Below are 1,153,433 nucleotides of genomic sequence, written 5' to 3'. Positions count from 1 at the left end.
ATTTTCTTGTAGTCTTTCATGGTAGATGAGCTGTGATCAAAGTGTTTGCTATATTGGTCTTTCATTAAATTTTATGAAAATGAGCAATAATCTCATATCCATTGCCTATGAAATCTCATATGAAAGCCACTTTTTACTTCTTACAGTTGATGTACCAAAGGAGATTATCATCTATCTAGCTGTACAAGTAATTAGAAATGTAAACTTTATATTCTCCCTCCCCAAACTTCACTCTAAATATGAAAGCCCGCAGGAATGTGCTTCATAGGGAAACAAGCACAATTCCTGTATGGTTTCCCGGGCAGACATCCAAGCAAGTGCTTCTCACTGCAGCTTTGAAGTATGACAAAGAAGTAGTTGCCCCAGGTGGTGCAGCAGCAAGATGCCTTTCCACTGCAGGACAATCTCATCAAGGAAAATCAGCCTGGTGAGATATATTACTGATGAGATTTGGAGTAACGATGTTTCAGAGGGAATTGCTTAAATAGAATTCAAAAGATCGCCCAAGTTGACAGCTGTGATGAAGAGGGCTTCCTTCTTCTGATAAAATTCTCTATCTCCCTTTTATTTCCTCACTCCTACAATTGCGATTTAGAGTATCATCATAGTTCATTTAATGCATTATTTGCAGGTAAAATAAAATAGGATATAATATTAAATTATATTCCCCTTTGCCTACAAACTGTGAAATAGATCAAGAGACGTCATTTCTTTGCTTTTATATTTTAGTTATCAGATTGGAAGCTATATAGTTTCAGGGTTTTTTTTGTGGGTTTTTTTGGTACCGGGGATCAAACTTGGGACCTTGCACTTGCCAGGCAGGTGCCGGAACCACTGAGCTAAATCCCCAGCCCCAAAGCTGTATAGTTTTAAATTTAGTCTTCTATTAATTAAAATATTTGTAGAAATGACTATATATAAAATCCATAGAAAATATATAATCTAAAAGAATAGGATACATATAATACTAAGATGAGAGTCAGAATTCATGAATTTACATTAGAAAAAAAATCAATTTAACGCAGCTTCTGGTTTTTGCTCTCAGTATAATTCAATAAATCAATTTATGAAACAAGCTCAAAGATGAGATAAAACAACAGACTGAAATGAAAAGGCAGCTGACTGAGAGGTGGAAATGAAGGGAGAACCACACAAGATAAACAACAGTGTGACAAAACCAAAATCGCTCTTACAAAGGGCCTTAGTATCTGAGGTTTAAAATGTCATCTGTCTAGAACATTATAGATTGTGTTCAACTTTTCCCAGAGAAATCTGCAAGAGAAATTTTTCACAATTCTTTAAACAGATTGATGAAAAAACAAGTTATTGAATCTGGGAGAAAATAATTAAGAGGTGCTTTTCTCGGGATAAAAAAAATGCTACATAGCTTTCTGCTTCAACCTTCCTCAGGACCTTTGCAATTGCTATTTCTTCTGCCTGAAATATTTTTCCTTTCACTCTACTTACTTGAAACAAATTGATAGACTGACCCTTACTGAATCTTCATAACTCTGTAAAACATCATATACACAAGGAAACCTTTGCTAAAGGCTAGAAAGATCAGATCTCTTTCTATATTTTCTCCTAACAATGCACTGAGTAGAATAAAACACAGTTGATAGAGTCATGAAGCTTGTCTTTCTTCACTGATTTATACATGGAACCTAAAACAGAGTTTGTCATGAAGAAGACATTCAATGAGTATTCATGGGCTAAAGAAGTCAATGATTGATGTTAATCAGAGACTGTAATTTGTGACTGTATGTGTAGTTCACAGCCAATTTCCTTCCTTTGTCAATAAGCGCCTGGAGTTTAGGAACATGTGATATGTGTCTAGTTTGATCACAGCAGTATTTTGATACATGATCTCCCAGTCTTCTGTCTTCTAGCCATCCTCATCACAAAGACATAATAATTGCCACTTTGATTAAGTGATTGGGTCATTGCCCAACCTAGATTGCAATGCTAATCACTTTGCATTAGTCAGTGTTCCAGTCGCTGGGACAAAATATCCAATATGTGAAACTTAAAGAAGGAGAGCTTTATTTTGTTGCTTGATTTTCAGAGGATTCAGTCCATGCTTCCATGGTCAGTTGGCTGTAAGGCAGAAGTGACATGGCAGAAAGGCCTGCAGAGAAAAGCTGCTCAACCCATGGCACTGAGGAAGCAGAGAGAGAAGGGAGGAGCTGAGGACATGAAGGGCATACCCTGCCTGGAAGGATGTACCCTTCCAGGCCTCACCCCTAGTGACCAATTTCCAACTAAGCTCCACCTCTGGACACAAGACTTTTGGTGGACATTTTAGATTTAAACCACAGCATCTCAACTGTTCATTTGGAAGATGACTTCCAACATGTTCACCCATTGCCTCTACCTGCAACATATCTACTGCTCAAATATATATCACTATCTTCGAAATTAAGACTTGAATAGGTCAGAACATTTATGCTTTGCTTTATACTTCACCATACACAATTTCCAAAAAACCTCTATTTCATGTCATTAAAGCACAAAACATCTAGAAAAATTAGGATTTCCTTTGATTCTTTGATTTTTCTCAAAATATGTATGTCTCCATGTTGAGAAATTCAGTACTGATTAAAGACCCTTGTATAATATGGAGAAAAATCATATCATCTTTGTGTTGGTGACTATTCCAATTCTTTTTGCATGTTAGAGTATGCAAGTTCAAGAGCTTAATAGCACTGTTTTATTGGTCTGATAAAGTCATCTGTTGGGCATTAAGATAGAGTGCAGCTGGATTGGATTTTCTCTTTTTCTTAATATATAGTTCCAAAGCAGGAAGACTTGATTACTGAGAGGTAATTTGACTGTCAGACCATGGAATCGTATAGTGGCATCACCTTTATTTGTATATCTGCTATCTAAAGCTGACTGTTGATTAGAAGCTCAGCTAGAGGTGCCCATCAAGGCAGCTATGCTTTGTCTCTCCATATGGTCTGGGCCTCCTCACAGTGCAGAATTCTCTGAGAAGGTGGATTTCTTACATGGTGGATCTTGACTCCAAAACTCACTCTTGTGGCCAACAAAGAATCTGCATCATCTACTCTGGCTTAGCCTAAGAAGTTACACAGTATCATCTGGTGAATTTTATTAGTTATAATAAATCATAAGCTTGTCCAGATTTAAGGGAAGGGACATATTTCTAACCTCTTGATGAAATAATTTTTGGCACTAAGAAATAAACTAAGGCAATTAAAAATGCATGTATTCTTTTCTAAGATGAACCTATAAGCCCCCCCCCCAAAGTGTACTAGGTAAGTTTTCCTAACATTCTTCAGAATGACTAATTCAAGACTTCTTCCCTCCTCTTAAAACTCTGAACACTATAGCTAGAACACTAAGATGCCCTTCAATCATCTATGTACATTTGTATAACTATTTGCTATTTGCTATTGATTATGGGTTGGACCTGTCTCTTGTTTCTAAAGAGCTGGAGAGAGGAAACTTAATAAAATACAGGGGTACGAGAAGAGATTGTTCTGATTTTATTACATAAAGGAGTGGAAATTGCTACCGGCAACCAGAACTTGAGGATCCAGGAGTTTGATACATTCTGATGCTGATCATTCTGGGGACATATTTGATTAATGATTAACTTTAGAAGTAATGCTTTACATTTAAAAAATAAAATATGATGTAGCCTTTTTATCACCCATTATTACATGGTTATCATATATTTTTTCAATTGTCTGAGTGGTTATATTATATATTGGTGAGTTAAATTCAATGTTTTTCTTCAAAACCTTTTCTCCTACCTATTGTTCTTCAAAGACTCTGAGTTCCTGTAGACAGAGATAAATCAGAATGATTTCTGTTCCTTCTTTTCCTAGCATACTACCTGACTGTGTGGGTACACAAGAGCTATTTGAAGACTAAATGAATTATGGGTTGTGATAATTGACTATAAAATGATCTATTATTTTGATATTACAGTACCTTAGTAATCACTTATTAGCATATATAAATTATGAACACAGACAATGACACATCCATAGGTTAGAACTCTTTGAAATGATCTGATCCATTGGAAAATAAAATAATTTCCATTATTCTGTAGATTGTTGATATTAAGATTAGATTTAAATGATTGCTTTATTAATAATCTCTATTTTTAATTTATAGGATTTTAAAAACTGATGTCAAGAGAAAATCTAAAATATTTATCAATTATAAACCAATCCACTGGTTGACATTTTAGGTAATCTTACCAGTAAGGGATTGTCATATTTTAGACATATTTTTCCTTTTCAAGGAAAACATCACTTAATTTATTGTGGAAGCCAAGAGTATCTTTGAATATACTAACAGATGTTTAAGTGACAAAATAAAAAAGTTTGGAATATTTTTAGAGATGATTAACACAGCACATGTTATAACTAATTTGTGCTTTTAAAAATTGCTTGCTGTAGTTTTTTCCTTTATAAATAATTTGACCTTGAATAACACAATTTCAGGAGGTGGCATAAAAACTTCTCAACTAGAGGCATATTTAATCCTGAGTTCTTCAAGAAATTTTTTTCTACGTCTGTTTTCTTTGCTTTGAAAAAGAACTACATTCAGAAATCAAGACAAGAGCAATTTAGAATCAAGGAAAATTTTCAGATCTTTTAGGTAATGAATCAAATAGTTCATTTAAGCCAGTTATCTATTACTTTTGTGCAAAGTAACCATTAAAATTAATTTTTATAAAAATAGAGGCAATTGGCATCATTCTAATTTATAATGTATACTTAATATAGCTTACAACTACAACTTAAAGGAAAGGTTCACTTTGGCACATGGTTTTAGAGAGTGCAGTCCATAGTTACTAGGCTTCAAGGCAGAAATGGCATGGTATAAAAGCCTGGCAGAGAAAAGCTGCTCCACCCTTCGCAGCCAGGAAGCAGAATGACAGGGAAGACCCAGAGGAAGAATTATACCCTCCAAAGTTACACCTCTGATGACCCACCTTCTCTAACCAAGCCCCACCTCCTAACAGCACATTCAGCTATGGATTCATCAATGGATTAATCCCCAGATGAGTATAGAACCCCCACGATGAAAGTGATCACATGCCAAAAGCTCCACTTAATGCACGAAGTTTGGGAGGGTTATTTTAGATTTAAACCATAACAACCCCAATGTCTTTATTCATTCACCAGTTGATGCTCTTTTGTTTTATTTGGGTTTGAATTTTTTCAACTTTTTACTGTTTTGAATAAAACTGTGTATCTCTACATTACCTTATGTGTTTTTAAAATTAAAAATTCTCTCATAATTGTGTATCTTTCAGTGCACAATTCTTGTATGTATTTTCTTCCATTTTTCTTCAAGTACTTGTGATTTTGAAAGTTTTGTAAATGATATTTAAAAATTGAAACTACTAGTTTTTCATTAGAAGTAATTAGAAAGACAACTGAATGTAGTATATTTACTATTAAATCAACTTGTTGTGTCTGATAGCTTCTTTTATAGGTTAGGGATTTCTAGGTAGAAAATCATACCATATATGAATAGAGATATTTTTGTTTCATTTGAATTATGTATTATGTTTTGTATTATGTTTTTGTGGGGGACTCTTTTTTCTTCACCTTATTGCAATGGTTGAGACCTTTAATATGGTGCCAAATACTAGGGCAGATAAGTTGATAAATTCTGGGAATTTTATTAACCGTATGAAGTATTTTGTCTTTTGTTATTAAGTATGATATTGACTGCAGGTTTTTCATAGCTATACTTTATTGTGGAAACATTTCCTTTGTATTTTTAGCACACTGAGAATATTTTAGCAGAAAAAATGGTGAATATTAATTTTTTTTCATTTACTGAAAAACTTATGTTTTCTTTTCTTCTTTAGTTTCAGCATGAACGCCAATGACTTTTCCTTTACTTTTTTTCTTTTAGTACTGGGAATCGAACAAAGGACCTCATGCTTGCCAGGCGGGTGCTGCACTGCCAGCTACATCCCCAGCCTGACTATTAAATACTATACTAAACTTTGATTTTTTAGATAATACTAGTTGCTTGGGATGAATTAGTGTTTCCATATACTCTTTCATTTGATGCATGAATATCTTATTCTACTTTTCCATTTTTATCAGGTATATTTTTCTGTAGTTTCCTTTAATCTCTCTAGCTGATTTTGGAATAAGGGTAACACTAACCATAAAATTTCATGGGAAGTGTTCCTTCCTCTTCTGTTTTCAAGAAGTTTACACAGCATTCTTGGTAATTTTTTGTGTTTCCAAGTATTTGGATATTTTCTAGATTTTTTTGTAATTAATGTCTAATTTAATTTCAATGTATTGATAAGAGACAATTTGCATTGTTTCAATTAGTATAAATTTGTTTTAGTTTGCTTTTATGAGACACAAGATCAGCTATCTGATACTATACTTCTCATTGAAGAACTTTCATCAATATTACTTATTATAAAAGATTGTTGATCATGAATAACCACAGCTCTGTTGGCCTGAAATCTCTGTTTTTCTATTTCTGAAAAATATTTTATGTATAGAATTGCACTGAAATTTTTTTCTGTCTGTACTGTACTTTGCAGATACTAGATTATTGTCTTATAGCTTTTATTGCTCTGTATGAGGTGTCTATTATAATTTTTAGCTCTTTTGTATATAAGGTTCTTTTTTCTCCTCTGGAGGCATTTAAGTTAGTCAAATTTACTTGGCAATAATTTGATCATATTGTGTGCATGATTTTTAAAAAATATATTCTGCTAGTAGTTCACTGAACTTCTTCTTTTCTTTCTTTCTTTCTTTTTTTTTTTTTGGTATCGGGGATCGAACTTGGGACCTTGTGCTTGTGAGGCAGGCAGCGGAACCACTGATCTAAATTTCCAGCCCTCACTAAGCTTCTTAAATTTGCATTACATTTCATCTTTTGGGGAAAATTCTCTACATTATTTGTTCAAATAGTTCTTCAATTCTTTTCTTTCCTCTTTTTTTCCCCCCTGAAAATCCAATTATATAAGTGTTAAATTATTTGATAAGGTTTTACAGCCCTTATATACTTTCCTGTTTTTCACTTTTCTTGTCATTGTGGATAATTTCTTTTGGTTTTTCTTAGAATCCACTAATGCCATCCTCAGAGGCATTTGTCTCTGGTATTGTCTTTATTTTATTTTATTGCTACTGGGGATTGAACTAAGGCCTTGAGCTTGCAAGGCAGGCCCAATGCCACTGAGCTAAATCCCTGGCTCTGGTGTTGTCTTTAAATCTAGTATTTTTATCTTACTGTATTTCAAAATGTCTACCTGTACTCTAATTCCCTCTCTTTTATATTTATCTTTTACTAGGATCTTTGAGATAAAATCATATCATTTTCAAGGTCCATTTTAATAATTCCAACATTTAGTTCATCTATAACTCAAGAGTTGTTGATTATTTGATCTCTTACCAGTGGATTTTTTTCTTTTTAGTGACATCATGTGATTAGTGATTATTTTTCTGTGATCTTAAATTACCCCCACTTTTCAGCTATTTGCTAATCGGAGTCACAGAAAGGGCCTCTTTCTATGCTTTTGATTCTTTTGATTCCCCAGCGGTATAGTACTGTTGTTAATTCTAGGTCATTGCTAAGCTCATAGTTGGACTGTAGCTATGCTCGTTCCTCTTGGCCTAGCCTGACTCTTCGGGAGGGCAAGTGTGCTTTAGTGTTAGGGACAGGACCTGGACGTTCCTATGCCCACTGCCCATGACAGCCAAACTAAGCCTTCGATCTGTGGCAATGTCTGGGGAAGAGTGTCTTACCCTGCCCAGTGACATCAAACCTCTACTTTGTGTTACCTCACTTTCCTGGCACCAAATGTTTTCCTGTTCCTGTCAGCTTTGCTTTGACACATTCCTCAAGAAGGAATGGATATTTTGCCTGGATCCTAGAGGTGGGTGGGAAGAGTCCCTAATTCTCAACAGATTTTGACTTTCAATTCCACCAGTAGATCTACGCCTCATTCTTAAGGAAAGAGTGTTGAATAGTCTCACTTTTTGCTTTTACTTTGTAAGTAGGTTGCATTCTGTGCTTAATTTCCAGCAGCCGCCAATCAACCCTGCAAGTCTGTGATACAGAAAGCTTTCTCCAGCCTCCCGCATTGCCTCTGATATTTCCTCCTTCGTGGCCCAAAGAAGGGTTATGGAGGAAAGCTTTGTGTCTGTCTATGGCCCCCACACAACCTCTAGAAGTTCTTTCAATTCAATAGACTTCATCGTATGTGCTTGCAGCTACATTTTACTAGCTTTTTTGGCAAGGTGAACATGCATGTGGTCCATTATCTTTGCAGACGAAATTTTCACTTTAGGATTCCCATGACTGATCCATGACCTAAGCTTTTGGGAAAGTTCAAGAAAATTATGGAGTTTTCAGGTTATTGGCATTTTCTTAGGATAGGAAGAGCATTCTGTTTTGGTTTTCTGTATGCTAAGTACAAGCGTATTTTTAACTAATGAGTCTTACAGGTAATGTTTTATTTGAGCTTTAGTCATCTATTAAGAAATATTCTCTTTGATTTACTATATTTATTTGGTTGAAATTTAGGAAAGTAAAGAGTAAGAAAGATGCAGAGTGAGATATAGCATTATCTTAATCGTATAAAAAGTAAGCCAAAACAATCAAACAAAAGAAAGAAAATATGTATTTATCTCTCTCAAGTATGCATCCTCTATACCCAAAGACATATAATACCATTTCACACCCAAGTGTCGTCCATACTTTAGACAATTGAAATCCAATGAATCACAAAATGACAGAATTATCTCTGTCCCCACCAAAATCACTGTTATCTCAAATAGTACCTGTTTTGGTGAATGGCATCACCGTCTACCGTCTACCAGCTTTGCAAGTGGGAAGTAGGGCATCATCCGCATCTTCTCTTTCCCTTCTCTCTCACTACCAACCATGAGTCAATCACTAGATCTGAATCTTGAATTTCTCTTTCCTACCCTTTCTCTTTCTCTCCCTCCTTCTCTGTCTTCTATTGCCATTTACTTCACTTCCTGTTCCTGCTGTTTCACAGAGAATATCCATCAAATACTGGGTTGGTCACCCTATTTCTAGTTCTGCAGTCACTATTCCCTTTCTTACCCTCTAGAAGACTGTTCGAATTTCAAAGTGTACTATGATGAGTTAAAACTTCATGCATGTAGTATCTCCATCTTTTAGCAACTTTGTCAAGAAAGCAAATTCAAGTTTAAACCCTCAGAATCTTTTCTTCTCCCACTGTCTATACATAGACATACATTTTGATCAAGTGTGTTTTTAATGCATGAAGCCATGTCAATAGTAAAAACAACTTTGCAAAGATTCCTCAAATTTTAATTTCATACGAAACTTCTATGTAAAACAAAGCCTGAAGGTTAAAATCTTCTAGAAATTAAAGACAAAAGATATTAAAATCTAAAATAGAGTCCTAAAATAAAATTAGTTTTCCTCACTGATTCAAGCATCTAAAGAGATTTCAGTGGTGTTGAAACCTTTATTCTGTTGGTTCCTCATTTAGAAAGGTTTTTAATACCTGGGGAAGTTGGCTATTCTTTTGGCAGCTACAATTCATGTGCCTTTCAACTAGCTTCAAGATTTCAGGGGTTGTTTATACTCAGTGTTTAGTCCCAGATTGGCTTCATTTGTCAATAACAGTGAGACCCAGAAGAATTCCAGGGTATTTCCACAACTACCCTATTCGGAGAATAAATTCTGCAGCTTCATGGCAGGTTTGCCTGGCAAAATTATATTACCAGGACACACTACTTGAGGAAGGAAAATACATGAAAAAATCTTGCTTTTAGCTCTTACTTCAGTGTGCCTGCAAATGTAACTTGAGAACACAAACTTTCTCAGGAGAGATTTACCTATTCACCTCAGGGTTGGATTGGGCTTGATTGGGGTAAATTGTCCTGTATCTAGTTGACCTTGCTCCTGAGAAAAGAAAGTTTAGATCTTACTCCAGATTAAGGAAGAACAGCACTTATATTTAACAGTATAGCAAAAACCCCAAAAACAAAAATCCAAAAAACAAACCATGATTCTTGCAAAAAATACATAATTCTATTTTATCTGTTTTATCTCAACATTTTATTCAATAGTGATCATGTGTTGCTATCTCTAGATTTTAAAAAAAGCCTCCATCGAAGTTTTGCAAATTCTACCTAGTTTTACATATTAGACAATTCTTTAATCACCTAAAGCCACCAGTATCTTCACCTGGGTGTTAAACTGCTCCCCCCATTGCAGTTTAAGCCACTATCCATTGTGAGAGGAAATTAGAGGAAAGTCAAACTTGTCCTTTCCTTGCCTCCACTACTCACTGCTTGCTGCTTAGCTTTCTCACCAAAACTGAAATAGAGCAAAGGCAGTCAGGTGAGTTTTTCTTTAAACATGTGCTGTTGTATACTAATTTTGAGTTCTCCGGGAATGCCAGATGTTTAGAGATGATTCTTTCTCTTCTGGAACATTATAATGGCTCTTCACAGGTTGCTTGCTGAGCATTTTGCCTTCAATTCTTTGATACTTCTTTCTTCCCAGAAGAAATTTGCAGCATTTCCTTTTTCAACTGGAACATCCAAGGCATAATTCTCATTTTATCCTTAGGTCTCCTAGACTCCCAAGACAGCCCCCTTGAAAAGGACTCTGAATAGTCTCTAATTCTATATTTCTTGCCCAGGAAGAAATGAAAATGAATTGCAAATGAATTTCAACACAATTACACTTTCCTGGATGCAATGCCAATGCATGTAGTTAGCTGCCTTTTTGTGCTTAAGATGCCTGGAAAGAAAAGTACTTCCCAAGCACCTGATTGACCTGCATTCTCAATTAGGAAAGGGTACAGTGCCCCTTTTACCAGATGAGATCTCTTTGGAAAAATGGGATCAGTTGCTTTCCTGTCTCCCACTATAATTCTACTTCTTACACACATTTGTTTGTAACCCCCAAAATGTCATTTTTCCTTTTATAAATAAAAAATTCAAAAGATACAAAATTTCCCTGATTCTAACACACATATATTTTCACCTCTTAACATCTCTGAGATTGTAATGCATTCATAACTGATGGTGCACTATTATTTCATTTTTGGTTCTTTCTTCTTTATTGGTGCATTGACTAGCACATAAGACAATATGAATTACATGAAATCAGAGAGAAAAAATAATGAACATTTATTAATCAGCCTCTAGATTTAATAGCCATCATCTCCTCATATATATATTGTCTTTTCAACCATTTTATTATTGTGAAATATCTATATTTCAAAAAGTGTTTAATAGCTTTACTGCATGATAACCTTAGGTACTGTCTCATTCCTAAAATCTAAAACATCTAAGTACATTTTCTTACATAAAATCTAAAATAGAAGGTTTTCTTACACAACCAACAGACTATTATTATATCATCAAAATTAACAAATAAACATTAACACATTCTAATAGCAACTCCATTTTCAATTTTTCCTAATTGTCCTCAAGATAAACTTTTATATTTAGCTCCAATCAAATTTCAAAAAGTTTTAACCTTATATATTGTTTTCCTTCCTTTTTTCCAGCCATTGACTTATTGATGAAACTCCCACTTGACTCTGAGAATGGCCCATGTTCTAGACTTGTCTTATTGCTTCCTTTGGTATATATTAAATTGTTCTTCTATTTGCCTTGTCTCTTGTGAAATAGAGGTTAGAGACAGAGGCTTGATTATATTCAGACTCAATACTATTGGTAACTGCATACTTCAGATCTGGTATACATCCTATTGCATCATCTCAGGGAAGATATGAAGCCAAGTTATGTAAAATTCCTCCTTTACCATGAATTTGCTTTCCATGGTTTCAGTTACCCATAATTTGAATATATTAAATGGAGTTTCCCAAGCAATTCATAATATTTTAAGTAAAGTCTCATGCTAGGTTGCTCCATCCTACCCAGGATAGGAATCATCCCTTTGACCAGCACATCCATACTGTATGTGCTGTCCATTCCTGAGTCACTCAGCTATGATCAGTGATCAGATCTGTCATCCCAGTAACACAGTGCTTGTGTTTAATCCTTGTTCTACTTAGTAATGGTCCCAAAGTGACAGAATAGTGATGCTGACAGTTCAGATAAGCCAAAGGGAATCTTTGGCATAAAGAGTTCCTGTAAATAAAACTGACAGTTCTCAACTTAAGGAAAGTAATAAAATCTCATGCTGCAGCTGCTAAGATCTATGGTAAGAACAAATCTTTTATCTGTGAAACTGTGGAGAAGGAAAAGACAATGTGCCAATCAATGTTGCACGTAAGTGTGCAAAAGGTACAATAGTGCATAACTGCCTAGTTAAGATGGAAGAAAAACCCATGAAATTTTTTGTATATATGTTTAGGGAAAACATAGTATATAAGAGGCTCATATTATTGTTTTTTGAGGCATTGGCTAGGTGTTTCGAATGTATTCCCCATGGATAAGGAGATTCCTGTATCACTTTTAAAGATGAACAATTGAGGAACTGATTCTTGTACTTTCACAAGTCTTTTTTTCAGTTATACATAATGTTAACGATGATCAACTAGAATTTGAACACCCTATTCAACAATTGCCAATTGTGTGTATTTTTATTAATTGGCTTCTCTTAGTCTTTTTTTGCTCATCTGTAATTAGCATATGAGATAACCACATTACAGATTCGTTCTGAAATTCAATTTGACAATGTATATACAAATATATGTGTGTATGTGTGTGTGTGTGATTCCACTTCAACATGGTGAAATAAACAGTACAAAAATAAACAATAAAATCAACAAAATCAATAATCACAGCAATGACAACTCATCAGTTTTGCCATACTTTATATCACATTAGAATCAAGAGAAGGGGTCGGGATAAAGGCTTTGACCTTTGTGGGTCAGCTTTCGGTGTTTTGTCACAGTGGGTTTGCGACCATCAGTACAGATGATGATAATATAGTATTCTCTCTTGTCAAAAAGTGGAATTTACGTGACTGGATTACAACATGATTCGTAAGAACTGTGCATCAACCTTCTCTCTACAGAAAGGTTCTCAATCTCTCAAACATACAGAGGATTAGGAAGCAGTAAAGTGATATTTGGACAGCTTTATTGTTCTTTTTCAGGCCAGTTTGAGCTTTCATCGTAGTCAAAGAGCAAACCAAAGAAAAGCTTATTTCAGACATTTGCATGCTTTTGGAGCAGAAGACAGAAATTAGAGGGAAATTCTTCCCCTAAACTAAAATAACGGAGAACAATTTAGAAGGTAGTCAAGCCAAACTATGAATGAATTAGACTCTGAACTACAATGAACTGAAATTTAACCACTATATTCAATAATTATCATGTGAATTTGAATTAATTGGCTTCTGTTAGTATTTTTTTTTTTTGCTTATCTGTAATTAGCATATGAGATAGCTATATTATGGACTGGTTCTGAAATTCAATTTGACAGTGCATACACAAATATAGTTCATTATTACAGATTATAAGTACTGTATACTACTTTTAAAATTAATATTGATCATGGTTATAGTAACAGTCAAATTTATGTGAGAAATGACCTTATAGAAAATAAAATGGGTGGTTTGATATGCATTCAAGTTGCAGGCAAGAAATAACTAAGTCAAACAAGAGAAACAGATAATTAGATAGCAATCTCAAAACTAATCCAAAATTCCAAAGAAAAGACTAAAGGATAAAAATTAAAAGAATGTAAATAATATATAAGAAGAGTGCTTAAGCATAGATAATTATAGAACACAGGTTACTAATTTTAAAAACACAAAACTTAGACTTCTTATCCACATCCAAAATATTGTTGTAAAATCAAGGATGCACCAAAAAGAAGTCATAGCTCATAATTTGCTATTCAACTAAATTGTCACTCTGAGAGAGTTAAAGGACATAAATTTTTGTATATACAGGCTCTAGAAAAATATACTACTTCCTTATATCATGTCAGATGAAAAATATGCAAACATACAATCCAGAAAATTAATATATGATTTCAAATAAACTAAAAGGTATGAAAAATAATGTAGGAAGAATCTGACTTTTGTGTCTTAGGAATTCATTGACAGAATGGGTATATGACTAAATAAATATGTAAAATTTCATTCCAATAGCTGAAACAATAAAATTATGCATTAACTTACGTTTTCCTCTTGAATTCTAGAAAATGAAATTTAGATTTGACTAAATAAAGTTAATTGTTGAGTGAAAAACATTAATGAATGAATAGAACTTCATGTTAAATTAATTTGAATAATTAAAAATATTTTCAATTGGTTGACTATTCAAAACTACTCTCTTAATTAAATATAGGATCAAGGTGGAATTTCAGTTCTCTGTTAAACCAATATTTACCTAGACAGACTAGAATTAATGGAATGAAGATAAGTTTATAAAACTAAATGTTTTCCTTCCTTGAAAATAAAGAGGAAATAAATTAGTTGCAGCGTAAGTTAAAGGGTAGAGAAAAAGGTAAACAGATTAAATCAACAAGCTTATATTTAGTAGGATTCCAAAAATATAGTTTACAGTTTTGAAGTTCATAATATCAGGAAATGTCTGGAGAAAGTAGTCATGAAAAAGTAGAAATGAACTTTACAAGAAAAAGAAAAGGGCTTACATAGTGGACTTTAGAAAGTACTGTCTACAGTATAGATATTTTACTGTTAGTGGAAATTTTAAAAAATTTTAGTATATTTCAAAAACGTAAATTATTTTTAAAAAGAATGGGTAACTTTACCAAAAAATAATTAAAAATGACAATGGAAACTGCCAATGACTGTGGAGAGGATGATCTCCATTCATAAACAGAATATTTAAACTAAGACTTAATGAAAATAATGCAACCATGCTGTGACATTATAATTAAGGAATAACTTTCAACCCTTCAAAAATACTTATCAGACTATATAAAGATATTAAATACTTATACAGTCAAGTAGAAAAGCTTAATAAAATATTTCAAAACCCTTGTAATTAAATGTAAATATCAAAAGTTTATTATAAACTTTAAAGACAGAAAATACTGTCCAAAAGCTATTAGTATTGTGATTGCATGATAGAGTTACTGGCAATTTTTCTTATATTTTAAAGTACTTAATGAATTTTTGTTGTTGTTGTTACATTCTGTTAAGGCAAGGCTCCCAGTCCAAGGTTCACATCATTAAAGAAAAACCCAAAAGCAAAGAGAGTGCCACCCACTGGTTGCATCTACTGCAGTGGAGAGGATCCCAGTGTGTTTGCTTGAGGTACTGACAAATGCTTTGATGAAAAATGAAGTTGAAATAGAGCGATGTAAAGGTATCACGAGACACACAATTTCTCAATGATTTGACATTTTAGCACAGAATTTTAATAGAGGCGTAAGAATATTTGGGTAGTTTCCTTGTAGGAGCATTCACGGAGGTTCCAAGAAAGGTAGGTTAGTTAGGAAAGCCCTTCACAGTTAAGTGGGTTGAGGGAAAGAAGCTAGGAGATAAATTTAAGATAATACAGCACCTTAGAAATTACGTAAACAACTTTAGATTTTATTCTGCTTGCTATGCTAAGTCTTTTGATGGTTTTGAGAATAACAATGGTGTGATATAATTTATGCTTTTAATTATATTTTTGATAAGAGGAAGTAGTACCAGCAAAAGGTAATGATAGTGAAGGCTGTTATTAATTGAAAATACATCATTTAACAACTAAAACATGATTCAGCAATAAAAATTGAGAATATTGGTTGTTGAATTTTTTAGTGACCGAGATTATCACATTAGTCTTATAGTCATACAAATTGATGAAATTCATACTAACACTTCAATAGTTAAGTGATTAAAATTAGTTAACTGAATTAATTAAACTGAAGATATATCTATTCTAGTGATAAAAAAGCAAACATATGCCTTCCAATTATGTGCTACTTAACACATTTTTTACAATGTACAAATTTAATTAAGTGCAGTGCAAGACTATTTCCATACACTGCCATTTTAATGTATATTATTAGTCCTAAATATGTTTATCTTTTGGCCTAGGACTTATATCTTTTGCAGTATATCTACAAAAATAATACGTAGCTAAACTGATTTAGAAACAAAATTGTTCTAGCACAATTTATGAAAATATGAAACTGGAGGAGGTAATTAACTTAAACAACAGGGAATAATCAAAGTGAGAACATTAAAATACATAGATATTATTCTTCAAATTCTTGGCCAACCCCTGAAGTACACACACATGTGACTCTATATCCCATGGAAAACAGAACTTGGAAACCTGAAATATCCAAGAAGACATCCGGGAAGATCAACCTGTACTTTCACAGTTTGGATTAAAGAGGTATGTAGAAAAATTAATCATCAAGATTCCATTTACAGAGTTACAAAAGTTTTATCAAAAAATCAAAAAAATAAAGTTTTCTGAAGAACATAATGTTTTACAAGACAGAGTGGAGAGGAATAACATAAAAATTAGAGTAAGAAGAAAAATGTAAAATATAGCAATCAGGAGCTCTCCTGAGGAACCAGTTTAAAAATTAAACATCGTTTTGTTTTAAATGTGATTATAAATTTTCACTAGTGTAATATTATACAACTTTTAACAGTTTTGGAAATTTTTATGCATTTTATTGTAAAAATATAAAAAATAGATGTTAGCTCAAATTTTAAATATACAAAATTCTTAGTACTTGTTGATGAAAATGATTGTATATGATGCTTCTGGAAGATGTTATGCTGTTTAAAAGATTTAGGAGGCAATTTAACTAACTGAAAAAGAAGACTTATGGAAATGCAAGAATCAGTTCTTAAATTACTCATCTTTAAAAGTGATACAGGAGCAGCCCAAAGGGCCCTGCAGGAGACCACGGTCGCGCGGAACATGTGGCAAGGATATCGCTCCACGCTACATCTGAATCCGCACAGCAGAGGTGCCAGGGGGAACATAAAGGCCATGGTTATGAGCCCCAGAAGATAGGGCAGAAGTGAATAATAGAGTGGGCCTTTCTGGCGCTCCTCAATGAAAATTGAAGCCCACTGGGGAAGTGAAGAAAAACTCTTCAATAAAAGCACACTGGACCATCATGGTTGGTAAATTGGTGGGATCAGCACCTCCCATAGAAATTCTGACTCTCATAGGAGTGAGGACAGCTGGAACCCACAGTAGAACTTTGCAGAATTTAATCCTGCAGGAGGTCAGGGACCTCAACTTGGACCTTGCAGCTAGAAATCAGCCTGAATCTCAGTAGAATACAAATGACTTGATGAGATTAATCCACTTAGACCCACACACTGCTGCCCACATTGCCTACTAGGACAGCAGAGACATATCCTGAGGGAGACCTTTCCTTGTTTGTTTGTTTTATATATATATATATTTTTTTTTTCTTTTCTTTTCTTTTTTTCTCTTTCTTTATCCCTTCTGGTTCTATATTTTTCTCCCTCTTTGTTCCTGTTCCTGTCCCGTTCTGAATTTTTTTCCCTCTGTCTGTCCTCTTCACTGTCACTTTTATAGGAAGGTGAATACAATTTCTAGCTACTTATTGTTGTCAGTTTGTTCTGAAATTGTCTCTGTTCTTTTGTTCTGTCTGCTCTTCCTGTCTTCACCAGATTCCCACAATTTGCATGATCTTCCTGTGTCCCCTAGCCTCACCTCTAATCTTTCCCTCTCCCTCTATCTACTTCCCTCCCCAACCCCTGCTAAATCCTTACCCTAAAGATTAAATTTGCCATATTGAAGGGATTACTTACTACACACATATTTTGGGCTGGCCCTAGATTTTGATCTAGCTCACATAGTTAAAGGTGACAGATTAACTGCTACCAAATATTGTCATTTTCTAAGCTGTGTTTGATGCTGATTGTGTCAATTGGGCTAAGGTGCTGTGATTGATCAAATCAGTTGTCCTACCTGGTATATTGAAAATGAGATTGCCTAAGAGTCATTAGAGACTCAAAGCCAAAAAAGTCCAGCTACACCTGGAAGGTATCTCTGAGAAGCAATCACTCCATAAAGGCTCTAAATATCAGTAATAAAGATACTCAAAATACCCCCGGAATTAAAACAAAAAAGCTGCACCAACAACACAATTAAAAATGAGAAAACATCTTGGCAGGACACAAACACAGACTTCCAGCTCACCAAAGGCAAATTCTGGGGGAAACGTGGTGGAAAAATATGATAATCAATCACCTGGACATCCTGAACTGATAGCACAGGAAGTAACAAAACAGGTGAATAAAGCTCTAGAAAAATTCAAAACAGAAATAAATTCCCAGATAACTACAGAGATGGTGAGCAGAGTGAAACACATGATTAGAGGCTCTTGAACAGAAACAAATAAAAAAATAGATGAGATCAGAAACATGCTGGAAGCCATGAATGCCCAGCATAAGAAAGAAATGGAAACCATGACCACCCAACATAGGAAAGAAATGGAATCCATGAAACAGATTCAAACATATACAGGAGATTAAAAACTCCATTGAAAGTATTCACAGCAGATTGAGCGAATGTGAAGATAGAATATTAGATATAGAAGACAGGACTGTGGTTAAGGACCATGAAAACAGAGACCTCTTCAAAATAGTAAGGGACCATGAGAAATCAATCCAGCAGCTGCTAGATGATGCAAAGAAGAATAACATAAAGGTGATAGGAGTCCACAAAAAAAAAACAGGAAAAAGTGTAAAAGACATAAAAAAAAACTGTTCACAGAAGTAATAGTAAAAAACTTCCCAGACAAAGGTAGAGAATCTGACGTACAAACAAGTAAGGCATATAGAACTCCAAATAGGCATGATCAAAAAAAGAGATACATCTAGACATATAATAATCAAGATCCCAGAAATGCAACAGAAGAACAAAATCCTACGTGCAGTTAGAGAAAAGAAACAAATCACCTACAAAGGAAAGCCCATCAGAATCATGGCAGACTTCTCAACACAAACCCTCCAATCAAGGAGAGCCTGGAGTGAAGCCTAAAAGAAAATAACCTCTAATGTGGACTGTTGTATCCTGCAAAATTATCTTTCAAAATCCATGGGGACATTAGATACTCCCATGACAAAGAACACTTGAGAAATTTCTTGAGCACCAAAGCAGCACTCCAAACAATTCTAAACAATATTGTAGAAAAAGACAATGAAGGTCAGAACTCCATGAGGTCCAATAGAGCAAAGCCACCAGGCAAGGGAAGAAACTGAAGAGAAAGGGGGAAAAATAAAAAATAAAAGAGCCAACAACAGTAAAACATCATGACAAGTATGAGTCAATATTTATTAATTATAACCATCAATGTTAATGGCCTCAATTCACAAATCAAAAGAAATAGACTGACAGAATGGATTAAGAAGTAAAATCCAGCAATATGCTGTGTACAAGAAACACACCTAACTCAAAAAGAAATTCATAGACTGAATGTAGAAGGATAGAAAACAGTTCTCCATGTGACAAGAACCCGGAAAAAAGCAGGGGTAGCAATCTTATTTGCAGAGAAAATAGATTTCAAACCAAAACTAATTAAGAGAGACAAAGATGGTCACTACATCTTTGTGAAGGGAACAATCTAAGAGGAAGAGATGACAATCCTAAATGTACATGCACCAAATACGAATGCCCCCAGCTATACAAAACAAATATTAATGGACATGAAAAACCAAATAAGCACTAAAACAATTGTAATGGGGGACCTCAATACCCCACTGCCACAAATAGTCTGATCATCTAGACAAAAAAATCAACAAGGAAATTCTAGAACTGAACCAAGTTTTGAACAAATGAACTTAATAGATGTCTACAGAGTGTTCCTCCCCCCAAAATCAAAATATACACTCTTTTCAGCTGCACACAGGTCATTCTCCAAAGTAGACCACATGTGAGCTCATAGGGTGTGTTTACAGAAATGCAATAGAATTGAAGTTACTCCCTGTATATTACCAGACCAATAAAATTGGAGATCAATAGCATAAGAAACTGCAAAACCCTCAAAAACACATGGAAATTAAGTAACTCTCCTGAACAACCAATAGGTCACAGAGGAAATTAAAAAAGAAATTAGACATTTTCTACAAGTAAATGATAATGCCAGTACAACATACAGGAAATTATGGGACACAGTGAAAGCAGTTCTATGTGGGAAATTCACAGCAGTGGATGCCCATATTAGGAAAACAGAGAGAGCTCAAATAAACAACGTAATGCTGAACCTCAAGCTCACAGAAAAAGAAGAGCATGACAAACCCAAAGCTCGTACAAGAGAGGAAATTACAAAGATCACAGCAGAAATCAGTGCAATGGAGACTAAGAAAATGATACAAAAAATCAACAAATCAAAGAGTTGGTTTTTTTAAAGAATAAATAAAATTGATAAACCCTTAGCCAACCTTATCCAAGAAAGGAAAGAAAAGGCTCAAATCCATGCAATAAAGAACGAAAAAGGTGAAGTCACAACAAATCCAGCAGAAATCCAGAAGATCATCAATACCTACTTAAAGAACCTGTACTCTAATAAAATGTAAAACACAGAAGAAATGGACAGATTCCTAGATATATATGAATTGCCAAAGTTAAATGAAGAAGATATAGAAATTCTAAACACTTCAATTACAATCAGTGCAATTGAAAATGTAATTAAAAATATACCAACAAAGAAAAGTGCAGGTCCTGATGGCTTCATTGCTGAATTCTACAAGTCATTTAGAAATGAACTATCACCATTACTCTTTAAACTCTTCAGTGAAATTGAAAGGAAATCAATACTTCCAAATTCATTCTTGGAAGTTTTACTTTGATTTCAAAACCAGGGAAAGACCTAACCCAAAAAGAGAACTACAGGCCAATCCCCCTAATAAACATACATGTAAAAATCCTCAACAAGATATTGGCAAACAGAATACAGAGAGTCATTAAGAAGATTATACACCCTGACCAAGTCGGATTTATCCTAGGGATGCAAGTATGGTTCAACATCTGTAAATCACTAAATGTAATACACTATATTAACAGAGTCAAGGACAAAAACCATATGATCATCTCAATAGATGCAGAAAAAGAATTTGACAAAATCCAACACCCATTCATGATAAAAACCCTACAGAAAATTGGAGTAGAAGGTCTTTATCTCAACCTGATTAAGGCTATCTATAAAAAACTAACAGCCAATATCATACTAAAAAACTGAAAACCTTCATGCTAAAATCAGGAAAAAGACAAGGATGCCCACTGTCACCACTCTTGTTCAACATAATTCTGGAAACATTAGCCACAGCATTCAGACAAGAGAAAGAAATAAAAAGAGTAAAGCCAGAAAAGGAAGAAGTTAAACTGTCATTATTTACTGATGATATGATTCTCTACATAGAAGACCTGAAAAACTCTGCCAAAAGACTTCTAGACTTAATTGGCAGATTCAATAGAATAGCTGGATACAAGGTCAACACTCAAAAAAACAATAGCATTCATGTACACCAATAATAGACTAACAGAGAGAACTTAGAGAAACAATTCCTTTTGCAATAATATCCCCCAAAAATGAAATATCTAGGAATGAATCTAACAAAGGAAGCAAAAGACCTCTACACTGAAAACTACAGCACTCTGAAAGAAGAGATCGAAGAGGATATAAGGAAATGGAAAGACATCTCTTGTTCCTGGGTAGGAAGAACCAATATAGTGAAAATGGAAAAACTGCCAAAAACTCCAAAACTGCTATATAGATTTAATGTAATGCTAATTGAAATTCCAACAATATATTTCACAGAACTAGAGAAAACAATCCAAAAATTAATTTGTAACCAGAAGAGACTGAGAATAACAAAAGCAATTCTGGGCAACAGAAATATAGCGGGGGTATCACAATCTCCAACTTGAAACTATACTACAAAGCTACTGTGATAAAAACAGCATGGTACTGGCAAATAAACAGACCTGAGGATCAGTGGAACAGATTCAAAGATCCAGAAATAACTCCAGACATACTCAGCCACCTCATTTTGACAAAGGAGCCAACCATCCTTACTGGAGGAAAGATAGCCTCTTTAATAAATGGTGTTGGAAAAACTGGATTTCAACCTGCCAAAGACTAAAACTAGACCCATGTCTATCACCATACACTAAACTAAGATCAAAGTGGATTAAAAATCTAAATGTTAAGATAGAAACACTAAACTTGCTGGAAGATAAGTTAGGTAGAACTCTTGAAGACATTGGCATAGAAAAAGACTTTATGAACAAAACCTCAGTGGCACGGGAACTTGCACAAAGAATCAACAACAGGGGTCTCATCTTATTAAAAAGCTTCTGCACTGCAAGAGAAACAACCAACAGAGCTAAGAGAAAATCTACAATGTGGGAAAAAATTTTTAGCAGCTGTACCTCAGACAAAGGACTACTATCTAGAATATATAAAGAACTGAAAAAAATCAGATCCCCCAAATATAAAAACCCCATTCAAAAATGGGCATCTGAAATGAACAGACATTTCTCAGACAAAGAAGTAAAAGCAGTAAATAAATATATGAAAAAATGTTCAACATCACTAGTCATTTGAGAGATGCCGATGAAAACAACACTGAGATTCCACCTCACCCCAAAAAGAATGGCTGCTATCAAGAAATCAACCAATAACAAATGCTGGTGGGGGTGTGGAGAGAAAGGAACCTTTCTCCATTGTTGGTGGGAGTGCAGACTGGTGCAACCAGTGGAAATCAGTATGGAGAGACCTCAAAGAACTAGGGCTAGAGGTCCCATTTGACCCAGCTATTCCCCTGCTCAGTATCTTCCCCAAAGAATCAAAGGAATCATTCCACAGTGATATATGCACAACCATGTTTATAGTGGCACAGTTTGTAATAGCAAAAGCTTGGAAACAGCCCAGGTGCCCATTAACTGGAAACTGGATAAAGAAGATGTGGCTTGTTTATTTTTAATATAAAATGGAGTACTACTCAGCCATAAAGAGCAAGAAACTAGAAATATTTATAGCTAAAAGGAAGCATATTGAGGCCATCCTCTGAAGTGAAATAAATAGGACACGTGTAAATACGAAATAGTTTCTCTGGTGGGAGAAATTGAAAGTGTAAATAATGATTAAAATGAATAATTGATAATGTGTAATTGGAAGAGAATGTCCAGAGTGGTAGGGGAAGTGGAAGTGGTAGGGGAAAGGAAAGAAGGGAAAGGAAAAAATTGTGAGGAAAGCAAAAAATGGAAACAAAGTCTTTGTAAATATGGAAGGTGGAAGGGTTGAAGGGAGGAAAGGAAATGGGGAAAAATAAGAACCAAGATATGTCATGTAAAGGTACAAGTACCCAATGATAAATGTAAATGTGTTGTATACTTAAAATGTACCAATAAAAGAATCTAAGAAAAATTATGAAAGAGATAATGAAAAGGAAAAAAAAAGTGATACAGGAATCTCCTTATCCATGGGGAATACATTCAAAACATCTAGTGGAGGCCTGAAACGCCAATAACATGAATGTTTTATATACTATGTTTACCTAAACATATATCCACAGGTTTCATGGTTTTTCCATCTTAACCAGGCACTTATGCATGATTATACCTTTTGAAGATTTAGGTGCAACATTGATTGGCACATTTTCTTTTCTTTCTTCACAATTTCACACATATAATATTTGTTCTTACCACAAATCTTAGCAGCTTCAGCCTGAGATTTTATTACTTTCCTTAAGAGCTGTTAAGTTTTCATTTACGGGAAACATTTTATGCCAAAGATTCCTTTTGGGTTTTCGAATGGTTCTTCCCATATCCTTTGGTAGTCTTACACACATGCTTATTAGGAGTCCACACGTCTTCCAGGGGAATCCTCCGAGATCTCCATAGTTATCTGTCTGTCCTGCTCTCTCGTGGAAAGCACTTTTTAACAGATTGAGTATCTTTGAAGAAATTTGCTTGAGGGGCATCAATAAATTCTATATAATATAAATTTTCTGGGTCTAAAATCATTTTAAAATAAAAAGTTAAAATTTTTAAAAGCATGGTTATCTAAGAATTCATGTAAGCAAGTATGAGCACTATCCATACATTAAATTTACTAAATATTAAGAAGAATTTGAGAAGGCCTAGATAACCAGAGATATATATTCTATTCATGGATATAAGGAGACTCAAAAGGATGATTATTTAATTATTCCAAAATTTATCCATCAGTTCTATAAACACCAAACAAAATCTTGCATAATTTTTAAATTAATATAGAATATTTTATTTTTGATTTACTTTTCATTTGAAATACAGTTCAATTTCAGTAGACTCTGAATAACTAAGAAGAAGAATATAATGGGTAGATGTCTTGGACTGGAAAGCTTACATCTTTTGATCTACATGAAGATAATTAAAAATTATACTAATAAGCAAAAATATTCAAGGGTATTTTATTTAATTGTACATTTTAAGCTGTATAATTAGTTGTTGCCATGATTCAAAATTATTAACGAAATATATTTCTCTCCCCAAAACATCTGATTCTTTCTTTTCTTTTATTGAGATTTGTTCCTTGGAAATAAGACACTGTACTTTCAAATGTCAATTTAAGAAAAATTATAGGGAAATATCTTCCTACGAATATTTTAATGTTTTTCCAGTGATAATGGTTTGAATCAGTTAAATTTGTTTGTTTATTGTGGGAGAAAGAAACAAACCAAAAGAATCCATAGTGATTGATTCTATTCTTATGAAACTCTAGATCAGGCAAAATTATTGCGTAGCGACAGAAAGAGAAGCAGTATTTTGCTGAAGCAGAGGTTAGAAACAGTTCATACAAAGGGCCCGTGGAAATGTTCTGGGAGATGTAAACATTGACTGTGTGTTGGCAGCTATGTGAGTGAATGTATGCATCAAAACTCATCTAACAGGCCAGGGATTTAGCTCAGTGGTTTCTCTGCCTGCTGCGCAAGCACAAGGACTCAAGTTCCATCCCTGGTACCCAAAAACAAAAACCAAAACCAAAACCAAAACCTCATCTAACAATGCACCAAAATAGAGGCAACTATTACATATAAATACACGATAAAGTTGATTAAAGTAATAACATGTTTTTCTTAATTGTGCAGTAACTAAAGAAGGCTTTACATTCATTGAAAGCTCCCCATGGCAAGAGATATCAGCCAGTGACAGATAAGACACCTGATCTCATAAAGTAAAGCTCTCATAAATGATGTTTAGGAGTAGAGCTGCACACCTGTACAATGAAGATGCAGAGAGGAAAGAACCTGAAATGATGGAGATAAACGTATGAGCCAGAGCCATATGAATCTCAGAAAAAGCCAAGAAACACTTGGAGTGTGCACCATCTCTCACTGAATAATACATGCAAGGGTCATCCTGTTGTAGTTTAGATTTCATTGAGATATTTTGACAGGAGATGGAATGCAGCACGAATGTTTGGATACCAATTACATTCTAGATGCTGCTGAGCTACAAAGAAGACTCAAAGCCATGCTACTCAACAAGGAACTGTAAATATAAAGGGGAAGACAAACAAGCACCAAAGTAACTCCAAGGCATACACTTTCCCACAATGATGTGGTCATACAGATATATTCCAAAAAATACCATATTTATGATATAGACAAAACTTTTAACAGCCCTCCTGAAGAGGCACACTTGATAAACAAATCAACATGTTAAAAAGTCACCATCAATCTAAGCTTTTTAAAAAAACCATAAAAAGGAGCATTCTTTATGTTAGCATTTGCAAATACAACTTTCTAGTGAAGCTGAAAGAGTACACTGAATCATCTAAAGCATTCAGTACAAAATTAGTAATGAAATGGGGCTCTGGAAACTCAAATAACCACCTTCATCTGAGCCACAAAAGTGTAATTTAGCTCTACCTGATGCATGATATGTTTCTTGAAACTCTTATCAATATTTTCTTTTCTCTGATATAGGACAACTAATCCCAATGGGGCTTACCTTAAAAGCCTCTTTAAATTGGCAGCAAAATGACCAGAATTACCATATCTTCACTTAAACATACGGTGCTGCTCTAGGAGGATTGGACTTGAGCATAGTGCTTAGCAGGACTGCAAAGCCCAAGAGCTGTTACTACTCTGTAACCTGGCTAATTTGAACTCTAAGTGGTGACATTAGAAGGAAATACAGCCCTCTTTCCATAATTGAAATAATTCTTTGCCTGGAAAGTTTTCTTTATTCCTGAGTTACAGATTGTTCACAACATAATTTGCCTTCCATTTTGTTGTGCTCTTAATACAGCTTTATCGAGATGTAAATTCACATATCATATAATTCACCCCTTTAGAATGTACAACACAGTAATTCTTAGTATAATCACCAAATTGTACTGCTATCACCACAATCAGTTCCAAAACATTTTCATGATATAAAAAAAGAAAACCCACAACCACTAGTAGTTCATCTCTTTGTATCGTGGCTGACAACTGCAAGTTTCAAAAGGGAAACTTTTCATTTAAAAAAAAAAAGACAAAAAACTGTACTCCCTATAAAAGTTAGTTTGATAGTATGATATTTGAAACATATGGCCAAAGAAGATAAAGACTAGCCATCCCTAAGTTTGGAGAGGATGTGGTACAACCACAATGGGAAACTGCAAGTTTCTTGAAAAGTTAAAACATACACCTGTCATATATTTCAGTAATTCTCCAGTTAGATGTTTATTCAGGAATAACAAGGGCTCATCAAAAGAAGACACTTTGTAAAATATATGCAACTTGAAAATCAAAGGGAATGAATGAAAAGAAAAAGAAAGAAGAAAAAAGAAAAAAAGGGACTGTGTTATGAGTTCACTTATATAAAATTCTATAAATGCAAATAATGACAAAGAGCAAATCATTTCCTTGCTAAGTCTGGGAAGAGACTTGAGAAAGCAATACAGAAGCATGGGAGGCACATATTGACAGTGACAGATAAGTCCATTATTTTGATTGTGCTAATGATTTCATAGTTATCACACTGCACACTTTAAATATATGCATTTTAGGTCAGTTAGATCTCATGCAAGCTGTTCAGAATTTTCTTACAGTGCTCCCCTATTGTCCCTATTTTTACATGCTGGTTTTGCAAATTCTAATGCTAACATTTTTTTCCTTAATAATTTATTTTCCTGATTGTCTTGAGGATCTTACCTTTTCTTTGAACTATGATAATTTAAATAGAATATATTTCAGAGATAATCATTCTTGGTTATTTTTGTTGGGTCCTTTCTGAGAATACCATGTTCATTAAAGTCTTTATTTTCAGCTTGAGTAAGAGTTTACAACATGCCGTCTGGTCCATTGTTTTATTTTTCTGTGATAGGAAAGGAATCTAGTAATATAAAAATCATTTCTTCTTTATTACACTTCATTTCTAGTATTCTTAGAATATTTTAACTTTTTCTTTGTTGCTTTCCTTTTCTTGTCTTATTAAATTAAATTTTCACTTGTGACTCTTTCCATTCTCCCTGAAGTTTAGTTCCTCATCTGAGATCCACAGTTTGACTTTCTTCTGTCTGGATTGCATTTTAGTAAATGCACCTGGGAGGGAACCTTGGGAAATTGTGAGGCTCTCATTGCTTACTTTTCCTCTCTAATTTTCTCTTTGGCAATGTGTAAAATGAATTAGTTCCCATATTGCAGCCAGTTTTTCATTCGATTCTGGTGCAAGTACCAACACAGTATCTTCACACAGCAATGAAAATGATTTTCTTAAAGCATTTCTTATTAAATCTTCTCTAATATATTTTCCAAGGATTCTGATTTTGCTTCTTTCATAGTAATTGAGGATGCACCCCCAGTTTAAGTATATTTATTTATAAATGCTATGTTTTATGTTTAAGTGTACTACTGAATCTGCATTATTAGAATATACATTAGATTATCAATGAATAAAAGATGTGATGAAAATATAGAGCTCTTCTAGTTTGCACTTAAGGTATAGAAAGCAGAAAAAAAGTATCACTTCCCCCCATTGTAACAACAGTACACATCAGAGAAATTTGCCAAATGATAATTTTTATTGTATTTATCAGAGTTGATCCATTAGTCCAAAAATGCAAGGAAGGATAGGGGTCTCTAAAGAAAGAGGCATTGATGCAAAAATCGCTGCAGAAAAGCTAAACAGGTAAAGCAGACTTTAATCAAGGCCACTGAAATTGCAGAGAATCCAGAATTCAGTCTGATCTCAATTACACCAAAACAGAATGCAGGAGGGCTTTTAATTGGTAGAATAAGGTGTTGGAAAATATTGCAGGACATTAGCACAGAGGAAGAGGCCATCTGCGTTTGCTATTGATTTTAGCTAAAGGGAAATTTAACTTCTCAAATCTCTATGGTAGGAGGTAATTTTGCAATTTAGAGCAAGACCTCCACTGAAATTAGCCCCTATCTTTGTCCAGGGCCTGGAAGACAGGGCTGGTATCATTTTTGATGATGAAGTTTCAAAAAGAGATTCTTGGAAAATATATTTCTGGGTTGTAAAACTAGCAAGGTACATTTTTTTTTCCTGTAGTACTGGGGATTGAACACAGAAGTTTACAATGAGCTACATCCTTAAAACTTTGCATTTTGTTTTGTTTTATTTTGTTTTTTGAGACAGGGTCTCCCTGAATTGCCTCAAACTTGTGATCCTCTTGCTTCAGCCTCCCAGACTGCTATGATTATAGACACGCACCATCATGACCAGCTACAGTATGCTTTAAAATGATTTACACTTGAAGAGACCAAGAAAGAATTTACCATTGCAAGTGTTTTAGAGTAAATGTTTCAAACAAAGGCAAGTTAGAGGCTCTGAGTAGGGAGAAGCCTATGGCAATGAACAAAGGGAATAGTAACTAAAGGGAGCAAAAGGGAGTATTAATCAGATCCATATAAGTGAGCATTTTTGTAATTTAGGGCAGATCTGCAATATTACATGAGCTACACTAAATTCGTGCAAATATTTCAGTAAATTGTTGAAAGCCAAGTGTGATTTGAGACAAGGTAATGACCGGGAGCTGCACCCACAGGGGAAATTGTTGCACACACTCAAGCTCTTCTCCGTGGACCTCAACTATGGTCAGGAGAGGTGGAGGGCAGGGCCAGGACTGCACAGAGCCTACCTGCTGTGGAGGCCCGTGCGACTGCAGCAGCCACCATAGAGCAAGGCAGGAAGCTGCCAGGATACTACTAACTTGTCTTTCCTATAGAACAAATGCCCTAAATTCTTGGGGGAAAGCAGCAAACCTAATGCCCTCAGCCACAGAAGAACTATTGCGGCAGTGGGTACTGATCAGGGTAAAAACCCTACCCCAGGGAGGCAGTATGGTAGCATGCAGAGCTATCTCATTAGAGATCTGCTCTTGCCAGGAAAGGGTCAGATTGTCCTGAAGACTTCATCTCTGACATAGACTCTAATCTGTATGAAATCTCTTCTGGATAAATATAGTTGCCATATTTTAAGGATTCAATAACATACAGCTTTTTATTTGCTTCCACCCAAATGGCCTAATATATGTAACAAATCTGGTACATGGAAAATATAAAGCACCTCACTGAGAAGTTTGTCTTGGAGGGAAAAACTAAGTTGTGAATAGGAAAGACTTTAATTCTGAAAGAGGGACTGGGAAAAACAATTGCATAGCATCCTATTGTGTCTTTTTCCTTGAAATGTCTCAGACTCTCAATCCACTCACACATCCACATATAATTGCTACATTGTATAGCTTTGGTTTAATTCATTATTGCATCATTGCATCATCCTTTGGGCTTCTGTGCTGCATAATATTATAATTTTAAAAGTCTTTTTCTCTTGTGAGTATACCACAGGGATCCAGCAAGAGTCTTCTAATCATTGAGTTTAGAGATGTTCAAGGAAAGTTGTGCCCCAGGTAACTTAAAGTAGAAAAACACCATTGTGAAGAATTTGGGGATGATGATGAGGATGATAATAATAATGGAAATGGCTAAAGTATAAATCCCCATCACATTCCTCTTAGCTACAGTGATACTATACATCAGCTTTCTGAGATGTAGAAAGTTTTAATAACTCACCTGAGATGATACTGAAACATTGCCAGAAACCTCTGTAGCAGGCTCCAGTCTCCTGCTCAGTGTGCGATGCAAGTCTGAGGGGGAAAAACCAAAAACTAAAAGAAGGAACTAAAAGAGACAGAAAGCAGGAAGCCAGGATGGCCAATGCTACTTTAGCAAAAGGCACTGGTCTGTCCAAGCCATTTTATTAGTGATCAATCGGGGTAAAGGTGACCTGTGTGTGAGGGCAGGACTACCCACGCCAGGATGTGCAATCCTGCAGATTCTATGGAAACTAATGGAGACAAGGCTGGTAAAGAAGACAGCATTCTTGAATTAGGAAAAGAATAGACAAAATACATGGTTGTAATTAGAACATTGTCCTTCTAGTTAAGAAAGTTTTAATTGTGGGAATGGAATTTTGGTGTGAGTTACTCTGACCTCAGCAAGTAGGCTTGGGAATATAAACAAGCCAATCGTGGGCTTAACGCTTTACAGCCTGCACTGCTAATAGCCTGCTTTGAGCATAATCAATATTTTTATTTATTTATTTATTTATTTTCGTACCGGGAATCGAACTCGGGTCCTTGCGCTTGCAAAGCAGGCGGCGGAACCACTGAGCTAAATCCCCGGCGAGCATAATCAATATTGCAGTACCCTGCAAGAGGACACAGCATTTAAGATAATGGCATGCATATCCATACTGACTTTCAAAGAACATCATCTCAAGTCTGTCTCTCTGTCTCTGTTTCTGTATCTGTCTCTCTTTTTTTCTCTCTCTCATCCATCTTTTTGATGAAAAGTATCATTAATAATAGGACTAAAGAAGAGTGGTATAAATATTTTTGATATACTACTGTGGTTAAGAATTCCCTGACATATTTTATTGAAAGGTAAATTTTTGAGTCTCATTATAATTCCCCCCAAACGGACCCAACTAGACTTTCTCAGGTTTTAACTCTGGAGTGTGTATTTTAAAACAAGCAACCTAAATAGTGTGTTTGCCCTGTAAATTTGACAGCCACCATGGTGACTGCCTCCAGTGGGTCATTCTTCAGAACTTCATTATTGAGTTTGGTAGCTCCTACCAAAATCCTACCTGATTTTGGCAGACTCAACCATTTCTCGGTTTCTCTTACCTGTTGTGTGTGTGTGTGTGTGTGTGTGTGTGTGTGTGTGTGTGTGTGATGAGAACACTTAACATCTTTCCTAGCAAATTTCAGATATCAATAGAGTATTATTAGGTATAATCTTCACGTCATATACTAGATTTCTGGAACTTACATATCTTACATGACCGAAACCTTGTATCTTTTGATCAATATTTCCATTTTCTACCACTGCCCCTAGTAACTAACCACCATTACACTTTGTTTCTCTGAATTCAACTTATTTATAATCTTCCATTCCAGACAAAAGTTTGGTCATTCAATATTTGTCTTTTTGTTTTTGGCTTATTTCATTTAACATGATGTCCTCCAGATTCATCCAAGTCATCACAAGAAGCAGAGTTTCCTTCTTTTTAAAGGTAAAATAATATTTCATTATATAATGAACCATAATTTATGCATTCATCCAACCACTGATGGACACAACAGTTGTTTACATATCTTGCCTATTGTGAATAATGGTGCCATGAACTCGGAATGGCAATTTTTCTTTGAGATACTGATTTTATTTCCCCTGTGTATATGCCCAAGAAGATGGATTGTTATACCATATAGTAGTTCTTTTTATTTTTATTTTTTGAGAATCTTATATACTGACTTTCTTAATATTAGTACAAATTACGTTCCTGCCAACATAATATAGTGTTCCCTTTCCTCCATATCCTCCCTAGTATTTTTGTAAGAGCCAATCCAGGCTTAAGATGATATCTCACTGTCATTTAGATGTGCATTTATCTGCTGATCAGAATATGATTAGTGATCTTGAACATCTTTTCATATACCTGTTGATTATCTAAATGTCTTCCTAAAATCCTATGCCAGTTTTGAGACATGGCTTTGAACTTGCAAAGATTGTCCTTTCTCAGCCTTCCCAGTACTGAGATTACAGATGTGCAGCACCCTGCGCAGCTCTTTTGCCATATTTAATCAGTTGCTGTTGTTGTCAAGTTGAACGAGTCCCTACGTATGTTGGATATTAAATAATCTCTTGGCCGGGGATTTAGCTCAGTGGTTTTGCTGCCTACTGTGCAAGCACAAGGACCCGAGTTCAATCCCCAGCACCAAAAAAAAAAAAAAAAAAAAATTAACCTCTTATTATGTTCAATGATAGGGTTTGCAAGTATTTTCTACCAATCCATGGGTCAACTTTCCATTTTATCAATTTTGTTGTTGTTCTCTGCAGGTTTTCAGTTTAATGTAATTGCACTTTCCGACCTCTGTTTTATTGCTTGTTCTTTTGATGTCATATCCAAAAGGTCAATGTGAAGATTATTTTTCTCTATGTTTCCTCTGAGGAGTTTTAGATCTTCTATTGAAGATTTTAATCTATATTTAATTGCTACTTAGCAGGTATAGGGAATTCTCCTAGCTGATTCTGTTAGGCTCAGTCACCAGCCATTTCTTTGGTTTTTGTTTGTTTCTTTTTTCTTTTTTTTTTGTGAGGAGGTTTTGGTTCTATTTGGATTTGGGGGTTTTATTTTGTTTTTAGTGCTGAAGATGATCAAACCATGGACCTCAAAAATGCAAACATATGCCAGCAAACACTCTACAACTGAGCTAATTCCTCTGCTTAAGATCATGTTTTATCAGAGTCATTATTAGCATCTACCATCTTGTCAGGCATTGAATCCCCTCACCCACAAAGAAAGTTTCCTTTATTACAAAGCATGTGAGCAAAGGTAAAGCTAAAGCCCCAAGGAACATAGGAGTAAAACCAATAACAGATAGGTGAAGAAAGATGCAACACACGAAATTTTTTGAACTCTTATCAGAAATTTTGATAATTTAGATGAGAAATCAACTATAATGCATATATTTACTTAATGATGATGGCAATGTTAAGTATTTTTACCAAGCATCTATTATATGAACTGCTTTCTGGAGTAAATAATCTGTGCTAATAATCGCAATAGTTCATATTTGAATAGTATTTAATAGTTTCATAAACATTTAACCTAGATTATGTCAAAACTCCTATTGGTATGCAGGCTAGTAGCTTTGTCTCCTTTTAAAATAAAAACCAAATGCTCAAGCCGGGGATTTAACTCAGTGGTTTCGCTCCCTGCTGCACAAGCGCAAGGACCCGAGTTCAATCCCTGGTACCAAAAAAAACAAAAAAACAAAAAAACACAAAATGCTCACTGAATCAATTCTAAAAGCATTGAGAAATGATTAAATATATTTTTATGTTGAAGATTCTTGTGCATGGTCCCACCGTCTTCAAATCATGCAAGTGTTACATCCATATGCTTCTTTCCCTTTACATTATTAAAATTTGTCAATAATCCTTCCAGTTCTTCTGAATATTAGACTCCTTACTCACAGCCCTATTAATTCTTGTATCCTTAGCTTCTAATATAATGCCAATTAATGCATACATATACTATATTATTTCTGCACTGAGGGGTTTCCTACCTTTCATAAGAAATATTCTTAATAAAAGAAGTACATCAGATGAGGTCATATACCAGGAATCCATAGAAATTAATTCATTAATGATCTACATATATCACAAATTTAAGATAATTGAATAATTATAGTAGGAAGGATTTGTAAAATATTTCTTGTAAATATGTCCTACTTGATCCTCATAGCCTGTGAGATATCCCTCTCACGATTATGCTATAAACTTTAACATAGGGATATTGTCCAGTTCATTCTTTGTGACTTAATCAAACTGACTGATTAAGGGATATCTAGCAAGTTAATAAATTACATTTCTATTGTGTCTCTGGGGTATTTTCTGAGATGATTCAACCTGAGAGGAGAAGACCCGCCCTAATGGTGGGTGGCACCATCCAATGGGATACCATCCTGGATGGAATGAAAGTGGAAGCAAGAAGGTAGCCTGGGGCTGGGGATTTAGCTCAGTGGCTCCACCCCCTGCCCTGCAAGCGCAAGGACCTGAGTTTGATCTCTGGTACCAAAAAAAAGGAAGGTAGCCTGCACTGGAAAAGCTCCATTTGTCTTGAGTGAACAATATTTCACTATCCTCATCCCCTGTGGCCATGAGGCTCCAGTGTCTTCAGCCTTTCAGTGTGGACTCACAGCAGAGAATTTCTAGGGAGCTTTCAAACTTTCTGTCTCAAATTGGCATTACAGCTTCTACCCCTCTTATTCTGCGGCTTCCAGCTTCTTGGCCTAAGAAGCTACTGAACCTTCTGACTCTCTAGCACATGGCCACTGTGGACTATTAAGCTTTTGATTCTGTAATAAAAACTAATAAACCCTCTTCCTTGATTAAATATAATATTATATAATTTGTTTATGACCCCAAGAGGGTGATACATGAAGCTGTGATAGTGATGACAAAGTTGCAATGGAGACTCTAGGAATTTAGAAATGCCAGAAATGTGCCTAGGCTCCTCTGCCCAAGAAAGCCAAGGGAGTGACCAGAACTAGTCCAAAAGAGAGACTGTGTGGCTAATCTTTTTTTTAATTTATATATTAATTGGTACATTTTAGGTATACAATACATTTACATTTATCATTGGGTGTTTGTACCTGAACATGATGTATCTTAGTTCTTATTTTTTTCCCAATTACCTATGCACCCTTCACCCCCACCACCCTTCCCTATTTACATAGACTTTGTTTCCATTTTTTTCTCTTTCTCATAATTTTTCCTTTCCTTTCTTCTCTTTCCCCTTCCCCTCCCACCACCCCTCCACCTTTGGACCTTTTCCTATTCCAAATTATCAATTATTCATTTTAATCATTTTCATCCTTATTTACACTTTCAGTTTCTCACACTAGAGAAACTATTTGGTATTTACACATGTGTGTCCTATTTATTTCACTTAAGAGGATGGCCTCAATATGCATGCATTTAGCTATAAATGACTCTAGTTTCTTGTTCTTTATGGCTGAGTAGTACTCCATTGTATAAAAAAAAACCACACATTTTCTTTATCTAGTTTCTGGTTGATGGGCACTTGGGCTGTTTCCAAACCTTAGCTATTACAAATTGTGCCACTATAAACATGGGTGAACATGTATCACTGTGGTATGATTCTTTTAATTCTTTGGGTAAGATACCCAGTAGGGGAATAGCTGGGTCAAATGGGACCTCTAGTCCTAGTTCTTTGAGCAATCTCCATATGGATTTCCACAGTGGTTGCACCAGTCTGCACTCCCACCAACAATGGAGAAGGGTTCCTTTCTCTCCACACCCCCACCAGCATTTGTTATTGGTTGATTTCTTGATAGCAGCCATTCTTTTGGGGGTGAGGTGGAATCTCAGTGTTGTTTTTATCGGCATCTCTCAAATGACCAGTGATGTCGAACATTTTTTCATATATTTATTTGCTGTTTTTACTTCTTTGTCTGAGAAATGTCTGTTCATTTCGGATGCCCATTTTTGAATTGGGTCTTTGAATTTGGGTGGTCTGAGTTTTTCAATACTTTATATATTCTAGTTAGTAGACCTTTGTCTGAGATGCAGCTGCTAAAAATGTCTTCCTGTATTGTAGGTTGTCTCTTAGCTTTGTTGGTAGTTTCTCTTGCAGTGCAGAAGCTTTTTAATAAGATGAAGTCCTGGTTGTTGATTCTTTGTGCTAGTTCCATGCTACTGAAGTTTTGTTCATAAAATCTCTTCCTATGCCAATGTCATTAAGAGTTCTACCTAACTTATCTTCCAGCAAGTTTACTGTTTCTGTCTTGATATTTAGCTCTTTAATCCACTTCGATCTTAGTTTAGTGCACGGTGATAGGTATGGGTCTAATTTTAATCTTTGGCAGGTTGAAATCCAGTTTTTCCAACACCATTTATTGAACAGGCTCTCTTTCCTCCAATGAGGGTGGTTGACTCCTTTGTCAATGATGAGGTGGCTGAGTATGCCTAGAGTTGTTTCTGCATCTTCTACTCTATTCCACTGATCTTCGGATCTGTTTCTTTGCCAGTACCATGCTGTTTTTATCACAGTAGCTTTGTAGTATAGTTTCAAATTGGGGGATTCTGATACCCCCTGCCATGTCTCTGTTGCCCAGAATTGCTTTTGTTATTCTAGGTTTTTTCTGCTTCCAAATGAATTTTTGGATTGTTTTCTCTATTTCTGTGAAAGATATTGTTGGAATTTCAATCACTATTGCATTAAATTTATATAGTAGTTTTGGAAGTATGGCCATTTTCACTATATTGATTCTTCCTAACCAGGAACAAGGGATATCTTTCCATTTTCTTATATACTCTTCAATCTCCTTCAGAGTGCTGTAGTTTTCAGTGTAGAGGTCTTTTGCTTCCTTTGTTAGGTTGATTCCTAGATATTCCATTTTTTAAATGCTATTGTAAAAGGAATTATTTCCCAAATTTCTCTCTCAATAGGTCTGCTATTTGCATATAAGAAGGCTATTGTCTTTTGAGTGTTGACCTTATATCCAGCTATTCTACTGAATCTGCCAATTAGGTCTAGAAGGCTTTTGGCCGAGCTTTTTGGGTCTTCTATGTAAAGTATCATATCATCAGCAAATAATGACAGTTTCACGTCTTCCTTTCCTATCTTTATTCCTTTTATTTCTTTCTCTTGTCTAATTGCTATGGCTAATGTTTCCAGAACAATATTGAACAGGAGTGATGATAGTGGGCATCCTTGTCTTGTTCCTGATTTTAGCATGAAAGTTTTCAGTTTTTGACCATTTAGTATGATGTTGGCTGTTGGTTTTTCATAGATAGCCTTTATTGGCTTGAGATAAAGACCTTCTATTCCAATTTTCTGCAGGGTTTTTATCATGAATGGGTGCTGGATTTGGTCAAATGCCTTTTCTGTATCCATTGAGATGATCATATGGTTTTTGTCCTTGACTCTGTTAATATAGTGTATTACATTTAGTGATTTACAGATGTTGAACCATTCTTGCATCCCTGGGATAAATCTGACTTGGTCAGGGTGTATGATCTTCTTGATGACACTCTGTATTCTGTTTGCCAGTATCTTGTTGAGGATTTTTGCATGTATGTTTATTAGGGGGATTGGCCTATAGTTCTCTTTTTGGTTTGGGTCTTTCCCTGGCTTTGGAATCAGAGTAATACTTGCTTCCAGGAAAGAATTTGGAAGCCATGCTTCCCTTTCAATTTCCTTGATGAGTTTAAAGAGTTATGGAGATAGTTCTTCTTTAAACATCTTGTATAATTAGGCAGTGAAGCCCTCAGGACCTGGGCTTTTCTTTTTTGCTAAATTTTTATTACATTTTCAACTTCACTCACTGTAATTGGGGTGTTTAGAATTTCTATATCTTCTTCATTTAACTTTGGCAATTTGTATGAATCTAGGAATCTGTCCATTTCTTCTATGTTTTCCATTTTATTAGAGTACAGGTTCTCAAAGTAGGTATTGATGATCCTCTGAATTTCTGTTGGATCTGTTGTGGCTTCACTTTTTTCATTCTTAATTGCATGGATTTGAGCCTTTTCTTTCCTTTTTTTGATAAGGTTGGTTAAAGGTTTATTGATTTTATTTATTCTTTCAAAAAACCAGCTCTTTGATTCATTGATTTTTTTGTATCATTCTTTTAGTCTCCATTGCATTGATTTCTGCTCGGATCTTTGTAATTTCCTCTCTTGTACGAGCTTTGGGTTTGTCATGCTCTTCTTTTTCTGTGAGCTTGAGGTTCAGCATTACGTTGTTTATTTGAGCTCTCTCTGTTTTCCTAATATGGGCATCCACTGCTGTGAATTTCCCACATAGAACTGCTTTCACTGTGTCCCATAATTTCCTGTATGTTGTACTGGTATTATCATTTACTTGTAGAAAATGTCTAATTTCTTCTTTCATTTCCTCTGTGACCCATTGGTTGTTCAGGAGAGTGTTATTCCATTTCCATGTGTTTGTGCGTGTTCTGTGATTTCTTATGTTATTGATCTCCAATATTATTGCACTATGGTCTGATAATATACAGGGGATAACTTCAATTCTTTTACATTTACTTAGATTTTTCCTATGAGCTAGCATGTGATCTATTTTGGAGAATTACCCGTGTGCAGCTGAAAAGAATGTGAATTCTGATTTTGTGGGGTGGAACACTTTATAAACATCTCTTAAGTCCATTTGTTCAGTAGCTTGATTGAGTTCTAGAATTTCATTGTTAATTTTTTTCCTAGATGATCTGTCTATTTGTGATAGAGGGGTGTTGAGGTCCCCCACTACAATTGTGTTAGTGCTTATTTGGTTTTTCATGTCCAGTAATATTTGTTTTGTATAGTTGGGGGTATTCATATTTGGTGCATAAATATTTAGGATTGTCATCTCTTCCTCTTGGATTTTTCTCTTACAAGGATGTAGTGACCATCTTTGTCTCTCTTAATTATTTTTGGTTTGAAATCTACTTTTTCTGCAAATAAGATTGCTACGTCTGCTTTTTTCTGGGATCCTGTCATGTGGAGAACTGTTTTCCATCTTTTTACTTTCAGTCTATGAATTTCCTTTTGAGTTAGGTGTGTTTCATGTATACAGTATATTGCTGGGTTTTGATTCTTAATCCATTCTGTCAGTCTGTTTCTTTTGATTGGTGAATGGAGGCCATTAACATTGATAGTTATAATTGAGAGATATTGACTCATTCTTGCCATGATCTTTTATTGTTCTTGACTCTTTTCTTATTTTTCCCTGTTTCCCTTTAGTACCTTACCTTGCGTGGTGTCTTCTCTCTGTTGTGCTTCATGTAGTCATGACCTTCATTGTCTTTTTCTATGATGTTGCATAAAATTGTTTGGAGTGCTGGTTTGGTGTTCGTGAAATTTCTCAGGTGTTCTTTGTTGTGAAAGTATCTAATTTCCCCATCGATTTTGAAAGATAATTTTGCCAGATACAACATTCTAGGTTGGAAGATTTTATTTTAAGGGCTTGAAATACTTCACTCCAGGCTCTCCTTGATTTGAGGTTTTGTGTTGAGAAATCTGCCATGATTCTGATGGGTTTTCCTTTGTATGTGATTTGTTTCTTTTCTCTAACTGCCTGTAGAATTTTGTTCTTCTGTTGACTTTCTGGGATCTTGACTATTATATGCCTAGGTGTAGATTTTTTTTGATCATGGCTAGGTGGAGTTCTGTATGCCTCACTTATCTGTGTGTCCAATTCTCCACCTCTGTTTTGGAAGTTTTCTACTATTACTTCTGTGAACAGTTTTTTTATGTCAATTGTACTTTCTCTTGTGTTTTTGTGGACTCCTATCAGTCTTATGTTATTCTTCTTTGCATCATCTAGCAGCTGTTGGATTGATTTCTCATGGTCCCTTACTATCTTTAAGAAATCTCTGTTTTCATGGTCCTTAACTGTGATCCTGTCTTCTATATCTGATATTCTGTCTTCAGATTCTCTTAGTCTGCTCTGCATGCTTTCAATGGAGTTTTTAATTTCCTGAATATCTGTTTGAATCTATTTCATGGATTCCATTTCTTTCTTATGCTGGGCATTCATGGCTTCCAGCATGTTTCTGATCTCATCTATTTTCTTGTCTGTTTCTGTTGTAGAGCCTCTAATCATGTCTTTCACTCTACTCACCATCTCTGTATTTATCTGGGAGATTATTTCTGCTTTGAATTTTTCTAGAGCCTCATTCATCTGTTTTGTTACTTCCTGTGCTATCAGTTCAGGGTGTCCAAGTGGTTGATTATATGACTTTTCCACCTCATTTCCCCCAGAATTTCATTTTTGTGGTATGGAAGCCTGCATTTGTGCCTTGCTTAAATGTCTTCTCATTTTTGTTTTTGGTACTGTCAGTTTAATTCCTGGGTTGATATTTCAAAATTGCTTAATGCAGGTATCTTTGTTGCTTGTGTTTTAAACCCTTGTAGAATGATTGCTTTTCAGAGGTGTCTTCCAGATATGGCTTGTGTTTAGGTTTTGAGGCTCTAATGACTCTGAGGCTATTTTATTTTCCTTATATTTTCTAATCAGGAAAACTGATTACATCAATCACAACATGTTAGGCCAAATGTTACAATCAGCAATACCATAGCATCAAGCACAGCTTAGAAAATGACAATTTGTGGTAGTTATTAATGTATCACATTTAACTATGTGAAGTATAATCCCCTGTGCCTCTGTAGTGAAGGACCAGGTAGCAGAAGAGCCATAAGGCAGGCGGGTGGGTCGGGGGGGGGGGATGGAATTGGGCCTTGCAGGAGCTCATGCGGCTAATCGGAGCACCAGATGAAGGCAGGGCTCCAAGCTGCTCCCGGGACCTTACTGTGCCATGGATAGGACTGTGTGGCTAATCTTAGGGGTGGAGCTGCCTGAGCCATTTGGCGCATACATCTCACCACATTTCCCAGATACTGGGAATGGAGCTACAGGATTTAATGTTTGCTCCGCTAGGTTTCAGTCTGTTTTGTTATTATTCTTTCCCATGCTTCCATTGTTCCCTTTAGGAATAGAAATATTTTCTCTTTGTTATCATAACTTCGAAATGTGTAACTTATTTCCTGTTTTTTAGAAGCTCATGGCTAAGAGTTTGCCTGGAGTCTCAGAGGAGATTTTAAACTAACACTTTTCAGCAATGCTGGAACTGTTAAAACTTTGGCAACTTTTAGAAATGGACTAAATATATTTTGCATAATGAGGAGGACATACTTTTTAAGTCCAGGACAGAATGTTAGAATGCTATGGATTAGATCTAAAATGTCAACCAAAGTTCTCATATGTTCAGAGATTGGGCTTTTTGAAGGTGATTGGATAATAGAGATGATATACTCATAAGTGGATTAATCCTTTTGTGACTCATAGGTGAATATGTTATTAGGAGGTGGGGTTAGGTTGAAGGAAGTAGGCCACTGAGGATGAGACTTTAGTGAGTTTATCTCTTTCTGGCTATTCCTGCTCTCTCTGCTTTTAGCTACCATTAAAAAAAGTTATTTCCTTTTCCATGTGTCTCTGCCATGATATTTGTAACTTGAAGGCAGCCTACCATGGACTGAACCCTCTGAAATGATAGTCCAATATTATTCTCTCCTCCTTTTACATACACATGTCTGGTGTTTTGTCTCAGAGATGACAAAAGTGACTAATACAGTCCAAAATAATCATATGAGGCCCTGTCCATCTGATGAGAGGTGAAGTCAGAGATTTCAAGCAGGAGGATTACATGAACCATTGCTGACTTGAAGAGGACCACAGGAGAAAGATATAGGCATCCATGGGAACAGAGAGAGGCTTCTGGCTAATTGCTGTCAAAGAATGGAGACCTCAGCCTAGAGCTTCAAGAAAGTGAATGTACTAATAAATGAAATTAGCCTAGAAACAGATCTTCCCAATAGTAGTCAGATAAGAGTTCATTTTAGCCAACAACATGAATGAGAGTCTGAGGATTGAACCTAATAGAGTGTGCCTAATCTTATGACCTACAGAACTGTAAGATTAAAAACAGATGATGTGATATGACATTGTCTTAGTCATTTTCTTGTCACTGGAACAAAATACCTGATATCCACAACTTATAGGAGGAGAAGTTTATTTTGGCTCACAGATTTTAGGGGGTTCAGTTTATAGTCACCTGGCTCCAAGGCAGGGAGGGCTAGGTGGAAGGGTCTTGTGGAGGAAAGCTGCTCACTGCTGGCAGCCAGGAAGCAAAGAGAGAAAAAAAGAGAACCCAGGGAGGGATATATATCCTTCCAAGTCATGCCCTCAGTGACCTCCCCCTCCCAAGCAGACTCTACCTTATAATAACATATTTAGCTCTGAACTCTTCAGTGGATTAAACAACAGATAAGTATATTGCGCTTGTAACCTAATTACTTTTTAAAAGCCCTGGTTCTGAACACATGGGTCATTCGTGGAACATTCTAGATCTGAACTGTAACTGTCACTATATTTGAAATAAATTGTAGTAATAAAAGATATAATAGTAATAGATGGAGCGTTTTAATGCTGCTGTAACAAATTGTTACAAACTTAGTGGCTTAGTGCAACATGAATTTATCTCACCAGTTGTGAACATCAGAAGTCAGAAGTGGATCTCATTGAGCTGAAATCAGGCAGAACTATGTATCTTTCTGAACTCCAAGGAAAAATCCACTCTACTTTATCCATGTTCTAAACATCACCTGTTTTCATTGACATGTAGCTCCTTCCTCCATCTGTACAGCCAGCAGTGGGTTTTGCAAATGTCCCCAAACATGCATCATTCTGACACAGATTCTTCTATCTTCATCTTCTGCATTTAAGAGGCCATGTGATTACATTGATCCTATTCAGATAATACAGAATAATCTTCTCATTTTAAAGTCAACTGAATAACAATCTTAATCTCATTTGCTACTTTAATTATTCTTGGCTATATAATCTCATATATCCACAAATTCCAGGGATTTACAATATAGATATCTTTGTCAGGCCACTTTTCTGCCTGTGAGATACTATTAAAAATAAAAAGATACATTAGTGAGGCAGTGAATTGTGTAGGAACTGACCTTCATAAAATATTAACTGTACTTTATTTTCACTTATTGGTGAAATGTTTACGTATGAATAGTTTTTTTTCTGCAAGAAGAAATGTTTGAAAGGATGATAGGTTTTGGCAGTCCATGAAATATTTTTAATGCTTTACATGTGCAAATTTCTACCAAGCTGTGAAATGTCCTATTTACTGAGAATTGAAATAGGGGAATTTATAATAACAATAATAATTTATTGAATGTTATAAATCTTTACTGTTTGAAAAATATTTCCGTAGACATTATCCCACTTATTTATAATGACATCTTTGAAGCTTTTGGCAACCCGGGTGATCTGTCTTCCTCTCTTTTCAGAGAGGATTTTAAAGATAAGCCTGCTAGAGCATTCATAAGAGTGTATTTTGATAATTTATTTAATATTAGTAATCAGAACAAGGGCATATGTATACAACCAATGCTTGGTTAGTACATGATGAATACCTATGCTAATGCATATTTACTGATAATGAATGCATCTTGAATAAATCATTCCTAGTAATTTATCCATAGAAAAAGAATACATAGACTACTGAAGGTTGAAGTGGGCATTACAAAACATGTTCCTCTGATTTTTATCTTAACATCTGAACTAGACATATTTGGCTAAAGATTAATGACAAACTTCAGCAAATACTATTATGTCTTCCTAAATCTAAATTTATTCAACCTAAATAATGGTTATCTAAAATGTCATTATACGGTATAGTTTAGTATTTTATGTTTATTAATATGGCATACATACACATCTATGCATGAGAAGGAATAAGCACGTCAATTTCTAACTTCAGACCTTCAGTTTGTGAGGGTCACATGTCAGTGCATCTAAGCAAATGTCACCAAAACTTTTGAAGTATAAAGATAAGAAATTACATGATTTTTGCCAGGATTACAAAGGGAGTGTTTACCTTTTTTTTTTTTTTAAATTACATAGTCAAGTTATGAGAGATATATAAATAGTGAAACATATTTAATATATATAGACTAATGAGTTTTGGGATATTGCTGAAACTATCACCAAAATTGACTGTTTTAAATAAGAATTTTTCTATGTAAATGTTCCTTTAAAACAAGTCTACATGACATAGTAGTCTCCTTTGCTTAATTAGGGCTTTTCTCATCCTTGTTTTAAAAAAATTAGGCAACTTCATAATTGCCTGTGTGTGTTGGTATTCCCTGTTGCAACTCCCACAAGCTCCTGATAGCTCAGATTTCCACAAATTTAATTGTTTCATTATTCTTAGTACTGTACTCAGGCACTAGTGAATATAATGGATCCTCTCTCATATCTCATGTTTTTTTCCTGAGTTAGGTATTTTAAAAGGCATGGGGTGATAAGGAAGTGTAAACCACCACTTTTTTTTTTTTTTGGTACCAGGGATCGAACTTGTGTCCTTCTGCTTGCAAGGCAGGTGGCGGAACCACTGAGCTACATCCCCAGCCCAAACCACCACTTTTTATGATCTGATCTGCAGGTTATTTCTTAGGTTTTCTGTCTTTTTAATACTGTGATGGAAAGAGTAAGATAAATGAGCCATCAGTGGTCCAGGGGAAGGAAGGCTCAGATTCTAGATTGAATTTGCTATTCCCTAGTTATGTGGCCTTGGGCAAATATCCTTTCATCCTAAACTGCCATAGCTGTCAGTTATGGAGACTGGCTTACACATGTGTGTCTCATCCAGAGCCCAGGTGTGCTAGGTCAGTGAAGTAAATTTCTAAGAAACTGAAGAAAATACCCAGAATTGGCTTTTGTGAGAGATAGTCTAATTAACAGGGAAGTAAGGGTTAATTGCAACTTACTAGCAGTCAAGGGCCCACAGAAAGTACGCATGAATCCAACAGCACTTTCTGGAAAATTCCCAAGGGGGAGGGAGTGTTCAACAAGGTCAGTGCCACCACCATGAAAAATCCCATAGAATGGACATTCAAGGCAACTGTCCCACCTAGCAGAATCTGAAAGATACTTACCAGTCTATGGTGTCACCGGTAGGTTTAGTGGCTTTGGTCACAAGAACCACTCAGCAGCAATTACACTCTAGTTTAGTGTAGGGAGTGGCTTTGTAGATTAAACTGCATAGCGCTGATGTCCTTAGCTCTCTTTGTTCCATTGTATGAGCAGTACGCTGATGGCTGAATTAGGGTACAGGCAGGAAGGCAGCACCTACAGTCAACACTAGACTGCCAAATTCCCAGAATTCTTCAGATAGTACCAGTACAATTTCACTTCGAAAATTCCCTTGAGTTGGCAAAAGAAATGGAGAAAAGGTGTTTCTGTGACATGGTGTTAAATACTCTGCTTTTTCTCAGGGACCACAAAATGTGTTAGAGGGATTAAAAAAACAAAACAAGCAACAAGTAAAGGGGATGAAATAGGTACAAATTTACCTCCTATTTAAAGAATAAAAGCAAATCTCAAAGCTTCTGTAAAACCACAGTCTCTTTTATCCACAGAAATAATCTTTAAAATTCACCTTTTCAAAATTAATTTTTTTATTTTTAAAGTTTTTAATATATACAGATATGTATCCATCATACATATTTATAGATGATTCTGTGTGTTTTACATGTGTATAAGTTCATGAACAATGTACTGTTTGTTTCTTATGTCACAACTTATTTAAATAATTTCTTTTGATATTTAAGATTTTTTCCAAAATTTATTATAATAATATGAAAGTAAGGAATTTTGTATATCAGATCTCCCTGGGAATATGTGCAAATGTTTTGAGAGGGAATACCATTAGGATTAGAATTTGTGTGTTGTAGTGTACACATGAATTCCAATTTCAGTTTGTTGTAACAATTTATGCTCCCCTACAATAGGAGTATAATGTAAGAATCCCTTCTGTCTTACAAACTCACAACCGCTTGATCTGAAATGTAACATGGTATCTCAAAATTAGATTTTATTTTTAATATTTTTGACAGATTCACTGAAGTATAATTATCTTACAATAAACTGCACAAATATGCATCTACTTGATGTTTAAATATTCCATGCAGAAAGAGGGAGAGCGAGAGAAAGAGAGAGACCTTTGAAAGAATCACAGTCAAAATTAACATGATATTCATCATCACCCATATATTTCCTTGCACACCTAGGTAAGCTCTTCCTCTTTGTATCCCTGTCCTTCACCGCTGTCCCGATACTTAATGATCTGTTTTTCCTCACTATAAATCAGTTAGCCTTTGCTAAAATTTTCGCTAAATGGAATATGTTAACACTAAGCATTCCTTTTAAATTTGACTTATTTTACTTTAGCATTATTATTTTAAGATTTATCCACATTGTAACCTGCTTGAATAATTCCTTACTTTTTATCCTTGGAAATTATTCCACGGAATGGAGAAATCACTCTGGGTTTATCTTGTTGATCAATGCCAAACTCAGACACTGTAAAAAAACCTTATTTGGAGCTTGGACATTGTAATTCAACAAAAGACAGACTCAGGCACTTCTGAGTGCGCTCTGGAGAAACTTGGCATATACAGGAAGCTTCAAAAGGAGGGAGAAGCTGAGGAGTAAAAACCACTCCACAAGTTACATGAACAGAAAGGTGACTGGTGTAATGACACTGTCCTAGCACAAAGATCTACAATATCACGTGATTCCTAGCTGATGGCCAGGGCTACCTCTAGGGATAAAGTTTCTTGGTCATTGCTGACAATTGCTCAACTGCTACCACCAAACAAAGATGCTGATGTTTTTACAGGTTAAAGTTAGCATTCCTTGTCATTTTCAGAAACCCAGTTCAAGAATCTACTTTCCTAGACAGCTGCCTTAAATATGCAGAAGCTGGGCCGGGGATTTAGCTCAGTGGTTTCGCCGCCTGCTGCGCAAGAGCAAGGACCTGAGTTCGATCCCCGGTACCAAAAAAGAAAAAAAAAAAAATGTGCAGAAGCTCTGTTCTCCTCATGGTTTCTCAACTCTATTTTGAAATGCACTTTTAAAGTTGCTTTTTATAGAAGTGTCTTCAGAGCTTTACAATCCATTCACCTGCTGAAAGATATTTGGATTATTTCCAGTTTGGGACAGTTAGAAGTAAAAGTGCGGTAAACATTCATCTACAAATCTTTATGTGAATATAACATTTTTATTTTTCTTGAATAAACTTGTAGCAGTAAAATAACTGGATCATCGGTGGATAATGCGTCACTTTTTCCCAAAAGACATTTTTTTTCTCCTTAACATCCTGACCAGGAGTGAACAAAGTTTGAAGTTTCTTCATAAAGGGTAAAGACAAGTTATTTATCAAAAATATGAATATGAGTTGCAAATATTTTCTCCTATTTTTTCACTCACCTTCTCTCATTTAAAAGTAATTTCAGAAAGCAGAAGTTTTTAAATTTTAATGAGCCCATTTTTAGAATATGCTTTTTATCTCATTGCTTAAAAAATTCTCACACAAAACTACCAAGATTTTCTCATATTTTTATCTAGGAATTTTATATTTTGAGGTTTCACATTTAGTTTTGTCGTCCATTTTAAATTTTTTGTATGATGTAAGGAATTAATGGAAATTCTTCTTTTTAAAATATAGATACACAGCTGGTACAAATAATTGGAGGATTTGTGTCTTTTGTGTCCCATTTATTAGAACCCAGAGCCCTTCCTTAACTTACATTCCATGTCTTGAACACTATGATTTTATATATTTTGTCTTTTTATTTAAAACTTTCACAGAAAAATGTAAATGAAATCCTTAATCCTTAGGTTAATCCATCAAACCTAGAAACAAACTGTGGATATCTTAATAATATTTCCTTAATTTCTTATAGAGCTGGTCATCCTAGTCACTTTCTGCTTTGCTTGTTTGGTTTAACTATTTAGGTTTACTGTTATGATCCTTATTTTGAGAAATGTATTACACCCCCTGCTTTTTTACCTGGCACCAGGCATCGAAGTTAGGACCTTCCACTTAGGAGGCCGGCATGGTTCCACTGAACTAAATCCCTGGCCCTCATTTTCCATTTTTTGAAAGAGATTGTTTACATATTCTCAATAATAACTTCTTATCAGTTACACATAATATAAATATTTCCTTCCAGTATGTGGTCTGCTGTAGTTTCCATTGTTGATGAGGGACTTTTTTTTCAGAGAAATTTTAATATAATTATGTTTATAATTTTTAAATTATTTGAACTTACAGTATCTTTTCTTGTCACGTAGTCATACAGATATTCTATCATATATTTCTCCTAAAATATAGTTTTGTTTTTTATATCAAGTATTTAATCATCTGAAATTTATTCCTGCGTATCTATGTAGTAGAGATTTTTATGTGAACAGCAAATTTTGCCATTTATTGACTAATCCATCCTTTACATAATGATTTATGAAACCCATTGCTATTTCTTTTAGTGTAGTAATAAATTATTGCTTGTCTGAAAAATACTTTTGATATCGCCTTCATTTTTTAAAGAGTATTTCTGTCAAAGAGATAATTTGGTAGATATTTTCTCTTAGCCACTAAATATACTATCCATTGTCTTCTGATTTTCATTGGTATTGTTTAGAAATCACTTGTAAATTCATGTTCTTTTTGTTTTTTGTTTTTTTGTTTGTTTGTTTTTGCAGTACTAAGCACTGAACCCAGGGCCTTGCACATCTTAGGCAAATGCTCTACCATGGATGTATTTCTAGACCTTTTTAAAAATTTTTTATCTTAAGTTAGGGTCTTAGTAAATTGCCCAGGCTGGCCTTGAAATTGCTATCCTCCTGTTTCAGCCTCCCAAGTAGCCCTGATTACAGATGTGTTCCACAAAGCCTGGGTGCTGCTGTTCTTTTGAAGGCAATTTGCTTTCCTCTGGCTGCTTTAAGATTTTCTTTTCTGTATTTGTTTTTCAGAAGTTCTACTCTAATATAGCTATGTACGATCATGTTAGTATTTAGGTTCATTAAGTTTCACTGCTTTCATCCTTTGACTTAATATATCTGCTGTCAATTTTGAAAATTTGTTTTTCCAATTATATGGACATTATATTTATTCCCAATTTTGAATAAATTTCAACTTTATAAATGAGTGATGTCTTGCAATATGAGTAGTACATGATGCTGAATGTCACATGACCACAACTGAGCAGGTGGTTGGTTCTCTCTCACTCCCTCCCTCCCTCTCTCTCTCTGAGGGATTGTGGGTGATCATATCTCAACAGCAAGAGGTTATAGAGGAGATCTCTCCTATAGAAGAGGAGGAGAAAAAGGCAGAGGAAACCTTCACTTCAAATGAAATTAGGGAGATGTCTAAAATGTGGGAAACTGCAAAATTGTGTAGCAAAGCACCACCCAAATAAGGCCGTAGCAGTGCAAGTGATCTGTCTAATGACAATCCAGTCACACTTTCATGAAATCCTGAAAAGGAGGCAAAGGCAAGTGTCATTGGATAGGTTCCTGTTAAAGATGCACAAAAAGAAAAAGATTCCACTGAGCCAATAGAGACCAGTGATTCCTTTAGTGATGATGAAAGTCGTCCTACATAATATTCCTCCTCTTGTCTCCCTCACAGCAGCCAGGAAGGTTTTCGAAGGTAAGTGCAGGTTAATTTGTCTTCATATTTTGTATTTTCTTTATTGTTTCGTGTTATATTATGGTATCATAATCATATGTGCATGAATATTTTGTGATTGTGGAACCACACCTGAGTTTCCATTATTTCTTATGGGGAAATTTGCTTTAATATGCAAGAGCTTTGGATTATAAGCATGTTTCCAGAAAGCATTATGCTTGTAAACCAAGGTTTTACTATACTATTAAAGCCAATCATTGGGATTTAAATTATTATATTTTAAGTAACATATGATTCAAAATTTTAAGCATTTTTTCTCCTGACTCACCATTTTATTTAATAATCAAACTGTAATGAAATATCACGTTTTGAAGTATGGTTCTGCTTTTACGAAGTCTAAATTTTTGTGCATATGTTGTCATTTTCTATTTTTTTCCTTGAACTTTAGTCAGTTTCTGTCTGCACGGCTGCTTTGGTTTGACTAAATACCAGAAATTATGGAGGAAAATTAAAAGGCCACTTTGAGGCTTTGGATGTTATTTTTTCTCTAATGTAATTTGCTTTTCTTTCTAGAAGACTGCTTAAGCCATCAGGAATGACTTACTTACAGTTGGGGTTCAAGTGCAATTATCCATCAAGCGAGGACAGAGTTGAGAGGTCAGAAACCTTTAAAAAGATAAACCCATCTTAAGGAGAAATATCAAGCATTTCATCATGACAGACATGGGCTTTGAGCGAGATCTGTAAGAAAAGACAGGAGTTTGACATACATGTCATAGAGCAAGTGTCTGAAGAAGGAAAGAAAAGTCAGAGATTCAGAAAATTGGTTTTAAAAACATTGTTCAGGCCAATCTTATGTATTCAAACACACACAGAAATAAGCATTTTATCATCGCTTTCTCTTATCTCTATCGATAAATTGAGATCATACTTGGAAATAGACTTGCTTTGGTGTAATCAAATGAAAATCAAGGAATACAGTTGTGGTTTTCTGATTTTTCTTTTTCACTGCAGGATATTTTAAAATATAGCTGTTCTTCAGTTGAACATTATTGCTACTGTCTTGCAGTTACTATCTCATAAAATAAAAGTTCACTTTTTTCAACAATGTACATGGTAAATTAATTTAAGTGCTATTTTAAATAATATTAAAACTTTATGTCAAAAACTCATCATTTTGATGTAACCTAAATATGCAGAAGGCATTGAGTACATTTTCATAGGCAACTTTTTCTTCACAGCTCAGAATTTCATCTATAAAATTAGAATTCAGTGATTTATGCACATATTCATGTAATAAATAATAAAATAACACTTTTACTCACCAAATACTTTGATAGTCACATAATAGTACCTCTACTGTGGAGTTATTCAGAGAAGTAAATTAAATAATTATGTAAGTAACCTGACTCAATGACCGGGACATAATAAATATTCACAATTATTTTATCATTAGCTATTTTTATATAGAAGGATTTCCTCAATGACTTTTTTTTTTTTTGATACTGAGGATCGAACTAGGGACCTTGTGCTTGCGAGGCAGGCAGCAGAACCACTGAGCTAAATATCCGGCTCTCAGTGACTTATTTTTAAAGATTATGGAAATTTAGTAAAGAGAAATAAAGATATTTTCTCTGTTGATTTTCTTAAAGAATTTATGGACCTTAATGTAGCATAATGAAATACCTCTTATAAAATGCTTACTACACGCATATATATATACAAGAATATTGAATACACACACCTATATTCTGTTTCTATTTCATGAATTTTTCTGAACACCTAAGATGGCAAAATATAACCTGTAATTTGCTGTAATAAGCAGTGCTTGTAAGAATTACTTCTCATTTTTTTCTTAAATATAAGAAAACATTTTATCAAAAAATAAAAAGGGAAGTTTCTTCACTTATATCTTTCTTATTCTTTATGTTTCCTCTCATGTCAATTTTATGCTATTCATATAATTATCCCAGATTAACTGCTAAAAAATAAAGTTAATGTTATATCTGGAAATGTTTACCTATGACATTTTTCTACTTTATCTTAACTTCTAAATTATTATGTACTACTCTTTGACTTCAAAGATATTATTTTCATTCATTTTAGAATTATTTCTTATTTTTGTATACCGAAGACAGCTGGTATGTTTTAATACTTGCAAAAGATTTCAGAGAACACTGAACAAAAGACAAGATGAACTACTTGAGTACTCTTAATGTTTTCCCTGGAAATCTAAGGTATTTTTAACACTAGTAAAAGTACATTGCATTTTTTAATAAATGGTGTTTTGAAGATGATATAATAGAAAACAAAATTGTAACTTATTTCAAATTTTTATCCTTGATATGAATTATATCAGTTCTTAATTTGAGGAGGTGATGGATATACTTTGATTTTGCATTTGAGATATCCTTAACTCAGAGATAATCAAGAACTTTCAAATATAGTACTAATTTCCTACTGGATGAGAAGTACTGTGATGTGATATGAGGGAGACACAAGGACACATAGACAAGGTCCTGGCTTCTGGAAACTCAGAGCCTTGGCAAATTATTAGTACTTGGTCTTTCAGTGTAAGCTCTGCTCTTCTAATCTTTGCTTAATGCTACTTGGCCTAGAGCCATATAAACTATGCTTATATGATACCTTGATATTTTCTGGACATAAGAAAAATAAAAAAATATCACGAGGTGCATTCCATCCTATACTGGCTAATCTTCTTATAAACACATTTTAATGACCATTCTTCACCATAGTAGTGAAAACAGACACCAGTTTCCAGTTTTCTCTCTTTACTCCCAGAACCAAGCTCATTGTGCTCCTGATGACAGTCACACCATGTCATTATGTCAGCTCCTTAGTCAGAGTTCCAACTCCAGAGGCCCTCTCAGGCTCTGAGGTCCCAGAAGCAGCTGACCAGCTCTCTTTCCGCAGAGGTCTGGCTCTAAACTCTGAGGGAACATACTAAGGATTAAAAACACCTATATTTTCTTTTAAAAACTGTATACCCAGAAAGGGTGGTTTCTTAATTGCCAGAAACACTTCTGTGGTATCTGTTTCCAATGTTGCCTTCAGTCCTCTAAGATTTGTGTAAATAATGACAGATACTATTTTTCTATTAAAACAATTCGTACTTTTCATATTCTCTTGATTGGCCCATGACTAGGAAAGCTTTTAATAATCAGGGAGAGCTTTGAGAGATCTTTAGGTTTGAACTGGTCTTTATGCATAGAAAAAATTTTTGATAGCAAATTTGCAGCATGAAGACAAAGTGGCTTTAAGGAGTAGAAAAGTATACAACTCTTCAAAATGGGTATTAATATCAATGAGAAATTATTAGATGATAAAATTTCAGAATTTTTGTGGTGCAAACTTGTTGCCCTCAACACCAGGCTAAGATTTTGGACTTATTTTGTATTCGGTAGAAGGCCTCTCTCTTGAACAATGATGCATGTAACCCAGTCTATAATTCAGAATGTTCATACAGGCCACATCCATTGGCTGGATACTGAAAACCTATGCTCTAGAAATTTCTCTCAGAGAGTGTCACAGTAGGTTCACAGGCTTCGTGATGACCCAAACTGGTTTATAGCAGCTGAAATTACAACTCAGAATAAGCAGATCTGGTAGCACAAAAATAAAAACACTGGGCTGGGGATTTAGCTCAGAGGTGCTGCTGCCTGGCCTGTCTTGCAAGCTCAAGGTCCTGAATTTGATCCCCGGTACCAAAAAAAATTAAAAAAACAAATAAATAGAATAAAATAAAAACACTAACCAAACTCTCTGACATTTAAAAATAAAGACCTTATTAAAAAGCTTTTTAGTAAAAATAAAAGCAAGGGTGAAATCTGTAATCAAGGTAGTACCGTATAAAAATCAATAAACTTTCTTTTGGTCAGTGACCATCTCTCTTTGTTTCTTTTTTCTTTTTTTGGTACCGGGGATCGAACTCGGGTCCTTGCACTTGCGGAGCAGGCGGCGAAACCACTGACCTAAATCCCCGGCCCTCTCTTTGTTTCTTTAGAGAATAAAATTCTGTCTCTGGACAGTTAAAGCTGACTTTATTTTTGTTTAGCTTGAAGTTTCAGGCCATGAATTTTGAACTCTCCATGGAAAGTTTAAAATAACACCAATCAACATGAAAGTTGCATTTTTAGGAGACAGCTTCAGAGAAGGTCCAAAATATTGAGGTGGAAGTCAAAGCTGAATTTGCCTTAAGCAAATAGCTCTGTGCCTCCTGCCCTCTGCTTAAGAAAAAGATATATTAATACACATATCCTTGCCTTGATTTCTTGAGAGTTTAGGGAACTATGCAATGTTTATAAAGTGTCTCTACCCTATAAGAAATACCTAGGTTTTCTCCTTAGTAAGGAATGGGCAATAAATTTTATAGTTTCTAATAACATTAGGGCATGATGCTTTCAGCTCATTATCCTTGTACAAATTTCTCCAAGGGAATAGGAAAGAAACATCAAATAAATCCATTTGTTCCAAAAAATATATATAACCCAACATATCTGCAGATATTTTTAAGGTCTGGATGAGTTTTTCCTTTGTTTCACTCCTGTCATAGAATGACAATCTTAACTTTGGAAGAATTGGAAAACATTCTAGAACTCTCATTTTACATCTGCCTTCTCTCTTTTCAACGATTCCTTCCAACTAGTCACTTAGACTTTATTTACAATCTGCCAGTTGAAGTCAGACGATCCCTCAGTTCTTTCCAGTCTATCTTTGAAGTACAAACAGAAAGTTGTTTGTAAAACATATTTGCACCCCTGTTTTAACTTTTCCTTGATAGCTCTATTCCTTATATTCAAAAGGATAAATTTAATTTCTCTCTCAAGTCTCTACAGGCACAATTTTTGTGTTTTCTTCCATTTTACTCACAGTTATTCATTATATACTTAGTATTGTTTCTTAACTCATTAATAACTCAGTTTTCACCAAAAACTAAGTGATGACTTTCATAAATCTCTTAAGATTTGGTTTTAGATGCAAGTGTTCCAGGGCTGGGTTGTACTCTTCAAATATAGGACATAACTTAGGAGCACTCTTGGCACAAGTTATCATTGAGAATATACTAAAAATTAATTCACTTATCTATACATGAACTTAATAAGACACTTTGCTCCTTGATATCAAATTTCTACTTCCTCCATAGCAGTGCAAATTTGACAGATCTCTCTGCTTGGCCCTCATTCCAGTGTACATACACTGCATACTTCTCTCATTTATATGTTCTCTAATTCTTTATAACTATATCTAGGTATAGTGCATCCTGTTCTTTTGCAGTCTCTACCAAGTGTGGCCCCCAGAGATTATTCAGGGTATGCATTTACTTGTGTATTCCTCTGATGTGAAATAATATAAAATCTGATGGTAAACAGAATACATGTAGGTTTCATCAAATACAAGGGAAATATCACAGCACTTTCTTTTTACTGTGTTCTTCTTTCTGGTACCAATAATGTACTTTCTTTCTTCTCTTCAATTTTTGACACATTTTCCCCAACAGCTCTAGGGGTTTAAGCTAGTAAAATTCTGCTTTCCTATGTTGGAGGCTTTTTAGTTACACATTACCCAAGGGCAAAGACAGTTAACCATCTGTCAAAGTCTTCAGCCCCCATGCCCTCCACAGTGGCCTACCACTTGGTGTCTAGTGGTTTTACTGCATTTCTTGGCCTTGCAATTCAGTGCTCTCATAGGAAATGAAAAAATAGACCTATATGTTTAATTCCTGGCCTAGATCATAAATGCTCTCAAAAGGCTTCCTTCACGTTCTATTCCTCTGCCCTTGACTAAAATGACAATGATGACTTGAGATGACTTAGAAATCACACATGACAACAGCAAAGCTTTAGTCAATCTGGGTACTGCTTGGCTGCTGCAGTTTCCTCTTCTCCTCCACCCTGAGCTATGACAAGAGAGAGGACAGAAGTTTCACTGTGTTGAAATCATTATTCTTCCACTACTAACCATGCCAATTTGAGTAGTAGTTCTTTTGGGTCTTATATATTTTAATCTACTTCACCATAGGGAAACTACCAATAATGTGAAGCAGTTCCGTAATTATCTCACTTGATCCTTTAAAAATGCTTGAGAAATAATTATAGATTGTTGACCTAGAAAGGAAAAGCAAGTGTAGCTGTTTTGAAATATTTGAAACAGCATAATCTTTCTTCCATACAGAGAATAGATAAAGGTTCAAGATTCATGGTAGAAGTGATATAATGGAGAGCATATTGGGAAATAAAAGGGTCAGAATAAGACAACAGGGCATTTCTGTCACCCCAAGTCACTGTCCTAGACCTTGTAGACCTCTAAAGAATACTGCTCATAACACAGCTACAGGCGACTTGTCACAGAAGGAAGAGACATCACTTATTCCGGTACAGGGATCGAACTCAGGACCTTGAGAGTCAGCTGTGACGCCACTCAGCTAAATCCCCAGCCCACCTACAGGTGACTAAATGAAGCTGTGGGACTCAGTTTTATGAAGCAAACTGAGCTTGATTTTGTGTCACACTTGAATTTTTCTGCCTGTGTATCGTTATCTATACTTTATCCTCAGCCTAGGATGCCCTCCTCTTAATGTTCCCCTTTAAAAATTCTAACTGGCTACCAAAGACCATATTCATGGAGCCTGTGTTAGTTTACTGCACTGCCATCAAAATTTAGCACAAACTTGGAGGTGTAAGTCAGCATGCATTTTATTTTTTTTCTCATAGTTCTATAGGTCAGAAATTTGGATGAGCTTAATTGGTCCCCTGCTCCAGTTGTCACAAGGCTGAAATCATTGTCTTCAGGGTTGTGTTCCTCACAGGAGTCTCTGGGGAAGAATTTATTCCGAGCTCTGCCATATTCTTCGCAGAATTCATTTTCTTGCAGTTGTATAAGGTCCATAGGGACCGAGGTCTCCATTTCCTTGATGCCTGTCACTGGGTGCTGATCTTTATCTTTAAGGCCAACTACATTCAAGATCTCCAGTGGCTCTTCTCAGCAGCAGGGGCTACATCTCTGAGGCTGAATCTCTTTTAGCTCCCTTTCTTCTGTATTTCCCACATTTCCACTTCAGCCAGAAGAAATGTCTGCTTTTAATAGCTCATGTGTTTACAGTTGGGCATCTGAATAATACAAAATAATCTCTCTAATTAAATGGTAGCTAATTAGTAATCTTAATTACATATCCAAAATCATTTTTGTCCATGTAATGTGACATTTACAGGGATTATACTTGACACTGAAGGTCATGAGACTGAAATTTTACCTACTAAAAAGCCTTTTCTGAAAACCACACAAAGCGAGCTCTCCTGCTTTAACAAGTGAACTTGTCTCAGTACTTCCCATCATTACCTTATTATGCTGAGGTTAAAGACATTCGTGTGTCTCAATTTTCTTATTCAATTTAACACTATTTTTGACAGTTATTCATAGTTTTCACCTCTTTAGGACCTAATAGAGCCAGTGAACTAAAGAAGCTTAATTAATTGAATTGAACAACCAGAGGTCTCAGTTAGCAAAGACAAAAATGTCTAGAACCAGAGCTAGGACAGACTTTTTATCCAACCCTCTCCTTCAGTAATATACTGTTTCTCAAACTTGCGTGTGCTCTGCTTCTTTAGTTCAGCCTTCTTTGCAAAAGCAATGCTTTGCCTGCATGTAAAAATGCTAAGCACAACACCATGGAGTTTCTTTTGATAGAATAAAGAGAGACAGAACATAATAGAAAACATGAGTGAGTTAAATCTTTTTCAGTTCCTCCAAACTTTCTTCCTTACCCAGGGACTAGGAATCCTTTTAGGTTTTATGTATTTTATGGAAACAACTTTTTTTTTCAGCAAATGAAACAGAGGCTGTGCAATACCCTGTTAAAAATATTGATTTATTTTCAATCTGGGCTGAAAAATCTGGTACTCTCTTCCATTAAATGTTTCAGTAACAGTCAAATTCAAGTAACAACAAATCCCAATGTATTTCTTGGACCAATATGTCTTTAATTTAAAGGCATTTTTTTCTTTCCTTTTTAGTCGTCTTCCTGCTGAGATTCCATTTAAAAGGTCTAGGGGAGAACTTCCCATTTTGGTGTAGTGATTATGCTCATATATGTGGTTGATACTGTAAACCTTTCAAATTTATAAATAGTTCAGTTTTTGGGGACTGAACAAAAATGATATGGGGAGTGACAATGGGAGTGACAACATAGGCCTGCTATTTTTTCTTAGTAGAGGAGAGAGCAATGATGTTCCTTCATTTTTTGTTTTTGTTTTTGTTTTGTTTTTGGTACTCGGGATTGAACTCTGGAAGTTTTGCCCGCGAGGCAGGCGATGGAACCACTGAGCTAAATCCCCGGCCCCTAGTGTTGTTCCTTCTTAAACTTGGAACTAGAATCATAAGATACTAATTTTAGCGCTAGGTCTGTAGTCCCCACCCTTGTTGACCTTGGTAAAATTACATAAGTTCTTGACCTCCCTTGTTTTAGTCACAGAGGGGGAAAGGTATGCTTTCCTTATTTGAGGTCATTTGAAAATAAAATGACTCCATTTTGTGAGTTAAACAATAATACAAATTATTCCCCAAAATAATAACCCAATCAATTTTAAGTATGCACACATATCAGTCAGCTTTCCCATCACAAGGACAAAATACTTGACACAAATTAAAAAGGAGAGATTTAATTTAGTTCACAGTTTCACAGGTTTAGTTCAGGGTGCATTGGTTCTGAGGCAGGAAAATCATAGCAAAAGAACGTGGCAGAGCAAATCTGACCACTGTATGGTGGCCAGGATGCAGAGCAGTGGAAAAACACTAGAGAGAAAGGGACCAGGGCTCAGATATGATGGCCACAGTCATGACTCCTTGACCCACCCAGAAATGTGTTTTACTAATCCGCTAGGTGGCTGTCAAGTTTACAGTTGAGACCACCCCTTGTCAACTTGACCCTCAAACATACATTCTTAAATTATACTTAATGTCTAAATATAGACAATAACAAGATAATAAAATTCCATCTAACACAACATAACTGTCCTGCATATAAGCAAAAATGCAAATCCCTTCCCGGAATCCTTAACAGGTCCATAATTGCTCAAAAATATAAGTGCATAATCTCCTTTGAGATTCAAGGCAAACTCCTAGTGGTGGAGTATTCTATGTCTGGCATCCAGGGCGCATGGATGGGATGTGAGTTCCAAAGGACTTGGGTGGCCAGACCCCTACAGCCTTACTGATTACAGTCCACTAGTCAAATTCCTCATAACCATAGGTAAATCACAGCAATGACCTGACTTCTCTGATACTGGTCAGCTCTCTCATTAGTGGGACAAAATACCCAACATCCTCAACTTAAAGGAGGTGATGTTCAATTTGGCTTACACTTGCAGGGGTTTAGTCCAAGGTTAGCAGGAATATCAGGGCAGAAGGACATGATGGAACAAAGCAGTTAATTTCATGACAGCTAGATAGCAGAGCAGGAGAATAGCACCAGAGGGGCAGGAGCCAGGAATCAGATACACAACCTGTATTACTCAAGTATCAATCCCATTGCTAGGAGAAAATACCCAACACTTGCATCTTAAAGAGGAGAGGTGTAATTTGTGTCAAAATGTTGGAGCATGATCAGCAAGTCACTTAATGGAACTGTGAAGAAGACCACTAAGGAAAATCATCCTCCAGAGATATATACTCCAAGGGCAGAACCCCAGTGTCCCATGTTCCACTGGTCCCCACCTCTGGTCCCCACCTCCTAACAGTGTATCAGCTATGCACATCATTGAGTACGGTATAGCACCCCCGGGATCCAATCACCTTTCCAGGAATCTCTTAATCTAGTGAAGTTGACAATGCAGCATAATGATTGATCACTATATCTATATATATGTAAATAAGCATCATCATCATCACTATCATTGTCATCATCATCATCATTGTTCCTCTTTTCCAGAGAAAATTGAAGAACAATTAGGCTCCATGTCCGACTTGAGATCAAACAGCAGGTTCACACAGCCCAAGGTTTATAATTCAGAAAGGATGGTTCCTATTCAATCCATTAATTCCATGCTGTTGCCAAAGCCAGAAAGTTTCTCTACAAAATTACTGCCCTTAGAACATGAGGCAATCCTAATTATAATTTGTCTGCATTTTCTTTCTTTCTTTGGAGCTTTTAGTGACTTTTACTCACTTTTCTAAGAATATCATTTTTATGTACTCATGTTGTAACTCTCTCCAGATCCAGGATTCATCTTGATACCCTAAGGAATCAGTTAATGAGCTGGGTCACTGAGTTTGCTCTTACGATGATCTCCAGTATCTGCCTCATGTTTATGAATGTATACACTTCTGGTATGTAAAAGACAATATAGATGACTATTGTCTTAAACGGAGAGTGGTATTAAACTAGTATTAAGCATTTCCTTCCTTCATTTTCACCCCCAAGAAATGTATTTTAAAAGTCTGTAACGACCATGCTTATTTCCATGATGTCCTTTGATAAAGGGTAACAATTTGGCCATTATCAAGCAAGAATAATAATCAAACAACAGAGGAAATACCTTTGTAAAATGTTTTGCTTCAAAATAATCCAACTGGTAGATCAGACACCATTTGAACTGGGCTAGAAAGAAAGTGGGCTGGAATGAACCAAAGTTGTCCAAGAGTTGATATGTATAAAGGTAGGCTGTGAACACATGGAATTCTTACATAGTTCTATTTACATTTTATGTTTTAAATTTCCATAGAATGCTAGATAAGTCCATTTTATACTAAAATTTAAGTGTACCTCAAAAGTACATTGACATGATTATGAGGTATATATATCTAGACTTTAGAGTCCCTGTTCATGTTTATCAACATGGAAATGCATTTAACAGTTTTGAATTACATAGTGTTGGAAAAATTACTTAATTTTTATAGATTTGGTAAATGATAAAAGATCTTGTCTATAATTAAAAACTTAAAAGTTGGTATCCATTCCTACATCTAAATCTTTCAGCTCAGAAATTCCCTTGATCTATGACCTACCTTATATTGATATTTGGAGGTAAATATAATTTTTCACTTCTAAGATCCATCTTTATGAAAGTTATTAAACAATGACTATTTGGAGCCTTCAATGCCTCAAAATGTATAATATATCTGAAGGTACTAATGGATCAAGTTGTCTTATTATTAGACATGGGATTGAGGGTTTTGATATCTTGTCTTTATTTTAAGACATTTATTTTTGTAAAGCTAATGGTAAGAGCTCTACAAATTTATATTAACTAGATATAATTTCTTCATTAGTGATGTCGTGAATTTTGACAGATGTTATCATAGTCTGACTTTCGCAGTCACATTGAACCTTCTTTTTTTGTGTCCTCTAACTTTCACATCAATACTTTTGCAAGATGTTTGATGACAGTCAACCTTTCAGTGTGTGCTATAATAAATTCTCAAATAAAAGGAAAGGCAGTATTGGAAGAATCACTTTTCAGGATAAATATTAAATGAGATTGCTTAACATTCTTGACAGAATGCATAAAATGTCTTGGGAGATAGTGTTCTCAGAAGAAAGACTCAAATTTGGTTATCATGTAATTTACTGCCAGATATTTTATATATTAGGGAAATACCATTGCAAAAAATATACTATTACAGATTATGAAATTCACATTAATACCAACATTTTTGCCTGAAGTTTTATTCAGAAAGAACTACTTTTTTAGCAAAACCCAACCAGTATACAATAAAATATTTTATGAGATATATGTACAGAGATTTTTCCTCTTTATTCAAGAAGTTGTGCTAACCTTATTTTTTTGTGTGCTAACCTTACTGATTGATGATCTACTATTTTTTGAAATTTATTCACAATAAAAAACACTCAGAATACTTGAGGCTAATAGAGTCTCCCATAACTGAAATAGCTTTAGCAACTATAAATTCATTACTTACATCACCGAAAATAAAGCAGAGCACTTAATAACAAGAATTTATGCCTTGTGATAGATGGTTAAACAATGACCCAACCTAGTTGTAAAAGCTGTTCTGAACTGAAGCCAGTACCAAAAACATTTCTTAGTTAAAATTCTGGAGTTCTTCAGCTCTAAAGGAATTCCAGGGAGTGCCCGTGTTAGTCCAGCTTTCCTTTACTATAAAAAAGATAATACCTTAGATTATAAACTCAAAAACAAAACAAAAATTCATTTTGTTTCACAGGTTTGGAGATTTTAGTCTATGGTTGTTTGTCATGTTGCTTTGGGGCACGTTGCAAGGTAGCACATCATGATGGCAGTTAGGGTGGAGGAAGCTGCTTACTTCATGACAATGAGAAGCTGAAAGAGAGAGAGAAAACACTGAGGCTAGGGTCCCAATATCCCTTCAAAAGCACAGACCTAGTTATTTAAAGTCTTTCCATTAGGTCTCATCTCCCAGAGTTTCTATTACTTTCCAATAGTGCCATAGGTGGGGACCAAGCCTTCTACATATGGGCCTTTGAAGGATACTCAGGATTTACAGTATAGCAGTGGCTTTCCCTGAAGGAGACTCTAGAGTAACTAAAATCTATTATTGGGAATTCAGAATACATTGGTGATTGTCAAAAGAAAGATTTATGCTTGAGTTATCAAACTATCCTATTCAAATAGAAAGACAAAGTATCTGGGGGCAAAAAGGAAAAGAAAAAAAAGCAAAATAGACTGGGGATAAAGAAGATGTGTGGGACCTTTCTGAAACTCATTTATTAATTTAACCTGTCTGAGGAGAGGAAGGAGAGAGAGAGAGAGGGAAGGAGGGAGGGAGAGAGGAAGAAGGAGGAGGAGGGGGGGGAAATATTTTAAAATAGTATTTGTAGAATAATAAAAGAAAGTGTACCCAAAATAAAAGAAAAATTGCCCATCTTACACTGATGTCATACCTAGATTTTGCTATTTAATTTCTCAACATAATGTACCAAAGTCAAATCATTCATGTGCCTAATATATGAAATGTTCTTAGAGTTTGTAGAAGATATAATCCTACCATAGTGAATATAAATAAATTTTCAGGTTCTTTTCTGCTCAATTAAAAAATTAAATGGGTCAAGAAGGCGAGCCAGTCCCAGTACCTGGCAGGAAGCTCCCCGCCTCCATCCCAGGCTCCTAGGGCAGTGAAGCTCAGCCAGTCCCAGCACCTGGAAGGAAGCTCCCCTGCTGCCATCCCAAGCTCCTAGGGCAGAGAAGGTGAGCCGCGTGGGCGCCAGAAGCACCCCCCCACCCGCCGTGGAAATGAGAAGACACATAAACAAGCCTCAAAAACAGACTTCCGGATCACCTGCAGCAACCCCAAAGGGAAATGAGATGGAACCCTCTGATACTCAACCACCTGGACTCTCTGAACTGGCAACAAAAGAGGATCTGGGAAAAATGAAATCAGAAATAATTGCTCAGATAACAGCAAAGATTTTGCTCATGGTGAAAGACATGATTAATAAATCTAGAGAAGACACAGATAAAAAAATAGAGGATCTGAGAAACATAATGGAATCCCAACATAGGAAACAAATGGAATCCATAAAACAGATACAGATTTCCAAGAGATTAAAAACTCCATCAAAAGTCTGCGCAGCAGAATGAACCAGTGTGAAGATAGAATTTCACATATAGAAGATAAGATTGCAATTAGTGAGAAGGAAAACAAAAATTGCTGTAACATTGTAAGGGAACATGAGAAATCAATCCAGCAGCTGCTAGACGATGCAAAGAATAACATAAGACTGATTGGAGTCAATGAAGAAACAGGAGAGAGTGCAGATGACATAAAAAACTCTTCACAGAAGTGATGGCAGAAAACTTCCCAAGGAGGGGGAAAGAACTTGACATACAGATAAGTGAGGCATGTAGGACTCCAGCTAACCTTAATCAAAAAAAATCTACACATAGGCATATAATAGTTAGGATTCCAGAAATCCCACAGAAGAATAAAATTCTACAAGCAGTGAGAGAAAAGAAACAAATTACATACAAAGGAAAACCCATCAGAATCACATCAGACTTCTCAATGCAAACCCTCAAGGCAAGAAGAGCTCGGAGTGATGTATTTCAAGCCCTAAAGGAAAACAGCCTCCAACCCAGATTGATGTACCTTGGAAAACTATCTTTCAAAACTGATGGAGAAATAAGATACTTTCATGATAAAGAGCACTTTAGGAACTTCATGAATACCAAACTGGCACTCCAAAAAATTTTAGACAATACCCTAGGAAAAGACAATGAGGATCACAACCCCAGGAAACCCAGTAGAATGAATTCATTGGGCGTGACAAATTAAATCCAAAGGGGAAGAATCCAACAAAAAGAAAAAGTCATGACAAGGCTTTTACAACTTTTGACTTCATCTCCCTAATGAGTGTATAATTCAATCTTATTATTGTACTGATTAGTATATTTCTGATTCTAGAATTTCACACCATCCCTTGTGCTATACTGGCTATTTATCATCTTCTTATGTCTACATTTTAATTGGATTGTCTATTAATGAGCTCTAAGAATTCTTTATATATTCTGCTCATAGGTTATATGCATTGTAAATATGGTCTATTTAAGGACTACTTTTCATTTTAATGATGTCATTTAAAGTTCTAAATTTTGATGGAATCTCATTTATCAATTTTTTTCTTTTACACATTATTTTTTTGTATCCTAGGTAGTTCTTGCCTACCCTGAATTCATAAATATTTTCCCTTATAATTTCTTCTTAAAGTTTTATACTTTTTAGGCTTTCTTATTTAGGTTCATAGATCCCTTCAAGTTATTTTCATGTATGGAATAAAAGGGTTGAGGTTAATTTTTTATATACGGATCCCAGGTGTTCTAGTGCCGTTTGCTGAAGACACTATTTCTTCCTCGGCTCTTGAATCGAGTTTATATTCTATAAAATGCTGATGTTGGATAGTCTTTCAAAACTCAGTGGACCATGTGTGTGTGGTTCTATTTCTAGATTCTCTGCTTTATTCAAATGATCTATATGTCTTTCCCTACACCAACACTGCCTTGATTACTGTAGCTTTAGAAGAAGTCTTAAAATTGGGTGCTAAACATCTTCCAACAGTGTTTTTGTTTTTGTTTTTGGCTTTTCTGGGTCCTTTTTACTCCTGCATGACTTTTAAGTTTCAATGTCCAGTTCTTCATTTATAGCAAGTGTGCACAGACCTGAATTTTTGTATGTGCCTTGTGTTTCGTGGTCCTGCTGCATTCAGGTACAGGTTCTGGGGGCTCCTAGAGATTTCTTGGTGTTTTCTCTGTAGATGATTGTTTCATCTACATGTAAAGATTTTGCTTCTGCCGTGCCAAACCTATCCTAGTTGTGTCATTTTATTGCCAGACTATTTTGGTTTGGACCTATGTTTCAGGGTCTAATGGACAGATGAAGAGTGGGCATATATGCTCTTGTTCCCCACTTTAGGGAGAAAGTATTGTATCGTCTCCATTCATAGAAGGAGATTTTGCTGGAAGTATGGAGTACATGTCTTTGATCTGTTGAGAGGGTTCTGTTCTACTTCTGGTCTCCTGGTGGCTTTTGCCTTGAACAGCTGTAGAATTTAGTCCAGTGCTCTTTCTCCAGCTGGTGACAGGATCATGTGGCTTTCTCTTTTCCTCTGTTTAAATGATTACTTTTGGGGATGGATCTTACAATGCTGAGCCAACACTGCCATCCCTATAGTGAAACCACTTTCTACATACTGCCAGATCTGACTTCTAAGAGTTTGTTTTGTTAAACAAATTTCTATCTATGTTCATACTTTTTTCTTCTATTATCTTTATCCAGTTTTAGGATTAGCACAATGTTGATTTCCTAAAATGAGGGGAGAAGTGTTCCTTCTTTTCTCTGCTTTAAATGTTTGATATAATTTATCAGTTAAAATGTTTATGAGCCTGCTGTTTTCATATAGGTAGGTTTTCAAGCTAGGAATATACTTTCTTTAATAGGTTCTATTCAAATTTTATATTTCCTCCGCAGTTAGTTTCATTAATTTGTCTTCTAAGTTACTTCTTAGAAGTTGTCAAATTTATTTGAAAAAAGATTTTTGTAATATGCTTTCTATATCCTTTTAAATTCTGTAAAATCTGAAAGAAAATTAAATGGGTATCTTCATTATTAATTCATAACTCGGTAACTTTTAACTCAAATACAGTTATCTACATTAATCACAACCTTCTTGTTTGAGAACTAGTTGGACATAATATTATAAATTGGCTTGTAAATTATAAATTATAAGTTGGTTCAAGGGAACAGAAATAGGTACAAATAGAGTTTAGCTTAGTATGTGAAAAAGCCTAAGAAGACATTATCTGACACAGTAATGAGTAATCTGTGAAACAGTTGCCATTAGATAAATATAGACATTGCTTCATAATGTGTATTGTTGGAGGACATTCTGCAATAGTTAATGATGGGTACCTTTCCTCTGCACTCTCTTTATATCAATGATTTCACGCTTGTTATAAAGTTGAGCAAAATTTCACAGCTCAATCATCATTACAATTAAAAATTTAGTACCTTATCCCCACTATGCCTTAATATTGATAACACTAAATTTTTTTTGCTAACAAAAACATTACTCAATAGTAAGGATCTTTAATCTTCAGCAGCTACTGTAAATACAACTCAGTTTTTTTCTGATATTGAAGACTTCAGTTACTCAAAGAGAACTAAAGGTATTTTGTATAAATTAGAAAGCTAGTCATAGTTTAAGGATTTCTAGTACCTGAAGAAATGTTTAAAAGTCCAACTTATCCTAATTTACCTTCAAAGAAGCCATTTGGACCCAAAAGGCTATTTGCAAATGGTACATAGGACAACACAATCTTCATAGTTCATTTCCAAAGGTATGAATTACAAAAACTAAATCCACAGGACAGAACTCATGAAGAAAATATGTAGACTTATAAACTAAGCCTTTATTTACATCAGGTTCTGGTGTTCCAAAGTATTTGTGATTACAAAACTTAGTGAAAGGAATCAATATTCAATTTCAATAATGCAATCACCGTAGAAGGAAATAAAAACATGTTTATCCACATTTTCCAAAGCACAAAATTTTAGGATGTGGAATCAAACCTTGAAAATTGAAACTGCTAGAAAGATTTCTGGACACAGGCACTGGATCAAGGAAAACTTCATTGAAATAACTGATTCTCAGAATGCTGCCAGGGCATTCTGGGTTCTCTAGCTTCCCCCATAATACTGGGGCTCTAATGCACAGCTGCAGAATACCGCCAGCCAGCTGCAGATCAATTGCTGCTGGAAAGGAACTACAAGGCCACTCTTTATTAAAGGAACCCAAATTCTTCCTTCTACAGTACCAAATGTAAAATTAAAGAAAGGACAATGATTTGGCTGACATTTTAAAATAACTTTAAAACATTTAAAATAAAATTGGACCTTTTTATGAGGATGTTAAATAAATGGTCTGAGGTAGGGGATCAGGCATTTAAATATGTTTCAGATTTAAGAAGGAGAAGGTACCTGCAGGAAGCTGTTTTAGTCAAGATTCACAGAGATTTCAGGACTAAAAGGAACTTAAGAAATGGGCTAGTCCAATTCCCATGTCACACTCAGTCTTCAGCAAAGGTTCTGACAAGCTCATGGCAAATTTCTACCTGCAAAGATGGAAAACTCTGCATGTCCTAAATTAATAGTTTAACCTTATTAATCTTTAAAAAATTTTTTTTACAACTTAAATTCTATCTACCCAAATGAAACTTGTATTAGTTATTTATAATTTTCAAACTAAAAGCCCATGTTTTAAATCAAATATTTCTTTTACATGTTAGCTTTTCAAGCCTTCTTTCCCACACTCCCTCACCCCTGTGGGAAGAATCCTCCATCCATTCAACTCTTAATCTCATGCAATGTATTTTTTAATGCTCACATCACTCTGGTAGATTTCCTCAGGGGGAACTTTTCTGTGTTTTTTTTTAATTATCCTTAGAGATGTCTAGCTATAACTTAATGCAGTCTTTTGACCAGAACAGGAGAAATCATGTCTAACTGAATAGTCTAGATCTCACTGTACTATGGAGTGGTCATGTTGTACCAGAAACAAAAGAAGATGTAGCAGGTTCATCAAATTCCTTGCCATTTTCCCTCCTTGGCACTAAACTCCACAGTTACACAGAGCCTTTGATCTGACTTTTGGCCAATATAATATGTATAGAAGTCATATATTCAAATAAATCTACACTATTGCAACTGAAACTACTGTCACGAGATGTTTTGTATATCCTCTAGTGTCTCATCTGCTGGTGTGATAGTTAATCTTGATTTTAACTTGATTGGCTTGAAAGACTCCTGGGAGATTAGTAAGTACGTTTCTGTGTTTTGGTGGTCATGGTGGTGTGTCCTTGTGACTATATCTGATCCTTAGCTCTTTCCTCTCAGGCTTTTTCTTGCTCATTTTGATTCCTGAGCAGCTTGCTTTCTCCATGTCCTTCTGCCATGATATCTCTGCCTCATAGCCAGCCAACCATAGGCTGAAACCTCTGAAGCTATGAGCCAAACTAAACTTCTTCTATTTTGAGTTGCAGGTGTCATGCATTTTGTAGTATACATGGAAATATGACTAACACACTTGCTTTATTGGAAAGTATCCAGTAGAACACTGAAGGCCCAATGGGATGGCAAAGATAATAAATGGAATAGATCTAACCACTGAGTAAAGTTATGGAGAAAAGAGTCCCCAGCTTTTTGCTGCAGAAATAGGCTATTATAAGAGTAAGAAATGCATTTTTATTGCATTTTAAATGCATTTTTATTTTATCTCAGTAAAGCCACTGAGAATTTGGATATGCTTGTGAAATTTGAACTTAGTCTCAGAAAAAGGCCCATATTTTAAGTTAGGAACTAGGAACTAATTATGATAATACTGCATGTGTTACATTAATTGATGGACTTTTCCTTTATATACTTTTGTTGAATGTTTCATGAATAAGACTAAGTTATGCCTTGATCCTCAGTAAATGCTAGAGTGGTATCTTTGTCATTTGGGCATGAGACTACTTTTCCTAATACTGTTTAGGGCAGTATACATTTGGAAGTGTTAAAAGATACAAGTCAGCAATTATTATTACTAAAATTACTAAAAATGTGTATTAGAGTTCACAAAAGCTCTTTCAATCAACACACACTTTAATTACCTGCCCTTCCCCCCTGTGCCATTGTTTGAATAAAAATCATTATTACTCTCAAGCTTTAATTAAGCTTTCTTACATTTTAGTTTGTTTAGTGCTGGAATATCAGCTTTGTATATTTTCTTGCTTATTGGTGGAAGACCTCCTTGTGCTTCATGAGCTTCTGAGATCAACATTCTGTATGACAGATACTGTCATACAGTTACAGTAAGTTGCAAAATGAATTTTACACATTGCATCAATTAGGCAGAACTCTTGAATGGGTTTGCCTAACAGTAATATGCCACATTACACCTGCTGAGAATGAACTAAACTATTGGATTTCTTCTTCTTGAAATTATTTTCTAATAATGATATATGAAAGAGGATTTATACTTTTTACTTCTTTATTAAATAAATTTTTGCACTACTTTTATAATATGAAATATATTCTACCTAAATATGATCAATAAAAATTGGTAATTATATATATATATGTTTATGTTCTGTGCATATATATACGCACATATATATGCATACTGGTTACACAAATAAAGCAAAGAAAGAACTTACGACATTGCAGTCACTTTTTCAGTGATAAGCTAAATATTACAGCTTAAGGATATATTTATAGACTGTGCCAGGGGTCTCCAAATCCTGGAGCATGAACCACTATTGGTCTGTGACTTGACAGGAACTGGGCCACACAGAAGGTGGTGAGAAGTGGGCAAAAGAGCAAATCTTCATTTGTATTTATAGCTGCTCTCTATTGGTTGAATTTATGGTCTGAACTCCACCTTCTTTTGGATCAGTGGTGGCATTAGATTCTCATGGCAGGATGAGATCTACTGTGAATTGTGTGTGCAAAGGATCTAATTTGCATGCTCCTATGAGAATCTAGTGCCTGATGATCTGAGTTGGAGCTGAGGCCATGATGGTAGTGCTGGGGAACAGTTGAAAATACAGATTAACATTAGCAGAGAGGTTTATCTCTACAGAGATGATAATAAATCAATTGCTTGCAGTTAATCAAAATCCTATCAGTGAATGACAAATGACAAGCTGCATCTGTTGGCAGGCTTTATGTCAGAATCCAACATTTTAATCTGTGTATGGCCCAGTCATTATTTTATGTACCACTTCTGTGAGCATCTCTATCCTGCACAGTGTTCTTGTCTCAGTCACAGTGTTGGGAAGTCCAGAAGCTAAACTAGCCAAAATGAGTTTTAAAAATGTCTCTAGAGAGCTTCTTTGAAAATGGTGAGACTCAGTGATGAGATAGCAGAACATTCTAAGACTATCAATAATAGGAAAAATCCATTTAAAAGAAAATATCAAGAGACTATTTAAATTATGGGTTCATTGCTACAGCTGATTCACATTCTTCAAGCCCACTTTCTATATGTGGTGACTGGTTGCTACCTACCAGTCATGAAATCTTCAAAGCAGATTCACCACATGAAGACCAAACACTCTGCATTAAAAGATAAGCCTTTGGAGTTTTTCAAAAGAAAAATACATGAATACAAACAACAGCAGAAGTTATTGAAGCCCATTACTTCATCAGATGTGTCTATAAGTAGAGCATCTATTTTTAGGGGCTAACCACATCGCTAAAGCTAAATTCTCTAATGCTCGTGGAGAGTTTACCTTGCCTGCTGCTAAAGAACATTGTCTTTAAATTTTAGGAGAGATTGCTCTTCAAAAGTTGGCATATGTTTGTTTTTTTGGCTAGCATTGTAACTAAAGTGAGGCACAACTGTTAGAGAAGAGTAATGAGTCACTGTGGTAAACAATCCAGGTTGATGAGTCTACTGATGTTGATGGCAAGGCAATAATGCTTATTTTTATACAATGTATTTTTCAGGAGGATGTGGTTGGTATATGTTATGTGCAGTTTTGTCTCCAACCCAAATCACAGCTGCAAAACCATACTAGTCTTTGAATGATTTCCATAACAGGAAAATTGTTATGTGCACAGATAGAACAGTGGCCGTGACTGAATGGCATTCTTGTTTCACCACTTGGGTCAAATAGGTTGCTTTTTGAAGTGAATCTCCACATTATGTCATCCAGAGAGAAATGCTGAATAGCAAAAAAAAATGTCACCTGAACTTAACATTTTGCAGGATGTGAATAAAATTATCAACCACATTAAAGTAGCTTCCCTTAATTCATGTCTGTTCATGCAGCTCTATGAAGAATTGGATGCAGCACACAAATGTTTTTCTCAAGATAGATCACTGACTATAGTTTTTGAGTTATAAAAGATGCTGCAGAAATTTCTTTTAGTAAAACCGTCACAATTGGCCCCATGTTTCAGTAGCACAGATGGGTCACAAAACTTACTGGTGTGATATGTCCAATCTGCTAAATCTGTCACTTAAGGAGTGAATGACTGTTTACAATGAGGCAGATAAAGTGGCTACATTCAAACCCAGACTGGAATTATGGCGATGATGAGTAAACATTGGGATTTTTGACATGTATCAAACATTAGGGATTTTGAAAAAGACTGAGACAGGTCTTGTTTCACCCAGCAGTTGCATGATCCATTATATCGGCTTTCAAAGGAGTTTGAGCTTTGCTTCCCGAAAGACCCTCCCCCCCACCAAATTGAAAAGGAGTTGATCTATGACCCATTTGTGAATAAGCCAGGTGAATCAACTTTGTCTATGCTAGAAGAGGATTAAGCTCAACATCCCAAATGATAGTGACCTTTAAAGTATTTGTGACTACTTCAAATCTCCATATATTCTGGATTAAAGTCAAGGTAGAATAGTCTGAGGTTGCAATGAAAGCATGAAAATCCTGCTTCCATTTTCAACATCCTATCTTTGTGAAGCAGTACTTTTTGTAGTGACAGCAACCAAAACAAGATTATGGTGTAGACTGGACATAAGCAACACACTTAGGGTGTCACTGTCTCCCCTTCAGCCCTAATATGGAGCCATCCAGTTGCAGAAAATCAAACTCGGGTCTCCCAATAATTCTGCATTGTGGAGAGTAATATAATTATTTTATCATATATTACCATGTAACAATAAAAAGGATGAAGTGCCCAATTCATTTTGCTTGAATCATTCTGAAACCATCCCCTTCCCTCTACCCATGGAAAAATAGTTTATAAAATCAGTCCCTGGTGCCAAAATCATTAGGGATCGCTGGCCTATACATTCCCAGAAAGGAGTGGAAGAGTTAATTTCAGTTGGCAAACAAGTTCACACAACACAGCCACTTCTCATTGTGTTTCTCTTCCTCTCTTCACTTACACACCCATGCCCACACCCATCAAACTAACCACTCTTTTGGCTGTTCTTTTTATCACCATGCCATAGCATCGCTTCTAACTTCTCAGAATGTCCTGCCCCATTCTGTATTATAAAAGTCTGTTGATTTTCCAGAGACAACACAAAAGCCTCCTCTTGAGTGGATTTCTGTCTATTTCCAGTTAGAAATAATTGCTACATTTTTTACCCTTCAGATTCCTTTTATTGTACAGCCAATAAGCAGGACTTGTATTAGTTTTTTTTTATTCTGGTTTATCACAGAAGCAGGAATCACATTTATTCTTCTTTATATGTCCCAAAGGAGCTGTATATAAATGTGCTCAAAATACGTGTAATGAAGCAAAAGAATGTATGGATAGTTGGGCCGGGGATTTAGCTCAGTGGTTCTGGCACCTGCCTCCCAAGCGCCAGGTCCAAAGTTCGATCCCCGGCACCAAAAAAAAAGAAAAAAAAAAGAATGTATGGATAGTTATGAATAAGTCAGAATCTTTTTGTGAGAAATTTCTCAGTGGTATTTTAGAATTATTTTAAGTTTCACGGCTAAAATATAGAAACAAGCCAAGAGTGTTTTGTAGAAATCATTTAAATGATTTAAGATTTTCTTACAGCAAGTTTTTGTCTTTAAAACTTTAAATATAAAAATACAAAGTGTATCCGTGTTAATGTTCAATAAAACCTCAATCTGAAATTCCAAAATCACCAGAGAAATATTTAAACCAAATTGGTAGAAATGGCAAAATAATCTTGTATTTAATTTTTCATTAAGACATGTTTATTAAATAGTTAATTCTGAGACTGAAACATTGAAGACAAACTATTTTGTGATATTTCTTCATGTGCTTTTTCTTGCATTATTACAACTTTTGTATAGCTTTAAAGAATGGTTAACTACTACAATTAGAATTTAATTCAATTATAGTAATTACATTTGGATAAAATTTCATGCCATCCTTGGTTCAGTAAGAATTACATATTAAATATTAAAAGAAAATGATGAGAAATGGAAAACATGGAAATAAAGTCTTTGTAAATAGGGAAGGGTGGAGGGGGTGAAGGGAGGGCTAGGAATGGGGAAAAAATAAGAACCAAGATACATTATGTAAAGGTACAATTCCCAATGAGAAATGTAATTGTGTTGTATACCTACAATGTACCAATAAAAGAATTTAATAAAAAAAAAGATCCTTTGGAGAATATGACCTCAATTTAATGTAACAACATCAGTGGATGGAAAATGTATAATAGATGTTTTGCTGTAGGTGTAATGCTAGTTAGTATAAAAATTTCAGGAACTATGAGTATAAGGAAAGTTTTGACATTTTCATCCAAAAGAAAGTGACAACAACCAAAAATGAGAGCATGTGTGATGTCATAAAATAGTCTTTCTGAGCCTGGAGGTGAGGTCAAAGGAAAATATTAATAAAACAAGCTATTAATTAAATATAAATTTAAGTCCAAGCATATTATGTATAGGTTAGTATGTGATTATGTTAGTTTATATGTGTTGCTCTATTTGGAGAAATAATTTACATACACACTGATCTCTTTTCATAGTCACTGAAAATATAAATGACATGTGTGGGAAATATTGGACTAAAAATAAATTTGAAAATATGTTTCTCATATTAGAAAAATATCATTTTATGGCCTTTTATTTTTCTTTAGCCCATAGTTATCCTCAGATCTATTATATTTAGTGGAAATTTTAAGAATTTTTGAAGATTTGAAGGTATGGAAAAAACAACATAGATCTATGATGCACCAAAAAACTAATAAATATTAACTATTTTGTATTGTTCATCAGGTATATCCTTTTTATAAGTATTATTCTAATTGTTTTAAAATGACACATAAATGTATACATAATGTGGGATAAGGTATAATTTGATACCTCTGTATATTATATAATGATCAAAGGAGTAATTAACATTTCTTTCTCCTCCAACATTTCTAATTTCTGTGTGTTGGGAAATTTCAGACTCTTCAAGTTATTTTGAAGTACATAATAAAGTGCTGAAACTGTAGCTACTGTACTGTGCTATAGACCAGTAGAACTAATTTTTCCTAACTGAACCTTGACATATCAACTTTTATATCCCTTTCCTCCACCCTCTCTAACTTCTAGTGACCACTATTCTACTCTATTTCTCTGAGATCATTTCTTTATCTTCCACGAATGAATAGTGACTTGTGGTTTATGTCTGTAGTACTTGGTGTGTTTCACTTAACGTAATGTCCTACAGTTCCCTCCACGGTGCTACCAACAGCAGAAAAAGTATCATTTTCCAGAAACTTATTTAAGTGTAGACTCTATTAAAAGCTGGCTTTGGGTCTGGGTACAAATAATACCAAAATATTTGAAAAATGACCTCAGGAATCACTGACAGAGAGTGGGGATTGGTCAGGAAAAACAGTAAAGACACTAAGGGACATTGTCATGAACTGACTACCATTGCCATCAACTTAGGCTTATTTCCTCTGGAACCTGCTGAGAAATTTTATATATAAATATAAAAAGAAGTATAAAATATAAATTATAAATTTTATGTATAAATATAAAAAATTATATTTTATATATTTAGAAATTCTATACATAAATATTTATATTTATTCATTTTATTATTATATATTATACTATATATTACATTTATACATATTTATATTTAAAAATTTAATATGAAATATAAAGCCTGCATATATATATACATATATTCCACCAAAGGTAAATCTAAAAGGTAGATGTTCTGGAATATTATGCATAAACTTTCAGCCTACAGGGCCACTGTGTGGGTTTTAAATATCCAACAAATTGAACTTCCATCCTGGGCTCAGCATATTCTATTGGCGAGAACATATCATCAGACTGGAAGCCATCACTATGTCTATAGATTTTGCAAGAAAAATAAGCTTAATATGCAAATGGTATTTGCCATAGAACTTTTGAAATTTTCTGTTTTCCTACAGTATTGACCAGAGATGTCTAGAAAGACTAGATGGGTGATAGATAGATAGACAGACAGACAGACATGCATAGATAGATGAGAAAGGATTTGTTACTGAAATTGGCTCATGTGCTTATGGAGCTGACAAGTCACATGAAAGGCCATCTGCCCACTGGGAATCTGGGGGACCATGTGGTTTAAGTCCAACTTCAAAGGCCTCCGAACCAGGGAAACTAATGACATAGCTCTGAGTGTGAGGTAAAATGCCTGAAAACTCAGATTTCACTGATATAAGTCTTGAAGTCCAAACTTAGAGAATCCCGAGGTCTTAAGTCCCAGGATTAAAGAGTGTTTCTGTCCTTAATAAAAAAAAAAGAGAGGAAACTGTCTTTTCCAGTCGTTTTTTTCTATACAGGCCCCTAATCTGTTAAATGATTTCTACCTCCAATGAGATTTGATCTTTCCCTACTTAGCCTATCAAGTCACATGCTGATCTCGTCCAGAAATACCTCACAAACACACCAAGAAATGATGCTTTACCAGTTCTCTCGGCATTCCTTAATCTAGTCAAGGTTACATTTAAAATTAACCGTCACATCTATTTTCAATCAATCAGGAAAGATTAAAAGGCATTTAATTTCTGTCACTCATATTGTCTTTCCAGTAGGAATTTTATCTATAATCTGCCTCTATCACTGAATATAGGTTTAATATATTGATTCCATAGTTTTAAATGAAGAACATAAAATAAAATTAAAATCTTCTCACTTAACATTCGTAAGCAACATACAGATACAGTTCCTACTTTGTTTCATTTCTGATTGCTTAATTCATACTTTGCCAGAGACAAGACTACATGGTAAAATAACCCAAGAGAACTATACAATCAGAATGCTGAAATAAGTGAATGATTTTCCTCACATTTGCTAATTAGAAAGGAATTGAATATTATGCATGAGAACATATGGTCTATCTATCATATGACAAACTATATTTGTAAAATCAGGTTTAGAAGCACATGCATATGTAATGCCCATAAATCATGTATTTCTTTATCTTAATCAAAGGTAATAATCTTATATAAACATGCAGTTTGAATATAAGCTTTTTTAGTTGAGATTTTCCTACATTTATTTTTCTGTTTCCACCCTTTGTTCCAAGTAAATATCTTTCTACACAAACTATTGGGATGACATTTTGTTTATTTAATTCTACAATTATTTATTACAGTGCACTATGCATCAAATAATGCTTTGTAGGAACTAGATATATATGACAAATTAGTCATAATCTCTATCTTAAAGAATTTGAGATCATGGATGGATTTACATGTAGAATGCTATAAGCCAAAGAAGAATATGCCATTAGAAGTGTATGTGAAATGTGCATAGGAACACAACAGTCAGGAGAGTGGTATTTCATTTCCGCGGGACATGAACTAAGGGTTTACAGAGGTGATGGTGTTCATCTGGACACTAAGACTATCTGAAACTCCGGTGCACAAAAATGGGGCTAATATGAGGTACCAAAGAGAGCAAAGGTCATAATGGCAGTCATGGAGGTATAAAGGTACTTAGGCTTTTTCATATAATAAGGAGTGTTGAGAATGTCTGACATCTAAGTGCCTTATTGAGGATGATGAAGAACTACACTGGAATGGCAGGTTGGGTCTGGTTTGTGGAGGGCCTTGTACAATCTCATAAGGCAATAGGATTTTGTTCTAACAGCTGTGGTGAGATAGGAAGTGTTTTGAACAAATAAATCTCATAATTTAAATTTCCTATTATGAAGAAAATGATCCTGTAATCTCATGGAAATCATTAGTGTATAATTAGGCAATACAGGTTCTCAGAGAAATATTTGTTTTCCTTTTTCTTTTTTTTTTTTTCCCCAGTACCAAGGATTGAACTCAAGGCCCTGTGCTTACCAGGCAGGCACAGTGCTACTGAGTTACAACTCCAAACCTTTCAGAGAAATATTTGGAAGGAGGTATATCCACCTGAAAAAATTGTAACCAGCTATAGGTATTCATTTCAAAGTTAAAAAGATACTAAACTACAAAAGTGGCATTGCAATAAGAAAAAAAGACATGTCTGAGGTAAAAACTACCAATAAGATTTTGGAGCAGTGGGAATAAGAGCAATTAAAGATAGCTCTGTGCCTTTGTGTACACAAGATTCTCTCCCCAGATTCCCTCTGGTGCCTTTATCATTTTTGTGTGCACTGGCCCTGATACCAACATACCTTTGCACTCTCGTGTTAGCTCTAAAAGTGTAGAAACATATTCCTGTAGCTTGGCATTTATAATAACTGTCCTATGTCAGAAACCTCCAGCTTCCTTGCTTTAACCTGCAACATATCTGAAAAATAAATTATTTTGCAGATCTCCTGAGTGGAAACAAGTGGAAGTCAGTGCTTTGCCTAAAATTACACACTTGCCTGAGCCTCTTGTTGCTCCATTTCATCTCACACACTTACTTGCTTTTCTCCTGAGATTGCTGGAAAGAATCTATCCCAGTGCGTGATTTAAGGATATCCACCTTAAAAAGGGGGTATCAAAATTGCAGGGTTAGAGATGAAATTAACTGAAAAAGGAAAATAGGTTCTATCCTTTAACTTACTTTATTTTAAACTCTAAAGAATATATCCTATTGATTTGTATTATCTTAGTGGAAACTAATTACCTTAAGTTGATATCTGAAGTGAAAGATAAGCAAAAGTATTACCAAATTGTTCAAAATTTTGAAAGAAATGGATGGATTAGGGTGAAAAAGAGGAAAATATGAGACTGCAGCGAAGCACAACCAAGGGGAAGCAGATTCTGACTTGATTGCTGCCTTTCTTCTACCCTTAAATTGTCCAAAGGCCACGTAGTTTCCTTCTTTGTGAAGTAGAGCCATGTGCATCTATTTATTGTTCACACAGATTCCTGAACCCTTACAAGCCTGATTCTGCAGGCCCAGGATAAAACATCATCATCTGAACTTTAAAGAAAGCATAGATTCACCATTCAGGTACCGAAGGAATTAATATCAGTAGTTCTCCAGTTATCACTCCTAGACCAATTGCCTGAGCATCACCTAGGAACTTCCTAGAAATATCAATTTTTAGCTTCCCCACAGACTTAGTGAGTTAGAAACTAGGAGGAGAGAAAAACAGTCCATGTTTTTATAAGGTAAACCTGAAGAATACCAAAGTTTGAGAATAACTGAAAATAGATGAACTTAATAGTGGTGTTTACATTTCTTTGTTTCATTTGGAAGTGAAGTTTTATACATTTTTCCCTCAAAACAAACCTCATTCTAGCAGCATGAAAAGACTGGTAGTTTAGAGGTAGACAGTTATGGGCTCAAATTTCAGCTTCTCCACACCATCTATACTTTTTGTGGAACAATCTGCGTTTTACAATTTAAAAATATAAAATGTGATGACACAGTACATAAATAATAGAAAGATATGTAACAGGTTAGCATAGTATGTAACTCATGGTAAGTACTCAATAAGTGATAGTTTGTTTTTTTTAAGGAAAACCTGTAATTTATTCATTTTGATTATCTGCATTTCTGAAATATCTCGCATTAGTTTCAGTCTTCTACAAGAGTCTACAATATTTTACTGGTATTGAACTCTAAGTCACAAAATTATATTATTGCCATAAGGCACCACAATAAATTTTGTGACTTATGTAAGAAATAAATTCTTATTTCAAAGAAATAATTTTAATATGTGGGTAAAATGATGCTTGCTTTCAAGAATGGAATCTTAGGTTGAGTTATGGAAAATGTATGAGAGAATTGGAACAAACCTTTTAAGAACAAAATAGTAATTCTTCAAATATTCAAGACAATTGGAATATGAAATTTAAATAATTTGTAACTGGTACAAGTTATCTAAATGATATTAAAAATGAAGGAAGGAAGAAGACAAAAAAGAATGTCAGGTGATACCTTTAAATATGAAATTACTTACCATGAACCCTACCATTTTAGATACCTGAACCCTTGAGAAATGACACAGTTAACTGATGACTTTTTAAATGCCACCTGTTCCAAATGGGCCCCTCTATTCTACTCTCTGATTCCTTACTTTTACACTTAATGTTTAAAGTCTCTTGCCCCTCTTGTGAGAAAAGTACCACGTTTTATCCATTCTAGCAGCGACAGGCTTATATTCTGATTCTAATATTTTATAAATGGAGAAACCAAATAATGAAGACTTGTAGCATCTCATGTAAAGTGCAGCAAAAAGGAAGCATTTCTACTTGACAGTTTGGCATGGTCTTGTGTAAGTAAAATTCATGCTACATCCAGGCTTATAATGGCCTCACAGTAAAGCAGCAGTTGTCACTGATACCTCTGCTGGTAATGTGAAAATATTCATAAAATTCAATAGATCCAAACATTTGAAGCAATGCTTTTTCCCTTGACCAGGCATGGCTCTTTCTGAGTCTTGTTCTGTCACTTTTAATTTATTTTTCTTTTCATTTTATTTTTTCTAGTTTCTTTTTATATCTCCTTGATCTCATAAGTTCTATTCTTCAAATCATTCTCTTCATGAGATCCTCTCTTACGTCATCAATTCCTTGAGTTTTCCCTAATTTTTAACTAGAACTTAGCCCCTCTCTTGAACTCTAGTCTTTAACATCTGTAGTGGCATCTCCATTTGGTAATCCAGAAGACATTTCCAAAGTGACACATTGAAAAATAAACTTCTGATTTGACTACCCTACCCAACTGAAATTCTCAGTCTTCTCATTTCAGAATCTTCAATTTGAATACATTGTTCACTCTACCCTAAATATATTTAGAATATATCTAATTTGACCACTTATTATATCTACCCTAAATAACCAGTTATAAAACCCTACAGAATCTCAAGGAGCATGTTCCCTCTTAGTGAGCCTGCTTGGGATCCATACTTCATGGAATGCCATGGACTAAAAAGTCTACTTTCAAAATTCATTTATTTAAAACCAAATCCCCAATGTAACCATATTTTGAGGTTACCTGTGGGAAGTAATTGGATTAAATGAGATCAGAAGAGTGGTGCTTTCCTGATCAGATTGGTGCTTCTATATGAGGAGACACTAGAGACTTTACTTTTTTGTGCCGTATATGAATATAACATGCAGATAGCACCATGCAAGCCAGGGAATAAAGTCCTCCTAGAACCTGTGGTACACCCTGATCTTGGACTTCCAGCAGAACTGTGAAAAACTGTGAAAAATATATTTCTGTTCTTTAACAGAATAGGGTCAGTTCAATATTTGTACACAGTACCTCTTTCTATCCTTGCTCAGGGTTACACAGTAAGAAAAATATTCAGTGCATGAAAGTGATTGTTATAATTTATCTTACATTTGACTGGATAAAAGCAGATTATTATAATTCCATTTTTGAAAAATCAAAGCAGGTAAAACAATAAAAACAAAATATTAATGCCGCCCAAATGGCCTCTCAGTTCCTTGAGCATTTCCCGTGCCTCTCTTTGGTTTATATCGCCTATTACTATTCCTTTTGCTCTAGCAACACTGACTTTTTGCTGTTCATAGGGCAACAATACTTGTTTCCACTGCCTGGGGGAGACTTTTCTCTAGATGTACCTATGACATTTTTTCACTTTTGGATCTGCTCAGTTGTTTCATTTTTTCCATCAGGATATATTTGCAGTATATGATGATTGCATTCCTTGTGGGGAGTTGGTACATGCACATAACAGACCTTAATTCCTTTTCTTATCCTCTTACCCTCCCTGCCCCTCCTTCTAGCTCTTGTTCCCCTTCACTTTTGCAAAAGATCTATCTCCCTATTTCCTATCTGTGGGAAATGTTAACTTCTTTCTGCATCGCCTGGGTGTATGCTCCACTTTGTGATCTTCACTGCATCTATTGAAACCATATGACATACATTTACTCACTTTTCTGCTTATTATTTCCCCTCTTTATTAGAATGGAAACTCCATGAAGAAAATAAATGTCATTTTACTTATTGCTGTATTCACATTATTGCTTTGAAGAATGCCTGGCACTTAGTATCATTAAATATTTTATTTGCTGAAAGACTTAGATAAATTTCATTTCAGTTATGGATCACTCTTTAGCTAATATTGACAGTATTCCTCAAAACCACGAATCAACCTAATTAATCATTAAAGGCATACAAAAAATTCACTGAGTGACTTGATTCTGGAATACATCGTCTGGCATAGCCATTTATAAATGTGTCCTTGGACATTATTTACTTATATATGGAGTCATTATTTCCCCACATACAATGAAAATTAATGTTTCTAGTTTCAGATTCAGTATTGGAATGAAATGAGACAGTGTGTGTTAAGTGTGTAAAGTGCCTGCATTATAGGACTCCATGAAGTTAGTTCATGTCTTTCTCAGCTGGGGCCTGAAGCAAGTACATTGGGATAAATACAACTTGGAAAATCAGTGCAAATATTACTGAGCATCAGTTATATAGATTGTATTTTTGTGAGAATGGATAAAGAATAAGAAATGAAAAAGATGTGTATCTTTTTATTTATTTATTTATTTATTTATTTTATTATTATTATTTTTTGGTACCGGAGATCAAACTGGGGACCTTGCGCTTTCGAGGCAGGCGCCGGAAAAGACATGTATCTTGATTCAAAGTCCTTTCAATTTAGGAGGAAGGACATGTAATTTATACTAATTCAATTCAGTCTAGAAAAATAACATTGTATGGGAGAAAATATTGCCTTTGAGTTCCAAGGCATTACTTTGGACTCTAATTTCATGAATTACAATTTGGGTTTTTCTGTGTTGTGTTTTTGCTTTTCTGAATTAATTCTATGAGCCACAGATATAACTGTTAATCATAATTCAACCCACAAAGTCAGGAATATTAAATGACGATGAATGGTTGAAAAGAGTTTAGCAAATTGCAAAACTGTCTGTAGATAATACTAATGGCACTGATGAGAACTGCATAGTACGCTTTCCACTGTCTGCTCCTTGCTTTTCTTGAACTCTACGTTGACTGTTATCTCACTTGGTCTCCCTATTTGTATGAGTCCCATCAGTGAGATGAAAGTTCCTCACAGGCAGGAATTGTTTTATTCATTCTAATTTTATAGTACCTATTTAATAAATGTTGAAGGAGGGAAGGAAGCTAGGGAACATGAATAAATTGTTGTAATAGAGATATAGGTGTAAAGAGGGAATAATAAATGTCAGCTTGCGTAGAGGGGTGAGGGTAGAGAAGACTACTCAGGGATGGCATTTTTCACGTTAAGTCTTGACTTAGAGTTTGACAGGCAAAGGATGAAACAACTTTGTAGGTGCAGTGAAGGTTTTTCAACTGGACTCAAAGGGTAGGAGTTTGGGGACTCATAAACTGATTATATCAGTTTATGTGTTTATGCATTTGCCTCCAAGGCTACAGACCACAGTTTTCATCCTAGGCTCCAAGTTGTCAGTGCCACATTGTAAAGTTAAGAAATCCGGGGGTGAAAGAAAATGATTGAGACAGCCAGAGCATATTTAGGAAGCGAAAAAACCTGTTTGTTATAACAACATTACAGTCACTGCACAGCATATGATCGGAAAAATCAGAAATTACATTTTTATTCTGAAAAATAAGATTACTTTCTTATCTTCTAAACCAAATGATAACTAGCTTTTCTAAATGCAAATGCTTTGACTGTTATTAAATCCCACTTAAATACAATCTTAAGGGAAAGAAGCTTAAATCCCAATTGTTCATTTGAAACTATCCATTTTATTGATTCCCAACAGTGCTTTGAATTCTTCTTGACTCTCTGATTCTCACTTATTCTTTGTAGGATTTTGTCTTTGTTTCCAACTGAGTCCTGGCTTTGATCCCTATAGTAGAGAACAGCTGGTTGTCTCTGCTAAACCCAGAAGTAAATGCCAAGCTAAAGATGGGATAGAGAACATAGTGTTTGGAGAAAAGTCACAGCCTCATTTTCACAGAGTCAAAATTGTTCCTGCAGTTGAAGACAGCAATGATTACTATGCTGTTTGCAATTCAGAATGGCTTTGCTTTTTATTTGTTTGCTGTTTTTTTATTGCTTACAGTCAAACTGTAAGCTGCTCATATTGCTCCTTTATATAACACATTACATTACTCAGAAATTATAGAATCTACCTTAAATCATATAAAGAAGGGTATCCTGAAGCAGCCGCTCTCATGGAAGGGTCTCTCCAGGGGGTGGTCTGCTGAGTCACATGCTGGAATCATTAGGCTCTTCCATGAGCTTGGTGAGGAAGCAGCATTTCAGGCAAAGCAAGGCTTGTATTTTCAGAAATAGTTTCATAAATTGGAATGTACAATTCACTTGTTTAGTGAATTAGGAAAGAAGTTTCACTTTTTTTTCCATTAAGTTTATTGATACATTTTAGGTATACAGTACAGTTACAGTCATCATTGGGATCTTGTACCTGTACATGATATATCTTGGTTCTTATTTTTTCCCCATTCCCCTGCCCTCCTTTCACCCCTCCACACTTTCCCATTTACAAAGACCTTGTTTCCATTTTTTTCCTTTTCTCATATTTTTTCTTTTCCCTTCTTTCCTTTCCCCTACCCCTCCCACTTCCCCTACTCCTTTAGACCTTTTCTTCCTATTTCACATTATCAATTATACATTTTGATCCTTATTTACACTTTTAGTTTTTCAGACCAGAGAAACTATTTGGTATTTACACGTGTCCTATTTATTTCACTTAAGAGTATTGCCTCAATTTGCATCCACTTGGCTACAAATGTCTCTAGTTTCTCATTCTTTATGGCTGAGTAGTACTCCATTTTATTTAAAAAACCACATTTTCTTTATCCAGTCTCCAGTTGATGGGCAATTGGGCTGTTTCCAAGCTTTAGCTATTACAAACTGTGCCGCTGTAAATATGGGTGAGCATATAACACTATGGTATGATTCTTCAATTCTTTTGTGAAGATACCCAGCAGAAGAATATCTTCATCAAATGGGACTTCTAATCCTACTTGTTTGAGGTATCTCTATATTGATTTCACCAGTGGTTGCACCAGTTTGAACTCCCACCAACGATGGAGAAGGGTTCCTTTCTCCCCACAACCCCTCCAGGATTTGTTATTGGTTGATTTCTTGATAGTAGCCATTCTTTCTGAGGTGAGATGGAATCTCAGTGTTGTTTTCATCTGCATCTCTTGAATGACTAGTGATGTTGAACATTTTTTCATATATTTATTTGCTGCTTTTACTTCTTTGTCTGAGAAATGTCTGTTCATTTCAGATGCCCATTTCTGAATGGGGTTTTTATATTTAGGGGATCTGATTTTTTTCAATTCTTTATATATTCTAGATAGTAGTCCTTTGTCTGAGGAACAGCCGCTAAATATTTTTTCCTACCTTGTAGATTGTCTCTTACCTCTGTTGGTGGTTTCTCTTGCAGTGCAGAAGCTTTTTAATAAGATAAGATGCCTGTTGTTGATTCTTTGTGCAAGTTTCCATGCTACTGAGGATTTGTTCATAAAGTCTTCTCCTATGCCAATGTCTTTAAGAGTTCTACCTGACTTATCTTCCAGCAAGTTTAGTGTTTCTGTTTTAGTGTTTAGATCTTTAATCCACTTCAATTTTAGTTCAGTGCATGGTGATATATAGGGGTCTAGTTTTAATCTTGGCAAAGAAGTTTCACTTTTAATCTCATAAGATTCCACCCAAACAAATGTGTCTTTTCTAACTCCTCTCCACTGGCTGAATGAAGATACTCTGTTGTATAATATAAAAAAAGAGGAACAGAAATAATCAATATGGTAGTGATAATTCTCTACATTTAGATAGCAGTTTTCAGTTTACAAAGTGTTTTTATACAGTGTGACATGCTGGAAAAAGAATGGAGTTTGAATTCAGAGAAATCTGTAGCTCCTAGTGGATCAAGAGTTGACTACTAAGGTAGTAAAACCATTTTCTCTGTAAACATCAGTGTTATGCTTTACACAGAGGATCATCTTTTCACCTAGTTCATGTGTCAAGATTGTCCGGAGGATTGAAATTAAGTGAGATAGGGAAAGAGAAATCTCTAAACTCTTGAGTGCTTGACTGATGTTAATCATCATCATCATCATCTCCATCACATCATTGCTCTAATATTTCATAAAGGAATATAATTTCTCCTTTAGTAAATGTGGAAGAAAAGAAGCATTGCATTTTAACCCTATTGTAAGTAAATATTAAACATGCAAATACAGGTTTAATCACTTTATTTTAAAGAGAAAATATGAGGGGAAATTAAGGTAAAACATAGTTTTCTGTCAGAGAGTTTTGTGAGAAGATAACCACATGGGGTGAAATGAGACTTTACCCTGAAGAGTGCAAAAATTACACAGAGCTCAATCCTGGAGTTGCAAGATAAGCAAACTTGATCTCTGTACTATAATTGTTTTTACTGGTAATCTCTAGGCCTACTAATCAAACACAGATTTATCTGAGTCCAAATCTCATTCTTTATCAAGAGTGAATAAGTGAGAACTAATGAGAGACTGGGGAGTTTTAATACACAGATATCTCAGGGAGATTAGAGACAAAGTTCACAAAAACCCTCCATGTAGTTGTCAAAATGCACACAGGATAAGCTAGTAGTCTTCTTTACTGTTTAAAGATTATTATGGTCTAGGCTTGAATTAAATACTTAAAAATACAAATGTCAAAGAATGGGGAACCACAAAGAGATAGTTCATGAGGTTGGCTTATGAAACTATTAAAGAATTTTGTAACATTGAAAGATATTATCCAAAGCTTGGACATGAGGCAAAGAACCCCTATATTTTAAATGTAATACTAGAGCATTGTGTAACAAAGGCTGCCTAGAAAATTATTTAATGTTCTAAGTGTCTTTCCTTTTTCTTGGGGCCCAGATTTTGAGAAGTTACCTGGTAATTTATGTTTCTTTAAAAAAATAAGATATACATGCAAATAATTTCTTGCTGACAAAAACATAACTCAGAAGGATGTATTTATGGTCAAGAGCAATATAGCTTAGCAAAAATAATTCCAGTTTGACTATATAGCTGACTATATAAATTTCTGTTCTTCATTTTCTCTTTAAACATAGTTTCTTTTATTCATGAATTAAGCTATTTGTGATTTATTATGCTGTATTTATGAGTCACATTTTAAATCTTTTAAAAAATTGACACTTGACATTTTGTTACTTAACATCATTTATATTTTTTTGTAAAATTCAAGAAAATAACAATAAAGTTGGCAATTCTCTACAACTTTAATAGAGTTTGACTTATATTTTGCATTATCTAGTATCACTTTTCTCCTTTTTTCACTCCAATCTCATTGACCTGATTGTTGACAGCTGAAAGAAGTAAGGCAGAAAACAGTTTTAAAAGTCTGGTGATGTTAAATATCAAATATCACAGAAGATATCTGCACTAGAGAATATATTAAACTTTTTGACAAGATGGTAAAATAATGAAAGCTGACATGGCATGAAAGGAGCCTGAAAAATCAACTCCCCACTACACACAAACACACACACACACACACACACACACAATTGAACAAGCTAACAATCAACAACTGTTCTTGTCAAGGAATTGAAGTTACAAAGCAAACTACTACCTAACAGTTAAGGAGACAGACAAGTGGATACAACACTCATGGCTTAGTGAACCCAAAGTCAGAAAACTGGGAATCTCTGTCTGGGGAGGAAAATGTGATCTATAATTGCCCAATTGCTGGAGTCTGAGTAAGAACAAATTCAAGAGTTAAAAACACCAGGGAAGACCTCTTTTTGAGGGACAACCAGAGTTTTGTGAGTTTTACCTCCAGGAACCTGTGGTAGTTATGGTAGAGTGCCAGCTTGACTGGCGTTTGGATCTTCCTTGGGGATTGGTGGAGCACACTTCTGGCTGTGTCTTGGCTGGTCATGCAGGCATGATCTTGGGGGTCTATGCCTGGTCTCTCATCTTTTGCTCTCTTGTGCTACTCCCTGCTAACGTGAACTAAGCATCTTTACTCTGTCACACACTTCCACCATGATGTTTTTGCCTTGGAGCTAGTCAACCATGGACTGAATCTCCTGAAATCATGAGCTAAAATTAAACTGCTCATCCTTTAATTTGTAGATGTTGGGTATTGTTTCTCAGCAGTGAATAATACAGAGTCTGACTAACACAGAGCTAATTAGGTAATTACAATGAAGATAAAAGAAAAATATCTTTTTGCTTTTGGCCTGGAGAGGGGCTATGTAGCCATTTTAAATTAGTTTAAAAGTAATCTGTGCTTAACAAGGCCTTCCCTTGAGAGAAACTTGCCAGAGGCTAACTTGCAAGATTTTAATGGAGCCTACCTGATACAGGGAAAGAGAAATAACCCAAACCCAGAGAGCTTTAGGTTGCTTGTATCCTGTAGAATGAAAAAAATAAAAAACTGAAAAATACTCAAGAAAATCAACCAAGGACAGGCTCACTAAAAGATGGAGCTCTGACAAGACCATAAAATGCTTCCTGTTCTTACATCTCTCACCCTAATTTCAATGGAACTCCTACATTTAAAAGGTAATAAAATTGAAAAATCCACCTCTCTTTGTATATTTCAATATCTCCAAAGAAATGCAAAATAACAGGGGAGACAAAAAGAAGAATAATGAAGGGAAATTTACCTTTTGATAATCTGTAATTACAACAAACAGTAAAAACAATTTAATCATGAGCTAGTTAAATAGAAAATGTTGCAGTAAAGGAGAAAAGACCTATATATCTCAGTTCTTTTTACTCAGTATATCATGTTTGGCTCACAGAGAAATAACACAAGGCACAGTAAAATGACAAAAATCAGCTTGAAGAGACAGGCAAATCATCAGAACCAGTTTCAGTTACGGCAGGTAGAAATGTTGGAATTATCACACTGGGATTTTTCTTCCTACTCTTATTAAAGAGAAACAGACAGCTAATTGTATATATTTAAAGTGCATATTTGGGTGATTTGATACATATCTAAATTCTGTGAAGTATTTTTTTACTGCAATCAAATTAATGTATCACCTTTTCTAGTTATCATTTTTTGTGCATGTGCTGATAGCACTTAAGGTGTACTAAGTAAAAAGAATTAAGATGAAGTATATACATGATTCAACTCCCCACACTGAATGTAATCATTACGTACTGCATACATGTACTAAAAATTAAAAATAATAAAACGATGTATCTTAGCACATTCCCAGTATAACATACAAGTACCATACTTTGCATTAGATTCTTAAAATTTAATCATCTAATAACTGAAAGTTTGTCCCTTTGACCAGCATCTCCCTATTTGCCCCAGTTCACGGAACCTGACAACCATTTCTACTGTTAGTTTTATGAGTTTAACATTTTTAGTACCTATATATAAGTGAGATTATACATTATTTGTATGATTTAACTTACTTAGCATAATTTCTAACAGATTAACATATGTTGTCTACGGCCATACCACCCTGGACGTGCCAGATACTGCCAGATTAACTTATGCTATCATAATGGCAGGATTTCTTTCTTTTCTTATGGCTGGATAATATTCCACTGTGTGCATATATATGCATATATATTTTTTCTATATCCACTAACCTTTCCACAAACACTTAAGCTTACCTATCTTTGCAAGTAATCCAATTAAAATTGGGAAAATGATTTGAATAGACACTTCTCAGAAGAACAAATACATGGGCTGGGGATTTAGCTCAGTGGTTTCGCTGCCTGCTGTGCAAGCACAAGGACTCAAGTTCAATCCCCGGTACCCTCCCCCCCAAAAAAGAACAAATACAAATGGCCAATAAATATATTCAATAGGATCAATATCATTAGCCATGAGGGAAATGCAAATCAAAATTGTAGTAAGATACCACCTCACCCTATTTAAAATGGCTATTATCAATGATGATAACAATTTAAGTGTGAGGATATAGAGGAAAAAAACACACTTATACATTGTTGGTGGGAATGTAAACTACTGCTGCCATTGTAGATGACAGTATAAAGTTCCTCCAAAGATCTAGAAAATAGAACTACTGCAAGATCTACTTATACCTCAGGTATAGTTTATCTCAAGGAAATGAAGTTAGCATAAAAAGGAAATACTTGTACACCCACAATTACTATGACACTATTCACAATAGCTAAGATACAGAGTCAGCCTAGCTGTCCATAGAGTATTACACAGTATTATTCAGTCACAAGGAAGCATGAAATCCTGCCATTTGCATCAAAATTAACGAAACTAAAGGAATTCGTGTTAAGTAACACAAGCTAGACACAGAAAGACAAATTCTGCATGTTCTCTCTCCTATGTGGAGGGAGGCGGGGGGGAGAGAGAGAGAAGCTAAGAAGGGTGTTGGGGGAAGAGGAGAGGGCTTCTGAGTGTGATGAGAGGGGAAGGGTGGATAGATACGTTCACTATCTGCTTTATGTATGTATAGAAATGTACTAAACCTTATTAATATGTACAATTAATGTGTAAAATCAGATACTTGAAAAGAAATAATACATAAAATTGAACATTAGTTTTACTTTTAATAGCAGACAAAACAACAAGAGAATACAGCAAATTTTCAAACTGTTATGTAAATTTTATAAAATTGATAATATTTCTGAAAAAATACCCCTTACCCTATTACATACCACTACCTATCTCAAAGTAAGCATGATAAAGCCAATGTGGTTCTGGAAGAGACACCAATAGGTAGTCCAATCACACAACAGAAAGCTCAGGTGTAAATCTAAAGCAGTGGAGAGAAGGAGAAATTATTTAAAAGTCAATGTAAGAGGTAAAATGCTAAAGGTAATACAAAATACCTATAGGAGCACACCCTTGAGATCTTAAGACGGGAGACAAAAATGACTTAAAGATTACAAAAGGAAAAACCACAAGGCAAAACTGTATCCAAATTAAGAATGTTTTTCTATTATAGGACACCAGGAAGGAAGGAACAGATCTGGGGGAACAGATTTCAGCATGTAAAGCAATATGAAATAAGACTCTAAGGTATTTAAAGAACTTTATATAAGGAAGAAAATGGTGGAAAATTTCATAAACATAGGTAAATTCTAAAAGAGGACTCTGGTGTTTTTCCTGTTCTGCTAGTGCCACAAGGAATTCAAATTGAAACACCAGTCAGGCAGCATTTTATACGTATCACATCAATAGAGACTGAGACAGAAACAAGAGCCAATGACAGACACAGAGTCTCCGAAGGAGACTGTGTCTTTGCAAAGAGAAATAGGTAAGACAAGTGTATGAACACATCTGGGCAACAACTGTCACCAGTGTCATCAAGTGTTCCACTTACTGTACATAGGAATTTGACTTTATACAATTTCAGGGAAGGATTCATCTGTCTGTATGAAGCTATGGTTTCTGCATCTGTGCTGGGCCTGAAGAGAAGGAAGTCTGAAAGGAAAGATGGGATTCTAAGTAAGAGTGCAAGTGTTGAAAACCAGAGAAGGCAAACTGCAACATGTGTCTTCTCACATTTTCTCACCACTCTCAATGCTCCTGTTCCAGTTATCAAGGGGTTTGAGAAGGACACATCGAGGAAGTGACTGGAGGAGCCATGGACCATCATCTGCTGCCCCTACAAGGAGTGAGCCTGCAGCTATCCATCATTACAGTATATGAGAGCTTCAACAGAATCCGAGCCCATTATCTTGACCTCTACAACAAGAAATAATATACTTTCTGTGGCTCTTCTGCCTCCGGAAACTCAAGCAAGTAGTCTTTTGTGATCCATATCAAGCTAGCACAAGCACAGAAAGAAATTCTGGGAAATACATTTTTGGCTTCAAGGAGATGACCAAATACACAGTTCCCACAGGTCACTCCTTGTCTTTTTGGCATCCATTCGTAAATTTCTTTTACATATAGTTAATTTAATTTCCAAATAAAGACAATAGAAAAACCATGTCCTTCCTAAATTTAATGTAATTATATTTCTTGTACCCCAAATATACAGCTCTCTTCTTAAGGGAGGATATACAGTTCCTTTGCTTATCTTTGGGTGATATTAATTTCTCTTTTAGGTGAGTCACATGCTGCATTTGATATGCTGTATTATAATCTACATACTGAGATACAAAATTAAGTATCATTATTATATTTTATAACAGATCATAAAAGAGCAGGAGAGGAGAAGAAGGGTATATATTTCATTAGAAGATAAGAGAAACATGCTCACAAACCCCCATAATCAATCACATGGAAATAGCTGATATTTATAAATACCCATTTCTACTACCTATGCTAGCTACTCTTTTTGGTTTAAGCAAGCTCCTTGGCTAGCCTTAGCTCCTTGCTCAATGGAGTGACAAAATGTAGGTTATTAATATTTCCTTCTGTATTGGGTTGTTGTTTTTAGTTGACTTTAATCACAACTCGGGATCTCTGACATTGCAGATATATTAGTCCTTACCTTCACTGCAGAATAGCAAGCCATTTTCCCCTTGTTAGACAGGATCAATTACTCCAGAAGACACATAAATCCCCTTTTCCATCTATATTTTTTGGGACAAGGAGCACTACCTGTCCAAGAAGCGTTATCTCCTTCCACTTTACGGAAACCACTGCAGAGTGTCCTGGTAGAAGGATTGCTATATCCTCTGCTGAAACTTTCTTTGAAAATGAGGATTTGTAGACCAATATAGTCTAAAGATGACTAAAAAAACAGATTTTGCTAATGCTTCACAAGAGTAATCCTGAGGACAAACATTTCCCTTCAATTTTCAGATTTACGTAAAATAATATGGGAGAAACAGGTTATAGATGGATTTCTAATTTAAACGATGTATCTCAGAGGACATTATTCTGTGCCTTTAAGGTATGGCACCATAAATGGCTTCAAGTAGCCATCTCAGTATTTCTTTAGAATTATGATAAATATAAGACACACAAATTGCATAACCATGAGGTCCCTGTCTCACTCTACATAGTGTCAGTTGAATTTTTTCTGTTAGAATCAATGCTACATGAAAAAATATGACAGTAAATAAGGTGTACAAATAAGTCTTACTGTAAGTCTCCAAATAGTAGGGGCAGAAATATTATGGGTAGGGAAGGCAAAGCATTATCCACAGTAAACATCTGGTAAGATCAAAAGCTCCTATGTTTCTCAATGGCACTGATCCTAGGTAATCAAACTGACACATGGCCCATGGGATGTTGTACTGATTTCCTGCAGACTGGTGCCTTATCAGTGCCTCAGAACTGGGCAAAGTTGTTGACATACTAGACACAGCAGCCTGAAGCTAGGTCAGCCTTCATGAGTAGAAATCAGTATTGCTGAGCCCAAGTGAAACCTCTGTCTTTGTCAACATGAACACTTTATCATGAGTTCTTGGGCAAGGGCAAAATAGATGAAAAAAGGTGAACAGCTATTGAGGGAATAATTCTATTTACTCTATCATCTTCTGTTTAGGTTGCTTTTTGATGAGAATTCACATTGGAACAAATACTTTCAAATTCTTTGACTATTTACTGCAGTGGATAATTTTGAGTTAATTTTTGTGAAGAATTTAAGGTCTAGGTCAAGATTCTTTTTAAAGAAAGTGGATATCTATTGTTTCAGTAGCACTCATTGAAAAGACCACTCACTCTTTCTACTTTGAATTGCTTTTGTTCCTTGGTCAAAGATTAGTTGACTGTGTTCATGCGGCCTGTTTCTGGGCTTCCTATTCTTTTCCATTGATCTCTCTGTTTATCAGTGGGACTGTATTATGATTAATGTGGCTTGGGAACTAAGTCTTTTAAGTCAGTCCTTTGACTTTGGTCTCTTTCAGTATTATGATATCTGTTCTGAGTTTTTTACCTTTACAATCAGCTTTTCACACCCACAGAGTGATTTTCTGGGACTTTAATCATGATTATTTTAAGTTGATAGATAAAATTAAGTATTATATACATAATATTGAACAACAGACATGCTTTTGAACTATGCCTGAAAACATAGAGATGTGATAAGAACACATAAAGAATAACAATAAGAAAAAACTGACAAAATATTTGAACAGATGCCTTACCAAAAAAGACATCCACATGGGAAATAAGCATATAAAAATGTGCTTAATATTACCGGGTATTAAGTAAGTATAAATTAGTAACAATGACCATTATTTATCATTTTAAATGGCTAACATTCTGAACACTGACAACACCAAATGCTGTGAAGAACATAGGAACACGGAAGGCTGAGGCAGGAAAATTATCATGAGATTGAGGCCAGCCTAGGCTACATAGTGAGTTTAAGGCCAGCCTGAACTACACAGCAAGACCATGTCTCAAAAAAATAAATAAAAATGAAAAGAATATGGAACTATGGAAACTCATGTTTGTTGTTTGTGGGACTGTAGAATGTAGTCCTTTGGAAAAGAAAGTTTGGGAATTTCTTATAATCTAAACATAATATTAACATCTGAGCCAACAATTATCTTTCTAGGTATTTTTCCAAATGTGTTGAAAAGTTATACACCCAAAAATCCCTGCACGTACCTGTTTAAAATAGTTATATGCATAATTTCTGAAAGTTAGAAGAAATCAAGAGGTATTTTTTAAAGACAGTAAACAAACTGGTATGTCCATGTGTTGGAATAATACTGGGTGATGAAAAGAAATGACATACCAATCCAAGAAAAGACATGGAGGAATTTAAATGCATATTTTGGAATTCTGCTGCAGGCCAAAATGCTATGTGTTACCTTCCAGTCTTGACCCCATAGGCAGTTACAAAAGACTTATTCACAGGCCTCTTCAGAGAAAGCTTCTCTCTGCATACCAGACGTGGGACACATTCTGTAAAGATTGGCATGTAGGTACCAGGCTCTCCACCCCCCTGGCTAGCCTGGTCATGTATTCATCTGTATTCCTCTTCCATGACCACCCTACTGAGGGACCTGGAAGATACTTCTCCATTCTTACTCAGCATTCAGTACTTTTCCACTCCTAGTTCTTTCTACTTCTCAATCATTCCACCAGGCCCATAAAACAGCAGGAGCTTTTAGTTCAGGTTGCCTTGGCAGTGAGATGATTCTCCCATCTGCACTCTCAGATCGCACTTTTGGCTAGCACCATTCCATGGAGAAAAATGAAACACGAAGACTAGTGGCACTTTTTCCTGTTTAATCTCTGGCTTATACATTGCAGTAAGAGATTAAAGGCTTGTCAGTTACTGTAATTTTGTCTTGTTGTCTTAATGGACCACCTCAACACCTGGCACCTCAGTGCTTTCCAGCTCAACTCTTGACACACGCTGCTTAGCAAAAGAAGCTAGTCTAAAAAGGCTACATTCCTACAATATGATTCCCAAAAAATGATGTCTGGGAATGGTGAGACTATACAGTCAGTACAATACCAGTGGTTTTCAGGGGTTCAAGATGAAGGGCTGAATAGGTGGAACTCAGGGGTCTTTTAGGACAGTGAAAGTATTGTGTAAAATACTGTGAAAATAGATACAAAATATTATTTATGTATCAAAGCCATGGAAGTGTATAACATAAAGAGTTAAACTTAATATAAACTGTGGATTTTCCCTATTAGCAATGTGTCAGTACTAGTTTTTTTTTTTTTTCTTTTTTCGGTACCAGGGATCGAACTCGGGTCCTTGCACTTGGGAGGCAGGCAGCGGAACCATGGAGCTAAATCTCTGGCTAGTTTTAACAAATGCATTCCACTAGATGAGATATTAATGATAGGGTAAACTGTTAGAAAAGTGATGAGGAGTTGGGAGAGAGGGATGTATGAGAATTCTCTAAACTATCTGTATAATTTTCTGTAAGTTTAGAAGTGTTATAAAAATTAAAAACACTAAAAAATATTAAAGAATTATACCTACTAAGAAATTTTTCCATTTTTCCTGTCCTTCAGGGACACCCTGATGAGAATATAGTACTGGATCTCCTGCCAGGCCATATTTAATTTTCTGCAGTCATTAGTCACAGGACATTCTCCTTGGGACTATAGCTGTAGGTGAAGGGGAAGGAAGTATAAGCATGAATATGGGATGTCATTGATTGATATGACTTATTGAAGAGGCTGTCATACATACTACTTCAACTGGATGATGGAAAGCTGCTGTGAATGCTCTGCTTTATGACTTGGAAGGAAAGACAATACCCAGTATATAATGAACATCCCCAGTTACATAGCAACATGTTGACTCATCGTTAAACATGTGCTTCTATTAAGGCCAGGAGTAAAAATCAGTAGTCACACAAAAAATATTCAAAGCTAGTTATCAAAAAGAGAGCAGTTATCTGTAGGAGATAGCATAGCTTCTTTCCAAAGCCCTGAGTCTATATTGTACCTAGATTAATTGCAGATATTTCTCTTATTCTAAACCCTACTTCAAACTGGTAGCTTCTTGAATTATGCATCATTAAACTGTAACTAACAGCCCAAGTAACATGGACTGTAATACCAAAATTCAAAGAATGATACTTGATGTTGCACTTTTTCTTAGTGAACAGGCATAGGTATTTGTCCTTAATCTTGGAGGAGATAGCCTGTCATGTTCTAGGTTATTGGGTCTCTACAAATATCTCTAACCCCAAGGCCACTCACTTTTGTGGAAATTATTTTGAACTGACTAACAGATCTCTTTGACCAACTGAACCAGATCAGGAGCTTTTCGTTGGTTTATGTTGCTAATGGGTTGAATTATCAGGGCAGAAATAGCTAGATATGCCTTGTATCCATGTTGTAACCATTTGAAACCGCTATTAACTGTCACTGTTCCTGCTCCATCCATGTGGTCCTCATGCCAGGTCTGGATTGACTAGTGATCAATGTTGGATAATGTTAACTGGCCAAGACATTTTGTCTGAAAATTTTACTCTTTGTGCTCACTCCTTGAAAGACATCCATCTACCTTTATCCCTGACTTACTTATCACTGATTTAGTCTTTTTCCTTCCAGGTCTCCAACCAGTTGACCAAGCCATTGGCCATGGCCTATGATTCTACATATACTCATTTTAAGCTGTTTTTCCTTCTATACAAAGTACACAACAGGTACACTTCTTTCAGTTCTGCCCCTTGGGAGTTACCATCCATTTTCAGCTTGCACTCATGTTCTGAGCCGAATCATATGGAAACCAAATTTGAGTGTTTTCCTCTTCTTTCAACTGCTCTCACCACACATCTTCTGATTTTGGCAAGTCCTTCTACTGATTATGATTTGATCACACTTATTTTTTATTCTCATCTTCATGGGGTTTTCTGGCTCTTACATTGTTGAAGATGATATTCATGGGATAATTTTTATTTTACTCTTTTGCTATACTATGTGGACTCATGATGTTCAGGAGTTTAGCTTATATAAATAGTGATAGTATAATTTTATTGCTCTGTTAGTTTTTGAAATTTACTTGACGAGTCCATAAAAAGAAGATGGAAATGATTGGTCCTCAATTGCTGTATAGTTGTTTTGAAGGCAATCATATTACAAGACTAGAACTGTGTTCTTAATGCTTATATATTTTGTGAATTATTATGGAGTTTTAGCATCTCTATTTCTCTATTAAAAACATATTACATGTGTACTACCTAATGCTTATACCCAACCATATTAGCTATCAAATATGAGTAACTATTGAAAGGAAACTTTTCATTTACTACTGTAGACAACAGGGTGATGTGTTGCTGAAATTTAGTTTACCCATTTTATATCATAGGCACTTTGACAAAGTTTATATCCTTATAACATCATTATGCAAAGCAACTGCAAGTTAAATTAAATCCAGATAATAAATAGAAGAAATTCTTTCCAAATATCAGTATCTATTTCATTGACTTATTTTAATAGAAAATATGCAATCTCATTACAAATTTCAGAAGAAGTATCTATTGTGTTTTTCATACTATCAACATTAGACATTTTTCCAGGCATCTATGATTTTTGAATTACATCATTTTGACAAAGTTTCATGGAAAGACACCACTTCGTTCATTCAATACACTGTGTACCATTTAAAAATATACACTATTGAAAAGGCAGGAACAAAAGAAGTGTAGTTTCTACTTTCAAGGAGTTAATTCTAGAGGGCAAGTCACATAAACAAATGAATAATTGAAAGGAATGTGCTGAATATTCTTATTATGTAATCTCCTGATAAATATGGTACTAAGGCTTCAAATTAACCTTCTAGCACTCTTCTATTCACTCATTAATTCTGAAACAGTAAGCTGCATTCTAGTCCTTCAACAAATCAAGCATGTTTGCATTTCAAGAATGGCATTATGAAGCTTATATACAAATATACAACTATCACAGATATGGCCATAGACGTCTTCAGAATTTTTTAGAAAATGAGATACGCAACGACTGAGAAAGTAATCAGGTCATAGTTAAAATTCTGCACTGTTGTGAAAAAACTTGGGATTCAGAATCTAAAAATGCGGGTTTCAATTTTGGACAAGCTAAATTTCAAGTTTAAGTTTTCCATTCCATATATTAAGCTAGCCTTTTTCCTTATCTGTAATATTTTAATGGGATGCAGAAAATAATTCCTCAAAATCTCTTCTGAAATATTGCTTATGATAATTTGAAGAGTGCAGCTAAGCCAGAGAGAGTTGAGTTGCCAGGCCATGAAGTGCCCACGTAAAACATCGTGTGAAAATGAAAGAAATAATCATGCCTTTTGTCACTTACTGCAATTGTTTAAGTTGGAGTCTAAAACTCAGAGAGAGCATTCCTGTTCCACTTTCTACCATGGATCAACACATTGGGTTAAGGTCAGGTGGATCAGTGCAGATGTGGGAGTCCTCTCAATGCTGCACACATCCCCAAAAGATCTATGAGCACTGGGGTGAGGGAGGGCAAGAGGGAAAGACTAGGAGTGGAAAAGTACTGAGAATTAAAACAGACTGGGGAAAAGTATCTTCAAGGTTTCTCTCACCTTATGAGCAGATTGCTTGAGAAGACCACTACCAAAGGCTTTGAAGAAAGAGTTCTAGGAATGGAAGAGTTGGAGCTATGAATGCAAACAGTGATGAACCTGACAAACACCTGGAAAGTGGATGAGTCTCCAACTGCAAGTCCTTTCAGAGACCTCAGTGCATTGGCTGTGCACAAAGTCTGCTATGAGACTGGTAAATAAAGCCTATGTAATTACTCATGGTCAGGCATGGAAAATTTACACAGAAGTTTTTAGCCAGGGCCATAATTCTCAGTTAATGGTTCATGCAAGCATTTCATTTCAGGATTGAGAAATGTATATAGTTCATCCTTGCTGTCTGCAGATTCTGTGTTTGTGAAACTATTGCCTTGCTAAAATTCACTGTAAACACTGAATCGGTGTGCAGGGTACTTTCACGGGTTTTATAGACATCTACAGAAGAGTCAGTTTCCACTCATCAAATATGTATATACCCAGTTGAGGTCTAACTTTTTAATTTAGTCTCTCAGATGGTTGAAAAGTTAGTTTGCGTATCATGGTCTACTTTGTGCAATGTTTTTTACATTTTTGTGCATTTTGGGGGAGGTAATTCTGTTTCATTATTGCTCTCTCTCAATCCTCTCTCTACTTAAGTCAGCTGTTGCATTGTGAGGATAATCGGGTAGTGCTGTTTTGAGGTCCATGTGGCAAGGAGCTGAAACAAACTGGCTGACACCTAGTGAGGAACTGAAACTTCTTGACAGCCACCATGTGTGAGAGCCATTTTCTGATCTATCTTCCAGTTTCACTCAAGATTCCAGATCACTCCAGTCTCATAAGAGATCTTCAACCAGAAATAGCCAACTAAGCAGGCTACTCAGTTTAAGCCCACAGAAAATTTGACACGATAAGTGTTTATTGCTCAAGCCACTAAGTTTGTGGTAATTTATTACACAACAATAGCCAGTATAAAAGTGTAAGTTTTCTGGTATTTTCTGCATCCTACATCAAGACCACGTTATTCTGACTTCTGGTATCATTGTTAAAAAGCCAGTTCTCACTCTGAACATTATGGCAATGCAGAAAATTTATCTTTTCTTTCTGAATGCTTTAAAGATTTTTTGCTTACTTTGAAGTTTATTATGCACAATTCACATTTATGAGTTATGTATGCATAGACTATTTGAAAATTGTTGAATTTCTCAAATAATTGAATAATGCCTTTCATTCAAATTCTCTACCTCATCTTTTTTTTGAATTTTTGTGCTAGCCAGGTTTCTGTCAAAATAATGAACTACTTGAGATATTAACTTGTAAAGAGAGCATGTTTATTTTGGCTCACAGTTTTGGAGGTTCAAGTCTAAGACTGTGTGGACCCACTGTTTGGGGCTTCTAATAAGGGTGCCAGTGGCAATTGTGGGGAATTGTTTGGCAGAGCAAACAGCCCACATCATAGCCAGGAAGCAAAAGAGAGAAACAGGCTGTGGTCCAACAGTTCCTTCCAAGGGCCTATCCTCAATGACCTAATGACCTCTCACTGTGCTCCCATTGTACCTTCCTCTTAGTACCTCCAAGAGAGCAAGCCTTTACTTTGTGAGTCTCTGGGGGGACACTTATCCAAATAATAGCACATGGTATTCTAACTTTAACGTATTTGTCGTTTTCTAGCAAATGTCTTATATCTTTGCATGTATGCATTGAATCATGTCTTCAGATTTATCTAGAGCTCAGCCATTCTCTTTTCAAAAGTGTTTAATGTTATGTCATTCATTTGATATTTAATATGAATTAATTTATTCTTATCTTCAGAAATACATCTTGTTCCTTTATCAAGTTGCTTTGTCAGTCTACAGTCTCATGCTAATTTTGTTATATTTTCAAGTTATTTCTATACCTTTTCCAACTATAAACATGCTTGCTTTATGTTTTACTGATAATTTCATTTTAATTATTTGATGATCCAATTGTGGCATCTGATTTCCTTGCTGTCTTCCTTTCATGCTTAATTGGACATTTTGTCTTTTGTATTACAAATGTATATTTCCTGAATGTTTATTGATGGAAGTTATTTATTGACTGTTTAGCTGGTGGTTGTGTTTTGGCTCAAAAGCCATATTGATTTTTCTGTGGCTGGTAGTGGTATTCAAGAAATATTGATGGAGCCATAGAAAAAATTAGAAAAGAATTATGTGTATTAATCTCTCCAAGTGTACCCAAACCATGAAATTTTTAATCAATATGCTTTAATGGTATCTAAAGAGTTATATGGAAAAGTTGGACTCTGTTACGTGAGTCAGCCTTCTTCTTAACCATATTACTGTCAGCTGAGTAAAGTCACAATTTGAGATCAATAGTGATAATATGTTTATTTCCCAGGGATGCTATAGCAAAGTAAAATAGACTACCGTTCTCCAAGGGGGATACACTCTAAGACTTCCAGTGAATTCCTAAAACTGTGGATATATGAACTAGATAAATACCATGATTTTTGTATATACACTAACCTAGAATAAGATTTACTTTGTAAATTAGAGACATTAAGAGAATTACAGCAATGACTACTAAAATAGAGCAATATTAAGAGTTACATTGTACTAAAATTTTAAAAATCTTATTGTTTACTTCTGAAATTTTCCATTTAATCCTTTTGGAAAGAGAGAGATAGACTTTTTGGAGATGAAGAAGGGGAGCAGTGAAAAAGGAGAGACGGGAGGTCAGGGAGGAGAAGGATAGGTTATCAAAAATAATCAAATATTATATCTAAATATATATTATACCATATTAATATACAAATATTATATATCTATCCCCAATTTAAAGTAATTATTATGTATTATGTATTGCAAATATATGCTAATTAAATAATTTGGACCATGGTTGACCATGGGAAACAGGAAGTACAGAAAGCAGAACTGCAGATGATAGAGGCAATTGTGTTGTAAATTGGTGGCTCAAAGTGAGAGAAACTTATTTTTTCACAGTTCCAGAGATTAGAAATCCAAAATCAAGGCACAGGTAGTGTGTACTTCCTCTGAGGGCACTGGGGGAGTATTATCTCCTTGTGTTTTTTTTTTTTTTTCCTGGTACCAGGGATCAAACTCGAGTCCTTGCGCTTGCTCAGCAGATGGGGAAACCACTGAGCTAAATCCCCGGCCCCTCTCTTTGTGTTTTTCAGCTTTTGGGGGGTACTGGCTCTGGTGGCAGAGCCCTGCACTCTGTGTCTTCACCTTGCTTTCTTCCTTGTGTCTTTGTGTTTCTTTGCTCTTCTGGTTAAGTATGCTAGATAATGGGATAGAGCTAACTTTAATCCAGGATAGTCTTATCTTAATTTAATTACATTGGCAAAGACTCTATGTATTATTTTTAAATTTTTTGTATTTTATGAAAAAATAAAACAAATTTCACCTTCTGGTGTGGCATTCATAGGTATGGATGCAATTTGGGAACATATTGTTAAGTGAAATAAGTCAGACACACAAGCTTAAATATTTCATGGTTTCTCCTATGTGAAAAATGTACATATACGTGTACATATACATAAATTTAAATATGTATATGTATATATATACATATATACACGAATAAAGAGCAACATAGATGAAAGATAAATAGGAAGTAAGGAGAAGTTCATATAATTCTCATAATTACACATTTCATGGTTTCAAAAATATTTTAATATATATGCTAATTTATTTCATGTACACTACTAGTTTCTCTTATTTCACTGAAAAGAAAGTTTTGCGCTATTGTATTTCTTTTTTCTTCATAAGAAAGACTATTTCTAAGTAAGATGATATCTTGAGGCTACGACTAGGTCCAGGTTTTGGGATGCAGACACTATTTCACCCACTGGGTGCTCTCTAACAGATGGTACAAAGGACTTGGATACCACCAACGCTGACTGACCCATCTGTGAGCACTGGCAACTATCCCCAAACTAGGACTCAATATTAATTCCAAACTTCATAGGTTCTAGTTGATTTCAAGTCAATAAAATCGGGAGCAATTGTCTGCTTTGGAATAGCACTTGGTCATTGGTTTGCATTTTCTTTCTATCATGGTGTGCTATTGGTAGAGCTACCGAATAACTCATGAACTACTGTGATATCCTAGAATGCTTTCCATCTTGTCAAAGATTTAATGTTTTATAGATGGTGACATAGAAAATGGGCCAATGCTGTTGAGATTCCTAAACTTTTTGCAACCCTTTTAGAACCAGCTGGGCTTATAATGAGCTGGAAAACGATTTCTGAGCAAAACAAGGTTTTTCCCGTGGCGAGCTGACCTCACTGACAAAGAGCCCCCCCAAGCTCATACCCCTCCCACACCCAACACTTGTCTTCCTTCGTTGTCCTTTGTTCTCTGAAAGTGTCGGTATCCAGGGTACTTTTCTATCAAACCGTGTGAACTAAATGGAACTTCCTCAACCAATGAACTCATGATAAATTCCATGCTTCTGTATCCCCACACCTCTTCCCTTGACCCATATAAACCCTGTTCACTGCCAGATGTGGGCTGATCACTTTGTGGAGAAATCCCCTATCAGTCCACCGGTATGATAAAGCTGTACTCTTGCCTCCAACCTCTGGGTGCCTTCTCGATTCTTGGTCTGATCTTGCTGTACCACTAAGAGCTACCACACTGTGGACTACAAGTCTGCTATTACCATAACACAGCGTGACTCTCTATTTAAATGTATGTTTAAAGTACTGTTCATAGGATGCTTATGCTCTTAATCAACAAACAATATATGTGGCTATTTCTTCTATCTCCATAGTATAGGAATCCAAAGACCAAAGAGAGGTTGTAAGGACAACTTGGCTCCTTTCTACCTAATGATATCACATTTCTATGATGCTTTGCTTTCCTGATTTAATTTCAAAGAAAAGAATGTTTTTCACTATTGTACAAAATAATAGATACAGTAAATAAAAACCTAGGATTATTATCTGGCTGTTACCAGTTCTTTATGTCTCAGAGAGACAAGACAGAACAAGGGATTTCGTGTATTTCTTTTTAAATTGAGATGACTATGGTGAGAGGTTAAGAGTTTGGACGGAACCTATCTACTCCAAGACTACTCCTTCTCTACTATTCTCAACAATAAGGTTTAATGGAAAGAGCAAGACACATGTGATCATCAAAGATCCGGATGTTCAGGAAAGATGTGGTGGATCAGAGTGGAGGCGGGTAATGTGGTAAACTGAAGAAGTCATCAAAAGAGTTGTAGAAAAGTGTGAAAAAGAAAACACCAGTTTTGCCCTTATGATCAGTCATAAAAAGAAGAATTTTAGCTAGGGATTTAGCTCAGTGATTCTGACACCTGCCTCGCAAGTCCAAGGTCCTGAGTTTGATCCCAGTACCAAAAAAAAAAAAAAGAAGAAGAATTCTACCCTTTATCCTTCTTTTTTAATTCAAATATATATTTATGTGTTTTGAGTAATTTCTCAGTTTGTCTCATAGAGTCTCACCATAATATGTGCATATACAGGTTTTCCACAGTCGTAGACTAAAAGGCAACATTGTAAAAAAATTGGGGAGAGGATAGTCCTTTTGAGGAGATCCAGAATTTTTAACAAAAGTAATAAATCATGAAATTTTACTTGTTTTCCTTGGAAAAATGTGATAAAATATATAGATTAACATGATACAGCTATAGTTTGTTAGGCAGGGATAATTTGGGGGACTTACATTTATTGGACAAAGAACACATAGATTTTGGGTAACCAGTTATTTTGTATATTTTGCTTACCTTCCTTCCATTTCCCTTTCTTTGTTAATACTATCACAGATTTTTCTTGTAGAGTGGGGGATAAAAGCATTATCTATTTCTTATTTGATACTAACTTAGAAAGGCAGGAAACTAAGTTCACCTCTTTTCCTAGCCAAGACCCGACCACCTTATCCATCATAAACCAACTGACATTCACTTCTTCAGGAGTTTATTGTTGAGGACCCTCAATGAAACTCCCAACCCCCAATTAGGTATGCAACTCAGAGTGAAGACAAAGATACATAGTAAAGGAAATGAGGCCCAGCAGGTCAGAGCTTCTAGTGAGCAAAGACTTGAACCTCTGGACCTGCCAGTGTTTACTGAGCACAGAGCAGCAGGGCAGCGTGTGGTCAGGCATGTGGGGCAATGAGCAGAGGTGCTGACATGAGCCAGGCCTAGTGAGAGTAGAACAAAGCATTCCTGCAAGAAGTGAATCTTGGGTTACTGGGAACTTGTTCTTTCCCTTAGGTTAATATTAACTTTTATAGAGGATGAGCAAGAATCATGCAGTCTTCAGCCGCAGATGCTATCAGCTAATACAGGCACCACAGTGTCAATGACCTGAGTTAGTCTTGGAGTGGCCAGTGGTACATAGAGTTCTCTTTCTGCATGGCAGCTGCAGCCATTCAGCTGTGCACTAAAGCCTCAGACCAGCTATGAATTACAAGTATAACCCAATTGTATGAAGCCAATTGAATCTACTCAAAGCCTGCTCAATCCCATCTTAAGGTGGTCTCCTTCAGTTTATCTTCAGCCAAGTGACACACGAAAAGGAAATGGTTAAATCTTATTTTTAACTGTTGTGTTTTCTTGGTGTGATCCCATGGTAGTTCCTGCTACCTCCATCTCTAAGAACTGCTCATATTTCTGGATCAGATTGTCTAGACTTCCTTTTAATTCTTTTGTAATTTATTTTTTATTAGTACATGTTTGCATTGTGTAATGTTCACATTAATCATGGGAGATTTATACATGTATATAGCACATTAATTCTTTTTTAAAATGATTTTTATCCTCATGATACTTCTTTTTCTGTTTAATTTATCCAGCTATTTTCTATAACTTGGTCTACTTTCTAAGCAATAAATTTTTTTCCAATGATAATCTCTTTTTAGTTTATTGCTTATGAAGATATTATTAATTTGATGCATATTCCAGTTTGCTTTACTAGAATTAAGGAGCTAATTTTTTTCTTGTCCTGTTATGATATTGGTAAAAATGTCCTGGAAATCAGAATTCAGTTGAAATACACCCCCTATTGTTTGGTAATTCTTTTAAAATGTTTTCTTAAATAAACAAATATGGTATAAAAACAAATGTTTTCTCACTATTCTTCCCCAAATGTAATTGTAAAATTTTTACTAACTACAGATATTTGTCTAATAATTAGAATTTTTTTTACTAACTATAGATATTTGTCTAATAACTAATTTTTTTACTAACTGTAGAGATTTGTCTAATAACTAGAATCAAATGGAAAGACTGACAACCTTAGCATCTTTCTTGACTTGGTTCACCATTAATTTAGGCACAAATGTAAGCAAGGCACCTGACCAAACCTTAGCTATGCATTTTTTACTTGCTTTTTCTTATCTCTAAAATGAGTAAGTTAATATTCATCAAAGAGGGAAAAATTCTAAAATAAAACTGATGTTTTAATGAAAGAATGTACAATTTTGTAAAAAGCAACATTAAACTTAGCTACAAAAATCAGCCATATGAAGAGCAGTTGTATATAAAAGCAATGAAATAAAATTTCAAGTAACATGTGAAGATGTCTTAAAGATTTAACAAAAGTGATGACTCCAAATGATAATTCTAACTAAAATAACTGGAAAATATAGTTCAAAAGCATCTGAAGGACATCTAGCAATTAAAAATATAATAAACAGCATGTTTATCAGATTAATTTATGTAAAAAGATTACATTTTCTAGCTTGAATATTTTATCTACCTCTGAATTTGTAACAACATAGAAGTTTTAGGAAATTTACAGCTGTAATATTTTGTAATCAATTTCAATTCTAATTTTAATCAATCTTTCATATACTTTTATTTTTTTATTTGAAAGTGTTAACATAAATTTATAAAGCCAAGAGCCAGTTACTCAATGCTCAATTCCTAGTGGGTTTGTATAGAATATTTTCTTTCCTGTGCATAACTCATAAATTTTCTGCAAGTTTTGAATAATAGATAAGTAAATGAATTTTCTATTATGTGCCTTTAATTGAGATTTCTCAGATTTTGTATACAGTTCTTTGGTTTTCGGTAATGGAATTGCCTAGATCAATTTGATTATAGGTTGTATATTATGAGAAAATATGGCAATGTGAGGGTAATAACTCTCAAGAACCAGAAATACCTATATAACTAGACCTTTTGGAAACAAATGGTATTTAGAAAGTAAATGCATACTATGTAGCCTTATTAGGCAATTTGTATTATGTAAGAAATTCAGTATCTCAGTGCCTTACAACCTCAAATATTTTCTTTTATTTGCTCATGGTTCTGAAGGTGTATTAGCAATCGGCTCTGGTTTATGCATAATGGGCTTCCTTAGGTTCATTTGGTTTCCTTAACCATGTTCTTCTGGTAGATTACATGAGGACCAGTGAAGCCACACATATCATGTGTGCTCCCATTTCAGAGGCCAAAGAGTGTCAATGACCACTTTTACAAGGCACCAGGCCAAAGAAGTATACTTACAAGGACAAGAAAGGAAGTGTTACATATCTGCTGAACAATAATTCAGTGTATCACATGGATCTGGGCTCTTACTGGCCTATTTATCAGTGAGACCATTTTGAATATATCTCTACTCTTAATATCTCATAGTAACTCTCTGACTCTGTCTCTGTCTCTCTATAGCATCTTTCTTCTAGCTTTTCCTCCTTGTTACCAGTAAGCTTTTTGTTCACATTTTTAAGTTCACATTTTTCCTAGTAGGGAATTAGGGGAAAAAAATCCCAGATCACTATATCTTTCCACTCTTTGACTTTTGCCGTTAAGGTGTCTCACAACCCACAGGCCAGACTGTAGATTGGTGTTCATGGGTTAAGTGCTTGTCATTATCTGATCAGCTGTAACCAAAGGGATAGTGTGTCGCATGATACAGAATATGGTCAGCCTATCTTCAGGCTCTGACTGAAGTTGATGATCCTGGAAGAGGCCTATGGGCCAGACAGTTTACCTTAGGACTGTGGACATAGCAGGTTTTAAAACTGAGTTGAGTACTGGAGAATCCATCAATTCCCACTAGCTTCTTTTCCTTGAGAAGCCAATTCTCTTATATTGATATTTCAAATAAAATCTTCAGAATTTTATTTCAAGATCCATAAGCCTTTTAGAGGTTGTGAAAACCAAATAGTTACCAGACACAGGTAAAATCATGTCCCCCAAAACGACTGAACCTTCTGACAAAATAGAACCATTTGATATCACCATTGATGAAACTATTTGCTTTGTCTAAGTTTTTCTTTTCGGAATGCTAAGAAAAATAAGAGAAACTGTTTTGAAATTATCTTTTTCAAGGTGCACAGTACACGACCTTGGCCTTTGTCCATCTTAAAATCCTCGGTCTTGATCTGCCTCGGATCTTCCCCCATTTCTAGTGCTCACTGCACTCCTGAGCCTGGTCTCTGGCTTGCATTAAGTTCAAGGATGAGGTGGGGTTATAATAATAGCTGAACATATCATCTGCAGAAAACCAGTAGAGGTTTGCTTTTGACTCATGTAGGAAAGTCCCCTCTGTCAAAATACTATATAACTCAGTAGGGTCAACTGAGTAAATTTATTTCAACAGAGAAGGTAATAAAAACATAACATACCAATTAATTTTCTTTTTCTTGTGTTTTGATGGGTCCTTTAAAAACAAAATAAGGTATAATGTTCTAATAGGTAAGAAAAGGATATTTATAATTTGAAGAAATGTAAAAACTGTGGTTTAAACAAATTAGAATTTATATTTCAAAGTTATGAAAGTCCAGAAATAGACCCGCTGGGGATCATATGATTGTTTCACAGCCAAAATAGGGTCCCACGTTACTCCTCTTAACCGTATTGCTCATGAGCTTGTTGCATCATGGCGAGTCAGTAGCTTCTCCAACTCCAAGGGGCTGTTCAGCTTCCAATCAGGAGGACTCAAGTTTAGCCCCGCAACCTCTGCTTGTCACTGATTGGCTAGAACAGTGATTTGCCTACAGAGGGAGCTGGCAAATGTACTTCTTAACTGAGCAGATGGCTTCTCCAACCCAAGTGTAAGTTCTTTTTGTAAATAAAAAGAATGGATAATTGATAAATACTTAATCATCTGTGCTAATGAGAATAAAGGGTAGAGGTAAAAAAGAGGTATCAGTAGGGATGACATTCCCAGGTATGGAACAAGATGGTTTTTCAAAGTGTTGAAACTCTATAGGATTACATTTTACTAAATGAATGACGTGCTGTCAAATAGCATTGCTGTGTTACAGTATACATTGAAACAATACAGTGTAGGGATTAAGAGCAGCATTTAACTGGCTCTGTAATCTTAGTGGAAGTCACTTAAGCTCTAATAGGACTAGAGGGAGGGAGATATATGCCTAAAGTACAGTAGATATTACCATGTTGTATCATAGTGATTATCATCACTATGTGCTTGATACATAAATCTGTAATTAAGTAGGTATAACAACAAATGGAACTTATTTTGTTGTTAACAGAACAGTAAATTTAGTGTAGCTCATTAATTTAGTGGATATTTTGATTGTTTACAACATATATTTTAAAACATAGACTTGAAATCTAGGTTTTCTTCTCCACTCTCCTTTTCCTAAGATAGGACATATATTGAGGTAAGAATGATACGAAGGAGCCTTTGACAATTCAAAATAAGACACTGAATACCGATGTTTAAAAAGCATAACAACATGAAATTGCCAGGATGATGATTCTTAGCAGTGTAGATACCAATAAAAATATTACATATTAAAATTATGGAAAACAACTAAATCTGTATTAGAGCACATTTCTAGTATTTAGTGTCATTTTGAAAAAAATGGGATGCTTTTAGATAAATTTAATGATGAACTAAAATGACTGTAATGGTAATATCTGAATAAACACAAAATATACCAGAAACAATAAAAATGAAATGATAACAAATATGATAGAAAACAAAGAAACTACAGGAATTAATGTATAATAAATCTATGTCTTTGAGAAGAACAAAATTATTACAATTATTTAAGAAACAATGACAAGAAAAGGCAAATTGCATTGATAAGAAAAAAATTATTAGGAATGAACAAAGACCAAAGCTACAGATAGAGTGATGATTTCCCACTTTAAAAAAGGACAGCATAAAAATTCTGTGGCCATAATGTTGGAAAATAAATTAAATTGCTAATTTATATACTCATCTACATCAAAGTCATGTACAAAAAAAATTAATTAATAATGATTGAAATATCATTATTATAAAAATTTCTTGTGGTGCTTCTGCCAGCCTCGCAAGCACAAGGTCCTGAGTTTAATCCCCAGTACCAAAAAAAAAAATTCCTCCTCCCATAACTCTAGCTCCATTTGGTTAAGCAGGCAAATCAAAGAAGTTCTCTATTTATATAAGCTAAATATGTGGAAAAATATCTGGCTGGTATGAGTTGGATGCCAAAAATGAAATAAAATGATACAGAAAATAAAATTACAACCAATGTCTTCTATGATAATAGATAAAAAACATCAAACATAACTAAGCAAACAGTATTATATTTATATAAAATACCATAATCAATATGGTTTAATCCTAGATATGTAAGAATGATTCAACATCACTATTATTTTTATTTATAAATAATTAACATTTTTTGGTTCTCTTCCTTAAATAGAAAAAAGTATGTGATAATTCTGCATAAGTAAAAATGCAGTCCATGGAACTCATACACAATAGGTAAAGAAATTAGGAGTCAGATCTCAAAATGCACATGTCAAAATCTCTAACAAGTAATAACACATTGTTGATCAGATGCTAGGTAACATGCTTGCTGTTGCCACTTCCATTCCACATTGCATAGGAGATGCTAACTGTAACAGTAAAACAAAGAATTAAAAAGTGTAAATGGGAAAGAAGAGCAACAGTGCTTGTTTAGTGATGCAATTTTTATTATTGAAACTTCTCAAGCCTTAATTATCCAGACTAAAAAAACATTCAAAGTTCCTAGATTCATAATCAATGCACAGAATGATATATATGTATATATGAGAAAATATGATATTCAAAACAGCAATAAAATGGATAGTAATATGTCAAATGGGAAGAATAGATATTAGAGGAAAGAAAATCAATTTCCAGGCTCTGGTGATGATGTTATGTGCTAAAAGAGAAGGAAAAGGTTAGATTGAATCCTGTCTTACAATCTCAAGGATAATTCTGAGATCAGAAAAGTATTTTATGTTGAGTGGAAACTTAAAGAATAACTGACTTAATTATTTGATAGCAAAATATTATTTTTTCATAAAATTCTTCCATATATAAAGTGCATAAAACAATTGTCTTTAAGTCAAAAAGAACAGTGAAGGACTAAGAAGGTAGCAAAATAAAGGCAACTTATTGAATGTTGAAATATCTATTCATTGCTTTGGCAATGTTTTTATGTTCTGATGATTAGTTTTAGGGCAGGGAAATCAAGCACTACCAACATTCAGCATTTTTAGTATTACAGGTCTGATTCAGTGTCTTTGTGGAAGCATTTGTTTCTGATGCTTCCTAATTATCTTGGATATGTTTTTCATTTTTAGTATCTATATAGAGATAGTTCTTATCAAAATATCTTGAATAAATAAATACCTATTATCAAAAAGACAAACATCTTCCTCTATGTTTGACAAATTTTGAAGAATTTTCCATACCGATATTTGTGAAATAAAGGAAATGAGCCATAATAGAAGAATAAATCAAAGTGCATATAAAAGCTTTGCATGGAGGGGTGAGAAATGCTGATGTAAACATTAAACCTTAGGAAATCATTGTTGCTTTGGACAAAGTAATGAAAAATGAACAAGAGCACTGAACACAAAACTCTCTAAGCTGCTAAAATTCTAGCACATATAGAATTGCATCCTAGGGTATACTACAAATTAAATTGAAACTTCCAAAATGCAATTATGTAAAAGGCTACCAAGCCATCAGCCAGCCTTTATGCCTGGATTTCTTCCATTAAGAATGTTGAAGTTATTGCTTGAGGACAAAATAATATCTATTTGGACTTGCAATGTATAGGGTTCAAACCAAGTATCCAACCAAAACCAAGTTTGGCAAAAGTTTCTAAAAAATAATGGTCAACCTTGAATGACAACAAGAAGGCTGCTAGTGTCCTGACACCTCTACACTTACCTCTCACATTTCTGTACTGAGGTATTTATTGCTGGCAAAAAATCTGTGTTCCAGGAAAATCTGTATTAGATGCCTTCCATATCCCTGTTTTTCCCGAGTGTTCTTCCAAAGGGAATGACACTTCTTCATTTTCTGCCCTATGGTTGTCTCGCAGAAATCACTCTGGAGCTTAGACTTGGAAGAGACTCAGAATACCCAGAGTCACTGTCAATAGAAACCAGTGTTAAACTGCCTATCAACCAACCAGATAATTCTCAGTAAGGTTTATAGATTTCTTAAAAGATCCATGCTGAAACAAGCTTGTATTGCCCCTAGTGGTCATCTTAAATTTTTAATGTTCTGTTTTCTTCATTTCCTACTTGTCTCTCCCAAGAATCTCACTGTACCGTGGACCATTTTGAAAATAAACATTCCACCACAAGTTCTTGCCTCTGACTCTACTTTGGTGGAAAACCAATCTAAGAGAAGGTCTTTGGAAAATTTAGATTATTGTATTTCTGAAAAGCCTTCAGTTGTGCACCATTTTCTATGACACATAGTTCATGCTGCTTAGCGTTAGGCATATAAGGTATATGATGGCATAATCTTTGTCTAATATTCTTGTCTCCTCTTTCACAGTTGATCTTCAAATGTTACTACCTTACTATATTAGATTGCTAACAGATTCTTCATGTCATGATGCTTTAAGAATCTGCCTTTTACATTTGGTATTTTCTATGCATGGAATGATTTTTTCCCTCATTTTAGAAAACTCCTGGACATTCTTCCTGTTTAACTTTCCTTTTCTACATTTTACCCAAATTACTTCTTATGTCTCCTTCCTTTCCATTTAACCATGGCATATTTGTTTAACTCATTTGAGCCTAAGGGTTTGGTTTTTTTTTTTCCTATTTAGCAGATGTCATTAATTCCCATGCATGCTGCCTGCAGTATCTGTTTCCTAAAAGGCTGATGTAATCATTTATTGAAAGATTGGTACATGGTCAGGTAGAAGTGACTTGGTGAGATTCTCTAATTCTCCTCTTTAGTGAACACTTCATGTACAACTTCATGTCACTGTTACCAGTCTCATTTTCTAACTCTCCCAGTAGACCTCTGATAGGTGTTACCTTGGTGACTCCGGAGATGGCAGTCATTCTGGATGATAGCAGATTATAATCACATGATTCTTGAATAAATGAAGTTTTACTTACTATATAATTAAATGCTCACTTGAACATACCAGTTTATAAGTGCTATTGAACATAATTCTAGAATATAAGTTCTATAGAACATAGAAAATAGGGTGCTCTGTCAAGGGAATTGACTTTAGCATTAAATATAATTAAAATGTAATTGATTGAGAACATAGATGCAATCTGCCCTCACTATTGGAGTTTACTAAACTTACAGACATGTTGTCTTGTATGTATAAAAGTATAAACATATTCATGTAAAATTAAAAAATAATTTCTCACAGAAGGATATGAAATCATAGAGAATATGAGAGAGAAGGTAGTGCTTCGAGGCTGAGGGGATTAGTATCTGGGGGCTTTATATCTGTCCTTGTTACCAGAAGGATAACTTAAGGACAGAATAGTATTTACTTTATGGTCTAAGTAACATATGGTCTATTTGTATACCAATTAATGGTAAGTGGAAGCTGATACAGTTGGAATGACATCTAAGAATTCCCTAACCTTTATAAATCACTTTCATCTTTAGACATGAGCCGAACAGCAGCATAAGAACTCAAATCAATAAAAAGCCCATTTTAATTTAAGCTTCAGTTGTTAGTACCTTCAAAATCAGGTCTTTTGAAACTCTACCTTTCAGCTGTAAACAGGATTAATTTATCCAGCTTAAAATAATCTATATAATTTAAATTATTATCAGAAGAGGAAAATTCATGCTAAAAGCAAACCTTGCTAAATATTTTTTGTTAGATAAACTTTAACTTGGGTGAATGATTTTAGTTAATGCTTAAAATTATAATTTTATACATATGTTCACAAAATTTATATACACAAAGCAAAATAAGAAGTTGCATATGTATAACTAAATATATATAATATTAATTTGAAAATATTTCTAAAAATTGAATAAACAGTAGCCTTTTATCATACAATCTACAGTGTCTTACTTTGCAATATATATTCAATACATATTTATGTACTTACTGTTTATTAAGTGCTATGAGAGTCGAAAAGATAAACTTGATAGAAATTTTTGTAAGGGAAATATTTTGGTGAGAAATATAATTGGAAAAAAATACATAAGTCATCTGACAAATTTTCATGAGATCAAAATACCTGTCTGATCACTAGCTGGACCATGAACTGAAATGTTGCTTACATCTCAGTATTACCCTCAGATTTCTTCCCAGTTAAGTACTTTGCAAAGAGGAACTGAATTCTGGCTCCCATCTCTATAGATCATCCTTACCTGTAAATAAAATATGTATCAATGCATTCATACAGTTTCAGCTTCTGTGTCTGGCTTCCCTTACTCAATCCAAGCCCATAAGATTAATCCAGGTTGTTGTTTGTAGCAGAATTCTATTACCATTTTTTATGGTACTCTGCTGTTAAAGATCATTTGGTTTGTTTCTATCTCAGACTATTTTAAAAATGCTGGTATAAATAAAGTTTATTTCTCTCATTGTGCACAAATGTATGTGAATTTTTGAAAATTTTATCTGAATGTGCAATTGCTTGATCAGAGGACATATCTTAAATTTAGTGGCTTCAAAAATTAATAAAAATTTACTATCTTAAACCATTTCAGCTAGTTGTGAATGCAAGAAAACTTTGGCTGGGCCTTTTTAGCTCAGCCTTTTATGAGCCGTTGGTCAAGGTGTTGTCCTTGGCTGCAGGTATCTGAGACTTCAATGGGTTTGAGGGATTTGCTTCTAAGATCAATCACTCACGTGGCTATTGGCAGAAGGCCTTCCTTCCTTACCATGTGGCTCTCTCTGTAAGACTGATCGAATGCCCTCATGACATGGCAGGTAGCTTCCCCCAAACAGATTCATCCAAGAAGGAGTAAACTGGAAGCCACAATGTAATTTATACATAACTTTGGGACTCAAACCAGTTCCTGTTGGCTACAGAAGCCTGCTTCATTCATTGTGAGAGGACACAACTGTGTTGAGTGAATATCTGGAGGCAGAGATTATGGATCCACCATGAAGCCTGGTTACAGAAGAGGTATCTCAATCTCTCCATCTCTATATCTGTCTGTCTATTTATCTACCTGTCTATATCAGTTTTTATAGGTACAACTCATGTTTCCAAAGTGGTGGAACCAATTTGCATTTCCACTAAAACTGTATGTAAGTTTGTTTTTTCCACACCCTTACTAGTACTTAATTTTGTCAATCTTATCATTTTAGCCCTCTGTCTTGTGGGCACTAATGTTTCATTTTGGTTTCAGTGTACCCTTGCATTTTAAGACCTCCTTGAATAGCTTCTTTCAGTGGTCTGAAATGCACTTTAGTCAAATCTAAAATATGTATAATTATACATTCTAAAAAATCCCAAGTTAGATTCTAGTCTCCCATTTTGATTGTAAATCTCTGAATTGTTTCCAGTTTCTATACTATCCCTGCATTTAACCAGTTATGATAATGTTCTTCTTATCACTTATCTATTTTAAAAAAATATTGTTACCATTTCAGACTAGAACAGCCTTATTCTCTCTTCTCATTTATCCCGAAAAGCCCTTGTGTAAATTGTTCCTAAACATAACTGAAAAAAATCATCTCTTTATTCATTAAAAACATTCCCAATCATAGGTATAAATGACTTTTATTCTAATTCCCAGTAAGCTCTTCATTCTTAGTTTATACTGTTTCCCTTTATAAATACATTAATTGTGGATTCCAATAATGCTGTTTGAAAATAAGCATTTGTGCCTTCAAGTACTAACTAGTAATATTCTCTTTCTGAAAGTTTTGGCTAGGCAGAACTTATACTTGTAGATGGTAACTTAAGGACTAGGAATCATGAACTGGTTTACTGTTGCAGAGAAATGATTACCATAAAAAATGAAACATTAAAAAATATTTTTTGCACTAAAAGATAATTGACTGCCTAAAACAAAATTGTAGGATTGTGTTGTGCATTTATCGCATATTTAAAATGAAAAGCATAATGGGAAATGTATGGGGAAGAGAGAATTTGAAAGGATAATGTTGTAAGCCCTTTCCATTATATACAATGCTATAATATAAATTTGAAGGTAGGCTTAGAATATGTAAAAAGGTGTATTGTAAATTCTAGGGCAGATACTAGTAGCTTTAAAATATGAGTAAATGATATTTGTACAAATCTATTAAAATATAATCATTAAAATGCACAACTAAACTTATAGATATGCAGAAAATAAGGGAGGAAAGGGAGCAAATGAAACAATTAAAAAACAGCCCAGTAAGATGTTAGATTTTTAATCCAAATAACTTTAGATGAGAATTGTGTAAACAGTTAAACCCATTAAAAACTAAAGATAAAAAGTGTGGAATTAAGGATAACCTGTGCTTTCTAAAACAGATAGAATTTAAAAATAAATAGTATTAAGAGAACTGAAAGAAAAAAATTCCAACCTAAATTTCCACAATTTGGAAAACAATCATGAAAATCCTCTCCTATATGTACACACACTCACACCTACAGATGTACGTAACTTTAATTACTAGGGGATCCATATACAAAACATCTTAAAAGAAGATGGAAGAAATATAATACAGATTAAACCATGGAGTTGATGAAAAGATTGAAGGGTAACAGAAATGTTAAACATATGAAAATAAACATTACTTATTTAAAACAATAATGTAACAATGATAATGGTGCATGGAATTTTGAAAATAAATACAAGTAAAATGTATAAAACACAGACATTAGATATATAAAGTTGGTAAAAGTAAAATGTATCAATCTCATTATGATTAAAACGTGATAAAGTTTCAAATTTAAAGATGCCAAAAATCAGGGATGTTTACTATGATTTCTAAGGTAACCACTAAAAGACTATAATTTAAAAGTCAATACAGGATAAGAAATGGAATAATAAAAATGGCCTTTGAATCCAAAATATGAGAAAGAGGAAATGCAGGAACAAAGAACAAATAAAGCATATGAGAAACTTAAACCTAATCTTTCAGTAATTATACTAATTGAAATGTTTTGTATACTTCAATAAAAGCATATTAAATTCTATAAAAGTCTAAAAACAAAACTATTGCCTGTTTCCAAGAAACATACTTCAAACATAAGAACAGAGAAAACTTATGAGCAAAAGGTAGGAACCTATACGTTTACTAAAAGAAAGCTGGTATACTTTTATTAACATCTGAGAGAATGTATAAAAAAGTAAATATCATAACAAATAAAAGGTCTATTTCATGAAGATGAAGAGTCAATTCTTCAATTTAAATAAGGATACAATAATATTAATGTGTATGTACCAAATATATAAAGCAAATTTTTGTAGAACTATAATGAGCAATGAACAAATCAAGAAACCTAAAATTTTTCAAATGTATCTCAAAATAGTCGAAGCTTTTAATATACCTCAGCATTTAATATACCTCAGCATAATTTTTAAATCACGAACAACTTTCAGTTAAGATATAGAAATACTTAGTAAGTTAGCTGTTTTGAACTATTGACAGGTATGGAAAAATTCACTAACAACTGGAGAATTCAATTGTAAAACTATATAATGAACTATAAAACTAATCAAAAAGAGAGCAAAGAGGTATATCTTCATAATTGTGGGATCTCAAAATTTTCTAATAAGTGTAAAATATATAAGAAATCATTAATAAATTCAATTAGATTAAATTTGTACTTATAGTGAGGCCACATGTAGACTGGGAAAATACATTTTTAGAATACATATCAGACAAAGGAGATGAGTACCTCTAAGATGTTAAAAGAATTTTAATCAATCAGAAAAAAATAAACAAACCAATAAAATAGACAAAAATAACACAAACAAGAAAGAAAATGGGTAAAACATTGGAAGTCAATTCACAAAAGTGGTCAACCACCATAGTAATCAGAGAAATGAAAATTCAAACCCTGAAGAGGTAACCTATCAGTGGCTCCACGAAAAGGACAAAAAATATGTGCTGAAATACATTGAAATATATCGCATTGTCGACTTGAGTATAATTATATGAAACTATTCAAGGAAGATGTTTGGATATACATACTAAATTTTAACATATGAATACTTTTAGACACATCATTCCATTCCTGGGCATATTCTGGAAGGAAACTCATCCTTAAGTCCAACAAAATATACAGGCACAATTTCATAGCAACATTATTCATAATACTCCAAATTAAGATATATATATAATAGTTAGGCAACAGGTGCCCAATGAATTTAGCATTGAATTAGGTAGTTGCTGAAAATACGTCTTATTCTCAAATGAGTTGCCAATGCACATCAATATCATAGTTTTAGAAGTTCCTACGTGATTGTCAGTGGGATCCCTTTCCCAGCACTTTTGTTTGCCATAACCATTTACCTGGATTTTCTATACTCTGTTCCTGTACAATCAATATTTGTTCAGTAATATTTTTTCCAACTTACGCATCACTTACCTGTCTGCTACTTAAGTGTACTAAGAACCTTGCAGTCTTTTCACTCATTTGATTTCTTTCAGTCTAATCAAATTGATCTCTGGCTACAGTCAGTTGTCTTCTAAACTTAAGTATATTCATGTAACTCTCCTTTCCTCAAAGTCAAATTTGGATGTAACAAGCTGCCAAAGTCAAGTTAGTGAACTTTCTGAACTCTGGCTTCACTACTCTGTTGTCTGGTATTCCATTTTGTAAGAATTTCATTGTTTTAATTTGAATCATTCCATAATGAAGATAGTGTTGTCCATTCAAGATTCTTTGCCCAATGACTGCTTGGCAATGGCATTATTACAGTTTTTTTTGTTGTTGTTAATGGGGATCGAACTAGGGATCTTGTCTTGTAAGGCAGGCAGCAGAACCACTGAGCTAAATCCCTGGCCCTGACAATGGCACTATTAACATTTGAACTCACTAGCAAGACAGGAAAAATGTATGAAATTTTAATACTCTCATATTCTCTCCCCTTATCAAAGAATCAAAGAATAGAAATGTGTCTTTACCTATAAAGGGTTTTAGTAGATATGAAGCAGGAAACAGTGAGGACCCCAGCACAGATAACTCTTTAACATGAAGATAGGAGCAAAAGCAGCTTTTAATGATGCCGGCAGCTCAGCCAGTGACTCCTGTCAGTCTCGAGAGCCCCAGTAGAAGTTAGCGCTTCCTTATATACCACTTTTTACATCTACAATGCTTAACTCCCTTGAAGTTTCCCTGGGAATATAGCAAGCAGGATTTACACAAAGCAGAACAGTGGAGAGGGGGACAGCAAGAGTTCTGGCAGGACTTTCTGAGTCTTTTATGCTCCTTTGATGACAGACTACAGAAGTTGTCATGGCTGCTCAGGTACATTTTGCAAAGAGCATAGCTACCTAGTTAACCCATAGTTGCCTAATAACACAGTTAACTCATAGTTGTCCAATTCCATATGGAGAGATGGCCTCCTCTCTCAGATACAATGGAAACTTATTCAGATACAGTAATTAATCTTCAGATAAAAGTTAATTCACATATCAGTTAATCTTCAGATTTTGTAACATGGTCAGAATTTGGATATCATTTATGGATCCCTTGAATTAAAGACAAGGCCAGATAAATGTTAGAAAGGCAAATCGATTACTGAATATTGTGAAAAACTGTTATATACATAATTTCTCTTATTAGAGTCAGCATCATGTTAGTTTCAGCAAATTATGGTTGTCCAAAAACATAGATCTAGTATTAGGATCATCAGATTGTTCTAGAAAAGTCATATTTCTGTGAAATATTGCCTGGCTATTTTTAAGAAATTGGCTCAATTGTAAAAAACACATAAACATTGCCTTGGCACATAAACTTTGTTTACTTCTATATTTAGTTATTATTTTTTTATCCTTGGAGCTCTCAGTCATTTGCCTGTTGCCAATGTCTGACATAAACACATATATTGTTCCTTGTTACTTATCTTTTTACTTAATCTTTTGTATGTGGATAGTTTTCTTTTACATGTTTATAGAAGCGAATATAGAGATTTTTAAGTCACAGAATTGTGGATGTGTGCTGTGGAACAATTTTCTTATCACAGTAATTATATAACTTCCATTGTTTTCCTAACAATTGTGTTGTTTTAAAATTAAACTTTTTGTTCTTTATCTTATGTCTCCATTGTTTCATTTATGATAAGGGATTGGAGTTTATAGCCTGTTTTTAAACTGCAAAACCAATTATCTTATAATTTATTGAATAAATCATTCTTGTGTCTGCAGAGTTGCAATGATTCACTTGTCCTATGTATTCATATATAACAAGATACATTCTGTTATCTTTTCTTGTCTTATTATTCTAATTGTTCATAATTTCCATATTAAAACATTGTTATAATTGTATAAGTTGATAGTCACATAATAAAATTATTATATGTCTTCATTTGTTATTATATATCAAAATATTCCTTTTGATTATGGCCATTCTAACAGGTCTGAATGAGATGATCTAAGAAAGTCAATTTCATAGATACAGAGGAGAAAGATGGTTACTAGAGATTGGTTTGGGGAAACAGGAGAAATGTGTTAGGAGATAATCATAGGGTCCAAGTGATCAAAGGGTACGAAGTTTCAGTGAAATTGGAGGAATAATTAGAAACTACATGTGTTTTGTTGTCATAGTTGTTATATTGTGACACTGGGGATTGTACCCAGGATTTTTCCCTAAGTTGCATCCTCAGTCCCTTTACAAAGTTGCCCAGGCTGCAATCCTCTTGCCTCAGCCTTCCTGAATGTGGAGATTATAGAAATTCACCAATACTCTTGGTTGGATGATTACAATTAATAGGAATGCATTGTATAGCTTAAAATCACTAAAAGAATAGACTTCTCAATGTTACCACCATTCTCACAAAAAGATTAATTGAAGAGGTGATAGATATATGGTTTATCTTGCTTTAAACTTCTACAAGGTATACATATATATATGCATAACATTTACATAAATACTTATATTATTATTTTTGGTTAAAAAAGAATTTATTTAAAACACAAACACATAAACATATCTCCTTATTTCATATAATCCATGAAAAACCAAATGTATACTTTTGGTTTAAAAGTTAAATTCACTCTGATTTATTTCACTTAATATTATGATCTCAAGGTGTGCCCATTTTCCTACAAGTGACCCAAATTTAGCCTGCTTTATAGCAAAGCATACTCCATTTTATATACATATACCACATTTTCTTTATCATTAATCTGTTGATAGACATGTAAGTCACTTCCAAGACTTAGCAATTATGAATTGTGCTCCTATAAACGTAAGTGTGCATGGATCATTGTAACATGAGTTCTTTAATTCTTTTGGGAGAAAAATCCAAAGTATAAATAAATCAAGAACAAAGTAAAAGGTAATAGGAAATAAGGAGATAGAACTTTTTAAATGGGAAGGGGACAAAGAGATGAAGGGAGGGAGGAGAAAGGAAGGGAAGGGAACATAAAAGGAATTAAGATGCTTTATATACATGCACCAGCTCCCCACACTGAGTGAGATCATTGTCTACTGCAAACACACATTAATAAAAGTGAAAGTTAACTGCACTGACTTTATATAATCACGTAAGCAATCCTGGTGCAATTGAAAATTCTTTCTGCACTGTTTGCATCTAATTAAGCATAATTTTATTTTCCATTGCCCCCAAATCTTATAATACTGTGTGAATTATTTGTGTTGATTACCAGATTTGTCATATCATATAAAAAATGAAATTTTTTAGACTCTCATATTTTCCAGCCAATCCTATTCACTCATTCAGTAGGTATTTATTAAAGTACTGAACGCCATGTGAAAGCATGGGTTTATATGAAAGGAATATATTATGAACAAAAGAGACAAATCCTCACTTTAATGATATTTACACATGAATAGAACCATTAAAATGCACTTTTGCATTTATTATACAATTAAGATAATTCTTTCAGCACAGGTATTTTTCTCTTTCCCTACATATTATATTTGAGCAGTGAATTCCAGGTTTCAGTATTGAGTTCCAAGTCTACAGGTCAGATTACCAATGATACAGAAGCAAATCAGGAATCTCCACCCTAGTTGTTCCTTGGAACAAGGAAAGGTCTCACTCAGTAAGATTGTGTACAATGTTGTGTAAATGAAGGGTGATACTGTGTTGATGGAGGAGGAAGGGTGCATTTTTGCTAAATTTGCACAAAGTAAAAGACTTCACTGAAGATTTTTCTAAAAGTCATTGCTGTTATGAATATTGAAAAGAAACAAAGAAGGCTTTCTGATAAAGCTCTAAGTGCAAAACTGAAATATACTTTGTGACTAATTTTGCCGTATATTTTGATTTGTTGTTTACATCCTAAAACTACTGTGTATAGCCAAAGTGAGCATTGTTTATACACTGCTGGCATACACTGATAGTGTTAAAAGTTCAGAAGCATTTTGAAAAATATTTCTATTTGTATCTCAGGCATATCTGAAACATATTGCCTGGAGAAGAGTTTCTCTAACTATTCCAATAAAATACATCTCTGGAGGACTGAGATGTGTTATTTGTTGAAATGTATATTTTAAAGAGCTACAGCCAAACTAAGCTCATTTCCTTTATATCTTCCCTGTTTATAAGATTTACAGGGCTGGGGATTTAGCTCAGTAGTTTCACTGCCTGCTTTGGAAGCGGAAGGTCCTGAGTTTCATCCCTGGTACTAAAAAAAAAAAAAAAAGATTTCCAATAATTTCTGATGGAATTAGAGGGGTAAAATACCAAGCTATGAACTCATGATGTCCTTTACAATCTTTACTTATACAGATTAGCAACGTGGGCATTTATACAGATTAGCAACTTTCTACATGTCCAAGTGCCCTCTGCACATTCCTGTTGGTCACATTATTTCAGAGTGAAGCATTCAGGCTTAGATAACACATCTGTTTCAATAACTCACAGCCATTTTACCCACAAATAAGTGAGCCCTGGGGTTAATTTTTTAGGCTAGTCATTTGTTCCCAGGTAAAAATGGTTGGCAAAAGTTAGAGCTGAAATTGTTTTCAATACAGAGAAAAGTACAGGTTAAATCTCCCACTGCCTCTCACCAAATGTTAAATATAGTATTGGAGGTCTCATAGTTGATGAACCTTCATGACCTACAAAATGAAAAAGCTAGCTCAGAAAATACGGATCCAGTGCCTAATCCCAGGAAACATTGAGCTATGAAAAGAGCATTGGAATGTAAGTAAAGTAAATCGATGCCCTTTCCTTGAATGTGCCATTTAAGTTTTTGATATCTCCTTACATAAATTTTATTTTATAGTCCTCGTATTGTCCACATAATTTACTGGTCTAGGGAAAAATGAAAATGCAAGGCACCATGTTCAAAAACTTTCAGATGGCAGTGACAGAGTGTTAAACCAAATATAAAATAACTAAAACCCTAGAAGAGCAGGGCTTTATCCAGCAGCCCAAGATACATGCCCATGAAGCTGACCTTGCACTGTGTGGCCACATATGCTCTTGGTAATAACATGAAAATAATCTTAGTTATCTAGCCTGAACTGTGGAATTCCTATGAGTCTCAAATTGGATGTAATATGTTATCCAAGTTACAAAGAACAATACTAATTTAAGAACTGCCAAGGTTTAAAGTTCAATTACCTGGGTAATATAATAGGAACATATTTTTTAAATCTTTCTGTGTTAGGTTATTTCCCATACTTTCCCTTAAGTATTAAAGTTGCTTTTAAAAATCACCATACATTATATAAATCAACTGCATTAAGAAAGTTTTGACATGTATGCAACAGGACCTGGGGCATCAATCTGTGGGCTTCTATTCTTCTTGTGTCCTTCCTCCAGATTTCAGATAGTATACTGATATTTCCATTAAGAGATTTAAAAGAGATTTAGAGGCAGAAAATTAGACTTCGGGAACTTTATAATAGAGGTAGTGCCTTAGTTACTTCTTATTGCTGAGACAAAATACCCAACACCCACAAGTTAAAGGAGGAAAGGTTTATTTTACCTCACAGTTTGTAGAAGTTTCAGGCCATAGTCAGCTGGCTCCAAAGGAGGGCAGCATGGCAGAGGGGCATTGCAGAGGAGAAATAGTCCGAGGCAGGATAGGCAGAAAGCAGTGAGCATGCCTTCCTTCTGTCCTTTTATATTCCATCCACACTACGAGCCTATTAGTTGGTGCAACCAACTCCTAGGTGGGGCTTCTATCTCCAATAAATCTATTCAGCTATACCCAGAAGTGTGCTAAACTGATCAGTGGAATAATCCAGTAACACACACCCTTAATCCCAGGATCACACACCAATGATCCAGCCACCTGCCAAAAGCCCCACCTATGAATGCATGAAGCTTTGAGGGGACATCTAGATACAAACCATAAAGGTAGCCAGTGAAGACTTTACTGAATTAATGAGATTCTGAACATTTGAAAGTTGTGGAGGGATTATTCTTAAGAATATGGAGGTGAGAAGCATTTCAGGCACTGGCAATAACCAGTATCAGAACTATCAAATGAGAGCCCAAATTGCATAGCTGAAAAGAAGTGGACAGAGGTGAGACGGAACAAGTCATCAAAGAATAGTTCTAGTCATCAAAATATGAATTTTTGATTCTATATTAATGGGGATAGAAAGCCATTGGATGATTTTAAGCTGGTGTGGCAAGATGTTTTTAAAAGAACACTGGATGCTGGCTTGTGAATATATTACAGTAGACCAAGAAGGAAAACACAGGAGAAAAAAAAATAAAGCTGTTATGGAGCTGTTGTAGTAGTCCAGGCAACAGATGATCATGGCTTATTCTAAGTGTTGGCAGTGGATCTAGAGCACTGGTGGCAAACCTATGGCACATGTGCTGCAGGAGGCTGTTTGTTATCATTGAAAGCTCTAGAAGGTTTGCCATTACTGATGTAGGTATAAGTGTATGAGTGAACCCTTGAAACAGATGGGCACATTTCACTCTAGTGACAGATGGAAGCAGTATACATTGGTGGTGGTGAGATGGGAGACTTCCTTTGTTAATTGCTTGTACCTTCTCAATGAAGTATATGACAAAGTCAACAACTGTTAGATCAGGTTTTCATGTAGGAATTTTGAAGACAGAGTAGAAAGCATAAAACTGTTACTTGGGAGTAGGAAAAAAGTTAGGAAATGTAACAGGAATTCTAAGTAGTTTTGAGGACACATCTGACAACTGTCATAAAGAACTTATAGTGAGACAGGTCAACATGGTTTTTTATTTTTCACTTATCAGTGTTCTGCTTTCTAAGAAATGAGAGATAGTTAAATATAACTATAGTTGGAAGCATTCACAACTAGTCTAATAAAGAATGGAAAATGTGAGAGAGTTAGTGTTGGCAAGTCATATGAAAGGAATAGATGTCAGAGGTAGATATAAAAACATCTGTTGTTGGTGATAAGGTAATTTATTACTGCAGAGAAAAAAATGCTATGATTTGGAAATTGTGTAGTGTTAAAGAAGAAGTTAATAAATCAGGAACTATAGCCATCAGCCAGTGAAAGTGAATAATCAGAGAACCAGAAGGTGAAAGTGAACAATGACTGTCTTCTAGACCTCGAGGCATACAGAAGTTAAGAATATAATCCCTTCCTCAAAGACCTGCATAGAAAATAATGATACATAGGACATGTATGAAGAAATATGGGTCAGTTGCTGATTACAGATCATGAGTTTAAAATATGTGATAGAATGGTTTATGAGGAAAGCTATGGAAACTGAATCAGAAAAGTCACTTGTCAGGAGCCATTCTACATAATTTTGCAGAAAAATCATTTCATAATTAAAGTATGAGTATTGCTGTCTAAGGCCAATGTCACCTTGCCTGAGAGCAGGCTATGGCATGGGAAAACATAATTCTATTTTGCCTCCAGTCATAAGTAGTGGCCTCAATGGTCCCATTATGTTGTGACCCTCAAGGGCAAGAGTGAATCAGCTGAAGACATCCTGGTTCTTGAGAACCTAGTTGTAATAAAAGAAGATAGGTTTTACCTGGGGAAAGAGCAATTTCTTTATTAGCCTGCTATCTTGTCCCACCTACTATTGTAAGAATGGTCTCCTTACTGCCCTCATCAACATAAGATCCTTAGAGACCTAAAATCTTCATCAACATAAGATCCTCATCAACATAGGATTATTGCTGCTTCCTAAGTCACCTGACACTCCCTCCAATTATGTACCAAATAAATAATGGCTAGCTCAGGAGTGTCTTTTCCTCCATTCTGAGGCACTGACCTCCAAGCATCCCATGTACTATGACATTATGCAAGTCTCTATTATCTTTCTTTAGCTCTCATTTTTCCCCTTTCTAGGCAGATGGGAGGATTGATCGCCTTCTCATAGCCTGCACAGAAAATCTTGAGGATCAAGATTCTTAATAATTTTGAAGTCAAGGTGGTAATAATTTTGAAGAGTAGATAGTTTGATGGATTTAGGTCCTTAAAGACCTGAGTTTGACAGTGAATGAAGCAAATCGGGTTTGTGGGAATGAGAGAAGGCAAAGCTATCTTTCTAGTATTCTCAACAAGTAGGTTTCCAGAACTAGCAAACATTTGATTATTTCTTTCATCATTTGGGTAACTCATCTGTTCCTATAGCATTCAATTATATATCTAATTACTTCCTAATGTGAAACTCAGGATGCCTCTTGAAATGCCTTATAAGTCTTTTTGCACATTTTTGCAGAAGAATTTCTTTTAATTAGATTTTTAGTTTCTAGTTAATGTGTCTAACTTTCATATATGCCCCCGAAGAATACTTTAGAAAGTCTGAATATATCATTTCCCATATCAACAGCCTGTGCTTGGCTGTATCATTCACAATATCTGAATGCAGAGACTGGTTTGAAAGAATAAAGTAGCTGGATTCAGAAAATCAGTTGCATGCGTTAAGCCTATGCAGTTGCATTTCAGTAACTATCAATTTCCAAAACATACTATTTCAATCAATTCCATATGGCTTCAATTATTATTCTTTGTAAAATGTTTGAGACAGTTTAACCATATAGAAAATTATAGACTATAACATACAAGAGATACATTCATGGGTTCCTCTTTCATATTTATCATGTATTAACATTTTGCCCTATTTGTTTCAAATTTCTTTAACATTGACCCTAACTCTAATCCTATGTGAGTACCCAACACTCCAATATTCAGGTACTTGCAGCCCAATAATATCTCTATTCATAACATTACCCCTAACCCTAACCCCATGCCCAAACACTTGGGTTCTTGCACCCCAACACTTTTCCTAGCTGTATCAGTCAGTGTTTAGTAGAGAAACAGATATAACACTTATATCAGATATATACAAATACGTAAAAATTTACAAGATTGACTTACAATGGCCACCCATTATAAGAAGAGTGAAGAGGGTCTGTCAGCACAAGAGAAACCAAAGGATTCAGTTGAAGGTCTGGAGGTCTGGAGCTCACTGTAGAGTCTATATCAGGAGGGTGATAGGTCTGCCATGAAAGGCTGAAGAGTTTATGCTGGAGGCTGAAGATTCTGCATCAGAAGCTGAAGAGTCTGCACTGGAAGACAGAAAATGATGTCCAAGGTAAAGATGAGGACTGAAGCTCCTCCAAAGAAACAGGATCCATCCTTCTTCATTTCCCCTTTATACCACCCAGGCAACAAGCCACCCTAGGATAGGTCTTCCATACCCTACGGTGTGGAATCACTGAGCCAATTTAATTGAGCTCTTACTCAAGTTGACACAATCAATCAACTGTCACACTAGCCCTAACTCTAACCCTTTTGGGATACACCACATTCTAATACTTGGGTACTTGAACCCCAAGACCACCTAACCCTAACTCACTACACCAAAATTTAGGTACTTGGACCCCAAAACTATCCATATCCCTACACTTAATCCTAATGTTAACACCATACCCTAATACTCAGGTACTTGTACCCCAACCCTAACCCAAAGCCTAACCTTATTAGGGTACCTGTACTCCAATACTCATGTACTTGCATGCCAAAACTATACCTATTCTTAACCCTAATCCTAAACCTAGGCCTAAGCCTAACCCTATCTGGGTACCCTACATACCAATACTTAGGTACTTGTACCCCAATACTATCCCTATTCCTAATTCTAACCCTAACCCTAACACTAAACCTAGCCATATCCAGGTACCTAGGACCACAATAATCAGGTACTTGAAGCCCAACAGTATGCCTATCCCTAACCATAGCCCTAATACTATCTCTAATCCTCCACTTCAGTACTTGGTACTTGCACCCCAACACTATCCCAAACCCTAACACTAACAATAACCCACACCCTAATCCTATTTTGGTACCTAGCATGCCAATACTCAGGTACATGCAACTCAACACTATCCCTAACTCTAATTCTAACCCTATCCAGATACCACACACACACACCCTAATACATGAGTACATTCATCCCACAATGTCCTTATCACTAACCCTAACCATAAACCTATCCTTACACCCAAAGCTAGAATACTTGCAACTCAACACTATCCCTAACCCTTGTCCGAATCCTAACTCTAACCCCACATCCAGATACTTGGATACTTAAACCTGCTGACACTAACCCTAACAAAACCCTAATACCCTCACCCCAATAGTCAGGTATTTGCACCCCAACACTATCTCTAACCCTAACTCCAACCCTAGTATCCACACCTCAATACTTGTTTACTTCCAACTCAACACTATCCCTATGCCTATCTCTAATGGTAATCCTAATCCTAACCCTAATACTCACAACCTAATACTCCAGTACTCAGGTGTCAACATTATCCCTGACCATAGACAAACCCTAATTTAATGCTAGCACTAATATTCACTTCCCAATTCTCAGGTACTTTCACCCCAACACTATCCCTAACCCTAAAGCTAATGCTAAAACCCACACCCCAATACTCACATATGTGCAACAAGGCACTATTCCTTCCTCTAACACCAAAAACTAACCCTAACCTTAACACTAATGCCTACAACACAGTACTCAGGCAATGCACTTCAACACCATACCTAACTGCAACCATAACCCTGACCCTAACTCTAATAGCCACACCCCAGTAATTGGGAAATTGCAGCAGAACACTACCCCTAACCTTAATCCTAATCACAATACCTGTCCCCCATTAACCTTGCACTTGCACACCAACACTATCCCTAAACTTTCACTGAATCCTAACCCAAACTCTAACCCTAATACCTGCACCTCAATACTTGGACACTCACACCACAACACTATCTTTAATCCTAACCTGAACCCTAGCCCTAACCCTAAAACCCACACCCCATAATTGGGTAATTGCACCACAACACTATCCCTAAGCCCAGCCTGAACCTTAACCCTAATTGTCTCGCCCCAATACTCTTGTACTTGTGTCCCAACACTTACCTACCCCTTACATGAATCATATCCCTAAACTAACCCTAACACATGTACGCCACTTCTCAGGTACTTGCACCCCAACATTATTCCCAACTGTAATGTTAACACTGACTCTATTTCTAATCCTAATACCTGCACTGCAATATTTGAGTACTTGAACCCGATCACTAAACCTAACTCTAACAGTCACATTAACCCTGACCCTAACCCTAATACCCATACAACAATACTATCCCTAACCCTAACCCTAATCTTACTCCTAATCGGTTCATCCAATACTCAGGTACTTTCATGCCAACATTATTCTTAAATCTAAAGCTAAAATTAACCCTAACCCTAACTTTCATACCTGAACCCCAATATTTGCTTACTTGTACCCCAATACTCTTCCTATACTTAATTTGAACCATAACCCTAACAGTAACTCTAACCCTAATTCCCACACCCCAATACTTGGGTTTTTTCACCTCAACTATATTCCTAGTCCTAAACTGAACCCTAACCCTAAAACCCACTCCCATTCTTGGGTAATGACACCCTAATACTATCTTAACCCTAAAATCCACATTCCAAACTCAAGTAGCTCCACCACTAACTGTAACCCTAGTCCTATCGCTAACCCTAACACCCGCACTGCAATCCTTGGGTTCTTGCTAACCTGAACACTAACCCTCACCCTAAACCTAATACCTAACTCCAAAACTTGAGTATTTTCACCCCAACACTATCCCTAACCCTATATGAAGCCTATCCTTAAGCCTAACCCTAATAATGCCCTCCAATACTTGGGTACGTACCTCAACACTATTTCTAACTCTAATGATGACACTACCCTAACACTAACCCTAATATCTGTACCTCAGTACTTGAGTAATTACACCTCCATACTATTTCTAACCCTCACCAGAACCCTAACCTTAACTTTAACTCTAAAACCCACAGTGAAATACTCAGGTATTTGTACCTCAACACTATCTTTAACTCTAGTACTAACACTAACACTAATACCTGCACTTATATACTGTGACAGTTGCACCCCAAAATTATGCCTGAGCCAAACCATAATTCTAATCCTAACCCTAATACCCACATCCAACTACTTATGTACCTGCAACCTAACCCTAATCTGAACCCTAAGCCTACACCTAACCCAAACTCTAATGCCCACACTCCAATACACAGGTACTTGTCCCCTAATGCTATTACTACTCCAATGGTAACATTCACCCTAATGTTAACACTACTAATCCTAACCCTGCCCCATATACACACCCCAATACTTAGGTACTTGAACTCCAACACTAATCCTATCTAAGGGTGATGGAGGGCACCCGAGGACGCAACTCTGTTGTTTGTCATAGGCACAGGATGGAGTTTGTTATAATAATAATGAATCAGCATGGACAATCGCACATGTACACATAGCTATGCTAGGTCACACAGCTTCCTGTGTCTCAGAGAAACTTATAGCCTCCACTATATGTGGTATGCTGTAAAATTAAAATGTGTTCTTTTCTTTGGGAACTTTGCCTGACCAGGCCTCCCTTCAGCTCACTGGCCCCAACAGTCATGAAAGGAATTAAAGAGAACAAATTAATACATAAGTCATTGTAAAGGCTAGTGATAAAAATATTCCATAAGCTGAACAGTGTAATTTTCTCAACTGTAGTTGTAGTTTCCACAATAGAAATAAAGGGGAAAGATTTTGTTCCACTCATCTGAAATAATAAGTTTAATCTCCTCTATATGATTATTCCACACTAATTTGCTCTTCTCTGACAACAGAAATTTGATGGCTTTGATTCTTATTCTTATTCCTGTGACATGATTTCTAGGTTTTACTGTTCTGGAAAGTCAGTTGTTCAAATACTTTTAAAGTATCTCTGAATCTGGCAAAGAACTGTGTATCTCATTTCCAGATATCATCTGACCAGCAGTCATCTTATATGGACACTTTACATCTATTGAGGCACATATTTCCCCTCTCTTATGGTTTTTATTTCCTCTAGTTATTATTTATTTTTATATTCTTTGAGGCAAATTATGTCTTTACTTTTCCCTGCTTTTATACACCTCCTCTCTTCCCTTTCTATGCTGGATGCTGTTGGAATTTGCAGAGCGTTAGAAATGGCCAGGGTGCAGTCTCTGCCCTGAGAGTATTGTAAAAGGTGTTTCTTCTGCAGAAATGCGGGAACCAGGCTTACATGACCTTAATTCCCTAATCAAAAGTCTTATGTTTACTAAAGAGTTACAGAAGAATATTTCTCACCCCCACTGCTATCTTTAGGCAGCCATTATTCTTTTTGAAATCTCTATGAAATCTATAGACCTCTCTGAGGGACTATTCTTCTTGATATGAAAACAAATGCATCTTTACTCCTCTTGAAAATGTTAAGATTTATCTCTGGAAAGCTACCTGCCAATAGCATTTTAATGTGCTGGGGAGGACTGTTAACTCAGAAACTATTGGATTTTTAAATTTCATATATTTTATTTGTTAAGGAAAGCAAATCTATACAGACATAGGGAGAAAAGAAAAAATAATTTGTAGTTTTGTAAATCGCTTAATTCAAGACCAGAATCACAGATGCAGCGGCAAGAAAATAGAGCAGTCAGATGCTGTTAAAATATGATGAGAAAGGCAATTTTTAATCTTTATGTGATCAACCATAGTTTGCAAATGTTTTCCATCCTAATCAATTTATGTACATATAGTGTCAAACATGTACAAAAGTTTCCCCTACCCAGTAAATATTTCTGGAAATAAATAAGTATATTTGGACTGCCCTGATTCCCACCTAACTTCCCTGAACTAACCTACTCTATCTTCTTCACTCCATTCTCCAATCACAGCGCCTTTCTTCATATTGCAGGTGAATTTTAAACCCCTGTTCCCTGTATGCAAAGCTTGACATCACAGGATTTGTGTCTCACTAATATCCCCTTCCACCTTTTTGCCTCCAAATCTTTTCTCCAATGCTTTGCTTTCTTCTGATCTTAGTAGTCCTCAAATTTCTTCCTCATAGTCCGGAAAAATAACTGTTTTGAATCTCCATCCTTTTCTCTCCAGAATCACTCTCCTTTGTCTTTCTCCTCCTCACATTGTCTACACATTGCAACTCTAATAAAGTATTCCCCTGATCATTCCATACCATGCTGGTAGCTGTGACAAAATTGGTCCACTGAACAAATGATTCTCGTTACATCAAAAAAGGTTTGCTTTTAGTGTTGACCAGTTTTTCTCTCCTAAACTTCATTTCCTCCTTTGAGTTCAGTAATATTCTCTCTTCTCCAATTTCTTTCTCAGTGTTTTTTCCCTGCCTGCACCATTAGATGTTCTTCCTCTGCTATCTTTTGTATGCTTTAGGAGTATTTTCCATGCTATGTTCTTATTGCTTTTCTTCCACTTCAGAATATTAAAGTACTTGGACAAATAGCTCCTAAGTCTATAAATCAGGCCTGATTCTACACACGTGTCATAATGGACTAGTGGGTATTTCTACCTGAATGCTCCAAAGGCCCATTCATTTCAGAATGATCTAATTATCAATACCTGTTGCCTTTTTAAAAATTCAATTTCTCACCAAAATTTCCATATGAATTACTAGTAACACCCAGTTATCCAAACTCAGAACATGGAAATGATCATTTACTACAGACTCTTCCTCCCAAACCCTTATATTCATCTGCTTCTCTTTAATGTAATTAATTATCACCACTTCCACAGGCACAACTTAGTTCACATTTTTCATTCCTGTAGAAGTTTGTAACTCTAACACCATTTATTTCACATACTGATATTTTTAAGTACTTTTCTTGCTGCACCCTGGCCCTGTTGAGCTGAAATTAGACATGGGTTTTTCACCATACCCAGAATATTGACTCACTGGAAATCTTTACCATTCAAATATTGTTAAGATTGTAGCATGCTCATTGACATTATCTTCTTTTTTTCATTGATGTTACAAATCATAACTTAAATGTAGTTTAAATGTTACATAAATCCATATAGCGTATGTTGTATAATTGAAAAATACAATGTGTTTAAATTTTTAAAAACCAATTTGTTAATAGTAAAAGACACATTGACATTAATCCTCTTCATAATACTTCCTCTCATTTCAAACACACTTACAGTACCACATCATTTTGCCACTTTCTGAAGCTGTCCTGGAAGTCCCTTTTTGTGTTTAGTCACAGTGTCATAGAAGGCTTGATGTTCTGAATCCAATCAAAATGTGTACTCTTCATGGTCATCTTGACTCTTGGGAAGACCCAGAAATTGCATAATGCCAGATCTAATGAACACAGTGGATGAGGACACACTGTAATGCTCTTACAAGCTTGCCTCTCTGTTGCATGGCAACTGGCAGCAGCATCACATTTTTGATCCTAGCTCACAAAGACCTCCACAAAAGAGGACTTCCAGAGCTGCCTCAGAAAGTTGTGAGAACATGGGATAAGTGTGTTCAAAGCAATGGGAATATTTTGAGGTGGATTAAAGGCAATATCTCATTTGCTGTAATAATTTTTGTAAAAAATTTAAACATTCACCCTATTCCATCATGAATTCATAATTTTTTAATTCTTTTATTGGTACAATTTAGGTGTACAATTCATTTACATTTATCATTGGGTGTTTGTACCTGTACATGATATATCTTGGTTCTTATTTTTTTTCCCCATTACCTGTGCACCCTTCACCCCCTCTGCCCTTCCCTATTTACATAGATTTCATTTCCATTTTTTTTCTTTTCTCATAGATTTTCCCTTTCCCTCTTTTCCTTTTTCTTTCCCCTTCCCCTCCCTTCACTCCTTCATCTTTGGACCTTTTCTCCTATTTCAAATTATCAATTATTCATTTTAATCATTTTAACCCTTATTTACACTACCAGTTTCTCACACTAGTGAAACTATTCAGTATTTACACGTGTGTCCTATTTATTTCACTTAAGAGTATGGCCTCGATATGCATCCATTTAGCTATAAATGACTCTAGTTTTTCGTCCCTTATGGCTGAGTAGTACTCCATTTTATAAATAAACCACATTTTCTTTATCCAGTTTCCAGTTGATGGGCACTTGGGCTGCTTCCAAGCTTTAGCTATTACAAACTGTGCTGCTATAAACATGGGTGCACATATATTGCTGTGGTATGATTCTTTTAATTCTTTTGGGAAGATACCTAGCAGGGGAATAGCTGGGTCAAATGGGACCTCTAGTCCTAGTTCTTTGAGGTATCTCCATACTGACTTCCACAGTGGTTGTACCAGTCTGCACTCCCACCAGCAATGGAGAAGGATTCCTTTCTCCCCACAACCCCACCAGCATTTGTTATTTGTTGATTTCTTGATAGCAGCCATTCTTTCTGGGTTGAGTTGGAATCTCAGTGTTGTTTTCATCTGCATATCTTGAATGACCAGTGATGTTGAACATTTTTTCATATATTTGTTTGCTGCTATTACTTCCTTGTCTGAGAAATGTCTGTTCATTTCAGATGCCCATTTTTGAATTGGGTCTTTGAATTTGGGGCATCAGATTTTTTTCAGTTCTTTGTATATTCTAGATAGTAGTCCTTTGTCTGAGGTACAGCTGCTAAAATTTTTTTTTCCCATATTGTAGGTTGTCTGTTAGCTCTGTTGGTGGTTTCTTTTGGAGTGCAGAAGCTTTTTAATGAGATGAGATCCCAGTTGTTGATTTTTTCTGCTAGTTCCCATGCTGCTGAGGTTTTGTTCATGAAGTCTTTCCCTATGCCAATGTCTTCAAGAGTTCTAGCTAACTTATCTTCCAGCAAGTTTAGTGTTTCTGTCTTAATATTTATGTCTTTAATCCACTTCAATCTTAGTTTAGTGCATGGTGATAGGTATGGGTCTAGTTTCAATCTTTGGCAGGTTGAAATCCAGTTTTTCCAACACCATTTATTAAGTAGGCTATCTTTCCTCCAATTATAGTGGTTGGCTCCTTTGTCAAAGATGAGGTGGCTGAGTATGTCTGGAGTTGTTTCTGCATCTTTTAATCTATTCCACTGATCATCAGGTCTGTTCCTTTGCCAGTACCATACTGATTTTATCACAGTAGCTTTGTAGTATAGTTTCAAGTTGGGGATTGTGATACCTCCAGCCATGTCTCTGTTGCTTAGAATTGCTTTAGCTATTCTAGGTCTCTTATGGTTGCAAATGAATTTTTGGATTGTTTTCTCTAGTTCTGTGAAGTATATTGTTGGAATTTCAATCAGCATTGCATTGAATCTATATAGTAGTTTTGGAAGTATGGCCATTTTCACTGTATTGGTTCTTCCTACCCAGGAGCAAGGGATGTCTTTCCATTTTCTTGTATTCTCTTCAATCTCTTTTTTCAGACTGCTGTAGTTTTCAGTGTAGAGGTCTTTTGCTTCCTTTGTTAGACTGATTCCTAGATATTTCATTGTTTTGGATGCTATTGTAAAAGGAATTGTTTCCCTAATTTCTCTCTCAGTGAGTCTGTTATTTGTGTACAAGAAGGTTATTGTTTTTTGAGTGTTGACCTTGTATCCAGCTACCCTACTGAATCTGTCAATTAAGTCTAGAAGTCTTTTGACCGAGTTTTTTGGGTCTTCTATGTAAAGTATCATATCATCAGTAAATAATGACAGTTTAACTTCTTCTTTTCCTATCTTTATTCCTTTTATTTCTTTCTCTTTTCTAATTGCTGTGGCAAATGTTTTCAGAACTATATTGAACAGGAGTGCAACCTCAAGTTCCTAGAAAAAGAAGAGCATAACGAATCCAAAGCTCATAAAAGAGAGGAAATTATAAAGATTAGGGCAGAAATCAATGCAATGGAGACTAAGAGAACAATACAAAAAATCAATGAATCAAAGAGTTGTTTTTTTGAAAGAATAAATAAAATTGATAAACCTTTAGCCAACCTTATCAAAAAAAAGGAAAGAAAAGACACAAATACATGCAATTAAGAATGAAAAAGTTCAGCTCCCTGCCTCGATCCCAGGCTCCTAGGGCAGAGAAGCTCTGCTGGTCCCAGCACCCAGAAGGAAGCTCCCTCACTGCCATCCCAGGCTTCTAGGGCAGAGAAGGTGAGCTGGTCCCAGCACCCGGAACGAAGCTCCCCCGCTGCCATCCCAAGCTCCTAGGGCAGAGAAGGTGAGCTGCATGGGTGCCAGAAGCACCCCTCACCCCCCCGTGGAAGTGAGAAGACACATAAACATGCCTCAAAAACAGACTTCCAGATCACCTACAGCAACCCCAAAGGGAAACGAGATGGACAAATCTGATACTCAACCACCTGAACTCTCTGAACTAGCAACAAAAGAGGATCTGGGAAAAATGAAATCAGAAATAATTACTCAGATAACAGTAAAGATTTTACTCATGGTGCAAGACATGATTAATAAATCTAGAGAGGACACAGATAAAAAAAAATAGAGGCTCTGAGGAACATGATGGAATCCCAACATAGGGAGAATGAAAAAGGTGAAGTCACAACAGATCTAACAGAAATCCAGAGGATCATCAATGCCTACTTCAAGAACTTCTACTCCAATAAAATGGAAAACACAGAAGAAATGGGCAGATTCCTAGATACATACACATTGCCAAAGTTAAATGAAGAAGATATAGAAATTCTAAACACCCCAATTACAATGAGTGAAATTGAAAATGTAATAAAATATTTACCAACAAAGAAAAGCCCAGGTCTGGATGGCTTCACTGCTGAATTTTACAAGACATTTAAAGAAGAACTAACATCATTACTCTTTAAACTCATCAAGGAAATTGAAAGGGAAGCAATACTTCCAAATTCATTCCTGGAAGCAAGTGTTACTTTGATTCCAAAACCAGGGAAAGACCCAACCCAAAAAGAGAACTACAGGCCAATCACCCTAATGAACATAGATGCAAAAATCCTCAACAAGATACTGGCAAACAGAATACAGAGGGTCATCGAGAAGATCATACACCCTGACCAAGTTTTATCCCAGGAATTTAAGGATGGTTCAACATTCATAAATCAATAAATGTAATACACCATATTAGCAGAGTCAAGGACAAAAACCATATGATCATCTCAATAGATGCAGAAAAAGCATTTGACAAAATCCAGCACCATTCATGATAAAAAAAACCCTACAGAAAATTGGAATAGAAGGTCTTTATCTTAACTTGATTAAAACTGTCTATGAAAAACCAACAGCCAACATCATACTAAATGGTCAAAAAATGAAAACTTTCATGTTAAAATCAGGAACAAGACAAGGATGCCCACTATCACTACTCCTGTTTAATATAGTTCTGGAAATATTATTTTTATTATGTACTTTTCCATTAATACTTGAATAATTTATTTACATCCAGCTTATGTTGGTTCTTTTAGAGAGGGGATACCATGAAATAATGTTTTGGAATCATTTTTGCTGTCTGCATCAAATCTCTCCCATCGTATTTCTGGGTACATTTTAAGATCTTTTCTGCAGAGGGCACAGCAGTAGCCTGACGAGGAGCACTCCCACCCCTTAAAGAAGAAAAACCTTCTCTTGGCTTCAGAGCTGCATGTTCCTGGAAACAATAGGATGTTGCTCTCATACAGACAATCCCATATTATCATTTATTTAGAAAAATACAATCCATGGCAGGCAGAAACTTTGCAGAAAGAACTAATTACAATTGTGAAGTTGCATTCTTGAGACAATTAGTACATCACGGGGTGTGTATTTTGCACAAAATACCAGATGGTCTAATGTGAGAAGCATTGTAATTTGAGGAAATGGCAAAAGTCCTCAGAGTGAGAAACTGTCACTTTAAGTGGCTTTTCTTTAAAAGAGAACTTAAGAACAAAAAGGGAAACACGAATTAAAAACACAAACCCTGATGTGATCTTTATGCAGATATATAATTTTCACAGGTTGAAAGGAAAGAAGATCTTTGGCTTATTCCAGCCTAGTTATAGCATCACTCCCATTTATTGAAGTTTCAGATATAAAAGAAAGAAAAATATTAATTAGGAAATTATAAACATCCTATAAAACACTTTTTCTCATCATCCTCCCAGCAAGTGCACAGGCAATGTAATATTAATTATCCTCATTTTCAAAAGGAGAAATGGAGCTTCAGAAAGATTGAGTGCCTTGGCCAAAGTTAGGTAGCTTGTAAGTGACAGAAAAACTTGATTTTGGATCATCTGACTCCAAATTTCATCTTTGTTATTTCTGTTGAGTGACAGCATGTGAATAACAGTCCTTTTCTAGGCTTTGCACTCTAAGACAAAATTGAGCCACATAAGTATTTCTCACTCCAAGGAGTAGCAAAGGTCAGCTTGCTCTGTGTTCTGCTGATCTGGCTGTCAGTACAATGCATCAGTGCTTCTGATGGAAAGCTTGACCATCAATAAATAAAGTCTGAAACAAGGCTCGTCCAAGGATGACTCTTCTGGAAGTCTAACAATGCTGATGCAGCTAGTTATGGAAGACACTCCTGCTCTGTGGCAATGATACGCTCATTTATTCTATTAAGATAAATCTACATAATTTATTTTAAATAATTTATGTCTCACTTGCACCAACAGAGGGGAAGAGTTTATATACTGCTCTAAAATAATTTACAGCAACTATTTCTATGTCTTTCCTTTTAGAGAAGCAGCTAATTAATCTCAAGTTTTGGTTGACTCACATTACTGAACATGAGTAATTCTTTCAGGGGCTCTCTATTAATATGAATAATTCTTTCAGGGGCTCTTTATTCCATTAGTTTTCAGACGATGCAAAATTCAGCAGTGGCAAAATATTTTTTCCCACTAGTGCATTAACCTTAAGAGGCATGGCAAGTTCAAGAGTCAAAGTGAGCTTTCTGGAGTGCTGAACTTATCATACACATTTACAATTTCTGTTCCCCTTCTGAGAAATTTTACCAGAGTTGTTATCTTCCCCTGAAGCGCTTCTATGTTGTTCCCTCTGTGAGTCATCATTTGCTTTACAGTTTACCATTAAACATATTTTCTGTTTAAGAATGTGCTTATGGTATTGCTTTATGTAATATTGTGAAATACTGTCTAATGCATATTGTATAATATCTTCTGCTTTTTCCTGTAACATATTGATGGAAATATGTTTTAGCTTATGTAAGAACCAACCCAGCCCCATGTACATGGTGGATCTTCAGTCAGTGTTACTTGTATGAAAACATGGAGAAATGATGCCATATTTTTCAAAGATATGCTTCTTGCCTAGAATATCAACTAGCCTGAGTGATTTCTCTCAGTTTTTAGAGGTGCAATTTATGAAGAATTAATGGGAATGATGATGAGTGTTTTCTTTTTGGCAAGGCTGTTTGTTTTCATTCATTAATTCTTATTCTTTGCATTTCTGCTGCAGAGAGCTATATATTTAGGAAGACACAGAGGGGAGGCAAATGTGTCTGATGGATGCTGGAGACATAAGTTTATCAATTGCAACCCTCCTCTCTGCTTGAGTTTCTCCAGGAAATGAATGGTGTTCTCTTTCCTCAAACTACCATATCAACTCTCAACTTTGTGATTTGTACATGGCAGTAACTCTGTATTATTTAGTTTCCTCTCCTATCCATTTATTTTTCTACTTTAAGACTTACCTCATTTATTACTTTTTATGCAAAGTCCTCCTTAACTGCACAGAATTAAGGAGTTTTCTCTTTTTTAAGCCCCTTGGAACATTATGGAGGCACTTCCATAACAACATTGTTTCATTTTATTTTACTTTTTCATTTACAGTATATACTTGTTTTCTCCCTTAGACTGAATTCCTCTGGAAGAAAAAAACATGCATTCTTTCTCTGTATACTGTCAAAAGTTTCCATAGGACCTGGGATATCATTCAGTAATCATATAATGAATTAGTGATTTTTTTACTAACAGCAGAAATTATTCATCAGCTCTAAGAAAATCATCTTACCAGGCACTGACAGAGAATGAAAAATGACTCAGACCAGTCAAAAAGCTGTAAAAACTTCCATTTGAGGGTGAAGAGATGTGAAGATGAAAATAATAATTGGACTAGAATCTAGATCTGTACCTCAAAAGATGAGAATTTCTACAGAGAAGGAGCAGAGAGTGGATGGGAGAGACAAGCCATTCCAGGCTGAGAGAACAAACAGGCTATCATAGGATGCTTTGATGAATTGAGTTAAAGGTAAATTCTATTAAATGTAAATAAAGCAGCTTGACTTTAAAAAGAAACAGTGTGTAATGTATTAAAGCAGATTAAAACTAGAGACAACCCTCTGGGAGTCCAAATGTGTCTAGTGTGGTTTGAAATTAACTTAATGTGTGAAAATTCAGATGAGATGTCAGGGAAAACAGAATAGCATTGGGCTGGAATGCTTTAGTCTCTCTTAAAATAAGTAGCTGCATATGCCTTTGTCCTTCATCACTAACTTATGTAATTAATTTAGAGTCATGATTAGAAGTAAAACTGATTATTAATATTGGGAACTGTGATGCATACTTGATTCATAAGATGGGCAGTTTGTGCATGGTGGGAGGGAGATTTCTCCTTCTTTGCTCTTTAAGCTTAGTTAAAATTTTTCAAAAGGGGGCAATGCACACTCTGTGGTTTTCTGAAGAGCCCTAAGTTCATGCCATGGTGAGGAAGCATCAGAGGATGTGAAGCAAATTGTTCTGAATAAGAGTTTGTAGAAGACTACAGAGAAAAGACCAGCCTGCCCTGGCCATCTTCAGAGAGCCCTGCCTAAGCTCTTTCATGAAAATTACATTAAAGGGCTTACAGAGACACAGTGGTGAAGCAAGCTCTACCACTTGGCCTGAAATTCTATTACTGAGAGGTTCCTAACTACTCAAAGGACATAGGAGCTCTATGGAAAAATAAGAGAATGCGTCTGTGGCGATGGATGGGTTGTGGGTCTTTGATTACCGACACTTACATGAAACAAAGTTTGCCCCAAGCCTTTGGCAGTTACCCACTGCAGAAGCTGCATGTGGAGAATATGTGAAGTAGAAGGGCAAGGAGTCAGAAGGACTGAAGGGAGTGGTGACCCTAAAAATGGTTAGGGGGTTGGATGAAGACAGCTAGGACTAAATGGAAGAAAGAGTTAGGAGCTGCAACTCTGGAGTCATTCATTATAGGAACAAGTCCAAACCACTGGGTTCAAGTGCACTTGAGGTTTGGCAGAATAAGCTCTGATGCTTATTAAGGGATTCATGTTGTAAATAAAATCCATCATAGATTGTTCTTAAAATAACATCACATTCAAAAATCTGCATTGCAATAGAATTTCTAGAATGGAAACAAGGCTGCAGAGTTATAGCTGGAGCTCTGCTTTTATCTGTGTCAGAAATTCTCAATTTGATATCTCCAGACCAGAGGCATCAGCACCACCCAGGAAGTGTCAGAAATTCAATTTTTCAGGATGATGTAATGTATCAGAAACTTTAGGGATGGAGACTAACAACCTGTGTTTTAATAAACTCTACAAGTTTCTTGATGCTCATTAAAATATTTGAGAAACAACAATCTATGAGTCAGTAGTGACTGCCCAATGTGGACACACATTTTAACATAGTTATCTGATTTGAACCTCAAAATTTAAACATGCAACACTATTAATTTGATTTCTCTGACAAAAAAGACTCCTGCTACTTAAATTCTGGATAAATCATATAGATGCCATCTTTTTATGTAAATGATGCAGGTCCACCGTTTTTTATTTTTAAAGGAGCCACTGGAAAACACTGCAGAGAAATAGCAAACATTATTTTCTTAAAAAACAATCAACTATCATAATTAAAAAAACAATATTAATAGAAATTAGAGGCCCAGAGTTTATAGTCATGTCCTCAACCAACTATAGGAACTTAGAGCTTTCAAGTCCAAAGAAAGATAAAACTAAGGAAGGAAAGTTATGTTTTCTTTAAAGAAACCTCCAATTAAAGGTTCTTGAAGAACACTCTACTAAAGAAAATTTTGTGGCAAACCGGATACTTACTTCAATTATAAAAATATATTTCCCTTATCCAAGCAAGTGCATAAGGCAAAGTTTGATTATGAAAACTGAAAAGAACAGTCTGGCCTAAAAAAGTGAGCTTGCAAGCATAACTCTGTGTTTGTGTAAGCAGTAATACAAGATAGCAAACACACTTAAAATGCCATCAGGGTTTCCTGTGGGTATATTATGCTCAGTGAAGTCAAAGGCTAAATGAATCAAGTCCCCAAGAGCTCCATATAACTAAACAACCTGCAGTGTGTCATTGCAGTTAGAAAATGGTTATTTTTAAATTTTCCTATTGAAACTCTCCTGACTGTGTGTATGGAAACCCCATTAATGTTCATAGATGCTGTACATACAATCAACAAGAGATGTGCTGCTCCCTAGACAGCTGTAGTGAACTCTGACTCAGCAGCTAGGGACTGATAATCTCACAGCACAGACATGGCATCACATTACTCTCAAGGTTAGGACAATTTAGAAACTGTGTGGTCCCTTTGTACACCTTCTGTTTGAAGATGAGGGTAAAAATAATTTTTGCAGACTGCAATTTAAACGAGGAGATAAAATCTTCGCAATGGAGAGACGCAATAGCTTAGGTAAATCTAAACATAATTTCAAAAATGATAGCCTCCTTTTAATGAAAATATGCTTACTCCAAACACAGGTATAGCTACAGAGAAATGATTACTTTGTAAGAGTGTCTTTTGGTGTGTGTAAATTAACTAGAAATTTGAATTTTTTACGGAGAAAACTGTTTAAGTTGCAATGAAAACTGGAAAACACTGCACATCTTTCAAGAAACTCATTTGGAGGAATTTATCCGAAAAACGTGAATTAAAGATTATACAATTGTGTATTGGGGCGGTATTTCTGCTATATAATCTTAACATAGCAACATTATTTTCTATTTCTATTTAATTATAATAGAGAAGAATGGAAAATTCATGAGTGTAAAACACAATTTTCGTAACCTGAAAAACAAATACAAGTTTTGCACGACACACATTACAAGGTTCTGAGAAGCCTCCCTCTCTCCCCTTCTAGCTATTACACAAATTTAAAAATATTTTAACTTTCAACACAAATGAGTTTGGCATGTTTTTCATTTATGTAAAGGAAAGTATAGAATGTGCACTATTTTATGTTACAGTTTCTTTCACATTTTGTGGAAATCACCTATGTATTTGTATGTAATGAACATTATCATTTTCATATACCATTCTATTTTCTTTTTTTTTAATTAATTTCTTTTATTGGTACATTGTAGGTATACAACACAATTACATTTCTCATTGGGAATTGTACCTTTACATAATGCATCTTGATTCTTATTTTTTCCCCATTCCTAGCCCTCCCTTCACCCCCTCCACCCTTCCCTATTTACAAAGACTTTATTTCCATGTTTTCCATTTCTCAGCATTTTTCTTTTCCCTTCTTTCCTTTCCCCTGCCCCTCCCACTACCACTACCACTTTGGACCTTTTCTTCCTATTTTACATTATCGATTATTCATTCTAAACATTGGTACATTCTAGGTATACAATATAATGACATTCATCATTGGAAATTTGCATCTTTACATAGTCTCTCTTGGTTCTTATTTTTCAGCCTTGCCCAGCCCTCCCTTCAACACCTCCATTCCTCCCTATTTACAAAGATTTTGTAACTATTTTTCCATTTTCTCATATTAATCCCATTCCCTTCTATCCTTTCCCCTAGCCCTCCCACTTCCTTCCCCTTTGCCCCTTTTCTTCCTATTTCACATTACCTATTATACATTTAGCCCTTATTTACACTTTCAGTTTCTCACACCAGAGAAACTATTTGGAATTTATTCATGTGTGTTGTATTTATTTCACTTAAGAGTATCGCCACAATGTGCTTCCACTTAGCTATAAATGTCTTAAATTTCTCATTTTTTATGGCTGAGTAGTACTGCATTTTATAAAAAAACCACATTTTCTTGATCCAGTCTCCAGTTGATGGGCATTTGGGCTGTTTCCAAGTTTTAGCTATTACAAACTGCACTGCTATGAACATGGGTGCACATATATCACTGTGGTATGATTCTTTTAATTCTTTGGGGAAGGTCCCCAGCAGTGGAATAGTGGGGTCAAATGGGACTTCCAGTCCTAGTTCTTTGAGGTATCTCCATACTGATTTCCACAATACTCCCACCAGCAGTGGAGCAGGGTTCCTCTTTCCCCACAGCCCTGCCAGCATTTGTAATTGGTTGATTTCATGATAGCAGCCATTCTTTCTGGAGTGAAGTGGAATTTCAGCATTGTTTTCATTGGCATCTCTCGAATGACCAGTGATGTTGAACATTTTTTCATGTATTTATTTGCTATTTCTACTTCTTTGTCTGAGAAATGTCTGTTCATTTCAGTTGCCCATTTTTGGATTGGGTCTTTAAATTTGGGAGGTCTGAACTTTTTAAGTTCTTTATAGATTCAAGATAGTAGACCTTTGTCTGTGGAAGAGCAGGTGAAGGTTTTTTCCCACATTGTGGGTTGTCTCTTCACACTGCTGTTGGTTTCTCTTGCTGTGCAGAAGCCTTTTAATAAGAAGAGATCCCACTTGTTGATTGTTTGTGCTAGTTCATGGGCAACTGAGGTTTTGTTCATAAAATCTTTTCCTACACTGATGTCTTCAAGGGTTCTACCTAACCTCTGTTCCAACTGGTTCAGAGTTTCTATTTTAATATTTAGATCTTTAATCCATTTTGATTTTAGTTTAGTGCATGGTGAGAGATATAGGTCTAGTTTTAATCTTTGGCAAGTTGAAGCCCAATTTTTCCAGCACCATTTATTAAAGACTCTATCTTTCCTCCAGTGAGGATGTTCGGCTCTTTTATCGAAGATGAGATGGCAGAGTATGTCTGGTGTTGTTTCTGCATCTTCTAATCTGTTCCACTGGTCCTCAAGTCTGTTTCTTTGCCAGTACCATGCTGTTTTTATCACAGTAGCTTTGTAGTAGAGTTGCAGGTTGGGGATTGTGATACCCCCTGCCATGTCTCTGTTACCTAGAATTGCTTTTGCTATTCTGGATCTCTTCTTGTTCCAAATGAATTTTTGGATTGTTTTCTCGAGGTCTTTGAAGTATGCTGCTGGGATCTCAATTGGAATTGCATTAAATCTATATAGGAGTTTTGGAATTATGGCCATTTTCACTATATTAATCCTTCCTACCCAGGAGCAGGGAATGTCTGTCTATTTTCTGAAATCATCTTCAATCTCTCTTTTCAGAGTGCCATAGTTTTCAGAGAAGAGGTCTTTGATTTCTTTCGTTAGGTTGATTCCTAGGTATTTCAGTGTTTTGGATGCTATTGTGAAAGGAATTATTTGGCCTATTTCTCTCTCAGTGAGTCTGTCATTGTTGTAGAGGAAAGCTATTGATTTATTTTGTGTTGACCTTGTAACCAGCTACTTGACTGAATTTGGTTATTAAGTCTAGAAGACTTTTGGTGGAGTTCTTGGGGTCTTCTATATAGAGTATCATGTTATCTGCAAATAAGGAAAATTTGACTTCTTCATTGCCTATCTTTATTCTTTTATTTCTTTCTCTTGTCTAATTCCCATGGCTAATGTTTCCAGAACTATATTGAACAAGAGTGGTGATAGTGGACATCCTTGTCTTGTTCCTGATTTTAGTGTGAAGAATTTCAGTTTTTGACCATTTAGAATGATACTAGCTGTTGGTTTTTCATAGATGGCTTCTATCAGTTTGAGGTAGAGACCATCTATTCCAATTTTTTGTAGGGTTTTTTTTTTTATCATAAACGCATGTTGGATTTTATCAAATGCTTTTTCTGCATCTATGGAGATAATTGTATGGTTTTTGTCCTTGGCTCTATTGATATAGTGTATTATATTGATTGATTTGCATATATTGAACCATTCCTGCATCCCTGGGATGAATCCCACTTGATCAGGGTGTATGATCATCTTGATGATCTTCTGCATTGTATTTGCCATTATCTTATTAAGGATTTTTGCATCTATGTTCATTAGTGATATTGGCCTATAGTTCTCTTTTTCAGTTGGGTCTTCCTCTGCTTTGGGGATCAAGGTGATGCTTGCTTCCAGGAATGAATTTGGGAGTATTGCTTCCCTTTCAATTTCATTGAAGAGTTTAAACAGTAGTGGCAGCAGTTCCTCTCTAAATGTCTTGTAGAATTCAGCAGTGAAGCCATCAGGGCCCGGGCTTTTCTTAGTTGACAAGTTTTTAATTACATTTTCAATTTCATTGGTTGATATTGGGTTGTTTAGAATTTTTAGGTCTTCTTCATTCAACTTTGGTAATTCATATGTATCTAGGAATCTGTCCATTTCTTCTGTGTTGTCCATCTTCTTGGTGTATAGGTTCTGGAAGTAGGTATTGATGATCCTCTGGATTTCTATTGATTCTGTTGTAATTTCATCCTTTTCATTCCTAATTGCATGGATTTGGGCCTTTTCTTTCCTTTTTCTGACAAGGTTGGCTAAAGGTTTTTCAATTTTGTTGATTCTTTCGAAGAACCAACTCTTGGCTTCATTGATTTTTTGTATCGTTCTCTTAGTCTCCATTGCCTTGATTTCTCCTATGATCTTTATAATTTCCTCCCTTGTATGAGCTTTGGGGTTGTCCTGTTCTTCTTTTTCTAGAAGCTTGAGGTTCAGCATCAGGTTGTTTAATTGGGCTCGTTCTGTTATCGTGATATGTGTATTCACTGCTATGAATTTCCCTCGTAAGACTGCTTTCATTGTGTCCCATAGATTCTGATAGGTTGTATTGGCATTGTCATTTAATTGAAGGAACTGTCTGATTTCTTCTTTAATTTCCTCTGTGGCCCATTGGTTATTTGGAAGTGTGTTGTCCAATTTCCAAGTGTTTATGTAATTTTTCCAGTTTCTTTTGCTATGGATCTCCAATTTCATTGCTCTATGGTCTGATAATATACAGGGAATAAGTTCAAATCCTTTGCACTTACTTAAACATGTTCTATGTGTAAGTGTTTGGTCTATTTTGGAGAATGACCCATGTGAAGCTGAGAAGAATGTGTATTCTGATTTTGTGGGGTGGAAGACTCTGTAAACATCTGTTAAGTTCATTTGTTCAAGAGTTCGATTGAGTTCTAGTATTTCATTACTTATTTTTAGTCTAGTTGATCTATCTTTTTGTGACAGTGGGGTGTTGAGGTCCTCCACTACAATTGTATTAGTGCATATATGACTTTTCATGTCCGTTAGTATTTGTTTTATATAGTTGGGTGCACTAGTGTTCGGTGCACAGATATTTATGATTGTCATCTCTTTCTCTTTGATTCTTCTCTTTACAAGGATGTAGTGTCCTTCTTCATCTCTCTTAATCAGTGTTGGTTTGAAATCTGCTTGATCTGCAAAGAGGATAGCTACTCCTGCTTTTTTTCAGGTTCCTGTGGCATGGAGTATTGTTTTCCACCCTTTAACTTTCAGTCTATGAGTTTCCTTTTGAATGAAGTGTGTTTCTTGTATGCAGCATATTGTTGGATTTTGCTTCTTGACCCATTCTGCCAGTCTATTTCTTTTGATTGGTGAATTGAGACCATTAACGTTGATGGTAATAACTGAAACATATTGACTTGTCATTGCCTAGACTTTTTCTTTTTGTTGGGTTCTCCCCGCTTACATTTAATTTCTTGTCATGCCAGATGGATTCATTCTGCTTTGCTTCCTGAGGTTTTCATCCTCAATGTCTGTTCCTAAGATATTGTGTAAAATTCTTCGGAGTGCTGGTTTGGTATTTACGAAGTTCCTAAGTTGCTGTTTGTCATGAAAGTATCTTATTTCTCCATCCATTTTGAAAGATAGTTTTGCAGGGTACATCAATCTGGGTTGGAGGCTGTTTTCTTTTAGGGCTTGGAATATGTCACTCCAAGCTCTTCTTGCCTTGATGGTTTGTGTTGAGAAGTCTGCTGTGATTCTGATGGGCTTTCCTTTGTATGTGATTTGTTTCTTTTCTCTGACTGCTTGGAGAACTTTGTTCTTCTGTTGTGTTTCTGGAATCTTAACAATTATATGCCTATGTGTACGTGTTTTTTGATCAAGGCTATTTGGAGTCCTATATGCCTCACATATCTGTGTGTCAAGCTCTTTTCCCCTGCTTGGGAAATTTTCTGCCATTATTTCTGTGAAGAGTTTTTTTATGTCATCTGCACTCTCTCCTGTTTCTTCATTGAGCCCAATCAGTCTTATGTTATTCTTCTTTGCATCATCTAGTAGCTACTGGATTGATTTCTCATGTTCCCTTAAAATTTTGAAGCAATTTTTCTTTTCCTGGTCACTAATTGCAATCTTATCTTCTATATTTGAAATTCTGTCCTCACATTGGCTCATTCTGCTGCGTAGACTTTCAATGGAATTTTTCATCTCCTGGAAATCTATTTACATCTGTTTTATGGATTCCCTTTGTTTCTTATGTTGGGATTCCATCATGTTCCTGAGCTCCTCTCTAGATTTGTTAATCATGTCTTGCCCTAGGGGCACAATTTCTCCTGTTATCTGAGAAATTATTTCTGATTTCATTTTTTCCAGATCCCCTTTTGTTGCCAGTTCAGTGGGTCCAGGTGGTTGAGTATCAGAGTGTTCCATCTCATTTCCCTTTGGGGTTGCTGTAGGTGATCTGGAAGTCTGGTTTTGAGATTTATTTGTGTGTTTTCTCAACTCGACTGGGGCAGGGGGCTGTTAGTGCCTGCACAGATTACCTCCTCTGAGGTGGGTGAGGTGGGCCAGGGGCCGGGAGCAGAGGTAGGGATGGTGACCCAAAAGTCCTTTCCTTTGGGCTGTGAGCAGCGGGAGGGATGATGCCTTGGAAGCTGCTTCCTCTGGACCAGGAGCAGTGGGATGGCAGCTCAGAAGCCCCTCCCTCTGGGCCAGGAGCAGTGGGATGATGGCTCAGAAGCCCCTACTTCTGAGCCGGGAACAGTGGGACTCAGTACCTTGTTCTCGTGGTCTGGTGTCCTCTGCATCTTTGTAGTGTGGAACCAGGTGGCTGCCTGTCTGCAGCAGAGTGATTCAGGGTCTTCCACACAATTCAAGACCTCGGTAGGGCATGCACAGACCTGCCTGTCTGCAGCGGGCTGATTCGGCATATTAGGCAGGACTGGGGACCTGGGTAGATCGTGGACAGAACTGCTTGTCTGCAGCGGGTTGATTAGGCATGTTCTGTGACTCAGGACCTCGGTAGGGCATGGCCAGACCTGCCTGTCTCTTGTTTTGCATTTTTCATGATGGTAGTTGCCATTCTTTTGTTTCCAGGTGGAGGACTACGTTATGAAATTTTTTAGAGCCAGCATAGTACTAATAGTAATTTCCTAGTTTTGTTTGTTAGAAAAGTTTTTATTGCTCCTTCATTTGTAAAGGATAAATTTACTGCTGTAGTGTGGGAAATGGTAGAATTTAGTTATCTAGTTGTAAGAATATGATCACCAGAACTTTGTTAATTGAGAAAATTATGAAGTCGTTTCTGGGAATTTCCACAAGTCTGTTTGTTAAAAGAATTCAAGGAAACTTTAAGAGATGTTGTAAAAGTTTTACAGGAGAAAAACATGTTTTCCTAGCTTTCTTAGTAACCATTGTCTGGGGTCAGAGGACTGTGACCCAATGACTCTATGGGTGGTGAGAGAGATATGGTTCACTATGTACATCTGTGATGTTTGCAGTGGACCGGTGGGCTTGACTTCTGCTGAGGTCACCCTGCTTTCTTGACACTGTCTGATAAGAAGAGGGCTGCGGTGTACTCTTAGATGTATGGATTGGTGAAGTGAAACAAGGGACGTGTAAATTTGCCTGTAGCTTTTATGAGTCACTTAGAGTCACTTATTATCACCAGATGTTAAAACCAAAAAGGCATTAGCCAGAATGACTAAGCTGCTTTCTTATATATATAAAAGCCTTACCTCTTTCCTTTGTGATTGTCGAACAGTGTCAGGAGAATGAACTGCTGTTCGTCCCACAGGCTGTCTCTTTTTCTTTCTTTAAAGGTCGGTGCTCTCCGAGGTCTCCCGTCTCCCTCTAGAGAGACCACTGACACTGTAATATTCTTATTTGGCAGTATTTTTTTTTTCCTTTTGGACATGTCCTTTTGTGTATGTCATTCTACTTCCTCCCGACTTATAAGGTTCCTATGGTGAAATATGCTGTTAGTCAAGTGGAGTTTTCTGAAATGTGACTTGGTGTTTTTTTCTCACAGTATTTAGAATGCTCCCTTTGTCTTAAATGGTTTTTCACAGGCTTAACTATAACATGACATGGTGAGAATCTTTTGTGATGAAATCTATTTGGGGTCCTCTGGGTCTCCTGGACTCTGGTATCCTTATCTTTTCCAAAATTAGCATTGTCTTTTGACATTATTTTAGTGAATAGGTTTATTATGCCCTTTCCTCTCACTTTGCCTTCAGAAATACAATTCTAATCTTTTTGTTTAACTGTGTTTCATAAATCTAAAATGCTTTCTTTCTATTTTTTTTCCTGACCCAACTTTGAGTGTAGACATCTTTCTTCTTTCTTTCCTTTTCTTTTCTTTTTTTTCCCCTGGAACTGGGGATCAAACTCAGGACCTTGCACTTGTGAGGCAAACGTGGGGCCACTGAGATAAATCCCCAGCCCAGGTTTACTACAATTTTATCTTCAAGCCTGATGACTAAAATAAAAATTTTGATTATTTTCAAGTGCACAGGATATATATGTGTGTGTGTGTGTATATATATATATACACACACACACATACACACACACACACACTCATATATATATATATATATATATATGTATATGATATGGATCGCCCTGAGATTAAAAAACAGAAATGGCCAGATTGATAGCTTGGAGTCATTTTGATTGTCTTTCTATCTTGCACAAAAGAGTTTAAAGTAAACAGCCTCTTACATAAAACATCCTAAGAAATTGTTTGGAGATTAACCTAAGTACCTGGAAGAAAGTGGAGGTGAAAAATCATTTTGCTATATAAGGCAGTTAAAGTTGGACTTCATAAAACTATGATGGACTGCTTACAGACTTTTATTTTCATCTGGTATTTCACCATGAATATTTGAAGATGGTTTGTTATATACTAGCCTAATCAATGCTTAAATTAGAAAAACTGTAATATTGGAGTGTGCAAGGGCAGGATGGTGGAAATTTGCCTGAATAGTTGGATTATACTTGTTTTTGTATGTATTTGTAATTGTAAACTGTTATGTGATACTTGTTTTGTGATGTTTCCATAATTGTAATCTATTATATAAAGCAAGCTCTTATTTCATAATGTTGGAAACTTACAGTGGGAAAATGCTTTCCACATTAAATCAACTAGGTACTTATATTTTAATGTGGAGGAATAGCAGGAACTCTTTTAAAATATTCTATTATAATATGCAATAAAATATTCAAATACTTGTTAATGTTTGAACTTCTGAGTATCTTATACTTCATTATACCTTGCTCACCTCTGTAAAACCTTACCATTTGGGTCCCAAATCATTAAAATCTCAAGATTATTTTTTCCAATTGCATTGGGACATTGCATCATTGGAATATATGAAAGTAAAATGCAGATACGACCAGGTGAATATTCTTCTACCAGCATAGAGATGTGTAAATTTCTTTAAAATCCAATTAAGAAAAAGACAAACAAGTAAGGCAATTTTATAATTATGTCATCATATTAAAATAGAAATAAATGATGATTTGATGTTTGGACAGTACAATTTATTTTTATTATATTTAAGATCTGCTGCTTTCTCCATGTCCTTATTTCCCTCCTCCTCTCCCTCTCATATGTGTGTGTGTGTGCACACGCACATGTGTGTATGTGTGTCTGTATTGCTTAGGTATAGCTCTAGTCTTGAGTCTTAGATTGTACCATATATTTAAACTGCTATTTAATATCTAAATATCAGGTTTCTCAGGTTTTGAAATTTAAACCCAAAAAGCCCTTCTCATTTCACTTTATTGTAAAGGTTGAAAACTAAATCTCCATACTTACTAATAAATCTCAGCTTGCTAGATTGTCTGAGGATTGTTATAAGTTTATTTCCCTGAAAAGATCAGTTGGTCTGTTCAGTACTTTATCATTCTATCCATAAAATTAGAAGAATAAAGTAATCCAGAGTAGATAAAGATCTAGTCCCTTCTTGATCTAAAATTTATCAACAAATGATTCTTTTCATTCTCACTTTTGCTGGGCAGGAGAGTCTGATGGTTAATAAGCATTTTAAGGTTGGAATTAGACCAAAGTAATTCTGAAAATCACCAGGGTAAGGTCACAGAAAATTGGAATTTCATTGAAATTCTAGTCATTTGCTTTGAATGATAGACTGCAAAAGACAAAAAGAAACCAATATAGCAAGTTTAAATCCTGTGGAACCCTAAGTGTTTAATTACATTAAAGAAAAATATATTAATTCTCCTGCCAATAATTTATATAAATTGTATCTATGTCATAAAAGTAGTCAATTTATTTAAATCTATTGTTTACAAATGCTTATGTATCAAATCTTTTGCTTTCATGTTTATAAAATGTTTGTCGTGCATGGATAGATCTTCCTTTATGTTCTTTAATTACATTTGCCACATTTAAAGGGAAATCAAACCTTGGGACTTTATTCTACAGAAAATATAGTCAATGAGGATCTGCATTGTAATGCTTACAGAACCAAAACACATTGGGAAAATCCTCTAACGATTTCATTAATGAGAGTTAGAAAAAAATGTGAATGATATAACTATCTGCAAATAAAAAGGAACATTTGTCCTTTAGGCTGCTAAGAGATGGTAAAAACATTAAAAAGTCTTACTTTTATAATGTCATAAATTCATACATTTTGTTAACTTTAGTTTTGCCTTTTTTTACAGACTGACAAACTTGCAACGTAGTGTTAGTTGAATTTAAGAGTATTGTAATCGTGAAAAATAACTTTAGATAATAAGAAATAAGTCAGTTTCATTGATGTAAAAAGGAAATCTTTCTAGTATCATATAGCAAGCATCATATTAGTGGTGAGTTCTTGAAAGTTTGTTTTCTTAAACAATAATATTTGTAAGCACCACTTTTTAAACTTAACTGGAGGTCCTTATGACCGTGAAAAGCAAAGCTCAGTCAAAATGGAAACATGGTCTTCATTTGGAGATGACGTTATTTTGTGTGAGGTCTGAAAATATCTAGAAGCTACACCTCGAAATTGACACATGACAGTGATAAATGTGCTAGCTGCAAAGTCAATTCCTTGCATTGTGCTTAAGTTCAGTGACGTTTTTAAAATTTCAAAAAGTAGTACTGTTTACTATACGATAAAAAAGAATAAACTTAACCAAGAATGTACAAAAATTTCATCAGAAACAATACAAAATATTATAGATAAAACCAATTTTAGGGCAGATATTTAGCTCAGTGGCACCACACCTGCCTTGCAAGCTCAAAGTCCTGAGATCAATCCCTGGTGTTGAAAGAAAAAAAAATTAATGAAATACTTCTATATTCATGAATTGGAAGGCACAAGATATACAAATGTCAATCCCCACAAACAAATATTTAGATTAAATTTACAATATCAATCAGTAACCAAGAAATTCAAAAATTAGTTTTAATGGGTTATTATTAAAAGCTGATTCTAAAATTTATATAGAAACATAAATAGCAAACAATTATAGGACAGTTTTAAAGAAAACCACACTTGGAGGACTTGCATTAAGAGGTACTAACACTTACCACAAAACTGAGGTAGCAGTACTGAATTTGTATCAGGATATAGAAAGAAAAGGAAAGTCCAAAGCCATGCATATATGGACTTGCAATGGAAACATCACGGTGCAGTCGGTACACAGAGAACTTATCAGTACTGAGGCAATTGGGTACCTGTTAAAATGTAAACAATGAAGCTTTTAAAAAGAATCAGAATTTATTGATCAGTTGAGATAGGTTTTTGTAACCAGAGCTTATAAAATAGGCTAGAATACATTTCTGTTGAGAGAGATATTAATTGGACAAATTAAAATTAAGACCATATGTTCATTCAAAGGCAGATTTAGGAGAATGAGAAAGGAAGACAAATGTACAAGAAGTACTTGAAAAACATCTATTTCAGAAAAGTTCTTATAACTAGAATATTTATAGAACAATGGTAAAAGGACATTAAGGTAAGGAAAAATAAGTGAAGTCAAGAGAAAGCATTTTATCATAGAAAAAGTCCAATAACGAGATGCCTAAAATTTAGTCATAAAATATAAATTAAAACTAAAATGCAATACTAGTTACAACTGCCAAAATAGATTAATTTTATAAAGATTAAAATACTAAAGTGTAGTCATTTTATGCACAACTGGAAATCTTGGCTGGCATTACTTTTAAGTATAGAATTGTAAAACTGTTTGACACCGTGAACTTCAGAAATTTCGTGGGTAGATGTATAGGCAATGCAAACACGTTTATGTTAATTTTAAAACATATACGAATGCTATAGCAGCATATAAAATATCTATCAACACTGTTGTATATTCCCATGATGGAATGGCAAATGAAAATGGAATGGTTGGCAGACAGGCAGGTCTGTGCACACCCTACCGAGGTCCCTAGTCAAGCAGAAGACTCCAAATCACCCCACTACAGACAAACAAGTCTGCCCATGCCCTACCAAGGTCCTTAGTCACACGGAAGATGCCCAATCAGTCTGCTGCATACAGGCAGGTCTGTGCATTCCCTACTGAGGTCCCAAGTCACGTGGAAGACACTGAATCACCCCGCTGCAGACAGCCAGCCACCGGGTTCCACACTACAAAGATGCAGAGGACACCAGACCACCAGAACAAGGTACTGAATCCTGCTGCTCCTGGCCAAGAGGTAGGGGCTTCTGAGCCACCATCCCACTGTTCCTGGTCCAGAGGAAGGGGCTTCCCGGCCACCATCCCTCCAGCTGCTCCCAGCCAACAGAAAAGGGCTTGTGGGTCACCATCCCTACCGCTGCTCCTGGCCCCTGTCCCACCTCTGCCAGCTCAGAGGAGGTAATCTGTGCAGGCGCTAACAGCCCCCTGCCCCAGTTGAAATGAGAAAACACACAAATAAATCTCAAAACCAGACTTCCAGATCACCTACAGCAACCCCAAAGGGAAATGAGATGGAACACTCTGATACTCAACCACCTGGACCCACTGAACTGGCAACAAAAGGGGATCTGGAAAAAATGAAATCAGAAATAATTTCTCAGATAACAGGAGAAATTGTGCCCCTAGTGCAAGACATGATTAATAAATCTAGAGAGGAGCTCAGGAACATGATGGAATCCCAACATAAGAAACAAAGGGAATCCATAAAACAGATGTAAATAGATTTCCAGGAGATGAAAAATTCCATTGAAAGTCTACACAGCAGAATGAGCCAATGTGAGGACAGAATTTCAAATATAGAAGATAAGATTGCAATTAGTGACCAGGAAAAGAAAAATTGCTTCAAAATTTTAAGGGAACATGAGAAATCAATCCAGTATCTACTAGATGATGCAAAGAAGAATAACATAAGACTGATTGGGCTCAATGAAGAAACAGGAGAGAGTGCAGATGACATAAAAAATCTCTTCACAGAAGTAATGGCAGAAAACTTCCCAAGCAGAGGAAAAGAGCTTGACATACAGATAAGTGAGGCATATAGGACTCCAAATAACCTTGATCAAAAAAAATCTACACATAGGCATATAATTGTTAAGATTCCAGAAACACAACAGAAGAACAAAGTTCTCCAAGCAGTCAGAGAAAAGAAACAAATCACATGCAAAGGAAAGCCCATCAGAATCACAGCAGACTTCTCCACACAAACCCTCAAGGCAAGAAGAACTTGGAATGACTTATTTCAAGCTCTAAGGAAAACAGCCTCCAACCCAGATTGATGTACCCTGCAAAACAGGAACAAGACAAGGATGTCCACTATCACCACTCTTGTTTAATATAGTTCTGGAATCATTAGCCACAGCAATTAGACAAGAGAAAGAAATAAAAGAATAAACATAAGTAATGAAGAGGTCAAATTTTCCTTATTTGCAGATAACATGATACTCTATATAGAAGACCCCAAGAACTCCACCAAAAGTCTTCTAGACTTAATAACCAAATTCAGTCAAGTAGCTGGTTACAAGGTCAACACAAAATAAATCAATAGCTTTCCTCTACAACAATGACAGACTCACTGAGAGAGAAATAGGCCAAATAATTCCTTTCACAATAGCATCCAAAACACTGAAATACCTAGGAATCAACCTAACGAAAGAAATCAAAGACCTCTTCTCTGAAAACTATGGCACTCTGAAAAGAGAGATTGAAGATGATTTCAGAAAATAGACAGACATCCCCTGCTCCTGGGTAGGAAGGATTAATATAGTGAAAATGGCCATAATTCCAAAACTCCTATATAGATTTAATGCAATTCCAATTGAGATCCCAGCAGCATACTTCAAAGACCTTGAGAAAACAATCCAAAAATTCATTTGGAACAAGAAGAGATCCAGAATAGCAAAAGCAATTCTAGGTAACAGAGACATGGCAGGGGGTATCACAATCCCCAACCTGCAACTCTACTACAAAGCTACTGTGATAAAAACAGCATGGTACTGGCAAAGAAACAGACTTGAGGACCAGTGGAACAGATTAGAAGATGCAGAAACAACACCAGACATACTCTGCCATCTCATCTTCGATAAAAGAGCCGAACATCCTCACTGGAGGAAAGATAGAGTCTTTAATAAATGGTGCTGGAAAAATTGGGCTTCAACTTGCCAAAGATTAAAACTAGACCTATATCTCTCACCATGCACTAAACTAAAATCAAAATGGATTAAAGATCTAAATATTAAAATAGAAACTCTGAACCAGTTGGAACAGAGGTTAGGTAGAACCCTTGAAGACATCAGTGTAGGAAAAGATTTTATGAACAAAACCTCAGTTGCCCATGAACTAGCACAAACAATCAACAAGTGGGATCTCTTCTTATTAAAAGGCTTCTGCACAGCAAGAGAAACCAACAGCAGTGTGAAGAGACAACCCACAATGTGGGAAAAAACCTTCACCTGCTCTTCCACAGACAAAGGTCTACTATCTTGAATCTATAAAGAACTTAAAAAGTTCAGACCTCCCAAATTTAAAGACCCAATCCAAAAATGGGCAACTGAAATGAACAGACATTTCTCAGACAAAGAAGTAGAAATAGCAAATAAATACATGAAAAAATGTTCAACATCACTGGTCATTCGAGAGATGCCAATGAAAACAATGCTGAAATTCCACTTCACTCCAGAAAGAATGGCTGCTATCATGAAATCAACCAATTACAAATGCTGGCAGGGCTGTGGGGAAAGAGGAACCCTGCTCCACTGCTGGTGGGAGTATTGTGGAAATCAGTATGGAGATACCTCAAAGAACTAGGACTGGAAGTCCCATTTGACCCCACTATTCCACTGCTGGGGATCTTCCCCAAAGAATTAAAAGTATCATACCATAGTGATATATGTACGCCCATATTCATAGCAGCGCAGTTTGTAATAGCTAAAACTTGGAAACAGCCCAAATGCCCATCAACTGGAGACTGGATAAAGAAAATGTGGTTTTTTTATAAAATGCAGTACTACTCAGCCATAAAAAATGAGAAATTAGAGACATTTATAGCTAAGTGGATGCACATTGTGGCGATACTCTTAAGTGAAATAAATACAACACACATGTATAAATACCAAATAGTTTCTCTGGTGTGAGAAACTGAAAGTGTAAATAAGGGCTAAATGTATAATAGGTAATGTGAAATAGGAAGAAAAGGGGCAAAGGGGAAGGAAGTGGGAGGGCTAGGGGAAAGGATAGAAGGGAATGGGATTAATATGAGAAAATGGAAAAATAGGAACAAAATCTTTGTAAATAGGGAGGAATGGAGGTGTTGAAGGGAGGGCTGGGCAAGGCTGAAAAACAAGAACCAAGAGAGACTATGTAAAGGTGCAAATTTCCAATGATGAATGTCATTATATTGTATACCTAGAATGTACCAATGATTAGAATGAATAATCGATAATGTAAAATAGGAAGAAAAGGTCCAAAGGGGTAGGGGTAGTGGGAGGGGCAGGGGAAAGGAAAGAAGAGAAAGGAAAAATGCTGAGAAATGGAAAACATGGAAATGAAGTCTTTGTACATAGGGAAGGGTGGAGTGCATGAAGGGAGGGCTAGGAATGGGGAAAAAATAAGAACCAAGATGCATTATGGAAAGGTACAAGTTCCCCATGAGAAATGTAATTGTGTTGTATACCTACAATGTACCAATAAAGGAATTTAATACAAAAAAATGCAAAACAAACAAGAAATGAAGCTTACTGACTGGAAAAGCATATATATAAATTAAAAAAGAGAAAAGAATCAAAAATTTTCACTACAGAAACAACCAAACTATAAGCAATAAGTAAAATGGAAGAAAGAATAATCAAAAGAAGCAAAAACAATTAACAACATGACAAGAATAAACTCTTATTAATAATAAACTTGAATGTAAATGTACTTAATCATTCAATCAAAAGATAGAGAGGGGCTGAGTAGATTGCAAGAAACAAAACAAAACAAAACAAAAAACCAAAACCCAACTATAATCTGCCTTTTGGAAACTTATTTCATCAGTAGACACACATACAAGCAAACAGTGAAGGACTGGAAAAAATTTTTCACACACATAGAAACAAAAAAACAAACAGGGATAGCTGTACTTATATCAAATAGAACCAATTTCAAATTTTTAAAAAGCAAAAAGAGATAAGGATATTGTATAATATTTAAAAGCTTGATTCAACATAAGGATATAATAATTATAAACATATAACACCTTGTACTACAATTCTCAATTACATAAGGCAATAATTATTTAGTCTAAAAAAAGAGAAAAAGTTTAATACAGTAACAATTAAGGACTTAAATATTCTCTTACATGCAGATTATTCAGACCAATAAAATTAACAAATTGTTATTAAAGTACAACTAACACATACTTATAAAATACTCCATGCAACAGCTGCAGAGTTCACATTCATCTCATTAGTAGAAGGGAAATTTTCCAGGTTAGACCATATAAGAGGCCAGCATTAGCCTGATACCAATACTATCAAGATGAAACAAAAGCAAAAAAACCCCTACATACCAATATCTTTATGAACATTATGTAAATTTATCAATAGATTGTTACAAACTTAGTCCTAGTGCTCATCAAAAAATTATGCACCATGCTCAAGTGTGATTTATCTCAAAGATGCAAAGATGGTTCAACATATACAAATCAATAAACATTAAAATGCACATCAACATGTTGAAAGAGAAAACATAAGAGCATCTTAACATCATGCTAAATAAGAGAAAATATTCTGAGACTGGAGTAAAATAAGGACAAACACTTTCTCCACTTCTACTCAATGTATGGTACTACATGAAGTTTAAAAGCATTTAGGTAAGAGAAAGAAATAAAGGGCATCTAAATTTTTAAAAAGTCAAAATATCTTTGCTTACAGATGACGTGATCTTATACATAGCAAAGTATAAAGGCTCCTCCAAAAAGCAACTGAAATTAACAAATAAATTTATGAGAGTTATAGGTTATAAAATCAACTTTAAAAGTATTTTTATACACTAATAATGATCTTATTTTAAAAGAAAAAAATGATTCTGTTTATAATATACAAAAATGTAGTAAACTCACTTAAAGAAGTGAAAGATCTCTACAATAAAATTATATAAAAAGAGTGATCAAAAAGTCATACAACAAAGTCCCGAGTTCGATCCTGGATACCAAAATCAATCATACAAGATTCTTAAAAATGGAAAAACATACCATGTTCACAGGTTGGAAGAATGTTAAAATCTCTTATTCTGCCAAAAGTAATAAACAAATTTATAGAAATCCTCAACAAAATACTTATGGTATTCTTCATAAAATGAAAAAAAAAATCACAAGATGCTTATATAATCAAAAGAAATCAAAAATAACAATAGTAATTTTGAGAGATAAAACCCAAAGCAGCAAAAGCCAGAGCCATCATAATATATGACCCCAACTTATACTACAAACTCATATCAATGAAATTGGTATGATGCAGACATAAGAACAGACATGTGAACTAGAAGCAGAGAATAGAAAATGCAGAAATTAATCTATACATTCAGAGTCTACTTGTTTTCAACAAAGACAACAAGATCATACATTGAGAAAAGTGTCTTCCACGAGCTTACGCACAACAAAAGAGACAGAGTGAAGAGACAACTGATAGAATGGGAGAAAATATCACAATCTATTTTTTGGTAAAGAATTAATGTTCATAATATACAAGGCATTCAAAAATCTCAACAGCAAATAATAGTGTAATAATAATTCTGTTAAAATGGACAAATGATATGAATAGACATTTCTCAAAGAAATATATAGAAATGACTAACAAGTATATGAAAAATATTCCACCTCATTAATCATCAGGGAAATGAAAATAAGAAACACAGTGAAATATCGCCTCATCCCACTGTGAGTGGCCACTGTGCCTGTACAGTAACACTGATCTTCCCCATCCCTACCGGTGTCACTATTTTATTCTCTTGCTTTTCATTTACCATCAGTGAATTACTAGCTTTAATCCTTGTAGGAAAATTGTATTTTTCTTTCTTTCTTTTTTTTACAACTTCCTAGTTTTTAAACTGATTTTCCTTGGAAAACCAGATTTTAAAAACATGTAAGTTTCCTGAGAAACACTATGAGGGAATCCCTGTAGGGAAACATTACCCTGAGACAACTGAAGAGCTTCTTTTTTCCTTGCTTCTAAAGACAATTGGACATAAGAAACTTTGACCATTAATCCTGAAATAGTAACTTCATTGTATTAAGAAATGCCTAGCAGGTTGGTAGAGTACTTCCCTGAGTGTGGCTGGATGCGGCCTGAGAGTGAGCTTGGGATACCATATTTATAGTCCCTTTCCTTGGCTGTTCTCTCGGACACAGTCCCCTGCTCTGCTTCCCAGCCACTAGGAGCCAAGCAGCTTTGCTCCAGCATGCTCTTCCATGAGGTTTCTGCCTTGGAGCCCACTGACCATGTAATCTGATACTGTGAGCTGAATTACATTTTTCCTTTTATATGTTGTGAGTATCAGGAATTGTGTCCAGCAATGCAAAAACTCTTGACAAGAAAGTAGAAACAACTGCTTCTGAGTGTTTGTCATGAGCCAAGGTAGATGATCAAAAAGCCTGACTCCTTGGTGGTGTTTCTGAACCTTATCAACTGTAGCAATGAACACTGGAGGTTAGTCAACCTCTGGATCTCCAGATATTTGAATTTATCAATTAATGATTACTGCCTGGCAAGCCTGCCCCAAACTCAACGGTTCACAATTAAAACAATGTACTTAGTTCACAGTGCTGCAGTGAGCAATTTATAGTAGGCTTTTGTTCATTTGTTTGGGTGGGTGGTTTTGGTTTCAGCCAGCAGTCACATACCATCAGCAGTGATTTTAGCTTTGGTGACCTTCAGTGAGATCCCCCTTTGTTATGGTTTGGGTCTAGATGCCCCCCCCCCAAACCCCATGTGGTCTTAGATGGGGCTTTTTCAGAGATGCCTGAATCTAGAGTGTGTGATTACAAAATCAGTACACTGAGTGATATAGCTCCACTCTAACCCTGGTACCCTGGATATAATGAGGGACAGAAAGAAGCTTGTCATTTCCCTTGGTGGCTTGCTTTTTCTGTCTTCTGCTTGCCATGAACTAATTCTTTGTGATGTCCCTCTGCCAAGCCACCCTCCAAGCTGCCTTGGAGCCAGCCAATTATGGACTGAAACCTCTACAAACTGTGAGCTAAATAAACCCTTCCCCTTTAACTTTGGGCGTTGGGTATTTTGTCTTAACAAGGAGCGAAAAGTAACTGAGACATCCTCTTTTTGAGGCTGACAATAATAAAAGATAAATGTGATTATTTAGATCTGGCCCCCAATCTGTCATGCTCCTGGCATCTGATCTGGAATTGTTCACAGGGTCGGTGGAGAGCTCTCCTCAAAGCAAGCAGAAGTTTTCAGAATCGCTTGAAACTGTGTTGAAATGGGCAGTTTCATTTCTGCGCTATTTTGGCTAAAGCACATCAGATTCAAGAAGTAGGAAAATTGATTTAACCTTCTTATGAACTGAGCTACAACGCAGAGCACAAGGTGTGTTGTTAAAGGGTACAGAATAATTGGGTTTGTTTTCACATGATTTATGTAAAATCATGCTAAGATCATAACTTCCTTTCTGGTTTACGCTAGTTTGAACCAGGAGTTTTGTAATTTGCTGCAGACGAAGATACTAACTGATCTGGTACTATATGAATGGTCATTCTTTAATAAAATTTAAGCAATGCTGGTTGGAATTAAAATAGAAACTCTTGCCCCAATCAATTTAAATATTAATTTTTACAGAGTTTAAAATCAATGAAATCGATAATTTCAAGTGTAAACAGTGACATTAGTTAGGCTTGTTTCTTAGTTCACTACTTTTAAGTTCAATAAAAGTTTATATTAAACACCATAATTTTAAGGCATTTTCTGCTCTTTGGCAGGTTTTGGGATAAGTAATTTAGTATAAAAATGAATTTTTTAAATGACCTGGAAGATAGACTAGAGTAGCTCATTACTTTTGTGGAATTATAGTTGCTTACTATAAGATAGGTCTGATCATGTTTCCAGAATGTAGTATACTAGATAAAGCTCTCATTCCTCATCAAAAAATGAAATAGATAAAATACTATAAGAAAATAAACATCTTCTAATGTAATCTCATAGACTCTAAATACCACAATGCAAGAAGTGACTTCTTGAAATAAGACATTTAAAAGTAAAATAAAATGACACTGTGGTATTTTGAAGGTCCACAGTGCATTCATTGTACCTGGGAATTTGCTTATTTGCCACTAACTAGTCATCATTTTCCTAATCATATATTTTCAGGGATAGATTTACATAATATGGAGCAGCATAATACTCTTGAATCTCCACTGAAATATGGAAATAATAAAGGCAACCTCTGGTAGAACACTGTCACAGGATCGAATGAAGTATTGGTGAAAATACTTTGTAAAGGGTAACATTTTATATTTCTTTAAAATTTCAGTCTAATTAATCAAAGCAAAAAATAAGAAAATGCATATTTTCAAATCTTGTCTTCCTTCCCTCACCATGCTTTATTCATGTTTTCATTTTTGTGTCAAAAAAGTGACCTATTATAACATTTCCCTGCCACTCAGGATGGAGAACCTATCTAGTTTGGCTGAGCTGTTGAGGACACGGGGAAGTCCCCATCACTTGAAAGGTAACATAATTCATGCTGATAGGTTTTGAACTGTGAACACAACTCCATTATGTTTACAGGGAAAGTGAGAACTTCTTCAGCAGTGCTCTATGCTTACGGATAAAAACTGTCCCAGCAGGAGCTCAGGGAACTTACATTATTGTCTTATAAAATTTTCTAAAATTATATATGGAACTATAAATGAGTGAAAAATATGATGAGACCCTTGGGAAATTTTCTAAACTTTAACATAATTTCTCCATTCATTTAAGATGAGACTCTTTATGTAAATGTCTGCTAAAGTTCTACAGTGTACCAGTCAAGAAATGTATACAAAGATGAATTCGGCCTCATCCGTGCCACTAGGGAGCTTTTACTTAAGTGAGAGTAGAGGTGAGGCAAAATATATTTACATAATTAACTACAACCACTCTTTTAAAAAGAACTACACTACAAGGAAGAATTAAATACACAGTGTAATTGAGTGGAAGAATCATGCTGTGCTATTAATAAGAAAGCTATTCCAATTCCTGGAGCTACTAATAGCATGTAGCTAACTTCATTCCTGAATGTGTGGGCATCGGGCCGGGGTGGGGTTTGAGGTCATCTTAAGATCTCACCTGACTGAATCCACTCTGCATTTGAATTTTCTAGGTAGCACTAGATTGAATATAAGTTCTATTATTTTTTTATTTTTTATACATCATAAATAGATTATGGCACTCATACAAGTGAATAAGGATAGTGGCTACTCTTTGTTAATTTTTAAGGGAATTACAATCATGGTGCTAAATATATATCTCATATTTATATCTCATTGAATTTTCATTTTAGTCCTTTGACATAGTAATTAACTTAATCACCCTGACGTTACAGAAGATCAAAGAGGTTTACAGAGGTTAAATCACCTGCCAAAAGTTGCACAAGCTAAAAGCATGTTAAAATGCTTTAACAGTCTGTTGGCTTCCAGAATCTCCAATTCCTGCCTAAATTGGTGCTCCCCACTTTGTGCCCTGACAGTGGATTTCACGTTTTTGTTCAATGTCCCACTCCACATTCAATTCCCTTCATCTTTCCCTTTATCCTATGGAAGCTGCTGACAGCATAAAGACCCTTGCCTTCATGGGTAGATATGTACTTGGGCCCAGCTCCCTGCTGTCTCAGCCAAGCCTGCCATGTTAGCTTTTATGAATGATGGACATAGATCATCTTTATTTTACACATTGTTTTGAATCTGAAGTAAGAAAACATATAGAATGTACTTATAATGAAAAAGATAACCCTAGCTGTCCATCTTTAAAACATTTGGGCTTTTCTAGTTTTAACTCTTTTCTTACATTTTTTGCCTGAAAAACTTTCAAATTAAATAATTTCTTGAAATAGTCCCAATGTGGGAAATATTTTAAACTATAAATGTATTAGCCATTTTCAAATTACAATTGTTTTTCACTGATTTTGCTGCCTCCTGACCCATCTGTGTCCTGATACCGAAAGATCACATCCCTTCCATAACCACTGCTATCTATTTTTCGTGCTTAATATAGTCTGCCTTGTATGAAGTCTGTAAGTTCACAGAGGAGTAATACTATGACATTTTTTAAGTTTGTCATTTTCTTCTCCACCAGAGTCTCACATGGCAAATGTTTGCAATAGATGCTCCATAAAGGTACTGTATACTGAAGTAAGTTGTTCAGATTTAAATCATTAAAAGCTTGATTTTCCAAGCTGATACATACAACATAGGATGTTTTTATACCCAATACAGACTGTAACTCACAGAATCAATTGTGAGAAGACAGGTTTTTACTCAGTCTCTCTTACTTTGTGGACACTAATGGTGCAGAGGAACATTGTCTATACTATACTATTATCCACCTTTATGACAGCTATATTTTGTAAGGGGAAAAAGGACAAATCAATAATAAAAACATTTACATAAAATGAAATGAAGCGCATCGTTACCTACTGACCTAATCATTCTTCTGAGCTTTCAACACAGTCATTATGCCTTTTCTCAGAAGATGGTCAATGCAGCCAACATTCTCCCCAATGTTAATTGCATTAACAATTATTCACTGAGCAGTGCTCCTATATATTTGCTTTGGAGTGTGTGTGTGTGTGTGTGTGTGTGTCTACAAGGTGTTAGTGTAATAATTTCTGAGTACTTGTGTATAAGAACTATAATTTTAGTAGGACTTTTTATCTACTTAATACTGTGAAGGTTAGTGACTTGAAATCATACAGTAAGTTGCTTAAATATTTATATAGAAAACAATATTTAAGTAGTGAGGAGTAATTAAGAAGGGAGGAGTGTCAATTTCATTCGTTTTGGGTTCTCCTCAAGGATTTGATGGAGTACACTTTTGTATGTGTCTGGGTGGATCTTGAAGGCATAGTATCTTTGGGGATCTGTGTCTGATACATTGCCCCTCCCTCCTTACCACTGTTATGCTCCTCTGCTTTCTGGCCACTAGCGACTAAACATCTTTGATCCATCATACCCTTCTGTCCTGACGCGTCTGCCTTGAAGGCTGATAACCTTGGATTGAATCCTCAGAAACCATGAGCCAAATTAAACCTCTCCTCCTTTAAGTTGTAGGTGTCTTATATTATATCCAATGGAATGGAAAGCTGACAAATGCAAGTAGCCTCAGAAGCAGTTTGACAGATAAGAACTTCTGCACTTTGACCTTTATCTATATTTTCAGCCCTATTTCCAGTGTTTCCTCACATGAACCCTATACTCTCTGAATTGCAGTCTTGCCTGCCAGTTCTTCTACCTTCAAGCCTTGGAACATGTTGCCTGCAATGATAGTCTGCATCTGTCAAAAATTAAAAATTCCACGTGGGCCATAGTTCAATTGCCTCTTCCTAAATTTCTTAACAGCAATTGCTGCATTTTGATGCTCTCTGTGACAGACTTTAAGCTTCTCATAATATGTCTCTCATAATAATAATGATAGTGAAGTGTTAAGCATTGTGAAGTGATTTTCTCATTTAACACTTGCACGGGCACAATAAGGAGCATATTGCAATTCTGTTTGTTTACAATGAGGACATGGAGGGTTAGAATAATGAAATAACTTGACCAGTGGTGCTCAGTTTGTAATAGGTGGAGCTGGGATGCAAGCCTAGACCATCTGTCTCCAGAGACAATTGTCAACATTGTGTTGTACTGGCTTCCCTATACTGTGGGTTGTTGTTATCTCTATATTTTATCCCTTTACTAGACTGTATTGCTACTGTTTTGTGGAAGAACTGGCATTTTATTTATTCTTATTTATATATAATATTTTTAGTTCTTAATTTATATATAACTAACACATGTTATCCTACTAAATTGTAAATTTTTGGACCTCTCTCTCCTTTTAAAAGCTTACAACAATAGGAAATAAGGACAATTAAAGAAAGTGCCCATTAACTAAATCATTAGTTAATAGACAGAGCACAAACTTTTCTGTAATTGTTAAAATAAAATTTATTTTTTATTATTCAGATATATTTGATGTATATTAGTAGAATTAAAAATTAATTCTTCCGAAAAGATTAAAAATAATAGAAAATAACTTGTAAAACTAATTCAGATTATAGTAGCTTAGCTTTTTAAAAACTTTACTCAAATGAGTACCAATGCTAAATATATTCAAGTATGTATACTATTATTTCTCAAAAATATTCAAAGAACATGTTAATATTTTGTATAGCATTTTGAATTTAAAATTGGATCACATAAAAAAAATTGAATCACATCTAGTTAAAAAGCTTCTGCACAGCAAAGGAAACCACAGAGTAAAGAGACAACCTACAGAATGGGAAAAAATTTTTCCAGCTACTCCTCACACAGAGGAGTAATATTTGGAATATATAAAGAATTTTTAAATATTAGACATCCCAAATTTAAAGCACCAATCCAAATGTGAACATCTGAAGTTAATAGACATTTCTCAGATTAAGAAGTACAAAGAGCAAATAAATACACTAAAAAATTGTTGAACATTGTTAGTCATTCAAGAAATGCAAATTAAAACAACACCGAGATTCTATCTCACTCCAGAAAGAATGATTATCATCAAGTAACTGACCAATAACAAATTCTGGTGAGTCTGTGGGGAAATAGGAACGTTTCTCCATTGTTGGTGGGACTGTAAATTGGTAAAACCACTATGGAAATCCATATAAAGATTGCTCAAAAGACTGGAACTAGAGGTTTCATTTAACCTAGCTATTTCTCTTCTAGGTATATTTTCAAAAGAGTTAAAAATCACCATACCACAGTGATAAAGGCATGCTCATGTTTATCACAGCACAATTTTTAAGAACTAAATCTTGGAAACAACCCATAGGACCATCAACAGATGGACAGATAAAGTGACATATATATATATATATGCCATAATATATATATATATATGCCATAATATATATATATATATATATATTTGCCATAAAGAAGGACAGATTTGAGACATTTTTAGGTAAATGGATGCATCTTTAGTCCATAATCTTAAGTGAAATAAATCAGACACACAAGTTTAAATATCACATTGTTTCTCTTTTATGAGAAACCTAAAGTGTTAAAATGAAGCAAAATGGAGGTTAGATACTGGAAAGTAGGAAGAACTTGTTCAAACAGCAAGGAGAATAAGAAATTGGTGATGGGGAAGAGGAGGAAGGGAAGGAAGGGAAAAGGGACTTCTTTATAAATGAACAGAATGGAAGGAAAACCTGGCTACCGAGCTTTTATAAATGGGGAGGGGATAAAAGGTTGAAGCAGGGAGAAGAATGGGAAAAAAGAATTAAGGTATAATATACACAGGTACAAATTCCCCATAATGACTGTAATTATTATGTGTGGCAAACATGTACAGATAAAAAATAAAATTAAAAGAGAAACAGGAGCAACAGGAGCATAATAGAACAAATATATCAGTATTAGCTAGGATACTGATTTGTAATACCATACATATTGGTATAAATAATTTGAAGAAGGTTTTATCAAAAGAAAAGGATATTAAGAGCAATAAAAGAGAAATGAAAAATCATTACCAAATCTAGAAGAGAAAAGTCAGTGTTTTACAAAGGATTATCTAAATATTGCAGTGTTTTGTGCAAAATAAGAACTTGGCAGACTGCATGGATGTTTTTTATTTCACAGAGCTAACTTACCATTACTTCTACCATTAAATACTGAATTTACCAATAAATACTAAAATGAATGTTCCATTTGGCGTGTTATATAATTGATTTTTGACAGTAAAAATTCTCAACTACAAACTTGCAACAAATGCAAAATATAATTTATAAAGTTTTTAGTGACATTTTTGACTGAGCAGTATGGTCAAAGTAGAAATATTTCTAAAAAGTATGAGCTGGGCAGAAACTAATGTGCTTCAAATTTATAAATACTCAAGTTTTTGTCATATAATTTGAATCAAGATAAAACTTAGAGTGAGCAGAGAAAATATTCCTTAGAAAATATTCTCTAAGTATCTTATTTCAATTTACACTCAACAAATCCTTTTATTTTTAATACTATGGGTCCATAAATCTCCCTCTTTTTTTTTTTTTTTGGTATCGGGAATCGAACTCGGGTACTTGGGCTTGCAAGACAGGTGGTGGAACCACTGAGTTAAATTCCCTGCCCTTATTTTTTAATCTCATGTCCAACCACAGAAAAATACTTGCAATTCCCTAAATGTACTTGCTTATGCTTTCAATATCCTTTTACTTTTACACATTTTTACTTTTAATAGAAGAAATGACAATTCCTTACTATTGTCATCCTATCAAATATTAGTCACTGTCTCTTTGAAAACATCTCTAATCTATGGATAAAATCCATTTTTTTCTCCTGTTTATATATATAATATATATACTACTGTTTATCATTAAGATGATTTCTTTTATGTTAGTTTCCCAAAAATTATTTGTAAATTCATGCAATTCTTTGTGTTGATTTTGAAAGAATGTTTTACATCTGTGTAGATATTCATAAACATGTTGAAAAAGTCTATTTCAAACCATAATAAAACAGCTCACAGAATGTGTTATTTTAAAACTTTTGAGAAAATGTTAGTCTCTGAAGTAAATAGGTGAAACTAAATGGCTCCAAATGGGAATGGTGTAGACGTTTGATAAAAGTAAAAACATCAACTTTTTGTAATAATTCATTTAATATATGCCTATTAAATTTTTATTATGTATCATGTGTTCTTTCAGGATGACCACACGACACAAGAGGATAATGTGGGGAGGCTTAATTTTATAGAGTAACAAAAATAGGAAAAATGGCCAAAACATCTTGCTATTCATTTAGTATAATTATCTAACTAGTAAATCTCTCTTCTACTGTCTCTAGACAACCAAAAATAATTAGAACATCAGCACTGTATAAAGGATGATCACCAGACAATCCTCACATGCACACCAAGTGTAAAAGAGCTGCAAACTTGAAAGGCTTACACATACAGACCTGTAAAAGCAGACTAAATCTGCTGTCTGCCCAGATTCTTGCCTGTAAACACTGCAAGGAGAGCAAAACAAAGGAAATAAAATTAAGGGATGGATGAAAAGAAGAGTTTCTTCATGCTGCATAAAAATGTTAGTTTATCTGTTTAGTTATTCTCTTCACTTTGCTCACATTTAGTTTTATACACAGCCCTGTTTGGAGTCAATCTCCGAAGTAGCCATTTTATCTGTAGCTTGTTATTCTCCTGCAAAGGGACTGAATTTGTGCCAGGCGAGACTGAGATGTAAGAGGTATTACCTCTCACCTCCTCGATTGGGTGTCCTTGTAATTAGGTGAGTTTGGTTAGCAAATTTGAGGATATCAAAGTATTATTTTGAGATGAGCACTGTTTACAAATAGCAGATGCTCCAATAATATTTTAATGTATAAGGAACTTAGGATATAATGTTAAGAAATATATTATTTCTGGATTATTCTGGATGTCATGTCTACAAAGATACTGTTGAGAGGGTCATTTATTAAGATGGTTGGATATGACATTTTAAAGATTTATACTTTAAAATTAATATTATAAATAGATCTTCATGAAATGAAGTGTATTAATGTAATTGCTCTTTTATAAACATTGCATATAATGGGTCACAATTTTATACAGAAGGGCTAGGAGTGTAGCTCAGCTGTCGGCACTTGTCTAGCATGTGCCAAGGTCTTGGGTTAAATTCCCAGCACAAAATAAAGCAAACAAAAATTAAAGAGAAATATATATCTCATTAGGTCTCCTTTAATTACATTTAATTGTAAATATTATAGCTAATAAACTACCAACAAGTAATGCAACATATCACCATATTCCAAGTGAAGATAAAGTTGTACTTGTGTATTTTATTCTGACAATTATGTAAAAATATGTTATAGAAAATAGTGGTTTTATAAGTATACTTAATAATACACATAAAACATAAATAGGCTTGCAAAGAAGACAGAAAAAAATCCCAAATAGAAACATTAGTAGAGACAAATTATGAAATTTAAACCTTTTGTAGGATCTTACATTGCTATGGGATTATATACTTCGGATTTTAATTGTTGCCCCCAAGGGGGACCATGTTAAGGGTTTGGTCCACAGCTTGGCACTGTTTGGAGGTGAATATGAATTCCATATGAAGTTTAGTCCAAAGTCTCAATCACTAGAGCACCCCACATGAAAGGACTGTGGAACTCTGGCCCCTCCTTCTTGCTGTCTTTGGATTCCTGATCACTAGGTGAATAATTTACTTCCCAGCATGTTCTCTGGACACCCTGTGCTGCCATACCATAGATTCGGAGCAATGAGGCTGGAACGATTGACTGGAACCATGAGCCAAAGACACTTTTGCTAAGTGATGACCTCAAGCATTTGCTACAGTGATGGAGAGGGGGAAAACTCATGGTAAAAGGAAAGGTTTAACTTCCTTTTCCCACCTTTTAATAGGTGGCATGGAGTCAAGTTGCTGGTTCGTGGCTATGAATCAGAGTGTGTGGGGCGAGGGAGGTAGAAGGATCATAGGATTGAGCCCAGTCAGTGAAACTTAACAAAACCCTGTGAAAATTTTAAAAATTGAAAAAAAAGGGGGGCTGGAGATATAGCTCATTGAAAAGTGCTAAGCCCCAGTACTACTTGCACGCACACACACACACACACACACACACAGAGCCCTAACAAATAATGGGAGGCCCCAAATAGCAAATGCTGAATATCACTGAATTGTAAGGTCCAGCCCTGATAACATCAGTGCTTCAAGGTATATATAAAAATTGCAACCATATCAATCATTAAAGACTATTTATTTGTATGAATTCAATTTTTATCCCAAACTTTTTTTTTTAAGTTAGAGGTATCAGTACTCCCCAGTAGGCAGTACTACTCTCCACAGATTTTTTTTCATAACATTTTCAAACCATCATAGCAAGTCATCTAGTTATATAATTTAAAGGTATCTTAATTTATGAGTGTGTTCTAATCACCAGATGCTTATGAATATAATTAAAGGCAATGGATAGCTCCATTTGTCTTATTGTAAAGCTACCTAGAAATCATCATTATCATCATCTCTGCATGTGATCTGAAGATACATGAGTGGCTAAACTTTCCTCGTCTCCACATTTTCTCTAACTTCCTTATCTTATCCAATGTCAAAGGACATTGTGAAAGCAAACGTGTTGTCTAGTACCTTGAAGTCAAGCTGTCAACAGTTCTGAGTTCCTCCTCCCTCAGCTGGGTGCTATACTGCGGCAGTGTGAGAAGCAGAAGTAGCAAATAAACAGGGAAGAATCAGATGTAGCATCCCTAGAATTTTCACAAACACTTCAGTCTCATAGTGAAAATTCTCTGCAAAGCAATACAGCTCCCAAAGTAGCAGCAGGCTGCAGAACTTTCATTTGCTTCCCCAGTATGTATTGCTAAAATTTTCCAGGGTCTTGTTTGATATTTGGAGAAGACTTTCTAGCCAGTAATTGATGCCTGTATCTGAGAATCAAATCTGGAGCTGGAGGATCCACACTAAATATTTTACTACAAATAGAAATCCCGGTTGCTGGACTGAATACACTATATTTATTTATACCTTGGCCATGAACATCCTGAAAGCTGCAGATTAAGCAGTGACATATGGTGCTTTGAAGGCCTAAAACTCATTTTTTCTTCTAAACAGAGATATCCCTTGTCTTTTTCTCACTGTGCATGTTACTAGAGGATACTGTGCTGAGTATTTTTATAGAACTACAAAATAAAATTCTGATAAAATACTATGCTCAGGAGTACACATAACAGCATAATCTGTCTACTCCTAGAAATGTGATTCTAATAAAAATGGTTTAGTTTATCCCTAGATCTCTAGATGTTAAATAAATTTTAATTCCAGACTTCCGTGCTAGAGTTTGAAGCTTCTTCCCCTTGCCCTAGTTCCTTTCTGTAACTGCATCGCAGAGGCTGTAATTTTGAGACAGCGATGCCACTGAGGTCTCAAGTTACCAGAGGGTCAAACCTGGGCTGCTCTTTTCGCTATTAATCTCCCTCACTCAGTGATAGCATTCATTCCTTCTGGCAGCCTCTGAGTCTTACAGATTCTCTGTGGTTCCTTCTCTCAAAAGTAGTTTAGACTTGAAAAATATGTTTTCTTAATGCTTTGGGAGAAAGTACTGTAATTTAGAGCAAAGAAATGCAAGCCATTTCTAAGGTCATTTCAAAGGAAAATCATAGCAAAAGTATGACATGTTTTTCTTTCAGCTCCAAGTAACATCTTTAGTTTAATGGATGCAGTATCACAACATACTTGCTTTTCAATCACTTTGAAAATTTTTATAAAAAAGTAGCAGCCAGCCATCCTGAACTTACACGCATACAAAATACTATTATTAGATAAGGACATTACCTTAAAGTATTCAATTGCTTCCCATATGTCCTGGTTTTTGGTGTTCAGCACTTGTTTTATTTCAAAGGCATTTTCATATTCCTGGCCAGGAGTATTATGTCCATCATATACATATAAGGAAACTGAAACATAGATAGTGATTTAGTTAAGAGAAGACAGAAAAGTAACGGTGCTCAATTTTCTTCTGGATTTTATTACTCTTTAAACATATGTTATACATGCCTTGGTTCAAAGTAATTTTTAGATTTTAAACAAGAATAAAACAGCTAATATATCTAACAAAAATGCTCAAAAGTTATCAAGCCATTGTTATACAATTTTCCTAAGTTTTGTACCTAATAATCTTTTCCTTAGTCCTTTTTAAACATTTCAAGATTCTGTGGTCTGTCTTTCTTGAATTTCATAAAGCTATTATTTTAAAGTTTTAGTATAATGAGAAAATGAAAACATCTTTACTATTTATCAAGAACAGATGTTTAATTTTAAGATTTTATGAGGTATATTCAAAATATAAGGTAAGCGTTACAGTAAAAGACACTTTGCTATTAATCTGCCTCAGAATACTTCCCCTCACTTCTGCTACACTTGTATCATTATGCTTTCCACATTCCATACCAGTAATGAAAGTCTTCTGTTATTTCTTTTCAGTTGAGATAAAAATATGAATACTGCTACCAAGTTCCATCCAAAAGAAAGGCAGATTTCTAAAAACATTATGGTTTGTCCTCAGTCACTGTATTCACCAGATCTATCTCTTCTCCAAAGTCAAAATGATTATGAAAGGTAAACTTTATGAATCAATTTGGAACATTGTATTCAGCTCCACTAAAGGCTCTCATGGACCAGAACTTCCAGAACTGCTTCAGAAAGTGATAAGAATGATGGGATATTTGTGTTTGAGGTATGAGGGGATATTTTCAGAGGAATTAATGGCAGTGTGTCTTTTACTGTAAAAATTTTCTTAAATTTAAACTTTCTCCATGCCTTTTGATGACACCTTGCATGTTAGAAGGGATAATGTCTGTGTCTCAGGTTATTTCAGATACTTTCTGTTTATAAAATGAGACACAGCAAAACATTTTTCTAAAAACCTCCAATGTTCATGGATTGAGAGCATTAATATTGGTTAAGTGGCTATAGTTCTGAAAGTAATATATATCAAAATACAAATGTTATCCCCACCAAAATACCAGTCATTCTTCACAGAACTAGAAAAAAATCTCCCAAAATTCATATGGAAGCCCAAAAGGTCGTGATTAGACAAAGCAATCCCAAACAAAAAGAAAAATGCCAGAGCTATTAAAATACTTGATTATAATACTTAAAATATTATAGGCCTATTGTAAAAAAAATCAGCATGGAACTCGTCTAAAAGTGGATGCACAGACCAATGGAATAGAATGGAAGACCCAGGAGGAAAACTATGCAGTAGCTATCTGATTCTTTACAAAGAAGCCAAATGTACGCAGTGGAGAAAAGACAGCCCAATCAATAAATAGTGCAGGAACAGCCACCTCTAGAAGACTGAATCTATATCTTATATCTCTCACCTTGTAAAAAAAAAAGTCAACTCAAAATATGTAAGACATAAAACTGAAACAGATAGAGGAAGACATATGAGAAACACTTCAATATATGGATATAGATAATGATTTCCTAAGGAGGACCCCCATACTACAGGAAATAATTCCAAGAATTGACAAACCAAGTACATTAAACTCCAAAGTGTCCACACAGCAAAGGAAATATCCCAGCTATTCTTCTGACAGAGGATTAATATACAGAATTTACAAATGTCCTAGCTTTTCACCACTGTGACTAAAATACTTGACAATATCAAGTTAAAGAAACAAAGATGGATTTTGTCTTGTAGTTTTAGTGGCTTCTGGTTCAGTTGCTTTGGGCCTGAGGTGAAGCAGAACATTGAGGCAATGGTGGAGGAAAGCTGCTCACCTCATGGCAGCCAGAATGCACTATGAGAGGAAAAGATCGAGAGTGGAAGGGGCTGGAGACAAAAATGCACCCTGAAAAGCCACAATGTGGCCTCCTTCCTTCCGATGGGCTCCAACCCTTAATAAGCCCATTGAGCTATATACTCATCAATGAATTAATTCACTTGCTGAAGACAGAGCAACATCCCATAATATAGGCCTACATAATTGTAGAAATGGTGGAGCTATGAAATATTCTACCATTCTCCTATTGATGAACATTCAGTTTGGTTCTGCTGCTTTGCCTCATCATATAAAGCCACACTAAACATTCTGTATACATGTCGCATATTTTTATGCACAAATGCCTTTATTTTTAAATAATAATTATTCAGATGTGGCATTTTTGTGCCAAAATGTGTTCATTTTCAATTTTCTTCATAAATTTATTTTGATTTTATTGTAATATAAGCACATGCTAATTGTGTGAATTAGCAGATTTGTTGTAATAGTTTTATATAACCTACTTGGACCATATCCACCCTTCCTACTGCCCTCTAGTATCTCCCATACCCACCTGCCTGGTCCTGTCCTCCTTCCCTAATTGGTCTCTTTCCATTTTTGTGGTCCCCTTCCATTTTTATCTTTTCTTCCCCTTAGATTCCACAAATGATTGAAAATGTTTCTGAATCCCGCTTATTTCCTTCAACATGATAATCTCCAATTCCATCTATGAATATGATTTTCCCCTTTATGGATGAATGTGCTCCATTTTTTATGTATAGCACATTGTCTTTATCTATACAGTGTTGGTACTATACCATTGTTACAGTTTGTGTTTAGATGTCCCACCCAAAGCTTCATGTGGTCATAGGTGGGGCTTTATGGCGGTGTTCTATGAGTGTATCTCTCTATAATTAATAAAATAGATTATATTTTTTATTGTGGTTTCAGGTCCACAGCAAAGTTAAGCAGAAAGTATAGAGATTTCTCATGCACAGTTCTTCTTTCCCTCTTCCCAAACACAGCCTCTGACATTACCATCTCACGTGCCATAATGTTACAATGGTCGTAATCAGTGAACCTACATTGACACATCGTTGCCACCCAGAACCTATACCTTATATTAGAATTCACTCTTGATGGTATACATTTTATTATTTTTGACCAGTGTATGATGATATGTATTCATAATCATTGTATCATACAGAATAGATTCACAGCCCTAAAACTCCTCTGTGCTAAACCTATTCATCTGTTCCTCCCCCAGGAGACACTTACATTTTTATTTTCTGCACAGTTTTGCTTTTCCCATATTATAAAAGTTGGAATCATACAATATGTGGCATTTTTAGATTGTCATCTTTAACTTAGTAATATGCTTTTAAGTTTCCCCTTACTCTTTCCACATCTTGATAGTTTATTTCTTTTTACTATGAAATAATATCTCTACTACTGGTTATGACACATATATCCATTTTAGCCACTGTAAGACATCTTTATTGCTTCCAAGTTCTGGCAATAATGAATAAAGCTGGTATTAACATCCATGCGAAGCCTTGTGATTTTTTTAACTTACCTGATACCAGTCAATACATAAGTATTTCTGATGGAGAATTCATTCAAACTCTGAAAATACAAACCAATAGTCCTGAGCTATATCTGTTTAAAGTCATTCCTAAGCAAATCTAGGTATCTTCAACCTTTATTCCCATGTGCTTCTTCAACGACAAAGTGAAGCTTTTTCCAAGGAATTAAAAAAAGAGTTCTGAGTGATTGTCTTAGTTACTTTTCTCATTGCTGAGACAAAACACCTGACCCCAAAGTTATAGGAGGAAAAGTTTATTTGTCTCACAGTTTGTAGAGGTTTCAGTCCACAGTTGGCTGGCTCCAGGGCAGGGGGACATGGCAGAGGGGCGTGGCAGAGGAAACAGAGGAAAACAGTTTATGAAGGGCAGAAGGCAACAAAGTAGCAAAGTAGTGAAGGAGCTGCAAGGAACAAGTGACCGCAGCAGCAGCCTTTTCTGTGCCTTATATTCTATCCAGGCTAAGGGCAGGTAGCGCTCACACCTTGAATCCTACCATTGCGCCATGAATCAATGCCAGACTCACACACTCCAGCTCCAGATCCTTCCACCTCCATAAAGCCCCACCTATGACCACACGAAGCTTTGGGTGGGACATCTAGACACAAACTGTAACAGTGTTATAGTACCAAGCCCATCACCACCGCTAAAAATGAACAAAATAGTTGACTTGTTAAAAAGGCCAGACTCATCTCAGTTGGATAACAAGTCTAAATGTTTAATTTATACATATTTCTACATATGTATATTTAATTTATACATATGCATAATTGTACTGAAAAACTTGTGGCTAAGTTATGTCTATCAAGATTTTTCTGAGTGCAGTGCTAGCTACTCAGTAATTCTGATCGATTTTTCTACTACAGACTGACAATTCCATTTCACACTTTCATCATTCATCTTTGGTCTATTTCCTCTGGGTTTTGAGATCCTCACATAAAATCATTTAACCAAGTGCAGTGTTAATATTCACCAACTGAGTATTTCAACAGACTATTTGCTTTTATTGTGGTACCACTGTATAAAATCTGTGTACATTCATATTTGCTTCTATGGAATAGGCTAAAAGATAATCGAGTCTACTATTGATTATTTTTAAATTTTTCAAAATAAACCAAGTGTCTGTAAGCCCAGCATTCTACAAGGCTGAAGCAGGAGGATCTCAAGTGTGAGCCCAGCCTGATCAAATTAGTGAGTTCCTGTCTCAAAATTAAAAATATAGAAAGGGAAGGGAATGTAGCTTACTAAGAAGGCCCTGGGTCCAATCCTCAATACCCCCCAAAAATTTCCTCAAAATAGTGGCACACATTTTTGCCCTTGTGCTATAGGAATGTTTGCAACTCTAGTTGATTTTCCCAGCCCCCCTAAATAATTGTAGCTCTCCCACTGTAATCTGTTCTTAAAGACACCACTAGTCTCTGTATCTTTCACAGACATAGAAGACCTAGCTGCATAGTCTTTTATGTGATGCCAATTATTTGTTGTCTAATAGTTACCAAGCATTATGCAGAGCTCTACTCATGACATCTAGCTTCTTTGAGTGGATTTAAAGTTTAAAAACAGCTGCTTTGATATTGTGAAAAGGGTTACCTCTGATTTCAGTTTCTTTGGGCCACATTTAACCCTGTAAAAATGAAATCAGGCTGGGAGACTGTGCAATTACAGAAGTCCTATTGATCTCAGGTACAAGCTATTTATGTTCTAATTAAGAGAGTTTGTAGATCACGTCAAACCATACTCCCCTGAATAGAATTCTACTCCCCATTGGTACTTTTGCATAAAGCTTCTACATATGTCCAAAATAAGAGCACATAATTCTGTATTATCAATAGATTGTGGCATTCGCATCTGCTTAGACATAGAATTAATTTTAAAGCTCTCCAAAAATGATATTTCTACCCAGGAACAATGGAGGAGCTGTGCTGACTTGTTTATAAGGCTGAATTATATGTTCTTATGAGTACAGTTTTAAGGGTAAGGGTGCTGGATATGTATTTTGTGTCCAGGATTAGTGTGTTTATGTGCTACATCAAATGTTGTCTTTCCTTCAAGGCTATTTGCATGAAACACATTCAGCTATGGAAGTGACTGTCATCTGAAGCAGCAGCTCTTAGCTCCAAACATTCTTTAGTTCTTTTCTTTTACGTGTTTGAGGTGCACTATAAGTAATTTGTTACTAATGATGAAACATAGTTTTGTAATCTTAAAAGATTCAAATTTTCCCCAAAATTACTTTGTGACACTTGCATTTTTAATGTGAATTGCCTGAATGAGGGACAAAGGGATGAAGTTACTCACAACTTCACCCAAGCTATGACATTGCCTGGAATTGAGCATATCTGACAACTAAAGCTATGGCATAGTCAGTGGTGAGTGCCTGCAGTCCATGTGGTGTATCTTATTTTTTCTTTATTTTCTTTTAAATCCTTATTTATTTATTTTCTCAAACATTGGGTTTACCAGCAGTAATGTGCTTCTCATTCATGCTATTTTCTCTTTGGATTTCTTTGATTCAGAATATCACTTCTTTGTGCTTTTCCAGTAATTTTACTTTACTTTTTGCTCTCTCAAATGGATCTTTCACAAGATAAGAAAATAATGCTTTTCCTATTGAAAAAGTAAAGACCCAGCAACAATAACAAAAGATTTTTCTTCAAACAGTACCTTATCCTTCTGTTCCTTCTTTTCCTAGTCCTCTTCAGAGATTTTTGAAAGACCTTAATTTATATTACACATTCATTTCCTCACTTCTTATTTACTCCTGATGCATTTTAACCTGGTTTCCATTTCACTCTGTATATAGCTCTCTGTAGGGTCTCCAAGGACCACTACATCAAGGAACAAAATAGACATCGGTGAGTCCATCAAAATATTCACATTGGGTCTCTCCCTCCTCCTGCAAACTATTTTTCCTTTGTCTTTTCTTTTCCTTTTTCACACTCCAGAGTTCTCACTGATTTTTTTTTTTGATATTATATATTCAACCTGCCCATCCATAGTAGGAACTTCTAGAACTAAGCTTATTTACATACCAAGTTCTTGTGTGGTAGTTCAAGGCAAGATGAGAATACAAAACAAGAACATACTACATTTTTCACAAAAGTAGAAGGAATTGTGAATCTTTTCACTATTAATAAATGAATGCTGGGGGCCTGTGAACCCTGATTTGATTATTTCATGAAGCATGCATCTATCAAAGCATCACGTGAAACCCTGTACATAAGTACAATTTTTATGTGTTTCTGTATCCATTGAAAATGAATTTAAATTTAAAAATGTGGAGTACTTCAATATTTTTTCACATATTCTTTTTTTCTTGTCATACTAAAACATTTCCCTGAGAAATTTTGACTACTATACATGCACAGTTGTTTTTCAAATCCATGTCTCCATTCTAGACCTTGTAGCCATTTGATTATCTTCATGTGGATAGCTCCAAAAGAAAAACTATAATCCTTTTCAAACTCTACTACTTACCTGTTTCTATCCTATTCTCACCCTGCCCTTGTGTGGAAGGTCTGGACCAGCAAAAAGGAAACCTTGACATAATTTTTTAAAATATCACACCCCATTTCTAATGCATCATTAATTTTTGTTTATATTTCTTTTAACTCTCTCTTACATCCATTCTTTTCCTTCTATCACCTAATAAAATCCATCTACAAAAAACAAAAACAACGAAATTCACAAACCAAATCAAACCGAACAAAACCTTTTACTCACTCTATCATCCACTGCGGTTTTCACCTTGTGAGATTTTCTTACTGCAGGCTGACAGTGCTAATTTTAATTCACAAATATTATTATTTCACTCATATCCTTAAGATAATTCAACATCACAGGACAAAGGACACATCTTAATGGAGTCTGCGGGGTGTTGCACAGCCTGGTCCCTACCCACCTTTTTAGCCCTGGCCTATATTTTTTTGCACCTTTGCCAACTACAATGCCCACAGCACACTTACATTACTTTTCTATTGGGTACTAGATCATAAAATCTTTTTTGGCTTGCCATGTAGATGATGAAATCAATCCACATTTTATTGTAATGAAAGGGATTGTGTTGTGCACAAATGACAGAACAGCTATTATTTTTAACCTGTTGAGCTTGTTCCCCTGGTAATTTAACTACTTCTTTTAGATGTCTACACAGTACTTATGAAGCCAGTTGGACTTGTACATCATTCATTAATTTTAAAGTCCATCCACCTAGCAGTTATTTATTAATTTAATGTCATCACTCTTCTTAACCCACATCTGATCAGCTGCATTTATCTTTGATCTGTTTTCTTGGCCCATAATCTCTTCTTTAATGTATTCTGTTCATTAATTGTGTCAGTATCATCTCAGTCTTTTTCTAATGTAAATATCTGCCTGTTCTCTCAATTGTAACCCAGATTGTCACGAACTGTTACTCTGAACTTGATGTTCCTTCTCTCTGGATGCTTCCATACCCTTTCTTCTTCACTTGTCAACCTCCTACCCACTCTTCAAATCCAGCCCAAATGTCACCACTTGTATGATGGCTTTCCTATAGCCCTCAGGCAGGATTAATCATTCCATCATGGTTGTTCCAAGAGTATACGTCTGTTTCTTGGGCATGATACTGCCATTAGCCTTTAGTTACTTTTCACTACACTGTGAGCTATTTAAGGACAAAAATTGTCTTTTTCATTTTCATGCACAACACACATTACCTTGCATATAGTTAAGTGCTCCATATATTGACTCCATGCGAAATAGGATATAACACATGATTCAAAATAAAACATGCTAAAAATCTTACTAACTTTTCCCAAAGAGGAAATTATTCATTCTACTAAAGCTGAAAATTAAGTAATGACATAACTATGAGACAAAAAATACAAAATGTCCATCTGCTGAATGGGGATAACAGAGTTCATTTTAGGAAAACTACTGTATCTGAAGAGGAAAGATGATGCATAAAAATATTCCTGGTGTAACAAGGCTGCGTATCAAGACATCAGCAGAAATGCCTTCTCCAGTTTTCCATTTTGAGAAAACAAACAGTAAACTTCATCTGGCCTGTTTCCAGATGTTCTTTGGAGCCATGAATAACACAGCTAAGCAGTACAGGAGGCATTATCAAAGACACTTGCAGTGGGCCTCAGTCTCCTATGAGACAGTACTATGACCACAATACAGGACAGAGAGAACAAAGACACAGACACAGAATTGAGAGACAGCTGGGTCTTGAGCTGATCTAAACTTCTCTGGGCAGCAAAGACAAAAGTCATCACGGACATCCAGTGCTTATTCATCATAAGCGTGCAAAGTAGAGGGGCTGGACAGTCCTTGGGACACCTATTGATAGGGGTTATTGCAGGCAGGACTGTAGAATGAGAGCACTAGCATATCTTTGCTAAAGAGAACAAATGGTTATTTCAGAGAGAAAGAATTTAGTTGGAGCCAAGTTGACCTTGGCTAGAAGTGAACTCAGCTGAGGCCTGCTACTTTATGGACTAGAACTTAAGTCTCGATAGCAGCTGTTAGCAAAGGAGAAATGCTAGCCCAACTCTGCAATCTGACATGCTCATTTGAGTCACTTAAAGCTTCAGTCATACTCCTAAGGTAATACAGCAAATTATAGAGGGGCAAAAAGCTTGTGCCACTTTTAGCCTGCTAATAGTGGGCAAACGTTTCTGCTACAAACCACCATCACTATCTTTCTACCTATTTTCTTATTAGCAAATTCAGTTATTGGCTGTTCAAAGATGACCAACCTGTTTAGTAACAAAGTATTATAACTTTTCATTTCGAGAAGAACAGTGGATCCAGCAGCAAATATGACATAGTTCTCAATGAATGAAACAATATTCATGCTGAAATAACTCTACTGAGTAAGAGGGCAATACAAACGAACAAGATGACATAATATTGTGTGCAATGATTTCATATGAAGAGTCTTCTTAGTAGGTCAGAAAAAGTTAAAAATCCTTGTTGAAAATGTTTATACTCATCAAAAGTAGTCTTTGTTCTCTTTAAGTAAGTCCAGTGCATTTCCTCTAGAGTTTAGAGTGATCCTCCAAAACATGAAACCCTGATGTTGCAATAATTCAGGTTAAAATATCATTTCGAATTATTTTTTTAAAATACAGAAACATAATAAATACAACATTTCTTAAAAGCTGAGAGCTTTAATTTCTCATAAACTATTTAAGAGTGTAATTTTGGTCTTTTATTTATAACTGTACAAAACCCTTTTTGAAAACAGCAGATATAATTTAATGCAAACATTATAAAGAGAGTTGTCCCCCAGATTATTTTTCCAATAATGCGTACAGCCTTTGAATTTAGTGTTATTCCTTTTATGTACTGCATGTCCAATGATCATTCCTCTCAGAAAAATGTATAGCCTTAATCTACCCCTTGACTGAAGAGGAGTATTTATTTGAGGCCATATACAGGCATTGCCTGTGATTCAAACATTAGTACTATTCTGGGAAAAATATGATAGAGAATGTAAGCTTCAAAATAAATATAAATTAGCAATACCAATATTAGCTGCTAGTTCTTCAACTTCAATGCCTTTATTTGATATTTGTTCCTTAAAATCAAGAATTATTATTTTAATCTTTCTTGGCCTCTATGGCAAGAAAATCATTTGCACAATAACATCTATCTTCCTCCATGTAATATTGATAGCATAGTATTTTATTTACTTTTAACTTAACAATGGCACATTGAACATATAAGAATGTTGATTAATTATATTGGAGCCCCATAGAAAGACTTAGCTACTTTTGAAAATTTCTATATTTAGTGTGTTCTAGAGAGTTAGACCATTTTATGAACTTGTTTTCCATTTGGAGCTCAGTGGACTCATCCACTAGGAAGATGTGCTGTCACTCTTCCATTCAAATTGAATTTGTGTACTCCCAGCTGGCTGATTTATTTTGATGGTTTTTGTCTTCTAAACCAAATAGTTATTATTATTGCCCGTAACTGTGAGTTTTTTGTTTTCTCTATAACATAATGGTATCATCAAGATTTTTCATCAAGGAAACAGGATGATAATTTTTATTCATTCAAGTCAGATTATATCTTATTGTCTCTGGAGAGAAAAACTAGCTACAGAGAGAGAGGAAAGGAGGGAAAGGTTGAGAGGGTGCTAGGAACTGAATCCATGAGGACCAGGATACACATGCAGCTACCAGCATGGATACCCCTGAACTTTACCTCAGAAGTGTTATTTGAAATAATTCAATAACAAGGAAATATTCAAGGATGCAAACAAGTTGTATAAATTTTCAAATGTGTTTTAAATGGGAAGTACTGCTGTATGATATTATGCATTTTGTTTACTGTAAAATGATAAGAATACTACTAATACTCATCAAATCAGTATGATTTTCTCTACAATGATACAATGAATTATCTGCCCAAGCGTTTCTAGCATTCATATATTTAGATGTTGTATACAGTGTAGTATATATTCATTCAGGATATTTTGTTGCTATGCTATTAACAATTTCAATGTCATTACTAAAATTTCTGTTTGTTTAATTTATCAATTACTGGGAAAGGTATTTTAAACTCCACTATGATTTATCTATTTCCTCTTATAATTTTGTAGATTTTGGCTTATTTATTTTGAAGCTATGTTATTAAAAGTTTACAAATTTTATCTTGTGTCTCTCAGGAGAATAAAGGAGTATGTTTTTCATTATGAAATGATTCTTTTAATATTCAAATAAATACTGTTTTCATTAAAATCTGTCATTTAATATTGATATAACCTATTAATTTTTTCTTAGTTTTTACTTACATTGTAAGATGTTTCAAATGTTTTACTTTCAGTTTTTCAGTGAGTTTATCTTAATCAACATATTCTTATGAACAACATTTATTGGAGTTTGCATTTTTTTTCAGTATAATCTAACAATTTTTAAATTTTAAGTGAAATACTTTAGCATTTAGTGTAATGACTGGTATATTTAGGTTTGTATCTAATATTCTATTCTGTACTTGTCTTATATCTTGACTCTTCTTTTATGTATTTGTTTTATGTATCATTTTACCTTATTGTTCCATTTTCTCCTGGACTGATTTGGAATTTATGTGCAAACTGATCATTCTATAGTACTTTAAAAATATGATCAAAATACATAATTAATTTAACCATGTGTGAAATTAATTTCCCCCAGCAATATTAAGACTAAGGGCACTTTCATTCCTTTTGCCTTCATTCTGACCTACTGTTGTGGGATATCTTTCTGGAATCTTAACATCCAAAAATAGAATTACTTATTTAGCCAATGAACATTTAGTTTTTTCCCACTCTTTCCCATTTTTTTGAGCTTCATTTCTCTCACATGTTAAATCTGTTTCATAGGACTACTTCATACCTATCATGTATCTTTTAAAATTTCATATACTGAGTCCTTTTTTGATGAAATTTGATTATTGTTTTTATGAAAATATTTTTATTTCACTTTCAGTTTTGAAGAAGATATTTTAAGGTATATAATTCTAATCTGCCAATTACTTTTTTCAGGATGCTAGAGGTTGTATTGCATGGTATTGAGTTATTTTTGTGAAGTAAGCTTTAAGTCTAACTGACATGATGTTAAGGAAAAGTTTTCTATGACTGCTTCACAAAATTTTATGTGTATCTGATATTCTGAAATTTCACTATTGTATGTGTAGGTGTAAATATTGGTGTATATATCTGCATGGTGTCTTAGTTATTTTCTCACTGCTGGGAGAAAATATACAACACTCACAAGTTAAAGGAGGATAGGTTTATTTCACCTCAGTTTGTAGAGGTTTAAGTCCACAGTCAGCTGGTTCTAAGGCAGGGCAACAAGGAAGAGGGGCAGCACAGAGAAGAAACAGTCCATGGCAGGGTAAGCAGAAAACAGGAAGCAGTGAACTTCCCCTTTGCTTTCATTCCATTCAGACTGAAAAGCCTATTGGTTGGTTCCACCCATACTCATGGTTGGTCTTCCTATTATCCCTACCCAGAACTACGCTAAACCATTCAATGAGCTAATCTAGGTATCATACTCAATCCTAGATGCAGCCATCTCCAAAAAGCTCTACCTATCAGTGCATAAGGCTTTGGGGGGACATCCAGATAAAAGCCACAACCTATGAGATTGGCTGGAATTTTTAGATATGTAGTTTAGAATCTTTCATCAGTTAGCTAAGTTAAATTACTTAGCCATTGTCTCTTGATTCTGTTCCAGTATCTGTCATATTCCTTCTGAAGCACCAAGAAAAATATTTTAGAGTGTTTCACTCTTAACATTTCACTTCTTTCACTTGTTGTTTGCACTAAACCAATGCATTAATTTTGAATTTAGCTATAATTTATTTCATAGCTTTTATTGAGTTTTTATTTGATGATTTTTGAAATTTTATTTCTGGAAATTCTAGTGGTTTGGGGGATTTAAAATAATGTTTTATAAATTTATAGAAAGTTCTCTGTGCTCAAACTTAGTAAACACAGTTATACCATCATCTCAGCACAAATATGTGAGGGATTTTGGATTCTATTTCTGCTTGTTTTACTTATGGCATATGTTTTCCCTCTGGGTTTATTGTGAACTGATTGTTTCGCTTGAATATATTTATTGCAGTACCTATAGATCTAAGTTTTAGAGATGACTCAGATTTGCTTCTTCAAGTGGTCTCCAGTTGCCAATACTACCTCCATCATGTTAAGCAAATTGATTTTTTTTGGCCATCCATTTAATGTGAATCTCAAATGTAATTCAGCTTGATTAGTGATTTTTTTATGCAACATGATAGATATAGGTATTCTTTATTTCACTTTTTTGCATTGAATGCTGAGGTAATTTCCATTTTATTCTGTTATATCCTACAATCCTTAGCTAAAAATTTCATTGGATAATGTAACAGTTGCCTGCTATTGTAACCTGTAGAGACTCATTTTATATAATAATTATATTTATGGGTTCTCCATTTTGGACTTGCTACCCAGAAGATAAACGATACATCACTGACTAAAAGTCTTGAATTGATGGTTTATTCAGTACTCTGCCTACCTCATATCTTGCATTTTTACTTACATTAGTCCAAATAATTCTTAAACTAACATAGGGTGTCTTCCTACTTGAAAAGTCTATGATTCCATAATCAACCCTGATTTCTAACTTTGAAAGTTAGGAAACTTGGGGACTGAGTTGAAGATGCCTACGCAGTTTTTTAATAGAATGCAACTTTATATTTTTCATGTTTAATGTTTCAGACATGTAGGTCTTCATTAGGGTTATGTTTCTTCTCCTCATCTATAGGTTGTTTGGTGCATAGCATATACATAATTTGCTTTGTTGAAATTTCATAGTCTCAGTTTCCTAAAGATACATTGTCATTTATTGAAAGGCTGAAATATCAGAGTAAATTTCAAAGTCCTAAAAGAGTACAATAAGCTTTGAGGAAGCTGGCTTTAATTAGTCAAAAATGGAAAGGTAGGTTAATATTTACTTTAATTAGAGAAAATGGTGCTTGTCTAAAGTTGGTCCTGAATTTTTCTCTAACACTTAAAATGACTCATTTGAATATTTTTATTTATTTATTTATTTTTATGATTCTGGGTATTGAACTATGGCCTTGCACATGCTAGGCAAGCACTGTACCATTGAGCTACACCTGCATCCCTTAATATTTTAAAATTTCCATCTCTGAGTATAGCCTGTGTTTATATTGATGTGGCCCTCCGCTGATTGCCCTATTACAGCTCTGCAATTTCAGCTGAAACACAATCACACATACACAAATATACACACAAAAACTCAGACTATTTTCTGCTTAAAATCAAGAAAAGAATCTTATCTGGATCAAAGTTGTTTTGGAGAAAACAAAAACTCTCAGAATGTGAAAATGTAAATGAGAGACAGCATACATAAGCAGATTGAAGTTTAGAGACTTAAAATTTTCTTGACAGTTGTTTGTGCCCTCTAAGATAAATGACTAATCCCTTTCTTAGTAGAACAGAATTGGGATACCATGCGATGTTTGAATAATAATTAATAAAAATTAGAAAGTAATTTATATTTGCATGAATTATTTAAATGCTAAAATGCATAGATCTTTTGAAAAGAATATTTAGTACATATCTAATGATAAGCCCTAAAGTTTCCTTTAAAAAATTTAGGATTTCTGCCCCCTGGCATTATAAAATAGGTTAAACATTTCCATTGGACACATGACTCACTTGAGAAGAAGAGTTTTGTGTAGAGAACATCTATACAAAATATTAGTTTGGATTGTATGAATTTTAGAAGTTGAGAGAATGACTGATCTTTGAGGAACTCATTGCAATAGAATGTTTAGAAGGATATTTCTTAGAGTTCAGTGAAAATCAGTTCCAAACTCCATTTGTAGTTCCTCTCCCCCAGTGGTAACCAATTTCTGAAAGTGAGAATAAAATATACAACAATGTACAGCCCCTAAATGATTACACTTATCTGAATTCTCTAGAAACATTTCAAGTCCTGTTTTATTTTGACTTTTATCTACCATGAGCACAAATAATCATTAATGATTAAAGGAGAGTCAGATGATGAATTATCTTGGCTTCTTGGCAATTGGAAGTTGCTATTAAATTTAGTCTTTAAGAGAAGATTTCTGTGTTTTATGAGAACAGAAACAAAGGTCCATTATAGCCACTTAAAATAAACTTGGATTAGGTATAAATTAATTTATATGCTCTGTAACACTTTAGTTAATTGTTTTATTTTATAGATCTAGAAAAGTAATAATAATAAAACATGTCAGAAAATCCTGTAGTGGCACTATCCATCCAATCTTCACATAGTAGATTAATGATGATAATAACACACAAAGTGATATTCTGAATGAAAATTTAGAATTTGTATTTGCATTGGTGTTTTTTCTTCTTTCTTTCCTTCTTTCTTATTTTCCTTCCTTCCCCCCTTTCTTCTTTCTTTCATTTTTTTCCTTTCTTCTTTTTTTAAAATTTAATTATTCTTCCAAGGTAGTTCAATAATCCAAAAGAGCTGGGTCAGTTAAATGTATGCCCAACTTCATTTCCTACTTGGGTCCATTGAATTTGGCCTTGAATAATCACTCGGAAGGATATCTAGAAAGTCCTGTGCTTGAAGAGTCCCAAGTCAAGGAGAGGAAGAGCATGCAGGCAATGCCTAACATGAAGGGATAACGATTTCAAAAAAGGAATTGCAAATATTCTAAGTTTAGGATGCTGCTTTACAGGGATGATGAAAGATGCTTTTAAGAAGAAACAAATAATCTAGTGTGTTTTATAAATAGATTAAGTAGCATAAAACATTCACAGAACTGAAAAATCAGTTTCTAAAGGTACATGTCTTCTGGGTTTTGGTGGAGAATGGTGCTGATTAAAAATGTTGGTCAGAAAAGGAAATTTCTTCATCTCACTCTGTTAAGTTTGATGAAAGTTATTTATCTTCTTTACTCCAAATTCTAGTTTCTAGTTCTTGATTGTTATTTTAAGAAATAAAGCCTTTAACCCTCAACTTATGAGAAGTTGAGATGGTGTGTTGATCAGCTTTCTTATAATTTAAAGGAGGAGAAGTTTATTTGCTCATGGTTTCAGAGGGTTTACCCCTTAATTTTATGGCTCCAAAGAAGAGATATGGTGAAAAGCTTTGGTGGAGGAATGGTGCTCATTTTGTGTTGGACATTAGCAGAGCAGGCAAAGAATCTCAGAGAGGAAGAATCTCATGTCACATGTCATGACTCTCCATAATTAAATTGCAGTTTCCAGAATGAAAAATTATAATTTATTTCAATGAGCATTGTGTATGAATTTGTAGACCTCAAACAAATTACCTTTCTTGTGTGATCCTGATGTGAAGAAGTTTCTTAAATTATCCAGCTTTGGTTTCCTTACCTGTATGACGGGAAGGCTAATAACATCTACCTCTAGAGTTGTTACAAGAATTATGTTAACTAGAAATTATACAATGTTTATAACATCACAAGACATATAACAAATTCGACTTTAGTATTGTACTTATTTAATAGTTCTCAATCTCTGTGTGCTTAGAACAAGAAATGTTAATTGAAAGGATCCAATAAGCTAGAAGAAGGGTTTTTAAAATACAGGTCAGGGTAGTTAGATGAGAAACACTTGAGGTCATTTTTTTCAAATGCAGATTTTCAGGAATGACCCCAGAACCACTTAGGATTTCTTGGCTGGCATCTCAGAAATCTTCATTTTGTTTTTCTTTTTCTTTTGGTACCAGGGATTGAACTTGGGTCCTTGCACTTGCGCAGCAGGTGGCAAAAACACTGAGCTAAATCCTCGGCCCTTCTTTTTCTTTCTCAGATGATGCTTATTCATACCAAAATTCTACAAAAATTTATTGGAATTGATTTTGAACTTTCATTCATTCACATTCTAGGTTTTTTCCTCTGATTGGAGACCTCCAAGTCTATCAGAGAGAGAGAGAGAGAGAGAGAGAGAGAGAGAGAGAGAGAGAGAGAGGAAGAGGAGAGGACATACATACAATGACTATGATACAAATCAGATGCTAAGTGCATTGGGATTACTAATTGATTTGAATGTGCAAAATATATGTCAGACATTGTGTCAAATAACTTTAGATATTCTGATTCATCCTTTCATTTGTCCATCCATTCAGTTATGCTTTCATGCATCATGTGATTAGCTTATATAAGAAAAGTATGTAAGAAAGAAACACATAGTCAAGCATAGGCATATTACGAGCAGAAAGGGGTAGAATAAGAGATAAATTTGAGCTATGATGTAAAGGTGTTACAAAGAGGCTGGTAAGTAGGTTTTCCAGAAACAAAAGTCCTGATGTACAGTATTTGCCAATTTCTGTGATCTCTAGCAAGAGGTTTCATTTACCAAAATTTCAAGAACTCACTGATAAAATTCTGGAATATTTAATCATTCTCTCCCACTAGATGGCCTCTGGCTTTATTGCTGCAGGATTTTTGTGTAAAGAAATGGGACACTGAGGCCCTTTGCCCAAGAAACAGCTTTATTCGTGGTGACCCTGACTCAACGGATTTCTGTCCAAAGGCTGAGTGCCAACATGGAGTAGTTTTATACGATTTTTGTGTCTTTGTCTCCCTTATATGGGCTACACTAACACTTTACAGTCTGGCTGGGTATACATTAACATTCTACAGTCTGATTGGATATGATTTATGTTACAGAGTTACATCAGAGCTACACATAAGTACAGAGAGGCTGACATCGCTACACTGTAATAAAGTTCCAGCCACTTCACATGGGAGGCACCCTACTACATTATGAATGTACCATCATTAATAAAAATATTCTATTATATAAATGAACAACAGGAATAACTATTGCCATGGATATTATAATAAAAATGCTGAGAGGCTGCAGAAGAGAGAACCTGTAGTTACAATTGAGGATTTGGTCCCTTTCTTGCTGTGCTTCCTCCTCGGCTTAATTTTCCCACTTTACCTGTTACAACTCTCATGCCTTTCATTTCTTCTTTACATGTACAAATTTTTCTAAATTTCTGTTTTGGTGCCTTTTTTCATCTCAGAGAAATGCACTCAAGATAAATGACTACTATCAGATCGTATTTTCACTCAAGGTGGAGGTGGATGGAACAACTCTCTAATGACTAGATTGATTTAATTAAATTTTTGTTTGATTAGATTTACTGTAAATTTCTTCCAGATATACCAACCAATATTCACTGAAACAAAAGTTTTAAAATCAAGTGTTCCTGCACTCATATGTTATTCTGCTTTTCTATGCTAAGAAGTAAAAAAAGAGGGACCTTTCTGGGAAAACCCAGACAAAAATGGACCAGACGAAGGTTTCACTAAATTTCCACCACATCACGAAAATTAATTACTGCATATAAGACAGTGTTCTAAAACTAGAGAAATTCAGTCAGAGTTCAAAATACATTACTCTTTGTTCCATCTGTTATGCTTTATTAGTATAGTCTTTTCAAAAGTAGCCAATACTAAAAAAATTCAGATAAAATGCTCATGTCATTTGATCTCTGAGGACTGAAACTAGTTTTATTGTTTGTCTGCTTCCTTTCCCTCCCCTTGATAAGTGTTTGTACCAATATCAATACTTTCAGTCCTAAAGATCGATCCCTGAGCAGAATGTTTTTCATTGTAAATCTGCAAATATATGAGAAATAGGAGAAAATGGAAAGGAATTCCAATTCCATCTCATTGTTAAACAATACCAAGGCAGTAAATTTTAAATCAGTATTCTGGGTAAATTCTCTCCATGCTTTTTAAACAAATATTCTGTGTAGGGGCTTTGGAAAACTTCCAGCCCATCTGTTTCTATGCAGTTGTTATTTACCCCAATTTTCTACCAATTTATCACAAACCCAACTGTCTATCTAAAAGGAGCATATTTGTTATAAATACCACATCATATTGAAATTAATCATTTTGATTGTATTTATAGTTATGAACGATTTAATAATTCACTTGCGGATTCAAGCAACATATTGGTGTATTTATCTTTGCTTTTAAGGAGTTTTTGTTAAGTCTTAGCAACCTGTCCTCTTCATATTTGAACTATTTCAGGAAATAAGCTGATGTTGTGCTAAGCTCAGACAAGCAATATTGATGTTTTAGCCCAATATGTAGTTTCTTATATTCTTGATCAGAAACCATAGTTTATATAACTACTAGTTCTGAACACTGCTCTAAGATGTACAAAATAGTGAAGATCAAGTTAATAAAGAGTTTTATAGCTTCTCTCTAATTAATCTGAATCTCCCTCCTTATGTTTGTTGTACTTGTTTTCTAGTTTTCACTGCAATTGCTTCTTCTGTCAATGACTGAGAGTCCTTTAAAGTAGATTATCTGTCTTCATGTTCTCCTCCCTGCCAGCCCACACAACAGTTCCCTGCTAGGATGATCATTCCAAAACACAGTGTTTGGCCATGTTCCCCTAGGAACAAATGGCTTCAAATTCTTCCATTTGCCAGTACAAGGAGGTTCCATCTCTCTGACCTGATTTTAAATATATTACTTTATTGCAAACAAGCTGGACTAGTTACAATTTTGCAAGACTCTTCTTTACTTAAGTGTGTTGTATCATTTCTTAATTAATAACGCTTGTCATTTATCTCCCTTTTCTCATCAACCCCTTCCTTTCTCATAATGAAATCCTACCTCATTATCAAGTGATTATTCAAGTACCACTTCTATGACACCTTGTTAGATGCTTCCACATTCATCAAGACCAATGTTGTATAGATATTTTTACCTTGCATCACATAAACTGTTTTTACTTCTCTCATGCTATTTAGAGTGTTTTGTGTTATAGTTATACGTATTGTAAACTACGACACTCTAGTGAAAAAATTGTGGGTTTTTTTTCATAAAATACAATACTGAAGGATCATATTCATTTATTTATATCTACTGAAAAATGTGTTGGGAACATAAGTCAGCGACTATGCTAAGCCATGGGAATATAAAGATTTATATCCTTGCATAATGGCAGGTAGATGGTGTCAAGATGTTATCAGGTAGCTCCTTCTAAAAGTGTCTCACTAAATGAATGTTACCAGGTTTTAGGTCAGTCGCCCCTCCTGCAGTCCGATTGCAGGTTCTTCTCACTTGGAACGAAGAATTGAACCAAATGAGCAAAAAGCAGTGGCAAAGTTTACATGAAAAAGTAAACATGAAGAGTAAGGGAGAAACTGGCTCTTCAGAGTGAATGTGGGCCAAATAAAGAGGAAAAATCAAGATAAAAGGACACCCTGTAGAACACAGGGCAGGCTACTGTGAGAAAGCCACAGTAGCAAGTTTTTCTTGGTGTCTATGTCCTTTTACGCTGTCCAGATCTTGAGGAAACCCAGGAGAATTTCTACATCTGGCTCTGAGAGGCAGTGCTGTGGTCCCACACCTCAGGCTGAGATCAGGTCTAGGCCATCCTATTGAAAACTTGCTTGTATTCTCTCCAGAAGTCCATGTACCAGGCTTTGGGAATGTTCTGTGCTTGTGTTCTGGGATCTTATAATTAACCATCATGCCTACTTCCCCAGCCAGCTTTACCATGTTCCAATCTCCTGTGTCAGCGACAGGAAATTAAACAAAGGTAAACTATTTCTTTGTCCTTTCTTCTCTCAGTCCACTTGAAATACATACAGGTTATCATCGGAAGCAAAGCCAAAGAAAAAATTAAGAAATAAAGTGATAACTATCCCAATAGACTCATGTACACAGTGATTTGAAATTTTTAAAAATGGAATTTAGTTTGACTTAGAATGATGACACCTTAACATAAAGTTACACATAGGCTGTACAAGATAATTAGGGGCTTACTAAACAGGAGGGCTAAGTTTAAAACATGAGTAGAAAGGAGGATAAAGACAACTCTCATGGTTAAGGAGAAGCTTTAACAAGTTTAGTATGGAAAAAGAATAAGAACATTTTAGAAGGATACATTCTTTATATCTAGAATAGAGTTTTGGAACCCAGAGGACTAGTGGATGCTCAAGGATATAAATCTCAGGCCATGGAAGGGATGGGTCTAGCACTTTGTGTCTATTTTCTTGTAGATATTTAAAGATGCTTTATGTCTGACTTATTCATTGTTTTTAATTCATGTAGAAACGCTCAATCAAAAGTTCAAACTGAGAATTGTATGAAATGAACATTGAACATCTCATATGCCCACCCTCCTCAGAGGTAGTCACTTTTATCAGTTAAATATGATTAATACCAGAATTTTTGTGAGTGTATATTCATATATGTATATCTTAGTTATTGTGATATTGTGCCACTCATAAACATGCATAAGAATGCATCACTAGAGTATAGTGTTTTTAATCATTCAGTAATATACCAAGGAGTAGTATATCAGTTATAACTGGATAAAAAGTTATATCTATTTGTGATTCTTTTGAGGAATCCTATAGTTGTGCTAGTTTACTTTCTCACCAGTAGTGTCAGTTTCTTTTTCCCTAAATCCTCACTAGCATTAATTGTTTCTTGTATTCTTTAAAATAACCATTCTGAGTGGAGTGAGATGGAATCTCTATGTAGTTTTGTTTGAATTTCCTTAAAGGTTAAAGATGTTGAATATTTTTCCAAATAGTTATTGGCCATTTGTATTTTTTATTTTGAGAATTCTTTGTTCAATTCAATTGTCATTTATTTATTGGAACATTGGGGTTTTGATATTGTGTTTTGAGTTCTTTATATATTCTTCATATCAATTCTGTACCAAAATAATAGCTAGCAAAAACTTTCTCCCGTTTTGTAAGTCGTGTTTTCATGCTGTTTATTGTTTCCTTTGCTGTGCAGAAGCTTTTTTTGTGCTGTCACCCATTTGTTGATTTTTTATATTATTCCCTGAGTTAGTGGAGTGTTTAAGAATTGTTTGCCTATACCTGTTTCTTCAAGTGTTTTTCCTGTTTTCTTTCAGCAGTTTCAATGCTTCTGGTCATACATCAAAGTCTTTGAATCATGTTTATCTGATTTTAGAACAGGTAGAGAGATAAGAATAGTTTCAGTCTTCTGTATGTGGGTATTCAGTTTTCCCAACACCATTGGTTGAAGAGATTATCTTCTTTCCAACTTAAAGTTTTTGGCCACTTTGTCAGCAATCAGACAGCTGTAGGTGCATGGGTTTGTTTCTGTCTTCAGTTCTATTACACTGCTCTGCATGATTGGTTTGTACCAGAACCATATTGCTTTTGTTACTGTGGCTTCTTCATAGAATAACTTGAAATTGGTTATTGTGATGGTCCGGCATTGTTTTTTGTGGTTGACTGTTATGACTATTCTGGGTCTTTTGTATTTCAATGAGAAGTTTAGGATTGTTTTTTCTAGTTTTGCTAAGAATGTTGTTGGCATTTTAATAGATTACTTTGAATCTGTAAATAGCTTTTGGTAATATAGTCATATTGATCACATTGGTTCTGCCAACCCATCAAAAAAGGGGTCCTTTTATTTTTTAAATATCTTCTTTAATTTCTATCTTCAGTGTTTTGTAATTTTCATTATGGAGATCTTAAGCCTGTTTGTTTGGTTTGATTGCTAAGTTTTTATTATTTTAAGCTATTTTGCATAGAATTGTTTTCCTGATTTATTTCTCAGTGGACTCATTATTAATGTATAAGAAAGGTATTGATTTTTGTATTTTGATTTTGTTCCTTTCATGTTGTTGAAGTTGTTTGTTAATCTAAGTGTCATCTGGTTGTGTTTCTATAGTTTTAGAACATGGAAAGATATTATCTACAAATAAGAATAATTTAACTTCTTCCTTTCCTATTTGTATCCTATCTATTTTTTTCTGTCTGAAGTTTCAAGTACTACAATGAACAGGAGTGGTGAGAAGGGACATTTGTTTTTCTGTTGTTTTTTTTTTTTCCTTTTTTGGTACCTGGGATTGTACTCAGGACCTTGTGCTTCCAAGGTAAGTGTGATTTTACTGAGATAAATCCCCAGCCCACAAAGGGACACTTTTAATGTGTTCTGATTCTAGAAAATATGGTATCAGTTGGTTCCCATAAAGTGTGATATCGTCATATGCAACTTGTATCAACTTGAGGAATTATCCTCTACTTTCAATATGCAGATTTTTTTTTATCATGAAGGGATGTTAAAGTTTTTCAAAGAAATTTTTGTTTCTACTGAGAGGATCATATTATTTTTATTTTATTTATGTGGTATATTACATGTATTGATTTCTTTTTCCTTAAATTCTTTCATTGGTACATTGTAGGTATACAACACAATTACATTTCTCATTGGGAATTGTACCTTTACATAATGCATCTTGGTTCTTATTTTTTCCCCATTCCTAGCCTTCCCTTCACGCCCTTCACCCTTCCCTATTTACAAAGACTTTATTTCCATGTTTTCCATTTCTCATCATTTTTCCTTTCCCTTCTTTCCTTTTCCCTGCCCCTCCCACTACCCCTACCCCTTTGGACCTTTTTGTCCTATTTTGCATTATCGATTATTCATTCTAATCATTGGTACATTTTAGGTATACAATATAATGACATTCATCATTAGAAATTTGCACCTTTACATAATCTCTCTTGGTTCTTATTTTTCACCCTTGCCCAGCCCTACCTTCAACCCCTCCACCCCTCAATATTTACAAAGATTTTGTTCCTATTTTTCCATTTTCACATATTAATTCCATTCCCTTCTTTCCTTTCCCCTAGCCCTCCCACTTCCTTCCCCTTTGCCCCTTTTCTTCCTATTTCACATTACCTATTAGACATCTTAGTCCTTATTTACACTTTCACTTTCTCACACCAGAGAAACTATTCAGTATTTATACATGTGTGTCCTGTTTATTTCACTTAAGAGTATTGCCTCAATGTGCATCCATTTATATAACAGTATCTTTGTAGTATAGTTGCAAGTTGGGGATTGTGATACGCCCTGCCATGTCTCTGTTACCTAGAATTGCTTTTGCTATTCTGGGACTCTTCTTGTTCCAAATGAATTTTTGGATTGTTTTGTCAAGGTCTGTGAAGTATGCTGCTAGGATATCAATTGGAATTGCATTGAATTTGTATAGTAGTTTTGGAAGTTTGGCCATTTTCCCTCTATTAATCCTTCCTACCCAGGAGCAGGGGATGTCTGTCCTTTTTCTGATATCATCTTCAATCTCTCTATTCAGAGTGCTATAGTTTTCAGAGAAGAGGTCTTTGATTCCTAGGTATTTCAGTTTCGTGGATGCTATTGTGAAAGGAATTATTTGCCCTATTTCTCTCTCAGTGAGACTGTCATTGTTGTAGAGGAAAGCTATTGATTTTTGTGTGTTGACCTTGTAACCAGCTACTTGACTGAATTTGGTTATTAAGTCTAGAAGATGTTTGGTGGAGTTCTTGGGGTCTTCCATATACAGTATCATGCCATCAGCAAATAATGACAATTTGACTTCTTCATTTCCTATCTTTATTCCTTTTATTTCTTTCTCTTGTTTAATCACCGTGGCTAATATTTCCAAAACTATATTGAACAAGAGTGGTGATAGTGGACATCCTTGTCTTGTTCCTGATTTTAATGTGAAGGATTTCAGTTTTTGACCATTTAGAATGATACTAGCTGTTGCTTTTTCATAGATGGCTTTTATCAGTTTGAGGTAGAGACCACCTATTTCAATTTTTTGTAGGGCTTTTATCATAAATGCATATTGGATTTTGTCAAATGCTTTTTCTGCATCTATGGAGATAATCATATGGTTTGTCCTTGGCTCTATTGATATAGTATATTATATTGATTGATTTGCGTATATTGAACCATCCCTGCATCCCTGGGATGAATCCCACTTGATCAGGGTGTATGATCTTTTTGATGATCTTGTGCATTCTGTTTGCCAGTATCTTATTAAGGATTTTTGCATCTATGTTCATTAGTGGGATTGGCCTATAGTTCTTCTTTTTGGTTGGGTCTTCCTCTGCTTTGGGGATCAAGGTGATGCTTGCTTCCAGGAATGAATTTTGGAGTATTGCTTCCCTTTCAATTTCATTGAAGAGTTTAAACAGTAGTGGCAGTAGTTCCTCTCTAAATGTCTTGTAGAATTCAGCAGTGAAGCCATCAGGGTCCAATCTTTTCTTAGTTGATAAATGTTTTATTACATTTTTAATTTCATCTGTTGATATTGGGTTGTTTAGAATTTTTAGGTCTTCTTCGTTCAACTTTGATAATTCATATGTGTCTAGGAATCTGTCCATTTCTTCTGTGTTTTCCATCTTATTGGTGTATAGGTTCTGTAAGCAGGTATTGATGATCCTCTGGATTTCTGCTGGGTCTGTTGTAATTTCACCCTTTTCATTCCTAATTGCATGGATGTGGGCCTTTTCTTTCCTTTTTCTGACAAGGTTGGCTAAGGGTTTGTCAATTTTGTTGATTCTTTCGAAGAACCAACTCTTGGCTTCATTGATTTTTTTGTATCATTCTCTTAGTCTCCATTGCCTTGATTTCTCCTCTGATCTTTATAATTTCCTCCCTTCTATGAGCTTTGGAGTTGTCCTGCTCTTCTTTTTCTAGAAGCTTGAGGTTCAGCATCAGGTTGTTTAATTGTGCTTGTTCTGTTTTCCTAATATGCATATTCACTGCTATGAATTTCCCTCATAAGACTGCTTTCACTGCATCCCATAGATTCTGATATGTTGTATTATCATCATTTAATTGAAGGAATTGTCTGATTTCTTCTTTAATTTCCTCTGTGACCCATTGGTTATTCAGAAGTGTGTTGTTCAATTTCCATGTGTTTATGAAATTTTTCCAGTTTCTTTTGTTATGGATCTCTAATTTCTTCATTCTATGTACTGATAATACACAGGGGGTAACTTCAATTCCTTTGCACTCACTTAAACATGTTCTATGCACGAGGATATGGTCTATTTTGCAGAATGACCCATGTGCAGCTGAGAAGAATGTGTATTCTGATTTTGTGAGGTGGAAGACTCTGTAAACATCAGTTAAGTTCATTTGTTCAAGAGTTCGATTGAGTTTTAGTATTTCATTACTTATTTTCTGTCTAGTTGATCTATCTATTTGTGACAGTGGGGTGTTGAGATCCCCCACTATAATTTTATCAGTTCATATATGACTTTTCATGTCCGTTAGTATTTGTTTTATATAGTTGAGCGCATTAGTGTTTGGTGCATAGATGTTTTTGATTGTCATCTCTTCCTCTTGGATTGTTCCCTTTACAAGGATGTAGTGTCCTTCTTCATCTCTCTTAATCAGTGTTGGTTTGAAATCTACTTGATCTGCAAAGAGGATAGCTACTCCTGCTTTTTTTCGGGTTCCTGTGGCATGGAGTATTGTTTTCCACCCTTTAACTTTCAGTCTATGAGTTTCCTTTTGAATGAATTGTGTTTCTTGTATGCAGCACATTGTTGGATTTTGCTTCTTGACCCATTCTGCCAGTCTATTTCTTTTGATTGGTGAATTGAGGCCATTAACGTTGATTGTTATAACTGAAACATATTGATTTATCATTGCCATGACTTTTTCTTTTTGTTCGGGTCTCCCCCATTACATTAAATTTCTTTTCATGCCAGATGGGTTCTTTCTTCTTTGCTTCCTGGGGTTGTGATCCTCAATGTCTGTTCCTAGGATATTGTGTAAAATTCTTTGGAGTGCTGGTTTGGTATTCACAAAGTTCCTAAGGTGCTCTTTGTCATGAAAGTATCTTATTTCTCCATCCATTTTGAAAGATAGTTTTGCAGGGTACATGAATCTGGATTGGAGGCTGTTTTCTTTTAGGGCTTGGAATATGTCACTCCAAGCTCTTCTTGCCTTGATGATTTGCATTGAGAAGTCTGCTGTGGTTACGATGGGCTTTTGTTTGTATGTGAATTGTTTCTTTTCTCTAACTGATTGTAGAACTTTGTTCTTCTGTTGAGTTTCTGGAATCTTAACAATTATATGTGTATGTATAGATTTTTTTTTTGATCAAGGCTATTTGGAGTCCTATATACCTCACTTATCTGTATGTCAAGTTCTTTTCCCCTCCTTGGGAAGTTTTCTACCATTTCTTCCATGAAGATTTTTTTTATATCATCTGCACTGTCTCCTGTTTCTTCTTTGACTCCAATCAGTCTTATGTTATTCTTCTTTGCATCATCTAGCAGCTGCTGGATTGATTTCTCATGTTCCCTTATAATTTTGAAGGAGTTTTTCTTTTTCTGGCCATTAATTGCAATCTTATCTTCTATATCTGAAACTCTGTCCTCACATTGGCTCATTCTGCTGTGTAGACTTTCAGTGGAGTTTTTCATGTCCTGGATATCTATTTGCATCTGTTTTATGGATTCCATTTGTTTCCTATGTTGAGATTCCATCATGTTCCTCAGGTCCTCTCTAGATTTATTAATCATGCCTTGCACTAGGAGCACAATCTCTCCTGTTATCTGAGAAATTATTTCTGATTTCATTTTTTCCAGATCCCCTTTTGTTGCCAGTTCAGTGGGTCCAGGTTGTTAAGTATCAGAGTGTTCCATCTCATTTCCCTTTGGGCTTGCTTAGGTAATCTGGAAGTTTGGTTTTGAGACTTATTTATGTGTCTTCTCATTTCGACTGGCAGGAGCAGGGGGGCTGTCACCTCCTCTGATCTGGGTGAGGTGGGACAGGTGCCCAGAGTGGTGGGAGTTATGGTGGCCCAAACCCCGTCCTCTGGGCCGGGAACAGTGGGAGGGATAGTGGCCCAAAAGTATTTTCCTCTGGGCCAGAAGTGGCGGGCTGGATCTTGGCCCAGACGCCCCTTCCTCTGGACCAGGAGCAGTGGGACAGTGGCTCAGAAGCCCCTACCTTTGGGCCAGGAGCAGCGGGACAGATGGTGGCCCAAAAGCCCTTTCCTCTGGGCTGGAAGTGGTGGGAGAGTTGGTGGACAGGAAGCCCCTACCTCTGGGCCAGGAGTGGTGGGACAGATGGCAGCCCAAAAGCCCTTTCCTCTGGGCCAAGAGTGGCAGGACCGACCCATGTATTGATTTCTATATATTGAACCACTCTGTATCACTGGAATAAAATCTACTTGGTCATGGTGTATGAACTTTTTAATGAGTTGTTGAATTATGTTTTCAAAAATGTTATTGATGATTTTTGCATCTAGTTTCATTAAGAGTGTTGGTCTGCAGTTTTATTTATTTATTTATTTTTGCTTTCTTTTTAAAATTTTTTTATCTGTTTTGGTATCAGTGCAATGCTGGCTGGCTTCATTAGAAGTATTTGGAAGCACATTTTCTGTCTTCATTGCTCATCACTGAGATTCAACACCCAGAAATCACAACTTAAAGTATGAAAAGCTTATTTTGGCTTGACATAAGAAAAATTTCAGTCCGTGGTCAGCAGACATCTCCAAGGCAGAAGTGGCATGGTGAAAGGTGTGGCAGGAGAAAGCTGCTCATGTTACCATGGAAGCAAAGAGAGAAAGAAGGAGTTAAAGAGGGAGATATAACCTCTTGGGTCATGCCCCAGTGATCCACTGCTTGGGACCAGATCCCCCTTCTAACAGGAAGGCAGCTATAGTCCCCATAATCCAATCATCTAAACACATGAAGCCTTGGAGTTATTTTAGACCTAACCTATTACATTTGCTCTTTCTACTGCCTGGAAACATTTGAGGATCATTAATGTTAGTTCTCTTTTAAAAGTATAGTAAAATTCAGCAATAGATCCACTGAATCCTGGGCTTTCTTTGTTGAGAGGTTTTTTTTGTTTTGTTTTGTTTTTTAAATCACTATTTCACACTTGTTGCTTATTATTTATCTGTTTAGATTTTGTATGTCTTCTTGGTTCAATTTTGGTAGGGCAAGTAAGTCAAGAAATTTACTTGTTTCTTCTAGATTGTTCAATTTATTGAAATATGACCTTTCAAAATAGTTTCTAGTAATCTGAATTTCAGTAAATTCCATTATGATTTCACTTTTTGAAAAATTAGCTTGGGTCTTGTTTTTTTTTTTTTTTGGCAAGTTTGGCAAGGGTTTTATCAATCTGGTTCACCTTTTTAAAAAACTCTTGAAAAGTGCAGTATTCAATTTCCATGTGTTTGTGGAATCTCTGTGGATTTTTTTTCTTTTGCTGTTGATTTATAACTTCATTCCACTGTGATCTGATAGGGTGCATTAGATTATTTCATTTTTTGTACTTATTAAGGCTGCCTTTATGGCCTAAAATATGATCCATATTGAAATGTGTTCCATGAGTTTCTGAAAAGAATGTGTATTATATTATTGTTGAGTGAATACATTGTAGATTATCTTTAAATCTATTACACCTATGGTGTAGTTGCAGTTTGATGTTTCCTTGTTGAGTTTTTGTTGTATGGGTGACCTATTTGTGAGAGAAGAGGGTAAAAATCATTCACTATCATTATATTTGGCTCTGTCTGATCCTTAATGTCAAGAAGGTATTTTTCTTCTGTGAAATTAGATGTGCTGATGTTTATTGCCTATACATCTACAATTGTTATATTTCTTTGTAGATTGTTCTCTTTACCAATAAGTAGTGGCTTTCTTTGTCTCCCCTTACTAATTGTATGTTGAAAATGACTTTGTTACATATAAGTACAGATATTTTTGCTTGCTTTTGAGCTCCCACTGCTTGCTATATCATTATTCACTCTTTCAGTCCATTTCTTTGAATGTGAGCTGTGTTCTTGCAGGCAACAGATAGCTGTGTCTTGCTTTTTTTTTGGTACCAGGGATTGAACTCGGGTCCTTGTGCTTGTGGAGCATGCAGGGGAACCACTAAGCTAAATGCCCAGCTGAGTCTTGCTTTTTGAGCAGCTTGTGTGTTTTTATTAGATAATTAAAACCACTTACGTGAGGTATTATTATTGAAAGTTATGTATTCATTGTAGTCATTTTGGTTTTTCCCTAGAGTTTGATTCATTTCTGGCATTCTTCTTCTTGTTTTTTTAATCTGCTCTCTCAATGAGATTTACTGTTTCCTTTGGTATTCTGGTTCTGACTGTTTTTTTCCCTCTGTGATTAAGATTCCATAAAATTCTTTCTGTACCATTGGCTTAGTGGTTATAAATTTCTTTAGTTTATCTTTATCTTGTGAAGTTTTTATTTCATCTTCAATTTTGAAAGATAGCCTTGCAAGATGCAGTAATCTAGGATGGCAATCCCTTTCTTTTAGGGCTTTGAATACAGAATTCCAGACTCTCTGGAATTTAAAATTTCACTTGAGAAATCTGCTGTTGTTCTGATCAGTTTGCCACTATATATAATTTGGCATCTTTCTCTAACAGCTTTTAATATTTTTTGTTTTGAATTTTTGGAAACAATTATGATATATAAAGGAAATGTTATTTTTTGATCATGTCTATTTGAGGTTCTAAAAATGCTCCAGGGTCTTGGTATCCACCTCAATTCCCAGCGTTGTGAATTTTTTGCCATAATTTCAGTGAATATATGTTCTATTCTTTAGTTTATACTTTCACATTCTTTTTAAGGCCAATGATTCTTAAATTTGCTATTTGAGAGTTGTCTAGGAGCTCTTCTTGTTCTTTTTTATTACTTAATGAATGTTCTATTACATCCACTTTGTCACTGAGTCATGATTTCTTTCTTTTTTTTTTTTCTTTTTAATTCTGATCCTTCTTGCCTATGGCTGAGAGTTTCAATTTAGTTGTTTTATTTAACTGGGATTTTGTTTCCATAAATCCCTTTGGTTCTTTTTTGAAACCACTATGTCTTTTGGAAGTGGTTTTTCATATCCTGCATTGTCTTCCTTAATTCATTCAGGTATTTATTTGCATCTTCTTTGGGCTCATGAATCATTTTAGCAATTGAATTATTCAGCTGATTATTTCTATTTATTTGACAATATGAATTATCTTAAAAATCAGGTTTTTAAAATTTTTTCTCTTTAAAGACAGGATTTCACTATGTAGTTCAGGCTGACCTTGAGCTCACTATGTAGCCCAGATTGCAGCATTGCCTAGTGCATGACACCACCTACTCAATGTGTTCAAAGTATTAAGTTCAATTCCTAACACTATTTGATGGTGAAAGAATAGCTACCATTAAATTCAACCTCTAAATAATCAATTAAATATCAACATATAACTTAACTATTTCCTACAATATTCTCAACTGTTATTACTAATCCAGGAAAGGAATGGGGGAGGAATAATGTAAAATAAACTAGGAAAAAGAATGGAACATTTTTAAATGTAGTATTTTAAATATAAGAATAAAAGAAGTAAAAATGGAGATTTGAGTGGCATGAAAGGAGTAGGAAAGACAGAATAAAAGAGTAAAAAAATATAATTGGATACTGAGAGAGTGTATAGGGATATTAAGTCCAATTACAGAACCCTTCGTTTAATGACAAAGGTAGCTTATTTTCCCCACTATCAGGCATAGAAATAATACATATTTTGAAGACTTTTCTTTCATGAATGCTGTTTTGATTTGCAGAACATGCATAGTGAACATGCCTAAAATACAATAGGCTGTAGCCACTCCTAATTTAATGACCAAGTTCACTTCCTGTGACTAGGACATTAAAGAATTGGCTGATAAATAAGGAATTATGTATAATGTGTACATTACAATATTCAGAGCAAAGAAACAGTGAAAAGAAACTCCAACTTGCTGACTTTGCTTTTATTTACATAATTCTTATAGGAACTACTGTAATGTACAACAACATAAATCTACATTACTGTACAATAAAATCAGCAAAATTACAGTACTATAGAAACAGTGTGCTTTCCAAAAAAGACACCGAGGGACTTTCAAAAATATGTACAAAACTGTACAAAAATAAATAAAAAGACAAGTTGTAAGTCTGAACAGCACGCCTCATTCATAAGTCCAAACAGTCATTAAACGGGTAGGTCATTAAATGAGGCATATTTTGCACTTAGCAGAGATACAAAGTTTGAAAACCCTAGAAACAATCCTTGAGGTGCGAGATTGTGAGAAAATAAAACAAGATACTATAAAAGCAAAATCAATAACTAACATTCATAAACCCTCATGTACACACATTCACCCAAAACAAAATGAAATAAATAAGCAACTGATTTTAGCCTTCCTCTTTGTGGGAGGTTTTTATACAGGAGACATTTAATTCCCCTTATAATTCTCTTACTGGACACTTCATGATAAAAAGTAATTTTATTTTTTTCAAGTTCAGAGTTCTTCTTTGACTGTTCCAATAGGAGAAGTCACTTACTGCTGTTAGAGAGTGAGTTCAACTCCTTGGTGGTTATAACTGAGTTTTGTGATGAGTCTGTCAGTGGTAAGATTTGCTGATACCACCTGACTGGATCCCTTCCACACTGAGGATTAAGGGTGACAGAAATAACTGGGCTGTTCACCAAATCAGTTTCACTGGTATCTTCCATAGTCAGGGTCAGGCTATAATTCAAAGTTCTGTAATACACCAGTCTGTGCTCTTGGAGGAACTGTTGGCCAGTGCCTGCACTCCACTACATTCACTCTGAAAGGTGATTGGGTGTGCAAGGTCAGAAATGGGGTAGGAAGCTGCAGAAGGCTGGGCACCATAGTGGGTGGCACTGCAGACAACTAGCTTCCTCCACAAAACCCCAATGTTGCTGAACTTTCCTCCTCTGCTAGTGTTCAAACAGCCACTGTTTTCTGTTTCTTCTAGGTTTTGTTTTGTTTGGCTGCACTTTCCTGTACCTGGTTGAATGTACTCACTACCTGTTGATTTTGTGTCATGTATTCCCCAACAACTTACCTTGCCTTGAATTTGATCTACGATTTTGAACCATATCCTGAAGTGCTTCCCCTAATCCCATGATTTTAGCATTTTTCTGTCAAGATCAGGATTCTCCCAGCCCAAGTTAACTATCTGGACAAGTGCCGCTGTATCCCTGGAAAAGAGTAGTTGTTGCAACCCAGAGAAACAAAACATGTTGAATTTTTTCTCTCTTTTGCACAAATAACAGAGGCAGAGGGTGTTACTTAAAATGCATTTGCTAGCACATTTAAAAATTGGTCTATATTCTGTGCAAATGTTTCTATTGCATTGGCTCTTTGTCATGTCCCCAGATTTTAGCATAATTTTATGAAGTCTGTGCTGTGTTTATTATATACATTTTCTCCCTATGTCTCTTTGGTCCTTTAGGTTTGACTATTGTATCTCTGATTAGTATATGTTTCTTTTTCCACAAAGAGTAATCTATCAAACGTACTTTAATGGTTTTTGAGTTTTGTATCTTATGTAGTATCTTTCAATCTCCAAGATTATCCAATTATTCTCATCCTGGCACTATGACACTCAATTTTAATCCCAGTATTTGGGACACTGAGGCAGCAGGATTGCAAGTTCAAGTTCCATGTCTGTAGACAACTAAGAAAGATCCTGACCCAAAATAAAAAATAAAAAGAGCTTGGGAAATAACTCAATGTGAAGGCCTCAAATTCTATATGCAGTAACAGGAAAAAAAAATTGTCACAGGCATCTGAAACAAAAAAAGTATCTTAAATAACATTGTTTCACATTATCCTTTCTAAAACAACTAAATGTTGTAGGTGAAAATAATGATACACAGAGTAAAAGATACCATCTTCAAAGAAATCAGCAGATATTTACCCCTTATATCTTCAAACTGTTGTGGATAATTTCCAAATACAATTAATGTGATAACATTGAAAGAAAGAGATAAAGAATGAGTATATCCACAGGCTATGCACAACCCATTCACAAGGGATTGCTTTAGCTCTTAGGCCCAACTGATGATGTCTTAATTGAAGCACTAGCATCTGAAAGGCGTACATGTGTGTGAAAATCCCAAAGGCACCATTCTACACTGATGATTGGTAAAAGCAAGAAAACACAATTAAATTGCTCAGATATCAGTCATTGCAAAATAGCAGAATTAATTGTGGCAGGTTAGAAGAAAAACTGAATTTAACTGCTTTTGCTGCTACTTATGACATTCAGCTCAAGAGAAATACATATTAAAATAATGCCTTTTCAATAAATTCCCATATATATATATATATATATGGGATATATATATATATATGTCCTATATTGTAAGAAGCCTTCCACATACCTGAAAGTTGGGACTACTGAATATGGATACATGGAAGAGAATGATAGAATCAGAGATGAGAGAGAGAGAAAGAGAGAGAGGGGGAGAGAGAGAGAGAGAATAGATAGCCTGGTTATACTCTACACGTTCAAAAATTAGAAGTTATCATAAATGCAAAAGAATGGCATTAATGCATATTTAATCTACAAATGAAATAATGTCACAAAAATTAAAGGTAGTATAAAATTGGTTAGAACAATTATGCTAGAATACAGAAAAACTAAAGTTAAAAATGCAAAAAAGAATGGAAAATAAGGGAACTTCCTTGAGAAAGAGCTAAAAAAATTGATGTAATATCCTCATACCATAAGTATTATTTGTATTATCCCAAGGAGAATTTATATAGCATTGAAATCATCAATTCTGAGAACATTTGCTGAAACTGTATGGACATATATATTATTTTGCATAAGGATTTCTAACTTTAATTTTTAAGAATAGAGAATAAAAATGATGTTTCTCTTTTTAAAGTCAGCTGTTCTAAAATTTTTTCCATTCATTGGTATTTTTAATTTATGATAAAAATTATTGATGTCTTTTAAAAAAGATTTTGAAGTTATAATTGATAAACCATAAAGTGGACATTACTAAGGTATTACACTTGACAATTTTTGACCTATGTGTATGAATTAAAGTCAATATCTCAATCAAGGTAAAGAATATATCCATTCCCTCAAAAGGTTCCTTTCTCTTAAATAAATATGTAGAGACAGAATGGTAGGATTACATGATAAGGATATGTATAACATTTTAAGAAATCTCAAAACTGTTTTGCAAACTGTACCATTTTACATTTTACCAGCATACAATGAGAATCTAGTTTCTTTAATTCTTTACAATATTTGGTAAGTCTTTCTAATTTTAGTCATTCTAAAAGCATGTTTTGGAATTTTGTTGTCGTTTTAATTTGCATTTCCCTAAAGAATTATGCCAAGCACATTTTCATGTACTAATTTGCCACCCACATACCCCTTTTGCCTATTGTGTTTACTTTCTTATTATAAAGTTTTGAGAGTTCTGTATACATTATGAGTTAAAGCCCTTCACAAGAATGTGACACGTAAGTATCTCACTGTTTGTGCTTCTTTTTCTTTCTCTTAACAGTCAGTTCTCAGGAACAGAGAACACAGGACTGCTAGTTTCAGCTCTGACATATGAGGAAATGGATGTTGTCACTTTCATCTTTAGAGAATAAAGATGAACAGAGTGAAAATTTGATGACTTTTTTTAGCCAATAAGAGAAGTGAAATTATAAGGGAAATTGTCACCCTGAAATCTGGACAGACAGGAATTTGGAGAGAAGTAGTAACTAAATAGTTTATCAAGAACAGAAGGTTCTGTAACTAAACTGGTACAAACACCTAAATCTTAAGTTTTATGAATTATAGGAGTGAGAAACCCTTGAGGTCAGGGATCCTAGAGAGATTCTTACATTTTAATGGACTTTCCTTCCAGATTTGCAACCAGTTCTGTCTCATAGTATTATGGTTTTGATCAAAAAAATCCCCCAGAAGACTTATGTTTAGAGGAGAGGATTTTGGAAGGTGATTGAATCATGAAGGCCCTGACTGTGCTGTAAAGAGGTGGGTGCTGTTTGGAGGAGGTGGGTCAATGGGGACATTACTTTGAAAGGTGTATCTCTCCCCAGGCTCTCTTTTTACTCTCTCTGCATTCTGGCTGCCATGGATGAAACACCTTCCCTCTATTACCACCCGTGACCATGCTATTTCTGCCTTGGAGCCCTCTGACCATGGACTGAAACCTCTAAAATCATGAGCCAAGATACACCATCTCTTCCTTTAAATTGTGTATGTCGAGCATTTTGTACTATCAAACAAAAACTGATTAATTCACATGATTAAATTTTGAGGAGGATCCCTCCATTGTTCTGGCAGAGAGAAAGGAAGATTAACAATGGTGAAATGTGGCCATAAACTTCTTCACAACAAAGGCCTTCTCTTCAGGCAAAAAGAAATGTACCTGTGATTACTTTGGAAATCTTAATCCAGTTCGGGGAAAGGAGTTAGTTTTCATTCCAGGAATTCATTTTCCTTGCCTCACTTAAGGGGAAAAAAGGTCAGTAGGAGTTGAGGCTTGCAGGAAATTGAGAACACTGTAGGCATGACATTGGAGATATTGACTTATGAAGGTCATTATGCTGAGATGCAGGACAAGTAAGACTTGGACTTAATTGGAAAATTACAGAAAAATTCCCACTGTCCACATCTCACGCCCACATCAATAGGGTTCTGGTATAAAAACTCTGAGTTTTAGCTGAGTGATCTGCAGCACACTGACTTATTGAAGTGTATTTCTTTGATAAGCCCAAAGCCAACAGGGAACACCAATAAAAGCAAAAATAAATTGGAAGTTTTTGGTTCTTATACTTACCACAAATATTAAACACAAGGCTAAATGTGAGGAAGTTTACAACAAGTCTTTACACGAAATGCCTAATTACCTCAACTTTAATTCCTCAATACACCATGATTGATCTTCTACAAAATAGTATAAGGCATGCCAGAAAACTAGATTAAGAAAACCAAAATGGACAGCAGGCTAAATATTAGAAAAAAATGGTTAAGAATTTAACAAAAGTAATGTGAGACAGCAAATCATGGATGCAGACATACAGGAAAATATCAAATAAGACAAATATCAGAATAAATATTTGTGAGTCTCTGGATCAAAGTAATCAAAACTTAACAATTAGAAAAATACTTTAAAAAGCTAGCTCCTGTCAATAAATTGTGTTTTCTGTTTTGTACTCTGATGATTTTTAATGGGTGGCAGGGTAAACATTATACCATGTTAAGTGTTGGGTACTTTCGGATTCCTGTAAATTCACTTGAGCTTTCTTCAGAGGTGCTACACTGCTGTCAGGAAGACGTTAATCCTTTAGGATCTTGCTTGCGCAATTTGTTAGTTTGATTTCAAGCCATACTCATTCTAGAGCTAAGTATTCTTCCTACTGAAGAAAGACTGTTAGGTTAGCATTTTCATGACTAAAAATGAATTCATTAACCTTTTATTTATATTTACAAATAAAAGTTATAATCCTATTGAAGTGTCTTCTGAAGACATTCAATATCACCATGCACTAAAATTGTTCTGGGGAAGGATGAGGGGTTAATTTTTAATTATCCCTTAGTTTGGGATATTTTGCTGGAAAGTTAATCGCTCTGATTTTTAATATGTTCACAAAATAATTGAACCTGTTAAAATAGTCCTAAATGGAAAATTCAACAAATTTATTGCAGACAGTAAAATATATTCATAGAGATATCTAGGGTGTGTGAACAGGGAATTTGGTAGATTTCTAACTCCCATCCTATCAAAATGCAAATCACTGAAACAAAAGAAAGAAAATAGCAATATAACTACAAATTAAATATGGAGAAAAACATATGCCAAAATCCAAAGGGACTTTAATAGCATCAATTATGAGGAAAAGTTAAACTAGTAACCATATGTTCCAGCTCTTGATAGAAAACAGTATAATAAATATCAAAGAAGTTGGAAAAAAGTTTTTATTGAACCTACTCTTCCTAGCATTCTGGGACACAGAGACTTTGCTTACCTGAGAAATTTCAGTTCTCTGGCTGCACAGGAGTTCTCTAGTCAGCTAGTTATAACAATAACCAAGGCATCTCATTTTCTCATTTACCTTCCTTTAGGCAGCATAATCCCTCTCTTTCAAAATCTTAATAGAAATTTTTGCTATCCAAACAACGCTGAACATAGAAGTATGAGGAAGATGGTCCCTTACATCATGAGACAGGGAAATCAGGAAAACCAAAATCTTATAAACTGTATCATTGACAAAAAGATTTATAGAAGTTTCTTACCAAAAAGTAAAAGTGAGAATCTTGAGTCCATTTACAAAATATCTATAATTACATCTCATTTCCACTTAGAAAATACATTTTTGAAAATGCTTCTTAGCTTTTCTATGTTACTGTTTCTTCATTTAATAAGAGTAAATGAATTAAGAATGTAAAATTTAGCACAGGAAGTTGTATACAGTAAATATTCAATAAGTATTCATTATATTCATTGTCATTTTTGTAAAATCATCATCACTATCACATTCGTTTTTAGACTGTGATGCAGAACACCCTAGTAGTAAGAATTTGGTGTAGTGATAGAAGAAACGTGATTCATGCTGCAAGAGAAAAACAGGTTCCAAACCTCAGCTAAGAACACAGATTTCACAATTACAATTTGTTTGGCATATTTCCCTCAAAAACCTTCATTAAAATGCTGAGTAAACTGAAAATAGAATATTTTCACCATTTGATAAGGAATATCCATCATTCTGAAATCCAAGAGTAAATATAACATTTACCAAAGAAGTGTTGGTGGTTTCCCCCTTAAGTCTAGAAAAACAGCAATAAGACAAATAAATAAGAGCTGTAGCTGAAAAGAGAGATGTTACCATCATTTTTCAGTAAGAATTAATTTTTCTTCAAAACCCTAGAATTTCTGCTGAAAAGCTCTTGCAATTAATGAGGGACACAAATAGTATGCAGACTTAGACCAAAATGAATCTCTGATGTATTGAATTTTGAAAATAGAACTGCTTGACTGAAAGAAAATATAAACTAAGCTTTTCCAAGGTGAAGAAATGCATTCTAAATATCACATTAATGGGAAAAGTCACCAAGGATCGAACTCAAATATTTTATCACATTAATTTTTTTAAAAAATGATAAGGTAAAACATAAAACAAAATGGTAAATTATAAAATGGAAGAACCAATTGCAAAATATATTGCATAAAAACAGCTAAAGTATTTGGTGATTTAGAGTTAATACAAATTCATCCCTTTATGTCTGTCAAAAAAGCATGATTTTCTAGTTTATAAAAAAGTACAGTTTGTACATACATTAAAATATAATCATCAAAGTAATGAAAATTGCAATAAGAATATAATTTTTCTTAGGATATTCCCAAACATAATGTAAAGTGTACAAACTAATCACAAAAGCTTGCTATTAACATGGCACCCTTCTATATTGTAACTGATATTTGTCAAGCAGTTATCATATTTAAGTTTTTTGCATACAGCATATTTATATAAATTACATTGCTCTGTTAAATATTCACAACAGTCATATGATGTAGTTATTTATTTGCATCTCCTTAAAAAATAAAAAGGCACCAAGCAATTAAAAACTTTCCCAAGTTCAGTAAGCAAAAGATAAATTAGAGTTTTAACTCATGAAGACTGATTAAAAATTCTACCTAGTTAATCACAGAACTGTGCTGAAAATAAGTGCAAACTTCCCCACAGAGATAGCCACATATTATCAAAGGTTTCAAAAAGATGCATTTTAACCCTTCAACTTAATTTCTAAGCTTGTATCACAAGTATTCAGAAATTTGAATAGACTTATGTATAAAGACTTACTACTCATTTTAAAAATTTGAAACACACTAAATATTAAACCAATATTAAACTATCCTTTAATAGTTTAATAAATTTATGAAATTAATTAAAATTTATGAAATCAATGTGTTTATTGGCATTTTCATTACTATTGAATTGTGATGAATATGTGGCATATTAATAAAAAGATGATGCAAGAAAATAAGGAGTTAATAAACACAAAAGTCAGAATAATACTTATTCCTAAGGGTTAAAGAAGAAATTTACAATTTTCTGTTTAAATTGAGATTTGTTGTAGGTTTTCATATCATTATTGCTTTTCCACTTTTAAATTTTTTATTGTTAACTGATATATAATATTCATATGTTTGGAATATCATGAATTCTCTCTCTCTATATATATGTATATATACATATATATAGTGTTATCTTTAAATCTGGTAAAACTAGAAATCTCTTTAAATATTTAGCATTTATTGTGAAAATATCTGAAGTGCTGTCTTCTAGCCTTTTAAAAATATAAACATTACATTACATGATCTCTAGTCACCCACTTCTACAATAGCACAGCAGAATGTCTTTGTCTAACTGTAATTTCCTATGCATTGATCAATATTTTCCTAATCCTTCCTCACTCCTACAGTCCCCTAGTCCTTGACAAACACCATTCTATTCTCAACATCTTTGTGATTAATATTTTTCAAATGCCACGTGTAAGTGAGATCAGATGGTAGCTGTCTTTTTGTATAAGACTTATTTCTCTTAACATAATAACCTCTAGTTCCATCCATATTGTTACAAACAATAGAATTTCATCCTATTTTATGAAGTAGCATTCCCTTGTATACTCCATATTTTCTCTGACCATTCGTCAGTTGATGGATACTTAGTTTTCTTTCATTTTTTGGCTGTCATGAAAAATGATGCAATGAACTTGAGACTTCAGAGGTCTCTGGAGAGAATGACTTCATTTTCTTTGGATATATGGAGTGTTAGTTCCCACATGGTAGTTTTATTTTTAGCTTTCTGAGGAACCTCTACACTCTTTTCTACAATGCTCTCATTCCAACCAAAGTGCTCAAGGGTTCGCTTTTCTTCATATACTCATCTCTTTTCTGTTTTTTATATTAGTTACTTAAATGTTTGGTGCAATTCAGCAATGAAGTCATCTGAGTCTTGGGCTTTTCTTTGGTGGCAGACTTTTTATTATTGATTCAACCTTGTTATTGATATTGATCTGTTCAGGTTTTCTATTTCTTCATGATTTAGTTAAAGTATATGTCTATCTCATTATTAGTATTTACACTTTTGTTTGTTATAAATATTAATCTGAATTTATTTGTATGTATTAAAATTCTCAGTTTGATAATGGTAACTCATCTATCATTAAAATAAAATCAAAAAGTTCCCCAACAACCACAAATTACTGAAAATAAAACAAAAGAATATGAACCTAAAACCTAAAAGAAAGGGAGAAGTCAAAGCAATAGATTGAGAATGGAAACTGCATTTGCACTAAGGGCACTTCATTAACCCCACAGGAAATTGACTTTTGTAGAGAGAAAAAGAAAAGACAAAACCCAAGATCTACTAATGTTGGGGAGACCTCTTAATAGACGAAGAGTTATACTGTGAGGACAGCTGAAAATTAACAAATGCATATAATACTGCATAACACTTTGCATGTTTGTTTTGATATCCAGGCATCCCTTTAATTCTATAGGGATGAAATGAATTTTTCAAGGTTAAAAACCAAGTTAGAAGTAAACCGATACCTGAACCCAAGTCTTATTATTAACATCTTAATACTCTTTGTATTAACTAAACTGTGGTAAATTACAGAGCATTTTATGGCTTGTTACTTTTTTATTTCAGATCTGCAATAGGATTCCCTCCTGTTCCAGTAACTATAGCCCAATGCTGAAATAATATCTTCCGGAAACACATAACTGGACACCTGTGAAAGCAAAAATAAGTGTGTTGCTGATCATAGTGGTACCTGGATACTCTTTTCCTTCCTGCTTCCTCGTATAAAAAGTTCAGTCTACTATACTGACAAAGAGTCATTTCAAAACACTTCACAAACCAAAGAATCTCCTTCCATACTAAGGTAGGTATAATATATACTGAATTCCCACTAGCATTCTTCATCTCTCTCCAGTTATCAATGTTGTTTTCTAAATTTAAGGTCCGATGGAAATTATACTTCTCTCATAATTGTGGACATGGTGTTTTCCTTGTAAAAATGATAAGGTAATAGGCTTGCCCACATTAATTTACAGTCCCACCAACTCACGTGGAATTAATATAGAAAGATTAAATATTTATCAGATCTTTAATGGTTGAAAAGATAGAATGTTGTAGGAATGCCTACTGATGAGAAGCTATGGTTCATAGCTTTCTTCTTTGAGAAAAATTATTCTCATTGTGTTCAGAGAGTGGTTGAAGAATTTTGTTCCACCAAGTAGGTTTGGCAAAGTATGGAGACAATTTGGGGTTTCAAAAGAAAGCGTGTGATATTGTCATCTACTAGGTAGAGACTAAGAATTTCTTGAACATCCTATAATGCATAAGAGAGCTCCCTATCAGGAAGAATTATCTGGCCAAATATTTATCATTAGTGCTGAAGTTGAGAAGCCCTACTTTAGCCTAAATTTATAACTATTTCCTACAGACTTAAGTTAGTTAACACAAAAGCCATTTGATGATCCTTTTGTCATAATCCTTCATTTACTTATAAATCTTCATGTTTCTTTGTAAGAAACTTTTCTAGAATAACCTTTTGGTCAAATTTTGATATCATACTATTTGATTTTTATTCCTTACAGGAGTAAAAGTGATTTTCTGATTAGAAAATCTGGGAGGAAAAACTGACAATCTTAGTATAACTCTACCTTCATCCATAGTTAAAAACTTATTACCCACAAAAACATACATAGCAGGCATTCCTTGTTTTATCAGGCTGGTTTCAGAGGCAGCCCACACCAGGGAACCCCAAAGTTACTGAGTCATTTAGTGACCCAGTGTAAAAGATTGCTTAATTATAGTGCCACAAGCCAATTGGCTACAGTCTGATTAATGTGCCAATCCCAGGCATTTAACAAACTTATTTACCTGTACCTTTTGGATTCTTATGTCCTATTTAGCAACTGGTTTAGAATAAACCAAGCTTCATAATATGTAGTGTTTTAAGCTCATATTTTAAGGAGATTCAGTCTGTGCTAATGAGATCCCATGGCAGAAGCCTCATGGTCACGTGGTATGATGGAACAAGGCTGCTTGATTGACGGAGGCTAAGAAATAGAGCATGGGAACAATGCCAGAGAGGACCAGGCAAAGGGCTGTTTATATTTCCCAAAAGTCAACCTCCATGGAGCACTCAGACACACCCAAGAATACACTTTACTAAATTTTCTAGGCACTTCTTAATCCATTAAAGTTGAAATATCTGGATTAACAGTCACACCCATTTAGTCCCTGACTCTATTCCTCCTGTTTGTGATCCCACCATATTAATCTTCTCCCTTCACAGTTCTGATTAGGAGCTTCTTTATTTTATAACCTTTAACTGTTTCTACAACTCTCTTAAAAAAATCAAATTTTTTAGCATTAATTTCAAATGCCGTTTCAAACAGTTCTATTTATATCTCAAATATATGCTTCACTCAAATTGGAGCAATCGTAATTCTCCTTACATGCTCTAAAGATGCTCATCACAACTGAGTTTGGACCCTTTGATGTGATCACAGGCAAATGACTTAAGCTCTTTGTGGTCCTAGTTTCTCATTTATAAGAAAGGATTTATTATCTCTGATTTTCCTCTTTACAGGATAATTATAACTTAAACAATAAATATGCTGTCTTGAACTTTATGTAAATGATGTAAATGCAAGATGCTAATGTAACAATAAAAAATGTACACAGCTTAAATGTATGGACAGGACTTCGACTATGTCAATAGTTGGCAAAAATCCCTAATTATAATTTCCTACAATTATGCAGGAAATTGATGCTACAGATTTGAATTCTAGTGTTTTATCATCATGTCTTAATTTCTTCTTTTTGGTTTTGTTTTTACTTTATACAGAAAGCGGAAAAATTATAACGTGTCAGTGCTTATTCAATGCACGTTTGTAGGATTCATGTAGATTTTGAAGTATACTTCCTTTAAGATGAATGTGTCTGGAGCCTTGAGCATTCACATATCAGTGAAATGAATAATAATATTCTCTAATTGTGTAATTTTTTTCAGAAAGCTTAAAATACCACATATTACAAAACCATGCAAATTTATGCCTTTGTATAAAGTTAAAGAAGAAAGTGGATTTGATAAAAAAAAAAACTGTGAATTTTTCAACGATAATGATAACAACCAATTATGAGGAAACAGAGCATTTTGGCTCCTGGTTACCATACATGGTTGGCTGGCTCCAAGGCAGTGGGAATGGTGGAGAGGCCGAGGTGGAGGTGAGCAGCTCACTTCAAGGGGACCAGCAAGCAAAGAGAGAAAGGGGGATCCGAGGAGGAGGAAGACATACCCTCCCAGGTCACTTACCCAGTCCCCATCTCCTACTAAGACCCACCTCCTAACAGCAAGTCAATGGTAGTGTCCCCCATAATCCCATCTCCTCCCACAAACTCTGCCTCTGAGTTCTCAAGCCTTTGGGGCCATTTCAGATCCAAACCACAATAGCATATTATCTTCACTACTAGACAGTTGGACTATGGATATAAGTTTGTGTGATATTTTCAAAGCCTTCCAGATAATATATGGTAAACTTAGAATTCATATTTGTGGCTTACTCCATAGTCCTCACTTGTATCTACAGTACTACTAATTTGTAAAATCTCACATAGAGTTCTCCAAATAGATCCCTATAATATGCCAAAAGTATCAATCACTCAGCTTTGGAACTTTGATAATGCCAACTACAGCAATTTTAAAGAAATGTCCCCATATTCTACAGGGAATTGAAATTCACAAAAGTGAAGTGATTTGTCAATGTCAAATATCAAGTTCACAGTGGGGCAATTACCAGAACACACTCTTCTGAGTCCTATGCCAGTTATTTTTCAGCATTCTGTTAGAAAAAATAATTATTTTCTACAAATGTACAAATACAACGTGTATGTAGTGAGCACAAAACAACTAAAAGTGATTATCTCACCAAAGCTAGAAGGCATATGGTAGAATGAGGCATTTCCTACATGTGGGTATCCAGAGAAGACCGAGACCTTGGGTAAGATAGGGCTCTGCAGTTGCTTAGCAGGAGAGGAAGGAAGGAAAGAAGGAAACAACCTTGATTGGGAATTATCTTTTTCTGGGACGCCTGTGCTGCTGTAAGGCACTTTTAAGAGCATTGAAGAAGCTTCTGAGCTTGCTAAGTATATTTGCATTTGAAGGGAAAATATTTCCTGTATTTGTATTGCTTGTGCAGATCTGAGAGGCAGTGACTAAAAAGAAATAGTTGAATTAATAGAAATGCGGCTAAACAGATTTTATACTTGAGGGAGAAAGACATGTCATTGAAAATCTTTGAGTAAATTTTGATCAAAACCATGGGAACACTGCATAGCAAGTACAGCATCTAAAAATGTGAGACCTTTTGTTAAAGGGAACAAATCAGAAATATAAATGAAGAAGGAGAATGTAAACCATAAACATGAGGAACAGGTACTATAACAAATCTAAGCACAGGGCTGAGGTTGGACTTATTATCAATAGTGAAACTATTTTATTATTATTATGGTTGAGAATTATTTGTGATTTGATCATCTATAACTGCATATGTATGCAATAATTGCTTAAAGATTGTTGTTGTCCATTTTCTGTTCTCCTGAGCAACATTTTATATAACAAACATTTACATTTTTAAGAAAATAATTAGAATAAGCAAGCTCATATGTATTTTTAACCTAAGCCAGAGTAGCTACATATAAATCAGGCTTTATCACTTGCAACCAGGCACGGGTCAGGTTCCCTGGAAGCAGATGTTAAGGTGGAGTTTGGGGTGCAAGATGCTTTAAAGATCAACATCTGTGAAGGAAAGTAGATGAAGCAGAATTGTGCTGAGAGAAAGGTGAACTGAGACGCTCATGACATAAACCCTTGGCAATCTGACAGGAGATCTGAAGCAGTATTATAGAATCCTTCTGACTGGGCCAATGGCTGGGTTTTCCTCTCCTTTCCATGCTTAGTTATTTATATAGGAACCCCAGAAAGGGAGGACCTCAGGGAAGGGAGGGCTCTGATCTCCTATAGCTGGGTAGCAAATCTTTCCTTCAAGGCCTCTCTTGGCAGTGCCATGAAACCCTGTCACGTTGAACCCAAGGCAGAAGGGAAACTTCATAATACTTCCCCCAATCTTTATCTTGACATTAATATTAGGTATATCATGTGCTTTTGTATTGTTTTGGATTTTAAAAAATTGTACTAAAATAATTTTCTTGGTTATTGGGGTGTTTTTTTTTGACACTCTCTTAAATTTTGCAACTCTCTGAGTAGCACTGCCTATTTGTCATATTCCTTAAACAAAGGGGTGAAAAATACCTATTTGTCATTCTATATAGTCTCCCTGTAGGAGATATATTGTCTTCCAGAAGCTTTCGATCTCCTGGGGCTATAATATATAGTCTGCTATAACAAAAAACATGATGAACAGAAACTAAAAAAAAATGACTTTGTATCCCATTTCTATTAGCCATGTAGAATAAATCATTCCATTTCCTGCATAGAGTTTCTGTGATCCTCTACTCCCAGTATTTGTAGCACTTGAGGTCATTTAAAAGGCAGATGCCATATGGCTTAAAGAACGTTCGAGATTTCATTGACCACATAACATCTACCATATAAATGGGCACCAGGCAAAGTGCTTACTGAGCCTACTGAAAAATAAAAATGTTTGCAACGATTTTAGAAGTACCGATGTTAGAATATTCTCCAGATGCTTTCAAATTCCATTCAATCCATCATCAAGCCAACTGACAAAATAAAAGTAGCTAGTGCAGAATTTTCTAGCACCATTTTTCCAGAACCATTTTCTCTTTTAATATAACATGACTTTTAAAGCCACAATAAATTTAAAATTATATTCTAAAGCATGTGACAAGTATTATTTCCTGTGAAGAAGAATGGATGTTTGATATAAAATAATTTTGAAATACTTCCAATTCCAATTTCCCTTATGAAGGAGGCTTTCAATTTTTCTTAGGCTCTACTCTTAAGGATTAGGTATAAGGAGAGAGGAAGAAGGACTATGACAGAGCTCTACAAAGAAAACTACAGTACTCTGAAAAAGGAATGTGAAGAGGATATCGAAAAGTGGGAAGATGTCCCCTGTTCTTGGATAGGCAGAACCAATATAGTCAAAATGGCCATACTTCCAAAATTGATATATAGGTTTAATGCAATCTCAATAAAAATTCCAACAGCATTTTTCACTGACCTGGAGAAAACAGTCCTAAAATTTATATGGAACCAGAAGAGGCCCTGAATAGCAAAAAGAATTGTGGGTAAAATGAGCAAAGCAGGGGACATCACCATTGTAGACCTGAAGTTGCTTTACAAAGCAACTGTGATTAAAAAAAAAAAATCATAGTACTGGCAGAAAAATAGCCATGAGGATCAACAGAACAGAATAGAGAATGCAGAAGTAATCCCAAGTACATTCAACTCTTTGATCTTTGAAAGTGGCTAAAAACACAAACTGGACAAATGATAGTTTCGTTAGTAAATGGTGCTGGGAAACTGGCTATCCACACACAAAAGATTGAATCCAGACCCATTTCTCTCACCACATACTAAACTAAAATCAAAATGGATCAAACAATGTTAAAATGTTAAAATACAAACACTTTACCTACTAGAAGACAAAATAGATAAAGCTCTTAAAATCATGGGTATAGGCAAGGATTTTCTGAGCAGATTTTTCAACTGCACAGAAAATAGTTGAGGGTCAACAAATAGAATCACAGCACATTAGAAAGCTTCTGCCCAACAGAAGAAACTACCAACATATTGAAAAGACAACCTACAGGATGGAAAAAATATTTTTGTCAGCTATTCCTAAGACAGATAACTCATATCTACACTATATGAAGAACTCAGAACATTAGGCCCCCAAATAAAAGACCCAAATAAAAAATGAGCAACCGAAATGAATAGAAGACATTTCACAGAAAAAAAGAAGTACGAATGGCCAATAAATAATACTTGAAGAAATGCTCAACTTTACAGACCATTAAAGAAATTTCAAATTAAAACAATGCTGAGTTCCATTTTTCCTTAGAAAGAATGGCCATAATTAAGAAATCAAATAACAAATGCTGAAGGGGACATGGAGTGGGAGGGGTTTGGGGAGAGCAACTCTTTTATACTGTTGGTGGGAATGTAAACTAATGTAACCAGTATGAAAATCAGTATGGATACTCCTCAGAAAACAAACTAGAAAAAACAAAACCTGAAACTAGAAATTTCATTAGACCCCATTATTCCCTTTCTAGGTATCTTCCCAGAAGAGATAAATATACCATATTACAGTGATCTACGCACACCCATGTTTATTGCAGCACAATTTATAATAGCTAAATGTTGGAAGCAGCCTATATGTCCATCACTGGATAAAGAAAATGTGGTATTTTCACACAATGGAGCTCTACTCTGCCATAAGGAAGAACAAACTTGAGTCATTTGTCAGAAAATGGACACATATTGAGAATATAATATTAGGTAAAGTAAAACATACTTGCTTAAATATCACATGGTTTCTCTTCTATGAGAAAACCAAATTAAAATCAAAGAGCAAAGCTAAGAAATAGATAATAGGAAATGGAGAGATATATTTTGTCAAATGAGAAGGGGATCAGGAGGTGGAAAAAAAAGTGGCAAGGGAGAGATAAGGGATTAAAAAAGGAATTAGGATATGTTAGGTACATGTACCAATTCCTTACAAGGAATGTACACATTATGTACTGCAAACATGTATGAAAAAAGCAAAAGGATTAAGAATGGGTAGAATGTGTGGACAGGGAGGGAGGGCATGGAAGGTGGATGAAGAAGGGAATTAAGATACACTGTGCATCAATGTGGGAAAAAATCTTCACCTGCTCTTCCTCAGACAAAGGTCTACTATCTCAAATCTATAAAGAACTTAAAAAGATCAGACCTCCCAAATTTAAAGACCCAATCCAAAAATGGGCATCTGAAATGAAGAGACATTTCTCAGACAAAAGAAGTAGAAATAGCAAATAAATACATGAAAAAATGTTCAACATCACTGGTCATTCGAGAGATGCAAATGAAAACAATGCTGAGATTCCACCTCACTCAAGAAAGAATGGTTGCTATCATGAAATCAACCAATAACAAATGCTGGTGGGGCTGTGGGGAAAGAGGAATCCTGCTCCACTGCTGGTGGGAGTGTAGACTGGTGCAACCACTGTGGAAATCAGTATGGAGATACCTCAAAGAACCAGGACTGGAAGTCCCATTTGACCCAGCTATTCCACTGTTGGGGATCGTCCCCAAAGAATTAAAAGAATCATACCACAGTGATATATGTGTGCCCATGTTCATAGCAGCACAGTTTGTAATAGCTAAAACTTGGAAACAGCCCAAATGCCCATCAACTGGAGATTGGATAAAGAAAATGTGGTTTTTTTATAAAATGGAATACTACTCAGCCATAAAAAATGAGAAATTTGAGACATTTATAGCTAAGTGGATGCACATTGAGGCGATACTCTTAAGTGAAATAAATAGGACACACATGATATAAATTCCGAATAGTTTCTCTGGTGTGAAAAACTGAAAGTGTAAATAAGGACTAAATGTATAATAGGTTATGTGAAATAGGAAGAAAAGGGGCAAAGGGGAAGGAAGTGGGAGGGCTAGGGGAAAGGGTAGAAGGGAATGGGATTAATATGAGAAAATGGAAAAATAGGAACAAAATCGTTGTAAATAGGGAGGACTGGAGGGGTTGAAGGGAGGGCTGGGCAAGGGTGAAAAATAAGAACCAAGAGAGACTATGTAAAGGTGCAAATTTCCAATGATGAATGTCATTATATTGTATACCTAAAATGTACCAATGATTAGAATGAATAATCGATTATGCAAAATAGGAAGAAAAGGTCCAAAGGGGTAGGGGTAGTGGGAGGGGCAGGGGAAAGGAAAGAAGGGAAAGGAAGAATGCTGAGAAATGGAAAAAATGGAAATAAAGTCTTTGTAAACAGGGAAGGGTGGAGGGCGTGAAGGGAGGTCTAGGAATGGGGAAAAAATAAGAACCAAGATGCATTATGTAAAGGTACAATTCCCAATGAGAAATATAATTGTGTTGTATACCTACAATGTACCAATAAAAGAATTTAATAAAAAATAAATAAATAAATAAAATAAAAAAATAAAGATACATTGTGCACGTAGATCAACTTCCCACATGGAATGTAAACATTATGCACTGCACTCGTGTACTAATAAAGTAAAATTCAAAAAAATGAACATAAAAATAAAAACAAAAATGTTATGCAGAAACTATTTGACTAATAAGGTTTCTTGAAATCAATTAGCCTGATTTCTTTTGACACCAACTGGTAAGGACTTATGAGAAGAAATAGGTTATTAATAAAAAAGATAAAGTTGGCTTCTTTTGAGTGTAGGTGGAGTGAGTTCTACAAATTACAAAATTAATGCATATAAAAACGAACACACACACACTATCAGGTGATGTTTAGATATCAATCAGTGAATACCAATTTGTTCTCATTCTTGATTCTTTTCAGGAGGAACCAACTCGTAGTGTCCTCTGTGATTCATTCTGCACCACCCAGTCCAATCTGTATTCCCTGCACACATCTTAATAGATAAAATATCCCATGGGTACTTCAGACTTCATGAGTTTAAAATTAAATTCGACTTAATTAGGCCTACTAATCAAAACCTATTAATTGATTAGGTGATGGGTTAAACAAGGATCACAGTGATTGAAACATAGTAGTTTCTTAAAATCGTAGTTGGGTTAGTATTACAATCGTCAATATAACACAGTATTATTGTATTAGTCACTTTTCCATCATTGGGAGAAAACACTCAACACCCACAACTTAAAGGAAGAGAGACTCCTTTTGGCTCACGGACTCAGCACCATGTTCAGACCCTGGCCTGCGGGCTCTGAGGTGGAAATGACATTGTGGAAGAAAACTGCTGAGTGCATGACAACCAGGAAGCAGAGAGAGAAAAGGAAAGAGCTGGAACAAGAATACCCACTGTCAAATTATGTCCCCAGTGATGCAACCTTTCTGGCCAGGCACCACCTCTAAAGCTGAGACTTTTGGGGAATATTTGTGATCTAAAGCATAACAATTGTATTAATGAATTTCCTTAATTTATTTCATTTTCCTCAACATTTGACTTGATTCCTCATTATCACACCCTCAAGTCTTACCTGTTATTGTTTTAATTAAGGTAACTATATTTATCTATGAAATTAATGCTCTATTTTTTGCTTCATATTATTGCAATTCATGAAGTATAATGGAGCTTAGTACAGTGCATGCAGAAGAGCTTAGAGTGTAGTGTTAAAATTCCTTGGTTCAAATCCCGACCCTATTATTTTAGCCAGACATTTTAAGCAACTCATTTAATTATAGCTTAACTGTGTGCAGCGTGGCTACAGTAATCCTGCCTAACTCAAACACTGTTAGTAGGAATTAAGTTAGTTTATTGAACATCACTTAGAACTGAGTCTGTATAAGGCTTTTAAGTCCGTTCCCCCCAAATGGAATTAAATGTTAGAATGGAACTTAAATCTATCCCTTAATTTTGGATATTTATGCAATTATTTCCTATTTTATAAAAGGAATTCTGTATTGGAAATCTGTATAAATCATAAATAAACACATGTTCAACTGACATTTTATGCCTTAGAAAGAGATTGTGCTAATTTACATATATGATAGCAGCTCGCAAAAATGTCCACTTCAAAAGCATTTCCCACCTGAAAATTATTATGAATCACATTTGTCAAACTGATAGACACTTTGGTGACTTTATTAAATTCACAGTCTTGTACACATTGAAAATGGAATTTCATGTTATACAATTCCAATTCCTGATAACAATAAGAAACGAAGATGGAGGAAGAAAAATGACTTGCTGAAAATCATAGAGTCATTTAACCCAGCCAAAGAAGAAGATGCAGGTCTCCACCTCCAGGCTCATCTGGGATTCTTTGCATGTTATGGTTCTGTTTTCAGTTATGTTGCATTTAATAAATTTTACATCCCATACTTTATGCTGAGCATTTTAAGAGTAGACACTGCATTTCCTCCTCTTGCCTCCTACAGTGCTTTGCCAAGAGCACCTTTCAAGTAAATATCTGTAAAATGATATAAGTATATAAATCACATGTCAAAGAAAGAATAATAATATGAATTATTTAGAAGTTTTGGACAAATCATATTTGAAAATATTCTTAAGATATTTTGACCACTGTGATGTCACATTAATTTGCAGATATGAAGGATAATTTACTATAGAAAAGGAAAACAGGTAGAAATCGGATTTTTGGGGGGTACTGGAGATTGAACCAGGGCCTTCACACTGAGCTACATCCCCACAGTGTAGTGACAGGGCTAAGTTACTAAGTTTTCCAGGCTGGATTTGAACTTTTGGTATTCCTGCCTCTGTCTCCCAGAGTGCTGGGATTATAAAGTGTGTGCCACCATGACTGGCTAGAATCAGAAATTTAAATATTAACCTGAGGAAGGTGGGGATCAAAAAACCAAAAGCCTCACTCCATAAAGCAACAAATGTGACCATAGGGTAGGTCAAATATCAAAGAAATAAAGGAATGGAATTTAGGTTTGGGAGGATCCCAAATTATCATCTTATCCTGCTAGGATATAATTGTTTTTCTATACAACTGGATTTAGGACCAAGGTCACATGCACCCAATATTTCCATCCTCCAAAAGACGAATCATCCAAAAGCAGAATGAGCCTTTGAAACTGTTTACGGATGAGCCTGCATCAGTCATTCAGCCCATGTTTATGGAAGGACTATTATGTAATGGAAACCCTAATAAACATCACTAAAATTACATAATTTCCTTCCCCGAAAAAGCAATATTCTGATGAGAGAGATTAATAGAAAGTAATACACAAGAAGGCAGTGACAGTGTGATATCATATTGCGGAGTTACAGTGTAAGTGGATTAATTCAGAACTGCTTTAGGTGAATTGTCAAGAGTTACCTCTGAAGAGGTAAGAGTTAAGCTAAAATCATATGAACCTGTGTTATGTCAAAAGGAATGAGTGAAGGCCCACATAAGGGAAATAACCTAATTTTTAAGAACCTTATTTAAGAAGAGCATAGTACTGTAGGGCTATAAACTCAGCTCTCTCGGAGGCTGAGGGTGAGGGGTATAAATTTGAACCCAGCATAGGCAAGTTAGCAAAACCCTACCTCAAAATTATAAAAAAAAAAAACTAAAGGGCTCAATATGTAGCTTAATGTTGGGGCTCTGGATTCAGTCTCCAGTACTGCAAAATACATACATAAAATAAAATCCTAAACTAGTTTAATACAGCTAAAGCTAAGAGAGTTTCTAGAGAATAGAAGGGAGATGAAATTAGTGAGTCACAGAGAGGCTAGGCCAGAAAGACAGCACTAAACTAGGGAAGATATCCAAGATATCACAGTTACATTTATTTGGGGGAATTGGTATGTGGACATACCATACTCATCACCTATTTTTATAAGAAATGTTTCATTGGAATACAGTCATGCTCACTCATACTGGGAAACTGCTAAAGAATTAATAAGTAAGGGAATAAACCTTCAGATTTGCTAGAATCATCCATGGTCAAATGGAGAAAATATTACATGTGAGACATACTACAACCTCAGAAAATAAATAAATAAATAAAAATTTTAACGGGAAACTACACTGTGCATGTTTTAAGAAGTGATTGAAGAATAAATAAAGAAGTAAAGGAGATGGAAGAGGTGGTGGAGGACTGTGGTTTCTAAGAATAAGACCCGAATGAATAGTGACTGGAGATTTGGAAAAATAAAAGCAAGAGATAAAAAGGCATCAGAAGTATCTTATTCATGTCTCTCTTAAGAGGAATTATTGATTCCTCTGGGGTTACCCTTTCCTTGATATCTACCCCGTTAGAACACCAGTTGTGTGAAGCTACTGTCCTTATCTCAAGGCATGTATATTTATATGTTTTTTCAAAGTGTTTGCCACATGGTATATTTTTTGCATGAGTGAATTGTGCATGCATGAAATAATTTCACATGAAAACACACTTTTGTCATAGAGTTTTAAACTCAGGGTTTTGGGTGATATGTAGAACTGCTTCATTTTTCACATGGGGAAAATGAGGCTGATGTGGGGAGGAGAGAATCCTCTTACTGTCTCTTCCTGTGCCATATTTTCTTTCCACATAACTAAACTAATTTTTCAGGGAAAAAATAGAACATTCAAAGAGTGATAGAAGTTCACAATCCACAGCAATTACTTATTTCCTCCCATACTCATTAACATTTGAAGATAGGATGATCATATGTTTGACTTTTTAGTGTATGATATTGTCATTTTCACAGAATTTTAAAAAAGTAAAAACAGAATGATTATAGATTCAATTTTCCATTTCAGTTTATTTTGTAGATTTAATTTTCCATTTCAGTTTATTTTGGACTCCAGTAGACTTGAGATAGATACTTCAACAAATATTTTCTTTAGAACCAAATGATATTCAACTGGAGGCTTTCTTAAGTCATTCAGTGATAAACACACAAGAAATTTGCACATCAACTGTTAAAATAAAAATTTAATTCTTTCAAATTTATCCTTTTGATATCTTCTGCAAATTCTGTATTTATAAAATGAATATAATACATCTTTTTGACATATACCCATGATTACAAGTGGAAAATTCACTTAGGAAAATCCAAAGTTTTAATGACAGTATTCTAACACTACGCAAAGTATTTGGCATCTACTTCCATTTATATATTTTCTCTTGGGCACAGCAATATAGCACACTAACAAAAGACACAGAAATGAAGAACTTTTTTACTTTTTTCTTCTTTTTTAATATTCCATACTTTTTAAAATCTTTTTTTCCCTTAAATTCTTTTATTGGTACATTTTAGGTAAACAATACATTTACATTTATCATTGGGTGCTTGCACGTGTTCATGATGTATCTTGGTTCTTGTTTTTTCCCCATTCCCTGTGCTCCCTTTACCCCCTCCACCCTTCCCTATGTACATAGACTTTGTTTCCATTTTTTTCTTTTCTCATAATTTTTCCTTTCCCTCCTTTCCTTTCCCCCTCTCAGCCCCCACCACCCTGCTTTTAAAAATCTTATGTAGTGAACAAAAAGTTATTTACAATTCCCTTTTCCTTTCTTTACAAGTCATAGAACCTGGCCTCAGTGGGGTTGTGGGTGAGACACAGAATTTCTGTTATTAACAAGACCTGAAATGATGGCACCAATGATGCTGGCTAGACCACACATTGGGAACTATTGTTTTACCACAGAAACTGAGAAGGCAAATGTACCTTCCCAAGTATCTTTATGACCCTGTATTTCTCAAGAGGGGCTGGGTTATGCTGTATAACAATTGCCAAAGAGAGGTAGCTTAAAACAATGATATAGCTTTCAAGTTTTGTGGAAACACAGTAGAGAACTCTTCCATGTGGTCTCACTCTGAGATTTAGGCATGCGCGGTTGTTCTCTGGAATGTAGCTGGAAACATTGTTGCTGGAGACGGGAAAAACATGACAGTTTACACATTTGTGTCTTAAGGGTACATCTCAGAAATAACACACACCCTTTTCACTTAAATTTAATTGATTTCTCCCACTAGCTTGCCACACTCAATTTCCAAGCAGGGAGAGAAGACACAGCTGAGAAATATAAATTCTAATTCTCATTCCTAACCCCACTGAAGCAAGAATCTGTGCCTTAACAAGATTTTCAAAAGACTGCATGCTCTTTTATTCTTACAGTAAAGAATGAAAATGAAGGAGAGCAATGTAATTATGTGCTTGGAAAGGGATGAACCTGAAGAGTAGTGCATAGCTGAATGGGCTGCCACAGATGCAATTCTGACCAACACTTCACAACAGAAAAGCAGTGGAGACAGGAGCTTCCAGAAGAGGAATCAACATGTTGAGTATGCATCTTCTGAATCCCACCTTCTTCATTATATGCTATTTCTAATTGGAATGAGTTGGGTTTTAGAGGTACAATGGGAGGGTCAGTAAACTAAAGCCTGCCAGTCAAATCTGGTCCGTTGCCTATTTTTAATTAATGTATTTTTCCAGAATATCATAGTTATGTTCATTTGGGGGAATTGGAATGTGGATATAGCATACTCATCACCTATTTTTAGAAGAAACATTTCATTGGAACACAGTCATGTTCAATAATTTAGATATTCTGTTTTTGTTTCCTTCAATATTATGGTTTCAGGGCTATGGAGTGAAACTTCATGGCTTACAAAGCCTAAAATATTTACTCTCTGGTCCTTTACAGATAAAGATTGTCCATTCCTGTACTAAGGATTCAGGAGCAGGACATAAATGTACTTGGGATCCTAGTGACATCCTTATTCTCCTGTACATTGTGCATTGCCAATTTTAGAGGTTTTTTCTTTTCAGTGATGGAAACATTAAGCCCATTTAAGCCAGTCTAGCAAGTTTATTACTCACAGCTATAAAATTCTAACTGATATATCTTGCTACAAACATTCAGAGACAATGGAACACTAGGGATTATCCAAAAGGTAGAATGGACCCAGAGGTAAAGTGATTGTCAAAGCTCCTCCCATTGTCTCTTTGAAGGAGTCATCATGAGAACCAGGAATATAGCTCCTCAGGTCTGAACACCATTTAGATACATTGTGATATTACTTTGTTATTTTTTTTAAGAAACTCTTAGGAAATACATCGATGTTTTTGAAGAAATAATAAATAAGGACAAAATTATCAAAATAATGTTTGCTTTAAAGTTAGTAATCAAATAAAATGCAGACCACATAGAACCATCATAGGTACTTAATGCAAGTTAGCTTTGAATATTTCATATTTTTATTATTACTAGTTGGTAACATTCCTCATTCCTTGTTTCTGTCTCTCCTTCAAGAATATCAAATATCTGTAAGTTGTCTGCTTGTTTCCTGGCAATATCAATCGTATCTTTCATCTTTTATAGAAACTGGCCTTTTTATGTCAGCCTGAGTTTCAAGTTTATAAGCTATATCACTGATTTCATACTTTCAATGAAGATTCATATCCTCCTGCTTAGTTTATATGTTTGCTCAACTCTTCCATCTCCATTTTTGTCATCAGTTTTACTTCTTCTTATGATCTTCAGATCCATTTTCCTTGAAGCCATTTCTTCTTTAATTGTAATGACCATGTTAAAAAAAAAATAGATTCCTCTATCATATGTCCAGAAGTTACGATACTCCTTGAGTCTCCTAGATTCTGGGTTTGCTCTCTTACTCTTAAGGTCTATGATGACTTTGTAAACATTTTATCTTATACATTCTGGAGAAAAGATCAGGTTTTCATCACTGAACAACCCTTCTATTTCTGTCAGTCTACTCAAGAAGTGTGTCAGCTGCGGGGTCTTCAGCTGAAAGAAGGCCTGTGTGAACAGCTCTGAGTCTGACGCTGGCCTGGCCTTTACTCAATATGGTCCTGCACTCCTGAGGTAGCGTCTGCCTTGGCCTCCTCCTGGCTGGTTCTTAATTCTTCTGAATATATGTAACACATTAAAAGCTCAACTGCTATCAAGTAGGGCTGCATGTGGCCTGCCCATTTTTGCTGACTTCTATAATATAATTCTTGTGAACACACAAATCCACCATGGTCAATCTACAAACAAAAATACAATTCTAATCACAAATCTAGCCACCAGCCCTGGAAGTCAAACTTCTACTTACAGTAACCAGCCAAAGAAGTCAATAAGCATCTGAACATTTACCTCTGAAGAAACAAGCCCTGAACAATCAGGATTTAATTACTAACTAAACTATTCTCTAATTTGCCCCTGCTTTCAACTTAGGATCAACCAGAGAAAGTAAAATATGTATTCTGACCTAATCACATTGTATGTTCTGCTTCTCATTAGCTTTTCTTCAACTTTCCAATGGCAACAATTTTCAACCAAGCCACAATTGAAATAGTCTCTTTTTCCCTCTATAATACTTTCACAGTCCTCTGCCTGCCTTTGAGTCTCTGCCAAACAAAAGCGATGTGATGGTGGCTAATTTTCTTGCTATACCAAGCTCTGCATAAATAGCGTTTGCTTGGTTCTCATTTGAGTGGTCTTTGTTTGTTTCCACATGAACTGCCTTATTGAGTTTTGCTCTACATAGGTTCCACCTAGATAAAGATGAATTAATTTATATATTTGGGAATAATGCATGTTAAGAATAAAAACAAAATAGATTATAAGCTGAAATTTGGATAGTTTCTGTTGTCATTTAGATCTGAAATGTCTGCCAGACTCATGTGTTGAAGGCTTGGACCCCAGCTGATGATGCTACAGGAAGTGGTGTAACATTATGAGCTAGGGCCCATTGGAAGGGGTGGGTCACAGGAGGGCATGTCTTTGAAGTAGATATCTTGCCCCTGACCTCTGCCTTTCCCCTGCCTCCTCTCTGATTCTTGGCTGCCATGCGATGAGCAGCTTTGCTGTACCACATTATCCATGCTCTGATTCTCTTTGTCATTTTTTTTTTTTGGTACTGGGGATGGAACTCGGGTCCTTGCACTTGTGAGGTAAATCCTGATAGGTCTCCCACTACCTCAGCAGCCATTATGTATAGTAGCTGCCTTCTTCCTATCGCACCTTGCCCCCTCCCCTGTGTGACATCATGCCAAGATGGTTGCTCCCACCAAAGAACAAACCCTTCTTCCCAGCATGCCCCTGGTCCCACCTAGAGAGTAACCTAATACTCGCTCACCTCCTACCATCTAGTAATGTCACCGGCTCCTCCACTCCCCTAATAAAGGCTTGTTGTGGCCTGGTCTGGTCTTGGTCTTTGGCACTTTTACCTGACAAATCCCCAAGCTAAATCCCCAGCATGCTCTGATTCTCTGTCTCATCACAGATCCAGACATGAAAAGGCAGGTAGCTGTGAACTGAAAGCCTTCCAAAGGCTTGTGTGTTCAGAGGGAACACTTTTGGAAGGTGATTGTATCATGAGGGCTGTAAATTCATCAGCGGATTGATGCATTGATGGAGTCATAATTGGATGAGATTATATGGAAATGAAGACAACTGATGAGGCAGGACCTAGCTAAAGAAAGCAGGTCATGGGGCATGCCCTTCAGCACTGTATCTTGTCCCTGGCCCCCTCCTCTACCTCTCACTCTTTCTTTGCTTCCTGGCCACCATCAGGTGAGCAACTTTGTTCCTCCACATCCTTCTGCCATGACATTTCTGCATTGACACAGACCTAAAAACAAAGTATTCATCTGATCATAGACTTAAACCTCTGAAGCCATGAATGAAAATACATCTTCCTCCCTTTAAATTGTTTTCTCTGGTATTGTGTCACAGTGACAGAAAGCTTATCAATTTCTTTATTCACTGGCAACTGCCTCATAATTATAGCTTTTCAATGGTTCTATTTTTTTTTAATCTTCATGAATATCTCAATAAAAAGTTGGAAGAAAATGCTTAGTGCTGTCATCCTATACCAGGAGTATCAATTCTGCTACTTTTCAGTGTCTTCTACTGTGATGCAAGTTCTCACAGATTGAAATCAAAGTCTGCTTCTAGGGATGACATACATACCTACCAACACATAGACTGCATATATAGTTCCAGTGATTCATGTGTCCAGAAATTTTTCTTTTTCAAGAGCTTTGCCTTCAAATGTATCCAAACTTTACAGGATTGTACCATTTTCCCTGAATTAACCATAAACGAATTCACAAAACCACCCAGCTGTTTAATAAATCTTCTAATTAAAGGAGTGCCTTCTAGTTTTAAAAAATATTTCTCACATTATGCTGCTAATAGCTTTGTGCCTTTTACAAATAAGTAAGGACCCATCATTTGCACATATTGTTAAAAGAAAAAAGGCATCAGACTATTTCAAAGCAAGAAACAGATCTTCTTTTCAGTTCTATCAACTGAGAAAAGTTAAATTTCACAACTTGTGGTCATTGAATGAATAGCTTGTTTTTCTTTTCTCTGTTTTTCACCTCTGCACACAGACTTGTGTCCTTGAGATACAAAGTAATTTAGTGTGGCTCTCTGCTATTCCCAATAATTCAGCCTTGTTTTTCTATTGCACACTCCAAAGCTCAGTGTGAAACATTTATCCTACTTAATCATGACAATGAAGATGCCAGAAGGAATTGAGTAAAGCAGCAGAGAGGTGAGGATTCAGCCCTTCTTGAGGAAGAATTTTGGCTCTTTTGATTTCCTTCGTAACTTCCATCAGGATGTTCTACTTTCGACATGTTAATAATATTTCTCTTGCATATGTTTACTGCCTCAAACAATCATTTGCATTCTGATCCAATCTAAAATATTCTTTCTTTTCAGCTATATTTCACAAATTTATTACATTTGTTGATGAAGTTAAGAGGACAATTTCTACATCTTCAAAACCTATAAATAAATGCTGCACCATTATTTAAGTCACTTTGGTAGCACTGATATAGTCTATGAGGAATTTGACTTGAAGAATTCCACTGAGATGCACCTCCTGACTTAAACTGACATTCATATTGCTTCGAGAATTGCCCTTTGAAAGACATATAGCTAGCTCAAAGCCTGCTTAGCATCATGCTATGACCTCGATCATTTGATTCCCCTGTATTTTTAGTAGATACCCTTAATGTGTATTTTACATTCCATTGCAATAGCAATGGAAGCACTTGTATGTAATTAGTCATAATGATTGAAAATGCAAGTTCTTGTGGTATATTTTTCAGTACTTGTTCTGCCCTGGGCAGTGTACCAACCAGTTCTATTTCACAGCAACCTCATTAACAAGAACCATTATGGATCCCTCTAACAGATGAAAAAAGCTGACTCTTCCATTGGTTAAGGCATTTCCTCCAGGCCACAGAGTGTTCAATCCAAGTACTTATCTTGAATGGAACATTATTTCTTTGGACAATACTTAAATTTTGCATAACTGGCTAGGCAAAAATCTCATGTAAATTATAATTTAAGCTAATTTCTTAAATACTAAATACTAAAAGTTAACATAGAGAAAATACAGGAAATAGAGATTGCATTGTATTCATATAATTGCTTTTTTTAAAAAAAAACAATAATTTGATTTAAAATCAAATTAAAATATTTTAATACAACAGATTAAAAGATAAGCTGTAAGAGATTTTGCAGTTCAGGTGAAGCCACTATAGGAATCGAGGTTAACTGGCTCCAGAATCTGTTTTCTTAAGAAACTGTATTGCCTCTCCAACATGCTAGCTCTGTAATTTCTTTGCTTCTGGAGACAAGTCCCTGATTCCATGCAGACAAGTCACTGATTCCATGCAACTCAGTTTCTCCATATGTTAGATGAAGATAATTAAAGCTGTCATGAAGATTAAATAAAATCAAGGCTCTAAAATGCTTAGCAAAGTACTCAGTGCCTACTATGGTAAACTCTCTCTAATTAGTAGCACCCAACGGGGGGGGGGGGTTGCTCACTCTCACTGCACTGCTTTGCTTGCTTTGATTTCTTCTCTATCACAATTATATGGTGGAGATGAAGATGAAAATCTATGTCCATATCTAGCCTGTACAGTAAGGGAAATGAGACCTGACTCACATCCCAGGTTTTCTGATAAAGTAATATGACACTAAGAAAATCACTGTTTTCCCGGAGCTCAAACTCACCCTCCCTAAGGAAAATAAGTTAGGTACCTTTAGCGCTGACACCAAATACCCAGAGTTAAGCCAGCATTAGTCACAGACTAGTCTGCCATAAGTCCATCCATAATTCACACACTGGGCACAGGTTTAGTGGCCTCAAACCATGTGCCTTCTAACAGGCTTGCTACAAGTTCACTACCTGCTCAGCTCTGATAATATGCTAAATAGACCCACAGAACTCAGAAAATCACTATTTTTATTATCTCAATTTTAGTATGTCAAAGATAGAAATGAAAATCAGTGAAATGGTGAAGATGAATAGATCAAGATCTGGATCTGGGTCTCAAGGACAAAGCTGGCATTGTGTCCAAGAATAAATTGTCCTCCCACCATATCAGTATGCAGTGATACACAGAGCATTGCCAGTTAAAGACCCTGCTTCTGAGCCCAATCTCTAGGTCCCTCCCCTTCCATTGCTCAGACTAATGTCACATGGTTCAACATCCCAGCTCCATAATCACTAGCGTGGGCTTTCTGCTGTTGCCAGCTCTCATTCTGAGTCATCTCCTTAGAATAAAGTGTCTAGGGTCCCTTTTTGAGAGACTTAATCAGCATAAATTATCACGGGTGGCCCCAGAAGCTCACCATGAATCACAGAAACACTCCAAAAATTTCCAGAGATTTAGATTTCACCTCCTAGAAAGTAGAAAAGAATACTAGTCAGAAATTTTATTAGAAGCTAGGGGACACAAAATATGTTTTCTATGAACACATTGATTCTATTTCTTAAATCACACACATCATTCTAAAATGTGGAGTGTGGGAATATTTTTAAGTGGAATAATCAGAAGAAAGAAATGCAAAGGACATGTATTTAAAGTTCTCTCTTTTCTGATTATCTCCCATAAAATAAGTACAGAGAAAAAGATGATTCTAGCTTCAGAAATACGCTCTGATTGACAGGAAATTATCTTGAAAAGGTAGCAGTGAAGTATATCCAGGAGCTTAATTCTCTACTATCTAAACACCTAAAACGTCAACTGTGGTATTAATCCCAAATGAATCATATTCCTAAACTTTGTTAGGACCGCTGATGGACTGGGACTCACCACCTAGAGGAGCAAAGGTTTAGTTTGATTTACACTTGAAGGAATTCGGTCAATGTTCAGGTGATTTCAAGACAGAAACCTCATGGCAGAAAAATGTGGAGGAGCAAAGCAGCTTAGTTCATGACAGCTGAGAATCAGAGTGGAAGACCAGTGCCAGAGAGAAAGCTCAGGACTAGATATGGCACCTGAGATCATAGGGCCATGCCCTCCCTGACACACTGAGCAGTGTGCCCCACAAATTCCCCGGGCAACTCCCAAGGCAATCAAATCAATATTCACACAAAGTAAAGCTTAGCTCTCACAGACCACAGCCTGGGCTTCATTCAATTATGTATCACCAGCCTTGTAATTATAGTAAATTGCAAGATTTCATTTTCCACATCTTTTATTCATAAATCTTATGATTTGACCATCTTCTCATACAAAAGCTATGTGTAGTAATATAGTTTTGCATATGTCAGACCAAACAAAAACAAAACTAAAATGCAACCAAAAGACCCTACCAAACACAAAATTTAAACATATTACTATGTGTGTTATTCTGAAGGAGTAAGAAACTTGTTATAAGAAATTAAGTATTATAAGTATATTATAATAACTTTCTGTCCCATCCAGGCATACAATCAGGAACTTTCTACTTTGCTGACAAAAGATGTCTTCCTCTCTATTCTTCTACCTAGGCAGATAGGTAGAATGCCCTCTTGCTTTGAATGTGTGTATGTGTGTTCTTTAAAATTAAAAGTGTCAAAAGATAAAATCACAATGATTTAAAGATCTTAATTGACATTGATTTTGATTTTAAAATCAGGTAACACATGGTTGTGTAAAACAGAAAAGTGCTCAAATGAGCCAATAATTCTTACTTAACACAAGTACTATACTTTTTGTTTTTAGTCAGCACAAGTGCTTCACAGTGGAATGGAAAAGGACGACATCCTTCACTGAAACAATTAATCAAAAGACAATGCTTTTATATGTGTGTTATTGTGTGTGATTGACTTCATACACATGTGAGAGATTAAAGAAACAATAGATGTTCTATTTTTTTATGATAGAATTACTGGTAGATATTTATAAACTCCGAATCTTTTCAATGACAGTTGGGAGTGTGATGCATTATTATAAGGAGAAAATGTTTCTAAAACATAATATGGAACCAAATAAGAATCTTCAGACTTCCTTTTTAATCTTGCATCTAACCAAGGGATGGCCAGGGAAATCTAGACTCAGCTCCTGTAATGTGATGTGTGAAATGTGTTTTTCTAGGTCTCACCACATTTTGAATAAGTGGACATGGTCCAAGATTTATTTAAAGCAATTACATAATGTTAGTCTGTTCTTTGAGGCTTGACTTTAAGGATCCCATTCATGTATATCTACTTACTGAATTTCTTATTGAATTTGCACAGATACAAATGGTATATTTGTGTCACAAATTCATATCTGATGCAGAATGTTCTAAGAACTATGGATGAACTAACATACTGAGTCCACCTGTGAAATGTCACAAAATCCTTCACAAAGGATGTCATTTGACTTGCATCTATGCAGCCAGATGAATAGTAGCTTACTAAGACAAAGATTAACGATATTTCAGTGAAATGTAACTCATGAACCACATAAACATAAGTTATCAAATAGTGAACTACCATGTAAGATAAGGAATGAAAATAAATTTGACATATCCAGACACTAGGATACACTGACTTTAGATAAATAATACCTGAGGAAGATGTAGGACTAGAGAGGAGGTGACCGGCGGTGTTGAGGAGTCTCTGTGACTACTTAGATAAAAGAGAAAAGAGGAGCTGCAAGATCCATCCATGGCTGTTCCCAAATCATTCCTGTGTGTCATCTTCAATATCCCTGTAATGAATTCACTTGGTTCACAGGGCCAGGAAATGAAGCAGATACAGACTCCTCCTTTCATTGTTTCTCCATTTATCCCCATTTTGCAGGCTTAGGAACCACTGTATCTCCAAATTTACTTTCTCTTTTTTTTTCTAGATACAAGTTCTCCCTGGAATGTGCTGCTCATCCTGCTAGAGTTAACTTTCTGAGCCCTCTATTTCCTAAATCCTTTCCAAAACACTTAAGCTGAGATTAACCTTTCTTTATCCTTCAATTCTGTTAAAATAGACATGCAGTGTGTGCATCTGTTTGAACAGATATAATCCTATGTTGTGTCACAGTTAGCATGTATTTTGCTCATACATATTAAATCCCCTAGGGCAGTCACAATGTTCAAATTCTCATGGCTCTTACATTCATCATGTATGAAACAATGTCTTTGCTCTATAAAATTTAAACTGTGGAATATTTTTAACAAAATTTTCAAGCAGATGTGTTAATTGGATTTCCACTGCTGTAACAAATACCAAAAAGAATTGACTTAAAGGAGGAAATATTTATTTTGACTCATGGTTTCCAAGGTTTCAGTCCATGATCAGCTAGCTCCTTTACTCTTAGCTTTGGTTAGGCAAAACATCATGATGGAAAGGTATGGTGGATGAAAGCTTCTCAGATCAATGTGGGCAATAAGCAGAGAGGGAAGAAAAGGGATATGGTATGGATACACTCTTCCAGGGGATATCCTCAGTAGCATACTTCCTCCAACTAAGTTCTACCTCCTAAAATTTTTAATGGTTCCAAATAGCACCACTGGCTGGCGACAGAACCTTTAAAACATGAGCCTTTGAGGGCCATTCCAGGTCCAAACTATCACTTTGGAATGCAGACCTCTTTAATAAATTGATTATTTTTGTACTAGTAAGACTGCCTCTTAAATATATTAAGTTTTATTCTAGACTTTTACCAAAAATAGAAACACACTACCAGTTAATTGGGCACAAAATATTCAGATACAAGATTATCTTTTTTGATGCTTCAAACTATAAATTAATTTTCCATTTTCAAAGCCATAAACTATGTTCTCTGACAGCTGGTCCAATCAGAAGGTTTTACTATATAATTTTATGCTCCCTTTGTTGATGTACCTTGATAAATTATTGTTTTATGAGCTATAGCTTATTAATAGGTATTCATATTCAGAAACTTACTTGGCATAAAACATTCCTGGGGAAATACAGATATTGCAACATTATTATTAAGCAAAGAAATATATTACTTTTTGAGAAAATGAAAACTCTATATGAACCCCTCCCTTTTGTCTTTAGTTTCTAATGCTTTATCTAGTTGATAGTTCTCTCTCACAAATTGACTTCCTTTTTATCTTTTATAAGATTTAGCTTAAAAATATACAATCCTGGTATGTTATTTCTTACTTTGTATTATAAAGTTTAAAATAAAATCCAGTTTTTTTGGTCTCCAGTACTTTTAATAGGCTAATTATTTAACAGTTTAATGATTGATAAATTATCTGCTGTTTAAATTGAAAGTAGAACATCAGTGAGATGGGAAACAAACAAATAAAATCCTCTTCATTATGATGAGTGAGCCCATTCTAGAGTCAATTTGATTAGCTTTGGTTTTAAGAGTTAGTCTCTTTTACACCGGAGAAACTATTCCGTATTTACATATATGTGTCCTATTTATTTCATTTAAGAGTATGGCCTCAATGTGCATCCATTTAGCTATAAATGTCTCTAGCTTCTCATTCTTCATGGCTGAGTAGTATGCCATTTACTTAAAAAACCCACATCTTCTTTATCCAGTCTCCACTTGATGGACAATTGGGCTGTTTCCAAGTTTTAGCTATTACAAACTGTGCCACTATAAACATGGGTGTGCATATCTCACTGTGGTATGATTCTTTGAATTCTTTGGGAAAGATAGCCAGCAGAGGAATAGCTGGGTCAAATGGGATTTCTAATCCTAGTTGTTTGAGGTATCCCCATATTGATTTCCACAGTGGTTGTACCAGTTTGCACTCCCACCAACAGTGGAGCAGGGTTCCTTTCTCCCCACTACCCCACCAGCATTTGTTATTGGTTGAGTTCATGATAGCAGCCTTCCTTTCTGGAGTGAGGTGGAATTTCAGTGCTGTTTTCATCTGCATCTCTTGAATGATCAGTGACATTGAACACTTTTTCATATGTTTATTTGCTGCTCTTACTTCTTTGTCTGAGAAATGTCTACTCATTTCAGATGCCTATTTTCAAATTAGGTATTTATATTTGGGGTGTCTAATAATAGCTATATTTGAAATTATCTCCTCAAACAATTCTGTGAATTTAAAAATATAATGAAAGTCATAGATCAAAGAGTCAAACTAGTTTGATACACCTGTTTAGAACTCACTTGTACTGAATTAATTCTCTCTTTTTGGTTTAATTCCCCATCTCAAAGACAAGGTCAGATCTGATATTTAGTGACCTTCTCTACTTGAATACTCTCTGATTTCTAGAAGATAGTTCTGCTTTCATATATTTAATCATAGACCATTGTAGATGAAACTGGTTCTCAGGTGTCCACCTGATTCTCCATGCTTCCTTGACAAACTCTTTTATAATTTTATACAACTGGTGACTTATGTTCTTTAGCTAGTGTTGTCTTGAATATTGTGGACAAAATTAGTCTTTCGGATCATCTTCTCTGTTTGGTTCAGGCTACAGATTCATCCAGCAGAGAAGAAAACCATAATAAACATTTAGTAGCATGGTCTTTTCTCAATTTTCTGAAATTTTCCTCAGAAAAGGAATCTAGGAAACCTGGTTCATTTTTAAGCCCTTAGCAGTTTTACAAACTCTATTTTAATATTATAAGAAATTCAGCAATGCCCAGTTGACTTCTCTGTACTTGTGTCAATCTATGTTTGTCCTGTTAATAATGCTGCCAGGGCAGTCCAGCCTATGGATATTAATAAAGTCTCATGCTCATCAATAAACCATAATCCCCAAGCTTTCCACATTTGCAGCCCCTCCTTCCTATCTTGACTCCTCCCATTTTCTACATATGGTTTGTTGGTGTGTAACATTCAGTCTCTTAAATAAAACTCTTTGACTCACTAATGAAAGTCAACCATAATCATCATGTGATAATGGTTTTTAAAATTTCTGATTCTACTTTTATTCTCTTGCTTTATTTTGTCTCTTTTTTGTACCAATCTCTGCTCTCTATAAGAAGCCACCAACCAAGAGAGCAAATCTTCTGTGAGAACCCCCCTAGATTCTAAATGCCACAATATATTTAGGTCTCATGTAAAGGTAAAAATAATGCCTTCATTCAAATAAGGACATTATATTTTGTCATCTGGACTAGGAAATAATACTCTTTGTGCTCAGAAACTCATAAATGTTTAAAAAAGGTAGTTTTTTCAACTTCAAAAATAACGTTTTTCTTTCTAGGACATTAAATCTATTCTGAGTAGGAAGGCATAACATATGCCAACCTTCCTATTATTCTCATTGGTCCCATATTTTACTCAACCAGGTCAAGTGAAGGTTGAGAAAGTGGAAGTTTACTTCCTTCTCAATTTATGTCCCCCAATCTAATCTCTACTATGTGTTGATTCAGTTTCAGATCAGCTGGGAGCCTCTGCTCCTAAAACACTCTTATTTTTTCAATATTTTTTGAAAGAATTTCTAAAGCATCTCTATGAATATGACAATAAAACATTCTAAATCTATAATAACAGCTGTATTTCATGTTTTCTAAGAATTGACTATGACAGTAAAGGTGATCAGGATTGTATTTCATAGCTAGTAAATTTACTGGGTAAAACAGCAGGAAGACCACAATCTAGTTGGTGGCTTTAACTTAGGAAGGTTTTTACTGCCTTCTGAGTAGTTTTAAATCCATCTAAAACAACAATAACAACAACAACAACCAAAAAATAAAAACAAAAAACAAAAAAGGCCCACAATGACTGGAAAATTACTGGCAATTTTATTTTAATACCAAATATATTGTATAGAGTCAAAAAGTTTGGATTCAAGATCTACTTGTTGGAACTTATGGTCTATATGGACTTTTCTGAGATTCCATTTATTTTGTGTAGATCATGATTATCTACTTTTCATATTTTCTCTTGTTATTAAACAAAACAACACTTTAAAAATAGTAAACAGCCATATAGAATTATTTTGCCCTTCATACATAACATGTCGTTATCAATTCACTTGGCCATCTCTTTTTTAGTTCACTGATGATAAAAACAGGAAAAAGTGAAAATTACAACAGAACAAATATTTGTAATGAAAAGCAAAATTATTCTAAAAAAATGCCAAGTAAACACTCAACATCACAGAAGAATGTTAAAGCCTCTATGAATAGACTATATTTCCTAATGCTTACATAATGGATATTCACAAAGGGATTGTCTTGGTATCAACAAAAGTAGACCAAAGCTAACTGCCACTAAAACAAAACCAGTTATCCATTTTTAACAAGATTTTGAGAAAAGAAATATTTAGAGAGTAAATTTAAGTTGTCTGAAGAATTTAATTATATGGAATATCAAGTCCCCAAAGCTTTCATTAAATGAAGTTTCACTGAATCCAGCTCTTGTTAATGAATCATCATTGAGAAAAAATTTTGCATTTCATTGAAATTAGACTTATTTACAGGATATATACTTGTAGATATTTTCTCTTGCTAGAAAGAAATTGCTTCCTTGTCCATATAAAATTGCTATGGTTGGATATGATTCCACCCATAGGTTCATATGTTGTTGGCATTTTGGTTCCACACGTGAGGTACTAAAACCTTTGAGAGGTGCCACCTAAGGATTAGGGGGCATGCCCTTAGAAGAGGACAAGGTAGTTATTGGTTACTTTCTTCAGGCATGAGCTAAATAAACCTCTTCTTTATAAATTACCCAGTTTTAAGTATTTTGTTATAACAATAGAAACTGGACTAACACAAAAAGTAATCCATTAAAAATATAGAGTGAGATACCTCAAAGAACTAGGACTGGAAGTCCCATTTGACCCCACTATTCCACTGCTGGGGATCTTCCCCAAAGAATTAAAAGAATCATACCACAGTGATATATGTGTACCCATGTTCATAGCAGCACAGTTTGTGATAGCTAAAACTTGGAAACAGCCTAAATGCCCATCAGCTGGAGACTGGATAAAAAAAATGTGGTTTTTTTTTTAATAAAATGGAGTACTATTCAGCCATAAAAAATGAGAAATTAGAGACATTTATAGCTAAGTGGATGCACATTGAAGTGATACTCTTAAGTGAAATAAATAGGACACACATATATAAATTCCAAATAGTTTCTCTGGTGTGAGAAACTGAAAGTGTAAATAAGGACAAAAATGTATAATAGGTAATGTGAAATAGGAAGAAAAGGGGCAAAGGGGAAGGAAGTGGGAGGGCTAGGGGAAAGGATAGAAGGGAATAGGATTAATATGAGAAAATGGAAAAATAGGAACAAAATCTTTGTAAATAGGGAGGACTGGAGGGGTTGAAGGGAGGGCTGGGCAAGGCTGAAAAATAAGAACCAAGAGAGACTATGTAAAGGTGCAAATTTCCAATGATGAATGTCATTATATTGTATACCTAAAATGTACCAATAATTAGAGTGAATAATCGATAAGGCAAAATAGGAAGAAAAGGTCCAAAGGGGTAGGGGTAGTGGGAGGGGCAGGGGAAAGGAAAGAAGGGAAAGGAAAAATGATGAGAAATGGAAAAAAATGGAAACAAAGTCTTTGTAAATAGGGAAGGGGGGGTGAAGGGAGGGCTAGGAATGGGGAAAAAATAAGAACCAAGATGCATTATGTAAAGGTACAATTCCCAATGAGAAATGTAATTGTGTTGTATACCTACAATGTACCAATAAAAGAATTTAATAAAACAAAATACAGAGTGAAAACATAAGGATTGATATGAACAATATAATTTTCAAGGAACCACAAAGTAAATGGAAACCACAAAGTAAACGGAAACCACAAAATTATAGCGTCTAGTGGCCATAAACATAAAACTAAACTCAAAGTGCAGGTATTTCAATAGAAAGATATGTGTATTTCAATAGAAAGATATGTGCATTTCTGATTAGCCAACTGGTATGGTTTCTATAATTAATTTGCAAAGTTGAGGACTTCCTCTATGGTTACAAAGTGCAAAATTGGAAGAGATAATTGTCCTTCAATCTATCTGCATTATATTCTGGATAATGAGAAAAATAGAAAGGCTAAACAAAAATCTTAAAAGGAGACCCAAATAGAGTAATACTGTAATTGTGATGTGGGGAACTTTGCAAAAATAATGTAATGCAAAGCTCCATCGTATTCTGGTGATTTTAAAGGCTATGCTCATGCACAGGTTTGTGCCCATACTCAGGAAAGACTCAAAAAGACCATAGGCTGGAAACACTGGATAACTTCAAAACTATGTGTAAGGAGGGAATGCAGGCTAAGTTGAAGTTGTGCACTGCCTGAATGAGTGTTGAAGGTGTCTCCTACCTCACCCTCAGTAAAGATTGGAAAGTGTGTTGTTTCCAGATGTTTAAGTAAATGTCCATCTAATCATTAGATCTATCTAATCTCTCAGTTAAGTTAGCAGGGATTTCAGTGGCCACACATACACAAACTATATAGGCTTTGCATATTGACTTAAGAAAAGTCATTAAACGAACTATTAGAGCAAACAGCAAGCACAACATATAAACAGCAAGTACAACATTGCCTCCAGACATGCCACATTATATTGTTTCAGTGAAGTAATATGACAAAGGAAGAAACTACAATGTGCAACCAATAGAAAGGATGGAGGGAGAAAATCAATGGCTATAAATTTTCTCTGAGGAAGTCCAAAAGTTCTACTGATAAGATAAATACTATCTGCTTTTAAGTATGTCCAAAGGACTGAAAGAGATCATAGAAGAAAATTGAAGTGAATTATGAAAATGTTGTCTCATCCATTAGAAAATATTGAGAAATAATAGAAATTATTTAAAAGAATAACATAGAGGGCCAGGGTTTAGCTCACGGGTTTTGCCACCTGCTGCACAAGCACAAGGACCCGAGTTCAATCCTGAGTACCAAAAAAAAAAAGAATGACATAGAAACTAAAGTAGAAAAGCTCAGTGTGTATAACGAAAAATTCACCAGCAGGCTCAACAGTAGATTTAAGCAGTTAAAAGAATCATCAAGCTTAAAAAGACACCAATTCCGATTAAACACTATGATTCACAGAAAAGCAAAAATAAGTAAATAAATAAATAAATAAATATAGCCTCAGACATAGATACATAATGGTAGTTTCAAAAGGGAAGTAGATAAACAAAAGAGGTAGAAAGAATGTACTATAAAATAGCACTGAAAACTTCCAAAATTTAATGAAAATATTAAAATATATATTCAAAAACTTGAACTTCACTTAGGGGAAATTTGAAGATATGACCTTGTAATCAAACATCAAAAGAAAAAGAAGAAATATTTAATGCAGCACAAGAAAAGTGAATCATCACATGCAAAGGGATCTTCAATAAGATGTTTAGATAATTTCTCATCAGAAACAATGGAAGGCAGATGGCAATGGGACAACATTCAAAGTGGAGGAAAAAAAAGAATGCAAGCCAAGAATTCTATACCAAGCAAAATTTTCTTTAACTGTGAAGGAAAAGTCAGCATCCCCAGACAAACAACATCTGAGAAATATTGTTTCTAGTTGACTTTCCTGAAGAGAAATACAAGAGGAAGTATTTCTGCTGACATGAAATGTTTCTTGAACGTAACTCAACATCACATGAAGAAATAAAAAGTACTAATAAAGGTAACTACATAGCATGAATTTTATCATTTATGAATTATATCTCAATAAAGACATTATCAGAGCCTTGGGGAGAGTGGGTTGTGAGACATCAACAAAAGCTTTAATTTTTGTGTTGTTGGAATCTCAGAAAGAGAAGAGAAAGAGAGTGTGACTGGGAAATCTTTGGATAAACAATGGTTGAAAATTTGACAAGTTTGGTTAAAGATTAATAGCAGATTTATGATTCTGAGCAAACTCTAAATGTGACAAAATAAAAAAAAATTTCAGACTAGACATAGTTCTCACTAAATTGCTAAAACTAAATTAAAAATAAAAATCTTATAAATATCCAGGGCAATGTCATACCCTTTACAAAGAAACTACTACTGCAGTGGCTACAGATTTTGTAAGGTACTCTGGAGGCCAGAAAGAAGTAACACAGTCTTAAAATGCTAAAAGTAAAGAGCAGTCAACCCCATGTGAAATCCCATATCCAGCGATAATATTTTTCCAAACAAGGGCAAAGAAAACTAAGAAAAATATTGCTAATGGAAGTTTTTCAGGAAAAAGGGAAATGATTCCAGAAAAAAAATCTGAAAAATCAGTAATGAAGTTAGAGGCACAGAATAGACTAAAATTTTACTGATACATATTTTCATTATTACAGGTTGTATGTAATAGAATATTTTTCTCTTCTTAAGCTCTTTAAAATATGATTGAAGACTGAAAGCAAAAGTGTAATATTGCCTGATGGAGTATTGATATTTGGAGTTTATGATATGTGGAAAAGTATATTATAAAGGAAAGGAATGGCAGGGATATAAATGCTGGCAATGTTTTACTTCCATTTGGAGTGGAAAATATAAATACAGAAAATAAATGGAAAAGTATTTTCATTATTGCATTATTTAGAATCAATGTGTTGGTGAGCAATAATAGGAACATGATTAAATAATGTAATCATTAGGGTATGTATAATTTACTTAAATTATTAAGGAAAACCTAGGTACATCAAACTTGCCAGTTCCAAAATGAACTTATGATCTTCCTTCTAACATGATTATCATGCTGAATGCATAGAACTATAAAGTCTACTTGACCTGTTATCTGACTCCTCACCTCTGTGGACTCATGAACATAGTCATTGTGCTGAAACCAACTGGAATCTTTGGAATTCCTGGCACCTACCAACTCCTTGCATTACCTTTATAAGATGTCTGCTTAAATTATTTTTTCAGTGAATATTCCTTCATTACTTTCTTGAAAATTGAGTCTATGTCTCTAGCACCCTCTGTCTTATTGGTGGTATTTTTCTGTGGCATTTATCATCTCTGCATATACCACATACTTTGTATATTCTGTATTCTACTACTGAAATTCAGCCTCAGTGTGGTATGTTGTCTGTTTTGAGTACTATTTGTATGAACAGAGCTCTAGAGGAGTGCTTGGAACACAACCAGTGCTACATGAGTACGACACTTGTTAAATGAGGATTTGCAGTCACAGTTCATTGTCCAGACGCTGAGGTGCTAGATACAAGTCAGCTTCTCTCCAGACACTAGGGAGCTATTTTTCTCTCTTTTGAGTTTGGCCAAAGCTAAAGACAAAGACAAATGTCTGCCACTTAAGCATGTTTTTTGCTCTTCACCAGTGAATAATCATTAGAATAAAATTAACATTGATGGCTTCAGAGTCAAATCTCTGGTCTTGTAGTAGCAACAAAATATCTTCTCGTGCACCCCCCTTCCATATCTGTTACAGATACATGAAATAATACCTGAGATGAATTATGAAACATTATATCTCCCAACCTGTTAGCTGTGTGATACCCTGAGCTCTTTTTTTTTCTTTTTTTTTTGTACTGGGGATTGAACTCAGGACCTTGTGCTTGCAAGGCAGGTGCCAGAAACACTGAGTTAAATCCCCAGCCCTGCCATGAGCTCTTGTTCTTTAAAAATCCAAGAATGGATTCTAGGAAGAGTGGAGGTTAAGAACAGTAAGATATTTATTGATAGGAAAGCCCCTGAGGGGCATGAGGGGACCCAAGTGGATAGCTGGGGACCCTACTGCATAGGGGAGTTTTATAGAGTAAAACTCACATGGGTACAATGTGGGCCACAGCCATGATTCTCTAATACAGTTACAAATGTAGTCACTTAGGTAATAGTGGTCCAATTGGGAAACAAGTCACATAACAAGCATGGATGGAAAGAATAAAGGCTTCTCCGAGGAAATGGTGGGTCCGGAGGTCTTGGTCACCCACCTGGATGACTGATGTCTATCTGGACTTCATTAGGCCCAGTGTTTGTTCTTTGAGGAAGTATACAGGTCTGGTCATCTTTGTCTTTATTTTGAGTCTTGGTCTCCAATAGATATGTCTTCAGTTGCAGTTGTGGTATGTTTCACCTTTGTTCTGACACTCTTGAGGACCTAGCCCTATCTGACTGCCTATAATATTCCTACCTAACTCATCTTTTTATAATATTACCAAAGAGAACATTATTCCTGATCCTCTGTAAGTTAAATGATATATCCATTACTTATAATAAAAATTTAAAATCGTTCTGTTCTAAACGAATAATAAGTTCAACATTGGAAGATTGTCATTGAGAATAGCCCCTACCAATTATTCAATGTAGTCCAATTTTATGTAATTATTTTTTCATTTTTTAAAAATGAAATTGAGTAGTGGTGAAATTTGTGATTTGATTTGAATATAGCAAGGATGGAATGCGGCAATTTGCAACACTAATTTGCATCTGAAGTAGGCAGAGAAGTTAAGGAGTTAAAGTCATGCAAAAGTATACCCTTCACACAGAAAAAGAAAAAAATCTTTGCTGAGTCATTTCCATCTTTTCTCTTACTAAAGAGGTCCAAGTCTCCTTGCTTTCTAAGGCAGGGTAAAACTGCCATCCTAAGCACATTCAATGGCAGATGTTAAGCTTTTGTGTAAGTAGTTGCATATATTTAACATAAAATAAGCATAGGAGAACTTTCCTTGAATATTTCCACTTCTTTCCTATTCTTTCTTGGATTTTGTTTTCATTGTACCTAAGTACACCCTCATTTTATTATTTCTTTATTTTTACTACACCTCATTATCTTGTCCCAGTTGGCCTTGAAATCACCACATTTGTGCTTCAGCCTCCTTCAATACCTGAGATCACAGATATGTACCACGGTGCCCATCGCTCATATTATCTTTAGATGAACTTTTTGACTTTCTCTTATATGATAAGCCCAAAACACATGTGAATTAAAGAACAAACTAAAAGATAGATGATGGGAAATAGATAGATCTTTTGCAAAAGGAAAGGGAAAGAAGACATGGAGGTGTGAGACCTGAGTAACTCCATTTTAAAATTTGGCCCCATCTTAGAGTAAGGTGGCCTGGACATAAATTCTAGTTCCAAGAAAAACCACAAGATGTACTTTGACCACCTGCCTGTGATAATGTTCAGCAGTCCCCTAGCAACTAGCCTAGCAACAGCTAATCAGTAGCTGCCTCAATGTCCCAGATGCTCTTCTCATGGCCTGCGACAGCTAATCAGTAGTTACCCCAATACCCCAGTATCCCAGATGTTCTTTTCGATGACTTGAGCAGCCGTTTGCAGTTCAGTGCACAAGGCACAGCCAATCAGGTTTAAACTTTCAAAACTTGCTAAATGCTAGCCAATCGTGCGATTTATGTGTGATTTGAAACCCCGCGCCTTGCTGTAACCTCTATAAAAACCCCTGGTGTTTTAGAGTTGGGGCTCTCAATCTTGACCCGCTGCGTCGGTGACAGTTGAGAGTCCCTGCTCGAGCTTGAATAAACGACCCTCCTGTGCTTGCATCGGAAACGGCTTCCTGGTGGTCTTTGGGACTTCGCGATCTGGGCACAACAGAGGGAGAGGCAAGGGGCAGGAGAAAAGAGAATGAAAAAAGAGTAAAGATGCATTGTGTACTCCTAATGGTGAAGGAAATAATTATATTCAGCAGACACATACTAATAAAAATTAAAATATTAAATAAGAAAGCAGCAATACGGTGAAGTAAAGCTCAATGTGTCTCCAAATACACAAAGCAGTGAAAGTGGAAATAATCCAATATAGCCTCAAGACTTTCAGTTGTTCTCTCAAATTTCTCTGTGGTCGCAATACCCCTACCCTCATTTTTATTATTTCCTCTTATCCTACTTGCATGCCCTAAAAATGGATGGGTGCTTTTCTTTCTGCTGGCAGAGAACTAAGACATTCCCAAGACATAGCTGTGATGTATTCAGCCCAAGGCTTGTACCAGAGCAACAGGAACCAAGGCTCTGCCTTTCAGCAAGACAGCAGGCACCATCTTTCATCTCACTCCACTTGTCCAAAAGCTCAGCAGCTAGAGCTGAACAATGAAAGAAACCGTGGGATACAATCTCCTATTTTCCCTTACCCTTAGATCCAGGTTTCTGATTCATTTCAATCTCTTTGAGGTACATAAAGGAAACTTCAGTATGACACAACAATAGTAGTAGTGGAGCAGGAGGCAATTTTAAGCTTTATAGTTTGTGTTGGCTTGGCATTTTCCAAAGACATTTCTTTGGGGATCAAAATCCATACCACAAAGCCTGCATGCTCCCCTGGAAAATCTGTTGCCTGAGCAGAGCAAAGTCATTTCAAAGGCTCCTAGGATCACTTTGGGAAAAATAAAGTATTTCATGTTATTCTAAATGTAGAGCTTAGTACTTTTGACAAGTCATTCATACCCTGTATTATAGTCACAACCTCCTCTGTGCATGAAGTTGCTTTTAACATGTCTGGGTAAATAAAGTATTGTCCTATAACTAGGAAGCAATATAGTGTCATTTAAAATTAAAAAAAAAAATACAGTCTTTGACTATCAAGCTGGAAGTTCAAGAAAACCATTTTCCCTTTTTATACCAACAAAGCCACTGTTCTCAATGGCAAGAAGTGCAAACTGGAATCTTCAACCATGGATACTGTCATTAACTCCAATTCAATGACTGCAATATTACCGCTATTTTATCTCAAGCATGCTATCAGAATAAAAGGTAGAAATAATAGCAGTAAAAATAAGAGATTGGGAGATACCAAATAATACATGCAAGGGCTGTTCCAAATTTTAAATTTCATTAGCTTTCAAACGAAAACTGTTATAAAGGAGAATATCTGGTATTGAAAAAAATTTCATTTCATGATAAATTACTTGAGTTTGAGTTCTTCATCAAATAGATGTGTGGCCTTTGTCAAGTCAAAACATATCTCTATTTTCTGCTTCTTAAAACTTACACTTTAAACTGATTTGATTTCAATTTAAAATCCTGAAGTCTTTTAAGATCCAATGAGATAATGGAAGTAAAAGAATGTTCAATATTGTAAAGTACTGTCTCGGTACACAGAATATCTCCTTATTAGTTTAAGCCCTAAGAACTTGAGAAATTAAAACTTGAACACTTAGAGAAAGAAGAAGGAAGAGTAATGGAGCTTCTTTGAAGGCTGACAGTGTGGGCCAGGGTGCAGTTTTACAGGGAAAATGGGAGAAAGTCCCATGCAGAATAAATGTAATGCTAAGCAAAGGCCAAACAAATGATGTCAGATCCTGGAAATCCTCAGATATTGTGGTTTACTTAGCCGATTACAAACTGTCATGATGTTAAGCCCCAAGGTTGCTTCCCAGGATCTAACATATTTGTTCTTTTTGCACCAGTGAATCACACCACCCCCAGGACAGCACAAAAGGCTCATTTTTGTCAGTTTAGAACTACATTTGGATCCCATGGTCCTTTCTGTACCAAACAGAAGTGTCCACATACTAGGTAATAGATACCAGGTAATCTCTAGTGAGAACAACATTATGATTTTTCTTTTATTGTCAATAAATAAGTTTACAAAACAATTTCTTACTGAATTAAAATCTCTATGTGACCACAGTGGAGATGATGCAAACTATAAGCAATTGACAATTAGACTTACCTCTCTCAATAGCTCTGCTAAAAAAGGATAATGCGACTTTTATTTATGTAGATAAAACTAGGATAGTTCCAAAAGAGGGTAAACTGTTACATCAGAACTTAAACTGCTGTTAATATTTCAGATATATTTGTTTGAAAAGAGTAGAAAACATTTTTTGCATATTCCTTAAGATTGTTTTGTATTATTCTAAATTAGTATACCTAACAAAAATTTATATCTCATATTCCATGGTTTACACAGATAAGCAAAAGCCCAGTAACTATTTTAAATTTGAAAGACAAACTATTGCCTTTACAGATAAAAATTATTATGTGGTTGCTAGAGAAATATAAAGAATCTTGACATGTTTTAAAAATCTAGTCATAGTATTATAATTGAGTGGTTTTTTGATGTGTGAAGTTGAGAATTTAACCCAGGATCTTCAGGCTAAGCTACTTCCCTAACTCCTTTTTATTTTTTATTTTGAGGTAGGGTCTTTCTAAGTCACCAAGTTGTCAGGCTGGGGTCAAACTTGTGGTCTTCCTGCCTCCTCAGATGCCCATAAAGCCCAGGTGTGGGCCACTGTGTCACCAGGCTTAGCTATCTTTTTATTATACAAAAATTGGTATCACTGTAAGAAAAACACACTTCCCATTCTAGGTTATAGAAACATAAGTTTAGATTAAAAATATTTTTCAATAAGGATGATAGATTTTGATTTTTATATTACAATAATAAAGATTTTCTGCATTTCTATAGATAACCCTCTTTGCATATTTCCCAATGCGATTACTAGATTATGATTAAAAAGCAACTCCTGCAATTTTTTAATAATGTGAAATATATATTTCAGTATTCATTATTATATCTTTTAAATTGGAATTCTCAATTCTTGCTAACATCAAATGCAAAAAAGGCATAAAAGCTTGACAAGTATTAAATAAAGTGGGATGTATTTCCATATTTTGAAGTGATTAAAAACCATCAGCATAAAACATCACATTCAAAAGAGAATTATTATTTGTAGCATGTTTTATCTACAATTTTAATAAAATTAAATTAAAATAACATTATTTCTCTTTATGAGTTACAAATTAATATTAAGAAAATTCTGCAAATTTTAACAATGTGAAATACATATTTCAATTTTTATTACTATATCTTCTAAATTAAAATTCTCAGTTGCTAATATCAAATGACAAAAAGGGATTAAAAACTTGATAATTATTAAATATAGTGAGATGTGTTTTCATAAATGTGAACTGATTAAAAATCATTGACATAAACATCTCATTAAAAGGACAATTAATAATTATTTTTTGTAGCATGTCTTACTCATCAACCCATATATACTATATTTAATATAAAATGCTATTTAATTTGTTATAAATCATTATTTTTAGTACAAATTAAAGTTCTTCAGGTACACTACCAAATAATCTAGGATTAGAATGTAAAAATAATGACAAAAGATCTGCTAGCCAGTTTTCACCAAAAGATACTACAGGCATGAGCTAAGACCACTGTTAGAAAATATTCTGTCTTAGTAAGAATCACCTAACCCAATGTGTGCTGATCAACGAACTAAAATTCCACTGTTCTAAGATGAAAAGTTATATCTAACTGAGACAAAGTCCTCTGAAGCCTCTCCCAAGAACAGCTCCTTTTCAAAGTTGACTATAGCAGGAATTCAACTTACTTCCCTCTTGTGGCTTCCACAGGCTATACATAGTTTCTAAGTTGCAACAGTAGAGAAAAGGAGATGTGGAGGGATTTTACAATGATTTACTCTATTGGTTCAGAAGTGATACATAATATTTTTCATCACTGCTCTTTAGCCACATACAGTTATACTACCACCAAAATAAGTGGGTTGAGATGTAGAGCCTTCTATTTATCCAAGGGAGAGGAGAGAGCAGGACATGAAGGAGCGCTAGCTATACCTAACATGCCTATTAAAATGTTCATTCCTCTTCTGATGTCCTGTTGGATAATTTCTGTTCCCTAACATTACACCAAACATTACTCTTTTACTACATGATAAATCTCCAAGTTTGTCTTCTTCATCTCTCTGAAAGGCAATATAAGAATAGAGGTTTATATTTCTCTACAGTGACAGGTGCTGACATGTGTGTTGATGTATTACAGATAATACTAATCCCAACAACTTGGTTTTTGTGTTTATTGAACACATTCAAATGCTAGATGCTCTGACTTTTAATGTATGATGGAAATTTGTAACACATGTATTTCTATGGCTATTCTGAGTGCAAAACTTGTATACACCAAAAAGTGAAGTAAAAAATGTCCTTTAGCTAAACTGTGGCCAAACTGTGATCTACTCACTTTTGGGTCTGACACTGAAGACTCTAGCTTTCCTTCTCCAAGACACTGTCTGCCTGCCTCCTCGCACACTCTTCTTCCTTTTACCAAGTGAACACGAAGTGACAATTCTTCCTGATATTTGAGAAAAACAAACCAGCGTGCACTCAGTGATATGATAGGAGGTAAAGATCTTCCAATTCATTGATCATAGCTAAGGTTTTGACTTAATAGCCAGGAAGGAATAAGTTTAAAAAACAGAAAAGATGGAAAAAACAATACCAGCCAAATGTGAGAATATTTGTTTCACACGAATATTCACTAAAATTCCTCTGTAGTAGTTAAACTATATATATATATATATATATATATATATATATATATATATATATATATCACATTTTTTTGGCCATTCACTGTAGTGTTTGCTGAGGGGTCTCTTGCACAAAGTGGCTATGGAATCAGAGTCAGAGAGAAAAGTTATACACAAGTTCAATTGCACAAAGTTCACCTCACAATGGCAAGGACAATACTAACAGTCTCCAATCTGCCAGACTCAGAGAAAAATGCTGAACCTACATGGCGTCAATAGTTCTGAGCATAGGCAGCTATAAACATTAAGTGCTGGAAATGGTGTTTGGCTACAGCATCCCCTCAATATCCACCCCCAAAACATGTTTGCTGAGACTATTGCTCCTTATTACTGACCATTTAAGCCAGAACCGTTATTTCTGGTTGTTGCAAAAAAGAGTGCTCAATGATGTAAGTCTCAAATAGCAAACTGTCATACGTAGTGGACTATATGTCCTATAAGGGAAAGATGTTTCTCGGAAATGGAATTTTCTAAAAATTTTTAAATCAAATTCATATTTGACAACACTTAATTTCCACTTATTAATGTGAATTAGAAAAGATAACAGAGGCAAAAGACTACCCTTTTCTGTTTCTTCTTTTTTTCATTAAGTTTATAGGTACATTTTAGGTATAAAATACAGTTACATTCATCGTTGGGATCTTGTACCTTTACATTATGTATCTTGGCTCTTATTTTTTCCCCTTCCCCTGCCCTCCCTTCACCCCCTCCACTCCTCCTTATTTAAAGAGACTTTGTTTCCATTTTTTCCTTTTCTCATATTTTTTCTTTTCCTTTCTTTCCTTTCCCCTACCCCTCCCACTTCCCTTACTCCTTTAAACATTTTCTTCATATTTCACATCAACAATTATGTCATTTGAACCTTATTTACACTTTTATTTTTTCACAGCAGAGAAACTATTTGGTATTTACACATGTGTGTCCTATTTATTTCATTTAAGAGAATGGCTTCAATGTGCATCCATTTAGCTATAAATGTCTCTAGTTTCTCATTCTTTATGGCTGAGTAGTACGCCATTTAATTAAAAAAAACACATCTTCTATATCCAGTCTCCACTTGATGGGCACTTGGGCTGTTTCCAAGCTTTAGCTATTACAAACTGTGCCACTATAAACATGGGTGTGCGCATATATCACTATGGTATGATTCTTTTAATTCTTTGGTGAAGATACCCAGCAGAGGAATAGCTGGGTCAAATGAGACCTCTAGCCCTAGTTCCTGGAGGTATCTCCATACTAATTTCCACAGTGGTTGCACCAGTCTGCACTCCCACCAACAATGGAGCAAGGTTCCTTTCTCCCCACGTCCCTGCTAGCATTTGTTATTGGTTGATTTCTTCATAGCAGCCATTCTTTCTGGGGTGAGCTGGACTCTCAGTGTTGTTTTCATCTGCATCTCTCAAATGACCAGTGATGTTGAACATTTTTTCATATATTTATTTACTGCTTTTACTTCTTTGTCTGAGAAATGTCTGTTCATTTCAGATGCCCATTTTTGAATTGGGTCTTTGAATTTAGAGGGTCTGATTTTTTTCAGGTCTTTATATATTCTAGATAGTAGTCCTTTGTCTGAGGTACAGCTGCTAAAATTTTTTTCCCACATTGTAGGTTGTCTCTTAGCTCTGTTGGTGGTTTCTCTTGCAGTGCAGAAGCTTTTTAGTAAGATGAAATCCCTGTTATTGATTCTTTGTGCTAGTTCCCATGCTACTAAGGCTTTGTTCATAAAGTCTTTTCCTATGCCAATGTCTTCAAGAGTTCTACCTAACTTATCTTCCAACAAGTTTAGTGTTTCTGTCTTAATTTTTAGATCTTTAATCCACATTGACCTTAGTTTAGTGCAAGGTGATAGGTATGGGTCTAGTTTTAATCTTTGGCAAGTTGAAATCCAGTTTTTCCAACACCATTTATTAATGAGGCTATCTTTCCTCAAGTGAGGATGGTTGGCTCCTTTGTCAAAGATGAGGTGGCTGAGTATGTCTGGAGTTGTTTCTGCATCTTCTAATCTATTCCACTGATCCTAGGGTCTGTTTCTTTGCCAGAACCATGCTGTTTTTATCACAGTAGCTTTGTAGTACAGTTTCAAGTTGAGGATTGTGATACCCCTAGCCATGTCTCTGTTGCCTAGAATTGCTTTTGCTATTCTAGGGCTCTTCTGGATACAAATGAATTTTGTATTGTTTTCTCTAGCTCTGTGATGTATATTGTTGGAATTTCAGTCAGTATTGTGTTAAATCTATATAGTAGTTTTGGAAGAATGGCCATTTTCACTATATTGATTTTTCCTACCCAGGAACAAGGGATCTCTTTCCATTTTATGATATCCTCCTCAATTTCCTTTTACAGAGTGCTGTAGTTTTCAGTGTAGAACTCTTTTGCTTCCTTTGTTAGGTTGATTCTAAGATATTTCATTTTTTTGGATGCTCCTGAAAAAAGGAATTTTTTCCCGAATTTCTCTCTCAGTGAGTCTGCTATTTGTGTATAAGGAGGCTATTGTTTTTTGAGTGTTGACCTTATATCCAGCTACTCTACTGAATCTGTCAATTAAGTCTAGAAGTTTTTTGGGTCTTCAATGTAAAGTAAATATCAGCAAATAATGACAGTTTAACTTCTTCTTTTCCTATCTTTATTCTTTTTATTTCTTTCTCTATTCTAATTTCTGCGGCTAATGTTTCCAGAACTATATTGAACAGGAGTGGTGATAGTGAGCATCCTTATCTTGTACCTGATTTTAGCATAAAAATTTCTAGTATTTGACCATTTAGCATGATGTTGGCTGTTGGTTTTTCATAGATAGCCTTAATCAGGTTGAGATAAAGACCTTCTATTCCAATTTTCTTTAGGGTTTTTATCATGAATGGGTGTTGGATTTTGTCAAATGCCTTCTCTGCATCTATTGAGATGATCATATAGTTTTTGTCCTTGACTCTGTTAATATAGTATAGTACATTTATTGATTTATGGATGTTGAACTAACTTTGCATCCCTGGGATAAATCCAACTTGGTCAGGGTGTATGATCTTCTTGATGACACTCTGTATTCTGTTTGCCAGTACTTGTAGAGGATTTTTGCATCTATGTTCATTAGGGAGATTGGCCTATAGTTCTCTTTTTGGGCTGGGTCTTTCCCTGGTTTTGGAATCAAAGTAAAACTTGCTTACAGGAATGAATTTGGAAGTCCTGCTTCCCCTTCAGTTTCCTTGATGAGTTTAAAGAGTAATGGTGATAGTTCTTCTTTAAATGTCTTGTAGAATTCAGCAGTGGAGTCATCAGGACCTAGGCTTTTCTTTGTTGGTAAAATTTTTATTACATTTTCAATTTCACTCATTGTAATTGGGGTGTTTAGAATTTCTGTATCTTCTTCATTTCACTTTGGCAACTCGTATGCATCTAGGAATCTGTCCATTTCTTCTGTGTTTTCCATTTTATTAGAGTAGAGGCTCTCGAAGTAGGTATTGATGATCCTCTGGATTTGTTGGATCTTTTGTGACTTCACCTTTTTCATTCTTAATTTCATGGATTTGAGCCTTTTCTTTCCTTTTTTTGATAAGGTTGGCTAAAAGTTCATTGATTTTATTTATTCTTTTGAAAAACCCACTCTGATTCATTACTTTTTTGTATCATTCTCTTAGTCTCCATTGCATTGATTTCTACTCTGATCTTTATAATTTCCTCTCTTGTAGGAGCTTCAGGTTTGTTATGCTCTTCTTTTTCTAGGAGCTTGAGGTTCTGCATTAGGTTATTTATGTGAGTTCTCTCTGTTTTCCTAATAAGGGCATTCGCTGCTATGAATTTTCTGCTTAGAACTGCTTTCATTGTGTCCCATAGATTTCTGTATGTTGTACTGGCATTATCATTTACTTGTTGAAACTGTCTAATTTCTTCTTTAATTTCCTCTGTGACCCATTGGTTGTTCAGGAGAATCTTATTCAATTTCCATGTGTTTGTGGGAGTTTTGCAGTTTCTTATATAATCAACCTCCAATTTTATTGCACGATGGTCTGATAATATACAGAGGGTACCTTCAATTATTTTACATTTACTTAGACATGTCCTGTGAACTAGCATGTGGTCTATTTTGGAGAATGACCCGTGTGCAGCCAAAAAGAATGTGTATTCTGATTTTGTGGGGTGGAACACTCTGTAAACATCTCTTAAGTCCATTTGTTCAATAGCTTGGTTCAGTTCTAGAATTTCATTGTTAAGTTTTTATCTAGCCAATCTGTCTATTTGTGATAGTGGGGTATTGAAGTCCCCCACTACAATTGTATTAGTGCTTATTTGATTTTTCATGCCCATTAATATTTGTTTTGTATAGTTGGGGGCATTCATATTTGTTGCATGTATATTTAGGATTGTCTTCTCTTCCTCTTGGATTATTCCCTTCACAAGGATGTAGTGACCATCTTTGTCTCTCTTAATTAGTTTTGGTTTGAAATCTTCTTTGTCTGCAAATAAGATTGCTACCCCTGCTTTTTTCTGGCTTCCTGTTGTGTGGAGAACTGTTTTCTATCCTTTTACTTTCAGTCCACAATTTTTTTTGAGTTAGGTGTGTTTCTTGTATACAGCATATTGACGGATTTTGCTTCTTAATCCATTCTGCCAGTCTATTTATTTTGACTGGTGAATTGAGGCCATTAACATTGATAGTTATAATTGATATATATTGACTCATCCTTGTCATGATGTTTTGCTGCTGTTAGCTCTTTCATTTCTTATTTTTTTCCCCCTTTCCCTTTAGTTTCTTACCTTGCCTGGTGGCTTCCCTCTGTCGGGCCTCATGGAGTTGTGACCTTCATTGTCTTTTTCTAGGATATTGCTTTGAATTGTTTGGAGTGCTGATTTGGCATTCTTGAAATTTCTCAGATGTTCTTTTTAGTGGAAATATCTAATTTCCCCATTGATTTTGAAAGATAATTTTGAAGGATACAACAATCTAGGTTGAAAGTTATTTTCTTTTAGGGCTTGAAATACTTCACTCCAGTCTCTCCTTGACTTGAGGGTTTGTGTGGAGAAGTCTGCTGTGATTCTGATGGGCTTTCCTTTGTGGGTTATTTGTTTCTTTTCTCTAACTGCCTGTAGGATTTTGTTCTTCTGTTGGGTTTCTGGGATCTTGACTATTATATGTCTATGTGTAGCTTTTTTTTTGATCATGGTAGTTGGAGTTCTATATGCCTCACTTATCTGTATGTCCCATTCTCCACCTCTGTCTGGGAAGTTTTCTACTATTACTTCTGTGAACAGTTATTTTTTTATGTCAATTTTAGTTTCTCCTGTGTTTTCATGGACTCCTATCGGTCTTAAGTTATTCTTCTTTGCATCATCTAGCAGCTGCTGGATTGATTTCTTGTGGTCCCTTACTCTTTTGAAGAGATCTCTGTTTTCATGGTCCTTAACCACAATCCTGTATTCTATATCTGATAGTCTATCTTCAGATTCCCTTAATCTGCTCTGCATGCTTTCAGTGGAGTTTTTAATCTCCTGAATATCTGTTTGAATCTGTTTCATGGTTTCCATTTCTTTCTTATGCTGGTAATTCATGGCTTCCAGCATGTTTCTGAGGTCATCTTTTTTTAAATCTGTTTCTGTTCTAGAGCCTCTAATCATGTCTTTCACTCTGCTCACCATCTAAATAATTATCTGGGAAATTATTTCTGTTTTGAATTTTTCTAGAGCCTCATTCATCTGTTTTGTTACTTCCTGTGCTATCAGTTCAGGGTATCCAGGTGGTTGATTATCAGACTTTTTCACCTCTTTTTCCCCAGAATTTGCTTTTTTGGGGGTGGATGTCTGAGTTTGTGCCTTGCTTAAATGTCTTCTCATTTTTGTTTTTGTTACTGTCCTTGGTTTAGTTCCTGGGTTGATACTTTGAAGTTGCTTATTGTAAGTATCTTTGTTGATGTATTTAGTACACTTATGGAATGATTGCTTCTCAGAGGTGTCTTCCAGATATAGATGGTCTTTAGGTTTTGATTCTCTAATGGCTCTGAGGCTATCTCATTTTCATTAAAACAGGAAGGACAACTTATTTGATCAATCACAACACTTTAGCCCAAGTGATACTATCAGCAACACAATAGCATCAAGTACCTCTTAGAATATGACAATTTGTGGTAGTTATTAATCTATCACTTTTAACTGTGTGAATTAAATCAAAATCAAGGACCAACCCAACATATGTCTATAGTGAATAAACTCTTCAATGTAGCAACTTTACCCTTTGGGATGGGGAGTTAGAAGGAGTTGGGGAGGGAGGAATAGGTAAGTAGAAGGATAGAGGAAGGTTAGTAGTAAAGCCAGAGGGCACCGGCAAAAGAAAAAAGAAGAAAAGAAAGATAAAGAAGAAATTTGAATTAGGGGCAGAATAGGAACACAAAGGGAGATGAAGAACAATGTGGTACAGCAAGGGAGAAAGACAGAGAGAGAGCCAAAGAAAAGAGAAAAGAAAGAAAAAAGAGAAAAATAAAAATTTTAAAAGAGTAGCAAAGAAGAAAAAATTAAAAATAAGAGCAAAAAAATAGTGGTAATTTTGAAAATAACAAATAAAAGATAAAAATGAAGGGTCTCCTTCAGGTATGTCTCTGCTGTCTCAATAGACAACATGGGCAGCATTGTGCAGTTATAAGTCAATGATACTCAGTAAGCCAGTCACAGACTCCTGAGATTCACACAGATTTCTGGCTGCAAGTCCCAAGATGAGTTCTCTGTCCTCCTGCATGGTTGAACTCTGAAAGGTTCTACTGCAGGTTCCAGCTGCCTTTCCCCTGAAGATAGTCCAGGTTCCAATGGGACATGATGATCCGTCCAACTTATCAAGCACAGTGGTCTGCTGTGTGTTTATGACAGAGATTCTCTTCACTTTTCCAGAGGGCTTCAGTTTTCATCAGGGAGCCTGAGAGAGGCCCTCTCTCTGTTATTCACTTCTGCAGCTCAGGACAATGGCCTATATGTCCCCCTGTGCCTCTATAGTGTGGATCCAAGTAGCTGCACAGCCAAGAGGCAAGAGGCGGGGTGGGGGGGCACCTGTTGTTGCAGGCGCCCACACAGCTAAACTGCAGGCTGATGGGCATGCCTGGGGGGTCCTCACTGGCTTGGTCTCCTGGTCACAAGTGGGTCCAGCAAGCCAGACTGAGCAGGGTGCACTCAGCCTGCACCTGCTCTGGCCCCGCACACAGCCAGCGGCTATTGATTTTTGAGTGTTTACCTTGTATCCAGCTACTCTACTGAATCTGTCAATTAAGTCCAGAAGTATTTTGGCAGAATTTTTTCAGTCTTCTATGTAGAGTATCATATCTTCAGGAAATAATGACAATTTAACTTCTTTTCCTATTTTTATTCCTGTTATTTCTTTCTCTTGTCTAATAGCTGTGGCTAATGTTTCCAGAACTATATTGAATAAGAGTGGTGATAGTGGACATTCTTGTCTTGTGCCTGATTTCAGCGTGAAGGTTTTCAGTTTTTGATCATTTAGTATGATATTGGCTGTTGGTTTTTCATAGATAGCCTTTATTGGCTTGAGATAAAGACCTTCTATTCCAATTTTCTGCAGGGTTTTTATCATGAATGGGTGTTGGATTTTGTTGAATGCTTTTGCTGCCTCTATTGAGATGATCATATGGTTTTTGTCCTTGACTCTGTTAAAATAGTGTACTACATTTATTGATTTATGTATGTTGAACCATCCTTACATCCCTGGGATAAATCTGACTTGTTCAGGGTGTATGAGCTTCTTGATGACCCTCTGTATTCTGTTTGCCAGTATCTTATTAAGGAATTTTGCATCTATGATCATTAGGGAGATTGGCCTGTAGTTCTCTTTTTTGGTTGGGTCTTTCCCTGGTTTTAGAATCAAAGTAATAGTTGCTCCCAGGAATGAATTTGGAAGCACTCCTTCCCTTTCACTTTCATTGAAGAGTTGAAAGAGTAGTAGCAATAGATCTTCTCTAAATGTCTCGTAGAATTCAGCAGTGAAGTCATCAGGACCTGGGCTTTTCTTTGTTGGTAAATTTTTAATTACATTTTTAATTTCACTCATTTTAATTGGGGTGTTTAGACTTCTTATATTTTCTTTGTTCAACTTTGGTAATTCATATGTATCTAGGAATCTGTCCATTTCTTCTGTGTTTTCCATTTTACTAGAGTACAGGTTCTCAAAGTAGGTATTGATGGATTTCTGGATTTCTGCTGGATCTGTTGTGACTTCACCTTTTTTGTCCTTAATTGCATGAATTTGAGCATTTTCTTTCCTTTTTTTTCATATGGTTGGCTAAGGGTTTATCAATTTTACGTATTCTTTCAAAAGTCAACTTTTTGATTCACTGATTTTTTGTATGATTCTCTTAGTCTGCACTGCATTGATTTCTTTTCTGATCTTTATAATTTCCTACAAATGAAATAGCTACCCCTGCTTTTTTCTGGGTTCCTGTTGCATGGAGAACTGTTTTCAATACTTTTACTTTCAGTCTATGAATTTCTTTGTGAACTAAGTGGGTTTCTTGTATACAGCATATTATTTGATTTTGTTTCTTAATCTATTCTGCCTCTTTCTTCTGATTGGTGAGTTGAGGTCATTAACATTGATGGTTATAACTGATATGTATTGGCTTATCTTTGTCATGTTATTTTACTGTTGTTGGCTCTTTCATTTTTTTATTTTACCCTCACTCCATTTAATTTCTTGCCTCACCTGGTGGATTTGCTCTGTTGGGACTTATGGAGTTTTGACCTTCATTTTCTTTTTCTAGGATATTGTTTAGAATTGTTTGGACTGCTGGTTTGGCATTCATGAAAATTCCCAGGTGTTCTGTGTCATGGAAGTATCTTATTTTCCCATCAATTTTGAAAGATGATTTTGCAGGATACATCAGTCTAGGTTGGAGGTTGTGTTCTTTTAGGGCTTGAAATACCTCACTCCAGGCTCTCCTGGACTTGAGGGTTTGTGTTGAAAAGTCTGCTGTGATTCTGATGGGCTCCCCTTTGGATGTGAATTGTTTCTTTTCTCCAACTGCCTGTAGTAGTTTGTTCTTCTGTTGGATTTCAGGGATCTTGATTATTATAAGTGTATGTGAAGCTTTTTTGTTTTTTTGATCATGGCTAGTTGGAATTCTACATGCCTCACTCATCTGTATGTCAAATTCTTTCACTCCGTTTGGGAAGTTTTCTGTCATTAATTCTGTGAACAATTTTTTATGTCATTTGAAATTTCTCCTGATTTTTCATGGATTCCTATTAGTCTTATATTATTCTTTGCATCATCTAGGAGCTGCTGGATTGATTTCTCATTGTCCCTTACTATTTTTAAGAGATCTCTCTTTTCATGGTCACTTACTGCAATCCTGTCTTCTATATCTGATATTCTGTCTTCACATTCACTCATTCTGCTGTGTATGCTTTCAATAGAATTTTTAATCTCCTGGATATCTGTTTGAATCTGTTTCATGGATTCCATCCCTTTCCTATGTTGGGCATTCATCTTTTCCATTTCTTTCCTATGCTGGGCAATCATGGTTTCCATCGTGGTCCCGAGCTCATCTATTTTTTTTTTTTATCTGTTTCTGTTCTAGAGTCTCTAATCATGTCTTTCATTTTGAATTTTCCTAGAGCTTCATTCATCTGTTATTTTACTTCCTGTGCCATCAGTGTAGGGTGTCCAGATGATTGATTATCTGACTTTTCTTCCTCATTTCCCCCAGAATTTGCCTTTGGTGAGCTGGTAGCCTGAATTTGTGTCTTGCTTAGGTGTCTTCTCATTTTTTTGTTGTTATTGGTATTGTTTTTGCTTCAGTTCCTGGGTTGATACATCAATATTGCTTATTGTAAGTATCTTTGTTGCTTGTATTTAGAACTTTTATGGAATGATTGTTTCTCAGAAGTGTCTTCCAGACATATCTGGCTTAGGTTTTAAGTCTCTAATGACTCTTAGGCCATCACATTTTCAGTATACCAGAAAGGACAGCTGATTCAATCAATCACAACACCTTAGCCCAAGTGATACAATCAGCAACAACAATAGCATCAAGCACAGTTTAGAAAATGACAATTTGTGGTAGTTATTAATCTATTACTTTTAAACATGTTAATTAAATCAATATTGAAGAACAGCCCAAAATATGTCTATAGTGAATAAACTCTTCAATATAGCAACTTTGAGATGGGGACTTAGAAGGAGTTGGGGAGGGAGGGGTAGATAGATATGATAGGGAAAAGTTAGAAGTGAGTCCAGAGGGCAGAGGAAGATCACACAAATTCTAGGAAGCTGTTGAAGAAAAGAGGAGAAGACAGAACAAAAGAACAAACAAATACAAAAACAGAACAACTTAACAGCAATAGGGAGGCTAAAAACTGTATTCACTTTCCTTTAAAACTAATGACAATTGAGAGAAGGAAAAGAAAAGAAAAAGTAAGAAAAAAAGAAATTCAAATTAGGAGAGGAACACAAATAAAAAGGGAGAGAAGTGAAGAATAAGGTGGGAGAGAGAGAGCAAAAGAGAAAAAGAAAAGAAAAAAGAAAAAAGAGAAAATAAGGGAAAAATTTGAAAAGAGAAAAGAATAGATAAAAATTAGAAAAAATATTAAAAATAAAGAAAAAATTACTTTGAAAATAAAAAATAAAAATAAAGGGCCTCCTTCAGGGTATGTCCCTGATGTCACTATGGGCAGCAGTGTGCAGGTCTAAGTCAATTAGTCTCAGCAAGCCAGCAGCTGTCCCTTGAGGTTCAGGCTAATTTCCACCTGCAAAGCCCAAATTGAGATCTCTGACCTCCTGCTGGGTTGAACTTTGCAAGGTTTTACCAGGTTCTACTCCAGGTTCCAGCTGCCCTTTCCCTGAACATAGCCCAGGTTCGGATGGGTGTGGTGTTTCCTCCAACTTACCACTATGGTGGTCTGGTGTGCCTTTATTGCAGAGATTTTTTTCACTTTTCCAGTGGGCTTCAGTTTTCATCTAGGAGCCTCAGAGAGGTCCTCTTTCTCTTGTTCATGTCTATTCTATCTTCTGGAGCTCAGATCTTTTCTGACCCACTGCCCCTCCGTGGTATAGATGCAAGTGCTGGCTTGGCCCAGTGGCCAGAGTCCAGGGGAGTGGGGCGTACTTTGGCTCCTGCATGGCTCAGCTCCTCTGCACCAGTGGGCCACCAGACTTCCTGTGTCCTGCTCCCTTCTGCACTCCCCCCTACTCTTTTCTTGAGTAAAAGATCATCTGAGAGATCTACTTCCCTCATGATTCCAGACGTCTTCTTTCCAAGGTTTGTGCATAATTTCTGATAATCACCCCTTCTGTTTCTCTTCTCAGCTTTAATTGTTTTTCCTACTGCACATAGTTTGCCATAAAATAAACTTCATTTTTTTAAAATTTCAACTAGGTTTTTCTCATAAAACAATTCTTGGGATATCATATATGTCGTTAGTCTAAGTTTTCTATTTTGCTTTTCTTTATTTAATGCTTTAGCTGGTAAAAACTTAAAAGATCACTAATTTAACTTCTTGAAATTATAAGAATGTTGAAACCTAGAGAAAGAATGTAAATTGTCTTTGGTTGGTAATGTTTGGCAAAGCTAAACTTAAAGCCCCTATTCCTTGGCTTCTAACACAACAGATTTTCCATTTTCCTCTAAAGTGAAAAAGACCCTGCCAGAATAGCCACTGTTCTATAATCCTCAATCATGTGTCTCCTATTAAAATCCATATTCTTTGGATGACACAGAAGCTCGGATTTATACAAATGCTATTTTAAACTCTGTGTTTAAATGGTGTGATAATAAATAGTTGTTAAAATAAAAGTTCCTCATAAGGTTTACCTTATTTGGACTCAGGTTGTAGTTATTCTAGATTCTAAATTTCCCTCGCCCCATTAACTCCTCTCTCCATATACCATTTTCCTCACCTTCTCATTGTTTTATGTATTATGTCAGTATAAAAATGCAAGCTTTCCCACTTCATTAACTGGTCTTCATAATATGTTTCTTAAACATATTTAATTTATTCCTAAGAGTGACTTTGATTCTACTTTGCTGACAGACATCAGTGCCTACCACACATAGCTACTTCCAGAAATATATTAATGACTTCACTTAAGTACCATGCCAAAATCATAAATACTCCTTTCCTCAGAAAAATGATGCTTTCAGGAAAGCTATTTATTAATATGCTTTTCTCAGAACATAAATTCCTATCCTGGTCTCATGCACCGGTAATTGAGTGATACAACTAATGATATTTAATATGAATGAAGTAATAGAGTTGATAAATTTAAATGTGGTTTTGAGATCTTTGGAATATAAAAAAAATCAAGTCAAAAGACAGATGAACAACTAATCAAAACCAGTCCTTTAATCCAAGATTCATTGTACTCTATGCTGTCCCACTATATTGTCTTTATCCTCGAAGTGGTCGGCTTATGTCGCAAAAAAACTTTCTACAAACGGAAATGTACTGTGAACTGCAGTATGTAAAAGAATAAAAGCAGAGTTTATCTGAGTTAGTGCCTCCCTGACCAGAATCTGCACCTCAGCTCACATGCTGGACTCTTTATGGTGTGGAGAAAAACAAAGAATCCCAAAGAATGAAGTAGAAACCATAAAAAACTTGAGACTGAAAGGCATCATAGGGATAATCTTACTTAGACTCAAAGGAAAAAAGAAGAGAAAAGAAAGAAATTTATTCTGCTTAAAGTACAACAGATAAAGGAGGCCAAGGACGAATCATTAGAGAAGGCAGCACCTTCTCCTCGTGTCCTCCCTGCATCCTCCGTGACATTAAAGATAACTCTGATGATTTGCTCATGAGTAATTTGGTTTTATTAATGACACTGCATGAAACATTTGGATACATGTCATAGTACATTTGGTATTTTTACCCAGAGTTTAGTGAACTGAGCTTTCACGTCATCATTCCTCTATTAAGTATTTACTGAGAAGCAGAGTGAGACTTGAATGAGGGAAACATTAGATACTTGAAAGCTGAGACTTTTTAGGCCTTTAATTCCAATTCTATAACTGCTAAATAGAACCTATTGTTCCCTGGACAGATGCTAAACACCAGAAAGAAATGATTCCTGGAAATATTTTAAACAAAGATTTTGATGGTTATTGGTCACACATGAGCCATTGTATTATGTTTAAAAAGTGTTCCTCTATTGATGGTTTTGGCTGATATTTATGGTCATGCTGGGCAAGCAGATCATTGAGACTATTCAAGTAACCATGAGTTTGAAGGTTTTAGTGAACTGTCTTCTGGGATTCCTATTGCCACTGCCACAGAAATCCCCAACACAGCCTTTCCTTCTTCATAGTTCATTTGTCTTTCTTTCATGAAGTGCCACTTCAACCTCCACTTCAGTATTCATTCTTTCCAGGCTCAGTTAATAACCCAGACATTAGCCTAAGGTAATGTAAGGATGGTGAATATTAAAGGGATCCACAATCAAGCCATCTTGACAGCTGGTTCATATGTCCTGATGCTAGTAAGGAGCCTCTTCCTCCCTCAAGAACACTAATGCAGATTACTGAACAGTTAGTTTGCTTCCCTGTGTCTGTGTCCTTGAGATAAACTGTCTCTTTCCATATTACCACCTTAGGTGTTGGGACCCTGTGTCCTGCTGTAAAACACCTATGTTTAAAAGTAGTACCGGAACTAGTTCCCTAGGTGAAAGGACCAGCTCACTTTGAGAAGAAAAATCTTCTGCATCAAATTCCTGTAAGAAAATTATGAAAATGATATTGTCCTGGCAGAAAACTTCAATGAAATCTAGCATTTCATTCAACATAGTAATTCAACAAATATTTATTGAATATCTATAATATGCTAGATATCATAGGCACCAAAGATACAGTAGTAACGAAGCAAATTAAATATCTGCATAAAAGTTACATTCAAATAGGGTAGACAAATGTGAAAGCTGTCGGGATCAAAATAGATTGCTTGTGTCAACTTCAAAGAAATTAAGTAAATGAAGACAGGAGTTTATGAAGGAGATCACCTGATATTAACTGTCACAAGAGTACCAGAACCACAACCTTGCAGTAAAGGCTACCAAAATCTTATACACATCAGAAAATATTGTGTTTGTATATCATGTTCATCAGTGTACCCTTGCACATAGCCTGTGCACCTTAAATTTTATTAGGTAAATGACAAGCACGCATGCACAGTATGCTTACCTAGAATACACTCTTCTGTTAAGGAAACTAGAAGGAAGCTGTGCCTATTTTCAACAGTTTAGATTAGTTGGCACAAAATTTTTACAAGATAAAAAGGGATCTATTCATTTTACTAGGAAGTAAACTAAGCTTAAGAGAAGTAATTTACTTAGGGTCATAAGAGTTAGTCTAGCGCCAGAGTAGGAAGTCTGACACATGTAGTTTTAGATTTTTTGTGTAGTTCTCTTTCTTTAAAAGCATAAAGATATACTGTACTTGAAATCTGTTGGTATTGAGGTTTTCCATTTCCACAATTCAAGGAAGAAAGCAAGGAGTCTTGATGCCGAGAGGATCACCCTAAATAAACAAATTGCCTGCACTTTCCTATTTGTCAACTTATGTCAGGACATGGAGCCTCTGCCTCTTACCAAGACATTGTTCCTGTGCTTCAAAACCTCTCTTCCATAATCTAGGTTGGGATGTGGGGCTGAGAGTGCAGATTTTTGCTTTGGCAACTTTCCTTCAGTAGACCAAGTCAATAGTGGGCGGTAAAGAGATGCTGCATGATTAGAAGTGGCAGACAAGATTTCTTGATTTGCGGTTTTCCTAAGGCCTTACTATGAATAGAGAGGCTCAACAAAGATGGTTCCCATCATGGCGGCAGTTGACTTGTGGCAGAGTAACTTCCACTCCCCTGGAAGAGAAGCCCCTCCTCTGAGCTCAGAGCCCCTCCTCCCCAGTCTAAATTCCAGAGCTACCAGTGCCTCCTCCCTTGCTCCTTCTGTTCTCAGCTGTGGGAAGTTTCCCACAGTTTCCACTTCTTCGGCATATCAGAATTATTCCATTACCTTTCTAGTAGTTGGCAACTTTATAAAAGTTCTTTATATTAAATCTTCTTTGTCAGATTTCTGGTGTGGTTCCAGTCTCCCATCTAAACACTACTACATCAAGTTTCCTGAGTGCCCTGTTAATAAAATTTCTAAAGAACACTTCAAATGCTTCTTGCTAATATTCTCTAAAGATCTAATGTATGTCCATACAACTTAACCCATTCCTCAGTTCTTACTCTAGCTTTACATAAAGTGCTTCTCAAACTCCAAGAAAATACAGTCTTAGGATGCTTTCTAGTGTGCCATCCTGCTTAAAATATTTTTCTTTCATTCATTCTATCTCTCTCTCTTTCCTTCTCTCTAAATCTCATTCTTCATCCATAGTTTACCACTTAATCAGAGTAGTTCCAAACGAGTTCCGTAATTTCTATTCACCTGATCATTTATACCTATATATATATATATATTGAATTCTTCATATAAATTATGTAAGTTATAATCTATTTGTATAATGTAAAAATACAAAATAGGTAATAGCATTCTAACTCCAAATAAAGAATCACAATTTTATGCTTTAGTGTTATCTAAAAGGGTGATGAATTGAAAATAATCTAAATGTCTAACATTAAGAAAATGTTGAAATGATATTGTCAATAAAATAATATCTATTAAAAGATATTATACCTCTAATGAAATATTACCTATGAAGAACAAGTGATATGGAAAAATGATTATTATTTAATATTCACTGAAAAATAAATATAAATGTAATACTGATAGGGTCCCCACTATGTCAAAATGCTTAGAATAAAACTGCAAAAAGGGAAAATTTATAAAATCAAATGGAAATTAAGGATTAAAGTTTCTTTCACAATTTTCTTCATAAACCATTACAATTTCTTCCCTTACTCCTACTAGCTCAGGATGTTCCCCAGAATTGGAAATTTGCATTTATAATGCACAAGATGTTGTCAGACTATCCCATGTTGGCTTCTGGAAGCAGTGCACATGCTGAGGACATATGCTGTCAGATGCAGTCATGTCTCTGAGCCTAGTGACCATACTTCAGTATAACTTGTAGGGAGAACTCATCAATGTGATTTAATAAAGAACAGCATATTTGGATCCAGAAGGCATACACTTTAGTTCCTAGTGTAACACTTTCTAATAATCTGCCTTTAGACAGATTAGTTCATTTCTCTGATCCTTATGTTCTCATCTGTGAAAAGGTATTTTTCAAGCCCCTACAGGATTATTTTTAGAATTAGTGGAACTACCTTTATTGCTGAAATGGTGTGTAAATTAGAAAAGTCATCAGATATTTTCTTATTAAATTATTTTCCTTCTGGAACTATCTCATCCAAAATTCTTAAAATCTTTACTCCCTTAGCCTCTAAATCTTGGTCAAATAGTCTTTTTTTTTTCTAACATCTATCATAATGTTATATTTGGAGTACAAATAAATAGAACATCCTGCAGGAAGAAGCTGCACGTTTTAAGACCTCTCTCTCTCTCTCTCTCTCTCTCTGTCTCTCTCTCTCTGTCTCCCCTTTCTAACCACCTTGTTCTTGCTGAGGAATTTGAGTTGCCTCACTCACCTAAACCCGAAAGTTGATATCAACAAACACAGACAAAGCATTAATTTGAGATTAAGAGTTGTGCTATACAATTATACTTCCCACAGCCAGGTTCCCAAAAGGTGTATATTGCTGTATTATTTCTTAATTGCTTAGTCCCAGCATAAGTAATTTTAATGGCCTCATTATTCCAATCTTCCACTGTTTGAGATTCTAAATTTTAAGAACATAATTCACAAAGCAGCCTTCAGAAACATAGTCAATGTTGGGGGATTATTTGGCTGCTGTTGGCAGTCTTATTTTCATACAGCTAATACATTATTTGTATGAACATTTTCAAATTTTTAATAATTCTACACGGTAGTTGGACTTTATTAATATCCAATTATTTTGCAAAAACTACTTGACAGTTTAATTGTCACCATGATTTTGATTGTTTGGAGATATTTTAAGAATAGGTTATATCTTTTGAGCTCTTCATTAATCACCATATTTATTATGGAAGGATGGTGGCTTAGTTCATTTTGATTTACTGAAACAAAATGTATGACACTGGGCACTTTATTAGGTAAAGAGATTTATGTTGGCTAATAGGTTTGGAGGCTTAAATGTCCAAGCTCATGTCCCCATATCTGGCCAGGGTCATGCATGACAGATTGTATATCATAGCAAGAGCATATGCAAGAGTGATATGCATAGAAAGGGAACAGGTTATGAGTCAATGTTGATTTCCTTAAGGCGCTCACAGCTCATAGAGTATCAAAGGGTCACATGGTACTCAATTTGGTTACATCCCTAACCACACTCTACTACACATACAAAAGTGTATGAGGAAAGGGCAACATGTGGGATGGACTTTCCGTACAATAATCACTTCTTTCACTAAGAACACGTTCCTGCAAGGCCTAATTCACTCCTGCAAGACAAGCATTAATGCCCTATGATCTAATTACCTTCCAATGGACTCTGCTTGTTAAAGGTTCTGCCATCTTTCAATACTGTCGCACTGTGAATCAATACTAGATCAAGACTCCAACTCATGAACCTTTGGCTGACAAAAGAAATCCAAACCAGAGCAGAAGGCAAGAAAGTAAGAAATGAATATCCATTTTTCTACTTTAAAGCTAGGCCCACAAATTCATGAAGCTGCAAGAGGTTTTAGTGGTTATTAATCTATTTCAAACTTTTCTCCAATATTGAAATACTTTCAATAACATCTTACATTAGTTTATAATTCTCTTCTTGCATACTCCTTGGAAAAGACCACTTGTACATTAAAGTAGTCTATTCTTTGACAAATGGGTGGATTTAACTTCACTGAAACACTGAGCGTCCTCTGTAACAAAGCTTGGAGTGAGTCAAAGTTCAGGACTTTAAGGCACCTACTGCCCATAGAGTACCAAAGGATCATGTGGTACTCATTTCTGTTACAGCCCTACTCATCCTCTACTACACATGTGATACTATGCCTTCCCTATAGAGCATGAATTTTACTACTAGGGCTCATATTTTATTAAATTTTATATGCAGCAATGAATCAATATAGGCTATGAATTCATAATAAATTAAGAGGAGGCATTCTAACACTATAATTTGTTTCGATATATTCATATTTAATTAAGTTACTGCAAGTTGCACATATTGAGAACAGTTTTATCTTCTGATACTCATTAGCATAGCATTGTTCATCTTTCTAAGGTTAGCTTAGACATCACAGATAGCGTTCAATGCTTTCCCGACCCCTTCAGGCTAAACATTCTCTGTGCCTTTATCTGTCCTCTATATAGTTTGTTGTTGATTGGTCCTCAATCAAACAGGCAATCTACTTTATACACTTGTTTGTCAAAATCCTGAATTATCAAGGAATAAAATAAAATGTTACCCTCTACACAAAAAGAACGTTCTATTGTCAAACACAAATGGTGTTTTGGGGCCGGGGATTTAGCTCAGTGGTTTCACCGCCTGCTGCGCAAGCGCAAGGACCCGAGTTCCATCCCCGGTACACACACACACACAAAAAAAACAAATGGGTGTTTTTAATCTGGAAATGTACTGAAAGGGGAAAATCAAAGAAGTCACAATTGCAAGAAAGGAAGAAATGTGAGTCAGAGGACCTAAGTAGTTCTCTCAGCAAAAACAATATTGGTTGTTTACTCTCCAACTTTTGACTTGTTGAGTTACATAATCTACATCACGGAATTGATTTTCCCTACATTTAAGTCCACTCAATTCTCCTCAATTAAGTAAGAGAATGTCACATAAAATGCTTTTCTAGTAATGTACTGCTTTGAGATTGTTACCCTTAGACTCATACTTAATCCAATACTAAAATTCTTAATATCAAAAGAGTTTTGTGGAATTGTAGTTGAGGGATTTAATAAAACAGTAACTTGTGAAATTGCTGCTGTAAATACATTTCAAACTCAGTCTTCCTAAACCATACATGTGCAACATTGAACTTAATATCACAAATAAAGTAAGACACAAAGAAACTTAGTTCATTCTACTACCACATAAGTCCACATTTTTCTGTACTGATCCATCCTCTATGTCTAATAAATACTTCCTACTCTATATTCAAAGGTAGTGTTTTTCTCTTTTGTATATAGCCTCTACATAAAATCAATTCTCAAGCTTATAGTTTGTCAAAAAAGCTTATAGTTTATCAAAAAAGCACTACTTTTCGAAGTTTTTTTCTTGCACTTTCAAATAGAATAGGAAAAATTAATTCATATTTTTATTATATCCCTATAGAGATAAAAATTATGCAAGTAACAAATCAGTATTTATATTTTAGGGAAAATTGCTGATATCAGTCGTAGTTATGTTGTTTTCTGTTTCTCAGGCAATAGCACTACAGAGTCAGTAGCTTCTCATTCTGTCAATGTGGTTGAGGGAAATTGGGAGGATAAGATGACTGCAATATTTATTTCACAAGGCCGCACTGTAAGCTACTGAGTAATTATGTTTACACTCTTCAGTTATGGATTACAAAAATACTGTTTTATAAATATATTCTATTTGTTCATTCTATTATTCTTCCCTAGGTGCCACAGTAAGTAGTCAATTTCAAAAATGATCAACCTTATGGAGAAAATAAGTGTTTGGTTTTTGCAAAGGTGGGAATTTTGCTCAATAGATCCTTTTCTGCCACACTTAAAAACGAGTGTGACTTGCAAGGAAATGGAAAATGGAAATGAGAAAATGATAAATAAGATTTTCAAAAACCTTACACATATGGAAAACAGATTAGTCAAGATTTTTGAAATGAAGAATTTTAAATGAAAAGAGAATTAGTACAGAGAATTCCATTTTTTGTACACACATACAAAAAGTTATGATAGAAAATAAACTTTAAACTTCATAGACACATATTTATCCTGAAAATGATTCAACGAATATACCAGAAGATTTGAGCTACTTTATTTAGTTATCTATAATACATGGCTTTTGAACATTATGATAAATAAAATTAATTGGCATAAACCTATTTTTTAAAACATTGATAAAATGCATGTTCATGGAACAAAAGCTCCACAACAATATTATTCCCTATTGCTATCCAGTTTTAATTCAGACATTGAAACCTTAAGTATCATCTCTCATTGGTGGTATTTACTAGTCAAAGTTATAAAATTTATTGCCTACTTTTTGCACAAAGTATCCTTTTAATCTTTCAATCTAATAATCAACAAATACTTCAAGAACATTAATGTGATCATTAAAGAATAAACTTTAATAGGATGCTGGGAAGCCAATTAATTACAACAAACATTTCATTCTCATACACTTCAGACAATTTACAAATAATAGCCATAAAAATATTCTCAGTTATTTATTGTGGGCATAAGTGATTGATATGCATAAATGTAAACTTTTCCACTTTATTCAACCACACAAGGATAATACATATAAAGCAATTGAAGGAGAGGTAGATTTGCTTTACATTGCTTGTCTAATAAGTGGAGAAGGTAGGCTCAACATAAGTTAGCATACCAGGATTACAAGTTAGCTATTGATTTTTCATATATGGCTTTTATCCATTCATTCATAAATACATTTATTTATTTGTTTTTCATTTGTTTATTTATTTTGCCGTACTGGGGATTGAACACAGGGCCTCACATAAGCTAGACAAGTGCCTTACAACTGAAGTATATTATTCTTCAGCCCGTCTTTTTTGGGGGGGGCGGGGTGAGAAAATAAGTTCTTTCTATGACTGTTTTTTTAGAAAGCAGGTTTTTATTATGAATAGATGTCAAATTTTGAAAAATGCATTTTCTGCTGCTAATGAGATAATTATGCAGGAATTTTCTCTTTCACTTTTTAGTGGAATGCATCACTTTCAATGATTTGCATATATTTGAAGTACCCTACATGCCAAGAGTAAATTTAACTTGGTCATGGTATATGATTCTGTTTTTAAAAATAGCTTACAGTGATTGAAGGAGTTTTATTTGTTAAAAACAGGGCCAGATTGGATTCTATAGTGAGTACTTGGCAGAAGAAATGTTTTGAGAAAGTTTACACTGGATCAATAAGTGATTGGATAGTTTGAAAAATTATATAGTGAGTTGGAAATTAAATAACCTGTAGCTTAGATGATTTTTTTTTGAGCTATGGAGGAGGTATGAACATTTTTGTATATGAGTCAGATATTCAGGGTTGAGATATCATGCCTTTTATCACAAAAGCATATAGATAGCACAATAGATTTGAGAAATCTGATGATATTTTAAAATTCCTGCATCCATCTACTTTTTTCCTTTGAAAATTATGATCACATCACTCCCTTCTCTTTAGTGATTTTTAAATTTTTAAAAAATTCTGTTAGTGTGTATTAGTTATACGGAATAATGTGTTTCATTTTGGCATATTCTTATAGGCATATAATATAGTTTGATTAGAGTAATGCTTTGGTTCACGAACCCTTCTGTTTGCGAACAATTTGTTTTGGGAACAGAAGCGTTTGGCAAAATTTTGCTTCCATTGGTAAACTCTGCATCGGGTGATGAACACAACCGGGGTCATCTTCCCCAGAATCAGGGAAGGAATCGAGTTCCTAGACAGAGGTAACACTCCATTTTCACCCCATCATCCACTTTCTTTTTTCTCCCCTTTCCCCCTTCACTTTCTCTTCTTTAGTAATTTCCCTTCTATTTTCCTGCCATCTCATTTTTAATCTATTTTTTTAAATTCTACATGTCAGAAAACATGTGATATTTGATCTTGTAACTCTGCTTTATTTCATTTAACATAATGGTCTTCAGTTCCATCCATTAGCCTGTAAATAATATGATTTCATAATTTATGGTTTAGCCTTGTGCATTTTGTATCAGTAAACACGGGTGCACAGATACCACTATAGTGGCGTGATTTTATCTCTTTCTGGAATATTCCCCAGACTGGTGGTGGATTGAATCATATAGAATCTCTCTATTTATATTTCAAGGAGCCTCCATACTGATTTCCATAGTGGTTGCACTAGTTTACATTCCGACCAACAGTGTAGAATGGCTCTTTTATCCTCACCAGTATGATTCTTTCAATGTATTATTGAATTTCATTTGCTAGTATTTTAAGTGAGCCTTTTCTCCACCCCACATACAAATATCAACTCAAAATATGTTAAAGATATAAGACTTGAGAACATAAAACTACTACCAGAAAACTTAAGGAAAATTTCTTTTGTTTATTTTTCCCCCTAGTACTTGGGATAGAACCCAGGGCCTTCACACTGAGCTCCATCTTCACCCCTTTATTAACGTTTTTATTTTGAGGCAGGGTCTCTCTAAGTCACTAAATTCCCCAGACTAGGCTCAAGTTTGCAGTCTTTTGCCTCATTTTCCCAGAGTACTTGGATTACAGGAGTAGTTCACCAACCATGCCCAGCTGAAAATCCCTCTTGACAGTGGTTTAGGCAGTGATTTCTTAGATATGACATGAAAAGTCTGGACAACAAAAGAAAAAATACCCAGATAGCATTACATCAAACTAAAAAGCTTCTGTGTAGAGAGTGAAACAATACAGTGAAAAAGTTACCTGCAGAAGGGGGAAATATTTGTTACGTATATATAATAATATTCAAAATGCATAAGGAACTCCTACAATAAAGTAGCAAAATAGTGCAAGAACAGAATTTTAAAACAACCAATAACCGAATTAAAATAGGTAAATGATCTTTCTTTAAAATGTCTGTTTTTAAGACCTATAGGTATATGAAAATTGTTCAACATCACTAATCATCCGTCCAGGAAATATACATCAAAACCACAATGATACTACGTCACAGCTATTAGAATGACCATTGCTGAGAAGACAAAGGACAATGTGGAATCTAAAAACATTGATCACATAGGAGGAGAGAGTAAAACAGTGGTTTTTATAGAGGTTGGGCAGATAAGGAACAAGAGAAGGATGAGAAAAGGTTTCTCACTGGATACTAAGTTACGTTAGGCAAAAACATGTTTTGCACAGGTACAGTTTCTATAATGATAAGTGGATCCTACAAGTTTTCCTTTCTTATTTCTCCAGTTGTATTTATTAGTACATGTTTGCAGTACATGATGATTACATTTATGGTGGGGAGTTGGTCCATGTACACAACACCTCTCAATTCTTTTTTTATCCTCTCTCTTACCCCTCCCCTGCTGGCCCTTCCCTTCATCACTTGGTCCCTTTCCTTTTTGCAAAAGTTCTATCTTTGCAAAAATTCTATGTTTCTTATTATCTGTATTTTATTATTCTCTTTATTTATACTTTGAGTTTCTCATACAAGGGAAACCATGCAATGTGTAGGCTTGTGTGTTTCATTTATTTCACTTCAACTTCTTTGTTCTTTTTTTCTGCTACCAGGGATTGAACTCCAGTCCTTGAACTTTCAGGGCAGGTGGTGGAACCACTGAGCTAAATATCCAGCCCTTACTTCAACTTCTGATCTCAAGGTGCATCTGTTTGTCTACAAATGAATCAAATTTATATTTAAAAATAAATGAAAGGATTTTGAGTTCTTTCACCACGAAGAAATGAAAAATATTTCAGTAACTACATATGTTTACCTGGATATGAACATCACAATAGTGTATATGTTTTAAATCATTATTTCCCACCCCATAAACAGGTATAAGTATGTGTTATTTAAAATATTAAAATTAAAACTACAAAAGACAACAAAACCTGAATTAGTGTAAATGTGGAAAAAGGGAGAACTCATACATTTTTGTGGAAATAGAAATTTGTATAATAATTATAGAAAACATTGTCAAGTTTTCTCAAAAATTTAAACTACAACTAACTTACAATCCAGTAGTCCTACTTCTGGGTAAACAATCAAAAGAAGCAAAATTTGTATCTTGAAGAGATACCTATGAGCCCTGTGTATGTAGTGTTATTCAAAACAACCAATATGTGAAAATAATCAAAATATCTAGGGATAGATTAATGGATAAAAATGTAATTATACATACATGATTACATACACACCCAACTCAATATTATTCAACCTTAAAAAAGAAGGGAATGCTAATATTTATGACAGCACGGCTGAATCTACAGTATATTGTAGTAAGGGAAATAAGCCCAAAACAGGAGATTTAGCACTTTATAATCTCACTTACATGAGGAGTCTAAAATAGTCACATTTATAGATTTCGAGAGTTGAAAGGTGGTTACTAGAGTTTGGGTGCAGGAAGAGTATGAGAAATGAGGCAATCCTGGCTCAAGGATACATATAAGAAGCCTTCAATTAGAAGGAGATCGGGACAATTACTGTGGCACAATGTGACAATTGTATCGCATACTTGAAATTTGCTATGAAGGTGGATCTAGTGTGTTCTCTTTCTCTCTCTCTCTCTCTCTCTCTCTCTCTCTCTCTCTCTCTCTCTCTCTCTCTCTCCCACACACATACACACAAAGAAAATAGGAAAAATGGAAATATATACTATGTTAATTAGCTTCTTTGGGGAGATTATTTACCAACATATCCAAAAGCATCACTTGTAAACAATAAACATATACAAATGTGATTTGTCAATTATACTTCAATAAATCTGGGAATAAAAAGAAAGATGACATCTCCTGAAGAGGTATATGCACCTTGGTTGGAGGGTGGGGGATGGGGGTGGGTGGTGTTCGCCTTTTTCACAGTTCTAACACAGCACATGGCAAATATACACATGCACATGTTCCTTAAATGGTGACTTAATGTTCAGCTAATGAGATTAATGCCAAATGTTGCTCATAGAATTTAACTGAGAATTGCAGTTACATGTTTAGGTAACGGCCAAGTGCTGTTTTCAGCTACCAGCATCCATACCTCTTCATTTTGATAAATCACCTCATTTTATTTTAGAGATTTTGTGATCTTAGTGGCAACACCAGCAAACTCACCCAGTCCAGAAACATGTATCTAACAAAAAGAGGTCAATAAGCTCTTCCAATGGGCTACTCTGCTTTTCTTTTTTATATTTTTGAATATTTGTTTTTCAATTTTTACATTGATTCTTTAAAAGCTATCCCCCACATTATCAATAGATTATTTTAGTCAAAATGAGCTATATCTTACAGTATGTTTTTGGTTCAGTCAATCATATAAACCTACTGAGATGGTTATTAATTATAAATAAAATGTAATTGATTTAATTACAGAAGTCATATCAATAACAGTCCAGTTAGGTGAATTGTATATTTCAGCAATAATGACAGCAATTAAAAAGTTAATGATTCTGTTCAAAATTCCATTAGCTCAGTCAATTTAAATAATATTTGTATACGACTAAAAATATGAGAAGAATAAAAACTTTAAGGACTGAAATATACTGCTACCTAGCAGACATAACAGATCACTGAACCTATCACAACCCTTCTAGTCTCAGCTAAGAAGTTATGAATTCTCAGCTGTTTATTCATAAACCATGAACCTGTCTGGAAATGAATTAATCAGCTTCTGGCAGTAGAGCACCCTCCCTCTACAGTTACCTTGACAAATCCTTACATACAGATCCCCAGTCCTACTCTGCAAGTGGAAGTGTGTTGTTCTGCGGAGGACAAAATAATTCATGTCCAAAGGGTGTCATCATAGTAAGGTTATTTAGGAGGAAGAATAACCCTAGCAGGCAAATTCCACCATAAAACTGTCGCAGACTATTAGTGCAAGGTTTTAATTCAAAAGTAGAGGGGACTTGTTTGATAAAAAGTGTGTGAGCACTCCAAAAGATAGTCAAAGTTAAGTTCTTTATTTTCCCAATTATCATTTTTAATTATTATTCTAAATCCTTTGAATTCAAGCTCCACAGATAAAAATTTGGGATTGTTTTCTAACATTCAATGACTTTTCAAGATAAAGGGCAAGAAAAACAAGGGAATCCTTACCCACTTCAGACTGCTCTCCCAATGTCACCTTCTATCTGTCAGTTTGCTGCATTTTAAAGCTCTTTTTGGCTTCCTTGGAATTTATATTTTATGGGCAGTAAGGCTTGACTTTGCAATTTCCTTTATTACCGATGCTAAGAGAATAGTATGTATAACACAGAAATGCTGATGCATACCACTATTCTGCTACTAAATTTTCTGTTACAAATGGTTCGCTACTGAATTGTTTTTCTTTTTAATGAAAATTCAGATGGTGATATTCTGATCATTTGTGGCATAACACAGCACAAGGAATATATTTCAACCAACCAGAAAGAACACAAAGAAAAACAATATGAAAGTATGGCAGGTGAAAACTGTCCTGATGCTGAAAATAAGAAAGGAAAAAACAAATTAGGAAAATAATTACAAATGTAAGTTGCTGAAATTATGAAGAAAGATTGTATTCATATTACCAAGTATTCACTTGGATCAATATGAAAACTAAACTTTTCCAGAAGAGCAGATTGTGAAATCTCTGCAGGGACATATTTATACCTGGACTAAATATGAGCCTCATCCCAAGTGATCAAGACTGGAGAATACAGGGTTCTATGAGGCTTCTAGAATCTTTACAATATCTTTAAATAAATGGTAGTGTTATTTAAACCTAGATATATTGTCGGTAAGCATTTAGCAGTGGGCAATAAAGGTGCTTGTCACTATGGTATCCAGTCAGAAGTCTTATCAGTTTTGTTGGGCTGAGGTCAAAGGAAGTGCAAATGGTCCTGGGGATTTTGATACCCATTTCCTCATCAGGTTGAAGAAGAAAATGAACAAAGGAAGAATGAGAGCAATGGGACAACACTCTCAGCACCTTGCATGTATCATTACAAATTCCTGTGGAAAGTTCATGACCCATTGTTTACAAGGATTGGAAAAAACTCTAAGTGTTCTATTATGATTCAGCACCAAACAATGATTTCCTAAAAATCAACAGCTTCTCAAATCATAGCTCCCCAGGAATGGGGTGCTACTCTGACTCACTCTCTACCTACAGCTTCAGCTTTGTATACATTGATCCTCCACAAGGGCATCCATGAGCAAATCTGAGTGGCTCTAGAATCAATTTTAATTATTTAAATATCCATACCTCTGGGATATTTTAATATTAGTGCCCTTGAGAATTAGCAATTGAGCGTGCATCATCTTTACTCATTTGTCTCCATAGTCATGTAACTCCTCTTGGGATGTGTTCCCTTTGTCTGCTATTTTCCTCCTTCAGGATTATCTAAACCCTTGGTCCCAAAGGGTGACCTAAAATAACACTGCTATCTATTTGAGCAAGCACATAGTTTTTCTTAAGGAATTCCCTGTGAGGAATCTCCATGCCATCTCATCTTCCTAAAGCGATGACCAGATAAGACCTTGAGCAGATTCCTGAATACAACTAGAGATTTATTAACTTGAAAGTAATTTCTCATTCAGAGAGTCTATGCTTTTTTAACTTCCTTCTAATCATCTCTTACAAGGTCAATTAACTTCATCTTTTTCTATATTTGCTAGCCAGTGACAATGTATATGACCTTGACCATAAATGGATTGACTGAGGTATATAAAGAATTCACTATTGCCAGGACTGGAAAAAGAATTGACATTGCCCAGCATATTGAAGCTGAAGGAAGAGTGTCATTTCTGTCTGTGAGGACAGGCACATTAAAACATAAAGGCTAATCCATGGGCTCATAGAGCCCCACTAATCCTTGCAAACCATAAGCAGCTTTGCAAATTTTATCATGAACTTGCAAAGCTTGTTTGCGACTCTCTAAAAATCACAAAATCACTAAAATGTTTGGTTGGAGGACTCAGTAAGGTCATTCACTAACAGCCTTCATTAACCTATCTCTAGTCAGCATTCCCTACAACGTTTTTGACACAGGATTCTCTTCATCTCAAATTTCTCAGGAAAATACATTCCATAACATCTTCTGCAGTTTCTTCTTGTTCTAAAATACCTCAAAATATATTTTTCCTACTTCTATCTGTTAATAAATCAGATTCTTAAAAATGACATAGGAAAGAATGGGGTTAAATGGAAGAGTAAATTCAAAACTAATCCGAAGAAATATGTTAAATCATTTTTGTTGAAACTTTTGATGCGACACTGATATGATAGAATCTTACTCATATAACACATACACTTCTTTACTATTTGGCCCCTCCTCTATTTCCAGTGTTTCCTAACACTGACCTGTATTTCTTCCATTGCTAAATGACAAACTTGCCAACACAAGTTGCAGGGATGATATACACAGTTGCCATTTTTGCATCCTCAGTGTATAAAATTAACTTCGAACTTTGACATGGGTTCTGCCTTCTGAGGCTTCCCTGACCTCACATAAATTCTTTGGCTAAATCATCTCCAAATGTGGTTCTATATACATGTGGTGCAGAACATATCACAATATACCATAAGTTAATACATATTCTCTCTTTTAACATCTACTCTACTCAAATTAGAAACCATTAATGGTTAGCATATTTTTTATACTAAATAACACTGGCTAAATTATACATGAGTTGCATACTTTTCAGTTACGGGGATAAAATGTATCCTTTTTAGTGTAATGTGTTATCAACATTCTTCTGCGATTTTTCAATATCATTAAAGTTTCTTCAGTGCACTTAAAATTAGTGCTGATAGCATGATAAGCAACATTTAAGAAGACAATAGAGCACCAGGAGAGAAATATTAAGTTATCTTCTCCCTAATAGATAGCAAAAGAGATTCTAGATAGATAAAAAAGAGCAATTAACATTAAGTGATTAAAAATATTCCATGATTAAAATTAAAATAATTAACTTTGACACAATATGTAACAGCTAGAGAAAACTTTCTCACTATACATGTTGTATTAATTGTAAATGTAAAGGGTTATAGAAGGAAAAATTAATTACCTTTAAAAAACCTTCTCCATGTAGATCAAAATATCTTGATCATATTTTACCCTGTATATGTTTATCCTGAATGTAATGAACCATATATATATATATACACATATACATATACATACATATATATACATATATATATACATATATATACATATATCCTGAATGTAATGAACCATATACATATATATACATATACATATACATACATACACCCTTTGATTTATGTACTTAATTTGTTTTACAATTTGGGGAAATCTGTTTTACAATTTTGGGGAAAATGGCTGGGTTTGTATAGGGAACTTGGCTATGGTCGTGTTTGTCACTTGATGTGGAGTTTGTGGGCATAAGCAAAATTTTGCTCAAAGCTTTTGTCAACTGAAATGCTTGCAAATACAAGTAGTCGTGAACCAAGGTATTAATGTACTTCACGATCTTTCTATTGGATGTCTAGTACCTCAGATTCTAGTATTCTTTGAAGATAAAGAGGTGAAGATGAATTCCTTGAATTTCTAGTTGTTAAAATTCCCAAAAAAACTTCCACTTAAATACTGAATAAATAAATGTTTGATAATACAGTGTTATGTTACACATATTTAGAATTTTTGTTTTTTTCTAGCCAAAGAGAATTAGTCTTCTAAGATCTACCTAAAGCAAAAATCAATCCAAATAAATTTTAGTGAATTGATAGTCATGAAAACTGACACTTAGAAAGAAGTTATGCAACATAATCCATAGATCACATTGACAGTAAATAGAACTGTGTTTTGAAATCATGTCTCCTGATTGAGTACTTCATGTACCTAGCTCCCAATATCATAGCTAATGCTATAGTTGAGGTTAGGGTATGATTTCAACAAATGAAAAAGAACTCTTGACTTCTGACTTCAGTTCTGCCACAGAAAGAGTTTGAAAGCTGTTTTCCTCATCCTTGGAATACATTTTACAAACAAACAAACAAATAAATAAATAAATGTATTTTCTTGGAAATATCAGAGAATTGAGGTCAAAGGATATCATCATAAAATGTGATGACACAGTACATTTAGAAAGACAAAGCCCTGATCTTGTTACCTAAATCACAAGCCACTGGAGTCGTGAATTGTTGGAACATTAAAATAGTCATGTTGATGAATTACTGGGGGTGGAATGGCGGAATACAGACCAACTTCAGAGGAATAAACTCTTGAAATCACAGTGTTTCCCTACCTCCATGAATTTCACCACTGAGAATCCCACGAGATACTCAGAATGAGCCAAGAAAATCTCCTGGCAGGTCTGGCAAGGGGAGGGGGAAAATAAACATTCTGAAATATGTGAGTATACAAAGAGTTCTCCATACCAAAGCTCTTCTTTCCAATGGAAAAGAATTTACCAGACCACAATCTGCTCAGGAGAGGGAAATATAACTCTGATCCCCTTAGGTTTTTCTGTTTCATCAAAGGAAAGGGAAAGAAGACAAAAAACAGTGAAGATCACAGTTCAGAGTTTCAGACCCACTAAAATGATGGGATTTAATTAAAAGCTTACAGAATATTCCCCCATCTCTTATACAGATGCACTTCAATTTATAGGGTTATGTCCTTGCATGTTCATTGCAAACTGAAAAGATTATAAGTCAAAAGTGCATGTGATAGATGTAGCTTAATGAACATGATAGCTTAGGAGCACAGTGCACTGCAGAGAACCAGTTATTTCTACTGTGTGCATGGCTGCTTGGAAGCTGAGACTCAGTCACTGCCAGAATCATGAAGAAGGATTGCACCATGGAAAATATCAAAATTTGAGCTTTGATGTACCTTTTCTACCTAGTGTGTACTGCATTTGTATTATCCTAAAGTAAAAAGTCATAAGTTGAACCATCCTAAGTCAGGGGCCATCTGAACTTCAACAGTGCATCAACAGCATGCCAGTACAGTAACAGTTAGTTGAAGTCCACAGACTTTACTACTTAGAAGTAGGCTTTAAGGACACCCAAGGACTGCAAAGGAGACAAAAACAGGGACACTAAAGAAAATGGAAACTTCTGGCATTACTGCTGCAGCAAATATTCACAATGACCCAGCTCCTAACCAGATGACACAAAACATCACACTAAATGCCTGTTTATCACGGCTTCCATGACTCCCTACATTATGTCCAACTTTCAACAAAAATCTGTAAGACATACTAAAGGGAAAGAAAAAGACATTGCTTGAAGAAATAAATGTATAATCAGAACCGTCCTTAGGTATAACGTAGATGTTGTATATACCAGAGAAGCAATTTGAAATATTTATAATATGTTAAGAGCTCAAATTGAAAAAGTACCCAACATGTAAGAACAGCTATGTTATGAGACAAAAAGATGAAAATTTGGAAAAATCCCAAGGAAATCATAAAAATAAAGAAACACTGACATAAATGAAGTAAACCCTTGCTGGATTCATGTGTAGAATGAGCACAACCAACAAATTGGGGAGAGTGGAAATATGTCAGCAGAAACTTCCCAAATTGAAATGCAAAGGAAAAAAAAAACACATGAAAAGAAACAAAACAATATACAAAAACTGTAGGGTGGTTTCAAGATATGAACCATGCATGATTTAAATACCAAAATGAGAAGGAAGAGAAAGAATAAAGAACTATTTGAGATAACAATGATGAAAATTTTCCAAACTTAGTGGTAGAAACTAAAGTAAAAGCCAGGAATCTTAAAGAACAGTGCATAGGGTAAAGACCAAAAAAAGTCCAAATCCAAAAATAATCATATTCAAACTTCAAGTAATGAAACACAGGAGAAAAAATATTGAAGGAAGTCAGAGGGAAAGAATATTTTTCTCCATATAGGAAAAGATTAAATAGTGGATTTCTTTTCAGAAACGAATGCAGACAGAAGAAAGTAGAAACAAATATTGAAAGTGTTGAAAAAATTGTCAATCTACACTGTTATATCTGGTAAAATTATCATTCGAACATGAATGAGATAAAGAGTTTTTCAGACAAAAATTTGATGAAATTTGTTATTAGAAGAGCAATACTAAAATAATTGTAAAAGAAATTATTCTAGAAGAAACAAAATTATGTAGCGAGGATATTGGACTTACATAAGGAAAGGAAAACCATCAGGAAAGAAACAAAGGAAGCTAAACTAAAATTTTATTGTTCCTTTTCCAAATTGCCGAATAAATAAATACCCAAAGTAATCATAGCAATATGATTAGAATGATAGTAAAAATTCATTGGAAATTTATGATGTTCAGATGAGTGTTACAGACAGAAGCTATGTTGTAAGACATGAGAGAGAAAAATTGGTAATATTCCATTATAATGAAGGAATATATTATTATTTACAAATGGATTTAGATTCATGCATATATGCATTGCAAACTCAAACCATTAATTTTTTTTCCTTAAGTTTATTGGTACATTTTAGGTATACAATATAGTTACAGTCATCATTGTGAAGTTGTACATTTACGTGATGTATCTTGGTTCTTATTTTTTCCCCATTCCTTTGCCCTCCCTTCAACCCCTCCACCCCTCCCTATTTACCGAGACTTTGTTTCCAATTTTTTCTTTTCTCATATTTTTCCTTTCCCTTCTTTCCTTTCCCCACCCCTCCCACTTCCCCTATCCTTTTACACCTTTTCTTCCTATTTTACATTATCAATTATATATTTTGATCCTTATTTACACTTTTAGTTTCTTACACCAGAGAAACTATTCAATATTTACATGTCTGTCCTATTAATTTCACTTAAGAGTATGGCCTCAATGTGCATCCATTTAGCTATAAATGTCTCTAGCTTCTTGTTCTTTACGGCTGAGTAGTGCTCCATTTTATTAAAAAACCACTTTTTCTTTATGCAGTCTCCAGTTGATGGGCAATTGGGCTGTTTCCAAGTTTTAGCTATTATAAACTGTGCCTCTATAAACATGGGTACACATATATTGCTGTATGATTCTTTTAATTCTTTGGGGAAGATACTCAGCAGAGGAATACCTGGGTCAAATGGGACCTCTAATCCTAGTATTTTTGGTATCTCCATATTGACTTCCACAGTGTCAAACCACTAAAATTTTGAAATAATTATTTTGATATATTAAAATAAGTGAGACAGTAAAGTAGGTAAAATGCTCAGTTAGAACCAGAGAAGGCAAAAAAAGGAGAATTGAAAAAGTCACAGAGAACAAACACAAGAAATAGAAAAAATTTATCAACATAATTAATATTAATCCAGCTATACCAATAATGGCTTTAAGTGGGAATGGTGTAAAGTAATCCAATAAAAAAGACAAAGATTGGCAAAATATATAAAAAGTAATCTACAAGAAACCAACCTTAAACATAAAATCTCAGATAAGAAGTAAAGATATGTGTGTATATATATATATATATGTAAGTATATACATATTCAAAATATATGAAAAAAATTAATAAAAGTACAAACCAAAATAGGCAAATCCACCATTATAGTCAAAGATTTGCACATTCCTGTACCAGTAATTGATGGCACCATCAGGCCTATCTGCAAGGGTACAGCTCCACTGAACAGATCTATTAATCAACTTGATCTAAATAACATTTACAGAGAAAGAAGGCTCAGCAATCTTAATGAAGCTATAAAGTTGCATTACCTTCAATTCGTTTTATCTTGTCAATGAAATGACATAAGTGTGTGACTGTGTGTGTGTGTGTGTGTGTCCCCACTAATACCTGGAACAACGCCTAAAAAAAAGGTGTTATTTGAATGAATGTTTGTTCAATGTAAGTCTTTAAAATATTCTGCTGTTTCATTTATAGTTACAGAGTAGAGTGATTCTTCTACTCTACAAATCATAGGATTTATACTCTAGTGTCATGTTACTTCCTGGAAGGACTCTGCTATTTACTTTGATGAAACTTAAAACCCAACTGCTTCTTGCACAATGTGCCACTGGACCCACTTTCATTCACAGAAATTCTCCACTGTTGTCAAGAACTTTTGCATAGGCCATGTCCACTGACCCTTCTGCTCACCCGGCCCTGCTTTTAGATTACCTCCCTGTTTATCTCGCCATGGGCCTCAGCATGGCCCAATACATATATCCAGTTCTGAGATTTCTCTTCCTCTTGCTCATCATATCTGAGGTTTCCATACTTTTTAAAATACAAAGTAATACATATTTTATACAAATTAAAAGTTTAAAATTCAAAAGGTGAAAAGTGAAAAATCTTCTTGAATATCAAATCACTTTGGGCAGAAACTGACCCAGCAACTAGAGACCACATTGGTTCTGACTGGTGTCATAACTACACAGTCAACTAAAAATCAGAACGAACTGTCACTCCTGTAAGATCTCCAGCGTCTTCAGGGAATGCACTCCACCTGTAAGTATATAATCTGGTTTCTCCACTGTGTGCCATTTCAAACAGCAAGATAAAATTCACACATCAACTTTTTAAAAAATATTTCAGGCCATTGTCAAATATTTTTTAAAAATGCGAGGATTAGAAGTTAAGTGTTGGGCATTTAACACATTCTGGAGTATCTAGTCATATTCTTAGGACTTATAAATGACTTCCTTTTAGCACAAAGAGATGAGGTAAATAAACTGGACCCACTAACCCACCTGAAGAAATGAATTATCACTTATCTTTCATTTTCTTACCAGAAAATAAAGCATGAAAGTTTTGCTGATGATGTAGGGAATAAGATAAACTTAGAAGCTCAATTTTCGAATGTTCTATAAGTCTCCAAAAATTCTCACATATACAATAGAAATAATAAAATTGTTGATACTGTAGATTCCATGAAGAGTAAAGGTAATAACTCATGGAAAATACTGAGCTCAGTGCCTGGCACACTGTAAGTGTCAGTAGATTCTAACTCTCTCATCATATTCTGCCCAGGGAACCAAGGCTAATGATCAGAACCGCTGTAGCGTATAAACTCTGGGTGTAAATCAGTGTCATCTGCTGCCCACTTGCATGTCTGACCTATAAAAACCTACTTGTGTTCTATTTGCATTGCCAGCTTCCTTATTTCCCTCCTTCAGCTTTGTTCACTAGGCCCATGACTTTTCTGTGACATGAATTCCACCCCATCGGCAGCTAAGCTCCTCCTGCTCTCCCAGCAGGGATGGGAACATTAATTTGCTCCACCAGTGTATCTTGAGTCTCTACATTGTAGGCTGAGACCAGCAGAGATAACTTGATAAGCCGCTCGGCAACCCAGCCTGGCTTCTCATCAGAGAATATTTAACACTCTTCAGATGTGAATAAGAATTATCTCACAAATTTGATCTTATTCACTATTAAAGCTTTATGTCTTTTACAAACCAACCCTCATAAAAACCTAAAGCCTCTAGCCTTTTGCAAATCAAGCTAAATACATGGAGCAGTCCATATGTTAATCAAGAAGGACAGAACAAAAGCATCAATTCTTCCCTCGTGGCAACTATATTGTTGGGCTTTCATATTACTGTGGATATTGAGAAAGACTTTTACTACAATTGCCAAAACCAATGCTAACTACAACTTCTGATAGAACATCTTCCTGTAAACTGGAATTTTTAAAGCCTGAAACAAGGCATTTTAAAATTTACTGTACATAAAAATCACTTGGCTGTTTGTTTAAAAGTATTCAGCAAAGTCATTCTTTGCCTGTATACATGAAGGCCCAGAGCATTTCTTACAAATACTTCTTGTTTGATTGAGACATGTAACTGTTGAATATCTGCTTATTTGATTCCTATGCAGTACAACACTGTAGCAGGTGCTTTAAGGAATATAAAAAAGAATAGATGTTTATTTTCACAATCAGAGAAAACAGATTTCAATTTCAGCTGAACCACTGACTAGGTGTGTTAGTTCTGATTTTCTTTTCAATATTGCTGTAAAGATCATTTCTCATCTTTTCCAGGATAGAACTCTCTAGTGCTCTTAGGGGAAGTTACACTGTAGCCTGGACTTCCTATAGACTTTTCCCTACCCTGGACCCCACTAAAGACTGAAATCTGCATGTTATCAGATATATAACCCAGAGCATTGCTCAAGTATAGGAAATGCTATCCCTATTACCCAAACCGGCCTGAAAAATATTGTGCTTCCTTTTTAGTGATGGAGGATGCAAGACGAATTACTTTGTCCTTCACTTCTGGGTGGGGGTTGCTGGAAAGATGCTCCATTATGCCACTAACACCAGGAGTGACAAACTGTAGGCCATGGCCCAAAACTAGAGTCCTGCCACATTTTTGTGATAGTTTTATTTTCATACAACCACTCCCATGTATTTAAGCCTTGTCTAAGGCTGTATTTGCTCAACAATGGCAAAGACAAAGATAATTTCTCTCACTCTTTGGTCTGCAAGACTGAAAACTTTCGCTGTGTGATCTTTTGCAGAAACTGTTTAGCAACTGCTGCCAAAAACCTCTGAAGCCTTAATAACTTCTCTAGTGTGATGCAAATAAGAATCTTTATAGAGGTTATGTGGGATCATTTATAGTCTATATATTTTACCAAGTCTCTAGTGTACTTGCCAAATCTTGCTCATCTTTTTCCATGAAATAAGTGGATAAGCTGACAGAGAGACCTAGTGACTTCCACCTTCTCTTTAAATTAATTATTAATAGTATTTAGCCTTTAACTGTCTTTCTTTAATGCATCTGTAGCACTCAGCATTAGCTATCCAATTCAAGGGCGTTTTGTCTCTGATTACTTCTCCTCTGTCTCTCAATGAGCAAAATTATTGTACCAACATACACTAGTAAACTTTCCTAGCCAATCAGTGAAACTTTGGATTATGGAATTGCCATATGTGGGTCAAAGCTATCAATCCAAGACCTACACACAGGTGATGCAACTCTCACATCTGACTGCAGAGTCTGTCTCCTTGTACTACCTTCCGTATCAACTTTCTCAAGTTGGGTTTCTTAGAAAAGGAAACAATTTTCCATGCAGGAGGTCTTTTGAGGGTTTACAGAAGTGAAAGAGAAGGATTGGGCAAAGGGAGGAGTGGAACTGTGATAGGGTCACAACAAAGACCTCAGCCAACCCATAGGGAGCTTTGGAGTTGATCTGATTGGAAATCCAGAAAAGTCCCGACTTGAGCATACAGGTCGAAGTCTTTGTACCCACACATCGGGCAATTTGGATATAGGCTTCCTCAGAGTGTAGGGTATAACTTGGGGTGAGCTAACCCTCTTAAGTCCGTAGCAAATCTTGAAGAGGATCTCATTTATGAGCTGTTAGCAGACAGCATTTTCAGCAGCTGGTAGAATGAAAACTTTGATTCTTTAGAGGGAATCTGACAATAGAATACATCATCTACTACAGGGAGACAATGAGAGAAAAGGCTATCTACAATGTAATTCAGCTGAAATATCATTTAAATAGCAAGCCAATGATAAGAAAAACTGAACATTAAATGTTTTTGGAGTAGGGTCCTTGCAAATGGAGATGACACAGCATGCAATAGCTTACATGTATTGCTGTCAGAAATATAAAATTACACAGCCATCCTGGAGAGTAGTCAGTCATCTTCTTAAAAAATTTAATGTGCACTTGTTTTATAGCCCAGAGATTGCAGTCTAGATCAAGTATCTTAAATAAATAAAGTTTTATGTTTACACAAAAATATGCCTAGCAACTTTGTTTGCAGTAGCTCAAAACTAAATAACCAAGAGGTATTTCAATGGATGGATATCTTTTAAATGGGGGATAATCATGCCATGAAATGCTATTTAATAATTAAAATGGAGTGAACTTGTGAAAAAAAATCTTTATACTGAATGAAATAAGCCAATCTAAAGGACTGCCAACAATATAGTTCCAATCACATAGCCTTCTTGAAAATTGCAAACATACAAAACAGATTACTAGTTACCAGGGGTTCAGAAAGGTAAGTTAGTTGTCTGTAGGAGTAAAACGTTAGCATGAGGAAGCCTTATGAAGGAACTATTCTGTATTTTGATTGTGCTAACACTTAAAGACACAAAAATGAGTGCTTAGAAAACTGGTCCTAAGTAAGGTCTGAGTAAGGTGAAGGGATTGTGTCTATTTTACTTTTCTGGTTGCCATTTTGTACTATAATAATGGTATTATTGGGAAAAACTGGTTGACAAGTATGCAGGAACTTTTTCTGTTACTTCTTAGAATTGAGGCAGCTCTAAAATTTTCTCAAAATCAAAAACTTTTTTTAAAATTATGTTAATTTCCATCCTATAAAATTGAAAACTGTTATAACAAATTTATGGTACTTTTACATCCTCAAAAATATTCAAAGAGAAGCTACTGAAAAATACCAGTTAGACAGGGGCTTTGCAGTTTTTCTGTTGTTGGTAGTGGTGTTTGCATGCATGGACTTGTGTTCCTTCAGGTCAGGCCTATAATCACATCTGGCCTGGGGCTGCACATAGGACCAAGGATTCACATATTATCAGGTTAGAGGAGCGAAGGACAAGAAGATCTGAAAAATTCTCTCTATTCAGAGGCCAAACAGACCAGTGTTGAGCAACAGGGAAGGTTGTAGCCTTGCACCCTACCTTAATTTATTTACTTTATAATTGTCTTTCTCAAAATTTTGGAAAATCCTCTTAAAATTCGTATGTCTGGAAATAAGTTTAATTTTCAAGTTATATTTATAACTGCAGAAACATAGACACTTCCATCTATTCCAGGGGAAGGTGGATGATTTCAGTCAAAATTTAATTAAGTCTGAATATCAGAAGGAGCTAATAATATTTGTTCTGCAAAAGGAAAGTCTTCCAGAGAAGGAAGATTCAAATATTTTTAAATTTTCACAGGGTTCAAAATTATGTCTTGGAAGCAGTTAAAGAAGAGTATTTAAGCTCAATATAAGAAAAAATATTTAAATTATTACAAGTACTATCCAATAATAAAATAAGTTGCCTTGGAACATAGTAGATTTTCTTATTTGCAGATGGATTAAGGCAGGAGCTACATGGTTATCAGTGAAGCAGACATAGGGTTAATTTAATAACCTTTTAAATTTTCTTTATGACTTGGAAGTTTATAAATAAAAAATAATTTTACATGATTTCTACTAATAATTGAAGACATAATGTTCAATGAAAAACTTGTTACTTAAAAATCCTTAAAATAGCCAGACAATAATTTTAGCACGAATTTTAATTATTAGCACTATGCCTAATGTCCAAGAAGATAGCCTGTTTTTGGTTGGTGCTTTTTCTTCCCCAAATAAAGTAAAACAATTAGGTATCACAGTTTTTCTCTGCGTAGGATGAATTTTTTTTCTTTAAAGAAGAATCATAAGAATGATTTGTGTTCTTTTATTTAAAATTTAGATTTAGAGTGATATCACCCTTTTTCTATCTTCCACCTTTTTCTTAAAAACGTAATAGTAATACCTTCACTGAATATATTAGTATGTGATTTCACTATTGTGGTTAAAATTGTCAATTTTTCCTGTTATCTTCTCTTTAGAAAGACTATTTACTTTCTAATGTTTTGGGATAAGAACTCTGTCAGGAAGGGTAGAGAAAAATCAAATTTGATTGACGAAAATAGTATTTCCAATATAACAAATCACCAATTAAAGTTTGATGACATTAGGGGAAAATGTTAAAGAAAATCACTAAAGCATATGATTTTTATAATTAGAGCAAGATGGTAATGTCATACTACGTAAAACTACCTTTCCTTTGTGATCTATAAATGTACGCATTTGGGGCAAGGACGGAAGGTGTACAAAAATCCACAGTAAATCTCAGATGAACTGCGGAGATTAGAATCTACACCAAGTTTGAACTCACAGATACCATGTCTTTTTATAAATCAATTTAGCTCTATTTATGGTATTTTCAAAATGTATGTTAGCAATACCTCTACCAGGTTAACAACAATATATTTGAAGGCCACCCAAGAGCTTGTTCCTCCACAAGACTGTGTCACTCTGCTTCCCAATCAGAAGAATCATTGCTGTGACTTTGATGCTTTTCACACCCCATGCATTTCATACCTTTTCTTTCCAAGCACTTTAAGAACATTTAGGAACTTTTACAGACATTTCAGAAATAAAGTGTTGAACTAATTATAGTTCCATGATACATTTATTATTTAACAGGAAGAGAAAAGGTGCACTCTGTAGTGGAAAATCTTTGGGTTTAAATTTAAAATGCAGCTCTTAAATTGACCCTGCACTGTGTCACTTAGCAAGGGACTTTATTTTCCTAATGTGTGAAGTGAGAGTTCAGCTAGATTAACAGCTCCCAACTTCTCACTACACAAAATGCTTTTCTTGTTGCTCATTTTTCAGTCTGAGTTCTCTGATTTGTGATACTTGGTCTAAATTCCTCATCCATACATTTGCATAAAGTAATAAAAATATTTTCTGATCTGTGAGGTGCTTGACGTTATTCTAAAAAGTAACTTTAATTTTGATTTAGATGAAAAAAAGTCATTTCGATATTCCTGTGCATTTTAATTCTGAGTACATATTGTGCATGTGTGTGTGCTTCTAAATAACATCTAGGGTGTGTCTTTAATTATTCAGGGAAAATTGGGTCAAAAATCTGTTTTGGATTGAGTTGATAACTTAGAGTAAAACAAAAACAGCCTCTTTACATGCCCCTTCCTCCTTTGCCACAAATAATTTCTGTCAGTACGCAATGAAAGCTTTATTCTCACCTTTTGAGGTGATGCGAAGCATGTTTCTAGCTACAACCTAAACACAGACTTTTATAAATGTATTTAAATTTGTAGTTTGATCATAAATAAAAATAGTCTTCAAAACCAGTCTCTGCTGCTTTAAACATACTCATTTCAAGATGATAATTTTATGTTAAATTGTTCAAATGGAAAAGTAGTTTAAATTAAGAAATGACTATCAAGATTTGGTCAATTATTAGAATGTCACAGAATAGCTGTTAACTTTTGAATTTTGAGAATCTGGTTAGACATAATGAATAACAATGCCAGAGATAAAGGCCATGAGAAGAGAGAAAATGACAATTAAGGATTGCATTTGAGACCAATTCCCTAGATGAGTCTTCTGTTTTCTCACCCTCATCTACTCCAAGAGCTCAGTTTCTCCAACTGCGCCAAGCCTCTGAGATCTGATTCACTATGGGAACAACAAAAACAATAGTAAAATATTTCCAGGGCCTGAATTGGCTAAGCTTTCAATTCTTTATTGGAAAGACAGTAACTTGTGAACTCCATGATTTCATGTTGACTGTACCCAGATACCTACTGGCAATAATCTGAATGTAGGCAATATTTCCACAGTCAGAATCACTGGACTAATCACAATACAGCTTTGATAATATTAGTTGTTAGTGCACAAAAGATTGTACCTTCAAGAATAGGGCATTATGACCAGATTAAACTTATAAAAGCTCCTCCTAGAAGTGATGCATTAATTAACACACTTAGCAACATGTTGCCTTTGCATTTTGACTTTGATTATTTGTGAGTGATGCTGGTGTGTGGGGTGGGAGCAGAGAATAAAACAATTTCCAGCTCTTTGGCTTTGAGGCAGAGACCAGCTTCCAAATTAATGTGAGATTCAAAGGTTCAGAACCTGACATAAATTAGACTGAGAAAGGAGAAGTGTTAATGAAAATTGAAAGCAATTCCCATAGCCCCTATACAGGGCCTTTTCAGACAGTTCCATTCCCGGTTGTACCAAGATGATGACTTTCTAAAGAATGGAGTTGGCAACTTGAGGTCCTTTCATGGGAAGCAGGAAGAAGCAAGTTGAGGCAGTGCACCAATTTCCCTTTTCTATTGACAGGAGACCAAAGCAGTCAATCAGTTTTTAAAAATCACAAACTTATAAAAAGTAAGAGAATTAAATATATTTAAGAACAAAGGCAAAAGAAACCCCTGAAGTTAATTGAAATTATTCTGAATGCTTAGTTTTATTTTGGGGTAGCCGGGGAAAACATGTAATCTATAGATTAAAACACTGATTGAGACATCATAATTTGTCATGATTGTGTCTTCATGTTTGAGAGAGACTTTATTATATATACTATATCTTTAATAGTTGACACTCCACAATTGTTTAATTCTTCCCAATCAAAGTGTGATGCTTGGACTTGAAACACCACAATCTTGTGGGAGCTTGGTAGAAAAGTTGAATTTCAGGTCCCACCTCTGAATTATTGAATCAAAATCTGTACGTTAATAAAATTGCAAATGATTCAAATGTTAATGCTTAAAAACACTTAGACTTTCAGATAAGCTGCTCATTTTTAATTGCTTTAATAAAAATAATTAAAGTTAAGCTTTTATTTCAATAGACCCCTTAATTCCACAACATGAAGTGATTTTAGAGTTGAAGGGGTCATTGAAACCATCACATCCAATCCTTTTTTACATGTTAGGGATCTAAGGGGATTTTTCTTATCCAATGCTTTTTTATAGATTAGAAATCAAAGTGCCCTAAAGATAAAATGGCAAGTCCAAGACCACACACTGTGTTATTTCTAAATTTCAACATCTTGGTTTCCAATTCAAATATGGAGGGAAACAAGACTCTTCTGAAAATAATAAGTAAAATTTTTATCATTTTTATAAATATTTCATAACAGAAAGAAAATGCAAGTTATTCCCTTTGTCTTACAAAAATATTTACCTGTACAATTATTTGTTTGCTCCATGTACATAATAGTTGGGACAAATCATCATCCATACCTAAGAACAAGAGCTTAAAATTAAATTTCCCTTCAGTCTAGAAGCTGTTTTTTGGTAGTTTTGCTCAGCTGGACCATATGTGTTCTACTCCACCAGTATTTTCAATGTCAGTTTGTTCATCTCTGATGATAAATGAACTTATTTTTAGTAAGTATATACTCTACAGTGACAGCAATAGGCTGCCAGAAGAGGAGCAAAGGAGGACTATTGCAAGATAGGAGAGCAGAGTTTGGATTTGGGTTTTCTTTTTCATTGGTAGGAAACTAATAGTTAAACATTGCTGAGTCAGAGGCAAATCAGTAAGTCCAGAATCTTCACTGCAGTTAAACCTGTGCCCTGTGAAGAGAGGGTGACTTCACCAACACAAAGTCATCGGTTCATCAGCAGTTCATGGTACACAATACATGCTGCTGTATACATTAATCTTTGAAAAATGTTGCTCAGGAAACACATGGAGCAGAAATTTCAAGATGAAGACAGAGTTGTAGAGGAATAAATTGGGGCCTTTAAGGAAATATCTTTAAACTTAAACTATTTGCTTCATATACAACAGATGAAAATGAAACATTTTAAAAAAAGTTTTAGACAGGCATTCTAAGTTCTCTGATGCATATAAATGATGCTTGAGAGTAAGTTAGAAAAGGATAAAATGACTGAGTAGCACATAAGTATTTCCATGATTTACATCTCCCCTCCTCTGGAATTTTACCACTGTTCAACTTGACCATGTTCCTTCCTGAGAAATTTTGACATTGAGAGATACAAAGCTGAGAGAGGAGAGAAAAAGTGACAATGGGAAAAGGAGGAAATAAAATGAAGGCAAGAACCCATACCTGCTTTATAAATTTAAATAGGCAAATATGAAGCAAAATTTTATATTTTATTTCTTGATTTTTTGCAGTTGAATTTGCTTAACTGATATGTGACATTATGGGCATTTTAAGATTTATTCCTTAGTATTATACTCTTCTGAGACCACACCAGTGAATACTCAAAACAAAAGATTAACACAATTGCCACAAAGGATGCAAGGAACTCAATACCATATAACATATGAGTTCATGCATGTATCTAGTGTAATAAACTATGAAACTTCCTGGGTAACCTTGATGTTCAACGTGTATGGCACACACTGTGAACTATTATTTTGATAGAAATAAAGGAGCCCCCATGCATGTATGTCTCCTGGTATATTCATGGGTTCCTCTTTATTTCACTGAATTGTAGAATCTGGCATGAATTTCCTTTCATCTACCTCAGTTAACATAATAACTTTTTTTTCTTCTTCAGAGTTTCTAATCCCGGGAGGCTACCAGCCTGTTGGTAGCAGTTCCCCAATGAATAGTTCTGCAGCTAAAATGCAAAATGAATTGTAATAGCAGTGACATTGACTCTCTCTCCAATACATCTAGAAGAAGAAAACAGAAAATCTTCCCATGGACACTGTTTTCTGTTCTTTTGAAAAATCTTTTTATAGTTGCTGTGTCTCCACATACTCATTTTTACCCTCTAGAGTACATATAACTCATTTTCTTTTTCTAAAATAATCGTGGCGATGTGAATTTCAGAACTAAGCTTTAGAAATAAATGAAAATAGAAATAAATGAATATAGAGGACTTCTGGTTCTAGGAGTGCAGAAGAAAAAGACAGAAACATTGCACAAATAATCTATATATGTACTATACAATAGAGGAAACATTCTTTTACATCTACAGCTAAGTTTTCAGAAACAGAGAGGGAGAGAGAGAGAGAGAGAGATCACAAATTTGGGGTTAACTAAATCCCCAGTGTAAGCTGGACCTCACTTTCCCATAGGACACTGGGTTTTATAGCTCAGAAACTTCTGCTTTGATATCCATGTGTGGGGAGAGTAGAGGAAGCTGTGTTTACCATACAAAACAAGGAGTTGAAATTTAGATCCCTGTATAATGTCTTATGCATACATAGCTAATAATTTGGCAAAATAGTAATCTAGGAAAATGTGCTTGTCTCTGCCTGGGCTTATAGTGAGGAAGACATCTCAATATTTTGCTCATGCTTACATAACATACACACATGTGTTCAAGTATTTACACACTAAGAAATGACAGTGCAATCATGGCCTCAACAAGGGAAACAAAAGTAAATACAAGGAAGTGAGAAATTTAATTGGTTGTATAGCTTTAAAAATCTTTCTTTAAGCCAACAATGAAGATGAGGGCATAAAGTATTTCAAGTAAAAAGAAAGCATGTACAAATGTCCTGTGGTAGAAAGAAGAACTTGAAAAAGTAAATGAGGGCCAATGGAGAAGGAGATGAGCATGCAAGAGAGTAAAGAATTGGAGTGACTGGAGGTAGACAAAGTATGAGATCAAATGTACAATCAGCTAACAATAATGAGAATCATACGGAAGGAGCAAACTTTGGGAATTAATAATTTGTCCATTGCTAATTGCTCAAGTATTTTTGAAGGGTTACTGCAGTCCATAAATGGAAAGCTTGTCTTACTATTATCTTAGGCACATCTATGGGAAAGAACTGCATTCACATCATAACAATTATTTATTTCAAACACTAGGTCCAGGAGCTAGGCCTAATACCAGGCAAAGTTCCTGGACAATTTTCTGGATGTAATCTTGCCTTAAACAGATTGGGTACTGTGGTAGGTAAGATGGCTCCCTTAAATATGTTTATTTCTTAATTCCCTCAAACTTGTTCATATGTTTCTTTGCATGATAAAAGGAATTCTAGAGATGTGCTTAAGTTAGAATCTTGAGTTTGGAAAATTATCCTGGATTATCCAAACACATCCAGTGTCATCACAGGGGTCTGGAAACATGAAGATGGAAGTGAAGGTTAGAAAGATGATGCCATAAACCTAAGGATGTGGAGTTCTTCTCCGAAAAAGACACCAGTTAGTAACATAGTCAGCTGGATTCAGGCCACCAAACCGTGATAGAGAGAGACAAATGAAGACACAAGAGACAGAGAATATCTGTCAGGGACCCAGGGGTTTTCACCAGAATGGAGTGAAGCCCCGAGCTGACTCAAATCCCCAGATTTATTGAGGTACAACAAAGACAATAGAGTTTCGTTGAGTGCAGATATTTGCTTTAGGTAGCAAGGCAGATGAGCAAGGGATGGTGACAGTTTGGCTGAATAATGAACTTTTATGTGATTGTCCTGTGTGGAACTTCCTTGTTTTCCCTATAATGTTTATCTCTGCTCAAACTGGTAAAATATCTGATTTTTAAGATGTTTTAACTCCTTGAAATTACCAGTCTTCTGCTTCCCTTGTCAACCCAAGTAGACATTGACCCACTGAGTGGTGCAAGGAACTCCACAATAGTCCTCATGACCCATTTTAGACATTGATCTCCACAACTGTAATAAACAAGTTGGGGCTGCTTTAAGTTACTAGATTTGTGATAATTTTTATAAGATCTATTTGATATAGATACAGACCTGGGCATAAGCTGAATTGATGGTCAAGTATAAGGAAATGGTATAGATTTTTACTTGACACTATTGATAAATACTATGCAGGGGCACAGTCCACAAAATTTCTCAATAAAGAAATATGCTATCCAACACATAATGATGTATGGATGTTGAACTCTTGCAATATGACTAGTTTGAATTGAGATGGATTGAAAGTGTAAAATGCATGGTGAATTAGGAAATTTTAATATAACTAGCAAAATGTCTTATAAATAAATGTATACCAGTTGAATATCGAAATGGCAATATTTTAAATACAGTTAAATAAAGTGCTGAATGTCATTCAAATTTCACATTTGTTTTTGGTTCTTCATAGTTACAACCAGAATATTTAAAGTTACGTGTGTGATTAGCATTTTTTTCTATTATATAGCACTAATATACACATTTCCACACACTGATATACACTGGTATACACATTTCCACAACAGCTCCCCAATTTACACATATCCATACACTTTGAAAAAACAAAAACACTTAGATTCAACCTCCAGATAAGATGGTAAAGATACCTCAAAAATATTGTAAAACACATGAGATCATATGTAGTCTGTGAATGTTCAAACTCAGGATGTACACAGAATATTTTTTAACTTATATTAAAACCACAGTAGTAATCCTTTCTACTGTTTTAGTCCTGTCAGTGGCAAATTTGAAGTCTACTGTTTGAAATTCTGTTGTAAGGCATGGCTTTTGAAGCTTATCTTTTATGTTGCTTATTGCAATATTGCACTATTTTTCTCTTTCCCAGGCTAGAAAATTCTCCATGAGATTAGAATAATGTGTCTGAAAGAAGAAAGAAACATTTCGTTCATCTTGACAAATATTTTGCCTTGATTTAATAATGCTTCCTGATAGAAAAAGAATAAATCAGATACTATGTAAATTAATGAAATAAATCCACTAACTGAATATTTCAAATAGTAATAGATATGAATTTTAACAATGCCTTTTAAATTTTAAATTTTTGAACCTTGATCAATTGAAATATTTTGAAAGTATGTTTCACACTATCTGAATGCTTATTAAGAGCAGCCTATGTATTCTCCATGCCTAGCAAATTCTGTTTTTCACGTAATTAGGTAAAGTATGAATTCCATACATACCCACACACAAGCCATATTTTGGCAATAATGTATAACTATGTAATTTTTTATGTGAATCATAAGGAGGAAATGAAATGGTATCAGAGGTGAAAAAATAAATTATAGTTGCAATCTAATCAATCTCATATCCTTGACTAAATGAAAAGTAGGTTTGAAAGTCATTTTCATGACAGCCAATTTGTCAATTAAATTTATCTCATAGTGAAAATATGGACCTACATTATCATTATTCATGCTATGTATGGAAATTTATTCCAAGTGCTACATCTAACTTTCTGTATTTATTCCAAATGCATTTAATGGGTGATCAGTCTTGTTGGAGAACTTAAAAATCAGCTTTTGTCATTCCAACGCTCGCAGCCCAGAGGAAGGTGCTTCCAGGCCACCATTCCACTGCTCCCAGCCCAGAGGTAGGGGTTTCCTGGGCCACCTTTCCACCACTCCCAGACCAGAGGTAGGGGCTTCTACGCTGCCATTCCACCACTCTCAGTGCAGAGGAGGTTAGCCGTGCAGGTGCCAACAGCACCCCCCCCCAATCAAAATGAGAAGACACATAAACAAGTCTCAAAACCAGACTTCTAGATCACCTATAGCAACCCAAATGGGAAAGGAGATGGAACATTCTAATACTCAAACACCTGAACTCCCTGAACTGGTAATAAAAGAGGATCTGGAAAAAAAAGTAATCAGAAATAATTTCTCAGATAACAGCAGAGATTTTGACCATAGCACAAGACATGATTAATAAATCTAGAGAGGACACAGATTAAAAAAAAATAGAGGAGATGAGGAACATGATGGGTTCCCAACATAGAAAACAAATGGAATGCATAAAACAGATACAAACATTACCAGAAGTTTGAAAACTCCATTGAAAGTCTACACAGCAGATGAGCCAATGTGAGGACAGAAATTCAGACACAGAAGATAAGATTGCAATTAGTGACCAGGAAAAGAAAAATTGCTTCAAAATTATAAAAGACCACTAGAAATCAATCCAACAGCTTCTGGATGATGCAAAGAAGAATAACATAAGACTAATTGGAGTCAAAGAAGAAACAGGAGACAGTGCAGATAACATAAAATAACTTCACAGAAGTCATGCCAGAAAACTTCCCAAGCAGGAAAAAACTAATTGACATACAGATAATTGAAGCATATAGGACTCCAACTAGCCTTGATAAAAAAAAAAAATCTACACATAGGCATATAATTGTTAAGATTCCAGAAACCCAACAGAAGAACAAAGTTCTACAATCAGTTAGAGAAAAGAAACAAATCATATACAAAGGAGAGACCATCAGAATCACAGCAGATTTCTCAACACAAACCATCAAGGCAAGAAGAGTTTAGAGTGACATATTGCAAGCTCTAAAAGAAAACAGCCTCCAACCCAGATTGATGTACCCTGCAAAACTATCTTTCAAAATTGATGGAGAAATAAGATACTTTCATGACAAAGAGCACCTTAGGAACTTCATGAATGCCAAAATAGCACTCCAAATTTTTTACATAATATCCTAGGAACAGACAATGTGGATCACAACCCCAAGAAGCACAACAGAATGAATCCACTGGGTGTGACAAGAAATTAAATGTAAAGGGGAGAATCCAACAAAAAGAAAAAGTCATGACAAAGATAACTCAATACTCTTCAGTTATAACCATCAATGTTAATGGTGTAAATTCACCAACCAAAAGAAAAAAACTGGCAGAATGGGTTAAGAAGCAAAATCCAACAATGGATTGTATGCAACAATGTTCTGCATACAAGAAACACACTTAATTCAAAAAGAAACTCATAGATTGAAAGTTAAAGGGTGGAAAGCAATACTCCATGTGATGGAAACCCGAAAAAAAAGTAGGAGTAGCTATACTCTTTGCAGATCAAATGGATTTCAAACCAACACTGATTAAAAGAGACAAAGAAGGACACTACATCCTTGTAAAGGGAATAACCCAACAGGAAGAGATGACAATCATAAATATCTATGCACCAATCACAAGTGCATCCAACTATATAAAACAAATACTAATGGATATGAAAAGTCATATAGGCACTAATACAATAGTAGTGAAGGACCTCAACACCCCACTGTTACAAATAGAAAGATCAACTAGACAAAAAATAAGTAATGAAATACTAGAACTCAATCGAACTCTTGAACAAAGGAATTTAACAGATGTTTACAGAGTCTTCCACCCCACAAAATCAGAATACACATTCTTCTCAGCTGCACATGGGTCATTCTCCAAAGTAGACCACATACTCACTCATAGAACGTGTTTAAGTATAAAGGAATTGAAGTTATCCCCTCTATATTATCAGATCACAGTGTGATGAAATTGGCAATCAATAGTAAAAGAAACCACAAAAATTACATTAACACACAGAAAATTGAACAATACACTTCTGAATAACATGGGTCACAGAGAAAATTAGAGAAGAAAACACAGTTTCTTCAATTAAATGAAAATAAGAATACAACATCGGAATCTATGGGACACAGTGAAAGCAGTCTTACAAGGGAAATTCATAGCAGTGAATACACATATTAGGAGAACAGAGTGAGGCCAATTAAGCAACCTGATGCTGAACCTCAAGCTTCTAGAAAAAGAAGAGCAGGACAACCCCAAAGCTCAGACAAGGGAGGAAATTATAAAGATCAGAGGAGAAAGCAATGTAATGGAGACTAAGAGAATGATACAAAAAATCAATGAAGTCAAGAGTTGGTTCTTCGAAAGAATCAACAAAATTGACAAACCCTTAGCTAACCTTATCAGAAAAAGAAAGAAAAGGCCCAAATCCATGCAATTAGGAATGAAAAAGGTGAAATTACAACAGACCCAGCAGAAACCCAGAGGATCATCAATACCTACTTCCAGAACCTATATGCCAATAAGATGGAAAACACAAAAGAAATGGACAGATTCCTAGGGACATATGAATTACCAAAGTTGAACGAAGAAGACCTAAAAATTCTGAACAACCCCATATCAACCAATGAAATTGAAAATGTAATTAAAACCTTACCAACTAAGAAAATCCCAGGTCCTGATGGTTTCACCACTGAATTCTACAAGACATTTAGAGAGGAACTACTGCCACTACTGTTTAAACTCTTCAATGAAATTGAAAGGGAAGCAATATTTCTGAATTCATTCCTGGAAGCAAGCATCACCTTGATCCCCAAAGCAGAGAAAGACCCAACTGAAAAAAGAGAACTATACACCAATGTCACTAATGAGCATAGATGCAAAAATCTCTAATAAGATACTGGAAAATAGAATGCAGAAGATAATTAAGAAGATCATACACCCTGACCAAGTGGGATTCATCCCAGGGATGCAGGGATGGTTCAACATACACAAATCAATAAGTGTAATGCACTACATCAATAGAGTCAAGGACAAAAACCATATGATTATCTCCATAGATGCAGAAAAAGCATTTGACAAATCTAACAAGCATTTATGATAAAAACTCTATGAAAAATTGGAATAGATGGTCTCTACCTCAATCTGATAAAAGCCATCTATGAAAAACCAACAGCCAATATGATATTAAATGGTCAAAAACTGAAATCCTTCACACTAAAATCAGGAACAAGACAAGGATGTCCACCATCACCACTCTTGTTCAATATAGTTTTGGAAACATTAGCCATGGCAATTAAACAAGAGAAAGAAATAAAAGGAATAAAGATAGGAAATGATGAAGTCAAATTGTCATTATTTACAGATGACATGATATTGTATATAGAAGACCCCAAGAACTCCACCAAAAGTCTTCTAGACTTAATAACCAAATTCAGTAGAGTAGCTGGATACAAGGTCAACACACAAAGAATCAACAGCTTTCCTCTACATGAACAATAGACTCACTGAAACAGAAATTGGGCAAACAATTCCTTTTACAATAGCATCAAAAAAACTGAAATATCCAGGAATCAACCTAACAAAAGAAATCAAAGACCTCTTCTCTGAAAGCTGTAGCATTCTGAAAAAGAGAGACTGAAAATGACATCAGAAAATAGAAAGACATCCCCTGCTCCTGGGTAGAAAGGATGAACATAGTGAAAATTGCCATATTTCCAAAACTGCTATATAGATTCACTGCAATCCCACTTGAAATCCCAGCAGCATACTTCGCAGACCTTGAGAAAACAATCCAGAAATTCATTTGGAACAAGAAGAGACCCAGAATAGCAAAAGCAATTCTAGGTAACAGAGACATGGCAGGGGGTATCACAATACCCAACCTGCAACTATACTACAAAGCTACTGTGATAAAAACAGCATGGTACTGGTAAAGAAACAGACCTGACGACCAGTGGAACAGATTAGAAGATGCCGAAACAACTCCAGACACATTCAGTCATCTCATCTTCAATAAAGGGGCCAAACACCCTCACTGGAGGAAAGATAGCCTCTTTAATAAATGGTGCTCGAAAAATTGGGCTTCAACTTGCCAAAGACTAAAACTAGACCTATATCTCTCACCATGCACTAAACTAAAACTGAAATGGATTAAGGATCTAAATATTAAAAATAGAAATGATGAATCACCTGGTACAAGGTTAGGTAGAACTCTTGAAGACACTGGTGTAGGAAAAGGGTTTAGGAACAAAATCTCAGTTGCCCATGAACTAGCACAAACAATCAACAAGTGGGATCTCTTCTTATTAAAAAGCTTCTGGACAGCAAGAGAAACCATAAACAGTGTGAACAGACAATCGGCAATGTGGGAAAAAATTTTCCCCTCTGTTCCTCAAACCAAGGTCTACTATCTCGAATCTATAAGGAACTTAAAAAAAAAAAAAACCAGACTTCCCAAATTGAAAAACCCAATCCGAAAATAGGCATCTGAGATGAATAGACATTTCTCAGACAAAGAAATAGAAATAGCAAATAAACATATGAAAAAGTGTTCAACATCACTGGTCCTTCAAGAGATGCAAATGAAAGCAACACTGAGATTTCACCTCACTTCAGAAAGAATGGCTGCTATCAAGAAATCAACCAATAACAAATGCTGGCTGGGCTGTGGGGAAAGAAGAACCCTGCTCCACTGCTGGTGGGAGTGTAGACTGGTGCAAACACTGTGGAAATCACTATGGAGATACCTCAAAGAACTAGGATTAGAGATCCCATTTGACCCAGCTATTCCCCTGCTGGGTATCTTCCCAAAAGAAGTAAAAGAATCATACCACAGTGATATATGTGTACCTATGTTCATAACAGCACAATTTTTAATAGATAAAACTTGGAAGCAGCCCAAGTGCCCATCAACTGGAGACTGGATAAAGAAAGTATGTTTTTTTTAATAAAATGGAGTACTATTCAGCCCTAAAGAATGAGAAACTAGAGACATTTATAGCAAAATGGATGCACATTGAGGCGATATTCTTAAGTGAAACAAACAGGACACACGTGTAAATAGCGAATAGTTTCTCTAGTGTGACAAGCTGAAAGTGTGAATAAGGACTATTATATGGCATAATAAATAATGTGAAATAGGAAGAAAAGTAGCAAAGGGGAAGGGGAGGTGGGAGGGGTAGGGGAAAGAAAGAAGGGAATGGAATTAGTATGAGAAAATGAAAAAATGGAAACAAAGTCTTTGTAAATAGGGAGGGATGGAGGGGTTGAAGGGAGGTCAGGAGCAGGGGGAAAAATAAGAACCAAGAAAGATTATGTAAAGGTACAAACTTCCAATGATGAATGTCATTATATTGTACACCTATATTGCATCAATAAAATAAAAATTTTAAAAATCAGCTTTTCAGTTCTAATTTCATTTTGAAAATACGATAAGAATACCCAAATTTTTATCCACCAAATAAGTCCAACAAAGATGAATGTAGCATATTTAAAGTGTCCAAGTAATTAGTTAAAATTATAAAGAATTCTCATGCTGAAGTGCAAAAAAGTACTGTCATTTTTATTAAAGCCTTCATGTATTGTGACTTGCCTCTACCATAATGACCACTAATCTACTACAGAGAAAATTTAATTCACAAGCCAAGAGCAGACTTTTGAAATTCCAGATAATATTGCTTCTGATTTTTTGTTTTAATTAGGTAGGCCTATTGGGCTACATTAGTTATACATTATAATTGTCTTACACGAAGTGCAGTAAATAGTAATGAACTACAGCTTATTGATCCACTAAGAAGAACTTGGATACTGAGGATAGTCAGCCAATGTATGCATTTTGGGACATCATGGTTTTAGAGGTATGTCAGGAAAAAGTGTATACATAGGGTATTAACAAATAAGCAGTGCTAATTCAAAGTTACATATAAGCCATTTAAGACTCAGCTTTAGGTACACTGACAATTATTTGGCAAAAATAAAAGAACCCAGAGTTCCAGGTTAGCAGTCAATTAACTAAATTTAAGGGTCTTGATTTTTTGGAAGCCTTTGGAAGCCTGCATATTAAACACTGGTGATTTTTAAATTCTCAATGGAAATAGTGATGGCATTCACTGAATCACGCCAGCTCAAGTTACAGTTCAATGAGGACATGACACAAAACCAAAATGTCAAAAAATTGCTCCTTTGCAAACATCACCAAAATACTTTCTTATAAATCAAAATACTATTAGACGCCAGGATCATTTTCATACACTTATTGTGACTATACACACATTTCACACTTCGCCTTATACATTATTCACATTTAAAAGTCACATGGAGAATATGTAAACTTTAAACATTAAATCCAGTTACATTAATGGTCTGTTTTACTATTAAAACATTTGTACAAGCTATACTTTCTCTTTATTACCTTCCAACGCTGTTGAAAGGATATGCCTCGGTCTTTTAAGTTTCCAAGAATATCTGAAATAAAATTAAGTACACAAGTTCCTTTAGACTATTCTGAAATTTCACTTTTTATATGGCACAAGTCACAAGAAACAGATGAAGCTTCTCATATGTTGATGGTAGAGTATAAAATTATAAAGAAAGGAAGAGCCATAAAATTGAAATCATGGCTTATATGTAACTTTGAATTAGCAGTGCTCTCACTAGTGCAGAGAAATGTTTGTGAATGGAAACAATAATACTCAGTTAAAACTGCTGTTGGGACTGGATGTAAAAAATAGCAAACAAGATAATGGAGAAAAACTTTTAAAGATGAGCTATTAGAGATTAATTTTTCTATAAAATCATATAGCTATAGGAATCCTAGCGGTAAAGTTGCTTATCAGTTTGTAGTGTTTAGAGAAAGTCATTTTTATGACCGTAATCTTATTTCTTCATCTTTCAAGAGATCTTCCTTATGAGTATATCAGAATATGGGTAGCCACTCTGAAAAATTCATGTTGGTTGGTGGCTTTAAACATTTATAATGTGAAAACAGGTAAAAACAGTTTCACTGATGATAGTACTCTTTGGTTTTTAAATTGGCTATTTTTAGAATACTTTCCTAAAACAATAATAATCATTTATAATCCTCCCCCCAAAAAAACCCAAATAAGTGGTCATGAAGATAGAAGGAATGTTACGAAAAGAGAGTTGTGTCTAAGAACCCAAAGAAACAGAATAATCTAAATTTGAGTCAAATGTACAAAGGCATCAAAGTAAGACAAGGACTAGAAAGGTACATTAGATAACATATTTGAAGGTCTTTTCTTTAGTGAGCTTTCTGAGAGCAATTTTATTAGACGTGAAAAGGAAGAAAGTCAAATTGTAATTAACAAAGAACCTTGAAAAGTTTCAAAAGGATTTTATTTATGTAAAGTCAGTATTTATATAAGATTTATTATAATTTTCAAAATTAATCTGTCCTCAAAATAATTATTGCTTCCAATTTATTCTCTGCTTTCATACCATTTCATCTTAACTAATTAAAAATCTATAACAGAAGGCATTTGTACAGATGAGAATATTAGAGACAGAGCATGGTTTCTGAAAGCTATTCTTCATGTGGAAGAATTAGAAATTCTTCAAGAAATTTAATCTGGTCAAGCAATGCTTAGGTAATACTGGGTCATCTTATTTTGTTAGAAAAAAGGTGAGTATCCAAGACTGTGATTTTTTGTGTGTGAGAATACAAAAAGCAGTTTGAAGGGGTTTCTTTTTTATTTTTAATTAAGTTTATTGGTACAACTTAAATATACATAATGATCACATTCCTCATGTGAAATTTGTACCTGCACATAATATATTTTAATTCTTATTTTTCCATTCCCCTCTCCCTCTTTAACCCTCCTTCCCCTCCTTATTTACAAAAGTTTTGTTTCTATTTTATCTTTCTTTTCTCATTTTTCCCTTTTTCTTTTCTTCCTTTCCCCCTCTCCCACCCTAGAGCACGTCCCAATTTGAACTTTTTCTTCCTATTTCACACTATCTATTATACATTTTGGTCCTTTTTTACTCTTTCAGTTTCTCACACCAGAGAAACAGTGCATTTAAATGTGTGTCTGATTTATTTCACTTAAAGAATATGGTCTCTATGTGCATCCATTTAGCTAGAAATGGCTCAAGTTTATCCTCCTTTGTGGTTGAGTAATACTCCATTGTAGAAAACAAACCACATCTTTTTTATTCATTCATAAGTTGAAGTGCATTTGTGTTGTTTCTAAGATTTAGCTATTACACACTGTGCTGCTATGAACATGAGTGTGCATATATCGCGATGGTACAATGATTTTCAATTCTTTGGGGAAGTTACAGAGAAGGGGGATAGCTGGATCAAATGGAATCTCTAGTCCTAGCTTTTTGAGGAATGATCACAGGGATCTCCACAGTGGTTACACTAGTCTACACTCCTACTAACAAGAAGAAGGGTTCCTTTTTCCCCACACTTCCACTGCCAACATTTGTTATTGGTTGATTTCTTGACAATAGCCATCCTTTCTATAGTGAGATGGAATTTCAGCATTGTTTCAATTTGCATCTCTCAAATGACCAGTAATAGTAAACATTTTTAATATATTTATTTGCCATTTATACTTCATCTGAGAAATGTGTATTCAACTCAGATGCCCATTTTTGCATTGGATCTGAAAGTTTGGGAGGGTTGATTTTTTTTCAGTTATTTATATATTCTAGATATCAGTCTTTTGTCTAAGAAACATCTGGTAAAATTTTTTTCCCACTCTTTGGGATGTTTCTTTACTCTGTTTCTTTTGTTGTGCAAAAGCTTTTTAATTAAGATGAGATCCCAGGTGTTCATACCTTGTAATATTCCCGTGTGATCAGGATTTTGTTCATAAAGTCTTTGTCTATACCTATGTCTTTTAGAGTTCTACCTATTCTATCTTTCAGCATATTTAATGTTTCTGTTTTAATATTTAGATCTTTGATTCATTTTGATTTTAGTTTATTGTGTGATGACAGACTTGGGTCTAGTGTTGATCTTTAGCATGTGGAAAGCTAGTTTTTCTAGCACCATTTATTAAAGAGGCTATCTTTCTTCCAGTGAAGGTGTTTGGCCCTTTATCAAAGATAAGGTGGCTGAGTGTTTTTTGAGTTGCTTCTTCATCTTTGAATCTGTACCAATGATATTTGAGTCAGGTGTTTTTGTTGTTGTTGTTATTGTTGTTGTTGTTTTGCCAGTACTACGTTGCTTTTATCACAGTAGCTCCGTAGTATAATTTCAAGTCAGGAATTGCAATACCCTTGTCTTGTCTTTCTTCCCCAGAATTGTTTTTATTATTGTGGGCCTCTTCTGGTTCAAAATGAATTTTAGGAATGCTTTCTCTAGTTCTGTTGAGGTATGCTATTGGTATCTTAATTGGGATTCCATTAAATCTGAATAACAATTTTGGGAATATGGCCATTTTTACTATATTGGTTCTTCCTACCCACAAGCAAGGGATGTCTTTCCACTTTCAGATATTCTCTTTGATATCTTTTTTCAGAATAATGTAGTTTTCAATGTAAAGATCTTTTACTTCTTTTTTTAGATTAATTCCTAAGTATTTCAATGCTATTGTGAAAGATGTGGTTGCCCTAATTTTTCTCTCAGTAAGTTTGTTATTTGTGTATGGGAATGGTATTGATTTTTGAATGTTGACTTTATCTTCAGCTACATGGCTGAATTTGGTTATTAAACCAAGGAGTTTTTTGGTGGAATTTTTGGGGTCTTCTATGTACAGTATCATGTCATCTGCAAATAATGATAGTTTAACTTCTTCTTTCCTGTCTTTATTCCTTTTATTTCTTTCTCTTGTCTAATTGCTCTGGCTAATGTTTCCAGAACTATATTTAGTTGTGAATAGTGGATATCTTTGTCTTGTTCCTGATTTTAGAGTGAAAGCTTTCAAGTTTTGACCATTTAGTATGATGTTGCCTGTTGGTTTGACATAGATGGATTTTACTAGGTTGAGATAAAACCATTTATTCCCATTTTATGTAGGGTTTTTATCATGAATGAGTGTTGGACTTTGTCAAATACTTTTTCTGCATCTATTGAGATGATAGTTTTGTCCTTTGCTCTTTTGATATCATGTATTAGATTTATTGATTTGCATGTGTTGAATCATCCTTGCATCAATGTGATGAATCTTTCTTTGTCATAGTGTATAAACTGCTTGATGATTTTTGGCATTCTCTTTGCCAGTATCTTTTTTTTTTTTGGTACTAGGGTTCCAGTATCTCATTGAAGTTTTTTGTGTTTGTATTCTTTAGGGAGATTGGACTGTAGTTCTTTTAGTTTTCTTTTCTGGTTGGGTCCTTCTCTAGATTTGGTGTCAGGATAGTATTGGCTTCCAGAAATGACTTTGAAAGTATTGCTTTCCTTTCAATTTCATTGAAGAGTTCAAGAAGTAGTGGCATTAGATCTCTAAATTTCTTGTAGAATTCACCAATGAATCCATCAGGACCTGGACTTTTCTTTGTTGGTAGGTTTTTAATCACATCTTCAATTTCATTAACTGATATTGGGTTATCTAATATTATTACATCTTACTGATTCAGCTTTGGTAATTCATATGTATCTAAGAATGTGTCCATTTCTTCTGTGTTTTCCATCTTATTAGAATAAAGGTTCTCAAAGTAGATATTGATGATCTGGATTTCTGCAGGATCCATTGTGATTTCACCTTTTTTATTCTTAATTGCATAGATTTGAGTCTTTCTTTTTTTTTATAAGGTTGGCTAAGGATTTATAAATTTTATTTAATCTTTCAAAGAGCTAACTCTTTGATTAATTGATTCTTTGTATTGTTTTCTTTGTCTCAATTGCATTAATTTCTGCTCTTATCTTTATAATTTCCTCCCTCATCTGAGGTTTGGGCTTGACTTGTTCTTCTTTTTCTAGAAGTTTGAGGTTCTACATTACATTGTTTATTTGCTCTTGCAATGTTTTTTTGATATGAGAGTTCACCACTATAAATTTCCCTCAAAGAACTGATTTCATTGTGTACTATAAGTTCTAGTACATTGTATCAGCATTATCATTTAATTGTAGAAACTGTCTAATTTCTTCATTAATTTCTGTGACCCATTGGTTGTTCAGGAGGGTGCTATTTAATTTCCATGTGTTTATGTAGTTTTTGTGTTTTATTTTGCCATTGATTTCCAATTTCATATGGTCTGATAATGTATATTTGTAGAATGTCCTATGCACAGCTGAGAACAATGTATATTTTTTATGGTGTGGGGTGGAATGCTTTGTAGACACCTACTAAGTCAATTTTTTCACAGATTTGGTTTAGTTCTGTTATATCTTTGTTGATTTTTTTGTCTAGTTGATCTGTTTGTTTGTGACAGTAGAGTGTTGCTGTCCCTCATTACAACTGTATTAGTGCTTATTTGATTTTTCATGTCCATTAGTATTTGTTTTATATAATTGGGTACACCAATCGTTGGTGCATATATATTTATTATTGTTATTTCTTCCTCTTGGTGTTTTCCTTTACAAGTACAATGGACCCTGAAGTCATAACCAGCTTTACATACAAACAACTTCAGTTATGACTGGAATTCTAGTTTTAACTTATGACCAAAGTCTTGAGTTATGACCTGAATGCCGGTCTTTCCTGTGGGATTGAGAAATCATGGGCTAATGGCTCTCTATAGGCACTGAGATCAGCCTGGAAGAAAGTGTGGCCTAAAATTGTAATGAAAGAAATTTTGAAGTCTGTGTAGAGGAGCCTAAGTCTCCAACTGACTCTGTGGTTGGTGACATTGTCACTATAGCAGTCTATAGGCTTTCAGACAGTAGTGATGTTGAGGAACTGGTGGAGGAACACTCAGAGGAATTATCTGCAACAGAAAATGGAAGCTGAGGAGCTTTCTGAAGAGGAAATAATAATAATATCAATAATCAGTGCAGCAAAATTCTTCTCCTGAAACAAAAGAAATCCTGAAAAAGTGAATATAGTTACAAATATTTGTAGAAAAGATCCACCTAGACAGAGAAAAAGCCAATTATTGCATTCACTTAATGACAATGTCATGTCATATTATAGAAAATTGTTAAAGAAAAGACAGAAGCAGACAACTTTAGGCCAGGTTTTAGTTCTAAAAAAGTTGAGACCTAGTGAGTCAGAAGCAGATCCTAGTGGACTCCAGACTCTTCCAAGAAGAGAAAGAACACCACCAGAGAGCCAAATTCCTGATGTTCTTATGGAAGGAAACTCTCCTTCCAAACAATAACCACCTTCCATTTCATCCTCCCTTCCTGCAAACCAAAGATGTTAACTTGAATGGTGAGTGCACTATGAAATTGTTGTTTCTGGTAAACTGGGCACATTTTATAACTTTTGGTGAATACACTAGGAAAATTACTGATGTTTCTGGTAACTTATGGACATTATACACCCCTTTTAGAATTATGAAAATGTTATCTAAGGGGTGCTTTGGGAGGTTCAGAATGCATTATGAGTATTTCCATTATTTCTTATGAGAAAAATAGTCTTGACTTACAACCAACTTTCATTATAACCAGACCTTGTGAATGAATCAAGTTCATAAGTTAAGGATCCACTGTATGTAGTGACCTTTTTTGTCTCTCTTGATCAGTCTTGGCTTGAAATTCACTTTTTCTGCAAATAGAATAGCTACCTTGCTTTTTTCTAGGATATTGGTTTTCATCCTTTGACTCTCAGTCTTTGAATTTCGTTTTGAGTTAAATGTGTTTCCTGTAGGCAGAAAATTGTTGGATCTTGTTTTTTGATCCATTCTGCCAATCTGTTTCTTTTGATTGGTGAAATGAGACTATTTACATTGACGGTTATAACTGATAAATATTGGCTTATCCTTGTCATATTGTTTTCCTGTTGTTGGTTCCTTGTCTTTCTCCTTTGTTTCATTGCTTGTCTTGCCTGGTGGCTTCTTTCTATTGCTGTTCTTAAAACTGTGGTCTTCATTTTCTCTTTCTAAAATATCTTTCAGAGCATTTTGTACAGCTGATTTGGTGGTCATGAATTTCATCCATTGTTCTTTGTCATGAAAATATCTTATTTCTCCATTGATTTGCAAAGATAGTTTTACAAGGTACATCAATCTGGGTTGAAGGTTGTTTTCTTTCAGGACTTGAAATACATCACTCCAAGCTTTCCTTGCCTTAAGGGTTTGTGTTGAGAAGTCTGCTGTGATTCTGATGGTCTGTCCTTTATAGGTGATTTGTTTGTTTTCTCTAACAGCTTTTAAAATTCTGTTCTTGTGCCGAGTTTCTGGAATCTTGATTTTTATGTGTCTTGGTGTAGATTTATTTTGGTCATAGCTAACTAGACTTATACATGCCTACTTATTTGTATGTCAAATTATTTTTCCATGTTTGGGAAGTTTTCTGCCATTACTTCTGTGAAAAAGTTTTTTATGCCTTTTGTGTTGTCCCCTGCATTTTTATTGGTGCCAATCAATTTTATGTTGTTCTTCTTTGTATCATCTTGGAAATGTTGGATTGATTTTTCATGGTCCCTTGCCTCTTTTTTTTTTTTTGGTACCAGGGATTGAACTCAGGACCTTGTGCTTGTGAGGCAGGTGGCAGAACCACTGAGCTAAATCCCCAGCCCAACCCTTGCTATTTTTAAGAAATCTTTCTTTTCATGGTCACTAACTGCAATACTGTCTTCTAGGTCTGATATTCTGTCCTCACCTTGGTTTCAGATGATTGTGTATACTTAAATTGGAGTTTTTAATCTCCTGGATATCTATTTGAATCTGTTTCATGGACCCTATCATTCCATGACAATCATTTCATCACATCATTAAGCTCCTCTATTTTTTTAAATCTGTGTCTATATATTCACTGAGCAAGTCCCTCATTTTGATGGTCATTTTTTTTAACCCAAGAGATTATTTCTGTTTGATTTCCTCTATGCCTCATGCATCTGGCTTTTTACTTTTCCTGATACCATTTCAGAAAATTCAGGTGGGTGGCTTCTAATTTCCTTATCTTAGCCTCTGGGTGTGGGCAATGGGGCCAGTCTTCTGCCAGCAGCTTTCTGGATGTCCTTTGACAGCCACCCACATCCCTATTTGTCTGTGTGTGGCTCTCCCAGTTGCTGTGGTGCCCTCAGCCAGACATAGCCTGAGGATGCTCCCCATTCTATGTATAGTTGGCCCATCCTGGACCTTGCTCTCTGTTCCACTTCTTTGGCTCCTTTCACACCACTTATGGCAGAGTAGAGATTGCTTGCTGTCTTCCCACGAGCTGCCTTGTGGGTGGCCCAAGGCTGCTTGAATTCTGCTTTCATGATCCACATCCTTCTTTGGGCCCACTGATCATTGGGTAGAAGGAATGTATTCTTCCATTTACTATCCACTGTGGTCTCTAACACTGTTGTTGCTAGAAGTTCCAGTTAGTTGCTATGGCACAAGACAAAAAGAAAAAAACCCAAAAGCCTGATGGCTAGTAGAGGAGGAAACAGCTTTTTGGTCACTTGCTCCTGTATATGTGGGCAGAATTTGCTGCCAAGCTTCAGTGTCTTCTCTTTGCACGAAAGCAAAAGGAGTGAGGGGCCTTATATCCTAGATCTATCCTGAGTGGCTTGAGTTTGCCATACTTTTACAGTTTTTTTGGAAACATCCCAGAATGGTGATTCCCATTCCACATGCCACAGACCCTTGGCAGCACCACTGGCAGCCCTGCAGGCTGGTATGCTGACTTATGAAGTCCTGTGTTTACATTTTGTTTGCTCTACAAGTCTCTTACTTCAGATTGATTTTTGGCATCTGGATGGATGCCCTTCCCTTTCTTCCAATTACCTGTGTTCTACTCGATTTTCTCTGTGTACCTCTAATGTGGCTCCTCCTCTATTCAGCCATGTTGAAAGTTTGAAGGAGTTTCTTTTGCACAACTTTTCAAAGAGCTGGATATTTTAAAAAATCCTTGACTCAATGTGATTGTAGTCAAGACAATAATCTGTACTGAGGATATACGTTTAGGAATTTTCAAGTTATTTTAAATTCATTTGCCAATTTATTATAATATTTTAATAAAAACTCTAATATACAAGAAAGTTGTTACAGACATTAAGATAATTCATTGACAAGCATTTCAAACAAAGAAACTCTAAGATAAAAAACACATCAATGTCATACATATAAAAAGAAAAAGCTTAATTTAGATATATAACAGGCATTTTCAACTTTCTGTGGCCAAACTTCAACTTCTGATCAATCTTGAAAAATCATATCTACCTGTAGTCTTTAACACAGGTGACAGGACTTCTACCATCCCAATTGTTCATGTTAAAAATCTTAGGAAATATCCCTAATATTATTTTTTTCTCTCAAATTTCATATCCAATATATCAGAAAATTCTGTTTGCCATAAAAATGAGAATATATTCAGAATGTCATCACCTCCAGTGCTACCAGTCTTGTCCAGGTAACTGTCTGAAACTGTTGCCCACATTCCTAGAAAAGCCTCCTAGCTGCATTGTTTCAATCCTTGCCAGTTTACAGTCAATTTTAATAGAGGACCAACTCAGAGTCAATGATATGAGGATTCAGTGGTCCAGCAGTGGCAGGAAAATTCTGCCCTCTTAGACATAGCACAGTTACAATAGTGAGATTTTTGATAGAAGAAGTCCAGCAAAAACATCCCTTAGAAGATTACTTGAAAGGTGTGTATATCAAGTCTTTTCACAAATCATTGGCCAAAATTTATTCACATGGTCACAAAGAGCTACAGGAATGAGAGACCGAAAGTGTTGTTTGCTGATAATGAGTCTAGTTAAATATCAGAGTGTATACTTCCAAAAGAAATTATGAAGGAATACATGCTAGGAGTAGTTACAATTCCTCCAAGTGCAGCATTCTTGGATGTAAGATGCATGTAGTTAGAATATCCAGCTCCAAATTCAGGGTTTAGGGATGTACCATCCTCTTCATTATATCTGAAATTACCTCTTGATAACAAGTTAGCTCTATTAACTAAATGAGATGATACCTGTCCCCTTCATATATCATATCGCTGAAGTAAGAATATATATATCCTGATATATCTCCTGGCATCCTAATATATATCCATATCTATATCCATATATATATATATATATATATCACTAAGTAGGAATAGTATAATGATAATAAGATAAACATTCCGAAAAAGGAAAGAACAGGAACTATAGAATACTCAGGGTTCCATAGCAGGTATAAAATCCTGATGGACAGAAATCACAAAGGCTCCTTCTCTTAACTGTAGAGGAGGTTCCTTGACTGACTCCCCCTGGTTTCTGTTCTCTGGGTCATTCACTGCTTTACAGCTGCATCTACTCCAACCTCTGGGACATCCTTTCCCTTTTTGTGACATAACCACACCTGAAGCTGAGTTGGACTGTCTTTTCAGGCAGATCTCACAACCCTATTTCTGCAAATGAAGGTTTGAGGGATTAAGAGATGTTCATGGATCAAACAGAAGCACTGTTTTGGGAGAAGCTTATGGTTTCACTGGCAATATTATTCCTGTAGAAACTCAGTAGCCTTCTAAGCAACATACACAAGCATCTCCTTTGGTCTTAATTGCTAAAACTGCACTATTTCCCTTAATCTATTTATTTTTGCACTACACCCACTTTTTTAAACTCCAAATTAAAAATAACTCCCATAAAGACAACTGAGACAAAGATGATGGATGTCCTTGATCTGACCTTTACAGTGTATTCACATATCACCAGAAAAGTGGCATGTGCAATAATTTGGGAAATAAAAATAAATGATAGTAGTAGACAAATGTGAAAATATGGAACCCATATGATGTACTTCAATTTTGAAATATATGAAAGAAATAGAAAATTACTCCATCTTCTCTTTAACAGTTTATCAAACTATGCTTTTTCAAACTGAAAAAAAGTATTATTTCACCTTTTTATTTCTTTGTTTCTGGAAAGGTCAGGGATTTATGTGGATAGTATCAAAATTTGAGCCGGGGAAGATCAAGACAGGGATAAAAATTAGTGAAGATGAACCAGGAAATTAGTCTTCCACTCCCACTAATCTCCTGATCTCATTCTCCTACCACATAGAAGACTTTGAGTCACTTCCTGCACTGGCATTTGTAATTAAAATGCTGGCTACCTGAAAATAAAACACGCACACACAACTTCCTTTTCTGTTCACACACCAACATTTTTTCATTCACTTTTAGTCCCTTGAGAAAAACAACACTTTTCTAGCTAGGTTTCTTAAATTAAAGTGAATCTGAAAGAAATACTCCAGATTTCCTTTATAAAAAATAAGTGGATTTAAAAAAAAAAAATCAAGCCAGGATTTTTTGTCTGGAAAACAACAAAAATCATTTTCTTCTTTCTGAGTTCTGTGATGACAATAATGGGAGTTACTTCCTCAATTCGATTTTTCTTTTATCCTTCATTTAGGAGTTTATCCTGAGAACAGAAGCCCAGTTCTTCCATCAGACTGAGCACTTGTCTCCAGTGTACTGGGAAAGGATCTTTCTCCATGTCCTCCCTGAATTTTCCTGTTCAGGATTTATCCTAGCAGAACCAAAGCCCACATGTTATTAACTAGATGCTGGGCAAAGAATTAGAAACCCTGAAATAATGGACAGCCAGGCCCCCTTAGAAGTGTGCACTGATGCAGACTGACTTGCTGTCTGCTTGAAACCTTCGTAGCAGGAGGTAATTTACAACCTGTCATTTCCTCACTGAGTGGGAGGAATTCTTCACGTTATCAATGAAGGCGCATTGCAGTTTAGAATATTCTACTCTCTAGCTGGTTTCAGTTTTCTTGAAGGGAATGAGTAATGCCTAATTAAAAAGCTGCCATAAAATGGATCCCTCAAATATATTATTGGTAGCAGGGATAGCAGAGAACAGTGGAGGAAAGGAGAGATGGAGGGAGGGAGAGGAGAGGAATACAGGAAAGGAAGCATCAGTAGCATCAAATACTGCTGAAAAAGTAAGAACTTTTGATTTGACAATTAGGCTATTCATGAGGAAGGAGCATTGATCTGGTTGAGAGTCAGCAGCCAGATTACAAAGTTGAAGCAATGAACGAGGTGTTTCAATAAAGATGGTGGATCAAATGTGTATCTGGTTTCACTTCCCTCTGAAATACCCCTAAAATGGAAATCTCAATAAGTAAACTTTTAAGGCATAAATCTACATTGGTGAAGAAAATATGAGCAGATAAATCAATAACAATATTTTGAATTCTGGAAAACATGAGGAACGCAGATATCTAACATGTCAACATGGAGAAAGACAAATCCTAAGAATACAGCAAGATCCAGGTACCAACTTGCACAAAATGTTAGTGCTGGACAACTCCAGACCTGGTGATGAACTATGGGTCTGCTGAGGAGAGCCATATGGGATACAGCTCTCCCTAACCCTGAGTTCTATTCTGGAATATGACTTTTCTAGAATTGCTTACAACCACCTCTTCTACTTTAGCAAACCCCTGAGAAGAAGGAGGCAGGATTATCCTCTAAAGAAGTTTAAGTGGAGGATCTTTCTGGTAAGGTTCATACAGAGGAGAAGAGCGGCCATGACTGTCATGCAATTGGCTATAAACTGTAAGCATTAGATTTTACAAAGCTGTGGGAGTTGCTGGACAATCAGAGATTCACCACTCAATCAAACCAAGAGACCAATCATGTCCCACTATGAAATGGAAATGCAGAGAAGAAGCTTGTGAAAAGGTTCATAGGAAACTGCTGCATCCAGGTACCAATGACAGCTGAGGGTCTCCAGCAAAGCCTCTGGCAAAGGGAAAGAAATATCGGATATGAAGCTTGGGACAATGAGGACAAGTGTGACTGTTACCAACCCTTATTGTGTGTCTGACCTATTTGCACAGGAAAAGCCCTCAGGCTGAACATTGTACCTCAATATTCTCAATACTTTGAACTAGATCTATCATTTTCCAAAGAACAATTTCTTATACAAGGTAGCTTTAAAAATTAATATAAAATGTGTATGATTCATCGCCTTTTCATCTCTGATTTTTTAATGACTTTCTGCTCTACATTTAGGTCTAGGTCAAAAGTATTTTCTGTTCAACATAATAATTAGAATATATTTTGAAAGTCAGATGAGAATAAAATGACTACATGAGAAGGCTTTGTTTTTGAATTGGGCAATAATACTCATTTCGATTAATTTTGAATATTAACCAGACTGGGAAAATTGATCAATAGGCAAATAACAGAAAAATCTTCAAATATACTCATACTTCAAATATACTCATTACTAGAGTCATTTTGTAAAGGTCTTACATTTTAAGAAAATTTTATAGAATATAAAATGAACATTGAAGGTGTCATTATTTGAAATGCTAATTTTTAAAAATCTGCTTTTAACAATCAGTTTTCACCAAAAAAAAAAGAAAACCCAACCATTTATTCAGAAAGAAAACCACGTCCCACTCTGAAGTAAAAATGAATGTGAATTATGCTAGCTGAGTATTCATTTATACCTGAATGTAGAAGGAACATGAATAATCTAACAAATGTGGCAGGATTCCCACAAACCCCAGAAATCACATTAGCGGAACAGCTAGAGCACAGGAGGCTTTCTAACAAGACAGTTTGTCTCAAGGAAAGTCAGAGTGACCTTGTCAAGTGCTGAGTCCGTAAATAAGTAATTACTGAACTCACAAAGCAAAGGGACTTTACGGTCCACCTTGGTGAAAAAACAATATTAGCACAAAAGCAAATCTGTTCTTCATCCACATACACACTCCTTCCTGGCAACATTACCTAAGCTGCCACACCTTAAGAAGGGGCAAGAAGAAAAGGATAAGCACTTGCTAAATACCTGCTCCGGGCACCTTACAGATACAATTACAGAGCCCCGAAACTCAGCAATACTAAACAGAATGGGGATTCCTGCTAAGCAGAAATGACTCAGAATCATTGTAATTAACACGTGTGGCTGTAATGAGGATTAAATGCATGCTGGGCGCAGAACTGTGCAGAGAAATGGACAGGAACACTGAGAAGGCCACACATCTGAGTCCCAAGGACACAAGGCCTGCCTAAGAAGGCCTCCGCGCCTGCGCATGTGTGTGCAGAGCAAGGGTCACGAAACTTGGTGGAGAGCTTGCAATCCTCTGCAAGGCGGCACCAACAGGGAGGAGCACACTAAACACACACTTCCCCGTCAGGTTTTGCTTGAATGGCTAGAAATGAAAAACGTGGAGAACCCCCGAAGGCAGTCAGAGAAAAAGGACACGTGACAGAATGAAAAGCAAATGCTAGAGTAAGACGAGGTTTTCACAAATCATGCAAACTAGAACACAATGGATTGGCATATTTAAAGTGCTAAAGGAAAAAAAGAGACTATTAAATAGAATTCCATGTTAAATATAATTATTTTACATGAATAAAGAAGAAATGCTTTCTTTGGAAACCAAAACCCTTGGAATCTATTGCCAGTAGTCAAAATTACATGATATAGGAAAGGAATTTATCCAAGCAGAAAGAATATACAGGATGGTAAGTTGGGTTTCACAAAGAGATAAACAAATGTGAAAATAAAATAAATGAAGATAATATATGAAACTTTATTTTTTATTTTAAATGAGCTTTTTTGTTTTCTGTTTTTTGTTTTGTTACTGCAGATCAAACTTACGTCCTTGCGCTAAATCCCACTGAGCTAAATCACTCAGGAACCACTGAGCTAAATCCCTGGCCCTTAAAATAGTTTAAAATATAACTGGCTATTGAAAGCAAAAATGGTAACAATCTGTTTTGAGTTCCTAGTACTGTATATGTAAAAGTAAAAGGCATTAAAAACAATAGTACAGGGCCGGGAATTTAGCTCAGTGGCACCAAACCTGCCTGGCAAGGAGAAGATCCTGAGTTCGATTCCTGGTACAGGAGAAAAATTTTAAAATTAAAAAAAAATAGTACAAAGGATAGGAGAGAGACAATGACAATACAAGCAATATAATACAAAACATGTGAAACACTGTACTATTATTTGAAGACACTGAATAATTAAATATGTACTGTAATGCTTAGGACAGCCACTGACAAAACATTATGAAAAAAACTTGTAAATAAGAAGTTAATAGGGTAGACAAAATGTAATTTAAAATATGCTCAGCTAACTCAAGAGAAGGTATAGAAAGAGAAACTGAATGCACAGATAAAACAAATAGAAAATATCTAGTAAGGGAGTAGATTTTTAAACATTAATGGTTGCATTAAATAGGACTCATATAAACATATCAGTTAAAATACAGTGGTTATTAAATTCAATGTAAAAGCAACACCAAACTACTGGATACAAAATTCATGTTAACATAAAGGTAGATACATGAAAAGTAAAGGCTGAGAGAAAAAAAATTTCATGCGCACTAATCAAAAGAAAGCAGTACAGCTAAATTAATGAGGCAAGTTAGATTTCAGAATAAAGAATATAATCAGAATTAAACAGAAACATTATCTTTGAATAAAGGGATAAATTATCCAAGAGGACATAAAAATGCCAAATGTGTATGTATCTAACCACAGAGTTTCAAAATACATGAAATCAAAACTGATAGAATTAAAAGCAGATATTCTTATGCAAAAATAACATGCCTTTTAGAAAATTAACTTAAAGTAGACAATGTATAAATGTAAAATTCAAAAGTTTGAGAAAACAAGCTGTATGACTGTGGTCTGATCTTTCTAAAGATATAGTCCCAAAACATATTCCACAAAAAAGTAAAGGTGATTCTATCAAAATTATGAACTTTTGCACAGAAAAGGGTACTATTAAGAAAATACAACTTGGGGCCGGGTATTTAGCTCAGTGGTTCATCCTCCTGCCTCACAACCGCAAGGTCCTGAGTTGGATCCCTGAAGAAAAAGAAAATACAACTATATTTATAGAATAAAAAAAAATATTTATAAAGTGCATATCTGCTGAAAGATCTTTATCCAGCATATATAAGGAACTGTAAGAAGAAAGCCTACAAAGGAAACTAAAACATGAACAAAATATAAAGCAATACAAATATGTGCAGATTTAAAATAAACATGAAAATGCTCAAATAACTGATCTCTGGAAAAACTCAAAAGCACAATAAGATACCATTACACAAACCTATTTGAATATCAAAAATTTAATTTACAGAAGAGTACTATGTACTGACAACAGGGCAGAGCAAATATCACTCTCATGCATTATTGATGGGAGTACAAAAAAGCACAGTCACTTTCAGAGTTTGACAGTTAAATACACACACCACAAGACCCAGCAATCCCACTCCTAAGAATTTACCCAGGTGAAATAAAAGCCTAAGTACACAATGACCTGAGCACAAATGCCTACAATACTTTTGTTCACAACTCCAAAAACTGAAAAGAATTTTTAGAAAGGTTGTGATACATATTTCATTCTATTGCAAGAATTAATTTGAAATGGATCATAGATGTAACTTGTCTTTCAACAGGTACCAGGTAAAACACATATATCTATACAATAGAACACTGCTGAGTAGTAAAATTTCAACAATTGATTCACAACAATATATCTGAATTTAAGGGCATTTTGCTAAATGAAAGAAACTAATCCCAAAAGGGTAAGTATCATGTGTCCCATTGCATGGTATTCTACAAAAGTCAAGATTATAAGAATAGTCTTATAAAGATTGGGGCTGTCAGGGGTTGACAGGGAAAAGTTAGTGCATAGGAGAGATACAGGAGAACAATCAAGATGTTGGAACTTTTATCTATCTATCCATTAATAGGCTGAAACTTTCTGTTTAGTATTATGATGTATTCACAATGCAGTGAATTTTTCAAAATCTGTTTATAACACAAAGAATGAACTCTGTAGATGCAAAGTTAAAATGTTTAAAAATCAATAAATATTTTTGAAAAACTAAGAAACCAAAAGTAAAATGCTGGTTGTAGAAAATCTCACAGTGGTACAAATGAAACACACAACCACGCTGAGGAAGTAGGGAAGAAAGTATCTGATCTCAGTAATTTGGGGTAACAATATTTAACTGGTTACTGTAGAGCTAAAGACAAAAAACAGTATATGCAAACACTGTGTTCTATCCAGGTAAATCTGGCCCTCAAACGGTGCTGATTATCAGTTTTGAACCTCCTTTTTATTTATTCTAGTGAATAACAGATGAATAAATATAATATAGGTAATGGGAGAGGATTTTTGCATCATCAAAGAAATAAGTCAATATAAAGGGGAGAGCAAGGAATGGGAATTAAGTGACAGTGCTAGAATGAGGCCTAGAATAGGGCTGGATTTGAAGAGGAGGTGCCTATACAAATTCATATTTTGCTTTTAGATTATTAAACACAGTATAGGAGTGCTGGTGGGCATAGAAATTCTTGTGCATATGTGTATAAATGGGTTACTATGCATGCATTTATTTCCTAACTCTGTCTTAGTGGTGATATCCCATTAGCAGTGATACCACAGACCACACATTTAGATTCTTGATATTATTCTTCAATAAAAGAAACTAGATCTCCTTGGAACAGTGGGGACTGAGACAGTGAAAATATAAGTTTGGAAAATCATATGGTATAAAAAAGAAAAGTAAAATAAAGGATCAAGACATTTAGAAAGTATGCAAAAGCCAAAGAGTAAGCATTCACAATGACCAAACATAGATGTATTTAAGCAACATAAATAGCCTTTGTACTGGATTATAATCCAAAGATTAAAATAAATATCCATGAATACATAATGATATGAACAATTAAATAAATGCAAGAGGGATAAGGGACATCGCATCTCTTCCTCAGATAAGAATTTCCATTAATAAATAGAGAATGAAAGAAGAAAATAAAACATGACCATTAATACATCACAATTACAAGTCCTACAGAAAAGATCCATGGAATAACAAAATTGGTAGCTTAAAGCTCAAAGAGAAATTAGATATTTACATAGGCTTAATATACCACCTTGAAATATTTCCTGTTCATAAAAAGAAGAAATAATAGTTTACAGTCAAAAATCTGGCAGGCACCACCTTAACCACAGCATCAGTTCCCATATAATCAATAATGAAGTATATTGATTCACTAAGAAAGGCACATTATCTCTATGGTATTCCTCCACTCCATTCAATCCAATTTTGAAAACACATCAGATGCTCCCAAATCAATGGTCATTTTCCATTGATTTCACCAAAACTTTACCAAAACTTTTACCAAAACTTTACCAAAGCTTTTCAACAGTGTTAAAGTAAGAAAAGACAAAGAAAAACTGAGAAAGCATTGTAGATAGGTACATAAATCATCAGTACTGAATGTGAGGTGGAATCCTTGATTCAATTTTGCATCAGAAAAAGGCCCCGAATTGGAACAAACCATGAAGTTTAAATATAGTCCAGAATTTAATCCAAAGTATTGAACTCATGTTGATTTCTTAGTTTTGATAATTGTATTATAAGGAATGGCTAAATAGCAATGGAAGCATCCTGTGCTATTTTTGTACCTCTTTTATAATTCTAAAATTATTTTAAATAAAAATATTTTTAAGTGCTTACTTTTAAATTCTGCTGTGATGATGTTAAGTATTAGCCCTGGGCAGAGATACTTTTCTAAACTCCCCTGAAAATTCTAATGTTACGCAGAGTTACAAACACTGGTCTGAAAGGGTAAAAGAATCTAGAGAAGGTGGGAATAGTAATGAAGAGTTAAAAATTAATGAGCAAAATTTGCTAGAGATTTCATAAATACAAAATATGTTCATATAAAAGCCAGATACTTGCTTTTATATTTGTTACATCAGAAAATGAAACAGTTAATATATAAAATTATAGTTGAGAGGAAAAGTGACCAAATGATAGCAATGAGAAATTGTACATGGAGTATTTGTTGCTTTATATTTTTTACATCTGAAAAATGTTTTATTTGCGAATTTCATAATTTGAATAAATAAGTAAAGGCCATGAAGTAAAACACCTTCTAAATGAGTCCTATGCACTGTAAGTTTTGAGAACCTTTGGCCTGAAACAATTTGTTTACAGGTAAGTGGCAGTGGCCTATTGCTGAACAGTATGTGGAGACTTTGGATAAAGAAGTGACATAACCCTAAACTTTTCTTGATTTAGGACAACTTAGCCCCTAACCTTAAATATGCACAACTGGCAACTCTTTAACTTTTCCTGGGAGTACACACATCTGGGCTCATCACTTCCCTTTGGAAGTGGCCATACTATGACTTTTCTATTTATTTCAATTTGAGAACTGAATTTAGTCCTGAAATGTCTCTGTTAAATTAGCTGCTATTTGAATATTGAACAAGAGTAGATAAGGTGAAAAGTTCTGAGTCAACCTTGACTCTTCTATTAATACAGCTACTCAAGGCCCTCAAGTCTAATGGTATAGAAGTGTAAATTAGAAACATATATAAAATAAATTCAGAATCTTCCTATCTATCTCCCCACGTTTAAAATTAGTGAAATAAACACTTCTTAGGATTGCCAAAGTTACTTCATAAAAACACTTGTGTTGAAAGTAATAAACTAGCATTTTAAAGTATATGATTTCTGATAAGACTCTAGGTATGTAGCCTCTCTGAACCTACTGGGTCCAATGACAAACTGAGCCAGAGAAATCATGTACACAGTGTAAATACCACAGTCTAAAAACCATGCTCTGTTACCTTGTATTAGGACCATTTCATCAGTTTATATTACTTTTCTGGTCTCTATAACTATGAGAGTTTTTAATGCATGCTTACATTTCTTGCTGATAAAAATGATCTACTACAAATTTTTTTTAAAAATTCTAGATTGATTAACATGTTAGTAAAGATCTTACAACTGAGTAGGTCAGAAGAATGAGTGGAGAGAAAGCTAATAACGTTTGAGCACCAACATGTGCTAAAGGATCAGGTTGAGTACATTAAACATTTTATTCTTTTTACCTTTACTGTTTACAAAAATATTATGCTTAGCTATTGTTAATTCATTTTACAGATGGCAAACAAAGACTTAGAAGATAAACAAGGCATGCTCCCTGCAATAGATACAAAGACGGAAACTGCTCATTCTTTACTTCTTCATCCACATTATTGGCCAATGGAAGGAAATGGAGAGTCAAATCATTCTGCCACATGCTGGGAAATCTGCCTGTTACAAGAGTTAGGATGTTCTGATCTCAAAATGACTGCACTTTTTCACAGAAACCAATAGAACCCTTCAATCCTGAAAGAGTCACAGCACTCCAATCTAAACTTAAAGTACTGGTAAGGGGCTTGGAATAATTGGATATCAATGTAACAAAAAATGTACAAATCATCAGATTTGTGATTTTTAAATCTTTTATGATCAGAAGGGAATGCCTTTTCTAAAAAAACTTCACCCAGAAGACCTTCAGAGTAAATAGATTAAAAATGGTGCTGCACTAGATGCACCAGAGTCTACCATACTATTGCTCTTGCTTCTTACTTCACCTTTCCTCCTCCTACCCAGTCTAGAGCCTCAGGACCATGGGGGATGGAGAAGAGAGATATGGAAAAGAAAAAAAATCCCTCATCCTTTCACTCTCTGGAAAGGCAATCTAGAGTCTGACATCATATAGAAATTTCGTGATCATAGAAGAAATTGAGGGGCCTCAGACTTTATAACATCACCACTGAAAGCTGGAAAAACAGTAACCTGTTCTCCATCAAAACCTCAAGTAACTGCAGCCTAGGACTGACTTATAGTACTTTAGAAGATGTTACAACTGGAAACAGATTCTTCTCTTCTGTATCCAGTGGTATTTAACAGATGACTCATGGGACTGAGTGGCAAAGGAGAAGAAGCAACAAGTTCTTGCCATGAATTTTCTCTAGGTCTCAGTTACTTTAACTGCATGAAAAGGCTGATAATTCTTCCAAGTCTGCCTCACTGGGTTTTGGTAAGACATAAGACAATAAGTCAATGTTTCCTAGTCTGCAAAGTGTAAGAAAAGGCAAATTTTTTTTAGTACTGAGACTGAACCCGGGGAGTGCTGACCTGCATACCCAGTCTTTACAAAACGTTCTTTTATTTTGAGACAAAGTCTTGCTAATTTGCCCTAGCTGGTCTTGAACTCCAGATCTTCCTACCTCAGCTTTCTAAGTACCTGGGATTACAGGCCGTGCCACTGTGCCCAGCACACTTTTTTATGTTTCAATGGCAAGAGATGTACAATTTGATGATGACCTTGTTCAGATCATTTCACAGTGTGCTGAGCATGATTCACAAATGTTATTTCAATCTCTGTGGCTATTATCATTTTAATTTCCAATTTACATGCTTGCTGTTTCCTTTTCCAAAAAACCAATAATAAAATTAAGTGCTCAGATTGCTTGGCATACTATGTTATCCTTTCAGAAGTCCCACAGTTTGTGCCACCTTGAAAAATGTGCCTAAGTTTCAAAAAAAATAAAGCTGGCCTGGCTCATCCCTTCCCTGCTCCCTTGTTGCACAGTGGGCGCTGGGGCCCTATGTGCTGGCCCGAGCAGTGACCTTAGGCAGAGAGCTGCCTGTCTCTTCTCACTCCCCTTGGCTCTGCTCCACAATCCTCCTCACCTCTCCTCCACTTCCTGGCAGCTGGAACAGGAGGCTGGAAGCCAGTGGCAAACTGTGGCACCAGGCTGTTTGGTCTGTCACTAATGACAGCCCCTGCTGAATTGCGACTCAATGGTTGTGCTTTTCCTTCAAAAAAGGCCCAAGTGAGAGAAAAGGAAAGGCCATTTTGACCTCCGGCCTATGTTCCCCTGATGTAGAATGCTCCTGTCATCTGTTTTCCTACAGTTTAGTAGTAGGTGGAAGTGGACTGAAAGTATAAAAAGAAGTTACTGAAATTCTTCAGACCTGTTTGCCTGACCTTTGAATTTAAGAAAGAAAAATGATACACCAGAAAAGGTAAGGAACAGAAGAAAATAGTTCGCTTACTTGCTGCGAAAGCATCATAATAATATAAAAAGGACATGCACAGCCCCTGAACTTCTTAAGGAAAGGGGTGTGCGGATCAATTGCTCAGCATCATTATCCTGCTCTAATCTATATCTTCAATTGGAGATTGCTCACGGAAGACCTACCTACACTTTCCCAGCATTTACTTGAACACCCCTCAACCCAACCCAGGGCTCAGCAGGCATGTGGAGGCAAAGGCACAGGATTGGCGGTCACCAAGGCAGCTTGAACCACCTCTTCACAGTCTCCTCAGGCTTGGTACAAAGACTTTCAGACACAGCAGGACTTCCAGGACTAACTGTGGGAGCTGGGAGCAAGTTTGGAGAACCACAGGTATAGCCTGCTTTTTGGGCTCCGAGGTCATGGCTGCCTTGGGTCATGGCTGCCTTCAGTGCTGTGGTGGATCGATTAAGGGTCAACTTGTAAGGCCCAGCTGAACTGAATCAGCATGGTCTGGGCATGGAGAATCCACTTGAAGACTGTTACCAATAGCCATAAAAAGAGAACTGGATGGGAAGATCTTGGCTTGTTGATTTGTAGGAGACGCTTGCTGTGGATGGTTTTCCTGATGCAAACTAGGATGTTCTCCTCAGAGGAGGAGCTTGGGCCCTTGCTGTTGCTGGAAATGGCTGCTGTTTTCCTCAGGGGAGCTCTGATCTTCACCGTGAGCATCACTTCCTGGCTCTAATGTGGATCCCTCAGCTTTGTTGCAGAAATCCTTCATCACCCCAGCGTAGATATTCTGGCTTCTACCACTGGCCTTTGGGCCTTCCAGGTGCATATCCTCAATATGGACAAGCATATGGGCTCTAGGCCACTGTCTGGACTTGATGAGGACATTCCTTGGACTCTAGGCCTTCAGCTGGACTTGTGTGGGAAATTGCTGGGATCCAGGCCCTCAGTTGAATCCTTTGGGCTTCTAGTGTGTGCTTAATTTCTTGCATTCCTTTGCATTTGACTCTGGGTAATTACAATAAAATAACCTTATAAGTTATGTGTCCTGTGTTTAGTGTATTCCCTTGCTGAATCTTTCTGATTAAAACAAGTGCCTTTTGAGAGTGCTGCCAGCTGTTAGAAAGCTGGCTCTTTTCTTTCTGCCTGTCACTCCCATTCATTCTGTGAGTTCCTTTTTGTTCACCCTTACTTGTTCTGTGAATATTTTATAAATTTACTTCTACCTTTCCATTATTTTCAGTTGTTTTGCATTCCATCCCCCCCACACACAGACACACACACATTCACACTTTTTTTGGTCAAAAATCACTTATTCAAGGGCCAGGGATTTAGCTCAGTGGTTTTGCTGCCTGCTGTGCAAGCACCAGGACCCGAGTCCGATCCCCGGTGCAAAAAAAAAAAAAATCACTTATTCCTTCTTTACACCATCATCTTCTTCCACTCCATTCTACCCTTTTCATTGTCCTATTTAAGGATATATTCATTCTTTTTCTTTAGGTTTTATTTAGGTAATTTTTCTTCTTAAGCATATGCTGGATCCTTTTCTGGCTCCAGTTTTGCTTTTGCCTCTGAAGTGAACGCTCACAAATGCCAGGTAGACTGAGAAATATAAAGCACATTACCCCTTGCTTCAGAACAGTGAAAGAATAGACTGCAATAGATGCTTAATGGAAGCTTCAGGGATGGCAGTCCTGTTGGTAGCATTAACTCTGTGCTCCTAATCTTTTCTGATAATCATGCCTGCTGGGGAGATAAGAGAAATCAAAGGCTGCTTTTTCAGTCCTGTAGTTTTGAAGTCTGCTAGTGTAGCTCTTAGAAGATGCCATTTTAACTCCTTTCCAGATGAAAATATCCAAGCCTCAAAATCAAATATTTCCACACTATTCCCTCAGGCTCCCTTGTCAAACCCTCTAAACAACTAAAAACACCAAGCTTCACAGCCTAAAACAAAATCTTTTAAACACAGAGGGATCAGTGAATATTTCACTTGGGAATAGAGGCGATTTTGTGAATTTGAGCAACTAACATAACCAGTGCAGCTTGACTTCATTTTGTGCATTAAATGTACTCCCCTGCTCAAAATTAATAAGCTTAAATATTTAGAGTGAATTATATTTTTGAATAGGGATGCCCTTATAACTAAGCCTAATACAAAGGCAAAAAAGCATTTGGGGCCATATTAAGATGCTATCACAAGCATTTCAAAAAAGGGCTGCCTTTGATAATCTCCAATTAATATGTTTATATCTGTCATGTCAAAGGCCACAAAAACCAACCACAGACAATCCAGATATTCTAAATGATTTCTGAACATTCATTAAAAGACATTCTAAAGTAAAGCGCTTTGTCACTTGCTACTTACTCAATTTATTTTAGCTCTAAGAAATAATAACTTTCATAATTCCTCGAAGATCACTTTGCTATCAAATTTTTAACATGAACATTTTATGTTCTCAGCACGTAGAACAAACATTAAGGCCAACAACAGGCAGAGGTGATCACCTAGCACTCAAAAGTCAGAGCAGCTTTTCACAGGACTTCAAAAGATAATCACATAAATTTCATCTTGGCAAAGAACTTTGGAAAATAATAATTCTAGGAAAACATGGATAATGTGAAATAGGAAGAAAATGGGCAAAGGGGAAGGGGAAGTGGGAGGGGTGATGGAAGGGAAAGAAGGGAATGGAATTACTATGAGAAAATGAAAAAATGGAAACAAAGTCTTTGTAAATAGGGAGGGATGGAGGGGTTGAAGGGAGGGCAGGGGAAGGGGAAAAAATAAGAACCAAGAGAGATTATGTAAAGGTGCAAATTTCCAATGATGAATGTCATTATATTGTATACCTAAAATATACCAATATAATTAATAAAGAAGATAAACAGCTCACGTATAGCTACAGGTCAGGAACCAAACAGTCTTATTAATCTTTTCTTCTTATTGGTCTGTTTTTGTTCATTTTCCCCCAAATATCTTGAGGAACATCAAACCTATTAAATTAATAACTTTCATTTTTAAAATGTTGCTAAAGTCTTTCAGTTTCTATTAATTTATAAGTCACTAATTAATATCTTTTTAGTTATGAGAGGTGAAATGGAGCTAGTTACAAGACTTTTTTGAATACTTCAGGAAGATATAACCAGATGATAAGAGTTGGAGCAAACATGATAGGGAAAAATAAATCAAACAGAAATAGAAGTAGAATTCACACCTGATGATATATGTGTCACTGAAAAATGTGGAAAAGAGGAGAATGACTCCTTTCTTGTAACTTGGATTTTTGGATGGTTGAGATTTTGCCAACAGTCGATAAACTTATTTTTCATGAACCTTTTACTTTCAAGCAGTTTTAGACTTACAGAAAAATTGCAAAGACAGTACTGAAAGATCCCATATAACCTACACAGTATGCCCTGTTATAAGCATCTTAGCATGGTATATTGGTTAGAATTCTTGAACCTATTATTTATACATTATTATTAACTAAGATCCATAACACATATTTTCTTTGATTTATGCTTATGTACTTTTGCTTTTCTAGGGTCCCATCTGGAATATAAGACAAAAATTAGTCATCAAGTTTCCTTAGGCTCTACTTAGTTGTGGCAGTTTTTCAGTCTTTCTTGCTTTTGATTCCATAGTTTTGAGTCATACTGTTATCAGGAGTTTGGCAGAATATTCTTCAGTTTGGGATGATGCTTTACGATTAGACTGAAGTTATGGGCTTTTGAGAGGAAGAACACTTAGGTAAAGCAATATTTGTCTCATGGCACAACAAGAATGCATATTGCCAAGATGATTTATCATGGTGATAAAGACTGACTGATTACTTAAATGGCACAGCAAGTCTCAGGTCTTCCCATCCCAGTATTACTGTCCCCCATCTTTGACCCCTTGCCACACTGTGCTCTTTAGAAATAAGTTGCATTCTTTATATACTCCAGATATTAGTCCTTTCTCTGAGGAGTAGCTAGCAATTTTTTTTCCAATTTTGGGGTTGTCTCTTCGTTCTTTTGTTTGTGTTCTTTGTCATACATAAGCTTTTTACTGTAGTACAGTATAATCTCAGTTGTTGATTGTCAGTGTTATTTTGAGTGCACCTGGTGTTCAGAAAATGTGATGTATACTGGACTACTACTCAGATATAAAAAATAAAATTGTGTCATTTGTAGAAAAATGGATGCTGCATCACTTCTCTGCCTTTTGGCTAAGATCAAGTTTAGAAAAATGGATGCTCATTTTAAATATCATGGTTTCTCTTATATGAGAAATCCAAAGTATAAATAATTTAAACAGCAAAGTAGAAGATAGATAATAGGAAACAGAGAGATAGACTTTGTGGACATGGAAAGGAGATTTGAGAATGGAGGGAAATGAGAGGCAGTGGAGGGGAAGTAAACATGGATCAATATATATATTGATCCTTCACCATGAATGCATGTATTATGTATGGCAAACATACAATAATAAAAAAGAAGGAAGTTGCTACATGCAGATTTCACTCAAAAAGGGGAAAGTCAGGGATGAGAATAGTCTCCACAAAACTTTTTTGGAGTTTTGGAAAAATATTTGCTCTCTTCAATTTATTTATTTTTACTTATTTATTTATACCAGGCTGGATTCACCAATATTAATTTTATACTTGGGTTATAAATTAATACTGTTTGATTTTTTTGCCCAAATTCTTCCTGTTTTGACCACTAGAAGTACTTTCAGCTGGTTCCTGTGTCTTTCTGACATGCCACTATCATTAACTTTTTTATTTGGTATTGAGCCCTTCCTTACTCCTTACCACTGCAAGACCTCCAACTCCATCCTGCCTGTTTCTTACCCATTTCTAAAGCCAAAGGTTTCTCTGAGAAGCCTTGGGTTTGTTTACTGGTAATGGAGTAAAGAACCAGAGTCAGAGTATTAGGTATCTTCATCTGTGACTTCTTGTTGTTGTTCTTAGCTCACACATGTTAGAGTGAGTACTCTAACTTTGTGCACATATTTACAAATATCTCCATTTTTAAATGTCTGTGTCTAAATTAAAATAAACTCAATTTCATACTGATTGTTTTGAATCTTATCTATTATCAATCACATAGCCTCCTCTCCTTGCGTATCTATACTCTCCCACTTCAATGGGAAGAAATCAGGCTTTCAGTGTCATCATCTGTTTACTTAATTGTTCCTTTCCAGTATACATGTACAGCCATTTCAGAATTGTTAATCTGTACCCCACAGGAAATAACTTTATCAATTAGAATACATTGCTTACATTCACTTTCTGCTACTTTTAGTCTTCCCATTCCCATTCATTTCCAAAATTAGTTAGGACAGCCACTTTACTCCCATAACTTTCAATAAGGTTGATTCATACATTTATAATAAAGACAAATTTTTGTCACATTCTGCAATCGATCCTGGGGTCCCCTAAATGCTAAATGATTTTTAATATATTAAGATTCACTGTTTGTGCTGTCAATTTCTGTGGGTTTGAAGAAAAGCATAAAATCATTTATCAGCCATTACAGTATCATGCAGAATAGAATCAGCACCTCCAAAAATACTCAGTTCTTACTTACTTGATCTTCTATACATCTCCTCGAATGCTTGACAATCACTGATATTTCCACCATGTTCATCGTTCTGCTTTTTACTATCATGTATTTGTAACTATGTATATTGTAGTCTTTGTAAATTGACTCCGTTCAGTTAACATGTATACCATTCATCCATATCTTTTCCTGATTCTTTACTCATTTCTTTTTATTGCTGTTCACTCCAGTAGTTTTCCTTGATTCTGTATAGGTAAAGTATTTCCCTCACTTTATTTGCAACTTCTTTTAATATTTTTTCTATTGTTCAGTTTGAATGTGATATGCTTAGACCTAGTTTATTACTGTAGAATTTTCATTAGTCTTCTCTGGGGCTCCTGGACTGTAGTTTAGTGTCTGTCATTAATTTTGGAAAATTCTTGGCAATTATGATGTCTAGTACTTTTCTGATATATTCTCTCCTCTCTTAATCCAATTACCATATGCTACATACTTTGAAATTGTTCCATAGTTCTGGGATGTTCTGTTCTTTTTTCTGTTTGCATTCAGTTCAGGAAATTTCTATATCATTATCTTTGAGATCTTGATTCTTTATTCATCTGTTTCCCTGATGAGAACATCAAAAGCATTTTTTAAAAATTTCTGTTACAGTGTTTTTTGACTTTTAACATTTCCTTTTGATGCTTTCTTAGGGTACCTAACTCTCTGTTAAATTATGCATCAGTTTTGTATGTTGTCTATTTTTCCCATGAAAGCACTTAATAGTAATCATAGTTATTTGACATTCTCTGCCTGATAAGTCCACCATCTGTCTCATATCTGAGTCTATTTTAAATTATTGTTTTATCTCTTCTGACTGTGTTTTAGCTCGTGTCTTGGCATGCCTGTGAGACTATGCCATTTGAAACACGATGTATGATATTAAATAGCAAGCACATAGACTTTAGTGATAGAATTCATATCAATTTGGAGAGGAATTGGGCTGTACTTAATGTTTGTTGGGCCTATAAATGTCAGGGGTTGCAAATTCTTTTATTGTCCTTATTTTTGTCTGTCTGTTGAACTTGTGCATCTCTATCTACTCTCCAGGGATGGCCCACATCTTCACATCTTGAAGCTCTTTCAGCTGTAAGTCACTGTTGTCATACTGGGGTACTCTTTGGTGATGGTATGGTGTGACAGAGGAGAAGCACTCTATAATTGAGGGGTTAAATCTTAGTTGTTCAGTGGGCCTTAGTTGTGCTGTTTTTTGTAAATAAAATTTTTCAAAGTTGAAAGGAGATAAAGGTTGAGAAATACTTTTCTCCTAGGGAGGTAGAACATGATAAAAAATTTTTACCTATAGAATGCAAGCTTTTGTTTGTGAAAAATATTATAGAACTAACTCATGATGACTTCTTTCTCTTCCTCACTCCAGGAAAATTCACCTTAAGGGTTGTGAGGAATTCCTGAATATGAAAAGCATGAATGATTTCCCCCATTAGTAGTGAGCATAAGAGAGTTTCACTCCATGTTAATCCTGGAATCTTCTCAAAGTGAACATTTCCATGTTCCCCGCAGTCTCTGAGTTCAAAAGGTTCTACTCTATCGTAAGTAGACCTTGGCTATTAGTTTCTGAATTGTCTTGTTCTTCAGATTTTTGAGGGTGTGTAGGGAAATTTGCCTGCAATCTCTGTTTTCTTCGGGATCCTAAAAATGTCAGCATTTTTTAGTTTTTCTTTTTCTTCTCAGAATGTGAATGATGATTTCTAAGCTCTTTTCAGTCAGAACTGAAGCCAAATTTCAATACTTTTAATTTTGCTATATTAATACCAATATATTAATAAATATTTTCTCTTTCTTATATTAATTTTTTTTTTTTGGTACCGGGGATCGAACTTGGGCCCTTGCACTTGCAAGGCAGGTGGCGAAACTGCTGAGCTAAATCCCCAGCCCGTATTATATTAAATTTGAAAGTAATATAAAATGAATATTTTGCTCACAAATGAGAAGTTCCTTTCATTGTCTCGCATTTCTTCAATTACTGCATAGAACTATGGGGCCATTAAAGACAATTGGCTATTTGATCTTGCATTTGTATATCAGAAGATGAAACACTGTCAGAATATTAAAGAATTGGGTCACTCTATTGATTCACTTTTAAATATGCATTCAAATTGACGTAGTTAATCTCTGCTAATAAATTTGCACAGTGCTCGGGTATGAATCACAGCCCTGAGCCCTTTGGCTCACTTGCCTCAATATTTAATGCCTTGGAACAGGACCTGCAAACATGAGACTGTAATAGACATGCTGCTGTAAATATAGGAGGTGCTCTTAGGAAGCACGTTTGAAGTTTATGGCTTCCGGACTATGTGAGCTGTTTTTCAGCTTCACATGTACAAGCTCCCACTTCTGTGTGTTCCCTTCACTCTGCCAAACTCCTTTCTGAAATTACCTCTCCATGTTTCATATCTGAGGACACTATCAATTTTTTCTAACTTACTGATCTGTTGCTGTCTGATTTAAAATCTAAAAAATTCACCTTTCTGCAAGATTAAAAGTACATGTGCACATAAATACACACACACACACACCATTGATTAGCCACCTGTCTCAGGTTCCATTTTTTCTCTCATAGCAAGATCTTCAAAATGAGCCACTTCCACTAGTTTATTCCACATCTTTACACCAACATCTCACCTTAATTTCTAGGAGATAAGTTTTATCCCAGATATTCCTCTAATATACTGTTCTTAATACTCTGCAATGTGAAACAACAGGATATAGAAGAAAGACCTACATTAAATACTCAACATGAATTCTAATTATGACTTAAACACTTTGAATGACTTGAGGCAAGCTACTTCCTGTAAAATTTGACACTTGTTCTGTGAAAAAAGCAGGGTTTATCTATAAGATCCAAGTACTGTATCAGCCTATTTAAATTCCTATGGAAAGTAATGGAGAAAAAGTAACAGTTATTGAACATTTCAAATAATGTCATTTAGCCAGGCTTGGTGGTGCATGCCTGTAATCTTAGCACTCGGGTGGATGAGGCAGGAGGATAGTTGCAAATCCGAGGTCAGCCTGAACTACACCTTAAGACCCTGTCACAAAAAAAAAAAAGTCATTTAAATCTCACAAATATCCATTGAAATAAATATTCATATACAATGAGTGATCAAAATACATGGTAAATATTTATACTAAAATTATGATTTTAAATTATAAGATAAAGTTAAGGTTTCTTATCTCACTTTTTATCAAAAATGCAAGATAGGAGAGAAAGAGCAATTGGCTGACAGCAAGAAGAGGAAAGGAGAAAATGATAAAAAAATGAAAAGGTAATTCTGTGTATGAAGAACTTCCTTTATGTAAGATATTCATGAGAATTTTTATTAATGTTTTCTCATTTATTTCTCAAAATGTCTATCACAAAGAAAATCTCTAGCTTTTGAATTAGTATAAATAAAGCCAATTTGAACACAAGATCTAGTGTGTTTCTGAAATTTGTTTTCTCAGTACCCTATGCTCTCTCTTCTCCCCTGCAGAGGCAATGTTTACACCCAGCTCTAATCCTTAGCCTCTGTACAAATTTTCACATGTCACATAATTTCTCTGAGCTCATTTTATTTCCTGTAAAATAAGGCCAACATTTACCAAATCTATATAGTTGCTCTAAAAAGCAAATAAATTCATGTGTAGGCTAAAGCTTTATAAGTGTAAAGAAGTAAACAAATACAGTTGATGTATTTGTTCTTTTTAAGTTTTCTCACTATTATGCATTACGAGAATTGAAACTATGAATCTCATTATTCACTAGCTCAATGAATGCCCAGGTTACAGGCTTTATCTGAAAATACTGTCAAGATTCTGTGTTTTAGCAGGGTGAAAGAATCATCTCAGCATACGAGACAAGTGCTAGGTAGCAACTCTGAGTTACAATATGCAATCAAACTATAAGGACTTTGAGAAAAGGATCCCGAAGGTCAAAAACCTCTGCCAATGGAATCACAGAACAAGGACCCAGGAAACATTAAGCTGTCCAGAAGCATATGCTTCTGAATACGTAATGGTCTGTTCTTGGCCCAGTGTCTGAAGAAATTTGTCAACACTTTCTTTACTGTGTTCACCTAAGTTAAAGTGTAAAACCTGATCTATTTATCATTGCATTAAGATCTTCTGAGTACATATTTCAATAAATTTTATGAGAAAACACTCACTGTAGAAGTTTTTGTTGTTGTTATTTTAAAAATATTTGCTTGTTATAAATTTTGAATTTAAAACTCCAACACCAAAAATATCATCTTTGGCATAAAGAAGCATGGATGGATGGATATGGGTCAGCAGTGACAGAAACAGGGAACAAAAGGTAGATTTATGACTTCAGGTTCAGTTGTTTGTTTCTGCCTATCGAATTTTACTATATTAACATCCATCTACCAAAGTGGTCTTACCTTCATTAAAGTTTAGACAGGGCTTTCTTCCTAATTAGAAGCCCATAACCTCATTCCTCACTTTTGATTTTCTTAGAACTTTCACTTCGGGAAATTTTCAGTTATAAATTCTTTCTTAGCATCTTTGGTATGTAGATCCTTTCCTCTCACCTTTAATCACCAAGAAAGATAGGGCTGATACCTCCAGTCTCTGTGTGGAATATAAGAGCCTACCTCCGGTTAGCCACAATGGCCAGTCTTCTCCCTACAGCAGCTATTACTTAAGACTGGACAAGGTGGCTCCCTCTTGTAGTTTTAGTATTCAGAAACTGAAGCAGATGAGTCACTTGAACCCAGAAATTTCAGACCAATTTGGGCACCTTAGTGAGAACTTGGCTCAAACAAACAAACAACAGCAATTCATCTGGTACTTTTCCATTAGCTCTCCAAACATTTAAAATCTTTTCTACCTTATATTTCTCTAGTGTTATATATAATCCTTCTCCCATTGAAATACTCTTGGCCCCGATTGCAATAGTCTTGTACAGTCTTCCTTGCATTTTAACAAATGTTCAGAAGAATTTTCCCTTGGCAAAATACCCATGTAAACTCTTATACTGTTATGATTTATAAACAGGCAATTCACTTTGCAAAGTGATTTTGATTCAGTTTGTTATTGTAATACTGTAAGAAAGAAATAATATCACTGTATTTAGGAAAATAAGCCTAATACTCAGAGAAATTAATGTGTTCTTAAAGTTGCAGATATTAAGAGGGCTCAACCTTGAAACAAAGGTATTAATGTCCAAGTCTAGGACTTTTCCAACTATATCTCACTGACAGATATGCACTAAAAAACAACACAAAACATTGTGTTCTTTAAAAATATCTACATATTGAGTAAGCTCCCCGCCTCCATCCCAGGCTCCTAGAGCAGAGAAGCTCAGCTGGTCCCAGCACCTGGAAGGAAGCTACCCACCTCCATCCCAGGCTCCTAGGGCCAAGAAAGTGAGCTGGTCCCAGTACCTGGAAGGAAGCTCCCCTGCTGCCATCCCAAGCTCCCAGGGCAGAGAAGGTGAGCTGCGTGGGCACCAGAAGCACACTCCCCCCCACCCCCGGGGAAATGAGAAGACACATAAATAAGCCTCAAAAACAGACTTCCAGATCACCTACAGCAACCCCAAAGGAAAATGAGATGGAACACCCTGATACTCAACCACCTGGACTCTCTGAACTGGCAACAAAAGAGGATCTGGGAAAAATGAAATCAGAAATAATTATTCAGATAACAGCAAAGATTTTTCTCATGGTGCAAGACATGATTAATAAATCTAGAGAGGATACAGATAAAAAAATAGAGGATCTGAGGAACATGATGGAATCCCAACATAGGAAACAAATGGAATCCTTAAAACAGATACAAACAGATTTCCAAGAAATTAAAAACTCCATTGAAAGTCTGCACAGCAGAATGAACCAATGTGAGGACAGAATTTCACATATAGAAGATAAGATTGCAATTAGTGAGAAGGAAAACAAAAATTGCTTTAAAATTGTAAGGGAACATGAGAAATCAATCCAGCAGCTGCTAGACGATGCAAAGAAGAATAACATAAGACTGATTGGAGTCAATGAAGAAACAGGAGAGAGTGCAGATGACATAAAAAACCTGTTCACAGAAGTGATGGCAGAAAACCTCCCAAGGAGGGGAAAAGAACTTGACATACAGATAAGTGAGTCATATAGGACTCCAGTTAGCCTTAATAAAAAAAAAAAAAAACTACACATAGGCTTATAATAGTTAGGATTCCAGAAATCCCACAGAAGAATAAAGTTCTACAAGCAGTGAGAGAAAAGAAACAAATCACATATAAAGGAAAGCACATCAGAATCACAGCAGACTTCTCAATGCAAACCCTCAAGGCAAGAAGAGCTTGGAGTGATGTATTTCAAGCCCTAAAGGAAAACAGCCTCCAACCCAGATTGATGTACCCTGCAAAACTATCTTTCAAAATTGATGGAGAAATAAGATACTTTCATGATAAAGAGCACTTCAGGAACTTCATGAATACCAAACCAGCACTCCAAAAAATTTTAGACAATACCCTAGGAAAAGACAATGAGGATCATAACCCCAGGAAACCCAGCAGAATGAATCCATTGGGCGTGACAAATTAAATGCAAAGAGGGAGAATCCAACAACAAGAAAAAGCCATGACAAGGCTTTTAAAACTTTTGACTTCATCTCCCTAATGAGTGTATAATTCAATCTTATTATTGTACTGATTAGTATTTTTCTGATTCCAGAGTTGCACACCATTCCTTGTGCCATACTGGCTATTTATCATCTTCTTATGTCTACATTTTAATTGGGTTGTCTATTAATGAGCTCTAAGAATTCTTTATATATTCTGCTCATAGGTTATATGTGTTGTAAATATGGTCTGTTTAAGGACTACTTTCCATTTTAATGATGTCATTTAAAGTTCTAAATTTTGATGGAATCTCATTTATTAATTTTTTTTCTTTTATACATCATGTCTTTTATATACTAGGTAGTTCTTGCCTACCCTGAATTCATAAATATTTTCCCTTATAATTTCTTCTTAAAGTTTTATACTTTTAGGCTTTCTTATTTAGGTTCATAGATCCCTTCAAGTTATTTTCATGTATGGAAAAAAAAAGTTGAGGTTAATTTTTTATATATGGATACCAGGTGTTCTAGTGCCGTTTGCTGAAAACACTATCTCTTCCTCAGCTCTTGAATTGAGTTTATATTCTATAAAATGCTAATGTTAAATAATCTTTCAAAACTCAGTAGACCTTATATGTGTGGTTCTATTTCTAGATTCTCTGTTTTATTCAAATGATCTATATGTCTTTTCTTACACCAACACTGCCTTGATTACTGTAGCTTAAAAGAAGTCTTAAAATTGGGTGCTAAATGTCTTCCAACACTGTTTTTGTTTTTATTTTTGGCTTTTCTGGGTCCTTTGTACTCCTATATAACTTTTAAATTTCGATATCCAGTTCTTCATTTATAGCAAGTATACACAGACCTGAATTTTTATATATACCTTGTGTTTTCTAATCCTGCTAAATTCAAGTACAAGTTCTAGGGGCTCCTAGAGATTTCTTTGTATTTTCTCTGTAGATGATCATTTCATCTACATATAAAGATTTTGCTTCTGCCATGCCAATCCTATCCTAGTTGTGTCATTTTATTGCCAGACTATTTTGGTTTAGACCTATGTTTCAAAGTCTAATGGACAGATGAAGAGTAGGTATATATGCCCTTGTTCCCCACTTTAGGGAGAAAGCGTTGTATCATCTCCATTCATGAAAGGAATTTTTGTTGGAAGTATGGAGTACATGTCTTTGATCTGTTGAGAAGGTTCTGTTCTACTTCTAGTCTCCTGATAGCTTTTACCATGAACAGCTGTAGAATTTAGTCCGATACTCTTTCTCCAACTAGTGACAGGATCATATTGCTTTCTCCTTTCCTCTTTTAAAATGATTACTTTTGGGGATGGATCTTACAATGCTGAACCAACACTGTCATCCCTATAACAAAACCACTTTCTACACACTGCCAGATCTGACTTCTAAGAGTTTGTTTTGTTAAACAAATTTCTATCTGTGTTCATACTTTTTCTTCTATTATCTTTATCCAGTTTTAGGATTAGCACAATGTTGAGTTCCTAAAATGAGGGGAGAAGTGTTCCTTCTTTTTCTGCTTTAAATGTTTGATATAATTTATCAGTTAAAATGTTTATGAGCCTCCTGTTGTCATGTAGGTAGGTTTTCAAGCTAGGAATATACTTTCTTTAATAGGTGCTATTCAAATTTTATATTTCCTCCAGAGTTAGTTTCATTAATTTGTCTTCTAAGTTACTTCTTAGAAGTCGTCAAATTTATTTCAAAAAAGATTTTTGTAATATGCTTTCTATATCCTTTGAAATTCTGTAAAATCTGTGGTAATGTCTCCTAGATCTTAATATTATAATTTAAAAAATGTATAACTGATATTGTGTAACAGGAGGAAAGGTCTAAAAGAGCAGGGGAATTGGGAGGGGTAGGGGAAGGAAAAAAAAGAAAGGAAAAGATATGAGAAGAGGGAAAAAAATGGAAACAAAGCCTTTGCAAATAGGGAAGGGTGGAGGGGGTGAAGGGAGGGCAAGGGAAGGGGAAAAAAATATAAGAACCAAGAGACTCAGGTAATGGTACAAGATCCCAATGATGAATGTAACTGTATTTTATACCTAAAATGTACCAGTAAAGTTAATGGGGAAAAATGAATAAATAAATGAAGAAGTTTGAGTTATTATAAAAAAAACTACATATTTAATACCATTTATTGAATTACCAAGTCTTTCTGAAGTAAAACAAAATTGATTCTGAAATCTGAACAAACTCATTTGATGGTCTAACATCATGGCAAAATAGAAAAGTAGATGACATTGTGTTTTTACCATAACAATGTTAAAACTGAGTTTAGTTTCTGTCATTGTGTGTGGTGTGTGAGTGTGGTGTTGATGATCAAACTCAACACCTAAGTTCACATGTTAAGCAAGCACATGTAGGCAAACATGATACCATTAAGCTGTATCTTCAACCCCATCTGTGACTACTTATATCATGATATATTAATATCAGTATATATATGTTCTATCACTTTATTTTGTACATACATTTGTAGCCTCCTGGAGATATCATGCAGAAAGCAATCTATTTTCTGTATTTTTTATCATAGGTAGAGTTAAGACTTAATTATGTATACTTTTATGAAAAATGTCTACACAATATATTCTATCATAATGCAATGCCTTTCTCATTGTTCTTTCAATAATGAAAAGCACAAGAGTTTTTAAAAGTATAACTTTCCCTGTTCTCTTTCTTCTCTCTACTGCGTCCTCAAAGTGCAATCAGCTAAAACAAGATTTTCTTGGGAATTCTGAACTTGAGAATAAATGACTATGAAACTGCTGAAGCAGGATGCTCAAGTCTTTATTGTGCTCTAAGTGCAATGCCAGAACTATTTGAATAATTATGAAATTATCGTCAAGATTATGTAAAAGATGAGAAAACATAGAAAAAAGGTAGGCTTTGTGATCAGCATCTATAATTAAGTAAAGTGACTATCATATGTCTTCTTTCTGGGTAAATGTTGGATTTGAGACACTGGAATAATGGAAAACACACAAAAAAATCTTCATTTTATTAATTTGAACAGAATCCATGCTGGGAAAATTATTAACAATGGACTATTTGGGAAAAATGCAAATACACATAATGAGGTACATAAAAACATTAAATTGCCTTCAGGCATATTACAAGAATTAAATATTCAGCCTAATAAAGTATTCTGATTACTTGAGAGTAATTGCATATGCCAGAGCTAAGATGCCTATTTTTCAAATCAAAATATGCTTCCCCACGATTTGGGATTTATTTCATATATTCATTGTCCACTAGAACCAATTTATAAGGTTTCTTGGTGTCATTAGGTGCACAACCAGATCATTATTCATTGTCCTGTAAAAGTGCAAAATTATTTTCAATGATTAAGGCACACTTTGTGGTATCCAGCTTTAATAACTGGTAATTCCAATTATTTTAAGCATCATAATGAAAATCTAAATGGGAAATCAAGACCATTTTCTTTAATGTTACCTAGGCTGTCACAACTGGAAGCCTTTTGAGAAGCCCTGGAAAAGCGGGGTGCTTTGAAAGAAAGGCTAACAATTCAAGCAGATAATGGCTTCTTGAGAACATGGTTTTTGTCTTATTTATCTCTTTATTTGGCTAAATCATTCAATGTGGAGTATTACACAAAATAAACTTGCCATTTAGACTTTTAAAGACCTAGGAGTCTTTCATCTAAGTATGAGTTGTTGAAGTGTTGAGTCAGCATGAGAAGCATTTCATTGTTAAAGAATAAAAGCCCATTTAGATTTCATACAAAAATTACTGCCCACCTTATTGAATTTCCTTTCTGTTTATAGAAACCGTCATAAGAGCTGGCTTCCGTGATGTGTCATTTCTTTAGCAGACTCAGAACATCTTCTGTGGTAGTCACTTCAGTATTCAGTGCTCTGCTTGGATCCCTCCAATGACAGGAACAAAGCTGAGCTCCTGAGTTAACATTGGAAAGTTAGACAGAGAAAACAGACTACAAAATCCTCTAGTTCAAGTTCCCTGACCAAAACAAGTGTCTCTGCTGTTTGTCTTTAGCTATCACTTATTATTGCCCATTTCAAAATTTTCAGCAGCATAGACCTGAAAATCTTCAGATACTTTCTAAAGTAGGAATTTCTAGGAGTTCAAGTCAAAAGATAGTCGGGCCAAAAGCCTGACCATTATTCATAAGACCTTTAGGCAAATCTCATTTTCTCAGCCACTTACCATAACAACACCGAGAGTCCCTGAAGTCAGCAAGTCCATGACAACCATCATTTCTGAACACCTTGGAATTTTTCTTTTTTCCTTAGGATTTTAGAGCACAAAAACCCTTTGCAAAGGAGTGGAGGGAAAATGAGTCAACATCCATGCTGAGATGGGGGGCGGGTAGAGTGTTTACTTTTATTTATAAATTTATTTCTAATGGACATGATATTAAAATGTGGAGAAGGGCTATTTTTACCCAGATAAAGTTACCCTTATTTTAATTAGAAAATGACGTTAAAGATGCTGATGTTCTCTATTCTCAATTTAAATGTACGATTTTGAAGATGGGTAAGAGAAGCCTCAGCTTCATGATGTCCTAGATGACTATTGACATTCAGGCAGGCCAGCTGTGTACTACACAATTCTCTCTTGTGCTGCGATCATTTATTCTGGGCATGCTATACCATCTCCTGAAGCTCACGAGAATGTGTGTTTTACCTCATAAGATAAAGAAGGAACAAGATATACATATATTATACATTGTTTTCAAATGATCACTTCTTTGGGACAATACAGATCTATCATTTAGAAAATATCAAATTTATTAACATATTCATACTGGAATTATAATAGGTAAATGAATAAAATAAGGAGAAATGTTATCATGTGAAATGTGTTTTAACATTTGGCTTAGAAGACAGACTAAAGTTAGACAGTACAAGAAAATATGCGCAAGTACTGAGTCAACAGCAAAAGGTAGTGGAAAACATCATCAATACCGTCTTATAATTATTTGTACATTAATTTAGAGTTTGATCTACATAAATGGCATCATTTTGAGCTAGATAATAAAAGGTCCTTCTTAATGATAATGGGAATCACAAGGTACTGTATACAGATGGGAGAGATACTCTTTCTCCCCCAAAAATATTCTGTATCAACAATCTCATTGACCTTAATTCATTGATTGCATATTATTTTATTATCTTTAGTTTACAAAGCATATTTTCTGAGTATTTATGCTAAAAATATAACCTAAATACTCTACTTAGCACACTAGGAGCACTTTAGGCAAACCTGGAAGATCCTGCCAGCTGGGAAAGTATTTCCATTGCGGTAAAGGACAATATCATTATCAAAGCGGGAAGTGCTACCCCTGCGGAGTTTTTGATGTATGTATGGAGGAAAATTCACAAAGCAGGCAGGCAGATATTATCTATAATTTATAGAAAGAAAAGATGGCCACTGAGGGGAATTGGATCATAAATGATCACATTTAGCTTATGCTTCTTCACAATAACATTGTTTTTGTGTGAAGAAGGGTAGTTGGCTTGAAAAAGTAGCTGTTTGCTTGAAAAATACCTGTGAAATTTAGTTATTCACCATATACAACACACAGAAAAGCAGGATGGCGTAGTGTACAAGCACTGGACCAAGATTAAGGAAAGAAGTACACACTTCTAAGATGTGTGTTTCTGAGCAAGTTACTTTACCACCCCAAATTTATTTCATCATCCACAAAAAGCTTCAGAGGATGGTTGTTAAAATTTAATTGATATAAAACTGTTGATAACAAAGTATATCCCAGAAAACAATTTTACAAGTAAGATCTTATCACTAAAACTTTGGTAATTCCCAATCTGTCATGACTCTGACAGATTTTCTCCTTGGTAAGCTCAATGATTAATCTCCAATTAACTTCAATTGCATTCCCCAAGAAGAAAGAGTAGGAGTAAACTCCAGGTACACAGAGCTTTATGACTTACATTTGCTGCTGTCAGGCGTTGCCCACCATTCTTTATAAATCCAGATTCATGTGGTATTAAACACATAGTTTTTTTTCACATAAATTTTTTTTTATTTCTATTTCTTTCACCTACTTGCCCCACTTCTTAAAGTCTAGTGAGATAGGAGAAATAAGATTTACATTGCTATAAGTGACTCAAATGGTGTGATTCTTGTCTTCCTTCTTTGAAGTATGGTAATAAAATGTGGGTATATTCTACTTCTTTTTCCAGGGCTGGGCAGGTGAATGAGATCATTTGAGGAATGTAGTCCATTTGTCTTTTGCTTCGGGTGTTCACTGAAATCTCTGTCACTGCCTCTGTGGCCCTGCTCTGGTTCCCACAAAACCCCAAAGTATCTCTACATGAGTCATTTACCCCCACAAAGACATCGTCCCTATCATTATTTTTAGGTTTTTAAGATATTCAGATAATTTTTAGCTCAAAGACCAGGCTCTGAATAATTTAAACTTTGATATCTCTGACAAAGAATTTGTTTTTCTAGTGTTATCAGAACAAAATACCACAGAGTGTGTATCTTATAACAACAGGAATTTGTTCTCTCACAGTTTAGGAGGTGAGAATTCACACAGGCAACTCCTTCTGAGAATGTGAATAGAAGTTTTTCTTCGATCTTCCTGGCTTCCCATATGTACTCAGGTCATTGGTATTGCTTAGCTGGCAGCTGTGTCTCTCTAGTCTCTGCCTGACATTACATGGCCACCTCCCTATGTCTCTGTCATCACGTGATAATCTCCTCCTTTTAGAAGTATACCACTCATGTTTCATTAAGGTCCACTTTAATGACCTCATCATGTCTTGATTTTATGCACACATAGCTTATCTCAAAATAAGGACACATTCACAGGTACTAAAGATTAGGAGTTCAACAAATCTTTTGAGAGGACGTCACTCGACTCAATAAGGAACTTTATAAAGTATAACATTAGCATGCATGTTTGATAATATTTTTCATACATATAAAAGAAAAACTGCTCAGAATAATGAGTAAAAGAGTAAGATATTATAATTCATGTTGTTTTGAATTAATATAGCTACCTTATATTTTCTTGCTAACAACATAGAATAAAGCTCTACATGAAAAAGTTTCTGGCTCTAGTGATGATGATGACTATTTAAAAGAATAGAAGGGATTCTTCTAGAAATCATGCCTAATTTCCCACTAAATTTTGTGTAAGTTGTTGGAGTCAAGAAGTTCTAAACTGCACTCTTTGCATTTTCCTTAGTTTCCCAAATGATTTTATTCCGTGTTCAGAGTCTCTGTTGGTACAGCTTACTATGTCACAGCCTTTGGAAATGAATTTGGTAGTTACTTATAAAAGTCACCTACGGAGTCACCTGAAAAGTAGATTACATGGAGTTTCATCCAAACTTGGATATCTGGACATCTCATTTTGAAAAAACTGTCTTCATGGAAAAATGTGTTTCTCCTATAAACCCTATTTTTTCTCATGTGTTAATGAAAGGATTTAGAAATAGATGATGATAATAATTTTTAATAACTCAGATGATTTTTAGTATATGATGCATCGGCTCCATTTCGTAGCATTACATATATGATGTAGTAATTCACTCTAAGATCACATGTTTTACCATCATCTCAAAATACTCTTAAATCTTGAATTTTATTAATACAAGTGTAATTTCATAAGGAGTAAACTTCAAATATTATTTGGTATACCTATGAATATGTGCAAATAGAAAGGTCTATTTTTCAAGGTTGTGTAATGATAATAGTCTTTATGACTATGGCCTTGTTGAATAATTAACAAGTTTCATGCTATCTTATAATTTGGGTATTCCAGATCAGCATTTTGGAATTCTGAGTCTTAGGCCAGGATTTCTTGGTAAGATAACATACCAAAAGCTTTATGTTTGGCGTTAGTGTTAACTGCACTTTTATTGTGTCTCAAACCTCTCTAAAGTGTACTTATGTATACAGATGCTATCTCTCATTTAGCCTGAAAATCCTTCTAATATGTACAAACACCAACGCTTCTACAGTAGCAAGAGTTCATCACATTTATTATACACTGAACCTATAGCATACTTATGCCTAAAAGTTTTTACAGAAGGCTCTTGGCTTTTGTAAATTTTACTTAATAAGCCCATTAAGCTGTATTCGTTATAATCCCTGTAGGGTTATCCACTGAGACAATGCTCTTGCAACTAAATTGTCTGTTTGAAATATACTCAATCTGTCTAAAATGGCCCGTGAAGCATTTTACTGCTGTGGACCAGCAAAATTTCAATGGGATTTGGATTCATCTAGCAACTTGAGAGACAGATGGTGTTAAAAAGATACAGATGTAGGAGTTCTCAATGATTCTTAATGTGCCCCTTTTTGTTGTTTTAAGCATTTTCATCAGTCAATGAAATATTTGTTTGTCAAAGTCAATGATTTGCATATTAAGTTGGGAGAAAAAACATAAGGCGATATCTGAAAACTTGGAGTATTATTGCTGTAAGGAGGAAATTTTCCAGAACAAACACTTTTAATTTCAGAAACACACAAATCTTTTATTACTCATTAATTCATTCACATGTGCATTTATCCAATAAATACTTTTAAGCCCCAACCCTCATAGGCACTATGATGACCATGTGGAAATGAACGTAAAAATAATCAAACTGTGATCCCTGCTCTTACTTCTTATAAAGAAGCTGGGCAATTAATGAAAAAATTAACCAAGGTACAAAGTGAGAAATGCCATAAAAGATGAAGTACTGGCAAACGAGAATTGAGAGAAACTATTTGTGGCCAAATATCTGGAAATATAACATTTATATTGGAACTTGATTACTAGGCTTTTTTTAATAATTGGAGATAAAAAGGTAGGCATAGTGGCAATATTTGACAACTCACCATAAGGTTATAACCTCAAAAGGTGAAAGATGGGTATAGAATGGCTGTCTAAATTATGATGCTATTCTTCAGTTAGATATTTTTTGCAAAGGCAAGAAAAATGGGGTAAAAGTCCTTATGTGCAGGCTTTTATGAGTCTTCATCTTTGGAAAGGCCCAAGGATATGGTACTTAAACAGACCTCTACAGAACAGGAAATTGATATCATGGATGATCCTGTCCTTAAATACCCACTTGTTTCTCAAGGGGATAGGTGTCTCACCTGCTTAGTGGAAACAATCACATTATGTGGTGTCCTTGACCTCCTAATCTTCAAGCTAGTACATCAGTCTCTTCCCCGTACTTCTCATACAGCTTTTAGACCCGCAAGACATTTCATCTTACCCCTGGGAGAGATCTTAGGAATGCAGGGGACTACTCTAGCCCAGGTTCCCTTTTCAGTGGCATATACCCAACAATGCAAAGAACAGTTAAGCTGATTTTCAGAAGATCCTGATTGTTTCATGGATGGGTCCCCAGACCCGTGTGACCCAACTGCTAGACAGGCCCTTTTCGGTGCCCAATAATTTGAGATCTGTATGAGAATGAAAGGAGAAGGGCTGAGAGAAAAGAACAGACCAAAATTATGATTGTCACTATTGGCAATGCTTTGAACACACCTCAGTTGTCCAAGGGAAAACCTAAGGCCAATCATACCCTACTTGAAAACTGGGCATGGGGCATGTGACTACATCAAGCCACTGCCTGGGCTTTGCTTTCCTCATCAGGAGGTCTTTGTGTCTAACTCATGGTCCTGGAGGATTGACTGTCCCCACTCCAGAGAGAGGTAAAATCCAGCCAAAATCCTCACCTCCCACTCCGATGAAGAGGACCAAAGGGGCCCCTATGATACCCCTGTTCACAGACATCTCCATCTCTTGAAAAAACAAAAACAAACAAAACAAAAACCACAAAAAACTACAGGTGATGCTGGACATCATTGGCAAACAATTTCATTACTCTGTTTTAGCTTCTTTCTCTAAAAAACCCTCCTCTAGATCTATATATATATATAAACATAGGAACCATTTGTTAGAATCTGAGCAGAGGGGACGAATACCTGAAAGAAGAAAGCTACTCCTATGACCTGCTGGAAGGCCTGAGACTCCTCTTGAATAGATAATAGTCCAGTTCTGAGTGCAGATAACTACAGTCACTAATAACCCTTAGTTCCCCACAGCTTCAATGAACACCTGTATTGAAACTCCTGTCTTTATTTTGATTTCTGACAGTGGGATGCCCACCTCATCTCCACCTTAGGCTCTGTCTCTTGCTGCTTATTCATAAGCTAAATAACTAAACTGCTTCTTACATAACTACTTTCCTACTGTTGTTTTCTTGCCATTTTATTCTCTAGTTCATGGAAAAGTTTATTCCACCTTTCCTAAGTGTCTTACTGCTATCCTGCATTTTTATAGAGATAATTCTTGCTCGCATTAAGTGAAAGCTGAAAGCAAATGAAACTGTCCTAATTGCTTCTCATTATGTTCCCCTCAGATTTTTTTTTTACCTACAAAGCTTTTTCCCTGTTTTGAGAGGAGAAACATGCCTTTACTTTAAGACTTTTTTGTCTTCTATTTTTCCCTTCTATTATTTTCCATGAATTTCTATTCTCTCCTGACCCCTTGGCATATTAATATGCTCCTGTGTCTAATAGTCTGAAAGAAATGAATATACAACACAACCTCATTCTTCACAACTATTCACACTATTTCAGAAGACTTCCTGCCTCCAAGCAGTGGGACTGGAGCTCACCTTGAACTCACCTTGACCTGAAAAGGAGCTCCTCAGGGGAAATGGAATGCTACCACCCCCTGTATCCAGGGCTGAGTTTCAAGGAACTTAAAAATGCAGATAACCAGTTTTCTTTTAAAACTTGCCTTCCTTTAAGCTCTGGACACTAATTAGTTTAGAGAACCTGAGTCTCAATTGGTCGCTTTAAGCCCACAGAACCACCTGTGATAGGTGACCATTGGACTGCTGAGCAAATTCCAGTGCTCTGCTTATCTATTAAAGACTTAGTCAAAGAGAGTACCCTGACTCCCCACTTCTTGGGACTCTCCCAGGTACCAGGAGATATTTCTCTTCTTATACTTCCAGTACCTGCTCCCCTGCCCTCCTTCTTTTTGTCAAAGTCTGGAACAGTGGGCTCAGTTTGTATGCTGATGGCTTTTGTGTTTATACTCTGATGTGTTCAATTTGCATTGACCCTAATTTATGAATGCCTTCTGCTTAAATTATGTATAGGGGCATTTATGATTTGGGAATAGGTCTTCTTCTACCAACATTTTAGATTCTAGTCCCTCTGCTCTATTTTTTCCACTCAACACTTTCTTAACATATTTCAACTGACCTGATCATTATTCTTATTATTTGTTTTATTTTTCCCTAGAAGATAAGCTTATAAGATAAATTTATATTTCATGTGCCTAGAAAAATGACTGCTCATAGTAGGCAAATATTTATACAGTATACTAACAATTATTCTTGCCTGAATGCAAATCCTTTTTTCTTTTTTCAAAAATGTAACCACAATTCAAAATCTGTGAGGGCACCCTGTTGTTACAGCATTATATACTAGCCCATCCTTGAACACACCAGTGATCTTAGATGATCTTAACAGGACTCTTACTAACAGTGCATTTTAAAATTATTAGGTTGAGCATATAGGAAAAAACTAATGATTTTATTTTAAATAACAGCAAAACATTTCGGTACACAAACCACCACAATAACCTATATTGTGAAGAGAATTTAGGTGTGTACAATGTTAAGGGAAGGTATTTTATTACAACTTTCACATAGTAACTCATTTAGCAAACGCACTAAACCCCTCTTCACTGCCAAGAACCAGATTTAGAAATGGAACAAAATAAACAAAGATCTGCCTCTCCCCTTAGAGGAACTTGTATTCCAAAAGGCGAAGGGGGAATTGTCTGAGGATAAAATCCAATGCAAACAGCAATAGAAAGAGATTAAGCTAAAAGGGAAAAATCAATAAAAATAGCAAATTTGAAAATTACACATCGAGGTTAAGTATCTTAGAAAATTCCTCTACTGATTAGGAGTACATTTAGTTTTATTATTGAATGAAGAAGCAGAGAGTGGGCAAAGAAAGGTCAATCATCCTGGAAATGAGATTTCTGGGCAGAGTGCAAATGAGAAGCTTAGAATGGATGCATTATTAGTCCCTGTGCAATTACAGTGCATGCTCTGATGGGAGCCACCTTCTGGAAGGTCCTCATCATCTTTATGTTGAAGCCATTCTGTGTCCACTCCTACTGCTGTTATCTAAATGCTAATTATTATCATTGTCATTGATAATATAGCAATAATATTAGTAACAGCAATATAATAAAAATAAACATGACCTACAACATCTCTGTTTTCTTTTACCTGGAAAAGCAGTAAGTGATATTATCAGTATTAATAATCCTCTTTTTTCATACTGTCTTCTATAGATTGTTTTCTGTGATACTCCATTGCCCCCATGACTGTTGGGAGATTTTTTTTGATTGTTCAAGTACATGTGCATTTTTCACCAGTCTGATATCTAATTTAGCATCTATTTATTTTCTGATGTATACATACGGTATATGTGTAGAGTTTTTCTAAATTTAACTACCAACCAATTTATCTATTTAAATCTATAAATAAAGCAAACTAAATTATTTTGCAAATGCTTGATTTGCTTTTAAATCATTTTGCAAGTGTTTAATTTGTCTTTATTTTAGCTTTTTATGTAGAGAGTCTCTGAAATCTTAAGGTCACCTAAGTGTAATGATTTCAGTTTATGAAGAGGAAATAATTGTGTAAAATGGTAAGCAATTTATTGAAAACCACTCACCTATGAAAAAGTCAAGTTTGGCAAACAATAAAATGCATTAATAATTTTTGGTGTAGCCCTGCTCTTTGTTTAACAGAACTCACCTATAAAATCAAGTATAAATCTAATTGTACGAAAAATATTTCATTCAAATGAAAGCTACTTATGATTTTTTGCCAGAATTTATTTCCCTTGTCATCAATTATTTTCTGAGTATTGCAAGCTAACACAAAGCTGCTCTATAATTTTACAAGAATACCTGATTGCAGTATTTCCAATAGCCCTTATTCCTACCCTAAGAACAGTAAGTTTCAAAATAACTTAATATGTAAAATAGTCATCTGTTTACCATACCTTCTTCACCTTTCTCTTTATGCTTGAATGGATTTCAAAAGACCCTGGAAATGTTCTCCTCAGTGACAAGAATTCTTCAAACACATCTGAAAAGAGCAATTGATATTCATTGCTCAAAATCAGAATCATTTAACCTTTACATGATGAATCCAATTTCCCTTCAACCTTGCTCTTTACAATTTATAAAATGCTGGAATGGTATCATATTTTGTCCCAATGTATATAAAATGGAAACGTCTTGAAAAATGTATGAATAAGAGATAGATACATGCACATTCCACTATTATGAAATGAAAATATGTTAACAAAACTACCTAGATCAGTTGGTAAACACATGAAGCTAAAATGCTATGATTGCCAGTAAACATGGGGCAAAATCTGAGTTATAACTTCATCCTTAGCCAGAGACCACAATTTAACTTTAGGCAAATATCTAAAAAAATCTTTCTTTTTCCATACAACCTATAGAAGTCAAAAAATATAATTTCATGAACAGTTTTTGGACAATGAGTATAAAAGGCCTTAGTATCAGGGATCCATTTTCCAGATTTGACTGTCAACTAATTAGGCAGGAGGTTAAAGTCAATATATTCAATTCCTTATGCATTCTATCATGAAATTATATATTTGTGAAATATTTATTAGCATGTACTGTGTGTTAGAGATTGTATTAGGCACTGGCAATACAGTGGAAAACAAATAAAGTCTCCATTACTTCCAAGGGATTTTTCTATAGCCTTAGTAAGATGTTTAGATTTTATTTAGATTTTCAATAATAAATTATCAAAATTTTCCCGCAGAAAAATAACTTAATGTGGTTTATATATATTTTGTGAATGTATTAATTAGAATGCTCTATATATGATAGATGCAAGAGTAGAAGCAATCGTCAAACCACTTTCAAAAACCATTACTTTATTGGACTATGTAAAGAAGGTTAGGAAATGATTATCCCAGCTGTTGCTGCATTGAAGGAACTGAAGCTGGCTGAGACAGAATGCCTGGCGTCTGGACACATGCTGACAAGTGACAAAGCCAAAACTAGAGTACAGTTCATTGGTTCTTCCACTACAATACAGTTTCATTTCAGTAGGTCATGATAAAGTCATTTAGTAAGTGACCATGCACATTTAGCCTTGTGTCTAATTGAGCTCACAAACATATAAAAATCTTACTGAATTTTATCTTGGAGGACTACCATGACATGGTTTTTTTAATGGCTCAAAGAACATCATTTTCCAGTAGGTGGATTTATTTTTGAAATATTATTCCACTGTGCTCTTCAACCACAGCGACATTTTTTTTTTCCATTTTAAAGATGTAAAAAGCAATCAAGTACTGCAGGTCTGATTTAATCAGCATGAAATTGAAAGAACTTCAGATCTATAATAAAAATCCAAATTTGAGGAATGGCAAAGTTTAAAGCAGCAGCCAAGTAGGAAAGAAGGGTGGAGCGAGGAGGAGGAGGGAACAGGCATACTGGAACTGTAGGGACAGGTAGCTGACCCCGTCAAACCACTGTAAGTTTCTGTGTTTCTCGTGGAAAACATTTTATACACCTAAATACACCAGTGTCCAGAAACCTTTGCTCCTTTTTTTTTGGCTTGTCTTGGTGGTGGTATTACAAAGTAATATTGCATTGCTTCAATTCCTGCCCTGAGTGGAAAAATTAGATAATTTCAAACACTTCCTTCAGCCCCACAATAATCTGCCAGTCACTCTCCTGCATGTTTTCTCAGAACCTGTTTGTGAGTGCATCCATGGACTCCTGGCTGATCTTACTGACTAGAACATCTGCAGCTTCAAAATATCTCCCAAAAATCTGGGGAGATTTGCCAGGGATAGGTTCTATTCTGACACAAACTTCTTGTCCTTTTTTTGCAACATCCACTCGTTGGTGGTTTATTTCAATACTTGTTACTATTCTAATGTCAACACATTTCTTGCAGGGGACACGCATAGGTGTCCCTTGTTTCACCTGACTTGCTTCAAACCCTATCATTATCGGATCTCAAGAATTGAAAACATGCTAAAGGAGGATTTTCAACTTGCAGGGAAATACTGCTCTGTGTTTACATTCTTCTTGTTTCTGTTTCTGGCAGTCTTGTCTGTATGTAATTCATAAAAGCATCAAATAAATGATAAATAATTCCTGCACTAAAAAATTTAACTCCTAAACTAACAGCCATTTCTTCTACATCCCATTTGCCTCTCATATCAAAGGCCAAAGTTACAGCATAGTGAGGATTGCGTTCCAGCATCATGGAATCCTTCATGACGTTTTTATGGATGGGGAAACATTGATTGTTGCACAGGACACTTCTGAAGTTTTCAAATATTCAAGGTGTTTCCAAAGAGCCCAGTGTAGAAGCCTGGACATAGACTAGACTCCTTTTTCTTCCAATTTGATAACATTTAGTGTCTGCTCCAACATATGAATCAATTCATCTGAAAGAACAGGAATTTTTTCTTCTTTATAAGCCTTTATACCCTTTATACACTTTATAAGGGTAAACCAGCCAACATTTTCTCTAGGTCTTTTGCAAGAATATTTACTCCCTGTGCTAACTGTACTTCTTTATGCTTTCATATTGGTTTTTCACTGGTAATTTGTTCATTGGAAGAGGTTACAGCAGGCCTCGGATCTGAGGGACAATAGGCCCTTCTACTCCAAGAACAATGACCATGGTGTCATTTTCCTCCAAATGCCCGTTGATCAATGTGACATCTATAGTGATGACCATTCCTGGGGTAGCTTTAACCTCCATCACCTGTGCTCTCTACTCTTCAAAGTGTGTGAGTCCCTCACTCAACATGATCTGAGTTAACTTGACAAGCAGGTAAATCAAGCTTCCTATGTCATCACCAGTGTGCTCAGAGGACACAAAAGTGTGAGGCCTTTGTTCTCATAAAACAAAGCATTCAAAAGCATTCGAATCCTGCTGTGTGATTTCTACAATAATGGCCTTTACTTGCTCCTCAAATTCAACTTTTGTATTTTTTTTGGTTTTTTTGTTTTATTTTTGTTTGTTTCTTTAAAGTACCAACTACATCAGAGTCAGCACTCTTTCCAATCATATAACCTACCAATTTTATTGAGTGCAACAATAAAGGAACATTTTTTAGATTTGAAAAGGTTGAGAGATTCAATTTAGGGGGCTCCAAACCATGCACTATCACAAAGAGAGCTTCCTCTGCCTCTTAGGTTACTAAAAGATGTATCAATACTCAGCATTCATGGAATCTGTACATTCATTCTACCAAAATTTTTAATCATTTTAGTCTGCTCATTAATAGCTTCAAGGAGAACATTGGTGACTCCAGTTTGCTGTGTGATTCCTCCTGCTTCACCATCTTGGACAGTATGTGATGAAGCTTATCTAGAATATTTGTCCTCTCTCTGTCCACATGTCCAAGCACATAGTTAATAGGGGCTCTTAGCTTTTCTGCTGTTACATTTTTACTATGTTCAAGTCTCTATTTCTTAATTCTTTATTTTACTTTGTCACGTGTCCATTCCTCTTTAGTTTGATCATTATCAGAGTCACATTCCTAGTCTGAGCTTATTTCTTTACTTTGCTTTGTATCTGTTTTCCCTGAATCTTTCTCATCTGGTGTCTTTTCATCCTCCTCATCTCCTTCACTGGTTTCACTTTTTCCTTCCTCTTCTTTATTCTCCTCTTCTTCCTGTTCCTTTTCCTCTTCTGCTTCAGCATTTTCTTTTACTTCTTTATGAACTGTTTCCTTCTTGTTCCTCTCTCCTCATCATGGGCTATACCTTTCCCATTATCCATTCCACGATCCTCACTTTCTTCTTTTTTTGGTTCAGTCAGAGGTGGTGTTTCTTCTCTTTCTGGTATATCTCATTCCACAACTTCAACAGCGGCACTTATTTCCACTGGTTCGGGCACTTCTTTATTTTCTAGTTGCCGGGGTGATTTTTTTCTTCTTCTTGTCTTCTTAAATTGGCCTTTTCTTTGGCAGAGCCTTTGATAGCTTCAATATTCTGAGCTTGTAGAAATTTAAATGTAGCTTCAGCTCTGGTGCTGGCTTCTCTCTGGAAAGTAGTTAAAACCTTCCCTTCTTTTTTCAAGTGTTCTTTCTTTTCCTTTTGCTTTTTCTCTCTCTTTTTTCTTGTTCCAATCATTCTGCTTCTTTCTGTTGGTTTCTAACTCCTCAGTTTATGTGTTATTCCTTTTCTCTCTTCTTTCTTTTTCTTTAAGCTTAGTCATGACTTCTTGCATAGTTTTAACAGAAGTTTTGCTAGGTCCTTTTTTTCTTCTCTTTCTCTTTTTCTCCTTTTTCTCCTTTCTCTTTTTTATCTTTCTTCTTTTTATCTCCTCCATTGTCATCTTCTGTGGTTCTAGGAGTCTCTCTTTTCTCTTCAGAGGTAGGGGCAGTTCCACCATCAGGAGCCACTTTTGGATTTGACAACTTTCTCTTCAGGTTTCTTTTGAGATTCTTTTTGGTTTACCCTTATCCTTTTTACCTATTTCTAACTCTTCTTTTTCTTTCAGCTTCCATAGTTTTGCCTTTTTTTTATCTTGCTTTTTTCTCTTGTATTCTTCCTTTTCTGCCTTCTTTTGGATCACTGTCTTAATTTTGAAGGAAGAGTCATCCATCATCTTCATTCCCACTGCTGACATTAGGACATGGTTTATTTCTTTTGTCATTTTCTAGAGTGCAAAAAATTTATCAGCCTCATCACCACTTTCATCTGAAGAGTTTACACCAGAAGGCTCTTTGATTCTTTTACTATTGTCATCCTCCTCTGAGCCATCCCACTTTTTATTTGACTTCTTAGCTTTCCCTTTAGCAGTTTTAGAAAGTTTATTTAGATCATTGTCATCATTATCATCACTCCTGGAGTGCATTTCCATCTTTGGTTTCAGAATCTTTTTCGATTTTGAATATTTATTTTCTGATTCTTCACTATCATTATCATCAAAACTTTGTATTTCTTTTCCCTTCTTTCTGTTGTTTATCTTGTTTTGAGATGGATTCCTCTTCATTGTTTTCTGTTGGCTTCACTGCAACAACTTCTCTGTTTGCTTTCATGCCTTGAACTTCCAAAGACTATTCTTCCAGTTCTTTCAGAATATCATTTTCATCAAAGTCCTGCTTTTCTCCTCATTCTTTTTCCCCCTTTTGGGGTCTTTTGGGGTTCCTGTTCTCTGTTGGAACTAGCTCCTTCTATTTACGCACCCATGGCACCAAAATCAGTGCCCATTTGGAAATGTCTTTGCTCTTGTTTTTCTGTTTCTTCCCCATGGCTTGTTAGCAGCCCCAAGCCTCTCTACTCGGCTTCTCACAGAGTCACTATCCCCTTAGAATTCACTCAGCCTGATCCCTAAAAACTGCCACCTCTCACACCAGCTCTCCCCAGACTGATATTTAAGAGCAATCTTTGCCTTTGTCGTACTTCAAGCCACCTAGTCATTGTGATCCGGTCTCCATAATCCCTGCTATTCTTTCCTTCTTATTGCAGACTCTAATCAATTTGGGAATTATTAAGCAGAGTTCATTACATTTTCTATTATATTATTCTTATCATTTATAAACATCTAGACTTTTGTATCTTTCCTATATGTTAAAAATCTAGGGATTTCATTATGAAGAAGATAAATCTTTAAGAAATTCACAGAGAAGCACAAAATAGGTGTAAAGAACTAGATTTGATGCACTATAGGTAAATGTACCTGAAATGTAGGATAAGGTAATATCACATACAATTTGGTAAGCTCCTTACTGATTTAGGTTGTTTCATTTAAAGGTAAGATTAAAGATGAAGCTAAAAGCATTTTTTGCTTTATCTAATAAACATTTTCCCTTAACTTTTTAGCATCAACTTTTTCACAATTAAATCCTCACAGCACAATTCTGATTATTGTGAAAAAACCAATTCTACCTTTTATGCCTAAGCAAAATGTCTGGTCTGTACTACTGAATTTACCATCATTAATGCTATTCTTTCTTCTTGTTTCTGCCTCTTTTTCACAGTAATCCACCATTGTTGATGTTCAAGATTGTGTCAGATGGGTAGACATCCTTCATACTAATAGTCTTCGACATATTTAGTTGTCATTAGGGAAAAATTCACTCTTATACCAAGTTCAACACTTAGGATAATTTTAACCAAAAAAATGAAAAAATCAATACAAAGTTAATTATGTACAAGGTAAAGAGTGGCTATGCTTGGCATAGGACCAATATATGAATCTTCAGATGAGGGAAAATATAACGCCATTATTCAATCACCATAGATGGTCTTGGGATATTCACCATGCAACAATACTTGAGAACACCCCAAGTGACCTACAATATAGGCCATATTTTCAAAAACTTGTATTTCTGGTAGGGCCATATTTTCATAAACATATTTCTTCTGACTGCAATGCCTGCTTCCTCCACTCACTTCTCACCACCTTTTCTAACATTTACTGTATGTCATTATTATAGTACTTTTTACTCTATATTCTTTTGAAAGAAAATCTGGTACAGTTGTTTGGAGCTGGGAATTCCATGACAGGAAACCATGTGGAATGGATATCTAATTATATGTTGTGAGCAAAGGGCCTGGATCGTACTTCCTGATGAGTGCTTGAAGGTAAAAGCACAATGTGGATGTTTAATTACTAGATGGTGGATTGTATTGATAAAGTCACAGAAAAATTCCATTCCGTAAAAGTCTCCACTTCTAAATGTCACTTCAGATTTAGACATCAATGATGAATCATGGTTTCTGAAAGACCACATTTAAAACAAGCATCTGTTGCCTGGGAACTGAGCAAGCCCTACTGACAAAGTCTTATGGATTATTTTATCAAATGAGCTCCTATCACCAAGAAACCCCTAAGAGAGTGAGACCAAAAAAGAGGAAAATGGAAAGGCAGAACATCATATCCATTATGGTCATTTTTATGGAATTTTACCATTCCCTTGCCCTATTTTTAACTTAGACTCATTTTATTCTTGTGACAAATAGTATTATAGTGATTTCCCCTACCATATCTACTAAAAAGATATAAATGAAAGTGCAGAATTCTGTACCAACCTATATGGTGTCCTTTATTTTTTAGGGTACTTTCACCTTCCAACTTATTCTCCTAACTCACATATCATAACTCTAATTTAGGTCAAATTTTATACTGAGATGAAGACCCATCTTATATGTATGTGAGATCTTCTCTCCTTTCCTCAATATCCTGTCAAGCAGCTCTTCCCTTTCTCAAGCATACATAAAATTCAGTATATGAAGTTCATTTTTAAAATTGTTTCAAAATTACTTTTATGTAAGCTTGTTTTCCTTAGATATCTATTTTATTTGTATAAACATATGTATATACTTCCCATTTAATGAACAGATTTAGATGAGATAAAATAATTTGAAAAATTAATTCTAAGCCTTTGATATATATTAGTGTGTTAGATCTTTTTCAAAGCTAATTAGAAAAGAATTTAGAACATTTCATAGGGTAGTGTGCAATTTTTTTCTACTATGTTTCTCTTAAAGAGCATAGATGAAGTTAAGTTTTCGTGTAATTGAGTTTCATCTAAAACCAAAACTATAAAGGGGATCATGAGTCAAAGGAATTAACTAAAGGGAAAATGCTCAGGGAAAAAATGTATGGCATTTTCTTTATTAAAATCCAGAATGATGTTACCTAGGATTATATCAGTCAGAGTTCAATCAAGAAATTAGAACCACAAGAAGGGTTATGAAAAGGGGTTTTCCTATGGGAGCTGGGACACAACCGTGGGAGGAGCTGGAGATCAAGGTTTGGGATGGAGGTGCTGAAGAGTCAGAGTAAGGTTGCTAATTGTCCTTCCAGAAGCAGGGTAACTATGACAAGTTGAGGCTTGCATGGGAATCTGGGAATTCAGGCATCTCCACTTAGTGCCCAGTGGCCACAACAGGTTGCTGATGGAAAAGTCTATGTGAGACCATCATCTCCACATCTTCTGATAATCCCAGGGCTACAGCTGGTCAAAGAGCCAGTAGCCAGAAATAAAGATGAGACATGAAGAGGTGGCCACGCAAGGACACTGAAACCCACCAGAAGCTTGTGTCATCACTCAGTGTTTTTAATTAACCACTCTGACCTTCAGAGAGGAGTGACTCCTGCTTCTCCATTTTCTTCCATACCTCATGAATGTTTTTATTCTGGTCAATTCTGACTAAGAAGCATATAGGAAAGGAATCTTAAAAAATATAAAGTTCCCACTTAGCCCAGTTGAGTCAGAAAAAAATACACACCACAAAGACAGAGTTCAAGGATTTGAAGCATGAGTGTATCAAATTCATCAAGTGAATAGTGTATATATTCTACAGAGATTCTGATTTTCAAATAGTTTAGATAGGATGCAACTTCTAAGGCCAGGAGAAATTTTAATTAAGCCTTAATAATACTGGATAATATTTAGTAATCAGAGAAGTTTGATATCAATGTCTTACATTTATATCAATAAAATAAGAATCTATAGTACATAAGATGTTATGACTATAAACAATTGCTTGAATTATGTAATATATATTTTCAAATTTGTCACATTGCATTAAACTGATCTTTCAGTGTATCTATAACCAAGGAAAAGAGCTCATTAGGAAAAAGATTTGTGAGTTTTCACCATGGAAACTAAATACAAATGGCCCCTGAAATAGCCAGTCTTACAAGATAAAACTTTTCAAACGCAGTAAGTGGCAATATCAATTCATTTGGATTAATACCACATGTGAAACAATTTTTATTCTTTAATATCTTAATTTAAATAAATTCAAATGCTTTTTAAACTAATCCACAGGGCACTGAATGAGAGACTAAATGGATAGATCCAGTCAAGAATACTGTGAGAGCCAATTGTGATATGTCAATTTGAATGGATTCAGAAACACCTAGCAAATTAATGACACACATTTCTGGGTGTGTCAGTGGAAGGCTCATGTGTAGGCTGCAAGCTGTAGGGGGAGACTCATCCTGGATGTGGGTGACCCCAACCAATAAGCTTGTCTGGATGGAATGCAAAGGGGATGAAGAAGAAAGTCTTCCCTTTTGCTTCTTGGAAGGACCTCTTGCACACTTTGTCCTTAGTGTCATCTTTTCAATGTGGATTTTTCTGATTCAAAGGTTGCTTTTCCATGAGACAATCTGTTTCCCTAAGCAAAACTGAATGTGTGCCTACTGTGGACACATGTGTCAGATAATTTATGTCACAACAAAGTTACTTTTTTCATCTCTTTCTTAAATTCTCATTATTTTTGACTATGTCCTTGACTACTACTTCATAACTTTCAAAATAAAAGGGGACAGTGTTCCAAATTTTGACTCTCCTTCTTGAGAATTTGGTGTACAAACAACACTCCTACAAAGAATCTAATTGGTGTGATCTCTTCTTATTTCCTTGTTCCTTGATTCCTGGCTGTGAACTAAGTTTAGTATATAAAAATATAAATCTATGGGCATAAAATTAATGTCAAAGTTACTGTTTCAGAATACCATATAACTAATGGTGTAAATTTTAGTTTGTAATAAAATAATTTGCTGTATACTTCTTCACAAGAGTGAGATCCTCTAGGCTTTTGGGCCGCTATCTGTCCCGCAGCTCCTGGCCCAGAGATAGGGGCTTAAGAGTCGCAGTCCCACTGTCCTAGTCCAGAGGAAGGGGCTTCTAGGCCACCATCCCTACTGCCTCTCCCTGCCCCTAACCACCTCTCCCAGATCAGAGGAGTTGAGCCTCGAGGACGCCAAGAGCACTCCCCCTGCCCCACCCCATTGAAATGAGGAAACACATAAATAAGTCTCAAAACCAGACTTCCAGATCACCTACAGCAACCCCAAAGGGAAATGAGATGGAACACTCTGATACTCAACCATCTGGACCGACTGAACTGGCAACAAAAGGGGATCTGGAAAAAATGAAATCAGAAATAATTTCTCAGATAACAGAAGAAATTGTGCTCCTAGTGCAAGACATGATTAATAAATCTAGAGAGGAGCTCAGGAAAATGATGGAATCCCAACATAGGAAACAAATGGAATCCTTAAAACAGATGCAAATAGATTTCCAGGACATGAAAAACTCCACTGAAAGTCTACACAGCAGAATGAGCCAATGTGAGGACAGAATTTCAGATATAGAAGATAAGATTGCAATTAATGACCAGGAAAAGAAAAATTGCTTCAAAATTATAAGGGAACATGAGAAATCAATCCCACAGCTGCTAGACAATGCAAAGAACAATAACATAAGACTGATTGGGCTCAATGAAGAAACAGGAGAGAGTGCAGATGACATAAAAAAAACTCTTCACAGAAATAATGGCAGAAAACTTCCCAAGCAGGGGAAAAGAGCTTGACATACAGATAAGTGAGGCATATAGGACTCCAAATAGCCTTGATCAAAAAAATCTAAACATAGGCATATAATAGTTCAGATTCCAGAAACTCAACAGAACAAAGTTCTACAAGCAGGTAGACAAAAGAAACAAATCACATACAAAGGAAAGCCCATCAGAATCACAACAGACTTCTCAATGGAAACCATGAAGGCAAGAAGAGCTTGGAGTGACATATTCCAAGCCCTAAAAGAAAACAGCCTCCAACCCAGATTGATGGACCCTGCAAAACTATCTTTCAAAATGGATGGAGAAATAAGATACTTTCATGACAAAGAGCACCTTAGGAACTTCATGAATACCAAACCAGCACTCCAAAAAATTTTAGATAATATCCTAGGAACAGACAATGAGGATGACAACCCCAGGAAGCACAGCAGAATGAACCCATCTGGCATGACAAGAAATTAAATGTAAAGGGGGAGAACCCAACAAAAAGAAAAAGTCATGGCAATGACAAGTCAATATGTTTCAGTTATAACCATCAATGTTAATGGTCTCAATTCACCAATCAAAAGAAATAGACTGGCAGAATGGGTCAAGAAGCAAAATCCAACAATATGCTGCATACAAGAAACACACTTAATTCAAAAAGAAACTCATAGACTAAAGGTTAAAGGGTGGAAAACAATACTCCGTGTGACGGGAAACTGAAAAAAAGCAGGAGTAGCTATCCTCTTTGCAGATCAAGTAGATTTCAAACCAACACTGATGAAGAGAGATGAAGAAGGACACTACATCCTTGTAAAGGGAACAATCCAAGAGGAAGAGATGACAAACATAAATATCTATGCACCAAACACTAGTGCATCCAACTATATAAAACAAGTACTAACGGACATGAAAAGTCACATACGCACTAATACAATTGCAGTGGGGGACCTCAACACCTATCACAAATAAATAGATCAACTAGACAAAAAATAAGTCATGAAATACTAGAATTCAATCGAACCCTTGAACAAATGAACTTAACAGATGTTTACAGAGTCTTCCACCCCACAAAATCAAAATACACATTCTTCTCAGCAGCACATGGGTCATTCTCCAAAATAGACCACATATTCACACATAGAACATGTTTATGTAAGTGCAAAGGAATTGAAATTATCCTCTGTATATTATCAGACCATAGTGTGACAAAATTGGAGATCCATAGCAAAAGAAAGTGGAAAAATTTCTTAAACATGTGGAAATTGAACAACACACTTCTGAATAACCAATGGGTAACAGAGGAAATTAAAGAAGAAATCAGACAGTTCCTTCAATTAAATGACAATGACAATACAACATACTGGAATCAATGGCACACAATGAAAGCAGTCTTATGAGGGAAATTCATAGCAGTGAATATGCATATTTGGAAAACAGAATGAGCCCAATTAAACAACCTGATGCTGCACCTCAAGCTTCTAGAAAAAGAAGAGCAAGACAAACCCAAAGCTCATACAAAGGAGGAAATTATAAAGATCAGACAAGAAATCAATGCAATGGAGACTAAGAGAACAATGCAAAAAATCAATGAAACCAAGAGTTGGTTCTTCGAAAGAATCAACAAAATTGACAAACCCTTAGCCAACCTTGTCAGAAAAAGGAAAGAAAAGGCCCAAATCCATGCAATTAGGAATGAAAAGGGTGAAATTATAACAGACCCAGCAGAAATCCAGAGGATCATCAATACCTACTTCCAGAACCTATACGCCAATAAGATGGAAAGCACAGAAGAAATGGACAGATTCCCAGATACATATGAATTACCAAAGTTGAACAAAGAAGACCTAAAATTTCTAAATAACCCAATATCAACCAATGAAATTGAAAACTTATCAACTAAGAAAAGCCCGGGCCCTGATGGCTTCACTGCTGAATTCTACAAGATATTTAGTGAGGAACTGCTGCCACTACTGTTGAAAGTCTTCAATGAAATTGAAAGGGAAGCAATACTCCCAAATTCATTCCTGGAAGCAAGCATCACCTTGATCCCCAAAGCAGAGAAAGGCCCAACCGAAAAAGAGAACTATAGGCCAATCTCACTAATGAACATAGATGCAAAATTCCTTAATAAGATACTGGCAAACAGAATGCACAAGATCATCAAGAAGATCATACACCCTGATCAAGTGAGATTCATCCCAGGGATGCAGGGATGGTTGAACATATGCAAATGAATCAATGTAATACCCTATATCAATAGAGCCAAGGATAAAAATCATGTGATTATCTCCATAGATGCAGAAAAAACATTTGACAAAATCCAACATGCATTTATGATAAAAATCCTGCAAAAAATTGGAATAGATGGTCTCTACCTCAAACTGATAAAAGCCATCTATGAAAAACCAACAGTCAATATCATACTAAATGGTCAAAAATTGAAATCCTTCACACTAAAATCAGGAACAAGACAAGGATGTCCACTATCATCACGCTTGTTCAATATAGTTCTGGAAACATTAGCCATGACAATTAGACAAGAAAAAGAAATATAAGGAATAAAGATAGGAAATGAAGAAGTCAAATTGTCATTATTTGCAGATGACATGATACTCTATATAGAAGACCTCAAGAACTCCACCAAAAGTCTTCTAGACTTAATAACCAAATTCAGTCCAGTAGCTGGTTACAAGGTCAACACACAAAAATCAGTAGCTTTCCTTTACACGATTGACAGACTCACTGAGAGAGAAATAGGGCAAATCCTTTCACAATAGCATCCAAAACACTGAAATACCTAGGAATTAACCTAATGAAAGAAATCAAAGACCTCTTCTCTGAAAACTATAGCACTCTGAAAAGAGAGATTGAAGATGATATCAGAAAATAGAAAGACATCCCCTGATCCTGCGTAGGAAGGATTAATATAGTGGAAATGACCATTCTTCCATAACTGCTATATAGATTCAATGCAATTCCAATTGAGATCCCAGCAGCATAATTCACGGACCTTGAGAAAACAATCCAAAAATTCATTTGGAACAAGAAGTGACCCAGAATAGTGAAAGCAATTCTAGGTAACAGAGACGTGGCAGGGGGTATCACAATCCCCAACCTGCAACTATACTACAAAGCTACTGTGATAAAAACAGCATGGTACTGGCAAAGAAACAGACCTGACGACCAGTGGAACAGATTAGAAGATGCAGAAAAAATGCCAGACACACTCAGCCATCTCATCTGCAATAAAGGAGCCAAACACCCTCACTGGAGGAAAGATACCCTCTTTAATATATGGTGCTGGAAAAATTGGGTTTTAACTTGCCAAAGATTAAAACTAGACCTGTATCTTTCACCATGCACTAAACTAAAATCAAAATGGATTAAAGATCTAAATATTAAAATAGAAACTCTGAACCAGTTGGAAAAGAGGTTAGGTAGAACCCTTGAAGACATCGGTGTAGGAAAAGATTTTATGAACCAAACCTCAGTTGCCCGTGAACTAGCACAAACAATCAACAAGTGGGATCTCTTCTTATTAAAAGGCTTCTGCACAGCAAGAGAAACCACCAGCAGTGTGAAGAGACAACCCACAATGTGGGAAAAAATCTTCACCTGCTCTTCCTCAGACAAAGGTCTACTATCTCAAATGTATAAAGAACTTATAAAGATCAGACCTCCCAAATTTAAAGACCCAATCTGAAAATGGGCATCTAAAATGAACAGACACTTCTCAGATAAAGAAATAGAAATAGGAAATAAATACATGAAAAAATGTTCAACATCACTGGTCATTCAAGATATGCAAATCAAAACAATGCTGAGTTTTCACCTCAATCCAGAACGAATGGCTTCTATCATAAAATCAACCAATAACAAATGCTGGCAGGGCTGTGGGGAAAGAGGAACCCTGCTCCATTGCTGGTGGGAGTGTAGACTGGTGCAAGCACTGTGGAAATCAGTATGGAGATACTTCAAAGAACTAGGACTGGAAGTCCCATTTGACCCTGCTATTCCACTGCTGGGGATCTTCCCCAAAGAATTAAAAGAATCATACCACAGTGATATATGTGCACCCATGTTCATAGCAGCACAGTTTGTAATAGCTAAAACTTGTAAACAGCCCAAATGCCCATCAACTGGAGACTGGATAAAGAAAATGTTGTTTTTTTATAAAATTGAGTACTACTCAGCCATAAAAAATGAGAAATTAGAGACATTTATAGCTAAGTGGATGCACATTGAGGCAATACTCTTAAGTGAAATAAATAGGACACACATGTGTAAATACCAAATAGTTTCTCTGGTGTGAGAAACTGAAAGTGTAAATAAGGACTAAAATGTATAATAGGTTATGTGAAATAGGAAGAAAAGGGGCAAAGGGGAAGGGAGTGGGAGGGGTAGGGGAAAAGAAAGAAGGGAATGGAATTAATATGAGAAAATGGAGAAATAGGGGCAAAATCTTTGTAAATAGGGAGGGCTGGAGGGGTTGAAGGGAGGGCTGGGCAAGGTTTAAAAATAAGAACCAAGAGAGATTATGTAAAGGTGCAAATTTCCAATGATGAATGTCATTATATTGTATACCTAAAATGTACCAATGATTAGAATGAATAATCAATAATGTAAAATAGGAAGAAAATGTCCAAAGGGGTAGGGGTAGTGGGAGGGGCAGGGGAAAGGAAAGAAGGGAAAGGAAAAATGCTGAGAATTGGAAAAAATGGAAATAAAGTCTTTGTAAATAGGGAAGGGTGGAGGGCGTGAACGGAGGTCTAGGAATGGGAAAAAAAATAAGAACCAAGATGCATTATGTAAAGGTACAATTCCCGATGAGAAATGTAATTGTGTTGTATACCTACAATGTACCAATAAAAGAATTTAAGAAAAAAAAAAAAGAATGAGATCTTGCAGAATTTGGGGGCCGTATTGTATTCATTTTTATCTATCCATTACTAGGCTGGTGAAAATATCTTGATTTATTCAGTTAATGATTTTTCCCAGATCACCTAACAAAGTAGAATTAAATAAACATCTGAAAATACATATAAGTCGGGGATGGTGGCAAACACCTGTAATCTCAACACTCAAGAGGCTGAGGTGGGAAAATCACCAAGAGTTTGAGAACAGCCTGGGCTACAAAGTGAGTTCAAGGCCAACCTGACCTACACAGTGAGACCCTGTCTCAAAAAACAAAAAGTAAAATAAAACAAAACAAAAAAACCCAAACAGATGAAAAAAGAAAATATGCAGATTAATAATACACTCCTGGGAGTCAAATTGTGTTGGAGGAAAATCTAGAGAAAGCACATGCGTTGTTTTTGTTAGAGACTAATTTGGTCAAGTTATTTATGTAGACCACATGGTTGGTTGATATGTCCCCTTGAAAAGCTGTCTTATAACTAGGTGATTAGCAAGATGATATGCTACTCTATAAAACATAGCCAACAGCTGCTCATTTCTGAAAGAACTGTTTGAAATTAGGTAATAATGAAAAAAGAAAGAAAAGAAGGAGTTGAGGGAGGTCACAAGAGAAGGCACAAAACCAAAGGACATAGGGAAGAAAGAAAGAGAAGGGACAAAGAAGAGAAGGGAAGGAAAAGAGAGGAGAGGTAAAGAAACAAAAGAAAGGGAAGAAAGGAAAAAGGAATGTTTTTAAAGAGGTACAACTTTTTAAAATGCCTGTTAGAAAATGTAAATATTTAAAACCAATGGTGTGTATATATAATATTTGTTTTTGTCTTTTTAGTTTTATTCCTAATTTTTGGATCTCAATTTCTGAAGAATAAGTTAATTTGGGGTGATATGTGTAAGGCCTGTGTTTTACTTTCTTTGGTTCCAATTCCTTGCTACAATTATCTCTTACCTCTAAGTATAGTTATTTTGATATTTCATATGTTTATTATGTCACCTTATGTTTATATATTTTTGAAATTCTCTTTGTTTTGCATGCTTATGTATCTATGTATGAATGGTGTCCTCCTTATTGAAGGACAGCCCCTGCCTGCAGTTCTTTACGATGTAAACAACATCCTGTGAATCTGCAGGAATTTGAGGCATGTCTCCAGGCGTGGTTTGAGGGATCACAAGCTCGGTCTAAGTGCTGACATGCCATTTTCCGTTATTGTTTACCCAGCCTACATTCCCATACAGAGTGCGGATTTCATGTTACCTTTAGAAATGGAGAACTTGGGCCAGGCATTTAGCTCAGTGGTGCCACCGCCTGCCTCACAAGCGCAAGGTCTCGAGTTTGATTCCCCGTTACCAAAAAAAAAAAAAAGAAGAAGAAATGGAAAACTTACTATGATCAGAAATTCCTGAATGCATGGATATGTATTACTCTGCTCTCTACACAGGAAGGACCTCATCTCTTTACAATTTTAATGTTTTTAAACATGTGAACTCTATGAGCTCAATTGGAGCCTCTTCCATGACCTATACCTTACCAGCTTCAGTACTTTGAGTAACTCTCTTTCATTTTCTCATCCATTTCATCAGTCATGAATTCTCTTAGCCATACTCAAGGAGCACCAGCTCTGTACTTTACATTTGACTGTATCACCTGATGTGTGTGCTTACTCACTGGCAGGAGAACCTCCATAGTAAGTGCTGTGAAGACAGCAGTAAATGTTTGAGATTCAGGGAAGTGCTTCCTGAGAAAGAGACATTTAATTTGAGACACAAAAATAATTGGTTAGTCAAAAAAGCATGGAGGCAATATAAACTTCGTGTTGAGGATGGCAAAATAAAATGCACTGTGTACAGAAGGAAACAATAAATATAACAAGACTAAGGAGCAAAATCAGAATCCGCTGATGGGAAGAGATGCCATAAGGTCAAAGCAAAAGGAGAGCATTGTTAGCCAGAGGCTTGGAGAAGCAAAGAAAGTGGCATGAAACCCTATAAGACATTGGGGGACTTGGAGAACATTTGATTAAAGAAAAATCTTTATGGATTGTAGGAGAATAGTCACATACTATGTAAACAGGAAGTGAGAACATCAGTGATCTTCCAACCTTTTAGCTCTGTGATTCTTCTAAATCTGTACCTCTCATAAGATAGCCACTGGTCACCTGTAGTCACTGAGAACACGTAATGGTGCTGGTCTGAATTGAGAGGTACCACAAATATAAAAAACACCAAGTTACAAGTCCTTAGTATAAAATGAATGTGAAATGTTCTAGTAGTAATTTCATATTGGGTATATGTTGAAATTGTAATTCTTTGGATGTATTGAGTTAAATATGTTGCATTATATGAATTTGTTTTACCTGTTTTCTTTTTACTTTTTTAATATGGCTACTAGAAAATTTAAAATTACATATACAGGTCCTGTTTGTTATTTGTTGGACAATGCTCTTGTATATAATTTGTTTCCAGGGAAACTACAGAATGCTAAGGATTCATCCAGAGTGAAGATTTTTGTTGACACAAATAGAAATTTTCTTCTTATTAAATCTGAACCCTACAGAAGATTACATATAGCCCTGAGATGATTTCAACTAGAATCCCAGGAAGAGAGCCATATAACTAGATTATCCACTATATAGACTTCAGGAGAGCAGTTTAGAAGATTATGTGGGAGTTAAATTGTATGCATATATTCCATTATATATTATTAACAAGATAGCTCAGAGACAACTCCCACACACTACTTAGGATGCTAGTTTAAATATTTCCACCAATAAAATAACTCAATAAAGGAAGGAAAAAAAAACTAGCAGTAGTAGTGTCTAGTAAAATGGCAAGGATTGTTTTGCAAAAAATGAATTTTTTGTAAGTGTTCTTTAAAGCCATCTTACCAAAATTTTTTCTTTCATGTGGGCAGCTAAAGAAGCCCATTACTTCTTTTTTTTTTTTTTTTGGTACCAGGGATTGAACTCAGGACCTTGCACTTGCAAGGCAGGCACTGGAACCACTGAGCTACATCCCCAGCCCTAGAAGCCCATTACTTCTTATTGAAATTTTATGATTGATCTTTTTCATACTTGAGACAATATGGTGAACATTTATTACATTTTGTTCAGTATAAACCTCGCTGAACAAATTTCATTTCTGGCCTTCATGGACTTCACAGTCAAATAGAAGAGATTAATTCACAAAGCAATAATACAATGTGAAAAGGTGAAGAATCAAATTATATCTCAGGTACAAATGTAATATGATTTTTTTCTAAGAGGAAGCATATCAATTTTATTATCTGTAGTATATTATCTATTTTTCCTCTTAAAATATAGGTGACTACATGCAGTCTAGAAAACATGTAGCTACATTTAAAAACTGCCTCATATGACATAAAAAACACTGTTCCTTAAATAACATTTTCTGTGGAGAATCCATCAAATTAAGACAGAGTGTATATGTTCTTATTAGCATTTTATATTTCATAATTACTGTGTAGGTATCAAAGGGGAAATGTAGTTCGCAGTCTCTTTTTAGGCAAGCAGGGTTTTCACCCTTACCTAGTCAGTGTGACCCTGACAAGACCATATACAAACAATATTATTTATTTACAGAGGAAATAACAGTCACCGTGGACTTTTCTCAGTGCTCCATTTACTTTTAGACATACTCTATATTTTGCTGGGGAAAACAAGGCCCAGTATTGCTACTCCAGGAATTTTCTATAGATGGTCAGCTTTTATATTTCTTTTGAAGAACAGACCTATAACTGTACCTTATACTGTGGGCCCATGATGATCTTTAAAAATGTCCAGTTAAGGGTCATTTGATTACTTGCCAAATTTTTAAGTCTGAGACTGTGGACCAAGCCAAAGTTTAAATTAGCTATTCACATCTTCTTCTGTTTTTAAGATTTTATTTCATACACTGTCGTTTAAAAGTCATATCATGTCAGATTTTATATTCAAGTGATAACTGAATTTGATGGGGATATATTTGTTTTCTCCAAGTCACACAAAATAAGTAGAGTATTGAAATATTATAATGCATTTCCATTTTTTCTGGACTTTATATTTTCACTTGGAAGGGACCTTTGAAGGGAGAAGGACAATATTTTTGTTCAGAAAACAGATTAGATAGGATAATGAAAATATTAATAAATATCATTAAAGTTTTGGAGTTAGCATATGAGGGGTCCAGTCTACCCAACATGGAGTAAATATAGGTCACTTTTTTTTCCCTGCACTGAGTTAAGTGTAGGCAGAGCACATAGGGCAATTCTTTGAGGACTCTGAAAAGTAGCAGGCAATGTGAAAAAGCAGCCCTGATTTCAATTATCAGTGAATCAATGACAACTTCAACATTTCTTTTTCTTCTAGTATTTCCCAAACAGCACACCAGTGGCCATGAAGGAGTCGAAAGCGCTGAGGAGATGCTCTCTAGATGTGCTCTAGAAGTAAGAATGGGAACTCAAACTATTCAGAGAGTATAGAGAAGCTGTTCAATTTTTTTTCCATCTTTTTCTGTTCTTCCATGACCAAATCCTAAGGATATTTTTTGGCATTCTTGGTATCTACAGTAGCCAAAATTCAGAGTATGGGATTATGTCTTTCCTCTATCTTCAGCAGAGGAGCTATGGTTCTAACAAAGGGGCAAGCCCATTAATTTTGGATGTTGGTGTTCTACTTGTCCTTGCAGTGTTTGGCCCTGGACTTGGACACCCTCCAGAAATGCACTGATAATTGAAAACTTTAACCTCTCTTTGAAAGACAATATAGAAGAGCCCACGGAGTCAGAATGCATGGGAGGTAGTGGAGGAGAAGGAACTCAGGCAATCAACCCCAAATAACTCTTTATAAACTTTGAACTCATTCCCAAACTAATGCACAAGTGAATCTCACACGATTTAGCATAAAAAAGACTGAGAATTGAACATATACACCACTGTTGATGTCCCAAGGCCAGCCAATAGGCGGTACAAACACTGGACAGTCCAAATCAGGTGCTTTTTGACTTCTGATAGGGTTACATCCTGATAAACCTGTCATTAATTCAAAATATCATATATGGAAAACCCACTTAATACATCTTGTCTACCAAACATCATGACTCAACAGCTAGACCCAGCAAGGTATTGGTCATTTTTCTTCATGATCTTATAGCTGACAAAGAGCTGTGGCTCATGGCCAACTGGCCAGCATTGAAAGATTATCATAGAGCTGATTGTTATGCTGAGAAGAGATTAAAATGCGCAATTTGGACTCTGATTTCTACAGAATGTTAATCACTTTAAGACCATCATGAATTTGAAAAAATCCTAAATTGAACCATGGTAATTCAGGGGCTGTACAATGGATGCTTTGCAGAGTATTCTGGCTTGTAACCATAGTACACAAGAGGCAGGCTGGAACCCAAGTCTGACCTTAACCAAGCTAATGGCCTACTAAGAAAAGAGTGCCAACATCCTTCTTAAGATTTAAAGATGACCCAGAGTCTCATAATATAGTAGCCAAAGTACCCAAGATATGATAAAAATTACTTGGCACATGAACTACCACAAGAATTTCACCTTGAATGGGGAAATTCAATCAACAGATACCAATGCGAAATGACAAAGATGTGAGAGTTACCCAACTCTGAAACCAAAAGAAAAAACAGAAAGTTTACCAAATAAATATACAGTAAATGAGAAATAAAAATTTTAGAAGTACAACCCTAATAACAATAACACAATGCTAAAAACAAAAAGTTTTCCTTGAAAAACTCAGAGGTAGAATAAAGATGACAGAAGAAAGAACCAAGAAATTTGAAGATAGATCAACAGAAAAGATTTAACCTAGAAATAAATGGGGAAGAAACCTGAAAACAGAAAATGGCCCTTAGAGATATGTAGAATAATAACAAAAATATTTAGCACTCCTATCACTGGAGTCCCAGGAGAGGATAGAAAGTTCTGTGATGAAAAGAAGTTAAGAAATAATGGTTAAAATGTCCCCAAATTGGTCAAAGAATTAGACCTACAATTTCAAAAAGCTCAGTGAATGCCAACCAGGATAAACTTAAATGAATCCATACCAAATGTGCGATAATCAAACTGCTGAAAATTAAAGACAGAGAAAAAAATCCCAAAAGGACCCAGAAAATAGAAACAGAAGAGTCCAGAAGGAAGTAGCACAACTTTAAATTGAATGAAAAGAACTGGTAACCCAAAGTTCTACAGAACTTTTCTCTGTACATGTTGACTATCTCATATTTGTGATAGTAGGTGGCAGAAAGCTAACAGTAGAGATTTATTATGAGAAACTGGCTCATATAATTGTGAAGGCTAAAAAATTCCATATCTGCCACTTCTAAGCTGGAGACCCAGGAAACCCGGTTGTATAAAGACCAGAGAGTCAGAAGACACAGTAAAGTAAATCACAGTGCAAGAGAGGAGAAGACCAATGTTCAACTAGAACAGATAGGCAGGAAGCAAACTGGAGCAAACTTTTCCTTCCTCCACATTTTTATTTGGGGTTCTCCATCACTTGGAAGATGGTCATCTATATGGGGAAGGCAATCTACTTTACAGTGTCCACAGATTCAAATGCTAATCTCATTGAAGCCATCCTCACAGGTATACTCAGGAATCATGTTTAATCTAAGCATTCTGTGGCCCAGTCAAATTCATGCACAAATTGCCCATTATATGAGGTCTGATCCAATTTCCAGCCATTTCCTCCTGGGGAAAAAGTGACCAAGTTTCCACAGATTTTCCTGATTGACAGGTCCCATTCTGATAAAGGCAGTGAAGCAGAGCCATTTACTCATGTAATCTTTTGATGCTTACATCTTGCATCCAGCAGGTTCTGAGCACTGGAAATCAGGACAACCTATACTAAATTTCTAACTCTACCTCCTCGATCATTGGGATAAGTCAAGGAGGTTTATGAGACAAGCTGTGTTTTTGCTGCTAAAAATAAAATCAAGCACTGAAGATATAAAGGGTAAATGGACTCACACTATAAATTGCAGAAACACAACTTTGGGTTACCTAGCTTTCTGATAGAGATTTTTCTTTTCTTGCTTGTGATTAGATCAGTTAGTGTATATAGAGTAAGAGTCAGATGTCACCTTTGATTTCTAAAATGTGGTGTTGGATAGAGAAGAATATACCAGAGTGACAATTGTTCTTGCAGGGGAAGGGCTCTGAGTGAAAGTGTAGGAAAAAAACCTATTATAAATTAATTCTATCTTGGGAATGGGCATTTAGATCCAAGGGAATAAATTAGCATAAGCTAAGAAGCCACATAGCCAAGACTGTGCAGTCAGGGGAGAGTGAATTCCTTTCCACATAAAACAGAAGTCTGTTCTCCCTATGCAAAGTATCATTGTGAACTCTGATAAAAGAAATGAGAAATAAACCTGGTTTTCTGTAAAAGTCTAGATTCATAATGGATGCCCTTAATGATTTCAGAGGCTATTATTTCAATGAAGCAGGTATACTTATTAACGTCATCCAGCTCCAAATATTTTATGCATAAAGTAAGCACTCACATAATGGAGCTCCTTAAATAAATGTCTCTCTGGTGTCAGGTGGAAGAAATTGTCCTTGAATCGATTTGAAATTCAGGCAAGAGCTTAATAGAAGTCTAAGTTCCATGTCAAAAAAATCTTTAAGTAAATCATGCTATTGCATCCAGGGGATTAGGTAAAATACTGGAGTATGGCATGAACATTTAGAGATTTAGCACTAATATCTCCTGTTATTGAAGTTACTTAAGCTTTGGCAGAAAGGGAGTCTTCTACTCCTAATCCTTATAGACTACAATTTACAGATTCCCTGAAAAGCTAGAATACTGTAACCTTGAATAACACTTAATAAATACTACCCATGACTTATTAGGAGACTTTAATGTTTGAAGATGAGAATCACCTTTCCTTGAGCCAATTACATCATGATTTTTTGATACCTATTTTAAACATTTTAGAAGTTCTCAGATAATGGTAATATGTGCTCAATGTTCAGACCCACTGAATATGGTCCAAATAATAATAAGAATTAAATCTATCTGCTAACTATATAAATAATTATATTGAGGCTGAAATAACCAATTACTTTTAGTTTACTTAAAAAAACAGTGAAGGTTGAAATGAAATTATTCTACGTATTTTTAATGATGATTTTCTTCTTTGAATGCTTCACCTGGGAAAGCAATATCTATACTTGCCCAGATCCTGACCCTAGATGAAGAGGCAAGGAAGTGGTGATGTAAACAGTAAGAAATCGGGATGAGCTCATGCCTTCAATTCTTACTTCTTGACCAAGTTTCAGATATCTACATACTCTGTATCTTTGAGGTGGACAGCGACCTGTAAATTCACAGACCACGCTAGCTCTGTTCTAAGAGGTCATTATCAATTACTCTGTCAGATTAGAAATAGCTCTCACTTTGAAGATGGAGACTTGGTTGTCCATCCATGCCCATGTCATTCTTGTCTATAATCCCATGGTTAGTTCTCATGTGGACTGAAATGTGAGAACACTGTCTACGATTGATGGTGTGAATGGAGCTGCACCTCAGTGGGACCACTGCATAGAGGTTTTATATGGCCATTAATCCCAGTTAACTGGCTATACTGAGCCAACAGACTTTATGCTAGGTCACTGCAGGGTAAGCTTGGACATTATTTAGGGAATAATTCCATTCTGACCCACAGTGCTGGAAGAAAGAACTCATCTCCTCATAGCCCCAGTGTGTCTGTCATTGTTTTCTTGTAAGGAACACTCAACAGCATATAGTTTGTAAACACTTTTCCTTCCCTGTTATACAGGAGATCAGGAATAACAATGCTCAGGATAATTGCTTAGAAAAGCAATTGTCCTGAAGAGCTATACTTCATAGCTTGGTGTTGCCATCAGTGAAGTAAGTCCCCAGAACAGCAGAATGTGCTAGATAAAAGGGATGTGGTTATGTCCAGTATAAACCTCAAGGACAGTTCATGTTTTGTGACAGGGTCTTCTAATTCCTTACCCAATATCAACTCCTCTCCCTTCCATGCTGGTCAGTGTTCTGGTCAGTGAAACGTAAGCTAATGGTTCCTGGGAAGGGTCGTTTCCTGGTAGGGTTACCATTTCTGCTTATCCCTGTTGGCTTTCTTCCTGTGTTGCAAATTTGGACATGATGCCTAGAACTGTGAATGAAAGGGACTTGGACCCTTATGTTTTCTAATGGCCCAAGTAATATCTGAAACACTTGCATTTAGATTTGTCAACACATTTTTTAAAGCCTCCTAACTCATTTAACCTACTGTTTTCCCAGTGATTAAGGTGATATGCCAAGCAGATCTAGTTTGAGATGAATTTCTAAGATGAAGCTACAGTCACAACAAGATCAACTCAGAAAATGAGGAAAAAAATCATAAACTAGTTCAGAGCTAAGCCAGTCCGTGCAGGAGGACAATCTGAAAATGCAGCAAAAAGAGGAAGAAATGAAAATAGAATTGAAAGAGACAAAGAATGCATAGGTTAACATGCAGTTCATATAATAAAAACTTTCTCTTACTGTATTTTCTCTGAGTGTGTGTTTGTGTGTGTATGTGTGTGCATGTGATTCTCTCGACCAGAGGCATATTTTTAAGGACAGCAAATTGCAATTGGTAGGCAGCTATAATACCTGAGTTTGAATATGAGAGATATAGCACAGCAATTGAAATGTGCTGCCTTTTAGGCAAGTCTGTCAAAAGGTTTGGGAAAATAATATGACAATACTGATCATGTTTTAATCTCTTAAGAAAACTAATTGTGAAAGCTTGTGATTAGAAGTTGCATATTACTTTCAAATAAAATGTGTTAGTTCACCTCCAAAAAACAAAGATGGAAGTCAGTGGAGAATCAAGCAAATTGTTTGGAAGAAGTTGGTCCATGGATTTGGCGCTAACAGAAATATAAAACCAGTACTGCACACATGGAATTTGCTGCTTTGGGAGGTTGACATATTTATTATCATCCAGAGTGTTCACACATACACTATTATCTGGAGAGAAGATTCAAGAAAAACATATATTGCTGACTGAAATGATTTCATTGCTTCATATAGCCCCGAATGTAGTTTAGAACCTATAATTACTTATTGGTGTGATATTTTGAAAAGTACTTTGTGATGAACTAATCATAGCAGTGCTATTGTAGGTAATTAAAAAATTGCTAGGGCAATGTTTTATAATCAAAAATTTCTGATCTAGAGGACTCAAGCTATACTTTCTAGCTCCTTCTATGATAGTCATCTAAAACCAAGGGACAGGCCAGATTTGTTGAGTTGTCAAATGTACTGCCTTTCCTTTAAAAAAAAAAAATGATACCTCACAAATCTCTCAAGTAAATTTACATTTGTGTTTTTCCTATTTTCTTACTTGCTGTTCTAATTCTGTTTTTAGTCTTTCTTTTTATTATATTCATTTTTACACTTAGCTATGTAAGAATCCCACATCCCAGCTAATCTGGCTGTACTTTATAAGTTATATTCATTCTTGATCAGACCAATCCCTTAGCTAGATTGGCTGACCAAGAATTACCACTTTGCTTTAAAGTTGTACTTGTTTATCTCTTTTTCAATCACCCACATATTACCTTCTGAATAGCAGACATTTAGCAATGACTGGGGAATTGTATCTTTGGCTATGACGGTTAACTCTCTGGTGTTGGAAAAGGCCTTTGCTCACTTAAACTGTCAACATATCTCAAATTCCTGGCCATGATGATTCATTGAGGTATACACACATAATCCAAATTAAGCCAGTGAGATATGAGATGCTTTCTGAAGGATTACTAAGAAGAGATAGGTGGTAAAAATGTTCAGTTTCAGCAACTTCTAAAAGCATTTCTGAATTTAAAAAGGGAAGTTATACATGGAGGTGAAGAGAGCTGAGAGAAATATAGACAAGTTAAATTTCAGTGGTGATGTAATTAACTGCTCAATGAAGAATCAGTTTTAGGGATTCTTTGTGAGCAACCAGAAGCATCCTGACAAATGAAAAAGACTCAGATTTCAAGACTGCATTGACAAAATGTGGAGTAAACTTTGGTTTGTGTTTATCTCAACTCAGTTTTTGCTACCTCCTCTTCTGAGTATTTTCTTTTGTTTTATTCATAATTTTTTCCAAATAAATCATTTCTCATCAATGCATATCTTTTATTCAAACTATTTCCTCTATTTTAGGGCCTCATGTTTGCTTTACTACAGAGAAATATGTTCTCCTTTACAATCCCTGTCTTCCCTCTATGTTTTATTTTTTCAGGGTCAGTGGCATATGAATTCTTGTTAAGTTATTTATTGTAATATGAACTTTAGGATATTCCATTATTTATTTATATGTCTGCCTTCCTTACAATTTTGCAGACTGTAATTTGATTTACAATTCCCAAACTCAATCAGGTGTCTAGTTGGTAAACTATAAATAATAGGAAAAATGAACACACTCTAGCTCTTAATCCTCATAAGGTAACATGCCAGGTTACCACAAAGTGGATTTATATAATGTTTACTTTTGGCTGCTCAATAAAATTTGACTTAGGTCCCATCTGTAAATCCATCTTTGATCATTTTTATATAAGACACAACATTTTTTTTTCTAGTAATGCACTGTAGGATAGACACACATTTAAAAACAAGAGAGACTTCTCAAATAAGTTTAATGTTTAAAAAAAAAGTGTCTACATGCATGAGTATCTCAAGACTTTAATTCCTTTTCACTCCAGGAAGGTTGTGATGTATAAACATTTTACAAATCTGATCTAAAAACAATGATTTAAATAATCTGTGCTTCAATGCAAAAATGAACCAATTTGCTTAGTTTCTCATGTAACATGTTTATTAAACATTTCAGTGTCAATAATTTCTTAAGATTGTAATATTTAACCTTGAAATGGAACTAGTACCAATTCTACTTATGGGAATATACTGTGGACCTTTTGAACAACTTCAAATAAAATGAATGCCACTGTCTTTAAATTGGGCTTGGAGCAAAGACAAACATCAGCTCATTCTCTGAAACTAACAAAACATTTAATGATGCAATGTTGTTTATAACATTATTTTAATGCTATGATTATGATAAACATTCTTATTTTTACTTCTTTTTGTTACTGAAGTTCAATATATCATCCCAAAACATTAGTTAAGTTTCACTCAATTTGGATTTAAACATTGAATTTTTCACTTGGGCTCCAGAAAATTCCTGATAGATAGAGATCGACATGAACTTCATTTTTCAGACATTTAACCATAAATTTTCAATCTGATATGACTTATCATAGGATCTGTACTGGGGAGTATAGCTTTTTAAGATAATTTTTTAAAAATAAAAATAATTATCTCTGCATCAAAGAGGGGGTTAGAAATCACTGAACTTCCAAAGGAGTATGTGCTTTGATCATTGTTCCCATGTGTTTCTTTTACAATATAAAGTGACAATTTGCACTGTCTTTAGAAATATACATTTAGATATAAAGTTTTGCATTCAAATCCCTTTATTTTGATTACCTATGACTAAAGACCACAAATCAAATATAAACTCTATATAATATATCCCCATTTCAGAAGCATATGTATATATACACATATATATTTGTAGAACAATCCACTGTTTTAAATGTGATTGTGACTTAAAAAATGCTATTTACAGTTTTATGACAGAGAAATAACCTCAGCCTTTAAGGGTAGTAAAACGAACAGGGAATTTTTATTTGACTGTCTCACCTTGTGCAGATGAAATTAAGCAATATCATGGAAAACTTTCTCAAGAGCAAGGCCTTGTAGACTAAACCATGAGTGGGGCTTGGGGGATAGATTTGCTATTTCTGGGTCTATGTTTAAAAAATTACTGTTGATATAATCATTCTTCCTCACCAAAAAACCAGTGGCCCTATATTAGGACCTTCAAATTTTTAATACACAACAATCAGACCATTCTTCCTTTACTTGTTTTAATATACTCATTTCTCACTAGTGGCACCTCAATGCCACCAATCTAGACTATTTAGCTACAATGTTGTAGTTTTCTTAAGTAAAGGGTTCTTTAGACATGTTTTCTGAATGAGAAAGAGGCTCCCAAAGAATCGCATTGCATTATACTGATGTCTCTTTATTATGCCAGTTCATGATGGTAAAAATGTGTTATGAATTTCATGTGTATACTTCAAAGCCAAAGCTATTAACATGGCCAAGAATAGGAGAGTTCTGTTTCTCCAAAACGCAAAAACCTCTGAAACAAAGGGAACAGAGCACCTTTTCTTTCTGCATCTCAAACGTCTAGTTTAAAAATAAAGTATGTTGACCAGAAAGCTATTTTGAGAGAGTCTCAAAAGTATTTTCATTTTCAAACCTACTGAGTTTGAAACACATTGCACTGGAGACTCTTAGAGTAACCATGCCTTCATGTGAATTTACAGAGCTAATATAAAAGCTTTACTAAAAATCATATTTTTCCTGGGAATATTTCAGTGCATTTCAAAAAAGTTTATTCCACTTAAAAGAGAATATGTGGTAGATAAGTTTAAGACCCAGAAATTGGAACATGAAAATCAAAGTAAAATATTATATTATAGTAAACCTGAAAAACAAAATATTAAAACTGATTCGCATTTTTGGAGGGAATTGGATAATTATATGTTTATATTTGGTAATATTTTTAGAAACATAATGAATACTGACTCTATTAAAGATCTAAATGTATTTAAAAAGTAAGCTGCAGTTAGGCAAAAATTTACTCTGCTCTGGACCATAATTTTTGTCAGGCATATGTGTAAAGAAATACGAAGTTTCCAATGGATTCTCTGAAATGTGTTGTAAATAAAACAAAGCTAATTTCCAAAACATTTCTCAGCAGAGAATATTTACTCAACACATAAGGAGAAAATACATAGATTAGGTGGTTAGAAGATTCCTTTTTTTTTTTTTCCCAGTACTGGGGACTGAAACCAGGGTTTCCTGCATGACAAAAAAGTCCTCTCCCACTGAACTATATCCCCAGCTTGAATGAGCCTTCTTAATTGCTTTCAGGAAGGAGAAATATGAGTGTAAATGTTAAATGACAGACACTCACTGAAAACAGAGGCAGAGATTTCACTGGATCCTTGTCTCTCATATCTTTTCAGAATTAACTGGGTTAAATATACTCGGTCATGCATCAGTGTAATTGATGATTGTGCGTTTTATCAGTTGTGTTACTTGTGAAACCATCAGTTGTGTTAGGGGTATGTGTGCATCACCACAAAAGCTCCACTCATTTCATACTAAAAGAGCCTGTGACCCATTTGTCTAAGCTTCTTTTTATTCTTTTTTAAAAAAATAAGGCCTTGTGCTTGGGATTTGTTGGGTCCTGGAAGTTATAGGTGTATTTATAATCAAGTTCAATCCAGAGTGACAAAGAAAATATAACCAGATCTTTATTTTTTTCCAAGGGTAGTTTTTTCCCCCTGGAAGAATAAGATTCTTTGTTTGTTCATTTGTTTTAAAAATCTAAATGTATTTATTTGTAACTTTCCAGTTATTTTGATTTAATAAGTATCTCTCATAAATATGTGTTCAAAATCTCTGCCTAGATGTGTGCATAATGTTTATTCTTCCCAATTTATTAGCCAAATTACTCCATTTGTGTTTTTACTAACCTCCTGATAACATTCCTCCTGATAACATTAAGGAAGATACTTGGTGAAGGACAGGAACCACTATTGAAGAATGATGAATGTGTAGAGTGAAGGAAACTATTTTGACCTTGAAAGAATATAGCAACCAATGGCAAGGTTGAATGTGAGGGCCTAGAGCGGCTGCAAAGTGTATATATTTTAGGTAGTCATATTTTGAACAATACATGCTGGACAGTAGAGATATAGGAGAAGTTACATGCTAGTCTTCTTAAATTAATAATACCCATAAATCTGCATACATTTTAAACATTCTGTTTTGTTTTATTTTGCTTGAATTTGGATGTTTCTATACCATTCCTGATTTGTAGGGCTAAGTAGATCTTTTTTATTTCAATGTAATTGCATAACATTCATTTCTTTGCTAGTATTTTTCTAATACCTTGGTATTACTGGGTGCTTGCTTGCTTCTACACTGAGTTCTTTTCCACTACTTTAGGCCACTCACACAACCCTGTCTGTTGGAGTCATAGTTGCTAATCCCATATAATTTCTACCTGCCCTTAAAAATTCATGTGGCACTAGGACCTTCTTTCAACTAGACTTATACATGAGGATATATATCAACAAAAATCCATTGGCTTCATAAGATACTAATATAGGAATTTCACAACCAGGTCTCCAGATTTTCCACAGAGTTTGGAAATCCTCTGTACACAAAACTCCAGCAGAGTACAAAGGCAAATACACTTTTCTTTACAGTTCCTCAGACTTATTTGCTTATGTAAAACCTATCTTCCTCCTTTTCTGCTGCAAGATATGGTACAAAATTCTCTAAGACAGCTAGACATACACATGGTTCTCTCAAATGAGTCTGCAAAGGAGAAAATAAGCTCAAACGATAAGGCCAAGTAACTTATGCCTCACTGTCTGAACATAGTAATGACCTAGAATGCACCAAAGTTACCTCAGCATTATGACAATGACTTCTTTTATAAATGACTGAAAAAAATGATATCCTGGATATATACCTTTGATAAAAATATGATATCTCTTAGGAGAATCTGAAACATTTTATGAAGGAACTAAATCATCAAATACCATTAGATTCAACACAAGAGTATTCATTTGAAAAAGAAATCTAAACAGTTTCAAGAGTAATTTTTTTAAGTGTTTCTTGATGTTAAATGGTTTCTGGCTACATACTGTATAAGCATTACAAGAGTGTAATTCATACATATTTAGTTTCATGGTTTAAAAAAATCCTGGAAACAGGATTTTTTGTTAATTGTGTTAATTCCAGATGCCCAAAGGAAATACAAAATCAAACAAAGCCACACATCACAGCATTATCCGTAGTTTAAGCTAGAGTCTAACATCAATCTGTAAGTTTAATTCTTCTCAACCTTTTCCTTCTTAATAACTTCATTTCGTCTTTATTATACTAATGCATTCATTACAGTTAGCCCTCTAGTAATAACAATAGTTTTAATTGCTGTTTGTGGAGTTCCGATTTATTTTTTTTCCTTTGCTTTTATTTGTGCTAATCTTTGTGCATGTGAATTTTCTACCACATCGCAACAGGCAAGCTTTGGTTCAACTTTCTTTTCCTACACAAAGGGAAACCTTAAGGGCAGAATCTTAGCTACTAGGTCCTCCGTTTCCATTTTATTTTTCTCTCCTTGGGTGGATTTATTGGAAGGAAATGAGGAAGAGGAAGGGAAGGAGAAGGGATGACGGAGGGAAGAAGGAAAGAGTTCTCGGCTATGTTGAATCTTGATTGACGACTTTGCCTCCGTTCATGGTTGGTGTTCCAGAACTTTTCCTCGAACGCCCTTGTTTTTCTCCAATTTCATGTAGCGATGGTTCTCTGTACATACACACTGGAAAGCAAAATTGCAACAATTACTTGTGATAAAGATCATCAATTTGGCTTCAATCACTTCTCAAATTTTATTTTAGAATATTCTTCATTGTCAGGACTAGCTTTGTTCCTCACTGTGGAAGAACTTTAACTTGCTGATATATTTAGTGGATATCCATGGTTCTCTTCTAGTTCTACTGGTCACAACCTTTTAAGCCTCCTTGAACTGCAGATATATGAGTGCTTTCTGTTTTCTGACAGATAAGGCTCAAGTCTTTACAGTCTCCTAACCCAGATAATAGGATTTTCACATTGAGTTAGAAGAGAAATTGGAGGTGTAATATTTAAAGGTAGAATTTGCTATTTTTCTTTTCGGTCCTTACTGCAATCTAGTTGGGGGAGAAAAGAATATTTGCTAGCATGCTCCTAATCTTTATCCCACTGCAAGAATTACAACATTATTGCTCCCCAGCAAAAGCTTAGGGCAACCTTTGTGAGAAATATAAATGGGCAGGAGGACAGAGAAGAAAAAAGATGAATCAACTTCTCTGATTGCCCCAGATTTCTTGCATCTATCGTAACACAGTCCAAGAAATTTTAGTTATTCATCAATAGGAAATATGATTATGCAAGCACGAGGCTTCAGTTCACATCTATATACAGTTCCTTTTCTCCTCTATTGTTTGTGGAGCTCTAAAGCCCAGTCATCCGTGAATTACCAAGGCTGTTGCCAGATTATTGCTTAGAAAGAACAATGTTTTCCAACTCACAGGTGTTCTCATAAGACAGGATCAATCAGCATATGGAATAAATTAATTCAGCTTCATTAGATTGTTCTGAGATAGATGATGTGACTGTACAAGACATATTTTACTTAAGTACCAAGACTCACTTTTATGTTTAAGGGTATTTATTCTATTATCAGTTAAAATGGCTTAATAATTTGAATGTTATTTCCAGCACCAAGTAGCTTCCTCCCTTAGACCCGATAGGGTAAGAGTACAAATTTGGGAGGTGTGCTCTCTAAGGGGGCAGGTTTCTTCCAACATACTCAGAAGCAGAATTTGTTAAGCAGTAACGTGCATTTGAATTACCAAAGGACATTGTCAAAGTGCAAGTTTTGATTCAGAAGGTCTGTCATGGGCTAGAAATTCTGCATTTCGATAGTATTTCCATGGATGTTGACGCTGGTGAAACTGGACCACAATACAAATATGCCTATAAGTTATATTTGTTAAAGGTCTTATGGAGTTACACACACATTTTTATTATAATTATTACATGATAGTTGAACACATTAATGTGTTTCCCCATGACATTTCCATACCTTCATGTAACATGCTTCCATCATATCCCTCCTCCTAATCTCTTTGACTCTCCTCTTTGACTTCCCTAATAGCCTCCCTTCTACTTTCATGTTGAATGCATCTTTTAAGTGAGTTTTTCTTTAAGTATTGCAATTGCTGAACTGAATGGCTCTTCTAACTTCCAAGAAGTAAATGCCTTTTGTTGAACTAGCAGAGTATACAGAAGGTTGACTAGAAAAGAGAGTTGATTCAGGCATTTTCAAATTATAAAGTAAGTAATTTAAGTTTCCATCTTTTTGACTCAACAAAAACAAACAAACAAACAAAAAGGTTACAGAAGATCTTGTTGATGTTCCTGGAATCTAACAGTTCTCACCTGTATTTGTGTTATGAAGAAAGTATCAAAACTTCAAAAATTAAAGTACACTTTTGTTCGTGTAATATTTTATTCATAAAAATTGTAGCTATTTATGGATAAATGGTTAACAAATAGAGAAATTCAGAAAAATCCATGAAGGTATTCAGTTATAAAGTTATTCACATGAAGCAGTGTTTTCCAACTCTGTCACCTAATCCGCTGTGAAATCTATATATCACCAGATCTCAACACAGACTGCTGAGCCAGAATGTCAGTGGATGAAAAGAAAAATCTTTTTTACAAAATTAGAGAATATATTTTGATCTTCAAATCTCTTTATCTTTATTTCAGAAATTCTAGAAGAGTGCTGTTTTCTCATTTTCACTTAGAAATACTGTTTTATAATTTTTATAGCTGAGTTTCTTGGAGTTGAAGTTTCTCTTTTAATTTTCTGATGAAGTAGATTCTATCTAGATTTTCATTTGGAGCTTTATTTTATTCTATCTCTATTTTTTTTTTTGCTATTTCTTATTTACACATAAATATTTCACATGTGACAACATAAAATGTATTCATATAGTTGCGACTGCAGATAACTGTTCCAATAATTCAAGCCTGCTGGGTGGCCCAGGATAGAGTCTATAGGGAAGTTCCAAATTGACACCCAAATTCTGCAATTTCAATTAAAAGAAAACAGAACAACAATAATACTCACCAGTGCCCTACCAAGTTGTGTAATTTTCCCTTTTTCCAGGCAATTCAATCACTAACTTTTCATTATTTCCATTAAATTAAATAAAATTCAGGATTTTAGGAAACTATTCTCAACTTAGTTGGAAAAAGAAGACTAAATAACACATATGCCTTTCAACTCACTGATAAAAATGTCTCAGCTCTTAGACCAATAAATCAAATAAATACTTCAATATTTGTGATGCTATTTTTAACAAACTAAGATAGTTCTGGAAATTCCATGGAGAGAAAGAGAGAGAGAGAGAGAGAGAGAGAGAACAAAGACTTTACCAAAGTTTTAGGTTAAATTATATTTGTTGGACTTTAATTTTTATTCTTACAGACCGTGAGATTCAGTAATATGTCTAACTGAAGAGAGTGGCAAATAAAGGAATATGAACCTCCATCTAGAATCTAATTTTAGAATTAAAATGTAATCAAAAGAACATAATCCAAATAAAATGCAATGAATGAAAGGACAAGCGCTTGTCTTTTGCCTTTCATAATGGTATTGATGCTCTGTGTGATTCTGAATGGTACAAAATAAACAGCAAAATAAATATAAGAAGAAAACACACACTTCCATAGTTCAAAACATAAATTAGAATCACTCTGATGTATATTACAAACACAATGATAATCCCTTAAATAAATCCTTTTGAAGTATTCCGACATTTTAAGTTGATTAACTCATTTGACACTTAGACTAATTTGTGAATAAGTCATAAATTATCTTCTTTGTTTTTAAATATAAAAGGAACTAATCTACTGCACATAAGATAGATGGTGCCCTGTGGTAGAACCAAGATGACAATGTCAGTTTTCAAAGTTCAGGTTAAAAGTTGTTAATAGAATAAAAGTTCCACGACTCATCAAATAAATAACATACAAATAACTGAATTATACAGGATAATGTTTAAATTATTATAACCATGTATTAATATTTAAATTTGCATTAGCTTTATTAAATATTCCCGTGTCATCAAGAAATGATAATGAAAACAGATACAATTCTGATTTTATGAAAACCAGCAAATAACAAGTGTTGGCAAATATGTGGAGAATCTTAGATCCTTGTGCACCATTCTTTGGAAGATAAAATGATGAAGCCAGTGGGTGAAATGATATAATGATTCCTCAAAATATGAAACAGAATTACTACATGATCCAGCAATCCCAGATCTGGGAATGTAGCCATAAGAAATGAAATGTTGAGGCATTAGAAACTTGTATAAATTGTTCCAGCCCTACATGCAATTGCAGTTTCATAGAAGCAAATCCCAGAGATGAGGCCCATTGCATATATGAGGCCAAGTGCTTATCTAATATACTTACTCCTTTTGGTTTATTTTGACTGAACTTTAAAGAAGAGGTTCACTTGGTCAAACTAATATGTCCTTCTGTTCTGGGCGGAGCTTAATGTAGCACTCAAGAAGTTTAAAATAAAGGAGAATCTATGTAGCTTATAGTAAAAATTAATCAAAAATGTATGCAACTATCAATGCCAGAATTGGAATTCTGTTATTATTTTCCAACCACGTACTACCAAGCAACTGGGAGGAAGTTGAGTGAACATCTTTCTAGGCTCTTATCTTCAAGGGTACATTTTATACATTTAATAGCTTCTCTCATATGGTTCTTAAATCTATCCTAATTTTTGCTAGATTCTCCCTCTATCTCTGTCTTTCTCATCTCTACCTGTTTCTGTCTCTCTGTCTCTGTCTCTCTGCCTCTGTGCATGCGTGTATGTCTGTACGTCTGTCTCTGTTACTGAGCATTGAATCCAGAACCTTCATAGTGAACTACACCTATTTTTTTTTTTTCATACAAAGTCTTGCTGAGCTTCCAGGCTGGGATCGAACTTGTGGTCCTCTTGCTTCAGCCTCCCACAGTGATGGAATTAGATGTATGCACCACCACACAAGCTGGCCTCTTTTTTCTCTTCCTAAAAACCAGGAACTTATTAACCAATAAGAGCTTCAATCTCTGGATTTACAAAAGTTCAAACTGCTATGATATTTAAGGGAAGGGCATTATCATTTCTTTCTATTCCACTGAACTATTCTTTCACAGGAAATAGATTTATTTTGTTTTAGGAAGCTCTGGCATTTTATTAAATATCTTTTTTTCTTGAATGTTTTTCTTATTCCCTTTCTGTTGTGCATCCTTGCTCATTTCAGCTAAAAAGCAAAATTATTCTTCTTTGATGAAGAGTACTTTTTTTCAGTACTCTGCTTGAACTTGCAGTCATCCTGCTCAGCCTCCAGAGTGCTGCACAGCAATTTGCCACCATGCCTGGTGACAAGGAGAAATATCTAGACTGGAGATGGAATGAAAACCAAACCAAGCCAACCAACCAACCAAAATTATCTTATCTTCCTAGCTCCCCAATCCCATTTTGCAGGAATTCAGATTCACTGGCACTCCCGTATGACAACTGGATACAAGTCCTTGGATTTATGCAACTTAGGATATTAGTAATTAACCATGTTCAGCTCAGGACACTGGACTAAGCTTAACATAGAGCTTTTGTTTTTAGCAGGTATGATTTGATAGATAGTACCTGGTATGAAATTGATTCTCTAACCATGTTTCTTTCTGATTGGATTTTGCACTATCTTGCTAACAAAATGTCTATACCCAAACATCTAAGATATTCAGCATCTGGGTGATGCAATATCTGAACGACTAAAAAATGGAATTTTCCTTTCACCTGGCTCTTCTGGGCTGTCCTTGACAAAGCTGCTTCCCTTCTTTCTGTTCACTTGTCAGGTACAAATATTTGGGAAAAGAAATACTTGTTCTATTTTCATTCCAAGAAATTTTTTACAAATAAGTATCAGTGTTCCTACAACATATTTTATCATAATAGTTTTGGGTAAATAATGAAAGAAGATAATATTCTGAAAGAGAAAGCATTTCTGTTTGATGTATTATCATTTCTTCAAATCAAAACAAACTCTTATCTCAGTTCATTTTTTCCCCATTTTTCCTCTATTCTGATTTATGTTTCAATTTCTCTTGTTCCTCCTCAGATGTTCATCCTCCCATGGCCCTCCTCTTCTCCTTCTTGATGTTTCTTTCCTTTCATAACTTTTATTTTTCTAGATCCATAGTAGACTGATGCATAAGGAATCAGCCCTGTCTCTAAGTACAATAAGGTGGAGAGATCTGATAAGAGAGTATTTGTTCTCATTTTCAATGCAAGGGCAAACATAGGTTTCTAATACCCAGCTCCCATTGCATGCCACCTTTAGTGGCTGAGATTCCCCAGTATAATTCCCTAATGTGAGCACCGCAGTCTTGCATGGCAGACCCTAGTCGCCTGGTGACTCGGCATAGTGAAAACTGCCATTGTGCAGTTCTCTGAGAATAACCGCTTAGGTATCTGCAGAACATTCTGTAGCTCTTGTATCACAAGTAACATGCTACACTTGCTCACAAACTATCAAATTCGTGACAATATAATATTTACTCTATTTACATTGCATTATTTTTAAATGGAGAAGAATGCATTTAGAAAGAAGAAATAAATACATATATCTGAGCTTTGAAATCTAAAAAACTCTTAACTTCTCTTTGTAAAGATAGGCATAGGTTTTTTTGGGGGAAGGATTTCCAAGTAATATTTTTCTATTACATTCCTTTAACTGATGCATGTATTGCAAATGTGATTATCAGAATTTGCAGGTTTTCTTGGCCATTATGCTAGGTCAGATTCTTTGTTTACAACTTTTAACATTCAATACTCATTTTATTTTATTTATCATAACATTCTCTTGGGAAACAGTAAAATAGTGATTTTTCTCAAAAATATAAAAAATAACATATCTGGGGTTGCTGTTATTTATAAAGCAGACAACTATTATGGGGTTCAGGCAGGTACTATTCTGTGGGTTCTATTGTGTTAAATAGTAGTAGTCATTCTCTAGTAATAGCTAATATTGATGAATAGTAACTGTGTGCCTGCACGTTAAATACAATAACAAGTTTTAAATTACCTGCAAAGGAAGATTTGTGTGTGTGTGTGTGTGTGTGTGGTAGCGGGGATCGAACTCAGGTCCTCGCGCTTGTGAGGCAGGCGACAGCACCACTGAGCTAAATCCCCGCCGCAAAGGAAGATATTTTTATTGTTCTCTTTTGCAGTTGAGCAAACTGAGAAAGAAAGAAGGCAGATGGTTCAAAGAAGCACACTCATAGAGCACACTCATTTCCCCGCTTTAAGGTCAGAGTGTTAAATGTGTCAGTAGAGAAATGAAAATGTGTGTGAACTGGACTTTAGTCAAAAGTTTGACCTTGGCCCTGGAGTGATTGCAGCACTTCCTGGAATTCTCCTGCATTTCCTTAGCCAGTTCCCTCTCCACTGTCCCCAAGTGAATTATTTTGTGTCTCTCTTCCTTCCTTAAACTTTGAATAATAGCACCTCTGTCTGTCCTCAGATTCAGGTAAGAATTAACCCCAATGTCAGGAGTGCAAGGGACCGTATCACTTTTGGGCCTCTGTCACATTCCTACTCGGACTTATCAATAGCTCACACCTACAATGCATTAATATGTGCCTTTTGGCACTCCACAGCAAGAAGTAAAAGCAATTCCTCTTCTACTGTTCCTTCTTTTCATAAGCACCACTATCATTCACCCAGCTCCTCATGCTCCAAAACTGAGTCACCACTGATTTCTGTCTTTATCTAACAACCCACAACACATCCATTAGTATGCTATATCAGGTCTAACTTCAACATCGATTCAAAGTCATTCTTTCTGTCCCCAGTGAAAAACCCTACAGTCTGAGCTACCATCGTCTTACCTAAGATCCTGCTGCTACCCAGCAATCTTGCTCCAAATCTATAATGACTTCCCAATCCATTAACTGTAAAATCCCAAGTACTTCAGGTGTCTTAAAGGTCTCCTTTTATCAGGCCCTTGCCTATACTCCTCATGTCATCTTCTACCACTTCCCCTTTAATCAGTTCTTTACAGACACACTACCTTTTGGTGATAATGAGATATGTTCGGATTGTATCAGGACCTTTTCACACATTGGTAATTTTACCAGAAAAAACTTCTCCCACATCTTTACATGTTTTCTACTAAAATTTATTTTGATTCCTGTTCAAATGTAATTATGTCCTCTTCCCAAAGTGACTTAACTTGATGACCTTATATAAAATAGCCCATATGTTTTTTCTCAGAACTAATATCTAGTGATATTTTAAGATGTTTACTTATCTGTTTATGCCTTTTAGACATAAATGCAAGGAAGTTAAAACAAATAAGTATCACTGAATCCCCATTAGTTACAACAAAATACTCCGCAATTGTTCCATAGTTATTTTCTAAGTGAATATTCCTATCTATCTTGCTAGGTTGCCTAACTGCAGAAGTCTACGGCTGGGGTAAAGCTGAATTTTCTTTCACATTTTAAAGTCGTCAAATCTTTACTTTCTCTAAAGCCTTAAACTTGCACCAAGAACCCTAAAATGTACCAGGATACAGGGGATATGACCAACTGGGAAAGACTGGAGCAATGATTAATTTGTGGTAGGTCACCTTTATCAAGCTCTGCTAGTACACTGGTAAATGGAAAAACAAATAATTTGCCTCATCTTCATAGAAATAAGAATGATCACTGAGAAAGAAAGCAAATCAGGAAAGTTAACCACACATTCCTTTTTCTTTCTCCATATGCATAAATGGTAAGTTACAAAGTCTAGAAAACAAAAGTGATAGTGCAGATGATTCCCTAATTTAAGTGTTTCCAAAACGTCACGCCCTGTGACAGTGGTAATAGCAGCACCTAGAATTTTAATAAATGCAAATTCTTGGAACTAAAGACTCAGGGGTTTGTTTTTCAACAATTCTTCTGGTGATTATGATGTGCAGTCGGTGGAGCTGCCACATTTAATTCTTGCACAAGAAAATCACCTGAAAATCATGCTTTTTAAAAAGACATACTTGCACATGTCTTGATTCTGTAGATTCTAATTTATAAGATAACAAAACAAAAACAATGAAATCAATAAACTGAATAGATGTGTGGAATGAAAAATTAAATCCCATTTATACACACACAACACTCACATGTGTGTGAGTGCACACACACACACATGTGCACACACATACACACACACATCTCACATTCCTGGGAGGAACCACAAAATCTGTTGCTAAAAGATAACAGCTCTGGTCACAGTTTGCCTCTTTCTACTTCTATGGACTTGAGTAAGTTAATTAACCTCTCTTAAAGTCTCTTTCTCCATGCTTAAAATAGGTATTAAACATTACTCTGCATATTCCAAAGGTTTTGGTGACACTAAATGATACTTTGGATAAGGATGAAGGTTGAAGATAACAATGGACCATCCAAAGTGGAATTTAAAGGAGTAGGCTTGCTACTAATCATTACTTTTACATTACTGTGGGGGTATTGGCAAATTATGTAAAAACTGAGTTCTGCTAGCCATGAGGAAAATGAAGTGTAAATCGTTGATAGTCTGTTTTGCTTCACAGGGAAGAATTGGACAATCTGTATGTATGGTCACTATAGTTACGGGTGATACATTCTTTTCCAATTGGAGATCGTATAAGTTCTGTTTCAGATGAAACTCATAATTACACATTGTAAAGAACCCTCATCCTCTATCAGTTTCCATTAAAGAAGAATGAAATATGATTAATATTTTTATTACTAGCAATTTAATCAAATTTTCCTTGGCTCTCTATAATTTCCAAGAAATGGAAAGGTTAGATTGCTCTGTTAGTTAATGCACCATTAAAGATATATAATTGTCTTAATAGCAGATCATAGAAGTGCATCAGCAATTAACATGAAACAATTTCATACCTTAATTGATGTCACATGGAATCCCTTTAGAACTGTAGGAGAATTTTAAAATCTGGCATGGAAGCACTTGTGTCATAGGAATGTCCCCAGTATACTGTCAGCTCTTACTACAGAATGAAGAGCCCTTGTGGGCAAAAAAGATCCATATCTTCCCTTAGAAAGAGCAGAAGCACTACTGTGTGTAGAAGAAGGAGCCAGATATAAATGAAGAATGCATGAGGAAGAGGTAGAAGAGTTTGATTAGAGATCAAATGCAAAAACCAACACAAAGTTACTTCGCCTGAGGGAGGTTTCCCAGGCCAGCCAAGATTCAGAATTCAAAAGAGGGACAGAGAGAACTGCAGCTGTTTTATTTTTTTTCCTGTAACTAACACAATCTGAAGCATCACAGTGCTTTTATCTCCATCTTTCTGTGTCTGTGTTTTAGTGTGGTTGGGCCCGAAAGAGAATTTTGAGATATAAACCACTTAGTTCTCTGTCCAGATAATTGAAATATAAATACCAAAAAGAATTGCAAATATTGTTCTCCCAGCTGAGGTTTTAAAACATCAGGAAACTTGATTTGATCAGCTCTTTGATGCCTTAGAAAATAATCATTGAAGTTATTGTTTCTCTCCAAATTCAGTTTTTATTGCCTTTTCTTCCTCATTAATGCCACACCTCACAGCATTTCTCCAATACATAAAACAGGAGAACAATGTTCAGTTTTGCAAAGAAAAAATGAAAAGGCATTTGCATTTGATCTGATGAAATTATCTTGAGAAATTGAACTTTCTTGCAATTTTCTAATCTTTATTTCTATGAAACAGATAGAATTTTCAATTGACTTAGTCTTCAGAAATGACTGAAGCTGAGGAACATAAATTGCTTTCTGAAAATTACTTGGCAAGTCATTGCCAAAACTTTGATCAGAAGATATATGGGATGCAATCCAAAACATGGTTAATTTTTAAATTTAAAAAATATTACATTAAAAGGTTCATTGTCATTAATCTTCCTCAAAATTCTTCCCCTCATTTCAAACATACCTATCCTATCATTCTTGCCACTTTCTGAAGCAGTTCTGGAAATCCTCTTTCTTGAGCGTCTTTTTTTTTTTTTTTTTTCTGGTACTGGGGATCAAACTCAGGTCCTTGCGCTTGGGAGGCAGGCAGCGGAACCACTGAGCTAAATCCCCGGCCCTTTTGAGCGTCTTTAGTTGCACTATCATGGATGCCTGATGCCCTAAACTGATTTAAAACATTTACCCTTCATGGTCATTTTGACTGTGGGGAGCCAGAAGTCATCTGGTGCCAGATGCAGTGAATAAGGTAGGTGAGGACACAGTGTGATGTTTTTACAAGCCTCTCCTTTTAGTGGATTGCACTTGGCAGCAGGATTCACTACAGTTTTGATCACATCTTGTAAAGACACTCAAGGAAAAGACTTCGACAGCTGCTTCAAGAAGTGACAAGAATGATGGGATAAGTGTGTTTGAAGCAAGGGGTATGATTCTGAGGAAGATTAATGGCAATGTGTCTTTTATTGTAACAAATTTATTTAAACATACATCACATAATTCAATCACACCTCCTATAATTTCTTTATTCTTAGTTACTTAATATCTATTAGGTTACTCTTTCTGGATGATCACTTAAGTAAAATAACTGATATTACATCTACTACCTCCATAAACTAATTTAATACAGCTCTAAAACATATGTATGTTAACAATAGTCATAAATTTTTAAAAAATGTAACAGGTTTAATACATTTAATTTTTTAGTTTCAGAGACATAATTTACTATATTAGGTTTAAACCAATACAGTGACAGCACTAATTTGAATATATTTAAGTTGCCTATGTCCAGCCTTGACTAAGCTCAGAAACACTAAATTTCATTCATAGCACATCTCATATTTGGTGTCCACTGAATCCGTTGAACAGTTTCTTACACCTGTAGATTTTTATGTCATAACCAGACTTAATAAATCAGCTCATTTTAGACTTTTGGCATAAGAGTATGTAGCTGGTAAGAACACCCTAGATGAAGACTGATGTTTGGAAAACAAGGATCTGTCTTGTTGGGGCTAAATCAAACTTTACTAGTTCTAGAATAACCTGTAACTGTCTTACAAAAGTGACTCTGTGTGTGTGTGTGTTAGTGTGTGTGTGTATGTCTGTGTGTGTCTCTCATCACTAAAATCATTGGTGGAAATCGGTTAATATTTCTGCATTCTGGGAGGGGAAGGAGAAAGGAAAGAATGGAAAGGAAAAATTATGAGAAAGAAAAAAATGGAAACAAAGTCTACGTAAACAGGGAAGGGTGGTGGGGGTGAAGGGCGCACAGGGAATGGGGGAAAAAATAAGAACCAAGATACATCATGTTCAGGTACAAACACCCAATGATAAATGTAAATGTATTGTATACCTAAAATGTACCAGTAAATATATAAATAAAAAAATTTCTGCATTCTAAGTTGAATACTTTTGTAGAGATGAATCTCAATTGATAAATACTGATACTACTGTGGAAATCACTTTTGTTCTCCAAAACCCAGTTCTGGAAGCTTAAATCTTTGGACAGTGCACACTGTTTTTTTTTCCAGTGAGTAGGAACTTTATTCTGAATAATCAACCACCTGCAGGAGCTGAGTAATGAGCTTCTTGAAGGAGGAGGGAGAATTAAAGGAGGAGATTGCATCTTGTTCTCTGTTAGAGAGTATTTGGCTGCTGTATCTGATGCTAAAAGGGGAGGCCACCAGCAAGACAATTTAAATCTAGGGGAGTTGCTTCTCTGTTGGGTGAACAATGCCCTGAAAGGGCAAAGCTGGGAATCATGAAGCCCATGCTGTGGTGTCAGGTCCCAGGGGAGGAACCCGTGTGAGCAGAGACTGATATACAACATACCGAGTAATGGGCTTAAATATCAAGTCTCTCTATCTGTCTGAAAGAGGCCCCTGCAGCCTTCATTACCACCGCCTGTTCTCTCCACATCAGATGGGAGTGAGGGAGTCATGGAAAACAGACGGGAGATAATTATTATCATCTTATCTGTGTAGGACTTAACGACCCTCATGCAAGTAGAGCTAAATTTGGGGAATCTTGACATTCCAAATGAAATCCTCAGAAGGACTGGGTAAGGACAGAGATGTCTGAAAAACAAACAAAACCAAACAGTAACTCCAACACATTATTTTGGCTTTTCCTTCACAGAGGAACCAATTTCCTTCACAAAGAACCAGCTCATTTACTGTGCACCCCTGGACTGTGTTGAGATGGTAATGGTACTAGAAGGGGCCTTACAGGTTTACAAAAATTTCTTTAGAAGTGAAAAGTAAAACCAGGGCATGTTGGCCCACTCCTGTAATCCCAGCACTTGGGGGACTGAGGCAGCAGGATCTCCATGAGTTCAAGGACAGCCTGGACTACATAGTGAGACCCTGTCTCCAAAAACCAAAACAACCCAAGGAAAGTGAAGAATAAAATAATGAAAAATTCTTGTGCTGTTATCTGTTTCTTCTTTGTAAGAGAAAATATTTTTTATTGTTGTTTTGTACTCTAAGTAATTACTTGAAAGATAATGATACACACTGTATTAACTATTGTCATTCTCTTATTTTCTTATGAAATTGTTTTAATTTTATAAAATAAAGAAATTATTAAAAATAGAAGTCAAAAATCTTTGGTTAAGTAGCAACATGACTAACCTCTTACAAAGCTACTATTCTTAATTTTTTTCTAAATTCAGCTTCCAATTACACGCTTCATATTTGACTTACACAAAGAATGATACCAAAATCTTTCTTTGATTATAGGAGTTATGGTTAGAATGTCTATCATTGTAGCCTAAAATAATAAATCAATAAATAAATCAGGTATCATTCATTATGGGGACAGTTAAAGAAACTGTGCTTTATTCATTTGATAATTTAATACAGAGACATATTTTGATCATTTTCATATGCAATCCTATGCTAGGCAGCATGAAGGAAGACTGTTTCAAAATAAAGTGCTTATGCGGACTGCCACAGAATGCCAGTGTTAAAATCATCTGGCCCAAAGTCTTTCACAGATAAGGAAATGATGCCCATTAGAATCCATCAAAAAAAAAGTGACGTGTTTTTAATCCTCTCATCCCCAGTTTAAGCCTGGCATCACGTTGACTGTCCTATCTGATCTTCCCCCAATATGCACTTTCTTCATCATACCCTGTCTTAATTCTGCCTCATTTAGAGTCAGCTGGATACTTGGCTCATACCATGTACAGTATTTCTGCATCGCTAATCCTGCCTTTTCTGAGTATTGGTGTGTTCATAGGCACACCTCAGATTGAAGGGCTATGTAGCATAGCATGATCTACACCAGCATAAACAGCAAGTTTTTTGGATTAGAATCTCAGACTTGGACTTTTCTAGCTCTGTGACCTTGAACGGGTTATTTAATTGCTTTAAATATTACTCTCTTCAGCTAAAATATAAGGATAATAACATATGGACATTGTCATGTTTTATAGGATAATGTATGCATCTGCCTAACAAATGCAAAACTAACAAGTTGTATATAGAAGTAGTAAGATCAACAAAAGTAGTAACAATAGTAGTGTGGTATATATACACAAGGGAATACTATTCTGCCATAAAGAAGGCTAAACCTGAGTTACTTGTAGGAAACTGGATGCACCCTGAGACTATAACATTAAGTAAAATAAATCACATCCAAGCTTAAATAATCTCCTATATGAGAAACCCAAAAGACAAATAAAGGGCAAAATAAAAGAGAGATAATGGAAAATAGAGACATCTTTCGCAAAGGGGAAGGGGATCAAGAGACGAAGTAAGAGGGTACGGAGAGGAGGGGAAGGGAAGGTAAAAGAATTAAGATGTGTTATGCACATGTACCAATTTCACACAAGGAACATAACCATCATCCATGGCAAACATGCACTGACAAAAAATCTAAAAGTGATAGGAAAAGAATAGTTAGGGATCCAACAGGAGGGAGGGCCCATGAAAAGTAGAACACCTGACAGAACCTGGGGTATCTTTCATATTAATAGAAAGTTAATGACGTGAAGTATAACAACATGGAAAATCATTGGGCAATTGTTTATATTTTATATCATAATAATGACTTCAAATCACATATGAAGAATACCAATTTCATGGGTATCAGGTAAATTATAAGGGCATGAAGGTCTCTATTCATCTACAAAGACTTATTTTTAAGGAGCAGGCATATTCTCAATTTTTTAAAAAGGAAAAATAATTAGAAGACCTTTATTCAAGAATACTTAGTAGGATCCCATTACCTTTTATTTATTTATCTTTTGGTACCAGGGATCGAACTCAGAACTGTGTGCTTGTGAGGGAGGCAGCGGAACCACTGAGCTAAATCTCCAGCCCCCATAACCTTATATTTAGGTTAAATTCACAGCCTTTCTCCTACCTCAGGCTGTAACTTATTGCATAAGTCTTCCTGGAGATTAAGTACTTCATTGCCTTAGTGTTTTGGTTTGAATTCTGACTCTGCCACTTGCTAGCTGCATGATTTGGGACAAATTAATGAATGTGCCAGTGCTCAGCTTGCCACATGTGTAAATGGGGATGATACTAAAGCCTGCCTCACAGAGATAGAATGAAAATGGAGACAGTAACTGAAACATGCTTGAAACAGTTCACACAATGTCAGCATGTAGAAAACAGTTAACTAAGAGTGTTCAAACGAGTGAACTTTGTTCTCTAAGACAAATAAAAGACATCTTAGGAGATTAAATGGTTTGTGGACTAAAACCAAGTAAGGTATCTTCACCTTCAGAAGTGAATCTCATCATATACTTCACACCTAAGTTTAATTCCCACAAACAAAGAGATAATCTGGGAAGTAATTCCAGATATTTATAAATCTCATTTGGAATAGACTATTTCTTTCCCTGAATATAAGAAAATCACTATAAAGCATCAGTAAACAACAAAAATTATAAATAAAACAATAAACTAATAGGTATAAAAAAGGAAATTGGAGGTACAGGGATTTAGTTCAGTGGTGCCACCACCTGCCTCACAAAGCACAAGTTTGATCCCTGGTACCAAAAGAAGAGAAAAAAGGAAATTGGCAAATCAGAGGTATTCGAAAGTAAAGAAGATGTAAGAGGTTAACAGAGGTTGTGAGTGGTCCCAATACCCATTTGGCTATTGTCCTCGAGTCACTGAGTATGAGTATGAAGAATCAAGGTGACATGGTTAGCTTCCCCGCAGTAAGGGTAACTACCTGTCTGACTGTGATCACTGGGATGCAAGTATCTCCCGGCAGAGCTACTGAGGACCATCTCGAAAAGAACACTGGTACCAAGACTTGATATTACCTTCCTCCTTCCTCCTCTGCCCCCTGATTATCAAGATTCTGGTTGCATCATGAGGAGGAGCACACAGTGAGGACCAGTGTGTAATGTTGTGACAATAGTGCAAAACACAGTTCTATGTGAGTCACAGCAGCACATTGGACAGAGGCAACAAAAGCTGGATATGCCCATGGTCCCCAACAGTTGGGAACCACAGTACCATTCCTGCACAGGCGATGGTCTCAGATTAGGTTTGTGAGAGAATTTGCATGATCAAGCTGCTGTTGACATGGATTTTGTGTTGTGAGAAGGTGAATCCAATTCTAGCTTATATAACTAGAGAAGTCTAGTTGTCTCTTTCCACATGTGTACTGAAGTACAGCAGGAGACACAGAATTCAAGGGGCTCTGGCAGTAGAAACTTAATCATTGCATATATTTCTTTTGAACACCCACACATGGTCATCAAAAACCGAGAGGAAGCTACTACCCAAAGCAAAAAAAGCAGCTGTAATTAAGAGGGTAATTTTGTAGCTATTTGCTCTTATTAGGGACAGGAGAGGTTCATTAGGAAACACATTCTCCATAAAAGGAATAAATAAAATACAAGGCTATTTTTTATTCTCTTCTGAATTTTCCAAAAATTGTTAAGGACCATGTATCATTTTTTATTAGTACATGTTTGCAGTACATGCATTTTACAGTCATCTTGGGGACTTAGCACATGTATGTAATACAGCTTGTTTTCTTTATTTTAATCCCTTTCCCTCTTCTAGTGCTCCTTTCTTCTTTTTTGAAAGAACAAAAATATCAGCCTAAATGCACCAAAAGAAGATGCAAGGGATGAACGCATAATTTGTCAGAAGTGTTGTGGGACATGAACACATTTTTCTACGGCAATATCACTTCTGAGTACCCTCTGCTGAATCCCACAAAGCATGCCATTTCCTGCCTTTACTCACAGTGAGGTGTTTTTGTCTGGCCTGTCCTCTCCTCCCTTCCTCTCACTTCAAATTGCACGGTCCTGGTGGAGCCCTAAAGCCACATTTATCTCCCAGGTTCTCAAACGAATTTTCCTCTTTATGGCAGAGTTTTTTCCCTTAAATCACAGTACCAATTTCTGAAGCATGAAATACATCACCTTTTCCACTATACTATGTTGTTATTGGCAAACATTTTTCCCATCTCTAAGGGTATTATAAAGTTCTCTGGAGAACACAGTTCTACTTTGACTTTGTACTTACCCGCTCATTCATTCATTTCCATATTTTGCTTATTTAATTGACAACTAGTGATTGAATATCTCTCTGATATACTACATATTATACAAGACTCAAGGACATATAATAACAAGTAAAAATGTCTTGATTACTCAACATGAACTATGAATAAGATGAGACTGAAGGGCAATAGGAAATTTTAATACAATATGATCATTTCTATGGTCCTGAAATCCACACACTTACAAAAAGACAAGCTGCTTAATTATTCTTGAAGAAAGTCAAGGAGGCTATCATTTAAAAGTAGTCACTTTGAATCCAGCTTTTACAAGGGTGAATTGGCATTTTTCACACAATACAAATGAGTGGATGGAAATTGTGGTAGTAGGATGGACAGCATGGCACCCAGGATAATGAAGATATATCACAGGAAGAAAAGTTCAGATTTGTGTGGCTAAAGAGACACCATGTACGGATAGGTTTGAGAGGGGCTAGGAGCTTTGTATGTCACATTGCTCCCAGTGCTTTGAACACAGGATTGTCTGTAACACATTTTCTGGCTTTTACAGCCATGGGCAGGATACACTGCAGCAGGCACTGTGTACACTGGTTGTTTGACCAAATCTTGTGAGATATTCAGGGAACAGCAAACCTAAGTCACAGAGTCACAATGGAGTTCCTCAAATTTTTCATTTCCTCAGATAAGGAGGTTGAGCCAATGTTTTAAGTGACCGCAACTTCACTTTCAGAGGAGAAGAAAATATAATTGATAAACACTCAGACTATGATTAATTATTTAGCTTTTACTTCACTGAATTCAGTAAATGTGGCCACCCAGTTGGATTACTGGCCTCCAGTTTAACGGAATTTTGAGGAAACAACATAGTTGACAAAAATGGGTTTATTTCAGTGCCCAATTTGAAAAAAGTGAACATTATACAGAATAAAGGGAGGCTTGATTGAAAAGGATAAAATTTAATGCCATGAATATTTATTGATCACAGAAAAGAGTATAATCTTTTCTTTCCTAAAGAAATACAGAGAAAAATTGATATAGTATGTTGTTAGGTTCAGAGATATAGAGATGTAGGGATTAATACTGTATATAAATGCATTTCTAAAAGCCTTTTGTAAACTATCAACTGAAATGATATTATTGATTTTCAAAGATGTACCCAGAGAAATTAAATTATTGTATTCAACAAAGAAGGAAATTACATCCCAAACGGTACCTAACACTATTTTTCTACTTTCAGGAATTTTCTAGCTTTCATATTCAGGTATAGATTTCTGAAGTACCAAGACTTTGTAGCAGAACTGTCTTTTAAAATTATTTTTAATAGGAATAGGTACTATTGTGATTTCTGAATCTTTGTTTTGATCGGTTGCACTCTAGGCAAATCCTACAGAGCAAAGGGAAAGGAGCAGAATTGGACGAGCACACGGATCAGGGTCCAAAGATGACAAGAGATTGGTTTCATACCTTCAATAGGTTTTGGTACAAAATGTGAGGAAGGCTTGGTTTTCTTCACTCTGTTGCCCTTCATAATTTGACCTTCTTTATTGAGTCCTAGAAACCACGCGCGGCCTGACTCTTGTTGGCGATACAGTGTGGAAGAATAGATCACGTAGTAGTTTTCAAAGACGGATTCCTTAAATTTGCATTCTGGGGTGAAAACATCCTGCAGAAAAAAGGGGGGGGGAGAGAGAGAGAGAGAGATTTTAAAATGAATCAGCATATGCTTAAATCTAAAAATCTAAAGTCAGGCTGAAAAACACGTCCTTCGATAAGAACCAGTGAGAAGGAACAACACATAGTTTAAGTTAGCATTTTCACAAAGATTCATTCAGTGTATAAAATCAAGAAATAAGATTTCCTTTCTAATCAATCTTTATTGTAGTGAAAACAACTGCTGAAACATGACAGACACGAGTCATTCATTGGGCAGCAATCACTGAAGACAGTGGCTAAGTTCGAAATCTGCTACCAGCATAATATTTTTTAAGTTGAAGCAGTTGCCCATTCATCATTTCAGTGGCCCTTAGCATGTGAATAAGGCACTAGAATTTATTCCTGGGAATCAAATCAAATGCAACCTCAGCAAACAGGCACACCAGATGTTTTTGAAAGAACCACTCTACATGTGCAGAAATCTATCGCACAACCAAAGCTTGTTCCATCAAATCACCAGTATGCTTCTGTTTTGCCTAATTTGAGTGAATTTTTTAAAATTTCTTTAATAAATGTTTACTAAATAATCAAACATCTCATCTATAAATATTAGGAATAAGCAATAGAAAAAATACTGCCATTTCATTGAAAAATCCTCAGTGTAGCAGAGAATGAGAGTTTCAGTCCCAGAGGAACCCTTAAGATCCTCTCCTTCAGCTCAATCATTTGCTAAGTGAGACAACCAAAAGATTATAACATTAATTCAAAGATACATGAAAGAAAACCCCACCAAGTCAGTGCCAGAATTCACATTTATTGCTTTACAATCACTGCCTCTCAAGCCAAAACTGCTCACTCATTCTTCCCAAGTCTTGTTTAGTGCCTTCTAATGAGATTTATAATCAATACAATAAAATTATACCTTAACATGTCAAATGAACAAAATTCATTTTATGGAAAGGAGAATTCTCTTCCTTTCTCAGAGAAGCAGAAGAAAAATGTGATAATATCTTCTTCAGCTCCAACTAAATAAAAATCTTACACAAACATGCAATAGTCCTGCTCTTCTGTATTGTGTACTGGAAGAATTTCAGTGCGATGCCTTCACAACTTAATGCATTTACACATGGAAGTGAGCTAATGATGAGCATGTAGAGATTAAGCTGGTTGAAACTAATTCTCATAGGTGATACTCCCAGAGGAATGTTTTATCTTCATTTGTAGCGTGCTAATACATAGATAGGAGACTGGTAAATGCTGCCACTGATTAAAAAACTCCTTTGATCTTATGTAGTTATAACATTACTGACCAAAAAATGAGATTGAGAGTGGAAGTGGAAAGGCCCTGAGAGATATTAGAAAAATAACAGTACTTACAAGACATTAACGCTATTTTATATTGAAACTAAAACTTTGATTTCCCAGAGTCCTCAGTTTTATGTTAGCTGACTGGGTTAAGAGCCAAAGAAACAAATGACTATGCAATACTACTTCACACCTGCTATCATAGCTACAATTAAAAACAAAGCTAGTAAAATGTGTTGGTGAGGAAGAGGAGACACTGAAACACTCACATACTGTTCTGGCAAATGTAGAAAGACACAGCAGCTGTGAAAAATAGGCCAGAAGTTCCTCAAAAGATTAAACAGTTCCCATGCGGCCCAACACTATGACTCCTAGATATGTACCCCAGAGAAATGAAAATACACATCCACGTAAAAACTTGTGCATAAATATCCATAACAGTGTCACTCATAATGTAGAAAAAACAAAATGTCTATTAACTGACAAGAAAAACATGATATATCCATATAATGCAACATTATTCTCCCATAAGAAAGAATTGAGTATCGATTCATGTTACAACAGGATAAGGCTCAGGAACAGTAAGGTAAGTGGAAGAAAACACACATGAAGGCCACATGTTACTTGATTCTATTTGTACAAAAGGTCTGGAGTAAGCCCATCCAAATTGGAAAGTAGTATTTGTCAACGTCTGGTGGGGTAAATGGGAAATGACTTTTTTTCTGAGAGAAGAGACTATACTGAGATTAGAGAGTGGTGAGATAAGAAGGATTGTCTGAATATATTAAAAAATCTCTGAAGCACATACTTTTAAATGAATTTTATGGCGTGTAAATGATAGATCAATCCAAAAGAATCAGAGAAACAAAGTGCCTAGAGAACGGAATGGAAGCCTTGCCTATTTTTTGTCTTGCAGCACTGAACTGAATAACAACCCATTGTGCTGGGAAAGAGGCTCTTGTGAGGCCTTGTCTCCATTTTGCAGGACAGCGTTTCCTCTTTGCCCAGCATAGGGATACAGAGAATACAAGTCATAGAACTGTACCCTAAAGTGGTTCAGTTTATGAGGTGCACTCTTCTGTTTTGCATAACTGGAATGAAATACCTGAGGTATCATAACTTTATAAAGAAAAGAGGCTTATTTAGCTCAGCGTTTTGGAGGCTGATAATCGGATCGTCACAGGACAGGCTCTGGTGATGACTCAACAGTGGATGGTGGGATAAGTGGAGGAAGAGAAGGATAGCACTTCTCACGACAGGAAGCCAGACAGGCATAGGTCCCCTGTCCCTTCTGAGGGCATGGAGCCATCTGACCTAAGGACTCCCACAAAGTCACGCTGCTTACAAGGTCACCCCACTTCCCAGCATCGTCACCCAGGGAACACAAGTTCAACCCAAGAGCTTAGAGGTGTAGGGTACACTTGAAACACATCTAAACCAAGTATAAGAAAGGTAATTTGGAGCTGATTCTCACGTAGGCCTATGTTAGAAGACTTAGAAAATGTTGCAGTTTTGATGCAGATTTTTATTAGTTTTCTTTTAAAATCAAACTGATCAAAATAATTCTAAAGTTTATTTCTAGGTCCAGCCCAATACTAGTAAACATGATATTATCCCTAAATGCAAAGGGACTCTTGAACATTCAAGGAATAAATTCTAGGTATAAGATTTCAGACTTTATACTAGGAATTAGAAAAATATATTGGGCAAGGAATTGCATATAAATATACATTCTCAGTTATATAAAAAGACATGCAACTTACAGTTATAAGAACATGTCACAGAAGCATGCATATATAGAAATATATTCAAATGTATATATTGCTGCTTAGTGATAATGGCTGCTTAGTGATAGGCAAATTTGCTGCCATTTATAAATTAAGTAACTAAAGCATGTGATAATGAAGTAATTGTTCCTAGTGTCATAAAAAGTCAAAGGCAGATCAGATCTTTTGCTAGTAATATAGTAAAATGGGTTCCTGGCTGCTGGTTTAGAATTTCTTCCAATGCCACACATTGTTTCCTACTGCCTTGCCAAGGCTGCTTTTGATGCCAATGTTGACTTGAGCCAGCTTTATTCATTATCATAAAGACCACATCAGCCCTGTATAATTAGTAGGTTGTCATTTATGCACAAGAAAAATAACACTTTCTTTTAATAAATAATGAACTCCCACGATTTCATTTAGTTTCACAATAGTTCAAAGCCCCCTCCTGGAAACAGGAAGAGTCCAGGATATTGTACAGGGACTGAGGTCCTGGGGCCGGCGCCAGCAACAGCATTAAGTAGGGGCTTGAATTAGCAGTGGAAGATCCCATGAACAGCCCCGAGGTACTCATGAGAACTGAAAGCCAAGTGCAGCACCCCATTTAATATTGTTCCAAGGGCCTGTGCAAAGAGTCAAACACTAACGCAACTCTTCCCACCTGACCAAGGGAAGACATGTCACAGAAAAGTATGGCAGGGATTTACTGGCAACAATTTTGTGAGCACAGGCAACCTTGACTGTGGGGGAAACCGGAAGGTCCCTGGGACAGCTTGGATAGAGCCCCCAGGTGCAGCCTTTGCAACATTATTGCAATTTCAATTTCAATATAAAGTTGGGCATCGAGGAATTTATACTATATTTGCTATCATTCTTTCTGTTTGATGAGAAATCATAGTCCCAGCATTGGAATAACAAAATTTTGTTTCTGGCTCTATACATATTAGCTACGGGACTTTAAGAAAGTGACTAAAGCCCTGACTTTCACATATTTTTTCGGCTATAAATGAAACATTTTAAGGAAAACAAGTTTAATACATCTGGAACCATGTTATATACTTTGAGAGCTTAAAAAACCCTCAAATTATCATTTGTAAGTTTTCTTCTTATAGCCAGAAACTTATAATTAATCATATAAGAAGACAGTTCATGCTGCGCTTTTGTCACATATGTTTATATCTGCTCCAGCATCCAGGAACCTATGCCACAAGTGTAGCCGGAACCAATTACATATGCACAGACATTTTTAGAAGTAATCTAAAGCTTTCAGCAGAGACCTGAGCAATCACATATATTCAGGAGTTCAAAATATATAAAATGAGTGCTAGGAATGATAACAAATCTAATGTTCAATGGAGACAGGCAAGCTGGGAGCCGAAGGTGATCAAATCCTAGACCACCTTGATCTAGTGCACACAATGAAAGCAGACTCGACAGTATAAGGAGTATTTTTTTCCTTGGAACAAATAACTAGTAATCACATTGCATCTGTTTTTCTTTATAATCCTAAGTTATCTGTTGTCTGTCAGTATCATAACAAGGCTTCCAGAAATCCTTTCGATAAAACAGACTCATCACTTGAACTTTATCATGTATGTGGACCTGGCAAATACTATGTTTGGATTTGATAGTTCTTACACTAAAATGATCTATTGTTCCTCTTAAGCTAACTTTGACTTTAGTGGTATATAAATACTTTGATGTTTGTGACATTAATTTTGATCACTTCTTCTTTTAAATGCAAGTGTACAACTGGACTCTGTTCTAGCACTGTACAAGCCATTATGTGACTATCTCTTTTTCACAATCCAAGTACCTACCTCCCCTAGCCTTGCCCTCCAAAGTAAAGAACTCCTACCCACTTCAAACCAGATGATGAATGAATGTAATCACTACTTAAATCCAAGATGATCATTCAGGACCCTTCCCAGCATCTCCTAATTCTATCTGATTCCAAAATAGTCTCTCTACAATTTTCTTTGACTCACAAATTCATAATTTCATACTCCACACTGATCCTCTTCCATACTTCATTTATTTTTCCCTACTCTAGTCTCTGCACTTAGACTTCTATCTTATACAACTTTTGGCTTCAAGCTTGCAATTGTCCAGCATAAGTCATTTCCCTCTTGGCCTGCTATAGCCATGACAGCATTGGCCCTTCCCACTCCCATTTAAAGGGCATTTTTCTTAAGGTGCAAGCATCATGAAGGACAACGAAATAAAAACTTAGATATTTTACTGAATACATGAATAAAATGCTGTATTTCTTCAAGGTTGACCACATCACCAATCTTGTTTTTATCAAATGAAACACTTACTAAGCCGCAACATCCTAACTAAGCCATAGGTTAGCTGTGTTCACTTCCTTGTCTCCACTTCTCTTTTGAATAGGACCAGGACCGTTGTGCTTCCAGCCAACTCAGGCTATACTGACCTTTGCCTTCTTTAGTTTTTCATGGTGTCTGATATTGCTGTAATATTTAATGTGTTCCATCTTTCACCAAGAGGTTTTCCGTTTGCTCTCATAAACATTGTGAACATTGGTACACAAGACAATGTTCCACATCTATACTTTTTATAAAGCACAGCACTTTAGCCTTATTTTTGCTTATTGAAGAAAATATTAAGACTATTTTAAGGTAAGGAAACAACACAGATTTCTGGTAAGGCAGAAGTGATGGACAGTACTGACTGCTTCTTTGGCTGTGTGATCTTGAATATGCCATTTAATCTGATAAAAATCTTCATTTTCTACATAGTGTGAGTAGTGTTTGTCCTACTAAAAATGTGGTGGAGATTAAGTAAAATTACAACTATTGCTTCCCAAAATCTTTGTCCTTTAATCATTATTTCTTACATAATTAGCTAACAGATGATATGAAACAATTTTAATACCAATAGCCATCATTTATTTATACATTACAGGTAGGTTTTGTTCAAGGTGAAAACATAATACTTGTAAATGACACAATTTATTCAGGGAAATGTGTTTTCCCTTCTCTCTTCAAATTACACATCCTATTGTTTACTCTTCAGAATCATTTAATGCACGTCTTCTTATTTTGTTTACTAATAGTACGTGTCAAACTTCCTAAAGTAAAACTATTTGCAACTTCCTATAATCATTATATGAAGGTATAAAATGAACAGAAATAAAAGATAACACAGAAAGACTGACAGTATATACTTCCCAGAAAAATTGTGTAAGTTAACTTATTATCTGTTTTATTATCCACTGACAATTTTCCACCTGACTTTGGGAAGCCCATTAACCTCTCATAAGCTCAGCTTCCTCCACTGTGAGCAAAGATAGGTTTACTTCAGATCCACTGGTTATAAAGATCAAATTACATAAGACGTTTGTGAGCTCATTGATACCCACACAGACTGTACAATTATGTGAAACTATTTTACATAGAATACTTTAACATCAAAACTTGAAAAGTTCCTACATTTTAGCATGACTTTTGCTTGGAATAAATTTTTTGGAAGGTACAGCATGTTATGTGATTCAGACACACATTTGCTCCCCCTACCTTTCCTTGCAAAATAATACTTTTCAACCTCGTAGGAACACAGACTTTGTATAGTTAACATGGCTAAATGCTACTACAGCCATGATTTAGCTTATCACATTCTTTGCAGATCTCCATTTCTTCCTCACTTCTGTGGCTTTGATGATCCATGAAAAGAAAGAAAGAAAGAAAGAAAGAAAGAAAGAAAGAAAGAAAGAAAGAAAGACAGAAAGAAAGACAGAAAGAAAGAAAGACCTAGCTCAGCATACTCCTGCCACCAGTTTCCTTGCTGTGGCTCAAACACAAAGAGAACATCTTACTTCACATCCTTCACCATCCACAGTCCTTGCTCTTGAAAACCTCTTTAATTCTGATTTCATTCCAGTCATTGCTTAAATGTGCCTACCTTAAAAACACCTCCCTTGACCGAGTTGTTACCTACATTAACATCTCCTCCAGTCACTGTAATCCTTCCTTTTGCTTTTTCTTCTTTGTAGCTCAACACTGCCTGATGTCATCATCCCTATGAAGCTGGTTAAGGTCATGGAAGGTAGGCATCATGACAGTTATATTCCCTTCTCACTCTGAACACATCTTGGAATTGAAACATCTCCTACCAACAAAATGATTTGGTGAAGATATCTTGATACCTGGATTTTTACTCCAACATATCCCTAAGTTGTGTTCAAATTGGGAAGGTTACTTTTCCTTTAGGTTCCCAGTGTCTCTAAATGTGAAAGATAACTGCTTTTACTTTTAACCTCCTAAAATTGTATCATTCTTCACATTAACCAGGTAAATGATTACTTGAAATTAGGGAGTTTACATAAAATATTATTATTACAAAAAGCTTTAGTTATCTACCAAAGAAATGGTGGTAATATCTAAAAAGCAAATAAAGAAAAAAATCTAATCAAAGAGAGTAGTCTTTGCTATTATATGAGTAATTATGACTAATGATCTCTTGACTGTATGTAAAAATTACTAAATTTGAAACATTTTCCAATACAAAGGGCCATCTGATTTTAATTTTTCTTGTTCTATTAAAACCCAAAATATAATCTGTTATTATTCATTTTTATTGTTTAAAACAGGATCTTGCTACACTGCCCTTCCATGTCTTGAACTCCTGGGCTCAAGTGCTCCTCCCCTATCAGCCTCTTAAGTAACTGGAATGACAGGTATTTACCACAGCTCCTGACTATCACCTCTTTTAATATATGTAGCCATCTTGCGTGTTTGCTGTTCATTCTTATTTACCACTGTTACAGTTTAAATATGAAATGTCTGCCAAAGACTGGTATTGGGAGCTTTATCACCAATGTGGAAATGTTCAGAGGTGGGACCTAGAGAGGTGACCAATCAGAAAGGCACTAAATCCATCAATGGATTAAATCTTCAAGATTCCATTAGCTGGGTGGAGTCTTGCTGCAGGCAATGGATCAATGGAGCATGCCTTTGAAGGGTCTATGTCTCTCTCTTGATCTTTCCTTGCTCTGTCTCCTAGCTACCATGGGTTGAGTGGCTTTCCTTTGCCACTCTGATCTGCCATGAAGCTTCTGTCTTGGGGCCAACGAACAGTGGACTGAGACCAGGAGCCAAAATACATCTTTTCTCCTTACAGTTTCATATGTCAGGTATTCTGTCTCAGTAATGGAAAAGCTGACCTGTACAACTGGGTTGAATATGAGTTAGGAAAACTCAGAAAGTATTGGTGATTCACAACTCACTGCGCAATTTCCATCCAGTGACTCTAGAGTACATACTGGTAGTTTCTCTGGTTATAACCTTTGACTATTTGGTGGTGAACCTTCTGGTTTGCTAACTTCATTAATAGCCTTTAGATACACAGAACTTGAAAATCCTTGGTATATTAGCAGCTGCTTTGTTAAATGTGTTGTCAGACATAATGATATTAAATCAAGCGAGAGAACCATTGTTTTCCATCTTGACAAGAGGCAAAGAAATGCTAAATTACATTATCTCAAATAAAGACTTTAAAAAAAACTGTGGTTGCTTTGGTTAGAACAAGTCTAATTTTATAACTCACACACAAAAAAGAACTGTGCAGATATGGAAATCTTTGTCTATACATGTTTCAGATAATTTTTCCTGGAAAATTACTGAGAGCTAATTCCTCTAAAAATAAAGGCTCTTTGTTAATACATTCTTTGCAATATCTGACAAGACAGAAAGGTAAATTTATACCATCATAGAATAATGAAACCTATGGTGTACCGGAAATGTAACTTTGCAGGTAAATAGATGCAAATATTAAAATTTCTGCTTCTTTGACCTTGGACAAGTTATTTGGATTATTTGAAACTCAATTTCACCATGTGTAAGTAAAGCCAATCATACTATTCACTGTAATGTTGTCATTATTAAACAAGACAAGAAAGGTGCATCAGACAGCCTATTATTCACTTTCTTTACTCCTTGTAACAATTTTTAGGCAATAACTGATGTCACAAATGAGAATGGGTTAGCCTGAGCATTAAGCTTAGAAAAGCCACTTTACTTCTGGAATCCAAAGAAGATGTCCAATGTGTGTCTTATCTGTCACAGGTTAATCAAGGTTACCTCCTATTTATAGATGCCACAGAAAAATACCACCATTTCTCTTTCTGGTAGAAGATGTTGTTGCCATTAATCAAAGATGAATGACACAGTGACGTCAGGTTCTTACCACTTCCTAATGAAGCACAGTCATGCATGGACACTTGATTTCACCTTCAGCAAGAAGCCTGCAAATATCTAAGTGAGGTAGGTGTGGGAAATGGGAGAAGGTTAGTGGGTAAAGTGACACGTCATTCTGTGTCCTATTACAATTTGCTGTTATTTCCAGAAGTCTGTATACTTCTGAAACAATACATCTACAGCAGAGACTGGGAGAAACCTGCAATTTTCCGTGTAAAACAGGACTGGTTCCTAAGAAATGAGCATGTGGGCAGTGTGTATCAAGAATCCTACCATGGTTAGGTACGACTATCAAGGTAAGTAGTTGCCCCCAACACATCTGTGAAAGAGGATGTGTGTTTCTGAGGCCTCAGCCTTTGTCTTTCTTTCTCATACTAAGGAGGAATATATAATGTTGTCTAACTCCTGTATTTCAATTTAAAAAAATCCCCCTTAGACTTTCAAAAGCTATTTTGCACACTCTAATTGTCTTCAGAAATTATCAACTAAGGCAGGAAAAGATAGTTTTTATGTGAAATTTCTCTAACTTTAAGGCCATGAACTCAGAAAAACTAATACTAGATTTAACTACCTGATGTAAATAATTGCAAAACTGACAAAAAACCATGAATCAGTTGTTTTCAGGAAGTTGTCAACAGAAATTATAGGTGGTTCATATTTTAGGAGAAAATTACATGAAGTAAGCACCACCTGGAGGGGTACTTCCGAACCCTGAAATGGAAGGGTGAAGCCCAAGCTGACCTCTGTGGTTTGGGGGAGTTGGGAGGAGAGGCAGGAGCCTGGGACATGAATTTGTAAAACAATGCCGGTGAGATCTGGTGGAATACAGGGCAGAAGACTGGGAATTCCCTGAAGATTTGGGGATTATGGATAGACTGCTAATGCAGAATGAGACTCCTCAAGGTGTAGCATAGATCAAGATTGATATGGGAGGTTGTGCAAGCCTGGAAGATTCAGGTAAGGCAGTAAAAAGAGGCTTTGAGAAGCATAGTAATTGTACATTCATTAGAGACCTCAGAAAGATTGCAGTTTAACATTGACGAACACACATCCAATTAGCCTGCTCTCAACCCCAGACTAAAGACAGAACCAAAACAGTCAAAGGTCAAAGACTAAACACACACACACACACACACACACACACACACACACACACACATATATTCACACCCTCAGGACACTGACCAGACCCAAAGCTCAGCTTCTTCTCAAAGTCTCATTTTTCTACCTTTTGTGTAATTTGCCTTGTGCTGCCATGGCTCGCAGGAGACTAGGACTTACTGCAGAGGTTTGAGTAACGTCCCCTTTCCCTGTTCCCTATATCTCTCCTGTGAAAATCCAGCCAAGGCCTTTTTATGGGGAGCAAATTGTCAGTGTAGACACAGCATGTAACTATTCCTCCCTGTCTCTGAGGAGAAACACCTCTAGAATTCGATCGTGTTACTTGCCTGGTCATTGGGTTTAAATTACACTTTCATTGAAGCATAGTCTTTCTGGAAGTGACTGCAGTGCTCAGTGACTGGAACAGTTCTCAGCGAGGGACAGCTATAATGGTCCAAGAGTGGGAAGTGTGGGATGTGATCCTCTAGGAGCACAGAGCACCTGTGAGGCAGGAGGGCTGTGATGTTGCTGTGAAATATAGCAGACACCACAGATCCTTTGTATTAACATGGAGGCAATGTAAGATTTTTTTTAAAAAGTCAAAGCAAAGGAATCCCAGGAAAACTGTGGGTACCCTGGGCATGGGTAGACCAAGATTTGTCTTATATTCCTAGGAGTGCTATAAACTCACACCTCAAAGGCTTGTTCTGCTCAGCCTCAATCAAACCTGTGTACTATCACACCAGCCACTTTCATTTCAGCAGGCCTCAGGAGTAATCTGCTAGACAAACAGCTCTGATGGAAGCAAGAAGCTAGAGCTGTGTTCTTAAAAAAATAACTGCCGCAGTTTCTTGCAGGGAAGATGAGGCCTCGAACAGGAATGCAAAGTAAAGTAAACCTGTTCACCACTAAAGTGGAAGGAAGAGAGAGACAGGGAGCCCCATTCACTGTGTGCTTTTTCTATGAATTCCTGTGTTATGGAATACCATTTACTTCTATTGTATTTTAGACAGACTCTCATTCATATGAAGAGATTGCAAATACACTTGTTTAAAACATGCCAAAAGAAAAGAAACCTCTTAAATTTATCCTTATTATAAGCATCTTTAAAATTTAGAGCTAAAAAGATAGTCTGGTTCTCCATTTCATGGGTGACAAAAGCAAGACCAACCAAGGAGAGGAAATAAACTAACCAAGATCATCCATCCAGAGAGGAGCACAGATCAGACTGAAATCCTGTCTCCAGCCCAGGGATCTGACCTCAGCTGCCATGCTAAGTGCTTTGGTTTTGATTTATGCTCTTTTGTAGATTAAAAATGGTCAGTTAAGTAGGTTTGTACTTAAAAATTTGCATATTTCCACCAATCAACTGGCATTGAACAATGTGGTTCAATTAATGTAAAATTAGGCACCTAGGTTAACTATTATTGTGGATATATTTTATTTTAAGCAATTTTGGCTGTAATTCAGTACTCTACTCTTGGTATTTCATAAATTAGGTATTTGTAATATAACAGGAGGCAAAGTAAGAAAGAATGACTTTTTTAATAAAGACAATTGTAAAATCAGAGTGCATTTGATGGATGGCCATAATTAGTGAAGATAAATGGAAAAGATACTGTGTTTTTGAAAGTGAAATTTGCATATCTGACAGTGGCAATGTTAAATGAAAGAGCAAGGGCAGCCCCCCAACCCAACCGGTGAAATTTAGTTGTGTGGGGGCGTTGGCCAGAGGTATGCATGAGATGGATATGAAGAGATAAAGGAGTTTGGGGGCCACAAGCTTTTGGAATACATAGAGATTAAAAGACAGCCTGCAGGGCCACAAGTCCAAGTAGGATCAAAACATATTGCCTTGGGCTGGGGATGAAGCTCAGTAGTGCCATGCCTGCCTGGCAACCGCAAGGTCCTGAGTTCAATTCCTGGTACTGGAGAAAAAAATAAAGCCACACATTGCCTTAAGGAATGAATGCTATAGCCCTGTCCTCCCCCACACTCTGATTTATCACTTAGACCGGCCCTAAGGTCCATCACGGAACAGACCACCCTGACCTTCCCTTGTCCTTCCCCTGTCCCCTCATGAATTCAGTTATGACTCAAGACTTGTGACTTGATCCTAATGTTTTCTATCAAACTAAAAGTTGACATGTCTTTTACTCAAAGCATCTTCTTAGACCTTATAAAAATAATAGACACAAATTGATTCTCCACACATGAACATTTTATCATCTATCTTCTCATTTACAAAGGATTTCATTACAAATTCATAAGGGTAAGATTCACTCATGTATGGACAGGTCACATTCTCTTCTTTATCATCCGGTGGTTAATCACTTCATATATGTGCATCCACCTTAGGAGGCATTTGGTATATAGCTTTTATCTCTCTTAGATTCTGTGACAATTTACATATGTGCAAATTTATTGTTGCTGTTCTTGTGCTTCCATGTGATGCAAGTCCTTCCAACTCTACCTGCAAATCCAGATCTCATCTACTTTTAAATTCCTACTTCAAATTTGACTTTCTTCACACAATCTCTGATCTGTCATCTGAAAATCATTTCTTCTTTTTCTGGCCCCTACCATAGCCATTCATCTCTGGGTCTCTTAATATAACAACTACTTCATAACTCATATTATATGAAAATGCACTTACAACATCACAAGGACCAACTTATTTGAGACCATGGTCTTTGTCTTGTTTCTTCTTGAGTTTTGCATGGCATTGCACCCCTACCAGCCCCTCCGAAAGATGTTTGTGAATGAGTGAATGGATGGAGGAATCCAATCTATCCTAAATATTTGGCATAGTTTGATAAAACAGCTTTGACAGAGGTTCACCAAGCTTAGTGACGAGATCTCCCAAACCTAAGCTTTCTTTGAACCAAAATAGTAACAAAATTTTAAAGTTATGCCTATTAGCATTTTCTTTCTTGAAGTGTTTTTTATTGAAAAAGTTATACCTATCAATGGATCAATAGTCTAAAAATAAATAAGCCATTTAAAAAATATTTCCTTGTTAGTGAAAGAGAAATAAACATTAAAAAATATAAACAGAAATATATTCTTAGTATCACAGAATAAACACAGGTGTGAATCAACATCCTTTCCACATTCCATGTTAGCTTTTACAGACACAATGACTTCCTGTTGAGTTTCTGTAAAAGAGACTATTTCTTTCTTGAATTGAGAATCAGTTACACAGAAATACAAATGTACTTCAATTTGGTGAAAGTTATTAACATGTATTATATTTGCATACAAATGGTATTCTGGGCCTTGAAGAATATAAAGAATATGCTAATGCTTCTTTTCTGATGTGAACACTTAGGGAATTATTTGTGAATCATTTAACCCTACATTCATTGTTTCTGATATACTAAAATATCATGTTCATGTCTACATACCCTGCCACTTTACGTAAGGACTTATCTGTTTGATAAATACTTAGGGAAATGTACATGGCTTATTCATATCTATGTTTCTGCACATATTAAGCTGACTAGTAAAATCTTATCAATTTCATTTTTTATAAATTCGTTATAGTAAAGTCATTTTCAAGGAAATAGTGAGTGAAAAAATAATTTCCTCTTCAGAACAATGACCACAAAAACCATCAGTTCAATTTATTTAAATGTCATTTTGTGGAATGCTGCTTTATCTGAAAGTGAAGCAATCTGGGATCATTTATGTTTTAATTTCCATGCCCTCTATAAAAATATATAAAAAACTTTAATGATGGTTTCAAAATTAATTGAAAAATGGGTTGTTTAATATGAGTCATATCTCCTCTTCTATAAATTATTTTGCCTGCTCCCAATTTGAGTTTCAAAGTTTGGGGTTCAATTATTGATAAGCAATTAGTATTTGCTTTTCTTGTCTCTAAAATATGCCAACATGATCAAGGGTAAGCTTTATATTTTCAGATATATTTTCAGCTTGGAATTTTACATTTCTTTTCTCCTTAGCATTTGCCTGGATTAGTAGCAGCCATATTGAGGCAACACAGAATTTTTCTAAATCGGACCCCACCATGGTATAAAGGGGAAAGACCCAGCACTGAAAGCCAAATTTAATACTTAGTCTGTTCTCTTGACTTAAATCCAAGTGCCAAAGTGTCACAGCACCTCACCAATTTAGCTTATGTTCAGTATGAATAGAATCTGGCCATTTTCTCTAATAGAGTCAGCATGCAAATTTCTAACGTTCAACTTTTGAAAAGCTGTATTTAAAACTACTGTGTGGGAGGGCAGAACAATATGTGAAGGAGATATTATGCTAGACTCGTCAAGTTTTAGTTTCTGATACATACAGTCAGTCACTTTTTAACAAAGGCAAAAATTTTAATAATCTATCATAATTTCTTTTAAGTGGACCAATAAAACTATAAGCAAGCATATCTTTGACTACATTCTGTTTTTCCACATATACTTTGTCTATGAATAAGCTAATGACAAGATTACCAAGGTAGGAAGAGAACAAGAAAGTTAATGATGTTGACAAAATAGTATATTCAGTATTTAAGTCCTAGGTAGTCATTAAAATAATATAATTCATGTAGTATTTCAGGTAACATTTAAATTCTGTCCCTGTTCTCATCGGTTAATGATGTAGAGACTGATAAACAGCCCCTGAAAATGAAGGATTTACATTATTATAAGGAATAAGATTAAGTGATTAAATTTTCTTCTTGAATGAGGACCAGGATCAAGAAGAGTCTGTATTTGACCCTTGAAGTATGAATAAAATCTGCAGATGTACAGATGAAGGGAAGGAAAAGAAAGGAAAGAAAAAGAGAAGGAAGGAAAAAAGAAAAGAAAAAAAGAAGAGAAAAAGAAAAAGAAAAGAAGAAAATGATTAATAAGGGTTCATCCACACTGAGGGGTCATTTGTGGTTAGGAGACAAAGGAAATGAGCAGCAGAGCTACATACGAGGAGAGGAGAACAGGAGGGCAAGTGGGCCTTAGAACATACAGATGTTCTTGTTCCAGGCCCAAGATTTTGAGAGGTATTCTTGTGAAACTGAGAGCCAGAGAACTTTCCTGAGGGTGGTTAATAGCCCCATTATTCATTCATTTAATGGATTATTTTATTATCCAATAATAAAAGCTTCATATTCTGATAAGTTAATAATCATGTGATTGCATGTATTACATCTGAAGTTCGGGGTCAGCCTCACATGCAAGATAGTCCAATGGCAGGCATTGTAAGCAGTTACACTTCTCTGCTTTGGGTTCCACACAACCAAATACATTTCGGAGAACATGATTTACCCTCAAAGGTTAACGTGCGATTCTGGACTGAGCTGTTGCACATGCTGTCATCTTTCAACTTTAAATTCTTTTTCCAAGGTGATACTTAGCTTCCAGTTAGACACTGCTGCCACTAGGTGACGAACTGGTGACTTGGTTCCCATAAACTTGAATCCAGACGTGGTGTCACCAAAAAAGGGAGAATTGTGGATCCCAAGATTCCTTTTCCTATTTCTTTTCACTGTTCTTCCAAAAACTGTACTTAATAGTTAAGAAATACGCTTCAAGACTAAAGTTGGATAAATTACTGTATGTTATACCTGGATTAAAGTACATTTTTCTGAGAGAATGAAAGGAAACAGGACTCTGATATCAAACATTGTTTTACTTCTGCCTCTGCAATTTGTCAGATGAGTAAAAACGAGTAATTTTCTTTGCTTCTATGAACCTCTATTTTATCACATTTAAAACATTTAATATATTTAAAATGTTATACATTATTTTACAATTTGTTAGATAAAAGTTTTAAAGAAAGAAAAGCCAGGAGGTTCAAAGTACTTTGGAAAGAACACCCAGTATGACTCACAAATAGGCTTCATCATTTTTTCAAGTTCATAAAATTTCACAGAAAGATACGATTCTAAATTTTCATGAAAAGGTTGAAGTTCAGGCCCCCTTGAATCTTCATTCCTCCTATCTGATAGTTAGTTGGAGTTTCATTATCTAGGTTCCCCTCCCTGCATTTAGGGTTTGCTAACAGAATTTTGGGAGACTCACCTGGACCTTTGGTACAATAATGTCTAAGAACTCCTTGGAGGATTTTCACTCCACCCAACAGTTTGTAGACTTTCCAGTGCTTGGTTTTTCAACATTTTCTGTCATGCTGCAAATATCTAAAAGGTGCTTTGATATCCTGTCTTTTCTTTACCTGTCTTTCTATTTCACTTCTCACACTCAGAGTCACCCAATAGAGGAAAACAACATTTAATGAGACATCTCTGTAGAGATAACTTTCTCCTCAGGCAGATGGGCATACTTTTCAGTTAAACTGACCGGTGGCAAAAGAAATAAGCTGGTTATTGAATTCAGTCATCTCTGAACTCAATTTAAGAAATGTAAATCTGACCAGTCTCTTTCTTCCCTCTTCCCTCTGCTATGGCTGACCTGTGTCCTCTACTCCATTAAAAAATATAATACATTGGAGCTTTCATCTCCAGGAGCCCAGCATCTGAGTGTATTTGTAAATAGAGCCTTTAGAGCACATTCACAACCAGCCATAATTTGTATGTCTCGCTGCCAGGCAGCTCTGAACCCACGGTGGTCCATGCGTGACTGTCCTATTGGGCAGATTGGGACAGCTCCATCAGGGGATACAAGATGTCTGATAGGACTCGTGCATATACCACAGGTGGCTCAAGCCAGCAGGAACGTGTTAAAGAGAGGATGACATTAAAATGAGATTGTTAGAGTAGATCTAAATGGAACCTGACCACTGTCCTTACGAGAAGAAGAAATTTGGACACACACAGAGACACCAGGGAGTCCCAAGCACTGAAGGACAACGACATGTAGATGCAACAAAAGGGGGCATCCCTCTGTCTGCAAGGAGAGGCCTCAGGGAAGCCAACTTTACTGCCACCTTGATCTCAGACTTCCAAGCCAAAACCTCCAGAAAATAAATTTCTGTTTTTTGAAGATTTTGGAAATTTGCATCTGAAGTGTTTTGTGATGTCATCAAGCAGGTCGTGCTAAGACCTTTGGTGTGAAAGTTGGGAGAAAGGAAGGAGGAGAGAGATGCTGGCGCACATGGGGAGGTAAGGAAAAGTTCCTCCTTTTTTAGTGTGGATAAGGGCAAGCTGAAAAAAGTGTGGGGAGGCTTGAGGTATAGGGAACTGGGCTTTTCATCTTACAGAAGTTTGGAGGAAGGTGAAAATATGTGGAAATTATTTTGCCTAGAGTTTGTATTTTTATCATATTTCTCCAGGGTCTAATACAATGCTCAAAGCTTTGGAGCTATCATATAAATAATATATATTTCAGTAACAAGCACATAAACAAAAGCACCTCTTTCTTACACATTGCATATGATACAAATTTTATGTTTCAAAAATTCATATCCATTAAGAACTATTGTAAAGGGCAAGTGATTAAGTTGTTAAAAATATTTTTAAAGCAACCATATTTTAGGAGACAATTTAACTACTTCTTTAACAGAATTATATAATATTTTTTCACACAAACCAACATTGTACTGATAAGTAGAACCTGACAATCTCTAATCCCAACTCTCAGACTTTCTAATTTCTGACAGTCAATACTTTTCCATTATAAGTACCAGAATACAAATGTGGTAATGCTAGTGAAATTCTGTCAATTATAAAGTACCAAATATTTGAAAAAGATTGTCAGTTGTGCTCCTTTCTCTGAAAAATGATGGCCACTTTCAAAGAACATTCATTATTGTTGTCTTTCTCTTTAAGATACAGTAAGTGTGAGCTCAAAAGGAATAATTGTGTAATTAGACAAAATTGGTGTAATGGTAGCCCAGCAATTCTCTAGTGTTCATGACTGCCATGATATAAAGTGGCAAAGTGTCTTCATAAGTGGAATAATGGAGGTCTACAAGACTAGGGAGACAGCAGAAAGATCAGTGGTGGCCAAGATTTAGAGAGAAGGCAGGATGAATACACAGAGAACAGGATTTTCAGGGCAGTAAAAATACTGTGAATGATTCCATAATTGTACATCTACATCATTAGACATTTATCTAAATAGAAAGAATGTACAACAGCAAGAGTGAACACTGATGTACCCTGAAGACTTCAGGTGATGATTATACATCAATGTAGGATCATTAATTATAACTAATGTACCACCCTAGATGGGCAATGTTGATAATGATGGAGGCTGTTCCTGTATTTGAGCAGAAAACATTTGGAAAATCTCTGTTTCTTCTTCTCAATTTTTCTCTGGATCTAAAACTGCTCTAAAACCATGCAAGCCTTTAAAAAATAATAGCGAAGCTCTAAACAAAGAGAAAAAAATACAGGGAAAATATACTGACAAGGTGAGAGACAGAAAATAAGACAATTATATTAAATAATTTTAAAGCATCATTTTATCTTGTGGTTGTCACATGGATGCAGGATAATACTGAGTGTCTTTTCAGCATACTGAGTATTCAGGAATGACACAGTCTGGTGCTTTGGTGTAAACTTCTGGTGAAACAATATTTCAACCTCATTTGATACTAATATCTCCTCATTGGATAGTAAGTAAGGATCTACGAAATTAGAACTGGGAGTCTTGCTCTTCAAATTTTCACTAAGTGAAAGGAGAATAAGATTACTGGTTTTATGACTTTCTTACAAGAGGACTAAAATGGAAATACCAAACTATTGATGGTTTACTTTTCAGTAGAAAAATATTATCTTTCTTCCTTTCATTGTCTCTTATATCTACACATACACACACTTAAACAGAACAAAATCAATAAATATGTATCTTTAAAAGGCAGGCATAAGAAAGATCACATTTATAAGAAGTTTTTATTATAATTAACAATGATATTTTCTGCTTTCCACATTCACGCTATACACTTACTTTTTGGGGGGTCACAGAATCAAAATATTTTCAAATTTAAAGGGTAGAATATTTTATAAAGAAGTAGGCCCTGAGTGGGGAAATTATTTTCTCAAGGTTCATTTTTAGAATGAAAATAGCCAAGTTCAACAAGCTTTTATGAATACCTGTAACTATTATTTATTCACTTACTATCAGTGTATATATAACATGGCACTCTGTACATACTGCATGGAAATGTTTGTCATTTTAAATAGGAAGCATTATGTATTATAAAACTACCAATAAAAGTGAAATTAATAACAATACAGTTATCATTTCAATAGCAATGCCAAGAATACTAATAACACCTTCACTGAGTGCAGATATGTTAGATTTTGTTGTAGGAATTGTCCTTTGGGGAGATAGAGTACATAGAGCAGGATGAGATCCTATCCAGAAAACCCAGAAGTTTAGTCTTGATGCCCTGGGTTCCCAACACTTATATCATTCAGAGACCACAAAAGGTTTCACCAGTGCCATGTGTATTCTTAAATGTTCTAAATATTTCTGTCATTCCCCATGGTATGATTTGACATATTCATGATCTTGGTTGCCTTGTGCTACATATGTTCTGATTTGGCAATGCCCCTGTGAAAATATGACTCTAAGAAATGAGTGTCTATCTTTAGATGCAATCTCAGCTGAGCTGAGAAGAGAACAACTTCAACTCTTATGCCTTGGATTTGATACTGCTACTATCACCATCTTGGAGTGAGGCTCACAGAATCCTCAGGAAGGGGCTTGTTTTCCTTTGAATGGAATAAAGGACCCATTGCTCAATAGTTTCTTTCCTTCCAATCAGCTGTCTTTACCAGTAGTCCTACCATTATAATTCTCTTTTTTTTTGGTGTTGGTGGTACCGGGGACTGAACTCAGGACCTCTTGTTTGCCAGGTAGGTGCTTGTGCCGCTGAGCTACATCCCGGGCCCCTTTTTAAAAATTTCTTTTACAGAAGCTTTCTTTCTTTTTAAGGTTAAGGGTTATCTTGGTTGGAGTTAAATAACATTTCCACAATATACCTCATGCCCTATATCATCTTCAATTTCAACACAACTGAGTCAATATCGTGACTTCACTTATCTTGGGATGAGTACACGATCCATAGTGAAACATATCTAAACACTGAGAAAGAGCAATTTCCCCCTTCCTTTCTAGACATTTTAATTCCAACTACAACAATTTGTACACATACCACCAAAGTGTCTCCCAGGAATACTAGTGGTCTGTCAAGCAAAATACCTGCCACTGGCTTACCCTCGTGTGCCTGAACTTGTCTCTGGAAAGTGGCATTGTCTTTCTCAACTTCTCTTTCTGGTAAATGGTATACACAGGTGAGCAGTTGTATATAGCATGTGGGAAAAAAGAAAAATGGTATTTTCCATCTAGAATAATCCCCACTCACCGAACTCATGTAGCACAGTATTTGTGCCTCCAATGTGACAAAGTTGAGAATTTTAAACTATAGTGACACTTTCTACAGGTAGTTTTCTGTTACTTTGGGAGTTGATTTATATGAAGCAGAAATCCACTCAAATACATCAGAAATTTATAAAATGTAAAACAACACCTTTAGGTCATTATGATTATCTTGCAGTCTGCCCATATTGTCAAAGTGTGGGCTTCAGAAATGCACTGATCCTGTCCGGCACACTGGCTCAGAGAGGAGGAGGTTCTTATTTGTTGTACAACGGTGTTTGTCCAAAGGCACCTGGTGTCAGCCTGATCCAATGAATAGGGCTGTGTGAAAGCTGTGGGAACTGAGGAGACACACAGTTCCTCACTCATGAAATGAAAGCACAGTCTAGTCCAGTTGATATCGATAACAACCCACAACTATGCATTCATGTTACTCCAGATAGATGTTTTCCTTCACAACTCTAAGCATAGGAACATTCCCATGTGGGCTTGCTTTTCTACATGGTGTGATCAAAAATGTGGTGAATGACTAATTTTTTTAAAAAAATTGTTACAGTAAAAGACACGTTGCCATTAGTCTCCCTTAATATACAACCCTCTGCTTCAAATACATTTATCACTTCATTCTTGCCACTTTCTGAAGCAGTTCAGGAAATCATATGTTGTGAGTGTCTTTAGTTATACTGTCCTGGCTGCCTGAATAGATTCTACACCTTTACTTTTCATGGTGATTTTAACTTTGAGGAAGGATCAGAAACCACATTCTGCCAGATTCAGTGAATAAGTTGGAAGAGGACACACTGCAATGTTTTTTTGAGCTTGCCTTTCTATTGGATGGCACTTGGCAGCAGCATTCACTGTATTTTTCATCACACTTTGTAAACACACAGAGAAGGACTGCTAGAACTACTTCAGAAAGTGGCAAGAAGAATGGCATAAGTGTGTTTGAAGCAAAGGAGTTTGTTTTGAAGGGGATTAGTGGCTAGGTGTCTTTTACCATAATAAATTTTAAAAATTTAAACATTTTATCATACGTTTAGATTACCCTTGTACATTTAGATGTTTGATATCCTAAAAATAAAATACTAGGTACCTGGCAGAATTATTCCTTTTTACCCATGAATATCATATTGATATATCCCAAGTATGTGCCATGTTTCCTGACAGAGTAATCATAAAATATACCTTTATTAATAGTAGTATAAAAATTAATACTAGGAACCTTATGGAGTCTCTTCACTTTGCATTAAACAATAATATGAGGTTTTGCAAAAATTACATATATGTTTCTACATGAAGAAATTGATTCTTTTTATATAACATGTATTTTTTAGATTTTTAAAATTAATAATAAATTAAAATATTCATAATACAACTAATATTAGTTTTTAAAGCTAAAGCACATATATGGGAAAGATTAACTGGACGCCTCCCTTGGATCAAACTTTGTGCAGGGATGAGGTAAAAGAATAATGATGAATGTCCTTGTGTGTTTATAGTCCAATGGAGAGAGGCATTTCTACCGTGTATTCTGCTTTTCACTATGGCTCTCTTGGAGCCGAGCTGGAGTGGGTATTGAGCCCCACAAATGACCACTAGAAACCACCAATTGTTTATCTATTTCAATAAAGCCATCTTAGATGTTTAATTTGAAGCCCGAAGGAAATACATCATCTTACATTTAATTTTTGATTAGTTTCATGTGTAATTTTTTCCTAAAAGATTTATTTCAATCAAACTAGTTACTATGTACACAATCAAAGAGAAAAGTCAGAGCAAATTAATTTTAAAGGATAGCAAATATGTTTTTTGAAAATTGGGCCTAAATTTTGAATTTTGTTGTTGTTTTGTTTTGTTTTGTTTTTTGGTTAATGGCCTGGGTAAGAACCACACTGTATAATACCTTGAACACAACTTTTTATGGAGGTGTTAAAACATAATAAACTGTAAAATGCTGAAAGTGAAAATTATTGTAGACAATACTGATACAACATCACCTTTCATTTTTAGCCAATAGAGCTTATTCAGCAACGTCAGTGATGGTCATCAGCAATATATTTGGTATTTAAGCCTACTGTACATAGAACTAATATACATTTTTTACTTTCTTTCAGGAACAGCACTCTAAGTGTAAGCATTTTGTAGCATTCTTTTTCCTATTTGTATCTATTTAGTTTTTTGTGGAAATCTGAAATTCTTTAGCACATAAAATAGGGTACAGAGTAAAAGTATAGATTAATTTTTCAGAGACTATATTTGCAAAGGCAAGTGTGTGTGCTTTCAAGAAAATAACTAAACATTAGCTATAGAAAATAACTTACATAATAGTAGATTCAGTAGAAAATCTAAGGAAAGGTAATGTTCCAAAAATATTTCCATTACATCAATTTAGTACCTAAAAATAATAATAAATCTCGGTGTCTTACTGGCTGCTGTGATTTGGGTGTGCACAATCTCTACTTTAAAGGTAGATGGTCAGATCTCTGTAAGTTTCTCAGGAAAATCATAATGTGAAGAAAAATATATGTTTAATGAGATTGTTGTTAATTATGCATTACTCTCTGTGCCGAAATAAACCATTATAAATATTTACCATTAACCTCAGATTAGGAATTCGGTTTTAAATGCTTATTATACGTTCTTTGTTTAAAAACTAATCTTTAAATGTCTTTAATATTTTGTTTGGAGGGATGAAACCAAGTGTGAATTATATGAGATTTAATTTTGAGTGTCACATAATTTAATTTATAGTGTTTAATTGTTCTATTTTCTTTTCTGTCTACTTTTATAAAATGCTTTTTGTAAGTACCATAGATGTCATAAGGGACTTGCAAGTCCCTACTTTTGAAATGATAAAGGAAAATCTACGTGTTTCTCTACTGTCCTAAGGATCCCAATAGTGCTCAGGATCCCCAGTGAATTGGTGTGCTAATGGGATTAATAGAAAGGAGGTCACAGCCTTCGCAAGTCATTCGTGGGTTCTGCATGCCAAGTTATGAAACCACTTTTAATTTTAGCTCCCATAATGTCAACATATTTGCTATCAATAGATTTAATTTCATAGTTTGGGTACAAACTTTTTTTTTTTTTTGGTACCGAGGATCAAACTCAGGACCTTGTGCTTTCAAGGCAGGCAGCAGAGCCACTGAGCTAAATCCCCGGCCCCTGTGTACAAATTTTTAATAGAAGATGCCCAGAGATAACCCATAACAATGCGTCTATTCCAACAACAAAGACCTGAGCACTTATTGGCATTATAATAAAAAGATATGCTGAGCAAATTAATCACATATATAAGATTATGAGAGGATCTACTCCTTTTTCACGACTAGAATATTTCAAGTACTTAATTAGAAGTGAATGTTCCCTGATGGCCATAGGAAATTAATTGCCTTTAAAACTGACAATATTTATATTTTTAATTATTTTACTTACTATTTATTCTCTAAACTTTAACCTAGGTAAAAATAAAGCTGCCATGAAGATGAAAACCACCAAACAAATGGAAACAAAAATAAAATCAGTAATAATGTTCAGTGAATTTGTAAACGTACAGATGTTACTTCCCCTCTCATGATGCCTTGGGAACAGGTACATTATCAGTAAAAGTGAGTGAAAGAGAGGGAACACGATCTTCTTTAATATCTACTGTGTTGTAACCACAAGAGCTTATGGTTCTAAAATAGAGTGCTAAGGATTGTGAAAAGGAAAACTGAGTAGAAAGTGATATATGGAAGATATAATAAGAGTTCAAAATGATCAATTCTTTCAATATGATGCTCCTCATATTTCTGAGAATTGTAATTACCAGTATCATCACTTAACAGGTAAAACACAAATAAATGAGAAATATTTAGGGAAATACTAGTTATTATAATGAAGAGATAAATAAGTCAACATGCTTGTGTCCACTGGCAATGAGAATTTTCACCTTGTTTATCCAGCCCCAGTTTGGACATACCCAGTGTCCTCTCTCATTTACGTTCTTCATTTCTGGGCAATAGCTCATTAGCAGGCTATGTCCAGTTTATGTACATTTTCATTCTAGAAAATTTTATAGTTGTGCTTTTCAGAAAAATTAGAATCAACTTAAGCAATAAGCTAATTTAACTTATTTCAACCTTGTTTCAAGGAAATCATGTGCAAGATATGTGACCAAGTGAGAAAGAGCTGAACTCATAATCAATGCTAACTAGAATTCCAAATGTTGAAATGTGACTTTGCTTTCCTTAATCTCATTTTATCTGTAAAATGGGGCAACAGAAGAAAAGGAACAAGATAATTTCAGAGATCTGCCCTTGATTAGAAAGGGAAGTGCAGACTTAATATACCCAACTGTGCTCTTACAAATCTTCTTCTATTCATTCACTTTAACATTTCATTGAAGAATAACAATCCATGTAAGACATAACGCAATAGATCAGATCACATGTTCTACACATTTAAGATTCCTTGCCTTTCTAAGCTCAAAGAGGTAGTTAGGACAAGGAAATAGAACTGTCTACAAATTCCAAATGGCTTAATGAAGCCAGCAGATAAATGGAGATCAAACACATAGGTCACCTTCTTTTCAAAGCATGCCAATATCTGTAGACAGCCCAGATGGCTGAAGATTGCTTTCAGAACCAAGGCCTGAGTTTTAGAAATAAAGAAGAATTATTTGGCTCTCTGAGAAAAGATAAATCTTGCAAATGGCTATTAAAGGACACAATAAACAATATTCCTTGGCAATGTGGAGAACAACAAAAAATCATCTAGGTGTTTATGAGGTCTAACTGTTCCCGTTTCCTTTCTCTTTGAAAACAGGGAAGATGAAAGTAATTATATAATGTAATCTTATGCCAGGAAAGCTCAAGAATAAAAACCTTAAAAAGTACATGGAACAAAAGGTTTCTTGGTTGATGATTGGAATGATTCACATGTCAAAGGCCAATCATAATGATACACTGGCTGAGGGATTAGCAAGTCAGCTTCTCAAAGATGAAAAATTTGTACTCTAAGAGTGTTAAAGAAGTCATTGGAAATTATTCATGTTTGAGAATACAGAAAATTAAAACTATAATGAACATCAGTATGAAAATGAGGCAGGTGTGAAAACTTACTATGTAGCATTTTCTTTTCATTTTCAGTTTAGTGCAGAAAATTCATTGAGATCCAAGAGATAATGTTTTAGATATTCATAAGGAATGAAACCGCAACATAGGAAGTGAAATGAATTCCCACTTTATTTTCCTTTTATACACACACTAATTCCTAGAACATGTTCACATGTCTCACATATGTAGATTATAACATCAGTGAGTTTTTGGTGAGGTAGACCTAAGGTACCAATAATAGACCAAGTGGTTTTGGACAAGATATGCTTCCCTTCTCTGTTGGCCATTAGACTAGGATGTGAAACCAGGGTAACAAGATTTTATCTGGACCTTTTCTATCACCCAGAATTTAGTTGTCTAAGACCTGTGCTCCTTAAGTATCTTGAAAATGTGATTCTGTTTTTCAACTTATTGATCACAATAACAATAATCATCTCTTACATGAATCAGAAAAACAAAGCTTTGTGTAAATAAAACAAAATAAGTAGATTGCCTCAATATTTTAAGAGAAGGTGAAAATGTCTCATTGACAGCCAGGTGAAAAAGTTAACAAAAGCATCCAAAATTTTCATAACAAGAGCTACAGCCCCAAAAGGATTCAGATAATCCATCTGTTGATTATGAAAGGTCATTTAAAGAAAGCAATTGGTGGATATTTCTTTTTTTTTTTTTTTTTTTTGGTACCGGGGTTCGAACTTGGGACCTTGCACTTGCGAAGCAGGTGCCGGAACCACTGAGCTAAATCCCCGGCCCTGGTGGATATTTCTTTACTAATTTAACTAGCTAACATTTGAATCTTTAAGGAATAAAATGAAGGCTATACAAAATTCCAGGCACTAAGCTCTGCTTCGTGCTCTAAAACATGAATACTGTAATTTTCATTGCTTGCTTTATCACTACCTTGTTCTAGAGTCAGGTTTTGACAAATGATAGATGACCAATAAACTTCTTCATAAGAATGTGTGGATAAAAAGTGAAAACAACAATTGAAACAGAGATATGGTGAGGAGGGGCAAAGAACACAGGTATAAAGGAAGATGTGAGTGTATACCAACTACAGAGCTGTAGAGTTAATTTCAGGGCTACACGTTGTAGTTTAGAGATAAGCGCAAGAGGCAAGTGCAAGGCCTGTGGTTTGATCTTATGGCACCACAGAAAATATTACACCTAATGAACATGTTCCTTTGAAAAAACACAATGCTCATGTCTGTAATTTCACATAATTCCATGGCCTAAGCCTCAGGACCAAGGCTTAGGAAGCAGACTTAATTCGACTCAGGCCACATCTCTAGCAAACCACAGAGCTGAACCTGAACATAACCTCATGTGCATCCCTCTGAGTAGACCGCCAACATCGGCATGTAAATGGGAAACTGTTATGTTGGAACTCATTAAAATCAAGTTTACATTTTTATTAACTTAAGATGGTATTTATTTAACTAGATGTCTCATTAGCTTATTGGAGTCATTACTGCTTGTCAGTCAAAGAGAGAAAATGAATGAATATCTTTCAGAATAGAAGAACAAGCAGGATAGTAATTAATGACTTTGCTAATAACAGCTCCACATTCATGCACAGATATCGGATGTATACTTACAGTGTCTGGGGAAGAATATTCTTGTCTTCTATTTACCAATAACACATCTACTAATAGTTTTTCAAATACAATCTTTAAAAGGTTCTATTCCTAATAAGCTCTTGCATATAAATTCTGCTTTACTGTTAAGTATCTAATTGTATTTGAATCATTATGCTGCCAAATTTTTGCATTTATTCATTGAGATGATAAAAGTAAATACACCAAAGGTCCTTCCTATGCATACCTGTCTCAAGTGGGAATAGCATTTCAGCTAGGTTCTTAAGGAAAATGAAGATGCCCAACAGAAAGTTCAGATATGGGAAGGATACAAGATGAATGAAATAGCAAGAGAAAAGAGACAGAAATTTAGAAGGTGGCACGGTGTCCATGAATAGTAATTGTCTCCCTAGCTCTGATGGAAGCATTACAGGAAAGACTTAGAATTCTGATGGCATTCTTTCCAAGTTAGGAGGGCTTTGTCCACGCAGTAGAAAATACTCAAGTATTTAAAGCCATGCATAATGACTCAATAATTTGTTCTCCATTTGTGTTTGGTCTTAGGCGCAGATTTACTACATGAAATAATCACCCTCTGCTGACATACAACCCAGAGGAAGATCCTAAGTTGGGAAATATAAATTTTGTTATTGACAATAGATTTCTTTAATTGTATGGAAAAAATCAAGAAAATATTTAATTTTGTCTCATATCTGAGTAGTGGAAAGATCACTGTGTTGGAATACAGTCATGGGAGCTGAGTGAGTGTAAGGCAGTCGGTTCTTGGAACCATGAGTCTTATAATTTGGGGATACTAATAATTAACAACTCACTTGCTTAGTGTCATACAAGTCATACAAGTAGTGAGGCTTTGGAAGTACTTTAAGCAGGGTTTGGAGCCTTTTTGTCTTCCACAAAGGATTTGGGGAGGCTTTAAGAAGTGCTATAACACGGCGAGCAGCTAGCTATGTGAAGCTGACAAACAAAGACTGAAAGAGTACAGTTAAGAACTTAACCATTATTTTATATTTACCATCTGTATTTCCAGTGAAAGAAATCAGGAAATAAAACCTGCTGATGGTGCTTGGTGGTGAGAATACATTAGCTCATTTTATTTTCAAGTAAAACAGTCTATAGATTATGGGGGGAAAGACTAGTTCAGACAATTTATTTGGATCTTTTATAAAACGAATTTCTTTTGAAAAAACATTACGTTTTCTATGTGTGTTTGTGTATGTATACACATGTTCAGCAGGTAAAATTAATGTTTTAGCCTGGTCTAGATGACTGATAGGATTTATTGAGGACTTTCCTCTACTAATAAGTTTTTATTTTTTTATGCATTATCCTATAACTTTTTTCTCACCTTTACGTGCCTTATCTTTTTAAGATCTACTCTTGATAAAAGTAATTAAAATTATGTAAAATTGACTAATAAGATATAACATCATTTTTTCATTTGCATATAACTTTATTGAAAAATGTCAACAAAATCAAGATCTGGAAGATCACATTAAACTCTTCTGTAAATATCACATATTTATATGTCTAAGAAAACACATCGCCTTTGAAAAGTTTAAGCATGTCTAATAAATGAGTCAGTTTAATTCTCATCTAGGATTTCAATCATAAGAGTTTCTGAGGTCTCCCAGAATACTACTGATTTGATTTGAAGAACAAAAAACCATGGTTTCATGTGGCCAAAAATTATTAGCCATGTTAGTCTACAGCTTGGATCAATTCATCAAACAGTAAGAAAAGAAAATTCATCAAACTTTGTATTTGGATTGCTTAATCCAAATTAACAACCAATGCTAGATGAACATTTGCACTTTTCAGTTTTGTTTAATCAAACAAAGCTTATCCAAAAATTAAGTTGTGAAAAAATAAAAACTTGAAAAGGCATCCATCTACACTGTATCTAGCCTGGATCATCTTTTAGTAGCATATCAGGCAGACCTGAGCACATAGATGGAAGACAATCCCATTGCGTCTTCCCAGATGAGCAAGTAACAATCTCAGCATGCAACACCTCCCAGTGGAAAGTTCTTTAATGATAGCAATGGTGCTTCAATATTTAGTACTGTAGCCACAAATCACACTTGAGTACTACACATTCCAAATGTGATTATTATGATTGAAGAGCTAAAGTTTTAAGCTTAAATAGGTATATATGTCTATGTTTAGGGTCTACTATGACAGATGGTTCTTTACATTTTACTAACATTTTCTGGAAGCTAGAATTATGGCCTTAAGTGTCCCAAACACAGAATTGCACTGCCTTCAAATCACCTGGGAAGCCAAGCTACACTGCCTTTTACCTAGGCCCCATAATACCAGCCATTCACCTTTCTTCAGATTCGCAGAAGTTTTCTTCATTCCTTGGAAAAAAAGACCTAAAACTTTTTCTCATTATCCTTGAACTTCTCTTGGTTAGAATGGGTGGCTCCTAGCTTTCTACTTTCATAAACTTGGACTATTCCATCCTTCTAATGGAATACAGCCTAAGGAAGGGTAGTGACTGGAGTAACCTATATTATCTTTAGGGAGGACTAATGATGAAAGCCATTAGAAAATATGATATTTAATATAACTTAGTAATTTATGAATGCAATGTGTTTTAAGTAGGACTTTTATATAATCTCAGAATAGTAGCAAATTCATGCCTTAAATATTAAACATTAAGCATCTTAAATTCTAAATAAGCTTTCAAAAATCACATCCATAGTTTTCAAAGAGCTCCCTAAGAGATGAATGGTTACCACCTCCTATATTCTCACCTCTTATTCCCAGTATATAAAGGCAAGGACTAGAGAAGAGAGACTTCTTCCTTGGAACTAGTTCTTTTGATGAATGCAGTGTTCAAGAAGATAATAAATTTTCTTCCATTGTTTGTGGAAATGGAAAGTATCTTCTCTCTCTGAAGTCAAAAAAGGAAGGTTCCAAAAATAATACTCATAAAGCTTGACTTCAAGGACAGATGAACATCTTATTCTCTGACTGGCTGCTTACTAATCTGAGCAAATCAGTAGTCCCAACTTGGTGGTGTGGCTTGAGCAGGGACTTTAAGGAAGAATGTGACTTGTGCTGTCCAAGTTCTTGGGCCATGATAACATAGAAAATGATGCTCACTTCCAATAGTTAGAAATAAGGTTATTTTCTCAAATCAGTCATAGAAGAGGCCCTGCCACGTGCATGGAAAAATAGTGGTGACAGTCCCTTCTAGTCCCTACATCCCTGGAAAGCTCAGAGAAACACCTTTGGTTTCCTCATGCTGAAGGTCCAGCTGGCTGGGGGCAAAGAATGAGGGGCTTTACCCAGAGGAAGTGTTACTGTTGTGTACCATTGATGAGGTTAATGAAAACACAGCTGCCCTATGCAGGACTCTTTTGCAACAGAGGGTGCCAGGAAGTAGAACATTACTCCAAGGAAATCAAGCATATTTCTTATATGGAGATTGCGTGGCCTAAATCTCTAGTAGCATACAGCACCAGAGCAATGCCATGAACACCATTCTAGTATTTTCATGTGTCTAATCATGAAAGGAGATCTATCCCCTCTCTACCATTCCTTCCTTTAGAAAAGAAGGCTCTGGACCTAGGAGAGGTAATATGAGGAACAATCATATCAAACTTTCTCTTCAACTCCACACAGCTAAGAATCATACTTCTATCTTCAAGAACACTGAAATCAGATCTGAGGTTAAAGGTTTACGCTGTGTATGCTAAAATGGATCATGTGGTTGTAGACTAACAGAATCTGTCCAGCATGTCATTAAGAAGCAAGAAAAGGGGATTTCACAAAGTACAAATAAGTACTGAAAGAAATCACAAAACAAAATCATGTATGTGTCATGTCTATATCTATCAAGTTGGGGCTACTCAATTACATAAGAAATATCAGGCACTTATTTATCTTACCATTACATTTAATAGCACCAGGTATCAACCTACTTTAGCAAAATAATGTTCCCAAACTGTATCCCAAACCTTCTAAAAAAGAAAAAAATTGTCAATAAGCCTGAGTAGATGGTGAAGATCCTGTCTCTAAGTTTTATTACTCCACTTGTTAAAATTTTCCTTGTTGCTGTTGAACAAAATGTTTATGGAGAAAATGACATTGCAGTATAATATTTTATTAAAAGGGTGACTACATTTAATTCTTAAGCTCTACTCTACTCTGGCTGTAAATATTCCTGGCAGGCCGTGGATATCCCCTTTGTACCTGCCTTTCCACTAACCTCTGTGGAAGGAAATCTTATCTCCTGAGGGTGAGTATGATTTTAGGATAGACTACAGTCAATTTCATACATCATCTCATGTATTAGATGTCAATCACAGTGCTAAGACTGTAGGAATGAACATGTTATATTAAAAAACATATCTGGGCATTGGCATCAGAAATGGGTTCAAATGCATACACTAGGCTTTATTGGCAGGTTGGCCTTAGAAAGCTCCTTGGCATCTCTGAATATCAGTTCATTCATAAATGACATGGAAGCAGTGCATCATAATTTTTTTTTGGTACCAGGGATCAAACTTGGGACTTTGCGCTTGCAAGGCAGGTGGCGGAACCACTGAGCTAAATTCCTGGCCCAGGCAATCATAATTTTATTAAGACAGTTAATGATATATTATTTGTAAACTACATAGGATTTGGGATCAAGTGAACACTCAAATGTTACCCACTTCCAACATAAAGAGATAATGATATCATGGTTCCTAAACTTCAAAGGTAGTTATGGAGACAGGCATAAAGATAATTATGATAAAATGTGATGACTACCCTCAGACATGAGCTGATTGCCTTGGATGATAAGAGACATATGACTGACTTCCCTGGGGAGCTGGAGTGGAGATATTTGTGATGAAGCTTGCAGGAGGAATTCTTCAAGTACAAAAGGTGTTGCACCCAGAGCAGCCCAGCCACAGCCAAAGACAAATGCAGAGGAGTAACGTTTGCTGTGTTTGGAGAGAGGGGAGAAGTGAGGTGTAGCAGGACCATATGGCATATGATGGGGGATTTCAGGAAATGTTGCTGAAAATGGCCAAAATGCAAAGGGCCACCAATGCTTTATTAAAGGTCTTGGCATTTACCCAGTGGAGGATGAGAATTTACAGTAGGGACCCAGCAGAGGTTTTCAGCAGGCAGTAAAATGAGTGACTTTGTTTTTCAGGAAATATTTTGCTGGCACCAGAGTGGCTGATGAGTCGGAACCCAGAGACATGTGTGAGGACCTACATCAACAGCCTCCTGACTGGGCTCCCTGCCACGGTTTTACATGGACTGAGGTTAAGGTGCCTGCAAGGTGTGGAGTGCAAACCCCACTCACAGAGCTAACCGGAAGAAAATCCCACTTAAGGCTGGATAAATTACAGGGTGATTATTTCCACCACAAAACATTCTTTCCTTTACAAAAGGATTCATTTCAGGACCTCAGAGTTCCTTTAAATAGCATATGCATTTAGACAACCCTTACAGCTCATTAGCTACTTGAGAGAGGTGGAAAGAGCCAAGAAACTTGAATATATACTTTCAAGAGTTCTTACTAAACATCATCATGAAATGAAAATAAAAAATTTTTTAAGATATCATTTACCCATGGGAAAAGGAACTTGATTTATAAAAGTGTTGGGATGTAATTTACAGAAACTAGGATAAAGAGAATGTGTGTGATGTTATTCCATAGAGTGTCTTCCAAAAATTTAAACTGCAATACTTCAAAACACTGCTGGAAATATATGTGACCGTGTGAACAATCAGGGTAATACAGACAGCTAGAAACACAATGTTGAGTCTTGGAACAAGTACCTTCGTTATCTGTAAGTCTGTATGTCATGCACAGCTCTATGCTAATTGCTTTTTTTCTGTCCACAAGTAATGATCACATGAATTCTCTCCAAAATAAGTTTAAGTTTGGATATTACACATACCAAATTAAAAAACAAAAACTATTTCAGCATGAGCTTTGGTCAGTTTGAATTTTCTTATGAATAGATTTCTTCTGAAGGATTTAGTATTAAGATTACCAGGGGCCGGGGATTTAGTTCAGTGGTGCCACTTCCTGCCTCGTAAGCACAAGGTCCTGAGTTCAATCTCCAGTACCGAAAGAAGAAAAAGATTAGCAGGATCATTTCCCAAATACAAATCCATGTTGAAATATCTCAATCCTAAAACTCAAACTAACAAGCAAACAACACTATTGGGTGCCCTCTGTAGACAATGCTTTCAGAACATTCTTTGAACCGTCCTTACTGGGAGCGAGTCCATTGAAATGAATGCACTGCTTGGACACAGATGAAATTTAATTCGAGTCAAAGGCATATCAGTTGCCATGTGACAAGTACCTAACTTAGCTACTGTCTATAAATAACTCAGTGCACATAAAGTATAAGTACACTGAATGCCTTCTAAAGTACCTCGCGTTGAACTCGTTCAGAAAATTCCTTAAAAATGAGGAAAAGGTGGTTTATGGTGGAAACTGAAACTTACCTTTTAGCATTCACTCTTATAATTTAATGTGTTTGATAATAATATGCATACTTTTAAATAGTCAATGACTGGGGAACAAAAGACAACATTTACCTCTCTTCCTTGTAGCTCTATGCAGTCATGTGACTAAGTTAGAATTACTGTGGTACAAACAGAAGCATGTTATGGAACGCTAAGGAAAGTGGATTAATGTGAGCTGATATGGCTTAGAGGAGAAGATTTTGTTCTCTGATGCTAACATCATGGAATACAGATGCAATGGCTAGCATTCCAGCAGCTCTCCTGACCAAGAGGTGAAACAAAGCTATCACAGAGAATGGAAAAGCAAGAAAAATAGAAACTTGGGTCCCCGGTCCCCTCTGGAAATCCTATGCTAAGTAATACTGCATTTCTTTCGACCTCTTTGTGTGATAGAAAGAAACTTCTATCGTGCTTAAGCCACTTGCATTATGAACTTCTGTTATTATATTAAAGTGAAAATTAGTATTAACTGACAGTTTATATCAAAAGAAAATGTATTCTTGTACACTAAAATTATCTGTATAAACATGTACAAAACCAATTGAAGGAGAATTTTTTATCTTTCTGAATTTTCTAGCTTGACAGAGAGCAATGAGGTAAATAAGAATATCCTCTCACAGGAGTGTAGGATTTTAGAGATAGGAATTTTTAAATCCATTATCACATTTAATCCTTGATATGACCCTGTGATAAAGCAGCAGTTTCTATTTCCCATGTAAACAGAGGACAGAATTGAAGCTCAGAATGACCTGGTCAAGGTCAAACAACTCCAATTGGTGGAGTCAGAAATCAAGCCCTTTTAACTGGAAATTCATTCCTTTCTTGTTGATACCTTGCGGTTCTACATGGGAAAATTACTCATATGGTTATAGGTCACTCATCACCTGACTCATTTTTAGGCTCTTTTAAAAAGCAGAAGATAAAAAAGACTTGGTTTAGTGCTTTTCCCCTGGTCTGTTGTTCCGGCCACAATGGAATAATCGACGTTCCCACTTTAAACAGTCATGGATTCAGACATTTGAAAACAGGCGTTGAATAACTGTGACAGAACAGAAGGGTAACAAATACGAGGTACATTGTTCTAGGTGGAAATTTCTAGGAAGCAACACAGAAAGAAAGAGCCCAAGGAGTCCATGAGACTCACTGAGATGAGAAAAGGAGGTCAAAAGACTCAAAACACAGAGGAGAAAAACTAAATTTCTGCAGAGCCCTGTAAATATTTGGATGAATACCGACTTGCACGTGTAGGAGAGGAAACCGCCCAAGGCTGTGGGAGAAGAGGGAAACTAATAGAAACCAGAAAAAACCAAATGGTACTTGGAACACACTGAGAGGGAGGAGTAGTTTATGTGCCTTCAGAGTAGAAAGCCTAGGTAATTTAGGGTTTGGACAGAATTCTAGGAATTGCATTGTCATATATACCTTCACACTAATTAAATATGAACAGCAAATTTCATAGTCCACAAACACAATAAAGGACAGTGGAATAGCCACCTAGGATTTTCGGAGGTTGAATATAAATGACAAGGGTACCACTTCTGCTTGACTTTAGTATCTATCAACAAATTAACCAAATTATTAACCAGATCATTATCTTGGAACCAGGTGCTTTACTGTAACCAGGTTACTATAGTACCCAGGTGACTATATCCTGGGGTATATCTAGGAAGAGAGATGGAAGTCTCTGTTTTCATGCAGTTTATATTCTGGCAGAGAGTACAAAGGACACAATAAATATAATAGATATTATAGTGGAGAAAATATATTCTATGTAAAAATAAAAATGGGAGTAAAGTGTTGAGATGTGGAAGGGATGATATGACAATTTAATAAGTTTATAAAGTTATTGAAATAGATGAGGGCAACAGTGAGGCCATATGTCTAGAGAGAAGCTAAGAGAAGAGAAAGTGATGAGATTAGGAATGCAGTGAGAAATTGGACCCTGCATGGACCTCATAAAGACTTTCTATTTTGTTTGTGTTGAGGAAGAGAGGAGTGATTGCAGAGTTTAAATTAGAAGTAGGGCATGAGATCACCTATATTTGAAAGGTTCTCTGACCGCTGTTTAGATATTTGCTCCAGGAATACACTGGTAAGAGCTGGAAGATCAGTGAAGAAGCTGGTACTAAACCTGGAGGGGAAATGCTGACAGCTTGGGTTGGACTGGATGCTCTTGGCACGCTGAGATGCTGCAAAACTATGCATGCATTTAAAAAAAAATCTATGTGCATTCCTAACATTATATTTTGGAGGGTATGAATAGGGTAGAATCAATGATTATCTCAAAACTTCTGTTACGGTTTCTTCATTTTTTTAAGCAACCAGAGGAGTAGAGTTGCCATCTACTGAAAAGGAGAAATCACTCGTTTGGACAGGTTTAGGACAAAAGATTAATTCCAGAATGCAAAATCAATGACAGCTCAGTTAGTCCATCCACAAAATGATCTTTTAAAAAAATTCTAAAGAAAGAATAAGATCTAGCAATCTCTAAATGTTTTTAAAAAGCAACAATACATTTTTTCCTTCCAAAGAACATAATGAGCCCTATATAACCACATATTTTACAAGAAACAGGAAAACACAAAAGCTTCAACTCTAGTCACAAAGTGAAATCTCTCCCACATTCAACACAGGAACCTTAAACAGCCCACAGCATTCCTCCAGATAGCCCTTTGTGCAGTTTGAGCAACATGTATTTGCAATCCAACTTCTGTTTTGCCTGACTTATTCTGTGGATGCATCCTGTCTGTGTGGCAACACTGCCATGTAGAAAGACTTGCACACTCTACATTTAAATACTCACATGTCTGAGAAGTTGATGTTCTTTGTGGCAGTTAATTGACTGCAAGGCTACCATTGCTGCCATGATTAACAGTTATTTTTTCCATAGACAGTGAAAACAGCAAAGTTGTTTATATAGCCAAGATTTAGAGTTGCAAACAGATCCATTGGTCAGGTACCCTGATGATGTCATTTTACAGGTGTGCCAACTGAGGGCTGGGGTAGAGAAGGAATTACTCAGGACATGTCAAGGTCTGATTTCGTCCAGCCACTTACTTTTGGGAAAATAATTATCTCCAAATGCCTTAACACAAAAGCAGCATGGGAAGAAGAATGGTCAAGTCAAATCAACTTGCCATCGTGAAGGTAGCAGGCGACAAGAAAGAGTTTTCTGCTACTGTCTGCCTTCCCCTTCTGCCAAAGGGCTTGAAAATGCAACCAAGGGCCAATAATTCACAGCACAATTTGCACAGTCAAGAAGGCTTCTGCTCAAGACCATTAAACTCAAAGACCATGTTTAATCTCAGCCTTTGATCCTGCCTGGACTCAAAGCAGTTCCAGGATTTGCCAGTGAAAAGTCATAAGTAAAGTACCTCCCTTTGCGGAATCCTGGAGACTAAGAATCTCTTGATTGCTTCTCAACATAAAAACACACAGAGAAACAATGTTAAAAACAAGAAACAAAAGGATAGCCTAGTGATTTCTGTTAATGATTTCAAAAGCTAGTCCCTGAGCTTTGCTAGCGATCAGATGGTTAGCATCCATGCCTTGCGCTATGAAGAGAAATACACACAAACCCAATGTCCTGTCTGTGATGATACCTGTTCCTGTGGGAGCTGTCTGTCCTGTGCCAGTTCAAGAAGTGTATGGTTTGAGCAGTCTTTGTCCACGTTCTTCCTCCAGCATAACTTGTCAGAATCTGATGTGCCAATACTTCATCAGTGTCAAGAGTTCTGCATGAGAGTGCTCCATGAAGAACATTCTTGCCCTTCCAGGCAAGGAGAAGCTGCAGGCTGTCATTCACCCTTCTTCCTTCTAAGCACAACTGTCCCAACTAACCAGAGCCAGAGTAGATAAAGTCTGGCGATGGCAATTATTGTTAAGTCTCAATTATCTGAAAGTATGTTTCTCCCCCCACCCTCTCTCTCTCTTTCTCTCTCTCTCCTTGTCTCTGTCTCTCTCTCTCTGGCTCTTCCTCTCCCCACAGCCCCTCACCCTCTCCCTCTCTCTTGTTTTTGAAGCTGCATTTGTATTCATTGGGTAGCCACAGGTAAACCCTTTCAGGAATCATCCCTTTAAAATGGAACACTTTCTACATGTTTGGAATTTCACATCCAATAAAAATATTCCCCAACATGAAATAAGTTCTTGTATATTACAAATGCTTAACTCATTTTATTTCATTTATAAATATATGCATCCGTTTTGTTTGCACAGCCATTTCAAATACAACATGCCACTTTAACAATCTATGGGATCGTTTTCAGTAAATCAATGGACTTATGCAAGATCATCCAGCTTGAAGGGAGCAAGAGTAGATCATATGTCCAGTTTCAGTCTCATTTTCCCACATTTTAATAGTCTCTTCTAAGGAAGTTGCAGCATATATGAGCATGGGATTTGTGTTCCACAAAGACCTGACTTACCAAGTCTAACAAGAATTACAAGAAGTATGTCTCTCTGTTGCTGGCAGATAGACATATAGCTCACTCTCCTCAGAGTCCACCAGAGAGACAAGTAAACTATCCCCTATTTAATGGGACTGCTGTACCTCTCAGTCTTTGAGGACCATTCATTCTAGCATAGCTTCTCTTTTCAGCAACTGTTGTGGAAGTCAAGACCCTGGGACTCAGACTCAGCCTGGCCTGGTCTCCAGAAATGGGAAATTCCTGGAGAACCAGGGCAAGAGAAATTCAAGTCTAGAAAGGAAATGGTCTCTTTCCTTCAAGTTACTTTCTCCCTGAGCGTCAGTGTAATTTACTAATGAATTGATGGTTGTTACTGGACTGCTAAACTTCTAATAGGTCATTCCTGGATTCACAGGATGCTCCTCTTCAATACAGATGGGCCCTGTCACATGTGTCCAGCATCTATATGATTGTGCAGCCAGCTTCACAAATGTTTACTAATTCATTCATTTATTATTTCAAACAACAATGTGAGATCAATATTATACCCATTTCACTAACGAGGTTAAAGAGTCAGAAAAAGCAAGACATCTCTCCAAGGCTTCATGTTTAATAAGTGAAAGAACACAGAATTAAAGATAAAATGATAAAGATAGTAGTGAATCTTTTTTTCCTCTCATTGTTGAGTAGTTTTGGTAGATATGATTGAAGAACTTACATAATGATGCAAACCAAATAAGAAAGTGGAATTGGTAATTGACTTGTTAAAACTTACTTAAAATGTAAAATCATAAACATGGTTTAATTATTCAGTTTTCAGCTGGGTGAATGGCCAACAGCTCTATTAAATACCAATATTAGGACAAAGTTTCATAGCATAGATGCCTGCAACAACATATGATCAGCTTGAAAGGAAGATTTTAGAATCTTTCCTTCTGTGAAGAATAATGTTTGGCTATTTGATTTTAGTTACAAGAGAATATTCATCTTGGGCATGATTAGATTTAATCTAGGAAAGGAGAACCTCTTCAGCTGCTGGCAGAAATTTGTCAGGCTTTTAAGTTTTCCACAGGTTAACTTCAGAGGGCTGCTTTTCTCAAGGTCACAGCCTCTTTGGGGAGCAATGCCTAATCTAATCTAGCAGGCTCCTCCTGCTCACCCTGACCGGTAGGGAGTCTTAATTGTCCTTTGATGTCAGAACTCCTGTGGGATTGGACAGATGAGACTTTCCAACAAAATTCAATCTTAACTCACCAGCTCCTTCTGCTCCACTCTGCTTTTTGATTCCCTTTCCTTGGCTTCCCCTTAAAAATGTGAAAACCCATTTCATCCTCGAATAAACCTGCCGCACACTAATCTCCATCTGTCTATTTTCCTGAACCAATGATGAAGAGAGAAACTTATACTCATCTTCCAGCAGTTTACTTCCCATTCTCACTCCTGCAAGCTGCTAAGTCCTTTGTGTTATAATTTGTGGACTGCATGGCAATAGTTTATCACAGTAATTATGCTTCATCAATTAAGATTTATTCACTACTCACTCCCACCAGATCATGGCTTTAAAATGAAGTGCCTAGCTTGTGGTTATATGGATCTTAAAAATCAAAAAAATGGTAAATGCAAAACTAATGCTAGTGTTCCCTCCAGGACATGCTCGTTGGCCTGCTGTCTAATCCTTCTTGGAAGGTCTTTAGGTAGGAGGCTCTTGTCAGCCACCTCTGGACACCTCCGATTGCTCTTCTCTATCTTCTCTAAAATCCTGCTCTGCTGCAGAAAGATTTTGCGAATTGTTACTTGGGGTAGCCATATAAAACAGTTTTTGATATATTATAATTATTTGACCACATAAAAACTATTTGTTACTTTGGTTGAAAACCTCACCTAATGCTTCCTGATCTTGTCGACTACTCCTCACAGACTTAATTTTAAGACTTCTTCCCACTTTGCTACCCTTCTCTGTGTACACCATTTTCTTATCAGCATTAAAGTGTTGAACGTGCTGATGATTAACTCATTATATATGCATTTTAATCTCTCCTACATACAAGGCACCTTGCTGGGAATAGAGTATACAAAAAAGCAAAGACTTCACAGTAAGTTTAGGACAATTACTTTTCTCTTAAAAACCAATTTCCAGACTATTGTTATAAAGACAGTGTGATGTATTGTTACATGCTGTGACAGATAACCCTAATTTTATTCTACATAAAATCTGTAATTTATTTCTTCCCATTTAAATTCCTCTATGACTATTTCTTTCCTCCCAGGCACCAAGAACTATTTCCAAATTACTCTTAACTTGAATATCTTATAAATTGGACAGAGTCACATCAAGCCACTTGTTATCTATGCACCCAGGTAATGGAAGCTGTTCTTTGCCAACCCCGATCCTCCTCGTTTTACTATCCATTATCTTTAACAATAAGATAGAAACTGTATTTCTAGCTCTTAGTCTGAAATGCAAAACAAGGTTCATCTTCCTGGGAAAGAAAATGAATTTGCACTTTGTTCTATAAAATGCATATGTATTGCACAATTTACATATATTTTAAAAACCTTGCATTTCTTTTCAATAGAAATGTCTTTATATGCTATCATAAATAATACATTTAAATGCCAGATTATCAGCAACATCTATGAAAAATGTCCTATAAAAATAATCAACTTTCTTCTAGGCAATAGCACAGAATAGAAAACAATCTCCAGATAATTCTCTAGTCTCTTTGTCATTTTACCTTAGAAAACAAATTTAATTCATAAGATTGTTAAGCTTGAAAGCCATCATTGTGAGGTGAGAGAACAGAGCCCAGAGAAACGCAGTAATTGTTTAATCTTTTAAGCAGAGTGTGGAGCAGATTCAGACTTACATTCTGGTGTCCACGCCTAGCACTTCACTTCACAGTAATTTTTTGTTTGATTGCATTGGGTGATAAAAGTCCTAATAAATGAATATAAAGAGAGTAAGAAGATGAATTCACTGAAGCAGATGATATGACATTTCTACTGTATTTGTTTTCCTTTATAATCTGTGCAAAAAATACTAAATGATACTTTCTATACATTAAGTGTACAGTGGTTAAAAATATTTGCTTTGGTTCTCAAAAACTTCAAATTCCCACCCTGCCACCTATTAGCTTCCTGACATTGGGTAACTTATTTCTAGGCCTTCATTTCCTGATTCCTATAAAAGGTAAAGTACAAACCAAGAAAATAGTAAGGATGGATAGAAGGGGAAAAGGAAATGGATCTCTTGGAATAGAAAAGTCCAAGGGAAAAAGCACAAGGGCTGAGGAGGAAGGGAAGGGAAAATAAGTAGAGTGAAGATATTCCATGTACAGGAACCTAATAACCTCAGTGGATGTAAACATTACATGCCATAACATGAGCTAAGATTAATAATATCAACTAGAATGAAAAATGGGATAGAGGAATTGGAGAAGGAGGAAGGGAGGAGGAAGGGGAAGGGGATTTAAAAAGAAACAAGCAGTGTAGGTACGTGTAACCACTCCACAAGGTGATTGTAAACTGTGTGAACTGTAAACACGTTCTAGTAAAATTTTTAAAAACATTTAAAAGATATATCATCAAAGTACCTCCTCACAGGTTGGGCTTGAAGATAAAATAGATTAATGTGTATAAGGCATGTAAACCTGCTTGAGTCCACAGCCTCTGCTGCTGCTACCAATGTTGGTCTCAATTTTTTTTTCTTTTTTTTTAATTAATTTCTTTTATTGGTACATTGTAGGTATACAACACACTTACATTTTTCATTGGGAATTGTACCTTTACATAATGCATCTTGGTTCTTATTTTTTCCCCATTCCTAGCCCTCCCTTAACGCCCTCCACCCTTCCCTATTTACAAAGACTTTATTTCCATTTTTTCCATTTCTCATCATTTTTCCTTTCCCTTCTTTCCTTTCCCCTGCCCCTCCCACTACTCCTACCCCTTTGGACCTTTTCTTCCTATTTTGCATTATCGATTATAAATAGGACACACATGAATAAATACTGAATAGTTTCTCTGGTGTGAGAAACTGAAAGTGTAAATAAGGACTAAAAGGTATAATAGGTAATGTGAAATAGGAAGAAAAGGGGAAAAGGGGAAGGAAGTGGGAGGGATACAGGAAAGGATAGAAGGGAATGGGATTAATATGAGAAAATGAAAAAATAGGAACAAAATCTTTGTAAATAGGGAGGAATGGAGGGGTTGAAGGGAGGGCTGGGCAAGGGTGAAAAATAAGAACCAAGCGAGACTATGTAAAGGTGCAAATTTCCAATGAGGAATGTCATTATATTGTATACCTAAAATATACCATTGATTAGAATGAATGGTCTCAATATTTTTTAATTCAGGAATTTCTTTTTCCATACTCTTCTGAAATAGAACTTTATTTATCTCTCTTGTCACTAGATACCAGCCATTCATCAACATTGAACCAAAGCAAAGGAACCTGATACAAGGGAAGAAGGAAGGATAGGGGGTCTGACACTATTATTGTTGTCAAATACTCTCTTGTAGTGGAAAAAAATAACAAATCACATAAAATACATCAAGCTGTATGATATCAATGGGAATGTCTTAATTACTACCAACTCTATAAGCATTTAAAAATGAGATTTGTGAATAAATTTTAATAAATTTAATATTTAGTATTTTATTAAAAATACATAAAAGGAGAATCAAGATACAAACTCCCTACGGTGAATGTGATCATGCATATCTACAATGTACCAATAAATTAAAAAATAAAAATATGAAGTCAAATTTGAAGGCGTTTTAAAAACATTATTATGTTTTAGTTTATAAATCATATAAAGATGAATCTTATTTTAAAAGAATCAAGAGCTGAATACTTCCACCAGCAATTTGGTGACAAATTGTAAGATTGGTGACATCTTACTGAGTTCTTGATTACATTCTGTCAGCAATCAATATGTATTAGCTAAAAAAGTGAAATTGAAATTTATATAGATAAATAAAAAACACTAAATTTGAATTCAACTTCTATGAATTCACACACTGACTTGAATTCATATTTGTACCATATGGGAAATAAATGATTAGGCAGTGGCACCTTTTTGGCTGGTTAATCAGGATGATCTACTATGGACAAATCAACAGCATAGTCCTCCAATTAGAAACGATGGCAAGGTAGAAAAAAGGAACAGCTTTATAAAATAATCATCCTCTTCGGACAATGTCAAACTTCGTGGTTTTCTTCTGTTGCTGAATTTGTTCCATATTTTTAAAGTTCCAGATCTATGCCTGGATCTATACTTGGAATGCAAACCGAAAAATGGTTGAGGATGGCACAGGGATGGGAAGGGAGAGATTGCAGAGTTGTTGATCCAAAGGTACAAAGTTTCAGGCAGAGAAATAGATTTTGAGAATCTGTGTGTTCACAAGCCATCCATGCACAAAATTCTTCAGTGACTCACAACTGTATTAGTTCATCCTACTCCATGCAGTAACAAACATGGTACACGCTCACTCTGGTTCCTACCACTCTTCCTACACATCTCATCACTTCACTTCCCTTAGATTCTTGAAGCATCTGTCCTCCCTATTTTCCTACTTCGTTTACTTAGCAGTACTGGGGATTGAATTCAAAACCCCCACATGCTAGGCAAGTGCTGAACTATTGAGCTATGTCTCTGCCCCTTGGTGAAAATTTCATTTTGAGACATGGTCTCTTATTGCCTAAACTGGCTTTGAACTTGTGACCCTCTTTCTTCAGCCTCTAGAGTAGCTGGAATTCAAGGCACAAACCACCATGCCAATAGATTTATAACTCTATGCCTTAGTTTATGATTTCATTTCACTTAAATTGCCCAGTTTTTTCTTTCTTTTTTAATGATCCACACAAGTTCTTTTCACACTATGCTTATTTCAAATATCATTTCTTTCTGAAATCTTCCCTAATTCAGTAAATATGAAGTGCTTTTACCTAGTCTGTACCATCTTGGTTTTTATTTCACCTCTCATACATTATTTTATATAATGGGACACACACACATACATGCATGCATGCACATACTACATATTATGAGTTAAGAACTATTATTTTGTAAGTTAACACAAAATAATTGCTGCCTGCTATGCTCTAAGTGACTAATAAATAATGGTTTATTGAATAAAGAATGTCTTAAATTTTCCTTCAAACAATTAACAATAATTAGAAACATAATATTCCATTTTCCAAAGGTTTACTGAAAAGAAGAATGCAAGAATCCTCTCCATCTCCAACTTAGTTTTTCTGCTATGACTCTCAGTGAAATGAGACACAAATGCATCCTCTGTACATGCACTGACCACAAGTACCTTAGAAGATCTTGTCCCAAATATGTGAAAGATGAAGAAGCATATCAATGTTTCTATGAAATGCTATGAGAAGTTGGTTGAAAGGGAAGATTAGCAGTGATGGGATAAGGTTAGGTCTTAACCTAAACAGGGGAGTTTAATCCACTTTGGGACTATTCAGGATCTATTAGGAACACAACATTCTTCAATTCCCTTTTGGAGTAGGGTGAGCTTTTCATTTTGACAAAACTCACAAAGCTATCTCTAATTCATACATGATTAATACCTCTTTTTCTTCTAATGACTTTCCATGTTCCAGAGCCTTCTTATCTTAAATCCACAAATCCCTCACATTTCCTAAATATCCATCTTCATGCGCAAGCCACTATTCTGATAGACAGGCAACCAGAAAATGGTAACTGGTCTAAAATGTTATACATAGATGGTAGTGATTAGAATTTTTTTTCTTTAGTTCTTTTATTGGTACATTTTAGGTATACAATTCATTTTCATTTATCATTGGGTGTTTGTACCTGTACATGATGCATCTTGGTTCTTATTTTTTCCCCATTACCTGTGCACCTTTGAATTTAACAGATTTTTCTGAGCCAGAAGCCTTAATCAGATAAGATACACCACTATGAGGGCACCATGACAACAGAGGGAGGCATTTGTATTTTTATACTAAGGCACATCTATAAACTTCAGTGATGTCTGAAGGTAGGAAAGATAGTTAACAGCACAGTGAGCAACTGCCTGGACATTTAGAATGTCATAAGTAGACCTGAAAATAATTGAACTTTGGATGAAGTAACTCAGGACATGAAGATGGAGGAAACTGGGTGGAAATATACATGGATAATATAAAAAAGAAACATATTCCAAGACTCAGATGTAAAAGTAAAATGAAATTTGAGCCAACAACGTTGACTGATCTATAATATATAGAAATTATTTAATATAAATATTATTCAATGAAAAGATATTTACAATGGAATCCTTTTCTGCAGTGATAAGTGTAGTGAAAGCTAGGGTATACTAGATGTAAAACAAAAATGATAATTTAAATGCCATAAAGGAGAAATGAAGTCAACCTTTGAAGAAGCAAAATAAAAAACAAACAAGCAAACATACCCTGGTAAAATAGAGAGGGAGGTATTTACTGTACAATTCAAATGCAATCATGACCAGCAAGAGATAGTGAGAACAAGAAAGCAGAAGACCAAAGAGAACATGACAAGTGTGATGAGCATTCAGATAGCAGCCACAATTCCAGGCAGAATACAAGTACGTGGAGAAGGAAAGTGGAGGATACAACTGAGAATCCGATGCAGCCACAGTGATAAGGATATGAGCACAAGATTGGGAACTTGGTACTAACTGTGTAGGAGCAGGAGAACCAGGGTAGCCCTGTTTCTTGTTCTCTTCTGTTCACCAAGGAGCCATGAAATACAACGTTCGTAATAGTTACCTCTTTGGAGGGACTTAGGTAAAGTTGTTCTCATTGAACATCTTGATACAATGTCCAGAGAGGAATTAGTTTGCATTTCAGACTGTATCTATTTTGGAGAATTCGGTAGACTTATTAAACATAAGTATTGTATTTCAATTTTATTTGTTCAATAACAAAGTATATGCATCCAAAGCCTCAAAGGAAAAGAATAATAAATGGTATTTGTGGTGTACATCAGATTTCAGATTTCACCTTGCTTTTGTGTGGTCTTCACTGGGATATTGAATTGGCAGATACCAGCTGAATGTTGAAAACATATCTTCTACATTCACAGATAATAATTCTCTTGGAAAGATGATATATCAATACATGAAAATTTTTGTACACGAGATAGGGAAGAATTTCAGCATATATTTATGAGTACAATGGTTGATATCAACCAACTGACTCTGATATGACAGACTTGGAAACTGTACAATGTACCCCATCAACCAGTTGTCCACTATTTTTAAGAAATTGCCTCCTCTTCCTGGTTCTTTGTACACACATTTTCATTACCTTTTCTTCAAAAAGGACAGATGATTAGAATTCATAAAAATGAATGAGAAATTGAAAGTCAATCTCTGCCTTATGCTACAACTGAAAATCTCTCCCAGATTTCATTTCCTTCCTCTTTGGTGGAATAGACTATGTTCACTGACTCTCTATTCTGCGTTGCACTTTTGCCCACACTTTATCCTAGAGCAGAGGCAGCTTACCACAGTGAATTTGACACTATTCATATTTTCAGATCAAATAACTAACATTAAAAGGAACTTTGAAACTATCAAAGATAAAAAGCAGTTTCTTTTAGCTATGCAACTTCAACACATTTTACTTATCAACAGCGCCTAAACACAGAATATTACAGGTTACCTAGGAAACTTGCAGTGACTACACTTAAAAACAACACAAAGCTCTCTAACTGAATCAGAATGCTATTTTAAAAATTCTATTTTGGGGATGGTAAAAGAAATGGTTAAGAAGTAATGATCAGCACACAACTCTGTTTTACCTGAATTTTTATTCTTCACATTATCCTTCTATTTCTGTTACTAAGTTGCTATAAAAGAAAGAAAATAAGGAGTGTAATAATGGATCAAAAACAATGATTTTTATTGTCCACCATGATTCAGTACACAAATTCTGACTCTGAGGCTGCTCAGACAGCAGAATTAATTTTTATGCCTTTTTTGCATTCACTAAGGTAGAATGACCAACATCCAGTTTGCCTGGTATAATCCCAGCTCACATAAAATTATTAATGGTGCCACATTTTACCTGAAAAATATTCAGGGTTGGGTGATAAATTATATGATTGCCTTAATTAAATGTCCATTGTGTACAAAATGTATTGTAGGATATAAAATTGCACTGGGATAATAGTACCCTTGACAGTTAAACATGTATAATGGAATTGAAAAAATATAAAAATAGCATGTTATACTAATTGTTTGCAGTATTTACTATAATATTCTTTAAAGCACTTAACTACTAAAATAATAATATGATGATTATTTTATATCAAGTACTATTGCCCCTAAGATAAGAGTAATTTTTTTAAAAATCCCCATATCCGATGTAATAAATTACACCAAGAGGTCACTTCCTCAAAACCCATAAAATGAAGAAAGATAAAGTGTCTACAGTGGGATTTGCTGTAATTCTGCAAGCCCACAGCAACACTGTCAAGGTCACCCTGGCTGCTGCCCAATCCTGAAATTACCACCGATAAACTGCCTCAGGCTTGGGATTTTGTAAGATTCCATGAGAATAGTCTCAGTGTTTTCTAAAATCCAATTACTGAGTCCATTATTGCCACCAACAAACTGGTTGGGCTTTTCTATATTTGCAAGGTGTAGTGTATTCTTGCTCAGCACAAAAGAGCTTGAGGATTGCTTCTGGGTGATTGCATTCAGTTCAAAATAAACATGAATTCCTTATATACTAGTGGAAGATGATTTCCCTTATTTCTCATTAATACTGGTTTTACATCATAAATAAAAATTATACCAATATGACTTAGAAAAGTAAAAATATGTTTTAAGGATAAAATCTCAATGCTCCTGTCTCTTGGTTTTGTGTGCCTACCCCTCCAACCAATGCTTTATTTTCTAATTTTTATAATGAGAATTATGGTGGTTGTACCTCAAAAAAATGATAGATTGAAACAAAAGAAACTCTGAAGTTTCTGGCATGGTGTCAGTTAAATTTAAAGCTAAATATAGGTTCTCAACTGTTCATAATCCTGAGAGTAGTCAGGATTAGCATTATCAGTGAGACTCTTAAAATGACCCTTCCTATGCCAAATTAGAGCATGAGTGTTAAAATGAATCTGCTGAAATCCTTCTTAAAATACAAATTCCTGATCCAAAATCAAGAATTCTGATTTTAAAATATTCATACAAAAAGGCTTATGATTTGAAATTTCTTACTAGAATTTGCCTTGCCCATCCATTACTGTGTATCACACTAGCACAAACAAAAATCAGAGACAATGAAGACTTGCCAGTACACTACGTCTAAAGCTTCACTCAAGATTCATAGTGAATCACTTAGCATCTCCCTTCAGATATCCTGCCAGAAGTCTGTGTGGCTCCAGCTGAATTTAACTTAAATCTTAAAATTGTTGTTGCTTCTGGAACAGATCCTTCTATCTCAAAATGTCAATATGATCATTCTCTTTCTCACCAGCCACAAAGGCTCCACATTCCCGATATCTTGCATTTGTTCCACCATTCCATACTCATTCTCCAGCCCGAGATCTCTTGCTTGGTTTGTATAATATCTTGTAATCAGCTCTTGCTTTCTCTGTCTGTATTCTTTCTCTCATACCAAGCAATACTATTCCTGTTACCAAACATGCATTCCCTAGGCACAATTATGATTTTATACACTGTATGCATTTCCAGTGGGGACATGAAACATATTGAAACATTCATGTATGTCACTGGTGGAAGTGTAAAATGGTATAGCCACTTTGGAAAACAGTTTGACAATTTCTAGAAAAAACCCAAGATACCACATGACATATAGATAGATAGATAGATAGATAGATAGATAGATAGATAGATAGATGAAGTTTTTGTGTGTGGATGTGTATATATACAAACAAAAACTTACATTCACAGCAACACTGAAACATATTGAAAAAATATACCAAGTAAAAGCAGATGCACAGAAGATCATATATAATAATATTTATATAAATTCCAAAATAGGCAGCTCCATTGAGATAATGGTTGCCAGGAGCTGGGGACAGGGTAGAATAGAGAATAACTAGTAGTGGTTATAAGGTTTCTTTCGAAGGTAATGAAAACCTTCTGGAATTATATAGGGGTGATGAAGGCACAATCTTGTAAATGTACAAAAACGCATTGGATAGTGTACTTTAAAAGGATGCATGAATTATATGTCCTCATTAGCTCTCACTGTCTACAGAAAAAAGACTTTAAGCCCCCTGGTCTGGTCTGTGAGGTTCATTCTTTGGTAGCCTCTCTTCATGTGTTCAGTACCCACCCTAATGAACCGATGTTCTTTCCAAGTCCTGAAACACTTCTGGTCAAAAGCGTTTTTCACAGGTTTCATGAGTGATTCCTAAAACACGTTATTAGCCTCAGTGCTCTCTACCTAAATAATAAGTGAAAAGCAACCATTTGTTCTCAAAAATACATTGTCTTATGTGTAGCAAATTCCATTTGAAACATGAATATGCTGAGATGCTTTATATACTAAGGCAGGATTATATTCTTTACAGAGACAACAAAATGCTAATATTGAAGCCATAAATAAATAAGTACAAATCTACCCATGCTGCACAACAAACCCATGTACATGCATATACAAATATGACTACGGTCGGAACATTTGTACCCTCCATCCTACATTTGTGTTTAAATCCTACCTCCCACAAGGTAATGGTGTGAGGAGGCAGCACCCTCCTTCCGGAGATCATTAGTTCAGGAGGGTGGGGCTCTTAAAAATTGGATTGGTGTCCGTATAAAGAGGTGAGAGACATCTATTGAATAACGTGATGACTACAGTTATTAATAATATATTATCATCTTGAAAAATGCTAAAATAGTGGATAAGTATTCTCACTATGAAAAGAATAATTATGTGTAGCAATGTAGCCAGATTTAATCATTCTACACATATACTTCAAAACACCAGGTTGTGTACAATAAATTTGGATAGTTTTTTCTGTCCATTAAAAAACAAAATAATAGGGCCGGGATTTAGCTCAGTGGTTTCGCCGCCTGCTGCTCAAGCTCAAGGACCCGAGTTCGATCCCCGGTACCAAAAAAACCCAAACCAAAAACAAAATAATGATTATGTAAAAGTGGGTGGAAGGTGGCTGTTTGTCCTTCTACCAGGTAAAGACAGAGCAAAACAGTGACCTTGAATGAGAAATTGGATCCTGACCAGACAGTAAATCTGCCTGTGTCTTGGGCTTGCAGCCTCTAAAATTGTAAAAAATAAACGTTGGTTGTTTATAAGCTACTCAGTTTGTGATATTTTACTATAGCATCATATATATATTTACATATGTATGTATATGTAGATGTGTGTGACTTATATATGACATATAATGGCATATGCAGAGCATGTTGTAACAAGAGATTCCCACCCACTATCAGCTCTATGTGAGTAAGGATGTCCTAAACTAATCATCAGGAGCCTGGGATCTTACACTGGGTGATGCACGATCAATTTATGGATCAAGTGAAGAAAACTGAGTCCTGGAAGGGTCAAGGGTACAGATGGAAAATTTAGATTTGAGTCGTAAGTGTCATTTTTTCCATTCTACCAAGCCATATGAGTATAACATTAATTTTTATATTGGTATAAAAAATGGTTGGCAGAAAAGGAAAAAAATGATTATTTTCTAACTGTGGGTATAGAATCTTTTGTATTTATTTTTGAACTGACTGTTCTCTTTTGCACAGGAAGTAGAAGAACAAAATTTTGCACACTGGTATATTGGCCCTAATTTTTATTGTTGTGGTTGTTGTTGTTTTACCAACTTAAAAGTGCTTATTAAATAAACCTTTATGTCCTGGAAATTACACATTTTGATTTCTTAGAAACTCTAAAATTGTCTTTAGAGTAATGCTACCAGGTTAGATGATCAATAGTACTACAGTATTACACAAGGGAACATTTTCAACATTGATTACAGATTCTACAGTCTGTAAGATCAGTTTAAAAAAAGCATAAAATTAGATACATTCTTATAAAAATATGAAGATTGCTATTATAAATAATTTGAATGGTGATAGAATACAAAAAACCAAAGAGTATTTTCATATAATTTTATGTCATTATATAAATGAAAGTCATCTATATACTCATGAAGCCTGAAGAAAGGTCTTGGGCTGTCTTTAGTAATTTTAAGTTCATACACCTGAACAGCTTGAAAAAGTCACATCCACTTCAGTTTTCTCATCTGTAAAATAAATAAGCCTTCCTTTATGTGGTTTTCATACTTATAAAAATAAGATGCTATGTTATGTGAGACAGAATGTTGTGTAAGTGTAAGTGTTGTGTACACGGTAGAACTTGTTACCTGACACTTTCCTATGTAAACCATGATCACGGTGCAGTTGCATCCACGTGCCTGGAGGTAGCAATGAAGCCCCTTCCAGACCTGCTGAATCAGAATATACACTTTAACAATATTGCTAAGTGGTTTTATGCACATTCAAGTTGGAAAACAGTGATCTAAAATAAGAAACAATCACCCAATCTGGGGAACACGTGGGAATCTCGAGTATATGATTTGAAATTTCTGTGAATCCATGACCATTTACTCAGTTACAATGTACACTTGGTGCTATAATTTATATTCTAATTAAAGATTCCTTTACACAGCTATGTTGTCATACACAGACCCTTGGGTTTATGTTTCTTGCATCACTGTGGCATATTTTAGACTCCACATCTTTGGAGGGCAGGGATTACCATCAGAAAATACTGTTTGGTGTTCACCAAACAAATATGTGAAGCTGACCTTGATAAACAGCAATGATAATATAATCTGTTTAGAATTAGAGAAAAATAAATCTTTTGATAAAGAGCTAATAGGAAGAAGCTCTCACTGGCATTTACTCCAACTCACCTGGAGATAAGGACTCTCGGAATAGAAAAATCAAAAGGTTGTTATCTCTCATTCTTGGCACTTATAGTTAATTTTCTACCTGAGAGTGAACTGAAATTTCAGGTGGAAAAAAAATCAGTCTTCCTTTTTATCTCTTTGTTCTTTATTGTCATGGGGGTAAAAGTTTTAATGCATAATTTTAATAGGGTAGGAGGAAGTCCTGAATACAAGGAATGACAGTGCAAATTAATTCAGTGTATCAGCTAAGATAACCTCTCAGGCTGTGAAATAGAAGGGAAAATATAGATAGCAGACATGGTCTCCAAATCTTCAAAACAAGAATGAAGGCTTCACTAAAACTGAACATTTTAAGCTAAGAATGACCTACTTAGGAAAAATGATTTACCTTTCTAATCTTTAAGGACCTGGATATAATAATTTAAATTTATATTCTCTAGATATTGCTAAATTTGATTACATGTGAAAAACCGAAAGTTCACCTGGATGAAATCCTTGATTAATTTTACCTGTGACAGAAAATCCTACACCATTCTCTCTGGCCATGGAAATTATCTCTGACAGAATTCTGACTTTGGTTTGTTTTAAATGCTGTTGATATATCATTGATGCAGATTTCAGTCATGCTGAAAAAACCTTAAAATGCATGGAAAATCTGAAATTGGCTATTTGGACAGGTGATAGCTCCTTTTTCCACTAAGCTAATACTTAAAAACGAGGAATCAAAGAGCATCAGTGAAAAGATAAAGCCCTTTACTTAAGAGGTGTTCTGTGGAAATTCACTTTAAAATTATATTCTAGTGTATGTTGTTTGGAATTTTGATAATGTGAGGAGGCGGATGTAAGTTTGGAAAACAAGTATAGAACTATACAGCAAGAGGACTAATCAGCCTGTACAATATGAATTATTGACCAGCAGGAAACAGATATGAAACTCAGTATTGCCGATGACTCATGACACACTGAGCCAATTCTTCTGATGAACCTCTAAATTGATGCCACTGCTTCACACCTAATACATAATTAATTCTGCACAAATATTCTTTTGAAATAAGTATGACAAGGGCTCTATAATCTCCCCAGAATTCAGCAGTAAATAGAATACAGTTGTGAATTCCCATTGACAGGGTCATATCTTTGAAATCCAGACTTTAAGAGTTGTCGTTGCCCTAATGTACTACAATGAAAGGCAATGGATGCAGAATGAATTCATCTATAAATCACTATCATTTCTGTCCTGTTTCCTCTCAATCATCTGTATCACATGGAATGATTTGTTTTCTTATTCCAACTCTTAATTTTGTTGCTCATAGAGTAAGATGGCTAGACTAGAAAAAATAAGTTTCCTTACACAGAAAGACTTCAATTATCTCATTTGATGTGCCTGATATCCTGATACTAAACATCTCTAAATGGCGACTGAGTTACCTCTAGAAGAAAGATCCTTGTGAAGGGGTCACAAGTCTTTCTATTACAAATATATTGCTCTTAAAAAAAAAAACAAATATATTGCTCTTCCACCCACCTCAGGCAGCTTCAAAGATTCTTTCCAAGTCCAGTGATACCTGACTCAGTGAATTCCTCTGGTGACTGACATCCAGTCCTCGGGAAAAACATTATCAGTGGCAATCTTTGCATAGTACTGGGCCTACCATTGGTGAATCTGAGATGGTTGTTTCTCATGTTGAGTCAAGTCTACACTGATCGGAATCTCCCACACCTGACTGGAAGTAAATTTGCTACAGTATTAATTTAGGAAATGTAACCCATCATGCTGGGAGGCCAAAGGTTTTAGAGTCCAAATTATGAAAGTTCCCATCCTTCAGAAGGAGCTTGTTTTTGCACATCTTTTCCTAGTCTTTGTACATATAATATGTAATAATATTTGAGTACAGCATATGGGCACAGAAAAGATTGAAAAATATCAACTGAGCTAAACAATGTGGGATGAATAAAATATTACCTCCTTTCCATTCTTTATTAGGTTTGCATACAAATGATAGTACTCATGCATTTCAATATTATTCCTGACGGATGATAAGAAAAAATGCACATGGTTCATGACGTTTGCACTGACCATTCCAAAATTATGGATTTCAATACATTTAGTATTCTATATACAGAAGGAAGAACAAACCCTTAATATTCTTTACTAAATTTCAGTGAACAGAATGATGATGTGGAGTTACTGTAATTCCTCCTGTTCTTTTAATACCAATATGTGATAAGATCATTAATTGTGCAAAGTTTATTGCAGCAACAGCACTCCAAGTCTGTGACAGATGTTAAGATGGCTGAGGGTATGGCTCATGTCACAAAGAAGTCCCATGGCAGAAAGCCCCAGTGACATTTGACAGCCTAGTGTAAGTGTGCAAAACGAAAGGTGAGGAGTTGGATTAGAAGTAAGTGTAGAGGGGTAGAGAGCTCATAAAACCACAGTGTTGTTAGTGGATATTCAAGGTCAGGACTTCCTAGTAGAGTGAAATACAACAAACAGATTGAAATGTTAGAGTTTTCATAGACCATGATCAGTTTATACCCTTATTCTCATGGAAATCTGTTAATGTGCTAAAGGCTCTGAGGAAATAGGAAAATAAACGGGTATATTCATGCCTTATTTTTTCTGTATTTGTTGCTCAATAGAAATACAGTAAGGGATGAATACTATGTCTAATTACTACATTCTGGACAGCTCTTTGGATTTTTATAGCCATCAGTAAAAATAACTTCAAAAAAGATAAGAGAATCAATGTTAGAATACGACTTATCTGCTTTCCTCCCTCCTGTATGATACATTTTGGAGAATATTGATTTTCACTGATTTAAGGATAGTTTTCTAATGATAAAGTCATTGTCACTCTAAAATCTTATTAAGGAATGTTACAAATATGGGTGACAACATGCAATAAATAGTAACTCAGGGCTTATTGTATGCACAAGAGTACACTGTGAATCATAAGGAATAAGTTTATGTCAGAAAAATTTGTTGACTTCAGGCTGCTCAGAAAATAGTGAAACAGCTGCCGCAGTGCACACTGGTCATGTCACTGTTTGCCTCTCCTTCCACCTGAATTCCCTCCCGGCCCCGCCTCCCATCCTTTAATCTTAACAGGGCTCTGTTTAAATCCTATGAAAAATTTAGTCAGATATTTTTTCAGAAAGCACATTCTCCTTTCAATTTCTCAGAGCTCCTTATCTCTGCTTTTTATATTATTTATAACTTCTCATTTTATGATATTATCATTATTCTCTTGGTCATGAAAATAACTTAAAAAAATTTTTAAAGGTATACCCTTTTAAAGCAACTAACCTTGAGCTGTCAGGAAATAACAACAAGTCAATTACAAGAAGAAAAATACAACTGATCTGAGACATCTCTACACCATCCAATTCTGGAAGCAGCGAAGTAATGCCAACAAAATCTTCATGGAAAGTAAAGAATAAAGTAAGTCTTCAGTATCCAGCCTCAGTTTTCAAGAACAAGCACAAACCAAAGCACTGGTTTTTTTTTTGGTGGTGGGGTGGTGGGTTTTGATTTTTTGTGTGTGTGGTACTGGACATTGAACCCAGGGCATTTGCACTGTGCTATATCCCCAGGCCTCTTTTATTTTGAAAAAGGGATATACTGAAGAATCAAATACTATGTGAAGAAATATGAGATCAAGAGTACTTAGATTATAAAAGCTACACTCGATCAAGAATAACAACTTTTTGATTATTAAAAGCAACAAAGGCACACACACACGCAGATACACACTCTAAAAGACAACAATACAAAAAGTAACAATAGAAAAAGACAGAAAAGTATAGTAGGGAATAAGGGAACAGAATTTAAATTATGTCTGGCCCATTATCGTCTGGTTTTTAATAATTGCTGTGTCCCTAATATTGGGAATCATGTTTGACTGATGATTGCATATATTAATGTGTGGAGACCATACTGTACAGTATTTTACTTTATATTTCAAAAAGTTAGAAAGTTTTGAGCATTTTCACAATAAATGATAAATGTTTGAGGAGAAAAATATGTTTACTCTGATTTGAATATTATAAATGTACACATATATTAAAAACAAAATGGTGTCCACAAATATATATAATTTAATGTGTCAATTAAAAAACTACATAAAATAAGTAAATCAAAATGAATGAATTTTTTTCAATTATCAAGGTAGTAAGCTCATCATCTTACCAAAGGTGTGGAAAAACTAGTAATGTCATGTACTTCTTTGGGGACTATACCTCTGTAACATATGTGTAGATGTTAGTTTTGCAATATGAAGGAATGTTACAAATATTCTGTTTTCTAGTCCACTTTTGGGAACTGACAGGTAGACTTTACAATGAGGGTAAACATTTATGTGTAAAATGTTTTTATTATTTCTAATAGCAAAATATGAGGGATACTTTCACCAATCTAAAAGTGGTAAAATTTGGTGTGGCACAGTTTATAATGTGATACCAAGGAGTTTAAAAAATACAGATATTCTATACTGTTATAGGATAATCTCCAGCCCATGTGGTTACATGGAAACACCAAAGTGGAATGACAGTGTGAACACTTTTTTGTAACAAAGTGGGGTAAGTACATCTCTTGATACGTGCAAAGACACACACACACACACGCACTCACACACACACCTCCTCCAGCTGATATACCATAAATTATAGCATTGGCAGCCTATACGAAAGAGTCCCTATGGTAGGGTCAGACAAAACATAGTTTTCAGTAAATACCTTATAATTTTTTTTTTTTTTTTTTTTTTTGGTACTGGGGATTGTTCTCGGGACCTTGCACTTGCCAGGCTGGTGGTGGAACCACTGAGCTAAATCCTGGGCTAATTCGTGGTTTTGAGTTAAGTGAATATATTATCTATTCAAAGGGAGATACATCATTTAAATATATTTGACAAATGTTTAGTTTGATAAACATGAAAGAAGATATGCTCAATAAGATGAAATAAAAAATACAATATAGAAATACATAGTATAATCCAACATGATTTATATTCACTTAAAATTCATGTTGGCAGATAAATTCCTTATCCTATTAATGTAGAGCACTCCAAAACTGAGTTTTGCCTGGACTAAATGGTGATTTCCTACACACAGAGTGAAGATTTTATTTTCCTAACAAGCCATTATTCTCTTTTTGAAGATTCCAATTCCTAGTCGCCTGTGTTGACCATGATGATTCATTTTCTTAAGTCTGACACCTACAGGTTGGCTCTGGAATGTCTCCTAAAGGCCCATGTGCTAAAGGCTGGGTCCCCCAGCTTGGCCCTGTTGGGGAGTGATGCAACCTTGAAGCATGGTGTGTGGTGGGAGGTCTTAGATCATTGGGAACATGCCCTTGAATGGGATAATAGGATCCCAGACAGTTCCTCTCCCTCTGTCCTTTGCATCCCAGCCATGAGGCAGGTGGCTTTGTATTCTGTCACATGTTCCATGTCATGATTTTCTTCCTCACTACAAGCCCAAAACCATTGGGGTCAACCAACCATGGACTGTAGCCTCCACAACTGTAAAAGAAAATAAACTTTTCCTCTTCGTAACTGGAGCATCTCTGGTATGTTGTTATAGTTACACAAATATGGCTAATACAGTGAGGCTCAAAAGATATTTAAGCAGATTTAGTTATGCATTTCTCAGACCACAATTTACTGTTTATTAAGAAACATATACTGGGCATCCACTGCAGACCAGGTAGCATGGAAGTTAATGAAAACTGAAAAATGCAAAGATGTAGTTCCTGTTCTTAAGGACTTCACATGGTAATCTTAGAGGAAGACAAGAGTTGGTGGAATTTAAGGTGATTGGATCTGTATCAGAATAGTATTATAAACAACATATGAAGTGAGAAACTAGGAGTGTGAGCCTCAGAGAGAGCTTCATGAGAGTTAAGAGTGACCACAGAAACCTTATGGTACCCGACACTTAAAAACTTAATGAATACACTAATTTAAAAATTTGCGTGCAGTGGATGATTAAAGTTTTGACTTCAGCTGGAGAATTCCATTGCATATCCACTTGGCTCACTGATTTCTCATATGTTTTGATTGTGTCAACAGCTATCAAAGCCAAAACTAAGTACTTTAGTAGAACTCATATCCAAGTGTCTAGAAATTGTTGCTTTGGGTCCTATCTCATTACAAAATTCCATGTAATTTAATAACAATTTCAAGGCAGTGACTAAAAATAATAGCTTTAGTTTTAAAAGAGTTCCTCAAAATGCATGCTCCCAGCTGACGTGAATTGAAGTACATGAATTAAAAATGTGACTTCCAAACTCTACCTTCCTAGAATAATAATTACATATGTAGTAATGTGATTTACAAAACATTAAAAGAAAAGCAGGTACTCATCCTCCAACAGGATCACTGCAAATGCAAATGCTTCTGGATTCACTAGTGCTGCCTGTGGAGGTATGAATTTCATCGCACTTTGTAGGCAGAGATAGGCTCTCCTTTAATAAAGATTTTAAGGACTTACTTTTCAGGTATTATGACAGGCTTTTCCATGGAAGGCTTGATTTTACTTGATATAAATAGTGATAACAAAACCTTAGCAACTTTCTGGAAATAAAACAGGATGTTAAGGACAGGAGACTGGGGATGTGAAGCAGAGCCGGTGCTGGGACCCACAGGCAGGAGCCACAGGCTGAGCACAATCCAACCCCATGAGCAAGTTTCCACCTGATTCAACAAGATTTCCTAATCTGATATCCCAAGAAAGCCCTCAGCACTGGAGAGTCCTTTCTGCACTGTGAAGTGTTACATTAATATGCAATTTTGTCTTTCTACCTGGCTATGAAAAAAGTTCATTCCGAGTCTATTAATTAAAGGTCATTGTATTTTGCAGTTACCCATGCATGCAATCAGATATGGCTCAAACTCCACCCTGCCCCAACTACCACCTCACAAGGGCACATTCAACACTACTTAAAGGTTAACCAACTTTCACTCCTTCAAAGTGGCCTCGGGACAGAATTTCTATGATGTGCATCGCTAAGATGGCCCATACTTTGTTGATCACCTTCCAAAATATGCACCTAGAGATCATGGGCAGAGCATGACAGTTCAAGGTCAAAAATTTAATTCATCCACTCATTATCTAGCTACTGATGCTACTGTGTGTAATAAAGGAGATTGGAAAAGCTGAAGACCTTGAATCTGGAAAGGATTTGAAGTAGAAACAGTTAATTTCTGTGAGGTTTGGAGGAGAAGTTAACCCTCCAAAATGGGATCAGTTTTGACTCTAAGAAAGAATTTACCAATAACTATGTTGAAAATAAAAAATGTCTACCTTCTGCAAATAAAACTATTGAGATATGGTTAAACCATGGTGAATTAATAATCTATTAGAATCCAAACACAGCTCAATACATTGAACTATCTGATGCTACATGATTCTCTCTGTTCTGAAAATTCTCAGGGTGGTGCAAAGGGTTCAGAAATATATATATTTCTGTTGCATGCCACGATCCAGCATCAGTGGTGTCAGATTATCATTATCTGCTTCCTGAAGGACAAATTTCACACAGCCATTAGATATGATACGTAGGTTCTAATGAGGGTGATGCAAAATTACAAGTGGGAAATTAATAAAACAGCCATCAAAGAACTAAGACATGTCGGAAATACACGCGGAACATGAAAGACCGCTATGAAGGATAACCTTGAGAATTAAATATGTGCTATGAAGCTATTTTCAGAGGTACAGATGTGGAAGAATATAGCATTTTTCATGTTCTCCATGCACCTATGATGACATCTTCAAGTTATCTGAACAGGGGAAGTATCACTATACATTTTGCATAAGTACTAACACTGAATATACTTAGCACATCCCCCAGAATGTGACTTTAAGCTATCTTGTGTCTTTCAGACAGTTAAAGTTGCTGACGGATCCCAAAGTTTCCCTTTAATTATTTTTAATTGATTTAGGGACTGAAAATTATACAACCTGAAGAAATAATTCTTTAGAGAGCACTGTATTTTGTATGACACATCAATTTGTTTTATAAATCCTTCTTAATCAGTGAGCCATATTCAGTGTCACTACTTTTACCTGCTTCACAATCAGTGACTATTTATTGGTTAACCAAGAGTTTTGAACAGTGTTAGCAGCTATTTCTGTGCTCAGTAAGGGCCCTGACTATCAGCTATACAAAAGTCCTCATAAATCCATCAACCATGAGTAAAAAAGGACCTTTTGGAATTATAAAAAAATGGATATGATGGCACTTTTATTGTAAAGTTAACATAAATGGAACACAGTGCTTTTGTAATAATAATAATAATGAACTCTTTGATAAAGGCTGTTAGAGATAACATGTGGCCCTTTGCAAAATGTGATTCACAAAACAGAAGCTCATTAAATTCTAGTCAAATAAATAAAATTTTATTATAAATAACTCAGGTCTGAATCCAATATTTTGTTTTAAAATTTTTCCTGGTATTATATATTCATAATTTAAAATACATTTTTAAACAACATTATTATTGATTAACTTATCCAATTGACTATCTGTTATTAGTCTTTTTTGTCTACACTCATGTTGATAATGTAAAACATTGAGAACTAAACATTTTATTCAATATGAGCTCATTATACTAAACCTGGTATGTAACCTAACATTATTAGGGGATGACAAATATTTGCTTCCACATTTCTGCTTATTCTGATCATCTTTTGAATTTGGCATTCTGGTCCCAGACATGCCGTATTTGGAAAGGAAAAACGTTCACAGAAGCATGCTTTTGATTTGGGGCGCATATTCTAGCATTAAACATAAAATAGTTAACTGGACATTCAGGGGAAAGAAAGGTCATGATTTTAATGAGTTAGTTAATATAATGTATAGCTAGGACAAAAGTGCAAGATCCTTGATCATACCGTATTTGGTCACAAGAAAAAAGTCTACATTTTGTAAGTTTAATTTATTCAGCTCAAGAGAAAATTCTGACAAAATGAGTAGTAGTACAAGTAATTTTGGCTAAACAATATTAAAATCTATAATTAAATTACATTTAAAGTCTATTTTATTCTTAAAATTCTGATCACATATTTTACATTTAATCAATGAGAATGTTATTTCTAGGTAATGATATGATAATTATGATACATTTAGAACACTGCTTTTCAAAGAACTCATTAAGCAAAAATAAGGGATGATAAGTGCATCTTTGTCTTGAAAATATAAGCATATAAAATGGAAGCTTCTTTTGTGTTATAAAGAATAGAAATGTGTCTATTATGAACATTTTTATTTATGATGGGCAACAAAGAAAAATACAAGTTGAATATTTGTATAGTTACAATCAAATGCAGAAGATTAAATCTATATGAGCCAAAACCAGAAGATTAAATCTACATAAGCTAAAGGTCTTTTTAGAGAGAAAGTAGAAGTCATGTCAGTGCTGGAATCAGACGGACCAAACTTAATTACTGATGTGCAGGTACTGGCATCCAGGAGGAGCAAAGGTGAGACATGAAGAATGCCACTGTCTATGATATGGGGCTGGATAATTACAGTTAAAAACCTTATGACTGATTATAAATCAATAATGCATAGCTATTGGAATGCAGATTTACATATTTTTATACACTTTCTTGGGAAACTTTTATATCTCACTACAACTCACTTTTTGTTTCTGATCAAATATTCTAGGAGTTTCCGACTCGGATAACTTAAGCATCAGATTTTCCTAGAAAAAGCAAATCACCTTTCTCTTTCTCTGATCAGTGAGTTGTCTGTGGTAATGTTATTCTTGATAAAAGCTCATCAAGATTCTGCTGAAGAATAGACCACTTTTGTCTTCTTTTCTTGCCATAATCATACTGTGTATTGTCCAAAGTCTACTGAAATAGTGCAGTCTTGAATTTGACTGTAGTGTAGGAGTACCAACTAATTCAACAATTTAGAGTTGATTTTATCAACTAGATTTAAACGTATAATCCAGCAATTCTGTTTTTATGCAAAGTTCAAGCTAAATGACTTTTGTCGTTCCAAAAGGAAATGACAAGAATGGTGCTTAGTAACCTCATTCCGAAATCCCAAATTAAAAATCATTCAAATGTTTATTACCTGTGGAATAGATAAAAAATGAAAGATATGTCTATACAAATGAATATTACATAGTAATAAAAATAAATTAACTATAATTACACAAAACTACACAATAAAACTGAAAATATTGAGTCAAATAAAAAATCCAGATAAAAGTTCTTATAGTATTGATCTCATTTATTTGAAGTTCAAGAACAGAAAATAAAAGTAAATTATGTGTGAAAAATGGATGATTAATTTTTCCTGGGGCAGTTTGTCTGTGGAAGGACATTAGAAAAACTTGTGGTGCTAGAATGGTTTCATATATCTATGTGACATTATATGGAAGTTTTACACATAGGATTTAATTATTTAGGACTTACTATGTGCTAGTTCATATACTAAGTGTGTGTGTGTGTGTGTGTGTGTGTGTGTGTGTGAGAGAGAGAGAGAGAGAGAGAGGCAGAGAGAGGCTTTTTTTTTTTTTATTGAGACAAGGTTTTGCTTTGTAGTTCATCCTTGAACTCATTATGTAGCCCAGGCTGGCCTCAAACTTGCAGACCTCTTGCCTCAGCCTCCCGGATGCTGAAATTACAGGTGTGCACCACTATGCCTGGGGAGAGAGTCTTTTTTTTTGCTTAAATTCTTTTATTGGTACATTTTAGGAATACAATACATTCACATTTATCATTGGGTACTTGTACCTGTACATGATGTATCTTGGTTCTTATTTTTTCCCCATTCCCTGTCCTCCCTTTTAAAAAACTTGGAATGATGAAAATCTATGCAGCTTTGTACTCTCTGCATCTGGCAGAATAACAGGTATGTACTAAGTAATCACAAAATTTTAGATTAAGTCTTTTATAATCAGTCAGTAAGTCTTAGACTAGACTCTCCTTGACAGATTTTCTTGTGTACAATGGTATGGGTTTTATTACCATAAGCAATACCTAACATTCATATTTTCATAATGACAAAAGCAAAGGCAGTTTAAGAAACAATACACTGTCCCTTTGAGCAGCAATTCATTTCTTCTTTTATGCTTAAAAGAAACAAAGTTGAATTTCCAGAAGAAATACCTAAAAGGAAGATGAGTTTACCTCCAAAATCAAGAAACTGTTTTATAACAGAAATTCTGACAAGATATTCCCATGTTCCAAAATAAGCAAACCAGAGATACTTTAAATAGTCAAGAAAAGCAGTCTTCCACTGACAGGATGATAAAACACTCAGCGTTACGAAAGGATATGTATCTCCAGCTCTTGAGTGACAGAAGAAATAAAAATGTGTGTACATAGGTTGTCTGCTTCTAACTAGAATCTACGGCTCTGTCAAGGTGTTTGCTCTTGCCATGTATTACAGAAATTATCATTTGTCTTGAAGCAACACAAAGATCACCTTTATTTTGAGCAATGTAGGCCATGTAAACATTGTAAATGGATAATAAGGATATGTATTCCAAAATATATTAGATAATTTGAATGAGACATATCTCCATGAAATTTTAAAATAAGCTTAAGAAGAATTAATCCTGTATAAAATAACAATAATAAGTATAAAATAACATTATATCAAGAGTGATTTTCATGTTGCTACATTTTTAAAGATTGCTCTCTTTATACATCGTGGGAACAACAAAAAGAAACTATCTTACTGACAACTTATTTGTTTAGTAAATATTTTAGTAGTATGAGACACATTCTTGTCAATGGGCTTGGAGATCATTTTTGATTAAAGACATAAAATGTATCAAGAAAACATCTTATTTCTCTACTTTTTGCATTGAAGAAGAAATATAGCTTGACTTTGGGTGAAAAAAAATGGCCCATTTTTATCAGGCCCTGGGATCTGAAGTTTTCCTTTCAATTGAGTACTTTATTTTTTTCAGTTTTGAATTTTTATTAGCACATGTTCGTAATAGTTAATGATTACATTCCTCATAAGGCATCTGTAGACGTACATAACACATTCTTTATTCCATCCCCTATCCAGCATTCCTTTCCTTTCCCTATCTCACAGTAACTTTTTTATTTTGCAAAAGATCTTTTCTTTTTCCTAGGATTTATCTTTTACACAACTTTAATTTATTTATATTTTTGGGTTTCTCATATAAGAGGAACAATGTGATGTTAAGCTTATGTGTATGGTAATTTATTTCCCTTAATATTATGGCCTCAAGGGCATCCATCTTCCTACAAATGACTCAAGTTTATCCTTTATGAATTTTTCTGCTATAAACATGGGCATGTATGTATGTATCACTGTAATATGATGTCTTCAACTCTTTCAGGAAAATACCTAGAAGGAGAATAGCTGGGTCAAACAGAATTTCTAGTTTTAGTTTTTTGAGGACTCATATGGATTTCCATAATGGTTATACTAGCTTATATCCCCACCAACAATGTGGAAGGCTTCCTTTTTACTTGCAACCTCACCAACATTTGTTGTTACTTGATTTCTTGATGACAGTTATTGAAGAAAACATCAGAAATTGGAAAGATATTACCTGTTCCTGGCTAGGCAGAACCAATACGGTCATACCATACATCCATTCATTTGGGGGGATTTGGAACATTAATATAGCATATCTTGATCATCCCCTAGTAAAAATGGTTACCATCAAGAACATGAAAAACAGAAAAGTCTGGGGAGAATGTGAAGGAAAAGCAACCATTCTACATTGTCAATAGGGATGTAAACTATTACAAACACTTTGGAAATCAGTATGGAGATTCCCCAAGAACCTAACAGATAAAATTCTATGTCACCTAGCCATACATTTCCTGGGTATTTTCTTGAAAGAATTAAAGACATTATACTCTAGTGATACATGAATAGTCATGTTCACAGCAGTACAACTCAAATTGCTAAGTCTGGAAACAACCTAGCTACCCATCAGTAGATGAATGGATAAAGAAAATATGGCATATATACATAACTGAGCACTATTCAGGCATAATGAAGAACAAAATCATTTGCAGGAAAAGGGATAGAATTTGAGACCATGATATTAAGTAAAATAAGTCAGAAAGTTAAACTAAACTATTGAACTCTGAGGCAAGATCTCACTAAATTGCCCAGGCTGACCCGAACTTGTGATCCTTATGCTTCGCCCTTTGCAGCAGCTGGGTGATGTGTATGCTGACACACCCAATTTATGCTACATTTTTATTAATGAAATAATATTTTTAGTTTCAAGGCTGTGTTTAAGCCACTTTCAGGAAAGTAGCACACATATGAGATATTTGAAAGCATTATCACAGAAGATAATTACAAAGGGCATTTTGGAAACTTTCACAAAAGAACTCTTGGATATAATGATGCACAATTAATACTCTGCCATTGACTTTGTTTCCATTTTTTTCTTTTCTCACTTCAAGCTCTCCTTGCCTTGAGGGTTTGTGTTGAGAAGTCTGCTGTGATTCTAATGGACTTTCCTTTGTAGGTGATTTGTTTCTTTTCTCTAATTACTTTTAGGGCTGGGGATTTAGCTCAGTGGTTTCGCTGCTTGCTGCGCAAACGCAAGAACCTGAGTTTGATCCCCAGTACTGAAAACAAAAAATTAAATATTCTCTAACAGCTTGCAGGATTTAGTTCTTCTGTTGGGTTTCTGGGATCTTGACTATTATATGTCTAGGTGTAGATTTTTTTTTATCGTGGCTAGTTGGAGTCCTATATGCCTCACTTATCTGTATGTACAATTCTCTACCTTTGTCTGGGAAGTTTTCTACTATTACTTCTGTGAACGTTTTTTTTTATGTCAATTGCACTTTCTCCTGTTTTTTCGTGGACTCCTATCAGTCTTATGTTATTCTTCTTTGCATCATCTAGCAGCTGCTGGATTGATTTCTCGTGGTCCCTTACTATTTCAAGAAATCTCTGTTTTCATGGTCATTAACCGCAATCCTGTCTTCTATATCTGATAGTTTACCTTCACATTCCCTTAATCTGCTGTTCATACTTGCAATGGAGTTTTTAATCTCCTGGATATCTGTTTGAATCTGTTTCATGGACAAGCACCCAATGATAACTATAAATGTATTGTATACCTAAAATGTACCAATAAAAGAATTTAAGCAAAAAATAATAATAATCTGTAATTTATTTACATTTAACTCAAAATATCTGATTCTGCAAAAAGTAAAAAAAATCCAGATTCTTCAATCAATATATAAAAATAAAAAGATCAAATTAAAAGAGGGGGATGTATCGTGTACAGGTGCAAATTCCTTATGATGAGTGTTATCATTATGCTTGACTAAAACGTACCAATAAATGTTTTGCTATTAAAAAAGAACTGTAAAAACAAAACAAATTAAGAGATATAATGTGTTTACATTAAATGAGTGGAACTTCTCTCACAGTTTACAGTTTAACCATGTAATCAAAAGAAGCATATAAAGTTAAAAGGTGTGTTTATATACCAAGTGCATACTTTCTTATGATTTGATTTATAGTGAGCACATATAAAATCCCTCCAAATTACCTAGAACACTGGCTAATACTGCACAGTTTTCTTGCTAAGATTTAAATTATTCATTCTGATAAATGTATATCATGCCATTAGCTTGGACAGACAAAAGACTCCAAAAGAAAGTAGTAAAAAGAGCTAACTCTAAAGGCAAACTGATCAGGGTGTGAACTGTGGCCTTACTGGACCATCTGTGAGCCCTTAGGAAAAAAACTATGCTTTAGTCCCCTACATGTAAAAGGTAAGTAGCTGAGTATGGTCGTGCATACTTGTAATCCCAGGACTCAGGAGGCTGAGGCAGGAGCTCGTCATGAGTTTGAGGCCAGCCTGGGCTATGTAGTGAGTTGAAGGCCAGCCTGAACTACATAGCGAGACCCTGTCTCAAAAAAATTTTAAAAATAAAGGTAAATAAATAACATCCCTTCCAAAGTGTTATGGTAAGAATAGAAATATTTTAGATAGAACACTTACCAAACTTCTGAGTACATGATAAGATCCCAGGAAAGGACCTTCACCCAAAGAAAGGTACCCTCTCTAATAAATGGTGCTGGAAAAACTGGTTTTCCACATGCCAAACACTAAAACTAGACCCATTTATCTCACCATGCACTAAGCTCAAATCAAAATGGATCAAAGATCTAAACATTAAAACAGAAACACTAAATCTGCTGGAAGAGGATACAGGGGTAGGCAAAGACTTCATGAACAAAATCTAGACTGCAAGGGAAATAATACATAGAATCAACAACTGGAATCTCAGCCTATCAAAAAGCTTTTGCACTGCAAAAGAAATCATCTACAGAGTGAAGAGATAAATCACAGAATGGGAAAAAACTTTAGCCACTTGTCCTTCAGACAAAGGACTAATATCTAGAACATAAAGAGAATTGAAAAAAATCAGATCCTCTAAATTTAAAGACCCAATCCAAATCTGAAATGAACAGATACTTCTCAGATGAAGCAGTACAAACAGCAAATAAATATATGAAAAAAATGTTCAGCATCACTGGTCATCTAAGAGATGCAAATTAGAACATTGCTAAGATTCCATCTCACCCCAGAAAGAATGGTTAGTATTAAGAAATCAACTAACAACAAATGCTGGTGAGGCTGTGGGGGAAAAGGAACCCTGCTCCACTGCTGGTAGGAGTGCAGACTGGTGCAACCATTGTGGAAATCAGTGTGGAGATTCCTCAAAATAATAGGATTAGAAGTCCCATATGCCTCAGCTATTCACCTTCTGAGTTTCTTCCTGAAAGAATTAAAAGCATCACACCACAGTGATATATGCTCACCCATGTTTATAGCAACACAGTTTGTAATATGTAAATCTTGGAAACAACCCAAATGCCCATGAATGAATGAATGAATGAAAATGATGTGGTGTTTTTATTACAATGGAAGACTACTCAGCCATAAAGAAGGATAAACTTGAGACATTTGTAGCTAAACGGATGCACCTTGAGACTATACTCTAAAGTGAAATGAATCAGATACACACGCGCAAATATCACACTGTCTCTAGTGTGAGAAACTGAAAGGGTAAATAAGGACCAAAATGGATAATAGACAATGTGAAATAGGAAGAAATTGTTCAAAAAGAAAGGGTAACTGGGAAGGGGGAAAGAAGGAAGGGAAAAGTACAAAACTAGAAAAGAAGGAGTAAAAAGGAAACAAAGCTTTTGTAAATAAGGAGGGGAGGGAGGATTATAGGAATGGGAGGGGATTGGGAGAAAAAGAGAAATCAAGATAGACCACAAACAGGAACAAATTGCCTATGAAGAATGCGAAAGTTATATATATTTAAATTGTGCCAATAAAATAAAACAAAGTTAAAATAAAAGATTTCAGTAAATGGTAGATGTCCTCATTAAAGATATAGATGTGTTTAAATATTATTATAAATATAATTAACAATGTAAATGTATACAATAGTAATCAGTATTACTATAATAAACATTGTAAATGTTCCCTGTTATAATCTTCCAGCAAAAGACCAATAATAGGGCTGGCATGAGGTCTGGATATTGGGGGGTTTTTTTGGTACCAGGGATCAAACTCAGGACCTTGCGCTTGCAAGGCAGGTGCCAGAACCACTGAGCTAAATCCCTGTCCCAAGGTCTGCATATTAAAATAGGAGCTACTTGGAGAGAGAATACCTTTTCTGAGGTTTACTGTATTTGATACACTGTGAGTAGCTTGATTTATAGGGGAAAAATTGTTCTGGTACTTAGAAAAGTCTAATTATCACGTACCATAGGCTTCAAGTTGCTGTGTACACCAAGGCATACATTTTATAGTGAAATGTAATTCATATTTGGTATGATACAATATTCAAAGTCAAGCTAGATTCTTTTACATATCAAAGGTAAACATAACTTGACTCTGCTATTATGTGCATTTTGCTACTTGCAATCTCTGACGTGTCATGAAAGCTAAACATAACTTCATTGTTTCAAAGCAGTCTTTGAAAATTATATTTTCAGCGGATCAAACTGATATATTCTCTTGTCTGACACCCAGACAACTTGTAATAGAGAAGAGAGAAATCTGGTACATTCACTCCAAGCATAGGTGTGAACACATTTTCCTAGAGATGTGCATACCATAATGGAGTCTGGAGAACATCTCCAGTGGCTGTTAATGTCCTTCCTGGGGTTACACAGCATCTGATGAGTTTACCCACAAGGCAGGACACTGGTTGCTATTTCACAACATGAGCTCAAACAACCCATTTGATGAGGTTTACAGAGATTTGTGGTACCATTTCCACCGCATCACCGTGTTAGGCTTGTCATGTGTGTTGTCGTAGAGGATGGTGAAATTGCCATAAATATCCAGGGTTCATGCTGGAGGACAGTAGACCCAGTGAGTTGTTCCTCGCCCTCTCTCTGCTTTCTGTACCACTGTCTACAAGGGGGCAGTCATAGTTCCCTGTGGCAAGGAGTCATTTTCCTTGATTTCTATCCTTTGATTTCTAAATTTACATAACTGTATAACAGTTAAACAGTTGAAGCTCAGTAATCTGAACAAATATACAAAATTTTTCAGAAGACAAAGTACAGGTAAGGAGAAAAAATCTTTTTATAATAATTTATTCACTTATAAATTTGTATACTCCATTTAAATTAAGTTTTGTGGCATTACACACACACACACACACACACTGATTTATAACTGACAGACCTGCTAATGTTTAGATAATTATACATTGTATATTTACTTATAATTTATAAATGTTTTACACATTTACTTTTTAGAGAGGATACACATACATAGCCACATTTCTTCACTTTAAAAATGATACACTGTATTTTCATGTCTTCTGCTATAGTGTAGGTCATATACTTCATATTTTTAATGTCCATATATTTGTTTAAAGTCTTAAATTTTGCTCCCTTAAAACTGTCTTATTTCTGAGCCATGTTCATTAAACAATGTAAAATATTTCCTTGGGTAACATAATTTAAATACCAAAATATGTTTTAAAAATCTTATTGGAGAATAATATATGTATAGCTTTATTTGATGTGCTTACTTATGGATAGATACAAATATGGAAGGAAGAATATATGAATAATGACTATTCTTGAACTCTGGCAAATTTGACTTGGTACCTCAACCTTTTGAACTTTTATTTAGTTAGCTTGGATCTGACTGTTGACTAGATGAAATTTAATTTTAGTTTTTCACCAACTCTAATTTCCAAGTGTAGACCGCAAGCATTATGTCTTTTAGAAAACTTCACACCTCAAGAGCTATTTTCCACTGGCCCATAAATTGTAATTATGTTCTGAGAGACTAAAATGTAAGGTCATTCAGAGCTTAATTCTTGTTAAAATATCAAGCACCATGCAAAGGTAATATAATGTAACTCAGCCACTTTTCAAAATATCAAATCAGTACCATTATTGCTACAGGGCATCTCCAATTTCCCCGGAGTAAGCAATAGCTTTTCTCACTGAATTACAAAAACACAAATTAAAGTGGGCTAATTATAAATAATATTGCATAATGTATCTTTAAATTTAGGGTTGGCTTCTCTAATAAATGATACATGTCCTTAAAACAGGGGGGGCCAGGGATTTAGCTCTGTGGTGCCACTCCCTCCTTCAAAAGCTCAAGGTCTTGATTTTGATTCCCTTTACCAAATACAAAAAACAAAAACAAAAACAAAATAGAGGACACTGGACCAAATATTTGAGAATCAAACTTCTGAACTAGAATAACTTTGCATCCATTAAAGAGGCAATGGTAAAACAAAATGAAAAGATCTACTGTGTGGAAAGGATTTTTGGGGGGTGAAGTCAAGAAATTTTACATGAGGAAAAATACAAAACATGATGATAAATAAAATGAAATAAAGAATGGGAGTTAGCTCCACTGATTTACTCAATTGTTCATAATAAAATGAAATTAGACCACAAGGAGTATAAGGTTTATCCATTTATTAAAAATAAAATGTTTACTGTTACATAGATTGAATGCAATGCCAATTGAAATTCCAACAATATATTTCACAGAACTAGAGAAAACAATATAAAAATACATTTGGAACCAGAAGAGACCTAGAATAGCAAAAGCAATTCTAGGCAACAGTGACATGGCAGGGGGTATCACAATCTCCAACTTGAAACTATACTACAAAGCTACTGTAATAAAAACAGCATATTACTGGCAAAGAAACAGACCCAAGGATCAATGGACTAGATTAGAAGATGCGGAAACAACTCCAGACACACTCAGCCACCTCATCTTTGACAAAGGAGACAGCCATCCTCACTGGAGGAAAAATAGCCTCTTTAATAAATGGTGCTGGAAAAATTGGTTTTCAACTTGCCAAAGATTAAAACTAGACCTTTATCTATCACCATGCACTAAACTAAGATCAAAATGGATTAAAGATCTAAATATTAAAACAGATACACTAAACTTGCTGGAAGATAGAACTCTTGAAGACATTGGCATAGGAAGAGACTTTATGAACAAGATCTCAGTAGCATGGGACGTAGCACAAAGAATCAACAACTGGGATCTCATCTTATTAAAAAGCTTCTGCCCTGCAAGCGAAACAACCAGCAGAGCTAAGAAACAACCTACAATGTGGGGGAAAAAAATTTTAGCAGCTGTACCTCAGACAAAGGACTACTATCTAGAATATATAGAGAATTGAAAAAAATCAGACCCCCCCAAATTCAAAGACCCAATTCAAAAATGGAATCTGAAATGAACAGACATTTTTCAGGCAAAGTAAAAGCAGCAAATAAACACATGAAAAAATGTTCAACATCACTGGTCATTCGAGAGATGCAGATGAAAACAACACTGAGATTCCACCTCACTCCACAAAGAATGGCTGCTATCAAGAAATCAACAAATAACAAATGCTGCTGGGATTGTGGGGAGAAAAGAACCCTTTTTTATTGTTGGTAGGAGTGCAGACTGGTGCAACCACTGTGGAAATCAGTATGGAGATACCTCAAAGAACTAGAACTAGAGGTCCCATTTGACCCAGCTATTCCCCTACTGGGTGTCTTCCCAAAAGAATTAAAAGAATCTTACCACAGCGATATATGTGCACCCATGTTTATAGCGGCACAGTTTGTAATGGATAAAGCTTGGAAACAATCCAAGTGCCCATCAACTGGAAAATGGAAAGAAGATGTTGTCTTTTTATAAAATGAAGTACTACTCAGCCATAAAGAATGAGAAATTAAAGACATTTATAGCTAAATGGATGCATATTGAGGCCAAACTCTTAAGTGAAATAAATAGGACACATGTGTAAATACCGAATAGTTTCTCTGGTGTGAGCAACTGAAAGTGTAAAGAAGGATTAAAATGATTAAAATGAATAATTGATAATTTGAAACAGGAAGAAAAGGTACAAGGGGTAAGGGAAGTGGGAGGAGAAGGGGAAAGGAAAGAAGGGAAAGGGAAAATTATGAGAAAAGGAAAAAATGGGAACAAAGTCTTTATAAATAGGGAAGGGTGGAGGTGGTGAAGGGAGGACAGGGAACAGGGGAAAAATAAGAGCCAAGATACATCATGTACAGGTATAAGAACCCAATGATAAATGTAAACAAATTGTATACCTAAAATGTACCAATAAAAGAATTTAAGCAAATAAAATAAAATGTTTGAGGGTTAGGGCTGTCATTCACCTCTACAGCACTTGCCTAGCTTGTGTGAAACCCTAGGTTCAATCCTCAGCACTGCAAAAACATGTTTGGCAAAATAAATATTGCCCACGTTAGTTTTTGTTTTTCATAATGCATACGAAGAGTCAACTAAGTTTAAAGAACTCTACTTTCATATTATTAAAGAAAGTATAAATACAAAATATGTTTGTGTTACTCAAGAGCAGATTAGCAAAAAGTGGCAGATTGGTGGCTAAAAATTCCTCTAGAAATAACTGGTCTACATAAAAAGAAGCAATGAAAAATTTATAAAACTAAAATTTTGTTTTTATAAATTCTCTGAATATTGTATTTGTCTCCAATGTTTAGCAATTCCAGCAATCTAAATGTCAGTCAGTGATGGCTCAGATTGAATCCACTGATATGCAATGTATACATACGTTAGCACTTACTTACCTGTCATCTACACTACTAGTGGTATTAGACAATGGGATTTGAACTCTTACAGAGGATAAAAATCATCCTCTTGAGAATCCAAAGAAATTATTTGGTTGCATTTAAGATCCAACCGGAGTAGCTTTCCCTGTGTTAATTCAATATACTCAAGGGCAATTCCTCTATTTGGTTCCTTTTTCAAGGTCATGGAGTGGAGTTTGATTAATATGGCTACAAAACAGAAACAGAAGTGGAAAATATCAGTCTAGAAGGAGAGGATGTTTTGCTAAGAAATTGAACGAAGAAAGCCTTAATAGTGAAAAGATAGCAAGATGAGTTAATGTTTGCATTATAATTTTTATTTTTATTGTTTGAAGATGATGAATAAGAATAACAATAAAAATAGATGCTGAGACAGGGTTGCACAGTTCTAAAAAATTTTCTCTATATAAAATACAACTGCCAATATATCCATAAAATAGAAGAAAATTAAGTGAGTGGAACACAATCATATTTTTATAAAACTTCAAAAGGATTAGATTCATTGGCTTAGCATATACAAGTTCCTGGGTACACCTAAGCACATGAGTAAAACTCAGTAAGGTTCTGAGGTACCATGTATGAATACGAATGGAAATCATTTTCTAAAGAGAAAAACGAAAGATATTGGGAAATGTTTAGAAGTAGAAATGAGAAATAATTTATACTTTATATCTTAAGGAAATCTATAGCTTGAGAGTAGTTTTAAAATATTTCCTCAAAGGAAAAAAAATCAAGTATTACTATTTTCCATGTAAGAGATAAGGAAAAAAATTAAACTTTCTTTGCCATATAATTTTGGAAATGGTTTAACTTTAGGTGATAGTTAAAGATAAAGTTTACTAGAGAATAAGATACAGCAACAAAAATAAACCAATGTTCTGGGCTGAAGATGTAGCCTGGGCTGAATATGTAAAGCTCTTGTCTTGCATGTGCAAGGCCCTGGGCTTGATCCTTTGCAACACAAAATATATAGATAAAAAATAAATCAGAGAAGTGTTTCATAATCAAGAATCCAAACCCAGAACTCTGGGTCTAATTCCAGAATTCTTCATTATTACTCTATCTTGAAGGTGAGATTTTATGTAATATTCTCCTCCTCTGTATCTCTAATGCTTGATTGCCTTCATTGTGGATGCTTTTTGAAAACAGAAATTACCAAGTAAAATATGTACACTTAGCATAAGTTCGTTATATAGTCAGAAACTTATTTCAGCTTTATTTGTTGTATTTCTCGAGAGAAAGCTATTATTGAGCACTAAGAACCCCATTCCCTACCAGTATGTAGAAGGGTGAAGAAGTTTTACCTCCTTGTCATAGAAAGATACGGAGGGAATGTGAGGAAGTTAAATTTTACTACCATCAAATCTGTACCAAAGACATACACAGCAAGAGGGAAAGGCTCATGAACTGCTTTTAGCAGCAGATAGGAGAGCGCCACTGCGCTGAAATAGATTGCAAGCCCTAAGAGTTGACAGACCAAAGGGGAATGCATATGTGGGGTTTTCTCTGGATCACATATAGGTCCAGGTGGGTAAGGGGGAAGGGGAGAGACAGAGAGAGACAGAGAGAGAGACAGAGAGAAGGACAAAGGAGAGAGGAGGAAGAGGAAGGGAGGGAGAGCAAACACCGACGAAAGGAAAAGGTAGCTTTTGTATTGGCCTGTTCTACAAAGATCTCAACTTTAAACATCTTCCAAGGACCAGAAGTTACCTAAACAAAAAAGAATGTACTATTTTTACACCTCAAGCCCTCCACATAGCAGGTTGGTCTTGCTGGGGCTAACACAGCATCTAGACTGTAGGAGAGAATAAGAAAAATCTAAGAAGAAGCCAGCGTGGTGCTCCCATTTTCCATCGCAGGTTTCTGTACTACAGCAAGGCTTAGCTGGGCAAAGGTTTACCTGTTAATTAATTAAATTCCTAAAATCTAGATCAATACCTTGGACTGAATTCCAGTCACTCAACTGATATGTTTGTGTTTCTTAGACTGTAGAGATGCCATTGCTGTGCCTGGGATTACTTTCATCCAGGAGTAGATCAAAATACTGTTTCTTGAACAAAATGTAAGGAGAACAATAGGAGAAAAAGTATTTTTGTTTATATCATATGCCAGGTTTTTAATCTACTGGTTACAAATAAATCAGTAAAATGAATTCTCCCTACCATAGTAATTTTTTTTTGTAGGATCAGACTTCAGAAAACGTAATGCCGTATCTCCAGCAACTGTTGGGGCAATCTGAATTTTTAAAGTTATTGTTGTTGTTGTTGTAGTTGTTTCTTTTAGGAAAAAGAATGTGTGATGAAGAAAAGCAGTAGCAGTGGTCAGAGGAAATTCTGCATCTATAGCCTGTTGTCCTCTAATGGTGTCTAGTCGATTTTCTTAGAGACAGAGTTGACTATCCAAAACAAAAGAGGAAGCCACCTTAGTATGGAAAGAATTCAAACATTTTCTCAGAGAAAGACCTGAAACTTGATGCATGCCAGAGAAAGGGAAAAAAACAAGCTTCCAGAGAAAGTGGTAAACAACATTGCTAAAATTCACACCCACTTGCTTAACATTAAAAACCAGCAATAAGCTAACACACTTTGGTGACAGACTGTTATTAGTTTTTTGCTGACTCCATACATGTAAATTAAACCACTGCAAGTTCCCCATGTGCTATCTGTGACATTTGTTTTGGACAAATAAGATAGCACTAGAGAGGCACAAACTTTGCTCTTAATTTCCTTGGCAACTGAACTGCTCATCACTGTAGAAAGTCCTTTGAAAAACAAAGTGATTAACCCAATGTCTTAAACTGCACATATTAAGCAGTAAAAATTTACATTATTGTAAGGAGTTTCCAAAATAAATTTAAGATGTGGCTGGAGAGTCTTAAGCAGATAATATTATGTAATCACAGTTTATGATTATGTAGTAAGATATAAAATATACAATAATTTATATTTTGCCTATGAAGTAATCAAAATCTCATATTTTATAATGCACTGTGCTCATTAAATCCTACAAGTATATTAGGTAGTGAGACTTATTATATGTTTTTGATCATTTAAAAAACTGAGAAGAACTAGTTGACTTATTAAAAAAAATTAGATAATAAGTTAGGAAAGAGAAATCCTCAGTAACGATCAAGTAAAATTTTAAAATTGTTTACAAAACTCCTGGGATCTTTTGTTCATCTGTAAATTGAAAGTTTCCTCTAAGAAGACTAACATTTCCAGCAGTCACACAGCACAGAAGTAAATAGTCTTCTAAACAAAATTTCAGGTGAAGTTTGGAGACTAGGTTCCATCACACACACGCAAACACACACAAAGTGAGGGTCATAGTGACCCGATCTCCTTGGTAGGGTGTTAAGTGCCAAGTGCGTAGGAGGGGTTCTAGAAACATACCTCTCCTTCCATTATTCTCTATTTTTACAATTTTTAAAATAAGCCATTCATTCTTGGTGTGGCATGATTATTAGGTTGTTGTTTATTTGTTTCTATCGTTGACTTCCAGTCACATTGTCCCTTTCAAAAGCCACATCCCCTAGCACTAGGTGCCCAGTATTTGTTACCAATTGCTCATTCCACAAGTACTTTTTAAGATTTTTTTTTTCTCAATCAAGCACTGTTCTGATTATCTTGGATATATACACCAGCAAAATAGATGAAAATCCATACTAAACTTTTTCCCATACACACATGCACATATATATATATATATATATACACACATATATATATGTATATATAGAGAGAGAGACTTCAAAGAAAAGAAAAAGGCTTTAGATTTCAAGAAGTTTTAAAACTTAAGTATCACTAAAAGAAGACATTGTACTTAAAAATTAAGTGTGAAATAAAATAAATCACTTCTTTATCAGCTTTTTACTTTTAACCACGGCCATTAGAATTAACTCCCTACTCTTTTATAAGATACATATGCACAGGTTTGTACTTTTCTACCGTGCACCATCCATTCAAACCCAGCAAAATCATGAGCAAATATGTGCTCAGCAAATACAGGACTTCATTAAGCAGTGTGAAAGTAAAAACTGTATGTTTTCATAGGTTGAGTATGAGGTCATTTCGAGTAACTAAAAAAACAAAAGTTAATTATTTCATAGAAAATTGTTTCATCAAGGTATTCAAGGGCAAAAATTTTTCTAACTAAATTTGGCCTTAATATAGACTTTTCCTCTGAAAAATGTGCTCCAAGGATCAGTAGCTTGGCTCCAGCACAATCACAAAGAGACCTCTGAAAGAATGAGAATCTACATCTTAACCAAATCTTCAGGTGGCTCACATGCATCAAAATTAGAAAAGTACTAATTTATGCCACTAGCTTTAAATAAAAATGTTATGTTGGAAAGGTCTGAGCTGGCACATGCCTATACTGCCAACTTCTTAGGAGGATTCCTTGAGCTCACATGTTCACAACCAGCCTGGGTTGAGACACTGGACTCAAAATAAGAGAGAAAAAATTCACCCTGAGTTATTTTAATAATTAAGAAAAAGAAAAAATATGTGTGGGTCATGCTCCAAGCCAATTAAATATGTATATGAGACCAAGGATGGATTTTCCTTTTTCTAATTTTATAAGTAGATCTCAGGTGCAGGTAAGTAAAGAACCAAAGATTCAAAGAAAGTAGGAAGATATAGTGCTTACGATAATGGGATTCTCTGAACAAAATAAAATTAATTAATTTTTAAAGTTAAATAGGAGGAAATAAGCCAGTAACATGTAAAAAACTGAATTAAGGCATTTTTAACAGTCTTCTGATTTTAGGATCAAATGAGAAACATGAGTCTAAAGATTCCCTCTAAAGCTCATTAAATACAGTCCAATAAAACATCCTTTTCCTGATCTTTGACACATTATCTTAAACAGTGAGCATTAATATGCAGAGTGGAAAGGAACATTACAGCAGAGTTCTGTGGCATTAAAGCAAGTCTGCCAGCTGAGACTACAGAGGAGTTAATGATTCCCATTTCATCTTTAAAGCTAGGAAGTTTTCCCTTGAGAAAAATCAAGAGAATCTATCCTCTCATCACGCAAACTAGTATCTCACTGTGAGTTCCATTCTTGTTAAGAATCTGGCCAGATTTGTTTGCATAAATCACTATAAAATATAGAATATCCAAACATTCACTGAATGTATAGATATTCTCCTAGGACACAATAACTAAACTGATCTAATATTATATGTTAATTACTCCATGAACAAAATAACTTTCACAAAGGAAACCTTTTCTTAACAACCAAAGGAAGCAATTAGTTTAATACATCATATTTTCTTGACAAGTGTTGGCAGAACAAAGGTAGACAATTTGTTCATATTCAATGTTGGAACCAAAAAAGAGTTTAAGAAAGAAAATTAAGTTCATAATAAACATATCAGGGAACCAGAAAACTTGATTTCTATTTTTCCTTTCATAAAGAAAAAAATTAAAATTCTAAATAAGTAATTAAATTAATCAAATTGATTAATTACTTCATTTAATTCTTGCAGCAACCCAAGAAAACCCTGTTATGATTCCACTGTCCAGAAGAGGAAACTGATCTATAGAAAGAACAGATAGTTTGCCCAGGGCATAGTTTACACTTTATTAAGCAAAATTTTCATGATTAGATTTGTATACCGTTTGAAGGCAGACTTACATGAATATATGAAATGTCCTAAGAATTATCCAGATAAATTCTAGACCAATAAGGTAAAAATACCAGAAATCTAGCCATAGAAACTTACAACAAATTGTCTAGTGAACCCAAAAATATTTCGGGGATCTGTAGTTTGATGGTAGCTGGTTTCTCCTTGTCTCTATGTAAGATTTCTCATCCGCATCAAGAAGAGTCAAGTATATTGATTTTGCTAGTTATATTAAGTATCCAGGATATAAAATATACTGAGTACTTCTAACGATGTTATCAGATGCTCATCACATTTGTTTCATAAATTAGCCAACATATATTTTATGGTATTTTTTCCTTTCTTTTTTATTGGCACGTGTGTGGTACATAATATTTCCACTTCTTGTGTGGGGTTGGTACATGTGCAAGATACATCTTAATTATTCTTTTCATCTCTGGTCTCTCCTCTCCATCCTCTCTCCCTCCATCTCGATTTCTTTCCCCTCTGAGAAAGATCTATCTCCCTACTTCTGATTATACTCTATTTTCTTCTTTATTTATACTTTAGGTTTTTCATATAAGAGAAACTATGTGATATTTAAGCTCATGTACCTGATTTATTTCACTTAATATTATGGTTTCAAGGTGTATGTCAAATGACTCAAGTTTATCTGTCTTTATGGAAAAGTAGTACTCCACTGTGCATGTAAATACCACCTTTTCTCTATCCATTCATCTGTTGAAGGGCATTTAGGTTGCTTCCACGATTTAGCTATTATGAATATATCACTGTAATATGATGTCTAACTCTTTCAGGAAGATTCTGAGATGAGGAAAAGCTGGGTCAAATGAAATTTCTACCTTCAGATTTTTGAGGAATTTCCACACTGGTTTCCATAGTGGTTGCACTAGTTTACATTCTCAATGACAGTGCATAAGTGTTCCTTTTTTTCTGCAAACTCTCCAGCATTTGTTATTACTTGATTTTGTGAGATGGCCATTTTTTCTGAGGTAAGATGGAATCGCAGTGTTGCTTTAATTTTGCATTTCTCTAACATCCAACAATGTGCATTTCTTTGTGTATTTACTGGCCCTTTGCACTTTTCTTCTGTGAAGTATCTATTCATTTTGCTTGCCCATTTTTGATTGAGTCTTTTATATCAGGAGATAAAATTTTTAGAGTTGTTTATATATTTTAGATATGTGAGAAATTGCTGACAGTGATTTTTCCCACTGTCTTTTCACCTTGTTGCTTGTTTCTTTTGCAGTACAGAACTTTTTAAATTAAATATGATCCAAGCTATTGATTCTTCAAATGATTTCCTGTGCAACTGGGGTTCTGTTCAGAAAGGCCTTGCCTATGCCTAGGACTCCAAGAGTTTTACCCACTTTTTTAACACAACCCTAATCAAAATTTCAACAGCGTTTTTCACAGAACTGGAGAAAATAATCCTAAAATTCATACGGAATCAAAAAAACCTGGAAAAACAAAATCAATCCTAGGTAAAAGGAGCAAAGTAGGAGGCATCATCATCCTGGACCTGAAGTTATATTCCAAAGCTACAGTGATAAAAACAGCATGGTACTGGCACAAAAACAGACATGAGAATCAATAGAACAGAATAGAGGATTCAGAAAAAGCCTCAGGTAAATTCATGTGCTTGATCTTTGACAAAGGGGCCAAAAACACACATTGGAGGAAAGAGAGCTTCTTTGATAAGTGATGTTGGGAAAACTGTCTATCCACAGGCAGAAGATTAAACCTAGACCCATCTCTCTCACCAGATACTAAATAAGAACCAAGAGAGACTATGTAAAGGTGCAAATTTCCAATGATGAATGTCATTATATTGTATATCTAAAATGTACCAATGATTAGAATGAATAATCAAAAATGTAAAATAGGAAGAAAAGGTCCAAAGGGGTAGGGGTAGTGGGAGGGCCAGGGGAAAGGAAAGAAGGGAAAGGAAAAATGATGAGAAATGGAAAAAATGGAAATAAAGTCTTTGTAAATAGAGAAGGGTGAAGCGGGTGAAGGGAGGGCTAGGAATGGGGAAAAAATAAGAACCAAGATGCATTATGTAAAGGTACAATTCCCAATGAGAAATGTAATTAATTGTGTTGTATACCTACAATTTACCAATAAAAGAATTTAATTTAAAAAAAAACAACAAATGGATCAAAGCACAAAATGCTACAACAGAAGCGCTTAATCTAGTGGAAGATAAAATAGTCAACCTATTTTTTAATAAAAAAATGGAAAACCGAAGACAAAGAAAAAAACAGTAAAAGCTTTGGACTTTAAATACTGATAAACAATATTATATTTCATGTGACATTGCTTTACCTTTCTCAACACTGAACCCGCAAATTTTTATACTCTATTTAAAAAGAGGAAAATCTTACCTCAGCTGATTTTATACTTTATTATTTTTCAGCAGATGCATCCATCTACTTTGGATACATGGCTAGCATGTGGTGACATACAGTGTGACATTCTTGGGTGTTAGAGTAGAGGGCCTGCAGTTACTCCAGCTGCAAAGACTACAGCTGCTGGGAGTGCTGTTCATATGGACTAGGAGCCCAGTCAGAACCCTTGAATTATATCATGTAATGCCCTTGGAACAGTGTAAAGAGCTTTTCAGTATTTTTTAAATGAACATTGATAATGGAATTCTATATGCTTTAGGGCCCACAGTTATGTCACACAGGACAAATACAGCCCACCCCCTGATTCTAAAGAGCCATGATCAAAAAATAGTTCCAATATTTTCAAATGGATTAAAATAAATCAAAAGAAGAGCATTACTTTATGAAAAAGAACAGCATGTAAAACTTGTTTTGTCTGTACGTCATACAGCCATGACCCCTCATGTACATGTGACTTTTGGATACTTTTGAGCCACAATGGCAAAAGTATTTGTGATAGAGATTGCATCGTGTACAGTCTAAATTATCCACTATCTGGACCCCTGAGAGGAGTAATTTGCCGACTTTTGTAGGCTCAGCAAAGATCAAATATCTCAGTGGTCTTGTTACTTGCTCTTCCTTTTCATCTGAAAACAACCCAAACCTCTGGGAGCTTCCTTTTCTTTTTCCATATTCTGAAGATAACATAATATGGCTCTCTGCCTATCGTGTGTTTAGCCCAGTGTTTCACACATGAAAAGCAAGATTAATGTTTTCCTCAGATTGGAAGTCCTAGAATCCTTCCTCTTCTCTATCAAAATCTTACTTGTCGCTCAAAGCCATGATAAAATGCTATTTTACATAAAACCTTCAAATATCTTTCAATTTCAATAAATTGTTCTTTTGTGCTTCCACCGCTTTCTGTTTAACTTGTCTGTTATGGTACGATCCTTACTCCATCATGTACTTTGCTTATATATTTCCTTAAAAGGAGGAATCATTTCATTTTAATTTTTACTAACACGTATGACATGTGCATTTTTAGCAGTTAGAGTGTAATATTTTAACACACGTATGCAGTGTGTATTGATCAAATTAGGGTAATTAGCATTTTCTTTTCCTTATCATTTCTGAATGTTTAGAGCTTTCAATATACTCTAAGGTTTTTCTAAAATCGATAACATATTGTAAACTCTAGTCACCTCCAAGGAATCATTTCTTATTAATTTTATAACATAATATCAAGCATTGATAGAGCACCATGGATGGGTGACTATATTTGATAAACAAATGAAGTTAAATGAATAGATAAGTGGGCAACCAATCAGGAGTAGATAGGCTAAACATACACTCAGAATCTCAGTCAAAAGAACCCCAGGGAAAGGCTGTCCCCAGCTGATATCAAATACCAAATACTCCTCAGTATATATCTTGCTATTCTCCTTACAAAGACATGTATTCCACTCTAGGTCTTGCTGTATAAATCTTAAGATGTCGGGGCAATACTAATTTTCAGAGTCAAAGGAAATATTAAAGAGAAAAACAGCAAAAATAAAAATGTTAATCAGAGCATTTGAATACATTTCCCTTTTCTGCTGCACATATTAAACCTTCTTCTATTGTATAATACCAGCCCAAATAGTTCTATGAACCATTTTCTTCTCAAAAGTCAATTTGCTCCACTTTAAATCACATACACACATCCAACACCTCAAAACACAGATTTTTTTAAGTTAACGAGCAATAGAGAATCAAAGAAAAAGCAATGAATGTAAAATTGTGCCTTAATAAATGTCTTATTAAAGTACAAAGTAATGACATCTCAGTTATAAAGGAAAAATAATGTCTCTTCATTCTTTTTGATTTTTTTTTTTTTTTTTTTTTTGCCTCAAGGAACCAGTGCCTTGAGGAATCAGAGGTCTCATGCTTATTTAATATTTTGGTGCCCATAAGTTTGAATTACACAAAATCTAAATGACTGCTTTGTAAACACTAACAGATTTCCCAACAAAAGAACAAGTGTCAGCAAGGCAAGCAAGAGACAACCCACTGAGCATTCATCCTTGGAGTGGTGCTTTCGTCTGAGAGGAGATCCCAGTGCTGGTTACAGTGCTGACTGACAAATCGCAGATAAATGTGCTGGACTGGTGGGCAGCACGGCATCCGCAGGAAGAATCCCAGGGGTATCTCCTCAGAGAACCAATCCCATCTTTCTGCCAAAACTCAGGGTGCAAGGTACAGATAGCAGTAGCCCTGGTATAAAATTCCTAGGCATCAAGTTCTTCCATAGCCATTAATTAAAGACATTTCAGTGTTTGTGTTTTCTCTTTTCATCTCCAGTGAGAGTTTGCAACAATGTACTTAGGAAGATTCACAACTCCGGAAGCTAATAAAACTCTGTCAGTCTCTGCAAAAGACTACATCTATCTATGTCTGTCTATCTGTTTGTCTGTCTATCTGTGTATCCAGCCAGCCATCTATCTATTCATCCATTTATCTATCTACTGAAATAACTCTTACCATCCAATCTTCCATTTCCTGAAACAGCAGTGGAGCTATAGAAGTAAACTTGGCATCACTGACATTAATAAATATTTGATAAAACCATGACATTTTTATGGATTCTCCCTGAAAATACACATGTGCATATATGTAAATTTGCTATATAGTTTTCCTAAGCATATTCATGGGCTCCCAGTTTGAAAAAAAAAAACTTTTATAGGACTGTTTTCTATGGTATTCGAACTCATAAAAATCCATTGCAGACAGTTGATAACTTTGTACTAAAACATTAGAAGTTGCTAACCATATATCTTGAATAAGGTTAACATACATCATGATTTTCCTTCTGAAAAATACAGTCTATATTCTACTAGGTGTTGCATCTCTCACCTCCATTTGTAAATACTCTTTCCTTCTCTATGTGAGTATCACTGCTCCCCCAAGGGATGGATATGACTATTTCTTAGAGATAAGACTAATTTTAAAATATGAATACACAGCCCAAGAAATACCATTAAACCTCAGAAGTCCTTGCTAAAGTTTAAATTAGATTTTTTTTCTGGGCCACTTATACCTATTCTTCTTGTCACTTTTGCATGATAGGCTAGAAGATTACAGATTATCCAAGCTATCCTTTTATAACCTAAATATTGGCAAAACTTTATTCCATTTTTCGACAAAAGGCTCATTTTCCAAACATCTACCCTTCCACCATTTAGAGCTTCTTAGTAACCTTACCTAATAGTAGAATACCAGAGCTTTTGCAGTGGATTTCCAAATGGAATAAATAGCTAACTTCAATTTGGAATCCCTATCTTTTATAACAGGGGAATGACCTACTTTCAGAAAATTTGAATTTTGTGCTCAAATCTTACACAGTACTCAGGCACATTTTTAAATAGTAAAAACCATAGGATAAAAATAAAAATCATGTATCTTTCAAATTTCAACAGTCTACTAATTTCAGTCCTGTGTATTTTCTTCCAGATTTTTGCATTCATTCAGAGTGTTACTAGGCATAATCGATGTAAATATAGACATTTGTTTGCTGATTGTATACAGAATAAGGATTAAGTGTGAACTATGGAGCTAGAACTCTGAGTTTTAATTCCAGACCTAGGAGTTATCAACTGTACAATCTTGCCAAATTTCTAAATGTGTAAATTGGGAATAATAATAGTAGCCACCTCACAGAATTATTGTGAGGATGAGTAAATGTGAATTACTTAGAAGATCTTGACATATTTTAAGGTGCTAATAAATGCTAGCCATAACAATTACAACTAGTTACTCATTTCCCTTGTATCACATTAGATTAGGATAAATTTTCTGTACTTGCATAATATACTCAATAACTACTCAAGATTTATTTTCCTCTACTGGATGTATCTGAATGCATCTAGTAACTTCTAGTTATCGTTTCCATCTTTTACAACTACAGCTAGTCCTACAAAGTTCACAATATAAGGATTTTTCTCTTCTGTAAAGTTATTAAGGCAAATCTTAATTTGCTTTGAATTGAATGAGTCGAGGAGTTTGAACATTGTTACCGGGTCCTAAATTATAAAGAGAAATGACATTCATTCAGGTGTTTCATGAACATTGAATATCAGCAATTTTGAAGTATTACTGGAAAGCAATGACTTTTATGGGGTTATGGCCTGAATTCAGTGCTCCATATGCTCTTGCCCCTCAAAGTCAATAGACTCAAGACCTGTGGTTTGCTCAGTAGAAACCTGTCACAATGTTAAATTCAAGGTGCTTTTGCTCTGTTGATCAGAGAGTTCTTTTTCAGGGAAATAAAGTTTTCCCTTGTGGTCTTGCAACAATTTCCCACAGCTCATTGAAAAGTGAAAGTATTTTTCTTCCCTCCAAGGAGCCTGGGACTATATGTAAAATGGCACTTAATTTCCCCCACTTTAGTGGGCAACTGTTCATTCATAAGCCAAGGACTGGACTTTCTTGAGACTCTGCTCATGCTGTCTAATTATAGCACAGTTTCATAAAATTCATGTTTCCTCTCCTATCATTTGGCAAAGTAAAACAAAAGGAAAGAAGAAAATCCAGCCTAGATTACTACAAATCATAGCGGGGCATATGAAGGGTACTGGGAGACCATGAAAGACCTGAGTGTACTGCAGCAACTGACAAATTAATTACAGATGAGCCAAACCCCCAAGCCTTCTAAGAATGAATGATGCATCTTCCACTTTATATCTCCCTTACATTTTCAGTTGAAAAAACAGTTTCCATATTTGTACAATCTGTATATTCATCCATATTATAGAAAAGAACAAAGCTAGGTCAAAGATTTAAAAATAAGAAAAAAGTGAAAGTATCCACTAATCCAATGGGAAGAATAACAGGGGATACAGTTGATGAGATGTCAGAATTTCACTAAACACTCCTGAGATTCAATTCGAATTGGATTCATGAATAAGTTCTTTTTTTCCATCATGAGTCTCTCAGCTGGGATACTGGCAGGTCCATCATTCCACGGTGTGGGGATGGTTCTTTAAAAATCTGGATCATGAACAATCAATCAAACATCACTAAAAATCTCTCTCATAGTGTCATCAAAAAGTCATTAACGGGCCAGGGATTTAGCTTAGTGGTGCCACTTCCTGCCTTGCAAGCACAAGGTTCCGAGCTTGATCCCCAGTACCAAAAAAAAAAAAAGTCATTAACTTTGGGCACAAAAGATGATAGATATTTGATAAGTAAGAGAGGCATGCATCCTTCTGGATTACCAAGGAAGAATGAGGTTCATGTTAGAAATTAAAGGGCCTTCATCGTGCCAAGGTATTTGCTAGCATTCAATAGATCTGGTGGCTTTGGGTGACTTTAGGGGCTCAGATTCATTCTCTTCAAATTCTTTCCCTGTGTACTTTGTAGCTTCCTTTCATTAGGCTTTTCTTGTGCCTACTCTCGTATCTGCTTTATTGGATGCTGTAATGTCTCTGTCAGTTATAGTGACTGATTCTCATTCCATTTGCTGGAAGTTGTACTAGCAAGACTGGAAAGGTGCTGTAATAAGGCCAAGCCTGGCTCTGAACTAAACCTCCAACTGGTGTCCCACCTGGCTTAGTCTGTGGTCTGTTGTTATATTGAAAAAAATACCAGAGACTGAGTAGCTATAAAGAAAAGACCATTTACTGCACAGTTTTGGAAGCTGGAAGTCCAAGATCCAAGAGAGGACAGCCCCTCTGTCTGGCCTGGATCGAGGGACCCCTGAGCTATGTCACAACCTGGAGAGAGGCATCACGAGGTAGGAGCATGTGACAGAATGTGTTTCCAGGTAGAAGAGTCAGGAAGCAACAGAGGAAGGGTCAGACTTGCTGTATTGTAACATCCTGTTCTCATCAGAAATACTCCACTCCTGCAAGACCTGAGCCACTCTTGGAGTTGAACGTCTATCTTTTCATCTTTTCATAAAGGTGGTCATGATCAGTCATCTGCCTCTAGACCTTCTCTCTGAAATACTCCAGCACCTTTCAGTACCTTTACATTGTAGACAAAGCTTCCAGTATGAGAGGCTTTGGGGGATAAACTGCATCCAAATCCTCTTTGAATCCAACCTACAAAGCCTAACTTACCATTCCCCATCAACATCCCTGCCCTTAGCTGTCCTTGATATTCTTCTGCTGCCCCCCTTACTGCTGGTATCCCCCATCCTTGCATTAATGCAAGAATCTGAAAAACATTCAGTGTGTCACAAGGAAGAGATATAGAAAGTAGTTAGAGCAATTATGGGAAGAATGGCCCTGGGGAGTTCCAGTCTCCCAGGCTAAGATCCCTTCAAATGGCTTTTAAAATTTGATCACATGAGCGTGATTATGGCATGGTATCTGACCTGGTCCTGTTAATTTTTCTTTACTAGGTCTAAGGTTTCCTGGGTTGACAGAAGAGGAAAGAATATTGACTTGCCTCCCAGTGATGTTGGAAAAGACTAATAAAATCAATGGTGAGTCTTAAAAAATTCAGAGCACTGTACAAAAAAATTAATGGCCCAAGTTCCTTGGAGCTATCTGAAAATGAAATAATCACTCAGGGATGAATCCAAACTGGACAAATAAAAGTGTTTCACACAAACACAATTTACTCTAAGAATTTTCAGTAATGGTTATTGCTTTTTTTCTGTGGGAGCAAAGCTTCATGAGGAGATGTGGAGGGACTCATTTAATTTCAAACTTTCCACTGTGCTTTGGCACAGAGGGAAAAGGGATGGGGGGTTGTTAAGTGTACACAGCATCTGATTCTGTGAATTGCTTTGTCAAAATGTACTCCCTGAAATGTGGCTGCACGACTACACATGTAGAAACTTGATGTTAATGAACAGAAAGTTACAAATCACTCTGCTAAATTGCTATTAACCCCCAACAATGGAAAAGAGGGCTGTACATATGTATGGAATGCTGCCACACTTTGAAATTGTATTTCCATGTTTGAGCAAAATAAAGAAGAAATGACATGTAGGCAAGGCCAAGATATGTATGCCTTATGTGTCATAAAGATCCAAGTTGATCCATTTGCCCCTGTATTCCTGAAAATATGTATACTGAAAGAGAAAGATCTCCATCACTGTGAAAGCCCAGAAATAGCCCAACTGACCATAGCCATTGTAAACACATGGTGACTCATGATTTACTAACTTTGGCAAGCCATCACTTTCATACCCTATTTTACAGACAAAACCTTGCCTGGTTTTAGGAAAACAACATCATTTATCTCCGTATCTATCTCTTTTCCAGAATCTTTATAAATGAGAAGAAGGCGATGAATACATTTTGAGAACATGTATTGCAAAATTGGATTCAGGACAGGAAGAAACGAGTGAAATACATAAATCTGGAGCCACATTTCCAACAGATTTAAGAGTAAGTTAGTCCATCTATGAAAATTAGTTCTCTATGAAAAGACTGACTCCTTTCATAAGAAAATCTACCTCTTTTTCCAACAAGGCTTCTAAGCCCTCACACAAATATGTTAATAGGGAAACTAATCAAATAGTAGCACTAGATGCTCTGAATTTATACAAATGAATTAGGTTAAGACACATGGCCATTACTGCCCTTAAATATATTCCATTATCATGGAAAAAAGCAAAATAATATAACATTTTGATATGAAGAGAAAACAAAACTTCACCCATTACAAGGCTGTTTTAAAAAAAAAATCATGCCTACCTGAGTTCTCAGTATGAAAAAAGTTAGAGCCTCTAAGAGACACTGGTATGATGAGTAATATTTCAAGTTATAGCTCAATACTAATTCACTTTTCACTCAGATTCAAGGTCCAGGAAGCAAGTAGTGTGCCCTTATATTATTGGATGGTTTGCACATCCATGTCTATAGGTGGGTTCTAGACTTCTATCAGAAAAATAGCAAATATTCTTTTCCAGGGCTTAGGACATGATAAGTTAATGAATGAATAGACTTCTCACACTGATATTGTCAAAACTTTGGAAAAATTTACCTCCATACCTATAAAAATTTTTAAATGTGCTAGCAAAAATAATAGATGGAAGGATTCAATCTCTGGGTATAACCTTGAGACAGCAAGCTGGGAAACTGGTTTGCCTGCTTGCTGTCTCTGTCCTTCCTGCTCAGTGGATTGATTCAAGGATTTGAGTCTTCAGGATGGCAAAGAAGTAATTTTAAAAAGTATACTGGAAAACAATGAAAAATGCCTCCCATCAACCTCATAATGATCGATCACCATCAGCCAGATAATTATAAAGGCTGGAGAAGATTGTCATGAACACAAAACCTAAAATAGATGCCTCAAGGTTAATATACCCTAATTACCTTTTGTGGCATCTTCTAAACAATTTTATACTCTATTTTTAACAGTAAGTCTGGAAAATTAGGAGGAAAGGGAATAATAAGGATTATTTCCTATATTCAAAAGGATAATGAAATTATAGAATAAATCTTCCCTTTATATTCTTATCTAAAAAGGCAGACCGAGGTAAAAACTTTCTCTAAATAAGTTTCTCTAAAACTCCTCTAAAATAAGATGTTTTTGTTTGTACACTTCCTGAAATATTTTGGTGATAAATTCAGTAATGAGTACACAGATACATAAAGTATATACAATAAGACATATAAAAATAACAGTGAAATACATGTAAAATTTGATGTCTAACAACTGTTTATATATCTCACAATAAGTATACCTATTAAGTCACTTGAGAGAATTCACACATTAAGAAAAATATAAAAGTGATTACCTTATTGAGAAGCCACAACAGTTTGGTGTTGGCTAAGATAGTCTGGGTTTAAGAACTTGGCAAGACACAAACACACACAGGGTGGGGGGGAGGGGGGAGGGAGGGAGAGGGACAGAAGAGAGAGAGAGAATAAGGAAGAACTTACAACTGCTTCCTAATTGCCTGGCTTTTCTGAATCAAAGTCAATGGGCTGGAGATTTAGCTCAGTGGTTTCACTGTCTGCTGCGCAAGTGCAAGGACCTGAGTTTGTTCCCGGGTACCAAAAAAAATAGTAATAATGATAATATATGAATATTTTAAGCACATGGTTGGTGTCCACATAAGGATATAACAGGACCACAGTGTGACCCTAAAAGAATAATGTTGCCTAAAATATAAACTTTTTCTAAATAAGCTTTGCTCCCTTTATATTAATCACCATGGAAGGATTAGAATTCTTTCTAATTATGTCATCAGTACTATGTCTATAGTTTAGTTATTTGTTTAACAGATGCCCAAGGATCTTAGTGTACATTTCTTCGATCTTTCCTAGTGAGAAATGAAAAATGACACCTTTAACAATGAAAACAGATCTTTTGAATAATACGACGATGAAGCTGAATATTAGTCTTTTAAAGGTAGTTAGTAACTGTTGTTTCCTTTCTTGAGTACCTGACAACACAATTTTCAGAACATCCCTGTAGGGGACTGCAATATCGATTATGCCCAAAGCAGGCTGTAAGCAGTGCAGACTGTAAAGAGTTAACCCCTCAATTTGCTTGTTTTGAGAGCAAATCTGGCCAAAGCCTATATGCAAGGTCAGAGTAACTCACACTCAAATTCCATTTCCACAATTAAAACCGTCTAAACTAGGAGGACAATGTTCTAATTACAACCATATATTTTGTCTATTCCATTCCTAATTTGACAATGCTTTGTCTTGTCCTTATGAGCCTTGCCTGGATTAGTTTCCATAGAAACCACATGTAGTTTCATCCTCCCACATAGCTTGCTTTTACCCCAATTGATTACTAATAAAAATCAGTGGTTTGGACTGACGAGTGCCTTTGCTGCTTTCATCAGCGTAGGTCGTCCTGGCTCCCCAGTTTAGCTGTCTCTTTAGTTTAGTTTTTTCTTTCTCAGCCTTGCACTGCAGCACCGAACAGGAACCTACCGCAGAGATCTCTGATACACTGCAGACTGTATTTTGTAGATATATTTAAGAGAAATTTCAATTATGTCCACTAAAGAAGCCCACTGAGAATTTTTTCTGAGTGGGTTCTGGAAAGATGGCATAAACAGGAGACACTTTAGGAAAAGAATGGAGAGATTTTGTTCCTGTAAACGCATCTTTCTTAATTAAGTGAAGTTTAAATAATGCTTAAGGTTAGAAAAATGACTATGAATATACTCTGGGGATAATATATAGAGGATTGGAAAATCAAGTGAAGGAAGTCAGACTTTATTTCTTGTTCTTCAGAAATTCACTAAAAGTTATTTGTATAACTAAAATCCATCATGAAATTAGCTTGATTATAGTCTCTAAATAATTCCACATCCTGACTTTCTAGCTGAAGATGCATGCTTACCTTTACTCCATTTAGTCTGAAATTCCCTGTTTCTCTGGAATCTGAAACTAACACATTTTATTACTAAGAGCATCTGGTCTGTAACAAACCCATCTAAATAGACCCAGTACTTACTGATAAGAGAGGCAACAGCAGTTGTTAACTTGCCTAGGTTATCACTGTAAAAGGCAGTAATTTATTAGGATTCATTAAAAGTCAGAGTTTAAAAAAGGTTCATGTATGTAGTGTACATGAAGGAAAAATGTGGACACAAATACCCACTGGTAGGAGGACTGATCTACCCGATGCGGTCTATTCACTCCAGGGAATGCAGTCCATACACGAGCCCTGACCTCACCTACTCCTCACAATAGTTCACTTCTTGGACAAGGTCTGGGGAAAACGAGCCACATCAAGCCTATGCGATGACATAGACATAGTTTAGAAATTTAAATGCTGAGTAAAATAAACATGTCCACTTAACCACCCTCCAACTGTAATATTCTAAATGTGGTCTAGAAAGCTATTAGGGGGTGTATTCACCAATTCTTTCTGTTCAAGTTTAGTTTTAAGTGGTCATGAAAAGCTAAAAGTCATCAATTTCTTGACAAAGATTGGCTGAATAGACACTGTTAGGCACCAGAATTTTTTAAAACTGTAAATTTTGACTGAGGCATCAGGACAGAATACAGACAAATTCCCAAGTGTAATGTTGAAAAACCTGCAAATTTAAAAAGAAGCAAAACAGAAATTGGTTTTACTGCTCTAAATTCCCAAAGGAAGATAGAGAGAGTTTGAGGGTGGCGACCAGCTTTAATTCCTTCACAAAAACCTAGAGAAAGAACCAACTGGAAACACTGGCTTCCCCGGTATGTTGGTGAGCACAGTAGATCAATGTCGAAAGGCAAGCAGTCTCACCTGGGAAAGTGAAGAGCTGCTGTGTGGCTATATTTTGTCAGACCAGAAATTCCAAAGCTGGTAAAGCAAAAGACTAAATGTGAGGAACACTTGTGGACTTCATGGTCAAAAGAAGCAGCCTGGAGTCCCTGTACTTCCAATCCAGTGGACTGGGCACTGTGGTAAAGATTTCTGACAGCGAAAGTAAAATGGGAAACAGAAACCGAAAAACAAGTGGCCTTAGGAGATGTGGTGTTTTGAAGCCAAGAGACCATCACGGAGTTGACAGAGTTGCAGTTAGACACCAGTAAGGAAAGTTTCTGAGAACCCCTTAAAAACTACTATAGGTCGAGTACTCCCAAATACCTTCTTTTTCATCATTATAGGTTTAATGTTTATATTTGTGGGGTTCAGTGTGGAAATTTGACACATCTATATACAGTGTAATGTTTAATAGGGGTAATTAGCATTCCTACCTCCTTAAACATTTAAATTTTAGACTAAGAAATAATAACTGCAATACACAATCATGTCCTGAAACAGTCATTTCAAATGGTTGCTCTGCTGTATCAATTAGGGAGGACTCAATGGTATCAAAAAGAATAAAATAAGCGTTAAAAGGGAAGTAGTGCAATATACCATGGTTTCTTCATGACTTTAGTGGGTGGTATGGGATAAATAGCTTCCGTTCTCCAGGCTTGATTCTCAATTTCTACGAAATTAGAGAAATGGACTGGAGAATCTCCAGAGACCTTTACAGATTTGGATTTGATTTCCAGCTCTGAAAGAATATGTGTGCAGTGGGCAGGTAATACATATTCAATTATGCAAACAATTTAGCTTAGCATCTGACTATAGCCTGATGAAACACTTATAAATTTACATAAGATAAACTCTTGAAAATGCTATCTTAACATAATAGGCAATCAAAAAATATTTTTACATGTCAATTGGATGAAAATATCAGACGATTTCAAAGATCTAAGAAGCCTAACTCATTTTTAAGAGAGTGTGATGGGGTTATATTTAGATACATTATTATTATTTTTAGAACTGCACAGCTGTTTTGGCAGCTTGTTTTGTGAGTCCTACTTTGCGCATGTAATGAGACTTTTTAAAACAAATTTTAGTTCATGGAGCAGATAACACATTTATTTCCTTCCCATATCTTACCATTAAATAAGAAAGGTAATAAGAGCTCAGAATTTAAAATCTAAAATATAGTACTCGGCCTCTTAATTTGCTAGTTAAAAGATTGGAAAATAATTTGAGATTTTAATTGCTTTCGATATATTTTAATGATATTATGCATATGTGAAAATTTGTTCAGAGCTTTGTTTCCATAGTATAAGTCACTATGTTAAAATCAATAGTTATGATTCTACCATCTTTTCAAAATTAATCTCAAATGGCTGAGTAGAAATAAGCATCCAACAAGTTTCAATATTTATGATGTGCCAAATACTGCTTTGATTACATTTATTGACTTATTTAATCTTCACTACAAACTTTAAGCTAGAAATTTATCCCCATTTGACAAATGAGGAAAGAGGCAGAAAGAGTTCATTGTCAAAATTCAGTTAGTAGTTGAACAGATTGGGTTTAAAGACAAATTATTGATAGGCACAGAATAAAATCAATAGAACAGAACACTGCTACTATATGCTGAATTATTCTCATTTTTAACTGAAGTATTTTCTGCTTAGAAGTGATCCATCAGATTAATGTCACTCAAGGCCTATTTTAAAGTGTCAAATGGACACATTTTGTGAAATTTTATTCGTTTTTTAATTTTATTTGATTACAATGAAGATTTAGGGAGATCCTACCTGTGAGAGAAATATTTCTGTTTCTTGCACAGTGATGAAGGCTCTGAATTTGGTTGTTTGTTTTATTTTCAGATTCACACAGTCAGTGTGTGACGGCATATTCATTTCCCAGGTTTGCAATAACAAATTGTAGTGCCTCAAATTGAGGTGACTTAAACCAACAGAAATTTATTCTCTCACAATTCTGAAGACTAGGAATTTGCAATCAGAATGTCAGTGAAGTCTTGCCTCTGAAGTCTTCAGGAAAGAATCCTTTTTTGTCTTTTCAAAGCTTTCAGTGATCCCCAAACATCTTTGGTGTCTTTTAGCTATGACGGTGTCAGTCTGCTCTGCCGTCATCTTCACCGGGCCCGTGTCCCTGTGTGTTTCTGCCCCCTCTTCCTATGAGACATCAGCCCTTAGGCTGAGGACCCATCCTAAAGCGCATATGAGAGCAACTTGGGATTCTTAGCTAGTTTTACCTACAGGGACACCATTACTATGTGAAGTCATACTCTAAGTTCTCTGATGGACATGAATTTTAGGGGAGGCTATTTAACACAGTACAGGAGCGCAAACATTTTGCCCTGGAAATAAATTGTCATTGAGTCACAGGGCTGAGACTCCCTGTAACAAACACCAGGCACATTTAAAGATTTCACAGGTGTCCCTGTGCCTGCTGCAGATAGCACTGTGATCTCAGCCCAGGCACTTAGCAACATCATGAAAACAGGCCTCACAGTTCCTTCCGGCCTGGGGAGAAGGGATTAATGCCCAGGGCTCACCTAAAGCACAAAAAATACATGCTTCAGCTATTCCAAATCTATCCCCTACAGTCCGTATGTAAGTGTAAGGTGTTAAGGCTTCGTTACTTCACTTCCTCACGCTTCTTGTAATAGCTTTCTGAATATACTGTGGATGCTAGTATAAAGGCGACTGTCTACTTCCAAATTCATGCAGAGTCACACCCATGGCTCCAGTAAGAGTACACATCAGAAAGGACAACTGATTAAGCTCTTCTGAATGACATGACAGAGAAAACTGCTTCAAATTAATCATCTGCTGTCAATATCCTCTTCATCCACTCTAAAACATTAGTCAGTGATACATGATGTTAATAAAGAACAAATGGATGAGATGTGTATTTGAAATTATTGTAAAGAGGATAGTGTCATCACTTATTCCTGAACACATTGCTGCTGAGCACTTCTCAACATTTGTGTGATTCGTTCCTTAGAGTCTAAACTTCATTTGTTTGTAGATATGTTCCCAAAACTTAAGATAAATGCTTGCTATGTTCTAGGAGTTCAACACATATTTTTTTAAATTTAAAATAACTTTATTATCAAACACACACACATACATACAAAAGTTAAAACCATTCAAGAAGAACAATGTAAGGGAAAAAAACTACAATAATATTCAAATACAATAGAATTCAACCAAAACAAAACTGAAAAGCACTTAAACATTTTTTCATATAACTTAAAAAAGCATCTCAGGCACCAAGAAGACACCAGAGGATGTGATTTGTTTCAGAAAGATCCCCAAAACCAACACTGAACAAATAATGGTCTGGAAAAAACACTCCAGTTAGCTAGCGGACTCCACATAAGCCAAGCTCCTCTCTAATTTAAATTTCGATACAGTCATATGACACGCAATGGAAACACAATCTGAGAAATATGTCATTAGGCAATTTCATCCGTGTGTATCCTTAATTACACTTTCAGTTTCTCACACTAGAGAAACTATTCAGTATTTACACGTGTGTCCTGTTTATTTCACTTAAGAGGATGTTCTCAATATGCATCCATTTAGCTATAAATGTCTGTAGTTTCTCATTTCTTTATGGCTGAGTAGTACTCCATTTTATAAAGAAACCCACACCTTCTCTATCCAGTCTCCAGTTGATGGGCACTTGGGCTGTTTCCAAGCTTTCACTATTACGAACTGTGCCACTATAAACATGGGTGCACATGTATCGCTCTGGTATGATTCTTTTAATTCTTTTGGGAACACGTATTTTTTAATGAATGAATTAAAATTGAGAGGAAAAATGAAAATAAAAGATTACTAGACAAATATAAAATGCAACCCCTCACTTTTTTACTCAGGAACAACTTCAGCTTGTGGAATGATTATTTTGTTGTAGATTCTTCTCTGTTATATGCCTTGATTATTCCATCCATCCACTGTGATGCTGTTTCAAAATTGCCTTTAGAAAACAGCCAAGTCTGCTGTGCCTCAAGATTAAATAATAACCCTATGTAAATTACTATACATACATTTTATTTTGGCTTTCTAGTAGCCATTGGTCAATTTGTTGTGCAAAATACAAAACCTCCATCGACTTTTCTGCTTATAGAATCTGTATATCTTGTTTTTATGTGTATGCATTAATATCCTATTTTAATTTTAATTTTCTATGATTTGAGTTTTCACTTGTGATGATTCACTTATGATTGCTACTTTTATATTGTTGATTTCCACACACTTTCTCAAGTACATTATGAACAGAGGAAAAGCACTCCAAAAGGAATCAAACTCTTCACAAAATGACCTCGACTTAGTTTATCACTCTTATCTCTTGTCATATGAAGCAATTCACTCATCAAAACAGTTTTAGTTTACATAAAAATTGCCCAAGAGTACAAAGAATTCCCAAACACATCCCCACAGTTTCCTCTGTTATTAATATCTTATATGAGCTACTTGTTCTAATTGATGAACAAATACTGATATATCATTATGAAAGTCCACAGATGAAATGAAGGTTCACTTTTTGTGTTGTACAGTTCTATAAATTTTGAAAAATGCCTAATGCCATGTATTCCTACCATTACAAACCATTCACAAAGTTTCACTGCCTAAAACATCCTCTGTGAACAAACTTTATTTCTGTCTTCCTCACTCCCCTTGGGCTCCTGGCTGACCTTGATATTTTCAGTGCTTCTATATGTTTTCCTTTTCTAAAATGTCATACAGTTGCAATCATAAAGAATGTCGTCTTTTCACACAGACTTCATTTACTCAGCAATATGCATTTAAGTTTCTTCCCTATCTCTCTATGGCTCATTTCTTCTTATTGCTGAATAATATTCCATTGTATAGCCACAGCATACCACAGTTTGTATACCCCTATGGGTACCAGTTTATTTATCCATTCGTCCATGGAAGGGAATCTTTGTTCCTTCCAAGTTCCGGCAAGTAAGAATAAAGCTTGTGTAAGCATTTATATGCCACTCTGTGTGTTCAGTTTTTAACTCAGTTTGGTAAACCAGTGAGCACAATCTCCGAATCATATGTTAATTCTAAGTTTATACTTCTTTGTGGAATTGTCCTGCAAAAGCCCTACCATAATTATTTCCAACAGCAATAAATGACTGTTTCTGGTACTGTATAGTAAGCATATCCTTGCAAGCATCTGGTGATTGTCAGAGTTTGGAATTTTAGCCATTGCAAGAGGTATGTCATGATATTACATGTTTTCATATTTTAATTTGCAGTTTTCTAATGTTATGTTATGTTGAATAACTCCACATAAGCTTGCATGAAATCTATATATTTAGTGAGGAGATTAGTGATGAAGAATTTTTGCCCATTTTTTATACTGCATTGTCTTCACATAGCTATTTTAAATGTTCTTTGTATATTTTGGATCCAAATGTTTTATCAGATATGTGATTTGAAAACATCTTGACTAAGTCTGAGGCTTCCCTTTTCATTTTCTTAAGAGTGTTTTTACAGAGCAAAAGTTTTAATTTGCCACGGACAAAGTCCAAATCATCTCAGCGAATGTGGAGGACATTATATGCTGTAAACACGAACTAAGATTAATAATATCAACAAGAATAAAAAGAGAGAGAGGTGAACTAGAAGATGAGGGAGGGAGAGGGAAGAGGACTAAAAAAATAATAAGCTCCATTACTTACATGTAGCAGCTCCCCAAGATGCTTCTAAATGCATGTACTGCAAACATGCACTAATAAAATGAAAGAAAAGGTTTTAATTTTAATAATGCCCAACATCATTTTTCCCTTTCATGGTTCATGCTTTTGATTTTGTTTCTAAAACTCATCCTCAAATCCAAGGTCACCTAGATTATCTCCTGTTTTATCTTTTAGGAATTTTATACTTTTTATTTTACATTTAGGTCCATGATCCATTTTGAATTGGTTTTTTCAAAGGGTGTAGAGTCTGTTAATAGATTTTTTTTCTCATGTGGCTGTCCAGATGCTGCAGTGCCTTTTGTGGAGAGCACCATCTTTGTTTCATTAAATTGCCCTGGCTCTTTTATCATGGGTCAGCTAGCTACTTTGGTGTGGGTCTGTTCCTGAGCTCTCAGTTCTGGTCTGCTGATACATCTGTCTATGCTGTCATCAGTGCCACACTATCTTAATTACTGTAGCTTTATAAAGTCTTCAAGTGAAGTAGTGCCACGCTTCTAACTTGGTTCTTCATTATTATGTTGGCTACTGTGGGTCTTTTACATTTCCATACAAACTGTAGAATTAGTTTGGTGATATACACAAATAGTTTGCTGAAATTTTGTTTAGGATTGCATTGAAACTAAAGATAAAATTTGAGAATCAGGATTTTTAACAATATTGAACATTCCATCCATAGCTATGTAATACCTCTATTTAAAACTTAAATTCCTTTCATTAAAATTTTATAGTTTTCCTTGCATAGGTCATGTTGAATAATTTTTTTTTATATTCATACCTAAGCATTTTTGGAATTGTTGTTGTTTTGGAGTAGTGTTGTTTTCTATTTCAAATTCAAAATATTCATTGTGGTATAAAGGAGAGAAGTTGACATTGTGCTGGGTGTGGTAGTGTACACCTATACTCCCTGATTCATGAGGCAGAGGCAGGAGGATCTCAAGAGTTTGAGGCCAGCCTGGGCTACATAGTGAATTCAAGGGCAGCCTGGACTACATACAAGACTTCGTCTCAAAAAAAAAAAAAAAGTTGACCTTTTGTATTTTAGCCTTTGAACCTGCAACTCTGCTATAATTGCCTATTAGTTCCAAGAGGTTTCATAATTCTTTTGTATTTTCAACAGAGTTAATCATGCCATTTGATAGCAAAGATGGCTTTATTTCTCCATCTCACTCAGAATACTTTTCTTTTTCTTATCTGATTAAATTAGCTAGGACTTCCAGTATGATGCTGACTAGGGATGAGAGGAAATTTCTTGTCTTCATGTGAATCTCTTTTCCTTCCAGTCTTTTACTGCCAGGAGTCTTCCTATTTATTTAGATTAATTAATATAATTTACCGAAGTACAGGAAAGATAAATAGATCTGATTATCATTCACTAAAAGTAGCTTATTTCTCACCATATTTTAATATGTCAGACCTTCAATTCTGCACATTTTTTTGTCTTAGGTCAGCACTGAATTCTGCATTCAACCCTAGACTCTTGCCACTATGAATAAAATTGATAATGTGATTCCCACTTGTGCATTTGTCCCCATTTTCTACTGGATAGAACTGGGAAAAAGGAGTAGTCAATACTTTAAACTTCAACATCTTTCCTAAACCAGAAGGTTTTGTTGAAAATAGGCATGCCTTTTATCCTTGGTGACAAATCGACCATCACTGAGTATCTTACCCATCAACAGTGTTCGATTAATATTATTCAATACACATCTGCTTGATCAAACACTTTGACACAACGGCTAAAATATGCCCCTAATTACAGTTGCCTTCTACCCTGCCCTTCAAATAATCTTTGCACCAAACGTTTCCAACATAATTGTGAAAAACATAGCATTGGTTTTGCAATTTGGCTTTCCAATGATGAGTCTAGCTCACCACAGGGAATGAGAGGAGGAAAGGGAAGGAAGTGAAAAGACATACAAAATATATCGATCTATTTGGATTTTTGAGAAGCAGATCACATTGCAAAACAGCCTTTTATCTACCATTCCACAGAGGGATAAGAATGTTTGTCATGATTCTTCAGGTGGATCAATATGGTTAGGAAGGAAAAAGGATAGAACTCTAGTTCTCAAGTTCCCAATAACTCAAAAACAATGAACTGTAGTCAGACTGTATTGTAATCGATTGGCTTTCATAGTGTCATAGTCTTCTGGATGAAAATTCTTAAAATTAGTTCCTGAAGCCACTTAGAAAACTGTCAGGGAAGTTGAACTTTTAACTCGTTGGCCCTTGTGTTTTCCAGCAAGAGCAGGGCTCTTACCAGATTGTTGGTGGCACTGAAGTCATGTGTATCACTGCATATACACTCAACGAGCTGAGTGGACTACAAACTATACAAATTAGGCTTCACTGATAGCTGAGTAGAGAAAGTAATTTTTATGCAATGATACATTACAGAGACATGTATGTGCTATTCTAGTATATGCAACACTATTTGCAATTTAATATGCAACAGAAAAGGAAGGTGTGCCAGCTCTCCAGTATAAAATGAATCATCTTAGTTAATACCCATATCCCACAGTGGATGATAAGGATTTAATTCCAATGGAACTGGAACTACTATCTCCATTTTACAAATAAAATATTTGAATGGAGAGACATCCCCTAACCACATGGTTCGTGATATGCCAAGCTCTTTTTGAAAATCTCATGTTCTTTCCACTATAATCTTAAACAAGCCTCTTTTTGTCAAAACTTAATTTCATGATCAATATTATAAAATCAGTCAACATATTCTGCATAGAAAGAAAACAATCAAAAGAAAGAAAAGCCAACATACAGAATGGGGAAAAATATTTGTACATTAATATCTACAGTATATAAAGAACTCAAAAAACACAATAGTTAGGGGCTGAGGACTTAGCTCAGTGGCACCATGCCTGGCTGGCAAGCGCAAGGTCCTGAGTTTGATCCCTGGTACTGAGAGAAAAAAAAAAGCACAGTGGCAAAAAAAAAGAAAACACACAGATAATCAGGTTAAAAATGAGCAATAAATCTGAGACGACATTTCTTAAGAGAATATATGCAAATTATCAACAGAAATGTGAAAAAATGTTCAAAATCACTAATCACCAGGGAAATGCCCATCAAAATCACAAAGAGAAATCCCCTCATTTGAGCAAGAATATCTTCTAACAAAAGATAACTTCTAGTAAGGAAGTGGAGAAAAGAAAATGTTTTCACAAAATTGGTGGGAATGTAAGATAGTACAGTCACCATGCCAAACAATAGAGAGTTTCCAGAAAACATTAAAAACAGAACTAATATATGATCCAGCAAACCCATTACTGGGTATGCCTGCAAAAAATGAGAGTTTTGTCCACAAGATATTTGCACACACAGAATTTCATTACAACACTATTTAAAATAGATAATATTTAAAACACACAAGAAATGGAAATAACTTGATTGTGTATCAACTGACAAATCGATAAAAGAAAGATTGTACATAAACACGATGAAATAGTATTTGGGCATAAAAAAGGATGGAGTCCCGTCATTTGTGACAACATGAATTGAACTGGAGATGAAGATGTTAGGAGGAATAATCCAGGCTCAGAAGACTAAATTCCACATGATTTCACTTATTTGTGGAGTCTAAGAAACCTGATCTCATAAAAATTGAGAGCAGAATAGTGGTTACCAGAGGGTGATGAGCGCAGGTAGGAGTAGGAATGTAGGGAGGCTGATTAATGAGTACTAAAGTCATCTTTAGATAGGAGTAAGGATTTAGGGTTTGCTAGCACATAACAGAGTGAGTATAGATCACAACGTGTGGTACATTTCAAAAAGCTTGAAGAAAGATTTTGAATGTTTTCACCATAGAAGTGATAAATATATGAGGTAAACATATTTATTCTGATTTAAATATTAAACAATGTGTGCATATATCAAAACATCACATGGTAGCCTGTACTATGTATAATTTTATAAGAAATGTTTAAAAGTTTGTCAGTTTATTAAATGGAGTAAGTTATTTGCCTCTGCTTCTCTTTTAAAATGCCCTATGTAAATAAGCATTTTTGTAAAAATCTACCACGTGAATATAGCTTTCGTAAGTCAATTTCTCATTATCACCTAAAATTCTTTTTATTTTGAAGTTCTTGCTTTACTTCCTACACCTCATAATAAAATTGAAATGTACAAGGACTTAATTATACTTCTATTTTTGGTGTTCATGCTGAGAACCACCGTTTAGGTCAAAATAACAATTTTTTTTCATGGATGCCCTTAGTAATTAAAACTTCTTGCATGAAGGAAATGAAATGCCAACTCTTTGCAAATATATCCTGTTGTGAAAGTATATAAGCAAGATCCTAGACTATTTCAAGGTTATCTTGTTCTTGGTAGAAATAACCAGAAATAACCAACTGAATGTGTGCTCATTGACTATGACAGCACATGTGTCTCCTATGTACTAGAAATATGAAAATAAGCACAAATTGGTGCCTGTCCCTGCAAAGGTTGAAGTACAGGAGATGAGGACATATATTCAATTAGAATATATTCTATTTGGTAATATAAACACAAAATGGCCAGGTTAGAAAACAAAAGACATTAATTCTAATGAAATAAGTGAAATTTTCCAAAATGGTGGTGATAAGTGAACCAAATCTTGAAGGAGCAGATGTGTTTGCTACAACATCAACATGAGCTAAGGAGGAAAAAGATGAATCCCAGGGCTTTGATGATGTCACCAGATGTGAGGCGGGATGTCCCATCACATGTGCTGCTAGCATCCAGTAAGGAATGGCAAATCTTCTGAGATAGTTATTAGAATTGTTTTCTCAAGTAAGCTTCCTTAGGGTTCTTGCCAAATCATGAAACCCTGCAAGTCGAATGTCAATGGTAGAATCCAGTTGGAAGCTTCTCCATTCACAGTTACAAGCAAGGAGTATGGCAGCATTACCAACTCAGAGAGAATTTAAAGCACCCAGAAGTCGCTTCTCTTTTCCAGTTACTCAGAGCAATCGGCAGTCTGCCTGCATTGACTGATTTCTGGAGTCTCAACCAGAGTTTTTGGTTGCTTTAGGAATGCATAGGAATATAGAGGTTTTCAACAGGAAGTTTTAAATGGTCTCCAGAAAGGTACATATGACAACATGGCACAGACATGATTCATAAAGCTGTATGAAAAAAGAACCCCTTTTATAAATTCTCCTAGTTGGCACAAAATACTTAAAATGATGTTTTCTTGTTATATGCTTCTAAGATTGATTTTTTAAAAACTGAATTATCCTTATTTTATCAATGAGCAATCAATGGATAACGGTTCCAGGGCAGCAGAGAAGGGGCTTGATGACTGATGAGGAGCTCAGAGCCATAAAAAGCTCACTGCCCATCCAGGGTACCACATGTGCTTGTGGTGTACAGAAGGATCACTGGTCCCCGTAGAGATGTATGCCTCATGGCCTGGGAGTCACAGCCAATGTGTAAAATATATCCTCTCTAGTCTTTCAAAATATTTTCTTTGGAATGCACATCCTAGTCAATTCTAAGGTGATGAGGCCATTTTTCAATTAAAAAACAAATGGGGAAATGAAAAAAATAATTATCAAAACATAAATGGAGTTCCCTGAATCACCCAAAGGAAATTAGAAAATCCCAGGCCTAAAATAAGAAAAAGCCAATAGTTGACTGCATTAGATTCTTCCTTCAAATAACTTAAATCCTGTCAGTCATCTAATTACTCTTTGCTTAACATTCAATCACAGAGCCTGGCATGATATTTTAGGCCTTCCTTGATTTTTGAATTTCTTTAGTCTTACTTCTTTTACCCTTAGCCACACTGCACAATTCACTACTATATATATATATCTCATCTCATTCTCTAGCTCTGCTCTCTTTTTACATATAAATTAAGAAGAAATAGCATCTTACATATTTTTTAACTACCATAACACCTAACACAATGCTAAGCTTAGCTTCATTCAGAAGTTGTTTGGAAATTAACAATCTGTAAAATTCAGCTTATTATTTTCATGTGCTTAGTTATGTGGTCTATTACATCAAAGTAGATTAGAAGAAGCTATGTGAGAAAAGCTCTGAAAGCAAATGAAGGTGATCTTAGATTGTATGAGCAAAGCTAGCCAAAGCGGTACAACTGCCAATCCCAAAATAGATTGGGGTCATTCAGTGAAAAGACAAGTAATTGCAAAACTTTAATTTTCCTTGAGAATGAATGAACTGAAAACAGCAAAATATTCATCTGAATTTCATGTTCAAAAACTACTCATATGATAATTACTATGTGCTGAGAACTATGGCACAACCTGAGTGACTTCCGGATCATCTTGCTATTAGTGGACAACTGCTAAGCTCTGTGATAGTTACAAGCTTCTTGTAGAGGCACAGGTAAAAGACAATCTCTTATCCCAGCCTAAGACAAAAAGGGTATGATGAGAAAGTAGAGTTGTCAGTCATTGTTTAGTAAAACATTCTTATCTGTGAAAATAATTTAAAAGAGAATTTCAGAATGAAAACATTTCAAATGCTGCTCCCATGGTAGGCATGACTTTGAGTAGAAGTGTCATGTTCTCAAGCATCATATAGACGTGAAAAACAAGTTTGTGAAATGCAATACTAGTCTGTAGAACAAGCATCCATTACTCACAAAATATAAACGATCATGTAACAGAAGAAAAATATTTCACAGCAAGAAACTGAGCAATTTATAGCAATTAATGCAGATTGCAAGTTATCAAGAAATATTACCCAAGCTGCAACACAATTACACAAACTATCTGGGCATCATTTAATAGGAATGGGGAACAGAAAATCTATTCTCCCAAGGGCAATCATGAATCTTCCTTTAAGAATTAGATTTATGCTGGGAGGGCTAGGAATGGGGAAAAAATAAGAACCAAGATGCATCATGTAAAGGTACAAGTTCCCAATGAGAAATGTAATTGTGCTGTATACCTAAAATGTACCAATAAAAAAATTTAAGAAAAAAAAAGAATTAGATTTATGCCTAAGATTAAGAACAATCTTCACTAAATTATAGTATGATCTTCTGTTATAGCTGATATCAAAATTAAATTTATATTTAACACCCAAATGGTACTTACATTGCAATTGATGATTTCACATTTTCAACTAAAAGGCCAAAAGTTCATCCGTGGCCATCCTATTTCTTGAATCATCAACTATAAAGTGTTCATAATTAGGATTCTGGCTATGATGTATGCACTCAAGAAAGCAGAGCTCAAACCAACTTTTCTTAATGAGTTCTCAATAACAAAGTAGAAAAATTCTAGTCAGTCTATCTCAAATCTAACTTGTGTTGGCTCTCACAGCACATGGATCATTTTTATGAGTTGACTTTTCTCTTTGAAATCCCACTTTAAAAATCAGCTGCAAATTGTGCACTTAAGATATAAGTACTAGCTTCGCATTTTAATCTTCTACAAATGCCCTAAATTTTCATGCATCCCACGTCTGGTGTGCTTAACTTTATATCATAGATAAGGACTACCACTCATGAGGCCAAAAGAGAATCTGTGGCAGTGTCCCACACATAAGCAAATAACCCACCAATGACCAAGCCTAACAGCACCAAGAAATCTTGGCAGAAAATTAAGTGACATTCAGGGAAAGCACTGATGATCATTCAGGAAACTGAAGGTTACATTTGAAAAGATTTGATCAGCCTCATCCTACTTAGCAAATAGCTGTGGAAAGGCAACTGAAAATCATTCACTCATTCCTTCAGTGATTCTTGATTGTGCACCTGCTGCACGAGCCCCCACTCTATATGCCAGGATGGAGGAACAATGGAGAAGGGTAAGGACCCTGATCTCAGGTCCATTACATTCCAAAGGAGGACCCACTGCCAATTAGGTAAGGATAACAGGTACGAAGGAAAGGAAATAGGTAATATAACCAGTAATTAGAGGAGGTGATCTGAGAGATTTTGTGGCAAAGGAAGGTAAGAATTTCCAGGAAGAAGCAGCCCAAAAGAGAATTCAAACAGACAAGTAACAAGACCATTCCATGCTGGCATGTGCCTTGTGATAAGGCACAGAATAGAATATTCTTTGATGGCCTTTTGGCTAAGATCAAGTGTATAATCTTTTTTGAGTGCTGCAGAGACCTGCTTCCAGTTTGCAAAAGAAAAGAGCAAGGTCTAGAATAGGATTCTTGGCTTCACTTCTTACTTTCTCCATTATGTGAGAAAATACTCATTTGCTCATTACAAAAGTAGAATAATAATATCGAACTTCTAATTTTTTAGCTAATAGTACTCAATGTAAATAAAGCTCTTGGTACATATTAAATATCCAATAAGCACCAGGTCTCTTATCGCTAAAGGAACAACTGGAATTTATGTTATAGGGATTAAAAACTGATACAAGGTACAATCATAACAATTTAACTTGTAATATAACTGACAGTGGCTTATTCAATCTTCCAATTACCCCTCAAAAGAAGTTTCCTTTGACGGATAAGAAAACTGGAATTGCCCAAATCAACCGGCTGCAGACAGGCAGGTCTGTGCCCACCCTATTGAGGTCACAAGTCATGCAGAACACACTGAATTAGCCCACGCCCCAGCAACAATACACTGGACACCGCCCACACGAATTCCTCTCTACAGCCACCTGGTTCCACACTACAAAGATTCAGAGGACACCAGACCACCAGACCACAGTATGGAGTTCCGCTGCTCCTAGCCCAGAGATAGGAGCTTCTGAGCCTCCATCTCATTGCTCCTGGTCCCGAGGAAGGGGCTACCTGGGCACCACCACTCCCGATGCTTCCAGGCCAGAGGAAAGGGCTTTTGGGCCACCTTCTGTCCCGCTGCTCCTGGCCCAGAGGAAGGGGCTTCCGGACCACCATCCCACCCACCATTCCCGGCCCAGAGGTAGGGGCTTCAGAGCCACCATCCGACTGCACCTGGTCCAGAGGAAGGGGCTTCTTGGCCACCATCACTCCCACTGCTCCCAGCCCACAGGAAAGGGCTTTTGGGCCACCATCCCTACTGCTGCTCCTGGTCCCTGTCCCAGCTCTCCCAGCTCAAAGGAGGTAATCCATGCAGGTGCCAACAGCTGCCCCCCAAGTCAAAATGAGAAAACACGTAAATAAGTCTCAAAACCAGACTTCCAGATCACCTACAGCAACCCCAAAGGGAAATGAGATGGAACACTCTGATACTCAACAACCTAGACCCACTGAACTGGCAACAAAAGGGGATCTGGAAAAAATGAAATCAGAAATAATTTCTCAGATAACAGGAGAAATTGTGCTCCTAGTGCAAGATATGATTAATAAATCTAGAGAGGAGTTCAAGAACATGATGGAATCCCAACACAGAAAACAAATGGAATCCATAAAACAGATGCAAATAGATTTCCAGGACATGAAAAACTTCATTGAAAGTCTACACAGCAGAATGAGCCAATGTGAGGACAGAATTTCAGATATAGAAGATAAGATTGCAATTAGTGACCAGGAAAAGAAAAATTGCTTCAAAATTATAAGGGAACATGAGAAATCAATCCAGCAGCTACTAGATGATGCAAAGAAGAATAACATAAAACTGATTGGAGTCAATGAAGAAACAGGAGACAGTGCAGATGACATAAAAAATCTCTTCACAGAAATAATGGCAGAAAACTTCCCAAGCAGGGGAAAAGAGCTTGACATACAGATAAGTGAGGCATATAGGAATCCAAATAGCCTTGATCAAAGACAACACACAATGTGGGAAATAGTCTTCACCTGCTCTTCCTCAGGCAAAAGTCTACTATCTCGAATCTATAAAGAACTTAAAAAGATCAGACCTCCCAAATTTAAAGACCCAATCTGAAAATGGGCATCTGAAATGAACAGACATTTCTCAGACAAAGAAGTAGAAAAAGCAAATAAATACATGAAAGAATGTTCAACATCACTGGTCATTCGAGAGATGCAAATGAAAACAAGGCTGAGATTCCACCTCACTCCAGAAAGAATGGCCTCTATAATGAAATCAACCAATAACAAATGCTGGCGGGGCTGTGGGGAAAGAGGAACCTTGCTCCACTGCTGGTGGGAGTGTAGACTGGTGCAAGCACTGTGGAAATCAGTATGGAGATACCTCAAAGAACTAGGACTGGAAGTCTCATTTGACCCCGCTATTCCACTGCTGGGTATCTTCCCCAAAGAATTAAAAGAATCATACCACAGTGATACATGTGCACCCATGTTCATAGCAGCACAGTTTGTAATAGCTAAAACTTGGAAACAGCCCAAATCCCCATCAACTGGAGATTGGATAAAGAAAATGTAGTTTATTTATAAAATGGAGTACTACTCAACCATAAAATTGAGAAATTAGAGACATTTATAGCTAAGTGGATGCACATTGAGGTGTCACTCTTAAGTGAAATAAATAGGACATACATGTATAAATACCGAATAGTTTCTCTAGTGTGAGAAACTGAAAGTGTAAATAAGGACTAAAATGTATAATAGGTAATATGAAATAGGAAGAAAAGGGGCAAAGGGGAAGGAAGTGGGAGGGCTAGGGGAAAGGATAGAAGGGAATGGGATTAATATGAGAAAAGAGAAAAATAGGAACAAAATCTTTTAAATAGGGAGGAATGGAGAGGTTGAAGGGAGGGGGCTGGGCAAGGGCGAAAAATAAGAACCAAGAGAGACTATGTAAAGGTGCAAATTTCCAATGATGAATGTCATTATATTGTATACCTAAAATGTATCAATGATTAGAATGAATAATCAATAATGTAAAATAGGAAGAAAAGGTCCAAAGGGGGTAGGAGTAGTGGGAGGGGCAGGAAAAAGGAAAGAAAGGAAAGGAAAAATGATGAGAAATGGAAAAAATGGAAATAAAGTCTTTGTAAATAGGGAAGGGTGAAGGGGGTGAAGGGAGGGCTAGGAATGGGGAAACAATAAGAACCAAGATGCATTATGTAAAGGTACATTTCCCAATGAGAAATGTAATTGTGTTGTATACCTACAATGTACCAATAAAAGAATTTAATAAAGTGCAAAAAAAAAAAAAAAAGGAAAAGAAAACTAGGATCAAGTGACATTTGGGAACTGTTTCTTCCTTGTATGGAAGCTTGGAGTTGGACTTGGATCTTACAATATCTCACCATAAGACATTTGGCTGTACTAAACTGCCTACCAATCACATCTCTGGGTTAGACTAACACACCAATAGTGGCTTTAGATAAAAGTCATAATTTCACATAAAAAGTGAGCAAAAAAAGAGGTTGTAGTAATTACAAGTGTGTACAGAGTGCAATGTTTTCCACAATCCTTTCAGAAGCCAGATTATCCCTGCCTGGGCATAACATTTATTGGGCTGCAACACTAGGTTTATTTCTAATTAACAATTCAGCCTCCCACACATTAGTACTCACATGAGATTAATAATACTATTTACAACACTAAAATATGTTAATGATTAAATAAAGTATATAAAATATCTACCACAGTACCTGACATATATTAAGTGCTAAATAATTGGTAGCTATAATTATTAGAATGCTGTTTCTGAATGCTAAAAAATTACATCAATTTATAAACGTCAACTTAAAAGAAGAATGTCTTTTCAAAATACAACAAATCATGATTTATCATTTTTTAAGTAATATTATAACAGAACTTAGAAGCTGAACCTGCAGATTATGGGTAACTAAAAGTAGCACAAAGCCTGGCACCTCTGTCATCATTTTATATCTGTCTCCTTTTTTACTTTAAAACTTTCAAACAGATTTCTGTTCAGCTCTGCATGTAGGCATGCTAATCGCTCAGGGAGTGTCCGTAAAACAGGTTTAACAGCCTAAACTTACCTATGCTATCTCACTCCCCTTCCAGATTGAGGACTTCAAGATAAATGTGAGTAAAGTAATTTTCAGTACTTGTAGAGACATCTAAATGCCAACGTCTAGAATGCTCCGTTCCAGATACCTTGGAGCAATGCCTAGTATCCAGACATTGTCCTAAACCTGTAATCAACCAAAGTTGCAGAAAAGTCAGAGTCTCACAGACCACCCCATGATGAAATCACCCCATAAGTGGGAGGGGAATTACTCCATGAAGAGAACTCAGGCTGTTCCCTCAAAGCAAGAGCTCTCACTTCATGGTGGGAACTTCACTGCCTCTCAGGAGATGATGGATCTCCCAGAATTTCACAGAACTGGATATGCCAGACCGTGGCTTGACCAAGAGAAGCTATGACCAAGGCAGCTAAGTCACCCCCACTCCTAGCTATACAAACTCTCAAGCTTTGCCTTTGCTCTTCATTTCTATGAAACCCCAAAACTCTCAGCTTCTCAAAGACAGGTTTTGACCCTTTTCACCTGTCCTTTCCAGCATGGCCATTCTGACTCCAGCTCCTTTCTTGCCCTTTACTATTGCTCCTATAGGGCAGTGGCTAAGCCTAGTCTCTTAGGATCCCTGGAGCTGGCACTCTTGTCCCAAAACTGCAGTAAGAATGCTATCTTCATGAAGGTATCCATAGCCAAGATAAACAATGTGTCCTGGTTCCTTTAAGATATAGTAGTCCACAGGACTACAAACCAGAGAAGCCCAACTTGTTATGTAGATGACTGACATGTAAAATATAGCACTGAATCTGCTAGATGACACTCAAGAGTCAGTATCACATGGTTAATGTGTCAGAGTGTGGCTGACACTATCTTAATCATGGGATCCTTCAGAATAGTTACAAATGTTCTTGAAATAAGGTATTTATTAATAATATGCCAGAAGTTTTGGCCAAGTGGCCATTTTGTGGCTTCTGGCATCAGCTTTGAGTAGCCTGTAAAAATAATAAGGATCTTTTATTTTTAAAAATATTGTATAACCTACTGAGAATGTGACCTGTCAATAACAATATCATTAATTACCTTCAGGTAGCATTTTGCCATATTTGCTCTTCACACCAACCCAGTGAGTTGGCACAAGGATGAGAATTTTTACCCTATAGAGGCAGAAGCTGAGACTCTTGGAAAACTGACTTGCTAGAATTTTATTGGTAATAAGGGTAGGACCAAGACTTGTCCTGCCAGGTCTCCCAACCACATCATGACACTCATTTCTTCATGTAACAGCTGGGGATTCCACCAGCTACTCAGAATAGACAGGTTTCTTACACTATATTTTAATAAGGTGACTATATGTTAAAAATAGAAATATACCTCACTTAGTTAAATACAGTTGTTTCTTAATAATTGTGGAGTCTTAGAACAAGTTCTAATCTGGTAAGATATGAAGTGGTTTGCTTTTTTAGATAGTACATGTATCCAAAAATACACTGATTCGAAATGCTTATGAAAAATTCTGTCAAATAAAAACATTCTAGTGTGTTCCCATCCATCTTATTCTACACATTTGACACCATGTAATTTCTGGCTTTTCCTCAAAGTCAAAATGACCATGAAACATAAACATACTAACTCAATTCAGGATAATAAGGGGGATAAGTGTGTTTGAAGCAAATGTTAGTGTTTTGAAGAGGTTTAATGGCAATGCATCTTCTACCATAATACATTTTAAAATTTAAATATTTACCATATTTTTGGATCACACCTTATGTGACATACAAGTACATATATACATCCATATCTACGCATATGTGTACACATATATATGTATACTATATATGTGTGCATTTATGCCATATACACTGTCATGAGCCCTTATTCGTGAGATATTAAATAACCATGTTCCTGTTTTATGATCTGCACATTATTTGTACATGAATACATGTTTTTCACAGTGATCTGATAATTTGATATCATTGACTAAGAGGGCTTCCTGTTTGATAAAAATATCTAACATATATATATTTTATGAAGCATTTTTAATGCACTAATTATTTATGGACATAAGAGTTTTAGACTATTGTGTTACTATTGTTTTCTAAATAGCATAAAAACCAGAAGAATGCTCAGAATATTTCCTCACAAATATTTTTCCTTAAATAATTACTCTTGGAAGTACTGGCTTACTAATATGATCACAAGGTACATATTAATAAGTATAAATATAGGAAACCTACAGACAAAGGAAAATAAATACATCAAAGTAAATTAGCCATAGAAATACATTTTCCACGTTTTACAACAAACTACTAAAATTATGTAACCTTTGACAATAACAGATTGTCAAATCTTGATTAAAAGAAAAAAGAAAGCATTTTCCCAAAGTCCTCATAAAAGCAAAGTATGTTATAGTTGGCAATATTTGTACCAAATTACCATTGGAATCATGTGTCTAGCCAAACTCAAAATGTCATTTAAATAGAAATAGAAAGGCAATAGAAAATGATTTCACTATTCAACTTCAAAATATGTGCATTAATGTGCAACAAAATTATAAAAATAGCTAAAATTCACACAAAATGTTAATTATACCTACACTAATTTTAAGTCCACTCATCAACACTGCTCAGAATCAGATGCATGTTCAGGATGACAGGGAGGATTGAAGGCTTGCTTTATTCACGTATGACCCAATTAGCTATTTCCAAATCATGTGGCTTATTTTCAGATGTGCAGTTGCACATGTATAACCTATGTTAGGCATAATATCAAGGATACTGATCAATTTTGTTGGTGTTCTCAGAGCCATCTGGTATCACAGAATGACAACAGAAAACAGTATGTCCCATCAAGTCAGCACCATTCTTTTTCAATTTTTGTAGAGGGGATTAGTGATAATTTGCTTCAGATCAGTAAGACTCTATGCAAATGACTGTGTTTGATGTTCAAATTTCTTTAATCAGTGCTAACATCTTGCTTTAATAAATGAAACTAGAAACATTTGTTATTTTCCTCTTTCTACATTATTTTCACTTACAAACCAAAGTAAAAGAGAACATTAAAGAAAAACTAATTTATTCAACTGTGTATACAGCTGCTTTAATGCTTAACATACTGAGAGGGATATTTGAGAAAATATCTTAAAGGTCTATATAATTTTCTGATTTGTTCAGTTTTTTTCTCTCTGTGATTAGCTTACTAATGAAAACATTTATATATTTGTACATGTATATGTGTGTATATGTGTGCATAAACACAGACATGCCTACGTATCAGTAGAACAGCTGGTTCCTTATTGCTTATTTTAATCGACATACACTAGTTGTACACAGTTATGGGGGTACAGTGTGATACTTTGATATCTGTGTAAGATGTATCATGATTGAATCAAGGTGATTGGCATTTTTGTCTCAGACATTCATCATTTTGTGTGTGTGTGTGTGTGTGTGTGTTGGGAATCTTGGAAGTCTTCTCAAATGACTTCTTGAGAGATGATTTTGATCAAATGTTCTCTCAGAATTTCATTTAAATTTCTTTGCCAGAGAGTTGAGAAGAGATAAAAGTAGGGGAGAGAAATTTCCTTTAAGTGATTCAAAGTTTTCTCCACCTAGTTTAAATCTATGTCCTCGTGATGTTTTCTGAAGGAAAAAAAAGAAAGTGAGGTGTGGAAGACAGGAAACACTTTCTCTTGGGAAATAAAAGAAAGTTATATTAAAATTGCATATTATAATTTTTGTACAGAATAGAAATGAAGTGTTAAGTGTCAAGGGATTTCTGGTCCTCTTGCCACTGATAAATTCAAACCTAATTTTAAAAGATTTCTAAAATAAAACAACATATCTTTCCAACACCACATTTTCAACCTCCTCAGGCCAATTTGATTTAGGGATTACTCACTTTGTGTGTTAATTTGCTGTGAATTCAAGATGTCCCTTATCAAAAAAGTACCAAATTTTATGAAAATTTTGATAAAACAATTTAAGTGAATAAAACTTCAGTAAACTATACTCCTTGGAAATATACTATATTGTCTTTAATTATTAAAGACTTTGAAGACTGCAAATTTCAAACATTCCTTTGTTTTACATGGAACTTTTTCTAACATAACTTTTACATCTCCCTGCCCTTTCTTTTAATTCAGGGTCACTTTTTTTCTCCCCTTTCTCTCTCTTTTTCATTTTTTAGGAATTCTGTAACAAAGCACACTATAATGGGTAGGTTTTAAACCATAGAAATTTACTTGTTCTGGAGGCTGGGAAGTCCAAGATCAAGATGAGAGGTGATCTGTCATCTGATGACATATCACTCTTGATTCATAAAAAGCACCTTCTCACCAAGTCCTCATCTGATGAAAGGGACTGGCTAGCTCTCCAAGGTTCCTCTAATAAGGGCACTGATAGGGTTCATGAGCTCTTTCAGGATCTAATCACCTGTGTCTTAGTTACTTATCTCTCATTGCTGAAACAAAATACCCAACATCTAAGTTAAAGGGAAAAGGGTTTATTTAGCTCACAATGTATAGACATTTCAGTCCATAATCTGCTGGCTCCAAGGCAGGATGGCATATGGCAGAGGGGCATCACAGAAGAGAAACAGTTCACGGAACCCACACAGTAGCAAAAGCAACAAGGGAAATTTAACAGCATCTTTCTGTCCCTTTTATCTTCTCCAGACTACCAGGATTAGGGCAGTGCCAAACCAATCAATGTACAGATTGAGTAATCAGACATCCTTAATCCCAGCATCACACACTCTAGACCCAGCCACCTCTGAAAAAGGCACCTATGACCACATGAGGCTTTGGGGGGACATCTAGACCCCCAACCATAACAGCCTCCCTGTGACCTCACTTTTCTAACACCATCATTTTGGAGATTAAAATGTCAACACAGGAATTTGGAGGGACACAAACATTCCAACCTTAACACTACTTCCTGTAACTGTTGTTCCTGTGTCACTCCTTTTTATAGGTAGCTTTCTGTTTCCTCAGGCAAGAAAATGAAATGATATCAGATCGCAGATATCAGCTCACATGAAAATAGAATAATTTATTCAGTTACAATTAAAGTCCAAGAGCAAAGACACTGCAATTCTTCTTTTGAATGTTTAGAATTTTTTTTTTCATTTTCTTCCTGGTCTCTCAACAATTTAGATTGGAAAGAACAATTGCTGGATAGAGAAAAGTTTTTACAACTACTATACTGAGAGAAATATAAGGTACAGTAATCTTTGAAGTGGTTAAGAGCAAAGAAACTTTACTCAGATTGGATAACTATTGCTCAATAAAATACACTATCTCTTTTTAAAGACATACTATTTACCATTAAAAGGGTTCTCTTGGACACACAGAATGAGGAAGTCATCAGGAGGTGTGATGTCTTACGACCCAGACCCTCGAAATAACAGTTGTAGGACCATATCTTCAAATAATACCAGGGGACTATAGCAGGTTAAATGTCCTACAAAAAATGCTAAGAGGGGGAGAATGACAGTGAACGGTGATTCTCAACTTGATTGGACTGAGAAATACCAGCAGATGAGAAAAACAAACCTCACAGTGTACCCTATGAGGCAGCAAACTGAAGGGGAAGAACCAACCTGACCTGATACCACCATCCAATACACTTAAATTCCAGGTGGAAGAAAAAAAAGGAAAAAGTCAGCCTGCATTTGAAAGCTCCATTCTGCCTGAGAGTGTGGATCTTTTGCTACTGCTGTTCCTTAAAGACACCAGACTCCAGGTTCTCCAGCCTTTCAATAAACTCACGAGCAACTCTCCAGACCTCAGTCTCAATTTCTTGTCCCTTGGCTTCCACTCAGCTGAGCAGTAAATGGAACCTTTGGCTCCTCTATCTAGCACGCAGATAGCCATTGTGGACCATCCCACTCTGATTCTAGAAGCATATCTAATAAATGTCCTTGTTTAACTTGTTTGAATGCATATCTCTTTAATTCTCAGTGATCCAGAAGAAAGTTGACATAAACTATTCTGCTCCCTTGCTCTCTTGCTAGCTCTCACAGGTCCCACACTTTACAGTTTATAAAGACCCGCCTGTCCAAGAGAACATGTCTGGGGCCCTCTGACAAGGCACTACACACTTAGGCCTAGATCCATAGCAGGCTTGGAACTGGAAGTTGAATTATTCCACTCTCTAGTTCATTTACCTCTCCATCACAATACTATATCATAGTTTTGTCAGCATTTACACTAGTAGGTCATCATCACCTCTGAATAACTACTGCCACCAGTCATAGCCCTGACATCTCCTCAGACCTCAGACAACTATCTGACTGCTCTAGGGCCGTGCAGGCATTAGATGCCATCTCTCCTGGGAAACTGGGCAACAGATTGAGTCTTAAAAACAAGAAACTATATTAAGGGCCGGGGATTTAGCTCAGTGGTTTCGCCACCTGCTGTGCAAGCGCAAGGATCCGAGTTCGATCCCCAGTACAAAAAAAAAAAAACTATATTAAAATTAAGAATTCAAAGAGAGAATGTCTAAGTGTTGAGATATCATATTAATGTCTACATTTCTCTCCTAACTTTCTGTCCAGGTGGGATGAGCTGAATATAATCACAGAAGGGATGCTATTGATTAAACGCTAATGAAGTGTTTCAGGAAAATATAACAAAGTACACTAAGCTAGAATGGTTATTTTGATGTAATATTTTTAAAAGTAAATATAGATTTTCTCTTTCCTTTTTTCTTTCTTTTTTTTTTTTTTTGGTACCGGGGATCGTTCTCTTTAAGAAATCCTGTCATATAAAATCAAATAATTCCTTCTTTGAAATATTTGTCAAAATCAAGTTTGTGTAGAGAATATTTTTATCACAAACATTTCCATATTTGACAGCTACTTTAACATAATTCTCATTTCAAAGCACTCCAATAGAGATATTTCATTTTACTTTTAAAACAAGTCTTTAAAAATTGTCGTGATTTAATAAGAAACAGGAAGTCTCAAAACATGACATCAGTATTTATCTTCTAATTAAAGTTTAGTAAGTTCTTTAGTTGTGTAAAGAACATTATTAAGCTTTCATAAAAAATGAAATGACTGCTTTCTTTATAAATGTAGTACACAAAAGTAATCTATAATTTTGCATCAAACTTTTATAATCCCTTAAGAAATGTGTAAAGTCAAAACTGTCAAATTGAAAACAAATCTCTAAAGTCCAAATTTTACATTTCTGAAGAACATAAGACAGAGTACTAATGTTTCATAGTCCAATCTTCTTATCTCGTTAGCACAGATATCATTATCGCTGAACATGTTTTAGCCTAAACTCTGCAAACTCAGGCTCAAATACAGGTTTACAAGTAAAAGAAAATCTAGGTAGCTAGCAGAATTCCTCACAGTGAGATAGCCTAACCTTCTTCCAATGGTTCTATGCAAGTTTAATTATCTGGATTTCATTTTGGCATAGCAAAGGTAATTGCTAACTCTTTATTACCTTTTTAGCCACACATGTTATCAAGAACAATTAAAGTACTATATGATATGTATAGTTATGTTTTCTCCTCCAATCAGAGTCTCAGCCAACAAACTGATCCATTCACTTCTCTGTAAATGATACAAGCAAAAATTTTTAAAATGGGAAAAAAAGCCATCTTTTGGATTATTACACTGGTTTACATACAATACTCTGAAGAAGGAAGAGAAAAATGTAACTTTGTAATTAGAACTCAAAGACCACATGCCATGTTGTTCAATGCAGATTTCTTGATTGGCAACACAAGGAATACTGAAATATAATTATTTCTAATTGCTGACTCACATGTCGAAAGAAAAGAATACATAAGGCTCTGCAGAAGTATGCTTCTGCAGCAGGAGTTTAATACATTAGTCCAGGCTTTAGCAAATGGGAGCTTTGGTGAATATTTCATTGACATATCGCCCCCAACATAACAACATCACTTAGAATTTATACAGCATTTGTATCTGCAAAGTGCTATACATTCATTAATCCTCAGAATACTCATTCGAGATGTATATGTGTATGTACCTATTGGGGGTGGGTGGGTAATAGGTTGTAAAGCAGGATTGCAGCAATGGTTTGGGTGAGGCCTGAAGGGAAGCATTGCTTTGACACTGAAATAGAGTCTTTTGTATCCCCCAAATCCACAGAGCTGCTTGGCTATCACTCACATATCTAATATCTTTTGGGCACTAACAGCAGAATCACACTGTTTCCTTCATGCTTGCTATATTTCTCAAAAGTTCCCTTCTATCCTTCAATGAGTGTTAGATTTTTAAGAGCTATTGATTTTTCCATAGATTCTCAAAAATGGTAGGAACTCCATCTTCGGGGGGGTGTACTATTTTAACATTTGGGGGAAACCTGTACCTGTCACTAAATATTAATCCTTTGGCGACAGGCATTAGCTGACACCTGCAATCCCAAGACTAAACATAGTAGGAGGTACACAGTAGGCAGGAACCATTCCCAAGATCTTTACTGAATGAAGAATTAAGGTTCTGTTAGTTTCAGTCATTCATCCATTCGTTCACTTAACCATTATTGTTGTCCTCTGCTATTTGTGATACTACCAGATGATTTAGAAGGAAGAAAAGAAAAATATCTATACCTTGATCTCATAGAACTTATAATGAGCTATGACAGAAAAAATTTTTAAAAAATGATTAAATCCACCAACAGAGTAGAGCAGGAGCACAAAAGAAAAGAACAAATATTTCCATTTGGTAAGGATTCCAAAAACTGCTTAACAAAAGGTGTAGGTTTTTTGTGGGGGGTAGGGGATGAGCATGATTTTGATAGGCAGGAAAAATTGGGTTTGTTGCAGATTGAAGGAAAGCCAAGATGTAAAAACGGCTTCTCTGTTCCCATCAATTTGGGAAAATTTGTAGCTGAAATTAGATCACTTTTGACTACATCCTGCTAATTCAACTCCATTCCACTGCTGAGAAATTCTGGGTGCGAATGGCTGGTGATTACCATACAAACTGGTTGTATGTAAATGCGTATTTCTGCAGTGCTTGAGGTTATAGCTTATTCTTTCATATATTTTAAATATTCCTAAAATTGTTTCCCCTCCTAATGTACATTGTTTTAAAAATGAGAGAATTTAAGTCTTTAGAATATGAGGTGAAAAACTAGACAATATAGCATGCATGATTACTAATATGAAAACATGCAAGTCTAGGAACTCCTCAAATACACATTTATTCTTATTTAATTCTTGGCACTGTGAGATATGGTGTAGTTCTTAAAAGGATGTCTTAACAGTGCTAACATACTAGAAATGCTCAGTAAATTCTTGCTAAATTAAACATTGCCTGTCAAGTTCACAATTTGGGAAAGTAGGGGCAACTTCAAACTTAGAGGAATATTACTGGGATGCCATGCAGTTTTAGAAAGAACCCTCAGAGCAATGTGCAACCGACAGAGCACTGAGCCAGTCAGTATGTGGACTCAAGCTTTCCAGCTCCAAGACCAAGATTCTTTCCACAATGTACTGATTCTATTCTGTATTTCTTCATTCAAAGGGCTTTATTTCTGTGTCGGAATTACAAAGCTGTCTCAGGTATTTGTTGTCTTTATTTTTCTTCCATGTGCTCATTGCTCCACTCCTCCCACTGAGACCCATTTTTCTCTATTGTTTGTGTTCAGGTCCAGCAAACCCCAACAGAAACCCCAGCAAAGCCTAGGGGAGCACAGGCAACCTCCTCCACCACCTTGCGGCTTGGTCTCTGAGACACTGACACCTAGCAGCACTCGTACATTGGAGCCCTGGTTGGAAAATCTTACCTACTCTGTCACATGGCAGTCCCCTTCCCAGTTCTGGCTACCAGCAGTGCTTATTAAATTACAACGGTCCACTTGAATGTTAATAAATATAGGTGTAACTGACTTTGAAACTTATTGGATATTTGCGGGAACACATTTCTCATTGAGGTTGATTATTAAAGGTTAGCTAAAGTTTAATGATGGACTTGTTTGGAAGAGACTTCACAGTTTACCTTGGTTTTTAGCTTACACACAGATGACCATTGGCCCAAATCGCAGTCCTGGACAGCCAATCTACTATCTCTCAATTGCTTGGAACCAGAGCAAGCAGAGGGGTGGAAGGAGCCAATTTTGATCAGACTAGGTCTTTCCTAAAGGCAGTCATAAGAATTGAGAGTCATAGCTACTCTATCTCAGTATAAATTTCAAAATAATTAATATTTATAATCTTGTATTTTTTTTATTTTATGCACTGGAAATTATTATTTTGAAATGGAAGTTTATAGACTTCATAAGATTGCCAAGGTGATCATGGCATAGAAAGAAAAGAAAACCTAAAGACTGTCCAGAAATCAGACAGTGTAAGAGCATGCCAAATAAACTGGTCTAAAGAGAGAAGTCACTACCCATGAAGAAAATAAGGTGAGATAGTGAAAGTCTCAAGAAATGCAGACCTAAAGTTTTGCTGTGAAAAAGTGAAACTAGTAAGCAGTCTGTGATATCAGGAAAAGGGTTTATTAGAATGAGTCAAAGATGAAGATAATCACTTGGCGCGGAGCAAAAATCATTTCAGGATTAGTTTCATAGACCTGAGTCTCTTTATCTTGCTAGGGTCTTGAAGAAACAGAGCCCCACTAAATACTCAACTGGAAAAATAGACAAAATCTACTAATTCATTGATTAATTAACTAGTCAATTCATCTATTAAATGAAAATTTGTTGAGCATATATTATACATCAGGTATCACATGCAAGGTGTAAATCTCTACCCATAGTTTTTCTCTGAACTTGTGGAACTTACAATTTACTTAGAGAGACAGAAGTTAAGTTACTAAGAACACAAAAAAAATAAACGTTGCAAATTATGATAAGCACTATGGAGAAAAAGAGTAATGTAGTAAGGAAAGCATAGATAGCCCTGCAGCAGGGAAATAGCTTTGAACAATAAGCCGATCAAAAATCAGCCAGGCAGTGAAGAAAGAAGTGCTTCAGACAAGAGAAAGAAAATTAGCAAGGGCATACTATGATGTAATACTGGTCTCAATCTACCAACAGCTCAGTTCAGGTTCAGAAGTCTCCAAAATATGCTGGCACTGCTTAATAGTTTGAATTATACTTTTCAACACCGAGTACATTCTTCATCTTGAAAAGGGATAAGGTGAGTAAGGAAGGTGAAGACAGTCAAGAGCCAGGTCAGAGAAAGGAAATGGATGATGAAGCAAGTTTTCCTTTCTAATCCTTTGACTGGAAGTTGAGCAACCTCTTCTTTAATGGATTCTCCAAACTTGAGCTGTCTTTGTTCTTTAATATACTTTGCAATGTAGAGAATCTGAGAATGTGATGAAGAAAATAAGTGAAGTCCGATCTTAGTCTTTATTGTGAATTCAAAATATACAACTATTATTGTGTTATGGAGAATACGAAAGGAAGCACAAGCTTGCTCTGCAGAACCATCAAGTGAGAAATACCCGCTGGTGACTGAAGTTGAAGAGACTGTGGGCCATCCAACTTTCTGAAGTTCCTTCCAGGTTAAACAGACTGCACTCCACTTTCCACACTGCAGAATTAGAAAATGCTCAAATACTTTCAAGTGTGCATACAGTTGGAGGCAGTTAATATACAGGACATGACAGAAAACTAGAGGGAACGATTAATTGTTTTCAAACAACAGTAAAAGACACATTGCTGTTAATTCTCAAAATTCTTCTCTTCAGTTCTAGCCTATTTTCCCATCATTGTTGCCATTTTCTGAAGCAGTTCTTGGAGCTATCCTTCCTGGGTGTCTCTAGGAGCTATGATAAAATACAAAGTGAATGCAGCTACCCAGAGGCATCCATGAAGGCGGGCGCCTGAGAACATTAAGTTGTCCTCATCCACCTTATTCACTGGATCTGGTACTGTGTGACTTCTTGCTCTTCCCCAAAGTCAAAATCATCCTGAAATCGACTAAGAACACTGACATAGCCACAACAGAAGTAAAAGTAAAGAGGATTTCCAGAACTGCTTCAGAAATTAGCAAAAATGATGGGATAAGTGTGTTCAAAGGGAGGAGAGAATGGGAATTAATGGCAGCGTGCCTTTTAGTGTAATAAAATGTTTTAACTTAAACATTCACCATAGTTTTCCATCACACTTCAGGTTTGGGGGCCAGAGATATAATCATGAATTTCTTGCTGTTGGTTTACTTATTTTTCCTTTTGAGCCTGATGCTTGAGACATGAGAACCTGAACTGAGCTGCTTACAGATGAAGAAGAGATATATACAACACTATGCACTTGCTAATTCATTAAATGACCTGGTGCAGATGTTTGGGGTTTAAGAAGCAATGTCCCTTAGGGCCAGGCATGTTACTAGGTGGCACAAATTTGAAACTATGTAAAATATAATCCTTGAACATTAGACATTCAACTGCGTAGTTATGGAAACAACCACAAAGAAAGTGATGAATATAAAGACAGTTTACTATCATAAGTCCCAAAATAAGAATATAAATGAAGTATTTTGAGGACACTACAAAGGAAGTAAATAACCACTGGTGGTAGACGTGTATGTGGAAAATTTTGTCACAAGTCCTGCATGTGAGCTGTATATTAAAGAGCGAAGAGCAGTTAGCCAAATAGGGTGAAAAACATTCCAGGCAGACAGCTCATAATATATAAAGGCAAGAAAGGAAGGAATGAACATAATGCTTTTCCTTCCCCAGATTCTATTTCAGTCACATTGCAGATAAACAGGATTTTAAAACATGAGAAACCATCCAAATCAAACTATTCTCATTCTTTCATCAAAATCCTAAAGGGAACCTTTTAAAATCTCTTTTGTCATTGCCAGGAAAATGATGTGCGTCCAGTGTTTTTATTTGAAAGAAATAGCCTTATTTCTTTCAATCAAACAATTTGTAACTTTCCCACTAGAACTGGAACAGCATTCTGTATTTCAGATGTTAATTGGAATTTTCTTATTCTTTTGTTAGGTGCATGAATATGGCCCGTCAGCAATTAAATCAAATTAAGAAAGGAAAGGGAAGAAAAAAAAAAAGACAAACATGAGCTTCACAGAAAAAGCAATAACATGCATCAAAATCAGGAATTCTGTCAGCCTAGCTGAAAAAAACATCAACTTGAAGGATGTCCTTGACAGGTTAGGACACATCTCTTCCCTAGCTACTATCAACCTCAGAAGTGCCTGCTTGGCTGGCAGCTGCTGGGCGACCAGGACTCCTCCTAGCAACAGATGGAGCCAATCAAAAGCCAGCTCCACTGATCCCTGCTCTTGAGGGCAGTGACATCTCATTTATCTGGTAACTCCAGTGAAAACTATAGAATGCAAAAGATAATTACTAAGGAGCTGAAATTTATATTTCTGAGCCTCAGAAGCTACTAGGTGCTAGCCAATTTGATTGGATGTGTGCCAAAAAACTAGTTGGCAGTCTATATGTTTAAATTATGAACAGACATTTGAATGTAGTGGGCTATATTTGGGAAAACAGACCAAAAGTTGACCGCTAGGTTTACCACTTATTGCCTATGTGTTCTTAGGCACAGTGGTCTCTGAGCTTCAATTTTGTCATCCTTAAAGAGATCAATATATGTACCTGACACAACATATCTCACAGGAGTGTTGTGATAATCACTAAAAGTAAGGGATATAGGAAGCCTCTGAAACTGCTAAGCACTATATAAATAAATATTTAATGACATTTTCTTATTATAGGAGCGGTATTTAATATAGTTAATGGCTTCAGCTTGCATCTGGGTAATCAGGGCTAAGGTATTTCCTCATCATTTCCTTACCTGTCTGAGGAAGATAATATTAGGATACACTCTAGGGAGTTGCTGAGAAGATTAAAATGAATACATTTATCAAGTCCAAATATGTAGTAAGCAGTCAAAATGTTAACTAACGTAATTATTATCACTGAATGCCTTGAGAACTTGAGGTGTCAGGTTGGACAGAGCTATTTTTCCTACTAACTGGCCCCAGTTAGAGCCATGAGCCATGGAACTCAAACCAGACATGACATTGGGATCCTCCGCCATCCACTCTTAGCCCTCTACAGCTTTCTTTCTGACACATGCATAATGCTGATGGTTTATCCACTGTTTCTCCCTTTCCCTGTTGGGCAATAAGGAGTAATTTTGCTTTCACTTGTCCCCTTCCACATGACCTCTCCATCATTCCCTGAAATTACCAGCCTCCTGCTCCATACAAAAAGGTAAGTTTGGGATTGTTCTTTGTAGGTTTAATTAAGCAGCCCTGTCAACCCCATACTTTCTCAAAAGTCTTTATGAGCACAGTAATTGCTTTTTATCTTACTATTTGTTCTCTTGCACAGGAGAAAAGGAACAGATTTCTATTTCAGGCACCCAGAGTAGGCATCTTCTCATTTGTCATATAACTGCATTTGTTTGTGGTGATTTTTAATATTAAAAAGTTATTACATATGTTATCATATAATCCATACTTTAATGTTGTATGGTCATAGAGTTTGTCATACAGGTCACAATGGCCCATATTTTTCCTGGACCCAAAACAATAGGACTTACTGGCATGAAGTAATACATCCAGGATGAAGTTTTAAAACATCATCTCTGCTCCACAATACTTATCTCACCCACAGAACATAGACAGATCCCAGTCTGAATGTCTTTATTTTTGTACAGACTGCCTACCTGCTGAACTATAAGCTCCAGTAAGAGTAGATATTTGCATTACACACATCCAAAGCATCTATCTCACTTTGTTCATAGTACATGCAAATAGAATGTCTATTAAAGAATTAGTAGTAAAAACAAAAAAAGGAAAGGAGGGAGGAATGGCAGGAGGGCAAAAAGAAAAATGAGAGAGAAAGAATGAGAAAAAGAGAGAGGGGGAAAGGAAAGGAAATAATATTTAAATAATAGAGATCTCAAGGATGTGAACTATTTTAAATAAAATGATTGGATTGTATTTTAGACAGAGTAGAATATGGTCTCCTGTTGCTACTCTTGTATATCAGCTCTTAATCTTTAGCTGTAAAATATTATAAAGGTAAATAGATGAATTCTAATTTCCCCAGTTCTGCATTGTTGGCTAGGAATGAGTTTCTGGTGGCCCCGTGTAATCAACAAAATATAATCAGAAAGGGCTAACTCCGGGCAGAAAGTAATAAAACTTTATGACCACAGATTACATAGTAGTACATTTCAGAGGAAGTATGTATAAACCAAACAGTATGCTCTAGATGATGAATGGATTAAATGATTCCAATTTTCTCATCTGAAAACAGTAAGAATTGAATGAAATTGTTTCCTTCCATTTCCAAAATTTAATGATTCTATTATTTACTTTTTCGCTTCTTTATTAAAACTATTTACTTACTTAAAATGAGAAAAGTACTTGTGAAAGAATTGAATCTGTTATTCATATGAAATTCATGATCACACTGTATGGTATTTAAATATTTTTTCAAAATAGTGGAAAATGTGTGTGGAAGTGTGAAAAACAATATTTTTTCAAATATTTTTGAATATTTGAAATGTGTTGGGCATCATTTATTGGGGTAGAAAATAAATACACAGAGATAGATATGGTTATATCTATGACTGAGATAGAAATAGAATGGAGATAAAGATAGAAAATCTCATTTATTCTTCACAACAGCCAAAAGCTTTACAGCACTAGCCATGCGCCAAGCACATGCTAAGTAATTAACATATACTTTCTATGACTTCAGATTATAGAACTAGAATTTTTAAAAAGCGCTAAAGATATGACTATCTTAACAATTATCTCTAGCATGCACATTAAATAAAAATAAAATAAAACTAAAAACCTTCAAAATTAGAGATGTCCAATAATGGCTGGATTCTAACTTGGGTAAATACAGGTTGAGTATCCCTTATTCAAAACGAATGGGACCAGAAATGTTTTTGGATTTCTTTTGCTTTCCTTTTTTTGGGGGGAGGGGGCGGCATTTGCATATACATAATGAGGTATCTTGGGAATGAGACCCAAATCTCCAAGTCTAAATACAAAATTCATTTATGAAAAAAAAGCCCAAATTCATTTATGGTTCATCTGTACCTTATATGCAAAGCCAAAAAGTCATAGTTTGTGCTACTTTCAGTGCACTTGCATTTTTACTGCAACCAATCACATGAGCTCGGATGTGAAATTTTCCACTTGTGGCATCTTGTCAGCACCTAAAAGCATTCAGATTTTGAAGCATTTTGGATTAGGCATGCTCAATACGTATTTGAAAAAAAGCCACCGATTCAATCTAGTGGACCTCCTCAATCACTTTTATTAACTAATAATCTATACAAGTGAAGCCAATGTGAGGACAGTGCTAAGTAGCAGAGCTAGGCATGGGAGATCTGGGTGATCTCTCAATATGACAAGCAGAATTAAGACAAACATTGGGCTGTCAGGGGAAGCCTTGGAGCTGGACTCTCAGAGTTGCTGAGAAGCTGAATTGCAGAGATACACTAGGACTCCAGAAAAGTGGTCAAATACATACCACAGCTCTAAGAGTTATATTTACTGCCACACAAGATGAATCATGCTTCTTTGGGGAGTGTTTTTTTCTGAAACTTCATTTTCCATTTTGAACTACTGGATCAGTCTCTCAAAAGAGTTTGAAACGTGGCCAATTACTTCCCTCTGCATTTTTCATCTGAGACTTTGGCTATACAACTCCATTTGAAATTTTCACATGAAGCATCTGGTGCCTTTGCCTGTGTCTCTTCATTTTGTAAAGAATAGACACAAAAATGTGATCCATTTATATAAATATAGACTTGACAATAAGGTCCAAGCAACACACATAAGGAGTTTTAAGAAATGGGGCCAATAATCTACTGCTCTATACTCCACCCTTGTATTTTAGATTACAATTATTTGCTAAATTACTCTTGAGATTATGAATAAACAAATGTATTAAAAATTTTAAGAATAAAAATCATGCATTGATAAGACCCTTTTGACATCAAATTAAGGAATTAAAAAAATACAAGAAACTCTGATATAAAATGTACAAAGCAATTTGCAGCTGTCCCAATCACATTTTACCTGAGTTATTACTAGAGCAATGAAAACTATGACTTGGCAGTTAAGTGATATTGGCAGATCAATTGACAAAACAATTTAAAAATCAAACAGAAGTTCAAACAAGGGCCTTTAAATTACTAAACCCACAGCAATTCATTTTACATAAAGGAGCGCCAGAAGGATAACAGCAAATAAATCATTCAATACATCAAATTATGTGAATTTCAAATTTTCTAGCATTATACAACAGAGATTGTCTTAAAATGGACATTGGAAAATTTCTTCAAAATCCATTGCCAATTTGTTTATTTTACAGGGATAGGAATCAAGTGGAATAGTGGCTACAAACATGCTTTTTAAATCAAAAACTACAAGGTAGATACTACAATTCATTTACAGAAGAATCACTGATTTTTTGTAAGTTAAAGAATCACTCTCCAAACAGAAAACTCTGTTTCTATTGTTATTTTAATGCAAAGGTAAAACTGTAAATGTATGAAAATATTAGTACAAACAGTATAAAGAGAGCAAAGGAGGAGAAAAATGAAGAGCAAATATGGGAGCTAAAGGGAAGAAAGGCTGCCATTAAAACTTGGATTGCCCATAGCAAAAAAACCCAAAACAAAACATTATTATATTTACCCTTAACCAAACTAGAGAATAAAATCTTCAATGTAAAATAAGCATACTACACTCAGATATTGTGTATCTTGTCAATTGATTTGATATTGATAGGAGGCAGCGAGAAAGGTTTATATTTATTCCATGTTCACTATTAATCTGAGTATATTACCTACTATTTTTATTTTTCTAAATCCTTTTAACAAACTGATAAAATCAGTATAATATATCTTATTTTCAAAAGGTAGAAACTCAGAGACATCAAACTAAACCAGCAGCAGAAATGAAATAAAAACCGAAGCATGATCACTTCCAACACTGTTCCTTATCCCACACTCGAGTGCTGGATTGTACATAGCAAGCTAAACCTTAGGGCTGGCAATCCTACTGACTTCCGGTGTTCAAGCAGACTGAGTGGCTGCAGGGAAAACCAACCACCAAGTGTTACTTTAGGATAAATTATACTGAAAGCCTTAACTTCTTTAAAGCTTCTTTAAAGTATTTGTTTTAGGGTATTTCTTTGATTCTGTTTTTTAGATGATATGAAATAAGCTACCCTGGTTTACTAGATATAGAGTATTTAAAAGGGTAAATTTTTTTTGCCAGTGAATTTCCTAGTGAAAGTAATATTGATTGACCCTGTCACTCACCTTGAGTAACAGAAAGAATGAAGTCTGTGATGAACAAAAAGAGACAAAAGTAAAGTAATTGTCACAATGCTATGAGATGAAAGCTGGATTAATAGCCAAACTTTCTGAAATAGTCTTCCAATCAGGACTTTAAATGTACTTATTATGTCTACCGAGTAAGACAAACCAAACCAAACTGAGAGCCACTGAAGACACCTGTTACCATGGAACTGCACACTACTTTGGTTTCTTAGAGATAAACTTAAGGGATTTTACCAAAATAAGCATACATTGAAAATAAAAACTTAAATACAGAAAATGTTCCTTCGTGTATCTTTCTTTAAATATCCCAATGGGCTTCAAACTTCAGTGAAAGCTTGATTAAAATATTTATATTTAAAACAACAACATAATTTGAAAATTTTAAATGTGTATTCAGAAGCAATATACTCTACTGCAAGCATTAAAATGAGCATTGCTAAATAAATACATATATTCTGTGCATGTTTTGCATTAAATAGCCTCCAAGGTGCAATTTAAGGCACAAAATAATATGATACCTAAAAATATATTTTTGAATTGTGCAAAAGAGGGAAAGAAAAATATATTTTGTGATTTAAACATATTCAAATCAAATGTGCCATCTCCACAACAGATGCATATGCATCTTTAAAATCTTGACAATAATAATTAATAATCCCAAGCTCAGTAACTAAAGTTTAAATCAGTCTTAGGGATTATTAATAATTACAAAAACCATTCTTTCAATACTGTCCTTCTAACTAGTATTTTGTAGTCAACGTTGTCAGTATTTATGGTAGTAATACACAGATTCACCATGACAACATGGATTCTACTGTTTCTATTCCTTTCCCCACTCTTTGTTCCCACACCACAGTGTTAAAATTTTGTCTCACTTCTCCAATTGTGAGGAAATTCATACATTTGCATTACTTTAAACAAACAAAATATGTAATTCAACTAATATAGATTGAATACAGGAAGAAAAATTATTTTACTTACTTTTTAATCTCTACTAAATCATGTTTAATTTGGAATTTTAAAAAAATTAGCTTTTAAAATAACAGATTATTAAGGTATAATTCATGTATCATATAATATCTTATTGTATAAATACACCAAAACTTTACCCATTTCTCAGTTGACGGATGATCAACTTTCTTTTACTCTGGGCCTCTTACAAAATTATGCTACTATGAAGGTTCATGTCCAAGAGCTTTGTGTGGACAAATGCTTTTATTGCTCTTCAGCATATATTAATAGTGTAATTACTGGGTTATAGAACAACTCTGTTTTTAATTCCCCGAGAAGCTGCCAGACTGTTTTCCAGAATGTCCACACTATTTTTCATCTCCACCAAGAGTGTATGAATGCTGTACTTTCTCACTTTCATGTGTTACTATCTATAGTTTTAAATATAGTCATCACAGTGTGTGTGATGTGTTAGCTCCTGTGATGTTTATTTGCATGCCCCTTTGTCTAACATTGAGGATCTTTTCATGTAGCTATTAACTATTTACACATATATATGGATATTTGCAAGTCTATCAATTTAGATCCTTGTATACTTTTTTAATGGGGTTATCTGTCTTTTTATTATTGAGTTGCAACTATTCTTTATATAGTCTAGACAAAAGTTCATTATCAATAGATGATTGTCAGATTTTTCCCAGTCTGTGAATTGATTTTTCAGTTTTCCATTGTATCTATGGTGTCCTTTGAAGCACAAAAGATTTTAATTATGATAAAACCCAACATATATATTTTTCCTTTATTGTTTGTGCTTTTGGTGTCATATCTACGGAAACAATTGCCTAATCTACATATAGGTTTTCTTCACTTTTATAGTTTTAGTACCTATATTTAACTCTAGGATGTATTTTGAGTTATTTTTAGTATATCTTCAAAAAAAATAGAATTTAAAAATGAATTAGGGGGGCTGGGGATTTAGCTCAGTGGTTCCGGCATCTGCTGGTTCCAGCATCTGCCTCGCAAGTGCAAGGTCTCGAGTTTGATCCCCAGTGCCAAAAAAAAATGAATTAGGGTACCAATCGAACTACTTAAAGTTTGAATATAATGCCAATGAAGGTCTTTTTATGAAAATAACCAACAATGTTTCAGGAAATCTCTAAAACATATTAACAATGAAAACACTTCACATACAAGTATTTTAAATATATATCTTACTCCTGGATTCTGTTGAACATTCAAATACAAAGAAAATGCAAATAACAGAAATCCATCCTGAAATTCAGCAAAAATTTTAAATTTTTATACCAAGACACAAACATAATGTTTCCATAATCCTGCTTCCCTTTTAATTATATTTAACCCTTTAAATCTTGATTATAGTGTGAAAAGAGTGCTTAATTTTCTCTTATAATTAGAGCATCTATAATAACAATCAGTGCACAATAAATATAAATATTCAAAATTGAATAGGTGAACAAAGTAAAATGAATGAATATTAGAACTGGCATTTCAAATGAAAAAATAAAAAGACATAGTAGAGTGGATGGCAGCCCATGGGATTACCAGCATTTTGTTCCTGTGAATATTTTGCACATTTCTTCCCTCTGCTAATATCACTCTGTCCTGGGTTACTACATGATTCTCTCTTCTTTCAGTCCTTTAGGTTTCAGATTAAGTATCATCTCCTTAAGGAAATTTTCATGGGAATCCTTTTTGAATTTGTTTCCTCTATTATTTTCTATTACAAAAATGTATTGATCTCTTGCATTAATCCGAAATAATGAATGCTAATATTTATTTGTTTACATGTTGGTTTTCTCTGCCACAGTAATGAAAATGTTTCTTATTTTCAACATCTAAGGCATTGTGTGCCACATCACTAATTCTAAATAAGGAGAGTATTCTTAAAATAGGACCATGAAAACCCTGCTGACCTTCGATGTTGAGAACAGCACATGGAAGCCAAAAAACACACCTGTACAGAATCATTGCAATTTATTTGTCCACTGTGGGTTTCTGTTCCCAGCAGAAAGAACTCCGCATCTAGTGAATAGGCAGAATGAAAGTCGCAGTAGTAATCCTTACTCATCCTTGCCCTAACTTTACAAAGAAATTTCAAATAAAATATCCAGCAATCTGCTATGAAAACTCTGTCCAAGTCCCAGGTGAGTTCTAATCTATTTGGACCTAACTAAAATGAGAGATAATCTTTCTTCCCTGTAGTCTCTAGAGTTCAATATTTTGCTTCATAATAGAAGTTCATTAATATTCCAACTAATATTTGTGGTGATTCAAAAGAACTGATGCAACCAAATGAGACTATTCATGCATATCTGTTCTTCAGTCAGCTCACTTTCTCTCTCTTTCCTAAAGTTTTACATTATGTACAGTTAGATTTTGTTCTGAAGTGGGTGACAGCTGGCAGATAATAGCCATTCTCTCCTTATTATTAACAAACTTCACTATAAACTAAATGCTTGTATTCTTACAAAATTCGTATGTTGAAGCCTGATGCCCCATGTGATAGTATTTGGCGATGAAGCCTTTACTAAGGACTTAAATTCTGAGGATGTAGCCCTTCATAAATGGGATTGTTGCCCTTATAAACACAGAGAGAGCTTGAATCATTTTCTCTCACCTATTGAGGATATAGCAAGAAGATAGCCAATTACAAACCAATAAACCCTTTCTGGAACTTAACCAAGCTAGATTTACCAATATCTAGCAGTGGGAGAAATAAAAGTCCATATTTAAGCCCTCTCATCTTTGTTAATTCATTATACCAGTCTAGGATAAGACAAGTCCAGTTTTGATGGAAATGGCAAAGTATGTAGCTTAAAATGAAAAACTAAAGTAGGCACTACCCTGCTCTCCACCTACAGGTAGCCATAGGACACAGTTCTATCCAATGGTTCATAAATAAACATTATCTGGAACTTCTGGGAAACCACACCCCTTCCTGGTACAGTTCCATCTCTTCCTCTGTGTCCCTTTCTACTGTTTACAATGTGCACATTAGCTGGGAATAAAGGAGTCAGCTTGTATCATTAGGAGAAACAAGGTGAGTGTTTGCTAGTGAGTCTATGGGGTCAATCACTGAAGGAAAATATGTAACTTGTTATCTTTAGCCTTCTAGTGATGTCAGAAAACTTAAACTTCTGATCTCTGTAAACCATTATTATGCCACTTCCTACTCATAGCAATTTTTAGTTAACACGGAAAAGTGACTTTCAAAAGTCTGTTATTAAAACTTGGCTTTGGGAACAAAAATCAAAAGAGAAAATTTTCAAACAAGTTTCATGAGGTTTTGTGCACATATTGACACCTCAACTTACCCACTGAGTCTTATGTAGGATCATATTTAAGGTGTGTATAGAATAACAGCAGTGCTGTTACTCAAACCCAAATCCAAAACCCCTTTGAAGGCAAGTAAGTGCTATCAGTAATTACACTACGACATCACGCATAAAGTAGCCTGGAACTATTCTGGATGAACCAGGGTACACCGATGCTTCCAGGGAGGCTGATGTTCTCACTAGCCTCAAAATAAAGTTCTTTCTTTCCAGTTGGAGCTGGCTGAAATATATGTCCCTTACATTTTTATGTATCTAATCCATTTCCCCATCTTAACTTCTAGATTTTCATTTTTCACAGAAATAAACTTTAGATACATCATAAAAACAGTAGGCTATGTGGTTGACAAGAATGTGGGACTTTGTGGACTGCTTCTGTCTACTCTTGTTTGCTTTTTCTCTTTTTAAAAATAATTATTAGCACATCAATTAAATAAAATGATGGGTTTATTTGTGATATTTTCATACGTGCATTTATTGCATGTTTTCTTTCTTTCTTTTTTTTTTTGGTGCCTGGGATTGAACTCAGGTCCTTGCCCTTGCACAGCAGGTGGCGAAACCACTGAGCTAAATCCCTGGCCCTATTGCATGTTTTCTTTCACAAGTGGAATCCAGAAAAAAAAAAAAAAGGCCATGAAAGTAGAAGAGAGATAATTAAGGGAGGGACGGGTTACCATTGTTCTTTGGCCAAGTGTGTGTGGTTGAGAAGCTTCTTTTTCTCAGTGCTGTCTTCTTCAAAAGCCAACTTCTCTGCAGACGTGGTTACAAGAATAACTTCCTTCATTTTAATCATTTTAGTCCTTATTTACACTTTCAGTTTCTCACACCAGAGGAACTATTCGGTATTTACACATGTGTGTCCTATTTATTTCACTTAAGAGTATTGCCTCAATGTGCATCCATTTAGCTATAAATGTCTCTAGTTTCTCATTCTTTAGGGCTGAGTAGTACTCCATTTTATAAAAAAACCACATCTTTATCCAGTTTCCAGTTGATGGGCACTTGGGCTGTTTCCAAGCTTTAGCTATTACAAACTGTGCCGCTATAAAAATGGGTGCACATGTATCACTGTGGTGTGATTCTTTTAATCCTTTTGGGAAGATACCCAGCAGGGGAATAGCTGGGTCAAATGGGACCTCTAGCCCTAGCTCTTTGAGGTATCTCCATACTGATTTCCACATTGGTTGCACCAGTCTGCACTCCCACCAACAATGGAGAAGGGTTCCTTTCTCTCCACACCCCTGCCAGCATTTGTTATTGATTTCTTGATAACAGTCATTCTTTCTGGGGTGAGGTGAAATCTCAGTGTTGTTTTTATCTGCATTTCTCAAATGACCAGTGATGTTGAACATTTTTTCATATGTTTATTTGCTGCCTTTACTTCTTTGTCTGAGAAATGTCTGTTCATTTCAGATGCCACTTCCCTACTCCATTCAAATCTCAATTGGAGGTATATTTAATTGTTAGAGCACTTGCCTAGCATGAGTGAGGCTCTGGGTTTGACTCCCAGCACCAGAAACAAAACAATAACAAGGACAAAAAATATCATTCTAAAAATGAAAGTTCAATAATCTACTGATTTTCCTTCTGCATTTAGCATACATAATTTCCTACATTTTTTATCTCTCTGAAGTCTGTGAAAGGCATGCATCATAGACTTCATATATATAATATACTTTCCTCCAGGTGAGTAACACAAGGAGAAATACTAAGAAGAATTGTCTCCTGGAGTTGAAAACCTGGCTGGTGCTGGGGAGAATAAAGAAAAAATAATCGATCATGTTTTGATATTTTAATAGCTAATATTTGATAATATTTAATATTTAAATATAACATTTAATATTTAAATCCCATGTTTTGATATTTTCTTGTTACACATTCAGATATGAAGACTACTAGCTTTTACACTGGTTTTGGAGAGGGGAAGCAACTGAAGGCAGAATAAAGACAAGGAATATATTCTGGAAACCAGTCTGGACCAGAAAGCCATAGCAAGGTCATGACCTTGATGGACATGGAAGCCATCAGATAATATCCCACAGAATAAGGAGGACATGGAATAAATGGAAGGTCAGCTTTCTAGGAAAATCTTACTACACTAAAAACTATTCATCTCCCTATCAGTTTATCAGGTTAAAGAAAAATATGGTTTATACAAGAAGGGTAGCCCTTGCCTTGTGTATCTGAAAAGCTGAGGGGTAGGGCCAGCTTTAAGTGTGTCTCCGTATGCAAATTCAAAGAATGTGAAGAAGACCTACTTGCTACATCTTTTAACTCAGACCTTTTGTCTTCTGCATTTGGGAATAATACTTAGACTCTTACAGTGTTAAGATGGCTATAGTTCTTTTATCTTCTCAACCCTAAAAGCAATTCAATAAATGAATAAATGAAGTAGCTCTTTCAGGTAATGTCAGATTTTGAGCATTAAGCTAATTGGCTCCAATTAGCTGAGAAATACTCTGCAACCAATCCTCAATGGCCAGACTGGCTAAAGATAATGGACTCTGTGAACTGGGACCACCTATACATCTAAATATGAGTCTAATCCCACATGAACATCAAGGACTGATAAGAAACTGACTGAGGATACACTGAACATTTTTAATGTATCTACTGCTACTACTGTTATTATTTACTGATAATACTAATGGACAGTGCTACAGACTCTACTTGGAATTTTCAGGTATCTTTCCATTTAATCCAAATCATAATTTTATTTTTCCTTTCTTTTATTTACTTTTGTCTTACACAATGAGTACATTTTTGCTTTAATTAATGAATACGTTTACCATGGGGAGTTGGCACATGTACATAACATATCTTAATTCCTTTATTTTTCTTTGTCCCCTACCCCTCCCATCTTTCCTTGCTCCTTCCAACCCTTGGTCCTTTTCCCATCTTATAAAGCAGGCCTTGCCATTATTATTACAATTTTACATATAAGGGTACAGAGTCCAGAATGTGAAGAAATGTTCTCAGTTTTTTCATTAAAAAAGGCAAGTTACAGACCTGAGTCAGTTCAGTTTTATTTCTACAGTTCACATTTTTATATAATACTTAATATATACTGCATGAATACAATCTGGAAACTTTGGATGCCGGGGATTTAGCTCAGTGGTGCTGCTGCCTGCCTCGCAAGCAAAAGGTCCCGAGTTCGATCTCTGGTACCAAAAAAAAAGCCAAACTGAAACTTTGGAAATATGACAACCTGAGCTAATGGGCTGGGCCTAATATGACTAATATATTTAATGGCAAGACAGAAAGGAAAAATGTAAAATTGGGTATCATCTTCAACTATTCAACCTGAAGGTCCTCATTAGTGTTGCTCTAAGAAGCTGAATTTTGCTTTTATTCTTACATGAAAAAATGTTACTAGAAACATATTTGCTAATTTTAACAGTTAAACTCTAGCCCTGGAGATACCATATTAACATTTTTCAGAAGTAATAAACTCTTGGAAAAAAACCACTACTACTTTCTACTAACAATAGAAGAGTCATACATAGTCTATTCAAAGATAAATTTGTAGCTGAACTGGAAAGTGTGCAGAATCACAATCAGAAAAGTTATTTCAAAGACCTTAAAACCAGACAGTCTATGAATTGGTGCTAGAATTAAATTGCCTAACACCTCCATCAATCCTCAAGAAGATTTTAACAGATGCAGTCACATGGGAATGGAACTTTACAATGTTATGACAACTATTAGTCTATATTAGATATCATACTTATATTCAAAGAGCTCATATCAGATAGGATAGGTAAGACATTAAAACAATTTTTAAAAAGAATGAAGAAAGGTAGATAAAACTCTTATCAAATGTAAAATGTGATATGCTGTAAAAGTGGACGCTTGCCTTTAAAACCCAAAACCTACTGAAAGTCTGATGATGCATTGATTCATTGTGGGAAAACATAATTTAACCTTCACACACACTCATACCAAAAAAGAGGGGTGGCTGGGGATGTAGCTCAGTGGTGCTAACCCTGCCTGGCAAGTCCAAGGTCCTTTGATCCCCAATACCAGGAAAAAAAAAACAAACCCATATTACATATTTGCAAGTAACAACTGCCAGATTCTTTTGCTGGCAAGATTCCATACATTTTTTTTCCTCTTAGATGAAAGGAATACTCCAATTTCAGTAATGAATACATATAAGTGAAAGAGAAAATTGGTGTCATGGCAAAAAATTAAGAAGAAAAAGAAATGATATAAAATTTACAGAAATCACAAGTTAATGAGAAGAAATAAAGTTGTGTTAATGACCTAAATTGAATATTTAACAATACAATTACTGAATAAGCCTTTTAATCTTCCCTTTAACTTTTCTCTATTCAGGTGTCATTAACCTCCAAGTTCCATGTTTCATTTGGCTTTAATGGCTAAATCTCTCTCTCTCTCTCTCTCTCTCTCTCTCTCTCTCTCTCTCTCTCTCTCTCTCTCTCTCTCTCCTCTCTCCTATCTTTCTTTCTCCCACCTTTTATCTCGAGTAATAGTTCTTAATATAGCTCCAAATTTAAAACTTTACATGAGAAAGTAAGTTGATACAGAAATGCAAATTTCAGAGTAAATAACAGATTTATATTTCTATTCTAAATATAGTTGTTTAAAACAATCTACCACTTATTTTCAGGGTGCAAAGAAATCTTTCACTAACAGATGAACTGTGATGACCAAGTGGTTTCCCTGGAAGATGTCTTTGTAAGCATTCACTATAGAGGAGGAAGTATGGTGATACCTGTTTTTAAAATTACAGTATTAAGGGCTGGGATTTTAGCTCAGTGGTACTACACCTGCCTTGCAAGTGCAAGGTCCTGAGTTCAATCACTGGTTCCAAAAAACAAAAAAGAAAAAAAAAGAAAACTACAGTATTAAATAATCCTCAAATCAGGAAGAGTGTTAATTAGCAAGCTTTGTGTGTATCAGTAGAATAGTCACAGATGTTGAAAGGAGAATAGCTGAAATTAAAAAGTGTGTAGAGCCACAATCAGGAAAATTATTAAAATGGCCATTAAGAGCAGATGGCCAATAAATTATTGCCAGAATTAAACCGGATGATGCCTCCATCAATGCATATAACAAGACTTTAACAAATACTTCCACATCGAATTGAATTTTTAACTGTTAACATAGATATTAATCTGTCTGAGCTATGACTCCTAACATGAAGACCTGGCATCTGAAGGGATAGACAAGGATTAAAATAATTCTAATGAAAGAAAAAAAGAAATACAGGTAAATGTGCTATCAAAGTGCAAAACATGGAAGTTAATTTTGCCTAGAGAAGTTGTGAAAATTGTTATTGACTGGTGAATGACAGAAAAATATGGACATTTAAATGGCAGGGAAGTAAAAATTATAGAAAAGTACAAAATGTGATCTCAATATGCAGTGAAAGTTTGAATTAAAAATGTATCACAGTGAAAAACACATTGCCTTTAATCCTCATCAACATACTCTCTCTTTCTTCACACACACTCATCTCATGATTCTGTCCACTTTTTCAAGCATTCTAGAAGTCCTCTCTATACATGTTTTTGCAATGTGTCATCAAAAACACAGTGAATACTCCTGCTGCATGGCATCCAATAGGCAGGCAGGGTCACAAATCATCACAGTGCATCTCCATCCACCTTATCACCAGATCTGGCACCAAGTGACTTCCAGCTCTTCCCCAAAGTCAAAATGACCATGAAAAGTAAATGTTTTGAACTGATTCAGGGCATCAAAGTAGCCACGAGAGTGCAGCTACGGACACTCACGAAAGAGAACTTACAGAACTCCTTTAGAAAGTGGCAATAAGAATGGAATAAGCTTGTTGGAAGAGAGGGTTAAGTAGTCTAAAGGAAATTAATAGTAAAGTGTATTGTACTGTAATTTTTTTGAAATTTCATATTCACTGTCATTTTTTATCATACTTTGTAAACAGGCACTTCCTCCTCTGGTGTTCCTTCTGAGTATAAAATGCCCTCTCCTTAGAGTTCTCAATAGCAAGCTTTTCTGGTTTTCTTCTTCAGAAATTCCCTCCATGTTTCTCAGTAATCCCTGACTCAGTGGTTCAATGTAAAATCAGCATGGTCTCACCATCTTAGCAATAACTCCTGCTGCTGAGACACACATGTAAATACCAAATCATCTCTCTGGTGTTAGAAACTGAAAGTGTAAATGAGGACTAAAATGTATAATAGATAATGTGAAATAGGAAGAAAAGATGAAAAGGGGAAGGGGAAGAAGGAGGATGGGGGAAAGGAAAGAAAGGAAAGCAAAACAAGAGAAGAGAAGGAAAAATAGAAACAAAGCTTTTGTAAATAGAGGGGTGGAGGGGTGAAGGGAAGGCAGGGGAATGAGAATGGACAAGCACCAAGATATATCACGTACAGGTACAAATTCCCCATGATGAATGATTACCATGATGAATTTGTACAGGTACAAATTCCCAGTGATTAAGGGCTGGTAGTGTAGTTGAGTGGTAGAGTGCTTACCTAGCACAGGGAAATCTATTGGTTCCATTCCCAATACTACAAGAAAACTAATCAGTAATTAAAATACGAATTCAAAGTCTGACAATGTATGTTAAGAAAGCTCAGAGAGATAGATGAATTAATAGCTTTCTGTAAAAAGTGGGGAAGCCAGATAATAAAAAGAGAAAACAGTAAGTCCAAACCAGGAAGATATGCAACAGAAACCATCCATCATAAAAAAACAAGAAACACTGTGATTGAAATCACAAAACAGATGGTGTACATGCTAGATGAAATGAATTTGGAATTTTCTAACTCAAATTGTATAAGTATTGCCAGCACCAGAGACTGGAAAGCATGAGAAAGAAAGAAAATGTATATAGGATATGAGTTAAAGTTTTCCAGAATTGGAGAAAAATGATTGTGTGGATTACAAATACATCCCAAATCACAGACTGAGTTTGAAGAACATTAAGTATAAAGAGAAAACAATTTTTTAAGTTTCCATAGAGATTACCTACCCAGGAAAGAATACAAAACTGGCAGCAAACTACCCACAATCAAGAATAGATGCCAGAAGCCAATAGGATATTATTTTCTGAATTTGGGGGGAAATAATGTTCTACTAGGAATCAAAATTGCAGTTCAAATGTGAAAGTGAAGGAAGGCATTTACATGAAGTAAATTAACAGATTCTCATCTACAAAACAACTAACAAAATAGATGAGAAAGTAAACTCAGACCAATTGGATACGCACAAACACAAAGCATATCCACAGAATTTATTATAAAAAATGGTATAATTTAATGACTACCTGGAATAACTATTTGAAAGTACAATGAAGCAAATTGGGAAAAAAAGAGTAATAGTGTTCGTAAATAGCCAAGAAAATATCCTAAAGATTATGAGCTGTTTGGAAGGACAAGAGAAACACACACAAAAAATTTCTCAAACTATGTAATTATGTATGGATATAAAAATATGCATAATCACTGACAGAATAGATAGATGGCTTCAGTTTATAAACAGGCGAATTCACAAAGAATAGAAACTTCAATAATGCAACAGAGTTTAAAAAATAAAATGTATATTAAAAAACTAAAAGCTACAATGAGAAAAATGAATCCAGACACATCAACAGTTTCATCAAATGTACCTGAGTTAAACTGGCCTATTAAAACATAGATTTTCCAGGGTAGAATAGATCTTAAACTCTAGTTTTATGCTTCTCAACAGTCATTCATCTTTACTCTTCTCCTGTCTCTTGGTGAAGAAGAGGAAATCAGAAGTAACGAGAGCATGAATTTCAGGCTGAAATATGAATGAAAAGCAGTTAAATGATTCTAGATAAATGTTATCATTTGCAAATGTCTCTTGGACTCTCAATCAGCTTTTTAGGGCCTCTTTAGTTTGCCCAGGCAAAACCTCTCCCTGTGGACCACAATTTAGGCTCTTTTTGGTGTGATCAACTACAATTTTCACAGGAAATAGGAAACTGCTTTTCAAAGGACTGCAAGCTTTCATGCATATAAACACACCTTGAGATAGCCAAGATTAACAGCAGGGTTTACTCTGCAGAGGACTCCAGCCCTGCTTGCCTGCTGTGGCAGGACACCCAGGGCAGCAGTGGCACAAGGTAGGAAGAGACCTTTATACTCCAACATTGGCCCCCGTTAGTCCTACTACAGAATCTTCAGGCCTATGCTCCTTGTCTAAAATTGAGAACCAGTATTTACCCCAATTAGCCCTAGCCAGAAAGAAGGTAGTTCTGAAAGCAGAGACCCGGATGATCAATGGCAGTGATGCTACACTCTCATTTAAAAAAAAAAAAAATATTCTTCGTACCACACAATACCATAGGCAAGAGCAAGTACTGTGATTCTCAGTAGGAGGCAAGTCTACATAGAGAGGAGAACTGAACATCTAGATATCCCAAACAGGCAACTCAGGATGTGACTATTGGCTTTATCAAGGTATTAATTCTATTACAAATAAGTTCATCCAGTCAAAATCTCAACAGTTTCTTAAAATCCTTTCTACCCTAAGAGCTCTAGTCTCCTGTGTTTTAATCCACTTTTGAGTTTGTTGTTTGTTTGTTGCTTTTCTGGGTTTTTTGTTACTGAGGATTGAAACCAGGGCCATCACACTGAGCTACATCTCCAGCCCTTTTCGATTTTTTTCTTTAAGTCTCTAAGTCGTTCGGTTGCCCAGGATATGTTTCAATTTGAGATCCTCCTGCTTCAGACTTCCACAGTGCTGGGACTACAGGCACACACTGCCATGGGTGGTCCTAACCCCGTTTAAAACAAGGAGAGAAAGAACTTATCTCTGAAAAAGATGTAGAAGATGAAATCTTCCTGCTTTTCCCACCATTCTACACACATACATGTGCGCGCAGGCACATGCACACACACAAACATGTACAGCCTACAATGCACTTGTCAGATTTTATATATTTTTCTTTTCCCTGAATCTTTGGCCATCAGTTTTACTCCAATAATATGAACTCTACCTTTCACGACCTTTTAAATATCATGTGTGTAATATGGTCTACCTTTAGGTGTTTATTGGATGAGTAAATTCTCAAAGACTATCTCAACCATCTTCAAATTTTAGCTGTCATTGCTTTCAAATGTTTTTGTAAAGTTTCACTAGGATTGCTTGAAACAACTTGTTCTCTTCCTTTTCCACATGTATGGGGAATATAATTCATTAAGAATTCATTCATAACCACTGTTCATGAAGAACTCATAGAACAATGACACACTACAAATGAATGAATGCTTCAGACTTTGAAAATATATTTATCTTTAAGTATTATTTGAGCAGTGACTTGAAAATGTATATGTGCACATATAGTATATGAATACATATTAGATCTGAATGTGTTCAGAAGTAAAAGAGTAACTTTAATTTCTTCTTAAAGTATATTTTTGTTTTAAAGGACACATAGTAATTGTACATGATTATGGGGTACAGTGTGACATTTTAATACATGTGTACAATGTGTATTGACAAGATCAGGGCTGATAGCATAGCTATAATCTCATTCATTTAGTACGTCTACACTGAGAACATACAAACTACATTGTCTTTAATTCTAATATGTATGGCAGATGTATTGCTAATAAGCAAGTATAATACACCAGCAATTCATTTAATTGAAATATTGAGAGAGCCTTATAAAACTATCCAAGAAGTAAGTCACATTCAATTAGACATATGTGAACTTTCTAAATAATCTCATATAATGTACTGAGATCATAGAAACTAAGGGTGGAAATCTGTATCTGTGATTCTGCAGAATGTTTTTCATTAACTACAAATGGGCAATTCTTACATGAGAAAGCAGAAATGTGTATATACAACATTCGACACAGCCACATTTTCTCAGTGCATAAATTATTACTTTGAGAGTGAGATAAGCATCAGAACAGTGTTAAGTACTTTAAGCTCTATCGGTGCTCACAATGTAGCTATGCAATTTTGTCAGTTTTCGATTTGAAAGAGATGTTAGGCAAGTTGATGGCCAACCCCAGAAATCAAACCAAATAGAGAAAGAGATTTATCCAAAGGGTCATCCAGATAGTAACTGAAATGTAAATGATACACACATATCCCTGCCCCTAATCCAGTGCTGCCTTTGAATTAAAGTTATTCCAAGAATATGACACACTAGATGCTACAGATTGATGAAATACAAATAAAATCACAATGTATTCTGAAAATTCTTCCTCACAATAAGATGAAGAAGATTCTCAGAAAACTCCAAGAATGACCCTTCTTGAGCCATCTTCTGTGCTTGAAGGATGGGTAACAGAGAAAAGGAAAAACGTGCTACTCTTTGAATTAAACAGAAAGGTACAGTGCAAAGATGCGGCACACTCTAGAAGAAGAATCTAAACGTAGAGAATTTACATCACATGGAGAGTAACTGGCTCTTTCTCATTCGATAGGACCTGGTCTTTAACATGCTAAATTATAAATTACGCATTCAAATCTTGAAAAACTGAATTAAAAAATGATTTAAATTTCCAAATTGTTTCCCTAAAATCATGGCTCCTTCATTACCTCAGCACCAGTTTACACACACCCACACACAACACACAACACACACACACACAGTGCAAGATACTCACTGAGCTGTAGAGATAGCCTTCACCATTCATGGCCACATAGAGGCTGGCTTTCACCCCTTGAATGGCCACCACACGCAGCCCCACAGGAATTAGATTGAAGAGAGCTACAGGGACAAAGAAGGGAGGAAAGCATTAGTGACCTACTGAATAAATTAGGTTGCTTATTGCAATGATTCTTTCAAGAATTAAAATCCATTCATTGAAATTGATAGGGAAAGAGAGAGGGAGAGAGAAATGGCCTAAGAAGGAGGCCAACTGGATTGTTCTCTTCTCTGCACCACCATTAATTATCCATGTAACTTCAAGTAAGTTACGCGACTCATTTAGAATAAAGTGTTGAATGAGAATGTCTCCAAGGTTCCCTTCTAGATTTGAAAGTCTAGGATTCCTCTTTTTGGGCCAGGGACTTAGCTCAGTGGTTTCGCCACCTGCTGAGCAAGCGCAAGGACCCAAGTTCGATCCCTAATACCAAAAAAAAAAAAAAAGATTCCTCTCCTCAAAATGAACACCTACTCAAATAGTATAAGATGATTGTTTTTTGAACAAACAAATAATTGGAACTAAAAAATTCTTAATAGTATGAAACAAATTTGTATTTAGAATTGATAATAAAGTAAGACCTTTAAAATATATGCCAGGACTTTTCAATGTCAGTGTTTTCCCTGTGGTCCTGAACATTATCTTAAACACAGAAGGTTAGGGTAAAAATCATGCACTCATTAGTAGCAACAGTGGGGACAGATCTTTTCTCTTCGTATTTCCATTTCTGCATGTAAATAAAGATACATAAATGGATCAATAGATGATTGATAGATAACATAGCCAGGGGAACATATAAGTGTGTAAAAACATTGAAAATATACTTGACAAATTTAATTCAGCATCATAAAATGAAATTAGAATATTCTTGCAGACTTTAAATATTCAAGTTATATATAGGTTCACTCAGAGAAAAAAATCATATGCTAAAAATAAATTTTTAAATATCATCCATGTTTGTAACAATGTACTTCTATGAATTATGCTTTGCTGCCACTCTTCTAGTTCCATTTGAGATTACAAAATGAGCGTAAGCAAAAGCCATTACCCCTACCCTGAAAAAATTTACATTACATATGACAAGAAAGCAATGATATAGTTAAGCCTTGTACGTGATAGTATAAATATGAATGAAATATCTCCTGACTGTATGCATAAGAGAATGTCTCTGCAGTTCACTTTAATATCCTAATTTGGTTGGAAGATTTTGTCTGTGACTTCTACAGATAAAATATTTATCAATTCTGGTCCTCTTGATTTTGAATAAAAGATACACATAAATTAACCCTAGGGCTACTATTAAACAGAAATGCCTTTATTTTTCTGGATTATCTAAACTTGGAATAGTGAGCTACACACATACACACAGGCACAAAATACACAAAAACACACAGTATTTGGATTCCAGTAAAACGTTCAATGGAGAGTAAAAACGATGAAGCTTTAGACCAGATCTTCAGTGGAGTCAGATTCAATTCCTACCTGTTACACCAGCTCAGTTTCTTTGTGTCTTGAATATATTTCCTCATTTGCCATGAAAGTTCAGACTAACTCTCAGGACTTGCTTAAGGATTACTTGTTGACTTAATTTAGATCTGAAGTAGTTTTTGTTCTTCCTAGATTTTTTACCATTGCCCTCATGTGACTAAAACTGCCTAAGAAATTCAAGGCCCTGAAGGCCAGAACAAATACTATGAATATTGGGGAGAATAAGCTAAAACATATGGAATAACCTGATGCAATGTATAATTTACTTCTATAGTTAAATGTAATATACACTATATATTCTCTATGATACAAAAGTTCGGGAAAATGCGAGGTCTGTGCAGCCTGCAGTATTCAGGAACTGCTTTGCATAGAATGTAGACTCACAGTTGACACCAAGAGAGGGGGCAGAAGTCGAGTGGACAAAGAACAAAAGACATTTTGTGGAGCAAGAAGTTAGGTAGTTTTGCAGAGTACTGAGTATAAAGGAAAGGACTGGAAAAGTAGAATATTTAACAAATATTGGGAGAAATAGAAAGTAAAGATAAATAACTGAGAGTCTACTCTAATTAAAAGATTCAGACTTTATCAAATGGGCAACAAAATGTTACCTATAAGGACCAGAGAAGCAACACAGTTTATAAGAATGTGAGAGATTCGAAGATAGCATAGTTGCTAAAGCAGCTCCTCAGTTACTTGGTGCTGATCCATTCATTTAACCTGCTTTCCTTGGTTTCTGTTAATTGTAAAATGAGCAAACTCTGGCTCCATCAAGTTTACAGAAGAGTCAAACTCATCATATTCTTGAAAGAGTTTCATTAACAGAAATGTATTCTCTTAATCTATATGAGTTATTTGTAGATAATACCTGCTTTTTCTGATTGGCAAACAATGTTGCCACAAGATTGATATAACAACTGATACAGTTCCTCAGTGATGTTTTTTGAGTTTAGATTCAGAAACTTGCTGAATACTTTAAAGAGATAACTTTAAAGTTGTACATCATTTAATTTTCAAGGTATGGATAAATCCAACAATGGATTTCATCTTCAGCCATAAAAGCTCTAAGAGAATGCTGATTAATTTTAGAAGGACAAACAGATTCAAGGAGGTGATTCAGGTAAAACGACATCTGAGAAAAGGTTTTCTGGCTCTCTAAAGTTTTTATTTCTCTAAGATAACATATTTCCTCCTTTTTTCCTTGTAAGTTCAATGTCCTCGAATATTCATTCTTGTTTTCTTCTAAATAAATAGATGATTTAGCTGGATTTCCCCACATATCCTGTAGCTAGAGATAGCTTCCATGGGCTCAGTATGGCCAACGACCTACAGGCAGGTGGTTCTTAACAAGTTTGAAGAACATTTCCTTAAAAACTGCTTGTAGGTCTCCTTCACTTCTCAACACTTTCCCTTATTGCTGTTTGGATGGCAATGTACTTGGATCACCTCAGACCATGTAAACAAGGGCTATTCCTGAGTGTGCAGTGGCAGGTAAGCCAAAAGGAGCTGAATCCCTTGGAGTTTTGTGGAGCAGTGGCAGAATTCCAGCATTCATTTGTCTAGCTCTAGCTTTTATGAGAGAAACTGAGAACTTATTATTTTAGTCTGTGTATGCAAAGCCATCCTAATCCTCACTGAGAGAAACTGCCAGGGAAAGCAGAATTAAAATGCAAGATATTAATTAACTGCAAGGTGCTTGCACATTGTAAATAAAAGCATCTAGTAGGAAATATCAAGTTCAACAAGAGTTTGAGAAAGGAGAAGGAAATTCAAAATTGCGGATAGTGTCTTTCTAAGGGAAAGACTTCCAGGAACAAATGCTAAAAATATTGGCTCACATAGTTGAAACAGAGAGGCAAACAACTGGAACAATTTCCCTATGTAGAGAGTTTAAGGAAACTGCTAAAGCTAAGCAGTAACAAGAACAAGAAACTTGTGTGAAAGTCTATAGAAATCCACTAAAAACATTCAGTGAACAATCTGAAATAAGATTTTTTTTGTGTGCGAAAAGCTAAAGACCTTTCTCCTTGGGAGAGTCTTTGCCTCCTGAAATCCCCAAATGTGGCAAATGATTTACTCTTCTCTCTTCAGTGTACCACATGCTGGTTCTAGCTCACAGAAGCCTTTTGCTATTCAGTGAGAAGTCCTCCTCAGTCTGATCTTCCTCTTCACCCTCAAGGCCACTATCTAAACGTGCAGTAAGGGACCCTTGACTCCACACCATTCTTCAAGATCCTTTCATCTCCAAATACCATGGCCCTGCTAAAATCTCAAGTGAATCCTTCTTGGACATAATGCTCTTTATAACCTGGCACCCGTCTGCAGTTGCACCTTCATACCTGACACCCTTTCCATCCAATAGTTAACTGGCATCATAGATATTTCACCATTTCCTAAGTTCCTTCCCCTTCATGTTTCACTAGGCTGGATTCTGTCTCTTTCTGTAAAGACTATCTCCCCACTTGTAAATTTGGCCAAGTCTTTTTACCCTTTAAAGCTTACTTTATTTAACTTCCATGTGAGTCTTGTTCAAAGCCCTCAGAGTTAGTGCTATCCTTTCCAGAATGGTCTATTTCTTGTACATATATCTTTGTCGTGGCATTTGGAAATATATTGTATCTCTGTCGTGGTATTACGGTTATTCTTCTGCACATCTCTCTCCATCCATACAATGCAAGATCTTTAACTGTAGTCTCTGCAATGTGTAGCCTGGTTACAAGTAACATAGCTTATGTTCAATAAATGTTACTTGGTTATGAAGGTCAGGAAAGGTCACAGTACATCCTGGAATTTAGGTTTCCTTATTCAAATACAAGTGTCTTTTTAAGTAAAAGTAGGTTCAAATGTAAAGCCTCTCAACCTAACATTCAAAGTTATATATAGTCACAACACAGACTTTTTTGCTACATGGCACTATTCACTCCAGTGTATTTATTTACTGCTTCTCGTAGTCTGATCCTTCACCTACCTTCTAACCTCCCCGTTTAGCACATTTTTATTCAGCTACTTGGAATGTCATTCTGTCATTTTCACACTGAAAATCCTGCCATGCTTGAAATGACACACCAAATACCAAATGCTTTCTCTTGCTTATCAGCTGCCCTAGTCATGGGTCCAGACTATATTTACCACAATCTGTAATCTTCTTCTTTAAAAAGAATATGTTTCGTCTCCCAGCCACAACTAGACTGTAAGCTCTTCAAAACAAGGGTAACATCTACACTATACTTGTATAGTAAGTGTGGCGGGTGAGGTGAGGAGAGTGTGAGGATATATTTTACTTACATTTGGGAGCCTTGTCAACATTTTCTAAATAAAAATAACATTTTTTGGAACTTTTTTTTTTTTTTGGTACCGGGGATCGAACTCGGGTCCTTGCGCTTGCACAGCAGGCGGCGAAACCACTGAGCTAAATCCCCGGCCCCAAAATAACATTTTTTATTAATTAAGTTTATTGGTACATTGTAGATATACATAAATGATCATATTCGTCACAGGGAATTTGTACCTGTACATGACATATCTTGATTCTTCTCTTTTTCCCATTCCCCTCCTCCTTTCAACCCCTCTTCCCTTCCTTATTTACAAAAGCTTTGTTTCCAATTTTTCCTTATTTTCTGATTTTTTCTTTTCCCTTCTTTCCTTTTCCCATTCCCCTTCTGTAGTTCCCCTTCCCATTCAAATATTTTCTTCCTATTTCACAATATCTATTATACATTTTCGTCCTTATTTACACTTTGATTTCTCATACCAGAGAAACAAGGTGATATTTACATATGTGTATCCAATTTATTACACTTAGGAGTATGATCTCAAGGTACATCCATTAGCTGGAAATGTCTCAAGTTTATCCTTCTTTATGGCTGAGTAGTACTACACTGTATTAGAAAAAAAAACCCACATCTTCTTTATTCATCAGTTGATGGCCATGTGGGCTGTTTCCAAAATTTAACTATTACAAACTGTGTTGCTAAAAACATAGGAGTGTATATATTGCTGTGGTGTGATGCTTTTAATTCTTTCAGGAATGCAGTAAGAAGGGGAATAGCTGGGTCAAATGAAACCTCTAGTTTTAGTTTTTCAAGAAATCGCCACACCATTTTCCACAATGGTTGCACCAGTCTATACTCCCTCCAACAATGAAGGGTCCCTTTTTCCTCAGAAACCTGTCACCATTTGTTCATTGGCTGATTTCTTGATAATATCCATTCTTTCTGGAATGAGATGGAATCTCAGCATTGTTTTAATTTATACTTCTTGAATGACCAGTGACGTTGAACATTATTACTATATTTATTTGCCATTTGTACTTCATCTGAGAAATGTCTATGCAATTCAGATGCCCATTTTTGGATGGGGTCTTTAAATTCCTGGGGGTCTGAGGTTTTTGAGTTCTTTATAGATTCTAGATATTTGTCCTTTGTCAGAGGAAGAACTGGCAAAAAATTTTTCCTACTCTGTAGGTTGTCTCTTCACTCTGATGATGATTTCTTTTGTGGCGCAAAAGCTTTTTAATAGGGTGAGATCCCAGTTGTTGATTCTTTATAATATTTCCTGCATGATCTAGCTTTTGGTCATAAAGTCTCTGCCTACACTTGTGTCTTCAAGAGTTCTACCTATTATCTCTTCCAGTAGATTTAGTGTGTCTCTTTCAATAGACCTTTGATCCACTTTAATTTTAGTTTGGGGCATAGTGAGAGACATGGGTCTACTTTTATGAAAACTACAATACTCTGAAAAAGTGGTCAAAAGGGATATCAGAAAATGGAAATATATCCTTTGCTCTTCCATAGGAAGAACCAACATGGTGAAAATGGCCATACTTCCAAAATTGTTATACAGCTTTAATGCCATCCCAATCAAAATATCAATAGCATACCTCACAGAATTAGAGAAAATAATCCTAAAATTTATTTGGAACCAGAAGAGACCTAGAATAGCAAAATCAATTCTGGGCAACAAAGGTAAGGCAGGAGGCATCACAATCCTTCACTTGAAATTATACTACAAAACTACTGTGATAAAAATATCATGGTACTGGAAAAAAAAAAAAAACAAAAACCAGACATGAGGATCAGTGGAACAGATTACAAGATGCAGAAATAACTCCAGACACACTCAGCCACCTTATCTTTGACAAAGGGGCCAAACACCTTCACTGGAAGAAAGATAGTCTCTTTAACAAATGGTGCTGGAAAAATAACATTCATATGTCAGCTAGAATACAAATATCTTATTGGGTATTTGAGAATCTTCTCAGTCCCATCCTTTTCAAAACAGGTGTCTCATTCTGAACTGTTTTTGTAAAGTTCACTCTTCTATTTGACTAAGTAAAATAGAATTACTGATCTCGATCTTCATAAACCAAACTCAATCATGGGAACAGATGGGAAAAATACAGTGAAAAGATAAGATAGTATCTTCAATTGGTGCTGGGAAAAGTGTATGTCCATATGCAAGACAATGAAAATGGGCCAGTATGTTACACAAAATATCAACTCAAAATGAATTAAAGACTTAAATAAGACACCTGAAACTATAGAACTCTTAGAAGAAAATAGATAGGAAACACTTTTTGGCATTGGTCCTGGCAATGATTTCTTGTGTAGGACACTGAAATACAGGTGACAAAAAAGCCAACGTCAACAAGGGGAGACATTTAAAATGAAAATGAAAGAATAGCATAGCAAAGGAAAGAATGAAGAGAAGGGAAAGGCAACCTTCAGAAAAGGAGAAAATATTTGTAACCCATACAAGAAATGAAGGGTTACTATCCAAAATACATCAAGATCTCCTACAACCCAGCTGCAAAATGTAAACAAATAATCTAATGTAAAAATAGGCAAAGGGTCTGAATAGACATTTATCAAAAGGAGACATACTAATGTCCAAGAGGTACATGAAGAGGTTCAGTATCAGTACTTATCAATGAATTATAAGCTGGGAAACTAACATAAACATGTCCAAATTGTAAGAAAGGATTAATTTTAATAAATCATGTTTCAGGAAGAATTAAATTATATTATTATATTTTCTACAGGAAATGTATTATAAAGTTATTGGCATATAAAAAGGTATCCAAATATCATATATCCAAAATAATAAGCAATAATTATATAGGCTTGAAATTATCAAGTAATTAGGTTAAATATTTTTATTTTCCTGGATTTGTATAGACTTTCTGATAGTTTTCAGCTTTTTAAAATTTAATGTTTTAGGGTTTATTTTCTTTCTCTACTCACTTTTGCACCTGATTTTCATTTCATTATGTTATTTTTTTCCAAAGAGTACCTCAAATCACACAAGCTTTAAGAACTACAAAACCTAATTTAGCAGAGGTAAAATTTAAATGAAACACTAAGAGAAAAGTAACAAATAAAGAGAAAAATTATAAAGATTGTATTCACTGAATGCCTATTTTTTCCCAAACAGCCTGATAGGCATTTTAACATGCCAAATGTCATTTTATTATAAACTTCATGTTTTTCAACTTGTCTTTGTTTCCAGGTATATAAAAGACCTAACTTTTTAAGCTCTACCTTTTAGATACAAATTGAATAAATGAGAAGATGAAAAGTGACATCCTAAACCTTATAGTTACAATCTAGTCTCAGTCAACAGAAATCTTATTCAGAAATTTGTAGACATCTCTATGATTTCCCTAATTCAGAAGTTATTTATTCTTTCCATAAATACTTACCGAGCACTTGCTATATGCCAAGCGTCATGCTTGTGCTAGAGAAAGAATAGTGATCCCAGCAGATGTTATTCCTGTGAATACACTATAATCTGTAAACCCTTCTGAGGTTTCCAGTACTCTGTGGTGAAGCTGAAGTCACTGGAAGCTTTTATTACTATTCTCATCGACTTGGTCTGAGAAGTTCTGCTCAATATTTGCTGAATAAACAAATGAATCAGCTTTCTCTTTAAGTTTATTTATTCATAGCTTTTTTCTAGCTCATATTTCCATAATTGAGCATGTTAGAAAAATTGAAGGTAAATTTACCCCACATAGAAAATGTTCAAATATGGCATATAATGGAAAAGCCAGAAAACCTATGCGGGCTGAGATAGTGAAAACACAGGATGCATTGAATTGGTGAGAGGGAAACAGATACAGAGAAGAACAAAAAAACAGGAGAAAAGGGTGGGGAGAAGGGAAAGGGGAAAGAGATAAACAGAAAGAGAGAGAGAGAGACATACAGAGAGAGAAAGAGAGAGAGAGAGACTGTATCTTTGTTTCTGTGTTTGTGTAGAGTGAAAATATGAGCTTGGGAAATCTGTAGCAAATTTGACATCATGTAAAATGATAGTGGGCCAAGAAATACTCTATTAAAATGTTATAAATAGTTTCTCTGGTGTGAGAAACTGGAAGTGTAAATAAAGATTAAAACAAATAATTGATAATTTGAAATAGGAAGAAGAGGTCCAAAGGAGTAGGGGAAGTGGGAGGGGAAGGGGAAAAGAAAGAGGGGAAAGCAAAGATGGGAAAGGAAAATTTATGAGAAAAGAAAAAAATGGAAACAAAGACTGTGTAAATAGGGAAGAGTGGAGGGGGTGAAGGGTGCACAGGTAATGGGGAAAAATAAGAACCAAGATACATCATGTACAGGCACAAGCATCCAATGATAAATGTAAATGCATTATATACTTAAAATGTACCAATAAAAGAATTTAAGCAAAAAAGTTATGTTCTACTGAATTATTACTACTTGTTTATTATCCTTACCAGATTATTTCAATAAAATTAAAAATTCAAAACACATGAGAAAACGTAACATGGCAACCAATGAAGCTGCAAAGAAGAAAGAAAAGAGGAAGAAAGGGAGAGGAGAGGAAGCAGAAAAACAGTTCATTACAACTTTCCTTTGGAACATGGAAATTCAGCACAGTCCCAAATATCATCTAAGGACATATTTTTTATTTTAATGATGAACATGTATAAACAGCTAGTATTTTACAATTCTAGGTTGATTCTTTAGAATATGCAATGAAAAGAAATCATCATATGACCTATTAAAAACCCAAATGGATGAGACAGGATGAAGATATTTGTGTTTTAATCTGAGTTCACTTTCAGTGTCAGATTCTCTTGAAAATCCATAATTTCCACATTTCAAAATATTCTAAATGATGTTATTTTGTTAAAGTGTACTTAACCTTATATGATACAAAATTTAAACCTAAATGCAAGTTGGTACCAGGATAATTTCTCCTATAAGCCCGTGGACACTTAAAATATTTGTCATTGTGATATTGGGGAGAATTTTAGCTGGTCACTCAATTGGTTTTTCCTTAGTTGTGAAATTAATATTTCTTTCTTGCATGTATCTCTTACTGAAGATAATTCTACATTCATCCTTCCCATTCTCAATAGGAAGATGCTATTATTAAATATTTATCAAACTAGAAGATGGACTAAGCTCTTAAATCCTCCAATACAAAGGTGGTTATATAAATTATGAAAAAATGCAAGGTTCACCCAGGCAAATTGTTAATTCATTCCCTCATCCTAATTCCACAGTCTTCTATAACACAGAACCTACTGCACTACTTTTCATACTTATACCTTTTCCTACATCTCCTTGCCAACTCAAAACTCTTCAAGAGCATTACATTTGTTTTATTTAGCATTATTATTTTTGGCATCTACAGTGCATTGTATAGTAGAAGCGTAAACAATTGTTAGTGAGCTGCGTGCCCTAATTTCTTGTGGAAATTATTTCTTTACCTCTCCAGTCAAAGAAACAAGAGTAGGATGAGGGCTGAACTTTAGTTCAAAAGGCACATCTTTAGGTCATTAGCAGTGTTGTAAAATTTAACAGCTTTGTGACCTTGCTAACTTCAAATTATCTAACCTTTCTGAGCATTTCTTTATGATCGCTTGAGATAATAAAAGCAAACCATGTCTTAAACCATAAAAGTAAGATACAAAGCATTATTATTGCTAGTGGTGTTTCTTTTTGTTATTGTTGTTGTCTCCAAATCTGTAACTTTCATAATGGATTGGGGATGGGGATACATGCTCCTTATTCCATATTTCAACTCACATTTTTAAAATGCCATAAGAGAAACAAAAGCAAGTTATTTCATCTTATACTACTGAAAATCCATTAAGTAAAACGACTACATATTTAAAATAAAACAACACATAACAAGTAAAAATCAACACACTTTAGACTATGTTGACTCAGTGCTTTGAGTCCAATGCCCTACTTTATAAACAATTGGTACAATAATCCAACTGACAGATGTAGTTTCCCCAGTGAATTTTCTGACTTATGGAACTGATTAGTGTTTGGGGCCTTAGAGACTAAAGTTTTCTTTTAAGCATCGCTGACAGCAAAAAAAGTGGATTTTCAGCTTGGTGAAAATAAGCAACACAACAATCCTTTTCTTTGACAAAAGCTAGTAGGTATGGATGCCTTAGCTTTGGAGGAAGTCCTGCCATTGGCTTTTAATCCTGATAAAACTATATAACCTTTCTTATGATACTTCAGAGATGTTCAAAACTTGCATAATTAACCAGTCAGTTCAATGTGATTCCTTTTTTTTAAGATGAAAAATGAAGCACATCACTGTCGATAATGAAAGCAAATGCCTGTCATCACTCATTCTGTGCAGCCAATTTGTCTTACAGCAAAGACTTGTCTCGCAGGCTGACTGGAGATTTCAATGAACAGCCCAGGTGTTGGCCACAAGATCAGTGGGCAGAAGGAAAGCATCCTCTGAGAAATCTTTGCATGTTTCAAAGCTTTTAGATTTGCTTCTTCCACTAATCTTCCATTACACACTGTGTTGGCTTTATTAACATGATAGCCTATTAAGTTTATTCATTAATTCAACACATATATTCCAGGCATTGTAGGAGGCACTTGTAATATAGAGATTTCTAAAAAATATGGTACCTGACATCAAAATGGTTAAAGTCTAAAATAGAAAAAAAAAAAAAAAAGAGAGAATTCCATGTGTGTATGTGCCCATCTCTACAGATCAAAGAACTGAAGCTAAGTTTTGTGGTCTTAAAGTCACCCAATGGAAGACCTAAAATGTGAACCTAGGTTCTGGTGGTTACAAATTTATAAAATATCATTGCTTTTAAAAAATGAAAGAGGAATTACAGTGTTCACAATCCAACTAGTTATAAACACAGTAAAAGAGAAAGTAGTAAAGAAGATTAGAATCCTTAAAAGGAATTTCAATCAAAAGCAGAAATATCCCTTACCCAGAAGGTACAAAACCTTTATAATCATTTAGTTGCAATTACACACAATGTAAGCACATTTATTTGAATTAGTTTAATATCCTCAACTAAAACTCTGTATTTTGTTATCATTAATTACCAAAGTCAGGATGTATTTTTTTAAGAAATGGAAGGATCAAAACAGAATTTTAAAAAAGATTTTTTTCATCTTTATTATTCTCTATTTAAAAATCTCTCCCAGATCATCTCTACTACATGCTCTACTTAGAAAATGTTACCAAATCACTGCATTTCATTTTATTTTCAAGATTGCAATTGCTCAAAAACTTTCATTGGTTCTCTATTTCCTAAAATATAAAGTTTAAATTCATCTAAATGTCAGTAAAGGCACTCTGAAATAAGGCCCCGCAATACTTGTATACAATCTCTTTCCAAACTAGTTGGCTTATTTGTCCCCAAAATGGAAGGTACATTCTCAGCTATGTAATTTTGTGCTTTCTTTTCTGAAAGTCAGTTCTCCTAATCTCAGCTTATGTATTTTGTTTGTTCAAGATTCAGTTTAAAACCAACGTTCAAGGAGCACCATTGTTTTCGAGGACTTCTGATCTCTGATATCTAGTGTTTCTTCTGATCACTTTCTACTGGCTTTGACACCTTTGTGTTTACTTTTGTTTGACAGAAAAGTCCAAACTCCTCCTCCATTCTGGGATCAGACAAAAAAGCCAGGTGTTTCAAATTCATTTTCACAACCCAGTATTAGAATGCATTTGGTCCTCAAAATGTTGGTGTTAATGAAACTGAAGCGAGCATATGGTAGGCATATGTGAAAATCCAATCGTTTTACTGTAGATGGCTGAAACAGTGAACCAGCCCTTGCTGCTCAGGACAGGAAGCTTTCACACTGCCTGGAGCTTTGGGGAAAAGCAAAATCTCAGGCTCCTTGCAAGAAGTGCTGAATGAAAATTTGCATTTTAACAAGATACTCAGGTGAAAACTATGCGTTTAATGTTTGAGAAGCACTGTTGTAGAGCAGTAGTTCTCCAAGTGCGAACTCATTACAGATCTAAACAATTAAGCAGCCAAACCTTCTAAATCAAAAACTCCAGGGATAATATCCAATAATCACTAGTTTAACCCTCCAGTTTACTCTGATGTACACTGAAGTATGAGATGTCATGTAGGGTAAATCAGTTTTTATACATAGCTTCACTTTGGGTTACTCATCTGGATTATTTTAAAAGGATGCCAAAGCACTATTCCTAGAGATTATGATTTTATGGCTCTGTACTAAAACTTGGCCATCAAGAGTGACTCTGATTTGACCAAACATTAGGAGTCACTGTTTTAGAGTTTGGATACATGAGGGTAGATGGGCTATCTTCTTTTGCATAGGAAAAGGAGGACTTACCTTGTTCAGATTATCAGCAGTATCAAGGTCTTTGAAGAGGTAATTCTGACATTTTCAGTGGGAACTTCTAACTGTAGTGAGCCTTAGACCTGTCCAAATTGAACTTTGACCAATTCTTTCAAAGATGAGGAGGCTGGTTCTAGAATCTAAACAAATGCTGAAACTATAAGTGTGGTTCAAAAGTGGCTTCTTACACAATTCATCAAAGCTCTGCTCAAGTCCTTTTTCCCTGAGGTCACACTTCAGGCAGAAGAGATTGGTCGTGTTCACATTTTCCAAAGCACTTCCTTTCATGAGTGTAAATTTAATATGATCAACTTCAAGCCCTTACTTAGAATTCCTATTTTGCTTAAACTATGGTTTCAAAGTGCTAAGCTGCTTCTCCAAGGTTGTACAAGTGGAAAGAGGAAAGATGTATTAATATCCACACTGTCTGCACCTATAATCCTATGGGCAGTGTGTAACGCTACAAAACTTCCTCAAGTGTGGGGAAATGTCCCTTGGTACATACTAAAGAAACAGTAAAAATGATGTCTTCTGCCAATATCTCAGTAAGAAGGAGCAAAAGAAGCTCTCTAGGTTATTTTTTAAAGTTCAACTCTAATACTATGGAGTGGGTTTAATAACACTGTACAGACATATTTTGACATAGATATGTTTTACATTCTGTTTCAGTGTCAGGGGAAGCAGATGTACAAATGAAGTCTCTCTAGATCTTGGCTAGATGCCTGCTTAGTACCACTCTATTAGGCTGATGAAAAATATGTGAAAATAGACACACATGCACACACACACACATCTACACACCCTAAACTTCCCAAGCCAGATATATGATATATGCAACCAGATTATTTAAGTCCTTTAAAATTGTTTCATAATTTTTTATAATTTCATAAGGGATATTAGCTCATCAAACATACTGAAGAAAAATTTTTTCAAGTTCAATATTTAGCCTATTTGAAGTAAATCATCAAAATAGTTTGAGATTCCTTAATATTTTCTTCTTAAAATTTTAAAAATATTGGCAGATGAGCTGGGCATGGTGGCACATGCCTGGAGTCCTAGCACTCAGGAGGCTGAGGCAGGAGGATCGCAGGGAGCTTGAGGCCAGGCTGGGCTACATAGTGAGTTCAAGGAGCTTCAACTACACAGAAAGACCTTGTCTCAAAAAACAATAAAAGTATAAAATTGGGCCGGAGATTTAGCTCAGTGGTTCCGCCACCTGCCTTCCAAGTGGAAGGACCCGAGTTCGATCCCCGGTACCAAAAAAAAAAAGTATAAAATTATTGGCAGATAAATAGATAGGAATAATCTAAAGGAATGTTTATTAGGAATTGAGAAACATTAATCAAGAAAGAGTTGTTGGGGATCCAAGACTGGTCAAGGAACTCTGGAACTAAACAACCTGAGTTCAAATCTCAAGTGTCCCATTTAATACCTATGTGACTATGCAATAATTATTTAACTTTTCTGTTCCTTAGTTTATTCATATTCAAAATAGGAATGATTTGCTGACTATATAATACTCTACATAGAAAACCAAAAAAACTCCACCAAAAGACTTTTAGACTTGATTGACAGATTCAGTAGAGTAGCTGGATACAAGGTCAACACTCAAGAATCAATACCCTTCTCATACACAATAGCATACTCACTGAAAGAGAAATTAGGGAAACAATTCCTTTCATAATAGCATCTGAAAAAATAAAATATCTAGGAATTAATCTAATGAAGGAAGCAAAAGTCCTCTACATTAAGAACTACAACACTCTGAAAAAAGAGATTGAGGTGGATATAAGAAAATGGAAAGACATCCCTTGCTCCTGGGTAGGAAGAACCAATATAGTGAAAATGGCCATAATTCCAAAACTTCTATACAGATTCAATGCAATCCCTACTGAAATCCCATCAGTATATTTCACAGAACTAGAGAAAACAATCCAAAAATTCACTGGGAACCAGAAGAGACCTAGAATAGCAAAGCAATTTTAGGCAACAGAGACATGGCAGGGGGTCTCACAATCCTCAACTTGAAACTATACTACAAAGCTATTGTGAGAAAAACTGCATGGCAATGGCACTGGCAATGAAACAGATGGGAGGATCAGAGGAACAGATTAGAAGATGTAGGAACAATTCCAGACACACTCAGCCACCTCATCTTTGACAAAGGAGCCAACCATCCTCACTGGAGGAAAGATAGCCTCTTTAATAAATGGTGTTGGAAAAACTGGATTTCAACTTGCCAAAGATTAAAATTGCTCCCTATCTTTACCATGCACTAAACTAAAATCCAAGTGGATTAAAGATCTAAATAATAAAACAGAAACACTAAACTTGCTGGAAAATAAGTTAAGCAGAACTCTTGAAGACACTGGCATAGGAAAGACTTTATGAACAAACCCTCAGTAGTTCAGGAACTAGCACAAAGAATCAACAACTGGGATCCCATCTTATTAAAAAGCTTCTTCACTGCAAGAGAAACCACCAACAGAGCTAAGAGACAACCTACAATGTGGGAAAAAAATTTTAGCAGCTGTACCTTAGTCTACTATCTAGAATCTATAAAGAACTCAAAAAAATCAGACTCCCCAAATATAAAGACCTGATTCAAAACTGGGCATCTGAAATGAACAGATATTTCTCAAAGAAGAAAAAGTAGCAAATAAATATATGAAAAAATGTTCAACATCACTGGTCACTGGAGAGATGCAGATAAAAACAACACTGAGATTCCACCTCAGCCCAGAAAGAATCAACCAATAACAGATCAAGAAATAACCAATAACAAATGCTGGCAGGGCTGTGGGGAGTAAGGAACCCTTCTCCATTGTTGGTGGGAGTGTAGACTGGTGCAACCACTGTGCAAATCAATATGGAGATACCTCAAACAACTAGGATTAGAAGTCTCATTTGACCCAGCTATTCCTCTGCTGGGTATCTCCCCCCAAAAATTTAAAGAATCATACCCCAGTGATATATGCGCACCCATGTTTATAGCGGCAGAGTTTGCAATAACTAAAACTTGGAAACAGCGCAATTGCTCATCAACTGGAGACTGGATAAAGAAGATGTGGGTTTTTTATAAAATGGAATACTACTCAGCCATAAAGAACAAGAAACTAGAGACATTTATAGCTAAGTGTATGCAAATTGAGGCCATGCTCTTAAGTGAAATTAATAGGACACACGTGTAAATACTGAATAGTTTCTCTGGTGTGAAAAACTAAAAGTGTAAAAAAGGAGCAAAATGTATAATTGATATTGTGTAATAGGAAGAAAAGTTCTAAAGGAGTAGGGGAAGTGGGGGGGTAGGGGAAAGGAAAGAAAGGAAAAGAAAAACTATGAGAAAAGGAAAAGGAAATACAGTCTTTTAAATAGGGAAGGGTGGAGGGGGTGAAGGGATGTGGGAAATTGTAGAATTTAGTTATCTAGTTGTAAGAATACATCACAGGAAGTTTGTTAACTAAGAAAATTAAGTCATTTCTGGGAAATTCCACAAGTCTGCTTGTTAAAAGAATGCCAGAAAACTTTAAGAGATGTTGTAAAAGTCTCACAGGAGAAAAACAGGTTTTCCTAGTTTTCTTATTTACCATTTTCTGGGATCAGAGGACCACAACCCAGTGACTCTACAGGTGGTAAGAGAGATAGGACTCACTATGCACATCTGTGATGTTTGTGGTGGGCTGGTGGGCTTGATTTTGGCTAAAGTCATCCTGCTCTCTTGATACTATCTCATAAGAAGAAGGCTGTGGTGTGCTCTTTGATGTACAGGATTGGTGAATGGAAACAGGGGACTTCTGAATTCGCCTGTAGCTTTTATGAGTCACTTAAAGTCATTTGTCACCAGAGGTTAAAATTAGAAAGATGATAGCCAGAATAATTAAGCTGCTTTCCTACATGTATAAAAGCCTTGCTTCTTTCCTTTGTGATTGTCGAATAGTGCCAGAGGAATTAAACCGCTGTTCATCCCCCAGGCTGTCTCCTTTTCTTTCTTTAAAAGTTGGTGCTTTCTGGCTTTCCAGGTCTCCCTCTAGAGAGACCACTAACAAAGGGAGGTCAGGGGAATGGGGAAAAAATAAGAACCAAGATATGTCATGTAAAGGTAAAATGATGAATGTAACTGTATTTTATACCTAAAATGTACCAATAAACTTAATGAAAAAAAATAGAAATGAGAGTAACCTGTTTTAGAGTGTTATGTTAAGATTCAAATGAGTAAAATTTATAACATTTATTTCAATACTAACCACTTAGAAAGTGCTCAGTAAATACTAGCTGTTATTATCAATATGCCTCAAATTCACATGATCAAGATATAATGCTCAGCATGTCAGTAACCATTTTATTTCCCAAATCTCTCACTGAAAAAATAAATAATACTTTTTTTTTTAACTTTGTGGTAGCATGCCCTAAAAAATACAAATCCTCATGAGCATGTATTTACGATTTATCCCTTATTTATGTGGCAGCTATAGACTGAATACTTAATCTAACTACATAGATCAAACTCCACTGCCGTTGATTAAACTACAGGTAAATCTACACAAGATCTTGAGCTATAATTTATATAGAGGAATAATAGAACTGAATTCTACTTACTCTATGGTGGAAAAATCAACTCACAGCTCAAACCTTCAAAATCAGGTAACGTAGTTGAGAGGGGTTTTTAAACAATCTCCAACCCATTAAAACTCTAATACACTTTTACACTATCCCAAGTGACCCCTCATGCTCTGTTATTTTTTAAATAGTTCTGTATTTTATTTTTCCTGCAACACTAGCTTAAATTCAAGATGAAGGTCCTAGATGAATAACAAACCAATGACCTCCTCTCTGATAGGCTAACTTGTACCATTTACAAACTTTCAGAAAACAGTGTCTTCATGATTATCCACATGAATATATAGTGAATTCATGCATCACTTTGAAGATAGATGCACTGTTTAAGTATTGCCTTTAACATTACTGATACACAGTTCACTTTTCCAAACTAAGTATACTCAATTTTCTTCTTGTTTTTATAATAACAAATGACTTTCTTATCTTTCCTTTGAATTCTATTAAATTGTCAGTCTCATAACAAAGTGCAAGTATCTATTATGCATGCCTTAGCCCTTCAAGATGGGTGTTGTCTAAGTTTTTGTTCATTTTTGATTAGGCTGTTCTCTGAATTAATTTTCATTGATTTATTCAACAAATATTAAATACCTAATATGTGCTAAGTGTTTTTCTAGAAATGGAGACACAACAGTATGAAATACTTTGGCCCAGTATATTATACATTCTAATTCTAATTACATTCTACATTCTAATTAAGCCTTTTAATTTAAATCATAGTCTAATTATATTATCTTGACTCTTGATTTACAATTAATATCCAGTAATGCCTTAAATATTATTAAGGCTTTGTTATAAGCTAATATGGAAAAAAATCAGAGGCTCTCCAGGGACTTAGAACCTAAAAGAAGTTAAGTCACGTTCATTATAAACACATACAGATGAAACTGCATGGTAACTCTATGTTAAAATGTATACAGTTCATCAAGAGGACAAAGCAATAATTCCGGTTTTTAGGAAATTAGGAAACAAAGGCTTAAAAGAAGGGCTTTGGGGTGATATAATTACCTAAAGAAATAAAAAACAAATATGGAATGAGAAAAATGTGATAACAATATAGGGAGCAAATGTTAGTAGTGGAGAAAGAGCTAAAATAAATAAGATAGTAACAGTTGGGGGGGGTGGGGTTAAGTAGATGTGGAAGATTGTTGAGCACAGGAATTAAGGTATATATGGATTAACCAAAAAAGATCTCCCTTCTAAATAAGATATGGAAGAACATGAGGGAGGGGGCTAATTGGATATTTGAAAGAAAACATTACAGAAAGAAGAGGACAGTTTGCCACATCCCTTGAGGTAGGAATATGGTTGGTATGCTTGGAAAACTGCAAGGACACCAGCAGAAGAAAGGAGAGAAAGAACGGGAAGGGGGAAGTCAGGAGGTCATGGGTGGAAGTGTAAAAAAAATTCTCAATGATGAATCTCATCATATGGTATACCTAAAATGTACCAATAAACTTAATGAAAAAAAATAAAAAGAAAAAGTTAAAAAATAAAAACTTTACTGTTCATATAGCGAAATTTACCTTTTACCTTTTCAAGGTACATGATCAAAGATTAAGCAGAAAAAAGAGTTTATCCCACTTTATGCTTTAACAGGGTCACACTGGCCATTATGTGGAAAAGACTGAAGGGGGAGAACCTTAAGTAAAAAGGCCAGGTAGGAAACGAACCAAAATGCCCAAAAAGAAGAGGAATGTGGGCTATGTAGTGGTAATAGGGGAAGTGAGAAATTGTTGAATATATATATATATATATATATATATATATATATGAAGTGAATTCACTACTGTTTCTAAATTCAATGCAACCAATTATTTTAATATCTGCTCTTACAATTTTACCCTTTTTTACAGAGTGTTTCAAAGATAAAAAGAAAAGTCATTGTCACCTTATAAGTTTGTAAAATATCACATCTGTTAGTGACAATGGAGGTCAACTTTGCCAAACATTTCACTTTACAGAAGTGAGCAGAAAGCTCTTGTGACATAAAAATGATCACGGAACCAATTAAAGAAAGAACTTGGTGTGGAAACCAAGCTACCTGAATCACTGCCCTAGTTTTTGTCTTTTAATTGGTGACATTTAAGAGGTGTACGCTGTTACTTCACAGACCTGGAGAAAACAATCCAAAAATTCATTTGGAACAAGAAGAGACCTAGAATAGCAAAAACAATACTAGGCAATAAAGAGAAGGTAGGGGGTATCACAATCCCCAACTTGAAACTATACTACAAAGCTACTGTGATTACAACAGCTTGGTACTGGCAAAGAAACAGACCTGAGGACTAGTGAAACAGATTAGAAGATGCAGAAACAACTCCAGACACACTCAGCCTCCTCATCTTTGACAAAGGAGTCAACCATCCTCACTGGAGGAAAGATAGCCTCTTTAATAAATGGTGCTGGAAAAATTGGGCTTCAACTTGCCAAAGATTAAAATCACCATCCACTAAACTAAATTAAAAATGGATTAAAGATCTAAATATTAAAAGAGAAACACTAAACCAGCTGAAAAAGAGATTAGGCAGAACTCTTAAAGCTATTGGTGTAGAAGATTTTATAAACAAAACCTCAGTTGCTCGTGAACTAGCACAAACAATCAACAAGTGGGAACTCATCTTACTAAAAAGCTTCTGCACTGCAAGAGAAACCACCAACAGAGTCAAGAGACAACCCACAATGTGGGAAAAAATTTTCACCAACTGTCCCTCAGATAAAGGTCTACTATCTCAAATCTATAAAGAACTTAAAAAAAATCAGACCTCCCAAATTTAAAGACTCAATCCAAAAATGGGCATCTGAAATGAACAGACATTTCTCAGACAAAGAAGTAGAAATAGAAAATAAACATATGAAGAAATGTTCAACATCACTGGTCATTTGAGAGATGGAAATTAAGACAACGCTGAGATTCCGCCTCACCCCAGAAAGAATGGCTGCTATCATGAAATCAACCAATAACAAATGCTGGCGGTGATGTGGGGAAAGAGGAACCCTGCTCCACTGTTGGTGGGCGTGTAGACTGGTGCAAGCACTGTGGAAATCAGTATGGAGATACCTCAAAGAACTCGGATTGGAAGTCTCATTTGACCCAGCTATTCCACTGTTGGGTATCTTCCCAAAGAATTAAAAGAATCCTACCACAGTGGTATATATGTACACATGTTCATAGCAGCACGATTTGTAATAGCTTAAACTTGGAAACAACCCAATTGCCCATCAACTGGAGGCCAGAAAAAGAAAATGTGGTTTTTAATAAAATGGAATATTGCTCAGCCATAAAGAACGAGAAACTAGAGACATTTATAGCTAAGTGGATGCACATTGAAGCGATACTCTTAAGTGAAATAAATAGGACACACGTGTAAATACCGAATAGTTTCTCTTCTGCAAGAAACCGAAAGTGTAAATAAGGACTAAAAGTTAAAATAGATAATGTGAAATAGGAAGAAAAGGGACAAAGGGGAAGGGGATGTGGGAAAGGGAAGGGTAAAGAAAGAAGGGAATGGAATTAATGTGAGAAAAAGAAAAAATGGAAACAAAGTCTTTGTAGATAGGGTGGGGTGGAGAGGTTGATGGGAGGGCAGGGGAATGGGGAAAAAATAAGAACCAAGATGGATTATGTAAAGGTGTAGATTTCCAATGGTGAATGTCATTATATTGTATACCTAAAATGTACCAATAAAATTAATTTTTAAAAAGAGATGCATACTGTTTCTTTAATGTATTCAGTTATTTTTCACAAGCATTGAGTGACAGCCATAGATATCTTAAACTGTGAAGTCCTCAGGACCTAGGAAGGTAGAAGGAAAATGGACAAGAAAAGTATTGCATACATCCATTCACTTTTTCTATTAATGTGTGCCAGAAAAATCAAAGATCTCTGTGGCCACGCAATTTGAGATCTTAAAAAATGTCCAGTATTATGCTAGGTAGAATGGCAAATAAAGAAATCATACTCTAATAGGTGAAACATAAATGCAGATAAGGAACTTCTGCACTGTGGACCCTGTGCAGCTCTCAACCAATGCATCGGGCTGGGGTACATTAGAGCTAAATGAAGGATTCAGGTAGGGCTTTGTCAGAGGGGGCACAGTCAGTGGAGGGGGATAACTAGAGAAGGACTCCCAGAAAGAAACGAGGTAAGGGTTGGGGGCTTTGGAGGATAAGGATAACTTACTAGGTGTGCGAGACTGATTAAGGCATTCCAAGTATAAGTAAAGAAGGGTTCCTTTTGCCCCACAGCCTCACCAGCATTTGTTGTTGGTCGATTTCTTGACAGCAGCCACTCTTTCCGGAGTGAAAAAAATCTGAGGATTGTTTTAATTTGCATCTCTCGAATGACCAGTGATGTTCAACATCTTTTCTTTATTTTTTTTTTTAATTTTTTTTTTTTTTTTTTTGCTGTCTCTACTTCTTTGTCTGAGAAGTGTCTATTCATTTCAGATGCCTATTTTTGGATTGGGACTTTAAATTTGGGGGATCTGATATTTTTCAATTTTTTGTAAGTTTTACATATTAGTCTTTTATCTGTGGGGCTACTGGCTAAATTTTTTTCCCCACTTTATGGGTTGTCTCTTCACTCCTTTGGTGATTTCTTTGTGGTGCAAAAACTTTTTAATAGGATGAGATCCCAGTTGTTGATTCTTTGGACTATTTCCTGTGCAGTTTGGGTTTTGTTCTTGAAGTCATTGCCTACCCCTGTCTTCAAGAGCTTGTGGAAATTCCTCAAAAAATTAGGAGTAGAGGTCCCATTAGACCCAGCTATTCCCTTGCTGGGTCTCTTTCAAAGAGAATTAAAACCATCATACCACAATGATATATGTGCACTCATGTTTATAATGGCACAGTTTGTAATAGCTAAAACTTGGAAACAATGAAACTGGCTATGAACCAATGAATGGAAAAAAAAGATGTGTATTTTTTATCCAATGAAGTACTACTCAGCCATAAAGAGAGATAAACTTGAGACATTTATAGCTAAATGGGTGCAACTTGAGACTATACTCTAAAGTGAAATAAATTTGACACATAGGTGCAAATATTGCATTGTCTAGTGTGAGAAAGTGAAATGGTAAATAAGGGCCAAAATGTATAATAAATAATATGAAATAGGAAGAAACTGTTCAAACGGAAGGGAAAGTGTGACAGAGGGAGAGCAGAAAAGGGAAAAAGTCAATAAAAGAAGGAAAAAATGGAAAAGCTCTTATAAATGGGGGGAGGGAAGGTTAAAGGGAGGGAAGTGGAATGGGCAAAATAGAGGAATCAAGGTATATCATATACAGGTACAAAGTCCCTTCAATGAATGTGATCATTGTGTACATTTAAATTGTACAAATAAAATTATTTATTAAAAAAATAAAATCAAGAGTCAGTAAAACTATAAATCTCTAATACCTGAGATTTCATCTAAATATCAAAATTAAAAGGCAGTATTTTTCCTTTAATAAAAAAATCAAATGAAGCACATGAATATATAAATTAAGGATGAAGATTAACTGTGATATCAAAAAATCTTCCAGTATAAGAGTCACAAAACATATGTACAAAAGTGTTGCTCAAGATTATAATAATCTTGCTAAAATAATTAGAAGATAATGCGTGTATTTCGTTTTTTCCAATTCAACCTACCTATAGGTGTGATTTCACACATACAAACTCACGACATATATGTAAAACATGGCTAACACAAAAAGAAAATAATATTTCTATAATTAACTATGGCATAGCCTCACCCTTCCATAAGTACTATAATACATATACTGAGTAGGTAAATGAGATAAAGATTTGATGAGAAATATTCTGTTGAGGGACAAATAATACCTTTATAACTTTTGGCAGTATATTCTTGTAACAAAAAATACAAAATTTCCTCGATAATTATCTTCAACTAACCATTTGGATCACGGTGCTGTTCATCGTTTAGCAATACAAGCTTCTGCTGGCTTTGGCTGTGTCTTTATACTTGTGACTGGTGGTATCAAAACATCATATGTTTGGTATTGTATAGAAAACATAACTGAATGACTAAATTTTTACATTTCCAATTGGATTTCTAAAAATCAGACACAGACCATTTTCAAACATGTTTCTTTATACTGAGCTCACAGTGAATATAATATATTCACAAAATATGAAGAACTATGTATTTATAATTGCTATGTTAGCACAAAATATTGGAAGTCTAGAATCAAAAGATCTTAAGAGACAAATGTCAGTTTAAGTATATATTAAATATAAAAAATGGAACAATATTCAAAAAGTATAAAAACATTTAAAATAGAATAGAATAGAGCAAGGAAAAAAATTCAGACTAAAAATGAACAAAAAATATACAAATCATAACAAAGAGCTGATATTTTACAAAAGATTTACTACAAATGAAAAACAAAGTTCACAGAATGAAATATAAAGACATATAGAAAAAGAGGTACAGATGGCTCCTTAAAAAAGTGTTCAACCTATCTCACAATTAAAAAAAACCTATCTCACAATAAGAAAAATTAATTTGTTTTAGTTTAAAAGAAAATCTGAAAATTTGATAACCAACCCTGTATTAAATGGAAAATAAGGGAGCAGATATCCTGTTTAAATTATTGCAATAAAGAGGAATTAGATGCTCTCTCTCAAAATTAAAAAACAACACATTCTTGACCTACTAATTCTGAATGCCTGTCCAGTAAGTATATGGCACATATGAAAAATTACTTATGGTCCTGTTTGTGTTAGCAAAATATTAGAAAGATTTGAAAAGTCCATCCGTGGGAAATTAAGTATTTAAAGTTTTCCATTTTAATATGTATTAATATGGAAAATATTGCAAATACAAATTATGAGTAAAAATGATTTTGAACAAGAGAGAGGGAGAGAGAGAGAATATGGTTTTTATATTTTGATAAATGCAGAAACTATTCCTGGAAAAATACCAAGCATGTGACTGGATGTTAGAGGGAGGATGGAAAAGAAAATTGTTTTTTATTATCCCAATGCCTTCCAACCCAAGAATATCAGGAGCACACCATGGCTGAACAGAGTTGGGCTTAACTACTCCATGCTAAGGAGAAAAAAACACATATCACGACCAAGCTGATGTGTCTCAAGCTGTAGGAGGAGATTTAGAGGATTTGGGTGTGTTCAGATTAGGGAGAGCTCAGAGAACTGTGGGATCATTTCAGATTCATTCACCTAAAAAGGTGCATGTGATTGTACAGTTAGTAAAGCAGAAGGGGCACTAACATGATCCAGGACAAAGAAAATTTCATTATTTGGTAGGTTGGACTATGCAATTGTTTTCTGAGGGATTTTGCTTTTGTCTTGATCTATGGCATTACAGTGGCCCTGTCTGATCTTGCGTGATGTGAAGCCATTTATATCCAGCAGAACACCCAGCCTACTGGGAGTGCCAAGCCAGTGCCTGGCTGTCACATACTGTTTTATTTCTCAGCTGTATACCCTTTGGTACCTTTACAATTTTGTACCATACACTTGTTTTACATATCTCAAGACTGGAATCTTATGAATCTCAAGACTGGAAGGAACTTTCAAAGTCACCAAGTTCTGGGACTATTCCAGGCACCACTTCTACACATCCGAGACCTCCACCCTGGCTTCCAGTGCCAGTACACCAGGTGCTGGAGACCTCCATTGTGACCACTGCACTGACCTACCAGGTAGCCTACCGCCTTGCAAACAACTCTACCAATTTTTGTTCCGAGGAAAAGAGAACAAGGCATTTGTTACAATAGCTTCATCATTTTCTCTTTAATCTCTTCAAATGTATTCTCTATGGCAACTGGTGGAACAGAATAATTAGGGTTCTAATTTTATGTAAAATATTCCTATTATTACCCTCCAAACTGCAAGTGTCTTTTTGTACCACCAGTGTTCCGACACAATTCTGCATTTTTTTGTTATCATTACATTCATAGAGATTCTTATCTGTTACTGCTGACAAACCCATTTGCCGTTGTACTCAATTACATATAATTAGTCTTTTCGTCATGAACAAAAGAACAGGTGTCTTTATCAATTCTGCGCAAGATACCATGGTAAAGTTGCTTGGGCCTAATGATGTCTAGTGAACCAAATAACACTTTTCTGACAGAAGCTCATAGTAACAAGATTTTTTTTCAAACAATCAACTGCTTTTACTCTCCACCCACACAAAGTGGAGAAAGAAAAGGCATCTTAACAACTTAGAGGCTTAAAATTTTTCCATTAAAAACTATGAGTAGAATTTTAGTGTCTCCCTGGTATTTTTACCCCAGTCTTCACTCAGAAAAATTATGTATCAAAGTACTTTATTTTTCTTTGGGAATTTTTATTAAAATTATGTGAAAAGAGGGTCAAAGAAAGTATATTAGCTGAAAAAGGTGAAATCTGAATAAAGGCCAATGTTCATTTCCTGATTTGGATAACTGTATTGCTTTTAGGTGAAATGGTGGCATTACAGGAAGCAGGCTGAGGATCTAAAGGAGCTTGCTATATTACTCTGAAATTTTTCTGAGGTCGAAAATTATTTCTAAAGAAAAAGAAGTATTTAGCAAATGACCTAGAAAAACTTTTTCACATATTCACAGGGAGAGACATTGGTCCATTCATTCTTTCATCCATTCATTCTGTTTGCATTGTTTACTATGTATGAGAAAGCATTCTAATGAGATATAAAAAATCTAAACAAAATCTTTGTACATAGAACTTACATTCTGCCGGGGAAGAAGATAAAAAGTAAACAAGGTGCCACAGTATACATGTGAAATGGTCACAGCAGTTGTGAATAAAAGTAAAGGTGGTCCTATACTTTGGATATGGAAAGTCTTCCCAAAGCTCACGTGTCAATGTCTTGGTCATCGCTATAGTGTCATTGGTGGCTGGAACCTTAGAAAGGTGGGTCTTAGTGGAAGGTCTTCCAATCAACAGGGTTGGGCCCTCAACGGGGGTTGTGCGACCCTTCCTCTTCATCTTTCACATCCCAACCATGAGGTGAACAGGCCTCCCCAGCCCCAGCTCCCACCACCATGTACTTACTGTATCGCTACAGGCCCCAATGCAACCAGCACAATCATTCATGGGCTGAATTAAAATCACGAGCCAAAATAAACTTTTTCTCTTTTTAAAGTTGATTTATCACAAGTATTTGTTAGAGTAAAAGAAAGGTGTTGGGTATCAGACTAGACAGTGACAAAGTGAGATATGTGTTGTGTAATTGTTTGAAGAATAGTCAAGGAAGAGCTTTTTGACATCTGTAACAATGATCTTCGCAGCACTGATTGTAATTGATTTAAAATAGAAATGATAATTAATAGCCAAATAAAAGAACAGATAAATGTTGAAAAGATAAATGTTCATACACTGGACCATATATATTAACTATGAAATCCTCACAGCCATAACACTAAGGAAAAAGAATATAAGAGATGTGTATGATATTGATATCACTTATAAATGTTTTAAAATATGCAAAAATATTATGAGTGGGGTCAAGTGTATTTTCATATAAAAAAACATATGAAAAATGAATAGAACCAAGAAAACTCATATTTAGGAGGGGGCCGGGGATTTAGCTCAGTGGTTCCGCTGCCTGCCTTGCAAGTGCAAGGACCCAGGTTCAATCCCCGGTACCAAAAAAAACCCAAAAAAACAAATGCATATTTAGGAGAGCGATTATGTCTGGCAATGAAGGAAAGCAAGATTGCCTCATAGAGAATGTGCATGAGGTTCAAATGCATTGAAAATTTTAATTACCTTTTAAGCTGGTGGTGGGTATACAGATGAATTTATATTATTCTTTCATTTTGTAATCTAAACTAGCTTATCAAAAAGTGTGTGTAGGGCCATGGACTTAGCTTAGTGGTTCCACCTCCTGCCTCACAAGTGCAAGGTCCCAAGTTCGATCCCCAGTACCAAAAAGAAAAAAGTATGTGCAGTAGCTCATCTTAGTAAAAATCAGTTTAAACATGAGTTCAGACAATTTCTAAATCCATTTGACAAAATACATGATCCACCGTCCTCATTATGGAGGGGTATGTATGTGGTATATGTGTATCAGACATTGTTTTGACATGTATATTTATTATATATATAATATGTATATAAGTGTATATAATATAAGCATATCTATTATATATATAATTATATGGGTATAAATATATGCATAAACATGTAGGTATGGATTTACACAGCGGCAGACTCAGCATCGGCAGGGCAAGCTCTTTCAATTACCTTCTAGTAAAGGTGAAGGAAAGATTCGTGTGTATTTAATCCTGCACTTACACTCCACCTTTCTGTCCTCATCTGTGTTAGTGTCACCCACCTGCAGTACGGCTGGCTGGGTTAAGGAAGCACCCTGCGGAACTGACTACGAGTATCTGATTTATTTGGAGATTGAATCTATCTTCATCAATTTATAAAGTTTCAATTTTGTCAATGTTGGGTGGACGGTACTGACAGAGGATATTGATGTCATCGTCTCTGGTCACCTCATTTGATGAAAAAGAAACCAGGACAGCAGAATTAACTGACATTTTAGAATTACCACGAGTGACACAGCTAAGCAGTTCCCTGATTCTTTCCTTTTATATTTGTAGCCGCCTAAATTGACATTCAAAATACAGGCACAGTAGATGACAATCTCACATGAAAAGAGGGGCATCCTCATTCTTCTTCACTGAACTGGGGACTTGAATCCTTTGATGTATGCATTTACAGCGATACAAACCAACAATGCAAACCACAATATACTAATCAACTACTTTGCTCAAATCTGAAAGGAAGAACACTAAGAAGAAATTCTTCATAATAAGATCTTTTCTTCATTGTAATTCATATTTTGTAATGTGTAAAATTAAATGAACAAAGAAAGTTTAGCAGGGGTGGACAAGAACATTTTGGAACTTTAAGGATTTTCACTCTTTCTTCAAATCTACACCATTCATTTAAAAATTAATCCTTATAAAATGTCAGACTTCCTAGATTACTTTATGTAGCATGGGAGATTGTTGATCTAACCAAAATAATCACGTTTATCCAATAGAATCACAATTCCATTGGGCAGATATTTAATGAACATTTATTGTGTCTCCAACACTAAAAATCCAGCAGTGATTACATATAAATTTTATAAAACAATATGGCACCTTGAATAATTTCAGAACACTATGAATTTACCCTGAGGTATCTGTATTTGATTATGAAAAGTTAAAACACATGAGCGCTATCATTCTTGCTTCTGAAGCTAGTATTTGAAAATTTTCTGAAATGCAAATACATTGTCATACCTGAATGATTGTACTTAGTTACTGATCTTCTCGACTCTAAAGTTAAATTACTTAAAAACTATTTTCAAGTATAGTATTAATCATATTTATTTCAAAAGTGTTATTTTAAAAGTTACATGTCAGGTCTACCAGACTTTGTTATCTTGATTCTATTATATATACACTGTATAACAATACAATATGTAAATACATGTTTCTTCAGTTTTATCCTTAACCAAAATGAAATAATATATACATATGTATATTTTCAATGTTTACCTAAAAATTGATTTTTGTCTATCACAGAGTGTTCTGAGAATTATAACTTGTTCATTATTTGGTTTCAAGATTTAAATACTAATTGAAACACTAGCATAAGGCTACAGGTCTGTATTTTTCATACGATTACTTATCACTGTAAAGGAAAAACATTGCAACGGAAGACATGTTCATCTGTTGACCAGCTGGAATTCCTTCAAGTCTTGCACTTTCTCATTTAGTACATAACCTCATCCCATTACTGCCTCTTGCTGTGGGGAATCCATGTAAAAGGATAAAGGAAAAGACACTAGCTCAGTAATAGTTCAATAGTCTCATTTAACCAGCCTGGCCAGGCTTTAAGTATGAGCTACACTGGGCCTCACATTCAATTTCTAATCAGAATGTGAAAAGCTAATTTCCTTACTGTAGTCGCTGTTTTCGTCCTTGGTCCCATCAATGGTACCATCTGGGTGCATCTGCAGGAAATATCCCTGCTGGCTGAATAACCTTGTCACAATTCCTTTCAGCTGGGGTTCTGCAAAACAAAATGAAATAATTATTCACATGTTTATATTGTTTATAAAAATGCACACTTGCAAATTGTTAAACACTTTCTGTAAGTAAATGTACAAATGCCAATGGCATAAATATTAAAATTAGTACTTGGAAAGGGACATTTCAGTATTATTCCCAATGTCTGTTTGGTTTGGTTTTTTTTTTTTTTTTTCTCCTAGGGATAGAATCACAAATCTTTGCAGCAGTAAATCAAATGAGAATAAATAAAAACTAATTACAATTTAGAAAATATATAGGCATGCTCAAAAGTGAATTATTTTCCCTCCCTCGTGCACCTGGTGTCTGGATGCAAGATGCCACCAAGTTTATTGTCCGGTTCCAACTGATTTCTGTTTAGGCCAAAATACCACTGCGATTCCTCCTAAGCTTACAGCAGTCACAATCAGACTCTGAAGATTTCTTTTACTGCAGAATGTCAATTATCAATCAGAAACTCCTAGATTTTGAAATTTTGACCAAGTTTAGCCAGAAAGAATATCTTGGCAAACAAAAAACACTCAGGGCTACAAGATGTCACCAGAAATTACACAGAAATGCAGATTTCCCCTTCACTAAATACTTTGTTAGGTAGGAATTATGGTACTGCAAAAGTCATTGCTCCAGTACTAAATAAAATCAATTTCAAACTGAAATAGTCCTCATTGTTAGGACCACTACAGATAGAAATGCTCAGACTGGTTTTTGTATAACACATGTGGATTTTTGTACATCAGCTAATATAATATTTAAAGCTTTCTCATTGCTGTGCTGGCTACTAGTAACAATCTAGCTTCCAGGGCATCACCATCTTTTTGTCTCTAGGGTTGGGTGAAAATTTAGAGTAATTTTCGCTAGTGCATTTAGAGCCCTAACTATGTCATAAACTAGGAAGAAGAAGAAAAATCATGTTTTGGTGCATAAAAGTTGAGGCAAAGATTATGATTGCTGAAGTAGCAGTACAGTGTGCTCAGTAGGACAATCCCTGAATGCCTACTCCTCCACTTCATCCTTTGTTCACTTAATTTACTAAGAATATCTCTCTCTCTCTCTCTCTCTCTCTCTCTCTCTCTCTCTCTCTCTCTCTCTCAAAATGCTAGGCATTGCACATTAAATTGAATGCATTCATTGATTCTGAGACCTAAAAGGAATTCTAGTTCAGGACTGGGTGTGTTTAACTCTGTAGAAATCTTCCAACCCCCATAACATACGGGTTTTTGCACATATGACTTGATGGCAAATACTTGAAACAATCAGGGCAGGGCAAGTGTCATCATGTCTTCTTCAAAGCAGCTCTAAGAAGCAAAAGATGCCAAGAAAATTGTGTATGAGGAGGGAGATCATGTAAAAAGAAATGAACTGCAAATTAAACATTCTAACGAATAACTATTATCTTTTTGAGTTAAATAAATTCAATTTAATTTATGGGTCTCAATTTCCTTCTCAATGAAATCTGAAAGTTAGACTAAGTGATCTTAGGTCCCCTTTATGAGTCTATTCACTTTGAGTGCATTAGAATACTCTGTCCAGAGTGCTGCATTTATACTAAGGGATTTGGCTTCAATGCTTCACCTCCATAGGCCACGCCCACCCCACCATGTCCTATCAGAGAAACACTTCACTAGCTAAGCTCGCTGCAAGCAACTCTCTGTGTAACTCTGCCCTGAGGATACCTGCCTAACAGTCAACTTCTCATGTGACACACTCACTTCTAGATTTGGAGTCAGAAGAAACAGAATTGAACCCTAATTGCCTTTGGTCCTGAGCATGTCATTTAATATGTGAATCTCTGTTTTTGTATCTGTGTGAGAAAATATAATTCCAACCCAAACTCCAATTACTGCAAACTTTAAGTAAATAACAAAATGATAGTGTGAACTAAAACAGGGATGGCGAACCTTTTAGAGTTTTTCAATGATAATGAGCAGCCTGCTGTGGCACACGTGCCACAGGTTTGCCACTACTGAACTAGAAGATACCATAAAAAGATAAATCCTAATTAAGGTCTAAAGTATAGGCTACGACACTCAAGGAAACAATGTATCTGAGGGAAAGACATCACTGTGAAAGACTCTATGTATACGATTTCTGTTATACAGTATTGACTGAACTGGCAAAATCACTGAAGTAAACAGCGAGCTGAGAGTAGAGGGTAGAAAAAAAATAGGAAGAAGGAAAGGGGCAACCATTTCTTCATTCATGTTTTAGTTCTGGCACGTGTTAGGTCACTTTAAGAAGTCGCGATTTTGTTGGTAATGAGATACAGGGCAGATTAGTCATTAAAGCCTGCTAATGAGTGTTTGTTTTCTTCATGTACCTCTTAGGTGCCTGTAATTAAACACTGCTTTTGCCATGGTGAAACTATCCACCTATTGGGACCCTGGGAGTTCAGGTTGGTGACTTCTGAGCAGGATAATTAGCACCAGACTTCTATGCCAACCCCCAGCACTGAGAGTAGTGCCAGAGCAAGTGCGGAGTCTGACTCCATGGGATCACCTGTGAAAGTGAACATCCTACTGCGGAAGTTTCACAGAAGACCCATTGAATAAGTGCCCAGAACCTTGGATGGGTCATCAGAAAGCTGTATAGCTCACCTCACTGGTCAGTACCATATTCCCATTTATAAAGCCCTAGCTCAAGTCAAGACAAACGCCTCCATGAAAGCTGGCTAACATAGGTGAAGCTGTCTTTATAGTGGGCAAAATCATGTTGTGCTATATTTTAAAGAAAGATATAGATTGCACTTGGTGGCACATGCCTGTAATCCTAGCTACTTGAGAGGCTGAGGCAGGAGGATCACAAGTTTGAGGTCAATCAGGGCAACTTCCTAAGAACCTATCTCAAAATGAAAAATAAAAAGGACTAGGGAAGTAGCTCAGTGGTAGAGTGCTTGCTAATCATGTATGAGACCCTGGGTTCAATCCCAGCACAGGGAAGAGAGAAGGGAAGGGAAAGTAGGAGAGGGGAGGGAGGGCAGAGCAGAGCATGATGGACCCAAGAGGCAGAGACTAATTCTGTGTGACAGTTAGGCAAACAGAATAAACTATGAGGCATCGTTAAATATCTCATCTGTCACTTGAAGAATGAGTAGGTTTCTCATAGGCAATAAAAACCAGAGGGAGCCACTGCTGACAGAAAGACATGATAGATTCTGGCAAGAATCCAATCTGGTACTGAGAGAGAATATAGGCCCCAGGTTCTCAAATGCTGACTTGTAAGTACCTGTCCTCGGCACATGCTCACAGGTCAACGGTGAAGTTAACAAAATAGAGCCAATGGAATACATTTTGTATTCTACATCTTTTCAATGTCTACAAACTCTCTTTAATTCTAAATCTATGTTCTCCCATTACTTTTTTTTTTTAACTTTTTAAAGAAATCCACGGCTATATTATGAGACAATAGGAAAGAAGGGATTGGCTTGTTACCTTTTGTGCTCTTAAGAAATGAGGCAAATACTGCTAGCATTTTTCTCAAATCCATTTCCTGTTTTTCCTGGGCACCCAGCTAGACCATATGTCCTAGCCTCCCTTGCAGTTAGGTTTGGCAGATGAAGGAGTGTCATATGGAATGTAAGTGGAAGTGATGTGTGCCATTTTCAGGCCAAGGCTTTCAAAAGCAAACATTCTCCTCCACATTTTCCTTTCCTTAGTGCTGACTGGATTAAGATGGCAAAGCCCTAGGGAATGTCAGAGCAGCAGAACAGAAAAATGCTGGGTAGGTCCCTGAATGAGACAGGGTGAGGAGAAGACAATCAGAAATACCTACCAGGACCAGTGAGGTGAATAAGAAATTAACTTCCTTTTCCTGTGCATAGTGGCTTCCTCCCAAAAACCACAGTATGGAAATGGAGGAAGAGAGTGATGTTACAGTGGGAAAATCTGATGCGTAAAACACTTCCTCAGTCAAGGGATCGAGGTGAACACACATAGTGATCAGTTATGCTGATAGTATTACACTTGATGGGATAGGATGGTGTGGGAATGGCACTTTACCTCTGTAATCTTCTCAAAAAAGCCACAACCTCTATCCAATTCAGAGGAAAACATCGGACAAAACCTAACTGAAAGATATACAAAGCACTTGTCTAGTCCTCCTGAAAACTGTCACATTCATCAAAGAAGAGGAAGCTGACAAAATGTCACAGGTAAGAGGAAGCTAAAGAGACATGACAGGTAAATGTAATGTGGTATCCTGGATAGAATCTCAGGGCTGAAGAAGAACACTTAGGTGCAAACTAGGAAATTCTGGATGAAATATCAACTTCAGTTAACTGTAAGGTATCAATATTATCTCTTCATTGTGACAAATGTGCCATACTAATGTAAGATGTTAATATGAGAAACTGATATAAGATTTATGAAAACTCTGTGAATTAAAAAGCATCATAAAATAAAATGTCCTTCGAAGTAGCAAGTTAGCACAAAAAAAGAAGAGATTGCAGCCTCAAAAATATCAAGTGAGAAAGAAGGTAAAGGGTAGATATAGGACTTCATGCTCACCATTGCTTCCCTTCAGGATGACATGGTAATTTCAGAGTTCAATTTGAATTCAAGCCCATTGGAAAAGCAGACATCGGTGGGAGTTAAAAAGACCCGCTAGCAGGGCACAGAGCAGTCATCTGGGTACAAGACTCAGAAGAGAGAGCCTCGGGGGCCTGACCACACATCTCAGAATGTATGCTAGATTACTGAACATAAGATAAATTTAGAAATGGGAAAAAATCTTGGAATCTAGAAATTTTCTTCATCAATTCCAAAGATAAAATCCCACCAATCACCAAACAAAATGAGACTCAGAGCAAAAGTGTCACGTCCAAGGTCATCCAGCGGACGCATGAGTCAGGACAAGCACTCACTGTCTATACACTGAATAGACAACACCCTTTACCTTCCAATGAGCAGCCAAGACACAATCTGTATGTTGTGCAAGCTGAGGAATAGGAACCAAAATTGCAGAGAAGAGGGGAGGAAAAAGAAGGAGCTCCTGGCTGCACATCAGTTCCTGAATACGGGATGATAAAGAAATGGAGTTTTAGGGATTATGCAAGAAACATATATGTATAGGGTTTTTGATACTAAAATTGGATTGTATTTATCTAGAGCCAGCTTGTTCAATGTTTACGCCCAAACTTAGAGACTAAGTTCCTTCATGGAAATCCTAATGTAAAATAAAAAAATACTATATTAAAAAATATTATATTATTGCCTAAACTAGGCAATTAACAGTTCCTATTTTCATAAGAACATGCACATTTTGAATTCATGCAAGCCTTTGTATCCGGCACTCTGCTGATGATTTTACTAAGCCTTTGTTTACTACTCACAGCAGGTGAATGTGTGAGGTACTCTTTTCTTCTTTACAGGTAAGATGACTGATATTCTGAAAAGCTGCACCACTAACCCAAGGTTCCAGAGCTACACATGGAGAAGCAGGTCTAGCTGAAGACTATGGTCCTCACCACAGGCTAGTGCTATTCAGTCACTTTAAGAAGGACACTGGCAAACTGGAACATGTCCAGAGAAAAGAGAGTCAACTAAAGACAGTACAATGGGCCGTCATATGAAGAATGGCTGAATGAACAGTTCAGACACAGCCTGGAGAAAGGAAGACTCAAGGGGATTCGAGAGCTGTCTTCACCTTCCAAACAGTCGATGTGAACAAGAAGCAAATTTGCCGCTTGGCTCCATAGGGACAGAACCAAGGCCAATGGGTGAAAGTTACAGGGAAGCAGATGCAAAAGAACTCTCTGTACAATGTCTTCAAAGAGAGAACAGGTTTCAGTAACCAGGGAGGAGCAGGTCAGAGCAGCTGCAAAAGACATGGACGTCTCCAAAGGCTGAGATATTTTGAGTGACAATGCAAGGTCCTTTCTGAGGTCCTGAGTCCTGATGTCCCAGAAAGCTTTGGGATAAATCAAATGGTATGCTAAATACAATTTCACTTTTCTATTCCCTTAGTTTGTGGGTTGAACAGGAGGCTGAAATGGCTGTTTACCAGGCAGCCCAAAAATGCAAAGTTCTTTGTAAATGTTAACCATGATTGTTGAGTATTTTGGCAATTTTTTCGAGAGTTTCTGTGGGCTTCGCAACAGGCCCTCTGCATTAAGCTTTAATATTCTCCATGTAAAGGAACTGAGATTGAAGAGCCTATTAAAAGTGACTCTTGTCAAGTATTTCTGGGGCCTTTTGCTAATGCAGATTTCAAAATTAGACTACTGGATCTGGTAATTATCATAAGAAAATATATTTCTCATCAAGTATAGCCTAAAAGTGTAGAAACGAATGCATTTACAAACCATAAACCAAAATCCCAGATAAACTAGAAATAGGATACAGTAGGACACGTGAAAAAGAAAAGAACTTATCTTGCCTTTTGGATGCACTGCATAAATTACAGCCCTACTGAGCTACAGGAATTCATTAAAAATGCATGCCCTTTTTAGTAAAAGAGAAGACAGCCTGAAGCTGAGGACCTTCATTCCCTCAGTAGTCTACAGTGAACAGACCTAAGGAGCACCTTGCACAACTGAAAGAAGAAGGCTGAAGATGTGTCATCATGGTCTAGCAGGGTCTGCTCTGTGCTTAGAGCCACATCCTAAGGAAACCCAGGAGTCTCAGGTTTCCTCATCAATCAATAAAGATGATGCAGGTCATCAGCTGTTATCTATCAGAGGCCAAGATATTCCCAGCAAAGTGCTAATAATTCCAACAGGGCTTGGAATCTAGAAGCACACGTGTATTTTCTCAATCAACCGATAATAATGGCACATTTTCTTCCAAAGCCAAATATTTATTGAGCACTAGACTCTATGGTAGTTACTTTTCTAGACACAAAATCTTCTGATTGTGTGTGAGTAAACCTGCTCCCCATTCAAGGAAAAGAAAAGAAAACCCTAAACCTGCTTTCCATAGAACTGATTTCGAGTATAAAATATTCCCTCGGCCAATCTAAAACTACCTCTCGACGTCACTGAACGTGTAGGCAGGAAAGACGGCCATATTCGGTTTCGGGTTTCCACTGTATCTAATAGGAATTAAAGCTTACAGTCTAGCAGGAAAGACCAATAAAAAGATAACCACAACACACAGAGAAAGAGTGTGCTACTGGGGACAGTGCTTAGAACCACATGTGTGAGGAGACAGCGGAAGCCATCGGGCATGTCTAAAATGAGAGCATGGAGGCACATGAGCAGCAAGGGCAAAGTCCTCTTAAAACTTGGAAAGAGTGGCAGAGATCAGATTAGAGGCTCTCTGGAGATCCTTTCTTTCACTAAGCTAGGAGTCCACAAACTACAGCCCTGTGGCTGCCAACTTTGATAATAAAGTTCTACTTAAACACAGACATGCTCATTCATTTCTGCATCGCAAAGCCTAAAACGTTTGCTAGCAGGTCTTTTATAAAATGCGCCAGTGCCTTTGCTTTACAACTCTTGCTTCTCCAGTTTCTTCTGCCTGAAAATGCACAACATCTGCCTCCTTCCCTCGGCCTCGGACTCCTCCTCAGTCTTCCACACTCGGCTTTCTTCCACAGGGTTTTCCCTGACACCCTGCAGTAAAATTAATCACTCTGTCTGCAGACTCCCTTGTGCCCAGTTAGGAGAAGACTCACTACACTCCGTTACAGCTGCCTGCTTCCACAGCTGTCCCTGCAGCAGAACTATGGGCTTCTCAAGGGCAGGGTACCTGAATCATCCATCACTCTGTCCCAGCATCTGACACAGTGCCAGGCACAGGGTAGGCAGGGAGCATTCATAAAGGAGAAAAGGAAATAATTTATATTTTGCATTTCACTTGTGACTTTCAGAGGAGCTTCCCATTTGTAAGAAAGAGCTCTTTACAGCCTTTTCATGCAATGCCTCTGGCCTTCAGTGCATTTCTCCCCATTCTCCCCTCTGTGCTGAACACAGTCTGACAAGCACAGCAGAGCCCTCCATAAACTGCAGGGCCACCAAAGCACTGAGTCGCCTCATATTTCAACTAAAATCAAGTGACCTTGACATTGGCAGCTCTTCTCCTTCATCCTGCCACAAAGCTGAATGAAAAGCGAAGATGTGCTTCTCAGAGTGTCCTCTTTGCCAAAGCAGCAAGGCAGGGGAACTGAGCTGAAATGTAAAATGCCAATAGACATGGATTTTTGTAGCGAGCCAATTTTATTCCTCATAACATGAGCCCCCTTCCTCCTAGATTCTTCCCTGGAATATGCTCATGAAAATTTAAAATAACTCCAACATCATTTATTGACTTCCGACATGCAGTAGGTGCTGGGTACAAAGATGAGTAAGATGCAATTCCTGCCTTGAAAGCACCCACGGCCTCGTCAGAGAGACACACACACAACTGATCATTACAGCAGTGAACATGAAAAGTGCTGTCATAGAGGAACAAACAAATTGCCATGGAATCAGGGTGGGGATGCTAATTTTACCCAGGATGGCAGTTTCACAGGCAAGAAGCAGTTAAGAAAGGCTTTAAAGATGAAGTGCCATTTTAAACTCGCCCTAGAGCAGGCAGGAGGATTTGGGTTTGAGCAGCAGCGTCAGCAGGAGCAATGGCACAGAGGGACGCACGTTCAGGGAATGGGCGGGCAGTCAGGTGTGTCAGGGTGTTGGCACATAAAGGACATACATGTGAGGTGGCTGGAAGGGACAAAGGAAAATGAATGGGGTCTGGAATACTTCCGGGTCCTTATGCAAAGCTAACATCATAAGCATAGAAAAAATAATAAGTTTTACCTTTTAAACCAAATATCTATAAACTTTTTAAAATTATGCATCCTTGACTGTAAATAATTTTAAATCTATAGCCTCTATCTGTATATTTACTATGTGTTATATGTATGCACTACTCTGTAAATTATGAGAATATTACGAATCAGTGTAGAAAGATGCCAAGGGCTTGTCTTGATCTCCACACTTCAGAGACTACTGCATTGAGCCACAGAGTGACGCCAAAGGATTTAAAGGCAGGGGATGAAATGATGAAGATGTTTTAGAAAAAGTAACCGGGAACAGTAGAGAAGCCTGAATGAGAAAAGGTAATGTTGTGGTCATGGGAGCCACACAGGGAAGTGGGTAGGCAGTGAGGAAGAGAGTGGAGGCCAGGAGGTGCACCTTGCTGGGCCTGAGCTCTTAATATTTCAGGCACTTAAAGGATGGCAGAGGATATAGTTTCCTTTCAGTTGCAGGAAGATGCAAAACTCTCCCTCTCCAAGTCCAAGCTCACCACCAGGCTCCTAAGGGAGCTGTGTTTAAGTGTAGAATATCTTTGAAGGTGAAGAGTGAAGGAAACACTCCCAGGCATTCCCAGGCCTTCTAAGGATCCCTACTCAAGAAGTCACAACACTCCGGTCTTTTTCATACCATCATCCATGTTAGACCTGAAATGAACATGACTTTCAAGGGGCTCCAGATTGATTTTGAGATTCTGGAAGATGCAGAGCATGAGATAATTCAAACATAAGAGAATCCTAGAATCACAAAATTGTTTGAGCTGGAATAGCCATTCGGAAAGATCTAATTCAAAGTTCACTTTCCTGATGAAAAAGCCAAACACCGGGGAAAACAGAAACAGCTATGGTGGCATACCTCTTAATTCCCTGGAGTCAAGCTTTTGCTATGCACCATGATCTTTCAGTTTTGTGCCCCTTAAAATGGAATCTATTTTTTATACCTCCCAAGGTACCTTGGCTTCATCCCAAACTAGCCTCATGTTATCCAGAAGGCTATTTCATTTTTTCACATATAGCAATACTTTGCTTCTTATGAAGTTGCTTAAATGACTAGGACCTACTTCTAAAGTCTATTCTAAGGAATTATGGATGCATATCATTGTGTGCAAGGCGACTAAGAAGCAGGTATGCTTCTATGGTAAATATAATTTTTAGACAGAATTAATATGAATAGAAAGGGCCATGGTTAATAGAAGTAGCAATTTTCCCTGGGCTTCACTCAAATGTAGCAAATGCCAAGCCCTACCACATCCCAGGCACTTTAGGTGGATTATCTCCCTCCGTTCTTATGGTAATAATTATAAGTTAAACACTACCACTGGGCTCTTTGAAAAACAAAGATAAGGACAGTAGAGTTTACAGAAGTCAAGAAACTAGTGTTAAATCACAGAGTTAATAAATGTCTGAGCCGGGGTTGAAGCCAGATCCCTTTGCTTTGTACACTTTCCCATTGCTAACCACCAACTCTCTTTTGAAGAAGTCTAACACCACGATAATGCATCTCGCTTCTTCCTCGCCTGCAATCAGTCTACCAAAAAGTGTAAAAATTTATGAAGCAATGGGCCAAGAATAAATGGCAAGCACTAGAATTGGAAGCGAGTGTTTTGGCCTTCTGACACAAAAGGGAGGGAGCAATGGGGGAAGTGCAGACACTTCTAAGCACACAGAAAGTCTTCCATAATAAGAGCATCTTCATCAGCATAGAAAATTCTTCTGTTACTCTGAAGCCCCTTTTCACACACACATTTTGACACCAAAAATAAATGAACAGGACATATTATTTGGGACAAGAGAGGCATAACAGTTCCCTGACATCAGTGCTGCCGAATAAATGTTGAACCTGTCCTGAAACTGTGCTGTATCTCAGCGGAGATCTATTCTTCCAGGTGACAAGACTGGCGAAATCCCTCATGTGCCACAAATCCAAATTACCTGCAGGCTAAATGCTATTGTTAGAAAATGTGATTTTTAACTATCACCTTTTTTTATACCACCCACCAAGAAAAATTTACAGAGCAAACCGAGTGAGATCAAATGATAATACTTTCTCCTCTTCATACAGAAAATAGTTTACCCTGTTTAGTGTTCCATGAGTACACTACCCACTGGCATCTCCTGGCAAATATGGGGAAGGTGGCTATGTGCTGTGGGATACAAGGATCATGAGCATTCAGACAAATGAAAGTCAGATCCCAGTTGTTTGCTCCCCTCCAGTGCCACCACGTTAGTCCAAGCCATAAGAGCTCCTGGCTAATCCTGCCAATAGCCTCCTCCCTAACCACCTCTTACTACCCTTCCCTTCCAAACCACACTGCAATTGATGTAATATTTCACAATATAAACTGGCGTATGCCACTCTCCTGCTGAAGTCCTTTAATAGCTTTCCATTTCATTTACCATAAAACATCAAACCCTTGGCATGGCCTGGAGAGCTTTCCACCATCTGTTTCCTGCCTGCCATCTCTTCATCATCACAGTTTAATCTCTCCCTGGCTCACTAAGCCCTAGGCACATGTTCCTTCTCCCAGATCCAACCAAAGGATCTTTCCATGTACATTGCTCTTCGCCTGGATTGATGTTTTCTATAATAAATTCAAGTCACAGCCTAAACATCACTTCCTAGAAGTCTTACCTAAGTCATATTCATATTCTCTGTCAGCACACTGTGATTTCACTCCGTAGCATATATTCAACTTTATAATTAGGTATCTATTTCCATTTATTGTTTAATGTCCGTTTCCTCCTCTAGACTGTAGCATCCAGGAAAATGAGGCCATGTTACTTTGATTCATCAGAATACACCTATAGCATAGTGCTTATCAACACAAATACATATTTGTTTAATGAACTAGTTTCTTTTCTCTGATCTTCAGGTTTCACCTATAAAATAATGGCATTGAGAACAGTTCAGTGGCTACACAGCTCTTGAGTCCCAGAAACCCGGGAGACTGAAAGATAGAAATAGAAATACACACAAGTTATTATTATTAAATAAGAATGGAAAATCAAGAAAGTATTCCTTAATTGATTACATCTTTCAGCACTGTGCATGGATAGATTTTTAGATTTTCAGTTCAAGTATAATCTACGCACTATACTAGCGCAATTAATTTATTTCTTGATATTGCATCACATACAAAGAACTGGAAATATTTATCACATGGGGATAAGACACTTGGAGGTAAATACAGATTATGTGCTAAAACCCAATCATACTTTAGAAGGCTCTCAGGGACAAGTGAAATACAAGTACAAGGCACTGTTACTGTAATTAATAATAAGAGGCCATGCCACAAAGAAATGAGCCAATTTTAGCCAAAATAGTCAAGATAATACTCTCAAGGGATCTGTTCTGATTAAAGGTACCCATCTGCCAAAAGCCTACTTCTCTCATGGACTAAGCATAACTCAGCATCCAGTGCACTAACAATGATCTTTCCGCAGCTAACTAATCTTCCAGACCTTGAGGAGGAGGCTAGCCAGTCTTTACTCGTCGTAACCTATCTCCCGTTTATAAGTGACACACAGGATTTTGTCTATAAATAATTTTAAAGGGCATATGTTTAGGAGAGCAATTAAAATTGAAGTATATGTTGAATTTTATCTATTTTTTACAGGATCAAAAATGAAGACAATGTTTTTATTTGATGCTTCAAAACCTTGTACTTTGTTCAATAAAAAAAGGGTTCAATTTTGGAATCTGATTCTTTTTTCCAAATGACAAGAAGTTCCTTTTAAATATCCACACATAATCCATTCTGAATGTGGATCATCTTTATTGTCATAAAGGGAAAATCAAGTTAGATAGGATGTTCATGGATTTTTTTCTTTTAATTATGATGTTGAGGCTCTAAAACTGTCTTGATATGTTTGCTACATAAGAGTTTTGGTCAGTGATTTTGATTTTTGTTGTGGTAAAAATTATATTGATTACAATTTGCAGATTTATTATAATTTTACCTATATATTAACTATTTTGTTTCTTTAAATTCTCTTCTTAGCATGAAATATACAGAAAGTATGGTGAAAACAATAATCCTCAATAATGTCTCTCGTGGGTGTGGGACTATGAAATGATTTCTAGGGATAATATTTGCTCACTCAAACTTTGCAACAGCTCCAGGAGGTTACTATGCTTACCTTACTGTCACTTTAACAATGACAAGGCTGAGACACAAAGAAGTGGAGCAACTGCCAAAAGTCTCACATTTCCTAAGTAGAAGGGCTAGGAGGATTTGAGCCCAGGCAGTCTGGCTACCCAGTGCACAGCATGGATTGCTATACTCACTGGCTCTAATAGATCCATGCATTCACCACCCAAATTAACAAATACTAGCATTTTTCATAAATGCTTTAAGCCATTTGGCAGAATTAAAATATTATACTTATGTCCTTAATTTCCTAAATAGAATCAATTATATTTCTGATTTGGGGATGTAACCTTCCTGTTCATACTATTGTTCCTTTACTTCCTCTATGTATTTCCACAAAGAAATTACAGAGTATAATTTTCTATATTGACCATTTTTACATAAAAAGTATCCTGTTGCACCCATTATTCAGTGATTTGTCTCATTCAATCTAATAGTATATAATTGGATTTTGAATTTTGCTCTACTCTTAAAGTCTCTTAATAAATGATTTTAAACATTTTACACTTACTGTAATTTCTTATTTAGTTGTTTCTATTTTTTTCATTTTAGCTTGTATTTTCTATTTATTGTGCACTTCTTTACCTTATCCTTATGTTCTTTCAGTTGTATAAAATTAGTTTCCCTTATTTTCTTCTAATGCTTTCCTTATCTTTATTTTGAAATCTTTATTTTGAAAGTATTAGTTCAGTGATTACTCAGACTTATTTAACATAAATTTGTAAGTTAGTCAAGTACATGAGACATCATTAGGTTCCTACAAAGTGATGCAAACACCAAAAAAATTACAAAATCTACTCACTCCTCTTACTATCTAGTATTTTGCTTCTAGATTTTTTTCAACCAATGAATGATTTATCATAAAATTTTATCAGTTATCACAATTGTTTTACTAACATGTTTACCACCTTTATCATTCAGTATTGCATCTTTCAACTCTCTCTGTCCTCCTCCTAGATGCCACTTTTACCTTGTGAACTAATAGGGAAGGTCTGTCAATGGTGAAAATGTCTTAGTTTGTTATTACAATTCTCTCTCTCTCTCTCTCTCTCTCTCTCTCTCTCTCTCTCTCTCTCTCAATGGTGGATATGCACCATCAGAATGATGCTTATTTCCTCTTGGTATTCTGAAAATATTATCTCATAGTCTTCTAGTAACTATTATTGCTGATGACAAGTCTGCAACGAATTGCATCTCCTTTCATGTGTCATTAATCTGTCTTTTCTCTCCATCTGCTTTTAAGATTTTTTTTGTCTTTATCATAATTTGTCATCTCCTCTCACCTCCAACTCTATAAAAGCAAAAGCACGTCTTATCTGGCTTCAGTAATTCATGCCTACCTTTCCCATAGGACTATGTAATAAATACATCTATGTATAATTATTTAAAAATACAAAATGGAAACATATTTCTGAGGACAACCTAGAAAAATATCAAATTTGCCCCATTAGGGAGCAAGATATACATATATGGTAGATCTCTGCATTTTTCATTCAATTTTGCTGTGAACCTAAAATTACTCTAAAATATAAAGTCTATTTAAAAAGTTCTCTGATATCTGCAATAATAAAAAGAAGTAATATTAAGAATGTGAGAACGCTAAAAAAAAAAACCCTTACAGACATTTCTCACACAAAGAAGTAGAAATGGCAAATAAACATATTAAAAAATGTTCAGCATCACTGGTCATTCAAGAGATGCAAATGAAAACAACGCTGAGATTCCACCTCACTCCAGAAAGAATGACTGCTATCATGAAATCAAGCAATAACAAATGCTGGCGGGGCTGTGGGGAAAAACGAACCCTGCTCCACTGCCGGTGGGAGTGTAGACTGATGCAACCACTGTGGAAATCAGTATGGAGATACCTCAAAGAACTAGGACTGGAAGTCCCATTTGACCTAGCTATTCCCCTGCTGGGTATCTTCCCCAAAGAATTAAAAGAATCATACCACAGTGATATAATGTGCACCCATGTTCATAGCAGCACAGTTTGTAATAGCTAAAACTTGGAAACAGCCCAAATGCCCATCAACTGGAGACTGGATCAAGAAAATGTGTTTTTTTAATAAAATGGAGCACTACCCAGCCATCAAAAATGAGAAATTAGAGACATTTATTGCTAAAAGGATGCACATTGAGGCGATACTCTTCAGTGAAATAAATAGGACACACGTGTAAATACCGAATAGTTTCTCTAGTGTGAGAAACTGAAAGTGTAAATAAGGACTAAAAGGTATAATAGATAAGGTGAACTAGGAAGAAAAGGGGCAAAGGGGGAGGGGAAGTGGGAGGGGTAGGGGAAAGGAAAGAAGGGAATGAAATTAATATGAGAAAATGAAAAAAAGGAAACAGTCTTTGTAAATAGGGAGGGATGGATTGGTTGAAGGGAGGGCAAGGGAAGGGAGAAAAAATAAGAACAAAGGGATGCAAGGTCCCGAGTTCAATCCCCAGTACCAAATAAAATAAAATAAAATAAAATAAAATAAGAACAAAGGGAGTATGTAAAGGTGCGTATCTCCAATGATGAATGTCATTATATTGTACACCTAAAATATACCAATAAAAAGATATACAAAAAAAACCCTTCAAGGATTTTCAGAAATCTTCAACAAAGCAATGAAAATTATAAAGCATATACTTCCCAGTATGCCATACGAATTTCTCACACATGCACTCACACAAATAAATGAGGATATTTTCTAAAGTTCCACATACCTAGGATCCTATCTTATTTATCCTGTTCAACAATATTGAGAGTTTTGGTACTTTGGGGTCAATATGCGCTCAGAGGACGACCACCCCTGATAGAGGAGGACCGTTTCCTCGGTCAAGGGTATATGAGAAGCTGCGATCCCCTGCTAGAACCTCCAAACAAGCTCTCAAGGTCAATATGCTCTCAGAAGTTAGGAGAAGGAATACTGAACTAACAGTCAGGAGGCTTAATTTCTAGACCCAGCTGTGGTAGTTTACCTCACGACTTAGTTACTCCTGTAAGGTTAAAAGAGTTACATCATCAAGAGCTCCCTTAGATCTTTTACTCCACGGTTTCAAAACAACACTGGTATTCATGACAAGGCTTTGACTTTTGATTTTATTCTGTTTTAGTGCTTGGGTACCATAAAATACTCAGAATGGAACAGATTCAATGGTACAACACAGAGGCTCTTTTATAGCTTTGTGCTTGGGTGGGGAGGGATAACCAGAAATTAATAACAAGATTTAAATGAAAGGCTGTCCCAGCGATCTCTAAGAATACTAAATCAGTTCTAACTTTAGGCAGTAATCATTAATATCCTCTAGTAATTAAGTGGTTGATGTGTATTCTCAGTTCCAGGTGCCCAAGCTTCCCTTCCTTGTCTCATTATTAAGAATTACAATTGACTGTGCTGCAGATAAAGCTTCAGGCAAAGCATATTTCATCTGTTTGCTTAATGGACTGGTGTCTTCTTGGAATTCATAGCTCTACAGCTTAATATTGATGATGAGATAATTTATGGTTGATTTCAACATCTTCCTTCACATCAGGAAAACTCGCAGGCTATTGCAAAGCTTGAAACCTCATCACCTCTCATTTGTTTAAGTGAAAACATACCAAACCACATTCTAGACTCTAGCAAGGAAAATGTGCATGATGGCTATTAGAGTAGAAATTCACAAGAGAAAATAAATAACACAAATTTGAAAGAAAAGAAGTAAGAATCATGTTGTGCCAAAAATAGTGTCCATATCCCTAAATTCTACATGTGATAGTGAGATCATAAAAACAGCTCCAAGAAATCATTCCCTAGTTATCCAATAAGGAGAAGAATAGAACGTCTTAGACTTTTTAGCAACATGGCTGATGGCAGTTGTTTAGTTTCACCAAAATGGTTTTCATGTTCCTCCGGGTATATTAGGAAGGGAAAGGATCCCGTATTGTACACTGAGGTCAGCACCTACCAAGAGCAACATGGTGGAAGTCACACAGGTAATTTGAACTTTTCTGGTAATCACCTTTAGCAAAGGAGAATGTGTAGGTGAAATCATTGTAGCATATTTTATTCAACATAATATACCCCACAAATGCAGTCAAGACAAAAATTACTGGGATATTTTATATTCATTTTCTTCCAGTTGTCAAAATCCATTGTGTATTTTATAATAGGCACACATCTCAATTCGAACTACTTTCAAGTGCTCAAAATCCAGATGTAAATTAGGCATGGTGGTGCCTGCCTGTAACTCCAGCACTCTGGAAGACTGGCAGGATCGCAAGTTTCATCTCAGCCTGGGCAAATTGGCAATTTAGCAAGATCTTGTCTCAAAAAAATAAAAAGGACTAGGGAGGTAGCTCAGGCTAAAGGTCCAATATTCAGTCCCTCGTACCATACTTCAAAAAAAAAAAAAATAAGCCACATCTAGCTAGTGGCTATCACAGTAGAAAACACAGATTTAGATGGTTAAATATCTTGGCAGTCATATTTCTCCAGATAGCACCTAACTTCTTGGTTTGCAAAGTAATAATTATTTCAGTGACTTATAATGTTAATACTGAGAAAAAGGTACAGGTAATCAGAGACCACATCTATTCTGAAAAATACATATCAAAGAAGGTGCAAGACAATAATCACATACTAAGCCTGATGCCTGCCCGCCTTCACTGTGTTTATCTTTACATCGATCTTTCCTTCTACCAACATCCTGTCCTTGGTTCTGTGCCACTGTATACAACTGCAAATAAGACAGTTTTGGACAAGTGTCCTCATGAAATTGACAATCTGATGAAAGAGGCAGAACCTTCATAAATAATTCTACAATTAATTACTTACAAATACAAAAACTGTTCTGAAAATCTTCTGAGTGGATCTCTTCTAGTGTAAAAAGAGACCAAAAATGGTAACCCTTAGGGAAAAACATTGAAGATGTATCTGTGAAAACAAGGAAGAATTAGCTAGAGGAAACATAAGAAATAGAAAATAATAACATTCCATCCAAGAGTAGAAATAAGAGGAAAAGTTCAAGGGCAGGAAGGACTATGACTATGTTGAGTTTAAACAACCCCATGTGTGACTGGAATTTAAAGATGTAGAGATTGGAAAGTGGCCCAAGAAGGGTTCAGATTATTCAAACTCTTATAGACCATGACACATGAAGCTGTATGAAAGCAAGTGTCATCTAGAAACTCTAGGTGGGAAATGAAGACAATCGAGACACACAAATAGGGCACTCTAGGACAATACTCTTTATATAGCACTTGCTTGTCAACCAAACACTGATGCAGTGTTCCATCTACAATGAGGTTGGCCACCCTACTGGCCAAACTGTCCCCAACTGTGCCAATGGTGTAGAATTTCAAATATATAGCTATAAAAATCTGAATATCACTGCAAAAATCAACCCTTTATCTACTTTTTGTCCAAAACTAGCAGCCTTTCTTTTCTTGCCAGTTATTAATGTGGTTGTCTTTCCTGTTCCCTGTAGAGATAACAAGAAACAAGAGATGTTACTATTAGAAACAAAGTACACACGATGTCACTGAAACAAAATAGCTGGTTTACCCAAGCGCTAGCAATGTTTTCCTCCTTTGATACGACTAATCTAGAGCAAATAATCAGCCAAAACAGGTTGGTTCTAAATAAATTATAATTATATAACACTTACAATCCATAATAATAAATTGGGTTAATCCAAAATATACATGTATTAAATTTGGGTTATAAAACTAACCTGTAGAAGAAACGCCTACATTTCATATTTTATTTTGTGAAGAGTAAGGAAAAATCACAGGAAAGCTTTAAGCATCAAAATGATATACACTCACCTATATTTAAAATTTCAATGGAGAATTCTAGAACAATAATAAATAGGAACATGGGCAGATCGACGTATCAGAAAATACTTGCACTTACAGCAGTGGACCACTTTAGATGTAACAATGACTTGGATTAAGGAGTGTTGCTGGTGACAGAAAGTAGTTTAGGATGTAGAATTGTCTTAACTAACTAGATATGTGGGCAGAGGGGGAAATGTGTAGGAGGGAAACAAAAACAGAGGGTGGAAATATGTAAACATGGGAAAGCCAAAATTTCCTCAGTATAGTAGACCCTTAACCCTGTTTCTATTCTATTCCTTCACAAATGCCATACACCCACTCCTGCCACTCGCTAATATCCCATGAAAGCAAGCCTTGAGTTTACACTTCCCTGAGTAATGAAGATCCCTCTGCCATGAGCTGTATTCACCACTGAATGTGGCATGCCTTGGAGAGATATCAGAGAGCCACAGGGGTGGTACATGTGATGAATTGTGTATGCTACATGTACTTTCTTCACTGTTCATGGGCTTCCGTGACAGTAAAGCAAGGGGTGAAAATGAAATCTTAAAACAAGTACCACTCATCATTCTCACCAGTCTTTGAACCTAGATGATTCTTTGTGTTCACACCTCCTCTCATATATATCAAGCAACACTGCAAGGTAACTGATTTAAACAAGATAGATGCTAGTGGCATTACTGGAGAAGGGGAATATTTGAAGAGAAACAGATGCGGGCATAAATCTGCAAATACAATTTGAGATCTCTCCAGTCTGGGGCACCAAGAGGAAGCTGCAAATACAGGTTTGGAGCTTAGAAGAGAGGTCTTGACTGAGGATATAAAGGCAAAAGTAGCTGCTTTTCAAGGAGTGAAGCAAGGAAAGTATATAGTGATCCAGTACTGAGCCAGAAAAACCTGCTCATGGTGCAGCAGAGCTAAAGCAATTTAAGGAAACTGAGGGAAAAAATCAGAAAGAGTAACAAATAATTCAAAAGGAGGGAATGATCAGCAGTGTTTGAGAGCTGTAAAGAGGTCACATAATGAACATTGGAAAGTATCCACCACAGTTAGTAAACTGAAAGTCACCAGTAATACTGTCAAGAGCAGTTTTGTTGATCTTGAATGTCAGTGCCAGATTAGAAAGAGATTAATTGTGGGTGGGAGGTGAAGAAAAGCTAACAATAGATATGGAAGATTTATTAAAAGATCAGGTTGTTTGATGTTTCATAAAGATTAAGGCACATTGAATTGAAAACAGCAAGAATCCAGGAGAGAGGAATAAGGTAACGTATCCTCCTTATGAAGGTGGAGTGGATAAGATTTAAAACGCAAGAGACTGGTATCTGCCAAAAGAAAACAACATCTTCGTTGAAACAGAAGGAAAGAAGGCTAGAACAGATGTCAATTTGCTTATTCAGATGCAAGTGTTGAGAAGCTCCCAAATGTGGTGGCTCCTCTTTATAGCAAGTAATTCTCACTCAAGAGTTCCAATGCATATGTGAGGATTATTAAAGAGGAAAAAACCTCATTTCTCAGACTACACTGATTATCTGCTGAGAATGTCTTTCTTCCTGATTCAGCACAGATTTCACTCTGCTATGCTCTAGAAGAGGTGCCATTCACAGATGACCCTCCAAGTGGGTCCTCTGAGAACTGGGGACAGCACTATTGCAGGTAGCCCATGGATCCGTTATCTCTGTGTTCCTAAGGCCAACAAAAAGGTAAAAGGGCATGTCCTAAGTGTCATTATAATTAACTGATTTTATAAATCTGATGTTCTCCTTTTAGGTAAAAGCTTCTCTGTTTTAGAATGTCCTCATCTATATAGAGTAACAGCAGATAGATGATAGGTGGTAGGTAGGTAGGTAGGTAGACAGATAGATACATACATACATACATATGTGCATACATACATAGACAGATAAATTCAGGGAAGAAGCATGTTCAAAGACACAGTTAAGAAATGTCTTGTCACCTCTAAATGAATCTCACTGAGGCTACAGCAGTGAGTGCCCGTGATGTCTGAGCACAGTGTACGAAGGCCACCTGTAAACTATCAAGTACTTCGTTACCATAGAGCTCCTTCTGTTGGTATTTATTTTATGTTATATATCTTAAGCATATGCAGATTTTTTAAGTTGAAATAAGACTTCAACCTATATAGATACTATTTTTCATGAAATTCATTTTTAAGTTAGGTATTATTTAAAACCACCCCTAATATTTGTAAGGCCTGGGGCAAGTGAGGGCCCACATACCCTATACCTAGTACTTACATTTATAAATCAAGGTAACTGTTAAATATGTTTGGTTTTGCTTCTTGAAAATTACCCTGGGCTCCAGCCCAGCAACAGCCTCAGAAGACTCACTTGGATTCAATGGGCAACAATGCTTATGTATCCAAGAAACAGCAATACTTCCTGTGATACTGTTGACCTGGTGGGCCTAAGAGTGTACCTCTTCCAATGAAATTTGCCCTTGGGAATACAAAGAAGTGGTCCACATCTCTCTGATGGGGCTTTTGGTCAGGGATCTTTGGGGTTCCAGATGCCCACCACGTGGTACAGAATGGGAAAGTGAGGACCAAAGGCAAACATCTTCCTGTAGTGTCTTCCACTCCTTGCTCCATGGTGGTGCTGCCAGGAGGAGGACCAGAGTAGAGTCCAACAAAGGCCCTGCCTAAGAATCAAAGGAGTCATTAGTATTCTTATTCAATTATATTAACATGAAGGTGACCAGGGTTCTAGAAGGTTAAGCAACTGCCCCCTTGCCTAACTTCTAGAACATGGTAAGCTTTCCATAGGGGGCGAATAAATGAAGAATAAACAATACAACCTAGTTAGTGATGTTGTCTTGATACAAATAGACTTTTCTTTGTCTCTCCAGAGCTGATTTCCCAGTTCCATGCTAATGAAGTATATGGAGCTATGTGATGAATTTTTTCATGGGTTTTTAATACTCTTCTTGATAGCTCATTCACTGACACATTTATATTTGTGGCAGTGCCTTAGTGTGCATATGCAGACACACACTATGCTGGTTGCTGTGTATCTTGGAAATATATTTAAATATGGTTTGCAGAAATTAATGTTTAAGTCTCATTTCATTGTTTAATTTTCCCTACAGAAATTTCATCTGCCATAAGTACTGGGTAATTTATGACCTAGATGTAAAATAGCATTCAAATTTCATCAAAAATTACCTTTGTCATTTTCTCAAATTTATTCTAAATAAAAAGTTCTACCAGTCAACAGTCAAGTTCTACAGTCTTTCTACCAAAAGAATAAAAGTTACTCTGAAAGTTAAAGGAAGGCTCCAATGTAATCATTAGTGAAATGATTTACATAATTTTTATTTTTTCTATCATTTTATCTGTAGACATGGCAATGTATGGACAAAGCCAAGAAGCATCTACAGAACACAAATTGGAAATGACTAATTGAATAGAATAGGTGTAGAAATAAAGCTATTTCTACTTAATAAAGAGGAAACTTGGAGATACAACCTGGCCTAATGGAAGAACACTGACATTAGAATCAAAAGCCAGAGGGGTCAAAAAGAAAGATTACTGAACATGATATTCCCAGCGCATGATGAGTGCCTTTACATACTTTAATGTGAAAAGTGTCAAACTTTCCATACGATTGACACTAACCTGTCTGGTATTCCTCTGGGCCTACTATTATATTCCTGTGTATAAAAATATAAATCAAATATGAATATGAAAATGGGCAGTTGCTGGCAGAGTTTGCAATGTGTTGGAGAAAGAGTTTGGGGAACTATTTATGGTGTTCTCTCAGACGTGGTATCACTGCATAGCAAATACTTAAACTATAATCAGATCTGATTATTATCAGTGAAACATTACATGCCCTGGCGTGCCTGCCTATGGGGACATCTTACAGAGGAGCTGGTTAATATTTTACAATGATCTCTCAGAGGAAGAGGCTTGAATAATACTTCATACTGGGACTTGAGTGATTTCACAGATGCATGTGACAAGGGTAAGACCAGTTAGGAGCCACTCAGAAGTTCAGAATTTTAAATTTCAAATGAACAGACTGTGTACCTAACCAAGATGTCTGGTATTTTTAGGTAAGGGAAAGGAAAATGACTGATTAATAAGCTGATACATAAAGATAAATCTGCTTAAATTATTTTTGTAATTTTTTACTGCAAATATGTTCTACTAAAATTTTTTTTCATTAAGTTTTTTGGTATATTTTAGGTATACAATATGATGACATTTATCATTGGGCATTTGTACCTTTACATAATATATCTTGGTTCTTATTTTTTTTTCCCATTCTCCTGACCTCCCTTCAGCCCCTCCATTCCTTCCTATTTACAAAGACTCTGTTTCCATTTTTTCCCTAGCTCATATTTATTCCTTTTCCTTCTTTCCGTTCCTCTACCCCTCCCACTTCCCCTTACCCTTCCCCTTTGAGAATTTATTTTATATCTAATCTGGACAGTTATTTTCAATAGAGTAAAAAAACAAAAATTGTGACTTTAAAGTTTGATTATAGCTATTCTTAATTTTTCATGTAACTGAAAGTATAAAATATGAATATGTGTTTATAAAACCAAGCAAAGACAATCAAAATAAGTTAAATGGAATCTAAACGACAGAAAATTAATCAATGTATTGGAAAGCATATGAATTTTCATTGTATTTTTTAATATGTGGGGTTACAAAGAGAAGATATATTATTTTTATTTTGTTTTGTTTTAAGTCTATGGAAATATAATCATGTGCCAAATAATTTGCTAGATGTTTTATAGGTTAGAACTAGAAATCAGAAGTGTATTGTGCCATAAAAGACCTCAGTCTATTGAGGTAGACATATTATTTATATGCATATAATTTTAATACAGTGATAAAATAAAGTTGGAGACAGAGTATAGAAAGTAAAATTTAAAAATTAAAAAAGAACCCCATTTGTTTTAAAATTAAAGCTAGTATAAAATTATTTTTTAAATTAATATTTCACATTTTAAAGCAACTTGTTATATGATACAAGACTAGGGCATGTTATAAATAACTATTGAGGTTTAAAAATATGTTTTAAAAGACATTCTCTTAAAAAATAAAACATATATAAAAGAAACACTAAATAAACCAAAGTTTCCACTTATAGCTTAAGAAATATGGGAGGGCAGGGGAATAGGGAAAAAATAAGACCCAAGAGAGTATGTAAAGGTGCATATATATCTCCAATGATGAATGCCATTATATTGTACACCTAAAATGTACCAATAAAACTTTTATTAGTAAAAAAAGAAAAAGAAAGAAAGTAAGCCTTGGGAAGTTGAGCAATTTGGGACCACTGTAGGGAGGGTCTGCAGAGTACAACAAGCTCTTATATGAAGATAGAAAAAAAAAAAAAAGAAATATGAAGCAGAATAGTAATTTTGTCACTGATTTCCTGATAATGACATCTGTGACATGAAATTATTAGTCACCCAAAGAAAGCAAAACTGACCAAAAAAAAAAAAAAAAAAAAAAAAAAAAAAGGAAAATCTTATAACAAAACAGAAATTAATGAATGACAAATATAAGAAGCCTAAAATTAAGAGTCTATGTTCTGCAATTTTCCCCATAGGTCTAGACAATCTGAACAGAGAATTTCCATCAGGGAAACACTGCAACTACTTGCATATATACTTTAATTCTATCTTTTCAGCAAGACCATTCTGTTGGGGTTTTTTTTCTATCATAGATTCTAAAAAAGGAAACTAGGAAGACCTAGTCTTTAGTATTTAACTGATGTAATGAAATAAAAGAAACAAAAAACATAAACGAACAATTTCACTTTATTTCAGTTGTACTTAAAATCAGTTTCAGATCTTTACATGATACACATAAGCGTTCTCTCATGAATTACTAAAGAGAAGATTTGCTTTTCAAGATGCGTAATTTCTATGAGAAGTTATGGAGCACAGATGCCAGGTACAAGCTACAATTAGGCTAGGTGATAGCACAAAAATCAGCCCAAGGAACAAATGGGGAAATAAATATTATGTCTGTCTGATTAATCTCATCATCCATAATACCTGGGCAGCAAAAGAACTTCTTTTACTTAACTAGCACACTCTAAGTTTCTCATTTCAATTTTAAAATATTTAAGCTAAACCAAGAAAAGCCATCTGGCCACTCAGGTATATCAAGAAACAGCTCTCCTGCAGGCTGACTCATAGCCAGTGGCTTAGAAGCTTATGAAAAACATCAAATGTCCACCAGTTTTGATTCCTTCAATTAGCACACAGACAAAATGGCCGGTCAGATTCCAAGCTACATGGGAAATATCTAAAGGAGAAAGACCTTTTTGTCATGTATTTCAGAGTTTCAATAACTGCTGGGAATGTAGCTACACAGCTTCCCATTTTTATTCATTTATTTTTTCATGCACTTACCACCCACATATATTGCCTATTGACATTTTTCTCATCTTCCTGGCCTGGATCAAAGGATACATTCAGAGAGTGGGAGCTGTGGAAAGTACACTCAGTGACAAGATTAAGGGCCAAGATAGGATGAGTCTCTGGGAATCATAGTCACTTTAAGGTCATTAACATCACAGTTTTGTAAATTGTTGGGAACCACTGCAAAAGCCTCCATAGGAAAGTAACACAATATTAGGTACGTTATTTTAAAAATTGTGTAAAACATCACCAGAGAGTCAAGAAAAGCAAGGCTGAGACAGGTAGGAGACTTCACAACACTTGAGATATGACAACCTAAAGGATGGTATGGAAGATTAAAGAAAAAACAATAAAATATGGTACAAAGGTCATCAGCCAGGTGATGCTAGTGTGCTTGAATCATCTTATTAACACTTATTGTTCCACGAAAGTGCTTAGTTGGTGCTGGATAAATAAACAAAGGGAAAAAAATCACAGAGATAAAATCCATAAGATGGATGACTAGATTTGAGGCTAAAGACCAGAAAACTCAAAGATAAGTGGGATTCCAACATGGCAGACAAAAAGTTTGATGTCAAAAATCTACCAATATTTGCTCAGTGTTTCCTCAATATCATTAATAGTGCCATTCACTGATCAGAAACAAGATACAAAGCAGATTGCCATGGGGGGGGGGTGGAGATAATAATAATAATTTCAAAATGATGAGCTTCTGATAGAATAACTGCACAGAGTTATCTAGCATGTAGTTAGATTTGGAAAAGGAGTTCAGATGTTAACCTTTTGGTCATAAATATAGAGGAGACAGATGAAATCAATAAATATGAGCTTATTCCAGGAGAAAGAGTAGACAGGGAGGAGAAGAAGCAAAACCAAGAATCCCTCTATTAAGTATATTATTCAGCAAACATTAATTTGCACAAAGATGACCTGTCAACAAGTTCAAAGTCTAGAAGAACAAAAAATGATAACAAATAATTTTGACGAAGAGGTTCAGGTTCTCTGATAAAAGTATCCACTGAGTAAATAGGTGCACAAAAGAAATGGTGAGGAGTTGTACCTAAGAAGTGGATCTGAATGATGAATAAGAATTTGCATGAGGACAAAGAGAACGGCCATTTGAGAATCAGTAAAACGTGTATCTCTTCATCGCAGTAGTTCACTGACTTTAGCAGTGAAATTGGAAGCAACAGTATTCTCAGAACTCTTAAAACTAAACACAGTAAGACCTTCGAGCATATGGCTCACATGCTGTGAAATCAACCTGTGAAAGTGCCAGAATCGATTCAGATGAGGTCTAGACCAACCAGAGGCTTAATTGAGAATGCAGGCAAAAACCTCTTATGAAAATCCTGGGAGTTTGGCTAACATTGAAACACAATAAAATCCCTACTGTGAAAGTATAAAGTTCTTTTCTCAAAGCCCATTATAAGCAGCAGCTGCAAGGACAGCTAACCAAATATTTAGTACTGTGCAGAGGCATAAAGAGATCTCTGGAGACTTCACAGAAATTCTAATCTAGACTGAGGATATCTCTGGATTTATCATAGCAACTCTGGATTATAATGTTTATTCTAAGCAATAGACTCTTAAGTGATATACCATGATATCAATTAATTGGAGTTTATACACATAGGTAATCAGGATGGTCAACATACTTTCTACATGCTGTGCAATTTTAGGCACTATAAATCATTCATCTCATTGAAAATAATTTATTTCCAAATTTAAGCCAATTATGTATTAGCATCATAATTTTCACACTAGAAAGCCAAGGATCAGAATTTAATTAACTTGATGCCTCTCTCTTGGCTTCCAAGTTTGCTAGCCTTTCCAGACATCATATGATCGCCTCGGAGGGGCTTGGCTTCATAGTGTGTGAGGAAGAACTGAGAAACCAGGAAGACGTAGACTGGAGATGATAAGATGTGGAAAGGGGAGGGGTAGAATGAGGAAAGGCGGGACAGTGGTGGCTCGGAGTTGTCACCTTACCACTCGAGGTGTGGTTATTAAAGAGGCGGCACGGGTGTCACCCGGGAATGAATTCCAAGGCCACTGCAACCCACTAAGTCAGAATCAATTCACAAGATCCCAGACGATTTATCTGCACCTTAAATTTGTGTTGCAGTGGTCTAAAGGACTGTTATATAGGGAAGGGTTTAGAGCTGCATTTTTCTTTTTTTCTGTTTCTATTATTCCCTAAAGAAGTAAGCTAAGAAGTGTCCAAGAGACAGATTTTGGATGAAACTTGAGGAAAAGGAAAAAGTATTCAATAATCAGAGGTGACAACATGTGTAATGTTGGCTATTGGAATGGTAAATTTTGGACATTAACTGTTCAGGTAGAAAGCTAGACTACATTTGAGATTTTTGGTGTTCTGTGCCTCCACTATCCCACATCCCCCTTAAGAAAAAGGCTTGAGGTTTTTTTTTCTCTATTCACCTATTCTGCAGTAATAAATAGATTAAAAGTAAACTATGGAAACTTGCATATAATTGAAAATGTAAAAAAATAAAGTGGTAAGGAATCAGAAGGAATCAAATATCAAAAAAATTGATGATCTTGAAATTTTTCTATAGTCCTGAAAGTCTATGATTGCAAAATTAACAGTGTATAGTTTTTCTGATAATTTCATCTATGTGTAGAATAAAGCTGAATCAGAAGATTTCACTCAATGACTTCCAACTTTCCAACTTTCACAGATCATGGTGTATATGAAGATGACTCTACTGGTGGGTGTATACACAGTATTGTTGAGTAGCCTCTCCACCAGAAGAATTTAGCTGGTTTTGTTTGGACTATATCATTGGTAAAATTACTCATTCAACAAAAAATTTTATGTGACATCTATGTCTCAAGCAATATGCTTAGTTGTGTCTAATAGCATGAAACAGGGTAACAGCCATGTGATACACAAGGACCAACATCAAGAGATGACTATAAGAGCACTCTGTCCTAATCAAAGAGTAAACTACCCAATGGTTCAACAGAATCCCACATTCCCTCTCAACCCCTATCTGTATACAGAGAAAGAATCTTGTAGGAGCCTTCCAAATTCTTTCTCTAAAGAGTCCTCCTGTTCAGAACACATTATGAGGTAGTGTGTAATTCATAATGTTACAATATTCTCTTCAGAAATAAAGAATTCTTCTCGGGGAATGATTAAATTTGACTTGTGTTAGACTTCAAATTCAAGGAGCAGGCTAAACCTATTTTTAGTGAAGTAACATGATCAATGACTCAAAAACAAAACTGAATTGTCTTATGTCTGTGATAATCATACTGTACAGAAACGGAAAAAAAGAAAAAGTTCAAATACCAATAACATCTATAAGAACCCACGTTGTGAGTAACACAGGTAAAAGAAACTCAAAGAAACACTAAAATATCATCTCAGACAATATTTGAATTATAACTTTCCTTTCTAAATCTTTTAGTATTACCATTAATAGCACAATTCAATTTATGTCCATAATATTCAATGTGATGATTCTGAATGTCAAGCCTGATATCCAACAAATGTTGGCTTCTTCCTCCCTTAATTAATGAAGTCCTGATGGCATATCTCAAGGTCTGAGAAATCTAGACAACTGATGATTGAGGTATGACTTGTCTCTTTACTAGCACTCCAATTCATATGCCATCTTGTACTTGCTGCTTTTCCACTGTTTAATTTGAAACTGTGCTGAAATAAGACATTTCACATTACCTTATTCAGACATAAATCTCCAATTTTCACTCCATATCTTTTCCTGTCCATTAAATATTTCCTTCCATGTCTTCTTTTAATATTATCTTCTCTTCAAGATGATACTAGTAAATAAATAACTGTATTTTCCATTAGAAAACATCTGGCTCCAAGGTTTTATTAAATCCTTCCAGTTCTGTATTCTAAACTTATATAACAAGTCCAGAAATTGGAAAGAAAATTTGTAGATGTACAGCACTGGTTATTGCATTTTTATAGTGTTTATACCTGGGTGTTGCTTCTATCCCTGCAGACACTTCCCCCTCTCTTCCCCACCCCAGGTTTCTGTCAAGGTAATAAGTACACACTTTTTGTAATAAAGCTCTTCAAAGTTAATTGTAATGTATTAATAGTATTCCTAATGTGTGCTGCAAAAATGGCTATAAGCCTGTTTTTCTTAAAAGTTATATTTCCCTTAATTTAAAGATAGTTTTAGAAGTACAGTTGGCTTCCATCTTGCAAACACTCTGTTTTTACTTCCTTTCATTATCTGAAGTTTTTGTCATTCATAAACAGAAAACCATACTTGAGTTGTAAACTAGAAATGAGGAAACACTTGAGGCTTCGGCTGTATGTTTTTCTTTGTTGTTATTGTTGTTCTAACCCAGTAACTTGAACATTGTTTCATGTGTTGTAAGACACCACACCGCAGAGTTTATCTGAAGCTGTTAAGAATGGTAATGTACGGATGTGAATAGACACTTATCTATGATATGGGTAAGTTTTGTTTCACCTATAATAGATGTGTATAAAAGCAAGTGAGGGACAGTGGGTCTTTTCCTTTCTTTTCTTTTTTCTTTGTTTGCACAGGTTGCACTAATAAAATTGAGATTGTATAAACCTAGTCAAAAACTGCAAAGTATCAAAATCTTATAGCTGTTAAATAAAAAGATGTCATCCTAAAAAAAAAAGGCCAGAAACTAAACAAACTTAACTAAAAATACAATTTATGTTCAGTTCTATTAATAAACCTAAGTACAAATGTAAAGAATATAGAAGAGAGCTCAATGTACTTGATTTTTGGTTTTTGTTTGTTTTCGCTTTTATTTTTCCAGTGCTGGCGGTTGAACACAGCACCTTCACACTAAACTGCATTCCAGCCATGTTTATTTTTTATTTTAAGGCAAGGTCTTGCTTGGTGAGTAAGTTGCCAAGGCTGAGATCAAACTTGGAATCCTCCCACCTCAGCCTCTCACAGTGCTGGGATTACAGGGTGGAAATACAAATATATTTCCACACCTGGGAAATATGTCTGTTAATTTTTGGCTATTCCATTTAATATGCATGTCAAATCTTCTGCAAGTTCGTATCAACCATATCATTAGGTCATTTTCTTATATGTGTTATACAGATATCTTGGAATCCATCTATGAATATTAACATGAGAAACAAACATCAAGAATGATAAAACTGAAAGCAGACCATCTCTGATAGCAATCCTTTTGCTCTGAAAATGAGGACACTAAACAAAAGATAAAAGGACTTCCCCCAAGGTCACAAGCACTCTACCTTCTGGTCTAGTGTTGTTTCCATGACATCACGTTATCTTAGATTAAATCAAATGTCTTCCATTCATATGTTTCTTTTTTTAAAAAATGGAAGGCTTCAAACCAAGCAGGGGAAAAAATACAGAGGATTGTAGCATGCACAGAATACTCACTTAATGCTGCTATCAATAGCTTAAGAGTGAGAGAAAGGGAAAGAAGAAAACCACAGAGATAACAAAGAGTTGACAGGAAGAAGCTTTTTCATTAGACCCAATCAATATTGAATTCCCCCACCACTTAGAGCTTCACTAAGGAAAGTGAAGGGAGAGTACATATGCTCCCCCAAGAATATTTAACACTAAAATGACTCCTTGGTCTCAACTGTAAGCATAAGGACTAGGCGTGAGTACACTTGAAATCAAGGACAAAGGTTAATCTTCATTAACCCAAAACTAAGAAACCAAAGCCAGACAAAGTAAAAATGTGCTCTTTCCCAAACTGGGTACACCACCAACTTCCTCTCAATTTCTGGAGCAAAGAGATGAATTAATTAAATTATTAAAGATGCTCCTGCTTTACCATCACCATAGAAACTGTCCCTTCATAAGTGATCACTTGGTTGATAAACAGGAAGGGTGTGATGCTATTAAGCAAAGTATACATTAAGTGAAACCATGGTGACAATTAGGAGTTGGGTTGGGGAGTAAGAGAAGCCACAGGCTTCTAAGCATTTATCTAATAGCTATATAACAAAGGAAAAGGGATTCATAAAATTTTCATGTTTTAATATCAAATAAAGAGAAATTAATATAGCTAAAAGTACCAATGTCTTGCTCAGCATTTTCATATTTGTGCAGAAATTCCCTTAAAGCCTGACCAGTGCAGATAGCATGAGCAGATGAGTCACCAATAGGATTAATTTTGTTTCAAGAAGGTATTTCTGATCACCTATATGTAGAAAGCATCAAAATGACAGAGTCCTTATCACACTGACATCCACACTCCAGTGGTAGAGACAGATACATACATAGCAATTACAGGACGAGACAGAACTGCAGACAGCCAGGGTACAAAGCTGGGGCAGGCAATGATTCCTTCTACCTGGGAGGATCTGAGAAGATTTGGTAGAAGAGACAGAGTTAAGCTGCACTTTGAATAATAGGCAGGACTGTAGCAGGGTGGAAAAGTGAGGGCTCCCTTCCGAATAAATTAAGAATAAGTGTGGAGGTTAATGGTACCATTCATGAAGGAAGAAAGCAACAACAATAAACTGAAGGACCCAAGATAAGCAGATGTAGTAAATACTCTATGAGTGTCAAAAGGCCGGGGTAGCCCACAGCAGTGTGTGGCAAGCCTGTGAGAAAGTATCTTGACTGCCCAGCCCATTCCTAGCCATGATACAGTAGTAAAAATACGTGCTCTCAGCCAGGCCTTATACCACATGGGCTCCTTTAAAAGACAGGTCATCACTACTTTTTTTAATTACTGAATTATTATTTTCCTGAAACATGGACGATAAAGGAGAAACTGTCCAAAACAACACAGCAAAACTACAACTTTTGCCAGCGTCAACAAATCTTAATTATATATGACCCTGCAGGAAAAGGACAGGATAAACTCATTATCCAGTTCCCAAGGACATGACATACACATACTCAATAGGTGTCTGGCAATATAACTTGACTAGAGCAATTTATAAGTAGCTAACTACATTTATATTACTCAAGACACTTAACAGGTAGATATATCTTACCATTATTGTTGGGCAATATCCCACAAGGAAGCAGACATGATGTAGCAGTGAGGCATAGATTTATGGTAAATTTCAGTCCTTTCTTATAACATATCTTACCCACTGTGATTATCCAATCACCTCTAGAGTGACCTCTGATGTTTTCCAATTCAAATGCACAAGCACTTTCAGCTATATACCCTACTAGGTACTTCTCTCAAAGCTGACGTTACAAATACTCATCCTCCAGGTCATGGTACGTAACAACAGCCTGAGAGAGAATCTCTAATTCAAATGTCAGTGTCTACAAGATTTTTAAATCAGAATTTCAACACTTGCCTGAATTCAAATAACAGAACCAGGTACACCAAGCTTGCTTTTCTCCAGAATTCACAGGTATATCCATTACTCAAAGGGAACTAACTTCACACTGAATGAGGTTGCTTAGCATGAAAAAGCGAGCATGCAAGACAATGGTTCAGGGAAAATAAAAAGAGTTAGGAGCAAGGAACCTCCATTTTCACTAGGCTAGAAATGACCTGAAAGAGACAGGTTCCCAAGAAAGATGGCAGTCCAACTGGCAGAACCATAGAATGAATGAGATTCACTAGCATTTGGATGTGGCCTGAGGGTGTCCCCAAAAGATTCATGTGTTGGAGACCTAGTCCCCAGCAACGTGAGAGATGGCAGGTACTTTAAGATGTGGATCTCGGTGAGAGAGGATTAGAGGTCCCTTGGAAGGGATTAACATAGTTCCCATGGGATCTTCTTGCGTTTCCTCAAGAAGACTTGTTGTAAAACAGCAAGACTGACCCCTTCTAGCTCTCTGGCTTCCCGTCTCATCATGTGATCCCTTTCACATATGCTCTCACTAAGATGCCATCCTCTGTGAGACCCAGCCAAAGAGGCCTTCATCAGGGACAGGCAGATTCTGCCACCATATTCTTGACCCTCCAAAACTGTGAGCTAAATAAACTTTTTTTTCTTTACATAATTTTCAAGCTTGGGCAATTCATTATAGCCACAGAAAACAGACTAACAACTCAAACTCAAGATGTTGCAGAAAACAAGCTCAAAGGGAATTTTGTGGAGATACCAGGTAGAGAATGATTTCACAACAAATTTCTTCATGATTGTTTTCATGACCAGTGGGTGGTCAGGGAGGAGTACATAGACTTTTTGAGCTACAGAATGTGGACTCAGCCTAGGCACATGGCTGCCAGCTCTTTCCTTGAGCCATAGCTGCAGGGCAGAATGGCCCAGAACCTGCCAGGAAAAGACAGGTGAGGTAAAGAAGGAATCAGCAATCCACTCTGCTTTTCTAAAGGGAGAGTAAATCTTCAAGCCTACAAGAAGAGGACTGCAGAAGATGCTTTGCTTTCTGTAAATAAGATCTCCTTTCCTAGGATTCTGAGCTTCTGGACCATCATCACAGATTTCATTCTACATGCTTCCTCTTTGGAAACAATAAATCTTGTCCACAACGCAGCTTACCTGAGTCCATGGTGGGAACTAGAATTTCCTTAGAAATTAAGATTGTCTTTCTTTTCAAATTTTTTTCTGTTAATTACTCAGACATAGATAAGCCTTCTCTGCTCCTGCCTTTTTGGGTGATTTTGGATGATTAGCCTGTCCTGAATACAATATAGGAAGTAGATATTATGTGGATAGCACAGCTAGAGCTATTTCTCTGAAAATGGAATCAACATCTTATCTAAACTGAGAATCTGAGTTTGGACCCTTACTTTGGGTACACAGTTAAATTTTGCCCCGATTCTTAATGGTTTGAGTAATAAATCTGATTTGAGGACATTGTAAAGGAGACCTAATCCATCTTTTGAATTCCAAAATTAAAAACAGCATTTAAGTCAAGAATGCAATAAAAAAGATATCTTCTGGAAAGTTTCAATTTTTTTCTCTTTATAATAACTTATATAAGCTCACAGTTTTTCTCTCATGAATCTCTTTCACAGTTCATTTCAGTCCCCTTTTTGACCTTAGTTTTTAAAAAATCTAAAGCACTGCAACACTTTGGATACAATTCCTAATCCATGAAGGGGACAGGAACAAGAAAATGATGACTGATATTTTAGACAAAGATATCTTTGTTAGCACATTAGAGGTAATTAAACCACTGCATGTAATTAAGAATATCCAAAACAGCACACTAGGAAAATAAGTTTCATCCGTTCTGTTTGGGTAAGAGGCAGGGAACACATTTGTCCTACATGACTCCAGTCATTAGTATTCTCCTGAGGGGAAGTAGAGCTATAGTTAATGGTTTACCAAAGAAAAATTCCTCAGATACCCTTCTTCCTTTCAAAAAAGTAAACAGAGGTCCATTTCCAGTGTTGGTCAAGTGGAAATAAAACTAGATTAGGAAAAACCAACCTAAATTCAAATTAAGAACCTAATTGTAACTACTCCTATGAAATTGGAAGTCTGCAGCTTGCAGAACTTCAGTATAGTTGTGTGAGAGGTGGTGATAGACACGAATGGATCTCTCTTACCGTGTGACTCGCTCAAAGAGGGACTATACCATTTGCTCATTCATTTGGCAAAACTGAAGAACTGCAATAACACAGACAACACAACAGGCACTTGAAATCAAGTGCTAACCAGACCACAGGTTCCGTCCTTACAAATTCACATGTCTGTCAAGGAGATGAAGCATACCAAGATGCACAAGATGCAGCTCCATTTCACAATGCACTAAAGATTTAGCAACAAGTGAAAAAGAAGATACTGTGGACTGAATGCTCGTGTTCCCCTTCCTCCATGGAAATCCTAATCCCCAGAGTGGTGGAATCAGGAGGTGAGGCTCCGGGGAGGTGAGTAGGTTTTGATGGCAGAGTCCTCATGAATGGGATAAATACTCTTAAGACAGAGACCTTGGAGAGCTCCCCGTCCCCCTCTGCTAAGAGAGAGAACAAGAACAGTGCCACCTAGGAGCCAGGAATCAGGTTCTCACCAGACACCAAGTCTGGTGCTTTGATCTCAGATTTCCCAGCCTCCTCGGGCACTGTGAGATATAAATGTCTGTTGTTTAATCTGCCTACTTCATGGCATTTTGTTATAGCAGCCTGAATGGACTAAGACAGAAATTATAATTAAAAAATAGTATACACAGCTTGGGGGCATCAATAATGTATTTCTCAAGGCATTAAAGAATAAAATAATTACTTTTGGCTTAAGGGCCACAGCTATAAAAGGAAAGATCTTGAACAGATAGTGCCTCTCAGCCCTGACTGCACATTGGAATCACAGAGGGTAACATTAAATGTGGCTAGAAAGAGGGATTCTGGGAGATGTGTAACTACTACACATTAATTAAATGACTAACAGTAGGTACACAAACTACTAGAACTTCACAAAGCTTGTCTTTAAAGTCACTTGGCTATGCAAAGACCAATAAACTTGGCCCAAACTCACCTATGAAATCATCTAAGTGCCGCACTTGGGAGAGCCAGTTTAGAACATGGTGTTCAGTACTATTAGGTGACAACTATTTTACCAATTTTGAAAGCCTGGGGAAACTTAAAGTTTCCTACTTTCTGTAATATCTGTCTCTCTCTGACACATATTTGCTAATAGGGTTCTCCTTGAGAGGTAGTAGCACTTTATTGATGGAGTAGGGTAAGTATTCTTTTTATTGTTCTTCAGTACTGGGGACTGAACTCAGTGGCTCCCACATGCTAGACAAGTACTTTACCACTGAGCTCCATCTCCAGCCCTTTTAAAATTTTTTAAATTTTGAGACAGAGTCTCACTAAGTAGTCCAGGCTGGGCACAAACTTGCTGTCTTCCTGCCTTAGTTTCCCAACTACTTGGGATTAAAGGGTTATTTAGCCAGCAGTTCTCAAACATCTAGTCTCAAGATCTTTTTTACACTTCTAGAAATTACTGAGTGCCCTAAAGAGCTTTTCATAGATGTGCACACAGATCTCAATATTTACTGTATTTTAAAATTACAATAAAATTTTCAAGTATATATTTACTCATTTAAAAATAACAGTAATAAGCCTACTAAATGTTAACATAACATTTTCATGAAGCATAACTGTATTTTCCAAAAAATGAGCAAAACATCTAGCTTAACATGTTTGCAAATCTCATGTCTGGCTTAAGAAAAGACAGCTAAATTCTCAAACCTGCTTCTGATCCAATCTCTTGCCATACATTGTTGTAGTTAAAAGTATGTAAGATAACCTGGGCTCACATAGAAATGCCATTGAAAAGCGGATGAATCAGTGACTGTGGATCTACCATACAGTTTCTCGAAAACTCCAGTGGACACTTACGACAAGGTGTTTTTCTTAAAAAGGCAAATCATTAGTAGTATTAGGAGATATTCTCATGAAAATAATTTTAACTATGGAGATTCACAGCAAGAAGACACCCAGGGCTTCTGTGCCGACTTTGAGAACTACCAGCCTGGACTCATCCCCAGCCCCTTCCTGTTTCTCAGCTCCCATGCTGACTCCCTAGCCCTCCCTTCTCTCCAAAGCCAGGGTCCCTCCAAAGTTGCAAATCACATTGTATCACCTCCCATTGCTGAGCCTGCTTTGATGCTAGATTAAAACTTGGAATTTTTCCTTGCATTTTCAGAGCCTCCACATCATGGCCTTCACTTTCCAATAATACCTGTGCTCCTCTCCCGGGTTCTCACTGCCCCAGTCTACATCAGTTCCTTCCAAAGCATCAAGCTCCCTCTCATTGCAAACTGCACACCACATGTTCTCCTCTGCCTCGAATGTTCTTCTGCCCCTCTTGGCGTGTGTCTCATCCTTTAGAGTTCAGCTTGAATGATTCTTCCTCAGAGATGAATTTCCTGACCAAATATATGTTACAAATCAGCAACTGGGGCTCAAAGAGATTCAGAAACTTGCCTAGTATTCTTACAAATAATGTATCCAGAAATAAAATTCAGGACCCACTCCAAAGTCCACACACTTAATTGTTCTGCTATAGCCTCATTTAATCAGTAACTAAAAAATTTTTAAAAAGCTCATAACCCTATAGGATTCTCCTTAACTTGGTATTGACCTCTTTACATTTAAAAACATCTTTTAAAAAAATCTGAAGCAATTGTTTATGTTCAGAGTCAAGAATGTCAGCCTCTTTGGATCCAAGGCTCCCTGTGGATGTTTAGGTGCCCCCAAGTGGCACAGCTTGATATCTCTGGAGCTCCTGGCATGCAGGGAGGGAGGGAGGGCTACCCCAGCCTGGAGCCTGGTCCTTGCACATAACATCACCGTGAGGGCTTCTTCAGTACCTCTGGGAAGAGGTTCACAGCTTCTCTACCTCACTCCTTCCCTGGGGTCTCTTCTAGCTCACACACAGAGCAAAGAAATCACACAGCCATGTTCTACATATCTTGATTTCTTCACGACACTTCTCCCAACAATAGCTTTCCACCTTCAAAATTAAATTGAGTTATTCAGATTCAGGGCCTTTTGCTTAAAGTGCTGAAAGGTAAAGACCAATAATCTACAGTGTGGGAACTGGGGGTCACGTGATAGCTTAGTCACTTTCTGATTAAATGAACCTAAACAAGTCTCTCTGGTATTTGGAGGGTTGTTTTTCTCAGTTCTAAGATGAGGCTAACTACCTCAGAGGATTACTGTAAAGGAAAGAAAGGGTAAAAGTTGTGAAGAAACTCAGTAAATCCCAAAGTCATATAGTCAAGTTCATGGTTATTATTTTATCTGGTTCACTGATAGACATTTTGTATCTAAGGCTCCACCTGTTACAGATGCTTAGCCAACAGCCTTGGAATCAGAGCCCCTTAAGCATGGTACATCTTTCTTTGGATAAGAAAAACTCAGTCCACGGGCAAGCCATTAGACAAAATCCAGAATGTAGTACATTAAGTGTGTCCCTTATGTCTAACAAGGCTATTTTTGAGAGTTTTCACAAAATATATAATTCCAGAACTTAAAGTCAATAGCAAACCCATATTACAATGAGGCACAAACATATACCATGATGAAGCACTCAAGGAGGTAAAAAATGAACCATAAATTTCCCAAACCAAATCCACTCTGTACTATCCATGGACAAGCAGCTGTCACCAAGAATAAGAGCAAGGCAGTGCTACACTGAGAAGTCCGTCACTTTTTTTAAATGCAGCTTTCTAAAACAAAACTTTTATTTCGACAGATTTTCCAAAAATAGTCTGACTTCTTTTTCAAATGCAAGCACTGCTTCACTTCCTGCAAATTGTTTTTTCTAATTCTATTCAACAATATCAACTTCATTAAAACTTTAAAGACCTGATCCTGAGTTATAGCTGGATGAGATCTCTGGGAGAAGAAAGAAATCAAGAGATCACAGCACCAGCTATTTTCAAGTGTTCTTACAATGGAAGCATAATTTGTTGATGAAAATGCACTGCTATAGAGAAAACAGAATTTAAAAAAACACATACAAAAATCAGTTTAATCCTAGGGTGGGTCTCTGTAAAGAAAAGCTTGTTTTTTTTCTTTTAACACATCGACAAGTATTAATTAGGTTGACTTTTGTATTTCAGACATAAGTCACACATTTAAAAGAAAAAATACAAAGTACTTGCTATAAATGTAAAATAGCACCCATTGTATGATTATATGAATTTATTCTTGATCCAGATATTGACCAAAGAACTTCAATTCATAAAAATCCAATTTAAGCTCTACAGATCACATGATTAAGCATTCTTTCACATTCACTGTCATCTTCTTGAAGATTCTGTTTTCCATGGTGTTTTCTTCTTTCATATGAAAGAATATGGTTGATAGCAAAATGCTGAATGAATAGACTATTAAATACTATACACCTACCAAAATAAGTAGGTAAAATTCTGAAATATTGTAAATAACACAATTGGACAAGAGGAAAAATGAAGATATTAGGAAAATAAGACAAAATGAAAATTAATGAAATTTGGTGAAATTACAACCACTTCTTTGATTTAATCACATATAGAATTATACTACATTATTTTTAAAGGAAAAGGGATATAAAACAAAATGCTTAAATTATGAAATATTTATGGTGGTTTCTGATGGTTTCTGGTGAGGAATTATTTTTCCTTGATTTTGTTGAGCGTTTTGGCTTAAAGGAAGAAAACCAACTATATAGAAAAAATAATAAATACACTAAAGTCACTTAAAATACATGGATTGAAGCTCATCTAGTTATTCTGTACTTTCTGGAGAGGCTCTTGTGTGAAAAATCAGAGTGACCCTGAATGACCTCCAAAGATCACGGCCAGACATTCAGAGATTCTACACACACTTTGCCTTCTTCATTGGAAAAGCTACCCATTACCTGCTCTAACTTCTGAGTCAAAGCATAAATCAGTTTGGAATCAACCATTTCTGCACATGCTCCTCTTCAAAAACAAAGCAAATTCTGAAAGTGAATAACCTGTGTAATTCAAATAGACGTACTGAAAGCGTACTCACAGCAAATTAAGTGATATCAACATTTAAACAAGTATTCTAGCAAGTCTGGCTCATACACGTATTTCATACATAAAGAATGACTCCAACAATGACCATAGGGTGCTCCTTTCTTTATTAGAAAGTTCACAGGCACATTCTAAAGGCTTTTTCATGGTTCAGTGACCTCAGCCAACTTGCCAGTTCAAAGTCTCCAAGATTTCATTTCCAAAGAGCTGCAGCCCACACAGTGCTGAAAGGGTTCACTAGTCCTGAGCTGCCTGTGTGACTTCCTTATTGAATTTGACAATGCATGCTAACTATGTGTGGTTGTCACAGAGCTCCAGTTGCCTTTCTTAGCCTGCACCTCTCTCTTCTACAAGTTACTTCCTGTACTATACTCTCTGTTCTAATTATAAGATAATATTGATAGTGATAATATTAATGTCAACCCCTGGTGGTAGGAGAAAAAAGAAAACCACACAATTATTTCCCATCTTTCCACAGAGGACACCCACCTCTTCTTATCATTACTTTTTTTCTGCACCTTGTTGGAAAGAGCCCAGGCAAATCATCATCATCACCATCATCATCATCAACAACTGAATGCAGTTCTAGATTCAATTTTGCCACAGTCTAGCTGTGTAACTTCAAATAAACCACATACTTGCTATGATTGTAGGATTTCTCACCTAGAAAGGTCATGGTTTTGCGGCACAATCGCAGGCTACCCTGTCACACTGTACTAGAGGGACACATCTACAACATCTGATGCACTCGCTAGCTCTGCATGTAAGTGGTGTGAGGTCCTGCCACGTTTTCATTTTGCATCTCTATGATAATTTTAGGTTGATCATAAAGTTTCGGCATCATGCGCATCAGAGTTTGAAAAGAGCTAAGCAAAGAGATTGAGAGATGGTGTGTCGGTAACACAACCACAACCTTTCCCATGAAATACTTGGGTTAGACTGTCTCAGCCTCACTCTCCTGGAAAGTCTGCTCAGTTGAAGATGTGCCCCAATGACAGAAATTCAAATGGAGATTCTTTATCAGGGCAAGGTCTTCCATTTCACCACTTTACCATTTGTGACTCAGTTTGTGGTTCACAAAGATATAGCTTAGAAAGTCTTGAGCAACTTCCAATCCACTAAAGAATTGTCTGTGAAACTGAGATGTAGAAGGTGGTATCTCTCTATAAACAGGCTCATCCCATGCTGTGGGAGTCATGGTTACCGACAGTAAATCAAGAGATTAATTATTTGCCTTTGTTAGCAATGTTAATAGCACTATCATCTTTTCAGAAAGCTTTTCTGCACCCCACATTTGCATTTTTCTATTCCGTGCCTCAGAACAAATCCCGGACCATGGTGTACAAATATATTGAGGTTGCCCTTTCACTGGGAATGTCTCAACAATTCCTGCCCTCTCTGCCAAATTGTTACTGTGACACCTTAGCTAAAGGAAGCCTCCAGTCAGCATCCTCTCTGCCACAATAAACACTAAGTGGACACAAAAAAAGAGAAGCAGACTAAATAAACACTGAATACAACAATAAACTTAGAAAGTCCCATTTTCTAATGAGATACTAAGGAAATGGCCACAGGACGTAACTCGTACAGTCTTTCTTTTCCAAGCAAAATTAAGCCATGCATTTTGTTCACCTGCAAACCAACTTTAACAAAGACCAAGTGAGTTTAAACTTATCCATTCACAAATATAATCCACTGATAGTGCTCATTACCTCGATTTTAGCTAAGAAGGCTCAGTAGGATCAACTCATAAGTATCACATAATTATCCCAATCAGATGCAATGATGCCCTTCTGGGACTGAGATGCAAGATTCGCATTATGTTCGGAGCCTTCAAGTTCCATGTAGACCACAGCAGCCCTAAGAGAAGGTTTCCAAATGATCCTTGCACAACAAGACAAGAGATTTTATTTTCCCCTACCATGAATTATTTAATACACAGAGGTAACTCTAGTTTTTGCATAAATCTTCATTTTATAAAATGTTCAGGCTACATTAACTGGATGCAAAATAACAGAAACTTTTGTAGCTCCTGCCTTGGGATCATAATTATTTTGTTTACTTCTGCAGTTTACTACTGTGCTGCCACCACAGAATAATCAAATGAGCCCACTGATGTCATGAGTGACTAATGTCATGAAAGTCCAATGGGAAATAAAACAAGGTAACTTCTTCACAAATCTTAACTGCAAATTCCTCAGCTAACTCTGAGCCCCTCTTGAAGCCAGCTTATGTGCTTCTTTCCTGAGACCCAAGAGAGCACCAGACTAAGGGTTGCAAAGAGGCTAACCTAAGCTAGTCAACTGACCACAGACCAGTTTTCCATTCAGGCCGTGTTCCCTCTCAGTTGTCCACTGGAAGGTAGAGTACCTGCATATTGCAATTCACCCCACAGCTACATCTCCAGGATCAATGGTTTGGTGGAAACACAAATCTTAGCACATGTTTTCATTCTCCCTAGCTGGGATACTGGCCTGGGTAGAGGTCAGAATCATCACACTGAAATTCAAAACATCCGATATTTCTTTTTAAATAAAGAAAGATACATCAAGGATTAATCATTGACATATAGGGCTGCTAAAGAGAATCAGCTTCCAAAAGGCTATACCACGAAAATCTCCAGGAAGTCTCAAGTTTTCTTTATACTCTCTGAAGCCACACTGTGGATGCTATCTTGTTCACTTAGTGTCTTAAAAGTGTGAGCATGCAGAGCATGGTAATGGGACAGGAAAGTTTACAGCAGAGCCCTGGGAAACTATCAAAGTGTTTGAAAGAAGAGAACAGGAAAAGAATGTGTAACAGGAAATGGGACAGTGTGTGAAAAATGGAGGGGTAAGAAATTGATTGGGATTCTTGAAAGATCAATACCATGTGCTGCTGGAGGAAGTTTAAAAAATGAGAGTAAATGAGAAAATGAGATTAAGTTCATCTGATGTCTACTAAATGTCTATCATGTGTTAGGAGATACAGGGAAAAGCTTTACTTTTTAGGTCCTCAGTAAGCAGTGTAAGTACTCTGTGGATGGATGGATGGATGGGAGAGAAGAGGGAAAGACTGAAGGAAGGAAAGAATGAAGTAGTTACTGGCCTCAAGGGATTCTATGGGCTATTAGGAACTGTGTGCGCCTATGCACGTGCCTCTCATCCTAGCGAAAGTGTAGACCGACTTCTTTAACACGGGACAAGAAACTATTAACTAACAGGGTGGCTGAAAGATGTCTGGAAATGAGGGACCAGCAGGGGCCGGAACGGGAAGATCCCGGTTCCCTTCCCTGAGTGGGGGCGCCTGGTGCTTTAGGGAAGGGAAGAAGGGATGTCCACCTCTGGGGAGTCCACTGTCCGGGCTTCTACTGACCTGGTCTCCTCCTCACCGGCCTCTTGCGGCCGCTGCAGAAGCGCACCTTGCTGAACACCCCCAGAACGTGCCTCTCGCACAGGGAGCGCCCGTCTTTGCTGGGGCTGGAGCGGCGCTTGGAGGCCGACACCCGGTCGCTGTTGGATTCCCTCGCCTGCCGCTTCTGCCGGATCAGCGAGCTGGCTATTGCTGCAGCCATAGCTGCTCAGCGCCGGCCCCAGGCCCCTGGCTCCAAGGCTCCCTCGGGATCGCGCTCCCCCGGGGCGAGGGCAGGACCTCGGCGGCAAGAGGGAAGGGGCAGGAGCAGGGAGGCAGTGGTAATGTCTGAGGAGGCTGCAGTGTGCAAAACCCGGCGCCCACAAGGTTAGTCAGAGTCTGGGCAGTGGCAACGAGACGTGTGAGAATCCAGATGTAAACTTGCCCAACCGCTGGCGGCGGGGGCGGGGCGGTCCCAGGCCTTCCTGCGAAGTAGACGTCTGCACCCCAAACGTGCGCCCCAAGGCGATCCCAGTCCAGGGGGCAGTGGGAAGTTTGGTCACAATGCGTTGGGGTACCAAGTGGAAGGGGTAAAGAATGTCCAAAATAACGAGCCCGTGCCCCGGTTGGAGAGGCGCAAGCGTTGCCAGGTGTCCCAAGTAGAGCTACACATCCATACGTAGAAAACCCGTTTACAAAGCAGTCTGTTCACCGAGGCGGGTAGCGTGCCCCCCGGTAGAAAATACTAAAAAGTGAATAAAACGTTCCTTTAGAAAACGAAACACCAACCGCCAGAGAGAGGAGAGGAAGGCAGCAATTTAACTCCCTGCGGCCCGCCGTTCTGGAGCTTAGGAGGTCCGTCTGGGCTGGGGCTGGGTAAGGTCTACGGAAGGCATCGCTCCGGCTGCGGTTCCCCGGGGCCCGGCCGCCCGAGGTCTGCAATCCGAGAGGCGCGAAGTGAGAGCGGCTCGCCCGAGTCCGGCCAGGGGCGCGGGGCGCGGGCAGCTGTTTCCAGCTGCGGTGAGCGCCGCTCTCCTCCAGCAGCCCTGCAAAAAGAGCGGGAGGAGGGCGGGGGAGGCCTGCGGGAGGGCGGGCGGGAGGGCGGAGGGAGGGAGATCCTCGGCGGCCGAGCACTCCCGGGAGCGGCCCGCGAGGGGAGAGGCGGTGCGCGGGGTCCCGGGAGCGGGCGCGCTGTCCCTTTCCGCTTGCTTTCTAGCACGAGACGGGCACAGTTGGTGACTATTTAGGGAATCCTCAATCTAGAATGACTCAGTAGTTTAAATAAGCCCCTCTCCAGAGGCGACGCTGCCTGCCGAAGGTGCCCTCTCGGGCTCGGCGCCCACACGCCTTCCACCGGAGCTCCCCGCCAGGGGCCGCCCAGGGCCGCCGCACCGAGCCGCTCACCGCACAGGCTCCGAGGCGGCGAGGCAGCGAGGAGGGAAGGGGGGAGGCAGGGGGCGCCCTGGCGGGGTCGGGATCAGGTCATCGCCTGGCCGCCCGGGGCCCCCAGGCTTGCGCGCCCCGGCCGGGCAGTCGGCAGCTCTCGGGCAGCAGGTCAGATGGGGCTCGCCCGCCGGACGCGAGGCCGGTCACTCGGCCCCGCGCCGCCCATCCTGGCCGAGGAAGGAAGTGAGCGGCGAGCGGCGGGGCCCTGCGCGTCGGCTCGGGTGGGGCGGGGGCTGGCTGCGGGCGACGCAGGCTCGCGGCGGCTGCGGCTCTGGGTCGGAGCTGCCCACCACAGTCTGGCGCCCGGGGCGCAGCGAGGTCCCTAGGCCGCCCCGGGCGACGGCGTGGGGCGGCCGCGCGCGCAGTCCGGGCCCTCGGGGACCGGGACGAGGGAGAGGCGGGTGCGGGCGGCCGCGAACTCGCCCAACTTGCTGCTGCGCGGGCGGCCTCTCGCAGCCGCGGGCTAGCGGGGCGCCCCCAGTCGCCGCCTCCCCGGGCCCGGAAGGGGGCGCTCAGTGCGGAGTCCCATTCAGGGGCTGTGGCTCAGGGCGCCGCCGCCGGCTGCCGGGACGGGAGCGCCAGCGGGCTTCGCAGGAAACTCAGAGGCTGCGGGTGGGACAGGGACCGGCGGCGGCGGAGTTTCTCCCGCACCGCGAGGCGCCCGGACGGGGACAGGGTGGGGGCCGAGCTCCCAGGGCGCGGGGAGGCGCGGCGCGCGGGGTCCTGCTGCCTCTCCTCGCGCCCGGGGCTCCCTTCCCCTTCCTCCCTCCCTTCACCCCTCTCTGGCTTCTGTCTCTCCCCTTTTCTCCTCTCTACGCAATCCTACGTGATTGAGGTTTGGATGAGAAATTCTCAGAGGCAGAGCGAGGGAACTGCAGCCCGGGTCTGCTCTGTCCGGTCCCTCCCCCAAGAGAAAGACACAGCGGCTGGTCGGGGAAGGACCTGGCTTCTGGATGCAGAGAAGGGGTCAGGGGTAGTGGAGCTGAAGGTAATTCATTCCTATTCCTGTTCTCCCCCCCCCCGCCCCCCCTCCTTGCTCGCTCTCTCTCTTTTCCAGGTCGCATTCTCTATCTAGGAAGAAAGGAAGTAGATACTGGAGAAAGTAGCATGCCCTTTGGGCTCTCAGGTCGGGCTCCACCCTCGGCTCTTTTGGAGACTGCTTCCGCCTCCTTACAGCCCAAATTTCTTGGTTCTGTCTGGATTGCCACAAAGCAGGCTTAGTCCCTAAAAACCCGGACCGAGGTGAACTGGCTGCACCAAAGTGGGGGAAGGGAGTGACAGGGCTGGCAAAAGGAGTCAACAACCGTCTCTGGCAATCAGGCAGGACTAGAAAGTGCTTGTGAAGACAGCTGATGTTAGAGAAACACTGGAGTCATCTAACCTTAAAGGCGGCATGAGGGATTTTGGAAACTGGAAAGGAGTAATCACAGTTCATTCATGCTAAAATTTTGGACCAGCTCTTAGCTCTCTTCAACTTGTTTTCAAATATTCCCAGTGTCTCTTCTTCCCTGACATCTCTCCAAGCCTCACCGGTGTGCCAAAGAATGAAATGGATGACTTCCAAAGGGAGACGGGCATACGTTGGAAAGATCCTGATTCAGGCCAAGGAAGGGACCCAGAAGAGCCCCAGAGTGCTCCAGGCGTGTGCACAAACCTGTGGGCAAAGGTAACATTCTTCTGCACAACTAAAAGGTTGAGATCCTTGTTCTTCAGAACAAGCACTGAGCCTAACAACCAGCCCAACAGTGCCTTGGATCTGGGGCCTTGGACCTTCAAGCTGCTAGGTGGGCAAAGCAGAGGCTGGCAGATTGGGGTCAAGGAGACAGACAGCTGTGGGAGGGAGAGTAGACAGACAAGTCACCCTGAGGAAAGGGAGTCCCAAGTGCTCAGGAGGAGCCAACATCTCCTGCAGCAGTTCGGTGTTGCTGAATGAGGATGATGGATTCATTCCTGGAATTCCCAGAATACAGAGGACAGATGAGATGACACACACACACACACACACACACACACACACACACACCAACTCTGCTCCGGAAGTGAAAATGAGTGCACATTCAAAACTGCATGGGGATGGGGCAACAATGACTTCTTAAAATCTATGGGTAACACTGTCAATCAGGGAAAGGTTTACATTCTTCAATTAAAATTACTTTTTTTCCCTTGCTAGCAGTGATCTTGTTTTACTCTTGAGCAACAGAGCCACAGATCATGTTGACTGGCTTTGGGGGCTCCCTGCCTTTTGCAAGTCAATGCCCAATCAGAAAAAGGTCAGCTAAGGGAAAAATCCAGAGAAATAAACAAGGAGGAGGTGTGTGATGAAGCCTTGAGCATATCACTGCTAAACTTGGAGTCTCTCTTTTATCCTCAAAATGGAGATAATGATTCCCATCTACCTCACAGAAGTAAATAGGCACATGTAAGCATTTTGAAAGCTGGAAAACGCTAGATGAGTGAAAGAGATGATTATAGTGTTCACTATTTTTTTCATGAAAATCACCTGAGATACTTCTTTAAAAAGCAGATTCCTGATGATTCTCTCAGAATAAATGATTCTCAGGATATGAAGCAGAAGTCTCCACATTTATGGCCTAGGAATCTGATTCTTAACAAGTTCTCCAAGTGTCATGGAGTTTTGAGAGCTCAATAAATGTGTGTAATGCAGATAATACTAGAGGAAAGTAAAATCACACTGAAGATCTGGCACAGTACTCGAAAGTGCAGACCTGTGCCCTAAGAAAAGGTCTGAGAAAAGGATATGTGTTCTCAGATCTTTTTGTGTTGCTTTTTTCTACAAATTAGGATGCTTTGATACAGAAGACAACCAAGACAGAGTTGCAGGTGAGAAGGAATTACCGAGGGAGGAGTTGAAAAAGCAAATAACAGTTGCTGTTTGAAGCTTATGTCTTTTTCTCAACATGACAAAATCAAATTGGGTGCTTAAAGAAAAAAACGAAACATCCAATGGCAGCTTTCTGAGATAGACATTATATGTCTTTAGATCTCGGTTAGAAGACTGTGATGTCTGGGATCCTATGGCACCAAGATGTAACTTTTCCCTTGCACTCTTGTGACTATTGTCAGAGTGCTTATCCCTATAGCCTGTAGCCATGTGGCCCTTTAAGTCATCTTGGGCGTTGCATGAGAAGAATAGGTAAGCAGAGAAATCTGAGAAACTATATAAGACCTAAGTCCATGGCTGTTGAGCTCAGAATCAATACTTAAATTTTTTGTTAATTCATACCTTTTCAGCCTAGGCCATTTAAACTCTTGAGCCTTTCTTCATGGTTAATGGAAACATTACTAGTATCTCGGCATTTTGAAATCAGGAAAGAAGTTCAAACGACTGATGACCAAAGTGAAATAACCAGATAGTTTAAAGGTCCTCTTTTGCACAGGGAACGGTAACTGGGGATTAAATCCAGGGCTTTCACACTAAGCTACATCCCCAGCCCTTTTTTTTTTCTTTCTTTCTTTTTTCTTCTTTTTTAGACACAGGGTCTCTAACTAGGTTGCCAGGGCTTGGCTAGAATTTGAACTCCTCCTTCCTCTACCTGCCAGTGTGGGATTGATTGCAAGCATGCACCACCCCGCCTGTCCTGACTACTATGATTTTTGAGCAGCTAAAGAATTTCCTTTTTAACTTTGAAGCCATTATGTCTGGAAAAACTTCTAATTAAATTGGAGAAAGCTACCAGATATATGTGAAAGAGTTACTTACAGTTATGTTTATATTTGTTACATCCAGTCAAACAAAACATGGACAGGCTTAATCATCTCCATTTTTTAAAAAGAAAAGCAAGGAATATTTATCTTTTGCTTATTCATAGTCCAGCTCTTCCAACTCCCAAATTGAACTTTAGGATTATGTTACAAATCCACTTTAAACATTGTATTGAACACATATTGTAACCAGTGTTCTTTGTCATTTACCAAAGGGAACTCTATACCTTTACATTCTCCTTACCCTCAACAAGCTTACTTTTCATACTATCATGATCTTTTTTTTTCTTTTATCTTAACCACCCACTCACTATCTTATCCTACTGGATAAATCAACCTTTCTAAACCACAAGTGTGAAATAGATGAACAGAAATGATACTAGCAATATCTACCTAACTGGGCTCTTCTGACATTCAAAGAATATGTGACAATAATTCAAAGTATGAGAATGAACATGCTGTCACTGAAGTTATTCCTTTAAATCAAGTCCCCAATATAAAATAGAGCCCTCTCAAAACAGGAAATTATAACTTGTGATTCATGCACATCATCATTCACTCCTAGACATAATATACTTAATGAAGGCTAAAAATCTACTTGAAATAAATGATTAACCTTGACTTTGTAATGGAAAACTGAATTTTCATTAGTGGAATATTGTCAGTATCCTTGTCTGTTGGGAACATAAAGAAGACTTGTTCTAATTATATGTCATCTTGCTTTGAGATAAGGCCCCTGACTCAAAGCTTGGAGACAGCTCGCTGGGCTCTGTCAGAATAGGCTTCAGGGATGGAGAAAGAACTTTTCCCCAGCAGTTTTATCCTATACATAGCTATACTTTTCTTTACTCTTCTCTGCCAGGTTGTCAGTTAAAATAGGCCAGCAAATGCAAGGCAAACTATTGCTATCTAATAATATATAATAATTACTTTCTACAGCAAATTCACTTATAATTTATTTAACAGTTCAACAGTTGAATTATTATATATTATATGTCTGGTCTTGGTTGCCTCTCAGAGCAGGAAAGAGGACAGATTTTATTCCTCTTTATGATACAGATGAAGGATAGTTATTTTCACTCTCCAAAAGAAAAAAATCTGCAATGTTGTGGAGACTGTTTGGAGATCCAGTATATAGCTAATGTGATCATTGTTAAGCGTCCTGCATAATTCTAAGGGCATTACAATTTCTAACATATTCATTCCATACCGCGACCCTATGCATAGATTCTGTTATGTCTCCATTTTATAAATGAAGAAACCAGGGTACTAAGAGTTTGAGTTGCTTAACCTAAGGCACCCAGTTGAGGATTGGGAGAGTATAGATTTAATCCCATGGAATTTATTTTTAGAACTTCCCTTTTATCATCTATATAATGAATGCAGTATGTCAATAAAATATAATACCATGAATAAGTATAATCATGTAATAAAATTAATAAAATGAGGATATACTTACTTCTTATGTGTATATTGTCCTTTACTGTTTAAAACCAATCTTCCCATATATTATCTCACCAGGACTCAACAAATTTGTGATTAAAGCTAAGGAGATAATAATATACAATTGTACAAACTGAGACTTAGTGGCATGATCTCTCCAACTCACACAATGAATAAAGATCTGTAAGTTAAATTCTGGACTTCTGATCTTAGTATCTTTACTGCTCTAAGTTCAAAATGAGAAAAAAATGGAAATGCCAAATGACCTTTTGTTCACTAACCTCCAGAGGGTTACTAGGATGACCATGAAGGGGTCATCCCTGAATTCTCTTTTGCTGAAGCTTTTCCCTCTTTCTGGGTCAGAGAGCTAAGGGATGGTTTTCTGACTCTCCTTTATAAGAGGGTCCCTGAATTCCAGTTCAGCTTTATAAAACAACACTAGGGAAGCTAAATCAAAATGAAAAAGAGAGAAACTTAAAAAGAGATGACTTTCCATGTTCTTCGTTTCCATTCCTAAAGAAAAAGTGTGCTGGTTTGTCACATCCCACTTTGGAGGTGGGGGATGGGGAGGGGGATGAGGGGACTTGATTACTTTCCTGCCCAGCTGAGTTGAGGATGTTAGAAAACCCAGCACAATGGAATGCTCATCGTTTTTGCCTTCTTGTAATTCCCACTCTTACTAACCCTGGGGCAACCTTTCCCTCCAGAAAAGAAATGGGACTAGAAGATCTTCACTAGCACATAAAAGTCATAAGTACAAGGGCAATGTCTTTGCTGTTTATGTTCGTATTTCCAATACTTTAAATAGTGTTTAGCACATAGCAGATAATAAATACACGAATAAATGAATAATTCCTCAGTGCAATGACTTACATAGAGCACATGCACATGCTTGAGATCCCGGGTTCAATCTCCAGCCCCGACCCCCGCCAAAAAAAAAAAAAAAAAGAAGGAAAGAAAAAGTGAATTTCACCATCATTCCCCTATCTGTTTAAGCCAAACAGACACAGAAGTCATTCCAAACAACCATGGAGCATTTACCCTTTGTATCAGGAAACAAATTCAGTTAACTCAAGAGTAGCCTCTGCATTCCCCAGTGGATTTGGGCTTTTTGTTTTGCTTTGTTTTTGCTTTATCAATGCCCCCTAAAATTCTCTGTGTAAATTAAATCTATCTGTTAAATAAAAGCATCTTCTGGGGCCGCGATGGCGAACCTTTTAGAGCTCTCGGTGTTGACAAACAAGCTGCCATGGCACTCATGCACTCACTGTTCTATAGTATGTTTTCCCAGATTTCTGCTCCCATATCTAGCCCTGTGTATTAGTCTTAATATCTCTTATCTCCCTTTCCTTCTGCTTTTCCCCCTTCTCTTCCTCTACCTCTGCCCTCCTTCCTTCTTTTTCTATCTCACACAAACACACCTAATACACATACAGACACACCCACATTCACAGAAGAAAAGAAATATACTAATAAGGCAGAGAGACACAGGTATCAGATAAAGCAAGGAACTGACTTTTTAAATCCCAGAATATGACTGAAATGCCCTTAAAACGCTTTGATCATCCTAACATCCATACTGTCACCCATCTTTACAGAGCTGCTATCTCCTCGGGCCACTCCTAGTTGCTCTCATTTCTAATTTTAGACTTGAAATTTTCAGGGAATGGATCTGTTAAAATAGCGATCTCTTACAGTATCCAGCACATGACTGACACTTAAGATATAATTTCAAAATCATAATTAATTTATGTTTTTGTACTCCTCATGTGCATAGTAATGAGCCCTGTAAAAAATAAAATAATTGGTGCATCCCAACTGATCCTGTGCTTACCAGTATGTCAGTATTTGACACCGAAAAAATTTTATTGTAAATAACTGGAATATACCAGCTGGTTAAGAAAACATGTCACAGGATCTAATGACAGTTTGGCAAAGGAAACAACCAGGATGGGCCAGGGATTTAGCTCAGTGGTCCCCCCGCCTGTCCAGCAAGTGCAAGGTCCCGAGTTCGATTTCTGATGCAAAAAAAAAAAAAAAAGGCAAAACAACCAAGACATTTTGGCCCTACATTTTTAGAATTCTCTGAAATGAAAGTTAAAGGAAAAAGAATATGCAATTTAAATAATTTATCTATGAATAAAGCTACTTACTTTACCTGAGACTAAGTTTATTCATCTGTAAATATGTTGGATCCAAATTAAAATAATATATGTAAAATATGGCACTGGTTTTTTGAATAAGGGAATGAACAAATGCATGAGCAGCAGACTGGATGGATAGTTGGACGGATGGAGTACAAGATCTAAAGGGTTCTAAATTAGCGTTGTAAGGGTAAGCAAAATAATGAAAATTAAATTTAAAGTTAAAAACATTTTGAGAGCTTCATTTTAGCAAGAAAAGAAAATGTTCAGGAAATCTAGGGTAGTAAATGAAAGCATCTAGTAAAATCTGTAGTCATAAAACTACATTCCTCTGTGCCTATATTTGCAGGGTAATCCAGATATCCAGCATGACAAGGGGGACAGTGGTTGAGTTGGCTATGTGTTTAGGTAATTCAAAGGCTTACAGACAAGACAGGCAATCAGATAGGTAGGTAGGTAGATGGTAGGTAGATAGATAAATGCATTTCAATTCTTAGATTTTCGGAAAGAGGGGATAAAATCATTATATAAGGACATTTATTTAATCAGTATTTGTAGCAAGAAGGAACAATAGTCTTACAATGTTTTGGACAGGATATTAGTATTTTAACTTGTAGTGTTAACTGGAAGGGATTTTATTAAGTCATCAGCCCATTCTTGATAAAGTATAAACATTGTAAGCACCAAGAGAAGATAAAAGAATTCTTTACAAGTAAACTGGAAGATTATTTCCTGGTTGATTCAGAATACAGTAATGAAGAAAAGTCATAGTCGTTTCTCTTCATTTTGGCAGTTCTCCCTCTTCTCCATAAAAAGGGCCAAGAGAAGGAAATAGCCTTGGCTGGTCTTTAAAAGATAAGTAACAAGAATCATTTATTATTTTCTAAGGATAGAAGTTAAGGGAAAAAAAGTTGTCTTCAAGATAAGTGGAATTCATTACAAAAAAGATAAACAACAGAAGCCATCTAAGTATGATCTCTGTGTAAGATCAGATGTAGAATTGGGGGGGTGACTTACAATTATTTTTCTGTAATGAATTTTGTATGGTATGTAAAACATCATATAGTACAGTATTTTGAATATAGTATATACTCTATAAATGTAAGCTGATTTAATTTTGATTTAAAAGTAATAAATATTTAGAACAAGTAAGAATAATCTCAAGTTTTACTTTAAACAAAACTTAAGGCATGCTTTTATTAATACAGGTATCACCTTTAGTCTTTCATAGCATCCTTTAAGTGCTAGCTATAATAAAACAAAAAAGATGCAAATGTCTGATAAACACTGTGGAGAGGAAAAATGTCTTATTACTGGAAGGGGTTTTCCTTCGTACATCTAGCTCAAATGTAGAGCTCCTGTTTTCTGAGATGCTATTCTGATAAACTCTAACATAAATCCACACCACAATAGAAAAATAAAAAGTGACACAGGCATATAATCCCAGCACTCAAGAGGCTGAGGCAGGAGGATTGTTATAAGTTCGATGCCAGCCTGAACTACACAGTGAGACCCTGTCTTAAAAAAACTTTTTAAAAAATTTCAGGAATCAGATTTTTAAAAAGGGCCTGACCCTAACAAACTATATTTGAAACTCAAGGAAGATGGTGTGTCTTCCTTCTGGTACCTGGGTTTTTAGAGATTCATCCATGTTTATGATTATTCTGATTGTCAAGGGAAGAGATTTTCTACCAAACAGAATCAGTTTACTGCCAGAAACTATGCAGTAAAACAATCTGAGAGAAACTTCTAAGATGCTGGTCCACATCTGTGGCGTTCAAAGAATAAATTATATCAAGTTATCTCGATCAGTGGTCCCCAGCATCACTGGCACCTAGGATTGATTTCATGGAAGCAAGTTTTCCACAGATTAGGGAGGGTAGATTTTTATTAGTATATGTTTGCAATACATAATAATTACATTCCTCGATGCTAGCATCACAACCTCAGCTCCACCTCAGATTATCAGGCATTAGATTCTCATAAGGAGAGCACAACTTTTATGTGGAGTTCACAGTAAGGTTCATACTACTATGAGAATCTCAAGTTGCTGCTGATCTGACAGGAAGTGGAACTCAGGCCACAGTATGAAAACTATATGGAGCTGATGTAAATACAGATGAAGCTACACTCTCTAGTCTGCTGCTTACTTCCTGTTCTGTGGTCTTGTTCCTAAGAACCCACCAACCACTACTGGCCCATGGCCCAGGGGTTGGGGACCACTAAGTTGCAAATTACTCTCTGTGCAGTAATTTCCTTGGTTGCACACTAGTTTTTAGTAAAGTCTTATATCATCATCTCTACACAGTCAGTCTTTCACTGCCTATAATTAATGGAAAAGTTGTACATTGATACTTAGGACAGGAACTATATAATCTATAGCTTCATGGAAATAGACAAAATTAATGACAGTTGCTAAGATGTAGCTCTAGGATGAAAATCCACACTGGGATATTTTCCTGCACTACAGAATATGGAGGATTAATAGTCGACTTCAGTCAAGGAGTCATTAGGTTTTCCTCATGAGTCCTTCTATAGTTTCAGCCAAATCTTATTCCTATTACCTTGAACCATATAAAAATGTAAAACAGGGCTGGGGATTTAGCTCAGTGGTTCTGCCGCCTGCCTCGCAAGTGCAAGGACCTGAGTTCAATCCCCGGTACCAAAAAAAAAAAAAGTCAAACAAACAAACCCTTTGTGTTTGTAGTATAGGTTAAAAGCATTAGAGGGAAGAGAATGTCAAAATAGGAAATAGAAAGAAAACTAAGATTTTTAAGGTACCTCCCTGCTCCCGGTACCTTAGAGGCTCTAAACTAGTTATTTTGCCTAAACCTTTCAAGGACTCCATTCAGTCAACATTGTTACCCACACATTACATGGAGAAAAATGAAGGTCACAAAAGTTAATTAATTGTCTAAAATACTGGTCAAGTTCAGATTTAAAATCTAGTTTTGCTTATTTCAAAATCCAAAGCTCTAGTCATGTTCCATTTCAGCAGAAGAATCCACAAAATGAAGTTATGAGGCGACCATTTATATTATTGTAATATTGCAAATAAGTTAAAGCCACTCAAAATCTATGTCGAAGGCACCCCCGCTCTGTTATCCTCCAAGATCATGGCCACATCTGAAATATAAATCTTTTAATAAATAGAGCCAGGGAAGGAGAAATTGAGGAATGTAGTGTTTACCTTCAAGAGTCTGAGGAGTGCATATTGAAAAAAGAAATATATTCTATGTGGCCACAGGCACATAGGATTCAGGCACTGGATTCAGTGAGGCAGTTCTATATAAAAAAGTACAGATCACCCTTGGGATAAAGGGCTTCACAAAATCAAATATAGAGTTACGCACTGCCGAGACCTTCAAGTCAAGTTTAAGATTAAGGAGAGAAATGTTACAAGAGCTGAGATGCATATTGATAAAACAATTTTGGTCAACATTACTGAGTGTAGGGAATAAATCAAAATCATCATATGCTGCATTCAAGGCAATTCTTGAGAAATGTTTTCCTCTTTTAAAGAAAGTAAAAGGTAAGAATAGATAAGGATGGATGGATCCTGAAAGTGATTGCTGAGCAGGGATGACAATAGAATGGAAAACTCGAGACAGTCAAGGGAATCGTGTTAAAACTAACACTGTGAAGAAAGCACAGGGCTACATACTTGTTTTAGTATGGTATTCAATGTGTTGTAAAGCCAGGGTAACTAAAGAAGATGATTCTTTTTTTTTGGTAACGGGAATCGAACTCGGGTCCTTGCGCTTGCACAGCAGGTGGTGAAACCTCTGAGCTAAATCTCCAGCCCAAGAAGATAATTTTTAATGAACTGTTGAGGATCATGTTCTGTTGCGTTGTGGCATTGGGGAGTAAGGAAAGAAAATCATACCTATTACAGTGTAAGTAAGGAAAGCATTTCTGGAAGGGCAGTGTAAATGTCCTAGGTTGTGTTCATAGTATAGGTCAAAAGTGTTGGAAGAAAGGGAGGTTAAAATAGGAAATAGAAAGAGAACTAAGATTTTTTTAGGTATCTCCCTGCATTAGATACACTGTATTATCTTCAAAATTGAGGTGTAAATATATGTCCTCATAGCTGGCAAGAAAGCCATGAGATTATAGAAAGGCATTTAACCTCCATTTATCAGTTCATTCATCTACAAAATGAGAACTTTTAAAAATAACTGATGGTCTTTCAACCTTATTTTTGAATGGGTCCTAGAATCAAGAGCAAGAGCACTTGGCTTTGGAGATTCTAAACAACAAGAAAAGTGTGTACACTGTAAAGCATCCTAATATTTTTCAATGTGATTGCTTAGTTGAAACGAGAAAGGGCATTAGTAGCTATTGAGAGACTGCCATGAGAATAAGTGACTCTAATATTAATGAAACTCTCCAAAGCTGCTAACATCTCACAATTTTACTTCAAACTGGGTCCCTCTGTCTCTGAGAAAGTGGTGGTGGTGAATGAGGATAAATAAGAAATAATGAAGCAGTCTGTTCATTGTGAAGATGGCACAAGTCAGAATAAAGCTGTTCCTTTCACAGTTGGCTCTCAAGACCTTTGTTTTGGGTTTTTCACTTCATCAGTACAATTTCTTTATAGATCAGGAAATCTTAGTTGATAGTGAGCAGTTTTAAAACAATTCAAATAAAAGGAAGAGATAATTTTACGTTGAGGAGAGAGTCGATAGAGAAAGTATATTCTAATGGACTTATTCCTAACTTTGGTTGGATTTTTATTCGATATTACTGATTCAATATGAATACTTGAACATATTTTTTCCTGCTTGCTGAGAGTCCATTTTCCTATTATAAAAATGATATTAACCAGAGGATTGCTAGGTACTCTAACCCATGCTAAAATCCCATGACTCTCCCTATAATGCTCATCGATACCACACTATTTATACAAAATAAACTAGGATATACTCCTTTTCATCTTCCCACGTGATGTCAGGGTAGTTAAGTAAAGCGAAGATAGTGAGTGGTAATGCGGTAATCCTCCACCCCTGGGCCACTGAAGAACTAAACCTGACTAGTTATCTCCATAACTCAGGATAAAGGAACTAACAGTTGAAGCAAAGATGTTAAGGGCCTATTATTATTTACCAGGAACAGGTCTAAATACCTTGTATATATCAAGTTTTTTATTGTCATAATAATTTTATGAAGTGAGTGTTATTATCCATGAGTAAACAGAGGGGAAAAAGTAACTTGGCTAAGGTTATGCAGCTAATAAAGGAAATGACCTACATTTTTTTTTTCTGTCCTCTAAAAAAGATGTAGATGGGTGGGTTGGGAGAGTCAGATATGAATAACGCTCACAATTTAGAGAGACTGAGAGTAAGAGAGCATGCTTTCCCCTTCTAAATACCTGACAGTCTTAGGTAAGCCTGGGTGCTAATATTCCCACGAGTTTAGAACCCTCACTGACTTCCGTAATAGCACAGTGTCTCACTTCTACTTTCTTGGAAATTATAGGCAGGACTTACCCTGCTTCTCAGTAGAATCAGACCTCAACGTGTGTTTCATTAATTTTCTTCTTTGTCAGATAGCCCCCCATTGCATCATCAGTGTAATTAATGTGTGTGGATTTGCTAATGAGTTCTCTTAAACCCAGTAAAATGTGTGTGAAATTTTAAAAAGAAAACTGTACTGGCAATATCCATAAAATGCCAACCTGTGATTTTCTTTTCAGAATAGTCAATCTCAGGGAGCCCCTGCGAGAAGAACTTAACCCAGCAATAAGTCACAGAATTCTGGGGCTTTGCATTTTAATGCATAGCGGCTGTTAGTTTATTAAGAGAGAGTAGGCAAACATCTTAAACTTTTGTTCCTCAGAATCTTTGGGGGAAAGAATTACAGATTTTCATGATAAAGATTTAAATACAGAATGACCAAACACAAGAGCTTGAATGGAAAATACCCTAAGAATCATCCCAGCCAATTCTCTCATTTTAAAGATTAGGAAGTTGAAGACTGAGAGAGACATGGCATACTTTAGGTCACAAAGTTCTTGGTGACTTAAGCAGAAATAGAGCCGAGAATTCCTGATTCTAAGTCCATTAGTCTCTCCAGAATGAGGTATGATTTTTCAATTAAAGGCCATAATTTAGGCTTTATTAAAAAAAAAGAAAGAGAGATTAACAAAACCTAGTTGCATACAGCATCCCGCAGATTATAATGAGAGATGCTTTCCATTCGATCCTCACAAACACCCAGTAAAATCATTCTTATTAGGATTATTTCATGCCTAAGTTACAGATGTAAACAAAACAATATGAAGCAAAATAAAATAAAAGCATAAGCTCAGTTGGCTGGAAGCAGTCAAGGCCATGGACTTGCTAAGTAGTGGCATTAGTACTTACTCCAGCTCTGAGCTTCCAAATAGGAAATTATTTTATTTCCTTACTTGGACCTTTTATTCATCCTCATCTACTTAAATGTAGCTTTTCAGATAAGATCAATTCAACTATAAATTCTCCATAAAAGACTATGAATGCTTTCCCCAAAATGTCCCCAATTAGCATATAAGGTAGGCATTTCCATACTGTCCACTTGCATGCATCTTGTTCATCCAACATCTGTTTTCAAATAAAAGAAGATTTTTAAAAAAAAACAATAGGGATTCCTTTCGCTGATTTACTGCATAGGAGTAAAAAGCTCTAATTCTCTTTGCAACCATCGAAGTATCACTAAAATACAGGATTCTTTGCGATGCCAATGAGAATTTTTATTCAGCACCAGATAGCACTTGTTACAAAGCACCTGGTGCAACATGTCAAGGATACATAGCCACTGAAAGGCGGGGCACTCACTTTGCCTCAGGATCTTCTCCACCAGGTAATTTCCAGACAGACACTGCCTTCAGGATATGTATTAGATGCTGCAGTATCTGATAGTCCCATAAACAATTTCCTTAATTAGTTCACCCCTTGTACTTCTCTGGCTTCAAAGATTCAATTAAGCACAGACTTGCAACTCATTTCAGGAGTATTCATTAGCCTGCCAGTTATCTTTCAAAACAACAATAGCCTAGGGAAAACTGAGTGAAGAAATGAATTTGCCTTTGTCTTGAACATATGCAATTTGACTCACATGCCAGGGACGAGAGTGTGTAAACACCTATGTTTTGCTCTTGGCAATAACTTACTCCCTGTATTTGGAACTTGCTAATTTATTTATTGCCAGTTAAACATATTTCCAATGAAACTTGGCAATAGATCATATTTTTCATTCCTTCACCAGTCCCCATTCTTTAGCATTCTGAAATTGTATACATATACATGTATACATATACAGAATACATATAAAATATATATTCATATATATTTTGTATTTTGTGTATGTAGGTATTTTATATGTACACATTTGTTACACAAGTAACATTTATAAGCATATACATACATATTACTATTAATGCATACATATAACATATTTATATATTTATATTTATGTATGCATGTATCACTTATATGTATACCAAAGCATTTGTTGCCCTTTCCTTTTACATCTATTCCCTCCATCATTCAGTCTCCAGGTACTTATCATATGCCAAAGTGCTTTACCATATGGAAGATATTAAGAAAATAATTTCTCCCCTCAGACAGCATACTGTCTCATGCATGAACCTGGCATTTTTGGCGACCACAGTCAGAATTAAACACATGCTATGAGAAGTGTGCTGGGATGTTCATGAGAGAAGGCCGAGTGGGTGTGGCCTCCCAGAAAGGACTAAGAAAGACCTTCTACACAGACGAGGAAAAGCAAAGCACACACTGGGCCTCAAACATCAGGATTATGTTTGACTGTGAAGTCACCCAGGGCAGAAATCTTTGTGTCTTGATAATTATTATAGTTCATAAGCTAAGCTCATGATTAATACAATGAATCTGATCAAACAAAACAATAAATGAATGCATAGGATGAATGAATTTGCTCCTGCTTTTGTTGTTAGCTTGCTCTTAGTCCCTGAGCCTTTCTCACACTTTCTGGGCCCTAGTGGACTCTCCTGTAAAAGAAAGGACTGACTCATTTTACTCAGAGAGTACCCCACTTCAGAAGATGGCAATCCAATATGAATAGTAATATTTCTTTTGATCTTCCTAAATTACTTAGGAATTGTAGGCGATAGTATAGTACAAAAAAAAAAGCAGTGACACCTTGCTACATACATTAAAATCTAGCAAAACGACACACACATTTGATTTTAGGCTTAGCTGTGTTTGAAAGAGCAACTGTGAAAGAAATAAGATTCAAAAGAATCAAATGTCTTAGAGCAGAAGAGTGTTTGACTTGTAATCAGAATCCTGATTTCAAATGTCAATACTTAAACACCTATAGAACGTAACACCTAGGTTAATTAAGTAATTTGCTGTCCCTTAGTCATCACTGAAATGAGACTAAAATACTAACATGATTACTTCTAGGAACAAAAGAAAATGCATTAAAATGATTACTTAGCTTAGTTCATGCCACAAAGTATGTGCTGAATAATTGATAGCCATTTTTATTAGGACGTCGACACCTGAGACTTTTCAACAACATTCCCAGAAATCGATAAGAGGAGATAAAAGTGTGACTTTCTTTTTTTCATTAAGTTTATTGGTACATTTTAGGTATACACTGTGATGACATTCATCATTGGAAATTTGTACCTGTACATGATAAATCTTGGTTCTTAGTTTTTTCCCCATCCCCCTGCTCTCCCTTCAACTCCTGCACCCTTCTATATTTACAAAGGCTTTGTTTCTGTTTTTCTCTTGGTGGAAAGGAAGAAGGGAAAGGAAAAGTGGGACATTTCCATATGATGCATGTAGTAGTGCCTAACACAGTGTAGGTCCTCAGCAAACATCAAAATATAAAATTTTAAAACAGCATGGGAATTTCCGTCTGCAATTTGTCACCTGGATAGAAAAAGAAACACAGAGCACAGCACAGTTGGAATTCTAATAGATATGGTGGACATTTTCATTTGGAAAACAAATAATGAAGAGTGGCAGAGTGGTACTCACATTATTTCATTTAGTGCCCAATTGTATATGTTTATGGGCAATGATACAAAGCAGAGAATTGTTTAGGTGAATACACTAACCAAGCAGCTCTTGAAGTACTTTCCCTGGTACCATTCTGAGAGAGCACCAACGTGACTAAAACTCAGCAGCAGGGAAGCCCACCTACTCCAGCTACCTGCAGAGAAGCAGATATGGGGAATATGGCCTCTTCTCATGCCTGCTGGCATCTGAAAGAAAAGTCCCTCTTGATTTTATATTTCCCTAGATCAGAGAGCAGACTTAACATACTCAGGTAACCAGCAGAGAATGTCTTAGAACCTCAGCTGTGTTTTTCCAACCCAAACCAAAGGGTGCTCATGCTGTACAAAGTTGGGTGAGGTGGGAATAGCTTTCCTTATTCAAGCCCTTACAAACACCTCCCAACTGCATCATGAGCTCCAACGGGACTCTCTCCTTCTCTGAATGTCTCGGATACTTCCTGGCTTTGTCATAGCCAAAACGTCTTTCCACGTTGCGTTAAATTTATTGTGTCTAAGTCATGTCTTACCTCCTCTATTGGCTAGGATTTCTCAGAAGATGGGGCTCTAACCTCCTCATGCAGAAGTTTCCTCCTAATTAAATGTGTGTCAGAAAGAAGAAGCAGGGGAGGAAGGAGAAATATAAGGAAGAAATATAAGGCATAAATATAAGGAATATAATGAATAAAATATATAATAAATAAGGAATATGTAAGGTAATATGTAAGGAATATAATGAATATACTATAAGGAATAAACAAGTATGAAGGAAAACAGCCATGCTCTGATGAAGATGTTGATTTTTATACTTTTGGATTGCCAAGCAAATATTTCAGAGAGTTTCTTTTCAAAATTTCAAAATAATGAGAGTGTCAGTGTTTTTTAAAGTGGAAAAAATAATAGAAAAAAATCATCACTCAGGCTGTTATCAACATATAAAGAATCTAAAACCAGAAAGTGAATTTTTTCTTATGTTCTTATAACTGATCAGTGCCTTAGGAAATGGTAAAAGGAAATTCAAATTTAGGCATAATCTCACGCCTCCTCAATTTGGTAAAAATGTCTGAATTTGAAATAGTGAAATATGAATATCTAGATATTTGACAGTCTCAGAAAGAACAAGAGACTTTAGAAGTCACTTGTTTTAGCACCTCAACTTTGCACAAGAATCTAAGGTTGTTCCCTTAAATATTTCATAAGCTTTGAAATCTCTTTGAGTCTGCACGTGGTGAGTCTTCTGTTTGGAATGAACTGTCCTGTGTTTGCCCCAAGTTGAATGGCATTTCCTGCTTGAAACATCCTTCAATTTCCTAGGTCAGGTTAGTAATCCTACTTCCAGTCCTCTGGACCACTTTTATTGCCTTAATTTATATACTGATACATGATGCTTTTCCAAACTAGATCAGAGTTCCTTTGAGCAGGAACTATGATTATCTCATCCATCTCCAAAACTAGCACAATGCCTACCAAAAGGGGCGTTTTCAAAGCTAACACTAGAGTGAAATTGAAACATCCAAGTTCATCAGAAGAGCTGGGAGAAGAGGCTTGTATCAGGCCTCTCTTCATGAATCCTAACACCTCTGACTCTTGTCTATTACAGCTGTCATAGATTAATAATTTTGAAAGAAAACGTTCAGTAACAACTTCTTAAAGACAGGCTTGTGAAAGGAATTTAAAGGAATAGACTATTTCAATAAGAAGAGGGCAGAACTGGTCATTTATAATATATGGTCTTGGAAAGAGAAATAAACTGAAAGAAAACAGTGCTTTCTTTCTTCATCTAATTTTTCTTCTCTTTTTCATCCTCCATATGCACATTCTCTTTCTCCTTTGCATAAAAATGAATTGTTAATAATCATATCTTAAAAGATTATAAAGTTCTCTGCCTTCTTCAGCCATTCCTCATTTTCCAGAACCTTCTGCCTGCACTTCATTCAAAAGGCTAGGTGTCCTTCAATGAGGACCTCCTTGAAAAAAGAGAAAGTTGGTCAGATGTCAGACGTCGATACTTGTTGGTTAAAAAAAAAAGAAAAAAAAGTGTGTGTGTATATATATATATATGTGTGTGTGTGTGTGTGTGTGTGTGCATATGTGTGTGTGTGTGTTACTTTTAATGGGAGCTAGACTATGCATTGGTGTGTGTTGATCTTGAAAAGTAGACTAAGGTAGATAAGAATACTTTTAGATTTGAAAGGATATCCATTAATACCATTTTGGAAAAGTTTTTCTGCTTGCATATTGTGCCAGAAAATACTATCTATCAAGAAAAACATTAGAGGAAATTCACTTAAGATACTCTTTGCAACAAATAAATATGTCTACCCATAGATATTCTGGATACCTCCTTCAGAGTCACAGAGAATGCATGTTAAATTGTAGTAAAATTTCTATCTTTAATGCTTCTATGTGATTTTAATTAAATAAAAATAATAATTTTAAGAAAAACTCATTTTCAGATGTATTATAATTATCTTAAGAAATGGACCTTCTTTTTTGCATACTCAAGTTTACAGCAGTATATTCACAATAATAGCCAAATGATGGAAATATTCCAACTATTCATTGACAAATGAATGGTTAAACAAAATGCAGTGCATACACATGATGGAAGATTTTTAGCCTTAAAAATAAAGGAAATCATGTCACATGCTACAAGATGGATGGACTTTGAGGAAATTATGCCATGGGCAATCAACCAGCCACAAAAAGTTAAATATAACATTATTATTCCTCTTACATGAGACATCTAAATTATCTAATCCACTTAGTTTTTTATTGCTACTCTAAATAGTCACTTCATGATGTAAAAATATTTCTGAACATTATAAATAAGTTGGCTAGAAAGAATGGGATTCATTTTTGAACCCCTTTATGTGCAAGGTAAGGTATTTGTCTTGGAAATGAAAAGAGGAAAAAACGAAGTCATGTCACAAATTACCTTTTTTTGTTGTTTTTTTGTACCAGGGATCGAACTTGGGACCTTACGCTTGCGAGGCAGGTGGCGGAACCACTGAGCTAAATCCCCAGCCTAAAATTACCATTTCTTAATAGAAAGCATTATCTATAGAGCAATGCTGGAGGGTTCTGGAGAACACACAGAGAAAAACAAGATTCCTGTTGATAAAGAATCAAGAAACCTACTTTCATATTAAAACCAATATATTAGGGAAATTTTTGTTACTGGAATTTCTTCAAGGTTTTTTCCAGTCAATTGGGATTGTACCAATAGCAATAACTTTTAAATTCCATTGAGCAATTTTCTTTTTTCCAGAGATTCCTGAAGTTTCATGTCATTCCCTCTCACAATGGAGTCCGATGACTTCTCCCAAGCACCAGAATAGTATTTTGAAGAAACCCTATAAGCCAAAGAAATGAAGGTGACCATGATGGACAGGAGTTATCTTGAGAACTCCAACACAAAAGGGATCTGAACCAAGAAACTGCCTTTCCCACCCACAGTTGAATCTCAGAAATAACCTTGCTCTTCTCTCAGGAGCTGAGAAGCCTGACCAGAGAAACATCTACAGCACCAGGTGCTGTAGTAGGTGAAACGTTTCAGTCTAAGTTTGTATCAGGTTGATTTTCTTGGAAGCCAAGAGAAAAAAGGAGCAGATTAGATCTTAGCTAAAGAGGAAAAACAAAATAGCTTGAGTCCCTGATGGTAAAGTTATATTGAAAAGAAAAAGTGGGCTAGGTTTTTAGCTCAGTGGCACTGCACCTGCCTTGCAAGCACAACGTCCTGAGTTCGATCCCCAGTACTGGAAAAAAAAAAAAGCAAAAAGAAAAAGTATTAAAAGATAATTTAAAAATTATATACCACTTAATTCCTGTAGTTCTATTGTCAATGTGACTAGAAAACTAATGAAGGCAAAGGGGCTCTTCTAAGCTACTGTTCTACTTCCTGCAATAAAAAATGACAGGGAAAAGTGACATAGCAGTTTAAAAAACAAAACATACTGAATACAACACAATTCTAATAAAAACGCTGAAGCCTAGTGAAGGCAAGTTGATTAGCCCAACAAGTGCCAAGCATTTCGAGAAAAGGCCTGATGACGGCCAGTCACAGCCTCCTGGGCTTCTCCTGCATCTTTCATCAGCTCAAAGTATAAAAATGTCCTTCTACAGTTAAGACAACATGCATCTTTTGTGGTCCTAGTTCCATCCTTTGGGTTCACTCACCAGTATTCTGGAAACTTTTCGGCAGGAAAGACTTAGATTTTGCAGAGAGAATTTTTATCTTCTCTGTTTTTTTTTTTTCCTGCCTCTGTTAATAAAACATCTTTAATTCCTTCAGCCATTCCTCACACAATGAGCTTGGCCTTGCCCACTCAAATAAGCTCTGGTTTTCAGTTCCTTTCTTACTTGTAATATCTTTGTCACTTTTCCTTTCAACTCTAAAAGTGACATTGAATTTTATTACTTCATAAGTGATACAAACTACTTACATGTGTATATCCTGATACATTAGTGTTATAAAGTAGAAATCAGACTATTCTTTATATAGTGGTAAAGTATTAGAACTAGAAATGTTGGTAAAGTATTGAACTCAGTATGTCAACCCAGCCTGACTTATCCCATCACTTACCGGATAACACCATTACCACCATCTGGCTACTGAACAGAAAATATGGAACATTCTTTTGATCATGACCTTTCTTTCATGTTCCCCTTTTTCCCACACACACTCACACACATTGCTTAGCATTATCCCCACTTGCCTCTTTATTGAGTCCTTTCTATTCCCACAGCTACTCTCTGACCTGGATTTTCCATCCCTGTTCACCGGGGCAGCACCACACACATCAGGTCTCTTGCCTGTGCCCTCTCTCTTAATTCCTACTGTTCAAGGAACTTATTTCAACAACCAGCTTTCAATGCCTACTGACACGGTTCTGTTCTAAGCACTGCCCAGGGTGCTGACATTGAGACAAAACCATTGATGACCTTCACCTCTAAATAGTTGACAGTCAAGCAGAGGTAACAGAACCTAACAAACAAGTGTGGTGCCGTGCAGAATGAACCAAGAACGATCTTGTCCAAAAGCCACGAAAAGTTTGATGCTGATGCAGGAAGGGATGACAGTGACTCCAGGTCTTGCTGATGAAAGGGTATTCTAAAAGTTCAATTTAGAATGAGCTGTTATCTAGCTTTATTCCCAAAAGCCTAGAGCCCGAGCTAACACAGGGAGGTCTGCCTAGGGGATGAGTGGAAACACAGGTTCAACCAACCATTCAAGAAGACAATTTGGAGTGGATGAGAAAACTTATGAAAAGACAGAAACCCAGGACAGTGGTGGAGAACGAATGGGACATGTGTTGCTGTTCTTTTCAAAGAGAAGTTCTTAATGCATGAGTGTTTTTTTCTAAACTAAAACTTCAGGATTTAGGTTTAATTGCAATGTTGGCACTTTGGGAAAAATAAGTGGGTTTTGGGTTGCAGTTTGAGCACACAGTCTCTAAAAGATTCACGATCACTCACCTAAGTATCCAAGTATGAGAGTAAAACGTATGCTATTTTTTGTTTGTACCTGGGGATCAAACTCAGGACTTTGCACTTGTGAGGCAGGCACAGCACAGTGCCACTAAGCTAAATCCCCAGCCCCAAAAGTATGCTATTTAAACAAAGAGATAAGGAGCAATCTGTAAAAGTAGTATTATTAAATTAGATAAGATAGGGAACTAGGATATAATATTAAAAAAAATTTATAATGCAAAACTATATGATTTACATACTATCAATTTTATTTATAGCTGCACATTATATATGTGTGTGTGTAAACTATGTGAGTACATATAGGAAATATGCTTCTGTTATTATGTAGATGTAAACAGAGAAAATATAAAGTGATATAAACACATAAAAATAGATAAGCAAACAGAAAATACAGTGTCTATCTCTATTTGATGAATTTATGAAAGAGTTACTTAATTGTCTTCCTCTATACTTTTGTATGTTTTCTACATTTCCATAATGTAGCCTTTACAGTTATAAAACGGGATTGACAATGACAACCAGAACTTCCCCCAGTGTATTTTGTTTTGAAAGAAGAAATAATACTTGGACAAACAGATAAGGTCAGGGAAGTGGAGAAGGGATTCGATGTGAGGAGTCTCTGGGCCAGGGAGCAGCGAAGTTGCAGTGTCCAAGGAGGGACATGGGGGTCAGGAGCCCCAAGTGACCTGCTCTTAATGTTTTTCTCAAGTGTTACAGAGAACACTGCCATCTCTTTCATCGCTTTTCTGCATGGGATTTTAAGAATGCCTATGCTAGTCCAAAGAAAATTCAGAATAGCAATGCAAAGGGAGCTACAATGCCTGTTGGGAGTGAGGCATGTTGCTAGAAGGTGAAAAGTGGTTAGGAGAAAATTCCAGTCCTTAGAAATCCACACTAGGAGCTTTGGAAGTCAACCCCCCAAGAAGCCTCCTGAATCCCCCAAGCCAAAGATAACCTTTACTCCTCCAAATTTCTGTAGCACTTCATGTCGTGCTGTGTTAGTCTACAAAACCTGAGTTGTGATCAGTACTGCTCATACTATGGTGCTTCCCTATCATTTCATTTGATCCTCTCATTTCCTTTTATTCTCCTCTCTCTCTCTCTCTCCCTCTCTCTCTCTCTCCATATATATATATATATATATGGAGCCTAGCAGGGATTGAATCCAAGGCCTTCACACTGAGCTCCAGCTCCAGCCCTTTACTTATTTTATTTTTATTTTAAGACAGTCACACTAAGTCATTCATTTGCCCAGGCTGGACTTGAACTTGTGGTCCTCCTGCCTCAGCCTCCCAGAGCACTGGGATCACAGGCATGAACCACCACACCCAGATTTCACGCCTGTTTCCTAAGACAAGTGTTATAGATGGGACAAACTGTGGGTCAGAAGGTAAAGTGATTGATAGATACAGGAAATTGCAGGTTTCCAGGTGGTCAGGACTTTATTTACTTCCCATGAAGATTCTCATAAAAGCTATTGTTCAGAACCAAGTGTTGATTGATTCTTATTTCCCCCACTAGTTTTCATATGGACAAATCTATAAATACTTGCTGAGTTAAGCTAAATTTTAAAGTTGGACAACTCAAAACTCTGTTGAGCGAAAGGTCTAAATTTTAAAATATGCCATGTGAACAGTATTTATTAATTAACACAGACAGGCAATCATTCTGAAGGCCGTGCAGTGTGTGGTGAAGATCTCAGACCATCAAGCCACATAGACCTACATTAAAATCTAGGTTCTGCTTCTCTGACCATGGGCAAATTATGGGATTTAAGTCTTAGTTTCTTGATCAATAAAAATGAGATAATCACAACTATCTCCAAACATCTTTCTAAAAACTAAATAATGAATATAAATGAAGTGTGTACGGTTGGTACTCAAAATATATTGCTCTTCTCTTTTGTGACAGTCAGCATTCCAAGAGGACTCCGGGACCTCTGCCCCTGGCATAGACATTTGGTGCCATAGACACACACACTGCCCTTAAGCAGCAGGGGCAGAGTAAAGATGAGGGAATAGCACTGCCTGGATTAGGTTATGTTGTGTAAGACTCCTCCCTAGCAGAATGGAGAGAGAGCCCCCTCTTCCATGCTGTGAATCACCTATGGAGACAGCCACATGGCAAGGTCCTCAAAGCTGCTTGTGGAAACGGAGTGAGATCACAGCTGACAGCTAGAAACAAAGCCAGGGCCTGGCTTCTGCCGCCACAAGGAGCTGAATCCTGCAAGCAGCATGAATGAACTTGGAAGAAGCTCTTGAGGTCCCCATGCAAACCGCAGCATGGCAGACACCCTGACTGCTGCCTGGTGAGACCCTGCATGGAGGACCCAGCCTACTGCACCCACACCACGTCTGACCCTCAGAAACTGTGAGTTAATGAGCATGTGCAGTCATATGCTACTAAATCTGTGGTCATGTACCATGAAGAAACTAAGACACTCTCACTAAATGAGATGAGCCAGGATGATCTATAGCAGTGGTGGCAAACCTATGGCACGTGTGCCATAGCGGGCACTCAGAGCCCTCTCTGTTGATACATGAACCATGACGCCTCACCAGCAGAGCACTGGATGTTCAGGTTTAATTGCAGTATTGGCATCTTGCAATAAGTAAGGGGCTTTAGGTTGTAGTTTGGGTACAGGCTCTAAAAAGTTCACCATTTCTAATCTATAGGATGGGGACATTTCTGGGGATACCATATTGTTTTAGATGCTCCGATTTCCCACACAATTCCTGGGAATGATGCCCTTCAGATCACCCAACATGATCGATCTGAGACTTTAGCTGTCATCGATCCACCTCATCCCACCAGCCCTCCATCTGTTCTAACACAGAAATTCCTTCAAAGTTAACTGATTCACTGTTCTTAGATTAGGGATCTTCAAGGGCGATATAGGGACCCCAGCACAACAGTTACGTAGTGAGTAAAGAGAATCCCATATCCTTAGCACTGGGAGGATCCTGAGAGACACTGAAGTGTACTCTTGTCTTGCATCCTCATTTTATAGAAGAAAACAAAGAGGTGCAGCAAGTATTTTCTTTAAGCCCTCAGAAGTAGTCAACTGCAAACCTCACACAAGTTTTATGTGGCTTGAAGCTTATGCAATGTTGGGAGATCTCTTTAAATAAAATAACACAAAATTACAAATACAAAACTACTTATGAAATAATAAGCAAATATAAGAAATTAGACCAAATTACACATTTTTTTAAAAAAATCAAAACTATCACAAACATCACAATATTCAGGTACAGCTTTAATACTGTTTCCTTATAATTTTTTTCTTATATGCTTTCATTGTTTCTCCATGTAACATTCTGTCACAGTTTTTATAGACAAAACAGATGGTTTGATTTTGCTTCTAGCTTGACGTATCTGTTTTTCATCATAAAAAGTTAAGGAATGTTGAGTTCGGCTTTAGCACTTATTATCGTTAACATAGTGTAAATATTTGGGATCAGTGATAAATTTGGTTTAAAAACAAACTTGATTTCTATTACAAATGAGCTGTAAAATTGGGGAGAATTTCTGAGATTAATTTCTGCACTTTTCTCCTCCACATGGGCCTGTTTGCATCACAATACAATCTCTTGTCCCGCATATACAATCTCTGCAATACAATCTTGTCCTCCAATACAATCTCTTTGTGTCATGTTCCCCATGGAGCCAGCACATGGACAATTGCACTATTTCTGCCCACTTTGACATCAGGAGGGCTGGCAAGGATTCACTGAGAAGTAACTGTAAATATAAATGATAATTCCAACAAACTCAAAGTGAAGTTATTCCTAAGCACTTTCTGAGCCAGATCCCCAAAATGGCAGAGAACACTTGACCACTCTTCAGCCAAGAAAGTGATGCAGGAGATGGCTGTGTGGGAACAGATAGCAATGTTAACTAATTGTAGCCAAAATGTTGTACTTTCATGAATTCATTTTAAAAAATAACACACAAACTTTTGAATACACTGGACCATGGAAGAGGCCACTGGAAATGAGTGACCCAAGACTCCTCTATTCATGGAGGTGGAAGACAGCAGTTTCATCTCAAAAAACCATTAGACAAATCATATTTTCTTGAAATAAGGAAAATAAGACATGGAAAGGTTAACTAACTCCACAGTCTCATAACCAGTAGCGATAGTGGTGAAACTGAATGCAGGCAGCCTAAGGCTAGCCTTCCTACTTTTCACCAGTATGCTATACATCTTGCCCTGCGAACTTGTGACTCTGTGTGTGTGTTGGGGGGGGGGGGTTACATGCACATGTGTGTATACTGGAAACAAATGGAAGGAAAAAAGTGTTCTGTGATTTGAACTTAATTTGAAGCTGGCTTTTTGTTAAATTATTTGCTCTATGCAATCACAGTTATAACCTATAGGAATAGAGAATGATTGTGGAGTTGATTTTTAGGTATCATCAAAACCAGTCTCTGTTGCCCAAAATTTAGATGGGCTCAGTATAATTGGAAAGCCCATAGGAAAGCTTTTCTCCCTAGGACACTGCATGCCAGTTAAAACCCACATAATCAGAATATCACAGCGATAAAGATGAACTCACTCGCGGTGGCCTCTCTTTCTACTTTGTGGGTGCTGCACTACTTTAATCTGAGTCCTTTTCAGATCTATTGCCAGGTTTCCCAGCAGTGATGTCTTAGCCACCAATGGCTCAAAGAGCCACTGGAAATAATTTATGTTCCAACTCACGGTTATGCTCTCTGTGACCCTCCAGACAACACCTATCTTTTCCCTGGGTCTCAGTCTCCTCAGTGGAATAAGTGATTGTAGTGCTGCCCTAATATTCTATGATTCATAAATCATTCAGCCTCTGTTTTTCTTTTTCCACCTCAAATTGAAAGATAAAACATTCAAGGCTGTGAAACTGGAAAATATTCTGAATTTGTCTCAGATCTCTTTTTAATGTAGAGCAACACTGTTCAAAAATAAAAACCCCTCACTTTGTTCCTTTGAATGGTAAATGAAGTCTGAATTTCCATTGTTGTTAAAGGAAATACAGTGAGAATTTGGATTTTGAACTTGCATGCCATTTATAAGGATGAGAGATTCTAGCAAAGGTCTCTGAAAGAGGTCTGGCCGTCCAGCTTCCTCCTCCTGGGATTCCTCACTGTGATAATCAGAGACTGCCCTGATTTTCAATTTCCAGGATGTTGTGACCCATTTTAGCCATGTGGCATGACAGATGAAGTACTGGAAATCCAAGTTCCAGTCACAGAATATCATTGCTCAGCCTGAGAGAGTGGACAAGCCTCCTCAACTTTCTTCCTTTGGCTGTGAAGGAAGGGAGCCTACCTACTTACTACCTTAGGTTCTTCCATCCCAGCCATCCATGTGTCCCAAAGGGCAACTGCCTTGACATGAAATAAGCTATCCCCAGGCTGATAAAGTATATGAAGCCTTAATCAAAGTAAGCACTCCTTCTCCTTGTCCTTCTGTTTGGGCTCAGATGATATAATCTCCTTCTGTAGTTTTCTCTGTGCAGAAGAATTTTCAGTGTGTTACCATGCTCAGCCTCCTAATCACATTTTCAGTACCACAAGATGATAAATAACATGTGCTTAACCAGATTTTACAATCCCAGTGGCATTTTAAAAAGAATATTTATTTTAAAGAATACTTTTAAAACAACACAGTTTAAGGAAAACATCACACCATAATTAGTGCATCTACTTCTTTGAGTTAGCCTGAGAAACCCTCAACATTTTCTTTTTGCCTATGGGACACTTCCCTTACTCCAGGCCCTGGTTAGAGTTGAGGTTCTGAAGGGAAGAGAAGAATGTGACCCAGGATGCATGGTTCACTCCCAGTCTAAATGGCCATCCCACTTGAACTTGTAAGCAATGGGAACCTCCCAGGCTTCCAAAATTATGTCTCTGTTGCAGAAGAGTGCCAGAGAGAAATACTGTCCTTTGTGCCTAGATTTACCCCTCTGTGACGAAGAAGAACTGAAAGTCAGAAGAGAGCGCTATAGATCAGCAGTTAGTGGTTCTCAAATGTCCACACACAATAGAATCAACTGGATGATTTATTGAATCAGGTTGCTGGCCCACAAATCCAGCTTTCCAATTCAGAAGGCCTATGGCGGGGAGTTTCAAGAGTATTTTTGTTTTCTTTTTAGTGTTACTAGGGATAGAACCCAGGGCCTTTGCACTGAGCTACATTGTCAACCTTTTTTTACAATTTTTAAAAATTTTAATACAGAGTCTCGTTAATAGGCTAACTTGCCCAGGCTGGGCTCAAACTTCAAATCCTTAGGTCCCAGCTTCAACAGTGTTGGGATTACAAGTATGTGCCACTATGCCTGGAAAAGGTCCAGAGTTACAATGCCGGCACGTTCCCAGGTATGCTGATGCTGCTGATGAGGGATCCACCCTTGGGGAACACATGTGGGAAAGGAATCATCATGAATTGAGCTATATGTCTGGAATGAGACCCTGAAGAATAGTTTTAATGAGTAGTGTTTTAATATGCGTCCAGGCTAGAGAGCCATTGGATTTGATTACATGATGTTGCTTTCCCCAAATAAATCCACTTACAAAATACTTTTAAAATTCTGTGTTTCTGAATAACGTGATTAATGATTTATTGGCCTACAGGTTCCAAATTCCAGGTACAGTTATGAATAAGGTGACATTTCCCAGAAACACTACAATGTAGTTGAATCCCTGATCAGACTACATGCAAAGGTGCTGTCTCCCAACATGAAAATGAGTGGCAGAGAACACAAAGACAGAGACCCTCTTCAAATTAGTTAGATGCTGTGGGACACAGAGAATAACGTATTAGATTATTCATTGCACAAATATTAATTGAGAGGTCACTCTTTGTTGTGCCAAAGGGTTTAGACTTTTACCCTCAAAAATTAAAGGCTATAGCCAGGTGTGGTGGTGCATGCCTGTAATCCTAGCACTCGGGTGGCTAAGGCAGAAGGATCCCCACGAGGTCAAGGGCAGCCTGGGATACACAGTGAGTGGCCAGCCTGACTGACATAGTGAGACCCTACCTAAAAAAACAAAAAGACCCTATCTCAAAACACCAAAACAAAACTAAAAGGCTATGGAGGATTTTAAAGATGAGCATGATAAAATATGAGTTGCACCTTAGTAATGTGCAGAACTCTTTAGAAGATCCTGGACCAAGAGCGACAAAGAGGAATGGTCATAATTCAGTAAGCAGGGAGGAGGGGGGAGAATTCTCGGGGGAAAGGGAAATAGAAATTATTGAGAAGGGTAATGATTACAAGAAGAGCTTTGTAAATCTGCAAAGATTATAATAAAACACTGGCCATCTCAGCCTGGAGATCACTGGGAAAACAAAAATACTCTCTGTTGACAGTATTTTAAGAGGAGACCCTGAAATCCAAAGTAGTAACAAAGGAGAAATATGCCACTTGTGTAGAAAACAAGCTGGAGAGTAGCACGGCATTTTATCTAGAATTTGTAAGTAACAGTCAGTAGGATTTGGAAGACGATCTGAGTGAATTATTTTCTAATAACCCGTCTCTATCTCAAATCTACTCATGCTTCAGCATCTCCATAATCTGCAGACATGACTGGCTCCCTTGCTGTGTGTGCTCCAGCTTCCTCTGGCCTCAGGGACCATCTCCTATTCAGCCCACTCTCTTCGAAGCTCCCATCCTGCATTTCTCACCTTCTTTTGTCCCCAAGTCATCATATCTTGTAAGTTGACTACAAAAATAAAATCCTTTCAATAGTGATGAATCCAACCTCCTTTTTTTCTCAGCTACAAATATCCTGAACTCTTTCCGTTCCACTTGTCTTTGGATTTATTTTCCAAGTTACTCCATAGGCACTTAAAACTAGAGGATATTATTTTCCTCATTTTCAACTATTGATGAGACCCTGCCAGCCTTTAAAACAAAATCTCCAATATGCCATGAAAGCCTCTCTGATTTTAACTGAATGTGATTCCCACCATTAATCCTTCTTTATTCGTTTAATATTACAAAGGTGGCACAGGACTTTCAAATCTTGACTCTTTTCCAGACATTAAAATTGTGGAAGACAAACTGCCTTGTTGTCTGCAGATATACAACTTGAGGGTTGCACAATTTTCAGGCTCCTTTGGGAAGGTGACAACTGCTAGCAAGATCTAATTTTAAGCCTTCTTGGAAACTTACAGGAAATCTAGAAGAATCAAGCTTCAGGAAAATAGATTTGACTCTCCTTATCAGCAAAGAAGTGCAATCAAAGATTTCTGGACTTTTTATTTCCTGATGCTAGAGCAATCAGATGGCCAGATAAATAGGGTCTTTCTGCTCTGTCCCTAGAGCCGTGTCTCAGAGAGCAGTGTCCTGCTACATACACTCAGGGACACAGTACTACGCTAGAACGCATTCATGTAAAGACAGATAATCTAGCAGAATTCCAACACAAAAAAATCTTATGCTTGACCAATACATCATCAGTGTGGCTCAGGCAGAGCTGTCAAGGAAGCAAGTCTACATATTCCTTAGCCTCTCTCACCCCTTCTCCCTCTGAGGCTTCGTAAAGCCCTCTGGTTTCAGAGGTACTGAGGCTGGGCTGAGAGAGACACCTCTACAGACCAAAGTTTCTGCCTGGAAGACACAAAGTGTCCTGACCTGTAAAATTAAATCTGGGTCTAGCCGTAGCTTTGGTAACTCTTCATAATGCATCTTCAAGAACCACCCAAGACCCAGTATCACCTCCATGGAAATCCCTGCCTTTATCACACTCTCATGGGGGACCCTAAAGGCCAATCAAATTTGGAGTTTAGGTCTAAGATTCAAGCAAGAGTTTAAAATTGCCTACAAGTGCTCCTGGGAAGAGACATTTTGTTCACTACAATAACCCTATCCAAGGTCCACTGATCTATATTTTATTCTCTCCTATCAACCTATATTCTGCAACATCATTGCTCTTTGTGCTGATTTCAGAGCTTCCACTTATAATTTCTTAATGCCCAACATAATGCAGAGCTCTTTCACCCATTCTCAGGAAAGCTGAAAAGAACTTCACACTCTTCCCAGGGTAATGGAATTCCTATGCCACACTTGGAAACAAAATATTTCCATTTTTCTCAGATCACTCACTCAGCAAATATTTAATTTCCGTCAATGTGCTGGGCGTTACATATAATGGAGCTGAAAACCAGGCTGGGTTTTCGTCACAACTGAGTTTATGTCTAGTGGTGGAAAAGATGGAAATCAAATAATCCCTCAAGTTAAACGTGAAATTGCTTCTGTGAAGGAGGAGGGGAAGAACATGGTTGTGTCAGAGCATAATACAAGGACAGAGCAGCTAAGGAAGGCTTTACTGAAGCAGTTAATGTTGAGCTGAAGTTCGAGGGCTGAGACTAGATGAACCTAATGAATACCTTTTCAGGTAGGGGAACAGCATACTGTGAAAGAGCGGAAAGGATAAGCAGAAACTCATTTTTTCAGATGGAGAGAAAAAAGCCTTTGTAGGCTAATGAGAAAAACAATATTTGGTAGGTGAACAGTGTGTAATCTATGGAATGTTTTTCAGGAGTTAGGGGGATGAAATGAAACCATCTACATTTTGAAAAAGTCACTGTGAATGCAGTCTCAAGCTTGACTGGGTGGGGGCATTTAATGGAGGAGGGTAAAGTGGTCGGGGATACTCTGCAATATTCCAGGTGAAAGAAATAAGAAGAAAATTTTGGCAAAAAGCACTAAGTGATGTCAAGTGAGATTTGGGGGTGGGAAAGAGCAATTAAGGGTGCCAGAAGAAACAGAATGTGTCAAAGGTGATCCCCGGATCTGGAATAGCAGGATCTCCCCAGTACCATTCTCACTTGATCTTAGCCAAAAGACCGAGAAGCGATCCCCCAATACCATTCTCTAAACATAGCAATGCTACCAACAGTCACTTTGTGAGGGATAATTGTAAATTTGAATTGTTATTGTACTGACTTTTAGCATTTTCCTGTATCAGCCCTTTCCTTTTTCCTAGCCTTTAAGTATCTTTTAAATATTTTCTTCTGGAACTATGAATCAAAAAGAAAAAGGGAATAAAGATGTCAAGCAGGATCTCTTGAAATCTTGTTTTGCAGATGGTAAGAGGTTTTGAAACATCTGCCACATTTGAAAATCTAACTCTATTTACTTTTTTAATACCTATTAATCACTCAACAAATGGGAGCAAGTGATGTCTTACTCACCAGCCACACAATTTAATTTATCAGTCCCTGTGAGCACCCACTGTGGAACTGAGAATACTTTCTCACCCCAAAGCCCATGCTAATCTGCAGATGACAATTTTACTTACATTTTAACGTACATAGCATCTCTCTCCTGCTTAAGTGCAAACTTACTGACGGTAGAAACGACATCTTACATTTCCAAAGCATTGTAGAAAATGGTCTAGGAAAAAATACTTCTACTTCATTACCCTCAGCTTCGGGGGCTTCTGTTATCTATCTTGAAGATTCCACTAAATGAGAAATTGCATTTTAAACCCTAAGTATTTTATCACAGAACCCAAGGCAGATTTCCTTATCTTTTTAAGTACAAGCTGAATAAATAAAGGTGTCAATGAATGAAGATCTGATAAAATGAAGGACAAAGCCAGTAAAAACAAACAAATAAACAAACAAACAAACATTCAATAGTCAGGAAAGCAGGGTCCCAGCCCTGACTCAGCCACTGGCTTTGAGCTTCTTCTCCTTCTGTACCTCAGTTGCCTCCCCTGTAACTCCCATCCTGGTGATGCTGCACATTTTTTATCACACCCTGTTGCCACTGCACCAGAACCAGCCCAGCGAGTCACAGAGACTCTTTACTCAATTATATCCCTGTGCACATGAAGAAACAAACTATAAGCTGAAAGCACTGTTTGCTTCCAGCGTGAAAAGACCTCTTCAAATGTGAAGTGACAGCATTTAGATTTGCCCCTAAGATTCTGTCTGTATTATTTGCTCCTCCATGTTGGAGAAATAGCAGGAGAAAATCCACTTCAGGAGAAATTGTTTAACAAGTGAATCCTTAGCAATTCTGAAGCCAAAGTCTTGTGGAGCGAGGATGGGCAGGTACCAATTATCTCACAAAGACTGGCCTGGTTTCCAGGTGAACAACTCTAACCACTACAAAGCTTCCCTGTCATAGTTCAAAGAATTTCATTTTCCAGGTTCAATGAACTCAACACAGCTTAAATTTCGCTGAGAAAGGAAATTGTAAAAATTGCCTTTGCTGCCAACTAGCTTTAACCCCACCAATTGTGTCTGCATTTTAGAAGCCTAATTATGATCTATGGTGTGCCATATAGGTCAACATTAAAGTACTGAATGATGCCTTCATTTGCCTAAATCAACAGATTTAGAGAGAGAACCTAGTGCCTAATGAACTGGCAGAGGTTCATTCTTCTGAGAAGTCCATACCATTGATTCTGTATTCAAGAACAATAGGATCTCTCCCATGGGGACCAAGAGATAAGGGTAGGGGAAAGGGCGGAGAGAGAAAAAGAATGGGGAAAAAATTGGGATGTATTATATGCATGTACCAACTCTTCATGAGGCATGTAATCATTGTGTAATGCAACATAAACTAAGAAAAATAAAGAGTGAATGAAACAGACTGGTGATACACACTCATGTTTCTTGTTCACCTATGAGTCTATGCATTTATGTCGCTAATAAAATAATTTATCTAGTGTTTACTTCACTATATTTATTAGAAACTGACTATACATTGAAAAACAAATAAATATAGTGCTCTGGATAAAATCTACTTCCACTTTAACACTGTTTTTGACCCAGGATAGATGCATAGTAATTATTAAATAAATGCATGAAACAATTAATTAAGATCAGTTATATAATAAAAAAATAGATTCAGGATGCCCTACGATATTGAAGAATTTAGTTGGGTACAGTAAGTTTGAGAACTTCGAGACAAAATCACCTAAAGATGCCCAGTAAATAACTACAGATCTACTGTATGTCAGGTAAACAGGAAAGAGGTCAACATTATGCACATAGGTTTTCTTTTTTGGAGCAAAGATGATAAAGAGATGTGGATATCTTACAGATATAATGCAATTTCTAAATCACCTCTCAGTAAACCTCAACTCTCAGCATTGAAATTAATTCTTTTACTCAAATGATGCCAAAATAATATTCCCAGATAACAGAGGTGAGCCTATCTAAAGAACCTATTATTACAAGACGGAGAGAGACAAACCACATACTTTCCATCTTTACTAATAGGGTCTTTCATAAGCTGAAATTTCAAGTCCTATTTGGGAAAATTAGATTTTAGTTAGACTTATCAGAGAGAAATCCAGATATTTGATATCCATCCTTTTTGTAAATGTATAAACACCAGTTACATGGGATAATCTTAAGTGAGGTTTTCATTGCTCTGTATAATTCTGTCACAGTAGCTCTTAACTCCAGATTTGAATCAACACTGGAATGCAACACAATGAAATAATCTTTCCTTCTCATATATAAAAATCTTCCAAAAATGTTGACGATGCTATATAATAATATGACGATGCTAATAAATTTATAATATATAAATTTATATATATTGATATATAAAAATATAAATTTTATATTTTATATAAAAATACTTGAAATATGATATGATAGTAGTAAAAGTGTTGACTAGGTTAATGGAGAACTTTGAATACTTAGCATGTACTTTGATCTTTCAGATTTTGAAAAACACTTTCAACATAAAAATATTTTGCCTTAGGAAGTGCAGCTGATCGCATTTTATTGGCTTGGTATTGCAGTATTTTGTTTAGGAGCTGAGTTCAAATTGTCTCCTAATATACTTTACAAGTTCAGAAAAGGAAATATTTAAAGAACACTTCTAGCTCAGCCAAATCAGCATGTAGGTTTGGACTTTGCTTTATCCTCACACTTATTTGCTTCACACAAAATAAATCTGGATGAAAACTCCTCCTCCTCCTGGTCAAGCGCTGCCCCAGGAGGTTGGACCAAGGCTCTGCAGCTCATGGGAATAAGGAAGCAGGAAGTGGAGCCAGTAGCAGTAGAGAGCGCGCCCATGTCTGGACCTGGCCCTATGCGGTGCGAGGCTGGACTCATCCGGGGACCCACAGAGTCCCAGAATTCCGGAAGTCCAGTAGTGTCTTACAAAGTAATAGGGCGTCCTGCATGCTAGACATTTGCCTGAACTTCAGTGAGTTGACTGTGAGGAAGAAACAAGGAAATGATCGTCAGTCTGCTGCCTTGAGTCCCATAGCTACATCCTAAGCCCTGTAACCAGTGTTCCCTTCGCTGACTTCCAGTCTCACCTTAAGAGCTGACCTTGGGAAAAGGTGACAAATAACTGGAGTTCAGCTCCTTCAAATCTGAATCCATCGTCCACGGAACTCCCTTATCTCCTCTCAACGCTCAGTATTTTCTATCCAATGAGTTTATTAGAAGGATTATATTTTTTCCCTCCTTTTTTCTCTCCTTTTGTCTTTTTCCCCTTGCCCTTTGAATGAGGCTGTTTTTGTTTCTTGTTTTGAGTCCACCGATCCTAACATCGTCTCTGAAACGGGATAATGTGACCTTCAGCATTTCGACCAGCCTGGATCAAGTCGGGAAAGAGCGGAGTATATTGTCGTTCAGTGTTCTAAGAATAATTCAAACAAGGCTGTTCCAGAACGCTGACAGGATCTGCTCACATTCTCTCAGCTTTCAGAGAAGTCACAGCATCACAGCCCCGCTTGCTGGAGGCCAGAAACGGGAGGAGACTGCCACCTTGCGGACGCAGTGGAAAAGACGTCCCTCTGCGACGTAGCTCCGCTTTAGCTCTCAAAACACGTTTAAGAGAATTGTATTTTAAAATGGCTAGAACACCTTCCAGTCACTGAAGCGAAGCCTGAATTCATGAATTCCCCGTCCTGGGTATTCTCTGAGTAGCAGCAGAAATATCCGTACAATGAACCTGTCCTCGGGTAAAACTGAAGGTGAAGGACAACCCTGCTTCCCTCCTCTAAATAAAGGATTTGGAGCAATCAGAAATTCAAAGAAGGAAAACTAGAGCACTCATTATGCAGATTGCACTCAAATTAAAATTTACACGGTATCAGAGCGATAAATTCCACTCATGTTTTAAAGTTGAGTGCTAATTGTTATTCTTCTGTTAAATCTCCAGTCTTTCTTGGGAACTACCACCCATTCTACAAAAACAAGCCACTTATTTTTTCACGTTTAACACGAACAACTGTGAGAAGGGTACTTTATGGCCATTTGCATTAAAAACATTTATAAATATGGGTGTAACGTGCAGCTTCTTGAGTCTCACCTAAGATCAAGTGAATCTGAATTTCTGTTGCTGGAACCTGGGAATGAATATTTGAAGTTGATTCTCTGGTGGACTGGGCATTCCAAGTGGAGATCCATTGCTTTCTGCATGGGCTCCAGAAATGAAGCGTTTTAGGCAGAGAATTGCCTTTGTTCCTACATATTAGGCTTTACTAGTTTTTCAGAGCCCAACTTCCTACAACACCATGTCCATGAAGTTCTCCCGACTTATTCGCCATAATTTAGATACCTCCTCCAACTGAGTTCTTCACCCCAATCACATTCTTCACAGTAATTTTATTATCCCTTTTGCTTTAGCTCATCAGAACACTAGATCTTCACTGAGAAATCTGAGAAGGTGGGGGCTTCCACACATCTCTCGTTGGACCACACAGTATAACATGTGGTACTGTTTTGGACATGGCAAGATTTTTTAAAGAGCTCATTCCAAACTCTTATGAATTTGCACTTGCAATCTTCTGACTTCAAAAAATCAGCCAAACAGAAAGTCTTGCAGCACAGCCACTAGAAAACAAACTTTTCACCCACCATAAAAGCAAGCAACCCATTGACATAAGTGGAAAAGAGCAATTTCCCTCCTCCACCTCTAAGGATCAGTGGCTGCAGATTCCCCACCCATGTAGCAATGGCTGGGCTCTGTGCAGTGCCCCAGGAATGCTGAGCATCCGAGGAAATAGGCATCTGTTCCCAAGCCTAGCAATTGTGTCATTAAACAAATTGCTCCATAACATCAAAAGAGGCACTCTTTGTGACAGCCAAGTGATATAATTTGTCTTGATTCCAGGCATTGGAGGCATCTGTCTGGAATTCGTGCATGTCATTTGATACTGAAAGTTTATCTACAGAAAAGTGAGACCAGAGCCAGACAGTGAGCAGAAGTACAAACATTAAGTGACTACTTTAAAAGCTATAGTTTTTGCTTTTTAGCACAAATACACAGAGGCTTTTTCTAAACTATACTGCTGTACTCAAAATGCAAAACACAGCTGGCTATTGTCTAGACAAAACTGCTGTCAGAATAGGCAAATGGATTTGCCTGAACTGTAAGAACGTGAAAATAGTTCCAGGTTAAATAGATGGTTCATTTAGCTTAACACATGCATTTATAACAGTGATGTCTCACAGAAGTGTTCAAGTAAGCAAATGTTCATTGAGTACCAACTCATGGAATAACCACTCAATGCTATGGGATGAAAGCAATCAGGGCATGTATCTAGCTGTGTAATGCAGGGATGATCTCATAGACTAAGTGATGTTTCATGTGAGGCTTCAAGGATGTGCAGTCTAGGTTGATGAGGCAGAGGAAATATCATGAAAAGGCATCAGCAAACAGACATTCTTTGCTACCCATTCCATCTTCTTTCACAGTGAGGTCAGCATTCATATGTTTAAATCATCCGTCTCAGTAACTTTTTTGTTGCTGAGACACAATACTCTTTACCCACGATTTAAAGGAGGAAAGGTTTACTTTGGCTCACAGTTTGTAAAGGGTTCAGTCCATAGTCACCTGGCTCCAAGGCAGGGTGGTATGGCAGAGGGGCATGGCAGAGGAGAAAGAGCTGTGTATGACATGCAGAAAGCAGGGCGGGATCAAAGGAGGAGCAGGGATATGTAATTCCAGGCCACACCCAGGGACCCACCTCTTCCAACCAAGTTTCACCTCCCAGCACCACAGCCTGCTGTAAAGCAATCCAGTGTCACACACCCATGAGCCGGTCATGAGCATGAGCACATGAGGCTTTGGGGAGACTTCTGGACATAAACCATATCACCACCCCACCCCAGCTCTCAGATCCCTGGCATCCTCACTTTGATGACCTTTTCCTGCACCCTAACTAGCCATGCATGTCTGTGTCACTGTATAGACTCATGTCTCTGCTAAAATCTTCGACTGGAATTTGCTCCTCTGACTGGCCCCTCCCATTCTTTGCTTCAATAAACTTGTTTTAACAGCAATGTTCTTATCTCTTTAGATTACGCGTGGCCTCTCCTCTGTATATACTTTTCTAGCACCTAAGCTTTTCCCATGATTTACCTAATCAATCTTTAAGCATATTATTTATGTATCTTCTTCCCCAACAGGGAGAACAGAAACCAAAAGAACAGAAATCTCTGTTTGTCTTATTTATAGCTGTGTACTTTGAGAGCCTGGCAAACAGGATGCTTGAAAATCATTTATTAAATTAATAAATCAAATAAGAAAGCTTAGTTTGGTAAAGGTATATAGACTATTTGGGGAAGCAGGAAGATTTCAGAATATAAAGTCAAGGTGACATCATTTTCTAGAGTACTTGAGCATCTAGAAAAGGCAAGTTGGTCTATTGTCTGGATAATAAGAATCAATGTGGCTTTAAAGGTGAGGAAACTCTTCAGATATTCATCTTTGCAGTAACTATTTCAGCCGATTATTTAAAGCATTTATACAAATATCTTAGGAAATCTGAAAGTTTTAGTGAAGTAGATAGAAGATAAATCACCCACTCCTAGGGCATTGCTAGCACTGATATATATATTTCTAGTAATGCTATAGACATTTATCTTACCCAGTGAGGCAGATATAGAGCATCCACACTTGGACTCTAATTTGTTCTCTAAAAAGATGATAACCACAACACTTTTTTCTTATTATTTAAAAACCTATAGAAAACATCATATGATGACTACTTAACACTAAATTTTGCCAATTTTTAAATCCTTTACTTAAAATATTACATAGGTCAACTGCTCTGAATCTTAACTCTCTTATTCTATGAAACTTACAAATGTCTCCTCACTTATACTTGTTACTCAGATCAAGCAAGTGCTTGGTATGAAAAGCATCCCAAACCAGCAGCAGATCCATTCCTGGACAATACCTTCAAAGGTAACACTGGTCTGCCTTATAGCACCATACATTAGTTTTGCCTGCTTTGCATTTCATACTCTTTTTTGCCTATTTTTTGGTCAATATTACCTCTGTGAGATCCTCCTAGGCTTTAATATGTAGAAACAATTTGTTGTTTTTAATTTCTTTAAAATACTATATAAATATATCATACTTTACCCATGTTACCATTGATGGACGCTTAAGAATACTTCCAGGGTGGGGCTATGATTCACTATATTTCAACCTAGTCATAATGTTGCTTAAAGTACCTCTTGGTGAAAGGAGTTGCAGAAATCTAACAATAATGTGGAAGACATTATTTTCATTATTTAATCACTCTGTAAATAAATCATTTTCTGACGTTAGAGCTAAACATGAAACTCCAATTCAGCTTCTTTTTGTCTGTTCTTTATTTCTAGCACCAAATTTGTGAGTTACTGAGAAGTAACAAAACATAAAAGGAAACATCCACTTTAAAAGAAGACAGAGTTATCACACCAGGAGGGTAAGCAGCAGATACACATTAAAGGTTCAGGGTAAGCATCTATTTCACTCAAGTTACAGCACACTGACACTGTCCTGGCTTGGGAGAGTCTATGGTTTCTAAGTTAGATGCATAAGCTCTAGAATCAGAAAAGACTGAATCTGAATCCTGGTTCAACTCCTTCTATCTGTATGGCACTAGTAAATTGTTTAGCTCAGCTCTTCACTTTAAAAATAGGATGGAGAATATTAATAATGGTAGATCTAAATGTATTTGCAATGCCTGGCATATAATTAGATTTTCAATAAGTATTATTTTGGTTACAAATAATAACCACCAACACATGGTATATTTTAGCTTAGGAGGCCCAAGACACGTTTAAGTTCAGACACGTCATTGCCCAAATATAATCTTGAAATCACTTCCCCAGAAACGGTAACATCATATTTGCTATAATACAATCTGTCCAGTCTGCACTGTAGATTTATATCAGGATCTTGTTTAATTACAGTAAACCGTAACTATAGCAACAGTGAACTTTTATATTCTTTTTCAGAATCCACGAAGTACTTTTACATTAAAATATAATTCAATCTTTTGAGTACCTTCAGGGATATGTCTTCAGTTATTGCATCTCAGCTCAACTCATTCTTCATTACCTAACCAGAGATAATAGACTTGAACCCTGTCCTTTTTTGCACTAAGCATGATTTTAAGCTTTGTCACTAGAGGGCACTAAAAGTGTTTTTATTTTTTTGTGGGTTTCTCTGTTTTTTCGGTGCTCAGCTCTTGCAGTGTCTACGCTCTCTCTACCAAAAGGTCCCAGAATAGAGTTTCTCTAGTGCTCCACTTCTACCAAGGTGGCTTCTCCAGCCTCTGGTTCCTGCAGCCTCTGGGGGCCAGCAGTGCCCACCAGCAAGCAGCTTCCCCGGCACTGGATCTAGCAGCCCTATAGCAAGTCTTGAAGTGCAACGCCTCCCTGAGGGTTGCTTTTTCAGCCCCAGGTGGCAGGTTTTTAGCAAGCCCCAGTGGAGGGCACTTCAGTGACTTTTTCATCATCCGGTGTGCATGATCATGCCCTCTCCAAAGGAATTCTGGAGCTGAGCCTGGAGTCAGGTTGGGAGGCTCTTCCTTGGCACTTTTTGAGCCCCATGATAGCAGCTGCTCCTTATAAATGGTACGGCTGCATCCCGTACTCCTTACTTGCCAATTATCTGTTACTTCAATCTGCACTATAGTTAGTAAATCTTATAATAAGCTTTCCCTTTGCAGATGACTGTGTGGTTTCTGTCTCCTGATTTGGCTCTAACGGAGACACTATCATTCAAGGTGAAGAAATTGAAGTGCAGGCCAGGACAAAGACAAGACACAATCCCAGATCTTCTAAACTCAAAGTCCCATGAGCATTTTACTGCCCCCAAATTCTCTTTCCACAAATAAAGGGATATTGGAGAAAGAAGGAATACGCTGCTAATTCGAACAGCAGTTAACCTCAGTGTCATTTTGCAGCCCCTTCCCCCGATCTCATGCCCTCATACACAGAGACAGAAGCATTGCAATGGGACTTCTCATTACACAGAGATCAGCTGGCAGGAGCCTATGACAGAGCAAAAACTGAAAATCAGCACCATCGATATCCAATTCTAATCCCAAAGAAAATGCTGGAAGCCACAGGTGGTTGCAACACAGATAAAACTCACTACGAATGCCAAATAAAACTCAGCACTGGACACGAGATACCAGCCAGATTAACATCCTGAGTTTGGAAGAAATGACTACACATTCATAGTAAGCACATTGTAATCAAGCATTCATTTTATTACTCACTCATTAATATGCCAAACTATATGAAAATGGTGCTTGACTCTTCACAATAATCAAGGACGTTTACTCAGTAGGTAAAGTTGGCTTCTAAAATTAAAATCGTAATAAACCTCAATATAAAATAATTAATGGATTAAGCATTAGTGTTACGAAGTTGACCATGATCTTATCTTGATTTCTAACAGTGAACAGATCAATTAGCCTCTGTAGCTAATGGTCGTATTTTCAAATATAATAAAAATATGAAGCTCTACATCAGTCTCCAAAGCATTATCCTTGTTTGCAGCTTGCATTTACATTTTCAACACATCTCTGTACCTCTGTGCTTTTCTTGATTGAAATATCACCTCAATCACAAAGCTGTGGCTAGTCTCCAACAAAATCCAATGTGATTTCTCCATTACTGGAAGCCCCATGGAATGACCTGTTTCCCCTACAATGATGGGTGCTACAATTTGAATGTACATCATGGATGTATCTTCCTGAGTTTCTCAGGGAGTGATAAATTACTCTAAGACAGGAAATAGTTTATTGATATTAGGTACCAACAAAACTGTGAATACAATAGTTTAAGCATTGGCAGTACTCAATGATAAATATTTAACCTCTCAAATTCACAGGCTAGGTGTAGAGGATAACCAGGAACAGAAGCCAAATCCCCTAGCTTCAAAGCCATTCTAAGCATCAAAAGATAAGATTTTTAACACCAGGCTTTAGGGGAGGAATGGTAGGGCTGTGAGAATGAACAGTTTGACAGCAGGATATATGCGTACTGTGCTTGGCAACAGGAAAGAATAGAAATGGTTATGGCCAAACTGTGAGAATTAAAACCAGTCTACAGGACTTAGAATTTACTTACACCACTATGACTGTTAAGGAGGGGTGTGCCATATTGCAAGATACATTTATGATTATTAGACACTCAGGTATTTAAGGAATGAAGATACACTGTATTTGGGGATAAGGAGATGGTTTAAGTTAGGAGGTTATAATATTGCATTTAATCTTTTGCAATTTGCTTTTTTACTCAACAATCTATTTCTTAGATTCACTTGTATAGTAATATATAGCTGTGATTTATTCATTTTGTGGCTGTATGAATATGTTTGAATATACTGAAGTTCACTTATCCATTCCATTATTGAGGAAACCTGGGTTATTTACAGCTAGTCTAAACAATTTAGCCCTAAACATACTTGCAGGTAACTCTTACTGATGTATAAGAGTTTTAACTAGAGTATTTGCATCATAGAAAAGACAATTATAGAGTATTCACATTTTAAGCATTAAGAGATATTTTTCTTTTCCTTCCTTTTTCATTTTGGCAAGGAACTCCAGTACAATATCGAATAGAAGCAACAAAAATAGATAACTTTGCCTTATTCCAAATTATAATATGAAAGCATTCAATATTTATCATTCATTTTGAGGTAAGTGAACTATAACTTTTTAAATTTTTCCTTTCCTTTCCTTTCCTTTTCTTTCTTTCTTTTTTTGGCATGATGGATTAAATCTAAGGCCTTGTATACACTAGCCACATTCTTTCAATGAGCTACATCCTCAGTCTTTTGTTACTTTTTATTTTATTTTATTTTATTTTATTTTATTTTATTATGTTTATTTTTCAGAGAGTCTCCAGGCTGGCTTTGGATTTGTTGTCCTCCTTCCTACCAGGTGATAGGCTTTATAGATTGCCTTTTGCAAATGAAGACAAAAGTTCTTTATAGTTTGCTGAGATATTTGTGCATCATGAATGAATGCTGAATTTTGGTAATATTTTGTCTTATCTATGGGGATAATAATGCTTAGAAAGTGAAGTTTAAAAACTTTTATTCTGTTTACATAGTGAATTGCATTTATTAATACATTGGAAATAATAAACTAACCTTGTTTTCCAAGAATAAACTCCACTTAACCATGGTTTATTATCTTTTTTTGTCTTTATATATTGCTGGACTTGATTTGCCAATGTTTTATTAAGGATTTTCTTTTGTGGTTCTCTGTTATGCATGATAGTCTGTACTGTCTTTACTTATACTACTATTGTCAGATTTTAGTAATGGGCTTATATTGGCCCCTGTTACTTACTGGAGATTTAAACTGCTTCTTCTTTTACTTCCTAAAAGATTTTGGGTCATACTTTTTTGGTGGTGCTTCTTTCTTTTGGACTTGTTTGTTTTTGTGCTGGGCATTGAACCAGAGCCTCTCGGTTCTAAGTGCATAGTCTATCACTGAGCTACACCTATCCTACCAGCCCCACTGGGTCATTCTTGAATGAGAGTTTTACTAGATCTAATTTACCTTATGCTGCATCAGCCAAGTCTAGGAAGCACTGCACACCTAAATCTGTGAGGGATAGGCTTTTGTGTGGTTCAGTACACAGGCTTTGTGACCACCTACAGTTACTCTGTCTGACTTTCACACAGCTTTAACATTCCACTAGCTTCTGTTTTTTCAGGAATTCTCATCTTTAATTTATTACTATTCTTCTGTAGCTGTTCAAGTCTGTTCTCTGTTGGATCCTAAACTCTTTTTGTTTGGTGTTCTGGAACTTCACTATCACTTCTTTAGGGTTCATATATAATATATATATTATCCTACCTAGCTTACACATTTTTTTGTGTATCTATGATGTGTCTTTCCACAATTCCAGAAAATTTTTAGTCAATTTGTTTTCTCAATTACCTTTCCCTTTTTTATGGACTTTGGATATATTTAGATATGTATTGTGTCTTCCTTGTCATGTACACGCTCATATTTTCTATTTTCTTTTCATGTATTTTTATAGTCCTGGTAATTACTTCATATATGGCTGCCATCCCTGTTACTCTCCTTTTTGTTGTGTCTGATTTGTTTCTAAACTGTCTACTGACTTAAATTTCAATTATATTTTTCATTTTTAAATTAAAAGGTATTTAAATGTATTTGATTCCTTTTGGACACAAATTTGGTCACATTTGAAAATATCTTATTTATTCTCCATGTCAACTTTTAAAAATCTTAATTCAAAAATGTTACATACGTAATTCTCTAGTATTCTGAAACTGATCATTCTAATATATGATGTCGTCATCTCTTGGGGAAAAAATCTGTCATGTTTTGTATCTTGTGATTTCATTAAGGATAGCTTTTTTCAAAGATGGTTTGGCCTTTTTTTCTATTCAGTCTCATAATTAATTTATTCTAATTTCTTAATATCCACTGTCTTCTAGGAAATTGATTTTCAAAATGGAAGAAAAAGAACACTAAATTTTAAGGTATTATTAAAAAGTGATTAATATGTTTGCAGTTTTATTTGTCAGGAGCCCAGGAATGCTACTGCTCTGTGACCACTTCCACCTGTTTGGGGGTACAGAGTGTTCTCTGCTTAGCTTGGCCCCTCCGCTCTTATGCCATCATCTCATCTCTATGAGTCTACTGTGTCTATGACAACATTTAATAACTGAAATATTTAGCATTAAAATAATATGCATACATTTTGTTGTTACATTTTATAGCATTATCAATAACAATATTCCAATGAGTTGTCCTAATGTCCTTAGTTTTTGTCCTAGTGTTGCATATTTAGAGTGCTCTCAGTTTCTACTGTTGCACATGAATCTGATATTTCGTCTTGTGAATAGATGTGTGAAGAATACACTCAGAATGCCTACATGTCTCCATGACACTGCCAGCCAGCAGCTTCTTTGGCCACACAAATGCAATGCAACACATGTGTACTAAAAGCCATGAAGATGAAAATATACTTCACACAACTCAGAAGTGCTCAAGATAGAAGTCAAATGGCTAACAAGCTGGGGCCGTGCACATGTGGTCACCAAATGCCAATAACGTATTTTGGAGCCATAAGGCTTCAACTCAGCATGACTCACATTATTCAGATGCTTAAAAAAATGTACTATTTCTTTAGATTGTAATGTCCTTTTATACTCTAAGACAAGATGGGATACAGTTGGTCTGACCAAACTGTTTTTGGTTATTTCTGGGAATTGTCAAAAACATCTTAACACTTATGATACTTCTGTAGGCTATGGAGCATCTAAGATAGAATGTTTGAAATTTAATTGTCCTGTAAAATTAGAAATATAGTTTCATGTGCTACAGATGAATGTAGTTATCAGAAGTCAAGTTCTGCATTCCAGGGCTATACATACAAGAAACTGGAAAATCAAATTTGTTATGACACTTCCCAAACTTGGAATTAGGAGGCAGAATGTTTGCTGAGACTTAGGAATATCTTCACCGGCAGCTAGTGAGTGGATAGAGTCTCATGAGTAGGTAGTTCAGAATTTCAGTAGAAATATTTTCAGAAGATTCATATTTCTTATTATAAATGTAATAATTCTTATTAGATAAATATTTAATAGATATATTTTTAATTTATATTTAAATATGAAATTACTTAAATTCCATACCCACAGATAACTAGTGATAGCAATGAACATTTTGTGTATGTCCTTGTAGTTTACCTGTTGAGATTTCTCTCTATATCTCTATCTCTATCTATCTATCTCTCAGCACTAAGTATTTTAAGCAGAATTAGTTATTTTCTTTTTATTTATTTATTTTTTGGCGGATAGTACCAGGAATTGAACTCAGGACCTTGCACTTGTGAGGCAGGCAGCGGAACCACTGAGCTAAATCCCCGGCCCAGTTATTTTCTTCTTAAGAATAATTGACTAATGAATGAATCACCGTGTCGGTGCCTGGGGTGGGGATGGTGTCACTGTTTGTAAGAACCAGCGCTGCAGGATTAACTGCAAGGATATATCACATTCAGATTTTATTTTCGTATTTCTGATCAATGTAAATAATTTATAAATATCAAAAATCACACATAAAAAAGGTATTCACTGAGCACTTAGCCTTTGCAGGGCACCGATCTAATTGTCCAGCAAGATAGAGTCTGCCTCCTCGTGATCTTATCACATGCACTCCCTGTGCCTCCATGGCCACTGCACTAGACACTGCCTGTAGGGCATGTGTTGTAAATCAGTCTGTGTTTCTGTGTCCCGTGCTGGTTTGTGCACTCTTTGTGGATAAGGACTACATAGCAGAAATTATACCCTGTAGTATTTAGCTCTTAGTTCTTCCCATCATAGGCTTCTTAAAAATATCTTGGAGACTCAGTTAAATAATACATCAGTGAATAGTTCAATCACCGTAGGTATGTATAACCCCTGCATATGCAAACGCTAGGCACTGTCCTCTAGATTATAAGATGTAAAGTCTAGGCTTGCAAGATTTCACCTTGCTTCTTTTTGTAGCATAATTCTTAGCATCCCACAGGAATTAAGAACTGGATTCTCAAATGCTGTTGTTTCTTGGTTTCAGTAGCTCAAAGAAGTTAGTGAGCTGATCTAAAAGTTTAGCTGTAGTTCTTGCTGCGAATGCTAAGAAGCCATGCCAAAAAATCGGGCAAATTTCCCATGACTGACATTCTTCCATTTCAAAGGAAGTGCTGGCATTCAGGAAACAGTTGCTCACCTTAAGTTCACATTTGCTGATTGTGAATGTTACAGGCAAAATAAAATGATTTTGAAAGTTCTATGCAGTAGCAACAATCACAAAACTGTGAATCTTGTTTCATCTCTTCTATGTCTGTGGTTTGGTTCCCATCAGAAACAGATAATTTAAACTTTGTTTTAAAAAGAAAAGGCAAAATCATCATTTTGCACGAGGCTTTCATTTAGCCACAGCGTGTGCATTGATTCAAGTGTTGAAATGATGTGCTAGTCGAACCAGTTTTAGAATGTCTGCGTTGTTTCCCAAAGGAAAAATAAAATAATTTTGAAGATGTGTAATCTACCACCTGAATGGTTCAAATATAACAATGCTTACATTTGCTGTATTTTAAAAATTCGTAATAATTCAAAAGTATAATCTTTTGGATTTTTAAAACAAATCCTTTAAAAAAAAAAAGCCTGAATAGTTCAAAAAGTAATCATTTATTTGTGTGTGTTTGTCAGAGAGAGAGAGAAAGAGAAAGAGAGATTCAACATCATTTTTAAAAACTTCACTAAGAATTTTTCATGTACTGGGAGCTGTATTTAAGCTAAAAAGATCAACTAGACTAAACCCTGCCTTCAAGTCTTATTGGCTAAGGAGACAGGAGTGTATTTGTAACACAGTGGCCCTGAACATATTTATAAAGAGCAGCAGGGTGGGTGGGAGAAAAACGAAAGGTCACGCACAGGCGGAGAAGAGATAGGAAACCATCTGATGACTGCTGGAGCCGAACTGAGAAGGGACAGCATTGGATCTTCGGTTATATAGGCAAGGTTCATACTAAGCACCCTCCAACCTTTTCTTCTTTGCCTAAACGTCTTCCTTTCCCAAAAGACTTAGCTGTACAGCCACTTGGAAGGCACAAGTTCATTCCTAGTCAGATTCATATTGGGAAGGAAGAGGGAGGTTTTCCTCACATCAGAAACCTGCCTAGGTTCCCTGTCTGAGCTGCACCTGCAGCCTTAGCATTGAGCTGGAGGAGCCGGAAGCTTATATGGCCACTGAGAAGCAGGCTGGTCATTCTCCAGTCTTCATCTATAGACACAGAAACAAAATAGCTCATGCAAAAATGAGGCCTAGAAAAAGCAGGCATTGACTTGAGTCTTATATGGGGTTTTCTAGGTGATGATTATTTATATCAAAGCTAAAATTGCAGGAAACTGATGAGAACTAACAACACGTAAGATCACAGAAGACTGTTTAAGGAGTGAGTTTCTCTCAAGTTCCTACAAAAATTTAACCTTTGCTCTTAACTTTTAGATATCCATGTAATTGTGGGGATGGCAATGCAAATTTACCTGAGCCACACGTGACTTAACCATGACTTATGTCTACCCATGTAACACATCTAATTTCCCAAGAAAGCACAAATATGTGATGGTCCATGCAGAAATTATAGTTTGTTGGGAGGAAAAACAGTCTGGGAGTGCATAGGTGTAGGCCATGAAGCCATGTCTGTAATTAACTGCGTTTCCTGTTCCAATAACCAGCCTGGCCTCTCCCTGGGCTCAATAAGGGCCCATCTCCTCCACCTCTTGCATCATCCTCAGGATTCCCTTTCCCAAGTGGCAGGTTTGCATGGTAACCATGAAAGCCCTTGCTGAGTGAACCACTCTCAGGAGAAAGAACATGAGCTCTTTATTTCTGACCTGCGGTCTGTTTACAGCCTTTTCTATTTCCCTCCCTGGGACACGGGGGTTTTAGTAAAGTTGATTGACTCCACAGGATTCAACAGGAAATTGCAGGTTCCCCAGTGAATTCACAACAGATCCTTAGAGGACACATTTTTATACAGTTGTTTGTTTTTACAAAAAGCAACAAAAATAAAAACAATGTCACAGCCCAGTCATTCAAGGTACCATCCATGAAAGCTGAGTTGGGAAGCAGTGATGTTTTGTAAGTAGATGACGTGAATATCAACCAGAAGAAGAGGAAGATCTCTGGATTAAAACTGTTTCAATGTTTTTGCTCAATAATAAATGACACATAAATATACAATGTAGCCTGTATGCCTACTGAAAACTCAGGGTCAGGAAGCCAGGAATGCAAGACTTGCATGTATCATGTCTTTGGGGATCCACTCTCAAACACATGTCTCATAAACATTCTACCTACACACCCCCAAGGAGAGAGCAAATGCTTGGCAGTCACAAGTAGAGGGCTCTGAGCTCTCCTGTTCCTTTTCCATCACCACAGTCCTGCCTTCAATGTGGCCCAAAGTCCTGTGTTGGCAGAAGGACACTGGTCCCATTGCCTTTGCATCCTTTCCATTTCATCTGAATTCAGGAACTGTGACTTTCGAAGTCCATTTAATTTTCCTCCCATTAGTGATTAGTGCAACATTCAGTAAATGTAGAATCTAACATTAAAAGACAAAGAACCGGGAAAGAATTTTTTTGTATTCCCTAAACTTTCGAAAGGTCCCCTTTTTTCTTCTTTCTTTTGAAAAAGCATCCAACTAGCATTCAGATAGTGCTTTACAGTTGGAAGCTTCTTTCCCATCTATTATTGAAATTGCAAAATGACTCTGAATTGGTTCAGACAAGATTGTGAGGCTCAGAGACTTGGAATGCATCTTTAACAGTAACTTAAACTGAATTAGAAGAAGCTATGCAATTTTAACTCCTATGTACTTTCCATCATACAGTGCTGCTGCTTTCCTTTCATTTTCAACCAAACTAAGGATATTTATTAAGCATTTGGCATATTTCAAAGTTTGTGCTAAGTGATAGAAGGGGGTAGTTTAAAACTCAGTAAGCCATGAGCTCTGCTTACCCCAGTTCTGTTTCCAGCAACTTAATGTTTATTCAGCATGATAATGCATCCCATAAAAGATACCTCCCCATTCACACACAAAAGCTTACTTGAAAATTGCAATCATATGTACTCTGAGGTTTGCATGAATTAAACTTCTAGATATATGTTATATTTTTTAACAGCAAATGCAGCTTGAATTACCTTGACGGGAACATGATTGAAGAGCTGTAGCCATGGCATGACCCACACACAACTTTCCAATTCATAAACTTCAGACTTGAGATAATAAGTTTGAAAAGGTTAAACAGACTCTTTCTGGGGCACATTTATCACATTTATAATGGCAATTGAAAATGAATTCTGTTAAAAGCCCTAAGGTAAGAGAAACATATCTCTCTTAAGGATTAGCAGGGATAGAGATTATATTTTATTTAGGAAATAAATTACAAACTTGGATCTACCAAAGCTAATCAGTATTTTTTATATTACATGCACAACTTTAAGGAGGAGAGGTCTATTTGGCAGTGGTTTCAGGGGTCTAGTCCATGGCTAACTGGCTCCAAAGCAGAACCATCATGGAGGAAGGACTTGTTGGAGGAATGCTACTCACCTCATGGTGGCCAGAGCAGAAGAGGGGAACTCCACCAACAAGAGATATATCCTGCAAAGCCCCCAACCCCAGTGACCCACCTCCTCCACCTGAACCCTACGGCCTAACAGCCTATCCAACTAGAAACATGACTGAGTTATCCACTGGTGAGTACAGTGACCCCAGGATCGTACTCCCTCTCAGGAACCTCTTAATCTGGTCCAGTTGACAATGCAGCTTAACAGGCACAATGTAGCTTTTCTTTTCTTACTTTAAAGACATTTTATGCACTCAAAAAATAATAGACTTCTTATACACAAATAGACTCACCAAGAGAGAAATTCAGGAAACAATTCTTTTTACAATAGCATCCAAAAAAATGAAATATTTGGAATCAACCTCACAAAGGAAGTAAAGGACCTCTACAATGAAAACTACAGCACTCTGAAAAAGGAGATAGAGGAGGATTTAAGAAAATGGAAAGACATCCCTTGTTCCTTGGTAGGAAGAACCAATATAGTGAAAATGGCCATACTTTCAAAACTACTATATATATTTAATGCAATGCCAATTGAAATTCCAACAATACCCTTCACAGAACTAGAGAAAACAATCCAAAAATTCATTTGGAACCAGAAGAGACCTAGGATAGCAAAAGCAATTCTAAGCAACAGAGACACGGCTGGGGGTTATCACAATTCCCAACTTGAAACTGTACTACAAAGCTACTGTGATAAAAACAGCATGTTACTGGCAAAGAAACAGACCCGAGGATCAGTGGAATAGATTAGAAGATGCAGAAACAACTTCAGACATACTCAGCCACCTCATCTTTGATAAAGGAGCCAAAAACCCTCACTGGGGGAAAGATAGCCTATTTAATAAATGGTGTTGGAAAAACTGGATTTCAATCTGCCAAAGATTAAAACTAGACCCATACCTATCACCATGCACTAAATTAAGATCAAAGTTGATTAAAGATCTAAATATTAAAACAGAAACACTAAACTTGCTGGAAGATAGAACTCTTGAAGACATTGGCATAGGAAAAGACTTTATGAACAAAACCTCAGTAGCCCAGGAACTAGCACAAAGAATCAACAACTGGGATTTCATCTTATTAAAAAGCTTCTGCACTGCAAGAGAAACCACCAACAGAGCTAAGAGACAACCTACAATGTGGAAAAAAAGTTTTAGCAGCTGTACCTCAGACAAAGGTCTACTTACTATGTAGAATATATAAAGAATTGAAAAAAATCAGACCACCAAATTCAAAGACCCAATTCAAAAATGGGCATTTGAAATGAACAGACATTTCTCATACAAAGAAGTAAAAGTAGCAAATAAATACATGAAAAAATGTTCAACATCACTGGTCTTTCAAGAGATGCAGATGAAAACAACACTGAGATTCCACCTCACCCCACAAAGAATGGCTGCTATCAAGAAATCAACCAATAACAAATGCTGGCAGGGCTGTGGGGAGAAAGGAACCTTTCTCCATTGTTGGTGGGAGTGCAGACTGGTGCAACCACTGTGGAAGTCAGTATGGAGATACCTCAAAGAACTAGGACTAGAGGTCCCATTTGACCCAGCTATTCCCCTGCTGGGTATCTTCCCCACAGAATTAAAAGAATTATACCACAGCGATATATGTGTACCCATGTTTATAGCAGCACAGTTTGTAATAGTTAAAGCTTGGAAACAGCCCAAGTGCCCATCAACTAGAAACTGGATAAAGAAGATGTGATTTTTTTAATAAAATGGAGTACTACTCAGCCCAAAAGAATGAGAAACTAGAGACATTTATAGCTAAATGGATGCATATTGAGGCCATACTCTTAAGTGAAATAAATAGGACACACGTGTAAATACCGAATAGTTTCTCTAATGTGAGAAACTGAAAGTGTAAATAAGGATTAAAATGATTAAAATGAATAATTGATAATTTGAAATATTAAAAGGTCGAAAGGTGTTGGGTTGGGGGAGGGGAAGGGGAAAGGGAAAGGAAAGGAGAGAAAGGAAAAATTATGAGAAAAGAAAAAAAATGGAAACGAAGTCTATGTAAATAGGGAAGGGTGGAGGGGGTGAGGGGCGCACAGGTAATGGGGAAAAAATAAGAACCAAGGTACATCCTGTACAGGTACAAGCACCCAATGATAAATGTAAACATATTGTATACCTAAAATGTACCAATAAAAGAATTATTTTTTAAAAAGACATTTTATATCTTCATCCCTAGAAATAATAAAACTGAGATTTTGACTGAGTTCACTTCTCAATCATCTGACCTTACACTGAGGAGTGTGCGTGCTTGTGCGTGCGTGTGTGTGTGTGTGTGTGTGCGCGCGCATTTAACAGGGGTGCCTTTGAAACTGGCCTTTGCTCCTCCAGAGGAGAACCCAGCTCTTGTTTAACTCCATTTGTGCCGCTAGCTTGGCCTGTCTTTCACAGTTACCTTTCCCACCTTGTCTCATCTCAGAAGGTGAACCACCTCTCAATCTCTGGCATCAGCAGGACCCCAAAGAACGATTCCTCAGCCAGACCACAACCTGGCCCAGAGCGTTGTGCATGGGTGTATCTGTTGGCCCCTTACTTGTCTTTCTCTTGCATAATCCTGGAGATATTATCAGTACAGAGAAGAGAGGGTTCCCTTCCTACTTCACTTTGTCTGTCTGTCTGTCTCTCTCTCTCTCTCTCTCTCTGTCTCTCTCTCTCTCTCTCTCTGACTCATGACGTTGTGAGTGGCAGCATCTGGTCTCTTGGGCCTCCAGAATCAGACCTCTGACCTAGGATTTTAGCAACACAGGGAGATATTTTTAAAAAGTACTACTTAATGGATATGGGTGATAAGGAAATAAATTAAAGTTATGGCTTGCTTCAATTTGAAATTGAGGAGGTGTGGTTTATAAATTCATTAGTAACTGAAGAAATATACCATGAAATCATGTATTAGAACATATTGAAATTAGTAATAATGCTTCATTTCAATAAAAAGATGAGAGTACTAACTTCTCTGGACAGAGGTCTTGACAGAGATTTGGTTGGTCAAGAGGAAGACTTCAAGTCATCAGAGTTGTTTAACATAAATTTACTGAAAAGACACTACTTTAAATATAAATGTCTTGTTTTTTTATTTAGAAAGTCTGCAGGAGAAATAGCCTCAAGGTAAAAGAAAGAAAAAGAACTTTATTTATTAAGATGCACATTATAATGATATATATATATAGAAATTATACAGAAATTCATTTTAAAATGTAAATAATTCGAATGAGAAGTACTCTTAAAAACCTACACAACTGAATGGCTTGGGAAAAACTGCCAGGGACATTAAAAACAGAGCAGAAGCATTCTCACAAAGACAGGAAAGCATGCTCATGCTGTTTTGTCAAAGGAAAAGGGCAAGCAGAAAACCTGTAACTATAACAAAATCTCAGGCATGGGGGCAGGACGATAACACCTAAAGGACTGGATAGGAGTAGAACAGTGAGGATAGAATCCTTACTGTTGGAGGACAGACAGAAGATGCTATTGTTGCTATCATCCTCTCAAATTAGCAGTATTTTCCATAAAGTGAGTATTTTCCATGAAGTGAAAAGGCTGCTCATTGTGTAACCTCTGGGAAATGAACTCTTTGCTTCTACCTGGTCATTGAGGAAATTAAATCATCGTGCCCCAGGAGCTGCAACCACTAGTTGTGGATTTTGATTCCCAGTGAACCTGAGGCAACTTCTTTGACAGTGACTCAACCCAGATGGAGCTTATGGGATTTTGTGTCTAAAACCATCTGAAAAGATGATCAGAAAACAAGTCGAAGATGGTGCATGAGCCGCTCAACTCACTTCCACCAGAGCAGTTTCTATTTATTTGTTTTGTTCTTTGGTTTCCTTTTGCAGAAAGAACTTCTGCCTTATGCATCAGATTGCAGCTCTTTCCCGTGGCCTGGGGACAAGATGGCGCAAGACCTTTTAAACACATGACAGAAAGAGAGAGGAGCCAACACTGGAGACAGTGGATGTAGGTATTGGCTGTAAATTAGAAGAACCACTCTGGAAACTAAAGAGTCCAGCTGAAATATAAGACAGGGAAGAGTAAAAAGATTCTGCCTCACTCTGTTTGTTTTGACATGAATGCGAAAAAGTCAGTCTCCAGTGACTTTCCTCATGGACTTCCTTATTCGAGATCACATATTGAGATCTTTAATTAATGGAAGATACTACAACTTTCATGTAATAGAATATTATGTCTGGGGACGTACATTAATATAAATTCTCCCTGGACATATAGATTCAAAGACTTTAAGCCTCCAGATTTTTCTAAAGGCTGTGGAAGAATTTTTACAATGTAGAACCTTTTCTTAAGGCAAAGACAAATTAGTAGTTGAGAAGGCTGTGGAAGCTCTCTCTCACTGGAGTCTACTGAAAATTCAACTTTTCAAAGAAATGCTCAGCCTGGTGGTGACAGAACGATGTATCTTCCTAAAAATCTGAAATTCTGAAACTTATCATAGAAATATACAAACAAGAAGGTGAGAATTAACACATAAACATCATGTGCATGTATGAAGTCCTATGCCAATATGGATAAAAGTAACGCCAGACTTATCCTGTACTCGATGTCCATAAATGTCATATTGATGAGGCTCTTTCAGTTTGCGGGACTGTGTGGGAAAAAATTCAATAACAGGCCTGAGGCTGCTCTCTAGAAAGGCTGGCTTGTGAGGCTGGCCCTTGGCCAGCATCTGGAAACTGGGCTTCCAGAGTGTTTCATCCACTGCCTCACTGATAATGGAGGTTCGTGCCACATAGACTGCTACAAAAACAGAGTGACTTATGCTGAACATCCATGTGCCTTCTGGAAGTCTTGAATTTTGATAATTACTAGGCAGAGGATGCCTACGTGGCCAGCCCTCCAGTTAAGTCCTTGGGTGCTAGGTCTCTAGAGGGCATCCCTGAGCAGAAACTTTGGACACATGGTACTGCAGATACTGAGGACAGTACACTGAGTGTGACCTGACAGTGGAGAGAGAACACTAGAAGCCTATACATGGACTTCTATGGTCTCTTCCTTTTCCCTCTGCTAATCCAATTATCTGTGTCTTTTTCCTGCAATAAAATGTCGAGGTGAGTACAACCATATTATGACTCCTTCCATTCTTTCCAGGAAGTCACAGAATGTGTGGGTGGTCTTCAGGGTCCCCCAAACAAATGTAGAAGGAAAAATATGCACTCTAAGAGATAAAACTAAAAAACATAAATGCACAGCTGAGGAGCCTACCAGATGACATACCTCTCTGCATGTGAGACTGGACGCTTTTGCTATGTGCGTTCTCCAGCAGGAGAGCAAAGGGAATCTGCAGGAGCTGTTGCAATCAGCAGTGAAATTCTTTACTTCTTCTCAATTCGGTCCACAGTGCCAATAAAATAATAAGCATATTCAGTGTGTTGTGTAGTTAACAACCAATTCTACCTTCATTTTCTTAATCTTCACAGAACTCCCACGAGGAAGGGATTCTCTAACACAGAGGAGGAAATGCAGATCGCAGAAGGGAAGTGCAGGTTGACACCCAGGTCCCGTTAAGCCTCCCTCACAGACTGGAGAAGAGTTGACGTAAGACCCACTTCTACAAGTACCCAGACCCTGGTCCCTTTAGCAGCAATTCCCCGCAATGTGGATCATAGACAGCCATCCATACTGGCAAAAAAGGTGGGATTAACCCTCACTGAAATGAGAAAAAAACAAATATGGAACATAAAAAATTGCTATATATTCTTAGTTATGTTCTTTCTTTTTAGTGTTAAAATATCCATTCTGTTAAGATTGTATAAATAATAGACAGTGGTCAATAGGTATACTTTTTAAATATTTTATAATTGCAAGGTCTTCATAGAGTAAAATGAAAGAAAGACAAATATATAAAAACGTGCTTCTAAAGGGTTTTGGGTTTTTTTTAGTTAGACAAATTTCAGAGACTTAAAATCTTTCCCTCCTCCTCACATATGTCTAACAAATTAATTTCAACTACACTGGCTTGAGTTCTGCCCCTAGTGCACCACTAATCACTAAGATGCAAGGGGAAAGTCACTCCCCCACTCTGGGGGTCAATATCTTTATTCATAAGAAGTCAAAGTGGGTGAATTCTAGGATATCTTTCACCTCTTTAGAAGTTTATGATTCTGTAATTACTGAATCTGTTTTCTTGATCTAGTCCTGAAGTACCTAAAATTGGCCACACGGTGGCAAAAGAGTTCTACTGTAGCCATACTGAAAGTCCAGTGGGTGACCAGAACACCCAAATGGCTGCAAGATGCGAGAAAGCATGAAAAGTTGTATTGCAATTACCTTAATTAAGCAGGAACCATTCACACGCTAGCTGCCTCCACCATTCTGTGTCAGGAAGCACAGCTATGTCCGTGGAGAAGAAAGTCTCTGCTTTTGAGTTTAAAAGTACAACACAGTCACCAATTGATAGGAATAAAAGCTTCAGGTCTGTTCGAAAGATGGGAATGCTACACACACACACACACACACACACACACACACACACACTACCGTATGCCTAATGCCTCACTGCTGGGAATGGCAGAGCCTCAAATGGAAAACAAGCCTTCTGACTCCCAGACCAATATCCTGCACGCACATAGCAAAGCTTTCTCAGAAAACATAAATGTTAGAAGTTGTGCGCCCCCGGCCTACTGGAATTGGGGTCACCAGGGATACAGGCTTCAGGCTTTCATGACCCACCCAGAAGAGGGTGAAAACTCACGCAGAGGTTCAAACGTGCCCATTTTACATGAGCATAAAGAGACACAGAGTTCTGTAACTATAGGTCAAGGGTTCCTGACGGGTGAATTCAAGGGCAATCTTTTTTATTATTCTCTTCTTTTTGCTTTTTATTTAGAGCTAATTTTAGATTTGCAAAACTCTGAAAAATCGCTGTTCATAGTTTCTGTATATTTTTCACCCCGTTCCCTTTACCGGTAACTGTTTATGCAATCACAGTACAATGTACTACAATGAGCAAATTAACATTGCTACCATATTAAACTACAGATGTTATGCAAATTACAACAGGTGTGCCACTAATATCTTTTTTATTTTTCTATTCCAGAATCTTATCCAGGTTCTCAAATGCCATTTGATTTTTATTTCTTCTCAATACCTTCCTGTCTACAAATACTTCTTTAATCTTCCCTTGTCTGTCTTCCTTTTGAAACTTCTGCAGAACACTGATCAGTAATATACATGGACCCACAAGTTTAGGCTTGACTGGACCTGACTGTGAGGCTGAGCGTTTTTTGAAAGAATGACACAGAAATTAGGTTAGGTTCTCCTCAGGCATCATATAAAAGAGACACCGATGGCACTGTCTCCAACTAGTGATACTAACTTTGATTCCTTGGTTAAATTGACATCTTCCGGGCTTCTTCATTAGGAAGCTACTTGATCTCCACTTGTAATTAGCAAATAGCATGATGAAGAGACTCTGAGAGGACACGAATGCCCTGTTTCTCCTCTAACATTTGCCCCCAATTTCACACCTAGGTCTTACCCACACTCTGTATTCCTACAGGGCTTGCCTAATAGTAACTTTTCTATTTTCTTCTTCTCTTATTAATGGGAATTTTTTAAGGAAGAAGAGTCCCTTATTCTCCATTTATTTATTTAATCATTTCTTTACACCAGTATGTATAGTCTTATGGATATTTGTTTTATCACATGGATTAAAATCGAATAATGTACTGCCACTATTTCTTTTTTTACTCAAATTGTCCCAGCTTTAGATTAGTTGTTATGTTCTTTTGACAAGCCTGCATTCTCTTTTACACTTCTTATTTTTAGTATCATAAGATGCCTGGGGTCATTTTGGTTTTGGCCCGCCCCAGCACTGGAACCAGACTTCTCCAAGGTGTCTTGGCTCCTTTTACTGGAGGATGAGGCTTGGAAACTAAGCTCTGGTTGTCAAGGGTGTTCCTTATAGCTGGCAAGCCTGTTTCTAGACCTAACACACGGATAGACATGCATATGTCTATCTTTAGCTATATATCTAGCACTTAACGTTCGTACTGATACCTGTCCAGCATCATGGGACTCACGCTAGCCTTCCTTATTTCATTTCTTGTAACTTGTTCTCTTGAAAACCCACAGCAGAGCCTTCACAGTCAACTATTCAACCAAGACAGAAGTGAATATGTTTAGAAAACTACATAGAATTGTGCAAGACTAAGTTCAATGAAATTATGAAGCAATGTGTCTTATGGCCTAAAGAAACCATTCTGTACTACGTAGCCAACATTTATGAAGATATGTGTCGGAATGAGGGTCATGGCACTGTTGTTTGTAGCTGTGGGAACTGAAGAAACTTTAGGTGTGCATCACTGGAAGAGTGGAAAAATAAAAGCTAATGGATGTAAAAGTGGACTACTATGCCACAAACCAGTCTTAGGTAGACCTCAAACCCAGTGTTGAATGAAAAATTAGAAAGAGATAAATAACATCACTTATGTAAATTAAAAATGCCTGCATAAAACATTTTAGTTACAAAGACATATGCATACACTTGGCCTGTGTCAGATTGTGTATATCATGGTGGGAAGGGGAATGAAAATAGGACTTGGATAGAAAAGGAAAAAGCATTTTAGGATAGGATAAAATAAGAGAGATGCATATTCACTGAACCATGGTGATTATGTGTGATGAATTAAATACTATAATTCAAGTTTCCTCACTTGAGATAAAAATAAAAATAGGCAGTAAAATGAAAGGAATTAATGAAATAAGTATTTAACATAAAAGTTAAAAAGTTAGTCATATTAAATTTTTCACTCAAAGCCTCAAGAAGCTAAAAGGTAAGAGTTTAATACATCAGCAGTGAAAATGTTTTAATTTGAAATGGCACACTGAACTGCATCAATGCATTACAATGCTTTTGGAAAATCCAACATTAAATCTTTTAAATACATTGTTTTAATTTTAGAATTCGATAACTATCATGAACATTTAACATTATCAGACTCTATCTATTCCTCCTATTGTTTCGGAAAGGTCCGTTTCTTCCACAGGGGAAAGGGCTGGGGCCGTAGCTGATTCATAAAGCACATGGTCAGCATGCATGAGGCCCTGGATTTGATTTGGCATAAGAAAGATCACAAGTTCAAGCCCAGCCTGGGCAACCTAGCAAGACCTTGTCTCGAAACAAAGTCACATGATCCTCTTAATCGCTACAAAAGAGGCTTTAACAAAATTCAATATCCTTTCATGAGAAGAACCTGAAAGTGATTAGGTATTTCAGGATGATTCCTCAATATAGGAAAGGCCATATACGACAAATGCACAGTTGACATCATTCTGAGTGGGGGGAACTGAAAGCCTCTTCACCCAAATCAGTAACAAGGCAACAATATCTACAGTCTCCAGTCTTATTTATAGTTCTTAAAATTTTAGCTACAGAAATTAGGCAAGTGAAAAAATAGGAAGCATACAAATACAAAAGGCAGAAGCCAAAATATCCTTGTTTGGGATAAGATGATCTTATACTCAGACGACCCTAAAGACTCTACCAAAAGACTTTTAGAGCTGAAGTATCCAGTAATGTAACAGGATATAAAATCAATATTTAAAAATTAGTAGCTTTACTGTACACGAATACCAGAATAGCTGAGAAAGAAATCAAGCAAACAACTACACTCACAATATCGTCAAATAAAATACCTAGGGATCAAGCTAACCAAGGAGATAAAGGACCTGTACAATGAAATTTGCAAAAGAAGCAAGAAAGAAGTTGCAGAAGAGACAGAGGATGGACAGATGTCCCATTCACATGGACGGACAGCATTGATATTGTCAAAATGACCATATTACCAAAAGTGATCTACTGATTCAATACAATCCCCATCAAAATACCACCAATGTTCTTCACAGAACAAGAAAAAACAATACTAAAATTCATACAAAAACCCAAAAACACCAGTATCCAAAGCAATCCTAAGCCAAAAGAGCAAGGTTGGAGGATCACAATACCCAATTTCAAATTAAACTACAAAACCATAGTAACAAAAACAGCATGGTACTGGCACAAAAATAGACATGCAGCCAATAGAACAGAATGGAGCATGCAGAAATAAACCTACTCAGCTATAGCCATCTGATTCTGCACAAAGGAGGCAAAAATACACATTGAAGAAAATAGCCACTTTAACAAATATAGCTGTTTTTACTTGTAAAAGATATCTACTTGTAAACTATTGAAACTACATCCCTGTCACCCTGTATAAAATATCAAATCAAAATGGATCAAAGACCTTGGTATAAGACTTGCAAATTTAAAACTCCTAAAAGAAAACTTAGGAGAAACAGTTGAAATCATAACCACAGGTGAAGACTTTCTGAATAAGACTCCAGCACAGGAAATAAAAGCAAGAATCAACAAATGTCAAATTAAAAAGTTCCTGCATGGTAAGGGAAAGCACTAACAGAGTAAAGAGACAGGCTACAAAATGGGACACACTACACTTCTAAGAAAGGATCAATATGTAGAATCTAAAAATAACTCAAAAAACACCAAACAATCAAATGGACAAATGAATTGAACAGTCTTCTCAAAAGAAGAAGGACAAACACAGGAAAAAGTGTTCGGCTTTAGCTATTAAAAATGCAAATCAAAACTATATTGAGATCCTGTCTCACTCAGTCAGAATGGCTATCATCAAGAAAACAAAAAAAACATACTAGGGATTTAGCTCAGTGGTGCTGCCTGCCTCACAAGTGCAAGGTCCTGAGTTTGATCTCTGACACCGAAAAAAAAAAAAAAAAAAAAAGGAAAAAAAAAGAGCAAATGCTGGTGTGGATGAAGGGGGAAAAGAAGCCCTTCCACATTGCAGGTGGGGCTATAAATTAGTGCACCCACCAAGGAAATCAGTAAGGAGGTCCCTCAGAGAACTAAAAACAGAGCTAATATTTGATAGCACCATACCACTCCTTGGCATATATTCAAAGCCATTAAAATCAGCTTACTTTGGTAATACATGAATATCCATGTTTGTTGTGGCACAATTCACAATAGCCAAGATATAGCATCCACCTAGGTATCTATAAACAAATGAACGGATAAGCAGATGAGGCTTATATACACAAGAGAGTAATATTCTGCCACAAGGACGAATTAAATGCTGTCATTTCCAAGAAAATGGATGGATCTGGTGACCATTGTGTTGGACCAAATAAGCCAGACTCATAAAGACAAATTTCACATACTCTCCCTAATATGGGGAACCTAAAAATGATGACAAGAAAGTAGAAAGGAAAAACTATTATTAGAAAAGAGGAAAGAAAGAGGAGGAAGCTGTAAGTGGGTAATAGGGGGGGATAGATATGCACAACATATATCGTACACATTGAACTTCCCGAAAAGGTAAAATTAGAGGAGAAGGCAGGCAAAAGGGGGTTATGGGGGATGAAAATTATCAAAGTATGTTATATGCATGTTTGAATATGCCAAAATGAAACCCACTAATTTGTTAAAAATACCGTAACCACAACAACAAAATGAGAAGTGGGGATGTATCTCAGTGCAAAGCCCTTGGTTCAATCCCAATGCCAAAAAAGGAGAAGGAGAAGGAGAGGAACAGGAAGAGGAAAAGGAAAAGGAGACAGAAGCAGAAGAGAAAGAGGAGGAAGGGGAAGAATAAAAAGAAAACTCACATACAAAGAAAACACAAAAAAACTTTCACAGGGGGAAGTTTTCTTATTTTCCATATTCATTTTACCCCAGTCATCATGGCCTTGATCTTTTGGACAAACAAAGCTTAGTGTCTTTAAACCTTTGCTGCCACCGACCCTTTTTTCAAGACAACTGTGACTTTATGTTTTCACGTCACTGGTTTCCCAACACACGGTCCATCTCTAAACATCCTGTCCAAGGCCCTGCCTAACTCTCTCCCTTCATCACTTACCACCCACCATGGTCTTTGCTAATTTAACAGCTTTTACTTGACAGGATTATTTCACTCTCCCCAGGAGGATGTAGGGCTCTTTGAGGCTGCACCAGGAACAGCACCGCTAAGTGTGGGATACTTCATTCATGCCAGCCTTGGGGTGTGGAGACAGACTTCCCTGGGGATGATTCACTCCCACCTGGTCCTCATCCCGGGACAGAGCTTGCTCTGCGCCCCTGCCTCTATGCACAGCTGCAGGAGACAGGCAGTGTTACAACGAGTGTATGCGACTCCAGAGGAAACCACTTTCACATTCCTCTCTAACACGTAACAACATTATTTTTAGTAATACTAACAGGAAGAATTGCAAACAGTGAAAAAAGTTTATTGAATCCTCTATGTAATCAGGCCAGTAATAATGTGAAACTAAAACAATCATAGAAACAAAATAACTACATAGTATGCTGTTTTAAAAGAGGAAAAAATGTGTACTCTTGGTTTATGTCTTACTTCACTGTTATAAATGTTAGACCCAAAACTCTCTGAATACTCACATCATTGAAATAAATCGACTTACTTCTTCAGTCTTCACAAACTCTGTGTAATTTCTATTTTTTCAAACCTACTATTTCAAGGAATAGGTAGGGCTGGGTGTGGTGGCACACACCTGTAATCCCAGCACTCTGAGAAGCTGAGGCAGGAGGATTACATGCTTGAGCCAATTTAGTAAGACTTAGTAAAATTAAAAAAAAAAAAAATTTAAAGGGATGGCAATGTTACTCAGGGCAAAGACCCTGGGTTCAATCCCCACTACTAAAAAGAAATCATTAAATATAAGTAAATAAAGGAACAGGTAGCTATTCATTGCACTCAGTAGGCTGGGCTGTTCTGGAGGATTACTAACTCACTCTTGAAACAAACGTGCCACTGTTCACAGGCACTGCTGTCAGTGCTTACCTGGAAAGCCGCCCAGTTCACTTCCATGTTGAATACAGTGTTTTAAGTAACTGTAAAATGTGATATTCTTGAGATTACGTATGTGCACTCAAAATTCCACATTAAGCAACACAGCAGAAAGCAGTTTAGGGGAGAAAGATGTTATCGGCGTTGTTAAAAATCACCCACACCTTCTGATAATAAAAACCACACAGATTTTATTTTGCTTTATTAAGGCTTCTAACCCTTCAGGCATCTTCCTCCCTTACTGTAAGTCCTGAGATAGATAGCTCTCTCCCATCACCCTCCCTTGCTACACCACTGTATCAGCTCAAATACTTGGAATGAAACTTACCATCTCCTCTGAACACTTTCCCGTTTTGCAAGGTACCAGGGTGCCACCCATGTTGTAGATTTTTCGATCCCCTAGATTCCCAAGGTGCCCCAAAGCCATATTATAGGATCTCCAGAATAAAAGCTGGAAGATTTAAAATCTCTCAGAAACTCCCAAATGACTAATAATGTAAAACCCTAAGAGCATCCAGCTGTTGCAAAGGGAAATGAGGAGGGGAAGAGGGGTAATCAGCACGCTCTCCACTCCAGAGGAGGAAGGTCATCCTCTCTTACTCACACCTGCATGACTCTTAATCCCTTCCACTATTTGCCCTTGATCTCTCTCTCAGGGTTGTTAAATAAAAGAAACCAGCAAAGCCTATGCCTGTATGATTTTCAGCTTGCCTAGGACCTGGTACTTCATAAGCATAAATGCAATTTCTATCTAACTTTTTCCTATTCCTTTATTTATATCACCTGTTCAGGGAAATCTCTCCCTATATGCATCTGTGCCTGCCCTCATTCCAGGCTTCAGAGACTTATTTTCTCTTTCACCATATTTCCATACTTAAAAAAAATTCTCTAATTTATATGCTGCTTACTTTATTTACTGTGGTCTCTTTCAGAGCAGAGATGATGACTTTAACTATCATTGTGATTGTAATTTTTGTATGTGTTCAGTAAAGAAGAAAATATTTGATGGGAGCAGAGGAAATGAGGACAAGAGGTATGTTTGTGGCCAACTCAGAATTAGAGAACGATTTTCAACTAAACCTCATACCTCAAGCCACAGGAGTTCGAATTCATTTTAGAAATGTTGAAGATGGTGACTTATGTGTGCTTTTACTAATTCATCTCCTTGCCTACTTCCAGCAAGTTTTCTACTCCAGCTGAGTTTACTCGAAATGCCTTACCATGAGTTCATTTTCATAGTGTCTTCAAAGGCACACTTGTCCTCAAAGGCTGCATACATGGGTGGTAAACCCAGGAAACTGCATAAATAGCATACAGCCAACTACACTCTAATTTTCATCTCCTCAAAAGAAAAGTGATCCCAATTATTAACCATTTGCCAATATTTTCTTTTTCAAAGACATGCCAAATTAATGAATGAAAACCCAACGTTGCTTTGTAAGGTGTAGCAGTATTGGGGATCATTGTCTTCAGTGGTCTTCTCAGTACAGTGGCATTATACTACTCCATTCACTGCCATGGTGACTTTTCATGTATTCTGTGGGAAAGACCATATTCCTACCTAATTGATTTTAGGTTTGGCTGTATGGCATGCATCACACCAAAGAATTATGCGCAGATGTTTTCCATAACTGAACAGAGGCTTTTAAAGTAACTGCATGTCTCTATTCAAGGATTTTTTGCACTTGCCCTCCCAGGAGAATTGCATGTCTCAGATAGGGATATGTCTCCCACCATAGGCTCTACAGTGAAAAGACACAGACCAGAGCTGAGCTGACCCCCATGCCTGGAAGCACTCGTGATATGTGAGTGTGATTTAAGCATACAGTGCTGTAAGCCACTGAGCTTATAGTTGATTATTACACAGAACATAAAAGGAACCTGATACCCAGGGCAAACTCTTGAAATTTTTTTTTTTGGTTTAAATTCAGGAACATGTCATATTTGTGTTTTAAAATCTGGCACAAAATAATACTAAATAAATATCACTGAATGAATATAATTCAATAAGGCAAAACAGGTTTTGTTTAACTATGTAGAAATTAAAACTTTGGAACTCAGTTTTCCTTTGTGTACTGGACACCTGTTGTTTTCGTCAGTCCAGAATCTCTTCCCCTACTCCCAGCCAATGCAACCCGCCCTGTTCTGGGGTGCGCGGGGGCAGTGATGATTATGGGAGAAGGAGGAGACATGGGTTGCCAGGACACCGAAGCAGGCACACAACCCAGATTTGGTTCATTACAGTGCCCCGTGTTCTCTGTCACAGTGACTGTACAAGCAGGCACATGTCCCGTGATTAGAGGTCTTTCCTGCATTTTTACATACCGAAGTGGTTGGACAAGATGGCCACCATTTTTTCTGGGTGCACTAACTGCATCTGGGTCCAAACGGCATGAAGAACAGAGCACAAAGCGAGCCAGGCAGGGAGAAATAATGTTCTGGGAGCTCTCGAGTCCTTCGCCAGTCTTTGAAATCCCATATGGAACACAGTCTCATAGCTCCCCCTGTGAGCAATCCTGGTACTTACTGTACCCTTCTAAAAATCTCTTCTTTGCTTAAGCAAATTCAAATTGAGGCTCCACATCTGTAACTTAGGAATACTGTCGCATACAACTTTGAATAAAGTAGCTTTCAAGTATTGGTTTGAGAACCCAAAACAGAGCAAGACATTAAATCGATCTAATCCAAGAATTTGGGTTTCTAAGAATGAGGCTCTTGTGAGCATAGAGAAAACCACAAGTCAGCGACTTATTGTAGCTCCGAATTAGTATAAATTGTTGTTGTTGTTGTTGTTCCTAAGCATTCCCAGAGTCTCCACCCTCACCAGAGAAAAAGTTTCCACATTAATCTGTAAACTGAATGTTTGAGATACAAACAGGTAAGGTGCATTTACAAAACATGCTACATCTTTTAGTGTAAAAAGGAGCATAAGACATACGGCTATGAACCTTGGAGGGTTGGAACATCAGCTCACTTCTGAGTTCTTTCCCCAGAAATGATTAAATAAATGCAGACAATACAAGGAAAGCACAGATTCAAAGATGTTCCTACCCATAATGGGAAAATTATAAAGCTAAACTAACTAAAAAGGGTCAGAGATCCTATATAGCATCAATAGGAAAGGCCTGGTGATTCTGAACTAAGTCTCCTCAAATCATGATATTTTAATGACTAAGGAATGAAAAAATTACAAATCATCCCAGAAGCCGTTCTTGTGATAGGGAAATTCCTATGTTTTTGATAGGAACAAAATACAGCTCCTACCTGTCTGAAATATGGTCCTGACTTAATAGGCAGAAAATATTCTTCCAGAAGATGACTATACTTGAAACCTTAAAATCATGATAGTAGATTAGGTGGGTAGGGAGGGAGGAAGGCAGGCAGGCAGACAGACAGGTAGCCAGATAGATAAAATCCTGCTAAAAAACAGCATGCACAATTCAGCACATAGGGCTACAGCCTGTAACTCCCCAAATTATCATTGAACAGAAGAGAAATAGAATTATTTGATTCCATGAGAATCTAAGGCTGAAGGTGAGGAAGCTAGAGGTACAGAGCAATGAGACAGACCCAAGGTCACTCGCCTGGACCAAGGGCTCCCACTGATGGCCTGCACCTTGAACCCAAAGACCACATACTTACCTTTAATGCATTAAAGGGGAGGAAAATGCAAGAAATAATATTAATAGCTACAATTACAAAGGCGTTTTCTGTATCCACTTATCTGAATGACTCACCACAGTGACTATCCCACTTACTTCTCCCTGCAATCTGTGAAGACTTTTACTTCTGTTTTCAGATGAAAATGGAATTCAGAAGCCCCCACCCACAAGTGGTAGAGTTTGGACACGAACCCCAGCTGTTGGGCTCCAAAGCTAGAATCTCAGGTCTCCCCACAACCCCTGATGAATGGCTCATCATTCTATCACCACCCAGAGGGGCACTGACAAATATCAGATGCCTGCCCAAATCAATGGCATTCCGTCTAAAATGCTCAAAGCCATCCATAGTATGCCGCCTGCTCACTTTGCTGGTATTAATCCCAACTCTGACTTTCCACAAATGACTGCCACAAGCACCTACCACCATGCAAAAGTTCTGAATAAAAGTTCACAGTTTAGGATCTGAAGAACTAGAGCAACTTTCCCAAGGTACCATACTGAGAATCAGACAAGTACGAAGCGGTCAAGTTTCTCGGGAATAGAGGATACAGCCAGGCATGACTATCATCATTCCAATACTATGGGAGGCTGAGGCAGGAAGATTGTAAGTTTGAGTCCAGCCAGGTCACTTAACTGACTTCATAAGATTCTGATCTTATCTCAAAATTAAAAACAAAAGTTAAAAGAGCTGAGACTGTGACTCAGTGCAAAGGCCATGGGTTCAATCCCCAATATGGAAGGGTTGGGGGTGGGATGGAGGAGGCCAGTGAGACATAGAAAGACTGACTACAGCCAAATGCTTGGATGATTTTTGTACTGTTGAAACCAATGCGGAACTCTTGAATAGCTCCTAATCGGAACAATGACATAGCTGAAGCCATATATGGGCAAGTATCTACTGAGTGCTTTCCAATGAGTGATGCTGGTATCCCACTGGATCCAGGAAGGAGATAGATATATGGCACCCTTCCATTAGCACCATTTGAGGAGGGTTTCCTTACAAAGGAACTCACTACAGAAGGGAGAGGAAGCTGTCGAGATACTACAAGAAACACACAGGGAGTCAGAGCTAATCCAGCAGAGCTGGGCTGCCTTCTAATAAAAACAGTGTGGGTGCTAGGGATTTAACTCAGTGGTTCCGCCGCCTGCCTCCCAAGCGGAAGGTCCCAAGTTCGATCCCCGGTACCAAAATAAAAAGAGCATGTGTTACCCAAAACAGAAGAGAAAGCTGTGCTATGCAGGCCACCAGAAAGGAGCAGCGGCATTCTGTGATGGCTAGCCAGAGCCGGCTGCACATGGGAGGGACTAGAGAAATAAATACTCTGACCTCCCACTTCCCTTTTCACCTCCCAACAACCCAACAGACAGCCTGAGACACCGAAAGACCTCTAAGAATCCAGTGAGGCCAGCTTCCGGGACAAAAAGCAAAGTCAGAAGAGTGGAGGGAGGACCCAGAGGCCCAGGCAGATGTTTGGCTCAAGGTCTTCCAAAGAATTAAGAAAACCCTATGCAATGAGGTTTACAGATATTGTTTAGTTACTTACATTAATAGAGATAAAGAGTAAGTAGACAGGATGTTATTATTACCAATACACAAGATGCTATTTCCAATGATTACGTAGCTTAATTATATTTGTTTTTAAACACCAGACTCACATTTATTGTAGTTCAATATAAGCGTCCCAGCGACTGGGATGCTAAGTGGGGGCGAGGAGAGGAAAGCCAAGGATAGCTCAATTTACACAGGGTAATTTGATCTAGTGTGAAAATTCACCCAGCCATTAGTCATAGCAGCCAACTGAGCACAGATAATTAAACATTAACTTCACATGAAGTCACATATTGATATTAATAGCTTAGTATGCTATGTGATCAATCATAATTTTCAAGCGCGTGACATAATAGAAAGTTCTCATAAACAGGAATGTGGATGCTTCCCAATCAGAATCTAAGCGACTATACTTTCTGTCACTTAATTAGATACTTGATTCAATTCCTGAGACACTGCTTCTGCGGGTGAGCATCCATAGCGTATATTTTCATACCTATGATTTACTGATGCCCTTGGTAAAAAGTAGGTCTGGAATCTCATTTCATTTGGCTCTTTAATCTTGGGCAAGTCTTTTAATCCTTTTAAGAAAATGTCTTTGCCCCCTCTAACCTCTCACAGAAATACATATCAAACAATTATAACTTTCTAAGCACCACGTTTATCTCCCTTATCCCAACAACCTGAGAAGTAAAATGATACAGTAAGATTTGAACGCAGACCCCTTCCTGGCTATAGGCAATGTACTATAACACTATATGTTTTTCTTTTGCCTCATAATACTCTTTTTATTTTATTTTTAAAATTATTTTTATTGGTGCATTTTAGGTATACAATATAATGACATCCATCATTGGAAATTTGCACTTTTACATAATCCATCTTGGTTCTTATTTTTTCCCCATTCCCCCACCCTCCCTTCAACCCCTCCACCCCTCCCTATCTACAAAGACTTTGTTTCCATTTTTTCTTTTTATCATATTAATTCCATTCCCTTCTTTCCTTTCCCCTACCCCTCCCACTTCCCCTTCCTCTTTGCACCTTTTCTTCCTATTTCACATTATCTATTATATCTTTTAATCCTTATTTACACCCTGCTGGGTATCTTCCCCAAAGAATTAAAAGAACCACACCACAGTGATATATGTGCACCTATGTTCATAGCAGCACAGCTTGTAATAGTTAAAACGTGGAAACAATCCAACTGCCCATCAAAATACTCTTTTGAGATTTGAATAAAAATATGTTAAAATAGAATGTCAATTGTTAGATAAATGTGATGATTTTCATATTATACTTTCCAATATTTAACACTATTTCCTAAGGATACCTTTTAAAAGCAATCATTCATTCTCACATACATTTTTTTTATCATGTATTAAGAGCTTTCATCTTCTTGAGATTTAGACAGAACTTACAAATATTGGATTGCAGACCAGCATTCTTCAAATAATTAAAAGATAAAACACTGGAAGAAATAAAAAGTTTAGAAAATTCAAAATATGCACCTTTCCCACTACTATTATAGACTTTCCTTAGTTGTATAGCACAATTAAGTTACTGTTGCAGTACAGCTGTTGACCTGCACAAACTGAAAAGAAACAGTTCTTCATATTCTTGTAAGTGTACAACATGTTTTGGCCTAGTCTTGATGTTACTCTGTGTATCTTAATTCTTACTACAAGTATTCTTTCCTCAGGCCAAGTGTGTGTGGTGTCACATGCCTGTAATTCCAGCACTGGGGAGTCTGAGGCAGGATGATCACCATGAGCTCAAAACCAACATGGACTATATAGTGAGCCAGCTTGGACTACACAGTGAGAGCCTGCCTCATAAAAATTTAAAAAGAAGGAAAAAGTATTCTTTGCTCAGAACCTGCTTAGCCTACTTTGTTGTAGATGAGACATTACTAAAACAAAATAAAGCTCTAGTTGTACTTGTAGATAAAACTACGGAAGCCTAAAAGACTCATGCGGAAAACACTCTGAAACATCATGCAGATGTGTGTTCTTGTCTTTAGACAACTCTCCCTCTCCCCTCCATTTTGTTTTTTTCTGGATACAGGAAATACATCCTTTTTGTTTGGGCAATACTCCTAGGTCTCCCTTTCTCTCCCTACTCTGTCTGAAAGGAATTTTCCCATTTCCTATTCCCTTTCAAGGCCAGGGGAGTCAGCATCAATAGAGGCTGTGTTTAGAGTCTAACACCAGCATCCTTCCAAATTCAGGGTCCTTCAGCTCAAGAGACAGAGCAGTGGGATGGGTAGGTACCCACCGCCCACAGCCCCAAACGCTGGGGGAGATGTCACTGCACCACGTGAGTTGGTAAAGTCACATGCAGTCACATGTAGTCTTAGTTACATAGATTTAACTTATTGATTTCAGTTGTGCAACTCAAAGTAATTGAGAGAGCTTCAGAATTGTCTAGCTAATCTTTCACCAAAAAGAAAAAAAATATGAAAAATATATATAAATTTCCTGACTCCCTGAGTAAAGCAAAACAAGGAAAACCATGCTCCTTGCTTCTGAGTAGTCAATAGAAATACAACAGGGAGGAAAAAAATAGGATAAATCCATTAACCTCATAAAACAAGACCATGTTTTATGCTTTTATTTTTCTCATCATAATGTTGCCTGGTTCATTTGTTCCATTTTTATTTTTATTTTTTATTGTACAAATTGATTTTTTATTGTACAAATTTATTGTAATATTTTCATACCTGCCTACATCCTGACGTGACCATATCCATCCAGGCTTCTTCTACCTTAATATTCGCCAGACCCCATCACAGTCCCCCATACTTCCTCTTCTACTTTCAGGTTTACTTTTTAATTTATTTATTACTTTGTTTGTTTAGTTGTCACACAGAAAAAGGAACATGAAATCCTCCTCTTTCCTTCAGTCCATTTTCATCAAGTGTTCCTATCTGCCCAGTTCTGGGGACTTGGGGATTACAAAGTTTAAATTACATTTCCCATCCTCCAGAACACGATAGGCTCATAATATTTATAAACTGACTAAAGAGTAAGAAGAGCCGCACTAAAGAATAAAAAGTTATATACTGTCACACATAAAATTGGGAATTTATTATAAACTACAATTTGAGGGAGGTAGTTGATGGCACAGGTATAAGCCAGCCTGAGTCTGAAAGACAGAATTTGGATTGGGAAAGAGAAGAGAGAAAGATTTTCTGGTTTGCCACGTGGATGGTGACAGGACAGTAGCAGAGAAGACAGCAGTGACCTGTGTATATTTGTGGCATGAGCTAGTGGAATTATTTTCTGTGGTGGTAGAGATAAAGAAAGGGAACTAAAGACTCTGATGATCACCCAGCTGAAATCACCTCGGTGCTGTGTTCTAAGTGTTGATGACAACGGAGACAGAATAAAGAGAAAATAAATAACTGCAAGTTTCTGCAAAGGAGCCTTTTCATTCTTCTCACTTTTTGCCCCCAAATCCCGCTTATCACTCATAGAACAATTGTAACATTCCAGTTGGTATTCTCTTCTTTCAGCTTCATCATTAAACTCCTCCAGTTCTCCTCTAGATCCAGTAAGATAAGAATACTGTGTGTATTCTTTGTATAAGATACTGTTTGTCAGTATAAAAAATGTGGCTGATTCTGGAAGATCACTCAGTATACAAAAGATACCTGATGGCTGTGTGGTCAATAAGAAAAGCATATGTTGATTTTAGAGAACCCAGTCCTCCCTCCAAGAGAGCCAAATGATGCTGCCAGGCACAGTAAGAATGAAATAAGCCATGTTACATAGTTGTTCACTGCAAAGCAGTATCTCACAGTGAGACAACTCTTTAAACTTGCTCTAAACATGCTGTCTCTAAACATGCTTTCTTACAGAAACATCTTAAAAAGTTCCAGTCCAAAGCCCCTAGCATCATCAAAATGGAACACAGCAAAAGTCATCTAGACTCTCAGTGCCACAGAAGATGTACTCTACAATAAAAATTGAAGGATAGCTCAATGTTCAATGTATTTTGAAACTTAGAAAGGAATCCAAATCCAGCTTAACGGCATTATCTTGTGACAGTTATCCATCGAGAGATGGATCAAAGTTTTATCTTCATTTATCTGCTGAGCTAACACAGATTAATTACTCCAATATCCATTTAAAAATTAAATCAAAGGAGATTGCACTATAATTGTTTAGATCTAATCAAGGAGGCAAGGATGGAAGAGAGTAGCACTGGTTAATGGATTTAGTTTACTTTTTCAAAAAAATATGCTGAATTTAGCCTTCCTCCCAAAAGAAGTAACTATAAAAACTGACAGGTAAAATATTTCATTTGCGGCATGTCTTGCTCAGAATATAGCATAAAACAGAAATTTGACTTTAAGGGCTCTGGAGCTTGCTGAGTAATGGCCTCATTAGAAGTTTTTAAAATAAATATCATATAAGGGTATGTTAACATATTTTTTAGAAATTGGGAGAAGTAAAATGATTTGCAAGATTTAAAATGTTGATTCATCCTGATTATAGTGGATATATTTTCTTGTGGGCAGCCATTTTGTCTGTACAGGCCTTACCAGTATTTCTGGTTTGAGGTAAGTCCTAATTAATCTCCACCCATAACTACATTCTTCTTTGCCTTATTTGTTTAAGGTGAATTAGATCTATACCAATGAATCACCATAGAGATTATCTGGCCTCAGCGACATCTCTTTTGTTTCATGGTACCTGCACTGCCCTAAGCTGTGGTCTGTTTGTTTCCCACAGCCTCCTATCATGGCCATGAGGGGAGCCAGCCTCTGGTTGAAGCCAGAAACACTCTAAGATGGCAGAGCAAAAGGAGAAATAAAACCAAGTTCTGGATGAGAGTTGTGCCACTTGACCACCCAGTCCTGACATTGGATATACCTCTAGATTATCCAGTAAGAGAAGCCAAATCATCTCCTTGAAGTTTTAGCCAGGCCACATCATATTTTCTGTCAGTTCTGCCCAAAAATACTTTTATCACTGTATTCGCCAGCTTTCCTATTGCTGGATACTTACTACTTAAAAAAGAGGAGAGGTTTAATTTGGCTCGTAGTTTGGGGGGAGTTAGTCCATACCTAGCTGGATCCAAGGCAGAAAAAACATGGTGGAAGGGCACAGTGGAGGGCAGCTGCTCAACCCATGGCAGCCAAGAAGCACAGGGAGAAGGGAACAGCCAGGGGCAAGAATACACCTTCCAGGTCTCACTGCCAGTGACCCAACTGCAACCAGGCTCTACGCCCTAACAGTACACTCAGTACTAAATCCATCATGAATGAATCTACTGTTGAGCATAGCACTGCCATGATCCAATCTCTTTCCAAACATGAGGCTGTTGGCAGACACCTTAGATCCAAACCATGGTAACTACTATGCCATGCATATTGCTCAGTTCTTCACAAGATCTATACTAAAAGACTGAGAATTTAAATATTAAAGCTTGCTGAGTATTCATGTATATTTTTATTTATCTAAAATAAGAACTAAAGAAGAGGTATCTGAAGAACAGAAGATGGCTTTTTGAGGTTGCAACTAGTGGGGATTCCTGGCCCAAGAGCTTAACACTGGACCTTTATCACATAGCAATCTTATCACTGCCGAGAGCAACAAGGACGCTGCACCTCACCATAGAGATGGCTACGAGGTTCCCCATTCCAATCTTGAACCTCAGTCATAGAAAAGGTTGCAACCTTTGTGTTTTGGAATCCAAAAGGAACTAAGCAAAATATATATAAGGAAAATTATATACATACAAACAAATTAGGATCTAACTTTTACCGGAAACCTAAAAATTCAGCTGAGAAGTGGGCAAGTACCCCAGTAAAGATTAAAAGTGTGGAGAAGTATGGGTTGTTGTTTCCTGACTTTGTATCATTTAGCTGTGTGACCTTGTGAAAACTATTTAAACTAAATTTTACCCCTCTCAGAAAGATTAAAAAAAAAGGATGACACTATAATTTTCAGAGGAAACTAAGAGGAAGGTGTGAGATACTGAGAAAGAGTTTAAATAATTATTATTGTATGATTTCCTTCAAATGTATAGTACCCAACTCAGAAAGATAAAGACTGCATCATAAAACACTGACTCATTTTCTTAAGCAAAGCTTCGAACTTTCTACTGTCTCAAAAATAAAGTCCATATTTGAGAATAGAATTCATGGTTTCTGCAACCTACAGCCCAGTTTCAGTATATCTTTAGCTTCACGTCCTACTACACACCTTTGCAAATTCCTTTTGCCTACAAACCTACTGTCTAGCATTCCTGGACACACTGTGCTCTGTGTCCTCATATTTTAGCCACTTCCATGTCCTGCTCTTGTCATTCCTCCTCTAAGGCTTTAAGTTTCTCTCTCTCTCTCTCTCTCTCTCTCTCTCTCTCTCTCTCTCTCTCTCTCTCTCTCTCTTTCCCCAATGTATGCATGTTTTTATATAAATGAATATTATTTTAACTGACTACCAATGTCTTAAATCTCAGTTCAAATGGCATCTCCTTTATGGGAATTCACATAGCACTGTTTATTATAACCTCTCATTCTCTGAAATTTTTCCCTGTAGCCCTTTATTTGTAACTCATTAGCCCTTTAAAGTAAAACGAAAGAAAACATTACATAATGGTCACATGTGAAAGCATCTTATTTCTCTTACTGACCACTAACCCCTCAGGAGCAAAATTTTCTATGATAACTCTCCTTAAAATGCTAAAAGGAGGCAATTCACAAATAAGTATTTTAGTAAATACCAGTTCAACTACATTGACACAAATAATACAAGGAGAATAATGGCTTACAATACAGGGATGAATGAATGTTATAAACTATTGTGCAATGATGAGAAGAATAAAAATGAAGGAATAATCATTCCAGTGCTAACTGCCAACAAATATTAAGTGTAGTTGAGGAAAATCTTGAAGGAAGGATAGAATTTGGATTACTTGAGAGTAACCTGAAAGGCATTACAGGTAGAAAAAAATACAATCAGTAGCCTAGAGGATAAAGTGTGTTTCATTTGTGGCAGAGGCAGCAAAGTAACAATCACATGGGTCATGCTAGACAATTGGTAGAAAATAAGAATTGTTAAGGTTGAGCATGTTTAAAGCTTAATCCTCACACTGTAAATATGAGGAATTTGTTACATTCTGGAGAAGTCACTTGTAGCATAACATGAATGTTAGAGAGAAAAGGTATTGATCATATGCTAACAGTAGTATCAAAGAAAAAGTGAGATGTTAAAAGCAAATCCGAGAACTTGAGCCTAAACATGGGGAAATTAATTATGCCCCCGAGAGAAGTGACTACAACCTCAGATATGCCCTAGTTAAACAGATGAGATGGCAAATTCTGTTTTAGTCTTGAATCCAAGACGAAGGTACTCTGAGGAGAGTTGATACTATCAGAGCAAGTGTTCTCCAAGAGATCGCTCTCTATGATCACCACCAAGGTAAAAAAATTCTAACCTCCATGCACAAGAGAATCAATCTAGCCACCAGATGCTCCTCTTATCTAAGGGAGATGATTCTATCTTCCTATAGATACTATATGTGTGTTATTAGTTAAGAATTTGCTGTAAAACATGATACAAACATAGACTCGCAAATACTGTGCAGTCTCTCCGTCCAGCTGATTTGTGATGAAGTTATAAGTGACCTGGCCACAGTCCTCACATTCCTCATCCCTCAATGCCAAAATACAACCTGTTACTCTATGGTTGAAATACTCCAATATACAGGAGGTCGCTGTCAGGATGTGAATATCTCTGCGAGATAGAATCTTTGTTTGCAAAGCAAACAGCAGGAAGAGGCAGGATGACAATAGTGCAGCTTGTCTCCGGGAGACAGTGAGTGTCCGATGCTCTCCCTGTCTGGATGGACAGCATCACACTGCAAAGGTGCAGGGAGCCCCATTCTAAAAAGCCCTGTGAATGCCACCGCAGGAACCCCAGGAATGTGTGACACATTGGCCTTTCCTCAAAACCAGAGCTAGTTCTAAGACAACAGTAAATTTTCTAGGGGATGTTTCATCTCCTTATTCGTGTTTTTTGTTTCAAATCTCCCTGTTTCAAGACAAGTCTAGACCTCCACTTTCTACACTCCAAGGAATTTAAACACATTGGATCTTCTAATCCTCAGTTTCTCAAATTAAGTAAGAGGAAAGAAAGGAATGTCCATGGAAAATTAAAAATTGAAAAATTGTATGTATGCACACATTTATTCACCAAATGTATTCCATACAAAATGTGTTTATGGTGTGTGTGTGTGTGTGTGTGTATTTGTATGCATATTTTCAAGGAGACATACTGTAAAGCACTTGCTTCTAGACAATGACTTTATGACTAAATATTGAAACCAATGTTTCTAGTTATTTACCACAAACTATTTCACTCCCTGTGCATTAAGTAAACTATGATATGTAGTAATTTAAATTAAGAAAATACAGAATTCATCTGACTTGTGAAAACTCAAAAGTATTTAGGCCCAAGCATCATATTTTGAAAGTCCTTGCTTTGAGTACACCACTGTTATAACAATTCTCCCACAGTACAAATAGAGGAAATAGTCAATGAAAATTTTATTTTTCTACAACTCTACTTTTAATTTGCATAGTACTTTAATGTAGCATTAATGTTGCCCTAGAAACTGTATTCAAGTGAAAAAATTTGGAGTGATATAATTAAATTTAGATCTTTAGGATTCCTATAATAAAAGATTTAATTAAATATGTCTAATTATTCTCGACTAACAAAAAAAAGAAAGCACAACATTCTTTGTACAAACATTATTTAAATAAAAGCATAAAACATTAAATATAGAACTGTATCTGAATGTGTTCTACAATGAAGCCATTTTATGTTATCAAAACATCACCCATAGCTTTAAGTCAATATTATTAATGTGAATTGAACTGCTTTTGTGTGATGTGTTTATAATTCAATTTGTAAATCAAGTTTCATACTTTCATAAACAATGTAACATATATGGAATACATAATAGAGTAACTTAAATTCACACTAGGTAACCATTAACATATTTTCCATTTAAAGAGGTAGGTACTTTAGCTACATTTGAGGAACACCACTCTAAGATCTAGGTCCAAAGAATCAACAGAGGCAAACCAACATATGAGAGACACACAACTTCCAAGTCCTCCCATACAGGGATGCATCCATTCATTTATATTTTTTAAAAGGCTACTGGGTGTTAGACACTGGAGTTCTATAGATGATCAAGGCAAACATGTTGCCTGTCCTCAGAGAGCTTATAATCAAATGAGGGAGACAGATAATTAACAAGGGAACAAATAAGTTCTTAGAAATTCCAATGACATTCAGTAGAGGAGGCTAATAAATGGAATAACTGGGAGGACTACTCGTGATTAGTGGGTCTGTGGGACCCTCCCAGAGGACACAGGATGTAAGAGGATTCCCAGAGAAAAGGGAGCACCATGCAAACAAAATGGACGTGGGTGGCAAATGTTATGACTCCAGAAGAAGAAAGAAAAACTTGTAATTCTCTAATGTAGATGCTTAGTGTGTCCAAGGAGGTAAAAGACCAGTGTGACTGGAAACAGTGAGCAAACAGAGTACTAAGAGCTGCACTCGGAGAGGAAGACAAGAAGCACCATGCAGAGCCTTGGAAGGCATTCTAAGGAGTTTTTTTACTTCTAGTGGAACAGGAAGCCATTGAGTAAGTCATTTTGAGAATCTCAGGTTGAAGCAGTTAAATGGTTAGATGTACCACTGACATGAACACGGAGGACTCTGAGACAAGGAAAGAGCCTCACGTGCTCTTGGCCAAAGATGCCTTCAAAGGAGCCAGATCCAAAGTGGTGTTTATGTGTGTCTTACATTCTAGTTCAGTTGTAAAAATTATTAAAATCGTAATTCTTTACATAAAATATTCTGCATCTCTGAAGAGTTTTAAACTTTCTTGAAGATTCAGAAACACTGGACTTGCATTCCCACCCAAAACCAGTTGACTGGGGCTGAACAATAGCTGCTCCATTTTTCCATTTGGAAGGCGCTGTAATTTCTTGATGATCACAATTCTCTACTTCTTTATTGCCTCTGTCTTCAGGGACTGTGTCCTGTGCTGCCTCAAGTCCTTAGGATAGATAATGCCTAACTTGACATTTCTTCAATTATCAACCCCAGGTTGCTTCAGCTATGTGTTCCTCTAAGACCACACCAAGACATGAAACATCAACTCATCTTGTTTCAGTGCTCATTTGTACTCTACTCCTTAGATTTGGTTCTGTGAGCCATTATCTTGGGTCTCAAGCTCATGTGTTTTACAAGGTTTCTCTCTGAAGATGCCCACACTTGAACTCTTCACTGTTTACGTCTGCTATTCAAGTCATCACTGGGTCCTTGGAGGGGTAGAGTACTGCATATACAGTCAAGTATTTCAGAATAAAATAAGTAATGTTTAATGTGCTTTCTAATCTAACTACAAACTTACAAAGACATGCATTATTATTCTTATACATTATGTGCAACTTCTTGGGTTGAGATTAACTAAAGCCTGTTTTTAGTTTTCTCTCTGTTCTGTCATCTTCCTGGAAAGTACATCGAAGTTAAGTCATGAAAAATGCTTCTAAAAGAATGTAAGAGATTTTGGTCAGATATTCAAATTTGTTTGCTGCTCTACCTCCAGTCTGTAGAACAATTGTACATGGTTAGATTCTCACAAAATGTTTTGTCTATGGATGAAAGTAAGGTCACTGGACTCACAGTGCAGTATTAGGCTTTGTACATGTGAAGCTACAAAATGGAAAACAAGTTGTGCTTTGCCACACAATCTCCAAAATAATGGAAACATAGTCTCTACCACGTATTTCCCCAAATACCACCAATTGCTTAACTGTGAGCTATGGTTTCTAGCTCACATGTTGTTTTCCTAAATCTGTTCGTATTCTAAATCTGTAACATCCTGCAGGATAAGACATTAATTACCATTAATTACCTCTGATAAAACCACGGCTTCTCTTGCTTCTAGGCATACTGTTGAAACAGGTATATGGGCACTATATTTAAGAAATTATTAAATACTCTGGGGAAAGTTTCCTAGTTAAGGAAATGTTTTACAGATCACTAATAACCACGCATGATAATAGAGCTATCCAAACATTGCTGACCCCAGGTCTAAATTGTGCCATCCAACCACATGCACCTTCCTTTTCTCTTTTTCTCCCTAAATAAAACTTCTTGAACAGAACTGGCATTCATTCTGCTTAGTATGCAACTGAAGTCTGGCCCATTAGCATTACCTTTATCAACATTACAAAGCAGATGACACAACTGTGATGCTTTTGTTTCTCTTTAGCTTTACTCAGTACAGAAAAACTGTAACCCTTGCCAAATTAACATTCCCCCTCTAGTGTTTAACAAAATAATGAACAAATAGCCACAAGAGACAGAGGTATGTTTTGTTCAATTCAATTGAATAACCATCTAATTTCCTGCTTGTAGGAAATAAATTACCAATAACCTGAATTTAGACAATGACCTGATTTCTAACACTTGCTTAAAATACAAAGAATCTCATCTGACCATTTTTATCTCTGTAGGGCATTTGAGTTTGTGAAATACTATCTTAATCAATGTGCCATCCTGTGCACTAACTCAAATGATTTTATGAGAAAATAATTTTGTCAGAAACCAACAGCTTTAAGTTAGAGATAGAAATAAAGTCACAAGAAAGGCCAAATTTGGACTATTTTGGATCTGTTAGCCTTATGATAGCATGTTTTAATTTATGCATCATAGAAATCTCTTTACACCACTCTGCCTGTAATTGCAACAGCTCACAGTGCTTGCCTGCTCTTTGGTTTCATTTTGTTCTGGAAATGCTAGTAAATGTCACTTTATGTAACTGGTGATTTGTTGGGGCAAACTCACTTTACAAACTAATTGCTGATTATATTTCATCTCATTGCATTGCTAATAATAATAGTAATGAAATAAAGCCCACAATAGTCATATTAAGAAAGGACTGGTGAGTTTGAAATTATCAAGTAGAATGATGTATTAATCTTCTCCATGAAATATTCCATTTCTCCTAGCTGTCTATATGAAGATAAAATTGCACTTTACATAAAATCCCTTCCTCCGATTCTTCACTCTGAGGCCTCCATTGCACTGAAGACTCATATAATTGTCTATCTCGTATGCATTTCTTTTCTAAGAGTCCCAGTTTTCTCCAGGAAAATAATGTGCTTGGTATTAAGCAATGGATCATGTTCAATATAAATAAAGCATGCAGAACTAAGATTATGCCCAGTTTCGATGCCTCACTTGCAGCTAGGGCTCCCCCACTTCTGGTAATGAGACTTGAGAAGAAGGCATTGGAGGAATGTTTGGTAAACTTTCTCCCCGATGAAAGCTTTCATGTTGCTGGCACTACCTGTCATGCTTCTTGCTGCTTTGAATCCATTTCTAATAACGGAAACTGCAAAAATTATCTTACGACCAGAAAATTTGAAAGAAGACTATGCATGGCACCATGCTAAGGTTGCCACAGTAGGAAGACAGCACCTAGATGCTAGATGATTTTACTGAGTTTTGTGTGAAAACCAGAATGCCTATTTCTGGCTTTTTTAGTATGAGAAAAATCAATTCCCATCTGATTAGGATACTTACAGAAGTCTTCTTTGTCTTGCAACTGAATGCCTAATGGATACAAGTACCTTTCTATAAAATACCTCAAGATTTCTCAAAAATCTTCCCTTGTTCTTTATTGCTCTTCCTACCATTATTCTCACACACAATATAGTCAACCACTCAAAGTGCTTATCACTCTCTGAATTCTATCTAGGTTCCATTATGGGTTTTTGTAAATATTTCTTCCCCCATCACTGAAGTCCTTTTTCATCTTTATTTTTCCTCATCAAAAATTCTGTCAGTATAGGCATATTTCACAACTCAGCAAATCGATTCCTAGGGATACTTTCATCATAAATGCATATAAACGTCCACCAAAGGACAAGTACATAATAACTCAAAACTGGAAACAACCCAAATGATCATCAGTGGCAGAATGAAAAATATGTGTTACGCTTACATCAAAAAAAATGAACAAACTACAGCTACAGCTACATACAATGGCAGGGATAGACCTCACAAACAACACTGAACAAAGCACGTGAACACACAGGTGCTGTATTAGTTCATTCACTTAAAGTTGTAGAACAGGCAAACCAGCCTGTATTGTCAGAGCAAGGTAATTGCATCCCTTGGGAAGTTAGTAACTGGAAGCAGATACAAGAAGAGATACTGGGTTGCTGGTAATATTCTGTTTGCAAATCTATGTGATAGCTACATGAGTGGGCTCTCTTGGAAAATGGAATTAAGCAGCATACTTATAATTTACACACTTCTTTATATGTAACATTTAAAGAGTTTTCAAAAATAAAATGTTTACCCACGCTAAAAACATATCGTTAATATAATCACACTTCTTCCAAAAGTCCTCCTGTGATTTCTTCTTCTTTTCAGTTTAACCTTTTCCTCCCTGACTCTCCATACACTGTGTCTACATTGAGCCTACAGCACACATCTCAGGCTGCCTTGTATTTTTATGTGTAAATTCCTTGTCTTTCCCATAAGACTATGATCTCTCTGAAGGCAAGGATCTCATCTGTCAAGCCGTACTGCCACTCACCAAATCGTTGGTAAGCACCTAAGAATGGAGTACTGTTTCAACACATCTTCACCTAAAATATATGTACTAAAAGTAAGTTTGAGGTTTTGTGTTTTTTGATTTCATAATCTAATAATATGAACACTGGAAATTTTGAAGGCACCTGTATTGTAGTAGAAAGTGCACTGGATTAAATATATCATGACTTTACTTGCCAGTCATCACCTGGCTCTGCCTTAAGCCATGGAAATTTACACTGTAAATTTGCACCTCTGATTTGCAGTTTCTTCATCTGAAATATGGGAATTATGATGTTTGCCTCACGGAAATCATATGTGTCTCAATATAGTTAAGGTACATAACTGTTTTTTTTAAAAAGTCCAAAACAATGTAAGCGTTTTTGCTCTTTTTTGTACAGTATATTTGCTGGCCTTTTTCACATCATGGCACACCTAAAAAATTACAATTATTGTATAACACACTACAGCAAGAACAGTAGGGCTTCTTAGGGCTGGAGAATATGTAACTATGCACATAATTTGGAAAGATGTGTTCTGAAAACAAACTTATTGAAATTTAAAATTCTGACTCAAATAGGAGCAAGGTGCTTTTCTTGCCTTCGGCCATCATGAGTATATCCATTGATGCATTGAGCTCGAACACAACAGGTACATCTGTGAGACAGATTGCCCAAGTAACATCTGGAGCCAATGAAGAGTATCATCCATCATCAAGAGTATTAGCAAGGTCACTCCAACCACAGATTCAAGTTCCCACACCTGAACGTCGAATGTTATGCTTATTTATATTTGTGTGGGCCTTTCTGTATCATCACAGGAGCAAAAACTCTTTAAATCACCTTCATATATATCTTATATATCTCACAGCTCTCATGAGAATAAATTTGGAAACATGATCAACATTTAGAAGAAAAGAAACACTTATTTCATACCCTTATTCAATTTTAAAAGTCAAGAGATACACAGGGCATGGTGGCACCCTCCTGTAATCCTAGCACTCAGAAGGCTGAGGCAGGGAGTTTAAGATCAGCCTGAGCTTCAGAATGAGTTCCAGGTCAGCCTGAACTACATAGTGAAATCGTCTCAAAAACACCAAAGAAATAAAAAGTAAAAGTGAAGTCGATATTCTTATCATTAGTTATTACAGAAATGTAACCTAATTCATCCATTTTCTAACAAAATATTTTTCAATTATTTAGAAAAGAATCATACAAACATATGCACCAGGATTGTAGTTGGTGTTTTTTCTCTGAAGTTACTAAGATAGTAACTAGTGATTTTAGTTATAATTGGTGGGACAAGGATGTTAATTTTTTTAGCATCCTGATTAAAGAAAAAATAACAATAAGGGAACACACAAATACAGTCAATTTACACAGCAAGTGTGTGAATTTCTAGAGATTTTTGGGCTATGTTAGCGGACGTTTACTCTTTAGGAAAAGTCTCCCCAGGATGCTTTCTTCTGGGTCTGTTCCAAAAGACAATTGCAATTCATATTCAGAGGGTAGAGATATGATGTCATGCTCTAAAATAAAGTTACTTCCAGGAAAGCTAAAAGTAATGACCTCCACCTGTAACTGTGGGAATTACAAACTTAGGAGACCAATGCAAATGTCCTGGACAATGGGTGGCAGGAATCCGGGTGGTAGTCTCCTCTCCGAGACTATGTGCCCTGCCTGCAGCAGACTGCTTCCTTGAAACACAATTTGCTCATCTTTAAAAGGACTGAGTTGTCTCTGCAATTCCTCCCTGCATTAATCTGTGAATCGATGTAAAAGACATTAACTCTGCACTAGGAGCACATTTAGCCATGAAGTATGTCAAATGGACTTACTGTTAACTAAGTGGCCTCTAAATGAAACTTACTTTTCCACTCACTTTGTCCACTTTCTCTGCATATGTGTGTGTCTCTGTATATGTGAAAGGTTCGATTATTTTACAGTGAATTTGACCCCTGGAGGAAGATTGAGGGTAATCTAAAGAGACCTCAGGGGCTGACTTTATTTTTCTGGCCTTTAGAAGAGACCAAGCTATACACCAGGGACACTGTTCTGACCTCGTCGATGAGAACAGAATGACAGAACAATGACAGCGATGTACCTAAAGACTTGAGAATTGAAATGGCAGGTTGTGTTTTCTGAGACACCTTCTGAACTAAACCCCAAATCCCATCTATGGCTTGGCATAAAGAAGCATACCTTGTTTCTCAGTATCCTCAGGAGTCTCCTGTCCAAACTCCACGAAGCTCGGAAAATTTCCTAGTGCTTTCCCTCATAGCATCTCGGCTTTGCCATAGAGTATTACAGCTAGAATACTCATAAGTCATCTGTTTCTGCTTCATATCAGATGTTTACATCTCTCTGCATTGTCTGTGCGGCCATCCAACATCTGCCTGTACAATAGCAGTTACCGGAATGTGACAAGCAGCTAGAACTTTCATTTGTGTGTTCTCTGATTGTAGCTTTGTATGCCTGGGGAACCCAGAGCTGCTCTCAAGCTCAGACTACACAAACCACTTCTACTGCTCTGAAATCACCACTCTATCATATTCTACTCCAGCCCCTCTCTTCTAACCTAAATGCTTTTGGAGATGTTACTGTTTCCCTTGGTCATGATTTCAAATCCCACTCCGACTCCAGTCCTGATCTTCCAGATGCAGTCTGGTGCCTGACATCCAAGACATGAAATAAGAGCTTCCTTCCCACCCATGATTGTTTTGTGATCAGCACGGAGTGCAATGGTACAACCTGCAGTATCATTTTACTCTTTCATGTATGATTTCTTCCTAATCTGTGGAGTACAAATTGAAATCTAGTTGTAGTTTAGGGAGAGAAAGAAGGAGACAGAGACAAAGAGAGAGAGAGAGAGAAAGAAAAGAGAGAGAGAAACAGACAGACAGACAGAAACACAGACAGAGACACTAGTGAAGTTCTAGGGTTTGACTGTATTTTTGAAACTGCTGTCAGAAAAATTGGAGTATGATATTAAAACATAATTTTTACAATCTCATTAACCATAATTCAAAAACCATCCTAATCTCTGAGAAACTCTTAACCAAAATAATACTGAATAAAGACAGCTAGACACCAACATACTCATTCATACACTGTATGTACGTGTGTTTTATATATGTAAATATGTGACTATAGAAAATGTCCATACATACACATTTTAATCAGCCTTACTTTACATCACAAATACATATATATGCATATATTCACATGAATACATAAATCTTTCACAATCATAAGGTATATTCCACTTAATTGACCTCCACAACTCTAGTGTGGAGGTAGGAATGGATTAGTAAGCTCAATTTTATATAAACCCACGAAGCTTGTCAAAATTCAGTATATGAATTACAGAGCCCAAACTGTAACCCAATCTTTGGACTTCAGATCCATTCTCGCTTCACAGTATTTTTTTGTCCCAAATAATCCACTGTCTGAACATCTAGTTTGGGTCTAAAACTTAGTTTATCAAGCATAGATCGTAATGGTCCTTCTAACCCCATTACTCGAATGTGTTTGAGCTGCATTTGGCAGCCTCATGGCTATTTCTGTGTACTCTGCCATGACAGGAAGGCACGTGATCCTCACTCTTTAAATTTGTAACCACTTGTTTAAATTCCTCATCAAAGTCTTCCTAATCATGTATAGCAAGAACTAGACACTTCTGTAAACACTGCTCTAGAGGGAACCCAGGGGCTCCTGAAGCCACTAGCAGCCTCCAGTCTCCAAAGCTAATTCTATTTTTAAGAGAAGTTCAAAAGAAGAAAAACCAAAGCTAAGAGACTGAACTCTTTTAAAAAGTCAAACTTCCCAGCCCTTTCTTCTGTCATTGCAAACTAACAGATTCTTGCACTAAGGCCACACCTTGAATTGTTCAAAATATCCCATGTCACAGCAGACCTTCCTGACAATATAAGAGGTTAGGTGTAGGGCAAAGCAGTGTGACTTTTAACTCAGCTAATGTCACTCAAGGGCAGCTGTCCAACCCTGGAACTTGTGGAAGATAGGAGGCCATGTTTACACATCAACAACAACCCCTCCCTCTCCTGTAGACTCAGCTTTCCTAAGGGTAGGCAATTATTCCATTAGCAATAAAATATGCTGTAATATTAATCATAAAATGACACTCCTCTGACCTCACATTCCCTCTTTTCTCCATGCAACTTAACTGTAAGACACCAAGAAACATTGTTCTATACTTGTTGTCTTTACTTTCTCACTTTCTAGTCTCATATAACCACTCAAATCAGACTTTCACACCAACTGTTCACCCAGTTTACCAAGGACCTGTACATTTCTCAATTTTCTGATCCATTCTCAGCATGCACAGTATTAATATCCTGCCATTTTGTGACTCAGTCAGCCATTTCTTGTTGATAGTTTTTCACTTAATTCCTTGTTATGGCTTGTATCTAGAGGTCCCTCCCAAAGTCTCCTGTGCTTTAAGGTGTGGCTTTTGGGAGGTGGCTGGGTCTAGGATGTGTGAATATGGATTAAAGGTGTGTGATAACTAAATTAGTCCACTGATTGGTTTAGCATAGTTCTGGCTGTGGATAATGGGAAAGCCCACCCTGGAATGTGGGTGCCGGCAACTAATAGTCTTGTAGCTTGAATGAAATAAAAGGGAAAGGGAGGCTTGCTGCTGCTGCAACTGCTGCTGCTGTTGTGCCTCCTGCCTGCTCTACCATGGACTGTCTCCCATCTGCCATGCCCCTCTGGCATACTTCCCTGCTTTGGAGCCAGCCAACTATGGACTGAAACCTGTACAGTGAACTAAAATAAACCTTTCCTCCTACAATTTGTGGGCATCAGGTATCTTGTCCCAGCAATGAGAAATAACTAAGACAGTTCTCTACTACCATACTGCTGTATTTTCTCCACTTCTCAAATTACTCCTTCTGGGCTTCTTTGGTAGGATTTAGCTTCTGATGGCAAAATATAGTAGTACTGAAGTTTAGTCCCTAAGTATCTTCCACATCAATATTAACTCCTTACTTGACTGAATTGAGGTCCCTGCTCCTAAGTATTACCAAATATGTTGATGAATCATAAGTTCATTTCCCAGGCCTAGCCTCTCCTACATTTCAGAATTGTGTCTTTATATACAATGTCTCTTTTCTACTCTGCATCAAATTCCATATATTCAAAATAAAATACTTGAGTTACTTTCACACAAAATGACTCTAATTCTACTGTTTTTCCATTCAATAAAAGGTATCCTTCTTTAATGAGTGCTCAAACCTAATTACTTGCATCATTTTTGACCCTTCTATTTTTCTCAAGCTCCACTGGCCAATCTTGTTAGTTTTACCTCCAGATAGATCCTGAATAGATCATGTGTCACCACCTGGTACATCATCACTCTGTTCTAAGATTTTTCACACACACAAAAATATCTTTCATAATCTACTAAATAGTCTCCCTGTTAGGGTCTACTTTCATATTGCATCCAGCATCATACATTTAAAATATATATGGCTTAAACCAGGCATAATGACACACACCTGCAATCTCAGCACATTAGGAGGTTTAGACATAGGATCAAAAGTTCAAGCCCAGCCTGGGAAATTTAGCAAATTAGAAAGATCTTCTCAAATATTAAAAAAAGAGATGGAGGATGTAGCTCAATGTGAAGGCCCTGACTTCAATCTCAGTGCCAGAGTAAAACAATGATAAAATATAAATGACTTATCACAGTTTGTTTAATTCTCCATGATTCTCAATAATCCCATCATTTTCACAATTATTTCCAAATTATTTGTCATGACCTATAACACCAAAAAGGATCTCTTTCCTACCACACTTCCTCACTGTGCTACTGCCAAATGGCCATTTTCACTCCTCCTTGAGTATCCCAAGCTTATTCATTTTGGGGGACATTTGCATTGCTGTTCCTTGCAGCTAGAGCAGGTTTTCCCTGGGTATTTGCAGGCTTGCTCCCTCACTTCCCTTGGTCTCTATTGAAAAGCTATTCCCTCAGAGAAGACTGTTCTATCTAGGAGTTCTTCCTTTCTTTTTCTATCCCCTTAATGCATTTACTTTTCTTTATAGCACTTACTTTTCTTTATAGCACTTACTACCATCTGACATTGTTATATGCATGCTAGTTGTTTATTTATTTATTGTTTTATTTCTGCACTAGAAAGTAAGCTCCCACAATAGGCACTGTTTTGCTCACCACCAAATCCCTAGAAATTAGAATGGTACTGGAAAAGAGTAGACCATCAATAAATGAATGAAGGAATGAATGAAATAACCAAATTTTCTAGCTTGAAACACAAGCTCTTTCTTGGCCCTGTGCCTTGGTACATATTTTTCCCTTTAACTAAATGCTTTTTCTCAACATCATCTATGCCAGGTGGATTACGATATATTTTTTAAAGTGAAACATTTTCCTCTGAAGCCTTTCCAGATAAGCCTCGCTCACTGACTACACACACATCACCCTGGAGAGGGAGATGCAATTGTTCCTACCTTTAGTCTAGCATTTATCCTTCAAGATGAGTTTTCTGCTTATACTTTTGCTTCCTTCCCACACTATGAACTCCTGAACTCAGGAGCCCAAGGTCCAACAAGCCCTAGGAGCACAGTGATGCCTTTATCTGTCTGATTCCTAATGCTCACATGAGTTTTTACTATTTCCTTCTGTCTGTGCTATGTTTTTGTTACTGCATCTGCTCTGCATTTAATGTAGTTACAACATCTAAAAGTAGTTCATAAGTTTTTCCTGCTCCGTGGATTATAAAGGCCCCTAGGTTCCAGGAAGTAAACCCTTATAAAGTGTATATTCTCTCACCATTCTCAGAACCAGAGGGATACAAGTTCTCAGTATTAGGGGTTAGTCTGGATATAAGAATTCATTACCAGACATGTTGTAAGACCCTGGTTATGAGTCATAACTGAAAGAGTTGAAACTGTGCTGAGATCAACAAAATGCCTTAATTTATATAATGTTATCCCATTTCATACTGCAGACTGAAAACATTCTGTTTGCTTGATGGGAATATTATCCTTTTAGGCAGCACACTAAGACAGAACTAAAGTTTTATATGGGACAAGATGGCTATTGAAAGACATAACTGTTTATTCCAAAGAAGCTAATTGTGAGTAAATATATATTCTAACAAGATTGGACTTCACAATGGTGTTTTGATGGAAGCAAGGATTAATATAATCACTATACAGATGAAGATTTTGAAGCTCATAGAAGTTAAAGAGCTTGCCTAAAGTCCTGCAGTGAGTGAATGAAAGAACTGAGTTTCAACTTAGGTCATGAGTCTCCAAATACCAAACCTTGAAAGGACTAGATTCAAGAATCCAGGCTCCTCACACAAATATGGGGCTTGGAACACTCATCTCAAGTTTACCAGGCCTCAGTTTGTTCATTTGCCAAATAATAGGGGGTACCCAATTCCAACAATTGTTGCTATCATCCAAATGATACTGTATTTTGAATCACATTCTATACATGATAACTACTCTCTCTCTTCATGACAAGGTTACCTTTGTTTCCTAGCATCTGTGTTGTGATAATGACAGAAAGGTATACTGGGACTGCTGAAATGTGGTCATGCCAAAAAGTTTCATGTGGTGGGGAGATCAATAAGAACAAAGTTTCTTTAGTTCTCATGGTTGCCTTAAGAGTGTACTTCCAAGCTTTTGGAGTGAGGTGAGTATTTTCAGTTATAAGGAAACTTTGAGGGATGCCTACATGGCTTGGGAAGTGGAGCTAACACAGATCTGAAGTCACTGGATACTCTCAGGTCTATTTTTGCTCTTTCCTTTATTTATCCTCTTAAAACTTCTAGAAGGAGTTGCTTTAGGCCCACGTGGTCACTCTAAGTTCAGCTCAAACAAGAATCATTCCCTCTCAACTGAAAATGGGAGATAAAAATGCACACATTTACAATTCCTCCAAGAAGGGAGGGAAAGGTGTAACATGAAATCAAAAGGAAATAGAATCAGACTTCAGATCCTTCTCAGTTGTCCTTATGATAATGCTGATACAAGAAACCTCCCAACATTACACATAATTTGGATTAAGAATGTTGTTTTAATCACTTTCTTATCATTGGAATAAATTACCCAATACTCTTAACTTAAAAGAGGAGAGGTTTATTTTGTCATATGGTTTTAGTCCATGGTCAGTCAGCTCCAGGAAAGAAATAGCAGGAGAGAGAGGCATGAGGAACAAAAGCTGCTCAAGTGCAGCAACCGGAAAGCAGAGAGAAAGAGGAAACTGGGAATGAGGTATATCCTTCCAGGTTTGCCCCCAGTGACCCACTTCTTCAGACCAGCCCCATTTCCTAACAGCATTTTCAGCTGGATTGCATAAGTAGATTGACCCATGTACAGTCCCCTCATGATCCAGTCGCATTCTAAAAGCTCCATCTCTGAATACTTGGGGTTTGTGGGGGACATTTTAGATCTAAACCATAACACATACCAACGCATGGCCTGGACCAATGCATATGGAAATTATTTTAGGACTTACACCTGAGGAACAAGGGATTCAGGACTGGGATCTAATGAGGTCTAATCATCTTACTTCTCTCAGTAATGTTTGACTCTTTTTTATTTTAAAAGAACCAGAATGAGCAGGACAGGAAGTTAGCAATTTGCTCTGATGCTTAGTTTCATCAGTGATTGTTATGTTATTCCCTGATGATAACTTAATCTTAAGAACAATTTTTGTATCCTATTCCTTCTTCTCAGTTCCAGTGCCATGAACATTATTTCCAGTTGAGATCATGGTGTTGATAAGTACTGCAATTTGGAAAACACAACCTTAATAATGACTCAACTAGGGCTGGCAAAACTACTACAATCACAAAGAGAGTATTTCATAATGGAATATCCCAGAAAGCAAGTTAGTCAATCCAATTAACTGAGCACATACAAACAATCATGGATGCCAACAGTAATTATCGGAAAAGCTATTCTAAAAAAAGTATTTGAGAGAATTTAATCTCTACTCTGCACATAGCAGTCTTCTAGAATACTGGTGTTATGGTTTAGATCAAGAATGTCTCCCCCAAAGCCTCATGTGCTCAGGAGCAGGGTTTTGGAAGGCATTTGGGTTATGGGTCCCCTATAGCTGACTTGCTGCTGGGAGTGGCACCTGGTTGGAGGCCTGTTACTGGGCATGTGGTGCTGGGATTGAACCCAGTTCCTTGGGCATGCTAGGCAGGCACTGTATCACTGAGCTGTACCCACACTCCCTATCACTGGGCATGTGACCCAGAAGGGTTTGTCTCCCTTCCTGGCTCCTCCTTTCACTCTTTACTTCCTGTCTGTCATGATGTGAGCAGCTTTCCTCTGCCGAACCCTTATACCATCCTGTTTCTCCTTGAAGCCTGCTAACCATAGACCTAAACTGTTGAAATTGCGAGCCAAAATAAATCTCTCCTCCTTTCATTTGTGGGTATCAGGTATTGTGCCTCAGCAATGAAGAAAGTGACTAATGGCAATGTTAAGATCGACACATTTCAGATATCACTAACACCTTAGGATTAGTTGTGTTCACCTATTAACTTTATCAAAATAGGCATTCTTGCATAATGGGGTTCATGCAGGCCTGTTGCTTGGTGTATAGTGTGGGTCTTAGTAATGCTGATTGTAAAAGACACATAGAAGAAGCAAAACACCATAATGTCTTGGCTTTTCCAATCCTCAAATATCCAACTCTTCACACAATAAGAGAACCAATGAGCTGAACTTTAAAATTCCTACAACTAGACAGATACCTTTTTTGGAGGTGTAGTATCACCAGGAAGCTGAGTGCCAACACCACAAAGCTCTGACACTGGAAGGAACTAGCAACACACCTCAACTCTTTGTGGTTTGATGAAAGATTTCAGATAAGACACTTAGGCTGTCTTACACGGTAAAAGTAGAGTTTATTGCAAACTGATAGAGTCTCAGAAGGAGAAAGAACACACTGTCAGTTATGAAGGTGGGCCAGCACTAAGATTTTAGCTACACTGAACTGGGTCCCAGGTTACATTTTTATGATTAAGTGGGTCTTTCAGGAAACATTCTTTCTTTCCTCCTAGCTCACTGTTCTATCTCCCTGTGTGGATTTTTCTATTTAGTTTGTTTTGAGACCTTGAGGTTTTTCTAAACTCTCAACCATAATCTGAATTCCTGCTGGTCCTGGACTTTATCAGTGAGCTCAGAAGAAGTAACATTCCCTTGGGTTAAAGTAGGAAACCGGAAGCTTGTGTGGCTTTTATCTATAGGTAATGATCAAGGAAGGATGTAAAGGAAAAAAATATCACATCTTCTTTGCCTTTCAAGTAGGTGTGGCTGCCTGTTTCAAGGGCTGCTAATGTCTAACTTTCTGCCTAGCAGAAACTTTTAATCCCTGGGATAAAGATTAGAATTTTCCTCCTTATCATGGGCATTGGTTTGTTTTAAATGGATCACCTTGTCAAGCCTTGTAATCATACAAATAGAAGTCAATTTCCTCTTCTTTGTTCTTAGAATTCCCCTCCCCGCCATGATGGCAGATTCTTCTGTCTGAGATATTAAATATTTTTAGTGGTTTAAATTGTATATGTTATGAGCTCAACCAAGTTCACAAGGAATTAAAGAATTTTCCCCAGCAATTAGGCTGTCCTATTTGAAAATCCTTGCTTATTATTCTTAAAAGATCTCTCATACTAGACTGAGAACCTGTGAGAACAGGTCACGCCAAAAAGACCAGGCCAGACTAATCTCTTTGCAATCTAGCTTGAAAGAAAGATGGTAGGGAGGCACAGTGGTACCTGGGCTGAACTCCTCGTATCCTCATCTGATATTTAAAGTGGAGCAACCTAAACATTTAGAAATGTACTGATGACTACTGTGGTTGCTTTTTCTAGGGGAGTAGTAGCTAGACCACGTCCTGTGGTGGAGTATTTCTCTTAGAGGACATGGATGCTCCATTCTCAGTCATGTGCAATAAGAAAGGAGAGGACCCTTCAAATGGGAGCAGAAGTAACTTCAATGTCTCTCTGGAGGGAACAAAGAATACTCATGATGCCAAGACAGGCTAAGGTTAGCGAGAGACACGGAGCTCTCCTAGGGAATGGCATGCCCTGTGCACCTTAAGAACAGTGATAGCTGAGATCCATCTTTAGATTTCCATTCAGTGTCCTGTTATACACTCCTGTTTCCCTCCAAAATTCAGTAAATTTCTCCAAAGAACCCAGACTGGCTTTTCTTAAGATTGAAAGAGGACAGCAGCAAAGTTCTTGCCACCTCACTGCTTCAGTGAAAGGGTTTGTGAAGATGTCAATAAACACAGAAAAAATCTGAGGAATCTGTAAGCACCTGTCAGTATTTCCTAGATTACATGGTGATGGAAATTCAGTAGAGGAATGGAAAATCAGCAATTTACTGAAGAGGCCTAGTTCTCAGGACTTAAAAATGAAAGTGAATTTACTTGTTAGTTACAGGTTAATGAGGTCAAGAATTATTTCAGTTATAGTGATTTAATAATGTTGAAATCTAAATTACTTTTGCTTGCCTCTAGTCCTGATCCTGTAGATACTTTACCACCACAGGAAAGAATTGAATATTGAGCAACATGGAATTGTAAGAATAAGTCAAATATCACGGGCTACTAAGTAGCATTGGTATTATGCTTAATTCCAAAATCACCAAAATTATGTAAAGAGAACCACTGAAATTATCTCTTAAAGATATTAATTCCCAAGACCATTATAGATGTTTCTATCAATGAAATCAAATTCAAAAATTTGCAAGTATTCTATGAATATTAAGGTGATTTTAATAGTTTTATGTAAATAAGTAGGCATCTTGATAAATAAAATTGTCTCTATATAGTTGCCATTTGCTTTTTACCAGAATAAAGGCCTATGTTAAATGATAAAGAAAATCTCAACATACAGATCAAAATTTAAATACATTTAAAGATTTACTCTTTGTGCAAATTTTGGTATAAATTAAGAGAAAGAATAAGTAGAATAAATCATATACTAATGGCATGCATTTGGTGTTCAATGACACCAATAGGATGAGAAGCAAGAAAAAGAAGAGCAGAAAATATTAAGCACTGACGCTACGCCCATTGTTTCATAGGTTGAATCAGATATTAACCCATTTTATTTTCAGATCACCCTAAACATTAAGCCCTATTTTATATACGAGGCACAGGAGAACCAAGAAACTACCTCAGAATCACACAGCCAGTGAGTGCCAGAGGCAGAATATAAATTCCGGGTTTGTCTTGCAAGGCTTCCTCAACCTCTGGAGGTCCTGCTTCCCCCTGTATCCCAAGTGTGTGCTGGAGGACTACCTGATGGCCTTGGAGAAGCTGTTTATCCTATTAAGGGTCAATTTAACCACCAGAGTTCAAACATGATGTATCTGATCTTCACTGTTAGCCTTGAACTCTTATTATCCAAGCACCAATGACATGACTGATCTCAAGAGGTTCTTTCATTCTCCTACCATATTCACCCAGCGTGTGAGAAAACGCACAAAACTGTTCCACTAAACCAAGCCCCCTTATTTCAGCTCATACCATTTCTACCACTCACAAAATGTTTCACTTTTTCTTACCCCCTTTTAAACGGAAAATTTCCTCTTCTCTGAACCCTCAAGATGCTCCTTGTCATTTGGGTCTATTTTGGCATTTGCATATAGGCTGGCATCCATATGTATAGCTTTGAAAGTTATTCTATGAGACCTAATATTCACTCTCCTGTGTTCCACGTGTACACTTTGACCCACAAAAGGAGGTGCTTCTGCGTTTTCCAAAGCACTGGGAAGAGAGTCTTGATTTTCCATTCCCCCTTCTCACTGCTTCCCAAGGAAGAGGAAAATCTTGTCTGATGGGTGCGACCAGAGGGACAAGATGGGACAAGTGAAGCTTGGCGTGTTCTGGATTGTCTCCATGGGAATGCCTACCCATGGCTGGGCACATGCTGAGCTGTGGAGCGGGCACCTAGACCTGTCTTTCTCTGAAGATGTGAATTCCAGATTTCTCTGACTCCCACTTGGGCTCTGCAGGGATGAGACTGGAATTTTCAGCACAGGGGGCAGCTCTGTAGATGCGAACCTTCCCTCCTATGAGTTGCATACGTCAAGGTTTACTTTGGGAAGAAAGCTCTTAAACTTGAGTTTCACCATTTTCCAATCTAGTATTACAACAATCCAATAAGAAAGTAAATGCACTTAGTAGCCATCCATTTGACATGTTCAATTTCTCTCGACTGTTTTGAATCCATGATTAAAGAGAAAAGTAAAACGAAGAAGGAGAAAGAAAAGTGATTACTGATATACTTCACCAAGCCTACTGCGCACAGAGATTTTTATATAAGGATATTTATCACAACCAAGTCTACAGGAAGACATAGAAAAATGGGTATAACCTAAACATCCAGTGGCAGTGGTTAGGCTCATAATTACATGCTATTAAGTAATTTAAAGTCATTTTAGGAAAATCCTGTGTATAATGACAAATTCATTAATATTTTTAAATGTAGATAAGTTTGGAAAGTACAAATTTCCTTCCTGTCTACATTCTGATTTATATGTAAATAAAGTCGGCATGTACAAATCATTAAGATACAGCTCATAAGTGCATATGTGTATGTGCACTTATGCATGCTCATGCGCGCACACACACACACACAAACAAAAAGAGAAAGCCACTTTCTCCACTACCTCAAAAGCATCTTTTCCCAAGAATAATTACTAACAGTTTCTTCTAATTACTTCTGGTAAAGAATTTTCAGATATTTCAACATTTACAATAATTGTTTAATCCTACAGGAAAGAAACAAGTAAGGCATAATACATTTGCAATAACATTTGTCAACAATGCACACACAGATATATACATGTACACCCTCATAACTACACACTTTAATTTTATAGATGCAGGGGGCCAGGGATTTAGTTCAGTGGTTCCACCACCTGTCTCGCAAGTGCAAGGTTCCAAGTTCAATCCCCAGTGCCAAAAAAAAAAAAAAAAAGATTTTTACAGATGCATTTGATATGGATGCATTTAAAATTTTAAGACATTCAGGATGAAATAAATATCCATGGATATATAGATCTTCACCTGGAGAAGCCTTACTTTCCTTATTTGCATTATACAGTATAAGGAGATATGCTAGCCTACTAATTTCAAAATAAGATACACAAGCCAAAGGCCAAAGATAATAATTGATGTTCTTCATTTTCCATACTGTGGCAGACTTAGAAAATCCAACACCCACACTTTTTATGTTACTCTTTACCACTTCCAGATAATACCCATGATGTTTGTGAATACAGAACTGTTATCAGGTTAGGTTAGCCCATACCACAAATGCCTCGAATTTTTGATATCAATTAATCTTCTAGCCTAAGTCTTTGAATGGCTAGAACTATAGGCCCATACACTTCCTCCAGCCAATGTGTTGTTCACAGCGTGCCAGATGGGTTGAGGGTGAAGGGATCATCACTACATGTTTGTGCTGGCTTCCTCAAGACTAACTCTGCTGTGCATCCACATGTCCTTGAATGTCAAGGTAACACACTGAACCAACATGACGATTCACTGTTGCTCAAGTTCCTCCAAGTTAAGCAAATAATTAGTGCCTTAGAAAATGATGCAGCTAGCAACAACCCCTCTCCCATCAAAAAAGAGATTCATTTTGTGCCACTAAGTTTTATTTAAAGACCATGCAATCGCATCCCAGCTGGCTTCATTGAAGCAACAACGTGGGCAATCAGTGACACCAACTGCAATGCTATCTTTTCTATAAACAGTAATGAGTGGAGAGTGTAGGATGGTACTAGAAGCTTATGTATAAACAAGAAAAATAATTTCAGCAAGAAAGATTGTCTTGGCAGATTCACAGTATCTTTCTGATCGTCACCTGGGGAGATTCAAATGCCCTATACTTAATGCCATTAGAAGAAATATTCAGACATGGCATTCATAATGCAATGGAAGAAAACAGCATGGCATAAAGATAGCAATTGTGTACACTAAGTTGAACAAAGAAAAAGAGTTTCTTTGTTTCAAGACAGCCCATAGAAATAGAGAGAATGGATCTATAGTACTCCCTGGATGTCCTATTATATCTCTGGTACCACAGAATATAACTTGAACTTGAAACTTTCTAAGAAGCTGATATATCACCATATGTCTGGCTGTGAACAAATGGTGACATGTTGCAGAAGGAGCAGAGGAGAGGTGTAATACAGACAACTAGGTAGGCTATCTTAGCAAGGATGATGTGAAGGAGGCTTGAATTGGGTTGTAGGATAATTGCCTTTGTGAAAATTGCCTTTTTTGATATCTTCATCTTATTTTCACTCAAACACATTCTTCCAGTAACATGCACAGAAGTATTACTCCTTTCCATTACAGCACTCATACGCCATCCCCCAGCATTTATTTTTGAACTCCTGGATGCTTTTCAAGCTCCGAAAGATTAATATGAATTCTAAAATGAATTAATTATTCCTTCTTTGAAGTGGTTCTCATTATCAAACATTAAATCAGATAAAGGTTTATTAAACAGAAACAAACTGAGCCTTGCAATTACTTCACTATGGGCATCTACCTTTTCTCCTTATATTATACTTTTGCTTGTAAGGACAGCATGTACTTAACAATGGTTAACAATGATGGGTCCAGACTACTTAACACAGAACCTAGATTATTTGCTGATCTGATATATGGCAACCCTTGAAGTCAGAACACGTATTTCGTTTGTTTGTTTGTTTTTCTATGTTTGGAAGAAGGGGAAAGAAAGGAGAGGCACCTTTGGGGAAGTTAATTGACAGGATGCAAGTATTTTAGGCTTTGGAAAAAGTCTGTTTTCCTTCCTCTTTTCTGCTATCATAAATCCAGAGCCAGGCAAATCCATTGCTGGTCCATGACCCAGATGCAAATATTGAGTCCAGTCCTTCTCAACATAAAGTGCTACCTTGATTTTCTTTCCAATGACACAATCTTAGTTTACAAGGTTGAAGAAGAAAAACACTGCTTATTTGCATTTTCCTGAAAAAACTGCAGTAGTGATGAAATATACTATATTGAAATATACTATATACTATACTACACTGTCATTGCTATTCAGGTAATGTAGCTAACTCTTTATCAAGTAAGGTTGGGATCATCAAAAGATAATTTGTATATTTCAGGCAAAGCAGAACAGATTAACTGATTCCTAAAGACCATTAAAATTAAATCACAACTTTAAAAGACTAATCACAAAGCACCTTGGAATATCAACAGAGATCCATTACATCGTTGGTAAAGAAGCAGACATCATTTAAACAAAAATGTACCAACTAGACAAAGGCACCCACTAACTTACTAGAAACATGATAACAAAACCACATATTTTGGTTTTCAGAACCAATTATTGAAAGACTATGAGTGAAACTAATTTATCTATTCATAATATACTGAATATGACATCATAGACAACTTGGAATGTTTTGACCAGAAAAAAATCCTAAATATAACCCAGAAATCTTCCCTTAAGTTTGACTATTGTAAGCAGTACTGCCTTATATAAGTCAGAATAGGCCAGATAACAAACTACCTTAAAAATAAAGCTACTTACAAAAAGAGGCTTTAACTTTTCATGTGCATTTAATGTCCATCTAGGGTCCCGGGTCCCGTGGTGGGTTTCTCTGCGTTGCAGATCCTCAGGGATCAGCGAATCAAGTAACCACTACCTTAAACATTACCACACACCTACGGGAACACCCAAAATTGAAACATCCAAAACACTAAACTCTGGTGAGGATGTAGAGCACCAAGAATTTGAATTCATTGCAGGAAAGAAAGCAAAATGGTACAGCTGCTCTGTAATTTATGTTCACACAAAAACATTTGCATTGATGTCCACAGAAATTTCACTCTTAATTTCCAAAATTTGAAATAACCAAAATGCCCTTTTGTAGGCAAATGTACATAAGCTGTGGTACAGCCAGCCAATAGAATATTTTTCAGTGCTAGAAAGAAATGAACTATTAATTTATAAAAAGACATGGAGGGGGGAAAAAAGATATGGAGGGAACAAAAGTGCATATTACTAAGTGAAAGACGTCAATATTCAAAAGGCTATATACTCTGTTATTCCAAGTATATGTATTTTGGAAAAGGCAAAATTATGGACACAATTAAAAGATCAGTGGTTTTTAGGGTTAGGGGACAGTGAGAAATGAGGAGGTAGATTAATGAGGGTTTTTCAGGAAGTGAAAATACAAAGACAGATATGTGTCATTATATGTTTTTCCAGACTCATGGAAGGCACAAAATCAACAATGAACCCTAATGTAAACTTTGGACTTTGCACCCAAAGTGCAAGGATGTGTCAATGTAAGTTCATCGATGGTGACAAATGCACTCCTCTGATGCAGGATACTGGTAATGGGAGAGTATCTCAGTACCTTCTCAATTATGCTGTGAGCCTCAAACTACTCTAAAAAGATGACATCTATATGAAATTCCTAATAATTATTACATTTACACAGAACAGGCACTTATTGATTTGCTTTCTAATACCACTCCAAAACAAACCAACAATGAAGGGAACATTCTTGATTTTTTTGACATTTATATTGAGAATTTCATGCAGAGCAACAAAAATATTTTTAAGATAAGAGCCATAAAAGAATAATTGGCATTTTATATATCAAATAACTCATTAATTTTAACCACTGGGGTATTATTGAAATAGCAAAGAATTTTAAGCTTATGATACAAAATCCAACTCAAAAAGATTCTACAATGAAAGTTATTGCTATGAATAAATTATAAATTACCTTTAATAAAGTTTTACAAAAAAGGATAATTGAAGGCAGTTACCTACTAAAACCACTCATTTAAAAATTAAAACAATTTGTAAAAACTGAATACACAACTTCGAAAGGAGGATTTATTTTTGCTTTCATAGATTTCTGAAGACTGAACTTAAATCTAAAATGTCCTTGGTTAATAATTATGTTATTGGCCCGGGGATTTAGCTCAGTGGTTCTGGAGCCTGCCTCGCAAGCGCAAGGTCCCGAGTTTGATCCCCGGCACACACACACACACAAAATAATAATAATAATAATAATTATCTTATTTCATTTGTCCCAGTTTTGGAAGATATCTATTACCTACTTCTTTGAAGCAAAAGCAAAGAGGTTAAAGGTAATAAGAATACTTATGAGTACAGTGGAGCTTCAAATAATTGCTTAATACTCTTTATAGAGGATCCTATCTTGGGAAATAGGTTTACAAGAAATAACCATTTTGTAATCAAATATCTGTTTTGGGATCGTTTCACTTTCTTGTTGAGTAATTAGATCCCAGACTCTCCAGATATACAAGTGTCTGTGAAACTTGACAGTAAGTGGGCAGTTTTCAGTTGGATTCAATGAAATCCTTGAAAACAGTGGCTGAGTTTTAGTAATGTTTAATACAATTAACTGATGAGTTATTTTAGCCCAGAATGTTTCAATTCCACACTAAGAAAACTTGATGTGATTGTTAGTTCTATCTCTAAACATCTTATAATCCCATACATGTCCAGGCTGAGAAGCCCCTACTTTAGTAAATATCATAGAAGGGTCACAGGTATACACAGAATGTGGCTGACTTCCTGGAATAACTTACTGTGACAGCATAGGAAAGCAAGGAGCACATGTACATGCACACATGTGCACAGACACACACACACACATCTACATACTTATTCACAAGTGTTGTAGGGATTTGCTACCAAAGTTCTGCCCTATTCATTTAGGTTGAGCCCAAATGAGCTTTCTCCAGAGTCTAGGTATTAAGATAGGAATCCCTCTTCTCCAGCATTAGAGAGGTCTTGGCTGCTGAACTGAAGAGAATGGGCAACATTAATCTCTTTAATAGAATGCTTCTGCATTCCCTTAACTACATCTCCAGAGGAATAGGAGCAAGCAAGAAAGCTATTGCTTCAACCACTTCTCTTCTGCAAGCCTGGTTCTCTGTAAAAGTCCCTTCTCTTGAGAAAAATGAGCCTGCTTTACTCCCTTTTGAACTTGAAACTTGGTATTTATCAGGTTAATAGAAATACCATACACCCTGAGGCAGAGTGTTCAGAATTTTTAATTTCTAATCCATTTTTAGTGAATGGGTGCCCTATGCTTAAAAATCATTTTATTTTGAGAAAAGTAAAAAGGACTATAAAAGACTGATAATCTAGCCCCCCAAAGCAATTTAACTTTGTGTAAGACTAGCTTTGGTTTGACAGCTCATGTTATCTCCATCCTACTGAAGCATAAGGGATTTACAGACTGAGGTAATGGGTTACCAGCCAAGACATTATTGTTTGATAACAGGAAAGTTCAGAGAAATAAAATATTTTAATTATACTTAAAAGCTAAAATTAATCATTAGTTTTACATCCTTAGCCCCATTTATTTGATAATATTTCCACAAAATATTGAAGTATTTATAATTCCAAAAATTCATCATCTGCTAATAAATCTCTATTACAACAAATTAAGTTCATTCCCTCCTGTGACTCTCGCTTACTTCAGTTGTAAAATAAAGGAAAAATAGCTCACATAAAAATCTGTTATTACATGTCGACAATGCTCGAAATATTGCTGTATGTCTTTTAGGCAATTTTTAAAAATTGGAGTGCTTAATCTAGCTCATTTTTTATAAATTTACTCCAAGTAAAAGTTTTTGATGTCTTCACCACAATTTGAACACAAACACCGAGCACACCAACATTATATGCAGAATCACTGTTAAGTTATGCTAATGGCACAAGTCACATAAAAGAAATCAACTGCAAATAGAAGACAATAATAGTAATATCTAAAATATACTGAGCATGTTACACATGGTAAGCTTAAAGTCCTTAAAACAGTGCCTGGCAGATGCTAAGAGTTCAATTAAATTTCCAGCTATAATTAATTCATTCAATCCTTACAACAACTTACAAGGTGAGTACTAATATCATATTTTAGATTTATGCACAAATTGAAAAATAGCAAGCCCCTATTAATAATAATTAATATTAATAATAAGCTAAAAGAGCGATAATTCAAACAAAGGCAGTAGAATTCCGGAAACACTTAGTAAATAACACTATATTGTTTCTGTGGAAAGAGTGGGAAGGAATCTCCATATTCTATTATTGAGACTTTACTGCTTTACAAGAATTCCCCTGGAGTGATAGTTCCCAAAAATCAAATATCTACTTTACAAAGTAAAAATATATGTATAAATACAACAGAAAAGTTCGTATAGAATCATGTGTTAAATCAAGGGGGAAGCCAAATATAGGAAACAGGCAAGAGTTATCATAGTTTCCACTTTTTCAGATACAAATCATGAGTTTCAAAGATTTGTGATGATTTATCGATACTGCTTTGTAACCAGATCTCTTAACTCTGTATAAGTCTCACGTGTGCAACAATCTATGCTTTCCAGTCACACAGGTTACCTTTGCTCTTTGGGAAACTGACTGCACGTTATTTGAGTATCTTACCTAAGGTTATATGAGGAAGTTCCCTGTTTTTGTTATACACAATAAACACTTTAAATTTTTTCACATCCAAAGAAACAAATCCTAATTACAATCTACTCACGTTTTCTTTAATGTAGACCAGAAAAATGAAATAATAAACATACATCTCTACTGACATTTTGAAATACATATTACCAAAGAGTAAAACTTAAACCTGAAATCTCTTAGTTTAGAATATCATGACACAATGTACTTTAGCATTTATAAATATGGTGACAAAACAAAACGAATGTCTAAATAATCTGAATTACACAGACGTAAAACCATGCGATCCCATCGCTAATTTCTGTTTAAAAGTGTGTTCTCAAATTTCACCTATAGCTAAATGATCTCATTAGTTCCTCTTAAAATACCATTGTTTTTCTTGACTACTGAGTAACCACAAAGTCAAAGTTTTAGAAAAGATGAATGAAACCTCTACGCCTTCTTCTATGCCTTCCATGCCTTCTTCTCTCCAAATATAGTTTATGTAGCTCCACAACAGTGAAAATAGGTGCCATTACCAAATGAATCAGATTCCCCAAAATAATACAAGAAGTTTCAAACACAAGACCTATTAAAATGTTGTGGAAGTTTTGAGTAATAAAATTATTTGAAATTTATGGATCCCCATAATGTTTACAGAAACACTTCTTAGGCACAATAGAAGAACGCAGCTCTCCCTCCACATCCCACCCCCAGATTTAAGAAGAAAAAATGCAGACCCCGAATTAGCACTTGTGCGATGAATAGATGATCGCTTTAAAGGGAACTTATATCTTTAAGCAAAGAGGTAATGAAAAAATTGCTATGAAACAGTACCTCACCTTTTAAGGCTTCGGGAAAATAGAATCACTTTGTTGGCGTTAGTTTTCTTTTTAAAACTTGCAGTATCACAAGTCATGCAAAGGATCTCATTTTCTTTCTCTTCCTCCCCAGAAAGGCCAGGGCTAACTGGGACTCTCCTACTTCAGCACCAAGGACAGAACTCCCTTGAACTCGGGGGAACTTGCCTCACCCCCACCCCAGGTCTACTTTTCAGACGACACAAGAAACACCAAAGCTACGCCAGCCACCTGTTTAAAAGTCCCCTCTCCTGTGGAACGCAGCGGCAACTTCTCGCAGGAGACGCCACGCTACTCCAGCCCACGCGGCCCTGGCCCAGCACGAGCCGCGAGCCGGACGGGTGTGAAGCAGGCGCGCTCCACGGAGCACCGATGAGTGCAGAGGCTTCTAACACACGCGCTCGCGCGCGCGCACACGGGGGCTCTGGACAGGGCTAGGGGCTGGGGAAGCGCTGTGGGCTCACCGCTCAGGCTGTCGCTGGTCCTCAGGCTCCTTCCACAGAGACACTGCAGCATATGCACTCCTTTCTTCAGGGAAAGCGCAAGAATCCTCATGGAGAAGCGCGCGTGGGGTTCGCCGACTCCTAGCCCACCTCCGCTAGGCGTCCAGCCAAAAGGCGGTCTCTGCTCGGAAGCCGGGTCCCGAGCCCATGGTGCGCGCGTCCCGGGCGCAGGGCGGCGGCTGGCACATGGGTGGCAAGGGCGCCCGGGCGGGGGGGGGGGGCAGGAGGAAGGGCCGCTCTGCCGCGGACAGCCCTCGCGGGAGCCGGCCACGCCTCGGTCGTGACCCTCGGGCACTGTCCGCGCGAGGCAGCTCGCCCAGGGGCGGGAGAGGCGGGCACGGCCGCGCGGGACTCGCTGTGGGCCGGTGAATTCGGTGCGCCCGCTCGCCCCAGAGTTCCCGCCGTCCGCGGCCGGGGCGCGAGGAGAGGGGCTCTGTGGGCGGGAAAGGCGGGCTCCCCCGGGCTCCCGGAGGAGTGTGGGCGACTCCGGAGTGGGACCGGGAAGGGAGGGGTCGGCAGGCAGGAGGAGCTGAGCCCCCGAGGCTGCCCGGAGTCCAGAAGGACTCGGGGGACTGGAGGTGGGGAGACCAAGAGTCTGGGGAGGGCGAGGAGAAGGAAAGTGAGCGCGGAGCTGGGCTCCGGGATCTCCCGGATGGGTCCGTGACCTTGGGTAAGTCACCACCTCGGGCGTCTGGGCGGAAAGAGGATGTGCAGCAGAGCACTGGCAGCGTCATGACCTTCGCGTGCCTTCCAGTCTCCTGGCAAAGCTTAGTGTAGGTGCAGTGGGCAGTGACGCCAGGAGGAAACCGAGGCACAGGCGGGTGAGGTGGGAAATGTGAGGAAACAGCAATACCGCTTCCCTTTGGGGAGAGTATTCTGGCGGCTCAGACTCTGCCCACCAGCCCAAAGAACTAAGGAGCGACTCCAGGACCAGTGAACTTTTCCGTGGGTTTGAAGGTCCCGACCTCCCCTGCCAGGCCGGTCACTTCTAGATACCATCAGTGCCCCTCTGGAAGTGTGATCCGCACGGCATACAAGGTATGTGGGCATCCAATCCAACAGGATGCCACCCTAGGTGGAATCTCGGGGCAAAAATGGGACCTTCGAGGACACACTTCGATACAGCACGTGGTGAAGAGCACAGATGCTGGAGATGAAACAGGCGCCTAAATTCAAATTCCTAGTGGCTGTGTGACTTTGAACAGATTATTTCTTGTGCCTCCGGGTTTTGTTTTGTTTTGTTTTTCTCCATCTTTAAAAGTTAGTGATAACATCGATCTCACACACTCCTTGTTGAGGGATAAGACACACACACAAACCCTGATTATAAATGAGTGCTGTAACAGTGTTAGCTATTATTATTTAGCCCCTCATACTGGATTATGTTCACTTCTCAGTGAATGCCATTGTCCACACTACTGTCTGAATTTCTGCTTGAACAGTCCAGGTGCTGGAGTATCCAACAGCCCCCCAGGTAGTGCCCCGCACAAAATCTGGAAGAAGGTTTGCCTTGACATTGAGCCAAAAACTGATTTCACCCTCTCAAGGCTACCTAGCACTGACTGCTTAGCTCCTCCCTGTCAGGAAGTAAGAGTGTTTCTGGGAGGAGCATCTTTCCTTTCTTTCCTCTCCAGGCCAACCCACCACAGTACCTATTTTCTAAAAGTTAAAATAAAGATTCAACTGCCCGGAAGAAGTCTCTTTTTCTTTTTTCAAAGGTAGTGGGAGAAAACCAGAACATGTGGAAGGCCTCTTGAGCCCACAACCAGTGAGTGCTTCTCCATGCCTTCTTTTTATTTATTTTTTTTAAATTTTTTATTTTTTCCTTCTTAATTCCTTCCAGAACTCAGCTCCAGGCAAGGCATTCTGAAGTGGTTCCATGACTCCAGAAAATATCCCCTGACCTCCCTTCCCAGCTCCTCTGAGTCCCATTTTTCAGTGGGGTTGCCAGGCATCTTAGGGGCTTTATGGTCTGTGAAGATCTTACCAAAGCTGCCACTTTGTCACCACTGAGATGTTCTGAGGCTCCACAGCAACTACCCCATGGCCTAGTCATTCCTGTTTCTGTGGGAATTAGTGAGAAACTTGGCTCATCTGGGATTCTACCCATAGAAATTCCCCACAGAGAGAGAGAGACAATTAGCAAAAGGAAAACATCTAAAAATAGTCCTTTATGCTGCAGCAGAAGACAGAGTTTTCCGGTAGGTGTGGAGAGAGAGCTATTGCTTTACTTCCAGAGAAGCACAATTCCTGAAAAAGTAGCAAATGACCAGAACAAGACCCTGGTTTCCCCAATGCAATGGAACACAGTGAGTGTGTCCATGTGTAATTTGAAAGCACACAAGTCTTCCTGTGCGTCAGTTTTCGCATTTGTGATGAGCCTCTCTCACCAGGTTGTTGCAAGGATTCAGTGAGGTGAAACATGTGAAAGTGCTTTGAAGATGCTAATTATCTTTGTAAGATAAGGTGCTGTTATCAGCTTTCCTCAGTTCTAGGTGTCGAACCAATAAGGTCTAATACAGTGTCGCTATTATTTTGATTGTAGGAAACGTTTAAATGTGAATCTTCTGACCCTTCTACAGGATCGAAACCTCTTAGAAGACAGGGCAGAAATGTCAACTCAACCACAATTAATATTCAGATGAACTGTTGTCTTGTCTAAATCATTGTCACCATGATTTTTATGACTAGTTGTATTTATGTCAGAGAAAATCCAGTACTTTAAAAATGAATCTGAGGAACTACATGCAATGATTTTTTGTTGTTATTGAACTCTCAGATAAGGTCAATTTAAAACAGACAGCGCATCATATTTTAATGCAAAACATTTTCTTACAATATATTATGGTCATTTGATCAAAGCAGGCCCAAAAGGGGAGTTGATCACTACAAATTTATTACTTGGACTTAATTTTTTAAAGTTTTCTTATATCTGTCAGGACTCCAATGTACATGCCTTTTAAAGCAACTTTTCATATGATCGTTATCCACTTCAACAATTTGGCACAAGAGAATTTAGTCTTTCTAAAGCACCTTGAGTAGCACTTGAGAAGAATTCATTTTCAAATGTGCCATAATACCCTAAAACAAGACAAAACAAGTAGAAGCCACAGTAGCTAGGAATACATGAATGGAAGGAGACTGTCAGATTTTAGTTGGAGCAAAAACTTTCAAATGTTCTAATTCTGTGTATTATTCCCTGAGCAAAAATAAAATTTTTATGGGTCATCATAATTTTTATTTAAATTTTAAGATACATTAATGGCCTAATGACCAGATTTTAAATTATCTATTTCTCCATAATTGAGAGTTTTAATATTAGCCATTTTTTCTGTTTCCTAATTGATTTAGACAATTTAGACCAGTAATCCAATAACTAACTTATCAGTGTGGTTTCAGCATGAAATAATTCAGCTCTTTTTTGAGGATTTAGAAATCTCCCACATAATGATAGAAGAAATTGTTAAATGTCTAGCATCTATTTTTTAAAGAGTTTTTTACTGGCAGTTGGTAGGAATAATTAATTGTGTGAAGGAAATCTGAGACTTTTAAACATAACTTATTTGTGATACTTTCTGTTCAGATTGAGCATAAGAATCTGCAGGTTCTTGGAATCAGCTGCATGATTAATCAGTGCATTTGTCTTCTTGGAAGCCTATGTTGAATCAGTAATAACATTTTCAGTTTTCCAGGTCTCAAAACTTTTAAAGAGAATGTTAATGGCAACATGTCTATTGAATAGAAAGCAACTTTACTTTCACAGAGACATCAAACCAATATGAAAACTAAAAAACTGAAACAAGTATGATATATACCATATTTCATTTGTTCTACTATCTGTATAGCCCATATATTATGGAAGAGTAAAAACTATACCCATATTCATGACTTAGAGAAATTTTAAAACCTGACTTCAATAGGCAACAGTACAATTTCTTTAGATACATGACCACAAAACAGTCATCAGTAGCTAGATTATGTTATTAGTGACCTATCACCTAAATAATTTTTAACTGTTTTCAAAACACCTGAGCCCATCTTTATTAAGGTTTTTCTTCATCTTCTATTTGATTGTCTTCAAACTTCTTACTTTGAAACAAGTTTTAACTTGCAGCAAAGTTGTGAAACTAGTGTGGAGTTCATGCATACTCTTCACCCAGCTTCTAATGTGCACAGCTCACACAATCAGTGTACAAACATCAAACCCAAAAGATTTATACTAGTACTTTGTGATTAAATAAACTATAAACTTTGTTCACCTTTTACCAGTTTTCATCTGTAATGCCCTTTTTCTGTTTCAGGGTCCAGTCAGGACCCACACAGTATTAGGTTCTCCTATTTCTTTAATCTCCTTCAATCTGTAATTGTTCCTCAGATTTTTTTTGTCTTTCAGAACCTTGACATTCTTAATAAATGTTGTTTAAATATTTCACAGAATGTTTTTCAAAGTTCTCATTATTATTCTAAGGTTAATCATCTTGGAAAGAATGTCAAGAAGTGGTATTGTGTCCTCCCCAGTGCCCCATTGGCAGGCAAATACATGTTGTCCATTGGTGATACTCATCTCAGTTACTTGCTTAATAGCTGCTCAGTTGCTATATTACAAACTTCTATTTTTAAATTTGCAGCCATAAATATATTGAGAAAGAAACTTTGATTCCTATCCTTCCTCAAATTTTCATGCCTTGATTTTAGTTTTCATGGGTGAATCTTTTTTGCAACAATTATTACTGGATGCTTGCCTATTACTGATTTTATATCTCCATTATTTTTTTTACAGCAGTGGCAATTCTTTCATAAGAGCTGCCTCTTCTCACTCATTCATTTAATTATTCACCTATTATGTCAGTGTATTATGTCATGAAGATGTATTGTATTACTTGTAATCTAGCACAATTATCATGTGTTCCATTCTTAACCACTGAGAGTTCGTTTTGGTTGTATCCTGTTTCCTAAAGACGTACATCAATTTTATTAAATCTTTCCTTAATTTTCTGACATTGTATAATGTTTCAGGTTTATTTTTATTTCCCCTGTTCTGACCCTGGAAGCAAATAATTGTCCAGTGGATCCTAGTCCTTTATATTAGAAAATAGTATTTAAGAACTGAGATCTGAGAGCTGGAGTAACCTTGCTGTTAGATCCTCTTGGTGGAGTTAGGAAACACATGTATGTGCACAAACCCACATGTACACATATATCATATTTATTTCTATGTTTTCTCTATCACATAGAGACACAGATAAATATATCCAAAGTGAAAGAGGTGATCAAAATACACAGTGAATGTTTAAATTTTTAAAGTATTTATTACAGTAAAAGATACATCACCATTAATCTCCCTAAAAGTGCTCCCCCTCTTATCAAGCACATGTATCCTATCATTCTTGACATTTTTGGAGCAGTTCTGGAAGTCTTTTGTGTCCTTATGAAGTGTGATCAAAGCCTGACAAATTCTGCTGCCAAGTGCTATCCAATGGAAAGGCAAGCTTGTAAAAACATTCCAGTGTGCCCTTATCCACTGTATTCATTGACTCTGGCACCATGCAACTTCTGGCTCCTCCCCAAGTCAAAATGACCACAAAAGGTAATTGTTTTGAATTGATTCAGAACATTGAGGTAACCATGACAGCGTAACTAAAGATACACAGAAGAGGGCTTCCAGAACTGCTTCAGAAAGTGGCAAGAATGATAGGGTACGTGTGTTTGAAGCAAGGAGCAGGATTTTGAGGATGTTACTGGCAATGTCTTTTATTGTAATTTTTTTTTTAAAACCTTAAACATTCACTGCAGTTTGCAATCACAAGGTGAAGATAAATAGCTGACACCCCTCTCCCAGCACAGGACTATAGATTTCAGTTTAATTTTTGCCCTTTCCTTGTTTCTAACTTCTTAAATCTGACAACGAATAACCTGACTTACATTCTTTATAATATGTCCACTTATTCATTCAACTTTAGTATCCACCTAAAGTAGTTACTGAATTGCTAACTGATGCTTTCATGAGAAATAGATTTCTTGCTAAAGTACACCTAATGCTGTTGTTTTTATCTTTACAGAATCCAGTCCACATACTATTTTCCAAAATGATTTACACTAGTATTATACACTGATATTGTTTGCATGCCATACTTGTTTATTTTCTATTTATTTTTTACTTTTGTGATACTGGGGACTGAACCCAGGGACTCACACATGCCAGGCAAATTCTCTACCACTGAGCCATATCTCTAGCTTTTCATTTTAATTAATTAAAATTAAATAACTTTATTTATTAGGTGTATTAAATACTTCTATGGTGCTAAGGATCAAAGCTTTAACAAAAAATGTATACTCCAATAGTGTTCACCTTCTGTATTGCTCCTGGTTGTTCTCCTTTTCTTCCTTCTTTCTACATCTTTCCTGAGCACACCTTGTAGCTAACTGGGCTCTCTATCTTTCCTCTGCTTCATTTGCACAAACAAGCACATAGTCTCCTGTGTTGCAGCTTCTTTTTTCAGTACTGTGCTATCACAAAGCTACAATAAATAGCTTTATGTATAGTATTTTCATAGTGTTGTAAATATGTCCTCAGAGAAATCTCCTAGAAATGTGAACAAAATTTCCACAAAAGAGAATTCTACTTAAATTGTATTAAAGTGGTTTTATTTAATTTGAGATTTGTTTTCAAGACAAATCCACTTTAATTAGAAAAAGCTTTTAGGATTTCAAGGTAAATCTACTCATGTATCCACTCACCCTGCAAATATTTGCTAAAGAGCAAGGAGAGAAATATGTAAATCGTAAGTTAGGACCTAGCTTTACAGTATTGAGAGCACCACGGAGTAAAATGAAGATATAAAAAAGGGAGTTCTTAATTCTGGTTTTTAAAAAGTTAGTAATCAGCAGTTAGAAAAAGCTTCATGTAGGTTAAGGCTATTTGGTGAGGAGGGGGGAGATACTGATAATTGGACTCAGGGCCTCCACACTGAGCTACATCCCCAGACCTTTTGTTGCTTTTTATTTTGAAACAGGGACTCACTACGTTGCTAAGTTCCCAGGCTGGACTCAAACTTGTAAAGCTTCTGCTTCAGCCTCCCAGAGTACTGGTATCACAGACAGATTGAACTGAAGGATATCTCCAGCATTTAAATATGCAACACCCAGTCTTAGTAGTCATGCTGAATAGGTGCTGCCTCCACTAAGAAAGAACAGATTTTGCTTCTAAACAGAACCAGTGTCCAGAATTCAATCCTTAGATTTATGTCCATCCCTGTCCTGTGTTACTTCAAATCACCATTTGCTATAAAACAAATCCCAGTTACTATATCTTCTCTTAATAGTCTAAAAATAAATAAACAAGGAATCGTATAATTTTGCAGTTCTTTCTGATAAAGCCTACTGAGATTATATTAATAAGACTCCTATGTATTTTTCACCAGCCTTTACAGTTTTTCCCCAATCTCCAATCAGATAATGCTTTCAGGATTTGCTACTACAGTAGACCTCTTTCTTCAACTTTAATGAGTTGTTTGGAACAAATGTCAAGCTTGCCAATTATAAGAAAACTTTGAAAATGAGATGACTGAGTCAAATAGAAGGAAAATGTTTTTACCTCCTCATAGCCAAGTATGAGTTGTTATTGTGAAAAATATGAAGTCAATCAATCCAAGTTAATTAATACTTATGAAGTTCAAGAAAAAACACTTGCCCATTAGTTAGAATTCATTCCTAATTAGGGGCATAGTTCCAAATGGGTGTTCCCAGTCCTCTCTCCTATCACCTGAACATTTCCCTGACCCTAAATATCTCACGCATTCTTTAAGACCTCCTACCATAGGAGGCGCAATAACCTCTCTAGGAAACTCCCTAATGTCTCCCCCAAACACCCCAAATTAATTACAATTTCCTCTGCACTTCCATAGTTCATTGTAGTTCCTCTATCATAGAATTCATTTTGTTTTCCATATATATAATAAAAATTTATGAAAATATATTTATATATATATATGACTTTCCCCAAGGTTATGAGCCCCCTTACCTACAAATTTTAGTATCCATGAACATATCTGGCAGTTTTGTATATCTCAGTACCTAGAAGATGTAATACATAATTTATTTATTAAATATGAAATATTGATAGAATTAGATAAATGGGGGCTATTGGTACAGATTTTCCGTTTGGGGAAATATTTATAAATCTATATTACTTTTCTGTGCAATCATCCACAAAACAATATAGAAGATATAATTTACCTTTAACATGAAAATATACCCACAATAACATGTCATTTCTCAGTTATGCAGATTTCAAGGATAAAAATGTTTGACAACTTAGAGTACTAGAGAGAATTTAAAGGAAATGGGAACGCTCATATATTTTCCGTAAGAGTGAACACTGATGCCTTTATGATTAGCAATTTGTCTCTATCTTTCAAAATTTAAAATGCCAGTCCTTTGGCAATACATTTTTAGTTATTAACTTCAAGATACTGTGGCATATGCATGCAACAGTGACCACTGCACAAGACAGCTGGAGAACACTGTTGAAAATACTCTTCTATACTACTAATACTAAGCCATCAATAGGGAACTAATTAAATATTGGCACAAAGGTATATGGTGCAATTTTTAAAAGAATGTAGACATTATATATTGATATGAATAGATGATTGAAATTTATTGTTAAATTTAACAAGGATATAAAAGATATATATATATATATATATATATATATATATATGTGGAGAGAGTATACTCCCATTTGTACCACAAAGAAAACATGGGCATACATTTATGTTTATTAATTTATTAATTCATGGGCTCTGACAAAGGGCATCAGAAAGAGGCATCAGGTGTAGTCTTAGGGAGAAAGATTAGAGAGGAGAACACAATATAGACAAGGAGACTTTCTATACTTTTAAAACATTGCACCATATGTACAAATTATTTCCTCAAAATATATTCTAAAACAAAATTACATATAGAAACTTTTCTTTGCTTAAAAGAGTATTTTAGTTTTTAGCTTGGTTAAAATATTAAAATTCAGAAAGGGAAAGAGATGCACAGAACTCATAATATTATTTCTCAGATACTAACAAAATGTAGGTGAGAATCAGAAGGCTCTAATGAGAAACATGCCTTCTCATTAATACCAGAAGCAGTTCATTTATTGATGAGCCTTATCTTCAATGTGAAGTGGGTACATGCATAAAAGATAAGAATGTTCCAATGTGCCCAAAAACTGGGATATTGTATTTTATTTTTAAATTATGTATACATTTCAGTTATTACCACATAATTAAAATAAACTGCATTTAACACTCATATGCATTCATGGAATTTCAATAATCTGGAGTATTAAAGACACAAGAAAACTAGTGAAAACCCTAATGACGTCTAGTAAATAAAGATTAGACTCTTTTGAGCTCCTACATTATCCAACATCTGTCTTTTTTTTTTTTTTTTTGCTTACTTTCTTTTATTGGGACATTTTAGGTATACAATACATTTACATTTATCATTGGGTGTTTGTACCTGTACATGATGTATCTTGGTTCTTATTTTTTCTCCATTCCCTGTGCTCCTTTCACCCCCATCCACCCTTCCCTATTTACAAGGACTTCGTTTCCATTTTTTCCAATTTTTCCTTTCCCTTCTTTCCTTTCCCCTTTCTCTCCCACTTCCCCTACCCCTTTGGACCTTTTCTTCCTATTTCAAATTATCAGTTATTCATTGTAATCATTTTAATCCTTCTTTACACTTTCAGTTTCTCACACTACAGTAACTATTCAGTATTTACACATGTGTGTCCTATTTATTTCACTTAAGAGTATGGCCTCAATATGTATCCATTTAGCTATAAATGTCTCTAGTTTCTCATTCTTTATGGCTGAGTAGTGCTCCATTTTATTAAAAATTCACATTTTCTCTTAATAAAAATCTCATCAAAGTCTATGAGTAATACCAAGTCCACATATTAAATGGATAGAGAGGTATGAAGTCTCATTTACAAAAATTCTGTCTGCCTATGAGGTATACAGACCATGGAAAAAACATGTATGATATCACGACATGTCAAGAAGGAGTTCTTCAAAAATACAGGAAGGAAAAGGAAATTTGTTTATGGAGTGACTTCCTCCAAGGTTTAAGATAAAAGTTTACCAAAATTCACTCAAAGCAAGAGAGGCATTTATTATCTGGATCCACTGTTTAGCAGAGAAGAAGACAAAAAGGGGGCAGTGACATCCCTAGAAGCTGCACATCTCCTAGGGGTGGCATTTCAAGGCAGTGGCTCAGAACACACCCTCTCTACAGTGACCTTGAAAAGACACCTCGGTGCTCCTGCTGGTTTTGATAGCATACACCTCAGTTATTTGATTATATGCATAGAAAATACTTCAGGATAGTGGTTAAAGATGGGGTGAGGGTGTTAATTGACCTGGAAGCATCAGGAAAAGCTGAGATACTTATGACCTTAAAGCTTGTATCACAATTACTTGCATGTATGTTTTATACACATTTCCTCACCTCAAGGGAGATTGCACTAACACACACACACACACACACACACACACACACACACATTCATTCCCTCTAATGGAAAGCCTGAGGTTTCTTCATAAAATGCTGGCACGGCCACTGTTTCCATACATTAGCACAGATGCTACTCAATGCACAACAAATGGTTAATAAACACCTGTGGGATTGGAAATTTCACCCAGAGTTGTGGAATAGTTAGATAATTCTGTTTCTTTCGAGATTAAATATACCATTTACCTAAAGATAAAGACTTCATCATTAAAAACTTTAAAATAACTTCACATTTCAGTTTTATACAAAGGCAGCATGTGTCACACATTCTTACCTTAATAAAACATCCACCAGATGGTTTCCAGTACTGTACTATTCAAATAAGGAAGGGAATAAAAAGGCCAAAGAGAAGCTCAAGCTAGGAAAAAAAAAAGAGTGACTAGCCCAACATAATGGTCTTAAGGTATCCATTATGGCCAAAGCATGAAGCATCCATCAAAGGTTCATGTATTGATGTCTTAATACCCAACACAGCAACATTCACAGCTGGAATCTAGGGAAGAAATTGAATCATGAGGCCAGTAACCTCATCAGTGGATGAAACCATTAGCGAGTTTGTAGCTGTATGGTATACTAGGAGGTAAGTCACTGGGGGCATGCTTTTGAGGGATATTTCTATCTTCTCCTTGGTCCCTTCTTCTCTGGCTGTTTGCAACTCTCTCTGCTTCCTGGATGCCTCAACGTGAGTAGTTTTTCCTCTATCATGCCCTTGCACCTGGAGGTTCCTGCCATCGAGTCAGTCAACCATGGACTGGAACCTCTGAATTGGTGAGCTAAAATAAACCTTTCCTCCTTTAAATTACTTTTTCTTAGGTATTTAGTCACAAGGATGAAAAGTTTCAGATTTTGCAGTTTTCCCATTGCTAGCTTTATAGGTTAATTATATGTAATAGAAAATGGAAGGACCAGAAAGATCTACTTTTTATAGTCTTCTGCAAGTATACACTGTAAGCATCCAATCATGTGGATGTATAAACACCTAGGGTAATGCTTTTAGGGGTCAGCACTAGAAAATCATTAACATCCTGGTCTTCTTTGAATACTGCAGACTCAAACATTCTTTTCATTTTGAGATGTGTGTTCTCGTCCATTTCCTATCTTGTAGAGCACAGTATTAAAGCTACTTTCAAATTTAAATGAATGTGGCTTTATTTCTCAATTCTGACCGTAAATGACTTTACCTCTCCAAGCTGCAATTTTTCTTAATTCTGCAATAGAGTACTAATAAATAATTAACAGAATCATTATCAAGTTAATCGAGATAGTATACTTCAACATAATGCCTGCCAGATCATAGCTTCTCAAAGTGGCAAGAATGCTAATGGTGGTAGTGTTGGGATTTTATTCACATTTACAGTATTTGGGAAACTTTCTCATTAATAATCCTTTTTATTCCAATAGGCGTAGTCAAGAAAGTCAACATCAAACATCTATTATTTGAAACTACTGTCAAGTGTTTCTCCTATATCTCTAAAATAAACTAAGAACCATTTTGTTCAAGGGAAGAATTTAAGAAAACTAAATTTCTAGAAGAAATGTTTTGAAAATTTTTGCTTTATCAAGGCTCTATAAGAAATGAATACTGATTTTCCAGTCCCCCTTCTGTCTCTCAATAAATTTTTCCTACTCTTAACCTCTGTTGTTCCTAGAATTCATTCTTCAATTTTAGAATACACAAATTCATGTTTTGGATATCTAATAAGTTTGGGAGTAACATCTCTTCCCCCTATATCATTTTGGAGGTCCCACCGAGATTACTGGTCATTGCTACTTGTGAAAAGAGGTATATGTTGGCAGAAGAGCAGAGCCTTCCCCAGCACTGAGGAGGAGCCTTCCTGGCTGCCATACAACACCCGACCCCAAGCATGGAGAAGGTGGGCCACTCAGGCAGCACACACACACACACACACACACACACACACACACACACACACACCTTGCAATAAGACCTGTAAACAAGTCTCAAAAACAGAATTCCAGATCACCTAAAGCAACCCAAAAGGGAAACAAAATGGAACAATCTGATACTCAACTACCTGGACTCCCTGAATTGGAAACAAAAGAGGATCTGAAAAAATGAAATCAGAAATGATTTCTCAGATAACAGCAGAGATTGTGCCCATAGTGGAAGACATGACTAATAAATCTAGAGAGGACACAGATAAAAAAAATAGAGGAGTTGAGGAACATGATGGAATCCCAACATAGGGAACAAATGGAATCCATAAAACAGATGCAAACAGATTTCCAGGAGATTAAAAACTCCATTGAAAGTTTACGCAGCAGAATGAACCAATGTGAGGACAAAATTTCAGATACAGAAGATAAGATGGCAATTACTGACCAGGAAAAGAAAAATTTCTTTAAAATAGGAAGGGACCACAAGAAACCAATCCAGCACCTGCTAGATGATGCAAAGAAGAATAGCATAACACTGATGAGAGTCAAAAAAGAAATAGGAGAGAGTGCATATGACATAAAAAAAAAAGTTCAAAGAAGTGATGGCAGGAAACTTCCCAAGCAGGAAAAAAGAACCTGACATACAAATAAGTGAAGCATATAGGACTCCAACTACACTTGATCAAAAAAAAAAATCTACACATAGACATATAATAGTTAATATTCCAGAAACCCAACAGAAGAATGAAATTCTATAAGCAGTTAGAGAAAAGAAACAAATCACATACAAAGAAAAGCCCATCAGAATCACAGCAGACTTCTCAATGCAAGCCCTCAAGGCAAGAAGAGCTTGCAGTGATGTATTTCAAGCCCTAAGTGAAAACAGCCTCCAACGCAGATCGATGTACCCTGCAAAACTATCTTTCAAAATTGATGGAGAAATAAGATAATTTCATGGCAAAGAGCACCTTAGGAACTTCATGAATACCAAACCAGCACTCCAAAAAATTTAGACAATATCCTAAGAAAAGACAATGAGGATTACAACCCCAGGAACCCCAGAAGAATGAATCCATCATGCAGGACAAGAAATTAAAGAAAAGGGGAAGAATCCAACAGAAAGAAAATGTCATGAAAATGATAAATCAATACATATCAGTTATAACCATCAATGTTAATGGCTTCAATTCAACAATCAAAAGAAATAGACTGGCAGAATGGGTCAAGAAGCAAGCTCCAACAATATGCTGCATAAAAGAAACACACTTAATTCAAAAAGAAACTCATAGACTGAAAATTAAAGGGTGGAAAAGAAGACTCCATGTGACACAAACCCCCAAAAAACAGGAGTAGAAGGACACTACATCCTTGTAAAGGGAACAAACCAAGAGGAAGAGATGACAATCATAAATATACATACACCAAACACTAGTGTGGCCAACTATATAAAACAAATACTAACTGACCTGAAAAATCAAATAAGCACTAATACAATAGCAGTGGGGGACCTCAATACCCCAATGTCACAAATAGATAGATAAACTAGACAAAAAGTGAACAACGAAATATGAGAACTCAATCAAACTCTTGAACAAATGAACTTAAGAGATGTTTACAGAGTATTCCACCTCATAAAATCAGAATATGCATTCTTTCCAGCTGCACATGGGTCCTTCTCCAAAATAGATCACATACTCACTCATAGAACATGTTTAAGTAAGTGCAAAGGAAGGGACGTTATCCCCTGTGTATTATCAGACCATAGTGCGATGAAATTGGAGATCAACAGCATAAGAAACCGCAAGAATTTCATAAACACATGGAAATTGAACAATACACTTCTGAATAACCAATGGGTCACAGAGGAAATTAAAGAAGAAATCAGACAGTTCCTATAATTAAATGACAATGACAATACAACATATCAGAATCTATAGGACACAATTAAAGCAGTCTTACAAGGGAAATTCATAGCAGTGAATACTCATATTAGGAAAACAGAGTGAGCCCTAAACAACCTGATGCTGAACCTCAAGCGTCTAGAAAAAATAGAGTAGGACAATCCCAAAGCTCATATGAGGGAGGAAATTATAAAGATCAGAGCAGAAATCAATGCAATGGAGACTAAGAGAATGATACAAAAAAATCAATGAAGCCAAGAGTTGGTTCTTCAAAAGAATAAAAATTGACAAACCCTTAGCCAACCTTATCAGAAAAAGGAAAGAAAAGGCCCAAATCCATGCAATTAGGAATGAAAAGAATGAAATTACAATGGACCCAGCAGAAATCCAGTGGATCATCAATACCTACTTCAAAAAAGTGTATGCCAATAAGATGGAAAACACAGAAGAAATGGACAGATTTCTAGATACATATGAATTACCAAAGTTGAACAAAGAAGATCTAAAAATTCTAAACAACCCAATATCAATCAATGAAATTGAAAATGTAATTAAAAACTTACCAACTAAGAAAAGCCCAGGTCCTGATGGCCTCACTGCTGAATTCTACAAGACATTTAGAGAGCAACTACTGCCACTACTGTTTAAACTCTTCAATGAAACTGAAAGGGAAGCAATACCCCCAAATTCATTCCTGGAAGCAAGCATCATCTTGAACCCCAAAGCAGAGAAAGATCCAACCAAAAAAAAGAACCATAGGCCAATCTCACATTGATGCAAAAATCCTTAATAAGATACTGGCAAATAGAATGCAGAAGATAATCAAGAAGATCATACACCCTGATCAAGTGGGATTCATCCCAGGGATGCAGGGATGTTTCAACATACACAAATCAATATCAATATATTAATAGCACAAAAAACATATGATCATCTCAATAAATGCAGAAAAAGCATTTGACAAGATCCAACACACGCTTATGATAAAACCCTGACCAAAATTTGGAATAGATGGTCTCTACCTCAATCTGATAAAAGCCATCTGTGAAAAACCAACAGCCAATATCATACTAAATGGTCAAAACTCAAATTCTTCACACTAAAATCAGGAACAAGACAAGGATGTCCACTATCACCAATCCTGTTCAGTATAGTTTTGGAAACATTAGCCACAGCAATTAGACAAGAGAAGAAATAAAAGGAATAAAAGTAGGAAATGAAGAAGTCAAATTGTCATTATTTGCAGATGACATGACACTCTATATAGAAGACTCCAAGAACTCCACCAAAAGTCTTCTAGACTTAATAATCAAATTCAGTAAACTAGATTGATACAAGTTCAACACACAAAAATCAATAGCTTGCCTCTACATGAACAACAGACTCACTGAGAGAGAAATAGGGCAAACAATTCCTTCCACAATAGCATCCAAAAAAACTGAAATACCTAGGAATCAACCTAACAAAAGGAATCAAAGACCTCTTCTCTGAAAACTATAGCACTCTAAAAAGAGAGATTGAAGATGATATCAGAAAATGGGAAGACATCCCTTGCTCCAGATTAGGAAGAATCAACATAGTGAAAATGGCCATACTTCCAAAACTGCTTTATAGATTCAATGTAATCCCAAATGAAATTCCAGCAGCATACTTCATGGACCTTGAGAAAACAATCTTAATATTCATTTGGAGCAAGAAGGGAGCTAGAAGATCAAAAGCAATTACAGGTAACAGAGACATGGCGGGGGGTATCACAACTTTCAACTCAAAATTACACTACAAAGCTGCTATGTTAAACACAGCATGGTACTGGCAAAGAAACAGACCTGAGGACCAGTGGAATAAATTAGAAGATACAGAAGCAACTCCAGACACACTCAGCCACTTCATCTTTGACAAAGGAGCCAAACACCTTCACTGGAGGAAAGATAGCCCCTTTAATAAATGGTGCTGGAAAAACTGGGTTTCAACTTGCCAAGGATTAAAACCATACCTATGCCTCTCAACAGGCACTAAACTAAAATAAAAATGGATTAAAGATCTAAATATTAAAACAGAAACACTGAACTGGCTGGAACAGAAGTTAGGTAGAACTCTGAAGACATTGGTGCAGGAAAAGATTTTATGAACAAAACCTCAGTTGCCCATGAATTAGCACAATCAACAAGAGGGATCTCTTCTTATTAAAAAGCTTCTGCACAGCAAGAGAAACCAACAGTGTGAAGAGACAATCCACAATGTGGGAAAAAATTCTCATCTACTGTCCCTCAGACAAAGGTCTACTATCTAGAATCTATAAAGAACTTAAAAAAATCAGACCTCCCAAATTTAAAGACCTAATCCAAAAATGGGCATCTGAAATGAACAGACATTTCTCAGACAAAGAAATAGAAATAGCAAATAAACATGAAAAAATGTTCAACATCACTGGTCATTTGAGACATGCAAATGAAAACAACACTGAGATTACACTTCACTCCAGAAAGAATGGCTGCCATCATGAAATCAACCAATAACAAATGCTGGTGGGGCTCTGGGGAAAGAGGAACACTGCTCCACTGCTGGTGGGAGTGTAGACTGGTGCAACCACTGTGGAAATCAGTATGGAGATACCTCAAAGAACTAGGACTGGAAGTCCCATTTGACCCCGCTATTCCACTGCTGGGGATCTTCCCCAAAGAATTAAAAGAATCATACCACAGTGATATATGTGCACCCATGTTCATAGCAGCACAGCTTGTAATAGCTAAAATTTGGAAGCAGCCCAAGTGCCCATCAACTGGAGACGGGATAAAGACAATTTGTTGGTTTTTTTTTTTTTCACTAAAATGGAGTACTACTCAGCCATAAAAAATGAGAAATTAGAGACATTTATAGCTAAGTGGATGAAAATTGAGGTGATACTCTTAAGTGAAATAAATAGGACACACATGTGTAAATACCAAATAGTTTTTCTAGTGTGAGAAACTGAAAGTATAAACAAGGACTAAAAGGTATAATAGATAATGTGAAATAGGAAGAAAAGGGGCAAAGGGGAAGGCGAAGTGGGAGGGGTAGGGGATAGGAAAGAAGGGAATGGAATTAATATGAGAAAATGAAAAAGTAGAAACAAAGTCTTTGTAAATAGGGAGGGACGGAGGGCTGAAGGGAGGGCAGGGGAATGGGGAAAAAATGAGAACAAAGAGAGATTACGTAAAAGTGCAAATTTCCAATGATGAATTTCATTATATTGTACACCTAAAATGTACCAATAAAATTCATTAAAAAAATGAAATGAATACTAATGGGTTTGGATTTTCTTTTTGGGGTGATGAAAATATTCCAGAATTAGGTAATGGTGATATTTGCACAGCCTGGCAAATATACTAAAAACCAGTGAACTATATATTTTGCACAGTAATTTATTTTTGATATTTGAATTATATCAATTTTTTAAGACTTTAAGAAAAGCAATTAGCTTTTGGCAAGGTGGCATTCAACTACAAATTAATTTCAGTGGTGATTATCATTTTCCTTTGCTCTTTCCATTTCACCTCTCCTATTACAATTAAGGCCACTCTACATACTAAAGATTATGACCAATTGTTTGTCAGACTCTTAGATGGCATTGTAGGAAACATTTGAATTTCAGAGCTATTCATTGCCAAGTTTAACTCCCCACATTACCAGTCATCAGTAGTGTGTTCATGGACAAGTTTCCTAACTCTGTGAGCTTTATTATTGCAAAATGAAGCTAATAATTTCCTTTATATGTTGTTGAGGCAGGAAAAAAAGAAGAAAGATTGAAAGAAGGAAAAAATGCTTAATACAGAGTTTAGCACTTAGTGGATCCCCACTAATAGTTTTTTTGTCCTTTTTCCACTGTCTACTTTAATAAGAACTAATGCATTTTTAAGAGAGGATTTTTTTAGATATAGAAAATCTGAACTCAGATTTCTTTTTTTTTTTTTTCCTTGGTACTGGGGATCGAACTTGGTTCCTTGTGCTTGGGAAGCAGGCAGTGGAACCACTGAGCTAAATCCCCGGCCCTAAAAGAGGGTTTTTTAAAAAGTTAGAACTTGTTACAAATTACCCACTGGTCATTCTTGTGTTTAAATGCATGACTCTTAATGCAAACATAAATACTTTTATTAAAGTAATTTAATAAATTCATTTCTTAATTCTAAAACTTTGGGTCATTAACAATATCCTGTATTCTTATATTTGGTAAAGAAGGGACATAAAGATAAATGGGGAAAATCAATCCCTTATCCTCCATTCTCTGCCACTGTCTGATGCTCTTGAGACACCAGGAACTGACCAGAGAAATCAAAGTGGCTCCTGCCTAGGAGGAGGTGTCAGCTTGAGGGTGGGGTGTTTCTATTTTTGTTTGCAGTTTTTGTTGTTTTTGATTCAAGGTCTTGCTTAGAGGGTACTAGGTACTTTCTAGATTAGCACGTATGAATATTACATATTTCCCATTTTATCAGTCTGAATAGTTTCCACCATTAAAATGCCAGCAATCGACCTGAAGGTAATTTCAATTAGGCCCTGTGTGTGTGTGTGTGTGCATGCATGTGTGCAAGCATGTTTGTATGTGTGTATATGTGTGAGAATTGGGGGATATATTGAACGCACATACACAAAAACATAGCAGTGACTATCTCTTGCTGATTGCTTTGGTGAACAATGTTGACTAAGGGAAGATGGACCACAGCTGTTGCAGACGTGTGCTGTACACTTGGATCACTTGGGCGTGACTTCTGCTCCACTGAGCAAGTCACCCACCTCTCTACCATCAGTCTACTTCCATAAAATGCAAACAGTAACATGCCAGAGGTATCTTAACCGAGCTAATGTATGTTAAATATGAGGTACAGTCATTGTAGAACATTTAAAAAGTCAACAGATTACTATCATCAATTCCTATACTTGTATTTCCGTATTGCCAAATTTATAATGCTTAATGTAAAGTATTTTGAAATCAGAAGCAAATAGTTGAATATTTGTTTTAAAATATTGATGTCTCTTTTACTTTTGTTGAGTAATTTAAGGAAGTTGAGCTGTGCTGAAACTTAGCAGCAGAGCACCCGCCTAGTTTGCAAGACCCTGGATTTCATTTCCAGCAGAGCAAATAAATAAATTTAAATATAACTATTGAGGTAACGTATCCAAAAATACCCCTCATTCGGGGCCTAATACAACTGCTTCATCCTTAGACTCTAGTGAGAACTGTGTGCATATTATACTATTCTCAATTATTTTGATGTCAAATCCAGAAATTTTCAGAAAACCACAAACTATGAATTGGGTCCAACTTTTACTTTCCCTATAGAGATGATTTAATATCGGAATCTTCTAGGAAGTAGTTTAGTAATGGTGCTAACATGGCTACCAAATATTTTTTTGCAATTTTTTTTGATTCATAGTTTAATTATATATGTTTACGTCTGCTTCCAACCCCTTCAAATGCCATTTTAAAAAGTTAACATGTATTTAATTTTTTGAGACCCATATTCAATCATTACAATGTTGGGGGGAAAAGCGAGAAGCCAGCAAACTATGCAGGTAACCTAAAAACACAAAAACTGAGAGGGGCCCATTCCTACAGTCATTTTTTTAATTGCCAAACTTCCTGTTTCTAAGGTCAGGGTTTAAAGACTTACAGTGAGTGACACACATATATTACATGGCCAAAAAAACCAAGATCTTTACTTTGTCAATTAATTTTCGTAACCTAAGAGAGAGCAAGCTGTCTTCATTTTTCCCTTTGGTAAGGGAATGCAAACAAAAATAAAGTAATTTACTGTTTCTTGTAAATCTTTCTGTTCATTTTTTTCTTCCAGGAAGCAATTCTTGCATTCTGAAAGCAATCATTTGAGGACAGCAAACTCCAACCATATTTATATGGTAGACTCTTAGGAGGCTGCAGACACAATCTGAAATTGCTTTCTCTAACCCTATTTCTCCCACACACCTTCAACAAGGAAACAAATGATGGATGTAAATATTTGCTTGCAAAAGGCATTTCATCTGGCATCATTATTTTACTCAAAAGAAAATATCACAGTGCTCATATTTGTTTCAGGAAAGAGCTTTAAAATAGTATGCTCAGGAATACAAACCAGTTTTGAAAAAATATGGTTGAAGATTTCACTCACTTCTTCAAAAGCAAATAAAGGTTCTTTACAACCTGAAGTCAAATTTCCAACATTTATAACTTGGCATTCAAAAATCAGCACAGGGACAGGGATTTAGCTCAGTGGTTCTGCTGCCTACCTCACAAGCACAAGGACCCGAGTTTGATCCCCAGTACCAAAACAAAAAAACCCCACAAACCAACAAAAATCAGCACAGTCTTCATCTAGCTTTCTATGCCATAACTTCTACTTAAGCCTCCACTCATAATTATTTCAGGTCTATAATCTCTTACAGGGCCTGGGATGTAGCTCAGTGGCGCTGTGCCTGCCTGGCAAGCACAAGGTCCTGAGCTCAATTCTTGGTACCAGAAAAAATAAAAAATAAAATAAATAGTATCCCTTACTTGATTTTTTTTTTTTTATTCTTGGGTCCCATTTTGTACCTACCCACTTGGCAGAGTTCATTTATTATGAATGTAGCAAGCCAATGAACATCTCAAGTTCTTGTTCTAGAAAGTACACAATTAAATCCTCACTTAATGCAGATTTCCAGGAAGTGGCAATGCTACCTTTACTTTTAAACAAACAAGACAGTTCCACACAGTTACCAAATACAATTTAATTAAAATCTGTATTTCAAGAGTGCTCGCGGGAAGAGTTTAAAATTAATTATGAGGTCTCATTATTCTAAAGCAACAGACAAAGATAACAGGCATTCTCTACATTAACACTGAGCCAGAAGGCCAAAGGAAAAAAATATAGAACTGAATCTGAGAGCACATATTCCTATTGTTACACTCAACATGTCCAATTAGTTTTAGGACAACAGCATCATCTGTCATATAAAACTAATGCTGCTTTCTTGAATAATATTACTCTTCAGTGCCATAGGGCCTTCATTCATATATTGGCTTTGTTTTTTTGTTTGTTTGGTTTTGGTTATTATTAAATTCTTTTATTGGCACATTGTAGGTATACAACACAATTATATTTCTCATTGGGAATTGTACCTTTACATAATGCATCTTGGTTCTTTTTTTTCCCCATTCCTAGCCCTCCCTTCACGCCCTCCACCCTTCCCTATTTACAAAGAGTTTATTTCCATTTTTTCAATTTCTCATCATTTGTCCTTTCCCTTCTTTCCTTTCCTCTGCTCCTCCCACTACCCCTACCCCTTTGGACCTTTTCTTCCAATTTTACATTATCGATTATTCATTCTAATCATTGGTACATTTTAGGTATACAATATAATGGCATTCATCATTGGAAATTTGTACCTTTACATAGTCTCTCTTGGTTCTTATTTTTCACCCTTGCCCAGCCCTCCCTTCAACCCCTCCATTCCTCCCTATTTACAAAGATTTTGTTCCTATTTTTCCATTTTCTCATATTAATCCCATTCCCTTCTATCCTTTCCCCTAGCCCTCCCACTTCCTTCCCCTTTGCCCCTTTTCTTGCTATTTCACATTACCTATTATACATTTTAGTCCTAATTTACACTTTCAGTTTCTCACACCAGAGAAACTATTTGGTATTTATACATGTGTGTCCTATTTATTTCACTTAAGAGTATCGCCTCAATGTGCATCCACTTAGCTATAAATGTCTCTAATTTCTCATTTTTTTATTGCTGAGTAGTATTCCATTTTATTAAAAAACCCACATTTTCTTTATCCAGTCTCCAGTTGATGGGCACTTGGGCTGTTTCCAAGTTTTAGCTATTACAAACTGTGCTGCTATGAACATGGGTGCACATATATCACTGTGGTATGATTCTTTTAATTCTTTGGGGAAGATCCCCAGCAGTGGAATAGCAGGGTCAAATGGGACTTCCAGTCCTAGTTCTTTGAGGTATCTCCATACTGATTTCCACAGTGGTTGCACCAGTCTACACTCCCACCAGCAGTGGAGCAGTGTTCCTCTTTCCCCAGAGCCCCACCAGCATTTGTTATTGGTTGATTTCATGATGGCAGCCATTCTTTCTGGAGTGAAGTGGAATCTCAGTGTTGTTTTCATTTGCATCTCTCAAATAACCAGCGATGTTGAACATTTTTTCATGTATTTATTTGCTATTTCTATTTCTTTGTCTGAGAAATGTCTGTTCATTTCAGATGCCTGGGTCTTTAAATTTGGGAGGTCTGATCTTTTTAAGTTCTTTATAGATTCGAGATAGTAGACTTTTGTCTGAGGAAGAGCAGGTGAAGATTTTTTCCCACATTGTGGGTTGTCTCTTCACACTGCTGGTGGTTTCTCTTGCTGTGCAGAAGCCTTTTAATAAGAAGAGATCCCACTTGTTGATTGTTTGTGCTAGTTTATGGGCAACTGAGGTTTTGTTCATAAAATCTTTTCCTACACCGATGTCTTCAAGGGTTCTACCTAACCTCTGTTCCAACTGGTTCAGAGTTTCTATTTTAATATTTAGATCTTTAATCCATTTTGATTTTAGGTTAGTGCATGGTGAGAGATATAGGTCTAGTTTTAATCTTTGGCAAGTTGAAGCCCAATTTTTCCAGCACCATTTATTAAAGAGGCTATCTTTCCTCCAGTGAGGGTGTTTGGCTCCTTTGTCGAAGATGAGATGGCTGAGTGTGTCTGGCATTGTTTCTGCATCTTCTAATCTGTTCCATTGGTCCCCAAGTCTGTTTCTTTGCCAATACCATGCTGTTTTTATCACAGTAGCTTTGTAGTATAGTTGCAGGTTGGGGATTGTGATACCCACTGCCATGTCTCTGTTACCTAGAAATGCTTTTGCTATTCTGGGTCTCTTCTTGTTCCAAATGAATTTTTGAATTGTTTTCACAAGGTCTGTGAAGTATGCTGTTGGGATCTCAATTGGAATTGCATTAGATCTATATAGCAGTTTTGGAAGTATGGCCATTTTCACTACATTAATCTTTCCTACCCAGGAGCAGGGGATGTCTGTCCATTTTCTGATATCATCTTCAATCTCTCTTTTCAGAGTGCCATAGTTTTCAGAGAAGAGGTCTTTGATTTCTTTTGTTAGGTTGATTCCTAGGTATTTCAGTGTTTTGGATGCTATTGTGAAAGGAATTATTTGCCCTATTTCTCTCTCAGTGAGTCTGTCATTAGTGTAGAGGAAAGCTATTGATTTTTGTGTGTTGACCTTGTAACCAGCTACTTGACTGAATTTGGTTATTAAGTCTAGAAGACTTTTGGTGGAGTTCTTGGGATCTTCTATATAGAGTGTCATGTCATCTGCAAATAATGACAATTTGACTTCTTCATTTCCTATCTTTATTCCTTTTATTTCTTTCTCTTGTCTAATTGCCATGGCTAGTGTTTCCAGAACTATATTGAACAAGAGTGGTGATAGTGGATATCCTTGTCTTGTTCCTGATTTTAGTGTGAAGGATTTCAGTTTTTGACCATTTAGTATGATATTGGCTGTTGGTATTTCATAGATGGCTTCTATCAGTTTGAGGTAGAGACCATCTATTCCAATTTTTTGTAGGGATTTTATCATAAATGCATGTTGGATCTTGTCAAATGCTTTTTCTGCATCCATGGAGACAATCATATGGTTTTTGTCCTTGGCTCCATTGATATAGTATATTATATTGATTGATTTGTGTATATTGAACCATCCCTGCATCCGGGGGATGAATCTCACTTGATCAGGATGTATGATCTTCTTGATGATCTTCTGCATTCTGTTTGCCATTATCTTATTAAGGATTTTTGCATCTATGTTCATTAGTGAGATTGGCCTATAGTTCTCTTTTTCGGCTGGGTCTTTCTCTGCTTTGGGGATCAAGGTGATGCTTGCTTCCAGGAATGAATTTGGAAGTATTGCTTCCCTTTCAATTTCATTGAAGTGTTTAAGCAGTAGTGGCAGCAGTTCCTCTCTAAATGTCTTGTAGAATTCAGCAGTGAAGCCACCAGGGCCCGGGCTTTTCTTAGTTGATAAGTTTTTAATTACCTTTTCAATTTCATTGGTTGACATCGGGTTGTTCAGAATTTTTAGGTTTTCTTCATTCAACTTTGGTAATTCATATGTATCTAGCAATCTGTCCATTTCTTCTGTGTTGTCCATCTTATTGGTGTATAGGTTCTGGAAGTAGGTATTGATGATCATCTGGATTTCTGCTGGTTCTGTTGTAATTTCACCCTTTTCATTCCTAATTGCATGGATTTGGGCCTTTTCTTTCCTTTTTCTGACAAGGTTGGCTAAGTGTTTTTCAATTTTGTTGATTCTTTTGAAGAACCAACTCTTGGCTTCATTGATTTTTTGTATCATTCTCTTAGTCTCCATTGCATTGATTTCTCCTCTGATCTTTATAATTTCCTTCCATGTATGAGATTTGGGGTTTTCCTGCTCTTCTTTTTCTAGAAGCTTGAGGTTCAGCATCAGGTTGTTTAATTGGGCTCATTCTGTTTTCCTAATATGTGTATTCACTGCTATGAATTTCCCTCATAAGACTGCTTTCATTGTGTCCCATAGATTCCAATATGTTGTATTGTCATTGTCATTTAATTGAAGGAACTGTCTGATTTCTTCTTTAATTTCCTCTGTGACCCATAGGTTATTCAGAAGTGTGTTGTTCAATTTCAATGTGTTTATGTAATTTTTCCAGTTTCTTTTGCTATGGATCTCCAATTTCATCGCACTATGGTCTGATAATATACAGGGGATAACGACAGTTCCTTTGCACTTACTTAAACATGTTCTATGTGTGAGTATGTGGTCTATTTTGGAGAATGACCCATGTGCAGCTGAGAAGAATGTGTATTCTGATTTTGTGGGGTGGAAGACTCTGTAAACATCTGTTAAGTTCATTTGTTCAAGAGTTCGATTGAGTTTTAGTATTTCATTACTTATTTTTTGTCTAGTTGATCTATCTATTTGTGACAGTCGGATGTTGAGGTCAACCACTACAATTGTTTTAGTGCCTATATGACTTTTCATGTCCATTAGTATTTGTTTTATATAGTTGGGTGCACTAGTGTTTGGTGCATAGATATTTATGATTGTCATCTCTTCCTCTTGGATTCTTCCCTTTACAAGGATGTAGTGTCCTTCATCTCTCTTAATCAGTGTTGGTTTGAAATCTACTTGATCTGCAAAGAGGATAGCTACTCCTGCTTTTTGTTGGGTTCCTGTCGCATGGAGTATTGTTTCCCACCCTTTAACTTTCAGTCTATGAGTTTCCTTCTGAGTTAAGTGTGTTTCTTGTATGCAGCATATTGTTGGATTTTGCTTCTTGACCCATTCTGCCAGTCTATTTCTTTTGATTGGTGAATTGAGACCATTAACATTGATGGTTATAACTGAAACGTATTGACTTGTCATTGCCATGAGTTTTTCTTTTTGTTGGGTTCTTCCCCTTTACATTTAATTTCTTGTCATGCCAGATGGGTTCATTCTGCTTTGCTTCCTGGGGTTTGATCCTCAATGTCTGTTCCTAGGATACTGTGTAAACTTCTTTGGAGTGCTGGTTTGGTATTCACACAGTTCCTAAGGTGCTCTTTGTCATGAAAGTATCTTATTTCTCCATCCATTTTGAAAGATAGTTTTGCAGGGTCCATCAATCTGGGTTGGAGGCTGTTTTCTTTTAGGGCTTGGAATATGTCACTCCAAGCTCTTCTTGCCTTGATGGTTTGTGTTGAGAAGTCTGCTGTGATTCTGATGGGCTTTCCTTTGTATGTAATTTGTTTCTTTTCTCTCACTGCTTGTAGAATTGTTCTTCTGTTGAGTTTCTGGAATCTTAACAATTATATGCCTATGTGTAGATTTTTTTGATCAAGGCTATTTGGAGTCCTATATGCCTCACTTATCTGTATGTCAAGTTCTTTCCCCCTGCTTGGGAAGTTTTCTGCCATTATTTCTGTGAAGAGGTTTTTTATGTCATCTCCACTCTCTCTTGTTTCTTCATTGAGCCCAATCAGTCTTATGTTATTCTTGTTTGCATCATCTAGCAGCTGCTGGATTGATTTCTCATGTTCCCTTATAATTTTGAAGCAATTTTTCTTTTCCTGGTCACTAATTGCAATCTTATCTTCTATATCTGAAATTCTGTCCTCACATTGGCTCATTCTGCTGTGTAGACTTTCAATGGAGTTTTTCATGTCCTCGAAATCTATTTGCATCTGTTTTATGGATTCCATCTGTTTCCTATGTTGGGATCCCATCATTTTCCTGAGCTCCTCTCTAGATGTATTAATCATGTCTTGCACTAGGGGCACAATTTCTCCTGTTATCTGAGAAATTATTTCTGATTTCCTTTTTTCCAGATCCCCTTTTGTTTCCAGTTCAGTGGGTCCAGGTGGTTGAGTATCAGAGTGTTCCATCTCATTTCCCTTTGGGGTTGCTGTAGGTGATCTGGAAGTCTGGTTTTGAGACTTATTTACATGTTTTCTCATTTCAACTTGGGTGGCTGTTAGCGCCTGCACAGATTACCTCCTCTGAGCTGGGCGAGGTGGGACAGGGGCCAGGAACGGTGGTAGGGATGGTGGCCCAAAAGCCCTTTCCTCTGGGCTCGGAGCAGCGGGAGGGATGGTGACTGGGAAGCCCCTTCCTCTGGACCAGGAGCAGTGGGATGGCGGCTCAGAAGCCCCTACCTCTGGCCCGGGAGCAGCGGGACTCAGTACCATGGTCTGGTGGTCCAGTGTCCTCTTCGTCTTTGTAGTGTGGAACCAGGTGGCTGTACAGAGGAGCAGGGGGTGGGGTCCAGTGGATTGTTGCCAGGGTGCGGGCTGATTCAGTGTCTTCCACGCGACTCAGGATGTCGGTAGGGTGTGGGAAGACCTGCTTGTCTGCAACAGGGTGATTCGGTGTCTTCCATATGACTCGGGACCTCCATAGGGTGTGCACAGACCTGCCTGTCTGCAGTGGGCTGATTCGGCATGTCCTCTGGGACTCAGGACCTCAGTAGGGTGTGGGCAGACCTGCCTGTCTCCCTTACTTGAATTTTTATAGGCTAGGGTGGTATATTTCACAAGTAATACAATTATCATATACAACATTAGAAAATTTCTGTATTTGGGACCTATAAACAATATTTTATTTACTGATATTTCTTCAAGTAACATATACATATATTCTCATAGGTGTGATAAATAAGGATTACATACAACCTACTGACAATTCAGGACAGGCCATGCCATCAAATAAGTTTGATGATAACTTAAGGGGAAAAAAAGACTTTCAGAGTTTCTTGGTCTTAGAAATTATACCTAATATTTTGTACTTCCTTTACTTAGACATAAATGTTTGAATTTGGGGATGTTTGTCCACTTGCTTTCTTTAGTCAAGAATGTCCTCTGTAATCCCTCTAGTTTATTAAATTTTAGCACAGGCCAGCCTAGATGGCAAATCTTTATTTTTATAAAGCCAAAGACCAGAAAGACCCATCCAGCCCATGTTGCATGAGTATCTCTCCCTTTTGATGCAGTGATGGCAAACTTTTTAGAGCTTTCAATGATACAAACAGTTCGCTGCAGCATGAGTGCCATAGGTTTGCCACTGCTGGATTAGAGACTCCATAGGTACAGTTCTGAGTCTAATTTGCCTTTATCTGTGATTCTTGGCAGTGTATTTTCCTCGAGGAGTCAATCAATGGAATGATAAAAAGCTAGTGAAAAAATTAACATTCGTGATGAGAAAAATCCAAAGCATTTGGTGTCATAGCTCTGTCCCTCTTTATAAATGTTGACTTTTGTAAGATGACATTTTTAAAAAGTAGTTTTTCCTGGCCCTCCTTGAAGATAAAAAGCAGGATGGGTCTCTGCTGGGCAGGGTCAAAGTCTGGAATCCCCAGGTGTCTCCCTGACAATCTTGGATCAAACAGAGCCTTGTTATTGGCCAGTCCAGATCAAAATCCCAGATCCTTCTGTGACCTTCTCTGATGACACCCCAGAGTGGTACTGTGTTGTGTCCCCTCCCTACAGTCTCAGGAGGATGGAACTCTAGGTCCTTTACTTGCCCTTTGCTATCCAGGGTAGAGGTAGAGTCAGAGCTTTCTCTGTGGTGGTTGGAGTGGGAATTATTGAACGCTCCAGAATTCACAGAACCAGGATTAACCACCTTTATTGAAATCTTAGTTGGTACTCTGTGACTTTAACTAAATGTAAGACATATAAAAACACACATGCAAACATTCATAGGAGGCCTGTGTCTCTCGAGTACATTTATCCAATGACATTAAATATCTGTCTCCTAGACACAACTGTGAAAAAAATACAAAGAAAAGAGAAAGGGTAGAAAGTCATCTAAATACCTAAACATGTGGTCATAAAACTGGGGCACAAAATTTTATACATTTCACTTTTGGGATTATATTGAGTATGTCATTATGCAACATTTATTTACATTTTTAAAAATTCTGCCTACTTTTTAATACATTATTTTATATGGCCATTCCACCACCCTCAACAGTTCAGAATAGAGGCTAAGTCTGGCTGACTGCCTCTTTCTGAAAATAAAGTTTCTTTGGAACACTGCCTGTCCATGCATTTATGTATTGTCTATGACTGTTCTGTGCTACAACTGCAGAGATGAATGACTGTGACACAGACTATACAAGGGGTTATAGAAAATTACAGTCAATGCTTAATTTTTTTAAAGAAATTATTGTAAAAGATACATTCCAAGAATAATGAGATAAGAATGTTCAAAGTTAGGGGGAGTGGGCTGGGGCTTTAGCTCAGTGGTTCCACTGCCTGCCTCACAAGCACAAGGACCTGAGTTCGATCCCCAGTACCAAAAAAAAAGAGAGAAAAAGAAAGTTAGGGGGAGTATTTTGAATGGGGTTAATGGTTAATGGTAATATATCTTTGACTATGGCAAATTTTTTTAAACATTCACCTGTGTTATCATTACCCCTCCTTGGTCAAATAGAACACAGTCAAACATTATGCTGTATTCTCATTCACCTTATTTACCAGATCTACTACCCAGTAATTTCTGGCTCTTTCCCAAAGGCAAAATGGCCATGAAAGGTAAATGCCTTCAATCTATTCAAGACACTGAAGCAGCCACAATAGTGCAACTGAAGTCACTCAGGAAAGAGGACTTCCAGAACTGTTTCAAGAAGAGGTAAGAATGATAGGATGAGTGTGTTTGGGCAAGGGAGAGTATTTTGAGGATTAATTTAAGACAATGTGTCTTTTTCAGTAATAAGTTGTTTTTAATTTAATCATTCACCATATTATTTGATCACACTTTGTATGGCATACAAAGCCTAGATTATTTACTATCTGGCCTTCATAGAAAACCTTTGCCTATTTCTAATCTCAAAGTAGAAATTGAAAGGTAGGCTTTAAAAATGTGAGAAATAACTTTAGTTTTAAAAGTGTGCAAACAGTCAAATCAACAAATATATCCTCCCAAGGTCACTATTCTTGGCACTTTTTTTTTTCGTGGGAACAAATAATACAAGACACCTTAACCAGTGTCTATGAGGGACTGTGTCCAACCCTTAGAAATCCATAAAAGTTACAGAATATATGAATCATCTCTAAAAAATACAAGCCCTCAAATTACATTATTAAAAGAATTTAAGAAGTAAATTTACTTTTACAATTTTTTTAGAAGAGGCTTAAAACGGGAGAAAATCCGCTCACGTATGTTATCTCATCCATCTGAAGTTTTTATTAAAAATTACTAAACATTTAAACTATCTCAGTGTTAAAGTTCTCTAAAAGGCATTGAACACATATTAAAACATTTAGTTTTCTCTCCACATAACTGAATTTTACAATTTTTTCTTTCATGCATATTTCTTTCATTGTTTTTGAAATATTAGTAATGAAGCACTATCCTATAGAATTTAAGAGAGCTGATTCTAGAGCCCAACTTGTATTTCAGTTCAATTACTGACTAATTGGATGACCTTGGACACAGAACCGGGGGACAATAGAAGCTGGTTATTACAACAGCAGAGCTCTGCAGTCCCCTCAGTCTGAGAGCTGGTAGAGCTAGGTAACAGCTAAACATATCTTTCAGGGCCTTCAACACAGCTTGCTTGACTGGACTTTGATTTTCTTGGTCCTGGAAGAGGGGCTGAGGAAGAGTCACATGAGAGCACCTGAGGAAAACTTGAGTCCTTGCTGAACAGATACAAAGACTCATAAGAGATCAACTAAGGCACATGCAAGGGAATATTTCCCTCCTCTTCGTCCTGATGGGGAGAGTCCCTCAGTTGTCAGGATCACCTGTGACAAGCATTAGTCTATGATGCAGATTATACAGAACTCCTGGGCAAACTACAGCTGCCTGAGGAACCACATACTACAGGATACTCTAGAGAATTAGTAATCTAACATTAGCTCTATGTCCCAGTGACTTTTGGTGTATAGACTCTAAATATCAAGACAGATGTATCAACTCATCATGAAAAAGCACATTTTTTCTGATGCCGAAACCCAGGAGGCATTTATCACATGTATGCAGAGAAAAATGACAGCGGCATCATAAAGGACAGAGTCTTCAACTTTAACGCTTGGGGTAACAATGTTCTAACAACCTCTGAAAAATCTTTCCTCCGTGACCACTGGCCTTTCTCTTCCATAGTAAATCCTTCACAAGTATGTGCTCATCCTTCATGAAATGTCTACCTCCTTGCTAAGCTGTAAATTCTGTGCCACAGCTAAAACAATAGCCAGCCCTGTTCCAGAGAGCACAGACCAATTTTTTTGTGAAAAAAATTGGAATTGCAGAAGCTAGAGATATTTCGTGGTCAAACTCATTATTTCCTTCTCTATTGCTTCTGTTATGATTTTCCTTAAACTTCATTAACTAATGTGTTGAAAATACATTTTAAATATTAGAAAATTTATTGGAATCCCCTCTAGGTTCAAAAGATAGATGACTAGAACCAATTGTTGTTGTTGAAGGAATGAATGGCATAAGAAATCTTCAAATTACTACATGATTAGAACATAACTCTCTTAATTATACTTCTAAGCGAGGAATGTGAATGAAGTTCAAACACATACACAGGTCCTGTTTCTTAGGTGTCAGGGTATGAAAAACCAGAAATGGGTCAGGTTTAATCTCTAAGCACACAACACAGAACCCTTGCCAGTTAGGCTGGTGACCATGGATAACATCCAGTGATTGAAAGGTCTTAAATCCAAGATTCTATCTTTTTCCCAGTATCAAGGATTGAACTCAGGACCTTGCACTTGCAAGGCAGGTGTGGTGCCACTGAGCTAAAGAAAGGTATTAAATCTGAAAGTATTGATGCATTACGCTTAGAATATAAAGCATGAAATAGACATGTTTTAAATTTCAAATTCTATTCAGAATGTTAAAATAGATCGAGATTTCACATTTTATACAGGCCAATGCCTTCATTGTACAAAAGGAAAAAACTGATCCCTAAAGAAGAGAAATGAATCAATCAAGGTAATTACCAGTACAGCAATGTTGGGTCTTTTTGTTTCTAAACCCCTGGAAAGTTTGCCAGCTTTCCATTTGTTTACTGCTGTGTGGCTAGCACCTATATTTTCCTTACTATTATAATGACTCATTTACTTTACCTAGGTTGGTGTCAGTTAATCGGGCCCTTTAGCCAAATTCTGCACATTATGTTAATTCTGATGACAGCTATTCTCTACTAATGTTCCATTCTGTTCCAGAAGCAGACAGATTAAAAGACATATGAATATTTACTGAGCTGTCGCGTTCCATCCCTCCCGACATATGTCCCGATAGTCTTACCCGGCAATCATAACGTCACTTTTTTAAAAATTAACACTCTTTAGCCAAAACTTAGAAAACTAATTCCTTTAAGTTATCTATAATATGTTGCTATACTAATAATTCATTAAAATACAATCATCTTTTTTAAAACTTGAGAACAAAACAAAAGCACACTTGGATTGCATCCATGAAGAAATGGCTTTCATAAATCTTTATATTACTTTCTAGTGACAAACCAGAACTATTTTTCTTAATGACCATTAAAAAGATGTGATATTAATGAAGGATGTAATACATCCTGAAGTACATCATAGAGCCTAACTACACCAGTAGATGACCAGGCTCAGGGATCTGGATATTTTGTCATGCACAAGCCACTGAAAGATTTTCATTCAGGAGTTTACATAGTCAAATATGTGACTAAAAAAGGGCTACCCTGTACCAGTCTGGAAATGGAAAAGATCAACTTCTCTCAACAAGAAATTGTAAGGGTAAAGCTGTGGTATATGTGATGGGGATAAAAATAAGAGAATGAATTTTGATGCCTTGGACAGATTTTTGGTAGAACTTGGTAACTGATTGGATATGGGAAGTGAAGGAGAGGAAGAAGCAATTTTGTCAAAGCTCCTGTCATTATGCTAAGTAGAAAAAAGGAGTTCAAAATTAAAAGGACACTCAGTGTAGATGTTTTTAAATTCATAACAGATTAACAGTTATTCATAGAGGAATGTGTGAAGTGTTATATATGGGAAACAAATGAGAAGGAAGGTAAAATCACAATTGAAAACAGAGACAAAGAAGCTGCAATAGTTAATTCTGTGTGTCAACCTGACAGGGCCTCAAGACATCAGGACATTTGGCCAAACATTATCCTGGGCGTGTCTTTGAGGCTGTTTCTGGATGACATTCACATGTGATCAACAGGTTGAGATTTCCTTCCTAGTGTGAGCAAGCTTCATCAATTCAACTCAAGACCTACATAGACAAAAAGCCTGAGTAAAGGGGAACTCCTGTCTGACTACCTTGAGCTGGAACATCAGTCTTTACCAGACTCATGACTCAGGTCAAAACATCAACTCTTCTGTGGTCTTGAATTGGAATTGACAACATCTGTATCCTGGAACTCAGGCCAGGCCACCAGACTTGGACTGAAGCTACACATTGGGTGTCCTGGGTCTGTAGCCTGAAGATTACATATCTTGGGACATCTCTACCTTCATAACCATGTGAGACAATTCGTTATAATATATTTCTCCCCCACACACTCCACAATCAGCTCTGCCTCTATGGAGAACCATGCCTAATTCATAAATCAGTAATACAGAATGGAATGGATCAATTTTTCTAGACCTTAAAGGAGAGGGCATTTCAGATAAAGATAAAATCAGAAGACTTGGATATGATATTGAAAGAACAAGTAGACCAACACAGAACATCAGGTCAGATAGCAAAAAATATAAGAGCAGAAAAGTAGGTTGGAACTACACAATAAAAGCCTCTTGTATGTAGCTAAAGAGTTCAGATGTAATTTAAGACAATACAGGAATCAATGAAGGTTTCTAAATGGAATGAACAAAATGCAATGAAAAAAATGTTCATGAAAATGTTTCAATACAGTCATGTTGGTGCACACTTGTAATTCCAGAACTCAGGAGGCAAAGGCAGGATCACAGGTTTGATGCCAGCCTGGATACATAACAAGTTCAAGACCAACCTGGACAATGTAGCAAAACCATATCTGAAAAAGCCAAAAGTGTTTTAAAAATATTTTTAAAGGGCACATATATCCTTTCTTTCTTTCTTACAAAAAAAAAAGAAAGAAAAAACAAAGTTTCACTTACTTTAGCCTCGTCCTCCTGGAATGCATTTAACTATCACGTTTACAGAGTTACTTTGTCAAGAGACCTAGTCATCAAGGATAGGTTTGTATGTCCTGTTAAATAAAAATATAATGAATAAAGTTCTCAAACTTCTGTTTTCCACCATAGCAGACTAGCTAGTATTGTACTTAGACCTTTAGCCATGAACAACTACAAAACTGGAGAAAGAATCCTGTTAGAAAATTGTTTCCATGCATTGGATAACAGATGGTGCACTGATCTCTGAGAAGAAGAGAAACATGAAGTGAGCCCCAGATGAATTGCAGCTTTCCTCCTGAGGCATCTTCCAAGAGGTAGGGTGGGAGATAGGGCCCAAACAGAGCATAACAGTCTCACTGAGACAAGAAGATTTGACAGCCGTTATGGTGGCAGACTACTGAAGAAAGAAAGGTCCACAAGAGAAGGAAAGCAAGAAGTCTTCACGGAGGTTATCTTCAGGCTTTGGGGCAAAAGATGAGCTACACAGGAACAGGTAAAGATTCTGTGAATCACATCAGAGAGCAGCAAGTGTCATAATAAGTTCTTCAGTAACCACCTGAGTTGAGATAGAAGACATGACCTTGTGCTCAGAGCTGTTAGAATTCTGACCCAGGTAGAGTGGAAAAGCCTCACAGAACAATTCAGGCACTCAGTTAAAATGCTAGAAAATCATGCCCAGGTGTAAAGACCATGCCATAGAGTAGGGGTCATGATATAGGACTAAAGATGAAACTGAAATAAGGCATATGACCAATTTTAACATAATGAAGGAAAATCACCTAAAGCTTCAACACTGCCAGAGCACAGTGGAAAACTCTTCAAAGCAAAACAGCACACAGCAGGTTCCCTACAACAGGCCATCTGTGATGTCTAGCACAGAATGAAATATTGCTAGATATGCAAAAAGGAAAAACTGTGGCCTACAGTGAAAAGTAACAGAGGTTGATATAATGAGATCATAGGCTGATGCAGATGTGGGAATAAGGAGATAATATATGACTTTAATAGCCATATATATATATATATCATTGTCATATATCTATATTAGATATATATCTACATAGATAGATATACACTTAAAGGGGGAAAATGTAACAATAATGTGCTCAAAATGCATGGCTGGGAATTCTCAGGTGAGAAGAGAATGTTATTAAAAGAACTAAGTGGGAAATGTGGAACTCAAAGGATACATTTTCTGAATAAATACACCAGATAGACTGAACAGCAGGTTAAACACAATAAAAGAAAGAGTCAATGAACCTTAAGACATGTGAGCAGAAATTAACCAGTCTGAAGATATAAAAAAAGAATGAATAGAGCCCTAATACTTGAGGTGATCCAAATGATTGTGAAGATCCAGGAGGGAAGATAGAGAAGGAAGAAGGGAGAGAGGGAGAGGTGTCATGGGAGAGAGAGAGAGAAAGACTGAGAATGGAGTTAAAGAAAGTCCAAATCATCCTAGAGACATGAGAAAATTTAAAAAACCTCAATTCAGCATAGTATAATTGAACTGTCAAAAATATATACACAATGAAACACTAATTAGCCAATGAAAAGGAAAGAAATTCTATCGCTTGCAGCAACATAGATGGAACTGGGGATTGCTATGTTAAGTGAAACAAGCCAGTCAGAGAAAGACAAGGATCACATAATCTCATTTATTTATGGAATATAAAAAAGTTGATCTCATAAAAGCTGAGAGTGGAATGATGATTTCAGAGGCTAAGGAAAGCAGAGAAAACGAAGGGCTGGTGAAAGGTTGATTGTGAGTAATAAATTATAATTTTGTAGGGATAAAAAGTTTTTGTGTGCAGTTGCACAATAAAGTGACTATAGTAACAACTGTGTACCGCGCATTCCCCAAATCTGGAAGTATTGTGAATATTTTCACCATAAGTAAATGATAGATGTTTGAGGAGATACATATGTTTACCCTGATTTAAACATTAGACAAAGTACACAGGCACTGGAGCATCACAGAGTACCCATAAATGTGTGCAACTGATACTGTTATATATCACTTAACAATAAATTTAAATTTTAAAATGTAAAGTACCATATGATAAGTAATTCTACCTCTGAGTATTTATACACAAACACAGAAAACAGAATGTCAAAGAGATATTTTCACTCCCATAGTCACTGCAGCATTACTCACAACAGTCAAATGGTAGAAACAACAGAAAAATGGGTAGAGAAAGTGTGGTATGTATGTGCAATGGAATACTATAGCCTTAAAAAAGAACGACATTCTACTCTATTCTATAACATAGATGAACTTTGAGAACATTATGGTCAGTGAAATAAGCTAGTTATAGCAAGACAAAGACCAATGATTCCACTTATATGAGGTATCTAAAGTAGTCAAATTTATAAAAGCAGTACACATAATGATGTTTCCTTGGAGCTACAGAGGAAAACCTCCCTGGGGAGCTTTTTCTTCAATGAGTATAGAGTTTGAGAAGAAATGTTTCTGGATATCTACTATACAATATCTATGTTGTTAATAATATCATATTGTTCACTTAAAAATTGTGAAGAGGATGGATTTCATGTTATAAGTACTTTTCAACAATAAAAAGTAGGGGAAAAAACCCTAAATGTCAATACACCCAAAATAAACTAGGAAGAAATAAAACAAAAACAAATTCTATAAGTAGAAAGCAAATAGAAAAAGTGTAGCTTAAATGCAATAATTCAGTACCCATAGCAAATGGAAATAAAAACCAGGAATCAACTATACAGAATCTACATAAAAGAAAATGCATAAAAATATGCCACAAGGGCAATATGTATGATAAAATTAGAGTAATTAATAATTAGTTAACATAAACTTTAAAACAAGGAATGTTAGTAGAAGATAAAGAGAAAAAATTTTCCATTGACAAAAGGTTCAACTGAAAAAGATATAAAAGTTAAAATGTTTATATGCCTAATAAGAGAGATTTAAACTTCATAAAGCAAAATTGACAGAATTAAAAAGAAGAGTAAATAATTCCGTAGTTACAAGTGTAGACTGTAATGACTCCCACTAATTACTTGATAGAATAAATAGACTAAGAAATAAGTAATTATGTATAAGCACAAATTAAAAAGAAAGCAGAACAGTTATATTAATTTCAGACAAAGCAGACTTCAAAGCTAGGAAAATTATTAAGCAACACAGATGCCATTTTATAATAATAAAAGGTCAATACTCCAAGAAGAAATAGTTCTTAATGTATATATACCTAACAACAGGCCATTGAAATATGTAAGGTAAAAGCAAAAGAAGTTTAAGGAGAAACAGATTAATAACATACTACAATTGGATATTTTAATACTCTTCTATCAAATATGAGCAGGCACATCCAAAGAAAATCAGTGAGGCCATATTTGAACTCAACATTGGCATCCATCTTCTAGACATAAGTAATATCTATAGACTACTGCATCTAACAAAAGTATCAACACATTATTGTATCTTCATTATCATATGAAACATTCACTGAAACAGACTATATTGTGGACCATAAAACACACTTTAACAAATGAAAAAAATAAAAATTATATAATGTCTTCTCTCCAATTTCCATGAAATTGAATTATAATATCGATAACAGAAAAAATATCTGGAAATTTTTTAAATACTTGCACATTAAAAAACACACTTCTATATAATACATGGATGAAAGAAGACATCTGAAGAGAAGTGTAAAAATGTAATGAATTTTCAATGAAAATAAAAGCACAAATAATCAACACTAGGATGTAACAAACAGCATTTACAATGAAATTTAGAACTTCAAATGAATGTGTTAGAAAAGAAGAAAGATGCAAAATCAATGGTCTTAGCTTTTACTTTAGGAATCTAGTAAAGAACAAGTTGACCAGAAAGTACACAGAGAAAAAGAAATAAAAATCAGAATAGAAATGAATACAATTGAAAACAAGAGATTAATAGGGAAAATTAACAAATCAAAACCCCATTCTTTGAAAAAAATCAATAAAATTGGTAATATTGTATTCAAGATTACAAAGGATAAAAGGAGAGATAAATCACTAATATCACAGATAAATAAGGGGACATCACTACAGATCCTAGTGTTGTTATAAGAATAAGAAAAGGAATATTATAAGCAACTTCATGAACACAAAATTTATAACCTAGAGGAAATGGATCAATTTCTTGAAAGACCCTATACACAAAAACTCACTTGAGAAGAAGCAGAAAATTTGAGTACCTCATATATATTAAATAAATTGAATAAATAATTGATAACTTTCAAAAACAGAAACCGGTAGGCCTATATAGATAGGTTGACTGGTGAAACCAGAACTTCCACTCCTAGGCTTCACACAAGGCAAGTAAAAACATAAAACAAGACCTGTACAGGAGGCTTTTTTGCCGTTGTTTTCAAGTTAAGTCAAAAGATGGAAATAACCCAAATCTCAACCAATATAAAAATGGATAAATTGTAGCATACTTTTCTCATAGAATAGTACTTAGCAATTGAAAAAATTTAACTATTGACACAACAATATGGATGAATATCAAAATTTCTGTTTAGTGAAAGAAGTCAGTTTCAAAATAGCATATCCTGAAACATTTCATTTACATGAAATTCAAGATCAGACTAGACCAATCTGTAATGACAATAATTAGATGATTGGTTTTATATACTTGCAAAAGGGTGGGGGAAAATTTCAAGTGAAATGTTTTACATTTTGATTGATGTATTTGTTACACAGGGTACATCTGACAAAACTCCATGCCTTGTATATTTAAGAGTCCTGTATTTCACTGAATTTAAATTTTACCTTAATTAAACAATAAAAATACAAAGAAGATATGTATTTTTACTTTGTAAAAAATTATCAAAATAAAAACCCACAGTGAAATAGAATTTTACTACATATAGCACTTTTTAATAAAAAAGTGAATTTATTTTTGTCTTCTTTTCACCGTAGAACAAATAATGGACTGTGTTACAGATTGGATGGAGAATGCCCCTCCCCCAAGCCTCAGGCACTCTGAGAGACGGCTTTTGTCAGGTGATGGATCACAGGGTGCTACACTCACTACTGGATTCATCCACCGATGAGGTCAGTAACTGATTGCGTTGTTTGGAGTGGGGGGCAGTTCATGGGGGAATGACCTGGAAGGGTATATCTCCCTCCCTACCTTTGTCCTTTGCTTTGCTTCCTGGTCATCCTGATGTGATCAGCTTTCTCTGCTGGACCCTTCCACCACGCCCTTCCTGCCTGGGAACCAGTCAGCTATGGACTGAAACCATGAGCCACACTGACCCTCTACTCCTTTAAGCTGTGAGTGTTGGGTACTTTGTCCCAGCAACAAGAAAGTTATTGACAGCCTCAAATTAGACGTTCTTTTCAATAAAACATACTTGTCATCAACAAGTAGGTATTCATGATGCCAGCCAGTATACAAACCCCACTTCTATGAGGCTACATTCCATTCACTAAACTTCTCTTACAAATAACTGGCTCTCTTACACAGTATCAGGCCTCATCTTAAACATTCTCCATCAAACATCCACACAGAGCTCCTGTGCTGTTTCACTTACTCACAGACACTGTGTTGTCCACAGGGGCAATTTCAACCTAAGTGACCAGGTAATGAGGACATTCAGTGCCCTGTCACAGAAACAGCCAAAGGGTCTTGGGAACTAAAAACAGGTCATGGACATACATTTACCACGAATGAATATTAGGTTTTTATACTAATGGTGTTGTTTGAAAATAGCATCTTTATTAAAATTTGACAAGTTTAAGGGTGAGCATAATTACATCCAAATAGCTCACATAGCTAGTATGTTTATTTTTACTTCAAAATCAATTTTATTATAGCCAAAGCAGTGGAATTAACTGTACATCATAAACTCTCTCTCTCTCTCTCTCTCTCTCTCTATATATATATATATATATAATAAAAAATAAAGTTTATTTTGGCAGATAGTGTTAAAATTAAAGTTGCATATATTAGTGACATAACTCCACATCCGTAATTTGGTGTGACACATTTTCTTGCTTTCCTGTGTTCTGCTAAATCATTATACTATACCATGAAAGTGATATGCTGAAATTTCATTTTACTGTTTTCATTTATGCTCTGATTCCAAACAAAACTTTTTCATAAAGGTCTTCAATCTCTAGGTCCATTTCATCATCAATATCATCTCAATAAGAATCATTAACCCCTGACAAATCCATTCCATTTTCTTCATACTCTGGCAAAAGTCCTCTCTTTTAAGTAACTCTTGCTATTTCTCCTGGTAATCTGGATCTTGTTCCATGAAAGTAACACCATCTGATGTAAAAAACAAACAAAAAAAAAACCTCTTGGTTTACACATAAAATAGCTAGGATCTTTTCCAGTTGTTGCTTCTTTGTATGTTGGAGTTGCATGGACTGTGCCCCAGTTTGACAATCTTCCGGAGCATCTCTTTTACATTTTTGATGCAGTTTATATCTAGTACAACATTTTTTAATTATCTGAATAATTTCTTTCATACCAGTCTTAAGTTTTTCCTTCCAAGATCTTCCAAAATTAACCCTGTCCACTTTAGTAATTTTATTCTCATCCATAGGATAAGAGGGGAGGGTATTCAGTGATTTTTGCAGGCCAACCTGAAGTCTATCTGTTCTTATAACCTGTCCATCCATTTGTGATAACCACTTTTAATAACCTTGATTTCTAGGTTAAGATAAGGTATCCTAGAAAGTGTATAAATGCAAGAAATCATTTTCCAGTCACTTCAGCCCGTTTTGCAGCTTGATCTTTGAAGTAGCAATTGAAGGAAGTTGACACTCTATGGGCTAATACTCAGATGATGGGACAGGTAATTACACAGGCAAGTCCTTGTGTAAGAGAAATCTGGAATAGATGTAGCTTATTGGAAAACGTGGCCCACAACTATTTACAAAGCATCATCTGTTGTAACCCAGCCATGCATGGGTTACAACCATTCAGTTTCAGTTTCAAAACTTCCAGGCTGTAAGATGATACAAAAAGTCCCAAACATATTCTGATAGTTTATGATAATCCTCACAGCCATCCTCATAGGATTCTGTGTAAGCAGAAGAATAACTTGCTGGGTAGTATTTGGAGCTATTGGAAGGCGGCTTAGACATTAACACAGTAACTACCACCACTTGGGGCTTAGCCATGGCTGACTCTGTTTTGCTGTGGGGTCTTCTCCTGTGAACTAGGCACAGCTCTCAGGGCCTTTGTTTATTCTCAGGTAGGCTTGACCTACTCAATGGTTCTCTTAAGAAATGTGAGAGACTGAAGGTTGATGCCCAAAATGGTAAAATATGGGCGTGGACCCCCACCATGGTTCACAGACACACACCTCTGTGAGTGCACAGGTGTGCTCAAGGTCCTGGTTCCAACAAGCCCCAGGGACTGATGGGGAAAGTCCCAGAAGGCAGTTCTGCTACCTGTCCATGTGAGTGGTAAGTTATCATCAAGAACAGGTCACTAGAGTGTTAGAACTCAAGAAACTCCACAGAGCTGTCCAGTGTCTCATTGCATTGTGATAAATATAATAACAGTTGGTGTAACTTAGTCGTTAGAGCTTGGGCATTGGAGAAAGACTGCCCAGTTTGGCATCCTTACCTGTGCCTCTTTTCTCAGGGATGATGAGTCCCTACACCACAGATTTTTTATATGGATTAAATTAGTTAATTCATCTCATGCTTGAGAACAGTGCTGAATAAGGCATGTGTTGGCTGCAAGGATCAATGGGTCATTATCAGTGTGTCGACATTTATCTGTTAGTGTATCTACGTTTTTCAATGCTCAAATTTTCCGAAGGTAAGCAGGACCAAGTTGGAAAACCAGACTATGTACTGTCTTCCTGGGACATGTAAGGATTCAGGTTGCTTTCCTTAGCTCAGGGATTGCATTCTTCGAGGATCACATTGTGTTTGGAGGCCAGTATTCCAAGGAAGAATTTCTAACACTATCCAGCAGTTAGAACAGTATGCTAATTGGAACAGTATGCTAACTGCAGTGGAATCATTGCCTCACTTATTGTTACAAGCTTACAAAACTTGGTCCTTGTGTCTCTAGACTGTCTCCACACTTAAAACAGTTCCAGTACAAATGAAACCAGCGATCCCAGTTCCTTATTACACGGAGCACTGTTCCCAAAATAGGCTATGGCAAGTTGAGGCTTGATGCAATATGAATATAAAAGTGGGCCAGGGATTTAGCTCAGTGGTTCCGCTGCCTGCTTCGCAAGTGCAAGGACCCGAGTTTGATCCCCGGTACCAAAAATAAAACAAAACAAAACAAACATGAATACAGATGTGAGCTTGGTGCTCTGCATTCCGCTTGGTTTGAAATTTTAAAAATGTTTCTGTATGGATGTTCAGAAACCTCGTCTCAGAATTGAAACCAGACATGAGAGGAGAACAGATTTATAGCATGGAGGTCACTTAGGAATATGAACTCTTGGGATGAATTGCGTTAGTTCTAATCAGTCTCCACACTTCTGTTGAGGGAGTAAGTATTTCGAAGCTCTTTTGAGTATTACATAAGGTTACTCATGTAAAGCCTTCTAAGTGGAGCTTAATGCATAATAAATGCATAATAAATGTTAATTGCTGTTTATTCATTGAAAATATAGTGAGTTTGACATTTTTGTACATTAGTGAACCCACACACACACATACATCCATACAAATCATAGCACAGCCTTAGGCATATTTTGAAGATTTAGTGAGAATTTCAAAATATAAACTGAAAATATGCATAAAAGCTTAATGATTCTCCACCTGTATATAAAAAATGGTATCAAATTACTACAATCTAAAATTACATTTAAAATTGTGGATTCAAAAACAAATCAGTCTTGCATTCAAAGGGATTCATATTCTACCAGGGAGGACTAATAACAGCAGATACTAGTTGAACACGAAATTCTACACTATGATGTGAACCTGTGCTCCCACCTTTCTCACAAATCTATGAATAGGCACTGGTAGTGTCTTCCTTTTACAAATAAGGAAGCTGAAATACAGTGTGTTTAGGTGCCTGCCTCAGAACCAAAGTGATAGATCCGAGATTCAAACACAGTAATTATGAGAAGGTCTGGGGCCAGACTGCTTAAGTTTGTGGAACGTTGACAGGAGATGTTGAAGATCCAATAACAGCATCTGGTAACACCATCCGATGGACGCCACGTGGACAGGACGAGGACTTTTGTTTCTCTAACGTCTATCAGACCATCCGCGGTGTTTGGGACCAGCCTAAGACTTTTAATCTCCAGATTTATCTGCTATGATTTCTCAAGTGATATGTCCATGCCTATTCCCCTAGCTTCCCCCAAGTAAGAACATAAACCAAAAAGTGAATAATTCAAAGTTGTATTCCTAGTATCTCTTGTAAAAGGCAAATCACTTTTTTAAAATCCTCTAAAATGTATTTATGTGTATTTATAACATTCATTGTTGAACTCGGGAAACTGAGAACCAATAACACTGACAAGTACCAGAAAGGCCACACGATGGCAGCAGAGCACAGTGCAGAAGCTGTCAGCTGGCACCCAAGGGCGCCTCGAGTGGGTGCCCTGAGCTGTCAGCACTTCTGCGCGGTTTCTCCCTATCAGTTCACAGCTGCAGTGTTGGTGGTATCATCTCCACGCGGGGCCCCATGCTTTACAAAAGTCCCACAGACACTCCTACGTCCCAGCCCCTCTGTGAAGTCTGCAGAGCCATGTCTTCTTCGCAGGGTAAGATCAAAGACTCCCTCCAGGCACCAGAAGCCCCTCTGAGGTCCCAAGGTAAAGCCAACTTTAAAACACTGCCATCGTTTCTATCAAGATGGACCCCGGGGGACAGATACTACCAATGGTGATGTTATACCTTTAAATTCAGTGGGGAAAAAAATCAGAGTTTGGATAGAACTGAGAATACTTTAAGGGTTTAGGGGTTATAAGGATTTCCTGATCAAATTCAGGGGTCAAAAGGAAAATTGAAGAAAGAGAAAAAGCTTCCTCTTTCTTTTTGGATAACAAAGACTAAAAATATCAGACATTGTTACAGAATGCTAAACTCAAAAGGAATATACCTGGTAGGGTTACCTCCAAATGATGTTTGCTTTAGTTTCCTAGGGCTACTATACGAGACTACTATAAACTTGAGGGGTGAAGACAATGACTCTGGGGGGCTGACATGTAAAAAGGCAGTGTCCACAGGCTCTAAAAGAGTAGGCACCCTTCCCCCTGCAGCTTGTGAGGTCATGGCTTTGGTGCAAAACTCCAACCTCTGCCTCCATCTTCACATAGTCCTCTTTTCTGTGTCTCTCAGGGGAACAACTGTCTTTTGATTTAGGATCCACACAGATAGTCTCCTCTGAAGAATGACATCCATCTGCAAAGGTCTTTTCCCCCAAATAAGACCGTCTGCACAAGGTGTGGGAGGTTAGGACATGGGTTGTTAGAGTCCACCATCAAATGTACTGCAGTGGTCTCATGATTGCTCCCCTTGCTGCCTGCAGGGAGCTGACAAATAATACATATCATGGTCCCCTGACCCTTTCACCTTGTTAGCTGTTTAGAGCAGTAACAACAGTCTGATACCAGCTTGCTGCCAGCGGTGCCCTCCCTCTGGGCTCAGTTTCTTCATCTGTAAAATTAGAAAGTTAGACCAGTCAATCATCACAAATCAAAGCATGCTGGGGCTGAAAGGAGGTGGAGACAGTGGAGGCTTCAGAGAATGAGAGCATTTACACCAGAGGCCAATCACTTCTCATACCGTGGAATTGAATCTTAATTCTGTAGTTAGTTTTAGGATTACATTTTTTAACTCACACATTTATTAACTATCTACGTTTGGCAGACATGTCTAGCTTCTGAGACAGTAAAGAAGATGTGCAAGACAAAATTCCCTTCTCAGGGAGAGTCAGAGCAGTGTTCTTGCTGTGATCTATGCTCGGGTGCCAAGGTGAGAACCTTTGTACACAAGAGCATAGACCTCAAGGGAGACATCTGGGCTGTGGGTGAATGTGGGTGAATACAGGTGTAAGGGAAGCCTTCATGGAGGATGCATCTAAGTTGGTTCTCAAGGGCTGAATAAATGCCATCCGTTGAGCATTTATTCAGGAGAAAACAGTTGTGATGTCTAAAGATGCTGGGATGGCAAACAGCAAATGGGTAGAAACCTGGAAATAAAATGTGCCAGGGAGGGGTGGGGAAAAGACATTGCCTGGAAAGCTAACCATTAGCAGAGCACTTGTTCTGTGTCAAGTGTCGTGCTACTTGTCTTCAGAGATTGTACAATTTCTCACAATAGCCTTTGAGGTAGATTGTGAACTTAGACTGAGATGCACTTAACTCGTCAACCCCCCTATCTCAGTTGCTTCACTCAATGTTTATTTCTCATCCACACATACTCTGCTGGGGAGATGCATGCCTCTCCAGGGCAGCTGTCTTCTATGTGTTTGATCAGCATTCAGTTTCCTTAGTTCATACGGAACCCTCCATATCCACACCTGCTTTTACATTCATCGAAGAGCCTGACAATATTAACTCAATGCTACCACGCAGAAGTGACACATACACTACTTCTGTTTCATTTCTTTGTCTAAGTAGAGTGCCAGGGAAATATAATGTCCAGAATTAGAGGAAAAGCAAGTATGATGAAATTGAGACACGGCTTACCCCAGGTAGCTGCCGTTACTTTCTCATTTCACAGATGGGGAAATTGAGACACAAAGAAGTTTTCCAAGGTCACATAGCCATAAGCTGGTGCGTGATCATAGAAGGACATGAACTCAGATCTGTCTGACCCAAGATCCTGTACTTTATTTATTGAATACGCAAGCGCCATGCAAACAAGTTTGGACTCTATACCATCGGTAATGGGGAGCTAATGGAAGGTGTAATAAGGGAAACATAATTCACCTTTGTATTTGAGAGATATATAGTTAAACAGTTCTTGGAGAGGGAAAAAGTGGGGGATGCCAGATGGAAAAATTTCTATGAGGATTACAGAAGGGTCATGAGAGATCCTGAACTGAGAAAAATCAATGAGGATTAAAAGGGGCAGCAGATCCAAAGACACAGTATATGGATTTTAATAAATAAGTGGATATAAAGGATGAAGAGAAAGGCAGGAGGGACAAAAATGATGAGCCAAGTCCAGCCTGGGCAACTAGAAAGACACAGGTAGCATTTACCAAGACAGAGATTTAAGGCAAGTGTGAGGTCATTTGTGTTCATTTATTTTTGATTCCAGTGAGGAAGGTTCTGCTTTGAACACACTGAGATCGAGTCACCTGTGGAAATCAAATAGAAAGATTCAGCAGGCATTTAGTAGGCCTCTGCATCTAAAATCTACCACAAAAGTTTTATTTATAGACAAATATTTGGAGAAAAATCATGCAAGGGCAATGACCCCAAATATATAATTGAAGAAATTTCCAGAAGATAAACAAACAATGATAAAGACAGACCAATGCATGCAATATGAAGTTTTGCAGTGTACCTGAAAGTAGAGAGTTCGGAGTCACTTTTGACCTCTCAGCCTACGGAAAGGCTAAGTGGAGAAGATTTTTCCAGGTACAACTATGAAAGATTTTTCCTGGTAGACTATGAAGGAGACCACACGCCATGTGGAAATAAGACTCAGATCCACAGTACTCTCAGCACCATGTTAGCTATGTCACATCTAGTAGGATGCAGCTCCACAATCTTCATAGTCTTTGTAATACACACACACACATGCACACGCACACCTACTATGTCATTTTTATAAAAATTTTATTGGCCTTGGCTTATTACCAAAAAGATATATATTCACTGCAAGTTATAGTAACAATAACCATAGGAAGAAAAGAAAGTAAACCTGCTCATGATCCAAGCATATTCCTTCTCAATAAATATTCTAAACAGGAAACTCTTTTTCCCATTCATCCTCAGAAAGCTAGGAAAGCAAATGACCAAAGCAATGGAAAAGGGAGGGACAGACGAGGAGTTGTATTCATCCAGGGTTCCATGATTCCATTAACCTTCCAATGCTTCAGAGCTTCTCCACACCTTCCAAATTAGTCTCCACTTTCATTCCTACCATGGGGCAGGTGGGGTTCGGGGGTAGCTTATTAACCACACATAAACATCTTCCATTAAACTGCTCTAAAGCTATTACCATTGTTAACACAGTTAATGGACTGTCAATGTCAAATGTGAAATAGTTTCTGCCAGAGAGGCAAAGACTTGGTGAAATCGTTTTCTGTGCTCTAGCAGAAAAGGAGGTATTCTGGAAAGTCACTCTTTCTGCAAACAACGCGGCCTGTGAAATCTGCCCAAAAAAGAGCTGATCATATGCCTGTTATCCCAAAATAGCACCTTTCTCCATTATGCCGAGGTTCAGCGCAAAACTGACTCATGCAGCTCTGGGATCCTTGCCAGAGCGGTGGAGCACGCGAGAAGCTGCATCAACAGGCAGAATATGCACAGTGAGGAGGGCGCAGGGGTCTCTGCTACTCCCCGTGCAAGAAGAGAAAAACTCTGGGGGGTCATCTGGTTAAAGACGGACAACTTACTTTGTTCCTGGGCCTCATGAAAAAAATATATGCCACGTTCAGATTGCATTTTTTAAATTCCCCCTTGTTTAGAAGTTGCTTTTCCAAGGTAACAGTTTGGCTTCTGCATATTTTCTGTTTTCCTCCAATACAAAGCTGCAACACAAGCAGTGGCTTCTTGCACAACCAAACCAGGTCACCTTCCTCACCACTGCCCCAGCCAGTAGCAATCTGAAAGTTTCACCTACCCTGATCCTACAATGCCCAGGACTCCCAAGAGGTCTTCCCAGAAGCCAGGAATCCTTTCCCCTCCTAGGAACTCTCTGGGTACTCAAGATCCTTAGCTCTGTTTTGGTTTTGTTTTTATCATGGTTATAAAATATGGTAATAGGAACCTCAACATTTCTGAGTTACGTACAATGCTTACTATATGGTAGACAATTTTCTCCACAAATGAATAAGTAAGTATTTGGTGGATGAATTAGGAAACCAGATTCATCATGAGCCCTCATTTATAGTAATCCAGATCCTGGATGGAAGCAAATAATAAATACAATTCCTTCCTTTCTTCCTTATTTTTTCAATTCTTCTTAAATGTGAGTATTCAATAGCAAAAAGATGACTTTCTTTTCTTCCATTCACCCAGATCATAAAACTGACAACCTGCTCTACATAATTCTCGGTCTTCCCTGCTCAGAGTTTCTTCCCTGCACATCTTGACTCTTCCTTAGGTTCATCTGAGAAGCTCCTGCGGCAGGTGCAGCATGAACATAGTCACCTTTTGTTGACTGATGATGCTGACGAACAGGCAGGTGATTAAAGAGAGAAGAAAATGTCTAATAAAATTAATTGAGAAGACGTAGTAAAGGAAAATGTGCCATAGAAGGGCAGCAAAAGTTTTATAATGATCAAACAGAATGAAACAAAGCAACAATAAACTCAAGGAAATGTAAAAGTGACGTGCAGAGTAGTTTAGGCCCTTATTTAAACCCAAAGATTCCTTGGTAAAAGTGTGCATAAGGAAAGCCATTTATTGAGACCAATGCACAGTAACATAATTCTAAAAACCAGTCTATTAGGAGTTTTTTAAAGAAATTACCTACTAGACTACCTTAATAAAAGCGATGAAAATATACAGTGTACATTCAGAAAAATTTATGTCAACAATTCTAATTTTTAATGTAAAATTTAAAATGCAAGGAGGCTTCAATGACCTCACAATGTCACTTTACAGAACATTCCAAAAACCTATGGAGAAAAAATAGGGACCATTTCAGAGTTATCCTCATGGTAACTCTTGGGAATATTTTACATACTTTAAAACATTAGAGGGAGAGAGAGAGAGAGAGAGGGGGGATAATGACATAGCTGTAGCAATGAAAGAATAGTATTTAGGAAAAGTATGTTTGATACTTGGTCCAGCCAAGGTCTGAAATGATGAGGAAAGATTTATGCTACAGGATCTCATTCTGCATTTGGTGACCAGATCTAGAAAGGTTTTTTTGAGAAGATGCTTACACGGAGTTTTCAAATACAATACATAAGAGACATACTCCTGGAGTGATCTTCCACAGACACTTGGGAAGGGATGGTGGTGGTGCTTTGTGTAGTTAAAGTAAAATAAGTGTAATAAGTATTTCTGTGATGGTTAAAGCTATATAATAACTTGACTGGCCATGAAGTACCCAGATATTGACCAAACATTAACCTAGGTATGTGTGAAGGAGGTTTTAGATGAAATTTCCACCTAAATTAGTAGAGTGAGTGGGGAAACTGTAATGTAGCTGGGTCTCATCTAGTCAGTTGAAAGCCTGAGTAGAAAAAATGGCCTGCTTCCCTGAGTAAGAGAGAATGTCTTGCCTTGTGGGCTTTGTACAATGTTAATGGCTTTTTGTCCTACAGCAGCCTGCTGGGATCTCAGCTCTGAACATTTTGGACTCATCAGACTTCACAATTACATGAGTCAGTTCCTTGTAAGAAGTAAATAAATAAATAAATCTCCTACTAGCTCTACTTCTCTGGAGAATTTGGGCCAATACAATACTCACCGCTTGTGTAACCGAGTAGAGAAAATAAAACCCAACTGAGCTTGGATGTGCAAAGTTGTTCCAAATAAACAGGGCAAACAGACATTTTTAAGAGACTCAGTTTAAAAATATTAACATTGTGGGTGCGTCAGCAACATTCAATTGCCACCATGTTCAAGTCTCTCCTCTCACCTATTCAATAAATATCTCTTAGGAATGAAAGTACACTGAGAGGTTTAATCTCTTCTGTTCTTCCCTAGCCTTTTGTTTGGGTTTAGATCAAAAATATCCCGCAGGGCCGGGGATTTAGCTCAGTGGCACTGCGCCTGCATCACAAGTGCAAGGTCCTGAGTTTGATCCCTGGTACCAAAAAAATATATATATCCCCCCAAAACCTCATATTTTGGAGGATGATTGTATCATGGGGATGCTAAACTCATTAGTGGATTAATCCACTGATAAGTTCAGGAGTAGAATAGGACCTGGTTAGAGGAAGGTCACTGACTGCATGACCTGGAAGAGTGTATCCCTCCTTGAGTCCTCTCTTATCTCTTTGGTCCTGGCTGCCATGATGTTAGCAGCTTTCTTCTGCCCAGGCCCTCCCCCCATGTCATTTCTGCCTTGGAGCCAGCTGACCATGGACTAATCCTCTAAAAACCATGAGCCAAAATAAACTTCTCTTCCTTTAAATTGTGGTTGTTAGGTATTTTGTCCCAGCAATGAGAAATGGGCTAAGACGCCTTTCTACTGTAAGGTGCACCTGAAGCAAAGGGCTTTGCCTACCCACCCCCCAGCAAAGGCTCACAGCAATGCGAGACAGTGTCTGTTTGTCCTCATCTAACATTGCTTTGGAGCCATAAAACTAGTGACTCTATCATGCTGCTTTGGGATGGAGAATATATATGGAAATCTGCTATAATCAAGACTCCTCTACAATTAACAATTCTACCTATTTCTTGAAATATATAATATTACCTCCCTAAATGTAAACAAGTTAGTTAATATTGCCTGTTTTGGACACAGGAGAACCAAGCCTCAGAGAGGAAAAATCTTGCCTGTATTATACAACAATCATTAACAGACCTGTAGGCGTAATATAACAAAGACTGAACTCTTAGCATGTCTAAGATCCAACAATAAAATCCTCTATTTGGATGCCTCATGAAAATCCACTGAGCCTGCCCTACAGGAAGGACTGTGATTCTGACTCTTTATCAAGAAACTCTTGCTTGAAGTATACAGTCCCAAAAATGAACTCCTGAACCTCTGACTAGAACTTCCCAATTTTGTAGTGCTGGTTCCACTCAGAAATAGGTTACTTCCTGTGATTAAAACTAAGCTCCTAAATCATAGGTGATTGAAGCATTGTCTATTCAAAAACTTACCCTGATTCTTCATAGTTTAGAGGTATGGGGAATCAAGAGACAGTGTTCAACAGCTAGGGAGCTCTGAAATCAGAGATTTAGCCCAGCATCACATATTTAACAAATGCTTACTATGTATTAGGTACAGTGCTTGGGACAATACATAAAAATGGTATCTCGAAGTGACTCTTCCAGTGCCAGACAACCTTTCAGATGGCAGCAGATGCAGACCTGGTCAACACTTTGACAGCAATCCTACAAAAGACTTGAAGCCAGAAACGCTCAGCTATGCTTCTTCCAAGTATCTTACCTACAGAAACTGAGAGTTAGCCAATGCTCACATTTTAAAGTCATGAAGTTTTGGTATAATCTGTTGTGCAATAATGGGTAATTCATGCATGTATCAACAGGTAAATGGATAAACTGTTGTATATCAAGCCAGTGGAATACAACTGAGCAAAAAGGAGGAGGTTATGAGTGGGTACTGAGTTACAGTGAAGTAGGAGCAAGAAGTTCTGGTGTGATATTGCCCAGTAGGAGACTTATGTATTTTAAAAAGCTCAAAGAAAGGATTTTGATTATTTTCATCACAATACAATGATCAGCCTTCCAAGAGATAGATATGTTTACCCTGACTTAAACATCACACAATGGGTGCATGTATTGAAATATCATGTGCTGCCCCATAAACATGCACACCTTTAATTTTTATATCAATTAAAACATATTTAAATAAAAATTTTAATTTTCAAAAGAGAAAAAAGAAAGTGATGGAGGCATTGCCACTGGCCCCATCCTCATACACTCGGGTTTGGACGGAGGGCATTTACTTAGTCGATATTCAGAGCGCAGTGAGGATACAGCTGACACAGCACCAGGAAAGGGGAGGAGACAGAGCAGCAGAAGCAGGGCTCAGTCTCTCTCTGCCCACTAGAAGGCTTCTCTACCAAAGTCTTTTCTTTGTTTTTCCCTTTTCATTGTGTTGGTTCCACCTATCCATTAAATTTGCTTTTTGTTTCTCCTCTTATGTCTTGTTTCTTTCTAATTAAGTCTATGTTTGAAATCCATATTAGATCTCCTTCCTGAATGATTTTGGCCCACTGATAGACTCTCACCCTAAAAAATAACCTGGGGGATTGCTAAGAGAACTTAAACTGATACCTGCAGTATCTAGTGGTCATTTGTTGGTATTCAGTGCATTGTAATTATGATGTTAATAGTAGTGTTTCTCCCATAAGGTTAGGGTGTACGATAAAGATAGCAAAGGTACTTGGAAGCAAATAACTAAGGTGTTCTTTCATCAATAGATTTGTTTTTCATAATTGACATTTTAGAACTGTGCTTTTACCATCCGAATAACCTTCATTCTAAATCATGAGATAAATCAGGTCACTGAGGGGAAGAGGTGAGTTCGAGTTAAACATTAAACATCCTCTGGGGCTGGGCACGTAGCTCAGTGGCACAGTGCCTGCCTGGCAAGTGTGAGGTCCTGTGTTTGATCCTGGCACACACAAAAAAATCCTTTGGGGGATAAGGTAGTGAATATCACTCTTCTTCAATACCTGAATGCAGAGTTTGCTTTTAAAAAGCAGAAAAATCAATGCTCCTTGTGGTTTAGAAAAATAAAGCACAATAACAAAAATTAATCTTTCATTTTATGATTTGTAAAGCAATCTTTCATTCACCATCTCATTGCATCTGCACAGAAATTGTCCTGTAACCGTGGCAGGGAATGTTACCCACCTCACAGAGGAAAGGAGAGTAAGGCAGGTGAAAACATGCTGTTCACCACACCAGCTAGTGCTAGAATAACCGGCTTGAAATCTTTCATATTTACTATAATTCCCCAATGTTCAATGAAGAAAGGCTAGGGAAAAATCTATGAGAGAAGGAAGAACTGTATGACTTAAACTAGAGTAATGTCTTTTAAAGGTACTGAGGGAAAACTAGGTCAATGTTTTATTTGAATATAGTGGCCTCTGCTCATAAAGAATTATTAAATAAAAATCAAAATTAAATCAGTCAGAATCCTCCTTTAAGAATACTTAATAGCATGGAGAAATGTTCATGTATTAATAGTAAGTTTGAAAAGCAAGAAAAGAATATCATTTTAGCCACAAATATGTTAGATAGCAGGGGAGGGAGAGAAATATGCCCAAGTTCTAATGGTAGCTATGTTCTTTCTAGTGTTGAGTCTACAAACAGCTTTGGTTTCTTTATTCTTTTCTGAACTTTCCTATTTTGAACTATGAACATACATTGTTGTCTTCAGTACAAGAGAAAAAGTTTGCTTTTAATTAATAGAATCTGAGAGTCATGGTGTTTAATTTCCTAAATATTTGGCCCACTATATTCTTCTATTCAATTCCAGCAACAAAACCTTTGCAAACTGTATTTGGAGCAAGATGGAAACATGATCCTGCCAGATTTACCTGGATTGCTATGTGCATCTTGGCAATGCTGGAGGATGAAGCTGGAACAGACTTAGAAAGAAGCTGGGACCGAGAACAAAGAAAGAGGAAATTCTGCTATACACCACGGAGTAAATCACTAAAAAAGTTAGGAATCTGAAATGGAAGTCAGTTAAGGCTAAGTGGATATGATTAAGGTTTATACAATAATCCATTGTTATATATGTGAACGTCTGTGTTCCGTGGATTTTATTCTGTTTAATGACAACTGCTGTATTCCTTTTGCTAGCCTCACAATGATATAGATAGTACTGGCAAGTCATAGAGGCCTGAATTGAAGTGTAGTTTGAAGGTTGAATAAACATGAATTAATCCAACAAATCTTAAAATAGTAACTGGAGGTTGTTATCCTTAAAAGGGTAGAGCATGCTTCAAAACAAGACACACTTCGTATATATCGAGGCCTTGGATTTGATCCCCAGCAATGGAAAAAAAGACATCATTTTTTTTTTGAATAGCAAGTGATGAATATCTAGCAGCAAAAACAAAGGCAGGTAGACAACAAGGTCTTACAAGATGTAAGAGGGGTTATGATGGTGGGAAGGGTATTTTGAATGCTGCAACATTGGAAAGTTATCTCATAATGGATAATTATATGTTTTATATAACCAAAATATTTTACCACATTAAAACAGAAATTCAGACTCTAGTTACCTATATTATATCAGAATGATAACAAATAATAAGGGAAACTATTACGTTTATATAGCAATTACATGTGCCAGGCATCGTACTAAATACTTTAAGAACAATAACCAATTTTATCCTCGCAAATTTCCTATTAATACCTATCAGTAGATACTATTATTCCCCTGTTATCCTCCCTCCTTATTGGTGAAGGCACCAAAGACCAGAAAGAGTAAGTGATTTATCTAAAGTTAAGTGATTTGGAAATAGTGGAAACAGGGTTTGAACTTAAACCTTCTTGCTCCAAAATCTGCATTCTTAATTTTCTACTGTCTTTCAAGGGAAAATAAAACCAACAATATGTACACCTATGATTATGGCTTGTGTCTAGATGTCTTCCCAAAGTCTCATGCAGTCATAGGTGAGGCTTCTCAGAGGTGGCTAGATCTAGAGCGTGTGTTATTCAGGTTAAGTTTGTGATGCGTGGACTAAGGGTGTGTGATTATTAATTAATCCACTGATTGGCTTGGCATAGTTGAGAGTGGATAATGGGAAGAACCTCCCCAGGTGTGAATGCTAAGGGTGGGTAGCATGGACAGAATATAAGGGGCAGAAAGAGGACTGCTGTGGTTGCTTGTCTCTTGTTACTTGCTGCTTCTTCACTGCTATGCTGCCTTCTGCCTGTCATGAACTGTTTCTCCTCTGTGATCCCCCTCGGCCATGCCACTGTGCCTTGCAGCCAGCCAACTATGGACTGAAACTTTTATAAATTTTGAGCTGAAGAAAATTTTTCTCCTTTAACTTTGAGTGTTGGGTATTTTGTCTTAGTAACAAGAAATGTAACTATGATATCTAAATACACTTTTGAAACTTATTAATTGTTCTTTCTTAATGTCAGTGATTTTTCCTCTCAATATAGATTTGTAATAAGGAAACGTGTCATCAATTTTGGTCACTGCATCCACATGTTACCCAGTACTGTTAGAACCACATAATAGATATCCTCTGCAATGACATATCAAATATTTATATGCCTGACATTGAAATTTCTTTAGAAAATATTATCTTTTTCAGTCAAACTATCAACTGAAAAGAAAGAACAACTATCAGATAGTTAATAGGAAAATAAGAAGAACTGGGTCACCATATGTGAAATGCTTTTGGGATTTGATTTTGGCTCTCCTATCATTGCAAAGTGAGTAAGCTTATATTATTCTCACCTGCAAAGGAACAGCCTTCATAAACTACATTTTCATCACATAGACATACACATTCACTTTCTATAAGAATGCTAAGCCCATCTGCTCATATTTAAAAATAAAAATTGATGACTTCCCACGCTGCCTTGGTTTGTAAAATGTCTATCACCAAATCTTTATTCCAGCACTCCTTTAAGTCTGAGTTCTTCTCTTTCTCTTACCTTTTCATGATTTCCACTAGTTCTCTTTCAGTACCTGATGTTCAACATTAAGATTTTTTTAAATAGATAATAATCTTTAGAGTACAGGATTTCAATGTTACTCTCATCTGTGATATGTCTTTATTTTAAAGAAAGGTTTTGCTACTGAAGAAGAGACAACTTTGCAGACTTGTATTAAGTGGTTTCTAAAAAGGAAATTAGGCTCTCTATCTCCTCCCAATGGACAGGACTTCCTTATGACAACTGTGAACGTAACCATACTGTTTTCCAAGTTTTCCACAGTGGCTGTTCTAACATATTCCCAGCAATAGTGTGTTCTCCTTTCTCCTCGCCAGTACTTGTTAATTTTCTTTTATTCTTTTTCATAGTTATTCCAACTGAGGTGAGACGATGTCTCATTGTGATTTGGACTGATTTGGTCATTACATATTGTATACATATATCATATTATTGCACTGTATCCCATACATATGCGCAAACATTTTGTCAAATTTTTTAAACTACCAGATTGCAAATGAAAATTAAAGGAATACAAAAGAGAGCAGATAAAATTGGGCAGACAATTCTTACACCTATACCATGCTCATTCCCTTGTGGCATGTTTAAGAGTCAAGAGAGGTATTTGTTAAAGTATCCACCCCTCTAAATGGGAACACTGTGTCTATGTTGCTGAGAACCAGATTTTATTCTGAGAGACTCAGGGTTTCTATTCGCCCATTAGTTTTTCTTTCATTCATCCACTCAATCATTAATTCAACTTGTTTTTACTGACTGCCTTTTTTGCTGAGCACTCTCATAGACAATATAGAAACACAAAGATGACAGAAGGAGCTCCCTGACCTTAAGAAATTTGTGATGCAAGGAGGTCAGAAGACCAGGACTGGGTCTTCTAATTTTCAATTCAGTGCTTGTTCTTTACTTTTTGAAAAAAGCCTAAAATATGCAATGTTGTAGCCTTCCTCTTGATTTGCTTACTTACTTAGTTTTGTGAGCACATTATGCAAGATTTTATGCAATTTCTAGTATAAATTTCCAAACAATGTACCATTTCACCAGTTGCACAGATGACCACCAATGGACTTTGTACTGAGTCATGATTTTTGCTTCTTGCTAATGCTACAAACTGAAACCTTTATTTTTTAAAAATGAGATCAAAGATTAAAACTATTTCAAGTTTTTCATGAAGTCCAGTTCAAACATTTTTAGGAAATAAGCTAGCAATTGCTGCATCATGGAGTAAACATCACTAAGGGAATGCACCATAATATTCAGATTCTAGGGTCCAAATTAGTTCATGTTTGTTGAAAGCAGTCATTGTATATCCAACAGAAAACAGCTTTTCAAAAACTACTTCTTATCATTTTGATCTCAATTCATGCCATTTCATATTTAATTTGAGATAGGTTTGTTTATTTGGTATATACATGAAAAGTTAAACCTTCCATGCATTTTATATGAAGGAAATAAATTATACATGTATGTAAAATGTCTTTTAAAATGCTTTAATTTTTATAACAGAGAAACTTGGAAATAATATATTCAATATATATAATATATTCAATGAATAAGGATTGGGTATGAGATTATTATTTCATATTATTTCATAAATAATTGTGTTCCCATAAAACATTGCAGAGAAGAAAGTCAATGATGTGAACAAATAAACTCAACTTATTATTAAGTGAATAAAATAGGGAGAAAACTATTAGACCTAATGTATGAAAAATATATTTCAACATACTGTGAAATAAGACAAGAACAACATATGTGAAATTGTCAAGACTATTGACTCTGAACTATAGGGGACTCTAAAATTCCTCAATTTTCTCATGCTCTCCTTGATCAAAATCTTCAACTTTCTGTCCCTTTCAGTTGAAACATTCAACACCCAAGTTTTTCACTTAAAGAAGTCTAACTTATCCTTCAACTGTCCGCTGAGATCTCATCACCATCCCACTAGCTCCACCTGGGCAGGTGCCCCTGTTACCTGCTACCTTGGCCCCTGCACTGTGCCCATCCTATCATTTTGCACACGTTATTTCGGTTGTTATCTCACGTATCCAAGAAATAACTAAGCTCTTTAAAGACCTCCACTATATCTGTCATGCTTAAATCCATGGTACTCATGTTTAACACACTGCCTTGACACATTTTTATTAAAGAAAAAAATTATAGGAGAAGTAAATAGTTTTATTTTATTGTCATCAGTTTTCTGGGTTGTATCTTCCTCAATAAATGTTTATTTCTTTTGCAAGTCAAAAAAGAAGATGAATGTTGTTATTACACTGCAGATCTTCTTTGAAATGTAAATGACAACATTTTAGAAAACTTCAAAATGTTTCCATTCTTCAGAACCTCAATGACATGAGGGCTTCTTAATTTACCTAAGTATGCTATAATTGAAAATTTCCCTACATCTTTCAAAATCTACATGGCATCATGAATTCTTAATCCATAGATGTGCTGAGCACATTTACCTTGAAAATACCATCATGTTCAATTAGCTAAGAAAAATGGACAGATGTGGAAATGCCAGGAGTATCAATGCCTTATTCTTTTGGGGGTAGTCAAATGTTCTTATGGATTCCACATTTTACTCATTGACAATATTTCTGCAATATTTGTACTTGTTCAGGAGCGTGGAAAATAAAGTTATACTAGGTCCAGTAAAAGAGAGACTTTCCAAACCCTTGACTATTAGGCAGCTATATATAACAACTGTGCTGAGGTTGAGTTCAGTATAATTCACCTTTGCATTAAGCTGTGCCATTTTATTTCAGAATTACTAAAATTATGACAGCTTTAAAAGTAGCTTTAAGCTCTTAAAATAATTATAGCTGTGTGTTTAGAATCTCTATAAAGTTATTTTTAGACTTTTAGCAGATCTGCTGTAGACTATAAATGTAAAAATGGATTTTATGTTTTACTTTTTATCTTCTTCCAAAGCACATACCATAAATATAAATGGGAGTAGTTGGCCAATAAAGAGAGAGGAAGTTCACCTTCTTAAAGTTAAGGTTTATATCTACATCAAGTCCACTTATTGTTATTCCTGCATTCCTATTTCCCAGCTTACTGCATAGATTAACAAGCTATGAAGACAATGAATCAAGCTGTGGCAAGAATGAAGCCTTCCTCCTACTAAGAACTCGACAAGGAGTGATCTAAAATTACCGTGAAAGTTTAAATATAAAAAACGTTACAGTGAAAGACACATTCCCAAGAATGATGGGATAAGTGTGTTTCGAGTGAGAAGTATTTTAGAGGTATTTATGGCAATGTGTCTTTAAATGTAACAAATTTTTAAATTTAAATATTCACTATATTTTTATCATGCCACATTGATCAAAAATTTACAGCAATTTCTATCAATAAAAACATTACGGTGTGTCCTCACCCACCTTATTCACCAGATCTGATGCCTTATGACTTCTGGCTTTCCCCCCAAAATCTATTCAGGACAAGGAGGCAACCACAACAGTATAACTAAAGACCCTACTGAAAGAGAACTTCCAGAAGTGCTTCAGAGAGTGGCAAGAATTATGGGATGAGTGCATTCAAAATGAAGGGAGTATTTTGAGGAGGATTAATGGCAATGTATGTTCAAGTATAATTTTTTAAAACTCTAAACATTTACCATATCTATTGATCACATCCCTTAAGATCTTAGTACAGCACAAAAGAAAAAACGAAAGTAAAATTTCAATGTCATGTTAGGAGCAAGAGCAGTGGTGAAGGTCTTGATGGATCAAAAGGCATTGAAATGGCTGGACTGTCAGCTCTAGGGGATGGTGACCAGAAGATGGGGTAGGAAATGCTTCCACAGCTATTGGGAGAAAATCCTTGTCTAGTCGTTAGGAGCACAGGTTACAGAAGCCTGAGAATGAGCCCGAATGCGGGGAAATGAATGAGGGACCAAAGACCTCTGCCTGGCTTCTAAGCTTCATTTGTTCCCACTCAACTGAGTTCTCAGCAGGGAGCCTTTAGGAAAGCGCCTCACACTCTTTCCTGATTCCCTTTCCCTGTCCTCAACACCAGCCTGCACATTCTGTGTTCTTCATTCTGGACTCTACAGTGTGCTCATTTTATTCCTTTTCTCTCCTCTCAGCATGCACACCCTGACCTAAGTGTGATTTTATCTGTTTCTCACGAGTTCCAGGCCATCCCTTTCTTTAAAAGCTACTTCATGTCTCCTTTGCTCCATAGTGATGCTTGATTACTTGTGTTCTCATTAATTTCTCTTTTCCAAATCTTTACATATTTAATACTCAGTTTGTTGTCTGATCATATGCTCCTTCAAATAACCTGCACTTTTCATCTCTCCTAAGTCACTGGAGAGCATTGCTTTTATCCTGACTTTTATTACTTTCTCTACTGGGAAACGTACAAAGTCCATCAGATATGAGGTAACACAGGTTGACTGTTTAATGATAGAATTGGTTAAAATAACTTATACATTTCAGAACATCTTTGCAGCATGATCTTCCTTTCCTAGGGAAGATACTGTTGGCTTTAAGAGAACAATTTTTCCAGTGACAACGAGCCTGTCTTTGATTTGCTTTAGTGCTGGTTTCCGGCATCCTTTGAAGTGAACAGAACAGTTTTAAAAATTTAAGACTTCGATACTAAGTCACATATAGCAGCAGAAACAGACCAAAGCAGTCATCCTCAGTTTGAAAATGTCAGCTCTGAGTCTTTCTAAAGTCGATCAGGGAAAGCAAAAACCAAACCAAATCAAAACTAAACAAAACAAAACCTTACCTTTCAGACCCCCAATTTCATCTTAGCTACACCTGAAGGGCCTGCTCACAGGTTTGACGCTCTAGGTGAGCTTGTTCCCCCTGGCTCCCATCCTCAGACAGGTACCAGAAGTGGTGTTGTTACCTGGACTCCTATCTTTCCAGACATTACCTCTAAGCCTGAATTTCAATTTAGCTTGTTTTATAAGCCTTAAAAAAAAACCTTCTGAAACCATCATTTTATCTGTTTCTATAGTAATTTAAATCTTGGTAAAAATTCAGTTTGGCCAGCCTCAGAAAGACTGCTAAGCTGCTCTGAAGAATAAGGTTCTGCTGATTTAAAAAAACAAAACAAAACAAAAAAAGCAGGATCTGAGCTCATAATCTTTTGAAGACATACACAGGAACATCACGCTCATATATCATAGAATCACAGAAGTGGATTGATTCAGGTGTTTCTGAATTCAATAAGAAACCATTTAAGGGATCTAGGACTAGCTTTATCCCACACCTATGTTTTCTCTGATTCATCCCATGTTTTCGTTTTTCATGAAAAATAAAGAAATGAACAGTTGTGGCAGATTAGCAATTGTGATGGTTGTTTCTCTGACACCTTCACTCACCCTTTAAGATGCTGAGTATTTCCTTAGAACATATCATCAGTTCTCACTTTGACATATGCAAATGCTACATGCTTTTTCTTTGCTGTGTGTCAGCTTCTTGTACCATATGTGAAATTGCACTAATCCCTACATGATGAAGATTATTTGTGTTCATATTTCTCCATTTATGGAAACATAAGGATTTTTGTCTAGAAGCTACCTTAGAAGCTTCCTCAGAGATTCCTTAGAGACCTCCATGGAAAAAGCCTAAAGATACACCCTGGCCTCATTCCAAATCAGAGCTGTCTCTGGGCTCAGAGTCTTTGGATTCAGAGTTTGAAACTCTCAATATACAATGCACTGCTTTGCTATTATCCTAGATTCTTTCAAAAATTTTACATGCACTGGTTGGCATCTCTGAGTAGCAGGTCAGAACATCAGCCATATATCCCATATTTATTTATTCTCTGTCCCTGACCATTTCAGCAAAATTTGTAGACCAAATGTGATGTTCTTGCTTCCTACCCATCAGGATCAGGCAATGCTGTCTTCACATCTATTTTCCAAGCTATCTTGCTTTCAACTTTTCAGATTCCTTCCTTTCATTGCCCTCTCTGCTTGGTTCTTCCAGTCACAAGCCTCTCTTGGGCTATTAGTCAGTGCTACTTTTCTTCTATTGATGAATTTGTGGTAAGCTACCAGCAAAATTCTGTTCTTCACAAAAAAATGTCATTCCTGTCTCTAGACATCTCTGAGATATAACATCTGTTTTTCAACAGCTTATAGTAAGCCCTAACTGGTGACTTGGTTGGACCTAATGGTTTGGTAAATGATAAAATTTGGTTCAATTGTGTACTGATTTTTTTCTATCTGGAAATAGTCTTACTAGGTTGGATTCAACACTAAGAAAGAGGTCACTGTGCTTCCAATAAAGGAAGAGTGGCAACAGCTGCAGTTAATTCAATGTTTAAGGCCAAGCCAGTTCTTTTCCAGGTCAGGCACCAATAACATTTTGAGAGCAGCTGATAAATGCTAGTCATTGCTCTTTTGCCTGTTTGCACTCACTTTGTTGTCTTCCTTTTGACTTCGCAAAAACCTTAGAAGCAAGAAAATAAAGTAGGTCCACCTGACTCCAAATCTCTGTAGTTTCTACAGAATCAAGTGAATTTGTGTGTGTGCCTCTTTCTAGCCATGGACAGGATGTAGGCGGAGAGGTGGAAGAGCAATTTGGGCATCCAGGTACACAATCAAATCCAACTCTCAGTCATTACCTGGCACCACCTGATGACAATTTTCTGCTCCCACTTTAATATCCACCGGGGATTCTACCTCAGTGACCAGTCAGTTATTCTCATACCTGGATCACCAGCTTCACTTGAGATTGGGCCTTAGAATTCTGGAGACTTCTGGACCCCAATTCACCTCACCACTTGCTGAGGACGAGCTGCCTGTCATTTCCTGCCCAGCTGTCCTGCCTTCCTGGATTGCACTTACATAATCAGCCAAATAGTACTATAGGTGGAAGGCAGGAGCCAATAGCCAATTACACTGAATGGAGGTGGGAAAGGGGATTGATTAACTGAACTTAGAGAAATACAATATTACCTCTAAGAGTTCAGTTTCACTGATGGAACTTCATGACTACTTAGGTTTAGTTCAATATATTTAATATATTTAATTGAAATCTGACAATATTTCTAAGCTACTGGAAGACTGTAGCAGGAGTGGGAATGAGAAATAAAGAGAAAATATTGTATTGAAATAAGTTATCAAAACAAAAAATTAATATTGGAAAGCAGGGAATAGTCTATAAAAAATTCATTGTCATCATGATAATTACACATAAGAATTTACCAAGGTGATGTGTGAAAAGAAATCATACAGAATCTGAAGTGGTACCCCATCTTTGTTAATTACACACTTGAAACTGAGGGTGAGCATAGGAAGGATAATTCAGATGTCACAGGCATGGGTAACAAATAGCTAAATAACTCATAACATCTCTCCTCAACTTGATAACCTGGATCAAGCAGAATATTGAATCAAATAATATATGACCAGCAGTAGATTCATGGCTCTGTTATTTACCAGCTTCAGAAATTTAGAAAAGTTATTTTCTCTGAACTCCAACTTCTGCATTCATCTAGAGAGAACACTAATATCCATCTCATTGGTTATGAGATTAAATGAGGTAAATAAAAGATATAGGACCCAGTACGTAGTAAATGGTAGTTGAACATTGTCATTAATTAATCTATTAATGAATCTATTAATTCATTCAGAAATGGTGTTTGAATAATTGGCTTTAATATTACTAGGAAGGGCTTGAGTTCCTGTCACATACCCTCTGTTGTAAAATAAGTCCATCTGAACTAGATACGGAGCAGGAACCCAGCAAGTAAGACTCCATTCTCCTCTAGATGCATGTATCAAGGAGTATATGTCATCCTCTCATTTTAGTAGAAAAACTTTGGCAAATCTAAGGGCAAGTCTAGGAAACACCATAGAGATCCATTCAGTTGTATTAAAAATGTGCATGTGTTTGGCTACAGGCTAGACTAAACCAATTTTCACTTCTTTATAAATTATACAAGTCTTGCTCTTGGATGATTCAATAGAAAAGTCTTTCCATAAAAATGTTGACAATTGTATTTTGCGTTAGTATGGAGTCTACTTGAACACATTTCTCCTTGTGTCTCTATAAATCTAACAATTTATTATTTTAGAAAGAGTATAAGAGATATAAGAGAAATATTCTGATACCTTATGGAGTCTCTAACCCCTAGAATAACACATAAGAAAAACTACACATGCAAATCAATTTCAGAATTGCATTTAATCTTTAGAGTAAAGCCAGCAAGGCATTTGAAAAGAAAAGTGGTGCTCATAACTTTGCTATCCAGTACCTCTCCCAATAAAAATAAATTACAGTCTGGTTGTAATGGAACTGCCCAGCCTTCATTGCAGAACTTACGTAAGGATGGGATTCAGAAGTTTTTTCAATCAATTCTACAGGGCCATCGGAATCAGTCAATGAAAATGGACACTGTGTATGCTCAAAACTGTTTCTGGAGGCCCCACCTATTCTAGGAGTCAACCTATTTAGTTGCTGTAATGTAGAGGACTGGAGAAGGGCACCCCAGGCAAAAGCTGAGGTGATGATGGTAGGAAGGTCTTGGGCCAGCAGAATATGGATATTTTTCAATATTATAATAATCAGGACAGCAGTAGTGGGTAGCCCTAAAATACCATCTCTATGTTTACATATATGACAAAGAAATAATTTCATGCTCAAAATCAACTCAAGATATCTTTACAAATGTGAGTAAGGAAAAGTAATTTCTAATCCTAAATCCTTAGGCACCCACTTCATAGTACATAGATGAAAAAGGCAAATAATACCCTTGTTTTCCCAATTTTCTTGAGGCACCCATGATTTCCTTATTTTATATCACTTTTTAATAACAACAGGAAATTAAGGAATATTTAGCATGATGTACCAAAAATTAAAACAATATCTGTAATGGCATCACTATGAACAAAAATAAAAGTTCTTTACAATAATGGTATCTTTTATGCTTTAGATTTCACTGTTATCTTTCATATCTCCATTCTTTTAATCCATGCAACAACCTTGTATCCAGGGAATTCTTATTCCCACTTTATACAGGAAGATATTAACTTTCAGAATATTAACTTCCGCAAGGGTACACAGCTAGAAAATGGGAGAATGTATCCCATCCAGGTCTTCTGATTTGACTTAACTTCCCACTACCTTAGCATCCTGAAATTCTTAGGAATTTTCTTTCGGCAGAAAGGGAATTAGTAATTCATAGTGTTTGTTCTGGACATGAGAAGAAGGAAAGGTATTGTCACTATACCTTACTAGCAATGGTACACATTTATGATGGCTTCTTGAGATCTGATACCAGAATCTTTCATACCCAAGTGCCGAGTCTAACAAGGTTTAGAGGTGCCTAGAATTCTGTGTCAATCTCATCAGGAATTTCATGTTTTATTAGCTTATTTTCAAAACTTAGCCACATAACTGTTTTGGTTAAAACATGAATCAGCTATCGTAGCCTCAAGAGTTCACTATTAGAAAATAATACAATTACAACTGTATTAGATAACAAAGCATTTACAAAAGCAGGTCGATCTAACTTGCCAGAATATATAAAATCCTCAGAGGCTGGAAAATAATGATATTTGAAATGAAAATTAGTTAACAAGAGGAAAAACAGAGACTGCTGGATAGGAAGTGCTCAGCAAATTCTCTTTGCCCATTTGTCAGGTTGACTCCTCTGAGTAGGCCTGATGTACCTGATGCAGAGCCTCATTATGTAAGCTACACAGAGCGTTCATGTGCTGGAGACAGTGGCAGAGAACAAGGAAGAGCTGAGGCAGGAGGGAGGTGCAGTCCCTAAACTACTGAGTTGACAAAAGTAAGGTCCCTTGCAATCACTATGTTCCCCGCTTTACAGAAAGAGTGGCTGATAGGAAAAGAACAGAAATCACTTCCCCCAGGTCAGGGGGTAAGAGGACTTTTCAGAGACAAATACAAGTTTTAGGAAGAGCTATAGAAGTAACTTGTGCTATATTACTTGCTTGTTTTATGGGAAAGAAAAGGGTCCAGGAAGGAGAAAGAGGAAAGAAAAGGAATCACTGTTTCACGTCTACACTGAGACAAACTCATTTTTCTTCTCTACCAAGCTGGAGGTTGGTGTGATTTTTACTATACAGATAAGAAAAAATGATCCTTCTAAAAATGTATACTTTAAATTTATGCATACTGATTTTTCACATTAATGGGTTAGAATGACGCATTTCAGTACACCTGCACCAAGTGCAATGATCAGAACAAGGAAACTGGCTTATCTATCACCTCAAACATATGTAATTTCTTGGCACTAGAAACATTCAAAATCCTTTCTACTATACATCCGAAATATTCAGTTAATTGTTTTCAACCATAATTATCCTACTGTGCTACAGAGCACTAGAAGTCATTCCTTCTATGCAACTTCACCCTACAACAATTAACCATCCTCTCTCCATGGTTCCCATCCCCATACACTTCCCAGGCTCTGCTAGGTACTATTATGGAGAATCGTTATCTTGGGAGATACTTTTTAATTCCTTTCAGCCTTTGGTAGGGTGGGGATTTCAACCCTGATTCTTCAGTCTCTAAGTCCTTTGCTCTTTCCACCTTACTAAGCTAAAGTGGAAAATCTAAAACTTAAGATGCAGATTTTCACTTCATGCATAAATTATGGAATAGAGTCTAGACACCCTAGTGATTCATTAAAAAATCAGTATCTGAAGAACTAGGGATCACAGCACAAAAATTCCAAAACCATGAAAAAAATACGCTGAAAAGCCTAAACTGCCTTGGACATTGCTGGTGCTTTTACAAATGAGTTAATTTAGTCAGAAAATATTTGTAGTTCTCAGTAAATGAAATGTCTTCAAATCTAATTCATTTGTCCTTAACCAAAATTTGTGTGGCTATGTCACTAGCAACTGCAGAGAATTCAGAATGGTTTACAAACGTTTGATGATTTTCCTTTCCAGCAGGAGAAGTATTTTTTTCTAGCAGGACAAAGAAATTGGGTAATGTAGGTAATAATTCATTCCAAATCAAAAACCTATAGAAGCCAAGTGCTGCTGGATTTGTCAGGAATCACTGATGAATCTGTCTCTAAGACAAAGCACTTCCTCTGCTTGAAAGCCAAAGATCAACAGAGGCTTGGGCCCCAATCACTCATATTCCACTGCTTTTTATACCACACACCTGGCAGATAGCCACATGTACCTTGCCACATTTTTTTGAATTACTGACTTTGTGAATTCGGATTCCTTGGTCTGAGATTTTAAACCCTCCAAAAGTGGCACTAGTAACTTGAGGTTCTGGCCTGATAAGGACCCTTACTCCAGCCAAATCAATACCTTGACAGCCTGCTATTCCAGATATGAAACTTGCCCTCCTATCCCTTTCTCTCACTTGCTTTGAGGATTCTCTCCACCTCAATTTCCCTCACTCTAACAGCACTCCAACCAAATCTGTCTCTTCAGGAGGTCTTACTTTCCTTAGTCCCACTGATGCCCTCTCCCTGTTTTCTGTACACATTCCTTCCTCCCTAGAATTAGAATACACTCCTTGTGAGTCTGAGTGTTCTACTTCATTTAGGGAGACAGAGCCCATGAGGAAAGCAGTAACTATAGAAAGTCAGGTAGACCCAAGGCCTTCAGCAGCACAGGCAGGGACCACTGAGGCAGTTTTCCTCCAACCTGTGCTCTACTTAAGTAAGAGGTGCTGGGGCTGGGTGCTTCTAGCTGGCCTTTGGGATGGCTGGTTAGAGACTTTCACACAGATTTAAAGATAGCGATTGCATTCGCCACCAACTGTGAACATGTCCAGCTTCCAGTTTTAATGCCTTAGAACTGCTAAGAGTGAAGGGAATAGAAGGAATGAAAAGAGTCCTAATGTGTATCTTTTATTTTCTGAGGACTAAACTAGAAAGTAGCTAAGTGAGGCACCGAGGGAAACAAGTTATGAAATAAACTGGTCACGGCTTCCAGCTTAATCTGCTTTAAAATGAGGCTCGGGCCAAGGCCCATCAAGCTCTTTATGTCAAGAAAGGGATACAAAGGGACTCCAAATGTAGGTTGTCTTCCCATGCATCAGCCACTTGTAAGGTAAGAATTATTTACTTCCCAAAGTGTGCAAGGTGCTGAGCCAAACACTGGGTAAGTGATGAAAAGGGCTGGAACTCTTAAGTGGAACTTGATGGCCATCAAGTTTAGAGTTAAAGAAAGGACAGAATTTCTGTAAGGTTTTTCATTTTACCAATGGAGGCCCTAAGTAAGACCTTGGTAGAGGATGGGTGTATCGTTTGGGTGAAGGGAAGAAACTAGGACTAGACTGTTCCTACCACAAATAAAAATGGAAGCTAATATATATATATATATATATATAGAGAGAGAGAGAGAGAGAGAGAGAGAGAGAGAGAGAGAGAAGAGAGAGAGAGAGAGAGCATCTAATCTCAATCTAATCTCAATCATTTAGGCAGAAAAATGCATAAGACAAACTAAGAAACTACTCTTTTTACTCTACACACTATAGATACAATAAAAGTAGATCGGGCAAGGGAAAGAACCCTGTTAGGAGAAATAACATTGAATAACTGAATACTTGGACCACCTCATCTCACTCCAGATTCTAGATTTATGATTTCTTCACCTTCAACTCCTGATAAACAGGGATTTGTTTGGAGTCATTGTTATCCAGTGTCAGTTTTTGTTGAAGACTGGACATTACAAAGCTGTTAGGATGAGTTCTTCTTTTCAGAAGAGAAGATTTTATCCCTGTTAATGCCCATCTTTGAAGGCATCCTCAGTGGTGTATTTCAAACCACCCAGTCTTGGATATTGGAATCTAATCCTTATATGTGTGCTGGCACTAGTACCTCTAGGCCATATCCCGGACACTGGTAAACAGGTCTTTGTACCCAGTGATTTCCTGATGTGAAGTACACATCCACCTGATTTTCTGGCTTCCTTTCCTCTTACCATTGATTCATTCTCAGGGTTGTAGGAAATTTTTGATTGTTCTGAGAAGTGGCCCTCTCATCCCTCTGCCAAAGCTCCTTGGCCAGCTATTGCTCCTTTATCGTCCTCATGTCACAGGATGCAGCACTTCACCATGAGGCTCATAATTGTCCTTGCAGGACAATAAAATTCTGTCCTAGAATCCCCTCAAACGTATACAAGAGTCTCCGTCTTCCTGATCTTCAGAGCTCAGCCTGAATCAAGGCGGAGAGGGAGTTAAGCATTTCTTGAACAGTCAGTTCATTTTAACTCAACTCACTGCTCTTCCAATTGCTCCTTTCTGCCCATTAGCCATGATCTTGTCTCCCTTAGTGTCAGAAGTTCTTATCCACTATTCCAAATACACCCAAAGCTAATAACTCCTTACCCTACTACTATTATTGTCATGGTCTGAACTGCTACATCCCTCACCTGTACTATTGCAATTACCTCCTCACTGGTCTCGGCTTCTCCTGGTTTTCAGAGTCTGCATTCAGGAGGCAGGCTCAGAAGTCTATTTAAAAGGCAAATTATACAATATCATATCTCTCCTCTACAAAACTCCCCATTGCCTTTCCCTTCACTGTTAGTAAAATATAAAATCTGACATTGACCTGTCAGACTTATGTTAATGTTCCTTTCTCTTCTCCGATTCTGCTCTAGCCACCTCGTGCCTTAGACCTCTTCATTGACTCTTTCCTTTGTTCAGAATCCAGGCATCTGAATGGCTTTCCCTCACTGCCTTCAGGTCTGATGAACTGCTCCATGTCACGGTGACAGTCCTTCCTTTACAGTTGTGTAAAAATACCATTTCTACCCCTCTCTGACCCTGCTTGTCTCTTTACTGCCTTTTTCTCCCCATCACACTTACTGCTACCTGATACATAATGTGTTTACATTCTTATCATCCAATCCCATCCATCAGAATTTAAGCTCCATGAGAACAATTCTTGTGCTTGCTCTTATGTACCCTGAGCCCATTACATTATAGATGCTTAATAAATAATTGTAAGGTGAGTGAAGAAATGAATGGATGGATGAATGCATAAATTAGGAATCCACCAAACTTTGACTTTTTCTATGCAAAATCCATCTTTTGCAACACAAGAAGAAAAGGGAAAATCTCACAAGAAGTCTGCACTGGGTTTCAAGACTATCTTCTCTGCTGGGCACTTTTAACAGTGTATTTTGCAAGTCAAAGCTGAACACTGATTTCATTTTTCTGAGGTGTATCTGCCTCCCTTTGAGTCTTGGAAGATTCTAACTGAATGGGTAGAAGGCTCTGGAATAACAAAGGAGAAGAGCAGGAAGAAAAATCCTCTTTTTATACAAATTCTCAAATCCTATCCTCTACCTAAGGATAGTTTAATAAGGATTTAAATAGCTTTGGTCTTACTTTGCCTTGACATTTCTTTCATTCTCAGTCTTGCCTCAAATTCCTTAAATATTGATAGGGTAAGCAGCTTGTCTCTTAGGGCGAAGTTATGCAAGAAAGCAAATCTGCTGAAATTTTCTGAAGAACACAGAAAATTGCGGCTTGAAATATCTGGTAAGGACATTTGAATAAGAGACTTCCCTGCTGGTTATGCTTCCTGAAGTCGGATAATAGGCTTGAAGAATGAAACACAAAGAGTTTAACTAGACACAATGGAGAAAATGAAAAGAATGAGCGGCATCCCATGATGAATAGAATGTTTGGAGTTTGCAAATTCAATAATGTTTTGTACCTGAATTACAAGGTGTCAGTCCATAGTCACCTGTCCTCAAGCATGCTCTACTTTGCCTATAGTTATTAAAGAAAAACTTTCAGGTAGAAAACCTGATTTCAGTTTCCTTTTAAAAATGGAATGCCTACTATATAATACTTGCTTGTTAAGAAAAAAAGTAGCCAAATCTGGGAAATGAGGCAAAAAGAAAAAAAAAAGCTGTATGTCGTTGTAATCATAATGGAGCATTGTCTAATAAACCTGCTTCAGGTTTATATAGGGGTTTAGATCTTAGACTCTGGGGAAGTAATATTGTTAATTTGCTGTTTGCTATTGATTAGGGCTGACTCGAAAGTTAGACATGATGGTGTACAAGATTGGTTGATTACAAATTATTTTTGTACAGTAGAGTAAATAATCCCATAGGTAACAGTTCTCTTTCCCTGTAGAGTATTAATCAGCTTTGTTCCTAATTTAATCTTATTTCAGCATTCCTTTTCTCTAGTGACTGTACAAATACGCCAGCCTCTCATCTTCTCCTCTGAATGAGCTTTATCATCTTGCTTAAATCTTATTAATGAAGTACATTGTCCTTGATTAGATATTTTTAAAACAGTCACATGTTTAGCTTTTGGAACATGATATTTGGACCTGCTTCCTATTTCAATGTGGTGAGTGAAGGCTGGGATGATCTGTAGCTGGTATCTTTAAACAGGGACAATCCAATCCAACACTGCCCCATCCCACTCCTGAGAACCTTATTACCAGTCCCCTCCCTCCCTCACATGTCCTTCTGAGTCTCTATAAACCCTTGAATTCTTCACTCTGCTTTTTGGCTTAAACCAATGCAAATATATTCTCTTACAGTTCTGGAAGGTCAGGAGACTGAAGCAGAGCTGCTACCTTGTGGAAAGTCTGTGAGGAAAATCTGTTTTTTTCCATCTTTGTTATTTTTATTTTGATGGAAGACAAGTAGATATTCCTAAAAATATAAAAAACTACTCTGCTTATTTCTATGAAGAAAATAAAACAAAATTTCATAAAACAGATTTAGAGAATAGCAATGGTTAATATACTAGGTATGATCTTCAGAGAATGACCACAGTGTTACTCAGAGTACAAGTCATAGACAAAGAAAAAAAAAAGATTCCTTCTTACAAAGAAGAAACAAATAAAAGGACAAAACTTTCTTCTCAATGAACAAAAGAAACTCTTAATATAAATGAAACCAATTAGCATTTATCTTAAAATAGTTTTGAAACAATAGATAATTTGGGGAGTTATTTAACTTCTCCCTACTTCCTATTTATCTATCATCTATTTTGCTCTACACACACACACACACACACACACACACACACACACATTGAATTTCTAGATCTTGGAAACAGCATTAATGTCCATCAACAGATAAAGAAAATGAGGGTATTTATATACAATGGAGTACCACTCTGTAATAAAGAAAGATAAATTTAAGATATTTATAGACAAATGGATGCAAATTGAGAACATAATGTTAAGTGAAATGGGTCAGACCCACATGCTTAATTATCGCATGATTTCTCTTACATGAGAAGTTCTTCATTTTGGACTTGAGATTTTAGTAGAGCAGTTGTTCTTATTCTTGACCACGGGAGTGCTTATGAAAACACAGACTGCTGAGGCCCATCCTAGGTTTCTGATGTGAGTTGAAACTTAAGACTTTGCCTTTGTAACAATGTTTCAGCCAACACTGATTCTGATAGTACAGGAATGACTCTTGGAGAATCACTGCCATAGTAGTAAGTGGTGGAAATTGAGCTTGGTCTTGATGGATGAGAAGGTATTTTCTACTGTAAGAATTTGGCAGATTGAATGCAAAACATAATAAAGTCAGTTTTAATGTTTTTAAAAACCTTCAATATGTGGATTATTAAATATCAGATAATTGACAGCTCTCCTTATGATGCTTATCTATTTGAGAATCAACTGCTAATGGTTCTGAAGGAACACTAAGAGCAATTCTTGTTAATGTATTAAAAAGCTAAGGCCCAGCTCAATGATTAATACTTTTCGTGTACATTATAAGTGTTTGAAGGGAGGGAACCCCTAATACCCAGCTCAGTGCAGTGTCTAACATAGGTTCACAGGATGTGTCTCACAAATACCTACCAATTTATGCTGCTACATTTCTACAAAGCCTTTGGACTTCCTTACCCATATCTCATTCACTGCTCACAGCAATTCTGTGAGGTGCAGAGGACATAAGTATGACCTCATTTTATAGATAAATAAGCCAAGTCTTAAAGGGTTCATGTGGCTTTCACTGTGACACCCAGAAAATATGTGGCAAACCCTGGCTAGCACATCATCTTTGATCTTGCTCACCAGGATGATCTGCTGACACACAATGAAGACTAGGCTGAAAACACCACAAGGGCTTATGATTAAGCAAACGATTCTTAAAATGTAATCGGACCCACCATATATTGCTCACAAATAGCAGAAAATACCTATTTTACAAAGAAATGTTTTTATTTGTGCACATTTTGGCAGTGACCACCTCTATTAAGATAAAAAGTAGACTCTACTGTGGCAAGCTAATCAGCATTAGGTAGCAAAGGAGTGTGTTGAACTTAGTGGAATTTAAAATTTTGTGAAGAAGAAGACAGAATGTGAAAAGTAGATGGATGCTTGAGTCAAACAAATCTCCACTCTCTCACTGATCAGCTATGACTTTGAAATAACACCTCACCTTCATGAATTTTAAATCCTTTGCTTGTAAAATAAATCATATGTGTATATAAAACCTTGGTCTCTTTTCAAGCATAAGCAAAAATGAAGTAAAAGTAAGACCACAAAGATAATGTGTACAGGTCCAGGCCCTTGAGCACCAAGAATGCCAGTAAGGACTAGTTCTGACCTTATCTTAATTCACGAGGAAGGCAAAGAATGTGGGGTTGCTTCCTAGGATTTGAACCTTAAGAATGACATTGAATGAAGATCCATCGCTCATTCTCACTGAATCGTTACCATCTTGTTGAATTGTTCATGGGACAAATCATAGCATATTCCAGAAAAAACAAATACAGGCATGTATTGCTGTACCAATACAACTGTCTGCTACACTAAGAAATCAAATCATGAGCACTTACTAGCACTGGGGCAAGTGATTTAAATGGGATTGTCGGTTGCAACATATTGTATTTCCATTTGAATGTGCTGTGATACAAGAATCAGTGAGGAAGAACAAGGCAACAGCTTGAGCTACAAAGGATACAAAGGAATAAAAAAAATGGATGAATTGCATTCATTCTGGATGCAGAAATGTTATACAATTATAAGAAGTATGAAAGGAAATATACATAATTACAGTCTGCATATAACTGGGGAACAAACAGGAAAGGTGGTGTGGTGAGGGAAAAAGAGAAGAGTAATCTAAGAATGTGGACACTGCATTTGAGGAACAGGAAGATTTCATCTCCAAACAGCACCCTGGCTAGACTGCCAGTTGTGTGTATGACAAAGCAGAAAACAAATGCACAGAGTGAAGTGCTGAATTCTCCCTTGGCTTTAAATATGACTTACAGCAAGACAACATAGAGCTTTAGCTGGGTAATACCTTGGCATTTTGATGCAAATGATGCTGGCATAAATGGTGTACCAGGAGTAGCTATGTTTTTTCCCTGGTGTACCTGCTCATAAACAGGAAAGTGGGTTGAGTTTGTTTGGAGCAGAGATATTAGAAAGGAGGAAACACTCTGTTCCCTTTTGTAAGAACACAACAGCCTGGAGTTGTGTGGAGATTGACCACCCACAACTGCCCTGGTGGTAATGCAGTAGCACTGCTGTGATTTGTGGTCAAACATCAACTTTCCCTGGCAGTGCTCAACACCGCGTGATTGCAGATGTGCTACAATCCCAACTGTACTAAAGTGATCTACCCCACTACAGGGAGAGAGGTGGACTTCACCCCAGACACCCACAACACCATGAATCACAGCCAAGAGCAAAAGAAGCTGCATCCTCTATGCATTATTGAAAGAGCATATGCTGTTTGGGAGTTGAGGTCGGCTCGTTCTCCCTCAGCTACATTTGACCCTTTTACCCTGCTGATGTTCTATTCCTGGAGTAACTTTTAAGAATTCTGAATGTTTATTAGGTGCTTATAAAGTGCCAGGGAATGTACTTAGCCATTTCTCCTTCAAAAGTACAAACTACTCTGTAAGTTGAGACCTTTTTGTTCATTAGGGGGAGGAGCATGGGAGTTTGAGGTTTTGATATCCCGTTCAGGGCAGAATTTACTTAATGTACATATCTCATACATACAAATCTCCTACGAGTTTGTTAAAATGCAGATTGTGCATCAGCGGTTCTGGAGGGGAGCTGAGCATCCGTATTTCGGAGGATAGACAAGTGGTTCCCTAGGGAGTGCACACAGCACAGTATGGAGCAGATGCAGGGTAAAGGGACCAGAGCAAGCCCCCAGGGACATAGATGAACCAAGCATGTTCTAAATCCAAGGTGTGGAATGGATTAGCACAAAGTTTCTTCTAGCTCTAAATTCCAACCTATGGTTCAAGAATGTCAGCTCTGAAATCCTATGCACTTGAATTTGGGCCTTAAGTTGGTTCTTTATTAACTACCTTCGGTAAGTTAAAGTCTCAGAAACTCATTTTTTGCCTGAAAAATGGCTAGATTACCCTTCCATTACCCACTCTATGGTATCTACCTCAATAAGTGGTTATGAAAGTTAAATTAAATAATATACAGAGGATGCATAACATAGTGCTTGGTATCTGGAAAATAATAAAAATATTTTTACTGCCATTTTATAGGTATGTTCTATTGGCAGCTTCTAACGTAAACAGAAGGATAAGGGTAATATTGGTGGAAGAAAGATTTACACACTATTAAAATAACTAAGGTTTAGTAAAAGCTCTTCTGAGGCAATCATAGTCTAAAACTGAGGATGCTGCACTTTTAAAGTCAGGAAACGGCTGGGGAGAGTGTAGCTCAGTGGTACCGTGCTTGCTTAGTATACATGAAGTCGTAGGTTCAATCCCCAGCACTCCAAAGAAACAAACAAATAAATAAATATATGCCAGAAAATGACCCTGTCTTCACGTAGTTGACAATTTGGGGGAGGCACAACTGGGAAATAATAAACCTGTGAATAATATAAATAGTGAGAAAGACTTTAAAATAAAACGTTCAACTATATGGTGTTCCAGAGAGAGCAGAACTGTGGAGACTGTAAAAAAAAAAAAAAGATTCATTGTTGCCAGGGGTTCAGGGAAGGGAAGAATGAATAAGTAAAGCACTATGGATTTGGAGGGAGTGAAGTTACTACAGTGGTGGGTGTGTTTCATAAATGTGTCCAACACGGAGGGTAACCTCTGACTGTCGTGGCAATGCTGTGTAAGAGTGGGGTCATCTGTTGTAACAAACGTACCACTTTGGGGTAGATATTCATAGTGGGGGGGCTACATAGGGAGCTGCAGGACACATGCAAACTTTCTGCTCTGTTTTGCTGCGACTCTAAAGCTTCTCTGAAAAAGCAAACACCATTATTAAAAAATAAAGCAGCAGAAAGGACACCAAGAGCAGCTGTCAAGGGGATCGGTAAGATGGAGGGTATTTGAGAGAAAACAATGGTCAGGGACGTTCTGTCTGAGGAGGTGGTATTTGTGCAAAACCTGAACGATGAAAAGAAGCCAGTCACGCAAACTGCAAACCGTCAGTCATCTCTTCCCTCACATTTCATGTCAAAGGTTACACATATTCTCGGAGCAGGGACATGCAGCTGAATTGGGCTGACGAAAAGAGCCCGCTCTCAGGGTTATAAGTTGGTGCCACAGCCTGTGTGAAACTCACTCACGAAAGAGCAAAGCCCTCACAGGCGTGGCTGAGGAACGGGCCTCTGACGCCACTGTGTGATGAAGGAAGCAAGACTGCAGCTGAGTCTGGTGATTTGAGGGCACAGTCCCAATGGCCACCATCCTCTTGTGCAGTTTAATCTGTGGCTCTCATTACCTCAGGGACCATCACAGGCAAGCGCGTGATTGTGCTTATTCTCCCATTACACTGCAGGAAACCCGGTCTAAGAGGGTAAAATGTTTGAGGTCTTGGCTTATCAAAAATCAGAGCAAAGATTTGAATCCAGGTTTGTGTATTTTCAGATCCAAGCTTCCAACAGCTTCCAGTGGGAGCACCCACCCCACTTCCCACCGTATTTTAGTCTTTTGTTTGATTAAAAATTTAATCTTTCCCTTTGATTCAGGTTACAAGACCCCCCCCCATTCCAAACAGTGTGGTATATTTTAAAGCAATCACAGCAGTGTGCTGAGCAAACCCCCTGAATACAAATGTTCATATTACTGGAACATAAGAATGCAGAGAGACAGATTCAAACAGCATATACACACACATGCACACATGGTCACAATCTGACCATTCATCTTCTGGCAGCTTCTCTATGACTTCTAAAATGTGTTCATTCCCGGTGGACTACACAAGGAGTTGGTAGACAAGGACAGTTGAAAGTAAGAGTCCAGCTGCTGCACTTGGGTTGAAGGAGAACCCATAGCAACCTGCCACATCCTGCAGCAGTAGCTGTGAAACCCCCTTGCACCCAGGAGACTGCATTACAAGGTAAAGGGACCACGTGAGACTGGCAGTGCTCAGAGAGACGAATGGGAAGCACTAAGCCCCAGTACCTCTGCATCACTTGGAACCAGAATGGGGAGAGGGAGGTTTAGAGTTTGTGGAAGGAAAGAGATTTCAGATATGCCAGACTTGAGTTTTCAGCCTGCTGCTCATCGGAGTTACTGCCAACCAGAAATTTGATTTTCTTTTTTTACAAAATGCAGAGAACAACACGAGGGCAACAGGAAGGCTAAATGTGATGTCACTGTCATTACATATGCCTGACTCATAGCACTATCCCAAAATATGCCAGTTTCTTTGTTAGAGCAAAAGGTTTTCTTCATTTTTAAAACCACTGTTTAACAAGCATGTTGATTATTCCTCTTGTTACTCTGATGCATACTTCATTAATTTTGTTTAAGTTCTCCATCTATTTCAATAGAACTCTGACAGTTAAAGAAAAAGATATAAAATGCTCCTTGGTGAAAATTTTCTTGTCAGTCCTTTCCATTTCAACACCAGTCAGTAAGAATTGTTTCTATTTCTAAGCATCTAATCTGAGCCCAACACGTGGACTCAGCTTCCCAAGAACCACATCCTGGAGATGCCTTAACCATCCCATTCTATAGACGGGCAAAACACAGAGCTGGGGAGGACGTAACTGCTCACTTACTGAAGTCACATGGTCAGTGTAGAAGCAAGACTCAGATTATGACTCCACATCTCCACAGCTGCTGGAAGATTACAGCCAGATCAAGAAATACAGTATACGTTTAAAATTTTAAAAGTATTACAGTAAAAGACACATTCCTAACCCTCCTCCAAATATTTCCCCTCACTTCAAACACACATCACATTATTCATGCCACTTTCTGAAGCAGTTCTGGAAGTCCTCTTTCATGTCTTTAGTGGTGCTATTATTGCTGCCTCCATGTCCCAAATCTATTCCAAACATTTACCATGCACGTTCATTTTAACTTTGGGGAATAGTCAAGCATCCCACAGTGCCCAGGATGAGGTGGATGCACAGGACAACACACTCCAGTGTTTTTCTTTGACAGAAATTGCTGTAAATGATTTTTTAATCCATTCAAGACTTTGAGGCAGCTGTGGTAGTGCAACTAAAGACACACACAAAAGAGGACTTCTAGAACTTCTTCAGAAACTATAAGAATGATGGGATGAGTGTATTCGAAGTGATGGGGAATATTTTGAGGGGGATTCATGGCAATGTGTCATTTCCTGTAATAATTTTTTAAAAATTTAAACATATACTGTATTATTTGATCATACTTTCTATTTACTAGGTTGACAAGAGTGTGTACCAAAGTGACACTTTATACCTCTATGAAGAGCCATCAGTGAGATGCAAAGCCTGCCCCTTAAAGTTGTACAGAACTCTTGGGGGCAGAATCTTCTCACGTTTCTGGTCAGATAAGCAAATCCAGAACACCTAGCAAAAAGAAGAGGTTGCAGTCTCTTGGTGACCTTCTGGAAAGATGCTTTTAAGTCTAGAAGCAGATAATTCCATTAATTCCTCTTTACTCTGAACCTCAGAATTGCTGACAGTTAAATAATTCAGCCCTCTGGGAAAATCCAGTTCCCAGTTTTAAGTCTCTAACCCTTCTGCCAATTTGATAAGCAGTACAGACATAACATGACTCTTTAGGTTGTTCTAAATTTACCAGCTCTGAAAGATTTAATGCAGAAGAAGTCCATTATAGCATGGTCAGTTCCACATATTCTGGCGCTTAACCAGCTTAGAGAGGCAGTTTTACAGAGGAGGATACTAAAAAAGGCACTTGGCTGAGCTATAATGGGTATCCAGCTTAAGGGACAGAATCTGCGGTTAGCTTACTTTGGAAATTCTGCATTCCTGCTGGATAAAGCTTTCATTCATCACTCCTTTCTGCCTCTAGATTCATTTTTATGATTAAGGTCTAGATAGATCAAATACATTAAATTTCTGTAAATTCTCTGTATTTGTTATAGAGGCCTGGAGTGTGGATTCTGGATTGGAGGTCATAATCTTGATCCAGAAAACTGTTTCAAATCCTGAATATATGACAAATTTCCAGGCCCTGCATATACTTGGTCAGATCCCATATAATAGAAGTTTTCCTGACATTAATCATGAATTGGGGATGAAGCATGTGAGAGAGTTGCATTTCTTCCATTCTCTAAATAATCTCTGGAATATGATTGTTGTACTAGGAAGCATCCAAACCAGGAAGGGAACATGAATATAAAGCGATATGACCTTTTATGACATTTATCTACTTTAGTGAGTTGAACACTGGTTTGGGACATTATATTTCTGCTCCTATGGTGCTGAAAAGCATAATAAAATCAATGGAACTTCCTAAAATCTTCCAAGTCCTCTTAGTTCTTCCTTCACTACAAATTTGAAGCATTATATTGCTACTAAGGTGTGGACAAAGTGTATGACGCCCAAGAACCTGTTAAATAGTTGTTGTAACTTTGTATGTTGCATTGTTCTCAAGTTGTTTCAAGTGCCAAGGGTCATCTCCTAAATTGTATTAAAACACTCAGAGGGTCCCAATTATATCCTACAGTACTTCTTCCATAATTCCTTTCAAAATGCCAACCACAAACCAAGACACAGCAATCTATGTTCACTACAGGTGCCCAATTGAATTGATTTAAACTGACATGGTCATTTGTCAGTCCATCTCTGGTAAAATGTGATTTGATTCACACCTGAATTTAAGCTCAACTTATATCCACCCAGATGCATGGCTGTGCCTATTGTTTACAATTGGAATCTGTTATGATCAGTCAGTGCCAGTTTGGGGCACCTTGTCCATAATCATTAGTATTTACTTCTACCTTTTATGACAGCTACTTCCATTACCACCCGTAATATGGTAAGTTTTCAGCCCCTGCACATCCAGACAGCTACAGAATCATAGAATTTCAGTATTGTAAGGAATGTTCATCTATTGCCATTCTCTGCTAGGTACAGAAATCTCCTTTCAATATTCCTCCATAAACTGGTTAATCAAAAAAAAAAAACAAAAAAAACTGGTTAATCAGCATCCAAGAAAAGGAAACTTAAGGCTTGTTTGACAAAAATCACATTTTTTTCTTGTTTTTGTATTGCTTTCAATTGTAAAAGGGACTCATTAGAAGCTCTCAGAGCGCTGCAGGAAAATCTGAAGATTGGAGTTGTTACAATATATGCTTAGGGAGGAAAGGTAGTTTTGTTACATTTGTCCATAGATCAAAAAGGTCACTCATATAAAACCTTTACTTTGATGCTCCTACTTACCTGACTTCTTTGCATCTTACTCACATTTTTTAAATCAAATTTTTGTATTTCCTATCAAGTTTATATATGTTTTCTTTGTCTGTCTTTTTGAAAGTAAATTAATTATTTGGAAGAGAAGGAAACACATTTTGTTTCCTAATGTCAAACTAGATTATGCAATGGATATTATCTGAATTTTGGAACCAGTTTTGGCTTGCATGACTTCTTATCCACTTGACATTATACTTCTTTATTAAAGACAAACGATTACTAAATAGAGTACTGATTAAATAATGTATATTGGATTCATATGATGGAAAACTTTGCAGAATTAGAAGTGCCAGAGCAAACTACTCACCATATAATAAGAAAAAATGAAGCTATTTATAATATGACATGATCAAAGACATACTAGTTACAACTAAAGAATAAGATATATTTTTTTTCAAAACAGAAAAAAAAGAAAATTTGAGGTCAATTATTTGTGATATTTTAATGTAAACGAAATAAACAGAAATCAGTTTTCCTTTATACCCCCTCCTCCAAGAGACATGCTCCTTGCTTAAATTTTACTTTAGGATTTGAACTGGCACAAATGTTCTGAGTTGAATGTTTCCAGATTTGTTAGGGGAAAAACTTACTGATGCTGATAAAATACTTGGAAACCACAAACTGTGAGATAGAAATTCTGAAAACACAAGAAGGTGACCTTTCTCTGCTCACTTTTCTTTCTGGGGAGATGTAGGCACCATGCCTTGTTTACTGCTTTTTTGCTGATCTTTTTCATTTTGGTTTTGTTTTATTTTTATAATTTTTTTTTAACTTCCAAGCCAAAGTTTTTGCTGACCAGTAGAAAAGTTGGTTGAAATCAATTATTCTTTGAAGATTTTCTTTGGACAATGTCTTCACTGAAAAAAAATCTCAGGCAAGACAGCAGTGAAGTATTATATAATTTGTGTCTTATTATTTGGCCCAACCCCTTTATCAAGTTGTTTACGAGCATTTTTATATGAATGATTTTATAATAAAATAAATAGTAGATAACCTCCTTAGAGGTATACCACAGGTAACTTGCTCTGTTTTATTGTTTGGAACAATGTGACAAGGAGACACTTGATGCAGAAATATAATAATAAAGACTAACAGAAAAAGAGCATAGATAAAGTTCATTTCTCCTGATCTGAGCAGATGATTGTGTTTAGGTTCTGAATACATACAACAGATAATCTAGTAAGAGATCTTTCTGTGGAGCCTATGTTTTTGATCTTGTTGATATGCAATATATTTTTTTCAAATATCTACAAATATTTGCCAAGGAGAAAACAGGAATGGAAAAGTTTTCCTATTATACTTCCAATTAAGAGAATTAGGGGAAGAATGATCCCAAGTGCACTAAGTGAGAAAACCTCTGTACCAGCCACTTTCCCATCTCTGGGACAAAGTACTCAACACTCACAGCTTAAAGGAGGAGAGGTTTATTTTGGTTCACACTTTCGGTGGGTTCTGTCCATGAACAAACGGCTGCAAGGCAGAAATAGTATGCGGCTATGGCCTAGAAAAGATGCTCACATGATGGTGACCAGGAGATGGAGGGAGAAGGGAGGAGCTAAGGACAAGAATATACCCTTCCAGGTCACAAACCCAGTGGTTCACCTCTTCTGACCAGTTCCTACCTCTTAATAGCATATCCACGATCCGATGCATTTTCAGAAGCCCCACCTCTGAACAGGAGACTTTTAGGGGACATTCAAATCTATACAACCACAAGGACACATTCCTACTGATAACCACATTATTGGTGTCATCCAAAATGAAACCTTTGGCGAGTAACACCATATGAAGGCTTAAAAATGCAAGCCTTTTTCTTGGTAATTATACAATTATAAAACATAACATAAATTTACAATTATAATAAGGACATTAAATGAAAGAATGTAAATTAATTCATTTTGCAGTGGCAAGAATGATGAAACTTATAATAGTGGATGTGCTACTTCTTGGGTCATAGTCACGGGAACATGTTATCCCCTAGCATCCAGCATCCACTGTCCTTCAGGGCTCACCATTCACCTCTCTTGAACATACAGGCTACTCCCAGGAGAGACATGTTCTGTGTACAACCCTACATACCTCTGCCACAGGTCATTTTATTTCTAAATTTTTATTCCTTTACGCTTCTTTTCAATTCCATCACAAGTATTTTCTCCTAAGGGCCAATGTTCACTGTGGTTAACATTAAAATAAGTTCTTTTAAATTCTCCTTATTGCTATATAGACCTGTTGTTCACCTGTCTTTGTATTTCTACATCTAGAATAAAAATGATTTGGTTAAATTAAGGTCTTAGTATTCAGAATTATTTGGTGACAATAAAAAGTCTAGAGCCCCTGTACATTTTTTAACACCTAACAAACTTCAGAGGTGGGTAGAAAAGGATTTGAGCCATTTCAGGATAGAGATACACCATCTATTTTAAGTTAACTCATCTACTCTTCCATATTATTCCTTAAATTTGCTCATTACCTTAAATATTTTCAATATCATGTTGCTACCGGTATTGGAGTTTAGACATTTAAAAAAATTCATTTCCATAGGTGCCAACAGACTAAGTTTTAAAGGAAAACATTTCTAATGTTGTTATTGAAGATCCTCTATGCTGTAATCAGACAAGAGAAGAACAGAGAGGGGTTTCAGATAGCATTGTTTTTTTTTTTTTCAGATAGCATTGTTTTGAAAAGTGAGAGAGAATAGTGTCTTCCATGTATTCCTGAACATTTTCAGTTAAGAAATGGATTCTGTTTTGTTTCCAAAAGTCTTTGTAAATAGGGCAGGGTGGAGGGGTTGAAGTAAGGGCAGGGGAACGGGAAAAAAATAAGAACCAAGATATGTTATGTAAAGGTGCAAATTCCCAATGATGAATGTCTTACCAATAAATTTAATGAATAAAAAAAAAAACGGATTCTCTCTATCCCTCCTAACTCTGTGTAGAGGAAGATTTCCCCCCTTTGAAAGACCTTAACTTTAGAATAGTCTTTCAGGTTCTTTTTGTTCCAGGTACTTTTTCTTCTATTATATGACTCTCCATTTGAGAATCTTTAAAGAAGATAAAATTATCTTGACTAGCTAGGTTCTACATTCCAAGAGTCACAAGAAGATTCTCTAAACCATCCCAATAGCTACTATTTGCCTCCATGTGTCCAAAGCTCCACAGGAGACTCAGAAGTAGATTCCCTAAGGCAGCCACTGTCTCTGCTCTATCAGAGTTCACAGCCTTATTTTCCTGTATCTTTGCTTCTATGGCACAAGGAAAATAATACAAACCTTCTTAGAAGAATTTAAACAAGATTATTAAATCTATAAATAATTACAGTGTTATGCAAGAATAAACCACTGATTATATACTTAAATGTGTGTGCTTGTTTCCACTAGGAAATGAAAAGATAATTATTTTCTATAATTATATGACTAAATTCCTATAACCACAGACTAAAGTCACTGTTGTAGTTTTTAAATTAATTAACCAATAGGGTCTTGCATTATTTACTAATAAGTCATTTTATTTTTTCCTTTCAGAGTATGTAACTCTGTTCTCTGTCTCCTTACCCCCATCATACCCTACTGTCAACTCATGTAAGGAAAATGTGTTAAATGGCATTTTAAATAACAAACTAAACACCCCACACATTTAAAAGCTATGTATGGCATGCATGCCTGAAATTTTCAGCTCATCCATCCCAGTTTATAGAATCCCACATAAGAAAATAATTACAAAACCAGCCAACACTTAGATATAAATACATGGATATTCATTTTAATGAAAACAGTGAAAAATTAAAAGCAATATACACATTCATCAATGAGGGAATTGTAAAATAAATTATGGTATATCAGTGAGCTGGAATACTATACAATAATTAAAACCAAAGAATATTCAAGAACATGGGAATATAGGACAGATCATAAAAGCAGACTATAAAGTCCTAAGTGGTCCATGTTTATATTCATACTGATATTTTAAATGTGAAAAAGTTCATGTTTATCTAAAAGTAGTGGGATTGTGAATGATTTTAATGTCTTTATGATTATAATCAATTATAATGTTAAAAGTTCTATAATAGGTAATTATTAGTTTTATATACAGAGAAACTTTAGATAGACAGATACAGATATAGATATATAGCTATAACACATATAACCTCAAAGGTAATATATTGATATAAAGGTAATATAATATAAATACTGTATTTTATAGTCATCCATATGTAATCTATTCCAATGGAGCAAATTTTACTAAAAAGATTAATTTAGATCATGTCTGATTATTTGAATCATTGACTATAAAAATAAAGTATGCCGCATTGTTTCGGTTCCGAGAAGTTTTTAAATTAATGGTGATTGATTTATTTTTATTTCTTTTTGTTGCTTTTAAACTTTATGTTCAACAATCTGAGATGTACTAGAATACCATCAGTGAAGCCTATGATTTATGATAGTTTGGTGTTTACTTATATTTTCATTTCATCAATTTATAAAAGCTTCAGCCACAACACCATATTTCTTACATCAGATTTATGATGATCTCTACATCTACAGTTTCTAATATTCATTAACTTGAATATTCCTGGACACATAGCACCTCTGATCCATAATTTTATTGCTTAAAGAATTCCTAGAATGAGCTCTGAAGAAACTAAAATCTAGAATATAAATAAACTGGTAGGGAGAAAGTCACAGAGACAATACATTCAGTGGAGAATATAAGTAGCTCATGTGCTAGATACATGACAGGTAGTAAACTAATGGGATCATTTTCCAACTTGCTCACTGATAGCATCTACTGATGTACTATATATGCCCTCGTTTGTTATGAGAATATTTTCCATTGTCATTCTCTGTCTTCCATTACCTCCAGCTTATGATCATCAGTTTATTTTGTGTTCCACTTGCATCACTCATTCTTAGAGTGGTAAGCTAGATTCTGTGGAAACAACTAAAAAAAAAAACAAATATGAGAAAGTGTGAGAAATGAGAATATACAATAGAGAAATGAGAAGCTTTGTGGAACAGGAACATAAAAATATTTTTTCAAATGCCTGAAAGAAAATTGTATAGAAGAGTAAAATTATATTCTTATGGCTCCAAAAGACAAAAATTAGAACATAGGGATGGTTTTGACAGGTATATCTCAGTTCAATATAAGTACATATGAGATGGTCCAGTGAAATCCAAAAGGGATTCAGACGTGTGTGTGTGTGTGTGTGTGTGCGCATGCAGACGTGTGTGCATATGTGATGTGTTGCTGGGAACTGGTAGGTGCATAAGGATCTACTGGGATGAATTGATCTTCATACATGCTTCTTGGTTTCTGAAGGAGAAAAAGCAGGGGTATTAGAAGCTGAGACAGAACTCGAAGTAAAGTTCTAAAGTGAATGGATTTAATCAGAGAATGAGCCAATTCGAATTGGATTCTAAGCTGGTACAATCAATATGTGTCCCACGACCTTAAATTCAACTCCATCGAGTTTTTGACAGATTAATATCATTTGATCTAAGGGGAAATAGTGGATGGTTTCCTGAAAATTAATGATTATTTTTAGGGGATGGAAAGAGAGATGTGGAAGTTATGGTGGATTAGATGTGGCTGTCAACTTGATTGACTTTGAGATCCACCTGAGGGATTGGAGCATACTTTTAGGTGTGTCTGAGTGGGCCACGGAGGTGTGGCCTTGGTCTCATCCCTTCCTCTCTGCCACTGTTCTCCACTCTGTTTGGTGGCTGCCATGAACTAAGCCTCTTTGTTCCTTCATGCCGTTCTATCATGATGTTTCTGCCTTAGAGCCAGCTGACCATGGGTTGAATCCCCTGGAACCATGAGCCAAATTAAACTTGTGGGTGCTGAGTACTGTGTCTTAATGATGAGAGAATGCTAATACAGGAAGGAAAAAATAAAGCATAAAGTTTAAGATGAGAAGAGTTAGCTGATGTATAAGAAAGGGAACATGTTAATGATAAATTTGAACATTCTCTTCTCCAAAATTGGAACAAAGAATATTGTAACTCTCTGGCCCAGAAAGTTAAGCTTCAAAATCTCAGGTTCAATCTATTCAAAGCTGCCAAGACGTTTAGATCAGATTCACAGATGAAAAAGAGAAAAGTAATAACCCTGTTCAATTATAAATGATGCTTCTGCCTTTATAGATCAAAGTTTGACTCCCTCACAATAAAAAAATCATAAGGTCAGCTGCTCTTTGACTGAGGACAATTTCAAGTGTTGGCTTCAAATTAGCAAACATTGACAAAACCCCTACTAAGTATAAAGCACTTGCTAAAGACCAGTGATGCACAGAGGAGACCTGGTTTGCAGTTTGATAGAGGCTGGACACAGAGGGCTAATTAAAAAATAATATAACATGATAACCTAGAAGAGGAATATAAATATAGTCAAGTCATGGATGAAAGAGAAAGTGCTTCTTCTCCACATGGAGGAGAGCTGCAGGTGACACAGAATATTTGAACTGCGTCCCAAGGAAGGGACAGGCATGTCCAGGCACAGGAAAGAGCAAATCCTAAGCATAGAGAAGTGAGAGCACTGGAAGGAACTGGGAAAAGTGAACTTGGCCAGAGTAGGAGCCAGGGAGGCAGTGAGGTGAAAGCTGAAGAAGTCTGGTTGGGCTTTTGCCCATCAGTTGCTCCTGCCCAGTTTCCTCTGGGTACTTCCTGCACGGATCTCAGGGACAACTGCTGTCAAAACCAGGGTCTTTATCTACTTCAGGCATCTTATTGGCAACTTTGAGTATCAAATAATTTGGGCCCAACTACCTCCCCTTCAACTCAGAGAGAAGAGCTTAAATTACAAGTAATAAACCCAGATCTGATACAGAAAGTCTTTTAATTTTGCTTGGTTTTCCTTCAACATCAGAAATTTGAGATAAATTACTCCAGACATACTGGATCATAAATTTTTATCATTTTGAAAAAAAAAAGAATTGGGAATATTTGTTAGAGCCACACTTTCCTTTGCCATGTCCTTCATCAGAAAACCAAATCCAGCAGGATAAATTTTCCACAAGAGCAGAGAAATGGAGTTTAGCAGTGCAAGGTAAGTGCTCCTCAAGCCAAGTAGGCAGGGGCTTCTTCCTAGCTCTTAGAGAGAGGTATCATGGGTTCCAAGGGCAAGAAAACCCTATTTACAATCATGTGTTCCTCAGTATTCAATGATCAGTTGTGATCATTGGCTGAGGAGAACTTAATAGGGCTTTTATTTTCACCCCCTGATATCCACACATTTACTCTTAGACATTTACTTCCTGCTATTCCTTTTTTGTCCATCTTGGTCCCATCCCCCTTGCTGGGGAGACATGAAACTATATGTTGGTTTTCAATTCAGAAAACATACTCATGATTCAGTTCAATAGGTTAATTAAACACACACGCTCACAAACATCCACACACACAAACCCAAAAAACATTTCAAAGTTTCAGTAGTCTAAAAAAGAGCCCACATTCTTTCTTATAAGCACCCACAGCAATTGGGAGTTTGACATAAAAGGCCTCCAGCACCGTATTTCATGAACTTCAATGGCTGTAATACACAAGAAATAATCTGCATTCTTCCCTGTTGAGAATTATTTGCATGGTGTGCATTCAGCATAAAAACCACGCAGTAGGGAAAATGTCACCCTGCCAAAGCTGAACAGCATTCTGCCCACCTGCTGCCCAAGCTCTGTACCTGAGAAGGTACTGATTGGAAAAGTCACATTGCTTAGCTTTCACTTATTGAATACTGATAGACTCTGTCCTCCCTAGATGTATCATTTACTAAAAACATTATTCTATAATGTTCCCATATTTTAACTTATGAGGTTCATTTAGCAGAATTTTCTCTAGCTATATATGCTTAAACTCAAAATATTGAGACTACCCTGTACTGAGCTTTGAGTCCCACATTACTGCCATGGGCTTTGATTTCACCTCTGAAGCAAGCCAAAAGAGCTGGAATAATGGTTTTCTTCTCAAAGCACATTAAGGTAGCTCACAGAAAAGAACTGGGTGGACATGAGGAGGCTCACGTCCTAGGTCTACAGCAGTATGGGCTTTGAGCTTCAACTGTAAAGTTAGGAGTGGACTCTCAGTGACAGCTGACCTCAACTTACCAATTCTATATTTCTGGCCAGGAAAACTAAAATATTACAATTATACATGACTTTTAAAATGTTAATCATTCTCTTCCTTTATGCAATCCATTGTTGACTTTAAATGCAATGATTGCTTTTGTTTTCATTCATCCCCAAAATGATATATATCTTCCTCTCACACATTTCTTATCTGCATTTAGCTTGTTAATTGTTTATCGAACAATTTATTTCCTCAATTGTTTTACCTTTTTTAAAACTAAGATTTTGTTTAATTCAGTTACACAGTCCTGAATGGAAAATCAAGACATGAGCCTTGAAGCTTGAGAAGAACAGGATTGGGATTCCAGTTCTGCTTCTATGATTTTCACTTTCCCCACCATGTATGGGGCACAATCACACCCACAGTGTAAGGCCATTTTAAAATAAAAGGTAAAGCAGATAACCCACAGAGCAGAGTGGGTATCCCAAGACTAAGATACTTTTACAGGGTATGCTTCTAGGTGATAAATTTATATCTCCATCTTAGGGAAGTTGGAGGGTAAAATTAAAAAAGTAGAGAAGCTCTTAGACAGAACAAAACAAAAACAAGAACACACACACAAACAAAAGAGCAGCACACACACACACACACACACACTCACACATACACACATCCAGGTAGACACAAAACATTCTACCTTCAGGCCCAAAAATGGTAGCTCTCAGAAATAGACGGGACATCAAGAAATCCAGAAGGATTGGCCAGGGCCTTGGCACTTCTCTCTACTGCTAATAGTAGAAGTAGTATAGATGCCAATTCTCTCTGGGGCACTACAGCATTAAATAAGTACATATCTTCCATCCCAAACACCTGGGCAGAGCAGTCAGATAAGGCCAACCTCACATGAAGAAAGTTTCGGCCAGCCAAGATGGAGAACTCACATCTCTACAGCTGTTGGTACGTAGTCCACTGAGAAAAAGGCTTCCATTCCAGTTCCTTTATAAACTCAAGCCAAATGCTAAATCTTAACTGTTGTCAAGAGGCATGAGCACAAATAAATAATCACAACATGAATTCTCTGTGCCAGCTGGCATGGAAATGTGATCATTTCCCACAGCACGCCCTCCTTCAGCCCAAGGGCACTGAGCAAAATGCAGCAACCAAGAGACAGGAAAGCTGCAGAGCCATCCAAGAAGCCAAGAGGAGGGTTGGAATGAGCCATCTAGTGGAGTGTGGCCTTCCAACTTCAACCTCACCTGCCGACTTTCCTTAGGGTCACTGCCTAAGGGAGGAGAGGCTAGGTGAGTTAAGAGTCCACTCACTGGATGAGAGGTTTTCACTCTTCACTCTATGCTAAGATTACACCCCAGGGAGGCAACATCTTGTCAGGGAAACTGCAGTGGCGTATAAGCAGTCTGAGAAGGACTCCAGATAATGTGGAAACGCCATTGTTCCCCACTGTTGGGAATAAGTTTCAGGAGCCATTCTTGCCTCTGTACTTCACTAACTAGGAGAGCTTCAGCAGATCATTTAACTACTGCTCCGAAGCTTAGTATACTTAATTATGAAATAGAGAAAATATTCTCAAAATTAAATATAATAGTGAAGAAACATGAATAGTTTGGAAACTGTAAAATAACCCAGTCCTCATAAGTAAACAGGGTTGTCCCTCTTCCTGGCAGAGGAGGGTACACATGCACAAACGCGTGCACACACACACACACACACACACGCACGCACACACTTGCAATTGAAGACGGGCCTTCATTGTTCATTTGGGGCAGCCTGCCCTGCCTTGTCAACTTCAGTAACTTCCTCTTACCGAGACGAAAGGGTGGCCAAACAATCATTTTAGATTATGACACCTGCAGCTGGAGCTTCATATATTATATTCATATTAGAAATACACCAATTTATATTTTCTATTCAGTTTATCCCTTTTTGTCTTCTTCCTCTATTTACACCTGAATAATCAGTGTCATTCATAATTCAATTCGATCGAATAAACATTAACTGTGTATCAGTTTTGTGCTGAGCACTCTGCTAGAAGCAACGTTAGATAAGGAGAGAAAGACTTTGCCTTCAATTTGTTTACATTCTAATCAGGATGGGAAACTGGAGAACAACTAATAGCACAGAGGCAAAAGGGCAGGAAGGGAGAGCTAAAAGGACTGGGAGGGTAGAGGGAGGTGTTCTTTCATTTTTCTGACAAGACAAAATAAAACCTATTTGAACAAGCCAAATTCACCCTGTCTTAGCCCCTCTTAATCAAATTTCTAATAATGGGATTAAAATGTTTGCCACAGCTGTAATTTGATACTTAGCAGCTGAATACAAATATACAGAGCTGTCACTAGGGATTTGGGTGCAATGTCTCAAGGTCAGCTTAATTCCTTCGAAATTCCCCTAAATAATATGCCCTAAAAATTATTGTTGTCTTTCTGTTGGGTGTGAAAGGCCCTGGTGTGTACTTTGTTTTGTATCCTGTCTTTTACCAAGATGTGCTGCTCTTTCAGAGCAAGAGCATGCGTGATTCATCAGGAATGAAGGAAGCCAGACTCCCATTATGCTTTTTCCCATGTTTGCCTGGAGTAGAACACTGGCCTCCTTAGGTGTGAAGAACACAAATGAGTCACTACTGGTGCAGACTCAGCACAAGGATGGGAGGCTGCAAGAAGTTGCTGGGGATCTGAGAAGTCCAGTAACTTCACTAACTTCCCCTCTCTCCCTGCTGCCATTAGCTTTGAGATTTTTCATGACACTCAGCACCTGAGACCTTCTATGATGCTCACTTATGGGAACTTGGGAAGCAGTCATGACTAGTTGCCAAAACTGCATGTTTGAAAACGTAATTATTCATGGAGCCTTCAGAAATATGACTGAAAGTGTATGATCGCTTTTAAGATTAGGTTATCATTGTATTGGACAGAAGGCTAATTAAATGTGAAACACAATCCATCCTGAGCCAGTTTGAGATGGAATTTTAGGACAAGTGGTTCAAGCTCCATGTTTCCATATCTTCTCAAGTTGATAGCAAAAATTAGTACAATGAGCTAATATTTTATAAATATGCGTATATGTAGGGCATTCATCCCCCTTGGCAAAATGTAGAACAATCTTTATTTTTTTTAAAAAAATCCCAAATGAGATTAAATCAACTACTAAAATCCCCACTAAAATAAGGCTGGTATATGCACAAAAGTAGTTAGTCCTTTTTCTATTTATATAAGCATAGAAAACACTTTATGAAAATGAATATATAAATACTAACCCATAATAATCATCTATGTATGCATATTTTGGTGAATATGTTATGAAAATCCTCCCAATTTTAGTGAATGGTATAGAAAGAGAAAGAAGAGAAAGGGGAAGTAGAGAAAAATAGGGGAAAGGGGCTTCACATACTTACCTGCTCCATTTATGTTTTATTACATATGACTAATGTTAATTAATAGAAACAATAAACTGATTTCAATGCTTCAGAGCCAGTTCTTTGCCTTAAATTTAAAAACATTATTTTTCATCATAATTATAAAATAATTATATACAATCTTTCTTATTTCAGGAACAGATTGGGGAAAATAACTCCAAAAAGAAAGTTGATTTTAAGCAACTATCATATATTCTATATAAATTTGTTATTATATATAAAATGTATTTTCTCATTATGTAACATTATAATTTGAAATTCAAAATGTAGACAAGACTACATAGTTTAAAATCTCATCTACACTGTATCTTCCAGCCAACAGTGCTCTTCCATAATGCAGCTGTTTGGATGTGTTAAAATATCTCTTTCAGAGATATTTTATAAATGTATTTTAGTAAAAAGCAAATAAGTGGAGACTATGCTCACAGTCTTGTACCTTTGCTTTGTCTACTTAACAAGATAGCTAAAACACAATATTGCACATAGCACATTAAAAGTTCTATGTTTCAAAGAAAAAAGATTCCATTGTATGGTGGTACTACCAATTAACTAGTCCCCATTTAAGTTGTAGCCAATCTTTTGCCATTACAGATGAACTTTACACATAATTACATATGTCAAAGTGTATCTGGGATAAATTTCTAAAGGTAGAATTTCTGTATCAAAATGTGTGTATCTGTAATTCTGAAATATTGCAATTCTCAAATTGCCCTCAGTAGAAATTATAGTAGTTCCCACACCAGTACCATATGAGAACCTGTTTCCTCTGTAGTCCAGGAAACACTATCAGAAATTTTTCTCATTATTAAAATTTTGAGATTTTTAAAATGGTGTATCAATTTTTAATCAGAAATTTGATTTTTTCTTATTGTGAGATTGAGCATATTTACATAGGTTTAAGAACAATTTAAATTTTATTTCCTTCGAAGTGATTTTTTTAAATTAAAAATAAAAATGAGAAAGTAGTTAGCTCAAGTTCTTTTAATATCATTTTTTTTCTTTTTCTTTTTTTTCCAGTACCAGAGATGGAACTCAGGATCTTGCACTTGTGAGGCAGGCATGGCCCAACTGAGCTAAATCCCCGGCCCCTTTTAATATCATTTTTAAAACGATAAGAAACATTGGTCTCAAACATTGATGGTTTTCAACAAAGAATATGAATTCTAGAGTCTGAGTAAATTACCAAGAGGAAACAACCTCTATTTTCAGAAAACCTATTGTTTGAAAAAGTAATATTTTTCCAAGCTTTTTGCTACCAATCATTTTTTGCTACCAATCATTTTTTGCTACTAATGATCCCTAGGAATTATTAGTTATAAAGTATGGAAACAACCCCTGAAAACATAGAAATCCAAAAGAACATGAACCAAAAGAATGAGAATGAGTAACAGGCAAAACAATGGTTCAACATTATATATTTCTAAGCTTTAGAAACCTAATGTCAGTGAGTTGCATTTTTTAATAAAGTCTTGGGTTTGAGGGTAAAGGTTTTTAAGATAAATTCTTATTTATATTTGTGTATATATTTGGATAAATTAGATTGAATTGGGTCAATGAGGTAATGCCTGTTGCCTTTATTCTGTAGGTTCATGTTTCCTAAGATTGTCCTTCTCTCTGACAATCTGGTAATAAGTCTGGTCTACAAACGTTTCCAATGACTGCTATAATGGCTGTCATTTTAAAGGCAAATTAAATGTTCACCAGGGATAAGTAAATGATTAAATACTTCATAACCTGACCCAGTAAATGGCTGGAATTCTCAATTCTAATCACCAATATGTTATATCAATCTCTTTGAAATAATTAACATATGTTATTTATTTAATGATCTCATTAGTGATTAATTTCCCAGGAAGCAAATTAATTATCTACTGCCAAAAAGGACAGTAAATATTTTTCAGCACACTGTTTCTATTCTACAAGATCAAAGCATTCCCTTTTACTCGAATGCCTAAACTTGGCCATAGTTAAATAGCCTTCAGACTTTCACTGTCTAAGAGAAACTAATGAATACTTCTGTGGGGTATACATTTTGAAAATTCTTCCCTCAGAAATAGGTTAGCTGCAGGCACTCTGGTGGTGATTTATGTATTAATAGAAGTAAGTCATGACTGGAGTAAGAGTTGGCATCAGTTGGATATTTTATGCATGTTCATACATTATACACACGTAATTACTTTTTAAACAGAAAGTATCATATGCTCACGCTAATTGTGGAAGATTTTGTAAACACAGACGAATATAAATACAGGTAGTGTTACTATTACCTTGAAACAACTACTATTAAATATCAGCTTTAAAATTTGTATTTTTAAAAGAACTCTATTGAATTTTAAAAAGGATGAGCATTTCTATTATATCCCCACTGCACAGATAAGAGATTTGCAGAGATATGTGACAAGTCACCCAAAGTTGTACAGCTAGCCTGATATACAGTGGTATCTTGGGTCACAAACCATTCTCTCCGTGATTCTTTTTGCAAGCCAAACTGAATGAGAACCAAATCAAATTTCCCCATAAGATCAACATTGAACCTAACCACTGAATTTGATTTAGTTCTTGGTTTGTGACCAGAATCGTGGAAAGAATCATTTGTGAACCGAGGCACTGGTTGATATATAATTTGTGATATAATAAATAACATGTTCTCTTATATTGTATTTTGAACTTAATATTATATCATGAACATTTTCCAATTAATAAATTATTTGGAAAATAAAATTTTAATGTAGCATGCAAAAATACTGTTTTACCATGTGAGATTTTTATCATAATACTACACTATAAATATACTTCTACATAACCTTCATTTCTCTTTCTGATAGTTTTCCTAGTACTATTTCACAGTTGTGAAATTATAAGATCAAAAGATTTGAATATATCAAATTATTTTCAACAGTATAGTAATTTGTACTCCCACCAGTACACTGTAGAAGTGTCTATTTTAATATATACCCATCAACACTGGAGAGCAGCATAAAGGCATCGTTTGTGTCCATCTTTTCCACTTGAAAATTATTACGGAGTCATAGTATGTGCAGTCTTTTGGGATTGGCTTCTTTTCACTCCACATAAGTACCAGGAGACTCATTCAAGTTGTTCAATGTATCAGTAGTTTGTTACTTTTATTACTGAGTAGTATTTCATGGTATGCTGCACCCCTAGTTTGTTAAACCATTGACTACTGAAGGACATCTAGTCTGTTTTCAGCTTGAGGCTACTATAAATAAAAAAGCTATGAACAATAGTATTCAGGTTTTTATCTGAGCATAGTTCTCATTTCTCTGGAATACAGTTCAAGAATGAAATTTAAGTGTGATAATTTAATAATCAGCTTTATAAAAACTGTTAAACTGTTTTTCCAGATTAGCTGCACTATTTTTCATTCTCACCAGAAATATATGAGTAATCTATTTTTTCTACATCCTTGCCTGCATTTTCTGTTGTCATGAATTTTTATTTTGGTTCTTCTGATAGGTGTTGTAATGATTAACTCTTCGTGTCATTTTGCCTGGACCACAAGACGCCCAGACATTTAGTTAGCCAAACGTTATTCAAGGTGTCTGTGCGAGAATTCGTGGGTGAGATTAACCTTTGAAGAGAGAGACTGAATAAAGCAGGTTGCCTTGCCTAATGTGTTCGGGCCTCACCCAATCTGTAAGGGTGTGAACAGAACAAAAGGCCTGACCTTCTCACCAGTAACAGGGCAGCTCCTCATGCTGGGACATCCGGTTTCTTCCTGCTTTTGAACTCACATGGAAGCACCAGCTCCTCTTGGGTCTCAAGCTTGCACCCTCCGTTCTCCAGGTGTTCAGGCTTTGGGTGTGGACTGGAATCTCACCATCAGCTCTTCTGAGGGTCTGGCTTATTGATTGCAGACATTGGGAATTGTCTGCCTTAAAAGTCATTCAACTCATGCCATTATCATAACTTGTTACATACACACACACACACACACACACACACACACACACACACACAGACACCTGGTTCTGTTTCTCTGGAGAATCTTGACTAATATATATATAGAGTTTATTTTTGATTATATTTATGGGCACTGAATGCAAAGTTGAGAACTCAAAGTTAGTGCTATCTTGACGTTATCTAACTTAATGTTTGGTCTTTAACAAGTTCTTTCCTTTCTCTGGGACATGATTTCCATAAATTAGAAAATTCCTAATAGTCCCTTTAAATATATATTTTTTTGAAAAAGTGCAAACTTCCATGACTGGTTATGAAGGTTAGAACTTAGGAAGAGTTTTTAAATTACTTCTCTCCTGACAGAAAAAACAATTAATTTGCTTCCTGAGTAAGAAATGATCTTTTTGGAGAACCAGGTAGTATGTGGGTCATAGAATATATTTTCCCCCAAAGTAACCTGCTGCACGCAGCAAACTAATTTACTTCATCCAAGATGAAATCCAGGGAATCTTTCCTTTTTCCTGCAAAGCAGTATCATCAGAATGATTTCGTCTTATATATATTTATATAACCATCTTTCATGCTAAAGAATTTGAAATGCCTGATAGGTGTTACCAATTATGCTTCAGAAACACCTCATAGCATAGGAAAAACTCACCAGAGGTCACAAGAAAGCCAGATTTATGGGTCTTCAAAAATGGGCTCAGCAATCCCATGAAAGCACATTGGATATTAGGCTTGTGATAGTTCCTGCGGAGTCAGAGCTGAGCAGGTAAGTAAAACTAGCTTTCCTGTATCATTGGCTTCTAGACGTCAGCATTCTTTGGAAATAGTGTGACAATAAACTGCTTGATGAGATCTTTAACATTATCCTGCTCATGAACACAAAATGGTACAAAGGCACATGATGGAGGGAGAAAATAATAAACACAGAGTGTTGAAGTGAACCCAGAGTCTTTAGGCCAATGTTGTCCCATCTAGATTTCCACCTCAGAATGATACAGGGTACCTTTTAGAAGCACATCTTCCTGAAACCCACACCTGGCTACTTCAAATAAAATCACAGAGGTTAAAATCCCAGGAACATGTATGTTCAACATGTTCCCCAGGAAACTTACTAGCAACCCAATCCAAGCCCACAGAAGGGCATTTGGAAACTCTCCATAAAGAGCAAGACTTTAAATTCCTAGATAGAGAAATCAGGGCTGGAAATAATTTTTTGAAATAAGTAAAGTTCATGTATATAACAACTAAGAAAAGCTAACTAGAACTTTTACTATCTTTCTTCTGCCCTGACCTGTTTGTGATAAAATACGCCAAAGATCTGCCTGTTTTAGAAGAAGAGTACTAGAGAATAGGAGGAAATCTGGATTCAGGGGAGGAAATGGCAAGGGAGGTTAATGGAGGGGGTGTTACAAGTATGTACATACGTGTACTAATATGCCAAAATCACACCCATAATTCAGTACAATTAATATGCACCAATAAAAAATCTACTTTTTTCTTATGGAAACTATGTAAGGCCTATGCTGATTCCAAATACCTCCACCATTCTACATGACAGCTGAGGTTAGGGCTATATTTCACACCTGTAGGCTCATTTTCAGTCCTTATTTTCTCCCAAATTTTGTCTTAGGGACCAATTTACACACGTGGCTCAAGGTCTGCTTTCTCGAATTTCCAAGTATCAAGTCCTTGTTGCTGTCAGTCCATTCCTATCACTCTATCCAGGTCCTGTCACTGCCACTCTTGTTGCCTTCATTCTCATACTAGAGATTCTTTTCTGCTAACCTACCTCATAGTCCAATGTCTTCCATTCATCTGTTGGCCATCATTTGCTTCCGGTCCCCCATTCACAGGGAAATGTCCTATCCTTATACTTCAGGCCAGTGTCTAGGTCCTACTTTCTGATGCCACCATCCACAAGCCTGAGAGTCACCTGCCCCAAAGCATTCCTCACACATCTACCCAACTATTAGGATCTAATGCTACTTCACCTAACACAGCACTCCTTGCTTACCACAGCAACTGCCTACTAGAATCATGCTGATATCATTTGCCCACCAGACTGAGCTCCATTTTGGGCACACATCTAGATAGTTTTCCCACCTGCTGGCAAGTCTAGCACTAGTACAACTAGTACATTTCAGTTACCCACCTCTACTACACCTCGCTGAAAGCAAGTGGTCTTGTCTAGCCCATGGACGGGTTACTCCACGTTACTCCTGGGTTTTCTCTGCCTTCCACTAGACATGGCAAACTGAAGGTAGGAGGCAAAGTAAATGGTATTTATTTATTTATTTAACATTTTATTTCTAGATGGAAGCCAGCAGAATAGAAACTGAGAGGGGAGGGAGGGAGGGAGGGAGGGAGAGAGAGAGAGAGAGAGAGAGAGAGAGAATGATTTTATAATAAATGATATAATGGAAGCCCAGAACAATTCCTTGGATAGCCGAAGGATGGTCATGGATATACAGACACCTTGGTCTTCCTATTAGTGTGGGGAGTTCATAAATGAGTAAAAGCATTAAAAATCCAAAGCTCATCCCCAGCTACAGCACCTATTCCTTTTACCTATTTGATACACGACTGAACTGTTCCATTTCAGCTTCTATGTTGCAAAAGAACACAACTCATAGTTCTCTCAGGAGCAGGAGAGCAATACAAATAAATTAGCCAATATTTACTGAATCATGTGGAAATAATCTGAGCTAAACAGCTCTACATATGCATTCTCTTCTGGGACTTCAGACTGCACTTACTACATGGTACAAGGAGTTCCTTTCTCCCCTGATCACATCTAATCCAAAGCACAAAAGAATGTGAAGGTGTGATTTTTTCCTAGGAAAAAGTGAATAGTAATTGAAAGGGCAAGACACGGAATTCAAACACCCCTTGTAAATTTATTTTAACTTGCTGTACTTATTTTATGCATTAAATCATAGCATAACACTTTTCTTATCTGGGGGAAAAAAGAAATGGTTCTGGATAATGAAAAACACTGCCAGAAAATAAAAATGCTTTAACCATTTCATTTTGACCATACCTCTCATTTTCCTCCTAGAAAGTAAAAACACGCAAAATTTTGTTGATATTAGATTTTCAATGCCAAGAAGTCAAAGTCATGTGAGATTAGACAACCAAATATAAATTCTGTCATGAGATACCCAGTGTAAGGTGCCTAATGTTTGGCTGATACATGGTTAGTGCTCAGTAGCCATGAGATGCATTTCACAGTCCAAGAAAACTGATGTTTAAATTTGCAGATATTATCTGTTTAACATGTAATAATTGACAAATTTCTTCTTAATTTGACTCTGGATCATTTCTCACCAAAAGTCCCTGAGAATGATTGTCTCTATTCTGCAATGAAGCCAGGTTCGAAGGTGAACTGGTTTCCAAGGCTAACATAATAAAACACCACAAACTGGGTAACCTTAAAGAACAGAAATTTATTCTCTATAGTTATGGAAGCCACAAGTCTGACATCAAGGTGTTAACAGGGTTAGTTCCTTCTAGGGGCTGTGACACAGAACCTGTTGTGTTCCTACCTCCCAGGTTCTGGTGGCTGCTGGAAGGCCTTACATCCTTTGGGTTGTAAACACATCATTCCAGTCTTTACCTTTTCCTTCACACATCTTCGTCCTTGTGCCCTTACCTCCTCTTCTAAGCCCAGTAGTCCTTGGATTTAGGACCCACCCTAACACAGTGTGGTCTCATTGTAAGATCCTATCTCTAAATAAAGTCACATTCTTATGTTCTGGATGAGAATGAATCTTGGGGGTATACTATTCACCACTACAGCAGAGCTAGGCGATTTCTAAAAATGCACAGATTGTAGAGGCGAGACAGAAACTAAGGTGTATCCAGCCCACATCCAAATCACTTAATTTTTCTGTTTGATGAAGCATCCCAAGTCAGACACATCTGATGCACAGATGTGGCTCTGGGGTTCATCTACCACACCTGGGAAAGAGCTTCGCTTCATTCAATGAGATCTAAATTAGAATCATCCCCCTTGAATTAAACAGCATGTCAGTCCTCTGGGGAAACCGCTACAGTTCCCTTTAGCTGACAACAGAAAGCTCATGATGTTCATTGCACCTGTGATACCCGAGCCTGACACCCAACCACCACCTTCAGCAATTTCTTCACATCCCAGGAGACTACTGGACAACTCTGTGTTCAATCAGGGGGAATGAATTAAGTGGTTTCATTCTTTGCTACCTTAGTAAAACTGTATGCTCTGTTTCTTCTAATAATCTCCTTCCCATCAGTTCATATTTGCCTGCTTGAAATTTAAGTCCAAGTGCATCCCTAAAGATTCTCTCTCTTTTTCTCTCTCTCCCTCTTTCTTTCACTTTCTCTTCCTTCCTCCCTTCATTCCTTCCTATATTCCTTCTATTTCTTTCTGTAAATATAACTTTCTGTAAATACAAGCTTGCATATGTATCTGGATGCGCATACAGTAGACCTTCTATATCCATAGGTTCTGCATCAGTGGATTCAACCAACCACAGATCAAAAGTATTTGAAGCTGGCCCTGGTGGTATACATTTGTAATTCCAACATTCTGGGAGATTGGGAAAGGAAGATCATGAATTGGAGCCCAGCCTGGGCAACTTAGTGACTTAAAAAGACACTATCTCAAAATAAAGGGGAAAAAAAGCGGGATATAGTTCAGTGCAAAGGCCTTGGGCTCATAACCTAGTTAACATAAAAAAATTGTAAGCATGTGTAGATTTCTCATTGTTCACTAAAAAATATAGTATAATAACTACTTACATAGCATTTAGATTCTATATTAAAAGTAACCTAAAGATGATATAAAATATACAGGAGAATATAGAGTAAATTAAGTGAAAATACTATGTCCTTTTGTATTTCTTTCTTTTCTTTCCTTTTTTTTTTTTTTTGGTAAGGGGGAATGAACTTAGGACCTTGCACTTTCCAGGCAGGCACTGTGCCCCTGATCTAAGTCCCCAGCCCTATGTCCTTTTGATATAAGTATTTGAGGGTCTGAAATTTTTGGTATCTGCAAGGGTACTGCAATATGAATACTAACAACTGTATATAGCTGCATAACACGTGCACATGTACACATATATGCATGTTTAAATGCACATTTACACACACACACACTCACATTCACATAACTAACTCCAAAAGTAAAGATCAGAGTCTCATGAAGGTTCATATTGAATTATCTTTCAGCCTCTGTTGCACTAAACATTGTACCAGAAAGATATATAATAAATCAATGATGAATAAGTGAATGAATGATTTCATATACTTCAGTTCATTGAAATTTTATTTAACTAATTAATGAATGTATTTAAGAAGAAAAATTGTGAAAGCTTAACAAGAATAATTTTAAGTATCAGGTCATACCAAGGGATGAAATATTTTTTAAAATACCATAATTTATGAGTACAATCACAAAATAATTGGACAGGTTCACAGTTTTAAAAGTCAATGGTATAACCTGGTTTGAAGAGCTTGCCAAATCCCCTGGCCTCTGTTTTAGTGTTTAGAAAGCTGGAATGTTTTCCAAGTACCTCCAGACTCTGAATTCTTCTTTTAGGCCAAGCCTGGTTTAGTGTTTAAGAGCATCATTGCGAAATCGCTAAAATCTCCACAGATACATACCTATAACTTTGACATGGCCTGAGGCTGCATATACACTAAGCCAAAAACAAACTGACCAATCAGTTACTTGGTGTCATTTAAACCAGTAAATTCATCACTTTGATGCACCTTCTTCCTTTCTTTTCTTTTTTCATGTGGCAGTGGAGGCATTTATCTTAAGTAGAGAGCCATATATTTGCAGCTCTTAGTGACTCAGAGCTGGTTTCTCTCCTGAACTTCTCTTTTTTTGGTACCGGGGGTTGAACTTGGGTCCTTGCGCTTGCGCAGCAGGCGGCAAAACCACTGAGCTAAATCCCCGGCCTCTCCTGAACTTCTATAAAGAAGTGTGGTTAAAATGTAGAAATGATCCCCTTCTTATTGATAGAATCAAGCACTGTCATCACAAGACCTGTAAAGATCATTTGGTCATAAAGTTTTAAGTGAATAATTCTATGCCAAAATACACTATACATTTTAACTCTAAGGACCTCAAAACCAGCAAACAGGCTTTTCTCTTTTGAAAAATTCAATCAATGGATAGTAGCTACTTGAAAACTGCATTGAGAAATATTCTAAAAATGACCCTGGGATCTAGAAGATAAATGATATAGAGTATATATCCTTCAGTAAGTCCCACGATTCTCAGATTCAAATACCACAGGTGGCCAGTGGCTACTGTGTTAGACAGTGTACATAGACTTAGGACATTTCCATCATTGCAAAAAGTTTCCTTCATAGCACTGCACATATTTTAAAAATCAATATAAAACATCAAAATTCTATCATATTGAAATATGATAGAAATATGCACAAGTCAACAAATGCGTTCATAAATCTCTTCCAAGATGGCATGTCACATCTTCATTTCATCTCTCCTTCACAAGTCAGGGATAGGATCATGGCTGGGCTCTTGTGAAGAAGTGTGGGGCCATGGTGGCATGTCCAGATTGTCACAGAGATTAGGGAATGGTCTTGGCTGTTGGCTACTCTGCCTCTTGAGTACTTCTCCGCTACAAGGTGACTTGGCCATGTTGGTTAGCAGAGGTGACTTCATGGGGCTTCACCCTGATGACTCAGGCACCCAGCAGAACAACAAAGATGTTATAAGAGAGGACTTTTTAAAAAATCTTCTACTTGTCTAATCCTAAATTAAAAGCAGTGTTGGAAGTGAGTATATATTCAGGGTGGCCAGGATGTTTGGAAAGACAGAGAGCAGAGAAAGGTGGTGGCAGTGAAGAGAGTGTTACTGATTAGGGAAGTGGAAGGAAGCCTAAGACTGCTTAACTTGCACAAGGTCACCTGGCAAGACACGTTCCACCTGACTATCATAGGCTGTCCACTCCACCAAGGGATGGATCACTGAGAACACAGCTGATACGCAGATATCCTATTTCTTCTTTTTATGGTGTCTCTCTCCTGCTCCTATTGCTCTGAACAAGGCAGTAGAAATCTTGCTGACTGCTGACAATGCTTTGACGGTGACATTCCAGTGAAGCCAAACTCTTAGTGCTCTCTCCTCCAGATTCCCCTAACAGCCATGTTCAGCATCACTGTCCCGGCCACTCATGTTCAAGCTGCCTGCTAGTTCTCTTAATGTTTTCACTCATAACTGCAAGCTCTCAGAGGATGAAATGTCTATCATATCTGTCTCTGTGGCCCCTGGAAATTCTCAGCACGGTGCTAAGCAAGGAAGCAAGGAAGCACTGACAGGATGTTGTGGGCTGTGCGGTCAGGTGGCCTGGTTGAAGTTTTCCTGACCCGCTGTGCAAGTCTGTGACTTTCAAAGAGTAGACCACCCCGCTCCTAAGTCTCATTTCCTTTCTCTGTTAAGTGGAGGGAAAGGTATTCTCAGGAAGTCATGGTAAAGTTGAAAAAAGTTGATAAAGTAAAGAGTCTAATGCAAAATAAACATTCATAATAATTATTATTAGCTATTAAATAATTAGATGAAACTCAGAGGCCGAAATTTTTCCTGGGCATGAAAATAGTAATTTTAGACCTAAGAGGGATGTTAAACAAATCTTTACACATTTTACATACGAGGACTTGCCTGGTTCAGAAAACAGAAGTCCAGCAGAGGATGGAGGTTGCACTTCTCTATGGCAGGCTTTCCACTCCATCCACCAATTCTCTGAAAGCCACTGGACATGCACAGCGTGCAGCAGACATGGCATGGTGTAAAATGTCAGGCCGAGGAGTCTACTGTACCAACAACTCCAAATGTAAAGCCTTTGAACAGCAGCAGTTAGAGGCATAGCCTTGCCACACTCTCTAAATTCATCTTTCCCATTCATCTTTCCAAATGATATACAATGGCTCCAACCCCCAGGGAAGCCTGGTTTTCAGGTAGATGATTTCAGGTGTCATACACAGAACTAAGATTGGTGCCATCTTTTAAAAGTAGTGTGCCCAAGATTGAGTGCTATAATTTCAACACAGTTAAACATACATTTCTGAGCATTTAGTCTTCTTTTACTATTTTGTTTACTAAACGATAATGTAGTTACACTGACAATTAGCACTTATGAATCTTTGTCCCTGTTTCTCTCTTTCTCTCTCGCCATTTCATTCTTTGCAGCATCTGAAAGATGCAAGCCCAGCTTATAATGTTTGCTTCTGAAATGATTTCTGTGGCTCAGAACTATGAGATTTCCATAGGGGAAAGAGAAATAGACATTGGAATTGGCATTTGAAAAGCCTCTACCTTGTGAAATGGGAAGTGCTAATATAGCACAAATTGTTGAGTTCCATTCTGCTTTGTGCTTCAAGTAACTCCCCAGGACACTGGGCACTTAGGTAGGCATTATAGCTCATTCCACTTGAGCCACACACACATGACTAAATGATTCCAGAGACCCTGGCAGTAAAAATGTGGCTATACCTAATGCTTAGCAGGAAGTAAGATCCTGAGAACGTTTATAGCAGGTAATTAGCCAAGCATTCCAGTAGCTGTTTCAGAGTATATGCCTTCCAAATGCTATTTATTTATTGAATATTTTATTTATTTAATAGAGCTTCTATGGTGGTACAGAGACCTCAAGAGTTAAACCTGTTCAGAGCCTACATTTAGAATCTTCCAAGATCATTTTTAATAACCCTCTGTAAGTCATAGAATTCCAGAGCTAGAAACAATGTTTTGGATTACAGAGTCGAATTTTTTTCAAAAGAGCAAACATACAGATGTACATTTGAAAAGACCCTTACCATATACATGAAAGAAATAATAAATGGGGTCTGTGAACATAAAACAACTTTAATATTTAATGGAAAATACTTAACTGCTGGCAGAAACCCTGATGCATCTGTCCTAACTCTCAAATTCCAAGGAGCACTATTTGAAAAGCAAAGGCACAATGAAATTTGATTAGGACTCTGACACTCAGAAAAAGAAAAACTTGCTAAGTAGCGGAGGAGTTGAGTCTAAGGAAGTGGCTGGCCTCCAGCCCAGTTCTTTCTATTATAACATGCTAGCTGGTTTTCGTGTTTGTTTTCCAGGTGGGCATTAAATGTGTGATATCTAAACATCATATGCCAGTCTGAACTCATGAGTATATTATGGAAGAGGAACTTTGTTTTTGTATCCAATGCCCTTTATCCAAACTAAGATGTCTACTAACATAAAAAATCAATTGCAACTATTGACAATTATTGAATACAGCCTATTATTGACCCTCCCGTTAGACACAGTCTTGTATTATTAAAATTAGAAACATTACTAATCACTTGATCTTAACAGGAAAAAGATTTTCATCTGATTCTTTTCTATACTTATTGCACTATTACTATTAAATACTAATAAATTATTGTGAACATCTAACAGAAGGAGGCAGTATCTGTGTACCTTATGATTCTAGGGGTGGGAGGAAGAAGGAAAAGATTTCATTAAAACATGACCTGTAGTTTCATGCACTCTGAAAACAAACTCAAATGCCAGCTTGTACTATAATTACTGCCATTGTAGCCTACTAGCAAAGTACCTACTGGGAAATACTAGAGGAAATAATAAAAAATAAAAGCACTTAACAATTGAATAATACATTTTATTCACATAGTTGAAAGTTCTTTAGAAACATGAAATAATTCAGTTTCACCACATGCCCACAAAGTAGGTATTAGTTCCTGGTTTTATAGATGTGCTCATTTTGTATGAGTTACAGCTCACTTCTGTGGGAGTACTGGATTGGAAAAATCCCACTGAAATAAAACACTGTCAGATTCATTGGGAAGTGAAGTGATAACGTGATTGTGTCCCAAGTGACTCTCAAGAACCACTGAAAAATTAATGCCCACTCAGCATACTTAATTCAATATGGAGACATTTGAGAACCATCTAGATGCAGAAATTAGCCTCTGATCATTAATGCATTTAAAGCTTCTGCACAGGAATGGAAACAATCAACAAAATTAAATATGGCAACCTAAAGATTGAGAAAAAGTATTTGCAAACTACAAATCTGGCAAGGGGTTAACATGTATAAAGTATAAAGAGTTCATACAGACCAGCCACCAGGACAGAGTGAGGAGGACTCCCCCGCCCCCCTGGGCAGGCCCAACAGCTGATGGCCGGGCCACTCTGGCGCCTCTGACAATACTCACTCACTGCCCCCCCCACCCCCACCCCTGGCCTCTGGCCTTTTGGCTGTGCAGCTACTTGGTTACACACTGCAGAGGCACAGGGGGAAAAAAGCCATTGTCCTGAGCTCCAGAAGTGAACAACAGAGAGAGTGCCTGTCTTAGGCTCCCTGAGGAAAACAAGCCCACTGGAAAAGTGAAGGGAATCTCTGTAATAAAGGCACACCAGACCACCGTGATTGGTAAGTTGGAGGGATTATCATCTCCCATCAGAAACTGATGGGGAAAAGCAGCTGAAACCTGCAGCAGAAACTTGCAGAGTGCAACCCTGCAGGAGGACAGGGAGCTCAACTTGGGACTTGCAATCAGAAATCTGCCTGAATGTCACTGGTCTGGGTCTAGCTTACTGAGACTCATTGACCTATAACTGCACACTGCTTCCCATGTTGTCTATTGTGACAGCAGAGACACACCTCGAAGGAGGCCCTTTATTTTTTAAAGGTGATAGATTAATAACTACCACAAATTGTCATTCTTTAAGAGGTATTTGATACTATGGTGTTGCTGATTGTATGACTTGGGCTAAGATGTCGTGATTGATCCAAACAGTTTTCTTTTCTGGTATAATGAACATGAGATAGCCTCAGAGTCATTAGAGACTCAAAACCTAAAGACCAGATATATCTGGTAGACACCTCTGAGAAGCAATCATTCCATAAAGGTTTTTAATAGACCAACAAAAATACTTACAATAAACAACTTCATAATATCAACCCAGGAAATAAACCAGGGACAGTACCAAAAACAAAAATGAGAAGGCATTTAAGCAAGTCACAAACCCAGACTTCCACCCCACAAAAAGCATTTTCTGGGGGAAATGAGGTGCAAAAGTCTGATAATCAACCACCTGGACACCCTGAACTGATAGCACAGGAAATAACAAAACAGATGAATGAGGCTCTAGAAAAATTCAAAGCATAAATAATCTCCCAGATAATTACAGAGCTGGTGAGCAGAGTGAAAGACATGATTAGAGGCTCTAGAACAGAAACTGATTAAAAAAAAAAATGATGAGCTCAGAAACATGCTAGAAGCCAGGAATGCCCAGCATAAGAAAGAAATGGAAACCATGATTGCCCAACATAAGAAAGAAACAGAATCCATGAAACAGATTCAAACAGATATTCAGGAGATTAAAAACTCCATTGAAAGCATGCAGAGCAGATTAGCAGAATCTGAAGATAGAATATCAAATATAGAAGACAGGATTGCGGTGAAGGACCATGAAAACAGAGATTTCTTAAAAATAGTAAGGGACCATGAGAAATCAATTCAACAGCTGCTAGATGATACAAAGAAGAATAACATAAGACTGATAGGAGTCCGTGAAAAAACATGAGAAAGTACAATTGACATAAAAAAAACTGTTCACAGAAGTAATAGTAGAAAACTTCCCAGACAGAGGAGGAGAATTGGACATACAGATAAGTGAGGCATATAGAACTCCAACTACCATGATCAAAAAAAATCTACACCTAGACATATAATAGTCAAGATCCCAGAAACCCAACAGAAGAACAAAATCCTACAGGCAGTTAGAGAAAAGAAACAAATCACCTATAAAGGAAAGCCCATCAGAATCACAACAGTCTTCTCAACACAAACCCTCAAATCAAGGAGAGCCTGGAGTGAAGTATTTCAAGCCCTAAAAGAAAATAACTTCCAACCTAGACTGTTGTATCCTGCAAAATTATCTTTCAAAATTGATGGGAAATTAGATACTTCCATGACAAAGAACACCTGAGAAATTTCATGAACACCAAACCAGCACTCCAAACTATTCTAAGCAATATCCTAGAAAAAGGCTACGAAGGTCACAACTCCATGAGGCTCAACAGAGGGAAGCCACCAGACAAGGTAAGAAACTAAAGGGAAATGGGGAAAAAGAAATAAGAGCCAACAACAGCAAAACATCATGACAAGGATGAGTCAATATCTCTCAATTATAACTATCAATGTTAATGGCCTCAATTCACCAATCAAAAGAAGTAGACTGACAATGGATTAAGAAGCAAAATCCAGCAATATGCTGTATACAAGAAACACATCTAAATCAAAAATAAATCCATAGACTGAAAGTATTACATCCTTGTGAAGGGAATAATCCAAGAGAAAGCGATGACAATCCTAAATATATATAGACCAAATACGAATGCCCCCAACTATACAAAACAAATTTTAATGTACATGAAAAACCAAATAGGCACTAATACAGTTGTAGTGGGGAACCTCAATACCCCACTATCATAAATAGACAGATCATCTAGACAAAAAATTAACAACAAAATTCTAGAACTGAACCAAGCTATTGAACAAATGGACTTAATAGATATTTACAGAGTGTTCCACCCCACAAAATCATAATACACATTCTTTTCAGCTGCACAAGGGTCATTCTCCAAAATAGACCACATGCTAGCTCACAGGACATGTCTAAGTCAATTTAAAAGAATTAAAATTACCCTCTGTATATTATCAGACCACAGTGCAATAAAATTGGAGATCAATAACATGAGAAACTGCAAAACTCTCACCAACACCTGGAAATTGAATAACACCCTCCTGAACAACCAATGGGTCACAGAGGAAATTAAAGAAGAAATTAGACAGTTTCTACAAGTAAATGATGATGCCAGTACAACATTTAGGAATCTATGGGACCCAATGAAAGCAGTTCTACTTGGGAAATTCATAGCAGTGAATGCCCATATTAGGAAAACAGAGAGAACTCAGATAAATAATCTAATGCAGAACCTCAAACTCCTAGAAAAAGAAGGGAATAACAAACAAACTCAAAGCCCGCACAAGAGAGGAAATTGTAAAGATCAGAGTAGAAATCAATGCAATGGAGAGTAAGAGAAGGATACAGAAAATTGATGAATCAAAGAGTTGGTTTTTTGAAAGAATAAATAAACTCGATAAACCTTTAGCCAACCTTATCAAAAAAAGAAAAGAAAAGACTCAAATCCATGCAATTAAGAACAAAAAAGGGGAAGTCACAACGGAACCAGCAGAAATCCAGAGGATCATCAATACCTACTTCAAGAACCTGTACTCTAATAAAATGGAAAACACAGAAGAAATGGACAGATTCCTAGATACATACGAATTGCCAAAGTTAAATGAAGAAGATACAGAAATTCTAAACACCCCAATTACAATGAGTGAAATTGAAAATCTAATAAAAAGTTTACCAACAAAGAAAAGCCCAGGTCCTGATGGCTTCACTACTGAATTCTACAAGACATTCAAAAAAAAAACTAATGCCATTACTCTTTAAACTTATCAAGGAAGTTGAAATGGAAGCAATACTTCTAAATTCATTCCTGGAAGTAAGTGTTACTTTGATTCCAAAACCAGGGAAAGACCCAACCCAAAAAGAGAACTACAGGGCAATCTCCCTAATCAACATAGACGCAAAAATCCTCAACAAGATACTGGCAAACAGAATACAGAGGGATCATACGCCCTGACCAAGTCAGATTTATCCCAGGGATGCAAGGATGGTTCAACATAAGTAAATCAATAAATGTAATACACTATATTAACAGAGTCAAGGACAAAAACCATATGATCATCTCAATCGATGTAGAAAAGGCATTCGACAAAATCCAACACCCATTCATGATAAAAACCCTACAGAAAATTGGAATAGAAGGTCTTTATCTCAACCTGATTAAGGCTATCTGTGAAAAACCAATAGCCAACATTATACTAAATGGTCAAAAACTGAAAACTTTCACGCTAAAGTCAAGAACAAGACATGGATGCCCACTATCACCACTCCTGTTCAATATTGTTCTGGAAACAGCAATTAGAAAAGAGAAAGAAATAAAGGAATAAAGATAGGAAAGGAAGAAGTTAAACTCTCATTATTTGCTGATGATATGATACTTTACATAGAAGACCCAAAAAACTCTACCAAAAGACTTCTGGACTTAATTGACAAATTCAGTAGAGTAGCTGGATATAAGGTCAACACTCAAAAAAACAATAGCCTTCTTATACACAAATAGCAGACTCACTGAGGAAATTAGGGAAATAATTCCTTTTACAATAGCATCCAAAAAATGAAATATTTAGGAATCAATCTAACAAAGGAAGCAAAAGACCTCTACGCTGAAAACTACAGCACCCTGAAAAAGGAGATTGAGGAAGATATAAGAAAATGGAAAGATATCCCTTGTTCCTGGGTAGGAAGAATCAATATAGTCAAAATGGCCATACTTCCAAAACTGCTATATAGATTTAATGCAGTGCCTATTGAAATTCCAACAATATACTTCACAGATCTAGAGAAAACAATTCAAAAATTCATTTGGAACCAGAAGAGACCTAGAATAGCAAAAACAATTCTGGGCAACAGAGACATGGCTGGGGGTATCATAATACCCAACTTGAAGCTATACTACAAAGCTACTGTGATAAAAACAGCATGGTACTGGCAAAGAATCAGACCTGAGGATCAGTGGAATGGATTAGAAGATGCAAAAACAACTTCAGTCATACTCAGCCACCTCATCTTTGACAAAGGAGCCAACCACCATTATTGGAGGGAAGATAGCCTATTTAATAAATGGTATTTGGATTTCAACCTATCAGAGATTAAAACTAGATCCATATCTATCACCATGCACTAAACTGAGATCTAAGTGGATTAAAGATCTAAATATTAAGACAGAAACACTAAACTTTCTGGAAGATAAATTAGGTAGAACTCTTGAAGATATTGGCATAGGAAAAGACTTTATGAACAAAACCTGAGTAGCATGGGAACTAGCACAAAGAATCAACAACTGGGATTTCATCTTATTGAAAAGCTTTTGCACTGCAAGAGAAACCACCAACAGAGCTAACAGACAACCTACAATGTGGTAAAAAATTTTTAGCAGCTGTAACTCAGACAAAGGGCTACTATCTAGAATATATAAAGAACTGAAAATAATCAGAGCCCCCAACTTCAAAGACCCAATTCAAAAATGGGCATCTGAAATGAACAGACATTTCTCAGACAAAGAAGTAAAAGCAGCAAATAAACATATGAAAAAATGTTCAACATCACTAGTCATTCGAGATATGCAGATGAAAACAATACTGAGATTCCACCTCACCCCAGAAAGAATGGCTGCTCTCAAGAAATCAACCAATAACAAATGCTGGCAGGGGTGTGGAGAGAAAGGAACCCTTCTCCATTGTTGGTGGGAGTGCAGACTGGTGCAACCACTATGGAAATCAGTGTGGAGATACCTCAAAGAACTAGGGCTGGAGGTCCCATTTGACCCAGACATTTTCCTGTTGGGTATTTTCCCAAAAGAATTAAAAGAATCATACCACAGAGATATATGTGTACCCATGTTTATTGTGGCACAGTTTGTAATAGTTAAAGCTTGGAAACAGCCTAAGTGCCCATCAACTGGAAACTGGATAAAAAAGATATGTTTTTTTATAAAATGGAGTACTACTCAGCCATAAAGTACGAGAAACTAGAGTCATTTATAGCTACATGAATGCATATTGAGGCCATACTCTTAAGTGAAATAAATAAGACACACATGTGTAAATACCAAATAGTTTCTCTAGTGTGAGATACTGAGAGTGTAAATAAGGACTTAAAGGATTAATGACTAATAATTGATACTTTGAAATAGGAAAAGGTCCAAAGGGGTAGGGGTGGTAGGAGGGGAAGGGGAAAGGAAAGAATGGAAAGGAAAAATCATGAGAAAAGAAAAAAATGGAAACGAAGTCTATGTAAATAGGGAAGGGTTGAGGGGTGAAGGGCGCACAGGTATTGGGGAAAAAATGAGAACCAAGATACATCATGTACAGGTACAAGCACCCAAAGATAAATGTAAATGTATTGTATACCTAAAATGTACCAATAAAAGAATTTAAGAAAAAAAAAGTGTTCATACAACTTAATAGCAGAAAAACAAATAATCCAATTTAAAATGGGCAAAGAATCCAAGTGGACATTTCTACAAAGAAGACATACAAAAGGCCAATAGGTATATTAAAAAGTGTTCAACATCATTAATCATCATGGAAATGCAAATGAAAACCATAATGAGATATCATCTTTTACCCATTAGGATGACCACTATCCAAAAGTCAAGAAATAATAAATGTCGCCAAGGGTGTAGAGAGAAGAAAACCCTTGTACATTATGTATAGACATGTATGCTGGTAGAACTATTATGGAAAGCAGTATGGAGGTCCCTAAGAAATTATAAAGAACAACTATCATATGAAACAGAAACTGTTGTTCTGGGCATAGACCCAAAGGAAATTCAATCTTTATGCTGGAAAGAAATCTGCATTCCTATATTAATTGCAGCTTTATTCTCAATATCTAAGACATATAAATAATCTAAGTATCCAATGATAGGTGAATGGATAAATAAACTGTAGTACCAAATACATGTAATGCAATAGAACATTAAGAAGAGATTTAGCCATTTACCACAACTTGGATGAACATGAGGACATATACTAAGCAAAATAATTGAGACGCAAAAATAAAAATGCTGTATCATCTCATTTACATATGAAATTTTTTTGAAAATTAAATATACAGAAACAGAATAAGAGTGATAGCCAAATGTGGGAGTGGGAGAAGATATGGAAGGATATAGGTCAGAGGCTACAATGTAGGTCAACAGATCTGGTGTACAAGATGGGGAGTATTGTTAATAAAATTACACTGTATTTGAGATTCTTGCTGAAGGAGTAGATTTCAACTGCTCTTAATATAAAAATAAAAAGCGATAATTATGTGAAATGATAAATACATTCATCTGCTTCACGATAATAACTATTTTACTATTTATATGAACCCCAAAACATCATGATGTATCTCTTATGTATACACAACAAAATTAATTTTTAAAATTAAAAAAGTAAAAATTAGCCAGGTGTGGTGGCACACATTGGAGGCCAGCCTCCATTACATAATGAGTTCAAGGCCAACCAACCTAAACTAGATTAGTGAGAGTCTGTCTCAAAAAACCAAAAAATAAAATAAAATACCAGAAGCCAGAAGCTTGCCAGAATACCTTTTACAGGTGCATGTTATGTATCATATGCAAGCAAAGGTAAACCCCAACAAAGGAAAGTAATCTGGGATCATTAAACCACAAAATATTAGCAAAAGAAACCTGATAGGTCATGCAGTGTTAGCTCTCATGTTCCTTCAGGGGGAAGAGTGAGACAAGAGGATAATGTGTCTCACTCACCTTCGCACAGACAGGTCAGTGTTGCATGGAACAGATGAAAAACTTGAATAAATAAACAAAAATTTTGGTTGGTAAATGTGCATTTTTCTTTGCATAAATTTGTTCTAAATTAGCAGTTGGTAACCTAAAGCCAAATCTGGCCAATAGCCTTTTCCTGTGTGAGCTGAGAGTTGAAAATGCTTGTACATTTTTGAATACTACAAAAGTAATGAAAAAATAATATTTTTGATAAGTGAAAACTTTATGAAATTCAAATTTCGATGTTCATAAACAAAGTCTTTCTGGTGCATAACTGTGTTTGTTTGTTTGTTTGTTTGCAGCCTGTGGCAGCCTTCATGTTGCAACAACAGTGAGTAGTGGCACTAATACCATTATAATTCAAAAATCTAAGTTGTTTATTACCTAGTTCTTCAGGGAAAAAATTTACGGACTTCTGCTCTAAATGACAGAGCTCAAAGAAGTATAACACATATGAGTCTACAAATAGATTCTCTCAGTTCATGATCTGATTTCTATGCTTCTGTGTTTTACTTATACATCCATGAACTTATCAAACCATTTCATCAAAGACATGAAATATCCAAGAATTTCCCTGATTTCTCTACCGCCAATAATTCCTGTCCAAACTATATTTAAGTGGGTCTTTGCTCTTCAAACCATTTTCATAATCATTATTTGATTTATTTCTCACAAAAGCCAAATGAAGTGTCCATGGAGAGAATTACTATTTCTGCTTCATAAAAGGGGAAAACTGAGGCTCAGAGAATTCAAGTAACTTTCCTAAGAGCACTGTTCTCTAAGTAAAAGATTCTTTCCCTGACCCCAGGACCCAGGTGATCCTGGTAAATAGCAATCTGTTTGAAGGATCAGACACAATGAGATTAGATAAGCCAAAACTATAACAAAGGAGAGTATTATAACAACAAGTTACAAAAGCCAGGCATGATGGTATATGCCTGTAAATCTAGCACTCTGGAAAATAAAGTCTGGAAGCTCACAAGTTCGAGCCCAGCTTGGACAACATAGTGACTTATGAAGACTCTGTCTCAAATTTTTAAAAAATTAAAAAGGTGTGTGCTGGGGGGAAGTTCTGGGGATGTACACAGCTTAGTGCAAAGGACTTAGATTCAATCCCCAGTACCTCAGAAAAATGAGGAGTTACAACCCTCTTCTGTGCAAGATCATCTCTGAAAGGATATCCATAAAGCACTTATGTTTCTGTTTGTCTGAAAAGGAAGAGAAATCTTTGTTTTGTTTGAAATTGTACTATATATATATATATATATATTAACTTATTCAAAAATAAGTATTTTTAAAAATCTCCAAACCAATAGAGGATAACCACATGGTAGCGTTTCTCAGCAGTAAGGACTCCCTTTTCTATTTGAGGAAAGATTTTACATGCTTCTGTTAGACCAAAAGGAAAAAAGAGTTTCCAATAAAATGTTAGTCTGAGGTCAGTGGAGCATTTGCCATGAAGGTTACTGTTATGGGCCGCTTAATTTTAGCCTAGAGGAAATGATGGCGGACCTTCTCCTCTGTCACTGTGCCAGCACCGCCAGGTGACAGACAGGAAAGGCGACAGACAGGAGCTCGACAGAGTACACATCTAATCCATCTGGACTGCACTTTTTTTCCCTTTCCTTTTATTCCTTTTTCTACTAAATGCTATGACTTACTGTAAGACCAGCTGTCCATTAGATTTTCCTACCAGTAGTAAATTTGCTAGGCAATACACTCACAATCAGTAAGGGTTTCCTGATGGAATCATCCTGCGCAATTGCATATTCTGTACATACTTGGCAATCATAATTTTAAAACTCTAATTCAGAATTAGAGTTTAAATTATCAGAGAAACTCTAGCCTTCCCGTTTTCCAAAAACAGTGGACAATTGCTTAGAATAGACAGATAGATGAGTAAATAGAACTGGAATCTTCATTCACCCATCTCTAGATAGTTAGACTGTATCACTTACTGATCCTGGCATGCTGGAGAATTATAAAATTAAAGAACATTATGATTTGATTATCTTCATCAATGAGGATACTACCATCAAAGGGGGTTTTGACCAGAGTTAATCTTGAAAGACAAGATTATGTGCACATTCAATTTGCCTGCCTTCTGTGCTCAATGTCCATGTTAAATCTTTTTTTTTCCATTATGTTTATTGGTACATTTTAGGTACACAACACAGTTACATTCATCATTGGGATCTTGTACTTTACATGGTTCTTATTTACATGATTCTTGGTTCTTATTTTTCCTCATTCCCCTGCCCTTCTTTCACCCCTTTTCCATGTTAAATCTTACTGCTATCAACTTTCCTTCATGCAGATTACATGCACTATTTCTCTCCCACTCCAAAACCAGCATCATTATTCTCTTTCCATTTTTCTTTCTCAATAAAATACCTTTCCCTTCTAATTTTTGTGTTGACATCCTCCCCAACTCCTCGAGATTTTGCTCCAATGAATCCCTAATGAACTCATAGGTATCCGTTTCCAGTGGAAGTTGATTGTATTTGTTCTCCCTTCTGCTCAGTGCTATTTTATATGGGAAATAGGATTACGAATAATTTGCACTTTGTTGTTGCTAGACTACAGTTTTTAAACAATTATATAAAAGAGATTTTTGGCTTCTGAATTTTGATGAAACAATAGAAAATGAACAGTTCATTTGCTACATGGTAACAAATTAGTTCTTAAAAGGCAAATGAGTCTTGATTTCTTGGGAGTTTTGTTGTTTGGGGATCACATACACAACTTGAAGAGCAAAACAAGTAATTTCAGAAGTTTTAAGCTTAAATGAACCTAAGACATCTGCCAAGCCAAACTTACAAACTTGCATGTAAAGAATGGATGTCAAAGTAGACAGTAACCTCTCAGAACCAAAACCTGAGTCTTCTAGCACTTTATGCCTATCTGATCATATAACATCCTCTAATAACCTTTTTCAGTGGGGGATGTTCATTGCCAAAATATAATTATAAATTTGAGTGCTCGCTCTTATTAATATTATGTATATATATTTTTAGAAGAAATCAAAAAGTAATTGAATAACAAGGCACACCTCATGGAGCATGGCTGTATGAATTTTCTATTACTTTCAGATATGGCTTTCAGCAAAGTTGGGGTATAATAGCGCAATTTACCTACTCTTCCCTCTAACTGCTCTAGATTAACACCCCTATTATCATTCTATTCTATCCATGTTTGTAAAACTTTCTTTCTAGATCCAGCTAATAACTAAGCCGGTTTTATTTTATTGCAATTTGATTAAAATTCACTAAGAGATAATGGTAAATTTTTAGTTAATCATTGATTCAACAAATGTAATTACCAAATGTCAGTTGCTGTTCTATCCCAGGACATTATGGTTACTTCTATTGCTACCAAAATAATATGAATGGTGATTAACAGTCACCATTAAGTAAACTCTTGGTGTAAGTCAGGTAATGTATTAGGCACTATATGTGCATCTTCTCAGTTAGAATATTGAAGAGTGCACCAAAGCCCCAATACTTCAAATAGGGATCAATATTTAAGCCCAAGTCTCTTGTCATCTGGTAGCATAGGCCCTCAAAACACACAGCCTTGGCCCATCAAGAGCTAATACCTCACCTGGGGAGGACACAACCACATAATTAAATCAGTGGGTGCAAGCCATTATTCAGATAAGCATATGTGTTTGGAGGCATAGAGGAAAGATTACTAACTCTTCTGTGGGTAATAGTTTAAGCCTTTGAAGCATATATGGCATTAGGGCAAAGTCTAAAAGAATGATCATGTTTGTTAGACAGGAGAAAGAGGACTTTGTGAACAGAGGGAAATTTTTAGGAAAAGGCACATACATGAATTTGCAAAAACAGTGGAATAGTCTGTTTGGTATGATTGGAGTAAGTGAAAGCATAGCTTCTGCCAAAGCTAGAGGTAGGGTAGAGCTTGCAGGGCAAGCAACAGAGCTGGGACTTGCCTGTAGGACATGGATAGATACTCTCTGAAGGCTTTGAAAGGAGTGATGTGGTCAAGAATTAGATTTAGAAAGCTCAGAGCATGCAGCATGGGTTAAATCCAACTGGAGAGCTAGAGAGACAAGTTAGGAAGATGCCACACAGCTGCACAACTGAGAGAACACAAGTACATCAAGTAGGGTGATGACAGTGGAAATACAAAATGTATGAAAGCAGTGTTTAGGATCCCAAATCGACCAGTTGGATATGAAGTGCTAAAGAAAGAAAAGGATCTAAGGTGATGCTCAGGTTTCTAGCTTATGTAATAAGAAAGGTTTTGGTGCCATTAAATAGGACCAGTAGAAGCAAAGTTGGAAAGATAATGAGGCCAGTTTTAGAAGTGCTGACTTTGGGGTTGTGTGTGGAACATTCAGACAGAACTGTCGAGACAGCAGACAGCAGCCCAAACCGGAGGAGCATCAGAGAGGTCTGGGAGGGAGGGGCATCTGGGCACGGGTGCTAATTAAAGCTTTGTTCACCAAATATTTATTGAATACCCATCGTGGGCCAGAAACTGGCTCAGACTCTGGGGATATGGCAATAACTAAACAGGTTTTTAAAAAGTCCAGCACTCTTGCAGCCAACATTCTAGTGAAAGTTGTACTTTATAGTATAAGAATAATGTTAAATGTCAGAGAGGAAAAACATAAAGTGTGATAAAGAAGAATAATAGGGGGCATCAATGTCGGCGGCGTGGTGAGTGAGGGATATTCAGCCTCTCTGAGATATGGGGCCCTTAAACGGAGACAGAGCCTGAAGAAAGAGCTAGTTAAGAACACTCCACATGGAAACTACATTGTGTGACGATCTCGGGACTAGAAAGGGTAAATATGCAGGATTTTCAATAAAGCCAATTCATGAGTTTAGGATGAGAAGCAGAAATATGTGATGCTGAGTTCGAGCAGAGCTGTTCCTCCAGGGGAAGGTGGTAGCTTGAGACACTATCAATCAGTTAATCAATCAATCATCAGTCTGTCAGTCTTCAGAGTGGAACATAGAAATTAGCATTTAATAAGGGGAACAGTAGGAAAAATCCTAAAAAAGAATATAATATATATATATTTTTTTTTTTCTTTTTCGTACTGGAGATCAAACTCAGGTCCTTGTGCTTGCAAGGCAGGTGGTGGAACTACTGAGCTAAATGTATATTTTGATCATTCCCAACAAAGTATGCTATCTATGTATGAGCTCCTTCCTCTTGATTAGTGTAAACAAAAGAGTCATTATTCACAGCTACTTTCACTACCAGATCTGTTTTCTTCTTGGAATTTGGAAGAATGATCCATGAGGTACTTTACTGAGACTAAAGGTATCATGGAATGGATAAACAAAATGTGGTATATCCATACACCAGAAAACCACTGGGATGTAAAATGGAACGAAACACTGATACATATGATACTCATACTGTGACATGAATGAAACTTGAAAATACTATATTCACTGAAAGAAGCCAGATTCAAAAGCCCACATATTGTATAATTATATTAATATGAAATTTTCATGATAGACAAATTCTTAAAGACGTAAGTAGATCTGAGATTCCCAGAGGCTGGAGAAAAGATTAAGGGATACAGGGTTTTCTTTTCCAGTGCTGAAAATGTTATGGAATTTGATAATAGCAATGGATGCATAACTACAAATATATTAAAAGAAACTGATTGTATACTTTTGCATGTTAATTATATATTTAAAAGCCTGTTTATTTTAATGTTGTGAGATATCTCACTTATCCTAATACTGTAGTTTTAATAAATGACATATCAGCTTATAGAACTAGATAATTAGCTCATATGGAATTTTTACCAGAATTAGTATTTTAAAGCTGATATTTTCTTGGATGAGCCACAGTTGCATGAGTTGTGTCTGTATTTAATAATGACTTTAGAAGTTCAGTTCCATAAAAGTTAATTTTTTATTACCTGGAAAAGTTCTGGAAACACTTCCAGTAATTCATCTCACAAGTATATGAAGGTGACAACATCCATGTGCCTTAAGGTACATTGTAGCTCACTACCCTGTAAAAATCACCATCAATGGTCTCATCCCTCATGCTGGATGAGAACGCTGATCAGCCAAAGTTGAGGCACTGCAGAACCTCAGGGCTTTGGATCCCAGCACACACAACATATTCTTCAATGAAGCAGATGTGTTTGAGCCCAATTTATCCCTCCAGCACCAACCTGCCAGTTTATTTCAGTCAAAAATGGAAAGGGATTTAAATTCTTTCAATATTTTGAAAACAGCCAAAGTAAGGTTTAAAATTTTAATGCATTTCTAATTTAAGAAACTCAGGGATGTGTCAAGATGCTAAATCCTCATAATGACAAATATTCAGGAAAAATTGAGAAACAAGTATACATCAATTTTTCAATTTTCCCTGGATGGCTTATAATCAAAGAATGAAAGTTTACCTGGAATTTATGTCAATCTGGAGAACATAGCTTGAAACTTAATTATAGATGTTCAGAAAAAAAGTCAGTAAATATATACATATTACATACATAAATATATACACATGTGATTATATGGTAAAGATTGCATCAGTTTAGCCGATTCTTTAGAAAATAAGAAGCAGGGCCAGGGATTTAGCTCAGTGGTTCCATCGCCTGCTTTGCAAGCACGAGGTCCTGAGTTCGATTTCTGGTACCAAAAGAAAAGAAAATAAGAAGGAAATAAATTAATAAGTAATCAAGCAAACCAAGTAGATGAGCTCAAGAAGAGCAGATTAGTATTTCTTAATAGAAATGTTATTATTTTATAGATCTCAAGGTGTAAGTTTGACCCTCATATCTGGTCTGTAACATGACCAGTACAGAAAGATGACCCCATTTCACAAAAGGACAAACTGAGGATGAGCAGGGCAGGGCTGCTTTGTGTAGACTCACACTTCTACTAAATAACATCATCCAGTTCTATACCAACTAAAATCTTCTGATAGCAAGTCCATGAAACTTCTGATATGAGACGATACACTATCACTAATGTTATTTTTATTATAGCATGATAAAAAATCACACATGAGATAGAAAACAATGCTATGGAATGAAATGGCTTATCATAGAAACAATGACTAGTGGCCTCAAAAATACTGTAGCTCTGAAAACAGTTTGATTTTGTTGGTTTTGTTAATTATTTCATTGCTTTTGTTCATTTTATAAAGAAAGCCAAGGCACTAAGGTCCCTATATGTATGAGGTGACTGTCTCCCTTGATTTATATTCAAGTCTCAACTATTTATGGTCTTATAGAAACAAACAATACTTAGAATATTTTTAATCTGTTTGCATTACAAATTCTCACATCACTGGGCATTTTCTTTTTTTGCCAGAAAAATATTATTGAATATGACATCAAATTGTTAGCTTTCGTTGATATTTTTGCTGTTCTTCAAGCAGATAAGCATCTCCTAAATAAATACTAAATGTTTTGAGAGAGATAATTTTATGTATGATTCTGTTCAATGTTCTCAAATGTAGAAGAAATATGAAGAATGAGACATGGCATCAGAAGGGAGCAATGGAGAGAAAAAATAATAGGAAAATACAATGCTTGCAGAAAATAGAATAATTTATCTCTGAGATAAAGCTTTCAATTGAGTAACAACCAAATATGAACTAAAATTACAGTATGTGGGTAGAAGGCCATTAGAGATTTCATCAAATTTGCATTGATTGATTTTTTAAATGGATTATCAACTAGATCAATGGCCTCACCTTCAGGATTACTTCAAGTCATTACTATTATCTTTGGATGGGTAGAAGAGATGTTGTTGAGCAAGGAGAAAGGGGAATTATATTACTGAGGTTTAAAAATCAAAACAACCAGGATGTCTAAGCTGAAGGTTTTTGAGTCACTCAATGCAAAAGCAGTTAGCTCAGCTCTCAGCACAATACATCTATTAGTGGTCCCATTCGATTTAACTGATAGTGTCTCAGACAGTGAACATTTTATTTCTGTGATCTGGCAAGTGATGTCATCTATCCTTTACCTGTCAGCAGAGGATTGCTCTCCAAAGCCAAAACCGCAGGCCTCCACACAACAGTAAGCAACTGTACTAAAGATGGGGATTTAAATGATACGGTCTATCCAACGTGCAAGGAGGAGTCAGTCCCACCATTGTGCAGTAGATGTCGTTATTGATTCCCTTCCCTCCTGGTCAAAGTTCTGCTCCTTAATGAACAACAGCTTTAATTTTTGATTCATAAATAATCTTGTCAAGCTAGTTTTCGCCTTATAACTTTGGGAACTAAAATAAAGCTCCTGAGTTGTGTGTGTTATTAAAATTATATTGAAATCTTATCTCAATGTTTCCTCTTTTGAATTTTTTTTCATAGAATGGTTTCAAAACTGCAGCTTAGCATTATTCTGGGGTATACTTCACTGTTGTTATTTTTCTTACTAGTAGTTTTCAGGGAAAGAAATAGGTTCTGAGGGAAATGTATTTTCTTTGATAAATGCAACATGCAAACCTGGTCCTTCTCTCCAGTATGGAGAATGTAGGAAATAATTTCCCACTCTATGACATACTACAAAGAAGAGAAGCCAAAGAGTGATGGAAGAAACAGCAATGATAGAAAAATACCTTTCTTAAGTAAAAATTTGACCATTTCACATGTTTCCAAAATTATACATTGTCAAAACTCCTTTTTGTCTATATAATTCACGTTACTGGCCTTTACAAGATCTTTCAGAAATATGTCTCTGTCGCTTCACCCACCCTTACTTTCTACCTCCAACCTACACAAATTCTGCATTCCAGACATATCCACTGGCTTGAAGCCACTTCACTCCAGATACTGTATTATTTCTCCAGGCCTCTGCATCTGTTATTTCCACGACCGGAACTGCCATCCTTTTTCCAAGTTCCCTCCTCTGCTGAACTCCTACTCGTTTTGAGACAGTTCCCATCTGTATCAGCTTTCTGGAGGCATCCAAACAACTACCACTCCTTTGTGTGTGCCCCCATATTATACCTATTATTCACCTCATTGTTGCACTTAATATGCTTCATTTCATAATTTGTTTTCAAATACATTTCTCTTCTCAGCCCCGAGTTTCTCCAAAACAAGACTTACGTATTGTTAAACATTGTCTCATTGGTGATTGGCACAGCCCCTGGTGCACAGAAAGTGTTCCATAAAAATTTCTGAATAAAACTAAAATAAGCATGACCTAAAGAATGAATCAACATTCAAAGAATGATGATTTTTAAAATCTAAAATAAAATGTGTGGCATAGTAATATATGTCCAGTAGGACTAATGTGACTTTAAGTATTCTGTCTTTTATCAGACTATCTATTATAATCTTTTTTGTTTAGAAAACATGAACAATATGGAAATAAAGAGAAAATGATAGGTTTCATTAACCAACACTTAATTCTAAACAATATATAAGTTAAACTTCTTTATGTCCAAATGTCTCCAGTTGCTAGGAAGATGTTGGGAATCTAGGCACCAAAACTAAAGTTGTCACATGAAATATGTGCTTCTCTGTCCTTTACATTCATAGGCGCAGACGTCTACGAGGGAAGTTAAAAGGTAAATTCAAAAAAATAACCCACAACACACAAAATATACGAATTACTCAGGCCAATGGGCAGCTAGAAATCTCAGTCTCAGGACTGGAGAGAAACGGGACGCCGAGCTTCTCAGACTCGTTGACATGTGTTGGGGCTCTCAGGGTGAGAGTTTTAGATGGGTCAGCAAGCTGCCCGAGCCTGAGCAGGAGACTTCCCTCTGGCCTTCAGATCCTCCTCAGCATGATGAGGACCTCGGTGTGTTCACAGAGGCCTCCTGCTCTTCCCTCGTATCAGTCCTCAGTTTCACTTTCAGCAACGCAACCTTCCCCCAAGTCATCATCCACACAGAGGATGCTGCAATGTGAAAAATGTAGAAATATTCATTTTTTTATTCAAGAAACATTTTCCAGGCACCTATTTTATGCCACGCACTGCTAAATTCCAGGGAGTGTCAAACCCCATCCTGTCCCTGCCCTCGTGGGCTTCTGACCCCACACGTCCAAAAGAGACTGAAAAGGATTTAAATGTACGACCTAGACAAATGTTACAAATTGTCATGTAGATATAAGCAAGGAGTGGAGTGATGAGAACTCATTGTTTGAGCAGTTCATTGAGTTTAGGAGATTCAGAGGAAGTCTTTGGCATGTAGCTGTACCTTGAAGAGTGAGAGATAGTTCAGCAAGTGGACAAAGGAAGGGAGAATAAGCCAAGGTGAATAGAACAGCACCGCAGCTCAGACAAGTGAGTGTGAGATTCAGCTAGGCAGGTGGCTCTTGGGTCAGCATGACAAGAAGACTGAGTGGGCGCCATCTTTGTTCAGAGAAAGCTAGACCAGCCTTGGGATTGCAAAGCACCTTCTCCCTCTGCTTGCTTTCTCCAAGCTTTGCCAAAGAGGATATTTACTTGCTTTCAGCTTCAAACTACCCTTAAAAGATGGTTCTCAAAATATAGCCCCACATGGATGACATTGGCATCATCTAGTAACTGAGGAGAAATACAAATCCACAAGCCCTGCTTACAAATCACTAAATCAAGAAGTCTGGGATAGGGCCCAACAATCTGTGAACTAATACTACGGGGGATTATGATAGTTGCTCAAGTTTGTGAACCAGTTCCTTAAAGATCTCTCTTTGATCTATGTCTAAATGTGTAAATGGCAAATATATGAAATAATGCAGATGGCAATTAGCTTGATTTTGTCATTTTACAATGCGTACACATATCAAAACATTATGTTGTATACCATAAATACATATAATTCTGACCTGTTAATTATATAAATAAATAACACCTCATCCAAAGCATAATACTGTACTTTTGCCACTTCGGATTTCTGCCTTACACTGTAGGCTTACCTCAGTTTTAACCTCAAACTACTTGACCCACCCATGAAGGATGCAGCTTCCTTTGTGGTGGTGAGGGGCAGGGAGTAAAGGTTTATCTACTGACAAAAAGTAAAATGGACTACTTAGGGACAAACCAGGAATTTATGCTGAGATGAGAGTCACCACTTTTCAGGACTATTGAAAGGGAGATTTCATCATTTATCGTTGATCTGAGTATCTTCCACCTGTGGCTATTATTCTCCCTCCAGTGGCTCACAAATAGGAACTATGGAGTATTTTTTTAATTTAAAAATAACTTTATTATCAAACACACACATACAGAAATTAAAATCATTCAAAGGAAAACAATGCAAGGGAAAAAAATCTACAATAATATTCAGATATAGTAGAGTTCAGCCAAAACAAAACTGAAAAGCACTTAAACATTTTTCCATATAACTTAATAAAACGTCTCAAGCACCAACAAGACACCAGAGGATGTGATTTGTTTCAGAAAGGTCTCCAAAACCAACATTGAACAAATAGCGGTCCGGAAAAAAAACTCCAGTTAGCCTCCAGACTCCACATAAGCCAAGCTTCTCCCTAATTTAAATTTTGATACAGTCATATGACACGTGATGGAAACACAATCCGAGAAATATATCATTAGGCAATTTCATCCGTGTGTATCCTTATTTACACTTTTAGTTTCTCACACCAGAGAAACTATTCGGTATTTACACATGTGTGTCCTGTTTATTTCACTTAAGAGGATGGCCGCAATATGCACCCATTTAGCTATAAATGTCTCTAGTTTCTGGAAGTATTTTTAATAGAAAGCCCATGTCACATTCAAGTGTGACACTGGATACAAGGGTAGCACACCCACTTCTTTGCCATCTTTGATTTTCTTAGAAGTGATGGCAATTCAATTTGATGATGACCAAGCTTTTTGTGTCATCAGTATGACTAGGCTAGGCATGGTGATGGCATGTGCTTCTGTTTGCAAGAAGTTTAGTCTATTTCTCTGAAATGCCAAAAAAAAAAAAAAAAAATCCTCTCTTTTTTCTCCAATCACTCCCAGGAGTTTCCCTGGCCTTCACCTTAGTGATTTCTTCCGGGATGTTCACCCACACTCAATCCCTATGCTCATAAAAACCTGCCAATGCTCAGCTTGTATTAATCCACTCACCCTCCACCAGATATAATCTTCTCTTAGACAATACAGGGCAGAAAATTATTTCTTTTTTTTTTTAGAGTTCTGTGGCCTTCTGGGAATGAAATACAGATCTGTATTATTAAAACCACTCTAATTAGTTTCTGCATGCCCTGTAAGAAAACCTTGATGCAAATCATTTCTAATTAAGAAAAAGACAATCAATCAAATTTTCATTACACCAACATAAATAAATAAAACTCTTTCCTTGCAATAGTGATTCCTCATTTTGAGTGGTTTAAAGTGAAGATTCCCCCAAACTTTGTACATATACTTAATCTTACATATATAAAAGACTTCAGGATCTTGCCACCAAGTAAAAAGATAAAGAATAAGGTGTTTTGTTTTGTTTTGTTTTGGTACTGGGGACCTTGCACTTTTGAGGCAGATGGTGGAACCACTGAGCTAAATCCCCAGCCCAAGAACAAGGTTTGATACTTATTTATTTTACAGTTGGAAGTGGGAACAAAAGAACTTAGCATTATTTCTGAGGCCTCTTTAATTAGTTTTAATGAGTACCATGTAGTTGCAAAACAGAATCCTATTTGACATAAGGGATTGCTACTAGGGATTTAAGAAAAAAGTTACTTGATGCCAAGAATTACTAAAACCTGATCAATATCTAAACAATAAAAATAACAAAATCAATACCAGCTATACAATAGCATTTTGAATTTACATATGAGTTCCTGTAGAATATTTTACTTAAGACTCATAATAGCTCTGTCCTATGATAATATCTTACTATAAGTCAGCATTCAACATGTCTTTGAGAGAGGACAAATGATAGTCAAATTAGGATAATTAGTCCCCCGTTTTACAGATGGAAAATGGAGCCTTATAGGGACTGTGGGAAAGTGTCAAAGGCAGGAAATGGTTAAAGTGGAGCAGGACAGAGTTTTCTTGAGAAAGTTCACATCACACAGCTCACAGTTTGGCAGCCCTGTCTACCATATTTTCCCTTTCATGTCAAAACCTCTCAAGGTTTTTGTATGAGCTACGCTTGAAAACTATAGTGAATGTTTAATTGTTTCAAAAACTGCATTACAGTAAAAGACACACTGCCATTAATCCCCCTCCAAATACTTCCCTTTACTTCATGCACACATATCCCATCATTCTTGCCCCTCTGTGAAGCAGTTCTGCCAGTCCTATTTCATAAGTGTCTTCAATTGTGCTGTCCTGGCTGCCTTGGTAGCCTAAAGCAATTGAAAATGTTTACACTTCATGGTTATTTTCATTTTGAGAAGAGCCAGAAGTCACAGGGTGCCATATCTGGTGAATAAGGTGTATGAAGATACACTGAAATATTTTTATTTGAGAGAAATTGCCTAAAATTCTTTGAATCAATTTGGGATATTGAGGCAGCCATGACAGCACAAGTAAAGAGACTCACAAAAGAGGACTCCAGAACAGCTTCAGAAAGTGGCAAGAACAATGGGAAAAATGTGCTGGAAGTGAGGATGAATATTAGGATGGGGAATAATGGCAATGTGTCTAAATGTTTGAAAATTTAATCATTCACCATGTATTTTAATTAACCCTTTTTTGTACAAAAGAAAGTGTCCTCACAATGCTTCCCTGATAAACTCCAGCTGTGTATAAAAACTATAGCAAATAAGCCATTTCAGACTGATCAAAAGAGAAAAAACTAACTGAACTAGATTGACCACACCTCTCACTTTTCAGAGGAATATGGTATTTTCTACATCATTCTCTGAGGCACAGATAAACAATTCTCCCAACTGTTTCCTTAAGTGCAAGGAACAAATGTTAGGAGTCTTAATTCAGTATTAACATAACAAGATGTATTTACTATAGAGAATATAAAGCATCTCGCCAAAGTCTTATTTCATAGACAGTATACATAACATCAACGACGTGAATTCCCCTCAAAATCCTCCATGTGCAGAGATGTCTGCAGCCTGACCAAAATCTATTCTCACTTCTTCTTTATTAATCTAATCTGTATTTTGTTGACAGCAACGATGTGCACAGCTACATATCCTGACCACTCTTGAGGACAGCTGTTAAAATTTAAACAAAACAATTTTACAAGATTCTTAAAGGAAAAAGAAAGCATTCCACTGGTCCATTGCCAAGCCCTCCTTTTATCCTTCTTACTTTTTACATCTCTGCTAAAACTAATGTGATAGTTGAAGCTGCAGTGGAGGAAAAGACATCTTTCTGCCCAGGAATTGACCTAGATGGAATCCCCCACAGGACTAGCAGAGCAGAAGTATGGAGAAAAGCTGAGGAACTGGCGAAATTCTCGCATCGCCGTATCAGTCTCTTGACTTCTATGTAAGAGAAAATTAATTCTATATATCTGTCACTATTATTTCAGATTTCTTTTAGGAATGGTCCAATCCAATCATAACCTAAGGTGAACCTCCCTCTCTCTATCCTGCAACATGGCCAGAAAAAGACCTAGAATATTTTTATTATAACTAAGATTTAAAACAAAAGACCAACGGAGTAATATATGGACCAGTGTTGCATGCTAATGTAGGGTAAGAGAGGAAGTTGATTTTGCCTAAACAAGGCAACTAGAAATGGAACTTCGTCAAGAGTCTGAGTCATGCCAGAAAGATGATCCTGTTTAGAACTCCACAGAATGATGCAAAGGAGATGAAGGGTGGAGGGTGGAGGAAATGTGATTCAAGCCTGAGGACTTCAGAGCAAATGACCTCTGGAGATGGAAGGAATGACAAGCTGTTTGGGACTGGAGTGGTTACCCCAGAAGCATGAGATCAGAAAAGAAACATCACAAACCAGAAATGAAATTCCTTTAACCAAGTAGTTCAGGAGGGAAATGCTATATCTATACCTATAGACATAAATATGGAAAGATATATATGTATGCATGGCATGCAGAATATCTGGTGTAGAAAATCTGAAAAGAGTAGATAGATACTCAGTAAATGTAAGTTGATTCATCTAAAGCCATCCATGAAATAGGTGATTGAAGTTCATGTGGGAAGCCTCATTCTCTGAAGCCTGCATGAGATGCACTGTTTCATTCCAATCCTTTCTCACTCTTTCACTAAAGAACATCTCCACTATAAGGGAAAAAGATGCACAGCCAGAGATAATTGCCAAAAGCAGGTACATTTCATTAAAACCTCGCCACAGAAGGGAGCAAGAATTTAAAACCACTTAGCACTAACTTGTGAATGAATATGGTTTAAAATGCTACACTCCACATTTACACGTGGATTTCCTAGTACAGTGGTTCTCAGTGGGGGTGATTTTATCTCACACCCAGCCCCACCCCAGGACATTTGACAATGTCTAGGATCCCTTTTGGTTGTTACAGCTGAAGTTGGGAAATGCTACTTGCATCTGGATGCTGCTAAACAAACACCCTGCAGTGCACAAGATAAACCCTTCTCCTCAAAACAAAGAACTATCCACACAACATCCAATAACAGTGCTAGGTGCTTCGGGGTTATGGCAAAATCTCCCCAGGGTTGATGGGCTTTTAGTTCGTGCAATATTTTTAGAGTGCCCAACAAGAAAACATCTAACAGTGTAGGATCATAAAAATGTGATGTGTGGTATCTAATTTTTGGCACTAGTCAGCTTCTAATGTATTTCCTTGATCAAAAATACTTGAATAATAGCTGTGATTAATCAACACACACTGTTAGGTAAGCATAATGTGAAAAACTGTACAAAGAACATTATTGCATCCGCAGTACACTCTAGAGGGGCAGATGTTAATATAATAACTTTACAGAACTCTGAGGCTATGGGAGATCAAGTTCCATGTTCAAAGTCACAGGAAGATTAATGTGTAATCATGAAATCGTTGCTATGCTGTATACTTGTTGCAGAACTTCCTGTGTCTTAACTAGATGGCCTCAATGTTTTTAGTTTTTCTATATGATTTCTATAATTTTTGCTTCTCTGCCTTTTCTGGTAGTGTTAGAACTGTCTCTTTTAACTAGAGACACTGTGTCTAATTTCAGATGCTTGTAGTCTTTCACGGAATTTTAAAAAAAGAGATCTCCGGGACCATTAGAAGTATATCTAAAATAAGATTGTCAAAGAATCTCCCCTAGTGTCAGGGGAGGTGGGAAGGAAGTGGCGCTGAGAATGTATAAGCTTCAGAGTATCAATTTTATCTCCTTTGAACTCCTCTTGGCTTTATTTTCTGCTTTCCAGCTGATTTCTGTCTAGTTGATTTGTTGGATCTATGATCTGCAGACTCACAAAGCATTATAATTACAAACATTTCAAATATCATAATTTAGAAGATCCTACATTTTCCTGTATAATAATGAAATGTGTGTGATGCTTCCAACCAGTTATGTGTATCTACTGGCACTGTAACCCTAATACAGCAATAGAATCACAATTTCTAAATGCATTCAAACAATGCCTTTAGTTTTAAAACACACAGCTCCCCATTTTTAAATTGCAAAAGGATCAAAGTACTAATAAAGAATCTCAAAAGTAATGTATATGGTAAGATAATATAGAGTTTCAAAGGCTTTTTTAGTTTGGGGGAAACTATGTTTCTCAAAAGAGGCCCATGAGACTATTTTGTGTTTTTCTTCACTCTGTCATTGCTCCTTTGGAGAAGGGAAGGGACTCTTATCAGCACTTTGCAATTGCAGGTGCGAGTAGTGCCCTCACAGGGATGCCAGGAGATCTAACTAGAACAGGTCCAATGGGATACATCAGTGATCCTTGAAAAATCATAGGAAAAAAAATCTCAAATTTGCTAAGTGGTCTCTCCATTAATTGTTTAAAAAAAGCACACTGGCTAGATATCCAACATAATTTTATGTAAGTAAAATAGCTGGTGAACTAGGCTCATGCTCTGACAGGCTGAAAGCTGATGCCAAAATGGGCTGTGGTCAGGCACCCAGAACCGGGCAAGTCAGAGTTCTACAATGCCTCCATGGCTCACCGCTCTCCTCTTTCAACCAAGATTGCCTGCTCGTTTGCAAGAATGTTCCCTTGTGTGCCTAAAAGCTGCTACCAGCAGTTTTATTACATTCCTCCAGCACTTGGTGAAGCTGAACAAGCCGCAGCCTTTGCACCAAGATCATCATGAAGCACAAAATGAAGCATCATGGAGCATGCTAACTAGCAAATGAAATTTTAGGGTGCATTAGCTCCATCCCAGAAAGCAGGGCATTTGGAAAATGAAGGACCAGCTTGAGAAGAGATAAAAAATTTTGCTTTTCTTTCATGTTATAGTTTTATGTAACTTAGCTTTTCAAAGAAAATAACATTTCTTCAGTGGAAGATTTATTTCTTCAGGTAAGAGAAAAGAAAATAAGCTTGTTGGCTACATATTAAAATAGTTATCCAATCAGAGACCAAAGATACAGTGAGTGAAAAAATGACTAAGCTCCCACTTGAAATAGTTGTTGGCCTGTGAACTTGCTCTCCAGAAATCATCATGTGGCACATGCTAGAACTCAGGTGGGAGTCCCTTTATAAAGAATGCAAAGATAAGTCCTATGCGCTCCCTGCATTTGAGAAACAGGCGGTCCAGCCGGATGGCGAGGTGCTTCTCTGTGTGAATGGTTCGCAGGATGGAACAAATCAGGCTGAAAAGTCACCACAAGTTAGTGAGATTCAGCTACTGGTGCTTGGTTTTCACGGAGAGGAAAACAGAAGCTATGGATACTTTCTATTCTACTAGGACTCCAGGAAATTATAGCTTCTAAAGCTAGTTCGCGATGATACATAAGTGTGGCATCCTAGGAATAAAGTGTTGATACATTTGTAGCACTTCATTTTCTCTCTCCATGTCCCATTAAAATACACAAAACCCCTAAGTGTGAACTGTCATTGCAATAGCGCTAGAAACTAATAATATCTAGAAACAATTTTTCAGTACCTAGGAAAGCCAAGCTGTCACATATACACACAAGGCTAGAAAAGCCCAGAAGCCACCAGTGTCTCCCACTATGGAGCTCCTTATCAGAAATTTCATGTCAGAAGTGGGAATCCGAAATCTGAAGCCTGAATCCCAAATCAGTAATATGACATCCACCTTCACATACATGTTCACAGGAAATGGTGCATTAAGTGATCCAAGATGATTTTCCTTACTCCTGACATGTGTTCATCCCCTAGAGCAGCATTAGGGATCCCCTTTCTATGGAAATGGGAAGACTGCAAGATGCAGTGTTGTGGAAATGCCAAGTAAGAAGGAACACAAGCTTAGAGGTGAGTGCTGAAGAAGACAGGACAGCCCTAACACTTGTATATACTCTTTCTGCATAAACAAGAACGAGAAGTTGTTTCAGATCGACAAAGGAAAAAAATTTATCTTTATTCTAAACAGGACCAAGCATTGGCAGCAGAAAAGACCTTTATATTTAGGCAGAGCCATCCTAAGTTTCCTTCTAAACATTAGTGAAGGGCTTTTACACAGATCTGTTACACTCACATGAAAATTATTGAGGAATAAGGGAAAACACAGACGCTTATATTTTGGAAAGCTCGGGGCTTGGAGCCATGCTGGAGAAGTAACTGGGGAGTGGGGAGAGGCAGCACAAGTGTGATCCATGCTACCAAACTGGAATAAGGGAAAGTTTCTCTGAAGGTACAGAAGAAAACCATAGCTGATTTTTTAAAAAGAAGATTTAACATGAGAAAAAAGGAAAAGAAAAATTGGGGAATGTCTTCCTTATGTTCTCAAGCAAATAGATAGCAGTAGATGTGTGAAGGTCAGGGATGAATGATGACGTGAAAAGATATCTACAGAAATACAATTTTTAATTATGAAGGGGTCCAGTTGAGAATAATGAGGTAGCAATTCTACAGTAAGAGCTAAAGGAATAAAACTGCCACTATAAGAAATGAAATCATTGATGTAAACAGAAATTCTCCCAGTAGTCTGTAAAAATGAAAAGATAAAAAAGGAGATAATAAAAGCAGCAAAGAGTTTAGATTTACTCTACAGATAATTTTTATCCCTAAAGAATAAGTCTTAACTGGTTGAATACAAGTAACAAGCAAATAAAGGAATTATTTCCTATTTTCCTGAACTAAAGACTGACCAGAGTCTATTTGTTCCAGACAACTGTAACCAACCTAGCAAATAAAATGACAAATGTTTTCCGGATAAATCTCTTGCTACCTAAAATCAGTGAAAGCCAGACCTGGAAGTCCCTTGAGTCCTCTACATTGAAGACAGACTGAGCCAGTTCAGATCATGGCTTTTCCGCTTACAAGTTGCCTAAACAAGGGCAAGTAACTCAAGCCTTCCATAAAAATTTTACTTCAAGAAGTTTTCCTTGCCACCTGCCTTGCAAGCACAAGGTCCCAGGTTCAATCCCTGATACCAAAAAAAGGAGTTTTCTCACCCTAACATTTGCCACTCCTTAATGAAAAATCCCTTTCATTGATCTCCTACTGCATCTCATTCTGTCTGAGTAGGTTTCACTAACTCCATAGTCTTCATTCACCAGGGAAGGGGAGGAAGAGAAATGGAAGAGAAGGAAAGGAAAGATCAAAGAAGGAAAGAAGTAGCCACAAGATCATCCTCCCTGGAGTAGCAGCAACCGACCTCAGAAAAAGAGTCACAACTAACTCTAAATATTACATCTTGAAAGACAATGTTTCTTCATCCTCCAGACATGATATCTTTGTTTTCCTGAAGGCAAGTTTGCCTGAGTAAGCTAAGCTTTCCTCTTGTTAGCTCTTTGGGAGACCTGGCTTTCTGGAAAGCTGAATTCTCCTCTGGATTCTTCTAGCAGAGTCTCATGACTCTAGACGTATCCTCTTTCTCTGTCAGGGCTTGAGATACATGGTTAATTAGTGCAGGAGCCAGGACCTGAGTTCTGGTTCTCATCAGTGTTTTTGCAGGGCAGCCCCTGGAACTCAAAAACCAGCTTCATGCAAGTGTGCCTTGGCAGGGACCAAGGTGATACAGGAAGGGACAAAGTAGCAAAGGAGAAAGGAGCAAAGGAGCAAAGGAGTAAGGTAATTGTGTGGAAGTATTTAGTAAATGATTTGGAATTAGAAAATCTGAACATAACTAAAGAAATGCCACATTATCACTTCAAGGATAAGTTTTCCTAAGTGTGTTAACAACTCAATAATGTTCACTTGATAGACTTGTTCTGAAGATCAAATGCCATTCTTTTGCCAAACCCCCTACTGCAAAGTGTAACAAGTAGTAAGATCTCAATAAATGAGGTCACGGTTTATAAATGACATGTTCTTCATCTTCCATATGCCACACAATTGACCTTCTTTGCAATCTGTACAGCATGAGGTGGCTGAGCACCCTTAGCCAAACACACTGATGGTATCCTATTTGTCCCTTACTATTCATTTCCCTGAGGGTAGCCTTGTAATGATTTATAACTTTCCTGATTTAGTGAGCCCTCACGCCACAGGAGCCACTTAGGAGCTAAATTATCATTATCATTAAGCATAAAGAAATAGTCAAGCTGTCTAATATTAAACAAGCTCTGTCTCCTATTCAACATTATTTTTCCCATCTCAGAATGGTTTCCTTCAAGCTGCGATCAATATACATTTTTGGTAGAAGAAATGCTATAAAAAAGTCTTCCAGTTTGTTTCACTTTTCCCATACATACAGATCCTGCAAGACTGGTGACAATATTCATTTGTTACATGCTTTGCAGTTAGCCTACGATTTTGTTCCACATTATAGAATCCCAATAGACAGAGTGGTAGGTAATAATAACATGCTATGGTTCGGATCTGGAATGAAGGTTTGTGTGTTGAAGGTTTAGTTCCCAACTGCTGGTGCTATCAGAAGGGTATGGACACTTAGGAGGTGGGCATAGTTTGGAGGAAGTAGTCATCCAGGCATGCCTTTGAGGTTATATTTTGTCCCTGGCCCCTTAAGCTTCCTGGCTGCCATGAGGTGAGCAGATTTCTCCCACCATACCTTTCCACCGGGATGATTTTGCCCTGCCACAGGCCTAAAACATTGGAACCAGCTGACCATAGACTAAAATCTCTAAAAGAGCCAAAATAAACTTTTCTTCCTTTAAATTCTTAGTCTCAGGCATTTCATCACAGCAATGGAAAGCTAACTAACACATAACGCCATGATAGAGAGTAAGCACGTGAGGGTCAGAGTAGCCACATGAGCTGCTCTGAGTCCTATCACCAGTGAGTGATAAAACTTGTTATGGGGGTATGGCTGTAAATATTTCACAGTCCTTCACTTTTTTATGACATATATTGGCAGAGATAGTATCACTCTAATTTTAAAGTGAACCCAGTGCTTGTTGCACCATATCTTAACATTTCATTTTGTACTAAGCAAATCCATAATGAGATATGAAAAACACATCTTCACAATAAAATGAAGAGATGTTATAATTCAATAGAATGGGCACAGTGTGAATTAGACAAAGATTAGCAACTGAGTAGTGCTGAGTGTGACCATTTTTTTTTTTTTTTGGTTTGAAAAGAGCCCAAGATATGCCAAAATGTTGAAACCATGCTGAACCATACCATTTCTGATTTTAAGTCTACAGAAACTACATGTATTGCTGCCTTAGTATAGAAAAAAAGATCTTAAAAATCACCAAAATCCAGCCCTGTATAGTTTGTTTATTGCTTTTTCTTATGAAGCAATAAAGAGTCCAGTACACACCTAAAAATGACGTCTCCTTTTAAAAATTTTAGTAACAGTTAGTTTTTATGCAGTTAGGTAATACTTTAAAAACTCAGAAAAGCACAAAGAAGCAAAAGGAATTATCCAGAAACTCCACCTGGAATTCAGTGAGATTTTTTTTTAGTGCATTAATCCTAAAAATGTAACATAATCAGGACCATGGTTTACTAAGGATTATCAGAAATATGATTTCTGTATTAGAAAGTTTGGAATCCAGGTAGTTACAAAATACTTCCGAAATGCCTGCCATGTTCTAGTACTGAGATGGAGGGGTGGTAAATTAGATGTCATTCCTCTTCACAGAATCTCAATGTTGACTAAATATGAAAAAAACAATGTCAAGCTAGTCATAGTTCCAGGAACAATTATAGGAAAAAGGAAGGAAATGAAACCTGAACTATACATAAGCCAAAGTGAAAGATCAAATTGCTGTCATTACCATAGACGACAATCCTAAAATCACTAAAGGTACGTGCTTTGTCTAAGGTCTCAAATAACTGTGACCAGCACCTAGTACACAATTTCTGATCCAGGATATCCAATTCAATTAATAAAAGAAGAAAGTCCTTCGTAAAGAAGATATAATCAGTAATGGTGATACTGAATTATCAAAGGTCCCAGTAGGGTTTTTGGTTTATTTGTTTTTTGGTTTTAGCTGAGTTCATGCATCAAATTTTAATACACTAGGAAATTACCTTCAGTTCCCATGCAATTAAAACAAAGCCAACATAGGCTCTCTGTGAAATGGAAGAGATAAAGATTTGGGGAAACAAATGAATCTAAACTTTAGCACTCAATTTGATAACAATAAAAGAAATACAAACAAAAAGACAGCCACAGCATTTTCTTATTTTAAATATCATTTTTCTTTTTTGTTTTACTTTTATTTTTCAGTATTGGAAATGAAGCTCGGGGTACCATACATGCTAGGCAACTACTCTACCACTGAGCTACACCCCCAGACTACCAAATACTTTTCTACTCCAGTATCAATTAAAAGCCTGATATTTATAACTATTTTATGCCTCTTTATTCAATTTTGCTTCATTTAAGAATTCATTTTCACTATACCTACTTCCTGTAGAAAGCAGCAAAGAGTTTATCATCTTTAGTATCACTTTCAAATAACTAAAAATATGGGAAGGGGTTCATCTGTAGTCAAAATGTTTCAAGAAAAGTTTACAAGCTTTCTTCTCAGCCCTTGTATAAGTTCAGATGTAAATGGAAACAAATTCAAGTGCTATGACTCCTCTTTTAATACTCTTAAAATATGTTTCAAAAAAGTGCTATAATGAAACATGGGACTCACTCATTTTTCATAGAAAATAGGATTGTAACTATGAATAAGAAGATAAACTATTAGTCTGGAAGCTGCCTTGGAAGTCTTCAAGTTCAAAGTTGTACCTGGAAGAATTAAGAAAGGGAAAGAGACTTGTCTAATGTGAGTGATCAGTGCAAACATGCTGTTGTCTAGCATGTAATGATCCCGAGCAGATTGTACAATCTCTTCTCTTCAACATCATTTATACTATAATTTTACCTAATAGTTAATCAAACAGTGAAGATTTGAAAGTGTCAACAATATGATTGACACTGCAATGGTAGATTCAAGGTAAAAGGAGAATACAATAGCAGATAGATAGATAGATAGATAGATAGATAGATAGATAGATAGATATCGTGGATCATGGCATACTCTGACCAAAGCAACTTCATGTGGAAGCAAAAAAAAGTATGATGTGATTCACATGATATGACTCAAAATAAATAATAAAATAGATAATATCCATTCATCAAATAGATATTGAGAACCTACTACGTATTACACACTCCTATAAGAAGCCATCATTTGTTGTTTTAATATAGTTTAATGAAGTATATGCAATTATTTGAAAGGATTAGTATGATGCTCCTCCATTTTCCAACTTTATATATCTTTATAATCTGGATTTCTTAATATACTTGGACCAAAATAATTTTGTCACTGATCGAATGTAGATGCAGACATGAGAATCCCTCTGTCTTCTATGAAACCTGACATTAAAAGAGATTTGTAAAAATGTAAAGCAATATTATTCTTCACATTAATAATTTTGTCTTGAAAATATAGCTATATGAATAAAATATATTTAAATCAGCATAGAATTATTTATTTTATTACCTATTTTAAAGTGCATTAATAATTGTATTTAAATTTCTCAGTTTTAATTTCTGTTAAGGCACAACTCACATAAACAAAAGCTCTTCAAAATTCTCAGTAATTTTGAAGTATATATATTTTCTGAGACCAAAAATTTGAAAATCAATAACATATGACAATCTGTAAAAATGATAATATCTTAATAATTATGTAGGTATAAGTAGTATAAATGATATAAAACAAATAGGTCAATATATATATCTCCATTGGGCTATATCTAAAGGTGGGTCAATCTATCTAAAACAGTATCAACACAATAAATGATCAGGTGCATTCAGGGTGGATGGGCCATAGACTCATCACAAATGAACTTGTGTACCTGGGAAAAAGTCTGTTGACTGTGTAGTACTTGGACTCACAAACTATTAAGGCACTGAAGAAATCTTTATTGAACACTACCTTCAAAGAGTCTTCAGCCTCATATACCAATGAGAACGGTTAAAGCATTATTTGTGTTTTATGTAGTTATACTGTATGTAAAATACAATGGGTGTCAAAAGGATAGTGTAAATACCAAATAGTTTCTCTGGTGTGAGAAACTGAAAGTGTAAATAAGGACTAAATGTATAATAGGTAATGTGAAATAGGAAGAAAGGGGGCAAAGGGGAAGGAAGTGGGAGGGCTAGGGGAAAGGATAAAAAGGAATGGGATTAATATGAGAAAATGGAAAAAGAGGAACAAAATCTTTGTAAATAGGGAGGACTGGAGGGGTTGAAGGGAGGGCTGGGCAAGGGTGAAAAATAAGAACCAAGAGAGACTATGTAAAGGTGCAAATTTCCATTGATGAATGTCATTATATTGTATACCTAAAATGTACCAATGATTAGAATGAATAATCGATAATGTAAAATAGGAAGAAAAGGTCCAAAGGGGTAGGGGTAGTGGGAGGGGCAGGGGAAAGGAAAGAAGGGAAAGGAAAAAATGCTGAGAAATGGAAAAAATGGAAATAAAGTCTTTGTAAATAGGGAAGGGTGGAGGGGGTGAAGGGAGGGCTAGGAATGGGGAAAAAATAAGAACCAAGATGCATTATGTAAAGGTACAATTCCCAATGAGAAGTGTAATTGTGTTGTATACCTACAATGTACCAATGAAAGAATTTAATACAAAAAAAAAAAAGGATAGGGTAGATTGGTCTTCTGTTAGTCTCAAGGAAATGCTTCATAGAGGGGATAAAGACCAAGATCTAATGGTAAGTGGGTGTTGCCCAGGTGGTGGGAGGATGGACGAATTGAAGGGCAATCTGAGCTAAGTAGGTACAAGCTTGTGACATTTGGTTCTGCCAGATTGTGGATGATTATCTTAGGCAGGATGTCACCTTATCCTATCCCACTTCCCAGTTTTCTATCCTAACCTGGAAACTGGAATAACAATGTGAAAATAGATTTCGTCTTTTGTTTTGCATTAGTGCATGATTCAGTACTTGATGATTACATTCATCATTGGGAGTTAGTACATGTATGTAACACATCTTATACCTTTTTATGTTCCCTTCACCTCCCTCCCTCCTTTGAACAAATAAATAGAGTATAGAAAGAGATGAGGCTATTGAGGAAGGAAAAGACTAGATTATGAATGGTTTTATATCCAAGCAAAAGTATTTAGATGATCCTTCAAAGATTCCAAGAAGGGAGCAGGAAATATTAAAACAGAGTGATGTTATTATTCTTCAAGTTTACAAAAAGATCTTGATTGATAGCAGTAGAATGCACTGTATGTGACAAAAGTGGAGGTCAGGAATCCGGGCCAAATATTAAGAGAATCCTTCTAGATAATATTCCATTTACCATTTCTTTTGCATTAGGAAAATGGAATGCAACAGTCAATAAACGCAAAAAAAGTTAGCTAGGATGTCCAAAAAAATCCCAGGAATTGGTTGTGTTCCCAAATCATCAGTTTCTTCACAATCAATTTGTGATAAGAAGCACTGAAAAAGTGGACAGAAATACCCTTCAACACTCACCAACTGTCTGTCTTTGGACCAGTCTAGGACCTTCAGCTCTTTCTTCCAATGAAAAATTGACATGAACTATCATTCTGATACCTCATACATTTTCTATAAAGATCACCTGAGAAAACAAATGGGATAGACCTTTGCATACTTGCTAGGTGGGAATCTGGAGGCTACTGTGAAGCAGAAGCAGTCAGTTTCTTGGTGAATTACAGGGGAAAAAAACACAGTAAGAAAAACCCAGTATTAATCTAAGAACTCAAGCTAACCAAGCCTATGCTCAATTTATATAGCATTATGTGATGTTAATTTTAAAAAGAATAAATAACTTTTGCTTATATAGTAGATTGAATACAACTACCAGTCTTTTGGATCACCCTAGCCAGCAGCCCAGATAGGCAAATTCTTTTATTTTACCACTGAAGAAACTGAGTCCTAGGGAGAGAATATGTCTTACTCAATATTGTAGCAAGTTAATGACCAATGAGAATCAGAACTAGAACCTAACTCTTTTGACTTCCAGTCCAATGGTCTTCCATAATAAATCTTCAGGATTATAATGATGATAGGAAATAATGCAGCAATCTTCTGTGTTCCAGAGAGACCTATAGCTGGGAAGAGAGTTTGGGGCGGAGTAAAAGAGGGTTATAAAGAGGCCACCCCTCCAAAATATACCTTCCAGACCAAATGCTTTGAAGGCAACTCTCGATTTTGTTATAAATATATTAAAAGTAAAGTTCTTTTGCTCAACATAAATAAATGAATCTTGACATTATCAGAATGTTCTTTTGAAAAATTGGTATGAACAAACCTGAAAAATCCCAAGTCAATGAACACATTCAAATTATTCTAAGTTGATAGCTACAGTGTAGTCACTTCTTTTTACCTCAAATTCCTGCATACATAACACCAAGCAGCTTGGAAGGATGCATTCAGCTTTTACCCATGACTAAGTATCACATTTTACCACTGCAAATACAAGAGGGCCGATTACTGAAAAGGCGCAGTTATTTACCAAACTGTTGAAGTGATAACACAAACAACCTTCTTTAGAAGAAAAAGCACAAGAGGAAAAAAATAACTGTGTGGGCTTCTTCTTGTCCCCTTTATTAACCAATTGGCTTAAATTTTCATGAATGTTTTAGTTGTTGAGCTTATCTGCTGCCACAGAAGCCAAAGAAATAAGCAGCCCAAGTACAAAGAAAGTTTGGACCCTCAGCAGTAAGGAGAAGAATTGAAAGTATTGTACTGGGAGCAAAGGACTGGCTCTGATCCACTGAATTCTCTCACCTCATCTCCCCTGCTCAGCTCAATTTCAGTGCACATCTCATGAGTTCCTGCAATGTTCCAGGTTTAATGCAATGTCTGCTGGTTATAAGAAAAAATGAGGTACCAACTCTAGTCTATGTCAATATAAAGGCAATGCGAACCATGCATAAAAGAGGTGCAACAAGATGAGCGATCACTTCCAGTTGAAGGCTTTCTTGGAAGAAGGTAACATTGGAAATAGGTCTTGATAGGAAACTGAAGATTACATGGGCAATTTTTGTCTCTACACATATCCAGGTAAACCACTTCCCTGAGCTTCCTGGGAATGAGAAGGCGCTCTCCCCACTGATTTACTTACCGCAGGAACACGCTCATGCCAGCTGATTGTCTTGAGAAGTCCCAGACGGGGAGCAACCACAAAGAGGTCTGTGGTGTTGGTAAGAAAAGTGCAAGGAGCATTATTACACAGATATATACTAGTTAAGTATTACAGTAGACCACCTACATTCATGAAAACTACATCCTGAGCTGTTTCTACATTTCCCAGTCCCTGACTCCAACTCATTCCAATGTCAATTCTGGGTGGTTTATGACTAGGATCTTTTGCTAAATGGTCATTCCTCTATCTAGCTTTGCACCCCACTCATATTCTTGCTCAGGACTTTTCAAGCTGTATCTCATTTGATTCCCTCAAACAACATATGTGGTATTTATGCTTATGAAAAGTTATCACATGCCATGGACTTTGGTCTGTTGCTTTGTAACTAATCAAAGCACCATGAGCATTAAAAGTCCTGATGCCAAAGTACAGTCACTGCCATCCGGAAGCTAGAGGCTTTTAGCTCTTGCGATAAACAGATACTGTGCAATTGATCCAGAATTTCATTATTCATTGGTGAACCATTATATCCGACACATTGTGGAAATACAAAAAGATAAACAAATAACTGTGAGTAGTATGTCAGAAAGAAATTTTGAGTCTGGAGACCTGGAATGAGGTCCTTTCTCTGTAATTAAACAACACTTACTAATCTCTGAACACTTGTTTCCTTTATCTGTGCAAAGGGGGTGAGGAGGGGAATAGATTTTGTGATCCCTGAGTTACTTTTCACTGCTAAAAACTTCAATAATATAAATATAAGTAGATGAATGAAACTTCCTGTCAAATAAATATTGTCCAGTCTAGAAATCCTGAAAGATGCAAACTGCTCATTCACAGAAAGCATATCACCTATAACTCAGTCTTAGATGAAGGACAAGACTTTGATGGAGTCACGCTTTTTCCCAAAGGAGAAAATGATGTCTATTAAAAGGGAGAACCAGACCATGGTGTGTCTTAGCTTCAGGAATAAATGCAGAGGCCAGAAACCCACTGAGATCTCCAGTTACTGTCACAGCAAGGATGTGGAGCCGTATAGACCAAGGCCTTCTTAAGAACACAGTATGCTTTTGTAAGCTTTTGCAGCCTCCCGGTGTCTTTATGCTTTTTACCACCATCTGTCCACCAGTGTGATCAGTAGTTTTATCCTCAAAATGGAAACAGTCTGAGCACTTGTCTCTCAGAGAAGAAAGTGAAGGGAGAGCTGCAAAAACTAGTGTTGGCCTATAGACAGTCTTGGGGACAGACTTGGCTGGGAGGAACAAATCAATTGAGCAGCAGAAGTCTTAGGGCTGGTCAGACCTGGGACAAACCTAGGACTGTAGCAAGAAGCTTCTCATGGGCGTATCATGGCTCTGACCTCAGTTACACGTATGGGAATTGGTATAACACTCACACTAGGGTGGGTATTCTGTTCTTCAAGCGAGCAAATAAAAATTCTTTTGGAAGTGGAGTATATGTCATCAACAGGGGAATGGATAAAGAGAATTTGGTATTTTTATATAACAAAGCACCGTGGTGCTATAAAGAGTATAAACTTTAGTTACTGGTAGGAAAATGGCAAATGCACCTTGAAAGTATAATATTGAGTGAAATAAATCAGACACATAAGCTTAAATATCATATGGTTTCTCTTATATAAGAAACCCAAAGTGTCAATAAATTAAAGAGCAAAATGAGTGATAGATAAAAAGAATCAGAGAGTTAGATCTTTTGCAAATGAAAAGGGAACCAAACAATGGAGAGGCATAAAAAGGATTAAAATGTGTCATGTACATGTAGCAACAACCCACAATGAATGTAATCATTATGTTTCACAAACATATACTAATAAAAATTTTTACATGAGACTATAAGAAATTAGAATTTAAGATCACCTGTATAAGTGACATGAATAATAAAAGTAAGAATGCTTATATTCTTTATTTTATGATTATCATAAAATTTATTATGAAAAGTTACACATTTTTGAGAATACAAGGAGATGCTGTTAATTATCAACCCAAGATGATTGGGATAAACAAATATAAAGTCCTTTGCCTGCTATCCATCGCTTCCGCTGATCCATTTTTACAACCTAAGAAGGGAACAGATATTTCATGACTATTTTATACATGAGGAGTCAGATGCTTACAGAGATAAAAATGCCTTATCCAATACGTACAGCAGGGCACTTAGAGTATGTGAAGAATAATGCTCCCAGTATACCTAAACTTAGCAGACATTAAAGGGCAGATTGAGAAGCAAAGCTCATTACTAAAATGTATGCAAATCTCTCTGGAGGTCTTCACAGGGCATGGAAGGAAGGCTGGGCAGATCAATGAACATCGTTTAGGTCTACAGTGCAGCCATGATTTGAACTGGCTGTGAGAATTGTATGGGACCCACCAAGGTCAAGACCAGTGCAGGGTCCTAACCTCAAACTCAGATGGTCAGGGTCATTCAGGCTGACATATGCTAGGTGAAATCAGATCAGAGACTAAGACTATTTGTGTGGACAATGAAGAGGGGAATGAAGGTCTTCATGAGAACCCATCAAACTCACTAAACCAGAGGGCCATCCCAGTACTCTTAACAGTTCAAATAAAAACATGAATTCATTCTTTCTTCCACTTTGTGATGAGTGATTGGAATTGTGTGTTTGAGGAACCCCTGACCCAGTTCCTGTCACTATGTTTCTTAGCCTATGGGACAGAGTAGAATGTTTTATGTGAGTTAAATTCATACACTGAAGTCCAAACCTTCAGTGACTCAAAATGTAACCTGCTTTGGGGGTTCTATCTTTGCAAAGGTAATCAAATTAAAATGAGGTCACTAGAGTGGGTCCTAACTCAGTACGATCGGCATCCTTATAAAGAGGATATTTTGGAAGCCAATATGCATATAGGGAGAAAACCAGGTGACTAGGAAGGCAGATATGGGATTAAGAAGCAGCAAAGATTGACAGTGCAGTACAAGAAGCCAGGGATCAGCCATGAGATAGACGTTCCCTCAGAGCCCAGCAGAAACCAACTCTGCCAACTCCTTGATTCCAGCCTCAGGGACTATGAGACAATACATTCATGATGTTGGACCCACGCAGTTTGTGGTGTTTGGTTATAGCAGCTCTAGAAAACTAATGCAGTACACTTTGGACATTCTGTTTCTCTAGGGTTGTAAGTCCTTCATCTACAGCCTGAATTTGCCATTCCCTAGTGACAGGTTATCTTGCAGACCACAGCCTGAATATGCACCACAGAGATGGCTTGGTCTCGTGCCCTGTAAAAACTCCATTACCCCAACACATACTAAAGATGGCATGCCAGAGTCCATGCTCTTTCCTAACTCCAGGTTATAATCTTTTAGAAAACGAAGGTTCAATTCTTACACTTAGACTTGACTGAGCCTCATTCAGTAAGTGATCCTGATCCAAGCATTTATGCCAACTGGTTAACTTCAAGATCAAGATGACATGACCCCTTCTCCCCATTCCTTGTAGACAGATAGGACATAAAGAGACTCCGGAGAAAACTCAGGAACACATTGGGATCCTTTCTTAGCTCTACAAGGGGTCTTGTCTCTCTCTCTCTCTCTCTCTCTCTCTCTCTCTCTCTCTCTCTCTCTCTCTCTCTCTCTCTGTGTGTGTGTGTGTGTGTGTGTGTGCTGAATATAGGACATTGGCACTGAACTATATCCCAGCCATTTAAAAAAAATTTTTGAAACATGGTCTTGCTAAATTGCTAAAACTGGGCTCAAACTTGAGATTTTCTATCTCAGCCTCCCAGAGTTCTTGAATTATATACCCAGGGCATTTTTTATATGCACTAAAAAAGAGAGTGTCCTTCCCTTTGGACTGTTTGCTCAATTGCTTCACTATGAATAATATTTTTCTAATCATTTTACTAGCTAGTTCAATATATTATCTTTTACGTCTAACAGAAAGATACAAACTACTTCAAAGAATAGGAAACTCTAAAACTGAATTTAAAAAGAAAAGGTACCTCCTTATCTGTGCCTAAGCAGAATGTTTCAGCACCAATGGATGCAATTTGATAGCATTCTCTCATTCTGTTTTTCAATGTAAGCTGCCTGTGGCTGATGCAAAAGACAACTTCTGGAATGCTTCCACCTGCAGAGTTGTAACTGGCTGGCCAGAAGTTCCAAATTAGGCAGGACTAGCTAGTGTTTGCAGCAGCCTGAATGCAAAACCACTCACCAGAGGATGAACCATTGGAGTTATTTCCAGATTAAACTTTAGCACTATACTCCTGGCCAGTACAAAGTAATTCCACTAAGCCCAGCTGGATTTACAGCCCACATGCTTTCCAAAGCTACTCCATTCTGAATAAAATGTCAGAAGAGGAGTTACACAATATCGAATCCACTTCCAGCTGCTCAGTTATACAAGGTGCTGTAATAATACTAAACAGCAAAACAATAAATAATGTGTGCTCAGTAGGAACCCTTGCTTCACACCAGCTTAACTGTTCCAAATGCTTTGTATCCATCAGTAGGTTCTAATCTGCACAGAAACCTTGCGAGGTGTGCATTTTTATTGCTCCCACTTTGTAGCTGGGAAAGCTGAGGAGAGACAGAATAGCAAGGCAAATCACCCGCATAGCTAGTAAACAGCAGACATGGACTATGAAGCCCAGCTGATTGCAGAGCACGTTTTTAGTCACCTTACTAGATTGTTTCCCATGTCGGTAGCCGTCAATGGTAACCGCCTCTCCCCACTGGGCACTCCGAGACAGTTCCTGTCCGACTCTTACACTCCTGTCACCTGCACTTGATGGCTGTTGTTGCATAACTCAAGTTGGTACATTCCCCTCACGCCCTAATCGAGAAACATTCTCTGACCCCACTCAACTTTTTCAGTTCTTTACAGATCATTTGACATTTCTGCCTTGTACTTGGCTTCTCTTAAAGCTCCCTCCTTTCCACTATGTCTATGTATTGTGTAAGCAAAATCTACAGTGAATATTTAAATTTTTTAAATTTATTACAGCTAAAGACCTACTGTCATTAATCCCCCTTAAAATACTCCTCCCTCTGACTTCAAACACACTTAACGCATCACTCTTACCACTTTCTGGAGCAGTTCTGGAAGTGCTCTTTCCTGAGTGTCTTTACGAGGTGTAATCAGAATACAGTGACTGGTGTTGTGAAGTGCCATCCAACAGAAAGGCAGGCTTGGAAAATCATTACAGTGTGTCCTCATCCACTGGATATGGCCATGCAACTTCTGGCTCTTCCCCAAAGTCAAAATGACCATGAAAGGTGAACATTTTGAATCCATTCAAAACACTACATCACTGTGGCTGGGTTTCTTTGTGGCTTCTTCATACAGCTGTGCCTTATCACACAGATGCAATGGGCTGCCAACTTTGGAGCTGGGTGTGTGTACAGAGAGCCAGGGGAGGAGAGTTTAACTCTTCCTGGGATGGAGGAGCATAAAATTGTACCTCCCCGTCCTTTGGCTACCAGGTGTAGGCATGACAGTAAAACATAACATTTTAAAAGATGAAAGTAACAAAAACAAACATTTTCTACAGCTCTCATGTTGGCAAAAGATTTCTATACTGAAGGATTTTTTTTTCTTTCACCAGAAAAAATAGCTCATACCATGTGTCTCATTCCTTCAATGCTAAGAAAGCAGTTTCTAAAGGGCAAAAACAGATATCATTGGACTCTCAGCAAAATCTGGAAATAAGCATCACTGCTGTGGACTTTATTTTGAACAAAAGAATTGGATGGAGTGGGGAGCGACTAGAAGATTTGTGCTACAGTGAAGCTCCCGCATAAGCAAGATGGCAGCTGTAGAAGGAAATGGTGCGAAGAGGAGAAAGGATGATGCCTGAGACCCAGATTGAAGTTGTCAAAAGACCGGAAACAGCTGAAAAACCATTGGATACAAGCTGGAAAGCAGAAAGGGGTGACTTTTGGTTGGAAAGTGGTGGTAGGAAGAGGAAATTAAAAATAGTTATTACAAAAAAATAGTTATTGCAGGGGTCACTCAATTCATTATATGGTGAAAGCTAAATAAATTTAACTTTGAGCTGTTGTCTGGTGCAGACAGAAGTAAAGTCCAGGTATCCTACAACAAGAAACCCAACAAGGGGCCTGAGAGGCATCAGAACCGCCCAGCCACATAACCTCTGCTTCCTCCTTTTAGCCATGGTGTCTACATTTATGAATGAAAGGATTTTACTAGATTTTCTCTGAGGGTCCTTCTAGCACTCAGGGTAGTCCCTCTGTAAGGAGTCTGTTACTGCATTTATTGAGTCTACAATAGCTTAAGCACCCACTATTTGGCAGGTAGTTAGATGATAGACCCATAATAACAAACTCAAATGTCCCTACCTTTAGGGACCAGGCTCATGAGCTGCCAAAACCACAGAATGGAAATATTTGGACTCTGCTGTAAAGTAAGTTAAATAATTTATTGACATGAAGATAATGTAATAAAGACATGGTACTTAGATAAACAAGTTCTCAAGTTGTTTTGTTGTTCAATAATGTAATCAGCTGAAGAACATCCTTGCAACCACTTCATCCATTCACTATTGCTCTGACTGCAGGCCACCTGACTGAATAGGGCACAGAGAATTTGTGGCTTATGACACATGATGAATGGAGAAGCGGGACAAGATCAGAAGAAGGGAGACTAGATAGGCCTCCACTGCAGAAGACAAAACAAGAGGGGCAGTGTGTCTGAACTGAGGCAGCAGAATTAGAGCGACAAAAAATTTAGACTAGAGATGCTCAGAATGCTATCGGCACAGAGTCAGGCCAGGTGAGCAAAGGGATGCCTTAAGGTGAGTCTGCGTTTTGGCCATGAGTGCCTGTGTGGCTTGTGGTACCAATTGCTAAGTTGAGAAAACAAGGAGAGAGGATTGATTAGGGAGGAGATACAAAACTTGACTACATCTAAGCTTGTAGAGTTTGAGATACTTCCTGTCTGACGCTCAGAGACAGTTCTGGATTGAAGATAAGCCACAGGAAGGTAGGAGGCAGAGGTGGAGGGCGGGGAGAGGGAAGAGAGGGGAAGGGGATGAAAAAGGAGGAAGAGGTGCTGTGTAGATGTACCAAGTCGCCACAAGGAATGTAAGCATCATGTCCTGCACAGATGGATGGATAAACATTAAATTTGAAAAAAATGATAAAAGAAAAGAAAACAAGGAGTACACGGAATCGTCAAGAGAGCCAGGGGTCTTATTTTTCCTTTTCCTTTTTCTAAAAAAAAGACAAGGCCCAATAGCAGGGAAAACTTACCAAAAAGTTTCTTCTTGATCCGAAAAATTTAGAAATGAATAAAGAAAGAACACGAAGGGAAAAAAATGTCATCTAGCAACATAGACCATCTTTGTAAAGATTCTTTTCTTTCTCCAATCCTTCTTTGATTTCAAACACGTGTCTCTAACCTAATACAGCGAATAACAATGCCATCCCGGATAAACACCATGGAAGCTGGGTGATGTCATAGAAATTATCTCGACTGCCAGCTCCTAAATCTAGAAGAGCAGGAGAAGGAACATGCCCCCGGAAGTACCACATCACGACTGACTGTTTTCCTTTCCTTTCTTCTTATTGTGCCACACACACAGACTCAGAATGTTTTATGGACGTTTTGCTGTACCAGGATGCAATGCTATTTTTATCTTCCACCTTTCGTACAAGTGGAGAAGCAAGGCTGATTCCCCATCATTTCTCATGAGCTGCCTGAGGGAACAGAAGCAGAACCTCAGCTCTTGGATTCCTTTTTATAACAGGGTTTCCTTAGGCCAGGAAGTTTTATGTCTCAGTAATTTCTCCAGAAGTGGTCTAAAGAGCCCTTTGCTCACCATATGGCAGCCCTGGTATGAACAAGCTAGACACCAGATGCCCAGGAATCTCTACAAGAACCCCTTAATACACACACTGTACACACTCATTCATACATGTTTGTACACATATTCATGTTTCCTCCAAACTTTTTATGTCCCACCTGGATATGTAGGTCTTTTAAGATGTTTCTCATCCTGGTCCCAGATCTGAGGTCCTGAGATAGAAAAACCTGAATCTGACTGATTCCCATTCTGCTGCCACTGCCTCCTAATCACTAACCTGGAGAACTCCCTTCACTTCTGGGCTTCAGTTTCCTCATCTGACAGGTGCCAAGTCCGGAAGAAACCATGTCTAAGTGTTATTTCTCTTCCACCATTTATCTGGTCCTAATAGCTAACACATTTCATCTGAAATATAACTTTCTAGAAATTAAGGTGCTGCTTGGCAAGAATTTGTCTGGTCTTTGTCCCCAGTTCCTGAAATGGTGACACATTCTTGGAATTCCCAAAATAAGAGGAAAGTCATTGTTATTTATGGTATCTCTTGAGCCACATCTGAGTTTAGGCTAAGGGCACAGCTGTAGACCGGTTCTGGTTCTGCCAGAAAGACCAGCCATGTGATTGAAGCATTGAGGTGGTGAGCCACTGGTCAGGAAGAGGGGAAGGGTGGAGACTGGGTTTATTCATACAGCCAATGATTTACTAAATCTTCCGCTTTTGTAAAACAACCCCAAAAACTCAACCACAGAGCTTGGGTGACTTCCTGATGGAAAACATATCAATGTTCCAAGAGAGTGGCAGCCCGATTCCATGGGGAGAAGGTCTTGAAGCACCATGTTTGAGAGGCTCTCAGACTTTACCCCACATATCTCTTCATTTGGTTGGTCCTGAATTTTATCTTTTATCATAAAACAATAACCCTAAATATAGTACTTTCCTGAGCTCTGTGAGTTGTTCTAGTGAATTATCTGACCCGAAAGAATCACAAGAAACTCCCTTTTGAATTTGCAGTCAATAGGTCAGAAATGAAGGGAGCTAAGGAAGCCCCCAACAGGCAGCTGGCATCTGAAGTGAGTACAATCTTGTCCTTCCCCTGTGTCCTCAGTGCAAAGCCCAGGTGGTGAAGGTCCAACTTTTTTTTGTCATATTGCGCACAATACACCTATTTGACAATCACGATAATTTACATGTGTTCTTAGACAAATGAATGGACTCCAAACACTTTTCACAAGGCCTCTTGAGTCTATAGTGAGTGGCTGCTATGGCAGCAGTAGGTGTGTTATATGACTATACGAGATTAGCTAGTGACTGCATTTTCAAATCATGGTTATGCTGGTTTGATGAATGACATGAAAAGCTGTTTTGAAATGCCAGAAAGGACACACTTATCTGCATCTGCTCCTCCAGGGCTTCAAAAATAAATGCTTCCCTGCTATATTAAGCAGCTGTTGCAAAGTTTGAAAACATAATTTCTAGTGGGCAGCTGCCATTATTCAGGTGTAGGCTAAAGCTCTGCCTAATACATCATCCCTTTAAGTACTATTTTGTGGGGTTTATTTTTTTTTATTATCCCAAGCAATTCAAATATTGACCATCCAGAAAATTCAGTTTTTTTAAACCTTCCTACAGGCACAGGGAACAGAATTGAAATCACCAGTGCAAACTGAGCCAAAATAGACTTAAGAATATCTTTTGTTTTGATGCAGACTCAATCTCCATTCCCTCTGCCGTTATAAACATCAGTTAATTGATCACAGCACAGAAAAAGAGAATCTGAAGTCCTTTGAGGAAAGGACAGGATCAGTTCTAGAGCAATCCCATCCCTTCTGACACTATAAAAGACTACTGTCTCACTTTGGTGGCACTTTGTCCTCGTGTCCCTGAGAGTCATCTTGGTGTGCCCACTTTCAATACAACTTCTTAGAATCCTGTCCAAGAGACTCGGAACCTGTAGATCCAGTTAGGTCACACAAACCTGCATGATTCAGATCTTCCATGTAGCTCGGACAAAGGCAACCTTTGGAAATACCAGGAAACATTTTCTCACATTTGTCCCCATGGGTCACATTGGCCCAGCACTGGCACATGGAGCTGAGGTAGAAGCACACATCAATCAGACCCACTGCAAGACTTGTGTGCAGTGTCAGTGAGCAGTTAGTAATCATCACCGTGATTTGTTATAGAAACTGATCAAAGGCTCCTTGACTCTGAACACGCCAATCAAGACCAACTGATCAGAGTTTGTTTTTCTCCTTTCGAAAAAGATCAAGCAGCTGCCGTTTGCTTTCTTTCTCTCCAGGGCCATTTTAGGGAGTTCATCTGCTCTAAACAGCTGCTCACAAGTAGAATTGATCCTTGCAGAAAAATGACTGTGTGACCTCACTCCAGAGGTGACATACATTACATTCTATTCCGTTTATTACTTGCCTTTGATGGAACATAAAATAAGAATAGTAGTCTCTCTTTTCAGTAATTTAAAACCAAGGTAAAAATAATTTGATGAAAATCATCACATTCCTATAGGGTTATTTCCTAAAGCTCTCATTTCAGTTATTGTCATGACATATATTTATATAACACCTTTAGCAGAATCCAGAAACTCACCTCCCTTATTCACTCAGTAATTTGCAGTTTACAAAGTTCTCATATCTATCAAGATCTTCACTATAATCCTTCAAACATCCAGACACAGAGTTTTACCCCAGGGGAGAAAAGTATTAGGCCCAGACACAAATGAGAGATACAAACTAGGTTTAAATCTCAGCTCTCCTCTTTATTCATTTTGTGACCTTGGGCAACTTAACTTCCCTGTGAATAGTAGTCTCAGGGAGTCTCATTTGTAGAAAGTCTCCTCAGTTTCCTCATTTGTAGAAAGCACATAATAGTATCTACCTCTCAGGGCTGTATGTCTGTATTGATTTAGAGACAAGGTTTCACTCTAGAGCTAAGGCTGGTCTTGAACTTGTTAGGTAGCACAGACTGTCCTTGTAATTACTATGTAGCTCAGTCCTGCTTTGAACTCTTGATTCTTCCACCTCATCCTCCCTCAGTGCTGGCATTACAGGTGTGCATCACCACACATGGCTCTCACCTTGTGTTTATAAGGATTAACAACTTAGTATTTCTAAAATGCCTAGCACATAGGAAAGACTATTTAAAAGTTTAGAAAATAAAATCAAATTTTAAAGGCATTTGAATGCTCAGAGAACATCAGGTCCTTAAACAAGGATATGGAAGTATGAGATTTGCAGGCCAATTCTGTCCAGGAACTCCCAGAGTGATACGGAGAGAGAAGCAGAAAATTAAGCACACATAACACAACTTATTAGTTACAACGAGAGAGTAGCGGAAGCCCAGGGAAAGGGAAAGGAAGGGGGAAGAGAGGACATCTCAGAGCACAGTACTAAAGGATGAGCATGAACATGCCAGGGAAACCAAACTGGAGGGATGAGAGGGAGAGTTGGGATGAAGGAGGAAGGGGAGGGGAAGGAGGAGGGAGGAAGAGGGAGAGGGAAGAGAAAGAAGAGGAGGAGAGGAAAAAAAAGAAGAGGAGGAGAAGGAGATGGAGAAGAGGAAGAAGAAAGTCTGTTTCTTTATTGTCTATTATACACAAGGACTGTGATAAAATTTACTCATATTTTATTAAATCCTGACATGGTATTTTAAGGTTGTCCTCATTGTTATCATTTTAGAAATTAAGAACTTGAGGCATAGAAAGACTTGCAGCATATTTCTCAAGGAGAAGCTACTGTGAATGGCAGAGCCCATCTGCCCCCAAGACTGCAGCTGCACAGGCTGTTTCTCAGGTACTCTTTAGGCCTGGAGGCAAAAGTCAGCTGCTCCCTCCCTCCCTCCCTCCCTCAGTGCTCCGGTGCAGAGATCTGACATTCCCTACTGTGCACACACCCAGAGCTGACTCCCGCAGGAGGCTACTGCTAGCCTAGACCCTGCAGCTGTGTGTGGGCTAACTGTAGCCCCCCTGCCCCACCCCCTCCCCCACCACTATGCTTGCACCCACAGCTAGCACCTGCAGGTGCATAGGTGTGCACACCTCCAACTCAGTCCTGCAGCTGCCCACACAGAGTCAGCCTGACCCCTGTCCCAACCTACACCTGGCTCCTGAATTCATGCACATGGACACTACTTGCCATCACTACAACATCTGCACCCCCAGCTGGTCTTGGCCACTGCCTCTGATGCTAGCACTCACCACTATACATAAGCCTGATGCTGGCCACTGCTGCCACACATGTGCCTGCAGCTGGCTCCTGCAGCTGAGTATCTGACACCACTGTCTTGGGCCCTCACTGTTGCTTACCCCACACTCTTGTGCCAACACATGATAAATGCATTCATGACAGAGAATTGGTGCACATACATATCGCATCTTTTTTACTCCCCTCAGCCCTTCTCTCCTTCCTATCTAAATTCAATAAAAACACCTAGAGTAACTGAATGGATAAGAGAAAAAAACCCAGAGGTATGCTGCCTCCACAAGACTCACTTCATCTTTAAGGACACAAAGAGTGAAAGCAAAGGGATGGAAACAGACCGGACATGCAAATGGAAGCCAAGAAAGAGGAGAGCCTCCTGTACTTCTGTCAAAGAAGGCAACCTTAGGTCAAAACCTGTCACAAGAGACAAAGGCATTATACGGTAAAGGGGCCAATTCTTCAAAAAGGAAACAAAATATGATTGTTAATGTTGCTTATCACCTTGATTGGGTTGGGAAAGGTCAGGGAGACGAGCAAAACACACTTTGGGGTGTGCCTGGTTGGGTGTGCGGGATGACCTAGGGGTGTATGTGGTTTCTGGTCGCTTTTCCTCAGGTTCTTCCCTTGCACTTCATTTCCATCCACCGTGAGGTGAGCAGCTTTCCTCTGCCTCAGCTTCCTCCATGCTGTTTCTGCCTTAGAGCCAGCCAGACATGGACTAAAGTCTCTGAAGCCAAATTAAGCCTCTCTTTCTTTAAGTTGCAGGTGTTAGGTACCCCCCCCCAAAAAAACAAGAACGTTGGTCAATACAGATAAGAATAGTATATAACAATTATAAATATATATAAGGACATAGTATATATTAGCAGATCTAGTGGAGATACAGGTAGCAAGACCCACGTGCAACAGTGGATGAATTATCCAAACAAAAAGTCAGCAAGGAAATACTAGACTTGAACTTTATTCCAAATGGATCTAACAGACATTTCCAAAATATTCCCTTCATCAGCAGCAGAACACACGTTCATTCAAGTATATACAGAATACTCTCCAGCACAGATCATACGTCAGGCCACAAAACAAGTCTATAATAATTTAGAATGACTGAAACTATATCAAATATCTTTAAAGAAGGAGAAGAAAACTAGAAATTTCACAAATATGTGAACATTAAAGCATATTCTGCTGAACAACCAGTAGATCAAAGAATAAATCAAAAGGGAAATTTAAAAATACTTTGAAACAAAATATCTTTTTAGGACATGTTAAAATGGATGTAATAAAAGCAGTTTTAAAGAGGAAATGTATAGCAATAAATGCCTATGTTAAAAAATGAAGAAAGATTTGAAATGACCTAATGCTATAAAGGAATTAGAAAAACAAGACATTTACGCCAACATTATCATAAGGAAATAAGATAGCAAAAATAAATCAAATAAAGAAGAGATAAACACTACAAACTCAAAATTAAAATAATTTTTTAAAAATAAAATTTACAAACTCTTACCTTAACCAAGAAAAAAGTGAAAAGTCACAATTTAATTTTAAATTATAAAATTAAAACAAACTAAAACTATTATGAGATGTCTTTGAAACAAAAAGTATCTGAGAGAAGTATTATAAAGTTATGTGCCAACAAATTGGATAACCTAAAGGAAATTATTAAATTAAAAAATATCACCTGTCAATATTAAATTAAGAATAAATAACCTACACATTCAAATAACAAATAAAGGGATTGAGACCTCCCAGTAATAAAAGCCCAACACCAAGTGACTTCATGCCTGAATTCTACCAAACATTCAATGAAAAATTCATTTCAATTCTTTTCAATGTATCTCAAAATAAAACAAATAGAAGTAGAAGGAATACTTCTAAACACATTTTATGAAGTCAACATTAGCTTGTATGAACGCCAGAAAAGATACCAGAAGAGAAAAATGCAGATCAATAACTCTGATGAACATAAATGCAAAAATTCTCAATAAAATACTAGTAAATCCAAATCAATACATTAAAAAGATTACACAGATTTCTCCCCAGATTCAGTGTTGATTTAACACAAACAAATCTATAAGTATGATACATCACATTAACAAAATTAAATATAAAAACCAAATGATCATCTGAATAGATAAAGCAAAAGCATTTGACACAGTTCAAAATGCTTTCATGATAAAAAAAACTCTTAAGAAATTAGGCATAGGAAGCAATTATCTTAATTTAATATAGGTCATATGAGTAACCTATAACTAACATCACAATCAGTGTGGGGAAATGGAAAGAATTTTTCTAAGATCTGGCACAATGCAAGGATACCTACTCTCACCATTTCTATTCAACTTAGTAATGGAAGTACAAGTGAAAGCAATTTATAAGAAAAATTAAATAAAAGTCATTCAAATCAGGAAGAAAAGAATAAAACTAACCCTATATGCAGATGACATAATCTTATATGCAAAAAACCACAACAAAACTGTTAGAATTAATAAATGAATTCAGTAGAATTGAAGCACACAAAATCAAAATGCAAAAATTAGTTGCATTTCTTGACATGAAAAATGACCTATCCAAAAAAATCACAGAAACAAGCCATTTAACAAATATCAAAATGAGTAAAATATTTAGGAATAAATTTAATGAAGGAAATGAAAACCTGTACACTAAAAACTAAAAATCAATGATGTGAAAAAAAATGTTAGGAAACCACAAAATACCCTGAATAGCCAAAACAATTCTGAAGGGAAGAAAACAAAACAAAACAACAAAATACAAAGTTAGAGACATCCCACATCCTGATTTCAAATAATATCACAAATTTATAGAAAACAAAGCAGTGTGGTACTAGTATCAAAACAACCACAAACGCCAAAAGAATGGAACTGAGAGCTCAGAAACAAACCCAGACATGCACAGTCCACTAATCTTTGACAAAGGCACCAAGAAGATAGAATAAGGAAAGAATGGTCTGTTTAATAGTGATGGGAAAACTGGATAAGAATGCAGATGATATAATCTTATATAAAAAAACACAAAAGAATGAAACTGAACCCTTATTTTACAGCACACACAATAACCTATTTAGAGATTAAAGACCTAAACAAAACCAACCATTAAAACTCCTAGAAGAATACATAGAGGCATATCAAAGTTCTCATTTGCCAATACATAAAAAATTCACAGGGCTGGGAATTTAGCTCAGTGGTTCTGCCACCTGCCTCGCAAGCACAAGGTCCTGAGTTCGATCCCTGGTACCAAAAAAAAAAAAAAGAATATATTGGGCTGGGGATTTAGCTCAGTGGTTCTGCCGCCTGCCTCACAAGCGCAAGGTCCTGAGTTCAATCCCCAGTACCAAAAAAAAAAAATTCACACATCTCAGTGACAAAAATCCAATAACTGGATATAAAATAGACAAAGGATCTGAATAGACATTTCTTCAGGAAGTAAACATAAAAATGGCCAATGGAGTTATGAAAAGGTGCTCAACATTACTAATCATTGGGCAAATTCAAATGGAAGTCAAAACCACAATGAGGTGTTTCCCACAATTGTAGGATGGCTATCAGGAAAAAAATGAGGGACGGCAAGTGCTAGTAAGGGTGTGTCATACACAGTTAGTGGAAATATCACTTGGTGCTGCCATTTTGAAAAACACAATGGAGCTTGCACAAAATTTTACAGAATGACCCAGTCATTCATCTTTTGAGTATATACTCCAAGAATGAAGAAAACACTTCTTCAAGAGATCTGCACTCCTATGTTCATTGCAGCATTATTCACAATAGCCCAAGATATGAAAATGACCCAAGTGTCCATCAACAGGTGAATGGATAAGGAAATTGTGGTATGCACATACACATACACAATAGAATGTTATTTAGCTTTTGAAAGGGAGATCCTGCAGTACATGACAACATGGATGAACCTTGAGAATTATACTAAGTGAAATAACCCAGCCACAGAAAGAAAAATATTACATGATCCCTCTCATATGTGCCATCTTATAAACAGTCAAACACAGAAACAGAGAGTAGAATGGTGGTTACTGGGGGATGGATACAGAGATGGAGCTCAAAGGGCAAAAGGTTAAAGTTATGTAGGACAATCAAGTCTAGAGATGTAACATGCAATCTGAGGACTATCAATAATATCCGTATTGAATTGTACACTGGAGTGAGAGTAGATTTGGGGAGAGTAGATTTTGGGTTGTCCTTCCCAAAACAAACAAAAGGTAACTATGTGAAATAATAGATGTGTAAATTACCTTAGATGTGTTAGCTATAGCCACTTTAATAAATATGTTTATCAAAATATCATGTTAGATACCTTAAATGTATACCAGGTATAGTTCTTCCATCTCTGAGCTGACAGCTTACAAGTCATATTCAAAGCATTGTTTCTTTGCTGTTCCAAACCTAGTATTTTTCACCTCGTTTCTTACTCAATGCTGTCCCTCCCCTCCCCAGGCCTTTCTCTACTCTGCAGAACTTGGATGTTCAAAGCCTCCCTTCTGTCCAGAAAGAACTCAAATCCCACCTGGTTGGTTGGGCCTTCATTCACGGGGCAGGAGGTAGGAGAAGAAGGTCTCATTGAGGAATCTCCATTCATCTCTCGTTATAGCTTGTCTTCTACATACAAGTGCTTTCTATGGCCAGGCTTTTAGAGAAGCTCTCGTTCGTAATTGACTCCTTAATACAAGTACCTACTGTTAGGACCTTCATGAATATAGTAAGGTCACAGAAAAGGATTACATCATATTTTAATGAGCAGACAACTGATAAAGCAGAAGATTCAACATGAGCTTAGTAAGCCTTAATTGCTTCGGGAATCATAATTCAGGATCTATGAGTCACAGTTTAAAAATCCTGTTAGTATTTTCCCTCATTCAAAGCCTGGTAGACTCAGTTTTGCCTGTCAGGTCAATTACAAAACAAGGCACTCACCTTTCTGCATGTCATCTAAACAACATCAGGAATAGTTTTACGTCCTGAGAAAAGAAAGACTAATATTTCCATGCAAGGCAGGTCATGAGGCTCCTTATACATGGCTCTCTGTTATATTCAGCTGGACATCATCTGTTCTACAAAGCTAAGCATTTGCACTCCTTCCTTTCCGCAAAGTCAGAAAGTTTTTGCAGCAAGCCCAGACCACATGACTGATGCCAGCAATTCTTAGCAGATTTGCTCAGTATGGACTCCACGTGGACAATGCTGCAGAACTTTTCAGGGTGTGTGCATTTCTGGACCAAGCAAGCAGATGAGGGAGGAGCCCAGGGCAGCTGGTGGAAAAAACAAGAGGTGATAGCCTGAGTTCAGAGTTAAAGAGCTGCTTTTCTTTCAAGAGCTTTGAAGATGTACCACAAAGAGGGTGTGGAGTGGGAAAAGACTGCAGCCACGGGACTGCTGGGCCAGGGGAACAGAACCTGTGTGTGTATGAGCCCCTATCTTACTACTTACCGAGTTCTGAATGGGTGATCCTGTCTCAGTCACCAACCACATGGATCCTTCATTTCCTTACTGTAGTCAAAGGAACTGACTGTTTACTGGCTGTATAGCAATACCAATATTACCTCTTAAACTTTAAGGGGTTAGAATTCTTACTAAAAGTGAACTCTGGCTCAGTAGGTCTGGGAAGGTTTGTTTCTAGCAAGGTTGTGGATGATCCAGATGGGTCATTTTGTATCACCATGGATAACCAAGTATGGAAATGCATTATGAAGAACTAACTGTGCATGAGGGAAACCTATGATGATTAGCAACAGTACAAACAGGGGATCTCTCTTTAGTGCAGCATTCCTAAGATTGTTCCCTGACCTGCCCTGAAGATCTATATTTCTTTCTAAGGACTCCCCATCTTCTCTCACTTCTCAGTTGGTTCTCAGGGGCCTTGGTTCCGGACCAAAGGCCAACTTCTGCAGATGGAAGCCATGGAACTGGTTCCATCCAGAAGGCAGCAGGGTTCTGCAGTGAGACGAACAGCAGGGCACTGAATCCCCAAGGACAAATGAGGGGGCTCTAAGGAGCCTTGTGGAAAAGCACACAGCTCCCCTACAATGGGACACAGTCTGGTTCTACAGCCGCTCTTCAGAGGAACCTTTTAGACTCTCATGATTTGGGGCACAAGATAAAGAGGATTTGGCAAACAAATTTGAATTTCTCTTTCCACCAGTAATCTGGGGCCACTGCAGTATCAGTAGAGATGTACATGTTTTCTTTATTTATTTCTTCCTTCCTTCCATTCTTTACCTGTTTTGGGGGGTACTGGGGATTGGGCCTTCATAATGAGCTACATCCCCAACTCTTTGAAACAAATTTTTTTTCTTAATTTTGAGACAGGGTCTTGCTATGTTACTAATTTACACAGGTTGGGCTCAAATTTACATCTGCTTTAACCCACTGTGATTGCAGGTATACACCACCATGCCTGGATAAGATATGCATATTTTCTAAGGGGGATTTACTGTCCCAAAATTCTGGGATACAAGGATATACAGAGGTCTTTATTTATATTTTGGGTTTCTCATATAAGGCAAGCCATGCAATATTTAAGTGAGTGTGTCTCATTTATTTTACTTAACATATGGTTTCAAGGTGCATCCATTTTCCTATGAATAACTCGAGTTTATCCTTTTTTGTGGCATAGTAGCACTCCATAGTATCTAAATACCATAGTCTTATCTCTTCATCTGCTGATGGACAGATAGGTCACTTCCAACAATCATGCTACTATAAACATGGCTATGCAATTGTCTTTATAAGATGTCTTTAACTCAGAAGGGGAATAGTTAGGTTAAATAAAATTTTTAATCTTAGTTTTTTGAGGAATCCACATACCAATTTCCATAATGGTTGTACTAGTTTACTTTCCCACCAACAATGCAGAGGGGTTTCTTTTTTTCCTTTCAAAAAAAGGAATGAGACTAAGAGATACAGGAAGGGGGGAAAGGAGAGGAGGGGAAGGGAATGAAAAAAGAATTAAGATGTGTTATGTACATGTACCAGCACCCTATGGAAAATACAATCATTATATACTGCAAACATATACTAATAAAAAAACAAAAATTGGAAAAATGGACATACAGGTCAACTCCAGGCCCCAGTTCAGAAGTCCATAGGCACTCATGTAAAGCTGGCAGCAGGTTCCCACTGTAGTTGTCTGGAGAAGCTGATCATGGTGGAAAATGGCCTATATTAGGGACAAGGTAGCCTGACTAGGCCCACAGCTGTCCTCTGCCATGTGACACTGGGCTACTATGGAACCCACTGGTCAGGAAAAAAGAGGGCTAAGGATGAGACGGCTGTGGCCTCCTCAGACCTTGTCTCCAACACTCACAGCTCCCCTGCCCTCACTGGCGCCCTTGGTGCTCAGCAAAGCATGTTCTCCCCTCAGCACTTGCATCTGCTCTGCCCTCTACCTGACATGCTGCTCCCTACAGGACATGGCTGGCTACTCTGCCTAATTCATCCTTGTCCAAATGTTGCCTCTCCAGCCATGGTCTTCTATCATCTACTTAATTAAAATTCTAAATTAAGCAGGACATAGTGGTGCATGCCTGTAATACTAGAACACTGGGAGAAGGATCACAAGCTCAAGACCAGCCTAGCCAACTTAGCAATTTAGCAAGACACTGTCTCAAAATAAAAATATAAAAGGGTTGGGGATGTAGTTCAGTATGAAAGCCCTAGATTCAATCCCCAGTAATGCAATTAAGTAAGTAAGTAATTTTTAAAAAACAAAATCTAATTTAACCCTTGTAGCATCCTATCCTATCCTTTCTTTCTTCCTTTCTTTCTTTCTTTCTGTACTGAGGATTGAAGACAGAGTTAGATCCCCAGGTCTTTTTAAATATAATTTAATTGTATTTTATTTATTATTTTGGCATTGGGTCTTACAAAGTCATGAAGCAGCCTAGAGTAATTTCAAATTTGAGATCCTCTTGCCTCAGCCTCCCAGAGTGGTAAGATTACATCATGGTACTTTTTAATGTATGACAAATTGTTTTACTTCTTTGATAGTGATTCCTCTACTGCAGAAGGCAAAGTCCATGAAATCAAGAAATTCTGTTGGTTTAATTCACTGCTGTATGCAGTTAGTATAAATAGCTCTCAAGGACAATTGGTGAATGAGTGAACAAATCATTTAATTCATTGACAAATTAATACCAGCTTTACTAATACGTTGAACCTCAGATAATATGGCTGATCATGACAATTATTTATATGAGTCTCTCTCTTCAGAATTATTTACCTAAAAACTTAGCTTTCTGGACTGAGACAAACAAAGCTGACACTTGGGAGTTTTGTTTATGGTCTGCAGTGATGTAGCTGTATAAATATATATAAGAACTCTTTCCTAGCCTCACATTCTAGCGTAAAATGTAGAAACTGCATCCATGCTAAGCCTACTCCAAAACCAACATTTTCTAATACCAAAAAAAGAATAGATGTGGCCGCATATGCAGAAATAATAATGAAAATATTTACTGAGTTTTTACTGCAGGAGTCAGACCTATCCTAGTTGCATAAAAGCCATAAAGTTGACTGAACAGATTTGGACTCCAGTAGAGAAAAGACAAAAAGTTAATGAAAAGTTCAATATGAATCCAAATTCTCATATTACGCAAAAATAATGAATTCTAATGTGTCTGCAAGCTCTATAATTTACCTTTGGTTCTCTGCAGATCTGAAATGTTTAAAACTCTGCCAAAGTGATCAAATAGCAACAGAGAGCTTCCTATTGTTTTCATTTTCTCCCAAAAGGCGATGATCGCTCTGCTCCCATTCTTCAAAGAGAACCCATGAAACACTGGGAAGAATACCCAAGCTGTAAATAGTTCCTCAACCTTTCAGGTTGCTCACAAATTATCCTCTTCTTTTTGAAACAGTAGTTGCTTTATCCCTTTTAGAAAAGTTATTTCATGTTAATGCTACAAAGAGAATTATGTGTCCTGAGAAAGAAGCTACCTCGTTCTGTCTAAAGCTGTGTATGACAATTTTATCTTAGTCCCAATAAACTTCCATGGCATTCCTGATGGCATATCTGTACACTTCTGATATATTTCCTGTATATTTTTATATTTCTATAACACAATTGTAACTTTCAAATTTTTTTTGTCATTCTCATTTCCTGTTTCTAATCCACACCTACCACTAAATTCCAGCTGTGTCTTATTTCTGGTTTCAGGTTTTACATCTATCAAATGTGGGATTCAGAAAACAATATTCATGTCACTTGTAGCTGTATCATTTTATTATAATTTAGTGTTTTCCACGACCAGGAAATCAGTTTGGCCTTATCTATCCTTCCCTTTCCTACATAAGTTCAAGCCATAGGAAAGAAATGAGTCAATGGAAATCATGGCTCCCAGAATGATTTCATTCCCACTGGAATATGACCACCACTTCTGGTGTGAAAAATTCCAAGTAGTAAGTGTTTCATCATGGTAGATACAACAGACACACTTCTACACATTTATTTCTAGCTTATGAGAGATGAGCACAGTGATATAGAGCAGAGCATAAAGATCCCATAATTTCTAATTGCAAATCACTTGCAATGAACATATCTGTTCTTCCTTAGCCACACTGGCAGGAGTCTCAGATCTAGAAAAGGCATTCCCCTGCCATACCTGGAAGAAGCCATATTTCTCAGTAGGCTGAGCTTGACCTTCCATCCCAACTTTGAATGATGACCAATCACATCTTCTGCATGCTTGACCACCCAGTAAGTGTTCAGATGGAGTCTGAAGGATGGAAAAGCCCCAGTGCCAGGCAGGATGTAAGATTCTGATGTACATTTTCTCTCCAGCACTCCAGGGCTTCCTGCTCCTCAGCTGCAGGATAAAGGCTTGGCTTGGCGAGAAAATTCCCAAGTACTTTGAGTCAGTTATTTCATTGTACATAATCATTTTCATTGCAAAAGTAATGGGTTTGAATGTCTCTTCCCCAAAGGTAACCACAGAACTAAAATATAACTTGAGATTATTTTATTCAGGCACAAGAAAAGATAATTCAAAAACTCAATGATCATAAATTCTTGTCATGAGTTTTTTACAGATGGGATCTGAAGCCCTCTTTGCTGAATCCCTGCCATGTTCCAGCAGCACTAACACCAGATAAAACCCAAATCTCTTTTTCTTTTTAAAGTAGAAGGGGATACTACAGCCTGAGGTTGATAATTAGCACATTTGCTGAGCTCTCTCTTTTTCAGATAAAACAACTTCAGGTTCTCTAACCTGTCATTAAAGTACTTATTTCATGCAAATGCTCACTGTATTTTCAGTAGATTCTTCCAAACGGAGTCCAAAATGCTTTAAAAATGTACAGATAGCATAGAATATAACCAAGAATCACATTCATAAACCCAGAAAATAATGCTTCTTGAAATGAAATTAAATCACAGCCACAGCTATTGAAATTTAAGATTCCCTATATTTAATATGGCCAACCAGAATAAAATTAGAATTTTACTTGGCAATAAAAAACCTAAACAGAGTCCTGTAGCATCACAATAAAGGGATATAATTCCATTTTTAGAAATGTGTCACTGAAAATAAGGCCACAATGAAGTAATGGCTCTTCACCACCTTCTGAGTGGAAGTCACTTAATATATTTGAGTAAGTATACTATTAAAATCATTTCAGGCCACAAGAGTCACATTCCCTTGAAATGTGAGAATTGACAGTGGTAGTAACTTTGGCCATAGCATTAATTATTTTAGAAGGCATTCATGGAAAAAATTCTGTGCTAAAAGCAAAACAGATCAACTCAATTTTCAGCAACTCCACATCACATGAAGCTCTTATTTATCCTTATTTACCTAAGTTGTTGCAAATGGCAAGCTCTTTTTCTCAAGGCTAAATAGTATCTCATTGTGCATGTATATGTAACATTATATAACTACCCCCCAGTTTCTTTATTTGCCTATCTGTCAAAGGACACAGGTCATTTTCAGACCTCGTCTATTGTAAATAATGTAAATGTTATCCAGTTGAACTAAGACTTCTCAAACTCCCTAATCACATGCCAAAATGCTGTAAGAATTAGATAATTCACCTTGAAAATATGTGTGGAATTGAACACCTACATGACATAAGCAGGGAAATTTCTCATAATCTTTTCATTTAAAAAGAGGATGATGCCTGCCTGGCAAGCACAAGGTCCTGACCTCGATTTGTGGTACCAGAAAAAAAAAAAAAGAGAGAGAGAATGACAAATAGGGTGATATTCACATACAAATATAAAAGAAATAGTCCAAATAGTCCAAGTCACAAAGCTTTCAGAAATTTGGGTCTACTATACTCACACATTCTTTAAATAGCTATATGTTTTATCAATATTTTCTCTACATTTCCAGGTTTGCACTATTCAGAGATTTCAACCTGAGTTTTAAAAGATGGTATCTTGCTCTATGCTCATCAGAGTCTGCATAACATTTAAATAAGATAGTATATAAGAAAACATTTACAATCAACAATGTATTCTAAAGATGCTACTTTTTTGCATCCCTCTATCTCCTCAGCAAAATTAATTTCTCTTTATGGGAACTCTACTTTTCTTACATAATTTTATCACATGACATTTCCTATACTCGATCAACTATCCCTTACACAGGAAGTATCTTACTTGTGCATCTACAGTGCTTGGCATAGGCCCAGAGTCTTAATAAATACTGATTTTTGTTGTTGCTAAATGAAGAGAATAAAACAAATTTCATGTAAGTAAAGAATATACTGCAATAAAATGTGCTTTCAGAGTTGTAGAAATAATAGATTTCTCGTACAGCATTTCATTTGTTAACACTTTGCCTCCCTTTAAATACACATATTCCTGGGGCCAGAGATTTAGCTCAGTGGTTCTGCCACCTGCCTCGCAAGTACAAGGTCCCAAATTTGATCCCCGGTACCAAATATATATATTCCTCCTTCAAGACACGATAGAAAAATCGAGTGGAATAGATTTCATTGGTTCCTTTTCAGTACTTAAATGACCAAGTTTTGACATTTTCTTTAAAATTATGTATTCAATGTACACTATTTGGGCCCAGAATTAGTAGGACTTTTGATTTAACCACCTAAACTTAAGTAAAATATAATCTCCAGGAAAATATAATCGCCTCAAAAAAGCATAGACATTTTTAAACGGAGCAAGGCTCTGGAGCACATATCCTTTACCCACCTCATATTACCGATGATGCAACAGAAGCACATGAAGGGAAGAGACTATGACAAGGTCACTGGAAGTCAGCAGCTGAGTGCGGAACAGCACCCGGTGACCTCCAGGTCACCAGGCTGCAGCCCAGTGCCATTTCCTCCCTCCCTGTCCTCTCCAGTTTGTTCATCCAGAACTGACTGACCGAGAAGAAACAATTGGGAGCAGTCAGACCTCTATTAATAACTTGCTTTTACACAGTAACATTTAGTTTACAAAGCACTTTCCATATACTGTCTCTCCTTGAATCTTTCCCAAAATCCCAGAGGCAGGATATGTATCTCCCTTACAATAAGCTGAGGCCCAAAAAGAAATGCTAACTTATCCAGCGTTACAGAGCCAAACTTGAACTCAGATTTTCTTAGTATAGACTTAGTTCTCTGGCCATAAAACCATGGCAGTTTTTGTTTCAGATATACAATCAGAAAAAAAAGAAGAGGAAAAGGAAGGAAGAAAGAGAGAAAGGAAAGAAAGGAAGGAAGGAAGGAAAGATCAAGATTCTAAGAGGTCTCTCCTGCAATTTTGCAGAGTTTATGAATATAAAGGCTGATTTGGAAAGAACTTTAATGAACCGAATGAATAGTCTATGCAAAAGCAATAATAGAAGAGTTGTTGAGGAAAAAGACAAGACAGATACTGAAATGCATGTCCAGACGTTAGGACAGTTGTGGCTCCAGAAATGCCGCCCTTTTGAACTGATACAAAAGTCTCTTGTTTGGCACTCATCAAAGGTCCTGAGAAGGTCATCTGAGCCACAGAGTTCAGGGATGTAACTAAAGACAAGGCTGCTCTTCGAACGTGAGGAGGTATTCAGACCAGGCTTCACAGAGCTGGCAGGAAGTGGCGCTTCTCAGCTGTAACTGGAGGAGAAGCAGAAGACTAGAAAGAAGTCCAGGCACTGATCATAATCAAGACTCACACCCCTCTCCATTGTACAGGATGAGAACAGCAGAGGAGGTTGTGCTTCTCATTTTTAGAACGAGCAGAGAAATTGCTTCTGCTAAGGTAGATGAGACAGTTTTTATGCCCAATCAGTTTTCCCAGGGATGAGGACTCTGTACAGAAGGAAGCTAAATCACACTGACTAGTATCCATTATTCAGATGGCTCTAGCAGAATTTGAGGTAAGACATGAATGATGTTTCAAAAGAGCAAGACGAGAAGTTGAGGCACGTGTTTCACATGAGTGTCATCCCAATGTCTTCAGCTACTTTATGTCTAGAATATAATGAAAATTCTATGAAAATCAAATAAGTAAATATTATATGTGGAAGGCTTCATATTTTTATTTACTTGATTAGCTTTCTATCCTGTAATTATTGTGTTTCAAGCCATTGAGAGTACGGAGAATAGAGATATACTCCTTGCCTTCCTGAAGCTCATGGTCAAGAAGAGAAGCTATGATCGAAGATACTAAAGCATGGTATAGAAAGAAGTCGGGACTGTGGGAGAGGCTCAAAGGACCACAGATGAAGTCTCAAAGACTTTGCCACAGATGTCTTAGTTACTTTTCTCATTGCTGAGACAAAATATCCAACACCCACAAGTTAAATGAAGAAAGGTTTATTTCAGTTCCCAGTTTGTAGAGGTTTCAGTCCATAGTCTGCTGGCTCCAAGGCAGGGCAGCATGGCAGAGGGGCGTGACAGAGAAGAAACAGTCCTTGGTGTGGCGGGCAGGAACCAGCAAGCAGCAGCAAGTGTGCCTTTCCCTTTAATCCTATCCAAACTACAAGGCTTCTGCATGGTTCCACCCACACCCAGGGTGGGCCTTCCATTATCCACACCCAGAGCTATGTTAAACCACTTTACTTATCATATGCCCTTAATCCTAGTATCACACACCTGTATCACACACACACATCTTTGATCCAGCCACCTCCAAAAAGCCCCACTTAGGAGCACATGAGGCTTTCAGAGGACATCTAGATACAAGCCATAACAACAAAGGAGGACCAAAAAAATTTTCTGGAGAAAATTACATTCTAAGAAGTTGCGGCAATGAAAAGTTAATATAGTGTGGGAAGATACAAAAAGATCTCTTTCAAATTGTTGTGTTTTTCTTCTAATGAGTAACACATGATTGTTAGCATGTTGCTGATAAAGAACTGACAATTGGATAATATGTTTATAGTTCCGACCTTTCTCATAAAATCATATTTGCTAACTGTTAATTAAGCCAAGAAACCATGACTTTAACAGAAAATATTATATTTATAAGTATTCATTGAAGGCAACAATCTCTCCCTCCCCAAAATGTTTCAAGTCTATGTTTATTCATCTGTTGTGTGCCTTCAAGACAATGTAAACATAGACATATCTTGAAAATATATTGCAGAATGGCATACCAACACTTCTTTTGGGAAAATACTGCCTGAATTTGCTTGATGTATTTAAATTCAATCAATACCAATCTGTACACATCAAATGAGCCTCGTCTTTCCAGTTTAACAACTGAGGTCCTGCTTTCAAAAGAAGTAAGGAGAACTCCAAGCCTTTCTCTTTTTAGGGGATTGCATGAAAAAGTTTAGTTTTCTATCTACATGTATATGCAAAGCACTGCTCTTTCATTTAAATTATAGTTTCTAAAGAAATTCAGTCTTTTTTAATTGTTATTTTGAGATCTCTGAGACTTAGATCAACAGATTAAAAGTTTTAATCATATCAACAGATAACTGGACTTTAGGCAAGGGACTCGATATGGTTTAGTGGAGAGAACATTAGCATGTAAACAAGAAAGCTGAGCTTCAATCTTGAGCCTCTTTTTCTCTTTGGATTCAGCTATCTTTTCTCTTAGCCTCAGGTTTTCCAAGTAAAATGAAGAACCTAAAATCGACTTCTGCAGACTCTTCTGGCCATAAAGACTCCATTACAGAACTAGAAATTTATTCACTTTACCACATATAAATTGGCAAGAGAATTTTTTCTGGAAAATTATTATTTGAATAGTGACAGCTCAGACACCTATCTAATCATGAATTTTGACAGCAGAGTTAATCATTCTCATACCCCTAAAATTCCTAGCACCTGTTTAACATCTCCATGGTGGCATTTATCATATTGCACCTTAGGCAGTGCTGCGTATCTTCCATGCTGCACGGAAGGTCCATGTGGTTAAGATATGCCTCTTAGTATTACCCTGTTTTGCCAATGGCAAGCAATGTGTAAGATCAGGGTAAGTGTCCACATGGATGCCAGCCATGTGGAAGAATGAATGGATGAATGTGTCAAAGGTAAGCTTTAAAACACTATCTAGAAACAGGGGCATGAAAATGCTCAAGATTGCTAATCAAGGAAATGTAAATCAACCACAATGAGACATCCCCACACTTCAGTAAGAACAGCTATCATCAAAAATACTAAAGATAACAAGTAGTGGCAAGGTGTGGAGAAAAGGAAACCCTTGCACACTGCAGGTGTGAATATAAATTAGTACAACCACCATGGAAAACCATATTGAGATTTTTTCAAAAAAATTAAAAATAGGACCACAACATGACCCAGGAAACACACTACATATATTCAAATGGAATGAAATCATTGTGTCAAAGAGATATTTGTATTACCTTATTTATTATAGCATTATTCACAATAACCAAAAATTGGAAACAACCTAAGTGTTCATAAGCTGAAGAGTGGAAAAAGGAAGTGTGAGATATATATACAAATGGTAGGGTATTCAGCCATATGAGTCTCATCATTGTTGACAATATGGATAGAACTGGGGATCACTGTGAAGTACAACATTCTCAGTAAGGACAGACAAGTACCACGTGATATTACTCATGTGCAGAATCTGAAAAAGCTGCTTTAGTACAAGCAGAGAGTAGAATGGTAGTTACTAGAGGCTTCAGAAAGTCAATGGGAGAGAGGGATGGGAGAAGGTTGATCAGTGGGTACTGAGTTACAATTAGGAGCAAGATCTAGTGTGCTATTAGACAGTGGTGCAAGTATGGATATAAATGCACTGAACAGTCTAAGAAGCTAGAAGAAAGGATTTTGAAAATTTTCACCAAATAGAAATAACAAATGCTTCGAGGAGGTAGATGGCCTTAAACTGATTTAAATATTATGTAATGTATAGACGTATTGAAATAGAGCATGGTAACCCATTAGAATATACAATTTTTTATTTTCATGTATCAATTAACATATATCTGTAAAACTAAGATGTTTTTAAAAATCTATCTGGAGGAGATCTTGGCGATTGTCTTAAACCAGCAACTCCAATAAAACTATTTGCCTGGCATTTTCTCACAGGGATACTAATAACCCTGATGTTGGACAACCTGACCTAGGTTGCATCAATGAAGGTTGCTGTCCACAAACCGCTGTATCCAGGACCTTAGAGCAGGGGTTGTCTATCCATTAGGTTCCTTAGTCTTTTTCAAGAGTAAATGGATTTCTAATTAAGGAGAAAGAACTGAACACCAGCCTTTACTTCCATTCCTGCCTGAATCATTAAAAGCGCATAGAGGAGCCAGGTGAGGTGGCAGGTGCCTATAATCCCAGCACTCTGGGGGCTGGGGCAAGAGGATTGCAAGTTGAAACCTAGCCTGGGCAACTTAGCAACTTAGGAGAGACTCTATCTCAAAAACAAAAGGGCTGATGGTCTGGGGATTTAGCTCAGTGGTTCCGCCACCTGCCTTGCAAGCGCAAAGTCCTGAGTTCAATCCCCAGTACCAAAAAATAAAAATAAATAAAATAAAAGGGCTGAGAATGTGGCTCAGTGTAAAGGCCCTGGGTTCAATCACCAGCACTACAAAAAAGTACTTAAAGGGAAGTGGAGTGTGTATTTGTGTGTGTGTGTGTGTGTGTGTGCACACATGCACTCATGTTGCAGAAATCCCTAGAGATGGAGCAAAGGGGAGAAAAGACAACAACAATGATGTAGAACCAGCAAACAAGATGGTGAAGCTATAAAGAGGTCAGCAGCCCTGAGAAAACTGAATCTTAAGTCAGCAGTGGAGAAAGTCTTGTTAGCAATCTGAATCAAACTGCACAGTCTTGAAAAGTGTAGAGAATGGTAGAACCAGTTCATCTAGCAGTGGGGTGAATGGAAAGGGGGTAAAATGTTCAGAATTGGTAGAAAGTTAAGTTTAAAGCCAATGTTATAACCTTAACTTCTAAAAACTAAGCATCTAGCAGCTGTCTCCCCCAACCCCACAGAAGACTGGAGATTTTGGGGTGATCAGAGCAGAAACTCTGCAGTATTGCATTGGAAATTGGAAGATTAAGTGAACATTTACAGGCTGATTTCTGAGATCTTCAGAATTCTGGTAAGCAGGTCTTTGCCATCCAAGCAGAATGGGAGAAACTTCTTTGATGATACTCTCAGGCATAAGAGGTAAGACCTAAAGATACTTCTATCAAGAGGAGCACAGCAAAATTACAGGGAGATCACCGTATAGCTAAGGGCATTGTCAACAAGACCCTCCATGGTTATAGTCTCACATCACCATGGTAACCACTACATCCACTCTTAAATATGAAAAGCAGACGAATACAAAACCATCTGCAGAAAGTCTCTATTGAGAAAAGTACAAATCAAACCAAACAATAGCTTGGTGGAAACAGAGACTATGGAAGGAAAAGAAAATTTCCAAAAATTTAATTTCCCAGAAAAGTATTAAAAAATATTGCTTCAGTGAAAGAAGACAGCAGAATATAAAATCAAACAATAAAACAGTAACAACACATAAGGCTCTTGGGAACTAAAAATCTGCTACCATAGACTAAGGACAAATGTAACAGAAAAATTATCATCTAGCATATAGAGAAGAAAGAGATAAAAATAAAACAGGAAACTACGGATATCAATAAGTAAAAGATACTCAGAAAGCTGGAACAAAATAAAAAGTAAAAAGAGAGGATAGGAAATAGGCAAGAAAGCTATTTTTCTAGAAATTGAAGAATTACAGAAAATTTTCTAAAATTGAAGAATAACTACCTATTATAATGGGTGAAATGAAAACCACAAGCTAATAAATCATCATAATTTTTTTAACATTGGATGAATAGATCTTGCAAAGTTTTAGAGAGAAGAAAAATCAAGCCTGTACAAAAAATAACGAATCAGAATAAGATCAGATCAGAATAATAAAACTGGAAGATAGCAGGAAGGAAATTCTGAAGGAAAATCATTTTAAAACTAGAACTTGACACACAGAGGGAATATTTTTTAAATATGAAGGAAATGATTATTTTTAGATATGCAAAAGCTTGAAAAACTCTTAATTATCATATGCACTTTAATCAGAAAGTTATTGCAGAATACACTCTACCAAAGTAAGGGAACCTAAAAAGGAATAATACAGGTGATAGCAGAGAAATGACAGCTACAAGGAAACCTGCAGAAATTTTACAAGATGATGGTAAAGGAGACCCGAAGATCAAACCAATATGCGGGACAGAAGGGAAAGAACACACAGAAGAGTCCTACAAACATCATGTTGGGAAGATAACCTGGATAGAATATCTGCATCTGAATGTCTCAAGATGAAACTCAGACAACTGGCAAGAAGTTATGTAAAGTATGAAAAATATGAAGAAAGTTGATCAAACCAAGCACCAGACAATTATCAACCACAGGAAGAAACCTTAAGACAATGGGAAGAGTGATGAGTGATGTAGCTTCGTTTGCCTTAGTCACGATGGTCAGATGGAAAGGATGTGAGGAGGAATGTGATAATGGAAAGTAGTTCAGAACTTCATTTCCCTGGTGGGACATTGTGTTCATTACCTTTCTTGATTGCTGAGACAAAATACCCGACACTCAAAGTTAAAGGAGGAAAAGTTTATTTTGCCTCACAATTCGTAGAGATTTCAGTTCATAATTGGCTGGCTCCAAGGCAGAGTGGCATGGCAGGGGGGATCACAGAGAAGAAATAGTCCATGGCAAAGCAGGGCAGGCAGAAGCAAGCAAGCAAGCAAGGGATGAGCATCAACCCTCTTTCTGTCCCTTATATTCAATCCAGGCTACCCACCATTAGGGAGGGTAGCACTCACATCCAGGGTGGAGTACTTAATCCTGCCCAGAACTGTGCCAAAGCAATCAGTAGACTAATTTAGTAATCACATGCTTTTGATCCCCGCAACTGACACTTAATCTCAGCATCACACACTCTAGATCCAGCCACCTCTGAAAAGTCCTGCCTATGACCATATGAGGCTTCGGGGAGACAATTAGACACAAGCCACAACAGACAGCAATAAATAGAGCTGAAAAATTGAGAGCTGCTTAGAAGAGAACATTATTGAGGATACAGCGGTAAGTATCCCAAAGAGTTGAAAGTGATTGTCTCTGAAAGGAAAGAATGAGAGAAAGAATAAGGAACTATAGTCTTTGATAATATACCTTTTGGTAATAAGATAACAAGTAAAAACGAAAAAAAGGAAGGAAAAAATTGCCTGTAATTTATGCATGTGGGATTGTTTTGATACCGCTCTTTGAGAAACTTTTCTGAAGGAATAAGCATCCCAGGTTTTTCCCCAACATTTTTCTTTCTTTACTAAGATACGAATCAATGGTTAAGTGAGATCAAAAGAGGTTGATCAGAGAAAAGATAAGGCTGAACTTGCCATCTGTCTAACTGCTCCTTATGGTTAGGAGATGAAAATCATCTGCTCACTTTCATTTTCAAAATCATGTTCATAAATCTTTCACCAGCCAGGCTGAGACCTTCTCTACACAAGGTGCTATTCTAGATTTCAATCACTGATTATGGTTATCCAGTTTGGCAGGATATGTATTCCTGGAACAGTTTTAAGACTTTGATCCAAAAGCCATCTATTTGTGGGGCTGCCATATTTTATAGCTCGATGTTGAGTTACAATGAAGGATTATGACTAGAAGTGTTATGTTTGGAGTTCATTTTAAAAACTAAGCAAATCTGAATCTATCAGACTCAGCAAAAGCTCATGCTATGACTTTGAACCAGAGGTTACTGAGGCAATTTTGAGATACAGAACTTAAAATAATAATAGCTACATTTTATGGAATGCTTACTGTATGGTTACCACTTTCATATATCATTTCACTTAATCTTTAAAACAACTCTACCAATAAGTACTAGTATTATCTCTATTATAGGGACAAGAAGATCCAGGAATAGAGAAATTAGAAATCTTGTCCAATGTCTTCAACTAGGAAGTGACAAACAAAAATCAAGTTGAAAGTTGGGATCAGCAATTGTTCTTTTAGCTTCTCTGTCTTCTTGAAGGAAAGATAGTTAGAATATAAAAGTATACCATTGGAGGATTGTAGCTGAAGTTGGAGACAAACATGTTTCTCAAGCTAGTCTTTATATATTTAAAGTGGAAGAACTAACACAGCAGTGCAAAGTGCATGAATATGAGCACTTGTATAGTTTTTGCTCTGTCATCAAAATTATGAGACTTGATAATAATTTATAGATATTCAGGGAGTAATTTTTACACCCGACACATTTCAATCGATCCTTTGTGTCTTTCCCCTAAAATATCAGCCTGTACGTTTCAAAACTGGAATGCCAGGGAGCAAGGGTCAGAAAGAGTACAGCAGTGAAACATTGTCTCATGAAGAGAGGGAAATATGTCACACTCAGAGACTGTCAAAAGTCACAGAGTGAAACAGTGGACCAGAGCACTTCCTCTTGCCATGGCAGAGCACTCATAGGTTTTGCTTTGCAACACAGATGTGTTCTTGAAAAGCTAGTGAATAATTGAAGCATTCTAAGTAAAATTGAATTCTAAAAACCCTGGGAATCTGATTTTAAAAAGATGATTACATTCATTAATATTTTTGAAAGGCTAATGAAATCACCTACAGTATATAATTTGTAAGAGATTCCACAGTTTGCCTCCAACCTTTCCCTCATAATTCATCCTTCACTACAACCCATCTCAATGCCTCTATGAGTCATGAAGACAAGTATTTTGTCTTGTTACTACTATATTCAGCACCTAGTACAGTGTCCAGCACAACAAATATTTGCTAGATGAATAAATTAACCATTCAATTTATCTTTTTCTGATTATTACATGTACAAATGTCTCTTTCCCTTTGCTTCTACTATTCTATGGAATGCTATTCTAATGTTTCAATTCCATCCCTTTTCCAAAATCAAGTTCAGATGGCAACTCCTTTCCAAATTGAGAGTTCCTCTATGTATTCCCAGACTATATTTTGCTAGGATGATAGTAGATGGCATAAACCTTATGTTGCTCATTGGTTCCCAGCCTGCAATATCTAGCCAGAGCAATCTAAGGTAAAAGTAAAATTTAAATTTAATTTAAATTTTCACATTCATTGCAGCAGTAAGTTCTTTCTAGATTTCTGTTCTAATGCATGATACCTTCTTGATGTCAACAAACTGTCACTTTTCATTTCTGGTCCAACTGACAACCAATGTGTGTGGTATGGATAAACAGATATGCAAACATAGAGCTTTGTATTAATCAACTAACCAGTGTCATTGTGTGTAATGTTGGGACTGATTTTCTAGATGTGATCTCAGTTACTCTTTTTTTAGAATTTTTTTTTCCATTTAGTTTATTGGTACACTTTAGGTATACAATACAGCTACATTAGTCATTGAGATCTTGTACCTTTACATGATGTATCTTGGTTCTTATTTTCCCCCTTCCCCTGCCCTCTGTTTACCCTCTCCATCCTTTGCTATTTACAAAGACTTTGTTTCCATTTTTTTTTCCTTTTCTCATATTTTTTCTTTTCCCTTCTTTCCTTTCCCCTACCCCTTCCACTTCCACTTTCCCTACTCCTTTAGACCTTTTCTTCCTATTAAAAAATATCAATTATATATTTTGATCCTTATTTATACTTTTAGTTTTTCACACCAGAGAAACTATTCGGTATTTACACGTGTGTTCTATTTATTTCACTTAAGAGTATCGCCTCAATGTGGATCCACTTAGCTATAAATGTCTAGAGTTTCTCATTCTTTATCGCTGAGTAGTACTCCATTTTATAAAATAAAACAAATCTTCTTTACCCAGTCTCCAGTTGATGGGCAATTGGGCTGTTTCCAAGTTTTAGCTATTACAAACTGTGCTGCTATGAACATGGGTGAGCATATATCACACCCCCATTTGGGCCTCCCAGCCACGAGCAGACCAGTGAGGAGCAGAGTTGCCTAAAGCCACCGGCACTGCCCCACCATCATCTGGGCCTCCCAACCACGAGCGAACCAGTAAGGAGTGGAGCTGCACGGGCGCCTACTGCAACACCCCAGCATGCCCCCCCACCTCCTGGCTCTGCCTGTACCTGGATCCACACCACAGAGGCACAGGAGGTCATAAATGTCATTGTCCTGAGCTCCAGAAGATAGAGCAGAAGTGAACAACAGAAAGGGGGCCTTACTCCTTCTAAGTCCCCATCCTGAAGGGTAAAGTTGCTGTATTGAAGAGTTTATTGACTATAAACATATTTTGGGATAGTCCTGAATTTTGATTTAATTCACACGGTTAAAGGTGATAGATTAATAACTATCACAAATTGTCATTTTCTAAGCTGTACTTGATACTACTTTTGCTGATTGTATCACTTGGGCTAAGGTGTTGTGTTTGATCTAATCAGTTATCCGTCCTGGTATAATGAAAATTAGATTGCCCCAGAGTCATTAGAGACTCAAAACCTAAAAACCAGCTATATCTGGAAGACACCTCTGAGAAGCAATCATTCTGTAAGGGTTCTAAATACATCAACAAAGATACTTACAATAAGCAACTTCAAAGTATCAACCCAGGAACTAAACCAAGGAGAGTACCAAAAACAAAAATGAGAAGACATTTAAGTAAGGCACAAATTCAGACTTCTACCCCACAAAAGGCAAATTCTGGGGGAAACGAGGTGGAAAAGTCTGATAATCAACCACCTGGACACCCTGAACTGACCACAGGAAGTAATAAAACAGATGAATGAGGCTCTAGAAAAATTCAAAACAAAAATAATTTCCCAGACAACTACAGAGATGGTGAGCAGAATAAAAGACATGATTAGAGGCTCTAGAACAGAAACTGATAAAAAAATAGATGAGTTCAGGACTATGATGGAAGCCATGAATGCCCAACATAGGAAAGAAATGGAATCCATGAAACAGATTTAAACAGATGTCCAGGAGATTAAAAACTATCAAAAGCATACACAGCAGACTGAGCCAGCCTGAAGACAGAATGTCAGATATAGAAGACAGGATGGCGGTCAGTGACCATGAAAAGAGAGATCTCTTAAAAATAGTAAGGGACCATGAGAAATCAATCCAACAGCTCCTAGATGATGTAAAGAAAAATAATATGATTGATAGGAGTTCATGAAAAAGCAGGAGAAAGTACAAATGACATAAAAAAACTGTTCACAGTATTAATGACAGAAAACTTCCCAAACAGAGCAAAAGAATTTGACATACAGATAAGTGAGGCATATAGGACTCCAACTAGCCTTGATCAAAAAAAAAACTACACCTAGGCATATAATAATCAAGATCCCAGAAACCCAACAGTAGAACAAAATACTACAAGCAGTTAGAGAAAAGAAACAATCACACACATAGGAAAACCCATCATAATCACAGCAGACTTCTCAACACAAACCCTCAAGTCAAGGAGAGACTGGAGTGAGGTATTTCAAGCCCTAAAAGAAAACAACCTCCAACCTAGACTGGTGTATCCTGAAGAACTATTTTTCAAAATTGGTGGGGGAAATAAGATACTTCCATGACAAAGAACACTTGAGAAACTTCATGAATACCAAACCAGCACTCCAAACAATTTTTTAAAATATCCTAGAAAATGACAATGAAGATCACAACTCCATGAGGTCCAATAGAGTAAATCCAAAATATTTCACCAGGCAAGGCAAGAAATTAAAGGGAGAGGGGGTGAAAAATAAAAAAGAGCCAACAACAGAAAAATAACATGTCAATGATAAGTCAATACATATCAATTACAACCATCAATGTTAATGGCCTCAATTCACCAATCAAAAGAAATAGACGGACAGAATGGATTAAGAAGCAAAATCCAACAATATGCTGTATACAAGAAATGCACCTAGTTCAAAAAGAAACTCATAGACTGAAAGTAAAAGGATGAAAAACATTTCTCCCTGTGACAGGAACCCAGGAAAAAAGCAGGGGTAGCTATCTTATTTGAAGATAAAGTAAATCTCAGTTACTCTTTTAAGCTATGGAATTCTCTCCTGAGAATGCTACCACTAATCCCATATGCTCATACTTCTCAATAGTCAGAAAAAAATATAAATCTATTTCTAAATCCAAAGCCCAAGCACAATACAATTTTAGTCTAAGTTTTGTGCATCAATGGTTCTCAAGGTGTGATACCCAGACCAGCACCACTGCATTCTCTAGGAACTTGTTAGGAAAGCAAACTCTAGTGCCCAGATTTCTGAATCAGAAGCTGTAGGGGTGGAGCAAGCAATCCGTGCTTTCACAAACCCAGAGTTTATTTCAATGTACATATCAATTTGAGAATCCCTAATGGGACAACAGGGCAGAAATTTGTCCCCACTTATTCAACATGAGCAATGTGTCTTGGACAGATCCAGAACTCTCAACACTTTTGTTGCAATAATCAAGTCCTCTTTTCTGAACGAATTGAGCTCCATCTTAGGCCAGACAATGAGAACAAATTAGAAAAAATCTGATTCAAATATCAGACATCAATTCATTAACCAGTTGATGTCACTACTCTTTTATTTTTATTGTGATTTAAGCCAGTATGTCTTAACTCTTGTTTTTCACTATAAACCACAACTGCATTCTGAATTCAAGTGGTTCCCACTAGAAAAATATACATGGAGTAGGCTAGGGAAGATAAAGAAGAAAACTAATAGGAAGAGCAAGGGTCAGCAATCTAAAGAAAAATATGAAGGAATATAATCAATTTTAGACCAATCACAGCTGGTGTCAAAGTAGGGTAGAAGGACAACAATAAAAGGAAGGAATATAATGCGCTGGGGATTTAGCTCAGTGGTTCTGCCACCTGCCTCACAAGCACAAGGTTCTGAGTTCGACCACCAGTGCCTAAATAAATAAATTTTACAAAGAAAGAAGGAATATAATAATAAGATTGAGAGAAGTGCTAGCTTTCTGCATGTGGTATAAATCTTGTAAACAGATCGGCAGTGTTGAGAGGCATGGCATCCAGAGTTGGGTAATAGAAAACAGCAAAAACAAAAACAACAGCACACATTATTATTGCATATTGATTTTGTGTTTGGTTCTTTACATGCAGTTTCCTTATTTGTCCCACCAATTTTGAAAGAGCCATTATACAAATCAAGAAGCAGTGACACAGAAATGGAACTTTCTCAAGTTACAGAAACTAAAAATTTGCCAGTGTTGTGACTGATTTCTAGTCTTGTGATTTTTTTACCCTACCACCACATTTCCCAAATAAGAAGCTATTCAAGGTGAAGTTTAGAAAAGGAATTTGCAGTTCCATGCGTGTTTAAGTCCCTGGGGATGGAAGGCAGCTTAAGACTAACAACTCCACTAAGTTCTTTCTCAAATCTATCTAACTACAGGCAGAAACTCTAAATGATTTCTCAAGTCTGGTTCCCACTGACTCAAGGCTTAGGTGACACTAAACCTGCACATATTAGATGTCCTGGAGGTTGATAAAATCTGTATATACATAGCTGGACTGGTTTTTAAGCAACAAAGGAAGGTTGATAGTCATACCAGACTAGAGCATTATACATCTTCATGACTCAGTACTGCTTAAACTCAGCTCCCCACCTCCATCCCAGGCTCCTAGGGCAGAGAAGTGCAGCTGGTCCCAGAACCCAGAAAGAAGCTCCCAAGCTGCCATCCCAGGTTCCTAGGGCAGAGAAGCTCAGCCAGTCCCAGCACCTGGAAGGAAGCTCCCCACCTCCATCCCAGGCTCCAAGGGCAGAGAAGGTGAGCTGGTCCCAGAACCCGGAAGGAAGCTCCCCTGCTGCCATCCCAAGCTCCTAGGGCAGAGAAGGTGAGCTGTGTGGGTGCCAGAAGCACCCCCACCCTGTGGAAATGAGAAGACACATAAACAAGCCTCAAAAACAGAGTTCCAGATCACCTACAACAACCCCAAAGGGAAACAAGATGGAACAATCTGATACTCAACCACCTGGACTCTCTGACCTGGCAACAAAAGAGGATCTGGGAAAAATGAAATCAGAAATAATTACTCAGATAACAGCAAAGATTTTGCTCATGGTGCAAGACATGATTAGTAAATCTAGAGAGGATACAGATAAAAAAATAGAGGATCTGAGGAACATGATGGAATCCCAACATAGGAAACAAATGGAATCCATAAAACAGATACAAACAGATTTCCAAGAGAGTACTGCTTAAACTCACAGATTGGTCTGTAACTTTCTATTCTGTGACCTAGGCAAGTTATTTAATATTTCCATGCCTGGGAATCTCAATCCTAAACTGGAGATGAACAGTGCCTGTCTTATTGAGTTGTTATGAGTATTAAATGGGTTAAAATATGTAAAGCACAGGGCCTGATACACAGTAAAGGCTACAGAACAATTATTTCCAAAGACTCAGTTATCTTCTCAAATGTCCTCTCCATGTCTGACATGAATAAAGTATGAAATTATGAAGCATGAACAGATTTGCTGAAGTTTTAGTAAATTTGTTTAACAGTTTATAACTGAGCCCAATACCTACTATACCTATGCTTTATTGAAAAAAGTATAATAAAACATTGATGAAATATTTGCAAAAGAATAAAAGTTCACTCATAATTCAGTCATCATTACCCAAATACTACCACCTTTTAATATTATAGTACATTACTGTCCATGAACATAAAATTTTACTTTACTGCAATCAGTGCCTATCCACACATATTGTTTTTTATAATTACTATTATATTACAAGGACTTCTGATGTAACTTAGGTTCATAAACATGTTAATGGTTCTTAAATATTTTACTATCCTTTATTCTTTGCACAAACAAGAAATTCAGTTTATTAGCCATAAAATTCTTGGACTTTGGATAACTTTCATCTGAAAGCAAGAAAATGCTGCTTCTATCTCAAATATTTGGTAGATAATCAAGCATTGGAAGACATAGTTATGGGGTTTTAAATTATTTGAAGACAAAATTGACTGAGTTTTTTTAGTTTTTAAAAATAGATTACTAATGATTGAAATCTAAAAGGAAATCCTTCCCATAATGTCATTGAACCACTTAGCATTGGGACTGCCTGATACTATTCTGTTACTCTTTCTTTTTTTCTAGCAAGAAAGTGTTGGTTAGAACAAAAAGAAATAAGAGACCATATCTACCAGATCAACTTCACATAAGACTGGTGTATAAATAAACTAATCTTAATTGTAGAGAGAATACATATGAGAATGAAAAAAAGATGTTAAAAAACATAATGTACAATCTGCTGAGCAAAAATGCCACAAAGTTAGCCAAAGAGACAGAAGGAGCAAGCTGCCAACTGTAAATCATTAAACAGAACATATCTCACTGTATTACCTCTGCAGACACTCCACAATGTTGCTTCTCACAGTCTCGGAAAGGAAAAGAAACTTGCCTTAAATCTGCCCTTGTTTCACAGATGAAGAAAAAGGCCAGAGAAAGAAAAAGACCAATTTAAATTCACATAATGAGTCAGGTAGGGAAGAAAGCAGGATTCAAATCCAGGTCTCCAGATTCCACAGCCTGTCTCTTTTCCACAAGGCCACTGCAACCACCCATCAATTCAGACACATACCTGTGACCTGTATGGGTCACAATTGTGCCATAGTCTTAGCGATATATACTCCCAACCACATTAATTGCTAAACTCATCTATAAGCCTGACAACCTTGTTCATACAATTTGCAACATTATAAAGCTGGCTTAAATCTACACTGGGTGGTCAAAATTTCGTGTAGGACTTGTGATCCCTCTGATTTATTTTCAAAACTAAAGATCACAGAAGAATACAAACAAGCTGAAAATGTGGTTCCTTTGTAATAGGAAGGCAAAAATAAGTAGTCAAAGAGTAAAAAAGAAAGAAAGAAAAGAAAAGAAGGAAGGAAGGAAGGAAGGAAGGAAGGAAGGAAGGAAGGTTAGTTGGTTGGTTTAGGACACCGAACCTCAGAGCAGAGGTGGAAGGGATTCTTTCCCCAAGGTGCATCCACGGAATAAATAGAGGGACCAGAACCTAAATGAGTTTGGGGGGGTATCTAACCCATTAGTACTTTTATTTCACCAAATGTGTGCTATATTTATTCTATGCCTTATCAACACAGTGCATGAGCTTTTATTCTTGCCAGTACTCATACTACTTAAGGAATTAAAGTAGTTTCAAATACTACTTATGGCATTAATCAACCAACCACTTTATTCTGAAAGATTGATGCTGATCAGTTCATGCCCTTGGTTTAGCTTTATTGAGAACTTTGCTGTATTTGCATCATCAGTTTGCTTTTTGATTTATTTGTAGGCTTCCAAATCAAGCATGATTTACATGACAACCTTTAATCTTGACACACAGCAAATATTTCTTCTTTACATCTCAGAAGAATGGAAGAACTAAGCCAAATTTAAATAGTGCTGGAAATATTGAAACTCCTTTGCAATGAAAGAAGAACCTTTGAAAAAACCTGTCTAATTTTAAACTTCCAAGATTTTAACAATTAAAGGGATCATTTTTTTTGTAAATGTCTTATTTTATAGCATCTAAACTCAGTTTATTATGTGAACAAGACAAAAAGCAAAAAACACCCCAACATGCTTTGAAGATGGAAACGTGTCTCCAAATAGATTTTTTAGTCTCCAAATAGATGAAAAGAAATTTCCCAATTTGAGCTTTGTTCAACCTGATTGTGTGCCATCAGTGTTTTAGACAAATTGGATCATTTCACATGGATGACAATGACAGACACAAATGGAGTAGGAGAGGTTGACATTGCTGACTTCTCTTGCCTGCTTGCTAGAGGAACCTTGGATGTATTTCATTATCTTTTGCATGGCCTCTGAAAGCTTGTAGATTTTTTCCTGCAGTCCATAATTTTGAGCTGCTTTTCAGGTTGATGACCAGTCCACAAGTAGGAGAGAAATAGCAATCTAACCAGAGAATAGCCACTTTACTTCTGTTACATAGTGTGAGCCCCTTTCCATGATGTGGGCTCTCTGAACTCCTGTAGCTGGAGTTTAAGGTAGAAATCCAGGCAGAATATGTGCTAAAGAGAAAGGAAAAGATGCGTAAAGGGGCAACAGGTGTTCTTTGGGATTTCTGCCAAGGGATCAGCAATTGGATCATATCAGCTGAATAACATGCCTCTCTAGGTGGGAGTCCCACATCCCCAAATACAAGGAGACAGGGACTATTTCAAAAAGTAACTGGAGAGATGAGAAAACTAAAATTAGAACTACAAGCATAGATCCTGGAAAAGATCCTACCATGTTCTGAATGCAAGGATGCTAATAAGTAGATGAGAAGATGTTATGGGAAATGACATGTCGTCTTAGCCTCAGACTCTGGACATCTACTTAACATATCTATTTTTCTATTCCAAGCCTGTATTACATATCTATTTTTCTATTCCAAGCCTGTAGTAGAGGAATTAAGTCTCTTTTCTACACATGTTCTCTCTCTAACACTAAAGATGGTGATAATAAAAGACAAGGCCCAGGCAGGAGCCCCACAGTGTTCCTAAGGACACAGGTACATGTTCCAGTTTCAGCACAACCACCCTTAGCTTACCTACTGATTCATAGTTGAGGACACACATCCTGAGTGCCTGAATGTTCCGTGAACAGGTGAATTCCAGGTGCCACTGGGTCCCCAGTGGTTCTCATTTGCTAACGGCCAGAATTTGCAGTCTACATTTTTACGCATCCAAGATATAATACTTGACTTGAGGTATTCCCATACTGAACCCACAATATACTACATAACTACCTCAAAGCAAAGTCTTAGCAACAACAGGGACAAATTCAGGTATTTAAGAAGTTACTAGCAAAAATGTAGAATAGGGCTTGGGATAAATTTCAGTACAACAGCATGTGCTTAGCATGTATGAAGGCCTGGGTTTAATCTCTAGTGCACGCCCCCCCAAACACACACACACACACACACACACACAAACACGTACACACACACACACACAAACACACACGCAAGAGTGAGTCAAAGAATCTCTTTGAGTAAGTTAAAGACTCGGCAGATGCCAATGAAGATCATTTGTTGAGTGTCTATGTAGCATGCTTCTGCTAAAACTATGAAGATGGCAAAGGACCAATGTCTATCTTCCAACATGCACAGTCTAGTGAAAATATAAACATTGTTAATAAGAATGAAATTCAGACTGCGGCCGGGGATTTAGCTCAGGGTTTCATCTCCTGCTGTGCAAGCGCAAGGACCTGAGTTAAATCCTCGGTACCAGAAAAAAAAAAAAAGAATGAAAGTCAGACTATGATTTTAAAGACCTCTAAATGTTTTATTTTATGAATGTTTTAATAATTATAGTATTATAATGTGGGGATTAGAGTGAGTATAACAAATCTTATTTTACAATGAAACAAAAGTAAGATGAGCTGCCTAAGTCACTTAGTCTTTCTAAACCACTGTTTTGTTGTCTATATAATGAAGTTAAAACATGTAATCACACGTCTTTAAAAGAGATAACATACATTAAAAGTCCTCTGTAAAGCCACAAAGTGTCTCATGAACATTATTTACAGTCATGAAAATCCAGAAAACCCAATATTAACAAGAGCAATAAACCATTATTGGTCACTTAGTAGGCACAAAACATTTATCTAATAGGGTTAGTATTTCACAGGTGTAAAAGAGTAAAAAGATAGGGGCAAGAGAATGGTAAATAAAGTGCTGGCCACCCTTGGACTCATCAGGGAACCTAATAAACCACATAATAACTGCCTAAGTCAGACAATCGGCTGCTAACTAGGTAGGCAGTCAGTTGGAATCTTTTAGAGTAGATGCATAATTTGAGTTCAGATGTTCTCCCACACAAACCAAAGGGGAAACGAAAGGAAGGTATTATTGCTGTGAAACATTGAGGGTCTCTTGTGAGGTCATTAATCAGGTAAGATTTTAAATCTTCACCTCCTAGGTAATCTACTCAAACTCTGAAGGATTAATGAAGAAGAGGAGTACGAAGTTATGAATGAATCTTTTCATATATCCCTAGACTAAGCTCTAAAGGGCAAGTCAACACACTATTCTTACCTCTCTCCTCTGATTTAATAACATCCCTGGAACAATGTGGTAACTCAGTAAGTATTTATTTTTTGGTACCGGGGATTGAACTCGGGTCCTTGCGCTTGCGCAGCAGGCAGCGAAACCACTGAGCTAAATCCCTGGCCCCTTCAGCACGTATTTTGAATTAAATAAACTGAACCTCACTTAACGTTTAAAAATTTTGAGATCAAGAAATGGAAAGTAATTTGCCCAAAGTTGTATCTCTTGAGCTGAGGTTAGAACCTGAATCTTGTATGCCCGATCCCCGTTCTATTACAAGTTCACCGTATCATATTTTACTTACCCCAGCACAAAGGCCTCAGTGTTTTGCTGTTCTTTAACCACAAAGTAATTCTTAAAATTACTTTCCCATTCTGGTAAACTAAGGATTACTGGGTATTTCCTTTCTCCCCTGCAGGTTGAACCATCTGAGTTTAAGAGAAATGACTGTGCTGTACCTTAAATAAGTCAGTTCATGCCCACAGCTGGCATCTGATGATTGGTGTGAGACCCAGAACAGAGAATTAACTCTTCATGGGAAACACATATGCAGGTCTCTATTGAAAAAGCAGGTCAGGTTACTGTTTTCCATGTTCTGGACTTAAACTGATGTTTCTGGGAACCCTTCTGGTAGCCAAAGTTTTTACCTCTCCCAATTTGCAATCCCCTGGATGCATGAATAACTAAGGTGATTCAATTAAACATACAGAATCTGAGTCCCTACTGTGTAAATTAAAATATTCTATCCGATGTAGACACTGAGGTGACTGCAGGAACGTTAGAGGCTCACATTGTGCCCACAAGAAGTTAATCTATCAGTGGAGGCAGGAGGGTGAAATCTTTAAGATGGAGGATCACATCTGACTTTTCTTTTACATTTTCAGAACTAAGCCAATCAGGCACATAGCAGGCACTTAATAAATATTTCTTGAAATAAAGTTCACAAAAATTACAATGCTGATTGTAATAAATCAATGCAGTATGTTACAGACAAGCAAGTAGTTAAGTCACAGAAAGTATACCAATAAAATATTAATTTCATGTGGGGGTTGTAAAGGAAGAGACCAAGGAATAAGGATGTGTCCAATAAATCTCAAGAATTGAACAGAGCTATCTGACAATGAAAGCTATATTCATTCTGTTAAGATATATCTTGATTTAAGTAGCCTAATATCATCACATTACCATAGGCTGCCGGCAGTATCTTGTCAGGAGTTCAAAATGAACTTACAGAATAAATGTTTAAAGATAATTGGGAGCTGAAAATAAATGGCTCGAGTAAGAACAGAGAATTTTAAAAGTGATTCTGTTTTCTGACAAATTCGCGAGGCACAGAATGTCTTCTCCATTCTTCCCAAAAGCAAACAGAAAACTGAGAACATGACTCCGTATCCACAGCCTCAGTATTGATTAGATGATATCAAATGTTCTCTGTGGAGGTGCCTGGGGTGGTGTCATTCTCAGTTACTATTGGTTCTTTACTATTTAAACCAATGCTTCTTAAAACCAGGAGGTCACGCTGTAATCCAGATTTCAGTTAGGAAGCCTGGGGCACACTGCATTTCTGCATATCAAACAAGCTCCCAGACTTTGCCAATGTTCTTGGTCTGTGGACAACCAGTAGCAAGGGCCATGATTAGTGGTTAACTATGGCTAGCCATCAGCATCACTTAAAGGAGCTTTTCAAAACTACCTATGCCCAGATCCCAACCCAGAACCAATTAAACTACAACTTCTCTAGGTGTGGCCTGGGCCTCTTTACATTTAAAAAGTCCTACGGGTGTTTGCACAAGCAATATCCCAATGTGGGGTTGAAAACCTAGCTAATGAGAGATTTGATAAAAGAAGGAGAGGAAGGGAGAGAGAGAAGGGAGAGACAGAGCTTGTTTCTTCATGCTAAATTAATGCTTCTTAAATTTTAATGTGCATACAAATTAGCTAGAAAGTTTGTTGAAAATCAGATTCTGATTCAATGTACCTAGAGTAAAGATCAAAATTGGTGAAGTTCTAATAAATCCAGTCCGAAAAAAACCACATTTTGATTATCAAGAGTCTAAATAAGGGTTCTCAAATGGGCTGTAGCTACAGACATTTAAAAAATACATGCTGGGAATGTAGCACTCAGTACAGTGCCTGCCTAGCATGCATGAGGCTCTGAGTTCAATCACTAATAGCTCAAAATAAATAAATTAATATCCATTCTTTTCTTCCATTTCAACGTTCTAATGTAATTGGTACAGAGCAGTGATGGCAAATGTTTCAGAGCTTTCAGTGATACAAACATCCCACTGTGGCACATGTGCCATAGGTTTGCCACCCCTGGTATGGAGTGACCCTGCATGAGGGTGTTTACAAAGCATGCCAGGTGATTCTAATATGCAGCAAAGTTTGTAAACTACTGATCTAAACACTTTTTTATTTAAAAACCTCAAGTCCTTGGGACCTGCAGTATACAAATTCTGTCACAGTTGTACAACCAATCCAAATCTGTGAGACAATATTAATTACTGTGATACATAAAGATGACTGAAATTGATCATGAATTGATCTATTTTCTTTTTCTTTTACCCTGGGTAGCAGGAAGGAATCTAAAGTAATAAAGAATAAGAAAGGAGAAAGACCCGATGTTATTTGTACATATCTAAAGTTCACCTGGCTGGATACTCAGAACATGTGCTCTAATGAAGATTTTTCAAGTGCTAAAGGTAATGTGAAGGTTGTCTGATGCTGGTGACAGGGTTCCTGAATAAATAGGTCATTAGAATTTTTTCTGGGGTGAAGAACTCTTGAATCCTCAACTGAATCACTCAATGAATCTTTGACTATCTAAAAAGAGTTTCTAATAGGAAAAAAATAATTATATATACTTACATTTGTGAATATCTTCCTAGAATTATATTTTAATGGGGGGGAAGTTTGTACACAGCAGCATAAATCACAAAAAAATGTAAAAATTAGAATGAATACAGATACAAACTTTCTTTAATACACCTTTTCTCCTCCAGAACAAAATTTTCAAGTTAGCTACAATTTTTAGCTACAATTTACGCCATATGCATCGATTTAGTGAGGCGGGTGTACAAGTAACTAGGCATCCTCATGTACCAGCTAACTGGTTAAGACAGCTCTGTGAAGGAAGTCTGGGAACTAACATGCATAAAGACTGTCATCCTATCTTTTGTTCCATGCAGCTCTGGGCTTTCTGCAAAATGACTGTGCTTTTGGTTGTGACAAAAGACTTCAGTGACTTTAGGTCAGAAGTGTGACTTACTATATTACTATTGTGTATGGTAACAGAATTTCTGGCCTGGTTCTTCTCAGATTTGTTTGTGAGGTGCCTTCTCTCTGAACTCCCGAGTCCAGCAGAGGAGCTGGGACTCTTAGCATTAGCGATATGGGATACAAACCACATGGAACTCGGAGTTGCGTGCAGCATTATTTTATGGGCAATGGAGGAAGAAAAAAGAGTGTCACTGAGAGGCAGATAATCATTTTATGAGCAACCAGAAATTAGTGTATAAATTGGAAGCAAAAATGTTACCAAGAACCTTCACCACATAACCAAATTTAATGACAAAATACCAGGGATCACCTAAGCACAAAAAATTGTTTCATAGCCAAATGATACTCTCTCTTTCTGTTAACTTTGTTCTTTAGAAATGCTTAATCAAATATTACAGACATTCATGACTTAAAGAAGACTGGCTTCTCATTTTAAAATGGATTCTACGATAGAGTTAATAACCTCGCATATATTTATAGACATGGATTCCCTCATATATATATATATATATATATATATATATATATATACACATAATATTGTCAGACATGGAAATGCCCAGCAATGTATCTTAAACATAATTTATCTAAACTAATAATTACCAGCTAGTTTTAACCGACATCAATTCAGTTCTTTTCATAACGTAAATGCTAACCTAGGTCTAAATTCTTTAAACCCACTGATTAAATACCCAAAACACCTTAATGAATATATAACTGCTATCATCCAACATTCCAGCTTTATTAATCAGCCCAGAAATAGGCATTCCCTCATCCTAAGTGGATTGCCACAGTGACTGACATTCCTGGTTAAAAATAAAACCTTGTTTCAAATATAGCTTCTGGAGCTCTGGGTAATAAATATAGTTTTATAAAAGTTGACATCATTTCTTCCAATTTCACGATAATTAAATGCATCTAATATTCTTACTTGGCTACCTGACCACATCCCTTAAGGCTCTCATAGCCTGGTGGGCATTTTAAGGAGGAGGAGGAGGCAGAGAAGAGAGACAGACAGGGTTAAATCCGAAGGATATCCAGCCTTACAGTTTTAACAGTCATTTTGTTTATGTGCATTAAATATGCGATATGGTGTGTACAGCTCATGGAAACAGTTGGTGTGTGTGCATTATGCAGGATGCTTATGAAGAGAATATTAATATCTACATGTCCAGAAGTAGTAAATCCATTATCTTTGGGAGCCAACCGGTACTCTGATACACCGTTCTTCTTAGAGGTCAGTTCTAACGCATGCTGCTTCGAATAGACCTAATTTTTTGGCTGATATCTATTCAAAATGCAGTAAGATGTGCTCATACACACCCAGAAATACCATGTTCATGGGATGGGGGGTGGAGAAATTCAAATATATATATATTTTTAGCAGTACATTATTGGATATCAGATACAAACGTGCCTGTCAGCAATCCTAAAACTAATCAAACATTAAAAATTATATTGCTTTACCAACACATCTCTCCTCCCCCTCCATTTTAGGAGGGGCTCTCCCCTCACCAGCCCCCACCTACCAAAAAAAAGAAACTCATCACACATCACTACGCAACGGATGGAGTATTAAACACTGTCTTCCAGGCTGTGGGAGTTAAAAAAGAAGTGGTCTTCCTGCCACACTTCCCGGTGCTGCAACGGACATAGCATCTCCTCCTATCGACCTAGTATGATCAGCTGGCTCCGGGGCACTGCAGTCGCCGAGGACTGCCCGGGCCATACATGCACATGCACCGGGAAGTCTCTCGGTGGGGACAGCCACATACCTTTGCTCTCCATTTCGGTCCCTTTCGAGTGCTTGGAAGTTCAATCGAAGTTGGCCAGAAGATGTGGGCCCGCTTCAGATTCCCAAATTTGGGAAGTCAATCTGATGATTTCGCCCGTACTTCCTTCCTTCCCTTCAGGCTTCCTGAAAGATGAGATTTCTTAAACCTTGAAGCTGCAATCAGCCACCAAAGGACACTTAGCAGCAGCAGTAGCAGCACATTGCCTCTACAGGAGAGAGGCTGCGACGCGCAGCTGATATTGAAATGCATGCTCGGTGGCCGCTCAGAATTGTTAATATTAATATATACATATATATATATATTTCTTTTTTCTTTTTCCTTTTTTTTTTTTTTACCTGGGTCTAGAAGCGGCGAGCAGGAGCTGTCCCCCGAGCGTGGTGCTGCAGGTGTAGTGACGGATCATCCCACTTTGCTCGCTGGATGGACGGCGGATTTGCATGGGCGCCGGCACGCATGCGCAGGGCGTCCCCCCGCCCCTTCCCGCCGCCTCCCGCTCCCCGCCCCCTCCGCCCGCTCCCAGCGCCGGAGCTGTAGCATTCGGTTCCTAACTTTCCGGGTGTCTGCCCCCCTCACGCACCCCTCGACCCCCCCCTTCCCTCCGTGTTTCGCGGAGGAGCAGCAGTCGCCCGGGCTGTGTCAAAGGTCGGCTTTCTCCCTTCTCTCTGCCCCTTGGACTCGGTGTCCCTGGCCTCCTGCCGCCCCCTCGGCCTCCTCCTGGAAACTGTTCGAGGAACAAAGCCACTGAGGACATCCAAGACGCTCTTTCTAGCTTCTTTCCAACACCTACCGAGAAGCAAACTCCCCAAAGGGGGGACGCCCCTTATTCATAATAAGGAACAGGCAGTCATTTCTAGGAAGTGGGAGAGAAAGTATTTTTCTGCTTTAAAGCTCTAGAGAAAGCTGGGAAAGCAAAACACTCCTGTTGTGCTACTTTCGCATCCGAAATTTTTGAAACCTACGATATATTTAGCTTAGCTGCAAAATGTTCAACAGGGAGAAATTGCTCTATTTGCTTATTTATTTATTCATTCATTGTTTATTTAACTTTGTGGCACTGGGGATTGAACCTAGGGCTTTCACGCAGTGCTGCATCCTCTGCCTCCCCCTTTATTTTTTATTTTAAAACAGGGTCTCACTAAGTCACTGTTACCTGGGCTGGGCTACAACTTGCAATTCCTGCCTCAGCCTCCCAAAGTGCTGGGATTACTGGCGTTTGCCACCATGCTGGGCTTTATTTTTTTCAGTCTTTGAAATGCCCTGAGAAAATACTCATTCCTAAGGAATAAAAATCTTATTTTCAGACATAAAAACAGATCCAGAAAGCACAGCTATCTGGAATGGCTAGGAGATTTATAAATAAAACACACACTCCAGATTACACAAAATTTCTTTCATGGTAGATTCCTATTCCTAATTTTCATAACATTGAAAACAACAAAATGTACCGTCACCAAGAAATCCCATGCTGATTATAACTTAATTTACTTCTAGTGATTCAGATGGATGCTGGGATTTTCCAACACCTTAGGGCCATGAATACAAATATCAATCATGATGGTCACCCAGACTTGGACATCTATTAGTGGGCGGGTCCCACAGATGAACTACTGTATCTCAGCAAAGCCATTTACACTCAGCTTTGGAAAACTTGAACCTGGGCACCACATCCTAGGGCCTCCTGTTCTTTAGGCTCCCTGAATACATGCTTCGGTAAATATTTGGAAGAATCAGAAGAATCAGGATGGCCTTTTCAATGTTTAATATGTGTAGGAAATAGGCCGAATGGTGGGAGTGAAATTGTTCCTTAAGAGCAGTAGTCTCTTTCATGGACATAAGTAATTTCTGTGCTTAATACTGTGCCTTATGACATATTCATTGTCTCTCAAGACTTTTGATAGAAGGATACTTTTAGAGCACTTGATATTTGTTATTGTATGGATGAAGAAAGTAAAAGGGAGCAAGGAGACTTGGTAGGAGTGAACAGTGGAGCAGAACCCAGCTGGGGGAGTGAGGGTCCCGGCTTGAAGGCAGAGCGAATCCATCCTCTCCAAGATGCTTTTTTATATCACCCCTCTCTACCATCTACAGTAAATGACAACCAGAGAGCCTCCTGGCTCATGAATTGTTATTCTTTTATTCATACGTTTTTAAAGCCCCGATGTTTTATTAAAGAGAAGACAAATCTAATTTAATGCAGAGTGTGAGATCTGACATTCTGAACCTTTTTATTCTTCTCCAAGTTTTACTATTAGACAATAGTTGCTATTGCCACTCTCCTAAGAAAACTTCTAGATCTTTTTTTTTTACTTACACAGTCACTGGAATGTGTTCACCCCATTACACCAGTGTCCACTTAGCTAAACCCAATATTTCCCTCAAGATCCAACTAAAATTTCCCTCTCATCCACAGTCTTCCCTGACTCGCTCACATATTTATTATTGAGAATACTAATGGTTCTATAACTTTATTTCTTTTACATTTCTTATTACTTTTATTTTGAATCATAATTATTTATGTACATATTTTATTCATTTCTCTTACTAAAAAAAAAACCCTCTGGGCTCCTGAATCATTTTTGGAATCTACAAAGTGCCTTGAACATGTAAAATACTCACATGCATTGGATGAATTAATACTATTTAGTATATATGTTTTTGTGTACTTTACTATATGATATTGACTACAGGCACTATGATAACAAATAATAATGATGATAATATTTAGCTAATCCTACTGAAGGCCTACAATAAGGACTCCAAATATTGGAATGAATTTATCTTCATAAAATTCTCTGTGGTTAGTGCAATTACTGTCTCTATTTTGAAGATGAGAAACTTAAGGTAAAGCATGAATAAAACATAATCTCTGCCCTACTAAGGCTTATTAAAGATGATAGAAACATAACTGATTTTAAAAGGTAGAAGGCAAGGTAGAAGACAGAAGCTGTCACACATGGGGTAGAAACGTGGAAACAGTGGCAGTTAGCCAGACTGAGGGTATTAACAAGGTTTCCTAGAAGAGACACAGCAAGCTGGTCCTGGAAGCCTGAGCTTCACGGGGTTGGGGTGCAGGTGGGGTGGGAGGGGTGGGAAGCAGGGAGGCAGAGACCACGTGAGACTCCAAAAATGCTTTTGAGCATAAGAGGCACTTATCATTGTCCAGTTCTCCAGCAGATGTGAACATCCAGTGTAGAAGGGGAAGCGGAAGGAGTCAGAGAAATGCTCGGTGTTGCTCCAGAGCCAGAGCTCCTACTGCACAGTGCCTGGAGGAGACCAGATGTCTGTCTCACCTGAGTTTCCTGCCGTGAGTTTCAGTAGAGAGACATTAAAACATAAAGAAAAGAAACCAGGCAGATGGGAGTTTCAATGCAGTTCACCTGTGGTTGCCCGCTGCACCACTTTTGACAATCTAATGACTCTGTGAGCCCTGGTTTCTTTGTCTGGCAAAGTAAGTATTACCATCTTTCTGGGTGTAGCCACTGAAAGGACTGACCATAACACACTCAAAGGTGTATAAGTACAGGTCACTCAATAAATTATACCCACTATTCTTAGGGTCTTAGATCTACTGGGGCTCAAGATTAGAGATTGAAAGCCTTTAAAGTTTCTTAACCTTTCTAACAAGGGTCTAACCTCTCCCATACCAATGTGGAAGAGGATTTAGAGAAACAGTTACTTCATGAAAGTGTTCATAAGACATCATTTGACCTACTTATGATGAACCTGCTTGATGATGAATCAGAAATACAGAAATAGGGTAGTAGCCTGGCAATTCACTGTTTCAAAATGCGAGATCCCTTGACTTGGGATTAATTAATACCCTGGTGTGTGCAAGATATACCCTTCTTTTCCACCCATCATCGCAGCAAATTTTGGAAGAGTTCTGGTTTGTGCAGGATGCCCCCCCCCTTTTTTTGATACCGGGGATCAAACTCTAGATGTCCCCTTTTTATACCCTTCTCACAGCATAATTTCCTGGTTTGAACAATGAATTAAATGACCATAGTGCACCTAGTGCACAATTGGATGACAGTCTGGTTAACCTATGTGATTGATAGTCTCTGTGTTCACATTCAGATTCTTCTAGATTTTGCGCCCTGCCAGAATGCTCAGAAACAGTAGACAAGATTGGAATTAATTAACAGCAATGCATAACATTATAATTAGCAATTTAAAGGACCTTGCTAATGTTAAATCAATTACCAGCCCACATACATTTTTCCCATATTCTTACTCTATTCTTTGAGAAGAGCTGAATATAAATTGAGACGAATCTGTGACCTTTTTTTGTGCTCAGTTATTTTCTTACTATTCATCTTTTATAATGGAATGATCTATTATTAAAAAGATGGCAGCTGACCATTTATAACTCTTCTTGGTGGTGAGACTGAAGTCGACTCACCTTTACAAATGAGTGTTCCCTGAAAGATGGGAGAGGTGATCAGCTCACAGTCTCCACTGTGGATGTCGATTCCAAACTGTCACCAGAATGTAGGCTCCTCAAGGACAAAGGAACAGGTCCTTGTCATGTTGTATCTCCAACTTGTAAAAGAGGGCATGGTTCCTAGAAGGTGTTACTTAATACCTAATGAGCAAATGAATGAGTGTAATGGGTTAGAACATTTTTCATGACAATAAAGGCAATTCGTTGAGCTATTAGGTGGCATCCATTATTCTGATGGCACAAACAATGTCATGAAAAGGTCACGTGACTTGAAAGAAGCTACAAGACCATCATGAGGCAGGCTATCAGTTAACCAATGTGCCTAGTGCTTAATCTGAAACGAAGACCACAGATAATCAGGCTGAGGTTCAAGCATCTCTGAAACAGAGTTCAGATGTCCCTCTTAGGTAGGCTATGTCTTCATAAAGAGCCTAGAAGTTTGGAAGAAATTAGCCACATAAGATGGCAGAATGAAGTACATGTAAAAGTTTCAAGGGACAAGAGGATAGGTCAATGTGACAAAATCATGTGAGAATGACAATACCATAGAAAGTAGAGAGAAAACCTATTTTCCATATTTACTACACTGCAAGGTTCTCCTTCTCTTCCTCTAGTGAGAGTAAAATAATTCTCTTGCTAAGAAGAAAGTGACAAGTGATGCTTCCAGTAGACATGGTTCACGGTGAAGGGAAGACATCGAGGTAACTAATACTTTATGAAAAACAGGAAAGGACAGAAGGAATGGGTCAGCTAGGTGTGTTTGGCCATGCAGCTATCTGTCCACATGATTTAATAGTGATTTCCCAGGGTGGGGGTATTAAGAGTCTAAAGAGATTTACAGAGGTTGCGGCAGTGTAATGGTGCACAGCATGGCATCTGGAAGCCAACTGACAAACACTTTTGACATTTCTTATTAAGGACTCTGTCCACTTGACAATATTAGAGATTTCTACACACACCATCACTGACAATTTCAGAGCCCATCTGTTAGCCTGGCATTATGCCCACTTAAAATGGTGTATGCCAGGCTTACTGATGTTTAGGCCTCAAGTTGACACAGGCTGAAGTAATCAGTCCAAATGGGATACTGGGAAATAGCACTTTTCAGCTGACTGCCACTTTTCACCTCAGATGAGAAATAATGAGCCAAAAGTAACTTCTTCAATCTGTTTAGGATCATTATGAAGACCAACTCCATCTTTTGATGCTAAGAAAAGATCAAATGCACATCAACTTTTAGTTTGAAAATTTATGGTAAAAATGCTGCTTCAGAAGAATGTACATTTGAGTAATGCCATTTCCTAACCCTATAAACTTTCAACCTCCAAAATTCAAAATACAATGATATTCAATATCTTTGGTAAAAATCTGTATATAATAAATATTTGGACCTAAAATGTTAAGAAATATAACCAAAATCTGCCATTCATTTTCTGAATGTTTATTGAGTACCTACTACTAATGGAGGTGACCATTAGTCTGTGGATTCATTGTGTTTACATTGAAGTTTCAAAGCTGAAAATATTTTCATAAAACTTGTAGTCCAGACACTTATTAGACAAAGGTGAGAAAGAGATGGAGAAAAAAGTATTCTGTCTACTCAAGTAGTAAATTACAAACAAGACTAAATAACAAATGGTACTGGAAAAAATGGTTATTCACAAGCGGAATGATTCTAAACCCATATCTCTTAGCCTGTACTAAAATCAAATCAAAATGGATTAGAGACCTAGATATAAAAACAGAAACACTGAATCTCCTGGAAGATAAAATAAATAAAACTCTTGAAGACATAAGCATAGGCAAGGACTTTCAGACTATTCCAGTTGCACAAGAAATAACACCAAGAATCAACATGTGGGAAATATCAAATTAAAAGTTCCTGAACACGAAAGGAAATAACCATCATAGAGAAAAGACAATCTACAGAATGGGGAAATATTACCCAACATGTAAAATACTCAAGAAAACAGATCACCACAAAATAAAGACCCAATCAAAAATGGCTTAAAGAAATGAATAAACATTTCACAAAAGAAGAAATACAAATTGCTGATAGATACATGAAGAAAACATTCAGCATCTTTGGCCTTTTGAGAAATGCAAATCAAAAATAGCACTGAGATTCCATCTTACTGCAGGAAGAACACCTATCATCAAGAACTCCCCCCACGAAAAAAAATATTGCCAAGGTTGTAAGAAAAATAGAACACTATTGCATTATTGCTGAGAATGTAAACTAGTAGAAGTACCGTGGAAATCAGTGTGGCAATTCCTCAAAACTCTAAAACTAGAAATACCATTTGACCCAGGTATACCACTTTCTGAGTATCTTCCCAGAAGAGTTAAAGACATCATATTATAGTGATCTGTGCATGCCCATGTTTATAATAGCACAGCTTATAATAGCTAAATTTTGGAAACAGTTTATATGGCAACAAATGAATTGATAAAGAAAATGTTATATATACACAATTCAGTGCTACTCTGCCATAAAGAAGGATAAATGTAAGTCATTTATAAGAAAATGGATGAACTGTTAGTCCGTAATGCTAAGTGAAATAAATCAGACACAGACATCAAATATCAGTTGGATTCCCTTGTTATGAGAAACACAAAGTATAAATGATTTAAAGAGAAAATAAAAGATAAACGAGAAGACACGAGGGAGATAGAGTTCATGAAGATGCGCCGGAGATCTGGAAATATGGGCAGGTGGGAGGGAGAGAAGGGAAAATAAAAAGGATCAAAATGAGATATGTTCATGTACCAATTCATCACGATGAATGCTTTTATTGTGTATCGCATATGTACATTAATCAAAGAATTTTTTAAAATAAGACTAGAAGTTAATTCTACTGATTCCCCATAACAGAGTTTTCTTTCATTACCAGTTCTCTTACTTGGTGAAAAATCTTCCTGGTTTACGTTCATACTCAAATCTCTCTCTCACTCTTTTTTTTTTGGAAGCAAAACATTGATTGGTACATTTTAGATATACATAATGATAGCATTCATCATAGGGAATTTGTACTGGTACATGATACATCTTGCTTCTTTTTTTTCCCATTCCCCTCACCGGTGACTGTGGCTACCCAAGCAAAGTCCAATGCAGAAATGAAGCAAGTAGCTATGTTGCTGGTGCCAAAATCGCTGCTATTAAAAAGAGAGGAAAAAGATGAATGAGTGATTTCCGCCAACTGAAATTAGGTGACATCAGAAGAATGTAAGAGAACAATGGATCTCACAGGTGTATTAATCCAAGGGCATTATTAGCAGGGACGTGGAAGTTCATGGCCAACTGGTGACATAACTGGCATGTGACAGTATATTAAAAATAAAACATGAAGCTGTGTATTTGCTATTTTTAAAAAAGTACTTGTTTTTTTAAAAATTATTTTCTAGGGTTTTGTACATTCTCTCCTGTCCCCCCCCCCCCCGTCTCATTTGTTCCACTGAGATGACTGGTGAACTAATTGTCAAGGAAACAGTTGTGGTTAGAAATGGAAGCAAGACTTGCTCTTTCCAGAGGCTTCTTTTCTACACTGCTTTCTAAGCCCTGGTTTCTAAGACTGATGCTAATGCTCCCAGGCCTTCTGTTAGTCACCTAAGTCATGTCTTGATTTATAAAATCTGGTGAAAATGTTGATATGCTAAATTTACACCTACCCATTCTAACTGGCCTGATGCATTTTAGCCTACCTAATCCCATCCAAGTTCATGCAATATATATTTTTTCCTTTTCTCAGAATTACAAGCCATTGATCAGAACAGCTGTCATAAAAAGGATGTTGGAAAGAGTTGCACTCCGGTTTCTTCCTCTGTAAAAGAAGGGACTGAGACAGGACAGTCCTTAAGGCCCCTTCCAGGACCGACATTGGAAAGACCACAGCCCAGGAGCATTACATTCCTTTTAGCATTAGAGTAAGAACCTGAAGTGCCCGAGAGTCCCTCAAACCCAACTCTTTGAGTTCATACCTGAGGAACTAAAACCCAAACTGGAGAAGATGTTTAGGTCTGAACTCAGAAGTGCTTCATTCCAAAGTCAATGCTTGTGACCATCTTCTTAGCCCATCTTTTTGCTACCTGGCAACTCCATAAGTTGATGAAATACAAAGTACATGAGTGGAAAGTAGAAACCAGATGAAGAAATATTGTCCCACTAAGCCGCACCAATGCCACTCAACCACTGAACAGAGATAAAAACTCACTAAAGTGCTAAAGAAAGGAAGACAAACATTTTCATACAGCTACAGAATTGGGAGGATAATTTGGGCTTATTCTATTTCTTGCCATAAGAAACTCTTACTTGTCCTTCAAAACCCAGTTGAGCACTTCCTGAGACATCTTCTCTTAATCTTCATATTATTATTGGTATTTTTCATTCACTTCTATCATGTATTCACATATCTATCTCTCTCTACAAGGAGTATTATAGGTTAAATACTTGTGGACCCCCAAATACATGTTAAATATAATTCCTAATATGATATTTGGATGTGGGGGCTTTGAGTAGTAATTAGATCATGAGGGCAGAGCTCACATTAGTAGAACTAGTGCCATTACAGAAGATTTCCCAGAGACCTTCCCTGCCTCTTCCTTCCTGTGAAGCTACATTAATAAGGCAGCTGCCTATGAACCAGGAAACATCCCTCCATAGAAACCAAATCTCCTAGGTCCTCTACCTTGGACTTCCTAGTCTCCAAAATCATGAGAAATGAATTTCTATTGTTTGTAAGCAACCCAGTCTATTCCTGGTGTTGGTATCCTCTTACAGCAGCCTGAAATTTATTAGGTCAAGTATGATATTCCTATCACACAGCACATAGGCGGAATAAAGTAATCATATTCTTAATTCCATGAGTCAGTTAGTGACTAACTAAATAAGTAAGGGTCCAGACTGTGCCCAGACTTTTAAAAACAGTTGATTCATTCATTTACTGTGCTATAAGAACAAAAGTAGTCTTCAATACCAGTAATTGTTATGCTGTATCTATTTCCAGGGCCTCAGCGTTTCCCACCAGCCTGATGTACTCTTGTTTTCTCTCCCTAGATCCCCAGGCTGAAGAAAAAAGTATTCACTTTTGGCTTCTTAGGCTTGGGTTTTTTTCAGCATTACTTTCTTTTCACTCTGGTCTTGGATCTTCCACCTCCCGAAATGCCCAACTTATACCACCATCGCCAAGACACAGGAACACAGCCTCGTTACCAGTCTCCCTGCTTGACTTCTCAGACTTCCATCAGCAAAACAGCTATCCTGACTCAATTAGGGAAAAGGAACAATTCACACAAAGAAACAGGTGAACGATAAATATTCTGTTGATTTTTATTTGCTAGTTTTGCACATAGAATATGGCCAACTATTCCTATTCCTCACTTCCTTTAGTTTTGGCCCAATTATTATTTCTCCTTTTAAGAAAGAAGTTTAAGCCCCTTCTTGATTTTCTCCCTGAACAGAGGGTTTTCCCTGCTTAAGTGATATATTAGCTTCCGTGGCTAAATGTAGTGATCATCTATCAAGAATCTCCTAGCGTAAAAGAGAAACATTACTTTTCTAATAATGGATGTAGTCCCTTTGCAACTGAATATAAGCATGTTCAAGAAACACATTTAAAAAAGATAATGTACTCCTGCAGGGTACATTACTGCGCATTTGTAAACTCTGTTTTCACATTGATGCATGGGCCAAGTCATTTGCTATTATTACCCTCAGCATTATTTGCTCTGGATAATAGTGCCATAAGACTAACATCCTGTAAGTACAGAGCACAGACACTTTGGGGAAGTGCAGATGGAGGTGGGAACCTGCCAACAGAGATGGTGTCTTCTCTGCATTTGGCCTTCGTTGTTCTGTGGGTATGTCTTTAAAATTTATTTTATAGAAAAAAAATTTATTTTATAGGGGAAGTCATGCAACAAGTACCACTCTGGCCTTGAATGGAGAACCACTGAAATCTGAAACAGACAAACTAGAAGGAAATGGGATAAGGAAAGAAAGAAATAGAGACTAGTTTATCTATCTCAATGATAAACTAAAAATCAAAATTCAGAAGAGAAATCAACACTCAGAAAATCAAATGTTTATGAAATTAACTTCAACAACTTGCCTTGGGGATTATTTATGGGGTGAAATTAAAATGTCACCATTGTATCACTGTAATGGTAATAAAATGGTGAAATTGTCAAGAGAAGGAGATGATTTGCTATGGTATAACATCAGAGAATTTCTCAAAGGGACAGCATGATTATTTAGAAAACCAAACTTCTTTCTTACAGCCCCCCAAACCACTATACGCTACATAACTACTTTATGTTTTTGTTCATTTATATCATGAATTCCATACATTAAATTTAACAAACAGGCTGGGGATATAGATGAATCGTATACATGTGCCCAGGATACATAAGGCCATGAGTTCAATCACCAGCACAGCACGAGGGGAGGTGGGGGCGGGGGGAGAAACAAAGATAGATCCTAATTACGTGCAATGTTCCCTCAAAGCCTGTGCTCAGAGATGGGATTTGTGGAGGTGGGGGGCTGGGATTTGGAAAGTGAAGCCTAGTTGGAGGAGGTGGGCTACTGGGGGCGTGGCCTGGAAGCCTCCGTCTCCCTCCCTCCTCCCTTGATCTCTCTGCTTCCTGTCTGCAGCACCATCAGCAATTCACTTCTGCCATGCCTCCCTGTCTTGGATCCAGCAGATTATGGACTGAAACCTCTACAAACTATGAGCCAAAAATAAACCTTTCCTCCTTGTGAGTTGTGGGTAGCAAGCATTTTGTCTCAGTCATGAGAAAGTAACTAGGACACTCTGCTTCATGGCTGCCATGACTCCAGCTGGTGGCAGACCTTGGCATCATCTAGGTGATGCTGGTTTTACAGGCATGCAGAATCCAAGAACTGTGGGGCCAGGGAAGCTTCCATACAGATTTCAGAAGAAAGCCTTGGAGGTCAGAAAATGTGCCCTTGGGAGGGCAGTGTGTGAAGCCGAGAGAAGGGAGCTGAAGGTGCAATAGAGACCACAGGAAGGTGAAGACCTCAGAAACATGGAACATCTGAGGAGAGATGCAGAGAGTGAGCAAAGCTAGCCCGAGAGAGGCCGTGAAGGCTGCAACTGGCACTGCCATAGGAGTGAGACCACCCAAGCCCTTTGGAGCTCTCATCTTATTGCTACAACTTGCCCTAGGTGCTGGATGTGGAACTATAGGATTTAATGTTTGCCCTGGTTTTTGGCCTTTCTTTGGTCCAATTGCTTTCTATCCCCCTGTTTCTCCTATTTGAAATGGTGATGTTTACGCTGTGCCATTGTATCTTGGCAGTGTTTAACTTTCTTTTTAAATTTTACAGGGTCTTGCAACTAAGAGTCTGTCTTGTATCTCAGAGGAGACTTTGGACTTGCACTTTTCAGCAATACTGGAACTGTTAAAATTTTGGTGACTCTTAGAGATGGACTAAGTGCCTTTTGCATAAAATAATACACATGGGTCTTTGGGGAGCTGGAAGCAGAATGTTGTGGCTTAGATCTGGATGTCCCTCCCAAGGCCTCATGTGCTCAGAGGTGGAGCTTGTGAAAGGTGGTTGGATCATGGGATACTACAGCTGATTTGCTGTTAGAAAGTGGGGCCAATTTAGAAGGGAATCATGGAAGATTTCCCCCTCTCTCTCTCTTTCTCTCTCTCTCCCTCCTTCCCTCCCTCCCTCCATCTCTCTCATCCCTTCTGTCTCTGTTTCTTGGTTGCCATGACCTGAGCAGCATTCCTTTACCAAATGTTTCCACTATGCTGTTTTCTGCATTGGAGCCAGCCAATCATGGGCTGAAACTATAAACCAAATAATCCTCTCCTCCTTTAAGTTACGGGTGTCAGCTATCTTTGTCTCAGCAATGAGAAAGTGGCTAAGACAGGTGCTTTATATTTATTATCTTATTAATTCTCCACAATAACACTGATAAGGAACTGAGGCTCCAAGAAGGTATATTATTTGCCCAAAATATATAAGTGAGCTGCAGAGTTAGAAATACAACCAACTAATTACAGAATTTAAATAACTGACCTTTGTCCATGCTTCAAGGATATATGCTTGGTAGGAAGACATCTTCTACCACTAGTGTTTAGACTTGTGGTCCACTACAGGCCAAGAGAGAGAATGCATTACTTTTCCACTCAGGGAAGGAGCAAAGAACACAAAATTCTGGATAAAAAAGCCATTTCTGGCAGAGATTTCAGTATTAGAGACTCAGTGGAGAGACAATGTACAGGAAATGAGATAAATAGTCTGGTGTTGTTGAAAGGAAGATGACAAGAAAAAAGAGAGTTTGGATGAGGTCTTAGCACTTCTAGGAGTTCAGCTAAACCTCAAGGGACAATTTTAATTTCTGTTCCAATGGCCTTGGCTATTTAGGGTAGCTGCTCTAAGTTTGGAGCAGAGGAACTGCCAGGATGAAGGGGCCTTCCATAGCAACTTAATCACCTGTGTTAAAACCCTCAGCTTGCTTTCTGTTGTACTTAGAATTGACCATTGTGTTACTCAAAGTATTAGATTATGGTTTCAGAGGTTTCAGTCCATGGTTGGGTGGCCCTGCTGCCTTTCAGCGTGTGGCAAGGCAGAAGAACATGAAGGCAAGGAGTGTGTGGTAGATCAAAGCTGTTTGCCTCATGGTAGCCAGGAATCAAACAAAGATAGATGAAAGGGTGAGGATCACACTATTGTTTTTAATGGGGCTCTCCCAGCCACCTGACTTGCTTCCACTAAAGCCTCACCTCTCAAAGGTTCTATTATCTCCCAACAGCACCTCAGACTGGTAGCACATAGCCTCTGTGGGACATCTAACATCCAGACTATAATAACAATTTTTATATTTACTTGTTCTACCTGATTTAGTTTCTTGGCTGTGAAGATCAAATCCTGCATGTATGTTTTTCCTCAGTTCTTTCTTTTCCAGTGCAGTTCTTTGGGGATCCCAACCTTGACTTTCCAAGATGTTGAGACAGCAAAAAACAAATCTGAACCAGGGGCAAATTTAGATTCTCACCCTTTGACCTCAACCGCTCAGCAATTTGATCCTGGATTCTTTCTATCTTCTTGTGCATCTGACTTGCTTTTACACCCTGAATTCTCTAATCAGCATGATGTAATATCCAAATTCTGACCTAACGTTCCTTCAGCTGTGCCTTTATCAGGTCCCTAATTCCGTGAGTTTTTGAACAAACTTCAGAATAGCAGGTCTACCTCTCTCAGGACTTCTGTATCCACAAAAGTCACAGTGGCTCACTTCTTTCATCCATTCTGCCCTATAGAATAGGGCAAGAGAGAGCCTGGCACAGAATCTGATAATTGATTTGTACAATTTATTAACCACTTACTCTAAATAGTATATACTTTGTATATATTATCTCCAAGTTATGAGTCTTCATTTTTAAGGGTCAGGAGGTTAAACAAATCATGCAAACAGGGCTAACAAAAGTTGTTAAAGTGAACATGTGGCTGGATTAAGTAATCACTGGTGAACTGAATTTGAACACTTCTCTCCTCTTGCAATTTTGAACTTAAATTTTTCTCCAGTTGGTTTTTAATATGATACTGCTACAATAACTATGGTAAATAGTTTTAATTTAAAAGCTTATAAAATTTTATCATGAAGTAAAAAAATGTATACTGAATATCCATGCTCAGGAAAACTAAAACAGAGTAAATATTAATGTGTAAACTCTCCTTCTACAAAGAATGATTAGATTTGGATTAGATTATCAAGTCATGTTGGCAAATATTTAAATGAAGAATTGTAATGTTTTATGTCATGGAAGGGCATCACCATCACCATAATTCTTCAACTCACACTTCAGGAGCCCTTTAAATTTAAGCTCTATGAGGTTTAGCACCTACAACTGTATGTGCAATACCTAGTACAATGCACCACGTCTAATAGTACATGAGCATTTGAAGGAAGGAAGGGTGGGAGTTTTCCCCGAAGGCAAATCATGGCCCAGAACAGGTATGTGACATGTCCAACATCATAAAGCTGGTCAAAGCAGAATCCCTGTAGACTCTGGGCTCCTGTATTCCAGGGCTACTCCTACTATTTTATACTGTTCTAATTCTTGCTAGTCTGGAACTCTGCATATGTTTGAAATAGAGGAGTCAATACATTCACAAATATATAAAATATATGTATTTGATGAATTTCTTTAAAAATGAAAAACAAAACCACCTATAACTAAAATATTACTCTAAGGACAACTAAACAATAGATAAATGCACTAATTCCTAAATCACTGAGAATATGTTAACAATCAAATGAAGAACAAGAGAAAATTACCTCCAAGAGTAAAATGGTTACCTATATTTAAATCACCTGAAGAGGTGATGCTATGAGCCTAAGGAACATTACCAAAAGGAAGATATTGAGTTTTCTTTTTTTCATCACTCAAGCCAATTTATTACTTATCAAAGTAAACCTAATAACCCGGGGTACTTACTAAATTTCTAGGGCCATTTTGCCAAATGCAAGTAAATTGTTTACAATATTCGTGCCAAATCTGAAGTGGATGGAAAAACCATCATGGTAGATCTTTCTGAGCTTTCATTTATCAGAAATTACACAACATTTGTTATCGGAGATGTGACTGGATTTCCAGTTGCCCTAAGGAATATATTAGATTTGAGAGACTGGGAAAGCTGTGAAATAGTAACTGTAGGCCAAGGATTTAGGTTGTACTCAGCCAATCATTAAATGCTTCCACATAGCATGTTCAAAGTCTTAATGGATATGCAGAACCAATTACACGGAAGTTGAGGGGGCTGCCATGGTGACCCACAGGAATGTTTTCCGGCAGCACATACCGATCCCACTCTCCTAGCATCTTTGCAGGACCCCTCCTGATGCCCAAGAACAGCATCAACTTCCTGTCCCTAGGACATTGCTTACCTCAGCAAAACACCCCTTCCTGTCCCATCTGGGTTTTTTCTCCAAAATTCTGCTTCATTATCTACAAAGGTATCCAAAATACCATATTATAGAAATAAGAGAAAAAATTTTCCTGCTTCCACCGAACTCTTTTTTTTCAATTCTTTGAAGAATGTGATTCAGGTTAAAAAAAAAAAAAATCTGTCTTGAACTATTAGTTGAATAAGCAGTCCCTTTTCATTATTTCTGTATGGTCTTCATCACCCTCTTGTGATCTTTTTTTGAGAGGAAATTGTCCTATTATCTTTGTGTCTTTCTCAGGGTCCATATTCCCTCAGCCAGTGTGGCAAATTGACTGTCAACTACTCTACCACTGAAAATATGTATGTTGCTTTCCTGCGCTGGTCAACACTGCTAGGTTATTCCAAGGGTGTGGACACCCACTCAGGCCCTGTGGTAAGAAATGTGTTCAGGAGGCTAGAAGGCTGAGGGGGAGGAACATACCTAGTGACGCTCTGCAGCACACTGGGCTGGATCAGCACATTCCTGCTGTCTCCCAGCTCTCTGAGTTGCTGAACATGAAAGGGGAACTTTTATCCCAGCATTTTAAAAGTCTTCCACTTGGAAGAAAGAGTACATTGTCTCTGGAGGATGAAAGTGAAGTTTCCACACTGTGAATGTGTCTGTACCCAGGTGCAGGGCTCTGCAGGTGTCAGCTGGGAACAGACTCAAATCTCTCTTGATCAATAGCTACATTTAAGCTTTCCTTTGCAAAATATCTGAAACTGAGCTGACCAGGGCAGTTCAGAAAACTAATCCCTGCAACTTGGGTCACACAATGTGCCTTTCGGCTGCTGACATCATTTTTCATTAAGAGCACATAATGGCAAAGACCCAGTTTGCTGTGGGTGAAGACAGGTCACTCTAAGCAGAACTGAAGGGCCTTCAGTTCACGAAAGAATTGGTATTAGCACAACATGGGCCACTACAGCTGCTACCCTAAGCCCTGTGCTATATTCTGTCCTCCTGTCCTGTCTGTCCATATGGCTTTGAAAGCCCTTCACTTCCCATAGTGTGAACAGGACATTAACGATATTAATGGCCCTCCCACTTGTCTGAAGATGCTGCCTGACACGTAGTAGGCATGCAGGAAATATTTGTTGGATGAATGATTGATGTAAGAATGATGGAGCCAGTTTTTAACAGCTCTCCATCTCAGAAGAAAGGTGCTCTATAAATAAGGACCGGGAGCTAGTGGCATTGTTTGGCTGTTATTCAACCTCATAATAAGTACAGTATAAACTTGTAAATACAGCCTGTACTCTTAGAGGCCCAAAGGAGCTGTAGAGACTGCATTGATATCACATGGGAATGACTTCTAAAATAATAAGACTAAGAGTGGTAATAATAAGCTTTATTATGGATGACAGTCTTCTCAATTTGCAAAACACTTTCAAACACTTTCGACCCATTATCACACTAACTCCTCCCAACAACTCTGTGAAACAGATATCATTATCTTCTGGCAAACAAAACTGAATGCAGAGAAGTGACACAATTTGCCTAAGGTTATACAGCCAGCAAGAATCCGAGCAGGATCTCAAAACTGATGTTCCCAGGAAAAAAATCTTCAGGCAGCATTTTTTCTGCAACATGGCACCCACCTTTGAACGTATTTCTTCTTAGAGAAACAGGAATTCAGCAAAACCATTTAGTTTTTTTCTAGGAAAAGTCCCAACTATAACTTTTTAAAAAGTGAGTTTTAAGTATGTTCTTGATAACATTGCTTCAGGATAGGTATATTATTCACAAATCACAGAATTAGCGTCAGAAAGAAACTTCGATCTCATTCGTTCATTTTTGTTCAGATATTTATTAAGCTCTCAATTCTCTAGGTGCCCGGTTACAGGGAAGGGACAGGACTCAGAGTTAGTCTGTCACTGATGGCACAGGATATGTAACAGATATCATAAACCCAGGTAGAAATAGTTAAGAATCATGCAAGTAAAACAAGGGGCTCACAGGAAGTTAGGAAGAAATGCCAGATTTCAGTAGACAGTTCAGGAGTGTCATGACATTTGTGTTGGTCTTAAAAATAAAAAAGGAGAATTGGAATACTGAAGATAAAAAATTCAAGGATGGGGGAATTGTGAAAGCAAAAGTAGAATTTGGGTACCTCATGGATAAGAGAGGAAAAGTGGGCTTACAGAGTACAGAAAGGAGCTGTGTTAGAGAAGCTCAAAGGCAGATGACAGACAGCCAAGTTCATGCCACACAGGAACACTGAATGCCAAGTTCAGGTACACATAAGGGAACTGAGGCCCAGGAAGGTAACTCTCCTCTTTTGTATTTCTCTCTTACAGATTTCTGAAATTGCATCTGCCAATATCTTCTCAGTCTGTAAGTAACACCAAGGCCTTGACTAACAAAAGCTAAAAATTACTAGGCTGCTTCTCTCCACTTATTATATGGCCAAAATGTAGAAAAAGCCTTTAATTATAGCTACTTCAGGTGCTGAGGCAGGAGGACCCCAAGTTCAGTCTGGGCAACATCGTGAGACAGGATCGCAAAAACTCTGGATTCAACCCCAGTATCATACACACAAGACAGTCATTCCACCCACACTAGGCTTTAAAATTGGGGGGAACATAAGCAGGTCCTGAGTGTATTTTCTCCAAGAGTGCTGTTAGGCAAGACATTTCTGAAATAGGCCGAGTGGAAAGAACCCAGGGTGGGAATGAGGGAGTCAGACAACCTGCTATTGGCCTTTCTTTATGAAATACTAGCTTGCCCTATGACCTCAGCCAAGTGGCTTCTTTTCTCTCTGAACTTCTTTAGAAGAGAAAAATACTTATTTTTTCTATTTTTATTTATTATTAGTCCATGTTTGTAGTACATAATGATCACATTCCTCGTAGGGAGTCGGTACCTGTACATAACACATCTTAATTCATTTTTCATTTCCTTCCCCTTCCTGGAAGAGCATTATACTTATTTATCCTTCATATAGTAACAGGCTTGTTGTAAATATACAATGTCTTTTTTTTTTTTTGGTACCGGGGATCAAACTCAGGTCCTTGCGCCTGCACAGCAGGCGGCAAAACCACTGAGCTAAATCCCCGGCTCTCCAATGTCTTTTTAAAAATTTTTTTATTAGTCCATATTTGCAGTTCATAATGATTACATTCATCTTGAGGAGTTGGCACAAGTATAGAACACATCTTCATTCTTTTCTGTCTCCTCCCCTCCTCTCCCTCTCTCTCCCTCAATTTCTTGGTCTCCAATGACTTAATGGATGAGAGGATTGTCTAAAGCATAAATCAGTAAACAGATTGTTGGGCCTAGTGCAATCATTATCATCTTGTCATTTGTAGGTTCCAGATTAACCACAAAAGAGGCCTCCAAGATCATCAGTTCCAAGTCCCTTATTTTCTAAATAAAGAAGCAGGTCTACAGATGGAAAATCACATGCTCACGGTCACACTGGAAATTAATATTCAGGTGGAAACTAAAACCATGGCTCTAGGCTCCTAGCCAAGAAATTGCTCTTCAAGAGCCCAAAACTGCATTATTAAGACACCATTCAAATAAGGCTTATGTGGGATGCAAGTCCTCTTTACATGATTTTTAGGTATTGATCCAGAATGTGGTAAAGAAAGCTACTCACAACATCTACACTTAAATGAAAAAAGAAAAAGGAAGTGTATAGACCGCGTGTTTGGCTAATTTCCAACAAGATGAGATGAATAAGAAGGAATCAGCAGAAAGTGAAGCCCCTCCCCCTAGGTCAATCTGTGGCTAAAATAGTGTCACCAAATTCTTGAGATGCCTGTATTCTGCTGCTGCTTCAAATCCCATGACTTTTCTTCTCGGAGCCCTGTACAGTATGGATCTATATATTTGGGGCTAAAATTTTCATATGAAGAATTCCATGGCCCACTTGCAGTCAGTAGAGATGGACAGAAGTCAGATGGACACTTGTAAAATTCAGTCACTTTCTCATCCACACTCTATGTGATAGCCTTGGAATTCACTTATTTCCAAGGAAATTTGAACAAACAGTTGCTTCTGCTTAACTTTGCTTTTTGCCTCTACCATATCATATGTAGTTTCAGTCCTTGGAGTAAAATATTCGCTTTAGTAAAGACTCTCATTTCCTGGCCTAAAACCTCTGGTGCCATATGTGCTTCCAGAATTCATACTATTTTGTATTTGTGAAAAACAATCCAATGCCTTTCTTAATAGACACTGCAGAATCTGGGGCAGGAATCTGTAATCAAATGCTTTAGTATTTCTTTAGCAAAATATATACATATATATTCTCCATAAGTGAAATGAATAAAAGCCTTGCATCAGGACAGAACAGGTTTTGCCCCCTAAATGAGTTTGCTATACATTTACCAAGAACCCAATCTGATTTCAAAGACTGTATATTTTAGAATTGCAGATAAGGGATTGTACAGGTACTCAACTCAGTCAACTGACATTGGGGATTCCATTTATCTAAGACAAAAATCAGTGTTACTTGGCTAATACAGAGTAGATTGTTTTTTACTGACCTTTTTGTCTTCATAAGAAAACACCACAGGAAATAAGTAGATAGATGATATTATTAATAAATATTCCACTTTTTCCTTCCTTTCAGAAGCAGTATCTTTTTTATTGTCAGTAAGAACAAATTCCTACCTTCATCTAAATCAGCACGGCCAAGGACTAAAGGATGAAGTTAAGCTGAAAGATGCTCATTGCTGCGGACTGAACTGTATCATCTCCAGGTCATATGTTAAAACTCAACCACCAGTATAATTATACTTTGATTGAGAGCCTATAAGGAAGCAATTTAGACTAAATTGGTCTCTCTCCACTATAACAATGCACCAAAAAGGTGGCTGTCTACAAATAAGTGGTACCTCAGTTCATGAACTTAATTCTTTCCACAATTCTGGTCGCAAACCAAATTGGACCAGACCTGAATCAAATTTCTCCATAAGGTCAACATTGAGCCAAACCATTGAATTTGAGTTAGTTCTTATCCAATTCCATTTGAAACCAGAATAATGAAAAGAATTAAGTTCGAGAACTGAGGTACTGCTTATAGAAGAGAATCAGGAACCAAATCAGCCACTAGATCCCAGCCTCCAAAATTGTGAGAAATAAATTTCTGTTGTTTAAGTCACTCAGTCTGCAATACTTCATTAAGGCAGCTTAAGATAACTAATAACATCATTGCTACATTTGCACATCTTACACTGGTGATACTGTCGTGTTTTACACGCAGTCATAAACTGTACTCATGATAATTTTGTTTTGGGTGCACAGTATGATGCCTTGCTAGTTGAGCACTAATCTCAATGTTTGGGGACCAAAACTCTAAACTTGGCTCTGTACCAACTAGATATGTGAATGTGGACACCTCATTTTCTTTCTCTGGGGCTGCCTTTCAGTTGTAAAAATAGAGTTATAGACTGAATAATCTCTAAATTTCTTTCTTGCAATGACATTCCAAGGTACTGAGAATTTAACCACACCCATTTTTCATTTCCCACTAATGCCTTTTGGCAAAGCCAGGAAACAACTCAAGAGTCTTTACACCACCCCTTCTCTCCAGCCCACCCCCAAGACAATTTTTATTGCTCTCACACTTACCTCTAGGGTGTCAGTGAGATGGATGGAGCTGTTTTGTGTTTCTCAGATGGAAAGGCTTCTCATGAGTGTCCTTGCAGCTTGCCTGTGGTTAGAGCTGCTCCATGCACTGCTGATGCACTTCAGAAAGATGCTGACATAAATACAAATTACAGCAGGGTCAATTATGTGGTAGGAAGTAATTCTTCCCAAGATGATCATCTGGCAACTTTCCATGAGATCAGAAAGCAAGGACCAGTGAAATATCCTCCCCTCCACCTATAAACCAGCTTCCCAGCAGAGGCAGGGTGAGGAAGGAGGCATAGAGATATGGAAATGGCTTCTTCCATCAGAAGACCTTTAGTTCTGCTTTTTCTCTTTCCTTTGCTTCTGGCCAGGGATCCTAACACTGTGATAGTTCCTGTGGGGCCAGAAGAGAACTCCATTCCTTCTGCCCACTCTCAACTTTTCACTATGTCCAAACATCATCTCCTATTCTGACCTTTAGTTCTTCCCCATTCCTCCTCCAAACCCTTGAACCCCAAGTCTGACTAGATTGTCTGCCCTCATCTCCTGCTCCTAACACATCAGAAGGATAAAACACCATAAGAAGAAATAATTAACTTTACCATCAAATCAGTCTTCAAACTCCACGTAGCTGACTCCTCATAATTGACATGGCCAGCACCATCTTTAAGTAATATCCAGGCTTTCAAAGTGTCACAGAAGTGTTCCTGCCCATTTTCTACTCTTCCCATGCCTTAGACTTGCATGAGATATTCATTAAAATGCAAATTATCAGTTTGAAATGCAGACGTCCTGAACCAGAACCTGTGGGAGATGGTACCTTGGAATCTGCATTCATTTTTTTTGCTTTTGAGTTCTTTAATTACATACAAATACACATATTTAATGTATACATAATATACACTTACAGTAGCACACACATACTTTCTTTTGGGGGGTGTACTGGGGATCGAACTTGGGACCTTGTGCTTGTGAGGCAGTACACAGACTTATTTTAATAAGACCACTATAGATAGTCTGTGCTTTGCTTTTTGCATTTGACATCTCTTCCTGTTGAGGAAAACTTGCCTTCATTCTTTTTAATTGGTGTGAGATGCTTGAGTTCAGGTAGTCAGATTGGGTTCAATTTCTCTCTTGCAAAAATTACTGCAGTGGATCTCACTCTTTCTTCAGATGACAACTGATCTTCTTGTGTCACTGGCTTAAGTGTCTTATCAGCTTTCGGGGGGCCATTCCTGAGGAAGTTGAGATAAGTTACATATGGTTTATGGGCACTTATATTTTAGCTTCTTTTCCTATAGGCTCTTGAGAAATCTATGCGCCTGGAGGTGGGATAGTCCTAGCCTCTACAATGCTCACACGGAATAATCAGAGATCCAGGTGCTCCAGTAACCTCAAAACATCAATCATGTTTCAAATCGTGCTTTTACAACGATGGCATCTCACAGACATTTCCTTTGCTTATCTCTCTCTTGGTGCCTCAGGTGCTCTCAGATGAGGGGGACCTCGATGCAGAGAAACTGCACCCTTCTCCCAGGCCTCAACTTTCCTCACCAGCCACTATGACATCTCCTTGGGGACAGTGACACTGTCCACACAAAACATAATACTTGCTCTGGATCAGCCTCAAGTTGACAGCTTAACCATGTATGGGTGGCACACACCTGTAATCCCAGCACTGAAGGAGGAGTTTGTGGAGGTTTCAGTTCATAGTTGGCTGGCTCCAAGGCAGGGTGGCATGGCAGATGGGTATCACAGAGCAGAAACAGTTCATGGCAGGTAGAAGGTAACAAGGCAGCAAGCAGTGAAGTAGTGAACCATCTGCATTTAAGAGTCTCCAGTCCTCCTTAGGCAATTTGCTGTTTATTGGTCACTTGGGAAACAATAAATTAATAATATTGGTTTCTCACTCACACAGGAGGAGATCTTGTGTCTTTAATCTTGATTTAGGTCTTAATTACATGTATTTTTTGCATATAACAGAAATATGATTCCAACTGGCCTAACCAAAATGGGAGACCTACTGTACTTACACTGTGATGGGTCACAGTGATGGGAATTAGGTGTAAATGGCGCCCCCATTTTACTGAAAAGGAACCTGATGCTTGTAAAGGTTGGATAACTTGGCCAGGGATTCACAGGTAGTAAATATCAGCATGTAAATTCAACCCAAAATCTCTCAGTCAAACAAAGGTGCTTGAATTTGTGGTTTTAAAAAGGTCATGGAAATTCAATGACCAAGAAATGCATTATTGTTAATAGTCTTCCTATAAATTACTATGAGGTATGACTAATTCACAGTGTCATTGTAGCTAAGGCTTTAAAAATATAGCACATTTCATCTTCAAGGCTGAAGCTTTAAGTGTTCTGCACTGAATTATTTCCTGAACCTGATTCTGATACATTTTTAATTGAAAAACATTGTGCTTAGACTACATGCAAAAAACTAAACAGCAAAATCTGTTTGTAAGCCAGATGTAAATGGCAAGATGACTATTAAAAAGTCCATAATGGTTAATCTTGTAAATCGCTAACAAATACATCAATTATATTTTGGTCTTAATCCATGTCACTTCTGAGATTTTTGTCTTTCTGGTATAGCTTTTCTCCTTTCTCTCAGTCATTTCTTTTTCTTTTTAAAGTAGAATTTCAATCCAGATTTTCAAACAAAACCAAAGTCCTCTGATTCTATGTAAACACTGTACAATAATTTTATGCATCCTAACATTATTGAATAATGGAATATTAGAGCCAGAATGAATGTTAGTTATGATCTGGAATAAACCACTTCACTTACAAAGGACAAATTGAGACTTAGAGTGAAAAGCTCACATGACAATTAGTATTCATCCAACCAGAGCTAATTCCACAAAGCATAATATTCTAAAATCCAAGAAACCTGGGCTGGAGATGTAGCTCAGTGGTAGAACACCTGCCTCACATGTGCACAGCCCTGGGTTCAATCCCCAGCACTGCGCAAAAACAAAAACAAACAGACACGAAAAGGAAGGTAATATTGCTAATTACTACAAACAATTTACCAAGTCTTACCTCAGTTTACTTATATAAAAAGTAAATAAGAAGAATAAATTAGATAATCTCAAAGGGAACACCCTTAATATAATTGCTCAATTTTACTCACTGCTAAAGAGGACCACAACTATTTTATACACACTCATCCATATCTGCATTTTTTCTTACGATTGAATATTCATATCCACTCTTCCAACTTAACATCCAAAAATATAAATTTATTGGTAATTAAGAATTACTGATAGACATATTTTCATAACCTTCGATTCAAACTCAAACACGTTCTATATAGATAATGGATATTACGTACTTATCATCTTCTGCTACTGTACTACTTCATTCAATTCATTAGATACTGTTGGTAATCAAACAAGGTAAGATATGTTGGTTAGACTCTGTTGGATATTAAGTGACAAAATTCCAGCTGGCTCAAGCAAAATTGGAAAAATTGGAAGAATATGGCGGTATCCTACAGAATATTTTGATAGCAAAGCCATAACAGACTTCAGGAACATCTGGAATCAGGGATTTAAGAGTTTCCAGGGTGCTTTTCATTTTTCTTCTCTGCTTCTTTCTAGGAATGGCTTCTTTCTTCTCTTACTAGATAAGTGTTTTCTCTACACTTTGGAAAACATCACTGCCGACACCAGTGTTGATTTACACACTAATTTTGTAGCCCATGGGTAGACACTGACACTGTTCTTCCTCCAAAGACCAAATCTCCCAGAGCAAAGTGACTTTGACCTGGTTTGAGTCAAGTATGGCCAGACCTGAAGCAGATAATTGGGATCAACATTTAGGGTCAAGTGGTACTAATGTAATTAGTCTCCAGGTAAGCAAACTGAGGGGCAAAGGAATCCTTAACAGGCCCTTCCTAGATTTCTACTCCATCAGGAAAGTTCTGGGTTCCATGCATATAGGATCATTATTCCCAATCAAAAGGGAAAGTATCATTTTCTAGAGTGTGGGAATCATTGAAAAATAACACCACCAACAGCAAGCTTGGGAAAACTCTGCAATGCAAAAATCAGTGGCCTCGTTAGAAGTTCAACTCCAGCCATATATCTACTCATACTTAAGTGCGAGCAGGCTAGAAACTGTCACCAATTTAACCTTTTCTATAAAAAAAGTAAACAAAGTCAAAGCATCAGTTTGGTGAGTTTAAAGCATTCCTTTCATGGTGATACATCTTTAATTTTATAATGGTGGACAGTGGTGGGAAATAGAGTTTAACTTACACAAATTTGTCTTCAATGCATTGGGTTTCCAGTGAAGTGGCAAATATTTGTTTATATTCTCAAACGTATATAATAATATACTTCAAGCATTCCTTTATAGTTTACCCAAGCAGCTTTGTTTTTTTTCAACTTCATTTCCCCTATACAGCTAGAGGTAAACTAGCATCCCATGACAATAGGGAGGGTAAGTGCCATTACTGAGGCTTGGGACCCCTATTTTCTACCAGCGCCCAACCCTTTTCTTGAGTTCTGTGAGTCTCAGTAATCATCAACAGCTGGGATAGTTCGAAGAGGAAATTAGGAGACTAATACTATTTCCCTTGTGCCAAGAGGCACAACAGTTATTTCTCTCTAGAAAGTAGAGTGATAAGAAAGGGGATTTTTATCATAAATGTTTGCTAATACTTTTGAATTATCATAAACTTGACATGAATTTATTTTGCTTTTTTAGGAAATGCAATAAATTAATTACAGATATTCCAGGTGCATGACATTTGATCAAAAGAGACAGGGAGCCTTAAACTGCCCAATTTTCAAAAACAAATTAAGATGACTGTTAGATTTCTTTAAAAACTGATATTCTGCTGGATGTTTAAATTTAATCTGTTAGAAACATTTACTTGCAAAATAAGTATTCAATAGGAACAACACCTCAGATGTGTTCTCATGCTAAGAAAATCTACACAGTGTTGGTACAGGTTGAGTTAATTAAAGAAAAATGGTAGTCATAGCAGGTTAATTATCACAGTCTTTGAGCATGCACAACTTCCATAACAAATAGTTTATAAAGTTAAATAGTTTACAACAAATATTGTAATCAAATGCATGTAATTATAATAGGTATAACCTCAAGGTATAAGTCAATCCTTCTTGGAACTATTAAAATACAAATTTTGATAATTTAGGAAAGTTTATCTCTCCATTTTAGTAAACTAATTGAGATACAGACTTCATTTTTAATAATTAAATGCAGGTTAGCACAGATTTATTTACATTTTGGGTTAAATGATGATATGCAAATATCTACTGAACTTTCCCTTTGAGTGTTTAAATATAACCTAGTAATTACTCCATTTTTCATTCTTCAAAGAACTTATGTCAACAGCTTACCAGGTTCCCAAGGCTTCTGCTTTAAAAAAAAAATCTTGTAGCCTCTGGCATCAATTTTCATTTTGATCAGGACTTAAACAGAGATATTTTAAGCTTCATAATAATTTATCCCTACAAAGCTATAGAATTTCATCAGAACTAGGGAAGGACAGAAATTTTAGCGAACCTCTAGCCCAAATCCTTTAATCTTATAGATGAGGAAAACAATAATGAAAAAAAAATCTACCAAAAATCACTGAGCAAACTAGCACCAAAGTTAAACTTGAGAATGATGAGCTTTCCTGACTCCCAGAGATGTGACTACTGATCTGGCTAAGCGTCTTTTAAAGTCAGGTTTCATTAGGCAAAATAGACTTGAGTGGGCCAGGCACGTATCATGTTAATATATGAAACTTACTGGTTACCTGGATTTTTAAAGAAATGTAAGCATTGCTCTCAAAGAGAATGTCATCTAAGAGGATAACGCAGTTAGTCCCATGTGAAAGATAAAATGAGATGCAGTCTTTTTCTAATTAGAGTAACAGAAGAAAACAATGATGTCTTATCTAAAATAAATATAATCCTAAGAAATAAATTAATGTAATTATCTTGTTATAGTTTACTTAGAAAGTGTCCTCAAAGACTCATGCATTAAGGGCTTGCTCCCTGGTGCAGCAATGTTCAGAGGTTGGGTTTTGGGAAGGTGAGTGCATCATGGAAGACAGTGACATTAACAATGCATTAATCCATTGATGAATTCATAGCTGTTTATGCTGTTAGGAGATGGGGTCTGGCTGGAGAAAGTGGGTCTCAGGGGCATGACGCTGAAGGTATAGGTTTTCTCTGGCTCTCTTGTGCTCACTGTACTTCCTGGTTGCCATGAGGTGAGCAACTTTCCTCTGCCATGATTTTTTTACCTTGGAGCCAGTTGACCATGGACTGAAATTTCTGCAACCATGAGCCAAAATAAACCTTTCCTCCTTTACATTGGGCATGTCAGGAATGAAAGGCTAATATATATTTCCACCACTTCTATCCCTCCTCAACAACTGAGAACTATTTTAATAACATAGAAGAGGACAGATACATTCTGTGCAACAGAGAGGAACAGAGACACAAGGAACCTAGAGAAGACAAAGTTGGCCCATAGGTGTTGGGCATAGCCCTGTACAGAGGATTTGTGTGGAGGAAACAATGAGATAGTGTGACAACTTTAGTATGTCGCTGACATGTTATTTGCCCCACATTTAAAAATGCAGTTTAAAATTCTTTTCTAAGTATAGCAGGATGCAAGAAATTCAATGTCAGTATTTTTCAGGCTTGATCTTAATTCTTTCTATGTTAAATAACAATGCTGTCAGATTCCAACATTTCAAGCCATTTCAGCATTGGTGGGTGATAATTAGCATCTCGGTTTGTGCAGATCCTAAATTGCCTGATTTATTTACATAGAGGGAAGGAGTGGGATGGAATCTCATCAAGGGTTATATTAAGCAAAATGATGTGTGGGTATCAGCAAAGACATTCTTTAAAAATTAGTAAGAAAAATAGGAAAGAAAAAGGAAATATATATGTAGATCAATTTGGTGATGACAATTTTTCCCATTAAGATAACATCATTTCTCACTGTGTACTAAATTAAATCAAAATGGATCAAAGATCTAAACATCAAAACAAAAACATTAAACCTACCAGAAGATAAAATGGGTAAAACACTTGAAGACATAGGTGTAGGAAAGGATTTTCTAAACAGAATCTCAACTGTACAAGAAATAACAGCAAGAATCACTTAATATAGTGAAGAGATAACTTATAGAATGGGAAAAATTTTCACCAGCTACCCCTCAGACAGAGGATTAATATCTACAATATAGACAGAACTCAAAAGAAGTTAGACCACTTAAAATTAAAGACCAAGTCAAGAAATGGGCAAGTAAAATGAATAGACATTTCAAAGAGGAAAAAGTACAAATGGCCAACAAATATATGAGAAAATGTTCAACATCTCTGGCCATTAGAGAGATGCAAATTAAAACAACACTAAGATTCCATCTTATTACAGAAAAAGTAGCAGTCAAGAAGAAATAAAAAAAAAAAATAACAAATGCTGGTGAGCCCATGATGAAAAAGAAACCCTGCTACATTGTTGGTGGGAATGTAAACTAGTACAACAATTATGGAAATCAGTACGGATACTTCTCAAAGAACTAAAATTAGAAATTCCATATTACCCAGCTATCCTCTTTTGGGTATCTTCCCCAAAGAGCTAATGACATCATACTACACTGATGCACACATACCAATGTACATAGCAGCATAATTTGTGATAACTTAATCCTGGAAAGCAGCTTATATAACTATCAATAGATGATTGGGTAAAGAAAAATGTGGTATCTATATATAATGGAATACTACTCAGCTATAAAGAAGGACAAGTTTAAGGCATTTATAGGAAAATGGATGCACTTGGAAAATATAATGTTGAGTGAAATAAATTAGACACACAAACTTGAATACCATATGGTATCTCTCATCTGAGTAAGGCAAAGTACAAACTAAGGGAAAAATAAAGGAAGAACAGAATGAGACAAGGGAATGGATCTCTTGCAGATGGGCAGGGGTCCAGGAGACTAAGGGCAAGAGGTGAAGGGAAGGGGATGGGGAAATAGGTAGCGTGAAGATAGGCCATGTATAAGGAAGATCCTAATAGCCTCAATGAATGTGGACATTGTGTGCTAGAAACATGAACTAAGATTAATAATATCAACACAGAGGCCAGGGATTTAGCTCAGTGGTTTCGCTGCCTGCTGCGCAAGCACAAGGACCCAAGTTCGATCCCCAGTACCAAAAAATAAAATAAAATAATAATAATAATATCAACACAAATGAAAAGGGGGAAGGGAAACTAGAGAATGAGGGGGAGAGGGAAAGAAGGAGACAAAATTATTAAACAAGCTGTATTACATACATGTGCCAACTCCCCGAGATGACTGTAAAAATGCATGTACTATAAACATTACGAAAAAAGTAAAATTTTTAAAAAGAAAAAAAAAAACAACATCAAGTTCTCTGCGGGCTTAGGGTAGAGCTCTCACCCAGCAGGCGCAGGCCCTGGTTTGATTTCTAGCAGTGCAAAGAACAAACAATTAAGTAAATAAAATGAGATTTATAACAACAAATTCTTCTAAATGAATGTGAGATTACCAATTTGTCTGCATACTCTGTCCTACTTTAATATCAAAGTCCAACTTTTCCAATGTAGCTTAATAATAATTGTTATTATGGTTGGAAAATTAAATCATTGTCCTGGAAATCAATGCAAAACAAAGTCCAATAAATTGATTAATTTTCACTGGGTGATGAAACAAACATATCAGACCATACCAATCTATTTATAGAATAAGGCATTCAAAAAGCCTCCTACTTTATGCAATTTGATAAACAATATCTATAGCACTAAAACACAACAAATGCCTGATCTTTAAACAAACCAAATATAAAGAATTAAATTCCAAGACCTAAAGACAGTTCTATAAGAGGCAAAAAAACCACGTCAAAGACATGGATCCTAACTGGACTCAGAGATTTAGAATGTATTTCCTCTATTTTCAGCAGAAGGTGAAAGAGTAGCACGTATCTTGGTACTTATAGTAAGTGTACAATACAATATTTGTATGGCACATCAAAGAAAATTGGATACTTTGGAGCTTTTATATATAGTTCATTTAAAAAATCACTATATTTTTAGACTATATAATTACAAAAGAATGGAAAAATTAGAAAGATTAAATTTTTGATAACATTTCTAATAAAATATTCAAAAATTTAATATGAAATTTGAGGATTTGTCAATAAGCATAAAATTGTTAATATAGATCTTACGCTTGATATGAGTTCCAGCCAATTCTTGACAAGACTCATTATGTTAAGTTCTATGAATTTTTTTTTTAAAGTTTTACTTTATCTTTAATTGGCCAATAATAATAGTGTATATTTAGGGGGCACAATGTGATCTTTCAATATAGTTACATTGGGGAATAACCAAAGCAGACTAATTGGCACATTCATCAAATATTTAGTATTTCTTTGTGTGATAAAATTTAAAATCCTCTTTTAACTAATCTTTAGCATTCTATATTATTATTATTATATTAACTACAGTTATCATAGAACACTAAAATCTACTCCTCCCATCAGACTGTAACATTGCCCCCATTGACCATGTTTGATTTTTGTCTATTCACCACCCCTTTTCAAGCCCTTGATGTCACCACTGATGAGAAATAATTCATGAAAGTAGGTAAGAAACCTAAAGCCATTGCTTTTCCCAACAATCTAAATATTTTAAATAGTCGAAATTACATCTAAAGAATCTAATAAACTTTCCCTAACTTCCATTAACAAAAGTAAAACTGAATTTTATTTTTTTATTTTTATTTTCAGTAATATTGAATTTTCTTATGATTTGTCAGTGAGGTTTAAATGCACACAAAAACTTTCTCATATCAAATATTTCAAAGTGCAATAATGTTTTAGCTTGCAGATGGTATTTGCATGACTGGAGCAGCCACATTGGAGCTGGCTTGTACTCCAGTAAAAATGGACTCTGAGTCATAAAAATACTAAAAGTACCAGACATTAGTGATGACAAATTCGAGACCTGTACTGTCAGGAGTCCACAGTCAGGCTTCCGGAAGCTCTCATTGGCTACTCCTGGGGCCACATCCCATCATGCTCTTTGGTCAGCTGGAACAGAAGCTGCTTCCCCACGGTATGCCTGTTGTCCAAAATGGGCACCCGTACTCAGCAGCTGGTAGCTAGGAAGAAACTCCAGGGAAGAAGGACCTCCTTGACACTCGGGGTGTCTCCTCAAAACAGAAAATGCCAGCTTTCATTCTTCTAGTGTGTGAGGACCATGGAGCACAGCTTCTCCAATCATGCTATCCTCTAAGACCTCTGAAATGAGACTTCTTATGACCTAAGTCAACAGGAGTCTCAGCTATGGTGAATCTGCTTGCTCCTTCAAGAACAGAGTTGATTCATTTCTCACAGCATAGGCAATGAGCTACTCGGTACACTGACTGTGAAGCTCTGCTTCAGAGAACAGAGTAAGTTGTCAGTTTGTGTGTTTCTATGGCTTTCTTTCACATCATCAATAATTCAGATTGGTGTAGACAAGAGAGAGCAGCAAATACAGAGATACAAGTGCTCAGAGATATCTTAGGTCCCATATGGTTCAACTGATTGATTGATGGGTTTGCTCATCTATTTTATTTGACAGCTATTGTCTGTGCTAGGTATTAGCCTTGGAGAAACAGCAAGGTTATGAGATCCTTCTTCAGCACTGGGAGTCTAGAGTGTTTATTAGAATAAAACAATGTCACTACCCCTACTCCACATCACATCAAATATTAAACAAGCTAATCAGTGACAACCTGCACTCAGTTTTTCACTAGTTGGATCTGGAGGTAAGATCTTGTGTTTCTAGATATTTGCTGGATACACTGATGCTGAGAGAAAGAGAAGGATAAATGTCAAGTTGTCCAAAAGTCCTGGATCCTTTAGTACTTCTCTCCAGAGAATTTCTAGATGTCTAGAGCTCACAAAGAAAAGCGATGAGGGAACAGTGAGCAACGGTTGCTCCATGGGGTGATATATTTTGTCTTTAAGTCCTTTCCTTATGAGTTATAACAGCCTTAGAGCTCATATTGCTGATCTCCCTTAAGACTTTCTGGCATCAATGAAGTAATTTTTGGCAGAGCAAGTTAGTCCTCATTCTCTTAAGGAATAACCCTGAAGAGGCATGAAAAACAGTACTATTGATGAAGGGAATCCATGAACTTTATCCTCAGAGTAGCTTAAGAGATACCTGTAGAGAGGAGAGATACACATGAATTAACTATCTGTCTTCTCCCTCTCCTCATGTGGACATCACCCTAGAGCTCAGCTGAACAGCTCACCATTGCCCAGAAGTGCCACATATACTATATTTTCTCCCACTTCTTTCTCTGACAATTCATCCTCTAAACTGGGGAAAATGCCACTCAAACATGCAGCCCTCCCACCTACCCACCACATAGTCTTGAATTCCTACAGTACCTTTTGCATCTCTTCAAGTCACTGTAGGCATTGTACTTAATTACTTGTTTATATGTTTTAATGCAACATCAAGCAGATAACTCTTAAAGGTCCATCCAGTTCAGATATTCAGGAAACATTTGATGAAAATGTTAAGTATTCTTTTCTCTGTTCATTTAACTACCACAAACCTAGCTCTCATTTCCAACTGAGTTATCCTTCTGCCCCCAGAAAACACAGGTTTACATTTTCATATTTTCTTGAGTCTTACATCTTGACACATTGCCACTCTTGTCTTATTTTCCCTAGGGCCAGTGCTTCCCACAACCCTAGGGACTCCTTCAGACTTCTCCAGTAACTACGAGGTAGATGGCAACTGCTACACTGTTGCCCTCTAGAGGACACTGGCCAACACTGACAGACTTGTGCTATTAGTGATGTAATGAACTTCAAGGGCAAGCGTCCAAGAAATAGATGAACCGATGCGAGAAGAATAATGTTTGTTTTTTAGAACAATTATAAGCAATAGATATAGTAGTGTTTTAGGACTTAGTATTGAAACATTCGGCGTATCTAGAGCTAATCTTTAAGCATCTCAGACTCCATAGGGGTATTGCAATCAATTGGTGTCCATTGGGCTTTCTTAGTCTCTGGACATTTTCCTTCTGGTTAATCTTCAGTGTTTTCAAGTATTTTCTCCAGATTCTTGAGCCTGTATGAAATATAAACGAAAAAACGCTTGATTAGTCTTTCAGTCCTCCTAGGACTTTAAGTTTTCATTTTAGCCAAGAAAAGCATAATAAAGTTATATAAAAGAATCTTAATTGCACATGATTTCTAATAATATTTCCTTGAAACATAGCATATAAAGCACTCTAAAAGTCTGTAATAAAAAAACCATATGAGGCAAAAGATTTCCTACTATCATGGGAACTGTGAGCTTTAAATAAATAATGGTCACCAAAAAAAACCCCCACAAGAAATGGAATATGGAATGAAGACATTTATACATCAATAGAGATTCACAAAAAAAACTTCAGAGAAACAGGATGCATGGATTTTTTAATAGTTAACCTTCCAAAACTGAGACAAAATTTTACTCCTAAATTTGATGCCATCTAAATTTTGAATTCGTGTAGGAGGCAGTCAGTGAAGAAACCATATATATAGGAAGAACATATTCTTAAAACATTAGTAAAACCCAAGATGATGTTTTGTTTTACTAAGAATACCACAAAATTAGAAGTCACACTAATCCACTCCCAATCCCAAAGGATCCCAAAGGATGCTACATAATAAGAAAACTATACTTCACTGAACTGACAAAAGAAAGCATACCTGAAAGAAGAAACATAGTTTTCCCCTGAATACTTCATACACCTTCTTTATAGAAACATTTGTCATATTTATGTGAGGCAAATTCAAGATAATTAAAGAGGAACAGAGTTTGATAAACTACATCAATACAAATCTATTACAAAACTTAAACAATAAGAACCAAAATATTTAGCGAGTATAAAGTACCCACCACAACAACCACAGAGTAGAGAAAACTGTAAAAAAAAAAAACCCTCCCAATGTAAATTCAAAATAATTATATAAGGGCTGGGGATTTAGCTCAGTGGTTCTGCCGCCTGCCACGCAAGTGCCAGGTCCCAAGTTCGATCCCCGGTACCAAAAAAAAAAAAAAACAAAAAAAAACCCAAATAATTGTATAAGAATTTTCAGAAAGAACATTTTAAATCAGAAATTTGAAAATGCACAATAAAAATAGAGAAAAACAATATTACTTGCAGTATAATTAAAAAGTTGAAAACCTAGGAATAAGTCCAATAAAATGCCTGCAACATTGCAAACTGAAAAGTACAAAATACACCTAAGAGAAATTCAAGGTCTTTTAAATGAAAAACTATACTATGTTTATAGATGGAAACATAAAATATTATAATTGCATCTTCTCACCAAATTACTCAATGTTCTCCTCAATTAATCTATAGATTCAACACCATACCAATCAATTCAACCAAGTTTTGCATACATGTGAAAATTGGTAACTGAATCTAAAACTCACACAAATGCAGAAAACCTAGAATAGTCAAGGCCAAGTTGAAGAAGGAATTACAACTCCGTAGTTCAACTTGCCTTAAAGCAACAGTGTGACACTGACACATGGAGAGAGAAATCAATCATGCAACAGAATAGTGTCCATGAATGTGTGTGTGTGTGTGTGTGTGTGTGTGTGTGTGTTTGCCATCACTTGGATTCAGCAAAGCAGTTCTAAGGAGATGGGATGATCTTTCACTAAAAGATCTTGTACTGGGTCAATCTGCTATTCAATTGGACAACAGCTTCACTTCTTACTTCACATTATAAACAAAGTGGCATCGCACCTGCCTTGCAGGTGCAAGGTCCTGATTTCTATGGCCGGTACCAAAAAAAACAAAAAAACTTGAGAAGTTGGATTCAATATAATTAAAAATTATTTTCATCAAAGAGATCATTAAAAGAATGAAAATAAGATACAGTCTGGAAAGTATGTTTACAATACACTTATAGATAAAAGACTTTTTCTGAAATATACAGATAATGCATATATATTAAAAAAGAAAAGGTAAAAACAGCATTTCAAAAATAAGCAATAACTTGAACAGGTACTTTACCAAAGAAGATATACAAATTTCTAATAAATGTAAGAAAAATCATTAAAAATCATTAGTTATAGGGTTGGGGATTTAGCTCAGTGGTTCTGCCGCCTGCCTCGCAAGAGCAAGGTCCTGAGTTCGATTCCCAGTACCAAAAAAAAAACCCAAACAAACAAAAAATCATTAGTTATTAGGAAAGTTAAATTAAAGCTACAATGAGATACTAGCATATGCTCACCAAAATAACTGAAAATAAAAGGGCCAGCAATAATTTGCACTGGTGAGGATGTAAAACAACTGGAAATCTCTTGCATTGCTGGCAGAAGTATAAGCTGGTACAACACTGGTATATATGCAAATGAGGAGTAAAATAGAAGATAGATAAATAGGAAGTAGGAAGAGATTCAGACATTTCTCCCCCAAATCACCTATTTGGAGTTTCAAAAGTATTTTAATATATACACTAATTTATTTCATTTATACTACTAGTTTCTATTAGTCCAGTGAAAAGAAAGCTTTGCCCTAATATCTATTTATATCTGTTTGTTTCTTCTTTGTGAGACTCTTTTTGTTGATGTCTTCTACTCTGAGTAGCTACTTTGAAGATAATGATACATGGTGTATTAACTATTATTAGTTTCTTATCATTTTGTTATGAAATTATTTTATTTTTTCATAAAATAAAAAAATATACAGTCAAACATATCATCTACAGATGCAAAGGTGTATGGAGAAACTATAAAGAAAAAACAAAGAAAAGACTATCATAAAATTTAGCACACTTCAGTTCATTGGGGAAAAACAGGATTGTATTTGGGAATAAGTACAGATTGGCTTTGTGAATGGAGAAATGTTCTGCTTCTGCATCTGAGCAGTGGGTAAATCAGTGTTCACGTTTTTGCAAACATATTAAGTTAAGCTGCATATTTATATTGTGTGTTTTTCCTCTGACTGGCATATTTCACAATAAAAACTGTGAAATATAGAAACTACATTTTCATTGTCTATCATTATATTCTTACTTTTGGAAGTGTTAAATGCTATAATCCCAAAGCTATGAAATAACTTTATAGTTTTTCTTTCATTATAAAGTACAAGAGAGAGCTGAAAATCTTATCTCAATAATTTCTTCCTACTATACTCACTATATATCCTGCATTTTCTCACTCTTCTTCAACCTGAAAAAATAGAGTTTGATTTTGAATAACAAATTCAGATAAAACTGGACAAAGTTGAAAGGTCAGCAAGGTAAGACAAGACGTCATCTTGAAACAATCAATTGCTTTAATTTCTCTCGGGACCCAAATAACAAGTTGGGAGGATGACACAATAGTCTTTTCCACTCACCTTCACAAAGGAAGAACAGGAACCACTGGCATAGAGAAGAGAAGAACCAGCCAGTTAGAAGATAATTCAGAAGGAAATTTAGACAGCATCGGATTTAGGCCAGATAGTCAGATCAGCATTCCCCACAGTGGGAGCTACGTAAATTGAAAACTTTTTTCTTCACAGCTCTTAGGAGACCCAAAGAGGCTTTGCCCTTAGCTTAGTCCAGTGGAAAGAAGTGAGGAGGTCGGGATCTACATCATTCTGTTTAAGTTTGTTTTGTCAATTATAAAAGAAAGAAATGATCTTGCCCTAACTATGGCATTAGATATGTGAGAAGCAAAGGCAAAACAATGATTGTGAGTTCACCTTGTACATAACAAAAGGACAAACACAGGTAAGGGGTTTGTGTGCCTTTCCTAAGACCTAGAATAGTGATTTCACATGTGTGTGGTGGTCGGTGGGAATCAACGTGGGGTTTTTTTCCTACTACTCAAACACTAACCCAGTGGCACTAGAAGCTTTGCATAATGTCCTGGGGTAGTCTGGGTTGGAATAGAGATAAAATTAGAAAAAAAATTCTTCTCTAGAAGTTTTTGGGAACTCAAGTAGAAAACTAATCAGTGACTCATTTGAAGATTATAACACTCAATCTACCAGAATCACTTTAAGTACCAATTAAAAAGTTTTAAAGGATTTATCAAAAAAACTTAAACTAAGACTACTTTCTCAGTTTAATCATTATTTAATAGAAGGATATTTACCAATTTAATCTGTTAAAATAAATTTCTGAGAAGCTAGGAAGCAAAGAATGTGTCTTATCTCAGGATTTCTAACACTTCACAGTGCTAGCATATGATGTTTATTAAATGACTGAATTAAGTGGATGGTTTTGTCTCTCTTATTCCCTAAAAAGGCCTATTAAAAAAACATTTTTAAATCCAAATGTAGCCCTTTCACAACATGGCATCAGTCCTGTTGGTATTAAAAGGAATTTAAATATTCAAGGATCAGATAATTCTTAATACTTGAATCATTTAAAGGAATTTTAATTGCCATCTTTTCAATTAATTCTACAAGGCTTGCCTTACCTTCTATTAAAATTTTCTCTATAGTTATAGTAACCACTGAGGAAATATTCTATGGAATAAGAATGGAAATCACATTTGCTGTAATGAAAAAGGTGAAGAAGTCAGAAAACTTCACTAAAATATTGACATTGGAAGTCAGTTCCACGTTTCTGAGAGGGACCTCAAAGCACCTCAAAAACACGTGAAATACCTAAGATGAGTTTTAGAAAAATCATAGACGGGATAAACTTCTTTCGTACCATAAAACACACATTCAAGACATAATTATTGTTTGAACAAGGAAATGGGGCTCTTGGGAAGAGAACCAAGATGTGGAAGGGACAGGGAGGGCTAGGAGGGGTAGGGGATGAAAAAATGAATTAAAATGTGTTACGTACATGCACCAACTCCCCATGATAAATGTGATCACCATGTACTGGAAGCATGGACTAAGAAAAAATATGTAATAATCAAAATGCAAGGCAGAAGCGAAATGAGAAGTGATCAGATAGACTTGAACTACACGAAAGCTACATCAGAATTGACTGTACACTGTAGCCTCACATACCAGTTGGGGAAAGACAGTTCTGAGCAAGTAGTGGGAGTAAAACACACTAACCATTTATAAAAATGAGTAATTAGATATTTAATTTAAATCCTACACCAAAAAAACTCCAGTATGATTAGGGAATTAAACACTTTTTAATGTACAAAATTAAAAGTTAAAATGTATGTGAATATTCTTATATCAAAGGCCTTTCTTTTTTTTGTTGTTTTTTGTTTGTTTGTTTTTGGTACCAGGGATCGAACTCAGGACCTTGAGTTTTCGCCGTTGGTGCCATAACCACTGAGCTAAATCCCCAGCCCAGGCCTTTCTAATAATAACTATCTAATGTGAGAAACTGAAAGTGTACAGAAGGATCAAAATGTATAATAGATAATGTGAAGCAGGAAGAAAAGGTATAAAGGGGAAGGCGAACGAGGAGGGGGAGGGAGGGGAAAGGAATAAATATGAGAAAACCAAAAATGGAAACAAAGTCTAAATGGAGAGGGGTGGAGGGGTTGAAGGGAGGGCAGGGGAATGGGGAAAAATAAAAACCAAGACATATTATGTAAAAGTGCCAATTCCCAATAATGGATGTCAGTATATTGTATACCTAAAATGTGCCAATAAAATTAATGAATAAAAAATACTGACAAAAAATCAGCAATAAGAAAAGAGAGAAAAACTCAACACTTCCGCTTGTGAAAAACACTCAAAACGGCAACAAAGAACAATTGAAACTTTGTGAGATGGTGAAGTGAAAATCTCTTTCCTTGCTTCTTCGGTTGAACAATTGACAGCCACAACAGAAGCAAGGAAACACAAGTCTTTTCCGACACAAAACTAGGAAGCCTCATCTCCCCAAGTCACATACACTGAAGACCAGAGAGCTGTCGGAGGGGAGAAATGGGGCCGGGCCGGGTCAGAGGTGAGTCATGGAGGACTGAGCCTTGAAAATATCACTATCCTCACTCCCCGCAACACACTTCTAGTGAGAGGAAAACTCACCTCATTTTAATGGGGGAAGGGGGAGGAATACAATTTAAATGCATAAATAACAAATTATGAAACAAAATATTGAAAAGAACCTTGAAATATCTTTTGAAAACACCCCAAAAATGTGGTCATGAAACATGAAATTTAAGATTACGAAGAGCAATTGAGAAAATTGCATTTTTTAAAATCAGAAATAGTAAAGTTCAGATGTTCAATAGAAAGTATACAGAGGTTAAAAAAAAAAAGAAAACAAGAACCAAGACATCGCTGGAAATGATTAAGAAATAATTCATCTCCTCAACCACTCCAGTACAAAAGCTACTAGACAAGGCCAAGCATGGTCTCCATTCATGAGAATGATTCATGCTGGTGGGGGCAGGTTGTGTTGCGGGGAGAAGTTGTGTCACCAGGTAAAGGGAGCTGGGGGAGCAGCCACCCAGGGGGACATGCCAGAGCTCGAGCAGGATGAGGGGGCGTTCACACTGCGGTTGAGGGTGGCAAAGAGATGACAGAAGCAACAGGAGATTGGTTACATACAGAGAAATGGAACAAAGGGAGATCAATGCCAGGCTTCCCAGAGAGTGGAGATATACCAGTAAAAACTGGAAAGGAACTAACTAAAACGAATTCTGTGGAGACAGATTAGAACTGAAGGTGTGTGGCCTCAAGAGTTCAAAAATGTTCATGGAGATATAAAGAAATATAAATCTAAGTGTGTGTGTGTGTGTGTGTGTGTGAAAAAGGAGATAGATAGATAGATAGATAGATAGATAGATAGATAGATAGGTAGATAGATGGATAGATGGATGATAGATAGATGATAAGGTCTACTTCTCTTCACTGAGAGGGCCTGGGAAAAGTGGCACCCCAGAGAGCATACAGTTCCTGGTTTATAAATAACATTTTCTTGACTAAAAGGAACCAGAATTCCCTGGAGAAATTAATAATTCCAGATCTGAGGCAAAGAAAGTACAATATGAGGCTGAAACATCTTGTTGTGCATAAAAATAAGAATGTGTCCAGGGGATTTAGCTCAATGGTTCTGCCGCCTTCTGTGCAGGCGCAAGGAACCAAGTTCGATCCCCGGTACCGCAAAAAAAAAAAAAAAAAAAGAATGTGTCCAGAGAGTTACAAGGTTAATTCAAGAGGACACAGAAACACTATATATATATATAAAATATACATTATTCAAGGAGATATATACATATAAATATAAAACAAAGTAAAAGAGAGATAAATAGGAAGTAAGGACAAGTGCAAATACTTCCCCAAATTTTTATATTCTGTTTTTTGAAAAATATTTCATTGTATATGCTAATTTGTTTCATTTATACTAATAGTTTATCTTAGTTTGTTGAAAAGAAAGTTTGTGTTATGTTTGCTTCTTTTTTGTAATAATCTTTTTATGTAAGAATCTTTTTTGAATTTGTAATCTTTTTTGTAAGAATCTTTTTATGTCTTGTGCTGAGTAAGTACTTTGAAGATAATGATACACTGTGCAATAATTATTATTATTCTCTTATTATTTGGTTATAAAACTTTTAAATTTTTTTTCAGAAAATGAAAAAAGAGGCCACACAAGCTATATGTAAGGAATTCTCACCAGACAAATCTGTGGCAACTTCATCATCCAAATAAATTAATAACAATAATAGATTACAAGCTATAACATTTTAAAAATCTACAAGTCCATCTTGCTTTAAATACATGAATTAAATTATAATTTGATAAACAACAGGGTAGTTACATAGTTGAAAAGTATCACCTTACAAAATATTTTGAGAAAAATAAAGTCAACCTCATAATGGAGAGATCTGGCTGATACCTTAATGAGAAAAATCTAATGTGTTCTTGAATGAAATGCTTAAAATTTTAGCATAGGTTCTGGGTGTCTACTGCCAGTGATACAAAAACCAATTATCGATATGTAGAAAACACTAATAGGCCTAAGTTGGAGGGCATACCACAAAATAACTAACTAGTAATCTTCAAAGTGTCAAAGTTGCAAAGGTTAAAAAAAAACACCATTTAAAAATGGTTCTAGATAGCAGAAGACTAAAGAAATGTGATAATGAAATTCAAGGTGACACCAAATCCAAACCAAATCTTTTTGCTTTAAAAGACTTTGTTAAGAAGACACAAATCTGAATACAGTCTATTATGCCCAATAGATGGCAATCTTTTAGCTTTGACAGAAAAATATAATAAATAAAGACAAAAAGAAAAAAGACAATGACAGAAATAAATGACTGACAAAGGAAATAAAATGTGAACATTAGGACAGACCCAAAAGAAAAGAATCACAATAAGAGAAAGCAAAGTGTATACACTGAAAGGAAGCTTCAGGTAACTGGTATTTCCCAGAGTGGTCAGTATATAAACCTGTCCTAAAACAGAATTCTAAGATTAAAGGAAACAAAACAGGAGGGGTTACAAATGAAGACAAAAGGGTACCAGAAGCAAGTCAAGAGTCAATTTAAAGTCAAAACAAATTATTTTAAGTGATTTTCCTTGGCTCTGGAGTTCACAGGTATTACTTATTACTGCTCAGTTTTGGATTTGAGAAATGGATGCTGATTTTATGTGACTGAAGGATTAGGCTTTACTAGTTTGTGTGGAACTACAGTTGGGAATATTTTCAAAATTTGGGAGAAACATTAATTTAATATAATCTGAAGTGGAATTGGCCAAGACGTGTAGTGATTGGTAATGATCAAGAATGAGGGTGGAGTAAGAGCTTAATTGGGCTAATTTATATTTTTTTAGAATGTAATGTTTAAAACCATTTCTTATCATATTGTTCATCAGTAGACATCCTGAGGAATATACTGAATTGATCACATTTTATGAACCCTTCCCATTGATACAGTGAATTTCAAATGCTCTAATGGATTTAACTATAGGCATTTTTAAGTAATTTTCTTGGGAAATAGAATTGAATGTTCTTAATTTCCCAATCATACAGACAGTCAATAATATACCAACAGTAAACATTTTTTTGTTTATGACATTTTCTGGCATAAGACTAAGTTTGGTACTTTTCTGAATGAGAATTGCCCTCAATGACGATTATTAATCTTTAAATGACTTTGGAAATTAGCTTTTGCTACTGTCTTGGCAATGTTTCTTAATAATTCACCCAAAAAATAAGAAAGCAAAACTATGCTCATGTGTGAAACTTGCTCGTGTGTGAAACTTACTCGACTGTAAAGTCATTTCAATGACAAATAATGTTTGAATCGCAAATACTGGCAAGCTGTTTTAGATATTTCCCATGCTGTAAAAAGTTAAAACAAGAAGATCCCATTTCCACACAAATGAGCTGCAGCTGCGCTTCCCAAGTTGAAACTGCTGTTGCAGCAGTATTTTTCAGACTCCCACGAATGAAGGAATGGGAATACCGCTAGTTCTTACCCTTCATTCCCATATGTGGCTGCCCGCACCTCCTTCTCTGAGTTTCTCCTCCATTCTAAAACACTGTCCCAGCTTCATAATTTTATCCTTTTATTTTTTAAAGCCTTTCCTAAAACTCCCGGCCCAAAATTTCTTCCTAAGTTCAGCTCCTATAATAAATGCTACTGATCTTTCATTTTACCCTTTCTGTATATTCGTTTTGCTGCTCGTAATATCTGCACCTACACAATTGATATTTCACCTTATACACTGCAAGTTCCCTAAAGAAAAGGCCACATCTCAGGCAGTATAACCCAAACACTGCTAGCAATACCAGAATCACTGGAAAATGTTTATTGATTAGTTGGTTGAGCAAGTTTTTTGAGACTTACCAACACAGAATTGATGAATGAGGAACTATGGAAAGGCCCATCAACCCAGTAGCGCTTACAAATGTAATTTAACCAACATTTGTTAAGCATTTAGTACTTTCTGTTGGCTAATCATAGATATGAATCTGAAGGTGTCTCTAACCCCAGGAAATAATAGACAAAGTGGAATTATTTTACTGCTGTGGGGTTCATCTGGAGGTAACTTTACATTCAAGGGCATGGTTGGCAATGTCTGGAGATGCTTCTGTCTGTTAAATTTAAAAGTGTAGGGTGGGACTGGTATATAGTGAAAAGGCAAGAGATACTGGAAAAAGCATATCACAGGTATGGCAAAGAACCACTTGGCCCAAATCTTAACAGTAGCAAATCTGAGATAGCTTAAATTGCTGTGCCACCGCAGGCTGTTATATATGAAATTAGCTTTTGATATTTTTGCCTTTTAAATTATAAAATTTTCATATGACTGGTATTTTTATCTGCATATTTAGAGGTGACATTCTCCCTCACATTCACCTCTCATTTCACTAGACTACAAATTCCAGGAGGCCAGAGCCTGGTTATCTTGAGATCCTAAGTACAGACGTGTTGAAACTAGGTACTCAATAAATATTTGTTAAATGAATAACTAAGGTTTTTGTTGGGGAGGTACCAGGGATTGAACTCAGGACCTTGCACTTGCAAGGCAGATGGTGGCACCACTGAGCTAAATCCCCGGCCCAGGACAACTGAGTATTAAAGTACTATATCCTCTTCCTTCATCTCACCACACTGGTGTGACACTTGCTTTCTGCAACCCCTGGCCCTTTAGAAACCTAGAAGGACCTTTAGAGATAACCTCATCTTATGCTTTTAAAAATTTCTTAAGTGACATTTTTCACATCGTCTTCGCTTTTTATTTTGAAATAACCTTATGCATACAGAAATTTTTAAAAAATAGTACAGAGGTGCTGCATAAAGTTTATCCATTTCCCAGAATGCTGATGTTTTATGTCACAATAGCACAAAGATCAATCAAACCAATTAACATTATAACAATATTATTGATTTACTAAAGAATATGTGTAATTTGCCACTTTTTCAACTATACTCCTTTTCTCTTCTAGGATATAATAGAAGACCTCACATTGCTTTTCTTTGTGGTGTCTCTTTAGTATCCTTGAGCCTGTGAAAGTCCATCTGTCATTCTTTGTCTTTCAGGAGATCTCCTTGCTTCCAGTGACTTCCCATGAGAAATTCTAATACATTGGGCAGATAAACACAGAGCTGCTTTACTGAGTCAAAGGTGAAGAAACTAGAGTCTGGCCACCAGCACACTGCAGCAACCCCTGTAGTGAGCACTGGTAAATCAACGCACTCAAATAGTAATGGGAAAGCTAAAGTAGAAAACAGAATGACCAGACTTTAAAAAGTTGCATCACTTGATACGGGTAAATAGGTCATTAATGGAAACTGTTTTCATTCATAAATACACTTGAAAATAAGTACAGGATAAAGGCCCTAATATCATAGCATCTTTTATGTACGTACTATCTGTCGATAATGTGTGTGATATGAACTCTTATTTTCTAGGGCCAATTGTCCCCCCATCAAAACCCCCTGGTACTGATTAAAAACTCCATGAGGCTCCAATCCCTGTCCATTTTTATGGGATACTTAAAACTTGAATAAATTCTATGGCTCAACTACCCATAAAATTATTTATGTATCTGTTTTTTTCCAAAGGGACATGTACTTTTATAAGAGCCATTTAAGCAAAAGATCCTTCTCCACACCATTAGCATAGAGAAGCACAAGATGACTAGAGGTCACAATGACAGGGAGGAAAGTTTCTGCTAGCTGGAGTCATGCTGTGATCCTGTCAGACTCACAGGACTACTATGGGAGACACTGCCTCCAGAGGTTTCTACCAGGAGGTAAACGCATGCATAGTAGGTAGAGATCAAATTTAAGTAGGTTATATCTGCAATTTAGAATTACCTTTTGTCACCTAACCCCCCCATGCCATTCTTTCTTTCAGAATTCTCACATAAAAAGCTGAACAAAAATGATGTGTTTCCTAAGGTCAATCCTTGAGCTATATTTAATGACCCCAGAGCCAAAAGGTTTCAATTTTCCAGCGGAATCCTTTGGTAAGCAATAGCTTTATAAAACGCCACAATCACAGCTGTGCAGAGGGCACAGAGAGATCTGTTCCTATGACCATGAGGCTGGCCCTGGGGAGCTTTCAGAACAGTGCTGCTCATAAGTAACGAAAAGGACAAGCAGAAGCAGTGTCTTCTCATTAAGGACTGCCTACCACTGCCATCCACCTCTGTTGATCTCCAGCCCCTGCCTGAGTCTGCAAATCCCCCTTACCAGTCACAAACTGCTATTGTTTAATCTCCCCTGCATCTGCCTTCTGCCTGGGTATTTATTTTCCTTCTATAGCTAACAGCTATTCATGGAGGGGTCTCTACAGGTCACACATCTCAGCCCTCAATTTACAAATGATGAGAAAATAGGACCCAGGGAAGGAAGAGGAGTTGCCCAAAGTCACCTAGCTGGTTGTAGAAGTGACAGAATCAGATGGCCCGGCTCCCAGTCAACTTGACTCTGCACAGTGCAGGTGTCCTGGGCTGATCTTTCCACCCACTGAAGAATGCACTTCTTTCACCCTGTATGTCTTCAGAGAACAGTCATTTGGTGACCTTTGGGAACTATTACCACAAAAGAGCCAATGCGTTCAGTCTCATTTTTAACCATTCTTATTTATCTTGCTAATTGAGACACTTCTTTGCATTGATTTATTATGTCCATTAATAAGGACGAACTTGGCATGTGAACACAAATATTTGCTTCAGTCGTTGAAGCAGAGGCTGTGAAGTGACTGGAAGAAACAAGGGTCAGCAATGCAGTTCTGTTCATTTCAAGACAGCTTTGATGATCACAGTCACCGATGTCCTTCAGATCAATCGCCAAGGTCATCATTCAGACCATGTCTTACAGGCACAGACTACTTGGTGATAGTCTATGAAAGCTGATTTGAGATGATCGTTTCTATGCAAAGATTTAGATATGGAAATAAAAGTGTGTAGATTTATAAAGTGCAAGGGGTACAATTTTTAGTGCATATGGTGTACCAAACTTTTTGACAAATTTTTAGAACTCATATTAAAAAACCCTAAATTACAAGTATAGAATTTAAAACACACCAGATAGCTTACTCATATATATTTCATTCTTACATCAATGCTACCTAAAAGAACTGTTAAAGTTGTTGGTTGCCTTTTATTTGTAGCTAATTCTTAACTATAAGCTGCCAACCACACATTTTTTTTTCTTTTCAAAGACAACACCTCTTTCCTCACATCTTGATAAAGAGTATTTTCTTAATAATAGTACTTCTTTTTTTTTTTTTTTTTTTTTGGTACTGGGGATCAAGCTTGGGACCTTTCGCTTGTGAGGCAGGCACCAGAATCACTGAGCTAAATCCCTGGCCCCATTAATAGTATTTCTTTTATTAGCCCTCTCCTCTAAGCTCAGGAATGAAAATGATGGTAATCATTAGGACTATTTTCCTAACCCAATCAGAAACTTCCCTGTTCTCATCTGCTAGAATCTGTCAATGATTGAAGACTCACTTTCTCTAAAGATCCATCTATTCTGATGACGAAAAAACTCCAAAAGTAAGTTTGCTCAAAATTTTGTTAAAAGAGTGTGGATCAAGATCTGACTGTTATCTTAATGCAGACCCCCTGTGAATGTATATGACAGAGTCTATCCTCCATAGTCAGGATAGATCCTAATACCAGAGGCAGGATGGTAGAAGAAAGTCTTTAATTTTGGGGGAAAAAAAAGGTTCAAACCCTGGCTCTTCCATGTTTCTTATCATCTATATAATTTTGCACAAGTTACCTAACTTTTGAAGTCTTGAGGTTTAGATATACTGTGTCTCAAGTTGTTGTGATGCTTGAATAAGTCCCATGAATGGAAAGCATCAAACAAGAAGATTCACAGTAGCAGGTGTTCAATAAATGTTTGTTGTGCCCACTGCACATGCTGGTGTAATTTAGTAAGATTTTTTAAAAATAATGTTTGAATATTCTAGGTGCGTAAAAGATGGGTTCATAGATGTAAAATTGAAATTGTTCTGGAGACTGCAGTGATCTTAGTATAAGCCAGAGGGAAAGAGAACGCCTATTCCAAGTCTGCAGTTAACAGATAAGAATGTGACATGAAAGAAACCAGTACTTTTTTCTACCCTCATTTAGACCCCTTATCTTCTGTGATTAAGGAATGGAGCAGAAGATGGAAAGTGAAAAAAATATGCCAGGGCACACTTAGCAAGGTCACATAAAGATTCCACTCATCCCGAAAAGATGGTGACAGAGACTCTTCCATTTAAGCTGACGTAACAAATTAAGGCGGAATATGTCTTTAAAGACCTTGAACAAGTATTTTTCCACGGTGACTAATATTTGAACTCTCTAAAGTTTCTTGCTTATTTTTAACCACCACACAGGCCCAGTCATATGGGCTCCCTGATGTGTCCCTGAAGGCTGGAACCCAGCTGTGGGTGAGACTTTTCAACTCAACTTTAAAAGCCAGGGTCACACTAAATCCACATAAAAGGTGTGCCGTGTAAGAATTACATAGTTGTAAAATGTGTTGCTCTTGAATTTATTTCAATAGGATATCTCTATAAATGGCCATAAACACAATTATTGTACTTAAACTATTACTCTTGAGTCCAACTGTGTAAAATGTTTTGCGCTTTCTTTAAAAATAGGGTATTTTCCAGCTACCTAATTGTGGAGATTTAGGTCTAAAATGTTCTCCATGTCTCATGTGTTCAGTGGTGGGCTTTCAGGAGATGTTTGGATCCTGAGACACCAGGCCCAGAGCTGAATGTGCTATTAGGGACAGGAGCCTGGTGGGAAGAGGTGTGTCACTGGGGTGGGTGGCCTGAATGTATTCTTGTCCCCCATTATAGCTTACTTAGAGCAACAGTGTTCACAGAGTCCTTAAGCTCTCATAGGTGGTAATACAGCTGACTTGCTGCTAGGAGGTGGGCTCTGGTCGGGAGAGGCAGGTCTCTCTCCTCTGACATGATCCGGGAGGGTAGATCTTCCTTCCTGGCTCCTCCTTTCTCTGCTTTCTAGCTGCCGTGACATGAACAGCTTTTTCTCTAGCCAGCCCCTTCCACTATGCCATTTCTGTTGAAGTCTGCCGGACATAGACTGAAACTTTTGAAACTGTGAGCCAAAAATGTATCTCTCCTCTAAGTTACAGATATCAGGTACTTAGCTCCAGCAATGGGAAATCTAACTAACACATTGAGAGAAAGAATTGTAGATATGTAATAATTACCTCTTGGTGAATATATAAAATGTTTATATCACTCATTCTTTCCTTACCTGTTGAAGAAATGATAGCATAACTGGTCCATCTTAGAAATTAGTTAATCTATTCAGAGAAGAGCATTGAGTATCAATTTCATCACTTAAAATGTATTTGCATTCACTTGACAGTAATACAGAAACAAGAAATGATGCTTGTCTTCCCAGTAGTGGAAGTAGTAGTACTCTGTCTAATGACGGAAATAGTCTTTCCCAGACCCTCAACAATGACAAGATGGGAAATGAATCAGCCAGACAAGCACCTGACTCAAGGGAACAGGCTTCGGAGAGAACTTAGCAGGATGGAAGTTCAGGCATTGTATTGTTCTGTTTTCTGCTGCTATTAACAAGATAATTGAGAATGGGTACTTTTTTTTTTTTTTTTAAATTAGCTTTCAGTTTGGGGAGGATGGAAGTCCAAGATCTAGCAGCTTCATCTGTTCTGCCTTTGGTGAGGGCTCCCTGGGCTCCATCACAGCATGGCCTAGGACATCATGGCCAGAGCACCTATGAAAGGGAGATCACATGGAAGACAAGAAGCCAGAGACCATGGAGGGCCCAGTGTGGCTCTTTTATGACAATCACTCTTGCAGGAACTCAGCACAGCATATATTCTGCCCCTCTGAGGGCAGAACCCCAAATGACCTAATCGCTTCCTGTGAGGCTCCACCCCTTAAAGGTTACACCCCCTCTCGGTGCCTTAACATCAGGACTCCAGTCTCCAGCAATGAACCCTTGAGTTCACACCATATCCAAACCATTCCAGGTACCATCTGCAAGCTGTGCAGCTGCAGCAGGCAGCTGGCCCTAAAGTCCAGCAGCACCTGGTAAGCAGATGCTCCTTTTCTTCCCAGCAAGCCCCCCCAGGCTGAGGTTCACATCAAGATGATTCTCCAAGTAAGGGGATAATCTGGTCCAAAACAACCAATCTCTAGCTGTGACCAGTAGGCTTAATTCCCTGAGAAGCTGTCACAAAACAGCCACCCTGAGGGACCCTCCAGTTGCTACTGTGATGTGCACACATTTAGGGGGGGTGCGGGACTGACCTTGTGCTCTTCAGGCAGCCCCAGGAGCCTCTTCGTCATTTCCTCACATCTCCATCCAGACGTAAAATTAGCCATGTAACGTCTGCCTCTCATTTTGTCTTAAATAATTTCTGCTTAGTGATTTCAGGGATATTCTCAATTTTACCTGTCTGATCCTGACATGTGAAAATTTCAGAGCAGCTCTATCCACCGTGAAATCAACCTTTATTTGCACCTATGAAACTTCCATTTCAGAAAAAAAAGGGCAGAGGGCAGAGAATAATCTACTCTCAGAATAGAGAAAAGCAGGACCCCCACGTCACACACCAGACATCAGCCATGGATAATGGTGAAATTATGACTAGCCTTAAGGCATTTTATATTATATGTGAAACACAAGTAATTTTTTTGAGAAGGGACTCCTTACATTGCCCAGGCTGGTCTTAAAATCCTAGCCTCAAGCAATTCTTTTGCCTCAGCCTGCTGAGTAGCTGGGACTACAGGTACCACGCCCCCTCCTGGCCTCCCTAAGTGATTTTAACCAGTTTCCTGGCCTTTAGAAAGACAGGCTGGTTAGTAATTCAACGATGTGTGTACGTTTCAGAAAAGGAAAGGTACATTCCATTTCTCTTCATTCTCAACATTCGATTGAATAATGTCTTGAGTTATGTATATTGCTATGATAGTGATTTGGGGGAATTAAAAACAACTTAAAAATCTTTAAAAATAACTAGAATCCAGGAGGCACTAGATGTGTGAAGTTTAAAAATTTTTGTTCTTCAATACATCTAGAGGTGGCAAACGGGATCAGCAGCCAGAAGGATCAGTGTGCTAGTCTCCTATCATGCCTGCAACGGAATATTGTCTAAAAAGATGGCACTTGCAATATGGCAAATGTTGCTCATTGTATTTGAGACAGAACAAGTTGTGACATTTGCAACTGATTTTAGAGCGATCACTGTTTGAATGCTGGCTACTATACCTATTTTAACCTACCAGGTATGATGTAATGGACTAAGTCTAATAAATTTTAATAGACTTGAACAGGTATACAGTTCTTAGATATAGAAGTTATGGTATTCTATGGAATTAATTAAATCAGATAGTATATACTCGTTCTTAGATAAAATACATGAGCACCCTTGATATGTATTCCGAGAGAGAATAGAGATAAATAGCCACTGCAATGGTTTATAATTTGCCATACTTGTTTAAATGTTTTGATGAGTTGAGTCCAATTGAAACTGAGTAAAAATAGCTAAGTGGGACCACAAAGTCCAATGGGGAAAGAGTCTTCAAACTTGGGAGTTCTCATGGTTCGGTTTTATTTCCCATCTCTGTGTAGTGCCATTCGACACCAGCTTCACCCTACGACTGGCTTTAGTGATGACTGTGTGCTATCAGTAGCAATAGAAGTCAAATGCTTCCTCTTCCATATGAAGGGACACTGCATTCCTCATCACTCCAATGTAGAATCCAGTGTGTGTGCATGACCAGATCAGCTTATGTCCTATGTCCTTCACTGATGTTTGTGTTCAAGGAAATGATGGCTTATGTCAATGGTCTCTTCCAATGACAAGGCTGATCTGGAGCTAGGAATGAATTTGTTTTCCCACAAGGCCATAAATTATTTGGAAGATGAGTAGATACCAGCGGGAAAATTGGGGGAAAGGAAGAATGAATACTGATGTTCACTACATAAACACTTGATCTTAAAGACCATGGTAGTATATACTGGAAATCACTATTACACTAATAAGAAAATAATTCTGAGATTATAACGGAATAACAACAACAACAGCAAAATTTCAAGGCCAGTATGTTTCTTTTTTATTATTATCTTTGTGTCTGACTTAAGATTGTTGAATGGTTTCATTTTCATTTTATAAGCATTACATTAATTCCCATGCAAAAATCCAAGACCACATATGCCTGATTTCAATGGCCATAATCTCACAGCTCTGACCCTGACATTCAAGAATAAAACCAATATATTGGTTGACTTCCCCATTAGCAGATATCATGGGCGTCCTTTGGGAGATCGGCAGGCCCCTTGACCCCTTGATCACCACATTTGCCTCGAGTCCATACCAAAACATGGAGCCAATGCCTTGCAGTACCTAAACCTGGTAATTTTCATCCATGAAGACAGGATGGTTTTATTCCAATGGTGCCACCCACAGAAATTTCCTGGTTCTTGCTCTGAAGTAAACCCTGCATTTGAGCAGCCATGGTATCTTTTATTTGGGGATAATAATTTTTTCCTGCCAGTTATCCTCAAAAGCTCAGGAGAAGTAAAGAGCCTTTATTAAAAAGCTTATCTCGGGCCAGAGATTTAGCTCAGTGGTTCCGGCACCTGCCTCACAAGCGCAAGGTCCCGAGTTCGATCCCCAGTACCAAAAAAAAATTTATCTCTAGAACCCCAAAAGAAATAAATACAAAGACACCTACTTTATCAAGTATATATCTTTCTCAGCTTTAGATAGAGTCCATAGACAGATATAAAGCTTTAAAAACTTCTCTCAGTGAGATCGACACCAGGAATATCAAAGAGGGCAAAACAGGACCCCACAATTAAAGGAGAACTAAACAAATGCAAAAAAGTATTCTACTGACTGAGAGAAACGGGTTAACTGAAAAGACGAGAGTGTTTCAAGAGTGAAGGTTAATTTATACCGAAACACACATCACAATTCTGACAATGGCAAAGATTTCATTAGTGCAAATAACAATTATAATGGTATGTTCTTTAATAGGATTTAAATAAGGCTTCAAATAATTATATACTCTAAAACTAACATTTGGAAACCTTAACTCTGTTCGGGAAGCTACCAAACACACCCTCCAAACCCTCCAATATTTGCTGATTCAAGCACAATTACATTCAATGAAGCTGCTCCAAAACACAATTTGTAGCATTACTTTCAAAGTTTACATTGTTTGGTGGAAAAAGTGGGAAGCTATTCTGGACCATGGTCAGAAAGAAAGAAATTCAACCAACATGCCAGGTAGTTCCCAGGTACTTATAATTAGCAAATATCCATAGTTATGAAAAGTCATTAGAAAAATAAAGACAGAAGCAAAACAAAAATATAATAGAACCTTAAGTATCAGAAAGAGATTTGTTTCCTAAGATCCATTAACAAATTTGCACAGAGTATGAAAGAAAAAAAGCAAGAAGATTCATGGGCATTTCCATCTAGGGCTCAAGTTCTCCTTTAAACAAACAACGCAAAAACAGAACAAACAAAATTACATGATGAGAACTAAAAAACATAAACAGCAAAACCAGAGGCAGAATATGAAATAGTAATATACTGTTTCAGGGCCTGCACTATCCTTTAGAACCAGAAAATTTAAAATTTGTTCTTAACAAATCCAATCGAAGCTGGATATGTAAAAAACGGAAAGACAGAATCACCAACCACACTATATAGGAGAGTTTTAGAACCGGGAAGGGGACAAATAAAATCAGCAAAACACTCAGAAAAATTTATCATCAATTCTGAAATGGGGCCTGGTGACGTCATCGGGATTAATGAAGACCGAGATGGACTTCCCCGGATTCTCAGTCACCAGCTGCTGCAGTTTTTTGGCCAAGCGGTCATCAGGCTGGTTGGGGTCCCCTCCATCGGACTGTGGGGAGGGGATGCTGGTGGTGCTCCCTCGCCGCTGCAGCTCCAGGGTCAGTCGGTTGGCCGCCTTGACGTGCTCGATGGCCGTGCGCAAGTGCTCTGCAGGGTCTGAGCGCACAGAGGACAGCTTCCGGGCGTGGAGCACGACCGTCTCCTCCGACAGGTGCTCCAGCATGTTGCACTGAGGGATGAAGTAATTGGGGCACATCTTGTTGACCAGGCAGTGCTGCAGGTCATCAATGAGGCCCAGCAAAAAGTGGGCTGCATAGTCTTCTTGAGCCAAGTAGTTAGCAGGAAGTCTGTCACAGGCCCAGAGCATCATGCTCCGCAGGTGATAGGGACTAATCGCCTTGGGCCGGGACAGCAGTTTAATGATGATGGCTTTGCAGGCCTGGTAGGCCTGCATGAGACTGCCGGAGATGCACTTCTTCAGCTGCACCTCGCTCCGGGCAAAGGACAGCCGCCACTCATTGTCCTTCTTACCCTTGTAGGAGCAAGCGGGGACCAGGTAAAACCCACTGATGACCTCCTCCTCCGTAATCTTCCCGTCCCAAAAGTGGTTCTCCATAAGCCAGCTCTGGGCCACTGCGGGCCAGCCTTTGAAAGACACCACGGGGACGATATCGTACAACATGCGACTGCTCCCCACCCCCAGGATGATGGAGATAATGGTCCCGTTCTTCTCCACCTTTTCCACCTTTGGCATCCCTCGCTGGGGCTTCTTCTGGACCTCTGAGAGGACGATGCTGATGGAGTCGTAGAACCAGTCAGCCACTTTGGTGGGGGAGAAGAAGTAGTTGGTGGCACCATTGATATGGTCGACAATGGTGCAGCAGTCTTTCCACTTGCTGATTGTCCCCTCATCGAAGAGCCTCAGGCTCAGCCAGGAGTGGCACAAGGCTGAGTGGCGCATGTCGAGAGTCACAGGCTGATTACGGTCATGCAGCTTCAGGGCTGGCACCAGAAGGGTAAAGTCCATGTCATAGTCCGTGCCCCGGGCATAGACATTCAACTCGTCTAAGTCAAGATCCACCACACCTTCCCGGACTCCTCCAGAGAGCAACAGGTACTCATTAGCCACCGGAAGTTTTTGGTCCAGTTTTTGCACCATTCCTAGAAGAAAAAAAAAGAAAAGAGTACACACTATTATAGGAAGCGGAGATGCAAGAGTCTTACACATTAACACAGAACACTCTGACCTCCCCAAGAACCGAGTTCACTACGGTATAAAGCCAACCTCAGGCTGCTGCACTGCTAAGGATATTTTGTTCTTTTTTGCAAGCACTAGAACAAGTGGAAGGGTCATGACAGATTTTTCTTACAGAGCGAAAAGGAATGTCCTTTTTGATTACAAACCAGGGTGCCTCTTCCTCTGGTCATTGCCTCGATTAACAATATTGCCTTGGTCACCCCTGCTGAAAACTTCTTAAGCTTCGACTTTTCCTTGCTCTTCTCTCAAATCTTATCTAAACGCCCTCTGCTAGGCTTCTTGCTGCTTCTCTATGCTCTGTCTCCACTGCCACTGTATGGACTCAGGCCCTTTCTTCCTCCTGCAAAAGCAGTCAGGCTCCCCAGGGTCTTCCCCACTTAAACTCTTCCCTATGTCAGCAGCTCTCCATAGCGGCTGCAGACATTTTTGAGGGGCAGTGAAGTTCCTTCTAAACTCTTCATCATAACACTAACACATTCTTCGACCTTTCGGATGTGTTAACACTGGCTCCCATGGCAAGAAACACTGGAGGATAAAACTCTCGCATAAGGCAGTGGTGACAAGTAGTGGATTCTTCACTTCGGACATCCACTAGCAATGAAAAAAACATCCAGATTCACTTAAGAAAATCCCTGATGGAGAAGAAAAATGATTCCTTGTATTAAACCTCAAGCTATGAGCTACCTTTATAGCAGCGTTGTTAGTGTGCGATAGGAAGTATTCCTAAAGCAGGGCTTTCATAGTGAAATATGGAAAATGATTTCAGGAAAAGCACTCATATATCTGAGTTGTGGCCTGAACTTGCTGCTATGTTCATGGGTCTTATTGCTACTTTAAAGAACAACTCGAGAGCTATGGTTATTCAGGATTGGGTATTTGGCATTCATTCTGTTTTAAAATGAACAAAATGGGCTTGGCCTCAAGGAAACAACTGATAATATTTATCGCCAATGAGATGATAAAGACTTTCAACAGAGGGCCAGGGATTTAGCTCAGTGGTTCCACCACCTGCCTTGCAAGTGCAAGGACCCGAGTTCGATCCCTGGTACCAAAAAAAAAGAAGACTTTCAACAGAAAATTAAATTTGAGAAATGCATACCCTGAACAATGAGTTTGACATCATCCTTCCCAATTCTATACACCTCTGACGAGCCTGGTGGTGATCTTAACAAACGTAACTCTTTGGTGAGACTGAGTCCTCTGAAGCATGAAGCATGGCCCAAATGGATATTAAGTATGTATAGGGCCTGCATGCAGTAGGCACACAAGTGAAGCTGGGAGTAAATGATGAAGAAATCAATGGATGAAATTAATATAAGTACCTAAGAGTGGGCTTAAATGACTGTCCCACAAGAAAACATACAAATGTACATTCCCTAACTCCTTTTTATTGTGTGATTACTTATGCTTCTTTATCTTTTTTTGTTTTGTTTTGTTTTTTTGGTACTGGGGATCGAACTTGGATACTTGCACTTGTGAGGCAGGCGGCGGAACCAATGAGCTAAATCCCCAGCCCAATGCTTCTTTATCTTATAAATTACTAGCACTACTGTTTGTGATTTACTTAACAGCTTTCCCCCAAAGATCTCAAAGAACTAACACAAACTAATGTTCCATCATCCACTGCAATTATGTTCCATCAACAGAGTTTGTTGTGCAGAGAACAAATCTCAAAACAAATAAATCAACCATTGCTATGGCTGGAATATGGTTCATTGCTCTAAAACTCATGCTGGAGTTGAATCTTCATTGTGAGGTATTAAGTGGGTAGAAAACAACTGCAAGTGTTTAGAAGTGGGGCCTTTGGAAGGCAATTAGGATTAGATCAGGTCTGCAGGGCAGAACCCTCATAACTGAATACAGATGACTTTTTAAGAAGAGAGAAAGGGACCAAAGGAGATTCACACGTGTGCCTCCTGTCTGTCACCATGCAATGCTGTGCTCCTCCCTGGCACTCTGCTGGCAAGAAGGCCACCATCATATGCACCCCTCCATCTTAGACCTCCAGAACTGTACAACGAAATAAACCTCTTCTTTTTTATTACTTAGTCTGTGGTACTGTGTTATGAGCAACAGAAAATGGATTAAAATAACCATGTACGCGCATTAAGCCATCATCATTGTTATAGGGTGAATGTTTGTGTCCCTCCAAAATTTATATGTAGAAATCCTAACTTCCAATATTACGGTGGTAGGATGCTGGGCGTTTGGTAGGGAATTGGGTCATTAGGGTGGAGCCCTTTGGAGTGACCTTACTGTCCTTATAAAAGAGGCCCCAGGGAGCTTCCTCACCCCTTCTGCCTTGTGAGGACACAGTGAGAAGACTACCAAGTGGCTTACAAACCAGGAAGCAGCCCCTCACTGGATACCAAATCTGTTGGTGCTTTGATCTTGGGCTTCCTAGCTTCCAAAACAAAGATTCCTGTTGTTTATAAGCTGTCTAGTCTATGGTACTTATAACAGCTTGAAGGAATTGTGATTCAAAATTTAACACACATTAATAAAAATGTGTTCTTTTTCATTCTTTAAAATCCTCTTTTCCAACCTGCATTAACCATGAACAAGCACTTTATTTAGTATTTCCTTTCATACAGATAGGAATATGGTAGGCTATCACTTTCTTTTTAAAGCCAACAATGAGTTGTTCAGTATGGTCGCGTTAACAATTCACGAGAAAGAGAATCCTGAGAACCTGGTTGCTTGGGCCGAAGCACTTGCCGGGTTATAGTGATGCTTTTGATTCCCTGTCAGTAAAAGATTCATTCCAACTTTGGGGACTGCTGCCCCTTGAGGACTGGGCTCAGCTTCGAGGAGCTGTCTTAACCAAGGTCATGACGTATGGCTGGGGTGGGAGTCGGGGGTGCCCATCCAGCAGGTGACCAGGCTGGCAGTGTCCTAGCCCAGGGTCCTGGAAAGTGCCATTCCAACCCAGGGTCCCTACCAGGGTCACCAGAGGCTGATGCTGGGCTTATAGTGCAACTCAACTTTCACTTACTACTGCTTCCTTCTCTTTCTATAGATGCGGACACCAGGGATTCTCCTTTGTAAATATCCTAACTCCATCTCATTTCCTACAGAACCCAACCTAAGACACTACACATTACCCAAGCACAAACCACCTTCACTATGAACCAAGCATGGAAAATTTAGTTTCCATTTGAAAATGTTTTTTAAAGGCCAAACTTAGCAAGCAGGATGGAAAGTTATTGAAAACATCAGGACAAAGATCCATTTTTAGATGGCCGCCTCATCTTTGCATTGTAAGAAGTACTGCCACCCCAACTCCTAGCTGTAGCTATAAAGGGATGCAGTTGACTTCTCAGTTTCAAGAAAGCCGTCAAAATAACTTTATTTCGTGGACTCATATATAGTTACATTCAAAAAAGGGATATATTAATTTACACCTCATTGTTTAAAAATTCTTTCCTTCTAGCCATGAATGTAAACAGAAAATAATGAAATGTTATGTTGTGCTTAGTAAAGATCTGAAATAATTAAAGTGCTGTTATTGCTATCTGGGTGCTAGATTGTCTCCTCTAAAGTATAAATAACTCAGAATTATTTCTGTCCTTTTGTCCTAGACAGGAACACACCAGCCAGGACCCATCTATACAACCAGAGGAACGTGGACATTAATATCCTGTAGGTAGTTTGTCTACAGTCTTGCTGAACTTTGCCTTGGATTGTCCCAATTTTGTTAGAGTAGTCCTAGGTCAGAAACAGTTTGAACTCCCTTCTGCCCTCTGGTGGATTAGAGAAGCTTTAACCTATTTTTACTTGTTAGTACACACTCCGGAACATTTATGCCAATGCTAAAATATTCTCTTTCCTCCCAACTGCTTCTTATGCACCTTGTTAAAACGTTAACTCTTCTTTCCAAAGAGCCAAAATAAAGTATTTGGCTAAATTCTAGTATTCAAGAGTTAGGGTAATTTTGGATGCTTCCTATTCCCTTTAAAGCACAGAAAGAACTTCAGCAGCAGAGAGAACATAGCAGGGGCTCCTGTACCAAGCTCCCAGAAGTTATAAACAAGCCCCTTAGGCCACATTATTCCAGAAGCGAATCCCTTATGACATCCACATTTCTATTGGGCCTTCCTGAGCAAGACCAGTCTTCTGCAGCTTTATTAATGATTTGATAAAATGAACTGGATCATATAAAATGTCCTCCTTAAAAATTTTCCTGGGCTGTTTCAGTGAAAAGGAGCTGACATGAGCTATCATGGTACATGGGCTGTCATGTGTCTAACGCAGTCAAGGGCTGGGAGAGAAAAGACAGAGGAGGAGGGGATTTTGACTGTATACTTGGGGTGTAGAGATAAGTTTCAATGAGTCCCATATGTGACCTGATTCAAGGTTTGGGGGTAATTATGGGAGGGTAAGATCAAGTGACTCTGACCCTTATGTTATCCAAAGCCAGCAGTGTGAACAAACAGAAAACGTACACACATGCACACACACACACACACACACACACACACACCACTGAATTTGAAAACAGCAAAGAAAAGGAGGAGTGGAGAAGCAGGAGAAGCAGCTCCTTCCCCTGGTTACATCTCTTCTTTTTAAGGAAGCATTATGTTTGCTCTTTAAAAATCTCTGCAGCAAAACTACTTGCCTACAATTCCCCACTCCCTGCTTTCGATTTATTTCATAGTTTCTACTTGACAATCTTTGATATAGTGGGGTCTCAAGTTTGAGGAACGTGTTCCATGTCATCCCCTTAGTTCATGCTGACTCTTTTTAAAACATCAAGTGGAAAAACAGAACTCTGTCCCTGACTCCCTTATGCTTTAGTTTATAACATTTTATCATAATCCACTGAATTCAAATTACTAATCTCCATCACTCAACACATAATCAGAGCACAGGACTTAAACCTCGTACTTTATCTTCTGTCACTGTCAGGGCCCTGTTTTAATAAATATGAGGTGAAACTAGCATATTTGCATAGGTTCCTTCAAAAAGAAAAACCAAACCCAAACACTTCTGTCAAAGGGACAAAGAACTAGAAAAAAAGGTAAAGTATTTGTCTTGTAATTTCAGGTGTAAAATTAGGTAAATATTACCTCTATATATCTTTATGTACAGAGAAAGGATTTCTATGTATGCCTCAGCAATATTCATTACATCTTATAAAACAGTTATCTTTTGTGGCCTCAATTTGTATGGCACACGCTAATGACAAACGGTGCCTTATTAAAGCAGTGATTCTTACTGGCAAGACAGGTGCAGTTGCGACAATGTTGACAAAGTCCTCCTGGTTCCGATGCATCCCCTAGGGCAACAGTGTCCTTGGTTGATGACATAAATATAAAATTCTCCTATAAAAATATGATTGACACTTCAAAGGAGGAAATACTTTTGTATTTGTCCAGCCCACTTGTCATTCTGAGAAATATCCCTAGCTGTATGCACGGCCACCTTTTTCTAGGAAAGTCACTGATGTCTAATAACCCCAATTTGAGGAAGGTTTTAGCCTTTTCCCCATTTATGCCCACACATAATCTATCTGAAGACTCTCACTATACAGGTGAAAAAATTAGGCGCAGAGTGGAGAAATAACTCTCAAGGACACACAGCCTTTGTGATAGATGAGCACAGCTGTCTCATTCCCACGTTGGCTGCAGAGGTCAGAATGGCACACGCTTGCTGTGCCCGCTCTGAGCCATGGCCTGACTTGGCCGAACGCAGGGTGGCTGGGGAGTGGAGCAGCAGAGGTCTCGGGGCAACGTGTCAGCTTTGTGCTTTCACTGAAGGTCAAAGCGCTGGTGTGACCTTGAACAAGGAACAGATTCTGTCTGACCACACGCACGTACCATAGGATGAATGAACCTGATGTGCCTTGAAAATGCCACTGATATCCCCAAATAGATGATGGGCCACAGGACACTGGAAGCAGAGGGCACCTCCAGAACTTCTCAGCTCTGCCAGTCTCCTGTGTGACCGCTAACATTCACAAATATACTAGTACGTTCTGAAAGTCCAAGAGGCTACTTTATTCTGTGTGGCTTCTGGGTAAACTGAATGTCATTTCATTTAACCCTCCAGAAAATGGATTAATTCATGAATGCTAATAGTAGCTAATGTCCTACTGAGCAGAATATACATGGTAACAGGGCTGCTTCAAAAGATGCCTCCTCAAAGAAGTCTTCCTGGTCCTTCCCCATTTTGACACCAATACCTGTGCAAGAACAGTGCACCCAGAGCAAGAGAGGCTTGGATTTGGGACCCAGGTTTGTTATGTACTATCTAAATGAGCTGGTAGAGTTCTTACCCCCACACACAAGGTCCCGGATTTGAACCCATCACCACAAAACAAAAGCAAACACAACAAAATAATCCTATTTAAATGAGCTTGACAGTTTATTTCACCTCTCCAAGCTTCCAATTCCTTATCTACTTATACCAATAAAGTTTAAACAAATAAATTTTTAAAATCATTTTTATGCAATTGGTAGGAAATCTCTACACAGATGGCGAATATTTAGTTCATTTTTTCCATACGTTCTTCCCTTTTACCTCCACCCATAAGCCTGGAATAGCAAACTATACTCATGTGCAGAGCTGTTTTGAAGATTTACTTAAACCAGATGAGCTATATAAAGCCTCTACAGCATGCAAGGCACACAAAACAGGTTGGATGAAGGAGACTCGTGGAGCCACCTCTCCCTTGGGTACCAACGCTGCTGCCTGTCAGTGATGGTCTCTCAAGCCATCCTGCGCTCAGCAAGGAGAGGGCAGGTGATGCTCCCAGCCCTTCCCTGTCCTCTTATGCAGGTGCTCTGGGGGACGGGCAGCTGGTGGAGCCCTTCGAAGAGTCTTAGCCCGAAGGCCTGGGTTAGCACTCTGGACACCTGCAGTGGCAGAGGGCTGTGTTCATGGCTTGTCTCCTCTCCTAAATGGGATAACAGCACAAAGCACTGAGCAGTCATCGCTAGCTGAGCGAGTGAAGACACTGCCATGAATACCATAGAGGAAGTCCCTGTGGTGAAGGTTTTACCACCATACGGCTAGAACAGACCTCGGGACTCGAGGACAACCACTTGGTGAATGCTCTGTTTGCTTCAGTCAACCTGATACCCTGAGATCCTAGAATTTTCTGCTTGATATCATATGAAATATTGTCAGGTTATGTGTAGAAAACCATTCACTAATGATCCAAAAGCCAAGCAGAAAAAAGGCCTTTCTAATCCTTCTCAAAAATTAAAACTGAACCGCTAAACATGGGCGAGCTTTGTCAAAGTCTGCTAAGCTACCTCGAAAAGAATGAACACGACCTGGAATCAGTCGGAGTCACCCACGACCAACACGATTAAGCAGTCTAGGCCTCTGGCTCCTCAAATGGAACCTGGAAATAACGACCACTAAGTTGCCAGGTGGTCTGGGCATAAAACAGGAAAATGCACACTTCACACGGCCTGCAGTGTAGCTGGTGAGTTATTCTCTTTTCTGTTTTTATTTCTTATTAATAATGTCAATACGGGCCAGTGGTGCTGGGTGGGAGTCTGCTGTGTGCGGAGCCACTACTGGCAGTCGGGGGACGGTGGCAGCGGCAGAGCAGAGCGCACACCCAGAGCGCACACCACCCCTTAATGGCAGTTACAGCGGAGGCACCCTCGCTGCCACAGCCCTTGCGCTGGTGCCTCCACCCTCTCTCCCTCAGCTCTTCCTCCCTTTGCACGCACCATGGCTGATCAGCTGACTGAAGAACAGATTGCTGAATTCAAGGAAGCTTTCTCCCTATTTGATAAAGTTGGTGCCATCACCATCACAACGAAAGAACTAGGAACTGTCATGAGGTCACTGGGTCAAAACCCAACAGAAGCGGAACTGCAGGATATGATCGATGAAGTGGATGCTGATGGTAATGGCACCACTGATTTCCCAGAATTTACTATGATGGCTAGAAAAATGAAAGATACAGAGAGCGAAGAAGAAACCTGTGAGGCATTCCGAGTCTTTGACAAGGACGGAAACGGTTACATCAGTGCAGCAGAGCTACATCACGTCATGACAAACTTAGGAGAAAAACAATGATCAGAGAAGCAGATGCTGATGGAGACGGACAAATCAGGTATGCAGAATCGTACAGATGATGACTGCAAAATGATGACCCACTTTCAACTAATGTTTCCCCCTCTAGAAGAATCAAATTGAATCTTTTACTTGCCTCTTGCAAAAAAGAAAGGAAAAAAGTTCATTTATTCATTCTGTTTCTATACAGCAAAACTAAATGTCAAAAGTACCTTCTGTCCACACACACAAAATGTGCATGTATTGGTTGGTGGTCCTGTCCCCTAAAGATCAAGGTACACATCAGTTTTACAATGTAAATACTTGTACTACCTAAACGATAAGGAAACACTTAATGGACTCCTTAAAGTTCCATTTGCTAATGATTAATACACTGGGCTGGCCAGTTTTTCATGCATGCAGCTTGACGATTGAGCACAGTCAAGCATTTGAATTAAAATTGAAAAATGAAAAATGAATTCAAAACCTACTCAGATGGGTTCGAGTTCAATCTGTTAGCATAAATTGTCACGGCTGGTTTACTGAAAACAAACACATTTAAATGGTTTACCTCAGGATGATGTACAGAGAATGGGTGAAGGATAAACTGCTGAGAGATAGCCCAGTAGCAGGACGGTCCTCTTGTACTTGCCTGTGCTCCGACCCATGGCGACAGTGACACCATGGTGACATGCCCGATATGTTGGCTTAGCGATGTCTGCGTTGTACTTAGTGAAATGAATGTCAGACTGTCACACTCACACAAATTTTTAATAAGAAATCTTTTTCAAGGGAGCATCTTTGGACTCTGTTTTTAAAACCTTCTGAACCATGACTTGGAGCCGGCAGAGTAGGCTGTGGCTGTAGACTTCAGCACAACCATCAAGAGAAATTACAATTTACGTCCATTCGAAGTTGTAACTGCTAATTTTTTTTTTGTCATTTCCAATAAAAAGACCATTAACTGGGCCGGGGATTTGGCTCAGTGGTTCCACCTCCTGCCTTGCAAGCACAAGGACCCGACTTCGATCCCTGGTACCAAAAAAAAAAAAAACAAAAAAAAAACACCATTAACTTAAAAAAAAATAATGTCAGTATAGTGTCAAATGGCCACGTAAGGCAAAGATGCATCCATGATGGCCACACTGACCTTCTCCTGACCCTGAGAAGGACCAGTCAACTTGTGAAGATGAGCAGAATTCCCTTTCTCTCTGCCACCCCGCTGAAGTTCCCATTCCTTTCTCTCTGATTTCCATTCCTTTCTCATTTGCTGATATAGATGCAAAATGCTGAATTATTCTGCAACTGCAAAGTGAGAATTAGGAAAGGAAGGGTTAAGTCCAGAAAACTGCAACAAAAATGGAGATAGAGTTCAAGAAAGTACTGAGGATCCATTCTCAGCAGCTAAATCCCCTGGTCGGCAAGGGCATACAGCATTTCCATTCACAGGTCACTCTCAAAACTACTGCCCAGTCCCACCCAACCACAGGGAAGAAAGTACAGCTCTACTCCACACAGAGGAGGTGGGGAGCCAGGAATATCTGATGAGCAGCAGGAACAGCTCCCACACAAATCAAATAATCACACACTAATGAACACATAATTACAAGCTGAGCTAATAACAGTGAAGGCAATGAATAAAGGCCCTAACCAAAACACAAGAGGAAGAAGAGGAAGGGGGAAAATGGCTTAGCCTGAAAAACAGAAGATTCAAGAAGGTCCTGGGATTCCTTGGAATATTTGATGAGTTGTCCCAATAAAAAAACTTCACCTATATGATTGCAACATGCAGAGTGCAGAGCTGAACATTCAGTCTAATGTTCCAAAGGGAAGACCTGCCCGTCAGGCACAAGTTTCTAACAATGCTGCCTGTGAACGCACTATGTTCCTTTTAGTGGGATGAAAACTAAAAATACAAACATGTGATGCTCTCTGAGTGCAGATGTCTTCCAAGGTGGCAGTCTATCACAAGAGCCGAAACTAAAGATAGAGGACTACAATGTCACTTCCAACAGCCACCTATGTCCATCCACTGCGAGCTCTCATAGTGGTGGCAACAAGACAGAAAGTGCTAAGTTGAAATGCTACATACTTCTCTCTTTCTGGACTATGTGGTGTCAAATCTCATTGGCAGCATCCTCCATCAACTTAGTTGATTTTAAAGAGACCACAGTAGTAGCAATGATGTATGAGGTATAATAAAAAAAAAAATCACAGTGAAGGTTTAAATGTTTTAAATTATCACAGTGAAAGTCACATTACAACGAAACCCCCTAAAAATCCTCCTCCTCGCTTCCAACACACTTATCCCACTGTCCTCGCTACTTTCTGAAGCAGTTCTGGAAGTCTCCTTTCCTGAATGTCTTTATTTGCGGTGTCCTGGCTGCCTTGATATCTTGAATGGATTCAAAATGTTGACCTTTCATGGTCATTTTGACTTTGAGAAAGAGCCAGAAGTCACACAGCGCCAGATCCAGTGAATAAGGTAGACGAGGACACACCAGGGTTTTATGAGCCTGCCTTTCCATCGAATGGCACTTGGCAGCAGTGTTCACCATATTTTCGATTAGACCCTCTAAAGACATCATGAAATAGGACTTCCAGAACCGCTTCAGAGAGTGGTAAGGATGGGATAAGTGTGATAAGGAGAGTAACAGCAATCTGTCTTTTACTGTAATCTTTTTTAAATTTAAGCATTTACCACCTATTTTCATCACAGCTCATATATAACAGCAAAAGAAGGGTTGGATTTATAGAATTTGTTCTAGAAGTGCATACCCCTCATGTCAAGGACTCCCTGACAAAAGCGCACCAATTTATTGGCACTATCACTCTTTTAGGTGTAGAAATGGGACATCTGCTTTCAACAGACAATATAGTGCCCATTTCACAGACGAGGAAATCAAGAAAAACAAGCATAAAGTAAGTTGTTTCTGGTCAAAACAGCTGAGCTGAAGTCCAAATGCAAGCCGATTCCTACTCTTCACTACCCCTGCTGTTTTCTAGCATTAAATGGGCTCTCCTAGGAGACTAAACTATATCTTCTGGTCTTTGAAACTGCAACACAACACAACAGAAAACAGTGAGTAAAAGCTTATTTCTCTATCCAAAAGTGGAGCACATTTTTTTTTGGAGTAAAATTATTTCTAAAGAAAATAAAAATGATTTCCACTGTCTCGGGGCGGAACAAAGAATATGAGAAAAAAACGGGTCGTGGATCAGAGAAAGAGAGGACTAGAAATAATTTTTTTTTAAGTATCTAGTGCCATGTCACATGGTGCGAGGGAAACTGTGGGACTATGTGTGTACTGCATATTTAGCTCCTGGACAGTTCTCAAATATCATTCTGTCAGTACTTGGATCACAATAGCATCCTTGGGGTTCCTTCAGACCCCAAAGACAAATTCTGAAAATGTTCTCTCACATTCAGGTACATAATCTAATTTGTTTACGCTATCCCAACTGCAGAACCTAAGTTTAAGGTCTTAGCCACTAAGTTTCCACCACTAGGCTGAGGGGCAGGCAAAGGGCAGCCAAGAGTAGATAGAACACCAGCCACAAAGCCCACCTGAGCTGGGACATAAGAAAGTCTTTTCCTTTGTGCACACAATGGCCTTCACATCATCACATTTCTTTCTGTATACACCTCAGCTCAGGGACAGTAAGACATGGAGAAAGAAAGGTGAAGAATTCTGCACCTTCTCTTGAAAACAAATGAAATCAAGGAACAACTGGTATCCAAGAACCTGAGGCAGAGATTCCATGCTGCTTGTAACTCAGGCAAATGTCACTGTTTGCTAAAATGGAGCTCTATCATTTCCACCACACCATACACACTCGGTTTTGTTCCATTACCTCAAAACCAATCCCGATTTAAATAAAGGAGGCTCCTTTAAAGAATTTTTAAACTACCACTGGCTAGTCAAAGATCTTTACCTTAACATTAACTTAGTTGTGAAATTTTTAAATCATACACACTAGCAGAAATAACGATTCACCAGATAACCATTACCCAATTTCAGTAATTACATTTGCCGTACTAGTGCCATTTACCTCATTTTTCTGCTAGATTTTTAAGTAGATCCCAGATATGATGAACTTTCATCCACGAACTAAACACTTCAAGATATTTCTCGAACTGTTACAGCTTTCCAACACTGTAACCCCTACCCTCATATCTAGACAATACGAATAACATTTCCTCATTCTTACAGACTTCCCCTGATTTTATCTTTGTCCTAATATGCATGGAGACTGACTCTGTGTGCATGTTTGCGTTCACACACATATGTGCGTGTGTCAAGACACTGCTGAGGCCTGGCCCCGGGTCCCCTCCTGCCTGATTCGTCTGTGGGGCGGCTGTGGTGGGCAGCTTCCTGTAAGGTGACGTCCCTCTTCCCACTGCCAGAGACTGCTCCAGATTCTCTCAGGAAGCGTGGGGGAGTTAATGCAGAACTGCCACCCTGGGGACACCCCACCACTGCAGAGCAGGGGGAAGAACTGCTGGACAGACATTCCAGCTGCCAGACTCTGGGCGATTCTACGATGGTTTCTACACAACTTCCTACAGGGTCCCCCAAGATAACCCTGCTCAGCAGCCTAACAGACAGAACCTTGCTGGCTTTTCTGCCTGCTCTGTTCCCCACTCCTGGTCCTGGGCATCACTGCCCAAGTCTGCATGTATGTCTGCATGCATGTGTGTGTGCGTGTCTATACATGCGGCACAGAGGGGATAGGTAGATTACTGCTAATGATTTCTGCTGAAATTACACCATCCCAGGTGTACAGTTGACCGCGAGTGCAGAAGTACAGGCTGAAGATCATAAGTTCCTCATTCGTTCCCATCATTAGTTACAGACCTACTCTGTGTCTTGTGAAATGAGACCTAAGAACCTTTCCCAGAGAGGTCCCCAGTCCTCCCAGATTGGCAAGCTTTCCAGTCGCCTCTTGCTGTTGATATTCTGGTTCTCACTGCCCAAAGGACACACACAAACCCTTCTGGTTCTGGAGAACTTCAGATAGGTGAAAATGCACACATTGCTCAGACATGGGCCCTTCTTCCTGAAGTGATGAAGAAGAGAACAATGAGGAGCAAGGTTTGGGGGTGGGGTGGAAAAGTGGGCTGCCTCGATTCTCAGCTGGCTTTGGGACCTGCCTTGTTCTCACATCAAGCTAAATTCAAAGACCAAAACAACCTTTCTCTGCCAGCCTCTGCTCAGGATTTGTCTGTCTCTGTTCCTCTAAAATCCGTAGAAAGAATTCCAAATGACATCTATCCACATTGTATTTTTGCTTTTGTTTTATAAACAAGGTCTCACTCCATAGTCCAGGCTGGCCTTGAACTCACTATGGAGCCTGAGCTGGCCTCAAACTCATGACCTTCCTGCCTCAGCCTGCCAAGTACTGGGATTACAGTTTTGCACTGCCGTGCCTGGCTCCATACTTTCTTTAGTATATTACTTACACCAATTATGGATTATTTGTCTGCTGGTGTCCCTCTATCTGATGGCCTGTGTCTTCCCTAACACAACAGAAGTTCAACAAATGTAAGCTGAATGAATACATAGAGACAGTCTGGGATAAGCTCTTCTTTACGAAGGATGAAATTTTCAGGTCATACATTTGGAATGAAGTGTCAATCTGATATTGTTATTTTGAGACCTGATGAGAAATTCCAGAGCCTCTATATCTGCAATTAAAAAATTCTCACATCGCACAGTCAGAAGAGGTAGAAGGGAGAAGCCAAGATCCTATGAGTGAGCTGACTGCAAATGCAAGCAGACACTTCATCTTATTCACAGAGAAAAATTTAGCTCTAGGACATTCTCCAAGCCATTAATTTTCAACCAACGTTTGCAAAGGGAAGAAAAGGTGCTGAACAATTACAGTATGACCTGAGCTCACATTCCAAAATCTGATCTTAAAAAAGGGTCATAGCTGTGCGTCTCGCTTTGATGCACGAGTAGAGAACCTGTACATGTCCTTGTTCCTATGTAATTTCTAGAAGCTGCCAGCAGATGGCACCGACACTCCACTCATTTACTAAGAGTCTCGCTCCAGAGTCGTCAAATCTCAGAATGAAGCTCTAAAGGATACATACAGAAGTAAAGAAAAGGCTAAGACCTAATAACATGCGTAAAACTCGTCTCCCTGGACCTATCTGCCTCTAGACACCACCTGATGATTCCTAACTTTGCCTCTTGGTCTCCTAAAGAAAATCCTGATAATTCAGCAGTCTCAGGGCTTCATCTAGGTTAGCGGGGGGAGAGAGACACTGTCCCGGCTGGTGACGTGGTAGACCAGTTACTGCCAGGGCAAGTCGAAGCCCTCATTGTAAGGTACAGAGCTCCAGCTCACATTGGGTGAAATCAAGATTTTTAAAAGAAAAGAAGAAAAAAGGTGCAGGTGCCAGGCTTTACGGAGATCCTGGGAAGACAGGAAATGGTCCTCCATGCTACAAGGTTAAGGCACTATGCATTCTTTAACACTGTTTCACTCTGACTACAAATAAATAAATGTATTAAAAGACATTAGAATCCCAGATGACTCATTCAAAGGGAATTAATTTTTTAACCTGGCTTCCATCAATAAATAAAACAAGGACTGTCCTGTGTTGTACGATGCTTGGCAGTTCCTAGAGGAGAGCCACCATCTTCCCATTTGCTCTAATAATAGTTATGTGAAAGGCACTGTTGTTCTGGCTGCACAGGTGTGGAAACTGAGGCTCTGGACAGGTAAGCAACTAGCCAAGAAAAGTGCACAAAATATTCACCCAGCACTTTGGGCTCAGCTCAGTTAAAAACTTTTTTTTTTTTGGTACCAGGGATTGAACTCAGGTCCTTGCGCCTGCCAGGCAGGCAGTGGAACCACTGAGCTAAATTCCCAACCCAATTAAAAAACTATTCTAACCACACACAATCCTCATGAAAGAAGGAAGGATGCATCATGTGTTGGTTTTCTTTTTTTTTACCACGTTGTCAATTTATTTGTTGCACGGTGGGCAGAAAGGGAGAGGGGCCTCACATATAAAGCTTGTTCTGGAGGGGGATCCACACCCAGCAAACCTGGAGGTTTCAGTTATGCCTAGACCGACTGGGATACTGATCCGATGCCAAAACACCCTAACTACCCAGTTAATTAGCACACGTCCTTCCTGCAAAGTAACTTACTCTTAAATGACAATAATTAAATATTTAACAGCTATTAATTTTCCATATAATTTATTAATAATGGTGGCCTTTAGCTATATTGTCTTGATTTGACCTTCTTTTAAATGTCATTTCAAATACTAATATTTCCCATCTAGTTTCCAAACAACAAATCAGTATCATATTAAAAATCTGGTATTCAAAAACAATAATGGCTCAGTTAATGTCTTAGAAGTTTCCCCACTGTGTAAAGCTGGAGTGTCCCACAGAAGAGTTCAGATTAGTACATCTACACCCAGACCTACAATTAAAAGAGGAGCTTTTGTTTTCTAAGGAAAATAGTCATGGGAAGAAAGTGCCTGCAGCCCGACAGACTAATAAAGAACAGAATATACCTCTGAGACACAACTGTTTACCTGATAATCACTTTCAGTATCTCGGTATTGGTAAAGATACACTTCATTATTTGAGCTTGAAAATGTTCACATCAAAAGAAGTCAGATATGAAAATACAACCAGCAAAGGCCCTCTGTGGAGGCTGAAACATGCCATTTAAAAGCACAAATAGAGCTTTTGATAAAGTGTATCCTGTTCTAAATCCACGTTTGCTCAATAAATGAGGAGAAAAGTCCAAGTCGAAGCCAAAGGCACAATCATGTAATGCGGATGTGGAAAAGTTGTATTTTGAGAGGTGGCTTCTCTCCTGCTTTCCTCCAACCACCTAAAGGTGGAGCAAGCATCAATGGATGAAAAGTGGCACTCAATATTCTAGGCGGAAAACAAAGACTAAAATGGTGGCTCTACAAGAATGTGTTTGTATGAGTGTGTTGTCACTTCATAGTGCTGGAAGAAGTCGTTTAAACCAGCTGTGAACTCTGTTAACTCTTAAACTCCAGAGAATGAAGTCAAGTAGCTTATGTGTTCCTACACAATAAGTAAATATAGGAGTCCAATTATTGGAGCCAGAGTTGATTTCCAAGGTTATTAATTCCAACTTCCATGGTACAGAGCAGCATGTGAGGCCCCAAAGACCAAGGAGCTGGGAACAGAATTGCAAAGTCTCTGATTCTCAACCCACAGCACTTTCCACTCCACAGGGGGATCTGAAACCACAGGGTCCGTTAAACATACAGTGCTCTGTGTCCTGCCCCAGAAAGACTGAAGCATAAAGGAATGTGTATGCTTTAAATTATCAATTAAAATGGGCACTTCTGCTCCTCCTTCCTTAGTCTCAAGTAGAAAGCTTAACTGCATGGAATCAAGAAGGAGTTTATTGTTCCAGCAACCCTAAAATCATAAAGAGCTGAAAGTAACTATTCCGCACATCAGGAGGGACACAGCTTAGGTGGGGTTTTGGAACCAAGAGTAACTGACATTCAGAGGAGAGAGGGACACCATCCTCACAGCTGGGGAATCCACTCACATCTTTAACCTCCCAGGTATTCATTTTGCTTTGGAGGAAAAAGACATGTTTCTGCTAGATGTCTGCCGATCTCTCTCCCAGCCCTTATGGCCCTTCACACAGCACACAGGGAGTGGACTGGGAATCAGCTGATAAACCTGCAGGGGTGAGTACAATTACAGCTCAGCCTTTGAAATCAGAGATCACACCATGGGAAAGGTCTGGGGGATACCACTTTGCAAAGCTCTCTACTGTCCCACAGCTGAATTTCGACACCAGAGATTAAATGCAGACACTTATATTCATACTGTGTCCCCTCCAAAAATCAGGCATATTTGATGTTACAGTTATGCAAGAAAATGACGAAAGGATAAGCTTTCTCTTAAAATATGGTGCCCACTTGAGAAAGGTCACCAAAGAAGACAAATCCAAGTACAGTGTGATTCTGAGATACAGAAATTTGATTTTTAAGGCAAAACTATATGAAGTTTTCAATCATTCCACTAGAGGGCAGGCTGGCCCAGTTTTTCTTCGCAGTTGGACAGGCTTCAATCCAGGAAGTAGAGGAAGGTGAAAAGCCAGAAGGTTGGATTTAAAGTCTTAAAATTCATACCTGACTTGACTGATACACTTTCAAAATGAGTCAGACTCTGAAAAACACCCACCTGCTGTTTAAAGCGGTCCCATGGTCATGGCAGGTGTCACACAGCCAGTGACAAAAGCCCATCGCGCTGGGATGAGAGGGACACAGGAAGGGGAGATACCGTGTGAGACGACAGAGGATGATGTGATGAAAACACTCCGCATCGAGGACGCAGGCAAGCCTGACGTGCACCCTAGCTTCGCGATTCATCAGATGCCACGAGGCCCAACATTCCCCGGGGCGGACACGACCCTAGAGGGTAGGAGCTGTTCATCTTTCTGCCAAGACTTCCCAGTGCAGTGCTCTCCGGGTGGCAACTTAGAATGTGGGCTGACGGAATGCAGTCTCCTGCCAGCTCTGCCAGCTGTGTAAGAACAGAAAACACTTCTAATGAAAAGTTACTACAAACCACCTGGTAGGCAGGAGGAAGGGCGGGAGGAAGAAAAGGAGAGACAAGTGGGCTGATTTTTACAGTTAGCTTTAGCTGAACACCACCTTGTCTGCTCTCTGATGAATCTGACGGAGGTGCAGAATGCACTGAAATCCTGGATCCTGCAAGGATTTGGTGTTCTCACCACCCTGATTCTACTAAAACGCAGCAGCTTTTCGGGGCTTCGCTCCAGAGTGAGTCCATAGGTCTAGAGGTGGCCCGAGAATATGCATTTCTAAACAAGGTCCTCCGATCCAGGACCACACTTTGAGAAACACTAGTTTAGGGCAACCCCAGAATTCACCATCCCACTGTGGGACAAAAACAGAAGCAGAATACGAAGAAGCCGAGGCCGTCTCCGGATCCTGCATCCGGGCACCGGGTGAGGCAGGGTCAGCTTCGTTTCCCGTCCACAGTGCCCTTTGCTCTTCCCGTAAAGTGGGCCAAAGTCTGTGTGATGAGGGGGCCACAGGAGGACCAAAGCGGGAAACGTAAGACTCGGAAGAACGAGAAAATGCCCCGAAAACACAGAAGGCCACGACTTCACCGACTGTCTAGAGACGGGGGAGTAACAGTCCTCGCTCGGTTCTTGTTCTGGCCACTGTCCTACCCGAGACACAACGCTGGGCCTTTGTGAACCACAGCTTGTACCTCGAAAGCAAAGGCCTCTATCTTTTGCAGACCAACACGCCACGCCCCTGGGACCTGCCTGTGCGGCAGACCGGACAGGAGTCTGGGGCCGGCCTAAAGAACCCCACGTCCCAGAGGCTCTCGTTCGGCCGGCTTCTGTGGAACACCCAACACTTCCAGGCTTTGCCCACACATCAGGGGAGACCCCCGCAGAACCCAGGTGGACCCCAGCCCCCGCTGGCCTTCCTATGAGCTTCTCAAACATTCTAAAACCACGCTTCATTTTGGCCACTGTTGCTGGAAACAGGGAACCTGTCACCGTCAGACGAGTGCCAGCTGACTCTGGACCACCACACACTCAGCGGATGAATCCTTGATATTCTGACTCTCAGATGTCTGTTGTAATGTCATCCTTGCACATATCCCTGTCACTGTGGCTGGGGCTCACATCTCTCTGAGGACAATGGCAACACCTAATTGGATTCTACGTCCATTCAGTATCACCCAGCAACAGCTGCCAGCAGAGCTTGTAGGCAGGCTCCCCCATCCCATCGCTGGCTCGCACAAAACCCCCTGACCATGCCCTGCTCTGCAGTCAAGGCCTCCCACACTCCAGGCCCAACTCTGCTCCAATCCTTGGGTCACCTCCGAGTTAATCCCCTAAATTGACCTGGTCCCCAAAGCTGTCCAGGGCTCTCCAGCCCCCAGTTTTACTCCTCAGAAGCATCTGCCTCCAAATCCTCCACATCATACATTCATACTATTTCCTTTCTTGCTGCACAGCATTTGGATTAACCTGAGGTCTTGGGAGAGGTGTGGTGTCGTCGGCTCGTGTTAAAGCTGTGAGCTCACCTCGCATCTCACACACGAGACACCTGCTTCCCCCTATTCTTTGGGCTTTAGGCCATTCAGGTCCATAAGCACCCTGTCCTGTTACAGAATGGGTCACTGTAACCTGAACCAGCCTGTAGAGGAATGGTCAACAGGGTGAACGTCACCACAGTTGAAGTGGTGTTGGTTTCATAGGCGATTTGTTCACAATGTTAATATTAAGTAATACCCGGGAATCACAGCTAAATAAAACACACCCAAAAACAGCAGAATGCAGCAACCCACAGGGAGGATGTTCATGTTCTTCTTGGATCACGCTGGCATATGGTCTGTCACACAGATGCTTTTTTTTTTTTTACTGTTTTCTATGATTTTAGAGCATTTTTACCTTTGTCACTAAATCTCAACAACTTCATCCTTCTCCAGTGACTTTTTCCCTCAAGCCACCTTCAACCCTCCTATTAGAATAATACTTCTTCATCCTTAGTCTTGCTGATTACTTTTGTTTGTGTTCTGGTTGCAAAACCAAGTAGGTTTTGAGTAACCTATTCACAACTGTAGTTTTCCCCACAAGACGTGTGGGCTTTGGAATGCAAGTTTGTAGAACGTGAGGAGTTTAGGAAATGTGCACACTGCATCCTTACATGGATCCCTACACTGGCATTCAACAAGAGAGAGGAGGCAGGCTGCTGTCCTCAAATGAAGGATGACAGGTCCAGAAATCCAATTCCCCTGTAGGTCAATGGTTCAGGCCAGCTGGGGGCAGGAATTGAGCTCTTCAGCCAGAACCTAGGGCTGCTGCCCATGGAAATGCCCTTGGGGAAGACAGAGCACACACTGGCATTTAAGGGAGTGAATCCTCCTGGAGAGCGGAGTGCATCTGGAGAGCGTTGGTAGCAGAGGTTTCTGGGATTCTAAACAGGGAGAAGACATCAGAGGGGAGAAAGGCAAAGAAAGGAGGAGGGAGAAAAAAAAAAAGACAGGTGGGAATCAGTGATTATAGGGTATCTGCCATGGCCCAGCATACTGGATATTATCTCACAATATTTAAATGCAAAAATTTTCCCATTTGATAGTTTAGCCTCAATGTACAAGAAAAGAAAGCCAGGCCACAATGGTTAGAGATTTGCCAGAGGTGACTACCACGGGGTGGCCTGAACCTGGACTCTAGCTGTTGGTTGCAAGGGCACTGCCCAAACCGGGCCTCAGGCCAGGCCTCCCACGGAGGGGAGGGAGGCTGAAGGAAAGAGTCTGTGAGCACTCCGGGCTCTGACCTCCACTTCCACCACTTCCGTCTGTTTTACATGCTGGGCTTCCTCTTACCATTTGAAGTAAGAGTCCCACAGTTTTTAAAGCAGAGAAAAAGGTTTGCATATCACAGAGTCCTATCAAGCTGCCTGTTTCCTAATTCTCCCTGAGGCTGGCCTTCAGTGCAAAAGTAAACCAGTGCTTACAAAAGTTCTACGCTATGCAGAGCACTGTGGGGTGGGGTGGAGGTTCCCCACTCCCTGATCTGATCATTCCAAAGCCATCCAAAAGACCTTACTTTTCACCAGCTTTACTTGCTTGGTCGACTCCTCCTATCCAGGTGCAGGGCAGGAGCTTGGAGGCCACCCCCATCCACCTGCGGCTGCATGGGCAGTGAGGACAGCAAACCTTTCAGCCATGCAGCCAGGGCTCCGGGGACAAGTCCTGGACCCCAAGTGAGTTCTGATCCCGAAGCAGGACGTCCAGGGCCTGGGCCTGGGCTAAGAGGAAGGTCAGGTACCCTCTGCCAACTCTGTTTCCTTGGATGCCAAATGAGCTGGTTGGACCAGACGGTCTTTCATGCTGTCTCTGGCTTTCAGGAGTCTACACATACAAAGTGTGTCTGTGAGTCTGTGTTGGGAAAAAGGGGAGCCAGGTGCCAGAGAGAGAAATCTAAAGCAAGAGAGAGCTAATAGGTGTAAAAGCACATGTCCCACAGATGCACACAGACCCTTCAGACAGATTATTTCTCAAAAATTCACAAGGACCAAGGAACAGGTTATAAAAAGAGAAAACAAAGACATGAATGCCGGTATAATGTAAGCCGAATGGAAAGGACAGGTGTTTAATTTCCCCATGATAACAGCTCCTGACAACACAAAAAGTAATTTCAAGATCTCTGCAAAAAAGGCTTTCACAGTCCAGGGAACGAGGCCTTGTGTTGCAGGGAAAGGACTCCTGTGGAAGTTTCTTTACAGTAGTAGAAAAAATAAGGGCCACTGGATTTACAGCCAGTCTCAGGCAATGACTGATCTGTCACCTTCTCCTTGTGGTATTGATTCTTGCCCCAGACAGACAACACATGACTGCTGATGAGAGTGTGCGTCTTTCCGTGCTGCTCAGGCCTGCAGAGGCCCACACAGGCCCAGGCTCCTCCGTGCAGCTCCTCTGCTGCATCCACACCCATCCACGCTGTACCCCATCACCTGTTTCCCATCCCCACAAACCTACTTAATAATCTCAGACATTATGCACCCCTCAAATAGCAATGCATACACATTTATTCGAATGATGCTGCTGCCTTCCAGAAATTACAACTATCACTGTCCAACCACCACTGGCCTCTCCATAATGTCACCCATTTACTGAGCATCTATTTTGAGCCAGGGAGATTTTTTTGTATCGTGAATATATATGGTACTCCTTGAAGTACAAAGATACGGAGAGTCTAATGTTAAATAATTATCCAAAGTCACAGAGACAATGGATCTGATATTTGAACCCAAGCAGCTGACTCCAAAGTCAGTTGCAAATATCTCACCCAGGTAAGCGGTGCCCATTCCTCTCACCTGTCTTCCTCATTTCTTACCCTGATCCCCACAAATCCAGGACTGCCCAGGGAGATGGCAGACTCAATGAATCTTTCAAACACCAGGGGGCTCCAGAATGGAAAGGAGCTGGGAAAACCAGAGGCAAACAGGACAGATTCTGCAGCTTGAATCTTCTGTTTGCTCACTCACCTGGACTGAAATTCTACCAAATAAGTTCACTTTACAAATTGACAAAACAAAATGGAGATGGCCCCATGTGAGTTAAAATACTGATCGCCACTGACTCCCTCATGTAAATGTGTCTGGTGGCAGTGTGACACTGTCGCAGCAGCCAACACCACCTGCCCTTGGATGGGAGTTTTGATTCAGAGTTGATTTAGTGATCTGGAGATTGACAGCGTACTGTCAACGATGGGCCATCTGGAAGGGCCCAGGATGGAAGTTCAAGCAGAGCGGCCATGCCCAGGAAAGGCCTGGTTGATTTCAGATCTGCTCATTTTTCTCTTCCTCTTCCTTCCCCCCATACATACAGCCTCCAGTCCCCCAAACCTGTGCTAAAGAGCTAAGTATTGAAGTTCAGGTGCATACTGAGTCAAAATAGCACCTCTGAACCTAGGCAATGTTTTTCCATGGAAATACATGATCTGATTCTAAACGGGAAAATGTATACCCATTATGTTTCCAAATTGCAGAAATACCAGGATCTACTACAGCAAGTTGCACAGAAGCTAATTACCTGCACCACAAACAAGCTAAACAGTCCTGGTCCAAAGGGCAAAGGTGGTAGTGGGGTAGAGAGGTTGTTAAAAGAATCTCCTTAACATTTTTCATTCCTACAGTTAGTTGTTTCTAAACTTAGTTGAAGAGGAGAGCACAGGATACGTGAAGGGTCACTTCAAAATTGTTCCACTTAAATTATTTTTTCCCTGCAAATAAGATTCAATAGAAAAGGTGATGTAAGTTTGTCTCAGTTAGAATGAGGTAGAGAACTCAGTACTAGAAAAGGAACTTAACAACTAATGATTCCTCCTGTACCTTGTAAATACTCACACAGGAAGTGGAAACAGACAGGCAAAGGACTGTGCTTGGTAATAAAGTCCAGTATATGGGGTAGGGCCACCCTGAGGTGATTTAAAATGACTGTGTAAAACAGGTGCTGTAGTATGTGTCTGTAGGGACAGCTATTCGGCAGGCTCAGGCAGGAGGATCATTTCAGTCCAGGGATTGAAGCCCACCCTAGCCAACATAACAAGACTGTCTCAAAAAGCAAAATAAAACCATTGGTAAATAAATGACACACTCTAAAGTAACTTGCAGCTGGAGAATTCTTAACTGGATTACTCACAGCTTAACAAACTGCATTTCTCCAGGTGTAATCCAGACAAGAGACAGGAATAGGCAGGAATAGAGAACTTTATGGCAGGATTAGACTTCGAAACACAAGTTTGTGCATGAAAATAGTTCACTGTAGAAGGCCATTACTCACAATCTGATCCAGGGTAATACCCATTTTTGAAAAGAACTGACAGAAGAAAACGTTGAGAAAATTTTAAAACCATGGAAATAAGAGTTGGTTCCTATGCCAAAATGTAACAAAAATGTTTTTGCTGAGGAGATCCCCAAGACAACCGACCCAGTGGCCCTTCAGGTGGGGACACAATAGTGACAGCTCCCTCCCATGGTGCTGTGTGCACGGCAGGGATTTGCTCTTTACTCGGGAAGTAAAAGCAGCGCCTCTTGTGTTGGTAACAGATCCATCTTTGCTCATATTGCTCTGCACAGTATGAAGGAAGTCAGGTCACAGAGGGGCCTGAATTCCAGAAGGCGAATTGAAGATTTCATCTTCTAAAACTATGTGAACCGTCTTCTCACTTAGACTCAAAGCTAAGGCCCCAGAGGGTCCCCCTTTATAAACATTCAACTTGTTGGATGAGAGATGAAAAGGTACATTATTAAACTATGTGGGAAGGTATAATAAGACCTCCAATAATTTGGAAACAAAAATTTTTGTTTTTAATGGGGGGAAGTTTAAAGTTGGGAGTTGATAGAAAATGAGTGGAATATGGAAGAACGCTTCATTGAGGAGGTAATGTTCTGAGTCAACCTTTCAAGAAAAAAGGTAGTTAAGGAGGTAGGGGAGATTCTAGGGATGCCTTATACTGTCTGATTATTATTTCTCCTCCTTCTCCTTCTCCTCTTCTTCTTCTTCCTCTTCCAATTCTTCTTTCTCCTCTGTCTCCCTTTCTTCCCTCTTTCCTTCCCTCCTCCTTCACTTCCTTTCTTCCTTCCTTTTTTCCTTCCTCCCTTCCTTCTTTCCTCCTTGGGTTCAAAGCCAGGGCCTCATCCATACTGGGCAACAGCTCTACCACTGAGCTAGATTCCTCAGCCCAAACTGTCTGATTTCTGGGGAAAACCATAATTAATTTCTCTGGGCATCAAATGCCTCATGTGTGAAACAATAAATACATACAACTTGTAAAGTTTTTCAAATTAAATGACTTGATTATAAAATAACTGATTTCATTTGTGGCCCACAGCTTCTATTTAAGGAAGGAAACATAAAATATGCTTTTAAGATTTTTCATCTAAGATGTTTAACCTTTTTATAATGCCAGCTCTTTGTGAGTCAATCCTTTGCCATGTATTCCTCCAAAATTCACTTCTTTTGCTCTCCATGCTGTGCTCTTGTATGAAACAAATTCTGTGCTTTATGGTGTTCTTCTAATCCTCTTCTATGCTCCACGTTGAAAAGGAGCTCATCAAGTCCTGGGTAGTACAGAGACCAAAGTCTGTCCAAGCACTTCTTCCTGCCAATCTTCCCCTTCTTTAAGAATCTCCCTAAAATACTCCATGCTCCGAAGAGCACTCTTTGATTATGCCCAGACCCCCCTTACACTTCCTTTCTGGGCTGTGCCCTGCATCCCGGATGTACTCCGCTTACCTGTCTCCCTATTACAAAGTCAGTTCTTCAGACTAGAAGCCTGGTGTCGTGGCTCGTGTCTAGATGCCCCCCCAAAGTCTCATGTGGTCTTAGGTGTGGGTTTTTTCAGAGGTGGCTGGATCTAGAGTGTGTGACTGATTCATGGTGCAATGCTAGGCCCGAGGAAACTAGGATTAAGGGTGGGAGGCCCCTTGTTGCTTCTGCTACCTTGTGTGTTCCATGAACTGTTTCTCCTCTGTGATGCTCCTCTGCCATGTGCCACCCTGCCTTGGAGCCAGCCAACTATGAACTGAAACTTCTGTGAACTATAAGCTAAATAAACCTTTCCTCCTTTGGGTGTCAGGTATTTTGTCTCAGCAAGGAGAAAAGTAACTAACACACTTGTAATGTGCAGGCCTACTACCTCTATTTCTAGTTCCTAATTAGCAGCTAGTCAGCTGGTTGAATAAATGAGAATACAAATGAGTTAGAAAACAGAGGGCAGGACAAACGTGTGTGTCAAGGAATGTAATTCATTTCAGGCAAATTCTCATGCCAGAGCAAGTCAAAGCCTGGAGCGTGGAAGAGACCTCAGAGATCATCTGGTCTCACCCCCTCATCTTCCAGAAGCCAGGAATCTTGGCGTAGTGCCCCATTAACTAGAAAAGAACATTTCTGGAAGCATGTAAAATAATACAAAGAAAAGCAAACACTCTTTCCTAATACATGAAGATTCCAACGCACACAGTCTGCAAGTGGAACTTTAAATAATTACAATTTTCACAACGCTAACTTTATTTGGCCTTTATTAGTGCCTCCAAATCTGTCCACCTATTTCCTAGTGGGATCAAGTCCACATCCTCTGGGCTCAATTACTTAGTATGTAGATCAGGCAAGAGTCCCCTCCTCTCCCTTCCCTGTTTCCCCAGGCTTGCAGTACTCGTTAGCACCTCCAACAGAAGGCAGAGGAAATGAAACTCCAATTTATCAATGTCAACTGTTGAACCAGCAAATTGCACCCGTCCCGCCCCCACATGGAAGTGTTTGGACAATTCTGAATCCACAAGATGTTGGCAGCTGTGTTCCTATGGTTCAGTAATTGCATTGTTTCCTACTGTGCTCTATGGGTTGTGAAATGAATTTATTAAATAACCTACACAAAGGGAGTGTGGTGTGGGCTTGAGGGAACAGTGCTGCTGGCGTTGTGAGACTGTCTTTTTGGTCTTCCTCTTTGAACCTCTAGTTTTGACTCCAGTTTTTCTGTCCTTAGGCTCTTAAATGATTCAAGAGGCTAATAATTCTGCCCCAGGGCAGTGATAAAACTTCTAGTGCCTAAAATAGTGTGTGCTTTTTCTCTCTCTACTGAGCTTCAACATATTCTCTTTAATGTTGGATTGCAGCACCACTTCAGCCCAAATTATGCCCTTTGAATATAAGAACCAGGACACAAAATGGAACGAAGTATGTAAAAAGGGCCACTAGGATCTGTGAGTCTAACTGACCCTGAAGATTGGATGGCCAAGGTAAGGAAAGGGAAACTGAGTCAAGGCACATGGAACATACAACAGAGGGAGGTAAACACATAAATTAAAGAGCAAAATAAAAGATAGATGTCAAGGACATTATATCTTTTGCAAATGGGTAGGGGACTGGGGAGGTGATATAAAAAGAATTAAGACGTGCCATCTACATGTACCAACTACCCACAATGAATGTAATCATTAGGCATTGCAAACACACTAATAAAAATTTTAAAATTATAAAGTATAGAAACCAATTCTGTTATCTTTGCTAGGTTTCCCAGCTGATATTTTCCCAATTGTCCTGGGCTATTAAAACCAGTTGGTGCTTTGTAGATCTAGGCTTCCAGTGATTGTGTGAGAGAATGAGAAATCTTCTCAAGTGAAGGCAGAAAATGTACTGAGTATTTTGCTGTCATTAGAAAGGGTGGGGTGGGGTGGGTAATGCATTTAATAGTCAAATATAACCCTAATTCACTTAGTCTTCAGCTGCCCCCTAAATCTAGAAGGCAGATGAGACAGCGGAGAGTATCCTCCAAGAATCGCCCGGAGGGGTACTTGGTCCATGGATAGTCTCTGCCTCCCTGGTTTTTCTGGACACTAAAAGGCACATGGTCTCTTGGTTGTTGGGATGGTTTTTGTTACTGGTGTTTTTCAAATAGGTTGAATGGAACTTGAGAGAGATGGCAAGGGGGGGACACAGCTGCCTTTCAGCTGCCAGCTTGGTGGCAGGGTTTTATTCCTTTCCAACCTTTTCAACTAATTATTTAATAAACGGCACTTCATTCAGAGCCGCAGACATTCACTGAAGTCTCCACGTAGCCCAGTTGCCCTGGTGCACAGTGTGACCACTGCAAGGTGACAGGCTGGGCTGTCGCCTCCACAACGGGATAAGGATCATGAAGGCTGCAGTAAGTTTGGGGCCGCACAGCCCTGTGCTGGTGCACCGTGCAGCCCACTGCAGCTGGGCTGGGGCCCATTTCCCAGTCTCATCTAAATCTTACAGAAACCCTTGAGGTCAGGATTGTGGTCACTTTTGTGGAGGCAGAAGGTAAGTGTCTACTCGTGGACATGAACTTAGGAAGTGCAAGATTCCGGAGCCGGAACCAGGCCTGGTTCATTCCCAACCTCACAGGCAATCTGCTGTAAGAAGTCACTGGGAATCTCCGGGATACTTGTTGTTTCTAGCCTGGCTGGCAGTCCCTACGGGGTGCGCGTCTGAATACACGAATGGCACCGTGTTGTGCCGCCTCCCCCTCCATCAGAGGGGAATGCAGTACATACACATAAGTTCATTATCGGGGCTTTATGTTCTCTGCATCCCGGCTGGATGCAAACTTGCTTCAGTTTCTAATTAGGTCTCTTCCAGCCAAGCTGCAGGTCAACAGCCTGATGGGTGGCACGCAAGTGTGATTTTCAAAAGCCACACATGGTGCTGCTTTGAGAAGTAGGATGAGCACTCCAGCCTCACCTGGAATGTGGTGTGGATTCAGGCAGGAGTCCAGAGTGCAGCTCACTTCTGACTCAGCCCTGAGCCCAGCAAGCCTGGGTTCCCGCACCCCAACCGCAGCTGCCACTCACTCCTTCATCAAAGGCCGCCTCCTCACTGAAGAATGGGGCTTGGGACTGCTTGATGCCTTTTGTAAAAAAGATGTTTACTGGGCTACAATACAACTCACTCCCTTTTAACAATGCCGTTTGCTACGTGTGACAAAGGTGTATAGTACAGCCACCACCATGATGAGGACAACAGACTTCCACTGTGCCAGAGTTTTCTCAAACCCCTTTGCCATCAAGTCTCTTTCCCAGGCAATCTCTGATTTGACTTGTTCCTGCAGTTTTGTGGTTTCCTGAATGACATATAAATGGAACAGCACCCTTTTATGGCTGGCTTCTTTTGCTTAGTGTTATGATTTGGATGGAAATGTCCCCAAAGTCTCATTTGTATGGAAGGTGACGGGATCGTGCTGTGACATAACTGGCTTCCTGTTGACATGGAGAGTCTGGTTAGAAGAGGCGGAGTAGTGGGTGTGTGACCGACCCGGCTCCTCCCTCTCTCTCCTTCCTGGCCGCCATGATGTAAGCAGCTCTCCTCTGACAGGCCTTCCACCACGCCTTCCTGCCCTGGTGCCAGCCAACTATGAACTGAAAACCTGAGCCAAAATAAACCTCTCCTCCTTTAAGTTGTGGGTGTTGGGTATTTTATCTCAGTGTTGAGTAAAGTGCCTGAGACACTTAGCATGATGCTTTTGAGATTCACCCATTTTTGTTAATTTATCAAGAGCTTGCTTCTTTTTATTATTGAATAGTATCCCACGGTATGGAAGTAACACAATTTACCCATTGACCAGTTTCTAATTTTTTGGTAATATGAATGTAACTGTTGTAAGCATTTGTGTAGACGTTTGTGTAAACATAAATTCTATTTCTCTTAAGAAAATATCTAGGAGTGCAACAGCTGTGATATTTAAGTGTGTGGTGTAAGTTTAACTTCTTTCAAAAATTTTTATTAGTTTGTGTTTGTGATGCACATTAAATATAGTCATCATAGAGTATTGGTACATATACATATCCTTCTTACTTCCCCTCCTCTTCCTCCTGTCTCTTCCTATCCCTAGATTCCCTTGTTTAACTTTTTTATAAAGGGTCATGTTGTCTTCCAAAGATGTTATACCATTTTGCATTCCCATCAGGCATCTATAGGCTGGCTGACATTCAATAAACAGCCTCAGATAATGGTTGCTATTCCTCTGATAAGCAACGACCCGTGTGTAGACTTCTAGGGCAGAGGCTCCATGAACCACAGCTCAGTATCCTCCCCTACACAGGCAGATGCAACAAAATGGATGAACTCAATGCTGGAAGCACGTCCGGCTTTGATAGGTGCCCCCAAAACATCGGGCTGTGAAAACTGGGGTTTATAGGGTGTTACTGCAGGGACCTCACCATGTACTCAGTTAGGTTCCAAAGGCTCCAGAGTTCCCGCACACCACACATCCTGGTGGTTTATCCATTCTTCTCTTTATTTATAACATGTGTGTGTATCTTTTCTGGATCTAGAGCTTTCCTATGAGCTAGTGTTTCAAAGGTGGATGGGGTGGCTGGTTGTAGGTGCACAGAAGAGGGAGAGGTGAGAAAGGGGGTGAGGGTCTACTGATGGTCGTCTGAGCTCTGACTAAGCCATGGACATGGTTTATTTTGAGCACTGTTTGGGCCCCATCCTGCCTCCCAAACCTTACAAGCTTATTGTCTGACCATTGTGAGCTCCCAGCTTGTTGCTGTCTGAAACCTGACCTTCATCGGGAAGAGCTGGAGCAAGGTGCCTACCTGATCATGCACACCTCCCCGTCCCTTACCCAATTCCACGAAGCAAGTTGCTGCTTCCCCAGTTCCTTCTCCCGGAATCATCTGTTTCTCTGCAGAGGGGAGGCAAGTACACTGAGAAAGAGAAAGGAGTTCTGGTTATACTGTGGTCGGTCCCCAGATCATGCTACTGGAAGCCACATTCTATTCATGTTGCTTCTCAAAGTGTCCTTGGTGGGCCAGGACCCAGGACATCATGTGTGAGCTGTGAGAACGTAGACTCTCAGCTACATTCGACACCTACTGAATCAGAATCTGCATCTCAACAGGAGACCCAGGGGATTTGTAGGCTCATTAAAGTTTCAGAAGTGCTAGACAGGGACATAAATCACAAGGAGTTTTCCTTTATGCAGTTTAAGAGCTGGCCTAAGGGTATGAAATGACCAAGCTGGTCCACACAAAGCAGAGCCAGCCCCCAGTGACCTCATCTCCTGACACGTGTGCCCTGGGCAATGTGCTTGCACTTTGAGTCAGGTTGGTCTATGTGGAAGTGGATGTGTAGGAGTGATAGTGTGACACTGTGAAGCGAGGCTGTAAGAAACACGTTGCAACTGCTTCCTGGCCTTTGTCCTTTGGGTCACTTGCTGGGGGGAGCCAGTCATTAAGCTGTGGCACTGTGAGGAACCTTGTCCAGAGGTTTTGGGCATCCACTGTGGCCTCCACTAGCAGCACCCTAACCTGTGAGCCAGGAGGGAGCCGAATGGTCAGTGGACCCTGCAACAGCAGCCAAGCTTTCAGAGGACAGCGGCCCCAGCCAACACCACAAATGGAGCCTCATAGGAGACCCCCAGCCAGAACCACTTACCAAGCCACTCCCCCGTGCCTGACCCCAAGAAACCATGAGACCCTACAGTTTTCATTGCTTCACAGTCAACAAACAATAAGGGCAGAGGTGAATCTCAAACTGAGATCTCCCAACTCCTAGTGATTTCCCATAATCACATTACCTTTTCAGCCTCTCAAGTGACCCATTCATCAAATTGTTGACTGCTGGAATACACACACACACACACACACACACATACATACATGCACCAAGACCAAGACAGAAAAGGCCAGGTGTGGTGACACACACCTACAATCCCAGCACTCTGGGAGCTGAGGCAGAAGGATCACGAGTTTGAGTCCAGCTTGGACAGCTCAGCAACTAAACAAGAGCCTGCATCACACAGATGGAGATAGGGCTGGGGATGTAGCTCAGAGTGAAGGCCCTGACTTCAATTCCTAGTGCTCTAATAAAAAAAATAATAAAACTAAAAACACTCAAACTCTGACATCATCATTTTAAGATGCATACTGTTAGAGATGTAAAACTGGAAAACGTGCATCTTAGAATCAATGCACACTATTATTACACTTGTTCTGCCTACCACCCTGGGACATTGTAAGGGTCAGTGGAATCACAGAACAGAAGGCCCCTTCAAGGGATTACGGGCAGCATCCTCAATCCTGAGAAAGCTTGAGAAAGGGGAAGAGCATTACGACTCTTCAGGGCAGCTAATCAAACCGGCTCTTACAGGATTCTTCATCTCACTTTTAATGCTGTTGGGCAGGCTCTCATCACAGTTATGCCCCAAATGATGGCTACAAAGCCCAGCTGAGAAGAAAAAATAGTCAAGGAAAACCATCTACGGTAACCCTCCCTAAACTTGTTTAACCATAAGAAGTAACTTGGTGCAATTGTTAAATATACAAGACTTTATACAATCCCTGCCTAGAGACTTTGATTCAGTAAGTCTGGGGAGAGCACTGGAATTCACATTTTAACAGGAGCCCTTCACAGGTCTTATGAACATATAAGTTTTAAAACACTGATCTAGGGGTGAGGATGTAGCTTAATTGTAGAGCACTTGCCTAGCATGAAAACCCACGAAGATAAATAGGTAGGTAGGTAGGTAAATAGATAAGATAGATGATAGACAGTTAGATAGATAGACAGGCAGACAGACATCAATCTAAGACATAGAATACCTATACAGTTATTGATATTTTTTCTTACATCAAATCATCAGAGAAAACTATATAACCTGGATTGACTTAGCTATGTGCCAATATAACTAAGAGTAAGATTTAATTGAAGCTCAATGCTAAACAACTTGCCCTTCCAACAAGGAAGCACATTCATGCCACTAACATCTTCTTCTGCAAAAGAAGCAAAAACAAAACAAAACAAAACAATCCCCGCCATTTTTAAACATCTCACTCGTGTCCCTTTAATTATGCAACAGGTCTTCATCCTTGACCTGAACTTCTAAATATCCCACAAACAAGAATTAAGTCACAAGAACCCCGCTGGGGAAAGGTCGATTTCTGACAGGTGGAGAGGAGCTAAGCATGCTTCCTCAGCCTCACACAGGGAGGATTTCCATAATCAACCTTCAGGCCTACCCCTGGGCATCTGGTTACGCACAGTTGCAAAAGGACAGGACAAAGTTGTTGATGCTGTAGTGTGATGCGTGTTACTCACTTAATGTTTTCATTCTCTGTAAACTTTATCATCACGGCCTGGCTGCCCAGGCTAAGTTCATCTCTGCCTTCTGGTGGAAGGTCTTTTCCTCCAGAAGTCCTCCCTGCTCCTCTTCTTCCCATGAATCATCTATGTTCCCCTGACACTCACTACACAGCTGCCTCCTGATTTTCTCTGCTACTCACCTCCCTGCAGGAGGTCACTGTTCATTCACCTTTGAGCCCAAGACACAGCACATTGCCTAGTATGCAGTAAGTGCTCTATTTGTGTCAATGGACGAATCTAATATCGATAGTACAACTGGGGCTACCAGACCACTCTCCTCCACTGCCTAAACCTGGGTAATGCCCCAGGGGCACCCTCAACTTTTGTCCTCAGGCCTTCTACTTGGAGATAGAGATGAGACATATGCATCCCATGACCTCCTGCATGACCTTACAGTAAGCTTTCTTCACTTGGAAGGTTCGTGAATATGGACCGCAACTCATACACCCAGTTATAACAGAGGGAATTATGGGAAAGGACATGTGCCATTGATGCAGCTGACATGACTCAGCACCCTGTCAATCATGTCACTCACACTCTGGAAGACCCAATGGGAGGGGCCCTAGGCCTGGCACAAGATTTTAAATTCCTAAACTCACTGCCTTCAGCGCTGCTGCCATTGTTCTTAACACAGGCAGGAGCCCCCTCTGAGCATACTGTTGCCTGAATAAAACCGCTGCTGTTCACTCACTGTCACATTCTGTACCCTATGCTTTGTCCGTTACCCACAAGACCTAGAAACCCTTCTGCATCCCCAACAACCACGGTAATAAATCTAGTCCAGTGGCTCTGAGGTCCCTCAGATGCTGATTCAAACTCAGTCAGGATACAAAGATGGACCTAAGGCCTGAGGAGGTGAAGTGGTTCTTTTTCTAATTACAAAATATAAAAGACAAAAATTCCAATTGCCTCATCTTCAATGCACCATCTTCCCATTTCCCCCCCTCTGCAGAGCCACGGTTCTCTGGAGCCTCCTCTTCAAGCCTCCCAGCTTAGCCCCAGCCTCATCCTTCCTTCATTTCCCAGGCAAGAATCAGGTCTCAGACAAGTCTTCAGCCTGGGGCCCGCTCCCAAGCTGCCTGATGCGATTATCTCTTAGAATCACAGCCTTCCTCTTTGGAGAATTTATCCCAACTTGCCTGCATTCGAAAACGAAATTACTTTATTAAAGCCTATCTGACTCACTAAAATATAAACTCCCAGAGAGTAGGAACTATTATCTTTGTTATCATCGTTCACTGTTGGGAGTCCTATCGCCTGGCACAGGAAGCCTCTCTCAATTTTTACTGAATGAATCATTTAGGAAATAGGGAGTGGGTCCATGGTACAAATCATCCTTCTCATGAACAGCACAGATACAATGCAAGCGGCAAGTTGTTCTTATGTATTAACATTTATTTTATAAGTAACCCATAGCTGGTGCTGAGACTCAGACGTCCAGACGAACTCTAGGCAAAGTCTGAACAGCTTCTCTGTTAGTGAGTTCACAGCCAGGAAGCACCAGCTATTTTATCATGAAAGCAAGAGAAACCAGGAACATCTATGAGATGCTGTAAAATTTCTTTTTAAGGACAGATTGAAATGTTCATTGGATTGTGCATATGATTTCTTTCTTCCACAGGTACAGATATTTGAGACAATTCATTATATTTGATTTGCTCATGAATCTTTTAAAACGTTTCTTAAAAGCACACAACCCTTGCCAATCTTATTCCCCTGACCTTAGGGAAAAAGTGAGGTCACATCTCTGATCTCCAAGCCACTCAACAGATTCCAGAAAGAAAAGAATGACAATTCGGTATAATTTTTAAGAACATTTCAACAGTCTGTTGTATCTCAAACTGTTTAGACATCAGGAATCATTTCTAGTCCTAATTCTGAAATTAAAGTATAGAAATAAATGGATCCTTTCTATTATTACCTGCCCCTGCACTCCATCTGTTGAAATATAACAAATTCAAGCAACTTACCAACTAGCCTTGTTCCTACAACTCATGGTGAGAGACCCAACCTCCTTTGGGAGATCAAGAAGAAGAAAGCACTGATAAAAACCTCTACTTCAGACCAAAAGCTTCTGATTACAGGAAGTCACTTTTTAAGGATGTCCTCAGCACATTCCTAGTAAGCACCCATCACAGCCTCCCTCCCTGGAGCTTGAATAAAATGTCCCACCTTTGTTGGGTGTCTCCACGGTGTTGGAATTTGGCAACACTGGGCAGAGTATATGGTTTTACGTTCTCATTTGCTTTGGAGTGGATAGAATTAGGTTATCAATCAAGAGACCTAATTATAAACATAGCCAATTTTTCCCTGGACTTCGGTTTCCTCTAATATTAAATAAGGGGCATCATTCAAAGTCCTCTTCATTGATTATAGCATGCTATGACTCTAACTGTATGTAATACAGAACGATAGTATCAGCGATCATTTCTAGCATAGCAGAGAAAGGACCCAGTGTCTTTAGGGGTTCACCCTACCACTGTTAGAGACCAAAGGGTGCCCTACCCATACCCCAAGCCTTTGTCCACATGGACCTCTAACATCGAAACCCAATCTGGATGCTTTCTATGAATTCAGTTGTGTCCCCAAAATACACATGTCCAAGCCCTCATCCCCAGGGCTGCAGAATACGACCGTGTTTAGAGATGAGGGCTTTAAAAGGTGTGCTTAAAGTGGGGCCGCCGGGTACCCCTAATCCAATCTCACTGGTGACCCCAGTAGGGGAAATCCGGACACAGAGAGAGACACCAGGGGTGCAGGCACTGAGGAAAGACCACGGGAAGACAACACAGAGGCAAAGAATGGCCACTGGAGAAGCCAACCCCGCCAACACCTTAATTGCAAACATCTGGCCCCTATAACTATGATAAAATAATTTTCTGTTATTTAAGCCATGTTGGCTGTAGTATTTTATTTTTTAGCCTAAGCATCTAACACAATATTGAACAGATTTACCTAGTTATTCAAGAACTTGGAACAATCCCCTTGCCCACGCCTCTCCCTTCCCTCATTCCGAAGCTGGAATGTAACCTGCCCAAGGCAACACAGTTACTTAATGCCAGAGAGATGCTAGAACAAATCTCATGGGGGAAATAGGTCCCAGTGGTCACCTACACTTTTTCCTTTAAAACAAATGTAAATCATAGTCAGGCATGGTGGCACACACCTGTAATCCCAGCAGTCTGGGAGATGCAAGTCTGAACCCAGCCTGGACAACTAGGAATTTAGCAAGACCCTGTCTTAAGACCAAAAATATTTAAAGAGAGCTGGAGCTATAGCTCAGTGAGACAGCCCTGGGTTCATTCCCCAGGCCTACATACATTCATAAAAATTTTAAAATGTAGATCATACAATAAAACATTGCAACACTTGGCATAGATATGCTAACAGTAAACATTAAGGATCATACCCAATGTAGTCATAATGCTTAAAGAATCCATTTCAGTAAGAGTTTTGGCATTACACTGAACAACTAAAAACACATTTAAAATATGCCTCCTTGGTACCTAAAACTACCTCCGTAAGCCACAGAACTAACAGGCTTATTCCTTCACTCCACACAGAAAACAGGTTTCCTCCTGAGCAGGTTCTCCATAGCTACTTACTCTCCTGAGTCTTTTTTTTTCCCAAAGGGGCTTCTGTAGTCTGCATACATGGAGAGACAAGTACACGTAAACTTGCCTGTTTTGAAGGAGAATGCCAAATAACATCAACATGGGCACTGAAACCTGTCTCCATTCTTGGCTCTGGTCACATTCCAGGCCTGAAGAGCCCCTTCTCCACTGTTCTCGTGACACCAACTCTATGCCAATTGCAAGATGGGGCTCAGAGGAGGGAACCAGGTGCAGGTAAACTTAGCATCCCCCACCACGCACACCCTGACACAGCACCCAGAGATGAGCTCCGAAACAGAACTAAGATGCAAGTACCCTGCAGCAAACTGGGATTATCAGAGCTGAATTATGAGAAAAGCAAAAGGTTCTAGTTAGTTCTGTGCCTCCCAAATATCACTTGGGTACATTGGCACTGTCTGTATCTGAATCACTTCAAAAACTATATTTTTTAATATAAATTCCAAATCCCTATCCTAGGTTTTAGTACATCCTGTTTTATTACATGAGTCTGGGGTAGGGTTTGAGATTCTGCATTTTTTTACAATCCCCAGGTGATTATCTAATTTGGGAAACACTCAAACCTTCTTTAATTCTTCAGAGATGAAAGAAGACAACAGAGAAGTAGCTGCTGTCCACAAATCACAGTTCCCATCTTTGAGTCCTTCTTGCTGTCAGAAACATCAGAAACCTAGTGCTCTCTGAAGTATAATTCATCTATTTCTACATGAGCTATCTGCTCTGACACAATAAAAAACCGAAAAGCTCAGTGATTTTAACAAAGAACTTGCTTATCTTTCTATTTCTGTTAGGAATTTGGGAGGGTCTGGAGAGGGGAGCTCTGCATTTCCACCTCACAGTCTCTCAGGAGGCTACACTTCCTTCCTTGTCTGCAGCCACCATCTTTGGAAGGCTGGACTGGAGCAGAAAAATCCACTTACAAATCGTGGAGCAAAGACCTCGCCTCCTCACTGGCTTCTGGCAGAAGGCCTGAGCTCTTGGCCATGTGGGCAGCTTCACTGTCTTCCCACAGAGAAGTCATCCAAGAAGAGCAAGAAGCAGGCCAGGTGCCTGCTGTGATGGGGTCTCCAAACTTGCACAATGTCACTTCCCATTTTTCTCTGTTCACTAGAACACGTCACTGAGTCCAATTCACATTCAAGATGATGCTCCATGTTTTAAAGGAGGGCCAAAGAATTTGTGGGCATATTTGAAATTACCATAATTTCCAATGCTTCTGTCACATGCCAAGAAAAAAGCAGAGATCAGAGATGAAAACACACACACACAGAGTCCTCGCTCTACCTTGTGGAATCTGTGACAGGAGACGCAGTATCAGAAAGAATCATGGTCACCAATACATTTTTCTCCTTCCATGAAGTCAACTGTAAATGTCCAGTTAGGGTAGGGCAGGGGCACATCAGTACTGAATTAGACATCAAAAAGGCTTGGGTTTGAGACCTTAGTTTCCTACTCTGACATTACTTAGCTCTTACACTACATAAGTCTGGTACCTTCAAAATGAGAATTACTTCAACCTCATGGTAGTAAGGAGATAGGGCAGATGATACAGGGATTTTTGTAAGGGCCAAAGAAGATAAAATCCATGATAGCGCTGTACGAACAGCTAGATGCTATATACAATTATGATTACCAGCATGCCTACTGTCAGTAAGGGAATAAATACATAGCAGACAGTAAAGAGCCAATATGCTGAGGTGACCTTAATGTCTTTTCAGTGTATCCTCTCTGGGTCTGTGTACTTTCTTCTAGGGGTTAAGCAGCATTTTGCTACTCAATTAGGACATTTCACCTATAGGAACAGGCATCTCCCTGCTCGGGACTGAATTTTCTTTCTGATAGATCAAGCCTCCCTTTGGTGTTCATTGCAGTGAGGACAGGAAGGACCCTGTGAAATGTTTCTGGGCAACTGCCCAAAGCTTCCCAGACAAGTCACTCTTCTTGAGGACTTCCAGATCCTTGCTGAATTTTTAAGCGTCCATCTATCTTGAAAGAAAAAGTGAAAAGGAACTGTATATATGGAAGGTTCTAGAACATTTTGTGCTTGTAGGTATGTCTATACCTACATATTTAAGTGTTACTGATAGAGGTACAAGTAGAGATATATGCCAAACTTCTCATGCTCCAGAACAGCATCCTCAGAATTCTGGTGAAAAGAATATGACTCGAAATACAGCTGTGACTCAAGAAAATGTCAATCTTCACAGAAAACAACCTTATCTGCCTAGGAGCATGGGAGCATTGGAGAAAGCTCATTTCCAATTCTTTACCAAATCCTTTCCTATCATCTCTTCCCTAGTATGTTTGGCCTCTTTAAAGAGATCCAAGAAATTCTAAGAATTTCACCTATTTACGTGTGAGTTTTAAGGAATCTCATTGTCATGAAGCATCTAACATGAAGGCATTCCACGGCCACTGCATGTAAAAGCCAAAAAGTACAAAGCATATCTATGTGGAGATAAAGAAAGAGCTTACAAAACAAGACTCTCTAATCCTCCAACCCCGGTTGAGAAGATGCACTCAAATTTAAAAAAAAAAAAAAAATTTCCCAAAAAATGTATCTTTAGCCAATAAGTAAAACATCCAAGAAACATTATAAGAATAAGTCTAAAAGTCCCCTGCAGACTTAAAAGATGATCATGAGAAGGAACACAAAAGCCCAGGGTGTTCAAGTGCTAGAAAGCCACCTGCTGGTCCCCTTTTTACGCAGCAGAAAAGGAGAATGACTGAAATTAGAAACACGTACGCATTCTACATTTTCAAAGTCAAATAAAGGGGCCAGAATTTTGTTCAAAAGGAAAAAGAAAATCAAAGTTCCTTTACTGAATTCAACTAGCATAACTTTGTGCTCAGGGGTAAAGCAAGGACTATGTTTTTTTCCTTTTCTGTTTGTTTTCCTAGAGCCTCCCCCTGAAGCTAGGTATCTGGAACAGTGGAAAGTGTTCTAGTTTAGATCACAGCCCAATCCCACCAAGCAAGGAAAACTGAAGGCTGTCACAAGAGCCCTGCTTCTTTGAGACAGATGAGCAAGGTCGTGGGGTAGGAAGTTTCTTGTGATGAGAGGGGACAAGCTGACTCTCCCTAGACAGTCAAGAAAAACCCTGCTGAGCTATGGTGCTTGCATGGGTCCCTAAGCGCCCTTGTTCTAGGAAGTCCATAAATCAGAGGTTTGCATGGGCAACTGTGCAGTAGAGAAGGCCAGGAATCTGAGGGTTTAGTTGGTTAAAACAACTTCTTACAGAGTTGGTCTATCTTGGCATTGTTACATACAGACAGCTCCTTACACTCATTACATGCTACCAAGTTGCTCTTCTCAATTATAACCAAAGCTGAGAGACAAAAGCAGGTTTAGAAAATATTTCACAGACATTAAAATCAAAGCACTGCAAGAAAAGTAGGTTTTCGATCTGATAAGATGAAAAATAAATTCACATTCTGTTGTGTAATGGCAGAATGACTTAGATGACCAACGTTTCTGGGTGTTAGCTGAGAGAGAGGGAGAACTGTAAAGAGGAAACAAGTATCTCCATGAAACACACTTTTTATGAAATAAGCGAGCCTCAACAGTGACACTGACCGCTGATTCCAACAGTGCCCAGGTTATCAGAAAACAGACTAGATGAAACACACTCATCCAAAAAGACAATGCAGGTGCAGCCACCAGCCTTCACTGTAACCCCCAGTGACCTCCCCTTCTAGCACTCACATCCTTGAGCAGTCAGTCACCTTCCACGGTGTATTGGGGTGGGACAGTGTGACGAATAGGAGTGAAGGTTTATACTTTCGAGATTTGGTTGAAGAAAGCATTGAAGCTCCCATCTTAGTCTTCTGTCCGTCCGTCCATCCATCCGTCTGTCTCATTCCACTCACCTTGTAAAAGCCAGATGCTATGTCAATTGAGCAAATGCTACAGGAGACAAAGAGGAGAGAACTGAGGTTTCTTGCCCAGAGCATCATGACTAAGCTTAGGTGTGGATTGTCCAGCCCCATCAGAAGACCATGGGGGCCCCAGTGGACAGCCTGCCTGAGACCTCATCAACAACCTGAGCCAGAAGCACCAGGTCAGCCATGCTCAGATCCCTGACTCTCAGCCACCAGATAATATGCAGAGGTGAAAGTATAAATCTTAAAAATGTAGAAGACACACTGCCATGAATCCCCCTCAAAATACCCCTTTCTCTTCAAACGCACTTCACCCATCATTCTTGTCACTTTTTGAAGCATTTCTGGAAGTCTTTTTTTTCCTTAGTGTCTTTACAAAGTGTAATCAAAACCACAGTGACTGACACTGCCGAGGACCATCCAACAGAAAAGCAGGCTCGTAAAAAACATGGCAGTGTGTCCTCATCCACCTTATTCACCAGATCTGGTTCCATGCAACTTCTGGCTCTTCCCCAAAGTCAAAATGACTATGAGAAGTAAATGTATTGAACTGATTCTGGACATCATGCAGCTACAATAGCGCAACTAAAGAACCTCACAAAAGAGGACTTCTAGAACTGCATCAGAAAGTGGCAAAATGATTCGATGAGTGCATTGAAAGGGAGGAGGCGTATTTTGAGGGGAATTTGTAGGAATATGCCTTTTACTGTAATAAATTTTCAAAATTTTAAATATTGTTTTTTTCATCACGCTGTGTATTTGTTCTAACGTTGCAGAGTAATCTGTCACACAATGATAAACATTAGGCTCTCTTAAGAGTTGTACGCTTTAGAAGAGGAAGAAATGCTTGAAGCCTGGTAGTTCTTTGTTGAAGAAGATGCTGTTGCTGAAGGAAAGAGTTTGTGAGAAGTGGTGTGAACCAGATGGAGGCGCAGGAAAGTATCCAATAAATTTGGTGAGCAGTGTGCGGTGCATTATTATGCTTTGGATTTAAAATATTCCCCAAAGGCTCATGTGTTCAGAGGGGAGGCTTTTGAAAGATGATTGAATATATGAGCTCTGACTTCATCCATGGACAGATTCATCATTTGATGGAAGCTAATGGAGACACATGAGGTGAAGTCTAGAGAGAGGGAGTGGGTCATGGAAGTCCACCCTTGGGAACTATATCTTTTCCTTGCCCCCTTCCTCTTGGGCTCTCTGTCTCCCCGCTTCCTGGCCACCATGAAGACAGAAAGACTTTCTGTCTCTCCACCATGATGTATTGTTTCATCACTGGTCCAGAAACAACGGAGCCCAGTTACCATGGACTGAAACCTCTGAAAGCACGACTCAAAATTAAACTCCTCCTTCAAATTATGTCTCTCAGGTATTTTATCACAGGGAGCAAAAGCTGACTAACACATGGGTCGTGAATCCTGGCTAGTGTCTACATGGACTTGGACAATGAAGAACGTGTAGGGTCCTCAAGCAAGGGGCAGTAACCAGAAATGAGATTCCCCACTCGTGGGAACAAAAAAGATGGAAAACTGCATTAAAAAAAACAAGCTCAAAGGGAAGCCTTCTGTAAAGCCCCAGAAGAAGAAACAAAATAGCTAAACTAGAGCACAGATAAACCATTTTGGAACAATAAGGCAGAAAGGTTGCAAGTTCAAGCCCAGCCCGGGCAAATCAGTGACTTAGCAAGACCCTGTCTCAAAACATAAAAGTAAAAAGGACAGGGGAAGTAGCTTAATGCGGGGGAAAAAAGTAGGAATGAAGAGGGAAGAGAAGGAGAGCATGCACATGCCCACCACACTGAACCCTGGCCTCCCACAGCCGGCTGTCAGAACCTGGGCTTCGAAACACTCACCTATTCATTTAATCTACACACATATTTAGTCACAAGCTTAAGGAGAAAGCTATCAAGGGACACATTTTCCAGTCAAAGCCCCATGCATATAACATGCTGCCCTGGTACATGATACACTACACTACAATGTTAGCGGCATAAATATCATTATATAGATGTAACAGACACAAAATGATAGCAAATATAGAAAATTTGCTTTGCCTTAAATCACCTCAACCACATGAATTGACTCCACATTACACTGTTAGCTTTAATAAAAACAAAATCAAATAATAATAATAACAACAATGAAAGAGAACACACCATGGCAGTAACATGAAGAAGATTCAAGGAACAATCCTTTACCATAGTGACAGGTCCGAGGAGGAAAGCACTGAGGAACAATATTAGTAATATCAATCTCATCAACTCATCCCATGCAAGGAGAGGGAAAAAAAAAACAGCAAAGCATCAATGGAGATTCAAAGAGCACTTCAGTCCTGGGATCTTTGGGTTCTTTGGGATGTGGAAATTGTCCAGTTATTCAGCAGCTGTAGAATCTGCAGCTCTTATTAAAGGTAATTGGAGTCACTCCACTGAGACTTTGGCAGGAAAAGTGACACAAGGGCCCAGCACTTTGGCACACTGCTCTTGACTTACAGAAGGCTTGTGGGACTGAAAGAGAAGCCATATACCATTGGGGTGAAAAGGGAGTATTTGGCCTTTCTACTTATGGATGGTCCTTGAGGCTGAAGGTGAGGAAGTTAAAGCTACTGGCCTGGGAGACATAGTCAGGAGATTTGATCAGGATAGCACCCAGGTTTACTGAGAAAATAGTATGCTCCAACCCAGGAGAGGTCCAATCATGTACATACGTAGCTTGCTAAAGGGTCCTCTGTCACTTAGTCCACTTGGTGGACTACAAAAAAACAGCCGGTGAAAGAAAGCACCCTCCTGTGTTCGACCTGTCCCAGGGGAATGCTGATCAGCCACACTTTCTGTGAAGGAAAGGTGCTAAGAACCCAGCTTTCTTGTGCTGTGCTTCAGGCTGCTGCAATCAGCTAAGGAACTGTCATCACCTCTGCCAAGGGCATGTGGTGTTGGGACCACGGGGAAGCTAAGCATCCTTCTAGGTTCAAAAGCAAGGGAGGCAGAGACATTTGCTCCTGACAACTGAACAGGATAAGTTCACAGAAACATAAACATCTCTCTATTTGGGAAACAGTGAAGCCTGCCAAAGGAAGTGTATACAGCATGTACATATCAACAAGAGAGCTGGGTTGAAAGAGCCCCTCCCCCTCCCAGAAAACCTGTATTCACATCCTGGCTTTGCCTCTTGCCAGGCATGAGATCTGGAGGTCATTTCACTTCCCTAAGCCTTGACTTCATCGACTATGAAATAGAAATAAATGCCCTCTTCTGTGCCTACCTGTCAAGAAGGTGACAAGAGGGAAGTGCCTACATACAGAGTCCTCGGTGCAGGTTTTCGGGCCACTGTGGTCACCCTCCAAGCACAGGGGCTAAAGAGCCTCCTGGAATTGCATGTGTATGCCGAGGCCCACCCCACCCCCACCCCCGCCCCGTGACATGGGTCACAGCTCCTGTCCTACCACGCTGGCTTCATCTGCTGATTATGAAACACGCTCTTGCTGTCCAGGTTTTGTTTTGTGCTGGGCTTTGTTCCTTCTATTTCTGCCTCCTTGGCCAGAAACCCACCCTGAACACCTGAATGGCCGCAACCCCTACCAGCCCAAGAGCACATGGAAATGCACCCACTATTACCTGGTCGTTGCCTCTGTGGCTGTGGGGCCTGGATACACAGTAGCCATCGACAGAATTTATTTTCAAACCTTTTGGAGGTAATGAGCATAGTTTTTGTTGTCCCAAACGCCGGTAATGCTCCTGTGAATTAAATTTCCCTGTGTCTCCTCTCATGTCCCCATTGTGATGTGGCTATTTCAGAGGCTTAAGGGACTTTCCTGAGACCTCGCTGCAGCCCTCTTCAGCTCCCTCTGCCTCCCCCTCAGGCTGATGAGTTCATCAGAAGATAGGCCTCACCACAGTGCCAAAACTTAACATGCAGCTCCCAAATCTGCTTACAAGCACATCGTCCCTAACATCTCTCTCTGGCTAACAGGCAGTGTAAGCAACTCCAAGAGACTAGGTAGGGGCCTGAGTCCTCTCTGGACAAAGCCCCCAGATTCCAATAGGCAGGAGACTCCAACAGGTTGTGAAACGCCTCCACACCCTTCCCCCGGCATGACCCTTCTCCATAGCAACTCTTAGGGGCTGATTCCAGCCAGTTCCTGCTCGAGGACCCTATTCACACACAGCCATATTTTGCCTGGGAAAGAGAAACTGGAATAGGAAAGAGCCCTCCTTTGATGTGCAGGAGAAAGTCTACTTTCAAGGTCCCCATCTCTCAGTAAGACATTGGTTGGCAGCCTCTGCTTTTTTCCCTCCAAAGGAAGGCCAACAAGATTAAAGCTCTGCCCTTTTCACTGCCACTTGGAACTCTCACAGCTGGTGATTATCAGCCTCAAACAAGAGTGATCCTCCACTCACTATAGATTTGGGTAAGTAAATTTGATTCAAATTTAAAAGAACCATGTATTCATTGTCCCATGTCCTTGAGAAACTCGGAAGTAGCAGGCTAAGTGATAAGAAACCTAATGAATAGTAAAAGGAGGATTATAGGGTGACCAGCACACATTCTTCAAATGACATAATTTACCGAGTAAAGGGTTTTATTCCCTGTGTAATTAAGAGCCAGGGAAAAAGTAACACCAAATACTTTCATCGGTTACAAGTCACGGGAAGAACAATGTGGCATTCCTAACTTGAATTCCAAAAAATGTTCTCACTGCACAGTAGTCCGTGTGAGCGTCATAGTGAGTCTCCCACCTAAACATCACAATCACCATTCACAGTATTTCCCCTACATGCCCTGACTTGCTGAGCATCCCTGCCTAGGTCCTGATTATAATTTCCCATAACCAGACAGAAGGGCTGCAGAGGTGAAGAAATCCTTGACTCCTTACCCCTCACATATGGATTCAATGGCCAATGTTTCTGTACCCAACACGCTGATGATCTCTTACTTTTCCACCAGCACCCAAGGAAGGACAAAGGGAAGGACAGTCCAACTTCACTCTAGCCGCTCTTCTTTCCCTCCACTAAAGGTTTAGATGGAGCAGTGCACAAGAATCCACATTTACTCTCTCCAATAACATCTTTAGCCAAATCACTGTGAAATGTTGATCATTCCATCTTTTACCCTGTTTTATTTACACTCTAATCACAGCCATCATCTAATTCTATCTGTTATGAATACACTAAGTCCCCTACTTAGGAACATGTGAGTTGCAAACTTTCATAGGTATGAACAGACCTCGCATTATGAACATTTGTAGGTGCAAACATATTGCAGAAGTAGCTCACGCGTCTGCGGGACACTTTCACAGCTGTGCTGCTGTGTGCTTACTGTACAGTGCCATAGTGTACAGTTGTACAGTGCTCAGTCTGAGCCCAGGATGTTTGGAAGCAAGAGGAAAAGCAATCCCCTCTATGCTGGTTGCTATACTGTACTAGGCCACCATTTTACGTTAACTGTAAAAGTAAAAATTGTTTACTTACAGTATTTTATGTGTGTGTGTTTGGTTTTATTATGCTTTACATTGCACATCTGTGTCAAAGGTGTGTAAGACTCACTTTGTCAGACTTATGAGCGAATTGGACTTAACAAATGTTCACTCAGAACGGATCATGTTCGTAAGTCAGGAACTTACTGTATTAAAAAACTTACACAGCGTTTCCTATTACTTTGTAGAAGTCTTTCTCCCATGCATATGTTACATATGTATAATGACAATAATAAAGCAGTGATAATAATACAGGAAACAGTATTTATTGAGTACTTACCATATACTAGGTTTACAGAACTTCATGTTATTTCAGTAAATCTTCATAGAAATCCTACCATGTAGGATATTGTTTCAGCCTTTTGTCTGTATATCTAATTACCTAGTGTACTTATTCCTCCTTGTTCTCCCCCTCAGGGGGGTGTCACAAACCACCCTGGCAGTTCAGATGCACATACACAAACCCACAGCACGCCAGTCACTGACTACCTGCTTCCAAATCCCAGCCCACAGATGGCCTTGCCTCTTACGGGAGTTGGAGATTTAGAATTCTAGCCATTTTTTAAATTAGAAATATACCAAAAATGCACTGAACAAGAAACCATGTAATTTCATTGAGAATAAGAGAACAGTCGAAGCACATTCAGAACACCTACAGCTGCAAAGCGCTCGCTAGAATACACAGAGCCAGTGGCCGGCCTTTCATTCCTGCTCCTTGCACCATAAACTCTGAGTCTGTGGTCTTCTCAGAACTTCTCACTTTCGCTTTTCTCCTCTACCTGTTTCAAGACACAAGGGTATGAGCACACATGCTACAGCGACATGGAGGGCACCTGATTTCTGCAAATGTTTTGATTCTATGCCAATTAATTTATGATCTCCCAAATGACCTTATTTGAGGACTCCCTGCACCTCTTTATTTGGAGGTAGCAATTACAGCCTAGTTGAGGATAGCTACCACCGCCTGGAAGCAGAGGCTCTGCAATACCGTGGAAGGAGTCATGCTCAGTGTCCATGGTCAAGCAAGCAGGAAAAGACCTAAGTCTTCATTAGTGCTCAAGATAATCATGTAGTTATTCATCAAAACAAGACCCAGATTATTGGGTCTCAGAAACGAAACCAACATTACTTTGCTGGCTCAAGGCTGAAAATAAATTCATATGCCAGTAAACACGGAGGTTCACCAGTAGGAAACACTGGACGCATCAGATTCAATCATCTGGGACATCAACCAGAGAGAGAAAAAAAGAGCCTGAGCTTGAATGGACTGGAACTGGGTCCATTCCTCAGCTATGTCACTTGCTAGCACTTAGGGAACTTGGAAAGAGTGTCTATCAAAGGCCAAATTTCCTCAATATAAAATAGGATTAAGATCAACTCTCATGAAAAGTTAGGGTCATGTGAGGCTCAATGCATGGTAGATGCTTTAACTTCCTTCATTTCTGGGTTATGATAATGGAACACAGTTCACCCTAATACCTCAAAGTCAAAGTTCTTACAGGATAAACTGTTTTCAGCTCAGCACAGCCCCAGATCGGTTGCCCAGACTACAAATGCAGTAACCCCTCAGACTGCCTGACAATTTACTTTAAATTGGCTACGGCAATCTAAAGCTGCTTGCATAGCACTTTCCCCTGAGGAACTGCAGATAGAAATGATTGTTTGGATACTACATGAAAAAAAAAAAGTAAACAGCTGCATCCATCTCAGAGGGGGTTAAAATAGTCTAGCCAATAAGGGCAGGTAGGTAAAATTAAAATACATAAGAAAATTCACCTAGTAATTCAATTTGGGTTTAACTTTAAAATACTGTGCACTATCAAAAATTAAATATAACCAACAAAAAATGCATTTAAGTCGATAGCTGTAGCATTCACATTGGTGGCAGCTTGTGTACATTTATCGGCTAAGAAAGGCTCTTCCATCTGGTCACGTACCCAGCTTTACCCACATACTTGAAAGTTATTCAAATATTTCATGTGTGACAACAGAGAGGTTATGTTATGTAGGCAAATTTGGAAGAAGGGAAGTGCTAAATATGCCACAAAACTCCTGCTTAACCCGTGGAAACTGACATTTTTCTTTCAGTCTGCCAGTTAAATGCCTACTCTGCTTTTTAATCCATTCACCTCTTCTACAAACGTTTGTACTGACTGACATTTTGCCAAAAAGCTATCCCACAAATCTCTGGTGAGAAGAGAAGAAGGGAGTACAACTGTAACATGAACCTCAAACTCTGGGGCATCTTCATGAAATTGTGGCACAAAAGAAAGTCACAATCCAAGCCAGCTAGAATAGATGGCATGAATATTTTTAAACTATAATTCTATACAATTACGCCACCAGGGGCTGTGCATTCTTGTGGTGGATGATGTGACTATTGCATGGCCCATTTCCTATTCCCATTGGGGCAATCAGGGATTGTATAAAACACCAAAATTTTGTGAATTACAAATATGCTCTTGAGGTCCAACTCCTACTCTGAAGAAAACCTTCTGAAACAGCATATACCAATTTGTGCAATTGCACGTACTAGCATCCAGGATCTACACCCATCTCTATTTTCCAGTGTATACATAAAGGCATGCAAATGATCAAATACTAATTTCTAAACTTCCCAGAACACAATCTGATCACACACACCAGCAGGAAGCCCCAGCCAGCATGACCCTGGTGTGGCCACCTTTCCAATGACGGACCAAACAGAGAAGAGACCAAAAAAAAACATTCAGATGGCCCCGTGGGAAGCAGCATGAGAGACTCCAGAACTCGCCAAGTTCTGAGTATACCAGAGGAATGATTTTTTTTTAACTTTTTGAGTAGTTAATCTGTCTACTCTAAGAAGTGCACTAAACTCAGTATCGTGGTAAGAATCTCAGCACTGCAGCCAGAAGTATCATGTTGAAGCGCATGTGCAAATACATCGCTCTCCTGAGAAGAAAAGCCAGTGTTCTGCTGGTACCAGGGGTGACAGCACACCTCCCACTGCTCTCTCCAATACTCCACTCCATTTGCTACTTTGCTGTTCCTCCAACATGCTCAGAACTCTGCTCTGGCTGGAAGACACGACCCATGGTTCTCACAGCTGATTCTTCAACCATTTTCAAGTGTAAGTTTCCATTTAAATGTCATCTTCTTACTCTGTTTGAAATTAATTTCCTATGCAATGTCCTAGCACACTGCAGGGCCTCAAATATTTGTTTATGTGTGTGTGTGTGTGTGTGTGTGTGTGTGTAAACCAGGGCCTTGCACATGCTACGCTAATGCTCCTCTGACCTACACACTCAGCCCTCAAATATTTGTTGAATGAATAAGTGAACTTCCAGAAAAAGAAATACCATGCGACAGAACAACTCCCTGGGGCTCCTCTAAGACAAACACAAGGTCCAAACATTCCCACTTCCTAGGAGACAGACTGTTTGCTGTAAGAAAGGATCTGGAGGAGGGAGACGCTGACCAGCAAGTTTAGGCAGAGAAGCAGAAAGGAGGACAGACAAGGGCAGGACATATAAACTCTACACCTTCCAAGCCCCTCAACTGCGTAGACTCTTCCCTTTGAAGTGCAGGCTGTCAAATCTGGTATCCGCCCATCCTATCTCTCAGCTATCCCATCATCACATTGTTGATGAGTTGGGACCACGCTTAGACTTGCATGGATGCCTACATTCCAGAGAGTAGAGCTGCATTGTGTCAAGTCCTTGCATGCCAGGGCCCCACTCAGGTACACATCATATCTGAAGAAAACCTTTGGCCCCAGTGCTGAGTCAGCTGTGACCAGACCTGGCTGTGCACTGGGCCTTCGACCCTTCCCCTGTGACCTAGATTGCTTCTGCAGCCCTGGATCTCCAATCCAAAGGGGAGAGCATGACTCACAGAGTCCTGAAACCTAGTGCTGGGCTATTGAACCCCACAGTAGTTTAAGACCTTTGTAAACTTTGTCCCGTATCATGTTAAATGTGCTTTGCATCCTCTGTTATAGTGTGGTGGTTAAGAACACAGTCTCTATGACTAAAGCAAGCTTGCTCTGCCACTATTAGCTGTGTAACCTACCTAGGCCTGAGGATCTCAAAACAGCAATAATCATTATAGCTGAGTAGGAAAATTGTGAAGACAAAAGGCAAAGCTCATGGGACAATGAACACAGAAAACCCTCGAGGTATTACTCCTATATACAAAATATCATATATACACAATGGAATGACAGATGAACCTTGAGATCATTATGTTGTGTGAAGGCAGACACAGAATGACACATATTATATGGCTCCATTTATGAGATGTCCAACATGGGCAGCTCATGGATTCAGAAACCAGAGAAGTGATTGCCAAGGGCTGTTGCCACCGGTGGTTGGGGAGGGGGAAGAAACAACAGAAATTGACTGCCAGTGGGAATGGGATTTCTTTTGGGGGGAATTAAAATATTCTGGAGTAGATAGTAGTGATCGATGGGAAATTCTGTAAATATATTAAAACCACTAAATCACACAGCCTTACAAGTCAAGGTACTCGTTTTCCTCTATGAGCGGCTCCAGGACACTGCCTGAGTCTCACTGCAGTACCCCCGAAGTGCCCAACAGGAGGCAAGACAGGCTAAATGTCAAAGAAGCTAAAACCAATGACACATGTGGAGCCAAAATTTTCTAGGAAATGCCAACAAAGACTTGGACAACATGCAGCTTCCAGGAATGACTGGTCAACTTGGGCAAAGTTTTACCCCCCCAGGGAGTTGGCACAGTGCCACGGTACACTAATTCATTGTGGCTGAGGGTCAAGGGCAGGATCTGCCAACAGGGGAAACATCAGAGGCGAACACAGACAAACCGACAAATCGACAAACCGGTTCAGGGAGAGAAACGTGGGGGAGGGAGAGTTCATCATTTCACTAGAGAGTTCATAATCGGGAGACAGCAATCTGCACGCTCAGAGTCAGTTTCCAACATGCAGCCTTAGGTTTGCAGTCTCTGCAACCGATGCGACAGCTACAAAAATGAATGAACTGGAAAGGGGATGTAAGGAGACAATGTGCCGTAGAAACAAGTAGGCTCTTATTTCAAAGCAACAGTTTCTCTGCTTGAATTGGCATCCAGTAAAGAATTCTTTAAACACATTCTGCACTAGGCTGGACCATCCTGACACCTGGTCCATACTGGTGGTCTAGAGGTCATTTTTTTAGCAGAATATTTAAAGGAAAGGTAAAAAGTGAGGGGGGAAAAGCACAGTTGTCAATAATCAAGAAAAATCAATTTTTTCTTTTGATGATGAACATTAAAAAAGTGATTTTCTTTCTTTTATTTTTTGGAATCCAAAAGCTGTAGAGAAAATTTGAAACAATGAGGAAAAGAAGTCCACATCCATTTTTCAGGATGGGTGACATAGTTAGGAGATGGATGTTTGCTGGATGCTGGCAAAGCCCAGGAAAAATTCTCAGACAGATCCACCAAAGATCTCAGTACAGGCTTCTCGGCCACTTTAACCATGATGTCCCTCGTCCTCTGCCCACAGTGATCTCACTGCATTTCCAAATCCTTTCAGTTTCGCCTGTTCTAATTTCATGACCATCCAGAGATTCAGATTCTTCAAAGAGCTTTTGAAACATCCCATCATCTTTGATGTCTTTCAGTTCTTCTTTCCTGTTATTGCTGCCCTGAATCTAGGCTCCTCCATCTCTCTACCTCTGAGACTGCTGTCATAACTGTGGTCATCACCCCAACCTGGTTTATCTCTAGGACGGTGACTGTGATTCCTCCTCAGCCCCGCCCAGTGTGATGAGTGACACCCGGTGCACCTCCTGAGCTGGCATTCCATCCCCAGTCCCATCCCCCTTCCCCTCTCCTCTCACTTGAAGCTTCTTCACCTCCCATCACAGCCCCTGGAGCAGCCATCCTATTCCACAAAGAGGACGCTAGCAGAACACTGCACTCTTTGCTTTCCAGGGCACTTCCATGACAAGTGCCTTTTCACACTGAAGTGTGTTTAATACAATGTGATTGTCATCACTTGATACCTGAGATGGTCACAGCAGACTTAACCATGTCTTACCTCCAATGACATCCTGGGCACCTCTGACAGGCCGAACTAGGAATTATGACAATGTGTGAGTTCCACCTGAGCGTCCCTCAATTAACACACACTGAATATACAAAGGAATGAATGAGCTCAATACAAGAACAACACCTGAAAATCTGCATTTTGCACTATGCTAAATACATTTGGGTACATTTCTGGGTTATTTTTTGTTTGTTTAACCTACAAATGAACAATAAACTCAGTTTTACAAGTAAGGAAACAGGGGTTCAAATTTCCAAGATCACAGGGTGGACTCGTAGCAGCGCCAGCACTGAATCCTAGATCTGTGGGCTCCAGAACACATTCTTTTCAATATCAACCTCCTCTTCCCTCTCGTCCTTCTTCTCTACCTTTCCACTCAAAGGAAGCTTTCCACTCAATGAAGCTTCAGAGGAGCTGTACAGCAAGACAATGGGAGAACTGGAGATCCACATGCTGTAATATCGCCAGTGCTCAGCTTCAAGTAAATCCGGAGGGGCCCCAACTACGCTCAGAGCGGGGATGGCCTTGATCCCTTGAGCTTTGGGGAGGTGAGCACAGATTTCTTCTGCACACTGACCAGCACTAGACTCAGTCCCACCTCTTTTTATCCACGTGACCTTGAACAAACGCTTGCACTCTATGAAGCTGTTTCCTCCTGCGCTAAGGAAAACTCACAGTGTCTCACAGGGCTGCCGGGAGAAGAAAGGAGGAAGCACAGGCAAAACTGGACTAGAGGTCTCATGAAGGAAAAGATTCCGTTTACCTTTTTCATGGCTCTACCTCAGTACCTGGCAGTGCACTTGGTTCATTTTCTAAAATCCCGACCACAATTTACTGGGTGCTTAACTTACCTAATAATAATCTGTCTGTTGGAGATCTCAGTGTTGGAACTGATTGAAAAAGGAGAAAAAGGGTGATGCCACTATCACCCTAAAACATATGCCAATTATAATAATAAGAGTAATACTAGATCACATACTTGCACTTGCCTTGCTTTACAGCTGCTAGGACTACATGCTTTTCATAAAGGAAGAGATTTAAAGGAAGAAAAGAAAAAGGAAAAAGGATGCATGAATGAATAGATTAAGAAACTCAACTGATACCCTAAACATCTAATCAAAAAGAACAGGCTTAGCAAAGTAAATTGAAAGATCTACTCAAAGAGAAGCAATTGAAGGTCCAAATTGAACAGTCTCAGCAATTTGTGGGAGAAGCGATATTTTGAGGCGGCATAATGTGGGAACAAAGAACAAAGTGTTTGTATCTGGCTCCCAAACAAGTAAATGAACCTGCCAATTCTGTGTGGAAGATGAGGCTTAAAGAACTGCAGTCAAGTCGGGGGAGCTCTCAGAGTCAGTCAGAATTCACTGGACACCAGAGCAGAAGCAGTAACAGACTTACAACCAGGCATCTCCAACTCAGCCAGAAGGAGCCCAAGGCCGAGACTTGAAGGGAAGCCACTCTGGTTCATCCTTCCAGAGGAATCTTGCTCAGCTTCTGGAACACTTCCAAGAAATTAAGGAAATTAAGCGAAGGAGCAAAAAGCCCTGATTGCAGGTTAGCTAAGCATATGACCAGTCCTGATTTTTATTTTCATTAAGAGAACCAGTTCTACCCTCTGGGACCATGGGGTAAAGGTCCCGTCCTTCTCTGAGACATGGGGAAAAGGTGGAAATTCATAAGCCTCAGAATTCAGTTCTTCCATCCATGGATCAAGCAAAATCACAGAGGGTAAAAGCAGCCTTGGAAACCTGTAACTCAAAGGTAAAGCCAATGTGTTTTTATGCATGTGTCACGAGAGGCAAAAGGAACTTGATAAAGGAGAAACAGACTCATGTCTCCCACCCACCACCTCCTGGCCTTCATGATACTGCCTCATGGAGGGGCTCCGGACCCCAAGTCACCAGCAACATTTACCTTGTTCTCATCTTGCCAATATTTTCCAAGTCATAGTCCCATAATTTAAAAGGCATAAAATATAACTTCATATTCTAAGTTCTCGCTCAACTTAGAGATGTCTGTCTGAAGATCAAGATATCCAAAGAGATGTGAAAGCATAGTGCAAAGAATTTAACACATAGGACTGTTTCTCTGATACTTTGTGAATTTCTAGAGATCAGAACTCAACCCCCCTGCGATATTTCCGAGATCTAACGCACAGCCTCTCATACTTTCTAGGCACTGGATAAGCAATGCACAGAGCAATTAATGGAGCCATGAATCAACTAACCCTAGACTAGAGTCTTCTACCTCAAGTATCTACATCAAGTTTCAAGGGGGCAAGCTATGTTTCCGGACCTGTCTTGACTGCTCACAATCTACTTGGAGGAGATTGTCTCCTGGGGCCTTTAGAGAGGAAAGCAAGGTGCCATTTACCTGGTGCAGACCACGAGCATAAACAGTGTTAACAATCTGTGAGCTGGAGTCGTTGGCAAAGAATTCCTACATGTGGTAAGGATGTTATAACACAAAATGGAAGAACTCTCCAGCTAGGAGAATCTTTAGGAATCAATTATCCAATTTCCCCTATTTTAAGGTTGAGACAACTAAGCCTTTGCAAGGGACTCGTGTGCTGGGCTCACAGGGCAATTTCTATAGCAAAACAGCGCTGGCCAACCTGAGCACCATCACCACAGAGACCTGGTCTGGAGGGATCCCCAGGCTATCATGGAGCAATACCGCACAGTTCAGAATAAATCTCCCTGGGGATAGCAGGAAAAACGGCCTTGGCAACAATATTCATTTCAAAATCATTCAGGAAGCAGTAAGAGGTGGAACCCTAGACAGCCTCCCTCCCGGGCCCTCCTGTTCAAAATTATAGTCCCATCCCTGCTCCACCATCTGACATCCAATAAGTACATTTTCCTCTCTCCTGAGCAGAATACAAGGGCCACTGGCAGTGATCGGTCTGTTTTCCTCAGTGCTTTTCCACAGCACTAAGCATGGTGCCTCACTCATGTTAGGGACTCAATAAAATGTTTGTTGAAAAGAATGAATAAAAACAGAAATCATAGAAGCCTTCAAGAAGACAATTTTGGAGTTCATGCTTAAATATGGATGGTGTTCAGAAAAAGACAGACACGGATGAGAAGCAGGACGAGAATTAGACACCAAAGGTGGAGGAAGCACTGTGAGGCCAGACGAACACCAGCAAGAGCTCCTTTGCTGAAAGCAAAGGTTTCCATGAAACCAAAGCAGAGAGAATGCAGAAGGGACCAAAATGTTCCGTAACTGCATAAGCACAATGCTGCATAAACAGGAGTGCAAGACCATCACTGGCTCTCAGGAGGCCACCCTGGTGTCCCCAGAACACACACAAACCCTGTTAGAAAGCAGTGCAGCTGGACGCGGGGGTGATTCCTGGAAGCCAGTGAGCACGGTACAGGCCTTCCAGCTGTCCCCACGCAGCCAAGAGCTCTGTCAGCCGAAACTCCCCCAGCCCCCTCACCCTCACCTGGCTCTGCTCGGGCCGGCCCAGGAGGCCAGCAGGGTCTCCCTGCTACAGCAGAGGAGTACCTTCTGCCTCTGATTCTGACTCCTGCCATAAAACTCTGGGCAAAAATGCACCCTGATGTTGAGGGCTTTTTTTTTTTTAAGTTATTTTATTTTTTGTAATATTGCAAAGACTGACCCGGGAAACAAATACATTCCAAATGGAGAAGTCATTAGCATGCCTAAAAAATAAAGGCAGTAGAATATTGATGGTGGCAATTTAGGAAAGCTGGCACCATGTACCTCTCCAATTCCGGAAAGTGAGAGAATATACAGTCTGCATGGCATATTAAATGTAGATAGCTCGGCCTCAGGATGCGGGCAGTTGCTGACTGCATGCAGATCGAGTTTGCCTGGTGCTAGCCTGGCCGGGGAGCCAGCTCTGCCATGGCTGCCCAGTGGAAGTGGGAGTCACTACCAAGCCCTGCGAGACAGCAAGGTCAGGGGCAGCTTCGCCACTTGTCTCCCTGACTCTGGGAGCAATAGAGTCTCCCAGGGATGCCAGATACATCTGAAGTAAATTCACACACCCTACAGAGGAACTCAGTATTATGTGAGAAAGATTTTAAATACCAATTCTATTTTATTTCTCTTCCTTTATTCTGGTAACAAAAGCAGACAGGTAAATAAATAACACGAGCTAATGATTTCTAAAGTGCCAAGAGGTTTAGGAAAAGAGCATTAAGCCAGAAACCGAAAGGTTGAATATCATTCCTGGTGTGGCTGGGCACATAAGTGAACTGGGGTTCAATCACCTGACTCTTTTGACTCTCAGCTTCCCTTCCTAAACACATCTTAGCTAAATTAAGTAGATGGTATTTTTCCATCTATTTATTTATTTTCCATCTATTTATTTTCCATCTGTAACAGCCCTCTGAGCTGGCCGAGTTATTAAACTCATTTTGCAAAATCATTTTTCCAAAGTCACAGGCAAGAGGTGGAGTCAGGAAAACACATCCGCCCGATTCCCACAGTTCCTGTTTTTAATCCTTCGGGTTACCATCTCTAAGGACCTTCTGGCTCTGACCATCTACATCCCCAACCTTTTTGGTTTCATGGAAGTCAACTGTCCCACAGGTGAGGGAGAGAATGGTTTTAAGATGATTCAAAGGAGTACACAACCTGGATCCCTCCCATGCACAACTCACAGTAGGGTTCCCACTCCTAAGAGAATCTACTACCTGACAGGAGGCAGAGCTCTGGCAGTGAGCCCAGTGATAGAGAACAGGGATAAAGACAGATGAAGCTTTACTCAATCATATGCTGCTCACCTCTTGCTGTGTGCCCAGGTTCCAGTCCATCGACCAGGGCTTTGGGGCCCTTGATCTACAGCATTCATTAACTTAAAAGGACTGAGACCATCAGAGTCTCCATTAGTACCCCGGTGTCAGAGGCGACTTCATAAATGTACGATGGAGCTGCCCACTTGCCTCAGTAGCTGAGGGTAGCAGAAGACCCTAAAGCCTTTTCTACAACTATCCCCAGGTTATATCTGAGTTCTGTTCTGTTCAGCCGTCTGGAAACTGAGAAGTAGCATGGTGACCTCTAGCACAGAGGCTTTTCTAGTAATGACCTTCCCTCTCTCTCCTATGCCAACCCATTACTGTCCTTCATGCAAAGTCAACACTGATGGAGATGGTGCAACAGGCTGGGGTGATAGGCCAGGACCACACACCAAGCACAACAGAGTAAAATATCAACATACAAGGGCCAGGGCTTTGGGGACAAAATACTAAAGAAAAGGAAGAGGGTTTAGCAACATCACATGAAACCAAGAATACATTCAGCTGTTTCAAGGGTGTGCTTTGGCCACCGGGACAGCATGACGGAAGCAACTTGAACAGAAGTAGATGGCTGGAGGCCAATCTGTCAGCTCTGACCTGTGCTGCTCTTGCCAAACCCAGAAGATTCACATTGAGTTTCACAAAAAACAAGGAGAAACAGGAAGTTCCATCAGCATGGAGGAAGGGTGGTAAGGAAACCACACCCTGGATGAAGACTGGAAGAAATTGGGAAGGGGGAAGAGCCCAGAAGTATCATCGGCAAAAACTTAAAGTTCTTAAAGTTTCCCTTCAAAAAGGTGGACTGTTAGTCCATATTCACCCTAACTGTAGAATGACAGAGGTAGCAGGGAGAAAGACTTGCCCCTTCTTCTGAAAAAAGAAAATCCCCTAAAAGCTGTGCCAAATTATAGCAATGCGCCTCTAAGGGATGTAATAATCCCAGGGATGCTGAAGCAGAAACTGGCCCATCATTTGGAGAACAGGCTAAGGAGATAAGAATCAAAACTCCAGGACAAGATCAAGGAAGGCTGAATTTTGTCCTGCAAAAGAAGTATATCCAAATCCTAACTCCCTCCATCTCCTATCTATCAGTGAATGTGGCATGATTTGCAAATAGGGCCTTCATGGAAGTAATCAATTTAAGATCAAGTAGCACTGAATTAGGATGGATTGTAAACCAATGACTAGTGCCCTTAACAGAAGACAGAAATTTGGGCACATACACACACAGGGGCTGTCTTGGTCCATTTGAGCTGCTACAAGAAGACATTTTAGACTACCAAAAACGTACTTTATAAACAAGAAAAAAACTGCTGCTCACAGTCCTGGAGGCTGCAAAGTCCAAGGTCAACAAACTAGCATATTCGGCGTCTGGTGTGGACTCTGTTTCTAAGACAGTGCCTTGTTGTTGGGTTTTCCTAGGGCTGAGGTGTGAAAGTCTCCCTGGGGCCACTTTATAAAAGAATGAATGGGGCTCTCAAGAGCTAATCATCTCCTAATGGCGCCACCCCTTAACACTATAACACTGGGAAGTTGTTTTCAAGATGAGCTTTACGGGACAGAGACATTTGGAACACACCAAAGAGCACGCTAAGAGAGATGCAGAAGCTGAAGTGCTTGGGCTAGAAAACAAGAAACATCAAGGACTGACAGGAAGCGCTAGAACCTAGGAAGAGGTAAGGAAGAGGTTCTTGTCTAAAGCCTTCAGAAGGACCATAAACGGCCAGTTCCTTGACTCCAAAACACATTTGTTTTAAGCCACACAGTAAAAATGCATTTGCAGCAGCCCTAGGAAGCAAATTCATATAGCAATGCCTGTACTTGGGGACACTTTGCATCTTAGGAACTGAGCGGGAACTATGATGGGGTCCTAACATTAATTTTTGAATCAGAAGAAATGTTAGCATGTGGTTTAGCCTTTTCTAACTCCTTCATGCACTAACTGAACATGTACTGAATGAATCCTATGTATATTTTCAAAAATTCTCCTAAGCCATGAAGAGATAAGGATGAATGAGATGTGATTTCTGGCTTCAGAGATCTCACTGCCTGGTATGATCTGAATGTTTGAGTCTCCCCAAAGTCAGCATGTTGACTTAAACCTTAAAGTTGGCGGTATAAGGAGTTGAGCCTCAGGAAGGTCCCTGGGTCATGAGAATGGAGCCTTTGAAAATGGGATTGGCATGCCTATAAAAGAGACCTCAGAGAGTGACTCTGCTCCTTCTGCCACCTGAGAACACAGCAAAGAGAAACCCTGCTAAGAACCAGGAAATGTGCCTTCACCAGACACCAAATCTGCTGGTGCTGTGATCTTGGATTTTCCAGCCCCCAGTATATGAGAAGCAAATATCTGTTGTTCATAAGCCATTCAATCTATGCTGTTTTATTATACCAACCCACAGAGAAAAACACAACATACGTTTATGTTAACGTACTCCTCCTTGTCCTCCAATCCGGGGCATTAACAAACACAGAGGTAAGGAAAAGGAAAGAATCACCATGCATGATAGTGGATATCTGAGATAACTTTTTACAAAGGTTATACCTGTGGTGAATCTTTGAAAAGAAGCATCTCCAGGTGAACAAGGTAGGGAACTGCTTTGTAGGCATATCCAGCCCCATTCAGGGGCGTGGGTCTACATTTTCTAGAAGTAGGAAGAGGTGCAGCATAAGGAGGGAAGGACAAGAAATAAAACTCAAGAATTACAAGAGGTAGTCCAGGAAATCCCACAGGTGCTCAGACCATCCTAATTCTAATTTTTTTGGTACTGGGGATCGAACTCGGGACCTTGCGCTTGTGAGGCAGGCGGCGGAACCACTGAGCTAAATCCCCGGCCCCCTAATGCTAATTTTTAAGAGTCTTAGTCAATGAATCCCTTCACACACAAAGCACCATGCTATTTGCACGGCTTCATTTTAGAGTGACTAAAAAAAGCACCATATACATCTTTCTACACTAGTTATATACCCACCTGGTAATTTCAGCGGGGAGAGCAACACTCAAAATACTCCCTGATGAAAAACAGAAGACACCTCAGATGGCTTTCCAAACCCTCACCAGATTTTTAATCCATTCATTTCTCCTCACCCTGGCATACGGAGAAGGAGCAGCAGAAATGAAACGAACAGCTGCTTCCCAACAGTGGAGGGGCAGGAGGATGTCAGTGTGCCACACTCGACAGCTGTAAGCATTCTTAGAACATAATTATATAACTTCTTGCGTATGGCACTTCCCCCTTTCCAGAGTTCTCTGCCATGTCGCTAGGTTTTATCCCCAGAATAGAGGGAGCAGAGTGGCATCAATGAGGCCCCCAAGAGTCCCCAGGGATGGGTGACCTGTAAGTAAGAGGGAACCCTTCATAGTCCTGCCTGATTTTCTTTGGAAGCATGTAAAGGGGCTTCTAGGACTGTGTACCATAGAAATGATTTCAGCAATAGTAAATAAAATGCATTCAGGTACACAGAAGAGGATTCCACTGGAAGGGTAGACAGAGCAAACTCTACTTCCCTTCAAGAGATGCTTCATGCACATGACCATCTTGGTTATGATTATCTTAACCACACCTCTGCATTGGAGGACAAAGTAGGAACTGGAGTTGAGGGATGGACACACTGTGCTGAAGCCCAGGGAGCAGAACTGGTCCACCGGGGCCCTCTAAGGCTCCCCTGAGCTCCACATTCACTGTACACCTGTGTTCAGCACATGATTGGCTACATCTACCACCTTTAAAAAGTTGCTGGTTCAAAGGATAATGCTGAGATTAACTTATCAGAAACTGAGAACAGAGCAGTTGAACCATCTGCACCAATGGACTTTTCCTCAAATATCATTATATTAAGCTAAGTGTTCACCTCTGAAGTTGAGAATTTCTCCCAAATGCTCCAGTTAAAAAAGCACCTGCAAACTTAAAACATATACTAAAATGACAATGTACAAATATAAGAAATCACATTCTTCCTGAAAAAAACTGAAAACATCACTAGCAAAGTCTTTTTAATTTGCTAGGATTTAAAACACCAAAAGGATATCAATTAGATTGTAGCTTCTGGTTAGAAGACCTCCTTTGCTCTGATTAAGAAGGGAATTAATGCAGGAAATAAAACATTGTTAATCCCCTTAATTCAACTTGCTCCTCAGCCTGATATGTGTGTTTTAGAGATTTCTTTTTTATAGATTTGTAGTGATCTACAATGTTAAAGGCACAATGCGTCTTAGTGTGCATGAGTGTACACACAGACAAACATGCACGTTCAATTCTGAATAGTAATCTATTCTTTTCCAAGTGCATGAGGTCATAAATGCATTCAAAATCAACTTAAACTGTCTTGCCTGTCCATGAAGACTGTGCTTGTTTCTGAGGCATGATCACATGAACCATAAGGATATCAAAACAATCTGTCCTCACATCAGGTATTAGATAACTCAGGACAGAATAAGCACTTATCTCCAGCAGAGTTCATTGGTTTCCTGCACTACCATGTTCACTGATCACCTCTGTCCTCCTGCTTTACACAGTTAGAAATGGACATTAAGTCTTGCATGAAGGAAGGCTGCAATTTTCTTTCTTCCCAGAAGGGAGAGGAAATGGAGGAAGAATTGGGAAAGCTGTTTCTCTTTTCTATCATCTTTCTCTCTCTCATGAATGCATGGACACCAGACAGCACAAAGCCGCAGGTCGGAGGTAAATAATAAACTCAGAAAACAATGCAATATTAGGTTGTGAAATGACTGACTTTCAAATAGAAATGCACCAGCAGCTCACTCGCTAATTGACAGGAGGAGCACTGGGAAGGAAGAAGAGGCAATTCAGCCAACAAGCAGCAGGGCTTCAGTCCCTTCCAGTGAGAACAAATCCAACAAGCAAGGGGAAACTCTCCACCTCAGTCAAAGCAGGCTCTCCCTCTTTGCTTTTGGCTGAGGAAAGAGTCCCAGGATAGCCAAGTAGCCTGAGGCTGATGCAAAACAGCTCCCTCAAAACTGACAGGCAGCATTTTGTCAGCATCTTATTTGCAATAAAAAAAACAATACACACCAACTCATCTGCTTAGGAGCCCCCATGGCTCAGTGATACAAAGCAAAAGGAGGAGGTAGCAAGAGGTGATGAATGGATGCATTCTAGCTGACAGGGTATGGGGTTTTGTGCTGGGTTGTTTTCATTTTACTTCTGAGAAAAGGGCTATCAACACACTGGACCAATTATTGCTTTAGTCAGTGGTCTTAGGTCTTTCATAGGTGAACGTGGAAGAAGACTAGAGGTCGAGGTGATTGAGGCAGATTAAAGGTAGCTGAAGATTTTTTGACATCCTTTCATCAAGAAGGAAGGGATAAATCCTTTGCCCCTGAATCTAAGCAGACTCTGTGACCACCTGACCCACAGAAAAACATGGAAGGGAAGCTCAGGCCTTCTTAAGGCTCAGGCCTTAAGAAACTGGCAGCCTCTATTTCTTATCTCTTGAAGGAGTCTCTCTGGAAGGTCTGGTAGTTCATATAAAGGAATCTAATGAGAAAAGCTAAACTATAGGCTAGGGGTGGGAAGGGAAGAAGATGTCTGGCCAGCTCCCAGCTGAGGTTCATAAATCACAGAGCAATTACCACCCATCCCCTCTGTGCCCTGTCTGAATTCCTTATTCACAGATAATATTTCAAGCCACTACATTTTTGAGGTAGTTTTAATGCAACAATTGGTAACTTAAATGGGACCTACAAAGGCCCTTTGTCATGGCTTGGATCTTAAATACCTCGCACCCCTAAACCAGAGGCTCAAGTGAAGCCTCTGGTACCTAACAAATGGTGCTATTAAGAGGTGCTGTAACCTTTAAGAGGTGGAGCTTAAAGGGAGGAAGTTAGGTCACTGGGAGCATGGCCTTAAAGAAGAAATTTAGGACTCTAGCCCTTCCCTCCCCCAGTGGTTATGAAGTGAACAGTTCTCTTCTACTATGATGTTCTGCTTCACCATAGGCCCAAAAGAATGGCACACAAAACCATGGACTCAAACCACTGAAACTGTGAGCCAAAATAAACTTTTCCTTCTTCAGGTTGTTTATCTCAAGTATTTTATTACAATTACAGAAAGCTTGAAGTTAACCCATACTCTTCTCAGCATCTCTGCTCTGCAATTTTCCTCCACACCCCCCACCCCCACCCCAAAAGCAAATGCCACTTGATCTCACCTTGCACTTGGGGCTACTACCAGTTCCACAGAAAGAAAAGTATGATGTGATCAATAAGACTATCCCAGCCCAAGCAGGCTAAAGCAGGAAACCTGCTGCTCACATAACCAATAATAAAAACACCACTGTTGGGCAGCTATCCACACTGTCTACAACTTGCTGAACTGAGTTAGGAAAAGGACTCAAACAGAAGGAAACAAGGCAGCTGCAACCTTCACTTTAAATTAGCCTCACAGAGCAATTCCCGGAAGAAAATAAATTGTATGTCAATATGTTTGGATGGATGATACTTCATCATGGAACAAAGGTCCTGAGATTTATCAGAAAGGCTAGCTGAAGAAGACAGCTAATAATAATCATAATTAAATGAACTACACAACCAAATACTCTGGTATCTTGCTTCACAAACATGTTTGTTTACAAACAATTTGGTTCACAAACAGAAGCATTTGGCAAAATTGTGTTTTTGTTTGTAAACTCTATTCCAGGTGACAAATATGACTGTAGCCATCTTTCCCACACAAACACAAATGTGGCCATCTTTTTTAGAATCATGGAATGAATTAAGTTCATGAAATGAAGTACCGCTGTACTAATGCTCTCAGTGCAGGACTACATAGGCACACAAGAACATCAAACATGAAACCCAGACAATCACATGAAAGGTAGGCAAGTCTGTGAAGGCAGAGCTGAGTCCACCACTCTTACATGCAACTCATCCTCCACACACCCATGCTGACAATCACCTAATATGAAAAGCTACAAATATGTCCCAGTTGAATATGTTCAGGCTTACATGAAAAGGAAGGATACTAACTTGTCAGAAATGATGGTTATCTATGGGTTGGTAGGACGTACTAAATAAGGATTGTTGTCCAAAACATTTTTCACTGTGAAGCACATATTTCAATTTTTTAACATCTCTTCTGACTGAGTACTATTCGCCAGGCACAGAGCAGGATGTCAGGAGTACAGCAGTAAACAAGGTTAGTATAGAGCTTTCTATGGAGAGTGACTAACACTTTTTAATAAAAAATGGGAGCTATGGACATGGAGTAAAGAGAAAAATTTAGCTTCATCTATGGAGTCAGGAGGAGGACTAACGGGAGGTAGAGGACAGAAAGAGCATGTTCGACAATCCAAAGTTAAAGAGCAAAATAGGCTGAAGGACCACAAAAGATCCTAGAGCAAAGAAAACAAAACGGGTGGAGGCAGAAGGTGAGGCTGACAAAGTAGGCAGAAGATGCGTGGTTTTTAAAGATCAGTTTAAAGGGGTGACTTTAAAGTTATTGATGATAGAGGAGTCATGGCAAATATCTTAGTCACTGTCCTCATTGCTGGGACAAAATACATGACACTCACAACTTATAGGAGAAGCTTGTTTTGGCATGCAGTTTCAGTCCATGATTGGTCAAGGTAATCCAAGGCAGAAACGACATGGCAGAGGGGCATGGCCAAGAAAAGACACTCGCTGTATGGCAGCCAGGAAGCAGAGAGGAGGGAGGAGCCAGGAAAAGAGATATAACCTTTCAGGTCATGCACTCAGTTAACTACCTCTTCTGACCAGGTCCTACCTCCTAACAGCACGGTCAGCTCTAAATGCTTCAGTGGAATTAATCCACTGATAAATATAGTCCCCTCAGGATTCAATCACTTTCTACACATGAAAATTTTGGGGGATATGCTTGATCTAAACATTCCACCCTTGGTCTCCAAAAACTCCTGCCCATCTCGTTATACAAAATACATTTTATCCATCTCTAAATGTCATCAAAGTTATAACAGTTCCAACACTGCTGAAAAGTCCAAATCTAAAGCCTCTTCTGAGACTCAAGGCAAACTCTTAGCCGTGAGCCCCTGTAAAAATAAAAAAGAAAGTTAGAAACTTCCAACCTATAATGGCACAGGGTAAACATTCCCATTCCAAAGGAGAGAAATAGGAGACTAGAAACCAGGTCAAAGCACACTGAAACCCAGCAGTGTAAACATTAAATCCTATAGCTTCCTGTCTAGCACCCAGGACAAACTGTGGTGAGAATTGAGCTGCAAAGGGCTTGGATGACCCCACCCCAGGCTCTATCAGTTGTAGCCTTGATGTTCTTTCCTGTTATGGTTCTAATCACTGCCTGAAGTTTTCCCTAGCAGACATTCCAAGTTCCCGGCATCTCCAACTTCCTGAGTCTTCACTTTCAGCTTCATTCTCACAGCTTCATACACTGCACTCTCAGGAGCACACTGCCTATCCTGCCAGGCCTTCTTCTGAAATCTGTGTGGAGGCCTCCTTGGCCTCACAACTCCTGCATTCTGCATACCTATAAAACCTGCAGTACATGTATGATACCAAGGTCTGCTGCTGGGTGGAGCAGCAGCCAGGCCCTCTTGGCTCATGGCTACAGAAGGCTCTCTCTTCTCAGATCAAAGCTTTTCAGTTTTGCATTATTGAACCTTCAAATGGTGGCATCTCCCTGATTCCTGAATACCTTCAAAGGATTTTTCCTACTATCCTGATACAAAGTACTTGTCTTCTTTTTAATGCCAATCTTTTCAGCAACCATGCTTTCCTTTGCCTCAACTTTGCAGGCCATTTCTTTCTGACAAAACTGGAAAGTTTTCACATTTGGCTCTGCCATTTGCTCTTGATTCTCACTATAAATCTGGCTGAAAGCTGCCAGGAGTACTCATGCCATAGCTTGAACACTGGGCTGTCATGAAACTTTCTCTGTCAGATTAATTAGACGGCCCTTGCTTTCAATGTCCTTCAAAGTCTCAGGATATGTGCAAAATGTACACAAATTTTCTACCACATTTTCTACATTATTTTCTACATACATAATTTCAAGTCCAATTGCCAATGGAGTCCTTATTCCCAACAGAAACCTACTGAGCCTGGTCTTTACTGTCTGCATTTCTGAGCATTATGGTCTTATGAGCTCCAACCGGAATCTCTCATCATGATCAACTTACAGTACTCTAGGGCTTCTTTAGCCAGCATCTCCAAACCTTTCCAAACTCATCCTGCAAACCAGTTCCAAAGGCTTCTAAATCACCTGGTCAAGTACAGTCACAGCTATGACCCCACTTCTCTGGTACCAAAGTCTATCTTAGACACTTCATCAACAGGACAAAGTACCCAACACTCACAACTTACAGAGAAGTTTATTTTGTCTCACAGTTTTAGTCCATGGTTGGCTAGCTCCAAGGCAGAAATGACATGGTGGAAGTGTGTGGGTGGCAGCCAGGAAGCAGAGAGGGAAGGGAGAAGCTGGGGAAGGAGATATACCTTTCCAGGCCACACCCCCAGTGCCCCACCTCCAACCAGGCCTCACCTTCTAAAAACTAGTCAGCTATAATGTCCCATAATCCAACCACCTTCCAAAAGCTCCACATCTGAAAATAGGAGGTTTTGGTAGACACTGTACATCTAAACTATAAAAGCAACAAAGGACTGCTGTGGTTAGGACAAACTTTGTAAGGAGAACAATGACCCAGACCAAGGGTGGTGAACCTATGACAGGCATACCACAGTGGACATGCAGAGCCCTCTCTGTCAGCACGCAAGCCAGGTCGCCCCAGCAGCCAAGCATTGGATATCCAGGTATAAATGCAGTGTTGGCACTCTGCAATAAATAAGTGGGTGTTGGATTCCAGCTTGGGTACTCAGTATGTAAAAGGTTCATCGTGACTACTTAAGCTCTCCTGACTGGTACAAAAGGTACTTTATTAACCAGAAATGCCACTGGCTGCTAAATGGAAATGCTGGATAGTGCTGAAATATAAAATAAAACAACCAATGTGATTGGCTGAGGCAAAGTAGACTTAATCTTTTTATATAACTTAAACATTTTACTCATTTTTTTTTATAATCATGATCTGAATTTGTCTCTCAGAAAGCTGAGGTACAGAATATTCCTTGCCTAGCTTTCCAGATGTTTAGCTTTGGATGAAGGAAAATGTACTTACTTGTTAGGTAAGCCCCTACTTGTTTCCAAAATGCATTTGAGACAGATAATAATAATAAAAAGGTTATAGAGAGACAAAGAAAAATGTTTCACAAGCTAAAGGGAGCTCACTGATTCCTTACTGCACTCCCCACTAGGCCTCAAGATCAAAAGCTCTGACTTTATAGCTACACACAGAGAAAAAGAATCATGAACAAAGTAGTGTCTCCTAAGGGGACCCTAAAATGAAGGAGCAGAATCAGACTCCACTTCTCCCTGGGCTCATCTTTGTATAAGTCCCTCCCCCACTGGGACACCAAAATAGAACAAAACAATGGGAAAATCAATAACTTTACAGCAGTAAAGACCCTGCCCTATGTCTTTAAAAGCAGAGGCCACAGCCAAAGTTTTATTCTTTCAGACACACACACACACACACACACACACACACACACACACTGCCATTAATGGTGCCATCAGATTCTGACCTCTGCTCACTCTTCCCTTTTGAGGCTTAACATAAGCGACTGACTCATTAGCTCTCCAGAACCATAAGCCCAACAGGTCCCAAATTTGACAATGCTCAGCAAAGTACCAAAACTGAAATCCACAAGTTTTGAAGACACACAGCATAGGCAAGCAACCCGCAAGCTGCACCCCTCCCCACCTATACAGCCTTCTGTAATACTAGTCAGTATGGGGAGTGCTTGTGTGCTCCTCCCTGAGCACAAAATGAAACCATTGCTCCTGTCCCCAAAGAGTTCCCCATACCCCAACAATGGCTGCAGCAGAAAGGTCACTATACATACAATTACTATTGGTATGACCACATTAAATTTGGGTAATGGCTAATAATACTCAAGAATGTAGCTTCAGAAATTACATGGAGAATTGCTAGAATGACAGGACTCCATGATGGGAAAAGCCCCTGGAAACCTCCCCAAAATTATGGTGTCATAGCACACAAAAGAGAGTGACAGTAGTAGTGATGGAGGGTGACAGAGAAGAGGCCTCTTGGGACCAGATGTTATCAGCCTCAAGAGGCATCTGTACCCATTCCTTGCCTCTACCAATGTATTCCATACCCAGCCCCAAACTGAAAGCTCTGCCTGAGAACAACTGAGCTCAACCTAGCTCTCCCTCTCTTCCCTCCTGCCACTCCCATGTCTCAGCCCATTTCACTCTGCAGAAACCAATCGCTTCTTGGCCTTTTGGCTAAGATCAAGTGTAGTATCACTCTGAAGAAACCAAAGGTCCTCTTTTGTGCCCCTCCCCTGCATCCTCCCTCTTCTACCAGCCACGGGCTCTTCTATCTGTGAGCTTCACTTCGTGGAGTCAGAAGACTCCTCTGGCACATTACTTCCCCTCTCTTCAGCACTGAGCATGGCATGTGCCTAAAACAAAGCAAGTGATGTAAAAATGCTCATTAACCCCTGTTGGAAACCAGTGATTAAGTCCACCAAGATAGGTGTGAGAATCCTCAGAGCAGCATTATTCCCAACAGCCCTGAACTCAAACTCCCGGAGGACCCACCAACAATATTGTTCTACCAACAATAGAACAGGGCCCTGATGCGTGGCTGGGGGCACAGCATGTGCTCAGCAGTGTGAGGCTGAGTTCATCCACCAGTAACCAAAAGAGAAAAAACAGAACAGAGACAAAAATATATATCTACACACTGGAATATCACACACAGCAATGGGATTTCCAAATCCTCCACACACAATCATCTTTGGAATTCTGAATTAGAAAAATGAGAAAAATACTATTCTTCATATTCTTCACTCATTAGAATATCTAAGAAAAACACTGCTTAGTAAATTTTTTAAATAATTTCAATTTGTATTTTTGCAAAGATCTTAAAGCCAATGCTGATGGTTTCTGATTTGTGAGGGCTTGACTTACAATTTTTCCACTTTATGACAGTGTGAAAGCTAAACACATGTAACAGAAATGGAGCTGGGCACAATGGTGCACACCTTTTATCTCAGCACTCTGGGAAGATGAGGCAGGTGGATCAAAAGTTCAAGTCATGCCTCAGCAACTCAGTGAGATCTTGTCTCAAAAAAAAAGGGACTGGGGATGTAGCTCAGTGGTAGACAGACTCAGAGTTTGATCCCCAGTGCCACCACAAAAGAGGGAGAGAGGGGGAGAGAGAAAGAGAGGGAGAGAGACAGAGAGAGAGAGAGAGAGAGAGGGAGGGAGATCCAAATTTTGATCTTTTCCCAGGTTAGCAATATGCAGTATGATATTCTCTTAAGATGCTGGACATGGACAGAAATCAGCAGTGGGTCCTAGTGGGCCACAAGACCACAAGGTTGAACAACCTCTTGTCCACAGTGTACTGCGTTGCTAAGCTATGCTATTCAGTAGGGTAGATATATATTCAGCACATATATTTTCAACTTTATGATGGGCTTATCAGGGCATAACCACCATAATTTGAAAAGCATCTGTCTTACAACATGAAAAACACAAAGAGATCACTGCTAGGTAGTAGTCAAATAATATAACATGAAGATCTCAAGCAAGGTTAATAGCACCACCCAGAATGGCATGTCAAGAGTGCCAATTTAAGGACTTCTTTTGTTTCTAAGACTTGTCATTTATTGGCCCACCATTCATAGAATTTGTTCAAAATATATGTGTAAAAATACATTAATGGTTGTTTTCTTTGCAAGAATGTTTTGTTTGCCAGCAGCGGCAGAGAGGACCTGTGTCACCTTCCGTCTGCCTGTTTGAGTTAACTTTACCCCACTCCTTGTCCTGAAAAGCTGAACTTTATGAATGGCACCCACAGATGCTCTTGCCTTCTGGTTTCCACAGTGGGCCAGCCAGAGAGGAGCCCTGACACGGGAAGAGAAGCACATAAGCTTGGGCACTTACTCTCCTAACTCCTCTTCCGGGCCACTTGGGCTGGCTGTTTCCCTCCACTAACCTCAATATGTCCATCTCTACAAAATGATGTCCCCCAGGGCTTCAGAAGCCTCTCCCTCCCTAGCACTGCTAGGCCTAGGAGTGCCGGGCAGCCTCTTAACATCAAAGAGGTGGCATCCTGGTGGTTTCCTTGCATACCTTTCCCTCCTCACACCTTTGCAAATGGTCCCTGTGTAAAACCCTCTTCCACCACCTATTTCCCACCAAGACCCCTGGTTACACCATGCTTAACAACAAGGAGGTAGCTAGATGCCATCTGCAATGTAGAAAGAACATGCTATGCTATGTTTATACCAAAAAATTTGCAACAATTATTTTTCTATTAAACTTATTACCTGTCTTGTATGTTAGCCAAACAGCCATTTCCCTTCTTCACCAATATCACCTGACACTACTTACTATGAACCTTGGTACCCTGCAGGGGTCCTCGCATTTAGAAGATACTCAGATGTCTGATGAATGGCTGAATGGATGAATGGGTGGATGAGCAGTATGGTAAAACTATTTGGTGAAAGAAAAAGAAAAGAAAATGTAAATTAGGATTACCATATGGATGTGCTGGATAAAGGACTGTGAGAATATAAAGCTTGAATGTTTGTTGTTATTGTTGTTATGGAAAGACTGTGGGTGGATTTTTAAATTTTAATGTTTCATTAAATTTGCTATGTTTATACAGTTTATAATACTTAAAAAGAAAATATTTTGTGTTACTGAAATCTGGAACAAAAGTGGAAATGTAAAAAATATGCATTTGTATTTTTATCTGTACACAAATGGAATACTAAAAACTTTTCAAGACAACAAAATGATAAAACATTAAAGTTGACTTTCCCTCTGTATATAGCCATTAAAGAGTAATTAAGACTTTCCACTGTGTTAAGCAACCACTTGCCTGTCAAAGTTGCCATAATCATGTTAAAACAAGGCAGATGGAATCAAATGAAATGCAAATGGGACGTTGTCTCCACGTGGATTTATAGGCCACATTTTACTGTCAGCAGTTCTTACCAAGCAAGGGACAATGTTGGTAAGGTAGATTTATTTCTATGTGTTTTTCAGACGCCACTCAACCTGTATAGGGAATGGAAACACTCCTAGACAGATGTGGTAACTTAAGTACAGGTTCCAGCTCAACCAGTAAGTAGCTGTGTGACCTTAAGCAAGTTACTCCATCTCTCTGTACTCCTCTCCTCATGTTTAAAATGAAAGATCCGTGCCAAACCACAAGTCCCTACAGTTCTGACATTCTACTCTACTTCTAGTGCTAAGACATCTAATGGCAAAGGTAGAATGTCAGTCAATATCATTCCCTGGATGTTCCCCCGTGCACTGCCAAATCAACAGGACCAATGCCAAACTCAATCTCCTCCTGAAACTTACTCCCTTTGGCAATTTCTACTTTTCCTCTAAAAATGTCTTCACTCTGCATTCTGGTGCTCGAGACAGAAACTTGGCTATCATCTTGGATTTCTGCTTCTCCTTTACCATCCACATCAAAATACTAACTCTGCTCAATTTTGCCTTCTAATTATCTCCTGGATCTGTTCAGTTGGCTCTATGACTGCTGCTCTTACTTCAGGGCAAGCTCCCATCATCTCTCCCCTGGGCTACTCACACATTCAGAGCATAACACTGTTTGTGTTTGTGTGTTTGTGTTTCACAAACACATCAATTACTTTTCTACTGTAAATTTTTTACTTTAGTATAATAGTAGCTGGCTGTGCATCTTAGTACCTTTGCCTGAGGGACACAGGAAGCAATCTTTGTGCCTACTTACTTAGCATGATGAACGGCAAGGTGTGTGAACATGTGCAAAAATGTCAAACCAGGATTTTCACCCACATGACGCTCCATCTAACAGGTTTTGTGAATGTTTACCTGAGCAGCACAGAGGGTATAATAAACCCACACCACTCTGGGATTTCTTTTTTTTTTAAGTTTTCTTTTGATTTTTCTGGTAGAAGTAGCCCAATTCAGTAAAATGGCACATGAAAAACCAGATTTGCAAGTTTTGGAGGAGATCAAAATGAATCATCAGATTACTCATGCATGGATGATGAAGATGACCTATTATGGTAAAATACATGTTGTCATAACAGAAGAGTGGCGTGGGTGTATGATGACAATGATGATGATAATGACTTTGATGTTGGCCATGTGAGCCAAAGTTCCTGTGACAGTGAAATGGAGCAAGAATCAACTGATACAGACACAGGGAATGCAGTCCTCCTTGACTCAGGTGATGAAGCAACAGCAATGTCAGAGCATATTTGACTAGTCGAAATGTTGCAAAATGCTCACACAACCAAATGGAATGATCCAATGTTAGAACTAGGTCCGAAAGTACAGTGAGGATCGTGGCAGGGGTGAAACCTACTGGACAGAATGCCAGCACTGCCATTCAGTGCTGCAAATTGTAACAGATGAAATGCTACAAGATGTTGTCAAATACACAAAGGCTGAAACAGAAATAAAATGGTCTGTACACACCAATAGCCATATTCAAAAATGTTTTTATTATGACACCTCACTAGCTGAACTTAAAGCATTCATAGGTCTGCTATACTTTTCCATGGTAATCTCAGGAATATAAAAGACTTATAAAAAAGTGATGAGTCAAAATATGGCATAAAAATTTATGCCCTTGTAGATGCCAAGACATTATGCTTTCAATTTAAATATTTATCCTGGAACTTAGCCACAAGGACCTTATTTGTATAGTATTAAACCAAATGATGCTGTGAACAGACTTGGTCCTCCCATCTCCCAAACTAATCAGAATGTGACATTCGACAATTGGTTTACCAGTTTCCAGTCAATGTTACATTTGCTAACAGAACACAAGGTGACCGGCACAGGAACCATACCCAGGAAAAAAGCAGAAATTCCAAATGAAATGTTGCAATTTCAAAACAGAGAATTGTATAGTACAGTCTTTGGATTTCAGAAAGATTTACATTGGCCTCGTACATGGCAAAGAAAAATAAACTGGTACTGCTGATAGCAACAATGCACCATGATGGAAATATTGATAGGGAAACCTTGACAAAATGGAAGCCTGAGGTGGAAACTTTCTACAACAAAACCAAAGGAGGAGTAGGTGTTGTTATGAGTTATGCAGCAACTCTGATGTCACTCAAAACACAAAGCATTGTGTTTTACTCGATCCTAAACATGTGTGACATAAATTCTTTGATCGTTTACAAAGAAAATAACAAGTGCAAAATACCATGGAGAAATTTTCTTAGAGGATTGGGACTGGAACTCATAGAGATCATTTACAGCAGAGGAGAAACAGAATGTTTCTGCCCAGGGAACTACACAAAAAAGTTGTGGATCACACTGGTGAGCTGACAGGATCCCAAAGACCTACTATGACAACAGGAAAACCAAAAAGATGTCAACTGTCCCCTACAAGAAAGGACAGGAAAACAAAACATATATGCTACCAGTGTGGTACTTGTGTATGGAACATGCAGTTGTCATGTGTGAAGACTGCCTTGTACGTGACAACTGAATCACAGATTATTTTTGCTGTAGAGTTCTATTGGTATTTTCATTAAAGTTCACATAGGCTTTTATTTCTGATTTTATCTTTTAGGTTTTGTAAGCAAATAGCTGATGTGAAAATGTTGATGTCTATTCTAAACACTCATTACATATTTGATATTTTACTTTACTGACATCTTATTTCCGTGCTAAGTGCAAACTGTAGAATATAGTAGGAAGCTCCTGACAAAACAGGAAGAGAAGAGAGGTAACAAGAATGGCCTGCCATGTAGGAAAGGAAGGCTAAGCACATGTGCTGTCAGTGTGAGACGTATATGGAACAAGCAGTTGTCATGCGTGAAGACTGCCTTGGATGTGACAACTGATGAAAAAAATATTTTTGTTGTCGAGTTCTACTGGTATTTTTATTGTGGTTCACACAGGTTTTTATTTCTGATGTTATCTTTTAGGTTTTGTAAGCAAGGACACAGGTGAAGTGAAAATGTTGATGTTTATTCTAAACACGCAATCCATATGAATAATTTAATACTTTATTTTAACAATATTTTATGTTCCTGTTAACTACACATTGAATATATAATAAGAACCTCCTGACAAAACAGTAAGATCAGCGAGATGTCAAGTGTTTCCTACCAAAAAAAGCCAGGAAAACAAAACACATATGCTGTCAGTGTAAGAGATACGGGTGTATGGAACGGAACGTGCTGTTATCATGTGTGAGGGCTGATTTAAGTGTGATCGTTGAAGTAAAGATTCTTTTTGGTAGAGTGGTATTGGTATTTCCATTGTAGTTCATATAAAAATTTATCTGTTGCTCTTTTTTAGACTTTGTACACCAAAAAACTGTTGATGTTGAAAATTTTGATGCTTTTTTATAAACAATAAATATTGAAAATTCAATACTTTATTTTTGTGGGTTTTTTCTGTTAAGTACTCACTGCTTAATATAATAAAACTCATAAAATTAAAATTGATAAATTCATCGACAGAAATATTAGAAAGAATAAGCATGGGTGACAGGCCCATGTTGTGGTAATTTATGGCAAAATCAGTGTTACAGTGTTACGTGTCACTTAACTGGTCTGTCTTCTTGGTGTATTCAAACTGTGCTCGAAGTCTTGGCCACAGTGCTCTTCCTAAACAGCGCATCTCTCCTATGCCTAAGACCCTCCACAGACACTGCTCTCGGGATAACCTTGCACACCCCTCAGTTGGCACAGGAGGCTCTTTATCCAGCCCTGCTGCCTCTCAGTCTCGCTTCCTGAACTTCCCCATCCACTGACCTCTACTCAAACTCTTTACTTGGCCACAGCCTTTGCACCTGCCGTCTGCTTAGACTGCTCTTTCTCTCCCCTTTCTTGGTCTGGCCACGCCCATCACTCATCCATCAGACTCTAGCTTTCTCTAAAAATACCCTCAGGGACCCCATGGGTTAGCTGCTCTTACTAGGTGCTCTCAAGAGAACCTGATGTTTATTATTCAGAATTCTGATAGTCTGCTTCCTGAGAGTTGAAGATAAAGGTTTTTCATCATTTTTTTTCTAGGATTTAGAATAACACCTGCCTACCATGAGCAAGTAATATGCAGTATTTTTATGGGCAAATCCATGAAAGAGAAAGGTGGAAAAGGAGAATGGGATAAAAGCAAGATTTCAGCATTCTCTAGACCCTATACAACAAAAGGATTTGTTAGTCGGGATCACAAGGATTCCACAGTGGCTTTGGCTGGATATTTATGTTTTCTTAGTTTTCTAACTTAGGAGATAGAATGAATCCCCACAGATTATCATATGTATTATTTTGCCTTCTACCTGATTACCTTCAAGTCAGTTCAGATGATTCTAAACTCAGCTTTCAAAGAATATCTATAACTGTTTAGGTCACAATTCAAAAAAAAAATCTGACAATCATTCTGCGTGTTCAGAACGATTTCAAACTCTTTACCTGTCAGCGAACATATGCACTTGTTTTCATAACATCTGAAACTCTGTGCTTCCCATTCCCAAGACTCTACCCCGAGCTCAGCCCTCTCAATCTACCTCTGCCCCATGTCACTGCACTGGGCATCAGTCTTTCCTCCCATAAGGCTTCACACCCAGCTCGCTAGTGTAAAATTACTCGAATACACACTGTGAATGTATATTTATGCATTGTGTATACATATTCATACATATAACCACATTTCCCTGTAGCTACTCAAATGTTTGCCCAAGAAAGCAACCTCCAACTCCTACCTGATGTGTCTTTATTAAGAAGTACAGGGAACAGTTGTGTGACACCACAGCTGTTCAGACTGGAGGCTGAGGATCTGATAAACTCACAAGCAAGTACTCCAGACTGATGTTTGTGTTTTGCATATCTTTCTCTGCAGACGTTGCCTTCTCTAAATTCTGATGGGCATTTTTCATGTTAAAACTTGAAAGGGAAAAAGATACAAGCCAGAGGGAATTTGGAGTTTCCAAATAAATTATGTCTTGCTATAATTTAGACTCAGTATGTCCCTCCAAGGCCCTTGTATTAAGGCTTGGTCACCAGGCATGCTATTAGGAAGTGATATAACCTAAGTCCACTACGGGATGCCCATGAAGGGAATGTGGGAACTCTGACCCTTTCTTATCTCTCTTAGCTTCCTGTCCACCAGGAGGTGAGCGGGCCTCCTCCACAGTATGCTCCACCAAGACACACGCTGCCAACACAGGCCCAAAGCAACAGGGCCAAAAAAACCAGGGACTGAAACCATAAACTAAAACAGACCTTTCTTCCTTCTAAGTTGATTATCTCAGGTATTTTGTCACAATAACAGAAAGCTGACTAATACACTTCCCTTTCACACCAACCTACTGTTGTAAAAGGGAAAAAAACCCAAAGCACTCAGAGGCAACAGAGCCAGGTAGGGGAAGGCTGTGCAAAATGTCCTCAAGTAGTTTCTCCTCTTCTCCCACCTTCTAAAACCTAAAAGGAAGACTATGAACTCAGAGACTTCTAAAGGCTTTGTGACTCTGTATTGAATTATCTACTTATGCGTTCTCTTCCTCCAGGCAAATGCAATGGCAGGAATATGGCATTTAAAAAGTGGACAGGGATGAGCACGTTTATAGACCTTTCTTCCCCTTCAGAGAAAATTGGACAAGAAATGAAAAGCTGAACAATTTCTTTGGTATCAAGTCTTTGCCTATTACTTTCTGTAGAATAAGGACTAATTTGGCAGCATCTTGTCGTCTAGTCTGCTCTTTCGTGAAAAATTAACTTTTTTATAGCTTTAAAAAACATCCATTAAGCATGGGAGGTTTTTGAATGCCTGCATTTACAGGGACCATGTCTTGCAGACCTCACTCTGAAAATCCCAATTCCACTCTTCAGACCCCACTAACGTGCTGGTTATATGGTCCATGCCCTGTGCAGAATAGCTGGATCACTGTGTCAGTGTAATTCTAAGACATCTCCAACCCACCCCAGCCCCCATTAAAAACACAGAAAGACATGTACAGAAGCAAGGATCAAACCTTTTGGCAGGCCTTCCTGATGTCCCAAAATCCGTACCGCAGTGGGTGGTAAAGGGTGAAGGTTAAAAACACCAAAGTAAACAGAGCCTTGAGGCTTAACAGGGGGAAGCAGGATTCTCTCTCTTTACCTAAAAGGTACTTAATAAAGAGAGAGGAAGGGCCGGGGATTTAGCTCAGTGGTTCCACCACCTGCTTCGCAAGCACAAGGACCCGAGTTCAATTCCCAGTACCAAAAAAAAAAAAAAAAAGAAAGAAAGAATAAAAAGAGAGGGGCATTGAGGGAAGACAGAACATCGATGCTGACTGTCACCAACACTAGAGACTGCCAGCGTCAACAGCCACGAAGCTGAGGCCTCCAAAGACACACTGAGAAGATAGGACTGGGTAAGGTGTGCAGGTGTTCCTAATAGCAACCAAGATAACCTCAAAAAGGCTCCCTTCATACTCCCATCTCCATATCCTTTTGTAGTCCATCAGCAAGATTATAATTTCTGCTGGAAATTTAAAAAGTGCTTGGAAATGTTGTGCTGATAGAGGACCCCAGAGAAAACATCAGTCATCAAGTGGCAAGGTGGAACAGAGAGCAGCAAAGCTCAGCTATCTGCTGTAAGCAAAAAAAAAAATTTTTAATTTTCACTGACAGACAAGAGCTTTGAATGTCCTAAAGAAATTTCTCCTGGAGCAGATAAGTCTTTAATGGGTTAATGTGATAAATACTTAAAACAAGTTTTCATTGCAAAGCATACCCATAGCAAGGAATCTTTTTCAATTTTCCTTTAAAACCACAAAGCAGTCAGCTTCGGCACTTGGCCCAAGGCCAAATTCTTCAAAGGCCAAACTTCTGACAGGGTAGAGGAGAGGATGAGTTCACTGGGAGAGGGTTCGGGGGACCCTGAGCACCCAGGGTTCTCAAGCACCTGGGACCTCTCCAGAAAGAAGGGCATCATCTGGAGGAGTTTCTGCTGCACAAGAGCTACTGAAGCACCCACCACAGCAAACCGCAAGAGGGTATGTGAAGCACCTCGGGCTCTTCAGAAGCAGCCACTGAAATGGAGCTGGGGCTTAAGGTGTGGATTAGGGGAGCAATTCTGGTAAAGGGAGGAGAAGGAAGCACCATCAAGCAGAGGAAAGGAGGCCTGCGCAGGGCTTCTGGGGTTGGGAGCCCTCCTGCCTCAAGCTTGCTTGTCACCAGATAGGCATCTCTAGATGCAGGTCCCTGAGAAGAGCCTGGCCTCAGGCAATAGCTCTGGACAGCCAGGGGCATGGGGCTGAGAGCTGGCAGGAGATCCTCAGTAGAGGGCACTACCACTGCTGCCAGTATGTCCTCCCTCAAAGGAAACCTCATCGGCCTGTCCCAAATCATAATTTCTCTTTATTCTGATGATTAAATTTACAAAGATCAAAAGTTTAAACTCAATCCCAGCTACCTAGGAAGCTGAGGAAGAAAGATCATGAATTCAAGGCCAACATGGGCAACAGAGTGCTCTGTCTCAAAAAGAAAACAAAGAAAACGAAACAAAAAAAGAAAAGTTTAAGCTATGTTACTAGGAATACAGTGATATGAGTAAAATATAAAACAAATTGGAAAATACTTCCATTTATATTTAAAATAACTTGACAATTATGTTTTTAAAATATGGAAAAAAACTGCAACAAAATTTTCTCACTGAAGAGTATAAGATATATACATATACAAATATAGATTACATATTTATAAAGAATTGTCTGCAAGAATGCTCACTGTAATTACCTGTAAGGATGATGATTTCAAACGGTTTTGCTTTTTTCTCAAAGTCTTTCAGAATTACTTCCATTTTTGTAGCAAGAATCTATTGTTACAAAACAGATCCAAAGATGTAAACACAAACCAAAAGCATCTTTTGCCCTCTCTGGAGGACTTGTGCATCTTACTCATAGATCCAGGTGAGAATCACCATAATAGAGAAAGAAGTTCAAGACTAGACAAAAGTCCAGTGGTGACCCAGGGACTCATTAATGCAAAAATATTAATCCTCAGCTGTGCTGAACCTCAGTTTCCCCACATATTAGCCAGAGGTTGAGGAAGCTAGCTCTCTAAGGCTCCATCCAGCACAATGTGTTATGGCTCTAAGATAAATGTCAGCTACCCCTTCCCTATTTTTTGAAACAGGAAATTGAATGTAATTGATAAATGCAGAAAATACTTTAAATGTATACATTTGCCATAAGAATACCGTACTGACAGCTATGAAGGCTGAGCTCTCTGCCATTTACCAAAACCCTTCTGGAGAAAGCCAGACTCCCTGGCAGATCTTTGTCACAGAAAGTTCTGAAGCTTATGTTGCAAACTGATCACATCAGAAATGAGCACATCAGTACCCATGGAGTCAAACAGGGGGACCTGGCACCACCAGCCAGTAGGAGCCGGCCAAGCCCAGTGGTAACACTTGGTTCTGTGAAATTCTACCAGCAAAGAACTGCCAATGTAGGAACACGAACAAATGGCAATCAGGGTTCCTGTCCCAGAAGTCCTGGCTGTGGTAGTCATTCTCTGTGATATCTGCATTGTACCTCAGCCTTTTAAGCCCTCAAACCCAAAGGCTGCTTCTTCTTACCTCTCCTGAAGAGAACTCTTGCCCACCTGCCTCTCTTTTCGGGTATTAAAGGAGCAGCCTCTGAACCCTGAGAGCAAGGACCCTCTGTCACATGCAGTAATGTGTCTCTAGTGCCTACCCTACTGTTTGACACAAAACTAATGTGTTTATTTATTAAAGAAAATGAACAAATGAATGAATGCATTTGCTGCTAGTCTAAATATAAGGATCCTAAAGATACCAGAAAATATTAGGCAACAATTAGAAATAAGGCAAAAGGAAGTCAACGTGTCCTTTCCATGTCAAACTAGAATATTATCTAGTAGGTATATCTAATTTAGATAATACAGTTGGGCTTTGAGAACACTCCCCTCCACCTGGGCAACACCCCTCAGAGCCAACTTCCCCAACCTCTCTCCTAAGGCCTACTATCAGGAGGCAGAGATAAGAAAGACAAAGACTCCTGGGCCCCCCTTGGAGGATTCTGAAATCCCAAGCCAAGACACACTCATGCTAGTCTCCAGGATGACCTATTAATAACCTCTATTCCCTTAGAGCTCATAGACGGTTCATGCATATGAGCCTCATTTCATACATGCAATTATAACAGAGGGAATTACGGGAAAGGACATGCACAGTAGACGCAGCTGACATAACTCAGCACACTTCAATGACGTGTCAGTCTCGCTCTGAGAGACCCAGTGGGCAGGGCCCTAGACAAGGCCTTTCTGCCAGAGTAAGCCCACCCACTCCAAGTGTACCACCTGATTAAACTTCATTAAACTTTGCTGTTCTTTCCTTACCATCGTATGCCACGTTAAACTCTTTGTTCATTGCACACAAGAACCTGGAAACCCATCTTGGACCCCAGAACCTGTGGCAACACACCAAGGGTTATTTGATTCTGTACATAGCCTGTGTTTGACCTTTCATTTTTTCACTGATTGGATTCAGACCTTGTAAAGGTATATGTTAATCCAGAGGTTTTGCACATTATAAATGCACCTGATTTGTCTGGCTGGTAAAAATAAGACCCCGACAAATGTTATTGCTTTATTGCCCTTTAGGACATCAACTAGTTTTGTATCTAACCTAGCAATCTTGTTCCAATATGTATTCCAATTTTTTCAGCACCCATACCTACACAGTTCCTTAAATGCTCTTTGAGCCAGCTTTATCTTCCTACTGGATTCCTCATAAATGAGATAAATCAATCTGTGATAGGTGCTCACTTTGTATTCAAGAGTCATCTTTATAACTTTAAAAAATTATACACTGATAAGAGAAATACAAGAGAAGAAAATCTAGTGTGTAGCCTACCCTGAGTATAAAAATGAATGTAAACATTTATACTGTAGATTAGAGAAGGTAGTGCGGGAGGGAGATATGAAGATATGAAGAGCTACTGAAGTGCAGGAAATTAAAGAGATGGCTTGCAGCTTAGTTCATAGCTAGGCTTAGTGTTCATCATCAGGGATATAAGTCCGTGACCACTCCTTAAAAGAAGATGGGAAAGCAAGTGAAAGTCTAGATGGTAGTTGTATCTCTGCTACAGTTTGGTGGGGTCAGCAGACTGGAATTCCAGCCCCAGGGTTACTTTGTAGTCAGGAGGGGCACTTGTCCTGAATGCCAGTCTCTAGCTTCGATGTTATAGGACTATTAAACAGCTCCCTGACTTTAGAGAGTTCCCCTCGGCCCTGGCTTCCTTCATTCCCCTTTAAAGGCATCTCACTGCAGAAGACAGGGAATCTTTTATTTGGTTACAAAAAAATCAGTTTTATTAGCGCTAGGGCTGCTGCCTAAGGCAACAATCGAGTGTGGATGAACTCTCAGAATACTCTCAGGCTGGGTCTGTTTCTAAGATTGTCTGTGGACATCTGAGACCCCTTGTCACAGCAAAGGAGCTGGACAGGAGTCAGAACCACTTAGATTCACACAGATATAGGTTCACACACATGAAAGTCAGGCTCAAAGTCCAGGGGAATACATCACGTGGATACTTCAAAGTTAGGGCTCTCTGTCTGTGCTGTCACACTAGTTTAGAACTGCATTTTAAAGCCAAGAGTGTCGGCACATGCCTGAAGTCCCAGCTATGCAGGGGGCTGAGGCAGAGGAATTGCTCCAGTCTATGAGTTCAGGGATAGCCCGCGCAACATCACGAGACCTTCTCTCAAGAAAAAAAAATACTGCCATGTTATTGTTTATATTCTAAACCTACTATCGTACCATTCCTTCTTTTCGCTACCATTCAAATGTAGACACGTAGCAAATCTTTGACTGCATTAATCTTCACTTCATTTTACTGTGTATGATTGTTATGGTTAAAACAGACTACAGAAGTATTGGGGTTGAGGGAAGTAGAGATCCGAAGGTTTGTTGTGAAGTCCAGATCAAAGTCAAGTCATCATTCTGAGCTGAATCAAGACTCCTTCTCTAAGCATGTACGTCTACGAGCACAGCCCCTGGCCAGCTCCACAGCCAGGCAAAGTGGTGTGGGCCTATAATTTCAGCACGCTGGAAGGTTGAGGCAGGACCATCACAAGTTCAGGCCCAGCATGGGCAACTTAGTAAGACCATGTCTCAAAACAGAAAATTTTAAAAAGGCTAGGGTTGTAGCTCAGTGTGAAGGCCCTGAGTTCAGTTACCAGTACTGAAAAAAGGGGGGGAAAAATATATATATATACATATATACACACACACACACATACATGTATACATACATACATACATGAGGGAGCTCAGGAAGATCTAAACAACAGGACAAATCCACGAGTCACTTGCGGATGGAGAAGGACAGAGAATCATTCCTATTCCAAAGCGGTAAAATATGATACAAAAAGATTTAGTGTCATGAGAGAGCCAGGAAGCAATTCTTCTGCTACATCTGGCACGATTCAGACCCTTAAAAGATAATTATATATGTTTCTGGAAGATTAGAGATATTTGAGACTTGAGATAAGAGCAATAAATATGATTAAGGGGACAAAAATCGGTTCTGTGAGGGAAATAAAATCATAGTAGCAAGGTTTAGATTAGACTAGAGGCAGTCCTTCGGGCTGTCTTCAGGTACCAGATGTTACTACAGTTGTAAGCTCGATTTCATTACCGACAATAAAACATCCACAACTGAGAGATTTTGATACTGGACAAATGACATTTAATCTCTTCACAAGACTCATTTTATCATCTTTGTCAATGTGGCTTAATTAACAATATTTCTGTCCCCCACCCCTGACAGGTACTTTGGTTTAAAAGCCCAAATCTGCCCCATTGTCAGGAAGAACATCCATATGATTGGTTTCGGTTCCATACTCATGAATAAATATCAAATTTGTGACCTTTATCAAACCCTCTAGGCAAGGATTATTACAATGAGAATGCTGATCAGACCCTACCGCATTCACTACAGGAAGACACTGAAGTGAGGACACCCTCTCTAAAGGGAAAGGTAATTAAGTATGCGACATTCCTCCGAGGAGCCCCAAGAATCTCCACCATCCACCTGAAATGGCTCAGAAATAGCGCTCCCACTGTCTACAGAAAGGACAGGAGGGGCTGGGGATTTAGCTCAGTGGTTTCGCCTCCTGCTGCGCAAGCACAAGAACCCAAGTTTGATCCCTGGTACCAAAAAAAAAGTAGAGAAAGGACAGGAACAAATGACAAAGCTGTATGTAGGCTCTGCGTATAAGAAGCTTTACAGGCCAAAAAGCCACAACAAGCTGGGATGTTGACACTTCAAAGCTTCCTTGGAAGTAGCAGAGCTATAAATTGCAATGCAAACAAAAATGGTCCCGGTCACTATTACAAGCCCTTGGGCCTTTACCTGCGTCTGTCTACAGCGTAAGGTGAGCAGGGAACCTGAGGACTAACGGAAGCCACCTCCAGCTTTGGACAATCCCACACACTTCACAAGTGGCCCCAACTAATTATTTTTTGTAAGTCTTTAACACCACCAGCAACACCACCATCTAAATTATTTCCATAATTTTTGTCCAGTTTCAGAGTATTTGTGATGAGTTGCAGATACAAATAAATTAAACTAACATTTTTGAGTATTTGAGTTTGCAAAATATTTTCACATAAATTGATTGAGATCAGTTTTTTTTTTAATAACAAAAACAAAATAATGGTGGGGAGGGAATTCTAGGGGTGCAGCTCAGTGGTAGAATAGGCACTCAGCATGTGCAAAGCGCTGAGTTCAATTCCACAGCACCAAAACTCAATCAATCAATCAACAGATAAATAAAATAGTGAGCAGTTTTAAAAAAGTATTTCTTTGGTAATATTTCCAAACATGTATAATAGAAATAATACCATAAATACTCATTTATGCATCAACCATAGTTAGAACATCTTGACACTTTATTACATTTCTTTCAAGCTCCTACATAATAAAAATCTATAGTTATTCCACTCTCCTGTTCTGAGAGATGATTACTATCCTGAATTGTGTGTCATTCTCAAGCACATTTTCATATTTTTATGACATATGTATATGCATAAACAATTTATATAATTATTTTGTTTAACATTAAGTAAATGGCATCATGTTATATAAATCATTCTACAACACGTTCTGCTAAACTTTGTGTTTCTGAGATTCACAGGTGTTAGGAATGTAAATGTACATAATCATTTCCAATTGAGGTATGGTATGCCAACCTAATTCAAATTTCACAGCAACCCTGTGTGTAAAATGATGGTGTAACTCTAGCCTAACTCTAATAAGCAATGACTAGCTGAGACTTAGCTCTTATTCAACAATCCACGCTCTTCCTACTGCAAAGTTCTGATTTCTAAAATTAGACGATGATAAGCCAGGTTGCCAATTAGGGGAAGAAGAAAGACCCTCACCTCTCACTGTTGTTTCTAGATTCTTCACTGTACAAACAGGGCTGCCAACTGACATAGGCAGGGTGTGAACTCAATGGCTCAGTTTCTTTAGGTTAAACTCCAATCTGTGAAATATGAACGTGGACCAGACATCTGTTATCCATGAATTAACATTAACTTTTCTTGAGGTATGGTAACGGTGCCATAGTTATGTTAAGAAGGAAAAAGATGTTGTTTAATATTCCTACAGTTTAATTTTGCAAGATGAAATGTTCTGAGAATTGACTGCACAAAAATGTGACCAGTACTAAACCATATGCTTAGAAATGATTCAGGGTAAATTTAGCAGGGCGTGGTGACACATAGCTGTAATCCCAGCACTCTAGGAGGCTGAGGCAGGAGGATCAAATATTCGAGCCCCACCCAGGCAATTTAGAAACTTGGTGGGACCCTGTCTCAAAATTTAAAATAAAAATAAAGGACTAGAAATGTAGCTCTGTGCAAAGACTCTGGGTTTATTTCCCAATACCAAAAGAGGGGAGGGGGGAGTACATTTAAAGGCAAATGTATTTTACCTTAGTGAACTAAAATATAAAAAAGAAAAAAAAAAAAATATATATATATATATATGTGTGTCTTGGATTTGCCTTACAATAATGCAGGGTAGGGTAGGAGCTATAGAAAAAATAAAAATTAGCTCTGTGCTGAAGCTATGTGACAGGGACATGGGGATTCATCCTACTAGTTTCTCTACCTATGTGTTTGAAGTTCTCCAAAATAAAAAGTTTTAAACACTAGTTTAGCCCAACCAAAAAAAAAAAAATTTCATTTCATTAAAGAGTTGTTTGGCTGTCAAGGTAGAAATAAAAGGCAGCATATTTTCCAACGCTAACAGTCCTGAGCATGGCTTCACCTTCTGTGGGTCGAGTGCCTCTCAAACTTGGCTGTGCGTGAATCTCCTTGGGACCTTGGCAAAGCACACTTGCAGCTCAGCAGGGCTTGGACAAGCTTGAACCGCTGCGTCTTCCCAGCTCCCAGGGGAAGGTACAGGTCCAAGGGTCACAGAGGAGCCAGGCAGTGGGGGACTTGCAGGCAGCAAGGGGAGAAGCCAGCAAAGCTTTGCAGTATTGAGATGGCTCACCTGGAGAGCAGCAGGAAACCAACACAGTTGCTCCATCTGGGAGAAAAGCCTTCCCTCAGAGCCCAGCACCAGGAAGCACCATGTGCCCAGTGGTGGGCTTCCAAATAGAGGGCATAAAACACAGAGGGAACCTGGCAATCGGGATTGTTCAGTGGGAACTGCCTCCTACATCTAAATTCATTAAATCACAATGAAAAACCACCGCCCTGACAGAGTCTGCCTCTAAATCTGTGAAGTCATGACTAAGCCAAAGAAACATGTCCAGAGGCCAAAGTTCTGAAGCCCAGGCAAGATTTGGGAATCATTAACAAACTGTAAGAAGGCTAAAAGAGCAAGATATCTCGGAGGCATGAATTCCATTTTAAGCACGTTGACCCTAAACAATCATCACACCTGGCAAGGACCCCAAAACAGGATTTCTACCCATAAAAAATCTTGTTCACAAAATATGGTGATTTCTTGTAATGTTTTATGGTCATCAGATTGAACGTAAGTCTTCTGAGCTTAGAGATCGCTCTGTTTGCATTGGCCCTGCAGGCGGAGATCCTGACTGGTGATCACGCAGCTTACTCTGGGCCGGGCGAGCACAGAAGATTTTTATGTGAAGAATTTCACCTACCATCCTTCGCCTTTACTCACTACCTGCTCTGCCCTGTGAACTGCAGATCTGAGCTGGCAAAGCCACGGGGAAAGCTGGATAGGGAGGCACGCATCTTGAATCCCAGCACTCTGAAAGGCTGAGGGAAGAGGACTGCAAGTATGAGCCCAGCCTGGGCAACTGAGCAACTTCGTGAGACCCTGTCTCAAAATTTAAAAACAGAAAAAAAAATAAAAATAGGTTGGGGATATAGTTCAGTGCAAAGATTCTGGGTTCGATACCAGATAAAGTCAAAAGCCCACTGGAGCAGTTCAAACCAAACCCTCTTCACTGCTCACACACGCTTGACAGAAAGAGCACGGACGAGACCTACACAAGAGGGTTCTGGAAGCACAGGGTCCACTGGAAAATTAACCAGGCAGAAAAATTAAAATATACGTATTACTTACTAAACAGACACAGTCTCCTCTTTTTCTTTACATGAGTGCACACGCATGCACGCACACGCGTGTGCACACATCTGATTCAGTACAGGCAGAGGGATCGTTCTGATAACAGGGCTAAGGAGATCCTCATTAAGATGTCTGGGGCCTGGGCCCTGAGACAGGTAGTATGATAAACAGAGAAGGGGAAGCATGAACTAAGGCTCGGGAGATTGAGAGCCAACTCTCAGTGCATAGCTCAGAATGGCTGGAAGGTGAAGATCCAGACTGACTGTGGGGCTCCTGGGAGGAAAGAATTCAAAGAATGGGTTATTTTTTTTTTGGTACCAGGGGTCAAACTTGGGTCCTTGTGGTTGTGAGGCAGGCGGCGGAACCACTGAGTTAAATCCCTGGCTAAAGTATGGGTTATTTTGAGAGGTTGGTTGTCTGACTCTTTAATTTTGCACTTAAATTTTACTTAGGAGGTATTTTTGTCCCTTCCCTCCATCCTTTGCTTCCTTCCTTCCTACTTCTTCCCGATTTTTGCTGTTGTTGTTCCTAAATCTCATTGTGACTAGCCCCAGAAGCATTTTCTTGAGGCCACAGTCTTCAGGAAAATTACAAGCACCTGCCCTGCTGCTGGAGTTTATCACAGGATAACAAATACAATGGGTACCTCAAGCCCAAGCCAAAACTACCCCCTAAAATATCTAAGTGCAAAGCAAAATCGTGCAATGGCTATAAAAGTGTTCTATGAACTAACTGCAAGGTGTGCAATGTAATAGTAAAATGTTCCAGTAAAAGTTTTCTTTCATAATTAGAAATAACTCTTCTCCGTCCTGGGATTAAACCCAGTCCAAAGACCTTCAACAGACAGAATTAAGTTCCTGAACATCCACATCCAGAGAGTCAATACTGGCTTTAATAAAATAATGTAATAAAAGCATTGTTTGGTGAATAAGAAACTTCCAAGAAAATCCAAGGGGAGAATTCAGAAATCCCTTCTCAGTGAAAGACGGACTTCAAGAAATAAGAAATACCTAATGTGATTTCCGAAACTATAGTCAGAAAAACAATTCCTCTCACTTTTAATAATTCCCCAAACACAGAGAAACAAGAACCAAAAGCAACTTTTTTTTGACATCCTTCAGGTGTTTTTGGAAAAAAATACATGCTGTGGAATACATGCCTGAGGCACATTCCTGCCTCCCTCACAGGACAGGTATAAAGATCAGATATACAGAAAAGCAGATTGTTAATAGTCCAGTGATACGTGAGCAAAAAACATTCCCATGATTGTGTGCAGATTCTATTTTCACAGATCACAGATGCCAGGGGAAACCCTGACAGAAATGAAAGGACTAATAAGATTTTTCTCTAGCATCTTCTTAGGGAAATTATGATTTAGGTGAATCTTGGAAATTCAAAGCACCAGACTGATAGGTCTCCCACTACCTCAGCAGCTATTATGTATAGTAGCTGCCCTCTTCCTTTGGTGCCTTGCCCCCTCCCCTGTGTGACGTCATGCCAAGATGGTTGCTCCCACCAAAGAACAAACCCTTCTTCCCAGCATGCCCCTGGTCCCACCTAGAGAGTAACCTAATACTTGCTCACCTCCTACCATCTAGTGACATCACTGGCTCCTCCACTCCCTGATCACTACCTCACTCAACCCCACCTCAGCCCCTACAAGCCCCACCCCTGTCTCTATAAGCCTCTCCCTGCCCTGGCCATGTTGCTTTTGTCTCTCCTTTGTTCAGAGACAGCCCGGCAGATCTATTCCCCTAATAAAGGCTTGTTGTGGTCTGGTCTGGTCTTGGTCTTCAGCCCTTTTACCTGACACAGATAAACCAAGAGCTTGTATTTCTTCTTCAAAGGACCCTGAGTTGTATGTGGTGGCAGGCTTAGCATTTAATGCCCAATGGGACATCAAGAATAAAGGTAAAATGAGCTTCCTGCATTATTATTATTTTCTAAGTATTGAAAAAGTCCTATGTGATCTGTTCTGTAAGTGATGATTCCAGAAAAAGCCTTAGAGTGTACAGTTGGCATACCATGACTCTACTCTCCTAAACAGGTACAAACTCATAAATCCTAAAAGCCATAAAGCCAAGTGATTGTGCTGTCTCATAAAAACCTCCGAAACAAGTGAATTTCAACAGAAGTGTTTTATGCAGGGAGATTATGGCATTAAGTCACAATGGCCATCTTCACATCCTTCCATGGCAGCTGGTTACACATGCCTCGCAGGAATCCCTAAATATCAGGTCCAAGCAGGACACTGAGGAGAAAAATAAAGGATGACTGCTTCAAATATTATTAGTAAAAACTCAAAAATTATTGTCTTGAAAAAAAAAAATTATTGCCTTGAGGGGGGAAAAATGATGGTAACACCTTCTATCCAAGCCTGAAGTTGTTTTCTCAAAGGTCGCTTTCATCATTTCTTACTGGCTTATCAAACAAAAAGAGAAACACCACTCAGGGGAAGACTGAACCAAAGATTTATTGATAATACAGAACATACATCATCTTCCCACTTGTACAAAGTTTATCTGGAAGCTTCCTTCTCCAATTAATTCAGTCATTTTATCTCAGATAAGTAGGTAAGGTGCTTTGATATTCCTAAACTCAAAATCCTGGCTCACTTCCCAAAAGAGGCCACTCAATCTTAGATGTGGACAAATATATATCTGCCTGGCTCCACCTTGTCTTCCTCCACACATACCCACAGCAGGAGGCCTCAGCATCAACACCAGCTTGATGACCCCATAGTTTGTGCCTTTGACCAGCCACTGCCATCTCTGGGCTTCCATTTCCCATCAGTGACAATGAGGGCTGCCACTTTTCTTGAGTACTATTATGATTTAGATCTAAAATGTTCCTCAAAAGTCTCCTGTATTCAGATTGGTCATGGGGGTGCCATCCTCATCAGGGGATCAGTTCATTTCAGAGCTCGTGGCTGAATGGGCTGTGAGGATGTGGGGCCTAACTGGAGGTGGGTCACTGGGAGGCACAACCTGAAAGGGTGAGTTCTTGTCCCTCGCTTCTCCTCTCTCTCTGCTTTATGGCTGCCATGGGTCGGTCAGCTGTTTTCCTTCATGTCCTCCCATCATGTCCTTTCTGCCTTGGAGCCAGCCAACTTCAGACTTCAACACTGGAACTGTGAGCCAAAATAAACCTCACCTCCTTTAAGTTGTGGATGTCAGGTATTTTGTCTCAGAATCAGGAAAGCCAACTAATACAAGTGCCCGCTGTACGTCTGGCCATTCGGGCTAAGAATGTTTTATCCTTAATGTAAACTCAGAAGCACCCATGAAATTAGTGCATGTCAAGGAGGTTAAGATTTCTGTCAGCAGTTGGACGACAGGAAAATGCAGAGCAGGGCTGCAGACCAAGGACTATCCAACCCCAAAGTCTGCTTTCTGCTCATTCCTCTTCCCAATAAAGCATTAGAAAATGATGACATTGAGCCTAGTGCATGCTAAGAGCCCTTCTAAATTTAACACTGCATTATTCCCAACAGTTCTAATCTCCAGGTTCCAGAGTTCCTTGTGTCTGACTTCGTCTTGCTTCTTCTGCTTAATCATGTGCCTCTGCCTTGCCAGGATTGGAAAGTGGAGAGATCCGAAACAGGAAAGAAAGCAGTAGCAGGCATTGTATTCTAACTGACATTCTATGAGAAGCCCTGACCTGTGTTTCACACGTAGCCAGAGCCCTGTGTCCTCCTGTCACCTGCCAGCAAGCTTGCCAAGCCTGGATTCCTTTTAGCCAAGAACAGAATCCATCCCCCAGCCTGTGGCCAAAGAAAAGTTTTAGAAAACAGCTTATTATTCCTAAAAACTAGAAACCAGTGGCCGAGAATAGCTCAGTGGCAGTGTGTACTCAGTATGAGGTTTTGGGTTTAATACCCATCACTGTAAGTAAGTAAGTAAATAAATAAATAAATACAAACTGTCTAAAATGCTAATACTCTGTTTGGTGTTTTATGTACATTAACTCAGTAATAGTCTCAAAGATCTCCACATCATCCACTTAACCGGCATACACACTGAGCATCTTCTCTATACCAGACACTGTATGGGGTGCTAGGGAAAACATTAGCCACATATATATGGATGTCTAGAACAGTAGCTTGTGGAGCGAGGTACAAAGTGGCAAAGAACAAAGGTTCAAAAAGGCTACGACTAGCTTGAAACCATACATGTGGTAATGCTCTCAAAACATCTCCAATAATTTACTCGCTGAATATCCAAGAACATAGAAAGTACTGTCATATACATGATCTCATTTAATTCATTGGATCTATGGCTTGTTTAGAGAAAAACTGTTTCCTCATATTGTCAAGTAGTACAATAAAAGTACTTTTGTCAACAGGAGGTCTACATGTGTGGTCTTTTAATTTCTGATGGGGCACAGACCTTCAAGCTAGAGGGACTGAACCCTTTTCCCCCTACAAAGCAAATTAAGCCTGGCATCTTCCCCTGTGCATAGACACTGCGAGAGGCAACTGCCTCACAAATAGCAATGATTCTATTACCAAGTGAGAATCTTAAGCTACCAGCTTCCACTCAATTCAACATACATGTACAGAGTTTCTTCTCTATGCCAAAATTTGCTTTTCTAGCTAACTAATGCAACCTTCCCAGCAACCTCACTCGGTCTGGTAGTTATGTGGGGAAAGGGAAAGGAAGATGAGGAGAAAGAATAAAAATGATTTCCGGTCTAAATGGAGCAGCTTGGTCCTGGTATATCAACAAGTGGAGCCCACATTGGCACAATTTTTCGTGATAGACCATTAATCCAGATTTTCATTCAGATATTCATCTGAATTTTTAGATGTTGCCATCTAATTCAATCATGGGTTTTTAATACAAGGAGGGCCAAGTGAGATAGGGCTGCAAGCATAATGCAGGCTCAGACAGTCAATTTACAACATCTGGGTTATAAGAGCAGATACACTAGAAAGAGGACAGGAAAAAGTGTTCTAAGAAAGGCCAACTTTTGCTGTATCCAAACCACTAAGAGCAAAGCAGAGGGGAATATGTGTGGCTCTCCTGTGAGTGGAGGGAGAGGGTAGGAACCCCAACCTGCCCCACAGAGCACTTTCCAGAGCCTCCTTCCACAGGGCTGCTGCTCTGAAGCTCTGAATGCCACTGTTTGACATGGCCTAGTGTCTAGTGTACAGTCAAGAAACGTCCATTCTTGTGTTATCATTCTTGTCATCAGGGTAGGAAAATCTCAAGTACATCAAGCCACACTAGCTGTGTACGCTCAGCAAGCTTTGACCTGTCGTCCATCTCCTCGGGGTCAGTGTCCGTGGGTCAACTGTGGGTCAAAAATGTTTGAAAAAAAACTGCATCCATACTGAACATGTAGAGCTTGCTTTGTTTCGCTTTTTTCCCTTGTTGTCATTCCCTGAACAATACGGTATAACTATTTACATAGATTTACATTCCACTAGCCATTACGGATACCCAAGAGACAACAGGAGAAGGTGCACAGGTTAAATGCAAATAGTAGGCAATTTTCTGTAAGAGGCTTGAACGTTTGCAGTTTGAGCATCCGCAGGGGTCTGGAAGCAGTCCCCTCCGATACCCAAGGGACAGCCGTACTTAACTTCTCTCGCTCTCTGTCATCATGTATAAAACGTGCTGACATCAACCAAACTTCCAGAAATGTCAGCTGTTATTGGTGTTACAGAGGTGACACGAAGCCTTTCCTAAAGTAAAATGTGAAATGTGATAAAAGAAAAACTCCAAAAGCTGGGAACACAAGCCAAAAGTTTGAACAAATTATTTTCAAGCAGTGTAATTGGATTTTAGGCACATGACTAACCTACCTGCACCTTAATTGCTTGGTTTGTAGGATGAGCAAAAACAAAATCATGTAATTCATAGGTTTGGGGGTAAAAACATTTTGTATATTATCATGTGCCAATCAAATATAACAATCATTAGCCCGAGTATGAAGTATCAGTTCTCTATTCCACAAAACATACCCATGAAGGCCACCAGGAAGCATTCTCGGCAATGCAGGGTCCTTGTCACCCACACTAGAAATTGTGCTGTATCAACCTTACCACTCCTATCTGCACGGTGCACCTTCAACTCCAAACAGGCTCACTGGTCCTCACATCTACCAGGGCCTGGGTATTCAGGTAATTCCATCCCCATTGCACACATGAGGATTTAGAACCTGGGCTTCTGAACTGTTAACCCAAAGCTGACAGCCATGCTGCAGCCCGCTAGGAAGAAAGGCTTGGAGTGGGAATCTTGATTTAAGAGCCTGCTAAATTGTTTTTAATTCTCAGGCCCTGCTTATTAACACAGCTACTTCAGGCAGACTCGGGGCTAATATTACAGCCATCCACAAGCAGAACATAGCTCTATAATTACTCTGATGTTTCTAATAGAGTTTTACAAGGGGCTCAGAATTATGGAGAGGGGAAAATTGTATTAGACACCTCTGAACCTTGGAAATTGTATTACTTAGAACCCTGGCAAATGAGTAGTAAGTATTTAAAGAAGATTAAGATGAATTTCCCATTTGATGTCCTACTTAATTTGCACAGCAATATTTGGCCATCACCTTCCATGTAAACTGCTCAGGGCCATCCTCTGGCTTCCACGCTGCAGTTATACCGCCGAGCTGCTGGCCCAACCTGTCACAGGACCCACAGTGCCCATCTCCCCACCAGGGCCTCTTACCCTTCTGAGAGCCACAGAAGGGGCTCTGGGCTTCCCCACGTCTCATGTGACACAACTCAGGACTTCCTCAAAGGAGAAGAGAAACTGCTCTCCAGAAATCCCCTTGAAAAGCAAATCACTGTTCCCAAACCATACTATCACAAGGTCCCACATCTGACCCAAAATTTCAAAAGTTCGGCTATTTACTGATATATATCAACATATATCATATGGATAACAATATATCAGTAAAAGGGAAAGAGAACTCTATTACAGAAGGCTGAAATCATTGACTGGGAAAGGGAAGCCCGATTTCCTCATTTTAAAAATGGAAAAGTGAGAGTGGCAGAGGCGAGTGACTTGCTGAGGACGACACAGCAGCCCAGTTATTGTAGAAGAAATGCATCTGCCGGAAGATCTGGGAAACACACCTAACAGTGCTCAGCACTGCCGAAAGGGGAGCCACGGGCCGTCTCTACTCCTCCCCTCCCCTCCAAGGCTTGATTTCCTCTCCTCTTCAGGGACACCTCCTTCCCTTCCTACCCCCACCCAGGCTCTTCCCTCCCAGCCTCCCCAGCCCTCTACTGGCTTCTCCCAAAGACAGACAACACAAGGCTGTTTCCACTTCGTGGGGTCTTTCATTCTCATCATAATGGGAAGGCAGCAGGTCATGGGAGCAGCAAATGGAGAGATATTTAAACGTTGTCAGAATCTCATAAATGTTTTGCTTGTGACCCATCATCATACACCGTCTATTTTGTTTTCTGCAAAGGAAATTAGAAGCTTCTATTTCTACTCATCAGTCCTGAGAGTGCAGCTGAAGTTCCACTCTCCCGACCCTACTTCATTCTGAGAGAAGTCCCTCTGGCTTTGACACCCATCCTTCCGCCTTCCACGTGAGCAACAGGAACACACAGCCTCGAAAGTCTCGGAAGGGGCACACCCATCCCACAACATTACCTGTGGCCTTTTCCTCACACACCTAACTGCACACAAAGGTTACGACTGATAAGAAGGATAAGTCTTGCTACAAAACCTTTATCGTCTCCTCTTTGCCATATCTGAGCACATTCCCAAGCTCTTCTCAGCCTCTCTCAGAACATTCTTTTGGTATCCAGCTCATCATCATTAGCTTGTTCACTGACCTTCTGCCCAAGTGGTCAGTCACTGAGACCTACAGAAGCAGGAACTGAGGAGACAGAGGTGGGAACCTGCTGAGGAATCGGTGCACGGCCCCATTTCTCTTCAGGTCAAAGACTGGAGAAAGAAAAGTCTTTTCTTAATAACTTTGCTTCTGGACTAGGGCCCACCCTCTTCATTCTACCAGCAGGTGCTCTACTTCCAGTACCACTTCCACCCTGCCAAGGAGTAGTGTAATTTTGAACTGCGTAGCCAACTTCTGAGTGGGCACTCCATACTCTCTAAGCCCATACATCCAAGTCAGATCTCCCTTAAGTTATCATTTTCTGCTTTTGTAGTTAAAAATTACTCATATAGGGGCCAGGGATTTAGCTCAGTGGTTTTGCCACATGCTGCACAAGCGCAAGGACCCAAGTTTGAGCCCTGGTACCGAAAAAAAAAAAAAAATGACTCATACAGGCACTGGATTTTAAATGTCATTATTTCAGTTCCTTTAATCCAGCCAGGCAAGAGACTTCCAACCCATTCAGCCCAGGGTGGTAAAGTAAAAGGACTCTGCTCCCCACTACAGCCCCATGGGCTGGGTTTGTAGATAGCTAAGTAGCATAAGCATCCCTTTTAACCAATGCTATGCTTTTTTACATGTTCAGGAAACTATTAAAAGCAAAAGAAATGTCCTTATGTTTCCTGGAAAAATCTAGCTTTTGTTTGTTTACAAAACTTAAAACGGAAAAAAAAAAAAAATCACTAGGAGCTCCACCTGACCTACTCAAGAATAAGCTAAGCCAAAATGTTTGTAGAAAGAATGGCATGAACCTTTATTCAGACAATGTTATTCTACTCCTCCGGCTGGAACATTATCACATTTAGGCAGGGGGAAAATTAGGAAAGGGAAGTGAAGGCAAAGGGAGGGGAGGGGAGAGGAAAGAGGGGGAGGGAGGGAAGGACAGTTTCCGTGTTATGCTGTTCCTTTACTACAGCGCGTGTATGCTCAATCCTGAAAACAGCACTGCAAAGTTGGCAATTCCCTTCAAAATCTTTAAAAACTAAAACGGGCTATAAAATTGAGATGAAACAGAATGCTTTATCCCTGTTTTATTTGCCCAAGGTCACAGGCGAGACTAAGGTCTATCTGTCCCCAAAGATCAACATGCTTCTTCAGGTTCACTTCCTCTTTCATGACATGGATACCTACTCTCCATTCCAGATCCAGAAGGACCAATGCAATGGTATTGTTCACCCCAAACAATAATAATACCAAAACACAGTTTGCCTGCAAGTACATCACTACTAGAAACTAAGTCCTTCATGCCAGCCCAGGGTCCCATTAGTCTCTCACAGCAATCAACAACACCACAACTCCTTAGTTACTGAGTAGCTCAAAAAGCAATAATTCAATTGCAATTATTTATATTTGAGGAGGAGTTCCAACCTTAAGGTGGCTTGGGTGTAACTCGAGGAGCTTAAGGTTGTGGGACCCCTAGCAAGAGCAGAGGAGATGGGACAAAAGGGGTGGAGATGCTTCCAGAAGTGATAAGAAATGGTAGGCGAGAAAATGAGAAGAACCAAGAGCCCTCTTGAGTTTCTACTATGAACCATCAGAGTGTAACAATGAATGACAAATTCTTCTATGAGAAGGGAGGACACACGAGGAAAGAGAATACGAGGAATTAATAACAAACAATTTTATTATAGTTAACAATTTTCCCTCAGTAGGTCCAACGTCTCTGTGGGTTCCAGGAGGAATTGATCATAAGGTGGTGACTTATGAGCATACTGAGGTTCAGAGCCATTGTATAGTTTCGTTTAAGGTCACCATGCCGGTCAGTACCATCAGGAAGACAGGAACCCAAGTTTCCTGCCTCAGCCGGCCCAAGGCTATTTCTGCTCACAAGCCTCTGCCAGGACTGAGGAGGTCCCACTAACTTAGTGGTTCCCACTCCACCAGTCACCTGCTGTGTAACAACAAATGAGATCGGGGAGGACTGGGACAAACACAAGAGAGTGTGGAACTCCTAGAGGGGCACTTCCGGTTTAGGACCAGGGGATTATGGCGGCACAGGACCTAAGGCCTTGTTCTCATTTTTCAAGAAAAGTTAGGAATCTCATCTTGTGAAAAATCTCCTAGCTTTTAAATCTTGGCTAAGAATTTTAAAAACACTATGCTGATCAAATCAAACACGTACGTAAGAAAAACTGAGCCCACAAACAACCAATTCCAAATCTGATGTATATAAAATAAAGGGCCAATGCAAATACTCTATGTGGTTCCCACCTGAGGACACAGGGGCTTAGAGTTATTGATGCTAATAATCCAAATGTTCGCCAAGCATTACTTCTTATATGTGTGTACTACTATTTTGCAAGTGTATGGAGATGCTATTAAGATAGAATTCAAAGGAACTTACATGGTTGACTAGCAGTGTTGAATAATTATTTATTTTTTCCCAATGAACTGATAGCTAAAATATAACCAGTGCCACTTGAATTCTGTTTCCTTCTCCCCCACCCTCTATGCTGGGGATTGAACTTAGGAGTCAAGTCATTGCCCATGCTAGACAAATGTTCTACCACTGAACCACAACCCCATGATCTGCCATAATTTAATTGAAAAAAATCGCCATATTTAGAAAAGGTTAGGAATGATTGTTCTATACAATTTCTAAAGTCTGAATTTTATTTGCTACAGAGAGGTAGGAAACTAGAAAAGAAATATGTATATTCTCCAAGGAATATATGTAACAGTACGGACGTCTGTCCCCAGTGCCTCACCACGAATAGTCAGTCACCACTTGATCGCCCAAGCTCAAGAATAAAAGAAAAATGGTAAAAAAGAATATCAGCAACATTTATTGAATGCTCCCTAAATATTTATTGAACTATGTTTCAGGCCAAAGAAAGAAAAGACCAATAAAAACAGGTGCGTAAAAATCCATCACTGATATTTTATGGCAGTGGGAAACACCAGACATTAATCACAAATAATTACAAATTCCTAAGTGGCCAGTATAACTAAGAAAGCTGTGAACCTAGAATGCCGGTTGAGGGGCCTGTGGCCAGTTCTGCGGTAGCCTAAAAGGCAGTCCCAAGAAGAGATCGTTTCATGCGCTGCAAGGCCAGCGTGGCTGGACAGCTCAGGCAAGGGCACCTGAGGGCAGAGCATGAGGCTGGGGAGGAGGCGGCACTGTGGTTTCCTTCATGCTCTGAAGCTTTGGGCTTTCACCTTAACATACACTGCAGGGCCAGCACCGTACACAGTGCCTGTCTCATAGCAGACAAGACGTTCATTGTCAAAGGTTGTCCCTGTGAGTTTCCACACTGCTTACACTACTGGAGGACACTTCCATTCCCATTATGATTTGTATTCCTGACAAATGATGAGTAGGTTGGGATGAGGCTGCTTCAAATATCCCGACTCAATCTTCGACATCGTGAGCACCAAGATCTCAAGGGATTATTTCATCCAAGGACTGACTGTAGCACAGTGCCCACATGCTTCAGGACTTTAAACAAGTTCATACACAAGGATCTGCCTCTACGAAGCACACTGGCCAGGGTTACTTACTTCAACATGTAATTAATCACCGTTCAAGAAGGGCACAATGCTAAAGAACCAGATCCTGTAGTTCACATACAACCACTTTAATATATAAGTTTTGATTACAAAGAAAACTTCTTAAAATACACTGGCATTTGCCTTCTACTGGGGAAAATAGTCTCCATTATGCCCACAGTGATAGACCACATTAACAATATCCTAATTAAATGTTCTAAATCTGGAAGGAAACCCACTGGGGTAAGGGGAAGGTAAAAGAAGAAAAAGCCTGCATCTTCATAAAACTGCCCTAATTTACATAGCATCAAGGGCCCAGCTGACTTTTGTACAGCTTAAATCAATCAATTAGCAGGGCTAAACCTTCTGACTTTCAAAACAGAGGCTGTGGCTAGGATGAGATTTCATACAAAGAACTATTAAATAAACAAAACCCACAAGCATCAAAAGAACGTTTGTCCCCAGGGCTGCCAAGGAAGCTAAATGACATAATGAAAAGACTCTGGACCAGCAGCCAGAACCACATCAGCAACTGGCTTCCAGGGCAACAAAACCACCCACTTCTCCATTCTGCCTGCTACTTCTCCCTTCCACTCTCCCCTCCCGTTTGCTTCTGCCGCCTGTTGTACCCCATCAACCACCACAGCTTGGTAGTCAGTTCTGCACAGGGGCAAGCAAAGAATGAAAGAGGTAGACTGTCTGGATTTGAATCCAGTCTCTATGACTACCTTGAACAAATGATGTCAGGACTTTAGGGTCCTTATCTGTGTGGTGAGGATGGTTAACAGTATCCTCCTCACAGGATTGTCATGAGGATTAGAAGAGTTACTGATTATAAAATCCTTGGAACAATGCAACGAGTGGAAAAGAGTTTCTCGATTTCACCATGAGCACCACCATCACTGCTGTCTGACCACTGAGCAAGTCACTATGCACTGTGGGGATGGAGTTTCCCCATCAGCAAAGTGATGCGGGTGGGTGACCTGACTGCAGGAAGATCGCCTTGGGTTTATCTCCTCCGTAATACCGTACTTTCAATCCTATTGCAACCCTAAATCCTTCAAAGACTCTGAGCCCCAAGACCAGTTATGAAGCATTAGGATAACGCTGGCTCCTTGCACCACATGGAGGTAGATGTGCCATGAAGCTCCAGTCCCTCCAACCAGCTAGCTGGCCTTCCTCATTCCAGGTCAAAACAGGCAAGATGATTGATACTCAAAGCTGTGAAAACAGCACAGGTGTAAAAAAGAAGTAAAAATTTAAAAAAGGAATACACTTCAGAGGAAAGAAACCAAACAGGGAGAGACAAGGAACAATCAAAAAACCAAAGCAAACACGACAGACAAGAAATACACTCTGCCCTTGAGTTATCTTTTTAGCATCCTTCCTCTAGCAGCAATTAGGGAAACTTCAAACTACAAGCTTGCTTTGTAGCAGGGAGAGTGCTTCCTACCTTGATGCATAGCCCCCTTGAAGTGATTTGTCTTCTTCTTCAAACCCAGGCAAAGGCCTCCTCAGGGACCAAGTGTTATGGGTACACTAGTCTGGGGTGCAAACACCTTTCTGAGCAGCAGTCGCTGCCCAGCATCTACTTGACCTCCACTCTGCCCAAAAATAAAGTCAGGGCTCAGGATGAATGAATCTCTTCTCCTTTCTGCCCCCTCAGTTTCCCTGTCTGTAAAACGGAAGTGAGAAGGAATCGGGCCACCTAATTTTCAAGTTTCTTAGGAACATTACAACTGCAGAATTCCATCAGTGATTTCCACATTGCATGGGCAAAGGTCTTTATAATTATTGTTACTACATTTTTTTTACATGAAGTTCAAAAAAAAAGATGCAGAATTATTTGCTGTTTTCTGCCTGAAGCTAAACATCTTAGGTTCAAATCTCAGCTCTACTAGTAGCTCTGTGACTTTCAGCAAATCTCTTGCCTGTGCTGCAGATTTCTCATGGGTAAAATATAAATAATATTACTTTCCTCACAGTGTTGTTGTTAGGACTGATTTGGTTAATAAAGGTAAAGTATGAAATACTTAAACAGTGCCTGGAACATAGTAAACGTTATTTTAATGTGGCTATCATTTTCAATGTTACTTAGTTTTTCTACTCACAAAGAACACTTATTTGGAAGACAGTGTGCTAGCACAGGTGCATACACACGAGGTGCACAGAAAGCCTAGATTCTAGTCACTATCTCACCCCACACTAACTGGATGCTCCACTATTCCCTCTGTGCCTCAAACTCCAGAACAGACAGCACAAGGATTTCCCTAAAACATTCAGATCAGAGGTGACAAACTGACAGTCACAGTGTTCTGTCTGAACTACAGTTTTAAACACCATGGTGTTTCTTGGAGAGTTGATTTTATTCTCAATAATTAAAAAGCTGGAAATGTCTCATAAAAGTCTAAAACAGGCACTCTCCCCATCCAGGACCCTCCACTGTGGTTCTTAGAGGGTGGCCCCTGATCCAGCAGCTGCTGCATCACCTGAAAACACAGAACTGCAAATTCTCAGGCTCCGCCTCAGACCTACAGAACCTGAAACCCTGGCCATGGGACCCAGCAGTCCTTTTAACATGCTGAGGACCAGCGCACAGCTGGAGAATCCATGCAGTGGAGCAACAACTGGCAGGTCTTGGGGAGCAGGAGTCATCCGACAAGACGGCAAGAGGTGACTTCAGCTCAAGGTTGCATCCCCACACCCTGGGCTCCCCGATTCTGATGCTGAGGATCGCTGGCATTCACCAGGCTACCCACTGCCCTTATCTCCCTCACCATGCTGTCCCTGGAGGGTCTTTGGCACCTCGGCTCCGATCCAGATGGACCACCTCTTCCCACAGCGGAGTTAGGAGTCCCTTGGGCATCATATGCCAATAGGACTGTGTTGTTGCGAATCAGAAACTTGGCTTAGATGGAAGCAGGCTTTGCACACCAAGGGCACAGTTGAGAGAACAAACTGTTGAGTTTCCTTTATTAATCACAACACAATCCGCTCAAGCAGCTGCTATTAAGAACAGCTGCAGCTGCTAAAAGGGTGCTCTTGAAGCAGCCCAAAAAGTGCTTACAAGTTGAATACCGATACAGGCTCAGGCACGTGGGAGCCTGTGGTCTGCGGGCTTGGTTCTGCCTCCTGATCTCAGGACCTCTCTTTGGTCCAGAAATCCTCCTCCTCCTATTCCCCAGAGTAGGACAAGATAGAAGAGAGAGACAAGTTTTAGAACTAGAACTAGAACATCAGAGGTCTTTGGTTTGATCCCCACTGACCATTCGGTGGCCTCGAGTGGGCTTCTCTTCTTCTTCTTCTTCTCTTCTCTTCTTTCCCGTGTTAAAATAGATATAATAACAGCTACTTCACAAGGCTGTTGGGAGAAGTCCAATGACACTAAGTATATGACTGTATTTTATCCACTGTGGAGGACTAGAGCAAAACAGAGGCTTACTGTCATCCCAGGAAAGCAGCAGTTTGACCCATAAATCAGCAAATGTGGGACTTACTGTTGCCTAGGGCAATCAGGTGAAATCAGAGAATCACAACGCTACAAAAGACCTCTTAAGGAACTGCAATCCAACCTTTCTTTGTCCCCCTCTTACCACCCCTATCCCTGACTGTCACTGACTAGGTGGTCCCACCTGGAAAACGCCATCTCCTGGTGTTCACCACCCTCCGCTGCCCAACTGGAACATGGACCATTCCTCCTTGCTCAGGCCAAGGCCCCCTACCTGAGAGCCTTTGCACATGCTGTTCTGTCTACATGAACACACTTCCGTCCACTCTTCAGAGGGTTGGTTCCTGCTTCTCCTTCCATTTCAAATGTCTCTGCTTCAAGGCAGCGATCTATATCACCTTTCACGCATCCTATCCAGTTATTCCCCATAATATTCTGGGCTTCTTGTTCTTTTCAGAGTGCACATCCGTGTTTACTTACATGTCTCATCCTGTTAAATCTTCCAGACAGCACAGGCCTGTGAGGGTAGCGATTTTTCGTCTCTAATTCACCACTCTAGACACTTTCATAGTAATTGCACCATAGTAATTACACCAGCACATGATCGGCACAGGAACGTATGCTGGGTGGACTTAGGAATTAATGAACGAATGCTTAACACCACTGTGCGCACTTTGTAGAAATTGCAACACTGGTCGGAATAAAGAAACAAGACAGGCACCATATTCCATTACTGAGTTAACTCACAAATAGTCACAAGTCTTCTTTTGACAAGGATACAAATACATAAAAAATAAAGGAACAAATGGAATAACAGGTCCCAGTGCCCACTTTATTATTCATAGCAGAACCATCCCTGGTTATCTCTTTTTCTTGTGCAGAAGGAATTCATTAAAAGGCACTTAAGTGGGATGAACAACAGAGAGGTGTTTCCTGCAGACCGGGCCTCACAGAATGGCATAATTATGAACAATCCTTAAACAGAGCGCTCAACCGGCGAGTACTTATCCAGGCTCACAGTACACACTGTTCCAGACCCTAAGAGCCAGCTGGCCAAGGCCTAACCAATGACCACACCTGGAGAGTGCACAGTTATAGGGCTTGCCCCATCCACTGCAAACTAAATTCACACACTATAAACTCTTGATTCTGGAGAACAGAAAAGGCCGCAGATGAATGAAACCTGCTACCTTTGCCTGGTCTGAGAATACAGAATCACCCCAGCAATCCTAAAAAGATGTTTGAGGGTAGAGAAGTCTGGGCAGGCCGTGCACTGCAGCACAAGACATCTGCCAGCAGGACTGAGTCTTCTTCCATAACTTCCTCCCGCAACTTTCTGTTTTGTTTTGTTTTAAGACAGAGACTCTATGTACTGCCCGCTGACCTTGAACTCATCATGGCGATCCTCCTACCTCAGCCTGGTGCTGGGATTACAGGGTGCATCCCCTTGCCCAGTATTCTGCAACTCTGCACCGCCCCTCAGTTTCAGTATCCATATCTGTAACACACACCTTTCTCAAAGACCTATCCTCAAAATACTTCACTGGGTGAGAATAAGGATTGTAATCTATAACAGGCTTGCTTTACTGCGCTAAGGTAAATTAGTATCATCAGTGGCAAAAACAATAGTTTATAATAATAAAGAATTGCTACAGCTTGAGTCCCAAAGAAAGCACTGGATCATGTTGAGGATAACTGATAAGCCTGTCAAACACCTTACTGGGAAAGACAACTAATGCCTGCCTTGTACTCTGTGAAGCCCGAGAGTGGGCAGGCAGTGGTCTGGGAGCACCCCCAGGATGCACATGGGACAAAAATCAAGGTCCACAGAAAGGGAGCATCCCCTTGAGTTGCAAGTCAGTGCGTGCAGGCTTAACGAACAAACTCCAGCAATCACTTGGACATTTATTTCTTACACAATTTACCTATTTACCCTAAGATAAATCTTAAGGAATGCAGAAATGTAGAATGCAGTTGAAAAAAATATTCTCCCCCATAAGGAGATAGTATCAAGATTTTCTTGACTCCAAAAAGATGACAAAGCATTGCTAAACAAAAGAGGAAAATCAAAGACACTATCAGAACATTTTGATTTTTTTTTAAAAAGCCTCAAATAAGCTTCACAAGATAAAGTTCTACTGAGTGACTCAAGTTACCACATATTTAGTGAGTGCCTACTGTATACATGACCTCAATGCAGGTGCAAACATAAATATGCAAAGGATTCTTTAATCTACAGTATGGGAAAGAATATGCAAAGGGGATCAGGTATTAGAACATGGAGAAAAGGTCGATCTTTTAAGTGGTCTTTGAGCTGAGAGAAGACAGCAACACATAGACCAGATGTCCATGGCCCTCAGGAGTAGCTGGGACTCTTAATTATTTCTGTGACATGGATTTCTTGACAAACTGGTTTAGTCTATGGACTCCTGCAAAGGAGAGTATATTTAAATGAAGATAATAACATTACATAGGATTTCAAAGAAAATCAGTAGTAGAACACACCGTGTGTTTAAAAAGTAAATTTGCAATAGAGTGGCATTTAATAATAATATATAGCAAGCCTAAAATCTGCCATCATTTTGAAGCAGAAATATCTGCAACAACTATAATGGGAAAGGAAAGTCCTTGTGATTCCTATTGGCAACAAAAACACAGTTAACACTAACACTACTATGGTTTGTTACTGACACTTACAATGGAACAAAAAGCTTTATTAGAGTTAGAGGTTAATAAAAGTAAAATGCCCTTTTTTCCCTATTCGTGTTCATAGACTCCATGTTGTTTCCATGAACCCACGTTAGGAAATGCTGATAAAGAAAACAACCCAAGAAAAAGGGATGAGGAACATGGAGTATGTTCCGTGTTTATGTAAGACATGGAAGAAGAGACAGGAGGTAGCACTGATGTCAGGTAAAAAGCCAGAAGGCAGGGTGGTGCACGCCTGGAATCCCAGCTACTTGGAAGGCTGAGAGCGAGGATCACGAGTTCTGGGCCAGCCTCAGCAGGTCTCATTTGCCTACCATGCACAAAGCCCTAGGTTCCATCCTTAGCATTAAAAAGAAAAGAAAGGTTAAACCTTCAAAATAAGGTAAGGTTCCATCACCCCATTACTAAAGCATAAAAAGTGCTTGTGATTGTTAATTGCGCTGTATCATTTAAGAAACACTCAGCTTTAGGCACACACTTCGGGGCGTGTCTGGGAAGGTGGTGCATGTGTGGCCTTGAGCACTGTACAAGTGCGCCCCTCCCTTCCTCTCTGGCACAGCTTCCCTGCCACCATCAACTGGGCAACCCTGCTCCACCACGCTGGCACCACGATGTTCCTGCCTTGGGGCCAGACACCAAGACCGAAACCTCTAGCCAAATAAACCACTTCCTCTTTTAAGTCCTGGATGTCAGATATTTGGTCCAGACAAGGGGAAAGCTGACACCTACAGTGCTCTAGGTTCTCAAATGGTATCTTCTTTTGGAATAGAAGGAAATGACATGAAAGAAGCAAGGAAAATATCATTCAACAGGTTTCAAGTTAGAGCTTATCTTCTAAAGTATGGAAATGACAGCACATTGGTAAAGTCATAAAAACAGCACATATCCCATATGATCCCTCTTAGTACGTGTGCATGGGTGTATGCATGTGTACACACATAGACATCTAGAAAAAATGCACATCAAAACATTAACCGTGACGAGGACATAGGAGTGACTCTAGCTTTTTTCTTTGTATTTTTGACCATCTGAAAATGGGCAAAAAGCAGCTCAGTAGAGGTTCAGAGACTTAGTAAGGGTGACACATAGACCACATGATACAAAACAGAGCTGGTACTGGAACTCAGAAATCTCGTTCTTTGCACGGCACAGAAAGATTGCAGGTTCAAAATTATATGCACTCGACCACCTGGAGAAGAGAAATTAACAACAACTGACGTATTCTTACACATTCAGCAACGTGGTGCTCAGATGTGTTCAGTGACTTGCACATGATGACACGCCAACTTACTAGAGAAGTCAGAGCTGGACCTGAGTCTCATCACCCTACTGAGCATGAATACTGCCCTTGTTGAAAGCAAGGGCTTTGTGTCAGCCTGACCTTGGTTAGGTCCCAGTCATTCTACCTATTTGCTGGTGAACTTGGACAAATTCCCAAATTTCTCCCATGCCAGGGTTCCGCACAGTTCTTTAACTCAAGGGCCTTGGTGATGATTGGCCGACACTGTGCTGTAAAGTCCTGCACGATCCCTTGCACAGTGAACACTCGTATCTCATTCACCATGCCTCCCCGGGGGGGCCCCATCCCAGGGGAAGGACTCCAGTGCTCCCTTCCAGGAGCCAGAAGACCTATCTGCTCTTCAGGCTCACAGTCTGGCTCTAGCCTCAGAAGTCAGCCAGGATCTTGCTCATTATGCTTAGGAGCAGCTCTAATGCACAGGGAATGTGCAGCATTTGGCCTGACCCAGGACAGCAGGGTGAAGCGCTGACCAGCGATATGGGGATCTCTAGGGATTCTGAATCAATGCTTCTGGAATGGGACCAGAGATTTGGAATTGGGAAAAAGCTCCCCAAGACAATCCAAAGGCCTAACATTCAACGCCAAGTTCTCAGTCTGACAAAAGGGAATCTAGTGTGTCTGTGAATCCCCAAAGGACTCAGCCTACTCCCAAGCAATGCATGACCCATCAGTGGCACAGTAAGGACTCATAAGAAGACCCAGAACCCTTAACAGTTCCAGGCCTGGCTCTTCTTCAAGGATCCAGGGCACCAACTGTCCAGATCCCGGAGGGAGAATTGAAAGCAATTCAAATTAGCAGAAAAATAAATGAAGGACTCTCCCCCAATCATCCTAAATATTTTAAGAGGAGGAACAAACTTCAGAGATGATCTTGTAATTCATACAGACACAGCACATTAGTGAGTACGAGAACCTACCAAGCAGTTGGAAACCCACAAAGCAACAATTTACAGTCAAGATTGATGGGCAAATTCAGTAAGAGAAAAGGGGCATCCCAGCACCAGAAAGTTAGGGCTTCTAAAAGGCCTGCGCTGGAGATGCACAAAATGCCTATAAATGTGGGAGGCCAAGAAGTACTTTGAAGCCACACAAGTTTAAAACTCTGAAGTAGCCAGGTGGTGTTTAGTGGCCTGGGATGAGATGGAAGCTAGCAAACCACCTCTTAGAGTTAGTGTGCAGAGGAGAAAGATAGGGGTCTCAAAGGTCCTTGAGAATTTCTCAATGCTTTTGCTCACTATTTTATCTCAGAAGCCTGGATACTGCTCAACAAACATCATGACATTCATTAAGTATTTGTTGAGTCAATGAAAAAATGAGAAACAGAAAAAAGGGGCAGACAGAAACAGACAAAGACAAACTGTCTTGGCTCCCACAGGCTATGCGAGCTAGTTAGTCCCTTGGAGGTGGGACCTTTTGGTTGTCTGACTCAGGAGCAATAGAAACTGATGGCTGGTACAATGAAAGGAGCATAAACTTCTGCATCAAACACCTGGGTCTAAGCCCAAGCTCTGGGTGTTCTTCGTATAAATACTTGACCTCATTGAGCGTCAGTGTGTCAGCTTTACAAAGGTACCTGCTTCATCTTCAAAAGTGGTAGGATGATACTTATCCTTAAAGCTGTCAGACGATCACAGGAGCTAATGGATTTGTGCACAGCAGACAGCATTATGATCAGCATATATCATGGCCTTAGCAAGTGGCAATGCGTGCTGGGATTGATCACACTCTCTACAGCCAAAGCCAATGTCTTCCCAACCTACTGCTAACTGTAAGCCATAGTCCTTGCTGAAATCAAGCTGCAGGAATAACTCCAGCTGAAGTTCTCTAAGTTTTCTAACAAAGCACATGTCTTTACATAAATGATAAAATCATGCATACATTATCTTTTAGTTAGCAAAGTAATTTCACTTTCAGACATAATTCTGAAAGGATGCATTACTGCTATCCATGCTTCATAAATTTAAAAAACTAGGAATCCACAACTAGCATGAGGCAGACTGGGACTGGAACTACAGATTTTTAAATTTTGTTATAACGACTATGATTTTCTCAATCAAACATTCAAATAGGTGAATTTATTATGGAATAAAATACTTGAACTCAGACTACTCCATAAATCACTTGAGTTGCTGCTTGTATTATGCTAATGCTTTTAGCTGAAATCAAAAACAAATCCTGGAAGAAGTAGTTTTAAAAAAAAAAAAAGCCCCTTCTCTAGATTTCCTGCATCTATTTTTAATAGTCTCAAGCAGAAGAGGAGCATGTCTTGGAATCAGGTTGACAAGTGTCTTAGGAAGATCCCTAGCATTTATTAGTCACGTGACCTTGTTTGTTTAACCCCGCTAATTTCAATCACCATATCAGTGTGATGGGAAAGCAACATTTTCTCAAAAGACAATGTAAAGTTCTTGGCCCTGAGAAGGTGATCAGCAAAGAACAGCGACGCTAATAACCATGCTCCTGTAGGGACCATTTGGTCCGAGCTTAGCTGCCTGCCTCTCTTCTGCCTTCTCCTGGCTTCTGCAGACCCTCTCTTCCACATAAACTCCCCAGAAACACAACCAGCTTCCACACAACCTCGCCAGGGAAAGAAGATAACAAAAGAGCCGGCAGAGACATTATGCAAATACCAAATATTATTAAAACATTAATGAACTCTGGCAATTTCCCTGAATTTTGATAAATGGTGTTTATTATGCAGCGCCAGCCTCTCGCACAATCTGGGCTCTCAAATATTAACTAGGCAATAACAGCAATCATTCTCCTAAAAGAGCAAGGTGTAAAGAAATAAGGAGTCTGGATGATTCTAGCTAACACCTGCCTCCAAAGGAATCAGAATCTCTCTCTGTACAAGCAAGAGAAAGAACAGCAGGTAAGATCAGAGTCCATCCTGACCACCAGTGGGCTCTGATCAGCCCCGCAGCCTGTACAGGGCCCTGCTTTGACAGGACATAGAGTGTCTTGGTCCTGACAGGTCATTGATTGTGACAACTGTCTACCACCCTTGGGCTCTTCTTTATAAAACTCCCTCCAAACAAGACAAAATAAAGAAGTCTGGAGAGTTGGAGGGACTTTACTCCAGGTGAACAATCTCAGCGAGTGGCTTGTCTTGAAGGCTTCCATGCCCAACTGCCTGAAGCTGGAGCCGGCATTAGCCACTGCTCCACTGTGGCCTGTACCAAAGAGGCCTATACCAAATTCCTTGGCCATTGCACAATGCCTTTAAACTGCTGATAATCCTCAGGTGTAGCTCAGACAAGAAGCATAACAAAGTCAAGGGAACTACCCCTCTCCCCAACAACCCCCAGAAATAAGGGCCTGGGGCCACCCAAGTGACACCTTAACAAGCTGGGGGGTCATTAAGAAGCCTCATTCGCATATTCATAAAAGACCCAAGGCTGTGGCAAGTGAAACAAAGTGTACAAAAGGAGATTTTGTGTCTGAAGCCAAGCGAAAATCTGCTTTAGAAAAAGTAAATCCACACGGGGACCCTTGCTGTCACCAAACCTTCACTTGTCTAGAGCAGCCAGCACCTCATTAAAGGAAAGCAAGGGGACTCGGAAATGAATGCAGCACCACACACAGGCAAGCTCATTTCGCCATCTGCCTTGCAGCCTCCAGAGGGGCAAAGGGCTTCAATGACTCACACCGCACATTTTCTCCTGCAGGTGGAAACACCAAATTCCCAGGGGCAAGAAAGGCTTCTCTAGCAAGGTCAACTAAGTAAAAAGGAATAGAAGCAAAGCTAGTTTTACCTGTCAACACAATGCCACCCGTGACATTAAACACATGCATGCACATTAAACACCCTGGAATAATGCACTCTTTATATTTGGATAAAGGCTTTGTGAATTTGGTGTATCAGATGTAGGGGTGGCAGAGAAGTCTCTAACGAGCCTCAAACATCAACCTCCCCTGCCCTGTGTCCCCCATCTTCGGATCCATCACTATCCTGACTGGTTGTGACCCCGCTACCTTTTTCTAGCAGAAGGACTTAGGGCAAGAGGCATGAAAACTGATGAGGGGGCTGTAAGAACGAAATGGTAGGTTTCTGTTATTTATCCCAAAGAGAAAGGCCAAGATTAAGCAACTTAAATAACAGCCCTGAGCTTTCCCCGTGTGTCCCCACCCTCCAGACAATCACAGGGTTGGTTTTCAGATGTAGAAGCTTTGTGAGGGTTTTAAGCCTCCCTCTGAAACCTGGCTCCACCCGGTTGTGGATTTTAAGCATTGCTAATAATTCATCTAAATAGATGAACTGTCAGATATCTCAATGAAGATCTTTTCCACCTCATACACACACAATCTAGCATACACTTGGGGAGTGTGTAGCAAAAGGTAAAAGGGAACGTGTAGCCCCAAGTTTTAACATGTTCCATCCAACTTCCACAAACCGCTAGTGGACCACGTTCAGCGTGTCTCACGCACCCCTTAGGCTGTGGCGAGGATAAAACCTAGAGCGAATAAGGCGGCTCAAGGAGAGAACCAGCAACAGCCAGCCGGCTGACATCCAAGTAGATCGCAGGGAGGAGGCAAAAGCTGTCCTCCTCCGTGATGGAAAGACCTCTGCAGTCATATTTCCCACTACCTGTAAAAGTGGCTGAGGATATTGGAGCACACACGGAGAAGCGCGGCGGGCAGCGCTACACGAGCTCGTCCTGCCGCAGGCGAACGGCGAGGCCACGTACTGCAGGGCAGCCGCGGCTCCGGGGAGGCTGCCTGCAGCGCACACCCATTCTACAACTCAGCGGCAATAATCCCAGCAACAGGACTGGGGGGGGGGGGGCGCTTTCCCAGGCCGGCTCGATTTTTTTCCTTTACACCGTACTGAATAATCTATCGGGATCCGTAGGTGAGGGGCCCGGTGGTGACAGTAGGCACCGCTCCGGGTCAGCACTGGGACAATACCCAAGAGGCAGGGGCCGGCGCTCCTCTGCGGCCAGAGCTCCGCGGCCGGTCATTAGAAATTCCGAGCTCAGCAACCAGGCTGGAGAAGCACCGGAAATGCTTCTGCGAGCTTCAAAAGGGAACTTGATTTGCAAATCAAAGTTGCAGGAACTCCCGGGCTCCTAGAGTACTTACTTAGGCGGGTTACTCGGGAACACCCAACAAGTTTGGCCACCGGAGGGTTCGGCGTGACAGCGCCGCACCGGGACTGGAGAAGCAACTTGTCGCTCGGGCCTCCTGCCAGAGCGCCCCGAGCTGGGGAGGGGACCCCAGGGCCGGTGCCGGGAAGAAGCAGGTCCCAGAACCCCTCCAAGGAAAGGTGCCCCCGGTCGCACGTGCCCCCCGCTGCTGCAGGGGCTCCCCCCACGGTGACCGTCTCCCATCGACCCCTCACCGGCCCGCCAGCACCCCGCGCAGGGAAATTCGCAGAACAGCCAGCGAACGGGGGAGAAAAGGGGCGCCCGGCGCAAAGTGGAGTTGGGAGGGGAGGGGTGCAGCTCGGACTGCGGCTGGGAGCGAAGGGAAGGGGCGGGACGCGTGGGTCACACAGCGGGCACCCGGCTCGGGCAGGGCAACCCCGAAGGAGAGCGCCGGAGACAGGGGACCGGGCTCTCCACACAGCTTCGCATCACACGCGCGCGCACACGCACACCTCCCCCTTCCCTCCTCACCCAGCATGGAAAAGATGAAATCCTTGGCGGTGTGGATCTCCAGCGCTCTCTGGTCGTCGTATTCCCGCTGGTCGTGCTTGGTGAATTCTTGGATGAGTTTATTCAATTCCTCCACCCGGGCTCCCGACCTGAAATCCAGCTCCGGGAAGGCAGGCTTGTTGTTGCAGCCCAGGGAGGCTGCCTTGCTGACGGTGGGAGCCGCCATCTTCGAGCAGAGCGCGCCGAGCAGCGGCTCCGCGACGCCTGCGATACCCTCCCCGCCCCCTCTGTCCCCTCCCCGCCCCGGGCCCCCTCCCCACCCGGTCCCGCCCGGTACGGCTGGGCCCCGCTGGGCCCGGCCCGCCGCGTGCAGCCGTCCAGGCGGGCGGCCCGGCTCCGTGCGCCCCGCGCGTCCGGGCTCCGCGCACCCGGACTGCAGCTAGGGGAGCGCGGGGCCCCGGCACCCGGACACCCCGGCCTCACGCCCGCCGCGGCGCTGCGGACCCGGCCCCGCCTGAGCCCTCGCTGGCAGCGGCGATCGCGATCGGAGCGCCCACCCGAGCCTTCCCCCCCACGGGCAAGGAAAGTGAAGTGGAAACAATGTGAAATTCACCAGCTCTGAAATCAACAAGCTGCCGGCTCGGGAGCTACGGAGCCAACAGCGGCGTCCCCATTTAAAGGGACAGCGCACCCGGTGGAGAGAAGAAATAAATACACGAAGAGGTCTGCGCGCCCGGATCGCTCGCCAGCGTGTGTTCCGCAGACGCGCGAGGTGCGGACGTGTTCTCTCCACACCTCCGCCGCCCCCACTGGGCTCGCCAAGCGCATTCAAGGATAAAAGAGTCTTCTCGGCGGCTTCTAAGGGCGTGTCCCCGCGAGGACGTCTGTCTGCGGGCGCGTTTGCATCTCTACCCCGGGAACCCCGACACCTTTAGATGGCGAAAGGAACCTACCTGCTTTAAGGAATATGAAACCGATCTTCTCTTTTGGTAAAAATGGCCAAGAATGATAGAATTAAGCTTATCAAAATAGGTGCCCACCCTGCCCCGCATACACTCCCATTCACCTCCCCTAACGTACCCCTCCTTTGCCCTTTCCCTGGACAGTGTCCTATCTGACTTAACAAACAACTTGATGTATAAAGAGTTAATGAGATCCGACCTTCTCTACCAGAAAGGGAAACCGAAGTGAGAGTGGGGGAGGGGAAACGATGCATTGCCTCAGGTTCCAGAAGAGAATGTTGGATGGAGAGATAAAATTTTCTTTGTGATAGAATTTGAGACTATTTGCCAGAAGCTGGGTGGACCAGGATAAGCCCAAGGCCTGGTTCCTCCAAGGGTGTTAGGTTTGTCATAGACAGGGAAGTTGGGTCTAAGTCACAGTCCCTTACCAGGATGGGATTTCAAAGATGGTGTTACTGTTTATGTGATACAAACATTTTAGGAGGTGTGTTTACTTAGAAACACTTATCCTCCTTAATGCCCCAAAAGGCAACATTTCTCTATCCTATACAGTTACTGATTTGGATCAGGCCCTTTTTATTTTCTTATCTGGGTTCTCATAGCCAAAAGTACAAATTGTTTTGTTACACCTGTGAGGAAGCCCAGACTCTGCCATACCTACTGTAAAATAGTAGTAATGCCTCTCATTGGCTGTTTTGAGAATTATATGAAATAAGTCATATCAAGCACTTGGTGTGCAGAATGATATAACAAACACTCCGTACAAGTTAACTACATCAACTTCTACAATTGTTATCAATTTAATTCTTCCCCTTCTCCACAATCTATTCTCCACATTGTTGTCACCGATTTTTACACAACACAGATCTGGCCACTGACTTCCCCTGGAATCTGTTTCAACTCCACTCCTAACTACACTGAAGCCAGTTTTCCACCTGGGCCCTTGCTCAAGCTGGTGGCCAACCTTCCTTCCTTGGAAGCCCCCTGGAACCTTTACAGAAGCGTTCATAGGAGACTGATGAATTTTGACCTTGCCTTATCATTGTTAATGCAAGATCCAGATTGGGAGGTTCTTAAGAAGGAGGGGTACACCTTGCTCACATTATTTCCCACAGCACTTGGCCCTGCATAAAGGCCCTCTGATTATTGAGTCAAGTCATGGGTGAAGAACTGCAGCATAATCAGTTGATTTCTTTTGCTTTTGATTTCTTTCTTTTTAAAACAAACTTTCTCACCCAGTCAACCCTAAAGAGGGAAGATATGTGCCCAGGTAAATCTGTGTGGACTGAGTGGGAAGTTACTTAGAATCTCTGGCCCTTTGTAATATATGCCAGTTCCCCCAAATGGATGTAATTGTTATGTATCACAAACACATACTACTACTGCTACTAGAAACTTGTGACTCTCCCTGTCTTGCTGTGTGGCCTTGATTTCTCATCCTGAGAGAAAGTGACCACTACCTGGGCAGTGGTATAAGCCACTCGAGTAGTTGGAACTCCCGTACAATTGATCTACACCTGTCTGTCAATGCTTCTCAGTGGCAGGCTTTGGTGAGACAGCTAGCCGAGGTACAGTTATCCTATGGATCAGAATGGTTCCCCAGTTTATCTCCAGCCTTAGTGGTACTAACTATAGTACAGTCTGAAATAGGCAAAAAGTCAAGACATTTTTTTCATTGTCAGTGTCCAAAACCATGGGAGAGACATTGTTCCTCCCTTTTCTGCCTTTTCTTGTGATATTTAGTCATAGAGAGACAACAGGTATTTAGCAGAAATTACTCTAAATGTGTCTGAGCTCTGGACATTGGCAGTTTTGAACAATGGAGTCAATGAATAGTGGCCCTGTTATTCTCCATTGTTCTATTTTCTGTCACCCAGATCAGAATCCTATGACTCATAGACCTTCAATGAGCCTGTTTGCCTCAAGAAAGTAGCTGCATGGTAAATAACTTCCAATTCCTTTTATAGATCTGTAATAAGATGGTATAACTATCCCTTGTTGAATTGGAAAAACAGAGAAAGAAGATCAGGAGCCGTATTTCCTGATGGATCGATCCCTTTCTTGGGAGTTTTTAATTCTGGGGCCCTCATAACTAGGAGCCCCTCAAAAACCACTACAGTGTCTCCTCACCTTTGTAAACACTGCACTGTAGAAAGTTCCTGGCCCATTTTATTTTAATTAATATGTCTGAGTGAATGAAAGACTTAATATCATGAGTCAAAGTTCAGGAAGTCAGCATTTAGGTGAGTTTTGCTACAGTTACATAGCTCAACCGCCCATTTTATTTTAATTAATATGTCTGAGTGAATGAAAGAATATCATGAGTCAAAGTCCAGGAAGTCAGCATTTAGGTGAGTTTGCTACAGTTACATAGCTCAACCTAACCGATCAATGATTTTCTGACATTGCTTGAGAGTTGTTACAAACAGGGATTTCTGCATGAGTCTAATTCAACACTTTCATAACTTTTTTCCCCTCTGTGTATGTTACATGACATAAGCAGAAGGAAAGAGATGAAAGGAAGAATGAAGAGAAAGACAATTACTGAAAGATGTTCAAGAATGTCTGAACTTTGTTTAAAAAATAATGCATACATCCAGAGTTTTGAAGAATGCCTGAACAGTCCACCGTCTACGGAAGTACTAAGGTAGGCTTTCTTCTCTCGCTGCCACACAGCACCAGACAGACTGCAGGAACTCTGTGAATTTCCCACTGGGAAGTACAGCCTGCCCCTCTCCCCCCTGCTCTGAAAGTACATTGGCCTGTGAAAGAAGTTCTCCTCTTGCCTTTCTGGAGCTGTTTGTTTTTAAATATAGTTCTGAGGTTCCAAGGCAAACACTCAGCCATGAATAACTGGGCTGTGCAGAGCACATATTAAAAATAGCAAGCTCCACCTCCAAGTGATGGATTAACAAAATAAAATTTTATACAAAGTTTCTCTGTTTCGATGGAGATTTAAATAGCAGCCCGGGCTACAAGATCTGGGATTCTTGGGCAGCTGGATTTTCAAAAAAAGTCTGATGAATGAAAGTGACCTGGGTTTCTTGTGATTTGAAAATGAAAGCAAAAGAAAGAGAGCCAAACATCACAGACACGTGGCATGCTCATGGGAGAAGGAACTGGGAAGATAAATCCCATCTACCATTTTTATTTCACAGATAGGAGAACTGGGTCACCGAAAAGGAGACTTGGCTACATAGTGTTGAGAGTAGTATTTCTACTTTTCATATTAACTTCTAATGTAGCAACTATTAATTGTGTTTCACACTGCCAGAATGCACATGGAAAATGCCATGAAATGACAGAAAGAAAAATGTTATATATACCTGTTTTAAAAAGGAGAGTGTCCCTTGGGGAAAAAACAATACTCATTACACTTGAAATTTAAATCTCAGTAAACCAGGAATCGCTGGCATTTGGAATCACTTTTCTTAGCAAGAGATGAATAATTAAGACCAGAGCTAAATCTCTTCCATTTACAAACAAAATCTTTCAGGTGCATTTGTCTCTGGTTGGGCAGTTTTGCCTCTGATGACATTAGGCTGCTGATAATGTAATTGAAGTCCACCACCCAGCGGGTCACGGTATGGGTGACCCTCTTCACCAAGCTGAATTTGCTTCGAACAAGGTGAACCTCAAGTGAGAGCCGCCCCTCTGACGTGTTCACGTCCTGGGACCCTTGCCCCAACCTCCACCCAAGTCCTGTGAGGACTAGCCTCCAAGAAAACTAGAGCAGTATAAACCTCTCCAGCCGAATGTGTTGTATTCTCTGCCCTTGTGCCACTGGGAGAGGGAAATCTATGCATATGGAAAGTAGAAAATGAAGTCTAGGAATGGAGATAATGGTATCTGATAACTTATTGATGTTCTTTACAATGATAGAGCCCTTTCCAGTTCAACAAAACCCTGTTGAGCAAAAATTTATTAATCAGCTCCTGACTACCTCCTACTAAAGCAAATTATTCCAGACTATTATTATTATTATTCCTGTTTTGGAGAGAGAAAAGTAAGGCTCTGAGACAGCGGTTTTGGGGAGGTCATCAGGCAGCAGTTATCATGCTTCAGCTCTCTAGTTCTTGAAAATGCTTTTCCTGGGCCTCCTCCACACCTACACACCCGAGTCTAGGCCAAGCAGTCTCCTTCTAGGCTCTGATTGCCTTTGGACTTTCTCTCACTGTTCTTGCACATTTCATAGCAGCTGCTTCATCTTTTATCTGTGTCCCTCACAAAAATGTACCCATTGGGTGGTCGGTGACTCTGTCTATCTTGATCAAAGATGTATCCCCAGTACCTATCACTGGATCTGGCACATAGTAGGTGTTCATCGGTGTTTAACAAATGAAGTGAAAGTATGTGAATGCACAACATGTCAGACTTGGACCCCTGATGAAGGTCTTTGATTTCTGATCCAGAATATTTCCATTAAACCTCTCTGACTCTGTTCTTAGGAACCACTGAACATCTATAAAAGCACCAATAATCGTTTACAGTTTCGCATTTGGAACCCCTTTACCAAACATTCCCCTTTTACCACCTGATCCCAGCGCTTGATTCAAGTTCCACTGTTGCAAACAAAGCCTTTTGTTTCCTTTTCTCCCTACCTTATGATCTACGCACAGCCCATTTAGTCAATAAACTTTATGACAGAATGACTTCAAAAAGATTGAGCCCAGAGTTTCAATTCCTCTGTATCTTGGGGAAACCCATTTGACTTCACTTCTACACATTAGGTAAGACAAGACAAGGTGATTGATTGCATGAAATTATAAATAACTCTAAAAATCTTCTTTGCATATGAAAGCCGTATCCCTTTGGCAATGCTCTAGAAACTGTGGGGCCTTCATGACCAAAGGATCTCTTGACACTGCACTCCTTTAGCCCTCCAAATTGTGAAAATGCCCAGTTCTCAATCCTCCATGCCAATCCATACCCTGCCCTGTCTTGGGTACTGGGTCCTGTATTGAAGGTAGACAGCGGTACCTTATCATAGGAAGGAAGGAGGTGTTTGGCTTGTTTTGCTATGATCAATTAATTAGTTAAGGCAAAATTAATTTAGATTTGCGTGGCTACAGGAAATGGAAGCAGGAGAGGTGGTGGCAGCTGCAGAAATAAAGGCTTTGGAAATAAAGCTCAGGATGTGGAAGCATTTTCTAACAATAAGAGCTGCTCTGCACAGAAATGCTGCCTTATGAATTAGTAAACACCCCACCATAGGAGGTGCTTAGTGTTGTGCTGCCCATCTTTCTGGGTTATACTGGAGGGGGCTGCTGGGATGGTAAGGTGCTTAGACTTTGAGCCTTGGTGTGCCTTTCAGCTCTGAGAAGCTCCGGCCCTATGATCCATATTCAAACAATAGGATGACTGAGAAGTGGCTTTCTACAAGGACACACCCTGCAACAGAGCTATGTTCTGCACAAAACAAAGAGTTTTATACCCATTTTCACCTGAGGCCCAAGATCAAGGACTGTGTTCTTGTTCCTTTTTTTTTTCCTTCTAGGTGTAAAACATATATTTCCTCCTTCCTGGCTTTCTTAATGTCTGATTGTAGCAAGTTCTTTCATTCCACCTTATATGAAGAAGTTCTGTGGTACGGAAACCTGCCATGGGCCATAGGTCTTATTCCCCAAATTTGCATTCCAAGGAGATCTCAGGAAAGAGCAAAGAACGGATCTTCCTGTACCACATTGATTTACATACTCATGAAGGAAGCCGGTTCTCACAGCGATACCTGTTTTGCTTTCCACGCCTCATCAGAAAAGGATCATCTGACCCTGCACTGTAACAAGTTTATTGGAAAACTTGGCTACTCCTCTCCCCAACCCTGCCCAGTGCAGTATATGAATAGAAGGAGTTGTTTCTCCCGATCTGAGACCTGATATGTTGAGTTGTGGTCCAAATCTCATTTTAAATTCCAAGTCGCAAAACCTGGAGAGAGGGTGTTTGAGGAACATGCTGATTTTCCTTCAGCTCCAACAACTTTATCACACTCAGCCATAAATATACTTGGTGGAACATGCCTTCTTATTCTGCTTTCTCTATTAGTACTTTCTAAGCAGAAACAAAACAGAACAAGGCTCACTCTCAAATCACAAACCCTTTACATTCCCCAGGGCTGCTTCTGTAATCTAGTGGGGGGAAAGCAGAAGAATTTTAAGAGGAAAGAAAAAAAAAAGAAAGGAGGAAAGATAAAAAGAAAATACTTTTCCCTCACTCTTCTTGCCTTCTGATCATTCTGTAACTGTGTGTATTTTACCAGAATTAACCCTAAATATTTGGGGGGTGGGGCAGGTAGGAGTATAGAGGGTATATAAATATTATGAATGAGAAAATTCAAACAAAACCACTGGTCTGGAAGTCTGGAGACTTCCACTCTAGTCCAGTTTTGGCTGTTAGTGAGTTGTGATCACAGGAAAAATTTCTCCTCAGAATTTCCTTTTCCTCGTGTGTAAACAAACAGAATTAGGTGTCATCTGGGCTTGACATTCTGAGATTATAGCTCTGACTTGAAAGGACAAATAAAGCCACTTCGTGCCCCCACACATTCTTAACACATTTCATTTGTTTATTTTTCCCTAGTTTCTCCTTGCACATCTTGACAACCATTGTTAGATATTATAAGATGGTTTTAAAGGATCTGTGGTCTGTGAGAATTAGCCTGAAATCAAAGGGAAGAGGATCTGTAAGTGTAGTAAGAGCCCCTTCCTTGGCACATCCTGGCTAATTGCCTCTGGTTCTCTCCTGGTGGGGAAGAAGCCAGCTGTTGCTGAAATGCATTCAGGGCAGGGAGATGATAGACAGACAGACAGACAGACAGACAGATCTGGCCTCCTCAGGGCTCCTAGGGTCCAGCAGGTATGTCAGACTCCAGAAACCTTTCACTTACAGGATGAGAGGAAATAAAATACACCCAAAGGAAGTATCCTAGGAAGTATTTATAAGAGGCTGCAAAACAGTTTTAAAATAATTTTCTGGCCATAAAATCAAAAGAAATATTTTGATGCCCTGGCGCAGGATGAATGTATACAAGGGCTTGGGGCACAAGCACTTGAAGTGTAAGGCACTGTGTTTTTGGCAAAAAGACTTAAGTTGTCTTTTTATTTCTTCATGATAGAGATATGGAACAAGTCTGGCCCTGGGAATCTGGATTGCAGTTTTCTTTAAGTATTATGACAGGTGAAGCAACTATAAAAGTCTCAGGTAGCTAAGTGTGGTGGCACACGCCTGTAATCCCAGCACTTGGGAGGCTGAGGCCGGAAGATAGCTGTGAGTTCTAGGTGAGTCTAGGCTATGTAGTGAGTTCAAGGCCAGCCTGAACTACATAGTGAGACTCCATCTCAAAAAAAAAAAGTCTTATGTAATAATTTATGATAGCCTTTTTAGTAAAGAAAGAATTATCACACAATAAAAGGCACGCAAGGGTGTATAATTATCAAAAACAGATGAAAAATTAATGGCATACCATACGTAAAAATCACATATTTGATAGCCAGCCATGATTGCCCTTGCTTGTAATGCCAGACCTCTGGAGGCTGAGGCAAGATGTCCATTGTGAATTTGAGTCCAATCTGGGCTACACAGTGAGTTCAAAGCCAGCCTAGACTACATAGTGAGACCCAGTCTCAAAATACCAAAAGTTAAAGAAAAAGAAAGGAAGGAAAAAATCAATATCAAAGAAGAAAGAAAGGGGTCTAAATGCTATCACATCAAAATTTAATCATACGGATGAAGATGATTTTACAAGAACAGAAGTAACTTTCCTATGGGAAGAGACAAAATGCTGGACTGGAATTTTTTCTGCCATATGCATCAATTCAGAAGCCAAGGAATGTGAGAATCTGCATATCAGTTATCAATCAATAACTATATACTGCAAACCCATTAATATCGCAAATTCCCCAAAACCTAATAAATAGCCTAATAAATATCCAAAACCCAGTAAATATAGTACTTTCAATACAGTTATATTTTTATGCCTTATTACTTCAACACATACTGTATTTACTGAACCTCTATGATATGTTAAGTCCTGTTCTAGACACTGGGGATTCAGCAGTAAATGGAGCCAAAATTTGTATCATCCTAGAGCTTAAATTTCAAGCAATTTCTTTAAATTTAAATCACAAGCTGAATATATTGTACTGAAAATTAGCTTTGTCATCTGTTTCATGATTCTCTAGAGCAAAAGGAACAACAACATACATGTATATGAAAGATTTATTTCAAGGAATTGGTTCATGCAATTGTGAGGATTAACTGTGAGGAAAACCTGTAAGCCAGGCAAGTCTGAAATTCACAGGGTAGACCAGCAAGCTGGAAACTCAAGCTGATCCTGCAGAATTTCTCCTCCAGACCTTAAGGCCTTTCTGATAAGACATAAGACCCATCCATATTATCCAGTGTAATCTCTTTTTCTTAAAGTCAGCTGAATGTAGATGCTAACAACATCTAGTAATACCGAGATTAGAGTTTGATGAAATAGCGGGCTGCAGCTCCTAATCAAGTTGACACATGAACCATCACACCATCTACTTGATAAACATTCATTAAGGGTTTATCACATGCCAAGTTCTGAGATAAATCTTGCACAATCTCTGCCCTCTAAAGGACAGGTATAAGTCATTTTACTTAAATATTTTAGAATGTGTCTCTGCAAATCTCCAAGAATACCCATTATCTTTGCAGGTTTGGAAGAAGGAACAGTCCTTCCAGGTAATGAAACAAGGAAAACGGAAAACACAAAGACAGACAAGGACCTTGTCCTTGGACAATGGGTAAAATAGAGCAAGGAAAGCAGGAGGCTGGCATTCTTAGAGAAATGGAATGAACAAACTGTGGAGTCAGGAAAATGTGATGTTCATAGGAGCACTGAGTGGTTGGGTTTGCCTGGAAATGTAGAGCGAGTGTTCATCCAAATCTCCTTTATTTAGCCAGACATTACCCAGCACTTATTCAAGTACCCATTCCAAAGGTTTTAGCACATTTACAGATGAAACAGAGAGGTCAAGAGATTCTCCCAGATTCACACAGAAAACTTCCAGGGTGCTACGTGCAGAGGTCAATGCTGTTTTCTTTCAGTAGCTACCATAGATGCTGCTGACTCTTCAGAATGAGTTTTGCCATCCCTAAAAAGGGAGAGTGCCTTATCCCTATTGTTTCAGTATAACTATCTTTGAAAAAGTCATGTTATCCTTCCATAAATAGAAGAAATTTATTAAGCCTTAACTTTCAATGAACATATAGCTATTGATTCTCCAGATGAGATGTTCAGTGATTTACATGGCACAGAATTACAGCATCTCTCCTTTTACCACTCAGTCAAGGGTGTGCGTGTGTGTGTGTGTGTGTGTGTGTGTGTGTGATGATTAAATCATTGTGCTCAGAGAAAATATAGAGAGAAGCCACAAGGCTCACAAGACAGTAAATTCCACCTAGGACCTCTGTTATTGTACAGATTTGTGTTCTGGGCATTCCTTTGCTTACAGCTGTTCTCAGCCATAATATTTCCACGCCCCAAGCTCTGCTTCATTTCAGGGAATAGCTGTCAGTACAGCAAATTGTTAAATAGACATGGTTTGTGCCTTACTTATTTTCCTACCAGCCTCTTTATACTGCATTAAACTCAGTCATCCTTTCCCTAAATAAGACTTCATATCTTTTGCTACTGAACTAACCAGTCTTGGAGTTGTTTTGAAATCTATTGCTTCTACCTGAATTCAAATACTGTGCTTTGCGTTGAGTCTAATGTAACACTTTTTAAAATTAAGATAATTATAGAAATTAGAGGATTTCAGATGCTTTTCAGATAAGTATTTCTTTGGGTTTCCACCACTATGAGCTAAGAAGAAGCAAACTATACCTCTTCTTTTCCCCTACTCCTTCTGCTTTCCACTCTGCTAAAGGGAACCTGAGGACCCAACCAGGAAGTGACATCATGCAGGGCCTGGTTTCATATCCTCATAAAGTACAGTACTTTAATTAAATCTATCAAAGAGGCTAATAAAAGGGAGACTGGGGAGAAATGAGGTTTTTGATCAGAGGTATTACATAAATGGACATCACCAGAGAGGGGACGTTAACAGGTGTGTGGAGCATTCAGGGGCATCAGAGTTCAACTTCCTCAGTGGAGGGCTAAACATCTGTCCTGTGTGGTTCTTCTTTTATTATTTTCCAAATAAGAGAAGTGTATCTAAAGGCTTAGAACCAGATTATCTCACATTTACATTATGCTTTAGATTTATTGTGCACTGTCTCATTTTAATGCTAGTCCTCACAAAGATCCCGTAGGACAGGCAAACCATGGACTGACTCACCAACTGTTGGATCATATTTTGGAAGGCAGAGTTCAACACTCTACATTACATCAGTAGCAACTGGAAAGGAGTGGTTCCAGGAGGATGCTAGCATAGACCTGAGAAGGGCAGTCATGTAGGGATAGATAGGCATGGAGCATCCTGGTAAAGATAAATGTGAATTGCACAAAGTAATGGCCTTTCTAAGCAAATGTCCCCTTTAAGAGTAGATATTAATCTACTATAACAAGATTTAGTTCATCATGTTTCCCTCTGGTTTTAGGACAAGATTTTTATCCCTGTTCAGATACTAGAATCTCTCCTAAAATAGAGTGAACAACCTCAGGGATGATCATCAGGAGCTCAATCCCAGAGTACGAAGACTCCAAAGTCACTTTCAGGTGAGTGGGGCTCTGTGGAGGCCACCTTGGGCTGGGCAGGGATAGGTCACAGACTGAGATGTTTGCGTCTTCAGAGGCTGAGCTGTGACACAAAGTGTGGCAGGGGAAGTTACAGGTGTCTCCTGATCCTTAACAGAGAATGTGTTGTCTTTTGGGGAGAGCACAGCAGATGGCTCCAGAGATGTGGGATCAGCGGGACTCAGCTCTTCCACCAGGATTCTAATGCTGCAATTGCCCTTCTTGGGAGTCTTCATTTGAGTCAACTCAGGCGCTTTCCCACACATAACCACCATGCATACTACGTCAAGCATAAACTCTTGGGGACTCCCACAGAGCTGAGGGATGAATACCAACTCTCTCTGCTTGAAGCTTTCCAAACACTGGTAGCCTTTTGCAATGCATTATTACATAGATGAGACAACTAGTCCATGTAAACTAATAGAGAGCTAGAGTCTAGTTTTCAAAGTTCCACCGGATTACTTCTTCATCCCCTAAGCAACTTTGTCCTTAGTACCTAGTGTCTGCTGAGTGCTTAGAAATCATGCCATTCAATCTTCACAGGCTTCTTAGTAGGCTGTAACATTGTTCCCAGTTTCAGAATACGAAACAGGTTTGAACTGGTCGTGTAACTTGTCCAAGGCCACAGAGTAGTAAGGAGCAAACCTAGACTTTCACCTACATCTGCTGGAATCCCAGGTTCTGGTCTTAGCCACCACAGTATGTGCGCTGCCTTCCAGTCGTATTCTGGAGCCTGTGCTGAATCAGTGGGTAGGGTACTGGGTGGGAAAGGATATGGCTGTTAGGAGGCCTGACACCTCCCAACTGTATGTCATCTGCAGGTCCCTTGGCCTGAAGTTATGGTGGAGGATATGTGAATGCCTGGACTGTTACTACATCTGCTTGCACTCTGGTCTACAGTCTTGGTATTTTTATGTGTCTTGGAAGGCACGTCAAAGGTGGAATGTGAATCGTCTCCTTGGTTGAATATGTGTTGGAACCTTCCGAGTGAACTCTGAAGCTCTTCCAAGGAGGCCAATTTCAGCATTAGAATTCTGGTGGAGGGGCTACTCTCAATTTTCCTCCTTCCCAAAATGGGCACCATTCTTTCCTCCTGCCTGTAAAGTTAGTGTGGAGGGCATGCAAAAAGTTGCAATGTGGATACAAACTATAAAAATTCTACAAGGGTATGAGGAACTGTTACAACTTAATTGTATGTCTTCCTAATATTGCTCAGGAATTAATGAGTCCTGGAGCTAAAGGAAAGAACCCAAGGGAATAAAGGAATCATTTACTCTTTTAACAAATACTGTGCACCGTCATCTGCCAGGAATAATAAAGAACAGGTATTCAGCAGCTTCTAGTGAGCTGCTCTGTGAAGAACTTGGTTTCTTTGTCACATCTAAGAGAGATTACCACTTAGGTCAGTCATTGGGGACCCTTTTCTGAATTGCTTCCTGTGCTATAACTGTGTTGAAAATGAAACAAAGAAAAAAGTGACCTTAATGCTGGCCTCCAAGAAGACTTTGGTCAATTCAGCACCTTTTGCAAGCTGTAAATTCATTCTTCAAATTGTCTACTTGGTTTTTTTCCCCTCTCTGAGAGAAAAAAAAAATCTAGCCTGTTTAAAATTAAAAATCAGCTTCACAAGGAAATATCACAGCAGAAATGTAATTCAACAAGTATCTGCTGAGTGTTTTATGGGTTTTAGTCCATGCTAAGTATTGAACTGTTGCAAGGGGTAGGAATGTAGATGGTAATGTTGAATACCACGGCCCATAAAACACGGTCTCTACCCCCAAAGCAGTAATAACTACTCCAGGAACTCTGTTAGCAGTCAGTGGAATTTTAGTGGTTGAGACAGGTTAAGACAGAAATGGACAAAAAACAGATGTCAATATAAAAAATGAATGTTTGAATGCTCTCAGGTTTATGTTCTTGGGTTAGGAAAGGTGGACTTTTTGGTAGAAGACTCTGAAAGTGAAACAAAGGAGCTGTAATTTGCTTCTGTGGGCAATTAATGAAGCCATGAAAGGTTTTAGAGCAGAACAGTAACATGATGAAGAAATGAACAATCCAAACCAAGTGTTATCATAAAGACCCTTTTAATTTGAAAGATTTTTATGATCAGGTAAAATTCAAATCAAAGGAAGCTTGAAGAAAAAGAGTTTTAAGTGGAGACATGTATTGGCTCATGCAACTAGAAAGTTTAAGTAGTGGACTTTGGTCATGGTTGTTCAGGTATTCCGATGTCATCAGCTGTCAGACTGACTCCATTCTTAGGCTGTGTCCCATCAGGAGGAAGATATCTTCTGATAGCTCCAGGTTTAAATGTGTTCCAGAGACTATGAACGCAGAGAAAGACCTCTGGACAGGGAGCTCTGACTGGTCCACTTAGGTCATGTACTCATCCTGGAAAACTCACTGTGGCCAGGGAGGTGAAGCCATTTGGTGGGCCAAAACCAGGAGCTATGCGTCTGCTGAGGTAGGAGGGTGATCCTGATCAGGGCTTCCTCCCCTTTCACTAACCATATGAACTAAGTAAGATATTTCCATCATGAGGTGGCATATTTTCTCAATGGAAGACATACTGGGACATCAAACACACACAGGTACTACCTAAGTTTGATGTTAACACATAGCCTAAGACAGACCACCTCTTCTCTTTCATCTGTAACTTGTTCCTTTCAATATTGCTCTTTATTCATTCTTTTACAGATACTCAATGCTGTAAATCATGACTCCTATGTTGATTACCTACCACAGAAGTTTCTGTATAGCTCTACAAGCAATTAGGCTAGGTTTTGAAAAGTTAATTATAAATCCTTTTGCTTCTAAGTGAAATAAGAAAATATAGCAGAAGTGGGTAGCTGAGTGGCAACATCTCTTCATAACATAGGGTTGGTCCTCAGGAGAGATGTCCAGCCAGGGGTTATAGTTCCTGCCTCTACTCTCTGCATATGGAATGGAAAGCATCTGGTCAGTTCTTGCCAGAGGGCTGGGAGAGGAATACTGTGAGCTGCTTCTGGGTGGTCCCATGAAGGGTGAGTGTCCCTTCCTCTCATCTCTTTCTCTGTTAATGGAGATGGGGAGACTCGTACCTTTGCAGGTGGACTGGGACACAAGATAGAGAGTTCTTGACTCCCTGAATAACCATATGAAATGCTGCCCAACCAGCATCACCCACTGAATTCTTACACTACTAAGAAGTAAACCTTCCCTGTGTTGAGCCAATGAAAAGTAGAGTCTCACCTTAATAAATACAAGGGGGAGTGGTAATGAAGCTTATTATCCACACACTCATTTTCATTGCATAAAATTGAGCGGTCTTAAAAACTCTGAAACCAAACATCCACTTCTTCTCTTTAGAGCCATGTCTTTCTTCCAACTTCTTTTTCCAAAACTCACCAACTCACTTTATATATGTGAAATCTATCAAAGCAGGTCACCTCTCTTTAATAGTTACTGTTCCTGTACTCACTCTTTCCTCCCTGAGATCCTTAACCCACAAACTGTGTATGCTTGTGGCAGGTTTCATCAACAGCAGTGATGTTTAAATTTGTTAATAAACTCAAAGTCTTCTAAATGAACACATTGCTGCTAATGTTGTAGTCACGTACAATGTGGGATTCAGGTTCGTCAGTCACTTTTCTTTTGCTCTTGCTGGTTATTGCTGATTGCAGAGGTATAGACAGATCTTTGTACCTGTTCATGAAAAGCTCTTTGTCTTCAGAAATTTTCCTGCAGTTAAATGAATCATACCACTTTGAATTTTAAATATACCCTAGTCTGTTTACATAAGAATCATATGCCTCTTCTTATTAGCACTTTCCATACTTTCCTTGCTTTTGCATTTCCACATATTAATAATCTTTGCAAACCAGCTCAAAAATCTAGCACACATAAAACAAATATGTAGAATACAAAAAATATTCATTTTTGCATTGGTCCCATATGACAGTTAGTATTGATTGTTAACTTGATGGGTTCCAGAGACAAATAGTAAATTAGTAAAGCACACTTCTGCGTGTGTCCAGGTGTGTCTAGAGGATATTTCGAGGGGTGATTAGCATGAGAGCCAGAAAACTGAGTGAGGGAAGACCCACCCTGAACTGGGGTGGCATCATCCCATAGGCAGGGGCTGGGATGGAATAAAAAGGAGGATGGATGAATGGAAAAAGGAGGAAGCCAACTCCCATGCATGCAAGCTTAAGTTTTCTAAAGCAGCTGTGTCTTTTGCTGCTGTCGTCACCTGGAGACATCATACTCTAACTTCTTCAGTCTTTTGATGTGGACTCACACCGGTAACTCTTCAGGGAGCTTCCAGGCTTTCAGCCTTGGACTGGAACTATGTTGTCTGGTCCCTTTTGTTCTGAAGCTTCCAGCTTCTTGGATTGAGCAGCCACTGGTTTATTTGGCCCTTCAGTGAGCAGACAGGCACCATGAAACTATCCAGAACCTTGATGTCCCTCCATGCAGCCCCTGAGAGCGTGACGCAAGGAGCTGTGAGAATGAAACCAGGCCTATAATGGAGATCTCAGGAAGTTAGAAATGTCAGGAACATGGAATACCTGCCAAGTGAAACTGTACTCCGTGAGCAGAGCCTGCCCAATAGTGTGGGCATGTGGGCTAAAACCAGCAAGGCCATAGTGGTAGGGCTGTCCATACCCTTTTGAGCTTATATTATACACATGTCCCAGATGCAGATGTAGAGCTACAGGACTTAATGTTGGTCTTGCTTTGAGTTTCAGTCTTGCTTTGGTCCCATGCATTCTTTCTATGCCTCCATTCTGCCTTTTTGGAATGGTAATGTTTATCTTGGATGTTCCATCATTGTACACTGGAAGTATACTAAAAACTTTTCAAAAAATTTTCACAGCTGAGAGTTTGCTTTGAGCTTCAGAGGAGATTTGGACTTGGACTTTCTACTTCCTATAAATGTCAGGACTGTGGGGGCTCTTAGAGATGGATTGGAAGGCATTTTGCACTATGAGATAGACTTGAGTCTTTTGAGGCTGGGAGGTGGAACCTGGAGGATCTGGGGCCTCGTTAGAGGAAGTGAGTCAGTAGGAACGCACCTTTGAAGGATATATCTTGTCCCTGGCCCCGTGCACTGCCTTTCCCTCTCTGCTTCCTGGCTGCCATGATATGAGCAGTTGTCTTCCGCTCTGTCCTTCTGCCAGTATGTTCTGCCTCACCCCAGGCCCAGAAACAATGGATCCAGCTGACCATGGACTGAAACCCCTAAAACCATGAGCCTAACCGAATCTTTCCTTCTCTAAGTTATTTATCTCAGGTATTTTGTCAAAGCAATGGAAAAATGCCTAATACACTCCACAACCTAAGGCAACAGTGCATATCCCTTGCCCATGGTGGTCCCAGCTGATGTATTTTTATATTGCCTTTGGCTGTGTTAACAGAGGTATAGATGCTCTTCAGTTGTAGATTCCTAGAGCACCAGAGCTGGAAGAATTCTGTCACCCAGCTAAATATCTGCACTTCGCACATCAGAAAAATGAGACTGAAAGATGAGTTGCTAATCATTAACAGGTTGCTAATCATTTAATGAAAATGTGGATGAATAGAATTTAATAATATGTGGGGGCTTTCTAAGTTTTTTCCATTCTGTCCTGTCAACTCCTTTTTAAATGCTTTAAAAATGTTTAATTGATATATAACAATTATACACATTTATGGGCATAGTGTGATATTTCAGTACATAAAACAACATGTGATGGTCAAATCAGGACAATCGGTAGATCCATCACCTCAAAAGTTTACCAACTTTTTTTTTTTCCAGTTCCAGGAATTGAACTCAGGACCTTGTACATGCCAGGCAGACATAGTACTACTGAGCTACATCACTGGCTCTCTATCAACTTTTAATTAATCTATTGTTTCCCTTTAGCCTTCTGGGAAAATGCTACCTTTGCTTTATTCACAGGAGAGAGAGTAGAGAGACACACCTGGAAACATACAGGAACTGATGTGGGTTCTTGTAGGTTTCTTCTACTCTTAAGCTCTGAATGATGAGAGAAAAGTGAAGAAGCTGAATAGATCAAAACTTGAGAAAGAGAAAAGAAGAAAAGTTTTGGTATGTGGTGAGAAATTGAAAGTCTCTGAAGGGGCTGATGCTATTGAGAGAATTCAAAACATGAAACCAAATCACTTTCCATTTTGTTCTCAGAATCCAGATCTAATTAGTTTGAAAGATGAGGAAATAATTACTGAGTCATTCCCACCTCACTGAATATTCCAAGTGTCATTGAATAAGTTGTACTGTGCCAAATTCTGCTTTTCTTTTTATTTTCTTTCTTTTTGAGGGAGTAGCTTAAAGACAAGATCTCACTATGTAATTCAGGCTAGTCTTGAACTCACTACGTAGCCCAGGCTAGCCTTGAACATATGGTGATCCTATTGCCTCAGCCTTCCAAGTGCTGGGATTACAGGCATGTGCCTCCATGTCTGGCTAGCTTTTCAAACCTTTATTTAAGATACTCCTGGTGTCAATGAATAAGAAAGCCTTATTCCTGGATCTGTGGATAAAGAACGAGCACACCCTTGAAGAAATTTCTATCACTTTTACAATGCATCAAGTAGAAGTATATGCCACTGCCATTTGTTTATGGACCAAAAATGTTCGAATGTTAGCAATTGCATATAGTTCACCTGTAGAATTTGTTTTTCTTCACAAAATTCATGTATATTTTAATAAAAAATGGGTTTTTAATTCCTTATTGTCAGGTAGAATTTATGGTCAGGATGATAGGTCATGTTTAGCTTATTGCAATAAGAACAATTGGGGGAGAAAAACAACATCAGGAGGCTTCAGAACCACTAGGAAGAGTTTGACTTCATTTAAAACCAAACTGACAGTGCAGTTTGCAAGATGGCAAGTGACTGGAGTATTTAAAAAATGAACTCTCTTCACAAAAATCTGCTTTCCTTAGCCATTTTAGTTTTGTCACCTCTATAGCACTGAGAATGCCCTGTACCAATCATTCCTTGAAAAAGGCAGAGATGCTCAGTCTGAAGTTTTTAGAGACACAAACTATTCTCTTAAGAGCTGATAACAGTTATTTTGTCTTGATTGCTTCTTCGTGTGTGTGTGTGTGTATGTGTGTGTAAGTGCACTTATGTCTAAGTGTGATAAAGGCAGGCCCTGTGTGGAAACTGGATAATATTTTATTGGAATAAAGAAAGCAAAGGGTAGAAAGCAAAAAATTAGAAATGCAACTCAAGCTTCTACTTTGTAAGATGCTAGAAACTCCATCTTTCCCATGTCATCCTGTTTATGAATATCTGTTCTTTACTTTAATTGGTAGTAAACCTCTTTAAATTAGAGCTTTGATGGCCTGCCCAATGGTTGGAAGCAGTGGTACCACTTATTGGAAGGGGAAAGACAATACCTTAAGTTTTTGGAGGTTGAAGACAATAAAGATAAAAAGATCCTTTGTCTATGAAATGGCCCCAGACCATAAGTTTAGAAAGACACCCATAGGGAGAGGAGAGCTCCCGACAAGCCCTATAAATGGTGCAAATACCTCTTCCTGGACCCTGTGGTTTTCAAAAGTGTATGACCACAGGCACATGGATGCTGCTGGCTGTGTGGGCAAGAGCCTTCAAGTGTCATGAGTCCAAGCTAGCATCAGCCTTTACAGTAGAAAGCATGGGGCATCTTCCTACAATGACCTCGACTCCACAACCAGTGCATGTGAATGTCCAGCAAAGAACAGAGAAAAGCAGCATCAAAAGACTAAGGAAATTCAATCCCGAACAGTAAGGGAACAGATCATATTTTTAAAGATCCACATTAATTCAAGAGTGAGTGTTTCCAATATCTCAACTCTTGAATTGTTTATTTTTAGCCCAAATCTTTGAGGAAAGAGAACACCAACAGGAAATATTTTATCTACTCCAAAGTCCCATCTGATAGGTCCTGATTTAATTTCTAAGTATGTCTGTCCTGATTCTTGAGTAAAACCAGATACTTTTCCTTTAATACATCTTGGTCACTACCAGGACTTCAAAAAGGAACTCTCATTTGATTTTTTAAACATAATGAGCAAATTGGATGCCTATCTATACAAAAGTAATTTTGTACTTGAGCAAAAGAGTGCAGTCAGCGGATAATTCACTCTTGTGGCTTTTCATTAGCTAACTTTCCCTCGGGGCAATTTAGAGGTTAGAGCCCTGCTCATCTGCTTTCCTAGCTTCTGTTAGAATTATGGCTGCAATTCACTAGGGGAATCCAAAAAGCAGGGCACCTGTTTGTTCTCCAGAAGAAACCCTTGTAATGGAAGTAGATGCCATTTGTTAATCGCCTCAAATATTACTCATTTTTAGGTATACTATTTAATCCTCTCAACAACCCTAGAAGTTAGAGCTAATCTCTATTTTAAGAAGAAAGAACCCAATTTTGCAAAGTAATTTCTTCCAAATCACACTGTTAGTGAACGGCACATTGTCACAGTCTTTGTGTTTTTAGAGTCCATTACTGTTCTGTTCCCCTTTTTGGCCTTAGAACATCCCTCTCCTTTAATCTCACCCATAGGATAAAAAATCCCAACCATCATTGTGTCTCCTGGGAGTAAGAGTCTGAAAGAAAATGTAAATATTTCATCTGCCAGGGGCAATATGTGACCTCATTGCTATAATGGTTTTCATAATTTTAATAATGCCATAAAAATCTTAACCCAGAACATACTTGTAAGATAAAAGACATTTTATTAACACATTTATTTGGTAAATACAGATGTATAACATTTGCTTGTTGTAAAGAATTTAATTATTTTTATAATTATGAACATTTGAATTTAGGAACAAAGATAATATTTACATTTTCTGTTTGTTTGAGTGCTAATGAGATACAAAATATTTGCACATTTCTTAAAGAACCATCTGAAAATCATTACTTTAGAGACCTTCCTTCTTTCTTTCCTTTCTTGCTCCCTCCCTTCTTTCCTCTGGCTCCCCCATTATCTCTCCTTTCTCTATCCTTCCCTTCCTTTCTCTCTCTCTCTCTCTCTCCCTCTCTCCCTCCCTTCCTCCCTGGAAACGTGTCCCAGACACTTCCCAAGAGCCAGAATCTTGGCAATGGAAAAGGCACTCTTCTCATAAGAGATCATGTTTTTCAAAAATGAGGCATAGCACATTCACAAATAATGCATCCAATGCAGTACAAAATACTGTGGGAGTTTGGAGCGAACATGACAATTACTGTCTGCTGTGGGGGGATCTTTGTGGACTTTGGAGAAGAGGTGATTTTCCAACAGTGGTCTCAATAATGAACGCTGTGTCAGAGACTGTTTTTTCAAATGAAGGCAGAAACAGTGGTGGAGAAGGAGATGGAGAAGTGGTGGAGGGCAAGGACAACCTGAGGAGAAGTGTGTGGAGGGAAGTTCTGAGAGAAGGACTGGAAAGGTGAGTCAGGGTCAGGAGGCAAAGCCTTCCAATGTCTTTCTGAGGAAATGCGGCCCTGATATAACAGATAATGAAGTTACCAAAACATTTTGGCACAGGAGACTGAAGATATAAGTTAATCTTTTTATGGAGTAGCCTGACAGCAAACTCCTGCGAAACCCAGATTGAAGGAAGGGAGGCTCTTGTCATGGAAAATGATGGGGATGATCAAATGATGAGGATGATCATCTCCCCTCCAGTGAAGAGGCATCATCCTAGGGGAAAGATTCTTGAAGAAGGCAAGAGATGAAGTACAAAGCCACAGGATAGGAAGAGTAAGGGCACAGAGACATCCTGGTGTATTGCTCTAAACAGTGTCCTCACCCAATTCATTTCCTCCTGGAATCTGTGAATGTGACCTTGCTCAATATTAGAGCCTTTGCCGATATAATCAGTTAAGATGAGGTCATCTTCATCCAGTAGCTGATACCCTTATATGGAGAGAAAGAGAGAAAACATGGAAAAACGCAAGTGCAAAGGGAAGATTGAACTGATGCAGCTACAAGCTAAGGAAAACCAAGGATTGCCAACAGCTGTAAAAAGTCAGGAGGAATCCAAGAATGATATTTTCTTGGAACTTTCAGAGAGCATGGCTCTGTGGTCACCTTGAACTTCTAGCTTCCAAAATGGTGAGAGAATAAATTTCTCGTTTTAAACCATCAAGCTTGTGACAATTTGTTTCAGCAAGTCTAGAGAATGAACATGCTTGTACAACCTTAGAAAGATGGGGTAGTCGTAGTCACCCTCAGTGACAAGGAGGAATTTATAAAACTGTAGTATACTCAAGAGAAAAAGCATCTTTACAAGACAATTCTACAGTGTGAAGAGCATGGAGACCAGTAAGTCATTACTTCTATTAGTGAATCTTACATACTAATCAGTGAAGAGTATAAACAACCAATGAAAGGAATGGTCATCATAGAAACAGAGGAGGAAACAGGCTCAATAAGATGAAATTACTCGTTACAATTCCTACAGTTATAAAGTGGCAGAACTGGGATTGAAACTATCTTTCCTGCCTCCCAGTTTAGTTCTAAACACAGATTTTTCACAGGCAGGACCATAAAAATAAAGAAGAACATGATGGAGAGGAGGAAGAGGCTTAGAAAAAGAAGGCTGGTGTTCTCCAAGGGCCAGTCCCTGCTTTTTCAAACTCTGTCCCCAAATGGAAACATGATAATCTGCTTGCAGATCCCCAATTCTCCAGCCCACTAACTCTGCCCTGGTGTCTGAGAGTGCTGTCCTATTTCTTTTAAACCTCCAAAGAATGACAATGATGACATCACTGCTTTGTCCATTTTTAATCTTATCTGCAGAAGGATCGAAACTGAGAATAAGTAGGTCACCACAAGTTCAGAACAAATGTGTCAAATGTTCAGGAAGCTCCAGTCTTAGAGCAAAACCAGAAATGCCAGTCAATCAAGATAAGCACTGTCTTGGGACCGGCCTCGGAACAGGCATTTGATATGTGGTTCTCATCACACAACAGTACTCTACACTGGCTGGATTGGGGGAAGAAACCATGTAGGTCATTTAATTTCATCCCTTCTGCTTTTAGAAAGGACTAAAATATGAACCATCTAGAAAGAAGAGAATCTGGCTGACCAGGCATTTCTTAAAGGCTCTGGTCAAGGCACAGGCTTGCTGGTTTCTAGCCTCAGAAGTGCTACTTGGTATCACTTACTTGCTGAACTGAAGTAGCACTGCAGTGTGAGCTATCTCTGAGTTGTCTCACCTGACTCTGGAGACAGCTTTGGTGACATCATTCAGTTTTCATTTCAGAGATGACACAGCTCCTCCTCCAAAGAGGGGGAAATAACTTGCCAAGTATAAATTCACACAGAAGAAATCAGATGAAAAGCATCTCAAGAGATGTCTGGCTTTGTTCAGTTACTAAAGAAACAGAAAACAAAACAATTTTGAGATACTATTTCACACCTATTAAGTCATCAAAAATTGTTATTGACGTACAATTTTATTTAATCTCTGTGAGAATCAGGCTGCAGAGAGGAGGTATATGCATGCACTGAAGATATCATTTTCAAAGGCAATCTGCTAATGTGAACCATGATTCAGAAAAATGAGCCTACCCTATGACCCAGTGACCTAGTTTCAGGATTAACATTCTAGGGATTTGTAAATTGGAAAAGAATGGTATTTGTGCATATTCTTAGAAAAGCATTAATCAAAATGCAAGGCCTCTAAGATCACATAGTCTGAGCTCTTCCAAAAACCGATGAGTACATTGAGACAGATGGAGGATTGATTTTCCAAGAGTCTGAGCCATGGCCAGGTTAATTCCTATCCAAGAGTCTTTCAGTTATATTCTGAAGCATTTTGGAAAAAAGCTGCAAACATCTCAGATCTCTCCAAATCGGAGAAGTGGTTTTATAATTGTGAATAGCCTGGTTCTTTGGGCTCCAGTCATAGTCCCATCAAGTACTAGATGAGTGCTTTGGAGAAGATACTGAATCTTGAGGTTCATCTTTAAAACCAGTGCAATAGTAGAATCTCTGGTACATTACAGCCATGCTGCCACTTCCGGTTCGGTGGGCTCTGGTCAACTCCATGACCTTGTACAGGCAAACTACAAGACACCTACCTTTTAGCCTCATGCCTGCCCTTGTCACCTCCCCAGAGACTTCCCTGGTGACACTGAGGAGTGACAAGAACCAGCACAGAAGCCCATGTGTCTCATGCTAGAGTTGAGTGGATAAAATGTCTCACAGGGCAGATGGGATCTGGTAGACAACACTTCCTTTTTTACCTTGCTGTGTAACTGTGTGAGGTGCAGTTGATGCAGCCCTTTGGAGGATGGTTTCCCCGGGAAGCCGTCTTGGGATGTGGACCCATGCATCACACTGGGCAATAATCAGAGGGATCCTGTACCTGCCTCACATCACATCCCTCACTCCTACTTTCCTGGGGTGCAGCTGAAGACAGAAGCATGAGGGACCCTTTCACTTCAAGCTTTGCCTTATTTTGGATCCAGACTAAGAGAGATGGCACCCACCTCAGAGGGTTGTATAAAAAAAACACTAAATAAGTAAAAGTAGATAAAGTGCTTAGAGCAGTGCCTGATAAATAGTAATTACTATGTAAGTGTGAACTAATCCGATTATACTGTATCACTGGGTAGCTCCATAAATGGTAAATATGTAGACTGTGCTGTTACATGGAAAAATATATGTGAAACGTTAAGCAAAAAACAGAACACTAGGAAGCAAGCATAAATATTATATATACACACTGATGGTAGAAGAGAGAACATGGCGCTGGAAATTGTGACTCTGTAATGGGAAAGAGGTGTTATTATGTTTCCACAGTGGTATTTATTTATCCAAAGTGGAGTATAAATAAATAGAATAAATACAGTCTCTTGGAAGCTTTGTATACATCTCGGCACAGAGGTACATTCCAGTGCTCATGACTCCTCATAGCTGGAAAATTCCTGCATGTGTGTGGGACTTCTATTCTTATATTGTAATTTTATGCCAGTTTCCTTTAATTTGTAGTTTATGAAGATTGGGAATCAGGGGGCAGTACCTGTGATGAAGCAACTCACTCTTCTTTCGAATAAGGGTTTCTGCTTTCACAGCTGTGCCACGATGGGTTGTTCCTTGGGGCAGCTTTGTCCCATACCCAGCTTCTGACCTCCTCCACACTGAGCCCTCAGCACGCGCCAGCTCAGCAGGAGCCTGAAAATGACCGCCCGCTGCTCTCTTCTCTTTCCTCACCATCAACAGCCCCCGGGAGTCCAGGCTCAGAAAAAGTGCTGTGCAGTCAGGAGGACAGGGCCTCTGAGCTTGGGTTCTCTAGAATCCCATGTGCTTCCTGCAGAGAATAGCTTAATGTGAACAGAAACCAGTTTTTGTGTGATGAGGATTGGGGAGACTCATTATGCTTCCTAGTTCTTACTTTTTTGTTTGAGAGCCTGGTGGTATGTTTGGCCACTGGACCCATCTCGGTTTAACCTCTCTGATGGCCTCACACTCTCAACTTCTTATCCTGGTTGCAAAGCCCTTCTGCTTGTCCCCTCTCTGAACTTGGTTCAGACCTCTCTCCTGGCTGACTACTTTCCAGCAGTACCAGTCATTTTGTGATTGTTGTTTCTCAAAAATATCAAGCATGTTTGTATCTAAGACTCTTCAGACTAACAACCCAGAATACTCTCCCTCTCCGCGCTTATCCATCTGCTTTTTTCTTGTCCTCCAGATCTCAGTGTAAATATCCCCTCTTCAGAGCATTTCCTAGCCATGCAATCTAAGTTACCTAAGTCACTCTTATACTTTACCCGGTTTTGGTTCTCTGAAGAATGGCCCTCTGGTCGTGGGTTCTTTGTTCAGTTATTTGTTTAGTTTGGCTTAAGCTTCACAGGAGAAAGAATCTTGCATGTCCTGTTCTGCTGTTCCCCACATCTTATCACAGTGCCCATCACAGAGACACATTCAGTAAATAGGTTGCATGAATATACAATGTGTGTTGAACGTGGTTAGTCAGAGCTTCCAGAGGAAAATCTGTAAGTGATAGCCTTTTACTCTCTTGAGAGGAAAGTAGGCCAGACAAATTGCTTTTCTATCCCTTTGTACAACAAAAAATATATTATTAACACCCTGTAGGTGGCAAAGGAAAAGAGGACACCTAGGTTTATCCACTTGTGCCACATATTTTGTTGGTTCAGAAAATCAACTGCTTGAAGAATCACACATACTAAAGACTTACTATAAAGGTGCAGTAATCAAGATATTAGTGGAGGGTGATATTGGTGATAGTATAGATGTATTAATCAATGAAACACAATAAAGAGCCCAGAACCACCCATACAAACATGGCCAGCTGATCTTCGACAAAGACAACTCAATGAAGAGAGGATTTGCATTTTCAACAAATGATATTTGAACAATTTCACATTCTATATGAATACAAAAACCTGTACATGAATGCTTACAGAATTTCTATTCATGATCACCCCAAATTGAAAACAATTCAAATTTCTCTCAATGGATAAACAAATGTGATAATCCATGCAATAGCAAACTGTTCAGCAATAAAAAAGAACAGATTACTGTCACGTGCAGCAGCAAAGATGAAAGTCAAAGGAAGTATACAGAGTGAAAGGAGCCAGGTTGAAAAGATTAAGTACTACACGACTCCATTGATATTAAATTCTTAAAAATGATAAAACTATAGTGTCTAGAGACAAGACCAGGGAATGACAGGGGTTGGCCTGAGAGGATGGTGTGACAACAAAGGAGTAATATAAGGGAGCTTTTCAAAAACTATTTAAAATTTTATTAGTATGTGTTTGTAGTACATGCAGTTTACTATCATCTTGGAGAGTGGGAACAGGTACATACTACAGCTTGTTTCTTTCTTTAACCCCTTCTCTCTCCTCTCCCTTCTCTAATTCCCCATCCTGATTTTCATTCTTGTTGATATTATTAATCTTAGCTCATTATGGCTGATAATGTTTCCATTTATAGAGGCTATTAGGTTCCAATACATGGCATATCTTCATTCTACTTATTTCCCTTTCTCCTCCTCTTCACCCCTCACCCTTGTTCTTTTGGAAGGAGTTTTTTTAGAGTAATAGAACCATTTTGCAGTTACTCAAATCTATACATGTGTTAAAATTCTTAACAGTGTATGCCAGGAAGGTCAATGTTATCATATGTAAAGTTTTAAATATACAATTTAAAAAAGATGAACTAGTGGCCAAGACCTTGAATCCAGCTGTCGTTACTTTCTAGCTGTGCTATATTGGACCAGGCATGACTTCCTTCAAGCTTCCGTTTTCTCTTTACTTAGAATGGATACAATAAAATAGGGAAGTTGGGGATGTGAAATGAGCAATGCATAAACAGTTATGTGTGCAGTGGCCCACGATGAGCACACGGTAAATACTAGCCGTTCATTTGGGGTCACTAGCTGGGTGCAGTGGCGTGAGCTTGTGGTTCCAACACTCAGGATGCTGAAGTGAGAGAATCACTTGAGCCCAGGAGTTTGAGACCAGCCTGGGCAACGCAGAGGGCCACTCACTCCCCAGTCTCAAAAATAACAACAAAATGGAAGGAAATATAACGTCTGTATTTTCAGAAGAAAAATCTTTAGGGGAGGATGTATGGTTTGGTAAAAAGCAACATGAGCATTATAAACAGCCATACTTAGCTTTGAACTCCTACCATCTTAGACCCATTAACCACCCTCTCTGAACTTCCACTTCCTATTGCCCCCAAACGGGTATAATACTAATAATAATCACTTTATAACATTATGGTGGGCATAACTATTAATATTTGTATAATTCTTAGTACTTAGTGGGTGCTCAATAAATGATAGCTGTAATTATGATTTAGTGTTTCAATATGTAAAGTGTGATTTCTCCTGACACTGAAAAATAGTGTTTACAAGTGTATAATCCCAAATGATTAATTATGCAACCAAAGAAGGAGCTGATGTTATGCAAATGTTTTAGTTTGAACTGAACTGGCCATTCACAGATATTTTCCTATTCATAGACAGAATACTAATTGGTTGAAATGAGCACTTTTGCATTTTCATGCACTCTTAAGAAAGCAAAAGGATTCCTCTAGTACAATGCAGGATGGATTTTTCTATGATAATGTGTGTTTTTCCATTTTGTTATTTTAATTTGCAAGTGGCATCCACAGATCTATAAAGTGGTTTTCTTCATTTTATAATGCTTTCCATCTTGTTTCTCAAGGGTGCACTTCAAAATAAATTAAAGTTGGATGCAAAGGAACCTAAGGCAGCTAGAAGGTCTAGTGGCCTCTGTGGGATGACGTGTGTAGACATGAGATGAATTGTTCCTGGGTTTGTGTTTGTCTAGTTTGCTGTCATTGTCATCATTGTTGTTGTCGTCATTGTCATCATAATCATAATTAACCAGTTTCTGGTTATCCAAGGAAGGACTCGGGTTCTAGAGTATTTTCCATCTTTCTGAATACTATTCACATCATTTTTTTACTTTCTTTATTCACTGATTCATGAAAAGAGAAAATGTTGCTTTAAGACAATGAAGGTTGAACATTTTAAGAAGGGCATCATTCTGTCAGTCGTGTATAAAGCACACCTTTAAGCAGAAGATATTTCTCATAAGTTAGATTGTTTTTCATTGTGAATAAAAATGCTCTGAAATGGCTGATATGGTTTTATTGCTGTTTGTGACATTTTAGAAGTTAATGATGGGAAAGAAAGAACAGAATATGTGAAACACAAAGCTGGAAAAGATCTTACAAATTTAACCTACTATCATTATCATGGCAAAGGGGAAAATGGAAATCTTGAGAAGAAAGTAGCTAGCGTTTGTTACTTACCAAGCCAGAGAGAGATGGGATCCCAGGTCATTTGCTGGTAGGACAGGGCAATTTTCACTCTATCACATCATCTCTCTAACTCCTTTCCCTTTCCTTCCCTTCCCATCTTTTCTATACTTTATTTATATTTTTTCTGGTACTAGGAATTGAACTCAGGACCTTGCACTTGCTAGGCAGGTGCAGTGCTGCTGAGCTACATCCCCGGCCCTTCTTTTCTACACTTTAACCCCAGGCCTGCAAAGTTGACTTAATTATGCACATTGCTTCACAGAAGACTGGTCATCATCAGGGATATGAAGAGCCTCTCATTTTATTATTATACATTTTTCTTAATTCCTTTCACCATTCTTAGCCCCTTCTTCCATTAGTCTCTTGCTCCACAGAATTTGGTATGTCCTTAAGTAAGTGTTTTAATTTATGTAAATATGCTGAAAATCTTCGTTCAACTTCAAATATCATTTTTAGATTTATCCATATGGCTGCAGTGTGTGTACCAGGGGTAGAACCCAGGGCCTTGTGGAAGCTAGCCAAGTGCTCTTATCACTGAGCTGCACCCTATGCTTTTTATTTTTGTATTTTGAGACAAGATCTCACTAAGTTGCCCAGGCTGGCTTGAACTTACCGTTCTCCTGCCTCAGCCTCCCAGATAGCAACTATTACAGACTTGTACCACCATGCCTAGCCATGTGGCTATTTAGTTAGTAACTCTGTAATCTACTATTCAGAGTATTAAAGTACCAGATTTCACTTACTTTTTCCTCTCTTCTGAATACAAGGTAAGTTGGTAAGTTCTATATTGTAAAAATAACACAACAAACACCCAAATATATATTCCTTCATGAACTCAGAGGGAAACATTGTTGTGTCGTAGGGTGCAACCATTCCCAATGTCATGTGGTGTCTCAGACTGCTGTCCACAGAGGCTCTGTGTGGCTCACACTCTGGACCAGCAGCCTCCATTGCTCCTGTCTCCTCACAGCCCTGCCAATACTCAGTCTTACCTTTTTGATTTGCCATTTTGATGGGTGTAAAATGGTATCATTTTGGTATAATTTGCATTCTGCTGATTATCATCACCTTTTCACGTACTGTTCTACTTAAATTACTTATTTAAGGCTTTTCCTTCTACAAATTACCTAGTCATACCTTTGAGTACTTTTATATTTGGTTTTCTGTCTCTCTTTGTTGATTTGCAAGAGTTTTAATGTCTTGATTAGCAGGCTTTCAACTAAAATTTTATTTGAAGAGTTTTTTGAAGCTAAAGAAAACACTAACTCCTTTTGGATATACTCACGTAGTTTAGATATTCATTTCCTGACTCCTGTAGTGTAAATACATTCTCCCAGTCTGTCCTCTATTAGGTCTTCCACTGAGAAGAAATTCTCACTTTTTATGAAGTCAAATCTGCAACTTTTCACTTCACAGTTTATGCATTGGGATGTTCTTTTAGAAGACTTTTCTTATCTTTCACAACAATATCCTGTATTTTCTTCTGACAGCTTCGTAGTTTTATCTTTAGCATTTAGGTCTCTATCTGTAGACCAAGTTTGAATATGTCACAAGGTAGAGCTACAGCTTTACATTTCCTCACATAATATTAATATTCCCATTTTCTCAATGCCGTTCTACTGCATCTAGAAAGATATCCTGAGCCACATACACATGTTCTAAAGCCTGAAAGAAATAGTGCTCACTCAATTTTGATAATTTATTGGCAACTGGACCCAAGAAGCAGGAGTCAATATTCTAAAGTTTAAAGTCTGTAGAGTCTACTTATAGCATTGTAGGTACTCCTTATTGCAACAAGGAGCCTGTGATTGAATAGGAACATAGCCTCCCATGGATACAGACAAGAGGACTGCACCCTATGAGATGGCCTGGAGGTACTGGCCAATTTTCAGTCCTCTCTTGATTTCAGCTTCTTCAGTTAGAAAGTGACCTGATTTCATTACGAGGCATCCAACTTTTTAAAAGCTCTGAAGAGCTTTAAAAACTGAAGGAAATGTTAGAAAACCACTGGTATCATCATGAGTTTTCCAAAATTTTTCTCTTACAGTACAATTTCTCCCTTGAATATGTTTTAATTCACTATTCATATGAATTCATGTTCAGGTCTTCTTGCTTTTTCATTGGTACCAGGGGGTAAAACAGAGGACCTCGTGCATCTAGGTAAGCACTCTACCACTGAGCTGCATCCCCTGCCCCTGTTTTCATGTCTATCTCCAAGTTGCTAGCTCCGAATAATGGGTAAGAAGCACCAGTATTCTATGCTTTGCACACTGAAGGTAAATCAGTAATGAGCAAAAGAAGGTCAATGAAAAGAATGGCTTATTTTGACTTTTTACTGTCAGTTAATGTCTTAGTTACTTTTCTAATTGCTGAGACAAAATACCCAATGCCCAAAGTTAAGGGAAGAAACGCTTATTTAGCTCACAGTTTGTAGAGGTTTCAGTTCATAATTGACTGGCTCTAAGGCAGAGTGACACATGGCAGACAGGAATCGCAGAGGAGAAACAGTTCATGGTGGGCAGAAGGTAGCAAAGCAACAATGGACAACCACAGCTCTTTCTGTCCCTTATATCTTATCCAGGCTATTTATGGCAAGTAGCACTCACACCCGTAATCCTAGTGCCCTTGAGCCTAGCATTGCACCAAGAATCTATTCCAGCATTACTCACCCTAGATCCAGCCACCTCAGAAAAGCCACACATATGACCACGTGAGGCTTTGGGGGGACATCTAGACACAAGCCATAACAGTTAAGCACAGAGGGGAGGGACAGATGTAAAAGAAAAGCAAATTGATGATTTTCCTTTTTTCTCCATGAATTAGATAACACTGATGTGCTTTCTGAGAAAGCTGAGCTAAATCAATTCAATTTTTAAAAGGTTAATGATAGAAATACTTCACATAGCTACCCAGAGGATGCATACACTGCTAGATCATGTGGTTTCATCATTTTAGTTACAAGCACATAAAAATCACTTGACCGAGACCTGGATTTGTCTTCTTTTGAAATTGATGACGATGATGATGATGATGATGATGATGATGATGATGATGATGATGATGATGGCGTTGTTTAGGGGGAGTTTTGAGTAACAGTCATTTGATTATAGGAACTTAAAAACAAATGCAGTCTCGACCTGAACAGGACTGGCCACATGTTCCGGTGGAAGTGAGAGAGGCTGTTGAGAAAATATATTTTCAGTCCGTGCTGTAAGAATCAGATTCCTGGCCACACATCAAGCTTTTCTCTTCAGAAAGATGCCTTATTCCTTATTAAATTCCTAATGAAATCCTTAGCTAACAGGGCCTCTCTGTAGAAGAGTCCAATTGCACCTTCAAACGTGTGGAAAGAATCCACCAAAGGTAGGAAACATAGCTCAGCCCGCAGGCAAGTAGGCTGCAGAAGGAAGATGTGTGCATGAAAGACTCCTGCAAAAGATGCTCACAAGCCTAATCCATTTTCAAATTCATTTCTTAACCGTTACATAAAAACACACAGTTGTACACACTAATGGCATGCCACCTAATGCTATATATATATATATATATATATATATATATATATATAGACATTGTGTAATGTTTATATCAGGTTACACACATTTATTTCCTTAAACCTTTATCAGTTCTTTAAGGAGGAAACTTTTAAAATGCTTTTGTATAGCTTTTTGAAATATATAGTGTATTATTTTATCTATGGCCACCCCCTGTGCAATAGCAACACCAGAACTTCTTGCTCCTATCCAGCTCTAACTCAGTATCCATTGATCAAACATTCGTAATCCGATCCCCACCACCAATCCCTGGTAATCACCATACTGTTTTCAACTTCCACAAGGTCAAGATTTTTAGAGTCCACATATGAATGAGATAATCTGGTACTTGTCTTTCTATGCCTGGCTTGTTTCACTTAACATAATGATTTCCAATTCCATCTATGTTGCCATAAATAACAGGATGTCATTCTTTTTATGGTTGAGTAGTACTCTATTGTGTATATGAACCACATTCTCTTTACTCATTCATTAGTTGATGGACACTTAGATTGTTTTTATTTCTTGGCTATTGTGAATAGTGCTGTAGTGAACATGGGAGTGCAGATATCTCTTTGACACACTAATTTCATTTTCTTTGGGTGAATACCTATTTGTAGAGTTGCTGGAACATATGATAGTTCTATTTTTAAGTTTTTGAAGAAATATAGTGTTTTTCATAATGGCTGTATTAATTTACATCCCCACCAATAGTGAGCAAGTGTTCCCTTTTCTCCACAGCTTTGCCAGCACTTGTAATCTTTTCTCTTTTCTGACTGTGATGACATGCTATCTCATTCTGATTTTGATCTGCATTTGTCTGAGGGTTGGTGATATTGAGCATTTTTTAAATGTATCTGTTGGCAATTTGTGTGTCTTCTTTTGAGAAATATCTGTTTAGATCTATAACCTATTTCTCCACTGGGTTATTATATTTTATACTGAATGGTCAGAGTGCCTTATATAGTCTGTTGTTTCCTCTTTTTTTTTGGTACCAGAGATCGAACTTGGGTCCTTGTGCTTGTGAGGCAGGTGGTAGAACCACTGAGCTAAATCCCCAGCTCTACCTTATATATTCTGGATGCAGACCCCTTCACAAATCGATAGCTTGCAAATATTTTCTCCCATTCTGTAAGTTTTCTCTCCAGTTTTTTTGCTGTACAGAAGCTTTTTAGTTTGATGTAATTCCATTTGTCTTCTTTTGCTTTCATTTCCTGTGCTTTTGGTGTTCTTGTCCAAAGAAATCTTTACCTACTACAACATCCTAAAATAGTTTCCCTGTGTTTTCTTCTAGTAGTTTCATCATTTCAAGGCTGGAAAATCTCCAGCCACTGAGACTGTTTCCCTTGGGAGAGTCTTGCAGGTGTACAGGATCTAAGTTACCATGGCAGATAAAGGATGAAATTGAACTATGACTGAAGGGAATGAAGAGCAAAGAACTTATTAGGGTTTGCAGTGAGGCAGCTCCCCATGGAGTCTGAAACCACCATGGGAAAAGCCCACCACATACTTTCTGTTCAATGGTTTGTTTAAAATGTTCACTAGGCTATGGAGGGACAATTCCAGGTTCACTGTTCCAGAGCCATTGGATCTGGAAGAGTAGAGGCTTCTCCTGAAGGGATAATGACCAGTGATAGAAGGCAGATATAATTCCCATTTCCCATCTTTCAGTTAAATCCCACAGACCATCTCCTGCCTCATGCTGTGCCTTCAGGTGGAACCTTTGTGGTTTCCTCAGTGTGTACTGAACATCCAGTCTGTGCCATATACTGTGCCAGGAGCTCGGGAACCAGTAAGGGTGTGGCCATGCCCTCAAGAGGCCCACTGCTGTTAGGAGAGACAGATCCAAATACCCACCCTGGCAAGATTTCTGCACAACAGGGCTCCGAGCACCAGGATGACAGTTAGGGAGGCAGTGCAGTGATCTGTCTCTGTGCAGGAGCCCTGGGAGCTGCCAGCCTCAGCTCACACCCCAGCCCAGCCATGGAGTTGCTGCGAGACTGGGAGCGCAGCCTTCCAGCTCCCAGTGCTGTGTCTCCTCATTGGTGGAAGGAGGTCACTATGCCAGCCTTGTAGATTTGAAGTTTGGATAGCACATTGGAAAGCGCTAAGTTAGTGATTATAATTTAGGTAGTAAGGGAGCGAGGAAGTAGATAATAATGTACAATTAACAAAATCAGGATGGGTAATACCATTTCTTATGGAGGATATTTTTCTTGCAGAAATCCTAAAACCCATTACCAGGCCATAGTTCATTTTTCTGTGAGGATGATCAAGAGCAGTTCCTGGGAACTGTAAGGCTAGGGCCTCTTTTTCTATCTCTTTTTCTCTTCCCATCCCTTCCCTTCCCTTCCCTCCCCTCCTTTTCTCTTCTTTGATCATCCTGTTCTCCCTCCCCTCTTCCTCATCTCCTCTCTCTCCCCTCTCCCCTCTTCTCTCTTCCCTCTTCCCCCTTCTTTGTGGTCCTGGGAATGGAATCCAGGGCCTTGCATGTGCTAGGCAAGCTCTCTGCTACTGAGCCACACCCAACCCAGGGCCTCTTTTTCAGCTGCTCCTTTGACCATCATTCCTCATCTTCAGTTCTCAGTTGAGTCCAGAAATTTCTGGGCAAAATAAGGAAGAAACAGTTTCTATTACTTCCCTACCAAGCCAAAGGGAAATGAGTGACTCATTCCACCATCATGGAATGTCTGAAAGGGGATTTCCCTTTTGATCTAAAGAAAATTTTGGCAGCAAAAATAGGCTTACACTATTCCCCAAATAAGGCAGCTCTTATAAAAATGATTTATTCATTTAGTACTTCTATGAACTTGTATTAAATACTTACCTATAAGAGGGGATAAGAGCCTGCCTTTATGGATACTTCCCATGTGTTGAGCACTACTGAATTTACCATTTATATCTAATCTAATGTTTATATCTTCTTGAAGCAAGTTTATTATTATTCACAGGAAGAATCTGAAACAAATTACTGGCTCAAGGTTATACAGCAAGATAGGAAATGCTAGAGTAAGGATTTGAACTTTGACAGAATGAGTGCAGAGCCTGGACTCCTGACCACTAGGTTGTTTTTGTCTAAGCAAGATATAATCACTTTCTGTAAGTAGCTCTCACTCTACTGACGGAGACAGAAAAGAACAGATAATTAATATACAGTGCAATTCATGCTCAATAAAGGTGTGAACAGAGTGCTGTGGCAGCACAGAAGAGCAGTGAATTGCTTTGCCTGGAAGAATCAATTTTAGCTGTAATCAGTGAAGTACTTAAGACTGTACAAAATTTCCTTAATACGTGCAAACCTGAAATGATGAAAATCTATTGCTGTGAAGGAAAAGTTTACATTCTAAGATGACTATAGACTATAAACAGACAAGGTAATCAGCAAGAGTCAAAGTTATATTTTTAAGGGTCTATTCTGTCAGATTATTATATGCATATTACCCTTTCAGTAGGAAACAACCACACTTCATATTGATGGTTGTCAAAATCATGTACTTCAAAGTCTAGCTCAAATTCTACTTCTCGGTAACAGGATGTAGTCACCTGTATTCATTTTGAGATCTTCTTACCCATCCTGGTGCCTACCTCACTGCCAGTTCACAGTAGGAGTTAAAAAATGTTCATTTTTAGCCTTTTAGAAGTTGAAAATTCTGTTTGTGAATAGTTCAGGACCACATTCGTTTCCTCTCACCTTTCCCTGTTTTCATTTTCATTTATATTTCTCACACATGGTGCAAAGGGGAAGACCCTAAATTCATTCATTTCAACATTTGAGAGAAAAAGCATCAAAATAAGATCCCAAGATGAATTCGAGGGGTAACTTTTGAGTTTTCTTTATCAATGTTCCCCTTTTTCAGTCATAGAGAGGCAAAAGTTTGCTTAAATTTAGTGTAAGAAAATTGGTCACATATTGTTTGAGACCTATCCTATCTACTCAGATCTGATTTTGTGAGAAGTGGGTACCAACCAGTACATATTTCTCCCCCAATCTTTGGTATGTATTGAAAAAGAGAAAAGAGAAGTAGGAAAAGGGAGGCAGAGTAGAAAGAGATGAAGAGAGAAAAGGATTCTGTTAGCTTAAGCTCAAACATAAATGGGGATGACAAGGATGGCCTACAAAGTGGATGGTGTTTTAATAAATCATTTCTTACAGTGCTAACTCAATTGTATTCCCTCCAAAAGTCAGTAAGAATTTGAGGGAAAAAATACAACATTTCAGGAAGCCTCATCCTTTTGTGCTGAAATCAATAGGCCTCATTATGTTTGATCAATCACAAGTCAGGGTAGCCTGAATTGTAGCCACCACATACGATACTGTAGATTCAATTTGTCAGATAACCTGGTCAGTGCCCGGTTATTGGAAAATGGTTTCCAGGAGTATGGATCTTGACATTGACTTTGATGTCCTTCAGATACTTTCAGAATATCCAAGATCTTTTCATAAATTCAGATCTCTCACTACGCTTGTGAGAGACCCTGCTTACCCTAATGTGGTCCTGAACCAGGCTATCAAGATGTTTTCAAGACCTCTGAAGTTCACATCTTACCACAACACAGAGGTACAGAATTTAATGTTTTCCTGGTCGGGTTTTTGTCTTGCTTAGATCCCATTAGTTTCCATCCTTTTATTTCTCCCTTTTAGAATGGGAATATTTACCCTGTACCATTATATGGTTGCAGTGTTTAACTTTCTTTTTTTTTTATTTTTAAAGGGGTTGTCAGCTAAGAGTTTGCCTTAAATCTCAGAGGAAACTTGGGACATGGACTTTGCAGCAATGTTGTAACTGTTGGGACTTTGACAACTCTTAGTGATGAAAGAAATGCATTTTACATAAAGAGATGTTCATGAGTCTTTTAGGGGCCAGGGGCAGAATATTTTGGATTAGACCTAAAATTTTCCCCAAAGCCTCATGTGTTTGGAAGGTGATTGGATTATTGGGTGGTACAGCTGAATTTTTGTTAGGTAGGGTCATATCAGAAGAGGCAGGTCACTGGGCACATTGCATAGAAGGGTATATTTGTCTACCCGGCTCCTCCCTCCACTCTATGCTCCTGGCTGCTGTGATGTGAAGAGCTATTCCTTCACCATGCTACTGTGCCATGCCTCCCTTCCTTGGACTAAGGCCATCCAACCATCCAAGGACTGAGACAACTGGAATGCGAGCAAAACAAACCTCTTTTTCTTTAAGTTGTGAGTGTCAGGTATTGTGTCTCAGTGAGGAGGAAAGTATTTTGCCCACTATCACACTGTTTTCCGTAGCAGTACACAGTCTCATATTCCCACCAGAAGGAATCACATCTTCACCAACACTTGCTATTTTGTTAATATTTTTATTATAATAATCTCAATGAAGTGGCATGTTATTGTAGCTTTAATTTGAAATGTCCTAATTACTAATGATAATGAGAATATTTAAAAAGGTCTTAATTGCTATCTGCCTATCATTTTTTCTGAGAAATGTCAATTCAAGTCTTTTTATCCATTTATTTTTAGTATGTTTTTGACTTTTGTTGTTGAATCACAAAGTCACAAAAGTGTTTTATATATTTTAAAAACTAGACCCTTATCACATGTATGATTTACAAGTATTTTCTTTTTTTTAAAATTAAATTCTATTATTGGTACATTGTAGGTATACAACACAATTACATTTCTCATTGGGAATTGTACCTTTATACAATGCATCTTCGTTCTTATTTTTTCCCCATTCCTAGCCCTCCCTTCACCCCCTCCACCCTTCCCTATTTGCAAAGACTTTATTTCCATTTCTCAGCATTTTTCCTTTCCTTTCTTTCCTTTCCCCTGCCCCTCCCACTACCCCTACCCCTTTGGACCTTTTCTTCCTATTTTACATTATCGATTATTCATTCTAATCATTGGTACATTTTAGGTATACAATATAATGGCATTCATCATTGGAAATTTGCACTTTTACATAGGCTCTCTTGGTTCTTATTTTTCACCCTTGCCCAGCCCTCCCTTCAACCCCTCCAGTCCTCCCTATTTACAAAGATTTTGTTCCTATTTTTCCATTTTCTCATATTAATCCCATTCCCTTCTATCCTTTCCCCTAGCCCTCCCACTTCCTTCCCCTTTGCCCCTTTTCTTCCTATTTCACATTACCTATTATACATTTAGTCCTTATTTACACTTTCAGTTTCTCACACCAGAGAAACTATTCCAAATTTATTCATGTGTGTCCTATTTATTTCACTTAAGAGTATCGCCTCAATGTGCATCCACTTAGCTATAAATGTCTCTAATTTCTCATTTTTTATTGCTGAGTAGTATTCCATTTTATAAAAAAAAACCCCACATTTTCTTTATCCAGTCTCCAGTTGATGGGCATTTGGGCTGTTTCCAAGTTTTAGCTATTACAAACTGTGCTGCTATGAACATAGGCACACATATATCACTGTGGTATTATTCTTTTAATTCTTTGGGGAAGATCCCCAGCGGTGGAATAGCTGGGTCAAATGGGACTTCCAGTCCTAGTTCTTTGAGGTATCTCCATACTGATTTCCACAGTGCTTGCACCAGTCTACACTCCCACCAGCAGTGGAGCAGGGTTCCTCTTTCCCCACAGCCCCACCAGCATTTGTTATTGGTTGATTTCATGATAGCAGCCATTCTTTCTGGAGTGAAGTGGAATCTCAGTGTTGTTTTCATTTAACCAGGGATGTTGAACATTTTTTCATTTATTTATTTGCTATTTCCATTTCTTTGTCTGAGAAATGTCTGTTCATTTCAGATGCCCATTTTCGGATTGGGTCTTTAAATTTGGGAGGTCTGATCTTTTTAAGTTCTTTATAGATTCGAGATAGTAGACCTTTGTCTGAGGAAGAGCAGGTGAAGATTTTTTCCCACATTGTGGGTTGTATCTTCATGCTGCTTGTGGTTTCTCTTGCTGTGCAGAAGCCTTTTAATAAGAAGAGATCCCACTTGTTGATTGTTTGTGCTAGTTTACAGGCAACTGAGGTTTTGTTCATAAAATCTTTTCCTACACTGATGTCTTCAAGGGTTCTACCTAACCTCTGTTCCAAATGGTTCAGAGTTTCTATTTTAATATTTAGATCTTTAATCCATTTTGATTTTAGTTTAGTGCATAGTGAGAGATATAGGTCTAGTTTGAACCTTTGGCAAGTTGAAGCCCAATTTTTCCAGCACCATTTATTAAAGAGGCTATCTTTCCTCCAGTGAGAGTGTTTGGCTCCTTCATTGAAGATGAGATGGCTGAGTATGTCTGGCGTTGTTTCTGCATCTTCTAATCTGTTCCACTGGTCCTCAAGTCTGTTTCTTTGCCATTACCATGCTGTTTTATCACAGTAGCTTTGTAGTATAGTGGCAGGTTGGGAATTGTGATACCCCCTGCCATGTCTCTGTTACCTAGAATTGCTTTTGCAATTCTGGGTCTCTTCTTGTTCCAAATGAATTTTTGGATTGTTTTCTCAAGGTCTATGAATTATGCTGCTGGGATCTCAATTGGAATTGCATTAAATCTATATAGCAGTTTTGGAAGTATGGCCATTTTCACTATATTAATCCTTCCTACCCAGGAGCAGGGGATGTCTGTCCATTTTCTGATATCATCTTCAATCTCTCTTTTCAGAATGCCATAGTTTTCAGAGAAGAGGTCTTTGATTTCTTTCGTTAGGATGATTCCTAGGTATTTCAGTTTTTTGGATGCTATTGTAAAAGGAATTATTTGCCCTGTTTCTCTCTCAGTGAGTCTGTCATTGGTGTAGAGGAAAGCTATTGATTTTTGTGTGTTGACCTTGTAACCAGCTACTTGACTGAATTTGGTTATTAAGTCTAGAAGACTTTTGGTGGAGTTCTTGGGGTCTTTTATGTATAGTATCATGTCATCTGCAAATAATGACAATTTGACTTCTTCATTTCCTATCTTTATTCCTTTTATTTCTTTCTCTTGTCTAATTGCCGTGGCTAATGTTTCCAGAACTATATTGAACAAGAGTGGTGATAGTGGACATCCTTGCCTTGTTCCTGATTTTAGTGTGAAGGATTTCAGTTTTCGATCATTTAGCATGATATTGGCTGTTGGTTTTTCATAGATGGCTTCTATCAGTTTGAGGTAGAGACCATCTATTCCAATATTTTGTAGGGTTTTTATCATAAATGCATGTTGGATTTTGTCAAATGCTTTTTGTGCATCTATGGAGATAATCATATGGTTTTTGTCCTTGGCTCTGTTGATATAGTGTATTACATTGATTGATTTTTGTATATTGAACCATCCCTGCATCCCTGGGATGAATCCCACTTGATCAGGGTGTATGATCTTCTTGATGATCTTCTGTATTCTGTTTGCCATTATCTTATTAAGGATTTTTGCATCTATGTTCATTAGTGAGATTGGCCTATAGTTTTCCTTTTCGGTTGGGTCTTTCTCTGCTTTGGGGATCAAGGTGATGCTTGCTTCCAGGAATGAATTTGGGAATATTGCTTCCCTTTCAATTTCATTGAAGAGTTTAAACAGTAGTGGCAGCAGTTCCTCTCTAAATGTCTTGTAGAATTCAGCAGTGAAGCCATCAGGACCTGGGCTTTTCTTAGTTGATAAGGTTTTAATTATATTTTCAATTTCATTGGTTGATATTGGGTTGTTCAGAGTTTTTAGGTCTTCTGTATTCAGCTTTGGTAATTCATGTGTATCTAGGAATCTGTCCATTTCTTCTGTGTTGTCCATCTTATTGGCGTATAGGTTCTGGAAGTAGGTATTGATGATCATCTGGATTTCTTCTGGGTCTGTTGTAATTTCACCCTTTTCATTCCTAATTGCATGTATTTGGGCCTTTTCTTTCCTTTTTCTGACAAGTTTGGCTAAAGGTTTGTCAATTTTGTTGATTCTTTCAAAGAACCAACTCTTGGCTTCACTGATTTTTTGTATCATTTTCTTAATCTCCATTGCATTGATTTCTCCTCTGATCTTTATGATTTCCTCCCTTGTATGAGCTTTGGGGTTGTCCTGCTCTTCTTTTTCTAGAAGCTGGAGGTTAGGCATCAGGTTGTTTAATTGGGCTCCTTCTGTTTTCCTAATATATGTATTCACTGCTATGAATTTCCCTCATAAGACTGCTTTCATTGTGTCCCATAGATTCTGATATGTTGTATTGTCATTGTCATTTAATTGAAGGAACTGTCTGATTTCTTCTTTAATTTCCCCTGTGACCCATTGGATATTCAGAAGTGTGTTGTTCAATTTCCACGTGTTTATGAAATTTTTTGGTTTCTTTTGCTATGGATCTCCAATTTCATCGCACTATGGTCTGATAATATACAGGGGATAACTTCAATTCCTTTGCACTTACTTAAACATGTTCTGTGTGTGAGTATGTTGTCTATTTTGGAGAATGACCCATGTGCAGCTGAGAAGAATGTGTATTCTGATTTTGTGGGGTGGAAGACTCTGTAAACATCTGTTAAGTTCATTTGTTCAAGAGTTTGATTGAGTTCTAGTATTTCATTACTTAGTTTTAGTCTACTTGATCTATCTATTTGAGACAGTGGGGTTTTGAGGTCCCCCACTACAATTGTATTAGTGCATATATGACTTTTCATGTCTGTTAGTATTTGTTTTATATAGTTGGGTGCACTAGTATTTGGTGCATAGATATTTATGATTGTCATCTCTTCCTCTTGGATTCTTCCCTTTACAAGGATGTAGTGTCCTTCTTCATCTCTCTTAATCAGTGTTGGTTTGAAGTCTACTTGATCTGCTAAGAAGATAGCTACTCCTGCTTTTTTTGGGGTTCCTGTCACATGGAGTATTGTTTTCCACCCTTTAACTTTCAGTCTGTGAGTTTCCTTTTGAATTAAGTGCATTTCTTGGATGCAGCATATTGTTGGATTTTGCTTCTTGACCCATTCTGCCAGTCTATTTCTTTTGATTGGTGAATTGAGACCATTAACGTTGATGGTTATAACTGAAACATATTGACTTGTCATTGCCATGACTTTTTCTTTTTGTTGGGTTCTCCCCCTTTACATTTAATTTCTTGTCATGCCAGTTGGATTCATTCTGCTTTGCTTCCTGGGGTTGTGATCCTCAATGTCTGTTCCTAGGATATTGTGTAAAATTCTTTGGAGTGCTGGTTTTATATTCACAAAGTTCCTAAGGTGCTCTTTGTAATGAAAGTATCTTATTTCTCCATCAATTTTGAAAGATAGTTTTGCAGGGTACATCAATCTGGGTTGGAGGCTGTTTTCTTTTAGGGCTTGGAATATGTCACTCCAAGCTCTTCTTGCCTTGATGGTTTGTGTTGAGAAGTCTGCTGTGATTCTGATGGGCTTTCCTTTGTATGTGATTTGTTTCTTTTCTCTGACTGCTTGGAGAACTTTGTTCTTCTGTTGGGTTTCTGGAATCTTAACAATTATATGCCTTTGTGTAGATTTTTTTGATTACATCTATTTGGAGTCATGTATGCCTCCCTTATCTGTATGTCAAGCTCTTTTCCCCTGCTTGGGAAGTTTTCTGCCATTATTTCTGTGAAGAGATTTTTTATGTCATCTGCACTCTCTCCTGTTTCTTCATTGAGCCCAATCAGTCTTATGTTATTCTTTTTTGCATCATTTAGCAGCTGCTGGACTGATTTCTCATGTTCCCTTATAATTTTGAAGCAATTTTTCTTTTCCTGGTCACTAATTGCAATCTTATCTTCTATATCTGAAATTCTGTCCTCACATTGGCTCATTCTGCTGTGTAGACTTTCAGTGGAGTTTTTCATGTCCTGGAAAACTATTTGCATCTCTTTTATGGATTCTATTTGTTTCTCATGTTGGGATTCCATCATGTTCCTGAGCTCCTCTCTAGATTTATTAATCATGTCTTGCACTAGGGGCACAATTTCTCCTGTTATCTGAGAAATTATTTCTGATTTCATTTTTTCCACAGCCCCTTTTATTGCCAGTTCAGTGGGTCCAGGTGGTTGAGTATCAGAGTGTTCCATCTCATTTTCCTTTGGGGTTGCTGTAGGTGATCTGGAAGTCTGGTTTTGAGACTTATTTACATGTTTTCTCATTTCAACTGGGGCGGGGGGGCTGTTAGCGCCTGCCTGGATTACCTCCTCTGAGCTGGGAGAGGAGGGACAGGGGCCGGGAGCAGTGGTAGGGATGGTGACCCAAAAGCCCTTTCCTGTGGGCTGGGAGCAGCAGGAGGGATGCTGACCCATAAGCCCCGTCCTCTGGACCAGAAGCAGTGGGATGGCGGCTCAGAAGCCCCTACCTCTGGGCCGGGAGCAGCAGGACTCAGTACCTTGGTCTGGTGGTCTGGTGTCGTCTTCGTCTTTGTAGTGTGGAACCAGGTGGCTGCCTGTCTGCAGTGGGCTGATTCGGCGTGTTCTGTGAGACTCAGGACCTTGGTAGGGGGTGCACAGACCTCCCTGTCTGCAGCAGGCTGATTTGGCTTTACAAGTTTTTTCTTGCATTCTGTAAGTGCCTCTTCAGTTTTTGATGCAAAAAAGTTTTCAATTTTCAAATCCAGTCTATCTGTTGTTTCTTTTGTTATTTATGTTGATCTAAGGACCATACTTAGATGATCACTGTTTGAGAAATGCAGTAATCCCAGAAGGAGTCAAGTGAGGAACGTTTACCAATCTGATCTGTATATGTTAAATGGGGTAAGAAAAATCAAAGCATGCATTAATGTAGTAAATATTTGTTTGACTGTCTTTTGTGCCAAGCCAAATGGTAAGATGAGATAGAATCATCCTAGAGATAGAACCATCTATCTTAGGGGAATTTACCATGAAGTAGTGGAAAGAGAAATCTATCTATCTATTTATCTACATATAGATAGATATGCATATTCATATAGTCTCATTATTGCCATATTATACACACACACACACACACATATATGGATTATAATGTACAAAGAAGAGAAAATGTAGGGGAATATAAGACCAAGTAACAGAGTGTTTTCTAGTATGGGGTAGGGGGATATAATGCTCAAGAAAGGCTTCTCTGAGAAAGTATCATTTAGGGAAGACTTGAATATCTGTAGAAAATAAGGATTTTATTTTTACTTCTTAGGGACATGGGGTGTGTTCCAAATGGAGAGAATACATGAGGAATTTGAGAAGCTGGAAGAAGGCCAGTTCATCTGGAATAGGGAAGGGAGGGGAAGAATGGCAAGGAATGAAACTAGAGATGGAGGAGAGCCAGATTGTGATTAAGATGGTAAGCCATATAAGGATTTTGATTTTGATTCCAAGAATGGTGTGAAATTATTTAAGCGTAAAGAGAAAAGATAGAGTTTGTGCTTAGAAATATTTTATTCCTTCCCCCCTTGTTTTTATTTAGTCTTTTGTATAAATTTGTTAAAAGCTTTTATAATAAAAGACTTTATATGGCATATATATTTTCTAATATTTGTCCTTGTCATTTTGACCTTATTTGTGTTATTTTCCAACACTCACAAATCTTATATTCTCAAATTCATCACTATTTTACAATTTTGGGTTTTGTCATGTGTAAAATGTCTTTCTCATCTCAAAATTATCTCATATGATACTGGTACTTTTATAAAGAACATGCAGTTTGAAAGCACAATGGAATACAAGTTTTTAGCTATGAAAAAGGGCAAGATAATATATTGTGTTAGTTGGGGTGGCAAGAATTTTTGGTGAGTGTGTAAATCAAAACATTCGGATTTGGTAACTTGGCTGCAAGGGCTGGGACAGTGCCTACCCGAGGTATTGTGTCCCCACCTGCCTCCCATTGGCTCGCATCTGATCCTCAGCAACACCCACGCCTCATTTCTTTTTCAGCCCACTCATGCAAGAGCAATTTGGCTCAGGGGCCTGACTTATGTTGATCAAACACACAGGAAACCTTATTCAGAGCTTTCTTTTGTTAATGATTCCAGATGATATTTTAATTTTTTAATGAAGTCATTGGTTCAACTCATTTATTAATGAAGTCATAGGTTCTAGCTATTATTTTGGAGACCCACAGTGCAGTAGCAAGGAGCTGAAAGGATAAAAGCTCTCACTCTTGACTTTATTTCTTCCTAACTGGGAAATGGAGCCAACTCCATGGTGCTGCTTTATTTCTCTGCATCTCACATCTTGAATTCAGCACTGTGCCCTTCCTGAAAGGGTTCAACCCTTGACAACCATTCTGCCAGGTGTTGCGTTCCCAGGATGGCAGGTCCGTCAGGCAGGATAGGAGATGTTTTCATTTATTCTCCCAGGACTAATGCCGCATGCCCTTGGTTTGCTTCCTCAAGGTCAGAGGTATTTATGATTTGCTATCCTTCCTCAGCACTGATTTGGGAAACAGGACAGAGAGAGGAGCTTCACTAACTTGTACTTCTCTGTGCCAGAACCTTGTTTTCTCCCTGACTGTCATTTCCTGAGTTTATTGCATGTAGGAAGTTTCTCTCCCTTATTTTGTTGTTGATCATGAACATTTTTCTGATTAAAAAAAAATCTATTAAAAAAGTGACTGAGTCAGGTGCGATGGCAGCCCCCTGGAAGAATGAGGCAGGAGGTTACCTGTAAGCTTGAGTCCAGCCTGGGGAAATTTAGTGACTTAGCAAGACCCTGCCTCAAAATAAGAAATGGAGGGCTGGAGATGTAGCTCAGTGCTAAGGCTCTGGATTCAATCCCCAGTACTGAAACAAATGAACAAACAAATAAACAAACAAACAAATAAACAGAGAGCATCTCACAACTGGCTTCATTCAATTCCCTTAACAGGCAAGTCATTTCCTCATGTGTAACAAAGATCATGCATACATACATCAGTCATCAGAAACTACCAAAACATCAGTCTCTCTTTAGGAAAGAAAAGTCTTTCTTTCCTTTTGTCTCTCCCATATTTTGAGTATTACATACAACTTGGGTTAAATTTAGCTCCCTTATACATCATCAACATTATATACATATTTATTTAAACTATCACATGTGTTTTATACATGGAGAATGACAGGTGTATATGGCTTTATTTTCAAGAGTTCATTAATAAGTTGATTTATTTATTAGATAAGGAGATGTTGTTTTTCAGGTTTTATAGTGAAGTTTCAATGGAGCATTTGAAATGATGTACATTTGTTACATCTGTGATTTCATAAGTTAAGGAAATGGACAACCCAAGAGAAATAGAAAGAAATGCTCTGTGATGATAAAGGAAGATTGAAGTGAAACAGAGTTGAAAGCAAGCAGACAAAAAAGTTGGAGAAATCCCATCAGAGCATTTAGCACATCGTGTTTTCCTCCCTGATGTGAAGGCAGGGCAGACTCTGGCAGGGTAGAGTTCTTCCTGGGGAGCCCGCTCTCCAGGCCTTCCTTGCCACTTGAAGCAGTGGCCCTGCCCTTTACTTCCCCTCACACATGCTGAAATACGTTTTTCAACACTTTGGGATGCGCATGGGAGTGAAATCCCACAAGCACATTCAAATCTTGCTACTGCTTGGACTAAACCCCTATGTTTCTCAACTGGTCTATTCTCCTTTCAGAGTGCAATGTGCATCTCTGTCCCTCCCCCTCCTATCTGTGCCAGGCCAGATCTGCTTCTGGTCTGCACGCGCCTCTTGGAAGAGGGAATGAGGCAGAGGGTCACTCTCAGAGTGAAATGATAATCATGTGGCCCACTATGATCATTCCAGAGATTTCTATTTGTGCTTCATTCTGCATATAATTCATAGGAGAAGGAATAGAACTTAAAGGTTCCTTCCTGTTCTAAGATTTCATAATTCCAAGCATTTGAGAAATTTTCTCTTTTGGAAGTAAATGTTTTATGAGATTTTGAATCTGTTTGGAATTGAAAGAAAATGTATTTTCTCAATTTCAGGCCCCTTAACCTTTTTTGAAAAGCCACAGTTCACAAGTGATAGTGAACATCAAGGAGGAGCAAACTTTGGTGAGGAGCTTATTGTTGAATTGGAGGGGGCAAGACATATCTAAATGACTTTAATCTATAGCAGACAAGTGACAAATATGATAAGGTCATCCAGAATAACTCTAGAAGTACAGGAGAAAAAGTAACAGTTCAGTTTTCTTGACTGCTTACAACCTAAATTTACGCAGCAAAATGGATAATTTACTGAAGGAAACTCAGAAGCTCACAGAACTAAAGAAAGAGTTCATAACAACAATCGTGGCAAGACAGGAACAAACACACAACTCTTGTGAGCTCAGTGGCCCAAGGTCATTGAGAATGTCTTTGGGATTGTGCTACTAAAATCACTCAAAAATTCACAGGATGGCCCTCTGTCCTGTGAGTCACATCTGTATTCTCAGTGAAGAGCTGGTTTGCTTGGCTTGAATAACATGCCCAACTTCTGTGTTGTATCCATGGGAGAGGCAAGAAGCTTGGGAGGGCAGAAAGGAGGAAAGCTGAGCACTGAATTTGAGAGCCCAACTGGGACCACTGAGACAGTCAAATCCACCACCAATAAGAAGAAAGGACACCATACAGGCAGAAACTATAGATGTTCTCTGTAGACAACTGCTGAAGGAGGGCTTTTGGAAGGGAAAGACCTCAAGCTAGGTCTTGATGAGGGGATAGGACTTTAAAAAATGGATTTGGGGCACTAGAAAAGAGGGCTTTCCAATCAGAGGAAACAACTTGAGCAAATGTTAGAGTAGGACTCATGATCTGGGAGTGGGGAGAAATTGAATGTCTGGAGTCTAAGGAAAAAGTGAATAAAATGGGAGGGAGGACTAAAAAGGCCTACAGTCCAAGTTCTATCTCAGTGTGCAGGGTTTCAAAGATGACTGCGTGGGAGAATGGATACAAAGATGTTTTTTAAACTATAAAGTGCTTACATATATGAATTTTTACATGTATAAATTTTTTTTAATAAAACCATGCTCCTCAATAAATTGAACTTGTCATCATTTATTTTTTGGCAGTGCTGGGGGTTGAACCAAGGGCTTCTTCATACATACTAGCCAAATGCCCTACCACTGAATTATACCCCCATCTCCATAAATTTGAGCTTCTAATATTAGTATTTTCCACAGTGTTTTGTCATGTGCAAACTGAGAAACATAAATAGAGAATCTGGCCATAAACTCCTATGGTGTCTAAATATGCAAGCTTTAAGGTAATGCATGTTAATATGCAATCATGGGGAGATTTAGATAAGCTAGTTTATAACTCATCTTTCTGAAAGATAAATTTCCAAAGAAATCAATCTATTTTCCAAGGATAACAGTACCTTCATTTATTTACTTGTTTGGTTTTAAATATCTGTTACTGTAGAATGATTTACAAACATCATGTTCTGACTAGGGAAGGTACTATTAGCCTCCTTTTCTCATAGGAGGAAAGTAGGGTCAGAAAAGTGCAATCTTTTCCAAGGTTACTCAGTGAGAATCCAGTCAAGTTAGGATTGAACACTAGATGTGCCTGGCTCTGGAGTCAATGCCTCCCTCTTGGTCCCACACTTTCTCTACTGCCTTTACCCAACATGTACCCATCAGCCCACTCTTAAGCCATGGGAAGAGAGCTGTAGTGTCCAGTGGGAAGATGTATAGTGTCTGCTGTGATTTTAACTGGTTGGGAAGGGAGAAGGTTGAGAGATGGGCAGTTATTACTTCCAGCATTTGAAGGAAAACAGTCAGTGCTTATCCAGGGCTAACTTGGAGTCCAGAATCAGGGAGAATACTTCCTCATTTTACTTCATTGGCTCCTCAGAACATCTCTGTTAGGTGGGAATTAGTCTGCTCATTTGGCCTGTCATACTTATTAATAGAGAATGGTTCCAAGTCAAAGCTGGATCCAGTTTTTATTTACTCACTCACTAAATGTATTTACTGAGCATTCTGAGTCTCTGGGGAACACAGGCAGAGATCCTTGGAGGACCTTGCTTTCCAGGGTGGGGAGCAGGGGTTATGCAAAAAGCTTAATTAATCCCCTGTACCAAAGAAAAAGCTTAATTAAAAATCATATGGCAAGTTCAAGTTGTAAGTGTTATGGGGAAGAAGTAGAGAAGGATAAAAGGAGGAGAGGAAGTAAGAAGGGATATCTTGAATATGGAACTGTAAATAGGGAGGTTTTTGATATCTAGAGGTCTAGAAGTTGATTTGAGAAATAATCGAGCCTTTGCTTATAGGATCACCAAGTTTAAGATCTTCCTCACCTTGTAGTTGCATCTAGTAAACTGGAGTCTTTTTTTTTCCCGGAGAGCACCTTAAATATTCAGGAACTCAAGGAATTCGACATTCCCACCTCCATCTTCATCATTGATGCCCACCACACTGCTCTTAAAGACTGTGAGGAATTCTTTAACTCAACATGTAAAACTATGAGAGGCCATTTGAGGAACTGGGAAAAGCACTCCCCTGCAGGAAGTGAAATCTTGCCTGCAGCTAGTCTAATCCTAGAGATCTAGGATTAATTAAAATTTAGCCTTAAAAATTTTCCTTCTTCCCTCTGGGCTTGTTTTGCCAGTTGACAGGTCAAGTGGTAGCATCTAAGGACATGTCTAGCTCTAACAGTTTATGGATGCAAAATTCTGCTGCAAAATTTCCAGGGTGTCCTAGTTAAAATTGTCTTGACAGAGAGATTAGGGCCCAATGGGTAACATTTATCGTTTCACATTTCATGATGAAATTTCAACATCAAACTTGCCTTTTAAAATCGCTTAGAAATGTCAGCTGGCCCAGATCACTGCCCTGCCTTCTTTTGGGTGGAAGTTAGAAGCAGGTGCTCAGCCATGGACTGAGCATCTCCCAGGATTACCTGTTCATTTCCAAGGGTGGCTCAAGGGGTTGGAATGACTCCATGAAACCCCATATGGCATGGGACCTGGTTACCTTAGCAATTGGTTCCCGCTCCGTGCATGCCAATTAACAGGCAATTAAAACTCTCCATTGCTCTAGCTATTAGTCCCTGGGTCACAGTATGAGAAAATGAGAGGGATGAGGTTGTCATTCTTTTTTAAAGTTCTATTTTATTTTTTAAACTTATGCTCTTGGCTCTAGAACCCATCTTATTCAAGATTTCCAGGAGGTCATTTATTTGGTCTTTTGTTTTGTAATTTTGTTTGCATGTTTGTTATATCACTTATATGTCTGATTTTATTGTAATACTATTAATCATTTATGGAAACAAATCTGAAATTTTCTGCCTCTCTCTCTCTAAACCGTTCATTACTAGTATCACTCTTAAAGTCCCACATATCCTTTGGACACTCACTATTTCCTTGCTTTCTATCCAAAGTCATTTCCTCTGTCCTTCAATAAAAACCTTCCCCTCAAAATTTTAGTACAGCTCAAAAACATGAAGGAACTGCCTGGGGTTTGGCATTAGTCCCAGGGTGAGGGAAGAAAGGGAGACACAAGCTTCCCCAAGACTGAGCCATAGCACACTAAGCTTATCTTCTGTAGAAATTGTTGAGTGGGTTTGATCCAAGGCCTTTACTGTGAAAAGGAAAAAGAGCCCAGAAGCAAGGCTCTGTTACAATGGGTAAACATAGGACAGAATTAGGAGTCTGTTTATTAAAATCCAAACAAGGCGCTTGTGTCAGGGGTCATCTTACATGATCATTATTGCTGCAGGAAAGTAGACATAAGGCTGCTATTTAGATTACATCTTCTGGCACTTTTTGTACAAAATTTTCTTCATTCTCCTGAGCCTTCTCCACAGCCCAATGTCTCTGCAGTTTGTATGTCTTTGGTACCAGGTTTCTCCAGGGAGTTAACAGGTCTCTTCATTTTGTATAGTTTTTGAAGCATGGATCAAACAGTGGCTTAATATACTAATATGTAAAGAGAAAAAACTATCTGAAGCAGGTGAGTGTTAATGAACAGATGTATATTTTCTGAGTTTGAGTAGAGTGTGTGATCTTTTTGTTTCTAATTAATGTAAAGAAAGTAAATCCAGTTCTCATTAATATTTATCATTTTTTAAAATGGTATCATTCTTGAAAAGGTACAAATACAGAACTTAGAAAAATAATTAGGGTAGAGCTTAGAAAAATAAGAAAAATGTTTATCAGCAAGTTCACTTGTTATTTTGGATTTAGAACTCAGGATTGTTGTTGTTGTTGCTATTTTGCTTTGTGTTTTTCTTTTTGTAATACTGACATGAATGGATGCAGTGGCAGGAAAGCTCTGGGAGATGCTGTCAATTTTACTTTAAAAGAGAATCTGATGTTTCTGCATTTTATCATTTTCAATAAAACTTAAGAGTTTTAGAAAAGAAAAAAAACTTGGCTTCAGGTCATTGTCACGATCATGCCAGTCATCAAGTAGGATTTTTGCTCTTAATTTTAAGTGTAAGTAGAAGTAGAATAAAACAATTTCCCACTTATTTATGCTAATTATTCTATCAGTTTTTTTTCTTTCCACAAATGGATTAAAACTCCTTGAGGCAGGAGCCATGATTTACATTTTTCTTTGTGTTTACTTAGACTCACTTAGCATAGTGTTATTTATCACCAGGGACCACTTCATAGAGAGTTTAGAAATTGTGGCTGTTATATGCAGTTTTACAAAAGCAGTCATGTGGACATTTGGATGGTAAGTTTAGAATCATGCAATCTTGAAATGTTAAAGCCTTAGGGATTTTAGTGACTAATACTATATACCAAAGTATTTACTCCCCAGACTAAAAACCTGAGAGTTAAATGGGGGGTGAAAACCTCCCCAAAGTTAAACTGCAAGTAAATGAAAAGCTTGTATCTAATCTCAAAGCCCATGCCCTCCCTTCTTCCCCAGGAGTGTGAAATCTTTCCCCCGGTGTGGCACACTTGATAGATGTTGTGGACCTGACCAAGCTCTCCCACAGGCATACTTGTGGGGAGTTGTGATAATTTTGGAGAAAGCATGGAGTGGAGCTTGAAAACTGGAGAATGACCTCATAATGCAAATGAGTCACATAACACATGCATCAACTTGCCTCTTGTCTAATTTTTTTTTTTGGTACCGGGGATCAAACTCGGGTCCTTGTGCATGCACAGCAGGTGGCAAAACCACTGAGCTAAATCCCTGGGCCCATCTTATCTAATTTTTTTAAAGCTGCAAAAATTAGTACTTTAAACATTATTAAAATCAATACCACCCAGGAATCTCACTACTAGATACCTACCCAAAGAAAATGAAGTACGTCAAAGAGACATCCCATACTCATTGCGGCACTCTGACAACAGCCAAGCCAGAGAGGCAACCTATGTGTCTCTTGGTGAGCACATGGATAAAGAAAATATGGTACGTGGATCCAACAGAACACTATGTGGTCTTAAAAATGCAGGAAATTCTGTCATTTGTAACCACATGAATGGAACTGTCATACTTTAAAAGAAATAAGCCAGATATGGAAACATAAATACTACGTGGTCTGATGTATATGTTGAATCTATAAAAGCTGACCTTACAGAAGTGGAGAGCAGAATGGCAGCTACTAGGCCCTGGAGGTGGATGGGGTGAGGATGGGGAGATGGTGGGTGATACAAAATCTCGGCTAGGAGGAGTAAGTTCCAGAGGTCCGGTGTATAACACGGTGACCATAGTTAAGACAATACATAGTATTTGTGAAAACTGCTCAGAGAATAGGTCTAGTGTTCTCATCATACAAAGTGGTTAGCATTTGAGGTAATGCATGTGATAATTACTTCAATTTAGCCATTCCATGATGTGTACATACTTCACAACATCATGTTGCATGTGATAAATATATCCATTTTCCACTCTTCAATTGCAAGTAGATTAAAAACAAAATGTTAAAATATATTCCTATCATATGAATTTTTAAAGCTTCACTCTATATGTTATTGCATCTGGAACTGATGTCTTTTCATCACCATTTGTTAATGTATCAATGAGCACACCTTAAAACCCCACTTTGCGTTGTCCAACAGGTGGGTGTTGAGAAGGGTAAGGTGAGATCAAGCCCGATGCTTATGGAGAAAGCAGAAATTTCAAAGCACTGGGCAACCTAGGAGGATGGCATTGTTGGGACAGGGCAGGTGGGGAAGAAGCAGCCTGGTGTGGCACGAAAATGTGTCCTGGATCATGCTGCAGGGCTATCGGGACCTGGTTGCAGGATGGTCTTAGGAATAGCAGCTAAATTGACTCTAAAAGCAGAAGGCAGGGAAGCTATGAGAAGTTTGGAATCATGTGGCAGAGATATTTAGACTGTTTAGGGATGGAAATTAGGAGTCAGACTTAGGTGAGAAGTATTTAGTACTGCAGAAAAGAACATCACTCTATAAGTGGTAAGATTGGATGGCTGAGGGTGAAAGAGGAAAGAAAGATGGAGGGAGGGAATGAGAGGGGAAATGAAGGGGAGAGGGCTATTTAGAGCTGAAATGAGCTGGGCTCTGGGTGAGGGGCTTCCACACACCTTCTCCTATGGAAGGGGGAACAGTGCTCATGTAGATGCGGGAGGCAGAAAGGACAGAAAGGGGCGCTGCGAGGATCCTCCTGGGTCTCCCGGGTTGGGTGTTGTGTGTCTCTTGTGGATGACTACAAATTTCCCCAAGCTCTTCTCCCAACTAAGAAACATTCAACAAAACGAAACCACACACATCATGAAGTTTCAAAAGCTGCTTATAGATCACTTGGTGAAGCAAAATTGAACACAGTGTATCTTAAAGGTAAAATATTTCTTAAGTGTTTTAGTGACTGTGTGCCGCAGTTTCATCATCTGTAAAAAGAGGCCAGAATAGTTTTATTATGGTGTTAATATACCTATGCTATTAGGGATAATAATAGTGCTTATATAATAGAATTGTTACAAGTATGTAGATTAATATTTGTAGAATAGTGTTTGACATATAGTGGTACATACAGTAGATATCTTTTGAATAAATAAAAAATAGGATAGTAGTAGATTCACAGGCTGTCAACACTGAAAAATAATGCACTGACCAGAGGCCAAAGCTTTTCTTTGAAGAGATACAGCTGGGTTCCAAAGCAGGGAAATGATTCACCAGCCATCTTGACCACTGATTAAATGGTGTACAAGGAGTAGAAACAGTCTCATTGCTTCTAGTCAAGAATCCTAAAAACCAAGAAACATGCAACTGATAGCGATATAATAGAGATTGGATGAATCTTAACTTTAATATTTAACTAGATTATCAGTTCCAGAAGGGCTGTGACTCGTGTGCCTCTCCACTCACTCAATAAGCAGGGTGGTCTGTATACCGTAGTGGTCTGTAAATATTCACTCAGCAAATCCTGAGTAGGTTGTTGAATAAAGTCCCAATTGTGGGTACAAGAAGCTAATGAAAACTTAGAATTCATAAAGTAGGAATAACAGAAGAATGCTTAAAGTATGGCAGTTGTTATCTTTGTAAAATCCATGGCCCAGGGTCATGTATTAGACACACCATCAATGCTTATGTTTAGGCAGTGGCATTTTAGGCCAAGATACAATGGATTAACTTGGCCACTAGAGCAGGAGGGCTGCCAGGTTTGGTTCCTTTTCCTGTTGGCAAAGAGCAGCTGTGAAATGCCTAACTGGGTACACATTTGTCATTGATCCATGAACCAGTCATTGATTATTTCAGTATCAATTAAAAGTAATTAGTCTGTCGGAGTTTCTCCAACCATATTACATCTGGCACCCTGCCTTCCTTAGGGTTTAAGGAGCTTGCATCCTGTCAGCTCTATTTTTGCTCAATTGGATTCCTTTGGGGGTTTTGGTGTACTTTTCCTGTTTATTTTTCTTCCTCTTTCTCAAAATAGAAATTAAAAGATAAGATGAGTAGTTGCAAAGCATTTTGCAATGACCTTTACAAAATTGTTGTTAAGTCTTCAGAGGCCTTCACCCTTGCTCATCCTTTATCACAAAGCACTTAGGAGGCAAAGGATAAGAAGCTGAAAAGCCCTCTGAGGCTTCAGGATGGTCAACCCCTCCCCGCAAACCCAAAATGAAAACAAACCAAACAAACAAAAAAACCAACTTGCTCCCGCTGCTATTTTCTTCCCAAGACACATTTCTTCCTTGATTTTTGTCATTCAGCTTTTTACCGTGTATTTCAACCTACCTCTTGGGAGCCAAGTAATTCCATTTTTCAACTATGTGCTCTTAGGTCAAGTTTTTTGCCTTTTCAGAGCTTTCTGCTGTGGGCATGTACAGAGTGTTCCATGGTGGGGAAAGGGGTAATCAAAGGAACAGGGAATGTTAGAAGGCAGAGAAGTTACCAGCATTTGTCCTAACACCAGAATATTGGTGGTGGTCAACTCACTGCAATCACGGTGAGATTGGAATAGTTGCTGGCTCTTCCAGTCGTTACTTCTCAGGTCACCTCCTTATGGCTATTTCCTAGAATGGCAGTGAAGATGGAAGGTCGCTCGGCTCTGGAATCTGTGCAGAGGATTGGTGCAACACACTTCTGGGTCTGTTCAAGAGAGTCATGGAGGTATGGGTTTGGGATCTAGGTGGAGTTGCTGGCCCCTTCTTCTCTAGACTGTTCCCATTTTCTGCTTCTCAGCTGCAAGAAGTAAGCAGCTTTGCTCCACCGTGTCCATCTATCATGATGGTCCTGTTTTGGAGTCAGTGGACCATGGACTGGATCCCCTGAACAGTGAGCCAAATTAAACCTCTTCTGCTTTAAGCTATGGCTATCAAGTTTTGTTTAGTCATAATTTTCTTTTTTTTGTTTTGTACTTTTGCAGTGCTTGGGATTGAGCCAGGGAGTTGTGCATGCTCGGAAAGAATCTTTCACTGTAGTATACGTTCAGCCCTCTAGTCATGACTCTTGATTTCAATATCTCAAAAGTAATTCTTCCTGCTTCTTGATCCCTCAAACTCTATTATTCTAATATTTGTGTCTTCCCCCATTAGGATCATCTTCTCTTGAAATATTTTGGCTAAATACTGCTATCTCTCTGTGAGCTCAATTTCAAACATTTCACCCTCTACCTTGTTCTCTGTAGCTCACTCCTTCTTATACCCCATTACTAAGAAAATATCAATACCACTGACATGAACAACCACTGAACCTTCCACCTTTCGGTTCTTTTCCTACCCGCCCCCCCCCCCATGTCTTCTTGTCCTACTTACTCAGCTTAGTTTTCATAGTTCATGATTATAATTGCACCTTTGGTAACATTTTAAATTCCATCCTTTTTTTCTTGATCAAATTTGTATGAGAAGACCCCAAGTCTAGTTAAATCCAGTACTCTACTTACTTTGTGACTGCATGCATGCAGGTAAATGTTGTTAGACTATAACAACCACACTTGTTGCTTGGTCTCACTTGAGATTCATGATCACAAACTTCCAAAATGTGTCATGTAGTCTGGAAATATAAAATTTCCCTCGTCTATCTAATCTCCCACTTGATTGTATTTTACCCTGTGTCCTCTTTCTTCAAACCTCTAAGATCTCTTCCTCCATTGTCATTTTCAGCTGATGAACTTACTTGTTGCTGCACTTTGAAAAGAGAGATGAACTTGGAAGAAGGAACTTCCATGTGTTTCTCCTTCTGCATCCAGCACTTTATTTGCTTTTGTACTTGCATGCTACACTTTCCTTTAGGTATGGAGATTGAATCATTCTTTTCCTTTCTACGGCCAATCTACCCAGTGCCATAGATCCTACCACCTCTCACCCACCCAGGACCATCCTTACAGTATCTCTCCCCCCTTTCTCCCGTAATAATTTCTCTCCCTTTTCAACCACAACCATCTCTTGTGTAATTATACAGTACTCTTGTGTGATTATACAGTACTGGATTGTTAACTGGCCTCCTTGCCCAAACCCTTCTATCCCCTTCTCTGTTGGGTCCTTCACAGAAGCATACAAAGACGGCTCAGTATTCTCATCTTAAAAACAGACATCTGTTCTCACCTGCCATCCCATTTCTCCTCTCACTTTTACAGTAGAATTTCCCAATCTTTCTCTATTGGCTGTAGCTGATTGCTGATTTTTCTCTCCCCATTTTCTCTTTTGTACTTACTGTGTTTTGATTTTTTTCCCATCGCCTTGCTGAAAACAAAATTCCAACAACTTATATAGAGATTTGTGGCCTGCATGCTGTGAAATCCAGTGGTCTTAACTGCAGTGCAGCATCACAAACTTATCACTTCATAATTCTCTCTTTCCTAAACATCGCTTTCCCTCCTGGAATATCACTTTTTCTAGGTTTCCTCCCTACCTTACTGGGCATTCCTATTTACTATCTTTTGTAGTTCCCCTTCATTTCCGTAATGATCTATCCTATCTGTCACTCATTTTTCTTCATCTCTTTCAAATTGACATTCATTTCCATGGTAACATCATTCAATTTGAAGTTTCCAAGTACTACCTATATAATTAGCAGGGCTTCTTCATTCCACTTCACATTCATATAGCCAAGTGTCCTCGAATAGCCCGCAGCATCCACTTGGATGTCTAAGAAGCATCACACATCTAACATGCCCAAACTGGACTCTTAGTTCCCCTCTTCCTATTTCCTTGTTTCGCCTCCAGTTTTTCAGAGCACATGCAAACTCCATCCTTCCAGTTGTTTAGGTTGAAACGCATCATTGAGTCTCTTTTTAATTTGACATCCAGTCAATAAGCAAAATGCTATCAGATCCACCTTCAAAACCAGTAGGAAAAGTGACCAGCTTCTCACCACCATCATCTCTCGTTTAAGCGATGACCCTAGATTGCTGGCTGTTGGCTTCCCCGCCTGTGCCCTTACACCCTCATAGCCTGCTCTCAATACAAAAGAATACTTGAGATGTTATTTCTTTTTTGATAACTTTCAAATGGCTTCCCACCTCACTTGGAGTAAAAGCCACAGCCGTAATAGTGGTTTACAAAGCCTAAGGCCCTACAATGCTTATCTGCTCTCCTCTCAGACATTACCTCCCAGCTTTTTCCTCTTACTCGCCATTAGAGCCAATTCAACCTCTTTGGTATTTCTTGAACATACAAACCACATTCCAGTCTTGGGATCTTTGCACTTTTCATTTTTATTCTTGGAATGCTTTTACCTCATGACTCACTCCCTGGCTTCTTTCAGATTTCGACTTAAATACCCGCTTCTCAGTGAGGCCTTCTCTGGCCATGCTACACAACATGGTGCATGTGTGTGCAAATAGCCACTCCTTCACCCTTGCTTTATTTTTCCCCTGACACCACCATCTAGCACATAATATATTTCCTTGCCTATTATCTTTTATTCTACCTCTTTGTTTACTTTGCACCTTGCTGTATCTGCATGATCTAAAACAGGGCTTAGACTGCAGCAGAGTTCAGTCAACACTCGAAGAACAAATGAATGAATAGGGTTAATGTATTAATTAGTTTAATGTGTGTAATGGAGTGAATGTTGTGTCTAAGCACTTCCAAGCTTTTCCTGGGCCTGTCCTCCCATCTCTGTAGTCACTGTGGGAGTTACTTGGAAGCAGCCAAGCACAATGTAATTCCGACCCCTGGCTACAATTGGTGGGTCAGGGATAGATGCCCTGGGCCAACCGTTTCTTCCTTGGGAGCTTGATACTGGTACTAAGGGAGCCAATCCTTTTATTGACACTTGAACATATCTTTCCACAGCTGTTGTGTCTTATTTTCATCCAAGAGGACCAGATGCAGAGGTATCTATTAGAAAGGGGAGAGTAAATGATGGTTAGAGAAAAGCAGAGGCGGCAGATGGCTAGAGAAGCTGTCTAGTGCTCTATTCCCCATTACCAGTTGTCCCCCTGACTTGAACAGACCCCTGTACCTCCTGCTACATTACAGAAAGCACCAGCCTAATGTCTACCATAGTAGGTAGTTAATAATAAATACTAATTGTATCAGAATATGGAAAGGACCATTTCTAATTTGTTCAATATCAGAAATCTCCGTAAGAAATAAAACCAACCTAAGTTGCAGAAATAAATATGTTTTCTGAATGCTTGGCATCAGGTCAGATTCCATTCTTAGTGGAAAGATAACTGGCCTGGAAGCAGGAAGCCTAAGTCTGCTCCAGCTGTTGGCTTGGTTGATTATCATCCCCCTTGAACCTCCAGTTTTCCTGTCTATAAAATGACAGGGCTGCATTAGGCAGCCTGCAGTTGATTTTTCAGAAGCTGGGCACTAAACAGAGGTGTGTTCTCTTCTGATTGATAAATAATTCAGGTGTTCTAAACATTTGCCTTTCCTGTGTCTGTAACACCAGAACTCCTTCATCTGTGGAGAATGTTCTACTTTGTAAGTTTTGGTGGGAGACAGAACTTATCTCCCATGATAGATGTTAAAAAACCCAACTAGGCATGTTCCCACTACTCTTGGGCCTGGATCCAGATGACGGCAGCAAAGGCCATTGGACTCAGCCACCAAGACTGCACTGGGAACTTGTCGCTCACAAAGCAGAGGCAGCCAGGAGCCATTCCAGTGGCGGGTGGCAAAGCAGCTGCTGCACCATCATGGTGCAGCTGTGATCTCCTGCATCAAGGCTGAAGGGGGCAGTGGCTCAGGCTGGGCGTCCACTGTTGGTGGAGGGAGCATGCTGGCCCTAGGACTCTGTCCTCTCCTGGTTCTGCAGCCAGCCTTCTTGGGATTCTGAGCTGCCTAGTCTCTTTCTCATATCCATCTCCCTGCCAGTTCTTCAAATAAGCACTCTGACTGGAATACCAGATGGAAAAAAGACAACAGAGTCTTAAATTCCTCACTAGATTCAATGGGGAGACTATGCAAAGGCGGGCCTCCCGATTTTTGTCCCTTTCCCAGGAGGAATACAGGCATAGCAGAACCAGAAAGGAACTGAGAGAGAATTTAATGCAAGTTTCTTGTTTTTCCAAAGGCAGGTCCAGTCACAAGAAGAAACACCTTGCTGAGCATCACACATGGTCCGGAGGTGGATGAACACTTGCCTCTCTCTGGTGCCCTTTCTAGGACTGTTCCTTCTCTTTAGTTGGTTGGCTGAGTATTTGGTTTGCACTTTTTTTTTTTCTAATTTGGGTTGTTATTTTTCTTTTTCCACTTATGAATGTAGGGCTTTCATTTGTCTCTTACACTACTGCTGGTTTCCATTGCTGTAAGTAGCATTTGCCCAGGTAAAACATTTCCCCTTCAGGTTTAAGACAAAGCTGGTTTCTTCCAATAAGTATGAAGGATGGAAGGAGGGAATTGAGGTCCCAGGTTCTCAGCAACAATTTCTCCTTCCGAAAGGTTCTGCTAGCTTGGCCTCAACGCTATCTCCCCTACCCACCCCTTCCCCCAGTACTGGACTAGAACACAAGGCATTTGCACCGAGTTACATTCCCAGAGCTTTTTAAATTTTAGAATAGGCTTGCCAAGACACTAACTCTCCCAGGCTGGGCTGGAACTTGCCATCCTCCTGTTTCAGCCTCCCAGAATGCTGAAATTATAGGTGCGTGCCATCATGCCTGGCTAAAGCTATCATTTTTTAAATGGCAGAGAAGGTCTTTGGCTGTCTAAGGAAAACACAAGCCATTGGCATTCTTTAAATGTGTCTAGAGCTATGTTCCTGAGTTGCTCCCTCAGAATCACCAACCCTGCCTGCTCTTTGACTTCTGTGGGAAAGGGAAAGAACACCTTCAGTGAAAGACAGCCCGTGACATTACTGCCTGTGAAGCAGAGGGGAAGGACCTCCATGTCAGATGCAGGCAAATGCAGGAAGGCAGGGTAGGACCCTCTCCACCACTCCCATCTGCCTCTATTCCAGGAAGCTCCTTCTGCTCCTGCCAGCTCCACTGGAGCTGTGTTCCAGTGGGCAAAGAAGGAAACATCTACCTTTTACTATTCTACTCACTATCACATTAAATAGACTTGGAGTGCTTCCTGCCATATACTCTTCTTGGCATTGGGGTAGAGAAAACGGATGAGTTTCCTGCCCTCAAAAAGTCTGATAAATGTTATGTTACAGATATTTCACTACAATTACAATGCTTGATGTAATATTCATACACCTTAAAAAGTTTATCAGCTACAGCAACACAGACAGTAAGCAAGTAAACAAACAAAAGTGATCAGTACAGGTCGGGATTGTTACGAAAGAGATGGGCATCCGACGGATGATGGTGGGATGTGAGGGAGCATTGAGATGGGAAATAACTGTACCTGGAAGAGTCCTCAAGCTTTTCTAAGGTGGTGACCTGAGGAAGAAGGCATCAGTTGTGTGAAGTCAAAATTGTCCCAGGCGGAGCCAGCTGCATGTTCAAGGGTACTGAGACAAAAAAGAACGTGGGTCTTCCGGTTCACTGTTTGCAGGGCAGTGCTGGGCTTATTGTCTTCTACACGGGAATTCCTGGAAGTTAGCACTGCCGCCTCCTCTGTCTCTCCTACAGTGGTGCCGAGCGCAGTCTCTGGCTAACACAGCCAGCAATTTGGCTGATTTACTTGGGGATTTGACTTCAGAACTCTTTGAACTTAAGGTGAGTTCAGAGAAGTTAAGTGATTTCCATGGACCCCTTGATTCCAGTCTTCAAAGCCAATGCACCAATTCAATATTTTCCTGTTATTGCAAGTTTTCTTCTTATTATAACTAAACCAGAAGTGTCCTTCGGGAATTCCATTTCCTTAGTTATGAATAGAAGTGACTTAATTATTATAGATTCAGCCAGGTGACCTGAGGATAACAGAAACAAATTGCTGAACTGGGAAAGCAAGATTGAAATGCTGTGGTTCCTCTCTGGGTTAGCACTTACCTCTGGCATGTCTGATATTTGATTGATAGTTTCAGCTTCCTTCAGTATTATATATTTTTATGTGTGGATGTCTGTACAGATGTATGCATTTATAACATAGTAACAGTAACATACAATAAACTACACATATACAAGACACCTGTGAACTAGCCTCACACACAAAAATGAATATTCACCATTTTCCAAATTTTCTTCCTGCCATGCTGTAATCTGTCCTTTTTTTGCTCTTCCTCCTTCCAGAGGAAGCTATTTATCCACCTTCAGCCCAAGGATTAAATGGCACTTTCTAGCATTTCATATAAATGGAAATATACAGTATGTACTATTTTTGTTCTGACTTAGTTCTCTGGACATATTATTATTTATTTTGAGATTCATTCATGTTGTCTATATTCACAGTTCATTGCTTTTGTTTCATTGTGTGGATAACCCAGTTTGGGTTTATTAAAAATAAAGTTGCATCCAGGTGTGGTGATGCACACCTGCAACCCAGCACTCTGGGAGGCTGAGTCAGGAGGATCACAAGTTTAAGCCCAGCCCGGGCAACTTAGTGACTTAGCAAGACCCTGTCTCAAAATAAAAATTGGGGGGATAAAGGCTGGGAATCTAGCTCAACGCAATGGCCCTGGCTTCAATCCGCAGTACCACAAACAAACAACAAACTAATTAATCAATAGATAAAATTGCTATGAACATTTACACAAATCTTTGCATAGTATATGCTTTGCTTATTATGAGTAATACCTGGCTGGCTCACATGATAAAGAACCACCATGCTTCCTTTCCAATGGTATTATACCATTTCAAATTCTTGTAGTGATGTATGAAAGTTCAAGTTACTCTCTGCCACAATTGGCCACTCTGCCACAATTTGGTATGCTCAGTCTTTTTAGTATTAGCAATTTTAATAGGTCTGCAGTTGTATCAGCAGTGGTTCTTTCAATGATTTTTAGTTTTTTGAGACAGGGTCTTGCTATGTAGTTCAGGCTGGCCTTGAACTCACCCTGTATCACAGGCTGGCCTCAAACTCACAGCACTCCTCCTGCCTCAGCCTCCTGAGGGCTGGGATTACAGGCATGTGCCTCCATGCTCAATGATGTTGGACATTTTTTCCTGAGCTTATTTGACATAGGATATCTTCTTCCTAAAATATGTTTAAATAATTTTCCTGTTCAGATTATTGGGTTATTTGATTTATTATTTTTAAGTTTTAAAGTTCTTTATATATTCTGGACATGAGTCAGTTGTCAGATATATGATTTGTAAATATTTTTTATTAAACACTGGTTTGTCTGTTCTTTTGCTAGTATCTTTTAAAGACCATGACTGGATTTTGATGTCTAGTTTATAATGCTCTTCTTTTTCAGAACCTGCATCATTTGTCAAACCAAAAAATCTTTGCCTAAATTCAAAGCCACAAAGATATTGTTCTCTTTTCTTCTGAAAATTTTATAATTTTAAATTTTATATTTAAGCATATCTTCCATTTTGAATTACCTATTTTTTAAAAGTTTACTTTTTGCTGCATATATATATATTTCTGTATATATATATGTATATATTTCCAATTTTCCTGTACCATTGGTTGGAAAAAAACTACTCTTTCTACTTTGAATTACCTTATCTCTTGTCTAAGATCAATTGATCCTAGAGGTGTCTATTTTTGGACTCCGTTTTGCTATATTGTTCCACTGATCTATCTTTATGCTACTGCTATTTTGATTACTGTAACTATAATACATTCTGAAGTCAGGTGGTGTAAGACCCATGTTGTTGTATTTGCATGAGTCAGTTTGTCAGTTTCTAAAAATTACAATGAAAAATCTTGCTGGGATATTGATTGGGATTGCATGAAATTTATTAATCAATTTGGGAAGGAATGACATTTTAATTTGAATGATTTCCAACTTATGAACATAATAAGGCTGCGTTGATTTATGTCTTCTTGCATTTCTCTCAGCAATATTTTACATTTTTCAGGGTATATATTTTTTCCCCCCATTAAGTTCATTGATACATTTTCGGTATACAATACAGTTATATTCATCATTGGGATCTTGTACCATTACATGAGTCTCTTGGTTCTTATTTTTTTTCCCCTTCCCTTGCCCTCCCTTCACCCCCTCCACCCTTGCCTATTTGCAAAGACCTTGTTTCCATTTTTTTTCCTCTTCTCATATTTTTTCCTTTCTCTTTTTTCCCTTCCCCTACCCCTCCCAATTCCCCTGCTCTTTTAGACCTTTTCTTCCTGTTACACAATATCAGTTATATATTTTTTAAATTACAATATCAAGATCTAGGAGACATTACCACAGATTTTACAGAATTTAAAAGGATATAGAAAGCATATTACAAAAATCTTTTTTGAAATAAGTTTGACAACTTCTAAGAAGTACCTTGGAAGACAAATTAGTGAAACTAACTCTGGAGGAAATATAAAATTTGAATAGCACCTATTAAAGAAAGTATATTCCTAGCTTGAAAACTTACCTATATGATAACACCAGGCTCATAAACATTTTAACTGATAAATGATATCAAACAATTAAAGCAGAAAAAAGAATTCAGGGTATAAATTTTGAATACCCTTTATCAGATTTATTTCTAAGTAATGAATTCTGATGTTACTGCATATGGTACTAGCTTGGTAGATTTGTTTCCTATTGTTTATATCTAGCAAATTCAAAAGCAGTTTGTTTTTGTATTATGATCACATAGACTGAAACCTTTCAAAGTCATTCTTATTTATTTTTATTTTTTTGGTACCGGGGATCGAACTCGAGTCCTTCTGCTTGTGAGGCAGGCAGCGGAACCACTAAACTAAATCCCCGGTCCAAAGTCATTCTTATTTTAATAGATGCTTTTTATCAAGTTAAGAAGATCTTTTCAATGTTTATGCAAAACTTTTATAAGGAATGCATATTCAGTTTTATCAAATGCGTTGGATGATTTATTGCAAAGATTATTGTTTTTTTAAAAAAACTCCAAATATAGTGATTTACACTGATTTGATTCTAAGCTATTAAACTGACTTTCATTCCTGGAATAAAGCTCACTTGATCATGATGTATTATCTTTTTTAAAATTTATTTTTAATTTCAGTTTGATGAGACTACATTTCTGTAAATTTCTCTATTCTCCTTGCAGTTCTATCAGTTTTCAGCTCTGCTATTAGGTATGTAAACATTTAGGATTGCTTTCTTCACATGAAGAATTGGCCCATTTATCAATATAAAATGATCCTGTTTTTTCCAGTTTGTATCTTTTACTCTGAAATCTTCCTGGTCTGCTATAAATCAAATTATTTTACTAATCCAGGCTTTTTTCCAGTTAATGTTAGCATGCTGTATCTTCTCTATACTTTTATTTTTCATTTGTTTATATGTTTATATTTAAACAGCTTTCTTTTAGGCAGTATATGGTTGGATCTTGTTTTTAAAATGTAATTGGCGTGTTTAAACTGTTTATGCTTATAGATATGATTGGATTTAAATATACTGTTTTACTATTTGACTTTTTGTCTCATTTGCTTATTTGCCCTATCTTTTTTCCTACCCCTTTTTTATTACATAAGTTTTTAGGATGGTTTTATTTTATTACATCCTGTGTTGGCAAATTAGTAATAACTGTTATGTTTTATTTATAACTGTTTATTTTATTTTAATGGCTGATTTGAGACTTAGTTGTTTAGCTCAAACTGATTCTGTTCTCTCTTCAATTGATAGTATAATATTTAAGATCAAGCACTTGAAGAAAATAAATTCCATGTCTCCCTTGTTGGTTTTTGTGCTATTTTTACACATGTAACTTCTTGTGTGTTATAAACCTTACAGTACATTGTGGTTATCTTTGCTTTCAAGAGTAAGTTATCTTTACAAAGTATTAAATAATGATAAGCGTTTTTCTATTTACCCCCATAGTTACCATTTCCCCATTTCAGAACGCTTCTCTCTCATCACCTCAGCCAAAGCAGTCTCAGGAGGGGCACAATTTAAAAATTTGGCTTCATGCTATGAACAAAGCTAATTTATCTTGCCTTCTTGTCAATAAAAGAGAACAGCTGGCTATTAAGGACACATTGATGATCACTAATAACTCAATATGGTGGAAGCAATAAGAAGACATCGTCGCTCCTGAAAATCACCGAGCTCCTCAAAATTCGCCAACTCATTTCCTCTATTTGCTAAATACATGATGCTTATGCACTGTCTTGCCCCTGGAATAATTTTCATCTGTCTTTCACTCTTTGGGTATTGAAAAATCCAAGAGGAAGTGACAAGATAATTCAGACACTCATCACCTCCTTAGCTCCTTGGCATTGCCATTGTACCCTGGGAAGGCCAAGACCTTGAGCTGCAGGTGCTGTGGACACACAGCCCAACAGATAACCATTATGAACTTGGCACTCACAGTCCAGATTTTGGAGGACAGAGAAGATATAGTCCTTTTATACCCTCAACATTGATGCAAAATATGATGCTGGTACAGAAAGCTGACCTAAGAGGGCCAGGTGCCTGGTACCATCCTTTTCCCATTTGCCAGCTGTTTTCTCTTGGCTGCATTGTGAGAAAAGCTTGTTCCGATCTGATCACATCAGACAAGTGCAGGTGTGCAGACATGGCGAGGTTTTGGCACAAGTAACTCGTCTAGGCTAGGATAAGAGTACAGGTGTGGAGCAAGGTTCCTTTCCCTAGTTCTGCCTGTACAATAAAAGCTGAATGTTGACATGGGGCCACCAGGCTTCTGGCTGACGGTTCTCATCTCACAATTTCTATAGAGGCATATAGACATTGACTAATGAAAAATAAAGTTTACACCGAAGCTGGGGAAGAATCTATACCAAACCCAGTTAACATGGACTGATTAGCACAAGGCAGTATGCCAACGGTAGGAATAACTCCAAGAAGTATGATCCATGCCCTGGTCCTCAAATTATTCAAATCTGGATATAAACAGTAAAAGATGATCCAAGACAAATGATAATATTTAAAGAAATGGCTTAATGAGGCAATGTAGCCAATGCCAAATGAAGGTTGTTGATAGTGAATTAATGGAGATGGAGGAAATATACACTAACGACACCCTGGTGGCCAAGAGAAAACAGAAATGGGATTAGTTTGAATTAGGAGAATGCCCACCGAAGTGGTCAGTTCAAAAAGTAGTAAACCAATTTGAAGGAGATAAAACCACATGCTTTGGACCAGAAACTAAGTGTTTCGTGTGGGGCTGGGGGAGGAGAGAAGTGTAAGAGAACTTCATTGGTTTGGGGAACTGAGATATTGCTGTAGCACCACAGTGATGAAAAAGCCTGCATCCTGGAGCTTGGTCACTGACACACAACCTCGAGCAAGTTCATCTCACTCTTCTAAATCTCAGTTTCTTCATCTGCAAAATAGGAAGAATATTTTTTGATTCCTTCAAAGGGTTGGTGCAGGATTAAATGAGCTATCACATAGCAACTAAGCACCTAACACTATCTGATAGAAAGTAAATATTTTATAAATATTAGCTAATAATGATGGCAGTTTCACTGGGGGCAAAATTAGTTCGGACTGTGCCTTAAATAAAATCGGTGACATGCACGCCCTAAGCAGCATGCTCATTTCCATGAGGTACCTGAAGCTGCAAGATTATACAACTAGCTGGGGGTCTGGGACAAGCTGTGGCATTCTGGCTTTCTGTTTCATGACTTTCCTTTCTCATCACATCACAGTCTGTCCTTAGAAAGCCAGAAATGGTGGGTGAGATCAATTAGGGACAGAATTGGACAGATTTGAACTCATTTTTACCTTAATTTGTTATCATCCTTTTGATGGTGGGTAAACTGTGAAATTTTGTTCAGGGGTCCTTATGTAGTTGCCTGTCAGCCTTTCATAACCAGCTGGAGGGGCAACAACGAAGCCTGGCATTTGACAGTGAAACTGCCTCCTGTGTCCCACAAGGTTCTGGCAGTCAGCCCACATGTCCGCCTGGGCCAAGCACTCGCTGGCCGGGTTTCAGGTCAGCAGAAAGTGACTCATTTTTGTTGTGCATTTGAAGAATGCAGGAAAATCACAGGTTTTAATGAGCATATTTAATTGGGGTTTTTTCTCATGGAAGAGACTACATCCTCTCGATGTCTGTCATATGAAGAGGGAAGATGAGAATCCTAATGACCCAAGCACAGCAGGGTTCATGTCAGCCACTGCAGACTTAGCTGTGGGGAAGCTCTAAGATATCAGGAAGAGACAATTCCAGTAGGGAGCCTGCTCAAGAAAGGGGGCTCTGTCCTTATGGGAAATGTAGTGGGAGGGGAGCGAAGTTAGGATCCTTTTCCTCAGAGCTAGGATGTGTTACTTCTGTTTGAGGCTTTCCAAGTGACCAGAAATATTGCAGTGTCCTCTGAGTTATAAATTGGCTATCATGGCTTTCCTAGCTGTGTTCAGGGGGACTGGATGGAGATAAATTGTGGATTTAATGTGATTCAATTACATACATGTGCATTAGGGCTTGTGACATACAAGGTAGGAAAGGTGTTCGAATACACTGTGCAAAGATGCAGGTGATATTGTCCCTGCTTTCCAGAAACTCATGATCCACTTAGGACCATGTTGTTCTACTCTGCCCATGGCGATTGTCTGTTCTCTAGATATTCTCTATTCTCAGTTGTCCATTCCTTGACACATGGGGAGGGAGGGCTCAGGGGAAGTTAAACTACATGAGTAGCCTTCTGGCCCTCATAATACCAAGCATACATATTGGATCTACCCTCTCCCTCCCTGTTTCTTTTCCTCAAAAGTAAGAAAAAAATAGGCAGACAGAGGGTGTCATTGGAGTCACATTACATTTATGATAGTACTCTGGAGAGAAAGCTTCTTAGCCCCCAAAGACTCTCCATCCTAAAGTTCAGTAGTCCTTCAGTACTGGAAGATAATGTACCAGTGTTTGTCAATAACTTTCCTTTTCCTAAATTACTTTGAGTTCACTTTCTGTTTCCTATACCCCAAGAGGACTAATTCATGTAAGTAATATGATTTAAGAAGGTGATCAGGTGAAAATCTGTGGAAATAGTCAGAGAAAAGGGATTCGAGAGAGAAAGGATGGCCAATATTTCTTTCTTCTTCTTTTTGCCCTCTCCTCCCCTTCTGCCTCTTGTCCTTCTCTTCTTTACCCATCTTCTCCTTTTCATCTTCCTCCTCTTCCTCTTTCTCACCTCTTCCCCTTCTCTTCCTCTTCTTCCTTCTCCCTCTTGTCTTCCTTCTCCTTCTCCTTCTCCCTCTACTTTTTTTAAATGGAGATTCACTGTATTGCTCAGGTTGGCCATGAACTCCTGGGCTCAACCAATCCTCCTACCTCAATTTCTTTTTTTTTTTTTTTAGTGCTAGGGATCGAACTTGGGTCTTTGCACTTGCACAGCAGGTGGCAAAACCACTGAGCTAAATCCCCAGCCTCCTACCTCAATTTCTAAAGTAGCTAGAGCTAGAGGGGTATGTCACTGTGCCTGACTTTCAAGTTTCTAAAAAAATATAAAGGGCGGCCCTACATTTAGTGATATTCATAGAAAAGATGTCAGAAATGCCAAAGATACTATACAGTCAAGAATCTTGATATCTACTGACAGTGTTGTAGAGAAAAAGAAATTCTAGCTTTGACCTTAGAACTAATTTTCTAGTTCTTTTTCAACTACTAAGAACCAGGGTGAAGGTTGGGCATGGTGGTGCATGCCTGTAATCCTTACACTCAGAAGGCTGAGGCAGGAGGGTCACTGAGCATTCAAGGCCAGCCTGGGTTATACAGTGAGTTTAAGGCCAGCCTGAACAACATAGAAATACCCTATCTCAAAAATCTAACTTCCCCCTCCCCAAAAAACCCACCTTGGTTGCATATCGTGCTTCTTCTCTTGAAGCCTTAGTTTCAGTGTATGTAAAATACAGGAGATGGGATTAATCTCCAAGTCCTCATCTAACTCTGTAACATTGGCTGTTAGAGATGACAGAGTAATGTCATCCATGCAAGAAATAGTGAAAGTAGGTCCAGCACTCTGAAGGACATAGAAGAGATAAAGGAAGGGGGGAAATGAATTTATATGAAAAGGATTTACTAATCAATGCAATTACCATAGACATTCTTCAAGGGAGGCTTAGTGGGAGAACACTGACATCTATGAAAATGTATTTTGAGATTACGCTTGGTATGACCTCATTAAAGGAAAGCTTAGTTCATGTCACACAATAAATATTTGTGTAGCATACACCATGTACTAAGTACTGTGCTACACACAAGAGCTTGAGAGGTAGAGTAAGACAGAGGTCTTTTATTGTTAGCTTTCTCAACAGTTATTTCATTTGTCTCCTTTCAGTACAGGTGCCTGGTAGTTTTGACTGAAGAAAATATTTTCAGAAATAATTATTGATGGAAATAATTGCTTTTAAGGGGTTAGAGGCTCTTTCTGGGTTTTAAAATGTTTTCTGTTTTTATTTTTGTTTTTTTCAGAGATGAATAAAACCATGTTCCCCATGTTGGGCTTAAATTCCTGGGCCCAAAGGGTTCTCTTGCCTCAGCCTCCCAAGTAGCTGGGATTACAGGTACAAGCCACTTTGCCCAGCAGTGAAAGTATTAATGATAGCTGACTATTTTGAATGCTTACTCCGTCACTGCACTAAGTGCTTGGATTTCATTATCTCATTTAAGTCTCTTAACCATGTAAGGTTAGCGCTATTACTATCCACAATTTATCAAGTAAGAAATTGGATCTCAGAGAATGCTTTTCCCTAGTTGCACTTCACCTTTGTCATGCCTGCCTTTAATGTCCATGGTCTTAATAGAGCACAGAGAATTATTTCAATGTAATATCTGTGCCACACTTAAGATTTATCAAGTACTTACTATGGGCAAGGAGCTGGGTGGAGAGTTTATTAGTCAAGGTAATATTTTGGAACCTGGATACAGAGAGAACTTCGGACTCAAGACTCTTTGAAACTTTCTAACCACTGAAGCTTTCCCCAGACAGAAAGCATTAGCGCAAAAGATCATGAGTTCCTTGTTGCTTAGATGTTTTCCTAAGCTGGTGGAAACCTAGAAAAGTTTTAAGATGGTGTGAATCTTTCCTCTGAGGAGAGTGAGTTAACACAGGAAACCCATGAGATCTCTTCAGTTTGGGCTCTTCTATGAAACTGCTGAGGCTGGCTACTTAAGATGTGGCCCAAGGGGGAATAATAACTCTTAGACCAATCAAAAAACCTGTCAAGGAACATGGCATATTAGCACCGTTAGCCATGCAATCACATGACTTTTATCTTGCACAGTGTGTAAATCAATGAAATTAATGCAATGAACTTAAGCCCAGCTTCTTACTGAGAAAAGGGGGTGCCGTTTATCACATGTGTGCACTGTGCGATGGATAGGCCTCCTGCAGTTCAAGTTGAAGATTGATTTTTGCTATTTGCAATGCAAACCTTGTTCAGTTACTCTTTCTGCAACATGATTTTCCCTGAGTGTGAGACAAAAGCCAATGCTTCCATGTATTTCTAGAGCCAATAAAAGGGTCATGGCTTAAAACTCAAGTAGTTCCTTGGCTCCTGAATTTCCACTATTGGTTCCACCAGAAACAATGAATGATACTCCTTAGTTCATTGTCCACCACCAAATTCATCCTAGTGTAGCAGATGAGTGTGCAACAAGCTATTTTCTCATCTTAAAAGGTTATGATGAGACTTCTGACATTTGTATTCTTGGGATTGTATAATCTTCAATGGGTTAAAGCTTTGAATGAATGAATGCAGGTGGGGTCATATGGAAACTTCCTGTATGTTTTTGAGAGATTAAATAAACTATGTCCAAAAAGTTAATATTTAACATTTGTATTATTTAAGCTATATTTATTCTTAGCATGTCACAATGATCACCAGATCCAACCGCTTTATGGACAGACAGAAAAACTGAGGAAGAATGGAAAAAATCATTTACTTTTCCAGGGTCACGTGGAGATAGCAGCAGAGCTGGGCTGGAGTGAGCCACAGTGGAGTCCATGTTCACCTCAGGGCTCTTCCTAGTTCTCCCAGGCTCGTTCACCACGCCCGTTCCTCTGCACCAGGTCTGAGTGGTGGAGCTGGGCAGGGACTGTCCTGCATGAGTGTTGAGATAGCACAGGAAGTGGCAAGTGTCTCTGCTCCTGGGCTCACAGCTGGACCGAGTGTTGTGGTTGATTAGGGCTGACATCTCAGGGGTTTCTGAGGCCGGAAGCTGCTTCTCTGGCCAATTGGCTTTGGATAATGAGAGGCCTTCTCTAATAAGTCACTGGTTAAAGGCACTTCAGAAATGGCTGAGGCATGGGTGGGGTCTCCAAGCTTGGATTTTTGTGAAGAAATTTTTTTTTTCTGAAAGAGAGTGAGGAAGACTTTTATATTCAGTGGAAAAAAAAGATGAGGAAAAAGGATGGGACTCCAGGTAGAAGCTGAAGGAACTGTCTCCCCAGAGTTTCCTAGGAGACAGTGGATGTAAGTATCCTCTCCTTGAACTCCAGTGATCGAGGCAGTTTCCTCGTCCAATACGAAGATCCTGTTATCCCCTTACCCATCTGGTAATTAGGGAATGCAGCTTTGGGAGGAACCCCATGAAGGGATTGGAAGCTTTGCTTAAGGACCAGGTACCACAGGTCCTTCTAGGGGCACTATGGGCAGGAGGTGACACTGATAGGAATGTGTGAGGTCACCTAAGTCACCCATTTGGGGGCAAAGGGAGGATTTTGTAGTGGGATGGACTCCTGCTATCTGTGGATGGTGTGTAGGAGCCTGAGAAATAGAGCAATTAAAGTTAAGATATACTGGAGTGAAAAGCATGGGGCAACACAGAACAAGGAACACTGCCTCTCTGTCTTTCTGTCTCTCTCATCCACCCAACATTGCTCCTTAGGGACTCCCTTTCAAGACTGTTCTTGACGTCCATTGACTTTTAAACATGTAATTAAATGGCTAAGCAGGGGGAAAGTACATATGATTTGCTGTCAACTCTAAGCCTTTTGCTTTATGATCTGCTTGCTTTTAAACATTTTAAAATTGCATTTCATTGCTATCTACAAATTGCAAATCTCTATAATAGATACTGCAAAGCACACAACCATGAACAAGATAAGATTCCTGGGCCACAAGCACTAAGGACACTAAAAATGGGCTGGAAGACATATTCATAGCTGCTGCCATAGAAGGCTGTTTGTGGTAAGTAGCTGGAGTAATACAAAAGCAGAAAGCCTATCTTGGAGGTGTCAGCAAGGCTGATTCAGAGGCAGATGTCAGAAAATGTAGATTCAATTTTCTATTTATGGGCTAGCAGGCTTAACTAATACTCAACCCCGTAAGTGGAAAGACTTCATTACACTGTCCCTGCTCTCTTGAAAAGGCCTACACATTTGAGAATGTTTGCAAAACTCAAAGGAGGAAATAGAGAAGAATTCATGCTTCCTGCAGAAACATCAGATCATAAAGTTGAAGAGATGAAGGGCTGAGATCACAGGGGCTCATTTTTCAGTTCTAACCAGTTGGGTCCGTGGCCTATTTTCCATCGTGAGGAGCAAGTAAGGACTGGAGAGAACAGGCCTGGTGAGATAGTGAAGGAGCCTCCTTGTAGGACGGATGCAGTAGAAGAAGCCTTTCTCATTCTCCATACTCCATCAGAGCAGTCCTGATGACCAAGTTGCTGTCATGGTAGCACAAATTGTATTTATTTAAAGGTATTTATTTAATTCCCATTTGAAAGAATCCGCTGAAAACAGAATGAAAAGGACCACAGAGATACATTCCTTTGTTCTCTCCTCTGCTCCCTGAAGGACTTCCTCCATTCCTATGTCCACAAATACTGGCCACAGAAATCCTGTCTCAGGAGTCACTTTGTCTTTAAAATCATAATTCAATGTGTATTGTTAGGCAGAGTTGTCCTCTCTCAAGTCACAATGGTGAGTTAGAAGTGGAGATTAGAATAGAATGGTGGTGGGCTGGGGATTTAGCTCAGTGGTTCCACCGCCTGCCTTGTAAGCATAAGGTCCTGAGTTCGATTCCTGGTACCAAAAAAAAAAAAGAATAGAATGGTGGTTTGCAGAGGGGGAGGAGCATGGCGGAGGAGGGAGGGCAAGGGTGATCAGTGGGTACGGAGTTGCAGTTAGGACAAAAAGCTCTGGTGCGCCATTATTGAGAAAGGAGACTAGATAACAATCAGGTATTGTACATTTTTAAAAGTGAGAAAAAATGACTTCAAAAGTTTTCTTTATACAGTAGTGATATTTGAAGGGACAAAGATACAAGGGTGATAAAAATACGGAGTTTAAACCAAAAAATACAATAAAAAACCCAGTACCATTTAGCCCCTTCAAAATGCCCCCACCCCTTAGTTGTAACAAATGTATCTCGTTGTTCTTGGCACTTTCTGAAGTGGTTCCGGAAGCCCTCTTTCCTGTCTATATGAGGTGTGATGCAAAACACAGTGAATGCTGCTGCCAAGTGCCACACGGCAGAAACTCAGGTTCCTAAAGCATTGTACTGTGACCTCATCCACCTCATCCATCAGATCTGGCACTGTGTTACTTCTGGCTCTTCCCCAAAGTCAAAATGACTATGAAAGGTAAAAATTTTGAATCTAGTAAAGGTATTGAGGCAGCCACAACAGTGCAACTAAAGACACTCATGAAAGAGGACTTTCAGAACTGCTTCAGAAAGTGGAAGAATAATGGGATAAATGTGGGGGATCATTATGAGGAGATTAATGACAATGTGTCTTTTACTGTAATAAATTTTTTAATTTATACACGTGCCATATTTTCCAATTGTAGCTGGTACATAATTTGATTTCTTGCTTTAAACCTTGTGCATGGATACATGTATTGAATACAATTTTTATGTATCAGTTAAAAATAATTTTTAAAAAGTTAAAAAAAGGATGTGATGTGACAAAGGTGAGTCTTTGAAATAGATAGTTATTTTCTTAGGATGTATGATTAGATCATCATTTCACCCCATGCTGTTAGATTCTATTTCCATCACGCACATGTGCATGCATGTGTGTGGGGGGTGGGAGAAGAGAACTGATCTCAAGCCCTACAATTTCTTAGTGAGCTCCTACTTATTTAAGAACTCTCTGGCTTACTCTACATTTCCTGGATCGCGCCATTCTTACTCCCACAATACAGAGAAATATGCATCTCTTTTTTATAGAGACCAGCTACATGCATTTTAGTCTAAAAATCCACACATTACAGCTAGCCACACACTTCCTATGAGAATCAAATCATTCACATAGCCAAAAATTGAGACAATTTCCTAGAGCCAAGTTGTCTCATCTATCAGAAAACAGGTTCAGTTTTAACCAGTCAAAAAATTTTGACAAGGTTACTTCAGCCTCTCTGGCCCTTGCTCTCATGTTCTGTAGCATAAAGGAGTAAATATTCATTAATTTTAAGGTCAATGGCTAGGACTTACTGGTTTGAGTGTTATTTAAAATATTAAAATTATACATTACACATTTATTGTAAAAATTCAAACAATACTCAAGTGGAATAAAGAGTCTAAGCTTTACTTCCCTCTCTACTACCTCTTCTTCCCAGATATAGTAGGCAGCCACATTTTTTATGGATTTGCCTACTGATGTATCTTTGTATCATACTGCTTTTTCCAATAAATGAGATTATATTAATATATAATTTCCTCATGACTTTTTTCACTTAAATAGTTTTGTGATTTTTCTCATTTCAAAACATGAGCTCTCTCCTTTAGCTGTTGCCAGAGATTTTGTGTTATAGATGGAATGCAGTTGATGAAGCACTCTCTTAAAAAGTGAATATTTAGGTTGATCTCAGTATCTGGTCTCATAAACAGTGCTATAATAAATATGCTAATGCCTGGCTCTTTGTACATGTGTATCAGGATTTCCTAGATAAAAGGCACCCAGAACTAGAATTTTTACTCCAAGAATAGGCATCTTTAAGTGTAGGTAGACAACTACAGTGGGGGGAATTTCACAAGTGATCTGTGGAACTT

General features: G+C 37.4%; 2 protein-coding genes, 2 long non-coding RNA genes and 4 pseudogenes across 17 annotated transcripts; 3 read left to right on the top strand and 5 right to left on the bottom strand.

The window, feature by feature from the left end:
* Positions 1 to 125,941: 125,941 nt before the first annotated feature.
* Positions 125,942 to 179,513, bottom strand: LOC147825389 (uncharacterized). 2 transcript variants are annotated; one of them, XR_015441021.1, is made up of 6 exons: positions 179,385 to 179,513; positions 172,145 to 172,266; positions 168,738 to 168,788; positions 152,679 to 152,825; positions 148,870 to 148,984; positions 125,942 to 126,129 (listed from the first exon to the last, which is right to left on the bottom strand). It is a non-coding gene; the product is annotated as an uncharacterized LOC147825389 (long non-coding RNA). The 2 variants fall into 2 exon arrangements; XR_015441022.1 differs by lacking the exon at positions 168,738 to 168,788.
* A 175,278-nt stretch (positions 179,514 to 354,791) lies between these two features.
* On the bottom strand, positions 354,792 to 358,969 carry LOC101703281 (eukaryotic translation initiation factor 5B pseudogene; annotated as a pseudogene).
* A 21,347-nt stretch (positions 358,970 to 380,316) lies between these two features.
* Fgf12 (fibroblast growth factor 12) lies at positions 380,317 to 914,225 on the bottom strand. 3 transcript variants are annotated; one of them, XM_004834772.4, is made up of 6 exons: positions 914,091 to 914,225; positions 913,735 to 913,877; positions 576,570 to 576,680; positions 546,871 to 546,974; positions 403,412 to 403,610; positions 380,317 to 385,168 (listed from the first exon to the last, which is right to left on the bottom strand). In XM_004834772.4, the coding sequence occupies exons 2-6, from the start codon at positions 913,745 to 913,747 to the stop codon at positions 385,050 to 385,052; spliced, it is 546 nt and encodes a 181-aa protein (XP_004834829.1). In that variant the 5' UTR covers positions 913,748 to 913,877; positions 914,091 to 914,225; the 3' UTR covers positions 380,317 to 385,049. The 3 variants fall into 3 exon arrangements, with proteins under 3 accessions (XP_004834829.1, XP_087043132.1, XP_004834827.1); XM_087187006.1 differs by lacking the exons at positions 913,735 to 913,877; positions 914,091 to 914,225 and adding an exon at positions 724,742 to 724,847; XM_004834770.4 differs by lacking the exons at positions 913,735 to 913,877; positions 914,091 to 914,225 and adding an exon at positions 619,576 to 620,867.
* On the bottom strand, positions 761,531 to 830,462 carry LOC147825388 (polyadenylate-binding protein-interacting protein 1 pseudogene; annotated as a pseudogene). Its single transcript, XR_015441147.1, has one exon. The product of XR_015441147.1 is annotated as a polyadenylate-binding protein-interacting protein 1 pseudogene (transcript).
* Positions 914,226 to 964,759: 50,534 nt separating the features above from the next.
* On the bottom strand, positions 964,760 to 1,078,161 carry Mb21d2 (Mab-21 domain containing 2). Of its 6 annotated transcripts, none has more exons than XM_021255614.2 (3): positions 1,077,900 to 1,078,043; positions 997,493 to 997,574; positions 964,760 to 967,701 (listed from the first exon to the last, which is right to left on the bottom strand). In XM_021255614.2, the coding sequence occupies exons 2-3, from the start codon at positions 997,542 to 997,544 to the stop codon at positions 966,437 to 966,439; spliced, it is 1,317 nt and encodes a 438-aa protein (XP_021111273.1). In that variant the 5' UTR covers positions 997,545 to 997,574; positions 1,077,900 to 1,078,043; the 3' UTR covers positions 964,760 to 966,436. The 6 variants fall into 6 exon arrangements, with proteins under 6 accessions (XP_021111273.1, XP_021111263.1, XP_087042827.1 ...); XM_021255604.2 differs by lacking the exon at positions 997,493 to 997,574 and adding an exon at positions 973,017 to 973,122 and having other exon boundaries at positions 1,077,900 to 1,078,034; XM_087186701.1 differs by lacking the exon at positions 997,493 to 997,574 and adding an exon at positions 985,030 to 985,371 and having other exon boundaries at positions 1,077,900 to 1,078,003.
* Positions 975,452 to 975,911, top strand: LOC101701395 (calmodulin pseudogene; annotated as a pseudogene).
* LOC147825387 (U2 spliceosomal RNA) lies at positions 1,035,125 to 1,035,278 on the top strand (annotated as a pseudogene).
* A 335-nt stretch (positions 1,078,162 to 1,078,496) lies between the features above and the next one.
* Positions 1,078,497 to 1,152,344, top strand: LOC110348445 (uncharacterized). Of its 5 annotated transcripts, none has more exons than XR_002393697.2 (4): positions 1,078,497 to 1,078,867; positions 1,081,344 to 1,081,487; positions 1,089,413 to 1,089,530; positions 1,137,567 to 1,152,344. It is a non-coding gene; the product is annotated as an uncharacterized LOC110348445 (long non-coding RNA). The 5 variants fall into 5 exon arrangements; XR_015441017.1 differs by having other exon boundaries at positions 1,081,341 to 1,081,487; XR_015441020.1 differs by lacking the exon at positions 1,137,567 to 1,152,344 and adding an exon at positions 1,121,918 to 1,137,557 and having other exon boundaries at positions 1,081,341 to 1,081,487.
* The last annotated feature ends 1,089 nt before the right edge of the window (positions 1,152,345 to 1,153,433 follow it).

The sequence above is a fragment of the Heterocephalus glaber genome, unplaced genomic scaffold (genome assembly GCF_053883595.1).
Source record: "Heterocephalus glaber isolate CG9 unplaced genomic scaffold, H.glaber_assembly_v1.0 deba00001504, whole genome shotgun sequence".
NCBI lineage: Eukaryota > Metazoa > Chordata > Mammalia > Rodentia > Bathyergidae > Heterocephalus > Heterocephalus glaber.
Note: the sequence above shows the minus strand (reverse complement) of the source record. Positions and strands in the feature narration are given on the sequence as shown.

What these genes read in the sequence shown, in the direction of transcription:
- Fgf12 (XM_004834770.4), bottom strand. Translation starts at nt 619,774, where the DNA reads ATGGCTGCAGCAATAGCCAGCTCGCTGATCCGGCAGAAGCGGCAGGCG. An exon ending in AAGGCTATCTCTACAGCTCA is followed by an intron (nt 403,611 to 546,870) that starts GTGAGTATCTTG and finishes TTTTTTCTGCAG; the next exon opens with GATGTTTTCACCCCAGAATG. An exon ending in TGTACCAAAACCTATTGAAG is followed by an intron (nt 385,169 to 403,411) that starts GTATGAAACCAA and finishes TTTGCTTTCCAG; the next exon opens with TGTGTATGTACAGAGAACCA.
- Mb21d2 (XM_004834769.4), bottom strand. Translation starts at nt 1,078,104, where the DNA reads ATGGCGGCTCCCACCGTCAGCAAGGCAGCCTCCCTGGGCTGCAACAAC. An exon ending in TTTCATCTTTTCCATGCTGG is followed by an intron (nt 967,702 to 1,077,899) that starts GTGAGGAGGGAA and finishes TTTTTCTTCTAG; the next exon opens with GAATGGTGCAAAAACTGGAC.